This window comes from Heloderma suspectum, chromosome 3 (genome assembly GCF_057233095.1).
Source record: "Heloderma suspectum isolate Gila_16-S chromosome 3, 16-S_ref, whole genome shotgun sequence".
Classification (NCBI taxonomy): Eukaryota; Metazoa; Chordata; class Lepidosauria; order Squamata; family Helodermatidae; genus Heloderma; species Heloderma suspectum.
In genome coordinates, this window is record NC_139460.1 from 193,610,335 (window position 1) to 194,629,892 (window position 1,019,558).

At 44.0% G+C, this 1,019,558-nt stretch overlaps 2 protein-coding genes and 1 long non-coding RNA gene across 4 annotated transcripts; 2 read left to right on the forward strand and 1 right to left on the reverse strand.

Annotated features, from left to right (window-relative positions):
• Positions 1-286,780: 286,780 nt before the first annotated feature.
• On the reverse strand, positions 286,781-357,382 carry LOC146350577 (uncharacterized). The gene is made up of 6 exons (XR_014789321.1): positions 357,148-357,382; positions 309,860-309,941; positions 306,347-306,430; positions 297,606-297,706; positions 289,436-289,709; positions 286,781-287,034 (listed from the first exon to the last, which is right to left on the reverse strand). It is a non-coding gene; the product is annotated as an uncharacterized LOC146350577 (long non-coding RNA).
• Positions 354,247-910,948, forward strand: ZMIZ1 (zinc finger MIZ-type containing 1). Of its 2 annotated transcripts, XM_084845236.1 has the most exons (25): positions 354,247-354,568; positions 444,116-444,233; positions 502,615-502,742; positions 562,308-562,390; positions 646,989-647,099; positions 682,659-682,772; positions 702,012-702,117; positions 810,083-810,227; positions 842,469-842,537; positions 847,415-847,529; positions 848,616-848,833; positions 851,250-851,448; positions 857,006-857,293; positions 858,231-858,413; positions 860,363-860,537; positions 862,533-862,719; positions 869,037-869,247; positions 871,580-871,685; positions 871,869-872,029; positions 881,403-881,470; positions 884,721-884,789; positions 885,383-885,630; positions 896,508-896,671; positions 902,288-902,536; positions 906,253-910,948. In XM_084845236.1, exons 5-25 carry the CDS (start codon positions 647,040-647,042, stop codon positions 906,358-906,360), a joined length of 3,243 nt encoding a protein of 1,080 aa, XP_084701362.1. In that variant the 5' UTR covers positions 354,247-354,568; positions 444,116-444,233; positions 502,615-502,742; positions 562,308-562,390; positions 646,989-647,039; the 3' UTR covers positions 906,361-910,948. The 2 variants fall into 2 exon arrangements, with proteins under 2 accessions (XP_084701362.1, XP_084701361.1); XM_084845235.1 differs by lacking the exons at positions 354,247-354,568; positions 444,116-444,233; positions 502,615-502,742; positions 562,308-562,390; positions 646,989-647,099 and adding an exon at positions 657,707-657,934 and having other exon boundaries at positions 862,578-862,719.
• A 35,683-nt stretch (positions 910,949-946,631) lies between these two features.
• On the forward strand, positions 946,632-969,791 carry PPIF (peptidylprolyl isomerase F). Its single transcript, XM_084845237.1, has 6 exons — positions 946,632-946,982; positions 956,869-956,899; positions 957,779-957,867; positions 962,037-962,133; positions 965,222-965,297; positions 967,795-969,791. The coding sequence occupies exons 1-6, from the start codon at positions 946,761-946,763 to the stop codon at positions 967,928-967,930; spliced, it is 651 nt and encodes a 216-aa protein (XP_084701363.1). The 5' UTR covers positions 946,632-946,760; the 3' UTR covers positions 967,931-969,791.
• The last annotated feature ends 49,767 nt before the right edge of the window (positions 969,792-1,019,558 follow it).

Below are 1,019,558 nucleotides of genomic sequence, written 5' to 3' on the forward strand. Positions count from 1 at the left end.
CGAATAGGCATGTTTAGCCAACACCTCCCCTTGCGTGCCCCCTTTCCCAGGGGAAGTCAGGGTGAATTAAAGTACTTGAATTAAATTGCTGTGGACATGTGGTCAGACAGGCTTACCCCCACCTGCTCTCCGCAATCCCGTACTTTAAGTCAATAGGAAGCACAGAGTTTCATCCGCCCCTGTTCTCTTTTCTGTGCTCAGTCAAGTGAAATGGACGGGGGAGGGGGGACAATCCTGTATATGTGCATATTTGAACCAGTAGCTCAAAATCAATAAAGCTCTGCGTACCTGCACATCTCTCGTTTTTTAGCCCTCTGCTCCCCCCCCCCGCAGCTTTGAATCAACAGATTTTCCCTGCCCCTCACTTGCATGCAATGGAGGAGTTACTTCTGAGTAGACATGCAAACATCCTCCCTCCCAGCCCTCTCTCTCCCTCTGGTGGCAGCAGTGATGGAGCCCCTAAGTGCACAACAACACACCTCCGGAAAAGCGATATCGTGAATGACTGAGCAGCAACAGTGCTAATAATGATGATGATGGTTTGGGTGGGATTAGGGTCATTTGGGGGCCATCAGATCTTAAAATCAATAAAGCTCTGCTTACCTGAAAATCGGGAAGTGGGGAGGGGAAGGGCATTGCAAGAATGAGTGTAAAACTAGGGATGCTGCCTGGTGATTTTAATTTCTTTTCTTTTTTTACAAACGGAACCCAAAAGCAACCTGCTGACTTTCTAAGGAGTAAGCCTCATTGAAAAAGATGTGATTTACTTCAGAGTAGACATGGTTATCCATGCCAGCTCATTGTTCCTTGAGGCAAAGAAATTAAAAGGGAGAAAGAAGAGAACTGGCCCCATTAATATCTGAAGGTGTACAGATACAGAGATAGGTATTTCCAACCCCACCCCACCCCCATAGGGAGAAACCAAAAGTTAACTCTTTCCTTTCCTTCCCTCTCCCGCTATTTGAGGCTTACTCTCCACCTCCCCCCACCCCAGCAGTGAACTGCCAAAGAGGATGAGTTACTTCCAAGTAGGGATGCTTTGTTTTAAAAGGGCAGGCTTGAGGCTTGCTCTCCACCACTGCCATCCTCAATGAATATGATAACAACAAACAGAGGAATTCTCCCAACCCCTCTGCTCCTGTACTTGGCAAAGTGCAATTTGAAGTTACTCCTGGGTAGATGACTCTGCTCTCCTAGCGCCCACCCCCTGCCACTTTCCCTTCAGCCAATCAGCACTGCTCCAGCAGCCCGCAGCAAGGGCAGTAGCTCACACAAACCCTGAAAGCACCATGAAAGCCCGGCAGTGGGATAATCCATCATAAGCAGTTTCAGAAACACCAGATTTTAGAGCAAGAAACAGCACTCTGACTTCCGAGAAGGGTATGCGTCATCTGACTCTATCAACTTCGGAGCTCAGCAGGACAGGCATAAAAACCCTGTGTAGATCCAGCCCAAACCTGCAGGCTCTCACTCCTGGCTGCCTCCTCTTGCTAGATGAAACAGCATGGCTCTGATTTTCTCAGTGGGAAAAACACACTACAGATTCTCAGTGAGGGGAAAGCAGGCAACAGGGGCTGCAGACTGAGAATGGGTGAAGCAGCTAGATCCCTGTATTTACTCCCTGGAATAGGAGAAAGAGGGTGGGAATGCTAACTCCCTGACTGTTGGCTGGAAAGGGGTGAAATTGCACTGATGGGGTGCTCTCATGGGGACCCTTCAGGTGCTGTCAGTGATAATAATGTGGTAGCTGGGGGGGACCTGGACAGGGGTGGGGGGAGGGAACAAGCCTCTTTCATGGTTGAGAGATGCATTAATGACATTCAGTTCTACTCCCCCCACCCAACCTGAAAGTATGTTCCTTTCAAGCGCTGTGTGACCGGTGAAAAGCAGATTTTAAAGGTACAGTACACTCATTTTTTCTTGCTTCATATGTCCCTGATGGACCAAAGTCAAATCCATGAAAATCTGGATAAACCCAAGAAAGTGCTTACATCCATAATACTTTTATCTTGGGAGCTCTAAGCAGAGGTGGGCAAACACCCCCTTGTTCTCCACAAAATCCCATCTGGGTTTTGCAACCATTCCTTGAAAATTCTTTGGGAAAAAGAATGCCAGTGGGGCTTGTGAGTACTCTAAAGGAAAGCTCATAGATTATCCTCTGCTAGTCCCTCCAGCCCTGGCAAGGAACAAAACAACCCTACTTTTGTTTTTTGGGATGGAAGGAAGCCCCAGCTCATTACTCCAGACCTAAGGGGTGTTTCCACCAGCAATTTACTCTGAGCTGCTGCATGTTGAGGTCATTAGGGATACATGATGTCCTGGCCATCCAGCAGCCACCCTGGAGCTTATCAAGGAAAAACCGGATTTCCTGAGACTGCTTAAAAGTCCAATTCTTTTCCTTAAGTCAGGTTCTCCTTGGTACAGTTGCTGTGTGCCCCAGCCCCCTCATTTACTTCAGGTATGCTAGCCCTGCCCAGGGGTGTGCCTTTCACCACGACCCCTGTCAAGGGGTGTTTCCCATCCCTGCACAAACCCATTAGTGTCTCCTCAGAAGTAAGTCCCATTGTGCTGAATGAGGCTTGCCCTCTGAATGCCCACCTCAGAACTTACAGAGATCCCCCTCAATTGACATGGCACAGTTTAAAGCCCAATTCCCTAAGTACGGTAAAGCATCATCTCTCGAGGCTCCGATTCTCCTTTGTTTGGTTTATTGCCTTAGGAAGTAACTACTTTGACCCTTCATTATAGAGATCCTGCAGGTTAAAATGGGAGCTGTTTTCCCATCTTTGTGTTCTCCCCGCCCCCTTTCCTAGCACAAGCATATGTGTGTCTATTTGGAAGTAACTCCCATTGTAGTCAATGAGGCTTGCTCCTGAAATGCAGGTGCATCTGGACTTTCAGAAGAAAGAGGGGAGGGGGAAAGCCTATCTTATTGGGTGAGCAGCCCCTGCCAGTCAGATGACATTCACTCCAGCCCCCATCCCTATCAGGAAGTATGTTCTGTGAAGTTATTTTTACTGATGCGGAGAACGTCCTCATGGAGCCCTGCATGGACCAAAGCATAGCAAAGCTGATTCCTTTTTAACAAATCCAGTACTCCTCCATTCATTTCTCCTTCCGTTGTTGTGGAAACACGGCCAAGGACAGCCATCTAAATTTGCAAGCAGCAATTCAAAGACTGATCCAGACTGCCCCCTTTAATATATTTGCCTCATCACTAGGTCTAAGAGGCTCTCCATCTGTCTCCAGCAAAGAGAAAAATATTGTAAAATTGCATAAAGGTTTCTTTACCTTTAATACTCCTCTGGGACATAATATGCCTCCAAAGTCTGCTTGTGGAAAGACTTATGAAGAAACAACACAATTGGCAGGAGTTGTGAATCCTGGAAAGTTTGTCTCAGCTAGGGATGGACGAAAGTCACTTACCTGATCCCGAAGCTTGCTTCGCGGTGGGGGGGAGGCGCTCTGTCCCTCCCCCCAAAATTCTGGGCGGGGGGGAGGTGCTCCATCCCTCCCCCCAAAATACTGGGTGGGGGGAGGCGCCCCATCCCTCCCCGCCAAAATTCTGGCCGGGGGGGAGCGCCCCATCTCTCCGGCTACGAAACCCCTTCTCCTGCCAGGACGCAAATGGCGGCGGCCATAGCCGCCGCCGTTTGCGTCCCTGGCCTGCAGTCAGCCATGATAGGCTACGTAAATGTTTATGTAGCCTATCACAGCTGACTTTGGGGGGAGGAAGTGCGTATGCAAATGGCGGCGCCCATGGGCGGCGCCATTTGCATTCCTTATTTTGGCACGAGTAGTCTACGTAAATATTTACGTAGACTATGGCAAAAATAAGGGCAACGCAAATAGCGTAGTCTACGTAAATATTTACATAGACTACCCGTGCCAAAATAAGGAACGCAAATGGCGGCACCCATGGGTGCCGCCATTTGCGTACGCACTTTTTTTTCCCCAAAGTCAGCCGTGATAGCATTGCCCTTATTTTCGCCATAGTCTACGTAAATATTTACGTAGACTACCCGTACCAAAATAAGGAACGCAAATGGCCACTGGGCAGACATCTGGCCACTGGGCAGCCCTGCAAGGTCGCAAATGGCGGCTGTCGTAGCTGCTGCCATTTGCGTCCCTGTATAGAGCCGTGATAGGCTACGTAAATATTTACATAGCCTATCACAGAAGGGGGAAAAACTCCAGCATACGCAAATGGCAGTAGCCGCCACCATTTGTGTACACTGGGTTCCCCCCTCCCGCCGTCATAGGCTACGTAAATACTTACGTAGCCTATCACGGCCTCCTAGGGATGGACGAAAGTCACTTACCTGATCCCAAAGCTTGCTTCGCGGTGGGGGGGAGGCGCTCCGTCCCTCCCCCCAAAATTCTGGGCGGAGGGGAGGCGCCCCATCCCTCCCCACCGAAATTCTGGCTGGGGGGGAGCGCCCCATCTCTCCAGCTGTGAAACCCCTTCTCCTGCCGGGACGCAAATGGCGGCGGCCATAGCCGCCATTTGCGTCCCTGGCCTGCAGTCAGCCATGATAGGCTATGTAAATGTTTATGTAGCCTATCATGGCTGACTTTGGGGGGGTGGAGTGCATACGCAAATGGCAGCGCCCATGGGCGGCGCCATTTGCGTTCCTTATTTTGGCACGGGTAGTCTATGTAAATATTTACGTAGACTACGGCGAAAATAAGGGCAACACAAATAGCGTAGTATACGTAAATATTTGCATAGACTATCCGTGCCAAAATAAGGAACGCAAATGGCAGCGCCCATGGGTGCCGCCATTTGCGTACGCACTTTTTTTTTCCCCCAAAGTCAGCCGTGATAGCGTTGCCCTTATTTTCGCCGTAGTCTACGTAAATATTTACGTAGACTACCCGTGCCAAAATAAGGAACGCAAATGGTCACTGGGCAGACATCTGGCCACTGGGCAGCCCTGCAAGGTCGCAAATGGCGGCTGTCGTAGCCGCCGCCATTTGCATCCCTGTATTGAGCCGTGACAGGCTACATAAATATTTACATAGCCTATCACAGCAGGGAGAAAAACCCCAGCATACACAAATGGCAGTAGCCGCCGCCATTTGTGTACACTGGGTTCCCCCCCCCGCCGTCATAGGCTACGTAAATACTTACGTAGCCTATCACGGCCTCCTAGGGATGTATGAAAGTCACTTACCTGGTCCCGCAGCTTGCTTCGCGGTGGGGGGGAGGTGCTTCAGTTCTCCCCCCGAAGTTCAGGTCGGGGGGGAGGCACCCCGCCTCGCCCGGCCGAAATTCAGGCCGGGGAGAAGCGCCCTGTCTCCCCGGCCGCGAAATAAAAAAGAAAATGTAAAACACACACACACCCATAGCGTTGCCCTTATTTTCGCCGTAGTCTACGTAAATCTTTACGTAGACTACCCGGGCCCAAATAAGGAACGCAAATGGCAGCGCCCATGGGTGCCGCCATTTGTGTACGCACTTTTTTTTTTCAAAGTCACCCGTGATAGGCTACGTAACGATTTACGTAGCCTATCACGGCTGACTTTGGAAATCTAGCCGTGATAGGCTATGTAAATCGTTACGTAGCCTATCACGGGTTGTTTTGGGTTTTTTTACTTTATTTTGTAATGGCGGCGGCGGCCGGTCAGAAGACCGGCCGCCGCCCCCGCCCCCGCCAAACTGCCGCCAAACTGCCGCCGGGACCCACCGCCAAGAGGGACATTCGAGGGAGGTAAGTCCCATCCTGGGGGGGGCGTGGGGCGGAGAATTTCACCGCCAATTTCAGGGAATGCCAACGCATTCGGCCTCCCCAAGATTCGTGGAGAAATTCTCCGCCATCCCTACGGCCTCCACAGGGACACAAATGGTGTCCCTGCGTTAGCCATGATAGGCTACGTAAGTATTTACATAGCCTATCATGGCTATGAAGAGGAGGAAGCGAATGGCGGCCGCAGGATGGCCGCCATTCGCAAAGCAGCGTGGACAGGAGCAGGTAAGTGCTCTGTTTCACGTGCCTTTCGTGGATTGGGGTGGCAGGGACTTCATCCCGTGCCCCTTTCGTGGGTTGGGGGGGCGGGGGCTTCGTTCCACAACGGATTTCGGGGGGCCAAATGCACTGGCATTCGGCCTCACCGAGATCCGTCGTGGAATTCTCTGCCATCCCTAAGCCCTACCCTTCTTTCCATCTGGTTACCCAATTTCCAAATGTGTTTTCACATCCTCAAAATCATCCAATGTTAATTTATATCCACTGGATTTTTATCCATTTTAAATCATCAAAACAGCCAGCCAAAAATTGGACCAGTTATTTTATAGAAGCTAGAATAGAATAGAATAGAATAGAATAGAATAGAATAGAATAGAATAGAAGGGTTGGAAGGGGCCTACAAGGCCATCGAGTCCAACCCCCTGCTCAATGCAGGAATCCAAGTCAGAGCATCCCTGACAGATGGCTGTCCAGCCTCGTCTTGAATGCCTCCAGTGTGGGAGAGCCCACCACCTCCCCAGGTCATTGGTTCCATTGTCGTATTGCTCTAACAGTCAGGAAGCTTTTCCTGATGTTCAGCCGGAATCTGGCTTCCTGTAACTTGAGCCCATTATTCCGTGTCCTGCACTCTGGGAGGATCAAGCCGAGATCCTGGCCTTCCTCTCTGTGACAACCTTTCAAGTACTTAAAAAGCTGATTTCAAACCAGTATGTAACTTTCAGCCTTCCTCCCCTCTACACCTCCTGACCATGTGCCTCTGTCCACTCCAATCCTTTTCTTTCCAGTTTTCTTTCACCTCTTTCTAGCCTTTTTCTTTCTGCTCATTCTCTGGACCACTGCCTTTTCTGTCTTTTCTTTTCCAGGCCCCTGATTCTTCTACGTTACCTTTACTGAGACCATCTGCCTACCTTAAACTTCTGTAGTGTCAGAATTCTTCAACCAATAGATACTGGAGACTCGTAGGCTTTATAGAACTCGTGCAATGGCAATCAGCAAAACATAGCATCAGAATAACTCAGCCAATGGGAGTTGGAAGCCCTTCTGACAGACTTGCCACTCTGTGACAGCCAGCAGCTGAGCCAATCACTACCAGAATTTCATCACCACTACACAACTGGTTAGTACAAGAATGGGGGGGGGATTTAATTTTGAGATTTTTCCCATTGGAAATTGATGTGGAGACTTCATTTGCCACACCTTGTTACTGGTGTCTGAGGGGGAAATCGTGTGTGTGTGAGGGGGGATATATATAACCATAGGAAAAGCTTATTTCATTACTTATTTATCTATCTGTAAATATTAGTCACCTTTCAGCTCAGATAGGGGCCCCAAGGTGATTTACAGTTAAAACTTGCAACTTTAATTAATAAAAAAACAATAAAAACGATTTGAAAACTATAATGATGTACCTATGACATTCTGTACTCCCCCCCCCGCATTAATTAGAGAGGGATGAGTTTCCCCACACCCTGCTTCCCAGCTTACCATGTAATTCATTTGTTTTTTCTGAACTTTCTTGGACAGTTCTCAGGAAAACATGCAGGTGACAATGATGAGACCATAATGAAGAAAATGGAAACATAAATGATCATCATATGATGATGATGAAATAATAAGAGATACCACATGTAATACTGACTGTGTAAACCCACCCTTTTAATGGCTGACTAACAACTTTTTTTCTTTCTTTTTTTGCAGTGGTATTTCACTGCAAAATTACTTCATGAGTGACAAAGATCTCACCCACCCTTATCACTCTTTATTGGGGCTCAATGCAGAGAAAGTGCTTTCTAAAACATAATTCATAGTGTGGGAGCCCAGTGCTAGAATGCATGTATGTATTAATATACTTCAAACTTCCAAGGAAATATGCAAGCATATTTAAAAACTAGCCAACAGTAGGAAAAGCAAAAAGAGAGGCAACCAATAATCAGAACTTTGCCGATTTTATCTAGCTGTGTTTGGTTAGACATTATTTCACTTGGGGCCCTTCCAAACAGAACTGACGCCATATATTTGGCTTCTCTGTTGACATCTGTGGAATCGCTTCCACTATCAAATGCAGCAGTTGTTGTGGCACTGAAGGAGGCAATTCTCACAAGCTGGAAGGTCCCAACATCACATCGTATTGACTTCCTGTCTTAAACAGCTGCACAGTGTTAACTATGCCTTGCCAAACAGCTACATTTTCCAATGCAGAGACAGCTGCATTCTACTTGATGGTGAACCACCTCCATCAGTAAGCAGAAGTCTTGCCTTATATCTGTGATGGACATTATTAACTGTTGTTTCCAAAAGTTTTACTAATGGATTCCCTCAATAGCATTTTTGTATCTAAGTGGAACCCATTGCTCAATCTCAAAGGGCTAATTTACAGAATTCATCCTATATTTTAATTCAAATTCAACTCTCCAAGTGCTGCTGGCAACAGCCACACACGAGAGGGAGGAGGTATCAGCAGACTTGAAGTAACTCTGAGGGCTGCAGGAAAAAGATCTAGGGAAAAACAGTCCTTTGAGCATGCTCAGTAAGCATGGAATCCTTGAGAGAAAAAACTGAAAACTGGGTGAGAGGAGGAATGGAATTTAATGACTGGAAAAAGAGGATGGAGGAGGGGACACACACATATAAAGACACCTTCTCATTCACTCACTCTCTTGCTAGCTGACACCCACCCGTTCACTCTTTAAGTAGCCTTAAAGTTGAAGCCCCCACCTGCCCCGTGCCCTCCAGCCATGCCTGCACACAAAATACACATGCAACATTTCATTGTGGGGCCAACTTATTCAGTTCTGTTACCAATGGTTTAATTGTAGCTGTATGTGTTAACTGAATGAGCAACTCCATTTAAGGTCTTCATTGGAAGCCAAAGGAGTTACTAAGAGGAGTTTTGCACATCCCTACAGAGAAAGGAATATTTCGCAGTTTGCACAGTCTGGATCTTTCTTGAGGCTTTACTGAAACAGATAAGCACGACACAAGAAGTTGCATTCACGGGCCGATCTACACTTACGGGTTTTTTCACTTCCAATGAGGTTTCACCACCTGTCTTTCACACTACTCAGTACCCGCCTCGAATTGGGACCGGAATTTCCCACTTCTGTGCTCCCGCTTTCAATACCCTGATATCCCGGTATTTCCCCTTAATGTCCCAGGCAGTCACCCATCCAACTACTGACCAGGGCCAACCCAGCTTAGCTTTCGAGATCAGACAAGCGCGTGCACATCCAGCCCTTTGCTTGTTGCTGAGGAAGCACTGAGTGCTGAGGAAGCTATGCAATCAGTAGCCGGAAGACGACATGGAGCCATTGAGAGCTGTGAGCGTGGTAGGTGTGGAATCAGCAGAAACAGGAAGAGTTTCTGATCCTCCAATGAGAGCCTCCATCTTTAAGACCAGGATAACAGCACAGCGCTTGAGTGTGAACCGAGCTTGCGCATTTGATGAAGCACCACAATGGGGAAAATGGGTGAGTGTGGATAATCACGTTTTAATGCGAGAGCATTTGACCCAACAGCTGCGATGGTGGGCACAATGTAGATCGGCCCCACAGCTAGCTAGCATTTTTCCAATTGCTCCATGAGATATATTTCCCCAGTGTATGTCACTGATCTGTAACTAATGGGTCGGGACCCACAAATGGGTCAGAATCCCACCTCAGGTGGGCTGCACCATTGGCACTAACAAAACTTTTTTTGTTTAGGTTTTTCTATGAGAAGTCAAAACAGAGAGAAGAGAAAAACAGAGTAGGACACAGAAGGAAAAGAAAAGGTGAAAAAAAGGGAAAGGTGTGATTTTTTAAAAAGTGAGTATCTTGTTTCAGGATAGGAACAGATGTAGGGATGTCAGACAATTCCACGACGGATCTCGGTGAGGCCGAATGCCAGTGCATTCGGGCCCCCGAAATCCATCACAGAACGAAGCCCCCCCCCAACCCACGAAAGGCGTGCAGGACGAAGTCCCCGCCACCACCCCCCAACGAAAGGCACACGAAATGGAGCACTTACCTGCTCCCGTCCGCGCTGCTTTGCAAATGGCAGCCATCCTGCAGCCACCATTCGCTTCCTCCTCTTCATAGCCATGATCGGCTACGTAAATACTTACGTAGCCTATCACAGCTAACGCAGGGATGCCATTTGCCTCCCTGCAGAGGCCGTGATAGGCTACGTAAGTATTTACGTAGCCTATCATGGCAGGAGGGGGGGAAACCCAGCGTACACAAATGGCGGCGGCTACCGCCATTTGCGTACGCTGGGGTTTTTTCCCCCTGCCATGATATGCCATGTAAGTATTTACGTAGCCTATCATGGCGGGGGTAGGGGGAAACCCAGCATACGCAAATGGCGATGGCTACCACCATTTGTGTACACTGGGTTTTTTTTCCCCCCTGCCGTGATAGGCTACGTAAGTATTTGTGTAGCCTATCATGGCAGGGGGGAAAAAACCCAGCGTACGCAAATGGCGGCGGCTACTGCCATTTGCATACACTGGGGTTTTTCCCCCTGCCGTGATAGGCTATGTAAATATTTACGTAGCCTATCACGGCTCAATACAGGGACATAAATGGCGGTGGCTACGACAGCCGCCATTTGCGTTCCTGCATGGCTGCCTAGCAGCCGGATGTCCGGCTGCGGGCGGCCGGAGCAGGCCGGCGGCTCCACAGCTTGGTCGCGGAGCGGAGCCGGCCGGACAGGATTTCAGGGGGAGGGACAGAGCACCTCCCCCCCATCAAGGAGTCCGGGGGGAGAGACGGAGCGCCTCCCCCCCACCGCAGATTGCCCGGCGCAGAGCCAGGTAGGTGTTTCATACATCCCTAAACAGATGTGAGTCCCAGGTTTGAAAAGGTTGAAGATTACTGATGTAAACTACCAGGCCCCATTAGTCAAGCCTTTAAAATGACCCATCCTAATTGTTCATTTGATAGCCCTTTGTTATTGCTCTCCTTCCTGCAAAACCCATGTTCTCTTCCCTTTCTTAAATTGCCTTCTCTTTCTCTTTCTTCTCTGGTTTCTGAACCAATACGGAACCATTGTACAGAGGTCTTGCCTCTGAGGAATAGATGCTGACCTCATGTTTCTTCCTCAGCTTGCACACGGTCAGCACAGAGAAGTGAAAAAGCTCACAGTGAGGGCTTAAAAGCTGGGGAGTTTTCATTGTCTATCTGCAGTATGGCTATTTTGCAACAGGCCAGAGGGAAAGGCAGTTTCCAAAGTGCTCCTCATTAAGAGAGAGAATGTGAACCAACATATTTCCTGCCCACTGTGAGGGCCAGCGGGGTCAGGGACAAAGGGGTGGAAGACAATTCTATCCATAAAATCGGAACCAAAACCAAATATATTACTAGGATTCATTTCATCAGTAGACAGCTGGAAAATATTTTCTAATGACCAATTAGAATTACCTCTGCTGTCACCAGACCTCTGTGATAGTGCCACTATCCATTAAAAGAGCACTCATTCATCATTCTGATGGCATACGTTTTCCCTCGCTGTGCATTGCTTATGCACAGAAGCTTTGGAAGTTCACACCCAGAAAGATGGCCATCCAGTCATGTTACTCCTGCCAGTAGGAGAAGCTTGGCAAAGTTCAGCCACTGTGGGAGGTCTTCCAGAGATTCAGAGTTGGGTGCCATCAACACATGGATGGCAGCCCACTTAGGGATGGGCAGATTCCCTACTTTCCAGTCCATGGGGTAATCCGCCCGGGGGGGGAGGTGATCTGTTCCTCCCCCCTGGAATCCTCCGGAGCGGCTCCACATCAGGAGGATTCTGCGGAGCCGCACACCAGCTCCATATCACTGGCAATACGGTAATGGTGGCTGCCGTTACCATATCGCTGGGAGGAATACAGTAGCAAATGGTGTAGCGGATGTCACTTGTGGCTGTAAAGTGCTTAGTTTCACCTAAATGCAGCCGTAAATGGCTGCAATTAGGTTAAACTAAGCGCTTTACGGCCTCAAGTGGTGTCCACAATGCCATTTGCGGCTGTATTCCTCCCAGTGTTGCAGAACTCAGAGTCAGAGAGACCACGGAGTGAAGGAAAAAGAGTTCTTCTTTATTTAACGCACGGGCTTAAGGCTGGCATCACTTCCAAAGAGCCAAAAGCCCCGACTTACATCAGCACATTGTTTTTATAGATATTGTGACACATAGGAAACGGCTCCTCCTCTCCCTCCCGTGTGGGGTTGCAGTCCTCAACATTTCTTCTCCTAGCACCATTGTTTATAATACAAGAAATGGGTTATAGGGTAGCCATGATAAGCAGAGAACAGCAGAGAACATGATATACATATCACTATGACCTTAGCCTTTGTTGACAAGATAAGAAATTCCTGTGTCTCATCAGCTTACAAACATATATTTCAGAGAGCAAGAGCTCAGCAAGCACATGAAGCATGAGACTGCATGAGGCTACTTAGTCTGACCCCCGATATGGCTGCTACATTCCCCCCTTAAATGCATAATTTTATTACAATTATAGCATTTCTGATAAGCGAATGCTCATAATAGTCTGCAAAGCACAATACAAAACTTTTTATAACATACATATCACTTAACCTCCTGTTGGGCTATTAGAGCGTAGAGGGTGGCAGTTTTACTAGCTGAGACATAAAACAGATTGGTTAAACAGCGCATAAGACAAGGAATGCAAAGGCATAACAGTATCTCTATGAACAACACTGGTAGAATTAGGATGAACAATGCCTTAAACCAGCTAAGATCTGGAAGCCAAGAGGTTAACCAATCTAGCCAGTTGTTTTGTCCCATTGTTATGTCAGCCACTATATGGTGCAGATTGTTGATCTGTTCATCTACAGCATTACTGTTATCAGTTAAATTAAAACAGCAAAGCTTTTGGTGCGTCTCACAACCCAGATGATGAAGAAGGAAGAGGTAATCTATACCAGCTCTATTTTCTAAAACAGCACCTCTTAAATCACGCAACTCTTTATTTAATAATGACAATGCTCGTGAGGTGGCATTTATGCTCTTGGCCAAGCTGCAAGCTAACCGGTTGATCTCTAGACCATCAGCTAAGGCTAAACCTGGAACTCCAACTAACGACACTGCTAATGCCAATTTTTCTGAGTCAGAGTATAGCTGTAGGTGACTATTACAATTTTCAGTTAGTTGGAGTGCTCTAGGCTGCCGTCGACGGATTTTCTCTGGCCACGGGGGAAGAATTGGCACCAGGCGGCTAACATGGGTGGTTATCAGACAAGTTGGCTGGAATGAATGACCAGGTACGGGAACCACAGGTTCAAAACCATTCATGAGGCAGAAGTATATGTGTATAATTAAAAGATATGTTTTGAATTTCATTACAGTGGAAGGGGGGGGCAGGGATAGCTTTACATTTCCCAGAAGATTTTTGACAATTAATTATTTGTGCACAAGTGGCATTTGTTCCAGCTACGATGGGAGTACGTAGAGTGAACTCTGTAGGGGGTAAGATTTTCGTAACTATGCCTCAGTCAGAATTTTGGGAATAAGTCAAGTTTATATTAAAATTGCTTAATATAGTCTCATTTTGAATTCTTTCAGGATGCTTACAGACAGGTATTAGGCAAGAACTAATAAGCCTGTTTGCAGGTGTATCTTTTGGTAAACAAAAATGCTTTACTCCAGTGATGTTAGCTAAGTGAAGCCAGTAATTATCAGCGAATCGCTGGGTCAGATTTTCTCCTCCACGGGCAGACCCCCCTTTTTTGCACCTTATTGAGGAACTATAATACAACACCACTAACACTACAACATGCATATTTTATCTTCTTTGGGATCTGACCATACGCTGGGCAGCTATTCACCTGGCTAGCTGCAGTAGGGTCTAGTCCCCTTCTTCAATTTTCCCCAGTTGCAGGTCTGACTGTACGCAGGGGGACAGTCTCCCAGTGTGCCCACAGTAAGGTCTAGCCTGAGTCTTCTTACTGCTTTTTCAGAATAATTTTTAAAGGATTTTTAGGATTTCTGGTCACAGTCTACTCCCCCCCCTTGCTCTCTTGACTCGTGTCCAATGTATCCAGGGTTTAACTCCAGCTACTTTCACAGCTGTGGGGGTGGAAAGTATAACAGTTTTTGGCCCTCTCCATCTGGGAATCAAAGGGTCATTTTTTTACTTTTTAACCCATACTTTATCTTCTGGTTGGAAAGGATAAACTTCTGTGATGGGAATTGGGGGCTTATTTTCTAAGACAAAGCGACACTGGGCTTGAAGAACTTTGCCCAGTGTTTGGACTTCTTGTTTAAGGCTAACGTTTGCTTGCTCTTGATGCTGCTCCAGTGTCAATCATGAAGTCAATGTCATGGCCCCTCTCAAGCTGTCTTCTCTCTCGCCCGTTCTGGCTCCTTTGGTTTTCTCCTTTGTATATTTGATTTATTTTATTTGGGCATTCATTCCACCAATGTCTATATTGTTTACACTGGGCACACTGGTTCTTTCTTAAGAATCTTCTGCCACTGCTGGGTCTTTTTCTATTTCTTTGTCCACGTCTTCTTGGGCCTCTGGGTCAAGGGGGGTATATTGGCGATAAGCATCTAAAAGACGCTTCAAGTACGCTCTGGGGCCTTGGTGGCACCTTGCAGTAATTTAGACACCTTGTTCATATTAATTGACTTCTTCATACCTGCCTTCATGGCTTCTAACAGCAGGGTTTGATACTGGGTGAGGAGCTCTAGCCCCGCTTGTGTTTTGGGATTCCCACGGGGGGGGGGGGGGTTACTTACAAGGAGACTTTATTGGGTAACTTACAGCACACAGGCGTACCCAATGGGTGGATCAGACAGCTTTTCTGAACCACAAGCTATTGGGCTAAATGGGTTTTATACCATACATGTTACCCATGAGGCAGCACAACACTAGCAAGCATTTTCAGCATAGGCTAGAAGTGTTTGGTTCTCAGGCACAACTTCCTGTAAACAAACTTCGCTTCCCAGGCAAAGTGCTTGATAACACTTTTACTCATTAGTATGGGAAGAGAAATCTCTCTCTCTTTCTTTTGCTTTCTTTTTCTTGCTGATCTGCCTGTATTGCAGATCATGTTTCAAACTTTTTACATAAAACTCTCCTCTCTATGCACCAGCCTTGTCTCTTCATTTGTCTTTTTTTCAAGTTAAACTCACTTACTTAAACCTTTCTGCCCTACACTAGTCCCAATGACGCACATTTGGGATAGGCTCTTCTTCTCCTTCTAGTTACATTTTTTTCATCTTAAAGAACTATTACATTATTGTGGCTACTTTACCCCCAGGTAATAAGCTCCAGGCACAATCAGCTGCTTCTAATTCACCCTGGGGGCAACTATGGCCACGATTCTTCTTTACAAATGTTTTTTTTCTTTGCCTCTTGCCTTCTCTTTCTTTCTTTTTTTCCCTTTCTCTATCTGTCTGCCACTTTATCTCTCTGTCTTTTCTACTTGTCTCTGTCTTTCTTTACTTGACTTTGTCTTTTCTCTTGTCATCCACTGGGAACCACACTCAGTATCATTTGGAGTTGCAGCTAACACTAATCTGCAAATATCACATATATTTTATGATATCTAAGAAATCATAAAATATGCACAACAAACTTTTTTTCAATTTAACACAATGAATGGAAAACACTTTTTGCATGGTAAGGCATGATGGAGCAGATCTAGCAATTATACTGCTCCTCTGGCTGCATGCTCAGGGCTCATCAAAATCAAGGGATGGGCATACTCACACATGCAAAGAGTTCTAGGTCACCATTTTTGCATCGGCAACTCTATGCTGCATGAGTTCTAGCAGAAGGAAATCTAAAAGTCAAAGATCAAACTCAGCCTGTTGTACACTGAGCTGACTACAAACACAGACACACAGTCTACAGCAATGAGAGTTCAAGTTTTTGAAAAGCCTCACAGCACTGTGAAAAGGGGGGGGCTCTCGGGGCTATCTATCACTAGACAAGCTAGCCAGGGATTTATAATATTACACACACACACACACACACCTTTTTTTCTCTTCTTCTACTTGGTACACGAAAGCAAAAGTTCTTGCTTCTGGTTGAAAGAAAGGATGCCAGGCAGGCAGCAGTGGATCCAACACTATTTTATTAGTCGTTTTGCAAAACGGGTGCAGAGCAGTCTGGACCCCAAGCTAAGCATGCACAAATCTTTTATACCCCCCCCCTTGACAATTTTTTGTTAGCCACAAGTCATGTCAACTGACTGAGCCGTTAGCTGACTCATTAGAGCACGACTATGTCAACATGTTTATTTCTGATTATGCTTATGTGACTGTCTCGCTAGACTTCCCCTTTTTCTAACAATTCCCTCCTTTAAGTCTTTACTCATGTCTTAAAGCGGAGTTTCTTTGTGCAGTAAAGCAAAAGCATTTGTTTTGACAGGGCAGTTTCAATTAACTGCTGGGATTTATAAACAAGAGGCGATTGTGGCTCCTGGATGGCTTCTTCGCCTGTGTCCCTGGAGGCTTCCGGGGGGGTGCCAGGGAGCAGAGGACTGTTGCCCGTGTCCTCCTGTTCTTTCCGGGTGACAGGAGGAGGCAGGGGTTATCTAAATGGCTTTAACCGGCTGCAATGTGTCCATTTGCTAGAACCTACAAGTTTCACACATGAATGGCTGGTTGGTCCCACCAGGTAGGCCCTTCTCACCCTTCTTTTAGAGCTTCTTTATTCTACTTTTTCAACAACACTTTGTCTCTCGGCTGGAAGAGATGGATGGGAGCATCTAGCGGCAACCTCTGGAATGGGACGGAGTAAGCTCGTAGCTGTGAAAGAACGGACTATAGAGAAGTCAACTGGCCCCTCAACATCTGATCCCCCATTTCCCACTTGACTTCTTCCCTCCTTCCGCAGTGTACCCGGGGCGGGAATCTAAACATTAGCTCAAAGGGGGACAACTTTATGTCTTTTCTTGGCATTTTTTGAAGCTTTGTTAGAGCTATTGGCAAAGCCTCAATCTAAGTAAGCTTTACCCCTTGCTGGAGCTTGGTTAGGGTCTCCTTGAGACTCTGATTAGTTCTTTTAACCTGTCCACTCGCCTGGGGTTTCCAGGGGCAATGTAAGTGCCACTTTACCCCCAGAGCTCGTTCCAGTCCTTGCATAACAGCTGAGGTGAAATGTGAGCCCTGGTCAGACTCTACAACCTCAGGCAGGGAGAACCGGGGCATCACCTCCTGTAACAACTTAGCAACTACAGTTTTTGCTTGACAGTTTCTGCATGGGAATGCTTCTACCCACCCCATCATTTGACACACTATTACAAGCAGATATCTGTAACCCCTACACGGTGGCATTTCAGCGAAATCAATCTGCACCCTCTGGAAGGGATAATACGCCCATGGTCGCCCTCCCCTTGGTGGAGGGGGTGCCCTGGGGGAATTAATTTTCTGGCAAACCTCACATGTTGCTGCTAATCGATGGGCGCGTACAGTTAGGCCAGGAGAGACGAACAGGCTCTTGCAATAGTCAATCATGGCTGATGCCCCAGGGTGTCCAAGAGAATGATGCACTTGCTCTAAGATAGCTCCCTGCAGGGTCTGTGGTAGGAGCAGCCTCCCATCTGTCATCTGGATCCATCTGTCGCCACGGGGACTTACTCTGTGTTCTTGCGCCATCTGTAACTTGGAAGGGGAGTATGTGGGGGGCTCCTCTCTTCTGGGTAAGACGAGAAACGTCCCTTGGATTCTTTCCTTGGCTGCCCTCTTTGCAGCCTTATTTGCCCTTAAGCAACTTGGCCAGCCTCTTGCCACAACATCAAGGACCTTGGAGTAATATCCCACCGGCCTCCAGGAGGGGCCCTTTTGCTGGCAAATTACTCCCGAGGCTACGCCTTTATTCTCATGCACATAGAGTCTAAATGGTCGACTGGGATTTGGTATGGCTAGGGCAGGTGGCGACACAAGGGCAGCTTTGAGACTGAGGAAAGACTTATTCATTTTTTTAGTCCATTTCCATTTATCTAATTTATCTTTTTGCAGCGCCTCATACAGCGGTCGCACCGTTTCCCCATCCATGTAGACAAGAGGGTGGGCAGCTGGCTGGGGTTGAGGCACATGGAGATCCACCCAGGAGGAGATTTTACATCCCACAGAGTTGCGTCAGGGCAGGGCCCCTAGAGGTCTTCATCACCAATGCCCTCAAAGGCGTAGTTGCCATGGAAGTTGTTGGCCCCAGTGTCAGCAGAAGAGCTGGAATGGCTGATGGCACACAGACTGATGGAGCGCAGTTTGCTCGAGACCTTTGCAATAGACTCCCTGCTTGCATCAGGAGAATCCAAAAGAGGGGAAGCCGTACTTCTATCCTTCCATCAGAAGTGAAAGCAATCTCAATCTGGAGCTTAGTCAATAAGTCCCTTCTTAACAATGCCACCGAACAGGAGGGGTTACAGACAAAGGCGTGTTCTAGGTGTGTTTTCCCAACCTTGGTGAGCAAGGGACAAGAAAGGGGCACTCGGGTTGCCCTTCCCTCAACCCCCATTATCGTGGTAGATCCTCCACTTCCCGTTGGTGGTTGGCTAAGGGGGGAGGATGGACAGGGCGGCCCCTGTATCTACAAGGGCATTGTAGGAGTGGCCCCCAACTTTAATTTTGACTATGGGGTCCCGTCTTGCCTCAGAGACCGCTAAGAGGGGGCCGGGCCCCGGTCTGTCTTAGTCTCTTTCTTGTTCATGCAAAATCCTTTCTGCCCCCCCCCCCCACACCCTCCTCTCTCTCTCTTTGCTTCAAGGCTTCATAGTCACGCTTCTAGTGCCTAATTTTCTTACAGAAGGCACTCTGGTCTCTTCTCAGGGAGGACCCCTTCCTCCCTCCTTTTCTTCTCTTTTTAACTCCTCCTTTGTCGGGTCTGAGAACCACAGTGAGGAGCTTTGCTTGCCTCTTGTCTTTCATAAACTTTCTGAGCTACCTCTACTAAAACACCTAGGTCAGCCGCCAATCCTCTCTCAACTTTCTGCAACTTCTTTCTGATGTCTTGGCAACTATTTCCCACGAACTGAGTCGTGAGAATCTTTAAATTATTTGGGTCATTCAAGTCAATATCAGTATACTTGGCGAAGGCTTCCCTTAGCCTTTGGAGGAACACGGCAGGAGGTTTGTTTTTGTCTTGTTTTAAAGTCAGGACTTTTTGCAAATTGTAGCTAGGCCCCCTTTTGTCTCTCCGCCCTTTCCTGTGACGAGGGTCCCCATGTGTCCTCCAGTATTTCTAACTTTTTTCAAGGGAATTTAGACGATCTTGCAAAGTGTCCTGGAACTCAACTAGAGGGACGGGGTCCTCTGGCACCACTTCGTGAGAGGTGTCCTCCTCAGGGGCATTTGGCCGCCGAGTGGGCTCCTCAGGAGATGGTGGTGCATGTAATGGGCGCGGTTGTCTGGTGACGGCTGTCCCATAGGGAGGAGGAAGCAGTGGGTCCTCCGGTGCCATGGCCACGACCCTAGGTGGCCCTTTCTTTGTTGGTTTCTTATTGACCACCACGGGAAGGGCTAGAGACATGCATCTGACAACTCACAGAGCGGGCTTGCCACCAAGGGGTACGCAGGTCGCCCATGAATCAATATAGGAGAACTGGTCTCTCAACTTCCCCTTTGTGTTACTATTATATGCACAACAGATACCAGGGTTGAGTCAAAAGACCCCTCGGGTGGCCATTTGGGTTCTAATACCAGCCATTCCCGGGCACAAAGAAGGACAAGGCGATCCTTTGTCATCTTAGTTCCATAATCTTGCTTAAAATGTGACCAATTGCGCAAACAACACTCTAAGGGCATAGGGGACTCTTCTTCAGGCTTGGATTGGGACCCGCCCATGACGGTGGTAATTTCAATCAACAAGTCTTGCGCTTCGCCCTCCTCTGACCCAGCCCGTCACCGGGGTAGGGAAATGCAGATCGGGGCTCCTCACTCGCTTCTCCCGTAGGCGTGTCACACAAGCACAAACACACCACCGTCCCGCGTTTATCCCCTAATGTAAGCTGTTTCACTTACCCCAAAGGCCTCTTCTGTCCCGCCCGCAGCTGCGTCCAGCTGCTTTATTGATCCACTGCCGGTGCCTAAAAGGAGTGATCACGTCTCCCTCTTCCTCTGGCATTGGTCCCCAAGCGCCTTCACCGCCGCCAACGTGAGGAGAAGGCAGTGTAAAACAACCACCTGTGGCCACTTCTCCTCCACAGCCCCTCGGTTCAGCGCAAAGGGGACGCGCCCCGAAGCAGGATCCGAGTCACGGCACCAAATTGTTAGATAAAAAGTTCTTGCTTCTGGTTGAAAGAAAGGATGCCAGGCAGGCAGCAGTGGATCCAACACTATTTTATTAGTCATTTTGCAAAACGGGTGCAGAGCAGTCTGGACCGCAAGCTAAGCATGCACAAATCTTTTATACCCCCCCCTTGACAATTTTTTGTTAGCCACAAGTCATGTCAACTGACTGAGCCGTTAGCTGACTCATTAGAGCACGACTGTGTCAACATGTTTATTTCTGATTATGCTTATGTGACTGTCTCGCTAGACTTCCCCTTTTTCTAACACACACACACCCCTTTTTTTCTCTTCTTCTACTTGGTACACCAAAGCAAAGTGCCGAAACTCAGGACGCTGGGGGGTGATGGGTGTCGCCTTATACTTGCATTTTTCGGGCAACCATTAATCTTCTTCGGGGAGGCGGTGGGGTGATTTGCAGGACTTCAAAGGCAAGCTTTCCAGTTTGTTTGTATTTGTAAATCCCAAGCTTAAAACAGGACACGATGAGGTACAGGGCAGCCAAATCTTTGCTTTGGCACAGGCAACAAATAACTCAGGTTAGCTTTCTTTGCTGGGGTCTCAAACAGGAAAACAGTCTTAATTTAAAGTTGTAACATCACTGACAGCGTCAGCCAGCCAGCTACACAGATCTCACTGTTTTTTAAGGCAGTTACTCCAATATCTTCTTTTCTTCTCAATCAGGTTGGGTCTCCCAGCTTACACAGTTTATTGCAGTTTCCAGGAGCATGGTAGTAGCATGATTTTGGCTTGGCCAGGAACATGCTGTCTGGTTTCTCGGTCTCTTCAGCACACACACTCAGGCAGTTTAACACTGGACACTTAAATTAGTGAGATTTCTTCATTGCAGGGAATCCCACGGCAAAAGCTTACCCGTTACGCTCCTCAGAAATCATATAGCTGATGGTCTACAGGCTCTATGAAATTCTAGGACAGTTCAAAGCTAAACACGGCTACCTTGACAGAGATCTTCATCATGGTCTTTCCGCTTTATTCTGCCTTGGGACAGTCTTATGGCACACTTTCTACTCGAAGAGGGGTCTAGCCTGTGCCCTGGGGGCTGATTCTCCACCTTTATTCCATTTTGCGCCTTTATCTTCTGGGTCTTCATTTTCAGTTTCTATTTCTTAGGGATTTCATCTCAATTAGGCGAGGTGATGATGTTGCACAACTCAGAATGTTGTGGGCAATTCTCCTGCCCCCCCTCTCGGCGCACTAGGCTAACGGCTACTTTTTCGGCCTCACACTCCCACGCTTTGTTAAAAGCCAGGCTGTCCTGCAACATTTCTCTAATTAACAGCCTCAGATCTTGTTGTTGTTTTTTCTCTCAGCTCAACCTTAAGCTTTTTGCTGTTTCCTCTCTCTATTCTGAATCCTTTTTAAAAAAATCTTTTTCCTTTTTTTTTTTTTTAACATACATCTCAAGGGGGTGCAAGTTTTGCTTCCCCCACCTCCCATAGCCTCCCTCCTAAGATAAAGACGGACACAAAGAGGGAAGGGGATTGGTCAGCGAGTAAGGGGTCTCACTGACGGACACAAAAGGAATTTCACACCACACACTTTGCTACGGGCCTGGGCACCCGGACGGTCGACAGTATGCAACAGAAACCGCAGTAGCCACTCACACAATCATCAATTTCATCACTTCATTCACATGTCCCTGCCACCCGCTTTCCCACTTTTCCACTAGAGCGAAGCAGTTTCCTCAGCGCCTTGCTGAGTATTAGTGCCTGCTTGGGGGAGTGATCAAGTCCCCCTTCCACCCCCAATCGGGTGGGTCACCTTTTGTATACGTATACTAACACTGACCTTCTTCATAAGGCGGGGCCCTCTTTTTTTCTGCCCAGTGGCCTTTCTCCTAAAGGCGGGGCCCTCTTTTTACTCCATATACTTGCCTTTCTCCTGAAGGCTTCCAATGTGGGTTTCAACTCAATTGCAGCTGCAGTATGGGCAGGGCTCAAGTTCCTTCCTCCGCTTTCCAAGGTTCTCTTGCTGCTCGCTGCCGTTTGGGTGGTCCCAGCGCAGGCTTTCTCCCGTTCACCTGACAAAAGGGTCGGTGGCGGTGGCGCCAAGAAAGGGAGACATGCGCCGAGCCCTCCCTCCCGGTGTGGCAATTAAGAGCAGGCAACTGCCACCTCTCTGTCTCAGCGCCTGCCACAATCCCAGTCACGGCACCATTTATGTTGCAGAACTCAGAGTCAGAGAGACCACAGAGTGAAGGAAAAAGAGTTCTTCTTTATTTAACGCACGGGCTTAAGGCTGGAATCACTTCCAAAGAGCCAAAAGCCCCGACTTACATCAGCACATTGTTTTTATAGATATTGTGACACATAGGAAATGGCTCCTCCTCTCCCTCCCGTGTGGGGTTGCAGTCCTCAACATTTCTTCTCCTAGCACCATTGTTTATAATACAAGAAATGGGTTATAGGGTAGCCATGATAAGCAGAGAACAGCAGAGAACAGCAGAGAACATGATATACATATCACTATGACCTTAGCCTTTGTTGACAAGATAAGAAATTCCTGTGTCTCGTCAGCTTACAAACATATATTTCAGAGAGCAAGAGCTCAGCAAGCACATGACGCATGAGACTGCATGAGGCTACTTAGTCTGACCCCAGATATGGCTGCTACACCAGCAATACTGTAATGGTGGCCACCATTACTGTATCGCAAGTGGTCCGGAGCTGGCATGTCGTTCTGGAGGGAATCCTTGGGAGGCGGAGGTAAGTGATCTGTTCCGCCCCGGAGGCCGGATTCTTTTGAAATTTCTCAAAAGAATATTTGAAATATTCAAATTTCTTTTGAATCTGGCCTCATTTGGGTCCACGGCAGAATTCTCTGCCATCCGTACTATCTCTCCATTTCATCAGAACCAGGTCTGATGTCCTGAACAGCTGCTTGGAGTAATGGACTGAGCAAGAGACTGGAACCTGATTTTGCCACATCTGGATCCAAAGTTAGCCCACATTTAACTCACCTCCTGACTAGGGATGTGCAGAACCCTGCTACGAAATTTCCCAGCTGATATATACAGGGATTCTTTTTGTTCCCCTCCAATTCTTCAGAGGGACCTCTAGATTCACTTTGAATTTCACTTTAGGCAGTTCAACTTTCTGCTCAAAATTCAAGGGTGAAACCAAGGGCAATTTTGTGAGGATTGTCAAAATTAAGTAAAAAATCCAGAGAGGAGCTGCTCTCAGTGTCCACCAACACTGTGTTCATCCCTGCTTCCAAAATTCAGCCCTTCATCTCAACATTTCAATCTCTCCCCGCCCCCCAATTCAGCCCAACACTAATGGAAGCTCTTTTGACTCACCTTGAAATTGCTCAGGTATTTTGCCTAGGGTAGAACCTCTGAATTTGCTTTGCATTTCACATGAGGTAAATATGAGCACAACTTTCACACCCTTTTCAGATTTCTGATCTACATGAAAGAAATTACCACAGTGATTCAAATAGGGGGCATCAAAAGATACCTTTTGATGCCCCCTATTTGATTTGATACCTTTTCTCAAAGGATTTGAAAAATGGAATTGATGCAAAAAGGATCTGATACCTTTTCTCAAAGGTATCAAATCCAAAAAATGAGAAGTGAAATTGTTCTTCTTCAAGGGGTGACAGCATTTGTGAATTTGAGGTTTGGGGGAACAGAAAAACCCTAATTTATTAAATGAGGAGATGGTAAGACTTGGTTCTAATATCAGGTGAGGAGAAGCATTTTCCCCCTCAAAAATCAGGATTTTTGCATCAGGATTTGATTACTTCAATTAAATCTTGAATATGATTGTTTGATTCACTTTTGCCATCTTTAGTGAAATTACACTTTTGGCTGATCTGAATTATTCAAGATTAAATTGCAAGAGAACAATCTATTCTACGGTTGTGTGTTTTATATATACCTCATAATAACTATAACGTCGTTATAAACACGTGTCAAATATTCATCCCTTTTAAAGTAAAGGATGTTGTGTCTTTGACATCTCTAGAATACAGGCTCATTTCATTGTTTATAATCAAGAACCAGTATTCAGCATGTAGACCAATGAACTGGCCAGAGATATAGGTGCTTGTGAGGATTACCCATATGTCTGTGTGCAACATAAATGGAAGAGGCCCTCCCTAAATGACACATTTCCCCATTTGTTAGAAGGCTACTTCCCAACCCCTTTTCTACATTGGCTGAAAGAGTACAGTTTAAACTAATTGTCAAGATTACTTGTCCTGTGTGAGTTTTTCCCTTCATTCACCATTTCCCCTGATAGACATGGTAGTAGCTCAGTTCCCAGAGGGAGAAAATAGATACTGGTTGTATGCTGGTTTCTTTTTGTCACTGAGTCTATCTGCACTGCATATTAATAGTTAAAAGCCCTGAGTGTCTGCAAATAACATATGGTTTTCATAGAGCTGCTGTATCGAAAATCTCTTTTGGCTGCTCAAATCTCCGTTTCATATGCGTCAGATAAGAGCCTGCTGTTTCCAAGAGGACATTTTAGAAAAGAACATTATTCAGAAAGCATGCTCAGAAACCTACTCATAGATCAGGTGCCACATATATATATATATATATATATATATATATATATATATATATATCTCCCCGCACATGTCCTCAAAGTTGCATCACACTCTAGCATGATCATGAAACAAAGCCCAGGATGGGACAATGTGGATGAAAGCATATAACTATTAACAGATAGGAGCAGGTTTGATTGTTAATGGCTGGAGTCAGCATGTGTGTGGATTTAGCCCCAATCCCAATGGTTCCCCAGAATTCATCGCTTTCATTTCTCTCACATAAACAATGGCTCCCATTCATGCTTATGGAGGGCCAAGTTTAGATACACAGTTTTGGGATACTCCTGGATCCAATGTTCTCTATGGAAGGGGCAGGTGATCTCAGTGGCTAGGAGTGTCTTTTACCAGCTTAGGCTGGTTCACCTACTACAACCCTGTCTGAAGAAAGCTGACCTAGGCTAGCCTCAGTTATACACACTCTGGTTACAGCCAGACTAGACTGCCTTAATGCTCTATAGTACAGGGCTGCCTTTGAAGTGAATCCAGAAACTTCAACTTGTGCAAAATTTAGCTGCAGAATGCTTGTGGCGACAAGGCAGTTTGATCATATCACACCAATGCTGCATCAGTTGCATTGATTACCATTAGTTTCCAATTAGTTACCATTAGCTCAGTTGAAAGTGCCAGTGCTAACCTTAAAAGACCTGAATGGGTTGGGATCAGGTTATTTGAAAGGCTACCTATACCTCTATAAACCTCCCAGGGTCCTAAGATCAGTCTCAGAGGCCCTGCTCTCAGACCCACCATTAAGATCAGTTAGACTGGTGGGTACCAGGGACAGGTCCTTTTCAGTGATGGCCCACATGTGTGGAATTCCTTTCCCTGAGAATTCCACTTGGCCTTTTTTATTATTCTGCCAAGCTTTTAACTGATTTTTGCTGCCCCCATATATGATTTTATTTGTTGCTGTTTTTATCACGTTGATGTTAACAAGAAAATAACTAACATTACTGTAAGCTACCTTGTGAGGGATTACCCTAAAAGGTGGGGTAGAAATAATTCACATAATTAAATAGGAGCTGGGAAACCAGGACTTGAAGGGGGTCAGGTTCAGGAGGCACCTTCCCCAGGCTATTTACTCATCTGCCGACCCAAATCAAACATGGCAACACCGACCTGCATAGCCAGCAGTGCCTTAACGCTCTTTTACTATAATTATTCATGGGGAAATTTGCAACACCAGTGACCATTCAACAAATGGCATGCATGTTACTGGTTTTGATCAGATCCACGTCTGCAGATTGATGGTCTTATATGACGGATACATTTTGCATGCACATTTGTGCATCAAGGTTGTGAAATGGCCTGCAGATGCAACAAAAAATACAAGATATTCAAAAGCTGAACAGATGGAGGCAGTGCTGGGGATGCTCCTCAACCAGGGCGCCATTTGACCCTGCTCCTGTGGGAGAAAGAAAGCACTGGACACGGGAACGCTGTTGTGACAGGAGCCACACTTTCCCCGGACCGCTGACACTGGGTGGCTGCTCCCTCACTCAGTCCGCACACGCACAGAGGTCTCCACAATTTACAAGCTCTCCCTCCACATACAGAAACCCTGCCCATCAAAGCTAGCATGTTCAATATCTTGCTAGTATGTTCAATGTTCCCCAAATCCTCTTCTTTGTATTTCTTCCCACTAACGCTCCCTGGTTGGAAGGTGTGGTGTTCTTCAGGGTTGTTGTGGACAATAAATAGCCAAGAACATTCTTAGTTAATCACAACTAGGGGGTGCATTTTAGCTGTAAAGACGGAAGCCCTAGTGCTCTCGGCTCCTGTAATCAAGCTGCAAAGAGTATGCATATGAAGACAGATTAAGTATCAACCACACCAGGCACTCCACAGATGCGCCACCCCCGCCGCCCCCTGGTAACGTGGATTGACTTTTGCAGTCACCATAGGTGATCAGGTGGAGCTAAACTGTCTGCGGAAAAATCTTCGCTATATATCTGTACGTATTGTAGAAATCATGATTTGTCCAGTCTCCTGTGAGGGAGATGGCGGCCATGGTTTATCTACCCAGCTCAGTAAACACCAGAGCTCAGTTTGTAAGAAGGCAGGCCAGGATGTGGGGAAGTCATATCTGGATCAGATGGGAAGATAAGTAAATTTGGGCAGGATTGTGACTAGAGCTTTGTATACACCACATGAAAATAAATAAAATTCTGTACCCAAGCAATCCAAATTCTATGATAAAACATACATCTCAGTACTGATGGATAGGTCTCTGTGTAGTCTATGCTAATTTTAAAAAAAATCTGCACCAAATTCTATAACAAGAGCTGGATTCTGTAATAAGGCCATACCTAGGCTAAATATTTGGAAGTGGGGAGTAGGGGGGGGGGAGTTCATCTGGTGTGCAGGCCTTTAAAGTCAAAACTATAAAATGATTTTTAATTATTTGTTTGTAAAACTATTTGGGGGCAGAGAAAATTTAGGGGGCCGGGGGCCCCTTAGCCCACCCCTGGCTACAGTCCTGTTCTGTAACCCATATGCAAATTTAGAGGGAATTTAATTTAATTTAATTTGCATTATTTGTTCTCCAGTTTTTACTACTTTGTATAAATTGTTCTGACTTTTCTGCTCGGGGGTTCAGCAAGGTACTATGCAAAACACTGAATCCCTATCTTGAACCACTAGAAATCTAATTTGGTGATTATTTTGACCTCTGAGTAGGGATGTACGAAAGTCACTTACCTTTCGCGGATTATGTTGATGGGGGGGGAGGCGTTCCGTCCCTCCCCCCGGAATCCTCGCCGGGAGGGAGGTGCTCTGTTCCTCCCCCCCGGAATCTTCCGCGGCCGGCTGTGCTCTGCAGCAGCTTCACGGAGCAGCCGGCCAGGCCCAGCCAGGCCAGAGCCGTCCGCAGCCGGATTTCCGGCCGTGGAGGGCTCTGGGTAAAAAAAAAAAAAAAAAGTGTATGCAAATGGCAGCAGCTACGGCTGCCGCCATTTGCGTTCCTTATTTTTGCCATCTTAATCTACGTAAATATTTACGTAGACTATGACGGCGAAAATAAAGGGGAACGCAAATAGCGTAGCGGGCACTATTTGCATCCCTTTTTCATTCACCATTTTAGCCTACGTAAATCTTTACATAGGCTAAAACATTATGTTTTAAACGCTACGCTATTTGCGTTCCCCTTTATTTTCGCTGTCATAGTCTATGTAAATATTTACGTAGATTAAGACGGCAAAAATAAGGAACACAAATGGCGGCGGCCGTAGCTGCCGCCATTTGCGTACGCAGTTGTTGTTGTTGTTTTTAACCCACCCAGCCATGATAGGCTACGTAAAGATTTACGTAGCCTATCACGTCGTTTTTTTTTTTTTTTAACCTAGCCATGATAGGCTATGTAAATCTTTACGTAGTCTATCACATCTTTCTTTTCTTTTTTTACAAGCCTGGAAATGGTGGAGGTGGCAGCCGGTCGGAAGACCAGCCACCGCCGCCCGGAAGATCCACCACAGGTAAGATGTGATAGATAAAGCGTGATAGATTTACGTAGCCTATCATGGCTGGGTGGGTTTAAAAAAAAAAACGCGTACGCAAATGGCGGCGCCTACTGCCGCCGCCATTTGCGTTCCTTATTTTTGGCCATTTTAGTCTACGTAAATATTTACGTAGACTATGACAGCGAAAATAAAGGGGAACACAAATAGCGTAGCGGGCGCTATTTGCATCCCTTTTTGATTCGCCGTTTTAGCCTGTGTAAAGATTTACATAGGCTAAAACGGTGAATCAAAAAGGGACACAAATAGAGTCCGCTACACTATTTGCGTTCCCCTTTATTTTTGCCGTCATAGTCTACGTAAATATTTACGTAGATTCAGACGGCCAAAAATAAGGAACGCAAATGGTGGCGGCCGTAGCTGCCGCCATTTGCATATGCGGGTTGTTGTTTTTTCCCCAGAGCCCTCCGCGGCCGGAAATTCAGCTGCAGGCAGCTCTGGACTGGGCTGGGCCTGGCTGGCTGCTCCTCGGAACTGCTGCAGAGCACAGCCGGCCATCGAGGATTCCGGGGGGGGGGACAGATTGCCTCCCCCCACCCTCCAGGATTCCGGGGGGAGGGACGGAACGCCTTCCCCCCCACCATCAATATAATCCATGAAAGGTAAGTCACTTTCATACATCCCTAGCGAGAGGGAGGTAGAGGTGCTGCTGGAGAACTGGGGCATTTTTCATTGTCAAGTGATAGTGATGCCTTGTAAATGTGCAACTGAGGATTCTGCAGTAACTACCCGCTAAGGATGTACGAAAGTCACTTACCTGTTCGCGGATTATGTTGATGGGGGGGGAGGCGTTCCGTCCCTCCCCCCGGAATCCTCCCCCCCCAGAATCCTGGCCAGCCGGCTCCGCTCCGCAGGGATTCTGCGGAGCCGCCAGCCGGCTCCGCCAGCAGCCGGACATCCGGCCGCTGGCTAGCAGGGACGCAAATGGCGGCAGCCGTAGCCGCCGCCGTTTGCATCCCTGCAGTCAGCCGTGATAGGCTACATAAATGTTTACGTAGCCTATCACATCTGACGTAAAAAACAACAACGTGCGTGCGCCATGGGCGCCGCCATTTGTGTACACGCGGGTTTTTGTTTGTTTTTTTACTCAGCTGTGATAGGTTACGTAAACATTTACGTAGCCTATCATGGTATTTTTTTAAAATCTAGCCGTGATAGGCTACGTAAATCTTTACGTAGCCTATCATGTTTTTTTGTTTGTTTGTTTGTTTTACTGGAAATGGCAGTGGCGGCAGCCGGACAGAAGACCGGCCGCCGCAGCCGCCGCCAAACCACCACCAAACTGCCGCCAGAGCTGCCGCCGCCAGGGAGATTCGCCCAAGGTAAGTCCCGTCCCGGGGGGGCAGGGGGCAGACCGTTTTGCCACCAATTTCGGGTGGCCGAATGCACTGGCATTCAGCCTCCCTGAGATTCATGGCGAAATTCTCTGACATCCCTAGACAAATCACAGGGAAAGGAAGGGATGAGACATCTGAGTGCACAAGACAAATTCGTCATTGAGCCAAATATGTTTTGAACCGAGTTCTTCCTCAGCAGCACTCTTGAACAACCAATTTCAGCCCTAGTCTCTGCATGCTGTTGCAAAATAATCCTGCAGACTAGGACTGAAATTGGTTGTTCAAGTGCGTCCCTGAGGAAGAACTCAGTGTGAAATGCACTGGGCTCAATTTTTCAATAAAAAATCTCTAGTACACCTGGAGGTTCTTCCATTCTTTTGGTGGCATGAGGCACAACTATGGAGCTCCAAATCCAAACTATTAATCTGCCTGCTATCAGCCCTGTCCAGTTGGGTTTTTTTAACAGGGGCTTCTGGTTAGATAGATGCCAATGAAAACTCTGAGTGCATTGATGCTCAAATGGTATCAAGGGAGCCTGCAGTATGAAGCAGGACAGAACTAAAGACAGTACTGAGGAAGAACCATTCCAAAAATAATTGGTAGTTTCTTCCGCTCCATTTCATCATTCGTCAACATAGGGCAGGCGGTATAAGTGGCCACCATTTTCTGTTTTTCTTCCAGTTCATGGAAGTTGGAAACAATCTCACCTCTAGAAGACTGGATGTCTAAAGTTTGGAAGATTTTGAGTATGGAAAAAGTTATCCCACCAACTGAAATGGGTTAGGGGTCAGGGAAAATATGAGGAGTATCTCACAATTTGGATTCCTTTTATTTCTTTTGTAGGCCATAACCCTGAAAGAAGAATACAAAAATTTAAAGAAGATATAAGTCTATATACTTGTATCAAAAATATTTTAACTAAAAATTGGATAGACTAAAAAATGTTTCTGTGGTTTAATTATTTTGTTTAACATTATTGTAGATTTGTTCTGTCAGGATTTTCTTTCTATTACCAAACATGGAATTAGTCTTAACTGATGGGCTTCCATGTAAGAGTATTGATGTATATGAAAAGGAACCTTTCATTGATGCAGGAATGCTATGGCATTGTAATTTTTTATGGACTTCAGTGGCTTTGTTAAAAATACCCCTAATAAACGTTACATTTTTTAAAACCTGGAAGAGCCCTTCAATACATGGTTCTCTTAACGTAAGCTACAGCAGCATTCTTTCTGCATTGAAGTAATTCCCTAGAGTTTATTCCTGGGAATTTGGACCATTCCATAGCCCTATAACCAGTTTTCATAAATAGTTTCTACAAACTTCTAAATTTGAAGATGGGGACACGGGGGTGTCCAGTGACTGTTCATGAAGCAGAACTAGTTTTGCTCTTGATATCCATTGTCTCAGTTCTATTTACACAAGGAAACTATGCCAAATTGCTCCTAAAATGAATCTGATTCAGTGTCTTTTCAGGACACAAAGAGCAGTGAGCTCATTCACTATGAGTGTTCAGGGTTCCCTTCTCTTCCCTCCCCACCACCTCCCACCCCGCAAGAATACAAACAACTCACTGTAATTTTCACAAAAACAAGCTAGGATGGAAAGAAAAAATCTTGCCATGTGCCTTTTCCCCCACTTTTAGATTTGTTTTCTTCCTTTTGAGGGAAAGAGGAGCAGTGTTCCAATAACTATGGAGCCAAGCTTCCAGAATAAATACAGCATTTGACACAAATACAATATTGGGTAATGTTATTTACAGGCCCTGTTTCAGAATAACCTGATATCAATCAAGAGTGGAGTCAGATGATGCAAGTTACTTAATGCTTCCATTTGTCACACTTTCCTTGTGAAATAAATGACAGCCAGTTAATGCAGGATTCTGAACATCTAATAAACAAATGAGGATGGTGCCAGCTCCTTTGAGGTTGATCCTGTTTGCTCAATGAGAGAGGAAACACAGTATAGCCCAATTAGTGAAGTAACTAATGTAAAATCTAGCCTGCATCATGGATTTTCTGTAGGCAGGACTATACGCTACTTTTAATACAGGGCTGCCATCTAAATCACCAATCTCATGTCAAGTTCTCCCCATCTCTCTCCTGAAAAATTTAAGCACACTTACCCAGGGGCGCATTTCCACACTATTGGCTTCACTTTGTTTGCAACTTTGTTGCAATGTTTCCCCAGTTGCATCTTCACCTTTTCCTGTTTCCACAGCCCTTAAAGACCCAGCTTATCATTGCTGTAGCCTGGGGCTTTGTGCTGTTTCCACTGAGCTCTAGAGGTGCACGAAAGTCACTTACCTGGTCTCGCAGCTTTTCGCGGTGGGGGGGAGGCGCTTTGCTGCTCCCCCCGCGAAGTTCAGGCCGGAGGGGAGGCTTCCCGCCTCGCCCGGCTGAAATTCAGGCCAGGGGGGAGGCTTCCCGCCTCACCCGGCCGAAATTCAGGCTGGGGAGGAGGCGCCTCGCCTCGCCCGGCCGCAAAATTAAAAGTAAAAAACAAACAAACCACCCCCGTGATAGGCTACGTGACGATTAACGTAGCCTATCACGGCTAGATCTGCAAAGTCAGCCATGATAGGCTACGTAAATCGTCACGTAGGCTATCACGGGTGACTTAAAAAAAAAAAAAGTGCGTACGGATAATGGCGGCCCCCATAGGGAGCTGCCATTTGCGTTCCTTATTTGGTTGCTGTAGTCTACGTAAAGATTACGTAGACTACGGCGAAAATAAGGGCAACGCTTATTTCCCTCCTGGCGGCGGGTCCTGGCGGCGGTTCGTCGGCCTTTCGTCAGGGGCGGGGACGGCAGCCGGTCTTCCGACCGGCTGCCACCACCGCCATTACAAAGTAAAGTGTAAAAAAAAAAAAAAACTGTGATAGGCTACGTAAAAAAAAAAAAAAACCCGTGATAGGCTACGTAAAAAAAACCGTGATAGGCTAGATTTCCAAAGTCAGCAGTGATAGGCTACGTAAATCGTTACGTAGCCTATCACGGGTAGGGGTGCACGAAAGTCACTTACCTGGTCTCGCAGCTTTTCGCGGTGGGGGGGAGGCGCTTCGCTGCTCTCCCCGCGAAGTTCAGGCCGGGGGGGAGGCTTCCCGCCTCACCCGGCCGAAATTCAGGCTGGGGAGGAGGCGCCTCGCCTCACCCGGCCGCAAAATTAAAAGTTAAAAAAAAAACACGCCCCCGTGATAGGCTATGTGATGATTAACGTAGCCTATCACGGCTAGATCTGCAAAGTCAGCCGTGATAGGCTACGTAAATCGTCACGTAGCCTATCACGGGTGACTTAAAAAAAAAGGAAAAAAAGCGTGTACGCAAATGGCAGCTCCCATAGGGAGCCGCCATTCGCGTTCCTTATTTGGTCGCTGTAGCCTACGTAAATCTTTACGTAGACTACAGCGACCAAATAAGGAACGTGAATGGCGGCTCCCTCTAGGGGCCGCCATTATCCGTATGGGCTTTTTTTTTTTTTTAGTCACCCGTGATAGGCTACGTGACGATTTCCGTAGCCTATCACGGCTGACTTTGCAAATCTAGCCGTGATAGGCTACCTTAATCATCACGTAGCCTATCACAGGGGCATTTTTTTTTCTTTTATTGGAATGGCGGCAGTGGCAGCCGGTCGAAAGACCGGCTGCCACTCATGCCCTGGACGAAGACCCGATGAACCGCCGGCCGGACCCGCCGCCGGGAGGGACATTCGGGAAAGGTAAGTCCCGTCCCGGGGGGGCGCGGGGCAGAGAATTTCTCCCCGAAACTTGTTCAGGGGGCCGAACACGTTGGTGCTCGGCCCCCCGAAGTTTCGGGGAGAAATTCTCCGCCATCCCTATTCACGGGTGACTTTGGGGGAAAAAAAAAAGCGCGTATGCAAATGGCGGTGCCCTATGGGCGCTGCCATTTGCATTCCTTATTTGGTCCTGGTAGTCCTTACGTAAATCTTAAATTGAGGGCATGCACCAGGGTGATTGGGCCTTGTTAAAACCCCACAGTACTGAGAGTTGCTCTTGGAACATGCCAAAAACATAGTGCAGGAAAAGGGTGTTAGTAGTGGGTAGGGATGTACGAATGTTCCGCCACGGATCTCGGGGAGGCCAAATGCCAGCGCATTCGGCCCCCCAAAATTGGTGGTGGAACAGCCCGCCACCCCCCCGCCACCCCCCGAGGACGAGACTTACCTTGGGCAGATCTTCCTGGCGGCGGCGTCTCCGGCGGCGTCTCCGGCAGCAGTGCAGCAGCAGCCGGTCTTCCGACTGGCTGCCACCGCCGCCGCCAAATTGTAGGGATGGGGGAGAATTTCTCCCCGAAACTTCGGGGGGCTGAGTGCCAACGCATTCGGCCCCCTGAAATCAGCGGTGAAATTCTCTGCCACCCCCCCGCCACCCCCCCGGGATGGGACTTACCTTTGACGAATGTCCCTCCTGGCGGCGGGTCCCGGCGGCGGTTCAGCGGGTCTTCGTCAGGGGCGGGGGTGGCAGCTGGTCTTTCGACCGGCTGCCACCGCCGCCATTACAAGGAAAGTAAAAAAAACCACAACCCCGTGATAGGCTATGTAACGATTAACGTAGCCTATCACGGCTAGATCTCCAAAGTCAGCCGTGATAGGCTACGTTAATCGTTACGTAGCCTATCACGGGTGACTTTGGGGGAAAAAAAGCGCGTACGCAAATGGCGGCCCCCATAGGGCGCCGCCATTTGCGTTCCTTATTTGGTCCCTGTAGTCTACGTAAAGATTTACGTAGACTATGGCGAAAATAAGGGCAATGCTATTTGCGTACGCGCTTTTTTTTTTTTTTTTTCAAAGTCACCCGTGATAGGCTACGTGACGATTAACGTAGCCTATCACGGCTGACTTTGGAAATCTAGCCGTGATAGGCTACGTAAATCGTCACATAGCCTATCACGGGGGTGTTTTGTTTTTTGTTTTTTTTACTTTGTTTTTCGCGGCCAGGTAGACAGGGCGCTTCTACCCAGCCTGAATTTCGCCAGCGAGGGATGGGGCGCCTCCCCCCAGCCTGAATTTCGTCAGGGCGAGGCGGGGCGCCTCCCCCCCCTAGCATGAACTTCGGGGGGAGAACTGAAGCGCCTCCCCCCCACCGCGAAGCAAGCTTCGAGAACAGGTAAGGGACTTTCGTCCATCCCTAGCCGCCATTTCCAGGTTAAAAAAAAAAACAAACGTGATAGGCTATGTAAAGATTTACATAGCCTAATACGGCTAGATTTTAAAAAAACACCGTGATAGGCTACATAAATGTTTACGTAGCCTATCACGGCTGACCTAAAATAAAAAAAAAACCACGCGCGTACGCAAATGGCGGCGGCCATGGCCGCCGCCATTTGCGTTCCTTATTTTGGCACGTCTTAGTCTACGTAAACATTTACGTAGACTAAGACGGCGAAAATAAGGGGAATGCAAATAGTGTAGATGCTACGCTATTTGCGTTCCCCTTATTTTCGCCGTCTTAGTCTACGTAAATGTTTATGTAGACTAAGATGTGCCAAAATAAGGAATGCAAATGGCGGCGGCCATGGCCGCCGCCATTTGCATACGCGCGTGGTTTTTTTTTATTTTAGGTCAGCCGTGATAGGCTACGTAAAAATTTACGTAGCCTATCACGGCTGACTGCAGGGACGCAAACGGTGGCGCCTACGGCTGCCGCCATTTGCGTCCCTGCTAGCCAGCGGCCAGATGTCCAGCTGCTGGCGAAGCTGGGCGGCGGCTCCGCAGAATTGCTGTGGAGCACAGCCGGCCAGCCAGGATTCCAGGGGGGAGGAACGGAGCACCTCCCCCCAGGCCAGGATTCCAGGGGAGGGACGGAACGCCTCCCCCGCACCATCAACATAATCCGTGGAAAGGTAAGTCACTCGTACATCCCTAGTAGTGGGCAAACAGTCTCTCAGGTAATCATTTCTGCCATGACTGTTCTTCTCACTGAGGAACCCCTACTGAGCTTCCAAGGAGCCCCAGAATTCCCAAAAATTCTGGTTTAGAAGACAACATGCCAGTTATTTCTTGGTATAGCAATCAAGGAGTAAAAAATTATACGTGTGCAAACCTTAACTATTTTCACAGCTGCTTTATACTCATTTCCTTATCTGTATTCTGGTTAGGGGTGGTTCCAAAAATTTTATCAGAGCAGCTCTATTCAGGTTCATTGCTTGTTTGCCTCATTCAGGTACAGAACGCCTGAATAGAGCTGTTTTCTCTTCAGATTTTGGAGTTCCAGATTACCTAGTGTTTCTGAAGCGGAATCTATACATTAGGAATCCCTATTGTTCCAAGCGCTGTGCGTGCACAGTTTGCTGCAGCTTTCTGTTCCTTCCATTCACTTGTGTCCTTTCTGCTGCCCCCTCTATATCACTGATACACCAGTGTGCATTGATGAATCAGGACTGTGGATGTGATTGAATAACCAGTTGTATCAACATTCTTTTTGAGTGGCATTTGTGCAGGAAGTATGAGAGCATATGCAGACACAGGAGAAAAAGAATCTTAATCCAACCAGTTATATTTTAGCAATGCAGTTCTGCATATTGATAACACAGAAAGGGGCAGGGGGCATCCAAATGAACTGAAGGGCCTGAAAACCATGCACTGAAAATTGCATGTCCCGTTTGTGGAATAAATCTTAGAAATTCTTCCAACTCAGCCAGAATGCAGGAGTGGAACACAGGGCTGAGTGAAGCCATGGTTGAACAGTAAAGAAATTGGACAGAGGAAATCAAATCATTCCTGGTTGCAGGGGACTCTGGGTATCTCCAGAAATTTATCGGGATGCTTCAGTGAGAAGATCAGTAACATCAGACAAGCTGCCAATGTTTGCCTGCAATGTGCAACCACAAAGGAGTGTTGGGTGTATTCTAGGCTGCACTTGCAGTTCACCCAGGGTGAGAATGAAGCCTGAGGGGGCTGGCCAGGACTTTGTGAACTGAATGTCCACCTTAGAACCCTTCCTAGAGTCCTCACAGGCATTCCAGGGCAAACACCTAGGGTCAACGTGGAAACAAAGTCAATGTGGAAGTCAATGTGGAAACAAAGATAGACATTTTGAAAACTATTGTTTTAACCAGCATGGAGAGGCCTGGGTTTGCAAGGTGAAACCACCCTCTCTGCTCTGTTCTGATAAAGACATCAGGAGACATAGGTGGACTGATAATGACATAGCTGGAACTGCCTGTCCTCCCTTGTGGCCAGCAAGAAGCTATGGATGAAGGCAGTTCCTCAGGATAACCTGGCCGTCCAAGAGGGATGGTGCCACTGCCAACCTAAAAGCTTTCAGCTTGCACCTATGGGTGTGTGCCCTCCAACTGTACAATAGGTACAGCCTTTTTTTCTCACAGAGTGTACCAAATCCTGGTATTTATGCAATGTGTACCTAATCCTGATGCTTACCTGCCAAGTGTACTTGTCTGGCTGGCAAAAAAAATAACCTGTAGAACATATTGACAATAGAAATGTGCTTGCTTTGTACAAGCATGCTTTCTAGCCTGTATGGATATGCGTATTTATTTTGAACTGCAGCGTTCAAAAATTCTTTGGCAGGAACTCATGGGAGCGGCTCACACAGTCAGCTTACCATACTGTGTAAGTCTTGTTCACTTAATGTAAACTAAGTGTGCGTTGTTTTCCTCCATCAAATGTTGAATAAGGGGCTATGAAGCAGAAAGCAGGTTCAGACTGCCACCAAAGGCATCCTTCAGTACACCCCTTTATTTTTAGCCTTATACCTGAATTGTTACCATTCATGCCTAGTGAGGGAAGTAAAGCGCTGCGCTTGAGGACAATGTGACAGCAAATCTTCCCCTCTGACCCTGGGTTTCCTAGTCCCCCACCCCCAACTCCCATTGACAGGGATCCCACAGAGGTTTGCAGTGTGTCTCTGCACACTGAAAGATGCACTGCACAGAGACACACCTTCATCATACAAGCTCAAGGGTTGAGGCACCATAGCTCAGTGGTAGAGCACCAGCTTGGCATGCAGAAGGTCCCAGATTCAATCCCTGGCATCTCCAGTTAAAAGTCAGGGCTGGCCCTACCATTAGGCAAGGTGAGGCAGTCACCTCAGGCGGCAAATGCTGGGGATCAGCAGCAAGGTGTTCAAAGAGAACTGTGTGCCTTGCAACCTACTCTGCGCCCCCTAAATTAGCCTGTGGCCTTCAAGTTCAGTGGTGAATGTTGTCCCATCATTAGTGTTGAAGACATTAATCTGCCAGTCCAGTCAGCTCTTGCACATGGAATGGGACGGGCACCATCTTGTCCTTTGTCTCAGGTAGCAAAATGTCTTGGGCCAGCCCTGGATGAAGTAGGGATGTACAAAAGTCACTTAGCTTTTCGCGGATTGATCTGCGGTGGGGGGGGAGGCGCTCCGTCCCTCCTCCTGGAGTCCTGGATGGGGGGGGGAGGCGATCTGGTCCTCCCCCCCGGAATCCTGCCCAGCTGGCTCTGCTCCGCAGAGGCTCCACAGAGCAGCCAGCCAGGGCCGTCCGCAGCCAGAGTTCCGGCCGCGGACTCGCTGGTGCGGACGCAAATGGCAGCCGCCATAGCGGCTGCCATTTGCATCCAGACAGGCTGCTGTGATAGGCTAGGTAAGTATTTATGTAGCCTATCACAGCAGGCAAAAAAAAAAAACAGCGTACGCAAATGGCGGCGGCTATGGCGGCCGCCATTTGCGTTCCCTATTTTTCGCTGTTTTGTTGTTGTGCAGTCGTTCAGTCATGTCCAACTCTTCATGACCCCATGGACCATAGCACACCAGGCCTTCCTGTCCTGCGCTCTCTCCCGGAGCGTGCTCAAGTCCATATTCATTGCATCCGTGATGCTATCTAGCCATCTCATCCTCTGCCATCCCCTTCTCCTTTTGCCTTCAATCTTTCCCAGCATCAGGGTCTTTTCCAGGGAGTTTTCTCTTCGCATTAGGTGGCCAAAATATTTGAGCTTCAGCTTCAGTATCTGTCCTTCCAATGAGCACTCAGGGTTGATTTCCTTTAGGATGGACTGATTTGACCTCCTTGCCGTCCAGGGGACTTGTAAGAGTCTTCTCCAGCACCACAGTTCGAATGCATCAATTCTTCGGCGCTCAGCCTTCCTTATAGTCCAGCTCTCACAGCCATATGTTACTACTGGGAAAACCATAGCTTTGATTAGACGGACCTTTGTCGGCAAGGTGATGTCTCTGTTTCTTCCTATGCTGTCTAGGTTTGCCATAGCTTTCCTCCCAAGGAGCAAGCATCTTTTAATTTCATGGCTACAGTCACCGTCTGCGGTGATCTTGGAACCCAAGAAAATACAATCTGTCACTGCTTCCATTTCTTCCCCTTCTATATGCCAGGAAGTGATGGGGCCAGATGCCATGATCTTCGTTTTTTTAATGTTGAGTTTCAAACCAGCTTTTGCACTCTCCTCTTTCACCCTCAACAAGAGGCTTTTTAGATCCTCTTTGCTTTCTGCCATTAGGGTGGTATCATCTGCGTATCTGAGGTTGTTGATAATTCTCCCGGCAATCTTAATTCGGACCTGTGCTTCATCCAACCCGCCATGTTTCATGATGTACTCTGCATATATGTTAAATAAGCAGGGTGACAATATGCAGCCTTCTCGTACTCCTTTCCCAATTTTCAACCACTCAGTTGTTCCATGTCTGGTTCTTACTGTTGCTTCTTGACCCTCGTACAGGTTTCTCAGGAGACAGGTAAGGTGTCTGGTACCCCCATCTCTTCCAGAATTTGCCACAGTTTGTTGTGATCCACACAATCAAAGGCTTTAGCGTAGTCAATGAAGCAGAAATAGATGTTTTTCTGGAATTCTCTTGCTTTCTCCATGATCCAGCGAATGTTGGCAATTTGATCTCTAGTTTCTCTGCCTCTTTGAAACCCAGCTTGTACTTCCAGTAGTTCTCAGTTCACATACTGCTGGAGCCTAGCTTGTAGGATTTTGAGCATAACCTTGCTGGCATGTGAAATGAGCGCAATTGTACGGTAGTTTGAACACTCTTTGGCATTGCCCTTCTTTGGAACTGGAATGTAAACTGACCTTTTCCAGTCTTGTGGCCACTGTCGAGTGTTCCAAATGTGTTGACATATTGAGTGCAGCACTTTAACAGCATCATCTTTTAGGATTTTAAACAGCTCAGCGGGAATACTGTCATCTCCACTAGCTCTGTTGTTAGTAATGCTTACTAAGGCCCACTTGACTTCACTCTTGAGGATGTCCACCTCAAGTTCAGTGACCGCACTATCATGGCTATGAGGGACATTAAGATCTTTCCTGTATAGTTCTTCTGTGTATTCTTTCCATCTCTTCTTAATCTCATCTGCTTCTGTTAGGTCCCTGCCTTCTTTGTCCTTTATCATGCCCAAAACGTTTGCACAAAACGTTCCCTTGATATCTCCGATTTTCTTGAAGACATCTCTAGTCTTTCCCATTCTGTTGTTTTCCTCAATTTCTTTGCATTGTTCATTTAAGAAGGCCTTCTTGTCTCTCCTTGCTATTCTCTGGAACTCTGCATTCAGTTGGATAGATCTTCCCCTTTCTCCCTTGCTTTTCGCTTCCCTTCTTTCCTCAGCTACTTGTAAAGCCTCAGACAGCCACTTGGCTTTCTTGCATTTCTTTTTCTTTGGGATGGATTTCATTGCTGCCTCCTGAGCAATGTTACAGACCTCCATCCATAGTTCCTCAGGCACTCTGTCTATCAGGTCTAATCCCTTAAATCTATTCCTCACCTCCACTGTATATTCCTCAGGGATATGATTTAGGTCATACCTGAATGGTTTAGTGGTTTTCCCTACATTCTTCAATTTAAGCCAAAATTTTGCAATAAGAAGCTCATGATCTGAGCCACAGTCAGTTCCAGGTCTTGTTTTTACTGACTGTATAGAGCTTCTCCATCTTTGGCTGCAAAGGACATAATCAATCTGATTTCAATATTGACCATCTGGTGATGTCCATGTGTAGAGTCGCCTCTTGTGCTGTTGGAAAAGAGTGTTTGCTATGATCAGCATGTTCTCTTGACAAAACTCTATTAGCCTTTGTCCTGCTTCATTTTGTACACCAAGGCTGTGCTTGCCTGTTATCCCGGTGATTTCTTGACTTCCTACTTTAGCATTCCAATCCCCTATGATGAAGAGGACATCTTTTTTGGGTGTTAGTTCTAGAAGGTGTTGTAGGTCTTCATAGAACCGATCAACCTCAGCTTCTTCGGCCTCAGTGGTTGGGGCATAGACTTGAATTACTGTGATGTTGGATGGTTTGCCTTGGATTCGTACTGAGATCATTCTATCGTTTTTAAGATTGTACCCCAGTACTGCTTTTCGACCCCTTTATTGACTATGAGTGCTACTCCATTTCTTCTAAGGGATTCTTGCCCACAGTAGTAGATATGATGGTCACCTAAATTAAATTCGCCCATGCTTGTCCATTTTAGTTCGCTGATTCCCAAGATGTCGATGTTCAATCTTGCCATCTCGAAAAAAAAGGGGAACACAAATAGCGTAGTGGGCGCTATTTGCGTTTCTTTTTTCCCGCCGTTTTAGCCTACGTAAATATTTACGTAAGCTATTACGGTGGGGAAAAAAGGAATGGAAATAGCACCCACTACGCTATTTGCGTTCCCCTTTTTTTTCGCCGTAATAGCCTACGTAAATATTTACGTAGGCTAAAATGGCAAAAAATAGGGAATGCAAATGGCGGCTGCCGTAGCCGCTGCCATTTGCGTATGCTGGTTTCTTTGGTTGGGTTTTTTTGCTTGCCGTGATAGGCTACGTAAATACTTACGTAGCCTATTGGCAAACAGCAGACACAAATGGCGGCTCCAGCAGCCGGTCAAAAGACCAGCCACCGCCAACGCCGGAGCCGCCACCATCCGGAACATCCACCCCAGGTAAGCTTCATCCTGGGGGGAATCCCCGGGGGGGCGGAGGTGCAGGCCGTTCCGCCACGGATTTCGGGGGGCCGAATGCCAGTGCATTCGGCCTCACTGAAATCCATGGCGGAATTCTCCACCATCCCTAGGATGAAGTAGCAAGTAAAGTATTAGACTCTCTGCCTGAGGCTCTGGAGAATCACTTCCAATCAGTGTAGTCCATACTGGGCTAGATAGAGAAATAGTCTGGCCACCTGGTATAAAGCAGCTTCCAGTATTCCCTCCTCACCTGTCACCATGATGCATTTACAGAAACATTTGAAGTCTGCTAATCCAGCATACACCCAAAAAATCTATAAAAATGCACTATCCATAAAACATAACAGCATTCCAGTTATTATCAGAACAAATCTTAAGACGTGTTTAGTGGCTGGGAAAGGCTTTCTTCTTTGCTTGTCTGCAGAAAGAAACAGAGGAGTTGTATGGTGAGTCTCTCAGGGCAGGGCATGCCAGAGGTTGGGCATTAGGAAGCAATGGGGACCTAGGAGCAAAGCAAGTTTCTGGCAGTTTCTCCTTCCCACAGTTTTTCCTCCATCAGGCCACCAGCCAGGAGGGAACAGAAGAGCCTTCAGAAAGCACCTGTCCACATTCTCAGAGTTGCAAAAGTGGAGGTCATTTCTCCACATTCTTGGTTGGTCTTGAGAAATTCTGAAGAAAGTCTTCCAGTGGCCTTGCAAGAGACTAGCAGTCAGAGGCTTCTCCTTTTTCTTTAACTTTTTTGCTTTCATGTGTTCATTTAAATATTTTTGACACTGTGTTTCTTTGACAGAAGGTCCTGCAAAACTTTGAGCCCCAGCACCTCTTATGTTACATCAGATCCCTTGGTATCCAGTACCCCACCCAGAAAAAGAAAGGAAGGAAGCTCCATTCTCCTCTAAAAAGAAAGCCCCTCCCCATACAGTTTGTGGAACATAATGTGAAGTAATATTAAAGGGGAAAGGGTACTTTTGAGTGTGTGCAGAATTCCTTTATCTCAGCACCATAGAGAGTTACTACAACCTTCACTGCCACTGAGCCATTAAAACAAATGCAGATTCTCCACCACGTCCCCTTCCTGCATGCCCAAATCCCTTTCCAAATAAATGGGATTAATCTTCTAGATAAGAAGTGAATTGTAGACAGGTTTGAGCCACAGATCATTCACCTTTGAAGTTAAGCTCCCTGTGCATTTAACAGCTGCTGCATAGATGGTACAAGTACAGCATTGCTCCAATATGAAGGTGAAGTGATGGGCTAGTTCTGCCTGCTGGATTTCTGCCTGTTATGTAGCTGATTCAGCCACAGAGCCACTTTAAGGGAGGGGGAAGGAAAAGCTGGGAACAGGGAACCCTGTTAGTGTGGGTGAGATGTACGATCTGTAGGGGCTTCATGAGGAGGGGCACCTCACTTCATATCTGTTCCTTATTAACCCTCTCCAGAAAGCACACCATCCTTGAGGTGTGCTGCTCATACGAACTTTCTAGTTTGACTTCAGCACTCAAGTAAAGTCCATTAGTGAAGGAAAGACTTGCCTCTATGACAAGAGGAGTGAGTTTTTCAGCTGCCCTCAAGTAATTCCAAAGGTGTCAATGGTCAGGCAATAAAGCTATCATGGGAACTAAATACTTAATTGGGCTCCTCTGCCTGCAGACAACAGGCTTCTAACTTGAGAAAGTCAAATGCTGCAGAAATAAATGAAGGAGACTTGGTAGCCACTTTTTCCCAAATTCCTCAAGTTCTCCCACATAAAGGGATGTGTAAAAAAAAAAACCAAAAAAAACCCAATGAGCATGTTCAGATCAGATCAGCGTAAAGCAAAATTAAAGGCATGGGAAACCAATGCTGACTGCAGTGTTCCGCACATCTCTCTCTTTCTCTCTCTTTCTCTCTCTCCTGCCAGAACTCTCTCACACACAAATCCCATGTGCCTGAAATCTACCATAGCACAGATCACATGGCAACTGAGCTTTTCTTGCTAGGTAGGCTCAGGGTATCTTATATTTTCCTACACCTTGGCCATGACTGCTGGTCCCACACAATGTGAGAATACACTAAACCCAGTGCAGGAAATAAAATAGGCAGCCTTTCATTTCAGGGCAGAACTAGATGTTATAGAAGGCTGCCACTGAAAAGGTCATCTCTATGTTTCTGGTAACCTCAAGTGAAATTTGCAATGTGATTTGACATCATCTCATGGCGAGTTTCCCTGCCCTGCCAAAAGCTGCCAGTGGAGAGAGAGAAAGTCGCCATGTCATGGCATCACATCATGGGGTGGGTTTCAACAGGTGTTACAGGGAAGTAGAGAGCTGGACATGGGGATACAATTTCAGTGGCAGCCCCATGTCTTCTGCAACGTTCAGTTCCATCCTAGGAGAAGCTCCTGCTGCATTATGCCATCAGCTCTTCTTTGGGAGCGGTGGCAGAGTGGTGTTTTCTTTTCCTCCCTAGGAAAGAACTCCTTGGCAGGGCTGGATTAATCTTGATCCTAACTATGCAAAGACCCAATTAATATGAGGCTTTTACTTAAACTAAAATTAACTGGGACTGGGAGGCATGTGCCAACATGAAAAGGCTTGCAGAAAAACAGAAGCGTTTTAGAGGCCAATTTTTGGATAGAAGCATGAGAGTGAACCTTATACATTTGCCTAAACCATCAGCTGCACAACAAAGCAGTTTTGTCTCACTGGCTTTCTTATGTTGATAAATTCCCATTAAAGGATGTGTGACTTTCTCCCACACATTTTTTAAGTTGCTCAAGCAGCGGGAATTAGATATTTTGGGTGGGGAAGACAGATGAAAGAGAAGCAAAGGGCAGGATGGATTGCTTTGGATTAGCTGCACAAATTCCATCCACTCAGAGCCCAGCCCTCTTCTCTAAGAATCAGTCAAATAAATATGTAACTGCATTTTAAAGATTTCTGAGTATTTATCAGCTGACTCACTGTGCTGGTTCCAAAAAAGCATTTGCGATGATGGTTTTTGGTTTCATGGCACACATTTTTGTCTTGTATCGCTTAAAAAACAAAACAAGAAACAACACTTTCCCATCCAAACAGTTTGTTAAACCCACTGGCTTTCCTGAGATCAAGCCCTTAACTTGTTTGGTTCTTGGTTTCTTTGCACAAAGAGTTGAATCCAAGCCTGAAGTACACTAGGGGCGCAATCCTATCGGAATAGATGGCCACCTCCGAAATTGGAGGTGACTGCCTATCCAATGCAGGGCAGGAGAGTCTGTTTGAGTCTGTTTCCCGCCTCCCAGCTGAGCAGAGCAGAGCAGAGCAAGCTGCTCCAGCTGGTCCAGGGACTACAGAAGCAGGCAAGCTCCCAGAGAGCGAGCGAACAGAGCGAGCGAACGGGGGGAGCAAACAGGAGTTGGCCAGGGGAGTTCGGCAGGGGAGGTCAAGGGGGAGGCCCCTAACATTTTTTTTTATTTTTTTTACTAACTTTTTTTCATTTATTTGTCTTGTAACACACACTTCCACACCAGTGGGACTCTGCTTTTAACCTCTACTGAGTAGAGGAGCAGGCACAGGCTAGTCTAGAACAATCACAAAGCTAGACACAAAAAGGCAAAAGAGGCTATGGAAGGACAAGACTCTCCAGTGGTGGTGACCTGCAAGGTGTGTGCAATGTTTGTTTTCTTGCCTGAGAACAACATGGCCTACACCTGCAACAAGTGCAAGTTGATCACGCTGCTGGAGGAAAAAGTAAGTGGACTGGAGCGGCGACTGTCGACCCTTCGGGGAATAAGAGAACACGAAGAGTTCTTGGACAGAATGGGGGAACTACAGCAGCAAAGGGCAGACCAGAAGCTTGAAGAGCAACAGCAAGATGAGGCAGTGGGAAATGCTGAGGTGAAGAAAAATGGAATAGAGGATACTCCTTGGAAAAGGGTGACAGTTAGGAGAAGAAGAACTAGACGCCACTCTGCACCAGTGGAAGCAGTGGAGCTGTGGAACCGATTCCAGGTACTTGACCCGATTCCAGGTCAGGAAGGCTAAAGCGGAGAACGAGCTGAGGTTAGCGAGGGATGCTAAAAACAACAAAAAGGCTTTCTTCAGCTACGTGCATAGTAAAAGGCAGAGGAAAGAAATGGTTGTTCAGCTATTAAATAAGGATGGCAAAACGATAACAGATGACAAAGAAAAGGCACAGGTGTTCAATTCCTACTTTGGCTCAGTCTGCTCCCAAAAGAGGGTCTATGACCCCCCTGGCAAAGGCGAAGTACAGGCTGAAGGGGCAGGATTGCAGCTTGAGATCGACAGGCATATGGTCAAGGAACACCTCATTACTTTGAATGAGTTCAAATCTCCAGGGCCAGATGAACTGCATCCTAGAGTCATAAAGGAACTGGCAGAAGAACTCTCAGAACCGCTGTCTATTCTCTTTGAGAAATCATGGAGGATAGGCGAAGTGCCAGATGACTGGAGGAGGGCTAATGTTGTCCCTATCTTCAAAAAGGGTAAAAAGGAGGAACCTGGGAACTACAGACCAGTCAGTCTGACATCAATCCCTGGGAAAATTCTGGAGCAGATCATAAAGCAATCCATCTGGAAGCACCTTGACAACAATGCCGTGATTACTCGAAGCCAACATGGATTTGTCAAAAACAAGTCCTGCCAGACAAATCTGATCTCATTTTTTGATCAAGTCACCTCCCTTGTAGACCGTGGGAATGCTGTAGACATCATATACCTCGACTTCAGCAAACCTTTTGACAAAGTGCCCCATGATATCCTGATGAGCAAACTAGCTCGATGTGGGCTAGATGAAACAACGATCCGGTGGATCCACAGTTGGCTGCAGAATCGGACTCAAAGAGTGCTTATCAATGGGACCTTCTCAAGCTGGGGAGAGGTAACGAGTGGGGTACCGCAGGGCTCCGTCCTGGGCCCAGTGCTCTTCAACATTTTTATGAATGACTTGGAGGAGGAGGTGCAGGGAATGCTGATCAAATTTGCAGATGACACAAAATTGGGAGGGATAGCTAATACTTTGGAAGACAGAAACAAAATTCAAAGTGATCTGGATAGACTGGAGTGCTGGGCAGAAAACAACAGAATGGCATTTAATAGGGACAAATGCCAAGTTCTGCACCTAGGAAAAAGAAACCAAATGCACAGTTACAAGATGGGGGATACGTGGCTCAACCACACTACGAGCAAGAAGGATCTTGGAATTGTTGTCGATCACAAGATGAATATGAGCCAACAATGTGATGTGGCTGCAAAAAAGGCAAATGCTATTTTGGGCTGCATTCATAGAAGCATCGCTTCCAAATCCCGGGAAGTACTAGTTCCCCTCTACTCAGCACTGGTTAGGCCTCATCTGGAGTATTGTGTCCAGTTCTGGGCACCACACTTTAAGAAGGATGCAGACAAACTGGAGAGGGTTCAAAGGAGGGCAACAAAGATGATCAGGGGACTGGAAACAAAGCCCTATGAAGAGAGACTGAAAGAAATGGGCATGTTTAGCCTTGAGAAGAGAAGACTGAGGGGAGATATGATAGCACTCTTCAAGTACTTGAAAGGTTGTCACAGAGAAGAAGGTCAGGATCTCTTCTTGATCATCCCAGAGTGCAGGACACGGAATAATGGGCTCAAGTTACAGGAAGCCAGATTCCGGCTGAACATCAGGAAAAACTTCCTGAGTGTCAGAGCAATATGACAATGGAACCAATTACCTGGGGAGGTGGTGGGCTCTCCCACACTGGAGGCATTCAAGACGAGGCTGGACAGCCATCTGTCAGGGATGCTCTGACTTGGATCCTGCACTGAGCAGGGGGTTGGACTCGATGGCCTTGTAGGCCCCTTCCAACCCTACTATTCTATGATTCTATGATTCTATATAAGCGCGGAGGGGATCGGCCCCTCTGCGCTGCAGCTGCCCTGCATTTACAGCTAGACAGCCAATTTTGGCTGTCTAGCCGTGGGAACTCGGAGCACAGGAAGTGACAGCTAGACAACACATAGGATGTGTCGTACCGGCATTTCCAACTTCCCGCCCCGACACGCCCCCAGGAACTAGGGATGTACGAAAGTTCCGCCACAAATCTCGGGGAGGCCAAATGCCAGCGCATTCGGCCCCCCAAAATCGGTGGCGGAACGGCCTGCCACCCCCCCGCCACCCCCCCAGGGCGAGACTTACCTTGGGCGGATCTTCCTGGCAGCGGTGGCTCCGACGGCGGCGGCCGGTCTTCCAACCGGCTGCCGCCACCACATTTCCAGTTTAAAAAAAAAAAAAACATGATAGGCCACGTAAAGATTTACGTAGCCTATCACAGCTAGATTTTTTAAAAAACCCATGATAAGCTACGTAAATGTTTACGTAGCCTATCATGGCTGACTTTAAAATACAACAACAACAACGCGTTCCCCTTATTTCGCCGTCTTAGTCTACGTAAATGTTTACGTAGACTAAGACGTGCCAAAATAAGGAACACAAATGGCAGCGGCCGTGGCCGCTGCCACTTGAGTACGCACGCTTTTTTTGTTTTTTTTTAAGTCAGCCGTGATAGGCTACGTAAACATTTACGTAGCCTATCATGGCTGACTGCAGGGACACAAACAGCGGTGGCTACGCCCCCCCCCCCCCATTTGTGTCCCTGCTAGCCAGCAGCCAGATGTCCGGCTGCTGGCCGAGCCGGCCGGCAGCTCCGCAGAATCGCTGCGGAGCACAGCCAGCCGGCCAGGATTCCGGGAGGGGAGGAACGGAGCGCCTCCCCCCCCCCAGCAAGGATTCCGTGGGGAGGGATGGAACGCCTCCCCCCCAACCATAAACATAATTCACGAAAGGTAAGTACCTTTCGTACATCCCTACCAGGAACACCCTGTTTTTGTTGCTCCACACTCCTCTTCTGAGCATGAAGCACAGGGCCATTCCAAAATGCTTACGAGGCAGCACAGGAGGGGGTGGAGGTTGGCTCTCCGGGAATCTACCTCGGAGCGCTGGCTCCGAGGTTGGTTCCCGGGAACTAACCTATCCTATGGCCATCTAGCCGCTGACTAGCAGCCATAGGATTGCTCCTTAAGGGCACAATCCTATGCATGTTTAGACAAAAATGTCCTACAACTCCCAGCATTCCCCAGCCAGCGTGGCGGGCTGGGGAATGCTGGAAGTTGTAAGACTTTTTCTGTCTAAATATGAATTGGATTGTGCCATAAGGGCTCTGTTTTCCTTTGTCTCTGCACCCTTCCATACATTTGTTTGAATGGGTGATTTTTCCCCCCCATCCAAATAAAACTTTTCAGTTCCCACACAGAATGTATACTGTCTGTCAGCCTTCTAATTCTGGCAGCTCACCCAGGACAGTTAGAATATTCAAGAAAATTCCCTTACATCCTAGTAGTTCCACCAGTAACTAGATGGAGGGAGTCACAAGCTGACAAATCATAGTTAGGTTTTCATCTTTGTATAATACAATACTGAACTCAAAGATTCCATGCTGAACACAATGTTGCAAGAGTCTTAAAATACATCATGGAGGGCTTTACAATCACTTTCTGAAGACAAATAGAAAGGGAGTGGAAAGGTTAAAAACCAAGTACAAAGAGAGAGGGAGGGTAAGAGAGAATGCCAGATAGAAGACGGACAAAAACTGGGAGAGCATAAACGTCAAAATCACATATTCTCTCTCTCTGTCCCTCTGTAGATAGATAGATATAGATATAGATATAGATATAGATATAGATATAGATACGCACGCACACAATTCTATGTGTTATTTTAATTTTAATGTAATATGTTGTCTTAAGTTAGTCATGACTAACTTGTCCTATTGACTTCAATAGGTCTGTTCTAAGCATTATTAAGTCTAGATCCAAGCCATAGTAAATATCTTTAAAAAGAAAACCAGTGGTATTGAGAAAACTACAGTTCATCTGCCTGCTGCTGACCACTAAAGTTCCCTGTTCTTGGGCCAGTCAACCTCTCACACCCTAACTTACCTTATTGGCTTGTTATGAGGATAAAATGGGATAACACCATGTGTGCCACCCTGAGTGCTTTGGAGAATGAGCAGGATACACATTTTAAGAACCAGTAGTCATGACTTTTAAAAATGGGTCCTCTATTGCAGGCTCAGGTTAAAGCCAGGTTTTGCAGCTGAGACATTTGAAGGTCACCAACCATAATAGACTTCAGCTGGCTGTTCTGTGAAGACAGGACAAACTGCATTTCAACTGAGGCTTGGAGAAAATGTATTGTTACTCACTCCTCGATGGGGGAGGGGCACTTAGAAAATAGAGCCATGGATTTCAAACTTTCTACCTTAGGGGACTATATTTGTTTATTACATTTATATCCCACATTTTTCCCTCCCGCAAAGGAACCCAAGGCTGCTTACATGGTCCCCCTCCTCTTCATTCTACCTACAACCATTTTACTTTCAACATCAATGGATCTACTGTGAAACCCCACACATCGCAAAGGTTTCAGGGACATGTTCTAAGGCTGACCCTGGCCAGCATGGCCATTGCCCTGCATGAACCAAGAGTGTGCCTAAGAACTACTCGCCCAACACTTATTTGCAATCATATGTTGCTGGGGAAGATCAGTAGCCATGGGCATCTGTCTTTCAGGGACTTTGTCCACCATTAGCAACCACTGAAAAACCTCTGCTTCCCCCAGGCCTCCCAAGAACACAATATGAAAAGTACTGCATCTGTTTAGGGAGAAAATGGCAGGATTTTTGTGCTTCCGATCAGCACCTTCAGCTGTCATTCAATGAGCTAATCATCAATCTAGCTGAATGTAAATATGCTTTCAAACATTACCCAGATGAGCATGCTCTGTCATCTCTTATGTAATTACCTGTTCAAAGTGCCACATAGCTCAGAGGGAAATAAACAATTAAACGATGCTTGGCTATTTCTCTTTGCCTGTAAGGAAAAAGAGATGTTGCTGAGGAAAAACTAGATGGATACCATTAAAAGCAGTGAAATATAGCTGGAGTAGCTCCAGAGCACAGTCAAAAGAAAGAAAAGGGGAGGAAAATATTCATGTGTGGACTGTGTGTTCATCATTCATCTCAGTGGTGTACATCCTGAGCAACTCTCGGGTCTCAGCAGAAGCATAATCTTGGGCTGAAATAATCTTGCCAAGATTTTGCAAATGTATCTTTTTTTATTTTCATTTCTTTACTCCATTTATTAATCACTCAATAGAAACAGTTCTCTGGGCAAAAATGATGTAGCAGATCTTGAACTGGGGAATCTGATGACTAGGTTCAAAAACCTTATTCTCTTTGTTACTCACCTGAATATGATCAGCATAGATCACAAGCTGAATATGAGCCAACAATGTGATGTGGCTGCAAAAAAAGGCAAATGCTGTTTTGGGCTGCATTTATAGAAGTATAGCTTTCAAATCACGGGAAATACCAGTGAAAAATCGGTGGCGGAACGGCCTGCCACCCCCCCGCCACCCCCCCGGGACGAGACTTACCTTGGGCGGATCTTCCTGGCGGCGGCGTCTCCGGCAGCGTCTCCTGCAGCAGTGCAGCAGCGGCGGCGGCCGGTCTTCCGACTGGAGACGAGGCTGGACAGCCATCTGTCAGGGATGCTCTGACTTGGATTCCTGCACTGAGCAGGGGGTTGGACTCGATGGTCTTGTAGGCCCCTTCCAACCCTACTCTTCTATGATTCTATGCTGGACAGGTAGCTGCTGTGCTTGGGCGCTACCAGTGAAGTTGGCTGGTGGAAAATAGATCAGTTAACTGATTCAGCAATTGCCATGTGATACAAAGGACTAATGAGTTTTCAGCAGGCCCAGTAACCCTAAGAAATGTTTCCTGACCCCTCAGTCTGAGTAATTTATTGTTAGGGTTAAACCACATGTGATGTCACAGGATCAGTGATCAGATCTTCCATGTTCTATTTTATTTTAAATGGTAAATGTAGTCAGCGAGTGCCTATATGTTTTTCTGCGGGGCAAATAGCACCTCATGGAGGAGGGGAGAATTCAGACTGGGAAACTGGTTCCCTTTCCCCATTCCACACGCTGTGGCCTCCATTCAAATTGAGTCACTGTGGTTGAATTTACCATTTTTAAAATCTGTGGGAGATCGGGTCACAAATCTCCCAGTGTCATGTCTAGTTTGGCCCTTTCATGGAAGATCAAGTTGCCTAGCAGGACCTATCATGTGTGTGTGTGTGTATGTATGCACACACTATTACTCTGTGCTGCTTTCAGAATCCATTCCCTCATGAATACACAGTTTTAAACTCAAGGCTGGCCTTAGTGAAGTTGCTTCAGAAATACAAGTCTGCCTTCACAGAAAACCTTAGGGAACTCCTATGCATAATAGCTTTTCTACTTATTACAGATAGCTCTTCTACAACATGAGTGTAGTCCATAAAAAACTTGAGCAGGTGGCAAACTTAGATCAGGAAAGGGAGTTCCACCACAGCCACTGACCAGTCCAATGACTAGAAATGCTACATTTTTTAAAAATCACAGGAACCATAATTATTAACCATGCCCTGGTAGCAGGAGCTGTGGTTCTTAGAGTTGCTACAGGCTCTGACTTTTTTCAGATTATACAGGGCATGGGTTTGAAATAGCTTTCCCCAACCTGGCAGCCTCCAGATGTTTTGAACAACAACTCTCATCAGCCTCAGCTAGTATGGCCAATGGTCAGGGATGATGGGAGTTATAGTCCAAAACATCTGGAAGGCGCTAGGTTGGGGGAGTCTGGTTTGGAAGATATTTATTTCTTATGAGTTAGCCCCTTATTCCTTACCTGCTTAAAATAAAACTAATAGAATTTTTCACAAGCACCAATCTGTACCAAAAAAATAGGATGTACTATGTATTATGCATTTTGACTAAAGGGTCTGGACGTTGCAAGAAAATTTATCTTGTTCATGGTACAAAATGCCACTCTTCTTCCTCCCTCTTTTCTCAGGAAACTTTCCATTTATTTTCATATTCATGTATTCTCAGTCCACAAAGAAGTTTTGTTTCATTCTGAGAGGGGAGAAATATATATCGCCTTTGTATGATACAATGCGGAGTGCTAAACACAAGGACAGCTTTCTTAGCTAATTATACTAAAAGGGCAAATGCCATAATATTTAGCATTTACATAGTGTCCAAAGCCTATGTCATATATTATTTTGGTAACCTCTACGAGATTCTGGTAAGGTAGGCCAGTATTACCATCCCCATATTGCAAATGTGAGCGATAGGGGGCTGCCTAAGGCCAGCTAGTGAGACTGTGACTGGAGCAAGATTTTAACCATGAAATACATAGCTCCTCACACTGTTGCCCACACCACCCTGAATATTCGTAGATATGAAGACTGAAAGGACGTTCAGGGAGCCATAATATGAAAATGCATTCTGCTGATTTAATTGAGGTGGGATGTTTCCATTGATTTAGGGAAGTATTACTTCATACATAAAAGACTACTTTACCTTGAGGTTCATTTACAGTTGTTACTTACTCCTATGCAATGGATCTTCAGTGGGTGGATCATGTAAAGGTTAGGATGCAATCCTATCAAGGACAGAGAGGCTTCCTATCATCCAGTGCAGAGCAGGAGGATCGGCAGAGGCAATCTGAATCTTCGCTTCCACATCTTCCCACCATACATTTTTCACTAGACAGGCTCTTCTTCTTTTTGCCTGTCTTGCTGGGGCACTTCAGAGGAGGAGGGAAGGAGGCTGGAGAGGCCTCAGGATAACTCATATCCCAGCCTCTCCAGTCTCCTCCCCTCGTCATCCACCAAACACCCCCTTCTCGAAGGTCAAGTTCCCAACCTTATTGGGCAGCCAGCATTGATCCTTCTGCACTGGCTGCAAGGGCACGGAGGAAGGGGGTCATATCTGACTCCCCCTTCTCAGGTTTGAGTACTGTCTCTGACCTTGGAGGGGGGAATCCCAAGACATTGTCTAAGGGGCCATAGGATTGCTCCCTTAAACACTTTATGGATCATGTAGGTAACTTTTGCAGCATTCACCCTGTCAAAACTTAGGCTATTTGAAATATACTCACCTCTAGTCCAGTAGTCTTCAAGTTTCTAACCCAGGGCCTTTAACCTTTAACCCCAGTCTGCAAGTGGGACTCACACCATGTTTCTTTTCTCTTTCTCCCCATCCATATTTTGTGTTTATCTCTCTCATTTAAGCTCTCCTCTCCTTTTCCCTTTATCTGTCTTTCTACTTTTCTGACCACACACAATAAGACTCTGATGGTGATGGGAGTATCAGTCTCAGAGGTTGCAATCCACAAGCTGCAGAACAGTGCTTTCCAGTTAGTTATCCATAGCGACATCCCACACACGCCAGCACCCACTGACAGAGGAAGCTGCCTCACTCTGCCTAAAACTGAGCCTTAAAATGTGTCAACAAAGTCAGCTTTGACAGCAACCTCAGTCAAAGGGTAATCTAGCACCTGTGGATGCTGTAAGAGAGATGTCCTCACTGCTCGGTTCCATAAATGTTCCAAAACCATTATGCCAGGGGTGATGCAAACCAATGAGAAAGCCTGCAAAGCTGTGACATTATTTTGCCATGCAAAGTGCTGGGGTAGCATGGCCAGCATTGCTTTCAATAGGCTAAATCATGTATCATTCTCTGTCGGATTGTGGATGGTGTGTTTAAATTAACATGCCTAGATATTTCTTGACAATCCAAAGGCATCCTCTCTCAAATTGCTCCCTAGAAGTTTCATATCGAGCTATTCACACTTTTACTTGATGAAACATTTATTTAAAATTTCCTTTACACTTTGTTTTTGCTATTCTACCATGCCGCTAATTTTATCAAAACAATATATATAAAAATCAAAGGAAAGTGAAGCACTTGTCATTTGGCTGGACTGTGCTCCAGATTCCTCATCCATGAAGAAAATTCAATAGCAGTTTATCTGGAGGAGATTGGAGGGAGGGATTGTGGCAATAGAAAGCAACACTGTTGTTAGATGTTAAGAATCCCTTCTAAAGTTGGACACTTCTGATAAGAGAGAGCATATATCATGTGGCGCCAGATGACAGGAGAGATTGTTCTTGTTCCTGAATCCAATTTGTCTAAATGTTTGTTTTTAAGTGAGTGTGAAATTCTTTGTGTGATCTTACAAACAACCTCTAAGGGCAGGTTGATATCAATTTCACCATGAAGACAAGCAACCTTCTATCCTGAAGGGCTGAGTGGGTGGGTGGGTGGGTACTTCAGGGAATTGCCAGGCTTCGGAGACTTAGAAGAAAGGTTTTTGAAAGTTAGAAGAAAGGTTGAGACATTTCTGTTTCTTTAGGAACATTTTCATTGGCCAAAGAAAACATCGTTCTGTTGTTTTCTCCCATCCCATTTTTTTCTTCCTTTCCCACAGATTGCAGCACTCCTGGAATTTATTTTTTTCAAATCAAAATGATGTTATTTCGGGTCTTAATTTCTGCAGTTCTTGGCTTGTCTAATTCAGTATTTTTTGTAATGTCTGGCTGCAGGGAAAGCTCTCCATATCAGCATCAGTCACAGAACCTTGGCACATTGCAGAGAATTCTGGAGCATATCCACAGTTTACCTGCAGAACTACCCAGATCTATTAAGTCTCACTCTTATCCCACTAAAACCAAGAATATAACCCTCAGTGTGGTGTAGTGGTTAGAGTCCCTACTCATAGAATCATAGAATCATAGAATAGTAGGGTTGGAAGGGGCCTACAAGGCCATCGAGTCCAACCCCCTGCTCAATGCAGGATCCAAGTCAGAGCATCCCTGACAGATGGCTGTCCAGCCTCGTCTTGAATGCCTCCAGTGTGGGAGAGCCCACCACCTCCCTAGGTCATTGCTTCCATTGTCGTATTGCTCTAACAGTCAGGAAGTTTTTCCTGATGTTCAGCCAGAATCGGGCTTCCTGTAACTTGAGCCCATTATTCCATGTCCTGCACTCTGGGATGATCAAGGAGAGATCCTGGCCTTCCTCTCTGTGACAACCTTTCAAGTACTTGAAGAGCACTATCATATCTCCCCTCAGTCTTCTCTTTGCAAGGCTAAACATGCCCAGTTCTTTCAGTCTCTCTTCATACGGCTTTGTTTCCATTCCCCTGATCATCTTTGTTGCCCTCCTCTGAACCCTCTCCAGTTTGTCTGCATCCTTCTTAAAGTGTGGTGCCCAGAACTGGACACAGTACTCCAGATGAGGCCTAACCAGTGCTGAGTAGAGGGGAACTAGTACTTCCCGGGATTTGGATGCTATGCTTCTATGAATGCAGCCCAAAATAGCATTTGCCTTTTTTGCAATCACATCACATTGTTGGCTCATTTTCAGCTTGTGATCAACAACAATTCCAAGATCCTTCTCGCTTGTCGTGTTGTTGAGCCACGTATCCCCCATCTTGTAACTGTGCATTTGGTTTCTTTTTCCTAGGTGCAGAACTTGGCATTTATCGCTATTAAATGTCATTCTGTTCTGCCCGGTGCTCCAGTCTATCCAGATCACTTTGAATTTTGTTTCTGTCTTCCAAAGTATTAGCTATCCCGCCCAATTTGGTGACATCTGCAAATTTGATCAGCATTCCCTGCACCTCCTCCTCCAAGTCATTCATAAAAATGTTGAAGAGCACTGGGCCCAGGACTGAGCCCTGCGGTACCCCACTCGTTACCTCTCCCCAGTTTAAGAAGGTCCCATTGATAAGCACTCTTTGAGTCCGATTCTGTAGCCAACTGTAGATCCACCAGATCGTTGTTTCATCTAGCCCACTTTGAGCTCGTTTGCTCATCAGGATATCATGGGGCACTTTGTCAAAAGCTTTGCTGAAGTCGAGGTATATGATGTCTACAACATTCCCACGGTCCACAAGGGAGGTTACTTGATCAAAAAATGAGATCAAATTAGTCTGGCAGGATTTGTTCTTGACAAATCCATGTTGGCTTCGAGTAATCACTGCATTGTTTTCAAGATGCTTCCAGATGGATTGCTTTATGATCTGCTCCAGAATTTTCCCAGGGATTGATGTCAGACTGACTGGTCTGTAGTTCCCAGGTTCCTCCTTTTTACCCTTTTTGAAAATAGGGACAACATTAGCCCTCCTCCAGTCATCTGGCACTTCGCCTGTCCTCCATGATTTCTCAAAGAGAATAGACAGCGGATCTGAGAGTTCTTCTGCCAGTTCCTTTATTACTCTAGGATGCAGTTCATCTGGCCCTGGAGATGTGAACTCATTCAAAGTAGTTAGGCGTTCCTTGACCATATACCTATCAATCTCAAGCTGCAATCCTGCCCCTTCAGCCTGTACTTCGCCTTTGCCAGGGGGGTCATAGACCCTCTTTTGGGAGAAGATTGAGCCAAAGTAGGAATTGAGCACCTCTGCCTTTTCTTTGTCATCTGTTATCGTTTTGCCATCCTTATTTAATAGCTGAACAACCATTTCTTACTCGGCCATGAACCTCACTGGGTGACTTTGGCCCAGTCACTGACTCAGTCTAAACTACCTCACAGGGTTTTTGTGAGGATAAAATGGAGAAAAGGAGGTCCATGTATGCCCCCTTGGGCTCCTTGGAGGAAAAGGCAGGATATAAATGTAACAAATAAACAAATCCAGAACACACCCAACATACTTCTGCAGCTGCAAATTATTTGTGTGTGTGGGGGGGATTGGTAGTGGTGGACATACTTTTCTTTTAGGGGAGCCCATTTTCCACTACTGATCTTCTCACTTAGAAACCCTAAATAAGCTTTCCCAAACCCCTAGGATTCTCCGGAACATGGTTTGAGAAGAACCACTGAGCTAACGTACTGACTAGTGAGGAATAATTATCCATATTTCCAGTGGTAAAGAACTGAGTTCAATAGTTTGCTCATTCAGTGCCTTTGAGAATCATGCCAAACCACAGTGACAGCTTAGTATACAGTATCCTTATACTTCGGAACCAGCAAGAGGTAAACAGTGAAGCTGAGTTTGAATTAGTTCACTGGATTGAATGCTTTGCCCTATGGGCACAGGCTTCTGAGTTCTCCATGTCCATTTCTTTATTTTTTTTACTTGTTCCAGGATGTGGTGGGGATTTCAGGTGCTGTCTTCAGCAGCTGGCCTCCTGGAATTGTGTGGGCCCCAACAAATGTGCAACCGTGTGCTTGACCACTGATGCCAGGCTTGTGCACATGTAAAACATCTTGCACCTAAACCAACAAAAGTGAGTCACGGGCAACTAAATACCATTGAAAGCAATAGAACTGAACTTGGTTATTTCTAACATTTCCTGAATTATCAATTATGCTGTTTACACATACACTTTAAAAAAACACTCCAGAGGTCGTAAACTGAATGAAGGCATGCATTAGTTTGGGCACTTAGAGGGGTTATCAAGCAATTCATCAGAGAATACAAATTTAGAGTCCATTGAACTTATTCCATTTAGGCTGCAATTCTACACATACTTACTTGGGAGTAAGTCCCTTAGCAGAACTTACTTATGTGTAAATAGGCATAAGCATACTTACCCGAGGATAAGTTCCATTGAATACAATAGGACTTACTTCTGAGTAAACATGCATAGAATTGCACGGTAAATTATTCAATGTAATTTTTAAGCCATGTGTGAACCTTCTCCTCTGGAGATTAAAGGTTAGTTCCCTTTCATAACCTCTTTGTGAGATAACTTTGCAAAAACTGGGATAAAGATGGCATGTCAGATTCATCTAGCAGTGAGTCAAACCTTCTGTGATGTTAGAAGAACGAGAAGGAAACCCAGAATTTAACTTGCCATGCATGCTAAGCATTCTAGTGACAGTCAAACATGGACATGAAATATTTCTGTAGTTAATGCATAGCAGAGTATTTCATTACCATGTTGAAATATGCTGCATTATTCCATACTGGAATATTAATTTAACATTTTAATAGCTGTCAGTTCATGGCCTTTGATGCTCATGTTGAGTCCTGTCTAGGTTGCACTCAGGGTAGGTACCTCTAAGGTGTATGTGTGGGGGGGGATGTAGCTTTCCAGATATTGGTGGACTGCAACTCCCATCAACTCTAGCCAGCTTAGCCAATGATGAGGGATGGTGGGAGTTACAGTCCAGCAACATCTGGAAGGCCACATGTTCCCCATCTCTGCTCTAATGCTCCATAGGTATCTCTGCTCTGGTTCTAACTGAAGTGGTAAACTTGTGTCTGGGCTGTATCCCTTCAGGCGACAGGTGGGGGACTCATATCACAGAAGGCTTCTCTGTACAGTTGACTTAAAGCAGATGTCAAGGAGAAGGTTTCTAGCCTACCTTCTCCCTGACATGCTAGTTTTCTGTACGTAGGAATCTTTGGGGGTGTTCCTTTACATGAAGCGGAACCGGACAGACACAAGTTTACTAGTGCGGTGAAAACTAGGCCTTAGGCAAACAGCCTTCTCACTGAGATTTTTCAGACTCTGGGAGAGCACTGGCTGGAAAAAGATTCTCTCTTGCAAGGAATCCTGCTAACAAAGGCACCTTCTAAGCACCAGGTGCAAAAAGCCCAAGGTAATTGTCTCTAATTGTGAGCTTCTTGTTAACGCTATAGTTAGCTCAGCCAGAGTTGCTTGCAGCCTTCTTTCATGTCAATGGGAGTTACATGCATGAATTGCATGGAGAATGGGGCCGTTTACATTGCACTCCCTTGATGCAAGCTGTATTGAGCTCATAGCTAGGAGGTGACTGTCTTTAAACAATATCCAACATTTGCATATGTTAAAATGTGGCATTAAGAGTTTTCTTTTCACAAGTTGTTAGAAGTCCAATTAGATTTCTACAGAGCTGTACCTCCTTAGAGATAATTTTCTATTATCAGAGGAAGATGCACATGATGAAATATTGGTTTTCATATGCAAATTACCTCACCTTGTTCCACTTCTTTTTTTAAAACAAAAAAACAAAAACTGCTTTGGGAGTGAATGCTTTTGCAAACCTAGATGTTCCACTTAGAAAAGTTTGATGCATAAAACTTTATTTATTGAATTTCCACCCAGCCTTTCAGTCCAAGTGGATTTCCAAGGAACCTACACTGAACAGCAAAATACTATCTGTCACATTAAACAACATTAAAGATATCCAATGAAATTAAAGCCACCAATCATAAAACAGTATGCCCATAAGAGAGCCCACAGAAACAATAAGTTTAAAATATCAGCGATTAGCCAGCCCTTCTTGAAAGCTTTGCAAATAAGGGTATAATCCTATGCATGTATAGACAGAAAAAAGTCCATGGCTGGCTGGGGAATGCTGGGAGTTTTAAGACTTTTTTTTCTTCCTAAACATGCATAGGATTGCTCCCTAAACCAGCTCTTCCTTAGGAAGGGCATTCCACAGTAAAAGGCCTACCACTGACAGGACTGGCCCTACCGTTAAGCAGAGTGAGGCAGTCACCTCAGGAGGCAGATGCTGGGAGGTGGCAGCAAGGCGTTGGAGGAGGAGCTGTGTGTCACACGGCCTGCCCTCCGCCCTCCAAGCGAGCCTGCTGCCTTCAGCAGAAGATGTTGCCCCATCCCCAGTATAGAAGTAAGATTCAACTGCCAGTCTAGCTGGGTTTTGGGCAAGGAATCAGAGGGGGCGCTGTCTTGTTCTTTGCCTCAAGCAGCAAAATGTCTTGCACTGGCACCGGCCTCTGAAAAGGCTCTGATTGTATCAAGGCCCAGACATTCTCAAAGATGGTAGGTTGTCTTTGTGATAGGCAGACCAATTCCATGGCCTCTGGTCTGGCTTGAATGCTCATTGGGAAAGAGCAAAACAGTGGGAAACAGGAAATGAGGGTTCGAACCCCATCCCTGAAGATGGAAATGTAGCCCCCACAAGACAAAGCCTACCTTCTGGGTGACGTGATGACAATAATACATTTAGATTAAAAAAGCGGGGAGACTGGAACCCTGGTCTCTCACCCCAGAGAGTGATAACGAAGCACAAGAGTAGACAGAAGAGAGTCACATCATGGGCTTTTGTACTTCATGATCCACTTTGCCCCAGTGAGGAGGGCAGGCACCACTTTTGTGCCATGCCTCCCCATGCCCCAGACCAGTGCTACATCTGAGGCATTCTGGGCTGGGATAGTGTCCGGTAGCTGGTGGCTTCTGAGAAGTGTTTTACCACCACTGCTGCCAAGTCAACAATGGTAAACCCACCCACCCCTGCAAGTTGAAGAATTTTGCTCCCCTGAAATTGCCTCCCCAATGTGCGGACGAGGGGAGCAAATTCCGCCGCTTCCCCATTTCAAGCCAAACATTCTCACACATCTTTTGGCTTGCGTCTAGCTCTGTCACTCTACAGATTTTGGAAGCAACACCGAGTCTCAATCAAGTGGTGAAGCTGCAGCCCCTTTTGGCAGAGGTTCTAAGGAGACTTCAGGAAGCCATTTAATTTCATTGAACTCAGTTCCATTGAACCCAGTGGGATTTATTTCCAAGTAGAAATGCATAGAATTACACTGTGTGATGTGCTTCAGATTGGGGCCACAGGCTAGCATACAATTTAAAGTGAGCAACCACTTCTGTCTTCCCAGTTTACATCCTTTCTTGTGCCATATGTCCCTTCTCAAAAGCTGCCATATATGCAAAGTTTTTTTGTAGAACAATATAGCCTTGCCTTGCGGTGCTGATAGAAGAGAGTACCCTCTTCTTTTCTCCTTTTCTTAGTCTCAGTCAGGTTGGATGATCCTGTCAATTTCAGTTTCTCATTTTCCAGTCTTAATTTTGTTTTGTCCTGTTTCTCCATTAGCTTGTGAATGCTTTTAAACGTCTGCAGGATCATCGGTACACATTTTTGTGCACATTTCTCCTAATATATCCATTTTAATGCAAATCTGCCAGATAAATGCATTTTTATTGATACGTTTTGTTTTTATGGATTTTATTGAACACTTATATTGATTTTTATTGTATCCACTTTGTGTAATTTTTATCTTGTACGGGTGCAATCCTATGCATACTTGGACAGCGTGCTGGGGGTTGTAAGACTTTTCTTCTGTCTAATCATGCATAGGATTGCACTTTAAGCCTCCTTGAAAGGGTTCTGCCCTTAAAGGCAGCCTATAATTAATTTTAGATATAGATTTTTATAAGTAATTTCCCTTAATTTATTTTGTACATTATTTTCACTAATTTACACATTTTTGAGTGGACTTTCCCCTAATATATACATTTTTGTATGCATTCCTTTATTGGTGAACTGCATCGCAAAATATGGAAAAGTGCAAATACCACAGGATAACTGCATTTCAGTTCACATATTGGTTCAGGAACTGCAAATTAGGTGTTGTTGTTCAGTTGTTAAGTTGTGCCTGACTCTTAGTGACCCCATGGACCGTAGCATGCCAGGCCTTCCTGTCCTCCGCTCTTTCCCGGAGTGTGCTCAAATTCATATTCATTGCATCAGTGATGCTATCTAGCCATCTCATCCTCTGCCGTCCCCTTCTCCTTTTGCCTTCAATCTTTCCCAGCATCAGGGACTTTTCCAGGGAGTTTTCTCTTCACATTAGGTGGCCAAAATATTTGAGCTTCAGCTTCACTATCTGTCCTTCCAATGAGCACTCAGGGTTGATTTCCTTTAGGATAGACTGATTTGACCTCCTTGCAGTCCAGGGGACTCGTAAGAGTCTTCTCCAGTACCACAGTTCAAACGCATCAATTCTTCGGCGCTCAGCCTTCCTTATAGTCCAGCTCTCACAGCCATACGTTGCTACTGGGAAAACCATAGCTTTGATTATACGAATCTTTGTTGGCAAGGTGATGTCTCTGCTTCTTACTATGCTATCTAGGTGTGCCATAGCTTTCCTCCCAAGGAGCAAGCGTCTTTTAATTTCATGGCTACAGTCAGGGTCTGCGGTGATCTTGGAGACCAAGAAAATAAAATGTGTCACTGCTTCTATTTCTTCCCCTTCTATATGCCAGGAAGTGATGGGGCCAGATGTCACAATCGTAGTTTTTTTAATGTTGAGTTTCAAACCAGCTTTTGCGCTCTCCTCTTTCACCCTCAACAAGAGGCTCTTTAGATCCTCTTTGCTTTCTCCCATTAGGGTGGTATCATCTGTGTATCTGAGGTTGTTGATAATTCTCCCTGCAATCTTAATTCCGACCTGGCAGTACTCATGATGTACTCTGCATATAAGTTAAATAAGCAGGACAACAATATACAGCCTTGTCGTACTCCTTTCCCAATTTTGAATCAATCGGTTGTTCCATGTCCGGTTCTTACTGTTGCTTCTTGACCCTCGTACAGGTTTCTCAGGAGACAGGTAAGGTGGTCTGGTACTCCCATCTCTTTAAGAATTTGCCACAGTTTGTTGTGATCCACACAATCAAAGGCTTTAACGTAGTCAATGAAGCAGAAATAGATGTTTTTTCTGGAATTCTCTTGCTTTCTCCATGATCCAGCGAATGTTAGTGATTTGATCTCTAGTTCCTTTGCCTCTCCGAAACCCAGCTTGTACTTCCGGTAGTTCTCAGTTCACATACTGCTGGAGCCTAGCTTGTAGGATTTTGAGCATAACCTTGCTGGCATGTGAAATGAGCGCAATTGTATGGTAGTTTGAACACTCTTTGGCATTGCCCTTCTTTGGAATTGGAATCTAAACTGACCTTTTCCAGTCTTGTGGCCACTGCTGAGTGTTCCGAATTTGTTGGCATATTGAGTGCAGCACTTTAACAGCATCATCTTTTAGGATTTTAAGTAGCTCAGCTGGAATACTGTAATCTCTGCTAGCTTTGTTGTTAGTAATGCTTCCTAAGGCCCACTTGATTTCACTCTCTAGGATGTCCGGCTCAAGTTCAGTGACCGCACTATCATGGCTATCAGGGACATTAAGATCTTCCCTATATAGTTCTTCTGTGTATTCTTTCCACCTCTTCTTAATCTCATCTGCTTCTGTTAGGTCCCTGCCTTCTTTGTCCTTTATCATGCCCGTCTTTGCACAAAATGTTCCCTTGATATCTCCGATTTTCTTGAAAAGATCTCTAGTCTTTCCCATTCTATTGTTTTCCTCGATTTCTTTGCATTGTTCATTTAAGATGGCCTTCTTGTCTCTCCTTGCTATTCCCTGGAACTCTGCATTCAGTTGGATATATCTTCCCCTTTCTCCCTTGCTTTTCGCTTCCCTTCTTTCCTCAGCTACATGTAAAGCCTCCTCAGACAGCCACTTGGCTTTCTTGCATTTCTTTTTCTTTGGGATGGATTTCGTTGCTGCCTCCTAAGCAATGTTATGGACCTCCGTCCATAGTTCCTCAGGCACTCTGTCTATCAGGTCTAATCCCTGAAATCTATTCCTCACCTCCACTGTATATTCCTCAGGGATATGATTTAGGTCATACCTGAATGGTTTAGTGGTTTTCTACATTCTTCAATTTAAGCCGAAATTTTGCAAGAAGCAGCTCATGATCTGAGCCACTGTCAGCTCCAGGTCTTGTTTTGACTGACTGTATAGAGCTTCTCCATCTTTGGCTGCAAAGGACATAATCAATCTGATTTCGATATTGACCATCTGGTGATGTCCATGTGTAAAGTCGCCTCTTGTGCTGTTGGAAAAGAGTTTTTGCTATGATCAGCGTGTTCTCTTGCCAAAACTTTATTAGCCTTTGTCCTGCTTCATTTTGTACACCAAGGCTGTGCTTGCCTGTTATCCCAGTGATTTCTTGACTTCCTACTTTAGCATTCCAATCCCCTATGATGAAGAGGACATCTTTTTTGGGTGTTAGTTCTAGAAGGTGTTGTAGGTCTTCATAGAACCAATCAACCTCAGCTTCTTCGGCATCAGTGGTTGGGGCATAGACTTGAATTACTGTGATGTTGAATGGTTTGCCTTGGATTCATACTGAGATCATTCTATCGTTTTTGAGATTGTACCCCAGTACTGCTTTTCCCACCCTTTTGTTGATTATGAGTGCTACTCCATTTCTTCTAAGGGATTCTTGCCCACTGTAGTAGATATGATGGTCACCTGAATTAAAATCGCCCATGCTTGTCCATTTTAGTTCGCTGATTCCCAAGATGTCGATGTTCAATCTTGCCATCTCATGTTTGACCACCTCCAGTTTACCTTGATTCATTGATCTGACATTCCAGGTTCCTAAACAATATTGTTCTTTACAGCATCGGACTTTCTTTTCACCACCACACACATCCACAGCTGAGTGTCCTTTCGGCTTTGGCCCAGCCGCTTCACTCTTTCTGGCGCTACTTGGAAATTCCCTCTGCTCTTCCCCAGTAGTATATTGGACACCTTCCAACCTGAGGGGCTCATCTTCCGGCGTCATCTCTTTTAGCCTTGTGATACGTTCCATGGGGTTTTCTTGGCAAGAATACTGGAGTGGGTTGCCATTAGGGATGTATGAAAATCACTTACCTGTTCGCGGATAATTTTATGGTGGTGGGGGAGGCATTCCATCCCTCCCCCCGGAATCCTGGATGGGGGGAGGTGCTCTGTTCCTCCCCCCCGGAATCCTCCGCGGCCAGCTGTGCTCCGCGTCAGCTCCACGGAGCAGCCGGCTAGGCCCAGCCAGGCCAGAGCCGTCTGCAGCCGAATTTCTGGCCGCGGAGGGCTCTGGGGAGGGGGAATGTGTATGCAAATGGCGGCGGCTATGGCCGCCGCCATTTGCATTCCTTATTTTTGATGTCTTAATCTACGTAAATATTTACGTAGACTAAGACGGTGAAAATAAGGGGAACACAAATAGCGTAGTGGACGCTATTTGCGTTCCCCTTATTTTCACCGTCTTAGTCTACGTAATTATTTACGTAGACTAAGACGGCCCAAAATAAGGAACGCAAATGGCAGCAGCCATAGCCATCGCCATTTGTATATGCTTTTTTTTTTACTCAGACATTTTAGGCTATGTAAGAACTTACGTAGCCTATCACGTGTGTGTAAAAAAAAAAAAAACTGCAAATGGCAGCGGCGGCAGCCAGTCAGATGACCAGCCGCCGCCACTGAAGCCGCTGCCGCCGCCGCCACCCGGAAGATCCGCCCCAGGTAAGTCTCGTCCCGGGGGGATCCGCGGGGGTGGCAGGCCTTTCCGCCACAGATTTCAGGGGGCTGAATGCACTGGCATTCGGCCTCCCCGAGATCCGTGGCGGAATTCTCTGCCATCCCTAGTTGCCATTTCCTTCTCCAGTGGACCACATTTTGTCAGAACTCTCTGCCATGACCTGTCCGTCTTGGGTGGCCCTGCACGGCATAGTTTATGGCTTCACTGAGTTACGCAAGCCCCTTCACCACAACAAGGCAGTGATCCATGAAGGGGGCAAATTAGGTAGGTTTATATTAAAATGTGAACTGAGTTTCTCCTCCACTCCTAGTCTTGTATCAAACCCTTTCTCTTTAATGCTATTGAACTTGTTCTCTATTAACTTACTTACAGTACAATCGTATTCATGTCTACTCAGATGCAAGTCCTATTGTGTTAGATGGGGCTTACTCCCTGGTAAATGAGTATAGCACTGCAGCCTTCATTCATTAATTCATTCATTCCATTTTTATCTCATCATCCTTCAAGAAGCTCAGGGCAGCCTACTGAGGGTTATCCCATTTTGTATTTAGAAGAAAGAGGCAGATACCATGCTTGGGTTACAACTTGGCCACAACTTTTAGTTAAGTATATACAGTCATAGGTTGGAGGGGGTGGGATTTGATGCCCCTGGGTCCCTTACTCCAGTTCATCTGGGGCTGGGCTGGCCCTGGACATTTGGCTCACACCTGAACCCAATATTCTGGTGTTGACCAAGCTAGCCTTCATGGCTTTGGCATGGTTCTCCTTCTCCCAATCGTTGCCCAAAATCTATTGGGTGATCTACAGCCCACCTCATCCACCTTAGTCATGGGTTTAACTACCTTATGGATGGGCCTCCACTTCCCCCCTATGCCCGCCCAAGGTGTGACAATTATGTGCAATCAAAAACATTGTAGTCAATCCAACTGAATATACCATTTTAAGTGTACTACCTAGGGGAAGGCAAAAAAAATTGCCAACACAATAGCCTATCTGGTTAGCATGAACAAATTCCTTCCCAGGCCCCAATAGCACTTGGCGTAACCCTGACTACAAGGGAAAGAGAGTGGGCCGTGGTGTTGACCTGCCCTGGAAAAAGACTGAGTCGTGTGTGCAACGCCCATCTTGCAAGATGCTGCAATCGCAGCTTGTGAGATGTTCCCCTATCAAATCTCACAATGGCCATGATCTCTGTGAGATTTCCTCTGGCCAAGCCAGGGCTGGGCTGCAGCCTGCAGCAGCTGCTGAGCCTGACACAACACACACAGCACAGGCTGTGCTCCCTGCAAATTCCCCTTCCACATTCAGTAGTTGGGGAGGGGGTCACTAATCCTCATCATTATCCTCATTAAATTACTCTGAGGCAAGAGAGGCTGAGAAACTGAGACCTGCTCAAGGCCACCCAGAGTGTTTCATGACTGAGCAGGGATCTGACCCTATAGCACAACCCTGTGCATCTTTACTGGGAAGTTAATGGAGGCTGTGCTCAGTGGGGCTTCCTCTCAAGCAAGTGAGCATACAGTGGTGAGAAAAAGTTTGAGAACCCTAATGAGAACTATGGAAATTCCATAATTTTACCATGATAGCCCTGGTGAATCAAAACCAGCCCTTTTCTAAATATCCAATAGGGTTTATATTAACTAATTCCATGTCTTGTGAATAAAACAATGTATAGATTAGGCAAACAATGAGCACTAAAGAGTCAAGGTATGTTCAAAAGTAAGTGAGCCCCTGGTTGCATCCGCTGAATTGAAGGGAATAATTAGAATCAGGTGTTCAAGTAATTAGGTGGCTCTTCAGGGGCAAGTTTGGGAGGTTCCATGCTATAAAAGGATCAGAAACTTTGTGAATTTGGTCTTCACCATACGGTTGTGTGGAAACACGTCATGCCACGATCAAAGGACATCTCTGAGGACCTCAGAAAAGCAGTTATTGCTGCTCATCAGTCTAGAAAGGGTTACAAAACCATTTCTAAGGATTTGGGGTTCCACCAATCCACTGCCAGACAGAGAGTCTACAAATTGAGAAGAATCAAGGCCACAGTCACTCTACCCAGGAGCGGTCGTCCTACAAAATCTCTCCAAGAACAAACCAGCACTTCATCCAGGAAGTCAAAAAGAACACCAGAGTAACATCCAAGGGTCTGCAGGCCACTCTCACCTTGGCTAATGTGAGTGTGCATGACTAGGGATGGACGAGTCCATCTCTGTCCGGGGTGAGGGAGCTTGACGAGTTGCCTCCCGCTGCTCATGTTGCCCAGGCCTGCTCGGCGAGCTTCCTTGCTCGCCCTGCCTTCTCGCGAGCCGTGCAAGCTGCCCCTCTTCTGCGCACCGGCTGTCAAAGGCTAGTGTGGGGAAGAGGGGCCTCAGTGCAGCCAGCCTCCAGCTTCTGTACCAGGTGGATCCTGAGCCTGCTTCTGCCCCTGCCAAACAGGTACTTAAGGCGGGGCTGCCAGAGGCTGCGCCTCAGCGTGCGCCTCGGCGTCACACCAAGCACGACTCCAAGTGCGACGCTAAGTGTGCACTTAGCATCGCACTTGGAGTCGCACCTGGAGTCGCACTTGGAGTCGCACGGAACAGCACCTGAAGACCCACCCACCTGCCTCTCCAGAGACACCAGCAGCCACAAATACCAGCAGCATATAGCAGCAGCAGAGGGCAGCAACTTTAAAGACCAGGGAGAAAGGGGCAAACGTGGATTTTATCTGCTCCTTCTTAGCTGCTGTTCTCTTTTATCTCTTTTATCTTTTATATTCTTTTATATTGTTGTATATTTTATATCTTAACAATATGTGCCTGGGAGGACCATTGAGCAACTCAGGGGGTTGGGGAGGAGCCACCATAACTGTGGTCACGGGCAGGGGGAGGTATGGCGTTGGGGGATTAACAGGCCAGCTGAGGAGAAGAGGGGCTAGACACCTTACAGCTGTCCCCTCTTCTGGTTCTTCCCCCAACCTGATGGTTCCTGGCAGCCTTACCAGTCTGGTGGTGCTGCTGCTGAATGCCAGGTCGGCCCAAAATAAAATCTCCCTCATCCATGATTTGATTGTGGATGAGGGGGCTGACCTGGCATGTATTACTGAGACCTGGGTGGGGGAACTGGGAGGGGTCACTCTCTCCCAGCTGTGCCCTCCTGGGTACTCGGTGCAGCACCAACACCGACTTGAGGGTCGGGGAGGGGGGGTTGCCATGGTCTATAGGAATTCAATCTCCCTCTCCAGGCTTCCTGCTCATTCAAGTGTAGATCTTGAGTGTTTGCACCTTGTGTTGGGTACCTGGGACAGATTAGGGATTCTGTTGGTGTACCACCCACCCCGCTAGCCATCAGACTCCCTGCCTGAGCTGACGGAGGTGGTCTTGGACTTGGTGTTGAGGACCCCTAGGATGATGGTCCTGGGGGATCTCAACTTCCATGCCAAGGCCGCTGTATCCGGGGCGGCTCAGGACTTCATGGCCGCCATGACAACCATGGGGCTGTCCCAACATGTCATCGGCCCAACGCATATAAAAGGACACACGCTTGATCTGGTTTTCTCGACTGGGCAGGAGGATGGTGATCTGAAAGTGGAGGAATTAACAACTGTCCCTTTGTCATGGTCAGATCACTTCCTGCTGAGGTTTAGACTCCTGGCAGCCTTCCCCCTCTGCAAGGGTAGGGGACCTATTAAAATGGTCCGCCCCCAGAGATTAATGGATTCCGATGGATTCCAGAGGGCTCTGGGGGATTTTCCTGCTGGTATGGCTGGTGCTCCTGTCAAAGCCCGGGTCGCTCTGTGGAATGCAGAGATGACTCGGGCGGTTGACACGATCGCGCCCAAGCGCCCTCTCCCTCGGAGCAGAGCCCAGCCAGCTCCTTGGTATACACCTGAGCTGAGGGCAATGAAGCAAGAGGGGAGATGGCTAGAATGCAGGTGGAGGAAAACTCGTGCTGAGCCTGACCGAACACAGGTAAGAGCCCACTGTCAAGCCTACTCTGTGGCGGTGAGGGTGGCAAAGAGACAGTTCTTTTCCACCAGCACTGCATCTTCTCAGTGTCGTCCAGCGGAGATTTTCCAAGTGGTTCGCAGCCTGTTACATTCTGGGCCAGGGAGAGAGACGGTGGAACCCTCGGTGGCACGCTGTGATGAGTTTGCAAGGCACTTTGAAGATAAAGTCGCTCAGATTCGTCATGAATTGGACACCACCATTAATGCAGTTCCATTGGTAGAGGCGTTCAGAGCACCGTCTGGTCCAGTTTTATTGGATGAGTTTCAGTTACTGAGGCCTGAGGATGTGGACAAGGTGCTTGGCCAAGTCCGATCGACCACTTGTGTGCTTAACCCTTGCCCTTCATGGCTTATTAAATCAAACAAGGAGGGGATGTCCGGCTGGGTCCAGGAGGTTGTAAATTCCTCCTTGAGAGAGGGAGTGGTGCCTGCTGCTTTAAAAGAGGCGGTAATTAGACCACTCCTGAAAAAGCCTAACCTGGACCCAGAGGATGTTAACAATTATAGGCCAGTGGCCAACATCCCCTTCCTGGGCAAGGTGCTTGAGCCGGTGGTTGTAGGACAGCTCCAGGCACTGTTGAATGAAACGGATTATCTAGATCCATTTCCATTGGGCTTCAGGCCTGGTTTTGGAACGGAAACTGCCTTGGTCGCCCTGTGGGATGACCTCTGCTGGGAGAGGGACAGGGGGAGTGCAACCCTGTTGATTCTTCTGGACCTCTCAGCAGCTTTCGATACCATCGACAGTGGTATCCTTCTGGATAGGTTGTCTAGGTTGGGAGCTGGAGGCACTGCACTGCAGTGGTTCCGCTCCTACTTGGATGGCCAACTCCAGAAGGTGGTGCTGGGGGATTATTGCTCTGTGCCATGGCAATTGTGCCATGGGGTTCCACAGGGCTCTATTTTATCCCCCATGCTGTTTAACATCTACATGAAACCACTGGGGGAGGTTATCTGGAGGTGTGAGCTGAGGTGCCATCAATATGCGGATGACACCCAGCTCTGCCTCTCTTTCTCATCAAACCCAGGTGAGGCAGTGGATGTTCTGAATCAGGACCTGGGTATGGTAATGGACTGGATGAGGGCCAATAAACTGCAACTCAATCCAGACAAGATGGAGGTACTGTTAGGTGGTTCGTCTGCCCAGCTAGGAGATATTCAACCTGTTCTGGAGGGGGTTCCACTCCCCGTAAAGGATCACGTTCGTAGTTTGGGGGTGCTCTTGGATCCAAAACTGTCACTTGAGGCACAGGTGAACTCAGTGGCATGGAGCACTTTTTATCAGCTTAGGCTGGTATACCAACTACGCCTTTATCTGGACAGAGATAGCCTAGCTACAGTTATCTATGCTCTGATAACTTCTTGTCTGGATGACTGCAATGCGTTATATGTGGGGCTGCCTTTGAAAATGGCCGGAAATTTCAGCTGGTCCAAAATAGGGCAGCAGGATTGTTAACAGGGACTGGCCAGCGAGCTCATATTACACCAGTACTTTTTCAGCTGCACTGGCTGCCAGTCCATTTCCGGGCCCGATTCAAAGTGCTGGTATTAACATTTAAAGCCCTTAACGGCTTGGGGCCAGGTTACCTGAAGCATTGCCTCCTCCCATATGTGCCTGCCCAGACCTTACAATCTTCCTCAGAGGCCCTTCTCCGTGAGCCCCTGCCAAGGGAAGTGAGACGGGCGGGTGGCTACTAGGAGGAGGGCTTTTTCTGCTGTGGCACCCCGGCTCTGGAATGAGCTCCCTAGTGAGGCTTGCCTGGCATCTACATTGTATTCCTTTCGGTGCCAGGTGAAGACCTTTTTATTTTCCCAGGCATTTTAGCATTTTAGCTTTCTAAACTTTTAGCTTTGCTGTTTTAAATCTGTATTTTTAACTCCTGCACTGCTGCTAGGTTTTACTGTGGTTGTATTATTATATTGTGGTTTTAATGTTCTATATATTTTAAATTGTTTTATTGTGTGCTGTTTGGTTTTAATTTTTGTGAACCGCCCAGAGAGCTTCGGTTATTGGGCGGTATAGAAATGAAATAAATAAATAAATAAAATTATCGCCGTGGCCTCTAGCAGGTGGGGGAGGAGATAGGTGCCTCCTTCTCCCCCCCCCCGCCACCTGCCACAGCGGCAAGGGACAAGCTGGTCATTTTCCGTAAGGCCAGGAAAACGTACAGAAAACAACCAGCCTTTCCCATGCCACTGCCACTGTAGCAAGGATGGGGTAAGGAGGAGAGGCACTGCCTTCTTCCCCTCTCCTTACTGAGGGAGAGGGAGCCTGAGCTCTTGCCTGATTAAGCGCGCCGTGAGTCGGGCAACAGCTCAGGTCTGCGAGCTGGTTTCCGGGGGGGCCGAACCGGCAACTTCTCGCCGGGCCTCGAGCCCCAACCGGACACTCAGAACATCCCTGTTCATGACTCATGAGAAAAAGGCTGCCTTTACACTGAAGAAAACCCCCACAGTCCTCCTGTTCTGGAGCCTTTCCATGTTTACCACTGGGTCCCAGACAGTGACCACATGATTGCTGAGAGGGGAAGCTTTTAATTTTCAGGGTTCCATAGAACTCATTGAAACATCGCCATCTAGTGGCTGTTTTAATCACGTAACATTCCAAGTTAAAAAGATAGTTCATTAGTTCCAGATCTTTTTGAGATGGAATAACCAGGAAATACCTCTGGATGTGCCCTGGAGGTTGACGACGTCATGAAAAGGACCTGCAAACTTCTGTGAGTGAGCAATCTCAATAGCAGGACAAAAGCTCTGTGTGAAGGAGCCCAAAGGCTGAACAAGAATGGTGTTCATGGGAGGATAGCCAGGAGGAAACCACTGCTCCCTAAAAAGAACATTGCTGCCTGTCTGTCTGAAGTTCACTAAAGATCACATAGATAATCCACGAGACTTCTGGAACAATGTTCTCTGGACAGATGAGTCAAAGGGAGAACTTTTTGGCCGCAATTAGAAACATGTTTGGTGAAAACCAAACACTGAATTCGAACCAAAGAACCTCAGCCCAACTGTCAAGCATGGTGGTGGGAATGTGATGGTTTGGGCCTGCTTTGCTGCCTCACGACCTGGACGGCTTGCCATCATTGATACAACTACAGATTCTGCAGTGTATCTGAAGATTCTAGAGGAGAATGTCAAGCTATCTGTCCGTGAGCTGAAGCTGAACCAAAAATGGGTCATGCAACAAGACCATGATCCTAAACGTATCAGCAGTTCTACAAAAGAATGGCTGCGGGAGAAGAAATTCCATGTTTTAGAATGGCCTAGTCAAAGTCTGGACCTAAGCCCCTTCAAAACATTGTGGCAGTACCTGAAGTGAGCTGTTCATGCAAGGAAGCCCTCAAATGTCACTAAATTGAAGCAGTTCTGTAAGGGAGAATGGGCCAAAATTCCTCAAAACTGATGTGAGAGAATGACCAACAGTTACAGGAAACACTTACTTGAAGTCATTGCTGCTCAAGGGGGTGCCTCCAGGTACTGAATCTAAAGGCTCACATACTTTTTCACACATGCATACTGAATGCTGAATCAGTTGTGGATAAATACATGTTGAAAAAGCATCATGTTTGTGTATTACTTGATTAATCGGGTTATCTATTGTTCTTTATAGATTAAGATCTCATAACATTTTAGGTTGGAAATATGTGACAATCCTAAGGGATTCACAATTTTTTTGTCTCCACCATAGGAGTAGAGCCCTTAGTATACAATTCAGACAAAGTAAAGCCTGCGTCCCAGTGATATAAAGGCTCACCTCTGAAATGAGTGCTGCTTAAAAGTACGGATGTATGGTTTCTGTAGAATCCATTCTGTCTGTGTTTCACGCATTGTCAGGCATCTTTCATTCCATTGTCTGCTCACTGACGGAAGTGGATTTATTTCAGGGATATATGACAATTCCATTCTACTAGCGCAAGTGTGCATTAGTGCAAATCCCCCCCCCACACACAGATTTTTTAAAGAACACCAGCCTGCAAATCCGTGTGACTTGGAAAAAGCTGGTCTGCTATGGAATCTGCAGGTCAGATTCATAGAAATCCAAACTCATTTGAATCTGTTGCAGATTTCTCCAACATCCCTACTTAAAGGGCATTTGACTAGATTATATGTTTACATTGTTAAGCCCCCTTAGGGGAGATTGCTTTGCTTCTGTCTTCTCTACAGTAAGAGTCCATTGCTATTTGTTTATTACACTTTTAGACTGCCCAGTTACTGAAGCTGTCTGGGCGATGTGAATTAAAAACATAAAATACAAAATCACAATAAAACAATAATAAAATTAATTTAAAGAAATGTTTTCAGAAAATAAGCAGCATCGAAGGAAGCAATAGTTATGATCCATTCTCTGTGAATAAAGCAGGCAGCATGCAAAGAGGATGGGGGTAATCTGGAGCTTTAAAAAATGTATATAGTCAGATATTCAAAGGTATATCAAAGGAACTGACAGGTATTAAGAAAAAGAACATCTTTTGATTTTGCCAAGGAATTCTATAGCAAACACAGGCCTGGTTCTTCTTGAAGCTGCAAACCTGTGTCTTGGCTGTACCATTTCATTTCATACTGAAGATGGGGCACTCAAACACAGACAGCGAATGAGAGAGAGAGAGAAGCAGCTGTTGTGGGCAGGGTTCTAACCTAGCCTTCTAGTGGAGGAAGGAAGGGCTCTAGCCTAGTTGGGTGGGAGCACTGAATCATGCGAGCCCAACTTCAGGCTGAAGTGGTGCAGGCCAAGCCAGTGGAGGCTGGTGGCCCCGATGTCAGTGAATCCTCTCCGGGGTTCAGTCAGAACCAGTCAGAACAGTAAAGGAGCTATCCAGATAGCTCCTTTAGAGAGTTCTGACTGAACCCCGGAGTGGATTTACCACCCCACTGACATTGGGGCCACCAGCCTCCACTGGCCCAAGCATAGGTTCTCACTTTGGTGAGAACAATGCCACACTTGAAGGCAAATTGTCATATAATTAAAGAGCTTTACTTCCAATTAATCATGGCTGGGTTTGTACTGATGGATATTAAAAGTCATAATCGCTGTCATTTCTATTACATAATAGTTGTAATTCCAGCTAAAGTGTAGCACATCTTCTTTCTCCCAGAATTTCTGACAGGAACGTTTAGTGGGAAATTCTTGTGGGAAATGAGGCAGCAGAGAGAGGCGGGGGTCCTGAGGGATGGGAGACCATAAGAACAACTGGTAGTGCAAAGGCAGCTGGGAAGGCATGTGACAGTTATGGCCACATTTCCGTACATGTTCCAACCATTTGGGGGACATCCCACTAATTAAATATAAATAAAATGATTCCCCCCTCCCCTCGTGCTGCTGCAATTAGTCATTTCCATGGCTGGGACAACCCCCAATCTGACAAACCCTTCCCCAGGAACTGGCAGCTCATCGTCATGAATCTTTGAGGAACTCCTGCTGAAATTCCATGTTCTCACTGCTCAGATAGACTGTTCCTGCCCAACATTAAAGACAGGTGAGAGCTACTGTCCAAGGTTGCATATATCTCATTTCTTTTCCTGCCCCACCAGCTGTCTTCAACAGCAGGATGTGCTTTACTGTGTTAGGCTTCAGACAAAGGGCCGATGAAAAGCAGCAGTTGCGCCACTCTGTGCCACTATATCCCCAGTGAGCCTCTGCGGAAGCTAATATCTGCTCTTCATTTCACCATCTTGAAAACATGTTTAACTGTTCTGTACTGAAATGTGCGCTAAATTGGTTGCCGTTATTTTAATAACAGGTGATTTATGACAAGATTTTTGCCCATTTTGTGCCCCTATCCAGGTTGTGCCCAGGGCAGGTGTCCCTTAGCCTCACCCTATAATACTATTGCTTCTAGGGCTGAACTGTTAATCTCCTTTCACTACTAATAAAGAAAGAAAGAGAGGGTGAGAGAGCTTAACTAGCTATGTTTATCTCATCAATATATGCCCCATTGAAAGCAATTTCATAGATGTTTGTTTAAAGCTTGGGCATAGTGGGGTGAGTTCAGGACAAAGCAAGATCCTCAATTTGCAAGTTCCTGGGTTTTGTCAGCTTGAGTTACAATATTTAAGTAAGATTCTCTCTCTTTCTCTCTCTCTCTCTCTCTCTCTCTCTCACACACACACACACACACACGCACGTGTAAAGCACAAAGAAATAAGAGAACAGGCAGGCAGAAAAAGTGCCACTGGTCATATCACCTCAGGCTGCGATCTTGTCAGCTCTCATAAGTTAAGCAGGGTCAGTCCAGGTCAGCTCATGGATGACAGCATGCTCCTGATTCTCATCTCTGACTCAAAGCAAATAATCCTACAGCCTTGCTGCACAGAACAGGACAGATGCAGCTATGGGGAATGCAGTGCAAGCTTCTGGATGCTGGGGGCCACTGGGTGAGGCACACTCAGTGGGCTGCCTTCCAGCTAACAATTCTCCTATGCTTCCTCTGTCTTTCCTGGGTGCTCTAAGAAAAGCTTATTCCCAGGAAAGGATGCATAAGATTGCAGACTTAGGGTAAAATCCATCATACGCCCTACTTAGAGCAGACCCATTGAAATAAATGGGGCTTAAATTAGTCAGGACTCATGTAAGTCTCATTCATTTCAATGGGTCTACTCTAAGTAGGATGTATGATGGATTTTACCCCAGCCTGGCTGACTAGTGCAGGGATCTCCAACACGGTGCCCATGAGCACCTGATCTCCAATATTTTTCCCCATTTTTTAAATATACATACATGGATTTGTATGAAATGCATACAGCTCTCTAGCAATTATACATGGGCCGTAACAAAACGGACCGAATATCCAAATGCGTATCCATTTGAAGGTGACAGCTATATGCCGCCCTTTCAGATATTGAAAGTGTCATGCAGTGCTCAATCCCTTGCATTATAGGAGGTAAGTATTTATCCTTCCAATGTTGTAATATTAGTGTTTTACCTGTCAAGACAGCTGACCATTTGTTGATTTCCATGAAGCAAGTAAATAATTTAAAAGAGCGTGTACACCAGTGAACATTGAAGACCATTCCAGTACAATTTTTTTTTTCTGTGTAATAAGCTCTGTGCAAAAAGAAGCAACTACCGGACCTTGCCAAAACATAGATGTAAAAGAAGCATTAGCTGGATTGCACTGCCAGCAATTCGCTGAATCATTTAGAGAACCCCTTATTAAAGAGACATTGCAGTGTCCAATAGACATGAAGCAAACGTTTTTGCTGAATAAGACATGGCCTAAGATCCATAGAGGTGAAAGGTAGGCACCAAAGTGGCGACCCACTAATTAGGCATTTTGTGGTGGTGCCCACAGCAGTTTCTCAAATTCCCAAATGTGCCCTAGTGGGTGCAGGGCCAGCTCAAGACACTTTGCTGCCTAAGGCAAAGGAAAAGATGGTCCCCACCCCACCCCATGTTCAGATGTCAACTGGCCTGGCAGTTGAATTTTTCTTCAACATTAGGAGGTGAAAGCATGTCACCACACCTGAGTGCAGTCGGCTAGCTTAGGGGGTGCAGGGCACACTCAGCCCTGTCCTCCAGCACTTGCTGCCACTCACTGCCCCTCAGCATCTGATCCATGAGGCAAGCAACCACCTCAGTCAGTCCAAGGGTAGGATTGGCCCTGTAGGTGGCAAGGCTGGGCATTTGTTCCACAAGAAGCACAAATGGTGCTGTTATTAGAGCAGTGAGACCTTTGCCACAATTGCCACCTTCTGTCTCCCTCATCAGACCCCAGGCTGCCCCTTTGTCCAAGTCCCCTTTCTCCTGACCCCACACCCTTTCCCCCAACCACCAATCATTTTGAGCTTTTGTGCAGTTTTTTCCCCCATTCTAAAATGTTGACATGCCTCTCCTAAGGCAGCCCTGCCCACCGCTGGAATGCAGCCCCCGAGAGCTCTTCTGAAAGGGAACTGGGCCCTCGAGCTGAAAGAGGTTCCACAGCCCCAGCCTAAGGCCTTTCTTCTGGATGGCCATTGATAAAGTGGCACACCCCACTGTCAATGATTCTGGGGCAACTATCCCATCACTCATGACCAGAAGCTTGAGCTAATTTTCCCCACTGTATCAGTCACAGCATACAGCCCACTGCGTATGCACCATACCTCTACCCAGGTTCCTGGCAATTCTGTGCCCATTTCGAGTACATGGGTATAGATGCAAATTTTAGCAAGAGTATGAATGAACAGAGGGGGGAACATCGAGAGGGGGTAGAGATATTATTATCAAGCCACTGGAAAAATTGCATACTTCAGTGAGCTTAACCTCGTATGATTTTAAAATTTCATTAATGTCAAGGGTTTTTCTGTGTTTCCACAGTGCAGAGCACCTTCCGATCCAGCACAATGAAAACGTGAAAAGATATTATGGAGATTGTGTGCACAATCATCATTCTTAATGACTACATAATGTATGTTTTGTGCCAATAAACACCATGAAGAGTATTAGTTGCTGAGTCTGGCCCTGCAACTGTTTTTCTGACATTAATAACTCAGCTGTTTTGGATTGAAAAAAATGGCTAAAAGCAGCATGTCTGCGTTATTGACTATGGAATACAGGATTTCATTAAGCAAACAACACAGCCTATTTGAGTTGACGGATTGATTTCCAGAGGAGGGAGAGCATCTGGAAGTGGCCAGCTGACAGTTCCTATTCCTCCCTTTGTAATAGAAATTGCCAACTGATTTAAATTAGGTTTCTTCACATTTGCTGTGAAGTTGGAGTGCAAGTTAGTAAGTCAAAGTAGACAAAGTAGATGTGCAGTAGACAAAGAAGATGCATGTTACCTCCTCAAAGGCAGCAAGAAAAATTTAGGGATGTACGAAAGTCACTTACCTTTTCGCGGATTCTGTTCATGGTGGGGGGGGAGGCATTTCATCCCTCCCCCCGGAATCCTCGACGGCTGGCTGTGCTCTGCGGCGGCTCCGCGGAGCAGCCAGCCAGGCCCAGATCAGGGCCATCCGCAGCCGGATTTCCAGCCGCGGAGGGCTCTGGGTAAAAAAAAACAAAAAACGCATATGCAAATGGTGGTGGCTACGGCTGCCGCCATTTGCATTCCTTATTTTTCGCCATCTTAGTCTACATCAAGATTTACGTAGACTAAGACGAAGAAAAGAAAGGGGAACGTAAATAGCGTAGTGGGCGCTATTTGTGTTCCCCTTATTTTCGCCGTCTTAGTCTACGTAAATGTTTACGTAGACTAAGACGTGCCAAAATAAGGAACGCAAATGGCGGCGCCCATGGGTGCCGCCATTTGCATACGCGCGTTGTTGTTGTTTTTTAAATCAGCCATGATAGGCTACATAAACATTTACGTTTATGTAACATTTATCACGGCTGACTGCAGGGACGCAAACAGCGGCAGCTCCGGCCGCCGCCATTTGTGTCCCTGCTAGCCAGCGGCCGGATGTCCGGCTGCTGGCAGAGCCAGCCGGCGGCTCCGCAGAATCCCTGCGGAGCGAAGCCGGCCGGCCAGGATTCCGGGTGGGGAGGAATGGAGCACCTCCCCCCCCAGCCAGGATTCTGGGGGGAGGGACGGAACGCCTCCCCCCCAACATCAGCATAATCCGCGGAAAGGTAAGTACCTTTCGTACATCCCTACTCCTAATTAATTAGGAGAAACTAGGGCTGACATGCTCCATTGTAGTTTTTGGATTAAGAAACGCCAGCAACATCTGAGGAATGGATTAATATCAATAATATTTGAGGACCTGCAAGATTTGTTTGAAGAGAAGGATGAATACACTAAGGCGAAAAAAAGGATCTCCGCCCACACACCCCCACATACACCTCCCTTGGCAAAGGCTTCAAGAAGTGGAGATACAGAGGAGTTACTTGCTTTGATAAAAACTTTGTCCTTGCAATTTGCGGAACAGGCTAAGAGGCTGGATGTTTTTGTTGTTGTTAAGTTGTGTCCGATTCTTCATGACCCATGTACCATAGCACGCCAGGCCTTCCTGTCCTCCGCTCTCTCCCGGAGTGTACTCAAGTTCATATTCATTGCATCGGTGTTGCTATCTAGCCATCTCATCCACTGCCATCCCCTTCTCCTTTTGCCTTCAATTTTTCCCAGCATCAGGGTCTTTTCCAGGGAGTTTTCTCTTCGCATTAGGTGGCCAAAATATTTGAGCTTCAGCTTCAGTATCTGTCCTTCCAATGAGCACTCAGGGTTGATTTCCTTTAGGATGGACTGATTTGACCTCCTTGCCGTCCAGGGGACTTGTAAGAGTCTTCTCCAGCACCACAGTTCGAATGCATCAATTCTTCGGCGCTCAGCCTTCCTTATAGTCCAGCTCTCACAGCCATACATTACTACTGGGAAAACCATAGCTTTGATTAGACGGACCTTTGTTGGCAAGGTGATGTCTCTGCTTCTTACTATGCTGTCTAGGTTGGCCATAGCTTTCCTCCCAAGGAGCAAGCATCTTTTAATTTCATGGCTACAGTCACCGTCTGCGGTGATCTTGGAACCCAAGAAAATACAATCTGTCACTGCTTCCATTTCTTCCCCTTCTATATGCCAGGAAGTGATGGGGCCAGATGCCATGATCTTCGTTTTTTTAATGTTGAGTTTCAAACCAGCTTTTGCACTCTCCTCTTTCACCCTCAACAAGAGGCTCTTTAGATCCTCTTTGCTTTCTGCCATTAGGGTGGTATCGTCTGCGTATCTGAGGTTGTTGATAATTCTCCCGGCAATCTTAATTCTGACTTGTGATTCATCCAACCTGGCGTTTCTCATGATGTACTCTGCATATAAGTTAAATAAGCAGGGTGACAATATGCAGCCTTGTCGTACTCCTTTCCCCATTTTGAACCAATCGGTTGTTCCATGTCCGGTTCTTACTGTTGCTTCTTGACCCTCGTACAGGTTTCTCAGGAGACAGGTAAGTTGGTCTGGTACTCCCATCTCTTTAAGAATTTGCCACAGTTTGTTGTGATCTACACAATCAAAGGCTGTAGCGTAGTCAATGAAGCAGAAATAGATATTTCCCTGGAATTCTTTTGCTTTCTCCATGATCCAGCAAATGTTGGTGATTTGATCTCTAGTTCCTCTGCCTCTTCGAAACCCTGCTTGTACTTCCGGTAGTTCTGCTGAAGCCTAGCTTGTAGGATTTTGAGCATCACCTTGCTGGCATGTGAAATGAGTGCAATTGTACGGTAGTTTGAACACTCTTTGGCATTGCCCTTCTTTGGAATTGGAATGTAAACTGACCTTTTCCAGTCTTGCGGCCACTGTTGAGTGTTCCGAATTTGTTGGCATATTGAGTGCAGCACTTTAACAGCATCATCTTTTAGGATTTTAAATAGCTCGGCTGGAATACTGTCATCTCCGCTAGTTTTGTTGTTACTAATGCTTCCTAAAGCCCACTTGACTTCACTCTCGAGGATGTCCGGCTCAAGTTCAGTGACCGCACTATCATGGCTATCAGGGACATTAAGATCTTTCCTGTATAGTTCTTCTGTGTATTCTTTCTACCTCTTCTTAATCTCATCTGCTTCTGTTAGGTCCCTGCCTTCTTTGTCCTTTATCATGCCTGTCTTTGCACAAAACGTTCCCTTGATATCTCTGATTTTCTTGAAGAGATCTCTAGTCTTTCCCATTCTATTGCTTTTCTCGATTTCTTTGCATTGTTCATTTAAGAAGGCTGTCTTGTCTCTCCTTGCTATTCTCTGGAACTCTGCATTCAGTTGGATATATCTTCCCCTTTCTCCCTTGCTTTTCGCTTCCCTTCTTTCTTCAGCTACATGTAAAGCCTCATCAGACAGCCACTTGGCTTTCTTGCATTTCTTTTTCTTTGGGATGGATTGAGTTGCTGCCTCCTGAACAATGGTACGGGCCTCCGTCCATAGTTCCTCAGGCACTCTGTCTATCAGGTCTAATCCCTTAAATCGATTCCTCACCTCCACTGTATATTCATCAGGGATATGATTTAGGTCATACCTAAATGGTTTAGTGGTTTTCCCTACGTTCTTCAATTTAAGCTGAAATTTTGCAAGAAGCAGCTCATGATCTGAGCCACAGTCAGCTCCAGGTCTTGTTTTTACTGACTGTATAGAGCTTCTCCAAAGTACATAATCAATCTGATTTCGATATTGACCATCTGGTGATGTCCATGTGTAGAGTCGCCTCTTGTGCTGTTGGAAAAGAGTGTTTGCTATGATCAGCGTGTTCTCTTTGCAAAACTCTATTAGCCTTTGTCCTGCTTCATTTTGTACACCAAGGCCATGCTTACCTGCTATCCCGGTGATTTCTTGACTTCCTACTTTAGCATTCCAATCCCCTATGATGAAAAGGACATCTTTTTTTGGTGTTAGTTCTAGAAGGTGTTGTAGGTCTTCACAGAACCGATCAACCTCAGCTTCTTCGGCCTCAGTGGTTGGGGCATAGACTTGAGTTACTGTGATGTTTTGCCTTGGATTCGTACTGAGATCATTCTATCGTTTTTGAGATTGTACCCCAGTACTGCTTTTTCCACCCTTATATTGACTATGAGTGCTACTCCATTTCTTCTAAGGGATTCTTGCCCACAGTAGTAGATATAATGGTCACCTGTATTAAATTTGCCCATGCTTGTCCATTTTAGTTCACTGATTCCCAAGATGTCAATGTTCAATCTTGCCATCTTATGTTTGACCACCTCCAGCTTACCTTGATTCATTGATCTTACATTCCAGGTTCCTAAACAATATTGTTCTTTACAGCATCGGATTTTCTTTTCACCACCAGACACATCCACAGCTGAGTGTCCTTTTGGCTTTGGCCCAGCCGCTTCACTCTTTCTGGTGCTACTTGGAAACTGCCTCTGCTCTTCCCTAGTAGTATATTGGACACCTTCCGACCTGAGGGGCTCATCTTCCAGCGTCATCTCTTTTAGCCTTGTGATACGTTCCATGGGGTTTTCTTGGCAAGAATACTGGAGTGGGTTGCCATTTCCTTCTCCAGTGGACCACATTTTGTCAGAACTCTCCACCATGACCTGTCCGTCTTGGGTGGTCCTGCATGGCATAGCTTATGGCTTCACTGAGTTACACAAGCCCCTTCGCCACAACAAGGCAGTGATCCATGAAGGGGAAGAGGCTGGATACCATCCCAAATTCCATCATTGCCCTGCAAAATCTTGCAAAGGCTGGATACCATCCAAAATTCCATCACTGCCCTGCAAAATCTTGCAAAATCCAAGACTGTGGATTTAATTAACATTTCTTGGCAAAAAATGGCGGTGAAGATTAACGAGCTGCAAGATCAGCTGGCAGGGAATGAAACTACGTTACAAGCTTTTTTCAACAATTTTTCTGTCAGAATTTCTCAACTGGAGGCATTAGCACGCAGGGCAAATGTACGTATTATTGGTATTAAATATTTTCCTACTGATGTAAATCTGTCTACTTTTGTAGATAAATTCCTGCATGAGATACTCCTTGTGCCATCTGATTATTCATTTGATATTGAGCAGGTATTCCGTGTGTCAAATGCCAAAGGGACTGGTTATACGATTATAGTCCAATTTGCAAGAATCTCCACAAAAAGTATATCCTGTGTTTGGCAGTAGAGGCTGGAAACCTTCTTTGGAAACAGGATAAAGTTATGCTATTTCCAGATTACATCAAAGACACTGTTGATAAAAGAAGGCAATTTACCAAGGCGAAAAATATGGCAAAACAAATGAACTTACAATATCACTTAAAATATTCTGCTACATTTTACATTTTTTTCTGTAGGTCAGATGAAGAAGTTTCTAAATAATGAAATGGCGGAGGCGTGGCTAAATGGAAAATCTTCTGAGATTTCTGTTCCAGCACCATGAACTGGAATCTACAGACACGTTTTGCTAACTGCTTATGTTTAGTCTGGAAGATACAGGCTAGGCCAGAGATGTTTTTTCTTTTTTTTTCTTTCCTCTCTTTTTTCTTTTTCTCTTTTCTTTAAATCCTTACTTTTTAAAATGGATATGATGTACTGTACAGTGTATACACACATTTATATATCTAGTACAAAATATATTAGTGATTGTTGTGAGGTTGATTTTAAGCTTTATTATTATATAACATTATAAAATTTATTAGTGATTTGTTGTTATAATTATTATGTATCCTTTTAAATCTCCTTTTTAATTATTATTACCACCATTATTACTGGTTAGTAAGATTTTTGGCTGATTAAATTTTTAAGCTTTATTACTATATGTTAGCTGAAAGGCAATATATGGTTACTGGAAATGAATTGTAGGCCCTGCTCCCTTGTTATAAGACTGATGATATGATATTGAAATGTTAGGTTGATTATTTATGCTGTACTGAATTGTAATATTGCCAATGTTATAGGTATAATTTTTAAGTAGAGTAGGATTTGAAGTTTCTGTGTAACGGAGTTTAAAGTTAATTTCTTTAAATAATTCTTTATATTTTTTCATGTTTTTTTTTCTTCCTTCCCCTTCTTCTGTTTTCTTTTTGTTTTCCGTTATTGCTGTGTCCTCTTAAGAATACTGTATTGTTGGGAAATTGTAGTTATTGATTAGGTTGTTGGTATTGTTTATTTCATTAATAAAGTTAAAAAGTAGAATTAAAAGTATAAAAAAAAAAAGAGGTTCCTTGCCACCCCTACGCCTAGGAGAGAAACCAGTCTGGAGGAGGCCTGAAGGCTAGAATGTGGAGTGATTCTGGTATGCCATGGAAGGTGTGGGTGGCTCTTTTAACCAAGCTCCTTGCAGGGACATAGGGAGAGAGGTGAGAAGGTTCAAACTAATTGCATGGAGATCATCCACATCACTATAAGCAGCCACCAGGACTTAGAACCACTATGTTGGGGTCTCTCTACCTGACTAAGGGCGCAATCCTATCTAGATAGGCGGCCGCCTCCGAACTCGGAGGCGACCGCCTATCCAAAGCAAGGCAGGAGAGGCATGGGGGGGATCATTCCCACCACGCCTCTCCTGCCCTGCTTATTCTGCTAGACAGCTGTTTTCAGCTGTCTAGCCATGGGAGGGGGGGACTGAGAGGGAGAGGAGGCTGCTGTAGGACATATAGGATGTGTCGTACACGCAGTTCCACTCTCCCTGTCCTGGAACACCCCTAGCCCCGCCCCTTTTCACCCACTCTGCGCTCCTCTTCTGAGGGCAGAGGATGGGGCTTTTCCGTGCTGCCTCCAAGGCAGCGTGGATGTGGGGGGAAGTCGGTTCCCAGAAAACAGCATATCCTATGGCCGTCTAGCCACTGTCTAGCAGCCATAGGATTGCTCCATAAGTTGAAAGAGAATTAAAAATATCCATAACTCTCTCCACTATGAGTTATTCTATCTGCCTTCTTGGCAGATCCTCTACTGTGAAATTCCACCCAAGTTATTTACCCACTTTCCTGATCTGCTAGAGTAGGGGTGGGCAACTTGTGGCCCTCCAGATGTTTTGGCCTATAACTCCCATCAGCTATAACCATCACAGCCAATGTTGAGGGATGATGGGAGTTGTGACTTTCCAGATGTTTTGGCTTACAAGTTGCCCACCCCTGTGCTAGGGTAAGCACTAATTTAGGTCCATTTCCAAGTTAAGGGAAGACACTGGCAACATTCCTGCTGACTTCTTGTACACCTTGGCTGGCTGGGGGAAATTATCAGATTTCAGAAGTTTAACCCAGTTCTGTAGGTGTCGGGGTAATTTTTTGATCCATTAATGCTTGGGGAACGTAGTGTAACTAAGCTAGGATGATGAGGTATCCATGGGCGCAACCAATCATCAAAGATCATGTGTTACATTAACAGCTATTGCAATTACATTACATTATGTGTGTGTTTTTTTTAAAAAAAAAAGCCATCCTTTTTGATATGAAATAATTAGACATGTTTCCAAGATGGTAGATGGAAAGCCAGATACCAGCTTGTTCATAGAGTTTGGGCAATAGGCCAGGCAGAGTGATACCACTACAGCTTCTCATTTAAGTCCTGGACTTGCAGCCTGACACTGTAAAGCACATTCAGCTATTGAAGGCTGCTGGCGCGGGAGGAGAAAATCAGAGACATGGGACACTGGATAGCATCAGGCGGTTGCACAGCAGCTTTGAGCAGGAGCATTCTAATTAAACAGGGGGGAAATTTGCATTAGAGCAGCAATACCTTAACGGTCCACCACAACCACTCTTGGATTCCTGGCTGTCAGATAATGGGGAGTCTGGCTGGCTGTAGAAAAGACTTGTTGTGGCGCCGGAGTGAAAGAGCACGGGCATGAAATGGGTAATGGTGCCACAATATAGGGTCACTGTCCTTTTGGCCAAGCAGCTTTTATTCTTTTCTTGTTTTTTTCCAGAAACTGACATGCTGGAAGAACAGTCCACAGCTTCCCCCTGCAGATAAAGAGGGTCCCCCCTGTGATAGATTAATAATAGCCAACAGTACAGCTGGGGCCTGGATGATTTACATGTGTTGCTGGTTCAGGTTTTCTACTTCTCAAAGGACAACAAAAAGGGCTGTCCTCTTCCACAAGCTCCTTTTGTGTTGGTGAGTTTGGCTGGGAGTTCTGCAAGGTGATTGATGACAACTGAAATGTTGTCATGTATAGGTTTTTATTCATGTTGCAAATATTCTCTTACACATGAATAATACAAGAAGAAATGGACAGGATGTACTGATGGCCACCAGTTTGGATGGTTTTAAAAGGGGGGTGGACAAATTCCTGGCGGAAAAGGCTATTGATGGCTATGTGCTACCTCCAGTACCAGAGGCAGGGAGCCTATGTACACCAGTTGCTGGGGAATGTGGGCGGGAGGGTGCTGTTGCACTCATGCCCTGCTTGTGGGTTCCTGGTCGACAGCTGGTCGGCCACTGTGTGAACAGAATGCTGGACTGGATGGACCCGTGGTCTGATCCAGCAGGGCTCTTAACATGTTCTTATGTTCTTACATTGTAACATCCTCCCCCCTCCCCGTTGCTGCTATAATATTAGCCTCCTACATTTCAGCAAAATGTTTGCTAACATGTTTGATCAAGCGCTTGTTAAAGAGAAATATTGCGCTGTTGGTGCCAACTGGACCACCTACACTTGGGTGTCACTGTAATTATTGTCAAGCATTATTGTTGCAAGGGTGTACAGAGCACATAGATCTTTCTTTTAATACAGAGCTGGCCGATTTAATGGAACATTAGTAATGCAGCCAGCACAGAATCTGCTAACAAAACTTTACATTACTGCTGAATGAATTACGCTATACCTCTTGAATGTCTAGCAGCTGGCAACCGGCCAAAATCTTTTACATCTGAAAATGGAGCTTGCTTTCTCCTTCCCCCTCCCACTCCCACCCCTTCTTCCTCCATAAAGAAATCAGAAAACAGAAGCACTGCTCTTGGCAAGCTTCAAATATAGCAAAGTTTTCCAATAGGCAAGGAATGTAATAAGTCAAACCTAGAATAACATTGCATGTTATTTCATTTAGGCTGCAGTCCTAAACACACTTACCTGGGAGTAAGTTCTATTAAATTCAGTGGGGCTTACTTCTGAGTAGATATGTATAGGGTTGCACTGTTAAAAGGTGCATCAAATATAATCCAGTTTCAATTCTGGGGTAGGAACTAGCCATTTTGATGGGATAGAAATCTTCCACCAAAGGCAAATATTCACCTTTTTTCATTCTTGTGCAGAAACATTATTTCCTTTGACTTCTGTTGCTTTGGTATGATTTTTCCCAGTTGCTGCTTCTTCATCTTTCCTAGATTAACCAGAAGGATGATTTCTTCCCGCCTCCCATGACAACAGGGATCATACATTGAAGGGGGAGGGGGAGATATCAAAATGTAGACTTGGCTCCAGGATGATATCACTGAGGGGAATTGAGAATGAGGGCAAATGATGGTAATATAAGCAAATAAATGAACATTTTTCAAGAAGTGCTAAAAAAACAAATAGCAAAATGGGAAGGAATTTTTCAATGCTATGAGTAGATTTAAATCAGCTCTAATTTACTTTTACTAGCCTGTAAGGATTTTACATATGAACTGATTTTTTAAGGAATATTTTTAAACCTCAGTGACCTGAACACAGTTGGAAACCCAATCCAAATTTCATCATCACGTTTCACATTTGCCTAACACCCTGGCTCAATGCACCAGGAAAATGCAATTTCTTTTCTTGCAGAAGTCATTATGACCCATGAGAACAAAGAAAGCCACAAAACTGAAAATGAGCAATAAAGTCAGCTAGACCACAAAACCTGCCACCTAGCAATTTCCCTCTATAAAGTGGAAAAATCAGGTAAACACAGCCTTGCTTTCCCTTCACCTTATTATTAGTTTAGTATCATTTATCATACAGGTAGTAAATCTTTAAAAGGTTATAGTGCATTTGCCATATAAGGATTCCGGGAGGGTGTTTACTATGCTATGAAATTGCACTCAGATAATCCTTTGCAAATAAAAAATCCTAAAAAGTTTTTGTTGTGTTTGTTTGTTTTGGCCAGCTACAAAGATGCTCAATGAAATTATAGGTGTCCAAGGCTGGGGGTGGAGGCAGAAAAAGACAGCGCCAAACTCCGCTCATGACTATTCTTTCTAACAATAAAACAGATTATTGAATACCAGTGCCTTTGAGAGATCACCAAAATCTCCCCTATTCACCACTGTGTGCTAGGCATTAGCTTGACAGAAATGTCACTTTCTGTTGACATTTTTGGAGTGGTTTTTAAAGCTTGCATTTTGTTCCTAAAATTCAATTATTTTCTCTAATAAAATATTTAACATTTATACAGCACCTTAGATCAGCCGTCCCCAGCCTGGTGCCCTCCAGATCTGTGGGACCAGACCTCCCATTATCCCCAGCCAGTGAGCCAATAGCCATGCTGGCTGGGGATTATGGGACTTGAAGTCCAAAACATCTGGAGTGCACCAGGTTGGGAAGGGCTGCTTTAGGGTGTTTGAAGCACTTCACAAGTATCATCTCATGTACTGGTCAGCGGGGACCACCATTTCCACCCACAATGCCCCTGGAATGATGTTATGTCATGATGTGGCATCATTCCAAGGGAGCCATTGGGAGGGAAAATGGCAGCCAGGGGGACCCCAATGGAAGATCTGCTGCCTCTTGCTGCAGTAGCAGCAAAATTACAGAAGGAAAGATAGAAAGAGCTGCCACTTTGTCCCACTATTTCCCAAAATGCCACACATACACACACACACATACACACACACACACCCCTTTGGGCCTTCGCAAATGGTGCCACAAAAACGGGCAAGCATTTTCAGCTCACCTTCAGAACCTATTTGAAACAAAATGGATTCTGTGTTTACATTTTTGGAATATGAGATATGGTCAATTTCTATATTATTGTGAATTTTTAAAATACTGAAAAGACACAAAAGCCAAGAAACACAACAACAATTTCATACAGGAGCCAAAACAGCTGTCAGCTGTTTACACTGAAAATTGATCCCCAAACCTTCATGATGCCTACCAACGTTGATCTTTAAACATTAGGGAAGCCTCAGTGTTAACAGGTTAACTTTACTCAGAATTAAGAAGCTAAAGCAACATGTACCACAAGTAAAGCTGATCCAGAAATGTCCATCTTGCTAAAAACATAACATAACTGGTTACTTTAGATATTTTTATTACACCACTAAGACCAAGAAACATGCATATGAGATGATTTGTATTATGCAATTTGGCATAATACAAACCTTATAGTTTTCTTTTACAAGAACATGACATGTTTATATGCTCTAGCACACTGAGGTGGCCATTCTGTGGCTGGGCTGTACAGCCTCACAATACAGACCGTGTAGACTCAGCAGGGGCTGGTGGTGCCAATGTCAGTGAGGCAGTAAATCTGTGTTTCAGCCAGAACTCTGAAGGAGCTATCCAAAGGTTCTCTGCCCCACTGACAATGGAGCCAACAGCCTCCACTGTGTAGACTTGTGGGTTTCCTAGGAATATTTTGCCGGCCTTTGTGGGAATCAGGATGGTGGACTGGATGGACTTTTGGTCTGATCCAGAAGGGTCCAATTTTGTTTTTATGTGAAGGCTCACATAATGGATTGCTGCTCCATACAAATAAATAAATCCCCGCACTTAGAAACCAGGCGCCTCAGGGAGAAGACTTCTAGCCTAGCCTAGCTTTCTACCTGACATGCTGGTTTTCTTTGTGCAGGAATTATTTTTTATATGGAAGAGCATTCAGTCATATGGGCTCCCTACCTGCAGTCTGAAGGGATTCACCCCAAAATAGCTTTGCCATGTCATGGAAAATTGCCCACTGTTTCTGTATTTGGGGCAAGCTAGGTTCCACCTTGCTGATGATCCCACACCCTTGGACAGAGCTGTCTTACATTTTAATTTCTTCTCCTGACCAAACTTACTCTTCCCTTCATTCAGCTATGACAGCGTATGTGCATGCAACACATACACAATGAGCCAGTTCCCAATGTTCTGTCATTGAGGTATGCAGCTAAGCACAGGCTTCCTTCTCAATGGCTAGAATCACCAGTAGCAGGGAGCAAATTTAGCCATCCCAGAATGCACCCCTTCCCTTTATCCCAGGGGTGCAGAATTTCAGGCCAGGTCCCAATCCAGCCCTCTGAAGCTCCCCAGAAGGCCAGAACCCCTTCCCCAACTATCAATCGTTTGGTGGTTTCCTGGCTTTCCTGCAGTTTTCTTCCCTGTTCTAAAAAGGTTAAAATACGTCTCCTAAGGCTCTCTTCACACCTGAGGTGTTTTTTTTTAGCAGGATCATTCTTCTTTAATCACTGGTTTTCACAGGAGTTTTAAATGACACTGCTGCTCTCCTGCTGCTATCTCAAAACTTTCCTTCGTTCTTCCCGTGTTATCTGAGAACAGGGAAAAACTGGCATGTTCTGTGCTTGCAATTGAAATTGTCATTCCCCCTCTGTGTATTTCCTCTTTAGCGCTTTGTCCCGCTTTGTGTGGGCATGTGCTAGGGGGTGTTGCTGGGTGGTGTTGAATAACATTGTCATGAGAACAAATTGGTGGGAAGGGGGGGACCACCCATTTCTGCCTCTCCCATTCCACTACAGGCTCCAAGATCCCCTTGAACACAGTAATGCTTACTTCTGCATAAACTCATTGGCTGTAAGGCTTTCCTTTCCTGGAAGTAAATGCCATTGAAATCTGTGTGACTTGCTTCTGAGTAGGCATGCATAGGAGTGCATTGTAAGTCTACTTAGAGTAGCAGTCTTAAGGTCTCCCATCCCCTTCAGTGCATGCACTTGGAACCTCCCCTTCCCATTGACTTCACTGACTGCTTCTTCTCCCTTTTGCTCACCAGACTGATGGGCTTTTCTCCTCCCAGGATGGATGGGGGAGTCTCCCTTCCCAGCCACACAGGAGAAAGGCTTGACAGTTAGGATTTCAATGGGCATTAAAAGTGCCCTTTCTCCTCCCCTGAATAAATTCATCATGCAGAGCTTGGAATGGTCATTTTTAATAGTTTCCTTTTGGGATGTAGAGTTGTTTTAGATAAGGCAGTAATGCTGAGATGGTTTTCCATAATACTTCCTCCCACCTAGCCAGCCACTATCTCTTCTCCTAGCCCACTTTGCAGGGTCACTGGGAAGCCAGAATAAGGGGGAAGAGCAACAACAGCGGGGGGGGGGGAAGCAAACCGGGTCTAATGAAGGTGTCCTCTGTGAAGCAGTTGCCTGGGGCGGGGACTGCTAGGGATGGGTTGGTGCATTGACTGCATACAAGTCTGTTTGTGGATTTCTTATTTCTGTAGTTGGAACCCAGAAATCAGTATACCCCTCAAAGTCAGTAGTGCAAGCAATATACTGCAATTAATTCCATCACAGACTGACCTATTTATTTAGCAGGGAAGGACTAGCAGCGCCAGCAACCTTGGGGTAAGCCACCGAGAAGACTCTCTCCCCCCCGGAGGAAGGAGGGGACCAGCTCCCACAGCCCCCTCTCCAGGCCACTAGAAGGGCTTCTGGCTTCCCTCCTGCTGTGGAGGGACGGGCGGAGCCATCCATCATGTTACAGGAACCAATGATCAGGGCAGGGGAGGGGGTATGGGGCCAGCAGCCGCCGCCTTCTGTCCTGATTGTTCGGTGCAGCTCGGCCCAGCCATGAAAAGATATAATGCGGAGGGACGCACTAGGAGAGATGCCTGTATACAGGGCCAAAAAGGATCTGGAATCAAAAGGACCAGTTTGTAGTGGGATAAAATGCCAGGTGTGAAGAGAGCCTAAGGCTTACCTACTGGCAGCAAGACCTTTAAGCTACAATATGCTGGTATTTTTGGCCACTGGAATGCAGCCCCCAAAAGCTTCTCCGAAATGGAATTCAGCCCTTGGGCTAAAAGAGATTCCACACCGTTGCTGTATCCTATCTAAGTCAGTGGTTTCCGCTTACTGTTGTAGTAAGGACGAAAATCTGCCTTCTACTCAAAAGACTGGAGTGTATTTAACAACAATCATGGGGGAATCTACATGCTGTCTGGGGATGATGGGAGGTGTAGTCCAATACATCTGGAGGACACCAGGTTGGGGAAGGCTGCAATACACCCTCCATACACACATAACCTATCATAAGGATGGGCTGGGTTTTGCTCACCCTAAATAAATGGGGGCCTGGAAAGGGACTCTGGAATGTGAATGTTTACATTTGCAGCCTCAGATTCTTTAAAATGCCCAGTACCACTTGCTTGAAAATAGGGGAAGGGAAGGAAAGAGGCCTAATGTAATGGAGCTGCTCCACATTTTCCTTCAGCTTTTCCATGTAATAGTATGACATCAACATAACCCTTGTCCTTCCTTTTCAGTCTAGACGCTAAATGTCACTTGTTATGTTGTGCTTGAATTAAGACTCTGGTATATACAGACGGGTCCTTCATATCCACTCAGAGTACCAGTGATGTCAAATGGAACATCACACAAGCATAATACAACTCTCTGAAGGGGGAAATGGAGGTCTTTGCCAACCCATGGCTTTGTTAATGCCTTTATTGATCAGGGTGGAAAATTGTCACCATATAACAAATAAAAACCATCCTTAATCTTCAGTATTTTTTCCTTGGCAGCCCCTAGTGCTTTTCTGGAAGATCTCTTTCCCTGATCTTATTTCATTCTGACTGAAGCTCAGCTCGTGACAAATGTTTTGTTCTTTGGCAGGGCCATTCTTAACCATTGGGGCAGCCTGGGACCTTGCACCTATTGCCACCATCTTCCTTGCTTGTCCCTCTATAATTATTAGCTCTACTGCCTCCCAAGCCCAGCCCGGCCCGGCCCAGACATTTTGGATGGATCAAGAGAGGAGGGTTAAAAACATTAGCAGCCTTTACACTAATCCTGACTCACAATGAGCCTTAAAGCAGGGAAGGGCAACCTGTGGTTCTCCAAATGTTTTGGCCTACACCTCCCATCATCCCTCACCATTAGCTACTGTACTGAGGGAGATGAGAGGTGTGGGTCCATTCCACCAGTCCTGCTGAAGACCCCCCCCACACACACACCTCCAATGAAGGGTCCTCCTCCCTCAACTGTCACCACCAGCAGCTCTTCCAGCAGGCTGTACTGAGGGAGATGAGGAAGCAGGACCAGCCATTCCACTAGCCCTACTTAAGTTTTTTCTTCTTCCCTCCCCATTCCATTTTCCTTGTGTGCCAATGTTTTTTTAGATTGTAAGCCTGTGAGCTGGGACTGTCTTCTTTCACTGATTATTATGTAAGCTGTTCCAGGAGACTTTTCGGCTGAGGAGCAGGATTAAAATACTTTAAATACATGACAACGTAAAACTGGCTATGCTGACTAGGGTTGATGGAAGTTGTAGGCCAAAACATCTGGAGGGCCACAAGTTGCCCACTCCTGCCTTAAGGCAAGGATCTGCCTTAAAGGCAAGAGGGTCTGAGTTGAGGATGGGGATTGGTTTAATGAATGCTGATGTCACAAAGGCACGGGGTTTGTTTTTCATCTACTGCTTGCATGCCTAGTAACCATAGGCAGGAATGGTCTATAGCTGACTGGGAATTGGAAGGAAGATGGGAAAAAGGCGTGTGCCTCAGGTAAGGGTGTAGGCAAGGCAGCAGACAGACAGACAGACAGACAGACAGATGGGCAAACCAGCTAGGGAGCGATTAATCTGTTCTCTCTATATAGAAAAACAGAAGTGTTTGTCCGCATGTCTCCGAAGGACTCAAAAACCATACATCTGGTTGTTATGAAACTTTCAGGATCTGTTCTACCCCTATCTGGGATGGTTTTCGGCATAGTGAATTTTTTGTCTGCCATCAGACACTCAACCTATATGATCAGATAGATGCAGCAGGGGAAAGGAGCAAGGTGCCCAGGTAATAGAAGAAGCATGTTGGCAGGTGATATGGTGGGAGGGGGAGAGAGAGAAGGAATAGCAGAGAAGAAGGGAGCCATGGCTGACGGAGAGGGAAGCTCCACGCAGTCTTCAGGAGACGAAGAACCAAACACATCCGTCAGAATTACACGCATGTGAGGCTGAAGCCTGCGGCACCATATTCAGTCACTACGTGGCAGGCTTCCTTAACCAGGAGATAGTTTTTCAGTTCATACAGTTTGAAGACAGGAGGAAGTAGTCTGAGGGAAAGAGTTCCACAGCTGCCCCCTCCGCTCTTCTGCTGGGCAGCCCCCCCCCAGGGGAATGAAGTGGACACACCCCTCCCTCAAAGGGCAAGGGTCACCATGGCAGGGCTGTGCATCAGGGACAGGGCAGGAATAATGTGTCCAGCTCTGGCAACTCTCTGGCAACTGCATAGGTTTGCTTGCAGGCTTTGCTGTATCAGACTAAGAGCCTGTGCAAAGCCAGGTCCATGTGCTAGTTGTTATAATAAATATGGTGTCAGGCTCTGCCAGTTCCAAGAGCTGGGGTCTGATGGAACCACCTTAAAGGGGGAGGGGGAACCCACCACAGACCCCAGTTGATGCAAAGAGCTGACATCACCTAGTGGGGACTCTGGGAGAGCAGCTATGATGCTCACCGCACCCTTGGGCCGTGCTGAAACCGGGGGCTCAGTTATACATCCCTTGCTTCATATCTGGACTGCTATTACACCACAGGAGCCCCCACAATCAACCCCCCGGGCTCCAGGAATAAAGACAGCAGCCAATCTGAACAGAAGTCACCATTCAAAGGCAGAGCACTTACTTGGCAGGGAGTTACTTACTGCTCCTCCAGATGAGTTCCTGACCTAAGTCCTCTCAGGATCAGGACTCCAGCACCAGAATGAGTGGGGCTGTAAAGCTTGCTATACAAATTCTCAGTGGCTGCCCCGAGGCTACTGGTGCAATGTTTGTACTGCTCTAGCTCCTTGCAGACTGTGCCCCGGCCAGTTCAACATCTGGGTCCCAGAATCTGGCAGCAGCACTGGACTCCCTTTCCTTGCTAGACAACTCCCCTGCACCTCTTGAACACCTGTGCCTCCAACTCTCCCGATCTGGTGGGAATAGGACACAGGGAATTGCACCCAAAAATACCTGCACCTCTTTCTCAGTAATGTAATTACCTTGTGCCCTGACATAAATATACTGAGGATTTCCTCATCCTGGCCCACAGAATACAATTATATGGAGAAGGTATATGGGGAAATGCTCAATGTAATACCATCAGGGCATGAGGTAAGCTGTACTACAAGATGTGGAAAGGGGAATTCAACATGAGGCTGCCATTTTTGGCAGCCATCTCATGTTCCACCATGAAGTTCTACTATGAGCCTACGGCTTCCCAACACCTGAGTCTTTAACCTAAAGTGATGTACGTCTTATTATTTTTAAAGAAATGGGAGTAAGGGCAGAATCCTATGCATATTTAGACAGAGAAAAGTCCTAGAACTCCCAGCATTTGCCAGCCAGCCTTTGCATCAAATAGGATTGCACCTTAAAAGTGTTTGCTGCTTCTTTATTCTTATTTTATGGGAAACATTCAATTAAAGCATGTGAAAAGAGCTCAGTTAAACCAAGATAACTGATTGTGACCACTGAGACTGCCCAGCATCTTTTGTATTGCTGGATTTTAGTTCACCATTGTAAATAATACGATTATGGTGGTCTGACATGAAAGTGAGTCAGCAAAAGTAACTCTGCACCTGAATTATGGAGTCTGATATAAAAGTAGGTCAGCAACGTAAGTAGAAATTCCAGTACTGTAATATCCTGTGTGGAGACATTTAAGAATGAGCTCTATCCTTTTCTAGTGAGTTTTACATCACATATCTTACCCTAGAAGAGCTTCAAACGTTAGTAAGTACAAATTCCAGAGGAGTAGCAGTGTTAGGCTTGGCGAAGACACTTGCCAAGGCTGCGAAAACCTTTATATAGTGCAGGAGGAGGCATGCTTCCTTCCTCTCCACCATGCACAGTTGCTTCCCAATTTGTGCAATTGTTTCCCTTTTTTGAAAGGGAAGAAAAGGAAATGAAATGGTGGGGGGAGACATGCATGAACTGGGCATCCATGTGCAGTGCCTCCATCTTATGTGGCAACATCTGCCCAATGGAAAGGAGGGAGTATGTCCACTCATCCAACGACACATGAAGATTCTCACTGCCCCAGGGAGTACTTCAACAAGGCCTGTAGAGCAGGGGTCCCCAATGTGGTGCCCACCGGCACCCATGAAGTTTTTTTTTTAAATCCCATTTTGTAAATATAGCTACATGGATTTTTATATATCCATAGAAATGAATACACATGAAATGCCTATATATGAAAATACAGCTTTCTAGCAATTATACATAGCCTTGCTATTTCTCTCCATCCTATCCCGTTCCTTGATGTTTCCCTTCCTTGTCCCTAGCCTTCTTCTTTCTCTTCTCTCCCAGCACGTAGCCTTGCTCTTTCTCTCCCACTCACCCTTGATTGTGCTGTTTCTCTCAACTCCCAGCCTCACTGTTTCTCTCCCCCACCTCTTTATCTCACCATTTATCCCCCCTTCCCAGCCTCTAGCCTCACTATTTCTCTCCCCCCACCTCTTTTGACTAGTCAGGCCCCCACGGCAGCCATTATGTGACTAGCCACATCCTTCATGGGAGCCACTTTGTACTGGTGCCCATACATAGCAGTTTCTCAGACTCCCAAATGTAGTTACGGGTCCAAAAAGGTTGGGGTCCCAGCTCTAGGGGTTCAGATGACCCCCCCATGCATTGAAAGGATGTGGGGAGGGATGCTTGATGCACCTGGTGGCCCCACTTCCCTCTTCCATCTGCATGTTCACAGAACGTTGGAAATAGCTCTACCAGTATATGTATGTGGAATTCGTCAACATGGGGGTCAGGGTCCTCTCCCACAGGGAGGAGCTCTACACAGGTACATCAGTACATATGTAAAGCCCCTTCCAACATGCTCTGAACTGGGGAGGGGGGTCAGTGTAGCATTAAAAGGGGGCAGGGCTAGCCAACGTAGCCCCACAGCCTCCCTCACGTGTTCTTTCAACAGATGGGGGAGTTGCCTGGACCCCCCCTTCTGTTGCAGCAAAAAGGACAAAAAGTCCTCTAGGAGCCTTCAAGGAATATCTACACCGCAGACGTAAATTGATTTAATAGTAGTCATTCCCTCTTCCAATGGAACTCTGAGGGCCATATTTCTAGGAGGATCTCCAATGGTGAACTCTTGGCACCCTCATCAAATTATATATTGATGTGCCCAATTTATAGGGTATGAGGTTGGACAAACCTATTATGGGCCTCAAACATTTATATTTTCTTATGCCTTTTTAATAATGACATTGGGTTGTGTAATTATTAGTTTTTAATTTTTATTATACCACTTCCTTCCATCACCCTCTTCTTTGGATTTTTTTGTGTGTGGTGGGATATAAATTGCCTTTTTCCTGTAAGCATTCTTGCAGGGTCATGAAAATTATCCCAGATGCAGAATATCTATAAGGCATCATGCCAGAATGCTTGCATTCAGCAAAATTGCAGATGTAATGTCTGTAAATAAGGCTGATTCCAAATGTCTAAATAGCATATGTGATAGAAGCCTTCTAAATACTTAAGCAAGACTGAAATGTCACTGGTTAGCTAATTTCCTATGATATGTAGATTCAAGAAGCACTTCCCCCAATGCTCAGTGTAGATGCTGCTGAATTGGACAGCCACCAGTGAGAAGGGCCTATCAGAATGGACATTTTGGGGGACTCTGGCTGATAGGTGAACAACATGATAGAGCAAGACTTGGACTGAGGAGATACATTTTCAGATCTCTGCTCCGCGCCTCCGCTATGAAGTCTACTGAGTGACTTTGCTCCAGTCATTCTTTCTCAGCTTAACCTATCTCACAAGGTTATCCTGAGAATAGGGAATAGGGGAACCATCTATGCAGCTCCTTGGAGGAAGGGTGGGGAAATAATGTAAAAGCAACATAATGTTTTTGTGAGCAGGTAAATGCAAATCTTCATACAGACCTGGGTGTGGGCAGGTCGGGGGCTATATGGGGGCAGGGCTATATATTGTGTAGGAGGTGTAGTCACCATAGAAGAGGAATGGAACCTATTATGTTGGAACAAATGTCATGGAATCAATGATGCTTTGGTAGCATCTCTAGGAAACTTCCTAATAGCAGCTGTTAAATCCCTAGAGTTCTACAACAATTTCCAGAATATTGTTATGTGCACCCCACTTCTTTGAGCAGCGGGAAGTTCCAGGGGTGCAGTGTTTACCTGGGTTTGTTCCCCCTTTGAGGGAGGTTGCTGGAAGCTTATTGGCATTTGTCGTATTTGTGTTTATTTACAAATATAGCGGTTGAGTAAAGGTGGTGGCACACTCCAACAGGCGGGCAAAGTCCACCACTTCCGTATCACATCTCCAGGCAGGCAACCAGCACCCCAGGAACAGCTCCTGCTTCAGCTGACCATCTGCTCAAGCCAGAGACTTTGCAGCTTGAGCAGAGGGCTCATAATGGCAACAGCCATCCCTGAAATAGCTCCATGGAGAGCCCCTAGAGCCACTCTGCTTGAATCAGGTTGAGCCCTACCTCAACCAGAGGAGCGATAGTGGCTGTCCCCAGAGATGGAGCCAGAAGCATAGGTGGGGAGATAGGAGAGTAAATGAAGGGGAAAGGGCCTTTCCTTTGCCATGCCCTTTGCTCCATGCAGATTCCTCATGAGTTCACATTAATTTTCGAATAATGATACTAAAATAACTACCAAACCAGTGTTGCTGCTGCTACTTCATATGAACGTGGCTTGAAGTCGCACAAATAAATCAACAGAGAATTCAGAGTGAAAATTCAGTTGGATGCATGATCTCACAAATGTCTTGGGGATTCCAGAACACATGTGGGAGAACACATTGTTAACACACTCAACCCTTGACCACTGTCAACACCATCAAAGGATTCCTGGAATGCATATAGGTTGACTACTGATTATATGAAAAAGCTTTTTCAGCTTTAGATCTGAAGAGCACATTTTTAAAGCTTGAAGCTAACAATCTGTTCTGACATTCTGTCCTTTGTTTCCCCTGTTGGGCCCATACAATGGGGTATCTCTAAACAGTGGGTGATTTCCAAACCATATGTGCCACAATGCCTAGGTAAAGCAAAGGACAGCATCAGACTGCAAGCAAGGAAATAAATTAAACTGACAATACCATCTGGAAGAGTCTTTACAGAATCACTGCCTTCTGTCTACATTATCCCTTTTTCACAGTTTAATCCACCTTTCTCAGATCCCTTTAAAACTTATTTGATTGGATGCATGGTCATTATTAAGATAGTACATTAAAATGTGGAGTGGTAAACAGTTTGGTGTGGATATAAAAAGAGCCCCATGCCTGTGCCCAAATGCTTTATGCTTGTGCATAGATCTTCTCAGCACAGATGTCTGCACCAATCTGTGGATGGCCAGGGGGCAGTGGCATGCCTAACATCAGAGGAAGTACCAGCAGTGCGGCCCCATTCCGTGGTGATCACATGAAGCATGCTTCACAGGAATAACACACAAAGAACGCTACCGTTAAGGTTAAAGTAAATGAAGGGGAGATCTGTATTTAAATTGTAATTATGTCCTTCCAACAATAGTAGGTGTCCAGGGGAAGAATCAAACACTACCACTGGTGTTAGTGCGATTTAATGGAACGGCGATTTAGCGCTTCTGGAGGCAAGCCCAAATGAGCGGAAATGCTCATGACTGGGAGGGGACAGGTCGGCAGAGCTTGCACAAAGGAGCTCCATCAACCTGCCCCCTTCCAGAAACGGGTGTTTCCACTCATCTGGGGGCTTGCCTCCGGAAGTGCTAAACTGTCGTTCCGCAAACAGGAGGGGCCATTTGCAGGCCAGAAGTGGCAGGGCTGGCCACACGCCCAGATCAGAACCGGCAGCCAACTCGGCTAGCAGATGGGCAGCATTAGCTTCTGCCCCAGAACTAAGCAGTCAGCTATATAAGTGCTGTTATTAGTCTAGCTTTTTCTAGCAATAAAGCTGTTCTGTTCAGCATACATTTTGGCCTGGTCTCCTCTCAAGAAAAGCCTCACAATGAAGGATGAAACTGAATGAATTTCTGCTTTCTATCTGGCACACCTTAACCTCAGAATAGATTTTATTATTGTTGTTATTTACTACTATTGCTATTAGCATTTCTACAAGTGGGACCTGCACCGAGGAGCTCACAATCTAAAATTCTATGGAGGGAGGCTTTGGAGGAAGTGGAAGGGAGCGAAATCAGGGGTAAACAAAAAGAGAGTATGTGTTACTTCAGTTACACACTTAGGCTTAGTTACAGTGTGTCATGTCTTTTGCCAGAGAATACTAACGGCTGCCCCGATAATTAAATGTGGGGGAGCCTTGGCTGCCACGAGAGGAGTTCTTGATGTTCCTAGCATGCAGACGGCACCTATTTGGACAAGCCGTGGCCCCACTGCCAGCTTCCAGCGGCGCCTGCACTGTGCAAATCGATATGCCACCTTAAATGCTCTGGCATTGATTGAGCACTTCTCTGCTCTTATTTTTGTTGCTGCCTTCTCTCCGGAGACTATTGCTCCTAGCATGACCCCTTTGGCTTTGCACGTCAAGCAAAGGAAAATCACCTCTTGCTACCCTTCTGGGGACAGATATTGATCTCAGGCCCACTGATACAATTCCACTGAAGTTGGCAGAATTACTCTAGGCCTGTGCCCTAGGGAACTGGGAACACAAGCTGCCCCTGGATTGCCTGAATCAAGCGCCAAGAAAGACCATGTGTGATGCATTTGCTGTACAGCAAGCGCAGGTCCAGGAATGAGAGGAATTTATGATTATTTACTATTGGCATTCATATCACAGAACATTGATGGATTTCACCCTCTCAATACATTTTCTTAATGGTCCCATCTATGCCAAACATCCTGATGATTCTTCAACATATTAGGAACATAAATATCAACATTTAATTTTCATAAAAGCTTTTTTAAGGCATCATATTGTGACTCCTCATAACTCAGCTACCACCCTTTCCCTGAAGAAAATGTTTTATTGCCTTTCCTATTTAGAATCAACGTTGAAATGTCACAGACTAAATTGCTAAGATGAGTTTATGCGGAAGTGATGGCACACGCTTCAACCCTAGACGCATTTATTTGGAAGTGTCCCATTGATTTCTATGCAATTTCTTCCAAATCAGTTTGATTACTGTACCTCACTGGCCATATCTATACCACAGACTTAAACTGATTTAATAGTAATTCGCTCTCCGCAGGGAACTCAAGTAACTGCAGTTCTGTGAGTGGGGCGGGGTGCAGGCATGAATGCAATTAGCATGCACATTGTTTTAAAATGTAAACAGCAGCCATGAGGGGGGAGCAGCATCAGGTTCACAGAAGGTGAGGATGGGGAATTTAATCCTTTTCCCCTATTGTGGTCCTTAGAGAGAGAGAGAGAGAGAGCTGCTGCCATCTCATTGTTCCTGCCTGCTGTTAAAGGCACAAGAGCAGGGCCAGCAAAAATTAAAAATGTTGGCAAACCTGAAGAGGGGCATGCTGCTTTTTTGCACAGTTGTAAAAGAAGAACTTGCCTAGGTATAGAAGGAAGTTAAAACCACATGAGATAGCTAAAAGGCAACGAAGATTTGAGTTGTCTCTGTCTTTCTCTTGTTAGCTCCAGCCCCAAATAAGCCATGCAGCTACAGCTGCTTGAGGTCATTCCCAGGAAAAGAGAAGTGGCCAAAAGCTATAAAAGACTGTTTGGCAGAAGTAAGTGAGGTTTCAGCAGGTGGGGTGGATGCATCTGGCCTGCAGTAATGGTGGTTTCTGCATGCTTGTTTCCTAAGCTCCACACAGTATACATAACTGCCTTTAGTTTAGGTTCTTTTTTGCATTCAGCATTTATTAAGATATTGATGGGAATTAGGAGGTATTACACCTTAAACTTTAGCAATAAAGACAAGCCTGGAATGATCAGACTGAAAAGCTAAAATTAAAGAAGGTTGATTGCTTTATAGATGAGAATCTTTGGATGAGCACCATCTAATGAAATAAGAGGCATACAGCCGACGTTGCTGGTCTTGATTCGGAAAAACGTAGCTAACACTGAAATCAGTGGAACTGAAGTTATGACTAACACATTTGTTCTATTTATCTCTCACACTTTCTCCAGAAAGCTCAGTTTACATGAGGTTATCCCACGGTATCCTCAAAACAACCATGTGATGGAAGCACTGTTCAGATGTTCACCTGAAGGTGTGTGGGAGGAGGAATAGGATGGTGGCTGCTGGCCCTGCCCCCTCCCCATATGCACATTCAGCAGAAGGTCGGAGAAAGCCAGTGCCCTTAAAAGCTGTGCACTCAAGGATCTGTCTACGTAACTGCAGTTCCTGCCTATTGAGGGGCTCACAATTCTGCGGACAGAGCCTACATAAGCAGTTTGTACACACATCGGTGGTGCCAATGGCAAGATCCTGCTCCCCCCATATATACATTCAGACTGATGTCCGAACAAAGCTTCAGTGACTGGGCCAGTGCTTCTTAAAGTCCCTTGCAGCTGAGTAAGAATCAGAACCCAGCTCTTCTTAGTCCAGCACACCATGTGACTATTCTTTGCCTATGGTTTGCTCTCCTTCTTGCCATGTTAATTTCAAGAACTGCCTGGTGTGTATTCTGTCACTGATATCTCCTAAACAAGGGGCGGGAGACCAGTTTTAGGGGGACAGAATTGCCTCCCACTGGGCCCACTGTGGGCCGCATGATGTCAGTGGCCGTGGCCACTCCCATTCATGTCATCGCCCCATCCCTGCTCGCTTTGCGGTTCTCCATGCAGAGAGGGACATGGAGGAAGGGATTCCACTCATTGCTGGAAGTTGCTCTTCCCAGCATCAGCTAAGTCCCATCCCCATAGGGCACTGTATGCTGCGTGAACAGGTTCAGCTGAAGCTTGGAAGGGTACCCACTTCTCCCAATACATGTCAAGACCCCTGCTTCATGTAGTATGCAAAACCTAACTTGGCCGGTACTGCACAGGGCAGCTGGCCCTCCTAGTGGTGACTGAGTCCCCTGCCGCCTGCATCCCCACTGTTATCTCCATTGTGGGACCAGAGATAACAGCAAGGATCCCTCCAGGGGAGATTCCTCCATGTGTTAGGGCTTGGAGGCCAAGCCTGACCCCTGGATGAAACCAAGGAGGCTCCGCAGCCAGATGGAGAACCTCTGCAGGCCAGATTAGGCCCACACCACGGGCTGGAGGTTCCCCTCCTGTGTTGTAAACAATAGTGTTGGCTCTTGTTATCATTAGCAAACAGATTAAAATTGGTATATGTTAAAACTATGGCTCTTAAATTGTGGTCTGGGGATTACGAGTGTCCTAAAGTGCTTTCACTTTCCCAACACCATGATGAAAATAACTGGGGAAAAAGCTGAGGGTTGGAGTTTGACATTCTTACCAAAAGCTGAAGAAGAACCCAACTGTTTATTTAAAATTTAAACTGAAAAAAGCAGCTTGCCTCCTCAGCTACACAAGAAGCTATAATGGAAATCTCATACGCCCTTGCACTACGTATGCTTCTCTGTTATGGGTGCATCTTGCTTCACTAGACTGCAACCACAGAGGTCAAAATGCACCAGCTGTTAGGGATGTATGAGAATTCTGTTTGGGGAGTAAAAACTTCACGGATTTTTCCAGTTCGTCCCTACAGATTTTGCCCCGTTTCCGCCCACTGGTGCTGACTTGATCTGTAGCTAGTCGAGCCGATATGAGGACTCCAGGCTTTTTTAATAGTGGAAATTTGTGGAAATTTTTTTGTAGGGGGGATCCTAAAATTTGTGCAAATGCTGTGGTAATTTTTTTTTTAAGTATTGGTGATCTTGCGCAAGTGCACACGGTCACAAGTCCGTCTATCTGCTATGTAGCCCCGCAGAGACGTTTCCCATCCTGTCAATACCCTTGCCAGTTTCATCCTCTCCACACACGATTTCATTGAAGTGCTGAAGTGGAGGAGGAACTTGACAAGTTCTTTGACAAGTATGGAATATGGCTCTGCTGGGCTAAATGAAGTAGTGTGTGGAGAGGATGAAACTATCTACTGGTACATTATTTGTTGCAAGGAGACATTTTTTGAACTATATTCATTGTTGTATGGTGGATGCTACACCCTTTTGCATTCTTGAGATAGCAAATTGTATATTATCATTACAGACCTAGTGTCTGCAGCATTGCTATGTCTCTATTTAGTGTAGTTTAAATACAACCCATCCTGGGCCCAGTCTACATGGCTGATTTAGTGCAGAGTGACAGCACATCAGGGTCATTCTTGATAGATGACGTTGTCACCAAACCGCAGCAACCCTCTGGAGCTTCCCTCTGGAAAAGGCACATTTTTGGAAAGTCCTTTTAGTGCATCTTTTTTCCTTCAACATGTCTCCTGCATGGTTCCACTGCAGTGTGCCCAGTCCCCCTGCATTAAATCCTGGGCATGCCCATTTCTGTGACCTGGCTGTGACCTGACAGTGACCTGGTCAAAGGGTGGAGCTGCCCCCTTTTTTCTCCCATTCCCTCTTTTTCCCCATTCGCAGTAGGGCTGCTTTCCCATTCACAATATCTAGTCTCTTTTTCCCATTCACAGTATCGACATTTTGAAACAGTATTGTTTCAGGCATTCACAATAGTGCAGTAGCTACTTCCCTGATTCACAGTATATGGCCTGTTTTTCCCATTCATAAGAGTGCAGTAGTGCTGTTTCGGGAATTCACAATAGCGCAGTAGCTGCTTTACCCATTCACTGTATGTAGCCTGTTTTCCCATTCAGAGTAGTGCAGTAGCACTGTTTCAAGCATTCACAATATCCCAATGGTGGATGTGAGGGGAGAACTGTAGAGTAAACTTACAGGGGCTTAATTCAGCACTTCCATTAAACTTTCCTGAGCATGGGGCGCATGGACAGGGGTGGGGAATAAGCCTCTCTCATTCACTGAGCAGTACCTATGGGGTTGATGACATTCAGTTCTACTCCCTGGACTCAGCCCACTGAACCCCGAAGTTTCAAGTGTTGTGCGTCCTGAGAAAGTGGGGTTTTAGGTAGTGTATATTCCAGTTTTCTGGCTTCACATGCTGATGGACCAAAGTGATTTAATGAAAATCCAGGTATAACCAGAAAGTGCTTCTCATTCTGTTTCCATGTATACTGGGCCCTTGTCACATGGAGATTTCTGTATTTAATTTGTATTGGTTGTTACTACACCTTATTGTATTCTCAAGAAACGATTGGCCTATGTTAATTTGAGACTTGTACATTTACTTGTATAAGCAAGTTCAGTTGGGTATATATATACCACACATTCTCAGTATAAAATGTATATATTTTTAATTTTGAGCATCATCTGCTTTTTGTAGTATTAACCTATTTATAAGCCATTTATAAGTACAATTAAATTGTACTTAATTTATAAGTACAAGGGTCCCAGGGTGGCATGCAATTTAAAACACCAACAAATGCAATGAAAGCTGCATATAAAACTGAAGGAATGCTGTATTTTATGTGTTTATTTATGTTTTGTAGTTTTGTATTTTGTGAGTAACCTCTGCTACTATGTATTGGGCATAAGGCAGTTGTGACTGCATTAGTTATAGTTGCTATGGAAGGGAGGCTACAAGCTGACAGTCTGAAAATGACGAGGTCACTAGGAAGAGAAGCTACCTTTGTTTATATAGGTACCAGACAGATAGTAAAATATAACTTCAGTAGGTCATAGGGCAAAAAAAAAAAAAAAAAGATTAGTAATTAGCACCAGAAGCAATTTCCCCTTAAGGGCGTGGGGTGGGAGTGAACTGCAAGTGTTCTCTCCCTTCCCCCAGAGAGAGCAAGTCATTCACCTACTGTGTGCAGCCAGATCAGCCTTCTCCCAAACTCCACTATTATTTCTGGGCTCACTGGTGTTTCTGAGCATGCAAGGCAGCTCTCTGTTTCCTCTATCCTCAAGGCATTCTCCGTTGCTAATGAATGAAGAAGAAGCAGGCCAGCAGAGCGGTTCTTTTGCACACTTTGCAAGCCTTCCAGTCTGAGGAAACCCTGCTGGAAGAGGACCTGAAGAGGTTTCAAGTGGTCCTTCGATTACCTCAGGGTCATCTACACCAAGCTTTTATTCTGGTTCTGCTCCACCCCCAAGTATATCATGTCAGATGATGCATGCCCCTCCCCGTAGCTAATGCGACGTTTCTTGCCCTAAATCCTTTTTTCTTTTAAACTACTTGTGGCAGGTTTTCCAGTCACAGCAGAGTCTATGTGACCGCAGCTGGCTTCAGTGCAGGCTGATTTGCAGAAGGGAAGAGTTGCATGGGCCAGGGCCTTATGTCTACCAGGAAGAAACTTATTGCCTTGGGGATGGGAGTCCCCCCTGCTGCTTTGAAAGGATGCTGTTTCAACCCTGTGCTCAATCAACCCTGCCCCTTTAAATATTCACTCAGCACAGGAGTGGGAAACTGCTTTGAAAGGATGCTGCTTCGACCCTAGGGATGTATGAAACACCTACCTGGCTCCACGCCGGGCAATCCGCGGTGAGGGGGAGGTGCTCCGTCCCTCCCCCCGGAATCCTGCCCAGCCAGCTCCGCTCTGCGGCCAAGCCACGGAGCCGCTGGCCAGCTCCGGCCACCCGCAGCTGGACATTCGGCCTCTGGGCAGCCCTACAGGGACGCAAATGGCAGCTGTCGTAGCCACCGCCATTTGCATCCCTGTATTGAGCCATGATAGGCTACGTAAATATTTATGTAGCCTATCACAGCAGGGGGGAAAACCCCAGTGTACGCAAATGGCGGTCGCCGCCATTTGCGTACGCTGGGTTTTTTTTCCCCCTGCCGTGATAGGCTACGTAAGTATTTACGTAGCCTATCACGGCTATTGAGAGGAGGAAGCGAATGGCAGCTGCAGGACGGCCGCCATTCGCAAAGCAGCGCGGACGGGAGCAGGTAAGTACTTCGTTTTGCGCGCCTTTCGTGGGGTGGGGGCGGCAGGGACTTTGCCCCACATGCCTTTCGTGGGTTGGGGGGGCAGGGGCTTCGTTTCGCGATGGATTTCGGGGGGCCAAATGCACTCACATTCGGCCTCACCGAGATCCATCGCGGAATTCTCTGACATCCCCATTCGACCCTGTGTTCAATCACTGCCTGTCCCTTTAAATATTCTCTGAGTGGGGAGGGGAGCATAACAAGGCTGTTATGTATGGAAGTGCAAAGGTGTGCAGAGCCTTACTGATTTTAAAAGATTCACTGGGCGGGGGCTGAGGTGGGCGAGCCTCCCAGTTTGATGAGGTTCAGCTCTACTCATTTGCCCCATGCAAACAGATGTTTTTAATGTATATGCAGCATTACTGGCTACCGTTTGTCCCAGGAGGAGCTAACCCGATTTGATGAAAATCCATATTTGAATGGAACCGCCTCAAAACCCGTTTCCATGTAGATTGACTCCTGGATTACCCTAGAAGCCAGTAGTAGCAGGATGAGCTTAAGGTGGAGGAAGAGTGCTGCACATCATCTGCTCCAAGTTGTACAGGATTGGCTGGGGTGAAGATTAGGTAAATCTGGTCTGAGGAAAAAGCGATTGAAAGTTTATTTAGTTGAGGAAGACTCTCTTACATATTAGGAATTATAACCAAGCATATTTAACCTGGGTATATTTAAGCAATCTCATCCTATTAATTGAAAAGCAACATTTTGTTCCCTTCTGTAATCAATTCCCTCAATGAACACCTTAATTTGGTTCCCTCTTATAAGCTTGTCCCTGGTGGTGGTCAATCCCATGCCTATTATTTACAAACCAAATTATTGAATTTATATAAAGTACAGAGAGTTCTGTTTGGTTGCAGTGGTTAAATGTTTTATACCTGAGGCAGCATCCCCTAACTGTGACGTCTATTTGAGAACTTCATTAAAAACTGTGGCAGGGAATTCCATAGACCTAAGCCTCTTTAAAGTTTTAAATAGGAAACAAAAGTGGGACACCCAAAAGTGGGATACAGGGATTGATTCATCACAAAAACATTAAAAGCACAGGAGGAGCAGCCATAAAACCAATAGAATCCAGCACTGCTATAAAAGCAATAATAAAACTAGTTATAAAATATGCTGGAAGTCCCAAGCAAATTTTTTAAAACTGTCTTCACCTGGCACCTAAAAGATATAAAAGATGGCACTAGGGAGGATTATTTCCAAATACAAGGCACCATGAATGAAACGTCTCTCTCCCCAGTCACCACCTGGTGGGGGATCTTCACGACAACAAAATGAGAAGCACGTTGGAGTATTATCCGGATTTTCATGGAATCAGCTTTGGTCCATCAGGGACACATGAAGCAAGAAAAGCTGAGTGTACCATACCTTTAAAATCCAGTTTTCACAGGTCACACAGCACTTGAAAGGATCATACTTCCAGGTTGGTGGGGGGGGGGAGTTGAACTGAACGTCATCAACCAGGCAGGGGCTGCTCAACCAATGAGAGAGGCTTGTTTCTCACCCCTGTCCAGGCTTCCCCCTGCTACTACCTTATTATGAACAGAGAGTAACTAATTCACAATTCTCTAGAAACAACTCAGTTATCCAGTAGTGTCTGAAGGCTCCCTATGAGAGCAGCCCACCACCCCAATTTCACCCTATTCCAGCAAACTGTTGCAGAGTTATTGCTCTCACCCCATTTTTCCGAGCGTGCTCAGATTTCCCTGAAGATGCCAAAACCTCCAATTCTTGAGTGCAGCATCTGAAGGCTCCCCCTAAGAGCCTCCCACCCCCCAATTTCACCCCATTTCAGCAAACTGTCATGGAGTTATAGCTTCCACACACCCCTTTCTCTTCTCTGGGCACTTTCTCCCTGCTTGCAATGACAGACTCCCATGATCCTGAGACCTTGTCAGATCTCCACTCCAGTAAAGCTCTTACGTATCAGAGAAGCAACTTCACACAACATCAAGGAAGTGATTTAACACAACATTGGGAAAGTAATTTAACACAACATCAGGGAAGAGAAGTAACACAAACATCAGAGAAGTGCATAATCACTTGAGGCTAATTACTCCCTGGCGAAATGGGAGTGCAGGGCAATTCTGAAGGCTCAAAAGAGCTCTCTAGGGCTTTGATGTGCTGGAAAGGCAGGCGAGTTACTTTAGTTACCTAGGTTATGGAGGTCACGGCCAGGTGAAAGACACACCCCTAGGAACACTCCAATCATACCAAATTTAAAGCGGAGGGATGGGCACACAGAAGCTGAACCACAGCAGAGCTGAATTAAAGAAAAACAACTGAGTAAAAGTACTCTGTAAAAATGCAGCTTCCCCTCAGGTAAACTCTGGAGTGGCTGCAGAGTGGCCACAACATTACGTGTCCCTAACGACTTTAAGCCACAGCAGCATTGGAGAAAACCTCCCATGTAGACAGGCCCCTGGCTAACTTCAGGCAGTTTTAAGGCCCATAGGAGGGCTTCTGATGGTGAAGAAGAGTTCAAGCAGTTCAAGTGGAAAAAGGCAGCCCTTCAGGTTCCCAGATCGCAAACCATTTAGTGCTTTATAGGTAACAAGCAGCACTCTGAATTATCCCTGGAAACATACCAACAGGCAGTGCAGCTGTTTTAGTGCTGGTATGATGTATTTCCTGTAACTGGTCCCAGTTATTAACCTCACATTTTCTTTTGTATTAACTGGGGTTTCCAGGATGTCTTCAAAGGCATCCCCATGTTAGGGATGTACGAAAGTCACTTACCTTTTCGACGGGGTGATTCGCGGTGGGGGGGAGGCACTCCACACCTCCCCCCGAAATCCTAATCCAGCCAGCTCCGCTCCGTGGAGATTCTGCAGTGCCGCCAGCCGGGGCCGCCCGCAGCCGGACATCCAGCCGCTGGGCAACCTGCAGGGAAAAAAAAAACAGCATACGCAAATGGTGGTGGCTACGGCGGCCGCCATTTGTGTTCCCTTTTTTTCGCTGTTTTAGCCTATGTAAATATTTATGTAAGCTATTACGGCGGAAAAAAGGGGAACGCAAATAGCGTAGTGGGCACCATTTGCATTCCTTTTTTTTCGCCGTTTTAGCCTATGTAAATATTTACGTAAGCTATTACGGCGGGGGGGGAAGGAACGCAAATAGCGCCCACTACTCTATTTGCATTCCCCTTTTTTTCGCTGTAATAGCTTATGTAAATATTTACGTAGGCTAAAACAGCAAAAAAAAAGGGAACGCAAAAGGCGGCCGCCGTAGCCAGCACCATTTGTGTATGCTATTTGTTTGTTTTTTGGCTTGCCATGATAGGCTACGTAAATATTACGTAGCCTATCACGGCCTCCGCAGGGATGCAAAAGGCGTCCCTGCATTAGCCGTGATAGGCTACGTAAGTATTTACGTAGCCTATCACGGCTATGATAAAGAAGCGAATGGCGGCTGCAGGGCGGCCGCCATTCGCAAGTCAGCGCGGATGGCAGCAGGTAAGTGCTCCGTTTCGCGCGCTTTTCGTGGGTTGGAGGGGCGGGGACTTCGTTCCGCCATGGATTTCAGGGGGCCGAATGCACTGGCATTCGGCCTCACCGAGATCCGTGGCAGAATTCTCTGACATCCCTACCCCATGTACAATAAATTGCACAGTACAGGGAGACTCCAGCGGCCAGGCAATCTCTATCCAGGAGGAATCACAGTCAGCACACCAGCCTTAGCTTGTCAAGGGTAACCGCTTTGGCCTCTGCAGTGACAATGCTGGATCTATCAGTATCTCCAAGCTGTGAATCTGATCCAGAGTGCAACCCCAGGTTGGACACCACCTTCCTGATCAGATGAACCACCTGATAATAAGACTATATCTTATAGGTATAAAGCTTCAGTTAATGAAGAAATATTACAATATTTGGGGGGGGGGTTAGGCAACCCACCAAAAAGGCAACTCAGGTGGGACATCACAGAGGTGTATAAAGTGTTAATGGTGTGGAGAAAGTGGATAGAGATACGTTTTCTCCTTCTCTCATAATCCTAGAACAGGGGTGGGAGATTCAGGACAGATAAAAGGAAGTACTTCTTCACACGGTGCATAGTCAGTCTGTGGAATTCACTACTACTAGATGTAGTGATGGCCACCAACTTGATTGGCTTTAAAATAGGATTAGACAAAAATTGTAGTTCTGAATGTTCAAGATTTCAAGTGTTGCCTAGCTTTTTCAAAGAGTAACCTACTACTAACTGCTGAACATTTATGTACTACTTTTATATTTCTAAAACTATAATCTTAGCTGTGTTGGCCTTTTCATTAATTAGCTTACTGTTATTGCCATTTTATAGAAATGGAAATGGTGGCTGACATAATGAATTGCCCACTAGGTGTAGTTCGACGACTCTTATGGTTATGAAAACAATGCCCAATGAATTGTATGTACTGCATAGACTTAAGACATGCTGTATGTCAAGCTCATGACCTTTCCCATGTGCACCCCAGTCCATTTCACTTTGCCAAAGTGGTGCCCTCTGCTTTAATTAGGGCAGCAAGTTTGTTAACAGGGATTGGCCAACAAGATCACATTATGCCAGTACTTTTCTTTTCCTTTTTTTTTGAATATATTTTTATTTATTTTATTTTTATAAATGAAATAATACCAAAATTACCAACAACCTAATCAATACTTCAATTTCCCAACAGTACAATATTCTGATGAGGACACCACAATAACAAAGAGAGAGGAAAAAAGAGGGGATAAAAAGGGAAAAGGGAGGAGGAAAGGAAGTGAAGAAAAAATCCCTCCCCTCCCCTTCCCTCCCCCTCCCCCTCTCCCTCTCCCTCCCCCTTAAAAAACTGAGTTTAAATTCCAACACCCCCTGGCCTCCAATGCCATTCTATTTTAAAAACTATATCTATAACCTTAACAGTCTTACAGTTTAATAAACAACCTTACATTTCTATATCATATCATCAATCTTATATCAAAGAAACAGGTCTATAATTCATTCCCAAAAGCCTATATTATTAGTAATAATATATATATATATATATATATATATATATATAGTATTACATAATAATAAAACTTAATATAAACCTTCAACCATCAGTAATGTATTTTATACTAGATATATTATCTATTTTAAAATAAAAAATATAAAGAAAAGCAAGAAAAAATAAAAGATGAAAGAGAGTAAAACAATATAAATATAATCATTTATCTTCTGAATTAGCCTGGATCATGTAGACTAAACACAAACAGTTAACAAAGCTTGTTTAAAGATTCCAGTTCATGGGGTTGTAACAGAATTCTCACGCATTTTTTACGTTAAGCCATGCCTCCACCATTTCATGATTTAGAAACTTCTTCATCTGACCTTCAGATACAATACAAAGTATAGCAGGATATTTTAAGTGATATTGTAAGTTCATTTGTTTTGCCATATTCTTTGCTTTGATAAATTGCCTTCTTTTATTCGCCACCTCTTTGATGTAGTCTGGAAATAACATAATTTTATCTTGTTTCCAGGAAAGGCTTCCAGCCTCCCTTGCCAAACGCAGGATATAATTCTTTGTGGAGACTTTTGCAAATTGAGCTATGATCGTGTAATCAGCCCCTTTAGCATTTGGCACACAAAATGCCTGCTCAATATCAAGTAAATAATCAGATGGAATAGAGAGTATCTCATACAAAAGTTTATCCACAAAAATAGGCAATTTTACATCATTAGGCAGATTTTTAATCCCAATAATATGTACGTTGGATCTTTTCGTGGAGGCCTCCAGTTGAGAGATTCTATCAGAGATATTTTTAAAACAAATTTGTGTCGTAGTTTCATTTCCTGCCACTTGGTCTTCAAGCTCATTAATTTTGGTCTCCATTTTTTGCTGTGATGCATTAATTAAATCTACAGCTCCTTGCAGGGCGGTGATGGAGTTTTGGATTAAATCCAACCTTTTGACTTGTTCTGTAAATTGGAAGATAAAGTCTTTATCAGCGTAAATAATTTAGGGATTAACGAAAGTCACTTACCATTTCGCGGATCTGCTTCACGGTGGGGGGGAGGCGCTCCGTCCCTCCCCCCGGAATCCTGCCCGGCCGGCTCCGCTCCGCTGGGATTCCGCAGAGCCACCGGCCGGCTCCGCCCGCAGCCGGACATCCAGATGCTGGGCAGCAGGTACACAAATGGCGGTGGCCGTAGCTGCTGCTGTTTGTGTCCCTGTACTTAACTGTGATATGCTATGTAAATATTTACGTAGCCTATCACGGCAAAGTAAAAAAAAAACGCGTATGCAAATGGTGGCAGCTACATAAATATTTACGTAGGCTAGAACGGCTAAAAATAGCGAACGGAAATGGCGGCCGCCGTAGCCGCCGCCATTTGCGTTCGCTGTGCCCAGCAGCGGCCGCCCCCGCCCCTGCCACCGCCACCGCCCCTGCCGCCGCCGCCCCTGCCGCCCCTGCCGCCACCCCTGCCACCCCCACCACACCTGCCGCACCTACCGCCACACCTGCCACCGCTGCCCCTTCCGCCGCACCTTCCGCCACCGCCTGCTGCCGCCGCACCTTCTGCCTCCGCCACCGCCGCCCCCACCCTCGCTGCCGCACCTGCCGCCCCTGCTGCCGCCCCTTCCGCCGCCACCACCGCCGCACCTGCCGCCCCCGCCCCCGCCGCCCCCGCTGCCGCCCCTTCTGCCACCACACCTTCCACCGCCCCCGCCCCCGCCCCTTCCACTGCCGCCATGCCGCCACCGAAGCCGCCGCCGAAGCCGCCGCCGAAGCCGCCGCCGAAGCCGTTGCATCCGCCACAGGTAAGCTTTGTCCCAGGGGGTTCCGCGGGGCAGGCGGGGGGGCAGGAGGCCGTTCCGCCATGGATTCCGGGGGGCCAAATGCCAGTGCATTTGGCCTCACTGGAATCCGTGGCGGAATTCTCCACCATCCCTAAAATAATTCCGCTATATATTCTGTTTTCGACACTTTTGACACAGGGGATGCGGGGGGAGTAGATGCCAGCTCCCTTCTTCTCCTCGGCGCAGACATGCTTCTCTCAAACAGATCTTACAGGTCCTCAGATGTTCTCAAATATTGTTAACGTTTCTTAAATCATCCCTCAGAGGTTGTTGATATTTCTTAAAGCATATATTATGATGGAACTCATCAGCCCTGTTTTATCTTATAAAATAGGAGTCTCAGTACAGCTTTTTGCATTGGTAAAGCTCTGGGAAGATAATCCTGGAATCCAGCCCCCCACACACACTATCTCGTGGGGGTTACTTTTCTCCAAGATGTTGTTCGGATGCCACCTTGCCCCCCCCCTTTAATTCCCAGGGGGAGATGAAAAGGTTTTTCAACCTTTTAAAAAGCTGTTTGAGAAAGCTCCCACGGAGACCCATGGGATGGGAAGCTGCCAGAACAACATCGGTCCCAGTCGGAAGTCTATGCCAGTACTTTTCCAGCTGCACTGGCTACAAGTCCATTTCCAGGCCTGGAAATGGATTGGCAGCCAGTGCAGCTGGAAAAGTACCGGCTGCCAGTACAGCAGTACACCAGTGCTGGTATTAACATTCAAAGCCCTTAACAGCTTGGGGCCAGGTTATCTGAAGGATCGCCTCCTCCCATATGTACCTGCCTAGATCCTAAGATCAGCCCCTGCCAAAGGAAAGAGGCAGGTGGCTACCCAGGAAGAGGGCCTTTTCTGCTGTGGCACCCTGGCTGTGGAATGAGCTCTCTAGGGAAGTTCACCTAGCACCTACATTGTACTCCTTCCGGCGCAAGGTGAGAGGATCTTTTTATTCTCCCAGTATTTTAGCATTTTAGTGTCCTAGTCTCTTAACTTTGTTGTTTTAAATCTGTATTTTAAATCTCTGCATTGCAGCTAGGTTTTATTCTGGTTCTATTGTTCCATTGTGGTTTTAATGCTTTTATATTTAATATTGTTTTATCCTGCAGTTTTTGATTTTAATTTTTGTGAACCTCACAGAGAGCTTTGGCTATTGTGCGGTATAGAAATGAAATGAAAATAAATAAATAAATAAATAAAGGCTGTCACCTTTTTATGTTCAAAACTGGCAGAAGCCTAAGGTGCTTCTGAGCATGTGCAAAGTGCAATGTACCCATGTGCTTTTGAAAGAATGTACGGGCTTTTGAATATGTGAGCGCAGGAGCGCTGGCAGGTTTGTGGGGGCCCTGGGTAAGACACTCTCTGGGAGGCACCCACGCCATCCTGGCCACTCTTCCCTGTGGCACCAAGGCCTCTCCCTGCTTGCCATGACTGCAGCTTCTGCCACACACACACAGCATTGCCCTGCCGGACCCCTGTCCACCTGCTGGCTTGGTGGCCATGCTGTTCTCCAGGGCTGGAGCTACTGCCCACTGCCAGTGGAGCTGAGAGGACATGGGAAGGGAACTGTCGCACAGCATACAGCATAATGCACTTCCCACTGCCTCTTCCAGATCAGTGTTCAAAATGGCCACCAGCCACCTGAGCCTGTGCTGCAGAGATCTCCATGCAACCACTGCTTGGAGCCGCTTGGCCGGATGTTAATGTGCATTTTTCCTGCCTGTCAGTTTTGCTGTAAGACGGCAGCAGCTCAGAGCTTTTCTGCCACCCTGTGCTCAGTCCAGGGCCAAGGGCAGTGGAGAGCCAGGGCACTGTATTTGGGCCCCCACCCCAAGAGCAGGGGCTGTGGGGCTTGTGCTCTGAAGTCTGCACCTAGCGGAGCCACTCTGAGATGCCTTTCCCTTCTGACAGGAAGCATGTAAGCAATAAATCGATAGAAGGGCAGAGTGCCTTTGAGAGCAGTCCCCCCACTCCACCCCCCAAAGGTTACCATCTATTCTTGTTTAAAAGCTCATATTATAGAACACTGAAAAAACACGCCCATTTTCTTTAGCTTTACACCCTCCTGTTCCACCAAGCGCCAAGAGGGTGAAATTCTGGTCAGGTCTATAAAATTTGGACCAGGTAGCAAACCTGATTTTAATCATTCTGTGCCTCTTGCTTTCACAACTGAAAACGGTGGGTAGTACATAACAACCTTGACAGTGTTTTCCTTGTTCTCCTGCTAAACTTTGCAGAGCATATTTTTAAAGCCAAATATTTTCCCAGACGTTTGCAAGGTAGCTGGCTTGTGAAGCGTTATTGCCTTTCATTAAACTGCATTTGCCATCTTTAAAGCCTGCTCTTCTAAAATACTGAACCCTTTTGGCCTTCACTGCTGCTCCTCATGGCATGTACAGTAAGCATCTTGAAAGGAGAGATCTTCATCAACTTTATGCCTATGTCTTAGATTTAATCCCTTTGGCTAAATCACTTCAGTCTTGTTAAGAGAGAGGGTCTTAGGTTGACCCCCTTGTGTTATAGACTTTAAAATCTTTCTCTCAGTAGAAAAGCCACTGCTAACCATCATCCTGGTGTGTTTTTTTCCAAATTGTCTGTATCCCCAATTTAAGGACTCCTTGCCTTAGCCAATAATAACCTCTACTACTTGAAAAAATGTTAACGGATGTATAATATTCACTTCCACTGTAGTCTTCTTGTCTGTAGTGGCCACTGTAGCCATGGAAATAAACACCTTAGGAAAATTGGGTTAGAATAGTTTGATCTAGCGATAGGGCAGACTCTGAAAATGGGGTAGATTCAACCAGGTCCAGCATCAGGCAACATCCTTGGACAGCTGCTGGGGACACAGCACCTGAGCAGCATATACCACTGACAGTTATCCCAACCCCTTTTTAAGACAAAAGCTCTCCTACCGGCAGTGGGTGGCTCACAGCCACCATCTTTATTTCTGACAATGCTCCAGTCGTTGCATCATTCCAGGGCATTGTGTGTGTGCATGTGGAGGGGGGTGAGGAAATGGCCACCCAAAAATATGGCAGCTCCCACTGCAGCCACCATTTTTTGTGGTGCCTTTTTTATTCACCTCCACAATGCTCCAAAATGACATCTAAGGCATTGTGGAAAACAAAGATGGTGGCCTCAAGCCACCCACTGCTACCACTACCAAGGTAAGCCCCCCAGGACCATCACAAAGGGGGGTTTACCAATTATAGATGGCACTCTGCTGAGAGCCCCCTCCATCCTGGAGCTGGTCTTGGATTCAGCCACTGGAGTGCTGGATTTTCCCATAGTTCCTGGTGTCTTTGCACCCTGCTGCAAACAGGCACAACAACATTTGACAACATCCTATTGCAACATTAGGCTTGAAATTCTGGAAACATTGGGAGCCCCAGCGTCTACCTCTTTAGTGCCCCAGGGCATTCGGGGGCAGGTGGAAGGATGATGGTCTTCATTTTTCTCACAGAATTATGCTACAACTTCAACCTTCCGTAGGAAAATGGCAACCACTGTCTGGGACAAGCACAGGTACATGGTGCACCTACCCCATCTACCCCATCCAAACAAGCGCCAAAACACGTACACCCATTTCATGGCCTACAGCAAATGGTGCTGCAAAATGGAAGGAGGAGGGACAGGGGGGTGTTTCCACAAGCGACTTACTCCAAGCTGGCTGCGTTTGGACGTTGTTAGGATACATGATGTCATGGTAATCTCACAGCCACTCCAGAGTTTCATGCTGTCAGGAGCGCCCTAGTGGCCTCTTTCAGTAGACTCCAATAGCCAACTCAAGACACAGACAAAAGGATTCTTTTCAAAGCTTTAATCCTTTTACAACTTAATGACTCTTTCAGATGCTAATCACCAGCGACTAAGCAAGGAACAGCAGAGTAGCTTATGCTTTGAGTAGGCAGTTGATCCCCATTTGAAGGAGAGTCACTTTAAGACCCTGAACTTATGGGCTAGGGAGAGATCCTCCCTCTTTCCCTTGGGTCCATGGGAGGCGGCCGTTGCTTGTGCGCCAAAAGGGCGCTACACCTCCTTTCCGCACCCTCCATCGCTCGTCGCTCCCTGCGTCTGCGTCGAGCATCTAGCAAGCCCCCCTCCCGCACTTTCTCACTGCTAGGATCACTATCTATCTTAGGAATGCCAGCAGGAGGAATCTCTGCCAGCTGCTGTGCCTGTGAGGGATGAGCTGGCTCCTCTCCCACGGATTGCTGATCCTCCTCAGAATCAGAACTGCTCTGGGGTTCTATCGGCTCAGTTTCCACCCTGACACATGCCCCCCAAAACGGTTCTTCTGAGACTACTTTTAGTCCAATTGTTTTCCTTAATTAGGTTTGTCTGAGCTTCTGTTGTGGTGTGCATTTACCCTCTGCATTTACTCTGGCATGATAGCCCTGCCCAGGGGTGTGTCTTTCACCTCACTGACCACAGTCAAGGGGTATTTCCCCAGTGTTTTCCCCACGTGTTTTCTTGCTGTTTCAGCCATTGCAGGGCTGGCCATCAGAGTTCTGCGCTACCACATGGCATTTACTTCACCTTGCCTATCACTAAACTCTGGTGGCCATCACCACAAAATATACATGTGCTCTGGGCAGCCTCTAACTTTTTTCAAAAAATTAAAGTGTTAAACCAAAATAGCGCTTTTGTTGGCGGTACCTACACCTTCCCCATCTCGCTATCTCATTATGTCACTATCTCGCATTTGTCCAGCAATACTTATATCCCCTATCTCACTACCTCATTATGCCACTATTCAGGGGCTTAGCTATTGCTAGGGGTGTACGAACCCCACTCACCCGTCCGGTCCGGGGCATCCGCTGGGGGAGAGGTGATCCGTCCCTCCCCCCAGAATCCTTCCCGGCCAGCTCCGCTCCACAGTGAGTCCGCGGAGCTGCCGGCCGGGCCCGTCCACAGCTGGACTTCCATCCGCTGCCACGCAAATGGTGTCTGGCATAGCGGACGCCATTTGTGTCCCTGCCCTTGGCCATGATAGCCTACGTAAATATTTACGTAGACAATCACGAAAAGAGCAGGGACGTAAATGGTGTAGCAGATGCCATTTGCGTCCCTGCTGTTTGCCGTGATAGGCCACGCAAATATTTATGTAACCTATCAAGGCCCACAGGCAGGGACGCAAATGGTGTCCGCTATGCCGGATGCCATTTGCGTCTGCAACCCGGCAGCGGATGGCTGCGGATGGCTGCGGATGGACCTGGACCAGCTGGTGCCAGGTAGAGTCCGTCCCTACTGGACTTCATGGGGGGGGGAGCAGTCCATTCTGCCACGGACTCCAGGGGGCCATATTCTAAAGAATTTGGCCTCACTGGAGTCCATGGCGGATTTCTCCGCCATCCCTAGCTATTGCTGGACAAATGCGTGACAGTGACCTAGTGACATTCAAAACCCCTTTGTAGGTGTGATTCTTTAAACTTCCTCCTTTCTGGTTGGGTAATTTCTTTCATGTCTCTATGCCTTTATCATACATAGGGGTGTATGGATTGTACTCACCCTTGTCCACTGCGGGGTCCATGGGGGCGGTGAGGTGCTCCAGTCTTTATGTAGCCTATCACAGTAAAAGGCAGGGAGGCAAATGGCGTCGGCTACGGCGGACACCATTTGCATCCGAAAACAGGTAGGATCCAGCCAGCGCGGATTCCCCCAGGTGGCGGAGGTGAGTCTTTCATTCTGCCGCGGACTCCGGGGGGCCGGAGTCTTAGAATCCGGCCTCATTGGAGTCCGTGGCGAAATTCTCCGCCATCCCTAATTCATGCATTTGCTCTATCACAATAAAGCAATATGCATGATAAAGCAAATGCATGATAAAGGCATAGAGACATTAAAGAAATCACCCATCCAGAAAGGAAGATTTTAAAAAATCACACCTACAAAGGGTTTTTTTAAGTCACTAGGTCACTATCATTCATTTGTCTAACAGCTATGCCCCCCATCTCTCACTATGTCACTATTGTGCATTAGCGCTATCGCACGATAGTACCAGACCACCTTACCTGTCGCCTGAGAAACCTGTACGAGGGTCAAGAAGCAACAGTAAGAACCAGACATGGAACAACCGATTGGTTCAAAATTGGGAAAGGAGTACGACAAGGCTGCATATTGTCACCCTGCTTATTTAACTTATATGCAGAGTACATCATGAGAAATGCCGGGTTGGATGAATCAGAGGTCGGAATTAAGATTGCTGGGAGAATTATCAACAACCTCCGATATGCAGACGATACCACCCTAATGGCAGAAAGCGAAGAGTATCTAAAGAGCCTCTTGTTGAGGGTGAAAGAGGAGAGTGCAAAAGCTGGTTTGAAACTCAACATTAAAAAAACTAAGATCATGGCATCTGGCCCCATCAGTTCCTGGCATATAGAAGGGGAAGAAATGGAAGCAGTGACAGATTTTACTTTCTTGGGCTCCAAGATCACCGCAGACGGTGACTGTAGCCATGAAATTAAAAGACACTTGCTCCTTGGGAGGAAAGCTATGGCCAACCTAGACAGCATAGTAAGAAGCAGAGACATCACCTTGCCGACAAAGGTCCGTCTAATCAAAGCTATGGTTTTCCCAGTAGTAATGTATGGCTGTGAGAGCTGGACTATAAGGAAGGCTGAGCGCCGAAGAATTGATGCTTTCGAACTGTGGTGCTGGAGAAGACTCTTACGAGTCCCCTGGACTGCAAGGAGGTCAAATCAGTCCATCCTAAAGGAAATCAACCCTGAGTGCTCATTGGAAGGACAGATAATGAAGCTGAAGCTCCAATATTTTGGCCACCTAATGCGAAGAGAAAACTCACTGGAAAAGGCCCTGATGCTGGGAAAGACTGAAGGCCAAAGGAGAAGGGGACGGCAGAGGATGAGATGGCTAGATAGCATCACGGATGCAATGAATATGAACTTGAGCACGCTCCGGGAGAGAGCGCAGGACAGGAAGGCCTGGCATGCTATGGTCCATGGGGTCACGAAGAGTCGGACACGACTGAACGACTGAACAACAACAACACGATAGTGACAAAGTGAGATAGTAGTTTTAGAGGGGGAGAAATACAAAACATTGGTGGAATCAGGCATAGCTTGCGGAAGGGGTCTCCTCTGAAGTAACTCCCATTGTGGTCAATCCATCGCTTTATGGGAGTAGCAGGGGAAGAAAAAAGGACAGCCTGTACAGAGGGGAGGCTTTCTTATTGGTTGAGCAGCCCCTGCCAGTCTGATGACATTTACTCCAATCCCCCACCCCACCCCACCCAGAAGTATGTTCTGTGAAGAGACTTCTACTGGAGCGGTGCACTCACTTGTGGAGCCCTGCACGGACCAAAGCACGCCAAAGCTGATTCCTTGAAAAAATCTGGGTAAGCCTCCCTTCACTTCTCTTTCTGTTGTCTTGGAGACAGGGTCCCAGCCTTAACCCAAACCAGTGAGCAAACTTGACCCAGAAGCTTTTACAGAAGTCAGGAGTATCACCTGATTTGCTCTGACCTCTTGGTACAAGGAGGCATCCTTGCTGGTATGGTCAGTCTCCCTCCAGTGGTCACCTTTGCCCAGAGTGGGGTGAAGAACCCCAGGCTGAATATCACCTGATATTCATGAGGTCACCAGGTCAAGATCTGCTGTGAACTCAAGTTTTGATATCTAGCAAATTCCATACCTGAGCAAAATAAAAACCAAACTCCTGGGTCTCTAGAGACAAATGTTTTGGCCTGAGAAATTCAGAAAAACAATCTGAGTTTCTGTGTATCACAAATCCTTGGAGCCCAGGTCAGTTTCCAAGAATTATGCAGTGTTGTTCTAGAGGCTTCAAAGGCCTGTAAATTGAGAGAGTTCCATGAATTTGCATGTGACAAAAATCACAATGCCAGCACCTTACAAGCATAACTATTTGACACAACTCGTAAGTACCGTGAATTCATCATTTGCAAGTGGCAAATGAATACCTTGACAGATGGGAATTTATATGGTTTCCATGGCTGCAATGATAAATACAATGCTGTTCTGCCCAGAGTAGCATGTGTGTGTGTGTGTGTGTATTCCAATAAATTTAAAACTTCATTTTTATATATATATATTTGTCAAGCAAAAAAGTAATCGAGAAGTTCATTGCCCTTTTAAAATGGCAGCATCAACAAGATAAGTAGAGCCATCCTACGGCCCTGTATGCCAGAGTTCCACTAACATCAATATGAAGTGGGTGTGGTGTCATCAGGATCCTAAACACTGCCAGCAGAAAAGCTTAGAGCAAAATGCTACCACTTTAAACTATACAGAATGAAGTAGCATCAACAGACACACACCCAAAATCCATAGCAACATCACATCAATCATAGCACGGCATGCCAAAAATGCTCTCACATCAACGAGGCATGGAAGGATCCAGTCCATGCACAATGACAGTGGAATGCCCCCATGACATCACCCAACCCCACTCACACATACAACGAATAAATTCAGGTGCAATCCTATATATGTTTAGGCAGAAGAAAGTCCTACAACTCCCAGCATTCCCTAGCCAACCATACCGGCTGGAGAATGTTGGAAGTTGTAGGATATTTTTCTGTCTAAACATTCATTGGATTGTGCCCTTAGAAGAAAAATACATGAAGAACCCATGACCTTCCCCAGAGAAGGATTCAACTCCTTTTTAAAAAATATATTTTTATTTATTTTATTTTTATAAATGAAATAAACAGTACCAAAATTACCAACAACCTAATCAATACTTCAATTTCCCAACAGTACAATATTCTGATGAGGACACCACAATAACAAAGAGAGAAGAAAAAAGAGAGAAAGAAAAAAGAGGAAAAGGGGAAAAGGGAGGAGAGGAAGTGAAGAAAAAAAGAAAAAACATTTCCCTCCCCTTCCCTCCCCATCTCCCTCTCCCTCTCCCTTAAAAACTTAAGTTTAAACTCCAACACCCCCCGGCCTCTGATGCCATTCTGTTTTAAGAACTATATCTATAACCTTAACAATCTTACAGTTTAATAAACAACCTTACATTTCTATATCATATCATCAATCTTATATCAAGGAAACAGGTCTACAATTCATTCCTAAAAGCCTATATTAGTAGTAGTAGTAGTAGTAGTAGTAATAATGAAATATATATATATATAGTATTATATAATTATAATACTATTGTTAACGTTTCTTAAATCATCCCTCAGAGGTTGTTGATATTTCTTAAAGCATATATTATTATGGAACACGTCAGCCCTGTTTTCTCCTATAAAATAGGAGTCTCAGTACAGCTTTTTGCATTGGTAAAGCTCTGGGAAAATAATCCTGGAATCCAGCCCCCCTACTATCTCGTGGGAGTTACCTTTCTCCAAGATGTTGTCCAGAGCTGTTGCCTTATCCCCCCTTTCCATTCCAGGGGGGAGATGAACAGGTTTTTCAACCTTTTAAAAAGCTGTTTGAGAAAGCTCCCACGGAGACCCGTGGGAAGCCACCAGAGCGACATTGGTCCCAACCAGAAGTCCTCAAGGATTCAACTCCTATTGATGAAACAGTGACCCTGTGTAAGGAAGGAGCTTTTGCCGGGAAGGGAGAAAGGATACATGAGAACAAGGAACAGGGAAACTCACAGTGGTGCCTTTGCAGGAATATACCCTGTTGTAACCTCTGGAAAAGCTGAATGAAGCTAGAGTACTAATGGGAAACAGCCAAAAGGATTTGAGCTCTGTAATTGCAATTTATGGAAATAAGACAACCTCTTACTTTTTCAGTTCCAGCCCCTGGTGGGTCTCTCTCCCACCCTCCCTTGCTTACCTTCAGGTAGGGATGTATGAAAGTCTTACCTGCTTCCGTGCTGGGCAATCCACAGTGGGGAGGAGGCACTCCATCCCTCCCCCCAGAATCCTCTCCAGCCGGCACTGCTCTGCGGCGGCTCTGCAGAGCCACCGGCCGGGGCTGGCCGCAGCCAAAGTTCTGGTTGCGGCCAGGATGCTGCGGCCGCAAATGGCAGCCATCGTAGCAGCCACCACTTGCGTCCTTGCAGTCAGCTGTGATAGGCTATGTAAGTATTTACGTAGCCTATCATGGTAAAGGCAGCCACGCAAATGGCGGCCGCTATGCCATTTGCGTGGCTACCTTTACCATGATAGGCTACGTAAATACATAGCCTATCACGGCAAAGAGCAGGGGCGCAAATGGAGTAGCGGCCGCCATTCGCGTCCCTGCTGTTTTCCATGATAGGCTACATAAATACTTACATAGCCTATCATGGCTGACTGCAGGGATGCAAATGGCGGCCACTACGTCGGCCGCCATTTGCGGCCACAGCAGCCCGGCAGTGGCCGGGAGACCAGCCAGAGCCGCCACCACCACCGCATCTGCATCCACCGCCAGGTAAGCTCCGTCCCGGGGGGATTCTGCAGGGTGGCAGCGGGGGGAGGGGGAGGCCGTTCTGCCATGGATTCCAGGGGCCGGATTCTTCAGAATTTGGATTCTTCAGTCCGTGATAGGCTAGGTAAGTATTTACATAGCCTATCATGGAAAAGAGCACGGACTGGAGTCCGTAGCGGAATTCTCTGACATTCCTACCTTCAGGAGGAGCTTTGTCATTGCATTCCCACTTTGAGCGGTACCACTGACGTTCCTGTTGGGTATTGGTTTCTGGGGCACTGAAGTGGGCTATCAGTACAAGCATTGGGAATCTGCTCTTGTGTTGTTCTCTTTGGCTGTTGGTGTGAAGTACCCCCACCTTTGGTGCCACGTGTCCTTTCCCCATGATTCCCTTCACCACAGTCCGTACTTGTTTGGTTTAAATTCCTCAGACGGGGGGCGAATGATATAGGCCTATATTGCACACCCTATCACTTGGGCTATGAGTTTGCCAGCAGCAGTTGATATGTACGTTAATATCCACCAACCCCAATAATAGTTCACAACTGTATTGTCAACTGTCAGTTGGTGGCTACGGAGGTGGAATGGCAGGAGGAGGTGGGGCAGAGTTTCCATTTTTGGTTTTTTGCTCTCCATCGAGGTCAATGGGAGTGCATTGACTTTGATGGGTATTCCAGCTCCCCTAACCAGATGAGTGGAGGGGAGAACATAAATTCACATAAACAGACACACGCTGAGCCAGTCAGTGTGGCCCCGGACAGCTAAGGGCATCACAGACCCGTTATTGCTCAATCTCGGGTGGCTGAACGCCACTTGTTCCCCTACTTATGCCCCTTCTTTCACCAGTGTAACCTTGTTACCCTAATCAGAGATGGGACTGAGGTCTGAGGGAGCTTAGGATCTGAAATCCCACTCCTTCCCTAGTCATGCTACCCACTATCAGTCCTCTGCTGGTAGAGTTGTGCCAGAGGTGTTGTTCCATTGGTATAACACTTTAACAGCATAGCCCTGGTGATACACTGGCATAGACTGGGCCCCTCCAGGCAGTAGAACTCCCTGCCAAGGGAAGCTAGGTGGGCTCCCTCACTGTTGTCCTTCTGCCAGCAGACAAAGACATTCTAAATAAATAGAGTTTCTATGGGATTATCAGAGTGGTTAAAACAGGGTCTGAAGGAATTCAAGGCCATGGCCATAGAGTGAAGCATCCGCCGCTGCGGACAACACTCTAGCTGTGGACTTTCTATATAGTCACACGGCCCCCTCCATAGTTACCCTAACCACCCCCTCCCCTTGCCCATGTGAACAGGGCCAATAACTAGCCTGAAGAAAAAGTGAGTGAGAGAAGATATGATAGAGTGTACAGAATTATGCATGGTATTTTAGAATCAGACTAAAGAGAATAGGGAAGACCCACAGATCAGTCAGATATGAGCTCACTACTATTCCTCATGAATATGCAGTGGAGGTGAGGAATAGATTTAAGGGACTAGATTTAGTAGCTAGGGTCCTGGAAGAACTATGGACAGAAGTTCACAACATTGTTCAGGAGGCGGCAACAAAAAATATGCCAAAGAAAAAGAAAACCAAGAAGGCAAGGTGGCCGTCTGATGAGACACTGGAAGAAGCCCAAGAAAGAAGGAAAGCAAAAGGCAACAGTGATAGGGGGAGATATGCCCAATTAAATGCAAAATTCCAGAGGTTAGCCAGAAGACATAAGGCATTATTTTTAAACAAGCAATGCGCGGAAGCAGAAGAAGATAATAGAATAGGAAGGACAAGAGACCTCTTCCAGAAAATTAGAAACATCAGGGGTAAATTCCAGGCAAAAATGGGTGTGATCAAAAACAAAGATGGCAAGGACCTAACAGAAGCAGAAGAGATCAAGAAAAGGTGGCAAGAATATACAGAAGATCTGTATAGGAAGGATAATAATATCGGGGATAGATTTGATGGTGTGGTCAGTGAGCTAGAGCCAAACAGCCTGAAGAGTGAGGTTGAATGGGCCTTAAGAAGCATTGCTAATAACAAGGCAGAAGGAGACGACGGTTAGGGATGGCGGAGAATTCCGCCACGGACTCCAGTGAGGCCGGATTCTAAAGAATCCCCCGGTGTCCGTGACGGAATGGCCTCCCTCCTCCCTGCCACCCCGCGGAATGCCCCCAGGACGGACCTACCTGGTGGTGGATGCAGCGGCAGCAGTGGCTCCGCGGCGGCTCCGGTGGCAAATAAAGCAGCAGTGACAGTGGCTGCCAGGCTGCTGCAGCCACAAATGACAGCTGTCGTAGCGGCCACCATTTGCGTCTCTACGCTAGTCCGTGATAGACTATGTATATATTTACATAGCCTATCACAGCTAAAGCAGGGACGCAAATGGCGTCCCCTAGGCCATTTGCATTCCCACTTTAGCTGCAATAGGCTACATAAATATTTAACTAGCCTATCACGGGCTAGGGTAGGAACACAAATGGTATCCCCTATGCAGGACGCCATTTGCATCCACAGCAACCCGGCAGTGGGTGGAGGCCCCGCCGCGGGTTGGCCCAGCCGGCAGCTCCGTGGACTGGCCATGGAGCAGAGCCGGCCGGGCAGGATTCCGGCGGGGGGGGAGGAACAGATTGCCTCCCCCCATTGAGGATTCCAGGGGGAGGAATGGATTGCCTCGCCCCACCTGCAGAACCAAGCGGAGCCAGGTAAGTGGGGTTTCATACACCCCTAACGACGGTATCCCAGCTGAACTGTTTGAAATCCTGGAAGATGATGCTGTCAGGGTGATGCATGCCATATGTCAGCAATTTTGGAAAACACAAGAATGGCCAACAGATTGGAAAAAATCAACTTATATCCCCATACCAAAAAAGGGAAGCACCAAAGAATGTTCAAACTATCGATCAGTGGCACTTATTTCACATGCCAGTAAGGTAATGCTCAAGATCTTGCAAGGTAGACTCCAGCAATTCATGAAACGAGAATTGCCAGATGTACAAGCTGGGTTTAGAAAAGGCAGAGGAACTAGAGACCAAATTGCCAATATCCGCTGGATAATGGAGAAAGCCAGGGAGTTTCAGAAAAACATCTATTTCTGTTTTATTGACTATTCTAAAGCCTTTGACTGTATGGATCATAACAAATTGTGTCAAGTTCTTGGTGGTATGGGGATACCAAGTCATCTTGTCTGCCTCCTGAGGAATCTGTATAATGACCAAGTAGCAATGGTAAGAACAGACCATGGAACAACGGACTGGTTTAAGATTGGGAAAGGAGTACGGCAGGGTTGTATACTCTCACCCTACCTATTCAACCTCTATGCAGAACACATCATGCGATGTGCTGGGCTTGATGAAACCAAGGCTGGAGTTAAAATCACTGGAAGAAACATTAACAATCTCCGATATGCAGATGATACCACTTTGATGGCTGAAAGCAAGGAGGAGCTGAGGAACCTTATGATGAAGGTGAAAGAAGAAAGTGCAAAAGCTGGGTTGCAGTTAAACCTCAAAAAAACCAAGATTATGGCAACCAGCTTGACTGATAACTGGCAAATAGAGGGAGAAAATGTGGAGGCAGTGACAGACTTTGTCTTTCTAGGCACAAGGATCACTGCATACACTGACTGCAGCCAGGAAATCAGAAGACATTTACTTCTTGGGAGGAGAGCAATGACAAATCTTGATAAAATAGTTAAGAGCAGAGACATCACACTGACAACAAAGGTCCGCATAGTCAAAGCAATGGTATTCCCCATAGTAACCTATGGCTGCGAGAGCTGGACCATAGGGAAGGCTGAGTGAAGGAAGATAGATGCTTTTGAACTGTGGTGTTGGAGGAAAATTCTGAGAGTGCCTTGGACTGCAAGAAGATCAAACCAGTCCATACTCCAGGAAATAAAGCCAGACTGCTCACTTGAGGGAATGATTAAAGGCAAAACTGAAGTACTTTGGCCACATAATGAGAAGACAGGATACCCTGGAGAAGATGCTGATGCTAGGGAAAGTGGAAGGCAAAAGGAAGAGGGGCCGACCAAGGGCAAGATGGATGGATGATATTCTGGAGGTGATGGACTCGACCTTGGGGGAGCTGGGGGTGGCAACGGCTGACAGGAAGCTCTGGTGTGGGCTGGTCCATGAAGTCACGAAGAGTCGGAAGTGACTGAACGAATAAACAACAACATGGTGAAAGTGGATTGGGAGATATTTTTCTCCCTCTCTTATAATACTAGAACCCAGGGTCATCCCATGAAGCTGATCGGTGGGAGATTCAGGACAGATAAAAGAGGGTTCTTCTTCATGCAGTGCATAGTTAAACTATGGAATTCACTACCACAGGATATAGCGATGGCCACCAATTTGGATGGCTTTAAAAGTGGGTTAAATTCATGGAGGAGAAGTCTATCAATAGCTACTAGTCCTGATGGCTATATTGCTATCTCCAATATCAGAGGCAGTTTGCCTATGTACACCAGTTGCTGGGGAACATGGGTGGGAGGGTGCTGTTGCACTTGTGTCCTGCTTGTGGGTTCCTCATCAACAGCTGGTTGGCCACTGTGTCAACAGAATGCTGGACTAGATGAGCCCTTGGTCAGATCCAGCACGGCTCTTCTTATGTTACGAACATAAGAACTAGTAAAAACTACTGTGGCACAGAAATAATTGGGGCGGGGGAGAATGAGGAGGAAGCAAACACCACCATTCAGTGTGATGGGCTGTGCTGACAGGATAGGGGAGGAATGTATGAAGGATGTCCCATTAGAGCTACCAGCAGCAGATAGCTGGGGGAAATTGCCAGTCCTAGAAAAATGCACCTTTTCACAAAAATATGCAACTTATTTCTACATTCAGCCACCTCACCAAAGGATTGGAAGGTAACATTCCAGGAAGCATCTGGCTGGCCACTGTTTCATATGGGATGCTAAACGAGTTGGATCCTTGGTCTGATTTGACAGGTCTTTTTGTGTTTTCTTAATGATTACAACAACCATTCTTAAAAAGGGATCTAGAGGGACTGTCGCAATTACATGCCAGTCAGTCTGATGTCTGTTCCGGGTAAATTGGTGACTATTTTTAGTAATGCTGGAATTGCTAAAAACGTATAGAAGAACAAGCCTTGTTAAAGAAGAACACATGTACAGGGAAAGTTCACACGTCACAGTAAGCCACCCTGAGAATAAGCCACAGTGGGTGGGTGGGTGGTTTGTGTGTTACACCCGACAGACTGTCACCTGATTGGCAGCTTGCCATGGCTTGTTTCTCCCTCAGTCCCTCTCAGTCCTCCCAGCTGCTGCCAGCACGTATCACAGGGACCTGTGCCACAGAAATCCTCATTTCCTCATTCTCTATGTCAGCACCCATTCTGCAGTTGGTCCACTGGGGTTGCTGGCTCATAAGGGAAACTCCCCCCACCCTCCTGCATCAGATTGCCAAAGGGGTTTAAGTTTCTGAGCCCTTACGGATGCAAGAACATGTTCACAAACTATTTGTTTTGTTTTATTTTAGGGGTCTTGCGCAAGTGTGCAGGACCTCAGGACCATCTATCCATATTTAGTCCAGTGCATCCATATCCCCCTCCTGTCAATGTCATTGTCAATTTCATCCTCCACTTTGGGGCTTCCTGAGTGAAACTGCCCCACCCCCTTCTTGCATCAGATTGCAAAAAGGAAATAATTTTCTGAGCCCATATGAATGCAGGAACACAATTTTTTTCTGGGATTTTGTGCAAGTGCACAAGACCACCTGTCCACAATTTGGCCAACGTATGGCTGTGAGAGCTGGACTATAAGGAAGGCTGAGCGCCGAAGAATGGATGCTTTCGAACTGTGGTGCTGGAGAAGACTCTTACGAGTCCCCTGGACTGCAAGGAAGTCAAATCAGTCCATCCTAAAGGAAATCAACCCTGCGTACTAATTGGAAGGACAGATACTGAAGCTGAAGCTCAAATATTTTGGCCACCTAATGCGAAGAGAAAACTCCCTGGAAAAGACCCTGATGCTGGGAAAGACTGAAGGCAAAAGGAGAAGGGGACAGCAGAGGATGAGATGGCTAGATAGCATCACCGATGCAATGAATATGAACTTGAGCACACTCCAGGAGAGAGCGGAGGACAGGAAGGCCTGGCGTGCTATGGTCCACGGGGTCAGGAAGAGTCAGACACAACAACAACAACTGATATCCCCCTCTTGTCAATGTCCTTGTCAATTTCATCCTGCACTTTGGCACTTCCCTTGCCAGCAAACACCTTTAAAAAAAGGCCGCTTCACATTCTACTGAAGGAATAACATCCATCCCCAAAGCATCTTCTGTCCTGCAGTGACCAGTCACTTTCGGCTCCCTGACCCCCTTCATGCTTGTCTTTTCCCTCCACTGGTCTCCATTGCTAGCTGTCAGATGTACATGAGGGCTACAGAGCTGTGAGCAGGATCACTAAACATACGCACATTTCAAGGCAGAGCAGGGACTGAGTGGGTAAAGATACACAAATTTCAAGGCAAACAAGTGAGGTGGATCAGTAAAAATATGCACATTTCATGGCAGAGAATTAAAACTGAAGGGAAAATTATGCAAAATTCCTAGTGGTGGACATTCACTCCTGTGCACTAGCACAGGACCAGAAAAAAATATTTCGCAAACACATTCAGGACACTCTCTGGTGTCCTTTCTTCAAGATTTCTGGGGGGGGGGGGGATTAAATCCATCCTGAGGTGGAGGATGCTGAGAAAGGATGAGGAAGAATGGTAGCAGCACTAGTGAGATCATGACGAGTAGCAGGGGGGGTTGCCACTCTTCCTGGGCAGCTCTTTAGCCTTTCCCAACAACCCACAATAAAATCACCCCACCAGGCTTGGATGTCATGACAAGCCACCCAGAGAACAAGCCACCCTAAACAACCCTGCTTACAAGCCATGGATTCTCAGGGTGGCTTGTTTGCAAAAAACAACCCATGACAGAAAAACTGGTCTGGGTTTGGCTGTCATGCTAAGCCAGCCTGCTGCAACCACACATGGTAAAACCCCACCATGGCTTAGTGTGACATGCAAGCCAGGTCACACACTAACGGCAAGGAGGGCTTGCCCAGATGTTTTGCTGGCTTTACAGCTTCCAAATGGCAACTGGCAGAGAGGATAATATTTATTGTGAACCGCTGAGGGATTTTGTTATATTCAGAGGTATACAAGTGCCACAAACAAACAAACAAATTCTGGTCAGGCAATACAATTATACCTAGATGGCAATCCACCCACCTCCCCTCTGTGGCAGTAAGCAAATGCTTGGGACAAATGTCTGGAAGAGACTGAGTTCAGTACTGCTTTTTTATTATAATCTACTTGAATGTAATCATACACAGAAAAAATATAATGGAAATTATAATATGAGATATGCAGACATATCTGGATTCCATTGTACTTCGGATATCTGTAGAGTTCCCTTGGTTGTCCATGGACAACCAGCCTTATCACAGAGTTGTAAAAGCACAAATGGCAAATTTTTCTCCATGCCTCATTTGTACATTTCCTTCCTGTAATTCTTGCAATAGAAAGGCTCTTAAGCTTACACACTTTCTCTGATCTTTTTTTCCCAACTTCCTTGTCTTTACACAAAATTCCTGGCTCAGGGTCTGCCTGTTCTTTCCTGAGAGATTAATTTCCTCAGAGAGATGCGTTTAGAAGAAAGAAAAATGGGTTCAAAACAGCAGGACTCGGGAACTCTGCTAAATCAGGTTTTTATGTAGCTCGATAAAAACAATTTTCAGTAGGGCTCAAGGTTTGTCGTTGAATCTGAGGCCAGCTGTCACAAGGGCTCTGCAATCAATATTTTGTTCTGCTAGTCTATTTAGAAGCTTCTAAGGGCAGAAATCAAGTCTTGTGGGTCTAATCACTGTGCAGTCCTCGAATAGAAGGCAAACCTACTAGTGAGTACATAAATATGGTTAGTTCCAGTGTGGATTGGGCTAATCCCCCCCACACACACACACACACAATGTACACAAATGTAAACAGCTATTACCGTTTCAACATCACTTTGACTATCCAACATCTTTTTCATCTCTCTCTAGATATATGTAGATATAGATATATATCTGTACATATCTCATCTATATCTATATCATATAACCATGCTGGTTTCTTGAGTTCCATGGAAATCACAATTCTCGCATGACCAAGAAAGACAACATAGAGTGGGGTTATGTAATGAAAGGGGTTATGTCTTAGTCTGGGGGCCCTGATCCTGTCAGGTCACAATCAAACTGGATTTGTGGGTTGCTAAAGTGAGACTAAGTCGCGAATGCATCAGGTTAACAGTTTATTGATTACACAGGTGATAAATGGATCCAGAAATAAATGCAAAGAAAGCTCACACATCCCTTCAGCAGATCAGAGCCTCTGTCACAGGTGATCATGTGCTTGAGTCCCCACAGTCACCCCATAGACCAACAGATTTCTTCAGGCTGGTAGTGCACGCTTTCCCCCTTGGAGCGAGACCAAATTGATCTGCTCTTATATAGTTCCCTTCCTCCTTCCCGAAGATGCTCAAAGCATGCAGGCTGGAAAATCAGTCACCCTTTCCCTGAGAACAGGTCCCCAACATTCCACCACGGGAGGGGGAGCTTCTCAGCTCCTCCGTGAGAATCAAGGCACGACACCCTTAAGGATGAGGTAGCTTGGCATAGGCCTTGCAGCTGTGAGGGCTGTTGACATATGGAGCTGTACTTGCTTGGTACAAATTAAGGCGTGTGAGAAGCCTACTTGAAACTGCTCATTATACAAGAGCCCTACCTTTGTTAGCTAAAGCCTGCTACTATCTACTCACTATGTTAAGCTACACAAGTCTCTATGCATTCAAACAGCAAATAGGACACTGTGTCAGTTCACATATGACTCCTCGTCAGTTCTTCCAGGATCAACCCACTACAGGTGGAGCTATACATATAGAGCAGGGGGTAGTTTAAACTGGATGGTTCTCATTTTTTTTGAGGGATGGAGGAAATGAGTGGAATTTGGGAAATAGTTGAGAACTGAGAACTTGAGTCCTGCTCCAGCCATTGCTGTGATGTCCAGTCAAAAAATCCATCCATCTTTCATGATGATGGGCATTTCATTAGTTAATCATGCAGCCGTTACAATATCCAAGATCTCTCTATGTAAGTTCTGTCATCTACCTTCTTACATATAGGCATTTTGCTACATTTCTCAAATATGAGATATTAAAACTGCAACAATCTAAATGCCTCCCTATTCACTTTCTCCACACTGCATAATTTTGTACACCTCTAGCTGAGCTGAGGTGAGCTAGTCTGGCTGGCCCCAGAGCCACTGAGGGGCCAATGGTGGTGTGACTCCCAAGAACTTGGGCCAATCTAAACGGAAATGCTTTGTGAAGCGATTGGGGCAAAATCCGCATTTTCACAGAAATGAATTAGCTCTTTCCGTGGGACACGCAGTGCTGTACTCCTCTGCTTTTGCGGAGTAAACTGGAACTGAAGCCGCATTAGTTGGGGTGGGGTGGGCGAGTCCTGCCACAAGTAGAAATGAACGTCAGCAAGTGCGTAGGTCCGGGGCAGCTCCCCCTCCCTCATGTGTTCAATAGGGATGTTAGAGAATTCCACCACAGACTCCAATGAGGCTGGATTCTAAAGAATCTGGCCCCTCGGAGTCTGTGGCGGAACGGACCACCCACCTCCGCCACTTCGTGAAGTTGGCTACATAATAATAGCTACAGTAATAGGCTACATAAATCTCTACGTAGGCTATCATGGCAAACAGCAAGGACACAAATGGTGTCCGCTATGCCATTTGTGTCCCTGCTGTTTGCCGTGATAGGCTACATAAACCTTTACGTAGCCTATCACGGCAAAAGGCAGAGATGCAAATGGCGTCTGCTACGCCAGATGCCATTTGCGTCCGAAGACCAGCAGTCCGGCAGCAGACGGACCCAGCTGGTGGCTCCGCGGACTCACCGCAGAGCAAAGCCGGCTGGGGAGTATTCCGGGGGGAGGAATGGATCGCCTCCCCCCCCCCGCGGACCACCCGGCGGACTCCGAGGTGAGTTCCGTACACCCCTACTAAGGACACTTGAAATGCAATCTGAGAATCCAGCAACAGCTGGATCCAGGAGACCCCTCAAATTGCATTGCTATTGGCCATGCAAGAACTCAGCTGGAGATAACACCCATAGAAGGCATTTTACACAACTTGAATCCGGAAGACCCAGTTCACTACCCAGCAGAGGCCACTGGGGTGTGTGTATGTTCCTATCAGTGGCCTGAATCCCATTAAGTGAAATGCAACAGACATCCATACAGGGGTTCCACAGTGAAGCTGCAGTCTTTACTAGGAAGTAAGTCCCATTGAACTCTGTTCATTTACTCAAGGTAGCCACATGCTGTGTTGGTGGCAGGAGAAATGCTCAGGCTGGCCCTAGGCACATTAAAGCAAAGTTATGTCCTGCACAGTTCAATGGGACTTGCTTACTTTGAATAAACATGCCTAGGATCAGCCTGAAAATTTCTCTTGCAGTTGGCACAGAAATTCGTGAGACCTTGACTAAATTAATCACAGCAGCAAATTGCATGAATGATCATTATTACACTCACTGAAAAGAAATGTGTCAAAAATATGTATTATAAAACTTTTTTTTGGAAAAATTAGTCTTTCTAATTTTTGAAAACTGTTTTGACAGAACCCATAGGTAGCTTTCATTTAACCACCTTTTTTTTTTCAACTGAGCAAACTGAGATCCTTATGTGGGAAGTGCATCTTTTATTCAAACCGACCTTGTTTAGCACTACACCTGTCAGCTTCCCTTTAAAACATCCTGATTGTGCCGATTTTCCCTTCCAACCCTGAAAGTGGGCGGCTGTGACTTCCTCAGTGCTCCAATCAGAACCTGGCACAGTCATATCACCATTAAGTAATGACACCCTCTAGCTGACAGGCTTCCAAAATCCCTTTTTTTTCTTCTTCTTTTTTTTGTCTCACAACTGGAGCAAATCCTCGTAATTGATTTGGATTATGGGGCTGGTAATATAGCACTGACTAGCAATTAATGCTAACATTTTAGTCTCATTTCATGCTGTCAAATACTTTTGACACTTGTTTTATGTGCTGCATTGTCAAGTATGGAGCCACTTGTCTCATTATATGCTGATTTGCCTCCTCCCCTTCTGATCACTTGCAAACGACAGTGCATGAAGTTTCCATTTCTTTTAACTTTTTTATGGGCGGGGGGACACAAATGTTAGGCTAAAGGGATCTCACAAATCATATACATCCTTTGCAATGGCAAGATTTCCTAACAGAGAACAGATGCAGTGTAGTGATGGTGGGTGGGCCAGATGTGTACAGTTCAAATCTCATCTCACCTGCAGTCTGGGGATACTAATACTGGTTTGCCTTGCAGGGTTCTTGTAGGAAGCTGGTCAAGAACAAATTTGCTGGAGGCCCATTTTGAGGAGGGGGATAAAGGAGCATGGGTCAGGCCTCCACCAAACCCCAGCATGGACTACAAGCAAATCTCTTCCCCACATCCCTGTGCACATGCCTTCTTTCTCCTGGGCTGAATTTGGTTCGGAGCTGCCATTCTCTGTTCACTGTTGTAACGATAACTGAAAAAGTGTATGCAAAGTGCTTTGAGCATTCAAGGGGTACTACATTAGAAAATCTATGTAGCATTGCTTTTTGTTGCAATCACTGGATTCTCTGGAAGTAAAACCAAACATGACAATGCCCCTCTCATCTGGAATGTAACGGTAGCACTGTAAGACCACTGTGAGGAGGGAACATTTTGAATCCGTTCGATGCTGCAAGAAATTCTCAAGTCAACACCCAGCTTCATCTTGGCAATTGCCTTTGCTGCTTCAAGCTAGACTGGGCAAGCAACATGTTGTATATAATAAACCAAATCACATGTAAAAGGTGAAACTTCCTCATATGAGCTAAATATGCTGGAAAGTCTTCCTGGCTGTTTCCACAGGATCCAATTTCCTCTCTCTTCCAACATGATGAAGTCAATTTGGGGGCTGCTGTAATTTCAGCCAATGATTTATTCTGACCTCCTGCTATTCGCTGGATTGTAATGGTGGATGGAAAAGACTTTGGGTGGAATCCAGTTAGCTTATCCTGCTGACAGAATAGCTTCTTCCCTGCAGCAGCCACCCACCACACACACACACAGTGCCCTCAAAATCTGCTCCAGAGGGTTTGGGGGACTCTCTGAAGGGCGTGTGGGGGGAGGAGAGTCTCATCACTCAAGTGGAAGCCCACTCATGCAATACTGGATCCTGGCTATTGTCATCTTTTGGACACCTCCTGTTTTGTTCCTTGTACCTCTGCCTTTGTGGTATCACTGACAAAATAACTATCAGAGCTTCATCTATGTCTTCAGGTGCTTCCAGATGGAGGGCTCCTAGCATTGCCAATCAAATCATTGTGCAGCTCTTCTCTCTTTTCTTCCTTAACAGAATTGATGTGGAAAGAGAAAAAAACAGATGGAAGAAGCTGTGGGAAAACACGAAAGGCTTACAGATGGAAAGCAACAATGTCTGGCCCCCCCATAAAATTCTGTGAATAAGGCAAGGTGATTGCACATTAAAAGCTTCATCTGGAAGTACCTTATTCAAACAGTCTGGGCAATATGGATGAGTACATATGTGCAAACTATATAAGGAGGTGTGGGGAAAAGGAACGATTAATTGTTATGCAATTGTGAAGGCTCTCTGTCTAATTTCCTTTTTTCATACACAAGCATCAGTGTTTTAGAAAAATCCTAGCTGAGTTAAATTGTGTTAGATGGGATACAATAAAAGCTTTATTTCTTGCTATTAAATCACATTTTATTTAAAAAGCAAACACACCACAAAACATCATTAACATGGCATGTGATGCAAATGCTTCAGATTTGCCCTGCTCCTTTTCTCTGTGTGTACTATGCAAATCGGGCCTCTTCCCAACCAGTCTGCTATATATAGTGAGGATATATTGCTGCTTATTACAATAACACTGTGTCTTCCTTAAAGTAAGGCATTTCCCCCAGACAATCTCAAGACGGCATTTATTAGTTTTATATACCTTTAATGATTCAAACTTCCCTCCACCCCAATCCCCTTATTTGGTACATGGCATTTTATGAATTTAACAGTTTTTATTAATTTAAGAGGCTTCCATTGGGCAATAAAATGGCTCAGCATGACAACGAAAGTGTCATAAATGAATTGATTTGTCACCTATGAGTGGTGATTTCATTATTGCAGCTATTTCCTTTCAATTATCTGCAGATGGAAAGATGCTCGAATAACATCCCTATTATCAATTGAAAGGGATGGGGAAATGTGAACAGTTTCACACACATACACATACATTTTTTCCCCTTCTGATTATTGATGCCTTCCATTAATTTTTATTCCTAGAGGCTGAGTCTTCCTGGAGATAAACAAGATATTTTATTCAAATGGTTTTGTGTGAGAGCTGGTCTCCAAGGCAAAAGAGAGATAAGCAGCAGAATATTTCCAGCACAATGGTTGCATCCACATAATAATGCTGCTTGTGCGCACACACAAAAGTGAAGCTGTTTGGCTCTTTCAAATGGATTGTTGATGCTCAGGAGGTACTGGTCTGGCCATTAAAAAGGAATGGGGATGTTGTTCATATTAGAACGCAATCTAGCAAGTTGGTCTTCAACTAGTGGGCTGTGATTACTGATCACAGCAGCAGCCATGTTCTGAAGAGAGGAGAAAAGATGGCTGCAGCGTGGTAACAAGAGAAGGGAAAAGAGAGGATTAAGTGCGTGCGTGTGTGCTTGTGTGTGTGTGTGTGTGTGTGCGCGCAAACGCATCAATTTAAAAGCTAAAGACGCTTCCTCAGAGGGCACTAATGGCTAGAACAGCGGTAGGCAACCTGGTGCTCACCAGACATTTTGAACTGCAACTCCCATAATCCCATACCATAATCCCAATGCTAGCTAGAGCTGATGATAACAGGGTGCCTACCCCTGGGCTTGAAGATATTTCTTTAATGTATGTTGGTGGCTACTTGCTAAGACAGACAACACCTCTTTGGCAAATCAGTTAGAAGTTCATCTTGGGCCTGTCACTACCTCTCAGGCAAACTTACATCACACATTATTATGAAGATAAATGGGAGGGGCGGGGGAGGGCAGAGTGCTTGCCACCTGAGCTCCCTTGAGGAAGGATGGATACAAAATAAATTGCCTCTAAACAGGGCTTTTAAAAAGGTAAATTTGGAACTGCACAGTGCAGCATCACTACGACACAGCTGTGCAGTTTGTGTGAATGCAGATGCTTTGCTGCTTAGAGTCACATTCCATGACATTTACAAACCATTTAGACTGGGAGAAAATCCTCAGTACTGGGTAACTGACAGCATTCATGCAGGTGTTATATTGTCTATATATTGGGGCCAGCTTTGCGGCTGTGCTGTGCTGACAGTTTCAGACACAAATGTTTCATATTGCTTTGTCCCAATATGATCCATGTTAAAAATGTCACATTGGATATTCTGGCATCACTACCATTATCAAATATTGACAATTTCACATTACTTGCCAGAAAAAGGGGTCCCCATGTTCTAGAATTATTTCCTTTGTCTTGGAAACACCAGTGAACTAGTGAACACTGCTCTCTGTGGAGAGTAGCAGTAAAGTCTGTGGCAAGCGTCTTTGACACGGGGGAAGAAATGGGGATGTTTGATCAGGCTCCAAGGTTTTAGAAAAGCCTGGGCTACTTGCATTACTTCTAACATTGTTATCCATCATTTTTATATCAGCTAACATAATACAACTTTTGCATGGCTTACATTTTTGAACTGCACAAATGTTCTTTTGGAACTGCACTTTTTTTCCCTGGAACTCTGTGTCTGACTACACTTTTAAAAAAGCCCTGCATCTAAACTCACAAACATGGTATAAATGTACACCATTATTGATATACTTTTACATTTCACTGGCAGAACAGAAGGTTGAGAAAGAAAAGAAAAAAAGCTTGGAGCATGGAAGACATTTATAAAGCTGGCATAAATTCAAGGTGAATGGCAATTTCAGCTTCTGCCTTGAACATGTCATTACCTCCCTGACCTCTAATTGCTAATAAAGATTTATTATATACCCAGCATTAAAATAACCTGTCTGAAGTGTGTGCAAAGAATCTTCCCTGTTAATTCTCTGACAAGTCATGAGTGTCTCCATTAGACAGTATCTGAATGGGAGAAGGCTTTTTTTTTATCAGCTTGGACAGTCCAATTGCTCTAAAATCTGTCTACTTTAGAGGGCTGAAAGAGAAAACCTTCAACAAAGGGCAATTGGTCCAGATCCTTGCGACAAGACATCCAGCCATCAATATTTTCACATGTCAACCCACTTAATCTGGACCACAATGTGGGCAGCAATCACAGAAAAGGCCACAGTAGGAATACAAATGCTTCCAACAAGTAAGCCAAGGCACAGTCTACAAGGGGCAATAGCCACTATGGGATACCTTTCCTATCCTTCACACCATTTATCTTGAAGCCATTTGCATTCTCTGCTCTCATGTCTGATGCTGAGATAATTTTCATCCAAAAAAGAAAAGGCCGTATCATGGGTGTAAGCTGCATAACCCAAGAAAGCAACAAACAGCATCATTTTATGCATGGTTATGTGGAAGTAAGTCCCACTGTGTCCGATAGGGCTTACTCCCAAGAAAAGATGGATAGAATTGCAGCTTTAAGTGCACAGCAGAAGAAAATAACTTCAACGTTGCAATATTCATTATGTTTTCAGTGTGATCATCCTCTTACAGTTTTTGTTTAGTCAATAGGACAGGGGTGAGGGGAATGTCCCCAGGAGCACAAGGTAATACTGACCGGTCTGTTGGTATTAGCTGCACCTATCAATGTCCCTGTAAAAGTGCCATGCCTTGATATTACTTCCCCAAACTTTTAACCTTGGCTCAAGGAATAGGAAATGACCTCAAGGAATAGGAAATGACCTTTCTCAAGAGAAAGATGGATCACTAAAGGCATTGAGACCTATCAGGAGCCTCCTTATATATTTGGTTTGCAGTTTTAGGATGGGCCTTCAGAATTAGGAAGTTAACAAAATCAGCATATTATATATTGTTAGTATAAGTGTGAAGCATCCCACCAATGGGGCTATGGAAGCTGCCTTATAACAAGTCACTCTAGCTCTACCGCTAAGCTATGGGTCAGTCCTTAGCACAGCCATCCCGAGCTTCTTTACACGGACTTTTATCCTGCTGTTGAGATTGCTTACTCACGGAAGTTTGTGGGCCCTTTAGATGTCGTCGTGAACCTCCAGGGTGTCTCTTGCACTTTGTTGTTGTTCTTCAGTCGTTCAGTCATGTCCGACTCTTCGTGATCCCATGGACCATAGCACGCCAGGCCTTCCTGTCCTGCGCTCTCTCCTGGAGCGTGCTCAAGTTCATATTCATTGCATCGGTGATGCTATCTAGCCATCTCATCCTCTGCCGTCCCCTTCTCCTTTTGCCTTCAGTCTTTCCCAGCATCAGGGTCTTTTCCAGAGAGTTTTCTCTTCGCATTAGGTGGCCAAAGTATTTGAGCTTCAGCTTCAGTATCTGTCCTTCCAATGAGCACTCAGGGTTGATTTCCTTTAGGATTGACTGATTTGACCTCCTTGCAGTCCAGGGGACTCGTAACAGTCTTCTCCAGCACCACAGTTTGAAAGCATCAATTCTTCGGCGCTCAGCCTTCCTTATAGTCCAGCTCTCACAGCCATACATTACTAATGGGAAAACCATAGCTTTGATTAGACGGACCTTTGTCGGCAAGGTGATGTCTCTGCTTCTTACTATGCTGTCTAGGTTTGCCATAGCTTTCCTCCCAAGGAGCAAGCATCTTTTAATTTCATGGCTACAGTCAGCGTCTGCGGTGATCTTGGAGCCCAAGAAAGTAAAATCTGTCACAGCTTCCATTTCTTCCCCTTCTATATGCCAGGAAGTGATGGGGCCAGATGCCATGATCTTCGTTTTTTTAATGTTGAGTTTCAAACCAGCTTTTGCACTCTCCTCTTTCACCCTCAACAAGAGGCTCTTTAGATCCTCTTCTCTTTCTGCCATTAGGGTGGTATCGTCTGCATATCGGAGGTTGTTGATAATTCTCCCGGCAATCTTAATTCCGACCTGGCATTTCTCATGATGTACTCTGCATATAAGTTAAATAAGCAGGGTGACAATATGCAGCCTTGTCGTACTCCTTTCCCAATTTTGAACCACTCGGTTGTTCCGTGTCTGGTTCTTACTGTTGCTTCTTGACCCTCGTACAGGTTTCTCAGGCGACAGGTAAGGTGGTCTGGTACTCCCATCACTTTAAGAATTTGCCAGAGTTTGTTGTGGTCCACACAATCAAAGGCTTTAGCATAGTCAATGAAGCAGAAATAGACGTTTTTCTGGAATTCTCTTGCTTTCTCCATGATCCAGCGAATGTTGGTGATTTGATTTCTAGTTCCTCTGCCTCTTCGAAACCCAGCTTGCACTTCCAGTAGTTCTCGGTTCGCATACTGCTGAAGCCTAGCTTGTAGGATTTTGAGCATCACCTTGCTGGCATGTGAAATGAGCGCAATTGTGCGGTAGTTTGAACACTCTTTGGCATTGCCCTTCTTTGGAATTGGAATGTAAACTGACCTTTTCCAGTCTTGCGGCCACTGTTGAGTGTTCCGAATTTGTTGGCATATTGAGTGCAGCACTTTAACAGTATCATCTTTTAGGATTTTAATAGCTCAGCTGGAATACTGTCATCTCCACTAGCTTTGTTGTTAGTAATGCTTCCTAAGGCCCACTTGACTTCACTCTCGAGGATGTCCGGCTCAAGTTCAGTGACTGCACTATCATGGCTATCAGGGACATTCAGATCTTTCCTGTATAGTTCTTCTGTGTATTCTTTCCACCTCTTCTTAATCTCATCTGCTTCTGTTAGGTCCCTGCATTCTTTGTCCTTTATCATGCCCGTCTTTGCACAAAACGTTCCCTTGAGATCTCCGATTTTCTTGAAGAGATCTCTAGTCTTTCCCATTCTGTTGTTTTCCTTGATTTCTTTGCATTGTTCATTTAAGGCCTTCTTGTCTCTCCTTGCTATTCTCTGGAACTCTGCATTCAGTTGGAGAGATCTTCCCCTTTCTCCCTTGCTTTTCGCTTCCCTTCTTTCGTCAGCTACTTGTAAAGTCTCATCAGACAGCCACTTGGCTTTCTTGCATTTCTTTTTCTTTGGGATGGATTTCGTTGCTGCCTCCTGAACAATGTTACGGATCTCCCTCCATAGTTCCTCAGGCACTCTGTCTATCAGGTCTAATCCCTGAAATCTATTCCTTACCTCCACTGTATATTCCTCAGGGATATGATTTAGGTCATACCTGAATGGTTTAGCGGTTTTCCCTACGTTCTTCAATTTAAGCCGAAATTTTGCAAGAAGCAGCTCATGATCTGAGCCACAGTCAGCTCCAGGTCTTGTTTTGACTGACTGTATGGAGCTTCTCCATTTTTGGCTGCAAAGGACATAATCAATCTGATTTCGATACTAACCATCTGGTGATGTCCATGTGTAGAGTCGCCTCTTGTGCTGTTGGAAAAGAGTGTTTGCTATGATCAGCGTGTTCTCTTGGCAAAATTCTATTAGCTTTTGTCCTGCTTCATTTTGTACACCAAGGCCATGCCTGCCTGTTATCCCGGTGATTTCTTGACTTCCTACTTTAGCATTCCAATCCCCTATGATGAAGAGGACATCATTTTTTGGTGTTAGTTCTAGAAGGCGTTGTAGGTCTTCATAGAACGATCAACCTCAGCTCTTCGGCATCAGTGGTTGGGGCATAGACTTGAATTACTGTGATGTTGAATGGTTTGCCTTGGATTCGTACTGAGATCATTCTATCATTTTTAAGATTGTACCCCAGTACTGCTTTTCCCACCCTTTTGTTGACTATGAGTGCTACTCCATTTCTTCTAAGGGATTCTTGCCCACAGTAGTAGATATGATGGTCACTTGAATTAAATTCACCCATGCCTGTCCATTTTAGTTCACTGATTCCCAAGATGTCGATGTTCAGTCTCTTGCACTAAATGACCTTTATTTGGTTTTAAATGTGTTGTTCAGTCGTTCAGTCGTGTCCGACTCTTCGTGACCCCATGGACCATAGCGCGCCAGGCCTTCCTGTTCTGCACTCTCTCGCGTTGGTTTTAAATAGCTGGGAGATAATGAGGTATCAAATTATCCCGCTGTGCTCTACTTGAGTTCCCTCCGTGAAAAAGGAAAAGTCGCAAGAAGAGGAGCTAGACCAATGAAACATATGGAAGACTCAGATAAGGGGGAGGAGGAGGGGGCAAGGGGAGGGGGAGAAGGAAATGCATGTAAAGGGAGTCCGTTGTGATCCTACATTTAAAAAGGAAGCAGAAAGCCCCCTTTTAAATGCGGGATTTTAGGCATTTAAAGAGAGACGAGATCCAAAATATGGAGGGTTCCTACCTTCTTACCAGAATCTTTGCAGGCACAGTCATAGGAGCTACTTCCCAGCATTGCCTGCCCACAGAATCACTCCAGACATTGAGTAGTTTAGAGTGATCTAAAGGCACATGATGCAGTTCCACTGCTCCTGATCTCATTGGAGTACTCCTTGGTATACTAGCGTAACAGACACATACAAAAAAAGCCCACGTTACTGGGAAAATAGTAGTCATTCTGGATGTCCAGAATCTGTAGCAGAACACAGGCATACACTCAGAGACAGGGGTTCCTGTCAGGGCTGATGCCAAACACCGGTTGGCCCTCGGCATAGTGCATAATGAAGCCAATGGGCAAAAAGGCATGGGTTCTTCGTGAGCAGTGAAGTCACTATTAAACCATTCCTGCCACTCTTCAAACATTGCAGTTGCCTTCACCCTCAGCAGGACGCCAATACAGTGGCTAAATATGGAAGGTTTGCTGAGGTAACTAGCAATCAATAATCACCAAGCAATAAATGTACTATGAAGTCATGTGGTAGCTTTGTTTGCCATGGTAAATTTACCGTGGACACACTCCACTTTGAGATGACATCGACTGTCCTGTGAATGACTGGCGCTACAAACCACTCCATCAGCTGAGGAGAGGAGTGGGAGACTGCATCATTAATCAAGCATATTTATGTAGCAGCAGGACATCGTCTTCCTGTGAAAAGTTTCTCTTCTATGGCTATTAAACCCTCAAATGCAGCAATACTCCTACAGTAATCCGGCAGTAGTTGACTACAAAGTTGTCATTGAAATTATTACCACCAAAGTTAAAACAACAAACAAAAAACTCTTCCAACTGTGGTGATTTTTATATAGTTTCTGAGAGTTTGCCATATCCTTTCAAAAGCTGTAATATGAGCATCAGTTTCAATTTCACCAGTTCGTTTTGGCAAATATTAACATTGTTCCCTGTTGCCTTTTGTTACCAGTACAGTGTTCACATTTGCACATGCTTTTTCTCCCTTACTCTGCTCCTTTCTACTTCTGTTTAATAACTAAGAGCATGTCAATGGCTACTAAGCTTGATGGCTACATGCTACCTCCAGTACCAGAGACAGACAGTGAGCCTATGTACATCAGTTGCTGGGAAACATGGGTGGGAGGGTGCTGTTGCGCTTATGTCCTGCTTGTGAGTTCCTCGTCGACAGCTGGTCAGCCACTGTGTGAACAGAAGGCTGGACTAGATGGACCCTTGGACTGATCCAGCATGGCTCTTCTTATGTTCTTATGTAGCATATCCACTAGAGAAAAAAAACATAAATGGGAGCAATGCAATAGCATTGCTGTGTTCCCATTAATCTCCATCAGAGATTATAACAACTCTGTACAAAACCCATATTCTTTGCTGGATTTTGAGGGTCCATTCTCCACAGAACAATTCTGGATTTAACTCCAGACCATACAAAGTCCAAGTCTGGTCCAAAATGAATTCAGATTGGGCCTTTAGAAGTCTCTAGTCTAGCTCATAGCTGCAAGGCAGTGAAGCCCAACGATTGGTTTCAACCTTCCGGCAGTTGGGACCTACCTCATCCCTGTCATCCACATAATTTACCAGAGGTAGGAGAACTTCATTTGCAGCAAATGAAGGATCTTATTCGTAGCTTCATTGTGTTACCAGTCTTTTAAAATTAGACTGTATGAATCCCCCTGGGGGGGGGGGGAGATAAAAGGAACATTGTTTTTATGTGTTGTGCACTTAACCATTTGTCAAAAACTATGAGAACCAGAAACTCTGTTATTTTACAGAGAAATGCTTATACAAAGCTTTAAAATACTATTGTTTTTAGCTCAATGATTCTAAGAAAGCTTTTTTAAAAGTAGCTTACATTTAACATAAGCAATTATAAAAACAAGCTTAATGTTTAAATGTGCTTTTTTGTTATTTTAGTATTTCTGTTTTACTCATGTAATTTTTGAACATGTCAGGTTACCATCTCTGCAAAGGATTAACACAGAGATAAAAACATGACTATTTTTCAAACACAAGACAATCCTAAGGGGAAAGGTTGCCTTTGTCAAGCCAGAAATTCTTCAGATTCCACCAGAAGCAAACAAAGATTTTTGCTTTTTTAAAAATAGTTGTAAAAAAGTTCCCTGAAATGAAGCAGTGACTCTAGCTGCAGTGGAGAGAAAGGGGAGGAATGTTATACGCTTTGTGCGTCTGTGATGAGCATGGCTTTCCAATGATCCTTTTGCTGCTGTAAATCTTCCACAGAGTGGTTTGAAATTCTTCTTGAATGTAAATGCTGGGTGGTCAGGGTCAGAAAAGTGTCTTCCCTCTTTCTTTCCCCAGACAATTGAATACTTTTAAGAGGCCCTGCCCTCCTACTTACATTTCATGATTTGCCCTTTTCACATCCCGCTCAAGCTGGTGGAGGGGAAACCCTTTTTCTGAAATAGACAAACGCTTAGGCTAAAGTACTGTACTATCGCATAATTGTCAAGAGGGAAAGAAGGAATTCTTATGAAGACCCAGAAAATCTGTGTAAGGAAGACATATATCTGTATGGATATACAGTCCCTGTCATCAATTGATTGAACTGGTCTGATGTTATGGAATGTCTGTCTGCTCAGGGAACACAGTTGCCTTCAACAGAAGTTCAGTCCAGCTTCTGTGAGAAGGGAAAGTTCTCAGTCTGGCCAGAATTAAATCCTTGCACAGGCCTTATGGACAAGGGAGGTGTGTGGAGCAGACTACAGAGCATAAGGCGGTCCCAGAGCAGGGCTGGCCTCGCATCAAGAGTAGGCACGGTCGGGCACCTGCCAAAGGCTCACACCCCGGCAAGGGCCCGCTGACAAGAACCTCCTGGACTTGCCCCTCCTCTTCACTATTAAAGCATGCTTGTTCACCTGCCTGTCGCTCTGGCCCAGACAACAGTGGTGGTGAGAAGAAGGAGCAATAGATGCAACTGCCTTCTTGCTCACTCACTCTCTGCCTGTCAAGCAAGCAAGTGGTAGCAGTGAAGAGGATGGGGAGCAATAGCAGCTGGTGACAATGGCAGTGAGAACAACGACTCACTGAGGGAGGGGGCACATTGACAGTGCCTTGGCCAAGGTCCCTCAAAAACCTGGAACCGGGGCTGTCCCAGAGGGTAAGGAACTTCAGAAAGCCCAGAAGTGGAAATAGGGATGAAGAAAAGGAGTACAGGATGCAATGGGAAAATATACAGGAACCTGAGAGAAAGGCAGGTAAAAGGTGTTTCAAGTGGAGTTTGAAACCCCTAAAGAATCAGGTCCCCTTCATGGATCACTGCCTTGTTGTGGCGAAGGGGCTTGCATAACTCAGTGAAGCCATAAGCTATGCCGTGCAGGGCCACCTAAGACGGACAGGTCACGGTGGAGAGTTCTGACAAAATGTGGTCCACTGGAGAAGGAAATGGCAACCCACTCCAGTATTCTTGCCAAGAAAACCCCATGGAACGTATCACAAGGCTAAAAGAGATGACACTGGAAGATAAGCCCCTCAGGTCGGAAGATGACCAATATACTACTGGGGAAGAGCAGAGGGTATTTCCAAGTAGCGCCAGAAAGAGTGAAGCGGCTGGGCCAAAGCCGAAAGGACACTCAGCTGTGGATGTGTCTGGTGGTGAAAAGAAAATCCGATGCTGTAAAGAACAATATTGTTTAGGAACCTGGAATGTAAGATCAATGAATCAAGGTAAGCTGGAGGTGGTCAAACATGAGATGGCAAGACTGAACATTGACATCTTGGGAATCAGCGAACTAAAATGGACAGGCATGGGCGAATTTAATTCAGGTGACCATCATATCTACTACTGTGGGCAAGAATCCCTTAGAAGAAATGGAGTAGCACTCATAGTCAACAAAAGGGTGGAAAAAGCAGTGCTGGGATACAATCTCAAAAACGATAGAATGATCTTAGTATGAATCCAAGGCAAACCATTCAACATCACAGTAATTCAAGTCTATGCCCCAACCACTGATGCCGAAGAAGCTGAGGTTGATCGGTTCTATGAAGACCTACAACACCTTCTAGAACTAACACCAAAAAAAGATGTCCTCTTCATCATAGGGGATTGGAATGCTAAAGTAGGAAGTCAAGAAATCACCGGGATAACAGGCAGGCATGGCCTTGGTGTACAAAATGAAGCAGGACAAAAGCTAATAGAGTTTTGCCAAGAGAACACGCTGATCATAGCAAACACTTTTTTCCAACAGCACAAGAGATGACTCTAGTCTACACATGGACATCACCAGATGTTCAATATCGAAATCAGATTGATTATGTCCTTTGCAGCCAAAGATGGAGAAGCTCTATACAGTCAGTCAAAACAAGACCTGGAGCTGACTGTGGCTCAGATCATGAGCTGCTTCTTGCAAAATTTCGGCTTAAATTGAAGAACGTAGGGAAAACCACTAAACCATTCAGGTATGACCTAAATCATATCCCTGAGGAATATACAGTGGAGGTAAGGAATAGATTTCAGGGATTAGACCTGATAGACAGAGTGCCTGAGAAACTATGGAGGGAGGTCCGTAACATTGTTCAGGAGGCAGCAACGAAATCCATCCCAAAGAAAAAGAAATGCAAGAAAGCCAAGTGGCTGTCTGATGAGGCTTTACAAGTAGTTGACGAAAGAAGGGAAGCGAAAAGCAAGGGAGAAAGGGGAAGATCTCTCCAACTGAATGCAGAGTTCCAGAGAATAGCAAGGAGAGACAAGAAGGCCTTCTTAAATGAACAATGCAAAGAAATCGAGGAAAACAACAGAATGGGAAAGACTAGAGATCTCTTCAAGAAAATTGGAGATCTCAAGGGAACGTTTTGTGCAAAGACGGGCATGATAAAGGACAAAGAAGGCAGGGACCTAACAGAAGCAGATGAGATTAAGAAGAGGTGGAAAGAATACACAGAAGAACTATACAGGAAAGATCTGAATGTCCCTGATAGCCATGATAGTGCGGTCACTGAACTTGAGCCGGACATCCTCGAGAGTGAAGTCAAGTGGGCCTTAGGAAGCATTACTAACAACAAAGCTAGTGGAGATGACAGTATTCCAGCTGAGCTATTAAAATCCTAAAAGATGATACTGTTAAAGTGCTGCACTCAATATGCCAACAAATTCGGAACACTCAACAGTGGCCGCAAGACTGGAAAAGGTCAGTTTACATTCCAATTCCAAAGAAGGGCAATGCCAAAGAGTGTTCAAACTACTGCACAATTGTGCTCATTTCACATGCCAGCAAGGTGATGCTCAAAATCCTACAAGCTAGGCTTCAGCAGTATGCGAACTGAGAACTACCGGAAGTACAAGCTGGGTTTCGAAGAGGCAGAGGAACTAGAGATCAAATTGCCAACATTCGCTGGATCATGGAGAAAGCAAGAGAATTCCAGAAAAACGTCTATTTCTGCTTCATTGACTACGCTAAAGCCTTTGATTGTGTGGATCACAACAAACTGCGGCAAATTCTTAAAGTGATGGGAGTACCAGACCACCTTACCTGTCGCCTGAGAAACCTGTACGAGGGTCAAGAAGCAACAGTAAGAACCAGACATGGAACAACCGAGTAGTTCAAAATTGGGAAAGGAGTACGACAAGGCTGCATATTGTCACCCTGCTTATTTAACTTATATGCAGAGTACATCATGAGAAACGCTGGGTTGGATGAATCACAGGTCGGAATTAAGATTGCCGGGAGAATTATCAACAACCTCCGATATGCAGACGATACCACCCTAATGGCAGAAAGAGAAGAGGATCTAAAGAGCCTCTTGTTGAGGGTGAAAGTGGAAAGTGCAAAAGTTGGTTTGAAACTCAACATTAAAAAAACGAAGATCATGGCATCTGGCCCCATCACTTCCTGGCATATAGAAGGGGAAGAAATGGAAGCTGTGACAGATTTTATTTTCTTGGGCTCCAAGATCACCGCAGACGGTGACTGTAGCCATGAAATTAAAAGACGCTTGCTCCTTGGGAGGAAAGCTAGGGCAAACCGGGACAGCATAGTAAGAAGCAGAGACATCACCTTGCCGACAAAGGTACGTTTAATCAAAGCTATGGTTTTCCCAGTAGTAATGTATAGCTGTGAGAGCTGGACTATAAGGAAGGCTGAGCGCCGAAGAATTGATGCTTTCAAACTGTGGTGCTGGAGAAGAGTCTTACGAGTCCCCTGGACTGCAAGGAGGTCAAATCAGTCCATCCTAAAGGAAATCAACCCTGACTGCTCATTGGAAGGACAGATACTGAAGCTGAAGCTCAAATATTTTGGCCACCTAATGCGAAGAGAAAACTCTCTGGAAAACACCCTGATGCTGGGAAAGACTGAAGGCAAAAGGAGAAGGGGACGGCAGAGGATGAGATGGCTAGATAGCATCACCGATGCAATGAATATGAACTTGAGCACGCTCCGGGAGAGAGCGCAGGACAGGAAGGCCTGGCGTGCTATGGTCCATGGGGTCACGAAGTGTCGGACACAACTTAACGGCTGAAGAACAAAGAATCAGGCAGGAGTTATTCGAAACAAAGTACTTTATTTAAACAAGCCTGCTCCAACTAGTGCTGGACAAACTTACCCAGAATTAATTTGTTATTTATGTAGAAAATAGTGAACTCGCCCACGTAGGCTCAGAGGAGAGTTCTCCCTCAGCATGACCTCTTGTTCTGTGTATACGAGCTATTGCGCATGCGCAGTATCAAAGTCCATCTTGGGAGCTGTAGTCTGGAATCACATAATACCTCCTTGGAGCCAGACCTGCAGTGACAAGGGACGCTGCTAAGGAGACAGAAGGATAACTTAGCGGGGGGCACTGCGAAGTCCTCCTCCTTCTCACAGCAAGGAGAGAAGCAGCACTGGATTGGGCAAGGAAAGGGTTCATTTAACTAATGCAGTGCAAATGGCATTATTTAGATGCAGACTGCACATGCTCAGAAGTTCACACTGAATTCCAGATTAACAGCGAATTTGTAAGCTGCTAGTCGGGCCCGTTAAAAAGGTGAGCATGACGAATGGGTGAGGTTCAACCAGCCAGTGGGCTAAGTACAAAATCGGGCAGCATCATTACTGCCAACTCCTCCCTTCCTGTGTCTCTCCTGCTCTTTCTCCCTGCTGTTGTGCTGTGTCACCGTCCTGGTGGCTGTTCCCTCAACCAGTGCTTCCCTTTGGGTCTCTGAGTTACTTTCCGACATAGTTCCACATACATTGGTACAAGAGGCACAGGCCTAAGAAAAAGGCTTTTGGAGATTGTGGCTAAAAGAGCTATGGAAACATAGGATTTGTGTTTACAGATTTCTATCCCAGCATTCATCTCTTATTTTATTCATTCATTCATTCATTTCATTTCTATACTGCCCAGTAGCCAAAGCTCTCTGGGAGGTTCACAAAAATTAAAAGCAGAAAGCACACAGTAAAACAGTATAAAATATTAATGCATTAAAACCACAATATAACAATATAACTAGAATAAAACCAGAATAAAACCTAGCAGCAATGCAGAGATTTAAAATGCAGATTTTAAACAGCAAAGCTAAAAGACTAGAAAGCTGAAATGCTAAAATGCCTGGGAAAATAAAAAGGTCTTCACCTGGCACCGGAAGGAATACAATATAGGTACCATGCAAACCTCAGTAGGGAGCTCATTCCACAGCCAGGGTGCCACAGCAGAAAAGGCCCTCCTCGTAGTAGCCACCTGCCTCTTTTTCTTTGGTAAGGGCTCACAGAGAAGGGCCGCTGAGGATGTTCTTAAGGTCTGGGCAGGTACATATGGGAGGAGGCGATGCTTCAGATAACCTGGCCCCAAGCCGTTAAGGGCTTTGAATGTTAATACCAGCACTTTGAATCGGGCCCGGAAATGGACTGGCAGCCAGTGCAGCTGGAAAAGTACCAGCGTAATATGAGCTCGTTGGCTAGTCCCTGTAAACAATCTTCCTGCCCTATTTTGGACTAGCTGAAGTTTCCGGACTGTTTTCAAAGGTAGCCCCATATAACACATTGCAGTCATCCAGATCAGAAGTTATCAGAGCATGGATAACTGTAGCTAGGCTATCTCTGTCCAGATAAGGGCGTAGTTGGTATACCAGCCTAAGCTGATAAAAAGTGCTCCGTGCCACTGAGTTCACCTGTGCCTCAAGTGACAGTTTTGGGTCCAAGAGCACCCCCAGACTATGAACCTGATCCTTCGGGGGGGTGTAACCCCCTCCAGAACAGGTTGAATACCACCTAGCCAGGCAGACGAACCACTCACTAACAGTACCTCCATCTTGTCTGGATTGAGTTTCAGTTTATTGACCCTCATCAAGTCCATTACCATGCCCAAGCACTGATTCAGAACAGCCACTGCCTCACCTGGGTTTGATGAGAAAGAGAACAGAGCTGGGTGTCATCCACATATTGATGGCATCTCAGCCCACACCTCCGGATAACCTCCCCCAGCAGTTTCATGTAGATGTTAAACAGCATGGGGGATAAAATACAGCCCCGTGGAACCCCATGGCACAATTGCCATGGCACAGAGCAATAATCCCCCAGCACCACCTTCTGGAGTTGGCCATCCAAGTAGGAGCGGAACCACTGTAGTGCAGTGCCTCCAGCTCCCAACCCAGACAACCTATCCAGAAGGATACCACGGTCGATGGTATCGAAAGCCACTGAGAGGTCCAGGCGAATCAACAGGGTCGCGCTCCCCCTGTCCCTCTCCCAGCAGAGGTCATCCTACAGGGCAACCAACGCAGTTTCCATTCCAAAACCAGGCCTGAAGCCCGATTGAAATGGACCTAGATAATCCGTTTCATTCAAGAGTGCCTGGAGCTGCCCCGCAACCATCCGTTCCAGCACCTTGCCCAGGAAGGGGATGTTGGCCACTCGTCTATAATTGTTAATGTCCTCCAGGTCCAGGTTAGGTTGTTTCAGGAGTGGCCTGATTACCACCTCTTTTAAAAGGGCCGGCACCACTCCCTCTCTCAAGGTGGAATTTACAACCTCCTGGACCCTATTATAGAACTTGAGGTGATATACATTTCTGTTGCAGTCTCTCATCCAGGGACTAACCAGACCCAGGCCTGCTAAGCTTAATCAGGGTGCCCAGAGACCAAAGGATGAACAGCCTGGCAGCTCCTGTGACTTTAAGGGTTGTATAGAAGGGAGAACTCTGCCAGCTGCTGTTTCTGCCATGACTCCAATATTGTCATCTGGCAATCCTAAGGGGGCATTGCAGGCCAGAATGGTGTGGCATGATGAACTTTACATATTTATTTGACTTAGCCACTTCTATAGCTGCCTGTTCTATGGCTAATCAGGTAGTGATCTGCCTATGACAATGGGACCATGGCTGGCTCCCCAGCCCTAGTCCCAAACAGAACACCAGATCCAGAGTTTGGCCTGCCACATGTGCAGGGCCTGGTATGATCTGAGATAGGCTTATAGTTGTCATGGCAGCCATGAAGTCCCAGGCTGCTTCAGACAAGGCAGCTTCAGAATGGATGTTGAAATCCTCCAGGGCTAACAATAATGGGGTCCTCAACCCCAACCCCAAGATAGCAGTGGGACAGCTTAGTGAGTACAGGGCAGGCTGCATGGTACACACATCTCTGTCCTTCAGTACCTTGCCACTGCTCCCTGCCCTTCATCATCTGCCACCTGAGGTGGCTGCCTCACCCTGCCTAATAGAAGGGCCAGCACTGCTAGCCATGATGGGTGTAACCTGACCTCTGGGGCACTCTCAACTAATGTCAACAAGTTTCCCATGGTTCAGTCACGCCATTTAGTGCTATCACCAATGGACCTAGCATGGGACCAGGACCTAACCCCAAGGTGCTGACAACAAGTAGTTGTGAGGAGCTGCTAGATGCCAAAATAATACTGTCAGAAGTCTAGAACTGGGAGTGGCAAGCCTGGATGGTGATAGGAGGGATGCCAACCGAACTGGAGGAAGGAACTGTGCTGCGTCAGACTCACACATCAATGCCTAGATCAGCCAGCCACACCCTATTACCTCCTTCTCATCCTCTTCCCTGCCTTCCAGTCCACAAAGCCTGAATGGGACATCTCCATGCTTGGCAGCAACGGCCCTGGGAGTGAACAGAAAATGTAGCTGTTAAGCCCCCCCCCAACCAAGCCACTGTCATCCAACAGCATGCAGCTCCTGACCTGCCCCTGTGCTCCACCCTTTGCCCCACCAGATACCAGCATTTCTGAAATCAGAAGATAGCAATGCAACATGAAGTATACCACTGTTCTTGTGCATTAATTGCATTAATCCTGGCGTGCTGAGCAGCAATTGGAGTATCTGGCTTCAGTAGGAAACTGCTAAGCTTATTACTCTCAGCAGAATTATCAGGCATGAGAGAATATAGGCAGGGGGGACAGAGAAGGAGAGGGAGCTGTTCCCCTATAGCAAATAGCTAGCCATTTCTGAAACTGTGGAGTTTCAAGAATGATTTCTGATATGACATGGCAAGGGGGAAGGGAGCAGTCTTCAGTTCTGAGAAACAAATCAAAGGCCACATTCATATATTTACAGAGCCAGCAATGCAACTCTCATGGTGAATGAGCAGGCATCTACAGCCACACTGCACCAAGCATCCAGTCAAAAAAGACTGCGTTACGCAGAGGCATATGCAGTCCACCCCATCTCCTTTTGGAGGGGCCATCTTATATACAGTCCTCCTTGTGGGATTCCTGCATTGCACAGAAGATGGAGGAGACTTGTTCTCTGTTGCTCCAGAAGGCAGGACTAGAGAGCCACTGGGTGAAAGTTGCAGGGAAGCAGATTTCAGCCAAACATTAGAAGAAACTTCCTACCAGTAAGAGCTGTTTGGCAGTGGAACAGACTGCCTCAGGAGGTAGGACTCTGCTATTTGTATTTACTCTGAGGCTGGACACCCATCTGTCAGGGTTACTATAGTTACGTCTTGCATCATCGATTTAGTATTGAGCAGGGGGTGGGACTAGATGACCTCCAACAGGCCTTCCAACTCTGAAATACTATGATCCCATGCTGAAAGAAGCTATTAGGGTTGGAGTTTTCCCTCCCCACTTCCCAGAAGAGATCTGAACAAAAAACAAGAATTCTGACACTCTGGGAAGAGGATTCCAAATTGATCAGTTGTGTTCAATTTCCTGGAGCAGCCAAAATCTATCTGGCATGTGTGTTTGCATGTGGGAAGCATGGAGGGTTGTGAATGATGTGAGGAAATACATCGCATAACCAAAGGAGTAAAAACCGTTCTGCCTCCAAGGCAAGCACAAACCAAGTAATAAGAAGAGAATGCTCCAAGTAGCAACCTGGTTAGGGCAGCTTTGCTGAACATTCCAAATTGCTTGAGGTGTTTTTCAAAAGTGTATTTTATGTTTGAGAACTTAACAAAGGGTGAAGACAAAACAAGCAGAGTTCCTCGTCAGGTACATGAAGAAGCTTTGCGAACATGCCAGAGTTACTGTAGCAGCTTCCGATGTGAAGCTATTAAACTGAACACATGATCCCATTACTATTACACTGCAAAGGTTCTTGTGTGACGGGGTGGTCTTCTTTTTTTCTCTTGCTGCTTTTACACATGAATCACAAAGTAAATACTCCATTCATAAAGGGGAGGAAAACTCATGTGGTGCACACACCGCCATAGAGGCAAGGTGCAGGCAAGGGCAGGCTTCAGAGTAGTGAGCAAAGACAGAGGAGGGGGAACACCCAAGGTGTACAATCAACACAGCAACCACTTATCACATGCCCAGTCAAGTTGCATATTTATACTAATTTATGAACTTAATTACTGTCATCCTGAATCAGCTATTAATCTGTCTTGTCTAGTCACTAACCGTAAATGGAACAACACATTATCACAGAGGTGGGCAGCCTTTTTTCTGTCATTGGTCACATTCCCTTGTGGGTAGTCAGTCAGAGGCTGCATGTCGGCAATGGGCAGGCCCAAAGCCAGCAGAAGCCAGAGGCCACGAGAGGGAGAGTTGCCTCTTTCTCTGCCACCTCCTTTTCTCATTCTTTCTGCCAACCCCTTTCCTTTCTCTCCCTTTTCCTTCCTACACAGCAAGCAGCTATGGAAGGGGCAGATCACCCTTGCCAGAGGTCTGAACTGATCTCATACAGAGGGCTTTTGGAATTAGGCCATGGGCTGCGTGCAGCTGTACAGCCACAGGTTGCCCACCCCTGCTTAACAGAAATAAGGGCAACCTCCCAAAAATGGCAATCTGGTGTTGCGTTCCTTTGCCCCTCAGAGATGTGTAATTCAGCGTACCTTGGGCCCTGCCATCATGAAGCTGAGCATTTCCCTGGCCCTCACTCGACACCACGGCTTGCCACTGCTGGGGGCGGGGAAATGCTCAGTGTCATGACATCGGTTAGACCCTAACACAGGCTTCTCCAACCTGGTTCCCTCCAGATATTTCATCTCCTGGCATTCCTTACCATTGCCCGTGCTGATGAGGTTTGAAGTACAACACATCTGGAGGGCACCAGGATATGGAAAGCTGCCCTAAAAGTAAGATCTGAAGCAAACTGCTGCCCAGGCTTTTATCACTGTGTGTATGGTGCGTGCGCATGTGTGTGTGTGTATGACATTTTAATCAGCTCCCACTGGAATGTTACTTCATAGGCTTAGTCCTCGTCTGTTGTTGTTGTTTAGCATAAATCAGTGCCCATCTGGAATATCATGCAGATGACATGCAATGTTTCAAGCCAGGTCTTCATCCAGTATTAAAAGTCCAAGGCACTCTGATTTTTTACAACACTAAAAAGTAAAACTGTCCCGAGGGACACATTTTGCTCTTTCTATTGGCTACACTGCAAGCATCTATATGGGTGGAGTACGTACACACACACACACAAGAGTTATTTTTCCCCTCCTTGTAAAAAGTGCAATGATTGTGTGGTTTTTAAAAAGAAAGGTGAAATTGAGAGGATGACAGACAAGCAAACCACACTCCATCTTCCCAAGGGGTAATCCAGTTGCCATGGTATAATGTAACGCACAAACATGAGCAAAGCGAAATGTGTGTTAGATATGGACACCCAGCAAGAAGGGGGTGACACAAGAGAAATGTCCTGCAACCCAAAATCAATATGGAGAAAAGCCAGCTCCCTGAGGACTGTCACAATCTAGCATGAAAACAAAGGGGGGGGGAGGGAGACAATAGAGGAATACAGATGTGGGTTGGATTTATTTCCAAGGAGTTCTGTACGACAAAGTAAAGAAGCTGCATTATGGAACACAGTAGAGATGGGGCAAAACCTGCTCTTCACCAAGGTTAGTATGGTGAACAGGCTTATGTATTTTCTCCCATCTACGTGAGTGGGTGCCAGAGAGTACTTGAAAGTCATATCTGCCCTCCATCCCTGACAGGTGACTCAGCTTCTACCAATAGTGACTTGCTGCACGGCCACAATATACAGGCCCTCCCAACCCAAATGTACTTCCCATCACAATAATAGCCATTTCATTAGTCATGCAATAAAACTGAGCTATTCAGCAGACAAAGGCTTGGTTTTTCATTTGTAGGGTAGAAATAATCATAATAACATATGAGGGATAATGATGAAAAGATAATACTGGAAAAGTAACTATGATTAGGAAATATTCCTTATTATGCTTAGAATAAGAGATCTTCCAGATGAGGGTTTTATTATGCAAGTACCCTGCCCCATTCACAGAATTTTACAGGGGGTCCAAATAATGTCATCTTCCATTTGTAACCCCCATGTTTTCTCACTGCTGCTTGTCTTTTTTCTTCCCACAGAAAATCTATTAAGGGGAGAAAAAAAGAATAGCTGCACAATGTTTTTTTACTGGTACCAGTAGTAGCCCTCCATCTGGAAGCACGCAAAGACAGGGCATGATTGCTACTTCCATGGCTACTTTCATACCATTCCTGGTAACATGGATGGACTGATTACATTTATATCCCTCCTTTCTTCCATGGAACTCAAGACAGTGTACATAGGGTTACCAAGGGGGTCTCCCATTCAGCCACTGACCAGCCTTAGGCCTGCTTACCTTCAGCAAGGGTGCTGCATTATATGCCTAAACAACACCCTGGAACTTTGGTTCTTACACCCATGTAGTTCAGGCTGATTGCATGGTGATATAGCACACTGATGATATACCATCAACTGGGCCTGGTATATGTCACTACGCAATTCACCCTAACCACATGGGCAGAAGAATGCATGGAGCAACCATGGAAGAAGCATCAACCATGGCACTCTAGATAACATGTAGACAGTCTTAGAGACAGAATGGACTATAAATAAGAGTTAATAAATTAATAAAGTTTATCTGTTGTAATTTGCAAGAGGCTTCCATCTCCAATTCATAATCTCACACTGGCTAAATTTAATAAAATTAAGAATTTAGACATCTCTTGGTTTTTAATCATGCATATTCTACTATAACTTCTGCCCCCCTGAGGTCCCACTTGGAAATTTTCCCACTGTATTTGTCCTTTTTTTCACTCGCTCTTTTCCTTTTCTGGATTCCCAAATTGTTCGATTACTGGACTTTTTCGTGATTACAAGTACTATGGGCATCTCTACACCAGCCTAAAATCCTGCATTTAAAACGGGGATTTCTGCTTCTGTTTTAAATGCAGGATCACGACTACTCCCTTTTTCATCCACTTCCTTCTCCCCCTCCCCTTTCCCCCTCCTTCTCCCCATATCTGAGTCTTCCATTATCTTTCATTGATCTCGCTCCTCTTCTTGCCGCTTTTCCTCTTTTCACGGAAGGAACTGAAGCAGAACACAACAGAGTAATTTGATAGCTCATTATCTGCGATCTATTTAAAAATGGAACAAAGGGCATTTAGTGCAGGAGATGCCTTGGATGATCACGGCATCATGTAAAGAGCCCGCAAACTTCTGTGAAGGAGCAATCTCAATTACAGGATAAAAGCTCTGTGTGAAGAAAGCCCATGTCAAACCTCTTGATTGAAAAGAAGTCTTCTGGGTTATAAAACTCAGGTTTGATGTAAAAAATAACAAAAAAAGTCTAACTTCCTCTTTTTCCTGACTTTCACCAGTGATCTGTGTGAAAACATTTTTTAAAAATCTTTTTAGCACTGGCTCATATATGGAAGGGGCGTGTGTGTGAGAGAGAGAGGGAGAGAGAGCGCGCGGGTGAGGGGAGAGAATGTTTACATTTGCACTCAGATGAAGTTTAAGAATAAAACTTTTATGGGGCCTACTATTCAGTCATGCAGACCAGATGGCCTTCTCTGAAGGCTTCTGACTCGTAGGGATGTATGAATCCCTTACCTGATTCTGGCCAGGGCATCCGCTGGTGCGGGGAGGCGATCTGTCCCTCTCCCATGGAATCCTCCCCGGCCGGCTCCGCTCCGTGGCAAAGCCACACAGCTGCCGGCCGGGACCAGCCACAGCCGGACTTCTGGCTGCTGCTGCCGCGCTACGGACTCAAATGGCAGCCACTACACTGGCCGCCATTTGCGTCCCTGCCTTAGGCCGTGATAGGCTACTTAAGTATTTACATAGCCAATCACGGCCACAGGCAGGGACGCAAATGGCAGCCGCTACAACGGCCACCATTTCGTTCCGCAGGCCGGCTGCAGGAGGAGAACGACCCAACCCGGAGCATCAGCCGCCAGGTAGGGTCCGTCCTGGGGGGATTTCAGGTGGAGGCAGTGGGGGGATAGTCCATTCCACCACGGACTCTGGGGGGCCAGATTCCAAAGAATCCGGCCTCACTGGAGTCTGTGGCAGATTTCTCCAACATCCCTACTTCTGAGTAGCTTAGTAGCTGGAGGTGCTAGCTTTAACTTGTCCTTGATGGCCAGTGTCTACCAGTCAACCTGATGGTGATGGAAGGAAACAGTGTTGCAGTTCCTAATGAGCTGGAGAAAGAGAGAAGAACCAAGAGTTTGCAGCTGGCTGTCAAGAAGCAGCTTTGGGAAAGTGCTCAGGTATGCTGTTGCTTTACGAAGACTGATGATGTTGCAAGACTAGTATTTCCTGGATGGGTGCCCCTCAGCTCTCTCTTAAATAGATGCTATATAGACGTCACAACTCTACAGTACTCTCTCATCACAAGGAAAATGACCCAGTCAAATGAGGAGCATGAAACCAGACTGCAATGGAAATTGGTTTGTTTACATCACTTCTATACTGCCCATAGCCAAAGCTCTCTGTGATTCACAAAAATTAAAACCCTAAAATACAACATGAGATGCTGTTATATGGTGTCAAGTAAAGAGATATCTTTAGGCTACTATTTAGCTAACAGCTAAACATGCTTTAATAACAAACACTGGCTAGATGTAGCTTGTTTAAATGAGCATTAATATCCTTATGGTGCAATCCTGTGCATATTTAGACAGAGAAAAGTCCTACAACTCCCAGTATCTCCCAGCCAGCCATGCTAGCTGGGGCATGCTGGGAGCTGTAGGACTTTTTTCTGTCTAAACATGCATAGGATTGCACCCCTAAGGGCTGATAGGTACTAGCTAGGGAAAACTGTGGCACCTGCACAGGACTTTGGGCATTTGGAAGGTAGCCAGCAAAGGAAATGGAAGTTGAAACTGATGCAGTTAACTGCAGGTCTCCAAGTGCATGCTGCTTGCTTTTTGAGAAATGATGCTGCTTTAAAGACTAGGGGCATCTCTACACCAGCCTAAAATTCTACATTTAAAACGGGGCTTTCTGCTTCTGTTTTAAATGCAGGATCACAACAACTCCCTTTTTCACGTGCTTCCTTTTCCCCCACCCCCTTCCCCCTCCTTCTCCCTGTATCTGAGTCTTCCATTATCTTTCATTGTTCTCTCTCCTCTTCATGCAGCTTTTCCTTTTTCATGAAGGGAACTCAAGAGGAACACAAGCAAGGTAATTTGATAGCTCATTGTCTGAGATCTATTTAAAAATGGAGCAAATGGCATTTAGTGCAGGAGATGCCCTAGAGGTTCACGGGGTTATGTAAAGAGCCCACAAATTTCCATGAAGGAGCAATCTCAATCACAGGATAAAAGCTCAATGTGAAGAAAGCCTTGCACTGTCTATTGGTGTGGATAAATTCTGTGATACTAAAATAAGAGTTTTCTCCTGTACTGGTTGTGCAAAAGACATTTCTACTACAAAGGGCAAATGTCCACAGCCTTGTGCTGGAAAGGTACCTTCATATTCTGTGTACAGGTGAGCGCATGGAGTCTGTGTGTGTGATTATTGTGCTTTCTAACTCTGACGTTCAACCCTCTATGCATTCAAGGTCCTGACTCCAGAGGGGGCCTCTTTGCAACAGTACTGATGTGTGTAGGACAGCCTTCCCCAGCCTGGCGCCATCCAAATGTTTTGAAGTCCCATCAACCCCAGCCAACATTACCAATGGTCAGGAATGTTGGGAGTTGTAGTCTGATACATCTGGGGGGGGTCCACTAGTTGGGGAAGGCAGGTGAATGCGCAGAGGTCAGGTGTGGCAAAGAGTGGCGCTAAAGGGCGCAATCCTGACCCACCACTGCCACCAAGCGTACAGACTATTCACCTGAGAATATTTGCATAGGGCTGTTACTTCCAGAAAGTCAGAGAATAACAACCATCAGCACAGCTCTTTGGCATAGCTTAAGGATCACCATGAACCGTCAGCCTGATATGTCATTCAATTCTTATATGGTGAGAATTCCTGAGCAGTAAGAAAATATGACCTCCCTGAGTTCAAGAGGAATTTGGCAAAGAAAGGTTGACTTTGGAGCATGTTAATGAAATTTCCAGTCGCTTATTGGAAGTTTCCTTCAGAAGTGAGGTGTGGCTCTTGTCTATGTATGGCACACTCAGAGGATTTCCCCCCATTCCAAATTTGGCTTCCGGTTATAGCAGACCACACACAGGAATACTGACACTGCTGTTCATTGTGCTTCCCTCCATTTTCTTCCCATTTCCTTCCAGAAGTTTTCCTTCCTTCCTTCCTTCCTTCCTTCCTTCCTTCCCTCCCTCCCTCCTCCCAGGAAGAGCATGTGGCCAGGGAAGACCACCTTGGCCCCACAGAACTAGCAGCTGCAGGGAACGTGCTTCCCTCCTTCCTCTGCACCAACTGTCAGTGACCCTAAAGCGGGTGAGGTAAGGTTACAGACACTACCTGCCAAGCTAGCAAGTGGTCACAATGATGGGAAAGAGGAGGAGGAGGAGGAGCAATAGCAGCTGCTGACAATGGTGGTGAGAGGGCAGACTCACGCAGGGAGGAGGTACCTTGCCCAAGGGCCCTCAAAAACCTGGAGCCAGCACTGCCTCCATCCATGGCCAGAGGACTAAGGGCCACTGGCTAAATCCACTGCTTCAATCCCAGCAAATGCCTGTTCAAAACTCTAATTCCTTCACCGCTAAAATGGTCTCCCTCCTTTTCCCTCCCTTTCCCCTCCATATCCCTTCTCTTGTGTTGCCTTCAGTCTGTAGGCATTTTGTCGTGGTGCTGGAGCTTGAGCACCTCAATGACGTCGTGAGCTAAACCGTGAAGGGACACCCAAGACAGGAAGGTCATGGCAGAGAGGTCAGACTAAATACGATCCCTGGAGAAGGAAACGGCAACCCACCCCAGTATTCTTGCCATGAAAACTAAATGGATCAGTACAACCAGAGATATGTCGGTATACCATCGGAAGATGGGACTCCCAGGTCAGAAGATGGTCAAAATGCTACTGGGAAGGAACAGAGGATAAGTTCAACTAGCCCCAGATGTGATGACGCAGCTAGCTCAAAGCTGAAAGGACAGCTAGCAGCCAATGGTGCTGGTGGTGAACGACGAATCCGAGTTCTAAAAATCAACACACCATAGGAACCTGGAATGTAAGATCTATGAGCCAGGGCAAATTGGATGTGGTTATTGGGGAGATGTCAAGATTAAATATAGACATTTTGGGTGTCAGTGAACTGAAATGGACTGGAATAGGCCCTTCACATCAAATGACCACCAGATCTACTACTGTGGACAAGAGGACCACAGAAGAAATAGCATAGCCTTCATAATTAATAATAAAGTGGCTAAAGCAGTGCTTGGATACGATCCAAAAAATGACAGAATGATCTAAATTCGAATTCAGGGTCAGCCATTTAACATCACAGTGATCCAAATATACGCTCCAACCACAGATGCTGAAGAAGCAGATGTAGATCAGTTCTATGAGGATCTGCAGCACCTACTGGATAGTACATCAAACAAAGATGTTATTTTCATTACAGGAGACTGGAATGCTAAGGTGGGTAGTCAAACGACACCTGGAATTACAGGCAAGCCTGGTCTGGGAGAACAAAATGAAGCAGGACATAGGCTGATAGAATTTTGCCAAGACAACTCACTGTGCATAACAAACACTCTCTTCCAACAACCTAAGAGACGACTTTATACATGGACTTCACCAGACGGTCGACACCAAAATCAGACTGACTACATCCTTTGTAGCCAAAGGTGGCGGACATCTATGCAGTCGGTAAAAACAAGACCTGGAGCTGACTGTAGTTCAGATCACAAACTTCTTATTGCACAATTTAGAATCAGACTAAAGAGAATAGGGAAGACCCACAGATCAGTCAGATATGAGCTCACTAATATTCCTAATGAATATGCAGTGGAGGTGAAGAACAGATGTAAGGGACTAGATTTAGTAGATAGGGTCCTGGAAGAACTATGGACAGAAGTTCGCAATATTGTTCAGGAGGCGACAACAAAAAACGTCCCAAAGAAAAAGAAAACCAAAAAGGCAAAATGGCTGTCTGCTGAGACACTGGAAGCAGCCCAAGAAAGAAGGAAAGCAAAAGGAAACAGTGATAGGGGGAGATATGCCCAATTAAATGCGAAATTCCAGAGGTTAGCCAGAAGACATAAGGAATTATTTTTAAACAAGCAATGTGCGGAAGCGGAAGAAGATAATAGAACAGGAAGGACAAGAGACCTCTTCCAGAAAATTAGAAACATCGGAGGTAAATTCCAGGCAAAAATGGGTATGATCAAAAGCAAAGGTGGCAAGGACCTAACAAAAGCAGAAGAGATCAAGGAAAGGTGGCAAGAATATATGGAAGATCTGTATAGGAAGGATAATAATATCAGGGATAGATTTGACGGTGTGGTCAGTGAGCTAGAGCCAGACATCCTGAAGAGTGAGGTTGAATGGGCCTTAAGAAGCATTGCTAATAACAAGGCAGCAGGAGATGACGGTATCCCAGCTGAACTGTTTAAAATCTTGCAAGATGATGCTGTCAAGGTGATGCATGCCATATGCCAGCAAATTTGGAAAACACAAGAATGGCCACCAGATTGGAAAAAATCAACCTATATCCCCATACCAAAAAAGGGAAGCACCAAAGAATGTTCAAACTATCAAACGGTGGCACTTATTTCACATGCCAGTAAGGTAATGCTCAAGATCTTGCAAGGTAGACTCCAGCAATTCATGGAACGAGAATTGCCAGATGTACAAGCTGGGTTTAGAAAAGGCAGAGGAACTAGAGACCAAATTGCCAATATCCCCTGGATAATGGAGAAAGCCAGGGAGTTTCAGAAAAACATATACTTCTGTTTTATTGACTATTTTAAAGCCTTTGACTGTGTGGATCATAACAAATTGTGGCAAGGTCTTGGTGGTATGTCTGCCTCCTGAGGAATCTGTATAACGACCAAGTAGCAACGGTAAGAACAGACCATGGAACAACGGACTGGTTTAAGATTGGGAAAGGAGTACGGCAGGGTTGTATACTCTCACTCTACCTATTCAACCTGTATGCAGAACACTTCACGCGATGTACTGGGCTTGATGAAGCCAAGGCTGGAGTGAAAATTGCTGGAAGAAATTAACATTAACAATCTCCGATATGCAGATGATACCACTTTGATGGCTGAAAGCGAGGAGGAGCTGAGGAACCTTATGACGAAGGTGAAAGAAGAAAGTACAAAAGCTGGTTTGCAGTTAAACCTCAAAAAAACCAAGATTATGGCAACCAGCTTGATTGATAACTGGCAAATAGAGGGAGAAAACGTGGAGGCAGTGACAGACTTTGTCTTTCTAGGCGCAAAGATTACTGCAGACGCTGACTGCAGCCAGGAAATCAGAAGACGTTTGCTTCTTGGGAGGAGAGCAATGACAAATCTTGATAAAAAAGTTAAGAGCAGAGACATCACACTGACAACAAAGGTCTGCATAGTTCAAGCAATGGTATTCCCCACAGTAACCTATGGCTGCGAGAGCTGGACCATAAGGAAGGCTGAGCGAAGGAAGATATATGCTTTTGAACTGTGGTGCTGGAGGAAAATTCTGAGAGTGCCTTGGACTGCAAGAAGATCAAACCAGTCCATACTCCAGGAAATAAAGCCAGACTGTTCACTTGAGGGAATGATATTAAAGGCAAAACTGAAGTACTTTGGCCACATAATAAGAAGACAGGATAACCTGGAGAAGATGCTGATGCTAGGGAAAGTGGAAGGCAAAAGGAAGAGGGGCCGACCAAGGGCAAGGTGGATAGATGATATTCTGGAGGTGATGGATTCGACCTTGGGGGAGCTGGGGGTGGCGACAGCTGACAGGAAGCTCTGGTGTGGGCTGGTCCATGAAGTCATGAAGAGTCGAAAGCGACTGACCGAATAAACAACAACAACATCTACATAGCACCAAGGATGCAATAGACAGGAGCTTGGAGTTACGGGTACCTGCTCAGTTGCAGTCAGGTGTGTGTGGGGGGGCGGTTCAAACCAGGGGCCCTGCCAGTCTCACACTTCAAGTATCTGCTGCCTCTCCAGCCTCTGTGGCATGGACCTCACCACTTTAGGACCTGGGCAGCAGACAAGGAGAAGGAAAATGGCTATAAAAAAAAAGGCCAGGTTTATAGGAGCAACAGGAAGTGGGTCTGGGATTTCGCATTGGCTTCCATCAAGAGTAGCAGCAGGTTGGTTAGGAGCATTCTCCTAAACACCGGTGCATTGACTTGAGGCTCTGCCTGGTACCCACACTGTCAAGGTCTTGAAAGCCTTGGTTTGTAATCTTAGTTTCCATTATGCCACCTTCAACAAGTTACTTCACCCCTTGGCACCCTATCTATAAATCCAGATTGGCACCAGTAATCCTCCTTCATGCAACAATTACGGCAACTCTACACCAGCCTAAAATCCTGCATTTAAAAGGGGCTTTCTGCTTCTGTTTTAAATGTAGGATCACAACAACTCCCTTTTTCACGTGCATCCTTTTCCCCCACGCCCTTCCCCTTCCTTCTCCCCGTATCTGAGACTTCCATTTTCATTGATCTTACTCCTCTTCTTGCCGCTCAAACTCTTTTCATGGAGGAAACTGAAGCGGACACAACAGGGTAATTGCATAGCTCATTATCTGTGATCTATTTAAAAACAGAAGAAAAGGCATTTAGTACAGGGGACACCTTGGGAGATCAAGCGTCATGTAAAGAGCCTGCAAAAGCTCCGTGTGAAGGAGCCTTTAGATCTGTTGGAGAAATGGTACAATAAAGACCTTCTGTTGTCTTATTTATTTCATACTTTGGGTTCAATCGGATGAGATGCAAGGAGAGAGGGTTAGAATGACAACCCATTTTTACATGAGATTGACAGTACAGTTTACCTTTGTTTAAAAAGTCAGCATTTAGCATTGCTGAGCCCTTTGACCAATCACATCACCTGACCATATCATCTGATCACCCAGTTTGTTTTACCCATAATCCACGCTTCTTTTCTTGGCATTTGCCAATGTAAGATCTCTCAGTTTACAAGTATATAAATCACCCTTGGACACAACGAGCCCTGTCTCTGAATATGGGGTTCGTCTCTAGACATTTTAGGGATGAATAGTTAAATAATTTCAAAGATACAAATGCAGATTTATCACAGTATTTTACATACCAGAAACATATGTGTGATCACGACCAAGCCTACCACTTAAGACAGAGATGTGGAAACTGTTCCATGACACTCTGGGGTTCATTGGAAGTCTATCAGGAGTTCCTTAATAAGATGTTTGCTAACAGCAGACAAGCTGCTGATGCCACTTATGAGGATCCACTGCAATTTACAGCTCCAGGAGAGTGTGAAAGGGTCTTCTTGGAAGTGCTCCCCGTTTGTGTGGGCAAGACTGTGATTTAGGCTGTGATCCTATGCACACTTCACTAGAGGTAAGCTCCACCAAACACAGTGAGACTTGCTTCCAAATGATCGTGCATAGGATTGCTCTCTTAGAGAGTGTTCCTCAGAAGCACCTCCATCTCTAGTCAACTCACTTAACTGGTTCTAGACACTGACTATTGTTTTAATTAAATGGGTCTATTTACTACTTAAGCATTCCAAAGGCACAGATCTCTTTGTTTCTTAAAGGGGGGGAGGAACAGCTCTTAAAGCATGGTTCTATGCACTTTTAGACAGAAAAAAGGCCTACAGCACACCCCAGACTTTTGTAGGCCTTTTTTCTGTCTAAACATGCATAGGATTGTGCCTGTAATTATTATTAATTATTAAGACTCTAATTTAAGAGGCATTTTTAGAAATGGTCAGATTAAAATGATTTTTCTGCAGTTTAAACTGTAATCCTTCACACACTGACTTGGAAGTATAAATCCCATTGAATTCACTAGGATTTACATCCAAATTAACATGCCTAGAATTGTGCCATATATCTTCTATATCTAAGAACAAATCTTAAACTTGGCTGAGAATCTTGGCCTCCCCACTGAAGTCTCCCTCGCTTCCCACCCGGTTCCCTCCAGATGTATTGGATGACAAACCCCATTATACACAGCCAACAGCCATGCTGGTTGGGGATTATGGGAGTTGAAGTCCAATACATCTGGACAGCATGAGATCGGGGGAGTCTGCTGCAGGACATGATGATTCATTCCTAAGGTCAGTGCCAGCTCCAAGTTTCTGAGGGCCCTTGGGCAATGGGCCCCTTCCCTCAGTGGGTCTACTTTCTCACCCCCATTGTCACCAGCTGCTACTGCTCCTCATCCTCTTTCTCATCATTGCTACCCCTTGCTTGTTTGGGAGGCAAAGAGCCAGGGAGCAGGTGGGCAGTGGTATCTCTTCTTCGTTGTCCTTCTCACCACCAACATTGTTTGGAGCAGAGCAAGAGGCAATGGTGGAGAGGAGGAGCAAGTCCAGGGGGCTATTGTCAATGGGCTCATGCTGGGGAGTGGGCTCTCGACAGGTGCCCGACCATGCCCACCCTTGGTGCCAGACGTGGCTATGGTACAACCTTACATGTGTACAGTATGCCCTTCACCTATGTGAAGAAGGAAGAGCAAAAGAGTGTGTGTGTGTGGGAGGGGAGAGACATATAGTAGGAGAACGGACAGGCCACTAAGTGGGAGTATTTGGTATGCCACCCCCTCCTCTTCCTGTCCTCAAAGTGGCTATCTAGAAAAGCATCTGCAGTGCTCATTTTTCCACCTGGAGGGTGGGATTTCATTGCCCCTCTCTACATAACTCCTTGCCCCTCTCCATGAGTAACTGCAATAGAATAAATTCTGCAAATGTATTCCAATTTGCTTAACCTGCATAATAACAAGACTCAGCTTTTCTTGACACAAAATGTGGGTTACCTTTCTGGGTTATTATTTATTGCAGTGTAGTGCAGAGTACATACCATTCTGATTATATTCGGCTGAAAATAGGCATGGGCACAGGAAGCTCTAACAGCAGCAGCCTGTTCAGATGACAATCTTGGGGAAAATGAACACAGAGTGAGTGGGATTGCACTGACTGGCCTCGCCCTGGTCCTCTGTGCATTCATCTGACCTTCTGTACAGAGCCTGGCTGTATGTACTCTGCAGTATGTACTCTGTAAGTACTGTATGGAACAGTATGTACTCTGCAACATTGTGTATGCACATCATTCTGTGCAGAAGAGCTATCCACACATGGAGGTCAGGGGTAGGACCAGCAGGCATTGTCCCATGCATTCATTCTCCCTAAACTGTCATCTGAACAGAGTTATAGTTACCAAGGAGATTAACTCTGGAGCAAAATCCAAGGCAATTACTCTGGAGGGAAAGGATCTATGTCAATGCACTCCAAAGATGCTTCCTGCACGTGTGGAAAGCACAAAACCACATATACATAACATTCCCAGATCCAAAATCAGTGATTAGGCTGCAGAGTATTCTTAGAGCTACACATGGCATAGCCTGTTATAGACAGATTACATCTGTTGTTTGCTTTCATTAATTGTTTACTTTACTTTTTCATATCCAGAAGCAGAAGCTAAATATAACAGTAAAAGATTTTATATGACAATTAAAACATTGGAATCCTCTAGCACAATCCTATGCAAGTCTACTCAAATGGAAGTCCTATTGAGTTCATTGGGACTTACTCCTGGGAAGTGTGTTTAGGATTGCAAGCATCTTCACACCTTTTTTGTGGTTGTAAATTTAAAGTATGACTTTGGCAGCAACCACTTCAGGTTTACTGGGTTTGTTTGTTTTTTAATACATCCTAACTTTTCATGGGTTAAATTAAAACCAACAACCTCAGGTGCAAAAATGGAATAGCTGGAGGAAGGCAGTGCAAGGCAGTTTGCAGAATGTTTATTCAGCCTTTTAAAGGGACACTAACCTTCCTACAAATAACATCGGGGAGTAGAGACAAATGGTTCAGTCCATACTTAAAAGGAAGGGAAGACCCAATAGTCCTTGTTTTAAGATCTGCTTTACACAGTCAAAGGTTTCCATGAATTCCTGATCTGCCAGCTCATGTTCTATATGTCCCCCAGTAGTAGTAGTAGTAGTAGTATTTTACTGAAGTCTCTTATGGAGTGCCCAAGAAGGGTAGAATACTCACTTCCTATTTCTAGGTTTTATAACCTAGAAATGCATGTATTTCCTTGAGAATAGCCCTGCTCGGCCAGTGTAGAGACTGCTGATGGATACTTGAGACAAATATATGCAACATTTGCTGAAATGCAAGTGTAAGAGCCCCAATTATAGTGGATGGTGCTATTTTGCCCTACAACTGTGCTGCTGCTGTTGATTTTAAGGGGCAGAACCAGTGCCAGCTCCAGGTATTTAGAGGGCCCTTGGACAAGACACCCTCAATGGGCCGCCTCCCTCTGGCTGGCCTTCTCACTGCCCTTGTTATCAGCTATATTTCTTCTCAACCCTTTTCTCATCATTGCTACCTCTTCCTTGACAGGCAGAGAGCCAGTAAGCAAATAGAAGCATCTGCTGCTCCTTCTCTCCATCAACCTTGCCTCGGACAGAGGGAGAGGCAAGCTAACAAGCAGGTTGCAGTGGTGAAGAGGAGGAGCACGTCCTGGGGGCTCTTGTTAGTGGGTCCCTGTTGGGGTGTAGGCCTTCAGCAGGTGCCCAATCATGCCTACCCTTCTTGCTGGCACTGGGTGCAGCTATCATGTGCTTCTGTTGTAGAGCTGATTCAGCCTCGGAACTGTCTGTGTGCGTCTGTGTGCTTTGTTTTTAAATAGTTTCTTTTCGAATCATTCTTTGCTCTGTGTGTGTGTGTGTGTGTTGCACAGGAAGAAGCACTGCTAAGTCCTGTCCATTTGTAAAGGGATTGATTGGCTTGGCTGTGGAAAATCCATCTGTAAAGATGTATCAACAAGTGCTGGGTAAACAGTGGAAAAACACTGGCCAGGATGAGAGCTCCAGGCAAGGAACCCGGGCCTCTAGAAACTGACAGGCCTCTCTGTACCTTCAGCAGAACGCTTCGGCTCACAGCAGCTTTCAAGACAAAATATTACTTATGCTAAAATCCTTAATGCAAGATGCCCTTTTAAAGAGGTTGTTTCATTTAATAACGTTCATTGTATTAGCTCCCCCTAAAGTAATCACTGACTTTGATGAGAACATGCTCCATGTTCCTTTATTTGATCTGGGAATAAAATTAGCACATCTTTGCTTTGGTGTCTGCTCCTTTTGCTCGAATAAATAAACATGAAGCTGTCACTGTCAGGGAAAAACCACGGCTTCTCTCTCCCTCTCCCTCTCCCTCCTGTTACACACCTTTGATTTTACGTAAAGAGGATTCTCCTACCACACAGCACTCCCTTTAAAGTACACGGAGCACACTGTGTTTGCTTTCTTCTGCTGCTTGTTTCCCATGTAAAGGGAAAGGGAGGGGCAGACACAGAGTCGCCTGTCCTAGCAGAAGAGTCGCCTTATCACAGAGCCTTTCCTTTCTATACAATTAGTTATATTGTTTATTGTGATTAATAATCAGAGGTATTAATAGCCAGCACACACCCAAAGGCAAAGCGAGCATGCTTGACTTGGTTCATTTTTCTTGTGATCTTGAATCATGCTCTTGATATATTGCACATGTGTAATAAGGCTGCATTCCAAACACAGCTACATTTGGAATCCTGTGCACAGTTCTGGCTGGCCCATCTCCGGATGGATAGAAACCACATGATCAATAGATGGTTCCCTATGAGAAGGCAAGCGCAATTGGGTTTTTTCATTTATTATTTATTGCGTTTCGATCCCACCTTCCTTCCACGGAGCTCAGGTCAGCATACACCATTCTCTCTCCCGAGGTTTGTCCTCACAACAACCCTGTAAGGGTTAGGCTGTTAGGCTGTTAGGCTGAATGGGAGTGACTGGCACGATGTCACACGGTGAGCTTCATGGCCGAATGGGGATTTGAACCCAAGTTTTCTCAATCCAAATCGAGCTCTCTAACCACCACACCACACTGGCTTTCCTACCAATGAAGGTGATTAAGGGTGAGTACAGACATATCTGCAGTGGGTGTGGGCTTTTCTACTGCAAAGTGAGCTCTGCTTTCTACTAGTCTCTGGGTATTCAGGAATCCCATCCGCTGAACCTCCTCATAATTCAGGTAACCCCCTTGTCACTGAGTCAATGGGGAGAGTGCTGTTCTGCCCCTCAAAGGGAAAGGAACTAAGCCAAAGCGACCTTCAGCTCTCACCTGGTGCAGTGCCTCCGTCTGAGATTCCCTCAACTGTGAGCTACAGCCTAGACGCCCTTGAACTCTTGTTTTCTCAACTTTCCTCCCCAATCCACTTAGGACAAAGTAGCAAAAGTCATGAGAAGCCTGCAGCCAAGAACTGACTTCTGAGTTCAAACCAATATTTGAAATATGCCACGGTCTCCTTCTAAAACAAAACAAAACAAAACTTCTTTACTTTTTAATTGCTATTTTTATCATTATTTATGTAGAATGGTATGCTTCCCAACGTGATGTTTTGGTGAGATTGTGTTACACCGCATTGAATGCCAGTCATGGCAAAAAGGTAGCATGTTATTTTAAAGTAAATCAGGGCAGACCTCCATGCATTGCCCCTGCAGCGTTACTGAGTCACAATGCAGCACTCACTGGCAGTAGAAGTCCCAACTGACAGAATCCCTCTTTCAGAGTCTAGCTAACAGCTACTTCCTTTGACTCCCCTGGCTCTTAACCAACCTCCCTAACATTCCTCACATTCCAGAGCACAAAGCCCTTCCTGACCTTAAGAGCTGTGAAGTGGATTCAAAGTTCCCTCTCTGTTTTAGTCCCTTCTTGCCTCAGTCAGTTCCCTGTCTCTTCTGCCCTCTTCCTCAAACCACCTAGCCTTTCTTCGGCTTCATTACTGTCTTTGCATGCTTCTTCAGCCTGCTTTCTTCCATGTCCCTATATGTCTGTCACAGGAGCAATTCCTGGTCCTCAGCCTGCCTCTGTGTGAGGTTGTAATCCCAGCTCAACCAACAACCTTCCCTCACAAAACAGGATTGCAAACTGCTGCGTTTCCTGAGCAACTGAATGTTTCATGCCACCACACCAGCTCAGCCAGTAAATGTCAGAGGCTTCACCACCACGCACACAATAAGATGTATACTGACGGCAAGGAAGCAGAGATTTCCAATAGGGTGAGATAATCCTTTTTAGAAACTACAGCTGCCTTTGCAATAAATGCTTGCTGCGCTATTTGAAACTACTGTTATATACTCCAGAACTAACATTCAGACTAGACATAACATGGGAGATCCATGCATTTTTGTTGCGCTGAATTGCAGCTCCACGAGGCTCCATTGAAGATCGAAGAAGGGCAACTCCAGGAGAGAGCAGCTTAGCCCTATTCTCCTGGGCCCTTTCCCCAATCTATTCCTTCCCCAAAGCAGCTTTTCACAGGGGGGGGGGGTACAAATGCTGTTGAAAGCATCACATGAAGAGCATTGCTTAATTTCAGACCAAAGGAAGATATTATTGTTCACATCTGCAACATATGAGTTGTGACAACCTCAGCACCAATCTTTTAACAATGCCAGCAAAGAGTTCAATTTTTGCAGTTTAACACTGACTAAATCTAAGATCAGGCATTTAAATGTTACTGCAAAAAGCAACATTTAAAACTTTAGATATATGTAAATAAATTAACATAATTTGTCACAATTGTCAATGTATTATGTAACATTTGGGGCTCATTTGATGCCCCTGCCTAGACTGCTTTTTGGTGGTATTGAAGTGCACTGATAACTGTTGGGGCACATTACACATTTGATATACTACTTTTGAACTGTTATTTCCTGCTTTTTATTCCACATTATCCAAAATACTGAAACAAATGTCATTGTGTGACCTACAAGATTTAAATGCGCAGGAGGGATATAGCGTTAACATAATGGGATCGTAATGATATGACACAAAGTGTAGATCTGGCCCCTGTCTAGGCTGTGTCCAGCGCAACTGCCCTATAGGCCCACTTTGTTAATGCTGTGGTGTTACCTTTTTCTCCCTCTCCTAAAATAGCAGAAAGGAAGAAGACTGAACACTTTTGTCTTCTCTCACTGGGGTCAGACTGAAACCAGGGGAAGCTGTTACATTAGTAATTATGTTAACTAATATGGTTTAGCCAGCATGATTTAGTACCAATACTTCTTCTAGGGAGTACATACTTCATCATGTCTCTTATGATCTCACATAGACTCCCTCTGACTGCACTGGGATTTGGCAAGAACGCTGAATCAGGAAGAAGGGGTGACTCCGGGACTAAGAAGGCCCTCTGGGGCCAATACATCTCCTGACAATGTATTTATGTCATACATTGTTAGTTGGGATAATGGTATAAAATCAGAATTCCAGCATCGGAAATTGTGGTTGATAATTCTTTATCATAAGCCCTCCTGTAAGGACAGTTGCTAAGGGAAGTTCCAAGGATACTGAGTACAAGTTTCAGACAATTCTCCTCTACCATGGAGGGGGGGAAAGAGATATAGAGCATCTCCACACCAGCCTAAAATCCTGCATTTAAAAGGGGGCTTTCTGCTTCCATTTTGAATGCAGGATCACAACGGACTCCCTTGACACATGCTTCCTTCTCCCCCTCCCCTTTCCCCCTCCTCCTCCCCCTTATCTGGGTCTTCCATATGTTTCACTGATCTCGCTCCTCTTCTTGTGGCTTTCCCTTTTTCACAAAACACAAGCGAGGTAATTTGATACCTCATTATCTCCAATCTATTTAAAAATGGAATAAAGGTCATTTAGTGCAGGAGACGCCCTGGAGGTTCATGACGTCATCTAAAGGGTCCTCAAACTTCCTGAGTGAGCAATCTCAATAGCAGGATAAAAGCTCCATGTGAAGAAGCCCATACTCTGATCTCTGCCACCTACAGTCCAGGAGGAAAAATAATGATGTCTGTGTCATTCCCTGGTTTTCATTCATTTCATGTATTTAGATCACTCCCCACCCCCTGCCACAATTACTTTTCAAACACAGCCATAAAAAGCGGACTAACATAACATGAAAAAATTCAAGCTCTACACCACCCACAAATAACCAACGTGAAGGATTTAGAGCCCTTAGGCTTGGACTTTGGTAGATCTCTAAAATAAGTTGTGAGGCAGCCACTGTGAATGCTTCCTTATGTTCATGTGATGTTCTCATCTGGGGCACAGAAGATATGGGTGCTCTCAGACAACAGTAGGGGCTGCAATGAAGCATAGGGGAGGAGGCAGTCCCTCAGGTATGTTGGATCCAGGCTATTCAGGTTTTATTTATTCAGGTCATTTTGGACTCCCAGCTGTCCATGGAGTCTCAGGTGTCAGCTGTGAGCCGGACAGCGCTGTATCAACTCCATCTGATACGGCGGCTGCGCCCCTTCCTTCCCGACCATCTGCTCCCATCGCTAGTACATGCCCTGGTCTCCTCTCGTTTAGACTACTGTAATGCGCTCTACGTGGGGTTACCCTTGAAGACGGTTCGGAAACTGCAGCTGGTACAGAACGCGGCGGCTCGCCTGATTAAAGGCAGCCGCCGGCGACATCACATCACTCCAGTGCTGAAGGAGTTGCACTGGTTACCAGTTGTTTTCCGGGCCAAATTCAAGGTGTTGGTTTTGACCTTTAAAACCCTATATGGTTCTGGCCCAGCCTATCTTAAGGAGCGCCTCCAGTAGCACCAGACAGGCCGCTTAACAAGATCAGCCTCGGATGGCCTTCTCTCTGTCCCATCAGCCAGGACAGCTAGACTGGTGGGGACGAGGGAGAGGGCCTTTTCTGTGGTGGCCCCCACTCTGTGGAACTCCCTCCCTAGGGAACTCCGTCATGCCCCCTCTTTAATGAGCTTCCGTCGTGCATTAAAAACGCTGTTGTTCAGGCAGGCATTTGGGGTGGGTTAGGGTATTTTAGAAAATGTTTTTATTGTAGAATTTTATTGTTTTAAACTGTTTTTATTGTATGTTGTACATCGCCCAGAGTGGCTGGGTGACCAGCCAGATGGGTGATTAATAAATTTAATAATAATAATAATAATAATAATAATTATAGGTCCTGATATCTAAATAGCCACCTTACTTCAGTCTCAGAAGCTGTTGAAGACCAACCATTCTTCCCCACCCACCCCCTTCCTTCCCTAGAATGATTAAATGTTAGCCTACAGACAGGATCACGTATGATTTTCTCTTTCTAAGGTAAGTAAGTTTATGTGCTTAATAAGTAACAAATGTCAGTGGCCTTAAACCAGGGGTGGGGAACATGTGGCCCTCCAGATGTTAGATTGCCGTTCCCATCAACCCTAGCTGGTGAAGGATGACAGGAGTTGCAGTCTAACGACATCTGGAGGGCTACACATACCCTATCCCTGCCTTAAACTGTGCCCAGAAAACTATAAGAAGCCAATCAGATGCTGGAGCACCGGTGTGATATGCTCCCAGTACCCCAATTTTTGGTAGGAGACAGACCACCACACTTTGCATTAGCTGAAGCTCCTGAACAGCCATTGAGGGCAGCTCCATGCAGAGCACATTACAGTAGCCTAACCTCCAGATAAGAAAGACATGAGAATGATGGCTGCTTGGTCCACGCTGCATAAGACAGTCACAGCCTCTTCACCAGAAGGAGGAGATGAGACTTGGCCACAACCTTGGATTCCAGGTGCAGTGATGCATCCAGAAGCATTCAGAAGTCAGGGACTTCAGTGACCAAAGAAGACTGCGCAGCTAAGACTCCAAGAAACTAGCTAAAAACAACTTTGCAAACCCCTCTACACAAGCCACCTTGAGCCTTCGAAAAGTGGCATACCAATTTTAAAAGATTAATGAATGACTTGGTCAGAGTCATCTTGCTTAATGTATGTCTCATTTCCTTGTCCTTTTCTTTCTCAAGTTAACAATGATTTAAGGACTTTTGATTTGGACCTACCATTATTGAAGAAGTCTTTTCCCCAGTGGAGTTAGTGGCAGCTTGGGGGGGGGGGATTTCAATCTGGAAAACAATGCAAGGGGAAAGGTTGGAAAAGTACAGAAAAGGGCAACTAAAATGATGCTGGAGCATCTCCTGTATGAGGGAAGGTTACAACAGCTGGGATTGTTTAGTTTGGAAAAGAGGAAGCTAAGGGGAGACATGATAGAGGCATACAAATTATGCATGGTGTGGAGAATGTGGATAGGGAGACATTTCTCTCCCTTTCTCAAAATACTAGAACCCAAGGTCATCCTATGAAGCTGATTGGTGGGAGGTTCAGGACAGATAAAGGGAAGTACTTCTTCACATAGCACATAAACTATGGAATTTGCTACTACAACATGTAGTGATGGCCACCAATTTGGATGGCTTTAAAATGGGGTTAGACAAATTCCTGGAGGAGAAAGCTCTCTATGGCTACTAGTCCTGTTGGCTATGTGCTACCTCCAGTACCAGAGGCAGTAAGCCTATGTACACCAGTTGCTGGGGATCATAGGTGGGAGGGTGCTGTTGCACTTGTGTCCTGCTTTTGCCAGTCAACAGCTGGTTGGCCATTGTGTGAACAGAATGCTGGATTACATGGACTAGGGATGTACGAAAGTCACTTAACTTTTCGAAGGGTGATATTCGCGGGGGGGGAGGCGCTCCGTCCCTCCCCCCGAAATTCTCTCTGGCCGGCTCCACTCTGCGGAGATTCCGCGGAGCTGCCGGCCGGGGCCACCCACAGCCGGACATCCGGTCGCTGGGCAGCCTGCAGGGACACAAATGGCGGCAGCCGTAGCCACCGCCATTTGCATCCCTGTATCTTGCCAGGATAGGCTACGTAAATATTTATGTAGCCTATCACGGGAAAAAAAACAACAACAGCAGACGCAAATGGCGGCGGCTACGGCGGCCACCATTTGCGTCCCCTTTTTTTTGCCGTTTTAGCCTACGTAAATATTTACGTAGGCTATTACAGCGAAAAGAAGGGGAATGCAAATGACGTAGTGGCTGCCATTTGCGTCCCCTGTTTTATTTTGCCGTTTTAGCCTACGTAAATATTTACGTAGGCTATTACGGGGGGGAAAGGGAATGCAAATGGCAGCCACTACACCATTTGCGTTCCCTTTTTTTTCACCGTAATAGCCTACATAAATATTTACGTAGGCTAAAATGGCAAAAAAAAGGGGATGCAAATGGCGGCCACCGTAGCCACCACCGTTTGCGTATGCTGTGGTTTTTTTTGCCGTGATAGGCTACGTAAATACTTATGTAGCCTATCACGGCCTCCACAGGAACGCAAATGGCGTCCCTGCATTAGCCGTGATAGGCTATGTAATTATTTACGTAGCCTATCACGACTATAATGAAGAAGCGAATGGCAGCCACAGACGCGGCCGCCATTCGCAAGTCGGCGCAGATGGTAGCAGGTAAATCCTCTGTTTTGCGCGCCTTTCATGGGGCAGGGGGGCGGGGGGCTTCGTTCCGCCACGGATTTCAGGGGGCTGAATGCACTGGCATTCGGCCTCACCGAGATCCGGGGCGGAATTCTCTGACATCCCTAACATGGATTCTTGGTCTGATCCAGCATGGCTCTTCTTATGTTCTTATGTTAATCATGCCCCTCCCCCAGTGCCCCTGTTTTGATCCTATTCAGACCCCTGCAACTGCTTGTATTTTCTTTTTTAAAGTTGAGATATCGAGGCACTTTTATCTTGTGATTGAGATGGCTCCTTCACGGAAGTTTGCGGGCTCTTTACATGATGCCGTGTCCCTCCAGGCCGTTTTCTGCACTAAATGCCCTTCGTTCCGTTTTAAAATAGATCACAGATGATGAGCTATCAAATTACCCCATTGTGTTCCACTTGAGTTTCCTCCATGAAAAGAGGAAAAGTGGCAAGAAGAGGAGCGAAATCAAAGAAAGATAATGGAAGACTCAGATACGGGGAGAAGGAGGGGGAAAGAGGAGGGGGGAAAGGAAGCAGGTGAAAAAGGGAGTCGTTGTGATCCTACATTTAAAATGGAAGCAGAAAGTCCCGTTTTAAACACAGGATTTTAGGCTGGTGTAGAGATGCCCCTTGTCTGGATATATTGTCACAACTGTTTTGGCCATCAGTCTGGGCAACTCATCACTAGGGAACCCATCCAGTCCTCCCTCAGTTCTTTCCAGACTTCTGGCTTCCAGCCCACCAGCTTGCTTCTCACTCAGCCAGTCACCCTGTATATCTGACATTTAAGCAAGAAATCAAGTGCCTGGTCTACAATGAGGTAGGATTTGTTTACTAGTGGGAAAGGAAGTAACTTGTTTATGCTTAGTAAGAAAGAGTGCAATGCCAAGGGAAACTGTTGTCTTTCTATGGCACAATGTCTGGATGACGATGATAATAAATGCTCAATAATTAAATAGCGCTTTAGAATGTCCAAAACACTACATGAACAAGTCCATCATTCCTGCAACAACCCTGTAAGGTAAGTGAATACTTTATTACCATCCCTACAATAATATTCTAAAGGGCGGAGACTGAGTGATAGTAGCTTAATCTAAGGCGAACTGGTTAATTCGTGAGTGAGGTAAGATATGAATCGGGGCTTGCCAGGATGCAGCTGAGGTTGCAATCGTATGCACACTTATCTGGGAGTACGTCCCACTGAACACAAGAGGACTTACTTCTGAGTAGACATGCATAGGATTACATTGTGGATGCCACTATACTGCACTAGCTTTGGATACGCCTGTACTGTCACCAGAGCTGGATCTAATTCTTTGTTTGCTTTATTTAGTAGCACTTCCAATTTCATCTCTTCTCAGTTGATGTCAAGGTTGCCAGCTTTTTTTCATGATGAATTATGGACAATCTAGCCAGTCATCATGTTCAAGGACAAGATCAAAGGCTTGTTATGATGACAGTATAATCCATGGATCACATTGTTTTAATTTTAATAAATAAGGAATTGGAAAACAGGTCACTAATACTTGATGATCATTGTGTCTCTTATCTTACAAAGCATTTTTCATTTTGAAAGCAATCAAGCTAAAAATGTGAATTAGATTTCTACAAACTTTATTTAAAAAATAAAAGAAAGTGTACTTGCTGTTCATCTTTGCTGCCTCTAGAAGTTCCCTGTTTCTACCTCATACACATATTTTAAAAAATGAAGGCAGAACTGATTGAAGTTGTTATGGACAGCCTGTTCCACCTGCACAAATAAGTATAGACAAACTCCATCTTAATACATTTTCTGTTTATTATGGAGTGATCTTGAGAAATATGAGCAGCAACTGAGATGTGTTGTTAGTGTAAAATGAATAACATGAAAAATATTGTTAAAGAAAAATATGTATTTATTTACTCGTTTATTTCTAAAATTTGCTGATTGGCCCCCACAGGGTTCTTGAAGCAGTTTACAAAACTTACAGTAGTGTATAGTACAATGCACATTTATCACCATAATAAAAATTCCAAAACCAAATACAAACCAGTGGCAATTCATGGACTGTCTAAAATATAGCAGCCAAGTTGTTGTGGGTGGCAGCCTTAGTAGATGTTCAGGAGACATTGCTCCCAAAAGAGGAATTGGTCTTGTGACAAGTCATTCCTTTGAAAACTGGCAACCTTTCCTAGTATATCTCTGAGCACTCAAGCATCACAACAAGCACCATGCTGTGGTGGGTACAGGAAACATCAAAGGCTATTGAATATCAGAGTCCCAGCTCCCCCTCCTGGCAGAGCACTGCAGTGGTAGATGAGCTGAGGGTCTGTGAGTATCCCACCACACAGACCATCTGGAGGACTGGGGCCAAGTGAAACCCAGGCAGCAAAGATGCATTTGGTTGTGCCATAACTTAGTAGCAGAATCTCTCTGTTGGGGGCCAACCGGTAATAATGCCAACCTAGCTCTACTGGCAGATTAATCGTGGAAAAGCAAAAGCAGACTCCTGTCTAGTGAAGAACCTCTGTGACCTAGCTTGAACTGCATAGTTAAATATGAATTGGTGCTGTGGTTTTTTTAACCCTTTTATTTTTGTGTACAAATTTCCAGTCCTTAAGATTTGGGGACATTTTTGTCCCAAATAGTTTAGATCCCTAGGCTGTGTGTGTGTACATGCACTAATTTCTAATCTTGTGTCCTCTTGGTCTCTCTCCTTTGATGGGCCGATTTTACAAGCAATCAGAACTGCTTCTTAGGGTGTAATGCCATACCCTCCAGCATTTCACAGGTGAAAATAAGGTACACTGCAGTGATCTGTACTGGAGGGAGCCTCATTACACATGACTGAAGCCTGGTGTTGGCCTGCTCTTTGTGATATTCCTATGCTCCACAATAGCCTCTCCTGGGTGTTTGTTCTTTTGGTTAGAAATATACGGGGGGGGGGGGGGAGCCAGTGTGGCCTATAATATGCAATCAACAGTCAGCAAAATGAACCTTACTCATGTTGATGAGTGAAATGGCAGCTAATGCCCGGTGCCTTTGTGTTCATGTTTGTGTGCTCTAAAGCAGGATTGGGCAGACTTCAGTTTAACAGGAACTGCTCTGTTTCTTGCTAAAACCCCAAGAGCCATCAACTGGCCCCCAAATGAAAAAAAGAAAAAGAAAAAAAGTGGTTTAGGATTAAGGAACAGCGCAGCTCTGAACACACACCCAGCCCAGGAATTTGTACCAGCACTGGGCTTGCCGTTCTTTCACCCACAAACCCACTCCTGGTCCCCCCCCCCCAGTATTCTTCTGTTCTAGGTAGAGGAACCTTTTTCCTTTGTTGGTACTGGGAGTCGGAAACCCTTGCCAATCGACTGCAAATCACCCAGAGATCTACCAGCTGATCTACCTTTTGCACACTCCTCCTCTAAAGACAAGATGAATCCATCGCCATATGAGACAGGAGACCCATTCCTGCTCCATCTGACTAGCTCGTTTCTCCTCTTTGAACAAGTATGTCTGTGACTCACCTGATCAAGAAATAAAAACACGGCTATAGGGACAGGCCCCACTCAGCAACAGATGTATGACTCCCAGCTGGGTGCTCTGGACTTCAAGAAGTAATTTATATGGGTTGTAGTCCCTGAAACCCTCTACAAGCCAAATGACCCAAAGTGGAACCACAAAATAGATATTTATTGCTCAAAGAATATTAGAGAATAACAAATGATGAACAAGCAAAACACATTACTACATACAATGCAATTAGGATGATTAGAAGCATAATAAAAATAGTGGCTAGCATATTTCTTAGTAAAATTAAAGTTCTATTCCTCTCAACCAACAAAGCAGTCATCATTAAGATCTGATAGTTATCTGGCAAGAATAGTTGCCAGAGCTTAGGTAATCATGTTGGTAGGCTTCTTGTTCTCCCAGGATCTCTCTAGGCAATCGGATCAAACTTTTGCTTTTTATAACGTCTATGTGGATAACCTCATCGTAGGTTTCGGACTTGGTCATACCACTGCTCCTATTTCTCCCAGTGTAGCCAGGTTTGCTATTGACACCAGTAACACCTAGATCATAGAATCATAGAAGAGTAGGGTTGGAAGGGGCCTACAAGGCCTTCGAATCCAACCCCCTGCTCAATGCAGGAATCTAAGTCAGAGCATCCCTGACAGATGGCTGTCCAGCCTCGTCTTGAATGCCTCCAGTGTGGGAGAGCCCACCATCTCCCTAGGGAATTTGTTCCATTGTCATATTGCTTTAACAGTCAGGAAGTTTTTCCTGATGTTCAGCTAGAATCTGGCTTCCTGTAACTTGAGCCCATTATTCCGTGTTCTGCACTTCGGGATGATCAAGAAGAGATCCTGAAGGTATCCTTCCTAAACTAAGCAGCTCTCTGCTTCCAATACTTAACCAACCCACTTGTGGCAGCCTTCCTTCATTTCCAAGAATATCTTCCAGTACTCACACTTACCTCACAACACACAGAGAACTAATCACATCTGTTACTATTCACTTACAGTTAGCATACAGAGATTATTAGGAATAAGCACTCCTATGGAATACAATGAATTCTTATCAACAATGCATATTACATTCATACTCCGTGACACATGTACAAGAGCTATTCCAGAGGATCCGTGGAATTACAGGTGTAAAATGAGATCTTACACCCCAGCAAAGGATAAAGAAAATGTTTCCTAATACAACAAGGACGTGTTAGAGATTCATGTAAAAGATGCAGATTTTTTTTTGTTCATATTTTGGTGATGTAAAATAGTTGAGGATTTTAGAAACAGGAGTTCATAATTATTATCAAAGTCAAGATAGACATTGAATTACGATTCACACCACAAATTACATTGTTGAATGACATGAGAGCCTGCATGAAGAAACAACACAGAGGCCATTAACAGTTGCCAAACACACAACATGAGAAAACAAGAAGAAACCTTTGATGGACAAATGGATTAGGAAGGTCTGGTATACAAAGTAAATGTGGGATATTACACCAGTTAGACAAATATGGGTAGGATACAGAGAAAGAGCTGCTGTATTACTTGAAAGATGGAAGGACATTATTTATCTCATAGTAGAATAGAATTAATCAAAATGAAATGGTACCAAACCCAAAGCTTATAGTTATTGCATCATTTCCAATAGGGATGCTATGAATTGGATCCAGGATCTGCCTTCTTTTGATAGAAGGACTCCACTCATGGAAGGTGCCTCCACCTGATTTGGGGGGATCCCTCTTCCCACCAGCCCTGCATCTCACCCCATTCAGCTGACCCTCTGTATAGCGTTTTCAGGAGGCTGCCATGGGGCAGCGGGGATGGGAAAGTCCTCCTTTGCCAGCCCAGTTGCACACACCTAAATCTGGATCCAGTCCGATGCGATCAGTACTGGAAGTGGGCTTCTGCCTGTGAATTCTGAGCTGGATAGAAGGGAAACTGCATTGCCATTTGAGTCCCGCGTTCCTCCCCCAATCCAATGGTTGGGAATACATATTATAAAAATGCTACCAATCCACTGGCTAGATGAGGAATGGGGAACCTACAGGCTGCAGGCCTGATGCAACACCCCATCCACCTGCAAGCTCCTTCTGCTGTTATCTCTGATAACTGATCAGAGATAAGAGGGTATTTAAAGTCAATTAAACTTTAAATATCCTGCATAGAAGTGAGCTGTGTTTTGACGGGCATGAGAGCTGTTGCCCAGAACTGAGCAAAGCTTTTGTAGGCGTGATATTTCTTGCGTAGAATTGAGCTGTGCTTTGACAGGCATGAGAGCTGTTGCATAAGGCTGAGCAGAGCTTTTGCAGCCGTGGTATTTCTTGCGTAGAATTGAGCTGTGCTTTTACAGGCATGAGAGCTGTTGCACAGATATGAGCAGAGCTTTTGGAAGCACGAGATTTCTTGTACAGAATAAAGCTGTGCTTTGCAGGCATGAGGGCTGTTGCACTGGGGCTTAATCCTGAGTAGAATTGAGCTGTGTTTTGTATGCTACGTGAGAAAATGTCCTAATCGGAAAGAATTACATCTGTCCATATTTCTTTATTCAATTTGTACCCTGCCTTTCCCCCAAGAAAAATGGCACTGAAAGTGGCTTTCAATCATAAATAAAACTTGATAAATAAAACAAATGCATTAAAACAAAATTAAAAACACAACAACAGAATAAAAACATCATCCAACCGAACAGACTCGCTTACACACTAAAGGCCTGCTTGAATATCAAGGTTTTTGCCCACTAGGAGAAGGACAGCAGGGAGGGAGAGAACCTAGCCTCCCTCAGCAGGGAGCTCTGCAGCCTGGGAGCGACCACCGAGAAGGCCCTCTTTTGCCCAGCCAGCAAACACGCCTCTGAAGGCGGTGGTCTCAAAAGAAAGGCCCCTCCCGAAGACCTTAAGGACCAGGCAATCTCATACGAGAGAAGGAAATCTTTCAGGTAGCATGGTTCCAAACTGTATAGGGCTTTATGAGTCATAACCAGCACGTTGAATTCTGCTCAGAAACAGACCAGTAGCCAGTGAAGCTGTTGCAGGCAGCAAGGGAGTCCCATGCTCCCTGTAACTGGCCTCAGCCAACAGTCTGACTGGAGCATTCCAGACCAGCTGAAGTTTCTGAACACTTCAAAGGCAGCCCGACATGGAGCATTTTACAGTGGTCTAAATGGGATGTAACTATGGCATGTGTGACTGTGGCTACATCAGACATTTCTAGGAATAGGCACAGTTGGCACACTATCCTCAGCTGCGCAAATGCACTCCTGACCACTGCCAAAACCTGGGCATCGAAGTTCAAGGCAGAGTCCAGGTGTACACCTAAACTGCAAGCCTGAGTCTTCAGGGGGAGTGTAACCCCATCCACCACAGGTTGAATCCCTATTTCCTGATCTGTTTTTCAACTAACCAGGAGCACTTCTGTCTTGTCTGGATTAAGCTTCAGTTTGTTTGCCATCATCCAGTCCATTACTGACATCAGACAGCTATTTAGAACTAGAACAGCTTCCTTGGATTTGGATGGAAACGAGAGTTAGAGTTGAGTGTCTTCAGCATACTGGTGGCACCGAACCCCAGAACTCTGGAAATCTTTCCCACTGGTTCCATGTTTATGTTAAATAAGATAGGGACCTGAGTGACACCACAGGCCAACAGCCATGGGGTCAAACAGCAATCCCCAGGCACCACCTTCTGAGGTTGCCCCTCTAAGAAGGACCAGAGGCCCTGCATAACAGTGCCTCCCAGTCCCATCTTAGACAGGCAACCCAGAAGGATACTATGGTTGATGGTATCAAAAGCCACAAAGAGGTCCAGCAGAACTATCAGGGGCACACTCCCCTTATCCAGTTCTTGGCACAGATCATCTACCAAGACAACCAAAGCTGTCTCTGTCCCAGAACTAGGACTGAAGCCAGATTGAAATGGATCTAGATAAACCACATCAACCAGAAATCCCTGGGGCTGAGAAGCCACCACATGTTCCAGCACCTTGCCCAAGAATGGAATATTACTTAGAGACCAGCCGGAAATTACCCAATATGTTGGGATTCAATGATGGGTGCTTTTTTTAAACAGAAGTCTTACAACTGCCTCTTTTAGGTAAGACCGAATCACACCATATGATAAAAAGGTGTTCACCACTGCCCATTAAGCCAGTCCCCCCACCCCCAGCTGCTTTTATAAGCCAGGAAGGTCAAAGATCGAGCACTTCTCCAAGGACCCTGTCCACATCCTCAGGCTGTACAAATGGATACAATGGTATCCATTGTAATTGGACAAGCAGGGTCAAAGTTGCATCCACTGAACCTGTATCAACTGTGGCATCCAAGTTGGCATGGATACAATTGATTTTGTCTGCTAAGTATTGTGCAAATTGGTCACACCAGGCTATTGACTGGTCCACCTTTTCTTCTTGCAGGCCAGACTACAATCGGCCTCTGACTAAGCAAAAAAATGGGTGACTCTGTCCAGTCGCAATGATGGCAGAGAAGTACAGAAGTTCACCACCCTCATTGCTATGGAGTAGGGTTTAAAGTGAGCTCTAGCCCATGCTCAATCAGACTTGTTCTGAGTTTTCTGCCAACCTCAGTCTAGTTGACATCTCATTCATTTCATCACACAGTAAGCCGTGGAGACTCCAGCACCAACCCTGAGACCACCTCAGCTAACTCAAGACAATTGGGCAGAGGGGCAGGAAGTACACCAACAGAATCCCTATGCTGTCCTTGGCCCCACCCCATGCCCTTAGCCCCACCCACTGCTGGAATGGAACCTTCCCAAATTGGAATTTTGCCCCCAAGCAGAAAAATGTTTGCCACCCCTGGATTAGACATTTGGGATGAGGAGCGGGGCTTTGGATTAGGACGCTGAAGATATTCTACAGAAGAAGGAAGGTGATGTACTATTTTGCTCTTTTTTAACATACGAATTATTCGCATAAAATATTATATATATATATATATATATATATATATATATATATATATATATCACCCACTCAGATTAATGTCTAGAAGCCCCAAGAATAGCTTTTCATGCGAACAAAAATGGCAAAAGGCAGTTCCTTTCAAAAGGATGACAGCAGGTAACAGAAAATAGAGACTGTCCACAGTTCAACAGGGACCACTGGAGCAAGTATAATTTGTCCCTGTGGCACAACTCCAAATTAATGCTTCTTCAGGATCTTTGAGGAATGCATAGCAGGGGAAATGGGCTATATGTGGTGAGCACTGCCATATGTTCAGGCATCTGCTGTTGATCCTATGTTTTGGAGAACATCCACATACCTGACAACATTTTGAACACTGAAGAGAGATGCCATTTCTCTTCTCTGTCACACTCGCCATCCCCAAAAGAGCAAGTCCCCACCCGCGCCTAAAAGCAAAGCCATAGAAAGTAACTTAGGTATACATAACAGGGCTATCAACTAATTAAAGAATGTATTGTTGATTCATAATCTCTCTTTAAACTAAATTAATCAATTAACTAAATGTAAATGTATTTGCATATTGGCAGGACCTCACTGTAAGTGTCTGATTGTTTTTCAGATAATGGGGGAAATATGAGATAGCTTTTGTTTATTTAAGTATAAGTTACCCCTCAATGTCAACAAAGGCCATCTTTATTTTTTATTTATGAAGGGAGCAATCCTATGACTGCTAGTCAGAAGCTAGACGGCCATAGGATATGTCGGTTTCCAGGAACCAACTTTGGAGCCCGTGCTTCGAGGTCAGTTCCTGGAGAACCAACGTTCCCCCCATCCAACGATGCCTTGCAGGAAGCTCAGAACAGCCCTGCACTCGGAAGAGGAGCGTGGAGCAGCAAGAACAGGGCATTCTGGGGGGGTGTTCCAGGGCAGGGAAGGCAGAAATGCTGGTAGGACACACCCTATGTGTTGTCCGGCAGCTGCCTCCCCCACTCTGCCTTCCCGCAGCTAAACAGCCGAAATCCGCTGTCTAGCCGCAAATGCAAGATAGCTGAAGTGCGGAGGAGACGATCCCCTCCGTGCTTCTCCTGCCCTGCGCTGAATAGGCAGTTGCCTCCAAGTTCGGAAGTGGCTGCCTATCCCCATAGGATTGCGCCTGTAAAGGATGTAAACCCTACCATTTTGTGCAAATGTACATAAGGCAGCTTTCAATAAAACTGAATTCCTAGAACCTGGACTGAAGGACATTCTCTCCTATTAGGGTGGACACAAACACCACTGTGGGATGGACGGCTGAAGAAACCAACCTTGTCTTTTTTTAATTTGGCTAGGAAAAGTGAAAAAGAGAGCAATCCTATACTCAGTAATGGAGCACTTAGGCAGGGCAGAATTGAAGAGGGAGCCATTTTCCCCCTACGCAGGGTTGTTGTTTTGGTGAAAGGTAGCTTCACAGGCTGGCATACCCTTCGCCTTCTGCTACAGGCAGGGCTGGGAGGCCTGTGGATCCTGCTAATCCACAGCCACTTCCTCCCCAGCCACCCAACATGCCTCTTTCCCCCACTCCGCAAGGCTGGAGTTCCAGTCTCACAGAGGAAGCCACAGTTGCTTGGAGGGGACATCCGAGGGCTGATCTCCCCCTCCAAGGCCGGCCCTCTCTCTCCACCCTCAGTGTGGGGAATCTCCTCTGTCATATGACCCCCTGGCTCATCCACCCAGAGACCATGCAATTGTTCTCGACGCCTGTGTTTTCAGAGCACAATAAAACAGTGCACTCTAAATAAAAGCAGCAGCAGAATAGATAATATATAGAAAAGCCAGCAGGAGAAAAACTGTTCCAATCTGGCAAACCAAAGGGTCTTTAACATTTTCTTTTTTGCCCTGTATAACAGTAACATACCTGAACCAAAATAGCCTTGATAAATACTTAACTAAACCAGTGCACTCTAATTTTACAGATTGAAATTCATCCTTAAAGGCTGAAGTTACCCCCTACCAGTTAATCAGGTTTGAGTTAGTTGGGACAAATTTAGTTGATCAATCTACAATTTAAGCCAATTAAAGGTTGCAACCCTAATATTTAAATGTTAAAGATAAAAACAAAACTCCCAGTAACAGTGCAATCCCATATGTGCCTGTGTTGCACAAATTATGCTTAAGTTTGTTCCCTCTAGGAGGGGTATGCCAATATCCCCTTAGAGACAAACAGAACTCTGAGATTCAGTCCAACACAGTTTTATTGGGCAAGAGACAAACAGCACTGTTCGGGTGGATTCTCGCGGCTAGCGCCACAAAGGAGAACCACACCCTGAATGTTTTTGGTACAGCTTATATACATTCGGGTCACATGACTTGTTTCTTTATTGGCTGAATACTCTAAGGGTCATAACTTTTGCCCTGCCTACTTATGACGTCTCCTTGACATGTTTATCCTCCTACTACATACATCGCATGTACATTATAATGACCTCATTAGCTATGCGGGGTGGGTCACACAATCTTCATTAACTTCATTAAGCATGCGTAGTTGACATGGCTCTTTGAGTGATGTGTCCTTGCAGGATGGGCAGGAAGTGATCTAGCTGGAACTGGTTTTAACCAGCTGCAGGTGTGGCGGCTTCGCAAGGGGGGCGGAACTCCTCTGGCTGTATGTGATATGAAACAGACCATGGTCGTTGGTATCAACAAGGCAGTTGATAAGACTATCCTCCTCTGGGACTCTCCACTGTAGGAGGCTGCCTGAGATGGCTGCCACTACTTTAAGATGGTGTCTCTTTGGTTCTATCAATCCCCCCTTAAAAGCCTTTCATAGAGCATTAAACGCGTTAGTCAGCCATTTCGACTTTGTCATAAAGCAAAAACATTTGTTTTGACAAGGCAGATTCAATTAATCTTTGGGACAGACCCCTAGCACAGGGGATGGTGCCACAGCCAAACAGTACCAAAACTCCAACTACCACTACAAGCAATATAAGGACAGAGGCTGCCAAATATTTCCATTTAACCATTTTTCCAGCCAGACGGTTAAGGGGTTGTTAACTCCTCAATTCTCGGCTAATTCTTCTAAGGATGTACGAATCCCTCACCTTGCCCCGCTGAGGGGCATCTGCGGTGGGGGGGAGGCACTCCGTCCCTCCCCCCGGAATCCTCGAGGGGGGGGAGGCGCTCCGTCCTTCCCCCCAGAATCCTGCCCGGCTGGCTCCGCTCCACGGCCAAGCCGCGGAGCCGCCGGCCAGCTCCGGCCACCCGCAGCCGGACATTCGCTGCTGGGCAGCCCTGCAGGGATGCAAATGGCGGCTGTCGTAGCCGCCGCCATTTGCATCCCTGTATTGAGCCGTGATAGGCTATGTAAATATTTACATAGCCTATCACGGTGGGAGGGGGAACCCAGCGTACCCAAATGGTGGTAGCTGCCACCATTTGCGTACGCTGGGGTTCCCCCCCCCCGGCTGTGATAGGCTACGTAAATACTTACGTAGCCTATCACGGCCTCCGCAGGGATGCAAATGGCGTCCCTGCATTAGCCGTGATAGGCTACGTAAGTATTTACGTAGTCTATCATGGCTTGAAGAGGAGGAAGCGAATGGCGGCCGCAGGACGGCCGCCATTTGCAAAGCAGTGCGGACGGGAGCAGGTGAGTGCTCCGTTTTGTGCGCCTTTTGTGGGGTGGGGGCGGCGGGGACTTCATCCTGCATGCCTTTTGTGGGTTGGGGGGGCGGGGGCTTCGTTCCGCGACAGATTTCGGGGGGCCGAATGCACTGGCATTCGGCCTCACCGAGATCCATCGCGGAATTCTCTGACATCCCTAAATTCTTCAGATAGGGTGGTGAGGCCTTGCAACGCCTTCATTACCGTGCTGTCAGGGGTGTTGTTGTTGGGGAAGAAGGTGCAGCATCTCCCGCCTAACATAACGCATACTCCTCCTTTTTCTGCTAACATCATGTCAAGAACACACCGATTTTCCCAGGCCATTTGACTAGTGGCGTCTAATTGTTCAGCCACTCCCTTTATAGCATCTCGGGTATAGTTTATAAACTTTTGCTGATTATAATAGATGTAATTAATCCAATCTACATTTTTGTTAATGGTTGCCCACCAAAACAGAGTAGATTCGAATCCCGCGGCTATTTGGTTTCTCCCTTTAAACTCATCAGGGACTCCTCTTGGCACTCCTATTGAATCTATATATATATATTCAATTGTCGAAAGGGGTCGCACTTTGCCTTTGGCAGGAACGGGCAGGCTGCTGGAGTGGGTAGAAAGCAGTGGAAAAGGGGACCGCAAGCTGAACCAGCCCGCAGGTCCCAGACCAATTTGAGGGAAGGGTTTCAAAGAGCTCCAGGCCTCCGCAATACCACCAGAGGTCAGCTCAGGGAACGGGCAGAGAGTCATTATGGAATGTTGTGGTGTTGAGGCAGGTTGAGAGATTGCCCAGAGGGGTACTATCTTGCTCTAGGGACCGGTAGATGCATCCGGTGTGGTTCCATCCCTCCATGGAAGACACAGGGGGTAGGATGCGACCTTCTATTTTGAGGGGGGGGTAGAGTTTATTGAGGTCTTGGCAACTCTCGTCGCCCCAAGCATCGGGATGTTGAAACAGATGGATCATGCAAGTAAGGAGGGAAGGCTGGTCCCACCCTAAGGGAAAAGGTAATACCTTGGCGACAGATCTTCCAGCCGCGCATACAAAACAGTTGGGTTTGTTTAAGGACTTGGCTGTGTATTTTACCCACTCTAGCCATACATTGTCAGTTTCTTTTGTCATTGGGATCCCTAACCGGGCTCTCCAGGGGGGGTCTTTTATTTCTGGGATCTGCACTAAGGGTGGCTTGGGAGGGGCTTTTGTGGTTAATCTGGCCTGTTGTATGACTTGCTTGATGGTTTTATGGACCCGCGGCAGGCTCCACTGATCTAATCCCCAGTGTCCTCCCTTGGTGAGGCAGACTTTGGTCCCTAGTGGTAATTGGCTTTTCCGGCTGCCAGTGTAGTAGGTGTAAGGTTTAGTCAGTTGTACTTCAAAAACCTTTTTTCCTAGGCAGGTGATGGACTTCATGGATTTATAATATTCTGCCTCTAAAGAAGTTCTGAAAACTATTTGGCCATTTTCTTGACAACAAGATTGCCCCGCTCCCACTACTCCATTGGTAAGTAATGCTAGGACCCACAGGCACTTCATTTTCGGCGAAAAAGTCCTTTCAGCCCCTCAAGAGCCTGATAGTCCCACACCATCTCTAAATCTTGCCCTGTGCCTCCCCAAGCATCTGCGGTCAGGGAGGGCAGAGGGTTGTTGCTTGTGGACCCTGGGTCTCCCTGAGTACAGGATGCAGAGGTCTGGTCTGGATACTTTTTTATCCTAGTATGATGAGTCCACCTATGCCACCCCAAAAGTTTTACCGCTGTGTGGCTAGTCAGGGCCACAGTATAGGGTCCGTGTCCGTCCCACCTGCAGTCAAGGGCTCCTTTTTCCACTTTTTGGCTAGTATTTGGTCTCCGGAGCGGAAAGTGTGGACGTCCTGGTCAAGCGGCAAAGACTGGAACTCCGCGGCGTGGTGGTGTAACTGAAACAAAACAGACTGTGAACCAGTAACATGGTCCCACAACATTTGCTTTCCCACTTCCCAAGTGGCTCCCTCGCATTGTCCCGGGGGCAGAACTCGAGGTGGTCGCCCAAACATGAGCTCAAAAGGGGACAACTTAATCCCTTCACGGAGTGTTTTCTGGATTTTAGTTAAGGTGAGGGGGAGGGCCTCGACCCATCTGAGGTGAGTTTCTGCACAGATTTTAACTAAGGTTTCTTTTAGGGTCCTATTCATCTGTTCGACTTGCCCAGAGCTTTGGGGCCGCCAGGGCGTGTGAAGGTGCCACTGGATCCCCAGAGCCCAGGCAGTTTTCTGAGTAACTTGGGAGACAAAGTGGCTCCCCATATCAGATTAAATGGACTCAGGGAGAGAAAACCGAGGTACTATTTCATTGAGTAGGGCCTTAGCCACAGCTTGGGCTTGGCAGGTACAGGTTGGGAAACACTCAACCCGTCCAGTGAGCTGATCAACAAACACAAGCACGTACTTAAAACCTTTACATGGTGGCATCTCAGCAAAGTCAACTTGGAGCCTTTGGAATTGATACTGGGCCTACGGTCTCCCTCCCATCAGGGTGGGAGGCTGTTTTCCTTTGCTGTGCATTTTTAGGCAAACAGTGCAGTGTGCGACTATTCTCTGTGCCTCTGCACGCATGGCGGGCCCTAGAATGGTGCATCTAGCTAAATCTACCATGAGTCCAGCTCCCATATGGCCCTGGGTATTGTGCAGGTCTTCCAAGATCTGCCTTAAAATTACTGAAGGGGTGTACACGATTCCACCACCCACCACCCATCTGGCCCCTTTTGCCCTCCGCAGATCTTGGCCTGTGTCTCTTCTTCCTCAGTATATTGGGGCTTTGTTACTGGCACGGGCATGGCCAGGCATATCCAGGTTATCCCGTCCTCGGCGGCTTCTTTGGGTGCGATGTCAGCTTGGTGATTCCCCTGCTTTTGAGCAGGATCCTTGGCCCGTCCATGTGCATATACATGCATGACTGCTAATTCCTTGGGCAGCATCAGGGCTTAAAGGAGGGCTGTGATCAGACGTCCGTGGGCCACCTTGTGTCCAGAGGCAGTTATGAAACCTCTCTCTCTCCATAGCTTGCCGTGTGCATGCACTGTCGTAAATACATACTTGGAGTCGATGTAAATGTTCGCCCGCTTACCGGAGGCCATTTTTAAAGCATCTGTCATTGCGACCATTTCAGCGGTCTGGGCCAAAAGGTGGGCTGGGAGTTTATATAGCCAGCAGTTTGAGCCGGATACCACAGCTGCTCCGGTGTGTCAATGCCCATCTTTCATGAAACTGGACCCGTCAACGTAGAATTCTTCATCGGGGTCGGGCCAGGGAACGTGTTGCAGGTCTGATCAAGCCAGGGTTTCTTCACTGAGGACCTCTAGGCAGTTGTGGGTGGCCCCCCGGCCTGGCTCCGGCAAGAGGGTTGCCAGATTTAGAGTTGTGGAGGTCTTGAAGGTGAGATTTGGGGCAAGCAGAAGGGAAATCCCATAGCGCAAATGCCGGGCGGGGTTGAGGTATTTCTCTCCCCCTCCTGAGCCTAATATCTGGGAAACCCCATGGGGAACAACCACTTCCATGTCCCCTCCTAAGGTTAGTTTCTCTGCCTCTTGAACAAGGAGGGCGCAGGCTGCAACAGCTCGCAAACAGGCGGGCCATGATTGAGCAACAGGGTCCAGCACCCTTGAGTAATATCCTACTGGGCAAAGGGAGGGCCCATACTCCTGGCAAAGCACACCTGCCGCCAGCTCTCTTCGCTCATGCACAAAGAGGCGGAAGGCCTTGGCAGGATTTGGGATCATCAAGGCCGGGGGAGACATTAGGGACCGTTTAAGCTCTTGAAAGGCTTTTTCCATATCCCTGGCCCAGGTCCAACTGAGCACTCCTTCCTTTGTTAAGGATTCATAAAGTGACTTAGCCATGCCACCACAGTCTGCAATCCATAAGCGGCAGAATCCGGTGAGGCCCAAAAACGCCCGAAGTTCACGCAGCAGCTCGGGGAGGGGTAGTCTTGAATGGCCTGTATTCAGCTATGATCAAGGCGGCGCTGGCCTTTTGAGATTTTATAGCCTAAAAAGGTGACTTCTGCTTTTACAAGTTGCGCCTTTTTGCCAGAGACTTTGTACCGCAGGTGGCCAGCAAACTGAGCAATTCGCGGGTATATCATTCAGAGTCTTGGGGGGTCTCGGCGGGAATCAGCAGACAGTCACAATATTGTAAGACTTGGCCTTTTTTGAGGCCCCCCTTCTGGGCGGCCAGGTCTCCTTGTAGCTGGGACCCAAAAATCTCAGGAGCGCATGTGAGCCCCTGAGGTACTACTGTCCACATTAGCTGGGTCTTATGGTGGGTGTCATGGTCTTCCCATTCAAAGGCAAACAGGGGCTGGGCCGTTTCATGGAGGGGTATTGAGAAGAATGCATCCTTCAAGTCTAGGACAGAAAAGCAGGTGCTCTTTGGAGGGATCTGGGTCAGGATCGTGTGGGGATTCAGCACGAAAGGATAGGGAGCTATAATTAATTTGTTGATAAGGCGTAAGTCTTGCACAAGCCGGTAATCTGGGCCCCCCAGTTTGGGGACCCCCAAAATGGGGGTGTTGTACGGGGAAGTTCCTTTACAGAGCCAGCCGCAAGCTTTGAATTTCTCAATGAGGTGTTTCAGGCCTTTCCAGGTAGCCAATTTCATTGGGTACTAGCAGACTTTGACAGGGCCGTGGCCGTGCTTTGGAGTAAAAACAACGGGGGCTGCAGTCTTTGCCTGGGTCCGTCCTCCATTCTCAGCTGAGGCAGAGGGGTCTACACCCGGGAATCATGACCACTCAGGACTCCCCTCAGGAGCCCTGGCCATAAGTCAACAAGGCCATCTGGTAGTTGGACCCCTGTTGTTTGGGAATTCTAACTTCTATTTGGCCATTGCAAAAGCTTATCTTGGCCTGTAATTTTGTCAAGATGTCTCTTCCCAGGAGGCTATGGGGCACACAGGCCTGCAAACGAACTGATGAGTAAGGTGGGTGTCACCAATTTTAGTGAGGAGGGGTCAGGTCTTTTCGAGGCGGGTTGTACGACCCTCAACGCCCTGAATATGCGCACTCCCTCCTGAGCCCCCCCGAGTCCTTGCAAAGGGACGAGGCTAAGGGTAGCCCCAGTGTCAATTAAGGCAGGCATGGTCTGGCCCCCTACTTCAATTTTTACTACAGGGTCCAGGTGTGCTCGTTGTTGAGCCAAGAGGGGGTACCCAGCACCCTGACGCCCCTATTCCGAGTGATTTTCAGCATAGAACAGGGGAGCCGGGGGGGGCGGTGTCTGCGCAGGACCAGTGGGCGCACCATTGGCTTGGTTCTGGGAACATTTGTTCTTCCAACAGCTGTGCTGTTTACAGCGGGCGCACTGGTTCCTGTCTAAATGGCGGCCCATGTTTTTATTACTCTCACCGTGCCCTGGTCCACTGCGCAAGGACCCCCCCCATCCCCCGCGGCCCCTTCCTCGGCATTCGGGATCTTCACCCCAGATGGCCATTGCAAGGAGCTTGGCCCCCTCGACTTTCTCTTTTTCTTCCTGCCTATCATAGACTTTCATAGCAATCTCAATAAGCTCTTCAATGCCCTTTCCCATTACTCCTTCTACCTTTTGCATAGGGATGGCAGAGAATTCCGCCACGGATCTCGGTGAGCCGAATGCCAGTGCATTTGCCCCCCCGAAATCTGTGGGAGAATGGCCTGCCCCCCGCCCCCCCTGCGGATCCCCCCCGGGACGAGACTTACCTGGGCCTGGTCTTCCAACCGGCTGCCGCCGCCGCCATTTGAAGACTTCTGGGTTTTTTGTTTTTCAAGACGTGATAGGCTACGTAAAGATTTACGTGGCCTATCATGGCTGGGTAAAAAAACAAAACAAAACCGTGTACGCAAATGGCGGCGGCTACAGCCGCCGCCATTTGCATTCCTTATTTTTGGTGTCTTAGTCTACATAAATATTTACGTAGACTAAGACAGCGAAAATAAGGGGGAATGCAAATAGCGTAGCGGGCGCTATTTGTGTCCCTTTTTGATTTGCCGTTTTAGCCTACGTAAATATTTATGTAGGCTAAAACAGTGAATCAAAAAGGGACACAAATAGCGCCCGCTACGCTATTTGCGTTCCCCTTTATTTTCGACATCATAGTCTACGTAAATATTTACGTAGACTAAGACGGCCAAAAATAAGGAACGCAAATGGCGGCGGCCATAGCCGCTGCCATTTGCGTACGTGGTTTTGTTTTGTTTTTACCCAGAGCCCTCTGCAGCCGGAAATCTGGCTGCGGATGGCTCTGGCCTGGGCCTGGCTGGCTGCTCCGTGGAGCTGCCGTGGAGCACAGCCGGCCATCGAGGATTCCAGGGGGGAGGAACGGAGCGCCTCCCCCCCATCGAGGATTCCGGGGGGAGGGACGGAACGCCTCCCCCCCACCATAAACATAATCCACGGAAAGGTAAGTACATTTCGTACATCCCTACTTTTTCAACCTTCTTCTATGTCATCATAAGACTGGCCAACAAAAAGGGACACCAGAACCCGCCGATTGTCGGGGTTCTGAGGATCCAGGTCAGTATACTTCCGACACACCTCACACAACCTTTCATAGAATCCCGCTGGGGATTCTTCTTTTGTTAGCTTTACTTCATACAACTTAGATAAGTTGAGTGTCTTTCTAACATACTTCCTCATTCCCTTTAGAATCAAATTAGCATAGCTGGTGTGCTGCTTGCGCGCTGCATCAGTCCCATGTGACCATCCTGGGTTGGTGTTTGGGATGGCCTCAGCTCCGCTAATTTTATCTTCGACTTCACCTTGTGCTCGAGCCGTCTCAAAAACACATTCCTTTGCTTTTGTTTTTATTAGTCTACGCTCCTCAGCTGTCAATAGGGTGCACATGACAATCTGCATGTCTTGCCAAGTGTGCTTGTGAGTGTCAATGATAGTCTCGAAGACCCCAGCCATTCGGCCCGGGTCTTCGGAGAATGTAGGATTTTGATGTTTCCAATTATAGAGGTCACTGGTAGTAAAGGGGACATACACATAGGCCGTGTGTCCCTCTGAGTCAAAGACTTCCCTTAAGGGAGCTTCGAGAGATGTTTTTGGCACCGCCTCAGGGTCGTTTTTGGGGGGGTCCGATTTGTGGCTTCAGAGAGACCCTAACCGAGCCTTGGCAGCGGCCGCCTCCCTCTCTTCACGTTCCTTTCCCCAAAAATCCTCCCAAATTTTTTTCTCGGCCTCAATCTCGGCCGAAGTTTTCTGGGACACAGGTTGTGGGAGGCTGGGATATAAAGGGGGGGGCCTAAAAGGTCCTCAGGTGCTGGGGGAATAATGGGGGCTGACGGGGGGCAGAGGCCGTCCAAAGCTGCAGCCTTCAGGGGACCTCTGCGGACAATCATCATTTTACACTGTGACATTTTACATTTCAATAATCATGACGACGAAGGTTTTCTTGTAACCATATGGTTACATATCTCAGGAATCAATATATGGAAGTTGGTCTAAATGGCCGTCTCTGGTGACTACTTGGTAAACAAAAGAGACCAGCGAAGGGTCATAGGAGTCTCCCTCGGGCCATCCAACGCCAAACATTGGCCACTCGCGATTACAAAATTTCTCCAAAGTTTCTCTAGACGTTTTGACACCATAATCACCCTTAAACTGTTTCCAGTGTTGAAGCATACACCCCAGAAGTGTGCTCTCAGAACATTTACTAGAGGCAGAACCCACGGCTCTCCTGGCCCCTGTTCCAATGTTAATTCCAAAAGAGAAACACACTCTTACCTTGTCTGAGGTGGCCACGTCCGGCTGCTTCAAACCATCACCTCTGAGCAGAGGACTGCTTGTTCAGTGTCCAGGAAAGGACTTCCCCTCTAGGGTCCCCGGTGCCAGTCGACACACATCCGAGAAACAGGGGAATGGCAGATCCTAATTCAGGCTTCTGGTGCGCACTTAATTCCTTGCCATCGGAGGTCGTTTGGCCACGGGGGTCGACTAGAGGAAAAGTCCTGGTGGAGTCGCCATTTGTTGCACAAATTATGCTTAAGTTCGTTCCCTCTAGGAGGGGTATGCCAATATCCCCTTAGAGACACACAGAACTCTGAGATTCAGTCCAACACAGTTTTATTGGGCAAGAGACAAACAGCACTGTTCGGGTGGATTCTTGCGGCTAGCGCCACAAAGGAGAACCACACCCTGAATGTTTTTGGTACAGCTTATATACATTCGGGTCACATGACTTGTTTCTTCATTGGCTGGATATTCTAAGGGTCATAACTTTTGTCCTGCCTACTTATGACGTCTCCTTGACATGTTTATCCTCCTACTACATACATCGCATGTACATTATAATGACCTCATTAGCTATGTGGGGTGGGTCACACAATCTTCATTAACTTCATTAAGCATGCGTAGATGACATGGCTCTTTGGCTGACGTGTCCTTGCAGGATGGGCAGGAAGTGGTCTAGCTGGAACTGGTTTTAACCAGCTGCAGGCGTGGCGGCTTCACAAGGGGGGCGGGACTCCTCTGGCTGTACGTGATATGAAACAGACCATGGTTGTTGGTATCAACAAGGCAGTTGATAAGACTATCCTCCTCTGGGACTCTCCACCGTAGGAGGCTGCCTGAGATGGCTGCCACTACTTTAAGATGGTGCTTCTGTGGTTCTATCACCTGCTCAGAAGTAAGTGCCACTAAATTCAACGGGGACTTATTCCCACTTAAGTGTGTGTGGGATTGCAGCCTAAATTACATTAGAATGCATTGTGTTAAGCTTTTTGTAGTATTAGCAGTACCATTAAGCTTTCCATGGAGGATAGATTTACCAATGAATATTTAGCCACATTAGATAAATAGAACCTCCAGGTATGTGGGGGAAGGCAAAAACCAAAGGAACACTGCAGCCTTTATGGCCTGCTTGTCGGCTTCTTAGAAGCATCTGGCTGGTCACTGTTGGAAAAAGAACCCTGAATTACATAGAGGCCTTTGGTCTGATTTGGCAGGATGCCTCTTATTGTCTTGCATTTGCCCTGTTTCATTTGTAACACATACAATATATTGTGGACCATGCGCTTTAAAATAGAAAATATAATGATGACTAACACAGTATAATAGAAAGTGGATTATGCATTTCAAAACAGAAAAATGTTCCCTCAAATAAGAAATGAGCCAAGAGGATGATCCCACTTTGTCTGGGTGACAACAAAGGGTCATCAAAAGGTCTGTTCCATCAGGAGGCAGAGCAGTGGGACAGAAGAGAAAGAAGCCGAGCTTTTCCATCGGGCTACTTAAACTGTTTCCATCCCAAAACTGTAACTGTAAGAATTGCTGCCTGGGCGTTTTTTCCCCCTCCTCCTCCCTCCCAATCCCCTTTTCCTTGTGTGTCATATCTTTTAGATTGTAAGGGGCTGTCTTGCTACTGATATTTGTAAGCCGGTTTGGGAGCCTTTTTGACAAAAGAGCGGGGTAATTTGTGAAAAAGCCAATGTGGAAATAACAACTAATCTGCTAATTGCAGCAAAAGATTTCTCTGGGCCAGTTCCAGGATGGTGGTAGACTCAGTACCACTTCCAAATGATTCCACAGTTTTAGAGACAGCCTTCATGCCAAAGAGAGCATAGTGCACAAGAACTTGTGAGACACCTTTAATAATTCACACAAGAATGAGCTGTCTTCAAATTACTTTGCAACCATCGAGTCCAAAATGATGGGTTGGATCCAGACTTAGTCATGCTTAGAGCAGACCCATTAAAATCAATGAGCTCTAATTTAGTCATGACTAACTTAACTCCCAATGGGTCTACTCCAACTATTACTAGATCTAACCCAATAGTATTATACTTGCTGCTCCTTAATGTAATGTGATGCTTCTTGATTCTAAATGTTCCTGTTCTTCTGTCTTCTATTATTCAATGTGAGGATCCTATTTTAAACATTTGGGTATGATGGCTAATTGACTTGTACTTTTTGATGTTTCAGTCAATAAAAATATCTTACTGCATTCTGAGCATGCACAGGAATTTTACCATTTCATTCTTCCGTTGAGTACAATATATCAGCATCTCTAATCCCCATAAAGACTGCTTATGCTCAAAAATCATCAGGATGCTTTTTAATCTTCTTAAACTGCTTTTATTTCCACTACTTGAACTTTGGTTATTACTCTCTAAAAAATCAGGGGCATCAGGTGACCCAATGGCAGATACAGGAGCACAACTTTAAAGTAAATGCCAAAGAGGCTTAGGCCTCCAGAATATGGTTCTACCCTCATGGTCCAGCACTAAATTAAGATCTAGGCCCCATCTACATGGCACCGCTTTCACCCTGTCGCAACTGTGCAGCATTTCAGCTTCAAATTAGCTTCTGCTGGAATACACTCTTGATTTACTGCGGGCTTCCCTAACAGATTCCGCTGTGCCCTTTTTTTGCCATTATACTTTAATGCACAGCTGTGCAGTCCCATGAGCATGGGGGTGTGATATTTCAGTGGCTGTTTTGTATTTTAGGGGGTCTGTTGTGTCTTTCCGTCTCTCGTTATGTAAAAAGTGGGTGTCCTGTGCTCCTTCATTTCCACGCCATCTGTTTGTCAGGTCCCCAGCCTGAGACTCTTGTGATGGTTCGCACTCACAAGCATGAGCAGTACGTGCCTACCCATCACTCCGAAATGGTGGCTGGAGCGAAGTTGGTCCTCCCCCAAAACACCCCTCCCCCCAGCCCTTGGGCACTGAGTCCAAAAGCAACCATTGCGAAGATATGAAGCTGCAGAAATGTGCGAAAGTGTGATTAAATAAATGAAAACGCCTCTCTGTGCTTCTGTAACTGTGCAGCTGTGAAGGGATGGGGGGAGTAAAGGGGCATCACAGAGTGACGCAAGCACTACGCACACCTACAACACGCCCACTGCAAAATGCGAAGTTGGACTGGGGAAGGGACAGACAGCTTGCAACCGCAGGGAAACCCACAGCAAACGAAAAATATCGCAGCAAAACACCTCCTTAGAAATCTGCATTTTCCGGGAGAAAGCAACGAATGGCTGTGAAGTGGTAACTACGTCATCTGTCCGGAGGGACCTCGACTCACAGCCACCCCAGAGTAAAAGGCTCATGTAGATGGGGCCCTAGTCAGGATTGTGCAAATACTGAGATTCTGTAGGAACACAGAAAAGGAAGGAGAAGAAGTTGTTTCCAGTCCTTATGCTATGATTACATAGATATGTTTGAAAGCATGTGGACAAGACATGATAAATTCTCAAAAGCCAGAGAGTGGGACGAGGTTTCCCACTCGTCAAAGGGTAGCACTTTAAGGCGTTGTATAGTTCCTTGCCTCTCCCATGATGAGCAGAAGCAAAATAAATTATGCAAAATACTAAACATTTGGTTTGGATCTTCATAATTTACAGAGGTAACCGAATTTAGCTTTTCCTTTTGCAGAATTTGGCGCATAATTTTTATTTTATTTATCGTGCACAATCCTGGAGCTAGTGCTGCAGTTCACAAAGGATCAAAAGAAAATTCCAGTAACTCCTGCTTAAAGAATAACTATATCTCTGGTTTCTCCTAAGTTTAGAATAATGATTTAATTTTCATTCTCCCTCCCTCCCTCCCTCCTTTTTTCTCTCTCATTTTTTGTGTCCTTGAGGTTTCTTACAGACACTTTTTAAAGCTTTTATGGCAGTGAATATGTTCTTGCAGTAACATCATCTTAATGTATTTTGTCCTAAAGTGTGCCTTCAAATTGAAAATTAACTTTGGGCCAACGTTATCTCCTGGCAGAAGTCCACTGCAGTTATTTTAGTTGACTCAACAAGTTATTTGAACCCTTTGCTTTTTTTGCTTCTTTTTTTAAAGGTAAATTCACTTTAAATAGTTTTTTCTGTTCCTTTTTTTCAAAATGAGGACATAGTTTAGAATATTGAATAGGCTTGCACTTGTTCTTATTGCTTTGCCTTGATTCCATATTTAACTGTCCATGTCAAGTCTGCCACCCTCCATTTATAAAGAGCACCAGAAAGAAGCAATGATAGTACCTGGTAGCAATCTCTTCTCACAGCTAGCAAAAGATGCCGGTGACATCACTGTAGTTGGAGCAGTTCTCTGTGCCTCTCAGTAAAGCTTTTATTCACTTCTAATCTCCTAAACCTGTCAAGCTACAAGGGATGTAGTCAGGCTATTAGGAAACAGTTTGTGGTGTCAGAAACGAGAAAACATGATTCAGTGAGGATGAAAACACTGAATTGCTTGTTCCTAAGGAGCCCTGTCACTCCCTCACCACAAATGTAATCTTCCCAAACCTGATTTGGGGTTCAGATTTTTTAGTCTCTGAAGTAATAGCAAACCAGCTGAGCTGAGACAACCACTAATCCTACATTATTCATGTAAATAGGCCTATTTAATGAAACAGAGGTCACGTCTGGACCGTTTGTTTGCCGCAGGTCAGGCACCAATTTGAGGCATCTGTAACGTGCCTTGGACCTGACCTCTTCACAATATGAGGCACATCTTGCCTGTCACATTTGTAACACAACCATAAAGCTAAGGAAAAGATCTGTGTGACCTGCACCTTGGACTTCCAGGACCAAACTGAAAGCTGCCATTGGTGTGGCCAGGCCAGTGACACATTCAGAGGGAGTCACTCTAGCCCTGCATCTCTATGGTGCAAGCCCTTTAACACCTGCCATTGGTCAGCACACAAGATTATCTCATTTCAATTTTATACGCAGAAGTCCAATCAGAATACACTGAAACTGGGATCCCTTGGTCATGAGAGCCCTATGCAGGAGTTCTGCTTTAATGTAAAATGAAAAATGGGGGTGGGGGAGCAGAGACAAATTGGCTACCTCCACACCCTCCCCTTTGTTGCCATCCTCGTTGAGGGCCAACATGTGCAGCAGGGAACCCCAGAGGCCAGATTGGCACCCCAGGCAGGCCAAATTTGGCCCATGGGCATCAGGTTCTGCATCTCTGTTTTAAGCCCTCATTTTGTATTCTGGCCACACTTATAGGTTCTTCACAAACTTCCAAGCACCACAGCGGACCCTTCTACATGTAGTTAAGAGTTGTGCATTCTTCCACCTATCTTCCCGCCACAGTCCAGCACTGCAAGTAAGTAACTTTATGCAAAAGGACCAGAAGCTTCGGTCAAATCCTAAATGCTGGAAGCACCTTTCATCTCTTTTTTAAGTTGCCAGATCTATAACTCTATTCTGCATAATAGCATTTTGCTCTCAGCATTGCTCAGAACTCAGGGGCCTTGTTTCTGTTGGCAGGCAGACATATTGCTGGATTAATGGATTTTGACCAGCATCAAAACCCTAATGCAGAGCAGCAGCTTGGTTATTCAATTCAGAGCCATGTGTTATCTGGGAAGAGGAGTCAGCAGTAGTAGCACGAGCACCAGCATTAACTGCATTTCTAATTAGTTGGAAACATTTGTAATCATGTAAGTCACAATGGATATATCAGAAAAGAAAGCTGTAGCTGTTTTTGTTGCATATGTGATGTAAGGAGAAGGGAAGCAAGCTGTTTACTCTAAACCTTGCCGTATTATGGCCTTTATGTGAGGCGAAAACCTTCTCTCTAGTCTTTTGTTTAACTGTTAGGAAAAGATTTCAGTCAGAAAGACTTGAAGAAGGTTTCTTAATGCTGCAATCCCATATCTGCTTACCTGGGAGTAATTCCCACTGAACTCGGTGAGACTTACTTCTGAGTAGACATGTATAAAACTGTACTGTAAATGAGATTAAATTAACAGCTGGTGGCTACTAGCTACTGAACATACCTACCAGCAAGGGTGAGGATCTGAGACGGTGTGGTTAGCGCCAGTCTCACCTCTCCCACTGCCTGAGGCAGGAGAGCACACACGCACCAATGCCCCTCCCTATTGCTGCCCCCGTCCCCACCACATGTCCTGTCTCCATCACATCTGCCTCACATCACATCACACACCTCCGCGCATCCCATCCCCCATCACTGCTGCACCTCCCACCCACCCCTGTTGCCCCATCTGCTTGTCCCCACTACTCAAATAATTGTCTTCATCCGGGCTCTCTGAAGAGCCATGTCAGCTGCTGTGCCTGGTGTGGGCTCTTCAGGGAGCCAGCCACAGCCAGGCCCAAATGCCTGGCTCTGAAAGAGGCTTTCCTCAGAGCCAGTCAGTGTGTGTGTGGGGGGGGGTGTCCCAGGAGATCACTTGAACTGCTGTAAATTAATCTCCTCGGAGACCCGTCCTCCCACAATACCTGGTTCTGTGGAAGGACCCCCCCAGAGCCAGGCATTTGGGCCTGGCTAGCTCTCTGAAGAGGCATGCCGGCTGCTTTTGCGGGCTGACACGGCTCTACAGAGAGTTCACCCACCTCCTGGCTTGCTCTGACGTTCTCTGAGTGAGCCAGAGAGCTTGTGGCTACTACAGAGAGCCCCACTGGCTGCTGTCCTACTGCAGCAAATGCCACAGCAGGACAGTGGCCAGTGGGGCTCTCCAATCCACCCAGCAGTGGGGGGGGGCACTCCTGGAGGGTGGAAGGTAGCACACAATTTGCTGTTCCCCCAATGCCACTGCCTGAAGTGGGAGATTCACCCTGCCTCATAAAAGGGCAGGTCCTGGTGTGTGTGTCTATCTGTGGCTAAACAGCTGGGGAACTGCTCCCCAGGCTAAACTTGTACATTTGTAAATAAACAGATTTTACATCGGGCTGGGAAATCTCACCGTGGTCCAGGTTAGGGATGGTGGAGAATTCCTCCACAGACACCAATGAGGCCGGATTCTTTAGGATTGTGCTTTTAATGTATAGGATTGTGCTTTAAAGGAGTAAGTCTTTCTGTCCACACCATCACAAAGGGTTTTTATTGTTTTAAATTGTTGTACACTGCCTTGATGCCTTTTTAGCAGATAAGGCGGTATATAAATGTTACTAATAAATAATAAATAAAATAGATGGGAAATTACCATGAAACTGCTATATACTGCAAATGCACAGCATAGAAACAGTTCTTCCCAGCTCTTTTATCTTTTCAGTCTTGCTATGCTAACCCTGAAACCGATTTTCTGCTTCATGTACATATTTCTGCAATGCTGATAATGCTACGATCAAATGATTCCTTTACTTCAAAGAGTTCCTGGTAGATCCACTTTGCGCCAGATCAAGCAATTAAGGGCGCAATCCTATCTAGATAGGCGGCCACCTCCAAACTTGGAGGCAACTGCCTATCCAAAGCAAGGCAGGAGAAGCACAGGGGGATCATTCTCTCCGCGCCTCTCCTGCCCTGCTTTTTCTGCTAGACAGCAGATTGCGGCTGTCTAGCTGTGGGGGGGGGGGAAGCGGGAGAGGAGGCTGCAGTACGACACATAGGATGTGTCATACATGCAGATCCACTCTCCCCGCCACGGAACGCCCCCAGCCCTGCCCCTTTTCAGCTGCTCCACGCTCCTCTTCTGAGCTCAGAGGATGGGGCATCTCCGCGCTGCCTTGGAGGCAGCACGGACATGGTGAGAGGTCAGTTTTCTGGGAACCGACCTTGAGAGCGGGCTCTGAGGTCGGTTCCCGGAAAACAGCATATCCTATGGCTGTCTAGCTGTTGTCTAGAGGCCATAGGATTGCTCCCTTAGAAATGTAAGAATGCATAGGATCTGCAACAGCAGCAATGGCACACGTCCACACAAGCCCTGATTTTGGTGTGCCAAAGCATGGTGGAAGTAATTCAGAACCGATCTAGACATGCACCAAAACAGTGCGTCAGGTTTTCCTGGACAGCACCGTTTTTGAATGCAAGAAAGGGATCTCACCTTTGAATGTCTCCTTATATAAACAACATTTCTTATACAAAGAAAGCAAGCATGTCAGGGAGAAGACTGGGGTAGAACCCTTATCCCCGAAATGTGAGTCTTCTATGTGCATTTTTTCCCATATGGTTGGGCATTCTAATGCAATCCTTCCCTCACCCTCAAGCTGAAGTGGTACAGCTGAGGAAACGCTGCACTGTGTGATTCTCTCCTAATCTGCGCACCATATGGTCTGAGACAAGACTTACAAGGCTTGCTGTTTCTGGCAGAGGCTGCAGAAGGAGACAAGATGGAGAAGGAAAGTTGAGTCCACCTCAGGGTAAAGTAAGACCTAAGACCTAAGGCTATGTCTACATCTGTGCCTTGCCCCAGTGCACTGAGGAAGAGAGGAATGAAGTCATCCAGTACACCTTTGCACACTCTTGTTTCGTGTGTTCCTTTATTCAGTGCACCTGCAAACACACCTCCTTCCCTCCCCAATATTTCAAGGGAACTCTGCACTTCCTTTGTAGGGACACTTGAGGAATTCAGTCTTTTCAAATCCCAATATGAGCTGACCTAATCTGCACCTCTTGGAATAATGTGTAGATAGGGATGTATTTTGTCCTTTTCCAAATGCTGCAACACTGTTCTCAGCAGTTTAAACATATTTAAAATGTTTATATTGAGAGAAAATTCATTTTTTAAAGGCTTATTTTCTATTTTTTAATGTAAACACATATAAATGAAAATGTTAGTCTAGACGTTTTTAAAAATGAGGAGCAATGTAGAAACAGGATGGAACAGTCTTACAGGTGATCACATTCAAAAACATCATGGGCCAGCAATAGTGCATGCTCGGGATCACTAAACACAGGATTGTTAAGAAATCCTAAATATGAACATTGGGTTTAATATTTCATAGAATCATAGAATAGTAGGGTTGGAAGGGGCCTACAAGACCATTGAGTCCGACCCCCTGCTCAATGCAGGAATCCAGGTCAGAGCATCCCTGACAGATGGCTGTCCAGCCTCGTCTTAAAATTTAATATACATTGGTGGGCCATTGGAATTCTAGGGGAATTAAGTCAAGCCTTGCTTGAATGCCACCACCACAGTCTTTTATAGGACTACATCATTGTTTAAGGCTACAAGCCTATACACATTTATCAGGGAGTAAGCCTCACAGGATATAGTGTGACTTACTTCTGAGTAGACATGTATAGGATTGTGCTGTAAAGGAGCAAGTCATTCTGTCCACACCATCACAAAGGGTTGCATTCAACTTCTGGTCAAGACACTGCCCTCATTTGGACACAACACTAAACTGTAGTTTAGGGTTATGTGCACAAGCCAGCTCCTGGCTCCCCTCTCCTCCTCTGATAAGGCCATGAGGGGTAGACTGGAAGCATTTGCTTTGGTTTTCAACTAACCATGGTTTTGTTATGTTGAAACAGGAAATGTGGGTAGTTAGTTTTAACTATGGTTTATTCAAACAAGCCAGGATCATAAACCACTGTTTTAAGTTGGCTTGTTTGGAGATATCATTGTTAAAAGGAACCACAGTTTGTCCCAGTTCAGAGTGAGAAATCGCTGTTAGCTGAAAACAGAAGCAAACGCTTCCAATCTACTCCTCATGCCTGCACCATAGGAGAGGGAGGAGTGCATACATCTAAAGGTCATTTACGCAGCAGTAAAAAAAAACATACTTTAATGTTAAATGACAATTCTAACAGTAGTGGGCTAGCTGGACCATTGGTTTGACTAAGGGCTGATTACATTTTCTTAAATGTCTTCAAGTATACACTTAAACATGGGGTTGGCTCCAGGATCTGCCTTCCACAAGGTAGGGTCCTTCCATGAGAGGAAGGGCTCCACTCGCACAAGGTCTGTTCTCCCAATTTTTGAGGATCCCCACCTGCCCCCTACACCACTGCTCACCCCATTCAGCAGGGTCTCCTGACACTCTGTGTAGCATTTTCAGGGGGCTAGAGGAGCTGCTATGGAAAGGAGGGGATAGAGAAGTCCACTTTTCAGTGCAGTTGAGCTAGCTTAAATCTGGATCCAACCCATGATGAGTGGATGAGAAATTAAAATCCACTCATTAGAGAGCAAGAACTGACTACCACTCCATGTCAAGCGCACGCTGCAAGGAAAACCTAGGTTTGCTGCTGCATAATGTGTGGAATGACCCTTAAGTATGGCAGCTTCTCATATGCTACAAAAAGAGAGAGCTTTGTCCTTGCACCTGAGAAGCAGACATGGTTAGGGCACAAGATAGAAATGAACTCTAAAGAAGAAAAAAGAAGAGTGGTTATTATTGTACAAATGTCACTGTTCCTCATAGGCAACAATAAACGGGTACATTATGAAGGGAAAGAATGCCATTTAGTTTTAAATGAAATGCCTGGAGTTCCATAGATGTGGACTCATCTCTGCTGCAATCCTGGACATCTCATTATTTGAGAAGGATGTATTTCACCTTCCACAAATATTTAGCACTACGCTCAAATAGTGGTTCCTCGGGAAGGCACTTCATCACCGTGACCATCACGGTGTTCCCTATAGACAAAAAACTAGCTTTTGCTGAAATATCTTTGTTACCCTATAACAAAACCATGTCGTATGAATCATCTTATCTCCCTCTTCCACCCGACCCTCTGGAGGAAGAATTGTGTTTTCAAATGTAGAAAATGAAAACTAGGTTCTAACATGTAAGTGTCATAGGTCTGTCTAGCATTTCAAGATTCATCAGGACAGCAACAAAACGAATGGGTATTTACATAAGGCTAAGGAAGACAAACTAAGGCCAGATCTACACCTTGTGTCATATCATTACGATCCCATCATGATAACACTATATCCCCCTTGTGCATTTATACCTCATAGGTCACACAATTACATTTGTTGCATTATATTGGATAATGTGGGGAAAAAGCAGGAAATAACACTACAATAGCAGTATATCGAATGTGTAATGTGTCCCAACAGCTGTATGCTCATTTCCTAGTTCTACCCCATCCCCATTTGGATGATAATCTGAGGAAAATCTGTCTCCCTGAGTCTGTTCCTGGGTCACAATTCCTTTCCCACAGGACTGAGCTAAGCATTCTGAGGGCTTCTCCGCATGGGGCTTTTATCCTGTGATTGAGATTGGTTACTCATGGAAGTTTGCAGGCCTTTTACATGATGTCATCAACCTCCAGTGCCTCTCCCATGCTTTCCGACCATTTCCGCGGCTTAATTTGAAATGAAAATAACGAGCTAGTAAAAAGAAGCAGTTTGAATCGGTTTGAATTTCTCCATGTAAAGAGGAAGTGGCGCTATAACAACAGCACCATCTAGTGGCTGTATAATGAAACATATAGAACCCCCAGATAATGGAGAAAAAACGGGGGGAAAGGGAAGAGCATGTAAAGGGCTGAGTTTAATCCCACAAAAAATCTGGAAGCAAAAGCCCCAGTAAAATTGCGGGATAAAAAGCCTCTGTTTGGAGAAGCCCTGACACACCTCTGACTTAGAGCATTTACTCAGTGTATTCCCGAGGAAACATAATCACCTGAATTTCCCCAGAAGGAACCAAGCAAGGAAGAGAGCCAGGATTCTAACTATATTAGATCTACAAAAACAAGTCTCTAGCTCTTGCTGCTGTAAGTTGATGCTTGAAAGCATGTGGGCAATGTATTCTGAACTCCCAGAACCCAGAGAGGTGGCTGAATAAGATGGAGCAGTGGTTGGAACAGGGCTTGCAGGCCCCTGCTTAGCTCCTGTGCTTGCTCTTGGGAGCATTCCTAAAATTTAAAAGCTGTCTTGTCCACTTACTCAAAGGTGAGTTTTTGCTCCCATTCCATACTGAGCAATTGAGTGAACTCACTAGATGAGCTGCAGTAACTGGCATCATGCGAAAAAACAGAGAAAATGCAGGGCATGGTTGTTTACGAACCAGGTGTGGTCCCAACTTACAGTTACACAATTGCACTTTCTTAACAAGAGTTAAAAAATGAAACAAGGGAGGACTTAACAAGATAATAGAAACTATGCCATACCCACACATCCCTAACTGCAAATACTCCTCACGATTGCAAAGGACATGTAAAGAGTTAAAGCAGTGTGCGGTAAGCAATACAAACAACCAATGCACCAGACAGAAATAGGGGACACAATTCCAGCCAGAGTGAAGCTCTTTCAGTTTCAGGTCACACCAATTTCAGAGAAAAGAGCACATCCTTAACACTTGCCTTGAAATCAGTGTGGCTTAAAAGTGTTTCTTTTGGCCGGATCATATCCAAGGTAAAATGAGAGATTCAAAGAGCGATCATTCTACCGTATATCTGGACTAATCTTCTAAGGATCTTAAATATAATTGTTGGAAGCGCTGGATATAAACAAAGTTCCGGTTGCTGCCATATCAGTCTGGCTTTGCAAATGAGAATAAGTAATGGGCTCATTTTTCAATTAACGATGAACTGGAGTGTTGCATTTATTAATGAAATATGTGGCCATAAATAGTTATAAATCTCAAATGATTATATTTCAAGTCCTGTAGTATCAATTCTGGCAGAGCATCCAATGAGATAAGTAAATGTTTTGAAGATGGAGAGCTCCACTGGTTTGTGCTCCAGCTATACATCAGATGAGTTTTTAACAGCAATCCTGAATGGGCCGGGGGGTGGGGGGAGGTCAGAATGCTGCAGAGCATGGAGGTCACACTGCACCACAAAAAGGCTACTAGGAGAGAAACAGTGGCGTTGAGGACCAGAGTGGAGCAGGAGTGTCCAGCCTAAACAAGTCTAGGCCTTCAACGTACTTCAGTTCAAGTTACTTATGGCATAATCCTATGCATGTTTAGACACTGAAAAGGCCTGCAGCTCCTGATACAGGGTAGAGTGTGAGGGGAAGAGTGGGGACGTGCTCACTGGCTACAGCCTCTCCATTATGTCCCCGTCACTTGGCTCCTCTGCCCTCCATGAGTTGGAGGGACAAGTCTGAAAGGGGTGGAGGGAGCGGCTCTTTGTATCTAGTCTCCCTATATCATTTAGAACCCTGACTGAGCAGGGTTCAACTTCTAAATTGAGCAGAGAGAGTCTTTACACATGAGAGTCTTCTACACATGAGCCAGTGAGCTCATTCCTGTTCTCACTGGATTCTAGCCATGTGAGGAATAGAAGGTCTTAACCAGGACTTTAGTCCCTTTACGGGGCAATCCTATACATATTTAGAGGGGGGGAGGAGTCCTACAGCTCCCAGAATTCTCCAGCCAGCAATGCTGGGAGTTGTAGGACTTTTTTCCATCTAAATATGCATAGGATTGTGGCCTCAGGGACTTAATAGGACCTTAGTTTTGCATGGGGCCAAATATGAGCTGCTGCTTCTGTTCTGAGCAGTATTGAAGGGATCAGGGTTTCATACCAAAGACTGGTTTCATAAGGTTATTTGAATTTTTTCTCTTGTGGCATTCAAATATGCAATTTTATTTTAAATTGTTTTCCAGCATTCAGGTTTGACTACCATGATATCAGCAGCCCTAGAATTAGCGCTGACTACATTGTTTTCCTTCTTTAAGGTTCTTTCTTCACTGATAAACTCCTTCATAAAGCATCTGCAAGACATTTATGTTAGCTCTTATTTTAAGTATGTGGTTCATGGCATTGGGATGCAATATGCCCAAGAAGACCCCTGCTGTTGGACCCAGTCCCAGTCTGACACATTTTTGCATATGAATAAAAAAAAATTAAAATGACTCTGCCCTTTGAGTCTGAACCAGACCTGTTTTTCCCCACAAATAGAGATACAGGTCTGGTTCACGCATAAAACTAAGTTTAGCATTAGCATGAGTCTCAAGCACAAGTTCCTTTTCAACGAACTGCCATTTCTCATTACGTCCAAACTGGGAACTATGGTGGGTGTTCACCATGAGTTATTGCAATAAGCCAGGATTACTGACTGTTTTGAAGTTGGCTTGTTTCAATAAATCATAGATAACACCAACCACAATTTGTCTGGGTTTAGACATAACGAGAAACCACAAGTAGTTGAAAATGGAAGCAAAAGCTTCCCATTTCCTTCTTGTAGCCACGCTGGGGAAGGGGAGGGGAAGCATAATAGCCCTAGGCTCATCCAGGCTCGTTTTTGTTACAATAAACTATGGTTTAGCATTACATGTAAACACAGCCATAGACCGAAGACAGGAAAATGGTATCCCCGTTCAAATCTTCTGACCAAAGTGATTGTTTCACATTGTGTCATGGTAAGGCCACACAAAATGATAGTGTACGAGTCTTTTTAGCAGTAGTCTATCACCCAGAGGCAGAACTGGCAGGCTGCTTATCCACATCCTGTCCTCTGTTAGACAAAGATGGATGCTTGGAATGATATGTAAATAATTATACTTCACATTTATAAACAACTCTAGAGTGTTTAAAGAGCTGCAGATACATTATCTCCATTATCCTTGAAATGACTCTGTAAGGTACGTCGTGATGAGGACGAGGAGAAGGAGGCCTAGTTACTGATGGAGGTCTGAGGCTGAGGGATGGTGGCTTGGCCAGGGCCTCCTAGAGAGTTCATGGCAGAGATGAGATCTGAACTGAGGACTTTGTGTTTCACAGCTCAGTCTCCTGGTCAGTACGATACATCATTTCTGAGGAGCACTAATGCTGTCACCATTGGTCTTCAGTGTTGCAAAGTCTTAAGAGCTCAGAGCTGTTCTGGCAGAACCAAACAAAGGGAGCCAGGCCATCACCCACTCCACATCTCATGTAACTGTATGTACTTAGATTCATCCTTAGTTTATAGAATCATAGAGCTGGAGGGGGTTTGTAAGCCATCTATTCCATCCCCCAGCTCAATGCAAGATATTCAGAGCTATTGCATCCCCAACAAATAACCGTCCAGCCTCTGGTTCAACAGATCCAGTAAGGGAGAGATCACACACCACCATGGTACATTGTAAAATTGCTCTTACCATCAAGAAGCATCTCCTAATGTTCAACCAAACATCCTCCTGTAACTTAAGCACAAATACATCTAGGCCTGACCTCTGGGTATTTGAAGAGTGCTATCATGCCCCTCCCCCCATTCTCTTCTCCAGGCTAAACATATCCAGTTCCTTCAAACTTTCCTCATTGGGTTTGTTTTCCAACTTGGGCCCATGTACATGGGGCTTTTACTCTTGTTCTACTTCAATCTCCACCCGCAAGTTGATCATGTCAGATGAAGCACACCACTCCCCGTAGCTAACTCTGCATTTCTTGCCCTAAATCCAATTTTTTTTCAAACCCATTTTGTGTCAGATTTTCCCATCGCAGCAGCTTCAGTGCAATCTGGGAGCCCATGTGAACTCAACTGCCTTCAGCGCAGGCTGGTGGAAGCAACACTGATTGGCGGAAGGGAAAGTTGCGTGGGGTGGGGGCATGAGGAAAGCAGAGGGGTAAACATGTCTACCTGGAAGTAATTCATTGCCCTCAATTGTACTTTGCCAATAGGAGCAGCCCTATTGCTAGGAAACTGCGCTGTTGTGAACGTGGGTTCAGTCACTGCCTCTCATTTTAATATTGATTGAGTGTGGGAGTGGGGGGGGGGAGCCAGTTCTTCAGCTTTGAAACTGTGCTGCTGCAAACATGGGCTCAGTCGCTGCCTCTCACTTTAAATACTGATTGAACGCGGGAGGGAGTGGGGAAGGGAGCCAGCCCTGCTCGCTTGAAACTGCGCAGCTATGAAGGAGCACAGCTAAGAAACAGTGGATGCCTGTTGGTTCGTGGCTGCGTAGCTAAGAATGGGTGGGTGCCAGGGCGGATGCTTTTCATGAACAACAATCCGGTGGATCCACAGTTGGCTACAGAATCGGACTCAAAGAGTGCTTATCAATGGGACCTTCTCAAACTGGGGAGAGGTAACGAGCGGGGTACCGCAGGGCTCAGTCCTGGGGCCAGTGCTCTTCAACATTTTTATGAATGACTTGGAGGAGGAGGTGCAGGGAATGCTGATCAAATTTGCAGATGACACCAAATTGGGTGGGATAGCTAATACTTTGGAAGACAGAAATAAAATTCAAAGTGATCTGGATAGACTGGAGCGCTGGGCAGAAAACAACAGAATGACATTTAATAGGGATAAATGCCAAGTTCTGCACCTAGGAAAAAGAAACCAAAGGCACAGTTACAAGATGGGGGATACATGGCTCAACCACACTACAAGCGAGAAGGATCTTGGAATTGTTGTCGATCACAAGCTAAATATGAGCCAACAATGTGATGTGGCTGCAAAAAAGGCAAATGCTCTTTTGGGCTGCATTCATAGAAGCATAGCTTCCAAATCCCGGGAAGTACTAGTTCCCCTCTACTCAGCACTGGTTAGGCCTCATCTGGAGTACTGTGTCCAGTTCTGGGCACCACACTTTAAGAAGGATGCAGACAAACTGGAGAGGGTTCAGAGGAGGGTAACAAAGATGATCAGGGGACTGGAAACAAAGCCCTATTGAAGAGAGACTGAAAGAACTGGGCATGTTTAGCCTTGAGAAGAGAAGACTGAGGGGAGATATGATAGCACTCTTCAAGTACTTGAAAGGTTGTCACAGAGAAGAAGGCAGGATCTCTTCTTGATCATCCCAGAGTGCAGGATACGGAATAATGGGCTCAAGTTACAGGAAGCCAGATTCCGGCTGAACATCAGGAAAAACGTCCTGACTGTTAGAGCAATACGACAATGGAACCAATTACCTGGGGAGGTGGTGGGCTCTCCCACACTGGAGGCCTTCAAGACGAGGCTGGACAGCCATTTGTCAGAGATGCTCTGACTTGGATTCCTGCATTGAGCAGGGGGTTGGACTCGATGGCCTTGTAGGCCCCTTCCAACCCTACTATTCTATGATTCTATGATTCTATGTACTCAGAAGCACTTCACTGAGCCCATGTGGGCTGGGGGGGGGGAGCCTATTGATTGGGCAGTTAATAATATACATCAAAGACAACGTGCTAGTCCCTCGCCCTCCTCACCGGCTCCGCACTCTCTGCTCTCAGCATCTCTTGCACTCCTGCTCATTCTGCTCAGTCTCCAGGTGGTGGCGCCTTATAAATGTGTGTGTATGTGGGGTATGCGGGGGTTGTCATGAACATCTACTCGTAAGCAAGACCTGCACTGCACTTCATTGAACATGTGAGGGAGGAAGGGAGGGGGAGCAAACCTGCGCTCTGTCAGGATTGATTCTGAGCGTATGGAGATAGTTAGCAGTTCAGACTCAGAAGGGGAACAGCCAGAACGGGGGGAGGCATCTTCCCGAGCGAGTTCAGATATGGATAGGCGTGCTTCTCAGGATGCTAGCACCCCGATGGCTGGGCCTGAAGCACCCCTCCCCTCCTCCGTGAGAATCCAGGAGGAGGAGGAGGAGGAGGAGAGCACGGGGATGTCGAGGGACGTAGGGGAGCATCGCTGGAAGGGAGGGGCATCCCTCCCTAAGTGATTCTAGCCAGCAAGTTCTTGTTTCAAATTGCTGGCAACGTTGTAGCTCCCATTTGGATCCCCTGTTGCCATTCGTTAATGAAGCAGCAGTGTTCCTTTGTAGCCTGAGAGTCTTCAAGGATTTGCATCTGTAATGAACCTGTTGATAGTGAATTAAAGCCATGAGACTGAAGCCTCCCTTCTTGTGTGTGTGCATGAGGGAGAAGGGGGCCAAGGGAACGTGACACACTCATTGGCTGCCCTGCACCTACACAATTGATGATGTTCATTTCTACTTGCCTACCCCACCCCTCCTAATGCGGCTTCAGTTCCCATTTGCTCTGCAAAAGCAGAGAAATACAGCACTGCGTGTACCATGCAAAGAGCTAACTCGGTTCTGTGAAATGGTGGATTTTGACCAAATCACTTCACAAAGCGTTTCCATTTAGATTGGCCCCTTCACTGTGTTCCTCTGAACTCATTTCAATTTGTCTATATCCTTCTTAAAGTTCAGCTCCCAAAACTGGACACAGTACTTGCATCTCTTTCATTTTCCCACCCCACTCTCTTTTCTCCCACTTGCCTTACCTCTACTCCACCCAACCCCCGGGCCTCACCCTCATCTCAGCTTAGATTCTAAGTTTCTTGCAGATCTATCTTTTGCTGTATAGACTGACTGTGCTATATAAATAATTAAAATAGTAATTTTCAGCATTAAATTGAAGAATTATTTTACTAAATTCAGTCTGCATCAGTGATGTGTTTTTAACTGTGATTTGAAGGGGGTAGGGGGAAGAGTTTAAATGAGTAAAACACTTGTGAGTGAATTATAGGAATTTTCTTATTATATAATATAATTTAGAAATTATATAATATAATTTGCAGCAACAAATATTTGGGGTGGGTTTGTCTGAAGTAATTTTCCCTATCTGAGATTAAAATGAGACTCCTACCGGTGCACACAAGCATTTCCTTAAAGGATCTGTGATATCATTAGAATTAACAACATTCCAATATAACAATGTTTGGTTTCCTGGGATAAATCATACTGCCACTGAAGAGAGCAGGAATTTTGCCATAAGAGCAGGATGGCAGGGATTATTTAGTTGCCTTGGAAACTAGAATTGCCAACAATTAGGTATTGGTTCTAAAAACTGGCACCCAAAATGATTTTTTTTTTAGTAGCTGATAAGATTTCCTGCTCATGTTTGTACATGTAAAACAAAAGTAGGACAGCAAATATGCAGGACTGGATCACACTACAGAGATCTCTCTTCAGTTCTTGTGCCATTCAGTGCAGGAGACTGGTATCCGGAGGCTCAGTCCGACACCCAGAGTCTTCCCATAGGCTTCATTTTATATTAACCTTAAGGGGCTTCATTTTATATTAACAGTTGTCTTCTGCCTGAGGCAAAACACAGGTACTGGGCTATTTAACCCACCCTGTTTCCATGTGGATAGCAAAGTTCTTCACTGCTAAACCCCCAGCTGTTCACTTTTTGAACATGTCTCTGTGCAAATAAGCAGCTGAGGTACTTAATAGGCAGTGTTACCAGGGCAGCCCAGGCTGTTTTTTAGTTTAGAGAATGGGGCTCCATCTTTCCTCCATTCATTTCTTTCTTTGTTTGGGTGGGTGGGTGGCTTGAGCATGCAGTGCATGTCTGGAAGCCCTGGACCTGGAACTATTATATATGCTGCGTAGACAACATTTCAAATGAACTGGGCAGTGCTGCAGCAGGGGCAAGGCAGCGTGCTTCCACCACATATTACTAGCCAGCCTATGTGGCTCGTTAAGGTGCTGTTGGCCGCCTGTCATCACCAGTGGACTATGGCCGCTGTGGTGGCAGCGGCAGAGGGAGCTTGGCCCCAGTGCCACTTGTCCTGAGCAGTGGGTGCCAGCCAGCAGCAGTACACACCCAAAGGGCAGCCCTGCAAAACAGGAACAAAGGAGCAATCCAACAGGTCCATGAGACGGATTTATTAATGCAAATGATTGAACAGAAGGTTCTTCGTCAGGGAACTGTATAAAAAATACAGAAATGATGGTAATAAACACCAATAAAAATACTTCTTTTAAAAAAATTCTAAGTAAACAATATTTCATTTAAACAAAACATCCAATGAACAAATGAACAAACATCCAATGAACAACAGCCTGAACTGAAAAGCAAAGCTACGGTAAAAGACGGCAAGAAATACGATGAATGAGAGGAGATCAGAATAACCACTGAAATTAATACCAAATACAACTTCAAGCCTTAAACAGCTACAAAATGTTATAAACTTGAAAATGATCTAAACGCACTTGGGGCTAAACAATCCTATGCATGTTTAGACAGAAAAAAGGCCTACAACTCCCAGCATGCCCCAGCCTTTAGTAGGCCTTTTTTCTGCCTAAACATGCATAGGATTGCGCCTTTAGTGAGCAATCCTATGGCCCCTAGACAGTGGGGTTCACCACACAGGGCTGTTCATTTCTCAGTTTACCGGGGCTTCAGTTTCCGCATTCTAAGCGAGATAAAGAACAGCTCTTTACACAGGCAAGTTCCCCCCAACCTCAGGACAGGGAGTGAGCTGAGAATCAGTGGGTCTCCAGAGGGATGCAAGTCCCTCTCTGTCTCTCTGGAAAGCAACGCGCGTGGGGTGGGGGGAGGTGGCTTCATTGCTGTCAGCCATTTATATGGGGATTCGCCATCTTTGCCTTCTTCCTTCCCTGCCAGCTCTGCACTCGCTTTGAGCCTCTCCTAGCCCAGCCAAGAAAACTCTCTTCCCAGCCCAGGTCAACAGGCAGACCCGCTGGAGGGGGGTGGGGGGAGAGCACTTGTGATTTTCCCGCTCTTCTCAATGGTGTCTTCTTCCCAGGCTGTGGTTACAGCAGAACTGCACATAGAATCACAACCATTAAAGTATATGTACATTGAAATAGTGGATTATCTTGGGGCGGGGGTGTTAGTGGGATAAAGATCAAATATAGCTGGATGTGGCCTAGAGGTTGACGGCATCATGTAAATGACCAGCAAACTTCCTTGACTGACCAATCACAAGCCCACAATAAATACCTCGTGCAAAGAAAGCCAGTGTCTGAAGAGCCACAGGATGCTGGAGATTTCCCCCTCCAAGGCCGTAGACATTGCTGCAACCTCAGAGGGGGAAATCTGAGCACGTATATACTCACCTCCACCCATCCTAGCCAGGGTGTGAAGGTCTGGAGTGGCTTCCTGTCCCGAAGTCGATGTTGTAACCTTAGGAGGGGAGGAGATGGGCATGCTGGGGCAGGCAAATGGGCAGGGAGGGGAGAGGCCGTGGATCAGCCAGATCACAAATCTCTTTGCTCCCATCCCTGCCCACAGCAAGGTAGGTGATCTAAACAGGCTCAGAGGCCCATCTAACAAAAGCAGCACAAATGGAGGATGGAGAGGCTAAAATAGCCTCTGCCATCCCTCCTGCCCTGCAAGGCTCTTGCCAGTACGTCTTAGGATGGAAAGAGGGTTCCAAGATCAGAGTCCTCCATCTAACAAGCGTCAGTCCTGTAGGACTGCGTACTTAATACCACACTAATAAGAACAAATATATAATGTCAGGACTTTACCTAAATTCAACAGTTAAACATTGAACAAAAACTAGATCACAAATTAAGAAAATGCAGTGTATAGATACCCATCAAGGACATGTGATATCTGTGATAATAGCTAGAAAAAAATGGCTGCAAAAGGGAAAATATCATGCAATGGAAACTAACTGGGCCCCTGCCTAGAAGACCAGCCCCAGCATGCTGATCTTGAGTCTGCCGGCCTGTCAGGCTCATTTACCCACTGCGCTGACTTGGTGATCCAGGCAGGTACTGTCCAGGCCCCAAAGCCAAAGGCGATGATTACAGGCAGTCACCAGCAGCAGTCACCAGGTGGGATACACGTGTGTGTGTGTCTGTATGCAGAGGGAGTGTTTCCTGATGGAGGACTCCTAGCCCTGACGCTCAGGGCTCCTTCACACAGAGCTTTTATCCTGCGATTGAGATTTCTCCTTCACAGAAGTTTGCAAGCTCTTTAGATGACGCCGTGATCCTCCAGGGCGTCTCCTGCACTAAATGCCCTTTGTTCCGTTTTTAAATAGACCGTAGATAATGAGCTATCAAATCACCCCGTTGTGTTCCGCTTCAGTTTCCTCCGTGAAAAGAGTTAAAGCGGCAAGAAGAGGAGTGAGATCAATGAAAGATAATGGAAGACTCAGATATGGGGAGAAGGAGTGGGGAAGGAGAGGGGGGAAAGGAACCACATGTAAAGGGAGTCAATTGTGATCCTGCTTTTAAAATGGAAGCAGAAAGCCCTGTTTTAAATGCAGGATTTTAGGCTGGTGTAGAAATGCCCTCAGAAGGCATTGTGGAGCTATTCCATCTTTTTTCCTTAACTGGCTTTTTCTGATAAGAAAAAAGAGGGGGGAAGCAGTGAGAAAACACTGTCTGGAACTCCCATAAAATTCTGTGAATGAGGCAGTGCAATTGCCCAGTAAAAGCATCTGGTAATACCCAGAAGGAGAGTGTGTGAGTGTGTCTCTTTGAAAAAGAGGAAGGGAGGGGGAGAATGAAGGGGAAAATGAGAATAAATGAGACAGAAAGAAAGGGGGTGTTCAAAACACTGTCCCATGTATATACGTAGGGTTGCCATATTCCAGTTCCCCAAATCTGAGTAGTCTAATTTGCATAATATGGAAAATATTTGGTAATTATTTAAATCATGTGCATTGGGAAAGGGTTAACCAACCCTCCTGCCAATTTACCACCCCAGATCAAAGTTGCTTTATATTTAGCAAACAGAAGGTCTTAGATCCTTTTGCATGTGATGTGCCTTTGAACCCTCAAAAGCTAAATAAAATGTAAGGCAAAGTCTAAGGTTGGATCCAGATCAACTGTGCTGGTAGCAGTAGACTTCCCCACCCACTCCTTCCAACAGCACCCCACACACACACACACACACACACACAGAGGGTTCGGAGACTCTGCTGAATGGGGTGAGTTGAGGGGAAGGGGGGATCCCCAGAAATTGGGCAGAGGAACCTTACACAAGCAGACCCCTTCCCCTAATGGAAGGCAGATTCTAGATCCAACCCACGAACTGAAATCCAATGCACACTTTCCATTGAACATAGTGGGCCTTACTTCTGAGAAAACGTGTATAAGATTGCACTGTTACTAAACTTTATGCAAATGTCCCCGATAGCTCTTTCAAAACATAAACTATTATTCTTCCTTGTACACTGTAGGGTAGAGAGTTTGGAGCAGCATGGGGTAAAAGTTAGATCTGCATTAGGAATGAGGGGGAAAGAGTGGGGTTGAGGATTAGGATGATGAGTAGGATGGGATGTGCAGTTAGGAGGCCTGTTAGCTGAAGTTGTGTTGGGTTTTTTTTTTAAAGGGGAACAAGAGGTGATACCGCCTCTGTCGTCCTCCTGCCCTGCCTGGTCCTTGCTGGCAGGGCATAGGCCAGACAGAGGGCTCTTAAATGCTATATTTAACCAGAATTTCTCTGCCTTGTAATAAAAGTCCCAGCTTTTTTCAGAACTGGTTAGATCATTTATCTCTGATATTTGGAGACATCACAATCTTTAAAAAGAAATACTTTCTATTCGCCTAAGCATAAGATCTACTCAAGATAACATAAACTCAGTGTTTATGACTCCTTTGTTGATAGACATGTTAAAAGATGTCCAAATAGCTCCAAGTATATATGCAGACCACGCTCCCATGAAATGTACAATTCAAATGCAAAAAAGAAGAGAAAATTTCATGTCAGTTAAATTTACTACTACTTAAAAACAGAAGGGGATGATCCATCCCCTTCATGGATCACTGCCTTGTTGTGGCGAAGGGGCTTGTGTAACTCAGTGAAGCCATAAGCTATGCCATGCAGGGCCACCCAAGATGGACAGGTCATGGCGGAGAGTTCTGACAAATTGTGGTCCACTGGAGAAGGAAATGGCAATCCATTCCAGTATTCTTGCCAAGAAAACCCCATGGAACGTATCACAAGGCTAAAAGTTATGATGCCGGAAGATGAGCCCCTCAGGTCGGAAGGTATCCAATATACTACTGGGGAAGAGCAGAGGGAATTTCCAAGTAGCGCCAGAAAGAGTGAAGCGGCTGGGCCAAAGCCGAAAGGACACTCAGCTGTGGATGTGTCTGGTGGTGAAAAGAAAATCTGATGCTGTAAAGAACAATATTGTTTAGGAACCTGGAATGTAAGATCAATGAATCAAGGTAAGCTGGAGGTGGTCAAACATGAGATGACAAGATTGAACATCGACATCTTGGGAATCAGCGAACTAAAATGGACAAGCATGGGCGAATTTAATTCAGGTGACCATTATTTCTACTACTGTGGGCAAGAATCCCTTAGAAGAAATGGAGTAGCACTGATAGTCAAGAAAAGGGTGGGAAAAGCAGTACTGGGGTACAATCAAAAACAATAGAATGATCTCAGTACGAATCCAAGGCAAACCATTCAACATCACAGTAATTCAGGTCTATGCCCCAGCCACTGAGGCTGAAGAAGCTGAGATTGATCGGTTCTATGAAGACCTACAACACCTTCTAGAACTAACACCAAAAAAAGATGTCCTTTTCATCATAGGGGATTGGAATGCTAAAGTAGGAAGTCAAGAAATCACCAAGATAACAGGCAAGCATGGCCTTGGTGTACAAAATGTAGCAGGACAAAGGCTAATAGAGTTTTGTCAAGAGAACATGCTGATCATAGCAAACACTCTTTTCCAACAGCACAAGAGGCGACTCTACACATGGACATCACCAGATGGTCAATATCGAAATCAGATTGATTATGTACTTTGCAGCCAGAGATGGAGAAGCTCTATACAGTCAGTCAAAACAAGACCTGGAGCTGACTGTGGCTCAGATCATGAGCTTCTTGTTGCAAAATTTCGGCTTAAATTGAAGAACGTAGGGAAAACCACTAAACCATTCAGGTATGACCTAAATCATAATCCTTATGAATATACAGTGGAGGTGACGAATAGATCTAAGGGATTAGACCAGATAGACAAAGTGCCTGAGGAAATATGGACGGAGGTCCGTACCATTGTTCAGGAGGCAGCAACTCAATCCACCCCAAAGAAAAAGAAATGCAAGAAAGCAAAGTGGCTGTCTGATGAGGCTTTACAAGTAGCTGAGGAAAGAAGGGAAGCGAAAAGCAAGGGAGAAAGGGGAAGATATATCCAACTGAAAGGAGATTTCCAGAGAATAGCAAGGAGAGACAAGAAGGCCTTCTTAAACGAACAATGCAAAGAAATCGAGGAAAACAACAGAATGGGAAAGACTAGAGATCTCTTCATGAAAATCAGAGATTTTGTGCAAAGACAGGCATGATAAAGGACAAAAAAGGCAGGGACCTAACAGAAGCAGATGAGATTAAGAAGAGGTGGAAAGAATACACAGAAGAACTATACAGGAAAGATCTGAATGTCCCTGATAGCCATGATAGTGCGGTCACTGAACTTGAGCTGGACATCCTAGAGAGTGAAATCAAGTGGGCCTTAGGAAACATTACTAACAACAAAGCTAGTGGAGATGACAGTCTTCCAGCTGAGCTATTTAAAATCCTAAAAGATGCTGCTGCTAAAGTTCTGCACTCAATATGCCAACAAATTTGGAACACTCAACAGTGGCCACAAGACTGGAAAAGGTCAGTTTACATTCCAGTTCCAAAGAAGGGCAATGCCAAAGAGTGTTCAAACTACCATACAATTGCACTCATTTCACATGCCAACAAGGTTATGCTCAAAATCCTACAAACTAGGCTTCAGCAGTATGTGAACCAAGAACTACCGGAAGTACAAGCGCGGTTCCGAAGAGGCAGAGGAACTAGAGATCAAATCGCCAACATTCGCTGGATCATGGAGAAAGCAAGAGAGTTCCAGAAAAACATCTATTTCTGCTTCATTGACTACACCAAAGGCTTTGATTGTGTGGATCACTACAAACTCTGGCAAATTCTTAAAGAGATGGGAGTACCAGACCACCTTACCTGTCTCCTGAGAAACCTGTACGAGGGTCAAGAAGCAACAGTAAGAACCGGACATGGAACAACCGATTGGTTCAAAATTAGGAAAGGAGTATGACAAGGCTGCATATTGTCGCCCTGCTTATTTAACTTATATGCAGAGTACATCATGAGAAACGCCAGGTTGGATGAATCACAGGTCGGAATTAAGATTGCCGGGAGAATGATCAACAACCTGATACGCAGACGATACCAACCTAATGGCAGAAAGCAAAGGGGATCTAAAGAGCCTCTTGTTGAGGGTGAAAGTGGAGAGTGCAAAAGCTGGTTTGAAACTCAACATTAACAAAACTAAGATCATGGCATCTGGCCCCATCACTTCCTGGCATATAGAAGGGGAAGAAATGGAAGCAGTGACAGATTTTATTTTCTTGGGCTCCAAGATCACAGCAGATGGTGACTGTAGCCATGAAATTAAAAGACGCTTGCTCCTTGGGAGGAAAGCTATGGCAAACCTAGATAGCAGAGTAAGAAGCAGAGACATCATCTTGCCAACAAAGGTCAGCATAATCAAAGCTATGGTTTTCCCAGTAGTAACATATGGCTGTGAGAGCTGGACTATAATATATATAATATATATAAGGAAGGCTGAGCGCCGAAGAATTGATGCTTTCGAACTGTGGTGCTGGAGAAGACTGTTACGAGTCCCCTGGACTGCAAGGAGGTCAAATCAGTCCATCCTAAAGGAAATCAACCCTGAGTGCTCATTGGAAGGACAGATGAAGCTCAAATATTTTGGCCACCAAATGCGAAGAGAAAACTCCCTGGAAAAGACCCCGATGCTGGAAAGATTGAAGGCAAAAGGAGAAGGGGACGGCAGAGGATGAGATGGCTAGATAGTATCACCGATGCAATGAATATGGACTTGAGCATGCTCCGGGAGAGAGCGCAGGACAGGAAGGCCTGTCGTGCTATGGTCCATGGGGTCACGAAAAGTCGGACACGACTTAACGACTGAACAACAACAAAAACAGAAATTTGGTCTCTGAATTGGAACAAGAAATAGGAGATTTAAATCATCATCATCTTTCAATTACGGACCATTTGAAGATATGAGATACATTTAAAGCTTGGGTGAGAGGTCAGTTTTTATCTGCAGGGATTTATTTTAAGAAAGAGAACGAGAAACAGCAAGATATTATTTAAAGGAGGTTAAAATATGAGGAAGAATGTCAGACTATGGGTTCAGATGACAGTGAGCAAAGAATGAAAATAGCAAAACAAATTAAAATTCATGGATGCATACTCTGCAACAAAAACGTTAGTATATACTAAACAAAAAAAAATTCAATCGGGTAATAAATCCAGGAAAATACTGGCAAATTCATTGAAAGGGAAAATAGATAATATAAACTGCATCCACAAGACTAGTGGAGATAAAATATATGATGAGAATAAAATAGTAAATGAATTTGTCACTTACTTAAGGAATTTATCTAAATCCAAACAACCACTTGATACAGATATAAGAGACGATATGAATAGGTTTAGAACTCCTCAGATTACAAGGGAACACAAAGAGGAATTGGAAGCTCCTATTTCAACCCCCCAAATGGAGTGGGCAAGTAAATAAAGAAAAAAGAAAAAATCTCCAGACCCGAATATAATAATTGGACGATTTTACCAAACATTTCATGAATTAGTGGTATCTAGATTGGTAGAAATATTTAATGAAGTGATAACAACAATCAGAACTCCTAAAACTTTTGCAGAAACACCTATAATAATGATACACAAACCTGGAAAGAATTCTGAAAACCCTGCATCATATGGACCCATTTCCCTCCTAAACACAGATTATAAGGCTTTGGCAGCAATATTAGCAAGGAGGTTGAATATATGTTTAGGAACTTATGTAAATAACGATCAGACTGGGTTTATTTGGAAGACAACTTTCTTGGAATCTCAGAAAAAAATGACAAATGTGATTGATTAAGCCAATCATATTCTTTTATTTTCTGGATGCAGAAAAAAGCTTTTGATCCCATTAAATGGAAATTTATGTTTAAAACATTAAAGAAGTTTGGATTTGGGACAAAATTTTGCAAATTAATAGAAAGCTTTTATATGGCAGCTATGGAAAGAATGTTAATAAATGGTTATTTGTCTCTAATAATCAAGGTACAACGAAGGATCACACCAGGCTGCCCTTTATCTGCCTCTTTATTTAACATCTGTATAGAAATAACAAGTCAGGGATTATGAAAACATTAAAGGAGTTAAAATTAATCAAAAAGAAGCAAATTTCGTGTTGTATGTGGATGACACTGTTTTCACTCTCCCAGATTCAGTATTATCAGTTACAGACCCTATAGACAGAGTTGCAGTCTTCAGCAGAGTGTCTGGATATAAGATAAATTTAGGGAAATCTGAAGTATTATGTATACATATGGAAAATCTACAGAAGATAGATCTTAAAGGCCCTAACAGGTCAAGATGTAGGCAAAGGGGGGATCTGGCATCAGGGCATTAATTTGTCCAATAATATAGCAGAATTGGTTAAAAGTAAGTATTTCCATCTTTTAAAAATTTAAACAAGACATGATCAAATGGGTTAAATTACCAGTATCTTGGCTAGGGTGAATTGTGGTTACAAAAATGAAAGCACCCCCACCACCACCCAATTGTGTCTTTTATAATTCCCAGTTAAGATATCTCAGCAAATTTTGCATGCATTTCAATCAGAAATCAATAAATATATTTGAGATTATTTAAAAAAAAACCTAGAATAAAGGTACAAGTCACACTGAGCACCAGATCTTGCAGGGTGATTTATCAGTGCCAAATATTAGGCTGTACTACCATGTAGCAATAGTAGTGGCATTGGTGGTACAATAGTTTAGGGCAGGGGCAAGGAACCTCTTTCAGCGCAAGGGCTGAATCCCATTTCAAAGAAACTCTCAAGGGTAGGTGGGGCCAAAGGCAAAAGACAAAGAGGGCAGGGGCAAAAATACCCACATATTTTAAGAGCTTGAAGCACTTACTACCAATAGCAAAGCCTTAGGAGAGGCTTTTCAACCTTTTAGAATGGGGAAAAACTGCACAAAAGCCGGGAAACCAGTAATCAGTGGTCGGGGAAAGAGGGTGTGGCCATTTGGGGAACCCCAGAAGGGCTGGATTGGGACCCCAGGTGCACCAAATCTAGCCCCCATGCCAGAGGTCTTGCACCCCTGGTTTAGGGAATATAAAGACTGCACCTTGGATGTTGAAACAATTTGGTATTGATGTGCCAATTTTAGATTGGATCTGGGCAAGAGCGTAAAGAAACCTAGTCAGATGAAATCAGAAAATCAATAATGAAAATGTGGGACAAACATAAGTCATTTTTTGCTCCAGTTGTTTCTTTCTTAACACCCGTGATAAACAGGACCAGATTTCGAGAAGCTAGAAATTAAGGTGACTTTTCCAACGAGATTAATGGAAGTATCTCAAGACTTAGGGATTTTAACACACCTTGCTTCAGAAGCCAGCACAGAGGAGGCTACTGCAGAGTAAATTGATACAGCATACACATACCCTCCAGTTGTCTCTTGGTGGGACAGTCCCTGTTCTCTGCCCCTTATTAAATCACTGTTTCCCTTTTTGTTCCTATTTTGCATTTTGTGGAGAATGTGCAGGTACCTTTTTATTTTATTTTTAAAAACATCTTGCTAGTGTGCATGCACGTGCAGTAGAGTGCACTGCTTTCCCGTTCCATTCCCCCAACCCATAATTGCTTATCCAAACAGTAAATATTGCTGAATGTATTTGTTGCAGCAGCTATTCTATAAGAATTATAACCAGGTCCATCATGCTATTGAACACTCAATTAAGCATTCTTAAATTGTTGTTTTGTTTCTTTTTCGAGGAAACTATTACTGTCAGTTTACTAACATGGCAGAATAGGCTACTGCAGAGTCCATGGTTGCAACATACAGCAGAAGCAGATGAGCCTTTGATAATGTGGTCTGTCTGTGCAAGTGTTTGCATACCCTCTCAGACAGTGATCTTTGGTGTGAGAATAGGCATGTTAGATTTATTCAAGAATATCCCTGATTTCATCTGTGAAATGTTGGCATATATCTAAGGCCTAATTTCCTTTCCATGTGGATATAACAAGACTGAAAATTACAACCAGCGTGCACGCGTGTGTGTGTGTGTGTGTGTGTGTATATATATATGTGTGTGTGTGTGTGTGTGTGTGTTTCTTCTTACTGGTGCTGGTGAGAAGAGCATTCCTTACTAAGAGGCATCAGTGGGGAAGTGATATGGATTTGATGTGTTCTGTTTTCTAGTCCTGTGAGCTGGAGCTCTGGAGCTGATTAGGTGAATTGTGCTTGGGGGGAAAAAAATCAGGGCTGGGTTTTAGCTTCTCCCTCCCTCCTTTCTCTCTCCCCCTTTCTCTCTGGCTCTTTTTAGCCTCTTCCTTTCCTCCGTTGCCTGAGGGCACCACTGGCTTTCTCAATGCACTACTTCCTTTTTTCCTGGGCCTGCTTTGATTGTGTCTCCGATTACTAAAAAGAGGGGGGCAATGAGAGGGGGCAGATGGTGGTGCTTTTTTTAACTTTGTGGTCTTTGGGAGAAATGAAAATCATTAATAAAAGAAAACCATCCAGAGGCTGTAGCTCCTGTACAAAACCGTTCCTTGGCAGCTGACTGCATCTGTTTTTTCTCACCTCTAAAGGGAATCAATATGGCTTTAACTGATTTCCCTGATGTCTACTATTCTTGTGTGGCATGACTGTCATTGCAGTCATTCTATTAGGCCATCATTCCTACATCCTCTCTCTCCCTCCTACTCTCTCCTGGCCTCTCCTCACTGTTTTCTCTGACACAATGGTACAAACATCTTCAGATTCTCTTACACATTTGCATTCATGGGCTGCTTCTCCTTCTCCTACGCTTGTGCTTTCCTTCACTCACCCTCACAAGTGCAACTTAAGAGAACAACTGACCTGCTGGACCAGGCCACAGGTCTGTTTCGTCCAGCATTCTTTTTCCAGCAGTCCCCAGCCGGATATCCCTGGAAAGCTTTGCAAGCAGGGCCGAAAGGCAACTGTATCTTGTTCCCAGAATCTGCTACTCAAAGGTATGCTGCCTCTGAATTTAGGAACATAGGAAGCTGCCTTATGCTGAGTCAGACCCTGGGTCTCTCTAGCCCAGTACTGTTGGCACTGACTGGCAGCAGTGGCTGTCCAGGGTTTCAGGCAGGATTCTTTCCTAGCCATACCTGGAGATGTTGGGGATTGAACCCGGGACCTTCTGCATGCAAAGCAGGTGCTCTGCCACTGAGCTACAGCCCTTTCCTCCAAGGAACTCAGAGTGACGTACACATTCTTAAATGGATAGGTGGCCATGGTGGCCAGGAATACTTTTGATCAGCTTCATCTGGGATGTCAGCTCTCCTAGGCAAGACAGACCTTGCTACGATCACTCATGCTTTAGTGACATCCAGATTGGGCTGCCATCATGCAGTCTATGTGGGGCTGTCTTTGATGAGTGTACAGACACTTCAGTTGGTTCAATTGTCAGAACATTAACAGGAGACAGGTAACTGAAGCATATCATTCCAACGTTGTATCATCTTTGTTGGCTGATAGTTTCTTCCAAAGTGCTGTTGGGCTCCTTCATGATTGGTCTTCTAGTGAATAGTCCAAACACAGCTCCTTTGGAAGGCCTTTGGGGATGCTGCATTCATTGTCTGCTCTGTTGTGTTGTGCTACTGTTAGGTTTTTGCTGTTAGTTGTCTAGGTGTGTTGTTCATTTGTCATTATTTGCTTTTTTGTTTAGCAATGGTTTTTCATTGATAACTCTTTGTCACATGAATATTCTCTGGAATAAAAGGGAGTTACAGATATTTTAAACATAAATAATTCACACAGAGTATTTCATTTTATTCTCACAACAACCCTGCAAGGCAGGTTAGGCAGAGAAGTAGTTTAGGCCCATGGTCATCCAGTGATTTCCATGGATGAGCAGGAATTTTAACCTGGTCCAAATCTAGTATTTTATTCACTGCACTGCAGCAGTGCAGTGAATTATTTAACAATAATGGTTAGTAGCCATTTAGAAATCTCTCCTACATTAATTTGTCCTTTTTAAAAAAAAAAGCCATCTGAACTAGTGGCCAACTAAACCGAGTGGAACCAAATTCCTAGTATTCACATTTATACATAACAATAGGAACAAAGAAAGCTACCTTATACTGAGTCAGTCCATTGGTCCACCCTTGTTGACACTGACTGGCAGCAGCTCTCCAGGGTTTCAGGCTCAGCAGGAGTTTTTCCAGCCCTACCTGGAGATGCCAGGGATTGAACCTGGGATCTTGTGCATGCAAAGCAGGTGCTCTACCACTGAGTTCCTAGCACTTGCCACATATATTATTCCTGCAGCATCAAGGATAGCATTGTGGCATTGTATTTCTTTAGGTCAAACCCTTTTTTTGTTTAAAAAAAAAAAGTTTAAGAGAGCAATCCTATAGTCCCTGGAGAGCATCCCAAGAAACACAGGCTTGTTTGGAGTCCCCCTCCTGAGGCTCTAGACACTGCTACCACCTTGGGAGGGGGACTCTAAGTTCCAATCTCCCTCCCCTGCCTCCTCATAGTCACCACTGAAATTTTCATAAAAGGACCGAGAGGCAAAAATCGCCTCCGTCACACCTCCCACCCTGCTGGCAGCAGCCTGGCAGGACATTGGATACTCAGAAGCCTTCAAGATCAGAGGGTTCCTTCTAATGGGAGTACAGTCCATTGGACTGCACTCTAATCATGGTTTGACAATACAATGAAATTCTAAGATACTGTAAGTTTTTGACGTGAAGACCTGAATTCAAGAAACACTCATATTTTGTTTGAATATTTTGTTTTTGCAGGTGCTGTCATGCCTATATCTGCAAGTATGAGTATTTAAAAAAAAACAAACCCTGAAAATACAGAAGTTTGATCCCCAGCCTATGAAACCCCAAGCCAGTGTTTTTGAGATCTAGATTATACGAGTCTTACAGGAGTATCAAAGCAAGAGCAACAGTTAGGACACAACCCTATGCATGTTTAGACAGAAATAAAAGTCATACAACTCCCAGCATTCCACAAACATGCTGGCTGCGGAATGCTGGGAGTTGTAGGACATTTTTCTGTCTAAACACGCACAGGTTTGTGCCCTTAGTAAGTTTCTGGTGCACAGTACTTATCATAAATAGGCCAAACGTTTACTAAAGAGAATTAAATCACCTAGGGGTATTCCTGATGGGTTTTCCTTCCTTGCTTCTTTATATATTTATTAGATGCCTAGAGTAGTTGGGAATAGGTAAAAACGCTTAGAAAGCAAAGGCATATGTAAAGTAATAATTAAGATCAAGTTCTAGAACACATACAGGCCTGGTTCAAGGAAGCACGTTTTTTCTTCATTTGATTAGTGTACTCCAGCAGCTAATGGTGTGAACTGACAACTGAAAAGCATTCCATTAAAGGTGATATGAAAGTTCTCTCTTTGGTATAGCATCAGCAATGGTTTATTCTCTCACTCTCTCTCTCTCTCTCTCTCTCTCTCTCTCTCTCTCTCACTCACTCTCTCTCTCTCTCTCTCTCACACACACACACACAACTCTCTTGATCCTGCTATTATCAAGTAATGAAAAAGCATGTGTGAACCAGCCCTCACACACTCCCAGCTTGCACAATGATGCATTACTGAATTGCCTGCAACCCTACCCCATTTATTACATTTTATCCTGCCTTTCCTCCAAGGAGCTCAAGGAGGCATACATGGCTCTTCCCCCATTTATTTAATCCTCACATCAACCCTGTGAGTAGATAGGCTAAGAGATTGTGACTGGTCCAAAATAACACACAGAGTTTCATGGCTTAGTGAGGATTTCATAAGGGTGTGCAAAGGGAAAAACATTATTTTATTATTCCATTCATTCTTGTTATTAAAAGCTTTATTGATGGATGTTATTAATTCATTAAAATCACACTCATTTCCGTTATTCCCAGTTCTTTCATTTCCCATTGCTCAACTGCAAACCCAGCTACTGTTCTCCTGCCTTTAACTTCTGTGTTTTCCATCCAATTGGTATAAATGTTCAGGCATCCTGCTACCAGCCAAAGGATCAAACCTGCCAAATTTCAGACAGATGGGGAAAAGGCAAGGAAACAATACGGAGTTTAGACTAACTAGTCACTAGTTTATTTCTCTAAACTACAAATTACAAAAAACTAAGCAAGCACAAGGGAATGTGTCTGAATTGAAAACTGGACAGTTTACAGTGTCCATTTCCCTTTTCCTGCCCTGTCTCCATCCTCCCTGTAACCTCCAGCTGACCTATTCTGGCTTCTAGGGGGGAAACAAAAGAGGAATGAATGAGTTCCAAAATAATAATGAATAAATAGACAACATTCTGTACTCACTCCTGACTCTAGCATTTTTTTTTAAATTAATAACAAATTGGCCCCATTTGTTTCTGTTTTTAATTTGTTACAACACAAATGCACATCCCTAGGATTTCAGGTCAGGTCAGAGCTGCCATCAGCACTCCTTTTAAAAAAGGCACACTCTGACCAGCTCATGGCAGCCCGCGTCTTTGTTTTCAACAATGCCCCCAAAGATGACTGAACTTCCTGGGCGTTATGGGGACCGTTTTCCCTCCACTACACCCTGGAAAGCAACTTAATTTCTGGGGCATTGTCCAGGAAAAATATGGCTGGCTAGAGCAGCAAGTTCCATCAAGGTAACTCCCCCATGACCTCCCTCAAATCCTTGGAAGGCCCACCATTGTAGAACGGGGGGCCATGAGAAGGCGTTTGCTGAGGGCCCAGTCACCCCAGAAGCCTGCCCTGGGTCAGTTCTCTCCAGGCCTAGCCTGACCCTCTGACCACTATACCACATTGGCTCCCAACGTAAGTGGCGAGCATGAGGAATGTTGCCCTTTCTCTAAAGAAAGCATTTGGTCTCTACAACAATGAAAGCAACTACCAAAATCCAGCCTCATTCTAAAAGCTGCCAACTTCTGGCTTGGCCTTAGTCCTGCCATTCATTTTTGTACACATTTGTTTGCCTCCAGGCCAGACTTTTCTCTAATCCGTTGACATCAATCCAGAAAGGTGCTCTCCTTCAAAAACAAGTCAAATTGCCTTCAGAAGTGCCTTCCTCAGCCAAAGTGAATCTACCTGCTGTGCTTGTATGTTGAAATTAACCTAAACATATTTATGTGGAAATAAAATGAAGCTTGTTGCTGAGTAACTTTGCAACCCTCGGCGTATTCACTTGGAAATTTTTTTGTTGTTTATTCAGTCAGTCACTTCTGACTCTTTGTGACTTCATGGACCAGCCCACACCAGAGCTTCCTGTCGGCCGTCGCCACTCCCAGCTCCCCCAAGGTCGAGTCCATCACCTCCAGAATATCATCCATCCACCTTGCCCTCGGTCGGCCCCTCTTCCTTTTGCCTTCCACTTTCCCTAGTATCAGCATCTTCTCCAGGGTATCCTGTCTTCTCATGATGTGGCCAAAGTACTTCAGTTTTGCCTTTAATATCCTTCCCTCAAGTGAGCAGTCTGGCTTTATTTCCTGGAGTATGGACTGGTTTGATCTTCTTGCAGTCCAAGGCACTCTCAGAATTTTCCTCCAGCACCACAGTTCAAACACATCTATCTTCCTTCGCTCAGCCTTCCTTATGGTCCAGCTCTCGCAGCCATAGGTTCCTACGGGGAATACCATTGCTTGAACTATGCGGACCTTTGTTGTCAGTGTGATGTCTCTGCTCTTAACTATTTTATCAAGATTTGTCATTGCTGTCCTCCCAAGAAGTAAACGTCTTCTGATTTCCTGGCTGCAGTCAGCGTCTGCAGTAATCTTTGCGCCTAGAAAGACAAAGTCTGTCACTGCCTCCACGTTTTCTCCCTCTATTTGCCAGTTATCCATCAAGCTGGTTGCCATAATCTTGGTTTTTTTGAGGTTGAACTGCAACCCAGCTTTTGCACTTTCTTCTTTCACCTTCGTCATGAGGTTCCTCAGCTCCTCCTCGCTTTCAGCCATCAAAGTGGTATCATCTGCATATCTGGGATTGTTAATGTTTCTTCCAGCAATTTTCACTCCAGCCTTGGCTTCATCAAGCCCAGCACGTCGCATGATGTGTTCTGCGTACAGGTTGAATAGGCAGGGTGAGAGTATACCACCCTGCCGTACTCCTTTCCCAATCTTAAACCAGTCCGTTGTTCCATGGTCTGTTCTTACCGTTGCTACTTGGTCGTTATACAGATTCCTCAGGAGGCAGACAAGATGACTTGGTATCCCCATACCCCCAAGAAGTTGACACAATTTGTTATGATCCACACAGTCAAAGGCTTTTGAATAGTCAATAAAACAGAAATAGATGTTTTTCTGAAACTTCCTGGCTTTCTCCATTATCCAGTGGATATTGGCAATTTGGTCTCTAGTTCCTCTGCCTTTTCTAAACCCAGCTTGTACATCTGGCAAGTCCCAGCGAAATCAGTGGAGCTTACCTGTGACTCAGGAGGATGAGGCTAGGAGTAGATTTAGGATTACAGCTTGCTTGTCAGTAGTTACATTCACACCTTTTATGAGCAAAACCATCTGAATGGTCACTTGGTTCCCTTATCTGCTGGTGAACTTCTGCAATCCAGTGCATTGGATTCAGAATCAACAACAAATAACACATTAATGTGTAAATACAGATAAGCACTTGAGAAGCCAGCAGTCTATATTCTTCTGTCCAACAGGGGGGAGAATTGTTCTTTTTCCTCAAGTTTCCCCCTCAAAGTTGCTCGTTCCAACTGCCAGAGCTGTTGTCGGCATCAGAACCCACATAAGTCATGTGGGGGAAAGGGCAACACCTTGTACAAAGTCCCACCTACTGTATTTTTGTGCAGCTCCCATTCATTCGGTGCACCCTGAAAGACGGATTAAAATCCTTTAAATGAATAAATACATTTCAAGAGAGCTTTTACAGGAGAGTTTCCTGCTGAACTGGGCACCTAGCATGTTACATTGCATCCTCAGTTAGCAAATGGTGGTTGTGGCAGGAGTCTTTGTGGTAAATCTGGGTTTGGTTATAAGCTGCCTTGTGTTCTGGTCATAAATGAAAGCCATCTCATGCTAATGACTGTGGTGCCCACCCTTATCACGCAATTGAAATATTAATAAAAATAATTTATGTCATGTGACTGCTTTTTAACTAGCTGCTTTCAAGGCATTAGATCAGGATTATAAAAGACACACATTTATAAATTATTGGCCTGGAGCACATAGGCACCATATACTATGGGGAGCACTTTTCTAGCACTTTAAATTAATTTATTGTTATTCATTCCAGCTGTCTGTGATGTAAACCTTTAGCTATAAATTTGTACCATCATCCAACATGCCATTAAACTAAAGTGGTGCCCGTGCTAGAGCATATAATAAAACATATGAATAAGATTTCTGTGGGGACATCCCCCCCTTAAACTCTCCTCCTGGTTAATGACACAAGAGAAGTGAGATATAATGTAAGTCATTCTGCAGCTGTACATTCATTAAAATATGGCTGGGGGGAGGGTAGTGAGACACCAAAAAAAGTTCTTCTTTTGCACTGGGGTTGAATTTTGGCTTGTTTTCCTTTGGCAGACTGTTCCCATTCAAATCCTATCTGAAGTGTGGGCAGAATTCCTCACAACATTGATGACAAATATAGCTGGAGGTTCTTCAGTGACCTGAAACTTTCATCACGAGAAATATCTTCTGATCACAGAAATGGAGAACAAGAGCATTTTTCAGCTCTTATCTCCTTTCTAAGACAGCATTCCTACTTCTCCAAATCATCACAAAGGGCAATGACCCCTCTTGTTTTCACAGCATGCTTAAAGTCTTGTGTACACTTCAAATTAATCCAGCCCATTAAATTCCATGGTTGTTTTGCCATTGGCCACAAATGGGGATTGTGCTGCTCCTTGGCCCCAGCCAAGTCATGACTAAGGCGGGTATCCTATACATACTTACATAGGAGTAACCCTATTGAACAGAGTAGCACCTCTGAGCAAACATGCATAGCATTGGGCTGCACGTGTCAGGGTGGAAACTGAGCCGATAGAACCCCAGAGCAGTTCTGATTCTGAGGAGGATCAGCAATCTGTGGGAGAGGAGCCAGCTCATCCCTCACAGGCACAGCAGCTGGCAGAGATTCCTCCTGCCGGCATTCCTGAGATAGATAGTGACCCTGGCAGTGAGAAGGTGCGGGAGGGGGGCTTGCTAGATGCTTGACGCAGATGCAGGGAGAGACGAGCGATGGAGGGCGCAGAAAGGAGGCATAGCGCCCATTTGGCGCGCAAGCAACGGCCGCCTCCCGGGGACCCAAGGAAAAGAGGGAGGATCTCTCCCTAGCCCATAAGTTCAGGGTCTTCAAGTGATTCTCCTTCAAACAGGGATCAACTGCCTACTCAGAGCATAGGCTACTCTGCTGTTCATTGCTTAGTCGCTGGTGATTAGCATCTGAAAGAGTCATTAAGTTGTAAAAGGATTAAAGCCTTGAAAAGAATCCTTTCGTCTGTGTCTTGAGTTGGCTATTGGAGTGTACTGAAAGAGGCCGCTAGGGTGCTCCTGACAGCATGTGCCACTGAAAGCAACAGTTAGTTTGAAAGCAGTTAGTTAGAACTAACTCAGTCTGTTGGCTGAAGTTGGACTGGGGCCATTATCTTTCCTCCCATGGTATACTAAGAAGTACATGAAGCTCTAAGTAGCTGCAAACTTACATCTATGCAAAGGCCAAAGATAATTCATGGAGAAGGAGACTTCAGCCTTTACAAACATAGGACCAAGGCTTGAATTATGAGGAGCGGGGAGGTAGGGAGCCCTTAATTAAATTCACAAGCCCCACCATTGATTTCTCCTCAGTTTTTTTTAAGCAACTCCTGCCCCTTCTGTTATTTCTCTAGCTTGTTGGGGGAGAGAGACAAGCCAGAGGTCTGTCTTCATACATCACAACAAACAACCCACAGAGTGCCCTTAGGTTGTTTAGCTCCTCCCGCTCGCAGCAGGAGTGACCAGCCAGGGTGCACCAGCACACTCACTTGTTCACAACAACCCAGGGGTGTTGAGATGTGCAAAGAGTGTGTCTGACTTTTCCCATCAATTGAAATAAATGTAACAAGACAAATTAGAACAGGGCTGGGGCAGAACACCTTAGGGCAGGGACATAACCTGCTTGTTCTTTCCACCCCCAGTTGTCTGTATCATAACATTTCACCTAGCAGCCATTACACAGAGAGCTGAGACAGCAAGGCCCTCATCCTGGCTGAAGCCAACTGCCACGGCCTCCAAGAATTTGTCTCCATCCATGGGCATTCTGCTTCCTCATAATGTACCTGGATTTGCTTATTTTCCTCTTCCCTCCATGTTCCTTCTTCCTTTTGCACTATTTCTGTCAGGTTGTAAACCATTCTAGCAGGAACCTGTTTTATTCTCTGTACAGCACTTAATACATTTTGGATTGCTGTGATGTAAATGTGGCAGAAACATAGACTGCAGTCATAAAGTTGCAATGTGTTTATTTTATTATCTTTTATTTTATATATTTGTTTCTCACATTTCTATTCCTGCCTTTGGCTAAAAGACCCTCAAGGCATCTTACAATAAAAGTGTACACATGCATAAGGGAACCATGTGCACACAGACAGGGCTTTCTCAACCATTTTAGTTTATATAGCTCCTACAAGGCAAGGAACTTTTAAAACTGCACAGCAATTTGCCCCCACCAGCTGTGAGAATTACTGCAGCAAAAACTTCTGAGAAACTTACAGCTTCATTTGCAATTCCAATGTGCATACATCAGTTGCAAATCTGTATCATATCCATGATGTGTTTCCAAGGGGTACTATACAGTCAGGGCCAGAAATATTGGAACAAGGATAACTGTTTTGGCAGTTGGGCTCTGTACACCACCACATTGAAGTTGAAAGGAAACACACCCAGATGGGAGCGAAGTCAGGACTTTCAGCTGTAATTCAAGGGGTTTGACGAAAGTGGAGCACTAACCATTCAGGAAGGACAGCCAGTGGCATACACACACACCCATCGTTGGTGGCTCATAAGTAATGGAACAAACCAACATCATTTCAAACTGCAGGATCGCCTTTAATACCTGGATGAAAATCCTTTGCAGTCAATGACTGCCTGAAGTCTGGAACCCACGGACATGACCAAATGCTGAGTTTCCTCCCTCGAGATGCTTTGCCAGGCCTTTACTGCAGCTGCCTTCAGCTGCTGCTTGTTTGTGGGTCTTTCTGCCTTCAGTCTTGTCTTCAGTAAGTGAGAAGCATGCTCTGTTGGGTTGAGATCAGGTGACTGACGTGGCCATTGAAGAACATCCCACTTCTTTGCCTTCAGAACTCTTGGGTAGCTTTTGCTGTATGTTTTGGGTCATTCTCCATCTGCAATATGAAGCGGCGTCCTATCAGTTTGGCAGCATTCGGCTGAATCTGAGCAGAAAGTATAGCCCGATACATTTCAGAATTCATCCTGCTGCTTTTATCAGCAGTCAGGTCATCAAGAAACACCAGTGACCCGGTTCCATTGGCAGCCATACATGCCCATGCCATAACACTGCCTCCACCGTGTTTGACAGATGATGTGGTATGCTTTGGATCATGAGCTGTTCCTTTCCTTCTCCATACTTTTCTCTTCCCATCATTCTGGTACAAGGTCATCTTGGTTTCATCAGTCCAAAGAATCTTATTCCAGAACTGGGCAGGCTTTTGTAGGTGTTTGCTGGCAAAGGCTAATCTGGCCTGTCTGTTCTTGAGCGTTACCGGTGGTTTGCACCTTGTTGTGAAGCCTCTGTATTTACATTCATAAAGCCGTCTCGTGACTGTAGATGTTGACAGTGACATGCCTACCTCCTCAAGAGCATTCTTGACCTGGCTAGATGTTGTGAAAGGGTTCCTCTTCACCATGAGCAGAATTCTGCGGTCATCCCCTTTAGTTGTCTTCCGTGGTCTTCCAGGCCTTTTGCTGTTGCTGAGCTTGCCAGTTAATTCCTTCTTTTTCAGGATGTTGTGTTGGCCACTCCCATTGTTTTTGCTATCTCTCTGATGGGTTCATTTTGTTTCCTCTGCCTAATGATGGCCTCCTTCACTCTCATGGACACCTCTTTGGACCTCATGTTGGGAGTTCCAGTGAACAACTACCAAATGCAAATGTAACACTCAGAACCACCTCCAGGCCTTTCATCTGCATGATTGGTCATGGGATACCCAGGAAACAGGCCACCCCTGGCCATGCAGCTGCTTGTCAGCCATTCGTTCCATTACTTATGAACCACCAACGATGGGTGTGTGTGTATGCCACTGGCTGTCCTTCCTGAATGGTTAGTGCCCCACTTTTGTCCAACCCCTTGAGTTTCAGCTTAAAGTCCTGACTTCGCTCCCATCTGGGTGTGTTTCCTTTCAACTTCAATGTGGTGGTGTACAGAGCCCAACTGCCAAAACAGTTATCCTTGTTCCAATATTTCTGGCCCTGACTGTATATGATATTACCTGTGTGCATACTTCCCAGGTACATATTTTCTTACATTCCTACAATATCCTATGATTGATCCTGTGATTAATCCCCATTGTACCTGTTTCTTCCTTCCTGCAGTTTATACTGAGGATGGCTATCTCATATCCCTACAGAGGGATTATCTATGGAACTTTTGAAACATGCAGTAAAATTCTGATTATTTCTCTTTGTTGGGGACATAGAGTGCTTACTCTGACAGTGCAATCCCACACATGGAATTAAGCTGCAATGAAATCTTTGGGACTGACATCCAAGTAACCATAGTTGAGACAGGGCTGCATATATATCTTATACTAGCAAATGGACTAGCAAATGGCTTCTCACTGGTGGGAATAGCCCTTACGTTGATACACTGAAGCCTTCAAGCAAGTTTACACAGCTGTCAGAGTTCGGCATACTGTGCCCGCCCCATCTGAATGTTGCCACACCCACCCCTAGGCAAAGGGGTGCATCTGACACCCCTAGGCACAGTCCCTGCCATGGTTCACCCCTATAGCCCCCATGAGGGAGTGGTCTGTTCCTGAGGAAGGCTGCCCCACAGCAGGGGAAGGGTCGGGCGTATAATTGGGTCCCTAATCTGTTGTGGCTTCAAACTGTATGGGCTGCAAAGCTATGTGCTAGTTAGTGAAGTCTGCCCCTAGTGGCTGAAAATCTAACTGCAAGCTTCAACCACATGGACACACATAAATGAATAAAATAAATGTTTTAAAAACAAAATAACCCTGAAGTGCACAATCCTAGGGCTCCCTTAGTATACACGCCACATTTCAGGTGTCTAGCTTTCACGGCGTTGGAGCTATGGTGATGACGGACAGACAGAGACACATCTTCTTTTATGATTATAGATAATCATATGGTTAAAATTTGCTCACTGCAGTGCTGAATCATCATGCCAAGTTTGGTTGAAATTGATCAAATGATACTGAAGCAGTAAATCTTTAAAAATTTTGATTGGCTGCCATTTTGTTTCAAGTGGTGGATGAAATTTTCACTGTGCCTAAAACCATCCTAGACAGAGGTAGAACAAATCCTAAAAAATTCATAACAATTGGATGTATGGTTTTTGAATCCATTGAGGACATACAAACACTTCCATTTCTATAAAAATAAAGTGTGTGTGTGTGTGTGTGTGTGTGTTTGTGTAAGGATAGGAATACAGTAGTGTAAGACTTATTACTCTACCAGACCGATTTTGCTCATTTTTGTTTTAAACTGAAGCTTGAATAGTGTAGACGTGCAAAAAAAAACAAACCCCCAATTAAACCTTCGAAAAAGTTCAAAGCTCGAGCTTTGGGCAGCTCGGGAAGGGAGAAGGGAGAGGGTTGTGGCAAAGGGTTGTGGTAATGCATATGCCCCACACTGTGTCTGTAATGTAACATGTACCACAGTGTGTGTATGCACATGTAATAATGCTTATTCCTGTGAGATCTTAGAGTGCTGGGCGAATGAAAGGACAGGCACAGAATGCTGGGAAAGGGGCTGAAGAAAAGTCAGCTGGTGATAGTTAGAGGAGGAGGAACAGAAGGTCAGGAGAAAGAGCTGAAAGCACACTAGAGGAAGAACAGAGAGAAAAATCTTACATTATGTGTTTTCAACCTCAAACTTCAAGAAATGGTAAACTATCTTTTTAAAAAGAACATTTTTATTTTGTTTTTAACCTTTGCCAGTTTATTTGTAGTACATTTATTTTAAAAGTGTAAAGTTGTTCAAGTCGCAAGGGAAACATATTTTTATCCAGTCATTCTCAGACTACTAGCCCCCGTGGCGACACAGGATTTGCACTAGTCCTTTAGATGTGTGCGTTGTCAGCTTCGGTACTGATTCCTTTTAGGGTTATTGGATCTCTTTGCAATAAAACAACCTTAATACCAAACTACTTCTTAGTATAATGACTATAGCTCTCTTAGGAGGTTTGGCCCAAGACATTTTGATGGCTGAAGTGGATAATCCAAATCACTCTCTCTCACACACACACATTCTGTATCTACCAATTTGCACCTGGCATAAAATTTACTACACAGTCCTCATTGAATTAAATGGGAGCTGTCCAAAACCCCTACTCTAAACCCGGTGGATTGCACCCTGTGGATCATAACAGTCTGTCTCCCAATCTGCCACCATTAACGGCATCCAATATCCATTTCCTCATCTTCCCCTGTGACAGAGCCACCTCTATTAACACACCGCAAGTCTAACTAACTGCCAAACCATATAGCAGACTTTTGCATTTGCCTTATGGGTCATATGATGTTACGATGTCATGGTAGAGTAATCCAGGAATTCAGCAAACACTTTCAAATGTCGGTTACGCCTCTTTTCATCACTGTTGGTGAACTGTCATATCTAGTAGTAGTAGTATTTGGCCCAGGATTCTGAAGTTCTGCCTTCAGTAGAGCTTGCCATTCAACACCTCCCTCAGATTCAGCTTGTTGTTGCTTTTAACCTTGATGTCAAATGCTTAATTTATTTTTGCAATGCTGTGTCCTCCACCATTGTCATGCCATAGCTTGATGGCCTGATTGCGTGCAATTTGACAAGCTTGATTGCTTAGTACCCTGAATGGTGGATTTTTATGGGGAATTTAAAGGTTGTTTTTTTAAAAAAAAATTGCACAGAAAGGAATGCTTTTATCGAGCATTAATGTAGTGACAATATCAACAACAAAAAGTAGCATTTTTATATATGATTCATCTTATTGGTCAAGAGTGGCACTTGAGCCAACCACATCATATGTTCGGCAGTCTTTATATTGTTACATGGGTTTTATTTTCTTACTTATAATTCCTGCCCTCTCCTATTTTCTCCATTAATCTTTACTTGAGTAACGATAAGCAGAGAAGCCTGTACGATGGTTGGGGATTTTAACTTCATTTTAACTTGTAAACTTTATTGTTGCATATTCTCTTCTCCATCTCCGTCTCCAGTCCTCCTCCTCTCTTTCTCTCTTGCTTTGGGGGAAGGGGGGCAGCAGTTATGCCAACAGACTTTTATGCATGTTAATATACTGGTGTACCTTGATATCTCAGTCAGATCTCTAAATAAGCAGAAGTTTTTGTGTGAACAATAGCACTAAAGTGTGCACAACACAGTGAATGAGCAAAGCCAAATGGAGTAATGGCAGCAAGCCCCACTTCCATCACTGACCTACTCCTGTTCACTAGGCCATATGATATGTTTACATCCTGATGTGTTTACAAACTTTGTGCTTGGTTGCAAAATGCACAGTTCCCAACCACAAGTACAGAGTTTACATGCATACAGTTCGTATGTATGCAGGGACTGCACAGTCTAGTGAACTTGTGTAAGCTGAGAAAGTGTTTGCTGATGCAATCTTGCTCCCACTCCCCCCCCCCCACATACTTTCGCAGTACACACATTTAATCATGTGAAGAGTGCTATTGGATATTATATTTAGTTTAGATAGATGTGCTCTGTGATTACCATTGACGTTCATGGCACTATAAATCTGTTAGTCTAGGCAGCTTTGCTAGAACACACATATACCAAAACATTGTGAGCAAACTTAGAACTCTCAAAAAAGAGAGATCTGCTTCTTTTTATCATTCTCAAGAAAGTTCATAATTAGTGGCCCAAATAAGTTTCAAGTGGAGGAGGGTTTGCACATCTTTAATGAAAATCATAAAACTTGCTCTCTTCCCAGCCAGGCAAAATAGCAGGACTGGGAGTGAAGAAGTCATGCAAAGAGACACAGTGACCTAAGGAGGCAAGGTAGGAAAGGAGAGGGTGACCAGAATGAGAGGAGTAGCTTGGATGGGAGAGAAGTGTCAGAGCTGGAGACTCAAGGTCACCATTGGAAAAGAGAAAAATAACATATAGGATTTGTTTCTGTGGTGGTTATTAAAATACCATTCATTTGTTCTCAGCGCAAGTTGTGGTTGACCTTACATTATTTTCCTCTCTACAAGTTCTGGGGAATACTAGAATTCCGACAATGGGCCCATCAGGTTGCTATGGAAACCTAGATTTTAGAAGCTGGTAGCCTAGGGAGAAGACATAGAGTCTTCCTGCCCATCAGACTAGAACCTGACTTTTCTCAGGCTCTGATTGGCTTCTAGCCCAGCTATCTGATTGACCACCGCCCTCTATCAGCTCCCTAGGTCAGATGAGTCCTGCACTTTGGGATGCTTTCCAACTGATACTCCTTTCAACTCCTGCTTTACATGCCTCACTCTCTATTGCTATTTCCTGTTCTACCTCATCCTACCTACCTTTGGACTGCCTCCTTGGTTACTCATGCCATCTTGGCTTCCTGGTTCAAATGCTTGGTTGCTCTTTACAATCATAGTGTTGGAAGGAATGTTGGAGGCCATCTAGTCCACCCCCTGGAGGAGCTACAATTCAGGATGCAAATACAGCATCCCTGGCAGATGGTCATCCACCTTCTGCCTAAATACCTCCAGCAAGGGGGAGCCCACCCCCCACCCTCCAATGCAGTTTGTTTCACTCTCATAGCTCTTACCGTTAGCAAACTCCTGAGAGTTGAAAACAATGGGGTGAATGTCCCAAACCTGAGCTGAGCTGAACACTGGTCTGAGCTTGTGCTGGCCAGGCTACTAAGACTTTCTGAATCTTGCCTCCCCTATATAAAAAGAAGTTGGCACAAGAGAGGGACGAGAACAGTGAACAGGCATATGTTAGTGTTGGCAGCATTCTTAAACTTTCACAACACCTTGAGGCCTTATTTCTGCAACACGCTCTTTCAGATATGGTGCCAGGAAATGTTAATTACTGCAGTGCAGTTTCTTGTTTTCTGTGGTGCAATAACGATTAATTTGTACTGTTTGGGAAAACACTTTCAACTTATACATTTTTTATTAAAGATCAATAAAAGCAAATCGATATGGTGTAAAGCGTACAGTACCAAAACAGAAAGCTCTTGTTTTATATACTTGCAATGTAATAAAATTTCGGTGTTGATATAGTCAGTGCCTCTATTCTAATGATAGGCCATCATGATTCTCTTTATAATCAAGAAAGCAATTAAAAAATGCTGGCCCTTGCACTTACTAAAATAATTAGCAGCTCTTTTATTGAGCGTTAACACAATAGGGTAAGACTGATTGCATCTTATCACATGACCTGAGTACTCAATAGGAGGTATTCTTTTTAAACTGAACAGATCATGTTTATTTAAATTATTTTTATAATGAAGTAGATTATTTCATATATATATATATATATACATATACACACACACACACACACACACACATATATATATATATAGGGCTGGGTGTCAGGATTCGAGCCCATAGTGGATTTTAAACACAGGGACTTGATGGATCTCAGCCTATTCAATACTAATTTGCTCTGGCCAAAAGAGAAAACTATAAAAGAAATAGTCATACCAACAAGGAAGCTTCTTCACAGCAATAGGCCAGAGAAGGTCATGTGGTACTGGTTGACACCCCATAAACCTACTGGGTCAGGCCTGCTCATTAGTCTTAGCAACAAGGTGGCTCTGTGACTTGTGATAGCATGTCTTTGCCTTATTCTCCCCCACCCCATTGGGTAGGTTTGGTTTGGCTGTAGAAGGGAACACAGGATCATCAACCACTATTCTTTCCCACACAGATTAGCCCACATATTGCAGATCAAAGAATGTCAAAAGCAAAAAATGGAAGTAAACCCTCTCCTTTACCCAAATTCTTCAGCGAAACCAGATCTGTATCTAATGGCATCATTCCCCAAACACTTCGCATCTTTAAAAGGCAATGCAATTTAAAATATATAGATATTCTTGTCCTGTCCAAGCTCTGGAAGGCAGGCCTGCCCCCCCCAGGGGGGCGCAAAGGGGGCAGTTTGTCCTGGGCCCCACAAATTATTTTATTTTAATAAAATGCAAGCCATTCACATGAGCCAAGGCAAGGAGTGTATTTAAAAAATAAATAAATCGAAACATGCTCGCACATGCTCAGAACATTCCTGCTGTTCTACAGCCTTTCCCTGGACCGGAAAGGCTTTGGAGTCTGCCTGGTGCCCAGCACAAGGCAGTGCTGGCCCCCTAATTAAGAGGGCAAGAGCCACAAAAAAATTGGCCCTTCCTATTAGACTCCCTTTGACAAGGAGGAAAGGGGTATTTGGGGGCAATGGGGGGGGGTTTACAGCAGAAGAAGGCTAGCTAATTGGCCAGTAAATGGAGTAGATGGCTGGCTGGCCAGTCAGTGGCCAGTCAGAGCCACTTGTGGGTGTGTTGGGTGGTCCAAGCCCAGTTGAATGGAGTGGGTGGAGAGACTGAGGCACAGTATCTCCTTATTTCCACTCTACCCTTCCTCACTTGTAGGGGGAGGGGGAGACCATCCCATCCCTGTTTATTTTTTCATATTTATACTGGTATGTTCTTCATTTAAAAAACTTTCCAGTCTCTGTTTTGGGTGTCTGGAGAAATTCATAGGTAGTGCTGTGTTATAAAATGCAAAAAAAAAGCTTTTTTCCCATCTTGTTCACACCACCTCACTTCCCCCCCCCCACACCCCATGACTTGGGGGGAAATCATTACGAGGCCTCTGCTAGAAATTGTTTTCTCTGTGTTGCTATTCTGGATAAATTGAGGTGGGGGTGGTTTGAATTGGTTTTACATTGGGGCCTTTTTTCTTTTCCATTATACTTGCCTGAAGTAATTAATTGGTCTCATTTTGTGGTGCTATACAATGCTTCTCAGTCTGTTTTTACCTTTTCCCTTCTTTTGGTGGTGCAAAGTAATGCCTTAGAGTATATATTTCCATCTAATTTCCTCCTGTTTCGTATTTGCTGTTTTTAAAAATTATTATTTTAAACCCTGTGAGTATGTAACTCAAACTCAGCATTGACTTCAATTACCTGCTGCCTCAGTTTTCCTGTGTGTGAAATGGGTTCCCCCTCTCCTCCCCTGCTTCCAATCATTGATAAGTGGCCTCTGCCAGAAATGTCTTTCTCTGTGCTTCTATTCCGGATAAATTTAGGTGGGCTGGGGGGTCTGAACTGCTTCTAAATTGGAGGTGTTTTTGTCCTCCCTTATGCTTGCCTTAAGTAATGAACTGAGGCCCATGCCTGGCCTCCATTTGAGGTGCTATACAATGCTTCTCAGTCTGTTTTTTTCCCCTTTCCTTCGTTTGGTAGTGGAAAGTAACACCTTCGAACACACATTTCTGGCTAAATTCCTCCTGTTTTCTATTTGTTTATTAATTTGCAATAAAACAAATTATTATTTTAAGCCCTGTGATTATGTAACTCAAACTCAACATTGACTTCAATTACCTGCTGCCTCAGTTTTCCTGTGTGTGAAATGGGTCCCCCCCCCCTTCTTCCATTCATTGATAAGTTGCCTTAGAACACATATTCCTGGCTAAATTCCTCTTTTTTCTGCTTGCTGGGCCACACTTTAAAAAAAGCCTGTGATTATCTATACCAAATATTCAAGGGCAACTTTTCAAGCATTTCTTCCTATAAAGGTCACCCATTATAACAGAACTTATGGTCATAATCCTTACTCCACATAGGCTGGTTATGTGGTGTACCTCATAGGCCTTCTTTCAATTGTATGCATTTTCACTGTGAAGTCAGAACTAGTGCAATGGCTCTTGCACTCTTGAGTGTGCATAGCATTACAGTGGTACAGGGCATAGTATTTTATTTCTTGTTTTGAACAAAACTATCAGCTCATGTTGTTTTGTATTAATATTGTATTCTGTTCCAGGCTTCTGAAAAAAACAAGTTGAAGAAGCAGCTCAGAACTTGGTTCTGGAATACTTCCTGGTAGTGGTTACTACACCTCTGAAAGCTCTGTATACACAGTTCTTCTAGGAGCAGTGAAAGGAGGATAGTAAGGGGAGGAGGAGGCCATACACCTGTTCCCCCAGCAATTTTAACTAAATGAAAAATAGTACATTTTAACCATTTTTTTCACCAAAATTTCCTTTTGTAAGAGATAAACAACATATATTTAAACATGGGAATACTCGGCCCAGTAATGGAGGGGACGCTGCTCTCCAAACCCACTTTAACATTAGGTCTGAAATATTTTTAATTACCTATTGAAGAAAGATTAAACATACCAATAATTAGTTATTAGGTACAAATATTTTGTTATTTACTTTTTAATTATGTAGGTGTTTATATGTATACTATCATTATCTGAGAAGCTGGGATTTTTAAATGAGATTTATGGTCTTTCAATTATATATAATTTCAAAACGATTGTAATGTTTGCGTGTGACAAGGCCCCCCTGAGAATTCCATTGCCCCGGGCCCCCAGATTCCTCTCAGCAGCCCTGCTGGAGATCTCCACCAGCTGCTTTCCTGCTGCAGTAAATGGCACAGCAGGAAGCAGTAGTGGTGCTCTGGAGTGGACAGGCAGGCAGCAGCAGCTACTACTCCTGCTGCCCAGAGAAACCTTGTAATGGGGCGGCAGGTTGCCCTTCAGATGGGGTGGAAGGCAATCAGCCTCAAACCACACTCCTCCCAATCTGCTGCCTGAGCCACGTGGCTCACCACAGCTCATGGGAGGGCCAGCAGTGAACTTGAAGGCCATTGTAGTAGAGAGGCCAGGAATCCTGGAACAGATATACTGGAGCAGCTGAATTTCTTCAAGACAATGCTGCAACTGAAGTGCTCTGTCTTACTGAGTGTCTGTGGCTACTCCACCAATGGGCTCATTAGAGACTCAATGGCTCCAAAGAACTTTGATGAGGTATCATATGCAGCAATTATGGAGATCATGGTGAATCATTATAGATTTACGCCGTCTGTAATTGCACACCTATTTAAATTTAAACACTGTACCAGAGCTCAAGGTGAACCCATAGCCATATTTGTACCAATGCTTTGCGCCTTGTTCCCACTCCTCGTTCATTTGGGACCATGCTAAAGGACATGCTGCAAGACCAGTTGTGGTGGAGTGTTGGGGGCATAGCTGTTGAATACTGTCGGTCAGCCATGCTTGATTTGACTGTAAAATTACTTTGGAAAGCACCTTTGCAATGGAATCTGCCTCAAATGGCCTCCAGCCAGGACCCCAGGCAACACCAGACCTCAGAATGGAGGCTTCATCAGCTGGCACAAACCCTGTGGGGGGTAGGACAGAGCAACCATCACTAACAGGCATTGTAGTCCCTCCAAAGAAGCCTTGCCACTGCTGCAAGCACAACTATTTCCCAAAGACTTGCAGGTTTTATCAGTGCTCAGTTCCACTACTTCAGAAAGAAGGGCCATTTAGAGAAGGTGCATCACAGCAAAGAAGAGAGGGAGAGCAAGCCACATAAGAGTATCTCCTACAGAACTCACCACCTAGATGGGCCCCCAACATCAAGTGGTCGAGCAGAAAATGAGGCATTTCCCCTGCTTGTCATGAGGAGGCCACTGGCTGATCCAATCATGGTTGCTGTTCCTATGCTCAAGAGTATTGTTCAGTTAGAAATAGGCAGAAGAGCATCTCCCACTGTCATAAAACACAGAACACTCAAAAAATTATCTCAGGATGACCTTAGCATCTAGTTGGAGCCTGCAATTGCAGTCCTTAGAACTTACACTGGTGAGAAGATTTCAGTTTGGGGAGTGGAAGCAGATGTTTTGTATGGACTACCATATAGCCAGACTACCTCTCTGGGTAGCTCAGCACTAGGGGCCATGCCTCGCCTCCTGGGGAGAGATTGGCTTCAAGCCTTAAGATTCATCGGCAATACTATTCTGCAGCCCATTAAAAAAATAATAGGAATCCTCCTAACTGAGATCCTGAAATGATATGATGCAGTATTCCACAAAGAGCTAAGGGAGTTGAAGGAGTAGAAGGTTCATATTCAAATTGGCTCAGCAGTACAACTCGAGTTTTGCAAAGCTAGAGCAGTTGCCCTCACGCTGCAGTTGTGCCTGTTTCAAAACAGGATTGGTCCTTCTGAAGCTGTGGACAGTATAAGCAAACGACAAACAACGCTACAAGGCTAGAGCACAATCCAACTCCCAGACTGGAAGATTTGTATGCAAACTGGCAGGAGCCAACGGTTTCATACAACTGAACATGCCCCATGCATATCAATAGCTAATATTGGCAAAGGAATTGTAAACAATAGTCACAATCAACATCCAAAAAGGCCTGTACATGAACAACTTCCCTGCCTTTTGGAATTTCATCTGCATGTGCCATTTTCCAAAGAATTACAGAAGACCATTTAGCAGGACTAAGTTATGTTACCATGTACTTGGATGATGTTTTAATTACAGGAGCAACTGAAAAAGGCAATGCTTTTTCATTTGCCTGCCAGTGAGGAGTTCAGAGATACTACCTATGGGATAAGACAGGGTTGATGGAAAGGACAGTACAAACAATAAAGGCTGCACTTAAGAAGGTTGCTGGTGCAACCTTGCAAACCAGAATCTCTTGCTTTCAAGCCACGTATTGGACAACACCACTTACTACTACTGGTAAATCCCTGGCAGAAATTATGTTTGGTAAATCTGATTGCAACCAAATGTACACAGCCAGGTTTGTTAGAAGCAGAAATCCGTGAAACAGAACCATAACAACAGCCACCCTCCATGGTGCCTACCTACATTTAGGGGACCCTCTGTGGGTCAAAGACCTTCCAAGAAAGTCCAAGTGAAGTCTCTTGTCACAAACTGGATGTCTCTCATGAGATGGAATTTGGACCACCTGTGGCAGTCAGGAGACTTTAGGAGTTCCTACAACACACAGGGGCCACCTGATCTCTCAGGTTCCTGAGCAATGAGCATGACAAATGGGTTGTCAGGGCTGGATTTCCTACAATTAGTTCAGCATTCGGAGCTCTAGTTTCTGAATTGCAGTCTTCAGACTCAGCTGCATACCCTCCCACGTGCAGCTCCTGAATGGAATCTGTTAGTTTGGTGAGCATCCTGGAAGTGCTTCAACCATTGCTGCCTTTGCCTTGCAGGTCTACAAAACTTTGGACACGTCCTGTGAAACTGGACTTGAAGACAGTCGTGGCCTGGGAAGTCAGGGCAGAACAAGCCCACCTGAGGTTGACCCCTGAGATCAAGCAGTCTGGCCCTGTCTCTCTAGATCAGCTGTTCCATTCATTAATTTCTAGTTGAACACGTTGTTTGACCTCATTAACAAACCGTGAGGGGGGGATGTAATAATCACTTCCTCTGCAGACGATGTAGTGGTCTGAGGTGGGCAGGGCAGGGGCTCAGAATTGTTTAGTATTCAAAGTGAGTTCCCAGCAGAAGTCTGGTTTGTGGATTCTCCCGCTTGTTTCTAAGTGACACCCAGGTTGCAATAGACGTATCCTGCAAAAAGTAAACAACCCACTACGTGAAGGCTACGTTGTGTTAGCGCCAGTGGCTGTGCAGCACCCAGATGTTGATTCCAGCATTAGTGCATCCCCATCCTTAATTCAGAACAAATGTGCAACCCTGGCAAAGAAGCTTGATGTCATGAAGGCACTGCTTGTTCCCTACTGTGGCCACAGGGATGGGCTTTAGCTGAACAGGGCTGAGGGGAAGAGAGAAAGGAGGCAGGGGCCTGAGCTAAGGTATGAGGTAGTGGCCCAAGGCAAGAGTCCCAATGGATGGTGAGAAGGAAAAGCCGGCTGTCCAACTGTCATGACATTTCCATGCACGCTCTAGCCATTTGCTGGGCATCCCATTAGTTTGGGCATCGTGCCTTATGTGGTCCTTCGGTTTCCGAACTTATATTCCTAAGAATATAAATTCATCAATGAAGAGGATAAGTCAATAGGGCTTGCTTCCGAGTAAACTGGTTTAACTTTAAGTTACTGATGTCAAATAATGTTCAGAAAATAATAGGTTGTGGCTAGCCCGTCAGCCCCTCTGGTCTGCTTTAAGTGGAAGCTGCTGATCAACAGTTGAGTAGAGAACAGGAAAACAGCCAGTGCAGAGGTCAACGCCACTTCCTAAATCCAGCTGTTTTGGTTTAGGGTTTTTTTTTAAATTAAGTTTGGCTCAAATTAATGATGACAGTTTAAAGGGAACTCAGTTCATCTATTTAGCTGACTTTCCATCTGAAACTGAGTCCTTCCTGTCCAGTTGTATTTTGTCAAAGGATTTGTGGTTGGGATCCCAGAAAGCTGACTGATTATCCCAGATTATATTTTTATTTTCCTGACTTTCTGCTCTGTGGTTGTTTCCCTCTGCCCTTCCCTGCCGTTTCCAGCAAAGTGCTGTAGCTGCCGCCACTGTGATAAAGAAAAAAAACAAAGTTCTGTCTAATTGATTTCTAGGAGTGGCTTCAGTTTGAAGATCATTGAAACCAGCAGGCCTGGCGCATTCGCTCCCAGATCCTGGGTCAAACCCTAGCTTAAAGCTGTTGCAAACTGACACAGCTCTGGAGAGTCAGTGGAGATACAGAGGTTTTACATCTGGTGGGGGTCTGGACAAAGTTGATAAGCTGCTTGAAGGCAATATCTTGGAATTTATTGGACCAAGAGTAGCCCTGTTTATCTGGCCACCTGTGTTTTTTGAATGTGTGTGGAGGGGGGGGACAGTGTACTGTACTTAGCAGACTGTCAGAGCAGGCCCCATGTCCATAGTTTTGTCCATGTTGTCTGGAACCCTACTTTTTCAGAATACATACCCCCTATATTCAAAAAAGTCACTGCTTATCAGTTTGCTTCTGAGCACAATTTAAGGTGCTGGCTCTTTAAATTTAGTTGTAGATGACTGGCCTGCCTCCCTGGTACTGGAGGCAATGCCTTGTCCTGTATGCTCAAGCCATTTTGCCAGAACCCTGCACCAAGTTCCATGGTCATCCAAAGTTTGGTTGGCAGCTATGAGGAATGGGGCTCTCTTTCTGTAGTGGCACCCATGCTGTGTGACTCCCACCCAACAGGGCTGGCCCTCAGGTGGTGGATCTGGAAAGGCGACGGAACCTGCAGTCCTCGTGCTGGGTGGGTCCCAGTGCTGCAGCTGCTGTGTGCCTCTCGAAGTGAGGCATAGGGCAGGTGGGTGCTCTGGAGGGCCCTCTTGGCCATTTGTCTGCTGCAGCAAATGCTGCCGTTGCTGCTCATCAGAGCAACTGTTGCCACCCATCCTATACCGCACTCTGAGTAAAGCATAGGCAGGCAGCTGCTCTGGAGAGTTGCACCAGCTGCTTCCCTTTGCTGGAGCAAGACAGCGCTTGGTGCAGCTCCTTGGTGTGCTGCCTACCTGATGCCTTGCTCTGAGGACCCCTTAGAACAACATACCAGGAGGGTAGGCTCTCTGGGGAGCTGTACCAGCAGCTTCCTGGCCGGCTTTCCACAGTGCCTCCCTCCCCCAGCCCAATTGCCTTCCTCTGGGGGTCCTTCCTGAGAGCAAGGCACTTGCAGAGAGGTGGTCCTGGAGACCAGGCCCCTCAGAGCCCCCACCTCCAGGTGCCCCCACCAAATGAAGCAAAGCAGGTGGCTACAACCGAGTGGTGGCACCCCATTTGTGGAATGCATTCCCCAGAGAGGCTCACCTGGCACCTACACTATGGCCTTTTTGGTGCCAGATGAAGACTTTCATTCTCCCAGGCATTTAAAGAACTGTTTTCAGTGCCTTTTAGAGCTAAGCACTCTATTATTTTGTTGCTGCTTTCATTCTGGTTTTATCATGTGCCATTTTTATTCATTATTTTACTGTTTATATATTATGTTTTTAATGTATTGTACACACCACTGAGTGAACTTGGGTTATTGGGTGGTTTAAAAATATAAATAACGACAACACAATCATCCCCAAGTATCTTCAGTTTGTGCATGTGGAGAGATTGCCTGGGGCCCAGTGGAGACCTCCTCCTCCTCACCCCTTTAGGACATGCAGATAAATCCAAATGCACAGCAGTGGACCAGCCATCGCCCAGCATGGGATGCTGGCATGCTTCTCGTCTCTCAATCTAGCCCTCCCCTCTACAACCCAGGGCTCCAGTGGAAAATTTACTTCCATGTAATGCCTAAAATCATGAGAAATGCCGGGTTGGATGAATCACACAGGTCGGAATTAAGATTGCCGGGAGAATTATCAACAACCTCAGATATGCAGATGATACCACCCTAATGGCAGAAAGCGAAGAGGATCTCAAGAGCCTCTTGTTGAGGGTGAAAGAGGAGAGTGCAAAAGCTGGTTTGAAACTCAACATTAAAAAAACTCAGATCCTGGCATCTGGCCCCATCACTTCCTGGCATATGGAAGGCGAAGAAATGGAAGCAGTGACAGATTTTATTTTCTTGAGCTCCAAGATCACCGCAGACGGTGACTTGAAATTAAAAGACGCTTGCTCCTTGGGAGGAAAGCTATGGCAAACCTAGACAGCATAGTAAGAAGCAGAGACATCACCTTGCTGACAAAGGTCTGTCTAATCAAAGCTATGGTTTTCCCAGTAGTATGGCTGTGAGAGCTGGACTGTAAGGAAGGCTGAGCACCAAAGAATTGATGCATTCGAACTGTGGTGCTGGAGAAGACTCGTACGAGTCCCCTGGACTGCCAGGAGGTCAAATCAGTCCATCCTAAAGGAAATCAACCCTGAGTGCTCATTGGAAGGACAGATACTGAAGCTGAAGCTCAAATATTTTGGCCACCTAATGCGAAGAGAAAACTCCCTGGAAAAGACCCTGATGCTGGGAAAGATTGAAGGCAAAAGGAGAAGGGGACGGCAGAGGATGAGATGGCTAGATAGCATCACTGATGCAATGAATATGAACTTGAGCACACTCCGGGAGAGAGCGGAGGACAGGAAGGCCTGGCGTGCTATGGTCCATGGGGTCATGAAGAGTCGGACACGACTTAACGACTGAACAACATCAACAATGCCTAAAATGAATTCCCCACCAGAGCCCTGGGACAGAGAAAGACAGCAGGAAGAGGAAATAGGAAGCGCTATACAGAATGTAGCTGCTTCCTGTTCTGAGTAATGGCTAGGGGTGCTGAGGAGGGGGAGGGAGGGATCCCTATGGCAATTCTAAGCACGCCTACACTCACAGGTGTGGGGCACGCACAAAGTACTTCACATTAGCTCAACAAAACTCATATCAGCTTTATGGGCCCAATATTATGGATTGGGGGGCAAGACAGGGAGATACTGGTTTACCTAAGGCTGCTCAGGGAATTAAGGGTGAAGCAAAATTTGAACCAGGAGCTCTGAACATGTTCTCCTGACTACTGTGCTACAGTAGCTTGTTTTCTCAACAACAGTCGACATCTTTTTATGTTGTGCAGTTAATAAACTGGAATCAGAAGTCACAGGTAGATGGCATTCAAAATCAGGCCACACACGCACACAGCTAAACCAATAATTGTGGCAAATATCAACATCCTCGGAATCTGTTTGGCCTGTATGTAAGATGAGCGGAAGGATCTTGCCAGTGGAATCTCCTCTGCTCCAACAAGATACAGACTTCACTGTTGTACAGAACAAACATTCCCTTCTGGAATTGGTTTAGTACGTATGAAGATAATTAAATGGGACATAAGTACTGAAGCCTTGTCAGCTCTCAGGGCTCTTTTCCTGTTAGCCACGTGTGGTGTATCAGCCTTTTAAACAATAAAACAGCAGGCAGCAAAACAGATGGGTGCAGCATCCATCGAAATAACAATCTTAACTAAACAGACATTGGAGAAGTATATCTATGCTCTTGCTGTGCTCTGGCAATTTCTAAATATAGGCAAAAGGGAGCTGCACTCGTGGAGCTACCAATCAGGTATTAGAAGGAATATTTGTTTTCCCCTCTAGGGTCTAAATAGTCCTTGTCTCCCACCACCACCACCATAAACCCACCATCGCCATAAAAGAGCCTTTCAAATAACGATTGGATGAAATCTAACAGGCCACATAGTCTCCAACAATAAGTGTTGTGCACTCCCTTCCCCGAGCAGTGAGACGTTCTAGAGGCAGCACTACACAGAATTTAGTTTCCTTGTGAGGAAACGTGGTGTTTTCATGATCACAGTTCATTTATAAAGATACATGGCTGAGCATGAAGAAGCAGACAGGCTCCCAGACAGACAGCAGCACTGATCTGTAATTCAGCAAAGGTTCCCCAAAAGGCAAGCTGCATCTAATTGGGGGCTGCCAGGTGATGCTGGAGGTCTCAGCCTTGGGACTCTGACTAGATCCCAGACACCTTATTCTGGTGGTCACCACCTGATATTCTGCAGGTGAAAGGAGTTGTTGCTTGTTTGTTGGCCTGATTTCTGCTGTGCTGCAGCACTGTCACTGCAGGTGGCCAAAGGCTGATACTGCAGCTCTCAGCTCAGAAGGGACCAGGTAACAGAAGGAGCCAATAAGATCCTATCTTATCTTGGGGCCAAGATACCTGAGAGAGTGCCTTCTCCCCTATCAATCTGCTCAGTGACTGAGGTCATCAGAGAGCATGCCCCTGGTAGTTCGGCATGGACCTATGGCCCAACTGGAGTTCACCTGGCGAAGAGCCTTCAGTGTGGTGGCCCCCTTTCTATGGAACTCCATGCCTTGGAGGTCAGGCAGACACTGTGTTGTTTCCGGAGCCTCCTGAAAACAGCTTTATTCCAGGAAGCCTTCTTTGACTGACCAGCCACGGTTTTTATCGGTACTGTTTTTTTAAAAATAACAATTTTTAATATGATGTTTTATTTCTTTTAACTTTTTATCATTTTATCTTGTTCACCGTTCCAGAATCTGTTTAGATATGGAGTGGCATATAAATGCTATAAATAAATAAATATTTGGCTTTATAAAATGAATGACTTTGTCCTAGCTCTTGCTTAGGGGCAAAGCAGGTCAGCTTCCTAATTATGCCCAGGTCTGACGGAACCTTATGGCCAGCTACAAACTCCGACTTGCTTCTTCCTTGCTGGCTGCACTGCCTCTCCGGCTGTTTTTCTGCTACCGTGCAGGCATGCTGTGGAACACAGGGATCGGCACCACGCTGGCAGTTGGTGTGCTCTGGCTGGTGGCAGCCCCCTAACCCTAGTAGTCCATTGATGAAACGTGTTGCAAAAATTGGTGCCCATTGAGGAAATATCACCTGATAATCAGTGGACTTTTATACACTAACCCACAAGAAGAGAATTTAAACCTCTCAACAGCCCGCTGTGAACAATTTGCTAAGCGCTTTGCAGACAGAATCACTCGGATCAACTCTGACTTGGATGCTATAGTTGATACACTCCCAGTGGATGTAACCTTGGCCCCTGCTCATCCAGTGTTGTTGGATACTTTTCAATTTATACAGCCTGAGGATGTGGACAGGATCCTGGGAAAGGTGAGAGCCACCACGTGTGTTCTAGATCCTTGCGCTTCCTGGCTTATAAAAGCAGCCAGAGGTGAACTGGCTGAGTGGGTAAGTGGAATGGTTAATGCCTCCCTTAGTCAAGGCAGAGTTCCAGCCTGCCTGAAGGAGGCGGTGGTGAGACCCTTATTTTAAAAAAGCCCTCCCTGAACCCCACTATATTTGATAATTATCAGCCCGTCTCCAATATTCCATTTCTGGGCAAGATATTGGAGCGCATGATGGCCTCTCAACTCCAGGGATTCCTGAATGAGACAGATTATCTAGATCCATTTCAGTCTGGCTTCAGACCCGGTTATGGGACAGAAACAGCTTTGGTCACCTTGGTGGATATCCTGCACCAGGAACTAGACAGGGGGAGAGTGTCCCTGTTGGTTCTGCTGGACCTTTCAGTGGCTTTCGATACCATTGACCATGGTATCTTTCTGGGCTGCCTCGCAGGGATGGGACTTGGAGGAGTTGTATAGTGCCTCCATTCCTTTTTGGAGGAGTGGACCCAGAAGGTGGTGCTGGGGAACTTCTGTTCAACTCCCTGGCCTGTGGAGTTCCTCGGGGTTCTGTTTTGTCCCCCATGCTATTTAACATATACATGAAACCACTGGGAGAGGTGGTCCAGAGTTTAGGGGTTCGGTGTCACCAGTATGCTGATGACACCCAACTCTACTTTTCCTTTCCACCTAATTCCAAGGAAGCTGTTGTGGTGCTAAACCAGTGTCTCTTGGCAGTAATGGACTGGATGAGGGCAAACAAATTGAAGCTTAATCCAGATGAGACAGAGATGCTCCTGGTCAATCAAAAGGTAGATCAGGGAATAGGGATTCAGCTTGTGCTGGATGGGATTACACTCCCACTGAAGACACAGGTTCACAGCTTGAGTGTACTTCTGGATTCAGCCCTGAGCCTGAATGCCCAGGTTTCAGTGGTGGCCAGGAGTGCATTTGCAGAGTTAAAGCTAGTGCGCCAGCTGCGCCCATTCCTTGAGATGTCTGACTTGGCCACAGTGACACATGCCTTAGTTACATCCCATTTGGATTACTGTAACGTGCTCTACGTGGGGCTGCCTCTGAAGAGTGTTCGGAAACTTCAGCTGGTTCAAAGAGCTGCTGCCAGACTGTTGACTGGGGCTGGCTACATGGAGCATACCACTCCCCTGCTAAAACAGCTTCACTGGCTCCCAGTCTGTTTCTGGGCACAATTCAAAGTGCTGGTCATGACCTATAAAGCCATATACAACTCAGGTCCAGGTTATCTGAAATACCGTATTCTCCCCTATGAGTCTGCTCATGCCCTGAGATCTTCAGGGGAGGCCCTTCTCGCGGTCCCACCACCATCACAGGCACGTCTGGTGGGAACGCAGGAGAGGGCCTTCTCGGTGGCTGCTCCAAGACTCTGGAACTCCCTTCCCAGGGAGGTGAGAGTGGAACCCTCCTTGGTATGTTTCCGCAGGCAGGCAAAAACTTTTTTGTTCGGCAGGCCTTTGGTGATAGATAGTCTGGATCTGTGAGAATAAGATGGATTGATACTATTGTTTATATTGTTGTTGTCTTTTAAAATTTTGATATTTTATACAATTTTAATATTATTGATGATTTAATTATATTTTTAACTTTGTATATTTCTATTTATATGTTTTAACTATACAGGTTTTTTTATGTTGTAAAGCCGCCTTGAGTCCCAGTATTGGGGAAAAGGTGGGATATAATAATAATAATAATAATAATGATGATGATGATGATGATGGATCATGGATCCATACTGGATCCACCAAACAAGTGCTGATTAATTTGATGTCATTGTAACTCCAGTTGTTGTTCAGTGCTATGGGATAGATAGATAGATAGATAGATAGATAGATAGATAGATAGATAGTTGTTCAGTCGTTCAGTCGTGTCCGACTCTTCGTGACCCCATGGACCATAGCACGCCAGGCCTTCCTGTCCTCCGCTCTCTCCCGGAGTGTGCGCAAGTCCATATTCATTGCATCAGTGATGCTATCTAGCCATCTCATCCTCTGCCGTCCCCTTCTCCTTTGGCCTTCAGTCTTTCCCAGCATCAGGGTCTTTTCCAGGGAGTTTTCTCTTCGCATTAGGTGGCCAAAATATTGGAGCTTCAGCTTCATTATCTGTCCTTCCAATGAGCACTCAGGGTTGATTTCCTTTAGGATGGACTGATTTGACCTCCTTGCAGTCCAGGGGACTCGTAAGAGTCTTCTCCAGCACCACAGTTCGAAAGCATCAATTCTTCGGCGCTCAGCCTTCCTTATAGTCCAGCTCTCACAGCCATACATTACTACTGGGAAAACCATAGCTTTGATTAGACAGACCTTTGTCGGCAAGGTGATGTCTCTGCTTCTTACTATGCTGTCTAGGTTTGCCATAGCTTTCCTCCCAAGGAGCAAATGTCTTTTAATTTCACGGCTACAGTCACCGTCTGCGTTGATCTTGGAGCCCAAGAAAGTAAAATCTGTCACTGCTTCCATTTCTTCCCCTTCTCTGATTCATCCAACCTGGCATTTCTCATGATGTACTCTGCATATAAGTTAAATAAGTAGGGTGACAATATGCAGCCTTGTCATACTCCCTTCCCAATTTTGAACCACTCGGTTGTTCCATGTCCGGTTCTTACTGTTGCTTCTTGACCCTCGTACAGGTTTCTCAGGAGACAGGTAAGGTGGTCTGGTACTCCCATCACTTTAAGAATTTGCCACAGTTTGTTGTGATCCACACAATCAAAGGCTTTAGCGTAGTCAATGAAGCAGAAATAGACGTTTTTCTGGAATTCTCTTGCTTTCTCCATGATGCAGCAAATGTTGGCGATTTGATCGCTAGTTCATCTGCCTCTTCGAAACCCAGCTCGTACTTCCGGTAGTTCTCGGTTCGCATACTGCTGAAGCCTAGCTTGTAGGATTTTGAGCATCACCTTGCTGGCATGTGAAATGAGCGCAATTGTGCGGTAGTTTGAGCACTCTTTGGCGTTGCCCTTCTTTGGAATTGGAATGTAAACTGACCTTTTCCAGTCTTGCGGCCATTGTTGAGTGTGCCAAATTTGTTGGCATATTGAATGCAGCACTTTAACAGCATCATCGTTTAGGATTTTAAATAGCTCAGCTGGAAGACTGTCATCTCCGCTAGCTTTGTTGTTACTAATGCTTCCTAAGGCCCACTTGACTTCACTCTCTAGGATGTCCGGCTGAAGTTCAGTGACCGCACTATCATGGCTATCAGGGACATTCAGATCTTTCCTGTATAGTTCTTCTGTGTATTCTTTCCACCTCTTCTTAATCTCATCTGCTTCTGTTAGGTCCCTGCCTTCTTTGTCCTTTATCATGCCCGTCTTTGCACAAAACGTTCCCTTGAGATCTCCGATTTTCTTGAAGAGATCTCTAGTCTTTCCCATTCTATTGTTTTCCTCGATTTCTTTGCATTGTTCATTTAAGAAGGCCTTCTTGTCTCTCCTTGCTATTCTCTGGAACTCTGCATTCAGTTGGATAGATCTTCCCCTTTCTCCCTTGCTTTTCGCTTCCCTTCTTTCCTCAGCTACTTGTAAAGCCTCATCAGACAGCCACTTGGCTTTCTTGCATTTCTTTTTCTTTGGGATGGATTTAGTTGCTGCCTCCTGAACAATGTTACGGACCTCCGTCCATAGTTCCTCAGGCACTCTGTCTATCAGGTCTAATCCCTGAAATCTATTCCTCACCTCCACTGTATATTCATGAGGGATATGATTTAGGTCATACCTGAATGGTTTAGTGGTTTTCCCTACGTTCTTCAGTTTAAGCCAAAATTTTGCAAGAAGCAGCTCATGATCTAAGCCACAGTCAGCTCCAGGTCTTGTTTTGACTGACTGTATAGAGCTTCTCCATCTTTGGCTGCAAAGGACATAATCAATCTGATTTCGATATTGACCATCTGGTGATGTCCATGTGTAGAGTCGTCTCTTGTGCTGTTGGAAAAGAGTGTTTGCTATGATCAGCGTGTTCTCTTGGCAAAACTCTATTAGCCTTTGTCCTGCTTCATTTTGTACCCCAAGGCCATGCTTGCCTGTTATCTCGGTGATTTCTTGACTTCCTACTTTAGCATTCCAATCCCCTATGATGAAGAGGACATCTTTTTGGGGTGTTAGTTCTAGAAGGTGTTGTAGGTCTTCATAGAACCGATCAACCTCAGCTTCTTCAGCATCAGTGGTTGGGGCATAGACTTGAATTACTGTGATGTTGAATGGTTTGCCTTGGATTCGTACTGAGATCATTCTATCGTTTTTAAGATTGTACCCCAGTACTGCTTTTCCCACCCTTTTGTTGACTATGAGTGCTACTCCATTTCTTCTAAGAGATTCTTGCCCACAATAGTAGATATGATGGTCACCTGAATTAAATTCACCCATGCCTGTCCATTTTAGTTCGCTGATTCCCAAGATGTCGATGTTCAATCTTGCCATCTCATGTTTGACCACCTCCAGCTTACCTTGATTCATTGATCTGACATTCCAGGTTCCTAAACAATATTGTTCTTTACAGGATCGGATTTTCTTTTCACCACCAGACACATCCATAGCTGAGTGTCCTTTCGGCTTTGGCCCAGCCGCTTCACTCTTTCTGGCGCTACTTGGAAATACCCTCTGCTCTTCCCCAGTAGTATATTGGACACCTTCCGACCTGAGGGGCTCATCTTCCGGCGTCATCTCTTTTAGCCTTGTGATACGTTCCATGGGGTTTTCTTGGCAAGAATACTGGAGTGGGTGGCCATTTCCTTCTCCAGTGGACCACATTTTGTCAGAACTCTCTGCCATGACCTGTCCATCTTGGGTGGCTCTGCCCGGCATAGCTTATGGCTTCACTGAGTTACACAAGCCCCTTCACCACAACAAGGCAGTGATCCATGAAGGGGTTTTTTAATGTATCACAAGGCTAAAAGATAGATAGATAGATAGATAGATAGATAGATAGATGATAGATAGATGATAGATAGATGATAGATAGATAGATAGATAGATAGATAGATAGATAGATAGATAGACAGACAGACAGACAGACAGACAGATAGATACACGTCTTTAAATTGCCTCTCCCTTCTTGGTGTATTCAAAATATGAGATGTACCTGGAAAAGGGCTCTGTGAAGCTTAAAAGCCCACACATTATCTCGCTCTGAACCAACAGAATACTAAAACTCTATCTGCACTATGGACATAGATTGGTTTTATATCACTTCAAGGGGCCCATGAGTCCAACACATCTGGAGGGTGAGCAGCTGGGAATGGCTGCTCCAGAGACTCCTGGGGACTGTGCTTTGCCAAGGGTGCTGCGGACATTGTTGGAGCTTGCCACCCCCTCCCCCTGTTCACAGAACTATAGTTCCCAGAGGTTCATGGGAAGAGGGGAGGATGTTAAATCTGTAGTGTGACTAAATCCTACCACCTGCTTAAGATGCCACCCTTGTTTTACCAAAACAAATTAAACAGCTTTTCCTTCCACTCACATAAAAATAGTCAAGGAAAAGAAAGGACAAAAAGAGGGATAATAAAGAAAGGAACAGTGGAAGAAAGAGGGAAACAAAATAAAACAAATAAATTTGCTTGGCCTATACTCAAACAGGTTAGGTCATAAGCAGGTTATACATACAAAATGAAATCAAAATAATTTAAAATATTCTTGATGGACTTTTTCCTTTTCTTTTAATCCAGTAATTCCCAAGCCTTGTGGGAATGATGGGAGTTGAAATCAAACACATCTGGAAGGCACCCAGCTGGGGAAGACTGCACTAGTGTACCATGAGAGGGATAGAAGAGTGTCTTGAAAACCCAAGTGCCCATGCTGTATGCATCAACGCTGTCTACTGAAGGGGTGGGAAACTTGTGACCCTCCAGACTTTTTGGCCTACAACTCCTATTGTTCACCATTGGCTATGCTGGCTAGGGCTGATGGGAGTTGTAGGCCAAAACATCTGGAGGGCACGAAGTTACCTATTCCTGCTCTAGCAATTGTTACACCGCTTCAGAAGAAGCCTTCCCTTGACCGCCTAGACTTCGATAATTATAGGCCAGTAAGTAATTTACCATTTTGGGGCAAGATAATCGAGAAGGCGATGTCCATTCAACTCCAAGCAGTCTTGGATGAAACTGATTGCCTGGACCCATTTCAAACCGGCTTCAGAGCAGGATATGGAGTTGAGACTGCCATGGTCGCCTTGGTGGATCAATTCACCTGGGAATCGATAGGGGGAGTGCATCCCTGTTGATTCTTTTGGATCTCTCAGTGGCATTCGATACCGTTGACCATGGTATCCTTCTGGATCACCATTGGGGGTTGGGGGCACTGCTCTGCAGTGGTTCTGCTCCTTTCTCTCAGGACAGTTCCAGATGGTGTTGCTCGGGGATAGTTGTTCCTTGAAAAAGCAACTATTATGTGGAGTCCCTCAGGGCTCCAGTCTATCCCCGATGGTGTTCAATATCTACATGAAACCGCTGGGAGAGATCATCAGGAAGTTTGGGGCTGAGTGTTATCAGTATGCTGATAACACCCAAATCTTTTTCTCCTTATCGTCTTTATCCAGGCAAGGTATGACTCCTCTGAATGACTGCCTGAAGTCAGTAATGGGCTGGATGAGGGAGAACAAGCTAAAGTTGGATCCAGGAAGACAGATGTCAGGGTGGACACTGAGCCCATAGAATCCCAGAGTAGTTCTGATTCTGAGGAAGAGCAGCCGCTCCTGGGAGAGGAGCACGCTCATCCTTCCCAGGGCCAACAGCTGGCAGAGATTCTTCCCACCAGCATTCCTGGCATAGATAGCAATCCCGGGAGTGAGAGAGCACGGGAAGATGACTTGCTGGATGCGGGACGTCGACGCAGGGAGCGGTGCCAAATGGAGGGTGCGGAAAGGAGGCGTAGTGCCCGGTTGGCATGCAAACAATGGTTGCGCCCAGAGGATCCAAGGGAAAGGGGGAGGGACTCTCCCTAGCCCATAAGTTCAGGGTCTGCCAGTGATTCTCCTTCAAACGGGGACCAACTGTTCCAACTTAGGGCATAGGTACTCTGCTGCTCATATCTAGTTGCTAACAGTAGAGTTGTTAAGTTGTAAAAGAGGAATAAAGCTTTGAAAAGAATCCCTTTGTCTGTGTCTGGACTTGGCTATTGGATTAGACTGAAAGAGGCCACCAAAGAGCCCTTGACAACAGAGGTGTTCAGGTATTGAAGTATGTTAACCAGTTCTGGATGGGGTTGCACTCCGCCTGAAGGAGCAAGTTCGTAGCTTGGGGGTGCTTCTTGACCCAGCCCTGCTCCTGGCACCCCAGGAGGAGGCAATGCTGAGAAGTGCCTATTATCAACTTCGGCTGATATGCCAGCTACACCCATTCCTGGAACATGTGGACCTGGTAACAGTGGTGCATGCGCTGGTATCCTCTGGGTTTGATTTCTGTAATGCGCTGTACTTGGGGCTGCCCGTATATTTAGTTTGGAACCTTCAACGGGTACAAAATATGGCAGCCAGGTTGGTCTCTGGGACATCCTGTGGAGACCATATTACCCCAGTTTTAAAATCTTTACACTGGCTGCCAATTTGTTTCCGAGCAGAATATAAAGTGCTGGTTCTTACCTTTAAAGCCTTACATGATCTAGGTCCATGGTACCTTGTTGTTGTTGTTGTTGTTGTTCAGTCGTGTCCGACTCTTCGTGACCCCATGGACCATAGCACGCCAGGCCTTCCTGTCCTGCGCTCTCTCCCGGAGCGTGCTCAAGTTCATATTCATTGCATCCGTGATGCTATCTAGCCATCTCATCCTCTGCCGTCCCCTTCTCCTTTTGCCTTCAGTCTTTCCCAGCATCAGGGTCTTTTCCAGAGAGTTTTCTCTTCGCATTAGGTGGCCAAAATATTGGAGCTTCAGCTTCATTATCTGTCCTTCCAATGAGCACTCAGGGTTGATTTCCTTTAGGATGGACTGATTTGACCTCCTTGGGGAGCGCCTTCTCCCCTACGTCCCAGTCTGCCACCTAAGGTCCTCTGAGGGCTCTCTGCTGCAGCTGCCTAATGTGAGATTGGCAGCCACATGCAAGAGGACCTTTTCCTTTGCTGCCGCTCAGCTGTGGAATGACCTCCTGGTTGAAATGTGCCTGCTGACCTCTTGGAAGGTTTTTAAGCAGGCATTAAAGACTCTATTATTCCAGCAGGCCTTCCCTTTTTAGAACTCTTGTTCCTTTTGCTGTTTTTAAGCTGTGTTGTTTTATTGTTGGATTTTTTTAAAAATTGTTTTTAGTTCAAAGTTGGTTTTAGTTATATGTTGTTTCTATATACTGTCCATATGCTTTTATGTAAATGGTTTTTAAACTTTGTATATTGTATTTCAGGGAGCAGTCCTATGGCTGCTAGGCAGTGGCCAGACAGCCATAGGATTGGTCAGTTCCTGGGAACCAACCTCCACCTCATAGGCAGCATGGAACGGCCCCATGCTCTGCACTCAGAAGGGGAGTGTGGGGCGGCGAAAATGGGGCGTTCCTGGGGGCGTGCCGGGGCAGGGAGGGAGGAAGTGCCGTTCCAACGCATCCTATGCATCAGCTGGCATCCACCACCACCCCCGACTTCCCATGGCTAGACAGCTGAAATTGGCTGTCTAGCCACGAATGCAAGCATGGGACAATCCCCTCTGCACTTCTCCTGCCCGATTGCACCCTTAATATTTTAACTTTTGTAAACCATCCAGAGAGCTTCAGCTATGGGATGGTATAGAAATGTAATAATAATAATAGGAGCCGAGGGAGAAAATGTACAAGTGTTTTTGCATGTATGAGTGTTGTGTTCCTCCAGTTTTAATACAGAAAAACCTGTGTCCCAGATGCCAGAAGTCTGGGAAACACTGATATAAACAGACTCCACCAGAGTGCAGCGGAATTTTTTTTTTTGTCTTGCTAGCAACCAAGGAAAAAAAACACTGTGTCAAATGAGAGCGGAAATTTGTGGGAAGGAAAGGGAGGCATGAAAGGAAAAGTTTGAGGGCAGCCATTCCAGTTCTTGTGTAACAGTCTCACAATCCTTTAAAAAAAAACACACACACACACACAGAACAGAGAGATGCATCTCAGTTAAAACAAAAATAATATCCCAAGTTCAAACTAGGACAAACGTAATCTTCTTTAGAAGTAATAATAAAATAAGCTGGTGTACGTTTTAAAAGGAAATCTAATGGAAAGAAAAATCAGCATGTGCATGCATAGATACACATGTTCAGCTGAACTCTTGTCTGACAGAAGATTTACAAACGCATTTCTTCACAGACCTGTTGTCAGCAGAATGGCTCCTTGCCATATTAGTAAACAGAGCCTATGCTAAGTAAAAGGACTGATAACTGGTAGTCAAAATATTATTTATTATTTTTTCCACTTGTACCCCATCTCTCCAGCCTATGTGTCCTCCAGGTGGCTTACAGCTATAAAACAAAATTAAAACAATACAATAATTAAAAATACATAAAGTGCAAGCCACTAAAACTCACATAAGCAGTAGCACAGATAGAAAGGAAAACAAATACCACACTGAAGGTTTTGTGAAATTTAAAACAAATGTGAAAATCTTTAGCTTATTTTCTGAAAGTCCACAAGGAAATTGAACTGTATAGTTCCTCAGAGAAAGCATTCCATAAAGAAGTTTCCTTGTCAGAGAAGGTCTTGTTCTGGGAAGCATCCGTTCAATAATTGCCAGCCTATGGCATGGAACAGGCCCAAAGCATGGGAAGGGGCACTTTACCCAGGCCCAGAAGTGCAGGGGGTGTGGGTGGGGGTGTGGCAGCCTGGGCCAAAGTGCAGCTCATGCTCCAGGATGTTTATGCAAACTTATTTCCATCTACAAAGGGTGTCCTGATCTTGCAAGATATGCTGGAGCCAGTCAGAAACAGTGTTACCACAGAAAAAAACAATATTCTGGAAGGTGAACTGTTGACCTGGCCTTCTACAACAGAGGTAGAAAAAGACATCAGGCTTCACCACACCAGGCTTTTTATTCCGCAATTTACCTGTGCTTCTGCTTCTGGTTTCTACGTGGGATTAAAGATCAGTTCCTTACACGGGCTGATATGGGCTGCAAGTTCTCCACAGCCTCGGGGCAGAGAGCGAGAGAGAGCCGTGAATCAGTGGGTCTCCTGATGGATCCAAGTATCTCTTGCTCGCTCTTTCTCTGCAAAGCAGCACAGGGCTTCATTGCTGTCAGTTGTTTACGTCTTCCTCCCCTGCCAGCTCCGTGCTCACTTTGAGCCTCTCCTAGCCTGGCCAAAAAACCTCTCCTCCCAGCTCAGGTCAACAGGCAGACACACTGGAGGAGGGGTAGGGAAGAAAAAAGGGCAGTTGTGATGTTCCTGCTCTGGCCCAATGGCATCTTCTTCCCAGGCTGTGGTTATAGTGGAACCGCACAATCACACACGGCCATTAAAGCAGATTTACATTTAAATAGTACATTATTTCTGATCTTTTAAAAAGTGGGATAAAGTTCAAAAACTGCTGGATGTGGGAGTTGACAGTTTCATGAAAAGGACCCAGAAACTTCCATGAGTGACCCATTGCGAGTGCACAATAAACGCCTCCTGTGAAGGAGCCCATAATAGTGGTTTATCGGACCAAGAACAAGCATTGTGCCAGCAAACCTCTCTCCTCACCTTTCCCCTTCCCTCCTTCCCTTGAGCGCCTGGCTTCAGCACTGATATTTTGGCTTATTAAACTGCTTTCCAAAAACTTCTCAACTGGCAAACGGTGGTTTAAGCACTACTTACAAACTAAGATATGAAAGCAAGATCTGATCCGATCTGAAGAGTGACTCGTGCAGAAACACCAGGATAGCCTCCTCAACAGGCAGGAAACGCTTGCTTTCACACACTAAAAATAAACTTTAGGAGATGGGGAAAAAGCAAAGCGCACCTCCAATTTTAATTGAGAAAGAAGTGTGGCCCAGCAATCAGAAGTTTAAATTGCATTAATCTAATTTTTGATGAGGAAGATACCTACAGCCAAGGCTGAGTTGAAGTTCTTAAGAGTCCTGGGAGGAGGTTGCTGTTGTTCAGTCGTGTCCGACTCTTCGTGACCCCGTGGACCATAGCACGCCAGGCCTTCCTGTCCTCCGCTCTCTCCCGGAGTGTGCTCAAGTTCATATTCGTTGCATCGGTGATGCTATCTAGCCATCTCATCCTCTGCCGGCCGCTTCTCCTTTTGCCTTCAATCTTTCCCAGCATCAGGGTCTTTTCCAGGGAGTTTTCTCTTCGCATTAGGTGGCCAAAATATTTGAGCTTCAATATCTGTCCTTCCAATGAGCACTCAGGGTTGATTTCCTTTAGGATGGACTGATTTGACCTCCTTGCAGTCCAGGGGACTCTTAAGAGTTTTCTCCAGCACCACAGTTCGAAAGCATTGATTCTTCGGCGCTCAGCCTTCCTTAGAGTCCAGCTCTCACAGCCATATGTTGCTACTGGGAAAACCATAGCTTTGATTATACGAATCTTTGTCGGCAAGGTGATGTCTCTGCTTCTTACTATGCTGTCTAGGTTTGCCATAGCTTTCCTCCCAAGGAGCAAGCGTCTTTTAATTTCATGGCTACAGTCACCGTCTGTGGTGATCTTGAAGCCCAAGAAAGTAAAATCTGTCACTGCTTCCATTTCTTCCCCTTCCATATGCCAGGAAGTGATGGGGCCAGATGCCATGATCTTCGTTTTTTTAATGTTGAGTTTCAAACCAGTTTATGCACTCTCCACTTTCACCTTCAACAAGAGGCTCTTTAGATCCTCTTTGCTTTCTGCCATTAGGGTGGTATCGTCTGCATATCGGAGGTTGTTGATAATTCTCCCGGCAATCTTAATTCTACGGATGTACGAAAGTCACTTACCTTGCCCGAAATTTGATTTGCGGTGGGGGGGAGGCGCTCCGTCCCTCCCCCTGAAATTCTGGCCGGGGGGGGAGGCACCCTGTCCCTCCCACCGCGAATCCTGGCTGGCCGGGAACACAAATGGCTGCGGCCGTAGCCGCCGCTGTTTGCGTCCCTGCAATCAGCCGTGATAGGCTACGTAAATGTTTACATAGCCTATCACGGCTGAGTAAAAAAAAAAACCCGCACGTACACAAATGGCGGCGCCCATGGGCGCCGCCATTTGCGTTCCTTATTTTGGCATGTGTAGTCTACGTAAACATTTACGTAGACTACGGCGAAAATAAGGGGAATGTAGCGTCTACGCTATTTGCGTTTCCATTATTTTCGCCGTAGTTTACGTTAAATGTTTATGTAGACTACACGTGCCAAAATAAGGAACGCAAATGGCGGCGCCCATGGGCGCCGCCATTTGCGTACATGCGGTGTTTTTTTTTTACTCAGCTGTGATAGGCTACATAAATTTTTACTTAGCCTATCACTTTTTTTGGTTCTTTGTTTTTTTTTTTTTACTGGACATGGCGGCGGCAGCGGCAGCCGGTTGGAAGACCGGCCACCGCCGCCACCGAACCGCTGCCGGAGCTGCCGCCGCCAGGGACATTCGCACAAGTTAAGTCCCGTCCCGGGGGGGCGGAGGGGGCAGACCATTCCGCCACTGCATTCGGCCTCCCCAAGATTCGTGGCGAAATTCTCTGACATCCCTACTTAATTCTGACCTATGATTCATCCAACCCGGCGTTTCTCATGATGTACTCTGCATAGCTCTCTTTAATAAGCTAGTCCCCAAATGGTTTAGAGCTGAATAAATGTGGCTGTTGTAGGGATGGACGAAAGTCCCCTACCTGATCCTGCAGCTTGCTTCGCGGTGGGGGGGGAGGCGCTCCATCCCTCCCCCCGAAATTCTGGGCGGGGGGGAGGTGCCCCATCCCTCCCCACCAAAATTCTGGCCAGGGGGGAGCACCCCGCCTCTCCGGCTGCGAAATTTCTTCTCCTGCTGGGACGCAGGGGGACAAGGGAGAAGGGAAATTTCTTCTCCTGCCAGGACCCATTGCGGGGGGGGTGGACCGTTTCTCCACCGGGATCAACTCTTCTCCTGCGTCCCTGGCCTGCAGTCAGCCTTGATAGGCTACGTAAATCTTTACGTAGCCTATTACGGCTGACTTTGGGGGAAAAAAGTGCGTATGCAAATGGCAGCGCCCATGGGCGCCGCCATTTGCGTTCCTTATTTTGGCACGGGTAGTCTACGTAAATATTTACGCAGACTACGGCGAAAATAAGGGCAACGCTATTTGCCCATGGGTGCCGCCATTTGCGTACGCGCTTTTTTCCCCCCAAAATCAGCTGTGATAGGCTATGTAAAGATTTACGTAGCCTATCACGGTGTTTTTTGAAAATCTAGCCGTGATAGCCGCCCCGCCACCGGGAGCCGCCACCACCAGGGACATTCGCCGAAGGTAAGTCCCATTGCAGGGGGGGGGCATTTCTCCACCAATTTCGGGGGCCTGAATGCGTTGGCATTCGGCCTCCCGGAGATTCGTGGAGAAATTCTCCAACATCCCTAGTAAAAAAATAAAACCTAGCCTCCTTTCAAACTGTTTGACTCCCATTCAGAGTGTATGTTGGGAATGCGCTCTTTGCAGGTTGCTGTTGTTCAATGAAAGAGGCACCAGAGGCTACAGGCTGATTTATGTGACCACCATAATTCTGGCAGCTGTTTTTTCTTCATCCTATATCAGATCCCATCTTCTGGAAAATGGTCATTTGATTTGTTCACACAAGACCAGAAACTGCTATTAGTGGACAATATTTGAGCTGAAACAAATATTACCAAATAATCAACATTTCCCGAAATTTGAATAGCAAATTTTGCCAGCCTTTGACTGTGACATTTTACCTCACCGTATGAAAATCAGAAGCTTTAGACTGGCACCTCTTGAAGCCTTTGGTTTTGGCAAGCATCAACTAGGAAATCTCACAAACTGTCAGCTGTCAAATACTTAATACAATTGCATGTCATCTATCAAACGCTGTCAGATACTAACAGAGTGATTCTGTACTCAAGTTATTCCTGGAAGCAGGGGGGACAGGACTGCCCTTGCATGGGCAAAATGAAATTACACCAGCATAGAAATTCCCTCACACCAGTTTAACTTGACCCAAGATGTTGGAGGTGGGGAGAGTGGCAGAGAATCCTGTGCCTGTACAGGGATCAGCCACACCTGATAAACAGTGTAACATTGCACCTACAAAACAGGTGGCATGACTTTAAACCGGGGTGGTAAACTTGTGGGTAGGCCTACAACTCCAGCCACCCCTCACCATTGGCTATGCTGGCTAGGGCTGATGGAAATTGTAGGCTAAACATCTGGAGAGCGACACGTTACCCACCTCTGCTTTAAACAGCTCCACTGAAGTCAATGAGGTAACTAGATCACTTCTGGGAACTAGGCATTTGGATCATCTTACTCCTATTCTGTATTGTTTACATTGGCTGCCTGTTTGTTTCCAGGCACAAATCAAGGTGCTGGTTTTGGCCTTTTCAAGCCCTAAATGGTTTGGAATCATGTTATCTGAAGGACCATCTACACTTCAATGAGCCTTCCCATGCATTAAGAAGATGAGTGTCAGAGACTCTACTCTCTGGCCCACCAGCAGGAGCCATTGGACTGGCAGATACTAGGGACAGGACTTTCTCAGTGGTGGCCCCTCATCTTCAGAACTTCCTCCCCAGAGAGTTATGTATGGCCTTGTCACTGCTGCTTTTTAAAAGACACAGAAGACAGAGTCCAGTCTGCATTTAGTACTTTAAAATAATTGGCTGTTGCCCTGCATGCCTGTGTGTGCATGTTTAGTTGTAATTGAATGTTAATGTTTTTGTAATATTTTAAGCTGCCTTGTGAAGGGAGTACACACTGAAAGGTGGGTTAAAGGGGCAATCCTATGAGATGTGTCCTTGATGATCATAAGCCCCTGAACTTGGAGGCTTACGAGCATCCTATGCAGGGTGGGAGGAGCAGCTGAGGTGATCTTTGCTTCCCCTTCCTCCCACCATGCATTTTTCACTAGATGGGCTTTTTTGCCTGTCTAGCTGAGGCACTTTGGAGGAGGAGGGAACGAGGTTGGAGAGGTCTCATGAGAACTCATATCCTGGCCTCTCCAGTCTCCTCCCCTCCTAGCCCACCGAAATGCCCCCCCCCCCCGCTCCAAGGTCAAGTTCCCAACCTCGGAGAACAGCCAGTGCGGTTCTTTCAACACTGGCTGCAAGGGGGCAGAGGAGGGGGGTCGCATCACTGACACCCCCTTCCAAGGTTTGAGCGCTGTCTCTGACCTCCGAGGGGGGAGTCCCCAGTATCCTATGGCCCCTCAGATGCTGTCTAGAGGCAATAGGATTGCTCCCTAAAGGTCTTTAAATAAATAAATAAAGCAAGCAAGCAAGCAAGCTACTTTCATCAATACACAGCCTAAGCACAATTCCAGAGGTCAGCTCCTCCAACAGAGTGTCAACACAGGATGTACCTCTAGGCATATCAGTGTTACAGACTTAAGCTAGTACAATTGTCATTCCCTCTTCCCAGGGAACCCCAGGGATTGTAATTCTGTGATGAAGAGCTAGGAATCACTAACAGAATTCTCAGCTCTTCACCAAACTACAGTGCCCAGGATTCTTTGCAGGGAGCCATGCCAACAGCAGGGGTACAACATATATGTTTGTCTTGTAGATGGGGCCACATGAGCGGGATTTCCTGTAACAAGGATTTATCTGGTAAAGCATTACCATCACTGTGCCATCCTTACTAAATCCTGGGCTAAGCTAATCCTTCTAGAAAATTTGAACCAGCCTTAATCAGCATGGAGTTTGGCAGCGTCCCTGTGTGGCTTGTGGCTGTCAGGCATGTGGATTTGGTGTGCCTGACACTTTACAAACTGCTCCATATGGAAATTCCCTAACACCATTCGAAACATATTTCCTTGGCAACACGTCCTGTTGGTTGTAATGGAATATTTCCAATGAAATAAGTTTAGAACTGCAGTGTCTATTCATCTAGTAGCACTGAAAAATTTGGCCTTCTAAATTCTATTGACGTGAGTGTGAGTAGTATAACAGGGGAAATGCAATGCAACATATATTATTATCTAATGGATATTATCCAGACTCGGCAAGCTGTGACTTCAGCAAGATTTGCTGAAGAAAACCATGCTTTTGTGCAGATACAGAAATCCTGACAATTTGGAACACAGAGGGGAAAATATGGAATGTGACCAAGGGAGAGAATTTTTTAGGCTACACTGATCTGTTTCTGTTTTCATTATGCTAAAAGACAGCCAATTTCAGCAAACAATATAGTAGATTTATTCATCTGCAGAAGAGCTAGCAGTGTGTAGGGGCCTTGAAGGGGGTGGAGAAAAGGAAAGCAGAAATGGGAAAAGGCTGATTAAACAAAGCAGTGGGGGAGAACACTCTGGAAGGTTCCAGCATGCAAGTCTGCTGCACTAATGCTTTATGTCACTGCAGAACATTAAACGAGCACTTAAAAAGGTAATTAGCACCTTTTCATTGGACCAGAAATCAAAGGTGTAATTTACCAAAAGTCAGTGAACAATGTAAGAGATCTAATTGAATCAGTGTATAGCTTAGCCGGGGTGAAAAGTCAGCGGCACATCTTTGGTGGGTTCTGTGTGATGCTTGCATTAAAGCCGCTGCCCCTTCAAGCCCATCACTACCCCCAGCTTGCTCATATCAGAACCAAAAATGTAATCGATATACTCATTAAAACTACTGGCATGTCCATTGCACTTGTGTATTATGCCATCATTGATTCAGTAATTGGGGGTTTTCTGCAGACTGCATCTGAACCCCTAATTTCATGGGCAAAATTCAGCTACCTAATGGTGCTTAGCACATCACTGAGGCTTAATAGATGTTACATATGAGCCACAGCACCTGCACTTTTTGCCTTTCTGAACTTCCCAGATCTTGCTCCTGCCAAACAGCTGTTTTCCCATTGCAAGAAGCTGTTGCCATTGTAAGGAGCCAGACCAAACCTGCTTTGGGAAAGAAGCACCACACTTGAGAAAGGAGAGAAGGTCTGATAAACGTCATGCTTGCTGTTGGTTTAGCAAAAAGTATATCGGAAGATTTGCTTTTTTACCCTTGCTTTTCTCATTCCTTCCCCCTCTATTTAAAGCTCTTTCATCTTCCTGCTTTCCCTGCCTCTGTTATCTCAACCTGTCCTCCTCCCCTGCCACCGTGTAAACTGAGATTGTAAGTTCCATGGAGCAGTGACCTATCTTTTGCTGAAGTTACTCTGTATAGCACAATATAATAATAATAATAATAATAATAATAATAATATAATAATAATAATAATAATAATAATAATAATAGAAGATGCCAGGCCATGGCCACTTGTACTGAAACCTAGGCTCATAGAATCATAGAATAGTAGGGTTGGAAGGGGCCTACAAGGCCATCGAGTCCAACCCCCTGCTCACTGCAGGAATCCAAGGAATCCTAGAGGCTCTAGGACTCTAGGCTTGGGGTCCCAATCTGACCCTCCAGGATACCCCAAATGGTCCCACCCCCATTCCCCAACCGCTGATCATTTGGTAGTTTCCCGGCGTTTCCACATTGATCCTGTTCTAAGGCTTAACTTCTGGCAGTAAGAGCTTTATGCTGAAACATGCAGATATGTTTTATCTTTGGTGTGGTGCTTTGTATGGTGCAGATATGGTGCTTCGGCACTAGCCTCCTGCCTTTGGCCCTGCCCTGCTGCTGGAATGCAGCTCCTGAGTGTTTCTCCAAGATGGAATTCAGCCCTCAGGCTGAAAGAGGTTCAACACACCTGACTTCGAGGGAGTCCACCTCAGGTTCCCTGAGTTCAGTGGCCTCAAGCCACCGGCCTGAGGAGGGCTTAATGTGCAGCTAGCAGAAAGTACTGCTCTCCTCTCTTGATCAGACAGAAGCAGAATACCAAGCTCCTAGCGCATATACCAGGCCAATCCAGGAGCTTCATATTGCATGCCAAGCACAGGAGCCAAAGTTGCTATTCTTTTCTGTACCCAACATGGGCTCTCAGCATAGATAGCCCATAATAACTCACCAAGCTTTGTGCCAGTCTCAGACATTTCAAGTCCCAGACAGCAACCTTATTATACAGCAGTGATGGACCTAATCCAGTTGAAGGAGCACTTTGACAAAAATGTAGTCCATCTTGCATAACAGATAGCTTTAGATTAAAGCTGGATTCCATCCGAAGGCAAGCATTTCTTTCTTTCTTATTTCATAACTGTGGTAACTTTTACAAGTACCACATGATAATGGATGTTCAGTTGATATTTACAGAAGATATTGAAGTAATAGCTGATGGTGTGGAAGATTCCGTTCAGATGATTAATGCATGTGGCAAAGAAGTGAGGCCTGTAGCTTCACACTGAATAAAAGACCAAAGCTGTGTGAGTAACTTTGACTCATATGGAGGGGGACAGAGGAGGAAACCTTGAAAGCTGTAACAATATGAAAGAAGTACTAGGGCGCATCTACGGGGGGGGGGGTTCTCTGATGCTGCTGCGGCTTAAAATTGTTAGGAACACATGATGTTGTGGCCACTCTGCAGCCACCCCGGAGTTTACCTGTGGGGCAGCCACATTTTTGCAGAGTACCTTTCCTCCATTGTTTTTCTTTAATTCAGCTCCCCTACGACTCACCTGCTGTGTGTCCATCCCTCTTCTTTAAATTCGGTATGATCGGGGTGTTCCTAGGGGTATGTCTTTTACCTGGCCATGCCCTTGGTAATTTAAATAACTAAAGTAACTCGCCTGCCTTTCCAGCACATCAAAGCCCTCAAGCGCTCTTTTGAGCCTTCAGAATCGCCCTGCACTCCCATTTCACCAGTGGGAGTAATTAGCCTCAGTGATTATGCACTTCTCTAATGTGAAGTCACTTCTCTGATGCATAAGAGCTTTATCAGAGTGGCGATCTGGCGAGGCCTCAGGGTCATGAGAGCCTGTCGTTGTGAGCAGGGAGAAAGTGCCCAGAGAAGGAGAAGGGGGGTGGTAGAAGTCATAACTTCGTGACAATTTGCTGGAATGGGGCGAAATTGGGGGGGATGCTCTCAGGTGGAGCCTTCAGGTGCTGCACTTGAAAATCGTGGATTTTGGCTTCTTCAGGCAAAAGTGCACACTTTGGGAAAATTGAGGTGGGAGCAATAACTCCACGACAGTTTGCTGGAATGGGGCAAAATTGGGGGAGGGGATGCTCTCAGGGGGGAGCCTTCAGATGCTGTATTGGATAATTGGGTTGTTTCTAAAGAATTGTGAATTAGTTATGCTCCATTCATAATAATGTAGTAGCAGGGGGGAGCCTGGACATGGGTTGGGAAACAAGCCTCTCTCATTGGTTGAGCAGCCCCTGCCTGGTTGATGACATTCAGTTCTACTCCCAGCACCCAACCCGGAAGCATGGTCCTTTCAAGTGCTGTGTGACCTGTGAAAACTAGATTTGAAAGGTATGGTACACTTGGCTTTTCTTGCTTCTTGTGTCCCTGATGGACCAAAGCCAATTCCATGAAGATCTAGATAATACTTCAACATGCTTCTCATTCCGTTGTAGTGAAGATCCCCCCCAGATTCAGGCTGAAGGGTTGTGTTTCTGGGGAGGAACCAGGAAGTAGTTAATGGCAATACCCACTGTTTCTGGCCTGAGGAGAGAGAGGCCACTGTCTGAGGGAGCTCTGTGGACAAGCCTCTTGTTTAAATAAAACTTAAAAGTTTGTTTAGAAAGCAGAGGCTGATTCTATAAGATGCAACTTTGAAACATGGTGGCAGCAGTGACTGAATCTTAGACAAAAGAAGAATAACAAACTGTGAGTTGGCAAACACACACAACCAAGTCAGAGAGAAAGAGAAAGTGAAAATGGAAGGCCTGAAACCACCAAGCACATTAAACCTGCAAGCTCAGAACTTAGCCTAGGCATGGAAAACCTGGAATGAGGAGTTTAATATCTATGTCGACACTGCAATGGCAGATAAAGACAAGTATGTGAAAATTAAACTGTTTCTACATTTGGAGAAAGGGGGAAAGAAATAAGTGAGACACTCTGTGCAAACTTTCCCCAAGTACAGCATACTTTGGCTACAATAATAGGTTGTTTTTATGCCCACTGCAACACCAGAAAGAATGAAACAGTGGAAAGATATATCTTTTTCAAATGGGACCAAGCAACAGGGGAAGGCATTGAGGAATATCGCACCCCGTCTAAATATGTTAGCAGCCAGTTGCAATTTTGGAGATATGAAAGACTCCTTGCTAAGGGACCAGATAGTGTGCAGAATATAGGACACTTGAGTATGAGAGAGGTTGTTGAGGGAAGCAGATTTGACCTTAGAGAAAGGCTTGAAGATTTGCAGGGCAGCTGAGTTGGCCAAAGACAGGATTAGAGCCCTGGAAGGACAGACAGTGGAACCTGTCCATTTAGTACAGAAGACAGAGAGGGAGAAACCTAAATAATGAGAACAGTGAACACCATGGAGCAATGCAAGTACTGCGATGGGGAAACATGCAAGACAAAAAGAGAGTTGCCCAGCTTATGGGAAGAAATGCCACAACTGTAGCAAACATAAGCATCCAAGTGTCTATCAAAACAGAAAAAGCCCAATGCTAGAGTGCACACTATAAATATGGAGAGTGACAGTGAATGTGAAGATCAAGTAGTGAACACACTGCAAGAAAAGCCAACAGGGCAACATAAACAATTGTATGCAACCATATTGCATACTGGGCACATTTAGCCTTGAGAAGAGAAGACTGAGAGGAGATAGGATAGCGCTCTTCAAGTACTTGAAAGGCTGTCACAGACAGGAAGGCCAGGATCTCTTCTAGATCACCCCAGAGTGCAGGACACGGAATAACGGGCTCAAGTGACAGGAAGCCAGATTCCGGCTGAACATCAGGAAAAACTTCCTGACTGTTAGAGCAATACGACAATGGAACCAATTGCCTAGAGAGGTGGTGGACTCTCCTACACTGCAGGCATTCAAGACAAGGCTGGACAGCCATCTGTTGGGAATGCTCTGACTTGGATTCCTGCACTGAGCAGGGGGTTGGACTCGATGGCCTTATAGGCCCCTTCCAACCCTACTATTCTATGATTCTGTGTGCCTGGGCAATAAAGCATTACCATTTTAATTAGACTGTGGTGCCAGCTGCAACATTATTCCCATCCACCTAGTGAACCCCAATATTCCATTGGAAGAGACTAATCAGCTTTTTAAAATGTATAATCACATTACATCAAAACCCATAGGAAAATGCAACTCAAAATGTCTAACCCAAACACAAACAAGAAATATAGACAAGAGTTTGTGGTTGTAGATAACCAGAGAGCAATACCACTGTTAGGCCTTAAGGTGGTCTAGACTGTTAAAACTGATGAAGATACAATTCCAGAACATATTGGTTGAGTGATATAAAATTCAGATGAAACTGGAAGCTGGAATCAAGAAAGGATTCAGAGAGAATTCAGGGATATGTTTGAGGGAGATCGACAGCTAGATGGAGTTATCAACTAGAGATTGATACAAGTATGAAGCCAGCTAAATTACCCAAGAGGAAAGTAGTGGTAGCTTTAGTACAGCCTCTGAAAGAGGAGTTGCAAAGTCTACAACAGTGGGGAATTATTAAACCAGTAGAGAAAGGTACAGACTAGATAAGCCGTCTGCTGGTAAACCGAAAACCATCAGGGAAACTGAGAATATGCATTGATCCAAAGACCTTAAATAAAGCCAAGAGAAGAAGTCATTTTCCATTGTCAACTTTTGAGGATATATTAGGGATGGCGGAGAATTTCGCCATGGACTCCAGTGAGGCCAGATTCTTTGGAATCTAGCCCCCCTGAGTCCGTGGCGGAATGGAACAATCCCCCTGCCACCCCACGAAGTCTGCGCGGACCGGATCCTGCCTGCCTCCAGTGGGTCTGGATCCGGCTGCTGCTGGCCGCCATCCAGGCTGTGGCTGCGAATGGCGTCCTGCATAGCGGATGCCATTGGCGTGCCTCCCTTTGGCTGTGATAAGCTACATAAATCCTTATGTAGCCTATCACAGCAAAGCAGGGACACAAATGGCATCCCCTACGCGGGACGCCATTTGCAGCCGTGGCCAGAAGTCAGGCTGTGGCGGGCGGCTCTGGCCGGTGGCTCTGCAGACTTGCCACGGAGCACAGCCGGCCGGGGAGGATTCCGGCGGGGGGGGAATGGATCACCTACCCCCCCAGCAGACCCCCCCACGGACGCAGGTAAGTGGGGTTTCGTACACCCCTAGGACATATTGCCAGATCTGTCAAAAGCAAGACTATTCTCCATCTGTAATGTCAAGAATGGATTTTGGCATATTGAGCTGGATGAAGAATCCAGTTATTAGACAGCATTTGCCACACCCTTTGGGAGATATCGCTGGCTAAGAATGCCAATGAGCATCAGTCCTCCCCTCAAGGTATTTCTAAATGAGTTGATACAAGATGTGGAGGGTCTGGAAGGAATTTGAGCAATAGCTGATGATGTGCTGATAGTGGGACAGGGTAATGACCTACAGTAAGCACAGCAGGACCATGATCATAAATGAATAGCATTTCTGAAAAGATGCAGAGAAAGGAATATTAAATTGAATAGAGTCAGATTCAGATTCAGAGGGTCACAGAAGTACCATATACTGGCCATTTACTTACCTCAAGGAGCCTGAAGGTAGATCCAGAAAATGCAAGAGCTGTTTGGGACATGCCATGACCCTAAGATGTCCAGGGAGTCCAGAGATTTCTGGGAATGACCCAACTATTTAGCTACGTTTTGTAAATACCTCTCAGAGAACTGTGAGATCCTGAAGCAGTTGACACATTGAGAGACACTTTGGAAGTGGCCAGAGCAACATGAAGATGATTTCCAAAAAGTAAAGGAGATGATTGCAACAGCCCCCATCTTGAAACATTACAACCCAGAAGAACCATTAATGCTTCAGTGTGATGCATCAGAAACAGGTCTAGGGACTACCATGCTACAAGGAGGACAGCCAGTTGCATTTACGAGCAGAGCCTTATCAGAAACAGAAAAGGGGCATGCCCAAATTGAAAAAGAACTACTGCAATTCTTTTCAGAGTGGAGAAACTTCACCAGTACACATATAGCCCACAGTAGATGTCCAGACTTACCAGAACTCTCTGGAAAATATATGGGGGAAAAAAACCTTACTCAGTGTATCAAAATGCCTACAATGCATGATGATGCATCTGCAGAAGTATGATACACAAATCAACTACTGCCCTGGTAGAGACCAGGGCCATGTTTCCATGACGATGAAGACGTGAATGGGGGAGTATTGGATTTTTTTAAAGGAATCAGCTTTGCTGCACTTTGGTCCATGCAGGGCTCCATGAGCAGATTCTCCAGCCCAGTAAAAATTGCTTCACAGAACATACTTCCTGGTGGGAGTGGGGGCTAGAGTGAACATCATCTGACTGGCAGGGGCTTGCTCAACCAATAAGACAAGCTTCCCTCCCCCCCCCATTTCTCCTTTCTCCTGAAAGACCAGATGTACCTGCATTTCAGGAGCAAGCCTCATTGAGCACAATGGGAGTTACTTCTGAGTAGACACACATATGCTTGTGCTACGTGAATCGTCACGTAGCCTATCACGGGTGACTTTAAAAAAAAAAAAAAGCGCGTACGCGAATGGCGGCCCCCATAGGGAGCCGCCATTCACGTTCCTTATTTAGTCGCTGTAGTCTACGTAAATGTTTACGTAGACTACGGCGAAAATAAGGGCAACGCAAATAGCGTTGCCCTTATTTTCGCCGTAATCTACGTAAACATTTACGTAGACTACAGCGACCAAATAAGGAACGGGAATGGCGGCTCCCTATGGGGGCCGCCATTATCCATACACTTTTTTTTTTTTTTTAAGTCACCCGTGATAGGCTACGTGACGATTCACGTAGCCTATCACGGCTGACTTTGCAAATCTAGCCGTGATAGGCTACGTGAATCGTCACGTAGCCTATCAGGGGGCGTTTTTTTTTTTTCCTTTAATTGCAATGGCGGCGGCGGCAGCCGGTCGAAAGACCGGCTGCCGCTCCCGCCTCGCTCGAACTCCCGCCGAACCGCCGGCCGGACCAGCCACCGGGAGGGACATTCGGTAAAGGTAAGTCCCGTCCCGGGGGGGGGGGTGCGGGGTGCGGGGGGGGTGCGGAGGATTTCTCCCCGAAACTTGTTCGGGGGGCCGAACACGTTGGCGCTCGGCCCCCCGAAGTTTCGGGGAGAAATTCTCCACCATCCCTATCCTGAACCCGGCATACCTACCAGAAGCTGCCATGGAGGGAACAGTAGAAGCTGAAGTAGGAACTATCAATACTGTACAGTACTTACCCATATCTGAGGAAAGATTAAGAGAGATTCAGCGACGAACAGAGGAAGACAACATCCTCCAGAGACTGAAACTCATGATATAACAGGACTAGCCAAAAACAAAAGATCATGTACCACAAGAGATAACCCCATTCTTCCAGATACGGGATGAACTTTGTGTACAGAACGGCATCATCTTCCAGGGAGAAAGAGCAGTAATTCCAAAAGCCATTTGGACAGAAATCATGCACAAAGTGCATTCAGCACATCTGGGATGTCTACAACAGACCAGGGAAGCAGTCTACTGGCTAGGAGTGAATGAGCAACTGAAGACATTCATGGGAAAATGTGAAGTGTGCAGATCCTGGGAAGACTGACATCCCAAAGGAACATTATTACAGCATGATATTCCAGAGAGACCTTGGGCAAAAGTAGGTGTGGATTTGTTTAGCTGGACAGATAAGGAATACATGATCATTGTAGATTACTTTTCAGAATCTGGGAGATATACTACTTATATCTCTGCCAGGCAGTCATACATAAGATAAAAGCACACTTCGCATGATATGGGATACCAGACATGGTGTGTTCAGATAATGGGCCCCAGTATGTTGCAGCAGAATTCCAGGAATTCAGCAAGAACTGGGCTTGTAAACACCTTATTTCGTGACCTGGGTATCTCAGAGTAATAGCAAAGTAGAATCTGCAGTCAGCTAAGAAACTCTTGAGAAAAGCAAAAACATGAGGGACAGACCCATATCTAGCACTTCTAGATCATCGAAATACTCCATCCCAAGTCCTAAACTCAAGTCCAGCACAAAGTCAAAGAACAAAGGCACTTTTACAAACAAGTGGGAGGCTATTAGATACAGGGGTTACAGGAGTATCCGTTGGTGAACTGAGGAGACAGCACCAGCAGAGACAGGCCCTGTATTACAACTGATCAGCCAAAGAACTCCAGATGTAGACCAGGGGACACAGTGACAGTCAAGCCCCTAACAAAACAGGACAGAGTCTGGCACAAGGCAACTGTAATTCAAGACCATAAGCCATGATCGTATTAGGTACAGATGGAGAGAGGACAAATACTGAGAAGTAGCAGAAGACATCTAAGCAAAACAACAGGAGAATTGGATAATGCCATGAATTCAAATGAGGGACAAGCATGTAACCAGCAGAGGATCCTACAGAATGAGACAAGCAGGGAATCCTTGCCATGTGCTGACCAGGTAGAGATACACCAGAGGATAATCCAGAGGAATGCAGAAGAAGAGACTGCAGCAAGGACACACCCTGAGTCTACAGGGGAGCAGAATAAAGGATGGCAATTGAAGGATGTAATCGCTGAACCCAGACACCCTAGAAGGGGACAAGCTATTAAGAGACCTGCACACCTGAAAGACTTTGTGTAACGTTCCAGTTCATTTTTTATTTTAATTTTTTTTCTCAAAAGAGATGTAACAATATGAAAGAACTACTACATTCAGGCTGAATGGGTTGTGCGTCCTGGGAGGAACCAGGAAGTAGTAAAGGGCAACATCTCCTGCTTCTGACCTGAGGCCACTGCCTGAGTGAGCACTGTAGAAAAGCCTCTTGTTTAAATAAAACTTAAAAGTTTGTTTAGAAATCAGAGTCTGATTCTACAAGGAGCAACCTACCAACTTTGAAACAAATACAAGGGAAGCTTCTCTCTATTTAAACTGTTTAAAAGAGGGCTCACCTCCATCTGGCAGGATGTGAGAATAGCAGTCATACCAAACCCAGGAAGAGATGTCACTCTCACAGATTCTTACAGGCCCATGGCACCCTCCACACATTATCACATGAAGGGGATCCCAATCCAAGCAATGACTGGGGAGCAGGGCCAGGGAGCACTGGCCCTGCCCTGCTCGCAAGTAGGCTTTCTTCCTGCTGGGGTCAGTGGCATGTCCAATGACAGGGGCAGGCCACAGTCCTGCTCCCCATTCATTGTGTGGTGCCATCTTCATGCGATTAACACAGGCTCATCTCTTTCCTAAATCAGGACATTATTACTGGTTTTACCTCTTTGCCTCTTGACTTAAATTCATCACTCAATACACAGCAACACAAACTAGTTTGTGCCTGGTTGCCATTTGGCTGACTCATTGAGGAGAACCTTAAATTATTATGTATTGCTGCTCTCAAAAGGGTCATCCACTTATGTCTGGATGAGGAGAAGGCCTTTGATCTCTTGAAAATTGTTTTAAAAATTTAAAATAGAGTTTAATTTAAGAAGTTTTAAAAAATGGGTAGGAAGGAAAAAAGGAACAGCACCAAAACCAGGGTATGTGTTGGGGGGGGGGGTCCTAAAAGGAGGTGAAGTCTCAGCAGACTAGTGCTTAAAAAATTAAAGTTTAGTATGACATATGATATACCCAACATATTTCAAAATGTAGTCTTTGTTCCTCAAGGGCAAAAAGAAGAAACATCCACTGTCTTCGTCCAGTAATATAAACTACAGAAGTTCACTTAGAGCTACCCACTGTATGATTATTATTTTTGTTGATGTTACATATTTTGACTATTTTAGATCTTTTGCAAGCAGCCTGGAGAATTTGTAATTGTATAGGCAAAGTATATATTTCTTAAATGAATAAATATATAAACCACCACCTGCAGATTTCCTAATAATACATCACACATCTCACTCCACAGGTGTTGAGTCTTCTTGGGGAAAAGGGTCGTATCTCACTGACGGAACATGAGTTTTGAATGTGGAAAGTCTCAGATTCAAACTTTGCCATTTCCAGTGAAAAGACCTCATGTAGTCAGAAGACCCACTACAATCACAGTCCGTATACAGTACTGCACGTGTTGTACCACACAACTGCTTCAGTATTAAGCAACTCTTCTCTTTGGTTACCATTGCCTCTTATGTAGAAAAGTGGTCTATGCAATAGCACACACTAATTTCTTAAATAGTCATCACCTGCTTATCATAAATCATTCCACTTATCTTGCTTCCAATTTGTCACAGAACCTGTCAACAACCAACATAGTACAAATGCTGTACCTTCCTCCCAAGGGCTCTTCACAGTTATTTATCTTGATGATGTAGATGCCTGTTTATGTCAGTTATATATTGTACTGAAAATATTGCCTGCACCACCAGGTGTTAGAACTGAGAAGGGGAAACAAACAAACAAACAAACAAACATACATACATATATATAGGTCATCAGCAGGCTTTGAATGACAGGTCTGATGCAGCAGGAAGGGCCCAAGAAGCAGGGCTAGACAGGTTATAAGGCTATAAGCCCATTACCATGAGGAACATAGGGAGGCTAAGAAGCACAATTTGTTACATGTCTACTCTAGGGATGGCGGAGAATTTCTCCCCGAAACTTCGGGGGGCCAAGCGCCAACGTGTTCGGCCCCCCGAACACGTTTCGGGGAGAAATCCTCCGAACCCCCCCCGCCCCCCGCACCCCCCCCCCGGGATGGGACTTACCTTCACCGAATGTCCCTCCCGGTGGCGGGTCCGGCCGGCGGTTCGGCGGGTGTTCGAGCGGGGCGGGAGCGGCAGCCGGTCTTTCGACCGGCTGCCGCCGCCGCCATTGCAATCAAAGAAAACAAAAAACGCCCCCTGATAGGCTACGTGACGATTGACGTAGCCTATCACGGCTAGATTTGCAAAGTCAGCCGTGATAGGCTACGTCAATCGTCACGTAGCCTATCACGGGTGACTTAAAAAAAAAAAAAAAGCGCGTACGGATAATGGCGGCCCCCATAGGGAGCCGCCATTCCCGTTCCTTATTTGGTCGCTGTAGTCTACGTAAATGTTTACGTAGACTACGGCAAAAATAAGGGCAACGCTATTTGCGTTCCCCTTATTTTTGCCGTAGTCTACGTAAACATTTACGTAGACTACAGCGACCAAATAAGGAACGTGAATGGCGGCTCCCTATGGGGGCCGCCATTAGCGTACGCGCTTTTTTTTTTTAAAGTCACCCGTGATAGGCTACGTGACGATTGACGTAGCCTATCACGGCTGACTTTGCAGATCTAGCCGTGATAGGCTACGTGAATCGTCACGTAGCCTATCAGGGGGCGTTGTTTTTTTTAAAAAAAAACTTTCGCGTTCGCGGCCGGGCGAGGCGGGAAGCCTCCTCCCCGGCCTGAATTTCGGCCGGGGCGAGGCGGGAAGCCACCCCCCCCGGCCTGAACTTCGCGGGGGGAGCAGCGAAGCGCCTCCCCCCCACCGTGAACGTCCTTCGACGACAGGTAAGGGACTTTCGTCCACCCCTAGTCTACTCAGAAATAAGAGCCATTGAGCACAAGGGAGTTTATTCCCAGATAATTACAACCTAAATTGGAGATCATGGAGGGCGTTTATGCAGCCTTATTTCCCGATATTTGTATGAGTTTGTCCAGATCTTGTGAGATCTTGTGCGATTTGCTGGAGCCAGTAAGTAGAGGTGTTACAAGCTAACAAACAATATTCTGAGGAGTGGGTTGTTGGTCGTGTTGAGCAGAGGGAAGTAGGGAAGCAAGGAGAGCGCTTTGAAAGGTAACTCATCCTTGGTTAAAACTGCATGGAGATGGTTTTTGAGGTGATTCCGTTTACATACAGATTTTCATGAAATTGGGTTAGCTCCTCCTGGCGCAAACAGTAGCCGACAATGCAGTATATTCATAAAAAAAAATGCTTGGGCAAATGCCATTAGTTCAGGGGTCAGGTGGGCAGAGCGAATGAGTGGAGGCCTGCTCTCCGTCCCTCCCCCACCCCCATGGCTCAGTAAAGCTTTTAAAATCAGTACAGCTCTGTGTACCTTCACACTTCCTCTTCTCCACAGCTGCAGTTTCAAAGCATCAGGGCTGGCTCCTCTCCCCACCCTGGTGCACAAACGGGCAAAAGAATTCTCCTGACCCCTCTGCTCCTGTGCTGAGCAAAGTACAGTTGAAGGCAATAAATTACTTCCAGGTAGACATGTTTAGCTCCCTGCTGTCTCCACGCCCCTGCCCCGTGCAATGTTCCCTTCTGCCAATCAGCGCCACTTCCACCAGCCAGCTGAGGTCACACAGACTTCCAAACTGCACTGAAGCCGCTATGATGGGAAAATCCGTCACAAAATGGGCCAATCTACACGGGGCTTTTACTCCAGTTCTACTCCACCCTACTCCTCATACTGACAATCATGTCAGATGACGCACGCCTCTCCCTGTAGCTGGCATGGCATTTCTTCCCCTAAGTCTGGGGTTTTTTCAAACACATTTTGTGATGGATTTTCCCAGAGCCATACTGATTTTAAAAGCTTCAGTGAGCATGGGGAGGGGGCAGAGAGTCCAGGACTATCGGGGGGGGGGGGCTGGATAACTGCCCTCGGCCCCCACACCGGGGGGGGGGCTGGATAAGCGTTATTTTGTTTTATTTTAATAAAATGCAAGCCATTCACATAATCCAAGGCAAGGAGGACATTTTTTTTTAATTTCAAAAAACATGCTTACACATGCTCAGAATGTTCCTGCTGCTCCAGAGCCTTTCACAGAATCATAGAATAGTAGGGTTGGAAGGGGCCCTCAAGGCCATCGAGTCCAACCCCCTGCTCAGTGCAGGAATGCAAGTCAGAGCAGCCCTGACAGATGGCTGTCCAGCCTCGTCTTGAATGCCTCCAATGTGGGAGAGGAGCAGAAAGGCTTTAGAGTCTGCCTGGTGCCCAGCGCCAGGCAGTACTAGCCCCCTAATTAAGAAGGGAAGCCGCACAAAAGATAGGGTCAGCCTGAGCTGGCCAATCAAAGATGACCCCTTCCCTCCACAAGGGAGGGGTGGTTTTGGTTGCACAGAGGAAAGCTGGCTGATTGACTGGCCAGTAAATGGAGTAGATGGCTGGCTGGCCAGTCAGTGGCCAATCAGAGCCACTTGTGGGTGTGTTGGGCTGTCCAAGCCCAGTTGAATGGAGTGGGTGGAGAGACTGGGGCACAGTATCTGCTTTATTTCCACTCTACCCTTCTTCATGTGTAGAAAGTGGGGTGGGGTGGGGTGGGGTGGGAGTGAGGAGTCCAGACCATCACTGTTTATTTTTTCATATTTATACCAGTATGTTCTTCATTTAAAAAACTTTCCAGTCTCTATTTTGGGTGCCTGGAGAAATTAATAGGTGGTGCTGGGTTGTAAAGTGCAACAAAAATCTTTGTTCCCATCTTGTTTGCACCATCTCCCCACCCCGCCAGAAAAAAACTTTTAAGTGGCCTCTTCTAGAAATTGTTTTCTCTATGTTGCTATTCTGGATAAATTGAGGTGGGGGGGGGCTGTGAGGGTCTGAACTGGTTTTACATTGGGGCCTTTTTTGTCTTCCATTATACTTGCCTTAAATAATTAATTGGCCTCCATTTTGTGGTTATACAATGCTTCTCCGTCTGTTTTTACCCTTTCCCTTCTTTTAGTGGTGCAAAGTAATGCCTTAGAACATATTATTTCCATCTAATTTCCTATTTTGTATTTGTTGTTTTTAAAAATTATGTTAAACCCTGTGATTATGTAACCCAAATTCAGCATTGACTTCAATTGCCTGCTGCCTCAGTTTTCCTGTGTGTGAAATGGGTCCCCCGCTTTCTTCCAATCTTTGATAAGTTGCCTCAGAACATATATTCCTGGCTAAATTCCTTTTTCTGCCTCCTGGGCCACACTTGTAAAAAAGCCTGTGATTATCTATGCCAAATATTCTAGGGCAACTTTTCAATCATTTCTTCCCACAGAGGTCACCCATTATAATAGAACTTCTGGTCGTAATCCTTACTCCACACTGGCTGGCTATGTGGTGCCTCATCGCAGGCCTTTCAATCATATGCATTTTCACTGTGAAGTCAGAACTAGTGCAATGGCTCTTGCACTCTTGAGTGTGAATAGCATTACAGTGGTACAAGGCATAGTATTTTATTTCTTGTTTTGAACAGAACTATCAGCTCATGGTGTTTTGTATTAATATTGTATTCTATTCCAGGCTTCTGACAAAAACAAGCTGAGGAAGCAGCTCAGAATTTGATTCTTGGCAGTGGTTACTACGCCACTGAAAGCTCTGCGTGCATATGTAACACTTTTCTTCAGGGTCTCTAAAGGGACACACAGCAAAGGTTTTGTTAACATATATCATTTTAATTTCTTAATTATTAATAATACACTTGTAAGGATTTTACATGCATAACAATACACTTATCACCAAAACAATAAAACAGAGCACAGCCCTCCCAAAGTTCTGTCTTTAGCTTGAGCCCACAACAAAAATATAAATAAAACTTCTCCCTGAAGCTTGATTTTTCTGCTGGCCGAAGAAGAAAAACAGTCTCAGTTCGCTCCAGCTCCGCAGCAATCTTCTCAAGGTGGACCAGGATCCTGCAACACAGGAACAAACTTTTCAAACAGCCCTTTATGCAATATAAAAGAACATAAACTCATGATGTTGGGGGGGGGGGGAATCATGACTCTTTAAAAAAAAATCAAAAGGGGACCTCCCTACTAACCTGTCTCAAGTGTTCAGGGTCTTACAGGGAGGAGCAAGCAAGCTTCTTCCACACCACCTTTTGGTAACTGCCTAAAATAGTGGCCACTCCCTATCTCACTCCTTTACTGAGCATGTGCAGGAATATTCCCACTCAGAATTCTTAAAGAAAAATATACCAGTGGGTTACACATACTTCTTCTAGGTGTAGTGAATGGAGGATAGGGTTGGCTGTAAGGGGAGGAGGCGGCCATATACCTTTTCTCCCAGCACTTTTAACTAAATGAAAAATAGTACATTTTAACCATTTTTTTCACCACAATTTCCGGTAAAATGGTCAGTTTGTAAGAGATAAACAACATCTCTTTTAAACATGAAAATACTCGGCCCAGTAACGGAGGGGACGCTGCTCTCCAAACCCACTTTACCATTGGGCGTGAAATATTTTTAATTAGCTATTGAAGAAAGATTAAATGTACTAATAATTAGTTATTAGGTACAAATATTTTGATACTTTTTAATTATGTAGGTATTTATTTGTATACTATAGCTGGGAATTTTTTATGGGATTTATGGTCTTTCAGTTACATATATTTTCAAAATTATTGTAATGTTTGTGTGTGACAGCCCCCCCCCCCCAGTTGCCCTGGCCCCCAGATTCCTCTGGGCTGCTCTGGTGGACAGCTAGCCTCCACTCATTTGCTCTGCCCACCTAACACATGAACTAATGCAGTTTCAGGTGCTCTTTGCCCCATGCAAGTGGGGAATTTTTTATGAATGCACCACAGTACTGGCTACCATTTGCCCCAGGAGGAGCTAACCCGATTTCATAAAAATCCGTATTTAAATGGAATTGCCTCAAAAAACCATCTCCATGTAGATTCGGCCAATGACTTTGGGGGGGAAAAAAACGCATTTAGGGAAATAAATGCCATGCTAGCTATGGGGAGGAGTGTGAGTCACCTGACTCAATCATCTTGGGGGCGGAGTAGAACTGGAGTAAAAGCCCAGTGTAGATTGGCCCCTTGTCAAGTTTGAGAGACTTATTGTTTGAGAGACAGAGAAGTGTGCCTCCCTAAGTAATTTGCTCAGAGTTCCAACACTTCCTGCTTGTGTTTCCTACGCAAAGGCAGGAGAAGCTAACAAGGTGTAATGTCCACCTGGTGGCAGGAGGGAGGTACAAGCACCTTAATTAGGGACATTGAGATCCTCCGGAACCAAGGTTTCCGACAGGATTTACAGGCTTCAGAATGTGTGTGAGAATGCACAGAACTAACTCTAGGTCCCAGGGAGAGGTAACAGTATCTCAAGGGCATTTGTCATTTGTGTATAATTAACATACAAACATGCCATACGGCTATGTCTGGCTATAAATACAAATTGGGTGCGGGGAGACATTTTAAAAGGGGCCCTACAGAACTAATCCTCTAGTTTTCAAAACAGACAAGGCCTTTTGTGAGGGTGAAGAGGACCAATGTTACAACAGGGTAGTCCCAGGCCCAAATAAATTATGCTTGGGCTCTTCATGCTATGCAGATGCCACAAAGCTAAGAAAAATGTGGAATGACATGCAGTCCTCACTTCTAGTTCCCTTCTGAAAGCCACATTTTGGATGACAGGCCTGTGCTACACATGGAGGAGACACTCTTAACAGTTGCTCATAGAACCAACCAGAGGGGAGGGGATCCTGGATTTAACCTGAAGAGCTGCCCAAGACCTGTTTTTGAACCAGTCAGAAACAATGACCACAGGGCTATCAGATTTAATTTATATGTAAGTGGAAAATTGCTAAGGAAGTCCAATACAGTTGCATTTGACTTCAAAAGAGAAAACTTATCTAAAATGAGGGAACTGGTAAAAAGGAATTTGGGGTGGGGGTGGGGAGTCAAGAGGATTAAATCTCTCCAAAATAATTGGAGGTTGTGCAAAAACACAGTAATAGATGCTCAGCTAGAATACACACTGCAGATCAGGAAAGGTAGCACAAAGTCCAGGAGGTCACCAGCATGGTAAAGTAACAGTGCCAAGAAAGCACAGTCAGGGCCAGAAATATTGGAACAAGGATAACTGTTTTGGCAGATGGCCTCTGTACACCACCACATTGAAGCTGAAAGGAAACACACCCAGATGGGGGTGAAGTCAGGACTTTCAGCTGTAATTCAAAGGGTTGGACAATGTGGGGTACTAACCATTAAGGAAGGACAGCCAGTGGCATACACACACACCCATCGTTGGTGGCTCATAAGTAATGGAACAAACCAACATCATTTCAAACTGAAGGATTGCCTTTAATACCTGGATGAAAATCCTTTGCAGTCAATGACTGCCTGAAGTCTGGAACCCACGGACATGACCAAATGCTGAGTTTCCTCCCTTGAGATGCTTTGCCAGGCCTTCAGCTGCTGCTTGTTTGTGGGTCTTTCTGCCTTCAGTCTTGTCTTCAGTAAGTGAAAAGCATGCTCTATTGGGTTGAGATCAGGCAACTGACTTGGCCACTGAAGAACATCCCACTTCTTTGCCTTCAGAACTCTTGGGTAGCTTTTGCTGTATGTTTTAGGTCATTCTCCATCTGCAATATGAGGCAGCATCCTATCAGTTTGGCAGCATTCGGCTGAATCTGAGCAGAAAGTATAGCCCTACACACTTCAGAATTCATCCTGCTGCTTTTATCAGCAGTCAGGTCATCAAGAAACACCAGTGACCCGGTACCATTGGCAGCCATGCATGCCCATGCCATAACACTGCCTCCACCATGTTTGACAGATGATGTGGTATGCTTTGGATCATGAGCTGTTCCTTTCCTTCTCCTTACTTTTCTCTTCCCATCATTCTGGTACAAGTTAATCTCCGGGGCACTTGTCAGCTTGGTCTGTCTGTGCCCCACAGCTTGGTGAGCAGGGTCCAGGAGGCCAGACGGGGGGGAGTCCATCAGACTCCACCCCTTCCTCAGACTCCCATGCCACCCCTAAGCTGAATGGTGGTAGATTCAGAACAGATAAAAGGAAGCACTTCTTCGCATGGCCAAAGTATGGAATTCATTATCACAAGATGTAGAGATGACCACTGACCTTGTTGGCTTTAAAAGGGGATTAGACAAATCCATGGAGGACAAGGCTACCAAAGGCTGCCAGTGATTATGGCTATATATTACCTCCAGAATCAGGTTCAGTATGTTTCTCAGTATCAGTTGCTGGGCAACATGTGAGGGAAGGTGCTGTTACTCTTATGGACTTCCTATTGGGGCATCTGGTTGGCCACTGAGGCCACAGGATGCTGGGCTAGATAGGCCATTGGTCTGATCTAGCACAGCTCTTCTTATACTTTTATGCTCTTATCCCCATGTCTGGGGCAAACCCGATTTGCTTGCCATTAGTCACTAGCCAAATGCCCATATTCAAGATGTGTCAATCAAGTGAGAATGGGGCCCCCAGGCCAACATTAAGCAAGTGATAATTTCATGGCACAACTGGCCCACAAAACAAATTGCAGCTGGTACAAACATATCCCAAACTATGTGCTTGCAAGTATGCAGTAATTTTGTCTTAATATTTAGTCTAGACAAACCCAGCCTGAAGCCTATATTTTTCTTTGCCCTCTTCTCCTAGGTAACATATGATACTTGACTGCTGTAATGTGTGGCAGTAGCTACTGGGGTATTTTCACTGCCAGTTCTAGTTGTTGTCCCTCATTTTTAATGTATTTTTATTATTTATTTAAAACATTTGTATCCTGCCTTATATCATTAAGATCTCAGGGTGGCATACAGATAAAATCAGTTTAAGCTGTATAAAACAATAAATAATTTAAACTTCTAAAAACATTCTAAACCATTAAACAAGCTAATATCAATTAAAATCTAAAACAATAAAAGAGGTAAAACAGCGTGCTACTTTAGGGAATGCCTTTAGCCCTCAAAGGCTTTGGTAAAAAGCCATGTTTTTACTTGGCACCAAAATGAGACCAATGTCTGCACCAATCATACCTCTACGGGGAGTGCATTCCACAACCGAGTTGCCACAGCAGATAAGGCCCTCTCCCATAGTGTATGTCTCGCACTAGGGGGACACAGAGGAGGACCCCTCCAACAGATCTCAGTCCTTGGACAGGAATATATAGGGAGAGGCGCTCCCTCAAATATCAAGGTCCCAAGCCGCTTAGGGCTTTAAATGTCACCACCAAAACCTTGAATTCTGACCGGAAGCGTACTGGCAGCCAGTGCAATTCCTTTAAAACTGGTGTTATATTATTTTTATGAGATGTTCCAGAAGAGCAGCCTAGCTGCTGCATTTTGCACTAGCTGCAACTTCTGAGTCATCTTCAAGGGCAGCCCTCTGTGAAGTGCATTGCAGTAGTCTAATCAGGAAGTTACCAGTGCATGTACTACTGTAGCTAGGTTATCCCTGACCAAGAAAGGCCGTAGGTGGCGTATCAGCCGAAGCTGGCCCCAAGTACTCCGGGCCATGGAGTCCACCTGGCGTTCCAGTGACAGGGAAGGATCTAGGAGTACTCCCAAGCTACTCCCCTGCTCCTTCAGGGGGAGTGCAACCCTGTCCAGGACAGGTCGCTTACCCAATTCCCGGACTCAGGAACCACCAGTCCACAGAGCTTCTGTCTTGTCAGGATTTAGCTTCAGTTTATTGGCCCTCACCCAGCCCATTATAGCCTCCAGATCCAGCACCTTCACCACCTCAGCCGACTCCGACGACAAGGGCAAATAGAGCTGGGCATCATCAGTGTACTGGTGACACCCCACCCCCAAACTCCTAATGACCTCACCCAATGGCTTCATATAGATGTTGAGCAGCATGGGGGATAGAATAGAACCCTGTGGCACCCCACAGCTTAATAGCCATGGGGATCCCCAAATACTACTCTCTGGAATCAGCCCTGCAGGTAGGAGCAGAACTTCTGTAGCACAGTGCCCCCAACTCCCATCCTGCGGAGTTGATCCAGTAAGACACTGTGATCAATGGTGTCAAAAGCTGCTGAGAGATCCAAGAAGATCACCATGGTAGCACTTCCCCTGTCTCCCCCTCATGCATCCCTGTATTGTCCTCCTAGAATAGAACACTATTTATGGGCTAAATCTGTACCAAGCTGAATAAAGCACACTTAATTTTTTAGACTTGAGTGTTTCTGCGTCCCAAATGTAACAGTCACCTTGGGCAAAGGCTGCTGGGAATTCTCCTGAGCACAACCCGTTGAAATGCATGGACTTGTTCTGTTTATTGCAGTGATGGTTATGCTGAAGCAGGTTCACTGTTGTTGCCTGTTCACTGAATTATATTGTTTGGTAACAGCACTCACACACAAAATAAGAAGTTAAGGCAGGAAAAAGGAAAACATTGGCGACAAAGGTTACACAAGGGTTTCTAAGGCTGTTATAATCTGAGTGGTAATCAGCTTGCAGGACTGGGACCCTGTTGCTCTTACATCCACTTCTGAACAGTGACACCACAGCCAGTTGTAAGATCTCAGCAAAGCTATAGGGCAAGGGTAGGCAACTTGTGGCCCTCCAGGTGTTTTGGCCTACAACTCCCATTACCCCTAGCCAGCATAGCCCATAGTGAGGGATAATGAGAGCTGCAGGCCAAAACACCTAGAGCAGCGCAAGTTGTCTGCCCCTGCTGTATGGGATAGGACACATCCTCCAATACACCCCAGCTGCCAAATCAAGACGATTACCCTAAGCCTGTGACAGTGACAGACTAAAAGGTCCTGCCCTAGACTTAAACAAGGCCTTAGGAAGGGAATGCCAAGTCATAACCTGCAATCCTGTTTAAAATGAGCCAGTGTTTGTGTTGTGCCACTGGCAGGCCAGCATGTGGAGGAACAACTCCCAGCAGGATCAGGACCAGGGACGGGAATGTAGCTGTGCATTAGGAAGTGGCTCTGCATTAATGCAGAGCAGAAGATCAACATGGAGGAGGATGTGTCAACTGCAGGCAAGCATCTCATCCAAGGAGTCCAACAGATAAAGGCTGGAACAATGGCAGAGGGAAGCAGGATGCAGATAGGGCAACTGTCAGCCTGGGAGGAGAGCAGTTAGTCAGAGAGACGAGGAGTTAGTCCAGCCCAGGAAATGACCTTGAGCTGGCTTATTCTTGCTAATAACTGCTTATGTAAGTGGTTGCAAATCCCTGTGATTATCATTTAGATGGAGGAGAGCCATGTTCTCATGGACGTTTTCTTCTTCAGACATTGCACTGCTCACATAAGTAGACAAATCAAAACTGAGTGGGATCAGCATCATCTGAAGCTGAAATATCTTGAGAAACTAGACAAGCAAAGATGCCACATAGATAAGGCCAAAGCCTGGCTGTGGCTTAGGCAAAAATGTAGGCCTGACCTGGAAACATTTATAGCCAGGCCAGGAGGATCCAGTGGGATGGCTAGGTGATGGAACCATGTTGGGAGATGACTTGAAGAGCCAAGACTTGGACAGGGAGTGGGTCTTGGGAAGACAGAGGGCAGGGCTGGCCCACAGAGGGCACTCAAGCCTCAGCAGGCCAGATTGGGCCCCAGCAGGGGCTGTATTAGGCCCACAGGTCAGAGATCATCCACATTACAGAAGATGGCCAGTGAATCCCTTAAAACTAATCCCTTCCATTGTTTATGGGAAGTGACTGAAGTCATTTAAAGCCGTTTTGTCCCTGATTCTCCTTAAAGAACTTCTGTTCCTGATTTTAGAGCTGTACAGCTTGAGAGGTATCAGGAATACTGTAAGCCAGAGCAGTGTCATCACCCTGTGTGAAATGCAGAGCCCATAATAAACTGGGCAGGAAAGGGAGCAATGGGATAGGAAGCCAAGTAGCACTGGAAGGAGAGACGGCAGCCAAGTCAGGCTTGGAGCCCAAACCACCTTGGCAGCACTTGGTTTTCATTCCCTGTCAGGAAAAGCCAAAGGAAAGCCGCTGACGGTGGAATAAAAGCAGCAGGCTGGGGCACTGTTCAGTAAATCCTTAGCAGGAAGTATTTCTGCAGCCTTCCACCTTGCATATGCTTGTTTATGGAGGTTACCTCCTACGTGCTTACGTTTAAGGTTCCTTGAATTGCCAGCAAGAGAGGGTCAAGGGGGAGAAACTTTCACTTGTAAGAGAGGGCAAGAACTCTGCTGATGACAGTCATGTAGTTTTCCTAAGCAGCCAGCAAGAGTTTCCAACCAAGGTTTCCAGAGAAGGCAGATGAGATGAAAAGAGCCCATTCACTGTGTGTGGCTTTTCCCTTAAAGAGCGGAAACTCCACAGCGATTGTGGGCTGAACTTATTTGAAATTTTCTTGGACTTTGGAAACACAATTCCTTTAATTTTTCAGAAGTCCTTCAAGGTTACAGCAAATCAGCACTATAGGACTATCAATCAATTATAAATAAGTAATCTTCCTAGCATGCAGTGAAGTGAAATGCCTGCCTTCTACCTGCAACCCAAGTAACACTGGTTGGTTGCAAGATAATTATAGCAATACTCAAGTGATTCAGAACCACTTCACAATGCAAAGAGCATCCATGTAGCCTTCTTTCAGGTCCTCGCACACTCTGTAGTGCATTGTACAGAATCAACTCTCCACTTTAAATTTTGAAAATCCTTCTTTTCAGAACTGTGAGATCAGAGGAACACGTACTATGGTTAGTCTGTTAGATTTTCAGAGGTTGCACTGAAATGCAAAATCACAGTGCTGTCAGGCAAACAAACTATGTAAACCAATATTATGGTTTTCATTGTCCATTGGGTGGGAGACAGCAGAGGATCTAGCAGATAAAACATGAACTGTGCAATACCAAGATAGGATCAACCCAAGTGGGATGGTCTCATCTGATCTGGCTGCTAACAATTGTGATTTTTTATATATAAAGGAAAAATGTGGGCTAAATGTATAGTAAATAGATGCATTTAGCCTGCATTTTTCCTTTACATATCAACAATCACAATTGTTAGCAGCCAGATCATATTAAATAAATGTACAGAAATAAATGAAATGGGGAAGCTGGAAATGTAAGCTCAATAGGAAAAAGAAGACACAGATTAAGAGTAGCATGGATTTATAAAAAGAACCTGCCAAATTCCAAATAGTGATTTGTTCCATTGGACAATCAAGGTACAAAACAGACATTACTTTAAACATTAATCCTAGGTAAATGTGCCTAGGATGGGCAGCATTAGGGCCAAAACAGACATTACGTTAAAGACATTGCTAGCAGGTATGTTTTTCTTTCATTTTTACTCTAGAGAAGGCAGACTTTAATCCAACCTTCATCCTTTAATCCAACCCTCATCCTGCACTATAGGCCCAATCCAGATCAGGGGGTTGGGGGAGGTGCCTGCAATTTCTATTACAATAAATAATTTTGCAGGGGGGAAGGGTTAAAGTCCCCCATCCCCCCCATGCTAGAGTCCCAATCCAGATAGAGCCCCCTGCACCTACTCTAGAGTAAATATGAAATGACATTTAAAGTAAAGTCTGTTTTGGTCATAAGGTTGCTAACCTATGCACATTTATCTGAGAGTAAATTTGTATGCAGTGGGACTTAGAGCCATGCAAACATGCATAACTTTGTGCTGTAAAAGTACAGACATTTTCAAATCTTGAAACAGGGATTTTGCAATGGGGAGGATTCAGAATCAGACCATACTTAATTCCAAATGTTGAAAAGTCAAAACACAGTGTATTCTTCCATGGGTGGTTACTTCCTGCATGTGTTGAAAGACTGTGATGGAGAGACAGGGTTTTCTGACTGGATTTTCTAGGATTGGTACACTATTTATATTCAACCCCCAACTCCACCCTCACCCTTCCTCTTCTGGCATTTGGTGTGACAGAGAAAAAATTCAGGGTATGTACCCTAGCTCTGCCTACAACTACCACTAGAGATCTGGAACGCATCCATGAAGCCAAATGGGTTCATCTGTATCCTGCTGTCTGTGACCCTGGAAGAGCAAACAAATTCTTAGGGTTTCAGACAACCCAGATATAAAAAAGTGGTAACATGAATCCATCCAGAAAAGCCTGTGTTCCGTGATGCAAAAAGGGCAGGAATCTTTGGTCTGTTGCAGAACAAGGTTTCTTGGATCCAGTAGGCACTGAAGGAGAAAAAGAGCCCAAAGTAGATGTGACTTTGATTTCTTTGAAATGGATATTTGGGGAAGTATTAGGAGGGAAGTGTTGCTTTTATACAGAAGGCTTCCTATTTATTGATTTGAAGTATGAGTTTGAGCCTATATATTTTGGGTATGTGATTTCTAGCCTTGGTAATGTAGGATTTTTTCTTTATATTCAAAATAATACAAATAGATTAAAAAAGAACAACAAAGGGTTGGCCACAGGGACCCTGACATTAGTGCACTGTTGTGAGTCACACTCACAGGGGACTGGGGACACTAAGCACAATCCTATTCACATTGAAAGAACCAGGTCAGCATTACAGCCACATACATCAGTATTGTTAATCTAATTAGGCCAATAGCATGAATGGGCCCATGTGACAATGCCATGTCATACTACTCCAAAATATCTCCTCTCATTCACAGAGGGCTGTGCCCACAGTCCTTGCCATAGAACAGGGGTGGGAAACTGCCAGGCCGTGGGCCAAATGTGGCCCACGGCACATTCCCATCTGGCCCACATCTCTCCTTCTCAGCCTCCACCTCTCTTCTTCCATTGGCAGCTTTCAGAATTTACATGCTGGGAAGCTTCTTTCTCAGCAGACATTATGAAAGCCAAGCAAACTGCTGATGGCAGAAGAGAACAATCTCTTCCACTACTGACAGCTCTGTGTATTTTCCCACCAATATGGTGAGCGGCAGGGGGGAATCTTGGGGGAGGGGAGGTTAAAATGACAGTGAATGGGGGTATGTATGGATGTGTGTGAAGGGGGGGTAAGGATGGATGGATGAAAGTGAATGGGGTGTATATGGGTGTATGTGAATGGGGTATCCCCATGTAATTTTTGATTTGGCCCTGACCACACCCTTATGCAGCCCTCAACCACTCTCTCCTCGGGAATGCAGCCTTCAGCTTTAAAAAAGGCTCCTAATGCCTCCCATAGAACATCATCTGCCTGTGTTCAATGTGGGGTCCCTGCCTGCAGAAGATTTTAGTCAGAAATAAAACTCAACAGAACTAAATGGCACAAACATAATCAGCCCTACCATTGGGTACGGTGAGGTAACTCCTTGTCATCAAGCAACAGATTTTACGGTACCAGTAGAAAGCAGGAAACAGTCAATTATTTAGTTTCGTGTTAGATTTGTTATCACTGGGGGATGGAGTGCCATTTCAATTTTCTGCCTCAGGCATCAAGATGTCTTGGGTCATATCATGGTGCAAAAGAAATGGAAGGCAAATAAGACAGACAAGAGAAACAAGAAATAAGATGGTTAGTAAAACATTGACACAACAGATGGGCCTTTCCACATTCCTCAGCCTTGAATAGATTCTTTACTCCAAATGGGCGCTTCACAACTTTAACCTTATGATCTTTGGCTTGTTTCATTTCTTCGATAATCACAGCCTCTGATTATGCATGTAGTCCTTTCCTTCAGGCCTGTTACATCCCTTTGGGAAGATAACCTGTAAAAAGAACAGACGGATTTTGCTTAGAGCTCAGGAGTTCACCTCATTCTGCAAGAGTTCACCTCATTCAGGTTTTGGGTGGGCAGGTGAGGGATTCAAAACTCACAATATGCATTATTTATACCAATCTAGTTAAATTGTCCCCTTCATGGATCACTGCCTTGTTGTGGCGAAGGGGCTTGCGTAACTCAGTAAAGCCATAAGCTATGCCGAGCAGGGCCACCCAAGACGGACAGGTCATGGCAGAGAGTTCTGACAAAATGTGGTCCACTGGAGAAGGAAATGGCAACCCACTCCAGTATTCTTGCCAAGAAAACCCCATGGAACGTATCACAAGGCTAAAAGAGATGACGCCGGAAGATGAGCCCCTCAGGTCGGAAGGTGTCCAATATACTACTGGGGAAGAGCAGAGGGTATTTCCAAGTAGCGCCAGAAAGAGTGAAGCGGCTGGGCCAGAGCCGAAAGGACACTCAGCTGTGGATGTGTCTGGTGGTGAAAAGAAAATCCGATGCTGTAAAGAACAATATTGTTTAGGAACCTGGAATGTCAGATCAATGAATCAAGGTAAGCTGGAGGTGGTCAAACATGAGATGGCAAGATTGAACATTGACATCTTGGGAATCAGTGAACTAAAATGGACAGGCATGGGCGAATTTAATTCAGGTGACCATCATATCTACTATTGTGGGCAAGAATCCCTTAGAAGAAATGGAGTAGCACTCATAGTCAACAAAAGGGTGGGAAAAGCAGTCCTGGGGTACAATCTTAAAAATGATAGAATGATCTCAGTACGAATCCAAGGCAAACCATTCAACATCACAGTAATTCAAGTCTATGCCCCAACCACTGAGGCCGAAGAAGCTGAGGCTGATCACTTCTATGAAGACCTACAACACCTTCTAGAACTAACACCAAAAAAAGATGTCCTCTTCATCATAGGGGATTGGAATGCTAAAGTAGGAAGACAAGAAATCACTGGGATAACAGGCAGGCATGGCCTTGGTGTACAAAATGAAGCAGGACAAAAGCTAATAGAGTTTTGCCAAGAGAACATGCTGATCATAGCAAACACTCTTTTCCAACAGCACAACAGACGACTCTACACATGGACATCACCAGTTGGTCAATATCGAAATCAGATTGATTATGTCCTTTGCAGCCAAAGATGGAGAAGCTCTATACAGTCAGTCAAAACAAGACCTGGAGCTGACTGTGGCTCAGATCATGAGTTTCTTGTTGCAAAATTTCGGCTTAAATTGAAGAACGTAGGGAAAACCACTAAACCATTCAGGTATGACCTAAATCATATCCCTTATGAATATACAGTGGAGGTGAGGAATAGATTTCAGGGATTAGACCTGATAGACAGAGTACCTGAGGAACTATGGATGGAGGTCCGTAACATTGTTCAGGAGGCAGCAACGAAATCCATCCCAAAGAAAAAGAAATGCAAGAAAGCAAAGTGGCTGTCTGATGAGGCTTTACAAGTAGCTGAGGAAAGAAGGGAAGTGAAAAGCAAGGGAGAAAGGGGAAGATCTATCCAACTGAATGCAGAGTTCCAGAGAATAGCAAGGAGAGACAAGGAGGCCTTCTTAAATGAACAATGCAAAGAAATCGAGGAAAACAACAGAATGGGAAAGACTAGAGATCTCTTCAAGAAAATCGGAGATCTCAAGGGAACGTTTTGTGCAAAGAAGGGCATGATAAAGGACAAAGAAGGCAGGGACCTAACAGATGCAGATGAGATTAAGAAGAGGTGGAAAGAATACACAGAAGAACTATACAGGAAAGATCTTAATGTCCCTGATAGCCAGGAGAGTGCGGTCACTGAACTTGAGCTGGACATCCTCGAGAGTGAAGTCAAGTGGGCCTTAGGAAGCATTACTAACAACAAAGCTAGTGGAGATGACAGTATTCCAGCGGAGCTATTTAAAATCCTAAAAGATGATGCTGTTAAAGTGCTACATTCAATACGCCAACAAATTTGGAACACTCAACAATGGCCGCAAGAGTGGAAAAGGTCAGTTTACATTCCAATTCCAAAGAAGGGCAACACCAAAGAGTGTTCAAACTACCGCACAATTGCGCTCATTTCACATGCCAGCAAGGTGATGCTCAAGATCCTACAAGCTAGGCTTCAGCAGTATGCGAACCGAGAACTACCGGAAGTACAAGCTGGGTTTTGAAGAGGCAGAGGAACTAGAGATCAAATCGCCAACATTCGCTGCATCATGGAGAAAGCAAGAGAATTCCAGAAAAACGTCTATTTCTGCTTCATTGACTACGCTAAAGCCTTTGATTGGGTGGATCACAACAAACTGTGGCAAATTCTTAAAGTGATGGGAGTACCAGACCACCTTCCTTGTCTCCTGAGAAACCTGTACGAGGGTCAAGAAGCAACAGTCAGAACCAGACATGGAACAACCGAGTGGTTCAAAATTGGGAAAGGAGTATGACAAGACTGCATATTGTCACCCTGCTTATTTAACTTATATGCCGAGTACATCATGAGAAATGCCGGGTTGGATGAATCAGAGGTCGGAATTAAGATTGCTGGGAGAATTATCAACAACCTCCGATATGCAGACGATACCACCCTAATGGCAGAAAGTGAAGAGGATCTAAAGAGCCTCTTGTTGAGGGTGAAAGAGGAGAGTGCAAAAGCTGGTTTGAAACTCAACATTAAAAAAACGAAGATCATGGCATCTGGCCCTATCACTTCCTGGCATATAGAAGGGGAAGAAATGGAAGCTGTGACAGATTTTACTTTCTTGGGCTCCAATATCACCGCAGACGGTGACTGTAGCCATGAAATTAAAAGACGCTTGCTCCTTGGGAGGAAAGCTATGGCAAACCTAGACAGCATAGTAAGAAGCAGAGACATCACCTTGCCGACAAAGGTCCATCTAATCAAAGCTATGGTTTTCCCAGTAGTAATGTATGGCTGTGAGAGCTGGACTATAAGGAAGGCTGAGCGCCGAAGAATTGATGCTTTCGAACTGTGGTGCTGGAGAAGACTCTTACGAGTCCCCTGGACTGCAAGGAGGTCAAATCAGTCCATCGTAAAGGAAATCAACCCTGACTGCTCATTGGAAGGACAGATACTGAAGCTGAAGCTCAAATATTTTGACCACCTAATGCGAAGAGAAAACTCTCTGGAAAAGACCCTGATGCTGGGAAAGACTGAAGGCAAAAGGAGAAGGGGACGGCAGAGGATGAGATGGCTAGATAGCATCACTGATGCAATGAATATGAACTTGAGCACGCTCCGGGAGAGAGTGCAGGACAGGAAGGCCTGGCGTGCTATGGTCCATGGGGTCACGAAGAGTCGGACATGACTGAACGACTGAACAACAACAAGTTAAATTGTACACTCTAGATCAGGCTTCCCCAACCAGGTGCCCTCCAGGTGTGTTGGACTACAACTTCTACAATCCTCAGTCAGCAAGGTCAATGGTTTTGATGTGGCTTCTGATCCAATTCTCACTGCAGTCTTTATGCTGAGCTTCCTTGAGTACCCATCAAACTTAGCATGTGCCATTCTAGAGCCCCTAAAGTTACTCTAGTACGGCTTATCAGAAACTGAATTCAGTTAATCATATAGAAACAAAATATACATCTGAGGAGGACGAGGCTTCATTGCCATTTTCATTGGTGCAAAGATGCATTTCTTACATTTCAGACCTGACTCCTGCATAATTGAAAGCTGGGGCAGTGTATATCCACCAGGAGCAGGTCTTTTAGGGCTCAATCCTATACAAGTTTAGACAGAAAGAAGTCCAACAACTCCCAGCATGCCCCAGCTGGCCATGTTGGCTTGGGCATGCTGGGAGTTATTGGACTTCTTTCTGTCTAAACTTGCACAGGATTGAGCCCTTAGTTGCCCAGACTAGTAAGCAAGTCTGAACCAGACACTTTTAGAGGAATCAGGGAGTATTATGTGACCTGCTCTGGACTACCGGAAGCAAGGAGGCTTCCTTGGCTGGTATGGCTAGTCTCTTACAGTCCCTCCTCCTTTGACTTGAGTGAGATGGTGGTGGACAGACTGAATCCCTGCCCAACATCGCTTAATCCACCAGTCAAAGACCCATCAGCACGCTCCTGATATTATGACAAAATTGTAAAAGGATATTAAATGCCAGATACTGGCTGCAATTCAACATAGAGTTACATGTGCTGAAATTCCATTCAGATCAAAAGAAGATAGATCCTCCTTGGGAAAACACAATGATTACCCAAGATCTTGACTCACCTTTCAGCGCTGTAATCAAATTTATTATATTCAAGGTACAAATCATAGTAGATAAGATTAATTAATAAGATTAATACATTAATTGGTAGATTAATCAACAAAAAGTTTAGTTGATTAATTGGTTGTGGCCATTTTAATGAGTAAGGGCAAATTTTAATCAGCGTGCTTATGAATTAAAGACACTTGTTTATTTTTTGAAGTTATTTTGTGTGTGTCTGCTATTGTAATAGAAGATCAAAAGAGAATTATTGAAGGTAGTTTCTGTTTTGTAAAATTGTATGTTACCTTGCTCTTCTTTCAATATCTAAAAAAGCACTTACATAAAATTTTGATAATATGCAAATTTGTTTACATTTAATTGATCGGCTTAAGGCAGATAATTAATCAAATAAAACGCTTTAATTGGCTGGTAGCTGTAATTGCATGTAATCAAAACAAAATCTGCCTAATTTTTCTTCTCTCAAAATGATCACTTCCACCAATAGCCAACATGAAAATGTAACTGGGATGAAACTCTAGGGAAGATTTTCTTTCTTATTGATTTAAGAGGGAGTATCCAAATAATGAAAGAATCTTGTGGTGCTGCCTATTTCTGCACATATGAACTCTCACAGATCTTAGAACATAAATACTGACAGGAATTAAGAGTGAATTCAAACTCCAGTGTGCCTAGTCAGAACCTGGCCAGTTAATTCCTTGCATCTGTTGCAACAGATCTTCCATTCTTAAAGCAATGAGAATTATTTGCCTCTTCATTGCTTTAAGCAATAAAAGAAGATGATAATTTGGGTGTCACAAAGAGAGTGTCTGTGGCTGAGCGAGGCTTTGAACCCCTCTCTCTTCCACACTAATACCAGTGCCTTGGTCATTTCTAGGCCATTTTAGCAATCTGATGAATGAAACTAGTAATAGTTTCTGCAGTTAGATACAAAGAAGGATGGGGTTCCTGTACCTTTAATACTTGTGTAAAAGAGGGGAACTAAGCAACTGCAATTTGTCTTGCAACTGTTAAAAGGAACTTCTGTCCTCCTTTATACCTGGTCACCTTTTTAACAATCCTTTAAATGTGAGTGGAAATCAAGAAATAGTGCTTCATAAAAGTTTTGATTAGTAGCAATATCTAATGAATCATTTAATGAATCTTAAATTTAACCTACCAAAATGTGATTGATGCTCTGTACTTTCACCTGTAATAATACAAGGATGGGGCAGACCACTTGAATCATGACACTGAGTTTGTCTGGTGTGTGCTGTCCTGATTTCAAAGGCCCATGACTAGTTGGGGCTTCTGTGATCTGTTTATTTGTGATTTCAGTAACACCTGGACTAGGCTAGCCCATTTTCTTTTTGTACAGCAGACCCTGAGGACAATCAGCCCTTACTAGATCTGAAGTGAAGCTTTTGGTGCAGGTGTGAGCTCTGCAAACTGGAGGGCTAAGAGGATCAAGAAGACATCACATACGGTAGGTAAAGTAAGTCTTTGAGGGAAAGCACAAGCTGATGTATAGCACCCACACACACACACATCCTCATCATGGTTAAGTAACCCATGGTGGGCTGTCATGACGTGTGAACATCCCCAGTGCAGGCTCCAGGTTTTTGAGTGCCCTTGGCCAAGACACCATCAATTAGGGATGTCAGAAAAATCTGCAACGGAATGTGTTCGGATTTCTATGAATACGACCCTCAGATTCTGCAGCAGACTGGCTTTTCCCGAGTCACACGGATTCCACAGACTTCTGGACCTTTTTTTTTTTTACTTTCCAGAATTGTATGCAAATTTAGTCATAGAAAAATAGCTTTTTAAAAAAAACAGCCAAAAATGCACATTTTCCCCATGGGCTAAAGCATAGAAATGCGCTTTTGGGGGGGATTTGTGCATTTTTCAAGTGTGAATTTGTGCAAATCGAATTTGTGCAAATTCAGGAAATTGGGAAAAAATCCAATTCCACCAATGAGCGGATAATGGAACAAAGGGCACCTGACAATCTGTGAAACGCAGATGGAATGGATTTTACAAAGTCCATACATCCCTACCCTCAATAGACCCCCTCCTTCAGTGAGACAACCTTCTCACTCCCATTGTCACCAGCAGCTATTGCTCCTCTTTCTCATCATTGCTACCACTTACTTGCTTGACAGGCAGAAAGCCAGCGAGCAAGTAGGCAGTGGCATCTATTGCTGCTTCTTCTCAACACCACTGTTGTCTGACCAGGGCAAGAGACAGGTGAACAAGCAGGTTGTAATGATGGAGAGGAGGAGCAAGTCCATGGGGGGTTGTTATCACTGAGCCCCTGCTGGGGTGTGGGCCCTTGGGATGTCCCCAGTCAAGTCCATCATTGATGCTGGCCTTGAAGCCAGCCTCAAGAAGGATCCATTTCCATTCTAGGAGAGAATACAAAAGAACTATGGGAGCTGGGCTAGGGGATGGTAAGCTGCTTCTCTGAGAATTATTTGTAATCTTTATTTTAGAAAATGGTATTTGGGATGTTCTTTTGCAAATGTTTCATTTTTCAACTGTTTAAAAAAACACAGCTGGTTTTGTTCTCTATCTCTTTTTTTGCAGAATTAGGTTTTTACTTTTATGAAAACAGAGAGTGGGAGAGATCCAAAACTAAAAAGGCAAAGGGCAAAGTGCCATCTAACTTGTGTAACCAGTTTCCCCAGTTTCCTGATGGGGCAAGCAATAGCCAATTGTTGCAGATCCTTCCCAATATTTAGGATATGTCCCTCAGTCATGGTGCCAATATTCCTGGCACACGTGACTTTTTCTCAGGAAATGCCAGGATACTGTGTGAAATTCCTACTGAGTGCCTATATTTAGCTGTCCCAGAGCTTCTTGGTTTAAATAGAGAAGCATATGCCATTCATCTCCATTTTCCCCCAGCAAGTATCGCGCTATTGTTTGCATGAAATGAATTTAATTCTGGCTACAAGCATCATGTACAGTTCCACGTACACGATGAGAAAGAACAAAGTGCCAGCCAGAAGATGGGTCACATTAAACCTGACTCCACTGTCTTCCCTAATGGTATTTTAAGAGGTAGCAAATTAGCCAAGTCTGGGAAGGGCTACAGCAGCCTTCCCCAACTGGTGCCCCCCAGATGTGTTGGACTGAAGCTCCTATAATCTGCTGCCAGCATAGATGGCTGGGGATCATGGGAGTTGTAGTTCATCACATCTGGAAGGCACTAGGTTGCAGAAGACTAGGTGGCAGAATCCAGTGCCTCAGGTGATACAGCTCTAGTTCAACCCAGAGCTCTCCATGCACGCCAAGGCTGAAACAGGGAAACACGTTGAACACAGGGTTGCTGAGAAAAGCACAATTCCCAGATCAAACTCTCCCATTCCTTCACTGTAACGTGTAGTTATGGAAGTGCGTGAAATGGCACTGTCACAGACTGCATTTCTCCTTGCCAGTTATTATTTTCTGCTGGGGGTGGGTGGTTGTGGATTTCTTTCTATAACTACACTTTACATCAGAGTTAGGCAACCTTTTGGGGTCTGTGGGCACATCTGGAAATTTGAGAAATTGCTCTGGGCACCACCACAAAACAGGTGCGCTGCACATGAAAGCATTGGCCTGCAGCCACCTGCCACCTTCATATCCTAAGAATGGCTCTGAGCCCCCCGTGTGGCCCAGAGGCATTTATGGGAAAATAAGATGGGAGCAGCTAGAGGCCTTTACGTTGCTTTGAAGCAATTCCAGCTGCCAGTAAGCAATTTTGTTAGTTAAAAAAATGTAAAAGAAAAAGTGGGAGGGGTAGGGCACTTCAGCAGGCACGAAGAAAGGTGTTCGAGGGCGCACTAGGGCTCACCAATGCTACATTGCCTATCCATTCTTTACATAGAGAGGAGGGGGGACTTGACCCAAGGTTGCTATTTTCCCTGCAATCCTGTTTCTGTTGTCACATCTAGTTCTGCCCCCAAATGGCCCTATTAACCAGGGACAGTCCCTCTTTTCTGCCTCTCTCTTCAGTACCTTATAGTTCCTTTTCTGTCCAGTTTTGCCTTTTGACTGATTTTGTACATACAGTCAGGGCCAGAAATATTGGAACAAAGGTAACTGTTTTGGCAGTTGGCCTCTGTACGCCACCACATTGAAGTTGAAAGGAAACACACCCAGATGGGAGCGAAGTCAGGACTTTCAGCTGTAATTCAAGGGGTTGGACAAAAGTGGGGCACTAACCATTCAGGAAGGACAGCCAGTGGCATACACACACACCCATCGTTGGTGGCTCATAAGTAATGGAATGAATGGCTGACAAGCAGCTGCATGGTGAGCTGTGGCCTGTTTCCTGGGTACCCCATGACTAATCATGAAGATAAAAGCTGATTATCTTTTATCAGATAATAATATTATCTTATTATATTTTGAGTCTTACATTTGCATTTGGTAGCTGTTCACTGGAACTCCCAACATGAGGTCCAAAGAGGTGTCCATGCAAGTGAAGGAGGCCATCATTAGGCTGAGGAAACAAAATAAACCCATCAGAGAGATAGCAAAAACATTGGGAGTGGCCACCACAACAGTTTGGAACATCCTGAAAAAGAAGGAATTAACTGGCAAGCTCAGCAACAGCAAAAGGCCTGGAAGACCACGGAAGACAACTAAAGGGGATGACCGCAGAATGCTGCTCATGGTGAAGAGGAACCCTTTCACAACATCTAGCCAGGTTAAGAATACTCTTGAGGAGGTAGGCATGTCACTGTCAACATCTACAGTCACGAGACGGCTTTATGAATGTAAATACAGAGGCTTCACAACAAGGTGCAAACCACTGGTAATGCTCAAGAACAGACAGGCCAGATTAGCCTTTGCCAGCAAACACCTACAAAAGCCTGCCCAGTTCTGGAATAAGATTCTTTGGACTGATGAAACCAAGATGAACTTGTACCAGAATGATGGGAAGAGAAAAGTAAGGAGAAGGAAAGGAACAGCTCATGATCCAAAGCATACCACATCATCTGTCAAACATGGTGGAGGCAGTATTATGGCATGGGCATGTATGGCTGCCAATGGAACCGGGTCACTGGTGTTTCTTGATGACCTGACTGCTGATAAAAGCAGCAGGATGAATTCTGAAGTGTACAGGGCTATACTTTCTGCTCAGATTCAGCCGAATGCTGCCAAACTGATAGGACGCTGCCTCATATTGCAGATGGAGAATGACCCAAAACATACAGCAAAAGCTACCCAAGAGTTCTGAAGGCAAAGAAGTGGGATGTTCTTCAATGGCCACGTCAGTCACCTGATCTCAACCCAACAGAGCATGCTTCTCACTTACTGAAGACAAGACTGAAGGCAGAAAGACCCACAAACAAGCAGCAGCTGAAGGCAGCTGCAGTAAAGGCCTGGCAAAGCATCTCGAGGGAGGAAACTCAGCATTTGGTCATGTCCGTGGGTTCCAGACTTCAGGCAGTCATTGACTGCAAAGGATTTTCATCCAGGTATTAAAGGCGATCCTGCAGTTTGAAATGATGTTGGTTTGTTCCATTACTTATGAGCCACCAACGATGGGTGTGTGTGTATGCCACTGGCTGTCCTTCCTGAATGGTTAGTGCCCCACTTTCGTCAAACCCCTTGAATTACAGCTGAAAGTCCTGACTTTGCTCCCATTTGGGTGTGTTTCCTTTCAGCTTCAATGTGGTGGTGTACGGAGGCCAACTGCCAAAACAGTTATCCTTGTTCCAATATTTCCGGCCCTGACTGTATAAGTTGCTGCAGCTGCCTTTCTGTAATTTTCATGCCCTTTCCCTGGGATCTTTAGAATGTAATGCACTGAGTTGAAGGGTGAATGCGTGTTGTTGGTAGTTCATATGGATGTAAATGCCTATTCAGGAAAATTGATAAGACACCATGGAGAACACAACCTGCTACATGCTGCAGCAAAGGAAGTTAATTTTGAAATGCAGAGTATTATAGGACAAGCATTTGTTTTTCTACCATATCTTTGCTCTTTCGCTAAAGTGCCCCCTGTCTTTTTAAACATTTAATTGAAACGATATTTTTAAACAATATATATATATATATATATATATGTGTGTGTGTGTGTGTGTGTCTTGGTTTTACATCTTTTTGTCTTTCCAAATAATACAGATTTATTTACAACCATCTCTAACCTAAAAATTGGGGGTTGGGGGAAGAGGTGGGCTTAGTGAAGAAGAGCTATATAGGTCAAGAATGTCAGGTTAAGGGAGAATAAGGAAGCTGGGGCTGGGGACATCAATAAGCTGGACTTATAATTGTTGCATTTGCTTTTCAAACAGTGCAGAACAAGCTCCTGCAGAATAAATAAATACAGAATTAGCCCCCAGCAATATTTAATAGTATGTTTGTTGGCGGGGGTGGGGAATTAGGATGTTGCAAGTACAAAACAGTGTCCTTATTTTCATCTGTGAAATCATCAGTGGAAGGTTACTCTGTAAGGGCTGTGAACTTTCCCCAGCTGACTCACCTAGACCAGGTTACTTCAGTCCACTGCTTTTGGCTTCAACCCAGATGGTATTCCAGGTCCCTGGGAGGGTAGCACAGGCATATCTTCCGGAATGCCAGGCATGGGGTCTCGCTCTAAAAGCACAAGTGTCTGCTGGTCTGTCCCTGCGCCTTCCCTAGCTTTAATCTCCAGGACAACTGTTAACACCCACATTGCTTCCAACCACACTGTGTTTGCTTCAGGTGTGGCTGATTGTGTCAAGGATACCAGCTTGCCCCAAGCAGCTCAGTGTCTCATAGAAATGTGTAGGGGAACACTGCAGAAAATGAACAGTGTATGGTCGTATTTGAGTGGCTAGACATGAGTCTGGTTAGAGAAGTGGAAGACTTCCTTTGAGGAGATTTTTCTGGTTATGTGACTCGGGGCCTTCCTTTGCACACAGTCATTGGGGTGTGGGAATAAATGTTCCGTTACCCCTTTGTTGTACAAGGATCTAAATCAGCCTTCCCCAACCTGGTGCCCACCAGATGTGTTGGACAACAGCTCCCATCATCCCCAGCCAGCATGGGCCTGGAGGGTGCTAGGCTGGGGAAGATGTTCTAAATGATTTTCCCTCAAGGCAGTGCTTCAGTTGCAGAAATGTCCCGTTCCTGTATGAAATTGACTGATGTCAATCAGTATAAGGTTGGTGATTTTCACATCGGGTGGTGGAGACTTTATTAATGGCAATAATGCTAAATTAATGTATATATTTTACTTCATGTTTCTTACGGTGCGCAGAGTGTGATTATATCTCCCTGATAGTGCAGTAATTGTTAATGGCGATGTGATGTGAATGCTGACAAGAGACAATTTTGCCCTTCACCCATGCCAGGCCTGGTACAATTTCTGAAGTTTTTATATATTTTAAATTTTAAAAAGTAAGGGCGCAATCCTATGGCTGCTAGACAGCATCTAGATGGCCATAGGATTTTTTGGTTTATGGAAAGTGAGCTTGGAGCCAGGGCTCTAAGCTCAGTTCCCAGAAATCTGACTCCCTCCCCGTCCCCTGCTGCCTCATGGGAGGCATGGGTCGTCCTCAGCTCTGTGCTCGGAAGAGAAGTGCAGAGTGGCCGAAAAGGGGGCGTTCCTGGGGGAGGAGACTGCAGAAGCACTGGTACGATGCTCCCTTTTCTCCATCCAGCCTGTCCCCCACCCACCCTGAGGCGCCCTGGCTAGACAGCCAAAATGGGGAGTCTAGCCACAGATGTAGGGTGTCCGGAGCATGGAGGAGACGCTCTCTTCCGCGCTTCACCCACTCTGCATTGGATAGTCGGCCACCTCCGAGTTCGGAGCCGGCTGACCATCCCCATAGGATTGCACCCTAAATTATTGCTTTCTTATTAAAAATGTTAACCAAAAAAGGGGAAAGCACAAGTGTTAAGTCAGTAAAGAACAGATTACAAAACAGGGTTTTCCCACCTGCACTGCTTTGTGGATTTTTTTTCACATTCTTTGAATCCATTTGTCCAACATGGATCTGTAATTGCTTTTCCTTTTTATTCTGTAAGAAAATCATAGGTAAAACACAAAGTTAAATAAACAAAAGAAAAAATATTTCCCAAATATAATACCCTAGACAAAGCAACACTTCAATATTCTCCATTCCACTCAAATGATTATTCAAGTAATCAATATACTTTATATATTATCAATTTACTTTATATATTGATTACTGGCCCATTTTAACTGAAAACCATAATTTCTGTGTCGCTCCTCTCTGATTCTAAGTAGATTAGTAAATTTTATTATTTTTCATGACCTTGCGAGCCCTTTCCCAGTCAGATAGCAAACAGCAGATTTCCAGGCTTTTGCTATTTCTGTCCTTCTGAGCCTTGATACATTTTCTATTAATTCCATATCTGCTATTCTAACCATTCCATCTAAAAAAAACCAAGCAGAATTATCATTAGGTCAAATAAAAGATTGTATCCCATGTGTGAAGGTCTGAGGCCTACAGAAACAAAGGGGGAAAAGATCAGGCCTAGAGGCCTGGAGTTTTTTATTGGGAGGAAGTATCCCTAAGAGGAGTAGTTTCATTTCACTGGCTAAGTTTCTGTTTCATTTCCCCAGTTAAGTTTCATTTCTTCAATGAATGGTTTTGAGGGAGGAGGGAGGGAGATGTGAAGAGAGCCAGATCTGAGCAGCAGGAGCAGAACTGGGGAGACCAATGCCTGAAGAAACAGCCTGGAGAAGTCTAGGGTAAAGGAACTTGAGTTTTGCAACTTTTATTTTCTTTTAAGGCCTTTTGTATCACTCAGCTCTATTGTATAAATACCTTTAGTTGTGATTTGCTTGCTTTAATTTATCAGTAAACTGTTGTGGTTAAAACCCAAGGGTCTGAAGTGCTAATCACCCCATGTCTTCAGCCTAAACCCCACATTACTGGAAAGGGGAAACTTAAAAGAAGAAAGGTGGGACTGTTAGGATGCAATCCTATGGGGATAGGTGGCCGCCTCCAAACTTGGAGGTGATCACCTATCCAATGCAGGGCAGGAGAAGTGCAGAGGGGATTGCTCCCTCCGCGCTTCTCCTGCCCTGCATCTGCAGCTAGACAGCTGATTGCGGCTGTCTAGCCATGGGAAGGTGGAGCAGGGGAGGAGGCTGCCGGAAGACACATAGGATGTGTCGTACCGGCAATTCCACCTTCCCTGCCCTGGAACGCCCCCTGGAATGCCCCGTTTTGGCCACTCCATGCTCCTCTTCCGAGCGCAGAGCACGGGACTGTTCTACACTGACTGCGAGGCAGCATGGAAGGGGGGAAGGTCAGTCCTCCAGGAACCAACCTTGCAGCGTGGGCTCTGAAGTCAGTTCCCAGAAAACCACATATCCTATAGCCGTCTAGCTGCTGACTAGCGGCCACAGGATTGCTCCACCCAGGAGGCAAGAGATCCTTAAGGAGTTGCTCAGGGGGCCCAGGTCAAAAGAGTGTAACCTTGACACTATGTTTATTATCTGTATTAAAAAATGTTAATCACTTGATGGATGCTTTTAGACTAGGCTTTTATTCACATAATTTTGCGGGCAGAGGGGTCAAGAGGATGTTGTCTCCTCCCTCAGTGAATCTACCTTCTCACCACCATTTTCACCAGCTGCTATTGCTCCTCCTCCTCCTTCTCACTTGCTTGCTTGATAGGCAGGGAGCAAGTAGGCAGTGGCGTCTACTGCTCCTGTTTCTCACCACCACCACTGTCTTGGCCAGAGTGAGAGACAGGTGAACAAGCAGGTTGCAGTGGTGAAGACAAGGTGAACAAGCAGGTTGCAGTGGTGAAGACAAGGAACAAGTTCAAGGGACTCTTGTCAGCAGCGCTGGATCTACCATTACTCAGGCTGATGTGCCTGCATCAGGCGGTGGAGCAGGAAGAGCAGTGAATTGCGCTGCTCTCCCCCCGCCCCCCAGATGTCCCTGCCAGGAGGGCCCGCCGCTGCCTCCCTGCCACCCTCAAGTGGGTGCTCTGAGAGCCCCACCAGCCACTCTCCCGCTGTGGCATTTGCTGCGGCAACAGAGCAACTGGCAGGGCTCTCTAGAGCAACCTGCTGGGTGCACCACCAGCTGATGCTTCTTACCACGGGCAGCCACTGCTACCCACCCACCCACCCACTTGGCCTGTCAGTTGGCTGGCCACTCCCTCCCTTGCTTGACAGGAGTTCAGCCGACCTCTTGCAAGAGCCCTGCAGCTGGGGCACAAGCAGCCACATGGGCAGGAGCGAGCAGCCAGCCAGCCAAGCAGATAAACAAGTGAATAGATGGGCATGGGTGGGCAGGCAGTGGCAGCAGCACTGTCTCCTCACTTGAGGCAGCAAGCTATATTGGGCCAGGCCTGCTTGTCAGTGAGCCCCTGCTGGGGTGTGGGACTTCAGCAGGTGCCCAATGATGCCTACTTTTGACACCGCCCAGACTCTAGGAATGGTTAGGAGACAGACCCTTCAGAGTGCACAGGTCAACTCGTCACTACTGCCATGTGAATAAAGCAGTCAATCAGCATGATTGGAGTGGAGATGGATAATAAGGTCTACTGAGGCAATAACAAGGAGCAGGCCCCATCATTCAAGCTAAATGAGCCTTGGGAGAGATGTGGCTGGATGGGATGGTTGATGGTAAACGCAAGCTTGATCAGATTGATTGATTGTGACCTAGATGACTTAGAGATGACTAAGAGATGACTTAGTGGATAAAGTAGCAGTTACAGGAACTCTGGGGGAAAGCGACCATGTTATACTTGAGTTCTTGGCTCTAAGGGAAGCAAAAGCCGAATGTAGTCAAACGCATACCCTGGATTTTAGGAAAGCTGATTTTAATAAACTCAGAACAATGATAAGTAAGGTCCCATGGCAAGCGACCCTGACGAGAAAAGGAGTCCAAGATGGGTGGGAGCTTTTAAAAAAGAAAATTCTCAAGGCACAATTACAAACCATTCCAACAAGAAGAAAAGGTAGAAGACAACAGAAGAAGCCAATGTGGCTTCACAAAAAGCTTAGAGATGACCTGAAAACAAAAAAGGACACATATAGGAAGTGGAAAGAAGGCCAAGCAACAAAGGAAGAGTACAAGCAGGTAGCACAGAATTGCAGGGATGGTGTCAGGAAGGCTAAAGCTGAGAACGAGCTGAGGTTAGCAAGGGATGCTAAAAGCAACAAAAAGGCTTTCTTCAGCTACGTGCATAGTAAAAGATAGAGGAAAGAAATGGTGGTTCAACTATTAAATAAGGATGGCAAAATGATACCAGATGACAAAGAAAAGGCAGAGGTGCTCAATTCCTACTTTGGCTCAGTCTTCTCACAAAAAAGGGTCTATGACCCCCCTGGCAAAGTCGAAGTACAGGATGAAGGGGCAGGATTGCAGCTTGAGATAGATAGGTATATGGTCAAGGAACGCCTAACTACTTTGAATGAGTTCACATCTCCAGGGCTAGATGAACTGCATCCTAGAGTCATAAAGGAACTGGCAGAAGAACTCTCAGAACCGCTGTCTATTCTCTTTGAGAAATCATGGAGGACGGGGGAAGTGCCAGATGACTGGAGGAGGGCTAATGTTGTCCCTAGCTTCAAAAAGGGCAAAAAAGAGGAACCTGGGAACTACAGACCAGTCAGTCTGACATCAATCCCTGGGATTCTGGAGCAGATTCTAAAGCAATCCATCTGTAAGCACCTTGAAAAGAATGCAGTGATGACTCGAAGCCAACATGGATTTGTCAAGAACAAATCCTGCCAGACGAATCTGATCTCATTTTTTGATCAAGTAACCTCCCTTGTGGACTGTGGGAATGCTGTAGACATAATATACCTCAACTTCAGCAAAGCTTTCGACAAAGTGCCCCATGATATCCTGATGAGCAAACGAGCTCAAAGTGGGCTAGATGAAACAATGATCCAGTGGATCCACAGTTGGGCACAGAATCGGACTCAAAGAGTGCTTATCAATGGGATCTTCTCAACTTGGGGAGAGGTAACGAGCGGGGTACCGCAGGGCTCAGTCCTGGGCCCAGTGCTCTTCAACATTTTTATTAATGACTTGGAGAAGGAGGTGCGGGGAATGCTGATCAAATTTGCAGATGACACAAAATTGGGCGGGATAGCTAATACCTTGGAAGACAGAAACAAAATTCAAAGTGATCTTGATGGACTGGAGCGCTGGGCAGAAAACAACAGAATGAAATATAATAGGGATAAATGCCAAGTTCTGTACCTAGGAAAAAGAAACCAAATGCACAGTTACAAGATGGGGGATACGTGGCTCAACAACACTACAAGCGAGAAGGATCTTGGAATTGTTGTAGATCACAAGCTGAATATGAGCGCACAATGTGATGTGGCTGCAAAAAAGGCCAATGCTATTTTGAGCTGCATTCATAGAAGTATAGCTTCCAAATCCCAGGAAGTACTAGTTCCCTTCTACTCAGCACTGGTTAGGCCTCATCTGGAGTACTGTGTCCAGTTCTGGGCACCACATTTTAAGAAGGATGCAGACAAACTGGAGAGGGGTCAGAGGAGGGCAACAAAGATGATCAGGGGACTGGAAAGAAAGCTGTATGAGGAGAGACTGAATGAACTGGGCATGTTTCGCCTTGAGAAGACTGAAGGGAGATAGGATAGTGCCTTCAAGTACTTGAAAGGTTGTCACAGAGAAGAAGGCCAGGATCTCTTCTCGATCATCCCAGAGTGCAGGACACGGAATAATGGGCTCAAGTGACAGGAAGCCAGATTCTGGCTGAACATCAGGAAACACTTCCTGACTGTTAGAGCAATACGACAATGGAAGCAATGACCCAGGGAGGTGGTGGGCTCTCCCACACTGGAGGCATTCAAGACGAGGCTGGACAACCATCTGTCAGGGATGTTCTGACTTGGATTCCTGCAGTGAGCAGGGGGTTGGACTCGATGGCCTTGTAGGCCCCTTCCAACCCTACTATTCTATGATTGATTTGATTTGTACCCCGCCTTTCTACCAAAAATGGCACTCAAGGCGGCTTACAAAACAATTTAAAATAGATTAAAACAATTAAAATACAATAAAAACATAATTGCAAAATAAAAACAGCATCCAAACCAACAGACCTACTTACAGGCCAAGGGCCTTCTTGAATAAAGTGGTCTTTGCTTGCTGGTGGAAGAACAGCAGAGAAGCAGTGAACCTAGCCTCTCGTGGGAGGGATCCTGGGAACGGCCACCGAAAAGGCCCTCTCTCGTGTTGCTACCAAACTGCTGCTGGTGGCAGTCTTGAAAGAAGGGCCTCTCCAGAAGATCTTAAGACCCAGGCAGGTTTGTATGAAAGAAGGCAGTCTTTCAGGTAGCCTGGTCCCAAGCTGTATAGGGCTTTATAGGTCATAACCAGCACTTTGAATCCTGCCCAGAAACAGAATTCTGCCCGGTAGCCAGTAAAGCTGCTCTAACAAGGGAGTCACATGCTGCCTGTAATCAGCCCCAGTCAATAGTCAGCAAGCTGCAAGCCTGAGTCTTCAGGGGGAGTGTAATCCCATCCTTCACAGGCTGAATCCTTATTCCCTGAGCTGCCTTTCAACTGATCAAAAGCACCTCTGTCTTGTATTTTAAAGCTGTCTAAGTTGGTGACCATCATATCTGGTGGTAGTGAATTCCATAGTTTAAGTATGTGCTGTGTGAGGAAGTACGTCGGTTTGTCTGTCCAGCTTCATCCGATGACCCAGGTTCTAGCATTAGGCGACAAGCAATTAGCTGAATGGGGCTGTTGGTTCAATGCCACATGCCCCGCAAGGGCCTGTGTGGATTCCTCCCAGCCTTTTCTAGTGGAAGACCACATCCATGATTTGAATCTAGGAGGACATCAAACACATGGGAGCTGGGTTGTTTCACAGGACTAGAGTTCCTTATGCAATTTATGTGGTTCTATGTATATGATTGGGTTTGTGGTTGGGCATCTGGGGGGTGACAAATACCCATGGTGCATCTTCTGCTTGCTCCTGTGGCCAAGTGAGTAAGGAGCTGCCCTGGGGAATAGGCAGTGTGGGTTCTCGTCCTCCCTGCTCCCTTCCTTTTGCTTCATGGCATAACTGTTGCTGTCTAGGCATGCAAAAGGTGAGTCAGACATTGTCCCTACCATTCCTAATGGTAGGGCTCATAACTTGCATCTCCTGTTTCCCAACATTGTGCCCTGTGAGATGATTGTGTTTAGGGGTTACTCCTGTAAGAGTGTAGTTGTGGCTTTCCTTGTTGCTTATCTGAGTTCTTCCCTTTCTCTGCTTGGGAAAAGGCTCTGTCTCTTCGGAGGGTCCTGAACCTTTGTTCCAGGGAGACCTGTGTGTTCTTTATGCAGGCTCCACTCTAAGGGAGGTGCTGTGCTTTCCTGTCCTTCCTTTCCTTTGTGTTATGCAGTTTCCTTTGTGTTATGCATAAAGGATAATCATTAGCAGTCCATATGTAGGACCGGGATAAGGGGACAGAGAGCATTTTTCTCCCCCTCGTATAATACTAGAACCCGGGTCATCTGATGAAGTACAGACAAAAAGAAGTACTTCCTCACACAGCACATAGTTAAACTATGGAATTCATTACCACCAGATATGATGGCTACCAACTTAGGGCACAATCCTATGAGGATAGGTGGCTGCCTCTGAACTCGGAGGTGACTGCCTATCCAATGCAGGGCAGGAGAAGCACAGAGGGGACCATCCCCTCTGCGCTTCTCCTGCCCTGCATTTGCGGCTAGACAGCTGATTTTGGCTGTCTAGCTGCAGGAAGGTGCAGTGGGGGAAGAGGCTGCCAGACGACACATAGGATGTGTCGTACCAGCATTTCTGGCTTCCCCACCTCAGAACACCCCTTGGAATGCCCCATTTTGGCCGCTTCACACTCCTCTTCTAAGCACGGGGCTGTTCTGTGCTGTCTGTGAGGCAGCGTGGAAGGGGGAGGAAGGTCGGTTCCTGGAAAACCACATATCCTATGGCCGTCTAGCCACTGACTAGCGGCCATAGGATTGCTTCCTCCAATAGCTTTAAAATGGGATTGTACCCATTCACTGAGGATAAGGCTCTTGGTGGCCATGAGTCATGATGGCTGCATGCTAGCGCCAGGATCAGAGCCAGCATGTCTCTGAATGCTAGTTGCTGGGGAATAGCGCTATTGTCCTCATGTCCTGCCCATGGGCTTCCCATAGGCACCTTATTAGCTACTGTGGGAAACAGGATGCTGGACTAGAACGGCCTTTTGTCTAATCCAGCAGAATTCTTCTTATGTTCTTAGCTGCTGGGTTCTTGTGTGTCGCTGGCTCATTGCAGTGGGGCTGATATGTCGCCTCTGGGTCTGGCAGACTGTGTGTGGTGTGGTACAGTGATCTCGTGGGGGCATCTGCCCATTGCTGTGCACAGATTGGCCAGGTGGGCATGGGGGTGTCATTAGCATGTAGCTCTGTGATTGGTAGTAGTTGATGGAATTGGCATGGGTGTTGAGGAAATGACCGGTGGCACTGTATCATTGGGTGTGTATGCGTGTGTGTCTGGGGTGGGGATAATGCTTTAGTTTTCTTTGCAGCTTTTGTACTGGGATTACATAGCATCCCAATGGGCAGAGGAATCCCAAGTGGGGCCAGGGAGGAGCAGAGTGGTTGATCTACCATGGCATGCCAAACCCTGCCGGATTATGCCGGCAGTGCAGAAGCTGCAGCAGGGAGTGGATTTGCTGGGCTAAATGTGATCTTTGTCTTCTAAATTCCTCTCCACTGAAAGCACTGGTGGGAAATTAGCTACACCAGCTCCAAGGTGGCATAGCTGGTGGTCCCAGGTCAGGGGAATGGAGCAGCTTTGGATCCTTCCATCAGTGGGAGCACCATCAGCAGGAGCTTTCTTTTGTGCCGAGCTATCCGGTGGGTGCAATGGAGGCTTAGTTCTACCTTCTGCAAAGGCCAGTAGAGAAGCACTGCTGTCATATCCTAACCCCCTCCAGCAGGCAACATCAGAGGGTTAGGATTGCACTGTAAGTTCCACTGACATTATACCAGTATGCTGCCAGCTTCCTGGGAGCATGGGATTGTTTGTTCCTACATAGATAGATGGTTCCTCCAATATTTACCGAAGTGCTTATCCCTTGGCTTGTATGCTTTTAACCTCAATGAGGTCATTATGCCCAGATTCTGGAACTTGTTCTATATATTTATATTTTTGTTACTTGAAATTACAGGCCCTGCTGTCCATATTCCAGTCCAGTCCATCTGCTTACTTCAGCCAGCTCTCTATTCATGCACACATCCTGGAAGGTGACATATTTTGGTAGCAGTGCAGAGGCTGCTGATCAGTTTCTGAGAGGAGTTTTTTTTTTTTTTTAACAGATAAATAGGTAGAATAAGGGCACAATCCTATGCATGTTTAGACAGAAAAAAATCCTACAACTCCAAGCATGCCTCAGGCAGCCATGCTTGCTGGGGTATGCTGGGACTTGTAGGACTTTGTTTAAATATGCATAGGATTGCACCGTAAATCAACTACTCATGGCCTGTTAATTCACTTGTGACTTTTTTCCTTCTGGTGGTGAATTAGGGGTTAAATGTGCAAATAATGTTATTAGTATACACTAAGCCCTGTCATTTCTCTTTCATTTTGCCATGGGAATAGATATAAATAGATGCCCATCTTGTCTAAGCAAGTTCACAGTTGAGCATACAATAATGGATAAGGGAAGCTAATAGGAAAAGAGAGAGAGATGCAAGAAACTTGTTCCATTAGTCTCAAACCTTTATCACCGGGCTTATGAAAGGATTGCTACCCTGTATACTTAACCTACAAAAACTAACACTTCAATACTTTCACAGGTTTCTTTCCGAAATCGGTGAGTCGCATTCTGTGCCACGGTGACACCGGAGGCAATGTTCAACATTCATTAATACAAACGCTTTAGCAGCCGACACTCCCTATGGTACTGCTGCAACATACCCGTGCTCATCTAGCCAGTTTTAAGTGGCAATCCCAGCAAAGCCACACCCTCCCACCTGCAGCAGTGCTCCAGCATTTTGTTGGCCTTTTGCTTTGTGTTACATTCAATGGCTATTTTTAATTTTATTTTAGGGCTGTGTGCGTCCCCGTTCCAGTTCTGCAGCATGCATGTATTCATATCTTTTGGTTTTTTTAAGTGACAAACAATGCAGTTCTAATCCTTCTACTACCTTTGGACTGGATATTGCAAGACGGGGAGGTCATCGCAAGACAAGATGTGGTTGGGGCACCTAATCACTGATCATTGAATAGGCAGCTCAGTTTAAAAAAAGAAAAAAAGAAGACTTGAATAATCCGACATCATCTCTCTGCTTCCAAATACTTCTACAGAATTTGAGCAGGAAAAAGACAACATCAGTAGCCACGAAAAGATAATGTGTTATCTTTAAAGACAGGCTCTAAGGATCCTGACTTAGTCATATGCCCACTGAAATCAGTGGGAATTATGTTAATCAAACTTTAGCAAAGAATGGAAGCCTGAACACTGGCCTATAATTGCCCAGATCTAGAGGATCCAGATAGGGTTTTTTTTCTTCAGTAGAGACCTTACCATTTCCTTCTTCAGAGAAGATGGATCTATACCAGTCTTCCTCAACCTGGTATCCTCCTGATGTTTTGGACTAGAAGGTCCATCAGCCCTAGCCAGCCTGGCCAATGGTCAAAATGCTGAGTATTGTAGTCCAAAACATTTAGAGGGCACCAAGCTGGGGAAGGCTGAACCATACAATTCCTAAATAACATGACTATTTTCAGAAAAAGCCATATCTCCAATTTCTGGCTCACCAGGACCAGCCAGGAAAGCACAGGTCCAGCAGGAAAGCCATATTACACACAGAACCAGGTACACTGTCCATATCCATTAATTTAAACTCTTCTGATAACACCAGACCAGAAGATGGCCTGGACACCTTAGTTACTGACTTAAATCATTGGTGGGAAAGGGGTTCCTGCATCATCCCAAGCACTGTCCCAAGCAGTTCCTGAGCAGAAAGAGCAGAGGACTTTAAAAGTGCAGATCTGACCAGATGGATGCCTTCATAAAGCATCCAGCCTTCATCGGCTGAATGGGGAAACTCTGCAGGCCAGAGGTTCCCTATCCCTGCACTAGAAGTTTGGCAGAGTAGCCAGATCAGTCAGCCAAATTCTCAAGGGCCATCAGAAAGATGATGGCCCTTGATCCATAGATCCATAAGCCTAATCAATCCACCATGCCTACAGAGGTGATTGGTAGCCAAAAGCCCAATTTTCACCAGATGGTGATACATCCATGGAAATGGAGAAATCCCTTAGGAGTATTGCCCATGAAGTACCTCAAACCCGATTGGGACAAAAAATCAAATTGAGGGTGTAACTATCCTGCTTTGGCTGGGCAAGTCTCTAAACTAGGCAAATACAGTTTACCAGGCAAACATGGATTTTCCTGAGAGATGTCAGAGACACAGCCAATGTCAAACACATGGGATATCAATCAAGTATAATCAGAATTCCAAAAAGGCAGTGCCAGGCAGAAGTCCAAAAGTCAGTTAAATGGAGGCCCAAACATGACTCAGGGCACAAGATATAGGAGTTACAGCAACAGCATTGTTTCCAGTAGTGGCTAGGCTAAAACTGAAGGCTTGTATAGCCAGAGCCTCCTGAGCCCCACCCAGGGCTCAGCTGTAGTTCATTATAGTCCTCTGGCAAGAGTCCTGCTCATGAGGAGTCATTTTCTCTTGAGGGGTCCTCTTTTGTAATCGAGCACTGCTTCTCAAAGGAGCCCTACTGGCCTGCCTCTTGAGGTGACGACACTCCTGGGGGCCAGGGGGTTGCTCAGCCTCTGCCTCAGAGGTGGAGGCCCTGACCAGGATGGACCTGTGGCCATCTCCCCTGAGGGCCCAGGTTCCTTCTGGTCTTCTGACATGAACAGTTCAGGGATGCTCTTGATCTCTGGGAGCTCTAGCTCCTCCCCTGAGAAGGATTCCTCCAGTGGGGGCATGACAGTAACCAGCGATAGGCATTGGTCCTAAAATACATCATGGTTGTCATTGTGACCATGAATGACTTAGCCGAAATCCCCCAGAACAAGAAGCCTATGGGATCTCAACATGACTTCTGAGATCAGCTCAGTCAGGGAGGCTGTTAGGCAGTGGGATGATCAATTCACAGAAGGTCTAGTTTGCCTCTACATGAGTAGACTTAAAGTGCGACATGCCTGTAAACACTGCCCCAAACATCCCTATTCTACTGGCTGCCTTATAGATGTTTGCGCATTTCGTGTGAAGATCTGAAAAGGGCTTGTAAGTGTGTTTGGCTGAATGTACTTACAAAGCTCCATGCTTTCTGGAACTCTGCCTTACCGGGGTTCCTGGTTGTGGGAACTTTATAAGCACACTCAGCCAAACATGCTTACAAGCCCTTTTCTGATCTTCATGCTAAACACACCAAGATCTATAAGGCAGCTGGGGGTGGGGCTTGTGTGCACGCTCACATCTCATCCCCACTTCAGGTCTGCTTGTATTGCGGGCAAAATCTCCAATCTGGATCATATACCTAGAGTGCACACAGTCAGTCAAGTCCATCAGGGGGCATCTGTTGAGGAGGTGGAAGCCGTTTGGACTATGGCTGCCCATCTCCCCTATCCACCTCCCTTTAATGGCATCTTCACAAAGTAAGCCACTGCTAGAGGTCTACACCAAACTGGCCCCCAACCTCATTCCAGCCATATCTCAGTAATACATACCACTTCATCCAAGATGAAGCCATGCATGACAGATGTCTTTTAAAGGAATGTTCTGGCATTAAAAAGAAGCAAATATAGGTTGGGAGGTGATTGACCTAGGCCCAGGGCCAGCATCAGAGGCAGGCATTCTTGGGCACCTGTGGAGGCCCACATCCCTGAAGGGGCCCCACTGTCACCTCTCAGAGCCTCCTCACCCTGCTGCTGGTCCTCCTCCTCCTCAGTGCTTCTTCACCTGCCATCTCCAAGCATGCAAGCAGTTACCAGACTCAGGAGACAGAGCAGCAGCCTTCATTTGCCTTGTACTCTCCCCTTGGGTCCAGAGGAGCAGTGCAAGTGGATGAATAGTGTGGACAGAAGCAAGGAGGAAGTGGACTCACTCAGATATGGGCCCACTGAAGGCATCTTGTCCAATGCCCCACCCCAACCCTAGAGACTGCACTGTCTAGGCCCCTAGGTGTGGAGGTCAGGAGAGAGAACAGAAAGATCTTTCTTCCCTGGTATTAGCCAGCCACACCTCCTCCAGCACTCTCCCTTCCTCCTCCCCTTTACCACGTAGTGACAGAGCCTGCTGTTCCATTTGTGACAGACCCAGGTTCAATAAACTGTGATGAGCATGTGGTTTGGAGGCACAGCTAGCATCCGGGCTAGACACAGAGAAAAGCAAGCACATGACACAAGGCAGGGAGGTGGGGGGTGCTGGGAATATTTCAACCTCATCTGCAAGTTACAGATAGGTGGCACTGTTGCAGTTAGTTAGTTAATGCATGGGCATAGCGATCCTTAGGATCTCCATAGCCTACAGTGTGGTTCCTCCTTCCTGCTCCTCCCTTTCCCACTCTCTCTCTCTCCAACTTTCCCCCTTTGCTGGGAACACATGGCTTGCTCCTTTGCTCCTGCCTGTGTAAAGGAACACAAAACGGACTGAACAAACTCTCTTGAAACCCTACGCTGTGCCTTCATTTGTATGTAAAAGTATACTTGAGAGTAAAGGTGTTTTCTTTCCTTCACTAAAAGAAGAGAGTGGTCTCTTTTTTTAGTCTTTTGTAAGCATGTGGGACTGGTAAACGCTCATTCTGTTCTGCCTTTTGTTTTTCTCTGCTAACTGCCTTTATAACAGGAGGCAGCAAAACCAAATACCATCAAGGGGAAAACATGAAATCAGTCCCTAACTGATGTCTTTCCTCTGCAGCCTCTGGCACTGACTTTCAAGAATCCAAATTTCAGTAATCCTTACAGCAGCATGATGAGGTTTGTAGTTGTTATTCCCATTTTGCAGATGGAAAATAAAATTGAGAGAGGTTTGGTCAGGAGTCCCATCCAGTGAGCTCATGATTAGGATTTATCATTGCACCTAACCTAAATAAACTTTGACCAATTCCAATACCCTTCTGACAGGACACTGCCAGTCTTAACATAACTGAAGACGCTTCAGACCATCATGATCTAAATTGAGTATGTAAATATAGCATTTTCACTGGCTTCCTTTAAAGAATCCATAGCTTTGAACTGCTGTTTCATGATACCAAAGAGGTTTTCTTTACGATCTCATTTCATTTTCTTTTTAAAGAAAAAAAAAAGAGTATTTAAAAGCTTGTTTACATTGGTGTACTTCCTTTGGGAGCAGAGGACAAAGGTCGACTTAGCTTAGAGAGCACGAAGTGTGTACTTTGATTTGCAAACTGCATAGGAGAAAATAGACAGGATAACAGCTGGCTGTAAAATCATTACAGACTGCAAGTGACAATAGGCAGAAAGTAAATGTATATGCAATATCCAAACATACCATGGCCAAACACAACATAGGGTTATGCACGGTTAAGCCCATTGGTTTCAACTGGCTTCTTAACCATGCTTAACCCTATGGGCAAGGACAGATGCAGATTCTTCACCCATGGTGTGAGCCTGGCTTCCTCAGTTTTCATGACAGAGTACAGACAGAGGCAGATAAACATTCTCAGTGTGCTGGAAATTGTCTGAATTCAAAGCTGGTGTGGTGGTCAAATTGCTGGACTGGCACTGGGCAGACCTGGATTCTAGTCCCCACTCAGCCATGAAGCTCACTGGGTGACTTTGGGCCAGTCACTGACTCTCAGCCTAATCTATCTCACAGGATTGTTAGGTGGATAAAGTGGAGAGGAGGAGGGTCGTGTATGCCGCCTTGGGCTTCTTGAGGGAGGGGCGTGACATGAATGTAACAAATAAATGACTGAATCTCTGCCCTAGAAACAAATGCCTCTGAACGCAGCAAATGTATGTTCAACTGCACAATCCTATATGTATCTAGTCAGAAGTAAGTCCCACTGAGTTCAATGGAGCTTACCTCCCAGGAAAGTGGGTACAGGATTGCAGCCCAAACTGCTTCCACCACACTTAGAATGTATGTTCATCTTATTTATTTGTTTGTTTGTTTGTTACATGCCTATACTGCCCATTAGCCAAAGCTCCCTGGGTGGTTTACAAGTCAAAGCTTAAAACCATAAAATACAACAGCATAGTAAAACGTAATACAACACCATAAGTTTAAAACAGAATAAAACCACATCATCACCTTTACATTCTTGCAAATCAAATACTTATTTCAGCTGTCAGTCTTACCCACCCCATACTTCAGGCAGATTGCCTGATTTTTAAAAAAATTATTTTATATGCCACATGTACATTTTCCCATAATATGTTCCTCCTTTGTTTTTTAAATTGAAATATTTTAAAAACAGCTACAAAACTGCTCCAGGGATTGGGAGAAAATGTCCTATTGATGCCACAGGCAGTAGGCAGTCCGCACTATCCACGTTAATGTTTTGCTGCAAACTTGTAGAACCATTCTCCCCCCGCCCCACATATGCCAAGAGCTCAACCCCGGAGACGAAGGGCTTAGTTTGGACTAGTAAGATTTCCAAACTAACCCCACTTAGGGATGTCAGAGAATTCCGCCACGGATCTCGGTGAGGCCGAATGCCAGTGCATTCAGCCCCCCAGACTCCGTGGCGGAACAGCCTGCCACCCCCCCGCCACCCCGCGGATCCCCCCCGGGACGAGACTTACCTGGGGCGGATGTTCTGGGCGTCGGCGGCTGGTCTTCCAACCAGCTGCCGCCACCGCCATTTGCAGTCTTGCCGTTTTTGTTTTTTTTTACAAGACGTGATAGGCTATGTAAAGATTGACGTAGCCTATCATGGCTGGGTAAAAGAACACCCAAAAATAAAACCACGTGCGCAAATGGCGGCGGCTATGGCTGCCGCCATTTGCATTCCTTATTTTTGGCCGTCTTAGTCTACGTAAATATTTACGTAGGCTAAAACGGTGAATCAAAAAGGGACACAAATAGCGCCCGCTATGCTATTTGCGTTCCCCTTTATTTTCGCCGTCATAGTCTACGTAAATATTTACGTAGACTAAGACGGCCAAAAATAAGGAATGCAAATGGCGGCGGCCATAGCCGCCGCCATTTGCGTACGCGGTTGTTGTTGTTTTTTTTTACCCAGAGCCCTCTGCAGCTGGAAATCCAGCTGTGGACGGCTCTGGCCTGGGCCTGGCCGGCTGCTCCGTGGAGCTGCCGTGGAGCACAGCTGGCCATGGAGGATTCCAGGGGGGAGGAACGGATCGCCTCCCCCCCGTCGAGGATTCCGGGGGGAGGAACGGATCGCCTCCCCCCCCACCATCAACATGATCCGCGGAAAGGTAAGTGACTTTCGTACATCCCTAACCCCACTGCTCTACAAATGTTACATCTGTCTCCACCTTGTGTCCGATTGTGGCCCATGTCACTATTTCAGAAAAGAATGGAAGTTTTGTGGGGGGTTTAAGAGTGTATCAATATAATAACCCCATCCATGTTCAGTAGATATGTTTACTGCATGTACAATATGGCAGCTTTAAAAACAGAAAGTTCCCTCAGAGGTATTTTAGAGAAGAAGGAGTGGTGACAAAGCAAAAATTCAGGAAGTCAATTACATTCAAATAGGCTGCCTAATTTTTCTGCAAGAAACTGGCATCAACAAAAGCAGGAAATAAAATGGTCTCCAGGGCTTAGAATGCAGCGTGCAAAATAACATTTGGCTTGTCTGCCCAATATTTCATTTATAGGTTATGGCAGATTTTAAGAAGCAAAACAAAGTGCAATGTTTTTGAATGCAACAATACTGCTGTGCTTCTTCAATAAAGGTGCAAATACTGGTAAACCCAGCCGAGACGCAAAATATAATCTTCCCCTTGATAAGACTGGAAAAAATACATAAGGTTTCACATCATATGAGGGATAAAGTCACTGGGTTAGTCATGTTACTGCAAGAGGCCACTAAGAATAACGGCAGTTCCAGAAAAAGTCAAAGAAAAGTGTATTCCTATGCATTGTTTTGTACCCCTCACCACCTCACAGACGTTTCATGGGCAGTCTTTCTACAAGGGAGTGTTGAAGACTTATAATCTTTTTGTAATAGTTGCTTATTTACAAGGATACATGTTATTTATTTCATTTTTCATTAACTTGTTTCATTTCTACACTGCCCAATAGCTGAAGCTCTCAAGTTGAGCAAGATGGAACAGTCAGCCAGTGGTAGTCTGAAAAGTACCATCAGTTCTCCAGAAGCTATTGCAGCAATTGTCTGGAGCTCCCCAAGGGAGCTGGAAAATTTGGATTTGTTCCTTCTGCACTGGCTACATTCAAAACTGCCTCTTTCCTCCATCCTCTGTCATTCACTTAGGAAACATTTTTCTGACCACCAACCTGGCTGATAAGTTTGTCACAAATTTCAGTAGCTAGTAGCTACGGGCCATTAGAGGAAGCAATCAAGCTTTGAAAGGATAGGGATTTTTTCCCCCTGACAGAATAGACTTCCCTTCCCATAACAGTATTTCATGTACAGTTGTAGTACATCTGAGAATTCAGACATCCCATTGATGCCTACTGGAAGATGATGATGATATCATGATCATCAACAACATTCCTGTCCAAAGGAAAACAATACTCAGTTTACGTCTTCCAGAGTGACTTTGGGGTTCGGGGTGGTACTCAGTTTAGGTTTTCAACTGCTCTAGGATGTTTCAGTGTTATGGACCATGCGGCCTGGTGTCAGGAGCGCCCTAGCTGCCTCTTGCAGTCCCCTCCAATAGCCAACTCAGGACACAGATGACAAGGATTCTTTCCAAGACTTTATTCCTTTATGACTCTTTCAGATACTAATCACTAGCGACTAAGCAAGGAACTGCACTGGGGAAAGACAGCAGAGTAGCCTAAGCTCCAGGTAAGGCAGTTGTTCCCCGTTTGAAGGGGAACCATGGTAAGACTCTGAACTTATAGGCTATGGAGAGATCCTTCCTCTTTCCCTTGGGTCCTCGGGACGTGACTGTTGTTTGAGCGCCAAACGAGCGGTACGCCTCCTTTCGGCCCCCTCCATCTGTTGCCGCTCCCTGCGTCTGCGCCGAGCGTCCAGCAAACCCCCCTCCAGTGCTCTATCACTGCCAGGGTCACTATCCCATGAATGCTGGCAGGAGGAATCTCTGCCAGCTGCTGTGCTTGTGAGAGATGAGCAAGCTCCTCTCCCACAGATTGCTGTTCCTCCTCAGAATCAGAACTGCTCTGGGGCTCTATGGGCTCAGTTTCCACCCTGACACCTGGAACCCACTGGAAAATCTTGAGATGCTTACAGCTAATGGATGGTCTTCTATAAACATAGCCAACATGTAAGTATTGACTCTGGGCACTCTGGGCCAAAAGGTTCCAAACCTGACAATCCCAATTCTGTGCTAAGAAGAGCTCAGTTCTGTGATCTGTATAAAACAGATGTTTACATAATGTGTCTTACGTCACATAATTTATTTCACTATAATTTCTTCTGTTATTGTTAGTTATGGGAAGGGACAGGGATTTCTGCTCTAAGTTACTGGAAAACATATTCACCCACTCCTCTGGCTTCTGAGAGCTCACTAGGCATTATCCACACACTGTCAAGCATTTCTTTATAGCCATAAGGGCCAGAAACCCACAAAAATAAAATAAATCTGAGATTCATAAGAAGCTGAATTAGTGACCAATGAACTCCCCTCAATGTGATTTAAAACTGGGTCAACCAATATTATGCATTATTGGAGCACTTTAAAAAAAGTTATTTTTTTTCCTGCCAAAATTCTAAATGGTTTCATAATGTTAGCTGCTCCTTTTCATACCGCTTTACCATGTTTAACTGGGAATGATGGGTGTTGCAGCCCAACACATCTGGAGGGCACTGGGTTGGGGAAGGCTGCTCTAGATTCTTGAGAACAAGGAAAATGTACTGTCTCTGACCTTGTCCAACCAATCTTGGGGAAAGCCCATGACCCAGCTGAGATAAGGTTCGTACAGAAGCTCTGTATAGCTTCTCTGCAAGCTTTCTCCTCTGTTTTATTGATCTGTTGGTGAAGCCAAAACTTTCCTCCTGAAACACTCAATGTGAAATAATGCAGATGCACTGTCTTTACTACAGCTCTAATAGCCAAAAAGCATGTACTTTGCATTTAACAGAAGCTAGGGGGAAAAGCCCCTTCATGGATCACTGCCATGTTGTGGCGAAGGGGCTTGCGTAACTCAGTGAAGCCATAAGCTATGCTGTGCAGGGCCACCCAAGACGGACAGGTGATGGCTGAGAGTTCTTACAAAATGTGGTTCACTGGAGAAGGAAATGGCAACCCACTCCAGTATTCTTGCCAAGAAAACCCCATGGAACATATCACAAGGCTAAAAAGAGATGATGCCGGAAGATGAGCCCCTCAGGTCGGAAGGTGTCCAATATACTACTGGGGAAGAGCAGAGGGAATTTCCAAGTAGCGCAAGAAAGAGTGAAGCGGCTGGGCCAAAGCCAAAAGGACACTCAGCTGTGGATGTGTCTGGTGGTGAAAAGAAAATCTGATGCTGTAAAGAACAATATTGTTTAGGAACCTGGAATGTAAGATCAATGAATCAAGGTAAGCTGGAGGTGGTCAAACATGAGATGGCAAGATTGAACATCGACATCTTGGGAATCAGCGAACTAAAATGGACAAGCATGGGCGAATTTAATTCAGGTGACCATTATATCTACTACTGTGGGCAAGAATCCCTTAGAAGAATTGGAGTAGCATTCATAGTCAATAAAAGGGTGGGAAAAGCAGTACTGGGGTACAATCTCAAAAACAATAGAATTATCTCAGTATGAATCCAAGGCAAACCATTCAACATCACAGTAATTCAAGTCTATGCCCCAACCACTGAGGCCGAAGAAGCTGAGGTTGATCGGTTCTATGAAGACCTACAACACTTTCTAGAACTAACACCAAAAAAAGATGTCCTTTTCATCATAGGGGATTGGAATGCCAAAGTAGGAAGTCAAGAAATAACCGGGATAACAGGCAAGCATGGCCTTGGTGTACAAAATGTAGCAGGACAAAGGCTAATAGAGTTTTGTCAAGAGAACACGCTGATCATAGCAAACACTCTTTTCCAACAGCACAAGAGGCGACTCTACACATGGACATCACCAGATGGTCAATATCGAAATCAGATTGATTATGTCCTTTGCAGCCAAAGATGGAGAAGCTCTATACAGTCAGTCAAAACAAGACCTGGAGCTGACAGTGGCTCAGATCATGAGCTGGTTCTTGCAAAATTTCGGCTTAAATTGAAGAACGTAGAGAAAACCACTAAACCATTCAGGTATGACATAAATCATATCCCTTATGAATATACAGTGGAGGTGAGGAATAGATTTCAGGGATTAGACCTGATAGACAGAGTGCCTGAGGAACTATGGAGGGAGGTCCGTACCATTGTTCAGGAGGCAGCAACTCAATCCATCCCAAAGAAAAAGAAATGCAAGAAAGCAAAGTGGCTGTCTGATGAGGCTTTACAAGTAGCTGAGGAAAGAAGGGAAGTGAAAAGCAAGGGAGAAAGGGGAAAATCTATCCAACTGAATGCAGAGTTCCAGAGAATAGCAAGGAGAGACAAGAAGGCCTTCTTAAATGAACAATGCAAAGAAATCGAGGAAAACAATAGAATGGGAAAGACTAGAGATCTTTTCAAGAAAATCGGAGATCTCAAGGGAACGTTTTGTGCAAAGACAGGCATGATAAAGGACAAAGAAGGCAGGGACCTAACAGAAGCAGATGAGAGGTGGAGGTGGAAAGAATACACAGAAGAGGTGGAAAGAATACACAGAAGAACTATACAGGAAAGAACTTAATGTCCCTGATAGCCAGGAGAGTGCGGTCACTGAACTTGAGCTGGACATCCTAGAGAGTGAAGTCAAGTGGGCCTTAGGAAGCATTACTAACAACAAAGCTAGTGTAGATGACAGTCTTCCAGCTGAGCTATTTAAAATCCTAAAAGATGATGCTGTTAAAGTGCTGCATTCAATATGCCAACAAATTTGGCACACTCAACAATGGCCGCAAGACTGGAAAAGGTCAGTTTACATTCCAATTCCAAAGAAGGGCAACGCCAAAGAGTGTTCAAACTACCGCACAATTGCGCTCATTTCACATGCCAGCAAGGTGATGCTCAAAATCCTACAAGCTAGGCTTCAGCAGTATGCGAACCGAGAACTACCGGAAGTACAAGCTGGGTTTCGAAGAGGCAGAGGAACTAGAGATCAAATCGCCAACATTCGCTGCATCATGGAGAAAGCAAGAGAATTCCAGAAAAACGTCTATTTCTGCTTCATTGACTACGCTAAAGCCTTTGATTGTGTGGATCACAACAAACTGTGGCAAATTCTTAAAGAGATGGGAGTACCAGACCACCTTACCTGTCTCCTGAGAAACCTGTACGAGGGACAAGAAGCAACAGTAAGAACCGGACATGGAACAACCAATTGGTTCAAAATTGGGAAAGGAGCACGACGAGGCTGTATATTGTTGCCCTGCTTATTTAATTTATATGCAGAGTACATCATGAGAAACGCCAGGTTGGATGAATCACAGGTCGGAATTAAGATTGCTGGGAGAATTATCAACAACCTCAGATACGGAGACGATACCACCCTAATGGCAGAAAGCGAAGAGGATCTAAAGAGCCTCTGGTTGAGGGTGAAAGTGGAGAGTGCAAAAGCTGGTTTGAAACTCAACATTAACAAAACTAAGATCATGGCATCTGGCCCCATCACTTCCTGGCATATAGAAGGGGAAGAAATGGAAACAGTGACAGATTTTATTTTCTTGGGCTCCAAGATCACCGCAGACAGTGACTGTAGCCATGAAATTAAAAGACGCTTGCTCCTTGGGAGGAAAGCTATGGCACACCTAGACAGCATAGTAAGAAGCAGAGACATTGTCTTGCCAACAAAGGTCTGCATAATCAAAGCTATGGTTTTCCCAGTAGTAACGTATGGCTGTGAGAGCTGGACTATAAGGAAGGCTGAGCGCCAAAGAATTGATGCTTTCGAACTGTGGTGCTGGAGAAGACTCTTACGAGTCCCCTGGACTGCAAGGAGGTCAAATCAGTCAGTCCTAAAGGAAATCAACCTTGACTGCTCATTGGAAGGACAGATACTGAAGCTGAAGCTCAAATATTTTGGCCACCTAATGCGAAGAGAAAACTCCCTGAAAAAGACCCTGATGCTGGGAAAGATTGAAGGCAAAAGGAGAAGGGGATGGCAGAGGATGAGATGGCTAGATAGCATCACCGATGCAATGAATATGGACTTGAGCACACTCCGGGAGAGAGCGGAGGACAGGAAGGCCTGGCGTGCTGTGGTCTATGGGGTCACGAAGAGTCGGACACGACTTAATGACTGAACAACAACAAGGGGAAAAAGGCTTCTAGAGAGGCTCTAAAGAACTTCTGTGTATATTGCATTTGGGTTAGGGAGCTTGCCCGTAGTATGTTTAGGCTGAATATAATGGGACTTCTGAGTAAGCATCCATAGAATTGCATTGCATGGAATTGTATAATATCCTTGTTCCCAAGATTCTAGAGCCTTCCCTAGCAACAGGCTTCCCTGTTGTTTGTCCTCCAGTAACTAGTATTCTGAGGTATACTGCCTCTGAACATGGAGGTTCTTTTTAGATATTGATAATGAAAGAGTGACTACAGTTAAGCCAGCTTTTTTTTTTTTTTGCAGCATTCTACTGTAATAATGCCTGAAAACGTTATTCCTAAGAAAATCAAGGCAATTGTCCCATCAGTATGAACTTTGGCACAAAGAACCTGGTGAGAAGGTTAATGTGGCAAAATTTGAGAAAACTCCCATTTTAAAAAATGGCGAAGTTATAGCAGTTTTAAAAATTGTCTTTGAAGTATGGGGGTCCCATTATTTGCAACGGGTTTTGTGCCCGTCCTAAGCATACCTTCATTTTGTTGTTTTGCAGGTCTAGATGCTGTCAAAAATGCAAGGATATTGTAGGAATCTGCCCTTCATTGGTTTGACAAAAATCTATTATGTATCCCTAAGGTTCAATATTTCAATTTAATCAATCATTTTAACAAAGGACAAGGTATAAGCATATATCCGTTTAGCAAATTGGGGCTTCCTGGGTGATACCTGATTCTGAAAAGAAAAATGGCCCCATAGACACCAGTGGATAGAGAGGCAGTGTCATTTATGTTTAATGTAAGTGTGAAAGAGAGAATGATACCACTGCATCTGTCCATGGGATGCTGCTCTGTGCTTGTATCTGTGCACTCATGAGTGTAAAGTGGTGTGGTGCATATGTGTGTAAGAGAAAAGGGATGGGTGCTGCTGCATTGTGTGATTATAAAAAACTCACATCAGTCTCTATCTCTGTTCACAATGTGTAAACATTTTCTACGTGCTTAATTCTTTGACTATATAATCCATATTATGACTTCAGTTGTAGTCTGTAGTTTGACTCACTACCTTGAGTGATCTCTTCTTCATCTCTTCTGAGATTTCTGTATGTTCAGTTAGTTTGTAGTCTGTGATCACTACTTTGCTTTCTGTTCCATTGTTCTCCTAAGCAACTGCTTCAGTTTTAGCCTTCTCACCCTCTTTCATGCAATATGAAAACAGTAACAATTGATTGCTTTGCATGCCTAGCAGAATTCCTGAACCATTGGACAAACTGTGAAGCTGATAATAAAAACAGATATAACTAGTATTATAAAGCACAATCTGTGTATGCAAACATAGAACATGTTTGAAACATCCCTGTCCCAAGGAGCTTACAATCTGAAATAGACACAGGGAAACAACTGAAGGGGAGGGGATGAAGGCAGCAGGTAAAGTGGGGAACAATATGTGATTATTTCAATTATATGTACTTTGGCTTAGTTACAATAGGGTAGTGGGTCTAGGGAGATATAATATAGAGATAATAATAAAATATGGGCTATTTTACAGGGTTGATGTAAAGACTACTCAAATAATGTGCCCGAGGTGAGCAACCTGCTGCCCTCCAGGTTTTGTTGGGCTCAAGCTCCTGGCCATGCTGGCTGGGGCTGACTGGAGTTGAAACTCCAATGATGCCTAGACAGCTGCAGGTCACCCTGCAGGTCGCCCACCCCTGAATATATGTGAATATATGTTACATTATCCAAAATGTAAACAGCAGTATAAGTGCTATTATAGAGAGAAGTTTTTCCATCCCTTCCCTCGCTGAAGGAGCTCATGTAATTGAGTGGATTTCCTTTTCATAAATCAAGGAAATTCTGCATTAAAAAAGGCAACAACTCCAGTTTAAGGGAAGAGTTAAAGCACTCAGAAATGCATTCAGGCACCAAAAATAATGGAACTTATAAGTTATGGTGCCTGCCTTAACTTCTGCATTGTGCAAGCAGTAAACACATTCCCAAGTCCCGCATACTGTGCTCAGTTGCAAATTACTCTCCATTTCCCCACATTTTTCCTTTTGTCTTTTCAGCTCAAATCCTCTTTCTCTGCACATTGGAGGCGGGGGTGGGGTGGGGACTGCTTTTCCAGCCATGGCGGGGTTGGAAGGGAATAGGGGGACATGGATAGGAAAGCAATTTTGATCATAAAAATAACCTGTAAGGGAAAGCTTAATTACAGATTCCCCTGGTACCACTGTTATGATTGACTCTGCATCCCCCTAATAAAACACCCAGAGACTAGATAATATGGAACTACATTGCAGGGGTGTGGTACAGTATTCTACTTCAGTTCTCCCCCATCCCACAATATGGGTATAATAGCAATGGACTACATCACAGGGCTGCTGTAAGCCACCCTCTCTCAACCTCTGCTTCAGCCAGCCGCCTGTGGAATCTGCAATATGGATAATAACTATAGACTGTACTTGATTTAGACCATTAGCTCCTTCGTTTGCTTCTGAGGAAGTATGAGGGCAAGGCTGGTGTCAAGGGTAGGCATGGTTGGGCACTTGCTGAGGGCCACATCCCAGTAGGGCCCCACTGTCAAGCACCCCCTGGACTTGCTCCTCCTCTCTGCCTTTGCAGTCTGCTTGTTCACTTACCTCTTGCTGTGAACCAGACAACAGTGGTGGTGGTAACGAGGAGCAGGAGATCCTAGTGCCTATGTACACACCGGCTCTCTGCCTGTCAGGCAACCAAGGCCCCATCTACACAAGCCATTTACTCCAGGGTGGCTGCAATTCAAGGCCCTTCAGGACATATGACGCAGTTGCCACTTCACAGCCAACTGTGGTTTTCACCCAGAAAATGTGGATTTCCAAAGAGGCATTTTGCTGTGATGTTTTTGGTTTGCTGCGGGTTTCCCGCGGTTGTGAGCTGTCTGTCCCTTCCCTGAACCAACTTCGCATTTTGTGGTGGGCGTGTGGTGGGCGTGCCTACTGCTTGTGTCAGTCTGTGACGCCCCTTCACATCTCCCCATTCCTTCGCTGCTGTGCAGTTACAGAGGCATGGAGAAGCGTACTCATGTATTCAACCACACTTTCGCACACTTTGCAGCTTCGTATCTTCACAATTGCTGCTTTCGAGTCAGTGCCCAAGGGCCGGGGGGTCTCAGGGTAGCAGAAGGTCCAGGACCAACTTCACCCCAGCCATCATTTTGGAATGATGGGTAGGCATGTACCTCTCATGGGTACCATGCCTTGGCATGTGCGAACCATCGCGAGAGTCTCAGGCTGGCGAACTGCCAAACAGTTGGCATGGTAACGAAGGAGCAGACCACCCACATTTTACCTAACGAGGAATGGACAGACACAAAAGAACCCCTAAAATACAAAAACAGCGACTTAGGGGGCAATCCTATGGCCCACTGTCTAGAGGGCGATAGGATATGCTCTTTTCCAGGAACCGACCTTGGAGCCCATGCTCTGAGGTTGGTTCCCGGAAAACTGACCTCCCCCCACGTCCACGCTGCCTCAGAGGCAGCGTGAAGAAGCCCCATCGTCCGCGCTCGAAAGAGGAGCGCGGAGCAGCCGGCAAGGGGTGGGGCTGGGGGCGTTCTGGGGCGGGGAGAGCGGAGCTGCATGTACAACACATCCTATGTGTCGTATAGCAGCCTCCTCTCCTGTTTGGCCCCCTGTGGCTAGACAGCCGAAAACGGCTGTGTAGCGGAAAATAGGGCAGGAGAGGCGCAGACAGAACAATCCCCCTGTGCCTCTCCTGCCTTGCTTTGGATAGGCGGTTGCCTCCAAGTTTGGAGGTGGCCGCCTAACTTGATACGATTGCGCCCTAAAACCCAAAGTGGTGCACTCTCACCCTCACGTACCTGCGCAGCTGTGCATTTAAATATAATGGTAAAAAAAAGAGGGCACAGCGGATTTTCCCACTAGAGAAGTTCGCAATAAATCGCTTGTGTACTGCAGCAGAAGCTAATTTGCAGCTTTACTATGTAGTGAAGGTTGAAAGCAGTGCAGTGTAGATGGCCCCCAAGTGGCAGCAATGGTAAGGAAAAAGAGGAGGAGCAATAGCGGCTGGTGACAATGGTGGTCAGAAGTGGATGTAAGTATTGGTGCCTGAGTGATTTCCCCCTCTTCCTGTCTTGATTTTTATTGCTATGTAAGTTGCTCTGGGAGCCTTTTTTTGTTTAATAGCAGCATTAAAATGATTTAATTAAATAAATACATGTTATTATCCCCATAATTCAGATGGGGGTGCTGAAGCTCAGGGACTAGCAGCTTGCCAAAGATCACCTAGGGAGAGGGAAGACTTGTAGCATGAACACCTCTTAGCCACTACACTGCACCAACTCTATACTCTGCTGTTGCTGTGTTACAGAGTCTCAGGTCTGTTTGTTAATAACCAATATTGTTTAAATATTTATTGCAGTTTTGTATTTTATTGATAGCATGCTATATTTTTAGCTGGTTTTATTAATGCTTACTTTTGAATATAAATTTATTGTTTTCTTATTGTGTTTCTGTGAAGTTTTGGAAGCTGCCTTGAGAGGGCTGTTCCCTTAAAGGAAGCATATAAATATTTTAAATAAATAAGTAATGGTTTTAAAAGTGCCAGTGAAGAAATAAACTGTTGGCAGTGCTTGCGATTAAACTGGTCAGAATAAAAGCAAAACCCCTGGAGGTAGATAAGGTTCAAAAGCTGCAGGAGCATGAATTAGCCCTAGTGGCTGCAGTCGACTTGCCAACTAAGCAGAATTGGCCAGTCTGTACCCATAGGACAAACTGTTTGATTATTACAATGCTGTCCGTTTAAAACAACTTCAGTGCTCACCCACCCCCATTTTTTTTGTTCTCCCCCCCCCATAGTTCTGTGACAATTTTTTCCCAGTGACAAATCCATACATATTTCAGAAATTTACTGTGGAAAGCCCTTAAGTAGTAATTATTGTGCATTTACATAATTAGTGCAAATGCATGCAATTATCATGTGTGCCTACACAATTACCAGCTACAATGGTGTCCTAACAATCCTTTAGTAAACTTTATTGAGGAGGGAGAGGGGACTGAACATGTCCATGCATAAATATTTAAAGCTCTCACTCCTTCAATTCGCCAACATAGATTGGTCTCCAAAATAATGAGAAAAATCAACCCACAGCATGTTTGAGGTAAAATGATGCTTTACCCATGCTTTACTCTCATCCAATTTGTTAGGGTAAATCAATGGCTTTGTGTGACCATTATATTTTAACTGAGCAATCTGGGCCATAGGATATGATGGAAGCCCTGCTGTGCCGGCTAAACCGAAGATACGCCACTGGAGGGAGAGATGTGGTGGCAGAACACCCCAGGCAGGGTTGGCACAGCAGGGCACCTGTTGAGGGCCTGCACCCCAGCAGGGGGCCCACGGACAGGAGCTCCTGCAACCTGCTTGTTCACCTGCCCAGTCAGCTGTGGTGGCTTGAAGGAGCAGCAGCAGATGCCACTGCCTGCTTGCTCCCTGCCTCCCTGCCTGGCAAGGATGCCTGGCAAGCAAGCTGGTGGTAGCAACAGTGAGGGAGGGGACCAGCAGCAGATGACAGTGCTGGTGAGCAGGAAGACATACTGAGGGAAAGGAGCCCATTGAGGAGGTGTCGTCAAAGGGTCCTCTAAATCCTGCACTTGGCAGTGGCCCCATATATGCCCTTTGGGGACAGGGAAGAGGCAGGGATGTGGTGTGGGAGGGATTATGAGCGTGGGATGACACAGAGAAGGAGCAATGAGTCCCTGTTTGGGAAGTTCCCAGCAGGGCTGGCCTATAGGGCAAGCAATAAGTGTGTGTGGTGGCTCACATTGGTCACCAAGGAGAAAAGGTAGGCCAGAAGGGCGGGCGGGCCCATGCGGGAGCCACTGCTCCTCTTGATTGGCTGAAGTGGGCCTAAAATATCGATAGACCAGCAGTATCACTAATAATAACAACAACCAGCCCAGTAATTGCAATAAGAATAAAATAGAATAACCAGAACCATTTGTAGCACCATTTCAGACAATAAAATCCTTTCACAGGACAGCAGTTTTAAACAAATGGAGGTTTAGAATGAGCTTTAAAGCTTCTTGTGATGGGGCCATTTGTACTTTAATTGGAACTGATTTGCAACCACCAGTAAGATCTTGTCCCTTGTAACTGCCAACCTAATTGATCTTCCAGGTAGGCACACAAGCAGAGCCTCCACAGCTGATCAGTGAGGGCAGGTTGGTAAGTGTGAATGAAGGTAGTCTTTCAGGTAATCTGGTCCCAGAACATTTAGGGCTTTAAAGGTCCACGTCACTGCTTTGAACTGAGCCAGGAAAACCACTGGCAACCAGTGCAACTGGTACAAAGTCACCATGACATGTTTTGAGCACCTGGCTCCACTAATATCCGGATAACCATATTTTGCACCAGTTGGTTTCTGAAAAATCTTCAGAGGCAGCCCCACATAGAGTACATTACGGTAATCCAGCCTGGATATCACTAGTGAGTCAGTACCTGAGGCAAGGCCAACCCTCTCCAGATAGGGCCACAGTTGGCATACCACCCTAAGCTGGTAGAAAGCACTCCTGGCCACCATTATCACCTGACCAGATAGGGCCAAGGCCAGTTGCAAACCTCCCTCCAGAATACCTGGTTTTCCCACCCGCATTGATTAAGCTCCAGCTTGTTCACCCTCATCCACACACACAGGTTCAACAGTTCCATAGCCTTCCTGGAATAAGTCAGTGGAAGTCAGAGTCAGAGCTGAGTGTCATCAGCATGCCGGTGACACTTCAGGCAAACCTCTGGAGGACTTTCCCCAGCAGTTTCATTTAGTGAGATAGCTTTTCCGGACGTGGTGCTCCCCAGGTGTGTTAGATTGCAACTCCCATAATTCCCAGCCTGCGTGGCCATCCTGGCTGAGCATGATGAGGTGCAGCCCCACACATTTGGAGAGCACTAGGTTGGGGAAGGCTGATTAGATGTTAAACAGCCTGGGGACAAAATAGAGCCCTGAGACACCCCATAAACCAAAGGCCACAGACTAGAATAAAGCTGGATTATCCTGCCAGGAAGGACTGGAACCACTATAACACTATACCCCCCAAACCCAACTCAGCCAGACAATCCAGAATGTGCCTGCCTGTTTATTTTCAGGCCCAATTTAAAGTGCTGCTTTTAACCTTTAATGTGCTAAATGGTTTGGGATGGGGCAATTTAAAGGACCACTTGTACCTGTATGAGCCTGCCCAAGGTTTAAGAACAGCTTCTGAGGCTCTTCTCTCTGGCCCTTCAATAAGAGATATCAGGCTGGCAGGTACCAGCATCATGGCCTTCTCAGTGGTGGCCACACTCTTGCAGAATGCCCCCCCCCGAAATATGTATGTCCCCTCACTCTTCATTTTAAAAGTTTTATATTGATCTGCCTTATGTTAATGCCTGCACCTTAAAAATTTCCTGCATATTTTAAGAGGTATAATATAGATGTTATGTATATTATTATTTTTATGTTATGTTTGTTGTGTGACTATTCTGTATACTATGTTTTGAGGACAGTTGCCCTGAAAGGTGGTTTATAAACATTTTAATTAATAGTAGATTAAGAACATTAAAAACAGAGCCACTGATACTTTTTTTGATGAGCTGACCATAAAGTTCAGTAAAAAGAAATGTGCCAAATTGTTCTTGTGTTTTGCTTGGCTCTCCTAGTGCTGCTGCTCCTGCATGAAGTTTTAGTGCAGGGCTTATCAGAGACGAGATGATCCTCCACCACCACAAGGCCTCTTCAGTTGTAATTTACTTCCACTGTCTGTACTCTTAATCATCAGATGCCAGGTTGGGCTGGGCCTGCCTGATTTGGTGTCACATGTGGTGTTTGATTGCATAATTTGGAAGAGATTAAAAGGAACATTCTGACTCTTGAGGTCACTAAAGCTCCCTTAACACTTTTTGTGCAAGAGCAGGCTTGTTAACAAAAGAGTATCTTCAGAGTAGGTTAATGAGGTTCTGAAAGTTCTCCTGGAAATGTAACAGATACTTGCCTGTGCTTTCTGTCCTAAGCTGTTGCTTAATGCTGTTACATACCCACCCACATTTAATAGACAAAAATAGGGATGTGCCTGTATTCATACTCCAAGGATCACAGACTCTGCTCCCGCCTACTGTTACACACTGCTGAAGCTTTTTTTCCCCCTGCTGTTCATTTCCTGCAATGTTTACTATCTGGATAGGATGGTCTGGGGAGCAAGGGGGCTGGGAGGAAAGCCATGCATTGGCATTCTGTGTCTGCATGTATGCCTCTACATGCATATGACATGCATTAAAGCCAAGATGCATCTTTTCCTCCTGGCAGACATTTCGTTTCTACAGATCTGAAGTAGGGAACTGAAATGTGAAAAACAGCAACTCATACGAGCTCAGTTTTTAAAAGGCATCCCTAAAATCTTTCCAAACAACAAAATAGGAGCAATGATTTCCCAAGGACAGGTGCCAGATTTTAGGAACGTGGTAGTGCATGATATCATGCCGCACTACGCATTTCCAGACTACAGCTCCCAAGATGCACTTTGATATTGTGCATGCTCAAAAACACGTATACACGGAGCAAAAGTTTGTATTAAAGGAGAACTCTCGTCTGACCTACCATGGGTGAATTCATTGCTTTCCGAGGCAATGACAAACTCACTTAGGGTAAGTTCACCCACCACTGTTCATATATAATAAATATCTTTAAAATATTAGGCTAGCTCTGTTCAGATTCTGGCTATCCTGCACTGATTCACCCACCCCACAAAAACACACCCTGTGTAATGGCAGGCCTTTCTCACCACAAAGTATATGGCTACGGACCTCTGTAGCTTCCCCCTTAACCACAGCCTTCTCAGTGTGCACCTTATATGCAGAGTTGCAATTGCAATGCAGGCCTGCACAACTCATGATCCAGTCTCTAAAGCAGATAGTTTCAGGACCCCATAAAGTCCCATCTTAGCTAAATATCTAGTGCTGCAGGGGAATGGTTAAGAACAGGGCTGCCTAGTCACCACCATTCCCTACAAAATTGGCCTTGGTGGCTAAAGAGGTCAGGAAAGAGGTTTCTCTTCCTCTCATGTGTGCTGCTGTGTGGGAGATCTGGTCACCTCTTCACCTTACTTCCTTAGTCCCTAATCACAACCAGCAGCCACTCACTGGATGTACGTCTCTCAAGTCAGAGGCTGTGATTTCCAGGTAGGCTTGAGTCTTGGAATTTCTCAAGCACAGACTGGAAGAAAGAGCAGAGAGACACCAGGGCCCAGTCTACATGGAAACAGAATGAGAAGTGCTTAGTTTTATCCAGATTTTCATGAAATCAGCTTTGGTTTCAGCAGCACATAAAGCAAGTAAAGTGAAGTATACACCCCCTAAAAACCTGCTTTCAGAAGTCACACAAGATTACTTTAAACCGCCTTACTTTGGGGTTGGGCGGAGTCCTGCCAGTTGAAGTGAACGTCATCAACTGCAGAGATGCTGCTTGGCGAATGAAAGAGGCTTGTGCCCTGCCCTGCCCATTCCCCCCCTACTGGCTGCTCCGTCTCCTTCCCCTTTGTGTATTCTTTAGTTTTCAGTGCATCACACAGTAACGATACTGCGAAATACAGTTCCTGCTACTAGCCACCCCCTCTCCTTCCCCTCTGTGAGTTAAAGTGCCCTATTGTAAATAGGAAAAAGAGGCTAGTTGTTCTGATTTTCTCAGTGAGAAAAAGACCCTACAGATTCTCAGGGAGGGTAAAGCAGGAAGTACGCTATTCTGAAGGCTTGAAACAGCATGGCCCTGATTTTCTCAATGGGAAAAAGATGCTACAGATTCTCAATGAGTAATTGCTTGTGAATGGGAAGTAGTGCTAAGTGGAAAGATGCCTGTGTCCAAAAAGAGGGAATGGGGGGAAAAGGGGCAGCCCCACCCCTTGACCAGGTTACTGCCAGGTCACAGAACTAGGCATGCCCAGGATTTAATGCAGGAGATGGGGCACACTGCAGCAGAACCATGTTTAAGAAAAACAATGCACTAAAATGACTTTCCAAAAATGAGTCTTTTCCAGAGGGAAGCTGCGGGGTGGCTGCAGATTGTCGACAGCATCACCTGTCATGAACAACCTTGATGTGCGCTCCCTCTGCATTGAATTGGCCATGTAGATTGGCTCCAGAACACACCAGCAAGAGAAGGATCTCTCCTGTCTCCAGTATACTTTGGTTTCCATCTCACCGTCCTTCTAAGCTGTCTCCCATGGTTAAGAGCCCCACACTAAGCTCATTGACCCTTTGGAACCTGCAAGGATTTTGAAATTGTGAACATAAGCTGCTCAGTACCAGCAGAAATGGTAGCACTTTATAATGCCAGTCCTGATAGATTGGGTGTTCTTTCCCAATTAAAAAAGTGAAATACTGGGAAGGAAGGAAGAAACTCACAGGCCATGGGCAGTAAGTAGTGGCTGTGGAATGGGATCTTGGGTCCAAGGCAGGGATGGGCAACTTGTGGCCCTCCAGATGTTTTGGCCTATAGCTCCCATCATCCTTCACCATTGGCTATGCTGGCTAGGGCTGATGGGAGTTCGAGGCCCAAAGATCTGAAGGGCCACACCCCTACCACACACTGACTTTACTTGTTTATACTTGCTGCTTTGAAAAGGAAAGTTAGAATTCCAAAGTCTGATAGGTGAACCATATTGTGTGCTGGAAGCCAGTTTCTGTATGTTGTGATGCAGCCAAAGGTGCACAGAAATCTACTCTCCATTCCAATGGGCCCCAGCTATTAAGACCAAGCAACAATGTCCTGACCCACATCCTCCTTAGTAAATGTGTTTAGGATTGCAGCCATAGTGTGGTGTGGCAAAACTGGCAGTGATGCTGTCTGAGTACTATGCAGTAAAATCTACACACTCTTTCAACAAACCCAGTTTTCATTGTAATGAGAATGTGAGCAACCAAACAAATAAATTAAGGCTGCAGCTGGTTGGAGGGGGTGGGGTGGGATGGGGCGTTGAGGGGAAGCTCTGGTTTAGCACACCATTCTCTAGGGAGAAGGATTCCAATCTGTCTTCTGTTATATGAGAGAAATGAGTTTAGCAGATTCAGCCGAGTCCCCGTGTGGCTAGACCTACCACAGAGTGCAGCTTGATTTGGCACCATTGTCTGTCTCTGCTTACTCAAGAGAGGCCTTAGTCATACCGCACCGGCAGAACACTACTGCGGTGCATTTGAAGCCTGCACACCGTCTGGCTAAAGGCTGGCTGCAGACTCTGCTATCGGTTACAATCTTTCAGACAGCATTGGTTTGCTGAGTTGACCTTTGATCCTTGTAAAAGCCAGTTGATCTGGCCCAGCGAGGATTCCCCTTGCATGGGAAAATCTTTGATTTGCCTTTGGGTTACTTCATTGACTCCTAAATTGCTTCTTTTCCCTAAAGGTGTTGGGTCAGGGGAAGAGGGTTACAGGTATTACCATCCCTTTTGGCTGTCATCTATTGCTCGATATAGAAGAACATAAGAAGAGCCGTGGTGGATCATACCAGAAACCTACTTAGTCCAGCATTCACTTCCCACAGTGGTCAATCAAATGCCTATTGGGAACCCACAAGCAGGAGATATGCACAACAGCACCCTCCTGCTTGGGTTCCCCAGCAACTGATATTCATTCAAAGACATACTGCCTCTGATACTAGAGGTAATACAGTGGTGAGAAAAAGTTTGTGAACCCTAATGCTAACTACAGAAATCCCATAGTTTCACCATGATAGCCTTTGTGAATCACAACCAGTTCTTTTCTAAATATCCAGCATCATTTATATTAATCAATTCCCTGTCTTGTGAAATAAAATGATGTATAAATTAGGCAAACAAAGAGCATTTAAGAGTCAGGGTATGTGCAAAAGTAAGTGAACCCCTGGTTGCATCAGCTCAGTTAAAGAGAATAATTAGAATCAGGTGTTTAAGTAATTAGGGAGTTTGGTCTTCACCATACAGTTGTGTGGAAACACATCATGCCACGATCAAAAGACATCTCAGAAAAGCAGTTATTGCTGCTCATCAGTCTATAAAGGGTTACAAAACCATTTCTAAGGATTTGGGGCTCCACCAATCCAGTGTCAGACAGAGAGCCTACAAATGGAGAAGATGCAAGGCCACAGTCTCCCTACCCAGGAGCAGTCGTCCTACCAAAATCTCTCCAGGAACAAACCAGCGCATATCCAAGAAGTCAAAAAGAACCCCAGAGCAGCATCCAAGTATCTGTAGGCCACCCTCGCCTTGGCTAATGTGAGTGTTCATGACTCAATGATGAGAAAAAGACTGAACAAGAATGGTGTTCATGGGAGGATAACCAGGAGGAAACCACTACTCTCTGAAAAGAACATTGCTGCCCATCTGAAGTTTGCTAAAGATCACATAGATGATTCACAAGTCTTCCGTAATAATGTTCTCTGGACAAACAAGTCAAAGATAGAACTTTTTGGCCACAATGAGAAACGAAAAATAAACACTGAGTTCGAACAGAAGAAGTTCATCCCAGCCAACAAGCATGGTGGTGGGAATGTGATGGTTTGGGCCTGCTTTCCTGCCTCAGGACATGGATGGCTTGCCATCATTAACACAACCATGGATTCTGCAGTGTGTCAGAAGATTCTAGAGGAGAATGTCAGTCCATCCATCTGTGAGCTGAAGCTGAACCGAAAGTGGGTCATGCGACAAGACCATGATCCTAAACATACCAGCAGATCTACAAAAGAATGGTTGTGGAAGAAGAAATTCCATGTTTTAGAATGGCCTAGTCAAAGTCCAGACCTAAACCCCATTGAAATCTTGTGGCAGGGCCTGAAACGAGCTGTTCATGTAAGGAAGCCCTCAAATGTCACTGAGTTGAAGCAGTTCTGTAAGGAGGAATCAGCCCAAATTCCTCAAAACTGATGTGAGAGACTGACCAACAGTTACAGGAAACACTTACTTGAAGTCATTGCTGCTCATTGAATGTTGCATCAGTTGTGGATAAATAAATGTTGAAAAAGCATCATGTTTGTGTGTCATTTAATCAGATTATTTGTTGTTCTTTATCTAGGATTAGTTCTAATAATATTTTTGTTTGAAAACATGTGACAATCCTAAGGGGTTCACAACATTGTCTCGCCACTGTATGCAGCCATCATGACTGGTAGCCACTGATAGCCTTATCCTCCATGAATTTGTCTAATCCCCTCCTAAAGCCATCCAGGTTGGTGGCTGTGACTTCATATTGTGGTAGTGAATTCCATAATTTAAGTATGCACTATTTGAAACCCCAAACATTGTAACCTTTCCTTGTAGGTGAGTTGCTACAGTCGCTTGTTAATTCTGGTTGCCCTTTTGTGCATCTTTTCCAGTTCTACAATATCCTTTTGAGGTGGGTGACCAGCATTCCAAGTGTGGTCGCACCACAGATTTGTATCAAGGCACTATGATACTGGCAGTTCTAATTATGCCTAAATGAAATTTGCCTCTTTTGCAGCAGCTGCACCACGAACCATCCATTGGGTCAATGTTTTAATTGAACTGTCCACCACAACCTCAAGATCTCTTTTCTGGTCAGTCACTGCCAGCTCAAACCCCATCAGTGTATATGTGAAATCAGAATTTTTCGCCTCAGAGTGTAGGGCTGGTTCCAGATTTGACAGGACCCTGGGCAAAGTGCCATCTGTGGGACCCCTTCCTTCATCAGTGACCCTGGCAGCTTTACCTGATAGAGGTGGGGGTGTCTCCATGGTCAATTTGCTGCAAGCTGGCTCCATTTGGAGGTCGTTTGGGCACATGAAGTCATGGCCACTTGTAGCCACCCTGGAGCTTTTCACAGAAAAACTAGATTTCCTGAGTCTACATTAAGTCTGATTCTTTTCCTTAAGTTGGGTTCTCAGCAGTATAGTTGTTGCGTGCCCCAACCCCACATTTACCTCAGGTATGCTAGCCCTGCCCAGGGGTGTGCCTTTCACCATGACTCCAGTCATGGGGTGTTTCCTGCCTGTGTTTCCCAGCACAAACCAATTCATGTCTACTCAGAAATAACTCCCATTGCAGTCAATGAGGCTTGTCCCCTGAATACACACTTCAAAATTTATAGAGCCCCCACAATCGAAATAACACATTTTAAAGCACTAATTCCCTAGAGGCTGTACAGCACCATCTCAAAGCTGTGATTCTCTATTGTTTGGTTTATTGCCGTTCGGAAGTAACTAATTCGCATCTGCGCAGCATCGGGTTGGAACGGGGGCTGTTTTCCGTCCCTGTGTTTTCCATCCCCATCTTTCCTAGCATAAACACATGTGTGTCTACTCAGAAGTAACTCCCATTGTGGTCAATGAGGCTTGTTCCCAAAATGCGCACTTCCGAAGTTACTGAAATTTCCATACATTGAAATAACGCGTTTAATTAAGGCGAACCTTCTATTGTTTGCAGCATCAGTAGCTTCAGGGGAGGGAGAACGCTGTGTTCCTTTAATGATCATTGCTCTAAGGAAGTAATTAATGGGGGAGGGGAGAAGGAGAATGATTTTTGTTGAGACACAGGAGGAAACCTCCCAGGAGTTTATCGGAGAAGGGGGGGGAGCCTGGATGGAGGGGGCGGGAGCCTCTCTTAATGGTTGAGCAGCCCCTGCCAGTCAGATGATGTTCACTCCAACCACCCCACCCCACCCAGAAGTATGTTCTGTAAAGCGACTATACTGGTACGGTGCGCCCGTTCGTGAAGCCCTGCGCAGACCAAAGCTGATTTCCAGGAAAATCTGGGTAAGCCACCATTCCCTTTTCCTTCCGTGGTTGGAGACACCCCTCTGGGAACTGTCGGGCAGCAGTAGCTGCACTCCAAACAGATCCAAGGGTTAGGGTCTAGCCACCATTTTTATTCCCCACAATGACCCAAAGCAACATTGTCTTGGGGGCACTGTGGGAAATTAAAATGGTGGCTAGACCAGCTGCCTCTTGTTACTCAGAGTGCAGCAACAGGGAAAAAAATGAAAGTATATTAATAAGTGCAGGCTCTTTCCTGTACATATCACTACTAAGAGTTTCTCCTTTGCCTTTTTCATCTTCTTAAAATTCTGGCACGATCCAGCTCAGTGGGACTCACTTCTGAGTAAATATATTTAGGTATGTGCTGCAGCTCCAATGGAAAATAATGGAACGGGACTTAGGATGCTTCCAAAGGGGTCCGTGTTCTCCCAATCTGCAGGCACTGTGTAGCTATTCTGTCTTTTCTTTCTTAACGGATTTCCCACAGTAAGAAAAAAAATATAGAAGCTGCTTTGGAAAAACATGTGTGTTGCGTGCTAACCTGCCCCCCCCCCGGTAAAATTCCATGAATGAGGCAGGGCCATTGCACATTAAAAGCCTCCTCTAGAAGGACCCTTGATTAACATGGAATACATAACTTATAGAATTCTCTGCAACAATACACAGCGATGATCACTAGCTTAGACAGCTTCTTTTTTAAAGGATTGGCCATGGAGGATCAGTCAGTCAGTCAATGGATGGCTGTTAATCAGCACAGCTATGGACATCTATATACAAAGGCAGTATATCTCTGAATGGGTATGCTAAGGAGAAACAATAGAAAAAGGCCATCAGCTTCATGTTCTCCCTGGGAACACCCAGAGGGACATCTAGCTGGCTACTGCTGGAAGCAGAACGTTAAACTAGATGGACCCCTTGAAGTGATCCAGCAAAGCAGTTCTTATTGGGAATTATGCCCGAGTAAGGGCGCAATCCTATGCACTAGTCCGCCATAGGATTGGTTGGTTCCTGGAGAATGGGGTGTGGTGGGCTGCCTAAGGGGCGTTCCTGGGGGTGGGGTGGGGCAGGGCAGGGAGTTTGGAAGTGCCAGTACAACACTTCCTGTATGTCATCCGGCTTCCCCACCCAGTGCTCCAAGTTCCCATGGCGATTCAGCCAAAACTGGCTGTCTGGCTGCGAAAGCAGCGCAGTGGGAGCACAGAGGAGGTCCACTCCTCACCACTCTGCAGGGGATGGGCAGTCGCCGCCGAGTTCGGAGGTGGCCTTTCCCCACCCCCCATAGGATTTCTCTCTCTGTGTACTTATAATTGCAGCCTTAGTCATGACTAACTTTTGCTGGATTGTGCCCATTGTATTCCAAGGGAAAGCATGCAATACAGCCTTATAAACATGTTCCCATGAAAACAATTTAACACCTTAATATTCTAAAGCCAATTTCTGAATTGGCCCAATACCCTTCTAAGAAACCACCATTTACTTATCAGACTTGCAGACACCCTCCCACCCCCGGCCCAGTTCTTGTCTTTGCAAAACTGTTGAGCCGTTTCCTTAAAGTTGTGACTCGTTAGCAAGTTGATCGTTCAATAAGAAAAGAAAATTAATTGCAAATTAATATGCTATTAAGGTGAGATGCTAATGGCATATCATCTGTGTTATTATAATGAAATGACTGCATGGGTACAGTGTCATCATCACTTACTTAAGAAGGCTGGGTTTATTCATCCCACGCTTTAATAATGGGCATTGAAGGCAGTGATTTATGGCTCACGTTGACTAAACAGTATCCATCTTTTTAATCTCTGGACTGCTGGGTAAAATTATTGGGGTTTATATTCATCTCAAAGGAAGGACAATGAAGTGTAAAAATAAAAGGGAAGGAACCACCATACTTCCGTAAGATCTGGCTGCTGTGATAGTGTTATCCCTGCACTCCTGGGGCCTCTTGAAAACATTGATGGAGAACCTGAATCAGACATGGTGTGTCTATAAATAACTGGGATGTCGTTGCAAGGTTACAAACTCTGCAAAACCATCTAGCTAACTGGTAGGGCTGCAGACTTTAGTCAGTAAATTAATCAACTAAGACAGCAGTGGGGAATTTGTGGTCCTCCATATGTTGCTGGACTATACCTCCCATAATCCCCAAGCATTGGCCATGCCTGTTGGGGCTGATGGGAACTGGAGTCCAACATCTGGAGGGCCACAGATTCCCCACCTCTGAACTAAGATGTAAAGCTGCATAGCGTGGAACTACCCCACTGAGGTCAGTAGAGCCCTCCCCTTCCCTATGAGGCCATCGCTGCGATGCAGGCAAGCAGCACTGATGCTACCCGGCTGTTCATTCCAATGCTGAGGCATAAGCCTTCACCTTCACTATTCTCCTTCATGTGTCTGCGGATGGCTCTACTCTTCCTTTCCCTGGGAGCAGATTGCACGCAAGGGCACTGTGGGAGAATGAGCTGGGTGTCTGTAGAGGAGACACAGCATAGAATAAATGGTCTGGTAGATATTGCTTCACCCAGCAGTGTAGAGATAACTCAGCAGGCATAGAGGAGGGCTTACTGATTCCTGTAGAGCAGCTACACACATACTACTCTGTGTGTGCAAGGGGTGGGGGTGGGGGTGGTGGAAGACACAGAATCATAGGGTTAGAAGGGGCTGACAAGACCATTGAGTCCAACCCCCTGCTCAGTGCAGGAAGCCCGATTCCTAGGCGGTCTCCCATCCAAGTACTTACCAGGGCTGACCCTGCTTAGCTTCCGAGATCAGACGATCAGAGATCAGACATCCAGCCCTTTGCTCATGCACCTTTAATTGCACCCTTAATTTATTAACAGAGGGTTAATGCTAATAGGTGAGAACAAATTTCAATGAGTGGGGGCTTCAGGACTGTTATGGTTCTGGTGTGTTAGTGTAATAGGGAGTTAAAGCAATTTAAAAACCCTGCAGTAGCATTTGTTTGTTAAATTGTAAGTTAACTCACACTTCCTCAAATATCTCAAAAATGGCACTTATATTGAAGAACTTTTAAATCAGTTAATCATTAATTGGTTAAAAAGGCAGTTAACAAATCACCTAAAATTCTTTAATCAATTGACACCCCAACTAACTAGCTTTCTGTATTTGTATTCTTAAAAACGGTACTTGTAAGGAAAACTATAAATATTTCTCCCTTACCTAGCATTTAAACATCTTGACAGGGTGTACAAATATGCCATCTCCTTAACATTACTGACCGGCTGTTTTAAAAGCCACCCTTAATAATATTATTAAATGGTATATAGTGTGCATGGTGGGATAGGCACCATCACAGAACTTCCTGTGCCCAGAACCCTGTTAAGAATAAAGAAGTGAATTGGATGGAACTAGTAATCAGCCAGTGAATCCAATCATAGCTCATCCCCCATCACAGACACACTTTTTGAGGAATTCTTAATAAAACTTCTGAGGTGCCGCAGGGCTCGCAGGAATAGCTTGAAAACCACTGTGGATGGCCATACTAGTAATGATGTGTAATAATACTTTCAACTGACCCTATCAATGACAGAATAGAATCAAGCTCTGATAGTTATTCCAGATTAATTAATCCAGAACAAGAGTTACACCTATCCATCTCATTACCCTGGAAGCTGGGTGCTTCGTCTGCCACGTGAATCAACAAAGTGCTTCATGTAGGAGGTGAAATGCGGCGGGTAGGGAAAATATGCACCTTCAGTATCAGTTTTGTTTTCAGACTGGAACTTGTTGCTAAGCACCATGCTTGTTAAATAATCGCCTTGTAAAGTTACGGTACTGCACAAATGCTTTGAAAATGCTAATATGGCACACAATGCCATTTGCATTTACCATAGAGAACCAATTATATCAGAGAAAAACTAGTTACCAGCTGCCATAGATGGTAAAATGATCCTGTTTTGTGCACACTGCTTATATTGGAGAAAATTAGTTTCCTCCAATGTGTATAGTGGTCTAACTGATGGCAGAACAGTGCCCTGTAAACAGGACTGATAGCGATGGCTTTGCAACTGGGTTTTTCTTTATCCATCTGTCTAATGTGCGGCCTGTTCCTGCAAACAAGACTGGCTGCCTGCCTGCCTGATCCAACCCCAGCTCAGATAAGGCCTCTGTTCTCTGCATATGTAATATGGAAGCAATAGCGACTTCACAGGGTGGTTGTGATGAGGATACAAAGTGTCGCCAGCGAGGAGCTTTAATCAGAACAAACTATGAATATTAAACAAGAACATTTAACCTCTATACTTTCAACTGACCCTATCAACAAGAGATTCTGATTTCTGGAACTTTTTCCTGATACATCACTGTTCCTCCCCCGCCCCCTTTTGGAGTACACCTTGTTAAAATTACATTTGTTTGATTGCTAGAGTCAGCATTCTTCAGGGTTAAACTCTTTCCCCCCGAGTCTCTAAAAGTAGTATCTCTGAGTGGGCCCAACTTGTAGTTGATACATTTGCTTGGATAAGATCACTTAGGGTGCAATCCTATGTATGTTTAGACAGAAAAACAGTCCTACACCTCCCAGCATTCCCCACACACTTGCACATCCACTCTCTGGATGGTTGTGGGCCCTCATGAACAACATGGGATGTGGTGCTGGGAGAAGGAGGGGATGGTAAACTTTCCTTCCTTGAACTTCCTTAAGGGTGCAACCCTATGCATGTTTAGACAGAAGAAAGTCTTACAACTCCTAGTCCAGTTGGCTGGGGAATGCTGGGAGTTGTAGGACTTTTCTCTGTCTAAACATGCATAGGATTGCAACCTTAGTGAACTTACCTTTGGATCCAAACCATTATCTCTAGTGTACTTGCATGTAAGTGCATGCACATGAACACTAAGGCTGTACAGAGTGCACAGCAAGCCATTTCACATACTGCAGTTGTCGAGGTACATTTTGAATTGTTGATAATGCATTGTAGAACCATTCTGTATTTTTTTGTAATGGTGTATCTTTAACCAAAAGGACCATCACCTTCTTTGCTTTTAAATCAATAGGGAACAGGGCTATTAGAGTAAACTAGTACAGCGGCCACAGCATGTGAAATAGAGCCTTCAGCAATGTGTGATAGTAATGGAGAGGTTGGGCAATAACCCTTGTTAAGAGAATTGGGGTGTTACAAACACACCTGTTTTTATCTGAGAAATGGTGGAGGTTATGTTAAACCAAGTAGGGAAAGCCAGCTCTAAGTCTGAGAGGGCCCACAGCAATGGGTCCTAGAATGGGGCCCCTTAGGTCAGTCACCCGCCCCATGGGTTTAATGGCAGCAGCAGCAGCAGCACTCTGATCAACCAGATGGTCTGGGAGCCACCATTTTCATATTCCATAATAGTTCCAAGGTAGCATTGTGGAAATTAAAATGGTGGTTACCAGACCCCCGCTGTGGGCTGCCATTTAAATTTCCCACAATGCCCCAGAGCAACACTACATCAGGCACATTGGGAGAAGTTTAAATTACAGCTTCCAGACACCTGGCACTGATCTGAGTACTGGGCAGTTGTCTAAAGCCTCCCTCCCAGGCAGGCATGGTTAGTGGGCTCACCAGCTGCCCAAGGATGCTGCATGTTGATGCCACCTATGCAAGTAGCCTTTACTCAAGGTATATCTACCCAATGGATTTAAACGGGCTCAATCATTCCCCCACTCCAAGAAACCCATAATTCTATAAAGGGGGTGGGGGTGCTAGGCATCTCTTAAAGAGAATTACTAATTTATATCCTACCTTTTAGTCCAGGCATCAGCAGTGTGCCCCCCCCACTAGGGTGGTGTGACCTTGGCAGCTGCCAGAGGATACTATGTGCTGGTGCCAGGCCTAGGATGGTTGCCCATTCAGCTGGGGTTAAAAATTCGAACAGAGGCAGACTGAGTTCTAGGACACAGAGAAGTTAAGGGACAGGGAGCCTAGAGGCAAGGAGTCTGAGGGGAGGGGTGAGAGGAACTTGAAGGAAAAGTAGGAGAATGAGGCTTGACGAAACAACCAGGGGTCAGTATCCTTGGGCAGCTGTGGAGATCCCAGATCCCTAAAAAGGCCCATCATTGACTGCTGACCTCCATTGTGACTCCTTGTCATTTGTTCACTCAGGTGAGCAGGTGGCAACTGTGGTGAGAAGCAACAGCTGGGACCCCTTCACCTGCCCTCTGCCTGTGTTGTGAGGTGAATTGTGCCTGCTGGGCCCAATCCCTTCACCCGCACAGAGGGAAAGGGCAGGTGAGTGACTGGCTTGCTCATGCACCATGTCTCTGTGTGAACGAGCAGTCAGTAAGGAGAGAGTCACTAAGTGCATTTTGCGGAGGGTCTCCCAGAACTTGGCACTGACCCTGAAAAGGACAGGAGAGGAAGGGATTTCAGGCAAAAAGGGGCCAATCGGAGGACAGAGTCCTGTGGGAAAAGACTCAGTCCACTTACAGTCAGGAGGGGCTACATGGTTTGCAGGGAGGGAAAGAGGAGTGCTGGGCCAGAGATAAGGTGGCCAAAGCAAGTGGGAGAGAGTACACGGTGGCTTGTAAAGCTGGAACCTGAAGGTTGCATCCAGTGTCAGTCCTACTTAGAATAGATTCATTGAAATGAATGGGATTTAAATTAGTCATGACTAACTTGATTCATTTTGATGGGTCTACTCTAAGTAGGACTAACATTGGGTACAGCCCTGAGTAAACCATGGCTGTTGAGGGCACAAAGTTGAAGAAAGGAGAAAGTAGGACTGTGTTAAAACTATAAGGTTAGAGTAAGGATGAAACTGCAAGCCTAGTCAACCCGGTGAGGGTTTCCCATCTGACCTGCAGAGGCCCCCCCCCCCTCCAAGCTCCACCCTGCTGGGAGAGAGACATCCCTGACGCTATATCTGATCAGAGATAATAGCCAGGATTCGGCTTTGTAAGCTCCCTGTCCCAAAGGGGATGACAAGTAGTGCACAAAACTGGGGACTTGGATGGCACTTGGAGGAGTCTGTTCATGGGTTGCTTGTTGCCCCAGCTGGGGACTCAGCTGGCTGCTCCCCCCAGTCCTTTTCTCAACGTAGAGAAATGCACAGAGAAAAGCAAAATGGCAGGGTTGAATGATAACAGAGGGGTGGGATTTCAGAGGTGGGGCCCTGCCCCCTGATGCCGTCTGGCCTGCCACATTGGCCCCAGGGCAGGGCAGGGCAGGGCAGGGAGAGGGAAATAATCTGCCCCCTGCAACAATAAAAGTTCAATGTCCCTGGTCTAAAGCCATGAAGGCCCTATTGCAGGAGGGAGCATACAAGGGAGGCTTGGAGGCTAGGGAGCCACAGACACATCTGTCCAGAGTCTGGACCCTAGTAGGGAAAATGTATTAAACACATTTCTGTCCCACCTCTCCAATTAATTGTCAAAAGCTGCTCATACGAAAAAATATGAGATTCTGCCCATTGTGGCTTCTGTTATCATTGTGACCTGCCTACCTTAAGAGGCTGTTGAGGACCAACAAGGAGTGTGTGTGGGGGGGCTTCACATTTATTTGAAGTAACCAGCTGATTCCTTGGCTTTACGCTTCTAACACTTAAACCAGTAATTACTTAATTCGGTAAGGGCTGCTGTTATCCATATCCAGTTCTCTGGACAGGGTGGACTCTGGAATTCCAAATAAATATGTCTGGGGAATTTGCAGGACTGGGAACTTTTCTGAATATATATTTAATGATGGAACTAGCCGTTTTCTATTAATGAAGCATCTTAGTTGGGCGTATAAAAAGCAATTGTTTACGAAAAATAAAATCGAGCAAAAAACAATATCCAACCACATTTTGCTTGAAGAAAACCCCAACCATGCCCCCACTTAACACACAGGTTCCACTGCGCTATTAGTGGCAAGAAGCTGGTTGGCCAGATTGCGCCCGTCTTAAAGCAAGAACAGCAGCTAGCTAAAGGGGAAGGTGGGGGAAGCGCTCGCAAAAAGCTCTTCCCTTGAGCACGCTGTGGGGCATACAGGGCCAGTGTCCCTTTAAGGAACCGAATCTCGGAGAGCAGAGTCCTGCTTCTGTGACCGAGGAGGAGCCGCGCGGTGTGTGTGTGCGCGGCGAAGAGGGAAAGCTGTTGGCACAGGCATTGTTCCCTGACGTCACTCAGCCAGCTCTGCTGCTGCGGCTGCGGCTGCTCTCAAACTTGTCTTTGTTATTCAGAGCTCTCCATCTGACACAGCGGCTGCCTGCAAAACGCGGACGCCGGAGCGGCTCTACAACACCTGGACTGGAGCCGTGGCGTATTGCAATTAGAGCAACAGACAACTTTCTCTTGCTTTCAGAAGTGGGCGCTTGTCTTTCCTCATGGGGGAAACTGCGCGCGCGCGCACACACCACATTGTCCTACTGCTAAGGCTGAGAGTGTGGCGACCTGCTTTTTTCTCGAAATGACCCAAAACGAACCGATCCGCATTTCCTTGGAAGTCAGAGTTCAGCAGTGGTAAATATGTGTGGGATGGAGTAAAGCACTTGTGCCTGGGATTGAGACTGATCCTGTGTATGATTACTTGGAAGGTCCCCTGAGTCCCTCAGGTGACTTATTCCCAGCAAAGTGCATGCAAGCCTCTGTATACTTGGTTTTGAGTAAGTCCCATTGAGTTCTGGGAGGCTTCTGAGTAGGCATACAGAGGACGGGGCTGTTAGTGAATCCTTTGACTTGCCGGCAACGGCTAGGGATAATCGTAGCTCAGTCACTGGCCATGCAAGAGCACCCGCTGAACCCCCGCTCCCCCGGGGATACGGCTTTTCAGACACACACATTCACAGAAGCAAAGGGGAGGCAGAAAGACTGGCCCGGGTCTTTGAAATTCAGGATTAGGGTTTGTTTGGAAGAGAGGAATCTGAAGCCCTAATGAGGTTAGGGTACATTAATAGGTAGGGAAGCGGAGAGGAAATAAAGATCCATGGTTATGGCGAAGTATTTGTATTTAAACAGGCTCATAGCCTTGGGCTTGTAAGGATGCAATCCTATGCATGTTAGACAGAAAAGAAGCCCTACAACCCCCAGCATTCCCTAGCAAGCAACTTCTACCTAACAATACTCGAATGGTTAGCAGGGGTTAACAGGGATCGATACGGATCGTGGATCACGCACTTTAGAAGACTGTACGTAACCCGATCCTATGCGTGTTTGCTCGGAAGTTCCACTGAATGCAATGGACCTTATTCCCGAGTAAGAATAGTCCTGTGGCCTCTTACTTGCAAGTAAACCCTTTTTAGAGGCAGTGGAGCTTCCGAGTAAACATAGGATCATGCTTCACATCACAACCCGATTTTCTGCTTAATCAGGTTGTGGATTGTGTCCGAAAAGTAATTTTCAGAAAATGAACAGGAGCCCTCCCTTGTTTCGGGTGCGTCAGAAAAAGCGTTGAGCTCCCAAATATTTTATTAATTTTGAAGGGTCCAGACGACTGGGAGTGATAGTCAAGTAACAGCCAGATTGTTAGATGTTGGCTAAGGTCTGTTTCCTTGAGGAGGACGCGGGGGGAGGGGAGGGCACAGCGTGTCACGCGTCCCTCCTCATCCATCTCTCCAGAGAGAGAAAAATATCCTTCAAATAGTTTGATACGTTTGCGAAAATATAAAGCGACAGTTTTCCTCCTTTTCAACCAGCCCAAACAGTCCAGCCTGACCAACACGTGCCTGCTTTGTATGCACGACGCAGCTGCGCCGCCGGATCTTTTGCATGTTTACTCGGATTGCAAGCCCCACAGAGCTCGATGGGGCTTCCTCCCAAGTGTAAACGCTGCTGCAGCCTTAGGCTGCAAATCCTTGGCGCGGCTCAGCCGGGAAGCCCACACAATGAGACTTACTTCCGAGGAAAACATGCGTAGGATCAGGAGGGCTGTTAATCGGGGCAGATTTAAATATATATACATATTTTGAAAGGTTCAACATCGATTTCTCCTCCAGTCACAACAAAATGAGGAACGGGGAGGAGCGCGCACGGAGGGCGCCCTTTAAATTGCTTATCTTCAATTGCATAATCTAGCCCCGTTGGAACCAACGGGCGTTGAATGTGTTCGGCTTCTTAACAGCACGTCATAAAATATTAATTGCTCTGGAAATGGGGGGTGGAATGAAGGGGGGATAACACGGCGCTGGTTCTTTGCAGGTCAAGGACCGTTTTTCGTGTTCTTTAAAAAAAAGGGGGGGCCGTCTGGATCCCGTTGTTTCCGGCTCATTAGCTCCTGGCCGTGGCGCCGCTTCTCTTGGTCCGGATCGCGCCGGCGTCGCAGGTGGCATTGTGCGTGCTGAGGCTGCACAGCCCTGGGCCAGGAACGCCTTCTTGAGGGTCGCCAGCCCCATCTGAACGCGGGCTGGGTTCCGAGCAAAACGTGCGGGGGGATCGGGCGACACAGCTCCCTAGCTCTCGCCGGAGGACTCGCGCCAAAAATAATTTTAAAATGCGGGGGAGGGAAGAGAAACAGCAGAAGAGCCGGTGGATGCCCCGGCACCGCTGGCTCGGCGGAGGCCCGTGCTGTTAATTCGAGGGCGAAGAAAGCGAGGAAGGCTGTAAACGCCCTCCCGCGCGTCTCCAATGAGAGAGATCCCTCTTCGATTTCGGGGGTGTGTGTGTGTCTGTGAGGCCTTAAAAAAGAAAAAACCTTTTCAATTAGCATTGAGAACCAGCCGCCGCCCCCTTCCCACCAGAACTCTGCTATTAAAAACACGCGCAGCCCTTCCTCCTTCGCTGTGACGGCCCCTCCCCTTCTTTTTTCTTTTTTTGCCAGTCCTTTTTTAGGGCAGCTCCAGGCGTTATACAGGCTTGGGGCACCGTCGCCTCCCTCTTTCCATGGTGGCTGCCTGACGAGTCTAACAAATCGCAGTTATATTCGCGGGGAGGGGGGATCACAGGTTTCTTTCCAGTATGTTATTTCCTTTAATTGTCTCCCCCCCCCTTTCAAGATCAATAGTCCCCGATTTTATCGATGTAGACTCAGAAGTAAGTCCCCCTGTCTCCAATGGGGGCTAGTTCGCAGTTAAAATGTACGTGGGATTAATGGCTGTGCGGCTTACCTGCGAGTAAGTCCCATTAAACCTCGGGGGGGATTCACCTCCGAGTAAACAGGATCCAGTTGCACGACGATCCGAGTAAGCAGGATCGGGCCGCCCGAAGATCCGAGTAAGCAGGCTGTGGCTGCACGTCGTGGTGTGTGTGTTTTCATGATCATTACTGCTACTGGTTTTCTAGCAATTAAACAATTCACAGAGCCCCCCCCGCCCCCATGCGGAAGAAACGTACAAAAACAATGTTTTTAATGTTCTAATCAAATACAGTCTCCATTCAGAGAGAGAGAGAGAGAATAACCTTAAATAATCATATAAACTGAGACACACCGCCCACTTTAAAAGTGCATCAGTTTTGCACAGGAGCGAGTGTGGAGGTTTTTCTGTAATGACGGGGGGGGGGGGATGGCAAAAGGATGCGTGCGCGTCCCTCCTTCCCGCCCCCTCCCGCGGTTAATTTTTATAAACAATCGGGCAATGATTTGCGTTTCACTTCGGTTCTTTAGGCAGGAAGTTCTTCCCTTTGATGAGGGTGGTGGGAGGGGGAAAATATTGAAAGACAATTATTTGCGTTGTTCAACTTGGCTCTTAAAGATTTTAACTTTAGGTGGTCAGAAGGTGGGGTGGAAGGGGAAAAAAAGACAAGCACACACAGAGAGGAAAGCATCCTTATAGCAGAGACAGCTCCCTTTCAGATAGGAATCTGGGACAGATTTTGCCAACAGCCAGAAGCAGGGCCCTTTGGTAATAAAATAGCCAATGTAATTTGACACTTCAACTTGCTCTGCTCTCTGCTAGTTGATTCACTTATTCTCCCACTAACACTGAGCTCCTTTTCACTGTCTGCGAGAGATTTTTTTTGGCAAGAAACGAGTTTTTTTTTTAAGACCTAAAATTTAAAAGCCACCTGAACAAGACCTGCAAATCTACTGGAAAGAGGGAGTATCTTGCATTGCCTGCTTCCTTCCATATGAAATTTCCCTGCTTGCAAGCTTTGCTAATTCCCCCCCCCCCCCAATCTGTAGGTAAGTTTCGTCTCTCAGTTCATTCACATCTCCTTGTATTTGGGGTTCCGACCAGGGATGTAGAAACAACAGAAGTAAAGCAAGATAAGAAAATGCATAGGCGAGACCTATATCTATAGATTTGTTTTATATTTGGTGTGGAGAGTGGGAATGGGGGGGGGAGAAATCCAGGAAACCAGTGTGAAGACTTCTTAAAGGGGCAGGTTGTGTTTCTGTGTTTGGCGATGTGGGGGTTCATGAAGCAGCGGAGGAAAAACCGGGAGATCCTGAGGAAAGGCGGGTTGTAGTTAATTTAGCTTACTAGATTAATATTTTGCTTTTTCGCTCTTGCCAGGGGAGGAGAGGGGTTTAAGAAACGAAGCAGCCAGACCTTTACTATGGATCGCTTTATAAAAAAATCAGAAGGAGGTGGGCTTGTTCGGGGTGGGTGGGAAGGAGTGCAAAAGAAAGGAAACCTACACATTTTTAATTCAGCAAAAGGTGTCTTTGTGTGCCTTGAAGTTTGAGGAGCCAAACAATGTTGCTATTTAGGCACGCTTGACTGGGGGGCGGGGGGGGGGAGAAGTGATCTTGTATGATAAAAACAAAGGGGGTTTAAAAATAATCCGGAGAGCTTCTGGTTGAGGTTTACGTTTTGTGTGTGTTTCCCCCTCCCTCTCTCCTCCCTCCCTTCTTGGCCGGCTTTTACTTTTGCTAACTGGTTAATAAAAGGCGATTCCTTTAAGATTCTCCCGACAGGGACCTAATCGATCGATCAGGAGGAGGGTTTGCCATGGGGAGAAGAGGGGGGAAGCAGAGGAGATGTAAGAAGGTGGGAGGGAGAGGGGCTGAGCTTGTTTTCCGGGCGTTGGGAAGCCTGACCGAGTGTAAATTCCTTGTGTCTGGATTCTGAAAGCCAGTTGGGACCTGGGGCCTCTCTTGCAGGGCAGGAGGGGAACGCGAGGAAGGTTTTTTCCTCTCTCTCTCTCTCTCTCTCCCTCCCCCCCAACTGCCCCCCCCCCCGTACATCTGTCCAGGAAGCCAGTAGGGGGTGGGGGTGGGAGTGGAGAGAGAGAGAAAAGAGCCTAGCTCCTGCTTTCTTGCTATTGTGAAATTGGGGGGTGCGGGTGCGGGAGGGAATCATTTCCCCCGGAGACTAGCTTGGGATGCTGCAATTAAAAAAAAAAAATTAAAAAGCAAAATGGCAGTTAAAAGGCACTTGAGGAATGTAAACATTAAAAATAGGAGCCATCTGAATTTAGCCTTTGATTTCTTGCCATGATCTTTTAGAGAAGGTCTGTTGGACTGACTTTAAAAAACAAATAAATTGCGGGATCTGAAAGATCGATCATCCGTTTTCTTTTCCTGCTCAGCAAACTTTTGGATATTTGTGTGTTGTACGCACGTGTGAAGCTTTTAATTTAGTTGCTAACTTTTTTTGGTGAGAGGGAGAACTTCTGAAATGCCTGTTGCCTTTTTCTGCCTCTGTAATTACATGTATCATTAAATAACGATAAGAAACTGGAAGAGGGGATGGAGATAGAACTGCCGCACACAATAGGATGTTTTTGCGTGGTTGTGGTTCTTCAGCCTGTGCAGCTGGGAAATCTTGTAAGCCTGCAGTCACAGAGGGAGTTGAGACAGTAGCCAGTTTTTAAAGTCTCAGCCCCCTGTCATCACCACATTCTGCTTGGGTTTTTTGTTTTGTTTTTTTGTTTTACACTGTGTATATTTTTGAGCTTCTGTTACTGATCTTGAAAGGGCTTAATGATTCTCTAGGGCCAAAGGAATAGGGTGCCTTTAATTCAGCAGGCCTAAGTGATGCTGGGTGTTCTGACTGATCTCTTCTCTCCCCCCACCCCCACCCCATGCATTGACTTGAGAGTGGAGGATTTAACTTGGCAGCTTGAACAAATGCCCTCTCAAAGGTTTCCAAGAGACAGTAAGAGAGCAGGAGTAGGAGTGGGGGGAGATGAATGCCTGGGTGCAGTCTTAGGGTGCTACCTAGCTGGGCTTTTTTTCAAATATGAAATAGCTATTTAGAAACCATGAATACAACTGTGAGCCTCAGCAAGGCGATGGGCTTATAAAATTTGAAAGGGCAAAAACATGTTCAAAGCTCTGGCTCTGAGTTCTGGTTGAGTGGGGCTCCCGGCTGCCTTGATGTGCCAGAGTTTTTGAAAGGAATTTTTTTTTTTAGCAACTCTGAGCTTCTTTTGAAGCTGCAGGATGGGATATGGCCTTAGAAACTGGAAAGGTTAATGATGGAGTTGCTTCCACCAAGATGTTACTGATTACCTTTTACATAATTGGGGGGGGGGGTTACAAGGGAGGATTATAGGGGTAATGGTGGCCCAGCTTGGTACTAGCGTATAAAAGGGTCAGAGCTGGACCAAGGTTCAAGTAGACGCTCAGCTGTGGTCTTTCTGGATTAGGTTACTGTATCTCAGCCTCTGTTTGCCCATCTGTAAAATGCTAATTTTTCTCACACTGATTTTAAGGATGTATAAGATAAAGGACATATTTTGATCTGCCTTGAGTCTAGAGTTGTAAATATAACAAATAAAACAAAAACAAGACCTAGTGGCTTGGCTTAAGGACTGCATTAGTTCTCCAGTAACCATGTATACAATAAGACATTCTTGTAAATAGCCGCTTGCCTAGTTGCTTTAGGTGACTAAGAAATGCCTCCTGAAAACCTGACAGTGAAGTTTGACAAAAGTTTATTCTCTTTCTAAAAATGAGTAACCCAGGGATGTTTAGACAGGTGGGTTGGTAACTGCAGCTTTTAAGGTGTAAAGATCTACAGGAGAAAAGTTTCTCCTTGTGTTAGTAAAAAATGGAGTTGTGACCTGGTAGGCAAGCTCCTTAGACCTGCCACACCTTTCTTTTAAGTTACAAGTAATTAACATAAGTATGTGTATGACAGGTGGGTTTGTAAAAAGAAAGAAAGTAAAAAGTAACTGTTAGGGACTTATCTGCAAAGCTGCTATAGCAGACATTTCTGACCTCAGTTGTACATGCACATATCACTGAGGAAAAGTCTTGGGAAGGGGGTGCATGCTTCTAAGCATGATTGTCTGTCTCCCTTTACAAGAGAATTGAGATTCATCTTGCAGCAGTTGGTTTCTGCCTCCAACTTCTGTCTCTCTCTCTCGTCTTACCCCTTCTTTTGATCAAGGCAAATTTACTACAACATCAATCTTTCTTTGGCAGGGCCTGATTCAGGTTTATGAATGCCAGAAGACTAGGGCTGACCTTTTTCTGTTCAAGTCGAGGATGTTGAAACACCAGCCATCAAACAAAAGGCACATTGAAAGCAAGATCTTGCAACAGAGCACGTGTGACTTTCAGACTAGTTGCATGCATTTGGTTGATGCTGTCTTCCTCTGAGTTTGGAGAGTACGGAGGCTATTGGGAGAGGAGGCAGAGGCCAGTTTTTAAAACAACACTGTAAAATCTAGATCTGTTAAAATGGCCTAGCTTACAAACAAAAGACTAACAAAAATCAAGTCTTTATTGCTTGAACACACACAAAAAGCCAAGTATAAAACAGTGTGATCTAATGGGTATAAGCATTATTATAGTTTAGAGTATTTCATCTTTCAATGATTGTTTTTAAAAGTTTTGAGTACAACCTCCAGCTACCAGTCAGTTATCAGGGAGCTGTTTTTCATTGACGTAACTATGAAGTGGATCATTTTGTAACTTCTAGAACTAGAAGTTGACTTGGATTTTCTCAACTCTTAGTCTTCTTGCACTCCTCTACCCCCTCCATTCCAGAAAGCAACACCGAAACGCAATAGAACCCAGGGTTTAGTTTCCAGTTACGGATTTCTGTCTTAAACAGTTTTTTAAATGGATTTGGAATCAAAGGGAAGATTTTGCTTTCATTATACATTGTAGAAGAGCAACTGAATTCAATATCATACTAACTGAGGAAACTTAGGAGAATACTTCATGCTTTTACAGTTTTTGTGGTCCCTAGCACTTGACGTTAAAACAGAAATAATTAATAGTATTACGTAGCTATACAGCCTGTAAGCATCCAGGAAAATTGTTTGGTTCAGGAAGAGCTTGTTGCTGCAGATGCTATAAACCATGTTGAGGTTGTTGCTGTGTACAATCAAACCAGTGCATCTGAGTAAAAATAAATACTTAAGGTCATTCTGTGTGAGGCAAAATGAAACCTGCTCTACCTGGATGAAAGGCAAGATATAAGTGTTAATTTAGATAATCTTTTTTTTGAAGAGAAGTCCTTAGGGAATTTTTAGAGAAAAATACTGTTACATAGGTTTCTACACATAACTTTTCCTATGGTTATTTGCTCTCAGTTTAATGTTCCCTCCACTTCTGTAGGTCTCAAAGATTTTTGCAACCTTACCTGCATCCCAGCCCTCCTACTCAAAATGTGTGCAGGAAGGGGAGTGGAATTGCATCAGTGGAACTACTGCTGAGCAGGAGTATAAGGTCTCATGCAGGTTGGGTATGTGGACCAAATTATAGAGAATAACTGTTTCTTTATGCAAACAGTGGAGAAAACATGTACTTCTTTCTTTTACTCTTTCAGTACAATATCAGGATGATAATCTGTGTGTATACCTGATTGCACCTTCCTTAGTTGACTCGTATTACAGCTGTACTGAATGATTTACAATCTTCAGATTCTTTTTAATCCGGTAGAGCTTTGGCCTCTAATATTTGATCCTGAGAAAGATGTGGGTTTCATAAGTCCCAACCCTATGAAGTTGGGATTGTTTTTCCTACCGTTTGGGTCTCTATTCTTCGGTAGGTTTGAAAAGTCCCCTCAGCAGCAGCAGTAGTAGGTAAGTGAGCAGCTTGGGATCACCTCATGAAAAGCACCTCCCTGTCCATCAAAGTAAATTGATTTAGTGACACAACTTTTGAAGCCAGCATTTGGAGCAAGTGACCAAAGTTTCACATTCTAATAGGGATGTAAAACATGGATGTACAAAGCTCATGTTGGGTGGGTCTATTTGGGAGGGCGGTGTCCAACATTTATGGAACTCTCTTTAAGAGAGAAAGAGCTACCCCGCCACTCTTAATCCGATCTGTCTCTTGGTAACCTGGCCAGGCATTTGTTTTCCTAGATGGAGTGAGACGTGGTGGCCCTAGCACCTCTTAGTTCTGTTGCCGCATTCGTTATTTCCTCTTCTTTATTAGAACTTAGTCAGATTCAGGTTTGAATAGATGAGGAGCTTCTCTCAAGGGGCAGGACTGGGACCTCAGTTTGTGGACCTTTGTCCTAGTAGTCTGCGTTCCTAGTGGTGAGTTTCATCTCAAGATCTGCTCTGTATTAGTTTCTTCATTCAGGTCTCCTAAACCAGCCTTCCCCAACCTGGTGTCCTTCAGATGTTTTGGACTTCAGTGCCTCAGCCAGCATGGGCAGTAGTCAGGAAACCTGGGATTTGTACTCCAAAACATCTAGAGGGCATCAGGTTGGGGAAGGCTGTTCTAAAGACTGGGCTGGTTTGGATGTAACATTCGTTGCTTTTAACAAGGTGTAGTTTATTAAGCTGTGAATGAGCATCAGGCCCATGCACTTCCTGCTCCCCCTCTCCTGTCTGCATCAACTTTTGTGTGTTTTTTAAACTACGGTTCCTTATTACGTCTGAAACAGGGAACTGTGGTTTAATATCTGTTTACTAACCAAAATCTTAAACCACAGTTTGATTCTGATTAGTGAAGTGCCATTAAACAACAGTTCCCTATTTCAGGCATATCAAGCAACTGTGGCTTAATTTAACCAAGAAAGCAATGATGAAGCTGGTGCATGATCAGAGGAGGATGCTGGACTGATTCTAGTTTTTAGGAAGCTGAGAGGACTGCGTCCGAAAAGGTGCTGTAACTTGCTGTTAAGAAAAGTCAAGTGTTCTTTGCAAGAGCTGAGCTGCTACATCAGATGAGCTCCTTGCAAGCACTCTGTTTTGTTTTTAATAGTTCATTAAGATGAAGAAATTAAATTTTGTAACAGTTTAGCTGATTAGAATTTGTGGACAGACTTAAATATGTTGCCATGTGTTAAGGCAGAGCGGAAGGAAGTTGGATCGTATGGCATTTGCATTGTGAGCTGCCCTGGGGATTCTTTAGAGTTGAAGTTGCAGGATATATATTTAATAAATGTAAGTGTATTCTATTTTTTAACTTTCTAAATAAAATGGGTGAGTGTAAAGGCTAAGCTACCTCAAGTAATTTGATTGTCTTTACTTTCAGCCTGGGTCAAAAGATGAGAATGTATGTGTCAGGGAACACCAGGAAGTAATTTCTTGGTATGAAAGTTTAGGCCAAGAGAAAGTGCCTATATGTTCTGCAGTTCAGATATCCTCTGAATATCAACTGCTAGTTATGAAATCCATAGAAAATCGGTTTCAGCGGGACTGTCAAGATAATTTAATCAGGGAAAATCTGTAGAAGTGAATTTCACCATGGATTTTTTTTTTTTAAGGGATTTGATCACAGCTCTGGCTACGAGTACAGGAAAAAATCCATTAGTGACTAGATGCAAAGGACAGCAGCAGGCTTCTTGTACTGTTAACAGTAGTATGTCAGATTAGAGAGACCTGGACTGAAATTTCTGTCTCAGCCATGATACTCATTTTGGTCCTGTCTCTATTGCCCAGCCTGACCTACCTCACACGATGGTTGTATGGATTAAATGTGGATACATCATACATGCTCCCATGAGCATGTCAGAGGAATGGTGGAATGAAAAAGAAAGGGGAACACAAGTACAGTTTGTTGTGCAGGGAGGAGAAGAACTGTACCTCCTAAAATTCTCTTCTACTTCGTTGTTAAAGGTACAGGAGTCCATTTCTCTTTTGCATCTAGTGACTTCTGCAGTATGACTAAAATGCAGCTGGCACTGGTTATACAAAGCTTGTTGCTTATTGGATCTCCATGTTGTGACACTTGTGTTGTGTTCACATGACTGGTCCAGCCTGTGACAAGTACAGTTTTCAGTAAACCCATGCTGGGGCAATCACATGTGCACCAACTGCTATTGAATTTGGCCTGGTTTAGCTTTTGGCATGGCGCCGCTAACCTCCACCTATGGTGGCTTCCAGCGGCATGTCAAAAAGTGGCATCAAGCCATGGTAATGCATGCATGTGCCATGACCATGGGGTTGGCATGATTAGAAGTTAGCATGATTGTATGCTGCTGCAAATTGGTTTGGTCACATGGGTGAGTCCTCTGCTGAGTAGCCAAGAATGCAGAGAGAAATCTAGGAAGCCTTGGAAATCTGTTCCTTTTTATAGTAGTTACTCCTGGGGGGGCTTGAGGAAGTTCACCAGGCCACTGTGCAGCCTGCAGTTTTGTTTACCCCTGTCACCAAGGGAAGGAGAAGAAGCAGTGGGGTTGAAATGGTAGTAGATTTAGACTGTATGTTAAAAAATACTTCCTGATTGTAAAAGTACCTTTAGGCACTTTTAGGTGAGGGGAGAATTCTGAAATGTAGGCCAATACAAACCCTGTTCCCCAAACCCCCCCTATGATTACAGAATAGAAGAGAGGCAGTATTTTTCTGAATAATCCCAAGAGCACTAGTCACCTTTTTAATTTTTTAATTTCATAAAACATATTTTTACAATATCGTCTCAATATCTTTGTACAATATCTACAAAAATGAGTGAGTCTACAAATAAAACTAATAACCAGAGACAAATCTGAAAATAAATATAAAATCAGTAAATATTATGCCTAAACAGCACCACAGTTTAATAAAAGCATGTATGAGCTAAAGACCAGAGTGAACAAAAATATTTTTTACAAATTGTCTAAAACTATATAGTGGGCAAGCCTGATGGATTTCCCTGGGGAAGAAATGCTACAGTTGCAGTGCCACTACTGAAATGGCCCTTCTCCAAACAGTGGAGCATGTCCTACCCCCCTAGGAGGTACCCAGTGCACAGCCTCTTCTGATAATCCCCAAAATAAATTTGTAGGTGTCTTTACAGAAGTCTCAACTTTTAAAGGCAAATTCTCCATGCATTTGTTTCATGTCACATTATCAACTTTACCCCAACACTGCTCTGTTTATTGGGGAAGTGGGAATCAAATACATGACTTCCTTCCCATGTAGAATGTTCTGGAGGTGCTGTCTCTTGTTTTTGTTCATTTCAAAATGGATAAGCTAGCCCTCCTGCTAGTGATGCCATTGAATCTGTGTGTCCATATGAGCCCCAGAGCATTCAGAGCCTGTGAGGCAGGGAGGATTAGGGGGGCCAAACACTTCAGGGTGCCTTGCCCTGTCCTCTTCACACCTGCTTCCCAAGCAGATAACGAGATTTTGAGAAGAGTATGCATATCGAACAAGAGAATGGTTGGGGATGGCACACTCTTGTTCGTTGGTGCCATTATGAACTTCTAGGTCCTCCCTACAGAGCATGGGAGAAAGAGGTAGCAGAGTCCAAGGGATCAGGAATGTGTACAGGGCTGTGTGAGATGTTGTTGCTGGAATGCTCAAAACCACCTAGATTGGCCTATCTAGCCCACTGCTGTACAGTCCAGCAGACTGCAGCTCTCCAGGGACTTGGCTTGGATCACCCCAGCCCTGTCACCTGGGGCCCTTGTAAGAGGAGATATCAGGGATTGAACCTGGGACCTTCCATGTGCATGTGCTGTACTGGTGAGCTATGCCCTTCTCACTCTGGTTCAGTGGCTAGGCAGGTTGGACCGGAATCATGGAATTGTGGATTCATGTCAAGACTGTCATGGAATTGACTGCATTCAGTTCTAACAGCAAACCATAGTTCGCCATTACGAGCCTGAGCAGCTATGAGCCTCAGGCTCATGTGTTCCTTCCCTGTCCTCCACATGAGGGGAGAAAACGTAGAATCTTCCAAAGCTGATTTGCAGCGAACCATAGTTTGCTCACAAGCCACGATCCCAAACTATGGGTTGATTATGTTTTGCACAAACCATGGTTTGTCATGTTCAGACAAAGCAGCAAACTATGGCTTGCCACAAACCAGCACCAGAAGCTTCTAATCTCCTCCTCTGGCATGTAAGCTTGAGCTGGTGCCCATAATGGCAAACCATGGTTTGCTTTCTATTTCAACGGACTCTACTTGTTCCCTTTGAAAAATTGCTGTATCTTTGTCACAGTTTCCAGTCTGTAAAATGACTGCAGTAACCTAAATTACACTGTGGTTGTGAGCATGCAGAACAAACAATGTACGTCAGTTCCGCACAACTGGTGCTCCTCATCTGAATTTAGCCCAGCAGTACCATGATAAACCTCCTGTTTTGCTGCCTGCTTGGAACTGCATAACAGATGAGGTTATCAAGCACCTGGCAGGCCGCAAGCAAGACCATGGGGGCTGTTGTTGGGTAGATGGGTCATCATGAGAGCTGCAGGCCTGCAAGCAAGTGCTTGGTTGCATTGGAAAAATGGCTAGTCTACACGTGCAGTAGAATGAGGGGGTAGAATGGACTGTACCACTTTAGGCTTGAAGTGGGTGTTGCTATTCACACTACTGAATACTCCAGTACCTCCTTCCAAGTAGAAAACCAACTCACCGGGGAGTGAACTGTCATGTTAGGGTAGGTGTGTTGTTTTTGCTTGCAGGGAGTGGTGGTGGTTGTTTTTTTTCTTTTTTAAAAATAGAAATGGCATCCGCCCACCCCTGTCCCTTGTTCTACCATCTTAGGTTTCTACTTCCTCCCTTCTGCTGCATGCATAGACCTGGCCAAAGTCTGCCCACAGGAAGGGGAAGTATATAGCAGAAAAGGGCAGGGCAAAGCTATTCGGGTTTGAGGAGGCCTACAGTTTTCTGCGGAGCTGCAGCGGCTGTCTGTAAAGGAGAGTTCTGGTTCAAGTCTTCTCATGGCTGACATGGCACAGAGAGTTTGATTTTTCTCCTACTAAACTTTCATGTCAGAGGCTGGTGGAGGGCTGATTTATAAAACAGATGTCCTAATGTTAGGACCTCTTTCTGCAGTCCTTTATAGCCTGGCTTGCTGAAATCACACACCACCCATTCTGTGATTAGCTCTCTTCTTGGCACTGGTATTTTATCTCCTGTTCAGAGGCAGCATTCAGTTTCTCCCCATTTGGTATCTATTACAAGGTCAGAGACAGTACTGTTTGCTTCAGGCCTACTTTGCTGGAGGAGGACAGCATTTGGGTAGCACTTGCTTCAGCCTGCCTAGGTGCCTTGTGAGCATTGCAGCCAGTCTGTCAGGCAGTTCCTTAATTTTGAATTGGAAAGGGTATAAGTCTTGTCTTTCCATTTTTCCAAAGCATCCACTGCTTCCTGAAAGCCAAAATGAGGTAGGGCCCTGACAGCAGATCCTACATTGAGATTTTAGCAATCCTAAAACAGACTTTTAATGAATAGCTATAAACAAGTTATTGTTTGGAAACAAGCCCCCTGAAGAGCAAGATTACACAATTGCACATTAATAAAAAATATCCCAGTGATAATTTTAAAGTACCAACATACAGGCTATGGCACAAACACAGAGACCTGGTTCAGAAGTCATGGGTATGCATGTATTCCTGCTATGTCCAAACTCAGGGAATTGTCTAAACTTCCATGTTTGCTTCTGGGGAGTTGTACTTAGTTTAAACAATGGTTAGTGAGAACAAGCCAGGATCTGAAATTAAACTACAACTCCCAGGGTTCAGATGTCAGGGGGAACTGTGGTTAGCTTAAAATAGGAGGCAGATGCTTCTAATCTCCTCCCCTTTCATGTCCATGAAGAGGAGGAGGGAGCATTCATACCAAAGCTCTGAACCAGGTCATAATCTGTAGTCAATCTCAAATCTTCCTTATAGATTTTTTTTATGTATTTGGTTAGTATTTTTGTAACAAAGGATATAGAAGATTATAATATGATATGTTGAGGTTAATGGGAGTTGCCTGGTGAATGTTAATAGTGTCCCATGCATATTTGTGTGAATATACAGAGAATGTTCCCAAACTGACACATCAGCAATTTATTTCTCTCATGGCTCAATCAGTGTGGATAACCTCTAGTACATGGTGGAGAATGTGCACTGATCATATCAATTTTGTACACCTCCTAGTTAATATGCATAGCTTCCATATCACTTGGGCAGCATGCATATCTCCCAGTAAGTTAGTATATACTTACTGGTAATGTGTATGCTACTAAGTGACCACCGTCTGCTTATGTTCATTCTTGAACATTGGTTAGAAATGATGCATGTTGACTGGGCAATATGCAGCAACCCATATGTATTAATGTTGTCAGTTTGTGCACATTTTCTACTAATCAGGTATAAACCTGATTGCTGGTGTTCCTCCACATTCTTGAATGCACACTAACCACAACCTATGTAACAATAGTTTTGAGATAATTGGAGAAATGAACATATCACAGTGAAAGAATTGTCTAGTTAGTTGAAATAAGTATTTGTAACTCTTAGCCCTCTTTGCCCTGTTAAGGTTACCATGTCACAATGCTGCCATGACAGTCGAAGTGGTAACTGGCAGAATCCCCCTGCCTTAGATCTAGCAGCTCCGAATCCCCTTACCTCCCTCCTTTGTCTGGCTGCTTCCTCCCAGTCAATAATACACAGCCCCTCCCTTCCCTAGGCTGTTTTGCAACAGTCTTAAATTCGCCTAGGCTCATCCCTTCTTGAGCTCCATGTCTCCACCACCCATTGTTTACTCATGTTCCTGTTTTTTGTTCAGGCCACAATCTATTTGTCACTATTTCTTTAGTTTCCTGTGCACCCCACTGTCCCTCCTCCCACAGCATGCAACACTCTTCATCTTAAAAGCTATGAAGTGTATTTCCCCCCCAGTACCCTTGCTCAGAGCCCATTCTTTCCTCAGTTCCCTATCTCCTCTGCCTTCTTCCTGAACTTCCATTCTCCACATACCCTTCCTTCAGGTTCCTCTTTCATGGTCCACTACCTACTTTGTATTCTTCATTCAGCCTCTTTGGCTCTGAGCTCCCTGCCCTTAGCTTTTCTATCTCCCGGGACCTATTCCCAGACCTTAGCCTGCCTTTGTGCAAGGTTTTACCTGACAGTCTTCCCTTCCCTCACAGAAGCTGGATTGCAAGCTGCTTTTGTTCCCTGAGCAACTGAACGTTCTGAGCTATCACCAACCCAACCAAGTAGTGTTGGAGAGTCTGCTTAAAAAATTATATATATATTTTTAATACTGGTGACCCATCCCAAGCCCTTTTTGAAACTAGAGGCAATAGAAATGCATATTAGTCATCATAATATGGGAGGTTTTAAAGCTGTGTGTGTAATGACAAGGCTTTGTGAAAAGTTGTTTTGTGGTTTTAAAAGTTATGTTAGCTGGTCTTGAACTGGTGACCGGAGTGCGGATGGAGCTTGTGCACCGGTACTCAGCTCTGGATGAAGGAGGGAACTGCAGGGAGGCCAGCTGTGCCAGCCAAGGAAGCCACCCTGTACCAATAGTCCAAAATGTTTCAGGGAGGTCAGGTTTGCTCCTTGGTCTCAGCAAGTAAGACCTGCTCTTCCTACCTCCTTTTGGCTTCTTCCCTCTCAGTGGTCCTCCACTACACGACAACCAGGACCAGGACTGACAATATGTTGTTGGTTTGGCATGATAGTACTGCTGAATATGAATAAATTGTGAATGTTTGTTTGCTTTTTTGAAATTCAGAGAGAGATGGATGTTGGCAGACATTTTTATCTTGTGATAATTTTAGGAAATGTTTAGAGTGTACGTAAAGATGGAATAAGTGCAATCAAATTAGAGGAGCTTGTCTTACCTTGAAAATGCACTGTAATTTATGCATGACAAAGATAATGTTACCACACTGTTGATAGCTGGTGTAAGAAGAGTACTGCTTGCTTTTGGTCAGAAGCAGGTACTTGATTTGATAAATGTTTAAGGATGACTAGCTGGTTGTGAATATTAGGACTGGTGTTCTCTCCTGATAAGAATAAGTCATTATATATTTGTATGGCTTCTAATGTTGGTAAGAGTGTTTTGGCGCTAAGGGGTTTATTGAAGTTTTGGTACTTGCTCTTTTAAAATATATATTTCCTGCATAGTAGAGGTAGAATTCTCAGAACTTCATCTTTGTCAATTCTTTTCAAAAGGAAGTGCTGCTTCTCTTCCCCCACCCCCCGCCTTCCCAATTCCTTAATACAGAATTTCTAGAGAAGGATAAGTTCTTAATGCAGGTGGAGCCTTGCTCTCTCCCCCATCCCTCCCCAGTTAAGGTGGAGGATCTTCACTGATCCACATTGGACTTGAGGGTGGTGACTCCACTGCCCCATCATCCAAAAGGGAGTTTAGGAAGAGCTGCTTTTTTCTAATGGTGTAGTCTTCGGCAGGTGACAGACATACAGTGTGCTGACCCCCTTCTAAGATGCATGTTGGATTGGTACCCCAGTCCACAGGTTATTGCATGCAGCTGTAAGAGGCTGTATACAATTGTGCATGGAAATTCTACACACTCACCTTTGTAATGTATTACTGATGTTTGATTGGAGGGGGCACAGGGAAGAGCAAGGTCAGAAGTGGGGCCTGTGCTCAAGAACGCTATACAACACTGCTGAAACCTATAATTTGTATTTGGAGATTTGTGATAAGTTGCACATAAACCTAGTAGGGGTGTGTGTGTGCATATGTGAGGGCTGTTAACTGAAAGATTTGGAACCCTCTTTACTCCACGTAGCTTTGCCATATCTAGTTTCCACCCCACTGACCACATTCAGCTTTTCCATTGCTACATTCTGTCCCCCTCCTCACAATATACTGCCCACTTCTTATTGCTGAAGCCAAGACTCCACATGTTTTGGTTAGCTTTGGTCGCCAAGCCCAGATGGTGGCCACCAGGCACTTTGCATCTTCCCTGCTCTTCCTCTGTTTGGGGTGGTTTCACTGCACAGCAGCCAAGGAACCCCTCCCCCCCTTTACTTGCTCCAGAGCCGGAAAAGGAGGCTGGGAGCTTCCCAGATTGGCCACTGCACAGTGCAGGAACCCTGGGCACGCAGCAGTGGAGTCAGCTGCCTGCCACACTTCCCTGCAGGAAAGGGAGGTGGGGGTTTGCTGGGTGGGTCCTGCACAGCTAGGATATTCTGGGCTGTTTGGCAACACAGAGCTCAACTCCTGAAACCTCCCTCCCATCTGTGGAGCGAAGGATGGGGTGGGGATTGCCACACAACTGCCATAATGATCGTGCTGCTTCTGCTTTTCCAAGATTGGGAGGTTAGGCCTCGTCAGCTTTGCCAGAGTGTGGTAGCAGCATGCTTGCCATAGTGAGCGTAAATGTGGAAGCCTGGCTAAATCTCTAGCTTAAAACTCTGAAACAATTTTAGTCACAATGGCTCAATTCAGACATCACCCCAAGCTGTGGTTTAAAAAGCTTAAATTTGGTACGATATTTGAATTACAAACCAGAACTGGAAATCATGGTTTGGTGTGTTGTCTGAATTGACAAACCATAGTTACAACTGTTGCCCTTTTCCTAGACTCCACTGCACATTGAAACTGGAGGGCAGAGCTGGTGGGAAATCAAAGCAAGCAAGCAGTTCTGAATTACATTTACCTGTACGGTTTGACAGCTCGATCCGTGGCTTGGGTTCTAAGCTGCAGTTAGCACAAACTACAGCTTGGCAAGAAGTCTGAATTGAGCCATAAGGAAATTGTGCAGGAAGCTATATAAATTTGCAGCCACCCTTCTAATTGCTTTGCTGGATCAGACCAAAGGTCCGTCTAGTTCACCACCATGTTTCCAAACCCACCAGTAATCCAGTAAAAATAAGCCTGAACTTCAAAATAATCGTAAAGGAAATGGTTGTCTCAAAAATTAATCAGGTTAGTATAAGAAATGGCATAATAAAAAATTGGAATATCTAGCTCAATTGCAAAACTACAGCCAGCTGCTTCCTGGGAGCCTATAAGCAGGGCATAAAGGCAACAGCTGCTATTGGTCCCCCAGCAACTGCTCATCATATGAGTACCCCCCCCAACACAGAAATTGCATTTAATTCTCATGGCTAATGGCCATTAACAGACCCATCCTCCATGAATTGGTCTAATCCTGTCTGAAAAGCCATCTAAGCTACTAGCCATTGCCACATCTTGTGGTAATGAATTCCATAAGTTAATTATGCATTGTGCAAAGAAGCACGTTCTTTTGTCTTTTCTGAACTCCCTACTGCCAATCAGTATTGGATGACTTCAAGGTCTAATATTATGACAGTGAAAAGTTTTCCCTCTATCCACTGTTCATAATTTTCGAAACCTCCTGTCATGTTCTCATGCATCACTTTTTTTTCCTGAACTGAAAAAACAGACATGGAAGTGAATCTCTAAATTGAAATAAGTTCTGTGGTCGTTCCTTTTAGGAAAAAACTTTTCGGCTGCAATCCTATACCTATTGACCTAGGAATAAGCCTAATTGAGTTCAGTGGGAATGATTTCTGAGTAGCGATGTCTAGGATTCTTCTATGATGTTCCCTTTACGACTGAGGCAACCAAAGCTGTAAACACCACCCTTTTATTTCATGGCATTACGACACTTTCTGTTTTATTTTTAACTCCTTTGTTTTTATCCCCCCTATGAGCTTTCCACTATTTTTGTATTTTTGTTAGTTTGCATTTGTATGTATTCATCTTCAGTGGAACTCAGAGTAGTTTACATGGGGCTACTTTATTTTATTGACACATCACATCTGCCAGACTGAGATGGCAATGCTATCTGGGAGTAAGCCCATTGAACTCAATGGGACTTCTGTCTTAAGGTGCATAAATTTGCACTGTGGGAGTGTTCTGTCCTTGTCTACCCGGTAAGCTTTATAACTGCACAGGGATTTGTACCTGGGTTTCCCACATCTGAACCCAACCCCAAATTTTATTTCTGGGTAAGGTAGCCAATTTAGATCCCATCAGCAACTCTCTGAAGTTGGGATTTGCGGGGGGTGGGGGAGCAATTTACATCACTTTGTGCTTAATTACTCACTGTATTTCCTGGATCCCTCCAGAATGTTGGAACAGAATTGGCATTACTTTGCCTCCTTTCCAAAGAGGTTGATTTTAGAGGTGAGTTAGACTTTTTTTAGTTACAAGATCAACAGTTTCACATTTGACTTCCTTAAGAACTCCTGGGGGTGAATACCATCTGGCCCTGGTGACTTGTTAGTTGTTGTTTTGTCATTTAATGCTAAAACTATATCCATTCTGACTTCCATGACATTGTTCTTCAGATGCAGGTGTTGTTATCCATCCAACATTTTGGACAGATGCTGTTAAACACTGATGCAAATAATCTTTTTAAGTCTTTCCCAAACTTTGTGGGAGGAGGGAGGTTCTTGGTTTTTTTCTGGATCAAAATTGGAGGCACACCATGTTTATGAAGGTACATAACCGGATGTAATTGCACACTGTCTGATGTTTCTGCATGGGTCACTGTTCCAGATGTGCCTCCTGTCTGGATGGAGGCAATCCTCTGAGGAGTTACTTATGCAGAGAATCAACAAGCAGTTTCATAGGAGACCATTGGGAGGGACTGAATGATCTGACCATACCTGATGCAGAAATGTGAAAACACTACCTGCACCCAGCAAAAGCTGATGAGAAGGAGGCCAGGCAGCTGTTCCATCTGGCTACAGCCCCCAGCCCCCCTGCAAGCCATTACACAGACAAAGGGTGGTTTAGCCTGCTCCCTTTAGTGTGAACAGGGCTTTTGGCAGAGTCCTTCTCTTATGGGCCTCTGTTTCTCACTCCCAGACACAGATCAAGGGCTTGGAGTATGAGTAGCAAGAGGCATTGTCAATGCTCACGCTTCATCTGCTCCTTCTCCTATATGATCCAAGACTTGGGCAGTCTCAGGAAATGAATACCTGAGAGGTGGGAGAACTCTCTTGCAGTTCGCACTGACAGGGAGGAGATGACAGAAGTGAAGTTTGCCTTGCTTTGGCTCAGGCTGAAGTGAGTCAGTAGGTGGAACCAATGTTACTGCTCCCTTCAGCCCATGCTCAATGGGCCAAATGCTGAATTAAAAATATGACCCCCTTTTAAAAACCAGTTGCCAGATGAGGCTTTAAGATCAAACAATGCTTCCAATTTATTCGTCCTAATTCTTCCTGCAATCCAGCTTCCTATTCTCCCTAATTGCTCAATCTAGTTCTCACTGAGATGGCACCTTTGTGCCTGGACTGTACCACTGCAGGTAGGGTCCCCTTTTTTTGAGAGTGTTCCTCCATAAATTGAGAAATCCCTTCACATAGAAAACTAGTGTGTTAAGGAGAAGACTAGGCTAGAATCCTTTTCCCTGATCTACTAGTTTTCTATATGCAGGGAATGTCTTCGTATGGAGGACCATTCAACCATGTGAGACTCCACCTGCTGGTCTGAAATGGTATAACCTATATACAGCTTAACTAACTTAGGACGCAATCCTGTGGAGATAGGCGGCTGCCTCTGAACTCAGAGGCGACCGCCTATCCAATGCAGGGCAGGAGAAGTACAGAGGGGATCGTTCCCTCTGTGCTTCTCCTGCCCTGCATTTGCGGCTAGACAGCTGATTCTGGCTGCTTAGCCGTGGGAAGGCGAAGCGGAGGAGGAGGCTGCCGGACAACACGTAGGATGTGTCGTACTGGCAATTCTGCCTTCCCTGCCCCGGAGTAACCTGTTTTGGCTGTGCCGTACTCCTTTTGCCAGCGCGGAGCAAGGGGCCGTTCCATGCTGCCTGCGAGGCAGTGTGGAAGGGAGGGAAGGTCGGTTCCTGGAAAACCACATATCCTATGGCCATCTAGCGGCCAACTAGTGGCCATAGGATTGCTCCGTCAAGGGAGAACTGGGCCACCTACTCTGATTCCGTCTAGGTCAGACTGATTCATTCTTTCTTAGCATGTACCCTGTAAGGTTAATCCCTTCCCCTAACTTTTAAGTCTGTGCCTTTCCCTCATATTTCTAATTAGGGATGGATGTCTGTTTCCAGTCTGTCAATTTTGCTTGTGTTCATTCAGAACTCCATTCCATCCTGTTTATGAATTAATCTGTGGTTTTAAAAAATCTGCATGAAATTTCATATTTAAATACTATTTAAATTTGGATTTTTGAACATATTCTCACAAAATACATATTGTTAAAATGTATTTTCTCTCAAAGTATGCATTTTACCCTTAAAGTATGCATTTTATATGCATTTTGGTACATTTTTTGAGCTCAGATGTAAAATCCAAACAATAATGGCATTCCAATGTATACATTAGTCTGGGAAGTGCAGATCAGGTCGGTTCACATCAAAATGGAGACAGAATGATATCCTGGAGCACCCCTATTTCTAATTCCCCCTTCCCTCATCTAAGAGTGGTGGTTTCTTGCTGATCCTATTGATATGTTGGCTTAGAGGTCAGTTATGACACAGGGGGTTTCTATAGCCCAGCTGCCATCAAAACTATCAAAACGAAGGATAAAATTTCTTTGGTTAACACTTGTAACCACATGTGGGTGTGGGTGTGAAGGTAGGGTGGTCAGCATTCAGTGCTGCCCCTGAACAATTGTGGAATATTTTGTAGATACCTAGTGATTACCCAACCTGAAAAGTAAGTTTATTAGTTTCAGAGTTTCCAGATAGTCTTGTAACCATGGCTTTTTAAAATTAGCATTATTCAGGCCAAATGATGTAGGAAAGGGCATCAGTTGGGATATTTTGGGTAGGAAAAACTATTCCTCTGATAAAGATCAACTTTTCTCCTGGCTTTTTATATCTGAAGACAGTAGACCTCTTTATTTTTTTCTGCATTCTTAAATATTTGACAGATTTTGTGTTTGTGTGTCTTCTTGAATCGCTGGTTCAAACATAAAATGTTTTTTAGAGCTTTTCCCTGCTGCTGTATATATTTTCTTTGGTTGCTTCTAGTTCTTTATATTTGTTACTCTAAAATGATTTTTATATTGGTTCTTACTGATATTTATCTTGGGTTGTATTAGGGCTGCAAGTGAAAAGCCATCTTCTAGTAGGTTGTATCCAGTGTTAGTCTATCTTGTCCCATTCATTTCAGTGATTCTACTCTAAGGACTAAGATTGGATGCAACCCAGTGTCTTCGGGGGAGTGGGGTGGAGGGTACTGGCGCTTATCTAGCCTTTTGCTCCAAAGACACTGGAAAGTAGAGAGAAACATTACTCCCTTTCTCACAACATGGAAACTTGGGTTCACCCAGTGAAATTGGCAGGCAGTGAATTTAGGAGAGACAAAGAAAAGTACTTCTTCACACAGTGCTTAATGAACTTATGAATTTGCTACCACAAGATGTAGTGATGGCAACTAGTCTAGATTGATTAGACAAGTTCGTGGTCTGTCAGATGACTATTAGCCAGGATATATAAGTGGAACCATCATATTCAAAGGTGGTGTGCATCTAAATACCAATTTTTAGGTAGCAAACCAACAGGAGAGAGATTTTGCCTTCATCATACCATGCTCCTGGAAGCATCTGGCTGCCTAGATTCCAGTGGAAACAGGATGTGGGACTAGATGGATCCTTGGTCTGACTCAGCAAGCCTCTTACGAAGGGCATGATTGGAGAGTTGGCCCCCAAGCAGCATAATCAGAGTGTGTCTGCCCCACCCCTGGCCAAAAAAGTTGACTATCATTGACAGATACCTTCATGACAGGAAGAATTTCCCAGTGAATTTGCAAGAAGTTGCTGGGTATGCTAGCTGCTGCAAACCAGTTCACCAGTTTACCAGTTCACATGTCATGGTAAGCCAGAATTGCCTATTACTCTGGCTCATTGTGAATGAGCAAATGTGCTGGTGCAAGCTACTCGATCACTCCCACTTGGTTTCTCGTATCAGCGCGAGTGGCTAAACAAACCAGGAAGCCTCCATCCATGGTTGCATCCAAACAGAAATCTTTGATCTCCTAACAAGCCAGAAGCCAGGGCTAGTCTCACCGTGATGTACAAACTGGCCTATGATGTCTGGAAAAAGGGTTTTTAAATACAGTGTTTGGGGCTGTATTGTTTGTATTGTTATCTTTATGGCAAAGGAGCTGAGGGACACTTATATGGGCAATTTTTCTCCTTTACTGTTTTCCTTCAAAGAATTAATGGTATTGATATTTTTATGTCTATGTTTTGATAAATTATTATTTGCATTTTTATCTTGCCCTTCCATGTTGGAACAAATTATTATAGTTTGCTGAAGCCTTGTCAAGAGCTCTTAAAAAAAATCTAAAATGCCATAGAAAAATTAGCTACTGGCTGTTGTATTTTACAAGGGAGATCCTCTATCTGCTTCTCTGTCACAGTGTACCTCTGTGGTCTCTTTAGATCTTTTCATTAATGCCATTATTCTGAAAATACTCAGTGATGATCATCTCAAACTCTCTGCAGTTTGGTTCTGTCTTAACAACATTCCCTTATGAGAAATATCTTCCTCCTTCCTCCCTCTCATTAAAAAACAAAACAGAACAACTTCTTGTAACTCAAGCTTACACACCACACACTGTGAATGCTGGTTGGCCCCAATGAAGTTATTATACTATTCTTGCAAATTTTGTTTCAATGGAGCCACAGGGTCTGTTCTTGATATATAAAAGTTCAGCGAACTTAAATGAGTAGCAGGGCTGTAGCTAGGGAAGAGTCAAGGGCTGACTTTTCATAGTTATTAAAGACAAGTATAACACTTCACCCTTTTATTTTTGGAAATAAAAGGGGAAAACATACTGGCTTATATCCTACCCAATTATTCAGTGAGAATAAATTTTCTCCGAATTGGATAGTTGCATCTTAGTCTTTAAATAGCATATGTGTGATTGAGAAATATAATGATATGACAGACTTCACCGACCTGGTGCCTTCCAGGGGTGTTGGACTACAACTTCCATCATAACACTGGCTATGCTAGCTGAGGCTGCTGGGAGCTGTAGTCTTAACACAACTGGTGGACACCACTTTGGCGAAGGATGATATTCATTCTCTCTCTCTCTCTCTCTCTCTCACACACACACACACACACACACATGCACACATGTCAAATAGGTTTAGACTTTTTTCTGCTGGTTTGCATTGGCATCATACCTCCTGGCAAGACCCCTCCTGTAATGTCACTATCTGAGCAAGTCTGTGAAAAATAGGCCTACTCTGATCCCTACACTGGGGGCCCTTTTAAATTACTCAGTAGTTCAAAGCATGATGGCTGCTTTCTCATCACATGGAAGGGGGAACATTCCCTGCTGTGATGAGAAAATTGATTAAACACCTGGCTGCTGGTATACTTACTTAGCCACCAGGACACTCTCTGTTCTTTCTGGTTCCCCATTTGCCATGTGGCTGTGCTAGTATCCCCTCTCCTTTAACATAATAAAAAAAAATGTGTCAGTGATGCCAATTGAGCAGCTGCTGTTGTAAGGAGAGATAACTGAAGATGTACGGCTCTCTTCCCATGAGCCATTGCATGAAGGCAGGTACAGGTTCATGGTAGCAAGTCTTGCTATATGTGCTTTCATTTTTATCATCCTCATGTTTATTTGTGTAATGCTTTTCCAAATTATCCTTAAAGCAAATCTCAAGAAGAATAAACAATCATCAGTATCTACATCAAAAACGTAGCAGGGGTGGGCAGGTTGTGGCCCTCCAGATGTTTTGAGCTGCAATTCCCATCAACCCTCACTATTGGCTATGTTGGCTAGAACTGATGGGACTTGTGGCCCTTCAGATGTTTTGGCCTACAAGTTGCCCACCCCTGACATAGAATCTGGAGGGAGCAGTCCTACTGGGATAGGTGGCCACCTCTGAACTCAGAGGCGACCGGCTATCCAATGCAGGGCAAGAGAAGAACGGAGGGGATCATACCCTCCATGCTTTAGCTGCCCTACATTTTGGCTGTCTAGTCGATTTTGGCTGTCTAGCCGCGGGAAGTCGGAGTGAGTGTGGTGGCGGCTGGACGACACATAGGATGTGTTGTACCGGCATTTCCGCCCTCCTTGTCCCAGAACACTCCATTTTTGCCGCTTCGCACTGCTCTTACGAGTGTGGAGCGTGGGGCCATTCTGCACTGCCTACAAGGCAGCGCGGGAGGAGGGGAAGGTCGGTTCTCAAGGAACTGACCTATCCTATGGCCGTCTTGCTGCTGACTAGTGGCCGTAGGATTGTGCCCTAAATATATCAAACACAATTCATAATGTGATATATGTACATTAGGATGCTAACATACATGATAACTACAATTTTCCTAAATCAGCTTTCCCCAGCCTGGTGTCTTCCAGATGTTCTGGACTACACCTCCCATCACTGACCATGCTGGCTGGTGCTGATGAGAGCTGAAGTCTAAAACACCTGAACAAAGTTGGGGAAGGCTGCCCCAAATATGTAAAAACACATATCTTAAATAACAGTTACCACAAAAATACCACAAATATCCACATTTAGCCAACAAACCCTTCACTGACTAATCCAAATCACTAAGATATCAATAGCAAAACATACATTAATGTCAAAATGTTACAATTTAACCAATTTAGATTCAAAGACTATCAAAGCAGCAGCATTACAATAAGGCAGCAGAAATCAGAGGCATATTAATCTTAATCAATATAAGAGCAACAGAAAACATGCTCATATTTTCAGACCCCTCAGCCAACCAGGAAGTCCACGCCAAGGATTTTCACTGACAGTAGCTGGACAGACAATCTTGGCCCTAGCCCTCACCCAGGGCATCCTCCTTTTCTCGGCAAGGAAGGGTCCTCCAAGTATAAGCCACCAGTCCTCTCCATAACTTACACCAAATGGAGTGGTGCTCTCTAGGCACTTTAGTGGCAGGAGCAGCCTTTGTACCTGGGGTCACTAAGAGTTCTGCCCTCTTGGGCCAAGGGGCAAATGAGCCAGAGATGCAGAGACCAGGTCTTCCAGGACTTGCAACTTCATGGTGTCTAGCATGCCTGCATGTATAGGCCTGTACCGCCTGGTTTGGGCATAGCCGTGGCTTGTCATGTTGGTTGAACCCAACAAACTGTGGTTAATCTTAACTATGGTTAGTGGAAACAAGCCACTTTCAACCAGTGTTTTATGAAGATGGCTTGTTTCCACTAACCATAGCTAAGATTAACCACAGTTTGGGGTGCAGGTGACACAGTAAGCTGTGGTTAATCTAAAGTGGAAGTGGAAGCTTCTGGTCTGTGCCTTGGGGCTGCACCAGAGAAGTAGATGGGAAGGAGGCATGCACAAGCCTAAGGCTCACTGAGGCTCATCTGCATAATGCTAAACCACTGTTAGCATTACATGTGAACTCTCCCTGTCTGTATGAAGACCACTTCATTTGTGCGGCGGTGGGGGGGGTGTAGGGAGGGGTGGGATCTACATTCTGGGAAGCAGTTCATGTAGAAATTGGGTTGAAGTCCACACATAAAGCCCAGCTCAGAAAGCATTTGAAAATTAAAATAAATAAAAATGTAAACTATGAAGGTTTATATCTTTGGCTGTTTGCTGGTCATTTTTCTGCACTCCTTTATAAAACACAATGTAAACTTGGGAGTAACCTTTAGTAACTGGCAGTTGCTGCTGCTTCTTTCCACTCTGTCATCTTTCTACTGTGTAGTTCTTTGTCTAGCTTGTGACAATATCATCACTCCACTTGCAACCTAATAAGTGTGTTAATTGTGTAATGAAGATTGATCTTTACTGTGATATGACACATTCTAAATGAATCCCCCATAATGCTCTAATGAAATTTCTGTATTTAGTACTTGTTTTGGGAATAAAAGATTGTTTCGTGAGACAGTAGCCACAAGATTGTTGGGCTAGAATAATCGCCCTTCCCTTTGAGGTTCTATCCCTTCTCGGCTTCTACTGTGGAATCATAGAGACCTGTCTTTTTGTTTTTGTGCCTTTCTGAAATGTCACATGCACTGATGGCATTACTGGCTCATGTGCGGTGCCTCCTATATGTTAGGTGAATTTAAAAATAATAAATGATAACATTTATTACGAATTGATAATACTGCACAATGGGAGTAAAATTAGTCACTTTTAAAAAATATTGCTACCCTTTTTAATGTATTTGTAGACTTATATACAGTCTGTCATTTTTCAAAGAAGGAAAGTCCAAGGTAGTTCATAACTATAAAATAATGAAAAAATTACCCCCCAAAGGCAACAATTGGACTCATTCATAGGATCATAGGATGTTGCCTTATACCAAGTCAGACCAAGGATTAAGCTAGACCAACATCCTGTTTCCAACCATGATCAGTCAGATGCTTCTGGGAAGCTCACAAGCATAGGAACATAGGAGGCTGCTGGCTGTCAAGTCAGACAACTCTACCTGGAGATGTTGATGCTGAACCTTGGGTCTTCAGCATCCAGTGTGTGTACTCTTCAACCGAAGGTATGCTCCTTCCTCAGAATATGTAACTAAAAGCATGCATTGAGTGGTCTTTAAAACCACATTTAATTAAAAAATACCCGAAAGCCGGGGCAAGGAATGCCATTTAGGGAGGGCAAGAGGGCCTGTCTGTCCCTTGCTACTATCTTTCAGACACGTTGCTATTCCTCAGGAGCAGTGATGTCTGCATACTATGCAGAGGAAAAAATAATCACATCAAATGTTCTTAAAATATACTGCTTTTCATTTTAGTTTTGAATATATTCAAGGAGAGTAGGCATTTTAATTTTGATGTGAGATCTCATAAATTTAACCAGGCCTAACTAACCCACCCAGACAAGTTCCACTTACAGTCCAGGGGCTTCTCTCTCTCTCTGCTCTCAATCCAGAAAGCTTCCCTTTTGCTTCAGAAGCCGAAATGCCCAGAACTGCTTTCCCTTCTCCCCTTTGTCATTATTTTTAAGTGAAATAGTTTGGACACGAAATGGTCAACAACATACTGTTCACTAATATAACCTTGCAACTGTATGAAATCATGGGCCATTTCATAGGTGCATATTGTTCAGAAGATGACCTGCATGTATGAATGAGCCACCACAGATCAAACACCATAGGACTGGATGTTGTCAAGGACTTATTTTTTTCATGGATTCAGTTCACACATTCAGGTGAAGGTCATTAAGGGACAAGAAAGCATGTGAACCAGCACCTGGAAACCCATTCTACTTGATGATGGATTCAGAATACTTTATGAATGTGATACATTTAATTTTATTTAGCCACCCTGGGTGATTCAACAATTTCTAGTATTTCACTTTAATGTGGAAAATTAGATGCGATACCTTTTAACATTAATAAAGTGTGCAAGATTGACAATAAACATATTCACTTCTGTGTCTAGTAGCATGATCTTTAATTCAACTATAAATGTGCCTACAAAAAAGCTCATAGTAAATATGTGGCATAATGAAATAGACCAGGTAGGTAATAAAGTTAGGCTTGTTGCAGGCATAGGTTAAGCTATGTTTCTGTTCGAGTCTAGTTTGAAGTATGGTTTTCCCCTGCCATTGGACTGGCAGTGTTGAAGTCCTCCTACACTAGTATTCTTTTAATGTAATGACTGACAAGTATTTGCAACTCTTGTTTCGTTTGTTTGCTGTTCTTCAGTAACTAGAACAGCCTTCCCCAGCCTGATGCCCCTCAGATGTTTTGGACTTCAACTCCCATCAGCCCCGGCACCACCAATGGTCAGGAATGCTGGGAGTTGTAATCCACGATATCTGGGGGGCATCAGATTGGGGAAGGCTGAATTTTTAATTTATTGCACTTTTAAACTCCCCAGTAATCCCAAGTTTTCCAGGCAGTGTATAACACATTAAAAACATAAAATGCAAACAATAAAACAGCACATAATAAAACCAAGATAAAACCAGTTGAAAAATACAAGAGTGCTATTATATAAAAGCATTAAAACCAGTTCTTAAAGTGCTTGGGAGAATAAAAACACCTTCACCTGGTGTTGAAGAAAACATAATGTAGGTGCCAGGCAAGCCTCTCTGCGGAGGGCATTTCACAGATGGGGTGCCAAGAAACTCACAAGCACAAGAAACTCAGCAATTCACATTCTAGCACTGTCTTTGTCGATTACATTATTTAAAACAACTTTTCGTGAATATTTCGGCAACTGGCATTACAATCCTATGCTCATTTACCTAAAAGTAAGGTCAACTGAACACAGTAAAACTGACTTCTGAGCAAACATCCATAGGATTGCACTGTGGCAGAGCCTTTATTTTACGCATGTAATACAGCAAGATTAATAGGAAAAGGAAGCTCACTGATTGCCATACATGCTGAAATATGTGCAAAGTGTTGCTTGATGGAGATCTTTAATGGTATTTATATAGTAGATTTCACATGTTTAAAGCCTTTTCCCCGTCTTTCTTACAACAGCTCTGTAACGTAAGCATGGTTCCCCCTTTGGCAGATATACACGTATGTGTGTGGCTCGCTGAAGGCTACCTATGTATGGGGGACATAGGATATTTTGGTTTCTGGGATCTGAGGTCAGAACCAGGTCTCCGATTTTGGAGCCCTGAAACCACCCTCCTCTTCCCCACTTCCTCATAGGCAGCGCAGTTCTTTCCATGCCCGCTGTATCTCCACATTCAGAAATGGATCATGGAGACAGTGAATAGGGGGTGGTCCCAGGGAGGGGAGGAGACCGTGGAAGCTGCTATATGAAGTTTCTTATGGGTGTCCTGGCCTCCCCCCCTGAATCTGCGCCTAGATGGGCAAAATTGCCCATCTTGGAAATATGCAGGGCGGCCGGAGCACAAAGGCAAGGTTCGCCTCCATGTTCTAGCTGCCCTGCGTTGGATACGCAGCAGCCTCCAGCTTCGGAGGCTGCCGACTTTCAAGAAAGGATTGCACCCCTAGCGAGTTTTCAGGTGGGCATTTCCTGACTCATGATGCACAGCCTTGGCTGCTGTGCTTCCATTTAATGTCTGTCCATGTTCGTTGCTGCGCTCTACAAGTCTTTTACACCACTTAATGCAGCCTGCCGATTTGGTTTGATTAAAACAGTGTCTCTAGGTGTGCGCTCTAAATACCTTTTTGATACTTCACCTACAAAACCAACTGTGGAATTGCCAGTAAGAGTGACAGCTGCAGGCAATAAATGAGGATAGTAATAGCAGGCTCAGTGCTGGATAGAACATCATAAATCATGAGGAGAGAGTGGTATGTGTGCTGACAAATCATCAAGCAGCTGCAAACAGCACTTTCCAGGTAAGAATTATTGCTCTGGCTTCTGATAACTGTTCAGAAACCGCCTTTCCTGCACATGTAGGTGACTTTCCCCATTGCACAGCCAGTCACAGCTATGCAATTAGGAGAACTGCAGTCCCTTTTTGGCTTGGTGCTGTGTGCCCTACTGTATCGGGGACTTTCATTTTCGCTCATGGTGCATTTAATGGGAGTGTTTCTTTTCTGCTAGGCACATCCACTAAGTCTAAACTCCTTTTCCTCTGAGAACCTATTTCAGATCATTGTCTAGGAAGTTAAGGAAAACCATTCTCAACAACCAGGAAAACAGGGAATGTTTTCAACTGTCTCTAAAGCACTTTACTATGCTGTTGTTTTTTAATCCTTTTGGCACAGACCACTATGAACATCTCATAAGCAAGCCCTAATGAGTGCGACTTTGTAAGAGCATGAATGCTAGTGGATCGGGACCAGCATTTTAATTCAGTGTAAAAAGGTGGGGGTGCATTCATGGTTAGGACGGGGCAGACCATATTGGTGCTCATATTTATGTCTGCTCTCCCTCTCTCCATTATTGTTTCTGACATTAAAATATATTTGAAACAAGAGTAGAGCAAGAGCAGAGAAAAAATGTCTGAGCTTAAATGCTAAGCAGGGATGATGGTAGCCTGGTCTTTGCCTAGCCAAGGAACCTTCAGTAGCACATTGTGATGAGTTTGCACTGCACTTTGAAGATAAAGTCACTCAGATTTGTCATGAACTGGACACGACGATTAATGTTCCATTAGTAGAGGTGTCCAGAGCACCATCTGGTCCAGTTTTATTGGATGAGCTTCAGTTGTTGAAGCCCGAGGATTTGGACAAGGTGCTTGGCCACGTTCGGATGAGCACCTGTATGCTTGACCCTTTCCCGGTATGGCATAACACATCAAACAAGGAGGGGATGCCTGGCTGGGTTCAGGAGGTTGTAAATTCCTCCTTGAGCGAGGGAGTGGTAAAAAGGTGGTAAAGGTGTCCCCAACCAGTCGTGTCCAACTCTAGGGTGCGGTGCTCATCCCCGTTTCTAAGCCGAAGAGCCAGCGCTGTCCGAAGACGCTTCCATGGTCATGTGGCCGGCATGACTAAACACCGAGGTGCACGGAACGCTGTTACCGTTCCCGCTGAGGCGGTACCTATTTACTTGCAATTTCTTGCTTTCGAACTGCTAGGTTGGCAGGAGCTGGGACTGAAGACGGGAGCTCACTCCGTCACGCGGCACTCGGGTCTCGAACTGCTGTCCTGCCGACCTTCCAGTCTGCAGTTCAGCGTCTTAACCACTAAGCCACCGCGGCCTCTAAAAGAGGAAGTAATCAGGCCTTTCCTGAAAATGCCTAACCTGGACCCAGAGGATGTTAACAAGTATAGGCCAGTGGCTAACATCCCTTTCCTGGGCAAGGTGCCTGAGTGGGTGGTTGCAGGACAACTCCAGGCACTGTTGAATGAAACAGATTATCTAGATCCATTTCAATCAGCCTTCAGGTGTGGTTTTGGAATGGAAACTGCTTTGGTTGCCCTGTGGGATGACCTCTGCCAAAAGAGGGACAGCGGGAGTGCGACCCTGTTGATTCTCTTGGACCTCTCAGCAGTTTCAATACTATCGGCCATGGTATCCTTCTGGATAGATTGTCTGGCTTGGGAGTTGGATGCACTGCATTGCAGTTGTTCTGCTCCTACTTGGATGGCCAATTCCTGAAGGTGGTGCTGGGGCATTATTGCTCTGTGCCCTGTGGAGCCTTGGGGCTCCACAGGGCTCCATTTACTCCCCCATGCTGTTCAACACCTACAGGAAACTGCTGGGGGTGGTTACCCAGAGAAGTGATCTGACGTGTCATCAATATGCAGATGACACCCAACTCTCTCCTCTTTTCATCAAATCCAGGTGAAGCAGTAGCTGTTCTGAATCAGTGCCTGGGCATAGTAATGGACTGGATGAGGGCCAATAAACTGACAAGACAGAGGTACTTGTTAGTGGTTGGTTTGTCAGCCCAGCTAGGATCAGGTTCGTAGTTTGGGGGCACTCTTGGACCCAGAACTGTCACTTGAGGCACAGGTGGACTCGGTGACATGGATCACCTTTTATCAGCTTAGGCTGATACACCAACTATGCCCATATCTAGACAGAGATAGCCTAGCTACAGTTACCCATGCTCTGATAACCTCTCGTCTGGATTACTGCAGTGCATTTTACATGGGGCTACATTTGAAGACGGTCTGGAAACTTCAGCTGGTCCAAAACAGGGCAGTGAGATTATTAACGGGACTGGCCAACAAGATCATATTATGCCAGTACTTCTCCAGCTGCACTGGCTGCCAGTCCATGTCCAGACCCGATTCAAAGTCCTGGTGCTAACACACCAAGCCCTAAACAGCTTGGGGCCAGGTTATCTGAAGGATCATCTCCTTGCATGTGTACCTGCCCAGACTCTTAAGATCATATTTAGGGATCCTTCTCTGGGAGCCCCTGCCCTCAAAAGTGAGGTGGGTGAAGAGGGCCTTTTCTGCTGTGGCACCTGAGTTATGGAGTGAGCTCCATAGAGAGGTTTGTCTGGCGCCTATGTTGTACTCCTTTCGGCACCAGATGAAGACCTTTTTATTTTCCTAACATTTTAGCATCTTAAATCTTTTAGTTCTGCTGTTTTAAATCTGCATTTTAAATCTGCATTGATGCTAGGTTTCATTCTGGTTGTGCTTTTATATTGTAGTTTTAAACTTTTATATTGTTTTGTGTTGTACTTTGTGGTTTAAATATATACAAAATACTCTAGGCGGCGTACAGAGTTAAAAACAGTTTTACCTAAATAAATAAATAAATAAATAACATTAAAAAAAACCACCCTACAATAAAAACAGTACAGACTAGAAACAGTATGTAACCATCAGCAAAGAGAAATAAGTATTCTAAAAAGGGAAAGCCTGCTGGAATAATAGTCTTTAATTCCGCCTTAAAACTTTCAGAGAGGTCAGCAGGTGAATTTCAACTGGCAGGTCATTCCACAGCTGAGGGGTGGCAAAGGAAAAGGTCCTCTCACGTGTGGCTGCCAATCTCACGTTAGGCAGCCTCAGCAGATAACCCTCAGAGGACCTTACGTTGCAGACTGGGGCAGGGGAGGAGGCACTCCCTGTGTTAACTTGGACCTAGACCATGTAGGGCCTTAAGGTAAGAACCAGTACTTTATATTTTGCAGTGAAATGTAATTGAATAAATAAGTAGGTACAGATGAAGTGGTGGGGGTGGTGCTGAATTCCTGGCTTCATCTTAGGGCTGTAGCGTGTGCTATAAATTAAAATTCTACTCTGTCACAATCTAAATTTAAGCTGAACTCTGTGCCCTGTATAAATTATACAAATTGAGCAGGTTTCCTTAGCTTGATCATAGCAGATGTCCAGGAAAGCCTTGAGTCAAAGGTGGCAACTCGAGCTGCGTAACACGAGTTGTGCAATGAGCATGCATGAGTGAGCCACGGCCAGGTGTGGCTCACCAGTGTTTAGAGATGGGTCTTCCCTCCAGACCTTCATGCATTCTCTGTAGAAAACACTGATGCTGCTCAGCTGCCATGTGAAATCACTCTGAAGAGTAGCCGACTGGGCTCCAGGAAGTGAACGATATGGAGGAGATGGGGAGCTAGAGCTCTGTAACTGAGAAGCGGAGCTGGTAAAGGGAGGCCAGCAGGTTAAGGAGTAACTCTTGGCCTCGGGGGTCCTGAGCTCCTGCTTGAAGGAGGCCACCAAAGGTATTCCCACCTTTCTGTCCGTTCACTTAATTCAGCAACCTGGGTTTTATATGTTGAAGACTGTGTGGTGTATCTGTAAATCATGCTTGCTGACTTTACAAAATCTTCGTGGTTTAGGCACCTCACCGATCATCATTCTGTTAGGGTGTACCACTGCGCCCATGTGAAATGCATTGTATGAACTAACATTACAAGTAACCCTTCTTTGTGGGATTTTTTTTAGCACATATAGCAGCCCCACCTCATTCTCTCAAAAATGAAAGTGCAGTGCTTTGGGTGGCCTCCCCACGGAGATGGGGTGGCATAGGGGACACAGTTCTCTCCCCCATCCCAAAGTGCTACTGCACCTGGTTGTCACCTGGCCGAGGACCCCTCTTTCTGTGGCAGAGGATGTAGACAGGGCATGCAATCTTAACTTGTGTGATCTTTTCCTTTTGTGAGGGTTTTTAAACTTTTGTACTAGAAAAGAAACAGTCTTTTGCTCCAGAAAACATTTAGTTTGCAACCAGATAGTATCTCAGGTTTGGAGCTCCCTCCCTAGGGACTGTGATGACTCTCTTACATATTTAGGAAAGTGGTTTTGTTGTTATACTTCAGCTTCCTGCATATATTGCTGTTTTGTTGTACATTTTAAAGCTTTACATTGTGAGATACTTTTCCTGGGTTGAGTATGTGGGATGCTAATTTTCAGGTGTCCAACTTTATTGATTACCTACTGCTCACTTTTGAAAGTACATGTTTGGAATTCTTCTGCAAAAGTCTCTGGTTCTCCCCCAGTCTACCCGAATTGTTAAGTGGCTTCAGATATATTTTTAAAGACAAATAATGCTTCATCTTTAAACACCTAACTTTCAGATGCACCTGCCTTGGCTGAAGAAATGGAAACAACCTGCTACTGGCAAATTTATTTAAAGATGTTTCAGAAATTCCTGAGTTGAAAAACCTGGATTGAATGCAGTCAAATCTCTGTGTTGTTCAAAATGAGAATGCCATTTTTGTTCTCACAATGTGTGATTAAACCCTTTCTATATAACAAAGTTGCATTTTTTTTTAAACCAGGAGAGTTGTGACTAACATCTGCTGTAATATAATCACTGCAACATTTGATTTGTGGAATAAGTGGTTACCAAAAATCTGTAGATGCTAGAGAACTTCAAACATTATACAGCATAGGTCCATTTCACAGATTACACAGAAGCAAACCAGAATTTGTTGCTAAGTATATATTTACCCAGGAGTTACAGCTAGTCATGATTTCCTGAGAAGTGTATCTGTGTGATATGCATGTTTGCAAACATGTCTCTGTCATGTTAACACTTTACATTGCTTCAGTGTCTATTTTAAAATGTGCAAGGTGGCATTATTTACTTTTGTGCTTTAGCAATAACGTTTTCTAACAAATGTGGATGGTTTTATGGATAACTGAATGTTCCTCAAACCTGTAACTTTATTGTTAACTATGATATAAAGTTTATAAACTATTTCTATGAGATTAAACATGAACCCTTTATTAGAAATAGCAGATTGCAGTAGGAAGCTTAGGGAAAATGTCTAGGAGACTTGTATACGGACAAAATTGTAGTACATTACATACTAGCAAACAGACCCAGCTGTGCATAGTTTGGAATAGCCCTTTGTTTGATACAGCGAAGCCTTCAAGCAAACCTACACTGTTGTGCGAGTTGGACACATTTTGCCCACCCCATCTAAGTAAGCAATGCCCACTGGCACCCCAAGCATGGCCCCTGCCATGATGTACCCCTATAGTGCCCTAAGGGAGGGTCTGTCTACTCCAGTCCTGGGGGGGGGGAGCCCCACACCAATGGGGAGTGGACAGATGTATCACTCTGTCCCTTAGCTTGCTAATCTTCCCTGACATCAGACTGTAAAGACTGCAAAGCTATGTAGTGGTTAAGAAGTCTGCCCATAGTGGCTGAAGCTGTTACTGCAGGCTTCAACTACATGGACACATTAAAATCAAGGCTGCAGTCCTATGGGGATAGGCAGCTGCCTCCAAACTCAGAGGCATCTGCCTATCAAATGCAGGGCAGGAGAAGCACAAAGGGGATTGTTCCCTCTGCGCTTCTCCTGCCCTGCATTTATGGCTCGGCTGTCTAGCCACGGGATGGCGGAGTGGGGGAGGTGGCTGCTGGATGACACATAGGATGTTCATACTAGCATTTCCGCCTTCTCCATCCCAGAATTCCACCCAGAACACTGTGTTTTGTCTGCTCTGCACTCCTGTTCTGAGCGCGGAGTGTGGGCCTGTTCCGCGCTGCCTGTGAGGCGGCGCGGAAGGGGGGGAAGGTCAGTTCCCAGAAAACCACATATCCTATGGCCATCTAGCTGCTGAGTAGCAGCCATAGGATTGCTCCCTCTGTTAATTAGTGCACTTTTAAAAACAATAACTCCAAGGTTCACACCCCTAGTGTCCCCTTAGTATGCATGCCAAGTTTCAGTTGTCTAGGTTTCATGGTCTTGGTGTATGGTTCTGAAAGACAGACACACATCCTCTTCTTATAGATCTGAAATCTCTTAATAGGCTAAGATTACAGATGACTGATTCTGAAGAGTATCAAACTGTACATTCATAGGAAGTAATTTTTAAACATTTTGGGTTGAGAGTTTTGCTGTGTAAAAATGAGACTGTTAACAGCTTTGTGGCTTAGTCCATTTTCCTTGTCCCTTTACAGACAAGATGACCTTGGCAGCTACTGACCTGTTTATAGCCTGCACTGTGGTGGTAGGAATTATGTCTTTTGAAGGAGCTGGGGCCAAGCTTTCCATGTTGATTCTGTAAATATGAGTGAAGGAAGCAAGCACTTGACACTATTTTCAAGCCGTCCATGAATGAAGTGGCACAAAAAAGTGCAAACTGGAATTGACTGAAGATTTTGGAAATGGATTCAGTTAGAAAAGAATTTAGAAATCTCTTGCAGGTCTTTAAGCCCCACGGTGGGTCTGTGTTGTGTGAGTTGGCAGAGCCAGCCCAAGGTATTTGGCTGCCTGAGGCAAAGGACAAGATGGTGTGTCCCCACCCCACCCCACCCCACATACAGAAGCCAACTGGATCAGCAGTTGAATCCTAGTTCAGTGCTGCTGACAGGCCAGCATTCTCCACTGCGCCCAAAAGCAGCAGGCTAGCTTACATGGTGCAGGGCAGGCGTGTGGCTCACACAGCTCTGTCCTACAACACCTTGTTGCATTCCTTACCACCCAGCACCTGCTTTCTGAGGCTGCTACTTCACTCTGCCTACTTACAGAGTTGGCCCGTAGTGCTGGCTGCTGGGAGGTAGTGACTATAGCTTAGATCACTGGAATGTCCACAGCAGCAGTAGTTCATTACGGGTCTGTCCACACATCTGTGGTCATTGCTCAGTGACTAGCATGGTGAATGAGCTATCACAGATCAAGCAGCACAGACAGAACTTTCATATCAGACGCAGTTCTTTACAGTGGAGATGCTGCACGCCATCCTTCATCAGGGGATGTATGCGTACGTATGAATCAGCCCAAAGAGTTTGGACGTGGTCAGGATGACGCATGGTTGTTTTTATGTGAGGAAAGTTGTGGTCTAGTAGTGCGTTAGACAGATCAGGGAGCCTGGATTCAAATACTTACCATACCCTACCAGGGAGTGGTCTGGTCTTTCAAGCCTCAGACTTCCATCCATAGCAATATGAATCCTAATAAGTTGCCTTTGAAAATAATTCATGTAAAATATTTTACACCATGCCAAGCACTATAAAAATCATAAATACCTTCATTCAGAGCTTTTCTGAATTAGCAGCCATGTGTTTTTGTGCAATCTTTTTGTGCAATCATCCTTGGTTACAGTGCCTTTTAAGCACCTGTGAATACTGAATAATTCTGTCATTTGTAATGAGTCAGTCTCCTGTCCTGTAACTAACATATGTCAAAGCCTCTGATTGTTCCTTTTTTCTTTAGCCTTGGGTTTTTCCCCTTGACTAGAAATCAGGGAGAGATTGGAGGAAATTAAGGAGTGGTTAGGATAATGAACCAGCTAGTTATCAAACAGTGTGTATCTCAAATTTCATTACCTCAAGAGATGGTGATGACCTCTAGCTTAGATTGCTTCAAACAAAGATTAGGCAAATTTGTGGAGGATAGATCGAGCAATAGCTATTTGCAGTGTTGCCTTATTGCAGCCTCCATTTTCAGAGGTGTTATACCTCAGATGCTGGGATAAGCACTAAGGGACATTCTCTTCATCTTTCTTTACTTGTGAGCTTTCTGGTGTCAGACTGCCAGACATTTTACTCATTCAGTTATTACTTCTATAGCATGCCCTTCTCTCCAAGGAGCTCAGGGTGGAGGACATGGTTCTGCCCCGGCCCCCCAACCCTGTGAGGCTGAGAGAAAGTGACTGGTCCAAAGTCACCCAGATAGCTTAGTGGCTGAGAGGGGTATTTGAACCCAGGTCTCTCTGTAGTTAGAACTTCAGTCCAACACTCTTAACAACTACACTGTACCACAGTGGACTAGATATATCCTTGGCCTGATTCAAAGCTGCAAGCATGCAGGGGTTTGATGTTACTGGCTGAGAAGATGGCATTTGTGTCTGTTTTTCCTTTCTCTTCTTATCTCCCTCCTTCCTTCCCTTTTCAGGGAGGGGGTATTATGTATGTGAAAAAAGAGCCTGTTGAACAGCGATGATTAGCACCTGCTGTTTTCCAGCAATCTTAGATGCAATGTGCCCTACAGCGCAGCAACAACAACTACAAAAAGCCAAGAGAGTTGCAAGAGATGGTTAGAAGAGAGGAGGCTGTGTAAGGGGAAAGGAGAAAATGGGTTTCTTCCGAGCTGTGCGAAAGTGGAGGGATTAATAGGAGTAGAAATGACAGTGGCAAAGTGCACCATCTCCTCTGTGGAGCCCTGGTCCTGACTGTACTAGAGGAGGGATTAGGAGCTGTGAAGAGAGGTTGGTTGTGAAGCACATTGCAGCTGACAGAAATTCAATGCAGCAAAGAAGAGCAGCTGGTTCTTAGTCAGTGTGCCTTTTTAAATGCTTTTTGCCACACAGCTGGAAGCTGAATCGAGTTTGCTTCAATGGAAGAAAACTCACCCTTGGCACTTGTGTAAACACAGTTTGAGAGACAGCGACCTCAACAAAGGAACTGCAAATGTGACTTGCAGGGCAGGCACATGGAGCACAGGAGGCTTGATGTACACAAGTTGGGTTGTCTGGTTTTCCTGTTGCAGATGTTGGCCGTCACCCTGGAGCAGAACAGAGGCAAAGTGGACACTGAGCTCCTGCATAAGTTCTAGGCCTGCATCCCTTGCATGACGATGATACAGATAATGGCAGAGGAACTGAATGGTGCTGAGACTGCAATTGCTTTTACTAGCCAGAGTTCTCAAGGGTTTTCTGTTTTCACTAAGAGCCGCTTCACATGGTATTTGGTATGGCCACACAGATGTTATCTTCTGCAAGCACATAATGGTGGTTGACAGATGTTCATCATTAAGCACATGCATGCCCATGGCTGGGAGCCTTAACTGGGCTGTGACTGACTCACTCTCACCCATTGCATTTTAGGAAAATGCATAGGCTTTTCACACTTGGCTAGCTTGTTTTGCATCATAGCCTCAGTAAACATGATTGTCATGGAAATTGAAAAGTGGCCAGTGGGGTTCAGGGGACAAAACTGTACTAACTCTGAGCCTTGATTCTCCATCTTCAGAGAGTGGATAAGTGACCAATCGCATAGTCACTTGTAAAGGACAAGTTTGGTGAATGTTTAAAGAACTTGATAAATAAAATGATAACTTGGTCTTTCAAGTAATTTTAAGATGCTGATTTGCCCACCTTTTCATGAGTCAATTAGTCTCATGTAAAAAGAATTTGCATACTGTCAATTCTGAAAAAAAGATGGCTTGGGAAAAGGAGACACTTCCTCTGAAGTGTAATATAACTTACACTAGATCTACCGTGTTGCTGGAAGGCCCCCTTTAAATATTTTTTAAAATCAAATTTGGGAATTTGGAATGTTCCCTATTATAGTAATATACTGGAGCCAAATAGCTCCAGAATGGAAGATATTTTGACACAATTCCATCTATGCACCATCCTTTTCAGCAGTTGTGGTTTGTGTTGTTGGAAAGGAAGTCATCCCTTTTTTCTTCTTGGGGTAGAATAACTTGATGTAGGGCTAAATGTTGGGTTTATGTAACAGCTATATTTATTTACTTTAGGCACTAGCTTTGGCTACACAATGGAAGGAAAGAAAATCAGGTTCCATTTCCCCCTCCCCACCCCTGTCTGTCCCAGAGAAAAGGCAGCTGACATGTGCATCTGGTTTGCACGACCGCAGGCACATCAAGACCTCTGGGTAGTGGTTGTCAGCCCCACTGATTTAACTGGGAGAAACTTAAATTTGTTGGAGCTTTAGTTGACTGCTGTGATCAATCCCGGGTCTCAGGATCTTGTTGGTCCTCTGCTTTACTGCTCCTTGAATAGAAAAAAAAGCCACTGCATAAATGACTACTCGCTAGGATAGATGAAAGATCTTCCATGTTCAGAGGCAGCATATTGGAAGTTGGGGACAAACAACACGGGAGAGCTTCATGCTGTTCTTGTAAGCTTGCCAAAGGCATGTGACTGGCTCCTCTTGGAAATACGAAGTTGGACTAAGTTGAACCCTTGTTCTGATCCAGTAGGACTTGATATATATGAACATATATGTATGTTAGGCATTCCCAGATCAACAAATCCAAATCATGGAAGCACATTCATTGTAAGTACTCTGTAGAATGTATTTTAATCTAAATGAGCTATTATGCAGAGATTGCTTTCTGGGTCTAAATTTCAACTTTTCTCACAGGCATGCCCATTTCTTGTTTGCCCACAAAAATAACTCTCATGTGCTAGTAGATTTTCCCCCCTTCCCCCATATTGATCCAAATTGGGGAAAGTTCTAGTAGGCATGATTACACTAGTATTGTAGAGCCCTTCCTATTGGTTTATGCTTTTAGCCATAAAAAGGGCAAGCGGTAATTTTTATTTATGTTGGTCTCATTTCAAGCTGTCACAGTAAATCTATTTTACTTGTCACTTTGTAAATCATTATACAGAATTAAGCCTTTTACCAGCTTTTTAGAATTCTGCGCTCATTTTAAGCACCCCGCCCCCCCCGCAGCCTGGTTCAAGTGCCTGGTTCTCTTATTACTGCTTCTTTACAACTCCGACAATATTGTATGTGCTTAAGAGGAAATAGTTTGTCTTCAGAATGTGACTGACATTCAGGAGCAGAGACACCAACAAAGCAGGCTTTACAAGTTAAATAATATTTTGAATGTTAGAGTTGTAGTGTTTTTCCTATTGTTAAGGGAGATTTGGCTTGTGTCCCAGGACTGCAGTTAACTTTGCCAACAAACCTTATTTATCACCACTGAGAAGTTCAGGTTTTGAAGCTGAAGCTTGCTTGCTCTCTCCTGTCTTCTGTCCTCGGTACAAAACAGGGGTGGAAGTGAGTGGGTACGGTCAGGCACAAGGTTTAGTGGTGGAAAGGGAGTTACCCTCAAAAGCTGACAGTTAAAATAAAATTAAAAAAAAAGACAGTGTTCTCCGAATGCTTTAGAGAGGCAGAGGCAGTAATTAGAAATTAGACAGAGAGCTTCTGGGGCTTAAGTATTTGTGGAAGTCCTGGCATCTGCTCGGGAAGAAAGCCCTGTTCTTTAATTTGAAGTCCATGGGGATGGGCTGCAGTGCTCATCCGAAGGCATTCTGTCTATGCCCAGAGGTACTTCTTTATTAAAAATACATCTCTCTCTTTTTAAAAAGATAGGGCAAAGATAGGATAGGTGTTGAGAAATGAGAGTGGTTAAAGAAAGAAAAAGAATGAAGCTACATGACCAAAGTATCTACAAGAGACTTATGCCATTCGAACACAAAAAATTAGATGTATGTATTATTTAAAAAGACTTATTAGTAGCCTTTTGGGGTAGGCTTTTCCAAGACAGTGAACAACAGAACATAAAAACAATGAAACCTAATAAAACAATGTTAAAGCAGAAGATCAAAGTAACAGGTAAAATAGCATCATATACACCACAGCCTCAGTAGTCCTAACTCAATTATAGGCCAAGGTAAACAGGTGAGTCTTTAGGGCCCACTGGAAGGCCTGTAATGATGTGGCCTGGTGGACATCAATTCGAGTTCCATAAGTAGGGGGCCACTACTGAGAAGGCTCTATTGTGCCCACCAGCTTAATTGTTCTTACAGGCAGGCACACAAGCAGGGCCTCCAGTGCTGACTTCAGAGAGTGGGTGGGTTAGTATGGATGAAGGCCTTCCAATCTGGATCCAATCTGTTTTGTGCTTTATTGGCCAATATTAGCACTTTAAATTGGGCCCAGAAACGTAGTGGCAATCAGTGCAACTGGAGCAATCTAGGTGTCACATAACCTGACCTCCCAGGACCTACCAGTTCTGAGCAGCTACATTTTGGACCAGTTGAAGTTTACTGACTTTAAAGGCAGCCCCACAAAGAGCACATTATAGTAATCCAGTCTGGTTGTCACTAGAGCATGGATAACTAAAGCACAGTTTGTCCTTTCCAGTTAGGGTTGCACTCAGCATATCGTCGCCACCTGAGCTTACCCAGTTAGCGTGGAGTCGAGGAGAACTCCCAAACTGTGTACTTGGTCCCTCAGAGTGACTGCAACCTTGTATAGGACCAGTTACAAGCCAACATCCAGAATAGTTGGTTTCCCTACACATAGGACCTCCATCTTTTCTGACTTAAGGTTCAGCTTCTTTGCCTTCTCCCATCCCAAAACTCCCTGCAGACCCCTGGATCAAGAACTTGTGTTCTCAAGCCTCCCTGGGATGAGGAGATGGAAATGAAAGGTAGAGCTGAGTGTCTTCTGCATACTGACCTCTGGATTACTTCCTTCAGTGGTTTCATGTAGAAGTTAAATAACACAGGGGACAAAATATAGCACATAGTCTTAAAAGCAAGGACAAGGAATTTGCGCTGGACGCAGAGGGTAACAGGAAGTACTAGATTTTTTTTTAAGTCATTAGAACTTGAATGTTTTCTTAATACCCATTTCACATGAGCTATTGCCTCAGGTTATGGTTGCTCAGATAAAAGTGGGAAAATGTAACTTGTACAGTTTTGAAAGCCTAACTTAATTCTGGAAAAAAGTCAGTGTGATATTGCTTAGGTAGTCTGTAACTGTATCAGGTGTTCATACCAGTTTCTTAATCTAGAGCGATAACCATGTAATAATACTTCTAGGGTAAGTCTCATTAAGCATACAATGCTTTAAGGTACAATCCTATGCATGATTAGACAGAAAAAAAGGCCTACAACTCCCAGCATGCCCCAGCCAGCCATGCTGCCTGGGGCATGCTGGGAGTTGTAGGCCTTTTTTTTTTTTTCTGTCTAAGCATACATAAGATTGCACCCTTAGTTAATTTTAGGACTCGGGGAGGACACTGTTTACATGCCTGACAGGTGAAACCCAAATTTATATTCATCATAAAAAATGCATGCCGTATTTCCCACTTACATGTTGTCTGGTAGCTTAATACATCTTGCTGTATGTCGAGGCAAAATAAGACAATTCCATTCTTGTTTTCACAAGAATGGAATTCCATTCTTGTTTTTTTTTATTAGCAGGGGCTGTGGCTGTTGTACTGAGCAAAGGCTGGCAATCATACCTGTATCCCTTGACTCCCTCTTGCATGGCACAGGCCAAGGGTTCTTTAACCACATCCACCCAAGTTCAAACAGGCTGTGGAAGACACCACTTAGGTCCTTCAGCTGCTCCACTGGCAGAGCCTCTGTTACCGTTTCCCAGGTGAAAAGCGGGCAGGAGTTCAACAAGCCCTTTGTAACTTGGGGAAAAGTGAGCAGCTGAGGTGTGTAATAGCGAGAAGACCCTGCCAGTGCATCCACTGCTTTTAACATATGGCAGGAAAGGGGGTAGGAGAGCCATTTGTGTGCCAGAGCCAGCCCTACCGTTAGCTGGAGTGAGGTAGCTGCCTCAGGTGGAGGATGATGGTGGGTGCCCCCTCCCTGCCATTCCTGAGCTGCCAAGCCGTCTCCCCCCCCCCCCCCGATGCTTGCATATTGCTGGCCTGGGTTGTCTGGCTGTCTCGGATAAGTGCCTTCTGCCATTGTGTCACAGACAGCATCTTTGGGAAAGGCCCCTGATCAAGCAGTCAGGCAGAAAGGTAGCCAGCCCCAGCCAGTGCATCCATTGCTGTGCTCTAGAAGGAGTCATGCATGCATATGTGTTGCTTAGCTCCCGTGATGGATGCTGGCATGGGTGCCGATGCATTTCCGCATTGGTTTGAGCAGGCAGTGAGCAGGAGAGTGGGTGGCAGTGAGGTGTTGGAGGGCAGCTGTGTGTGTGGCACACGGCATTTCCTTGCACACCCTTAAGTGAGACGGCTCTCCCCAGGTGCAGTGGAGGGCACTGTTTTGTTGCCAGAACTGAAATAAAGTTTCATCTACTAGGCTGGTCAGCTTCTGTACATGGAATTTTAATCTGGTTATTACGAGTTTATTTTTTTTTAAATGCAGCTGTGCTGTTTTCTTTTAGTTGTACTTTCTTGTTATTGATACCTTTTTGTGATTTTATTTTGTATGTATTTGTAAGCTGGCTTGTAAGGAGTTTTCCTAAAATGTTGGATAAAAGTTATATAGAGAATGGGGTGGGGGTCATTGTGTCCTCCTTTGCCTCAGGAAGCCAAGTGTCTTGGGCCATCCTTGCAACTTCACATAGGAGAATGTGGCTGAGGTGCACCATCAGAAGACGGGGCCATCTTAGGGACAAGGCTATACTGAGCTGCCAGTTGCCTGTCCTTAGGCTGTGGTTATTGGGGAGTGGTGCTACAATAGTCACAGACACCCACTCTTCCATCTTGGATCATGGGAAGGGCACCAACCTGAAATGTGGGCGCCTACACTGTTCAGCTACCATATAAAATCTCCCATCTACGTAGCCGTCTATGTGTTCATTATGGTCGCCTCTTCCAGTTTTCCACTCTGAGATGGTTCCTACAAGACCCGAAAACGGAGATAGGCAACTTGCAGCCTGGGAGCTTAATCGGGTCTCAAGCACAGCTTCTTCCGGATTCCCCCTCCATCCACTTTCAGAGTTCATAGGCTGAACCGACAGTGTTGCCAGCTCTCCAGTCCTGTTCAGTCTGGGCTTACTTGCCAACCAGGGGCATAGAAAGGAGTGGGGGACCAGGGGCGGGGGTTAGTCTTGTTGGATAAACTGGCTCATCTGCTAAATGCTAGGTTTCTTTTAACTGATCTTTTTCGGGTGGGACTGTAACTCAGTGACGGAGCACATGTTTTGCATGCAGAAGGTCTCAGGTTTAATCTCTGCCATCTTGAGGATCAGGTAGCAGCCAGGTGATGGGGAAGAGGTCCTCTGCCTAAGTCTCCAAGAGTTGCTGCCAGTTAGAGCACATGATACTGGGCTACATGGATGAATAGACTGATGGTATAAGGCAGCACCCTATTCTCCTTACGGTCTAAATGCAGGAGGGCTAATAATGAACATGCTTGGGTTTTCAACAGTACAGCAGCTAGTGCATGTTGAGCACGCGTTTTCCAGCATGTGGCTTTTAAAAAGAGGATACGTGTAGACTTGCTTTTCAAGTTCGCTGCAGTGTGTTCATAGCATTGCTTGACTTGAATTGAGTAATAGGAGTGTCACATGGATTTAAATTAATCTACTGATGGGAAGTAGCGCTGTACACATTGCTTATGTCCTTGTAGAATTCATGTCTTTAGATAATTAGCTGCTTTTCCTAAGAAGCCGTTTGTTTGACATAAGCTGTCATTAATAAGATGTCTTCTGTCTGACATGGCGTCTTCCACATGTGGTTGTCATGACAGCATTCTGCACTTGCAGACTTTGAGGATGTGGGTCTTGGACTCTTATTGGCTTGTGATATTTCTCTTAGGTCTCATTTTCCCAGTTAGATATATATTTCCTGCCCATTCCCAGGGGTCTAATTATTATTGCTGTTATAAGTATTAATGGATTATCAGACCAGATTTTTGTTGTTGTTCAGTCGTTAAGTCGTGTCCGACTCTTCGTGACCCCATGGACAATAGCATGCCAGGCCTTCCTGTCCTCTGCTCTCTCCCGGAGTGTGCTCAAGTTCATATTCATTGCATCGGTGATGCTATCTAGCCATCTCATCCTCTGCTGTCCCCTTCTCCTTTTGCCTTCAGTCTTTCCCAGCATCAGGGTCTTTTCCAGTGAGTTTTCGCATTAGGTGGCCAAAATATTTGAGCTTCAGCTTCAGTATCTGTCCTTCCAATGAGCAGTCAGGGTTGATTTCCTTTAGGATGGACTGATTTGACCTCCTTGTAGTCCAGGGGACTCGTAAGAGTCTTCTCCAGCACCACAGTTCGAAGGCATCAATTCTTCGGCGCTCAGCCTTCCTTACAGTCCAGCTCTCACAGCCATACATTACTACTGGGAAAACCATAGCTTTGATTATACGAATCTTTGTCGGCAAGGTGATGTCACTGCTTCTTACTATGCTGTCTAGATTTGCCATAGCTTTCCTCCCAAGGAGCAAGCGTCCTTTAATTTCATGGCTACATCAACCCGGCGTTTCTCATGATGTACTTTGCATATACATTAAATAAGCAGGGCGACAGTATACAGCCTTGTCGTACTCCTTTCCCAATTTTGAACCAATCGGTTGTTCCATGTCTGGTTCTTACTGTTGCTTCTTGTCCCTCGTACAGGTTTCTCAGGAGACAGGTAAGTGGTCTGGTGCTCCCATCTCTTTAAGAATTTGCCACAGTTTGTTGTGATCCACACAATCAAAGACTTTAGCGTCGTCAATGAAGCAGAAATAGACGTTTTTCTGGAATTCTCTTGCTTTCTCCATGATCCAGCGAATGTTGGCGATTTGATCTCTAGTTCCTCTGTCTCTTCGAAACCCAGCTTGTACTTCTGGTAGTTCTCGGTTCACATACTGCTGAAGCCTAGCTTGTAGGATTTTGAGCATAACCTTGCTGGCATGTGAAATGAGTGCAATTGTACGGTAGTTTGAACACTCTTTGGCACTGCCCTTCTTTGGAATTGGAATGTAAACTAACCTTTTCCACTCTTGTGGCCACTGTTGAGTGTTCCACATTTGTTGGCATATGGAGTGCAGCACTTTAACAGCATCATCTTTTAGGATTTTAAATAGCTCAGCTGGAAGACTGTCATCTCCGCTAGCGTTGTTGTTAGTAATGCTTCCTAAGGCCCACTTGACTTCACTCTCGAGGATGTCCGGCTCAAGTTCAGTGACCGCACTATCATGGCTATCAGGGACATTCAGATCTTTCCTGTATAGTTCTTCTGTGTATTCTTTCCACCTCTTCTTAATCTCATCTGCTTCTGTTAGGTCCCTGCCTTCTTTGTCCTTTATCATGCCTGTCTTTGCACAAAACGTTCCCTTGAGATCTCCAATTTTCTTGAAAAGATCTCTAGTCTTTCCCATTCTATTGTTTTCCTCGATTTCTTTGCATTGTTCATTTAAGAAGGCCTTCTTGTCTCTCCTTGCTATTCTCTAGAACTCTGCATTCAGTTGGCTATATCTACCCCTTTCTCCCTTGCTTTTCGCTTCCCTTCTTTCCTCAGCTACTTGTAAAGCCTCATCAGACAGCCACTTGGCTTTCTTGCATTTCTTTTTCTTTGGGATGGATTGAGTTGCTGCCTCCTGAACAATGGTACGGACCTCCATCCATAGTTCCTCAGGCACTGTGTCTATCAGGTCTATTCCTCACCTCCGCTGTATATTCATAGGGGATATGATTTAGGTCATACCTGAATGGTTTAGTGGTTTTCCCTACGTTCTTCAGTTTAAGCCAAAATTTTGCAAGAAGCAGCTCATGATCTGAGCCACTGTCAGCTCCAGGTCTTGTTTTTACTGACTGTATAGAGCTTCTCCATCTTTGGCTGCAAAGGACATAATCAATCTGATTTCGATATTGACCATCTGGTGATGTCCATGTGTAGAGTCGCCTCTTGTGCTGTTGGAAAAGAGTGTTTGCTATGATCAGCATGTTCTCTTGGCAAAACTCTATTAACCTTTATCCTGCTTCATTTTGTACACCAAGGCCGTGCTTGCCTGTTATCCCGGTGATTTCTTGACTTCCTACTTTAGCATTCCAATCCCTTATGTTGAAGAGGACATCTTTTTTTGGTGTTAATTCTAGACAGTGTTGTAGATCTTCATAGAACCGATCAACCTCAGCTTCTTCGGCCTCAGTGGTTGGGGCATAGACTTGAATTACTGTGATGTTGAATGGTTTGCCTTGGATTCGTACTGAAATCATTCTATCGTTTCTGAGATTGTACCCCAGTACTGCTTTTCCCACCTTTTTATTGACTATGAGTGCTACTCCATTTCTTCTAAGGCATTCTTGCCCACAGTAGCAGATATAATGGTCACCTGAATTAAATTCGCCCATGCTTGTCCATTTTAGTTCGCTGATTCCCAAGATGTTGATGTTCAGTCTTGCCATCTCGTGTTTGACCACCTCCAGCTTACCTTGATTCATTGATCTTACATTCCAGGTTCCTAAACTGCATTGTTCTTTACAGCATCGGAGTTTCTTTTCACCACCAGACACATCCACAGCTGAGTGTCCTTTTGGCTTTGGCCCAGCCGCTTCACTCTTTCTGGCGCTACTGGGAAATTCCCTCTGCTCTTCCCCAGTAGTATATTGGCCACCTTCCGACCTGAGGGGCTCATCTTCCGGTGTCATCTCTTTTAGCCTTGTGATACGTTCCATGGGGTTTTCTTGGCAAGAATACTGGAGCGGGTTGCAATTTCCTTCTCCAGTGGACCACATTTTGTCAGAACTCTCCGCCATGACCTGTCTGTCTTGGGTGGTCCTGCACGGCATAGCTTATGGCTTCACTGAGTTACGCAAGCTCCTTCACCACAACAAGGCACCGATCAGATTAAGCCTGTGTAAACTTTCCTTAAGGCGTAGTAACTTCTAAAGGTATTTCAGGGGTTGGAGCAGAATGCAGAACAAATACTCTCATCTTGGTCACTTTTCCTGGGCCATGAGCCTTTCAAATTCTTAATTGGCATCGAAGTGCTAGGTTGGTAATTTTTGAATGACGCTGTTGTTATAAAGAGTAGCTATGATAGAGGTTTATAGAATTATACATAGTGAGGAGAACATAAATAGAGATGCTTTCCTCCCTCTCTCGTAACACTAGACTGTGAGGTCCATCCAATGAAATCATTTGGCATGAGATTCAGGACAGACAAAATCAGCCTCCCCTGACCTGATGCCCTCAAGGTGTATCAGTCTACAACCCACCATCATGTCCAGAATGCTGGACTAGGGGGACATCTGTTCTAATCCATCTGGGCAATTTTGTGTGGTATTTTGAGGTGAGATGTGAATATATTATATGGGGCCAATATTTATTTTTTGGCAAATATAATTGGAAGTGTTTTGCTTTACAGTTTGGATCAAGAAACAGTTTTCCCTTGGGTCTGAGCAATCAAGGTCTGCGGATTAAATTTTTCATATTGGGCTTTCCCAATATATGAGTTTGTTGTAGGGTTGCCATTTCAGGAGGTGGGATGTGGGGAGCCAATATTCAAACTTCAAGGATTGTAAAATTGAAAAACACACCAAACAACAACAATTAAGGGCATTTTGGTCCAGAGATGCTAGTCAAAGTAGGGATACAGTCTTAGGTAAGTGTCCTGTATAGGTGTGAGTCCTGTGGGGAGCAGAGTTCAACATGGCACTTGTTGTCTATTCTGGGTCACATCAGGCAATGGAAGAGTCACTTCAGGTCTTGGAGAGCACACAGCAGGAAGTGCTGGCTGGAGTGTTCTCCCATAAGGAACTGTTGTCCCAGCAAAGGACTGCAGTCAACTGAGGCTTTAAGAAGGCTGGCAGAGCCTAGTCTTTCTGTGGGCCCACTCTACTGGATGCTGACTGCAGTTCTTAAAGGGTCAGCGTCTGTTTCTGCAGTCTTTGCAGCATGGTTGAGGGACAGAAAAAGCTGCAGAGGAATCATCCACAGAATCAGATAATGGGAGAGCTATGTCCCCAGGCCTGGAAGGTATAAAAGGGGGCACCGAAGGCTCCCCTAATGTGGGGTAACATCTGAATCTGAGCTGTTCTTGGTGTAATGCAAAGTCCCAGAACTAGAGGCATAACAATATGGTGTGAGAGCACTGTCCCCTCCCTAAATGGCATTCTTGCTAAGCTAGTTTCACTTGCTTGAGCTATATAACTAACATATTGTATTCCTTGCCTGGATCACTTCTGTAGGCTGTAGGAGGTTTGGTGCCTGGAGGGCCCAGACTTTAAAGACACAGGTTGAATTGGGTAACCTTTAGGTGCCGTTCAGCCCTACGTTTCTAGACGGTTTCAAATTCCTTTGTCTATTGTGCTATGTGTGTTAAATGTGCAACAGAAGGTATCATAGAGCTGCTTCTTGAGCTAGGTAAAGGTGCAATAAATCAAGCATAGGGTGGAGAGAGAAACTAATCAGATGCTAGCAGGATCTCATGAATATTAAGCACATTTGCAGTTAGACAGCCTTGCTCTGTCGTTGTCGTCTTCTTCTTCCTCCTCCTCCTCCTCTTCTTCTTTTCTTAAGAAAAATCCAGAACAATAATGCGGCTACCACCTCTCCAGCTGTACCTGAGAGATAAAAGATTGAGCTTCAGGTGATTTTTATTGGTTTGCTCAAGCTAATGTTTGACCGACAGGGGAAGATCCTTTGTTGGAAGGAGTTCTGGTGTCTAAGAATCAGCACTTCCAGATTGGGCAGCAAGCACTTGTTAAGAGTTGCCAAATGTCCAGGAGGATGGGCTGGGTCAACTGAGTAGTTTGTTGTATAAGGTTTGCAAATTTTATCTTGTATAATGGAATTGTGACCTCTTGGCAGATTATGACGTCTCGGCACATTGTCCTGATTATGTAACTATCATTACTTATCGTTAACTACCCTGCCATACTCATAATAAGGGTTATTTGTTAAGAATACTAAATATGGTTGGAAAATATGCACAGAAAATATGCATAGAATATGGGTATATGGATTCTAGAGTCCAAGTTATATTTGCTGTAGGGATGCTCAAGGCCCAAGCATTGGGGGGAGGGGGCTGTGATCATAGTATGTATATGATCACACATCCTATGATCGTATCTCAAACATAGGATCTCATGAATCATCAAACAACATTTTCTATTTTAATTCTGAAATGACATGCCTGAAAATTCCTGAAAATCACACTATGGCCCACGCTGGGGCTTTTCTACTTCAGCCACCTTCCTCTTTTGGGCTATTTGTGTTTAATATGACATCCAGCCTGAAGAAGAGTCCTACAAAGCTTGCTGACATATTTTGTAACTTTTTGGTTGGTCCTAATAAAAGGCATTCTGCTCTTTGTTATTCAAATGGACCAATGTGGCTCCAAGAGTTTTATAACGAGATCAATCCATGTTAAAGGTTTATTTTTCTGACCTTTTAAAAATGGCAAAATCATGAATTCTCTCCCCTTATAGCCAGATGTGGAAATATGGTGTGTGCGCGCGTGTGTGTGTTGGAATGGGTAGACGGGGTTCAAATCCTCAGTCAGATATGAAGCTTAGCCCTTTCCGAAGTGTGTATGCTGTGCATGTAGGGAAGGGGGAGCAGGGTCAAGAGTGACCCACCCAGGTCATCATTCTCGCCAGCCTCTGCACCTGGAGGACCAATTGTGAACAGCAGAGAGCCTCCTGTATCTATGGAGGCTGTCTGCGTGATCTAAAATTCTTGCCTTGCACATAGAGCACACGTGCTTTGCAATGCCTGAAGCGGCCTGTTCGCCCATCCCTATCTCTTAAGGTTGTTCTGAGAATAAGATGGTAGGACCCCATGTACACTACCCTGATCTCATTGGAAGAGGGGCCAAATAAAAATACTCTTTGGGTATATCTGCGGTAGTCAGTGGAATTACTCCAGAATTGTTGAGGATGGTCTCTCAGTATGATTTCACATAGATTGCTTATAGTATAGCATTTATAGCATTTTACATTGTTCAAAGCATTTCATATACATTATCTGAATAATCCTTACAACAGTCATGTAAGATAAGACAATATTATCATCCCCATATTACAGATGAGGTGCCTTGCTTGAGATCACCGGCTGAGTTTGTGGCAGAGGTGAGATTAGAACCAGGAACATCCTAACTGCTTGTAAGCATGAGGCTACATGAGCTCAGGGTGCGCACAGTTCTGGCAGTTGTCTAATACAGACAGGCTTTCCCACTTTTTCTTTTTCTTTTTAATTCCCAAGAGATAGCTAAAGAAAAAAAAATTAAAATGCGGGCTTCATACTCTCACAGTTATATTTTACAGATTGGCAGAAGAGGAGAAAGCTGAAGTATAATTGAGGAAGGAAGGAAAAACCTTCCAGGACTCTTCCATGCCTCCAAAGCAAGTTGAGTATTATTATTAAACACAACGGCTGCCTATTGTCCTTCTCCTTCCATTCCCACCACGCTTGCTACAAAGCCAGTTCTTATTTCAAGCCACACAGAGCAAGCTCTTACCATTTGTAATTTACACTGGCTTGCTTTTACAAGAAACAAGATCTGTACTTCCTGCTTGACCGATAACGGTGCAGTTTACAACCAAGAAGTTAAGAGCACATCCGCTAAGGCGAACAAACAAGAGATGAAATAGATCCCCTCATCCCACATTAGCTTCTAGAGGCCATGATTAGCACTTCTGTGGCTAGAACAAAAATCTGTAGGAAAAGATTTATTTGTGTTGAAGTTAGCTTTTAAAACCACTTATCACATTATTATTTCAAAATGCTACCTGAATTTCCCTGACACTAATTCCATTAACCTGGTTCTACAGAAACCACTCTTTAAATGCACAGCAGTGAGCCTTTCAAAAAACTGACTCTGCTAGAGCCAAAGCACATGTTACTTTAAAGATGTAGCTAGCAGTTAGCACGTTTTCATTTTTACTCTAGAGTAAGTGCAAGGATCCTTATCCAGGTTGGAAACCTAGTTTTGGGGTTAGGGGCCTTTAACTTTTTCCCACTGCTGCAGTCCCACTCCAGATTGGGTGCCTCATGCCTACAATTCATATTGGAAATTCGTGATCAATTTAAAATGAATGGATCACGATTTGGCAATATATATATATAATGCAGCCCCCCCCCATCAGAATTGGGACTATGTTGGGGGGAGATGAAAATGTTAAAAAAGTGCCCCCATGCTAGGGTCCTCATTTGGACCCCTTCATTTTAAGTAAAAAAAGAACAAAAGACGACGCTGCAAGCTATGTCTTTAAAGTAATGTGTGCTTTGGTCTCTGGCTGACTTAGAAGAAGAGCCATGCTTGCTCAGACCAAGGGTCCATCTAGTTTTAGCATTCTGTTCCCACAGTGACCAACCAAATATATTTGGGAAGCCCACAAAAAGGACATAAATGCAAGTGCACCCTCCCACTCGGATTCCTCAGTAGGGCCAGTGCAAGATCTCCCGTTGCTGCAGGGTGGGGAGCGTGAGCCACTGCCAGGGCAGAGGAGAGGAGTGCACGGAGCCCACACTGCTTCTGTGGCGGGGAAGAGCAAGGAGTCACTGCCGGAGTAGAGGAGTGCCAGCATCCTCCCCCTCTTCCTTCTTCCTTTGCGGGGGTGGGGGGCGATGAGAAGCACAGGCTGCCACCCGTCCCCTCTTCCCCTGCCTTCCCCACAATACCTTGCTCTGAGGGGCAGTGATGGCACCAGCACTCCCAGCCCCTGCCCTATAACCACCCAGCTCTTGCTGCTGCTGTCGTTGCTACCGCCTCCTGCCGGCCTGTCTGTCTATCCCCGTCCTACCCCCTCACCTCATCTAACTACCTAACTACTTCACCTTCGGCATCACGTCATGCCCCATCCCTGTCTCCGTCGTAGGCCCAAATGCCTGGCTCTGAGGGGGTCATTCTTCTCAGAGCTAGGCTTTGCCTGGAGAGATGTCCAGGGAGATCGCCTGTGCTGTACGCAATTTCCCAAGACACTTCTCCTTCAGAGCAGCTGCTCTGGCTAAACAGAGAACCAGGAGGCTGCTATGGATGAGAGATATCCCAGGAGATTGCCTGCAGTACAGGCGATCTTCTGGGCCAGCTCTCCAGCCAGGCAAGGCCTGGCTCTACGGGAAGACCCCCTCCATGCTTCACTGTGTTTAAAATATGTGTTGGCGATGACCTTGGGGTTCACTCTAACCAGGCTTCCACTTAATCAGGGTTTGTTAACCAATTTCACGCCGTGGTTTCGAATTCTGGTTATGTAAGGATAATAATGGCACAAAATTGCTTCGGTCCAAATGCTTTGGCTTGTCGTGTTGGTGAGTCAGCCTGCTCGTTTTCTTAATAGTTAGCACCTGTATTCCTTTTCATTCTCCCCATAGCCCTTTCAAGATGGTAATTATGTTCTGTTCCCATGTGCAGAAAACAGCCCTCATTTTCTAGAAGAAGGAGGACAAAGCCAAGCAGAAAGCACATAATATAGAAAAGTTGAAGCTCGCAGTCCTGCCCCACCAGTACTGGGAGTACACTTAAATCCCGTCAAATGGAGAAAAGCCCAACTATACTTCATTACCCCTAGCTAGTCAAATCAGTGTCTCTCTTTCTGTGTACCATAGCTTGCCAATTTTATTGTTCCTTTTACACACGGGTGTGGAACCTCCAGCCTGTGGGGCACCCCGATCCAGGCCAGGCAGCCTCTTGGGGTTCCTGCAGGGGACAGGGTTTAGGCTCCAAGCCTCCCTCCATGGAGGAATCCTCTCACTGCTATCTACAATCGCAGATAGCAGCAGGGATGAGGGGCAGCAGGTGCTGGGACTCGCCCCCACCAGGGAAAGCCACTGCTCTCCTTGCATGTGGGCCAGCCCTCTTCTCCTCTGCACACCCCACCTCGTTCTTGCAATGGGGGAAGAAGGCAGGGCATGTGAGGTGGGCTGAGTCCCTTTTGTTCCTCTGCCAGAGAAGCAAAGGGCACTCAGCTGCTTCTCCTTCATGTGAAGACAGGGCAGAGCCAACCTAATCCATGTTGCTCCCCATTGGAGGAACGACAGGAACTAGTCCAGCTTGGTTTTGCTGCATGTGGGGCTTCCCTAACAGGGAAAGCCTGTGCAGAGCAAAGCCTAGTCCCTGGCCCAAGCACCAGATGGAAGATCCACCTGGTGCCTGGACAAGGGAGCAAATGATGTCTGGTGAGTGTGGCTGTGCCCACTGATGTCAGGGCATGGCTACACCCACCTGGTGTCATACTTCTCAGGGAGGGCTGAGTACAGGGGTCATCTGGCTGCTCACCCAAATGTAGTTCTCCACCTCTGCTTTAACATGTTCTGCGGACCAGTAAAACTTATTGTGGGCTAGGGTGGGCTATTAAATACATAGGTGTGGCCTAGTCACTTCTGTGGTCTGACTTAATTGGTTTTCCTAAATACAGTTACTTGGAAATAAAAGCTAAGCTTTTTCATCCCTTGTAGCAGAGGGATGGATGGTCCCTATGGAGCCTGTGTCTGAATGTTGGAGGGGTATTGACCAAAGTGTTTGGTTCTCTCTCTCTCTTCAAGTACTTGGTGAAACCTAGTTTCTCTGCTAAATGTCACTTTTTGGTCTCCTAGTCCAAATGAATGAATATCAGCATGTTCTGTTTTATTGCACTGCAGTATGCAAGTAAATTGGTGGTGGGCCAATAACTCATGGCCAACACAGGGGTGTCTCCATGTGTCTGTGCTGTCATGTTGAGAAATGAGGGGTGAAATGATACCACGTAACCAAATTTTAGCCCTGATGTATTTGCATGTGGGCTTTTAAAATGTTTTGGTTATTGCTAAAAATTGTGGTAGGAAGCTGCCAGAAAATGAAATGCGAGGAACTGTGTATAATAATAAAATCAATTGGACTGTTTCCCCAGTAATTCTAGAGACTGATGCATCATTAATGTTGGTAATACAGTGGCTGTCAGATCACAAACTTCTCAATAAATGTGCAGCTGGCAGGCTTTGATGGAAATTGGAGGCAAGCAGAGAATGAGATTTAGAGCTTTGATATATGGAGTGTCAAGCATGTGATGAAGGTTTTATCAATTTCTGTCGCTTCTGTGTCTTGTGCTCACCACACATGTGGCCTTCCTTGCCATTTTCTGTGGGTGGCTGCAGTGCTAACTGAGCTTTTTAAATGCTTAGCGTTGGGAATATCGTTTTTAAAAGAAGAGCTGCTGTTTGCGTTTCCAATGGGCTGCTCAAATGCTCCCCCCCCCACTAGAGTGTTTTCATGTCAAAATAAGAAGTGGTTATGTATCTGTATTTAGCAAATGCAGCTAAGCTGGAGGTACAGCGTTATTGCCTGCATTGTTCAGAGCTTTCAAGCAGGTTTGTGTATATCACAGGAGTACTAGAAAAGAACACAGTGTGGCATGGGGCATAGGAATCAGCTTCCTGAGAATTTCCTTTCTTTCTTCTAGACCTTATGGCTGCAATACATGTTTGAAATGTGTGGGGAATGCCCACTGAAGTCTCAGAAGCCAAGTGGGTGGCTGAAATGAAATCCCAGCAGTTGAGGGTGTGGTTTCAATGCCCTACATAGTTCCGTGTCGCTCCAACAACTAGCAAAATCAAAATAAATTATACAAAATAGGAGAACAGGCAAATCTTCTTGATTTGCATAATTAATGTGGGTGAAAGAATTAACTTTGGTGCAGACTTTTTATCAGCTTCAGCACGTAGCAAACACATCTGTGCTTTAAACTCCTTGGGAAGAATGTACAGGAAAGGGGCATTACTGGTGCTTCTTGCAGTTACTGTGTATGTGGGTGCCTGTGTGTAGATATGTACACTTGCATAGAAGGAAATTAATGCACAGAGTAGAGCCTTCTTAGCTGTAGTGCCTGCTTTATGGAGCACTCTTCCCAAAGTAGGCAACTAGGCCTCATCATTGCTTATATTCCACTGGATAGTGAGAGAACTATTTTTCTTATCTGCTTTATTTTATACGTCCTTTTCCTTAGACCTACTGGTTGAAGCTTGCTACTTTCACATTTAACTTTTTGGCTAAAGTTTTAGTTTTACTGGATTCTAATTCTGAGCAAGATATTTCAATGTGATTTCTCCCCACACCCTGGCGGCGGGTGGGGGGGGGTATTTTGCTTTCAGCATTTGTGGAAAGGCAACTAATCCATTTTATAAATGACTACTATTTCCCACCCAGAAATCTACCTAAGGCATGGCAGTCTTACCATGGGTCCTGCTGAGATGAAGGGTGAATCCGTGAGGGCCCTGAATGAAGATCAGGGTAAACTGGCAAATTGTGGATGTCAGTTGAACTCTAAACATTGCAACAAAAGGCTTTGCATCAGGATAAGGTTGCACAGCGCTGGTAGTCATGCTAGCTATATAACAGAGGGTTCCATTCAAACGTGCATCACCTAACTTGTTTAGAGATGTTTGAATCACAGAAGAGAATACCTACCATTGGCTGAAACTGGAAGAGGACTATATTACCTGTGGCCAAGTTTAGCACTTATTTGTTAGTTATTGTAAAGATCAAATGACGGCCTTTTTGCAAGGTTAGGTCAGGAGGGCATAAATGGATGGAAAGTAGGACAAATATCTGGAGGTTTAAGGAAAAATAAATAGAGCCGTTTGCTAAGAGCAAATACTGATAAGGCAGGTTGTATTAGAACACAACCCATTTATAGGCTGGAGGGAATACACAGCCAGATGGACATGATCTGGGGGACAGCCCTAGTCTAGTCTTTTTGTTGAACCTTTGTTTTGTCTGTCCCCTCTATAATCTAATAATAAATTGGGCATTGGTAAGTCATAATGAACAAAACCTTGGTATTATTAATGTATTAGAAAAGCAACAAATAACAGAGCTCATTTCAAAAGGGATGGGAGTCCCAACCCCTTCCCAGAGTACAATGCCAGAAAATGTGGAAACCTCTCCACAGACAATTCCATTGACTTGGTGCTGGGGTGCTTCCAGACAAGGGTCTTGTTGTGCAGGTGCCTTGCCTCATTCACAGACTTTTCCAGGGGGTCCTGATGACATCTTCCATTTATAATCCTCTTGCGTTTTTCCACCACTATGTCTGTTTTTTCCCTCTCTTTACCGCAAACAATCCATTAAGCAGGAAAAGACGGAATAACTGCATAATGTCTCTTGATTGGTGGTGCTAGGAGCTGTCTGTCTGGATTGGTGCTTCTGTGATTATTGCTTATGTGTTTCCTTTCTGCTTCCTCCTGAACCGTGTGTTCCTGTTTTGCTCAAGATTTGCTTGTAGTTACATAGTCATAGAATAGAATAGTAGGGTTGGAAGGGGCCTAGAAGGCCATCGAGTCCAACCCCCAATAGCCTAGCTTCCCAACCTAGTATGGGAAGCTAGGCTATGAGGCTTAACTGGTAGGGGAGAGGGCTTTTTCTGTCTCTGGAGACAGGGTAGAGAGTGGCTGGGTAGAGAGTGCCTGCTGTTAGATACAGTGAATGACCATGATTGCTGCAGAGCTTGGAAGAGAGCAAGGATCCCTCACTCTTGGTATTGGATGACACCATGATTGTTGCTGGAATTGGGAGAAAAAAGGAACGGGTTCATTTCAAACTAGGTCAGACTCCGTTACACACATTGAAAAGAAGTGGGATGGCTTCCAACCCATTTTGCGCACTGTCCATGGTGCAATATAACCACCCCAGCCACCCACCCTTGCCATGTTTGGATGTCACTGCAACCTGTGCCCAGTGAGGGTAATTATTCTAATTAGGTGGCTCGTGACCAGCATGCACAGTGAGGGAAGATAAGCCACTGTGACTTATTTTCCCTCTGTGATTGTGCGTAACCGACCACTATGAGGATTCCAGCTAAACTGAGAGGGAACAGGGAAGTCAGGGGTGGGGGTGGCAGATGGCAACAGTGTCCCTGCTAATAAAAATGTGCCAGGGTTACGTTGCCCAGAGCCCTGGCTCCACTACACCACTGCTTCTTAGAATACATGGTGGGCTTTCCCCTCCCAGCTTATAATGAAAGATTATTGACCCTTTCCAGTCTTGACAGGTTGAGGGTTTTCTCTTTGCTGGGAGGTGCTGTCAACTTTTAAACCCTAGCTGCTCGTAAAAGTTCGAGAGGCTTGAAGGGCTTGAAGGCATTCTTCTGAAGGTTTCACAGAACGTATGCCCAAGCTACAGAGCAAACCAAACTGAATGACTGCTGTGATCCATTGCCTGACAGTGACGGCTGTGAAATTACTTGTTTAGCAAGAAGTCTCTAAGCTGAGCTTTGGTAGAAAAAAGAGGAGGCCTGTGGGCAATATAACGTGTGGCATCAGTGGAGAGCTGTGCATTTGCATGCTCGCTCTCTTTCTCTTGCTCTCTCTGCCCATGGTTGTGATTTGGTCTGGCTAAACCTTCCATAACCTTCCCTAGGCTTGGCTCCCCAGCTCGGGTGGCCAAGGGCATGTTTGTTCGAACAACTAGCTTGCTCCCTCACAAGACATTGGAACAGTTTTCTGTTTTCCAATGAGAAACAACATTATCGATGTCCCATGAGTGCAAGGCTGTAATGGTCTCAGTGAGAGGGAGCAGAGGTTGCTTCAAGTCTGCTGCCTCAGAGCTGCCAGCTAAAGCCTGCAGTCTTCAGCTGGAGCTTTCCCTCCTCTCTGGCCTGCAGCCACAATCAGCCTTTGTGTACCTCACACCTCTGTCCAGTGATCAGGAAGTGCCACAGCTTTCTTTGGGTCCTACCTTCTCTCCCTGCCTGCTAGTTTAAAAAAGAAATCTCTAAGTAATATACAAGCAAACAGTACAAACCATAATAAAATACTGTATAAAGCTTAGTAGGGACAAGAGCGGGATTCTGGGAGAGTTTGCAGGAACAAGTGAGTTCTCAGTAGGCAATGAAAACCCGGAAAGTTCGGCGCCTGTCTAATCTGTAGTGGCAGGGAATTCCAGAGAATGGGTGCTGTGATACTAAAGGCCCTATTCTGAGCCATCATGGACTGGACCTCTGATACCTTAGGCACCACCAGGAGGGTATCCCCTGATGTAGTGGGAGTAAATCTGGCCTCCACTTGGATAGTTAGTCACAGGCCAAATGTACTGCCCGAGAGCATTGCCCTTCAAAGCAAACACAGGCAAGCAAACAAAAGCCACCCCTTCTGGTTTAGTTTGTCTCAGTGAAAACCGGCCCAAATAGCTTGAGCTTGGTGCATCTTGAGAACAATGATAAAATCGATATTTTGTTACAGAGCCCTGCTTAGGTTTCCACCACTGTTTACCAGAAAAAACGGTGGTGGTGGTGGTGGTGGTGGTGGTGGTGGTGAAAGGAATTTGAGCAAATATTTGTGGCTTTGCCAGAATCCTACTTGGAAAAGTCTGGCAGTTAAACTGAAATCTGCTATGCATTCAGTGAATCCACGACATTTCACCTTGGGCCTTTGTTGTCACCCATACATCAGCATCATGAATGCTTCCTTATCAAAATGTAACACTTTGCCCCAACCCAGTTGCATTCTCACAAGGTATTTTTAACCCTTTTACATAAAACCAACTCATGTAATCTTACTAATTCCTGTGATATCTGGGGGGCAGAGGAATTCTCATGTGTGAAAAGGACAGTGTGTCTTTACCATAGTAAGACAGCAAAATCCATGGTGCAGAAAAGCCCACAGCAAAATTTGCCCATGCAAGGCTTACCACTTACTTAACCTCAAATTGACGGATCTCATGAAACCATGTGTTCACATCAGTTTAGTGGAATGAATGGGAAGGTGTCTGGTGATTAGGGATGATAAAGTTCTTCTAGACATTCAGCTACAAATGGGGGACAACTAGAATTTTAATGAGGGAGGAGAGTCCCTTGCTGTTGGAACTGCCTCTGGTAATATTCCTGACATTGGAGGGTTCATGCTTCACAAGTGATCATTATGGTGTGAAGTTCCATTAAATTACAACCAGAAGATCCAACACCAGTTGAATCTGCCCAGCAAAAGCAGTATTCTGAGAGCTTGAAGTGAAGTGCACGCCTCAACTTTGTTATTTGTTTTACCTTGAGTTAACCCCTCTTCCTTTGGTTGGCAGTTAAGGCACTCAGCACATGGAGTATCTGTCTGCTTGTGTAGCTGTGGCTGGGTGTCACTAAAGTTGCCCATGCTGGCTGGGGCATGCTGGGAATTCTAGAACTTTTTTCTGTCTAAACATGCATAGTTGCGCCCTAAATTGTTTAAAGTGTGAGTTAAGCCCAACTATGAGAGCGCAGGTCAAACATTTTATGTGTGGTTGTTTTTTGACTACTAATTACCCCATCATGTAAGCCCAAGCCTGGACATGATTCAAGATGCAATTTTATTTCATTTAGGCCATCACTTATGGGCCCAGTTAATTATTTGTGGGCTTTTTTCTGTTTTGTATATTGGTACATTAAAGTATATAACACAGGTTTTTTCCCATTCACTTTTAAATGTTTTTCATGTTAAACAAGGGAAAGGGAAATAGTTGATTTGCATAAAGAATAAACTAATTGCGGAAATGTATAAAAGGAAGGCAAAGAGATTATTGCTACCACTGTCCTATAAATGTGGCTATGCAAAAAAACCCAAAGTTTTTTTATTTAAGTTTGCCCAGCTGAAAACTTTAGAATTGAGTAGAAAGGAGAACAGGCTTATTCTGGTCCTAATTAATCAAAGCAAATTAACTTTGGTTCTTTCTACAGACCTGAAATAAATCTATTCACCTCTCATCTGTTCTCATTTTTCTTTGGAACTGTAGACTCAGCAACTGTGTTTGTGAAAGAAAACTTAGCTGATGTTTTTTGTTAATTCCCTTACGTCTCAGTGAGTTATGATAGATATAGTCATAATTTTATCATTTATATAACGCTTTCTAGTGTTTGAACCACTTGCCTTATATTATCTCAGTTATCTGTAGATGATTATTCTTATCTCCATATGCTGGATGGTTAGTAGAAGATGTGCCAATAGGAATTGGACGGAGATAACATATTGCAAACAACAACAAAATACCCACATACTGATTTAGGGTTGTAGCCAATGTAACACTAGTGGGAAAAGTACAAAAGGTGGTGTTCCACTAGTGATTGTGTGTTCTGCTAGTGGTTGCATAAGTGGTAGCGGAAGAACTAGCCCAAGCAAACACTTAGCAGAATGACGTTATAATTAGTTGTGAAAGCTCTTGTGCAATGGCTTTCTCAAGCAGTTGCACAAGCAGATCCTCAAGTAGCTATGACACTTGCACAAGGATGAAAACAGTGTTTCTACAAGTGATAGAAGCTTTGTGCTAGCTAGCAGGATGATATCATTGGATACAATCCTTAATGTTATTCTGTTGTGATGTTATCCTGCCCTTTCTCCAGAGACGAGCTTCCCACGTCTGCTTATATTCAGAGGGAGAAATACAACCCTGAACCCAAATGCAGCAGTGGCCTTAACCATCCTAAACTATTCTATGCTGAATGGTACAGTAAGTCACAGGATCATTCAGTTGGCCCTGTAAAGGTAGTGTACCTGTTCTTCACACCTGCCAGATATGACAGCGTATGTCTGAATTGACTTTACAGAGTATCTTAAGTGCACTTGCATTTTATCTCCATGATAGTGCCAACATATGGTACCTGAATTCTCACCCCTGTATGAAGTTGAAGATGTCTTCTGTATGTCCTTCCGCTGTGTTTTCTGGGGAATACAAGCTGAAACTGAACAGTCTCCGTATCCGTCACTGTCTACTATAGACAGTAGGATTTGATGAGGAATATCTGGTGGTGTCAGGAAGAATAGGTGATAACTTTTATTAAATTATGTAGTCTCAGCTAATCTGTTCACACAGCTATGTCTGTTAGAAGTGACAAACTAATATGCCATCAGTCTTGACAGCCCCCTTAGTTTATTGTACAAACGTGGAGCAAACTGTCATTTAAATTCTTTGGAAGTGATGAGTTTGAGATAAAGGGGAAATGCATCCCTCCAGTTACAGTTGAGAAGTGTGTGAGTATATGTGTGAGGGAGAGAAGAAAGAAGAGAGATGGATGGATGTGAAACATTAAGATGGATTCAGATTACAGACTCAGGTGAACATGGAGCAAATGAACAACTGTCTACATTTCTCTGTTTTCTTCTGAAGGAGGCTTGCAGAGTTGAACTTGGCACAGAACAAATGATAGCGTTTGTGAGGGTTTCTTAGGTACAAGAATACTGCTTCTTAATGTAGTATACATTACAGCAGCCTTCCCCAACCTGGTGCCCTTCACATGTTTTGGACTTCAGTGCCCATCAGCCCCAGCCAGCATGGCCAATAGTCAGGAATTCTGGGAGTTGCAGTCCAAAACATTTGGAGGGCATAAGCTTGGAGACAACTGCATTACAACATCTGTATACATGGTACTTTACAGAGTATTGAAAACAAAAGATAAGGCATTTCCCCAAGGAGCTGTATTTTGCCCAGAATGGAGACAGTTCTGAGTAACAGCTGGATTTTATATGTTCTAAAACAGGGGATCAACTATTATTTCCTGCTTTCATGTTCTTAGCAGGCCTAGAAACTTTTCCAGGTGAAACCTGGAGAGCTCACACTGAATGTCTGCAAACCCTCATCTCCCATTTTATCTTAAGACTCTGATCATGCAGACATCATGACTTTAGCACTGTCAGCCTCCCGCTGCCCCACTCCTATTATCCCCCACCTACTTTTTGTAACATCTTGCCTGATGAAGAAATCTGGAGATCACACAGCTTGCACGTTTTTTGTGACTTGAGTTGGCCTAATAAAGGTATTACACTAATATGGACTTTTGGAATTTTTCTTATGGCCAGCATGGCTGCCTTTACTACTTACAATTTGTATAGGGACAGATGTGGGGGCAGGAGGACACCAAAGAGGGAGGAGATGGAAAGGGGTGACAAAGGATGAATGTGAACATATAAAGTAACATGAATTTGTTAATTTCAGAATTTGAAAGAAGATGGGGAGAGGTGGCACCATGGGGGTGTTCTGGAGCAGATTTTCAAGCATAAGGGGAGGTGGAGGTGGCAAAGGAGAATGCGCAGAGTCTTCTAAGACAGCAGGAAATCTTTAGGTGTCTCTGGGTAACTGCTGGGGAGAGTGGAAGCAAACCATTGGTGACTTCACTGTGGCTTTTAATATGGTTGAGATCAAGGCATTTGACATTTGCTTGTATAATTTATAGTGCTGAACATTATTTTTTTGCCGAGAATCAAAATTAGATAACTTACCCAAATCCGACAACATTGGATTCTAATTTGACAATGTTGGATTCTAATTTGAATCTCTGTTCCAGCACTGAGATGCAAGATTTGGGTGGCAAAGCTGTGCACACTTTTAATTTCATTGCCCATAATCTGTTTGAGAACATAGCTTTTTCTGCCAATGACTACACTTTTTGAATTATGCACATACTGAAAACATTTGCATTGCAGTCCTGGCATTTGAGTTTTCAAATACTTTAAAAATATAATTCTTCTGTGTAGTGCAATTGAGAATCTGACTTTCCTCCCACCCCTAACCCTCATTGGAAACTAGGTGTTCCATGTGTTTTGAAAGATGAGTCACAGGATGAAGTAGGCTGGAATGTAATGAGTCCTGATCTCCTCTTTAGCCCCAGCCACTAATGGCTCGATCCAACTGCCACCCATTTGGAGTGGCTTTAATTCTTACCAAAATGAGGCGCTAATTGCACTGGTTCAAGCCAAGGCAGATGCTGGGCAAGTTTCCCTCATGTATTCTGCCAGTGCTTTTGTGCACCCTCCCTTTTTTTTTGCCTGTAATATCCATGTTATGTTTCTGGCTCGTTCCTTCTTAGAGTCTGCCAGCCGTACCAAACCGTGTCGTGGGTTTGTATAACTGGCCCATAAAATTGTGGCTGAATAAATATATTTCCAATGGTCAGCTCCAGCTTCCAAACATAACACCTTTTTTTTTCTTCCAGGGGGAAAAAAATGACTATTGTACTTCCACTTACTGAGATATATAACCATCAAAGAAAACCTATTTATTTATTTAAGCATATTTGCAACCACATTTTTTCTGTTTATAGTATAAATTTAAATCTAATTTTGTTTGGGATGAAGCAACCAATGCAAACTTATGCTATCGGCTCCCCTACATCTGTGCAACTCTAAATTTTGGTTGCTGTTGGATCCAGGATTTGGCATGTTCATGATCACATTATGGAATGAGGCAGGCAGTGCAGGAGTTGGTAATTTTCATGGAAACCTGAGAATGCAAGCTCTGTAGCTTAGAAAAGCAAAACAAGTTTTCAGCAAAGATGTTTTCCCTTGGCATTTCCTGTTTCTGATTGAATGCAGCCATTTGGGTGGCAAGCAGGACTAGGCAAATGAGATTTTGTCCCATAAAAATGCAGAGGTAAATTGGTCCCCCCTATCTGTATAGTGGGCCCGCTACCTAAATGCATTGAAGTAAAAAAAGAAAAAAGTCATATGCAACTAAATTTCTGGTATTAAAGTATTAGACTCTATTGGGCATGATTCCTCACACTCTGTGGGTCTATGGAGAAAGACCTATATACCTTGCCTTGGAAATTAGAGTGGACATCATTTCAAGTTAAAATACCAAGTTCCAATAAGTACTGTGTTGGGACTGTATTGCCGTGCCAAAATAGGAAGAGGAAGTGAGGACCACATGTTATTGTATTTCCCCCCTAAGAATTCTTTAGAGGATAAAATGAGTTTACACTGCCTTGAGCTCCTTGGAGGAAGGGAAGGATAAAGACATAATAAATAATGAAACTTCTTAAGAATTACACCTGAAAATGCATGGCTGATTCATCCTAAGGACTTGGAGATAATAATGGAATTGGGCCTGGTGATTCCAGTGGGTTAAAGTATGAGCTCCTTGAGCTCAGATCAAAATGTCTTCTGCTGTGTGTCATCCTTCCTTGTCTCTACACATTTATTGCTAAGGAGTCCTGAAAAGTAAGGGAAACGTACTAGTCCAATCAGTTAAAAGATGTGGAGCAAATGTATCCAAACTCACTTTAAAAAACAAACAAACATGAATTCAGCAAAGTTTTCTTAATTTGCTTATTTCCTCCAGTTTCTTCAAGTCTGGTCTTTCTGGATGCAGACAGTTTCATTTCTAGTTGCAGACATCAAGGTTTCTCTCTTAAAATATAGAACTACAAGGACCCCTTCCCACATGGAAAATTGGTTTCCTGTTACCCCAAGAAAATTGATAGCATAAAGAACTTTTCCAAAGGTGTTTGACTTACTCTCTTTATTTTTTCCAAAGTGTGTGTGTGTGTGTGTGTGTGGTGGGGGGGACATACCCATCTTAAAACGTCACTGTTTATTTTACTTGATAATCTTCTTGTTCCTTGTGTGTTAGAAATTGGAATATATCCAAACAGCTAATGTTGTATTAGGTTATTGCTCTATTCTTTGTTCAAGGAAAGTGCAAGCCAGTCTTCCTGGAAGAAATGGGGCCACATATTTTTAATCTGTGGGCTGTCTGTAGAAGTTGTCAGACATTAATGACATCTATATTTTCTTTTTCTTTCTTTTTTTGCTCCCTCCCCCATTACTTTTTCTCTTATTAAAAATTACAGCAAAGAGCTGATCCAGATTAGCAAGAAATGGCACATCCGTGAAGTATCTAACATGATAAAATTAATGTTAACATATAAGATCAGGGCCATTAAGATCCTAAGGTAATTAGAGATTGAATTAGCCTTGAATTGCATCTGATTGCATCTGTTTGAGATGGAAGACAAAGGAATAGTATAATTGAGCAGACCAGGCTTTTTAAGGTCAAGTTTTTCCTGTAGGGCAAAAGGGGGAGGAGGAAGAAGATAAGACCAAGATTTGCTTTGTTTCTTTTTCTAATGTGCGCGTGCATGCACGCATACGCACACGCAAATATATAAATGGAGCTTGCTGTTCAGTCTCATGATTCAGACTCACTACAAGGTTAGTGAATCTCAGTTACTGTGCCATTACAAAATGCTGGTGGAAACAGGGAGCAGAAGGAAAGTGCCTCCTCAATGGACAATTGTGGGGAGTTGTGTATTCCGATTTGGCAGAGATGCATCAAAAGCTTTAGAAAAATTCCCCAGCCCCACCAGAATTCCCCTTGCCTTCATTTTCTTTAGCAGAGCATGCTTACGTTTCCTGATGGGATGACACCACTTGATTTAGCCCACCCCATTTTGCATGATGGCAGTATGATTTTGGGAGATGTGTGGACAGGGCTACAGAGGACTACACGCCATTTATGAGGAAATTGCTACCCTTTTAGGAGTGATGTATGCCACATGAACATGGCAAGAGGCGACATTTTGTAGGGGATGGACTTGTTGATGTTGATATTCTGGGTGACCTTCGTTCCAAGGAACTAAGGGAATTAAGACAAGTCTCAAATAGAACTGAGCAGAAAGGGCTGTGTGTGAGAGTTTATGACATTTTTGCATCTCCCTCCATGGTGATTGTTTGGCAGGGACTTAAGAGGATATTGCAGGGTCAGAAAAGGTATCCCCATCACTAAGGAACTGGGATGACAATGGCACCGTTCTCTCCCCTTCCCATACTAATTCAGAAAGAGGGCAAAGCATTGGCTTCATTTGCCATCAGTGATGTCATTATGTAGCCAATCAGATTGGCTATGTGAAATCATAATGTCATCACATTTCCTACATGATCATTGGCCAGGATCACTCTACAAAGAAAAAGCCACCATGCCAGTGCCATAACCGCAATAGGAGGGAAAATAAGCACTGAAACAATGGTGAAAAAGAGGATTGGGAGTCACCCTTTTACCTCAGAAATATGTGAGTTAAACTCAGCACTGCATTATTCCCAAATAAAGCCCAAATGCTGTAGGAGGTACCTCTTAATTTTTAATCAACAGTTTGAGAAGCTTTGTGCTACGAACTGTATCTAGCAAATAGAATTCTGCTTAGATGATTATAGTAAGAGTGCTCAATCGAATGGGATGAGTTGGGCTATGTTTTTGATAAGGAAGGCATGTGTACTTGCACAAAGCCTTGCTCTTGGAAAGTGCTAAGTATGTGCACCCGAGTATGCTTGACATCAGTCAGGTCACCGCCCTAGTCAATAAACTTTACTGAAGTGCTTGGTAGAGTAGAAATCATAAGGACAGTGCGCCAGGCCAGCTCACTTCTGTTCTTTCACTTCTAGGATGAGGTCTGTACCACTAGAGAATTGAGCATTGGCAGGATTGTGTGTACTCAACACTAAAACCCTTAGAATTATGTGTCCAGGCAATCCAAATTCTATGCCAAGAAAAGCTGAATTCTTCATAAATTATGGATATTGAGGACATTTGCATACAGTCATTCATTCTGCTAAATTCTTTTCTTGCTAATCGTGGAGTAGGTCAAGGAGTGATATAGTGTACAGATACTCCACTGTTGCCTCAACCACTAGAAACCCTATTTAGCCACTCCTCTGGTAACAGACATTCCAGCGGGGGTGGCCGACACATATTCAGCCATATCTTTGAAGGCACAAGTGTGACCATCATGGTTAGAAGCTGACTTCTTTCGCCAATGTAACATTCTCTACTTTTTCTGTGCTTTTGTGGAATTGCAGTATATACATAGCTTTGAGATGGTTACTGATTGCTGGTGTTTATGGGGTTAGATTCAGCAGTAGCCTCCCTGGTTGGGTGTTGCTTAAGCAGGACCCCATGAAGGCTGACAATATCCTCCCAGGTGCATGCAGAAGGCTTCTGCCCTTGAAGTGGGTGGACGGGACACAGGATCTTAGCTATTGTTTGTATATAATCACAGAAGATGAATAAGATATTTAAAAAAGAAATCAGTTTAAGACCTGGAGATGTATAAGGTACCATTAAATACAAACACACTTCTGGGAATATCAAATGGGCTTGTATAATATTCTTATTATTTCTTAACAATATGTTTGTTAACTGCAGAAAAAAGTGTTGACTTGTTGGTCTGGTTTAGGGTTATGATTCTTGCTTAGGTTGAGAGAAGTTCTGGGGATTAGGGTGGCTGTGCCACCCTAAAGAATACGTGCTTTGTAAGCAGTAGGTTCCTTGGTATTTTCCCTGGCTGATGTTCATAATATTTCACTGGATATTAATTCAGACGCATTCTGTCTAGTCCTCTACAGGTCTTTGGTTTCCTTAATTTATTCCCAACTCACTTTTATATTGGTCTGCAAAGTCATAGCATAGTGTTTCGCAAGTCTTCTTGAAATGGATCTTTCTTGCACTGGCATTCCCCCAGGCCTTCATCAGTGCCACCCAGCAGGAGCAGATGTAAATTGTTTTTCAGACAGTAGGCTTACAGGGAATATATTTTTCCAAAATATAATGTTTGTGAAAATTTGAAGTAACTTCTGCTTGTCCCCACACCTTGGGTGAATTGAGATCATCCGTTTATCCACCTTACTTGTGGCCTGTCATCATAGTTGTACTGTGGGATTTGCAGTTAGCTAGGCTGCTGCAAGGGCTGAATGGATGACTGGCTCCAAGGCTGTCACACTTTTGGCAAACAGCATTTTTGTAGGTTGTAAGAAATTTGGCCTTGGAAATGATCCCTAGTCTAGGAATATTCCATCCTATAAGACTATATGCTAAAACTATATGCCACAAGAGAACTGCTCAGCTACTGCAAGAAATTCATTAAGTGTACGTGCAAGTATGCACCCACAGAGGAGGCTGTTCACTGCGACTCTGTATGACTCACTGTTCTGGTCTTGCCTCCCTCCAGGCAGCCTCTGCACTACATGTGACAGGATCTTTCAGTCACTCCAATGCAGATAAATGCCTGCTGTAGAGGGAGCTGCCAGTTGTTTCTCTACATGCATCCCTGATCTGGACTTTCCTCTTTCTAAACTAAATGCACAACCAGATTTTAAAAAATCATGTAGAGAATCATGGGAGCCGCCTATGTGAGCAAGACATTTTTACACTGTCTTTGATGGTGTGATTTTTCCTCCTTCTCTATGGTCCCTTGCCTATACTACCATATATCACACTTGTTTTTTTCCTCTCAGTCTCAGAAATGTGTGTGCTTCAGTCTATAGCTATCCTTCCCTTGACAAAGTCTATACCAGTTGTCAATGGTTAGCTCCATGTTTTCAGATTTTATCAAAATCAGATGGTATCCTCCTTATGTTCTTTGATTGTGTCCTCGCTTTCCACCAAATAGTGATCAGGGCGTTAGCAGCAGTAATATAAACACAATAAAGAAATAAATACCCACAAAAAACAAGGTAGGTAAACATCAGTACAAGCAATAAAAGTAAACAGTTAAAACCAATTACAAGTTACATATTTCCAGGTCAATGCGTGGGCCAAATGACTGCTTAAATAAAGTCCTTACCTGGTTCTTAGAGACATAGCTAACCAGGCCTCTGTTGGCAAGGGGTTCCAGAGCCTTGGAGTAGCCACCAACAAGGCCCTCTCTCATGTTCTCACCAAAAATGCTTCGGAAGCTATTAAAACAAAAAGAAGGGCCTCTCCCAAGGAACTAATACTCGTTCTAATATTTTCCTAAGCAATGCATACTTTTTGTTTAGGTCCTCATGTTTCCCATCTATTCTACAACTGAGTTTCATTTGTTCCTCTGCACATAGCAGAAATGTGGGCATGCACACTCCACGCTTTCAGATAATGCTGTCTCTTTTTTACCCTTTTTAAAAACTTAAAAATCTTCAGGTTATATTAGCAAATGACTGTTTGTCTTGCATGGATTTTAGTTCCTGGCACTGGCTGAGCAGAATGTCAGCAAAGCAAGCATTCTGCTTAGCCTTTCTCTGCTTCTCCGCAGTACATATTGAGGCTCTGCTCATATTCTTGTCAGTGTAACTCCTCCCTCACTGGCCATGTTCCCTCTTCTTGTGGGAAGACAACACTTAATTGCCATCATTTGTCCCCAGAACCCTTCAACCGTGCATGCACATCTCAACTACTTTCCCCAGTGTTTCTGCTTTTTGTTTTAATATGAGTCTACCCCCACCCCCAATCAGTAGGGAGTGGCTCCTGCCTTCTCCCTAAGCCCGTTTTGGTACCAGTTTTGCCATACAGGACACCGAATTAAAGAATACAGCTGGAACTGCCACTGATAGATATACTGCCCCCTTTAGGATATTCAGAAAAGGAATAATCAGGAGAGCTTCCTTTTTGTGAATGTCACTTGTCTCTCTGGAGAAAGGGTCCTTTGGTCCTTGTTCCTACTGCAGGTTTTAAGGGAATTTAATCAACTCTTCCCAAGTTAGTGCAGAAGACTTGTGTTGTAAGAGGGATGTTGGGAGCTGCAGTGAGGATTGCCAGATTCCACGGAAGACAGAGTTGCTGTGCTTTTAATTGCTGGGCAGGAAGATTCTCAAGAGCTGGAACTTCTCCTTCTGCTCAGCCTTCCGTGGCAATCTGAGCAGCATTAATTCCAAGCCAGAGTCATGTAGTGGCTAGAGGGCTGGGTTGGGATGAGAGCTGGCACAGTAGGCTGTGTAGCATGTGTAGGCTGTGAAGCAGAAAGATCCCAATTCAGATCTCAAGCACAATCTCACTACTAGGTGGCCTTAGGCAAGCTACCGTTTCTGAGCCATAGCCTGCCCTCTCCCCCTATAATCTGTGAAGTGGGGATAAATTGGCATATATTACAAGATTGTCGTAAAGACTATTGAGATAATGCATGTGAAGCACTTTGAACTGTTTGGGGCCTAGTCTGCTCTGCTTTTTGACCTTTTCGTCTGTTTTCATTGTAATGTTTTATGTTATTTGTGGCACATTTCAGATTTTTAAAAAAAATTTACAGCCCTGGTACCTTAGGATGAATTGCAGATTAGAAATACGATGAATGAATTAATGATTCAAATCTTGGATAGCAGGGAAGCTCAGTTGGTTATCTCAGACAAGTCACATTCTCAGCTTAGCTTACCTCCCAAGGATGTTAGGAGGAAAAAATGAGGTAACACCACATGTTTTGCATTTGAGATCCTTGAAGGAAGAAGAGCAGGATATAAATGTGGCATGCACTTATGGAATTTGCTGCCACAAGATGTAGTGATGGCCACCAACTGGGATGGCTTTAAAAGGGGATTGGACAGATTCATGTAAGATAAGGCTATCAGTGGCTACTAGTTCTGATGGCTATATGCTAGCTCCAATATCGTAGGCAATATGCTTATGTACACCAGTTGCTGGGGATCATGAGTGTGTGTGGGGGTGATGTTTCACTCATGTCCTGCTTGTGGGTTCCCCACAGGCAGCTAGTTGGTTACTGTGTGAACAGAGTGCTGGACTAGGTGGACCCTTGGTCTGATCCAGCATGGCTCTTCTTATCTCTTAAGCTTGTCTTGTCTTTTTTCTGGTCTAATTTGTGAGGAATATAGCAGATGTGAAACACAGGAGGGCACCTTCTTGGCTTTGTGTGTGTTGTTTCTCCCAAGTCTCTCCTCTCCCATATATTTTTGTCAATGAAGGCTAGGGTTTCTTGGTTGTAATCTTGATGTATACATTTACTTTGGAATAACTCCTGTTGAACACAGTGGGACTTACTTTTGAGTAAACATGCATAGGGTCAGGTTTCACCATGTGGGTTTATCTGTGGAGGCGGTGAGGAACATTGGTATCAGTGCTTTCCTTACCAAATTTCATGCTAAAACACACAAATTAGTATTGAGAAAAACATTGGTGTTTCCATATTTTGAAAAGTGTGGACCTTCCTTGACCTTGTTAACAGCCCTAATCCAGCTCTCTGTAGCAAGGGGAATATATTAGGTATTTTAAAAAATAAAATAAAATCCAAGTGTATATGTACTGAAAACCTTATCCAGGAGTTATATTAAAAGGGGAATGTGTTGGGCACTATTTCTATCAGTCTACATTCACTGTGGAAGGCCTTATCTAGGCTCTGTGTAGTGCGGCTTTTTAAAATGTGCAAACAGACACAAAATGTGCAGTCCTGGGGAGAGGGGGGAGTGCAGTTCCAAAAGAACATTTGTGCAGTTCAAAAATTCAAGTAGTGCAAAAGTTGTATTATGTTAGGTCATGTAAAAAGTGACTGATAACCAGTGATGCTGTGGAGCCAGGGCTCACTGGGTCAAAGCACTGGGACTTTTTGATTACCAGGGATGATGACATCATCTGCCACCCCATCAGCCTTCCTGTTTCCTCTGAGCTTAGCAGCAATCCTCAGAGTACCTGGGGAAAAAAATGGATTTTCTCAGCAACAATATATATTTGGAAACTATACCTGTTGTAATGCAAAGTATCCTGGGATGGCTTGGTCTTGAATGGGCAATTAAGACCCATTCGATTCACAAAAGACCTGCTCCTGGTGGAGATGGAACTGCTGGAATTGGTTTCTTGACTTTGAGATAAAGTATTTCTCTCTGGTGCTGGGAAAAGAAACTCCTGGAAAATCTTGATCTGGTGGTCCTCTTTTGTTTGGGGGCATGTTGTGTCCCTCTCTTTCCCTTTCTCATGCACTCTCAGGACATGCCAGCCAAAGTCCAATGAGATAACAATTACACTGCCATTTGCCAACTCAATATTCTGTGACTGTCCTAATAAATCCTATAAACTGTGTATTATGGTATGCACTGCTGTACGTGTATACGCATGCACACAGCTGCCTGCATTTGTAGACCCCTCTTGGGGATGCGGCTGTCAGGATCGTCATGATGAGCACCTGCACTTCAAATTTAATGCTTCGATGTGAAGTGCTGATGATAGTAAAGTGAGTAGCCCAGGCTCCTCTAGAACCCCAAACCCTCACCAAGCATACACATTTCTCCTCCACTGCTAAAGAAACTCCCCACAGACTCCACTGCTACTCTTCACAGAATGTTTACCAATGTTTCCAAGATGAAGGAAATCATTCTAGAAAATTAGGAGCCCTTTCCTGACAAGTCACGTCAAGCTGTCCATGTTGTGATAATGGTGGTGACATTCTTAGAATCATAAAGGAGGAAGGTATCTTGGAGGTCATCTAGTCCAACTGCTGTTCAGGGCAGGATCAGCAATGCAGGATGAAGCTACAGCGTTCCTGCAAGGTGGTTGTCCAATCTCCTCATAAGAAGTGTTGCATTGTGTTTGTGCATCTGTTTTTTTCTCTTGTTCTTAGTTTTTTTAAAAAATATTCCACACTCGAAATAACGTTTTGTTGGAGTTCATGATGCCTTTTATGTGAAGCTTGAATAATAACGTTCTGCTGAATTAGTACTGCCAAATTCCCAGTTTGAAGGATTATTTCCTGCTGTTCTGTGTAGGCTTCTAAATGTCATGACATGTGACTCTAAGCAATAAAGCATGTGTGTGCACACAGAAGTGAAATGCACCGGTTTGTTGTAGCAGCATGCACATCACAATCACATATCAGTACACATGTTGCTTTTAAAACGCCTTGAGTTGTAGCAAGGGAATGGGGTGGACATTGCACATTCACTGAACAATTAAAGCCTTGTCGGGAGGGTTATCATCAGACTCTGCCATGATTGCTTAGACCAGCCTTCCCCAAACTGGCACCCTCCAGTTGATAGGAGTTGTAGTCCAACATATCCGGAGTGTGCCAGGTTGGGGAAGACAGGCTTAGACTCAACTGAAGGCTCCCCACATTAGATGTCGAGTTCATACACATGCTTGCACTTTGTCAAAAAACAGTTTGCCCCAACAGAATTTCTCGAACCTCACCAAGAGATGTTTTCTGGATACACCCCTGCAGCCAAACAGGTACACTTGTCAGGGAGGTGGGATTGTGCTATAATGGCTATAATAGCTATAATCATGATAGCTGAATGGAACCTCAATGTGCTAGGACAATATGCCTCTGAATATAAGATGCTGTGGAACAAACAAGGGGTGGCAACTGCCCTCATGCCCTGCTTGTGCTCTTCCAAAGCCATCTGGCTGGCTACTGTTGGAAACAACAGAACGTCAGATTTGATGGGTCCTGATCTAGCATGGCAGTTTTTGATTCTCCTAGAGCCGGGTTTGCAATCAACTAAAGGTAAAACTATGTAGAAGTACACCAAGTTAAAACTTGGGATAACAACATAGCAATTTGTTCATGAGCGAAACTTAATGTTGATTTTGTGCCTTCTTTATTTTCACTCTTCTCGGCTACCAGACTGTAGCAGAAAAACCCTTTATGAAATTGCACAGTCAGGTTCAATGAAAGGTCCAAAGTGCAGCTGTTCTCTGGCTGAGAAACAATAGCCAACAGTGTTTGTCCAGGCCCAGACCTCATGGCATTGCTGTTTTGGCAAGCCTGCTGTAAGACAGGTGTGAGTTCGGAGAGATGACTGGTGAGTTTAGAACACAATTCATGCATCAGGGAAGAGATAGAAGAAGCATTACATTTTATAGCTTATAGCACTTTACTCAGTAAAGTGATCCACAATCATGCATCAGATTAAAAGGCAGAAGCAGTGAGAGACTACCTGAGGTTGTGCAGTTACATAATGGTGCAGTGACTTGAGTTTTGGTCTTGGTCTTTGGGAAACATGGGTTAAAATCCCTACTTGGCTATGATGTTAGTTCTACTTAGAGCAGACACATTGAAATGAATGGGACTTGTTAGACTAACCTTTGGTCGGGCCCAGTAGGACTGCTCTTATGTTCTTAAATGTTTCAAACCATTTTCTAGATTTGGCTGAGCACTATTGACACAATTCACATTAGATCTCTCTTTTTGGCTGCGTCTTTACACTGCTCCAATTTCTCATTATCTTTAAGTATAAGCTAAAAACTTTCAGTGGTATTGACATTGCTACCTCTTCAAGTGTGGAAGCTAATGTCTATTACCTGTTAATGTTCGAAGTAAGTATTACTGCAAAAGTTAAGTTTTAACTAGTGTTCTAAAGTGGTTTGTAACTCATACAGAGTATGGAATCTCTGATGCAATGATGGGCCTTTTTAAAAAACACACACCAAACGATTGTATTTTATATTCTAGGATACTGGCTTTCCTGCTTCATTGTTTTTTGTTTCATGAATTTTTCATGAAACAAGACTCAGTCCTGCATTTGTGCCATAGTTGTAAATAAATAATCCCATGAGAAATAATTCCTGTGATGCTACCGTAAGTAGTTCTGGTGCCATTTTTTGATGTATTCCCCATGGATTATCTTTGCAATATTTTTTTCCAGCAATGTACCCAATGGGGACTTCAAAAGATTTCAGTGCTTTTTACCTACCAGTATGCATCTACTTGCTCACTGCAAGAGTAGTTTTCAATAGGCCCGTAGCTACGGAATCATCTTGGGAAGGAGGAGATTGTGTGAGAATGGTGGATAGAAATAGTTTGCCTTCCAGAGTTTGAATATGTTAATGAAGAATGCAATTAGAATCCTTAAAAAAAACTATTGCAGATAATATTATATACTATTACCAAGATTAAGAATTCTGAGTCCCATTGCATTTCCCGTATCCGGTCTTTATCATTGGCTGTTCCTAGTGGGGATGGGGAGGAACATACTCAGCATAACGATGTTGGGAAACTAGGGAAGTTGTGTTGTTGTTTATTCAGTCAGTCGCTTCCGACTCTTCGTGACTTCATGGACCAGCCCACGCCAGAGCTTCCTGTCAGCCGTCGCCACACCCAGCTCTCCCAAGGTCAAGTCCGTCACCTCCAGAATATCATCCATCCACCTTGCCCTTGGTCGGCCCCTCTTCCTTTTGCCTTCCACTTTCCCTAGCATCAGCATCTTCTCCAGGGTATCCTGTCTTCTCATGATGTGGCCAAAGTACTTCAGTTTTGCCTTTAATACCCTTCCCTCAAGTGAGCAGTCTGGCTTTATTTCCTGGAGTATGGACTGGTTTGATCTTCTTGCAGTCCAAGGCACTCTCAGAATTTTCCTCCAGCACCACAGTTCAAAAGCATCTATCTTCCTTCGCTCAGCCTTCCTTATGGTCCAGCTCTCGCAGCCATAGGTTACTACGGGGAATACCATTGCTTGAACTATGCAGACCTTTGTTGTCAGTGTGATGTCTCTGCTCTTCACTATTTTATCAAGATTTGTCATTGCTGTCCTCCCAAGAAGTAAACGTCTTCTGATTTCCTGGCTGCAGTCAGCGTCTGCAGTAATCTTTGCGCCTAGAAAGACAAAGTCTGTCACTGCCTCCACGTTTTGTCCCTCTATTTGCCAGTTATCCATCAAGCTGGTTGCCATAATCTTGGTTTTTTTGAGGTTGAACTGCAACCCAGCTTGTGCATTTTCTTCTTTCACCTTCGTCATGAGGTTCCTCAGCTCCTCCTCGCTTTCAGCCATCAAAGTGGTATCATCTGCATATCGGAGATTGTTAATGTTTCTTCCAGCGATTTTCACTCCAGCCTTGGCTTCATCAAGCCCAGCACGTCGCATGATGTGTTCTGCGTACAGGTTGAATAGGTAGGGTGAGAGTATACAACCCTGCCGTACTCCTTTCCCAATCTTAAACCAGTCCGTTGTTCTGTGGTCTGTTCTTACTGTTGCTACTTGGTCATTATACAGATTCCTCAGGAGGCAGACAAGATGACTTGGTATCCCCATACCACCAAGAACTTGCCACAATTTGTTACGATCCACACAGTCAAAGGCTTTTGAATAGTCAATAAAACAGAAATAGATGTTTTTCTGAAACTCCCTGGCTTTCTCCATTATCCAGGGGATATTGGCAATTTGGTCTCTAGTTCCTCTGCCTTTTCTAAACCCAGCTTGTACATCTGGCAATTCTCGTTCCATGAATTGCTGGAGTCTACCTTGCAAGATCTTGAGCATTACCTTACTGGCATGTGAGGTAAGTGCCACTGTTCGATAGTTTGAACATTCTTTGGTGCTTCCCTTTTTTGGTATGGGGATATAGGTTGATTTTTTCCAATCTGTTGGCCATTCTTGTGTTTTCCAAATTTGCTGGCATATGGCATGCATCACCTTGACAGCATCATCTTGCAAGATTTAAACAGTTCAGCTGGGATACCGTCATCTCCTGCTGCCTTGTTATTAGCAATGCTTCTTAAGGCCCATTCAATCTGATTTCGGTGTCGACCGTCTGGTGAAGTCCATATATAAAGTCGTCTCTTAGGTTGTTGGAAGAGAGTGTTTGTTATGCACAGTGAGTTGTCTTGGCAAAATTCTATCAGCCTATGTCCTGCTTCATTTTGTTCTCCCAGACTATGCTTGCCTGTAATTCCAGGTGTCGTTTGACTACCCACCTTAGCATTCCAGTCTCCTGTAATGAAAATAACATCTCTTTTTGGCGTGTTATCCAGTAGGTGCTGCAGATCCTCATAGAACTGATCTACTTCTGCTTCTTCAGCATCTGTGGTTGGGGCGTATATTTGGATCACTGTGATGTTAAATGGCTGACCCTGAATTCGAATTGAGATCATTCTGTCATTTTTGGGATTGTATCCAAGCACTGCTTTAGCCACTTTATTATGAATTGTGAAGGCTACTCCATTTCTTCTGTGGTCCTCTTGTCCACAGTAGTAGATCTGGTGGTCATTTGATGTGAAGTGGCCCATTCCCGTCCATTTCAGTTCACTGACATCCAAAATGTCTATATTTAATCTTGACACCTCCCCAATAACCACATCCAATTTGCCCTGGCTCATAGATCTTACATTCCAGGTTCCTATGGTGTGTTGATCTTTAGAACATCGGATTCGTCGTTCACCACCAGCACCATCGGCTGCTAGCCGTCCTTTCGGCTTTGAGCTAGCTGCATCACACCTGGGGCTAGTTGAACTTATCCTCTGTTCCTTCCCAGTAGCATTTTGACCATCTTCCGACCTGGGAGTCCCATCTTCCGATGGTATACCGACATATCTCTGGTTGTACTGATCCATTTAGTTTTCATGGCAAGAATACTGGGGAGGGTTGCCATTTCCTTATCCAGGGATCGTATTTAGTCTGACCTCTCTGCCATGACCTTCCCGTCTTGGGTGTCCCTTCACGGTTTAGCTCATGACGTCATTGAGGTGCTCAAGCTCCAGCACCATGACAAGGTAACGATCTCTTTTGCTGAAGAGGGAGGTTGTACTGTATACATTATGAAGGGGGTAAACGTTTATTTGTAGCTCTGTGTTTTCTATTAACTTTGTTTTCAGATATGACAAACTTGTGTTTGGAAGCACATGAATCATGTAGGTACACTCATCAGGCAGCCAAATTGGCTGCAATTCCCCGTGGCGTGTACACTTGGTGATAAAACTTGGCTTTGCTGTCACAAAATATGTTAAAATGCCTTTTGGTACAGTAGAGCACTCAACTCTGGTTAGGCATGCATTCAAAGTACATGTGGATGCCCTTTTGGCTAAGTAAATCATTCCAAACAAAAATTTCCTGTACCTCTTGCATTTTGACTCCACAGAATATTTCTTTCTCTTCCTGCCAGAAATAAATTCATGCCCCCTGGGTTTGTGTTCTGTACACTGCGCTACGCGATATCTACCCAGTGAGATGCTCCAGTGGAAACTGCATTAATGATTGATAACAGCTGAGCGCTAGTTTAATTCTTCTCCCCCTACCCCCGTTTAATGGTTATCAATAATTTAATCCACTTACTGTGTGTTTTTAAGAAATGGTACCCACACTTTTTTAAACTGGCCTGGATTTAAACAGGCTCAGGGATTTAATGATTAAAATGCTCTTGGAGAGGAACTTGAGGGACCAACCACCCCCCTCCCAGTTAATACTAAGTATGGAAGGAAATATTTTAACCCCCCCCAAATGTCCCCCACTTCTGTGACCTAGCAAGGTAATTGCTTTTCTGCATTGCCAATAAAGTAGTTGCAGAGCTAAACAAAAGTCTGTGTTAGCTGTCATTTCTCTCTATGATGGAAAGTATTTGAGCTTGACAACAGGGATCCCCAAGAGAAGACCACTCCATGGATGGCATCTGTTTGCCTGACAATCCTACTCTGCCACGTATTCTCACAGAACCTTAGGTTTTGCAGGAGCGCTTCGTTTTGCTAAGTTTATTGGCGGTTTCCACTATGATATTTGTTGTGTTCGGAAACAGAATTGTTCTTGGGCCCCATTTATATACATATGTACCTTGCCTGGTATAGTACCATTCCCTCTATGGTTGCTTCCACATTGGGTCAGGTACATTTAAAGATCTGTCTGTATACTTCAGCTTGGTTTGTTAATGTGCCAGGAAGCTGAATCGCATGGACGGAAGCCTTTTCACAAACCTGGGCCAACTTGGGAGCGACCACAGAGACAACGGCAACCGTGGGCAAAGTACATGTAAACGGGGACTTTGTCTTGGAAAGCAAGCAGATACCCAGTTCAAAATTCATGCTGAAAGGACTCAAAAGCAATGCTGGAAGATCATCATGAGTGTCTCGTGTCCAGAGCATCTGCAAGTAAAATAGTAATACATTTCCCAAGTTGAGAGTGGGTGAGAGGAAAACTAGGACTGATAACTTTGACAAAGAAGTCCAGGCAACCATTTACTAAATAGTCTCTTTATCACTGTGTCGCTCAGAAAGGGGATTGTCTGTACCAACTTGCTAAGTGGTGAAGGTAATTTTTATCATGTATCTGCACCTGATAATAAATACTGAGAAACAGGTCAGGGGGATCATCCTTCACACTATTCTGCAGGATGGCACACATGACTGGCTTACCATGTGACTATGTAAACATTGTGGTAAGTTACTACTTGGTAAATAGTCCTCTCTATCCCCTCAGTACTGTGTATATACAGAAGTCTATGGAATTTACCAAAATGTTCCTCCGTGAAGGCTTTAGTTTAGTGAATCCTTCTTCAGTCTATGTCTATATGATGCATGAAATGTATTTCAACATCAGTATTGATTAAATGTGGAATCTCCTCTCAAAAACATTGCTAATTTTGGGGTGAAATAAAAAAATTCTGGGCTGCTCAAATGTTTCTTCTGAGCAGGCAGTTTGACTCAAAATTTAACTGTAGGTGGAAATTAATGGCAGCTCTGGTATCGTGGCTTATCAGCCTGGCCTACTACATGGAGAGTTTCTTCAACAGCCCTGAACTCCCAACTTGGATGTCCAGTGCTAGTGACAGGCAGACAGTGTGCACAAGCATGTTCACAACAAACCTACATTATTGTCTTCCCAAACTGACATTTGAAGAACCCCCTGATATTTTTGGTTAGTCACATCAACACTCATCTTGCTTTTCTCAAAATTCCTCTGATGTTTTGGCCAAGCATTGCCATTCCACCACCTCCAGAAATGTTGCATTAGATTAAATTCTGTGGCAACTCTAGACTTGGGGATGGCAAGTGAGGGATGCATGCACAGACTACAGTCTCTGATGTGGTACGATACATGTAGTTCTCATTAAGTAGGTTGAAGAGGTGGTATCAGGCTGTAAAGTTTTTATTTTCCTCAGGAAAATACATGAGGCTTATGTCAAGGAGGTTATGATGGTATGAGGAAATGTGTTTTGCTGACAACCAGTAACTCTACTCCATTACAAAACTGGTTTATGCCCCGAGTGCTCTGTAGTCAGACATTTGTCCACTGGCTCTGTGAGAAACAGCTGGCAGTCATTATGGGTTGATGGTGGCAGGAAATACAGTTGTGTGGGAAACATAACTGCTGCTTCTAAAAAGGATGCATGTAGGAAGGGATGGTGGTTTTCACTGAATCACAATTTTACAATGAGCTTTATCCTTTGCCTGCTCTGTTAGAAACTTTGGACTTTGAAACTTTCCACTCTGTGGAAAACTTGAAACCATTGTTTGCTTTGAAATAGCAAACTTGAAATATATGTGTCTGAGTTTTGAAGTACTTCAATGTTTTCCCACCTTTCAGAGAGTTTCAAGAAAATGTCCCATAATTGCAACTCAAGAACCTGATTTCTATAAAATGTCAAATATTCTGAGAGTCGTATTGAACAGCAGGAGTTGACAGCAGAACAACAACAACACGCAAAAACTGTTCTGCAAAATACCAGGCTGCTGCCTTTTTCTGCCATGGTTATTGCTCTGTATGTTGCAAACATTATTTGTAATTACCTCAAAATAAGAGATGCTTTGGATGAAGGTGGAATCCACTGAATATTCCTTCCAAGGTCTACTTTGGTAGAAGCTCAGCATCTAATCAGAGGCAAGAGCTGTGCCTGAAAGATGGCTGCTCTAGAAGGTCTGTCCAGTAGTGTAACTTAGGGTGGGGTGATGAAGGCATCTGTCCTGGGTGCAACCTGAACAGGAGCACGAAACAGGCAATGAAGCTGTCCAGCCCTGCAGCAATCAGCAGCTGGTGTGCACTGACTGTGCACAGCAACTCCCCTGGTGTTGTTATGGTGACACGAAGGAGGGATTTCTCCATGGTGGCCCCTCATATTGTACAATTAACTCCCATTAGAGATCTGATGGGTATCTACGGTGCAGGTGTTCCACCATTTAGGAAAAATGTATCTATTCATGTGGGCATTCCCAGACACTGATTTCTAGTACCAGCATTATTGAATTCTGGATATGTTTAACTACTCCTTCATTGTATCAGTTTTACTGTGTAAACTGACTTATCTTTTATGATGAAAAGTAATCTAAAAATAATTTTAATAAGTAATAAATATTTATTGACAGTTATTTAAAATAGTGTTAAATAATGTATTGTAATGTTTGGTTTTTGTTATGGAACAAGTGTGAGACCTATGAAAAATGTTCCTGTTTTGTACATTTGCCCCGACTTTATCTTTTCTCATTTTGTTATACCCTTCATCTTTTTCTTTTACGAGAAACTAAGAGAGCAATCCTGTAGCCACTGGACACTATCTAGATACCCATAGGATTTTTTGGTTTCTGGAAACTGAAGTCGTTTGACCTCCGTTCCCAGAAACCACACTCCCCTCCCCTTTGTCGCCAGCATGGTTTTTTTCCATGCCGTCACCATTCCTGTGCTTGTAAATGGAGCGTGGAGAGGAAAAAAACGGGGCGCTCCTGGGGGAGGGGAGGAGACCATGGAAGCTGCTTTACACAGCTTCCTATCCAGTCTCCAGGCCCCTTCCCTCCCCCTCCCCAAAGCCGCAGCTAGACATGTGAAAACGCAGGCCTAGCCAAGAATGCAGGGTGGCCGGAGCGTGGAGGGGATCCTCTCCTCTGTGCTGTGGTTGCCCTGCATAGGATAGTCGGTAGCATCCGGGTTCAGAGACTGGCGACTATCTCGATAGGATTGTGCCCTAAATTAAGTAGGTTCACAATAAAACCTTGTGGAAGATTGTGCCTCCTTGGCCCTCTTTCTGCATTTACTAACTGTAACTGAGGTATTTCCCTTTACATACCTATACATTTCTGCATGTGTGTTTAGTTACTGGATTCGTAAGGGTAAATTGTATAGCAAATCTTGATTTGCACATTTCATTTTTTTTACAAACTTTATTCTTAGTTGCTTCAGATGTATCTAAAATATATAATTGCCCATTTATTGGCAAAGGCTGATCATCAGGATATAGGTTTGTTATGTTATGTTTCTCTGTTCCTTGTATTAAAAAAACAATATACCCCATGTTCTTGTAGAATTTTAAACTTGGTTCCTGGATTCAAAGGAAAGTGCGCTGTTATGCTGGTAAATATTATCTGTAAAAGAGAATGCTTACCAGTTGAGAGATGTTGTGTAAAAACGAACAACAACAAAACCTTGGATACTCTACTAAAGGAACAGTGACCTTTCAGTTGTGACAAAACTGGGGTAGATGCAAATATGACCACTTTTTCTGAGAGCTGAAATGCTTGACTGAGTATTGACACATATATCAAATTATCTATATCAAAATTGATGATTTGTGTGGCACTCTGAGGGCTGGATTTGTTTGTTTGCTTGCTTGTTGACACATAAAGGCATATTGTGTACTCTAGTTAAAATCACAATAAACCTTGTCATGTTGCTATATTCTGTATTTTTTTCCTTGACGAACACACATGTGTTCGGCGTTTCTTCTTAATGATTTTATTTTCCTTTATACGTCTGACTACTTTTACTATGCTTCCCCTGTTATACTGTTAATTAATATGTGTATACATGCACCGCTTGGATATCCTCTCCTCTTTTTGCTTTTGGAAGTTTCCCGCCTTTCTGGATACAAGCCACTTTAATTCCTGCAGTTATCCTCCGCCTTTGTAGTATTGTACAGTGTTTCTATGCGCATATCTATCATTGCTGTCAATAGAACACAGTTTCAATGTTGCCTTCCTATTTTAGAAACATCCCTCCCTCTTCCCCTCCCCCCAGTTTTATTGTTTTGTATACACCTTTTATGTCATTCTCCTTTGGACTGCTGTTATTAATGTCTGGTGTCATAACTCGAATTGAACGTTGGTATTTTTTTCCTTATCACTGTCCCTACATTTCCACTTTATTTTGGTTTTGAGAACAATGTATAGATTTCTCCATCTCTTCTTAATGGTATATTTATACAGTACATCCTTCTGCTTACCTTCACTCTACTCTGTAAAACCATCTACATTGTTGTTGACATTTTTTCTCTCTGATGCATTTTCAAATATATCTTCAGTCTCTTTTAAAAACATTAATGAACTTTACACACACGCGTGCGCGCGTGCACACACACATCAGTCTTTATTGGAATATTATTAGTCCCTGGTTTAACACCATTTTCCATTTTCTCATTGACGTTGTTCTATATGTCGCCACTTGTTTTTAGGGTGGAGGAGTGAGTATGTGAATACACCTACTTTTTTAAAAACTGCAATTCTCTCTCTCCCACTCCCCCCCCCCCACATTTATTCTGTTAGCTTTCACTTTGCTAGCTATTTATTTTCTTCACTGTGAGCACTACTGTGAAAGCTTTTTCTCACACCATTTCAGTTTTTGGACTCACATTCATATCTTTAATTTTTTCATACCTAGGTTCCTCCAAATTCTTTCCTAATTTTTGCTGCTCTCTGAACTTGGAGAGCTTGAGTTGGTTCCAAACTTAATCATACTTAAAGTAGGCCCACTGAGATGAATGGGACTTAAGTTAGTCATTATTAAGTTAATAATGAATAACTTAAGTCCCATTCATTTCAGCGGGCCCACCTTAAGTTTGATTAACAAAGGGGCTTAAGTTAATCATGACTTAAGTTAGCCATATAGTGGCTAACTTAAATCATGATTAATAATGAGTAGCTTAAGTCATGATTAACTCAAGTCCCATTGATTTCAGTGGGTCTACTCTAAGTATGTCTAAGTCTGGAATTAACCTATGGCTTTCTAACTGCTAGTGCCTTATTTTCGTCCCTTCTTTCGTTAAATGTAAAATGGCATCATCTTAATTCCTTTTATGATTTTGCACACTCTCCTCCTTTCTCTATGTGGTGGTTGTGGTGGTTGTTCCCTATAGACTCTTACCTATCTTGAATCACTCTACTGCAGGGATGGGCAGAAAGTAGATCTCCAGATGTTTTGGACTTCAGCTCCCAGCATTCCTGACCATTGGCCATGCTGGCAAGGGCTTCTGGAAGTTGAAGTCCAAAACATCTGGAGATCTACTTTCTGCCCACCCCTGCTCTAATGAATTTCCCCCTTCAGTCTCAGAACTTGGTCCCGGGTTCAGTCTCTAACCCTCCTTTTTCTTACAGGGCTTACTGTAGTTACAAGCAGTCGCTGCACTTTATCAAATGTGCACCTCCTGTCAGACAAACTACAACTTCCTTGGCTAGCTTCCCGTTCAGCCTTTTTCTTCTTGTTTATTGAGGCCAGTTCCCCCCCTTTTTCCCTTTTATCCAAACTGAGCTTCTTTCAAATGGCAATTTTACTGCAGACCACCAAGTGTCTTCCTCCCCAATCACTCAGGTGAACGCTCACACACTTCCCCTCATTTTCATGTCACACCTTTTTGTGCACAGGACACCCACTTTACTGATTAGCATCAAACTGGGGAACTTGGAATTTCAGCAGCAGTACCCTCAAAGGTCCACAGTCGTAAGTCCTGTGTGTGTAAAATTCAAATGTGTGTTTTTACTTGGGGTGGGCTTTTAGTGAAAAAGTGTAGGTGTATGGGTTGGTTTTAAAGGAATATGTGTATGTTGAATATATTCTTACTAACATATAAAAACTAAAATATTGTAAGCTGTTGAGAGCCTAAAGGGGTTATAGCGGGCTATAAATCTGAATAAGTAAATCTTCACTGCTGCCAAACCCACATTCAAAAGCACCTGATTTAATTTTGGTTCTCTGGGTCCAAGCACTGACCAGAAATTACCCTGTTCAGCGTGAGCTCTAATGAAATCCTGGCTCATGCTGGTTTGGCTGCAGGCTCGTTTTTGCTAATGGTATGGCTTAGGAAAAAGATTGGACTAAACCCATTAGAAAAATTTACAGTTGCAGATCTTTGTAGGAGGATTGTGAACACAGCTGTCGTATCTTCAATTATCACTTAAATTTGATTAGATTGAATGTTTGGGTTCTCTTGTCATGCTGAACGCGTGGTTCTCTAATTCTGTTTGCTTACATGTGGTATACTGGGTGTCTGCATCCATAGGTCCATGTCAGGCCAAGCTGAACTTCCATAGTTTTGCGAGCTGATGAAAAATGCATTGATTTGTAGGACATAAACAAGAGAAACCTACAATGAAATGCTGCAGTGTGGATTGCTTCCTGTTCAGGATTCCATTCCATTCCCCCTCTCCAGTTTTCCATGCCCACTGAGCATGCTCAGTCTGATTGGGCTTGGGGGGGGCGGTTGTTTGCCCTCTGGGGTTTTATTTTTCTAAATATTCTTCTACTTCTGCAAACCTTGGGATTCCCCTGAGTCTGCTGATACCTCCCTCTTGTGTGTGGGTGGTGCTGTTTTGGCTATGCAAGGACTGGCACTCAGAGACTTGATATGGCTATGAGTATATATGGTGATATGCTTATGTGATGTGGCCATCAGCTTTGAACAGTCAGCATTTCTTGAATCTGAATTGTGGATATCATTGAATGAAAACGTCTTTATTCTGACCGAAATAGCGACACTATAGACAGAGAAGTGTGAATACTTTGCTAAGACATATCTACACTACAGACTTGAACAGAATGTTCAGCACCCACACCAATCTACATGTCCCAGGATTTTTTTTTTGGGGGGGGGAGTTAAATTGGTATACAACTGATATAAATTTGTAGTGTAGATATGTTGCAAGCATGTGCGTTAGAACTGATGGAGTGTAATGATTTAACGGCACAGTCATCTAATGCATATTTTCTGGTCAGTTCCCATTCTGTTCAGTGCAGCTCCCAAATAAACGTGCAGTGGACTGCAGCCTAACGCTGCTTTCCTATGCATGCTTACTTGGAACTTAGTTCCACTGCATTCAGTGGAGCTTTCTCCAGGTTAGCGTATATAGAATACTGCCTTAGAATGTGAACTGGGAAGTCCTCTGTTCAAAATACACTTCTGATGGGAGCTCCCTAGGTGGCCTTAAAAGGAAAGGTTCCTCCTGTGCAAGCACCGAGTCAGTGCTGACTCCTAGAGGGACGCTGCTTGTGCTGGCGTTTTCATGGCAGACTATAGTTCCCCAGCAAGCTGGGTACTCATTTTACTGACCTCGGAAGGATGGAGGGCTAAGTCGACCTGAGCCAGCTACCTGGGACCTGGCTTCCGCTGGGATCGAACTCAGGTTGTGGGGAGAGTTTCGGTTGCAATACTGCCGCCTACCACTCTGCACCACTATTCTTTCAGCTGGCCCACATTGGCAGTATGGGGATTACAGTGCAGACCTGTTTTACAGAGTGTGTCGTAAGCAGGGCTGGCATCATTGGGCACATGCTGAAGCCCAGTGCCAAACCCCAGCGCCTCCTGACCTTGCTCCTCTGCCTCTCTGCCTGTTCACCTCCCCTCTCCGAGCATGGCAGCAGTGACAAGAGTGAAGGGGGAGAGCAGTGTGGTGTAGTGGCGAGAGTGTTGGACTGGGAGCTGGGAGATCCGGGTTCTAGTCCCCACTTGGCCGTGGAAGCTCACTGGGTGACTTTGGGCCAGTCATAGCCTCTCAGCTCAACCTAACTCACAGGGTTGTTGCTGTGAAGATAAAATGGAGAGGAGGAGGATCATGTAAACCGCCTTGGGTTCCTTGCAAGAGGAAAAAAAGTGGGATATAAATGCAATAAATAAATAAAATAAAATAAACATTGTACTCTCCCGTACTTAAGCAGAGTGGGCCCAGAAGGAGAGGGCCAGTGAATGGGCAGCACTGACAGCAGTGAGGAGGTGGGCCCACTTAGAGAAAGGGGCACACTGAGGGTTCCCCACATGAAACCTGGAGCTGAAATAATGTATGTGGAACGCTGTGAATACTTGAAATGTGCTATATGGATGCTTAGTATTCTTCTTCCTCCATTTTTACATTTCCTAATAGATGGGAAGCTACATGTTGCAAATGTTTAGGCACTTCAGATTTAACTAGTGCAGCAATTATTAACTGGCTCTGCCACCTAAGTCTCTTGTGTAATTATTTTTTTTAAGGTCAGGGGAGACTTTTCATCATAATAATGCCTAAAGCATCTGAGTGTTACAATAATTAAATTCAGAGGGATATATTTGATTTATATTGCTGATTACGGACTCTCTCCATCTCGTTTCCTTAAATTTTTATTATTTTAACTCAGACCAGGTTTGGAAAGATGGGTTTGTCAGCAAGTTGCCACTTCGTACCTGTGAAGATTTCACTGGGTGGCCTTGGGAAAGCCACCAGTATTTGGCTTCAATTCCCCATCTATAAAAAGTGAATAGTAATGACACCTCCCAAGATGGTAAAAGGGGCTATTAAGGTTATGGTCATAAATTACTTTGCATATTAAAAAGGGTATGTAAAATTTCTGTTCCTGTAATGAGGACACTTTGGCTTGCCTCACTCATTAACTGGCAGGGAAGAAGTGTCAAATTTGTTAAGGTACTTCAGGAACAACTAGTAAGCTGAAATGTGGCCTTGCAATAAACACAGCAACATCATTTTGAATATTTTATTGTTAAGAGAGATATTATACTAAAGTGTGTCTTACTGATATTATAACGTGATAATGTTCCTTGAAGACTGAGGTCCTGCCTACACTGGTGTCATTCTTTCCATGTTTAGGGATTAAAATAATCTCTACCAAAGATCTGAAAAGTAATGGTTAACTACTTTCTCTCTCTGATCTTCTTTCTGTTAGGAAAGAACTTGTGCAGCGTGGGTGCAGGCATCTCTCCCAGCTCCCTTCCTCTGTTTCTCTGTGTTTGCTAAGAGCTCCTGTATGCTAATTGATGGTGGCCTCTTCAGAGAGTTAAAAGGTAATTATTTGCCCGTTTGGATGTTCTGCCTGTTAGGTTTCCTCAGGGGGCAGGTGAGAAAGATGGGTGAAGTCTGAATTAGTTTGTGTGGAAATTTTTATTCTTACATCACTTCTTGGCTCACCTTGATTGCCTTCCCTCCCTTAAGAGTGTTACATTTTTTTAAATGTATGAAGAAGTAGTTCTGGAAACATTTTGTATGTATATTCTGGTTTCTGTTCTTTACACAGACAGCATTCCTTTGGAGGGCTAGTGCAGACATAAGCCTAGGAGATCATGCAGAATCATATGGTCTCTCTCTCCTCTTCTGTCCAGCAAAACTGGTCTTTTGCTGGCCTTAATCATGGCCAAGTGTCACATCAGCGTTGACATTAACAGCTGTTAATGCTGACCAGGTTCACTGTTAACCAGGATTTGTTAGCCAGCTTGAAATCCTGGCTAAGAAAGAACCCTGGTTAGCCTTAGCCACTCTCTGGAAAGTGATGCTGATGTGAACCTTAAGGCCAACAGGGGAAGGGAGCAAGTCAGTGGAGAGGGCAGCATGATTTCTTAACCATAGTTAGCCCATTGCCCAGAATAATATTTTCACTGTCCCTGAAAAGCTGCTGGAAAACACTTGCTTCAGGATTTTTCAAGGAAAAAATAGTGCCTTTGGTAGACTTTTGATTGAACAGGTTGCTTTCCCATTCAACAGGTCAACTTTGGGGTATGAGAGACCTTCCTAATGTCTAGATCTTACCATATTTAAATCCTCACAGATTTTCAGTGAAGTAATTTATATGCATTAAAATGCAGGAAAGCCTGCACAGGTTGAAGGCGGTCTTGAAATTCACATGTTCACTTGGGGTAGGTAGAAATTGCCTCCGTCAAGCACCTGAATTGTAAGCTATGCTGTGCTATGGCAGCTCCAAGTTTGTTTCTGCTTGCTCTTAGCTTGCTAGTCAGTCTTCTATATCCAGGGAGGTATTCCAAATTTGTTTGAGGCTATTTAAGGGGAATTGGTTTGTGTGAGTGTTTTTAAAAATGGTTTTTGAACTGCTGAATCCAAATCTGTCAAACCTAAGTGATTCACTTCAGCTTTGACCCTAAAACTAATGGTGGCAGTCAAGATGGCTGATGCCAACTCCTTACCAGCACGAACATGCCCTTGAAGTCACACTGCTTAACCAATTTTGATTGAAATTTAAAGGCCAGCTGATATTAGGCCTATCACTGATACCAAATCTTTTTAGAAGCCTACAAAATTGGCAGCCAACTGAAATTTATTTTGGGCAACCATGCAAAATCTATACAAAATATGCTATGAAATCAATCATGTTAGCCATATAGCATTAAATTATGCATTTTGATGTGTAAACTTGCCTTCTGTAACATTCTGATGCTGAAAAATCAGAAACTGAAAAATCCAAAATACCTCCTTGCTAATGTTCAGAAAATAGTGCAAGTGACTCCTCTTTAGGCAAGCTTTTGGAATTGGAATCTGGTGAGAAAATCTGGTTTGAATTTGCTGCTGTTTTACCCTCTTGTAGTGTGCTAGCTGTTTTTAAGTATTAGATTTTACTGTGTGTGGTTTTTAAAAAAGTTTTAAGCCCCCTCAAACATAGTAGAAGAGGCAGAGTAGAAGTATTTTAAATAAATAAAACAATAAATAGCTACTTACTATAATAATCTCCAGTGCTGCCCCCTGTTGGTCAATTAATGTGTGCCACCACTGCCTGGTACCTTGACAATGGTTGCTGCTGCTGTAACTCTGATCTACAATGCTGTGGTGTTGCCAAATCCTAGGTCAGCTTGAAAAATGGGATATTGTGGGATATAAATCTAAGTAAAGAAATGAATAAATGTTGCAGATAGGGAACCAAGACTGATAGGTTGTGGCTTGGCCAAAGCTTTCCCCAGTTAGTCCATATGTTTAAAATCAGTGCATTCGGTCCATGCCAAACACTTGCTAGTCACTATTCTTCTCCAGAACTTATTCTACTAATGATTTTACTGACTTCTGGCAAATTGGCAAGAAATAACTGCTACCAGGTGAGCAGGCAAGGAAGCTTTACAACAACTGATTCTGTTCTTGGACCCAACAGCTAGGGCACAAATGGCTAATGCAAATATGTATGTAAAGTGGGCTAAGTGGAGGATGTTTCAGGTTTCCCATTTTGTAGGCCAGATGTGTATTTTCTGCCTGATTATATTGGTCAAGTATCTTTTTTGAGAGAGATGTTGTTCTCAAGAGAACCAGATGGGAAGCTTGAGGAGAGCCCCCTGGATTTTGCACTCAGCCTTCCACAAGTGTCCTTCTGAAAATCCTGCCCATAATCCTTTGTAAGCGTTAAGAAGCATTTCCATGTTAACTGTGTGCAGTGTCAGCAAAGTAAAGGAAGGCAGCATTTTTAATGATTTGTGCTTGCATACTTTTGGTAGGATAGTGATATAAAAAAAGCATATAGAATAAATACTAATACTCCAACACAAGTTGATGGGTTGGCAAGCTGCACCAGAGCAAGTGAGCATGGAAAAGTCTCCTTCCCGGCTTACAGTGGAAGAGATGAGGGGTGAAGAGAAGACAAGGGGGGAAATAGATTCTTCTAGCTGATCATGTGTATACTGGAAAGGAGCAGCAGATCTTATACGGCAAGTCCATCTATGGGAGAGTGTCTCTTCAGCCTAAAATTCAGGAGAAGCAACTGGGAACCGGCGGGTAAATTAGATGGTTTCTTATGGAGCCAACTGGATTTCCCTGAAGTTCCTGCCATCTAATTTCCTTTCTCTTGCTTTTTCTCTTACCTCCTTATGCAGGACTGTATGCCAAATGCACAGGACACTAATCTCTTAGTTTAGAAGGAGAGGATCCCTCTCCCTTTCTCACGCTCTTAAAAAATAGCACCAACTGGTCCCCCAAATCTTGCTTAAAATGAGGAAGTCCTTTTTCCTTCAGGCAGGTAGTAGCTGAAATGGTTTTGGGCGGGGGGAGAGGGAAGAGTGCTAATCTGAAGGAGCAAACTTGCAAGCACCCAAATTCATCCAGATTTAAGCTGTGTCTCGAATCTGGTAACAAGGTGAGTACGTTTACATGTCTTGGCTGATCTGCGCACCTGGGTGGCAGCCCTTGCAGAAACCTAGCATCACCACTGAAGTTCACTGCTAGTTCTTGGATCCTTTCAAGCCTGCAGCTGCTCCAAAGTTGCACAGGTAAGACTCTCCTTGGATTTGAGATTCTGGTACCCATTTGCTATTCTGACAATGCAGTTTATTTAGAATCCTTTAAAGAATACAAATGAAGAAAAGGAATTGTTTTTTTCTTAACCCTCCCTTATATCTCCGCTATCTTCAAAATGAAAGGCGATACTGCTTCTAGCTAACATATTTCAGGTGTGTGACACTCTGGTATGTTAAGCAGTGTCTGTAATAACTTATCTTTCAGTGTGCTAAGCCTGCTTTGTTTGTGTTTTTCTCTTCTTTCACATAAATCAAGTGCAGAGCTTTGGAGGCCCCAAGCAGCATTTCAGCAGGATATTTACTTAATGTTTTGATTTGTTTTTTTAAAAAGAAAACCTTTGAGATAAGGTTGGAGTTGGAATTCCTAATTTAGCATGCATAAACCATTTCTAAGGACACTGCAACAGTATACAGCTGCCTTCTGAGTGATCATTCACTGATAAGAATGAATTTGTATGTAGGGGGTAGCGGGTAGCAATTGAGGTTTGGAGGTCGCATTGTGTATGAAAAGCTAGCATTTTCATTGTGATTCCCTAGAAAGTGGAACTCATAAACATCTGCTTCATTCAGAATTTGTGCATGATAGAAATTCCAGAAGCATCATTGTAAGATTAGCCTTTCTTCATATGCGAACTACTAAGAAAGCTTCTCTAAGATCCTTGGCAAACTTGAATCCCTTGCTGTGATATAGTTATTTTGGAGGTCTCCAGCGTTAAGAATATGCTACTTCCTCTTCCTGTGCTGTTCTCCTGTAAAAGTAGGGATATGCACGCCCCCCCCCCCCCCGCGCGCGCACACACACACAAGTTCCCTAAGATTTTGCTAGTACTCTTAACTTTTGTAGTAGTTGCTACTTCCTTTGAATTCCTCAGAGGTTTCATCCAAGCAAAGCACCCCAAATTTGTCTTGAAATGTTAAATTAGGTGAAAATTGCTGGCAACTGTGTTTAAAATGATCCGCAGCTCAGTATGATGATGATGATTCTTCATGTCATAAAAGAGTCATGGTCCTACTAGTGGAAGTAGCTAGCCCAGCATAAGCAGCAGAATGACAAGTTTCGTTGTGCTGTTGTGGGTTTTGGCTGTTAGATCTTACTGTCTTATGTCTGCTAGCTGATAGAGGAGAGAATGGGGCTAGTGAGCTGAGGCAGCATAGTGGGAAAATTTCAAACCTTACATTGGGTGCAAACTTTCTAGCTTCGGCTGGTGATCTAGTTGTGCCCCTTTCTGGACAGGGATGACCTGGTTTTAGTAATCTATGCTCTGGTAATCTCCAAGTTAGATTACCGCAATGCACACTGTGTGGGGGCTGCCCTTGCAGGCTATTCAGAAACTGCAGCTGTGCAAAATGCAGCAGCTAGATTAATAACTGGGACCAGAAGGTCTGAGCATATAAGACCAATTGTGGCCCGCTTGCATTGGCTACCTGTATGTTCCCAAGCCCAATTTCAAGGTGCTGGTTCTAACCTGTAAAGCCTTACACAGCTCAGGGCTGCATTTCCTGGCGAATCTCCTCTCCCGACCTGAATATATCTGGATACTACAATCAACATCTGAGGCCTTCCTCTGAGTACCACCTCCAAGGGAGGCTTGGAAGGTGGCAACAAGGGAGAGGGTCTTCTCAGTGGTTCCCCCCCCCCAACTATGGAATGAGCTCCCCACTGAGGCTTGCCTGGCGCCAACACTGCCATCTTTTTGGCACCAGGTTAAGACTGCCTTCTACTCCCAGGCATTTAATGGCATATGATTTAATGGCATATGATGGGGCAATGTTTATTAACGTTGTTTAGCTGTTTAAATTGTTTTAAATTTTATATGTTAAAAACATTTAAGTCTGTTTCTATCATAATGTTTTTTGTAATGCTACTGTTGTGTTTTTTAATGAATTGTTATAAACCACCCAGAGAGCTTCGGCTATGGGGTGGTATAGAAATGAAATAAATAGTAAAAAATAATCATAGGTGGTCTTAGACAAAGGCTGCTGTTCTGTCTGACCCAGCTGTCATCGGTAATGTGGGAATAATCATACTGGTATATATTAGAGGCAGAGGTCCACAGATACGCTACCAGCTTGCTACTGGTGAGCGCATGTGTGTTAGTGTCCATATTCCTGGAGAAACCTGGGAGCTCTCCCTGATGACACGCTGAGCCCCAGAAAGCAGCAAGACACCTCAAGACACCTTACTGCTTTCTGAGTGTCTCTTGAGGCTCAGTACAACAGGGATGAACCTCTGCCTCACCTCTGTCATAGAGCTGGAGAGGAGTATAGGGACTAGCTCTTGCAGTTGTGTTGCACCTCAGAAGTGCTTTGGAGTGCTTCCAAACCTCAGAATGATGTCACCAGCAAGACCCCTCTTGTCCCCCTTGGGAACAGGAGGCAGGGTCAGTGTTGAGCAATCTTTGTTGGCTCCTAAAGCCAACTGTAATTTGCGGGTCCCTGCTTCTGGCAGCCAGTCCATTTTGTATGAAGTTCAGCACTTCAGACAATCTTACGCTGAATCCATGACTAGGGAAAATAAAACTATGGGAATGAAAAATAAAAGCCCACCTATTTCTTTTTAATGATTTCAGAATTTATCCTTAATTATCTCCCAAAGAAGTATTTATTTTTCTTACTTACCAGTACAGAGTAAATATCCTGTCCTGATGAAACCTGGGGCGTGCAAAGCATCACTTTATTTGTTGAGTCTGCTTATATGTGCGAGGCAAGTTCATGTACTTCACCTGCCTGCTTAGAAGAACAAAGAAGAAAGGGGATGGAATAATGTATATGTCCATCATCCATCCCCGGTCCTCCCCATCAACTTGTGAGGTGACCATTCCTAGAACAGTGGAATGGAGAACAGGATACATGGTTCCTTAATTTTTCCACTGGAGTGATCTGTCATTTTGTTACAAGGCGTCAGCACCGTAGCACTCAGAGGCAGCATCCGGGTCTTGGCTGTCTCACCATGTAGCCTTGTCCATAGCCCCATAGACTTCTGTGATCTGAAAGCAGAAAGGTTGTCGCAACCATAGACTCTTCCTTTGTTCTTAACTGTACTGTTTCATCCTTGTTTGTGTTCCAGAGGTTATATTAGCTTCCTTGTTTAAAAGCATTTCCATGAAAGAAGGTACAGCAGTTTTCTGGGGAGGAGCTTCCAATTTCCTGTCTCAAAAGAAGGGAAAAAAGGAGTATAGGAAGTGTTTGTTTGCTTTTGCTTATACCACATTTTCAGGCTGCTCAGGGCAGCTTGCATGGGTTTCCATTGGTTTCCCATCCAGGCAGTGATTAGGCCTACATTTGCTGAACATCAGCCATGTTACAGTAGTAGGTGATCCCAGACCATTCACTGCAATGCCATTTTTAAACTCATACTTATGGCATGAAAATGGCTTAAGGCCATCACTAGTTAGACTATTTTGATTAGTCAGAAAGCACCCTATGTGGCTGAGATGCTTTGCTTTTTAAATGGTAAGGGACCCCATGCTTAGCTCTATTGTAGACCTCTCATCTTAGAAAATTAACATAGTTGTGTTTGTTTGTTTATTTATTTATTTAAATTTAGGATGCAATCCTATATAGATAGGCGGCCGCCTCCAAACTTGGAGGCGACCACTTATCCAAAGCAAGGCAGGAGAAGCACAGGGGGATCATTTCCTCTGCGCCTCTCCTGCCCTGCTTTTTCTGCTAGACAGCTGTTTTTGGCTGTCTAGCCATGGGGGGGGGGCGAGTGGGAGAGGAGGCTGCTGCACGACAGGAGGCTGCTCTCCCTGCCCCAGAATGCCCCCATCCAAGCCCCTTTTCAGCTGCTCCATGCTCCTCTTCGAGCGCGGAGGACGGGGTTTCATTTAACCAGGATTTAACCAGGATTTGAAGCCATGGTTTAATGTTGGGTTTCAAATCCTAATTAAGTGGGACCCCTGCTTATGCCTTAACCATGGCTAATGTTGTTGGTGCTACCATATATTTTAACCGTCGTCAGGGAGGACCCAGCATTACATTTGTTTTATCCTTAAGAATGTATGGCTAGTTCTCTGAGACAGATAGGAAAAGAGAGCACACACATCCTCACTTTTACATGCCACACCCACACTTTGCTTTTCCATGTGATTTGTGTAAAAGTTGGATCGAGTAGCATTAAAATGGATCATCTTGCATTTGCATGGTTTTTATGTGAAGTTTTGAAAAGCCACCATCAAATTAAAGCTTCTGCTGGTGTCTATAAGCTGCATAATAGAAATCACAGATGCAGCACTTGCCTGTGCCACTATGGCGCAGAAGCCTAGATCCAATTCTGTATTCATGGATACTCCTCACCCTACCCCACATCACCATCATATTTTGTCGAAGACTCCGATTTACCTGCTGTATAGTGTATTCTTTTTTGAGTCAAATATATGTGTAGAAAAAACAATTAGCCCTATAATATCAACAGTTTGAAATTCCATTTTAAAGAAGAGGAGAGTTGAGAGTTAAGGTGCTTACAGAATTACTCATGCACCAGAAAGTATTGAAATCGTAAGTGAAAGCACCCAGGCTTAACTTCCATATCATGCAAGCAGTAAATAAGTCCTACAGTGTGACTTACAATTTAGCCTCCATGCATCCACATTTTCTCACCCCAATCCTCTTCTTCTGCAAACTGGAGGAAGAAAAGAGTGATTACATAAATACACTGTAAACACCTGGTCAACAACTAGTTTTCTACAAGGCCTCTTTGGGGAAGGGATAGAGGGAAGTGGACCAGGGCAGGGCTAGACAGAAGGTAGCTCTCCAGATGTTTTAAACTTCAACTTCTAGAAGCCCCTGCCAGCATGGCCAATGGTCAGGAATGCTGGATGTTGAAGTCTAAAACATCTGGAGATCTACTTTCTGCCCACCCCTGGACAGAGCACCCCCCTCCAACAATTCCCAAAGAAGACTGCTAGCAAGTGACATTGCCACAACTACCACTCCATGCACCTTTTTCTTGTGGGTCTGGCAAGCTGGGAGAAGGCTACTGGTACAGAAGGGACCTGATTTGGCCCTAGGGCCTCCAGTTGTTGATCTTTAGTATATAGTAGAAACTGTCCCTGTTTGTACATGTAGCACATATTATCTGTGCCAGAGTGGGAATTTTCTGTAGAAATATGGTTCTTGTCACTACTGTTGCTCCTTTGTGTAAAAATAAATCCCAGCCTTTGGAGTTTACACATGCGAATCGTTCAGCTCTGCACACATTGGGTTCCTTTCTTCTTTTTCCCTGTCTCCCCCACATTGCGCTTGTGATCTGTGTTAATTCATTGATGGTACAGACTGTTGACTGCAGAGGGCTTGTACATTTTTAGGTCAGCTGTGGATTATGGCATCTTCCCCCTCATCACCCTAATAGCATTTGCATGCCATTGTAGCCTGGTTTGAGAGGGGGGAAGGGGTGGGGAAGAAGAGAGCTTGAAAACCACATTGGTAAGATGCAAGAAGGCTGGTAATAAAAAGGGACGATTGGGAGCATGTGATCCATGGCTCACCAGCGTCGCATTAGTAGCATCCCTAAATCAAGAGCTCATTCATTTTAACCAGAGGTTAATTAATCAAACAAGAGCGCATAAAATTATAACCGGCTTTTAATGAAGTGAAGCAGCATTATTAGCAGTAAGCAAAACACAGACTGCTTTTGTCTGCGGCACTTGTGGCTTGGATTGGGCCTGTAATTTGCCCTGGGCATTGCAAGTTTTGGAAATAATCGTGTCTCGCTCGAGGAGGTGTGCCGTTTCTGTGGAAAACAGAGAGTAAGGTTGCCAGATTTTGTTTTCAAAATGCATGCTGTTTCAGATGGCTCAGAGTATATGCAGTTGTGTAGTCTCTTCAGCAGAAACACACCTAAAAGGCACGGTATCCCTGGCTTACATGCAGACTGCCTTTGCGTAGGGGCATGCTCCGTTGTCTCTATGGGAATGGGTCTATATGGATCTGTCACTAAGCTCTTCAAGCAGCTAACGGTGGAGAGGGGTGGGAGTGGGAGCAAACTGGGAATCGATATATCTATTTATCTCTAACTGAACACCATGTGGTGGACTAGGTCCAATCTGGGCAGGCCTGAACTGTGATCTCCCACTTAAAATCTAGTGAACGAACATAGCATATGCCAGGTGTCCCCAAACTTTTTGGACCCGTGGGTGCATCTGGGAATTTGAGACCATGCTGTGGGAACCACCACAAAATGCCTAATCAGTAGATCTCCTCTTTGGTGTCTACCTGTTGCATCTATGGATCTTAGGCTATGTCTTACTCAGCAAAAGGTTTTGTTTTGTGTCTATTGGACTCTGCGACGTCTCTTTAATAAGGGATTGTCTGACCTGGCTAATTGTTGGTGGTGCAATACAGGTAATCTTTTAAACGTATGTTTTGGCAATATCCAATACTTGCTTCTTTGCAGGAGGAGGTTATTACACAGATACATTTTGTACTGGAACAGTCTGTAATATTCAGTGATGTACACACTCTTTTCAATTATTTACCTGCTTCATGGAAATTAACAAATGGTCAGCATAAATAGATTCTCTGCACCCTTTTGACAGCTAAGAGACTGATATTACAACATTAAAAGGATAAACACTCACCTCTTATAATGCAATGGACTGAGGACCTTACAACACTTTCAATATTTGAATGGGTGGCATATAGACGCCACCTTCAAATGGATACTCATTTGGATATTTGGTCCACCTTTGTTGAAGCCTATGTATAATTGCTAGAAAGTTGTATGCTTTTCATACAAATCCATTAAAAATGGAAAAATAATAATAGATCCTTTTTAAATTCAAAAGAACATTTTAGGGTGCCCATGGGCACCACATTGGGGACCCATTCGTGAGTACCATTGGAGTTGCCCATAGGCGTAATGGCACCCATGGGTGCTGCACTGGGAACCCCTGGTCTTTGCATTTATTACATACAAAGTGTGGATAGCTGGTAGGTCCTGAGGTTGGATGGGCAGGCATGATGATGCTCTCCTACCATGGGTAGATTCTCTACATTTAGAGCTTCACTCAAAATGGTCCACTGGTTCAGTTAACCACATGATGGGTAATAGCCAAAGCATGATAGATATATAACTTCCCAGCTTGGCTTCCATTATTGGCTGGTTATTTGAGGCAATTAGAGGCTGTGGTCAATCATATGGTAACTGAGCTAAAGTAGATACAAATCATGTAGAACAGGTGAGATGATAGCTTTCATTGGTCCAACTAACACTCATAATGCTAAAAGTGCGACCTTTTGAGATGCAGAGCAATCTGGGAATAAGCATTCAAAAAAATTTAAGGCTTGATTTTTACAAAGTAGTTAACATTGAACAAATCTCTAGCAATATAATGACTTCTGTGTTTAACATTTTCCACACTCTTCCTTACAAGGACTGATGATTTGGGTGCTGAGAAAAGATGCTGAAGGTTCTTTGTATTTTCCTGTCTGGCTGGAATGTCTTTCCTATACCGCTAGGCAATGCAGTGGAAGTTGGCCTACATCAGTTCTTTACCTAGAGTGCATTCCAAATTTATCTCCACTTCTGGAAATGTAAATGATTTACAGAGCCAGTGTGGTGTAGTGGTTAGAGTGTTGGACTGGGACTGTGGAGACCTGGGTTCAAGTCCCCACTCAGCCATGAAGCTCACCAGGTCACTGGCGCTCAGCCTAACCTACGTTGTTGTGAGGGTAAAATGGAGCGGAGGAGGATCATGTACGCCACCTTGGGCTGCTTGGAGGAAAAGGTGGGATATAAATGTGACAAATAAAAAAAATGTCTTGTGTTACCTACACAATGGCTTAAAAGAATTACGTTGGCAAACATGCCATACATTATAGATGCTTTGTATTTCCCTGAAATGTTTCCTACCTTTTGCCAAAAACTAAAATTAAAATGTGGACTCTTGGTGCAAGCAGAGGCTTAACTTGATCCTTCTAGCATGACCAGGTAGGTTACAATCCAATTGAGATAGCCCGGCTCCCAAACAAACTTACTGCTCTTTATTTGAAGAACATTTAATAGTACCAGGCTATGGGCTGCTTCAGATATTATGATTTATTTTAATGGGTACATGTTACAGAACTACATTGTCTTTTTGCTGAAATGTTTGAAATATAGCCACATCTTTAAAACAACACACCTCAAACCAGCAAAAGCTCTCACGTATACAGTGGAGGCACATGGCAGGGGGATGGGGCTAATTGCGGCTATCTGCAGCTTGTTTCTGCAGTGTATGCAAGCTTTAAAAAGAGTATATGTGCCTCAAGCCTTGTGAGTTTAGTGCAGGCTTTCCTATGCTGGCTGGGGATTATTAGGGTTGTAGTCCAACACATCTGGAGTGCCCCAGGTTGGGGAAGGCTGGTTTAGTGGGTACATAATGTAGATCTCCAAAGTAGACGAGTGAAAATTTGTAATATGTGATGCAACACCAATATTTCAATCTAAATAGCATCACCAGTGCTTCTTTTTATTTTCTTATTGAACTAAAGAAGAATCCTGTGTAATTGGAAAGTTCACTTTGTACATGTTCTTGATCTTTTAAAAATTTATTTATAGTTTCAATTATTAATCAGTGCAAGTCTGCAGGACTTGTGACCCAGCAAGCTAAATGCACCAAGACATATACGATGGCCTGCCAGGTGCTTGATAATCTTTTTGCATTCCCAGGAAGCCAGCTGATAGGCTGCATTCGGCTTGAGGAAGAAAAAGTTGTGCAGGCCTGAATGAATGACTGTAACCATAATGTGAACACAGTAATGCATGTTCCATTTGTTACTCCTTGGACGACTTTGGGGCAGGGTGTGTGGGTTATGGTAGACTCAGTCTGCGTTGAATGTTGGAGAAATTCACTATGAAGTATATTACAGAAAGCCTGTAATCCATAGTGCCATGAACTGTCTCAAACCTTTAAAATGAAGCAGTCCCCTACAAATTATCTCTCCCCCCGCCCCGGCCCAAATATCAGAGTCTCTGTGCAGAGTCTCTGAAGGGTTGTGGTAATTCCCCAAGCTTTCTGTGGTATGAATGGTGTACTACAAAATAATTGGGAAGCTTTGTCCTTGCCTGGAAGGGGAAAAAAAGTATTGTGTGGGGTAGCCAATGGGAGATAGCACCCTTTTATGAAAGGCAAATTATATTCTTTGTGGAACTCTGAAATAATTACTGAGTTATTACCAAATTGTCATGCTTTAATGCCAGCCTGGAATAGAGACATCTAAAATTTACTTATGACTTGATTTAAAACAAGGCTTTTAAATGCATGACTCTTAACTATTAATTTGCTCATAAGAGTCCCTTGACATGCAAGGTCCTTTAAAACCCTGTAGGGATAAAGTTAATACACATCTGTGAATTGTAGAAATGTATCCAATAGACATAAGTGAATTGGTAATAAGATGCACGGTAGTGGAAATGGGGGTTTCCTTCTTCCCCCTCTTCCCATTGCTATTGAAGTATGGATATCCCAGTAACAAAGGAGAAAACCGAAACAGTTCAAGGATATAAGAGTTATTGCTGGCTTAAAGGGAAGATACTGATAATTATCTTCCAATTATCTTCCACTCAATCATGTTTCCCTGCCTGTAAGGGCTTGTTCACATTTATATGTGCATCACTTGTTTTTTCTCCACTTTATTATTGTACTTTTGATGACTGGCAGCTGAATGTGTGAACCTGACTTGACTGGGAAAGCGCTGCATTTGAGGGGATATGAAGGTTCTATCCGGTGATCAATCTCGCCTGTTCGTACATACAAGTAGTCACCTGATGCAGTCATCAAGTGATGAAAGTGCATGTGTGAATGAGCTGTGTCTGAAGGGCTTTAGAAGACTTGGAGACTACTCAGCTAGCCCGCAGTATTACTGTTAAGATACTTCAGGGGTGAATGTGGATTAGTTATCCTGGAACACCTTTCTCACTTTCATGTAGTCAGCTTTCCCACTCCCATTTCCCTCACATCTTTTAGATTTTAAGCTAGCAGGCAGGAACTCTCTGTATATTATATGTATGCATTGTACATGCTTATGAACACCAGCAGCCACAGAAGGCAAGAAAACTGCTGGACAAACCATGGCTGCTACCCGTTCCTCACAGGCCAGATCCACTATAACTGACACGGCAGTTGCGTTTGTCGTGTTGTCTACCAGTGCTTGGACATGTGAAACTGTCAGACCATTGGTCCACAAAGCTCATTATTATCTACCATGACCGGCAGTGACTTTCCAGGGTTCCAGGCAGAAGTTTTTCCTAGCCATGCTACTGCAGGTCCTTTTAACTGGAGATGCTGGAGACTGAACTTTGGGATCTTCTGATGCAAAGTATGTGCTCTACCGCTAAGCTCTAGATGATGCCTATTTGCTGCAATGAATGCCAAAAAAGACTTGTGTCTTCCTTAGGGATAATATATATTAGAATGCTCTCCTGGCATGGAATCTGTCTCTTTTGGCGCTAGTAGAAGATCCTTTTATTTGCCAAAGCCTCTTGGCAAATAAAATTAAGATTATGTTTTAACCTAGACTGCACTGACCTATTTTGGCTACTCTATTTGTTTTTATTGTTTTGCTGTTTTATTGAAATTTTTCAAATTGTTAGCCACTTTGAGAACCTTTGGGCTGAAGTAAGGATAACAAATGCCCTAAATAAATAAAAATGATTTATAAGGATGGAGAGAGAGAGGAGGGGACACGGACACACAAATTCAGAATTCAAAATGGATATCCTCAGAGCTAGGGTGATCTGGTGGACAGAGTAATGGCACCAAATGGCAGACAGGGTGTCCATCTCTGACCTGGGGGTGGGGGGTCTTGGGCACTCAGCCTCAGCTTCCCCACCCAGAACATGAGAATTAAAGTAAAATACTACCTCTTGGGGCAGGGGAAAGACAAAGCAAAATAAGGACTGTAAAGCAATTTACAAATTAAAGTGGTAGATCAATTTAGTAGACAAGGTGTGGAGCTACTTCCTCATGTCTAGAGATCTTAATTCTTGGGCAGAGCATTTAGTCACATTGTTCTTAAGACAACAACTTTCTGTTGGGTCCAGTTTTGTCAGCAAACATGTATGCAAGCTTTCAGGATACACAGAAGTCTTTAGTCTAACAGAGAGAAATGGAGAACACTGAGATTTGGTAAAACTCCAGTAAGCTAGTGGCACACGTGAGGAAAACAAAAAACATCAGATTGCCACCATGATTGATAGCCTGTTGGAAATGTTAGTGAACACAGCCAAGGATAACAGAGTATATACCTGGCTTCTTCTGTTGGGGATGAGGGTAAAGATGTATCCACAAACAACCTTGAGGCCAGGATGCTTTCTTCTTAATCTCACCTTGGAAAACACATTCCCTCAGCCCAACCGTTGGACCTTTGTGTATATGCTTCCAAGAATATTGCGGCTCGCTTCATGCATCTCTTAAATGAGGCTCCTGCTCACAGAGCTCATGCTACTATAAATATGTTGGTCTTTAACCTGCCAATAGACGCTTTGGGCTGCTTCAGTTGGTGCTTTGCCACTAGGAGCCTATTTGAAATGAGCCTGGGAATGGCCTCAGGCTTGCTTCACTTACCCCACTCCTTTTGCTATGAGTAGAAGGTAACACATGAGAGAGTTTTCTAGCTATTCTCCTAATTTACAGTCTACCTGTGGTGAGGGCTGGGGGAAAGAGTTTGAAACCACAAGGTTAGAATCGCCCTATCTCACCATGGGTAGAATCCTTGGATCAAAATAGTGTCTGAACAGGTACTTGGCTATTTTCCCAAATAACTACATTTGAGAAGGCCGAGTGGGAAGGAAATTCTTTGTCCAGTTTCAAATACATTATTCTGGGCAGTCTCATGATGGTTGCAAAAGGGGTTAATACAAATCCAGGAACTTTGCATTGTGTGAGATGGATTAGGGCTCATTTGCATTCTTCCTTCCAGAATAATTACCCAGCCAGGAGTGCTTGTTATCATTAGCTTTGTTCTGTTTACCAGTGATAACCTGTCTCCCGTTTCATCTTCACCAACCAAGGAGGCTGGAAGGAGAGAAGGGCACAGACACCAAGAAGGGGCAAAAATAATCTGGAATATGGTACAAATTTTTTGAAAGCTGGCAGATCGGTGCCCTGATAAAGACCGTGATAATAGGCATTAAACACAACTGCAGAAATACTGTGAGTTGAGGCCAATGGGTGATCCATAATATTGATGAAATGCTTGGTTTCAGTACAAGTTTAGAAAAGCCAACACATCATTTTTACTTAGCGCTTAAATCAGTCCAAGACTTCCTTGTCTCTTAATGGCTGCATTTCTATTTTTAGAGGTTGTTTTTTCAAAATACATGTAAAACATTTTAGTACTATATTAAGGACATTGTTCAGAGGGAAAGAAAGGAGTACTTACCAACGCAGGGTGAGGGCCAAACTAGATATGACGGGGGCAGCCATGTTTGCTTGTTCATGTATCTGTCCCATTCATGTATAACTGCAGTGGGGAGTCCATGACCCATGGGCTGAATCAGGTCCGTGTCCTATTTTCATTTAGCCCACTATGGGCTTCCTGGATACTGGACAAAGGGACGGCCAAGTGACAGGCTGGCTGGCCATCTGTCGCTCTGTTCACCTCTCCGTATACAGCACAGCAGAGCAAGAGGAGATACGGCTGCTACATGGTGAGCTCGGGGGAGGGATGTGGGTGGGAGAGCACACATGGTTCTGCTACCTTGTATTGAGCTGTGGGGGCAGACAGAGAGATGGAGGGAAGGAATGAAAGTAGGAGTGAAGCCAAAATTGCCAGAGGTGATTTTTTAGCAGGGGCACCTAGGTCAGTGACCACTTATCCAAACTCCTACCCATCCTGTCTCATCCCCAGTGGCGTAGTGAAGCCAGGGCTCACAGCCGTGCAATGCTGGCACTTCTTTGTTGGCAGGGATGCTGACATCATCCCCGCCCCCAACTCCCTGTTCCCTCTGAGCTAAGCCGCATTCCTCACAGTAGTGGGGGGCGGGGATGGATTTTCCAAGAAGCAATATGTTGTTGCAATATAAAGTATTTTAGGGTAGCTTAGATCTGCATGGGCAATTAAGAGCCATTTGCTTAACAAAAGACCTGCTTGGGGGGCGTGGCTTTGGGGCGTGGCTTTGGGGAGTCATGTCTGCTTTTCTCTCTGCCAGAACAGAAGATGCTGCACATGCGGTCTACCTCCAGGTGACACCCCTGCTTCTGTTTACATTGCCTCAGGCAGAGTGTTGGGACTGAATACTCAGCTTGACTGCCATTTTCCCCTGCATTCCTGTGGGACATTACTGTTATCCAGAGCTACATGGGAAAAAACGCAGCAAGGCAGTGCTTCAAGGCGCCCCCAGCCAATCAGATTGGTAGGCTTCTGCTGGTGAGCCAATCAGGTGAGGGGGCAGGAGGAAGGTGCCACAGTTCCTCTGCTCAGCCACACAGTAAAGGGAGAGAACCAGCTGCAGCCATGTTGGATGGAAAAGAGCTCAGTAGAGCAGCTTCACTGAGGCTGTCAAAAAACCCCAACTTTCCACTCATCCCTTACCACTGATTTCTGTGCTACCCTTTTTAAGTTTTCCCTTTCAGCTCCGTTTACTCTGGCCTCTCCTAGTTTTGCATCAATCCCCCCACCCCAATCTTTTCTGCTTGCCTTATTTCTTTCCTTCTTTTATTTCTGTTTCGTTTGTTCTGTCCTCTCCTATTTCACCTCTATCTCACCCTTGCCTTGCTTCTGGTCTTTCTCTTCCTTCCCTTTTCACAGCTGAAAGGCTCCCTGCTGGAAGTCCCCATGAAGGGACATGTGTAAGAGGTGTGGATCAGCGAGATAAGCACAGGAATCCTAGGTAGGTCTGCTCAGACGTAAGCACCAATGATTTTGGTAGGGCTTACTCCTATGTAAACACGCATAGGATTGCGTGCTGGGGGGACGGATCAGATGAAGGCAGGAATTTTGTGTGTGAGAGATGTGGTTCATGCGATTTGTGCTTATCTTCTTGGGCAAGTTGTGTCTGACCCTCCCCTCTTCGCCTTGTTTGGGGTGGGGGAAACAGGGTTAGGTGGGGGAACTGCTATGTTGCAATAGCAGCAAAGATTTCTCTGCCTCAGTTTCTTAAGTCAGGGCTGGGGAACCTCAAGCTGATGAGCTAAATCCGGCCCTCCAGGGGTCCAGTCTGGCACTTTGGGGTTCCCCTGAAGGCCCACCCCTTTCTCCTGACTGTCAATCCTTTGCTGGTTTCCTGGGTTTTGTGCAGATTTTCCCTTTATTCTAAAAGATCAAAATGCCTCTCCTAAGGTTTAGTTAGTGGCAGTAAGAGCTTTAAGCTAAAATATGCTGGTATTTGGGGTGGTTTTTGCCCTGCCCCTTTTGCCTTTGACCTCACCCAACACATGGCCCCTGAGAGCTTCTCCAGAATTGAATTTGGCCCTTGGGCTGAAAGCAGTTCCCCACACCTGCCTTAGGCCTTTACGTGTAACAATTGTGTAGTCCTTACTCCCATGGAAGCATGCATAGGATTGCAGCCTTAGGAAGGAGTGGGACAGATGAAGGCAGGACTTGGGGGCTGTGTGTGTGTAAATGTGACAGAGAGAGAGGTGGTGTTTTTGAAGCAATATGAGACTTTTGCAATTGGTTGCAATACATTCTGAACCAGAATGCAGCTGCAGTTGCCTTTTCTGTGCAATGGGAGTTGCTGATGGAGCAGACAAATATGAGTTCAAATGACTGCTTTTGTGGTGTTGTATGGATCAGAGATACCACCCCCTGCTTTGAATTCATGACCTAGCTGGCAGTGCCTGCTGTGATCCCCTTGACTCCGCCTACTGTTTGCTGCCCTGCCCTCCTCCCACCTGCACCAATGGGCTCTGCCCACCATTGGTTCCAGGCCCAATTGAGTTTTTCTGGTGGTCCGTGGCCCTTTATAGAAAAACAGCCTTTCCATCAGTGATGTATAAAGTAGGGCTCACTCAAAGAAAGAATCTTGAGAAAATTCCTTCATTTGGAGGGAGACAAAAAAACCTATTTCTCTCAAGAGGATACTTTTTATTGTAACTTGTCTTGCATCATATCAATTTTTTGAGGTACCAGTTTGCAGCTCATCTCTCTCATTGTGGTTGTTACAATATACTAGAAATCAGTGTAACCCAAACAATCACAGGCAAATTTATCAGGGAGGGTTTTAAATATTATCAGAGACTATTTTGCTTAAAATATTGCAAGTGAAGGCATATCAACTGTAAATGACGAATTGTACAGCTGAAAATGGGAATGCAGGAAAACCAGTTTACATCCATATGATATAGTGTGCATTTTGTTAATTTGGTTTAGCGGGAGAGGCTTTACTTGCAAAACATGTGTTTTTTTTAAACATAACTTCTAGATTATTTTGATTTGCTGTTTTACATAAGGCACCAGTGGTGAAGTGATGTAAAAAGAGAATACCTGTGAGTCTATAAATTTGTTGCCATTTCCCTCTGAGGCTCAGTTGGTTGCTTCAAAGAATGAAGATTTCTAGGAATTAGGTTTTTTATGAAGAATTCAAGACCTGAACTGTAAACAGTTAGTAGAAGACGCACCTTGAAAACAATGCAGTGATGACTCGAAGCCAACATGGATTTGTCAAGAACAAATCCTGCCAGACGAATCTGATCTCATTTTTTGATCAAGTAACCTCCCTTGTGGACTGTGGGAATGCTGTAGATATAATATACCTCGACTTCAACAAGGCTTTCGACAAAGTGCCCCATGATATCCTGATGAGCAAACTAGCTCAAAGTGGGATAGATGAAACAATGATCTGGTGGATCCACACTTGGCTACAGAATCGGACTCAAAGAGTGGTTATCAATGGGACCTTCTCAAATTGGGGAGAGGTAACGAGCGGGGTACCGCAGGGCTCAGTCCTGAGCCCAGTGCTCTTCAACATTTTGATTAATGACTTGGAGGAGGAGGTGCAGGGAATGCTGATCAAATTTGCAGATGACACCAAATTGGGCGGGATAGCTAATACTTTTGGAAGACAGAAACAAAATTCAAAGTGATCTGGATAGACTGGAGCGCTGGGCAGAAAACAACAGAATGACATTTAATAGGGATAAATGCCAAGTTCTGCACCTAGGAAAAAGAAACCAAACGCACAGTTACAAGATGGGGGATATGTGGCTCAACAACACTACAAGCGAGAAGGTCTTGGAATTGTTGTCGATCACAAGCTGAATATGAGCCAACAATGTGATGTAGCTGCAAAAAAAGGCAAATGCTCTTTTGGGCTGCATTAATAGAAGCATAGCTTCCAAATCCCGGGAAGTACTAGTTCCGCTTTACTCAGCACTGGTTAGGCCTCATCTGGAGTACTGTGTCCAGTTCTGGGCACCGCACTATAAGAAGGATGCAGACAAGCTGGAGAGGGTTCAGAGGAGGGCAACAAAGATGGTCAGGGGACTGGAAACAAAGCCCTATGAAGAGAGACTGAAAGAACTGGGCATGTTTAGCCTTGAGAAGAGAAGACTGAGGGGAGATCTGATAGTGCTCTTCAAGTACTTGAAAGGTTGTCACAGAGAGGAAGGCCAGGATCTCTTCTTGATCCTCCCAGAGTGCAGGACATGGAATAATGGGCTCAAGTTACAGGAAGCCCGATTTTGGCTGAACATCAGGAAAAGCTTCCTGACTGTTAGAGCAATACGACAATGGAAGCAATGACCTAGGGAGGTGGTGGGCTCTCCCACACTGGAGGCATTCAAGACGAGGCTGGACAGCCATCTTTCAGGGATGCTCTGACTTGGATTCCTGCATTGAGCAGGGGGTTGGACTCAGTGGCCTTGTAGGCCCCTTCCAACCCTACTATTCTGTAATTCTAAGAAGATTGCTACCATGGGTTTATCAGAATTATCACCATTTTGAAATGTCTCACTCCACATGGCTGTACCCCATCCTTCCTTGCTTCCGCTCCTTTTCTTTGCACATAGAAGGTTATGTAAAGCATACACTCCACAACTCAACTAATGTAAGATTTAGAGCTGGGTTGGGCAACTTAAGGTCCTCCAGAAGTTTTGGCCTTCAACTCCCATTAACCCTTGACAACATAGGCAATAGTGAGGTGTGTAAGCGGGTCTGTAGAGCAAGATGCTATTTTTACTGTTGTTGTTGTTTTGTTTTTAACTGTGTGTTAATGTATTTGCTTATTTTTGTTTTTATCCAGTTTTATTAGAGATTGTAAGCCACCTTGAGTGACATTTTTGGTAGGGTTTTTTTTGGTACAAATCAAAGTAATAATAATAATGTTGTTGTTGTTGGCCAGAAAATCTGGAGGGCCACAAGTTGCTCACCTCTGATTTAGTGATCCCTGAGAATACAGACTGAGTTGTGAGCAGGAAAGTGGCTGGTTCAAGTATAATCTCTGCTGTGAAATCACCAGGTGACCTTAGGAAACCTACATTCTCTCCTCTGCAATGTGGGGATAATACTGATCCATTTTACAGGGCGTGCTGAGGGTAACTAAACATTACTTTTAATACATAGCTTGCAACTATGTGTACTCTTTTTTCTTACTCAAAAGTAATGGTGGGGGACCCAATTGAAATTGGGACCGTAATGTGGGGGTAGGGGAGCTTTAATCCTTCAATCTTTCCACTGTCATCCCAAGACAGATTGGGGCATAACACCTGGAATTTGCATGGGGGGAAGCCCCCCTTCACCCAAGCTGGACTGTAGTAGGTAGCAAAGGGTTATAAACCCTTATTTCCCATGTTAGAGTCCTGATCAAGATCGGGACCCCCACAGTCACTTTTGAATAAGCAAATGCATGCTATGTATTAAAAGTAACGTACGCAAGGTGCTTTCCATATTTAAATGATGTTCTTTAAAAATAAGATCTCTCGTTACAACATGTACTGGTCTGTAGAGCCAGTATATGAACCTTCAAATTTCACAGAACAACATCATAAAGCATTCTGTGTAACTGCAAAGTCTGTATAATTATGCGAGGACAGATGCTATTCAATAAATAGTACCATTTTGCCTATCTTGTATGATCTGTGTCCAACTCAGCAATAACTGTCTCTGATTAACAGTGTATCATCTATTAGCAATTAACGAAGAACTTTACAGACTTGTTTATCCGTACAGAAGCTCTGTGACACAGGACACCACTTATTGCCATTTTACAGATGAGAAGCTGAGGCAGAATAATAGTCACTTTTGTTGTTGTTGTCAAGGCTACCTATTGAGGTACCTGTAGAATAATTCAATTCCACATTTCCACAGATCATTCTGGCTACTAAATAAATATTCTGAGAGCATTTGGAGTGTGCAGTAAAGAAGAGACTTAAAATGGGAATATTTTTGTTGGGCCAATTGGCCTTTGGTGGTGGTTGCCTGGGTATGAGTATGAACCCTTTCCAGAATGGGATTACCTTGCTAATAGAGCGTTGTAAGCCTGATGGCGATAAATAATTTTGTGTAAATCAAAAGACTATATGTTTTAACCACCAGTGGAGGTGTGTTCAATATTGCCACCTTGCCTATTTTGCATTTCTTAAAAGAAGGCCGATAATACTTTTTTGTTAATTAACAGTTTTATTAGTTTATTCTTCCATGTTCCAATACAATACAAACCAAAAACCCTTCCCCCCATTCCCTCCCCTTTAGGTTTCCTCCACCATTCTTCATATCATCCTGTATTTAAAGACCAAAGATTTCATGTCTATAAGTAAAATCATTAAACAAAAATTGGATAAGTTACGTAGTTACATAAAAATAAACAAAATGAAAGGGTTGTGTCAAGCATGTCTCTGCTGGTCTGCACTGGTTTTTGCAGTGGATCACATTACTTTGCATATCTATATAAGAATACAGTAGTGTAAGGCTTATTACTAGAGATCTACCAAGCCAACTCTACTCATTTTGTTTTAAACTGAAGCTTGAGCAGTACAGACATGCAGGAAAATTTTGAAACTGAAAAATTTAAAAGCTCAAGGTTTAATAGCCAAATACTATGTTAACAAGAATAGCCTCTCTGCCAGAAACAAAGATGGTGGCTCCTGCTGGTTGGTTTCTCTCTCCCTCCCCCACCTCCATTAAAAACAAAAAACCCATCCCAGCCAGAAGTAAAGATGGCGCGACCTGCTATTGCCCCTTCAAAAAGAACAGCCTCTCTTCCAGAGACAAAGACAGCACCTGCTGCTGCATTTATCTTCCCCTCAAGCACTCTAGATGCTGTGTGTGGGCGGAAAAGGCTTCCCCTGACCAGAAGTCAATGAGGGAAAGCTTTATTGATATAAAAATAAATAAAACGGGGGAGAAGAAGGCAAGAGAAAGTTGGTGGATTACACGGCAGGGCTATTGCCTTACTCCGATAAGGGCAAACGCGGCCTCCCAGAGGTAAAAGAAGAGGCCCCGCAGTTGGTATGGAAATTCTCCAGCCCCTCCTCTGCCCCCCCCCCCAAGTGAATGTGAGGGGGCGAATATGGTTCACTAATGAATAGAATACCATCAACCCTACCTCAGGAAAAGAAATAAATTGCAGTAATGCCCATTGTAATGTATAGCAAGCCCCCACCCCAATGTCCCTGATGTCCTCATCCTCCTATATTTATATAACCCCCAACGAAGGAGCCACCTCTTTCCCCCTCTGTCTCTCAGAGGGTACCCTGGCACGCACATCCAACTGTCTTTTTCTGCCCCCCCCCCCCGAAAAAGAGAAGCCCTCTTTGTCCCTTTCCTTTTAGGGTTGGAATAATGGGTCCCCCATCACGGCATTGTTGCTGCTTCTCCAGTTCCCTTTCCCAAGTGTCTCTATTTGCAATGGTGCTTTCTTGCCAGCCTAAAACAATCATGATGATGATGATGATGATGATGATGATGATAAACAACTTGCTGAAGGCAAGTGCCCAGACTGGGAAGCAGCAGCCCCCATGGAGGTGCCACCTCCTCCTGTCTCTGCTCCAGCCTGGACTTGGAGCAAGTGCAGAACAGGCCGAACTAAGCCGAGCCAGGAGCACATCACCTGCATCATCTGCTGGTACAGTGACTTAAAAAGCCCAACTCCTCTCAGGCTTCCCAACGGGTGGGATTTTCTTATCATCTAGCACTATCCAGAAGTCCAGGTAGCACTATGTTTCGCCCTCAGACTACCATCGCCCATGGTGACATGGGTTTTACACTAGTAATTCAATAAATTTTCCCCATATTGATTGGAATTTATCTTCCAGTTTTAAATAACTTATCTTGCAGCAGACAGTGAAAGTATGGTTGGGTATAGGCAATGCCCATCAAAGCTTCTCATTTCTTCCTGGCAAAAACCAAGTAAAATTGTGCACTACAGGAGAATTGGTTCAGTTTGCCTAATCTATACAGATCACACAACTGAGCTTCTCTTGAATTATGATTGCCTGGATGCAGAATATTATTTTATTTGATTTTAGTGTAGAGAATACACAGATCTGGGTATATAGGAACTATGTGTACTCCGTGTAAACAATGGCACAACAGGGCCTTCTTGTAACCCTGGTATTCTGAGGATTTCTGTCTCTCCCTGCCCCCCCCCCCCATTCATATTGAGAAGAAGACTATGCAGGTATTCATGATGAATACATGGAAGGGGTGGTGTAGGATTGCATGCTCTCTCCCTGCACCTGATTGTCATATGTTCAGCTGACTGACTCCATAGAGCCCATAGTCGTACAGCTGGACTCCTGGAGATCAGGAGCAGGAACTTCATATATCTGGTACCAGCACAACCACTCCTCTGTGTGCTTGTTATAACATCTATGCATGTGTGAGTGTGTATGGCTGAAGAAACTGTGGACAGGGTGTTCCAGAGGGAGGCTATGTGGGGGATTCTGGTGGTAGAGCTTCACCACCTTGCTTAACTCCTTAATGTTCTCGCATGGCTAAAGTTCCCTTTTCTCCTACCGGCCACTTAGCCTTAACCTCCATAGCATTCCCTCCCTTCAATGGGAGTCTACTGCTACTCTTGTCAAACAATCCTCTAGATACATGCACAATTCATATTAAGATATAGTTTTGAAAGTAATTAAATACATAAAACACCAGTTTGCACTACACCGTGTATTCTGTGTGCAGATGGGGTGTGTGTGTGTGTGTGTGTGTGTGGAGTATTGGTATCTTAGTCATAATCTTAAACCATATGAAATGTTTAGTGTAGACAGGTATTGGTAAGAGCCATTCCGGTGTGTTAAGAGTATGCATGCCATCATGTTACATGGGAGCTTTTATTCAGTTTGATGCAGAGCTCTGTGTTAACTTGAAAGCTGGCATGCTCCTATCCCAAGGCAAAATTGGTCTAACAAAAGATAATGTCTGTGAGGGCAATCCTGACACCCAGATGTGCTGGCTGAAAGGAGTTACTATGGGACGGAGGAGCCTCTCTGCTGGCAGGAAGGCATGTCTGTCCCAGAGGCCCCCAGTTATGCCCATGGAAAGTGCCACAGCTGTAGATCTACCAAAGGCAGATTTTCTGCTGGTCGTAGGCCCCAAGAAAGAGTGTTTTTGGGGTAGGCCTTGGATCCACTGGGTCCAAAGCCTGTTCCCCCAAGAAGGCAACAATCAAGGCCACTCAATTATGCCAACATAACTAGTTCTCCCCCGGTGGGTTTTTTTTTTTTTTAAACAAAGAACAACCAGGAGAAGAAAGAAACTGCCCCCACCACTGCCTTCTGCCTTGGCTGGTGTGAGCCAGTAGGGTTTTCGAAGTGGTAGATCATCTGCCACCTCACTCCCACCCCACTCCAATTAAGACTGCTCTGTCCTTCACATAACTGGAAGGCACAAACTGGTTTGAAACGTTAGTAAAAGTGCTTTTTCTCCAGGCTCTTGGCTGAAGCCTGGCAGGAGATTGTTTGAGGTAAATTGTGTTGGTAAACTGTCCGTCAGGCACATAACCCAGCTAATGAATTACTAGAAAAATCCTTTGTTTACCCGCTGTCACCATTCCTGGCTGTTAAAGATTTGCTAGAGTAATGCAAAGCTTGTAAAGCTTTGACACAGCCCTTAAGAGCTTAAATGTTTCTTTGTGTGTGGACTTTCTTAGGTAGGCAGGCAGGGTTTCCCTCCTCCTCCTCCTCCTCCTCCTCCTCTTTCTTCTTCTTCTTCTTCTTGTTGTTCTTCTTCACCTTCACCATTTTGATGTATTGGATTTAAAATTTGCAAGCTGTGAGAGAAGGAAAGTTGGCTGTTAGTTTCTGAGACATAGATGCACTAAACTACTTGAGGAAGCAAATAAGGATACAGGAAAATGATATTTCTCCATAACATGCCCAGCAACTGAAATGGTGCTTGGTGTCTGAAGGACTCAGCTTCTAGAACTTAAGCAGCCTTCTCCTCTTGGCCTCTCTTGGTTTCAATTTTCAACCACATCTTTCTGTTCCAAACTGCAGTCAGATGAGTAAAGCACAAGAAATCTCCCTCTCGTGATTAGTGTTGATCAGTAGTTTTCTAACTTTCTCCTTATTTGAAATCTTTCCTGCTGGAACATGTCTGCCAAAGAACCCCTGTATGTTGCAGAGGATTCTGGGGGGAAAGGGGCATAGGAAACTCCTATTTATGGGGTCAGACCACTGGCCCATCTAGCCCAGTATTGTTGACTCTGACTGGCAGTGATGGCTCTCCAGAGTTTCAAACAAGAGCCCTTCCCAGCCCTACCTGGAAATGCCGGAGATTGTACCTGAGACCTTCTGTGTACAAAGCATGTGCTCAAACACTGAGCTACAGCCACTCCCCACTCTAAGGTTAGAGGGTGAACAGTCAGTTCATACAGGCTGTGGACCAGGCTCGTTGGGCTTTGCCATTGTGAAGTTACCTCACCAAAAATATTCTAAGAGAGAGTTGAAGATAAGTTGTCTTTCAGGAAATCTTGCCTGCCATTACTGAGGAACTCCTGGGTTTCCTAGAATACAGTTAGAGGACCATTCCTCTAGTTGATAGTTGGTGATGCTCATTTGACAGCAAGCAGCCCGGTTAAGATTCTGGAGATATCCAAGTTATTCTCCCCTCATCCAGTTTGGGGCCAATCTGTTAGATGTAAACACACTGTTTATAATAATTGTAGAACTGATGCAAAACAAGAATATTGATTTCAAATTTATTGAGTATGGGCTCGATGTAAATTTTTTGTTGAGCTCATATGTATCTCCTTTTGAGATCAGCGACAGAAAAATCAGAATCAGGAGTAAGCTTAAACTTTACACTTGAAGGAAAAGATCCTTCTTAGGTATAAGGAATTTTCGGAGCAGAATAATATAATATCGTATTCAGAAATAAAACAAAAACAAAATGGCATATCTCCCCTATAGTTTGTTGTCACTGAATATCATAAATTGAACCGACAACTAAGAGATATAACAGAGTTTGATACTAATAATTATCAAAGCAACTGATAATGAGGCATAAAGAACATCTATTATCTAAGATCCATATATTACTTTGAAAATATGAATTAGAACCCAAACAGGTTAAATATTATATGGTCAATTGGGCACAAAGTATTGGAAAGAGTATTCTAATGGAAATTTGGGAACACCAGAGGAGTAAGAGCCATAACCTTGATTAAACATGTCAATTACAGAAAATCTGGATAAGGTGATGAGGAGGTGGAATATAATACCAGTTCAAATAAAATAACAAGAATTATCCAATTGTTGGAAATGTTAGAAATAGGTTTATCATTTATGGTGGGAATATCCTTTGGCAAAAAATATATATTGGGAGAATGATCAGTGAAATGGAGAAAATATTAGGCTATAAATTTCATTAGATCCCTTGTTTCATCTTCTTAATTTTATGGATAGATTTGTTAGTCAACATCATAAGGAATTAAGAGCTTATATGTTGGCTGGAGCAAGAATATTGTATGCATAATAGTGGAGATGACAAATAACACCTAGTGAATTGGAGAAAGTAAGGGATTTTGCTATTATGGAAAAATTAATATATTAGAACTGCAGAAAAAAAGACAGGGAATAAATTTGTAAAAAAAACTGACATGCTTTATTAATCTTTGTAGATGTAAAGCAATATATCCAAGTATTCAGTTTGTTTTTCAGTAACTTGATTTCATTATCTATACAATTTATGGCTATATAAAGAATATAAAGAAGAGAAAATTGTTTATCTGTAATTTTGGATTTTGCAGAAGAAACATATAAGTGACTGTGAAAATGTGCATACCTTATTCAAGTGATTCAGAGTATAGGATGTCTTATTGATTGATGTATATAATATGTATTGTAATATGTACTGTATTATTACTGTATGCTGGGAAAAGTTCAGGATGACTGCACTAGCAGAACAACACTAATGTATAGTTTACCAATTACTTCATATATAGATATATATACACATACACACGTGCATACACTTTAGATACATAAATTGGCATTCTTGCCAAATTCTTCAGTTGGTTCTTTCCCACTTTCTGGAACCACAATCCTTTAGAATTTGTGCTTGTATCTGGTTACTGAATGGGCACTAACTACTCTGCCAGTAAGGCAGTCTGTGAAAGCACTGCAGAAGTACCGTCCCTTCCTGTTGGCCAGCAGTTGTGGAGAAAATTGGTCCTGACTAAGGCATGATCCCAGGGTATGTGGTCTGAGGGCAGATGATGCAGCCACTTGCTGAAGCTAAGCAGGTTTGGGTTTGGTCAGTGCCAGATGGGAAGACTCCTGCGAACCCCATGTATTCCACCTTAAATTCTAGGAACTTGAGGGGACTCTGTTGGTCTACCGCCCACCCCGCTGCTCAACAGACTCCCTATCGGAGCTGACGGAGGTAGTCTCTGGTGCGTTATTGAGATCCCCCAGACTGCTGGTTCTGGGAGATGTCAACATTCGCGCTGAGGGCACCTAGTCTGAGGTGGCACAGGATTTCATGGTCTCCATGACAACCGTGGAACTGTTCCAACATGTCATTGGCCCAACGCATGGGTTTTCGCAACTGGACATGGAGATGGTGGTCTGAAGGTTGAGGACTTTGCATCAGTCCCCTTGTCGTCAGATCATTACCTGCTGAAGTTTAGACTTACTTAGGCTTTTCCCCTCTGCAAGGTTGGGGGACCTATTCAGATGGTCCACCCCCAGAGGCTAATGGGTCCGGATGGTTTCCAGAGGACTCTGGGGAGGTTTCCAGCTGATATGGTGGGCTCTCCTGTCAAAATCCTGGTTGATCTGTGGAATGCAGAAATGACCCAGGCGGTTGACATGATTGCTCCTGAGCGCCCTCTCCTGAGTAGAGCTCGAACTGCTCCATGGTATACTCCAGACCTGAGAGCAGTGAAACAAAATAGAAGACGGCTGGAATACAGATGGAGAAGAACTCCTAGTGGATGCAATTGAATGCTGGTATGTGCCTATGGTAATGTATATTCAGGGGCAGTGAGGGCGGCAAAAGACCATTATCTTGCTGCCTCGATTGAATCTTCTGTCTGCTGCCCAGTGGAGCTTTTCAGAGTCATCCGGGGGCTATTACATGCCGGCCCTAAGGACACTGTAGATCCCTTTGAGGCCCACTGTAATGCATTCGCTAGGCATTTCCAGGATAAGATCTCTTGCATCCACCAGGGCTTAGACTTGCTCAAGAACCTGTTATAGCAGGTGAATCTGGTGAGGTATCCAGAGCACAGCCTTGTCCTGTTCTCCTGGATAAGTTTCAGTTGGTACAGCTCAAGGATGTTGACAAGGTGCTTGGACAGGTTTGTGCAACCTCTTCCGTACTGGATCCTTGCCCCTCTTGGCTGATAAAAACTGGCAGGGAAGGAACAGCTGGCTGGGCTAGGGAGGTGATTAATGTCTCTTTGCGAGACAGGGTGGTCCTGGGCTGCCTCAAAGAAGCAGTAGTGAGACCACTCCTAAAGAAACCCTCCCTGGACCTGGAAAATCTTAGTAATTTTAGGCCAGTGGCAAATGTTCCTTTCCTGGGCAAGGTTCTTGAGCGGGAGGTTGCCAACCAGCTCCAGACACTCTTGGATGAGACCGATTATCTAGATCCATTTCAGTTGGGGTTCAGGCTGGGTTTTGGCACAGAAACAGCCTTGGTCGCCCTGTATGATGACCTATGTCAGGAGAGAGATGGGGGGTATGACCTTGTTGATTCTCCTTGATCTCTCAGCGGCTTTTGATACAATCAACCATGGTATCCTTCTGGGACGATTGTCTGAGCTGGGAGTGAGAGGCACTGCATTGCTGTGGTTTCGCTCCTACTTGGATGGTTGGCTCCAGAAGGTGGTGCTTGGGGAGTATTGTTCGGCCCCGTGGATTCTCCAGTATGGAGTGCCACAGGGGTCAGTTCTGTCTCCCATGTTATTTAACATCTACATGAAACCATTGAGTGCGGTCATCCAGAGTTTTGGGGCACATTGTCATCAGTATGCTGATGACACGCAGCTCTGTTTCCCCTTTTCGTCTTCTTCAGGTGAGGCTGTGGATGTGCTAAATCAGTGCCTGGCTGTGACAATGGACTGGATGAAGGCTAATAAACTGAAACTCAATCCAGACAAGACTGTGATGCTGTTGGTGGGTGACACGATTCTTGTGTCACCCACCAACACACGATTCTTGTGATCGGATGGAGGGTGCTCAACCTGTTCGGGATGGGGCTGCACTCCCCCTGAAGGAGCAGGTTTGTAGCCTGGGGTTTCTCCTTGAGCCATCTTTGTTACTTGAGGCTCAGGTGTCCTCAGTGGCACAGAGTGCCTTCTACCAACTTCAGTTGGTGGCCCAGCTGTGCCCCTACCAGGACAGGGATAACCTGGCTTCAGTTATCTATGCTCTGGTAATCTCCAAGTAAGATTACTGCAATGCACTCTACATGGGGCTGCCTGTGAAGATGGTTCAGAAACTGCAGCTCGTGTAAAATGCGGTGGCCAGATTGATAATGGGGACCAGAAGGTCTGAACATATAAGACTGAGTCTGGCCCGCTTGCACTGGCTGCCTGTATGTTTCCGAGCCCGATTCAAAGTGCTGGTTTTAACCTATAAAGCCTTACATGGCTTGGGACCACAATACCTGATGGAGCGCCTCTCCTGACACGAACCTACCCGTATACTGCGCTCAATATCTAAGGCCCTCCTCCGGCTGTGTACACTGAGGGAAGCTCGGAAGACGGCGACAAAGGAGAGGTTCTTTTCGGAGGTGGCCCCCAAATTCACTTGGTGCCAACATTGTTATTTTTTTGGTGCCAGGTTAAGACCTTTCTCTTCTCCCAGGCATTCGGCAGTATATGATAAGTGTTTAATCGATCCTGGAATGTCTTATGGTTATGGTTGTTTGTGTTTGAGATTGTTGTTTGAAGTTGTTTTAGATATATGTTTCTTTTGTGTATATTGTCTGTTCATGTGTTTTTATGTAAACAGTTTTTAATCTCTGTATATTGTATTTTTAATGTTTTTGATCTTTGTAAACGACCCAGAGAGCTCTGGCTATTGGGTGGTAGAGAAATGATGATGATGATATGAGAGAAGAAAGGCATGATCTCAAATGTGTACGAAATACAGGAAAATAGTATTTTGAAGCACAACACTGGCATCTGAAACCAATTAAAAGGCCTTATACTGCCAAGCCTCATCTGAATAGAATAGTGGAGCAGGCTTTCCTCCTATGCTAATTGTGTAAAGGACATGGCTACATTTATCTAACTGGAGATGTTTATGATTCATGGGGTAGGGTAGGAAAATGAGTAATGCGATCTGTAGAAGAGAGGTTTGGGAGACCTCCTCTCTGGGATGGAAAATGATGATATCCCACTTGAGTCTCTAAGGTAAGCCTGTCCTACTCTAGGTGGTTCAGATTCTATGCTAGGCAAGTCAATTAAGCAGGCAAATGGTCAAGCACAAAGGTTTCTGTCCAGTATGGGATCAGGCTAAGGCAGGGGCAGTCAAGATAGAGGCAATGGTCAAAGCACAGCATTACCAGGCAAGTAGACAGTTTCCAGAAGAGTGGTCTGAGGCAAAGCCAAGGTCAAAATACAGGAGAGTAGTAAAGCAGAAACACAGTCCAAAAAGTAGAGTCAGTAGTAGGGTGGTATAATCACAAGGTCAGGCTATAAGATACTGGAGTTTGTAGAATGATATTGTTCCAGCCCTGGCTAGCCTGCGGCTGAAGACTTATATAGCCAGAGGTTCCTGAGCCCCACCCAGGGCTCAGCTGCAGTTTGTTATAGACCCTCTGGCAATAGTCCTAAGTGAGAGCCTTGCTCCTGAGGAGTCCTTTCCTCTTGAGGGAGGCCTCCTTTGTGATTAAGCACTTCTCAAAGGAGCCTTACTGTCCTGGCTCTTGAGGTGACGATGCTCCCAGGGGCTAGGTGGTCTCCAAGCCTCTGCCTCAGAGGTGGAACTTCCCTCCTCCTGCAGGGATGGAGCTGTGGTCATCTCTCCTGAGGGTCCAGGCTCCCCAGATCTCCTGACATAGCTGGCTCCTTGGTGTCATTCATCTCTGGGAGTTCTAGCTCCTTGGAGGAGGAAGAGGAGGATTTATCCAGTAAGAGCATATCAAAGCCCTGTTCACATGCACCCGCAGCATGGGAACCACTTCCATGGGGAACATAGGAGGGTGCCTTATGCTGAGTCAGACCACTGGTCTATCTAGCTCAGTATTGTCTATACCAGAGTTAGGCAAACTGGTGCCCTCCGGATGTTCTGGGCTACAACTCCCATATGCCTCGGTGGTCAGGGATTATGAAAATTGTAGTCCAAAACAGGTTGCCTGTTCCTGGTCTGTGCTGACCGGTAGCTGCTCTCCAGGGTTGCAGAATGAGTCTTTCCCCTACCTAGCAATGCCAGGGATTGAACCTGGAACTTTTTGCATGCAAAGCATGTGCTGTGTGTGTGTTTGTGTGTGTGTATGACTATGGAAACCACATGGGTGGGGCCATTCGTGTTGGTCTTCCCCGCTCAGTCAACCTCCTCCCCACTAGCAGGGTGACGATGGGGCATGGGAGACGCACTTGATTGGCACACCTGGCATAGGTGTGTGTGTGTGTGTGTGTGTGTATGGAATGTTGATTGTACTATAGGGAAGTGGCTCCCACACCATTGGAGGTGTGTAAAGGGACCATAGAAGCCCTCGGAATCCATTGTAGTGATGTTTTAAGCCTATGCTGGGGCGGGAAACTTGTGGCCCTCCAGTTGTTGTTAGAGTACAGCTCCCATCACCCCTAACTATTGGACATGCTGGCTGGGGCTGCTTGGACTTGATGCCCAACAACATCTGGAGGTCCACAGGTTCCCCAATCCTGAGTTCTACACTCAGCGATTAATTCGTGCTGGTGCACAGCCCCAGAATCTCAAAGGTTGAGGGGTCATGAGCTGCAAAGCAGGAGGGGCACAGTGCCATTTGTAGCAAAGTGACAGGTGGGAATGCTTAATGGTGATTTCCCCTGCAGCCACCTCCTCCACGCTCTGATCATGTGCAGAGTATTTCCTTGTTGCTATTGTGTAACCGATTCTCATACATGTTTAGGATAAAGGAACAAGGGGCTTCCAAGTCTGAAGGCCTGGTTTCCAGGTAGGCTAGAACTCCAGCACTTTTTTTTAATTATAAAAATTAGGCCCTGCCTGAGAGTGCTACTTCTTTCTTATGCAAGTTTCTAATTGACTAGCTTGGATCATCCATTATGAAACCTTTCCAGCTAGAAGAGGAGGAGGCGGTGGTGACTTACAAGTAAGAGTCTGCAGGCGCAGCTTGTGTACATATTTGTTGAAAGCTGGTTGGCAAATGGAGTCGCCTTTCAAACGTGTTCTTTCACCTATCAACAGAACACAATTCTTGAGTACTTAATGTTCTGCAGATTGCATAAGCGTTGCTCTGGAAATATTTGGACAGGCTGAGAGCTCTTGTTTTCCTACTACTTTGTTTTGCTACTGCCTTAGGCTGAATCCCGTGAAATTGAGGCTGGAATATTGGTGTTGCGAAATGAGTTCCATCATAAGGTTTATATATAACATTTGGAGGGAGATTTTTTCCCTTCAGTCTGGTGTGTATCAGACATGTTGTCATCGAGAAGAGTAGCAGCCTCCTTGTCACAGCTGGGCTGTTAAAAGTCTTCACCCAGTAAAATATCCTGCACTTTGCACTGGTTTGGCAATAACTGAACATGTGCTGAAGCTCAAGAACAGAGCTGTTCCAGAAAATTCTGTGCTGATGCCAAGGCTTCAGGGCTTCTTACGGTATGCTTGAGTGTTCTTTAAAATGCAAAAATAAGAAAATAAAACCCTTGTGGTCATGTAGAAAATCTCTTCAATACAAATGGTGCATCTCTCTCTTCTCTTGCTTACTGTCTCTGAAAACACATCCAACATGGCAACTGGTGGTACTCAGTGGCACAGATACTGTCTGTCAACACGGATGTTCCATTTAGCCCGCATGTCTAGGAGCCATGGATAGATCTCTGAATTCTTCTGATCTCCTTTAAATCCATCTGAGCTAGTGACCATCACCCCATCTTGTGGCAGTGATGAATTCCACAATTTAATTATGCATTATGTGAAGAATCATTTTCTTTAGTCTGTCTCGGATGTCCTGCCAGTCAGTTTTGTTGGGTGATCCTGAGTTCTAGTCTCCCCCCCCTTTTCCCACACCATGCAATATTATAAACTTCTATCATGTTACTCCTTAGTTGCATTTTTTTCTAAACCAAAAAAGGCCTGAATGCTGTAATGAGCATGCGCCAACTCTTCCGTAATTTTAGTTGTCCTTTTCTGCACTACTTCCTGCTCTGTGATAATTCTATTTGAGATGAGTTAACCAGAATGGTACAGGGCATTCCAGATGCAGCTGCACCATAGATTTCCCATAAAAGCATAATGATGCTGATCATTTTTAATCTCTCCTAATAATCTTCAACATGGAACTTGCTCCACACTGAGTTGTTGTTTTCCTTGAGCTATTCACCGCAGCCCCAAGATTTCTTTCTGGGATAATCACTGCTAGTTCAGACTTCAGCCATGTATACATGAATTTGGCATTTTTTGCCCCAATGTGCATCACTTTCCACTTCCGTCAAGGAATCTCATTTGCCATTTTATTTTATTTTGACACAGCATTCAGATATCATTTGGGGGCTCTTCACAGTAATTTTGGAATGATCCAGTACGTCTTTAATATTTTGGTATTATCTGCAAGCTTGGCCACCTTGTTACTCACCGTATGATTCCAGATAATTTATGAATAAATTAAATAGCACCACTTCCAGTAGAGGGACCCCATTGCTTACTTTCCTCCACTGTGAGAACCATTTATTTACTCCTACCTTCTTCTTTTTAACCAGTTATCGATCTATAAGACAATTCCTCCTCATATCTCAAGACTGCTTAATTTACTGAGCAGCCTTTTGAGTGGGACTCTGTTCAAATCTTTTTGGAAATTCAAGTATACAGTGTCTGCTGGATTAGCCCTTTCTATATGCTTGTTAAAGAATACTAGAAGATTTGTGAGATTGTTCCTTTGGCAGAAGCCATGCTAATTCTTCCTTAGTAAAACTTGTTCTACTGTCTGTTTAAGAATTCGGGCTTTAATAATACTTTCTACCAATTTATGCTGGACAGACATTAGCCTAACTGGCTTGTAATATCCTGGGTCCTGCTGGATTTCTCCTTTTAAAAACCCAGCATTTCATTAGCTTCCTTCCAATCTTCCACTAAAGCGGCTGATTTTATTCACAGGTTGTACATTTTTGTTAGAAGATCAAAAATTTCACATCTGAGTTCTTTAAGAACTTTTGGGTATATGTCATCCAGATCTAGTGGCTTGTTAATTTTTAATTTGCCATTTAGTTCTAGAATTTAATCTCTTGACTTAGTTCTTCAGATGTTCTCCCTGCTCAGGTTTGTGTATCTGTCCAACATCTTTCACGTTGAAGGCCACCACAAAGAATTGGTTCAGGTTTTCTGAAATGGTCCAACTATTTCCTTGGCTGCTGCTGCTTTTTTCTTTATACTTATGTTTATCATTATACTTATAGGGTCAACAGTGTTGATTGATACTCTCCTTCAGTCTTTACCTTGTTCCTAGAGACGTTGAGAAGCATTAGATAGTCTGCCCCTGAAAATATCTGCGACTTCTTTTATTCTTAAGATTTATTTTCTCTCTATTTAGTGCACAGTGGTTTAGTTGTGTAACAGATTGGGAAGCTCTAGCAGCACAGTGGTCATTGTGCTCCATCCCAAATATTTATTTGTTGGCAGTGGGTCATAGGTTTGGATGTTTAATATACAACCATATAATTTTTTCTTTTGCCCTGTTTTTTTGGCATTCCCAGGTGATTCTCAGTCTTCTTTCTGCAACAAGAAAGAGACTCATTCCTCTTGCTATGACAAGAAGCTCACTGTTGCGCAACAACTCTAACAAGCTATTGGCAACTGCCAGCAGCCTTCCCAATAGATGGCACGTGCATATATATTTCACATAAAAGAGCAGTGCAGGAAAGACACTGATGCTTCTGCCCTGTTGAAACTGCAGTGGATCTTTGAAATGAGATCTTCAGCTCATTCAGTTGCAATCTGTGCAAAGCATCACATGCTTTGCATCACATTCCTCTGAGCATCTTCTTTGATTAATCCCTGGTAGGAACGGAGCTGTTTTCCACAGCTGAAAAAGTCTTTAGGGCTCTACTAGATTTTTTTTTTCCCCTGTGGGGCAAGGGAAGAGAAAGATTAGCAGAGGAATGGATAGCATGTATAGTTTCCTACTTAATTATTATGATGTGGCTTTCTGTGGATGATAGATCTGACTCTGACCTTGGTGTTAGGATGCTCACAGCAAGAGTGGAAAAGCCAATCAAAACTATACTTGGTGGTTAAACTGTGTACAGTTGCATGGGGTAATGATTAGCTTTTGCCTCAACATTGCAAAAGATAGGGATGGATGTCAAATTTTAATCTTCACTACTTCTCCATAGCAATTGGTGTTTGCTTGGTGGTTGCCCTTCTGTACTTCCCTTTGCTGCATTAAAGAGAAACACAGATTCGCCTCTATCTTTTTTGGTAACTAGTTGCAACCCTGTTTTCTTGGTTTGAATGAAAATCTATCCGCATAGCAAGGAAGCTTATTATTTACTATCTCGCTTTTTTGTGGCAGATTATTTGAGAGTCCCCCCCACCCCACTCCCTTTTCTGACACATGCTGCTCAGTTGTGGTGTTGTATTTAAACAAATCAATGTTGTTGCAGAGTTCTCCCCAATCATAATCAGTTACGCAGCACAAATCCCATTGATTTTTTTTTCACAGCCCTGAAAATAAAAACGAAGGGCGGGGGCAGTTGATGAATTGCATCAAGACCTCAGGAGGGACTCGTTCTGTAGTTTCTTGGAAGTACCAGCTCTCCTCTTGGCCCCTTTCTGTTCTTTCATTGCATTAAACCAGTGCTCTTGCTGGAACAGCCTTCTCCTGATGGAAGTAAAATGGTACCCACAAAGGAATGTGAGCTATCACAGAGAGACAGAGAGAGCACAAGTGCATACAAGAGAGAGGCTGCAGGGTTTAGAGAATATTCCAGCTGATGTCAGCAATGGCTTGTCAGGCAGGGCGTGAACTTGGTCAGACCTGAACCTTTTTACCAAAGAGAACCAAATTTGGTGGTCAGCATGAAGCCCTCTTGTGACTGCCCTGACAGTTTGCCCTTAATGTTTACATTCTATGGACTAGAAGTCAGAATAATTGGTGTGCTACATGCTGACTGATTTTTCTTCCGTAATTTAAAAACTGGGTTTTTTTTCTTTGCCAACTGCAGAAGGTGCAGAGTGAAGGGGAAAGTCTCAGTTGTGTGTACTGTGTGTGTGAGTCAGTTTGCTTGTTAAGGTAATTGCCTGGCTATTTTTAAACCAGTCCCCCCTACCCTGAAATCTCTACTGCCAGGCACCCTACCCTGAAATCTCTACTGCCAAGATTTCATTTTTAACTTCCCCTCTTTGCTAGGTAAATGGAGAATTGCAAATTTGCCTGTACTTAGATTTTTATCCTGGAACACGACAATAGTATGCCAAAAATGCAAATCTGTACCTATAAAATAAAATCACCACCAAAAGTTAGAATAGCTACATGATGCACAGTTCTAAGTTTGTCTTTTCAGATATAAGTCCCACTAAAGCCCTATTCAGGCATGTTAAACCTGAATAGGCTAAACACATGAGGGGAGGTAGTGCTACAGCCAGTGCTCCCTCTCCCTCATTGCGGTTAACTGCCCCCTACTTGTGGAGGGTGACAGTCTAAAGCAGAGAGCCTCCTCTATATGTGGGGGCTCTCCATGTGAACCGGAACGCTGATTATGCAGCGTTCTGGATCTAATGAAGAGCCCCCACGGATAGAGGAGGCTCTCTGCTTCAGACTGTCACCCTCCATGAATTAAGGGCGGTGAAACGCAATGAGGGAGAGGGTGGAGGCTAAAGCGCTACCTCCCCTTGTGTATTTAGCTTATGCAGGTTTAGCACACCTGAATAGGGCTTAAGTGTGTTTAGGATTGCAGCTTAAAAGTACCTCATCCTAAAAATGTAACTTGCATAAGATTCAGCTATGTAAGCAAGGCTTCACAGGATAGCCAGATTGTCATACTCTGGTCCTGTTCAGGTGGTTTCCCCACCCCTACTCTGGTTGTATATAGGAGAGGTTCAGGAGTGGGCCTCAGCTTTTCTGCTCCTCCCTTGCCATTCACCTGCTCCCCTCATTGTGAGAAGAAATTAACAACCAGATCAGGAGAGCCCATATTTATTTAAATATGAGATCAGTGAGATTAAACCCAAGTATTTCATGAAATAACAAAAACAAATAACTTCTGTTGTGACCTGAGGTTTTAATTTTTTGAGACCTCTCATTCAAACATGGGGTGTCTTGATTCAGTTGTTCTACTGGGAAAAGAAGCATGAGAGCCTGAGGCCTGCTCATGAAGTCTCCCCAGGTACAGTCCGAGTGGTGGGGCAGAGGCTGCAGAAGGGTATATATGTGTGTGCGGTGGTGGGGAGCATATGTTTGAATAGAGTTCTTTGTCTTGCCTATAGCAGTTTCCCCAAATTGCTAGTTTACATTGATTAACATACTCCAATGAACAGTAAAGATTGGGGGAGGGGTGCATTCCCTCCTTTAGAGGAAGAGGCATCCTTGTTTTCATGCTGTGTTATTTTGGTTTCCAAAACCTCTTTCAAAACATTTTAAATTGGAAAAAATAATATAATCATCACTCTGTTTTGATTTGATTATGTTTGTCCAAATGGATTTCTTTGCAGATAGTGAACCTTTAAGCTTGCTTTGGAGGTAAATCTGACTGTTTTAAACATTCTGTCTTTGGCACTGCCCCTTTTCCTCCCTACTGCTTTCCTTGTCTAAACAACTCAGAATTTAGTACAGCAACTGTGGGGACTGCAGTGTAGATCCTGACAAGAGTGCTTTGCTGCTGTTGGCTGCTTTTTGCTGCGTGCCATCAATCATCCTCACAACAGGCTTCTTAGCTCTCTCCCTCCCCCTGCCCACCTGTGTGCGCGTGTGCGTTAAACGCATGGTGGACAACAATAATCTACAATAACCCTCTTTTGTATTGCAACAGAGCATCCTGCTGCTGAGATCTGTTTAGATTATATTGCAACTGCAGCATACCAGAATTAGGATTTCTTAAGTACAGCCAGTCTCTCATTCCCAAAACAGTATGGACTGCAGTATCCTGCTTCTGGAAATGAATTTGCAGAGCCATAATAAGAACAAGGCTCCATATTTGTTATGTGCTGCATTCTGGAGAAAATGGAAGAGCATAAAACTCACCTGGCAGAGTTAAACCACTGGTCTAAACTGTGTTTTGTCATTGTTATTTTTGCAGGAACTAGGATGCTTTGATTTAGCCAAGAAAAATGCCTAAAGACTGCAGCATGGTATTTTGAAAAACCGCTAAAATTATATCAAGGCTCAAAGTGTGTGTTTGTGTGTGTGTGTGCATATACACACTCAAGCTTTATATCCTGAGAGATGGGATACTCCTGCTCAACTAAGAATTACATTTTTGAAAAGGTTCCACCATATCCATTTCATATTTCTTCATCTTTGAACCCAGTTCTGTAATTGCAGTTATGCATGGTGTTCACAAGAGCCATCAAAAGCTCTATCAGAGCCAATGTAGAATAGCAGATTGATGGATTTAGACTAGGGAGATTTGAGTTCATGTTGTTGCTAGGCCCATGAAGGACTTTAATGGCAAACCATGATTTAGCGGTGCTTATTTGCTTTTGCTTTCCATTCTCACATCACACTAAATCATAATTAGCATAAACCGTGTTTTGCAACCCTCATAAAATCATAGCTTCTGATTCTGGTTTGTCATCGCAAATTATGGTTTGTCAATTCAGACGTCATGCCAAATCCTCACTGTGCTTTGGCGTGACTTCATGACCTTGGATAATTATTTGGGAAGTTCTCTGGGAAAGAATCAGGTGCTTGGGTCCCCAGATGTTAGATGACAATTGAAATCATACCGGACTGGGGATGGTGGGAGTGGTGGTCCAACAAGACCTGGGGGACTCGGGGTTGAAAACTACTGGCTTAGAGGCCATCACCTCTCCTTGTATCATAGTTATTCGAGACTGCCTGGGTTTTAAGACATTTGGGAGAGGCCCTTCTTTCGATATTGCTGCCTTCAGCGGTGTGTTTGGTAGTGATGTGGGAGACGGCCTTCTCAGCAGCTGCTCCCAGGCTCTGCTAAGGGAGGGTAGGTTGGTTTCCTCTCTGTTGCCTTCCATCCACAGACAAAGACATTTTTATTCAAGCAGGCCTTTGGCATGTATGTAATCTATTTGGTTGGGCGCTGTTTTTATTCTCTTGTGTTTTTAACTGTGTGCTTAATGTATTTGTTTTATTATTTTTTAAAAATACATTTTTATGTATCTATGACTGTAAGCTGCCTTGAGTGCCATTTTCTTGGTAGAAAGGAGGGGTACAAATAAAAACAATCAATAAGTTACAACTCCTCTGATGGTATATGAAAAGGTATTTTTGGTGGTGTCTTCCACATCTAGAAATCTGTTTTGCCTCAAAGTCTTCTTGACCCAAGCATCTTCTGGAGGCTTTTAGTCTCTCAGAATAAGTATGGATTTTTTTTTCTAGGTGTATATTTATATTTGTTGTCAATGTCAATCTTATCATAAGCACTGTTAAACACTTCAAGTTTCCCTAAACCTAATGGGTAGACTGGGATACAAACTGAAATGAAAACAAGTGAGGTTGGGATGTAGAAGAAGACTGCATGGTACAAGGTAGCTCTATGAATTTGTTATCAATGTTTGGAAAGCTTGGCAAAGAAGCGGCTTTTCAGAAAAGGCTTTACATAAGAGGGGAGGAAGTTGTCAAGAAAGATATTTGCAAGTATATTAATCAACCTATGTGGCCCTAGCAGTATCCAGGGTTGTGGTACTAGAGTGTGCAAACAGAATTTGGGGTGGGGCTGTCTGAATATGGGCTGGCACAGTTCTTGATGGCACCCATTGAGTTTGATGAGACAAGGTAAACAAGCTGCAAACAGCGCTACCATTGGGAGGAGCCTCTCACCCAAGCCAGTGGCCCAGCTCACATGACAAAAGGTGGTTAATAAGCCATAGTGGCTTGTTAACCACCTCTGCATGTGCTGGCCAATTTCCCTAATTGCCCTCCTACCCCACGAATACTCTGGTCCCCCCAAACAATTCAGGGCTTTTAAGGTTACTATCAGCAATTTACATTGAGCCAGTTAACAGAAGGGAATAGGCAACTAATGCAGCAAAAAATTGCCTAGCACCTCTGCCCCTGGATGGACAGGCCCCCATCAACAAGGGACCCCAAGGATAAGATCTCAGCATTCACAGTGCATAAAAAAAAGGTAAAGGTGTCCCCAACCAGTCGTGTCCGACTCTAGGGTGCGGTGCTCATCCCCGTTTCTAAGCTGAAGAGCCAGCGCTGTCCGAAGACGCTTCCGTGGTCATGTGGCCGGCATGACTGAACACCGAGGTGCATGGAACGCTGTTACCTTTCCCGCCGAGGCGGTACCTATTTATCTACTTGCAATTTCTTGCTTTCGAACTGCTAGGTTGGCAGAAGCTGGGACTGAAGACGGGAGCTCACTCCGTCACGCAGCACTCGGGTCTCGAACTGCTGACCTGCTGACCTTCCAGTCTGCAGTTCAGCGTCTTAACCACTAAGCCACCGCGGCACTTCACAGTGCATAGAGATACATTATGCACATGGGCAAACAGACGGACACACAGGCATTTCTGTAGTGTATAGGTCCTCCCTCCACACTCACCCACCCATCATAATTGCAGCCATTTCACTGTGTATAAAGTGTACTAAAGTAAGAGCAAAAGCGTGTAGTGAAAGCAGCCATTTAAAAAGGGCTGTACAGAAAAGTAGGGTATGCAGCATATGCCTGCCTTCCTCACCATACCCATCCCTAACACAAGCATTTCTCAGCCGGATCAAGTGTTCAAGTTGCATTTTTCCCCAGGCAAAATATAATGCTGGCAAGGCATTGATGGAGGATTATTGGTCATGCACAAGAACCCTCAGTGTCATTAGCCTTGTAAAGAGGCAGCGAACTGCTTCTTGCTGAGGCTAGTGGGCAGAATAAAAGGCAGCCTCACATGGTGGCCTTTTCTCTCCATCTGCTCCATATCGTGCTCCATACAAATTAGATTTGGCAATGAACCCAGCTATCAATGGGAGTGTTAGATACCAGATCTGTGATTATGCTTTCCAGGCCTGCCATGGTGTATAAGAGTGATACCCACAACCAGGCAATCAAAGGCTGAATGTGCTCAGTGGGTGGAAGGCAGGGGAGAGAAGGGTTAGTATTTCTGCAGTGCTTTAAAGGTAATTTTGAATTTTAAAACAATTGGTGTCTAAATGGCAATTAGAAAAACATTATTATGTACATGTCTTTGGTGCATTGACTCCAAACAAACAATGCCAGGAAGCTTTGCTGGTTTTCAGTCTTATTTAAAACACACACAGACACAGAGCAGATAATAGGAACAAACCTGTTATTTCCCATACTGTCACAACCTATATGAGCAGGAGGCAACATATACTTAGAAACTACAACTGAATCATTGCAGAATATCTCTCCCTCTCCCCCCCACCTCTCTCTCATAGTCCTCTCGTATTTGCACACACACATCAAAGCTCAGTTTAATTTCAAATGGTTATAAATCCTAAGAGCATAATTTCCCTTCTCCCTCCCCGGTCAATTAGACATGCCTGAATTTCCATTGCTCTACTGTGACATCATATCAAATTAGCCAATGGCATCAAGAGAGGTAGGGCAAGCAGAGATGTTGAAAGTGGAAGAAAGTGAAGAGATGAAAGGACAAGGAGAGAAGCCCAGGAGAACATAAATGCAGCCCATCACACCAACATGCTCTTAACTAATTTTACATACATTTACAATCATGAGGCTAGGCTATACTTGGCCTAATATGCATTCATTTGTTTAAGTGAAATGAACTGAATTTCTTCATTTGTTACAGAGAGGAAATAATTCCAAGTGGCAGGATTTATTCCAACTCTTAAAAATGTATTTTGATAAGCATAGTTATTATTTGCTTTTCTACTTGTAAAGTCCTTTGTATCCATTGGTAAGTAGGCCTTGCCTGCTTTTATTCTTGCCCTCCTTGTTACCCAGGAGGAATGAAAATATAATGCTATTCTCCTTTTTAATTTTCCTTACTGAACCCATTAAAATCTGTGATCTAAATTGCCTCTTTCACAGCATTGAGAGAGAGAGAGAGAGAGAGAGAGAGATGTAAACACATACGTAATATGTAATGTATTCTGCACTGAGGACCTGATCAAAAATTTGTACTGAGCTGGAGGGCTGCAGCTAATTTGCATATTGTAGTTACCATTTTAATTTTGGTAATTATTGTTTTGCTCTGGCTGGGAGTGCTTCACTTGATGTGTCAGTATTCTTGTTCTAAACATGGTGCCCAGAAACATGAGGAAAAGACATCCACAGAGTGCCCTTGAAAAAACTGAGCAAGAAGACCTTAAAAACCCTGGGAGTTTAAAACCACAATACATCAGGATTTCTTTTCCTTGTCTCCCCCCCCACACACACACACCCATTTGCAAAATTTCCTGTCCTACTTCCATATGGATCTCTGTAACCATGAGGACTACAAGCATTTTTAAAAAATGAAAACGGGGTCTCTTCACTTGCTTTTTAAAAAAGCATACTTTCCTTGCTATTACTTGGCCCTTTTGTGCCTCCCTGTAACAACAGGACTCTCAACTCACCCGTCACCTCTTTACTGTTCCTGAGCAGAAACATCAAAGTAGCAGTTGGAAGAAAAATGTGGTTCAGGCGTGGCTGCTGTTAAAGTGTGGTCGCCTACGAAGTGGTACTGGAGGCAGAAGGGTAGTGGTGAGGATGGCAGTGAAAATTAGGCTTTTAAGAGTGGAACTAGAATTGATACCAATCACAGAGTTGCTTCTTAAAAGTAGCCTCTCATTCAGTTCCCTCTCTTCTCTCATTAATGCTTAATAAGGGAAACACACATGACACCATAGTTGAGCTGCATATACTTTATTGTTTGCAGCTAGTAGAGGGACCCCCTTCATGGATCACTGCCTTGTGTGGCGAAAGGGCTTGCGTAACTCAGTGAAGCCATAAGCTATGCCGTGCAGGGCTACCCAAGATGGACAGGTGATGGCAGAGAGTTCTGACAAAATGTGGTCCACTGGAGAAGGAAATGGCAACCCACTCCAGTATTCTTGCCAAGAAAACCCCATGGAACGTATCACAAGGCTAAAAGAAATGACGCTGGAAGATGAGCCCCTCAGGTCGGAAGGTGTCCAATATACTACTGGGGAAGAGCAGAGGGTATTTCCAAGTAGCACCAGAAAGAGTGAAGCGGCTGGGCCAAAGCCAAAAGGACACTCAGCTGTGGATGTGTAAGGTGGTGAAAAGAAAATCCGTTGCTGTAAAGAACAATACTGTTTAGGAACCTGGAATGTAAGATCAATGAATCAAGGTAAGCAGGAGGTGGTCAAACATGAGATGGCAAGATTGAACATCGACTTCTTGGGAATCAGCGAACTAAAATGGACAAGCATGGGCAAATTTAATTCAGGTGACCATCATATCTACTACTGTGGGCAAGAATCCCTTAGAAGAAATGGAGTAGCACTCGTACTCAATAAAAGGGTGGGAAAAACAATACTGGGGTATAATCTCAAAAATGACAGAACGATCTCAGTACAAATCCAAGGAAAACCATTCAACATCACAGTAATTCAGGTCTATGCCCCAACCACTGAGGCTGAAGAAGCTGAGGTTGATCGGTTCTATGAAGACCTACAACACCTTGTGGAACTAACACCCAAAAAAGATGTCCTCTTCATCATAGGGGATTGGAATGCCAAAGCAGGAAGTCAAGAAATAACTGGGATAACAGGCAAGCATGGCCTTGGTGTACAAAATGAAGCAGGACAAAGGCTAATAGAGTTTTGCGAAGAGAACATGCTGATCATAGCCAACACTCTTTTCCAACAGCACAAGAGACGACTCTACACATGAACATCACCAGATGGTCAGTATCGAAATCAGATTGATTATGTCCTTTGCAGCCAAAGATGGAGAAGCTCTATACAGTCAGTAAAAACAAGACCTGGAGCTGACTGTGGCTCAGATCATGAGCTGCTGCTTGCAAAATTTTGGCTTAAATTGAAGGATGTAGGGAAAACCACTAAACCATTCAGGTATGACCTCAATCATATCCCTGAGGAATATACAGTGGAGGTGAGGAATAGATTTCAGGGATTAGACCTGATAGACAGAGTGCCTGAGGAACTGTGGATGGAGGTCCGTAACGTTGTTCAGGAGGCAGCAACTAAATCCATCCCAAAGAAAAAGAAATTCAAGAAAGCCAAGTGGCTGTCTGATGAGGCTTTACACGTAGCTGAGGAAGGAATGGAAGTGAAAAGCAAGGGAGAAAGGGGAAGATCTATCCAACTGAATGCAGAGTTCCAGAGAATAGCAAGGAGAGACAAGAAGGCCTTCTTAAATGAACAATGCAAAGAAATCGAGGAAAACAATAGAATGGGAAAGACTAGAGATCTCTTCAAGAAAAGCAGAGATCTCAAGGGAACGCTTTGTGCAAAGACGGGCATGATAAAGGACGAAGAAGGCAGGGACCTAACAGAAGCAGATGAGATTAAGAAGAGGTGGAAAGAATACACAGAAGAACTATACAGGAAAGATCTGAATGTCCCTGATAGCCATGATAGTGCGGTCACTGAACTTGAGCCGGACATCCTCGAGAGTGAAGTCAAGTGGTCCTTAGGAAGCATTACTAACAACAAAGCTAGCAGAAATGACAGTCTTCCAGCTGAGCTATTTAAAATCCTAAAAGATGATGCTGTTAAAGTGCTGCACTCAATATGCCAACAAATTTGGAACACTCACCAGTGGCCACAAGTCTGGAAAAGGTCAGTTTACATTCCAATTCCAAAGAAGGGCAATGCCAAAGAGTGTTCAAACTACCATACAATTGCGCTCATTTCACATGCCAGCAAGGTTATGCTCAAAATCCTACAAGCTAGGCTTCAGCAGTATGTGAACTGAGAACTACTGGAAGTACAAGTGGGGTTTTGAAGATGCAGAAGAATTAGAGATCAAATCGCCAACATTCGCTGGATCATGGAGAAAGCAAGAGAATTCCAGAAAAACGTCTATTTCTGCTTCATTGACTACACTAAAGCCTTTGATTGTGTGGATCACAACAAACTTTGGCAAATCCTTAAAGAGATGGGGGTACCAGACCACCTTACCTGTCTCCCAAGAAACCTGTACGAGGGTCAAGAAGCAACAGTAAGAACCAGACATGGAACAACCGAGTGGTTCAAAATTGGGAAAGGAGTACGACAAAGCTGCATATTGTTGCCCTGCTTATTTAACTTATTTGCAGAGTACATCATGAGAAATGCCGGGTTGGATGAATCACAGGTTGGATGAATCACAGGTTGGAATTAAGATTGCTGGGAGAATTATCAACAACCTCAGATATGCAGATGATACCACCCTAATGGCAGAAAGCAAAGAGCATCTAAAGAGCCTCTTGTTGAGGGTGAAAGTGGAGAGTGCAAAAGCTGGTTTGAAACTCAACATTAAAAGAACTAAGATCATGGCATCTGGCCCCCTCACCTCCTGGCATATAGAAGGGGAAGAAATGGAAGCAGTGACAGATTTTATTTTCTTGGGCTCCAAGATCACCGCAGACGGTGACCGTAGCCATGAAATTAAAAGATGCTTGCTCCTTAGGAGGAAAGTTATGGCAAACCTAGACAGCATAGTAAGAAGCAGAGACATCACCTTGCCAACAAAGGTCCGTATAATCAAAGCTATGGTTTTCCCAGTAGTAAAGTATGGCTGTGAGAGCTGGACTATAAGGAAGGCTGAGCGCCGAAGAATTGATGCTTTCGAACTGTGGTGCTGGAGAAGACTCTTACGAGTCCCCTGGACTACAAGGAGGTCAAATCAGTCCATCCTCAAGGAAATCAACCCTGACTGCTCATTGGAAGGACAGATAGTGAAGCTGAAGGTGAAATATTTTGGCCACCTAATGCGAAGAGAAAACTCCCTGGAAAAGACCCTGGTGCTGGGAAAGATTGAAGGCAAAAGGAGAAGGGGACGGCAGAGGATGAGATGGCTAGATAGCATCACTGATGCAATGAATATGAACTTGAGCACACTCCAGGAGACAGTGGAGGACAGGAAGGCCTGGCGTGCTATGGTCCATGGGGTCACGAAGAGTTGGACACGACTTAACGACTGAACAACAAGTAGAGGGATAGTATAGGACTTGATGGCATCACACCATGGCATTTTCCTTTCCACATGTGGGGAGAGAAGGGGAAGCTGGTTGCTGATTTTGGTGGGTATCTAGTTCTACCCTAAAATCTCAGCAGAACAGAGCCATTAAGGGCCATTTCACACGTTAAGCAGTAGCCAAATTCCACCAGTGTTCGGTTCTGTAAAATTTTAAAGCATGAAGGGAACTCATGTGTTCCTAAACATGTGCTGGAGAGCCTTAACTAGTCGAGGCTCCATGGCACGCCTGTCCAGAGCATGCTTAGATTCCTGTAGTTCCCTTTCACACTTTAGATTTATGGCAAATATAGGTGGATATTCAGCAACTTTGGAAAGTGACTCTACATATCTACTACAGACATAACAAAGCAACTCCCTGAAAACCATGATTTGTAAATTGGGAGCATGCCTGCCCTCCTTCTCCTGTCTCAGAAGTGATTTCTTCCTCCATTCCGTTTAGTAACCATAAGTTCATGTGATGTGCAGCCTCACAAACCAATTTCCCTCAAAACCATAGCTTGTGAACACACTTCAAACCATGGCTTAAGTCTGTTTTTACAAGAGAACCGTGTTTTATGTTTGTGCATGTGTAGTGTGTAGTCATATTTGAGAAGGGAGAACGACATTGCTTTATCAAGGGGAAGAGGGCGGGGTTAAGAAATCGGCAGCCTGGCAACTGAACCAGGCCTAAAAGGTGTGGTGATGGCAAGAACTGAGGGGATTTTATGAGGAAGGAGAAGTTCTGGGGTCTTTTTGTTGTTTTGTTAGTGGGTGTGGGGCAAATGGCGTCTTGCAGAGTGACAGCTATAAAATTAGATAATGGGTTAATCGCTGGCAAATTAGCCTCATGTCTTTTGCAGAGAACAAATACGGTATTTATGTAAAAGTTGTTAATAGTTTCTGCCTTTTTTAATTGGCAGAAATAAATGCAAAATGCATGATAATTAGGCAGCTGATGAATTCAGTTGTACAATTATGCCTAAAGCTATGCCCCAGCACTTAATGCTGGATGCTCAGAGCAATCAAAGGGAGCCTATTTATATGGTTTATTTATAAAACAAAGTTACAGATGAAGTAACAGTGGCAGATAGACTTCATGCATGGCAGCTTGAAGTCAGCATTCTAAATGTTAGTATAGTTTGCAGGGGATACCTGCTGGGCTAGCAACTTGAGTTTCTTAGCTTTTTTAAAAAAGTTGGAATTTGTAGTTCTCCAGATTTATAAAGAAAATTGAAAAATAAACCATAGTTAGTATGCACACTACCCCCATGCACATATTTATGATAATTGCACATCTGTATGGCATGTAGACTCTGCTAGAATTTTGAGAGCCCCTTAAAAAAAGAAGATTCTAGCTCACATGGTTGCAGTGCTGAGCTTGGGGAACAGTGGGGAAGTGATGGTAAAAATGTGAAAGGTCTGGAAACTAGAATTGCAAATTCATTTATCTTGATTTGAGAGTGACTGTATTAGTATAAATTAAGTTTTAATAAACACAACCTGTCTATCACAATATGCAGTTTAACAAACACAACCTGCAGTTTGGCGTCTGACATACCCACCATCAGCATCGTAGGTCCATTATGTTGAGACAACTCAGTGCATGTTCCTGTGTCCATCTTAGCAGAGTAGAAACAGTTGTAGTGTAGCTTTTCCCCTCTCCAATCCAGCATTCAGAATAGTGGAATAGCTTTTCAAGGGAGACCCCATTGGTCTCCTTTGCTTGCTTATGTTTTGTTGAAGGGTGAATGCTGTTATTGTTTAAAGCACTTGGATGTGGATGTGTTGGTGTTGGTGGTTGTTTTTATAAACATTCATGCTAGTTTCTAATAATCTATGCTTTTATTGGCATCTTTATTGGTTTATGGTGTTGGGCATGATTTTATTATACTTTAACATCTTAGCCCAAATCTTATCTCTGACCAAATCTCCTTGAGAATTTACTGGAAAGGTGGTAGATAAACATAATAAACAAATAATAATGTAATGCCACTTAGTTGTGAGGATAAAATGGAGAGGAGGAGGAGAATATAAGCTTCCTTGGGTTCCTTGCAAGAGGAAAAAGGGCGGGATAGAAATGCAATTTCTTTAAAAACAGGAAACCCTCTATGCTGCAAACTAGATGTTTTAGGATCACAAGTGTGAAACTGTGTGATTTCTAATGTGGTACTCATAGCTGGCTTGTTCTGAAAGAGATTATGGAAACAGACGTTTACCTAGGGAGGTAGTGGACTCTCCCACACTGGAGGCATTCAAGATGAGGCTGGACAGCCATCTGTCAGGGATGCTCTGACTTGGATTCCTGCATTGAGCAGGGGGTTGGACTCGATGGTCTTGTAGGCCCCTTCCAACCCTATTATTCTATGATTCTATGACTGAGCTTCATGTTAAAAAGAAGTGATTCCACCCTCCGATACACAATATTGGAAACATTAAAATAGGAACCTTGGCCTTTACCAGCCCTCTGCTTGCTATTTTTCTTCTCTCCCTTGAGTAATCAAGAGTTTGCAATAGCAGGGAAATTGTAGACACTTTAGTTTACCACTCCAGGGTAGTTAGGAAAATGCAAACCATTTGGAACTGCTGCCTTGGATGAGGCTGCAGAGTGGGGGCATTGGTGGGGAGAGATTAAGGGCACAAACGTACGCATGTTTAGAGGGAAAAAAGTCCTAAAACTCCCAGCATTCTCCAGCCAGTGCTGGGAGTTGTAGAACTTTTTACCCCTCTAAATATTCATAAGGTCATGCCGTAATTGTGCTAATTTAGCAATTCCCAGATTCTCTGTTGGTGGTACACAGTAGAGTGCTGTGAGAGAACTGCTATTGCAGATAACTTTTACTGAGGATGATTAAAGGCTTCCAGGAGTCCAAAGCACCCAATTGCAGAAGAGGCTGCTTGCTGCATCTCTGCATGATTTACCACTCTGCTCTTGCCTTCTTTCAATCAGCTTCTGCTTCTCCCAAAGCACAAGTGTACTCCTCAGGGGAGGGTGCCTGCTCTGAGCTTGTCCTAATTGGAATTGAGACTTACGAAGAAAATTGGAAGCAAGTTCCTCTGAGGATGGGTATAATTCTGACTTGGTCACATTCCTCTTGAAGTCATCCTTTTGGGGGTGCAAAGTGAAGTGGGTCTTGAATTTTAATTAAGGTTTTTAAAAGTTTGTTTCAAGTGTCAGTTTGGGAAATACTGGGTTTGTGGGTAACCCCCCCCCCCCACACACACACACACAACTCTGGAGATGGTTGGCATAAGTGTCAGAGGGGCGCTGACAGCTATCAGTTTATGGTCCATTTCAGGCCATTGTTTGATGGATATTTCCCTGTTGAAGCATTTATGTAGTCTTTGAAGAGGTATAATCACAAACCAAATCAACAGACCCAGTTTTTGCCACAAGCAACTCCTTGCCTTGCTATTCTGTATTGCCAGCCGTGGACTTTTCCCAAAGAAGCCTGTTATTTTCTTTCTGACAACCAAGGATTACAAACATAAAAATTTACTAGTCCTAACAGAGTAGAAATTGGCACTTGCCCAGTTTGATAAGTCTATTAGACTGCAATACAAAAATCCTGTCTCATGAATCTGTGTTGTGAGGGATTCCCCAACGCTATGAAACAGGCATTTCCTTCCCAGTAACATCACAGTTTAATACGAAGATGCCGAGAGACGTGTGCAAGGAAGTGAAGGCTGAAGATGGACATCATTTTTTTAAAGTCACTGTGGGTTCTTCAGCCATAGTTTCCTCCTGGCTTTGCACTTTCCATAAGATACATACATAACAGTGCATCAAACACTGGTTCAGCTGGCTCTCTTGCTCCCTCCCCAGCATATTTACTAATGAGTGAGCCCCTTGCTACTTACTACTGAGTGAGCTTGCATTGGACTGGGGTGCATAGCTGCAATCTTGTGCATACTTCATTGCGAGTAAGTAAGTCCCATTGCAATCAATGGGAAAACATGGATAGAATCAAGCTGCGAATCTCTAAACATGCTAACTGTGCCAATCCTGTTACTTTCTTACTTAGAACTTTCAGTGCCTTTAGAACTGATGGTGGCTATTTATTTTCTTATTAGAGATGTGTGAATTCCCACTGCGCTGTGGAAATACAGCAAACCCTTTTCCAACCCCCTGCCCGCCGAACATAGCTTCGCTTATTTCCGAGCCAGTCCCCCAACCCCGTCACCCACCCTACTACACCAACCTTTCCCTTTCCTCCCTTTAAGAACCCCAGTTAATTGGGCTAGTGGCGGCAGCAGCACTCCTGCAAGTGCAGAAAGAGCAAAGGAAGGAGGTTTTTCCCCCTTTCCTGTGCTATTCTGTGCCTGCAATGGCAATAGCCCCTTGTAAAACCACACTACCCAAGTGTCACTGGGGCCTTGCGTCCTGGTACGCTGAGAGGGGAGAAAAATACCTCTTCCTTCCCTTTTCCCATGGTCCTGGAATGCTGTCGCTCTTGTCCCAGTAAGTGGAGCTTTTAAAGGGATAAAAGGGGTGGGGCTGTTTTGGGGGGCTGCATGGGTAGGGGGGAAAGCTGGGAATTCTTGTCCAGGTTGGATTTTAATCCAAGCCACAGGAAAATTTGAGGATTTATGATGCTTGCTTCTTCTTTGAGGCTAGCATTACTATCAAAGCCTTAGCCTGGTGAGCTTTGCTGGCATCTGTATTTTAAATTTCAATAATTCCAATGCAGTTTATGACAGAGTTGTGGAGGGGAAGTTTATCCAGAACAATTTGTGTTGATATTCTATCTCTCTGTCACATTTGTATCCCTCCCTTCCTCCAAGGAGCTCCGGAATTCATGGGATTGGCCATCTTTATCTTTGTAACAAACCTGTGACACAGGTTAAGCTGGCTCAGTGTGGCCTAATGAGCTTCATGGCTGAGTGGGAATTTGAAGCCAAGCCACCTTAGTCCAAGTTCTACTGTCTATCCGCTACTTGAGAATATGGTGGCTGCCTCAAACAAAGAAGCAAGCAAACAATAACAATTGAATTTAGAGTCTATGTGAACAATCTTTCCTTTCCAGGCTTTGCTTATTTATAGTGTAAACAAATTGCTTTTCCTGAGGGTGACAATATCAGAAAGGTTCTTCTCTCTAACTAGGAATGAGATGGAGGAAGAATCAAACTCAGACAAATGGTCTGTGAGTCAATGGCCATTATTGGAGGAAAATGAAAAAAATATTTTCAAGTAACTTTCTAAAATAAGGAGTATTTTATCCACCCCACCTTTTCCCTTCACTGCTGGTGTTTATTCTCCATATTGGCAACTTGCAAAAGTGCTATTCTAATTGCTTGGAATTTTTGGCAGAGTAGATGGGATGCCACTCATGTTTGCCTGCCTGGACATTTATAACTTGCAGCTGTGCTCTCCAGGTCTAATCACACTGTGGCAAACCATTCTAGTCCTGTGAAAGTGTCATTGACTGTTCCCCCTTATGCACTTCCTTAAAAAAGGGAAGAAACTTTAGAAGAGGACTGATTTTTATTGATTTTTTTAAAAGTCAAACATTGTTGAGGTTTCTCTTTAACAGAGCCCCTCCATTTCAGTTCAAGCATTTCTTTCCCATGTAATAGAATAATAACTAAACAGGAATGGTGGCTTTCAAAAACAAGGACAATGAAATGGTATACAAGCCATGTGGTATAGGTAGATAAGCTTAGTAAGGCTGCACTCCTATGCACCCTTATCTGGAAGTAAATCCCACTGAATTCAGTGGGCCAGCTTGCATGACATGACAGCCACTGTGGGCCAATTTACCCCCGAGGAGCTGTGGTGCATGCTGGCCACCATTATGAATATGCAGCCCCCAACCGTGGGTTGTCCTGTTGTATGAATCTGGCCTGTGGGGGTTATTTGAGGGCTAAACAACCCTCATATAGTTCTACAATGGACTGTGGGTTATGCAAGGGTTATTTCGCCCTCAAATAACTCCCTCTGGCCAGGTTTGTGTGGGTTGCATATTCATAACAGTGGCCAGCATGCACCGCAGCTCCTCAAGGGTAAATAAACCCACAATTGGCTGTTATGTCATGTGAACCAGGTCAATGAGGCTTACTTCTGAGTAGACATTTATAGGATTGCACTGTAGGTCGATTTTTCAAATGCTATAAAGGCCTCTAGCCAAATGTTTGGCCAATTCTTTCTAATGAGTACATGAAATCTAGTTCCCGATTCCAATTCTTTGGCCCCTGCTTCATCCCCCTGTCTCTCAAGGCCTTATGGAACAACTATTGCCCCGCTCTAAAGGCACCCAACCCTGCCTAGACCCACCTTGATTTTTGACTTCCACAGTAGTACCTCCACTTCTGGTTCTGCAGCTCTGAAAACTGTCCACAGCTTGAGAGGGCATAACTTGGAGGTGGTGTGCCTGAGGGCCACTCCGTACTGTACCTCTGAAAATGTAACATTGCAATTGAAATCAACATTTCTTTGGAAAGGCATGTATCATGCATCTGATACATGCATCTGGTTCTTGCCTCTCTCTCCAGAACTTACTCGTTTTTGAGCTGACATGAGACTCTTCATTGTTTTTGCTGCAGTAGTTGCCCATCTGCTATTCAGCTGTCTCATACAGGTTTATAGGTACATTCATCCGAGAGACAGGGATTGTCTGTAGCTCTCTGTCAAGTGTACACTTGGTGACAAATCTGAGTTTACTGCCACATAATGTGTGGAATGACGTAACATCAGCAAAGGCATTGAAAGCTCTGGTATGGTGCAACCCTTGCAGCCAGTAGTGGCTTTATTCCATCATCCAACTCCTCCATGTATATACCAAAATGCAGAAAATACCCGCAGAGCCACAAACAACCTGATCTGAAGTAAGTCAGTGGGATTTACTTCTTAGAAAGTACATAGCCACAATGAAGCCAAAGTCTGCCTAAGCAGTTATGTCTCTAACTCAGTCATAAGCAGTGGCAACAGATCAGTAGTTGGAGTGAGTGCTTTCTGGCTGTTTGATGGAAAGGCAGCTATACAGAGAGTTAGCAGGAAAATATTTTCACAAGAGAGGTATGGAAGTGGCACATGCATATTAGGAAGGGCAGTCATACCTTCAAGATACTGCTGTATTTAATGCTTTCAAAATACAAATTCCTCCCAGTTCTTCAGTCTGAGCATTTACATTGTACAGATGCACTCTCCAAGATGGATGTATAGGATGCTCAACCAATTTTAAGTTTTTTAGTCAGTTAATCATGAGTCTTTTAACTGATTGATTAAATGTGCATATTACTCAAATTTTGATATAGCTGCCTTTTGAGATATTGAAGTGACTGTAAAAAAGCTTACAAGTTAATAAAAGCTGTTGAGGGGCATTTTTACTATTTCCTTTTCATTCCATAATTCAGTAATACCCCAGCAGCAAAATAGTATTAAAAATAAACAAGTGCATCCTCAACTCTCAGTCATACCATTCTAAAATCCCCCTATTTAGGAGATTAATCTACTGATTGAACTGGGTAAAGTTTGCAGCTCTGCTGAGAAGTTCGCTTCCCTCATGTTCTTGCATGATAGGAACAATATTATCAACTAGATGTTGCTAGCTCTGTTTCCTCCAGGATTTGCTTTCTTCTTCCTTTCTTAAAGCAAATCTAGACATATGCCCAAAGGTGAGAAATTGCATTGGTGTGTTGTCACTTTCATTTAGGCCTTCCTTCATATATGGAAGCTTTTTAGTTAAACCACATTCAAGACGAGTTAAAAAAGGATGTAGCACAGTGGGTTCTGCAATGGTGAGCTGCTTAGCTACTAATGTGATGCTTAGCAACCAATAGATGGCCATCTGCTGTCTCATGAGAGCTAACAGAGGTGAAAGGCCCCAAATTTGCATGCAGCTTGTTGTTGGCAATTGGTTGAAGGAAGAAAGAGGGAAAACACTCTGTAGCAACTACCAAGTACCAACATGTTTCCTTCCCTCAACCCTGGCCTGATTGCTAGCCTGGGACACTTACCCCTTAGGTCATTTAAGTGAGTGGATATAGTTTTCCAAGAGCATCTGAGAGCCAATTCATGCTTTATTTTAATTGCATGGTCTTGTGCTTTTTTGCCATCCAAAGTTATTTTATTGACATATTTCACTTGTATCTTGCCTTTCCTTGAAGGAGCCCAAGGCAGCATACATGATCCTCCGCCTCTCTGTTTTATCCTCACAACAACCCTGTGAGGTAGGTTAGTCTGAGTCAGTGACTGACCCAAAGCTTCATGGAGCCCAGGTCTCTCAAGTCCCAGTCCAACATTCTAAGCACTACACCACACTGGCTATTATTACATATTACAGTAATACAGAGGGACTTTCCTCGAGCTTTTGATGTCAGGTAGCTAAAGGCCAATTCTCACATTACAGGAGCAGTGTGGTTGCTTCCCCTGTGGCTCCATCCCATGTTACTCTAATGGAAGGGGCGCAGAAATCACATAGGAAGAGCCATGGTAATGCTGTCCACCACCCTACATGGGATTGAGCCTCTGGCACTCCTGTGATTCTTTTGGCCCAACCTTGTCCCTCCCATACAGCTTCTGCATTCTTCCATTATGAGAACAGTGGGAGATGGACCACAAGAAAGTTGCAGATGTGGTACTCCTCTAATGTGAAAACTGGGTCACTGATCTACTTCAAACTTTGCTTCACTTCAGGGAATCAGAAGCACAAGACGGGACATTTCTGGAAGCCATGCAAATGAAATAACATAGAAGCCAGCTCTGGACCAAAAGCTTCCTGGGATACTTACTCCAAATATAGGTGTATACACGAGAGATGTGGGATTCATGGGCCTGCCAGGCTGCCAGCAGTGGAGCTTCTGAACAATTAAGAATAAGTAGCTTATTGACATTACTTTAACAGTCATGGCAGCGTCACACATTACATTTTTAGATGCATTGTTGTTGTTGTTCAGTCGTTCAGTCGTGTCCGACTCTTCGTGACCCCATGGACCATAGCACGCCAGGCCTTCCTGTCCTGCGCTCTCTCCCGGAGCGTGCTCAAGTTCATATTCATTGCATCCGTGATGCTATCTAGCCATCTCATCCTCTGTCGTCCCCTTCTCCTTTTGCCTTCAGTCTTTCCCAGCATCAGGGTCTTTTCCAGGGAGTTTTCTCTTTGCATTAGGTGGCCAAAATATTGGAGCTTCAGCTTCATTATCTGTCCTTCCAATGAGCACTCAGGGTTGATTTCCTTTAGGATGGACTGATTTGACCTCCTTGCAGTCCAGGGGACTCGTAAGAGTCTTCTCCAGCACCACAGTTCGAAAGCATCAATTCTTCGGCGCTCATCCTTCCTTATAGTCCAGCTCTCACAGCCATACGTTGCTACTGGGAAAACCATAGCTTTGATTAGATGGACCTTTGTTGGCAAGGTGATGTCTCTGCTTCTTACTATGCTGTCTAGGTTGGCCATAGCTTTCCTGCCAAGGAGCAAGCGTCTTTTAATTTCATGGCTACAGTCACCGTCTGCGGTGATCTTGGAGCCCAAGAAAGTAAAATCTGTCACTGCTTCCATTTCTTCCCCTTCTATATGCCAGGAAGTGATGGGGCCAGATGCCATGATCTTCGTTTTTTTAATGTTGAGTTTCAAACCAGCTTTTGCACTCTCCTCTTTCACCCTCAACAAGAGGCTCTTGAGATCCTCTTCGCTTTCTGCCATTAGGGTGGTATCGTCTGCATATCGGAGGTTGTTGATAATTCTCCCAGCAATCTTAATTCCGACCTCTGATTCATCCAACCCGGCATTTCTCATGATGTACTCTGCATATAAGTTAAATAAGCAGGGTGACAATATGCAGCCTTGTCGTACTCCTTTCCCAATTTTGAACCAATCGGTTGTTCCATGTCTGGTTCTTACTGTTGCTTCTTGACCCTCGTACAAGTTTCTCAGGAGACAGGTAAGGTGGTCTGGTACTCCCATCACTTTCAGAATTTGCCACAGTTTGTTGTGATCCACACAATCAAAGGCTTTAGCGTAGTCAATGAAGCAGAAATAAACGTTTTTCTGGAATTCTCTTGCTTTCTCCATGATGCAGCGAATGTTGGCGATTTGATCTCTAGTTCCTCTGCCTCTTCTAAACCCAGCTTGTACTTCCGGTAGTTCTCGGTTCGCATACTGCTGAAGCCTAGCTTGTAGGATTTTGAGCATCACCTTGCTGGCATGTGAAATGAGTGCAATTGTACGGTAGTTTGAACACTCTTTGGCATTGCCCTTCTTTGGAATTGGAATGTAAACTGACCTTTTCCAGTCTTGCGGCCACTGTTGAGTGTTCCAGATTTGTTGGCATATTGAATGCAGCACTTTAACAGCATCATCTTTTAGGATTTTAAATAGCTCAGCTGGAATACTGTCATCTCCACTAGCTTTGTTGTTACTAATGCTTCCTAAGGCCCACTTGACTTCACTCTCCAGGATGTCCGGCTCAAGTTCAGTGACCGCACTATCATGGCTATCAGGGACATTCAGATCTTTCCTGTATAGTTCTTCTGTGTATTCTTGCCACCTCTTCTTAATCTCATCGGCTTCTGTTAGGTCCCTGCCTTCTTTGTCCTTTATCATGCCCGTCTTTGCACAAAACGTTCCCTTGAGATCTCCAATTTTCTTGAAGAGATCTCTAGTCTTTCCCATTCTGTTGTATAAAGTAAATGTGTGAGTACAAAAAAAAAATATATGAAAAGTATCATACAGGTACAATTGTCAGAGAAGTGTGGTTGATTGCAGCTCCTTACTGAGTATATGATAAACCAGGAATAGTTGCTTTGTAATGCGTGAAATGGCCCTTGGAGAGAGCTTCGGCTATTGGGCGGTATAGAAATGAAAAAAATAAATAAATAAAATAAATTGGAGGGTCAAATTTAATATATATATACAATGGTAACAAATTTGAACAGCAAAGATCCCTACTCACACAAATGGTTTACTCAAGTGAGAATTATAGCATTGGATCTGCAAACTCATGTGAGATAGCAGTTCCATTTCTATGAAAAGAAAAACTACAAGTTGAATTTTTCTTTTAATGGAAAAAAAGCACAGTCTTGTGAGATAGGGGACATGTTCAAAAATGGAATTAAATGAACAGTTTGAGAGCCTCTAATGTATATAGCAATTAAATACATTATTTTGCCAGATGAATCCCTTCTCAGAAACATTCTAGATTTATGTTGCTAACCAAAGAGGAACTTTTAGCCAGTATGTTGCAGTAGTAGCTAGAAGTCTGGGGTTGGATGAAATAGAGGTTCAGATCCTTATTCAGCTATAAAGCTCATTGAGCTTGGGCAAATCACTTTCTCTGTCTAACCTATCTCACAGGTAATGTTAAAACATTGTTCTGAGCTCCTTATAAGGTGGACATGGTACAAATAGAATATACTATTAAAATAATTATCTACTCTTGTTGCAGAAAAAGTCTGAGGAATTAACTATACAAGATACATTTGTCATCAAGTTGCACATCTTACCAGTACTTATTGAGTGTGAGACACAACTCAGACCAGCAGTTTTTGTTCCTCACTGCTGAACCACCTGAAGGTAAAATGCTAATCTTGTGCTGTGAAGAATTGAAGTTCAGAATTTGGAGATGTCTGTTAGGTTTTCCTAGTGCTTTAAGAATTTGTTTTCATTTTTGAGGGTGAGAGTCCAGTTTATAGGAATATAATTGCTGACAACTGTTAATAGCATTATTTGATTAAATTATATTGGGCAATTGTTACCAATGCATTACTACCAATGCCCTGTTGTGAAAAGTGAACCTGTTTTAGTATTCCATAGAAATAATAAAGAATACTCATATTTTGGGGAAATATTTTTAAAATTCTTATTTCTAAAAGCTGTTATATGATCTACATGCTCCTTTCACCCCATAAGAATATAACTGACAAGGTTTTTTGTTGAGATTCATCTGAGTGGGAAGCAAATTGTTAACTTTTGACTTGCCAAATGATGGCAGAAAGTATATGCAATACTGGAACTGTAAAAATTCATGGATGGGGGTATATCAGCTGCTATTAAGGCAGTCCCAGGACTTTAGGAGCCCTTGGAAAAGGCAGTCTCAGTGGGCCTCCTTAACCTGGAAACGGTAGAGAACATGAGCTGAATTCTGTCTCCCTGCTTCCAACCTCCTTGGGTGCCCCATTGCAAGGTGAGAATAGTGGCTCTCGGAGGTAGAGAACCCTGTAGTGGTCTTGGAGTCTTGGCAAATGCCCAACCTTGGTGGCTTTGTGAGCCAGCCATGATTATTAGGTATGATAGCTAAATGCAACTTGCAATGTTCAGAGGTGGTATTCATCTGGATCCAGATGCTGGGGATAATAATCACCACAGTTGTGAGAAAAAAGTACCAGTGAGTGTTGTGTTTGTTCTCTTTCTCCTGTCCCTGTTCTTTCATGCATCAGAGGAAGGGCTTACGCATCTCTGCTTCTAGTTAGCAGCAGACCATGTTTGCCCTCAAGCCAGGGTCCCAAATCATATTTTCATCCTGGTCTGAGAGCAAACTGTGGTTTGTGCAAAACAGTTCACTGCGTTCAAATAAAATGTCAAACTACGGTTTGCTCACCACTACTCATTCTCATAAGGAAAAGCCATGGTTTGTCATTATGTCTGAATTGACCCTGAGAGCGTCTGCGAATGCTATCTGCAGTGTTTGGTTTTATTAGTCGCTTTTGTGATATCTTTATCAACATTTTGTGGATGATGTAAACATTACTTATTTTTTGCTACAGCTTTGTGGTTAGGAAAATGGTAGACTATTTTTGTGCAGGATGATAAACACACTCATGCTTTACTTGTGAACTTCTAGTGCAAGGGAGGGGAACTTGAGTTAGGGTGGGGGGCAGATGCGCCCCCCCCAGCCCTCCATGGGCCAGCTGACATCAGGGTGTGTGGCCAGGGCCTATGACATCACTGTTCCTTGACACATAATGCTGTCTGGAGTACCAGTCAGTGCTTCATGTTGAGACTGCATTGCCTTCACTGATGAAGGAAGGTGCACTGTTGCAATGGGAGCTTTGTACCAGCCTTGTTCTTGTAGCAAATCCAAATGCAAGAAAAGTAGAATTACTTAAAATTTCTAAAAAATTAAACATTAAAAGTAGCTATGCCGCTGCATAGCATGTGTTCTGTAAAAGCTATGTATGATGCTCATGGCATAAAGGAACACTTACCCTTTAATAACCTTTTATTTCCTGCGCCCTTTTGGGCTTCTATCAGGGCAGTCAACCAATTAAACAATTTTAGTTGAGTAATCATCTTCTTTTTAGATAGTTAATAGAGAAATTCATCTATTTTAAATGTTAAATTCATCTCATTATAGGATCACTTTTTGAGATATAGAAGATGTGAACTTATACTTTAAGCAAAAAACAGAACAACCATCCGTTGTTAGATAGAAAGGCCATCATTTAGTATTTTCAGTTTACCTTCCTATTAGAATAACACACCAGAACCAAAATAGCCTCAAATATAAATGAGTATAAGCTCTGTCTCACACTTTAAAATTGGCCCCAGTGATTATTCAGTTAGGGCACAATTCTGTTGGATCTGCCCTGGGTACTTGTAAGCCTCCGAACTTGGAGGCTAATGTGTATCTGGTGCAGAACAGGAGGTGCGCCATGCCTCCCGCTCTACATTTAAGCTAGATGGGCGTTTTCACCCCTTTTAACGGAGGCTTTGGGGAGAGGGAGGGAAGGAGGCTGGGAGGCCATTGGATATGTCATATGGCTGCCTCCCCCAGTCTCCTCCCCTCCCTCCCTCTGTTTTCTGAGTGCAGAGAGGTTGCTGGTGTGGTTCTCCCTGTGCAAGCTACGAGGCAGTGCGGGAGGGGGGGGGAGGGAGGGAGGGCGATTTCCTGGCTCCGACGCTGGAGCCCTGTTTCCGACCTCAGAGCCAGGAAACCAAAATATCCTATATGCTGTCTAGGGGACATTTGATTGCTCCCTTAAAGCTTCATTTGATTAATCTATCCATTAAAGCTCACAGCTCTTCTGTTTAAACATTTAAAATAGCATCTGAAATTTAGTTAAGTGGAAAAAGAGGCTCAGAAAAATTGGGCCCCCTCTGCTCTCCTTCATTTCATCTCAGGAGGACATGTTATGATGAGTGATAACGTATTACATTAGGTGTGCAGAAATCTAGCAGCCTGAAAACAAATAAGATGAGGGTGAACTTGCATGCCTAAAATATGTCAGGATTCCCTTATATGTATAAACAAAGCTAGTTTGATACAGGTAGTGGCAGGAGGAAAAGACCCATCTGAATCAACCTCCTTGTAGAGAGTTCATTTTCAACCTAATTTTGCAGCCCTTTAGTAAGAAGCAGAAAACCTACTTTATTATTCATTGGAAATATTTATACCTTGCTTAGGGCAGTTTACAATGTATTTAAAAACATCAAAATTTCAACAAAAAGCAAATTAAAAGAAATTACAGATTAGAAGACAGGAGCACAGCCAATAAAACAGAAAAATAGACTAAAAGCCTGCTGGAAAAAAGTATTAGCAAGGCAGTGGAAGTGGCTGTCTCCTCGATGCTTTTATTTTTGGCCCCAAACTCCTCCTTTTTTCCATGAGGATGTAATTTTTGCAAGGCTACTGCACAAATGATCATGGATGACTTTTAACAGTAAGAAATCTGAACATGGCCATTGCTACTACATAAGAGTTTCTCAAACCTATTTTTTTCAGACAGTTTGTCCTACTCACTCTGCAAGGAGGAGAGATTTTTCAAACCCCATAGCAGATTGCCTGCCTGTTTATTAATATGTTGATATTTAGTAAAGCAAATATTTCATGTTATTTGTTTAGGTTGGCTAGATTTTTAGCTGTTCATTTGCAGTGAGCAATTACACTTGGGACTCTCAAGCTCATATCACTTTCCATGTAGAGTCTGTACTTCAAGGAAGATAAAGATCCCATTTCTGCTGGAGGAAGGAATTAACACTTAGATGTTTTGAGAGACTGGTGTAAAAGAGTTGGTGTAAATTTGCCCCCCTTTTAGGAATAAAAGTGTACCATATTGTAAGAAGAATAGAAAGAATTTTGAGAGGATTTAGGGTTAGTTCTATAAGGAATATCTCAAAAGATCTAGATACCCTGAGGTTACAGGAAGCATAAGCTTCTATGACGAAGAGGGATAGGACTTCCTACCAGAATGCCTGAGAGAACAAGGTTCATAACATTATATTGTGTCAGAGTAGGCCAAAATTTGATGTCAGGAGATGCTTTGTAAATTTAATACAGGTTGGGTGATGGGACAGGGACGCTGCACCTCTTTCACTGGAGTCTTTTAAAGAAAAATTGGATGAACGTCCATCAAGTGCAGGGCCCCGCCCAACAACTAGTTGAACTGGAGTGCCGGATATGAAGGGTGGTGGGCCGAGGTCCGATTGCCACAACTGTCCTGCCTCTCCACACCCCATTTTTCACCTGTGGATTGACAACAGATGGCCTAGGCAGCACCTCTGAAGGAGTCAGATCTAACGTTGCCAGTTGCTGACCTGTAGTGCTATTCCCAGGGTTGGTCTTGTTGGCCTTGAAGAGAGCAGCTACTTGCATGATTCTGTTGATATGGTTTACTAGTGCTGTGCAATGGGGAGGCCACCTTTCCTGCAAATCCGCATAGAAATGTATTAGCCGGGACTTGAGCAACACTTGAGAAAGTACTCGGTCAACTTTGTTGTATGTGATCCTCAAATCATCCTGTGTTCTTTCATGAACTTTCTGCTTATGAAAGGGAGCTGCCATATGTGGCAGGATCTTGGCTTTGTATCGTTTCTCTGTGCCTTAACTTTTAAACTGGTTGGGGATGTAGGCTGCTCCCTGACCCAGAGAGTTGCTGCACGTGAGCAGAGCTCTCTTGGGAATAAATACTTCATGTTATAAAAGGAAGATGACTGAGTGCAGCGTGCTGTCTGCCGTGTTGATCTTCTTCCTGGAACTGCTAGCGATGATTCCCTTCTCCTGAGATCATCTCTCCAGAGTGATTCTAAGGACAACATCAGTTCCCAGCCAGTTGTAGAAAACCACACTAGGGGAGGTGCAAATGAACCCTTTGGGATTCCCTGTTCTCAGGGTGGAGCAGAGGCAGGAGAGCTCATGCCTGTTTATTATACTTCCCCACCCCATCCCATCCCCCACCCCTCTGTTTTTTCCCCCTTGATTTGTTATGCTACTGTTCATTCCTCCACTTAAAAGAATTTAGTCTTTGTGTGTGGTCTGTACTTTTCAATAGTGAATAGAGAAAAGTTTACGTTTCACGTAACACTGGAATACCCAGTGAAAGTTTCCACATAACAGGTTTCAGACAGGGTTTAAAATAGCAGGTTTTAGTAGAATGTTTAAATATATTTAGATGTTGCTTTGAATACTTGGTAGACAAGCTATTTATAACTCCTAGGTTTCTCCAGTTTGAGAGATAGACTATTAAACCAGTTTCAGAGTGTGGCGTAGATATGTCCAAAGCATTGTTTCATGGAGACTGTGGTGCACCTGTGTTTTGGGCTGCATGTTGTCTTCTCCATCTTAGGGGTGTTTGCTTCCCTGTCTTACATTACAATTCCTCTCATTATCTGAAGGCAGCCACAAAGCAGTTGCATCACACTTCACGTGGAAACTTCATTTTCAGACTCTCCAGCAACATCAAGCTAAGAAGAAGAAGAGAAACATCAAGGTGGCTATAGGATGGGAAAGCCAGCAGTGGTAGTACAAGGGGAATCTCTCACAAAATGGCCTTAGAGGAAGTTGTACAGATGTCAGACTAGCCCTAATATTTTATTTCCACGGTCCCAATAAGGACCTAGTCTAAAGTTGGAATTGTGTGTATTTGTATATATGTTTATGGTGCCCACTGGGGCTAGTTTTGTGGGGAGGGCTCTGACCCACACAACAACAACACAGAAGTACTCCTTTGAACTCACCCTTGTGTGCTGCAGGAGGAACCCATTGCACAGAAAGGGCAAACTGAAGCAAGTTAACTTATTTATTTTTATTTATTTATTAAATTTATTAATCGCCCATCTGACTGGTCACCCAGCCACAACTTAAAGATCATTCGGAGCGCATTGAAGAATCATTAAGTTCGTGTATGGCAAACAGACAGTGAGGTCCTCCTGGACGCTCTGCTGTGCCTGCCTGTGTTCTGGTTGAGAATTTGGAGCTTGTACGGTGCACGTGCACAGAGCCAGTGGTGACCCAAAGACAACCCAATGCAGGAGAAGCCACTGTGCATGCACAACCTTGGAGCAAGTAAGAACAGGAGATGGACTTGAGAGAGTGCTGGGAAGCAAACATCCAAATCTGTTTGCAAATGAGCGCCAGAACAGCGGTAAGTGGTGTGGGATGTGTATGGCTCTTCCCTAGCTGCCGAAAGGGACAGCCCACTCCTCTGGTTTTGTGTTTGTGTGCGTGTACGTCCGGACAGGGCTTTTATTGCGCCATAGCCCTGCTTCCTTCACTGAATTTTAAGGGTGGTCCAGGCATAGTTGTACTCCATTCATAGCTCTCCCCTGTTTTCTTACCGCTTCTTTTTTTTTTCTTTTTTTTTACCGCAGAAATTCGATTAAGAAAAAAAACTGGAATAGCTGAGCAATGCCTTCTGACATAAGAGCTAGCACCCCTCTCTTTGGAAGCATCTTCTGTCTGTGTGTGTGTCTGTGTGCTAGTGGTTCTCCACATCTGTTGAACTCTTTCTTTCAAGCATTACTGAACTCTCACTGTGTGTATTTGATATGCATGTAAGCAGGCCTTTAATGAGCGAATTTATGCTTTGAATACTTAAAAAAAACCCAAAAACGTTGAACCTCATCAGAACTTGAGGACTATTCTGTTTCTGATGTCACAGCAGATATAGTTAATTCTTTGCAAAATGTCTGTTGAGAAAGGGCCATGGCCCAGTGATACAGCAGAAACTTGACCTGTCCCAGGATCAAGCCCTGGCATTTCCAGTTAAAGGACCTTGGGTGGCAGGGCTGGGAAAGACATCTGCCTGTCACCTTGGAGAGCTGCTCGCAGTTGAAATAGCCAGTACTGGCCAGATAAACTAATGATCTGACTTGATACAGCGCAGCTGAATATGTTAAAGTTAAAAGCACATTGAATGCCTACGTACTGGTGCTTTCAGCAATGATATCTTGTATGGCAACAGTACGCTGATGCCTGTCTGTTTAGTCCATTGTTGCTAGAAATTCGCACAATTTCTGTTGTGGTGTCCCGGCTGTGGAATGAGCTTGCTGGAGACACTCATCTGGCTGCTGCATTGTACTTTTTCTGGCGCCAGGTGAAGACCCTATTTTTCCAGGCATTTTAGTCTTTCAGTTTCTGTTTTAAATCTGTTACTATATTTTAAATCTTTGTACTGCTGTTAGGTTTTCTTTTGGCTTTTATTTCTATTTTATAATGTGGTTTTAAACTTCTATAGTGCATCTTCTGTTTTATTTAATGATATTAATTATTGTGAAGCGACCAGAGAGCTTTGGCTGTTGGGCAGTATAAAAATGTAATTAATTAATTGATTGATTGATTGATTAAATAACCCAAGAGCTCTTTCTTTCCTTGTTATTCCAGCATCCTAATGTTAAAATCAACTCCTGGCAGCCATTGTAAACTGTGGTTATTAAAAGCCCTATGTTGCACATGAAGCCAGAACTATTGTTTAAACACAGATTATTAATGCAATACCTTTTTATTGCTTTCTCAGTGAATACTTTTTGTACAAAGTTAATTTGCACTGTTATGTCAATTCTGTTTAAATCCAATCATGTTTTTTTTAAAAAATATGTTTTCTCCACATTAATCCCCATTTGATTTGTCATCTCTTGTTAGGTATTTAAAGTTTTGCTGGGTGATTTTACCCTCCTCATCTGATTGGCTTCACCTGAAATCGGAGGCCCTCCTATTATGATGAATTAATTTGGTTTTCATTCAAGCAAGGATTGCTTTAATAATGATGAATTGCAGAAAACCTAGTTTGGAACCACTCAATTCTTATGATAACAATGAGCAAGAAGTACGAAATAATGGAACAGATTTGAATTTGATACTGAACAGCACAGTACACCTTGTGTTTTGTGCGGGGTTGCAGATTGCCATTCTTTCATCAGAAGGTTGCTCACTAATGTTTATTGAGATAAGCCCACTACCTTATGGGCAGGGTTAGATTTAGGGCGAAGGGCCCAGGGGACCATTTGGGGTTCTGGGCATAGGGCTCCATGTTCAGGAATGCTTCTTCCCAGACTATCTACTCAAGATGCACTTCACAACTTAAAAAAATAGGACAAACAGTTCACCTTCACTTGTAAAGCTGATAACAGTGACCTGCATGATCAACATTGCTTTAAGATTCCTTCTTTCTATTTGTGGGGAATTTTACAATATTGGTGCACACACAATTAGTGTGTGTGTGAGTAACTGTTATCCTCCCGTGTCCAAGTTTATCTTATTGTATGGGTAAATTTTATCATGGTATGGAGAGCCAGAGTGGTGTAGTGGTTAGAGTGTTGGACTGGGACTCGGGAGATCCGTGTTTTAGTCCCCACTTGGCCAGGAAGCTGACTGGGTGCTTTGGGCCAATCACTGACTTTCAGCCTAACCTACCTCACAGGGTTGTTGTGAGGATAAAATGGAGAGGTGCAGATTATGCATTAGTATCATGAAATTGGCTACAAATGCAGTAAAAATAAGGTATTCGAAAGGCTGAACAAATGGGAGTGGTGCTGAAGATGTGCCCTGCCTGGATTGTCATTTGGTCTAGGACAGATCCTGATCATGGGAGACTAACTTTAGGGCAGGGGGTGAAAATGTATTGAAGTTGGACACTTCTAGAAACAGAACCCTGGATTAGATAGACTCATGGTCTGATCCAACAGGACTGCTCTTCCTTATGTTTCTGGCTCTATTATTTATTAACTGTGGCTGGGAGTGGCCGTACCTGAATTGGGACCTGGAAGATGAGCTCTCTCTGTAAAGTCAGTGACTGAAGCTTGGAGCTTGAGCTGGGGAAGCAGGGAGCTGAAGTGTAGTATGCAGAAAGTACTCCTTCATTGACTAGGCAAAGATAGAAGGCTAGGTTCCAAGTATTTATAGTTGGCATGACTAATCCTATGGCTTTACATTGCCAGCTAGTTGCTGGGTCCAGTGTTCTACATCCCTGTTCCCTTCTGTACCTGAAGAGGGTTCTCAGACTTGATCATACATTGTCTACAGTAGGTCCTAGCCTCAGGCCAGGAGGCTTCTGTTGCAGAACTCAGAGTCAGAGAGACCACGGAGTGAAGGAAAAAGAGTCTCCCAGCTTACACAGTTTATTGCAGCTTCCAGGAGCATGGTAGTAGCGTGATTTTGGCTTGGCCAGGAACATGCTGTCTGGTTTCTCGGTCTCTTCAGCACACACACTCAGGCAGTGTAACACTGGACACTTAAATCAGTGAGATTTCTTCATTGCAGGGAATCCCATGGCAAAAGCTTAATGGTTACGCTCTTCAGAAATCATATAGCTGATGGTCAGTAGCTACAGGCTCTATGCAATTCTAACACAGTTCAAAGCTAAACACGGTTACCTTGACAGAGATCTTCAATGTGGTCTCTCCACTTCATTCTGCCTTGGGACCGTCCTATGGCACACTTTCCACTCGAAGAGGGGTCTAGCCTGTGCCCTGGTGGCTGATTCTTCACTTTTATTCCCCATTTTGCGCCTTCATCCTCTGGGTCTTCATTTTCAGTTTCCATTTCTTAGGGATTTTATCTCAATTAGGCGAGGTGATGATGTTGCACAACTCAGAATGTTGTGGGCAATTTTCCTGCTCCCCTCCCGGCGCACTAGCTACTTCTTCAGCCTCACACTCCCACGCTCCCACTCTTCGTTATAAGCCAGGCTGTCCTGCAACATTTCTCTGATTAACAGCCTCAGATCTTGTTCTTGTTTTTGTCTCAGCTTGGCCTTGAGCTTTTTGCTGTTTCCTCTCTCTATTCCAAATCCTTTAAAAAAAATCTTTTTTCTTTTTTTTTTTAACATACATCTCAAGGGGGTGCAAGTCTTGCTTCCCCCACCTCCCATAGCCTCCCTCCTAAGATAAAGACAGACACAAGGAGGGAAAGGGGATTGGTCAGTAAGTAAGGGGTCTCACTGGCCGACACAAAAGGAATTTCACACCACGCACTTTTCTACTGGCCTGGGCACCCGGACGGTCAACGGTATGCGACAGAAACCACAGTAGCCACTCACACAATCATCAATTTTCACCACTTCATTCATATGTCCCTGCCGCCCACTTTTCCCTCTTTTCCCTAGAGCGGAAAGTGGCTTCCCCAGCTTCCTCAGCTTCCTGCTGAGTACTGGCCGGCTGAGTACTGGCGCCTGCTCGGGGGTGTGATCAGGCCCCCCTTCTACCTGCAATGAGTAGGTTCTTTTTGTATACGTATACCAACACCGACCTTCTTCATAAGGTGGGGCCCTCTTTTTTTCTGCCCAGTGGCCTTTCTCCCTAAAGGCGGGGCCCTCTTTTATTCCATATACTTGCCTTTCTCCTGAAGGCTTCCAATGTGGGTTTCAACTCAATTGCAGCTGCGATACAGGCAGGGCTCAAGTTCCTTCCTCCGCTTCCCAAGGTTCTCTTGCTGCTCGCTGCCGTTTGGGCGATCCCGGCGCAGGCCCCCTCCCGTTTACCCGACAAAAAGGTCGGTGGCGCCAAGAAGGGGAGGCGTGCGCCGAGCTCTCCCTCCCGGTGCGGCGATCAAGAGCAGGCAACTGCCACCTCTCTGTCTCAGAGCCTGCCACATCCGAGTCACGGCACCATTTATGTTGCAGAACTCAGAGTCAGAGAGACCACGGAGTGAAGGAAAAAGAGTTTCTTTATTTAACGTGCCGGCTTAAGGCTGAAATAATTTCCAAAGAGCCAGAAGTCCCGATTTACATCAGCACATCGCTTTTATAGATATTGTGACACATAGGAAACGGCTCCTCCTCTCCCTCCCGTGTGGGGTTGCAGTCCTCAACATTTTTTCTCCTAGCACCATTGTTTATAATACAAGAAATGGGTTATAGGGTAGCCATGATAAGCAGAGAACAGCAGAGAACAAAATATACAATAAGCAAAGAACAGGAACATGATATGCAATTCTATGCTGACCTTAGCCTTTGTTGACAAGATAAGAAATTCCTGTGTCTCGTCAGCTTACAAACATATATTTCAGAGAGCAAGAGCTCAGCAAGAACATGAAGCATGAGACTGCATGAGGCTACTTAGTCTGACCCCCGATATGGCTGGTACACTTCTAGCCCCAGAACCTCCAGAGACCCAGCATTCCTAACATCTAATCATTTCAATCCATTAGGAACATCCAATAGCACTTTGTGCAGTCTACCTCATTCTGTAGTTAGGAGATAATGGGGTTGTTCACTCCACACACTAACCCACACTCAGTGGTTGAGTGTGGGTTGTTGAACTGTTGGCTGCTTGTTGAACTGTGGGTTAGTGTGTTGTCTGAACCCAGGAGATTTTCCATCGTGTTGCTTGTTAACCATGCAGTGTGGCTTGTTAACCACCCTGAACAACCCAACAACAAACCATGGTTTCTCAAGGTGGCTTGTTCGAGAAAAATAAGCCACACTGCATGGTTAACAAGCCCCCCTGCGGAAAATGCCCTGGGTTCAGACAACACATTAACCCACAGTTCAACAAACAACCCACACTCAACCACTGAGTATGGGTTAGCGTGTTGTGCGAACCCAGTCAGTGTCTTTGAAATTTGTTAACTTGCATAGATGTTTGGCATTTCCCCTGAGCCATCTTCCCTGCTCACTTCAAATGAGTAGAATTATTGGCAGTTTGGGCATGGAGAAGCATGTTTGCTAATGTAATTTCCTCACACTTACTATATATTCTTCTGGTGAAAGGGGCTAAGATTAAAATCTTTGGTCTGTTCTTTATATTCAGTAGTAAGTAAGGGATGTTTATAGCCTCTAACACTTGAAGCACTGCACATTTTAACTAGTGAACAAAAACCCTTTGTGAGAGCTCTGAACATCTTGGGTCATAACTGTAACCAGCAAATGTTGGCATCTGAGGAGACAATTCCAATGAGTCTCTGTTGCCTTTACTTCAGCCTTAAATCTACCTTTGCCCAGAAAGGAGACTGCAGGGAAGCTCGACCTGTAGAGAATCCCATAATGAATACAGACACCTTCCGAGACAGCTCTCAAGCATGGCCTGGATCTCTACAGCAGCCTTCTCCAACCTGGTGCCCTCCATATGTTTTGGACTTCAGGCCCTGGCAGCATGGCCAGTGGTAAAGAATTCTAGGCGTTGTAGTCCAAAATCTCTGGAGGGCAACTGATTGGGGAAGGCTGCTCTACAGGATCAGCAATCTTCATTATCAGGGAGCTCCAGGAGATGATAGCCTGAGGTCCAAAGTGATGATTTTAGGAAGCAGTTGTCCCAAACCAAGTCATTTGCTAGTCAGGGTTAAAGCAAAGGTATTGTCTGAAAAGTGCAGGATGTAGGGGAGCAGCTGACAGGAGGTAGGTGCAAGAGGGTAATGAATCACATTGGCAAGACCTAAGCTAAATGGTTGCCCAAACAAAATTCCAGGCCTGATCTGGAAATATTTATTGCTAGGCTTGGTCAGGAAAACCAATGAACCATCTGGGGGTGGAGCCATGCTGGAGTCTGAAGTGGTTAGCATTGTTGCTTTTTGCTGCCCGCTCTGTGGCTTTGAGTTGTTCACCAGAGGAGGAATCAGTATGCAGAGCAGAAAGTTATGGGTTCAAGTCTTGGCTTAATCCTGACAACAAGCCATGTTTTCAGAGACCAGGTAAAATAGCTGGCTGATAGGAAAAGTCCTAAAATTTAGCCATTGTCAGAGAGATGAGATTTTAGCACACACCAAAAAGATTTTAACATCTTTTGAGAGATGGTGGTTTGGGGATGAAGGGTGTTTCAAAGAGGAAAAAAGGTGTCTTGATCTGGCCTCTGCATGCTCTCTCAGTATATTGCAAGTCTCATCCTTTAACATATGTTCACTGTTAACCATGAAGACTAGAAATGTGACCTTGTTTTTACTGGCTATATAATAATTGTCCAGTACCACAAGTCATTGCAGCCAGAGAGTAGATGGATGCTGTTGGCCATAACTGAGCTATTATTTAACTTACTGCAAAAAATATTACATGTGGAGAAACTTGAAAACGGGAAAGACAGAAAGACTGGCAGACCCAGATGCTAGCATAGATAGTTCATTTCCTGTTGGTTGATCAAATGCAGCTGGATGATAAAGACTAGTCATTACCTAACTTAGCCATTGTCAGGCATAGCCTGTTGTCTAAACTTGTAATTATTTCACACAGATTAGGTAATCCGCAACTCAGCTGAATTCCTCTTCTTAACACGTAATCGGAGTCTTTAAAACAATGGGATTCCTCCAGCCTTTCTTTCATGATTACATGTGGGATGGTGCCTTTAATCTCTATTGTTGATTATCTGTACAGAAGCAGGGGGTGTACTCATGGTTTGAGATTAATTAATACAGAATAAAAAAGGCGTGATCTTGTGCATACTCCCTCAAATAAATGGTGTGTTATTTGGATCATTAGCTTTGTCATATGGCTTCCCCCGTTGGGGCACTTAAGCTGTAGGAGAACAAAAGTCCTTCTGGCTGGTATTTTTAGACACAGAAGTTGCACTTGATGTTATGTTAAGCACTAGGAATTCTGAACTACTACTATGGGTTATGTTTCTCAAGGTGGAGAGCATATCTAGGGACCTGAGAGAAAAAAGAGACCGGTCTTTTCAGTCTGGTGTCATCCCCCGTCCCTGTGACCCCAGCATATCACTACTTTGTAAACATCTATATAAATGCAAATATACACATTATTGTTTGTGATTTATATAGCACCATCAGTATATATGGTGTTTCTCAAAGGAATGTAAGCAAAAGACAGGTCCTTGCTCAAGAGCTTACAGTCTAAATTTAGGGGTGGGGTGAGGGAAGCAACCACACCAAGCTTCATTTTCAACTAGCATTTGAAGATGACTTCAAATGGTTACTGGTAAACCCTTGGATAGTACTAACCATTGTTAAAATTGGTGCTAAGCATGGTTATGGCTGACATTCATGACAATTTGTGTGTGTAAGAGAGGACCTTGCAGGAAGGGAATGTGCAATCTTGCAGTTTCTTTCAGACTCTTAACCATGATGTATGGTGTGGGTAGATGTATTTATTTATTACAATTATTTATATTCTGTCTTATATTTTGCTCCACCTGGGGGGGCAGTCCAGCTGGAGCAGGCTCTGAGATAGCCTTCTTTGCCTGTCTCCCTCTGTCTCCTGGAAGTCTTGAACAGGTTTCAGAGCAGTATGTCCGCACCAGTACTGGCAGACAAAGGTGATCATTAAAGAAAGGATGGGAACAGTTCTTGGAGATTTGAGACTGAAATATACTTTCACCAATTTAAAAAAAATGCTTTAAATCAAGCTCACATTAATTCTGCAAGTATACATAAAAATAGCATTATACAGTTGCATTTATAATAGAGCAAATAAGAATAATTTTATTCTTCTTAGAGAAGTTTTTTAAAAGCTGTAGTAGTGAACACTTCACAGCAGCAAATAAACCTTTGCAACCTTTACTAGACCATAAAAATGTATTATTCTGTCTATTTAAACATCCATGAGTTAATTTGTGGCTTAAAAGAAAAAGAGAACCAATGATTATAAAATTCCTAGTCTGGTCACTTAGAGGCAACTCTTTCTTCCCATAGGTGATCAAATAGAAATGGTGATTTACAAGCCTGCTTTACAGACAATGGGCCAGGTTGCACATCATGACAAACCACCGTGTGTTAATTAACCCTCAGGGCGCTGCAGCACATGCCGGCCACCATTATGATTATGCAAACCCTGGCTGGCAGTTGCCGTGGCTTGTCATGTTGTACAAACTCAGGTGCTTAGGAATTGTGCAAGGGCTAAGCAACCCTCACATGATCCTACAGCAGACCATAGGTTATGCGAGGGTTAGTTAAACCTTACACAACCCCCACTGTCTGGGTTCTCATAACATGACAAGCCATGGCAACTGCTGGCTGGGGCTTACATATTCAAAATGGAGGGCGGCACATGGCACTGCAGCCCCAAGGGTTGATTAACCCATGGTGGCTTGTCACAACATGCAAACCCAGTCAACCTTATAAAAAGACACATCCATGATGCCCTTATTAGTCTTGAACCCAAGTATCTTGTTTTTAAGATATCCCTGCTGAAGGAGAAATTTATTTTTGTAAGGAGAGAACAAATTTTCTTGGGCAGTAGGTCCTTCTCGAGTGAGATGAGTGAACTGCTGTGACACAACCTTTTGTTCATTTAATCTTTGTCACTCTCCTCCCACTTTTTAAGCTGTGGTGTTTAAAAAAATAGAGAGAGCGAGCAAGCGTGTGCATCGGCAGAAGGAATGTCATTAACATACATGGACACCAAGAACGATGCTATTTAGAAAGCTGCACGTGTCACAGTATGCATTTGGCCGTTTGTCATGTTGCTATTTTTGTCTCTTGGGCACAAGTGATAGTATCTGTTGTTAGAGGTGGGGGGTGGGGGGAGATGAGTTTTCTTCAAAAATTGGTTGTATGGGGGTCATCTGCAGGTGATATGTTTGGGGGAGTGGATGAACTAGTGACCGTTCAGCGTTAGAAACATCAATTTATTTGATACCTAAAGCTGAGAACTAGATGGGGTTGTGTCGTTATGTTTACAAGCAGAAGGTAAAATTAAACTTCTCCTTGGAAGCATGTTACTCCTGTCATGTTTGGGCCTATGATGCCTCCATTAAATTTCTAGAGGCCTGTTCTTGCATGCAGGGCTTCCCTGTTACATACCATAGCAGAGGAAATAGCACTGAACACTCACCAATCTTCTGCCATCCCTCTCAGTGGGGAGCCCTGTATTCATGTGAGGCTCTGAGTATTGCATTGGAAGGAAATGTGCTTGGTGTATAATGCTCTTGTTGTTTGGCCAGACATTTTAAAGTAGTGCTGTGGATGTCTGTTCTTGCAGTTGCTGCTGTGGTGGGATGGAACTTTTTCAGAACCAGAGCCACAATACCAGGAAATGGAGGGCAATAATAGTCTCACTTTTATTTAGTTAGATGACATACCATTTATGCAAAAGACGTTGAGAGTAAAGATCCGGCTATTAGATTTGCCAAGATAGTGTGAGTGATAAACTGGGAAGTCCCCACTTCAAATCTCAGTTATTGGTGGCCTTAGGCAAAAGTCACTGACTGTGTTTGCACGACATGCTTATTCACAATGGGTTGTTTGAACAACCCACGGTGGGTTAGCGTGTCGTGTGAACTCGGACTGGTTTTATCAGGGTGGGTCTTTTTTCTAGGAAAACCCTAACCCTGATAACCCATGGTCTGTTCTAGGGGTTGTTTTACCCATGATGGGTTAGCATGTTGTCCAGACTTAGACATGCCAACCATTCATGGGTAAAGGGCATTGGGCAGTGAGATGCTTGGCAAGAATGGTAGAAACTCCTGCCACTCCTCCCGAGTGTGGCCGTGATTGCTTTTTGCAATTGTGGCCAAGCTGCTGTTAGTGCCGCCTTTTGCCAGTGGTAGCCCATCCATGGCCCATTTGGGCACTTTGGATGGGCTGCCACTGGCAAGGGCAAAGATGCACTGGGAAAAAAAGGGCTCTGACCACGATCAGGATCAGGATCAGAGCAGGGATGGGGGCTTGGAAAACAAGTGTGTTTTACAAATAAAGTGGGCAAGTTTATCAGTTGTTAGGTGTTCTCTCTCTCCCTCCCCCTCCCCCTCCCCCTCTCCCTCCTTCTCCTTCTCTCTCCACCTGCCCCCAAGACTTAACGGTCCTGTGGAAAAAACCCTTATTAGATGGTTTAGTGTCCTTCTGCTGAATAGTGCCCTGGACTACTTCCTCAACATCTGCCGAGTGTGAACTTCTAATCATTTACTTATTTTTCTGTTTTTGAGCAGTATATATCTCCCTCTTTTCCATGAAGGTTTCTCAAGCCAGAGCCAAGGCCAGCCCGGTCATGAAGTAATCTGAAGGTTCCAACGCCATTAAATGTTGTCCCTGATGTTTGGTGCATCCCTTGCTTATGATGTAATGGGTTCTGCAATATGAAACTTTATTGTGCTTTGTTGTGCATTGTCCATGATCAGTTCTTTGGAAAGGCAGTTGATAAACTTCTTAAATGCGATGCTTATGTCACTAAAATTAGAATGAATTTGTATAGCATCAAAATTTGCTAAATGGCATGCATGCTGCATTAAAAAATTGTATCCATTTTCTATGTTTTTATATAAAAAATAGTAATACTATAATAACCAGGATCAAGAGGAAAGTGAGCCCATTTCTGGTTTGTATTTTGCTCTAGTTTTTGTTTAGTAGTTCAGTTCCCAGATGTGTTACACACCTGTCAGCCATAACCTAGCTGTTTAGGATTATTTTGATGGCATTTGGGCTTATACTGGGCTTGTACATCTTTTTAAAAGGCATTTATACAAGAGAATATCTGGAAACCCTGTTCTATTTGGCATCAACATTTGGTACCTGACAATGATAGGATGCCTCAGAGCCTTCTTCTGGGCAGCTCTAATTCTATACAGCTGTAACTTGAATAAAGGCAGTTTTCTGGATAACATCTCCTATCTCCCAAACATATATGCAGTCAGCCTTCCAAAGTAGCTGTTATTCCAGAACCACTTGGAGGCCCTGGCTGAAGGTCAAGGCCCTTTGCTTAGTGTACTATTACCAGAATCCAAAGTGAGTTTCCTGTACCTTAACTCCAAATACCCTTTTTGGCAAACTCATTTCAAATTCCAAGTGTGCAACTTGAGCTTCTGTAGACTCCCTGTCCCCTCTCCAGATTTCTTTAAAATGGTGACCTTCATAGAATTGAACAAGACTTAAACATTTAATTTGCTCAGGAAGGTGAGCAAATTAATCAATTATGCCACAAAGAATCTGGAAGCAGAAACCCCAGTAAAGTGGCAGGTTAAAAGCCTCATGTAGAAAAGCCCTAGGACAACATTTCCCAAACATTTAATACTGTGCTTGGTTGGTGAGGGGTTTTTTCCTGGATTAAAATTGGAGACACATCTCTCTTCCAGTCAAAAAGATATATCAGCTTCAGAACAATGAACAGGCATTCTCCTTGCAACAATGGAATAGCTTAGTTCATATTGTTCTATTTCACACATAATGCTAACCCATGTTTATTTAATCCATGAGTTGTCGAATTCTGAGTTGTCATGATGTGCGAACCCAGCTGTGCTAACAAACCATGGTTTGTTAACCCACAAACAACCCCGAAAGAAAATCCATGGGTTATTGTTGAGTTGTGAACTCCGGGTTGTTTAAATCATGGGTTGGTGTTATGTGTGAACCCAGAACCATGGGTTGTTTCACCAAACTTCAGAGGGAGCAGGCAAGAATGGTAACAACAACAAGAACAAAAACTGTTCTACATCCCAGTACTACAGCACTACAAAGGCATTTGGGATACAGGGAGGGAGAGGGTGAAGGAGGAGGGAAACAAACAATCCAGGGATTGAGAAAACAAATAATGGTTTGTTCGATTGTCTGCCAGATAAACGCTGGGTAGGGCAACAAACCATGGTTTAAGTAACCATTAAGTAAACCACAGGTTAATGTTATGTGTGGACCAGGTTATTGTCCTCCAACATCCCATCCTCCCCTTTGCCCAGGAATTGTATTGGGTTCTCTGGGCAATGATGATGCTTCTGTGTCTGTCAGCTCTATCAAAGACAGCATTAGAGGATCCTGATGTGTCCTTACTCCTTCCCTCAGGTTGATGTGCTGTCAGCCATATTTTGGCAGAGAGAGGGAGGACTGCTCCAAGAAACATAGAGTGGAAGGATGCATCCAGCATAGCAGTTTTAATCTTTCAGTGCACACTTTAGCCCTTTCGTGGAACACAGTTTGTGAGTCACTGTTATAGGAGAACAAGGCTGGAGACCCCAAAGCTGGAGGTCACAAGTAATTGACTGAAAATGTTCTAGCTTCCATCCCTTGAACAAGCAAAAGCCTTGTTTCTCTTTGGGAATTGTTACGACTAGTGGCAAGAAGCACTGGTATTGCACTGCTGCTGGAGAGTATAATCTCTGGACTCCACCTATCTCTTGTTTTCCTGGAGCTACGTGGCCTGTACTGGTGAGGAAAAGCATTGACATGGGTACATGGAGCCTTCCCTTCCTCTCCATTCTTTGTTGAGCACCCCAGGTAAAAGACACACAAAAGAAATTTGGGAGTGGGGAGATGTGGAGGCAGATTTTATGACACCATATGCCTTCACACCCTCACTAAAGTAAAATAACTGTTTTTAGATCATGAATCTAGATAGTTTCCTAAAACTAGTTTAAGTAGCCTTAAAACGATTCTATAAATTCTGCTCAAACTGCTCGTTTCTGGATGCCAGCTAGATAGTTTCCTAAACTATCTGGCTGGCATCCAGAAACGAGCAGTTTGAGCAGAATTTATAGAATCGTTTTAAGGCTCTAAAGAAAGAATTCAGTTCAACTGCTTCTTTAAAAAAAAAATCAAAGAGAGCAAGCAGAAAGTCAGTGTCCTCCCTTTGCTTTTATATATACATATACATATACATACACACACACACACCCCTCTATATATGAGTGGAGGCTCATATCTTGCGATTAAACTTAATCTGGTGCTTACACCCCCTTTCATGTTTCAGCTCTCACAATTTGCTGCACGTTTCGTGGGGATTAAGTAAACAGTTATTATACTATGTGGTTTTAACTAGCAGGGGAAAATCCTGGAGTGAACCTGCCTTCCAATTGACCTTTATTTTTCTTTTCTAATACTCAGATTAAGCAAGGAAGTCTTATAACAAGAGTATCTCTTTAAAGTAACTGTATTTGTAAATCAAAGAGTGACCTGCACAAATGCTCTCTTCACAGAGGATAGCTGTAGGTTAATACAAAACTATGATGGATTCAACAGCTGGTTCAGAGGCTTCTGAAGTAAAATCCATCGAAATGAAAGAGAATCAATATATGCATCGGAACTAAATGCTGTGTTAAAAAGGTTTTATTTTGCTTCTGCAATTGAATCTAGCTTCTGCTTGCATGTCCGGTTATTGCTGAAAGTATTTTGTGACCTGGTCCTCACAAAGATGTTTGTTAAAAGACCCGTTTCTGGACTGGGAGTTCGTGACACCCATGACACTCGTGGTGGTGTCCCAGCGCATCATTGGCCTGATACATGGGGCAGGAAATGCTCTGGATGTGGCCTTCACAGCTGGGCAGGAGGATGGTGATTAGACGTGTAAAATTTCCAGAAATTTTGAAGCCATAGAACAAAACCTGGTCTCCCCGGGGGGGGCGGGTCAGGGGACTGAAATGTTGGGGAAAATGGAAAAAATACGCAATACTCCTTTTTTTTAGCACTATTTACAAATCTAAAGTCACTCTGTTACTCTAGGAACATAAAATGTATTATGTATGACTTGGTTTGCTCATAAAATTATAAAAATTAAAAACCTTTAAAAATAAACTCAGGGAATTTGTGATTGATAAAGTCACTCACAGCAGTCACAACTGAAACTCCAGTTCCTATTTTAGTTATTTAATTTGGCCTGGTATTAATATTTGTGCTTTTCCTGCTTCCTCCTGCTGGCTGAATTAAGAAATACATATGCTCAATTGACACTACTGTCCCCGTGTACCCTTGATGCAACATCCCCAAAATACAGTTGCCAGTTGACAAAAGTTAGTCTGTTTCTGTGCCTTTAACAGCAGCCTGATGTGCAGAAATCAGCAGGTGAAGTCTTTCACAGATGGGAAATCCAGGGAAGAGGAAGGGAAAACTGTTGTCATCTTGCTCTGGGCTTCCCAGAAAAATCTCATTGACCACTTTTGGAAACAGGTTGCTGGATTAGATAGACCTTTGGTCTGATACAGGAGATCTCTTCTTATGGTCTTAGGAAGATGAGCATCATTGCAGGTTAATATTTGTATCAAAATGCTTTATGGCATAGTGCAGGGATCAATTATTTTAAAAAGCTGGTAACAGTAGTCTAAGGTGAGGGACAGGATTATCAACAATCTTGGGTGAGTGACAGACTCCCCCCTCCCCCAAGAAACAAGCAAGATATAATGAATAAGTTATTTTGTATAAAACCAGCTTTTTCTAAAAGCAGAGGTGCAGAACCACTGGGCTGTTGACCTAATCTAGCCTCCTGGTCTCTCCAATCCATCCACTGAAGCCTTCTGGGATTTCTCCAAGGGGGTGGGGCTTGGCCTTCAAGCCCCACCCCTTGGAGGAATTTCCCTCCAGAGGGAATCTCCACTATTATCTCTGATCTCAGCTCGGAGATAACAGTGGGGGATGCAGGCAGCAGGGGACTTGGCCTGCATTGGGAAGAGCGACCGCACTTCGTGTTTCTGGCCAAGTTGCTTCGCGTGGTGCCCACGGGGGTGTCGTATGAAGCCAAGGGCTTGGCTGGCATCAGCAAGAGCAGCCACTGTTTCCAGTGCTGGTCAAATCGCTTCGCATAGTGTCCTCACAAAGCAAGGGACTTGGCAGGCACTGGGAGGAGTAGCTGCTCCCCCCAGCCTTAGCCAGGTACTTTTCTCCATGCTGAGAGGGGCATGGAACTCTGTGCCTCTCTCAGAACAGAGAACAGCTGAAGGGGGCAGGGGGCTGGGTGAAATCAGTGGGCGTGGCCTTGCCAACTGACATCATCTAGCCCATGGAAGCTCTGGGGGGAAATTTGGCCCCCACCCCAACCTAGTTCTGTACCCCTGTTTTCAAGGATAATGACCTGGTTCATGTGACATATTGGGCTCATCAGGGGCTGTTTAACGCATGGTGAGCTGTGCTGCATGCTGAATGACATTTTGAAGACACAACCCACATTTGGGGGTTGCCCTGTCTTGCAAACCTGGCCACCGAGGGTTATTTGAGGGTTAAACAACCCTCTCATAACTTTCTGTTTGTTAGCCCTCAAATAACGCTAGGTGGCTGGATTTGCATGACAAGGCAACCCCCAGTTGCACCAATTCAGGCATGTTGCCTGAACCAGACCATTGGCTTGGAAGACGTCTAAGCAAAGCTCTGGTCCAGACAAAGCCAGAGAGGTCTGTACCTCTTTAATGAGGCGTATACTCTCTTTTGGGGTAAAAAAGAGATAATGGAGTTCTTTTTTTTTAATACTTTTTATTTATTTTTGTCTTTATAAATGAAATAAACAGTACCAACAACCTAATCAATAACTACAGTTTCCCAACAATACAATATTCTTAGGAGGACACAACAATAATGAAAAGGAGAAGAAAGGAAAAGAAAAGGATTTTTTTTCTTTTTCTTTTTTAAAGGGTTAAATTTAAACTCCAATACACATGGGCTTCAGATCCCATTCTATTTTAAAAACTATACCTATAACATTAGCAATATTACAATTTAATAATCAACCTTACATTTCAATATTATATCATCAGTCTTATAGCAAGGAAGCAGGCCTACAATTCATTCCCAATAACCATATATTGCCCTTACATTAAAATATAATCGTAATAATAAAGCTTAACAGTTTAACCAACCAAAAATCTTAATAAGTAGTGTTATAGTGGTGGTGGTGGTGGTGGTGGTGGTGGTGATGATGATGATAATAAAAAGATGAAATTATAATACTATAAAGTAATAAAGCTTGGAAGCAACCATCCAACTATCAATGATATATTTTATACTACATATATAAATGAGTGTGCACAAAACACCCTCAAACAATATATTTGAATACAGCGTATCATACCTTTTTAGAGAACAAGAATTTAAAGAAAAATAAAAAAGAAGAAAAATGAAAAAACGCAAATGAATATATGTATTATCAGTTATCTCTGGTCTAGCCTGAATCATGCAGACTAAACATAGACAGTTAACAAAACTTGGTTAAAGATTCCAATTCATGGGGCTGGAACAGAAATCTCACGCATTTTTATGTTCAGCCATGCCTCCGCCATTTCATGATTTAGGAACTTCTTCATCTGACCTTCAGAAACAGTGCAGAATGTAGCAGGATATTTTAAGTGATATTGCAAGTTCATTTGTTTTGCCATATTTTTCGCCCTGATGAATTGCCTTCTTTTATCAGCCACCTCTTTGATGTAATCTGGAAATAACCTGACTTTATCTTGTTTCCAAAAAAGACTTCCACCCTCTCTTGCCAAACGCAGGATATAATTCTTTGTGGAGATTCTTGCAAATTGGACTATAATCGTATAGTCAGTCCCTTTAGCATTTGGCGCACGAAATGCCTGCTCAATATCAAGTAAATAATCAGATGGCACAGGGAGTATCTCATGCAAAAGCTTGTCTACAAAGGTAGGCAAATTTACATCACTAGGCAAATTTTTAATGCCAATGATACATATATTGGATCTGCGCGTGAAGGCCTCCAGTTGGGAAATTCTGACAGAGAAATTGTTGAAAAAAGCTTGTGTTGTAGTTTCGTTCATTGTCAGCCTATCTTGTAGCTCGTTAACCTTCGCCTCCATTTTTTGCCAAGAAATGTTAATTAAATCCACAGCCCCTTGCAGGGCGGTGATGGAATTTTGAATTGAATCCAACCTCTTCGATTGCTCCACAAATTGCGAAGATAAAGTTTTTATCAGAGTAAATAATTCCCCTATATCTTCTGTTCTCGGAGCTTTTGCCAAGGAAGGTATGGGGGAAGTGAGCGGTGATGCAGTTCCTTTGTTTCTCCTTGCTGTAGCCATGTTTCTCTTCAAACAAATCTTGCAGGTCCTCCAATATTCTCCATTATTGTTGATATTTCTTAAACCATCCTTCGGATGTTGTTGATATTTCTTAATCCATATATTACAATGGAACACGTCAGCCCTGTTTTCTCCTATTAGATAGGAGTTTTGAAACTGCTTTTTGCGATGATTAAGCTCTGGGAGGGTAGTCTTGGAATCCAACCCGCCCATTGCCTCGCAGAGAGTACTTTTCTCCAAGATCTTATCCAGATGCTGCCTTGCCCCCGCTTTTAATTCCAGGGGGGAGATGAAAAGGGTTTTCAACCTTTTAAAAAGCTGTTTGAGATAGCGTCCTGCGGAGGCTCCGCAGGATGCTGCGAGAGCGACATTGGTTCCAACCAGAAGTCCCGAGATAATGTAGTCTTAATCAGTGACATAACATGGGCTGTGGTGCAACATGGACTATCTAGAGGATGACACTGTTGTTCGTTTACAATAATGTCACTTGTATACAGTAAACAATATTTTATAGCAGATGTAATCGGAACCTGTGGCCTTCGTCCTTGACTATTGACCAAGCTGGTTGGGGCTGATGAGATCTATAGTCCAACAACATCTGAAGAAAAAATAAAAAATGGTCCAATGTATATTTAGCTAATTTACATACAAAATCCCAAGAAGTTCACAGACTAAACGTATTAGAGAGGGGGCATAGCTCAGTTACAAAGCATATCCTCTGTACGCCACAGTCCATTCCCTGGCATCTCCCATTAAAAGGTCTCATGTAATGGAAAAAATCTTTACCTGAGACTTTGTGGAGCGACTGCCACTTTGCAGAGACAAATATTGGGGTAGATGGATTAATGGCTGGACTCTGTATAAGCTTCTTATGTTCATATATAGATTGTGTGTGTGAGAGAGAGAGAGACAGAGAAATGAGGTAAATACAACTAAACGGTGAATGGAGGGACCATATTGAGAGATGCATATGAGTAAATGTAACCACAGTGCGTTTTGTTCACATAATCTGCTTCAACCAAAAGACTCTCTCTTTTCATAATGCATAAAATCGTTTAATAGCATTTAATATTAATTGGAACTGAGAGCAGTGCAATTAATTAGTTAATTCTGTCAAAAAGCAGAGATTCCTAATCAGACTTAATCAGATTTCCCAATGCCAAGTATGCTGTTAGTGCTAAATCAAAAAATAATAGCAACAATAATTTGATGGGAGGTATCGCCTTGTTTGTAAAGGGGTGTTAAGGCCTTGAGATGTCACAAGTCCTGAAGGAAAAACAATACAACTTGTGTCCAGATGACTGGAGTTCCCACCTAGCACTCAACAGGCTTTATTCATTTTTAAAAGTCTATACCGCTTTCCCATTGTCCAAAGCTGTTTACAGCCAGTAATTAAAAATACAAATAAAGACAAACACATGAACAGAATCCAACAATCAAAAACTAATCAGCCACGGAAGGGTTTGAACCGAAAGCCAATCTTAAAAAGAGAGAGAGAGAGAGAGGTCTTGCTCATGAAAAGAAAGGAAGGGGGGAGCTGTCCTAATCTCAACAGGAAATAGGTTCCACAGCTTTGGAGCAACCACTGTAAAGTCCTACTCTGAGCTGTCACTGTTCACCCTTGCTGCAAAGACAGCACAGGCAGTAGAGTCAAGTGGGCTCATATGGGGAGAGGCAGTCCTTGAGGCATGCGGCTCTCAGGCTGTGCAAGGTGTTAAAGGTTAAAGGCAGCATTTTGAATCTGGTCAAAAAGCAAATTGGCAGCTAGTGCAACTGGCAAAGAACAAGTTGAATATGATTATGGTTTCCAAAAGATGAACAGCAGCATTCTGTACCAACAGAAGTTTCTCAGCCAGCTTCCAGGGCAGCCCCACGTAGAGCACATTGCAGTAATCAAGCTTGGAAATTACAAAAGCAGGGATTACGGTAGGAAGTTCTGACCTGTCTAAAAGAGGGGCAAGCTGAAGATGGCATAAGGCAGAGGTGAGCAGAAAGTAGATCTCCGGATGTTTGGACTTTAACTCCCAGCATTCCTGACAATTGGCCATACTGGCAGGGGTTTCTGGGAGTTGGAAGTCCAGAACATCTGGAGATCTACCTTCTGCCCACCCCTGGCATAAGATACACCTGTCAACAGTTCTGAACTGCCTCCCAAAACATAGCACCTGGTCCAGGAGTACCCATGGGCTCTTAACCTGATCAGAGAGGGTTAAAGAAACCCCACTGATCACAGGAAGGCTAATCTGCAGACTCCCAACCATTCCGCACCAGCATCATCCTCATCTTGCCTGGATTAATGTATAATCCAATTAATATACAAAATAGCCCATTAAATTATATATAATCAAAAACAACTTAAAATAAGGCAAAACTCACAGCAACCCAAAATTAAGCACACAGTTTATGAAACGGAGAGGCCCAGACTGTAAGAATTGTTTAAAAGGCCCAGGAGAACAGAAAGGTCTTCCCTGGTGCCGAAAAGTTCACAGGGATGGAGCCAGGCAAAGCTGTCTGGGGAGGCTGTTACAGAGGGTGCCGCTACAGAAAAGGTCCTCTCCCTGGTACTTACCCACCTCATTTCACTTGGTGGGGGCACTCAGAGTAGGGATACATATGGGAGAAAGCAGTCTTCTAGAGAACCTGGTCCCAAGTTGTGTACGGCTTTCAGGGTTAAAACCAGCACTTTACATTCGGCTCAGAAATGGACCGAGAATCAGTTCAGTTGGCAAAACACGGGTGCAATATGGTTAAACCGTCCAGTTCCAATTTGTAATCTAGTGGCCCTATTTTGGACCAATGACAGTTACTGAACCATTTCTAAAGGCAGCCCAATGTACAACATATTGTGATAGTCCAAATGGGTAGATACCAAAGGCTGTACTGTAGATAGAGTTCTCTTATCCATGTTTGGTCTTTACTTTCGGAACGAAGTTAGCATGCTTACAGACATTAATCGGAGTATGATAAGAGGGATTGACTTGTGTTTCCAGTTTAAGGTCTATTAACAAGAATTTAATGAAAAGAGATCAAAATATCATCTTGTAAGGGTAACTGTTGGTAAATGGTAGCAATAATGGTGATTATTATAATACTTTGCCTTGAGGATCATTGGACATAAAACTGGACATATGCTGCCTGTTTTAAAAATTGAAAATCCCATTGCTTGGACATGCCAGCAGTTCACCATCCCATATCGCCCCATTTTTCTTGAATGTATATTGAAGCCTTACTGTTGAGCTTAGCCCAAGTACTGCTGTGGGCCCTATAGTTTTGGAGTCAGAACCTGATTCAGAAGGGGACCGGGATGGTTTAGAACTCAGTTCAGTCATGGGCCTCAAAGGTGAACTCTGCCTGGCTTCTCATCTGATGCCAGGCCGAGGGTAGGGGGGGGGGGGGGCTGGTTTGGGCCTTCTCAGGCTGAGGAATGTCAGAATGATGAGAGCCTAACTCTGCCTGGTTTCACAGGGGGGAGTAGGCTGAGGGAGTTGAACACTGTTGACCAGATGTAAGTTTCAACCTTGAATTGAAACTTCAAGGTTAAGGTTAACTTCTTATCTACAGATAAGAAGGCTGATAAGGAACAGGGTTGTATGTATACTGTTTTCCACAGTAGAACAGAAAATGTGCAGAATGTCATATTAGTGCGGAATTCAACTTCCTAAAAATGTCAGGTGTGTGTTTTAAAAATGAAACTTCTAGCCTTGAAGTAGAAGTTGAATCTCATTGTGTGACCATACGTTGTAACAACATGACATTAAAATAGTTTTATAAAATGAGTTATGTAAACTCTAGTAAAATAAATAAAATTTCAAATTGGGTGAAATTTTTTAAAATTGTCCTTAAAGAAATAATATCCAATAAAGCAATTTAAATAAAAAGACCATTTTAAGATTAAAATGGAAAGTTAAAATTAGTTACAATTGATAAAAATTTACATTGACATAGCATCATATTGTAAATAATATGATCCTTCTAAAAACCAGCCCTTCTGGCCGCAAAGCTGAGGTTCGAAGTATGCGGGCAATGCCAGCATAAATTGCAGAAGATGTTGAATAAGAGTTTCCGTGGTGGGGAGGACAGTGCTTGCCCCTCCCCATAACAAGCAAAACCAGAATATATTATGCATTGCAGAATAAATTATGTAAAACAAAATAAATGGTATGAATTTGCACGATTCAGGTCACAGAATCCAGCTTTTCTTGGCATATGATTTGGTTTGCCTGAATGCAGAACGTTAATGGTTGTGTGTATGTATGAGCATGCATGTGTGAGTGTATGGTGGGGTGGAGGGTTCACACAGCCCTGTTGAAAAGTGGCTGCCACATGAATTGTCTGGTCTGAAGTAGCAATGGTTGGAGGAGGTAAGAGAAAGAGGTAAGAGTCAGAATGAGTGAAGGAAGATGGCTCATTAAAAAGTGTGTGAGGTCGGGGGAGGAGAGAAAGCAGAGTGCCGCCCTCTCCCCCTTTCATGGCACCCTAAAACCCAGCACCATCTGTGCTTAGTGTAACACATATTCTCGTTTGTGTGCTTTCCTCCCAAATGGTTAGGATTTATTGCAGCATTATGCCCAGCAGAAGGTATTGCTACGGTCAGATGCAAAGGATGCTGGGTAGTATATGATTTTGATCTAGGCACTGTCCTATTTTAACAAGAGTTTTGGCTTGTGGCTAGATGGTTGTGCAACACTTAGGAAATGCTCACATTGCTTAAGTTTTCAGTACTGGGATTAGCATTGTATTCCAAATCCTCTCCAGATTGACCTGGAAACGTATCCTGTAGTTATGTAAGAATAACCTATTAGGGAATGAGGAGGAGAGCATTTATCTCCACTTAATAAAGAATATGCCCACAATCTCATCCATCTGAAATATGTGATTTATGGTCTTTATCTCTCTTGCTAGGATTACACTGTTTAGCCTGCCATTTGCTTGGCATATTTAATTTGTTTTATAATATTAAATAATTGTATTTCTGTAGCTGTGCAAATAAGGGGAAGAATCTTCATAAAAATCTTAAATCTGATTCTCATTTATTCAAAGGTTGCTTGACATGGCGCATAAAAAGGAGAGCAATGTTACAGCACTTTTAGGTTCCTAGCAAGAAGTATTCCAGGAAAAAGCGGGAAGGCACCTTTTCCTGAATAAAGTCTTTTGAGAATTTGTTTCAGCAATAATAATATCTTGGCATTTGTCATATACCCAATCACTGCTTCCTGCCTGTGGCAGTGGCTCCCAGATATTTTTCATAGGTTTGCAGATAAGCTTAGTCTCCAGTTGAGAAATGACTTTAGCATGTTCTTCATCAGGCCTGAAAGGGCACTGGACACCTGGGTGCATGTAAAACATGCTGGACTGGAGGACTAAAGGCTAGCTTAGGGGCGTGGGTCTTGTGGCCCTCCAGAAGTTGTTGGACTGCAATTCCAATCATCACTGATCATTGACCATGCAGGCTGGGGCTGATGGGAGTTGGAGTTCAGGTTGTGTGCCCCCCTCCCCCCTGTGGCTTGTTTAGCCCAGCATCCTGCTTCCAGCCGTAGCAGTGGGATGCTTCTAAGAAGTTCACAAGCAGGCTATGAAAGCAGCGATTTCCCCCTGTTAATTGCCCACAGCGGCTGGTATTCTAAGAGATGCCATCTCTGAACATGGAAGTTCCATATGTGGCTAATGGTCATTGATAGAACTATCCATCTAAGTTACTGATGATATTACCTCATGTGATAGTGAATTGTGTAAGTTCTGTATTATGTTCTGTGTGAAGAACACTTTGTCTTGTTCTGAACCTACTGTCAATCAGTTTTATTAGATTAATTTTAGGAGTCATAATTTGATCATTCTCAACCATGTCTCTTCCATGCTCTCTTTTGTAAACTGAAAAAATCTTCAAAAACTTTAGCCTTTTCTCATAGGGAAAGGTGCTCTAAACCCAATTTCATCATTTTAGTTGCATTTTTCTCTTATTTTTCCAGATCTATTACATTCTTTTTGAGATGGGATACCTCTAACTATTCACAATATTCCAAAAGAGGCCACACGATGAGTCAAATTTGTTGTAAGCCACCTTGAGAACCTTTGTTATTAGGTGACCTAAAAATCACTTAAATTTTTTTAAAATGCTGCTAGTGTCTAGGAATGTCAATATTTTCCCACCTCCTTACAGGGCTAGTACCTAAACATGTGAAATGTTTTTCTAGGCCCCTATGAAGCCCCAACCAGATCCTATTAAAGGTTGGGCTAGCTGCATCTGTAGGACTAAACTATCTTGGTATTGAGAGCCAGTGTGGTGTTGTGGTTAGAGTGTTGGACTGGAACTGGAGAGATCTGGGTTCTACTCCCCATTCAGCCATGAAGCTCACTGGGTGACTTTGGGCCAGTCACTGACTCTCAGCCCAACCTACCTCACAGGGTTGTTGTGAGGATAAATGGAGAGGATCGTGTACGCTGCCTTGCGCTCCTTGGAGGAAAGGCAGAATATAAATTTCACAAACTAATATAAATAATATTGAACAAGGCTAAGGAAGTAGTGTAATGGCTAAGAGACAGCTGTTGGAACTAAGAAGTTCCTAGTTCAAATTTTGTCTCACACGTGAGCTCACCAAGTGGCTTTAGGCAAAATGTTATCTCTCAGCCTCACCCCCACCATCTGCAATTTGGGGATGATAATACTGGCCTTTTTTACATGGCTTACTAATATTGTGTATGTAAAAGCCCTTTGAACACTTCAAGGAAGCATCAAAATAAAGCTCAATCATCACACACCAAGCCACCTTGATACATTGAGTTAGGGCAGGCTATAGAGTATCTTAAAAACCACTGATTATGATTATGAACATTTTGTGCCAAGAATTTGACTTTCTCTCTTTCTATGTACTTAATTTTTAAGATGGAAATCTACTTTCTACCAAACCAAAAAACATACATTATGATAAGACCCAGAATATTTACCCCTAGGACAGCCAGGTGAAAATTCTTATCTGTGAGCTTATTTCATTTCCTTTGGGGCTGGCATTGGAGGATTTCTATGCCAGCTCAGTGTTACGTGTCAGAGGTTTTGGTGCAGATGGGCAGAATCCCTTGGTGGAAACAGAGTACTGGTGGCTGGCATCCTTGGAAGGCTGGACGTCAAAATGCAGCTGGGTATAAAGCTGATTTGCAGATACTTCTATAGCACAATGGGAAATGAAGAGGGCAAAGAGGCTAAAAATTATCCTTGAATCAAATCTTTTTTGGTTTCACCAAAGTTTTTAAAAGTATTTTATTCAAAACTGATCTCTGTGTACATTCATGCACTGGTCTTGATGGAGGGGGAGTCTCAGGTTTTTGGCATAACCTCCTTGCCCAGATTGGAAAAAACTGCCTTTGCAAGTATAAGTAAAATGAAACACAACCAGAAAGCTCAGGTGGCAGTGTTCACTCATGTCCTTGCCCCAATAGAAAGTGGTTAAAGGGAAAGGAATAGAGTACCATGATTTCTGTGTTTCCTTTCTGTTTCTTTTTCTGAATCCCAAAACGATTAGAAGTGGTTGCTGCAACTGTGTGCGTATATAGATGCTATATTAGATGAGCTCTTTCTCTCCAATACCTTGGGTACAGAGACCTCTCTAGGACTATGAATGTGATGACATGCTTGTATGGAACCATTACCACACTGTGCACTTCTGGGCATTTTGTGAGGTCTCCAAAACTTGCCCCACTTTTTAAATGGCTCCAAAATCCCCTGTCCGAGACAGCAGCTTTAGCCCTGCCCAGTGCTTTCCCTGGCCTCCAGGATCCCCAGATTTGCTAAGGCCTGAGTTCCCAGTATTGGCAAAAGAACAGAAGGCTAAACATGGTTCTCCATGCTCACTGTTGCAGGGTGGTCTTCTGATAACTGCTCAGAGATTACTCAGCCCATTAATTAGCCCAGGGTGCCTTTGTCTCTGCAAAACGAATATATATTACCCACATGCTACTAAGAAAATCCTGGTTTGTTCCAAATAGGACACAGGTAATGCTTCCTTACCCACTCTCTGTTGCTAAAGGATGAGTCTGTCTTGAAGGGGCTTGGATGCATGCTTTTGATGGCTTTATTTTTTATATAAGGACTGTGTTAGGATTTCCAAAGGTCAGGTATCTTTTGTCCAAATATACTTTCTTGGTTTAAGAATTATACCTCTTTAACATGAGTCAACCATCTGCAGAAGCTGCAACCTGTCATAAAGTTACTCTATTGATCTGTCAATATCACTGTCTTGTCTGCCAAATGAAAGATGGTTTAAACTCATAACCCAGGCCAGCAGCTTTCTTATTGTAAGCCAGACAAAAATGCCATTGATCTTCCCTGTTGAAGTGTTCTTTTCACAGCTTGCCAGCACAAACACACTGTTGTCCCTTAGTCAAGGCTAATTAGCTAATAATTTAAGGCAATGGAGACAGCAGTCTTAGTTTAATTCAGTGTTGGGGAAAATAGGCAGTAAGACTTAAACCATGGAGTAACTTTTCTGCTCAGCTATGATAAAAAAAACGTGTCTCAGCTTTTCCACTTTTTTTTTTAGCTTCCCTGGCACTAAAGAATAATGTTCTTGTTAGCGCAGCTAATTTGAATTCTTTGTTCAGTCTATAGACAAAACAAAAGATAGAGATTTGCTAACTGCAATCTATACCTTTTTTGGATATCATGTTAAGAAGAGCTGTATGATCATTTGTTGAAAGTAATCAAATATTGGACTGATTTGTCTGTGGAAGAGGGGGGAAAACAATGGTGCTGAGGACACAATCTGGTATGTGTGAAATAAACAGCAAGATGGCATGCGTTGTCACTGTAGATGCCAACAAAATTGAATAATCCAGATTCAGGTGGAAGATTCTAGAGTTAATCCCCCACAGATTTGTGGCTCGACTACTTGGGCTTCTGTTAAACCTCCCAATGCCCAGGCCAAGTGTGGCATGCAGAGGTGGGTCAAGGGCATAATTGGCCCTTCTCGGCAATCCAGGCATACCACCTATACACCCAGAGAGGAGGAGAGAGGTTTTTTTCCTCTTCCGTGGAGTTGGTAGTGACAATGACAACCAGGCCTTAATAGACCCAGGCCAATCCTTAGTGTGCTGATAAGGGTTGATGTTATTAGGAGATGTCCAGGAAATTTATGTGGTACACCTGAGTAGATTCCTAACCAGATTGTCAGGGTTTGCTCATCTGTGCTGCTAATTTCAAGATACTGCTGTGTAGCAGATAGTGTTGGTCTTAAAACAGAGAAGGATCTGGGTCCAAATTTATGCTCAGGCATGGAAGTTTTCTAGTGGGCTTGGGCAAGTTACCATCTCTTATCCAAAGGTTGTTCTGAGAATCAAATGAGGTGACCCTGTGTATACCACCCTGAATTCCTTGGTGGTAGCTCTGGATAGAAATGTGATACGTACAATTTATGTTGGCAGTAGCTGCTTCAGCAAATGGCAAATTCTATAGGTCTCCCAAAGCAGTGTCAATATCAGGCTCAAGACGCTCTCAGTGGGACACTACACCTGTGTGTTCCCAATTCCTCCTCCTCCTCACTGCTGTTGCCACGGCTCGTTTGCTTGCCTCTCTTTCTGGGCCCAGTCTGCACCACCTGCCGCGGGAGAGGCCAAGGCGTGTGGAGGTTGCTGCTCCTGTTCTCTCAATGCCTACTTGCTTGGAGAGGATATGTGAAGAGGCAGTGACAGCAAGGAGGTGGCGCAACAGGGCCAGGAGGCTCCAAGGCCTGGAAGGGGACCCCCTGCTGGGGCGTGGGCCTTGACAGATGCCGACCGTGCCGAAAAGCACCAGGGGGAGAACCATTGCTATTCCATTCATGCCAGTCACCCCTTAGATCTCACATCACTGTGGTGTAATGTGGATTTATAAAAGAAAGGAATGCACATGGAGTTCCATTTAAGCAGGAGTTGCTCCGTGAAAAGCTCTGCACACACATCCTCATGTTACATTGTGGAGTTTGCGATGGCATTTTAAGGGAATGGGGAAGTCCCTGCTTGAATAGACAGCTGGATGGCATGGGAGCCCTTACTTGCCCACCAGAGCTCCTAGATTAGCGCGCACGTGTGTGTGGGTGGGTGTGTAAAAGTAACTAGACAGCAGATTTTTTTTCTGGATTAATGACTCCTGAATAAAGCAGAATGGTTTTGATTATGTGTCCTATATTATAAAACTCCTAAAAGAGAAATTTTGATCAATGTCTCACTTTGTTTTTAAAAGTTAAGCTGTGTTCATGGAAGTTGATGCCTTCTGAGTATCTTCTTTTTTATGTATAAAGATCAGAGGGTATAACATTCACAGTGGGTGTTTTACTATCTCTCTCTGTAAAAGGCAGCAGATTTATACTATGTGGGCTGTCAGTAAAAATTTATTCTTGACCTCAGAATGGCCTACAGTAGAGAGAGACCCTCTGCTAATCCTGAGCTATTGAATACCCACCTAGCTACAAACACCTTGGGTTGCCTCCAGCAAATGCTCAAGCTGAGACTTTGGCAGACCTCCAGGAGAAGGGAGTTCCCAGAGTGGGGAGTTCTTTGTCTGATTAGGGGCGAAAATATATATAGACATGTATTCATCTTTCACACCAAAAAGAAAACCAAAAACAAACCACTTTCATTTAAGCTAAGAGTATGCTGCTGCAAACTGCTGTGCAATTATATCACTTGACACATGCCTATTGGGTGGAAATATTGTAATGACATCCTTTGCTTAGCTGTGATAGCAGCAATATTTCACAATGGCTTTACCCTTGCCGAAATCCCTAGAATGTGCCATTTGAATAGGGTAACTTGTTTCCCATGATGTGCGCATAGCAATCTTGTAATGTTTGGTTAAGCATCTCCTTTAGTTTGTATATATTTTCTTTTATTTTAAGCACACACAGGCTGTTGCAATATTTTGCCTCTTTTATAAATAGGATTTTTTTAAAAAAATCCTTCAAGTCTCTCTCCCGAAAATTCCCAGTAGCAAATGTATCTAATTTTCAAGACTGCACTCCATCTGTCAGGGTGAGGGGCGGGGCGGGGGGAAGTACATTAGTAGTCCACACATGAACAACTTATTAGTTCATTTGGTCTATATGGAGTACAGTGATTCAAGACTGATTTAAAATATTCATCCACAATTACTGGTGCAGCATAGTTCAAAGTGCTGCAAATCTGCACATTTGACTGAGAATTTAAAGGAAAATCACTGCAAATGGTATCTTTGTGTAATTAATGAAACATTTCATTATTATGTAAATACTTCACGTGTGGATTTTTGTTGTTGTTACTTGCTCCCCTTCCCTTCCCATTTTTTTGTTCCCATAAAATGCATGGCATATGTTCTTTTTGGCTGTGTGTGAAATTCATATGAATATAGGGCAGTACATCTCTTGGGTGTGCAGAATTCCTTCCATTAACACAAGAACTTGTTTATAGATTTCTAAGGTTGGGTCATAATTGTTCAAGAAGGGTATGTTCAGAGGGGACATGGTGCAGCCAATTTGCTGAAGGTCTGGGTCTGGCCGGTGCCTGGACAGAAGACCACCTGGAAATTCCATGTGCACTGCCTTGGGTTCCATGATGGCAGAAAGACGAGATATAAATGCCCTAAATAAAGAGAGAAAATAAAGGCATAAAATGAGGGTCAGAGAGGCCTCCCTAAGGAGTCATCAACATAGCACTCTATTATGTGTGCTGACTCTGCATATCACTCAGGCCTACTAACATGTCTTGAACCCAGGTTTCCAGGGCCTTAGAGCTCCAAGGCTCTTCTCTACCTTGCTATGGCCTTGCTTTGACATGCTGCCGTTTAAACCTGGGATTTTAAATGTAGTTGACTTTCTCACCCGAAGTGTAAGCACTTGCTATGGTTGGCTGTAGTTTTTCATTGTTTTGGTGGCTGCCACCTGCTGGTTGAGTTTGAGAGCCAGTGAGGCACCCCCCCCCCCATGACTCCTACGACGTTATATCAGACAGTTGTCTTTTTTGTAGGGATGCAGGAGCATCCCAAAGTTCAACTTGAAAAGGGTTGAGCTTTTGCAGATGCCTAGCTCAGGTACTTGCAAAAGGCATGAAGGTACTTGCCGAATGCCCTCCTCCTCAGCCACTTACTTCCCCTGCCCTCCAAGAGCCCAGCAACCTCCCTGCAAAGGCAGCAGAGGCAAATAGTGTTGTTTTCCTTTGGGGATTTTGGGACTTGTAGCCCAGTTCCATCCCCAGCAGGAAATAAATGCTCTGCCAGAACTGAGAACAACCTCAGCTGCCTTCCCTGCCACTTCAGGCAAGATGCCGGGCTGTTGGGGGGCAAGGAAAGGGGACAGTTGGGGTGGTGATGGTGGCACTCACAGTGATGAGCAGGGCCCCATTTGCCTTGCTTATTCTTTCTTTCTTTCTTTCTTTCTTTCTTTCTTTCTTTCTTTCTTTCTTTCTTTCTTTCTATACCACCCAATAGCCGAAGCTCTCTGGGCGGTTCACAAAAATTAAAACCAAATAACACACAATAAAACAATTTAAAATATATATAGAACATTAAAACCACAATATAACAATACAACCACAATAAAACCTAGCAGCAGTGCAGGAGTTTAAAATACAGATTTAAAACAGCAAAGATAAAAATTTAGAAAGCTAAAATGCTAAAATGCCTGGGAAAATAAAAAGGTCTTCACCTGGCGCCGAAAGGAATACAATGTTGGCGCCAGGCGAACCTCACTAGGGAGCTCATTCCAGAGCCGGGGTGCCACAGCAGAAAAAGCCCTCCTCCTAGTAGCCACCCGCTTCACTTCCTTTGGCAGGGGCTCACGGAGAAGGGCCGCTGATGATGATCTTAAGGTCCGGGCAGGCACATATGGGAGGAGGCGATCCTTCAGGTAACCTGGCCCCAAGCCGTTAAGGGCTCTGAATGTTAACACCAGCACTTTGAATCGGGCCCGGAAATGGACTGGCAGCCAGTGCAGCTGGAAAAGTACTGGCGTAATATGAGCTCGCAGGCCAGTCCCTGTTAACAATCTTGCTGCCCTATTTTGGACCAGCTGAAGTTTCCGGACCGTTTTCAAAGGCAGCCCCACATATAACACATTGTAGTAATCCAGACGAGAAGTTATCAGAGCATGGATAACTGTAGCTAGGCTATCTCTGTCCAGATAAGGGCGTAGTTGGTATACCAGCCTAAGCTGATAAAAAGTGCTCCGTGCCACTGAGTTCACCTGTGCCTCAAGTGACAGTTCTGGATCAAAGAGCACCCCCAAACTACGAATCTGATCCTTTAGGGGGAGTGCAACCCCCTCCAGAACAGGTTGAATATCTCCTAGCCGGGCAGACGAACCACCCACTAACAGTACCTCCGTCTTGTCTGGATTGAGTTTCAGTTTATTAACCCTCATCCAATCCATTACCGTGCCCAGGCACTGATTCAGAACAGCCACTGCCTCACCTGGGTTTGATGAGAAAGAGAGGTAGAGCTGGGTGTCATCTGCATATTGATGGCACCTCAGCCCACACCTCCGGATAACCTCCCACAGCGGTTTCATGTAGATGTTAAACAGCATGGGGGATAAAATAGAGCCCTGTGGAACCCCATGGCACAATTGCCATGGCACAGAGCAATAATCCCCCAGCACCACCTTCTGGAATCGGCCATCCAAGTAGGAGCAGAACCACTGTAGTGCAGTGCCTCCAACTCCTAACCCAGACAACCTATCCAGAAGGATACCATGGTCAATGGTATTGAAAGCCGCTGAGAGGTCCAGGAGAATCACCAGGGTCGCACTCCCCCTGTCCCACTCCTGGCAGAGGTCATCCCACAGGGCGACCAAGGCAGTTTCCGTTCCAAAACCAGGCCTGAAGCCCGATTGAAATGGATCTAGATAATCCGTTTCATTCAAGAGTGCCTGGAGCTGTCCTACAACCACCCGCTCAAGCACCTTGCCCAGGAAGGGGATGTTGGCCACTGGCCTATAATTGTTAACATCCTCTGGGTCCAGGTTAGGCTTTTTCAGGAGTGGTCTAATTACTGCCTCTTTTAAAGCAGCAGGCACCACTCCCTCTCTCAAGGAGGAATTTACAACCTCCTGGACCCAGCCGGACAACCCCTCCTTGTTTGATTTAATAAGCCATGAAGGGCAAGGGCCAAGCACACAAGTGGTCGATCGGACTTGGCCAAGCACCTTGTCCGCATTCTCAGGCCTCAGTAACTGAAACTCATCCAATAAAACTGGACCAGACGGTGCTCTGAACGCCTCTACCAATGGAACTGCATTAATGGTGGTGTCCAATTCATGACGAATCTGAGCGACTTTATCCTCAAAGTGCTGTGCAAACTTGTCACAGCGTGCCACCGAGGGTTCCACCGTCTCTCTCCCTGGCCCAGAATGTAACAGGCCGCGAACCACTCGGAAAAGCTCCACTGGATGGCACTGAGAAGATGCAATGCTGGTGGAAAAGAACTGTCTCTTTGCCACCCTCACCGCCACAGAGTAGGCTCGATAGTGGGCTCTTACCTGTGTTCGGTCAGGCTCAGCACAAGTTTTCCTCCACCTGCGTTCTAGCCGTCTCCCCTCTTGCTTCATTGCCCTCAGCTCAGGTGTATACCAAGGAGCGGGCTGGGCTCTGCTCAGAGGGAGAGGGCGCTTGGGTGCGATCGTGTCAACCGCCTGAGTCATCTCTGCATTCCACAGAGCGACCCGGGCTTCGACAGGAGCACCAGCCATACCAGCAGGAAAATCCCCCAGAGCCCTCTGGAATCCATCGGAATCCATTAATCTCTGGGGGCGGACCATTTTAATAGGTCCCCCACCCTTGCAGAGGGGAAAGGCCGCCAGGAATCTAAACCTCAGCAGGAAGTGATCTGACCATGACAAAGGGACAGATGTTAATTCCTCCACTTTCAGATCACCATCCCCCTGCCCAGTCAAGAAAACCAGATCAAGCGTGTGTCCTTTTATATGCGTTGGGCCGATGACATGTTGGGACAGCCCCATGGTTGTCATGGCGGCCATGAAGTCCTGAGCCGCCCCGGATACAGCGGCCTCAGCATGGAAGTTGAGATCCCCCAGGACCATCATCCTGGGGGTCCTCAACACCAAGTCCGAGACCACGTCCGTCAGCTCAGGCAGGGAGTCTGATGGGCAGCGGGGTGGGCGGTACACCAACAGAATCCCTAATCTGTCCCGGGTACCCAACACAAGGTACAAACACTCAAGATCTGCACTTGAATGAGCAGGAAGCCTGGAGAGGGAGATTGAATTCCTATAGACCACGGCAACCCCCCCTCCCCGACCCTCAAGTCAGTGTTGGTGCTGCACCGAGTACCCAGGAGGGCACAGCTGGGAGAGAGTGACCCCTCCCAGTTCCCCCACCCAGGTCTCAGTAATACATGCCAGGTCAGCCCCCTCATCCACAATCAAATCATGGATGAGGGAGATTTTATTTTGGGCCGACCTGGCATTCAGCAGCAGCACCACCAGACCCGAGGACAGACTGGTAAGGCTGCCAGGAACCATCAGATTGGGGGAAGAACCAGAAGAGGGGACAGCTGTAAGGTGTCTAGCCCCTCTTCTCCTCAGCTGGCCTGTTAATTCCCCAACGCCATACCTCCCCCTGCCCGTGACCATAGTTATGGTGGCACCTCCCCGACCCCCTGAGTTGCCCAATAGTCCTCCCAGGCACATATTAAAATGTTAGGATATAAAATGCACAACAGTTTAAAAGAATATAAAAGATAAGAGATAAAAGAGAACAGCAGCTAAGAAGGAGCAGATAAAGTCCACGTTTGCCCCTTTCCCCTTGTCTTTAAAGCTGCTGCCCTCTGCTGCTGCTATTTGCTGCTGGTATTGTGGCTGCTGGTGTCTCTGGAGAAGCAGGTGGGTAGGTCTTCAGGTCCTACGCGACTCTATTGATGCTGAATTTTGATGTAATACATAGCCCTAGCCATACTCTTTGGGGTGAACAGAAGCACCTTGGGAAGTGGAATGTATTGTCTGGCTGATTTTAACCTGGGCAAATCTGCTAAATCAGCCTCTGGACCCACAATGGATTGCTTCACCATCTTCATTTTCAGTCTAAGCTGGCTAAAAAAAGCCAAAACCACCGTGGAAGCCCAAACCTGCCATGGTCATGTGAATCAGCCTTAATTATCTTTCTTTTTTTCTTCACTGTTTCTTGACTTAAGAGGGGCCTGCTGTGACACTTTGAGAAGCCCTGCTCTGGAGTATTCATGTAATACCCAACTTGCCATCTGTTAAGGTTCCTTGTTCAAAATAGCAATATAGCGTTCTCTCTCTCTCTCTCTCTCTCTCTCTCTCTCTCTCTGTGTGTGTGTGTGTGTGTGTGTGTGTGTGTGTGTGTGGATCAATTGCTGGGTGAAGTTAGCACTTTAGGTCTTCACAACTGGTTTTTGCTGTCAGTCCCAATGTCTTGTTCTTGCCTGAGAAATTGTCAGTGATAAAAGTTTTCAGGTGGGTGTGAGAACCAGCGTGGAAGACACAGTTTCTCTTCCATCCACAATTTCAGAAACAAGCTTTATTTTGCTACTCCCCTGAGAACAGACTTCTGGAGCAGACTCTTGCAAGATGGGATGTATATTAAGGGGAAAAAACCTCTTTGAAACAGTTGCCTTAAAAGAAAAAGAGTTCTGAACATTTGAGAGCCTAATTTTATAGCCTTGTTATACTTCGTCATATGAATGTCATATTTTATTTTGGCAATTATTAGTACTGAGCAACTCTGAGAAGTGAAACCAGTATACCTACATTGTGTTTTTCAAAAAGCAATTCCCCTTAACAATATTTTGGATAGTATTTTTTTTATCACATTATCACAAATGCCATACTGAGCAAAGCATGTGCTCTGAGCAATGGACCTTTGCCATTTGTGCATCAATATCTTCTCAAAATGCATCTTTATTTTCAGCCCATATTAGGAATTCAACATGTTTGGTACTAATAAATAAAATGTATAAAAAGTTCACAACTTCATGAGTGTAGAGCTCTTATCTTAGGCTATGTATGTTATATCAATTGCTCCTTAATCCACTAATTTAAAGACATCGGTGTCTAAACATTTCTTATACTTCTTACAGACGATTTCACAAAATGTAAGAGCAGGTACACCAGACCTGAACTGAATGCAAGGCCCATACTGAGTTGGGCAATCCCTGTTTATTTGTTTGTTTGTTATGAGGTATAGAAAAGTATCCTCCACAAATGCTCTTAAACACATATATTTTACAATTTAACTTTCACTATATCCAAGAATAAGTCTTTGAACCTTGCTGTAAATCTTTACACACTCCCCCCCACTGTAATTTTTGCCACCACACATTCCCCACTGTAACCTGAAATGGTACCTTAGTACCATTTTTGAACGCTGGTATTTATTTATTTACTTATTTGTTTGTTTGTTTTGCTTTGCACCCCACCTTTCTACCAAAAAAAATAGCAGTCAAGGTGTCTTACAATTGCAAAGAAAACCTATTTAAAACAATAATAAAAACAAATACATTCAAACACAGTTAAAACACAACAGAATAAAACAGTATAAAACAGTATCCATCCCAACAGACCTGCTTTGCCAAAAGCCTACTTGAATAAAAAGGTATTTGCCTGCCAGCAGAAGAACAGCACAGAGGGAGCGAACCAGCCTCTCTTTGCAGGGAGTTCCACTTCCTGGGAGCTACACAAGAGAAGGCCCTCTTTTGCATTGCCATCAAACGCACCTCTGAAGGTGGCAGTTTCAGAAGAAGGGCCTCTCCCAAAGATTGCAAGACCTGGGTGGGCTCATATGGGAGAAGGCAGTCTTTCAGGCAACCTGGTCCCAAGCTGTATTGGGGCTTATAGGTCATAACCAGCACTTTGAATTTTGACCGGAAACTGACCAGTAGCCAGTGAAGCTGTTGCAACAAGGGAGACATGTACTCCCTCTAATCAGCCTGGTCAACAGTCTGGCTGCAGCCTTCTGGACCAGCTGAAGTTTCTGAACAGTTTTTGAAGGCGGCTCCATGTAGAGCACATTACAGTAGTCCAAACGGGATGTAACTATGGCATGCATGACTGTAGCCAGATAAGACATCTCTAGGAACGGGCACAGTTGGTGCACTAACGTCAGTGCGCAAACGCATTCCTGGCCACCTGTGAAACCTGGGCATCTGGGTTCAAGGCAGAGTCCAGAAGTACCCCTACACTGTGAGCCTGAGTCTTCAGGGGGAGTGTAACATCATCCAGCACAGGTTGAATCACTATTCCCTGATCTGCCTTTCACCTAACTAGGAGCACCTCTGTCTTGTCTGGATTAAGCTTCAATTTTTTTGCCCTCATCCAGTCCATTACTGACAGGAAACATTGGTTGAGAACTAAAACAGTTTCCTTTGATTTGGATGGAAAGGGGATATAGAGTTGGGTGTCAATAGCATACTGGTGGCACCAAACCCCAAAACTTTGAACAGTCTATCGTAGTGGTTTCATGTATATGTAAAATAGCATGGGGATAAGATGGAACCCTGAGAGACACCACAGGCCAACGGCATCAAACAGGCATCCCCTGGCACCACCTTCTGAGATCACACCTCCAAGAAGGACCGGAGGCACCTTAGAATAATACCTCCCAGTCCCATCTCAGACAGATGCCCCAAAGGATACCATAGATGATGGTATCAAAAGCCACCAAGAGGTCCAGCAGAACCAACAGGGACACACTCACCCTGTCCAGTTCCTGGTGTAGAATGTCCACCTAAGTGGCCAAAGCTGTTTCTGTCCCATAACCAGGCCTGAGGCCAGATTGGCCTGGTTTCTGCCTCATCCAGAAATCGCTGGAGCTGCAAAGCCACCACACGCTCCAACACCTTGCCTAAGAATGGAATATTAGAGACTGGATGAAAATTATCCAATTCAGTGGGATTCAAGGAGGGTTTTGTTTTTTTTAACAAAGGTCTTACAACTGCCTCTTTTAGGCAAGACGTAATCACACCTTGCCATAAAGAGGTGTTTGCCACTACCCTTACCCACTCAGCCAGTCCCTCCAGCTGCTTTTATATGCCAGGAAGTGCAAGGGTCCAGCTCACAAGTGGTAGGCCTCACTTCTCCAAGGATCCTGTCCACATCCTCAGGCTGTACAAATTGAAAAGTATCCATTGTAACTGGACAAGCAGGGGCCAAAGTTGCATCCACTGGACCTGTATCAACTATGGCATCCAAGTTGGCACAAATACAATCTATTTTATCTGCAAAGTATCTTGCAAATTGGTCACAAATTGAGTGGTCCACCTTTTCTTCTTTTAGGCCAGAGGCCTCTGACTACATGAAAAAGCTTTGCTGGGCAATTGTGCAGATGCAGTGGGGGCAGAGAAGTGCAGTTTCATTGTTGCCGTCATTGCCATGGAGTAGCCTTTAAAGTGAGCTCTAGCCTGTGCTTGATCGCACTTATTCTGAGTTTCCACCAACGTCACTGTAGTCAACGTCCCACTCATTTAATTGCCCACAGTGCCCTGGAAAACCAGGGGACTCATTTGGTTCCACTCCATGGGAGAGGATCCTTAGAGTGATCGTGTCAGCTGCCTGGGCCATTTCTCCATTCCAGAGGTGAACCAGGGCATTGACAGAATTGCCTGTTGAGGTGACAGGAAAACCTCAAGAACCATCAGAAAACCATCCGGATCCACCAGTCTCCTGGGGCCTGATGCAATCTCTTGCAGGGTGGCAGAAGGTCTCTTGGAGAGAGTGCAGAGTCAGGGGTCCAATCCTGCAAAGAGGCAGCATTGTTCTGGCCCTAGAAGGTCTCTCTAGAGCAGCCACAGGTAGTAGTCAGGAAGCACAATGGTAAAGCTCACTAACCATCTACCTGGGCTGGGTCTCTTCAGTGTCCTCTCTCAGCAGGGGAGTGATAGTGGTAGACCACCATTCATGGCTGGTGGGCTGTGTTTGACTTGGCAGGTCATCAGTTGTGCAGTCCTGGGATAGAGAAACCTGACCAGCTTCACTGAATTTGAACTAGTTATACTGAAGTTACTAATCCCCCAAAATCACATTAGGAACTTAACGTTCAATATGCAATTATTATGTTTTCATACTAAAACTAAAAAACAGACACAACTAACCAGGGGAATATGGAATCTCAGAGTGGGTGAATATTATAGGTTTGCCAGTTCACTTGAGGCTCAGATCCTGAGAGCTCAAGGGTGATGAATGTTAGGGAAGGGGCAGAGCCTGGCACCATGCCTTTTAACTGATGTACAGGGCCTGTTTCCCATTGGTTTTCAGTGTATATTTATTATACCTGTACTCATGTCTGCCTTCCCAACGCTTCCACAGAAAGAGAGGAAAATATACTCAGACTAGAAGAATGTGCAAGGGGGGAAAAACGCTGGCTAACTTTAGAATGTGGGAGAAGGTTGGAGGTGGGCCTGGTAGAAAATGGCTTTCTTTCTTGCTTCTGGCCGCTCACCCTTAAATTCAAACTGCACGGGTTACATATGAAGCTGCCTTATACCAACTGAGTCAGACAATGTTGCTCCATCTAGCTCAGTTGTGTCTACACTAGGGTTGCACAACTTTTTTGGCCCCAAGAACCACAGATGGTGTCGGCTCAGGGGTGGGGGGCCGCACGCATGCTTGCACACACGCACACTCTGCCTCTGCCTCAATCTCTCTCTCTCTCTCTCACACACACACACACACACACACACCCTAATCATACACACATTCTAGTGATCCTGATAGAGATCGTGCATTCCTTGCTGCTAGCTGCAGTGGGGAAAGTGATTTGTATGAGGATCTCTGAGGGAGGGAGAGTACAGATGGTGGGGAAATCAGTGGTGCTGGGGGAATTCACTGATGATCAGTCTGGGCACTCTTGGGTTCCCAGGGTACAGGTTGTGCAACCCTGGTCTACACCAACCGGCAGTTGTTGTCCAGGTTCTCAGATGAGTTTTCCCCTTAGTTCGACCTGGAGGTGCTGGGGTTGAACCTGGCACCTTCTGCATGCAAAGCATGTGTTCTGTCGCTGAGCTATGGCTCTTCCCTAAACTCCTTCGTTGGAGATCCTGAGAAGGAGGCTAAAACATTAAAACCTCAGTTCAAACCCCCGGAGACCTACAAGTAAATTATACTTCTCTTTGCACACTTTACAATAGGATCAATAGAGAATTAGTAACAGGCACTCTAAAAGTTATTTCCAAGGTGTAGAGTGAGCTTCTTTACAGAACAATATATGGCAGTTAACAGAGGAGGCCTGAGCTACCTACCCCAGTTAGTATTAGGATGAGCTATGAAGTAGAGCTCCAACATATGACTACACATATTTTGGAAAGATATGTGATTCTTTAAGGCACTTAGACATTCTGTGGGCTAATGACACCCCACTCCCTTCATTCCCCCTTTGGTTTGCTTTACCTTAGTTATATTTTTTGAGGCTGAAACCATTGTTTCCATGCCTTTGGGAATAACCTTGCTATACAACAACCCCATACTAATATAGTATTTTCTGTGCTTTCCAGCTGTCTCATTTCAGTTTCTAGAAATTCAGTTTCTTCAGGCTGACAGCATTTCATTAGCCAGGGGAGGCCTGGATCTTATCCTAAAGGATTCCCTTCTTATGTCTGAGTGAACATGCAGGGCTACCAGTCAGGAGACACACTGCATAACTTCTCCTTTGACAAATCATTTGAAGAGAGTTCTGAATATCATCTGTTGTAAGTGAATAAATTGCATGCTGCGGGCAGGTGGAATGTCTGCATCCAACCACTCACTCCTGGGATATGAAGCTCAGTTCTCCTACCTCACACATGTCCTTTGAGATGTGATGGTAGAGTGGTCAGTTCTTCAGTGGTCAATATTTTTGGATAGTAACCCCTCATCAAATGCTTGGAATTATAGGCTTGAGTTAGGGAAGAGGCTAGAGACAACTTAGGAAGTGATGTGAAGAATTAATTCCATTTCTTTTCAGAGAGCCTGGACTTTTCAGAACTTGCATTATAGTCAAACATCTTGCTCTTCATTGTAATATTGTGTAGCAGACTGGCACAAAAAAATGTGATATGTATATGGAACTTGTGATACATGTGCTGTAAGGTCATGGGGCTGTCACCTTTGGGAGGATCTGTTATAATTTATTCATTATTTAATAATTTAATATTTGAATTTTAATAATTGTTAAAAATTATTTATTAAAATCATTTTTAAACTATTCATCCTAGGATATTAGGGTGGTGTACAAAAGGCACAACACCCAAAATATGCTACACAAAACCATAGAACAACATCACAATAAAAACAAATCAGAGACATAAAAACAGCAAAGCACACCAGAACATAAACCACCATCCTGTATGCAAGCTATGGCTTTATGAGAAAGCCATCTGGATGTAGATGATTACAGGTTGGAGAAGGAATGTGCATACTTGAGGGGTAGATAAACACATGAGTCCAAGCAGGGAGATCTGTTCATGGAGCTGGGAGTCGGGGAGACAGAAAGAGAGAGAGAGAGAATAAGTAGGATATGTCTTATATGAACAGTGACATGGAACCTGTCAAGTTGAACTAAGCCTCTGGGCACCATTCGCATATCCCTAATATCCATGCTAGTATATATCTCCTTTTTTTCTGTTGGCACACTTCCTGTTTGCTCTGTTCAGGATTTTCGTATTCCGAGATCTTTGGCATTTGGGATTCTGGGTTTCTGTCTTCCATGTTTTTTGTTTAGTTGTAATTGAGTGGGATTGACTTGTCTTTAGGTAGAATTCTCCTGGACTGGAATCCTTCAGTCAAACAAGGTTGTCATTTGGATATTTTTGACCTCGTTCACACTTTAAAATAACAATTGCCTATAATTGCTATGTGCAAAGTTAAAAGCACCCTCTGTGCTTTGAAGGGTAATAATTTTGGTGTCAAAGTTACTCTTCTTGCATTGCACCAGAGAGGGAGAGAGAGTCTGAATGGTTAAAAACAAGCATGTCTAATCTTGCCTCAGCATTTATGCACCTATGAGTGATACTTTCATTTGAAAATTAAGATTGAGGCTTGTATTTAGGTGGGTGGTTAACTGCTGTTATGTAGCAATAATCTACTTATTGAGACACTGAAACACTCTTGCCCTTCCCCTTGTTTAGCCTTTCATATCAGTCTTGTTTATGCAGATTTTGGCTTCCTTTCCTGGTCATCCAGCCATCCCTGACTCTCAAAGCAACAAAAGTTGCCAAACTAGCTGGTGAGTCACCTGTATCAGCAGTTTTTGCTTTTAAGTGTTAATTTTGAAGGACTCCTCCTGCCTGAAGTTTCTTATTGCATCTAATGCAGGCATTTAAGAAAAATACCACTGACAGGAACTTCTGCTCTCAGTAAACAAGCCTGTGGGGTATTCAAGCAGCCCAGCCTAGGAGAATCCTGATGTGACATAAGTTGGTGGCCATGGTTCCATGCCCACCAACTAGTTGTGTCAACTAAAATGAAGTGGGCAGTTGTGTATCATGTGGTTCATTGGCAAAAGAGTGTTAGGAGCTTCTGGAGGGATTTTAGTTAGGAATTGTGTCAGGGTAAGGCCATAGGTGGCCACACTCACATTTGGCAGACTACTTAACAAACTATAATTGTTTTATAAAACAAAGCACGTACATAACTCATATTTTAAACAGCCAAGATAGAATACTTGATAGAAAACTCTGACTTATCTTAAGAATATGGGAATCTACATTCAAAGTTCAAACTATATGATTTGTTTCTTTTCAAACTGCGTACTTTTATTGGTATCATATTGTCAACACAGCCTCAATCTCTGTCATCAGAAAAAGAAGTGCAGGATATTATTGACCATTCCACAACCTTTTCACAGGTCACTTGATTGGGGCTTGCAGACCACAGTTTGAGAGCTTCTGTTCTAGAATACATTATCAGGCCTGGACAATTCAGAGGCTTCATACCACCTGCCAACTGTAGGAGCTGATGTTGCACACCCTGTTCATGTTAGTGCCTGAAGAAGAGTCTGGGACCAGAGCACTCACAGATCCCTCTAGATTTGATTTCTGATTCAAAATGAGATATTTACATTCCTTACCCTTGTGGTCTTCGCATTTGCCAGAAGGGAATCCACTGAGGTAGGCCTAGGCTGATTGAGCTGGTAGCTTGCCTTCCACTGGATGGCTGTACATTTAAGAACAGCACTGCAGGATCAGAACAAAGGTTGATGTAGTTCAGCATTCTGTTTCCCACATTAGCTAACCAGATACTTCTGGGAAGCCTACCGGCAGGACATGAGGGCAACAGCCCTCTACTGTTACGGTTGCCCAGCAACTGGTATTTATTGGTATGTTGCCTTTAAGCCTGGAGGTTGCATATAACCACCATGACTAGCAGCCATTGATAGATCTATCCTCCACTAATAAGTGTAATCCAGGGGTGTGCCACTTGTGGCCTTCCAGATGTTTTGGTTTACAACTTCCATGTTCCCTCACCATTGGCTCTGCTGGCTAGAGTTGTTGGGAGTTGTAGGCCAAAACAACTGGAGGGCAACAAATTGCACACTCCTGGTCTAATCCCATTGTAAAGCCATCTAAGTCAGTGGCCATCACCACATTCGTGGCAGTGAATTCCATAGCTTAAGTCTGTGCTATGTGAAGAAGTCTGTTCGAAATCTCCTGCCTGACCCTGTAAATTAGGAGAGAGGGAGAAAAACCCTCTCTCTCTGCCCCCACTTACTCTCCACTGCTAAAGCACTGTTCACTTAGGAAATGAACTTTTAAATATGAAACTAACATAAGGAGAGAAAGGGACAGAGAGATGTGATATGTAGATAACAGATCCCCCAATGTTTAGGTCAGTTCCCTTTATTACAAAACACAGCACCATCTCTGACTCCTAACTGTTTAAAATGTCAGTGCCTAAACATGAACATTTTAACGTGTAAGGCATCAGCCTTTTGTAAGGTTAAAGAGGGCTTATTAAAATTGAACAGAGGAGAGGAAAGGAAAACTGGTCAAACTTGGAGACCACAACACAGTTTTAGATGTAGCACATGCCAGTTTGAGGGAACATCCCAGAATATGTGTCAGGTGGCATCATAACTAGGACTGACAGAACCCCATAGTTAGTTGTGGGCAATGATAGCAAATGCAGCTGCTTATTCAATGTGTCAACACGCTAGTAAGATTAATTTGATCTTTAGCTGCTGCCTAGAGGAGAGGAAGGTGCAGTGACTCTATGACTCTGATGGGTGTTTTGTGGGCTCCTTCTTTTTAACAGCTCACTTTCATAACTAACCCACCCATCGGTCCTGTTTCCCTCTTCGGGTTGCTGTGACTGAACTCCAGGGATCTCTACCTGTTTATATAGAAACCATCTCACTGCTGTTATGTTTGGGAATAAAATAAGTATCAGGTAAATAGTGTCATAATCTTTGTGGGATCCAGCAAGGCAGGGCCGCATAGGGCAATGGGGAGCAATCAAACGAGCACATTCAAGGGGCAGGCAGGCAGTGACTGGAGTCTGACAGCACCGAGGAGCAAATAAATGTCCTTCCTAGGTGGTCTGTCAAACAGAAGAGAATCAGCAGGCTATGGGGTTTATACAGGAAGTGGGACTGGGGTGATTCCGCCTTATTACTTGACTCTCTGGCAAGGGGGATCCAGCGGTTTGCATCTGTTCATATGAGATGTCTGCATCTCCTCCAGCTGGCCTTCCATGCTGGTGGCACTGTGTATAAAAAGCTAATGCCCAACTCCCAGTGCTACTTGTTTGAGCCCCGTGGTGCCTGACAATAGGGAGTGATACTATTAATAGTCTGTTGTGCTGTACAAGCACACATTGGCATTTCCTTCATCTCACTGCAATGTCTACTATTACTCAAGAACTGCTTAAGTGTGCGAAATACACATTATGAGTAGAATTTAAGGAAATCTTGCATTACATATTTGTATTCAAGATTTGTTTTAGTCCATACCAACATGAGGGGGATTTAGGTTTGCCAAGTTTAAACCATATATGTCCATATTCTGGTTTTCATCTCTAAAGTGACTAGATGAAAAGGAAGGTAGAGCTCCTGTATCTTTAATCGTTGCATAGAAGAGAAAATGTTGCCAGGAGTTGCTTGCCACATGGTGAAAAAAGTACACTTACTGAAATATCTCCTTCTACATAAATGTTAAAGGTACAAGAGCTCTATCTTCCTTTGAAGTTAGTTGCCCTGTTTTTGTTTTCTTTAAAACACACACACGTGCACAGCATAGGGTCGCTAAGAAAATGGTGGTGGTCATTGTACAACCCTTACCAGTAAAACCTATGATCTAAGACCTTTTGCTTAAAGAAAACACCTTATGGAGAGTAGGATAAGTATAGGGTCATTGCAGTTCCATATCCTTCTATTTTTAATGGAAGCTTGCAAATAGCCATTTGTCTTGTTATCTGAGGTAAGAATTATTTTCAGATTTTTGTAAACTGGGCCTACTCAGTGGTGGCCTATCATATGGAATGCAGTCTCCAGAGATACACATCTGGCTAAAACCTTTTAAGAAGGTTTGGGAAAACTCATCTGTTTCCCTAGGCTTTTAATTGAACATTGGTACGGTATTTGCTGCTGATGGGTATTTTTAAATAAACCAGTTACAATGTTATTGTAACTGGTTTATTTAAAAGCTTTATATATTTAATGTGACTTTATGAATATGTTTGATGTTGAATTATATTTTATGCTGCAAGCCCCCTTAGGAAGACTGCGGCCTTGAAAGGTGGCTAAGAAATAAAATACATAAAAAGAGATTTGATTCTTGTGTAAGTCCAGAACATAGACTTGCCACAAATGCTTAACACATAGTATCTGGGCTGTGTGTGTGCTGGAAAATATACTGTTGGCGAGTAACTTTGTTTTTGGAAAAACATTTCCAAGGCTGTTTTAGTTTTGTTTGTGTACTTCCCAATATGTATTACAGGTTTTTTAGCACTGTTTTTATATTTGGAACTTTAAAAAAAAGTGTCTCCTACCATGAGCCAAGATTATAAATTAAAATCTTTATTCAGCCCAGGACAGGAAAATAATGTTATTGTTCGAGCTGTAGCCATTAGCACTTTACCAGCAAGGCATTTAAAGCCTGTTCCACCAGGTTGGTATGAACTTTCTCCTTTGCCAGATGAGGACATGAAAGCTTGTCATAGTGGTAGAAATGTGTGGGTGGCAGATGTGTTGAGAGGCAGGAGTGCACAAAAAGTTTATTACTGGATTGCTTCACCAGTCTGCTGCTATGTGTCTGTAAAAACGTGTTACATTTAAGCCTGTATGTTTCAGAGTTAACATAAAGCTGCCTACCCAGAAAAGTGTTCCTTTCACATGTTATTTACTCAGTGTTGGTGGATGTATCTCAACAATACCGTCTGGGTATGAGCAAGCCCTACACAGGACTATAAGAGGAATTTTGTTCACTGGCAGGGCTGGCCCAAGACATTTTGCTGTCTGAGGCAAAGGACAAGATGGCACTCCTTCCCCATTCCATCTACAGAAGCCAGCTGGACTGGCAGTTGAATTTTACTTCAACAATGGTGATAGGTCAGCCTCCTCCACCTCTTTTGAGGGCAGCAGGTTAGCTTAGGGGGTGCAGGGCATGTTGCTAGAACAGACAGCTCTGTCCTCCAACAGAGGGGAATGGCCAGGGAGCTGCTACTTCTGCCCACTCCACAGCCCCCAGTATCTTCCTCCTGAGGCAATCACCTCACCCTCCCTAATGGTAGGGCTGGCCCATCCTAGACAAAAGGACTATATGTTATTTCCCATATATCTTTCAGGGTCCATTTTGGAAGGGGCAGATGAAACGTTCAAAAGTTGCAATCCAGAGCAAAGGTGAGAGAAGAAACCATCAAGAGGCAAGGTGGAAGCAGGGGACTAGGGTGCTGGGCAGCAACTAGCTTCCAAAAACTTTGCCTTGATATTTGATCATAATGGGCCTGTTCGGACATCACACTAAGCCATGATGGTTAGCGTTTTTTAGCTAGGCATGATGGCTTAGCATGATGTCTGAACGGCGTTTTCCCCAACTATGGTGGTTTATTAACCATAGACTAACCATGCTTGCTAACCACTTTCTGCAAGATGGTTAGTGGGCTCTACCATGGCTTAGCGTGATGTCTAAACAGCCTCCATGGTTAATTCACAGCTGCCATAGAGCTTCGTGGCCAGACCGGCCAAAGAAGGAGTAGCCGCTCATGCCTGAGTGGCAGATCTCTATGGTCGAGATCTGCCTAGTAGCAAATGATGCAGCTGCTGTGAGCCTGCCGATAAGCCGCCCCTGGCAACAGTCCACTACACACCACCAGAGAAGTGAGCATAGAGCTGCGGCTTGCGGCCTCTTCTGCCCTGGCCTGCCTCCGCTGTGGGCACAGCCAGGTGTGATGGTGCCTGTTACAATGCAACAGCAGAGGCAGCATAGACTCTGGCATTGTGCCTGCAGCAGCATAAACGATTGGCGGAAGCAATGAAAGCTGATACCTGATGACTGCCCATGTCCATTTGCACTGCAGGGGACGCTTGAATGTGCTATGCATCGGGCTGGTGGATTATAGCCGTGAGCGGTGATTATAGGCCTCTGGAATAGGAAAGACGGATCTCAGACCATGCGAGTCCATGCTCCAGGACATGCCTAGGGGCTGTGTGCCGTGGCACAGGGGGCAGCAGGCTGCTGAACCACCAAGCACCAACATGGCCAACAGCACCAAGCACCAACATGGCCCACGGCAGCAAGCACCAGAATGGCCGACAGTGCAAAGGCTGCTGGGATGCATGGCTGCCATCCAGAGGGCTGTGGGTTCCTGCAGGAGGGAGGGTGGTTAGAGAATGGTTAGTCTAACCAAGTTGCGGAACATGATTACCTGCACGTGTGGCAGAAGCACTCTCAATGGTTAGCAGTAACCACCACGCACCATGGTTAGCCTAACCACCCTTCCCCAATGTGCGTCTGAACAGGGTCATAAACTTATAGACTTCACCACATCTCCTTATCCCAATCTGTAGCTTGCTGAGAATCACTTAATCAGTTACCAACCTCAGAGACATATACAGTGGTGAGAAAAAGTTTGTGAATCCTAATGCTAATTGCAGAGACTCCATAGTTTTACCTTTGTGAATCAAAACCAGTCTTTTTCTAAATATCCAATAGGGTTTATATTAACCAATTCCGTATCTTGTGAAATAAAATGATGTATAAATTAGGCAGATAATGAGTACTTAAGAGTCAGGGTATGTGCAAAAGGAAGTGAACCCCTGGTTGCATCAGCTCAGTTAAAGGGAATAATTAGAATAAGGTGTTCAAGTAATTAGGTGGCTCTTCAGGGGCGAGTTTGGGAGGCTCCATGCTATAAAAGGATCAGAAACTTTGTGAGTTTGGTCTTCACCATACGGTTGTGTGGCACATCATGCCACGATCAAAAGACATCTCTGAGGACCTCAGAAAAGCAGTTATTGCTGCTCATCAGTCTAGAAAGGGTTACAAAACCATTTCTAAGGATTTGGGGATCCAACAATCCACCATCAGACAGAGAGTCTACAAATGGAGAAAGTTCAAGAGCACAGTCACTTTACCCAGGAGCTGTCATCCCACCAAAATCTCTCCAAGAACAAACTGGTGCATCATCCAGGAAGTAAAAAAAGAACCCCAGAGCAGTATCCAAGGATCTGTAGGCCACCTTCGCCTTGCCTAATGTGAGTGTTCATGATTCAACAATGAGAAAAAGACTGAACAAGAATGGTGTTCGTGGGAGGATAGCCAGGAGGAAACCACTGCTTTCTAAAAAAAAACATTGCTGCCCATCTGAAGTTTGCTAAAGATCACATAGATGATCCACAAGACTTCTGGAACAATGTTCTGTGGACAGATGAGTCAAAGGTAGAACTTTTTGGCCTCAATGAGAAACATTATGTTTGGTAAAGCAACAACAACACTGAGTTTGAACTGAAGACCCTCAGCCCAACTGTCAAGCATGGTGGTGGGAATGTGATGGTTTGGGCCTGCTTTGCTGCCTCACGACCTTGACGGCTTGCCATCATTGACACAACCATGGATTCTGCAGTGTATCAGAAGATTCTAGAGGAGAATGTCAGGCCATCTGTCCATGAGCTGAAGCTGAACCAAAAATGGGTCATGCAACAAGACAATGATCCTAAACATACCAGCAGATCTACAAAAGAATGGCTGCAGAAGAAGAAATTCCATATTTTAGAATGGCCTAGTCAAAGTCTGGACCTAAGCCCCTTCGAAACATTGTGGCAGGACCTGAAGTGAGCTGTTCATGCAAGGAAGCCCTCAAATGTCACTACGTTGAAGCAGTTCTGTAAGGGAGAATGGGCCAAAATTCCTCAAAACTGATGTGAGAGACTGACCAACATTTACAGGAAACACTTACTTGAAGTCATTGCTGCTCAAGGGGGTGCCTCCAGGTACTGAATCTAAAGGCTCACATACTTTTTCACACATGGATATTGAATGCTGAATCAGTTGTGGATAAATACATGTTGAAAAAGCATCGTGTTTGTGTATCACTTGATTAATCAGGTTATCTGTTATTCTTTATCCAGGATTATGGGGTTAGATTAACATCTCATAATATTTTAGGTTGGAAATATGTGACAATCCTAGGGAGTTCACAAACTTTTTCTTGCCACTGTATGGCTGCTCACAATCTCCAGGCCCTTTGTAATTTTGTCACATCACAGTGGGACAAAATCCAAGGAGGAGTGACTGGCTGGCAAGCTCACCTACCCCTGTTTTTTAAAATGGTTGTTGAATTTTTAAATATACCTTACAGACCACTTTCCCAGTACCTTACTTCATGGTATGTAGGCCTCCACCCCCATTGTTGCCCTATTTATCATTTATTATGATTATGAATTAATTGGGTAAAATATTTTTGGGGAAAGCATTGTTATAAGATGGGACTGCCAGACTGCAACTCTAGGAGCTTTTAAAAAACTGCTAATGAAGCATGAGATAAAGTATCTGTGGCTTCTCCTGCCCATTCTTCCCCTGTTCCTTTTGTCCAGTGTGCCCTTGGCAACTTCAGGTGGGCCACAAAGCAAGCAGGGTGAAGGAGGGGGATAAAAGAAATTGGGGAGGAAGAAGCTGCAGATGCTTTGTTGGTAGTTTTAAAGAAACTGAACAAGTTTCTGGGTTGCAAGCTGGCAACCCTACTAGAAGCAATGATTTATATGTCCAGAAATATATCCTTGTAAGCCTCAAGGAATTCAGGACAGTTTCTTGGGCTGTGAAGTTCCTCTTCTCTGGAACATCACTTTTAGTGCTAAATGTAATGTGTGCTAACAGGCTCTTCTTAGGGGCTTGCCTCCTTGCCTCTCTCCTTCTGTAAGCACCTGAGTCAATCCTCTGCAATATCCTAGCAGGGCGATCTATTCCAGGCCTGCAGGATCCTGAATGAATTAGCCATACCTCTTCCAGCCTTCACAAAATGTTGGCTTAGAATATAATCAGTTGAGATTTGCTTCTGTAATAGCAGTACTTTGCTCCTTGATTCTATTCTCCAAACACTTGGCAACTTTTACCTTTGAGTGTCCTGCCCCACCCCCTGTCTCTCACCCACAATTCCACCCCATGTCTCTCATTTTAAGGCATCTGATCTTATCTTGCCCTGAAGCATTAGAGAAAGCATTAGTTCTGTATGTGTTTTGTTTCTGACCCCAGTTGTAGGCAGTTATCCTGCAAGGGTCAGGCACAAGTATTCTTACAGAGCCAGCGGATGGACTGGAGTGGGATTTTTTATTTTTATTACCATAGCCAATGCCCTCCTTAGCCACAGAACTTGTCCAGAGACACAATTAGAGGGGAAGCTGCCACTTGTAGATTAAGGTTCCAAACCTGGCAATACAATGATATCCTTTGGCCCAATTGCTCTGCACTTATTGAAGCTGCTTGACAGATTTTCTCAAGTGTAGGAAGTTGAGAGCTGTGCAAAGGAGTGTTCCACTTGCATTTCCTGTCCCCTTCCCCCAGGCAGCAGTAGCCTTTTTAACTAGGCTAGGTGTGAGGGGCAGCTGATACACTTTGGGCCATGGCAGCTGCTGCCACCCCTTCAGGAATCAGTGCTTATATTATAAGCCTTGTAATAAAACAAAAAGAATAATAAAATCAGAACCAATAGTGCTGCTATTGACAAAAGGAACATGTACAAGAGGAGGCTGATGCTTGGAATCCCCCCCCACATGTATAATAATTCTGAACAAAACCTGAGAATTTTTAGTTTGTTAATTTCAGATCTTTTAACAGCTGCATAACCAAAAAGTGGAAGAATCCAAGAAGGCCTACATTTAAAAATGGATTGGCAGAGATGTGGCAACTCGATTACCTAAGCTAAGTGAAACTGTAAGGTTAAGTGATGGGAAGACAATGTAAAGATTTATTGCAGAATAGCATCTTTTATCTGCCTTTGAAAGCACAATATTGATATCACTGTACATAAATGTTTTTCAGTTTCTTTTCTTTTTTGGTAATCAATACAATTTCAGGGGGTTTTAACATTATGAGGCTTTGAGATGAGGATTCCAAATTGATATTCTGACAACAGTAACATGAAGGAGCAAGGAAGGCAACAAAGCCTTGTATATATACCATGAGTTGCTTGTTCTTTTCATGGCTTTAATGGCCTTTTGTGTCTTGAAACATTGCATTGCTTCCTTCCAGCCACTAGCTTTTAACTCATCCCTTTTCTCCACATAAGTCTTGTTGAAAACTTCTAGTTTCTTTTGTGCTCATAGGCTCCTTTCTATGGCATCCTAAAAAAACAAACAGTTTTTTAAATAGTGTGGACTTCGTTTATCTGTAGGATTTGACCCAGCGCTTGCCTGTGTTCTCTTCACTATTTCATGTTGCTTCTGATCCTCCCTCAAAAAATTATTCCCAGAACTTTGCCTTGATCTATTGTTTCTGTTAATTGTCGGCATACTGTATAAAGGCGAGCTAGCTACTCACCTGCAGAAGTGCTTTCTGTGGTGCAGGAACTTGTATTTGCTCCAGAACCTGCTGCAGTTTACTTTATTTTCCTGAATACCCAGACTAGTGCAGTAAATATATGTCAAACGTTCCTTTGTCTTATGTTGATTAGGAGCCTGGTTCCTTGGTCAAGGAACAACATACTGTCACCTTTATTGCAACACAGAGATCTTGCTTATAATAAATACTTGGCATCTCCTACATACAAGGAGCACAAATTAGCAATCCATTTTGCCTCCACTGGCTGTTTCTGTGCTCCCTCTGCTGGATCAGGAAGCACACAGTGTCCAAAAAGACCCAGAGATTGCAGCAGTGCTGTATTTGTTGTCTGTAGGAAAGGGGTAGTTACAAGGCACTATTCATATTGGCATATGAACAAAACTGCAGCACACCTTTGTAGAGTGCTGAGACGTCCCTTGTTTATATGGCAAGCTGAAGCACTTCCTTACTGGCAGGGAATGTCTTGGGCATTTTATGTGTACAGCCTCAAACAACTTCCAGCTTTAGGTTTATTGCAATTCTTCAGCACTAACAGAGGCAAAAAACATGGACATATGTATAGAGCATTTAATTCTTGCTCACTGAGTCTAAGGCTGCAATCCTCTGCACACTTACTCAGAACTAAGCTGCCTTGAACACAGATTTATTCTGACTAAACATGCATAGGACTGCACTGTAAGTAACTGAGGACAACATTAGTTGGAAATGACGGGGTCAGATAATCAAGTAGCAAGGATGGGTTACATAAAATAAGTGAAAGCTTTGGAGATCAATGTGGAATGTATTGGCTTTGTGGAAGAAGTGACTTTGAAGGGAGAGGGGAAGTTGCCTTGGTGGATGAGGAAAAGAAGAACCGCCTTTCAGAATTCAAAGGATAAAATAGTGAATTATTCAAACGTACCAAAAAATATAAAAGCTTAACTATGATTGATTGCATTTGAAGCGCAAAATTTTGCACACATAATTCAGTATTTATCCACACCTTTATCCACACCAAATTATTTACCTGCAATTATGTACTCTGGGTCATGAAAGGCCATTGTTTAGGATCTATTACTGAACTGTGTGACAATTATACTACAACAGACTCTTTGATTCCCCCAACCACTAAAAGAGATTATTCCTATTAAGATACTAAGGTTAGTAGAGTACATATTCTATATTCATAAAGCTTTTGGTTATACATGCACAAAGCTTTTTGAGGTAGATAGGCTGACATAGACCCTTTTCTTAGGTCCCGAAAGCTGCTGTCCATCAGACTAACACTGTGTGAATTGGTGGTTGGGAGACTTAGGGCGCAATCCTATGCAGATAGGCGGCCGCCTCTGAACTCAGAGACGACCGCCTATCCAATGCAGGGCAGGAGAAACACGGAGGGGATCATTCCCCCCGCGCTCCTCCAGCCCTGCATTTTCGGCTAGACAGCCGCTTTCAGCTGTCTAGCTGTGGGAGGCCAGAGCGGGGGAGGAGGCTGCCGTACGACACATAGGATGTGTCGTACAAGCATTTCCGCCCCGCCCTGGAACGCCCATTTCGGCCACTCTGCACTCCTCTTGCGGGGGTGGAGCACGGGGCTTCTCCGCACTGCCTGCGAGGCAGCGCAGAAGTGGGGGAAGATTGGTTCTCTGGGAACTGACCTCAGAGCGCGAGCTCTGAGGTCGGTTCCTGGAGAACAAGATATCCTATGGCCATCTATCCTCTGACAAGCAGCCAAAGGATTGCTCCCTTAATTCCTGAGCAGAAGGTTGTCAGTTCAAGGTTTGGGTGTGTGTGTGTGTGTGTGTGTGTGTGTGTATACCTCTATAATTTGCCACCTGTCTGGGTTGTTAATCTCTTTCCCAGTCTACAGATCTTTACATATAGCAGCAGGCATGCAAGACTCTCTGTATGCTCTGCTGTAGAGTCAATGCTGGTGCTTGGTGGGGGCAAGGGCACACACAGAAGCCAAAATAAGTGTAGAACGGGGGGCAAGACAGCTCAAGATATCTGAGAAGCACTGGTCTAGGGATATGATGCTTCCTTAGGGTGCAAGAGGCCCTGGGTTCATACCGTGGACAAACCTGTTGAAGGGTAATAGCAGTGGCTGTGTCTTTAGGAAATGGCCATAATTCAGTAGTACAGTAGATAGAAGGTCCTAGGATCAGTTCCAGACACTTCTAATTAAAGAGATCTCAGGCAGCAGGGTGGGAGGAGGCTTCTGCCTTTGGCTTTGGAGAGCGGCTGTTGGCTGGACAACGTTTTATTGTATATACCAATGATTTGAAAAAAAAAATTTTTTTTATGTTGATAGACTTCAGTGTTCCGCTTCTGGGTGAGAGACCATCAATCTGACTCTTTAGAAGGCAGCTCCTTATTGCCTACCTTGAAAATCTGTTAAAGATTCCAGCATGACTTCATGTTCATTTGAGAGTTCATAAATATTTTTGTGGCATTCTCCCACTGCAACTCTTCATACCTATAAAAGGGAGCTTGTTTGGACAGCACACTTGGCTGCTGAAAGAACACGTAGAATACACATTGCCTGTAAACATCCAACCATCACCCCCTTTATAGTATTTCTTTAATGACTAAATAGCTTTTTCCTAGAAATTACTGTGATGTGCCAGGGTGATTTGTAAACTTTGCGTTTATCTCGATGGAATGGCATTTTGCAGGCATTTCATTTCTTCTGTTAGAGACACTCATTCATTATCCTATATTCTCAAAAGAAGAGGAGCATATTCAGGGTGGCCGAACAGTAAGCTCACCCCCAAACCATAGGTTTTACGCACTGTGGTGCAGAAGAACAAGACTTGCATGGATATCCACCCTTCTCTGATGCATGCAGAACCTTGATCTTGAATGAGAACCAGGTCCTATGGACAAAATTCCTACACAAGTAGTCCCACTCACATGACCCACCTCCTGAGGAGTGTGGGGGAGAACAGGAGGCGATAGATGGCTCATGTCACTGTATCCTACCTATGTAGGCAGACTCACACAGAGCTCCCTGTTCTCATTCAAGGTTATATGTAGTGGAGATGGGCATGAGAGCTCCAGGCTTGCTACCTCACTCTGCCAAAAATACAACCCTACGCATAGGGGATATTTGTAAACCAGCCCTACGACAGCACTTAGTAGGAAACATACTGGCTGCAAGGGACAGGTCCTTACTTTCCCTTAACATTTCATTGGTGCCAATAACCTGCTACTCAGGAGCAGGGGATGAAGGAAAGGCAGAGGACCTACTGTGGTAGTAGGCAAGCCATCCCAGGGCCAGTGGGGCAGAGAATTTGGCGGGGTGAGGTATGAAGAGTGAACAATGGCAACTTATCAAGACTTTGGTGTGTGAGATTGTATATCCTATCCTGCACAGTAATTGCGGACATGGTAATTAATAATGTGCCTATTTTTTATTATAGGAAAATAGATCCTGTTATGTGAAACTCGAAAGGGCCTAGTCAGTAGCTGCTGCTGGATAAGGAGGTGCTTGTGGGACACTCAGGTAAGACCAGTTGGGCTGTTTACTTAGATAGGCTGTTTTTATTTATAGACTAATTTTACTATGTAGATATATAACCTGCTCCATTCCAAGGACTCAGGGTATGCAAAAGCGTAACTGTATGTCACAGACACAGGTGTGGCCCTATCATACAGCAGGGTGAATTGACCTGCTTCAAGCAGCACCATGTGGGGGCAGGGGAAATAAATGAAGGCAGAAATTGATGTCTAAACAGTGCAGCAAGACATTTTAAAGTGTTGAGCCTAGCAACGGGTGAGGGGTGGCGTTTGGATTCTGCTTCAGGCAGTAAAATGTCTTGGGCTGACAGTTAGTGCTCTCTCTCATTAGTTAAAGAACCATTGATATGATTCAGTTCAGATATAATGGAAAACCATGGTTCCTCATTGTGTTCATCAGCCGTGGAAGGCCTTGGCCTTGCACACTCCCTCCTTTCCACGTGATGAGAATCTTCCATTTGTGGCTCACAACAAACCGTAGTTTCTCATATTAAAGCAAAATGGGACAATATGGTTATTTCAAAACGACAAATGAAAGTTTCTCATCTTCGTTCCTCATGTGATTACGAGGGGGGACAGGGAATACGAAATGCACAAGCCTAAGGCCCGCTGCTATTCATAAACACAGTGAGAAACAATGGTTTGTTTGTTATGCCGGAACTAGGCCTATGCTGGGCCTCATTCCTGAGGTCTGTCATGGTCATACTTCCCCTTCTTAGGCTCCCTTCACATAAGACCTACCTGCTAATTTTGGGTTGATGTGAGTGGCTCATCTATTTTGATATGACAGTGATCCTGGCTAGGCAGATGTGTCTCAGTCCTACCTGCCACCAGCTCTAGTTTCCCTAATGTCACAGGAGCCCTTTATGAGTTTGCTTTGATTCTGAGGTCCACATGTAACCTATCTAAAATTATTTTTACAACTTAAAAACAACACCTGGGAACAAGGGAAGTTGCCTTATACCAGGCTGGACTATTTGCCCCTTCTAGCCTGGTGTCTATTCTGACGGGCAGCAGCTCTCCAGGGTCTTAGGCAAACATCTATTGCATCACCTGTTACCTGATCCTTGTAAGTGGAAATGCCAGGGATTGAACCTGGGACGTTCTGCATGTGAAGCAGGAGCTCTGCCACTGAGCTATGATCCCTCCCCTACGGGCATAAATTGGTTGCTCAGTTCCAGAGCTTGGTTTTTGAGGGCAATGCTTCCTGCTGTCACTGGTTTCTGATTGTCCAGACAAAGCTTTGTGGTCTCTTGTTTATCTGCTGGTCTGTCCTTTACCTGCTTCGCTCGTCACTTATTAAGCTTTAAGAAAGAGAGGGTTTTTTTTTAGTCAAAACTGTTGATTTCTAAGATGAAAGACTGCATGCTCAGATGCAATTATTGGAAATGAAGGGAGTGTGACCTCCATTTCTGTTATTACCCAAACTACTCTCCCACTCTATTTGCCCCCACATGCACCTGCAGTCATCAAACATGCCTTCTGGCAATCCTAGGTGCTTACACAAATGGATAATAATCAAGCAAATGTATGATTTATTCTAACATGCTAGTCTGTATGGAGAACTTCTAAAATACAGCAGAAGGAAGTGGTTCTTGCATCAGTATGACTGCTTAAAAGTATATGAAAGCCAGAGTGGCATACCAGTTAGTATGTTGGACTTGGACCTGGAAAACTTTGGTTTCAGATTCTTGCACAGCCATGAAGCTTGCAGGATGAGCCTGTGTCAGTCATTAATTCTGAGTATAATCTACCTCAAATAGCTATTATGAGGATAAAATGACAATTCCCATGTGTGCCATCCTGAGCTTTTTGGAGGATGGGTGAGATACAAATACTTAATAATCATCAGCATACTGGGGGTGCGGGGCGGCTAGGATATTTCATCCTATCTGCGCAAAATTCCAAATTTTAACATATTATTTCTCTGTAATAATATAATATAAGGGTATATTATACCCTTAAAGCTCCTTTAAGGGTATAATATAATGTGCTTTACAGTTGTTGGCTCATTAACATATCCTCTTAATAGTCTGAGGTAGATTAGGCTGAGACAGGGGCAGTCAATTTCTATATTCCTGGAAACCATTCTGTTCTCCAGCAAGTGCTTTTGTTTTTATTTTGTTTTGAGGGGAGGGGGTATGTTTTGCCATATGACCCAATTATTAAAGTTTGTGTAGTCAAACTTTATTAATAAAATCGACACCACATATGTGGAGCATAAACATTCAATCACGGTGAGGTAGTCAACTGGGAGATGGTGGGACTAAGGAAAGAATATGTTTCCTGAAAGATGCTGATGGGAAGTAGCACACACATATTCCATGTTGCTTCCCTTAAACTGCTATATACATTTCTCCGGAATAATTTATTTGAAATGCATTGGGGATATATCTCTTAAAACTGTATTTGCACCTCCTTTGCTTGGCCTCTTGCATTTCCGTTTGGCAATCTGCCTTTTTTTTTTTAACACCTCCACCCCCACCCCTGACAATTTGTAATATGGGGATAATAAAATTGGCCTGACTGACACAGCCATTGTGAGGATACTGAGAAAATGCATGTGAAATGTTTTGTATACTCCAAAAGTGCTATATACATGCTAAGCATGGTTAGCATTATCCTCATTATTTTAGGGGCAGTATTTGCCCTAATATTTTTTGCATGGACAGGAGTAGTGGTGCCATGAGCCACATTTGTTAAGGCACCCTGGTCTTATGTCTGGCAGCCTTTACCAGATGCTGTACTGTTGCATTTGACCCTGCTTGTGCTTAGGAAATTTCCTTCAGTGCTGTAAGTGGCTTGTCTTCACATCTTTCTGCCCAGGGGAAAGTCCTCTAGCTTGCAGTCTTAAGCGTTCTTAAGTGCTTTGATAGAATGACATCTGTTTTTTTTAATTATTACCTGGGCTGATTTCCTCTCTCATGATCTTAAAGGATCACATTGGAGGAGACATTCCTTCACATAGCCTGGTCCCAACCTGTTTAGGGCTTAATAACTGGCACCTTGAATTGCACTCAGAAACAAACTGGCAGTCAGTGCAGCTGATACAATGCAGGGAGTCACCTGGTCCCAGTACTTTGCCCTAGTCAGACTCCTAGCAGCAGTGTTCTGATGTTTCTGAGTAGTTTTCAGGAGCAGCCCCATGTAGAGCATGTTACAGTAGTCCAGCTGAGATGCAAGTGATGCATATGGGACCACAGCCAAGTAGGGTATTTATGTTTATTCCAGAGACTAAAATGAAAATAGCAGCAGGCAGCATTTATTTGTACATTGATGAAATACATTTTTACACAGTGTAAGTCTTGTGCTGGAGACAGGCAATGTTCCCCCCCCCAAAAAAAAATTTGAAAGTGGTTTGGAAGAGGAATCACTGCTTGTGGTGTATACATATCCCAATTCCACATATTGTAAGGTTTGGCCAGTTTTCATATTGCTTCAAAATGCTGAAGACCTGTTTAATCAGAGGTAGTAGTGGAATGATAGAAGGAATATAGGAAGGAAAACCTCTTTCTAGCCATTTTCAACTCCCATAAAATCTCTTGTCTGTCCCTAGTCTTAGTGAACTAAGCACGCAAGTGAAACCTCCTGTGTTTTTTTTTTAATCCTTCGAGTGGTTCATTTTTGGCAAGTGTCCCTGTAAGCAACATTCAATAATCTGATTTGATAGCTGTCATCTTGAGAGCTGCAGTAATGCAAACAAAAGATGATCACTCAAATGAGGTTAGAGTGAAGAGCTGTTTCTCAAGACTTGCTGTTGCCATGTGGAATCCCCAAGTCAAATTAGAAGAGTGTGGCATTAATTCTTCTAGCTCCTGGGAACCTGCAGTTAAGATTCATGCAAACTTGCACTCTCTCATTTCAACTTCGAAAGGTATTCCTTTTGAAACTCCCTGTAAATACCAGCTGAAGTCTAATTCACATGAGAGGCTTGTTTTCAACCTGTATTTTCTTCTTTCTTTGTCAGCGCAGTTTGAATCACGGAATGGCAAACTGGTTGCGCGCATACACTGTGCTGCTAGATGCCAGTATCCCTATTATTGGCTTCATCACAAACCAGCTGTTTTGCTTTTCATCTCGCTGACCATGGCCATTTTATGTTGACATTCTTAGGCAGGATGAAGCTAGCCTGTTTCCACATTTGAGAGACAGAATGGGTGAACTGGGCTAACTAGTAAGGGTGGGATTTGAACTCTGGTCTTGTTTGGGAGGGCAAAATGGAGGGTTGTTGTTTTTTTTTTAACTCACAGTACAAAGAGAATACATGGTTGGGAGTTTTTGCTCAGCATCATGTAATTGTGCCACATTTTCCTAAATGAAAGGAGGACACATTTACACTGATACCCCAATACAAAAATATGTTTGAATAAACTTTGGGCTTAAATTTGTCTCTTTGGTAAATGTTAACCTCTTCCAGCAAGACTTTAGTACAGTGCAAACCATATATATAAACATTGTTCAATGGAGGCCTGATCCTGTACATGTTTGTTTGGGTGGGAATTCAGTGGAGGCTTCTCATAAGCAACTGTCCATAGGATTGCAGACTTGGGGTGAAATATTACAAAACTGGCCCAGACCTAAGTTTCTCTTATCAGAGAGAAATGTATTTGGCCTAGCCTTCTTTCTGAAGTGCTAGGTTTCAACATGTTTGATTTGTTTGTTTTTTTAAACTTGCGGGTGCATTCAGATGATCTCCTATTTACCTGAAAGGACTGTGCCTCATATTGTTGTTTGCCCTGCACATTAGAAACTTCTGTCACTCATGGCCTCAACCACTATGACTTTCTTGCCAGAAAAATTTAAGTCCAGCTTGAGCTTTCTTGTTTTTTGCACACTTCACTGGGCCTTGATATTGCAAATGACGATGCTTTTTGTATGGCAGTCCCAGCACATGAATAAATTTCTTTTCTTGCGTATTATATGGGTTTCAATATGCACTCACAGAACAGACTGAATCTTAGCACAGGTTCCTTTCCTGTGTGTTGATTTAGATTCGTTTCTTTGACTTCCTTTAATCGAGTTCTGTGGTATTAAATTTCCTCTGAGGAGATTATAGAAATATAAAAGGCCAGGGGATAGTGACAGGATCTCCCGCCTGTGTGCTAGGTTTTATAACTATGAACCTACATTGGAAAGAGAAAAAATGATACAGATGTAGGAATATGGAGTTGTAAAAATTTAGTGTGGTATGCAGATTGGGTGCACAGCTGCATTAATTACTTTAGAATTTAAAGTATCTGAGATGTTTTGTACATTACACGCCTGACTGATTTTGGCTGCACCATCAGCTGGTAAGACACACCAACAATTTCACCAATACAACGTCACAAATTGTCAGATTACCTCTTGTGTTGCAGGTAGACCTCTCATTGAATAAATGAATAAAACCAAATGGGTAAGCAAATATCTTCCTACGTAACCCTGATTGAAATGTGGAAGGAGGGGGCCGGGTTCCATACTGAGAATGATGGTACTCTTCCCTAATAATTTTTTTCACCAAATAAAAGCAGCATTTTGTAACTGGTAAAAAATGCAAATGATAAAGATTTGCATACACTCTCTTATTTTTCATAATACATCCTGTTGTTGTTTTTGCTGATTTGTATAATCTATTTTAGTTTTTCTCCTCAGTGGGAGGTGCAAGGAGGTATGCAAATTATTAAAGCCCCATTTCCAGTCACTGGAAATCTTACTCAGCCACCTCTCTGGCTTCTGAGAATTAATCCAGAGTTGCTCACACACATTCAAGCATTTCTTTGCAGCATTAGGGTCTCGGAACATGCTCTTTTTAGAACTGAAATTGAAGATATTCATGGTGCTAAATTCTGTACCCAAAACCATATGGTGTTTCCTCCTGCATTCCTGTGAAATTGCAGAATATGACACAGTCTTGTCATATTTTGGGGTAAGGGCATGCTCTGAAGGCACATGATGAAGTCACCTTACTGAAGACCTGGATGGGAGACCATCTGGGAACCCTATGAATGCTGTCTTAAGCTCCATGATGGAAGAGAAGAGGGATATACATGTCCGTAAAATAAGTAAAATACCCAGCTGATCAAAATATGCAATAATTCGACAAGAGTAGAGAAAGGACTCCTTTCAACTTTAATTTCTGTTTCTCTCAGCTTCTCACTTTTCCCAATCCTCAGTTCATTTCATCCTGTTTCTGCATCAGTTTGCAGCTTTTAAAAAATCTGCATGAAAATTCATATGCATTTTCATGCACATCTCTTGTTATATGCATCTAGTATGCAATTTTGCTGAATCTGCACATTTTTAAAAGCAGTTTTCCAGTATGTAATGCCTTTTTTTTTTTTTGCACTAAAATATTTTGTGTGCACTTTCCCCAAATATATGCTTCTTCTTTTGTTTTCTTTTTTTACGGAGAACTGAATCACAAAGACTAGTTGTATTGTGGTTCTCATATTGATTTGGGAAGTGCACATTTGACAAGTTCTGATCAAAATACGAAGTGAATGAAATTCTCCCCCATACCGACTCTGTCTGCCCCCGTTCATTCTTGGCCCTATACTTTCAGGCTAGTTAAGTATGGTAGGTCTCCCCACATCCCCTGACAGTATGAGCTGTCAGTTGCTAGACATGCAACTAGCCTTGTGGTCTGGGAAAGAATGGGTGTAATGGCACAGATGTTTCTCTTAAGTAGGGGGAAAGCAGTGCTATATCCCTACACAATACTTAGGTGGAGAGAGAATTAAGAGGACTCTTTCCCAGGTGAAAAGTTGCAAGCTTCCCAAACGTAGCCGATTTTCTTTGCTCCTCTCTTGCTTTTCTAATGGTACCTTTCCCATCTATATTGGTGAAGTGGTTCAGGTGAAGCACACAGACTTGCCAAGTTGTGGGATGTTATCACTGAAGATGATATAACAACTGCTTTTGTTGGTACTCATAAATATTACTTTAGCAAAGAAATGAGTTTATATTATAGACTTTAGTTTCTTTGCTTGTAAACTAAATATGTGAGGTAGTAGGAATGGATGAGTCAGTCTATTTCTGGTCCATGTCATTTCTGCATGTGTTCAGTCCTGTTTCCACATTTTTTAAAATAAATAACATTTGTATAGGGTGTGTGTGTGTGTGTGTGTAAATGTATTTTCTCTCAAAATAGGTATCTCGAAATAGATGTTGGTATGGTTTTTGAGCCGAGAAGTGTGTTGGAACATTCAGGAACTGTGAAAGCCAATGAATGATTAAGTTCTGATCTGCATATTAGTCTGGTGGTGCGGATCAGATCAGTTTGTACAAGAATTTGCAAAGATCGAATTTCTCTGTCATCCCTAGAAGTAGATCTACCAAGATCACCTAATATGTGCAGAGCTGAGCAAATATCCTCCAAGTGGCACTGTCAGCCTTCTCTCATTAAAAAAAGTGGCGTTATTAAACCAATTTGATGATCACATCTGTGATCAGAACAGAACTGAATTATCAGTTGGCCTCTGGAATTAAATGTAAAATTGCAGTAGCATCAAGAATTTTTTTAGCAGCAGCTATATAATCCTGTTCGCTGCGCATTATTGGCAGCCAGTATCTGCTCCTAGAAGAGCCCTCTATGTTATTTAAATGACTCCATCACATTCAGATCATTAGGATGCATTTTATAGGATTGAGGTTATTTGGCAGAAAGTCAAGGGTGGATTTTATAATGTGTTTACTTTTTCCTCTCCAAATACAGAGATTAGAGGTTTTACAATAACAATTATACCTTCTGCAGTAACGCTGTTTTCCCTGCTTCAGTCCATCATATATTGTCTGTGGGCTAACCTCACTGTTAAGTACATCTCTAAATAAATGTTCAGGAGAAAAAGAAAACTGGAATGTCTGACATGGAGTCTGTGTACTGTGCAATGGAGAAAAGGGTAGATTTGAAAGATGTTAGGATCCATACCATTTTGGGAAACCTGCCTGAAGATTGAGATTGTCACCGGAAGCTATTTTATCCAAGTCTCTTCCCCACCCCCAGCTATCACAAGTAAGGTGTAAGGTGCAGCCTTCAAAGTTGCGTTCCCCCTCTTTGGAATTGCCTCCCAAAGGATTTTTGCCTGGCACCATTCCTATTCTCCTTTTGGCACCAGGTGAAAACTCTTTTATTTGCCCAATCCTTTTAGATTTGTTAGTTTTTATATGAATTTACATTCTGAAATGTTATTGTTGCTCTCTTTTCTGTTTTATTGTATTTTATTGCATTTCTGTGTTCTTCTTGTTGCAGCTTTTGGTAAGCCACTCTCAGAGCTTCAGTTGAAGAATGGCTAATAGATTTTAAAAAATAAAAGAAAAAAATATTTCATAGGCATTGTTATTTTATTTATGGAGTCAGTTGGAAGCTACCAAGTAAAACTATGGATGTGGTCCATGCTGCCTGGGTGAAATTTGTTGACTACTCTGTCAGTTCATTCTATTTTTACTCTTGGATCCCTGGGCAGCACATTTGCTCAGCTGGTATCAGAGGGAGTTGTATTTTATCTGTAAGAATGAGTAGGGGTCTTGGTTCAAAAGGGGTAGATGGGGGAAACCTGTTGCGTTCCAGTTATAAAAGAGCATCTAAATTCCAACTGTTCCCAGTTACATACCTTGATTCTAAGTGCAGTCTAAGACGGTATACTTACTTAGGAGTAAGTTCCATTATACTCAGTGGTGTTTATTTCTGAGTTAATATGCTTAGATTCCACTTCTAAAACACAGAGAGAGCATGTGCTGCCCCAGGAGGCTGTTCCAAGTGGTCCGGAGCCTGGTCGGTCCTGTGGCTCCGGAACCACTGGAGCATTCTAAGGCCTCCTGTGAGGCTTTGGCAAGGCACTTTGCAGATAAAATTGATCAGATTAGGTGTGTTACTCTGCACACTGTGGATACAGTTAGTGAGCAAGAGGCGGCCTGTGGCAAACGGGTTTTGTGGGATCGGTTCCAGCTTCTTCCTCCTGATGAAGTGGACAAGGTGCTTTCATCTGTAAGGCCGACCACCTGCTTACTTGATCCTTGCCCATCTTGGCTCATTATGAGCTGCAGAGAGAGACTGGGTGAGGGGATCAAGGCGGTGGTGAACGCCTCCCTTGAGGAGGGAGTGATGCCATCAGCCCTCAAGGAGGCAGTGATAAGACCGCTCTTAAAGAAGCCCTCCTTGGATCCTCAAGTTCTGAACAACTTTCGCCCAGTCTCAAATCTGCCATTTTTGGGCAAGGTGATTGAGTGGGTGGTGGCGGTGCAGTTGAAGGCACACTTGGAAGAAACTGATTATCTAGACCCATTTCAGTCGGGCTTCAGGCCTGGGCATGGGACAGAAACGGCCTTGGTCGCCTTGGTGGATGATATGAGGAGGGCTCTGGATAGGGGTGAATGCTCCTTCCTTGTTCTCCTCGACCTCTCAGCGGCTTTTGATACCGTTGACCACGGTATCCTCCTGGACCGCCTGGAGGGGTTGGACATTGGAGACACTGTATTGCGGTGGTTCCGGTCCTTCCTCTCTGGCAGGTACCAGAGGGTAGCACTGGGAGAGGAGGTTTCGGACCCGTGGCCACTTACTTGTGGGGTGCCACAGGGTTCCATCCTCTCCCCGATGCTATTTAACATCTATGTGAAGCCACTGGGGGCTATCATCAGGAGGTTTGGGGTGCAGTGTCATCAATATGCGGATGACACGCAGCTCTACCTCTCATTCAAATCTTCACCAAGGTTGGCCATAGAATCCCTGTCCAAATGTCTGGAGACGGTGAGTGGCTGGATGGGGAGGAATAAGCTGAAGCTCAACCCTGACAAGACCGAGGTACTTTTGGTGGGAGACAAGAGGAGGCTGGGGGATGTTGACCTGGTGTTGAATGGGGTACAGCTACCCTTGAAAGACCAGGTCCGCAGCCTGGGGGTCATTTTGGACTCCCAGCTGTCCATGGAGGCTCAGGTGTCAGCTGTGAGCCAGACAGCGCTGTATCAACTCCATCTGATACGGCGGCTGCGCCCCTTCCTTCCCGACCATCTGCTCCCATCGGTAGTACATGCCCTGGTCTCCTCTCGTTTAGACTACTGTAATGCGCTCTACGTGGGGTTACCCTTGAAGACGGTTCGGAAACTGCAGCTGGTACAGAACGCGGCGGCTCGCCTGATTAAAGGCAGCCGCCGGCGAGATCACATCACTCCAGTGCTGAAGGAGTTGCACTGGTTACCAGTTGTTTTCCGGGCCAAATTCAAGGTGTTGGTTTTGACCTTTAAAACCCTATATGGTTCTGGCCCAGCCTATCTTAAGGAGCGCCTCCAGCAACACCAGACAGGCCGCTTAACAAGATCAGCCTCGGATGGCCTTCTCTCTGTCCCATCAGCCAGGACAGCTAGACTGGTGGGGACGAGGGAGAGGGCCTTCTCTGTGGTGGCCCCCACTCTGTGGAACTCCCTCCCTAGGGAACTCCATCATGCCCCCTCTTTAATGAGCTTCCGTCGTGCATTAAAAACGTGGTTGTTCAGGCAGGCATTTGGGGTGGGTTAGGGTATTTTAAAAAAAAAAAATTATGGTAAAATTTTATTGTTTTAAATTGTTTTATGGTGGGTTGTACATCGCCCAGAGTGGCTGGGTGACCAGTCAGATGGGCGATTAATAAATTTAATAAATAAATAAATAAATAAATAAATAAATAAATAAAATGTGTTTAATGAAGGTTCTTCTTCAGCCAGCTGTAATGCAATCTTTATCTTTTAATTAAAAATGCAGTAATCTTGCGAAGAAGTTTCACTATTTCAATGGCTAGCCTGAAGAAGTAACTCCATCAAAGAAAAGGAGAAAAAATATCCAGCCTCAGATTATTCTTCATCTCATTCCCTTCCTTCCTTCCAAAACATTCTTTGCATGTATTTAGTCCCTAGCAGTTGGGAAAAATGCTTTAAACTCTAACATTTCTCAGACACTGCAAGGGTCGCAGACCAAAACAGAGGATCGAGTGCCACATTCCATTCTCTCAGCCTTGTTTTTAAGTTGGGTTCTCTGCTTGCTCCAGTTGATTAACATAGATAGGAACAAACATTCTCCTACAGAGACCTGGTTTGCACGTTCACCGCAGCCCACCATGGCTTATTAGCCATGGCCCCTGTTGTTATTATCCAGGCCCCTTTTGCCACGGCTTCCCTTGTCATCTAAACCCAGTGAGTGTGGTTTGTTGGGGTGCTTAACAAACCACCCCACAGCCCTACAACAGGCCATGGTTTCTGGATGATTTGTTAACCATCCCAACAAACCATCTCGCTGGGTTCAGCCGACACGAGAAGCTATCCCTGGAGAAGGTAATTATGCAAATCAGCCAGCACACAACTGGCACATGAAGGGTGGTTATCAAGCCCCTGTGGCTTGATAGCCACCCTGTGAACATGTGAACTGGACTAGAATGACCTGGTTCTCTATATGACAACCCACAGTGGGTTGTCAGCCTTGTTGCTTCAGGTTGGCTTGTCATGATGTTCAAACCTGGCTCAGTTTCCTCAGTGTGGTTTATTAACTACACACAACCCACCCTGAGAACTCATGGTTTGTTGTTGGGTTGTTCAGGGTGGTTTGTTTTCAGGGTGGCTTGCCATGACATGCAAACTCAGCCGAGGGTCTTAGGCATGGCTAGTTGGAAAGGGCTACAGAGCTGCCTGGAAAGAGTGGTGAAAAATCCAACCGTTCTTCATCATCACCCTAGTGCTGCCTACCTCGCCATCCACCCCTCCTCTGATATATCGATAAGAAATGACACTTGTCAGTTTACTCATCCATTTCATCACCTCCCTGGGCAGCTTCCCCCCTCCCCTTCAGAGAGATTGGCACAAAGTCGCAGTAACTACTGCACTTATTTGCAGTAACTGTTGCACTTTAGTGAATTTGGACAAAATTTATGCAAATCTCCCCAAAGGTGAAAAACAGTTAACTATGTACAAATCTTCCCAGAGGTGGGAAAAAAAAATCTACAAGAAAACCTCTACTAATGAGTGCATTTGTACTCCTTAATGGAGTAGCAGAGTAGGCTGCCAAGGCCCATGGAATATGTGGCAGGAGCGGATGGGAGGACTTAGGAAGAAACAAGCCTCGGCAAGTCACAAAGTGCCTGCTTGTCTGTCAGGACAGGAGTAATGTGGGTTAGTGAACAAACAACTAATCCACTGTGGCATATTTTGAGTGTAGCTTATTTTGACGTGTGAACCAGCCCTGTGACTCCCTCTGACTCCACACCATTTGAATTTGAACTAATAATCACAAACAATAATAAAACGTAAAAGCCTCATTATCACCTCATTCACTCGTCAGAGAAGGGAAGGATTTTTGCAGTAATTACACTGCCCGTGGAAGTATTTTGATTATTCATCAAATAATCAGTGCACTGTGTTTTCTATGATCTGTGATTCTGCCTTCTCTTATATCCACTTATTAATGTCCACCCATCCCCACTACTAGTCATCTTAAGTCCTATATTGTACATATTATAAAATTAGTGTTAAACCACTGAAACAGTGGTTGTCTTTGGATTAATTCCAAAAGACATGATCGGGCAATACCTTTATTGGGACCATGCAAATATGCACAAAATTGTGGGCAAGCTTTTGAGATGTCCAGATCTCTTCATCAGGCAAGATGTTATAAAAGGTCTTGGCAGGAGGGGGTCAGGAGGAGGGGGAGTAGTACAGCTTGATGCTGAAATCTTCATCAGTCTTAAGATGGAGTGGAGGAGAGGCACAGACTTAAATGGATTAGGTTCTACCAGGTTTCATGCAAGCTTCAGGTTACATCTATGATTGTTGGGGTATATAAGCATTTAAAGGCTGAGTCCCCCATTTTTGGAAATATAAAAACCAGTTGTTACTTGGGTTTGTCTCCAACTTTAGGTGAAACATGCAGCTACCTTGGTAGGCAGAGAAGAAAGTTGTAAAGGGAAACACAGAAGTTTTTATATTACCAAAGGTGGAGATTATGGGTGCTTCCAGACAAGGCTTTTATAACATCATCACCCTGCCTCATTCATGGAATTTTACAGGGGGTCCAGATGCTGACGTCTTCCACTCATAACCTTCCTGCATTTTCCCACCACTTGTTGTTTATTCAGTCAGTCATTTGGGCATCATTTTTATGTAGCATCATTTTCATTAGCATCATTTTTTTGGCATACTATCCAGTAGGTGCTGCAGATCCTCATAGAACTGATCTACTTCTGCTTCTTCAGCATCTGTGGTTGGAGCGTATATTTGGATCACTGTGATGTTAAATGGCTGACCCTGAATTCGAATTGAGATCATTCTGTCATTTTTTGGATTGTATCCAAGTACTGCTTTAGCCACTTTATTATTAATTACGAAGGCTACTCCATTTCTTCTGTGGTCCTCTTGTCCACAGTAGTAGATCTGGTGGTCATTTGATGTGAAGTGGCCCATTCCCGTCCATTTCAGTTCACTGACACCCAAAATGTCTATATTTAATCTTGACATCTCCCCAATAACCACATCCAATTTGCCCTGGCTCATAGATCTTACATTCCAGGTTCCTATGGTGTGTTGATCTTTAGAACATCGGATCTAAAGATTCGTCGTTCACCACCAGCACCATCGGCTGCTAGCCATCCTTTCGGCTTTGAGCTAGCTGCGTCATTACACCTGGGGCTAGTTGAACTTATCCTGTTTCTCCCCAGTAGCATTTTGACCATCTTCTGACCTGGGAGTCCCATCTTCCGATGGTATACCGACATATCTCTGGTTGTAATGATCCATTTAGTTTTCATGGCAAGAATACTGGGGTGGGTTGCCGTTTCCTTCCCCAGGGATCGTATTTAGTCTGACCTCTCTGCCATGACCTTCCCGTTTTGGGTGTCCCTTCACGGTTTAGCTCATGACGTCATTGAAGTGCTCAAGCTCCAACACCACGACAAGGTAACGATCTCCTTTGGTGAAGTTCCCACCATTACTTCCACCCTTTTTCTTACTGCAGAAAATCCGTTAAGGAAAAAAAGATGGAATAGGTGTACAATGCCTTCTAATTGGTTAGGGGCGATCCCTCTGGACATACCCTAATTTTGGATGGAGCACTAGGTTAAAAAAGTCAATAGAGGTCAAATTGGGTCCTGTTACCTAGTGGTTAGAGGGAAGGTAACTCTCAAAGATAATGTCTCATCTTCAGGTGGTAGATATTCTACTTCCTAGATTTACAGAATCCTGCTCTTGAACAGCTAAATTAGGTACTTATCACGTTTCACATAAAACAAAAGAAAGCCATGCAGAACTGTAAGAAAAATCTCAAAATCCATGGTCAGGATTTTTATTAGGACCTTTATTAGGACCAATCAAGTGGGCAAGCTTTCAAGATCTCTAGATCTCTTCATCAGTCAAGAAGTTACAAAGGCAGTGCTGGGGGAGGGGGGGAAAGAAGGGCTGACTCGATGTTGTCAGCGTCTTCAAATGCAGCAAAAGATGGGATGCAGACTTCACATAACGCTTCCTCCATTGCCTGATGATTTTTATTTTTGTAGTTACTGTGTGGTGGGATCATTATGGAACTGAATCACATAACAGATGTGTTTGCATCTAACTGAATGAAAGTGTGTGGTTCCTTTAGTCAAGTGCATATTTTGAATCCATCATGTGATCCATGCCTAGTATGTGAAGATTGCAGCCTTCCCTCCCAAAACAAAGTAAAACACACCCACTCTCACAAAACTATCTTGGAGTGGGAACAATGGCTAAATGAGTCCTTTCCATAAAGAACCTTTAAGGGTTAAGCATTCTATTCAGTTTTTGTCTGCGCTATTGTAACGGGAAGGGGAGTGCCAATTTGTGGTTCATTAAATACATGGGCTAATCAGTAACCAGTCTGGTTTCAATTCCACTGGCTTCATGAGCACATGAAGGTCATGACAGAACTCAATGAAGCTTTTACACCAAATTAATGTTACTGTTCTGAGCTGTTTGATATTTGGAGAAAGCATGCCAGTGTATTGGAATGTGTTTTGACCCAAAAATGTACTTGTTAAATAACCAACTTAAAATGTGTTTTTATTTCCAGTGTTCTTCTGGGACAACATTAGCAAGTGCTAGAAGTGTAAGGTAACTGACAACTCTATTGTGGTTGCTGTATAAGAGGCATCCATATATATTGCAGATAAGGGAGGTGACATCACTTTGTCACACACAGAACAATGATTTAAGGAACAGCTATTCTCATATAAACCTTCCTACTTCTGAGGTCATCAGAAGAGGCCTTCCTGAATGTGCCACCTCTTTTGGAGGTTAAATTGATACTGACAACAAGTAGAGCTTTTTCTGTCTATCTAAAGGAAGAACATGGAATGATCTCTCCCTGTAAGATCTCATCTTTTGAGGGTTTCATATGTATAACCCAGGAAACACTTAACAAAACCTGATACAACCCCAGAGGATAGGGCAACAGCCAGTGTTGGTTAATCCTTTGCTGTCCTGTCTAGGTGCCCCAACTTTAATAATCTGTAGAAGGTTGGTTCAAACTGCTGTGATTCAGATAGTATCATAGCCTCATGCTATGACCTGGAGGGAGTGTTAGCAATTGGTTTCAGCATATGGCATTTCTTCACAGAATGGTACCTATTATTACTTCATCTAAAATCAGGTTTGCTAATAGAAGGACTATCACATTTTTCTCTTTTTCTGCTCTCTTAGCCCCATGAATCCTGATTACTGTCAAATTACTGCTGGCTTTTGCATTTTCAAAGGGAGAGGAGCCATTTTGTCTCAGCATGCCTTGCTGCTACCTGAGACTTTTTTTTGCAAAGTATGCCTTATTCAAATACTACACCCACATGTGGCTGTCTTGGTGGGTGGGGCAGGAAGGGACAATCTTGTCCCTCCACCGCACATAGCAGAAGATCAGGAAGGAAATATAATTTGATCCAGGCCTTAGCAGTTTCAGTATCTAGGGCTAGGAACATCCTGCATTCACACAGATGTAGGAATCTCCCAGCTGGGGTATTGCCTTCTGCAGGGGTGCAGAACCTTAGGCCCGGGGTTCAAATCTCACCCATGTGGGACCCCAATCTGGCCCTCTGAAGTTCCCCAGATGGCCACGCCCCTTCCCCTTCCCCTTCCCCCACCCACCACTGGAATGCATCCTCTGTGAGCTTCGCTGAAATGGAATTTGGCCCTCAACCTGACAGAGGTTCTACACCTCTGGCATTCTATGTGCAGTGGGAAGAGACAGGGAGGGTGGAGGAACATCCAAACAGTCCATGAATCTTTGACGCATAAACAAGTGTTTACACCTAATGCATTACCTCAGGGGAGGGCAGATGTCAGGCTTCCGGGATCTACTTTGTTGGTTTTTTTACTAGAACCCTGAGACCAACCAGCCAGAGCCTCGTGCAAAAGACAGACACTTAGAATTTAAAAAAAAATTCTGAGCCCAGGAATTGTTTTTCTTAGTACCAAAGCAATCCTTCCACTCAAACATCCAATCCTGGTTATCCTTCCCAAGCTTTCTTCATTTCAGCAATATAATTTGGAGTGTGACGGTGGAGTGTGATGGGGGGGGGGGATAATTTTGTTGTTTCCATTGTTAAACTGGAGACATTTTGTTGTTAAACTGGAGGCAGAAATCCTTGCCAATCTACTTCAAATCACCCAGAAATTTACCAGTAGATTCCAGTCTACCTTCTTCCCACCTATGCATTAGCAAGCCGTGAGTTTTGTTATACCTGGTGCATGTCCGTGTACGTGTGTGTATGTATTTAGTTTTGTGAGTCCCTGGCAGCCTTAACAGCAGATAACAGTGGTTTAGATTGTTGGGGGAAAATAAGTGCCTTTGAAGGCACATCAGTATTTTAACTATAGCTCATTAAAAAAATTGTGTGGTGTAATCCTATCAAACAAGATAGAAGGAAACTGAAAAAGCCCTGCTCAATAAACTGATACATTCTTCAGGAAATTGATGGTATTTCAAAAGCTGTTTCTTCAGATGGCAATCACTGGGCTTAAGCTTGCTCAAAATGAGTGCTCAGTTGGAGCATTGAGAGGGGCCTAGATCTGCTTTAGAATGGTACCTGTTTGGTAGACAGGGTTCATAGTTTTATCTTAAAGGGGATTTTGACACCTGACACAACTGCAGTGCGGGGAATGAGTACAGGAAGAGAAATATAAATCCATTTTGAACTGGCTGTGGTTTCTTGTGCCTTTAAGTATCTTTTAGGTTTCTATACGTATGTATGTATGTATGTATGTATGTATATGTGTGTGTGTGCGTATTCAAAGAGGATTTAACTTTTATTAAGTGGCCAGCCAGCTGCAATAGAAAGTGAAGGTGCAACAATTAAAAGATAAGAAGTAAAAGGAAATGCACAGACTAGAATCCCCTATTCCAGGGCACTGGAAGGGGGGAGAGGCTTTTCTAGTTCATGGACAACCTATGTAACTCAGGCATATCCACTAGTATAACTTTGTACATTAGGGATCATCTACTGTGGAGGCTCTAGGTCCAAACATGACCCTTTGGGGAGCACCAGCTTGCTACTGTTCTCTTTCCTTCCTTGAATCTGGCTCTCCTGTAAAACTAGCTGCTTACTAGGATTGCCCAGTGTTGGTAACCAACAGTGTTCAACTGGTTTGTTCTTACCTCAGGGGCAATTCTTATGTTACAGTCATGGTGGGGTTGCTGCTGTTATCACAGAGGAATGCAAAAAACACACAAGGATGGTAAAATGTGGGAAGGTCTGTGTTAGAGTTAGAGGCTAGATAGCATTGGCATGGCTCTTCCCAAGTGATCTCAACCCTCCCATATAATTTTTGTATTCCCGTTTAGCATGTAAGCTCAAATCTTAATTAACAAACTGTTGAGCCTCTTGGAAAGCTTACATTGAAATAAAATTAGTGATTTATTACAGTCATAGACCAGCATAAATACAACTAAACCCCAAATTTAAAACTTTATATCAGCATGCAATCTTATTCCTATTGAGATTTTTGCAAGAAGCAAACTGATACCTGTTATTTTCTGAAATGAAACATTCAGTTAGCTTAATCAAAGTTCACCTTAAATCTAACAGCAATTTCAATCTGATCTTTGCATAAAAAGGACAAAACAATAGGACATGTGTAACTGTCTCAGCCTCTGCAAACCCACAAGGACATAAACATGCAGCAAAAGAAATACTATGAAAAATTACTTGTAGGAATAGAGAAGGTGAAACCTTGAACCTAGCTAATGTTAGACCACACTTATATTTACGCAGATTTACACCTCATACCCACAAATAACGGAGTATGTTTTATTTTTGGAGGTCTAAATCCCTAATTCTCTGAGACAGTACATTTTAGCCTGATGAGCCCCCAGCCCCACCATTAAGAGAGCTTAAATTGCTCCTTAATTTATAGAGGAAATGAGCTCTTGCAAAGTACTTTAATTGGTTCTTACTGCTTGCAAAGGTTCTCTTGCTTATCTTAATAATCTGTACCATTGTTTCAGAAGTTTTAATGGGGAGAGAAACACTTGCTGTTACTTCAGTTTATATGGACCAAAAGGAACCCAAATTTCTTTGAGGAAAATAAGATTTAAAGGGGTTAAGTGGATACACAATTCCCAAGAGTATTTATTTATTTATTTCTAAAGTGTAAATGCCACCCTTCAAAATAAAATATTTTCAGGGTAGCCCATAAGTACAAACAAAATGTGAAATAAAAAAGATGCCCAATATAAACTGAGAAGCAGGTAAAAGCAGCATAAAATAAAACAGCAGGTTTTGAAAGTTGTTGAAAGGCCCAGTGTATATTGCCTGGTGCTGATAAGACACGGACCTGATTTCAGATAATAGGGGGAACCTGGAGGTAGAGGTAGCAGTAATCTATCTCCCATATAGGTAAAGTTCTGGTCAAAAACGGAAGCAGTCCTGGTTTTAGGATTTTTCAGATGTTGGACCCCCTCCTTGCATCCATGAGATCTGGAACTTCACCAAACGCACTGTCCCACCAGGCCTAAGAATCTGTTACTTGGCATGACTATAGGAGTATAGAACTCCTTGTCACGTAGCATAGGCCTAGCTGGTATTAATCTTGGGAGTCTGCAAGATCATATGGCAGGGTGTATCCTGATTGGATGCTCAAGAAGGGTCTTTGGTACTCCTTGGTCACAGCCACTGTAAAAAAAAAAAGAAAAAAAAGTTCCCAATGTTGAAACTTGCAATGTTGAAACAGAGACTAGCCAAAACAGTGCACAGCCAAATTGTTACGGTTAATGGGCAAGGTACAAAGGGCATCTGCAGTTTTCAGACTCATATTTTATGAAGCCCAGTGTTTGTGTTATGCTCATTTCCTTAAGAATTTTAACAAGAGCTTTTAGGCAGAACTAAAGGCGACGCTGCTCCTTTTCAGTGGTCCTTAAATTATACAGAATCTATTGATTGGGGGTGGGGCAGCAGCTTAGAATTGTGGTGAATTTCAACAACGTTACATATTTCTGGAACGTCAGGTGTTTTTTGGGGTGGTTTTTTTTTTACATACTGGAGGAAGTGTAGAAAACTTCCACTCATTGCTAGAAGGAAAGGCAATGTTACATGTTTTCCATCCCTTATTACATTTAACTCACCAGAACTAAAATAGCCTTAAAGACGTAAACTAGTGTGCCTTTACTTCTCAGCTCCATTGATTAATATTTCCTCCATTTAATCAGCTAACGTTTTACCCAATGAATCTACTAAACAAGCTGATTAAAGCTCATAGCCCTAATAATTTATAAAGAGTTTTTCCTGAGTGCTCAAAGTACTTCACATACAGCCTTATGCCAGCCCTGTAAGATAAGCCAATAATAATAATGTTATTATCCTCATATTACAGTTTGAGTGAACAGTGGATTCCCTAAGGACATCTACTGAGTTCATGGCTGAGATGGGATTTGAGGCAGGAATTTCTGGCTCACAGGTTACTCTCTTAACTTTTACAGTACACCAGCTTGGAAAACACACCACTTTTGCTACTATGGATGAACTTAATTTCAGTATCTGTTCCCCCTGCCAGTGTTCTAGCTCAGGCAAGAATGTTCTTGGAATGGATAAAACTAAATGCACAATTGTAATTTCCAAATGTGTTTTATATGAAATAGAGTTGGATGAAGAAGAAGAAGAAGAAGAAGAAGATTATAGTAGATTATTGGTCTGTGCAGAACTATGGCTGGTTGATTCTGGTTTTGTTTTTCTGGGAACATTAAGTTTTGTGTAAGCCTTTAAACAAAATGCTTTTCTCATAAAATGTATTGTTAGTGAAGATGATAGTTCTAGCATGGATGCCACAGAAATGGATTTTTCTCTTGAAAAGGCAGACACTGGCTGGCCACTATTCTTCATTAACAAGTCATCGTGTTAGAGTTCACAAGCAATGCAGCGTCTACCAGTCATGCCTCATGAGCATCAAACTGGTATATTTAGTGGGTCCTTGGAAGAGAATATCTTGAAGAGTTAGAACAGGCAGTGAATTAATTGCATGAGTCCTTTTTTGCATGCTTATAGAAAATATATTCTTCAAAATTGAGATCCATTTATTGAGATCAATGGACAATCAACCTAGAAAACTAGTAAATGGGTCACAGAAGTTAACAATTAATAATGTTAAACAGAGTGGTTAGATTAAAAGGCAATATTAGTAAAACACTGGCTGACCATAATCTCTCTTAGAAGTTACAATATATAGTTTCAATGCTGTTGTGTAGAATTGAGAGGTTATCCTTTCTCAAACAGTCACTAGTGTGGGCAGGCTGATAGCAAAATGAACATATTCCAAGTTCCTATGCGGAGTAGTCAGTGCTGGTTGCCTTGCAGGCAGGCTTCTTGTCTATATTAGGGATGTACGAAAGTCACTTACCTTTTCAAAGGGTGACATTCGCAGTGGGGGCGGGGAGGCGCTCCGTACCTCCCCCTGAAATCCTACCCTGGCCGGCTCCGCGGTGACTCCGCGGAGCCGCTGGCCGGGTGCATCCGCATGGCAGGTCTGCGGACGCAAATGGCGGCTGGCGTAGCGGCCACCATTTGTGTCCCTTCGCTGAGCTGTGATAGGCTACGTAAATATTTATGTAGCCTGTCATGGCTCAGCAAAGGGATGCAGATGCCATAGCGGCTGCCATTTGCATCCCCGCTTTTGCTGTGATAGGCTATGTAAATATCTACGTAGCCTATCACGGCAAAAGCGGGGACACAAATGGTGGCTGCTACGCCATTTGCGTCCCTGCTCTGAACCGTGATAGGCCACGTAGGTACTTACGTAGCCTATCACAGCTTGCCAGGGACGCAAATGGCGGCCGGCATAGCAGCTGCCATTTGCGGCCACAGCCTGGCAGCAGCTGGAGCCACCGCAGCCAGGTAGGCTCCGTTTCGCAGGGCTTTCGCAGGGTGGTGGGGAGGCTTGCTCCGTTCCGCTACGGATTCCGGGGGCCGAATTCACTGGAATTCGGCCTCCCTGAGATCCGTGGCGGAATTCTCTAACATCCCTAGTCTATATTGCTGTGAGAGTTGGCTCTATTTAACTCTAAAGGAAACAGGAATCAATCCACCAAACACTTCTGTGGCATATTTGCCTGTAACTGCATGCAAAATAATAAATTTGGGGGTTCAAGCCCTTCACCAAAGTCTGAGTCCAGGCTGGATGTCAAGGGGCTGGCACCCTTGAACAACATGCATGCTTGGAGGGCTACATTCAACTTGGTTGATCCCAAGTTCTGAGCTCCTGTTAAAATCCATTCCCTTCCATGTACATGTTGCAATTGCATACCATACCAATACACCCCCAGTCAGATACGTGATGCAGTGAGAGAGCCAGGCAGCTGTAATGTTTTCCATCCTGTCCCAAGCACACATGCTTCCAGTTCTCTTTTCTCTCTCCGCTTTTGTGCCAGGCTTCTTGAGCCTCTGGAGATAGCACTGTGTCTCACATTGAGAAACCCAGCACTAGAGATAATGAAATTCTTATTTCACCCACATAGAGATAATGCTTTGATGAATCACTGAATCTCCTTTATAAAAACAAAACAAAACAGATTTCCTGAAGAAAGATAGCGTTTCTAAAGGGCTGGGGGCACGGGGAGTAAAAAGTGCAAAGCCTGAATAAGAAAAATAAGTTATAAGCACGCTAGGCTTGTCAGTTTAGATCATGTCGCTCCTGTTAGTCCCTAGTAAATGCAACACCAGATCAAGAGCCAGAGGATAATCTTTCACTCCCAATTGTTCTCTTGCAATAATCCAGTATTGGGTCAATAGTGGCTAAAGCTGTTCTGAGATTCTTGTTTTGTTTGCTGACATAAGCATGATTTCAGTATATACATATTTGGTCTATTAATTTCTTTATTGTTTTGCTCAGTTATGTATAATAATTCCTAATCCTCTCTTTTGCTTAATAGCAAAAGATTTCTTAGAAGGAGGGGAAGTCCCTGAATATTTTGGAGTAGTAAGGGTAACTAATTGAATTTGGAAGGGAGGGGAATATCCTTGATCTATGTATGGCAGGTGCCCTTAGAGGACCATGATGGCACCTAGACAGGTGGTATGAGGAAATACTTCGAGTTGAAATTCAAATTAAACTGCTTCTTGTCTCTGTCCTGCTACACTAAATTATTTCATCAGACAGTTCTTATAGAAAGCAGATATATGCTGTCCCCTGCAAGAATGGGGAGGCCATATGAAACTAGCATTTGAGGTCAGGACATACGTACATCCTTAGAGAACTGTAAACCATTGCATGGTCCAATTTAAATGAAAACTTTGTAATTCAAGGGAGTAGTCCTATTTCCCATTCTTTCCAACATCCCCTTTCTCTTCCACAAGTGTGTGTTGGTAGTGGTTTACCCAGCTATTGGAACAGGATATTTGTAGCTCTCTTGTTCACTCGGAAAAGAGAGACCCTAAATGCATACAATAATTCATTGGACTGCCTGGTCTTTAAAATGTTGCAAGTCTTTACTCCCACCAGTTCTTAGTTGGTCTGATGTGTTCAGAACAAGAAGAAAGCTGGCTCTGTTAGTTGTCTAGGCTGATGACTATCCAATTGGAAATGCCACTGTAGATATACATCAGGCAAGGCAAAAAAATAGTAATGATATTAGCAGTCTACCATCACTAAAGATTGTGTGCTTCCCAAATTAATGTAGAGAGCGGGGAGCAGCAACTAGAGGCCTGAGAATCAAATCTGCTCCCATGGAGAGTACAAGCTGAACTCTTGGAAGTGACTATGATAATGGGACTTGTCAGCAATCTACACTTGGTTGGTAATTATGGGGCCTGGCCCACCACCTTCTATCCCCTCTTCAGAGTGCTCCTCCCACAAAGCTAGTTGTTGACCATGGATAGGAAGATCAGTTCAGATCAAACAATGTCTTGGGTGGGAGGCATGGCAGCTGAGCACTTGATCTTGAAAACATCAATAAAACCCCAACAATTGTATGTGGCGTTTTTCATTTCTCCAGTACAATTGCCATTTTGGTTGCAAAGCAACATCCAACACACTCCAAGAAAAAGATTGGTCATGTCAATTGGCACATATAATCTAGGCATCCCCATAACTGAATGAAGTGGATTGCTTAGGACATTTTCATCAGTGGCTATTTTCAAACTTCTTGCACACTGGTTGGAATTGTTTCTTTTCTTTTGAAATGTGGCAGTGATGGAGGTGAACTTTTTTGTTGTTGAAACTAGAAGTTGAAGATGTTATATGCCAAAAATTACAGGATGATCCCTAGCCTAAGTGTGTTCTTGCTCCCGCTCTCCCCTAAAAACCTCCAGTTCATCGAGGTTTACCAGAAGCATGTAGGATCTTTATGCCAAGAGACAGGTTGACAAGGCATCTGATTGTGTCTGCATGTAAGGCTTTCTAGGTTGGCTAAAATCTTGCAGTATATGCACTTCCAGGCAAGCCGTTACACATACATGCATATAAAGAGAGAATCTGCCAAATACACTGGGAGGTAATTTGCCTAAAAATGATTTTGGATAAAATTATGTAATTCTTTTTATGTGGTTCCTCTCCTCAAAGATCATTCTTCCAAAGCAAGCAAAGTCATGGGTGGGGGTGGCAGGAAGATGAACGAAACGGCTTTTGAGGCCACTCTGTCCTCTTCCTCACAAAGGGAAAAGTAATACAACCGGAAGAGCTGAGAATATCAGATACATCCTGACTCCTGCTGTGGATAGGAGATGCTTTTGCTGAACGTCTGTGTTGCTGAACACCGCCCACTGTGTTTATATGGGAAAACATGTGGGTGGCAATTTTAAGTGGTAAACAAAACTAGGTAGAGGAGAAGAATGGCATTGCCTATGGGGTTGTGGAGAACTAGGCTTCTTTAAAGCTAGTGTTAGTAAAATATTAGAGAAATGCATACAATTGTAACAATGGTTCTTAAACCTCAGTTAGCAATCTAAAATACATGCTCCTCTCTAAATTTCAGACTTGCATAAACATGTGTGCACCAGGTTCCCCCCGCCCCATATATGCAATCGCCCTTCTTCCTTGCTGCCATTTCACTTCCAGTGCCAAGAAAGAATTTTTTTACAGGCTTTTCTGTCTCTTATTCCTCCCCCTGTCTTGCAGTTCGTCTGTGAGAAAGAGGAAAGGCAAATAATCATCAGTTCCACCAGAGAACAATGAAGGAATTTCTTAGGGCTTCTCACCCAAGTCCCATTCTGCTACACATTCTGTCTTCGTGTTCTCCCCAGGTGCCAGCAGTTCCAAGCCACAGAGTTCCTCACTTCCAAAACATTGGGTTCAGAGAGCAGAAATACAAGGAACACTTGTGGGACACCACACCTGCCCTCGGATCCCTATCCATTCCTGCTATGTGGCTTGTAACTAGACACATGCATCAGTTCCACAGGACAGAAGTCTCTCAGCACACACTTTGCCCCTGCCCCCCTGCACCGTGTTGATTTAGCACGTCGTGTTTGTATTGTTGGTTTGGATCTACAGTGGGTCCCTTAATCTTCAATTAATAAAACTTTATAAAAAGAAAAGAAACAGAACTCACTGGATTGCTACAGGCGTAACACTGCTGATCGCTTAACCATGGTTAATCAACTGGGAGTGGGATGCAGAATTACATGTTCCCCCCTCTCCCTCAACATCATGGATAATTATTTTCTGGAGCATGAATCTCTTCTCTCCTTCTACCCCCTGCCCCAGAACCCTAGTTAATTCCAACCACATGGATAACAGTAGTTAGGCCTAGCTAGTAGAATATGCACCTCAGAAGAGAGGGGTTGGTAGAGGTAGCATGTGACCATAGGCCAGCAGTCAGCACAGTTACATCTCTACCAGCTCATAGTGTTGATATAAGAAGCGCTTTACTGGAATAATCCAGCATTCTTTGCAAGAATCTGTGCAACTAGCAAACAATATGTGGTTCAGTAGAAGTTGTTTGCAAAGCTTTTACTGCTGCCTTGTTAGGCAAACTAATATAAACTATGGAATACCTTAACATATCTTGCATATAAAGTTGTTTTTATAGCATCACTCATGTCCATGGTGCTTTACAGAAGACAAGTTTGATTGAGATAAGAAACAGAACAGGACCAGCAACAACTACACTGGGTTGTGAAGGGGAGCTGCTGCAGAGAAGGAAGAAAAATATGGAGTGGATTTCTTTGGAGAGAAGGAAAAACCTTCTCCTACCCTTCTTAACCCAAGTTTTGGAAACTGGTGCTTTGCTGTGTTGGGACTTGCCAGGGAAGTGGGGGCAATGTTTTATTTTGAGAAAGAAAGGTACTTTCTGGTGACTCAGGCTTATGGGGAACAATGCCATCTATGCTATTAGCCCTTCTTTTCAATTCTGCCACTTGCTGGGTGGAAAACTATTCGTATTCAGAGGCACTTTTACTATATTCTTGCTTGGTAGTAGAAATAATTGTTGGCTACCACACCAAAACATAATTTGTGGACCTCTTGAGTTTCATTATGCAGTGAGGACTAAGGGGTCGTGCAAAAGGCTTTACACAGAAGGTAGGTTATTGTCTCCTCCCAATAGCACATTGGTTCCAACCACACTAAGCCAACATGAAGCCTGTTCTAAAGTTAGCAGGGGAGGAGGGGTGGGGTCAAACATGAGGTTACTAGGTACATTTTGCTATGTTTTCCCTACTATATCCAGATTATTTTACAGTAGTAGAGGAGAGGCTTTGCGCTTTTGACTGCACTTTTCTCGAGTCTACCTGGGGTTGCCAGCTATTGAAATAAAAAAATTCTGGAATCTGTGCAGGGTCTTGGAATAGAGTTCTCTAGCACAGAGCACAGGATGAGTCCAAGGGCTAGCAGTTCTGGCCATTCAAAGGGGTGGGGAACCAGCCTGCAACAGGAGCTGAAACAGAATGTGTCTTTTTTTGGCCTTTCAGATTCTGCCCCGGCCTGTGTGGTTGGTTGAACCTTGACTACTGATTCAAGTACCACACAGTTGTCAATAATGTAACAGGGCTATATGTTGGGCTCTAAAACCTGGTAAGCCTCTAAATCATAGCCCAAGAGAAGGGAGTGGGAGGATTCTGGAGTCCGGGCTGTACTTAATAATCTTAATACACATATGATACAAATGCACCAAGGTGTTCCTATTTTTTATCTGTGAAACGCTGGCAGATACGAGAAGGCAAAAAGTAGACAAAGCTTGGGTGAACTCTCCCCACCCCCTTTCAGGGTGAAGGAAAGGAGTTTTGTAGCAGGATTCATTCAAAGTAGTGTGTGACCTGGAGAAATAGAGACCAAGTAGCCTTGAATACCCCTTCATGGATCACTGCCTTGTTGTGGCGAAGGGGCTTGCGTAACTCAGTGAAGCCATAAGCTATGCCGTGCAGGGCCACCCAAGACGGACAGGTCATGGCAGAGAGTTCTGACAAAATGTGGTCCACTGGAGAAGGAAATGGCAACCCACTCCAGTATTCTTGCCAAGAAGAAGGCAGGGACCTAACAGAAGCAGATGAGATTAAGAAGAGGTGGCAAGAATACACAGAAGAACTATACAGGAAAGATCTGAATGTCCCTGATAGCCATGATAGTGCGGTCACTGAACTTGAGCCGGACATCCTCGAGAGTGAAGTCAAGTGGGCCTTAGGAAGCATTACTAACAACAAAGCTAGCGGAGATGACAGTATTCCAGCCGAGCTATTTAAAATCCTAAAAGATGATGCTGTTAAAGTGCTGCATTCAATATGCCAACAAATCTGGAACACTCAACAATGGCCGCAAGACTGGAAAAGGTCAGTTTACATTCCAATTCCAAAGAAGGGCAACGCCAAAGAGTGTTCAAACTACCGCACCATTGCGCTCATTTCACATGCCAGCAAGGTGATGCTCAAAATCCTACAAGCTAGGCTTCAGCAGTATGCGAACCGAGAACTACCGGAAGTACAAGCTGGGTTTCGAAGAGGCAGAGGAACTAGAGATCAAATCGCCAACATTCGCTGCATCATGGAGAAAGCAAGAGAATTCCAGAAAAACGTCTATTTCTGCTTCATTGACTACGCTAAAGCCTTTGATTGTGTGGATCACAACAAACTGTGGCAAATTCTGAAAGTGATGGGAGTACCAGACCACCTTACCTGTCTCCTGAGAAACCTGTACGAGGGTCAAGAAGCAACAGTAAGAACCAGACATGGAACAACCGATTGGTTCAAAATTGGGAAAGGAGTACGACAAGGCTGCATATTGTCACCCTGCTTATTTAACTTATATGCAGAGTACATCATGAGAAATGCTGGGTTGGATGAATCAGAGGTCGGAATTAAGATTGCCGGGAGAATTATCAACAACCTCCGATATGCAGACGATACCACCCTAATGGCAGAAAGCGAAGAGGATCTCAAGAGCCTCTTGTTGAGGGTGAAAGAGGAGAGTGCAAAAGCTGGTTTGAAACTCAACATTCAAAAAACGAAGATCATGGCATCTGGCCCCATCACTTCCTGGCATATCGAAGGGGAAGAAATGGAAGCAGTGACAGATTTTACTTTCTTGGGCTCCAAGATCACCGCAGACGGTGACTGTAGCCATGAAATTAAAAGATGCTTGCTCCTTGGGAGGAAAGCTATGGCCAACCTAGACAGCATAGTAAGAAGCAGAGACATCACCTTGCCGACAAAGGTCCGTCTAATCAAAGCTATGGTTTTCCCAGTAGTAATGTATGGCTGTGAGAGCTGGACTATAAGGAAGGCTGAGCGCCGAAGAATTGATGCTTTCGAACTGTGGTGCTGGAGAAGACTCTTACGAGTCCCCTGGACTGCAAGGAGGTCAAATCAGTCCATCCTAAAGGAAATCAACCCTGAGTGCTCATTGGAAGGACAGATAATGAAGCTGAAGCTCCAATATTTTGGCCACCTAATGCGAAGAGAAAACTCCCTGGAAAAGACCCTGATGCTGGGAAAGACTGAAGGCAAAAGGAGAAGGGGACGGCAGAGGATGAGATGGCTAGATAGCATCACGGATGCAATGAATATGAACTTGAGCACACTCCGGGAGAGAGCGCAGGACAGGAAGGCCTGGCGTGCTATGGTCCATGGGGTCACGAAGAGTCGGACACGACTGAACGACTGAACAACAACAACAACAGCCTTGAATAAGTACAAAAACATTACTAGCCCACAAGCTTTTTTTTTTTTTTTTTAATTTACTAACCCACCTACCCATGAATACATATCCATGTTAGTGATTTGTAGGGCTGTATGAGAAATTTGTTTCAGTTCTTTTTTGATCAGGATTTACCCAGTTTGCACCATCCAGACGGAACACAGCTTGTAAGCTTGAGAAAGAGCCAATCAGTGTGAAGAGGAGAGAGGCAGCATTCTCTCTAGCTCAGCCTCCTTCTACTGACAGATGAGGCTCCAGAGTGCACTTGCCTGAAACCTTCAAAAAGCCACAGCTTGGCTTGGATAAAAGATCCAGTGCAACAGAAACCATCATCCAGCATGGTCATTAAATTGTATGTGCTATACTCTCTGATGCATGGACACAAGTCTGATTTTCACTCCATTTACTGCCTCTTACAGAATCTGATCCTTTGTTTTCCCCCTACCCAAGCCACCTCTTAGGAGTTGATTTTTATCAGTTTCATTTTATACAGACCTTTTAAAAATGCTGAGACGATAATGCATCCTGGTGCAAAAACCTGACTTTTCAGTAAATCAATGGATAGCAGTCCTGATTGCTTTCAGGGCACTGGCATTGTTACAAGGTTAACTGAAGGCTAAGGGGACAGATCAGATATTGGCTTTGGTAACTCCTGCAAAGAAAGTAGAGAGGCAGACACTCTGCATTGTAAATTATTGCTAGTAGTTTGCTGACAATGAATGAATTCTGACCTTTGCTGCAGTAAGGTGCAAATATATTATCTAGTTTAATATGTAGGAGGACCCCTTTGGCTCAGTAGGAGAGAACTACCACATTAATCGTAATTGGTACTTTGTTAACAGGGCTGGATTAACTGTTATGCTAAGTATTCTGCAGAGTTAGGTTATGGATAAATTGGGCTTCCACTGCTCCAGAAATTCTGTTCAGCATACCTCTGTATGGAGGGTGTGCTTATCTTACTCTCTGTGCTGGGATCCTTTTTGGATGTAGTCTCAGCTCACAGAATTTGATGTTCCTCAACACATGATAATGAAACAATGGTCACATTCTCAGTTGTGGTAAAATTTTAAGTACTGATACCCTGTGCAGTATAAGAGACAGAATAGCTTTGTGTTTTTCTATATTAGGACAAATTTTGAATGTCGAATTGAATGGAACAAGAGAAGAGAGTTGGTGTATGTATGGCTAAGAGTGTGAGCTACAAAAGTCTCTGGCCATAATTGAATGGGCTTACGCCTCTGCCAATTCCCATACAACCTGACAATTCCTACCCGCAAGCGGGATCCACCACTTGTGGAAGGAAAATTTAGCACTTCTGGGGCAACCAGAAATGTGCAAAAATGCTCATTTCTTGGACAGGTCAGGTTTGTGGAGCTCGCATAAGGGAGCTTTGCTGACCTGTCCCAACCGAGAACAAGCGTTTCCACTCATTGCTGGGCTTCCCCTGGGAAGCTCTAAACTGCTGTTGCGCTGTTACAGGTCCTGCTCATGCAGCGGAATCAGTGAGACCCACCGTCTCTGTAGCCCTGTTGGATTCTGCCATCTGGCTCAAATTGCACCTCTGCTGTGAACTTACTAGGTGGTTTTAAGTAAGCTGTTCTCTTTAAGCCATAGCCCCATATCTGCAGTATGAGTAGTAACAATACTAACCTATGTTATGTAGTTGTTGTAAGGGTTACTGAGATGATGTATGTGTAGAGCTTTGAACACTTAAAATGTTCTGTGTAAATGGCTGCTGCTGCTGTTGTTAGCCTCTTGTCATTGGCATTTATATAACATAGTTCAGCAATGTGTCAGACAGTCCCCAGAATTCATTGCGTTGTAGGTTTCCTTGTCCTTCAGTAATTATTTTGCTTGTTGTTTAATGCTCCTGGAAAACGAGACGCAAGTGTATGGGTTTCAAGTACTTTTCACAAGTTGAAAGCCAAAAGTAATAGATAAGTCCCAAAAAGTCAAGTCAGACTTCTAAAATAATAATAAAGGTAAGAACAGAAGACATTCTGTATGCTCTGTAAAACTTGCATTAAAACTCTGGGGAAATATTTCTCTCCCCACCCTCTCTGACTCTCCCTTCCCTCCCTCCCTCCCCACTTCATATTATAGTTGCATGATGTAAAACTCATTGCTGCAGTTTAGTTTCAATTCTACAAAATAATGCCTGCTTGTATGAACTCTGTACATTCCTCAGTTTATAATCAGAGCTGCATATTCTTCACATGGAAAGAAGGTTCACTGCCCAAGCAATCCAAATAGCGTACCAAGAAAAACTGAATTAGTTGACCTGTAGAATTATGCAAATTGAGCAAATGGCATAATTTCTCTTACTTTGTATATTTTAATCTGCATAATTGATTTTGTATAATTCTGGTTTTGCTAGTCATAAGTTGGTGAATGATCTATGCAGGTTATTGAAGCCCTCCCTCCAACCACTGGAAATCTTACTCAGCTACTTCACATGCTTCTGAGATTTCAGAAAGCATTGCCCACACACTTTTAAGCCTAATCACAGCCATAAAAATTAGGAACTTGTACCCCCCCCAAGTGAATATGAGATTCTTAAAAAAAAACAAGTTGGATTTGCATAGAATCAGGGTGTACACATGGCTTGGTAGTAAGTACTTTGGCAATATATCATTCTAGCACAGTAAGAACTGTTATCTTGAATTCCTATCTCCAAAGTGTCTGGAAAATGGGATAGCTGGAAATCCTGTGGCTCAAATCTGAGGTTCCTTGGTATTTACGAAGCATTATATTCCACTGAGCTGTGTCCTCTTTAAAGGTGAATGTTGTAATCACTCCATATTTTGTCATGTTCAGCATCCTTGACCCCTTCCTTCACTCTGGAGGATGACCTGGATGAGGCACTTGAGTCCCCCTTACCAGGTTCTTCCAGATCATAAAACACAGCTTTACCTGATTCATCTGATTCTGAGGACTCTCTCATGAGAGCCAAAGACTGTTGAATAAAGCAGTGGCTTTTTAAGTCCCAGGTAGCTTCCCAGAGGGGGGTGAGACCTATAGAACTACTAGGCTGGACAGTCTTTATAAGCTCTTAGAAGGCCTTTGCACCCTACTGAAACAACAACTGCCCGTGTTGTAGGAGAGACGCCTTCAGCCAGTGCTCTGTTCAAGGTCCTGATCAGTTATGCCTTGTTCTAGCCTGATTCCAGCTGGCCTTGTTGACCAAGACTTTATTCCAGGGGTGGAGGACATGTGGCCCTCCAGAAGTTGTTGGACTGCAAATCACATAATCTCTAGCCGGCATAGCCAGTGGTGAGGGATGATGGAAGTTGCAGTACAACAACATCTGGATGGGCACACAAACCTCATTCCTGTTTACTCTGTTGAAGCTTCCGTTTGCTTTTCCCAACAGAACCTGCCTTTGACAAATGTGATTCTACCACATCTGGCACCCAGTTACAACGTATTGCAACATCTGACTTCTTTGGGCGCTCACAGCATAGCCAGGCAAGATAGGACATGTTTACTGAGGACTAAGTACCTTACCAAACTATATACAATCACTTAGAGGAAGGTATTTCCTTTTTTTGACAGGACAGGTAGCCTAGGCTGATTATGGGTATGCCTTTAGAAAATGAGCACTAAAAGCCGTTTAAGACTTTTTACCTACACTGGAACTTCAGCTTAGCATGAGATGACATATCTGCTTGTTTTATGGTGCCTTGATTGAATCGGTGTGTGATTTACAGAGGTCTCTGTAGATGTAAGAATACCCAACTCTGATGTGACCTCCTCCTTTGTAAGCCTTAACTAGTTTCTGGTAAGCTCATTTGCTTTACCAGGCAATTTGAATTAATTTTCTTGAGTCTTATGAATAATTTAATCTCTGAAGTCCAAATTTAAATCTGCTTTCTTCCTTTGTTGAAGCATTTTAACTTGTGAGTTGAGATATAGTTTCTGAGACCAAATCTTTACTGCTGTGAAGCATCTGTTTTGTTTAATATGCAACGTAAGGGCAGTGAGGGTGTCTTCTTAAATCTCTATCTGAGCACTGTGTAGAGCCATGTCTCTTCCTTCCTTCAAGCCTCAGTTTACAGCCCACCTTTTCCCTTGAAATGTTTAGCAAGTACAATCCTAAATATGTCTACTCAGAAGTAAGATCTATTTAGTTCAATGGGACTTATTCCCAGATCAGTGGGTATAGAATTGTAGCTTTATCCTCAGCCCTAAATTGTTACTGTGTTTGCATATATCTACCCCCTATTACTCATGCCTCTTATTTTCTCCCTTGCTTCCCTCCTCCTGTTATGTCTCTGGAAATCTAGATTGTAAGGGTTCTGTTGGTGTGTGTGTGTGTGCACGCGTGTGCAAAATGCCATGTACATTGATGGCCCTGTATATTTGCACACATTTATTTGGGGTTGGAATTAACAGTATTGTGTTTGCAAATAAGTTTTCCAGCAATAGAAAGTATTGATGCTGTAGCTTTGCTTTTGACATATAGGAGTCCTGCTTAGAACTTGAACGTGCAGCCGGTCACTTGTGCAGCATTTCAACAATCCTGCGGACTACATCTGACTAGGGAATCTGGTGCATGGTATATTATTATTTTTGTATATTGGATTGTCTATATTTTGAGCTTATCGGCACAGGAAGTCTTGCTAAACAGTTAAAGAGGAGAGACTTTTATGGGCTAATTTGGAAGTCTTGCACCACCTGGAATGGTGTGAAAGCAAACCTTGATTCAGCAAAACATGTTACTTCTAAGGGAGTCATGTTACTTCTAAGGGAGTTAAATGCTTGGTGCAACCTCCTGCTTAGGTTCTTTTAATTACATGAGCATTAGTTCTTCTGATGTAAGTTCTAGACCATTAGAATTAACTAGGTAAGAATGTCTTTCTTTGAATCACTGTTATATTTTTTGTTGTTTATTCGGTCAGTCGCTTCCGACTCTTCGTGACTTCATGGACCAGCCCACGCCAGAGCTTCTTGTTGGCTGTCGCCACCCCCAGCTCCCCCAAGGTCGAGTCCATCACCTCCAGAATATCATCCATCCACCTTGCCCTTGGTTGGCCCCTCTTCCTTTTGCCTTCCACTTTCCCTAGCATCAGCATCTTCTCCAGGGTATCCTGTCTTCTCATGATGTGGCCAAAGTACTTCAGTTTTGCCTTTAATATCCTTCCCTCAAGTGAGCAGTCTGGCTTTATTTCCTGGAGTATGGACTGGTTTGATCTTCTTGCAGTCCAAGGCACTCTCAGAATTTTCCTCCAGCACCACAGTTCAAACACATCTATCTTCCTTCGCTCAGCCTTCCTTATGGTCCAGCTCTCGCAGCCATAGGTTACTACGGGGAATACCATTGTTTTAACTATGCAGACCTTTGTTGTCAGTGTGATGTCTCTGCTCTTCATTATTTTATCAAGATTTGTCATTGCTGTCCTCCCAAGAAGTAAACGTCTTCTGATTTCCTGGCTGCAGTCAGCGTCTGCAGTAATCTTAGCGCCTAGAAAGACAAAGTCTGTCACTGCCTCCACATTTTCTCCCTCTGTTTGCCAGTTATCCATCAAGCTGGTTGCCATAATCTTGGTTTTTTTGAGGTTGAACTGCAACCCAGCTTGTGCACTTTCTTCTTTCACCTTCGTCATGAGGTTCCTCAGCTCCTCCTCGCTTTCAGCCATCAAACTGATATCATCTGCCTATTGGAGATTGTTAATGTTTCTTCCAGCAATTTTCACTCCAGCCTTGGCTTCATCAAGCCCAGCACGTTGCATGATGTGTTCTGCGTACAGGTTGAATAGGTAGGGTGAGAGTATACAACCCTGCCGTAGTCCTTTCCCAATCTTAAACCAGTCCATTGTTCTGTGGTCTGTTCTTACCGTTGCTACTTGGTCGTTATACAGATTCCTCAGGAGGCAGACAAGATGACTTGGTATCCCCATACCACCAAGAACTTGACACAATTTGTTATGTCTGCCTCCTGAGAATCTGTATAACGACCAAGTAGAGAATCTGTATAACGACGTGGTAAGAACAGACCACGGAACAATGAACTGGTTTAAGATTGGGAAAGGAGTACGGCAGGGTTGTATACTCTCACCCTACCTATTCAGCCTGTACGCAGAACACATCATGCGACGTGCTGGGCTTGATGAAGCCAAGGCTGGAGTTAAAATTGCTGGAAGAAACATTAACAGTCTCCGATATGCAGATGATACCACTTTGATGGCTGAAAGCGAGGAGGTCAAAGGCTTTTGAATAGTCAATAAAACAGAAATAGATGTTTTTCTGAAACTCCCTGGCTTTCTCCATTATCCAGCGGATATTGGCAATTTGGTCTCTAGTTCCTCTGCCTTTTCTAAACCCAGCTTGTACATCTGGCAATTCTCGTTCCATGAATTGCTGGAGTCTACCTTGCAAGATCTTGAGCATTACCTTACTGGCATGTGGAATAAGTGCCATTGTTCAATAGTTTGAACATTCTTTGGTGCTTCCCTTTTTTGGTATGGGGATATAGGTTGATTTTTTCCAATCTGTTGGCCATTCTTGTGTTTTCCAAATTTGCTGGCATATGGCATGCATCACCTTGACAGCATCATCTTGCAAGATTTTAAACAGTTCAGCTGGGATACTGTCATCTCCTGCTGCCTTGTTATTAGCAATGCTTCTTAAGGCCCATTCAACCTCACTCTTCAGGATGTCTGGCTCTAGCTCACGGACCACACCGTCAAATCTATCCCCGATATTATTATCCTTCCTATACAGATCTTCCGTATATTCTTGCCACCTTTTCTTGATCTCTTCTGCTTCTGTTAGGTCCTTGCCATCTTTGTTTTTGATCATACCCGTTTTTGCCTGCAATTTACCTCTGATGTTTCTGATTTTCTGGAAGAGGTCTCTTGTCCTTCCTATTCTATTATCTTCTTCCGCTTCCATGCATTGCTTGTTTAAAAATAATGCCTTATCTCTTCTGGCTAACCTCTGGAATTTTGCATTTAATTGGGCATATCTCCCCCTATCACTGTTGCCTTTTGCTTTCCTTCTTTCTTGGGCTGCTTCCAGTGTCTCAGCAGACAGCCATTTTGCCTTCTTGGTTTTCTTTTTCTTTGGGATATTTTTTGTTGCTGCCTCCTGAACAATTCAGGGAACTTTGGTCCATAGTTCTTCCGGGACCCTATCTACTAAATCTAGTCCCTTAAATCTATTCTTCACCTCCACTGCATATTCATTAGGAGTATTAGTGAGCTCATATCTCACTGATCTGTAGGTCTTCCCTATTCTCTTTAGTCTGATTCTAAATTGTGCAATAAGAAGTTTGTGATCTGAACTACAATCAGCTCCAGGTCTTGTTTTTACCGACTGCATAGATGTCCGCCACCTTTGGCTACAAAGGATGTAGTCAATCTGATTTCGGTGTCGACCGTCTGGTGAAGTCCATGTATAAAGTCGTCTCTTAGGTTGTTGGAAGAGAGTGTTTGTTATGCACAGTGAGTTGTCTTGGCAAAATTCTATCAGCCTATGTCCCGCTTCATTTTGTTCTCCCAGACCATGCTTGCCTGTAATTGCAGGTGTCGTTTTGACTACCCACCTTAGCAGTCCAGTCTCCTGTAATGAAAATAACATCTACTTTTGGCATACTATCCAGTAGGTGCTGCAGATCCTCATAGAACTGAGCTACTTCTGCTTCTTCAGCATCTGTGGTTGGGGCGTATATTTGGATCACTGTGATGTTAAATGGCTGACCCTGAATTCGAATTGAGATCATTCTGTCATTTTTGGGATTGTATCCAAGCACTGCTTTAGCCACTTTATTATGAATTATGAAGGCTACTCCATTTCTTCTGTGGTCCTCTTGTCCACAGTAGTAGATCTGGTGGTCATTTGATGTGAAGTGGCCCATTCCCGTCCATTTCAGTTCACTGACACCCAAAATGTCTGTATTTAATCTTGACACTCAATAACCACATCCAATTTGCCCTGGCTCATAGATCTTACATTCCAGGTTCCTATGGTGTGTTGACCTTTAGAACATCGGATTCGTCATTCACCACCAGCACCATCGGCTGCTAGCCGTCCTTTCGGCTTTGAGCTAGCTGCGTCATCACATCTGAGGCTAGTTGAACTTATCCTCTGTTCCTTCCCAGTAGCATTTTGACCATCTTCTGACCTGGGAGTCCCATCTTCCGATGGTATACCGACATATCTCTGGTTGTACTGATCTATTTAATTTTCATGGCAAGAATACTGGGGTGGGTTGCCGTTTCCTTCCCCAGGGATTGTATTTAGTCTGAACTCTCTGCCATGACCTTCCCGTCTTGGGTGTCCCTTCATGGTTTAGCTCATGACGTCATTGAGGTGCTCAAGCTCCAGCACCACGACAAGGTAACAATCTCCTTTGCTGAATCACTGTTATATTACCCATCACCAAAACCTTAGTTTTGGGAAACTGGCTAAACAGAGTCCAAATTCTCCATATATTTCATACATATTTCCATATATATATTTTATTTAAACAATTTCTGATGCAGCACATCATAAATCCAACAGATTAATAAGTATCCTAGTTCTGGCAGAGGGAATTCTAGCTCACTGAGAGAGAGTAAGAGTGTGAGTTCCCCAAATCAGAGGTGTAATCCATATCAGTATTAATTCTTCTCTGTTTAATTTTGTGGATAGACTTGGGGTTTTCACTGAAATAGCCCAGTGTCAGGAGCGCCCTAGCTGCCTCTTGCAGTCCCCACCAATAGCCAACTCAGGACACAGACGACGAGGAATTCTTTCCAAGACTTTATTCCTTTATTACTTTATGACTCTTTAAGAATACTAATCGCTAGCGCCAAAGCAAGGAACAGCCCTGGGGAAAGATAGCTGAGTAGCCTAAGCTCCAGGTAAGGCAGTTGGTCCCCGTTTGAAGGAGAATCACGGGACGACCCTGAACTTATGGGCTAGGGAGAGATCCTCCCTCTTTCCCTTGGGTCCTCGGGACACGACCATTGCTTGCACGCCAAACGAGCGCTACGCCTCCTTTCCGCGCCCTCCAGCTGTCGTCGCTCCCTGCGTCTGCGCCGAGCGTCCAGCAAGCCCCCCTCCAGCGCTCTCTCACTGCCAGGGTCACTATCTATCTCAGGAATGTTGGCAGGAGGAATCTCTGCCAGCTGCTGTGCCTGTGAGAGATGAGCAAGCTCCTCTCCCACGGATTGCTGGTCCTCCTCAGAATCAGAACTGCTCTGGGACTCTATTGGCTCAGTTTTCCACCCTGACACCCAGTTATTTAGTGCTCTGGTTTACTTTGTACTTTCCTATAGGTTCTGCCTCCCATCCTTTCTAACCAGTGTATCTACTTGAAGCAGTGTGTCAAGGTATAACATTCAAATGCACCTCAAAATGTACCTCATTTATAGTGGCTGATGGAAAATAAGGTGAGAGTAGATTTGGCTGAAGCTCATTGTTTGGAATTGTGACTCTGGTTCTGTTTCCTCTAGGGTGTGTGTATGTGTGTGTTTCCTTAACCCCACAGTGCTAGAAAAAACAATTAGAAGTGATGTCAGGAAAAGCAATAAGAAACTAAACCTTTCTCAAGTTCAGTTTTGCCAGTTCATAGCAAATGGGTTGAACAATACAGCAGATGATTAAACTGGCTCATTCTGGACTGGGAATATAATCAATGGGGCTCTTTTGTTATCAACATCAGCATTACTGCTAAGGGAGAATAGTAGTGTTATTGTGAGTAAAGCATAGGTAGGCAACCTCAGAGACCACCTCTGTGGTCCTCAGAAGGTGTCCCCACCCAATTCCCCCTCCTCTGCTGATGCGACACAATCGTACTGAGGAAGTGAGTGCACAGGGCTGGATCTCCCCAGTCTTCCTCAGCTCATTCATGCTTCCGACAGCCTGTCAAGTAGCTGAATCATGCCCATGCATTCTTTCTCAGCATAATTGATCCCAACACAGCCAGGGAAACAACAATCCCAATTGAGATCAATGTGGAGGGAAGGGAGAAACTTTTAACTGAAGAGACTAGTTGCATTGCTTCATCCTTCCTGATTTACAAGCTACCAGCAAGAAGGAGAACAGACTCCTAGCAATGACATGTCATATTTAAGAGAAAGAAGAATGGTAGGGCTGTCCTTTAAGAAAGCTGGATATCTGATGGATAGCCACCATAAATGTCTTAGGGATGAGGAGCAGGAGCCAACCTTGCAATACTTATACCTTTCCTTTGTTCTAGTAGTTTATTCCTTTGGTTGTAGCACAGTATAGTTGCACTGGAGTGTAGAAAGAAATTAATTTGAATTTAGAATCCTTTCAAGTATATTCTCATATATTTGCTGTGGGATAAGAAAATGTGGTGGTCCTCAGTACAACATAATCTAAGAACTACTGGCTTTGTCAAACTGGCAAAAGAGATGCTTCCATATTTATTGGGGAAGCATCCAATCAGGCAAGTTACGATTAAGATTTATATTGTTCTTTATTAGTAGAAGAGATTGGAGGTAGAAATTGCAATCAGCACTTCAGGTTGACAGATTCACACACGCCCTCTACAAACATGTACAACTCATCAAGACATTTGTACATTTGTTTCATGTAGATATCAGTAGTCATAATGGCCACAATCCAATGCACAGTTACATGGACTTCATTCCCATAACCTTGGATTGATGCCAGAAAAGCAGCTAATGTTTTCATTTGGGATGACATAGCATTGACTTTCTAAGAAGGCTTGTAAATATCCACTTGCCTACTCAGCTATGGTGATTTAGAGTTGCATTGGGTGACCAGGCAGAGAAGCTTTTGTAAATTAGAAGAGAGACTATACTTTTTTCCCCCTGCCACAAATGACTAATTAATATATGTGTGGGCAGGGGCTAGAGCATAGTATTTTTTGTGAGCTAGGAACTTTTGTGGATTTATTTGACAGGCTGTCTTTAAGGTATACTTAAGCATTGGGGTTTTATCCAATCTGGATTTCTTGTTTGAAGGGTGAGGAAATATGTTAATTTGGGTTACAGTTCCTTACCAACATTACTGGCACATTGAGACTAACACTAGATTAGAGTGCATGGGGAATTGCTAGTATTGCGGAATTATATTCAGAGATCCAGTACCTCTTTGAATCATAGGGTGCATGATGAAATGTGGCACAGATATTTTATTCCTCATATTGGACAGGCTATTGGTATTTTAAATTTCCTCACCACTAGAAGCCAGGCTCCTGCTTCTGCTAGGGCCTTAATGAACAGGCATCAAGTTTTGCAGCTGTACAGAATTTTAAACAAGCCTAGCATATGGAGCAGCATAAACCCTTGCACAAGCTCTTTGCTCAAGCTTTCTCGAATAGCTACATTAGAAACTGTCCCTTTGTTTAGTGGAGGTGCTAGCCCACATCATATTGAGCATAATGATTAATTCAGCCCTTGTTGTGACCCATTCTTAATGTGACACAATGCAACATAGAAAAAGAAGCTTCTTCAGTATTTAACATGAAAAACATTAGAAGTGTCTCTTGATACCAAAGTGGAAATAAGGCATTGTATGTGGAGATCACAGAAGCAATGCTTCATTATGATTCCCATCAGCAGAAGAATCTTCTGTCGAGGCAAAGATATTTACCTTTATAATGCACAAGGGATACAGGTATCTGTTCTCCTTCAAAGAGGGGAGGGAAACACAGTGCCATTCTCAATAAAGACTTACAATGGACCAAAATCTTAATAATTTTTTTGTATTAACTCGCAATATTGCCAACAAGTGTGTAGTTCGTTTATATTAAAAACAACAACCAACCGTGTTTGCTGTAGAAACTGGATTCAGAAGACTCTTCATTAGATGCAGCGTCTTTGCCTTTTATTCAGAAGTCGTGTCTATACGATAAATGGAAGATAGACCTACCAAAAGCTATTAGCCATTGTAGCGAAACAGAATTTCATGCAATGACAGAGGCAATATACCTTTGAATACTAAATACTGGGGGGAAATCATTGGGGGAGGGAGCTGCTCTTGCCATTATATCCTTCTTGTGGACTTCCCAGAGGCATCTCACTGGCCACTGTTAGAATGCTGGATTAAATGGAGCCTTGGCCAGATCCATCAGGCTCTCCTAATGTTCTTAAGTTCTGATTTGCACATGCCTATACATCAGCTTTCCTCATCATCCATCTGACGTTGGCTAAATTTGTAAATTACATTTCTTGCAGAGTGCTACATTGTTGATGCCAGATGATATGAAAGTTGTATCTGTGGTGGCTTCTTCACACATGCAAGTCTTCAACTGAAACTGCAGACTTTAATGTGTGACTTAAGAAGTTTTATTTTTGTTGATACAAGTTCATTGATATATATGAGATATATAATGCAAAGGTGATACAAATAACAAAACTGACATTGAAGAATTAGGAAACATTATTTTTTAAGAGAATGGAAGCAATAAAAGTGGCAAAATATTGAAAATATGTTCAGAGATTTCCGATTCCAGTAGCTTATACTCTTTGATCACTAGTCCATAATCTTTGACCAGTATTCCATAAAATCTGTAAATTGTATCCATTACCATTTTCCCTGGCTCACCATATATTAGTCAGTTTTTTCCAGTCCAGAGAATTGCCAAACTTGAAAAAAGCAAACACTTGTTTCAAACACTGAGAATAAAAGTTGCCTTTCTATTGCTAAGTTAGTTGTGGAGGGTAACAACTAGTTCCAAAATGCAGGTAAATTTGAAATTTTCATTCTAAGAGTGTTATGTAGATGTTTCCAGGGCATGGTCTGAAGGTACACGTTGCAGCATACTTGCTGAAGCAAAGCAGATGTGGGTCTGGTCAGTGCCTGAATGGGGGGTTGCTTAGAAATGCTATGTGTGCTGGCTTGAGTTTTATGGAAGAAAGGTGGGATATGCGTTAAATAAATAAGATTCAGAATTTTGGATTTTTTTTGGTTTTCAGGAGGGGGCGCAGATGTAAGGCAAAACAAACAAAAAAACATTGTCCTTGAATTTACGAGCCAAAACTTTATTGTACCTGTCATATGGGTATTCCATAAAATTTTGAATTGGAATTTTTTCAATGCAAGTTAGGTTAATTAGGTTAATTTGCATAGGGTCATTTGCATAGGGAAAAATCAGTTTGTACTGGACAACTTTCTGATGCCCTAGAGCAGGGGTTGGCAACTTGTTGCCTACAACTTCTATCAGCCCACACCATTGGCTATGCTGGCTAGAGCTGATGAGAACTGTAGGCCAAAACATTTGAAGGGCCACAAGTTGCCCACCCCTGCCCTTGAAGATCTAATTTAGCATGTTTATTTTACGTGTGTTTAGTAAACAAAGCTAAAAAAAAATAACCTATGTTAATTTTTTGTCCCAATACACCCAGCTTTGTCCTGAATGCTTATGTATTTGACCTGAAATATTTGAGGGAGGAAATTAATGCACACTTAATGTGATTTAAATTTTATATTATGTAGATTTTTTATTGGAATACTTGTAAAAATTTAAATACAATAGCATGCACTTCACTTACGTTGTTTAAATTTAAGAAATTTAAGAAAATTAACGTAGGTACTGAAAATTGTTGACACACAAATTAATTTTAGCAACCCAAAGAACTGCGCATGAGATGCTGACAACCGCTCATCTATTCCAACAGAGTTCAACTCCCTTCCACTAAGGTTGCTGGGGTTCCTTCCTTTTCACTGACACTATTTATTAGTTCCATTTCACTTTGAGACATATATGTATTTTAGTTACATACAATGATGTATTCTCTCACATACTTGCTAAGGATAATCACCTGGAAAACATTAATTACAACTTTGAAATTGCCAGGCTTGCCTTATATTGTATTTGCAAGTTTCATACATTCATTTCTTACTTACTTGAAAGGTTGTCACAGAGAGGAAGGCCAGGATCTCTTCTCGATCCTCCCAGAGTGCAGGACACGGAATAATGGGCTCAAGTTACAGGAAGCCTGATTCTGGCTGAACATCAGGGAAAACTTCCTGACTGTTAGAGCAATATGACGATGGAACCAATTACCCAGGGAGGTGGTAGGCTCTCCCATACTGGAGGCGTTCAAGACGAGGCTGGACGGCCATCTGTCAGGGATGCTCTGACTTGGATTCCTGCGTTGAGCAGGGGGTTGGACTCGATGCCCTTGTAGGCCCCTTCCAACCCTACTATTCTATGATTCTATGATTTTTTACTAATGAACTTATGAGACAGAAAATTTTCCATGAAAAAATAAAGCACTGGAAAAGTTTCTGCGAACACATCACACTGAATGTATAATTTATTTGTTCTGCTAGTGAGTATAGGTCATGAAATTTGCCTAATGTTTTTGTGTAGTTTGAAATATTAGTCTATTGCAAATGGCAGTATATTATGATTCATAAATTATGTGTTTGTTTTTTAAGGTAATAATTAAGTTGCAAATCTTGGGTGGGACACAACCTTTTTTTTAAGTCAAATGGACGTCACAAGTTCAAAAAGTTTAAGAAACAGTGCCTTAAGCTGATTGTGGCATGCCCCCCACCAGTCCTTCAGCAAAAGCCTCGGGGGAAGAGAGGGATGTTTGTGAGGGGGAGGAGGCACCATCTACTGAATTCCCTTGGAACTATGGCTTGGCTGCCCATAAACAGCTGGGTCTTGCCACATATGAGAGGCTTCCAAGACTGGAGTGAAACCTGAGACAAAGTGAGACCTGAAGCACAAATTGTGAGACCTGAGGCAAGGTGTTGTGATGGCCAGGATTTCCTGTCTCTTGCGAGAGCTGGCTCAGAGAGACCTGGAGGGTGGCCTAAGACCTCCTCCCATGTTGTCCAGCTTTATTTGTGGGTTACTGGCATACTGTGTGGGAGAGTTGATGGTTTGGGCAATGTCCAGAGGAGCTTCCGAAATTGATTTCATTTTACCTGGGGACGATGTAGAGTACAACTTGGGGAAACAAAAAAAAAGTGTTCTGTGGGAGAGAAAGTTTGTGAAATCTGAAGAGCAGAGGATTTGGTGCTAGGTGTGCTAGCACATGAAACATCCCAAACTAACTCACACCACAAACATACCAGTTTCCCTTGGGGTTACTCCAATAGATTTCTCAACAGCCAGACTGGAAGTCTTCTGAAAGCACTTTTGATGAGCTCGTATAACAGAGCTCATATGACTGAAGTTTGCACAGAACTGTTTAGTGGCTGCTGCACAGCTTTGAAATGTCCTTCCTCTAAAGATATGTTGTTGCTTGATCATAGCAGTTCTAGGTAGGTTTCTTATTTGAATTCAGCTTTTAGTAATATTTATGTGATTCACTGGGATTTAAAAAATGTTGACCTTACAGGGCTTTAAAAATCCTAATATTTGTATGTTTGGCATTTATTTTTATACATTGGAACAAACCTCTATAGATCAGCACTGTAGATCAGCCTTCCCCAACCTAGTGCTGTCTAGATGTGTTGGACTGCAACACCGATAATCTTCGCCCAGTATGGCCCTGTTGGATTACAACTTCATTCCCATGATGAGGGTGATGTTGCAGTCCAAGACATCTAGAGGGTACCAGGTTGGGGAAAGTTTATATGAACTAGTATGACTTGGTATACTGCTTCATTTTAATCTTAGCAAGCTCTTAGCAGTGAATTCCAGGTTACACCGGGAGACTGAAATGGTGCAACATTTAGAGAAATATCCAGCCTTTTATTGAATTAGTCTTTTGTAATGTAAGGGAATTATCCAGAAACCATTCATGCGTGGCTTTCTGATAATACAGGTGTTTCAGCAATAATAGCAACTGGAATTGGAATGGGAGTTGAAACAATAAAGTCATTAGGGTGTTGCAACATGAAATTAAACTATCTGTATTGCTATGCAATATTATAAACACTGTAGCCCCCCCAGCCCCCACACTCACATACTACAAATGAAAACAATGTCACACCCATTTAACAAGACCTTACATTAGGGATTTAGAATGGCTTGGGTGTTTAGTTGCCATACCACTTGCACAACTAGAGTAATGTAAGAATTGCTGGATGTTTTGTTGAAAAATGATGTTATGGTTCAAGCAACTTGAGTCCTTGGCATATAACCAAGGTCACTGTAATGATTAATGCCTTTGACGTTTAGTATTCTCTAAGATTTAGACTTATTTTTAATGATATAAACATAGAACAGTATGAAATTGTATATAATAACATAACAGCATCTCAGCACTCAGATTTATACACATTATTAAGATTTATACACATTATTAACACATCATATTAGAGAAGATAGTGAATAAGGACAAATGTTATCCTAAATATTTATTGTTCTAAAATAAAATGAGCATTGACCAGTTGCAGATAAATTTGCATCAGAGGAGTGTCAAGTTTATATGTAATCTGTCAGTCTTATTGTTGTAGCATTGTTCAGATTATTTTTTAAAAAGCAGTCATTGATTGATGGAACAATATTTTTCCCAGTACAATAATATAGACATTCTTGCTGCAGTTAGCAGTCTTGTTACAATTTCAACTTTATCTTTCTCCACAAATTCATTCAGGTAGTTCAGCAGTATAACAACTGGTTCCTCTGGTAATTTATATCCTGTAATTTGATCAATATACCTCAATACTGCTTTCCAGAACATTTAATTGTATCTCATTTCCAAAATATATGTAATACATTGGCACCAAATTACTACACCTCCAGTAAAATTTCAGCCTGCAGGGTTTTACATTGGGCAGGGAGCCTCATGCGCAATAGAGGAGGCTCTCCACTTCAGAAGTTCCACCCTTCAGCCCATGCAGGGCTGCAAAAGAAGAGAAGGTGATGGGCTGGAGTGGGTGGGGATTGCCAGTGTCTCCCTCCTCTCCCTCACATGATTTCTAATTGTGTGGAGAAAGAGAATGCCTGGATAAAGTCAAGAAATGAGCTCTTTTAAAATGAAAGCTGAAACTCTTGTGAAGATGGGTTCCATATCGATATATCCATTCTGCACTTCATCTGTGGTCCTACAGAATCATGGCATACACAGCCCCATCCAAGAATAATCTGTTCTTCACTCTTTCAAAAGCAATATCTGCCTCTGTTCTTTATCCAAAATTCACTGAAGTTGTTACAGTTTAGGGGAGAAAGGATAAATGCAGTTTAGGGGAGAAAGGATAAATACATATGTTGAAGCTGGGTATAGAGGCAAAATAATTGTGCCTAAGAAGAATCTATACAAGAATACATAGTCTATTCAAATGCATTCTTTGTGGCTAGTTGCTTTATGGCCTTAGCGTCTTTAATCTAAGCGTAACAAGAATTGAGAGATAAAGCATAGGAGGAGAAGAGATGGGGCATGATTGAGGAAAAAGCACACCAGTTAGTGCAGCTGCAGGTGGTTTTTTTTACAGCTTTCTAGGGGAAGAAGTAATGCTGTAAGTTGTCTGTAGAGATGAAGAATGAGAGACAGACATAAACATACATGAGGTGTACAAGTGCAAAGGAACAAGCAGAGATCTTTACATACCACATCCTTAGATGCGAACATTGATTGGCAGTACAGTCAGAGTAGGCAAAGAGAAATGCTGTTTCACATAATGGATGGAATTATGGAATTCACTGCCACAGATATGATGATGCCCACTGGCTTACTAGACTTTAAAAGCGGTTAGGGAAATTCATGGAGGGTATGCATATCAACTACCATTAACTAAGATAGCTAAATCTGAAACTTCCCAGCACAGAGGCAGTATACATCTGAACAACAGATGTGAGGGACATACAATAGAAGAGGTTGCTGCCTTCATGTTCTGCTTTTCTGCTTCCCAGAGGTGACTGACCAAGAAAAAGATCTTGGGGTTATGGTAGAATGTCACTGTGGCGAACCTGGGTCTTACCACCAGTAAGGTGTTAGAAGCCCCAGTTCCTACCCCTAATCAACCTTAAGCCAATTCCCCTATCAAGCTCCACCCCAATGAACTCACAGGCCTAACGCAAGGGCTTGAACCGCAGTCTTCTTTATGGTTGGGTTTGTCTTCCACTTGGAACCTTCAACGCTGTTCACCAGGCTTCTCCTGAAGTCTTTAGTCTGGTCCAGCAGTTGCTCAGTCTTCAGACCCTGCCACTCAGGCTTCAGCTGTTTCCTCTGAAGGCTGCTCCAGGAGTATTCCTCTCCCCGCTTGCAGACCTTCTTTAGCTTCTGCCTCAAGTGCCCCCAGCTTGGCCTCCTGGTCTTGTAGCTGCTCTTCCTCATGGCTGATGTCTTCTTCAGGCGTCTCTCCAGTCAGACCCCTCCTGACAGACTCCCTCGTCAGGCTATCCACAGCTCCTTATATTTGTTCCAGCCAGAACCCTCCTGCTAATCAGGCCAGCATTCCATCACCCCATCTCCGTGTAAACATTCGACCAATGGGTATCTTTAGAATGTTCAGTTATTCCCTGATCAGATGGTACCAATTTCAATCCTACTTTCCCATATAAATAGAGAGAACCTGGCTTCATTTTCACCTCCTGGTGGTAACAGTAACTGACAGTTTGCCAGCACACCATATCGACAATGCCACTCCCCTCAGGCACAAGCCTGGAGTAAAACTCATATAGTTTTCTTTTAAAGTTAACCCATTCAGACCCTAAATAGTAGAAATAAAACACAACACTTAAAATTTTTACTTCAGTTTTACCTCAGTTTCTTCACAGTCACACTACCCAGGGTGTAGCAACTGTGAAAGAGGTGAATTCTTAGAGATAATTCAAAATAAATCTGCCAATATTGTAATACATTCCTACAAATATATGGTGCAACCACACTTGGAGCGCTGTATACAGTTCTGGTTGCCATACTTCAAAAAAGAGATTGTAGCGCTGGAAAGAGTGCAGAAAAGAGCAACCAAAATGATTATAGGCTTGGAGCAACTCCCCTATGGGGAAAGTTTGGGGGCTTTTTTGTTCGAAACAGTGTAAGGGAGGTCATGATAAAATTTGATAGAATTATGTATGATGTGGAGAAAGTAAATAGACATTTTTCTCCCTGTCTCATAATACTAGAACCTACGGTCATCTAGTGAAGCTGAATGATGGGAGGTTCAGGACAATAAAAGGAAGTACTTGTTCACATAGCACATAGTTAAACTATGGAATTTTCTGCCACAAGATGGTGACAGCAAACAACATAGCTGACTTAAAAAGGGGATTAGATAAATTCATGAAGAATAAGATTACCAGTGACACTATTATATATGGCTATATATTACCTCCAGTATCAGAGGTGACAGTACCAGTTACTAGGGAACAACAACAGGAGAGGGCTATGTCCTGCTTGTGGGCTTCCCATAGGCATTTGATTGGCTGCTATGGGAAACAGGATAGATAGGCCTTTGGTCTGATTTGACAGGGCTCTTCTTATATTAAGGTCTAGGCACAGCAACAAAGTCCTATTGTGCATTCCTGCCAACCAAACTTCAGTTGTTGGCCGGATATGCAAAGTCTCCCCACATTGTCTAAGAAATGGGCAGGCTCATGTGGTAGGAGGCAGTCCTTTACATATCCTGGTCCTAAACAATTTAGGGCTTTAAATGTAATAACTAACACTTTGAACTGAGCCCTAGAATAAAATGGAAGCCAGTGAAGCTGAAACAAAAGAGGAGTATCATGTTCTATATAACCATCTCTAATCACCAGTCTCTGTTCAGAACTAGCTGAGGTTTCTGGATGCTCTTCAAAGGCAGCTCAAATTGTGTGTTGCGGTAATCCAGTCTTGGTGTAGCCATGATCCTCCTTCACCAGAAACAAGCACATTTAGCACACTAACCAAAGCTGGGCGCTCCTAGCCACAGCCACCACCTGGATGGGTTCACGAGCACTCCCAAACTGTGCCTTTAATTTTTTAAGAAGAGTGCAACCCCTTCCAAAATGGGCTATATCCCCGTAGCTGGATTAGTAGTCTTACAACCCCAGAACACTTGTCTGGATTAAGTTCAAATCTGTTTGCCCGCATCCATTCTGTTGCTGCTTTTAGGCTCCAGGACTGGGATTAAAAAGAAAACATACTGTTGACATTGAATGCCAAATCTCCAAAAATCCCTCCCAGTGGTGTCAAATCTTACTTGCGTAGTATTAAATTTCACAAACAGTTTGATGTGAAAGGCCTTTTGGTGATCCCGATGAGAGACTTCCTGGATTCTCAGACCTTTGCCTATATTCAGAGTCAATCAGTAAGGCAAATGCAGAAAATGTGTGGCATTTACTGCAATTTTCAGCTCTGCTAGAATCCTGTAATATCCGTATTATTTTAAAATTGCTGACATCTTAATATGGAGTCAATTCTCCCTATATGTGTGAAGGTAGAGAACAATTTCTGGTGTTGGGTTGTTTCTAACAAACACATTGGCCCAGTTCACATGTCACAACAACCCAGTTGTTATTGTTTTTAAACCCTGGGTTGTTGTGAATGAGTCAGTGTGCTGGTGCACGCTCCTAGTGGGATTGGCTAAACAAGTTGGGGAGGTTCCGCCCCTGGGTTATTTGCTGTGATGTGTGTACCAGGAACTCTGGCTTGTCTCTCCTCTGACTAGGCAGAGCTGGAATTCAGTTTTTCCCATGCCCTTGGGTTGTTCAGCCACTCCCTCTTGCAGTGGAAGCAATTGGGAATTCACAACAACCCAGGGCTTAAAAAAAACTGGGTTGTGATGTGCAGACTGGGCCGATGTAAGGTAATAGTTAGCATTCTGAAGCTAAGGACCATTTCACATATCTAAGATTGTATCACTGTACTCCTAAAAACTAAAAATGTAAAGTGTGAAGGTGGAAAACAGGTTTTTGAAAAAGTGTATCATAGAGGTATCCTTGTTAGGGAGCCAGGATTGGCTGTAGCTTCCTATTGAGTGTACAGTTGGTAGGATTGTTGCTGTGTTATGTGCCCTAAGAATTCACTCACAGATTTTTGTGCTTCCCCACTCTCATTGTTTGAAATATTAGTCTTTATGAAAAAAAGGAGTGGCTACGTGAACTGTCTGTCAAAGTCAACCACCCTCTTAGCTTTTACACCATCAATTAAACACAGCCTGCTTGTGCAATTGTTCCCTGACTTAATGAGGCTGGTAACTTAAAGCTGATCATTTGTACAAGAAAGATGGCTTGATTGCTCTGTGAATGGATGAAATTGTTCTACACATTTTTTCCTGTTGTTCAATTCCCATTTTATTTAGAATACTAAATGGTCTGAATATGATTTCTAGGGGAAATAAAAATCAATCCTTCCTACATTAGTGAGTATGTCTATGAAATGTAATACGTGGGGATGCACTTGATTGCATATACAAACTAAATACAAAACGTGATCCTGTTTTTTTTAAATCTACATCAATAGCAACTGAATGTGTGAATTGACTCCATTGAAAAGTATTGCATGTGAGGTGAAAGAGGAACCATTCGCCCTTGTTACCACTGGATGTGATCTTAATCAAGTGATGAATATGCATGTGTGAACCAGCTCAAGTTTTCAACAGGCAATGCTTGGCTCCTAGTTTTGCAAAAACAATGCAAAAGTGGGACCACTTTGAAATTGCTCTTTCTAATGCAGAACACAAGAGAAATTCATAATGGTGCATGCCTGTTTTTGAGTTCTTTGCTCTTGCTTGGAAAATTTCTAGTGTGAAGTCTGTGACTCTTTCTTTAAGGTACTTCCTACCTTCAAAGCTAATTTTACATAATTAATTCTGTGTGAGGTTAACTTTGAACCATCTCATATGTTGTTATGATGTCTGGTTGCCTCTTCTCTGAGGCATGCTTCTCCAGGATGGTTTATTTAAAATATATTGAGAAATATTTTTATACTGCCTCTCATGTACATCTTATCCGGGTGGTTTGAAGACTGGGTATGTGTGGGGTATGACACCTACCAATTGTCTCTCTATTTGGACGATTGACTCTGGTGTAGGTAATACTCACATGATTTCCCATATGGTTCCACCTTTCAAACATTACCAGAGCAGCTTAGGATCAAGCCATAGGGAAGCATCAACCAAGCCACTCTGGAAATGTATGAAAGGGAACTTTGAGAACTGTTCAAGACAGTAGGTAAGGCAAGCCTGCATCCATATAGGGACACTTTGCTGGGACTCCCAGATTGGCACAGGCACCCTTAGGGCTTCTGGATTTTGGTGTTGATTTCCTATTAAAGATTTGACCCAGTTGTTCTCAGAGTTTATTGCAGTTTCCAGCAAAAACATCTGTAAACCAACAAAGGCATGTAGAGCAAGTGTATGTGTGAGAGAGATTGTCAATGAGTGCTCCACAGCTGATTCACTTCCTCAGAGTATTTGTGAAAGCCAAAGTTTAAGGCAGGGGTTGGCATCCTGGTGTCCTCCAGATGTTGTGGACTACAACTCCCAGAAGCCCCAGGCTCCATGGTCAGTGGTCAGGGATTCTGGGAACTGTAGTCTAAAACATATGGTGGGTTCCAGGTTGCCTACCTCTGTCTTTGTTTGCGAGGTAAATTTTGGTGTCAGATATTTTCTATGAAATTGCTCCCAGGTGCATATGCTAGTAGTGACATGGAAAAGTTGTGTATTATAACCAGCATTATCTTTTAATCAACTAGGCTATATATTTTATAGTGCTTTATATGATCATGAACATTCTTTTTGGCAATTTCCATGATAGAAAGTTGAAGCTTGATATATATCCAGTCAAGACACCCTGATTTACTGATGTGTGAAAGCCGGAGATTTTTACATCTCTTGTTCAAAAGGCATGAATATCTCCTCACTATAGTATCCAAGGGTGCTTCCAGATGAGGCTTTTATTGTGCAGTTGCACTGCCACATTCACTGAATTTTACAGAGGTCTAGATGACATTGTCTTCTGTCTGTAGCTCTCCCGTGTTTTCTGACAGCTTCTTCCAGCTTTTTTCTTCCCAGAAAAAAAATCTGTTAAGGAAGAAAAGACAGAATATCTGCACAGTGCCTTTTGCTTAGTGCTAGAAGCCCTCCCTCTGGAAGCACCTCAACATTCCAATGGAGAGCAACCAAGCCACACATACACTTGAATGGAGAACTGTGGACTTTCACCTCACACACTTTTAGCAATCCTTGGATTAGGGGAGAGGAACATTTCCAGTGGCAGTCATGAGACATCTATGCTTGCTTTATTTACTAGTAATTATTTATATGTGTGTGTCTATGTCTAGTTAGGTATAAGAGTAAGTATTTGAGTTTGGATGGATTATAATGTTTTTATAATGTTTTGTTTTATTAAAATAGTGTTACCATCCCATGTCCTTGAGGTGGGGCAGGAAAATAAATATAAATAGATAAATGTAATTGCTATGAAGGTTGGTGATTTAAAAAAATATATTATTTATTGAACTGATTTATATTTTACTCCATCCCAAAGGCTCTGAGTAGCTACAAAATGTAATGAAGCTAGGCAAGCAAGAGGAACAAGTCCTCTTCGGAAGCTCTTCAGGATTTAAATTGTTATGTAGATTAGTTTCTTTGTGTGTTACAAACATTTCAGTAAGGCAGGATGACACTTAAGTAAGAATTGTGTTTAGGTTTCTTATTTGCTATTTTATGTATGCGGCATATTCTGCTTAGCAGCGATACAGACCTAATTTGACCAGTTTGGGGTTCAACTAGTGGAAATAAAGGCAAATGATGCTAATCTCTTTAGAAAGTATGTGTCCTGTCCAACTTATTTGATCAATTATTCGCATACATTTATTTGAACATCTGCTATTTGGGGGGCTTTAAATACTGTTCCTATTATAAGAAGTCGGGAAAGAGGTAGGTTGAAGGGATGGTCTAAAATGTCAGTTATCAAGTCAATGAAGGCTAAATGTGTCATCTTCATAGAAATATTATAACAGGCTATTTGCTGCCTTACATAAGAAAGAACTATGTATACCTTCCTTCTGTTTTCTTTGAAGAAGTCTTTAAAACATAATAAACACAATCTCACAGTTGATTAATCTGACCATTGCCATAATTACGGCTAAACGTGGGTGTAACTTTCTCTTCTTAGATGCACACCATGCTGTAACTGGTACTACAGAAACCTGATTATATTACCGTGCATTCTGTGGAGCTGTTAAGCAGAAGTCTCCTCTCTCTCTCTCTCTCTCTCCTCTGCTCTAAAACTCATCTAAATGGAAAACACATTGTCTTCATTATATGCCAGTGTTGAATGAACGGGGTTGCCATGGCAACAGCCATCTGAGGCCTTGCTGATTTCAGGCCAGTGAATGGGGTAGACAAACAAAAAAAAAAGTACCTTGAAAACGAAAAGGGAACAATTGCTATTCATTCAAGCCAGGTTTAAGATCAGCACATGTCTTTTAGCAAGGGAGAGGTAGATAAGGATGTATCAGACATGACCACAGAATAATAACAGAAAATTATCATAATCTTAAAAGTTTTCATCCTAGGGACGTATAGCATCAGGGATCTTTTTTAAGTGTACAATTTTGAAAGTACTGAAATGGACAACTAGGTTTTGTCTATACAAGTTTGGATTACAATTGCAATTACATTGGAACTTCCTCCTAACCCCAGCAATCACAAAACATTGTGAATATTTTAAATTTAAGAAGGCATGATTACTAGCTAGCACTTATTAATGCCAACTGGAGAATCATTCTACAGTAGCACTCTCCTTTCCCTCCTCCTGAAATAATATGTTATGAAGGAAGACGGGATAAGCCAGGGGCATGGAAGTGCCCTACTTTTCTAACGGTAGCTATTTTTTTTTCTCTGATTCATTTGATTGTGATTCATTCTGGAGCATATTTTCCCAATTTTTGGCATTTGGCTGGTAGAAATACCAGCTTTTTAGTTGTGGTAAACAGTATGTGATAACGTTTGGAAATCTGAAAAGCATAATAGTACTTAAGATTCATATCCCAGACATATTTTTCATTTGAAGATTTTAGAAGTATGCATTTTTCAAGATGCTATGGGAAATGTAAACATCATGACAATATTTAGATATTCTTTAGCGGTGTGCACCAGTCACTGGACTTGTTCTTTCTGTCTATGGAAAGCTACTCTCCATCTGATACTATTACTAGAATGACGACTGTTACTGCTGCTGCTGCTACTTCTTCTACTTCAACCATAGACCTGTGTTCCAGTGATAGCTTGGAGGATGTTAGTTGTTGGGGTCACTATCCCAGTTCAAACACTTATTCAGATGGCAACAGTTTTTGCATGGTAGAATAGTGGATGTGGATGGGCTACCTTCCCTTTATCATATAAATAGTTTATGATGTGGACACTTCACACAGATGTTCAATTGGCATAATATTACCCCTTTTCTGAGGGGAAGAATAATTGTGCAAATCGGGGATCTGTGCAGCCAGATAATAAATAAAAATGTGTGTGGACTGTCTACACCATACCGATGTTAGCCATGTGATGGAGGGGAAGGGGTGTGCCTGTTCTTCCACCATGCAGTCTGTCACCGCATGGGTCATTGTCTGAGCTGGGCCATGATCTTCCATTCCAGGATTAGTAATTCCGACCTAGAATTAGTCCAATAAGGAGCATTTATCGTCAGGATCACCTTCCTGTTTCCCCATTCCTTCAGATCAGCAGTGGATCCCTTGCCCCATGTTCCCTTAGTGAAGTGACCTCCGTGAGAGTGCAGAATAGGGCTGTCTTGGTTGTGGCACCAACCCTGTGGAATCCGTCATGGCTAAGCTCCATTGCGTTATTTGTTTCACTGTCATGTTTTTATTTAAGAGAGCCTTTAAAGATACATGAGTGACAATGAGTGTCTCTGATTTGAAAGGAAATTACTTCTTGCTGCTGTTGCTACTTCCAGCGGTTTCAGTGTAATTTTAAACCATTGCTTTATCTTTTTATGTTCTACAAATTGTACATTGCTTTGGGTATTTTAAATAGAGAAACCACTCACAAATTTTAAATACTGAGAACCCTCTACCCAGTGTCATGATATGTAAGGATTGGAAGGTATAGGCGCCAAATGAAGCTTTTATGGTGCCTTCACCCTGCCTCATTCATGGAATTATGCAGTGTCCAGACGACATCTTCCACTTGTAATGTTCCCATGTTTTCGCAGCACTTTTTCTGTCTGTTGTATTACTTTGGAAAATGCATTTTTTAAAAAAAGCTAGAATAGCTGTATTGTGCCTTCTGATTGTTAGTGCTAGGACCCCTCTGTCTGGAATCACCCCTAGTTACAATCAAATCAGGAAATTATCTGATAATTTTTCCTCCTCTTTAGTGTGCCAAACACCCTGTGCTCTTAAGTCCAGCTGCATTTCTCTAAAGATAATTAATTTTAAAATAGACTGTGAAATGCACATACCACCTTTATTATTCAGCAGCTGAATTTTACAGCATAGACTACTCATGGAATTTTAATGAAGAACAAGTAGGCATGTTGGATTCTGTTTGTATTGACACAGTGGCACTGAGGGCAAATACAGGGTCAATAAGATTAATGGCACGATCCACCTAGAACTTGCATTGTGCAAGCCCCTTTGAAATGAATGGGAGCTGGGCAAGAGGATGTGGTCCATTGCATTGCTCTCTCAGTTTGGTTCATCATACAAAAATACACCATCAAACCACAATATGAAATACAAAACTATTTTATATACCCAACATATTCTAAGAAAAACAAACAGTTGTTAACAGATTATGCACAATATGTTGTGCATGGTGATGGTTTTGTGTGGCTTGTTTGTTAAAAAATAAGGAGTTGGGTTTTACACTCATTCATAACTTCTAGGTGGCACTGTGGTATAGCAGAAATACACAACAGCACTTTCTTTTGTTTCCACAATTAAATGTCATATTTTCCCTGCTCTAAAAAAAACCACACCAAAAGTGCTGGTTAGACACAGAAGCGAAACTAGAGGGTCATGATATCGTCTAAAGAACCCATAAGCAACCATGAGTAGGGAATGAAAAGCTCACGATAAATGCCTCATGTAGAAGAGCCCAGTGTTTAGGCATGGGTTACCTCTCTTGTTAAAGATGCTGTTGCATAAGTGACGTTTGTTGATGTGTACTCTTGAAGGGACTGGTTCTCCTCAGAGTCCTTGAAAGGGTTCTTAAACACTGTTGCTAGGTAGTCATTTGTAACCATAATGTGATTCTAATGATATCTGAAGTTGGTGAGATGGCAGATCCGCTTTTTCCATCCCACCCAGCAAAAACACTACTTCAGTCTGGTCCTGCCAAACCTTTCCAGTTCATTTCAAGAACTGGAGATAGGGCAGAAGAAGCACCAAGAGAGTTTCTGATTATTTGGCATGTGGGATACGTTTCCTGATTCTGCAGTTTTCAAGGGGTTATGACCCCAAAAGGATTGGGAAGGGAATGGCAGTCCAGTGAGGGAGAGATGGCAGGCATAGAATCATACGGTGAAATAGGATGCTTGGGTGCCAGTAAGTAAGAGTGTCTCACATTGGGGATGGAAGCACTGATGCCAGCAGCATAGTTGAAGGCAGAGCTCGGGCTGCAGGATCAATCAGGAAAGCTGACAGAGCAGTGGCAGCAGAAAATAATGTTTGGTAACCAAGCCTAGACACATCTTAATGAAAAGAACTGTTCCACAACCGAACTATAGATTGGATGTACAAGACCTTATTCATGGACAGTATTTGTACCATTAGTCCTAATGCCAGTGTTTTGGATTTGGGCTATAATCCACAAAAGTTTATGCCAGAATAAATGTGTTGGTCTGTAAGGAGTTACAAGACACTTCGTTGTTTTTGTTGCAATAGACTAACATGGCAACCCTCTGGAAATTGTTTGTATTTGATAAGGCATGTGCTGTTATAAATGAGGACCACTGCTTGTATGTTAGCTAGCCCCACTACAGCATCCACAGAGATCTGTTTACAGGTTCGTTTGCCCTAGTCACAGCACATCCAGGCATTCGTTAAAATGCACAGTGAATGAGAGGAGACCATTTGATTCCAATCAAATTGGAATGAAATGATGGCAAGTATAAGTTGTGTACTGAACTGGAACAACTCCCAACACCTAGAATGAGCTCAAAGGAATATGATGAGCTTTGCCCAGTGCTAGGGACATGGCATATAACCTAGTACTGAAGACAAATATCTCCTTCAGGCAGCTGACACAACATGACCTGCCAACCTGAACACAGCCCACCAGCCATGTACAGCAGCCCACCAGGTACTTGTCAAGCCTCCACTGTTTTGTGCTTCCCTGGACTGCAAAAATATGGGGGTAGGAATTGCCAAACATCTGACAAGGAATGATGCATGGCAAACTGGAGGCCTGCCTCAGAGAAGTGCCTTGAAGGAATGGCAAGCAATAGAAAATTAGTGAAGTGCTTGAACTGGATTAGAAATTCGATGATTGTTCTGGATGAGTCTCTGTGTATATAAATTGAGAGACTTAAGCAAATGCTGGAAATTCCCCAAGAACAGAATTTTTAGCTGAATGCATGAGGTGGTTGAGTAAGGAAAACCAGAAAGCAAACTTTGGCAGCCCTGTATATTTGCAGTAGAAAGCAGGAAGACCTCTCCTAGGCAGCTCTAGGCTTAGGCCCATTTCCCATGTTGCAGTTTAATGACACAGAAGGGTTTCTGTAGGCCATACACTGAAAGGACAAATCTGTGTAACTAGATCAGAAAAAGATATGAGGCTTAAGGATATGAGGCTGCAAGCGCATCATTGTGGCAGTGTTTGCATACTTTCTTCAGCCTACCTATACATCCCATCCCAAGAGTAGAATCTGTCCCATGTTGTAAATAATTCTTTATGTGAATCTTTTCCACTCTGCGCGTAACAGAATTCAGTAATTGCTCCTTGCTGTTGCATGTATACATTAATACTTCTAACTGGCTCAGCAATCGGGCAAAGAGATCCGGAGGGGTTGGAAGCAGGCTAGCATATCGGTCATTAGGTGCTTGAGAGAGACGGGGAGAAACATTATGCTTGAGGCCTGTGTCATCTCTTATCTAATGTGCCCGCTCTTGACAAGAGGTTATCTACAGAACCAAACCAGATCCCTGTATCCCACTCTGGAAGGTATCTGAGCAATTCTTTTGACTTTAGGTAGTTCTTTTTTAAAAAGGAGGGGACTTGGGGTGAGCGTGAGACTCTCTGCTTGGTACTGCCTAGGTAAATCAGTTGGTGTGATAATAACATAAACCACTTACTGTGACAGTTGGGGAGCTGGAGACAAGGTGCCTTTGTGAAGAGATCAAGCTCCTCCATAATGATAGGCAAATTGTTATCTTGGGAGGCTTGTCTCAGAGATGGAATCTGTCAGGTTTTAATTAGCTTGCCTACCATATTTCATATAGTCTGTATGTATCTGAAAGTGAGGGGGGTGATTATAATTAGTGGACAGCCATTGGTTCCATTGCTACTCTCTGACATAAACAATGATCTAATGCTTAACAGCATTGTAATTAATAGTAATTTCAGGAGAAATGCTGCGGTCATCGCTACAAAGACAAACTCAGGTGAAGGTGCATGTCTCTAACTGTTGAACCAAGTGAGTATGTAGGAGGTGCCTCTTCATTAAGAGCAAAGTAAGGAGAAAAACGTTCAATTAGGGTGGCAACCGTAGCACTTGATTCGTAGCACTTGAACTTGATTCTAAAAAATGTTTTTATATTATTTGTTAAAAGGGTCATATATTCTCTAGAACAACATAGTTTATATTGGGCTGTAGCTCAGTGGCAGAGCATATGCTTTGGGTGGAAAAAGATCCCAGGTTCAATCTGTGGCATCTCCAGGTAGGGCTGGGGAAATCTCCTGCCTGGAACCCTGGAGAGTTGCTGCCAATCACTGTAGATAATACTGAGCTACGTGGACCAGTGGTCTGACCCGGTATATGGCAGCTCAGTATGTTCTTATGTAGTAGAAACTGAGAAAGAGCCAGCCATCCCTGGCATCTCTAGTTAAAGGATCTTAGGTTGCAAGGCTAGGAAAGACCTCTACCTCTGTGACTTTGTAAAGCTGCCGCCAGTTGAAGGAGACATGACTAGGTTAGGTTATGTAATAGTCTTACTCAGTATAAAGTAGTCTCATAGGTTCATACCAGTATCATGTACTTCATATATACTATGTGTTTCTGACAGAAAGCTGTTCATATACAACCAAAGCAGGCAATATTTTGCCATAGATGAGCACTGGTCACAGTACTGCCGTTCAAAAAAAGGATGTTTTACAACAACAACAACAACAGCAACAACAACATCCTTTTTAAAAGGATGTCTGTGATCCCCATTGTACATATTCTGAATATTATGGTTGATGCTACCTCCATGGTTGTTTCTAAACTGGTTGGGGTCCATGTATTGTATTGTAAAAGCTTCCAGACACATGGTTCTTCTAACGGCAGCCTAGGCATCACTTGTATGATTACTATATCATACAAGTGATGCCTAGGCTGTGATCAATAATCTTCCACTGCATTTGGGGGCAAGCCAGGGGCCATTAAAGCTACCACTGAGAATGAGAGAATTCTAACCAAATTTGCAGTCCGTGTAATTTCAGTGATTTTTGACTCTGATTCATATAATGTTATGATCTAACAGTGGATGTGCATACAACAATTTCTCTGTCAGTCTTAATCCGCAACAAGCATTGAAACGTGGAAACTTAATGGGAGATTAAAACCCCTTGTCTAAAAACAGTTTTCCATTATATGCAGTGACCTGTCCTGACTCCCTTTGTCAGCTCGCCCTCTTTCATCTAATAGGTGCATTAATCCATCTCCTTGCCTTAGAAAGACAGCATGATCAATGGCACATCACTGCACGTCAGCTATGCAACATGACTGCAGCTACAAATGTGTGAGGGTAGAGAAAACCCCTATTCCCATGGCTGCAGCTCCTGCTGAAAAGTACTTTCAGAGCAAATTGCTTGTTACCTGATTGAGTACATGAGAAGAGCCATGTTAGATCAGACCAGGAGCTCATCTAGCCCACTATCCTATCTCTGATAGTGTTCAGCCAGATGCCTCTAGAAAGCCTACAAACAAGCCATGAAGGTAGCAGCTCTCGGCTGTCCCTAGCATCTGGTATTTTGCTTTTGAACATGGAGATTTAGCTATCATAGCTAATAGATGTCTGTAAACCTGTCCTTCATGAACTTGCCTGGCCCTTTTAAAAAGCCATCAGAGCTAGTGGCCATCACCACAATTTGTGGTAGCAAATTCCATAACTTACGTAGGGAAACATTTTCTCACTCCTGAACCTACTGTAAGTCAGCATCATTGGGTGATCCCAGAGTATTAGTATATAAAAGGAAGAGAAACAAACGTTATCCTCTCTGCACTGTTCCTAACTCTGCCATGATTCCCATTAGTTGTCTTTTCTTTCTACTAACTGCTATCAAGTGGAGTTTGGTTTCAGTTGAGAATGAACCTGTCAAAGCAGTCATTGGCAAAAATATTTACTGGATATATTAGGGTGGTCCTTTCTGTATGGATGGGGAATTAATACCCTTGTGCCATCAATGAGACAAAATCTAGATTAAAAATCCAAGGGAAGGGCAGTTTGGTCACCTATATTCAAGAAGAATAAACTCAACCTGGAAGAGGTGCAAACCAAAAGGATCACAGAAATGAAGAATATATCTACTGGGCCAAAATTAGAAGTTCTTGGGCTGTTAAGAAGAAAAGACAGTTGAGCTATAAAAGCACTGCACAAATGTATGAGCAAGATGATGTTTAGGGAGGGATCCCCCCCCCCCCCCAGCCACATCTCATATATATTTGGAATGAGGTTTTAATTTTAAGAAACGGTGGATACAAAAAGTTAAAAAACAATGACTACAACTCAGCCACATACAACTCCAGGCTAGAAGTCTGAAGAAGGTCTTTAACTGTTAGAGGTGTATCATTCTGGAGTAGACACTCTACTTTGTGAAAGGATATTGTGTGTGTGTGTGTGGGGGGGAGTAATGCATCAGTTGCTCCCAGAGAGGTCAGAGTGTCAGTGCCTGCTTTCTTTAAGATCCCCTACCTCACCTAGGGGTGGAGCAGGAGAATGGACGGTATGGAGATGCCCTTTGCTAAATTTGCCTTGTGATTATATTGTGGAAGGGTTTTATTCATGCGTTGAATCTTGCTCATGGCCAGATTTGGGGCTGGAAAGGAATTTTATCCCCAAGTTATATTGGAACTGAGAATGGGGGCAGTGGGGGAGAAGTGGGCAGGAGACTACTTCTCCTTGCTGTTTGCATGGCCCAGTTGTACATTCAGTGATAAAGCTCATCCTGGCTGTACCACTGCAAGTGCGAAGTCACTTGTTTGACAGCTCCCCTATGAAGAAAAAAACCCTTTCTGAAATGCTAGTTTTGTACAAGTCAGAACAGAAACTTGGTTCTGCTGAAATGTATGAACTGGCCCTGACTTGGCTTGCTTATGTAACTCATTTCAAGTGATTAACTCTGAAAGTGCCTTTCTGTAACATGCTGGTTCTCTAGTTGTGAAGCATTGAGTCCTGGCTTGCATAGACTGAATTTACTGATTATGGATGGATGACCTTTCCTGTTTGGGCGGGGTGTTGGTCTAGCTGGCCTTTGTGCCACATACAATTCTGTGATTCGAAGGAATAACTTACAAGGAATCAACCTCTGTGTTCAGTGAACTCTGCTAGGTTTGTTTAATGGTATTGCTTTTCTAGGGGGTGGATAATTAAGTAAAAGTAACAATGGCTTTGATTGCTCAGTGGTTAGTAATTAGCACAAAGCTAACAGCCAATATATCTTGGGCTGCCTTGGTATGAATTGTAGGCTACTTAAGAGCAGCCATCATACAAGGACAACACAAACATGGCAGCCAATAACCTGATGGAGAATTAAGAAGCACGAATGTTGGGATATTGAGGTGAGGCAGGGTGGCAGCTTGTCTGTTCCTGGGAATACATTACATGCCTGTGTATCCCAAGCAGGTTGATAAGGAAGATTTGTGTTAAAGATCTGCACTTCTGTTTGCTGCTGATTTACAATGTGGAAAGTAATCACTACTAATAGGAGAATGCTGTGGCAAGAGCAGAATATATTGGTGCGTATGCCTTAATGGTACCGAGTATCTCTGATACTTGGTTAAGGAATATGTTGTGATATAAGATATTCCTCTGTGTGTGAGGGAGGGAGGGGTATTTGTACAGGGTGTGGGTAGTAAGATTAAGGGATCTGATATGCTCCCTTATAAAAGTTTGTCTGTGGCTTTTCATGAACACTGTAGCAAAACAAGTGCTTTGGGACTAATAATAACATAGTATTATTACTACTACTAATATAGCAGGTTTTGGAATGTTCAAGAGCTTTGCATACGTTGTAGTCTGAGTAATCCTTAAAACAACCTTGTATGGCAGGTCAGTGTTATTATTCTGATGTAGCAGGTGAATGGGTTGAATCTGAGAGAGTAGCTTTCCTCAGTCCAGGGCAGAGGGCTTCTCAGCTCACAGTCTAAGCCACTATGCTACACCAGCTCACTTTTTCTGTTGCTTGGTAAAATGTTAATAAAAGGACATTAGATTCCTCTTTTGAAAGTGTAACCTGCTGTAGATTTTAGAGAGCAGTTTGTAGAATTCTATTTGTTAAAGTATAATTAATTGATAAGTGTCTTAATAGATGACTGATCCATCCAATAGATTCTCCTGCCTCTTGCTTCTGCTGTAGACATATAACATTGATATCCAGATCTGTTTGAGCTAGCTTACTTACAGTGCTGTTCTTAATATGTTTGCCCTGTTGCCATAATGTCCTTTCTGCACTGACACATACAGCCTTGGCTGTACCTGATCTTGTGCACTCAAATTGTTGGCTTAGATCAGGGGTAGCAGCTAGTGAGCCAAAAGTGGTCCTGTAGCCATGAGTAGAACCTTTGCTTTCTCACATCCTGACTGCGATCTGGTGAGGAGACCGCTTGCTGTGGCAGCTGGCACCCAGAGATTATATCATTGGCTACTGAGCCATGAATCGACCCAGAAACAGCTGGACAGGGCTGGAAGGTGGGAGGGAATCAAGTGAGTGGAAAACAGTCCTACAAGGGGCCACGAGTGGCTGGGAGGGAGAGGCTAGAGCCGCAAGCAAAGTAGCTAGGGAGAGGGGAACAAGGGCAAAGGAAAAAGGGCAGGCTGACTAGGAGGCTACCACCTTGCAACAGCAGAGCTCCCCTGGCTCCTGGGTAAAGAACTGGGGCTGCTTCTTGCAGCTTGGTTGGCAGACCTAAGTAATCCTGTGCAAGGGCTGGAGAACTGAGGAAGGAGCGGGAACAACTTGTGTACCTGGAGCTTTCCTTCAAACTTGCCAGTTAGGGCATTGTTCTGTACCATATTTGCCTGGTCAGTTAACTGGGGTGGGGGCAGGAACACTGGCCCTGAGTACATACCTGCAAGGCAATTCGATATATCCCATCCTCCAATTAAAAATAAAAAATAAAATGTGTGCCTACGGTGTTACTTGCAAAGGGAAAAGTTTTCAGAAGTTGTGGGAGATGGATGGAGATGTTCCACATTCGAACAGTACATTTGATGAGGAGGGGATGTATGTAACATCCTGGACATGCCTTTGTGTATGTGGTCAATAGGTGGGATGTTCTCATTGTTAGGTGGCATCAGCTTGACTATTGAGCCTACCACCTTTGCATGGTAAAATACATTACAGGCCCCAGACCGCTGTTGTGAGAATAGAGGGCACCTGAGAATGTAAAAATTGGCCTCCACAGTTTGGACAGTAGAGCCTGGTTGCCTAGGTATTCATTCTTAAACTATGTTTCAAGTTCAGACACAATCTACATTATTTATTTATTTATTGCATTTATACCCCGCCTTTTTTCCTCTTGCAAGGAACCCAAGGCGGCTTACATTATCCTCCTCCTCTCCGTTTTATCCTCACAACAACAACCCTGTGAGGTGGGTTGGGCTGAGAGTCTGTGACTGGCCCAAAGTCACCCAGTGACCTTCCATGGCTGAGTGGGGACTAGAACCCGGATCTCCCAGCTCCTAGTCCAACACTCTTGCCACTACAATCCATGGTTAAAAAAACAACAACGGGGCGGGGCGGGAGTGCTGAGAACATTGTTATTACTTAACACAGATTTTCTAAGCACTGTACAGGTATTGGAAAGAGAAGACAGTCTCTAGCCACAGGCTCACAATCTAATAGAACATGATACAAAAGGAATGGGGAGAAGGAATGCAATCATTGGGACAACAGCTCCTTCTCTGGCCAGTGAATGAGGCCAGGTTGGTCTTCCCCCTTGCCAAGCATGATGTAGTTCCTGGGAGGCAGGAGCCCCCCAGTGGTCCCTGGTCACCTAGCTGATGGGTGAGACCAGAATGTGCTTCCTTTCAACTCTCCAGTCTCAGAGCAATTGTTGGATGGAGAACAAGGAACAACCTTTACTGAGACAGATCATGATTCATATATATTGTGTCATCTGTGTGTCACAGAACTCTTCCTTAGGATGATAAGCAAAGGAGGAAACATTGTAGGGGAGAATGGTTTAAGGGACTTGGTGGTAAGCCGTGTCTAAAGATGATGATGGAGGAAACCCCTTCCAGACTAATTAGTTTTCCACAAGGCTCAGTCTAAATCTCTCTCAGATTACACAGAAGCATGCTGGGATAGAAAAGCAATGGATAGTTTCTCTACTTTTAGATACAAAAAACCAGTACGTATTGGAATCTGTTCCTGGCACTAAATGGAACTTGCATTCCCCTTGGAAAGAAGAAAATAAATGGATAACAATCATAACAACAAAGTCTTCCTTTTGTCCCTGCTTGGATTTTTTTTCTAATTGGTCAAAATGGCCACCTATTTTTGAGCTATTTTATACTTTCAGAATTGTCATTGTGCATGGATGTTGTAGACTATATATTTCCAATTCTTTAAAGGAAGCCAGAGGAAAATCTGTTCTATCAATAACTGCCTTTTAATTTGTTGGACTAAATACATTGGGCTTTTCAGTTACATGTTTTATATGTAAACAGAAAAATGTGTGGTTGGGTTTAAATGAGGTACTGTCAAATATTTGCATTTTTCTCATGTATTACAATATTATCTTACAAACCCTGACCCTGCAATAACTTCCTGCACTAATTTGCTTATTTTCTTCTGCATGGAGCAGAGAAATGGATTCTCTTTATTTCCTGCTGAAGCTTGAAATGAACATGTCAAGGTTTTCTTGAGGGGTGGGAGACAAAAGTATTCCATGGTTTATACAGTGATGAAAATACATCTTCTATACTTAAGGACCTGATTACTCTGATATCTGCATAGGTGCTGACTGGGACATTTCCAGTGGAGCTCTTGCAACTGTGGAATGCCCACCTTAAAGAAGCTAGCAGGAACTTGATGCCAGAAGCATTTCAGAAGCAGAAAAAACCTCCCCCCACCCATTCATGTTCACGTTTTATGGATTACCAGTATGTCATGCCCCTTTTGCTGCAGCCCATTTCTCTTAAGGCATGCATTTTGTGGTATTTTAGGGAATCTTTTAACTGTATTTTATTATAATGCACCTAACAATGTAAGCCACCTTGGGTGGAGGTTTGTCACAAGAAGAAAGGTGGAATATAAATTCAAACTTCCTTTGAGTTATAGAACAGTCATATTCACTCTGCATCTTCGCCCCTGAATTGCAATACTGTAATCTCAGATGTAGGTATCTACCTGGCAAGCCCAATAATAACTTGAAAAAGGGCCATTGCAGTCCTGTAAATGTGTGGTGTCCATGCAGGTAGACCTCACATGGAGGTGCCAAGTCATGCAACGGAACTGCGAGCCAGCTGGCAGCAGCCACGCTCTTGCTGGCCATCATTTGGAATAGTGGGTCCACCTGCAATATGATTGTTGTTTTTTGAAAACACCCTTTCACCTTTAATTTCATGTTGATATCTCTTGCTGTTACAAAATACAGTGTCCTAGTACCCTGCCTGCTCTCTTTTATCTAGAACAAACTGGCCTTTTCTTTTCTTTTTGCATGTTTGGAGGATAGATGCAGAGTAGGAACTCATGTCATCTAAGTGGGGCAATTACTTGAAACAAGGATCTTGTGCATCTCATACATATGAAAGCCATCCGTTTTAATTCAGCTCAACAGAGGTGATAAACGCTGGCGCAAGACAGGAGTCAAAGCTTTATTATACCAGCCAGTGACCAGCATGCAGGGATTGAAAGCCATGATACACTTGATTGGAGAAGCAGCATTGCTCTATCCTTGTAAAAAAATTCCTGCGTCTGTGTATAATATTTTCATTCCTTCCTAGCGTGGGTCACATCACAGGCCTGCCTGCTCTGCACAGCCAACTTCACCACCTTTTTGCTTTAGTAATCAGGCTGCAGATGTGCTTGATGATTGAACAATTTCTGCGCACCGCCGCTCCTGCTCCCAGCGGAGTCCAGCAGGCTCGCTTATGCAAGCTGTCATCTCTTCTTTTTTTCAAAGCTTATGGGGTTGTGCCACCGTTGTGGTGGAGGGTAGGAGGGGAGTTTCTTGTGTGCCGGTATCTAATAGACATGTATGGGGGAGGGGGGAAATAGAAAGTACGGGGCTGCAGAAAGGCTTTTCGCAGCCCAGCATGACTGCCCTCACTCACAGCTCAAGCCACCATAAATTAAATAAATCCATTCCCACCCCTCGCTGAGACAGTGTGTGTGCAGGCAGCAGGCAGGCACAGAACACACACAGCTTGCTCGCTTGCTCTTGGAGTCCAAAGATGATAGAAGGTCTTCTGGGGATTATTGCCCATTTGCAGAGTGACAGTAGAGAGCCCCATCATACCAATATCTGCTCTTCCTCGCTTGGCATGGCAAGTCCTTCCTTTGCCTTGCCTCTGGTCCCTTTTTAATAGCCCCAAGCCAGCAGCGGTAGCTGTTTAGTTGCTTGTGGTAAATAAAGCTTTATTAAAACCAACTTCCTCCCCCACCCCCAACTCAAGTGGTTAATGATTAAAATGACCTTTCACCTGACATTTCCATGCCACTTACTTTGTTTTTGAAGTACCATTTCCACTAAGGGAATAAACCAGTTTTTGTGGATGGGTGTTTAAACATCTGGCAGGTCCTCATGTTCTGAAGGGGAACAGTATTCAAGTGTATCCTGGAAAAAAACCCTTAATTTAAAAGAAGTGTTTCTTGATGTATTAATAACAATTTGTGTATAAATGTATGCATCCAGTCACCTTTCTCACATACTCAGACATTGGGGGGCAGGGGGGAGGCATACACACAGGTGCAGTGATAATTCAGTTTTGGAATAACTTGTGCCTACTTGTTTTGCTTTTCACTTACAATCATCCCATATCCCTTGAGATTGTGGCATATAATCATTATACAGCAAGATTATTAAAAGAAAACCATGAAGGATTCTGGTAACAATTAAGATCAAAATGAAGCTGAGGTTATCTTTGACCTGTTGATGTGTGCCAAATTAAAAGGGCTAGCTTGAATGAAATCCAATATTGCATGAGTGGACTTCTACTGATGCAACAGGTTTTCACCCTCCTCTCTTTCCCAGTCATGTCCCATAGTGTAGGAGAAGACTCCGATAAAAACAAAGATTAGGCTGCTCTTCCAGGGGAAGGACCATCAGTCTAGTATTCACACAGGCAACCTAACCAGAAGACACAGCCTTGCTATCATCCTCTGAGTCAGAGGAGGAACCACCATCAGAAAGAATCTCCATCTCCCCAGCCTCGAAGAAGTTGGAGGCTATAAAATCAGATAAAGGAGCTGGCTGGATGGTTATCAGCAGTATGGGTCACTGCTGTAGCTCCCCTTGCCCACCATCTGCTATGGAGTGTATCCCAACCCTCTGGTGCAGATTTTGAGGGTGTGAGGTGGGGTGCAGTGGGGCAGGGAATTGTTCCGTCCCGGTTCTACAAATGGAAGTCTTTCCATTGATGGAAAGGGTTAATCAGATACAACTCTCTGTCTTTAATTCATACTTTGGTAAACCTCCATAGGCAGGGAGCTTCAGAACTAGGGAGCAGAGTGATTTACTGTGGGAAAATTCCCCCACTTATTCTCACTCAGTCCTCAAACTAGATGGGGGTAGGGAATGGCTTTACAAAACTCACTTTTGTAAAGCCAGTGTGGTGAGCCAATGTGGTGTAGTGGCTAGAGTGTTGGACTGGGAGCCGGGAGATCTGGGTTCTAGTCCCCACTCGGCCATGGAAGCTCACTGGGTGACTTTGGGCCAGTCACAGACTCTCAGCCCAACCCACCTCACAGGGTTGTTGTTGTGAGGATAAAATGGAGAGGAGGAGGATTATGTACGCCGCCTTGGGTTTCTTAAAGAGGAAGAATGGCGGGATATAAATGTAATAAATAAAACTTGACACAAGGCACTCCTACTGGCCAGGGAGAGAGCTCCAGCCCAGCACTTCTTCAGGGCTCTGGTCAGCAGCCAGAATGTTCCCTCCACCACTCATTAAGGAATCTGCCAAACTGTACTCCCTCTTGCTATTTCCTATGGCCTTTTGTACCCTACACCATACACCGCACAAGCCTTGCAACACCCCTTCTCAATCCAGCAGCTCTTTACTGTCTTTTATCCTGAGGCCTAGGTAAGAGAAGGGAAATGTCTCCAGGTCATTTTTCATTGATACCTGATACTGCACATGCAGGGATCTGCCCTGCATAATTTGGATCTTCCCCGATAGCCAGATAGGCTCTTGGGTGAGTGTCTTCCTTGGGTTCCCTAAACACTGTAAATGCCCATTTGTGTGCCCTGTCAGCTTGATACATTGAGGTTGCACAGACCCATCCTGTGGAGACTTAGGGCTTATGCATGCCTTGTTGACCTGAACCATTGGGCTGTAAGGGTCCAAACCATAAGTTAATATCCTTTTTATCTAAATACCTGAGAGAAACAGGCAGGTGTCCAGGTATGAAAAATCAATTATTTTATTGTGTATATGTGTGTAAATGTGTCTTCCACATTTTTACCAAATACCTTTAAAATATTTTCTAATAAGGAAGAAAAATTAAGTTAAACTGGAAGTTAATTGTTTTGTGAACAACTTCATTGAGCATAAGGAGTGCTGATAATTTTAATGGTCCTCTCCTAGGATTTGTGCTTGTGTGGAAAGATATTGCTTCCCTAGATACATACGCACAAATACTGGGGATCTGGGGTTTAAACTGTTAAAAGTACATACGTGTATACACACACACACACACACACACCACAATCCAAGACTTCCATCTTCAGTCTGTCAAAAGGAGAGCCTGTGTGTGTGTAAAGTCTGAGCTGATAGAATGCAGTTAAGTTTATAAACAATGAGCTGGAAGCACCCTTGTTTTGTCAAGACAACTTTACTGGATCACCTTTGGCAAGCTGCTTTCTCTCGGTTTCATTCTCCCTCCCTACAATCTGTAATGTGGGGAAAATACTACCAGCTTATCTTGCAGGGTCGTTGTAAGGAAGAACATGATAGAAACAATAAGCCATTGCTATTGTTTTGTGCTGATGTAAAGCAAGTTTAGTATTGCAGCATATTTACCCCCAGGTGTTACGGCAGACATGTATATGTATAATAAAATATTTGAATGCAAATACTGCAAGACACTGAGGAATAAATCCTATGGCTAAAATCAAGGCAGTTAAATGGTAATAGACAGTTTTGTCAAGGCACCCTGCCATCTTTCCCTGTCTTTTGCTTTTGTTGCAGGATTGATATTTGCTAACCATTGGACATCCACATCCCTCCTTTTTGCTATTTGTGTTGAATTGGCCTAGCAAATGTATATTAAGCTGTACAAGTTTCTGGGATCTGTATGGTATTTACTCTTGACATTAGAACACATTTGATCAAATGGCACTTTCCACCGCAACTCCGAAGGCAGGCCTTTTTGAGCATAGCTGTCACAGAGTATGACTGCTGCTCCTTAGCTCTCTATTTGCTAGTGCCAGAGGTGTGAAAGATGGCAGCAAATGGGGAGATAGTTAATCAATAACCACAAGGTCAGACAGACAGTGTCAGTTTTAGTGCTCCCTGTTAGGAAGCAGAGACAGAGGATTTGTAGGGACTTGTAAAGGCTTAGAAGAAACACAAGGCAGTGCTATGTGAGAGGAGAACAGGAGTTCACGCAGCTTCTGTAGAAAAGGGAGACCTCTGGTGGCTTGCTTGGGAAAGAGGCACCTACCTGCCCAGGGTAGTTGGTAAGCAAAGGCATGAACCCTTGAAGCCATCTCAATGTCAGTAAGCTTGCTATCTGTGTTTAGCAATGAGGCCTTTTCTATTGATCCGTCCCTATATTACAATACTTAATGCAAAGCAATCTGTGTGTATATGAATGAAACCAACATAATGTATGCATTTTCTTTCTAAATAAAGCTTTTGGCGGATGATTAGCAAATGCTGGAGGGTAAAAAAACAAAAGCAAGTAATCTATTATATCAGTGCCAGCGGCCATGACTCACACTTGCTCAGGGTCAAGTTTTTATAAGCTCCCAGTGTGTATGCTTTTACGCAATATTAAGCTTAAATTAACTGAGGGGGGGAACCTCTTGGGTGGATTTCAAAATGGCATGCACATAAGAAGAGACATAAGTTTTTGTTTCATTTTTTAAAATCAGATTTTCCTAGTTGATATGTGTGCTGTAAACTCTGAGTAAGCTTTAGTTTTTAAACTTTCGTACACTGGTTGGTAAGCAAGACTTAAGTTTCAGCTGAAGACATAAGTTTAAACGTTCAAATGTATCATTTTTCTGCCATTAAATGTGAAGTGATCCAAGAAAGTATAGTGTACTATTGTGAGTTCTATATTGTATTGAGGAAGAGAGACACATTTAGTGTCTGTGTGTGTTATGAGGCATTTGTGTATCCTGGCTGGATTTCAAACAATTTGGGGGATAAAATCCTCATTTAAATACCTACTTTTCAAATGAGCGCTATTAAAAATCAATCAAATAAAAAAGACAGATTTCACATATTGAAAACCTTGCTTAATCTTCTGTGTGTATAACATGTAACTGGCTTGCAGTCCTGGGAGGAATTGTTTTTAACACCTGGGAGTGTTAATACTACAATGTACATGTCTGTATTAAACTCTACCCCATAAGTTGAACCAGCTCTTTCCTGATTATTTAACTGATCAATTTGTTGGTGTAGTCCCCTCCCACCCTGTTTGTTGCCTGGCTTGGTACTTAATCAAAGCTACTTAATAGATAGCAATTGTCTGCCCTTGCTAACGCTTCTCAGTACATAGAGACACAGAGCAAATTATTCAGTTTTGTCTGGTTGATGAAAGATTACCAGCTCTTTCTAGCCATAGAACTCAGTGTTGTTTCTTACTTCTGTTTGCTGAATGCCAGGTACCCAGAAAGGGGAAAGGATATTCCAGAGATTGGCAGTGCCTTTGCAAAGAAAGCATCTTTCTCTGTTCCTTTCCTTATAAACCCTCTTAGGGCTACTAGAGATTTAGAGCTTCACCACATGAGGCTAAAATCCCATATCCTTACCAGGGCTTCTGCTTCCGGATTCTTTGTGGGATCAAGATTAGCTCCTTTACACGGGTAGACACGTGCTTTCAATCTGGGGATTCCTTTCTCAGCAAGTTCTATATGTTTCATTTTACAGCCACTAGATGGTGCTGTGGTTATCGTGGAACTGCGTAATTAAACACAGCCGATATATTGAATTAATGTTCCTTATCGGGTTATCTCTGATCTTTCAAAAAGCGGGATAAAGGTCAGCAAGTGTGGGAGACACCCTGAAAGTTGACAACATCATGTAAAGGACCCACAAAGTTCTGTGAGTGACCAATCATGAGTGTGCAATAAAAGCCTCATGTAGAAATGCTCGCAATGCTTGCCACCCCCTAAGATGGGTCAGAGCGTTGCGCACTATTTCTCCTCTCACATGCAACACCTACCACTGTCTCCACCGCCCCTCACCATGATTTGGCATTGTATCTGCACAGATGTTAACTGTGGTTAAAACAAACCTGGGTCCCTTCCTAACCCAACATTTGAAATTAGGTTTAAACCAGAGTGCATTGTCTCTCCAGGGCCATGTTTCCATGACAACAGAAGGATGAAGCAAACGGAGGAATACTGGAATTTTCATGGAGTCAGCATGGCTTCCAGTACCTCTGGAACTGTGATCTGGCCGGGAACTTATAGATGTACACCCCACAGTGCTTTTAGTAGTGTAAGCCTTCGCCCCTGATGGAGTAAGGACTTCAAATGTACAGTTCACAGTCCACAGGCAGCAGCTGGTGAATGTGGAGTGCTTACTTCAGGTTTGTGATGTCACACTAAAGCACTGTTCTGTTTAATCCTTTACTTAAAAAAAAAGAGAAGAACTCTGGTTGCCAGATGGAAAATGGTGGAAACATCAGGGAAACACAGGCAGGGAAAACATTGGGGAAACACCCCTTGACCGGGGTCACAGTGAAAGGCACACCTCTGGGCAGGGCTAACATACTGGAGTAAATATGGAGGGTTGGTGTACACCACAACAGAAGTTCAGACAAGCTGAATTAAGGAAAATAATTGGACTATGAGCAGCCTCAGGAAATCCAGTTTTTCCACAATAAGCTCCAGGGTAGCTGCTGGACAGCCACGACGTCATGTATCCCTAACGACCTCCACACGCAGCCAGTTCGGAGTAAATTGCTCATGGAAACAGGCCCCGGGCTGCTAATGTTGCACCTTCCCTTTCAGTTCTCCTCTCCTTTCTCCTCCTCTGCCCTTTTCTCCCATGGGAGTCATTGTTGTTGCTTTACCAGCAAAAAAACAGTCTACATGTTGCAATGATCATGTGGAATATATTGCTGTGTATAGTGTACACCAGTCAGCTAGGGCATTTAGAACAAAATTCAGACCTGTAAACAAATGTTTACAGTATGTTTTAAAGTTCCTGTCTTTGATTTAAATTTTATTGTTTATAGCCAATGGCCATTACAATATAAACACAAGAAAACATATTTATAAGACATTAAGCCATCAATCCAATAAAACACAAGTAAAGCCTTAGAAATACAAATAACAGATTTTAAGCATATGTTTGAAAAACAAAACTCCCTTTAGCTTTTGTCACTAATGTGATTCAGAAAGGCCACTCTTAACTTTTTTGCAGCTAGTGCGAACAGAGCTACTTTGTAACTGACAATTTTGTCTATGTCCGCCAGCAGCCATCTGATCTTAAGATCATCGGATAGGCCTTCTAGAGAGGTCTGAAAAGGGAGAATGGACTTAACCCTAGGTGAATTATATACAGGGCAGTAGAAGATATAACGCACTACATCTTCGATTTGGCCTAATCCACATACACAGAAATGATCTTTTGCTGGCTTTTTAGAAAATCTGCCAGCCAGGTATTCAGTGGGCATCAGTTGAAATCTGAGCTGAGTAAAAACTTGCCTTACAGGGAAGAAGGTTAGTTCCCGCAGATTGTTGTTCAGTCGTTCAGTCGTGTCCGACTCTTCGTGACCCCATGGACCATAGCACGCCAGGCCTTCCTGTCCTCCGCTCACTCCCCGAATGTGCTCAAGTTCATATTCATTGCAGCGGTGATGCTATCTAGCCATCTCATCCTCTGCCGTCCCCTTCTCCTTTTGCCTTCAATCTTTCCCAGCATCAGGGTCTTTTCCAGTGACTTTTCTCTTCGCATGAGGTGGCCAAAATATTTGAGCTTCAGCTTCAGTATCTGTCCTTCCAATGAGCAGTCAGGGTTGATTTCCTTTAGGATGGACTGATTTGACCTCCTTGCAGTCCAGGGGACTCGTAAGAGTCTTTCCAGCACCGCAGTTCGAAAGTATCAATTCTTCGGTGCTCAGCCTTCCTTATAGTCCAGCTTTCACAGCCATACATTACTACTGGGAAAACCATAGCTTTGATTATACGAACCTTTGTCGGCAAGGTGATGTCTGTGCTTCTTACTATGCTGTCTAGGTGTGCCATAGCTTTCCTCCCAAGGAGCAAGCGTCTTTTAATTTCATGGCTACAGTCACCGCCTGCGGTGATCTTGGAGCCCAAGGAAATAAAATCTGTCACTGCTTCCATTTCTTCCCCTTCTATATGCCAGGAAGTGATGGGGCCAGATGCCATGATCTTAGCTTTTTTAATGTTGAGTTTCAAACCAGCTTTTGCACTCTCCACTTTCACCCTCAACAAGAGGCTCTTTAGATCCTCTTTGCTTTCTGCCATTAGGGTGGTATCATCTGCGTATCTGAGGTTGTTGATAATTCTCCCGGCAATCTTAATTCCGACCTGTGATTCATCCAACCCGGCGTTTCTCATGATGTACTCTGCATATAAATTAAATAAGCAGGGCGACAATATACAGCCTTGTCGTCCTCCTTTCCCAATTTTGAACCAATCAGTTGTTCCATGTCTGGTTCTTACTGTTGCTTCTTGACCCTCGTACAGGTTTCTCAGGAGACAGGTAAGGTGGTCTGGTACCCCCATCTCTTTCAGAATTTGCCAGAGTTTGTTGTGATCCACACAATCAAAGGCTTTAGCGTAGTCAATGAAGCAGAAATAGACGTTTTTCTGGAATTCTCTTGCTTTCTCCATGATCCAGCGAACGTTGGCGATTTGATCTCTAGTTCCTCTGCCTCTTTGAAACCCCGCTTGTACTTCTGGTAGTTCTCGGTTCACATACTGCTGACGCCTAGCTCTTAGGATTTTGAGCATCACCTTGCTGGCATGTGAAATGAGCGCAATTGTGCGGTAGTTTGAACACTCTTTGGCATTGCCCTTCCTTGGAATTGGAATGTAAACTGACCTTTTCCAGTCTTGTGGCCACTGTTGAGTGTTCCAAATTTGTTGGCATATTGAGTGCAGCACTTTAACAGCATCATCTTTTAGGATTTTAAATAGCTCAGCTGGAATACTGTCATCTCTACTAGCTTTGTTGTTACTAATGCTTCCTAAGGCCCACTTGACTTCACTCTCTAGGATGTCCAGCTCAAGTTCAGTGACTGCACTGTCATGGCTATCAGGGACATTCAGATCTTTCCTGTATAGTTCTTCTGTGTATTCTTGCCACCTCTTCTTAATCTCATCTGCTTCTGTTAGGTCCCTGCCTTCTTTGTCCTTTACCATGCCCGTCTTTGCACAAAACGTTCCCTTGATATTTCCGATTTTCTTGAAAAATTCTCTAGTCTTTCCCATTCTATTGTTTTCCTCGATTTCTTTGCATTGTTCATTTAAGAAGGCCTTCTTGTCTCTCCTTGCTATTCTCTGGAACTCTGCATTCAGTTGGAGAGATCTTCCCCTTTCTCCCTTGCTTTTCACTTCCCTTCTTTCCTCAGCTACTTGTAAAGCCTCATCAGACAGCCACTTTGCTTTCTTGCATTTCTTTTTCTTTGGGATGGATTTAGTTGCTGCCTCCTGAACAATGTTACAGACCTCCGTCCGTAGTTCCTCAGGCACTCTGTCTATCAGGTCTAATCCCTTAAATCTATTCCTCACCTCCACTGTATATTCCTCAGGGATATGATTTATGTCATACCTGAATGATTTAGTGGTTTTCCTACGCAGATAGGTGGCCCTTTTATGGCCTGGCTTGATTTTGGCATGCCAAATAGCAGACTTACAATTCTTTATATATTCAGAATCTCTCTTAGCATTTTCAGCAAAGATTATGGCCCGGATCTTACAAGCAGATGCATCTTGCATCATCATTGCTGGGGAAATCAAATAGCTCCACATCAATCATCTACATGATTGTACCTAACCTTCTCTATTCTGTAGATCGAAAAGCACAGTTTTGCTAAATAATAATCTGGCATCAATAATAGCTTTTTCCAATACAATATGACAGATTTGTGTATGCGTGCTTTTAAAGAGGGAAGACCTCGCTCCTTAATATTGCACCGGGGGTACTATGCTGGGGGTTCTATGCCAAAAACAGATGCAAGAACCACTTTAGTCTTACTATAATTAATAAATAGGCCTTCTTGCTTACAATAAGTTCCAAATTTGGTAAGCAATCTTCTCATGCCCATTTGTGTGAAGGAAATGAGGGCCATATCATCTGCATAAAGCAGTACTGGGATCTTCTGTTTCCCAACAGCAGGGAGGGGGGAAAGGAGGGGGAGAGAAGTTCCTGAGTTATATCATTGATATAAAGATTAAATAAAAGTGGTGCCAAGATGCAACCCTGTTTGACACCCATTGCTGTGGGAATAGGGTCTGAAAGGGAACCCGCCATACCAATTCGAATTTTGACATCAGTATTAGAATAAAGCTGCCGTATAAGAAATAGCAGGCATTTATCCAGTGAACTGGCATCTAATTTTTCCCATAAGCGCTGTCGGTCTATAGAATCAAAAGCAGATGATAGATCTACGAATGCAGTATATAACTTTTTTGGTGGCCCGTTTACATATTTTGGGATGAAATAGTTCAAGGCAAAGCACTGATCAATTGTGCTATGCCCCTTGAGAAAACCAGCCTGCATTGGGGATAAAATCTGCTGCTCTTCCACCCATTGTTCCAATTTATCTAGAAGGTGCCGTGCGTATATTTTAGCAGGAACATCAAGGAGACTTATTGGGCGATAATTTGGGGGTCTCCACGATCACCTTTCTTATAAATTGGAACCATGATAGTAGATGTCCAGCCAGCTGGCAATATTCCACTAGTATTGATTGATGTAAACAGTGTTGCCAGAATTGGTGCCCACCACTCTGGATCCATACAAAATATTTCAGGTGGTAGCATATCCCATCCAGGGGCTTTACCTAAAGTGAGTTTTGCAATGAGACTTTTCACTTCTGCTTCACTAACAGGGGGCCACATAGGTAGCATTTCTAGAACTGACTTATCTACTGTTTCATACCTCCTTACTTGACCATCTTGGGAGTTACCTTCATACATATTTCCAAAATACAAAACCCATTTTGCTATTGGGATTTGGCCCTCCACCACTGGTTTAACTTGTTTAAGACCACATGTTACGAGATCCCAGAAATATTTTTCATTCTTACTAATAATGGCTTGCCTGAGATCTTTCCAAAATTTATTAGCATGACTTTCCTTTTTCCCTCTTAAGAGAGCTTTATATGCACGTTGTTGTATTTAAAACTTCCTAATTTGATCATCAGATTTATTTGTCCTTAAAGATCTCACTGCTTTTACCAGGGACTGTTTGCTACTTCTACACTCTGCATCAAACCAGGATTGTGTGCAGGGTTTCATCTTCTGATGTCCAGATTTTACCAAAGAGGACCTTAAAATTTCCAGCAGGGCCTGGTATAGGCGAAGGTAATTACCTGCCTTATTTGTGAATTTGCCTCTGAGCTTCATCATAATTGGATTCCCCAGAATATGCCTTATTTCATCTGCCACTGGTAATAACTATCTAATACATCTTTCCCCAATGTGGGTGCCTTGCATAGGATGTGAAGGGTTAAGGTGCTTACTGATCATTATATTTTCTACCTCTGCGACTAATGAAAAGTGATCTCTGTCTGTTCCTCTAAGTAGAAGGATTGGACTTTTGAATAAATATTATGTGACATAAAGATGTAATCAACCACGCTGCCCCCATTCTGGGTTAAATAAGTATAGTGGCCATTTGTCCTATCCAATGGCCCTCCATTGAAACATTGTAACTGGTGTTTGTATGCGATAGAATAGAGTATTTGCCCATTTTTATTGATGGACTTGTCCTGTGAGTGTCTATCTGGGATATTAACATTTTTTAAGATAGTAACTTTACTCATTTGTTCATTATTTTCACCAATTCGAGCATTGAAATCCCCACATAACAAAACATCTGCTCTTGGGAATACTTCCCCAATGCATAGTAGCACTTGTTCCAGATCCTGCCAGGCATTTTTGGCATGCTGATTTATAGGTTTACGAGGCATATATACATTCAGACAAATAACAGGGCTGGTTCTTGAAATATTCACTATTACCATCTGAATATATCCATTATTTGTTAGTTTTAAGTCTTTTATATCCAGCTGTGTATCTATAGAGAGGAAGACAGCCAGGCCTCCACTTCCACGCCCATGCTTACATGTTTTTAGAGCTGGAAGAGCCACTATTTTAAAACCTTGCAGATGAATATCTTTAACATCTATGAGCCAAGTTTCTTGTAAACATAGCAGGTCAAATGACTGCATATAGGGGGTAAATTCAGGGTCAATAAACTTATTTGTCCAGCCTGCCATATTTCAAGACAGAATACACAATAAAGATTCAGGCTGTTTTGCTATTAGTCTATCTTGTCTAGGAGACCTGCAGTGTCTAAAAAACGCTACCAGTAGGCACCTGGACTGGTCCCATATGTTTATACTCATTCACATCAGATATTTGTTGCAAGTTTGAAATTCTGCTATCCAGTTCCTGTGGTTCCAAATATCTATAAGCCGTCCACCCCTCGCTGGTAGATATTGACCTGATATAAATTCTGTTTCTCTCAGAGGGGTCCATACTCTCTGTCTCCCCAATTGTCTCGAGTGCACCCTTCCTTTCTGTTGTTTGCATAGGGACGTCTTCTTTAGACAGCTCTACATCCATGGATTTATCTATTCTAGTTCTACCTTCTCTTTTAAATCTAAATTTAGGTGAAATCACTTTAGGATGAGAAGGTTGATCTACAATGGATCCCCCTGTATTTTGATGATTAAACATCTGTATTTGACTTAACTTGGTCTGTAATTTTTCTAACTTGTTCATGATTTTACATTGTTCCTTATTAAGAAGTTTATGGAAGGTAGTTATCAGATCTTCTCTGCTGGTTCGGCCCAGTCCAGATAATCTGAGGCTGGCCTCTTAGAAGCTGGTTTACTCCAATCTGATATTGCTTGAACAGGGACCTTAAAAATTTTCCTCCAATACTATTATGTCTCCAGTGGGCATTGTGATTGGCTCATCCCACCAAGTTAGGTCATCACAGCCACATGAATTGAAAATGGGTCTGGGTGAAAGAGGAGAGAAAGATTTCCTCTTTCTTGAGGAAATTTCTTGAGGAAAAGGAGGACATGAAAACTTTCATGTCCTCCTTTTTAGATACCAACAGGGGTCTTACTGTTGTGTCTTTAAAGTGCCGATGAAGGAGCACCCCTTTCTGGGCTAGCTGATCTCTCTTCTCCATTATCAGTGCTGGGATTCTTTGGGAGCTAAAAATTAAAAGGATCCTTGTAGCATGTCCATTATTGAGGAGCCTCTTGATTGATTTTAAATCTATATTGCCTGAAGCAGGGCCCAGTAGTAGTTTCAGACATTGTCTGACCCAAAACACAGAGCTCCGGTTTGGGTATGGGCCCTTGTATGGCAGGAGGTGAATGACAATTTCACATGGTCTCAGTATTAAGTTGCTTGAGGGGGCAGAAATTCTCGTTTCTTTGCCCTTCGTTGAATTATTATAAGGGGCTTGCTTGGTATCTCCCTGCCTTTCCTGGAGATGGATATTGGGGAGTACAGGGATGTAGGGGTGCCTGTTCAATAAGCAATCCAGTTTCTCCACTATGTTATCTAGCTGTTTATAAATAAATTGAACTGTCTGGCTGGTCAACAAACATTGTTCCGCCAGGAAATCTGCTGTCCCAAGGGTCAATTTCTATTTGGTCAAAAAAGGGGACGGGGAGGCACACTGCCAGCCTTGCCAGCCTCCCATCCCAGATCTGTGAACAATCGGTTCTGAGCACAAAGTGTCCAAACGGTTCCCAACTGGAATTGCAAACTTCTCAGGGTCGGACTTGGCTTCCACTGGCCAAAGATAATTCCCCATTCTGCTTTGTTTAATACTTGGGAGCACCACAGTATCATCCTTGTCTTGACTTCTGGGTCTTCTAAGTTTCCCCATCTTTGCTGTTTTTAGGTATGATTATACAGTTGTTTAGCTCAGCTCCCCTAGTATCGTAGAATTCAGCAGAGGCCAGCAAAGATTACCCCCAAAGGGTTAAAAGGATTAAAAATTAAAATTAAGAATTAAGAAATTAGAAGTTAGAAGTTAAGAAAAAGAGGGGTTTTGTTTGTAATACAGAGCCCATGCCACTCCCTAAAAGAAAGCAAGGCCCCAAGTCGTATTTGCTTTAAAACTTTAAAACTTCCGGTTGTAAAAGATCAGGAACAACACAGCTGTGGCCTCCCAACCAAGCGACTTATGGCAATTAGTGGGGATAGAACCTTTTAAGTCCTTGAAGAGTCTTTGAGAGAAAGATAAGGTAAATATGCTCAGTGCCTGTAACAATTAATGCTACCAAACAAACTGCAGCATTTAAACAATTTTAAAACATTTAGAAGGATAAAACCAAACAAACTAAAAACAAACCACGGAGCTCAGAGCAGAGCAGCCTCCTCTGTCACCATCTCCATAACCCTCTTAAAGTTCCTGTCCTCAGGGACCCCTTTCCAGTTTGCTCCTTTGCATCTGCCACAGCACTCCTGAGCATCGGAAAGAATTCTGGGGAAAGTTGTGAGGTGCCTTTCATTTCCTGTGGGGCAGGACCTTGCCATAGTCCTGTGTGAATGGGGAGTTCACCTTGGAATAAACCTAATACTGCTCTGCGTCTCGCATTCCAGGGGAAGATAAATAACAGAGGACAAACTTTCTTTTAGGTAAACTTGTCTGCCATTGCTGATCTTCTCACTGAGGAACTCTTGACAATCTTCCAAGGAACCCATGGTTTCCCAGAACACAGTTCAGAAACCACTACCCTAGTTTATATTACAATAGAATGGTGAAATTGACTAGAATTCTTCAAAAGCTGTTCCTTTCATTCTCACTCCCAAGGGAAAGATAACAACAACAACTTCAAGATGGAAGTGAACTTTACTAGCCCCTGATTCACTTCAACATTGGATTTTGATATGAGACAGAGGGGAATTCTCTGGTGTGTGTCCCCCTCCTGGCCATCTTTGTCCCCCTCCCCTATTGTTTAAAGCCATCCCACCTACTCCCACTCCCTTCCCTTGGTGGTGGAAGCCCACATATGGAAGCAAGAGAGCAGAGGGTTCCCTTCCTCCTTGCCCTCGCCATAGCCCCCTTGCACTTGCTTCCAGCGTGTGGAAGACTATGGGATGTTTAGGCCTCCCAACGCCCTTGGAAGAACTACAGCTCCAATTTGTAGTTCACACTGTTAGCCAGTATAATGGGGCAACAGAGAGGGAAGAGAGGAAGAAACCGTCCTTATGCTCTCTTCCTTAGGCACCTTGACTACTCTTTCTGCCAACACTACCAAGGTAAGGGAAAGGGGGGAGTGTGTTATTTTTCAAAGCCCTCGGATTGGCTGGGGAGATTTCTCCCGGTTTTCCAGAGTAGTACATCATGCAGAGACACAGTAAATAGCCTCCAGTGTGGGTGGAATTTTTTAAAATCTTTATTTCATGTGGCAAATACTTTGGGTATTCCAGGTTAAAGTTATGGTTGTAATTTATAAACAAAATGAGAAGGGTAGCGACTCCTACACAGTCTAAATGTAAACTCTTGGGAATATAATACTTAAAAGTTCCTCCAGTTTCAGCTCAGAAAAAGTGACCATCATCTATCAGAAGTTTGGGAAGTGCTGCCTTAGAGTCTTATCCAAATAAGATCCTGGAACATTTTCTGGGAGGATTGCAAGACCAGCTTGTTTGTGCTAGGGTAATTTATATGTGTGTTTTGTTTATCCTTGAAGTGGATAAAGGATTTTACATTGCAAGTTGTATTGTGCTATGTTTAATTTTTTTTACCTGAAATTTACTTTAGTAATAATAATTTGTTCTACCTAACCAGATCCCAGTCCTTCCAGTGGGGCTTAGTCTGTCCTTCCAGTGGGGCTTAGGGCGCAATCCTGTGGGTTGCGTCCTTGTGAGCCGGAAGCCTCCAAACTTGGAGGCTTCCGTGTATCCAGTGCCCTGACGGGCTGAAACCAGCAGGGCGGGAGGAGCAGCAAAGGCAATCTTCACCACCCCCTCCTTCAATCGTTGCATTTTTCACTCGATGGGCTTTTTTGCCCATCTAGCAAGGGTGCGTCAGAAGGGGAGGGAAGGAGGCGGGAAAAGACTCAGGATAGCTTTATCCGGGCCTCTACAATTTCCTGCCCACCAGAATGCCCACTTTTCCCCCTCTCCAAGGTTGATTTTCCAAATTTGGAGCCCAGCTGGCATGGTTCTTAGCTGGCTGTGAGGGGTCAGGGGAGGGGGAGTCCCTACTCTCCTGTGGCCCCTCAGAACATGTCTAGGGGCCATGGGATTGCTCCCTTAGTTATTTACATTGCTGCTGCTATTAGTAACCTTTATTTCCAACATGGCACTGGGTTTCTGGTGGTGAAAACTCCAGATTACTTCCCACTACACTGGCCAGGCAAACCACTGTGTAATTTTTGTTCCCAGTCTTTCTGTTTGATTTTAACTACTCACTGCAAGACATTTTCTTCATGTATGTTGAATCACCCTACTGCTTTGTAGGCCCCATAATCTACTGTCAACAGGAGTTGCCTGATAATGTTGGATGACAGCGTGAAAGTCTGGTGTACCTCACTGGTGAGGAAAAGAAGGCTTTCTCTAAGTGATTATTGAGTTTTGACCAGAGCTGTTGATCATTTTAAGCTGATTTCTGAATAATGTAGTAAGATGGTTAAAGAGAAGAAAGAATTTGGAAGGGGTAGGTTAACAGAGAGGTATACGTTATTCACAAAATCATGGTTAAAGTTGTTCTCCTCCCTGATGTCCCATTGCCTACTCCAGATGCCTTTTTCTGACTCTTACTCCACCATTGAGGCAGGAGAGAAAGAAGAGGCCTTAAGGTGAGAGAAGGTGTATGCATCAGTCCTTCTGATAATTTTAGTGCACTAGAATCTGGCAGGGATTCTGAGATTTTATTAAAACTAGATTTAGGATAGAGATATGGGGGTGAGAGAATTGGGGAAGCTTTGGTAGAGTTCTTGGCAGAGCTACTGCTTGGTAGTCCCCGGTGCGTGTTATACCACTGTTAATCCCCTACCTGACCAACTTGCACTTTGTGTTAAATGTGTTATATTTTAGGGAACATGGGTATTATTTTCTTAAAGCGTGTGCTCTGTTTTTATTTTGCGTTGCCTGTCCCCTATGAGGAATTAAAATGCAGATAATGTAGTATTCAAGATGAATCTTTGCTGAAATGGTGTCATGTCTGGGTTAGCTTATCATACCAGCAAATACCTCTGCTTTCTGTTGAAAGATTAAAGTTTGAGGATTCTATAAACAAAGCAGCACATCTATATTGTGAGTGAACACAGTTTTATAATAAAATCTTATCAATCTGCATTTTCAAAATGGTCCTTGGACTGCATCTGCTACTGAGAAACTGGCGTTGGCACAGACCAGCAATAATGCCTGTATATATGAAATGGTTTTTTTCTGTGTCATGGAGCATTATAATTCATTGACAGGAGTGCTTTATTGACCCCTCTTGTGTCTGGAGTACAGGGATGAGAAGCTTGAGCTGGCATCATAACGCCTCAATCAGCAGAGAGAGATTCCTTTCTCTGCAGTCTAATCCATCAGGAGCCAAGAAAGAAACACTATCAGTAAGGTACAGAGACCTTCAGGCAGCATGAGTGTATGGGATATACCTGGGTGCTGGGATCTGGTATTCATTGCCAGTGACATGGATGCATTCAGACCACCATCAAGGAGATCATAGGCTCCCTTTCAGGGCTTAAATAATAACACTGCAGTCTATCAGAGAGGCTTGAATTGAAAGGCGTAATGGGAGAGGCAAGTAGTGCAGTAGTTTGAGTAGGGAGGCATAGCTCAGTGATAGTGCGTGTACTTGGCTTGCATAACAACCCAGGTTCAGTCTCTGGAATCTCCAGTTAAAAGATGGGAAAGGCTCTAACTGAAAGACTGCAGATAGCTGCTGCCAGGTGGGTTAGGCAATAGCGGGCCCAATTATTTGACAATCTCTGGCAGCCACATACGTTGAATAGAATGTGGTGTGGGAGGCTCAGCATCTTAGGGTGCGATCCCAATCCCATGCATGTTTAGACAGAAAATGTTCTGCAACTCCCAGCATTCCCCAGACAGCATGGCTGGCTGGGAAATGCTGGGAGTTGCAGGACTTTTTTCTACCTAAATATGCATAGGATTGCACCATTAAAGTGCAACTGGGTTTCTGAAAAAAGGTGTGTTCCTCCTCGTTCCTAGAAAAGTACAGAGTAGCTATTGTTGCTGCTCCTGCTAAACAGCCATTAATTCATTTATATTGGACATGTGTGAAAATGTATGTCCCACAAATGGGCTACCCTAGCCATTTCTAAGTTTCTTCTCTGATGACATAACTGTATTGAGCGCATAACTGTGTCTGTGTCTCCATTACTTTTGGACCCAGAACAAAGAGAAAATCCATGGGAAAAGCCTGTTGTAACAGCAAACAAACCTTCAGTATTTCTGCAAGCCAAGTTTTGCATTATATGTGTTAAAATGAATGTCTGAAATTGTTCTAAATGTCTGAAAACTCAGATATACACTGGTGAACATTGACTGTCACTTTAATGTACAAAAAGTGGGGGAATAGACTCATCTAGAACATGTGCAGATGTTCTTAGCCTCTTAACACATTTCTTTCCTTGCACTTTATGCCAAAACTTAGTTTGGGCCACATTTGATATAGGAACCTTGTGTGTGCTTAAAAAGGTTTCACACATTGAATCAATGTAACTTTGTAACTATAGTTTTCTATACATTGTATATAGATTATAATTTATAATTACGTCAATATTCATCTCCACGTTCTGGCCCTACAGAAAGCCATTGTGTGGTGCATCCATCTATGCTAGGTATCCTAGTTTTTGCCACCAGTCCAGTAATAGTAACCAGCCTGTCACTTTCTTCCCTTCTCCCTCAACCACCAAAATGGCTGGAGCAGGAGGAAAACAAGAAAAAGGAGGAAAAAAGGAGGAGGAGTACATTGTGAATTACAGTGATGGCAATGACATGAAGGTTCATCCTCAGACTTGGGGGAGACACAGTACCAGACTTGGCATAGGATCCCCCTAGGTTTATAGCTGCCCCTGTATTATGTAACTTTGGAATGTTATGATTACTTATTAAATAAAAATACTTTGCTTCCAAGAGAACATTCCTGCTCTCCTGAAACAGAACAAAATTTATTCCACAGAGGATAAGCATTTACTGCGTAGCATCCAGGATCTCATTCATTTGCAGGACTGTATTTTACTTTTTCACTCTTAATGATTGATGTTCTTCTTTTTATATCTTGCAGCTCGAGGGATTTTAATGGCTTTCAGGTAGAATCCAAGTGGAGACAATCAAAATGAATTCTATGGACCGGCACATACAGCAGACCAATGATCGGCTGCAGTGCATAAAACAGGTAAGCGAAAGACGTATCATTAGAAAAACCAGATGGGTGAAAGCACCCATAGCACTGCATGTCAGTATGTGCTTCTCATAGCATATATGTTGTATCTTCTGAACATGAGCCCATGGTTGTGAACGCTACTCCTTAGTTTTCCAGGAGAGGGCCCCTCATATTTCCTTGTAGTGATCCAGATAATGTTTCTGCCCCTGTACACGGCCTCACAAGTACTCGCTATTCTTTAAAATTGTATTTGTTTAACATTCTGCCCTTTGTCCAAGGAGCTCAGGGCATTTTATGAGGTGTCCTCCTACCATCATCACTCACAACAACTCTGCAAGGTAGGTTAGATTGAGGGATAGTGACTGGCTTAAGGTCACTCAGTCAGTTTCCTGACTCAGTGGGAATTTGAACTCTGGCTTTATTAGTCTAAATCTGACACTGCATCTGTCCACTCCACCATACCAGTGTTTGGCTACTGTAAGCCTGAAGTAATAAAGCCTAGGCACGGTCTAACCATTTCACAAAAACCAAGATGTGTGTGGCTGTGAATGTGAGAAGCCACACACATGTAATTCCCGAGTGTTTTTCACATGCATTAGAAGGGTGATCAGATTTGCTTGGTTATTGCACACGGGGGCAAAAAATCCCAACTTATAACTTCAAGTATAAGCTGATGGGATCTGAGCTAGCTGTTCAGTGAAAACGTCAACCCAGTGTGCAATGGCTGTGAAAAAGGCACATTCCATGTTGGGCATAATTAGGAAAGGAATTGAGATTTTAAACTGCCAATGTCATACTCCCCTTATACAAATCTATGGTGTGACCACACTTAGAATACTGTGTACAGTTCTGTTCACTGCGCCTAAAAGAGGATATTGTAGACTTGGAAAAAGTGCAGAAAAGAGCAACCAAAATGATCAGGGGGCTGGAGCATCCCCCCTACGAGAGAACGTTACAACAGCTGGGGTTGTTTAGCTTAGAAAAAAGCGAGTAATGGGGACATGATAGAGGTGAACAAAATCTTGCATGGTGTGGAGAAAGTGGATAGGGAGAAATTAGCTCCCTCTCTCATAATATTAGAACTTGGGGTCATCCCATGAAGCTGATTGGTGGGAAATTCAGGACAGATAAAAGGAAGTACTTCTTCACACAGCACCTAGTTAAACTATGGAATTCACTTCCACAAGATGTAGTGATGGCCACCAATTTGGATGGCTTTAAAGAGGGATTGGACAAATCCATAGAGGATAAGGCTGTTGATGGCTACTTGTCCTGATGGCTATATGCTAGCTCTAGTATCAAAGGCAGTATACCTGTGTATACCAGTTTCTGGGGAATATGGGTGGAGGGTGCTGTTGCACTCATGTCCTCTTTGGGGGTCCCTTGTTGACAGCTGTTTGGCCACTGTGTGAACAGAATACTGGACTAAATGGACCCTTGGTCTGATCCAGCACTGGCTGTGTGTGTGTGGTGCTTTTAGTACTTCTGGGGGGACGTTCTCATGTGACAGTAGAACAACGGGACACATTTGCTCTCGCTTGCCTTGCACAAGGTGATGCTATGGATCACTGAGGCAATCCACTCTGCATGTCATTGTGGCATTATTCATGATTGAGTCCGAAAGTACTGAATGAACTTGAACATTCGATTTGAGACATTGTACTGAGAGACTGCACAGCCATCATTTGATGAATTGATATTACTGCAATATTGTTGTGAGATATTGTTGAGTAATAAGTTATACATTTCATAGTATTGTGGGGATAAAACCTTCTTTAGGTATCATAATTGTGGTTAGCCATACTTATAGGACAGAAGCTGTTGTCTGCCGGTCCCCTAGCCAAATCTAGCCCCTTGAACTTTATTCTCTCCCACCCCTGCTCCAAATTGCTGCCCCCAGCTGCTTTTCAGTTTGAGTTTTTCCCGTGTGTTGGTCATTGCAAAAGTTAGGCCTCTTTGTCTTCTTGCTGCTTCTCCACTCTGAATTGCCCCTTCCCAGAATGGCTTTTCCTAGGAGGAGGAAAAGGGCCATTGAGGTTCATTTACATGGAATTAGGACCATTTGGAAGGGCAAGGATTTGCATATACCAACTGTGTCACCCTCCCTAATGGTAGCTAGCTAAAAGTTATGCATAGAAACACCATCCCTTGGAAACTTCATAACCTGCATGAGTAAGTTATCATAATGGTCTAGGGCACAAATTTAAAAAAACAAATACCTACATAAGGACACAACTGAGATAAAAGAAGTAGATACATCATAATTTATGCCTAAACTACTTGGAGGAATGTACCTGAACCAATTTTTTTCAGGGAGAACATCTGAAGAACTGGATCAAATACAGGTGACAAAAGATGTTATAGGAGTTATAGACCAATTAAAAATTAACATTACCAGCCAATTAGATTAATGGGTAAATTAGTGCAAAGTATTATTAAATATAGAATTATTAAGCATATAGAAGAGCAAGACCTGCTGAAGAAAAATCAGCATGGCTTCTGCATAGGGAAGTCTTGCCTCATTACCCTTTTGGAGTCCTTTGAGATAGTCAACAAGCATGTGGATAGGACTGATATCATAGACATTGTAAACTTGGAGTTTCAAAAAGTTTTTGAGAAAGCCACCATCAAAGGCTTTTGAATTAATTTAGCATTCTGGGATATGAGGAAGGGTCTATTTATGGATTGGTAACCAGCTAAAGAACAAGAAGCAGAGAGTAGGAATAAATGGACAGTTCTCACAACAGAAGGAAGTAAGAAATGGGATTCCCCTCAAAGATCTGTATTGGGACTAGTGCTTTTTAAAATGATTTGGAATTAGGGGTGAGTAGTGAGCTGGTCAAGTTTGCAGATAACACAAAATTAATCAGGGTGGTAAAAACAAAAACAGATTGAAAAGTGCTCCAAAGGGATCTCTCCAAACTGGTTAAATGAGAGCCAATGTGGTATAGTGGTTTGAGTGTTGGACTGGGAGCCAGGAGATCGGGTTCTAGTCCCCACTTGGCCATGGAAACTCACTGGGTGACTTCGGGCCAGTCACAGACTCTCAGCCCAACCTACCTCACAGGATTGTTGTTGTGAGGATAAAATGGAGAGGAGGAGGATTATGTATGCCGCCTTGGGTCCTTGGAGGAAAAAAGGCACGATAGAAATGCAATCAATCAATCAATTAATCAATCAATGGCAACAAAATGTCAACTGTGGTTCAGTATAGGTAAGTGTAAAATGATGCACATTGCAGCAAAAAAATCCTAATTGTGTATATATATATATTGTGGTGGGGTCTGAACTGGCAGTGAGTAACTGGAAAAAGATCTTGGGGCGGGGGACTCACTGAAATGATAAAACTCTATGTATGGCAACTATGAACAAGATTAATTCCATGTTGGATATTAGGAAAGGGACTAAAAATAAATCTGAAAATAAGCCATTATAATAATGCTTTTATAGGAATCTGTGGTGTGACCACATTTGGAATAGTGTAAAGTTCTGGTTCTGAAAACCTTGGGAAAACCACTAAACCATTCAGGTATGACCTAAATCATATCCCTGATGAATATACAGTGGAGGTGACAAATAGATTTAAGGGATTAGACCTGATAGACAGAGTGCCTGAGGAACTATGGACGGAAGTCCATAACATTGTTCAGGAGGCAGCAACGAAATCCATCCCAAAGAAAAAGAAATGCAAGAAAGCCAAGTGGCTCTCTGATGAGGCTTTACAAGTAGCTGAGGAAAGAAGGGAAGCGAAAAGCAAGGGAGAAAGGGGAAGATCTCTCCAACTGAATGCAGAGTTCCAGAGAACAGCAAGGAGAGACAAGAAGGCCTTCTTAAATGAACAATGCAAAGAAATCGAGGAAAACAACAGAATGGGAAAGACTAGAGATCTTTTCAAGAAAATCGGAGATCTCAAGGGAACGTTTTGTGCAAAGACGGGCATGATAAAGGACAAATAAGGCAGGGACCTAACAGAAGCAGATGAGATTAAGAAGAGGTGGCAAGAATACACAGAAGAACTATACAGGAAAGATCTGAATGTCCCTGATAGCCATGATAGTGCGGTCACTGAACTTGAGCTGGACATCCTCGAGAGTGAAGTCAAGTGGGCCTTAGGAAGCATTACTAACAACAAAGCTAGCAGAGATTACAGTATTCCAGCTGAGCTATTTAAGATCCTAAAAGATGATGCTGTTAAAGTGCTGCACTCAATATGCCAACAAATTTGGAACACTCACCAGTGGCCACAAGACTGGAAGAGGTCAGTTTACATTCCAATTCCAAGGAAGGGCAATGCCAAAGAGTATTCAAACTACCGCGCAATTGCGCTCATTTCACATGCCAGCAAGGTTATGCTCAAAATCCTACAAGCTAGGCTTCAGCAGTATGTGAACCGAGAACTACCGGAAGTACAAGCAGGGTTTCGAAGAGGCAGAGGAACTAGAGATCAAATCGCCAACATTCGCTGGATCATGGAGAAAGCAAGAGAATTCCAGAAAAACGTCTATTTCTGCTTCATTGACTATGCTAAAGCCTTTGATTGTGTGGATCACAACAAACTGTGGCAAATTCTGAAAGAGATGGGAGTCCCAGACCACCTTACCTGTCTCCTGAGAAACCTGTACGAGGGTCAAGAAGCAACAGTAAGAACCAGACATGGAACAACCAATTGGTTCAAAATTGGGAAAGGAGTATGACAAGGCTGTATATTGTCGCCCTGCTTATTTAATTTATATGCAGAGTACATCATGAGAAACGCTGAGTCGGATGAATCACAGGTCGGAATTAAGATTGCCGGGAGAATTATCAACAACCTCCGATATGCAGATGATGCCACCCTAATGGCAGAAAGCAAAGAGGATCTAAAGAGCCTCTTGTTGAGGGTGAAAGTGAAGAGTGCAAAAGCTGGTTTGAAACTCAACATTCAAAAACCTAAAATCATGGCATCTTGCCCCATCGCTTCCTGGCATATAGAAGGGGAAGAAATGGAAGCAGTGACAGATTTTATTTTCTTGGGCTCCAAGATCATCACAGACGGTGACTGTAGCCATGAAATTAAAAGACGCTTGCTCCTTGGGAGGAAAGCTATGGCAAACCTAGACAACATAGTAAGAAGCAGAGACATCACCTTGCCGACAAAGGTGCGTATAATCAAAGCTATGGTTTTCCCAGTAGTAATGTATGGCTGTGAGAGCTGGACTGTAAGGAAGGCTGAGCGCCGAAGAATCGATGCTTTCGAACTGTGGTGCTGGAAAGACTCTTATGAGTCCGCTGAACTGCAAGGAGGTCAAATCAGTCCATCCTAAAGGAAATCAACCCTGAGTGTTCATGGGAAGGACAGATACTGAAGCTGAAGCTCCAATATTTTGGCCACCTAATGCGAAGAGAAAACTCCCTGGAAAAGACCCTGATGCTGGGAAAGATTGAAGGCAAAAGGAGAAGGGGACGGCAGAGGATGAGAAGGCTAGATAGCATCACCACTGCAATGAATATGGACTTGAGCATGCTCCGGGAGAGAGCACAGGACAGGAAGGCCTGGCGTGCTATGGTCCATGGGGTCACGAAGGGTCAGACACGACTGAACAACAACAACAAAGTTCTGGTTGTCTCACCTCAAAAAGGATATTATAGAGCTGGAAAGGGTGCAGAAAAAGACAAACAAAATGAGCAATGTATTGAACCTTGCTCCCTGACAGGAAAGGCAAAACATTTGGGCCTTTTAGTTTAGGAAAGAGGCAACTGAGAGGGGCATGATAGAGGTTTATAAAGTTATACATGTTGTGGAGAAAATGGGTAGAGAGAATTTTCAATACTTTGTCACAATCCTAGGACTTGGAGTCATCAAGTGAAATGTAAACTTAACTTCCTCTCTGAACCTATTTTCTGTTTGGAAGATTGGAATTCACAGTCTTGTCTAACCACTTTTCAAATCTACTTCTAAACCTACACTTTAAAATGTTTTAAAGATTTCCTTTCCTGAAAAGATGCATGCGGTTTTGCCATTAACTGTTCTAACACAGAGTGAAGCCGGTGGTAAAGGCAAGTATTGCTGTGGCTTACAGTTGCTACTCGTTTTGAGACTCGCTGGCAGCAGCCACTGCTCCGAGAAGACAGACAGCCACCCCTGCCCTTCACCCCCACCCTGCAAAGCAGTACAAGTGATAATCTGTGTTCTGCTTGAAGTGGATCAGATTACAATAGAGGGTTAAGGCAGGTTTCTTTCTTTTTAGTTCAGACAGCACTCTGACACAAAGACACCATCCTCCTATGGATAAAATGTTTTCAGACTTGCTTTAAAACTGTGTAACTCTTCCCCCCCTCCCAATTAAAGATAAATATAAGCCCAAAGCTTTAGATAGGAGGTGGGAAGAGGGCAAGGGGACTTTCACAACAGAAAACCAAATGATTAGAAGGATGACATTATTTGCTGCCTTTAAAAAAATCTTATCGGAAAGCCGGAGAGTAGCTTGTGTGGTCTGCCTGTTGCCAAGCATACTGGGCTAACTATGGGAACAAGTTCTGTGAAAGTGGGACTGTCGTAAAGTTTTTCCAGTGGAAAATTGTGTACTCAATTTATGATGTTTTAGCCCTTGCTGTATGCATTAGACACCTTCCTTCTCAAGAGAGAAGATGCTAGTTGAGAGACTGTATGATGAATTTTCTGAGGTATTTTGAGGCGGCCCTGTCACGAGACAAGGTGGATTAAGGGTGTCCGAGTAAAGAAAAGAGGGGGAGGAGAGAAGTGATCTCTTGGATAGTTCTCCTGCCCAAACATCATGGATGAACTGGTGCTGCACAGGAAGAGCATGATGCCCATGTTAATTAATTAAAGGGTGCCATTTGGGTTTTCTGCCTCAGTCATCAAAATGTCTTGGGCAGGCCCCGATAGGCTGTAATTATTCCCTTGGACATTTCCCCCTAACTTGCCTCTATTGAACTACCTCTAGCAATTTTTTCCAAAAGGTCTTGCAAATACCTATCAGCATATTTCTCTCGGTACAGCAACCAAAGGACTGTAGGCATTGTTAGTCCGACTTAGAGCAGACCCATTGAAATGAATGGGACTTAAGTTACTCATGATGAATTTAAGTCATTCATTTCAGTGGTTCTACTCTGAGTAGGATTAACAATGGCTACAACACAAAGAGGAAAGCAAAATAAAGGGTTCCAGTGTATAGGCACAGCTTCAGATAATTGTGTGCATCTGTGTGGTGGGGGTGGGGGGTGGGGGTAGGCTGCCAGCATAGAGCTCTCCATAACAGTCACATGAATGGAGAAGACCCTGTTTTTGCAGAAATCTGGATGTGCATCCGAGTGTCCCCCACCCCCAAAGCCTTATACTGTATGTGGGCGAATATATACAAAAGACTTAACAAAAAAAAAAGGGTGTTCAGACAACCAGCAAGGATTTCTACCCTGCATTCACTATGTATGCCCATAGTTATGTTATGTGAAGGGATCTAGCAAGCTTGTTGTATTGGTCTTCAACTGAGGGGTTACACCCCAATCTGAAGTAGGTAACACCAGGATTACCAACATTTTCTTATCTCTCTTTGAGAGGAGGAGATAAACAAGAGAGTGGGACAAAGGGGGCAGGGGTGGGGAGATATATCTATATAGATATAGATAAACTGGGAGGGTTGGAGGTTGGGCTTTAAGGTGGATTCCATTTCTGAAACAGTTGAAGGCTACTAGCTTATTAGACCCCTTTCAACTCTGCTTGTTCTCTCTCTATGCGCACATGTGTGCGCGCGCGCGCGCGCACGCACACACACACACACACACACATTACAGGGGAGTTGTAAGGATTACTGAGTTATTTTGACCATTTAGGGGGAAAAGTGTTTGTATTCTTAACAAACCAATAGAATATCCCTGTTTCAACTGTCTGCGTGGATACATGTTATAGTATGATGGGCTGCCCCTTGGAGAATGTGAATAGTGTGCTGAAATGGCCATGTAGTTCCAGTAAGTAAGTTGAAAGAAGTACCCAGAAGTACTTTGCTACTAGGAGCCCTTTGAGAGCTAAGAGTCTCATTTCATGTTAAGGTAGGAGGTGTTACACAACATGTCATCAAGCAATACTGTCTCACTCAGTGGACCCAACAAAATGTGAAATATTTTTCATATTATCATATTCAAAATATATGAAACATTGCCAGTTATAGCCACCAATTTAACATTTCCCTCCTTTTGTTTTTCTTGCCAAGCATGCACTAAATCAGAAATAAGCAATATACATCCTTTGCAGCTGCACGCGTACATATGCATATACCTCACACACACCTTCTATAGTCCATAGGATTGTCTTAGTATCTCAAGAATCCCACTTTTCCTTTAACACAAACGATGCAGTCCAGCCAAAGTGAGGCACGCTTACATCCTACTGATTTCAATGGAGAGACTTAAGTACAGTGCCAAAGTTAGATTAAGGGGACTTAAAAGTGCTTCACTTTGGCTGGATCATGTGCATACTTGCAATGATACATTTGAAAATGTGAAGGGGGAACATACTGAATGCTCAGAAACTATGAAAGCATGAGTTCTCAATGTATATATCAGGATTTTTCTAGGACTACCAAATATTTTTCACTTCTGAGGGTAATCATTCTTGAGTAAAACTATTGTAATACATTCACTTTTGTAAGAATAGGAGTAATATAAAATATGCAAATTATGTGAAATGCACATAAGGCCTTTTGCTGTGGATGTTGCCCATGCTATGGAATATGGTGTTTACCTCTGCTCTTAACGGCGGAATGTTTCACGTGTATTGTTTCTATTTGAGATATTGAAACAGAACATTAGGTGCAGTCAAATCTGTCTCCATTTATTTGGTTGTTTCAGGCAAGGTAAGTGTGACTAGTCACAGTGTCACTATCCACCTACACTGTGAAGCAAACATGTCAAGGCTATAGCAGTCGGATGTCTTGTGCATTGTGCTGGGCTCTTCCAAAATATCTTTGTGTCTGTCTAGCTTTATGAGACCTCTTCAACCTCAAATTCTTTCTCTCTTCCCCATCTGTCTGTCTGTTGGAATGTGCTTCTCCCACAGTGAAGCATGTTCAGGGGAAAGCTGCACTGATAACAGCCAGCCACGTTTGGCTTCTCAAGTCAGCTACAGGCATGTTGATTGACATTCCAGCCATGGTTGATCTTTCCATTCTGGTAGCCTGCCCTTTTTGGCTGTGGCAGTTGGGAAATGGATGGGCAGTGTGAAGATATTGAGTTCAAACAAGGAAGAAAACCTATCCCAAATATGCACATTTGTCAGGCAGGGTTGAGTGGGAAATGCTCTTGAGTTTCTCAAATGCCCAACCTCTCCCCCCATATGTAATGCATTTATCTGTTTATGGTTATATTTCTATTCTCTCCCAAATGTTATTTGTTCCTGTGTTGCAGTTTCTAATTTCCAAGATATGTGGAACAAAAACATGCATATAATAAAGGGCCATCTTGCTCGGAGTGGAGGAAAGAAAAGAGAAACCAGCTTAGTAAGAAGAAATGGTGACTGAGGATTTAGTTGGAAATGCCAGCTTGGTGCCATATTGTTTTTTTTGCCAGCTGATTTGAATTTGCCTCTAATTCAGTGGAATATGAAGTTTAGCATACGTAAGCTACGGCTTCTGAACCAGGCCAATATTAACTGCGGAAGCTTTTTGTGACGTGGGAGTCTGAAAATTATTTATTATGATGCTTGTCCTTAAACCAGGTCTGCTCAATTCATGATCCACCAAGCCAAATCCATTCCTCTCTCGGTGTCTTGCTCACACCTCCTGTTCTTGCTACCTGGAATTGCAAAAAATGGGAGGGAGGGTGTGCCGTCGAACACCTGGAAGGTCACAATACATGACTGGATGGCTGTACTTGACTTGCTGAGGCTCATGTTGTGCAGGCCTGTCCTAAACAATCATCAAAAAATAATGTAGGCTGCTTTGATCCCTCCAGACATGTTCAGAGTTTGCTAATTAAAAATCAGTGAGTTCAGTCAAAGGGGACAAGGGAGAAGTCTTTCAATGGTGGCACAGCCTGTTTGCTGGTCCATCATGCATTCTGTCTTTGCACATTTTAAATTGTTTATTTATTTTTCTAGTTACCAGAATTTACAAAAGCATTCGGTAACATCATGCCCTGTGCAAGTTGATGGGTGGAACACAGATGTTGTTTTTCAACAATGTATAGTGGTCTTTATAGGAAAAACTTAGTCTGTGTGACATAATGGAGCATTTCCTCTTGAGAAGGTTAGAGCTTTGCTGCCAGAAATCTTGCCCCATGCTTGCTGCTTTGGGATATTGGTTTCTAACTGACAAGAGTGAGATGACACAGCCACCTCCCCCCACCAAAACCCAGAAACCCAAAGAATTAACTAGAGCTATTTCACAGGGGCAGGCAGGGGGTTGGGTACTTCCTGTTTCGATAAATTACTTACAGAAAAAAAGTAAAGGAGAGGTTCTGCTGCTATTCAAGAGTGTTTTTCCCCCTCCCTGGCTTGGTTGTCCTGAGCTGGCTGATTACGTTGCTGGCTGTGGTGTTTTGCTCCTTTTCCTGGAATTTTGGGTCTAGTTTTTCACTTTAAACAAACCATCTCTGGTATTGTTTTCTAACTGTTCATAAGAAAAAGTATGGCTCCAAAGAAGATTGTTGGTAGGGCTTCTTGGCAACATGAACAGCCTGGAGATTTTTCAAGTACAGAGTTATTCCTTCAGCCTCCACAGCACATTGAGAATGTGACTGGGATCAGGTGTATGGTGACAACTGACTACCTATCTATGGGCTCCCTGGCACAATCAGACACGGAGGAGCAGGAAAGTCTGTACACAATCCACAATTTGGAGGAAAGTCTTGGACAGGTAGGCTTTGCTGAGTGTGTGGTTTGTTTATGTAGAAGGAAGAGATGGGTGTGAAGGTTTGTTAGAAACAAACTAAGCAGTATCCACTACTCATCCAGGTCTTATTTCTGGGGGAGCAGAATCAGTGAGTAGCTTTGCTCGTGACATGAAAAGGAGGCATGAGTTCTGTATTCTATCCAAGTCCACCCATTTTTGGAGCAAATGACTGGCTTAAGAGGTTGTTCTTCAAAAGGAGTCCAGTGGCGGGCAACTTGTTCAGCAAAAGAGAGCATAATGCACAATAGCTGGAGGGCCTACCTCTTAAGCTGCACAATATCACCATACCTTGTTTGAAATCACTACATATACCCCAAATTGGTAGGGGCAAACTTGTTGAGTGTCTGTTGAGAAAAAGATGTGGGAGCTCAGAAGAAAGTTTCAGCATCCCTCCCCGCCCCCCAGATCTCTGTGGTCCAAACAATGAAACATCTGCTTTACCTATGGATGAGATGCATGATATTGCTGCTGTGATATTTTTAATGATTCATAGGACTCTGACTGGTGTGGCTTTTCAGATTTTGGAGGTGGGGTAGGGTGGCAAAGAGAGAGATGAGTTTTACTAAAAGGTCTGCCCTTTTCCAGCAGGCTTCTGGTGTTGAATTTTAGCCATTCATTTATTTGAATGTTTTATATGTCTTGGCTCTGGCGGTACAATGGATTATTTTAGCACTCTGCTTTTTTACTTGGCATTTTAGTCCAGCAGTTATTATGTATTTGTAATTGGCATTTTATACTGGCATATAGTTTATGGTGTTTTACCTCTTGTTAAGCTGTCTTGAGTGTATATTTTAGAAAGGTTGCACACTTAAAAAAGCAAAAAAAAGCAAAAAGAGTTTCCAAGACCTGCTCTTCATATACTTAAGATTAAGCTAAAAGGGAATTTATTTTAAAAGCACTTGTTGATACATTTTATGCTTCATAATAACCAGAGACAAAGGTGGCCTAAAATTCAGAGCAGGCTGCCCTCCCCCCCACCGTCCTAACTAGTATTTATTAAAGGAGCACAGGGGCGTGACCAGCAGGGAGTGCAGGGAGGATAGAGGGTTGAATCTATGTTGTCCAAAGCTACCCAAGTTGAATTGTTTCACCATGCTCTAGATTCTCTCTCCCCGCTCCCCAAGTTCTTCACTTGCTGAGTTCTTTAGCTTATTTAGAAATTGGTACAGCATACTTATTTTGAAGTAGCTGTACAGTTACAATATCTATATCATATTGCACTTGTGATAAAGCCTCTGGACACTGTTTGGGTGAGCTGCTATGATGGTATAGAACATTCATGAATTTTCCAACTGCTTAGGAAACAAATGCCAGAACACTTGCAGTCCATCTTCTGTGAGTGGAATGAAAGTTTGGCTTGGATTAAAACATCACATGTGCCTTAGAGACAGGAGTAGCTTTTTGTGATGCAGGCTCAAGATTAGGAAGAAGTCTTCGGGTAGGTATACAAGGGAGCTCAGTCGGTAAAATGGATGAATGAAGGCCACAAAGTAACCTATGTATTGAGAAAGAGGAAACTAATGAAAGGGTAGGAGAAGAAGTAGGGGCTGATTAAAAGGGCAAAGGAGATAGGAAATGGAGGCAAAAAGGGACTAATGAGAGAGGACGCTAATAGCACTTAAGAGGGGTGATATGCTATGGGTGGAGGAGAGAGGGCTGAATATATGTTGTCTATGGCTATCCTAGTTGAATTGTTTCGCCACATTCAAGTATTGTCAAGAGGGGCTATATGCTAAGAATGAAGGAGACAGGAGTGTTCTATTTTAACAATATTGTTCATTTGCTATTTATTAATTTTTTAAAATTTCCCACACCTTAATCCAGAGCTTTCCAAACTTTTCATGTTAGTGACACACTTTTTAGATATGCATCATTTTGTGACACGGTAATTCAGTTTTACTAGCAAACCGGAGGTTAAACTAACCCGTTATATGAGATATGGACACATACATAAATTGTAATAATGAAATGTATGGGGATAGAACATATCTCATGAAAACCTTTCATTTATATTTTTAAAAATATATGATTTGTAAGATAATATACATTGTTGTCATTTATGAGTAACAGTATGTAAATATGTGCAAGAAAATGTGAAAAATAAACAAAATTAACTAAAGTATTTACAATACATATTAGGACACATAGGCCCAGGTAGGAGCTCAGCTGCAGAAACACATGAAGTAGAGAAGCAAAAGTCCAACAAAAATGGTGTAAATATATATGTCTCACTACAAGGCTGTATTGCTGTAAATATTTGCAATGCCTATATCCAGAGTCCAGTTCCAGCACTCTCCGGTGGTACACTGCCGGTGGGTGGTTAATCCACAATTACAGCAGAGTAAAAATAAAAATAAATGGCAGAAATCAAATTGTAAGTGCCACGTGGTGGGTGGCTTGCTGTTTGCCACATTGGGTTGGGGAGGGTGGCCTCCCTTCAGCCAGCAGCAGGTGGGTTGACTGGGTGACAGCCTGCAGCTGCGCTCGCCCGGGTGACTGGGAGCACGCTGATTCCGAGGCTTCTGGCCTCCACTGAGCTCCGTTCCGACTGGCCAAGATGGCGGACGGCCCGCTTGGTGCAGTCCCAGTCCCAGGCGGCGTTTCCACCCGCGTGCTACTCTGGCCTGGCCGCGCAGGAGCGCGGTGCAGAAGTTCGTGAAGGGCGCGCTCGAAATCTCGCAGGGCTGGTGGCTGCTGCCACTTCTCCGTGCCAGAGTCGGCCAAGCTCTGCTCCCAGGGCGGCGCCTCCCCTCCCCTCTCTTCGCCCCGCGCCTCTACCTCGGCGTACTGCTCCAACACAGCCAGTCACGTGCGTCCTACGTCAAGACGCCACATGATCCTAAAGCAGCTAATGTTAAAGCAGCTAAGCCTGAGCTGCTTTAACATTAGCTGCTTTAGGAAGTTCCAGGGGAGGGGCCGAGGGAAGCAAACGCGAGTAAGGGAGCGCCGCGGTGCCCTTCCGCACAATTTTCTGCATTTCGCGCGACACACCTACACACTGCCGCCGACACACTAATGTGTTGCGGCACACTGTTTGGAAAGCTCTGCCTTAATCTCTCAGGGTGACAGCAACGCAAATGCATATAAGATTGCAGCCACTTCTGGAGACACTTATTCCAAATTGTGCTCCTTGATTTCAGTTAGATAACGTCAAAAAAAACCCTGAACCCATGGTTTTAGGGTTCAGGCTTAAGCTACAGTAAACTAGCACATTTTGGGGGTTGGATACTGTGGTCTTGTAGGCCCCTTCCAACCCTATTCTATGATTCTATGATTTTTAACTGCCCCAGAAATAGGGATGTGGGAAATTTCAACTGGGAAACTTCAACTGGAAAATTTTCTGGAAAAATTTCCTATGCAAATTACACTAAGGGTGCAATCCTATGCATGTTTAGACAGAGAGAAAGTCCTAGAACTCTTACAAGTTGTAGGACTTTCTTTCTATCTAAACGTGCATAGGATTGCACCCAAAGCAAAGTAAGCTAATTTGCATAGAAAAATTTTCATATTGTATTGGAAATGTTTCTGATTCCCTTGAGAGTGATTTAATTTACTTCATTTTACTTGCATTTAGTAAACAACAAAACTTTTTTTAAAGTACTCCATGTTAGTTTTTGTCCCAATACACCACAAATATTTGACCTGAAATATTTGATGGGATAAAATAAAACACTTCATATGATTTAAATATTATATTATGTAGACATTTTTATTGCAATACTTGTAAAAACTTAAAGACAATAGCATGTACCTCTCTTACATTGTTTAAGGAAAAAACAAAGGTACTGAAAAGTGTTGACACACTAAGAAATTGTAGGATCCCAAAGAAATGTGCGTGATATGCTGGCAGCCACTGTTTCAACAGAGTTTAACTCCCTTCTACTGAAGTTCTTGAGGCACCTTCAGTTTCACTGTCACTAGTTATTAGTTCCATTTCACAGTGAGACATATATGAATTTCAATGACATGTATGTGTTCTCCCACATATTTGCTAGGGATTATCACCTGAAAATCATTAGAACTTTGAAACTGCCAAGCTTTCTTAATATTGTATTTACAACTTGTAAATACAATATTTACAAATTCATTGTTACTTATGAGCTTATGTAATGGAAACATTTCCACAGAAAAATAAAGCACTGGAAAAATTTTGCCCCATGTCACTGCCCTGAAAAGAACTGTTCAGATCGATTTCTAGGAGCTTTGCTGGTTGTTTGTGCTTAGACTCTGGTTGAACCATCCTAATACTACAAAGGGTGACTTCAGATGACCTGTTAATAGACTATTTGCATGGCAGTAATCAAGTTTACTTGTGTGTTTATTTGGATTATATCCCACACTATCCTACGCTGGAGACAGACTATCCTCAGCTTCTGTTTCTAACCATTAGCAGTCAGTTTCCCTAAATCAGGTATTTGTCATAATCTGGGTAGTACAGGCTGATACTTGATACTGAAGAAAAATGCTGATGGGTAGAGGCAAGCAGCTCTCAGCATCATTCAGATATTTCCAAAGGTCTGTTGTAAGAATCATGGTGGTTGTTTGCCAAATAGTTCCGTCCTTGTCTCACTACAATAGCGTTGCACCACTTTGTCTGCAAGGGATTGTGTTTTTTTCCTCCTCTGTTTTTTTTTTAATCCTCTACATATGGGTTTCCTTTCTATTCTTAATGCTTCGTCTGTCTTGCATGAACAAAGGATATTCTTTGAATGCATCTTCTTTCCTTAAGGAGCAGTGAATTCTACTACCCAAGAGGAGTCACCACAGGAATCTAAAATTCACAAATAGACCATTGCAGTTCAGCAGATTGACTTTCTGAACATCTTTAGGACAGCATTCCCCAACCTGAAGTCCTCCAAATGTGTTATCTTACAACTCAAATCATCCTCAGCCAGCATGGCACAACGTATCTGGAGGGTGCCAATGGCAATTATGGTCCAATACATCTAGAGCACGCCAGGTTGGGGAAGGCTGCTTTAGGATCTTATGTAGTAGCTTTTAAATTTACTTTTCCTCTCATCAGTTCCATGTGTGGGAGAGGTTTTCAGATTTTCTAGCTGCACAGAACTTTTTCCACATTTACTTGTTTGTTGAGGAACCCCTGCAGGTTGCAGATAATTTTGTGTAAAATCCAGCTTCTAAATGTACTATTCATGATGGGCTAGATGTCTAGGGCTCTCCAGAGCACAGTTTGAAAACTATTGATCTATAGTTTTGCAGTGTATCTATTCACTGAATTCCTAAACAATGTTGCTGTGTTGTATGATAAACAAATGACATTTGCAAGACCTTGGAGGTTAATCCACATGAATAAGATAAGATTTACAACTGCTTCAAAACTGAGCCAGGAAAACCAGAAACTGAGCAGAGAAAACCAATAGGACTATGTTTTGACCTTAAAATATAACAGCATGAAATTGTTTAAACATTTTTTGGAATGTGGTTTGAATAAATCCAAACATTTGAGAATATACATAATTTCAGTATGAGATGGGATGGATGGTGGCTTCTGGATTGGGAAAGGAACTAATTTCTTTTTAGAATCATAGAATCATAGAATAGTAGGGTTGGAAGGGGCCTACAAGACTATCGAGTCCAACCCCCTGCTCATTGCAGGAATCCACGTCAGAGCATCCCTGACAGATGGCTGTCCAGCCTCATCTTGAATGCCCCCAGTGTGAGAGAGTCCACCACCTCCCTAGGTAATTGGTTCCATTGTCGTATTGCTCTAACAGTCAGGAAGTTTTTCCTGATGTTCAGCCAGAATATGGCTTCCTGTAACTTGAGCCCATTATTCCATGTCCTGCACTCGGGGATGATCGAGAAGAGATCCTGGCCTTCCTCTCTGTGACAGCCTTTCAAATACTTGAAGAGCGCTATCCTATCTCCCCTCAGTCCTCTCAAGGCTAAACATGCCCAGTTCTTTCAGTCTCTTTTCATAGGGTTTTGTTTCCATTCCCCTGATCATCTTTGTTGCCCTCCTCTGAACCCTCTCCAGTTTGTCTGTGTCAGGGTGGAAACTGAGCCGATAGAACCCCAGAGCAGTTCTGATTCTGAGGAGGACCAGCAATCCGTGGGAGAGGAGCTTGCTCATCTCTCACAGGCACAGCAGCTGGCAGAGATTCCTCCTGCCAGCATTCCTGGGATAGATAGTGACCCTGGCAGCGAGAGAGTGCTGGAGTGGGGCTTGCTGGACGCGCGACGCCGATGCAGGGAGCGACAACAGATGGAGGGCGCGGAAAGGAGGTGTAGCGCTTGTTTGGCACGCAAGCAACGGTCGCGTCCCAAGGACCCAAGGGAAAGAGGGAGGATCTCTCCCTAGCCCATAAGTTCAGGGTCTTCCTGTGATTCTCCTTCAAACGGGGATCAACTGCCTAACCTGGAGCATAGGCTACTCTGCTATCTTTCCCCAGTGCTGTTCCTTGCTTAGTCGCTGATGATTAGCATCTGCAAGAGTCATTAAGTTATAAAAGGATTAAAGCCTTGAAAAGAATCCTTTTGTCTGTGTCTTGAGTTGGCTATTGGAGTAGACTGTAAGAGGCAGCTAGGGTGCTCCTGACAGTCTGCATCCATCTTAAAATGTGGTGCCCAGAACTGGATACAGTACTCCAGATGAGGCCTAACCAGTGCTGAGTAGAGGGGAACTAGTACTTCCCAGGATTTGGAAGCTATGCTTCTATGAAAGGTAAAAGGTAAAGGTGTCCTCAGCCAGTCATGTCCGACTCTAGGGGGTGGTGCTCATCTCCATTTCTAAGCCGAAGAGCCAGCGCTGTCCGAAGACACTTCCGTGGTCATGTGGCCAGCATGACTGAACACCGAGGTGCACGGAACGCTGTTACCTTTCCCACCAAAGCGGTACCTATTTATGTACTTGTAATTTCTTGCTTTCGAACTGCTAGGTTGGCAGGAGCTGGGACTGAAGACGGGAGCTCACTCCGTCACGCGGCACTCAGGTGTCAAACTGCTATCCTGCCAACCTTCCGGTCTGCAGTTCAGCGTCTTAACCACTAAGCCACCGCGGCCCCTATGCTTCTATTAATGCAGCCCAAAATAGCATTGGCCTTTTTTGCAGCCACATCACATTGTTGGCTCATATTCAGCTTACGATCTACAACAATTCCAAGATCCTTCTCGCTTGTAGTGTGGTTGAGCCACGTATCCCCCGTCTTATAACTGTGCACTTGGTTTCTTTTTCCTAGGTGCAGAACTTGGCATTTATCCCTATTAAATGTCATTCTGTTGTTTTCTGCCCAGTGCTCCAGTCTATCAAGATCACTTTGAATTTTGTTTCTGTCTTCCAAAGGATTAGCTATCCTACCCAATTTTGTGAAATCTGCAAATTTGATCAGCATTCCCTGCACCTTCTCCTCCAAGTCATTAATAAAAATGTTGAAGAGCACTGGGCCCAGGACTGAGCCCTGCGGTACCCCCCTCCAGTTTGAGAAGATCCCATTGAGAAGCACTCTGAGTCCAATTCTGTAGCCAAGTGTGGATCCACCGGATCATTGTTTCATCTAGCCCACTTTGAACTAGTTTGCTCATCAGGATATCATGGGGCACTTTGTCGAAAGCTTTGCTGAAGTCGAGGTATATGATGAAGTCTACAGCATTCCCACGGTCCACAAGGGAGGTTACTTGATCAAAAAATGAGATCAGATTCATCTGGCAGGATTTGTTCTTGACAAATCCATGTTGGCTTCGAGTAATCACTGCATTGTTTTGAAGGTGCTTACAGATGGATTGCTTGATCATCTGCTCCAGAATTTTCCCAGGGATTGATGTCAGACTGACTGGTCTGTAGTTCCCAGGTTCCTCCTTTTTACCCTTTTTGAAGACAGGGACAACATTAGCCCTCCTCCAGTCATCTGGCACTTCATCTGTCCTCCATGATTTTTCAAAGAGAATAGACAGCGGTTCAGAGAGTTCTTCTGCCAGTTCCTTTATTACTCTAGGATGCAGTTCATCTGGCCCTGGAGATTTGAACTCATTCAAAGTAATTAGGTGTTCCTTGACCATATGCCTATCGATCTCAAGCTGCAATCCTGCCCCTTCAACCTGTACTTCGCCTTTGCCGGGGGGCGGGGGGGGCGGCGGTCATAGACCCTCTTTTGGGAGAAGACTGAGCCAAAGTAGGAATTGAGCACCTCTGCCTTTTCTTTGTCATCTGTTATCATTTTGCCATCCTTATTTAATAGCTGAACCACCATTTCTTTCCTCTGCCTTTTACTATGCACGTAGCTGAAGAAAGCCTTTTTGTTGCTTTTAGCATCCCTCGCTAACCTCAGCTCGTTCCCAGCTTTAGCCTTCCTGATGCCATCCCTGCAATTCTGTGCTACCTGCCTGTACTCTTCCTTTGTTACTTGGCCGTCTTTCCACTTCCCATATGTGTCCTTTTTTGTCTTTTTAAATGTTGGCAGGTACATTTTACCCATCCCTACTGACCACTTCAGATGTTAGAAATTAAGAAAGTACACTGTCACGTTCAAAGGAGTTCCATAAATCTGTCTTGTTGCATGTACAGGCATTGCACACAGATCAGGAAGCCATAGCCAGTTGCTACTACCTGCTGCGTGTGTACATGTGGTGGAACAAATATGAGTACCCATTTCAAACCTAATGTTGTACTCGTAGTGTATACATGTGATCAATAATGTATAAAATTATCCTAAAATGGTACACAGCTTGTGTATACAGTGTAATTGTGAGGAACAGTTTGAGAAGAGAGACACACACAAATGGTCAAGAAGTCTTTCCCAACACAAGTTCAGCTATTAAAGGGTTGGAGGGTGTTTAAAGGCTTTGCTCTCCTAAGGGAAAAGCTTCCAGCTGGACCTACTTAAATTTCGCATAGGCCTGCTGTCAGCTCAGTTCTTCGAGGTTTCTGTTGTACACTAAGAAGGTCTTTCTCCTGCTCCCCATCCCCACAGTCAAGCAGAGGGAAATAAGAAATGTTACACAGAAAGAGCGGCAACCAACTCCACAGCGGGAAGCCATCTCCAGCCTGAATAAAGGCAGAAAGATGGAGATTACTAAAGGTTTGGGCAGCCTTATTTGAGTATTCTGTTATTAAAGCTAGAAACCTGTGTACCACTTTACTTGGGAGTGAGCCCTATTAAATTCAGTGACACCTCTATAGGTTTGAGCTGTAGTTTGCAAATACAAACTTTCACGTCCCTTTCAGAATCCCTACCCATTCTGCTCCATCTTCCATTTGATCAAAGTTACATCCATGGTTGTAATGGAAATATCCAAAGCAGCCTGGTTGCTGGAGTACATCCCAGCCAGCATGGGCAGTTGCACCAGGTTGCCAAGGCTGATTCAGTCTCAATGGATTTAACTAGAAATAAACTTGTAATATACATTTGAGAAGATTTCCTTCAGATATTGCACTGAGGCTTTTATATCTTTCCCTTGCATCAAGCTGGTGTTGGAACTTCAGATGGAAGAGAGTTTCATAAATGTGTGTCCCACATTGGGGGGCAGGGGGGACACATGTTGCTATCTCAAGGGAGATTGATTGCATTACAGTGTGTCTAACATATTTACTGTCTTCCTTTAAAACGGGTTCCGAGGTGAAGCTGTTTTTCAAACCCAATACATAGAATTGTGTCCTGAACATACATATCAAATCTTGACTTCAAGGAAGACACCATGGGTCAAAAACAAATGGAATGTGGGATCGGCAAGTTAAAACCAAACAAGTTAAAAGGTATCACTTTTGTTGGTCAGTTTCGTTGGCACCTCCCCCCAAGGGCTTGTTACTTGAATAGACAATTGATGCTGTTTTCTGCTCTTTTAAACTTTAGCTATGCATACTGTTCAGCTCCTTAAGAGAGACAAATAGCCTGACCCTAACCATTTATTCTAGAAGAGGAAAATACCATCTATTTGATCTTTGTTTGGATTCCATGTGCAAATACATAATCACATTCTTGGGCATCACTTTTTCTCCTCCCCCTCCCAAGTATCTTATCTGGGTTTTAACAACCGTTAGAGCCTCAGCCACCAATTCAACTTTAGTTCCATAGTAGCCATGGAAATTAATGCTGAGGAATGAGAAGGGGAAAGACTTTATGATTGAGCTGTTCCCTGTGTATACAAGGGAAGGGGTTGAGGTCACGCTACTGTGATTGCTAACTCAGCTTCTTAATGTCTGGGGCTTTGGCCTAATAAAAAGCTACATTAAAAATTACAGTGAGTGATTATAGGTGATTTACAAACCCTTTATGGCTTCCTTCTGGTTCTAACAAAATTGGAATCCACATCTAATAACAATCTATTTGTATCATACACGTTCTCTCTCTCTCTCTCTCTCTCTCTCTCTCTCTCTCACACACACACACACACACACACACAGTCAAGGGTGTCTCAATAACAGCTGTGTTGACATTATTTGCACCCAGATCCGTGCATATTACTTGGATGTAAGCCCCATTGCAGGGACAGTGTCAGACACCTGGGGGCCTTCAATGTGGTACTGCTGATGAGCCCCTGCCACCATCAAAGCCACCCACCCACCCAGTGAAGCCCCCAGCCTGGAATCGGAAATTCCCTCTGCTTTTCCCCAGTAGTATATTGGACACCTTCCAACCTGAGGTGCTCATCTTCCGGAGTCATATCTTTTAGCCTTGTGATACATTCCATGGGGTTTTCTTGGCAAGAATACTGGAGCGGGTTGCCATTTCCTTCTCCAGTGGACCACATTTTGTCAGAACTTTCCACCATGACCTGTCCGTCTTGGGTGGCCCTGCACGGCATAGCTTATGGCTTCACTGAGTTACGCAAGCCCCTTCGCCACAACAAGGCAGTGATCCATGAAGGGGGAGCTAGCAGTGACGGACCAAGAAAGAGATCTTGGGGGGTTTGTGGACAGCTTGATGAAAATGTCAACTCGGTGTGTGACTGCTATAAATAAAAGGCAAACTGCATGTTAGGCATAATTAGAAAAGGAATTGAGAATAAAACTGCCAATTTCATACTGCCTTTATACAACTCTATGGTGCAACCACACTTGAATACTGTGTACAGTTCTGGTCACCATGCCTAAAAAAAGATATTGTAGAGCTGGAAAAAATGCAAAAAAGGGCAACAAAAATTATCAAGGGGCTGGAGTTTCTCCCTTATGAGAGAAGGTTACAACAGCTGATCTTGTTTAGCTTGGAAAAAAGGAGGGTAAGGGGAGACATGATAGAGGTGTACAAAATTATGCATGGTGTGGAGAATGTGGATAGGGAGACATTTTTTCTTCCCCTCTCAAAATATTAGAAACTGTGGTCATCCCATGAAGCTGATTGGTGGGAGATTCAGGACAGATAAAAGGAAGTACTTCTTCACACAGCACATAAACTATGGAATTTGCTACCACCGGATGTAGTGATGGCCACCAATTTGTGTAACTTTAAAGGGGGGTTGGACAAATTCCTGGAGGAAAAAGCTATCAATGGCTACTAGTCTTGATGGCCATGTGCTACCTCCAGTACCAGAGGCACTATGTACACCAGTTGCTGGGGAACATGAGTGGGAGGGTGCTTTTGCACTTGTGACCTGCTTGTGGGTGTCTCGTGGGCAGCTGGTTGGCCACTGTGTGAATGGAATGCTGGACTAGATGGACCTTTGGGCTGATCTAGCATGTCTCTTCTTACGTTCTTATGAAAACAGCAGAAAATAACACAACAGCAACCAAAATGTTAAAAATACTAAGTAAGAGAGACAGATTAAAAACAGTGCGTTAAGATTACATACTAAATGCCTTCCTAAAAAGGAAGGTCTTTACCTACTTCTGGAAGGTTGTTAATGAGTAAGTGAGACAGAATGCCTTGGAAGGCATAATCTAGAGCCTTGGGTACAGCAAACAAAAAAGTCCTCTCCCTAGTTCAAACTGAGTGTCTCTCTGGGCTGTTCAGACATAGAAGAGGGCCTCCAAAGATGATCTCAGTAGGCAGGCAGGCTCGTACTGGAGAATCTGGTTCTTCAGATGCCCTAGTGCTAAACCATTCAGGGCTTTAAAGGTCTTCACCAGCACTTTTAATTGTACCCAGAAACGAAGAGGAAGCCGCTCTAGCCATTCTGACAAGGAAGTCACATGCTCCCTGTATGCAATTCCTGTTAGCGATCAGGCTGCTGCATTCTGGCCCAATTGTAGTTTCTAAATACTCTTCAAAGGCACATCTATCTATCTGCCAACAAAAATGGCACTCAAGGCAGCTAACAATAAAATGAGATTAAAAATAAACTCTTAATTTAAAAAATAACATAAAAACAGATCCATTACAATGCAATTAAAAATGCAGCTATAAAATAAATCAACTGCACCCAGCCAAGTAGCCCCCCACCCCCCTTCAGCAACAGACCAGCTGATGCCCTGAATAAAAACACCTTTGCTTGCCAGAGGAAGGACAACAGAGAGGGGGTAAAGCTAGCCTCTCTCAGCAGTGAGTTCCAGAGCTGGGGAATGGCCAGCAAGAAGGCTCTCTCTTGCATCCCCACCAAATGTGCCTCTGATGGTGGTGGGACCTAGAGAAGTGCCTCCCCCGAATATCTTAAAACCTGTTCAGGTGCATATGGGAAAAGGCAGTCTTTTAGGTAGCCTGGTCCTAAGCCTTACAGGGTTTTATAGGTCATAACCAGCACTTTTAATTGTGTTTGGAAACAGACAGGTAGCCATTGAAGCTGTTGTAACAAAGGAATCACATGCTGCCTATAACCGGCCCTGGTCAACAGCCTGGCTGCAGCATTCTGGGCTGGATGAAGTTTCCAAACACTTTTCAAGGGCAGCCCCACATTAGAGCATGTTACATTAGTCTAAATGGGATGTAACTTAAGCATTTGTAACTGTGACTAGATCAGATGGTGCACTACCGTCATCTGTGTAAACACATTCATGGCCACCACCGAAGCCTGGGCCATCCAGGTTCAGAGCTGAATCTAGGACTACACCCAAACTACAAACCTGAGTCTTCAGGGGGAGTGCAATCCCATCCAGCACAGGTTGAATCCTTGATTTGCCTTTCAACTAACCAGGAACACTTCTGTCTTCTCTGGATCAAGCTTCAATTTGTTCACCCTCATCTAGTCCATTACTGACATCAGACACTGATTTAGAACTAGAGCAGCTTCCTTAGATTTAGATGAAAACAAGAGATTGATTTGGGTGTCATCAGCATAGTGAACCCACATTCCCAGGTCAGCTCTACTGACCACTTTTGTCTTGTCTGGATTCTGTCATGCCTCCATTGGAAGACTCCTCCTTGAGTTGGAGGAAGAGTTGGAACCACCCACCACCAGCACTGCTCAGGATCTCCCAGTAGACCAGGAGAAGCCCAGGCCCTCAGGGGTGATTACCATGAGGCCATCACCTGCGGACGTCAAGGACTCTGCCTCAGATGGGGAGGCAGAGAAACCCCCCAGCCCTCAGGAGAGATGCCACCTGAAAGGACAGGAACTCAGAAGGAGTGCTAGACTGCAGGGCCAACTTTAGGAGTGGGAGAGCTGGGCAGTTGCTTGGGGTGCTGCGCTGAGGGAGTGTCAAGCTGAGCTGAGTGGCTGTGTTTTTTGACTGTGCTGTCCACAGTGAGCTAGGGTGGCAAAAAGCACGTGTCTGTAACCCTTTTCTTTCAAGGTTCTACAGGTTGTTTGGGTACTAACTACAAAAATGATCTCCCTTCAGTTAGCTTCAAAGTCTGTTTCTTTTTCAGTTTCCACTTTGATGTCATTTGCACTAGGTAAAAATCAGTGGAACATGGCTTTACTCTGAGGCAATGTTACCGAGCACTTAGCACTTCAAATACTGTAAACACTATAAGCACTATATAAATAATAAGAAAATAGAGCTGTAAGAGGTCAGCTGGGTGCCTTCTTTATTTATAACTTTTCTTTATTATTTTAAAGATAAAAATAATGAATATTGTAAAATAAAGAATGCTTACCAAAAGATAGGAGCTGCTACGAAACAAAAATAGTCTAAGTAAAACCAGTGATAGTTCTGCTGTGTTGTATAGTGCGCTGCCACTGCTTGGAATATGGCTTTTCAAACTTCGGCTTGTGCAAACCTGTAGCACAGTGCCAGAGAGATCAGGGTTTTGAGCAATGTCGTTCTTGATGGACATCAAACCTTGATGGACATCACACCCCATAAATCCTCTGTGTGTCCCTACCAAATTGACTACAGGGGGAGGGGTACCAAAGGCACTCCTCGCCCAGGGGACTATTCATCCTAGGGCCAGCCCTGCTAGACTGAGCCAGAGGCCTCCTTGTGTGAAAAGGCCTACTTGCACATAGGAGGCTTGCTTGCAAGGAGGACTGTTTCAGCTGCAGTCACTAACAGCTCACAGCTGAGGCTGAGGCATGGCTCTGACAGCCTCTGCATAAAAACAGCAGTGTAAGAAGAGGTGGAAAGAATACACAGAAAAACTATACAGGAAATACCTTAATGTCCCTGATAGCCATGATAGTGCAGTCACTGAACTTGAGCCGGACATCCTAGAGAGTGAAGTCAAGTGGGCCTTAGGAAGCATTACTAACAACAAAGCTAGTGGAGATGACAGTCTTCCAGCTGAACTATTTAAGATCCTAAAAGATGATGCTGTTAAAGTGCTGTACTCAATATGCCAACAAATGTGGAACACTCAACAATGGCCACAAGACTGGAAAAGGTCCGTTTACATTCCAATTCCAAAGAAGGGCAATGCCAAAGAGTGTTCAAACTACCGTACAATTGCGCTCATTTCACATGCCAGCAAGGTTATGCTCCAAATCCTACAAGCTAGGCTTCAGCAGTATGTGAACCGAGAACTACCGTAAGTACAAGTGGGGTTTCGAAGAGGCAGAGGAACTAGAGATCAAATTGCCAACATTCACTGGATCATGGAGAAAGCAAGAGAATTCCAGAAAAACGTCTATTTCTGCTTCATTGACTACGCTAAAGCCTTTGATTGTGTGGATCACAACAAACTGTGGCAAATTCTGAAAGAGATGGGAGTCCCAGACCACCTTACCTGTCTCCTGAGAAACCTGTACGAGGGTCAAGAAGCAACAGTCAGAACTGGACATGGAACAAGCGATTAGTTCAAAATTGGGAAAGGAGTATGACAAGGCTGTATATTGTCACCCTCCTTATTTATTTATTTTATTTATTTATTGCATTTATACCCCGCCTTTCTCCCTCTCGCAAGGAACTCAAGGCGGCTTACATTATCCTCCTCCTCACCGTTGTATCCTCACAACAACAACCCTGTGAGGTAGGTTGGGCTGAGAGTCTGTGACTGGCCCAAAGTCACCCAGTGAGCTTCCATGGCCAAGTGGGGACTAGAACCCGGATCTCCCGGCTCCCAGTCCGTCACTCTCACCACTACACTACACTGGCTCTCTTATTTAACTTATATGCAGAGTACATCATGAGAAACGCCAGGTTGGATGAACACAGGTCGGAATTAAGATTGCCGAGAGAATTATCAACAACCTCAGATACAGAGATGATTCCACCCTAATGGCAGAAAGCGAAGAGGATCTAAAGAGCCTGTTGTTGAGGGTGAAAGTGGAGAGTGCAAAAGCTGGTTTGAAACTCAACATTAAAAAAACGAAGATCATGGCATCTGGCCCCATTGCTTCCTGGCATATAGAAGGGGAAGAAATGGAAGCAGTGACAGATTTTACTTTCTTGGGCTCCAAGATCACGGCAGATGGTGACTGTAGCCATGAAATTAAAAGACGCTTGCTCCTTGGGAGGAAAGCTATGGCAAACCTAGACAGCATAGTAAGAAGCAGAGACATCACCTTGCCGACAAAGGTGCGTATAATCAAAGCTATGGTTTTCCCAGTAGCAACGTATGGCTGTGAGAGCTGGACTGTAAGGAAGGCTGAGCGCCGAAGAATCGATGCTTTCGAACTGTGGTGCTGGAGAAGACTCTTACGAGTCCGCTGGAGTGCAAGGAGGTCAAATCAGTCCATCCTAAAGGAAATCAACCCTGAGTGCTCATTGGAAGGACAGATAGTGAAGCTGAAGCTCAAATATTTTGGCCACCTAATGCGAAGAGAAAACTCCCTGGAAGAGACCCTGATGCTGGGAAAGATTGAAGGCAAAAGGAGAAGGGGACGGCAGAGGATGAGATGGCTAGATAGCATCACCGCTGCAATGAATATGAACTTGAGCACACTCTGGGAGAGAGCACAGGACAGGAAGGCCTAGCGCGCTATGGTCCATGGGGTCACGAAGAGTTGGACACGACTGAATGACTGAACAACAACAAAGGTTGAGAAAGTTGTTGGAAACAGTGTTGTCCAGACCTTTCTGAATCCAGTTTCCCTTGTCTCTGGACTGCTTCCTTGACTGATTCCTGGTGTGAGTGATCTCTGACCCACTTTCTGCCTCCTCCTTGTCTGCTGTGTTGCCTTGGGACCCTGTTGTCTGTTACCTGGACTGACACCCCCCCCCCCACCTGGCTTTTGTCTGCTGTGTTGCCTTTGCCTTGGAACCTTGTTGCCTGTGACCTAGACTGTGACAGATTTAGTTCCAATTTATTAGCCCACATCCAGTCTATTACCATATCCAGGAAACAGTTCAGGAACTTGACAGCCTACCTGGAATGAGATGGAAAGGAGAGATAGAGTTGGGTACCATCTGGATATTGGTGACACCAACCCCCGCCCCTTAATATAGATGTTAAATAGCATGAGGGACAAGACAGAACCCTGAAGGACACCATAGATCAGTGGGCAAGGCATTGAATGGGATTCTCCAGCAACAGCTTCTGAAACTAACTCACAGGAAGGAGCCATCGGAAGAAGCTAACTCACAGGAAGAAGCCTCACGGATTATAAGCCATGGTAGTCTGTGCTGCCAAGTCTCATCCCTCAGAATTGGCCCAGAAGAAGGTCCAGCACAACCAACAGGGATGTACTCCCCCTGTTCAATTCCTGGTGACCAAGGACACCTTGGTCCGCAAACCAGGCCTAAAGCCAGATTGAAATGGATCTAGATCAGCTGTTCCAAACTAGTTTCAGGTGGGGGACCAAATTGCCCCCCACTGGGTCCTCTGCAGGCCAGAGGCCATCACTGACCGTCCCCCACCCATTTTGCCTTTCTTGTTGCTGAGAGAGGCATGGAGCACAGAGAAAGGGACTTGGCTGGGGCTGAATCCCAGGCTTTGCATAGCACACACCTTTCCCATGGGGGTGGTACGTGGAAAGATGCAGCTGGCACTGAGAAGAGTGGCTGCTCCTCCCGTGCTGGGCATGTGCCTGGCTTCATGCAGTGCATGCTGCCCCACGGGGGCACTGCAGTAAAGGACTCAGCCTGTGCTGGAAAGGATTGGAGATAACAGTGGGATTCTTCCAGGGGGAATACCCTACATACTTGAAGACCTCAAGGAGGTTCTGCATCTCTAATCTAGATAAGCTGCAAAGCCACCACACACTTGGAAAAGGATGGCAGAAACACACTCCCAGGGGAAAAAAAGGCAAATGCACCCCCAGATCCAGGGGGAAACAACAAATGTGCCCATGGGGCCAAAAAGTTTGCCTACCCCTTCCTTAAATAGGGTGGGATCAAATTACTTGAAGGACAGCCTTCATACATTTCAGCTTAGCTGCACTTTAAGAACAGGAACAGAGGCCCTTCTCACTTGCCTATCTTTGGGAACAGTTAGGTGGGCAAGTACATGAGACAGGGCCTTTTCCATGGTGGCCCCACACCTCTGGAATGGGTTGCCATCAAGGGTCCATTAGGCCATTGCAGGCTTTTCAAGTAGCCCTGAAAAGCTACTTGTTTACTCTGGCCTTCCCCTGATTGTATGTCTTGTTGTTTTTTAGATGGTTGTTTTTATGAAATTGTATTGGTCTATTTTGTTGTTGTAAGCTGCCTTGGGAGGGCTCCTGCCTAGAAATATTTTAAATAAATAAGTAAAAATAAACTCCCAAATCACCCTTTTTTCATTCCTTCTTTTTCTTCTATAGCGTGTCCCATTTTCTAAATAGCTTCTGAGGTGGCAGACAGGGCCTGATCTTTATTTTTAATTTTTGTTTAGACCCTCACAGTTTTAGACCCTTTAAATTTCAGGAAAACATCCTCATTGCTCAGTCAGACCTTCTTACTTACAAAACCTTGAAACCAGACACCCACCCACAACACCAGAGTAACATGTGTAAGATGGAAGCACATGTTTAAGACCAATCACACAGGCCCTTCCAACCTGGTCATTATTCAGCATTATTGGCCCACCCATGTGGTTCTGGGTTTCCAAGTATTGCCATGCAGCCTGGAAAGAAGACATGGAAATTGGTATCCCTGCCACTGCAGCAGTGTATGAAGGGGCCCCAGGCAACCTTTGATTGACGTAAATGCACTCATTCAGCACCCACATCATTAGTTGTGTTGCTGTTTAGCAGTTCAATTAAAGTAAGAAGCAGAGCAGATGTAACTGGGCAAAACAAACAGGCAGCTTGAGTCAGCCTTCATAATTTGGCATGGCATCCCATAAATAAATGCAGTAACTTGTTTAGCATAGATAAGTAGTTTGCTACTCAAACAGGTCATATTTACATGACATTCCTTTTGAGGAGCAGTTAAGATGTGGTAAATTAGCTCGATGTCTTCCGAGTCTGACACATTTCAAAGAAAAGAAAAAGAAAGCCCCACCCTGAAATATGCATTATCCTAAATTAAGATTTTGCACTTATTTTCTTAGCAGCAAATCAAACTAAACAGAGAGCCTGTGGTGAGATTATTATTTTTCCATATGGTTGCACTCATTCCTGTGTGCCTTTGTGCCTTGATGAGATAACTTGAACCTCAAGTGCTCTTCATTGTGATCTCTTATTGCTCTTGTGCAGAATCTAAAACGTGTTGGCATGTGATATCATCTGTGTTGTCTTCTCTACTTAGAGAAGTGTCTCTTGCCACACATTTCAAACTGCATTCTAGAATTTAATTAGGTTCTCCACCTACCTCTGAGATGCCCTTCAGATTTCAGTCAACAAAAGTGTATGTTTTATCAGTTCTCAGAACTCAGTGCATAGGTACTTGATGTCACTTGAAGCATATTTCTGTAGAGTTTTTTTTTCCAAAAAATCCAGCAACATGAGCCCAATCTCTGTGCTCCGCAGACCACCAGATCTTCTGCCTATCAGTTATGCCTCCTCAACTCCATTCTATCTTGGAATGTGAGCTCATCTGAGGCCACTGAGCTTGCCTGATTTCTTTGGCTCTAGACTCCCAGCAGCCCCTGTTGGAATACTCAACAACTCTGGCATAGTTAAAGCTTTTTGTCTCTGTCCTTTGCTGAGTTTTTTCTGTTTCTTTGTCTTGCTCTGTCTCATGTCTTCCTGAATCCTGTCTTGTCTGTTCTGGCTGTTTGTCCTTGGCTTTCTTCTGATACATCCAAGCCATCTTCATCCCTGCTTTCCCCCTGTCCCTGCCTATCAGCATTGCAGATTTGGACATGCCATGCTGAAGCTTGAGTTTCAAAGATTCCAACTTTAGGGTGTGTTTGTGTGTGTGTGTGTGTGTGTGTGAGAGAGAGAGAGAGAGAGAGAGTATTAGTGCTTTCCCACAACAGTCTAGCAAGGGAATAATCAGCCCTTTGACTGATTTTTAAAAATACACAAAAATAGCACTGGGATGGATGAGATGAGTTTTGGTGCTGGTCTCATATGACAAGCAGTAGCTAGTAGGCATCCTTGATGCATGGACATTCAGTAATGTGAGTTTTCAGAAAATGTTGAATATGAAAGTTTTGTGCTGCCCTAAATTTATGTAGATCTGATTTAGCATGTTTGATATTTTGTAAACAACACTAGAAATAGTAGTTGAACTGAAATATTTGATTAGGAAAAAAAATAAAGTGTATTTCATGTGGTTGAAATGTGATGTTCAAACAAATTCAGGGATTCACTTGGAAATTATGTTTCCTGTAAATATTTTAAGACATGACAGCTCAATTTTAAGAAGAAGAAATTGACATTGAAAATTGTTAACACATTAATGTTAGCATGCCTGCAGGTCTGTGTGCATAAATATATGCACTTCCTTGGGATAGTCACATGAAAATAAAGTTAATGGCAACTTTGATTTTACGTTTGGATCTATTTCAGTTGTCTGGTCTGACCTGTATTGTAGTCATTCATTATTCTATTAATTGCATGAAATAATGCATTTTTAGAAGCACACATTTTCCATAGAAACATATAACAGTGGAAGATTTTCTGTGGGAAATTTCCTACCTGACAATTGGAGGTGAAGACCCAGGGGAAAAAATGGGTTTTATCTGGTTTTTCCCGGAAGCATCCCCCCACACCCCACCTCAAACTGGGAAAAAATGATGTTTATTTTTTTTAGAATTATGAATAAAATGTTTTAGACAAGGTGTTCATATATTGCTACACAAACTTTCCTCTCCCAAAATGATTTCTAAAAATATGTAATAGGAAGCTTTTTATGTAAGACTATCTGTACGCTGAAAATGACGACTCTCAAAGCCTAGAGATGCTAGATTCTGTAGAGCTAAGCATCTTGTAGCTCCATTTATAACAAAAATTAAAAACATGTACAAGTTAATTCAGTTATTAAGAGAGCAATCCTACGGTCCCTGGGACACTCTCCCAGGGACCATAGGGTTGTTTGGAAAAAACCTTCCGAGGTCGGAAAGAACTACGTCTGCTGTCCTCCCAGGTCAGAACAGTGGCCTTGGAGGGGGAGGAAAGGGGGCATTCTGGTGGGTGGAGAGGGGAGGAAACTGGAAAGACCAGGATACGAGATATCCTGAGGCTCCTCTAGCCTCCTTCCCTCCCCCTCCAAAGTGCCTAGACAGGCTGAAAAGCTCATCTAGCAAAAACTGCCAAAGATGTCAGATGGAGAGGCAAAGATCGCCTCCACCTCTCCTCCTCCCTTGCCGGCTTCAGCCCAGCAGGGCCTAGGAATCTTGGAAGCTCCCGAGTTTGGAGGTTTCCGAGCAGTGAGGACACAATCAATAGGACTGCGCCCTAAACTACTTATTGTCTGAACAAACTATACTTTTAAACTGAATACACCAAACATGATAATTTTATGAGCAAACCAAGTTATGCACAATACATTTCATGTTCCTAAAATTTCAATTTTTTCGTGGAAAAACACAGAAAAAAACAGTCTTTCCCTAGGTTTCAAAATTTCCAGAAATTTTACATCTCTATCCACATCGTTGCTCGCATTTCACCTAGCACTTTTACACATTGGATTGTGCATGGAGGAGGGGAAGGTACTGTTTTAGCTACTCAGTATATGGATTTGAATGCTGGGAGCCATGATGCACACCCCTAACACAAACTCATCAACAGTGAAGGTGCTTGACTGAGTAGTATTGTCTGGGACATATTACTCAGGAAATTACTAAGCACTTTGTATTTTCTACACAAAAAGCCCCGCATGGTCTAAACAAGCTTCAATACTAAGTAGGTACTACAAAGACAGCTTTTAAAATTGCACTGGAATTGGAATTAGTGACAGTCTGTATTAAGTATTTACTGTGGGACAGCACTGAGTTTAATCAACAGCTCACTTTTTAATATCTATACCAAAACATCTGGGTACTCGCACCTCTGGGCTCTGTTTACATAGCTAAATTGCACTGCTTTGAAGAGAAGCAAATGTTTCTGCAAAAATGTAATACTAATATATGAAATAATAGCATTTAAATAGATTACAAATGTTCAAAGAACTTCACATATGTTGGGGCTGTTCACACAACATGACAGCCTACCATGGGTTATTTAACCCACGGTGAGGTTGCAGTACATGTCGCCGCCATTTTGAATATGCAACCTCCTGCCTGGGGGTTGTCATGTTGTGTGAACGTGGTGGTCGTAGGTTATGCGAGGTTTATTTAACCTTTGCATAACCCATGCTTGCCAGGTTCGCACGACATGATAACCCCTGAGTGGGGTTTGAATATACAACTTGGGTGCCCATGGGTGCTGCGACTTGTCATGAGTTAAATAATGCACAAAGAGCCACGGTGTGTCATTTGAATCCCACCTCCATCTCAGTAATCTTTACAATATGCCTGTAAGGTCTGTCAATACTGTTCTCATGTTTCAGATGGGGGGCTGAGAAAACAGTGGCTTGCCTAAAGGAACCTAGTAAGTTTGTGACTGAGGTTAGAGTTCAGCTATGGACTTTTGGCTCCTATGCTTTCTTGGTAAGATATGGAAGTATTAATATTCTTGGTACAGAATTTGGAGAAAATATGGTTATTTCCATATTTACCATATTACAGTAGATTTTCCATTCTTGGGACATCTAAATGGCTACTGGTTGTGATGATGATGTGTCTTTCATGTAGCAAATTTAGTGCATATCTACACTAGATATTTATTTGTTTGATAAATTTCCATAGACTTTCCACAGAGAGTGTTGGGAACGGATGTTTCATTAGAGAGCTAAGAATTCTCTGCTAAGAAATCCCTATCTACCTCCTCATAGAACTGCTGTTCCCTGGTTTCCTTTCAGTGTAGCCATATGCAGGCATTTGCCTGCACAAACATAGTGCTAAAGTGTGTGTGGGGATGGACGGACAGGAAGCTCATGTAAACCCCCAACACCCTCAGGCACCTGGCTGCCATTGAGACCTTTGCTTGTTGAGCATGAAGGCCTGAACAGGGCTTTGTAAGCACGTTCAGCTGAATACACAACACTTGCGTGATCGGGAACCCTGCTTTACTGCGGCAGTTGGGGGCCCGGGGATGTTTGGGGTGGGGCTTACATGCACACCCATGTCCTTCTCCCTACTTTAGGTCTGTGCATGTACAGGTGAATGCCTATATAGACCTTGTGTAGTGTAGATATACCCTTATGGATGGTGCTATATCCCTGTGTAGCAGTAAGTATTATTATATTTGCATTAAATGTGTGAGCCCCAAAGGTGTATATAGAACTTCAGCTACTGAGGTGAATACTGAGTCCTTGTAGAAAATGCTAAGATAGGAAAATAGATGGAATAAAAACATCCATCACAGTGGTCTTCACGCAAGGGGTTGAAAAGCGATTATGTAGGGCAAAATCCTTTCCATCCTCTACTTTTCTTGATCATTTTCATGGTAACAGTACTTTGATGTAAAAAGGCAGAAATTGAACTCTGTAGAACATGGCTGTGATTGGGTCAATCCCACAGAGAATGAGGTAGTAAAGAATACATTCACTCAGCAGGTCTCCATCATGAATAAAGCCACGTCTTCCTCAAAGTCGTAATAGGAGATACGTTCTTCTTCCTGCAAGGAAGGAGCAAGGAGATTCTTCTTCTGTAATCTTCAGTATGTTCCCTTATGGCAGCATCATTTACATCTTTAAATGCAACAATTTCCTTCTATTATTGTTTTATGAACCCTTCTATTTACTTTTCCCACTTGGTTTATTTATAATTTATTTATTACAGTCCTGTCCTTGCTCAGGGCAACCTATCTGGGGTATCTTCCCTCATTTTACCTCCACAGCTACCCTTCCAGATAGATTAGCCTGGGGCATAATGACCCAAGGTTCACCCAGTAAATTCCCCAGGAATTTAGACCCAGAGGTCACTGGTTGAGTTCCCACCATGCTGGCTAAGAAACACACAGGCTATTGATAAGCAGTGTGATTGGTACTGAGGGCCATGATGGATATGTGCCATGAGAGAGAAGCTGTATGCCCTGCCCGTGGGCTGCTAAGGTTTGGAGGTGCCGAGATAATGATAAGCCAGACCTAGGTTTGCTTACAAGGAGCCTTTATTGAGTATGTACAGCATACAGTCATACCCAATGGTTGGATCAGATAGCTTCTCTGAACCCAGAGCCATGGGGTAAAATGGGTTTTATACCATACATGTCAGCAGTGAGGCAGCATGACAGAAGCGAGCATTAATTAGCGTTCATCTGCAACTTTCCCAGCATAGACTAACAGTACTTGTTCAGAAGGAAAACAATCAGAACTTTCCCAGCACATACACCTGCAGCTTTAAGGCAAACAAGCTTCACTTCTCTGGCACATCCTAGGCCCTGATATGATACTAGCCTTCGTTAGCATGGAATGTGCTAAGGCCGCACTATCGACCTTTGACTCATCTCACATGCTCAGAGGCCCACGAGCAAGGAAATTGCACCAATAATGAACCTAAGCAAAGCATTATGAATCTCTAGGCCCCTCTAAAACTACAGGTGACTTGGTTACACTCCTGGGGCCATTACATTAGCACACAACCAATCTGTATACTGCCATTGCATGCATTTAACATAATTTGCATATAATTGTCATGACCCAGATGGAAGGGGAGTAATAGCAACTGAACATGAACTTACTCTATAACTTTATATATAAGCACAGAGGTAATTAGGGTTAGAAAACATAAATTGGGTTTCTTGATTCCTTGTCCCTGAGAAAGGAAGGATTGTAGTGAGAATCCACTTGCCACACAAACATTGTAATTTTCAGAACTTCGAGGCTAAGTGAATATTAGTAATACTGTTTGGGTCCAGTTGCCAAAGCAAAATTCAGCCAGGTCAAATAGCTACAGTTGAACAGTTCGCTACCAATATTGGTTACAGCTTTTGGTACACATCAGCGAGAGAGAAATCTAGATATTGTGTATAACCTAGGCCAGCTGTACCTATAAAATACCTAATATAAAACACATTTAGCCAGAGAGCATGTATTTACTTAATTATGTTTAATTTCCTCTCTCTTTCTCAGCACTTACAGAATCCTGCCAACTTCCACAATGCAGCTACAGAACTCTTGGACTGGTGTGGTGATCCAAGAGCGTTCCAGAGGCCCTTTGAACAGAGTCTGATGGGCTGTTTGACGGTATGTCAACTCCTGTGCAGCAGTAAAATATTTTAATTGACATTTTAAATTGCTGTATGTAGCCTGTGGGTGCCCAAGGGTGTCTGGGTTTGGGGGAAGGGGCAGAGGATGGGGGTTGTTGGGCTATATGCAGCACATTGTTACCCTCTTATTTCTCTTCCTTTATCTCTCCACCCTTTCTCTCACAGAGTACTTGAGTATTCTCTTCCAGTGTGTGTGGGGTGAGACATCATTAGAGGACAGAAGATGCTGGCTTTCAGGGGTGTGGGTATCCCACCTTCAGACACTTAGCCTGAAAAGAAGGGTTTTCTACAAATCTTACAAATAAGTTACTAGCCCATGAAAAAGCATAGTAGCCCGTTTGCTTATATTTACCTGTGTTAGTCATGTAGCCTAAATGAAAAAAAAAAGAAGCAACTTCTGTAAAGTTGTTGTGCCTGGTCGCCTGGAAACAGTTCTTACTTGCCTCGGTTGCTATTTACAAACTAGTCTTAGACCTACATACCTTAGATACTTAGCTCTAAATTAGAGGTAGGCAACCTGGTGCCCTTCAGATATTTTGGAGTACAGTTCCCATAATCCCTTACGATTGGCCATGTTGGCAGGGGCTCATGGGAGTTGTAGCCGAAAATACCTAGAGGGTACCAGGTTGGTTACCCCTCCTTTAAATGGAAATGGTACCTTCTTACCGATGCCCCATCAAGATCTGCAAGAGTACTTTTTTTAACAGTGTCTTGTCTGTTCCCATCTTTGCATGGCACAGGTGTTTTTGATGGTGGTTCTGTAGTTAGGAAACATATTTCCTCTGGGGATTTTCCAGAACCTGAATGGCTGCTGAGAGCCGTGCTAACCCATTTAGTCTGGAATTGCTTTTGGTGGCAAAGATCAAAGCAAGTAGTTTTTTAGAAAAATAATGAAACATAGCATTTATATAGTAAAAGGGAAAGGAAGCCATGTTGGTCCATAAGAAAAGAAGGCAATCTCTTTACTAAGGCCAATCCAAAGTGGAGAACTTTGAAAGCTTGTCCACTATTTTCTGACATTTTGGTTGGTCTTAACAAAGGTATTGCCTGACTTTGGATTTTGGCATTTAAATAGCGTATTTCAAATGTTTGCATTGCTTCATGTAGATTCATTCAGTAATCTTTACAATCTGGTAAGGTAAATCAATATTATTTATTACACTGATAGCCTGCTCACCCTCAGAGAGCTCCCAGCTTACATAAGGGATCCCAGGAGGTCTTCCATCCAGACAGCTTACATAATTTCTGCATCCCTATGTTATAGTTCTCATAACAAATTGTGGCAAGTTGTGGCAAGTTCTTGGTGGTATGGGGATACCAAGTCATCTTGTCTGCCTCCTGAGGAATCTGTATAACGACCAAGTAGCAACAGTAAGAACAGACCATGGAACAACGGACTGGTTTAAGATTGGGAAAGGACTACGGCAGGGTTGTATACTCTCACCCTACCTATTCAACCTGTACACAGAACACATCATGCGACGTGCTGGGCTTGATGAAGCCAAGGCTGGAGTGAAAATCACTGGAAGAAACATTAACAATCTCAGATATACAGATGATACCACTTTGATGGCTGAAAGCGAGGAGGAGCTGAGGAACCTCATGACGAAGGTGAAAGAAGAAAGTGCACAAGCTGGGTTGCAGTTCAACCTCAAAAAAACCAAGATTATGGCAACCAGCTTGATGGATAACTGGCAAATAGAGGGACAAAACGTGGAGGCAGTGACAGACTTTGTCTTTCTAGGTGCAAAGATTACTGCAGACGCTGACTGCAGCCAGGAAATCAGAAGACGTTTACTTCTTGGGAGGAGAGCAATGACAAATCTTGATAAAATAGTGAAGAGCAGAGACATCACACTGACAACAAAGGTCCGCATAGTTCAAGCAATGGTATTCCCCGTAGTAACCTATGGCTGCGAGAGCTGGACCATAAGGAAGGCTGAGCGAAGGAAGATAGATGCTTTTGAACTGTGGTGCTGGAGGAAAATTCTGAGAGTGCCTTGGACTGCAAGAAGATCAAACCAGTCCATACTCCAGGAAATAAAGCCAGACTGCTCACTTGAAGGAATGATATTAAAGGCAAAACTGAAGTACTTTGGCCACATCATGAGAAGACAGGATACCCTGGAGAAGATGCTGATGCTAGGGAAAGTGGAAGGCAAAAGGAAGAGAGGCCAGCCAAGAGCAAGATGGATGGATGATATTCTGGAGGTGATGGACTCGACCGTGGGGGAGCTGGGGGTGGCGACGGCCGACAGGAAGCCCTGGCGTGGGCTGGTCTATGAAGTCACGAAGTGTCGGAAGTGACTGACCGAATAAACAACAAATGTTATAGTTCAGTCTGGGGATAGTGGATTGCCCAAGGCTACACAGTACATTTGTGGCAGAGGAGAGATCGGCCTGATTTTTTTAACCCATGGTTTATTGCCCTATGCAGAGTTTGCCTGACAGATGGTAAAAGAAACTGTGTTTTGTTTTCTCAATCACTGGGTTGTTTCCCTCCTTTGCCTGCTCCCTCCCTGTATCCCAAATGCCTTTGTGGCGCAGCAGATTGTCTGGTTGTTGTTTGCTACTGCTTTTGCTTACTGCCTCCATAGCCTGGTGAACAACCAGTGCAGGTGAACAACCATGGTCCTGGGTTCACATATAATGACAAACCAAGGGTTAAACAACATAGAATTCACAACACAACAGCAAACTATGTATTCTCTTTCTGGGTTGTTCATGTTTAACAAACCATGGTTTCTTAGCACAGCTCAGTTCGCACATCATGACAACCCAGAATTCAGCAACCCAAACTATGGGTTAGCGTTATGTGCAAACCTGGTCACGCAAACTAGGGACTTTGTGATTTGTAGTTCATTCCCTTAGCCACTACCCTGCAGCAGCTCTGAAAACAAGATTCTAGTCAGTGCAAATCCTGGGGTAATCTGATTGTTCTGGAAGACATCCAAAACAGTCACATAACAAAAAATTGGTATGGGGTGAGTGCCAGTTACATATGGCTACAGTCACAGGGAGGCTATACTGAATTGAGCTAAATAAGGACTTTTTGGATAACTGTGTTTTAGACGAAGGCAGTGGGGATTTTTTCTAACTCAGATTTCAGTATCAATCTCTTAATTGTATTCAATGACATACTAAGTAGGTAGAGGAATAAGAGTTGTTACTGTAGCTGTTACCATTTTCATGAATACGTAATTTAAATTTAGCTTAGTAAAAGTGGAGAGGGAAAATGACTCCCATTGGTTGTCAGGATTATGACTTCACTACTCTGTTCTCCCATCTACTGGTGAGAACATGTGAAGCTTCACACAAATGTATTCAATAAGATGGGGTGAGTTGCTGCGTATAATGGCTAAGAATGTGTGTTGTGAACCAGGAAGTCCCCCATTCAAATCCACTTCAGCCACAGACTCGCTTAGCAAGCCACTAGTCCAGCCTTCCTCAACTTGGACACGCTGGCTAGAATTATGGGAGTTGCAGTCCAACATATCTGGAGCGCACCAGGTTGGGGAAAGCGGCACTGTTCTCTCAGCTTCATGCCCCTATAGTATAGGAACCCCGAAATAGCATGAAGACACATGACACATCTCTACTGCTGAAGCTAAATCTGTTCTGACCCTTTAAGCTTGTTGTTGCCAAATCACTACAATCCAGTGTTCTCAGGGTTTTTCTCCCACGCTTTTCAGATAGGCATTGTTAGCACCAGCCAGTTCAGTATGGAAGGACAGAGCGTTAAGGCCTTTGCCTACTGTGCCTTTAATTAAAAATTACATTCTTGCAGTTTTCACCCCTGTTATTGCTTCCGGTTGAGCACAACTGGGGGATTGCACCATAATAATTCAGCTTCTGTTCCCTCCAGGAGATGCAGGCAGGGATGGGGGTTTAATTACTGGGGAGTTGCATTATTTGTTTCTTTTATAGTAAAATAGTGCTGTTTTGCTATATAAGAAAGAAAAGAAACCATATTGAAAGGAAACTAGTAATTTAAACCTCCCACCCTCCCCTGACTCCCGTGGGGAACAGAACCTGAATAATTGAGGGGAAATTCATCCCTAATCCCCCAACTACTCTGAACAGGAAGCAATAAAATGAGCAGAACTTGCATGAAGGAAGCGTAATCACATTGCAGAGAACCTTTGCTGAATGGGACTAAACATTAGGGAAAATAAGGGCCACGGGGAGGAGTATTTCTGGATAAAATAGTGCTAAATTAAGTGCTCTGTGAAAACTCTGTTTTAATCACACTTCCAGTTAATTGTGGAAAAGCAATGTCACAGCGACACTGAAGGAATCTATTATGGAAACAATCCTGATCCTCAATGCTTACCCACGTCTATGACTGGCTGTTGAGATTTAATACTGTTTTTAGTCATAAAATTGATTACGGATGCAATCCTATACACACTTACTTGGGACTAAGCCCCATGGAACTCAGTGGGTCTTACTTTTGAATAGACATGCATCTGATCGTGCTGTCATTGAAACACGTTCGCTTTGTAACAAAATGTAATATGGAAAGCGACCATAAGACACATTAACTTTTTTTTTTTTTAATTACTGGACATCTGCCTGTGAATGTGGAGGCAGGGATATCCTGGAAAACTCTGGTCCTAAGGAACAAGAGTTCATATCCAAGACCTTTCTTTCGAAACATCATTTAAAATGGAATGTATACAACGTAACTCCCTTTTCTGCCTGAGAGGCACCCCTATTAGATCCTTAACACTCAAGTCCACTTTTTTTCTACTTTAGTTTACAGAATTATTCTTTCTCCAATTCATTTCCTTAATGAAAAGTTCCTGCTCTGTAACTAGTTCATCATTAACAATTGTGTATATTGCCAGAAGAAAAAAGGAAACTACCATCCAGTTTGCACAGTTTCATTTGCAAATATTCCTTCTGCTACTGTTAAGTTGTTCTAGTTTAGAGCTGTTGTTTCTAGCTTTACTGTGTTTAACATTTGTTTTTATATGTATTTACTTTAATTGCCTGCTGCTTTGAGTGCAGATATTGTAGAAAAGTGAGATATAAATAAATATGTGGATAAGTTCAAGTGCACGCAGATGCCTAAACAGAGAACAAGCTGAGTTAGCAGCCAATTGTAAGTGAGAAGCTAACAAAATGGAATGGGAAGAAATGCATTCCAGTACCAGCAGGGGGGGTATGCCCTTGCCTCTTTCTAGCAGTGAAGCCATTTCCTGAGAAGCACAGTATAATTCAAAGCAAATTTTGTAAGGAACAATTATGGAGCTCTTGATTGGCAGGAGAGTTGGGTTAAGAGAGACATTATGTTAGCATTATGGTGGTGCAATAAGGGAAGCAGAGCAAGCTATAGCAAGTTATCCTTTTGTAGTGTTCAGTCAGAAAATAGGCATGTTTGCAAGTTGCAGGGAGGGGGAATATTGTTCTTCAGCAATGAGGGAAAAATGGGCTGATTGCTTGATGTGGTTTCCTGCTGTCAGAACTCAGGGTTGCATCAGACCATGTCTGCCATCTTTATTTGCAGCCTAATGTTTTCTTATGTCAGGTTCAGCACTAGAGGGAAGTCTTGAACTCCGAGCTGTCTGGGAGCTGGGTTGAAACCCATCTGTCACAGCTACTGCTTGTTTTTGTTGGGTTTACTGAATCTCTTCGGCCCAAGAGTTTTTTTTTAATGCAGCTATTCTCCTTGTGTTCCTCTTTCTCCCTACTCATGATTTTTCTTGTTTCTTCCTTTTTTGTTGTTCAGTCGTTCAGTCATGTCCGATGCCTTGTCTGTGTAACAAGCCACTTACAGCTTGAAGGCTCTGTTCCTTCTTCCTGTTGTTGCCTGTTCTCACTCCTCCTTGGCACCCTGAGAGGCTCTCCTCACTTTCCCTGATCTTGCCAGCCCCACCGCCTTCTTCTCTGTCACACTCACTTGCCTTCACTATCTTCTTGACTTGGCCTCTCAACCTGTGATCATTTCATCCACTTGATCCAGATACTGTAGCTCCATTTGCTGTAGGCCCTAGTTAGAAGGAAAGGTAAAGCATAAAAAGAGGAGGTGAGGCATGTGTACAGGAAAAAACAATGGAGAAAAGAAATTGGAGAAATCCCAGGTGCCTGTAGAAAAAGGTTTATCGTAGTTCTTTTATACTGGCCTGATGCGTTTCGGTAATATTGTGTCAGGGGTGTTTCTGAGCACAGGGAGTGGGATAGCAGTTCAGATTCTGAAGGAGAACCATCAGACATGGGGGAGGTATTTTCCCAGGCTAGTCCAGATATGAGTAGGCCTGCTTCTCAGGTTACAAACGTACAGATGGCTGAGCTTGAGGGTCCCTCCTCACCCCCACCCCATGAGAGGCAGCAAACAGGAGGTTGACCTAATAGATGCCAGGCGCAGATGCAGAGCAAAGACAGAGAAGGCAGGGGAGGAACTTAGATGGTCTACCCGATTGGCCTTGTGTGAGAAGCTGCTCTTAGAGGCCTCACGAGAAGAGAAGGACCTCCCCCCCTTAAGTTAGGCTAGCGAGACCGCCTCCCTCTTCAAATGGTGGGCAACTCTCGTAAATTCCATTTGGATCCCCTGAAGGCACTCCTTGTAGACGGAGAGTTTCTCTGGGAGAGTTTCTCTGAGAATTTGCATCTGTATGACCCTGTGAAGTAATGGATTAAAAGCTGTAGACTGAAGCCGCTCATCTGTGTATGTTTGGGCATTGAAGTGAAGTGGGGGCTACGGGAATCGTGACATATTGATTTCCTTCTTCAGGGTCTATAATAAAAATATATACATACATCATTTCATATTACTCCAGAACATATAAAAACATCTCAAAAAGGAAAAGGAAAGGTTCCTCCTGTGGAAGCACTGGGTCACTACTGACTCCTAGAGGGACGCCGCGTGCGCTGGCGTTTTCATGGCAGACTATAGCGGGGTGGTTTGCCATTGCCTTCCCCAGTCGTGACTACCTTTCCCCCAGCAAGCTGGGGACTCAGCTTCCGCTGGGATCGAACTCAGGTCAATTTCACAACCAATTTTGACCTATATACAATTAATACTTCTCACATTCATATAAAAAACAAGAAACCATTACTTTTACACTTATTAAAACCAACAAGGCAAAAAATGAGAACAACAAAGTTCAAAGATTTGTTATTGTCTGTATATATATAAAAAAATCTTCAATTGAGAACATCAGGTTTACTGTAACCACAATCATTATCATGTTAAAAAAGAAAATATCAATACTGATTTATAATATTGTATGTTTATTATACTGTATACTGTGTGGTTTCTAATACTGTAATGGACACCGTTACAGAGAGCACGTGATTCTCTTGTGAAAACAGCTTCACTGGCTGTTTACCCGTCTGTTTCTGGGCACAATTCAGAGTGCTGGTTATGACCTATAAAGCCCTATCTGGCTTGGGACTGGGCTACCTGAAGGACCACCTTCTCCCATATGCACCTGACTGCATTTTAAGATCTTTGAGGGAGGCCTTTCTCTTGGTCCCATTGCCATCAGGAATGCATTTGGTGGGGACGTGAGAGAGGGTCTTCTTCATGGCTGCTCCCAGGCTCTGGAGCTCCCTTCCAAGGGACAGTAGATTGGCCCTGTTTTAGTTTTCCTTCCTCTGGCAGGCAAAAGTGTTTTTATTCAGGCACGCCTTTGGCATATAAGATGGTCTTCTGCTGAAAAGGTTTTTTAATTGGCCAGTGCTGGTTATCTGTTATGGTGTTTTTAATTGTGTTTAGTGTATTTGTTACGTTAACTTAATTAAGATTTTGTTTTCAATTCCAGATTTTCCTGTTAGCTGCCTTGAGCACCTCTTTTTTGGCAGAAAGGCAGGATATAAATTGAACATAAATGAATAATTCAGTGGCAGGCCACATGCCACTGTGGAAGGTCCCACGTTCAACCCCTGGTATCTTAGGTAGGACTCCTGGCTGAAACCCTGGAGAGCAAGTGCCAGTCAGTGCAGACAGTACTGAGATAGATGGATCGTGGTTGGAAGCTAAGGAAGTTAAACTTTATTCATCTCCATTAAAGAGTGGTTTGATTTTTTTCCCCAAACAAAAGTTTTTACAAAGATTACAAGTATTGAATCATACAAAGAATTAGCAAATGATAAATTATTCATATTCTATTTTACAAGTAAAAAACCCCTACCTGCTTGTCAGATATAAAGTGCAGTCTATACAGCCTCATAATACCCCTAATAAATAATGTGGATTGACACTTTCTTGCACATTATGACTGTCTGCCCTCCCTCACTCTGATCAAATTCGTAATTTTTACCATAGACACTATATCCCATGTTTTGATCATCCATTCATCCAAGGTTGGGGATTGTGCTTTTTTCCAATTACAGGACATGGTTAACCGAGCTGCTGATAGTAAATATTGAACTATTTCCATATCATCAGCTCAGACCAGATCTTTAACATAACCAAATAATAATACTAGTGGCTGTTGCGGTAATCTATAACCCGTGATCAAATCAAGTTCTCTTATTATTTCTTGACAGAACGTCTGAATTTTAAGGCAAGACCAAAAAATATGAAATAGGTGTTCTGGCTGTTACATCTCCAGAAAAGATTATTTACAGTTCTGTAAATAAGATTAAGACATGCTGGAGTTAAGTACCATCTAAGTAATAGAAGCTTTCCTTAAGGCTGATGCTAGTTATATAACATATGACATTTCGCCACAACCATTTCCAATATCAACTGGAATATCAATACCAATCTCTCTGTTCCATCTTGCTTGTTAAGTGTTTACAGAGGTATCCATATTCATAATCAGTTTATAGATACTACTTAATACATGTTTAAGATTATTTTCTAACATTAATTTTTCAACCTCTGTAACCTCTCTTATTGGAGAGTGGTGTGATTTTTGTGGTCTAAACCAATTTTGATCAAACTTAGCCATGCTGTTCTCCCTTTCATTCCTAGGTGCCTTAATGAAAAGCTGTTCTCCTGGGCTCCCAACACTATAATGTTGGGAGAAGGCTCATCGTGGATGTGCAAATTAGTTAATTGTCGTTTAATATGCAAATAAACTCACAGGTAGTAGCTCTGATGAATCAATGGGTTCATATTACAGAACAAATGGGTTCCAAAATGTAGTAACCACTGCAAAAAGGAGAGAGCATAAAATGTATTAAATTTATTTTTATTTTATTTATTTATTTATTCATTCATTTCATTTCTATACCGCCCAATAGCCAAAGCTCTCTGGGCGGTTCACAAAAATTAAAACCAAACGGCACACAATAAAACAATTTAAAATATATTTCAAGGGCTCCAAGAAAATGACTAAAGGAGAAGCAAGCAAACAATAGTTCACAAAAGTGCAGGTGCTTTCATGGCCCATTCTGATACTAATTTATGGACTGAGATCTGCTGCGCCATGCGTCTTCCCCGCATTGCATTTATAGCATCAGATGTTCCAGGTCACATGGGAGGAATCCCTGACACAGCTATTCCCACAATAGCGTTCTCTCCTGGAAGTTGGGCCCATGCTTGCATGGGAAGTAGCTATGTCATTGGCACCTTCCTTTAACCTGGAGCGTCTGCAGTTTCCGGAGAGTCATGGGTGAACCATAGCAGTGGTTCACATGCTGCTAAGATAATGTTGGAAGGAGCCCTATAGCAGGAGCAGGGAGAGAAACACGGTTGATTTGGAGATCTTAAACACAGGGGCGGGGGCGCAGACCAGCCCATAAGTGGGAGATACGCACAAAAACTGGGGGTAAGGCCATTGGAGACAAGTTCGTGCCTCCCTTGACAACCACTGATGCCTTCACAGGGGAAGGCCTGACTCACATTGCGCAGTTCCTTCAGTATGCTATAGGATAATGAGATGGTGACTAGCATAAATGGATAGAGGCAGAATGTTGAGCAGTATGGACTACTAGTTAGATCCAGCAGAGCAGTTTTAATTTGTGTGATGAGTGCTTTGAATTGACTGCTACAAACAGAAGACTGCTGCATGGGACAGCTATGTTGTTCTGTGTATTGAGTTGGGGCTGAAAATAGATTCTAGATTTTGACTGCTGTGTGGTTTAACTGGAAGCCTGAATGCCCTGTAATTTACCACACAAACTGAAATCAATTACAATAATGTTCTTGGTTTTAGTAGTTAAATTAACCCTCCTTTGCTGATTCCTTGCCAGCCTCCAGCCCTAGATAAGTTACCACAATTGCAGGTCAAGGTTCAGCCATTTGGATTCCAACAATTCAACATGGGAGTGTTGGTTTCCTAATTTAGAAAATATCTGTTCAGATTTTCTTGATTTGTTCGGGGCTTCTATCATTTCAGAGAAGTTGGAGATGTTTTAGAAAATCCTCTTGTCAGAGGAACAAAGCAGTTTCATCATGCAAACGTGTTTCTTCTGTCCTTCTTCATGAGGAGGCCTCTCCACTTTAGTCCCCACACAATTTCAGGCTTTGAAACATTGATAATGGGATGGTCAAAACAGTGGCTTAAATAAGGTCAGAGAGGCATGATGGGCTTTCTTCTTTACTGTGGTGCAGTGCATGTAGTTCAAGAAGAAACTGTGCCTGCTACTTTAAGATTATATTTGCACACTAATGTGGCATTCTTCTCAGAAACCTTTAACCATCTAATGAACCTGAAAGAGATCTGTCAGTTGCTTGTTCCAGCAATTCTCCCTGACTGAAGGGATGGTATCTCAATTGTGTTGCTAGCTTAGATCAGTAGTTTTCAAACTTCTGCCTTCAGGGAACAGTCTTCCCGTATGCTCCTCTGCCAAAGCACTGGTGCACTTCCATTGTAGAATGCATGCAGATTGCAGAGGAAACCAGGACATGCTCTGTTGTACACATTGAGTTCATGCACTAGCCAGACCTGTTAATCCTCCCTCTGCATATATTGAGAGGGCAACCTAAAACACCCCCAATACATTTAAAAGAGAAATCAGCAGTGATGGGTAAGCGGTCTTTCAGGAAAACTTGTCTGACTTTACAAACTTTCTCCTTGGCTTCTGAGGAACCCCAGGGGTCCCCAAAACATAGCTTGAAAACCATTGGCCATGCCGCTATGGCTGGGTTGGGGTTCAGCACTATGGCAAACTAGGGACAAATCCATTTAGCAAAGTCAGCAAGCAAAAGGTCAAAGCATAGTTTTATCAGTCCAGCAAAAGGGCAGTCCAAAAGCAGAGTCTTATGAGGAGTTGGCAGCACCAAAGATCATTCCAATGAATAGCAAGGTCAAGAAAGCAAGGCTTGAAGGTACTGGAAGCTGGGATAAAGGTGTTTTTCCAGTTGCTAGCAGCTCTCAACTAAAAGTTTATGAGCTGGAGCTTCCAGAGCCCCACCAAGAACTCAGCTGCAGTAATCAGAGGCTTCTAGAAGATGTTCTCCTCATGAGAAGGGCCCTACTCATGAGGAGTCCTTTACTCTAAAGTAGCATGGTTGCTGCAGTACTTGAGGTGATGCTTTGCCTCTGAGTGGTGGCCTGTGCCCCTACCTTCTGGAGCCCACACGTTCTAGGGCTGGGCAGATGTTTGGCCTCCTCCTCTGATCTCATGGGGGAGGACAGGCCTTGAAGTCCTGTTTGGGGGTTCCTCAGGGTCCACCACTGTTGAAAGGCCTGGTGTAGCTTCAGCAACAATGCAAGAGGTGCCTGGGCTTTCAGTAGGGTCAGGAGGTCCCACAAGTTCTTTAGTCTCTGTAATGACATGGTCTTCATCCGAAGAGTGATCCGGGCCTGGGTCTGGGTCAGGCATGACATTGGCTTAGATCAGCCTTACCAACCTGGTGGCCCCTAGAAGTGTTGGACTACAACTCCTAGTGTCTGCAGCCAGCATGATCATGGCATAATGAAGCAAGGGTACTATATTTCCCTGAATGCAGTTTAGGCTAAATATCACTTCTTCTATTAGTAAACGTAGGGTGCAATCCACCAGTCAGCTGTCAATGAAATGAACAGGATCCACACAAGAGTTCTACTGGGCTCTTGTGTTTCTCCTGTCTATCTCAGTGAGACCTACACAGGAAAACTTCCCAGTAGATTATCACTCTGGGATCAGACCTATCTGAATCCCTCTCTTCCCTGCCACATTTATGGCACCCAAAATCCACCATCTGAGGCCTCATGGGAATGGGTCACCTCTGCCTGAATTTAGGTCCAACACAAATTAAACCATACTCTTTTCATTCTGGTTTGCTTGTAGTGTATGCATGTTATGACCTTTTGTACACTGTGACATCATAGTGCTCTGTAAAGAAAGGTGTTGGGCTGGCAGGCCTGACAGCCTGGCCCAGTCCTGACAAACATGACAGTTACCCATGTCCTGGTAACATCTAGGATTATCTACTACAACCCATTGCAAAGGGTTGCCTTTGAAGACTGTTTGGAAACTACAGTTGGTTCCAAATACAGCTGCTAAGTTTATAACTGTGACTGTTTGTTTTGAACCCATTACTGCAACGCTTAAAGAAATTCACCAGCTGTTTCAAAGTACAATTTAAAGTGCTGGTGCTTACCTTTAAAGTCCTGTAGAGGGTGGGATTCAGGTCCCTGAAATAATGCTTATTCTTATATCAATCTGCCAATGTTTTGAGGTTATTTTTGAAGGCTGTCCCCCAGGTGCCCTGGCTACGTGAGGTAAGACCAGTGGTGACTGGAGAGAAGGCTGCCTTGGTTGTGGCATTCCATTTGTACAATTCTCTCCCCAAAGAAGTTTGCCTGGTGCCAATATTACTATATTTTCGGTGCTAGTCGCACACACACATACACACAAATAAATATTCCCATGGGTTTTAATGTATTGTTATTTTAACATGTCCCCTTCATGGATCACTGCCTTGTTGTGGCGAAGGGGCTTGCGTAACTCAGTGAAGCCATAAGCTATGCCGTGCAGGGCCACCCAAGACGGACAGGTCATGGTGGAGAGTTCTGACAAAATGTGGTCCACTGGAGAAGGAAATGGCAACCCACTCCAGTATTCTTGCCAAGAAAACCCCATGGAACGTATGACAAGGCTAAAAGAGATGATGCCGGAAGATGAGCCCCTCAGATCGGACGATGTCCAATATACTACTGGGAAAGAGCAGAGGGAATTTCCAAGTAGCGCCAGAAAGAGTGAAGCGGCTGGGCCAAAGCCAAAAGGACACTCAGCTGTGGATGTGTCTGGTGGTGAAAAGAAAATCCGATGCTGTAAAGAACAATATTGTTTAGGAACCTGGAATGTAAGATCAGTGAATCAAGGTAAGCTGGAGGTGGTCAAACATGAGATGGCAAGAATGAACATTGACATCTTGGGAATCAGCGAACTAAAATGGACAAGCATGGGCGAATTTACTTCAGGTGATCATCATATCTACTACTGTGGGCAAGAATCCCTTAGAAGAAATGGAGTAGCACTCATAGTCAACAAAAGGGTGGGAAAAGCAGTCCTGGGGTACAATCTTAAAAATGATAGAATGATCTCAGTATGAATCCAAGGCAAACCATTCAATATCACAGTAATTCAAGTCTATGCCCCAACCACTGATGCCAAAGAAGCTGAGGTTGATTGGTTCTATGAAGACCTACAACACCTTGTGGAACTAACACCAAAAAAAGATGTCCTCTTCATCATAGGGGATTGGAATGCTAAAGTAGGAAGTCAAGAAATCACCGGGATAGTAGGCAAGCATGGCCTTGGTGTACAAAATGAAGCAGGACAAAGGCTAATAGAGTTTTGCCAAGAGAACACGCTGATCATAGCAAACACTCTTTTCCAACAGCACAAGAGGCGACTCTACACATGGACATCACCAGATGGTCAATATTGAAACCAGATTGGTTATGTCCTTTGCAGCCAAAGATGGAGAAGCTCTATACAGTCAGTCAAAACAAGACCCAGAGCTGACTGTGGCTCAGATCATGAGCTTCTTATTGCAAAATTTCGGCTTAAATTGAAGAACGTAGGAAAAACCACTAAACCATTCAGGTATGACCTAAATCATAATCCTTATGAATATACAGTGGAGGTGAGGAATAGATTTCAGGGATTAGACCTGATAGACAGAGTGCCTGAGGAACTATGGACGGAGGTCCATAACGTTGTTCAGGAGGCAGCAACTAAATTCATCCCAAAGAAAAAGAAATGCAAGAAAGCCAAGTGGCTGTCTGATGAGGCTTTACAAGTAGCTGAGGAAAGAAGGGAAATGAAGAGCAAGGGAGAAAGGGGAAGATCTCTCCAACTGAATGCAGAGTTCCAGAGAATAGCAAGGAGAGACAAGAAGGCCTTCTTAAATGAACAATGCAAAGAAATCGAGGAAAACAATAGAATGGGAAAGACTAGAGATCTTTTCAAGAAAATGGGAGATCTCAAGGGAACGTTTTGTGCAAAGACGGGCATGATAAAGGACAAAGAAGGCAGGGACCTAACAGAAGTAGATGAGATGAAGAAGAGGTGGAAAGAATACACAGAAGAACTATACAGGAAAGATCTGAATGTCCCTGATAGCCATGATAGTGCAGTCACTGAACTTGAGCCGGACATCCTCGAGAGTGAAGTCAAGTGGGCCTTAGGAAGCATTAGTAACAACAAAGCTAGCGGAGATGACAGTATTCCAGCTGAGCTATTTAAAATCCTAAAAGATGATGCTGTTAAAGTGCTGCACTCAATATGCCAACAAATTTGGAACACTCAACAGTGGCCACAAGACTGGAAAAGGTCAGTTTACATTCCAATTCCAAAGAAGGGCAATGCCAAAGAGTGTTCAAACTACCGCACAATTGCGCTCATTTCACATGCCAGCAAGGTTATGCTCCAAATCCTACAAGCTAGGCTTCAGCAGTATGTGAACTGAGAACTACCGGAAGTACAAGCTGGGTTTCGAAGAGGCAGAGGAACTAGAGATCAAATCGCCAATGTTCGCTGGATCATGGAGAAAGCAAGAGAATTCCAGAAAAACGTCTATTTCTGCTTCATTGACTACGCTAAAGCCTTTGATTGTGTGGATCACAACAAACTGTGGCAAATTCTTAAAGAGATGGGAGTACCAGACCACCTTACCTGTCTCCTGAGAAACCTGTACGAAGGTCAAGAAGCAACAGTAAGAACCAGACATGGAACAACCAATTAGTTCAAAATTGGGAAAAGAGTACAACAAGGCTGCATATTGTCGCCCTGCTTATTTAACTTATATGCAGAGTACATCATGAGAAACGCCAGGTTGGATGAATCACAGGTCGGAATTAAGATTGCCAGGAGAATTATCAACAACCTCAGATACGCAGATGATACCACCCTAATGGCAGAAAGCGAAGAGGATCTCAAGAGCCTCTTGTTGAGGGTGAAAGAGGAGAGTGCAAAAGCTGGTTTGAAACTCAACATTCAAAAAACGAAGATCATGGCATCTGACCCCATCACTTCCTGGCATATGGAAGGGGAAGAAATGGAAGCAGTGACAGATTTTATTTTCTTGGGCTCCAAGATCACCGCAGACGGTGACTGTAGCCATGAAATTAAAAGACGCTTGCTCCTTGGGAGGAAAGCTATGGCAAACCTAGACAGCGTAGTAAGAAGCAGAGACATCACCTTGCCGACAAAGGTCCGTCTAATCAAAGCTATGGTTTTCCCAGTAGTAATGTATGGCTGTGAGAGCTGGACTATAAGGAAGGCTGAGCGCCGAAGACTTGATGCTTTCGAACTGTGGTGCTGGAGAAGACTCTTACGAGTCCCCTGGACTGCAAGGAGGTCAAACCAGTCCATCCTAAAGGAAATCAACCCTGAGTGCTCATTGGAAGGACAGATACTGAAGCTGAAGCTCCAATATTTTGGCCACCTAATGCGAAGAGAAAACTCTCTGGAAAAGACCCTGATGCTGGGAAAGACTGAAGGCAAAAGGAGAAGGGGATGGCAGAGGATGAGATGGCTAGATAGCATCACTGATGCAATGAATATGGACTTGAGCACGCTTCGGGAGAGAACGCAGGACAGGAAGGCCTGGCATGCTATGGTACATGGGGTCACGAAGAGTCGGACATGACTGAACGACTGAACAACAACAATATTTTAACATGTAATTTTTATTATATGTTTATATTTTACCATGTTTTTGTAAACTGCCCTCGAAGCATTGCTGACGGGCAATATATATATATATTTAAAAATAGATACACTGAAGATGATGCCACAATGTTTTCATCCCTAAAATAAGCCCAAAGTAACAAGTTGACCACCATAGAATGGGAGCAGGTTCATGGTCTGGCCAATGTTTGTGCTTAAGTATTATTAAGTAAGATATTATTCCTCTGCATTTTGAAAACTCAGCTGCGACTGTTCTTAAACTTTTGGTGTGCCAGACTGAGCTTTATTCTTATCATGAAACATCGGAGGTTTTGCTAATTCCTCCAGAGCATCAATGTTGTGAAAAGGCAAGGGGAGGGGGAACAGAATGCAGTGACCTTAACTTCCGTCCTTTAACTCTTTGTCTTTGAAAAATATTCCTGAGTACATTTCTGCCAAAGCTTGCAATATAAACTAGGAAGGTTGAATGCAGCAATACTGTTGCAATGCTGATGGAAATTGACTAAGTTGGAGGCTAACTCACAGAACAGAAACTATTTTTGTCCTGGTTTTTCAGAAGATACCACAACAGGAATTTTCTTCTGAATGATTTCTTCGTTATAACTAAATTTAGATCTATTGGTTTCAATAGCAGAGGGTTTTTTTAAGTTGTAAAAATATTTACATCACATTATGTACATTTATAGATAGCCACTTGCCTGATCTCCTGTAGTGAATAAGAATTATCTCCTGGCAACCAGGCAGGGAAGCAGTCTTTACAAAAGTTGGCTCTTTTTAATTTTTGTTAGGCCACAAATGACCTAACAGAAACATGCATAAGCGGTGGGCTAGTAACTTCTTGTTGATTCATTGCAAGGTTGATTTTATAGGTTGGCTTTGTTCCTCTGATTTTGCTCTGCTGCTCACCTTAACTATGCCACTTTTGTACTGCAACGTGCTCTTTATCCTCTGGTTTGCATGTAGTGTATCTATGTTATGAATAATGTAGCTATTGCCATACTCGCTTGTTGAGAATAAGGAAGCGTAAAGGATGCAGCATTTGAAAAAGGATATTTTCCTCAACTATTTCTATCCAAGAAGACAGAAGAAGCAAGCCTGAAACTAAGGATCAGACATACTGTCCCTTTCATGTTGCTTCCACTGGGATGCTCAGGACAGCTCCTAGATCTTCTGAAAACTAAATCAGATAACAACGGAGTGTTTTCTGGTACCTTAAAGACTAACAAATCAAATCTGATGCTGAACAAACACGCAGGAAGTGTGAATGCTATAGTGGTAAATGAGGATCCGTTGGTAACCTAAGTGGGAGAGTGTTAATGTGATATTGGAATTACTTCTAGACATCAGCTTCCCCTGCAAATGTTTAGCTCTTGGTTTTCAAATTACAACAGCAACAAACTCTTCATCCATTCATCAATCTCAATATCATTCATGTTGTGATTCTTTGTAGTTAATTAGGAAAAGTGGATACTGGAGGGCAGTTTGGATTAATAAGAGCCATGCAATTGTGCTGACTAGTTAATACAGAATAGGAACATTTCATTAACATTTATGGGTTATCACATATCTTTATTTCCCATTCTGTTCTGTATCATTGTTTTATGGCAAGCCAGTGTTGGACACAGATAATTGCACACTAATGAATGCCCTCTTTAATTCATGAAGGAGCTTTTGCTCTGAAGCAGAAGTGACCAAAAAACATTTATTTCTTGAGTGGTAAGCTCTTTGGAGTAGGGTATGACTGAAAATAAAGGTTGGTGCTAAATTAATGAAAAATAATGTCACTAAATAGTAACGTCTTACTGTTTGTCTCTGGCTTTCTGTTTTAAGGGAATGTTGGAACAACTTGGAAATAAATAATACACATAGTGTGCATGTAGTATGTATGAGCTGAAGCTATTTTTGGATTCTGGTGGTTCTGCTGATCTAATCACAGCTGTGAGTTGGGTGGACAGGGCCACAGGCCACATAAAGGCAGTGCTCTTAATTGTAATGATTCTACTTTGAGGAGGTTCAAAATAAATGAATAAAATCAAAGAAATGTGTTTTCCTCCTTTGTTACAAGTGTGTTTTATTTTAAATAGTTGAGTTTCTGAAGAGCACATTTTTATTGTTTTTATAGGCTCAGTTAATGCCATGAGAATGATAGGTCCTGATTGTACAAGTATATGTCTACCCAGCATCAGAGAGGCCTACTCCTTTCTTTGTCCTACTCTCCCTGGGTGGAAAGTAGCATGTGATCTTGACACAATATCGAATTCATTTCTACCTAAGATCTACTTGAAACTGCGGGCTGTACCTCTCAGTCACTCTCTCTCTCTGTCCTCTTGATATTGACCTGGTTTGCATGTAACAACAACCCATGGGTTGTTGGGACTGCATAGGAGCGAGCATGCATGCTTCCTCACAACCATTCACTGCTTCTGCTTTGTTTGTTTCTCCATCAACAACCCAGAGTGCCAGGTTCAGACGTTGCAGCAAACAACCCAGGAATAGGGCATTCTTGTTCATTTTGTAAACCAGAAACAAAGCAGAAGTGGTTATCAGGCACACAGCAACAGGGTTGCTCATGCCCACATGGCCCCAACATTATGTGCAAGCCAGGCCTTTGAGTAGAGAAATATAAACAGGACAATACTATTCTTTGAAGTAGTCCGGAAGTTAAGATCTCAAGCCGAATCTTAAATGCAGTAAGTTTTCAACAGCTGTCTCCATTAAACGTTCACTTAATAGCTTGCTTAGTTTCAAACCTTGGTAGTTTACATTTCGGTTTGAAGAGTCTTTTATGGCAAAAAGACAAATGGTGGCTCTCAGATTCAATGTATGCTGTGTTTAAGAAGCTGAATAGGTTGTTACAGGCTTAGACTTGAACTGACATCCAAGCTAAGTCCTGGACAATCTGGATGCTGCTGTGCCAAGTTGCCTTCTCTCAGCTTCTATTCCACACTCTGTAAATGGGAATAACAGTCGCTTGGTTCACAGGGTTGTAGTCATTAGGCTAAATGAAATGGACATTAATGCACATCTTGCATTATAAAAGGGCTATGTAAATCACATTGATGTCAAAAACAAAAGAACAAAGCTCCCTGGTACTGCTGTTTATATTGTGGGTGCCACCTCAGACACATTGGCATGCAAGTGGTGATTGTGCAGTAACTCTCAGTGAATGATTACTTTTCTTCCTTCTTCTCAGGTTGTTAGCAGAGTGGCAGCACAGCAGGGCTTTGACCTGGACCTTGGATACAGGCTGCTGGCCGTTTGTGCAGCCAACAGGGACAAGTTCACACCAAAATCAGCTGGTAGGAAAAGCCAGTTTTCTTTCTAGCCGTGGCCTCTTGACAGAGAGAATCTTGACACGCTTTGCAATGTACTTTGCTCTTCTGTAGGACATTGATAGCCTTCTGTCATATATTTTAGTATTACTTGTACAATGCGATCCTGACATTGGTCCCTCTTCTCTATTTCTCCAGCTGTGTCATTCATTCGCCATGCCAGCAGTCCAAAGAAATGCTGTCCAGGGAAGACGAGGGGTGGGTGTACATGCCACCCAGGTGGAAGTTTCTTTGACATTTCCACTGCAGTCACTCACATTCCCGAAGAGTAGGGATGCTGCAAATATGGTGACTTTCCGCTCTCAATACAAAATTTGAGGCTGCAAATAAGTGTCTATAGCAGGCAACCAGTTTAAAAATATGATCATCTGATCCATGAACAAAATGGTGCAGCGACTGGATATATAATATAATGTTCAGTTAAGCCATTTGCTGAAGTGATCTGCAAGAATGATTAATTTCTGCTTTGCATTTCCTAGTAAGATTCTGTGCTTTCAAATGGGGAACATGGTGTGCAGTTAAGCCTATGGATGGGTAAATCTCTCAGTTTGGCTTTCTCCCACATTTGATTTTTTTGAATCTCAAATTCTTTATGTCGCAAATATGAAGAGGGTAACATGTATGAGATATAATGCAGTGATCTGGGTTTGTGTTGTGAAAGCTGCATATCTATTTTTGCAGATAAGTGTCTCAAACATGCGATGTCTATATGATGGAAGTGAAGGGACAGGTTTATTCCCACCGAAGAGGCAATTATAAATAAAAAAGCTTCAATGTGAGTGGCTGCGGGGAAATGTCAAGCAAAGCCTTCAGTTGTGCATGTGGTTCTTCTGTGTTTCTGGGGTATGATGTTTTTCGTAGAACTTTTGGGTATTATGGATTGTGTCATTGCTCAGATGGTATTACGTATTGTGTCATTGTTCAGCCTGTTAGAATCACTTTCTACACAATAATTTTCCTAGATAAAGATAATCTCTGGGCAGAACTACAGGTTTTCTGGCAAACGTGTTTCCCAAATGCATGTTTGCTGGTTAACGGTACTGCAGTGACTGGGTTCAGACATAACACTAAACAGTGGTTTTGTGTTACAGGAAAGCCTCAGGCTCATGCACTCCCCTTTTCCCTCCCCTCCTCCAGTGCAGCTGCAAGGAGGACATCAGAAGCTTTCAGTTCTGTTTTCAACTGACTCCAGTTTAGCATTATGTTTGAACCCAGATGAACTGGTTAATCTTAACTATGATTAGCTCATAGCTTGTTTCATTGGAAACAAGCCAAGGTTATTAACAATGGTTTGAAGTTAGCTTGTTTCCCTAAATCATAATTAAGAAACAGAACTGAACACTTCTAATCTCTCTTTCATGGCCATGCCTGAGAAAGAGAGGGAAGGGGAGAGCTGACAAGGCCAAGGCTCACGCACATAACATCAAATTATGACTTAATGGTGTGTCCGAATGCAGCCATCGTGTTTGGGGGAGAGATCTGCAAGGGAGAATCGGTGGGCAAGCAGTTGCTTAGCCATTCCAACCACAGGTTCTCCCCAGCCCAGCCTTCAGGCCTTTATTCCCCCAGTCTTATTCCTGGTCTTGGAGCTATCTGTGGATAAATGGCTGGGCAAAGAGTTGTAGGAAAGAACTGGTTGGTGGGTGGGAAGAGGGTTACATATGCCTCCTCCTGCCCGCATTAGCATTAAGAGATAAACACAGAATTGCAAGGAGAAAATGTGTATATTATTTCTGAAGTGGGACACAAGTGGTTATTGTGCTTGAGTATACAACATATTGTTATGCCTTGGCATAGATCTCTTTTTGAATTTTTTAAAATTCTTGTTGTCACATTCAGAATTTTATAACAGACAATAGTTGGAGCGACACCCAGTCTGATGAACTTTCCAGACAGTTCACATCTTAAAATATCTGCCTGATTAAGGATGCAATCCTATGCATGTTTAGACAGAAAAAAGTCCCACAACTCCCAGCATTCTCCAACCAGCATGGCTGGTTGGGTCGTGCTGGAAGTTGTAGGATTTTTTTCTGCCTAAATATGCATAGGATTGCACCTTAAATTTTTATTTAAGGCAGGGGTATGTAACCTGTAGCTCTCCAGATGTTTTGGCCTACAACTCCAATCATCTTTCACCATTGGCTATGTTGGCTAGGACGGATGGGAGTTGTAGGCCAAAACATCTGGAAGGCCACAAGTTGGCCATGCCTGATTTAAGGTTTTGACTGTTCCTTTTTAAGCAATGAGCTCCCTTTTGTGTATCCAACTTACCTGTCTCAAATGTTTCTTTTTGCTATCATGCACTTGCTTCCCCAGTTTGCTCTGCTAGAGCCATTTCATATGTGACAATGAAGTACAGTTCTACAGTAAGATAAAACAAGAGTGCCTGTCTCCCATTTCCAATTCTTACCATATCTTTGATGCAATGATTCCAAAGTGTTGCATTTAGCAGTGTATTGCAGCCTTGCAATTATGTTCCCAAAAGTTGCTAGCCCACAGAAAAAATTACTACCCTTCCTACGAGTGTACATTATTTGTGTCCTAAAAGAAAAAAAAAAACTTTTATAAACTCTCTCTGCTTAGTCACCTAGATTTGATTCTGATTCACCGTGGTTAACTAGGTGAATGGGTATTTACTGGAGCAACAGATGTCTGTCTTCATTCTTCTCCATTACTTGCTAAGCACTCTGGGCAGCATCTTTGCATCTCGATGTATTTTTCTTACATCTGATTGTTAACACATTTATTTCATGAGCTACTGAAGTTCAAACAGTGAACATTCACACTAGAAAGGAACCACTTCTTTTTGCACTGAGGATCATGTTGGAAAGCTAGGCTGCATTTAAAAAATAGAAGTGAACCATTTGTGGATCACAACCACCTGTTGAAGACCAATGTTTTAGTGTTTCCCCATGTTGTTGCAGCTAATTTGTGTACAAGTTATATAAGCTATACCTACTCTCTTTTTCTTTCTTGGTGGTTATAAAATAGTCCCGAGTTCTGTATACATCTTGGTAGCCAGAAATAAATAAATAAATGATTTTTTGAGAGCCATTTCCCCATCCCAGCCATATTTCAGTCTTATTTACTATCCAGTATTCTAGAAACCCAAAGGCCTGCCTTTTTAAGTAGGCAAGACCTTGAATGTTGTTCCTTTAAGTCACTGACTTAGCAAAAGCAGTACTGTTTCTGTGAGCTAAGATCTCCTTATTAGAATCAATCACTGTGTTATGGTTAAAAGGATTGGCATTTGTGCTTCCTCTATTGCTGCCATTTGGGAAAGGCCTCCACAGAGAACTTGCCTTGTGTGCTGTTCCCACAGAGTCCTGTATTTAGCATGATGGGACTTTAAAGAACATCAGGGCATCATGGAATTTTAGAGAGCAACTTCCTCAATCTCTCAATTGAATTTATCCAGCTCTTCTAATAAAACAGTAATATTTCAAAAGTTACTAGTGTCAGGAGAACATCACAATTACAACTAAAATTAATTTGCCATTGGTAACAAAAGGGCTGAAAGAGCTTGCTACAAACTGTGATAGGAAAGGTGTTTAAATGAATCTGCATGTTTATTGGTCTATCTGGAGTGAAATGAATGCAAGGGAATTGACGGGAACGAACATATGTTCAGTACAAGTGTGCGATGAAGCACCAAAGAGTCTTGTAGAACTTAAAGACTAAATCCATGATGGAATAAGCTTTCGTGAAACAAAGTCAGATGACGTAGGAAGAAGTGAGCTCTGGGTGCCACAAGATTCTTCATTGCTTTTGCTGCAACAGACTAACATGACTACCTCTCTGGCTTATATTTTTAAGTACTCTTTAGAATTTGGGGCATTTACTTGTTAATTACTCGATCATCTTTTTAGTTTTTAACTTGCATTTTTTCATTTTAATACTAACACAAGTAGGGTTTCAGCTGTAGAATGTGTTATTATTGGAGGCTGGACTCGATGGTCTTATAGGCCCCTTCCAACCCTACTATTCTATGACTCTATGATTCCATTATAATGTAAATTTTGTATTATTTGCAGCAATGAGCTTTATAACTTTGTAAGTTAGGCCAGTGTTATTATGCCCATTTTGCAGATGATGGCTGGAGCTGAGTCCCACTACACTATGGCCACCCAGTGAGTGCATGGTAAATATGGGATGTGAAGTGGGAATTTCTCACCTCGCACTCATAGCCACTACACTAGTAGATCCTCCTGAACTATTTTGGATCCTATCTGACATTTCTGAGATCCTAGCAAGGCAACCACTCTTGCCACCAAAGTTATTTGCCATTAGTAAGTTCCTCCATTGCTTCAATGTTCTTCGTGTTTTGGAATCTTTCCAGTTCCCCATTGAGAGCAGTGCATCTAAGTACTGTGGATGCATGATAGTGGGCTCAAAGCAGTGTTATGCAAGCAGACTTCTCCTCCCTTCCTCTTCCCTGTGCACACCCCAGATTTGCTCTGGAGGGTCCCCAACACTCTGGAGTAGATTGGGGGGGGGCCTGCAGTGGGAAGGGGACATTAAATCTGCCATCAGTAGGACACCATTGGCTACAGCTCATTTGGCCAGTGCCCTCTTACCTTATACAAGGATTTTCTCCCTGAGATAGTTGTCGTTGCCTCCTTTTCATTTGCAAGTATTTAAAATCTGTGTCTCAGATGAGTGCCAACACTGAAAGGTATTTTATCTCAGGTACATGAGAAAAACACCTGTCAATGTTTCTACAAGAGTCTCTGTTTTAAGAGAGCACAATCTCTCACATTTCAGTTTAAGGGCTTTCACATTTTGGAGCTCTTTTCATCTCCTTAAACTGAACAGCAATTCCTTTTTGAGGCCATCTGTGCAGCTAACATGGTTTTTGAACTCATGATTTAAAGTCTTGTTTGTTTAGCATAGGTAATCCTCATTTACCCATGTGGTTAATTTCAGTTGTTTTTAAGAACAGGTAGGGTGGAAATCAAGTAGTGTGATCAACATTAGAGTGCATTCTTGAAATAAGAAGAATACAGTTGTGTCTTTTTTTGCTCCATATAATCTGCTATGTTCTATGTAGAATTGGCACTTCCTCCTGTATTAATAAGAATAATGCTCACACTTAGGAACATTCAAAGAGCATCATATATATTTTATCTCTGTAATGGTTAAAACTAGCCTATAAGGTAGGATTGTATTATGATTGTCTCTATATTGCAGATACAGGTAAGGCTGAAAGAGTCATGACTTGCCTAAAGCCTAACATCCCAATTCAAGCCCAGGCCCCCAACCGCTACACTACACTAACTGTCTACAGTGGGCCAGCTTCTCTCTCCTGCCAGGTGCTTAGATGCAGCATTTCCCATCTTGAAAATAAATGAGACACAGTGTTTTTTAAATGCACTTGGCATCTGCTCCCGAAACATTTGTTAGTAAATGGCATTGACTTGTTATCGCACAGCAGGTAGGTCATGGGCTTGTTTGCTTCCACACTGCAGAATCATGGTGTGTTTTCCCTCCTTTATCAGTCCTGTCCAATCTTGAATTTTCTGAGTTCAATTCTTATTCGTGAGGCTTTGTCATAATGAGCTATTAGGCGAGCTATGCTAAAGACTGTAACCTTTTATCATCTGAGGAAGACTTTGCATGTGTCAGCCACTTGGGACTGCAATATGGAAGAACTAAGGAAAATACTGTATTTCCATATCCCACCATGACTCCACTTCCTTTACTCCCCATAATTCATTGGTGCTTTCTGTGACTTCTTCCAGGTGACGCCTGGAATTTTAGCTTGGAAGCAGTTATTCCTGGTCCTTGCTCTCTGCCTGTCAGCCCATCTCTTCCCTCTATATCTCCCAGTGTGTCAGCTTCCATAACCATTTTCCTGCCCTTCTGCCTTCTTGGTCCTTTTTCCTGCCATCCTTTCTAACAGGCTCCTTGCATCAGATCTTGGCCTTTAATTGATTCTGCCTTTTAACTGGCCCTCCTGTGGGCATGTCTCATGCTTCATATAGCTCCAGGCTCAGTGCCGTCTGGACTTGCACTTCAGCTCTCCATGTGTTCATGTGCCTGTGGCCCATCACTGAGATGTACATTACACTGAAGCAGCAACCATAGGAGTGGAAATCACTTTTAGGTCCTCTGTGTTTCTTGTGTAATTAATAGAAAATTCATACATCTCCCAAATGAGCTGTGTTTCCTCTGTTGCTGCTTCTGTTCAATGCTTGCTTACTCAAGGAACTTGAGCATTGGCTATTTCTGTCTTTAAACAATTGAAAGTGATGCATAGGAAAGTACATTGTTTTCAAGGATACATCTTAGTAAAACAATATTTGGCATTGGGATGGGGGTTGAAAGAAATAAACTTTCTAAACTTAAATATTTTACAAAATAGTTCAGTGATGTGCTGTGGTGCTGCTTTGTTCTTAGCAGGAGGGCCAGACAAGGGGACTGGGTAGAGGAGGAGATCACGCAGAAAGCTCTGTCAGAGAGAGACATTGTCCGATATCTCTGCAGGCAGATGATGTGTGTGGGGGGGGGGGGGTGGCTTTAAGGCAAGAATGTGCCAAGAAAGTACCTTTGCGGATTCTGTGGCAAATAAATCTTCAGACCACCTGGATAGGTGGCTCAACGTGACCTGTTTGATAGTAGAAATGGCAGCCCCATTCTTTCCTTTGGCTCAGCTCAGACGTCAGCCTAATTTTGACCTTGATTGACTCTGCGTGGCGTCTTCTTTTTAATACAGCAAGACGAGCATGCCACCGGATCACCATTGTGAATGTCAGTGTTACTAGAGAATGTAAAACAAACAAACAAACCAAGAAACATCTGATAAGTTTTAAATGTGTATCATGAAGAGGTTTCGGGGTGAATGCAGGTGGCATTTGTTGAAGGTACTTCATGGCTGACTGATGTTATCAGAATCAAATACCACTTTGGGGGCTTTTGTACCACCTCTCCTTTGTTTTCTTAGTAATCCTTGCAACAGTACCGCAGCATAGGTCAAGATTGTTATTCCCATATTGTTGAAGGGAAGGTGGAAGCTGAAAGAGAGGGTCCTGCCTTAGGCCAACTTATGAGCTCATGGCTGAAATGTGATTTCAGCTTGAGACTTCCCAGCTCGTGCATCATTGCTCATAACCTTAGCCACTCCACTGGGGTTCCATATTGTGTCGTGCACCTTAGATGGGTAGGCCCAGAAACATCTCCAGTCATGTTGTCTCCTTTCATTATTGCTTGGCAGATTTATGGCTTCTTCCTATGTTGTATTTAAGGGACGCAAAGGCTGCTTTTGCTTGTCACCTCTATGTCCTTAAAATTTAACATAGGTAGGTGTAGCTATTTCCAAGGGAACAGATTCTGCAAAGATGCTTCTGAAACCGCATGTTCTTCTTCATGGTCTCTGTGCATCACACACATGGGCTCTGTGCCTGTGTGGAGCCTCATTCGAGAACATTCTCTAGCTGAGGAAAAAATTTCGGTGGGAACCCTCCCCCACCGTCCACTACACATATATTAGTGGGTTCCCGCCCATTCCCTCAGTTCTCTTTCGACCGCCTTGCTGAAAGGACACCTTGTTGGGACGTCTCAGTTTTTCGCTGAGGGTACCTAGGAGCTTTCTTCCTCCCTTTTCTTCTTCCTTTATCTTCTTTCTAAAAAAAAAGAAGTAGTTAGTTATTTTCTGTCTGTTTTTTTGCGATCGTTGATCACCGTTTGGTGATGCACGGCCATTAGGGCCCCTTTTTGAAATGTGCTCAGTACAGCAGTAAGCTACCCCCCACTGATGGGCACTCCCTTTATCTGTTTTGCCTGGGGGAGTCTCATGTGGTAGAGACCTGCCGACACTGTATGAATTTCACCAAACTAAATGTCACCGGGCAGCCTGTTAAAAGGGATCATGTGGAAGAAGGCTTTGGAAGCCATTGACTCAACGTGCCCAATAATTTGTATTTCTCAGCCTCAGGCTATAGCAGAGACAATTCAGTCTTCTTCTGTACAGTGGGCCATCTTTGACTCTAACCACGGGTCGAACTGATCGTCCCACTCCAGGCAGGTCCTTAACCATGTCTACAGCTAAGAAACTTTCTAAGAAATCTAAGGCGCCAAAGGCACCTAAATCATTGAGTGAGGGTCCTAAGAAGAAGAAAAAGAAAGACCATAATATATGCCTTTCTCCTTCTCAAACTACAGAACAACGCCAGATTGAGATCCCACCGCCTCTGCCTCTCTTGGACTCTCCAATACCGAGAGCTCCATCGATTTCGTTGTCAGTACCGAGGGTTCCTTTGATATCATTGCCTGAGCAACCACACAGGGCATCGATGTCAGAAGGCGAAATCAGAGAGTTGTCGCCACCAATAGCGCCCCGCATCTTGCCGCCTCAGATTCCTCTGTCTCCTCCCCCTGTACCAAGGGAGTGTTTATATAGGGTACCTCCCTGGATTCCTTATGTTCTGACATGTCACGTATGCCCTACTGCGACCACTATGAGAGGGACGTGGACTACTGTTCCCGTTCGCCAATACGTGACTGGGACAGATATGGCGACTGGTCCATTCTGCCCAGAATGCACTACCAATATGAGGACTGGCATTATCAGTGTGTTGTTTTTCGTGATCGTACTAGGTATTTAGGAGCAGCTTCTCCTCGGTACCGTTCAGTACCCTCGGCAACAGTTTCAAGGCCACCACATTTCTTACCACCTCCGCCAGTCCCAGCATGCCCAACTTCACTGAAAGCACACATACAATCTACGACAAGACTGTTGGTGCCACAAGCTTCTGACACTGTGGGATCAATTCAGTCTCTCTCGTTCCCACCCCTGCCTAGCCCAACATCCAGGGACAAGGAAAAGGATGAGGGACAACACAGATAGCAGACTTGGTGGATGCGCGACGCAGACGCAGAGAGTGGCGCCAGATGGAGGGCGCGGAAAGGAGGCGTAGTGCCCGGTTGGCGCGCAAACAACGGCTGCGCCCAGAGGATCCAAGGGAAAAGGGGAGGGACTCTCCCTAGTCCTTAAGTTCAGGGGTCTGCCAGTAATTCCCTTTCAAACGGGGACCAACTGTTTCAACTTAGGGCATAGGTACTCTGCTGCTCAGATCTAGTTGCTACCTGTAGAGTTGTTAAGTTGTAAAAGAAGAATAAAGCTTTGAAAGGAATCCCTTTGTCTGTGTCTGGACTTGGCTACTGGATTAGACTGAGAGAGGCCTCCAAGGATCCCTTGACAGTATCATTGGCACAACCTTCTGTCTCCTCACCAGAGAGAATGTGGGAATGTGCGAAGGGGTTTCACCTTCCGAGGTTCTTTACCACTTCACAGAACAAATAATATGACTGGCACAGTCATTGGGAATTGAGACCCAGCAACCAAAGGAGAAGTAACAAGCCCTGGTTTTTGATGTAGTATACACGGAGGCTTCGGCTCCAGTGTTCATTCCTTTTCTCCCTACACTGCTACAGACCATAAAGGAGTCCTGGAAAGCCCCTTCTTCAATGGCCCCCACGTCACAACGTTTAGAATCCCTTTATAAGGTGAGAGAGAAGGACACTGGTTTTCTGTTTCCACATCTGCACCCAAATTCTATTATAGTCACAGGGCAAATCGCAAAAGATTCATGACTCGTCAGCCAACAAGGAGTGTCGCAGGCTGGACTTACCGGGCAGGAGGATTTATTCTTCGTCTGCACTTGGCCTCCGTGTAGCTAACTATCAGGCAACAAAATGTCAAGGTATCAGCTTTTCTTGTGGGAAAAGATGGGATCCTTGTGCAACTATCTCCTGGAAGACCAGAGGGACCTTGCACGTCTTTTTCAGATGGAGGCAGTGAAGTTGTCGTGACAACAAATTAACACCACTCATCACCAAGCTGACCGTGATGCAAAGGCGACGGTGGGAGCAGTAGCCTTTCACAGGCAGACTTGGCTCTGGTCTGCTGGCTTGACACCAGGGGCATGATCATGGATAGAAGATCTTCCCTTTGATGGTGAAGGCGTCTAACAGTGACGAGGCAATGGATGCAATTCAAAAGGCAAGAACGCTGCAAAAAGGATGGGTGTTTTGCAGCAATACCAGCAGCACCCTTATAGGCAGAGGAGATGGTTCAGATAGCAACACTTCCATCCACCTTGTCAGTACCAGGATAGGACTTCCAAGTTTTATCAGTAGCACCCTCAAAGAAAGCAGCTTCCTTCCAACCACTTTTGACAGCAACGCTCCAAGGGGGAAAGCTCCTCTAAACCACAGCTTTGACTTCGCCCTAGATTGCACGCCTCTAGTCATTGTTCATCCCGTTTTTGGATCGCTCCTGTGTCATTTTTTACCGAATTGGATTATTATAACCTCCGACAAATGGGTCCTCAACATCATCCAGTTTGGATACCATATAGAGTTCGAAGTCCTCCCTCTTTTTGATACCATTTGGGTTACACCACCCTTGGAGCCTCTACAGATGGAGACATCTATGCTACTCGCAAAAGGAGCTATCAAAAGAGTTATACCTTACCAAACGAGGGACTTTTTTTTCTCCTGTTACTTCACGGTATCGAAAAGACATGGAGGACTTCGTCCCATTCTGGATCTCAGAGGCCTCAACAACTTTGTCAGGACATGAAAGTTTCAAATTACTACTTTGGCTTCAGTCATCCCTCTTCTTCACCAAGGTATATGGTTTGCTTCAGTGGACCTCAAAGATGCATACTTCCACATTGCCATCAGGGCAGATTTTCAGAAGTGCCTTCGTTTCATGATCGGAGATCAGATTTTCCAGTTCACAGTTCACCCATTCAGTTTGGCAACCACACCGGCAGTCCGCACGAAATGGCAGTAGTGTGTGCCTTCACTCGCACTCAGGGCATCGAAGTCTATCCATACCTGGATGACTGGTTAATAGAAGCATCATCGAAACATCTTCTTACACAAGCAGTTTTATTTGTCAGGAATCTGTTGCAGTCATTGGGACTAATAATAAATGAGGAAAAGTCCAGGCTAGAACCCACTCAAGTGATTCCCTTCATAGGTGCAGTGTTGGATTCAATGACTGTGAGGGCTTACTTACCTTCGGACAGACGATGAACATTGATGGAGTTAGTTCACAACATTTCTCGTTTCCTCAGGACAACGGCTTTTCAAATTCAACAGTTATTGGGACTGATGGCATCCACAGTTTACGTCGTCGCCTGGGCAAGGCTCTGCATGAGGTGCCTGCAGAATTAGTTCCTGAAATTGTTCGATCCTGATGCCAGCACTCACAGAGTGTGTTTGGTAGTACTGATTCATGTAGTGCACATTTTGATTTGGTGGACGCAGCCAAGCAACCTTGCAGCAGGGATTCCGTTTACACCGATGCCTTCATCTCGCCTCTTGGATTCTGCATGCTATACGGCTAGCCTATGAACTTACAGGACTGAAGCTCAACAGTCCCATTAAGGCACACTCCACTAGAAGCGTGTCCACTTCAACAGCATACAGCAGGGGATACCGGACTTATGTTGAGGTGCGACATGGTCGAGGCCATCCACTTTCATCTCACGCTACAGACTGGATGTCCTGGCAAGGGAAGATTGAAGTTTTGGCCGTGCAGTCCTGTCATCGATTCTCCAATAGCACATGACAACGCTCCTACCCACTTCTGGTAACTCGGCTTGTTAATCGCCTATATGTGTGATGCACAGAGACCATGAAGAAGAAATGCAGGTTGCTTACCTGTAACTGTAGTTCTTCGAGTGGTCATCTGTGCATTCACACAACCCACCCACTGTCCCTGCTTCGGTACTGATACCACCATTGTGGTCACTGTTGGAGTGAGATCGTTCCTTCGGTAATGAGGCTATTAGTCGGTCTCAAGCAAATGAGGAAATGGGCGGGAACCCTCTAGGATATGCGCAGTGGACAGTGGGGGAGGGTTTCCGCCAAAATGTTTTCCTCAGCTAGAGAATGTTCCCAAACAAGGCTCTGCTCAGGCACAGAGCCCATATGTGTGAATGCACAGATGACCACTAGAAGAACTACAGTTACAGGTAAGCAACCTGCATTCTGCATTGGAGGGATGTGCTTCTCTTAACCATTCTCTTCCATTTAACAAGTATTTTGGATACAGAAATGACATGCACAAACACCTCTGTGTTTCCTAAACCTGTATGTAATGTGGGAATCGGGTCTTGCGTCCTTAACTGCCACATGCAGGGTTTCCACAAGAAGACTAGGAAGTAGTGTTGTGCTTTGAATTTGGCTGAATCTTGAACCAAATCGGGCTGATTTGGAAAGATTCAGATGTCTGAATCAAACCGAGCTCCTCGAAAGCAGACCAGATCTGATTCTGAACCCTCCCGAAGCTTCATTAGGGGCCAGTCATCATGGTAACCCATTTAGATGCATTTTCAGCTTCTATCTGCTTTTTCCTGAAATCAGTTTAGCTCCATCAGGGGCACACAAAGCAAGAAAAAGCAGACTATACATCTCACAAACAAACCGCTTCCACAGGTCACCCTGCACTTTTATCCACCTTACTTTGGGGTTGTTTGGGCAGAGTCCCACCAGTTGAAATGCCATCAACCACCTGTGTTACTTGCCCCCCTCGCTCCCCAGGTGCATCCAGAAAAAGCATTCTGACACCAATTTCCTACATTCCCACCCAGTGTAAGTGTGCCACCAAGAGGTCTACTTGTCTTCCTTCTTTCTGCACAGAAACAAGACTTCCAAGACTATTACGATTTAGATCCATTCCCTGTGTGTGAAGTCGCTGTGGCAGGGCTTCAGAACTGCGAATTCGGTTGTCTTTAGGGTTTCATTAGTATTTTGTACAGTGGTGCTTCAGTGTTTGCTGTTTTTCTCCACCTTTGGTTCTCTGCCTTCTTAAACCCCTGAAAGGAAAAGGTGGTGGGATAGAGAAAGGACCAGCAGCCCTGATCCCCCAAAGCACACTGTAATGAGATCCCAAAGTAGTATGATTTTGACATTACACTATGGTGCAAGGGTGATTTACTGGTTCAGTGCTGTCAGGAGATTTTGGGAGATTAAGCTAGGAAAGACTGCAAGACTGGGAACAGCAGAGAAAAGAGCTGCAGGAGAAAGCCCCACTGGCCTTGTTCCCCAAAGGACACACCACAGCCCAGGAAGGAGCAAAAGGAAAGGCGGAATACAGCTGGCAAGTTCCCAGTAATAAGAAGCTGTAGTAGAGCAATTTCGACATTGCAGCACATCGCAATGGCAATTTAGCGATTTTCTGCCATTTCAGGGGATTACAGGGTAAAACAATGATCAACCATTGTGGGGGGTAGTTTAAGGAAGGTACAGACAATGAAGCCCCCAAAATGAGCTGCCGGAGGTGTGAAATAGCAAGATAATGGGGGAAAAGAGTGAAGGAGTTGTTGTTTCAAAGCTGCACTATCTCGGGACCGCGGTCTACTACTGAAGAAAGAAGACGTGAAGTACAGTGAATGGCAAAGCAGTGAGCACTATTGAGAGGCAGAAACACGGGTGGGGCAAATAACTGCTGCGGGTCAAGGAGCCAGACCTGTTCCCTCCATGCGCTACTGTGAAAAGACAGCAAATCAAAACAATAGTGGGAAAAGGGAGGGTACCACCCCTTGACTGAGGTCACAGCAAGGTGAAAGATAACCCCCTGGTATGCCCATCAGGCCAGATTTAATCCAGAGGAATTAGGCATGCTGCAGCTGAACTGTTTGGGAGCTGCATTAAAAAAAACACACACAGTAAAACTACTCCACGAAAATGTGGTGTTCACAGAGGGAAGCAGCAGCATTGCTGCAGATTGCTGATGATGTCATGTGTCTCAAACACAACCTCAAACTGCTTCCCCTCCACACTAAATTGCATGTGAAGATTGGCCCCCAGACTGTGCATCTGCAAACTTTTGATGTCTCTCCAAACTTTCCATATAAGGAAAATGTCAGGGACGAGGGAGAGGACAGGAGTTGTAGTCTTACGTCAGATTTAGTTTCCAATTCCAGTGAATGGTTTTTATCAGGGCTCTCCAATCTCAGTGCTTTGGGGGAGGGATGTTGACATATTACATTACAGGACTAGTGCAGCATTCAGTGCTCTTTGCTTGTTCTCTCTCCCAGGAGCAGGAACGTTTTTAAAAAAGAGGCTTTTGTGTAGTCTGTTGGATCTAGGAGGGTATCACTCCTCCCCCCGCCTCAATTTGAAGACTCCCTTTCCAGAAAGGCAGCAGAACCTATCATGAAAAAAATGACTTGTTTTTTATTATAAAATTTCAACAAAAAAATAAAGAAATACACACACACGCGCGCGCACACACAATATAGCTACATAGATTTGAATATATCAATTACCTTCTGAAATTTTGCAGGTTTCTTAACAAGGGCCACCTCTATGCTGTTTGCCATTTTCATAACAATTGCCCACAAAGAACGTAGGGATAAGATCATCATGTTTGGGGAACTCCCAAACCGTAAAGGCTTTTCTTGCACAAACCCCCCTGAATGTATTCATCAGAACCTTGGCAGGCTTGATTCACTCAGAAGGGGAATCTATGCCTGGAATTTTCATCCAGTGCTGTCAAGAAATAAAAATGTTACTGACATTTCATTAAAAAATATATATTAGAGGCATCCACCACAAAACCCTTTGCACCTGTTTATCTGCAATTTTGCAGGTTTCAACCCCTCACAAGGGGCTACTAGGTCTGCAAATTTCACCCAAACAGCAAAAACGTTATATTTGATTTCCAATTATAGTCAATGGGAAGTTTGAAGCTTCACATTTTTTAATCAAGATTTGGTTTCAGCCCTGAGTTTAATGGATAGCCTCAGAATTGGTCTGAGTTGAATAGGGCTGTTTCCCTAATCACTTAATTGGGTTCCAAGCTGAATCTTATGGTCAGAGTTCCCCCCTGCTAGGAAGCTGCAGTTTCTTCTACCCTTTGGCACATTGTGTGAAATGTTGACATCATCATCATCATCATCGTTATTATTATCATTATATCCCGCCTTTCCCCCAATACTGGGACTCAAGGTGGCTTTACAACATCAAAACTTGTACAATTAAAACCTATAAATAGAAGTATACAAAAGTTAAAAATATAATTAAATCATCAATAATATTTAAATTGTATAAAACATCAAAACGTTAAAAGACAACAAGAAATATAGTATCCATCCATCATATACTCACAGGTCTAGACTAGCTATCCCCAAAGGCCTCCTGGAACAAAAAGGGTTTTACATGCCTGCAAAAGCATATCAAGGAGGGCGCCACGCTCGTCTCCCTGGAAAGGGAGGGAGTTCCAGAGCCTTGGGGCAGCCACCAGTTGCCACTCCTGTTGGGGAGACAGGGGGAAATTAAATAACTGTTGGCTCATTCTGCTACTTCAGTCTTTTCCTACCGCATCGGTAAGTACCATGCACCTCTTTCTTTCTCATGTGGAGGTTTTTGACAGTACTTCACTTGAATGAATATCACCACACCACCACTGTCACTGAGTTTCCCACTTGAAGGATCCACTCCCCGAATTGGCTTGATTGCATCAAATACAGTTTTCTCATTGCTGCAAAAAGGCAAGGGATTAACTAGCCCCGTTTTTATATATTAAGGCCTTTGCACTTTCTTTATAAACTTCCATAAATGCAGGAGAACATTGTTCAAACTATTCCAGGTGGAATTTAAAAACCTAACAAAACCCAACAATGGATCAAAAGACAGTTTTGCTTTTGAGTGTAAACCAGTATATCCCAGATTGAATTGGGACATGAGTTTCATCTCCAACAGGCAGTCTTGTCTTTTTATCTCCTTCCAGCTGTGTTCCACTCAAATATGCATCTTTGGGGCATACAATGGCCCTTTTATAAGGATTTGTACTATTTGGGATTGGTAATTTAGGATTTTTAAACATATATATGTATTTTGTGTGAAAAAATCAACAGGCTTAATTTATAATCACCTATTTTGCAATAGTATCAAAAATCAAGGAGTGATATATAAGAAGTGAAAAATGACCAGCCAATTCAGACATGCACAAATGATTTGTGCTACCATGTCAGATCTGTACCATTTTATGTGGAAGGTGTTGCATCTTGTTGTTAACTCTTTGCACATGGAAAGCCCACTATGTCAAGAGGGATTTTAGCCTTCAGTGTGCTAGGTTTTCATCTTTAGGGAATTTTGTTTACATTTAGTATATGATATTCCACCTTCAGTGTCACGTGGTACTGCCAGGGACTGTGTTCAAGATTTGTCAAGATTACCCCTTGCCCTTCAGAGTTTTGAAAAGGTTTTCCCCAACACTTAATGGAATAAAACTTTAACAAAAACTAATATGACTTGGTGGCTTTGTTTGTTCAAGCTGTTTGTTTCCTAAGTTATTTTGAGCGTGTCTGGGGATGTGGCACACAGAGAGAAATCTTCTTTTTGTGATTGACTAAGTCTCTGTGGGTTTTGTATTTTGATTTGGTTTATTAATTCTCTAACAAGTGCCAATTTAATATGCTGTGATACGTTGGCAGTAAAAAGGGAGGGCATATACACCCTGAGGGCAAGATTCAGACAGAGGATGAGATGAAGCAAGCAACATTTTCCTAACAAATGCCAAATGTGACACTAAGGCTCTCTTATCTTGTCTGATGCCAAATTTGAATTCCATGGCATAAGTTTGTTTCCCTCTTTGGTTGTTTTCAGTTCTTCCATGTCTGAAATATTGAGTGTGTGCTATGTGTGGAACCACTGCAAGCTAAAAGTCCCTATTAAAGTAAATTACATTTTTGTCATTAGCTCTAAACAGGATAAATGTCTTTTGGAAAAATGGTGGCGGTCAGAAGCATTGACTCCTAATGCATGAAAAGCCAATAACTATTGAGTTCCAGTCTTTCTCTTCCCTTTCGACCTAGGGCATGTATCCTTGGCCAGGTCGTTTAACCCATTTGTGCCTCTTACCTTCCCTTTCTGGGAAATTACATAATACAAGAAGTTGTTTGTGTTTACACCAGTAGAAGTGAGGTATTGTGAAAAGTAAATCACCTTTGGAGACAGAAAATAACGCTTTATTTAATGCTGTAAAGTGCTCGTATTTTCCCAATTTGCAATTAGTTGTTATGCCCAGGAAGATTCAGTGGCTCCGTTTATTATGAGGGTATTATACATATTTAGATTTCAGATGAGCGGAGTTACCCTGTATGTGCTGATGTGTCCAAAAGGATATATCCACATATTTCTTGCTCTCAGTGCTGGACCTGATTTCCCTAAGAGGTATTTCAACATCCCTGATGTACATTCCCGTCCTGTGCACAGTTACTCAGAAGTAGGTCACACTGAAGTCAGTGGGCTTTACAAATATGCATGTGTAGGATTGCAGCCTTAACTTCCATTGGAAAATCAGGAGGACTTCAAGGCATTCACCGGTAATCGCTGTCTACATTGTTATGTGTGTGCACTGCACTTCCAAGCACTGAAGGCTTAAGGGGTTCCAGCAGTTACCCAGTGTTCAGTTTCCATAGAAGGAGGTCACTGGAGATTTTTGGTGTTCCTGTGATATCGGGTTTATTTACAAATTGATACAGGCTGAATATAAGATGAGGGTTCGCAGCATTAACACCCCAACAGATTCCTGTTCTCCATCAGATTTCTAGGGGTACACATAATGCCATAGGATTTCCTTCAGAGAGCAAAGTCAGCCCTCTGCCTCTTTTCCAGACCCAGTTTCCAGCACAGCCTAACTTCCTGCTACACACAGAGATGTGAAAAATGGGGAGAGGAAGCAGGAAAAAAAGGGGGAAACTCGTTCCCCACCCCCACTCCAGGACAGGGCTTTTTTTCTCTCTTCAGGTTTTTTTTCCTGGTTTTCCTGGGCTTTTTTCTTCTTGGGCTTTCACAATTCTAGTTACACACACAGGCAGAACGACGAGTCATCTCTGCCCATCACCTGCACCAGGGGTGCAGAACCTCCAGCCTGCATCCAGCTCTCGGAGGCTTGTACCACCTTCATGGGCCCTGCTCCCTCCATAAGCCCAACCCAGAAGGAGGAAGATGGCCAGGAGCTATAGAGGTAAGGAAAGCGGTAGCTCACAAACTGATTTGAAATAATCAACCAAATCTTTGCCTATAGGAATTTGGTGAAAGGGAAAGTGCAAATGGTTTTGCTATTCAGAATAACTCTCTCTGTCCCTTTGTGCAGAAATATTGGGCTGCAATGTCATTATCATGGACAGCATCTTCCATACTCGTATACTCATGACAATGGAGCATGAGTGGCCATTCCCAATAAAAAGAATGGAATGGGGAAACAGGGTATAAGGAATTGTGTTCCATGGACAAAACAAAATGGAACATGGCTTCAGCAAAGATGTCTAAGGAGACTGAGACTAGGTTATTTGCAGGGGTTGGGGGACAAATGTATATGCATCCAAAAGTGACAACAGCAGTATTAGTGTGGAAGAATTATAATCCTTTTAATCAAGACCTGAGTGCACATTTTAACACTACTGACCAATAAGCCCACTGCACCTCTTAGGGCGCAATCCTCACCTGGAGGCGACCAACTATCCAATGCAGGGTGGGTGGAGTGCAGAGGGGATCTTCTCCACCGTGCCCCGGCCACCCTGCATTTGCGGCTAGATGGTTGATTTCAGCTGTGTTGTACTGGCACTTCCACTGTGTCTGCCCCTCCCCGCCCCAGGAATGCCCCCTTTTCCCCCAGCTCCACGCTCCTCCGAGTGCAGAGCCGGTGATGAACCGCACCTCCTGTGAGGGGGCAGGGAGGCAGTTTTCTGGGAAACAACGTCAGAGCACTAGCTCTGAGGTCAGTTCCTGAAAAGCGAAAAATCCTGTGGCCCTCTAACTGCTGTCTAGCGGCCATAGGATTGCGCCCTTAAATTCCACAAAGAAATGTAACAAGCCAGTATAATGTATTTATATATATACACACAAAATTCTTTGCCTCTTCCTTTCTTTTTATTACTGCTTCAATAATTTCAGATTAAGAGGAGTCAAGTTTCTTTGGGAATCTTTTCCAAAGTAGGATAGAACATATTTTCATGTCATACCATAAATTTCCATCAGTTAATCTACAGTTTAAAACCAATTGATCTCACAAAAACCACACCAGTCCTCATGTATTTAAAATGTATAAGAATCCATTTTTATTCATTTCAGACTACATTTTGGAGAGGCTTCAGCATACCAGGCTCTTCCCTGGGGATGTTATCTTGAATACTGAATATCTGAGTAAGAAGTGGGACAGTTGGTTTCCTCTGTGATGATCTCTCCTAAATCAAATTTGTCTCCTTCGCCTCAAACACCGTGGCCTTCCTATCATAGGAAAAAAATCCCAAGAAATCATATTATTTAATGTGCTCACTGCAGAAGCAATTTCATTAAGACAAAAAAAAAGCCGCTTCTAAGATCTCAGTGTGAAAAATGATTTTCTGCTGCCCTAAAATAAGATTGGTAGATGTAAATCGTTGGGAATTTGTAATGGTTGTTGCCTCCCGCTGGGAAATATTGAACAGGCCTCATGGCACTGAAATACAAGGCAGCAGCGTGAAAAGGCTATTTTTAAAAGACAACTGGGTTTTCTCTATAATATTGCAATCCAGAATATAGCTTTTTTCCAAATAATAAACACTCATGAAAAATCCAAAGCATCCAAACTGGCTCAAACTACTATGTTTCATCCTGTCAAATCTAGTTTCTGCTGAACTACTTTGGGCATTATTTTTTTTGATGATCACTGATTATCCACAGTCCCTGGTGTGACTCATTACTTTGATAATAACATATAGATGGTTTGATCATGAAGAAGCCCCAGATCATATAGGTATTGTCACACCAGTGCGCCCCACCCCCCCATTTACCATGCAGATGGCATAAATCTTCTAGATTATTTTTTGTGCTTGATGAACTGGCGAAGATCTATTTATTATAATGAAATCATATCTACCATTACAGTCTTCTGTATTCTTTCACTTAAGAACTTGTTCTTTAAATATTTCCCCTTTTCCTATAATCTGCCCCCCTGACTGCAAATAAATGAATAATCAATCAATCAATCAATCAGAGAACCTTGCCTAAGAAAAAAAGATGTCAATGCAGTCTCTCCAGTCTTTGAAACCTCCCTAGCTATTGGGTAAAAGAGTTTTGGCTGCAGTTTAGTCAAATGAGCCTCCCAGCCACTGGTTTAGCAATTGAGGTGATACAAAATGTTTATGGACATTCAAAATGCTTTCCCACCACCACCACAACAAAGCACACACAAAATAAAAGAAAACTCAGCACAATGGATCTAGGAACAGCTGGGGCTGTTAGTGAGGAGTGCAGAATAGAGGCAACAGGACTGTCACAGCCATGCTGAGACTGTGAAGTAAGTGTGTGTGTGTGTATATGTGGGGGGGGGGAGATGGGCTGAGTACATGGACAGGGCTATGTGAATAGTGTTTATTTTGAGTGCTGTATGTGAGAGAATGAATGTGGCATGGACTCAGAGAAGGCAGTACAATTACAAATAAAAATAAAAATAATGTCTGTTGATTCCCCCCCACACACAAGTCTCTGTTTATACATATATAAATTTGACCCCCTTGATTTGACTGTTTTCCAACACAGGGTAGTCTAATGGGTAGAGGAGCAGGGAATGCATAGAAAAAGAAGCCCCCAAATAACAGAATGTATTGTTCGTAGGTTTGTTTTTAAAGACCCTTTTGGTCTTTCAGTTCAGGCTGACCATTTTATCCTTGTCAAATACATTGTTGTCTTTAATTTCTGTCCTAATCTATTATGATTACGCCCTACCTTTTCTGACAAATCTACATTTCCAGTGTGTGCTCACTCAAGGTGTAGAGCACCTTGGCTTTGCAAGTTTTTAATATTATCAGGTCCTGAGATAACCTGGAGGAGTCAGGGTAGAGGTGGTTCTGGAAATGTGCTGACTAATTAATTTAGCTGCAGCTCATCGATCAAAGACAACATGCTAGTTAGTGTTCTCGATAAGCTTGAATGATGACAAAGCAATATGATGGACACATCTAAAGAGATGTGTTTAATCTTAAAATGCTGAGCTTACTCTGATCAGTTAGAATCCTTCTGTAGTTAGAAAGGAAAAGATGACTATAGGTTTTAAAAGACGTAGCGATTTTGAAAAACGTGAAGTAAAGTATATATGTGCATACATGTTAAATAATATGTACTGGCTCATCCTATAAAACAATGATTATCATAGTCACAATTGTGACTACTTCCAGTAGGGGGAAGAACATAGAACCAAGACTTTTTGTTATATTGGTTTTATTGTATTTTTATCCTTTTTTTATTTTGCAAGCCACTTTTTGGACAGAAAAGTGGCCAGTGTGGTTTAATATAAATAAATAATTAATACTGCAGTCCTATATCTCATTGAAGTAAGACTCATTGAACTCAGTGGAACTTACTTCAAAATAGATGTGTATAGGATTTCATGGTAAATCATATTCCCCTCTCTTCCTTCAAAGAGCTAAGAGCAGTTTTAATATATGGTTACAAGATAGACTTCCATCTGGGCAGCTTACAGGACCAAACCTATTTAGCTTTAGCTGGAGAACTATCTTGCCATATGAAACTAGTCCATCCAAATAATTTTGAAGAGTTTGGAAATATTTTTAAATATAGTCAGGAGTATATAAATCAATCAATTAATTAAATAATAAAAATATTGTTGGCTGCAGGTTGAAAACAGCATTAACAAGATGCTAAGTGGAAGATTGGTCTTGTCCCTCTTCACTCATTACAGTAGAATATATGGGATAGAGCAAAAAGATGCCTGTGGCAGAGATGGTAAGCAGCCCTATTCCTCAATAGTAACACAGATATCTTTCAAGATGTAAGGCAAAATGGAACAATAGTTAAGCAGGTGGATAGGGATTCTCCAGGCTGCTTGGAACTCTATGATGTTCATCCAGAACAATCATGGAGTCTCTAGGATAGGCAGAATAAGAATGCATGCAAATAAAGAAAGTATATAAATAAAGCTGGCATGGCAGAGTGGCCTAGAGACTGGGCTACAAATCCAGAAGTCCCTGGTTTTAATCCTTCCTCTGCCATGAACTCACTAGGTGGCAGTTGGCACTTTCTCTCAGCCTCAGTCCCCCATCTCCACAGGGGGATAATATAGGGTGAGGACCACAAGAAAATAATATGAAACGTTTTGAACATTTAGAAGTGCTAAATAAATCCTAATTATTAGCATACCTCCCCATTCCAAACAATACTATTCCATAGAAATCATGTAAATCAAATGGGTTTATTGATGTATTTATTTAAAATATTTTACCTCACTTTTTCATCATATGTGTTCAAGGTGGTTTAAATACCTTTCCTCCCAGTATCATGTGGTCATACTTCTTACCACTGCTCTTTTTCCAGCAGTTTGATAGCAGTTCTAGATATGATGGACAAAGCAATATGATGGACACATCTAAAGAGATGTGTTTAATCTTAAAATGCTGAGCTTACTCTGATCAGTTAGAATCCTTCTGTAGTTAGAAAGGAAGACATGACTATAGGTTTTAAAAGACGTAGAGAAAAGAAAAATATACTTTCATGGGAAAGTATCTAAGCTGTGGGGCATTTGTGAGATAATACAGTCCCTTGAAAGCCACATTGTGCAGCCCTCACCCTCACAAAATTGAGAATCAATAGAAAAAATGTAGAAGGAAAATGATGTAAAGAGGAAAGAGGCCTAGCTATCTTAAACAAGAGGTATTTATGTTAATTTGTCTTCCTATGATTCATCTTTTAATATCACATACATAAATAAATAGAGCACTCCCCAGCTTTAGCTCATTCAGGAATTGGTAGTAGGTTTTTTTCTACCCAAGGGATAGATGCAAAGGACAATATGATCTTCTCCTTACACAAGAAGTCTACTCATGGGACCCTCTGTAAAGCTTTTTAAATTAGCTAGGGCTGATTGTTAAGCTTTTAAGCATTGTTCTCTGCTTAAGTAACATTGTAAATTTGCCCTGATGTACTAGCCAAGGGATTAAGCAGAGGGAACTCTGCAAAATATCAGATTTCTTCCACTTTGTAAAATTCATGCCAGAGGGATTGATGGGCTGCTGGGGAAGCTAATAAAGTTATCAACAGCAAATTAATTCAAAAGTGGAAATCAAGTAAGAGAGCTAAATAAATCACCACTTTTATATTAAAATAATGTGTTTAACATTCTAATCATTTGCACACATCTTCCCATATTTGCCTGACAGGCACCTGAGCCTACAAGTTGAATATTTAGTACTCCTTAAGGAAGGGGAAATGAAATAGGATATGTGGGTCATTGTGTGGACAATGGGTGGTTGTTTAGGGAAATCAGTAGTTGCTATTCACTTTTAGTTGTCAGGTTTGAATTCTTCAGTGTGGTAACCATGTTTAAATCTGTACCTTTCTGGAAGCAACTTGTCTTGAGACTTGCATCATGTGTTAATAAATTCTTAGGGTAGGATGGGGTGCACTTCCCACTGTACCAGGAAAGCCCACAGCTCAGTGGTAGAGCACATGCTTTGAATGCTGAACGTTCCAGGTTCAATCCCTGGCATGTCTGCTGAAAAAAATTAAATCGCAGGGCTCAGAAAGATGTCTGCCCAAGATCCCAGAAATCCAGTTAACCATCAGAGTAGACAACACTGGGCAGAAGGAGCATCAGTGTGCCTTGTATGGAATACCATTGCAGTGCCAAATCCATACAGCTCAAAAGCAGCCCTTTAAGACTACTATTTAAGACCATTCTAAGACTAGAATGAAAGAAATGGCAATTAAACTGGTGCATAGATGGCACTATACCCCTGTAAAGCTGAACCATATAAATAATTCTCTCTCAACCCACTGCTGGAGAGGATGTAGTGGTATATGCTCATTATTCCACATGTGGTGGGAATGCCCTTGAGTTCAGACTTTCGGGGGTGGGGAGGTCAAGACAATTTCTGATGCAGTTTCTTACATCACTGTCTTGGCCCTTTTATTAGCTGTATTAACAATATCAGATACTGTGCGTGGTCATCTTCCGCATAAGGATACAATCAACTTCATGTTGCTAGCAGCTTGATTAGAAAGTAGCACATTGGAAATCTCAGTCAACATTTCCAAATCAGCACTGTTTTTCCAAAATATGAATGATAGCACTCTCAGAGCATCCAACTCACTACAGTAGAGTTGTATGGGGAATATCTAAGCAAGATGAATTCATTGTCATTTGATATCTATTCACAGCTTTTATAAACAAAGGATTTCCAAATTATAAACCATTAGGATGTCAAAAAAATCCTTTTGGAAAGACCTGATAAAATAATGGACTGCAAAGGAGCTCTCCAGAATAGGCTAGTATCACCAGATCAATAATGCTATAGAATAAGACTTAAGGAAAAGAGAATAGAGTCAGTTGTGTTTAAATGCTTATTGTTAGTGTTTGTGAATTACAGATGTTAAATCAATTAAGATATTTTATTTTAAAAAGCCATACAGAAAATCCAAGAAGAGCCAGAGGCAGTGTGAAACAACTCTCTTTTTGTACACTGCACCTCTTTCAAGTCAAGAGCGTCCATTGTGAGTGCATGGCCTATGGGTCCCCATCATCCTGAACCTGGCAGTATGGATATGTTCTACATTACTGTTAATGTAGAGTTATTGGAGATCAATTTCACATCTTAGTTGTCTACCTGAGTCCTGTTTGAAATTTATTTATTTATTTATTTGTGTCATTTATATACCTCTGAATATAATAAAATCTCTCAGCGGCTCACAATATTAAGTCCTATGGTAAAAGCTTCCTCTGGCAATTGCTGAGGTTGATCATCCAATAAATCCAGTTGAAATTCTGATGAAGAACAGCCTTTTTATGTGAGTGCAACCCTCCCATCTTCCATTGGTCCAGTATTCTCTCTGTCATGCCACCATAGGAGGCAAATCTTGTGGGTACGAGAATGAGGGCCTTCTGGGTTTCTGTTCTCAGGCTCTGGAACTCCCTGCCAAGGAGGTCAAGGTAGCTCCATCTCTGTTGTCTTTCTGCCAACTGGCAAAGTTATTTGTATTCAAGGATATTTGGTTATTAAGCCAACTTGTTTGTTGAAGGTTTTAACTGGTGGATGCAGTTTATTTCTTTTCTCTTTATTTCTTTTTTATTGATGTGTTTTTAATTTAATCATTTTTATGAATTTTATCTATATTATTGTAAAATAAAAATAAAGTTTGCTGCAAAGGTAGCTGTATTTCAATGATCTTTTAAATTGCAACAGTTTTTTCCCTTGTAAAATTGGGAATGGGGTCGGTAATGGATGACTCCAGTAGGTTTCTGTTTTTTATTTTCTTCTTTCTCCTAAACACCGAGCATAGGATGTGACATATTTGCAAGCTTTTTAATTCCTTTTCAGCTCCATGTGGTCTTCAACCAACTTTCCTGTGTGTTGGGTCCAGATGTTGAAAATCACTTCCTTCCCATTTAAACATCTGCTGAGAAATGACAAAGTGTTGGGTGGCATATGTCTAAAGAACCATTATATGTGCAAGCCTTTTTGTTTTGGGGTGGGGGGAAGATCAGCTTAAATGGAAACTTCCCCTTCTGCCTTGCTGCTAAAAGCACAGACGGTGAGAAATTGCTTCAATTTATTGGACTGTGTGGGGAAGAATGAGTGAAGTGACTTAAGCTGAATTTTTAACAGTATCTTCTCAGGGCGGGTGGTAGTGGTGGTCTGTGTCCATGTGCTATGAATGCTGTCTTATAGGCTTAGAGGGCTTCTCAGGCTTGAACCTCAGAAGTCCAGTGTTATTCCCAGTCACATTGCCAAACTTTGGGTACCGCTCTGGGTACCAACCAACATCAGGACGGTTGATTTGCAGGTGAGAACAAGTGGGTGGGTTTTCTCCCAGCTAGAGTTGAAGATCCATATATCTACTGCAAGTTGAAAACAAGAAAGCAAACAATTCCTAGCAGAAATATGCAACATGTTCCTAAGAGCAGCCTCTGTAGCAAAGGACAGGGTCATGACCAATGTAACACCAGTTTTTAAAAAGGGATCCAGCAGGGAGACCCTGAAAATTACAGGGTGATTCACATCATTCTGTTCTGGGTGAATTGGTGGAAAGCATTATTAAAGATAAAATTATAAATCCTTCGGAAGACAAGTATCACTGAAAAAGAACCAACATGGCTTCAGCAAAAGTAGGTCCTGCTTCACTTTTAGAGTTCTTTGAGAGTGTCAACATGCATGTGGATAGGGGTGATCTGAAAAACTGTTGTTTACATGCGCTTTCAAATTGCTTTTGACAAAGTCCCTCACCAAAGACTCTTGAGCAAAGACAGAGAGGTTCTCTTATGGATCAGTAACTGGTTAAACAATAGCAGAGTTTAGGAGTAAATGGACAGTTCTCACAATAGAGGGATGTAAATAGTGGGGTTCCACAAGGGTTTATATTGAAACCAGTGCTTTTTGACTTGTGCATAAATGATCTGGAATTAGGAGTGAGCACTGATGCGGCCAAATTTGCTGAGGACACCAAACTATTTAGGGTGGTTAAAACAAAAGGGGATTGTGAAGAGCTCCAAAAGAATCTCTCCAAATGTGGGGGGACTCAAGGGCAAGAATAATTCAGTGTAAGCAAATGTAAAGTGATACACATTGGGGAACACACACACACACACACCAACTTTACATTTTCACTGATGAGATCTGAGCTGGTGGTAAAACTGCCAATATCGTAATGCCTTTATACAAATCTATGATGTGACTACACTTGAAATATTGTGTACAGTTCTACCACACCTCAAAAAGGATATTATAGAGCTGATAAAAGGGCAGAAAAGGGCAACCAAACTGAGCAAGAGGCTGGAGCAATTCCTGTATGAGGAAAAGTTACAGTGTTTGGGGCTTCCAAAGAGTGTTCAAACTACCGCACAATTGCGCTCATTTCACATGCCAGCAAGGTGATGCTCAAAATCCTACAAGCTAGGCTTCAGCAGTATGTGAACCGAGAACTACCGGAAGTACAAGCTGGGTTTCGAAGAGGCAGAGGAACTAGAGATCAAATCGCCAACATTCGCTGCATCATGGAGAAAGCAAGAGAATTCCAGAAAAACGTCTATTTCTGCTTCATTGACTACGCTAAAGCCTTTGATTGTGTGGATCACAACAAACTGTGGCAAATTCTGAAAGTGATGGGAGTACCAGACCACCTTACCTGTCTCCTGAGAAACCTGTACGAGGGTCAAGAAGCAACAGTAAGAACCAGACATGGAACAACCGATTGGTTCAAAATTGGGAAAGGAGTACGACAAGGCTGCATATTGTCACCCTGCTTATTTAACTTATATGCAGAGTACATCATGAGAAATGCTGGGTTGGATGAATCACAAGTCGGAATTAAGATTGCTGGGAGAATTATCAACAACCTCCGATATGCAGACGATACCACCCTAATGGCAGAAAGCGAAGAGGATCTCAAGAGCCTCTTGTTGAGGGTGAAAGAGGAGAGTGCAAAAGCTGGTTTGAAACTCAACATTCAAAAAACGAAGATCATGGCATCTGGCCCCATCACTTCCTGGCATATCGAAGGGGAAGAAATGGAAGCAGTGACAGATTTTACTTTCTTGGGCTCCAAGATCACCGCAGACGGTGACTGTAGCCATGAAATTAAAAGACGCTTGCTCCTTGGGAGGAAAGCTATGGCCAACCTAGACAGCATAGTAAGAAGCAGAGACATCACCTTGCCGACAAAGGTCCGTCTAATCAAAGCTATGGTTTTCCCAGTAGTAATGTATGGCTGTGAGAGCTGGACTATAAGGAAGGCTGAGCGCCGAAGAATTGATGCTTTCGAACTGTGGTGCTGGAGAAGACTCTTACGAGTCCCCTGGACTGCAAGGAGGTCAAATCAGTCCATCCTAAAGGAAATCAACCCTGAGTGCTCATTGGAAGGACAGATAATGAAGCTGAAGCTCCAATATTTTGGCCACCTAATGCGAAGAGAAAACTCCCTGGAAAAGACCCTGATGCTGGGAAAGACTGAAGGCAAAAGGAGAAGGGGACGGCAGAGGATGAGATGGCTAGATAGCATCACGGATGCAATGAATATGAACTTGAGCACGCTCCGGGAGAGAGCGCGGGACAGGAAGGCCTGGCGTGCTATGGTCCATGGGGTCACGAGTCGGACACGACTGAACGACTGAACAACAACAACAACAAGCTTAGAACAAAAAGGCAAGTATGAAGATGAGTGGTGGGAGACATAAGGAAGATAAAAGGAACTACTTCTTCACATAGCACATCTTTCAACTATGGAATTTTGTTCTACAAGATGTCGTGATGGCCACCGACTTGGTTGGCTTTAAAAGAGGGTTAGACAAATTCATGGAGGATAAGGCTATCAGTGGCTACTAGTCATCATGGCTATATATTAACTCCACTTCCAGTTGCTGAGGAACACAAATGGGAGGGTGCTCTCATGTTCATCTCCTGCTTGTGGCCTTTCCCCTCAGAATCTGGTCAGCCAGTGTGTGAACAGAATGCTGGACTAGGTAGGCTTTTGGTCTGATCCAGTATGGCTCTTTTTAGGTTCTTACTGATATAAAAGTCTGGTTCTAGAGTAAAGCTGCAGGGGAAAAGGGTTGGGGGAGACTAAGCACCCCCCTTCTCCCACATGTCCCATGACATCTATGACTATTCTGTTTCTGCTTTATAAATATTTCACATGTCGAATTTTTTATGCAGCATAGCTTCAAGAGCAGTTTACAAATAAAGTTGCCTCCTCCCATTATCACTGTATAATAAAGGAGCAGTGCCTGGGATTTGTAACTACAACTTGACTGCGTAATGTACAGTTCCAGCTGAGTTTTAGACCGGAATTAATCTGTTTTCTATTACACTCTATAGTGTTCTTGCTGTCATTGCTCATAATGGAAGTCAAAGCTGTGGTGAAGTCCTTTTGTAAAAATCATGGAAAATTGATTTTTGAGGGTTGTCCTGTTGAAATTAACTTGCACACAAGTTTATGCTTTGGCTGAGTTTGTGCCGATAATGCCAAACTTTGGACAACAGATGTTGCCCCAATTCTGACTTTCGTATATCCAAATGCTGCCCCCACTTTTTGCATCCCATATTTTGGATTACCCATCCCCAAAATGCTCACACTTCTGAAGGGTGGCAAGGGCCTGTATAATTGCCCTGCCTGCATAATTCTGCATAAGTTTTATCCTAGTGCTGTAGCAAAAAGTCATGGAAAAGAAGCTCCTGCATCATGGTGGTAAGATAGGAGGTGTTAAATCACCAGAAATTTATCAGTCAGATTTTTCCATAAACACAACATTATTGGAAGTCAGGTTCTGAAAGCCTAGCTTTTGGGAAATGCAATTTGAGACAAATTGGGAAAAGGGGGGGGGGGGAGAGAGAGGAGAAATCCATGGGATAATAATAAAAACAATAGTAATTGCACGAACCCTGCAATGTTTTCAGTCTAGTCTGTACCTCTATACTGAAGTCTGTGTCAGTTTTTTTTAATAAATAAGAGTAAATTCAGCCATTACTTCATCCTAAGTATATGTCTGCTTTTTTTTCTCTTAAAGTGTGCAGATTTTGTTTAGGTGCCTTCTTGTTCCTGGTGTTATTAACTTGTAGGTTTGATTTATTTATTTATTTAGGGAATGTCTTTGCCACTCTTCAACCAAGGGGCTGTCAGAAAACAATATATAGAATTAAAAAGAAACTACAGTAAAATCGAACATCAATGAAATAATGTTCTGGTAGGATAGATAACATTTAAGTGTTTAGTCTAAAAGGTCTGAGCAAATACAAGGTCTTTGTCTGGCACTGAAAGGAAAACATAGATGGTATCAGGTGAGCGCTACTGAGGAAGGAGTTCCAAAAATGGAGCACAACTGAAAAGACAAGTGTTGAGTCACCACCTGCCTTACTTCCAATGACCAGGGGAGTTCAGTGAAGGGCCTCAAAGGACCATCTTAGTACCTGGGCAGGTTCATGTGGGACGAGGGTAGCCAGATTCCAAGCCATGTAGGGCATTAAAGTTCAAAAGTGGTATTTGAATTGGGCTTGGAAAGAGACCAGCACCCAGTGTAGTTGTTTTAAAACTGTTGAGGTAGGCTTCATGTGCCCAGTCCCCGTTAGCCATCTGGGCACTGTATTTTGAACTAACTACAGTTTCTGAACAGTCTTCGAATTCAGCCCCACATATGAAAGCAGTGCAGTAGACCAAAAGCAAAGTTACCAGAGCATGGACCACTGGGGCCAGGCTATTTCTGCTTGGGAAGCAGACTGCAACTTGCCTACTGGCCTTAGCCAGCCAAAGGTGTTTCAAGCAACAGAGGCAGGCTGACTGCCCCAAGACATGTTGCCAGCTGAGGAGGACTGCTGCCTTGCCTCCACGATGGTGCACTAACCTGCTCCTCCTCCTCCTCTTGCTACTGCTTCCAAGAGTGTTTGCTGTCATGGCAGGGCAAACACTCCTACAGGCTCTCCAAAGCTACCTGTGTTGCCCTAGCCATGGGCTTCGACCTCTTAATTTAGAGGTGCCAAGATAGTGATAAATCAGACCCAGGTTTACTTACAAGGGGTACTTTATTGAGTAACTTACAGCACACAGGCATACCCAATGGTTGGATCAGACAGCTTCTCTGAACCCAGAACCATGGGGTACAATGGGTTTTATACCATACATGTTAGCAATCAGGCAGCATAACAGCAGCAAGTGCCCCCTAGCATGCATTCCCCGTGTCAAGGGCTCCTTGGAGGGCTCTCTCAGTCTAATCCAGTAGCCAAGTCCAGACGCAGACAAAGGGATTCTTTTCAAAGCTTTATTCTTCTTTTACAACTTACAACTCTACAGGTAGCAACTAGATCTGAGCAGCAGCATCCCTATGCCCTAAGTTGGAACAGTTGGTCCCCGTTTGAAAGGCAATTACTGGCAGACCCCTGAATATAAGGACTAGGGAGAATCCCTCCCCTTTTCCCTTGGATCCTCTGGGCGCAACCATTCTTTGAGCGCCAACCGGGCGCTACGCCTCCTTTCCACGCTCTCCATTTGGCGCCGCTCTCTGCGTCTGCGCCGCGCATCCACCAGTCTGCTATCGGTGCTGGGTCACTCCCTGGACTGCTTTCTAATCTAGGGATGTTGGTGGGAGAAATCTCTGTCAGCTGCGGGCCCTGGGAAAAAGGGGCGCGCTCCTCTCCCAGGAGCAACTGCTCTTCCTCCGAATCAGAACTACTGTGGGATTCTATGGGCTCAGTGTCCACCCTGACATCCAGCATAACAGCAGCAAGTGCCCCCTAGCATGCATTCCCAGCATAGACTAACAGCACTTGGTTCTCAGCACAGCCACCTGTCGCTCAGCATGAACAAACTTTGCTTCTCAGGAACATCTCGATAAGGCCTTCTGACTCATTAGTGTGGAATGTATCGGCCTTGGACTCATCTTCACATGCTCAGAGGCTTACTAGCAAGGGAATTGCACCAATAATGAACTTAAGCAAACATTATGGATCTCTCGGCCCCACTAACACTACAGGCGACTTGGTTACACTCCTGGGGCCAATACATTACCCCACAATGCCTCACTCTCAGGAGGGCCCCTATGTTGTACTGTAGGATGCATCCGGGCGACTTGGCCTTGGGAAGCCCTGTAGGGGCACCACTAGCTGTTTGCTGCAGCAGGGAAGTATTGTTTAAAGTTGACCATTTTTACTGGCCTGGCAAACCAGCAAGCAGCGCTCCTAAAGTCCTAGGAGCTGCCACCATTGGCTGCTCCACAGCCCAAGGCCATGGTCACAGACAAATTCTAAAACATACCAAAACCAAGCAGTAAAATAAGCAATAAAACAAAATAATACTGTAACAACATTAAATAAAAAGCAGAGAGGGCTGCAGAAACTAACACAGGGTAGGTAGGAGTTCATTCAAGCCCATGACCATTTCAAAATAAGAGGGTTTTTGTTTTGTTTTTTACCAAATATTGAATGCATGAGCATTCGTACACATTCCATTGGAATTAATCCCTCCCTCTGCAATAGATCAGGCTGTGAAAATGCTATCAAAATGGCTGGAGAAACCATCATACGTGAGAGGGTAGCATTCATCCATATTTTGCTATTCAGAACCATTTGAAAATCATTCCCTGCTCCCTTTCCAGGAATTTGGTCCCCAAAGTACTGGTTTGTATTGTTTCGTTCCTACCCAGAATCACTGGGCTCATATTTTGGAGAGGAGATATAGGATTTTTTTTAAAAATGAGCTGGAAGGTGGTAATGTGGCTTCTCACCCCAGTTGCACACTGGAGCAAGAACTTTTGGCTTGCTTGGCCTAATATGGACAAGAGAGTCTCTGTTGACAGGAATCTCATCCACTGGCAACAGATCATTAAAGGCTGTTCCTGCGCCGTCTCCCTTGCACCAGCAGAAAGGAGCCACAAGACAATCCTTTTAAAAGCTGACTGGCAGTTCCTATATCAAAGTGGAAAGTGTGCTGCCATCACATGGTGATTAACATGCATTCATGCCGGGCATTAATGATTTAATGTGCGAGTGCCAGCACTTCAAATGCAGAATGTTTGATGCTTATTTCTCTGTATAGCCACTACATTTGGGGGTAGATAAGCTCTTAAGAAGCTTCCTCATTTTTCCCCTCTTAAAACCCTAACATAACAACATACATCAGGGCTTGTCAAGGAATAGATGATTTGTCTGGAAACTCTGTGGTTAAGTTATTTGATATGGCCTTGCCATTATATGTGTTGAAAGTGATAGTTCTGAGCAGGCCATGGGCACAATCCACTGGGAAGGTCTCCTGTACAAGCCCTGAGCTTGAAAAGAGCACTGGAGTGCTTTTGCATGGGTCCCACTCATTTTAGTTGGAAACCTCTTGCGGGATTGTGCCCCATGAGACCTTGTATTATTCAAAGCAGAAGAGTTGTGGTGAAGTTGTTGGATTCATCAAAAGAGAATAATAAATAAATGAACAAGCATCTCTATAGTGTTAGAGCATTCAAAGGTCTTCACATAGCACCAGCTTAGTAATCCTTACTGTAGCCCAGTGAGGCAGGTCAGTATTATTAATTTCATATTACTGAGGATGAGAAAATAGTGATTTGCCTCAGGTGACCTAGTGAGTTTCTGGCTAAGGTGAAATTTGAACTGCTTGCATGTCCTAGCCCATAGTTCACACTCCTAGCTACTGTGTTTTGCCAATAAGCAATGGAGCAGAATGTCTACACTACCCCTACATTTTGGGGTGGGTGGGGGTATAGTGTTTCACATCTGCTGGTATTTGAAAACTCAGAATAGATATCTCTGCCTGCCTTTGCCCTCTACAAAATAGAAAACCCAGTGGGTTGGATCCAGACTTAATCATGTATAGAGTAGACCTGCTGAAATCAGTGGGACTTAAGTTAGTATTGCTTAATGTAATTCCATTGATTTCAGTGGGTCTATTCTATGTATGACTCAGCCTTGATCCAACACACTAGAATAACAAGAGATGTTTTTAGTATTTTCATTCAAGAACACTTTTAAAAATGTAGTCAAACCATTAATAATGGATCCTAACTTCTTTTTTTGCTCAAGATTGCGGAAGCCGCTACTCCACAGTATCTTCCCATGCCATTTTAATAACCTTTGAAGGAAATGATCATGTGGACTAGCAGAACGACATGGTTACTTCCTACACCAGTATCACCACAGTGATATATTTGCTGATAAATCAATCCATCATTGATGGATTGATTTATCAGCAAAGCAATTCCATTGTTTCCCTTTAAACGTTAATCAGAAGTGCATGGGAAACAGCCATGCTGCAGTGGCTTCCATGGTTTTCAGGTAACATGTAGATCAGGTCTACTGTGTATTTTGCAGATGAATGGTGAAGTCTGTTCTGTCTGTTACATTCAAAGCTTAATGTTTGGTCAACTCTTGTTAAAGAGCACTTGCATACAATTCTGCTTTGATGACGCAAGATTCAAGAAGGGCCTACTTCACACATTACATCTCCCAGGTTGATATCTAGGATATTTTAAGGACACAATCACATAGAAAGTAGGGGGCAGGATGGCGGTCTGACTTAAAGAGCGAAAAGGCCATACAGGCAAGGGAAGCTGACTGGCCCCTGCCCCGCCCCATAGCTTGCCTCCCCTTAGCCCTTCAGTGCTTTTCAGTTAGTGAGGCTCACTGTCTGGGAAAGTAAGCCATGGGTGGTGGAAGGAGTCTGCACCACAGTTGTTTGTGATCAGGGCTCCACCACCATTGGCTTGGTTTACTAGCCAGCCATTATTTGTGGTTGCTAGCCTGCTCTGCTGCATCCTCTGGCATGCACAGGGAGCTTGAGAGATTTGTGCTGGATACAGAGAAGGTAAGAAGGAGCAATAATCTCTCCCATTCTCAGAAAGGGACTCTTGCTATTTCTTACCTGCTTAGAAACTGCAGGGGAAATTAGACCGCTGGTGTATGAATCTGCAGTGCCAGGGTCCTGCTCACTAGAGGGCTGGGGGTACTCCCTGCCTGGCAAGTGGATTTGTGAATGTCTGTGGTGCAGACCAGTTGCAAAAATTATAAGGAGACAGAGAACCTTGTAGAGGGAGATAGATGTAAGCCTTTAAAAAAAAAATTCTACTATCCACCAAGGTAAGAGTGGGCATGTCTGTAGGCTTTTGGGGGTTGAGGCTGCATTAGTATTTGAAATGGGAGTAACTTTGTGGAACCAGAAAAGGAAATATGATCAGTATCTAGTTAGAAAATTGTAAACACTGTGCCTGCTGGGGAAACGGGCTTTTTGTAACCTTCCTAATAGAAAGCAAAGAGTTAAAACTCTGAGGTCTTATAAATGGAGGCAAATGCTGACACAAGGTCTTCAGTACTTTTCTGACAGAACACCCATCTTTAATTTTCTTGTCCCTTTGCCCATATAACATTGTACATCTGCCCTTGAAAACAGCTCTTGCAAGCATGAGTGTAGCCAGAGAAGTCAATTTAGCTGAGGTTCCTGTCTGTGTCCTAGCACTGCAGGCAGACAGCCTGGAGCTAGGAGTTATTATCGGCTAAGCAGGTATATGAATAATTACTAAAGAGAGAGGCCTGGGTTAATTGTAGTTTTTAATCTCATAAATTCTTAGTTTTTTTTTCATGGGGGGTGGGCAAACTGAAAAGTTTCAGCAAGTGTTTTTTTCTGGATTTCCAAGGATTTATTATTGATTTATTATCATTTCTATAATACCTTCACTGTACATGAAGTTTCTATCAATTTTGTTTATTTATGTAGAAGATTTCTATTCTACCCTTCTTCCAGAAAGTTGAAATAGGCATGCTTGGAGTGATAACATTTTGTCCTCTCAACCATCCTGTGAGGTAGATTAGGCTGAAAGATGGGGTCAAATTATATGTGGCACTAACACATCTTTGAAACCCATGATTGTGATTCTCCTTTCCTCTCTCTCTCTCTCTCTCTCTCTCTCTCTCTGCTTACATTAGAAGTGTGTGTGTGTGGGGGGGTTCCTATTCTGGATCTGGACCATGGCATGGGGCAGCTTAATCCTTTCCCCCCCCGATTCATTTTCCTGCTGAAAATCGCCTCCCCGTTGAACCTGCTGTTTGCTTCCAAAGCTGCTAAGAGCAGCAGATAGCAGTCTTGGGGGCAAATAGCTTTGGATAGTAGGTTTCAGTGGAAAAGTGATGTGGACTTGAATGGTTAAAAACCTTTCTAGCCCCACACACCATGGGCATCATCCAAGTCATCTCTCTCACCCACGCGCACACAAAGCAGCAGCTGCTGTTTGTTACAAAAAGAGAAAAGGAGAATCCCAATCATGGAATTCAAAGACAAGTAAAGACGCATAGCCACTGAACTAAAATCACCTAATGAATTATAAATTCAAGTGGGGATTTGAACAGGATTGGACTAATGCGTTTTATGCAAACATCCATGTGAAACCCATGCTTCACTTCTAAGCTTCTTAAATCTCCTGGATCATTTTTACATGTATGCATACCTACTGGACTCATTCCAAAAGGTGCCCCCTGATCACTATCTCCAGTGACCACTATCTCAACTATGGTTAGTGGGTCAGGTGGTCAGTGCTGACCCACATATTTTCCCTCATATATCGTAGGTTAGAGAAAATAGGGTGTGCTAATTACACCAGCTTAGTGAGTTAGGTGTCTTATGACACCCTCCTTAAGGAATCCTTGGTGCTTCAGAACCAAGACAGATGTGAATGAGCTGCAAAACAAATAAATGTGGATATAAGGTTAAGTGTAACTTTTAAAACTATTATTGTTAGGGTATTTCATTTCCCTAGAACAAACTACTTTAAAGGAAGCAGTGGAAAAATTTAAATATCAGTTATTTCCTGGAACTGTTTCATGGAGCTGTATTCATTGCTCCACAAAGTTAGTTTCTCATTGGTACCCCACAGAGTTAATATGCCCCTTTTGTTTCTTCCTCATGCTATTTTTGGAGAGGCTGTTGGCCAGGTTGCATGTAATGATAAACCAGAATGCTTTAGAATTCTTGCTTATCAGGAATGAGCAAGCGTGCTGGTGCGTGCTGCTTGATCGCTCCCCCTTGGCTCCTCCTGTTAGCGGTAGTGGCTAAGCAAGTCAGGGACTCTTTCTTTGTTAGTTGAGCATTATCTCTGAACTGGGATCTCTGGATTGTTGCTCTCCTAATAAGCCAGAGTCATAAGCCAAGTACAAATCCTGGCTTATGATTCTGGCTTCTTAGAAGAGGGACAAGCCAGAGATCTTGGTTCAGATGTCATGCTAAGCAAACCAGAGATGGAGAGTCTATGGTTTGTTTAGCCGCCCCCGCTGGCAGGAGGAGCCAAGCGTGAGTGATCAAGTAGTATGCGCCAGCACGCTTGTATAAGGCTTGTCAAGTGTTTAAAAAGTAACTGATCTTCCTTTTAACTAATTATTTTGCTTATTATTAAAACCTCAGTAGTGGTGTCTTTTTTGAAATATTTCAGGAAGTGTAAAATAAGTTACAGTTTAATAGATAAATACTTCCATTTATTATTAGAAGCAAATGCAATCTTCAAAATTTCCTTTTCCTTTTCCTACACATACCAAGTACAGTTTGCCTTCACTAATTATAATTGGGCCTTACTGGTTAATCAGGTAATGCTTTAGTTATTATTTTACTTATACCTTGCAGTTCTGATTTTCCCACTCCTTATTACTTGTACTTCTCCACAATCTGTTGGAGCAAATCTGTTTTGTGATTTCTGACTGAATAACGTAAGTAACAGGTATAATGTTTGTTTATGTATTTGCTGCCTTTCAATAGCCTAGTCTTCCCAAGGAAGCTTACACCATAAAAACAATACAATTTAACAAACATATTAATAAAATCATATTAAATATATATTTTTTGAAAATAAAACTAATTACAATAAAATGCAGTTTCAAAATATCCATCAGCAGTGAATTCCATAAGAATTTTAAATTAAAAGCCAAGGAAAACAGGTTGGTTTTTAAAAGGGTTTTACCCTTAGAGGTGGCCTAAAAATAATTTAAATAAATAAAACCCTCTTAAAAGCAGCCACAGGTGGGACCAGCCATTCATCTCTTGAGAGGGAATTCCATAAGGTAGAGGACACCACTGAGAAGGCCCTGTCTCTAGTGCCTGCCAGCCTTAGTGATCTTGGTGGTGGGCCAATGAGTAGAGTATCTTTAAACACAGGCAGGTTTATACAGGCATAGCCAGTCTTTCAAATATATATATGCAAATATATTGAATTAGGAATATATTGATGTTTAAGCATTTGGAATAGCAGTGGAACTTTGAAATCCTCAGTGAAGAGTTTAATGTACATCACAGTTTCTGGCCTCAAGTTGTGATTTTGAAATTGTTCAAATCATTGCTTGTTTTCTAACTGTTCTGCTCTAGGCTAGGCTAGGATGCAAGCCAAACAGGAATTTGTGATGGTGTTGTTTATTTATTTATTTCATTTCTATACCGCCCAATAGCGGAAGCTCTCTGGGCGGTTCACAAAAACTAAAACCAAACAACACACAATAAAACAATTTAAAATATATAGAACATTAAAACCACAATATAACAATACAACCACAGTAAAACCTAGCAGCAGTACAGGAGTTTAAAATACAGATTTAAAACAGCAAAGATAAAAATTTAGAAAGCTAAAATGCCTGGGAAAATAAAAAGGTCTTCACCTGGCGCCGAAAGGAGTACAATGTAGGCGCCAGGCGAACCTCACTAGGGAGCTCATTCCAGAGCCGGGGTGCCACAACAGAAAAAGCCCTCCTCCTAGTAGCCACCCACCTCACTTCCTTTGGCAGGGGCTCACGGAGAAGGGCCGCTGATGATGATCTTAAGGTCCGGGCAGGCACATATGGGAGGAGGCGATCCTTCAGGTAACCTGGCCCCAAGCCGTTAAGGGCTTTGAATGTTAACACCAGCACTTTGAATCGGGCCCGAAATGGACTGGCAGCCAGTGCAGCTGGAAAAGTACTGGCGTAATATGAGCTCGCAGGCCAGTCCCTGTTAACAATCTTGCTGCCCTATTTTGGACCAGCTGAAGTTTCTGGACCGTTTTCAAAGGCAGCCCCACGTATAACGCATTGCAGTAATCCAGACGAGAAGTTATCAGAGCATGGATAACTGTAGCTAGGCTATCTCTGTCCAGATAAGGGCATAGTTGGTATACCAGCCTAAGCTGATAAAAAGTGCTCCGTGCCACTGAGTTCACCTGTGCCTCAAGTGACAGTTCTGGATCCAAAAGCACCCCCAAACTACGAACCTGATCCTTTAGGGGGAGTGCAACCCCCTCCAGAACAGGTTGAATATCACCTAGCCGGGCAGATGAACCACCCACTAACAGTACCTCCGTCTTGTCTGGATTGAGTTTCAGTTTATTAGCCCTCATCCAGTCCATTACCGTGCCCAGGCACTGGTTCAGAACAGCCACTGCCTCACCTGGTTTTGATGAGAAAGAGAGGTAGAGCTGGGTGTCATCCGCATATTGATGGCACCTCAGCCCACACCTCCGGATAACCTCCCCCAGCGGTTTCATGTAGATGTTAAACAGCATGGGGGATAGAATAGAGCCCTGTGGAACCCCATGGCACAATTGCCATGGCACAGAGCAATAATCCCCCAGCACCACCTTCTGGAATCGGCCATCCAAGTAGGAGCGGAACCACTGTAGTGCAGTGCCTCCAACTCTCAACCCAGACAACCTATCCAGAAGGATACCATGGTCGATGGTATCGAAAGCCGCTGAGAGGTCCAGGAGAATCAACAGGGTCGCACTCCCCCTGTCCCTCTCCCGGCAGAGGTCATCCCACAGGGCGACCAAGGCAGTTTCCGTTCCAAAACCAGGCCTGAAGCCCGATTGAAATGGATCTAGATAATCCGTTTCATTCAAGAGTGCCTGGAGCTGTCCTACAACCACCTGCTCAAGCACCTTGCCCAGGAAGGGGATGTTGGCCACTGGCCTATAATTGTTAACATCCTCTGGGTCCAGGTTAGGCTTTTTCAGGAGTGGTCTAATTACTGCCTCTTTTAAAGCAGCAGGCACCACTCCCTCTCTCAAGGAGGAATTTACAACCTCCTGGACCCAGCCAGACAACCCCTCCTTGTTTGATTTAATAAGCCATGAAGGGCAAGGGTCAAGCACACAAGTGGTCGATCGGACTTGGCCAAGCACCTTGTCCACATCCTCAGGCCTCAGTAACTGAAACTCATCCAATAAAACTGGACCAGACGGTGCTCTGAACGCCTCTACCAATGGAACTGCATTAATGGTGGTGTCCAATTCATGACGAATCTGAGCGACTTTATCCTCAAAGTGCCGCGCAAACTCGTAACAGCGTGCTACCAAGGGTTCCACCGTCTCTCTCCCTGGCCCAGAATGTAACAGGCCGCGAACCACTCGGAAAAGCTCCGCCGGACGACACTGAGAAGATGCAATGCTGGTGGAAAAGAACTGCCTCTTTGCCACCCTCACCGCCACAGAGTAGGCTCGATAGTGGGCTCTTACCTGTGTTCGGTCAGACTCAGCACGAGTTTTCCTCCACCTGCGTTCTAGCCGTCTCCCCTCTTGCTTCATTGCCCTCAGTTCAGGTGTATACCAAGGAGCGGGCCGGGCTCTGCTCAGAGGGAGAGGGCGCTTGGGTGCGATCGTGTCAACCGCCCGAGTCATCTCTGCATTCCACAGAGCGACCTGGGCTTCGACAGGAGCACCAGCCATACCAGCAGGAAAATCCCCCAGAGCCCTCTGGAATCCATCGGAATCCATTAATCTCCGGATGCGGACCATTTTAATAGGTCCCCCACCCTTGCAGAGGGGAAAGGCCGCCAGAAGTCTAAACCTCAGCAGGAAGTGATCTGACCATGACAAAGGGACAGATGTTAATTCCTCTACTTTCAGATCACCATCCTCCTGCCCAGTCGAGAAAACCAGATCAAGCGTGTGTCCTTTTATATGCGTTGGGCCGATGACATGTTGGGACAGCCCCATGGTTGTCATGGCGGCCATGAAGTCCTGAGCCGCCCCGGATACAGCGGCCTCGGCATGGAAGTTGAGATCCCCCAGGACCATCATCCTGGGGGTCCTCAACACCAAGTCCGAGACCACCTCCGTCAGCTCAGGCAGGGAGTCCGATGGGCAGCGGGGTGGGCGGTACACCAACAGAATCCCTAATCTGTCCCGGGTACCCAACACAAGGTACAGACACTCAAGATCTGCACTCGAATGTGCAGGAAGCCTGGAGAGGGAGATTGAATTCCTATAGACCACGGCAACCCCCCCTCCCCGACCCTCAAGTCAGTGTTGGTGCTGCACCGAGTACCCAGGAGGGCACAGCTGGGAGAGAGTGAAGTTGTTGACTTGCTGATGGATACAAACATATTATTCTCAGAATTTTCATTGAAGAAAAAATGCTTCCCCCCCCCCCCCGCGCCCTTCCTTTCCTTTCCTTTTGGTAAATTGGCCAGTCTTGGAATGAGTTGGGGAAAGCTTTGAAGAGACCTGGACCTTTGGGCCCCACAAAGCCACAGAAGCATTTTGACAGATGATTGTGAATTCAGTTGGAAATTAGAGGTAATCTGAGCCAAGGCTATGGCACAAGTTTTTGTTTTATTTTATGGTAGTGTTGGGTGACCATAAGACAAGGCCATAGCTACATCCAGAGTCTGGGATAGTGATCAAGACTCAGATCTATAGACAGGATGCAAGGACACCAGACTAGGACTAAGGATATACAGATAATGACCTTGTTCAGATGCACATTGGGGCAGGGTGGTTAGGCTAACCACAGTGCAGGGTGACTAGTGCTAACCACTGTGAGAGCCCTTGCCACACATGCAGCTAACCATGGCCCGCAGCACAGTTAGCCTAACTACCCTCCCTCCTGCAGTCCTCTAACTGCTCCATCACACATCCCAGCAGCCTCAGTGGCTCACACAGCCATTACCGGAGCGGAGATGCTGATGGCCAGTGGTGGCCATTTTCCTCCTTCTTTCTGATTCCGTTACAAAAATAAGCCCCCCCAAAGCTGAAAAATTGTGCAAAAATTGCAATCACTAAAATGTGCACATGTGCAAAATCGCTGTATATCGCCAAAATGCGCATTACCTCCGTATATTGCCAAAATGTGCATTTTTGCATGTGCACAACATCACTATATGGCAATTTTGTGCATATGCACAAATGCACATTTTAGCGATATATGGAGTTAAATGTGTGTTTCAGCAATATACCGCGATTTTGCACATGTGCACATTTTAAAGATGTGGCATTGTTACACAATTTTTCAGCGTTTTCATTTATTATTTGCTTATTTTTGTAATGGAATCAGAAAGAAGGAAGAAAATGGCTGCCAATGGCCATCAGCAGCCCCGCTCCTATAATGGCCATTTTTGGCTGCTCTTGCCACAAAGCTCTATGGAAGTGCTCCATTCACAATGGGACCTGTTCAGATGTCACATTAAGCCATAGGTAGCACTGCTAACCACCTTGCAGCAGGTGGTTAGTGAGCGTGGTTTGTGCATGGTTAATAAACCACCATGGTTGGGTCTGACCCCCATTCAGACATCACACTAAGCCACCATGGTTAGCTGAAAAGCGCTAACCATCATGGCTTAGTGTGATGTCTGAACAAGCTCATTGTGTCTAGAAATAGCGTGGAAGGAGCATCAGTAAAGTACTGAGCCTAGATATGAACAAGGCATGAAGAAGGCTGGAATAATGACTGACCAGTGACACACAAGATTATTTCTTACAGAGGCAATGGGAATCCAGAAGTTTGAATGTTGGCTCCTGGACCAATCAAAGATTTTACACAGAAACATGGTACCTGCTTTCTCCTTTTCATTTTACAAAACATACCAATACAATCTCATAGTGAAAGGACTGGAAAATAACCCCTCCCAGAATCAATTAGAGTGTTTCTAAATGGCCAGTGTCCCTTACGCATTCTCCAGTTCAGAGCAACTAATGCTTTTAAATAACAGAAAAGGTTGATTTATGCAAAGGATACTGTTTATGTGGGGGAGAATGACATGGAGATCCTTCTGGTCCTTCTGGATTTTTCTATAATAAGTTATTTTAGTTATTTTATTTTATTTCTGGGTCTGTCGGCCTTCTAACCTTATATCTGTTCCTGTATCCCAGTCTTGGAACCGGATGTGGAAGGTAACAGTACTTAATTTGCTAGTGAGAGGTGCCAGCATTCATACTAACTTGAAATACATACTGCTTATCTGGAAGCTCAAAGGAAAAACAGCCACACATGATACATAATACAAGAGACTCTGGCTCTAGGACTGGATAGCAACTATTGAAGACCTCTGGGGCCAACAGTGAGTCCTAGCTGAAATTAAACAGTGAAGCTAACTCTACTATCACCAGAGTTACTGTAGCAGCTTGGCCACAGAAGCCTAGTGCAAAGACATTTTATGTTCCCTTGCCTGTGAACCACCCTGTGAGATAGGTAGATTCCACTGAATGTCCCATTATTATTCTTGCAGAATAGTAGTGTCAGTAATTGGAGAAGCAGAGATGACATGTCTATAGAGGGTGTTCCTGTAAGCCCCATTTGTTCAGTACACGATGGCTTTGATCCTGAGATGGAGGGGGTGAAGTGAGGAGGGGGAGGTGGTCCTGTTGATAAGAGAGTGCAGGAGGAATGTTTAAGCCAGACTTACTAATAGTATAAAACCACTCTTTGGCTGGCCATGCTTTCCTGAAACATTTTATCTTTTGCAGGCATTCGGAATACAACTCTGATAACAGTTAAAAAGAAAACCAAACGGCCTCACAGTGTCAACAGATTTCCCCCATTTTTCTTAATGATTCCACCTCATTCCCAGCATAGTCAGATGTATCCTAATTCTAAGGATTTCTCCTCTTTCCACCCCTATCTCCCCACACCCAACTTGTCACACTCCCAAGCAGCTCTTCCATTAGTGGAATCTGAGTAGCTGGCTGTCTCTAGGCCTGCCTGCCTGGTCATCCCTGGCCAGGGGATCATAAAAAAAGGATAATTTAGCTAGCATTAATGTTCTGCTTGCGGTTAGCATCTCTGTGTGTGGCAGAAAACTGAAGCCGAAGGTTAGCAAATAAGAAGACAGCAATCATATGTGAAATAGTCAAGGGATATGCACACTTTGTTTTATCCTCTTCAAAACCCTTCATGCGCCCCATCTCCCTTCCCACAAAAGCTCTATACATATACACACAAACACATACAACTTGTATGCTGTTCCTAAGAGATAAATTCCACTTTGTTGACATCGAAATGCACCACCAACATGCAGACACATGTGCGTTCACATCTACATCTTTCCTTGCTTCTCTTGTTTCTGTGCTTTCTTCTGAATAGGTACAGATTTGTTTAAAGTTTTAGCAAAGGACTTAAAGTAGTGTGAAAGCATACCTGTAGGAACTCCAGGTCTCAGTGGGCTGTGAACTGTGGCCCTGAGTGATATGGCATTAGGGATTCAGCCTGTGTATTAACAACCCATCTCTGGCCAAAGGAGGGAACTATAGGGTGGCCCAACCATATCAGCAAGAGTATCTCTTAAGAACAATGGTTCAGAACTAGCCAGATGATAGTCACTATTCCCTGTACACGTTTTGGGTCAGGCTTGCTGGGTCAGATTTTGGGCCAGGTCTGAGCAACAAGGAGACTCCGGGACGCAATGAATGGATTGGGAGCATCTGACGTTGCAACAAAGCAGGGGTGAATCTGAACAGTGCCTTGGATGGGACACTATTATGAGCTTCATATGGAAGCAGAATATAATAAATACATTAAAAACATACCACCAGCAGCACCACTGGTGGACTCTGCTGCTTCCAGCAACAGAAAGTCTTTGCCTTTGCCTCCTCCTTTTCCTTTCCTTCTAATTGGCAAGAGCTGGCTCTGACAATATCTCCTGCTTCTCCTCATCTGTTGTGGAGATATAATGGAAGCTAAACATGTATGGCTGGGGCCCTAAACAACTTGTGTCCAGCCCACCTCAGGGATACCTGGGGGTCCTTTCTGTACTAGTCTGCACAACAGCTATTTGTTCCCAATCCTCTTGGGAAATGCTGCTCTGTAATCTGGCTTTGAGAGAGGTTTGGTTCATGAGGGCTCACAGGGGTGCTTGCTCAGTGATACAGATGTGCAATGCAGTCCTTAGAGAGATATGCCACACTATTTCCATTTCTGAAGCGGTTGTGCTGGGAAAATGAAAGCTGCTGTGGTTATGCTTTATTTTAGTTACTTTTATATCTAGCATTTGTGGTGGTGGTGGTTTTATTGTAAAATAGGTTTACTATGCTTTTATACATTGTTTTAGGTGGTTGTAGTGTAGAGGCTGTGTGAAGGATCAAGTTAAAAATGTGACTACAGAAGCTCCCCCCCCCCCCGCAGTTTTATAAAACAAACTTAAAATAGCTGCCACCATCTAGTATTCCTCAGGCAACTAGAATACCTCTTATAAAAGAACACCCAGATTTAGGAGTTGTTCAGACCTCTCTGTGGTATTGGCCAAGCAGGTGTGGGAGGGTGAGTGACAGAACCCCAGGCGCAGTATTATACTACTTAAAGAGTAAAATAGAATGTATTTAAGGAAACCAGAGTTTACATGGCATTTAAAAAGTAGAAAAGGAAAAGCTCAAAAGAAAATATACGTTTCTTAGACGCTTTACCTATGAAATTGGTGTGGCTAGGTGAGTGCTTATATCTTTGATTACAGACAATTACTTTGATTACAGACAAAAAATAGTTGTTTTGGTCACACCTTCATAAGGATAGAGAACAAAGGAGGCATGAAGGTGCAGGCCATGCATTTATGTCCACGCACGCACCCACCTGGGCTCTCTAAGTGAAAGGCGAAAGCCCTTTCTACCCTCAATGCACTTGCACAAAGAAAAGGATCTTTGGAATTGCCTAGTTCTGCCTTTGAAATAGATACAGACAAGCTCAGGTGGAGAGGGAAGGACCAGCCGATTTTCAGTGCAAGCTAATCCCTGTCATCCACAGCTAGAATCACAAGTCAGTCACAGCAAGGAGGCAATTCCTCTCAAACTTGCCAAAATTAATTAGCATCACTTAGCAAATAGAATAAAATGGTGGGGGGGGGGGATTGCTTGTTTCTGCCCTGTGAAGCACATCCACACAAACAGGCAAAGAGAAAATGGAATTGGGTGTCGAAACCTTAAAATCTAGCTAATTCCATCACAGTTGGTTTCTGAATATTTTAAATCAGATAAGACTGAGATTACCTCTTGGTACCTGTTGCAAAAAAAAGGAAAGGAAAATAAAATAGCAGGTGCTAGTTACCTCTCGCTTTCTCTGTCAATCCATAAGTGGAGATACAAGAGTATCTGCTGTTTTAAGGCTCCCAGAGCATCTTGGACAATAATCTCTAAGTATACAAATGAGCTGAGAGAGGAACAATGTGAATTGCTTTAGTCAGCGACAATGTCACAATGGGTGTCACTCAAGGTGGAGGCAAGAGCCAGGAAAAAGTGAGGATGGTGGTCTTGGGGAGGCGAATTGCACAGCCAAGCTACCCCAGTTGAGAGAGTATGTGGACTTTAAAATGCATAGCATTGTTTTTGCACTGCTTTAGCTAATGCTGACTGAAAGAATATGACTTACATTTTTTAACTTCCTCATTTAGTTCAGAGTGCAACTCATATGATCCAATAGTAATAATAACAACAACAATAAAGAATATTTATAACCTGAGTTGAACCACTTAAGGTGGCATACAAAATCAGTTGTAAACCAATAACTCACTAAACAAACAAAAAGCATATGTGTATTACATCAAGCATATATAAATAAGAACATAACATTGTGAAAAAAGAACAAATAGTATTTAGCATTTAGGTATTGCAGTTAAAGTACTCAAAACACCTCACATATATTATTTCAATAAACCTTACAACAGCCTTGTATGGTAGGCCAGTATTATCAACCACATATTCCAGATGGGGCTGAGGCTAAGAAGTTGCTTAAACACACCTTATGAATTCATTACAGAAGAGAGACGTGATTTAGGGACCTCACAACTCATTCCCTTGGCGTTGGTGCTAATGCTGGCTTGCTAATTCTTGATTTATATTAGTGAATTCCTGGGAACCCTGGGGTTCATTGCTGCTTTTCCAGGGGTTCCTCACTGAATATGTCAGTATTGGGAGACAGGCTTGCTCACCTTTCTGATCTTCCTCTGCAGTGTGTAGCCACAGCATAGTTGGGTCTATTCTAGGGTTGACAAAAGGTGTCAAGAAAGCCCAGCAGGCTTGGCCCACTATCCTAAATGAACTGAGTATCAGAAACCTGTGTAGCATAAACAGCCCAGCAGACAAGTTGATGTGAAAAGTGTTTCAACTTCAAAGTCGAAAATCACAGATTTATTTTTATTTAATTTAAAACATCTATATGTGTTTTATTTAAAACATCTATATGCTAAGCTTCCATCAACATTGATCAACAAGGCAGATCACAGTTTAAAAGATTTAAAAACACACACGCAGTTAAACAGTAAGAACAAGACAGCATGAAAACTACACAGCAGAACTGAGAAAAAATCATCAGCATGCTTAGAAATATAGGTAGCAGGCATCAAAAACAACTGCCTACTCCCGGTTCTGTGAAAAAGCAGAGTCACCCTGCTGCCTAAAACTGGAAAGGAAAGAAACCACGTGAACTTCCCCAGGGAGGGAGTCCCAAAGCCTGGGTGCCACTAAAGAGAAGGGCTTGTTTCTTATAATCACCCACTATACCTCAGACAGTGGGGGGAACACAGAGCAGGACCTCCATAAATTACCTTGTTATTGTTATACACTCTATCCTGTATGGGCAAATTTGGGGCATTTGCTTTTGCTTTTTAAAACAAGAAATCATGAAAGAACTGGGTTTGTTTAATATGGTATCCACCAGAAATTATGAAAAAAAACCTGAAGATACCTCCATTACAAAAATTAACTGTGTGTGGGAAATAGGCAGCTACTGGGTCTGTTCTCCTGCTCTCACCATAGCAAGCTGCTTCCCTAGTGCAGACACACATTACTCCCTGATATTAAAAGACTTCAGTGGGGCCTTTTAAATAGTTATCCCTGTGAGACAACCTTTCCTGTGATGTAATCTGACACACAGCCATCATTGAGGCTTAAACATAGTAATCTTTGAAAATGATTGGGAATTTGCCCTGGAGGGGGGAAAGAAGACCTGTTATGATTAATTTCTACCAATGATAAACCACTCCTTGTCCAAAATGCAGTGTGCTATGAAGTATGATTTAATCCATTTAACTACAGTGCCTGATGCCTGTGACAACTGTGACTCAAATGTCATCACAGAAAGTGATATTTCAAGTGGCATGGTGGGATTAGAAACCTGCTGAAGATTTGTCAAAGGAAAAGTAAGTACATAATTTCAGATAAGTGATTTGTCTACTCTAAACCACTTCTGCTAAAAAAAATAAAGAGAGAAACGGAGGGAAGGAGGGAGGGGAGGCAGTTTAAAATGATGCCCTGAACTCTTGTACTGGAGAGTGGATGTAATTGCATTGCATGTTGAGAGAAGACCTTTTACTTTAAAAGTGTGAAGCTGAAATTGTACACAGGGTATAAATTTATAAGAAAAGTACTTGCTGGTAGAAATGAATGGAAGATACACAAGAGCACAGGAACTTGAGTAGGAGAAATCCTAGTGGATTCATTTTGATTTCTGACACAGGATAGTGTCCAGTCTTGGAGGGAATGTTTTTAAAAAGAGATCTATGTGTGGGGAGTGGGAATCTTCCCTCAGGTCACCTTAGTGGTATTACTTCTATGGTTTCTGCAGTCGAATTCACAGATTCCCAAACTAGTGTGCTGCAAGAAGGGTTGAAGTGTGATTTGAAAAAGATAGCCACCATACATTTGGTGCTCTGTGGCCCTCAGAGCAGGGAATCCCATGCAATATCGATGAAGAAATGGGCAGAGACAAATTGCAAGGGCGGGAGTAGTGATGTACTGGGTTTACATAAGGTGGCTTATGCTATACTTGAAAGGTGCATTCCCATTTCCCAGAAAGCACAGTCTCACCCCTTACACCTGACTGCCTGGGAAAGGGGGAAGGTGGGATGTAAGGAGGAGCAATATTAACTGGCATATCTTGCAGGTGCAAGGAGGATGCCTGTCCACTCTTCTGAATGCTGATCAAGCAAATGTATATCTTTCTGAGCCTGTCTCAAAACTGTTTATTTTTTAATCTAGAAAAAACCCATGTGACCAGGGTATCAAAAATACAGGAAACCCATTCATTTCTATAGTTCTGTATAATGCAACTGGTTTGTGTGAGGCTCAGGCTTTAAATGAATTATATAGTTTAGAGTTGTACCTTCCGGATTGCATAGATACATCTTGATTGTACAATGTCACTTGAAGCAGTTTTCATATGGGGGAGAAGTGATATGAGACAACTGGACTGGCACAGCCTGAGTGGCACTGACAAGCTAAAGGTGTGGTAAGAAGAAAGAGAGATCCTGTGTTTAGTACTTCTGTCATTCCATCTACTTTTTCCATCTTACTTCAAAGGCTTACATTACAGAGAGTAACTTAAAAAAGAACATAAGACTGAGTAAAATAAGATAGCACTCCTCAGTCACTGGCTAAACTCCTGAGAGTACAAACAGATATGTCCCAAGCCAGCAAGGGAGATCTGCATATGGAAGCTGTGTTCAGTATGGATAGCCATTATGGATGCATCTGGACACACATCAACATCATGATGATCACCCAGACCCTGTTGAATGGTTGGAGGAGTCCTCTGAGATAGATGGGCATGCTCTTCCTCATTTGGGATCACTAATCGTTGCACCCAACAGTAGTTGTCCATGACTAGAGAAGGATCAGGGTCATGGGGTTATATAGAATACTTTTGAAAGACCTCCCTCATTCCCTTGTTATCTGAACCTGGCATGCAGATGTATGTAGTTCTGAGGGCAAACTCGGTCAAACTGAGAGAGCCATTAACATGCATAGGAGAGGAAGGGTTGGTTTCTAATCTAATGTATCTTGGGCCTAGACTTTTTAAAACAAATTGAACCATTTGGGAGCAGTTATGTCATGCTGTGGGATTCTTTTTTTAAAAAAAATGTCTTTTTTGGAGAACAACTATATTATGTGCAAATAGGTATTTGCGGCGAAACACAGGCTCTTTTCAAAATCTACCATCTTAAAAAGAAGACCAAGAAACTGTTTCAGACCAATTTTCTCTTATTTTTTAATTGAAATCAGCATGATAACTCCCAGTAACCTCCTTGGTGAGGAGGCTTGGTGGATTTTATGTAGGTTTTGCCTGGAAAGGAAGTGGTTTTTTACCACAGGATGCTGTGTCAGGAAAAGGCTGGTTCTTGGTTGGCCACAACTTAAACTGCCACTTTTCCCCGTGAGAAGGGGGAAAGACTTATTGGCTTCCTGTTTATGTACTTTATAATTATTCATTCCATACAGAAAGCATGACTTATTTTAACTTGAGCATCTATTAAACAAAAACCTAGGTGGGTTTTTTTGAAGTACAAAACTTACAATCTCTTTTTGAAATGTAAACTTGTAATATAAACCTTGTACAGGGAAATGATTGTTAAAATGGACCAAAGGGAATTGAAAATATTTTGTATATGTTGTCAAGATAATTAATCTTAAAACCACACAATGTGTACTCTGGAAAAATATTTCCAGTGTCTCATCCTGAAAGCTGCTGTTCTAAGAGGAAACAGGATATAGCGTTTTTGCTCAAGGTTGTTTCTCATTCTTATCCACAACCTGCAAGGTAGGCCAGTATTTTCCCCATGTTAAGAGTCAAGGTGCTAAGGGCCAATTTGGATAAGGCTGTTAACTATGTAGAGTCTATGTGTGGTGTGGACACAGGATCCTGCCTACCCAACTACCGGGTATGCCTGTCCCTCCTTCAAGCCCTTGAAAGATATGTGCATTACATGTAACATTGCCTAAGACCTTCATGTACAAAGTCTAGTATATGTAGGCCCAAACTAGAGCATGAGATGGGTGTGCTTCGTTGGCAGGGCAGATGAAGTCCTTCTCCCCCACCACAGACAGAATCTTATCTGAACATGCCATGCAATAGTAGCGTATTAGGGAAAGCTCCCACCCCCTTTTCAGTTAATTTCTGAGTTGTGTGCACACAGCAAAGAAAATATACCTGCTTTAAAATAGGTGATGCGTGGCAGGATCTATGCCCACCTCCACCCTGCCCAGCCCTTCTCTGGGCAAGCACTTTGCCAAGAAACGCAGAGGCATGCAGATCGTGCTGCAGATTGCCTCCTTGAAAGTGGCTCTTTAAATGAGGTGATCCATAGCATGATGCACAGCAAGATCCCTGTCTTGGCAAGTGCTTTACCCAGAGGGCGGGAGGGTGGGGGGAGAGAGATTACAGTGTTGCCTCTTGACAAGAGGTCATCTGCATGCCATCTACCCCTCTTGGGAAAGTGCTTATGAAGGGAAAGGATCAGATGCGCATGTGAAAAGCTATTTTTTGTGAGGGGTGGTTTGTCTTTCAGCAGGAGCTTTGCCCCTCCCAAAACAACAGGTTTCGTGCTAAAAATTAAACATTATGGAAGTTTTCCAGCTCATAAATCATCCCCTTAACCACTGGCTTTCCATTGCTGAAGCTCTTCTTCACTCTCAGTGGGCCCTGGGTCATCAGATTCTAAGGGTCTGTTCTTCACCCAACCTTTCCACAGCATCCCTGCATCCTTTTGTGCTGATTGGCCTGATGCCCCATTCTTGGGTGCCAGGCCCACTCAGCTCTTTGTCCAACCATTCTAATGTGGCTTGGAACCCCACTCTTGTTTGATGGCTCTCCTTCTTCCTTGCTTGTTCAGAGCATCAGACCTCTTGTTCTTTGTTCTCCCTCTGCTATGCCAGAGCATTAGCACTCCTGAGCAAGTCATCTGCAAACTCAGGCTCAAGTGCCACCTTAAGAAGTTGTCTGATCTTGAATTTAGGCATCCCTTTCTAGATATAGATTGGTTTCTTGTAGCACTTGATTTGGAATTCCTTATAGTGCTTCGGGCATTAAGTCATTTATATCATGGCTACATGTACACTGTACTAAAAGAAATAAATTTTAAATTGTTCCCAGGCAATCTAAATTCTTCACTGAAAAAGACAGAATTCTATGACCCATGTGAATTGAGTAAATTTGAATAGGTTGTTCTTGTCTTGATAGTCATGGGAAGGGACAAGGAGCTATGCAGCATACTAAGCCCCACCCTAACCACTTGAAATCATACCCAACAATACCTGTGAATTCTGAGATTTCCATCCACACACCATTATGCATATCTTCATCCACAAGAGCTAGAAAGTTGTATTTTTTAAAAGGGAGGAGATTCTCCAGAATCTGAATTTGGTGCCATTTAACACATTCTATGCTTCTAATCTGCCAGCATGAGAATGCTCCCACAAATCACTTCTGGGTCTGGAAGGTTGGTGGGGAAAAATAATGACAACTAGGTCAAAGAAAGGCATAATTACTGTGAATTTGGCTGTGCAGTAACAGCTCCTTTCTCCAGCCTAATTATGTGTGTTCATCCTTTCTGTGTACGGTTCCAGACATGTGTGAATGAGAGCCAAATAATTAGGTTGCAATTGCTTCTCACTTGTAGTTTACACTCAGCCTTGGCTAATAAAGGCTTGCATAAATATGGAATATTCCTAAGAGGCTACCTGCTGGATGTGATGAATACAGCCAAATGAAAGCTCAGCTCCAAATCCCTCCAACTCAACATCGCTTTCAGATACAGTATGGCAATAGCCCTCCTTGTTTTGTTCTTCCAAACAGTGATTCATGCCAAAATTATGCCAATACGAATTTCATATTCTGGTACAGGTGGTGTGTGTTCACTTCCTCCCCTTCCTTTTTTGTGGGCTGATTGCCTTCACGCAGGAAGCCACCAACGTCGCCACCTCCTCCTAAAAAGCAGAACCTTCCTCCTCTGGACGCTTAATTAGCGTGACTAGTTTGATGGATTTAGTCAACAGGATTTCTAAATAGGGGATGGGGGGAGACCCTGTCCAGCGGCATCTCCTCAAACAGAAGCTTTTTTTGACCAGGCGCCCTTAATGGTTTGCTAGACATACTCAAACAAGTGTTGCTTCTGATTAATTGATCGAGGGGGGTTATTTTAGCTTCTTGGCTGTGTACCAGAGAGCAAGCCTTTGTCCTAATATTCCTAGCACCACCCCTCCTTGCAAGTTTGAAATGTGAGATGCCTGGATTCCCCCCCCCCCTTCTGGCAAAGTGGCTGTGTCTGCTTTTGTGTATCTGTGTCTGTGAGTGTGTGTGTGCGTGCGCACATAAGTGATAGATGGGTATAATGGGAAAGCAAAGGGATGAGCCACTAGAGACAGCAAAAGGAAACCATCAATACCAGTAACATGCAGTTGAGGTGAGAATTTTCCTAGTGTTTGATTCCCCCCCCCCTTTATTTCTCCTCCCCGCCGGTCTTTTTTCCAGTCCTTCTGGGGGGGTTGTTTTAAAGGAGCCTCCTTTCATATTTGCAGCCGCTGCACACACACCCTCTTCAAGCAATGTCATACGGACGCCACTGCTTGCCCTCTCGCTTGTTTCAGGTCTGTCTGCGTAGACGTGTGAAGTTCTAAAGCTGAACCTGATTCTCTTTTTATTGTCTCTGGAGGGTTGTCGCTGGGAGCACAAATAGCCTGTTGGCAAGTACGGCATGAGCCCATTAGCAAGACTCCATCTGTGATTGGTTTTGCCTGGAAACCGGGAGACAAGCAATGAATAATTGATGTGTGTTGTGCAGTAGCTGGACAGGCAAAGAAAAAGAGAGAGAGGGAGAGAGCGAGCAGGATGCCCTCAGAGGGGGGAGAGAGAACAAGCTTGAAAATAGCTACTGGCTGCCTTGTGCTGAGATTAAGGTAGCCCTGGCTTTCTTTGTTCTGCACTACACGGTTTCTGCCTAGAAGTGTTTTCAGATATATGTGGCCTTTTTTTCTCTCCCTGCAACAGAAGAGAGGGAGAAATAACCCCCCTCCTCAAGGTAGGGGAGTGGAGGACGGCTAGTTTTGAATGAAATATAACTTGTGGGTAAGTTGGCTTCTTTGGAGGGGAAGGGGTGTGTGTGTGTGTGTGTGTGTGTGTGTCTATGCATGCATGCATGCATGTGTTCACTCCAGCCTCTCTGAGGGCGTGTGTGCATATGTGCATCTCTCTGTGTATGCGTGCACGCGCGTGCGTGAGACAGACAGAGAAAGACAGAGCATTGTGGGTAGAAGCGTGTTGTCAGATGGCAGAGGGAGTACAAGGGGCTGAAAGACAAGGCTTCACTTGTAAACTGGGGCATGTTTTTATACAGTTTCTGCGCACTATATTGCCATTATTGTGAAAATGTTCTGTCTGGATTTGGTTGGTTGGTTGGTTGGTTTTTTAATCAATGCCATTCTTGTTTAGGGGTGATTTCATTTTAAGGGAGAAATGTTGTCCTGTATAACTAGGTGTTTGACAAAATGTTTTTACTTTATTTATTTTGCCAGTAACCATGGTGATCAGAATGTGTGCAAGACAACAGTGGCCTTTCTCTTCATCCTCAGAATGTCTGCACTACCCAAAATTATAGATTACTAAACATCAAGCTGCTAGAAAATTAGCTACTACTGTTGTGCCTCAACAATTTAATTATCATTGCCATTATTTTAAAAAAAATATTTGCTCAATACCAAATGTTTGGCGAATGTGCCCTGACGAAAAAAATGTTGGATGCTGACTTATGAACATGGTGATGACGTTATCTGTTAGGTGTTAATTTAGGCTGGAATTTTTCTAAAAATTTTGAGTGTAGTTCTTAATCATGATTATGTTGTTGGCCTTTTAATGCATTATTTAAAAGCTCTCAAGTGAACTACATCTACGGTCACTTTAATAATCTGAATACAGAAATTCCTGCTAGTTTCCAGAGAACTATTTGTTTTGTTTTGTTTTAAATATTGGGAGACTTTAAATTAGCTCACAGCAGGCTAAATAAATTGGTTATGGCTTATTTGTTAAGATCAGAAATCTGTCACTGCAGAGTTGTAGTTGAGTAAGCAGCAAAAAAAAGGTCACAACATGTTGTTAAGGGTTTTGGTGTGTGCACCTGAGTGACGTCACCATGGTTAACTGAGGTGGCGTTTCAGCACAGTCGATATCCATCGATTTGCTGAATGAAGTAGGCGTGGCATTCACTAATCAGCTTGATTAAGGGGTTTCTGTGGCAGAATGGAGCATTCTTTTGCCTATTGCTGGGCGTCTGACCCTTAAAACCCATAGAGCCCATTTGAAAGTTCCCAAGGAGGTCAGGCAATTAGCAGCATCCGATACATTGCTGGACTGAGGCCAGTTGGGGTCTGATCCAAAATCTGTTGCCTTTTAATGCTTGTTGGCCGAGTCTGTCATCCCAGATTGGCTTTAACAGAACTTCAGATGTAATAGATGAATGGGGATGATCATATTCTTACAGGTGCCTGAGTGAAGAATCATAGAAATGTGGCGTTTATCATGTGCGATAAATGTTTTGCAAAGTAGTATGAGGAAGTAGTATGACACAGATAGTCTTTTTTCCGATGTTATCAGTTCAAGAACTTATTAAGCCATCCACTGATTCTCCTGATGCTGGAGTTCTCCCCGTCTTGCGAGCACTTCCCGCAAGGGGCAGTTTGTTTGCACCTGTTTCTTGCTTGTAGCACATGGTAATCTTCATGAGAGAGGGCAATCTGTAACAGGGTTTTGTGTGGTGTGGATGTGGAGTGGTGCATGGAAAATTTTGCTGTAGGGGAAAGGGGTTAGACCAGATGATCTTCAGGCCTCTGAGGAGCACTTTGATTCAGTGAGCATGGATGCAAAGCTTTTAAAATAATTGGGCACAAAATGGGTGTATACTTACCAGCAAAAAGCCCAAATGTTTGATGGGCAAAAGTAGGGTGGGCTTGTACATTGCAGGGGCATTTAGGGATTCAGTATATATGTATGCACAGTGCTTATAAAGGCATACTGAGCCTTACAAAAGCATACATACACCCAACAGTGGCTGAACTGTGTCAGGAGTGGAAAACCAGTTTTGCCCTCACTGCAAAAGTGCCCCCCAAATACAATGCAATACTTTTTCTCCTTAGGAAAGAATGGTAGTCAGTCACTCATATGGGAGAAAGTAAACGGGTATACTCAGGGAGGTCATATGGGAGAAGACTCAACATGCTTCCTGCCCATGGTGATCTATTCTATTAAGAATCAAGATTGCCCCTTTATCCATAGCCTCACCCATGTCACTTCCTGAAAGTGTGGACTTATATACCCATACACTTTTTATTACATTCCATTTTTTTAATATGATGAATATATTTGGGCAAATTTCTTTCCCATCCATATCCTGAGAGTTATTTCACGCTTTTGGATTGTGGCTTGCCTGAGGCCCCTCAGATCCAATTTACATGTTGTTTTTTAAAGTAGTTTTTTTTTAAAAAAATCACAGGTTTGTTCCGACATTGATTACAAGGGAGAAATGTCAACCTGACAAGAGTCTCATGCATACCTCTTTCTCACCATGAGGAGAAAGTAACATCTGATCAGGCTGTAGTATGCCGAACACAGCATTTCTCTGACAGCATGATCAAAGACCCCTCACTCTGTACTACGATGGATCCAGGAGTGAGGAAGGGAAGGTTCTGTGTTTGAAAAAATGTGGTACGGATTAGATCAGATATTATGTTCTTTCTGCAATGAGGGGTGGGGAGGGAAGGTTGTCAGCAAGAGCCCAAGTCTTTCAATGCATTAAGTCCCTCCACTTGTAAGTAACTTCTCAGCAGCCCCACCTTAATTCATTTTCACAAGATGCAGCTTTCCTCCCCTAAATGTATCTGCATAGTGAGATCAGTCATCATTAAGTCCTAAAAATTATGACATTTTACAAGGATTTGTTGGTTTCTTTCCTTGAGTATGTTCCATATATCAAGCTGTCATATCGAGATGTTTGTTTCAGCTTATTTTAGTCACATTTTTATTATACAAATTAGTGATATGGCTATTCTAGTAGTATAAACTAACAGCTAAAATTCAGGGTGTGTTCATACTTTCTCCTGCCGCATGTTAAGTTTTGCTAGTAAACACGTGGTGAGACGTACGTGCTAGCCGTCCTTGGGAAGCTGTCCACCAAATGGACCTCTCAGATAAGTAGCAAGCAAGATATTTGATGGTTGTGGCATACATGGCAGTTTTTGATGAACTATGTACATGGGATCCTTTAAAGAAAACAAAGTTCCACAAAAGTGGTTGCAAAAGGTGCAGGGAAAAGTCAGATTCTCAATGTTTAGGTTTAAATTTCTTTAACATGCTTTGGGATAACAGTGTGGGCATGCTCTGTTGTGTTGTCTTAAGTGAAGAGAATACCATTTCTACAGGTTTTGGTATAACTAATTTTCTGGCTAAAAGTGGGCAGTGATGGTCCTAAAGCAAGGAATGTAGGTCACCTTCCAAGACAGAGGCTGGAAGAAACAGTTTTATAGTTAGGAATATGCCCAGAGAAAGAGGTTGAGTTTTTGTAGGTAGCTGGCCAGGAGTAGCCTTGGGAATCTGCCAGGACTTGTGTTTGCTTTTTTTGAACCAATGATCAGCACTTGTCTATTTGGGTGGCTGCCTGTCCTCCCATGCGCTACCTTTATATTTGTAAGAAAAATAGATATTACAAGAACACATTGCAAGTACTCTCTCCTCACAATCAAAATAGCCATTTCTCTTGGTAGAAAGGCGGGGTACAAATAAAATAAAATAGGTAACTGCTCTGAAACATCCTATTGCTTGGGGAAGTGGGAGAGGGCAAACCAGCAGCTTCCCTTCATTAAGAAAAGAAAGGCACTCGGTGAGGCACAAGTACACTGACCATGATATCTGTTAGTGATATGTGGAACTGCACACAGGCAAGTGAGACCTTTGGTTGATGGGTGCCATATGCAAACTATGTTGGTCAGACTTACACCAGAAAGACAGGGATGTCAACACATCCCAGTCCACCACAGGTAATTTCACACCATCATATATCATGAGTGTTGTGTTTACAACTATGATTTGCAAAAATGGAGTAAGGTACAAAGAAGTTAACTAAGTTGATTTTAACGCCAAGAACCAATTCACCCATTGCATTTTATTTTTTTTAGTGTACACCAAAGTTGGTTTGTGTACATCTAAAAGAATGGAGTGTGACTGCAACAAATCTGTGTATGGAAACATGTGTATTGTACAGGTATGCATATCAGGAAGCTGACATGGGCCATAGCCTACAGAGCCTTTAACTGGAGTTGTCCCTCTTATTTGGTGAGTTCCACGGATAGCCTTTACATCCAGTAGTATAGTGCCTCACACCTCCACCCAAAATCATGAGACCCTGGGTCCTACTTTCCTGGGTGGACACAGTGTGGCCAGCTTTCTTGTGGGAAGTTGCAGGGGAACATTATTTATGCATTGCTTTGTAGAAAACTCCAGTTTAGAAATACAGCTTTTGTGAATAAAACAATGACATGGGCAAGAGTGTTGGGTATAAGGTGTTGTGCTGCTAGGAGGAAGACCACTGGAAATGTCCTATGTCCAGTATCTCACTCCAGCAGAATAATTTATTTCTTGAACAGATTAGAAAATCCATTTAATTAGTTTCCAGAGAGTTAATGAACCTAAGAAGAGCCATGGTGAATCAGACCAAAAGCCTATCTAGTCCAGCATTCTGCTCACACAGTGGCGTGTGATAAGCCCACAAGTAGGATGTTTATGCAATAGCATCCTCCTGCTTGTGTTCCCCAGCAGGTGGTATTCAGAGGCACACTGCGTCCAATAGTTAAGGTAATATATTTTAGCCATCATGACTAGTAACCATTAATAGCCTTATCCTCCTTGAATTTGTCTAATCCCCTTGTTTTAAAGCCATCTAAGTTGGTGGCCAGACTTTCCCCTATCCACTTTCTTGATACCATCCATAATTTTTTACACCTGTATCACAACTCTCGGTACTTGACTTTCTTCTAAGCTAAACAGTCCCACATATTGTAACATTTCTTCATAGGGGAATTGCTCCAGCCCCTTGATCGGGGTGGACCTTGAAAAGGGTTGCCCTTTTCTACACCTTTTCTAACTCTACAGGGACCAGAATTATACACAGTATTCCAAGTGTGGTAGCACCATAGATTTGTGTAAAGGCAGTATGATATTGGCAGTTTTATTTTCAATTCCTTTTCTAATTATGCTCAACATGGAACTTGCCTTTTTCACAGCAGCCACACACTGGGTCAACATTTTCATCGAACTCTCCACCACAACCCTGGTAACTCTTTCTTAGTCAATCACCACCTGCTCAGTGGTGGTTTGGTGGCTATTAACTTCTTCTTATCCCTCTGGTCCAAGACTGGGATGTCTGTTGGGATGATGATCATTAACACCTAGCCTCATTATAGCTAGACAGTGTTTCTCCTCTCTACTTCTAAACATAATGATTCCGTAGTTCACCCTGGAAAGGGCTTGAACAAGCCAGTAGAGACCTGCCAAGATATATAAATGTCTGAAGAAAGCTGGCCCAGTATCAAAAGGGTCTGAATTAGTTGAACAAGCCTCTGAGCCAGGAAATTCACATAACCTTAAGAGATGGTTGGGCTCTCATGAAAGAAAAGTGTTCTAGGATGATAAGAGGTACACAAATGTATCATAAAATAATACCTTGATTACTATTAGGTTGTGGTAAGGAAAGCACATCATTCATCATCCATATAAAAGCAGCTGGCTGGCCTGGCACACATCTAGAAACTTTCAAGGACTAAATCTACTACTCTGTATTTTCATAGTCCTAATTAAGAATATAAATATTGCCTTCTTGAATCAGATCAAGGTCCATTCTGTTTCCAGCAGCAGCCAGCCAGCCAGCCACCCAGATGCTGCTGGAAGCTTGCAAGCAGAGTGTAGTGGTAGTGTTCGTACCCATGCCCTGTTGTTCATTCTCAGCAGCTGGAATTTAAGAAATGCACTTGATAGAAGCAGCTCAGGGTGAGCTCTTACTTTGTTCTAATGGTATCTCCCTCTGCATGATTTAGGAAAGTGTCCTGTTCTGTTCCTCTCCTAATGCCAATGTTGGTTTAGTACTTCAGTTGCATGTTAGGATCTCCACAAACTCACCTGTGGAACAGATGGCTGGTTCTCAAAGAGAAAGAAAGCTTTAAAAACTTTGAGAAACACTAATTAAAGTTAATAGGCCTCTTTCTTAAAGTTTACATCATCATGCTGTGGTGCATTTGGTTTAGAAATTGGCTTCATGAGATCATAGGGCAATATGGAATTTTAGTAAAAAAATTCCACGTGTGTAAATACCATTTGGCACAGTTTACTGTTGAAGCTCAAATAAATCTGAATAGAGCCAGTTATCTCATCACTGCCTTTCCACTGCCTTAGCTTACACCTATTAAACAGGTTGACAGAGAAGACCCCCTTTCCAGATTATATTTGCAAGACAAACTTGCACTTTTGGGACATCTGTAAGAACATCTGTCAGAACCATAGTGTGTATACTGAAGAGATACGTATATAGAATGTGAAATTTTCTCTTTAAGATAAATTTGTTATGTGTATTTTGTCTCTGATATTTTTGTATACCTTCTGACCAGAGATGGCCCACGACTTCTTGATAACTTAAGATTTAAACAAATCCCAAATGGCTCCCCTCATTGCAATGCCAAATATAATAAAATAATTGATAATTCGCCTTTTAGACGTTCTCCCAAATATGCTGCCAGAGATGGGCCACTTCATCCTGCATGGAGGGCTGCCCGTTTTTTAAATCTAGGTCAGCTATGACTTTCACAGGGCTGTTTCCCACATTACAGTGAAAGAAACGTGGGTTTGCTAGTGAGCATGTACTCAAAAGGGAACTGCTTCCTGATTGATGTATGAATGTACCACATTCATACTTAATGTATTTTAGGTGTACATGTAAAACATCTCAAGTGTACATCTAAAATCATGCAATATGAAATGACCTAATTATTTCACAGTCAAGAAGAGAGAAGATAAGGCATCATAAATCAACTGTGAATATTTAGGACAGGATCCATCTATATAGTAATGCTATATATATATAAAATAGCTATATAGTAATGCTATAGCTATAGCTATTATAATAGCTATAGCTATATTATAATGCTATAATAGCATTACTGAAACACACTCCTTAGAGTTTAGACCTTAGAAGAAGAGCCTAAAATTGCAACTGTGGAATTACTGAAGACTACTGATCAGTTAGGACAAAGAAGATTGTTACCTTGTCGTGGTGCTGGAGCTTGAGCACCTCAATGACATCATGAGCTAAACCGTGAAGGGACACCCAAGATGGGAAGGACATGGCAAAGAGGTCAGACTAAATACGATCCCTGGGGAAGGAAACGGCAACCCACCCCAGTATTCTTGCCATGAAAACTAAATGGATCACTACAACCAGAAATATGTCGGTGTACCATCGGAAGATGGGACTCCCAGGTCAGAAGATGGTGCTTCCTGTTATCCAGCAGCTTAAAGAATTTCAATCTGGCTTCATAGCTAGTCATATACCAAGTCTTCCAGGAAGAGACTGCACTGATTTACTTATTCATGCAAACTCCACTGACTTATGGAGTCTTGATATTGCTTGATCTGTCAGCAGAATTTGATTCTATTGATCATAGAACATTATTTGACTGCCTGGAGCACCTTGTCAGTCTCCAAGGCTCTGTTAATGGAGTTTACGTCTGATATTTTTCTGCTTCCTCATTTTGTTGCTGTCAATAGATTTATCTCTGATCCTTTCACTATACAAGTTGGTATGTTGGGCCAGGGACTGGAAGGGGGAACATCAGACTTCATGCTGTTTAGTACACACAGTGGTACCTACAGGAAGTACCTGAACCCCAATGTGCAGTATATGGCTAGCTCCATACATCTGCAGGAGGAAGTGAATTCGCTCCTATCAGTATGTACCTGTCCCAAAATTTTGGACAATCGTCTGATTCTCAGTCGTAATAAAACGGGGATGCCTGAGACCCTTCATTCCTTATTACCAGAAGTAAGGAAGAAAAGTAAAGGGGTTGCCCTCCCCTTGTGTTTCAGACCATGTGTGATTGCACTTAGGAGCACCTGTTATCTCTGCTAACGCATTTTGGGTACTGAGGCCTAGTCCAGATGTTTCAGCCTGTGATAATTAAATTTGCATGGTGGGAACATCTTGCATATGGAACATCTGCACACTTTGCACAATGCAATTTTTGCACAATACATTTTTATTTAAAACAAACAAATAATATGTAAACAAGATGTCATTTATGTGTTGCCAGGTACATACATTCCTGAGGCCAAAACCACATGAAGGATGTTACTGCATGCCCAAATGAGTGACAACTGCTAATATGCAGTTATATAGGCCCATGTACTAGGCATGTCTGCCAAAGGCACAAATCTCTTTGCTGAAGAGCGGAGAGGAAGAGAGATTGTTTAGATCTGCGTTGAGAAATATAAAATTCCTCTTAAAGTACAGTGCTGTTTAATCTTGAATGTATCCAAGAACGAGCCTTTGAAATCTTCTTTAAATTCCCCCCTGAAATGTGAAATGGTGCCCCTGCTTCTAGCTATTCCTTTACACAGCTTCCTTTTGCAACTGAAAAAAGAAACTTCAGGAATAAACAAATCCAGGGGTTATCTTTGGAGAAATGTCCAGACTATGCAGTCAAACCTCTGACCATGTATGGTGGTTTGCTGGTTCTATTTTAGTCTGTTTTTCAGATGCTTTGTTCTATTCAGACTGAATTTTTAAAAATTAATAATCTGCTGATTGGCCTAATAATACATGGCACAAGCCAGTCAAAATTAAATACTTTTTTCCATGCAGATCAATATGACTGAAAGGGTCTTATCTTTGACTGGATCATGCTGACAAGGAGTATATAATTTAGGGCATTTTTTGCCCATCTGATCATTCCTGTTATCCTCACTCTGGCACGTACTGCACAGGGGAAGATGAAGAATAGAACTACCTTGTGTCACCTTCCTGATGATAACAAAGCATACCTAAATTGGTGAATGCTCCTTGCCCCACAATTATTTAGGTTATCAGGAAAAGCAAGTTCCATTGACTGAGATGTAGATATTTATCAGAAATCTAATACCAGATACCACAGCAGGAGGCCAATTCATATATTACAATTTTTAAAGGTTTATACCTAATATGTTTTGTGTACACTTAAACATGTAAGTGTGAACAACCCACAGGGCCAGATTGGCTGCAACTATGGAGACAACTTGGTGCAAACACGTCGCTCTGGAGTCAGGATTGATTGTGGTTCCCTGTTGAGAGTATTTTCAGTGGCTTTGCCACTATATCATATGTGAAAAGACCCATACATTCCATAAAGCCATTGTTCTAGTAACAAGTCTTTAAAACTTTCAGTGCCTTGAAATGCAGGTTGAATGCTACCTGCTCTTAACAATACTCAATATAACATCCCCCCGGCAGTCCCCCGCCCCCTTGAAATGAGTGCTCCATGACAAATGAAGTATGAATGGGCATGTTTAAAATCGGCAAAAATTGCTTTGATGAATAATGATTGAATACTAAAAGAAAGTTTACTTTCTGTATATTATACTATCTTTTCATGTCTAATTACTAAGTTTACAGGTCTGCAAACTTCCAAGTTCTCCAGAGAACTCGAAAGCTTGCACACTTCTGTGGCATTTTGGTTGGTCCAAATAAAATATTGCCCAACTATGGATTTGGGGTGGGCTGAGGTGGGGGGTTCTCGTGGATTAGCATGGCCACCTTTGTTTTTAACATTTGTACGGGTGCCATTTCAGATTTTGTCAAGGGGGTTCATAAGTAAGCTTTCAAGAGCCTGCTTTTGGATGCATTTAAAGATAATTGCTCCCTCACCTCTCCGCCCCCCAAACAGCAAAAAGGTCTGTTGGTGAATTTCTTTGGTCACGGAATAATGCAAATGCCATCATCCCCAGAGGTGTTTAGGCTTTTGGCGCTTCCCTGGATTGTACCCAACCCATGTGAAGTTTCGTGCATGGTAAGTTCATCACAGATACATATTGTCAGTGTGCATAGAATTTTTTCTGCATGCAGTGACACCTGCATTGCAACCATAAAATGAAGAGTTTGTAATCTTTTTATTTCTCAGTGTTTGGAGGAAAGATAACACAATATCAGTCGTGGCTTGTAATTTTTAATTTCCTGGGGCTATACACTGTTTCTGCTGATTGGCAGCTGTCCTTTGCTCTCCTTAATGCTCCCCTTGCTATCTGCAGACTTATTGCCTACAAATGAATTGGTGATCACATTGTCTGTTTAATGCCATATCTGTTGTTAGACATGGTGGTTATACACTGGAGATTAGGCTGTAGATTAGATCAGCGTTTAAAGGCGAACGTTGCCTAGTTTGTGATGCACAAGAGGGAAAAAACCCAGAAGAAAACAAATGAGGCTCTATAATTATGCCAGATAAGGAGTTACTTGCTACACAGTATTGTTTAGCAATGGATACAGCATAGCTGCAGAGTTTACATGAACCATCACCACTGAGCAGTGAAGGCTAATGAGAGACAATGCATCAATGAGGACCGTTCACAAAGATGTGATCAAAACACATTTTATTAATAGGACTACCATGAACTGAACTTTGAATACAAGAGAATTAGCTACTTTCCCATTTTGTCTGGCAGAAGAAACACATAGGGTGCTTCCAGACAGAGGGCTCCTAGTGCTACTAATTAGATGGCATTGTGCAATTATTCTGTCTTTTTCTCCTTATCAGATTTTCTGTAGTAAAAGAAAAAAACAGAAGAAATGGTGAGAAAACATAGGAGGGTTACGAATGGAAGATGACATCATGTGGACCCCTGAAAGATTCTGTGAATGAGGCAGGGTGGTGGCACAATAAAAGCCTTGTCTGGAAGTACCCATGGCCTGAAGCATGACCCACATTGACCCAGCAAAACAAAACTTAGGAGGATGGGGGCTTTCCCTCATTTGGCATAAGTGAAAACATTTTCCATCAGCCTCCAACTACAGACTTGTGGAAGTCAAAGTCTGAGTGCCTTTGGAAAGGATGGGGAGATTTTGATTTTTCATGCTGTGGACTTTTTGCTGCTGTTCCTTGCCCTCAGCCTTCAGAATGATGCAAGCACTTAGCCTAAATAATAAAAGAAATAAAACCAGAAATAGTTGGAAGAGACAGGAGGCCCAGCAAGGCACTCTGCCCTCCTGTGGTAATCAAGGTATGTAGGGGGAAATGGGCAGAGGTCACTGCTCTTTCTCAGGGAGACCAATTTCAGAGTTTTGGCCTGATACTAAACAAGGATACTAGTTTGCAGCTGAGTCAGCCCTTAAGCCCATCAGTTCTAAGTACAGCAGCTCAGCAGGCTGGCTGTTCATCCAAGAGTGGTATTTTAGGAACCTCCTGAAATGCATTGCTTGGGCAACTCATTTTTCAATTGCTGCTTTGCACAAACCTCCTATAGATACTAATAGCCATTTTCAGCCTCTGACGGAAGGTATCTATTAAGGGCTGTGTGAAGTTGTTCACTGTAGAACATGGGCAGCAGGGGGAAAGAGTAGGGATGTCAGAGAAATCTGCAATAGATTCAATTGAGTTGTGTGGATTCCATGGACTTGTGGACCATTTTTTTACTTGGGGGGGATTTGCAGTAATGCGCACTTGTGCATTGCAAACAGGAACAAAATTCTTGTACATCCTTTAAAAAAATCAATTCTGTCAATGAGCCGACAATGGCATGAAAGATGCCTGATAATCTGCGAAACACAGACGGAACAGATTTAATAAAATCCATACATCCCTAGGACGGAGTCTTCGTGCATATTGGGGGCTGTAGAAGAAGGGATATATAGGAAAGGGGACAACTTAGTAGGGCAGACCCTGGAGAGAGATTTTAAGCCCTGGAAAGACAATTATCTTGGGGACCCTCTGTACTACACCAAGATTAGGGCCCTTCCTCCCAATTCTCTCATCCGTTATGTTTGTTTTAGAGTATTTATACTGTGCCCTATAAATGAGTTCTCATATCCTCCTCTCACCCTGCTCTCTCCACCCCCCCATCCCCCAGCATATCCTCCTTTTCCACCTCGCTTCTGCTGTTTTGATTTCCAAGATCTACTTTGGCAAACAGCAGCAGCCATTATAAGCTTCCTGCTGCTCCTTTGTCAGTCATTCCTGTCAACCCCCAAATGTAATCCCGTACCATGAACAGCTCCAGCAAGAGCTCTTTCCTTTTCCTACCTCCAGCCTGAGGAGGCTATGGTGGTGGGTGGGCAAATAAATTGAATGCAGAGCACTTACAACCAGGTCTCTGATATTTCAGAGAGCTCACAAAATACGGCATCCTCTATTGCTACTGTACCTAATCTTTTGATGCGCCTTTTAAAATTAAACCAACCAGTCTGAACATATTCCATAGGAAAATGATGCTTTAAGTAAAGAAACAAGTAAAGAATGACTTGTTATTTAATGTTAGGCAGAGCTAACAAAGTTATTTATTTCCAGTCTGTTTTGCAAGCATTTGACACAATCTTATAGCATGCTAGTTCTGTTTGTTTTGTTTGACTGACAAATTAACACATTTACTTGTGTTTTTGAGCTGTGTATAGCACTATCACCATTAGGCATATTCATTTGGTGTGTCTTTTAAAGTAATTTGTTTTGAATGAGGGGAATAAATATTACATTGGCATTAATCAACAAAAAATAAATAAAACTGCCCTGTGGTGGTTTAGTTTTTGAGGGAAATATCTTGTTGTATCCATTTGGCTAACAGGTCACACTTACTTTTAATAGTGTTGTGCTGGGCTAGATAGAGCCAGTTTAATGTAGAGGACATGAATGTTAGACTTGGCCCAGAGAGGCCTGTGCTTGAATCCTTACATATGCCAGCATGACCAATGCATGATTGGATCCTTCGCATCACTCGCTCTAATAGCGAATTCAGCTGGTGAGTTCTGAGGAATGGAATGGAGTTGGAATGGAATGGAATCTTCTATATCCTGGAAGATGATATGGCTGGCTGGAACCCAGAATGGAGCACTCTACACTGCAAAATTTTGTTGCATGTCCCACTTGTATTTACTACTGTAAAATGCATGGCCTGGGAACATAGGAAGCTACCTTATATTGAGTCAGATAATTGGTCCATCTAGCCTAGTAATGTTGACACTGACTGGCAGAGGCTCTCCAAAGCTTCAAGCAGGATTCTTCCAGCTGTACCTGAGATGCCAGGGATTGAACTTGGGACCCTCTGTATCCAAAGCTTGTGCTCTACCACTGAGCCATGGCCCATCCATAATGTATGTATGTTTTCTCCCATCTTCACAAGTGGCAACCACTGAAATGGAGTGAGCATGGGGAAACAAAATGGTGATGCATTTTGTATTACTTGGTGTTACAGTGGAGAGAGGAGAAGACCACAGAGCTGTTGCTCCCACTAGAAGCCATGTGCTAACTGCAGCATAGTTCTTGCCTGAGTCATGAAGCTCAGTGGGTGGCCTTAACCAAGCCACTGTGTCTCAGCGCTCCAACGTTTCACAGATTAAAATAGGACACACTTGACAGCTCTATTTTCACACAAATGTACTCTGTTTGAGACGACATTGCTGAAAGTTCTTCCCTGCTATACCCTGTATTCATTTATTCTGCAATAGTCTTTCCTGCTCTGTCTTAAGAACATAGGAAGCTGTCATTGGGCCATCTAACTCAGTGTATCGTCTACACTACAGTGACCAGCTTTCCAAGGAGTCTTTCCCCAACCTGCTAGGCTTGCCAGGTACTGAACCTGGGATCTTTTCCATGCAAAGCATTATGCTATTGCCCCTCTTTTGAAGCAAGCTGTATTAGTAAATTGACCAACAGTTTCCCTTTAAAAGAAAGAAAAGAAGAAATCTCACAGTGGATCCACTTATACTTACTATAGAATACCTTTAACTCAGATACGTCCAGCAGTGTGGCTATTTGGATAAAGTGGGGATGCAGGGAGGAGATGGAAGGTGCAGTGCACAGGCATTTTGTGCCAATGTGCAGTCACGGGCATCTCCTCTTCCCCCTTCAGATATTTAATATCTAGAGACTTGAGGCTAAAACCTGTGCACACGACCAACATTTTTAAAAGGTGCCTCACAAAACATGGAATAAGAACCGTCATTTGCCACAGACAGTTACCAGAAAATCAGGATGATCTCTGTACTGGTTAATAGAGGCAGTTGAAGTGCATGATATTTAATAGGGTTGTTGGAAAGATTAAGAGAAATAACCATATTGACACTGCCTGAGCTCCTAGAACAAAGGATAAAATGTGATAGATGTATAAAATATGCTTGCAGTGTGGGCTCTCCGTAAGGGGACAAAATGTGATTCTGGAGGGTATCCTTGGTGGCTCAAAATATCTTTTTATTTTGAATTGGTAATCAGAATACAGTTTCTCAGTGGGAAAACAGCTCAAAGGCTGCCTGGACCTGGTCACAAGAAAGTATGTAGCATATTGATAAGAGGGAAAATCAAGAGGTTGCGCATCTGGCATAGTCCTGTTTTTCTTTTATCTGTCATCAGTTACATGGAGTCATTTAGAAAATGGGATTTGCAGAGGCAGATGTATTTTTCTAAACTCTGTTATTAGAGCCAGAGAACTCTGCAGGTGGAGTTCAACATGTGCAGTGGGACTTTGCTCCCCCCCTTCCTGCTGCATCCCCTTGTGCCTGCCAAAAAGCTGCTCCTCTACAAAAAGTTACTCCAGAAGATTGGGGAACCCTCCAGAACAGTGTGCAGTGGGGGAAGGAATAGGCAGAAGTGCCTTCTAATTGTGCAAGTAGGTTTTTGGATCCAAGCCAATGACATTCCAGTAATGTAAACTCGGTGTACTGATAAACAGGCTTTGTATGATGTAACCCTATAAACAGTGCAAGCTTCATATTCCATATAAGATATAACTGACAGAATCTTAAACCATCTGGCAGGACCATGTCACTTACATTCTGTATGGCATGCGTGGGCATCATAGACTGTGACAGTTTGCTAGTAAGCAACTGACCAGTTTCTGCTGCATCACTGAGCACCTGCTGCTTGTTGGGATTCTTGTAAAATGATTGTTGGTCTAGGTTAGGGGTAAGCCACTTGTGGCCGTCCAGATGTTTTGGCCTACAACTCCTCTCAGCCCTCACCATTGGCTATGCTGACTAAGACTGATGGGAGTTGTAGGCCACCTTTGGCTCCTTGTAACAAATAATGTAGCAAATTATGTAATGTAACAGAATGTAACAAATAAATAAAAAGGCCAAAACATCTGGAGGGCCACAAGTTGCCCTCCCCTAGTCTAGGTGGACCTTATTTGCCTGGAAAGGCATTTAAAAATAAAGCAGGATTGCGTGTGTAGCATCAATTAATCCAGATGAGTTATGATAGGTGGGTTAATTATCTAGAGAGCCAGACATGCACTTTTACTTTGTACATTTAAAATACATTGCAGGGCCATTGGGATATATATTTGAATGGAAATAATTCAAGTAGCATGTGCTAGTTAAATCTAAGGTTGTGCCAAACCCATCTTTACCATGTTTACCTTGAATTTTTCATTATCCAAACTCATATATTTCCCCTCTCCCCAAAAATATTTGTATTACAAAATTGGAAACTTCTGATTTTGATGCAAAAGGTGCCCTGGGGTTCTAGCAGTACACCAAGACATGCTGCAGATCCTTGTGGAAATGCCAGTTTTAGATGCCAGCTAAACAAAGAGTGCAGGAAGAATGTTGCTTCCCCCTGTCTTGAATAGCCTTGTGTTTGCTGGTGTAACACTTGCTCTTGGCATTGCACAGCTTGAAATGTTTTACAGCCTTGCATCTATTTAACCTTTAATGTTTTGTTGTCAACGTTATCATGCCCTCCCGACCTGTAGTTAGTGAAACACGTTCTTGCTGGCCACCAGATACAGTAATGGAATTAGGGTTTTAGAATAATCGGATCTGTCAAAGGAATTTACAATCCCAAAGTAAGCCCATTAAGTGGTTTCATAACTTTATGCGAATATATTTCTTACTTAAAGATATTCTATACCTAAAATCTTCCAGGAGCCCACTTAATGTCTATGGAACAGATGGAAGAGACTTCCTTCTTCCTCTCATAATGGCCTTATGTTTTGCAGACCTAGTTGTTACTTGTGCATCTGTGTACGCGAGAAAACATTTTGTAAGAAAGGATTTCATGCATCCAAATCAAGTACATATGTTGAGGCAGTTACATACATACCATATTTTATAATTCTGGAAAAGTATAGCAAAAATTGTAAAATTGGTATTAGCCATTGAAGTCAGCACCCTAGGAATTGTGCTTTCTTTTTTTTTTTTTTTTTAAAATACTAAGTTTCTAAACCTTGTGGTTGTGAAGTATGGGCAATTTCTTGTGAAATTTCCAACAGTGAAAAGTGTGGTGATTCAGTGCCCTGCAGAGCTGGTTGCTCCTCCCCAAGATGAGCTGAAGCAGAATAAGGTTTGCATATTTAATATAAATACTTCAAGCAGGTCACAAAATTTGTTTAGTGTATAGAATCAACAGGGCTACATACATGTGAGTTCCTTGATACTAACAGCGTTCTATCTTTATCAAGGAAAATAAAATTATTGTCCAGATGTGCAGAGCCTTACCAGTTTGGAAACTTCAATAGTTAGTAGACATCAAAGATGCAGTCTTGTTCCTGTACAAATTTCTGGGTTCACCCTCCTGGGTAAACAACCATAATATGTCATGAAATTGGCAAAGGAAGTGGAGGGCTCAGGGATTCGGGAAATATGGTCAAAGATTTTTAATTCATCTCTCCTTCCTCCATCACCTACTAGTATTGGGGAAATCTCTTTTAAAGTAATGACAAGATGGTGTCATGTCCTGATAAAAATGCTTTATACTAATAAAAAATGCTGGAGGGGTATGGTTGTAGAGGAATGTATTTAGATATTTGGTGGTCACATATAAGGTCCATAAAAGGATATAGAATCCCCTTAAACCCACTTCTAGTTCTGTTGGGTTGCTGGGACAGAGAGAATATTTGAAGTATGTAATGTGAATTAATAGGCCTTTTGTTAACAGTAGCCACATTTCAATTGCCCACATGGAGGGAAGGGGTGGCTTCACAAAATATAGTAATTGCTTATAATGGTTAAAATGTTCATGCAAATTAGGGCCACTTTGCACTTTTCAAGGATAAGAGTTGAGAGAACACCTTCCTCTGTTTTGGAAAGCATCGGCCTCATACTGTCCATACATATATAATGCGTTCTCAAAATATGCCTATGCTGATATGAGGGTGACCATCTGTTTTCTGTGGAATGTAACAAAAATGTGACCAGTATTTCTGCTTTTCTTCCAGTGTACCTTTAAATTTCACTTCAGAAAGAATAATTCTTCAACTGTTTCCAGTAGAAGTCTGTTGCCAATCAGTTGGCTTTGAATGCACCTTGGTCATCTTTATCATTTGGATGTTATCTTTTCTACTATTCAGGCACATGCCTACAACTGCAGTCACATGGTATGAGATGCAGTTAACAGATCAGCTGAAAGCACCAATGATGGAGATTTAGACAGGAATTGTTAATATTAGGCAGTACTTGTTCCGCACCCTTCCTGTTCCTTTGCATCCTGTGTGGATTCAACCTTTGCATCTCTGCTTTGGGGGCAAATACATCTCCCTGTGTTAGAAGCTTTTGCGTTTTACATGAGATATAGATGAATAGAAAGTAGACGTGTGTTTTCTGCCCTTTTTGAATAACTGTAACATGGCAAATGTTCTCAGCCTTGGACTATGATAGGCTTAGGGCCAAATGTGCTGCTAACCGGATGTCATCCCAATGCAAGCAAGGTTGCCATCCAGCTAGAATTTTACATGTCAGACTAGAATTCTACCTTCTTGGCCAGTTGGCAAAACAAGAGGATGAAAACCTAAAAAGAAAAATCCAAACCACTACTACTGTTAGCATGCATACATTAGCTTTCGTAGGATGTGCATCTGCCCTCAGCTTTCTGATATATTTACTGCTGTATTTGTAGTGTACGACACATGTATGTTTTTGTGAATGCAAAGACATGCACACTGAGCCACTCCACAGAGTACTGTCCCTTAAAAAGAAAACCATGTAGATGGCTGGCACCGTTTTGCAGGGTGCATTGAGTAAGAAGAGAGAAAATGTGTGTGTTACTCTCCCAGCCACCATCTTTCCAGTGTAAATGCAGACGCTCTCTCCCACTCAGTTTAATAACTGCTCACATTCCCTCACAGGCCAGGCCACCTTCGAGGTTCCAGATTTCACATCACACCGTGATGGTCTCTGGATAGGAATGGAAGTGTCACCTCAGCTGAGTACCTCTTGTGTACTTGCAGAGCTCCCTTTCTTTCTGCTCTGCAAGTACACAGAGGTACTCAGACTGGGGTGCCAGAATTTTTGCATTCATAAGGTGGCAACCCTACTTGCCGGGCTGCTGTCTTAGTAAGCTGCCCTTACTTACAAAGTTCATTTGTGCTGCCTCTTTTTGCAAAGGGGCAAATACAACTCATCCCCACAAGCCCTCACTTATAGACCCCTTTCAGTGTCTTGCAGTGAAAAGCTACTTGGCTCATGGCATTATTTTTGCTGTTATCTAGGAGTATCTCTGTAGTAATATCATATGCCATGTTAGTGTGCATGTAAGCTTTGAATAGCCTGAAACGTTGTGAGGAGATAAGAATCTACTGATCCTCTTTATATAATCATTTCACAACACTGGCGTTTCATGACCTCTTGAAAACATTAGAGGGCATCACACTCCTTGCTCTTTGCAGCTTATCTCTAAGATGCTCCCTAAGCAGAGGCCCGTGCATACTCAAGCAGCGGCAGATTTGGGTGGGTTTGATCACTTGGTTTAAAAATCCACCAAAATGCCTCTGAGCAAAATTCAGTTTAAAAATGGTTTGGTGAGGACTACCAAGAGCTTTTTGTAAAGTTACAAGAAGGAGAAAAAAATGTTCCTTTTGCACAGTTATTAAAAGGCAGCTTCATGCAGTATGTGATGGTGGTACTATTACTGATTCATTCATTCATTCATTCATTCAGATAGCTCCATCTCTGTACATGGCATTTTACAGTGTAAGGAGACAGGGCCTTGCTAGCTTACAATTTTACAAGCATAATATAAATGCAAGAGCCCTTCTCTCAGCATCCAGCAGGGGAGGTATGAATGTGAGCAAAGGCACTTACACATATCTAGGCTTGCTCTCTGTTGAGGAATCAGACAGCCCTAATTGTCAAAGATTGCAAACTGCCACAAGGACATTTGCCAATTGGGTTCTATACAAATGTAATAAAATAAATAAATGAAGATATTATATTTCATGGTATCTTTGCACTTGAAAGTAGTTAGTTATCTCATGCTCCTTTATTTCAAAACTGACATTACCTTGTACCCTTTTCTATAAAATAGCTAGCATGGATTTGCCTGTGACATTTTCTTCCAAGTATGCATATTTTGTATCACACCCTTAAAGTTTCAGTGGTACTTCTCTGCAGTAGTGTTCACATACCTATAATGGAAACTCAAACTGTGTGCAGACAATGGCTTTTTGGAGACAATGTTGTGGTGTCATCGCCCATGGTACACATGTTCACTTTTTCATGCCTTATCTTCATCTCTAGTCAAACCAGTTTGGTAGATTTTTCATAGCGCTCTGTGCCTTGGAAAAAGCGAAAGAAATTCCTAATAAGACTCTTTCTATTAAGTGAAAGAAACTCTTAACAATTGGCATGTTTTCGTCAGATGCAACTATCACACAGGCACCATTGGATGACACATTACACAGAATAAGTTGGGTAACTGATAGGATTCTGAACTGTATCACTTCAGGATTCACACACATTTATTTATCTCTCCCCTATGTAAAAACAAACAAAACTTTCTGCGCTGAATAATCGGGCGGAAAGTTTTAGCACACATAGCCTTCTCCTTGATGTGTTAGTTTACTACATACATATGACTGCCACCTCTTTTGGGATGAAATGTAGAATAGCCAGTACCTAAACATCAATTTTGAGGGCCCAGTACAAACTTGTAACACATACCCTGTCCAACAACACATACCATTATCCCATCCCCTGCATACAGTCTCATCAGTCATGAAAGACAAGTTTCTATTTTAAGTTTGGAATTACATTTTTTACAATTCTGAAATTATGCCATGGCATACACTGGGGCTTTTTTTATCATGCTCTCAAACATCCCCTCATTTTTGTAATTTTGTTTGACATAATATCCAGCCTGAAGAGGAAGCCTACACAGCCTGTTGCCTATTTTGTAACTTTTGGGGCTGTGTTTCCACCAGCGATTTACTCCAACCTGGCTGTGCGGTGAGGTCTCTGTGTTTCCATGAAGTCATAGCTATTCAGCACCAGCCCCACATTTTAACGCAGAAAAACCGCTTCTTCTGAGACTGGTTATAGTCTGACTTTTCCAGCTTACTTCGGCTCCATTACTGACTTGTTTCCACAACTGGGTTCGGTATAATAGTCCTGCCCATGAGGTAGGCCCAGCCTTGGTAGGTGTGTCGCTCTGACCTCTGTGACCCAACCCTTTCCCTCCCTGTTTTCCGGAAGTTTCATTGCCGTTTTGGAGCAGGATGCCGAGGGACCAACTTTTAAAACATCATTGAATATAAGCACCAGAACACAGCCCATGACCCCAGTCAAGGGGTGTTTTCTTCCATTGTGCTGAATGAAGCTTGCCCTCTCAATAACCACAGAAATAGCAGAGAAGCCCCTCAGTTGACACGGCACATATCAAAGCCTTCAATTCCTTAAATATGATTAAGTGTGCCATCTCGAGGCTCCGGTCCATTGCCTTAGGATGTAACTCCTTCACAGCTGCCATATAGAGCTCCGGTGCATTAAAATGGGGGCTGGTTTCCATATCTTTCCCCCAACAAACCCATTACTGTCTCATCAGAAGTAACTCCCATTGTGGTCAATAAAGTCGTCTGGGTTAAAATGGGGGCTGGTTTCCCTCTTTGTGTTCTCTGCTCCCCCTTTCCCAGCACAAGCATATGTGTGTCTACTTGGAAGTAACCATTGTGCTCAATGAGGCTTGTTCCTGAAATGCAGGTGCATCTGGACTTTCAGGGGAAAGGAGAAAGAGCCGGGGGGGGGGGGGGGTCTTCACAGCAAGGCTGATTCCTTTTTAAAAATCCAGTACTCCTCCATTAGCTTCCCTTTCTGTTGTGCTGGAAACACGGCCGAGGAGGCGGGGAACACTGATGAGGTAATCAAACCCAATCCAGACTCCACTCAGACTCCACCCAGCTATCAAGAAAATAATTCAATTAGAGCTCAGTGGAAACAGCACAGAGCCCCAGGCTACAGCAGTGATAAGCCGGGTCTTTAAGGGCTGTGGAAACAGGAAAAGGAGAAGATGTGATTGGGGAAACGTCACAACAAAGTTACAAACAAAGTAAAGCCAATAGTGTGGAAACATGCCCCCGGTTGGTCATGATAAAGCTACTCTGTTTTGATTTTTTTTTTAATGGACCAACTTGTCTGCAAACATTTTATAAATAGACCAATTCACTTGACAACATTTTCTTCTCATTGCAAAATCATGAATTATCTCCCTGCAGCCAAATCTGTCTTGCACATTCACCCTAGATAGACAAAATAACTAGGTGGCTTAACTGTTTTTGCCCCATAGTTCCTGCCTGAGTGCTAGCTTGCTGAAACGTCTTCCAGCTTCTACCACAATCACTGGTAGTGTGCAAAAAAAATCCATAGGGTTCACTTCACTCTTCTTAGGCCATAGCATAGGGTTTGTTTGTTTGTTTGTTTAAAAAAAATCAGATACTATGATACTACTCTCTCCTGCTTTTTGTAAACCTTCTGAATGTGATGGTAGTAATGGTGCTATTACCTGCAAGCTCTAATTGAGCTGCACAAGCACTCTCTCTCTGTTCTAGAAAGGGCACATTGCCAGCACTTACCTATTCAAAATGTTGCTTGTTCTGCTTGAACAATGCTTTTGAGTGGCTCCAGCAAATCTAAAAAAATCTGGATAGTTATGGGAACATAGATACAGGGAAATAAGTTTCCTTAAATATTCTTAAGCATTATCTGCAATTTAGCCTTGATGTTTTTCCCTTACGGAAATAGGGTTGCAGCCTGGGCCATGGACCCTGGACATGAAGGCCTGAGGGGGAAAAAAACCAGAAAAATTTGGGGGAAAACATGTTTTTCTCCTAGGACTATTTTTGGTTTTTTTTCCAGAAAATTGGAAAAACTGAACATCTTTGGATTTTGAAATATTTTCTTTTAGAATTCAAGACAAAGTATTTATATATTGTTACTCAGCCTTTACTCCCCCAAAATGATTTCTAAAAACTATGTAATAAGAATTTTATAGAAAGAATTAAGATTGCCGGGATAATTATCAACAACCTCAGATACGCAGACGATACCACCCTAATGGCAGAAAGAGAAGAGAATCTAAAGAGCCTCTTGTTGAGGGTGAAAGTGGAGAGTGCAAAAGCTGGTTTGAAACTCAACATTAAAAAAACGAAGATCATGGCATCTGGCCCCATCACTTCCTGGCATGTAGAAGGGGAAGAAATGGAAGCAGTGACAGATTGTATTTTCTTGGGCTCCAAGATCACCGCAGACGGTGACTGTAGCCATGAAATTAAAAGACGCTTGCTCCTTGGGAGGAAAGCTATGGCACACCTAGACAGCATAGTAAGAAGCAGAGACATCACCTTGCCGACAAAGGTCTGCATAATCAAAGCTATGGTTTTCCCAGTAGTAACGTATGGCTGTGAAAGCTGGACTATAAGGAAGGCTGAGCGCCGAAGAACTGGTGCTTTCGAACTGTGGTGCTGGAGAAGACTCTTACGAGTCCCCTGGACTGCAAGGAAGTCAAATCAGTCAATCCTAAAGGAAGTCAACCCTGAGTGCTCATTGGAAGAACAGATAGTGAAGCTGAAGCTGAAATATTTTGGCCACCTAATGCGAAGAGAAAACTCCCTGGAAAAGACCCTGATGCTGGGAAAGACTGAAGGCAAAAGGAGAAGGGGACGGCAGAGGATGAGATGGCTAGATAGCATCACGGATGCAATGAATATGAACTTGAGCACGCTCCGGGAGAGAGCGCAGGACAGGAAGGCCTGGCGTGCTATGGTCTACGGGGTCACGAAGAGTCGGACACGACCTAACGACTGAACAACAAGAGATGTAAAATGTCTGGAAATAATTAAACCACAGGGGAAAATATTTTTTAATCCTTTCTATAAGAGTCCCAGCACAGTTAGTTCTGTGTTAGTTCAATTCCTCATTAAAATTGTTGATCTAAAGTATGCTTTGCTGATAGACATTTATGCTCAGTTTCCAAACATGTGAGTAGAGTCACTATTGTGCATTCTTGACAGTAAATGTGCATTCTTGACAGCTTGGGTTTTGTTCTGTAGAGTCCTGTGTTTCTGATGCTGTAGCAGTCATTTAATGTCGTTCTAACCTATTCAGACATTAATTATAAATTTACTAACTTAATTTACTTTTAAAAGTTTTAAAATGTAATGATAATTTTATGAACAAATTAAGTCATACATAAAATAACTTTAGGAACAGAAAGGCTGCTTAATGTTTCAAAAGCAGCCCTCCCCAACCTGGTGCCCTCCGGATGTTTTGGACTACAGTGCCCAGCATTCCTGACCATTCGTCATGCTGCCTGGGGCTGAAGGGAGCTGAAGTCCAAAATATCTGGAGGGCACCAAGTTGCAGGAGGCTTTCTTAAAGCAACAAAATGATTTTAGATCTATAAAGAGCACTACAAAAATAAGCATTGCTTATTTTTCAATTTTTCCAAAATTTCCAATTTTTCCAGAAAAAAAGAAGAAGAAAAACACTGGGTTTTTTCCATGGCTTCAAAATTTTCAGAAATTTTACGTCTTTATCTGTGCCCTGGTAACATGTACTCTCCCCTGCCCCCACCCCCATGCTTGGGTCCAGAAAATGGCTCAAACTCATCACATCAGACCCTGACAAAAGGAGACCACATTACACTAAGCGAGGAAAATAAATTGTATAACAACTCACAAATAATTCTTAAAGTGTCAACCTGCCTTATTAGGATTCTGCCATCAATTAATAAATTCAATATGAATTGGTTATTTAATTGCATTTTCTAAAATGTTTGGAGTACCTCTTTAGAGACAAACAAGTTAGTTTGCCTCTTTGTTTCTCTATTTGGCTTGTGTAATCATTTTGAGGGTCCCCCCACCCCCACTTCTAAAGGCTAGTAGTTATCTGGTTTTAATCTAATGTAAAATCCATTAAGTAGAACGCTTTTTCTCTATTTTGGAAGTCCAATGCAACTTGATCACTTACTACTTCTAGAGTTTTATAATCTCTTCCAGAAATTTGATGTTTAGCCTGTTTTAATATATTGTTAATCCCAGCCACAGTTTTCTGTTGGTGATATATTAAGTGAATCCAAGCTATAAAATGTTGATCTAGTGACTGACCAGCCTGCTGAAAGGGGTAGGTTGTTAAATATTTTCATTTTCTCTGTTTATTGTATGGAGCCTAATTTAAAGGTAGGTAACTTTTATTGGGAGGAAAGCCACTACTAATTCCAGCATCTGAAATCCCTTTTGTGCTACAGTTCTTTTCATATGTGATTACAATATCACATTAAAAACACAAACCACCAGAAAGAAAAGTTTGAAGATCAGGGGGGAAAAACTGGATGAACAATATGCATCCAGATTTATTCCTGAGAACCTGGCTTTCCATGCGCAGAGGCATTTTTAATAAAGGGTGTCAAGGTCATGCCAGGACCATGGGTGACTGGAACTAAAACCAGACCTGGACTCATGTTTTTGAACCCAGTTGTGGAGCTGGGAGCCTGGGGAAGGCCAAGGGCTTGAGCTAGAACCTGAAACGCAGCAGGCAGAAGATACTGCTCTGTAAACTAGGCAAGAGCAGAAAGCCAGGCTCTTAATAATTATATCAGGCTGGACCAATCCAGATGCTTCCACTGCATATTCCATTCGTCACTTAAGGAGGACTCTGAGGCTTGAGCACACATGGAAGCTCACTAAGCTGTGAAGGTCCCTGACAGAGAAGGCATTTGCTTGTTTCCACATATGCCTGCCCCTACATTATGATCCTCAGCAGAGACCCTTCTCTGGATGTCTTTGCCATCTGAGGTGTGATGCAAAAAGTGGCTACCAGGAAAAGGGCCTTTTTGGTAGTGGCACCCTGACTTTCAGTGCTTTACCCAGAAAATCTCACCTAGTGCCTACTTTGGTATCATTTTGGTGTCAGTTGAAGACCTGTTTATTTTCCCCAGCATCTTAAATTTTCTTTTATTTCTGCTGATTAATTTTATGCTGTTCCCTCACAGAACTTGCTGCTTTTAGACTGTTGTTTTACTTGTTTTTATATGGCATTTTAAAAATTGTTTGGGTGTAAGCTGCCTTGAGAAATATTTGAACGGCAGGTAGAAATACCTATAATAAGCATTCAGACACTGCCTGCATTCTGAAGCGGTACAGTCTTGGCAGGATTGTGGCATGTGCTTTCCCTGAACTTTTAATCTGTTTACAGTTTATTGCAGTGGAACACATGGGAGGAGGTGGAAACTAGGTATGTTGGCTCCTATAAAACCATGTATGGCTTTATGGGATAAAAAGAGCACCTTGAATGTATGCACAGGAGTCAGAACTTCGGATTGCCATTGTGTACTGTGCTTTCAAATCTACTCTCTTTAGAAAATGAACCATCTTATATATATCCTGCTGTAGCCTCCAAATGTTCTTCAAAGGCAGCCCTATGCACTGAGCGTTACTGTTGTCAAGTCTTGAGACTACAAAGACATGAATGAAAATTGCGGAGTCTGAATCAAAGAAAAAAGGTAGCAGATTTCCTTCAAGATTGAATTTGTGAAAAATGCCCCTATCCCCTGCAGCCTTAGTGTCCAGTTGCTTCCGTGGGCCCATAAATGCCCCAAGCTGAACATTTCAGTGACCTGAGGAGCCAGTTCATGTTGCTGCTAATAAGCATCCATCTTGGATGATTTGGGGGTGGGTGATTTTCAGGGAAGGGGAACATGCATCATAGTTTGGGGGAGAAGCTCCTCTTTTACCTTAGGTTTATGTAGTGTGGTGAGTGGAGGCAGCTTCCTATTTCATATCACTTCTCCCTTTACACAGCATTGCAAAAATATGGCCCTCCCTGTCTGACCCTTCAGCAAAACGCTCTGGGCCCTATCTACACTGGACATTTACTGTGGTTCTACTGTGCCCCCCAGATAATCATGGGACATGACATATGCCCGTCTCTATAGCAAGTGCATTTTTTCATGCTGTAAACCCAATTTTTTTTTTTTTTTTTGCAAACTTGTTTTCTGACGGATTTTCCAGTTACAGCAGCTTCAATGCAGTTTGGGAGTCTGTGTGACCTCAGCTGCCTTCAGTATGGGCTGGGGGGAGCAGCACTGATTGGCAGAAGGGAAAGTTGCATCATGAAAGGGTAGACATGAGGAGAGGAGTGGGCAAAACATGTCTACTCAGAAGTAACTCATTCTCTTCAATTACACTTTACTGAGTACGAATGGAGAGAGGGGTCGGGAGAATCCCTTTGCCTGCTCTTTTTTAAATGTCCAGACCAGCGAAAGTGCGCATAAGTTTAATGAGTTTAAAGGGCAATCACCCCCCAAGTGACCCTTACTCCCTCTGAGAAAGGGTGGGCACAAGGAGAGGTGTTGGCAAAACATGTCTACTCAGAAGTAACTCATTCTCCTCCATTGCACTTCATTGAGCACGTGAGCGAGGAGGGGGGTGGGGAGCAAGCCTGTTGGTTTAAACCTCTGCTCTTAACAGAAGAGTGAAGATACAAAGGACTGCAATGATTTTACAAGCTGATTGCCCCCAAAGAAGCATTCTCCCTGCCAAGAAAGGGTGGACACAAGGGGGGATGTTGGCTAAACACATCTACTCGGAAGTAACTCATTCTCCATTGCACTTTATTGGGTACACGAACAAGGAGAGGGGCGGGGAGCAAGTCTCCGCTCATGCGCTGCCCCGCACCTACGCAGTTGATGACATTCAGTTCTACTTGTGGGACCCTGCCCACCCAACCCCGAACTAATGTGGTTTCAGGTGTCATTTGCCCCTTGAAAGCAGGGTTTTTTAAAATGTATATACCACTTTACTGGCTATGTGTGCCATAGGAGGAGCAAAGCTGAATTCATGAAAATTTAGATTTAAATGGAATCACCTCAGAAATCGTCTCTGTATAGATGGGGCCCTGGTCATCTCTTGCCTAAACTACTGCAGGCTTCTCCTCTCTTCTGTTATCTCACCACAATCCACTCATGTCTATCCAGAGCTCTGCTGCCAAAATCATTCACCTCTGTTGTTGTTCTGATCACGTGATGCCCCTCCTAAAACCCCTACACTGCTTCCTTTCTGCTCCTGGATCCAGCCCTTACTTTCAAACCCACATGACCTTGCTTCCCCAGTCCCCATGCCCCACAGCAACCTCTTCACTTCTATATCCCGATACATCCCTGCCTGTGCTCTTCGCTCTTCCAGCTCCACTACCCTCTACTTTCCAAAAGCCCCTTGCTCCCTCAACAGGCTCCACTCTTTCTCATTTGGTGCCCCATATATGTGGAACTGCCTCCCAGAACACCTGTTTGATGCCACTTCTGCCACTTCCTTCAAACCTCACCTCAAAACCCACCTTTTTCTGTGAAAGCTTTGGTACAACCCCCTCATTCCCATGCCCTAATACCGCAACTCATCCTGTAACTAAGCCTAAGCAACTGCTAGTGAAACAGTCTTATATTCCTTCCCTGTTTACCCCTCACTCCCCCCCTCCTCTGTTGTTTCCCCTGTGTCAAATTTTAGAATGTAACCTTTCGGGGTAGGGACCTGTCCACTTGTACTCTGTAAAGCATCATTCACACTGAAGGCGTTATATTAATAACAACAACAACAGTCTAGCTAACAAGAATTAGGGCGCAATCCTATGGCCTCTAGTCAGCGGCTAGATGGCCATAGGATAGGTCGGTTTCCACAGTCTGAGGTCGGTTCCTGGAGGACCGGCCTCCACCCCCTCCCGCGCCACCTTGTAGGCAGTGTAGATCGGCCCCGCGCTCCATGTTCAGAAGAGCAGCGTGGAGTGGGGAAAACGGGGCATTCCTGGGGGTAGGTCGGGGTGGGGAGGTTGGAAGTGCTGGTACAACACATCCTATGTGTCATCCGGCCGCCCCTTCCCACGCTCCGAGGTCCCTAGACAAAATTGGCTGCCTAGCCGTGAAAGCAGGGCAGCAGGAACTCCTCACCACTTTTCCTGCCCTGCACTGGATAGGCAGTCGCCCCTGGGCTCAGAGACCACAGTCGATCCACATAGGATTGCTCCTTCTGAGCCCTTTTGATGAGCAGCTGCTGCCTTTCCCCACTTCCAGAACATTGTTCTGCTGGTATACATGGAAAAGCTAAAATCCATGCAGTTAATATTTCACAAGCAACATAAATGTGTATTTTCATTTTATTTAACAGTTTGTAGAACTTAACTGTGGTGCCCTGTTCTTTTTGCTACATTGTATGATGGAAATTTGTGGTGACCGTGCTGTCCACTAGAGAAAAATAAAACTAATGCTAAGTTTTACATTTTCTTGTTTAACAAAATAATGTTCCTAATATTATGTCTTATCATTGTGCTGATGTTTTGATATTTACCAATGGATTATATTCTTGTTTGTTAAACAAGAATGCCTTAGAAAAAAAAGATATTATAAGCACTAGTCATAAACACATGGAATTACCATACAATTACAGCCTGGAAGCATCAGCTAAAGATATAATCATGTAGACAAGAAAAATACAGCAATAAATCTCAGAACAATTGTTACAATTTACTGTGGTATAACATACCAAATGCATCTGAAAGGTGTCAAAATCTTAGAAGAGTTAGGACAGGTGACTTCAAAACCTGCACTTAAGAGGGTGTTTTCCCTCCTCACCCCACTATTCCCAGTGTCAAAGATGATTTTTCATAGCATTTGGTTGCCAGAGACCTAGAACGCTTGACTTGCAATGTTTGATTAGTAACCTACCTGTTCATTGTGGACCTGTTCGCTCCTACAGCTATGATTTTTAATTCTATCCTAAACACTCACTTTAGTACCCTATGATGTAGGGAGACTCCATTCATGCAGTTGCAAACTATTTTTTATGACTACCAAAGGAAATCACTGGCACAGAGCAGAAAGTTTTTTGGGGGGTGCATTTCCAATGTTGACAGAAGAATAGTCACATTTCTGAATAGGTGATCCTTGACCTGGGTATCACTCTGAGGAAATACTTAATAAATCTCCCCTTTTATGTATGGTTATTTGTTTTTAGAATGACTGACTTACCGTAAAAACTTTGTAAATTTATGTGAAATCTGGATGTAATTGGTTAATTTCCACTTTGGTCTTCAGAACGAAATTATTTGATGTTTCTCCTCTTTACAGACTACATTACTATACAGCACTTGAAAATCCAAAAGGCAAACGACAGGTTCATACATACATGTCCATCACTATACTTGTTGTTGTTCAGTCGTTCAGTCGTGTCTGACTCTTCGTGACCCCATGGACCATAGCACGCCAGGCCTTCCTGTCCTGCGCTCCCTCCCGGAGCGTGCTCAAGTCCATATTCATTGCATCATTAAGTGGTGACTCCCATTTATGAATAAGCCATTGCAGAGCTTTGTTAAGAGCATGGTGCTCAATTTTTCCCATTAAACTATCCACCTAAACTCTTAAGCCTTGCCTTATTTTACCAGTGACAATGGGGATAAAGTGGCCATTGCAAGTACCAATCTTAGAGCTTTCAAAGCAAATGCTGCAGAAGCGGAATCCTCTCTCCATATAAAATAATCTGTTTTGATGGCCAACTGGCTCTGCAGTAGTGAAGCTTGCATATTTCTAAATATTCTACTCCAGTGTCCCAAAAATGAAACTTCAAAGAACCTAAGAGTAGAACACTATACTGAAACAGTTTATATGCAGCTCTGGCATAATGATTGCCAATTTTTGTTTGCTGTGCATGTCAATATTCAGTTTATAGTTTCTCATAGTTTCCCAAGATAAACCTTCCATGGCTTTTTCAAATGATATGGATGTATCGTTCACCACGGGGAACCCAGGTCACACAGTGTGCATTTTCCACCCTAATGTAGTTTCCCCATGCACTTTATTTCCTTCATGTTTTTCCTATTTATATTTTTATGACTTTCATAAAAAATGTGAAGTGTGGGGCTGCTTTTATGCCAATACTATGCACGGTGATTAAACACTCTAAAAGTGAAAGCAAATAATTTTCTTGGGACATGACACTGCCTGGAATGAACAGCTTGTTCTGAAATGCTATAGACCAACATGCTTTATAGGAAGTAGACTGTGGCCTCGTTCTCACTGAGATGGTAAACCTGTGCCTGGGCATTTCATACTGCATGTGGGGGCTCATGTGATTGAATGCCCCTCCACATTAAAAATAAAATAAAATCCCACCACATAGAAAATTAAACCAGACTAGAATTCTTCACCCTTACATGTATGTATACATGCATGCGTGCATTTGGCAGCAGGGGATAGGTTGGAGTATATCCCACTTTTCTTTTGTTAAACTCATAGTGGCTAAGAACACAATCTTGAAGTACAATAAATCAATAACAGTATCATTAAAATGAAGCAAACAAAATGACAGCTGAAAATAATATAAAACAATCAACAGAAAGAGTTAGCAGGGAAACAGTGTTCAGGAGTGAGAAACATGCAGCCTAATAAGCCACCCTAAAAGCTTCTCTGAACAGCCAGATTTTGTTGAGAGAATGATCTTAGAAATGGGGCCAAGTGGCCTTCCCTAGGGAGGGCATTTTATAATGTAGGTGCCGCAGCTGAGAAAGCCCTGCTCCTTGTATTTACTTGCCACAAAAGAACATAAGAGCTATGCTGGATCAGACTAAGGGTCCATCTAGTCCAGCATTCTGTTCACACAGTGGCCAACCAGCTGTCGACCAGGAAACTACAAGCAGGACACGAGTGTAACAGCACTCTTCTGCCCATGTTCCCCAGCAACTGGTGTACATAGGTATACTGCCTCTGGTACTGGAGGTCACTTTCTGTCACAACATGACCTCCAGGTGGGTTTAAGAAAATTAAAATGTTCTTTAGGGGTAGGTCCCAGAAGATGCCACACCTTTCCTTGCTGGGGAACACAGAACATGACTTTAATGTTGATCAGAATGCATATGGGGGGAGCAGGGAGAGAGAAGGTAGCCCTTAAGATACCCAGGTCCCAAATTGCTGAGGGCTTTAAAGGTACGAACCAGCACGTTGAGCCTGAAGTGAATAGGTAACCAAAGAAGGCTACATAAGACTAGAGTAAATATGCTCCATCTAACCAGCACCAGACAACCATCTAGTGATGTCATGTTGGACTAGCTGAAATGTCAAGGGCAGCCTCATGCAAAATGCATTACAATAATCCATTCTGGAGTTTTAATTTGTTCTGCTCACATTTAGTCGATCACTGCCCTCACAGCAGCAGCTTAACTGAAACAATCCAGAAGATGAAAGTACTTTTGGTTTCAGGGTTTCCATTGCCTCCGGGGTCGTGGTGGGGTGTGTGTGCGTGGAATGGAGTAGAGACCTGTATGTGATCAGTGTACCGTTGACTCTTCAGCCTAAATCTTTGGTTGACTTCACCAGTAGTTTCATGTAGATGATGAAAGGCATGGAGTTCAAGACAGAACCCTATCTAACTCTATAGGCCAATAGCCATGGGACACAGCATTAGTCCTCCCAACACCACCTTCTGGGACCTACCCCTAACGAACAATTTAATTTTCTTAAACCCATCATGGAGGTCATGTTATGACAGAAAGCATGGGATATAAATATTTCTATGTTTATTTGTTTGTTTATTACATTTATATCCCACCTTTTTTCCTCTTTAAGGATACCGAGGCAGTGTACATAATCCTCCTCCTCTCCATTTTATCCTCACAACAACAACCCTGTGAGGTAGGTTGGGCTGAGAGGCAGTGACTGGCCCAAAGTCACCCAGTGAGCTTCCATGGCCGAGTGGGGACTACTCGGATCTCCCGACTCCCAGTCGGAACCTGGATCTCCCGACTCCCAGTCCAACACTCCAGCCACTACACCACACTGGCTCAATAAAACATATATTTAAAAATGTGTCTCGGTGGGGGCTAGGGAAAGAACAGAAGAGAGGCAACCACCCTTCCGAGCTTTACTGAAGACTGCTGAGCCCTGAATTGGTCAACTAGCATAAGATCACAAGTCTCTACCAGGTTTGGGGAATTGTCTGAAGACTATAGCTTCCGTTTAGTTGAGCAGCCTTGCCCCTAGCTAATAGAGTATACTGGCTTTTTGTGGCTCTGGGTATAAGCGATTTCCTACATAAGAATTGTTTTAAGAAATTCACATAGTCTCATAACATTTTGGAAGAACTAAATCAATATGTAGTGCTACATAACAACAATTTGATGCTTATGTATTCGAACTTCAGAATATCCCAGAAGAGTAGCTATTTAGTCTGTTGTAACTCAACAGACCTGAAAGCTAAAACATATATTGTGGTATGACCTCTCATAGGGCACTTCCAGACGAGGCTTTTATTGTGCAGTTGTCTTGCCTCATTCGTGGAATTTTACAGGGGATCCAGATGATGATGGTTTGTAACTTTCCCATGTTTTCCCACCACTTCTTTTGCCTTTTTTCATAGCAGAAAAAATTATTAAGGTAGAAAAGACGAAAAATCTGCACAGTGCCCTTTGGTTGATAGCATTAGGAGTGCTCTGTCTGGAAGCACCTATCGGCACAAGCCACAGCAACAAATGCATATTTTCCAGTATTCCTCAGAACTATTCATTTTGGTTGTTTTTTGTTTTTGTTTTTTAAGAACAAAAGAGCAGTGGAATGGAACATTTTTTAATGAGTTTCCACCATGTGTTGAAAACTTTGTTGTTCAGGCAGGCATTTGGGGTGGGCTAGAGAAATTTTAGAAAATGATGTTTTAATGTGTAATTTTATGGTTTTTAAATTGTATTATTGTACATCGCCCAGAGTGGCTAGGTGACCGGCCAGATGGGCGATTAAGAAATTTAATAAATAAATAAAAAACATTTTGGGACTCTGCACGCTCCTATGTTCACCAATTATACACAAATTTACACAGGCATGAGAGGCCCATAAAAATTAGCAGTTTGTTCATTGCTGCAGTATTAACATTTTTTGCTTGCTAAAGTAATAGGTTTCTCTTTTTTAGTTCTGCTAGATTCTTTAGGTTTTCCCAGCAATGGCCAGTGCATTCTGTTGTGTGGCTGCATGAATGTGAAAGGCCAATTTACCTTTTTATAAAATGATTTTATGCCTCACTATTGTCACATTCTTCCAGTCTTTGAATTAAATAGACACATTCTTTTTCTTCTCTCCTCTTTGAAGGCCCCTAATTGAGAACCAGCATGGTGTAATGGTGAGAGTGTTGGACTCAGAGCCGGGAGATCTGGGTTCTAGTCCCCACTCGGCCATGGAAACTCACTGGGTGACTTTGGGCTGGTCACAGACTCTCAGCCCAAACAACCTCACAGGGTTGTTGTGAGGAAAAAATGGAGAGGAGGAGGATTCTGTAAGCCCCTTTGGGTTCCTTGCAGGAGGAAAAAGGGTGGGATATAAATGCAATCAATCAATCAATCAGTATTCCCCCGCCACCACACCACACACACACCCCTTCCTTTTAAATCTATGTTCTTTGGGGAATGGGACAGATTAACCTAAAGCAAACGTGATACTCAAAATAAAACGCCTACTATTATCTGTCTTTCCATCTTTGCTTTTGAATGCTGCTCAGGTATCTTTTCATTTGACAATTCCTGGTAGCATGCTATTCTGGAACTAAAGTAATACTTTTGTCATATTCATATTGTCCTTTGTATGGTCTTGGATTATTATTTTTTAATGTAGGTACTCATTTGCTTACTGGTTGTCCATCTATCTAAGCTTTAGTGATTTAGCTGTAGCCTTGGTTAGACTCTAGCCTTAAGCCTTGGTGAAGAAACCACATTTATCCAAAAGCAAAATCTAGAGCCTGTATCAAATCCAAAGTTGTAGAATAGAGTGTGAAATCATAGAGTAGGAAAGCCAGGCTAGACGTTACTTTGGCCACAAGGATCTGCACCTCCACAGTGAGGTCCCTCCCACCCCAGTCATATTGTGAAGCAGAACCATGCTCTCTATGAATGGTGGCTACTGGCAAGGAAATTCTTTGCCAGATGTCTGACTCATGCAGTGCGTTGTGCTTCATGAAATGCCTGGGGGATGGGACCGCTTTAACAGGATACAGATCCCGAGGTAATGCCTACCCCTGCTTACAAAGAGATCTAGCAAAGTAAAGAAAAAGCCTGTGGTGGAGGAAAGCCACAGGGCAAAATTAAATGTCAAAGAGGGGCAAGGAGGCATTCAGTCAAATAAAGTGTGACTCTCCTGCAGTGTTAGAGAAAAAGATGGAGAAGAGAAAGTACATATAGGAGTCTTGCAAGGTGGACAAGTCAGAAAAGGGGGTTCAGTAACACATGAGCCAAGAAACAAAATGATTCAGAAGTGCAGAATTTGTAGATGATGTTAGTCTGTGTTCTGAGTTAATGTATGGCTTAAATTGTATGATAATTGGAATTTTTAAAGCTGCCTTGGAGGTCCAGTTTTTATGACTGAAAGGCAAGTTAAAAATATAAGTAAATGCAAAGAATGCTGCTAGTGGACTTTAGAAGGGAATTTAGGGAAAGAGGGGGCTGTTTAAGTTTCTAGAATACTTTAACAGACTAAACAGCATATGAAAGATTTGCCAAATCATATTTTTTCACCTGTCTGTCGCTAGTTTATAAAATACTATTTTATTTGGCAGGATTTTCATGATTAATGCTTGGATAGTATTAGGGTGGAGCTTTAATTTTTGTATTGCCCAATTTATTTGTGTGGGGTCGAGAGGCAATGCATGAGTATAGCATCAGTTACATTGTGAGAGACAATGCATGAGTATGGTATCACGTATGTTGTTATCCAATCCAAGCCTTGAGCACAGGTATGACCAAACTTTTGAGGTTGGGGGCTGCATTGGCGCTTGCAGAACAGTTTTGGGGGCCACACAAGTGGGTAGAGCTGGTGGGTGGAGCCATGACACACACCACACACATAGGATTGCTGGGGGGGAGGCTTTAGCCTCAGTCTTCCCCCCCACCCCACCCCAGCTATCAGGATCACTGTTTAATAACAGCAGGGAAACAGTTTTCTTTAACAGGATTGCTGCGGGGAGGGGAAGTTAACGTCTCTGCAGCCCTGCCCCACCCCGATCTTGATCAGAAATGCTGGAGGAAAAACAGGGCACATGAAGAGAACCATCGTCACGCACCCTGTTTCTCAGCAGAATTGGCTGGCGCTCACAGCAGCAGCATGGAGGCCCAGCCCTGCTTTAGGGTGAGATGGACTATAAATTGGATGCATACATTAAAATGCAAGTTCCAGATTGTAGGTTGGGAGCACCTCATGATTTTTATCAGTCTGGAAGATTTCTGGTAATTTCCTTTGCATTTTTCTTTGTGTAAAAAGTAGCATTTTTTCTGTATGCATGCATAGGATTGCACCCTAAGAGTGCAGTCTTTTACACACTTACCTAAGATTAAGCTCCATTGATCAGAGTGGCATTTACCTCTGAATAAACATGCATAAGATTACACTGTAAAAATGCTAAAATACTTAATACTGTGCTTGAAAGAACAGGAAGATCTTAGCTTGGCTATAGAATGAAGGATCCTCATGACCAGCATCTAATATGTTCTGTTGAATCACTCAAAGAATTCTAGAAGCATAGCTTGTTATATTTGTATAGTAATTATTCTTTTATCGCTTTACCAGCATCATCCTCGTTTTGTGTGTGAGTTTAAGGGTCAGGATTATATACATTGTTAACAGAGAGAGAGAGAGAGAGCTGCATAGTTATTGATTATCAGGACTGGAATAAGTTGTTCACCCTTGCTCAATAATAGAGTGGAAGTGTTCAGAAATCCATTTTAGAGAACCAGCTTTTAAGTTGTAGCATTATCTTGAAATCCTAGATTATTAGCCCCTGTCTAGATGTTAGGTTTTACTCCCCCTAGAGGCAGGATCCAGTTAGGTATATAGAGGCCCCTTCTCTTCCTCCTTGATCTTCTGTAAACTAATCTTAAACTAAATTTGCTTTGCATCTGTATATTATGTACCTATCTAACAATTTACCAAAATATATTCTGTTCAGGTACATTACAGAGGGTAACAAAGAAAATGTTTCCTGCACAGAACATTCATTATTTTCCTTTATATAGGTCTTGCAACAACGTCTGTTTGCAGATCCAATAACTTGTTTTGCTCTTGGGAGATATTGAACAACAGTGTTCGTTGACCATTTATTTTCAATGCTGTGTCAGATTCAAGTTATCCTTTCCAGTGTGACATCCATTAATCAAGATCGTAAAGTACTATGTTCATTCTGAGTAGTCCTGACAAAAACCCTATTACACGCTGGGGAGAAATCTCAACCTGCTGTGACTCTTGGTGTCTCATTTTCTCCCTGCACTGAGAAGTAAATAAATGAACCAGGGTGTAGAGCACTCATTTGAATGCAGTATCTTCCTGTCTACCCAATGGGCTCCTAAGAAGAAAGGAAGGGGATAGGAAAATACGAGCCCTGCTGGATGAGACCAAAAACCTGTTTAGTCTTGTAGTTGTCTAATCCCCTTGTAAATCTAGTGGTCACCAGTACATCTTGTGGCGATGAATTCTGTAGGTGAACTATGTGCAGTGTAAAGAAGTACTTCCTTTTGTCTATCCTGAATCACCTACCAATCAGCTTCTAATGTTATGAGAGAGTGGAAAAAATGTTCCTTTCTCTCTGTCCTTTCCATACCATACATCATTTTATAAACCTTGCATCAGGGTTATACCACCTTCAATTAAATGCAGTACAGCCCAGTTCACTGGTTACTTTTGAGGGGGAGGGATGCATACATGCTCAAAATTCATAACAGGTTGGGATTTCTCCCTGGAAAGTACTGGTTGGGATGTACCAGGCCTGTCTTTCCAAATATTAATTGGCATGAATAACTTTAGAGCAGACTAATCTCTCCAACTTCCATTTTCTGAATATTGTACTTGTTGCCGTGTTCCCATTTCCTAGGTAATTCATACCATCTGATTGCCACTGGTGATCCCAGTGCTTTCTCTTTGCACATCTTTAAGAACAAAAGCAAGTGTTTACTTTCTTTTTGTGTGTGCTCGTTTTCCCATAAAGTTACCTTTTGTTTTCAAGCCCCGCAAAGGGGCTTATGCAGTGTTAAATATCTGCCTAGATCCAATTAATGATCTTCCATAATATAAAGCACCAGTCACTGAAATCAACAGTCTCCTCTTTTTCCTCTGACACACAGATTCTGGAGTGTTGCAATACTTCCACTCTTCTAAAATATCTGAGCTGTTTTCCTAATTGTTTTATTGCTTTACTGTGTCTCACATATGCTAATCAATATCATCCTGTCAGATTAAATGTGGAAGCAATGCTTGTAATGAGCTCCTCCTACAATGCTAGCAAATAAGAATCTTTGCTCAGCAAGTGCCTTAAGCCATTGTGCTCCCTTAGGCATGTTCTCAAATTAAAATTCTTATTCCAGGGGAACTTTTTTTGTTGTTCCACACGTTATACTGTAGATTTTTTGTTTAATGTGCATAAAGCAGGGTGGGGTGGGGGGGATGTTGCAGAGGAAAAGCAGCAAGCAGGGAAAAGGAATCCCATGTTTACCACCAGTGCCATGTCCCTCCCTGTGGACATATACTGACTTGCATTGGTGCTACTTGTACCACTGTGGATGTTCAGGAGCCATGTAAAGGGCCAGGTGTCATTTGCACATGGCATGCTAAATGCCTATTAGTAGAATCTATTAGGCGGCAGTCGTTTCATGGGCCCTGTGCAGTGGGAGCAATTAAGGAGGTCAAGCATATGTAAAGGGACTCTTGGGGTGGAACTAGATATTTGGTTGTCAAATACAGGCTTTCCTTCCCCTGTCTGCTGCTTTTCGTCTGCACCCCTTCCCTCCACCCCAGCTGCTTTTACCCTCTTGCCCAGTAAATGCCTCTGGGAACTCAGGCAGTTGGGGGGAAGCAGCTAGGAGAGGGGTTGTAGAGGGAAAGCACCACCCTACTGCCTGCCCCCACTCCTATTTTGCATGTTTGACAGCAAACACAGAAATCCAGTGTTTTCTCCCAAACATGTTAGCTCCGCACTTAGGATTCTCTCACTGAGCTTGTTTAGACATTCCTGAATCCCTGGGACTCTACCCAAGTGAAATTTGGTGCAGGCCATGGGCTTGCTTACTCCTTTGCTGTCAGGTGGTTAAGGAGTGTACTGGGAGAGTCAACATTTGAAAACTGGATGTTCTATTGTGCTCATTACTTTCTCTCAGGCTCTCCACTGGTGCCATACCCTGGCAGTCACGCCTAGTTTGGAATGCTCACATTATAGTTTTGGCTTCCTGATAGCACAGGGCTAAAGTCCCTTGGTGAAATCCTTAATCTATTCAGGTAGTCACCTATGTTTTATTTATTCCCTAGTGTCAGCCCGTATTTTAAATTTTAAACTATTCATGTCCACTGGGTATGGGGAAAGTGCTCCAAATGGAAACAAAATATGCTCTTCTAGCACAAAGCAGACTTTTCATTCACTTGCTGATAATGTTTTTGCACGTTTTTATCTACCATACTATTTCTTCTCATGACATTTGGTAGAAACACACACATGTTCATATTCTCTTTTTCTTACATTTGCAGCCTCCTTTGTTAGGTATAATAATTATCTAACATCCTGTACTTGGCTGAGTTGTGTCTCTCGTTATCTGCTCTGCCTCCCAATTAGGTATGCTTTGAAACTTCGGTATGCATCCTGCATTCGCTGCCAACAGCCTGTCTGTTTCTAATTATTCAGCCTGGCTAATTTGGACACAGTATATACCATGTTAACTGTTGAGTGCCAAATTTCTAGAGCCAATTACCGTGCAACACTGCCTACAAGAATGGCACCGATTACCAGCAGCCTTTCTTTCTTAAAATGATTGTTCTACATATTCTGTCACTTGGCTTTTGCCATTTGAGGTACATTAAAGTTTATGGGAAGGACCATAGATCACTGGTAGTAGAGCACATGCTTTGCACATATAGGATTTCAAGTTCAAAGGCTGTAGCTTAGTGGTAGAGCACATGCTTTTCATGCAAAAGACGCCTGTCTGAAACCCTGGAGATTTGCTGCCAGTCAGTTTGGACAAGCTGGTCTGACTTGATATAAGGCAGCTTCCTATCTTGCTAATCTCAGCTCCTCCAGTTAAAAAAAGATCTTGAGTAGCAAAGTCAGGAAAGACATTGGCCTTATCAGGAGGCAGTATATTCAGTTTATACCTTACCTTTCTGCCTGATTGGAACTCAGATGGCTCAAAAACTTTTACAACAATTCAAATTAAAATTAGCCCTGCTTTTAATTCAATTCACCAGTAAAACAACAACCCAGCCGAAGAAATATTTATGCTAGACGTGAACTATGGTAGGACAAGAATCCATTTCTGAAGAATCAAGACATATTTGCAAAGAGATGTGTGTGGTCACCAGCAAAATCAAATGCATATAGATGAGCTCTTCGGTGAGGAGACTAGTAATGGCAGGCATGTTGCCTTTCATCATCTCTGCAATATTCTTCTGCAATACACAGCTGTAGGGAGTGAGCTCAAGTGGTGCAGATGTGGGTGATGCAAATCACACCCTAAAATGCACCCCAGAATAGGTGGGGAGAGTTTTTCTCCCCAAATAGAGGAAGTCTGAAAACCAATGATATAAACAACCGTGAGATACTGTTACCGATATACAGATCTATGTTATACTTTGCTCCTTAATAAGCATCTAAATGGTAAAGAAACTCAATGGGGCTGCATCAAATTTGATATTTACCGTTTTGCCCTCTCTTCCATGGTTCCAGGAACCTCATTGACTGACTTTTTACTCTTAAACAGAAAGAACAACAAATATAGCTGAAACCATGTGTCAGTATTCATTTATTGCTGTTATAAACTATAATTTTTTTCTTCTTGGTTTCTGGGCGGAGCTCCATTTGGGAAACGTATATAGCTAGGCTACAGTTTTTGACAGGATCCTCATATTCCGAAAGCACGTTGAGGGGACATAAACTTCTGCCTTCCTGCTCAGTTCTCTTTTGATTGCTACAGTAGTAACGTCAGGGAACATTTGCTGTTGGCTGGAGAAAAAGCAATGAACTCGTTTGGGTTCTACCTGCCTATTTATCTATCTATTCAGTTTTTCTCAACTCTCTGTTTGGATTTTTATTATTATTATTATTATTATTATTATTATTACTGGCACTTCAGGAGTTCATTTTTTGTGGCAGCCCTCTGGGTCACGTGGCTCAGGGACTGTCCGTTTTCCACAAGTGGCAGCAATTTATCGCTTTTGGTCATTCATGATCTGTATCTCCTTTGTTTGGGAGAGAGTCACCTGCCCGAGTCCTGTAAGCTTTGTTTCAATTTTACCGGATAAGCCAGAAAGAACAGGGCCTCATGGCTTTGTGGTCTCCTGTGGGAGCAGGCACTCCAAGCAGCTCACTGTAGTAAAGCTGCTCAGAGTTACCCCTCAATGCTCTGCTCTACACCATCTTTGTTGAGCAACAGGCTGTCACACCTTCAGGCTCAGTTAATCCTTCAGTTTCTGCGGAATATGCAGCAGCTCCTTGGAGACTGCCAGGTCTTCCACAACTTCTTAAGTAACAGGACCATCTGGGTTGGTATCCAAGGTCCCTAGTCTTATTGGGGGTGAAAAGGCTCCCTCAGCTTTTGAGGGGTGCATGTGTGTTTAAAAAAACTTGAGCCCAAATGACCCAGGAGGCTATGCTTAGCCCTGAGGAAAGGAATGCTGACTATGTTGATGCCATCAACAGTTTGAACTGGTCCAAATATATTTAAAAGATACACATGGGTCAAGTAAAGTGTGTGAAAGGCACATGCTTTTCCACCACATTTTGCTTCTTAATAATGGAATCTGACACTGTATTTGTGATTCTGTTACCCACACATTATTGAGTTGGACGGCATCTTCCAAAGAAAGATTGGTCTTGGTAGGTAATTACAAAGCTCTTACTGTCCATATTTTCCTGACCTCCTACCTCAGAATCTAAAGAGGAAGGGAGAGGTTGGATCCTGCAGTTTCATGCATGTGGCACCCTTTCTGCATTCTCTTACTCCCCTCTCCAGCACCACCCTTCATCGTACCTCTCCTCTTTCTCTGCATCTGTAACTCTCAGAGCCACCCTCCTTTTTCAGTGATTGAGATGCCATGTCAATTAGAAGGGAGGGAGGGTGGGTTAACAGAGCTGCCCTAGAAATTGATTGTCTTCCTTTATGCTCTGGCTGTGTGTGTGTGAAGCAGTGTATGATGAGATTTTACACACAGTACTCAGTTAATGTCATACTCAGCAGCTTCTAAGAGAAGATGTCAGAAATAAGGAGGCTTCTCTGCTGCCCACGCAGCATCAAGGGACTTTCCCTTCAAATGAGGATCACTCTGCCCAAGTCAAACTCCCACATCCCAGAAAGAGAGCCCTGCTGAGGAGCCAAGCCTGGAGAAATGATGCCATCCTATCCAGGTGGTAAAAATAGGAAGCTTCTTGGTCCTGTCCTTGAAGAAGACCTAGTGGCCCAGGATATGATGGGGAGACAGAATTGTAGGTAGATTTTAACAGGGTCTGAGGCAGAGTTTTGCTCAGGTCAGGGTTTGAGGCTTGGCTGCTTCAAAAAGTTAGTCTTTGTCAATACGACAGAGTCCCCTGCCCCCTCTCGAACTCTCCCTGAAGTAATGGGTGTTAATTTGCCTCTGTGTTATTTTCACATTTGAAAATAAAGGATACATTACCATTATTGTAATATAAGTGTTTATTGGCTGCATCTCTGGATAATGCATATCAAAATGCATATCGTGATTAGTCTTTTTCCCTCCTTCTCCCGTATGCCATGCAGCCTGTTTTTACTGCTGTAATAAATACAAGTAATCTGCTGAAGACAGAGAACAAATTGTCAAATCCAAGTGTCTGCCGTTAAGCTCTTAAATCCATATTGGTGCTTACAGAAAATTGCCCTGTGGTTTAAAGGTGCTGAGCACCTGCCATTTCACTCACTTCAAGCATAGTAGGGGTTCTGGCTGTTTGCTATCTTTTGAAAATACACCCAGCAGTGCTTTACTTAAGGGTCTAAATTTAGATTTTAGAGTCTAACTTTAGACTTACAGTTCTGTCTGGGACAGCCAGTGGACAGCTATCTGGCTGAGAGCCAGATTTAGCATCCATAGTAGTGTTAGCAGGGGAGGGTGACCTAGGATACTTCCAAGGCTGCCCTGCTTCATAACCTCTTGGTCATACAAATATATATTATACCCATATAAAAGGTGTTTATAGAGCTGGCTAAGAAAGAAAGAGACCTCCAGTCAGAAGTTCTGCTGTCTAAGGACCAAAGTAGATGAGACATTGGAGATCCATGATTGGATCTCCCTATTTAAAAAAGCAGCTGTGGGGAACCCATACTTTAGAAGGGAGAATTTAACCTGTCTCTCCCCATAGGTCATTTTACTGATTTAAATAGCCCTCTCAAAGTTGCTATTTGCCCCATTAGGGAAAACATGTAGGAACCCAAAGCTTTCTGTAACAGGCCGAATAGCAGCTTTGGGGATGGAGATGCTATTTACATATAGCAGGGAACCACAGTCAATTGTAGCTCCGCTGGCACTTGTAGTTGTCTTCTGTTAGTGTACCTGTCATGACCCCAGCCTGGGAGGCCGCTGGAACTTAGACACAAAGGAGGGAGGAAAGGCTTGCAGCATCAGCTGCAGAGACACAGTGAAATCCTGTGTCTGCATAGACATGAGCCACATTGAGTTCAGTGGAACTTTCTCCCAGGTAGGCCTGTGTATAGGTTTGCAGCCTGAGGGGGCTTCCATACTAGTCTTCTATCATGCAATTGCCCTGCCTCAGTCACAGAAATGTACAGGTGGGTCCAGACATCTGTGTCTCCCTCTTGTAACCTTCCCGTGTTTTCCTGCCTTATCCATCTTCATTCTTTCCACACACAAAAATCCATTCAAGAGAAAACAACAGAATAGCAGTACAATATCTTTTGATCAATAGCACTAGAAACCCTCCATCTGGAATCCCCTTGAGTCTGAGCCTGTCAGCAAGGAGCCCCTCAAGTCAGAGATCTCAGAAAGGGGCCCCCTGGCAGCGGCAGCAGCTTCCCCTCCATGTGTCTTGCACTCCCTGTTGTCTGCCTGCGTCCACAGGCAATGCAGCAGGCAGGAATTAACAGAGAGGACAAGGAATGCTAGGGTCCAAGCCAGAGGTCTACTCCTTTAAGACTTTCCACAGCTCAGGAAGAGGGTGCAGACTGGAAGGAGTAATCAGACCCAGGAGGATTACTCGTGGTTGTTGAATTGTTTGCATGGGATGATCTAAGGTCTTGCAACTCCAACCCCACCTTCCTGACTGACTGAGCCACCTTTGGCTGTGCCCCATGGGCTCTTGCTCTTGATTAGGACAGGACAGGATCCATGAAACCATGCATTTGTTTCCCTCTCATGTTGCTGTAACAGTATATGCTAAAAATGTAATGTTACGCTAGTACTGTGAAAGTATCTGATGTGCATTTTGGACCCTTTCATGAGACCAGGTTTCATGTTGATCTTTCTATGACAGGGATAGGGAACATATGGCACCCCAGATGTTGTTGAACTGCAACTCTCATCATCCCTCACCATTGGCTATGCTGGCCAGAGCTGATAGGAGTTGCAGTCCACCAACACTGGAAGGGCCACACTTTCCTCACCCCTGTTATTTGGGATGATGTCAGAGGCAGTGCTGGTGCTGGTGTGGTAGTGGGGAAACATACATAAAAGTAATGTACTCTGTGAATTTATCCAAACAAAAGAGCTAGTGTGGCATAACGAAAGTGCGCTGGAAAGACCAGGGAAACCTAAGTTCTGTCTCCTCCTCCCCCACCACAGGGCCATCTAAAACCAAATGCCCTGTAGCAGCTGTCTCCAGCCTGGCGCCCTCCAGAGTTGGCTGGGCCGGTGGGAGTTGTAGTTCATCTGGAGGGCCCCAGGTTGGGGAAGGACACCCTGTGGAAGGAATCCAAGAGAAGGGAGGAGGGCAGGCAAAGACTACGTCAGGTGCCTGCTTCTGCTCCAGCTGCACTGTCCCTCCCCTGTCATCTACCACCATCTGTCCTGTGGGAAGGATTCCAGGAGAGATGTGGGCAGGCGGGCAGGCAGGCAAAGAGAGCATTTGTTGCCTGCTTCTGCTGGTCTGGTTTTATTGCATTTTATTAATGTTGTGAAATGCTTTGAGGACTTCAGTCAAAAGGCAGGATATAAATCCACTAAATAAATAAGTAAAACAAGCCTATTTTATTTTTTCATTCATCCCTTTGTTTAATGGATTTGTATCCCACTTTTTGACTGAAGTCCTCACAGGTCCCTGCTTGGTCATGAAACTCACTAGGTGGCCTTGGCCAAGCCACTGCTTCGCAGCTTAATTTACCCCACAGGGTTGCTTTGAAGATAAAGTAGGAGAACCCCATTTATGTTACTCCGTGATCCTTGGAGGAAGTGCTGAGTATGTATGGGAAAGATAAATTGATGTGATTTTTTTGTGTAGCTGTTTGGAATATGTGCCGCTCGACCGTGCTTCCTAAATATTTCTAATATCACACTTAAAACGTTGCAACTGTTTCATGGCCAAGATAGTGTTCTTTTGGCCAAGCCACAATTTTCTCTGTTTATAGACAGGATTTGAATTTGAATTTCTGCAGTAATGCAACAACCTGCACTGTGAACTGTTTCTGCAGTATCTTCCATGTAATAAACCACACTGTGCAGTATGCAGCGTTGCACATCTGTAAAGAGTGCCCTTAAAATAAGAAGCAGAAACAGCAGCATGTATTGGTTTATTTTGCTTATAGCAGCGCAGTGATTAGCACTGGATGGCACTTCTTGCTGTGAATGAAAAGCAGTCAGTGAGGAGCTGTATTTATCACAACCAAACCTCGCATCTTTTTAAAGATTTCCTAAAGCAGTCATGAAGGAAATAATGTTGTGCTGCCTATTGAACTCTTGCTGCAGCTTAACCGCAGCAAGAAGCTGTAATCCTATTGTGCTTTTCCTGCTGTCTCCTGGGAAGCAGATGGCATTGAAATGACTGAGCAGTTGTCCTGCCCCTTCCTCACCTGCCTTTGTAGCTGTAAATATAGTGTCTGCCTATAAATAACAGTTTGCTGCACCTTGAAGCATGTTTCTTAACAAGAGGAGGTGATTTACTGAGGTGATAAACTGTAACTAATACTAGGGTATCATAATGGGTAAATAGATTAGCACCATGAGCCTCTGTATTTCACTTTCCAGGGAGTCCGTTCATTCATTTAGTGTCTCCGAGATGCTTACCGCAGCATTTTGCAACACGGCAGGCTATGTCTGGTGGTTCCAGAATCGATAGTCGCATGTGTCGTGCTAGCTTGGTGCACATTAGCAAATTTAGTGTTGATCACTGAACCTCTTTGCTTTTCATCCTGGGTCCTGCCCCCACCCATAAAGGGTACTTAGGGGCTCAATCTATTATTAATTCTTCTGATTAGATGGTATTAAATGCCCCATTGTGTTATATCTTAAAGATGTAAAGTAGCGTGAAAACAGACGTATGCAATTAGTGTTAATTCTGAAGGGGAGGAATGTTCACTGGGGAGCTACACCCTTGTTTAAAGATCTGTAAAAACCCAGGTTGTAAGCTTTAATCAGTAGATCGATCAAGTCAAGCTTTAGTTGATTAATTGGTGGGGGTTCATTTAAACAGAGAGGGCAAGTGTTCATTGGCAGGACAACAATTTAAAGATACACTTGTTTGTTTTTCCAGGCTATTTTGGTTCATGTTTTACTGTAATTCTAAATGAAAAAGAAAATAGTTTGAAGTTTGCTGAAGTTTGGGAAAATATGCAAATTTAGTTAAATTTAATGGGGAAACCTTTTAAGTGGTTAAAAGACAGATTATTAGCCAACAAAATATTCTTTAATACATTAATAGCCCTCATAAAAACACAATGTTGGAGCTACAATACACAGACCTGTCTTGGAGAGAAGATGTGTAACCTCTTGGAGTATCTGTTGGAAATTTGCCCTATGTCTATTTCTCAGTGATAGATTCAAAACAAACATCATTTTTTCATAGATCTTTAGATAAGGGGAACAACTCCTGACAGTGTTACCAAACACAGGAGGACACAAGGACCCCACACCAGTTTGGATTTGATGTTGTGTATTCCTTTTGGAAGTTGGTACTTTTAAGGACATTTTTTACCTGATGATAATAATTTGTATTTTTATAGCACTCTTCCTAAATACCATCTCCTGTTTCACTTATATTAGTAATCTAATCTAACCATCCTAGAAGGTAGTGTTATTGTCCTGATATTCCTGGTGGAGGCAGGGGCTGAGACTGAGGGAAAGCTTGCTTAAGATGACTTCGCAAATTCATGGAGCAATTCTTGTGGTAATTATACTAATATAGTCTTCAGGTGGGGGAAATACAGATTTGAATGCTTCTCCCTTTTTGCATAAGGAGGAGCACTAAAATCTGGACGTAGTAAAATAGTGTATCAGAGGGCCTAGCATTCTTGCCTAGCATTCTCTGTGGTATGCTAGTTTTCTACGTGCAGGAAAATTATTTTATATGCAACACACGCATTTTGTTTGATGTTGTACAGTTCAATAAAAGCTGTGCCATCTAATCTTGCTGTTTGTGTGTGTAGCTTGGCTTGTATACTAGATGATGAACCTCTGGGTTCTTTCCTGCTTGATTGAGGACTGAACCTGTTTAGGCACAAAATTCAGAACCTATTTAGGCACAAAATTTAGGAGATTCAGTCTCTCTCCTCTTTACTTGCCTTTTCATCACTTTAACAAGCAAGTCTCAGTCTATGAAGTTTATTAACATTGTATAGAGTAGATCAGGGGTGAGGAAACTGTGTCCTCCAGATGTTGCTGGGCTGGACTGCAACTCCCATCATCCCTCTCCATTAACTATGCTGGCTAGGACTGATGGGAGCTACACATGTTCCCTCCCCCTGGTGTAGATGTATTGATTGGTTCTCAAATTAGCACTGTTTTCTTCCTGAAAATAAACTGATGACAAAAAAAATGAAACTTGCACCCAGAACAGGCTGGCATCCCAAATTTCCACATTTGAGTTTTTATGTCAAGTGAAGAAAAAATGGTCATATCTTGTGCTACAATCCTTCAAGTTACTCCTCATGGGACTGCCTTAAAACTGTCAGTCCTTATACTTAGCTGTTGTGATGTACAGGGAAACCTCTTGGTGGGGCAAGGTGTCTTTCAGGGTTTCAGCCAAAAGGACAGTTTTCATCATTTGAAGGAACAAGTCAGGGCAGAGATGGGTATGTCCTTAACGTTCAGTTTTGCGGTGACAAAAGCAATGCAGCATAGCTGTGGGCTGCAATCCATTTGTTAGACTGCAGCAGAAAGTAGCGCTTACAGGGTCCATCTGTAAAATCTGTGCTCCTGTTTTATAAGGGGTGGGGACGGGGGGAGATGGCGAAAACACAGCTGCTTGGCTGCTCTGTGCGAGAAGGAGAGACTGACTGTTGGCACCATCTGCGGCTGTCCTTTGTGCTTGCTGCTTTATCTGTTCATTATAGTGTGATACTGAGTTTCTCGTGCTTTGAGTTTCAATGAGATGAGATGTGCCTAAATACAGCCAGGGCCTAAAAAGCAGCAGCTAAGCATGCTAAAGATGAATAGTGTAATCTGTAAATTAATTTTCAGTTTGTTTCATCGTATTTGAATGGGCAGAGGACAGTCAAGTTCTTCAAAATCCAGCTGCACCAGATGGGTCTCTGTGTGGCCTGTATTCAGTTTTCCTGGGTCATGTGCAAACTAGTATAGTTAGGGCAAAGCTTTGCAGTACTCCAGGCAGACAATGGTCTAGAAACGCTTAGGTTCCCCTGCAAGTCTTCAGTGACAATGAGAGGTGATAAGATGTGCTTTTGCCCCTGGTCTGTGTTTATTCTACATTCGGTCCAAACACTTTGAGGTAGGGAGAAATGAGCAATAGCAGCATGACATACAAACTAGAGCAGTATTTCAGATTTCAGTGGGGGATAGGTGCAAGATTCTCTACAAGGTTTTTAGGCCCACTACTGGATACATTCTGGTTTTGTTGTAGTGCAGTTTAAGAGTCCTTGTTGCAGGTAAAAGCTTAGGAATAGGCATCACTGGGCACCTGCCAAGCCTCCCCCCCCGGGGGGGGGCTCATGCCAACACCTGGTGCCTCCCAGCCCTGCTGTTCTTCATCTTTGTTGTTGTTGCCTTTTCCCTCCACTCTCCAAGCAATCTGCTTCCCTTGTCCTTCCTCTCTGGACAGCTTTGCAGATCAGGCCCAAAGGTCAAGTAACTAGGCAGTGGCAGCAAGGAGAAAGGGGCCCACTGAGGACATCTTGCCCATGCCCCCCCCCCACTTTGAGCTGACACTGATGACAGTGTTATCAACACAGATCAAAGCATTGTACACAGATTTTAAAAATGTGATTTGTGGCTGTGGACCATTTAACTGTCTTTTGAGGAATAATCACGTGGGCTGAAATATGGGCCAATGTTTCCTATGCTCTTTCTAAATGGCACATCTGCAAACAATAGAGGCAAACCAACCCATAAGTATTATGGGTAGTGCTTCCTAATTTATAGCGACTCAGCTTGAAAATGGCCTCCTTGGAAAGCCCGCTAGTGATCAGTCTTTACAGAGTTTTAGGGAAATGGTAGAAGTTCTATCAAGATTTTGGAGATGTTTAACATTTAAATGCATTCATGTTTTTAATATGAGATTTTATTTTAAAATCTGGCTCCTTATATTTTGTGCTTTTCATGCTTTGTACATTTCTATTGGTTCTTGGGAAACTGGGGAAGTAATTTATGATCTTTAAAAAATAAAAGAATAACAGGGAAAATGAGAGGTGGCAGCTTTATGTTGCAAATGATGGACACCCCTAAGGATAATAGAGTGGGAGACAGGCAGATCTTGCATGGCTCTTGTTCATTTCCATAACACTTGTGCAAGAGAACTTCCCAGTGGATTGTCCTCTATATTGAGTCTTGACTAAAGTGTGGAGAGCTACCTGGCTTTTCAATTTTTTCCATCTAGGGCATCAAAATATTTCAGGGCAGCCCTGCAAACAAATACTCAAAAATCCCAGAGGAGGAAAGCATAGATCTGTCACTGATTAGGTATATGATGGCAATGATCAATTTTGTTTCCTCGTTGTCTGAAATTCTACCTTTAAAAAAAAAAAAAAAGCATCTTCCACAATATAGCTGTGTGACATGTCTTCCCCCCAAAAGGTGAGGATCCCTGTGATGTTTTACATTTCATGATTTACAAAATGTATGGATGGGACATTTAATTTCATAGATACCTTACATTCCTATCATCAAAAGTAATCTCACCTTGTTTAGCCGGGGGGGGGGGGGCAAGGGGGACACTTTCCTCCTCAAACCAGGCATTATTCTGCTATTGCCTCCTCTCCTGCCTTGCCCCTGTTCCGCCCCAAAGTGGGTTGCTGGCATACATTTGCAGGTTCATGTCATAGAATCATTAGACTGCTTCCTCCTTTTATCTTTATTCGTCAAGAGCATTCTGTGCTCATGTATGAGGAGCAGCTCACTCCTTGCATCAAAGCTGCACTTAAGATGGATGGTTTCCATTCGACACCAATGTAATTACGTTCAGCTTGTGTAGAGGTGCGCTGCATCCGCTATTATTCCAACACTGGCTGCATTTACAGTTTGCCAGAACACTTTGTTCATTTCCCCGCCTGCTCCCACAGAACTCAAGTGGCCACAGTGTAATGTTAGGTAGTGATTGTTATCTCCAGGCAACATAAAAGAGAGGAAAAAGAGGGAGGGTGAGTACCCTTTGTTGCTGGCACATTAGTAATGATATGCCAGGGATAAAAGGTGAGCACAATTTGATCAAACGCTTGTTGACAGATTCCTTAGCTAATAGGGAAGCAGCTCACCGTAGTACTCTGCGCTTACAACGCATTACCTCCAGAGCATAATGAGAATGCTATCTTTAAGAGATAAACCTCTACACATTCAGAGTGACCATACTGGTTGCCTACTGTAGGATTATTCACTCTTCTTAGTATAGAAATGCTTTAAAACGGTTCTAAGTGAGCATTCCTCACGTGCCTTGAAGAAACTACATTGTATCTACCTAGTTCTTAACTAGGAATCAGCAGCTGAAGTCCCCTGGGCCAAATATGCCCCCATGAGTGCAGTACCTGGTCTCCTAGTTTCCAACCCAGAGGAAAATGAGGGCTGTGGAGGCGTGATAGCTGCTGCAACAGGACAGTTACTTTGGTGGGGTGGGGGGTATTCAATTTTGGCTTGATCCTCCACCCTGACTCCTTTGTTAAAGTTGCCCTCCAGCAACTCTACTGGGTTGAACTGAACAGGGAATGCCCTTTGCAAGCCTATCCAACCATTGTGAAAAGCGCACCCCTTTGCCCCCCCCCCCCCCGGTGATGAGGCCTCAAACAGGGCCAAAAGGCTTTCCAGCACCCATTGATTCTGTAACCCGGCTAGCATAGTGACATTGTCACATCTCCAAATCTATTTGGCTACCTGGCCTTGTGACATCAGCATGCTGATTACATGACCTCTCATGGTTTGCTACCATATTGCCATCAAGAAGGTGCTGAGAGCAGTGGCAGTGAATAAGTGTGGGGAAAAAACTGAGGAAAAGGTCTCTAGAGCCTCCCTTTCTTGACAAAAATATTTGCTTTCAAACCTTTGGCATAATCCTCATTACTTCTCATGCCACTAAACTGTAAAATTAGTTAGCAGGGTTCAAGCTTTCTTGGAAGCCATATCTCCTCAAAGCCTCTCATTCTTGTGTACAGGGCATTGCTTTCTCTCCTCCATGATCTTGAACTGCTTCAGAGGGGTGGTCATTCATCACCAAGGAGTCTATGGTTGGTTTAGGATAACAAGCATTAGGGACAGGTTTGGGGAGCCAGGCCTTGCCTCAGCCATAACTTTGACTAATGAATGGAACTACTGGAGGTTGGGTGGAAGAAGAACTCCGCCCTAACTTCTCACCCTCCCATTTGTCACAGAGCCTATTGTCAGAGGAACTGTGAGTGGGTTCAGGCCAGCTTGGGAAGTGAATGTGGTAAATGAGATTGTAGAGAAGTTATAACCTATGCCTTTCTTTCCATACCATAAATATGATGGGCCTTTTAGCAAGTTTGGTATCAGTCTTCCTTATTAAACTTCAGCGCTGCTATACTCTGATGTATTGCCCTTGGCAACAGAAAGGTGATTAGTCACCATGGTAAAAGCAAGCAAACTTCAACCTACTGAAATGGTAAACGATGTCCCCTTTCCTTCTTTTCTGAAGAATAATATTGTTCTGTTCCTTCTAGTTTTACTATCCTCTTTGAAATACTTTTCAGAATACACTCTAGTTATTATTTACAACTCTTTTTTAAAATAAAAGGTCTAGTTCTGAGCACAGTTCTTTACATGAGGCCTGACTAGAACCAAGTGTGGTTGCATGATTTCCATCTTGTGTGTGTGGCTTATGAATCTTCGTAACATCCCCAAATAATGTTTTAAACAGCTCACCACAAGTGCAGTGGTGCAGAACCTGTGGCCCTCCAGTTGCTGGCCTCCCTGACTCCCATCAGCCCCAGCCAGCATGGCCAGTGGTTTGGAATGATGGGATTTTTCCAGCAATATCTGGAGGGCCACCATTTCCTTACCCCTGCACTCATGGGTCATACTGAGACACGGTAAACAGGGCTGTATGCTTCATGTCTCCATGCTGTGCTTCACAGCAGAAGGACAAATGCTAGTTGCTTTTAATTTAAAATAATTTCCTAGAACTCATGATACTGGAGGAAAGCTAAGAAATGTATGAGCTGCACTGAACTTGAGAAACTACAGAGTGGCTGAGCAGCGTGCCAGTGGTCAACCATAAGGCTTTGTTGTTCAGTCGTTCAGTCGTGTCCGACTCTTCGTGACCCCATGGACCATAGCACGCCAGGCCTTCCTGTCCTGCGCTCTCTCCCAGAGCGTGCTCAAGTTCATATTCATTGCATCCATGATGCTATCTAGCCATCTCATCCTCTGCCGTCCCCTTCTCCTTTTGCCTTCAGTCTTTCCCAGCATCAGGGTCTTTTCCAGGGAGTTTTCTCTTTGCATTAGGTGGCCAAAATATTGGAGCTTCAGCTTCATTATCTGTCCTTCCAATGAGCACTCAGGGTTGATTTCCTTTAGGATGGACTGATTTGACCTCCTTGCAGTCCAGGGGACTCGTAAGAGTCTTCTCCAGCACCACAGTTCGAAAGCGTCAATTCTTCGGCGCTCAGCCTTCCTTATAGTCCAGCTCTCACAGCCATACATTACTACTGGGAAAACCATAGCTTTGATTAGACGGACCTTTGTCGGCAAGGTGATGTCTCTGCTTCTTACTATGCTGTCTAGGTTGGCCATAGCTTTCCTCCCAAGGAGCAAGCGTCTTTTAATTTCATGGCTACAGTCACCGTCTGCGGTGATCTTGGAGCCCAAGAAAGTAAAATCTGTCACTGCTTCCATTTCTTCCCCTTCTATATGCCAGGAAGTGATGGGGCCAGATGCCATGATCTTCGTTTTTTTAATGTTGAGTTTCAAACCAGCTTTTGCACTCTCCTCTTTCACCCTCAACAAGAGACTCTTGAGATCCTCTTCGCTTTCTGCCATTAGGGTGGTATCGTCTGCATATCGGAGGTTATTGATAATTCTCCCAGCAATCTTAATTCCGACCTCTGATTCATCCAACCCGGCATTTCTCATGATGTACTCTGCATATAAGTTAAATAAGCAGGGTGACAATATGCAGCCTTGTCGTACTCCTTTCCCAATTTTGAACCACTCGGTTGTTTCATGTCTGGTTCTGACTGTTGCTTCTTGACCCTCGTACAGGTTTCTCAGGAGACAGGTAAGGTGGTCTGGTACTCCCATCACTTTAAGAATTTGCCACAGTTTGTTGTGATCCACACAATCAAAGGCTTTAGCGTAGTCAATGAAGCAGAAATAGACATTTTTCTGGAATTCTCTTGCTTTCTCCATGATGCAGCGAATGTTGGCGATTTGATCTCTAGTTCCTCTGCCTCTTCTAAACCCAGCTCTGCATAATTGTTTCTCTCTCAAGCAGTTACTCTTCTCTGCCCCTTGGGGGGCGGGGAATCTCATGGCAGTCTCTGTGTGCTTTCCTTCATACCTACAGATGTAAGAGAATTTCATTTATGTTCACAAATCATCCAAAAATGTCATGTTCACAATCCTGAATGTGAGCATGAGCAGTACAGGGGTTTTTTTTAGAAATGTCGGCAAATCCACAAAAATTGTGATTGCAGTTGAAAAATGTGCTTTCTTCAAAAATGCACATTTTTATGCTTTAGTTAATGCGGGGGACGGTACACTTTTGAAAAATACTCACAGGAATGGACATTTTCCTGTTTGAAATGTGTACTTTTCCCTTAGAATGAACCAAAGAATAGATCAAAATGAAAACAGGAGCAAGGTGAAACAAGCCTGAGACTTACATTTTGGAGAATTTTGGCAAGCTTGAAAATCGCTGGTTCTTCCATCCCTATTCCTACATTATGCTTTGCTATTCCAGAACTTGCTGTAATAATCCAGTATTTTTGAAAAGGTGTTTATTAAGCAGAGAAAAAAAATTAAGCAACTATTTCTATTGGACAGCTACTTTGAGAAGGAGATGGAAGAAGTAGCCGCGTGTCCCATTCCCTGCGTCCCCCTCATATAGACTACCAGCAAGTCCTGTTGCCACAGCCATAGCTCCCTTCACTCATCTCTCTTATTTCAGGCCAGCTGGTAATTTTCAGAGAGCTGGCTCTGGCTCTGTGGCCTCCAATTACTGAACTCTATTCTTTGTGTTCAGTGTATTCTGAACATAGAATTAAGGCTCTTACACACTGAATTTGCTTTTGCTTTTGTTTGTAAATAAAAGGTACACAACGTAATCAGTTTGATTGCTTGGGCAATTGCCCCACATTTTATATTTTTGTTCCATCCTTCATTTTTCTTCTTTTTACTGTATATATTCTTTCTCCTCCAATGACCTTTATTCTGTTTTGTTTCCAGCCCTGCTCTCATCGTGGTGTGAGGAGCTGGGACGGCTCTTGCTGCTGCGCCACCAGAAAAGCCGGCAAAACGATCCTCCAGGGAAGCTACCCATGCAGCCACCCATGAACTCCATGAGCTCAATGAAACCCTCTCTTTCACACAGGTGAGCCCCATACAAACACTTCCCCCCACAACAGCACACACAACATTAGTTCCTAGGAGAAACAGTGTAATTGGAATGCTTGCTACTAATAAATGCTTTCCCTTCATGGAATAGAGCTCTAGAAATCCTGGTGTCATCGGAAGCATAGCTGTAATTCTGTCACATTTGTACCAGACACTGGTGTGGTTTCTAGAATGTATTGGTATAAGTTCTGATTAAACTTGAATCACAATTTTCTTGAATTCCACATTGCTCAGTTCCTCATATCTGGTAAATATTTGTTACATTTCATATCTATGTGAGATTAGTTTGACACTAAGGTTACATCAATACAAGGATGGTTGTAGAAAGGAGAGAGTGGATCCAAGAACTTGCACCTTGTCACTAGAGATGCTGGCAACTATACAAGCCCCCAAATTCTTCACCAGCTTGAATTGAATTCCAAGCTAGAGAAGAATTGCTAGCTTCACCCCTGCAGGGTTTCCTCCCTGCCCACAGCCTATGCAAGTTAATGGAGGGAAGCCACTTCATTAGTTTGTAGCGGGGTGGGGAGGGAGGCAGGGGAGAAGGGTAATTATCTGAGATATCCCCCCCCCCCGGGAAAAAAAACTCAGGTAATTTCTGAGTGGATATCTACTTGTCACACTCTTTCCCACTCTCTGCCCCATCTTTTGGGCAAACAAGCAGCCAGGTTAGGTATTTTGGAAAAATATGCTGTGTCTGAGGAACTTGCCAGTCATGCTTTTGGCTGGGGGCGGGGAGGGGGAGTGGCGGCACTGAATGGACAGCTTGGAGTGAGGTAGGTGGCATGGGGAATCCAGCAGATGAACCCAAACAGTTTGGGAACTGGACAGTGTGATTTACCCCTACTCCTTACTCATGGCTGCTCCATGTGATGCCCCAACAGAGAATAAGGGCTCTCCCCTACCAAAGGAAGCAGAAATGGGCTGAGAAGGTTTACAGCATTCTCAGCTCCCACTTGCCATCCAGTGCTCTGCTCAAAGGAGCTGGTAGCTTGATGGTTTTGGCCACTCTGCTCACTAACACTACAATCTACCTTTCTTGTGTTTCGCTTCTTTCTCCCTTATTTCCTACTCCAGCTCCACCCTTCAGTTAGACTTCTGCCATATATCCAACTCCCCCCCTTTTATTTGATGATCTACTATTCCTCTGTGTGCTTAACCTTATTATCCCTCTGCATTAAATGGCACAGTTATACCCTAAGGCAGAAAAGGTTCCTTCCCCTAAATACCACTTTAATATAGCTCACATTGTCATGAAAGTCACTTAACCAAACTCATAAAAATCCCTCTGTTCTTACAAGCTTTTTACTGAGGATTATTGTCTGTGATCTTACCCTCACAACTGTAGTTGATTGATCAGAGTTTTGTCCCCCTTTTCTGCTCTCTAGCCTTTTGCCCCTTTCCTTTCTGTTACATTTGGGTTGCTTAATGAAAGAACATAAGCAAGGACACAGGCTCCCATGGGCATTTCTGTCGCATGTTCTTATACACTCAAATGCCTATCAGAAGTTACAGGAAAGACATAGTTGTCCGGGGTGAAAACAAGGGGATCCTTCTTTTGCTATAACAGTTGATGGTAGCCCTAAGACAAAGAACACATGGAGAAGTGGTCAGAAGCAGGCAGGCAAGCAGGAGATTACATGAACATAAAATGTAATAAATATGCTACAGATATGTGCGGCAGGAGAACAGAGGGCCATGGGCTAGGTCAAGAGGAAATGATATCCCCATGTTCTATTAATCTGGGTAGCATTTGTATAAACCAAGCCCCAGTTCTGAAAAATGTACTGTTTAGTACTCTGCAAACATCAGCACGTTACAGTGAATGTACAGAGTGATATTCATGTGATAATACTGATTATCTCAGGCAAATTTTATGAATGTTTGAAAGCTCAGGAATATGTCAACAAATGTTGACAGTCACCTAAATGTTGCCAGCATTCATCGGCATATGGAAAATGATGGAATACACTCACACGGAATTCATCTGGGAAAGTCTATTTTCACCATATTTTGTACATTCAGTCCAAACTAGATATTCTAGAATAGTCTACACACTGGAAAAGAATCTGTTGCTGGATGTTCCCAGGAGATTAGGTGTCAAAGGCCTCGCCATGGTGTTTTACAGCCATTGCTGCATAGCTGGCCATGTAGTGGTAGCAGCCTAGTGTAGCTATGATCCAGGAAAGGGGGAGAGGAGGAGCTTTGCTAGCTTCTGTGGCACACACTGTTCTAAACATGGGGAGCTAGTCAGATGGCGCTCTGAGTTTCTAAATCAGTCAGTGTTTACTTAACAGTGCCCCTGTTCACAGGTTCTTACACATGCATGTATAACAAGAGGAATTGGGACAGTGCCTGCTAGCCTGCCCCTGACATTGCTTTGCTTATTGACCCCACCCCGGTGCAAATGGGGCACACCATCTGAAAGTGTGACCTATGCTTGTACAGCTCTCCATGCAATCAAGAACATTAGGGGCTGCATTGGTAGGTGTAGTCATGTTGGGGATAGGACTGGTGGACATGGTCTCATGTCCACCTCCATGCATTCGTTATACACATGGAAGGGGGAACTACTTAAAAGTAGACAGCATCTAAAATATAATGCTTATGCAGTAAAATTTCTGATGAAAATGGTACAACAAGGATGTGGTTTCTAAGATGTAAGATAGCAGCATATAGTTATAGAACTGCTACAGTTCAGGGTAAATATACCAGTTGTTATTGCTATAATTCCCAAGTATTTTATTGTCCTTTACTAAAGTGTATATTTAAATTTGGAGGCAGGTGCTTAGAAGATGAAACTTCTGGTTCTCTCTTAAGATAACTTACTGTATTTACAAAGGAGTATTGTTAGCTTTTGGGGATTAGCTCAAAGGTAGAACCCCACCAACCACTGTTAAAACTCAGAATAATTTAAAAGGTGGTTTACAGATCAATGTAGCAAGCTGGAGAAGGGGAAACAGACGTGAAAACAGGTGTGCATGCGCTGCTGCAGACGTATGCATTAATTTCAGTGGATGGTGACCAGTATATTCTTCTATTTATTTTTTCAGCTTGATAGTAAAGGTATTCCAGAAGGTGAAAAAGGAAGCTTTTGAATTTATACCTCTCATTTGTATTGCACATTTGAAGTGTTTAAAGCAATTCCCATACATTATCTAAGTAATCCCTACAACCAGCCAGTTTGTAGATGTGAGGCTGGGCATGTAGTGGGTTGCCTAAGGCCGTCTACAGAGGTTGTGGCTGAGGTAGGATTTTTGAACCAGAGACCCCTGGTGCACGGTTCACACTCCTAACTGCTGCACTATATCAGCTCTCGCAATTTATCTTGCTCTTTCCATGCATGAGTAATAGGGGGATTAACAAAAGGATAGATTCTAGTATCATACATTTGGGGAAAGCATAGTCTAGTTTAACATATTTAAGAAACCATGTGGGATTAATTGGTAGCAAATAATTACAGCTTAATTTTTTGATGAAATTCAGGTTTCACTCATTGTCATTTAAACAAGGCAGAGGTTGTTTTCATATGCATGTCAAACTTGGTCCTGATTTAAACAGGAACAGCTCCCTTTGTAGTCACTGAGAACTGTTCCTTGCACTGTACACTTGTTAAGGTGCTTGTTGCAGCTTGTATAGCACATGTTAATGCTTTGCAGTGTCAATAACAATGTCTGCAAACACACAGCTGCTCTTTTCAACGTTTTGTTATCGCAAGTCTTTTTTGGCTCCTTTTTATCTTCTATCATCCCAAATTTCGCCTTCAATATTAATTAAATAGCAATTTCCTTACAGCCAGTGGTTGTATTAGAACAGTTTCTTAGAGCAATCAAAATTGATTAAATGAAGAGATGAAGCTTTAAAAAAATACAAGTGATTTGATTCCAGAGGTTTCATAAAATTAAACTGAAGATCAAATTAACTACTAATTCAATTAGGTGGATGGAGCTTTATTATTAATTAGCGTTATTAACATTATTTGATATCAATGCAGTTCTTCTCAAATAGCACTTGGGTGTTCTTTACAAGCTTTAAGGAGACGGAAGGGATTTTGCTATTTCTCTTGCTTTTCTTTTTTCTTTGTTTCTTGCTCCAAAGGAAGAACCCCCAAGATGATGAGATTCATTGGTTCATAGCCAGAATATAATAAGTATTTTTTTAAATTACAGAAAAAAAACATGAACCAAAAATACAACTGTAACTCATAATTCATAACTGTAATTTATAAGCTAAATTTACATTGTATGTATGACCATTATGTGTAAAATGTTGTCCCATTTGTGGTTATAGTTGTATTTCATGTTCAGATTACTTTTGGGGGTTGTATTTATGTTAATGAACAACTTTAAAATTATTTCAACTTAAATTCTAATTAATGGATAATGAAAATATGGCATTCCAATGGTATATATTTGCAATCAGAATTTCAGTAATTAACACAGCAATCCTAAGACCCCTAGATAGCATTTGAGGGCCGTAGGATGCGGACAGACCTCTGAACTTGGAGGAGGAGATCTGATTGTGGCACTCCCCATCCTACTCCCCCCCAGCAAACCCCTCAGCTGCTGCGGAAATCTCCATGGCATCTCCCTCTCCCGAATTTGGGACTCCAACCATAGGAATGGAGGAAAGAGGAGTGTTGAGGTGGGTCAGTGGGCGACAAGAGGAGAGGCCATGAATCTGCTGGATCCAAAGGTCTCTTAGCCCCTGTCCCTGGCAGAGAGAGCAAGTTAGATGATCTCAGAAGCCTGTCTAATGAAAAGTGCTCTTAAGGAGAACAGAGAGGCTAAAAAAGCCACTGTCACTCCTACCACCCTGCTGACAATAGCCTAACAAGGCTTTGCATGGATGGGCTGGACGCACCTGATCTCGTCTGATCTCGTAAGCTAAGCAGGGTACTTGGATGGGAGACCGCCTGGGAATCAGGCTTCCTGCATTGAGCAGGGGTTGGACTCGATGGTGTTGTAGGCCCCTTCCAACCCTATGATTCTATTCAATGAGATAGGAGCCCACCATCATTTGGGCTAGATGCTCATAGGACTGGTCTCTAATAAAATTATTCCACTTGCTCACAGCATCCTGGGGATCCATAGCTTGTGCTTCCTTTTCATATTTCAGTCAGTTTATCCAGGCCAGCAATTTCTTTTTTAAAAATGGAACCATTCAGAAGTAGAAATCTTCCTAGTAACCATGGACACATTACAAACTGTTAAAGAATCCAGAGCTACCCTGTACCCAAATATCAAATAAATTGGAATGGTAATGCCTTCCCAATATTAGCTCATGATAGTTTTTTTTTAAATTTATATTACATTCTGGCTATGATTCAATATAAATATAATCCTTGGAGCTGCAGTTCCTTCAAAAACCTTCATCAGAATCACCTGTCCGGTGTTTTTTCAGCTATCATTGTGAAAGGTCATGAGACACTATTCGATTCATACGTCATTTTCTAGGATCGTCCATGCAGCCAGTACAGGAAGCATGACTCTTTTTCTAATGGTCTCTTTAGTGACATCAGCATATAGCTAAATCTAATTGGCTACCTGAAGTGTTGATGTTGTCATCATACCAAGTACATGATTCTCAGTTGGCTGGGATCACTTGAGGAGAAATCAAATGAAGAAAAAGTGGCATTGAAGCAGCAATAAAGGAGAGAATGTGGCTGTAAATAGCCACAAAGGAGGTACAATTAAGTGCTTGGGAGGGAGTTCCCGTGAAATCACCATTTTTGAGGTGAAAATCAAACTTGGAGAACATTTGGATCAGCACTATTTGTACGTCATGTAATTAAAAAATAATTCAGCTGTGGCAGTACCTGTTACTCTTTAACTTTGTGAATGGCTTTTGGACAGGCATACACTTGTAATAAATACTTAGGTTCCGTAAGGGAAAGGGCATAGTTTATAAAAAGTAAACTGGAGATTACCCTACTTAGTAATTTCAGGGCTTCCTAAAGAAGAAAGATGTCACATAAGAATCAATGGCTAAGAGATAACAAAGTGAACTTGGAGACTAAAATATAACGCTACTTGCAGTAAAGGTCTGTATAGAATTCAAGCGGTGTTTTTGTTTTAAAAAGCAAGTTTTAAAAGTTTTTGTTCTATATCCAGAACTGGACATAGGTGTTTTTTAAAAGATGACTATGGAAAGGATTCATAGGAGGAGCCTAAAAGATGACAAAAGGCCTAGATTCTAGAAAGTGAAGAGGCTTTCTTCATAGGAAAAAAAGCTGAAGGAGCTGAGTGCATAATGTTGCAGCTGAGAGAAGATGATGAGGAAGCATGTTGATGATTTTCAACTATATAACATATGCTAGCAAGAAGAGAGAAACAATTGTCAGGAGAGGGTGTACATTTTAAATTACAAAGTAAATTTATGTGAAACATTGGAGAAATTCCCCAAACATTTAAAATGAAAAACCAAACGACCTACGTAAATATATAAAACCTGTCTTGTTGCTGGGTCAGATCAGAAGTAATCCAGCATTCTTTTCCTAGCACCTGCCAGTTAAATGCTTCTTTCTAGGTGCTCATGAGTGAGGCTTTTCCTTGTTATCTGTCCCCAATTTCTGGGATTCAGAGGTATACTGGGTGCTTCCAGACAAGGCTTTTATAGTGCCATCACCCTGCCTCATTCATGGAATTTTACAGGGGGTCTAGGCATTGTCGTCTTCAACTCATACCCCTCCTATGTTTTCCCACCATTTCTTCCTCCTTTTCTCATATCATAGATAATCCATTAAGGAAGAAAAGATGGAATAGCTGCACAATGCCTTCTCATTGGTAGTGCCCTCTGTCTGTGTACATTAAAGCTTGCTCCAGTTAGCATGTATTTGTCTAATTTGTTTTCTAAAGCTATCAGCAAGAAAAGGCTTCACAATCCTCAATTTGGAATACTTTTGTTATAGCCAGGGCCGCATATTGTTCAAAACATTTAAAGTTGTGGAACTATAAACTCAGTTCCAGAAACCCTGTTTATTGCAGAATATGCCAACTGTTTGCATTACCTAAACTGGCTATCTCTCCCCATCAAGCTCGAAAACTTTTGAGTCATTTTTCCCTTCCAATTTATCTCCCATTTTATCAGTGTCAGGGTAGAAACTGAGCCGATAGAACCCCAGAGCAATTCTGAGTCTGAGGAGGAACAGCAATCCATGGGAGAGGAGCGCGCTCATCTCTCACAGGCACAGCAGCTGGCAGAGGTTCCTCCTGCCAGCATTCCTGAGATAGATAGTGACCCTGGCAGCAAGAGAGTGCGGGAGGGGGGCTTGCTGGACGCTTGATGCCGACGCCGGGAGCAACGACAGCTGGAGGGCGCAGAAAGGAGGCATAGTGCTCGTTTGGCGCGCAAACAACGGTCGCGTCCCGAGGACCCAAGGGAAAGAGGGAGGAACTCTCCCTAGCCCATAAGTTCAGGGTCTTCCCGTGATTCTCCTTCAAACGGGGACCAACTGCCTAACCTGGAGCATAGGCTACTCTGCTGTTCCTTGCTTAGTCGCTGGTGATTAGCATCTGAAAGAGTCATTAAGTTGTAAAAGGATTAAAGCTTTGAAAAGAATCCTTTCATCTGTGTCTTGAGTTGGCTATTGGAGTCTACTGAAAGAGGCCGCCAGGGCGCTCCTGACAATCAGGGTCCATGACCATGCATCAAATGGCAGTAAAATTCCCTTTCACACCTTACTAGTTCAACAGGACAAGGTCTATACTGAAGTTGGGGGATGGGGTGGAGGGAACCAGCATGCCTGGAGATGTAGGGGCCGGGCCAGCATGCCCATCCCAGTACCCAATTTGAACCCTCACACATTCTCTTGAACACTTGAACAGGTCTTCTGTTGTGAGGGCAGTAAGTAATTTGCAGTCAGGAGAAAATGGTAACATGAATCTAGCCTTGGAGCTCCTTCACAGGAACAGGCTCTCAGGGCCTGTTCAGCTAGGCATACAATGAGATCAACAGCAGGTCTCAGAACTGAACAAGCCCTCCCCATGCATAGAATATAATAGTTGAACCGGAAGATCCCACATTATCTGAATGTGAGATCTACATGAATCTAAGGTGCTGATCATAGTGGAGAGCAGGCTTTGATAGAGTTGCCAGGTTTCCTGAGGGCTCTAACTCAGGAGATGGAGCTCGTGAGTTAAGGGGTAGAGCCTGCTGGGAATGGCACTTGGTGGGACAGGGTCATAGTCTGGCTATACATGGTGTCTTGGAACCTGATGCACATGGGGTAGGAACTAATAGCAAAAGCACTTAATCCAAGCAGAAACGCCTGCCCCTTTGCTTCTGTCTCTTCACACTGAGAGTTTAGTTCTTTTCCTGGATACCCTGAAACTTCAGGTCAGACCCTGACCTGAACCGTAGAGTTCAGGCTTTTAAAGCGTGAAGAATGCCAATAACTCATGAGATCATTTCCATCATCTCCCCACCATGAAATTTGCTCTTGGGGGTTAAAAAAATTAATATAGCTTATTTTATCAAGTGAAATCACAATATTTAACATTTATATAACACGTTCAAATGTTCAAACAGCCTCACATATGTTAGCTCTTTGTAATCCATACAACAAATCTGCAAGTTAGATCAGTATTGTTATCCTAATGTACAGATGGGAGATTGAGAGTGAGAGATGGTGACTTGCCTAAGGCCACCTTATTGAGTTCATGGCAGAGGCAAAATTCAAGACCAGGGCCTTTTAAATTCATAGCTCATTCATTTATTACATTATATTATAGCTCAGTCTGTTAGCCACTACACTACACCAGCTACACCAACACAAACAAGCTACAGTGGACTAGCCTGTTAGCCACATTGGCTGTGTAAACATTTATCAGATATATCCTTTTACATGCTATTTTATTTTATTTTTAACCACTCCAAAGAAGTTTAACTAGTTTTGCAAGAATTGTGATTACTCTGTTAGTCTGGTTATAAGTACTGTGTTAGTGTGACTCAACCTGTCACTCTTTGCCTATAAATAGTATTCAGCAGCAACAGCATATATACCCACAAAAACAGTTCAAATTCTTGTTTACTATAGAAACAGAATTCTGTGGTTGCTTAGCTAAAGAACTAGTAAGGAATATGTCTTACAAGCAGACAAAGCACTATCCGTGCCCTTAATTTTAAAATCAGGATGAGAAATGAAATGCATCAATCATAAGAACATAAGAAGAGCTCTGCTGGATCAGATCAAGGGTCCATCTAGTCCAGCCCTCTGTTCACACAGTGGCCAACCAGCTGTCGACCAGGAACCCACAAGCAGGACACGAGTGCAACAGCACCCTCCCACCCATGTCTCTCAGCAGCTGATGTACACAGGCATACTGCCTCTGGTACTGGAGGTAGCATATGGAACATACACCAAGTTGTTCCGTTCCAAGAGCTACATAAGAAAAGTCATGCGGGGTCAGACCAAAAGGCCCTGTCTAGCTCAGCATTCTGTTCCACAGTGGCCAACCAGATGCCCTGATGGAAAGCTCACAAGCAGGACATTAATGCAATAGTATCCCCCTACTCCTTTCCCCCAGCCACTGGCATTGAGAGGCGTACTGCCCCAGTTCTGGAGGTAATACAAAGCCATCATGACTAGCAACCTTTCATAGCCCTATCCTCCGTGAATTTGTCTAATCCCCTTTTAAAGCTGTCCTGTATTGGTGGCCATCACTACATGTTGTAGTAGCGAATTCCATAGTTTGACTATGTGCTGTGTGAAGAAATACTTCCTTTTATCTGTCCTGAATCTCCCACCGCTCAGCTTCATGGGATGACCCTGGGTTCTAGTATTATGCAAGAGGGAGGAAAACATATTCTTATCCACACCATGCTTAATTTTGTGTACCTCTGTCTTGTTCCCACTTACTCACCACTTTTCTAAGCTAAACAGCCCCAAATATTGTAACCTTTCCTCATAGGGGAGTTGCTTTAACCCCTAGTGCAGGGGTGGGCAACTTCAGGCAGTCTCCCCAGACCTGCCGTGGGCCCCCCATCACCAGCCCCATGCCACAAAAAAGAGGAGGAGAAAAACAAGCTAAATTTGTCAGTTCTAAGCCTCCATAGTGCTTTGCTGCCAAAGTTAGGTGGCAAACCACAACTTTCCCCATTGTTTAAAAAGAAAAAATGGGTGGTAGCGGCCATACTGGAGAGGGGCAGCAGGGGCCACACGTGGCCTGTGGGCCATGTGTGCCTACCCCTGCCCTAGCGAAACATGTATTACACTTGGATGCAGGAGATTAAATCCCTATTCAGCCATGAAGGTCATAGGGTGACCTTGGGCCAATCACACCCTTTGAGCTCAGCCCACCTCACAGACTTGTTGTAAAGATAGAAAGGAATAGGAAAGGTTCCTCCTGGGCAAGTACTGGGTCATTACTGAGCCCTAGAGGGACGCTGCTTTTGCTGGCGTTTTCATGGCAGACTGTAGCGGGGTGGTTTGCCATTGCCTTCCCCAGTCATGACTACCTTTCCCCCAGCAAGCTGGGTACTCATTTTGCTGACCTCGGAAGGATGGAAGGCCAAGTCGACCTGAGCCGGCTATCCGAGACCCAGCTTCCGCTGGGATCGAACTCAGGTCGTGGGGAGAGTTTCGGTTGCAATACTGCCACCTACCACTCTGCGCCACACGAGGCTCCAGAAAGGAATAGTCCCCATGTGTATCACCCTGAATGGGCAGAAAGAGCAGAATAGGAGTTCAACAGATATGTAAATAAATACAATTAGAAATGTGATAATAAATAAATGTTGGGAAAGCAATGGTTCCAATAAAAATTCGTGTCTATTCAGCACTTGTGCTATTCATCTATATTTACATAGCTAAACTGTAAACTGGTAAGCTATTAAAATTAATTGAAAGTAAATTCTGTGTGTGTGTATTTTAGAAAACACTAAGTAAACTGTCTGTCTGTCTGTCTGTCTCTGACTGTCTTTTTAAATGGAAGCTATTTTTGCCAGTCTTTGAGCATGCATGTTAGCTGGTTCTACAGTCTCAAGAAGTGCAAGCCCATCGAACCCTTTATTCATGCTGCCTGCTGTACCTTCTCTAATTCACTCTCCCCATAGATCATCCTTCAGTTCCCTTGTTTCTGTGCAGAGCCTTTTCTTCTTCCTCTCTCTCTTGTCTTGGAGGCGAAAAAGAAAAAGAGAGAGAGAGCCAGAAGTGGAATCTGTTTCAGTGGCTCCTTTCCTGATTGTTGTAGCAATTGCTGACCTCCAGGCACTATGAATAAACAGCAAGGCTGGGAACAAAAGGATTCTTCTGGCTGCCATTATCTCACATTAACATAGCAGAGGCACTGCGGTGTGAACAATGCAATTCCCATTCACCGATAATCAGCGAGTTCCCGAGCGCGTGTGGATTACCAAGGCAACAGGCAATGGTAGAATACTGGGTGGGTGTCTCAGTTTGTTTGTTTTAATCATTATTATCCTTATGATTATTGAAGGATCAGTTGGATATAGAATCCTAGCCATATTGATACGTACAAGTAAAATTAATGCTTTGCTACTTAACTGGGGTTAACTGAGAATTTTGATTCAAATGCTGGCACATGGGTTAGAATAAATCATGGATGAAATAGGGCTAGCTGATGCTGTGAAATGAAATAGCATATATCAAGCTGCAGGTTATTGCAAGGCATTTGTAGCGTCTTTGAAACACAGGTAACAGGTGGAATGTTAATAACAGGTGGATTTTGTGACTGTTGAATAGGGCTGTAACGTTGTATTTATGTGCTTAGCAGTTTGCCTATGTAGCAGTAGCCAGAATTGAGAGTGACATTGGAATCTTTGCTGGGGGTGGGAGAGGGATTGTTAATCAGAACGAATGATTCCATCCCATGAGCTGAAAAGGTAATAATAAATAAAGACTGTCTCTTTAGGTGCTGGAGCACATTTTCAGTAACTACTCTTCTCCTTTCCAACATAGCTAGGTGATTGTTTGCCTAGCGTGTTGTGTATATTTGTGTACACATAGTTTTCATGGGCACAGAAAATGTAAGATTAGTCTGAAGTGTGCATTCTGGCTGAGATCCAAAGAGCTTCTTGAGGCATAACCAATAGCTCGAGGCGTGCCAACCAGAATATGACTTCCCCATGTAAATAGCACTCCGCTTTGCCATGTCACAAACTGTTTTTGGAAGTCCCTTCAGCTTCAAAAGTGGTGGCATGAAGAACTGCTGTTTGGTATCCAGAACCTATTGTACTGTTCCTTGTATCCCAACTGCTTTGCTTCCTAATTCAGAACCACCTGAATTGAACTTCTAAAGAGAAGTTTTCTAATGAAAACTTTGGTCTGATTCATAATCAAAACTTAAAGAGAGTTAGGTTCTAAATTCTTGTTGCATGATTGATAGTTGATAGTATCCTATTGCACAGATAACCTTACTTACGGCATTTGGAAGTTGTAGTAAACTATGGTTTAATGAAGCATGAACAAACCTAGCCTCCCCCCAGGCTCACGTGCTACCGTGGCCTCCAGTGCAGCCTCGAAGAGGTGTTTGGAAGCTTTGGCTCCTGCTTTTGATGAACCATAGCTTGCCATGTCATCTGAACTGGACAAAACAATGGTTAATCTTAACTATGGTTAGTTTCAAACAAACCAACTTCAAAGCATGGCTTTATAAAGCTGGTTTGTTTAAGCTTATTGTAGCTAAGATTAACCACAGTTTCAGTTTGGTACAACACAGCAAGCTGTAGTTAATCAGAAGCAAACGCTTCCAAGCTCTTCCAACTGCACAGGGGTGGAGGAGCTAGGCTCATTCACAGCTTGCTAAACTATAGTTTGGTGTGACATCCAAATACAGCCACTGTAACCAACAAGATTTAGTGTAGAGTGAGGAGTTTGCTAGTATATCGCACCTTAGTACTTTGAACCAGATGCTTGAACTTCGTAGGCTGTCTGAATATACCAAATTGGAAAGCAAAGGATGTAAAATTGTAAACATCATTTAGTGGATAAAATATTAAACATCAGGAACCAAGAACCAAATACTCGCTCAGCCATTAAGTATTATTACATTTTTATCCTACTCTTCTTCCAAGGATCTTAGAGTAATGTTCATTCCACCATTCCTCACAACATCACTGTGAGGTAGTTTAGGCAGAGACAGAGGCCCACTTCAAACATCATAACAATCCACAATTAACAAACCATGGGTTGTTGAGAAGACAAACAGGAGCAAGTATGCATGCTGGTCCCCCCTCCCGACACGCCTACATGCCCCTACTACAGTAAACAACCCAGGGACGCTCCATCCCTAGTTGTTTATTGTGACATCCAAACCCAGAACTCTCGGTTGTTGGGGGACAGACATCCCAGGGGTTGAATCCATGGGTTGTTAACTGTGGGTTGTTACGACGTACAAATTGGATCTGAGTGAGTGTTCTAATATCATGTAGTGAGCTTCATGGTTGAATAGAGGTTTGAACCCAGGTCTCCTGACCTTGGCTATATGTGGCTTTTGACAGCTCACTGACATCCTAACCTCCCCTCAAAGGGTTGTTGTCAGGATAAGAGAAATAAGAATTCTAAAGAGCTTTAGAAAATGTAAAGTGCTATAGAAGTAATTTGTTCAGATTAGAACCACAAAAGTCTCTGTTGTTTGAAGATCAAACAAATTGCATGTAAAAAAAAAAAAAAGTATGAATGAGTTCTCCTGTGGTTCCAACTTACACATTTTTATTTGTATACTCCAAACCTCACTGTATTCACATACAGTTAATACATCTTTCCTCTTTTCAGTTTACTTGTAGAATTCCTAAATTGCCCTTATTCTTATTTGTCTTTATGCCTTATATCACCATGCTCTTACACCTATTCCCTCCAATTTATATTAATCCAGGACAGAATAGGAATTTTTAGTTTTGAAATTCAGAACTTTTAAGGTTAGGATTAGGAATTTAATTTAAAGCAGACCAAAATGCAGGCAACCATGTTAAGTGTTAGAAAAAATCCAAACAGTAGCATAAACAAATATTAACAACAACAATGGGAGGGGGAAGAAAATGCCTGGAAGATCCTACAGCAATATGTGACTGCAGTATAAGGCACAGCAGCTGTTGCTTCTATGTCCCAATAACCTTTTGTACAACCTGAAATCTCATTCACTTCCCACAAACTAATTTAATGAGTTTGCAAAGAACTTCCTGGATCACCATGCTAGGACTTAACCCTGTCATACATTGCAGATAGGCCTCCAGTATGACCTTTACCAGCAAATCTTACTAGCTTATTACTTTGTGACTTTCCTGCTAAAGGTATTGTGCTACTACTTTTGTGTGAAGTCTTTAATTCGGTCACCCAGAGGTGGCCCTGCCATGAGGCAAGGTGAAGCAGCCACCTTCTGTGGCAGACTATGGGCACCAGAAGACAAAAACAGAAAGCACAATCTACTAGGAAATTTATCCTGAGCATTACCCATTTGTTTCAGTAAGGCTTGGACAGAAACCTTCCATTTGAAATTGCACCTTGGACTCTGAAATGTCATGGGCCTGCCTTGCAATTTTCCAAATCTCTGACTATCTCTGCAAAAAACCCTGCTTGTTTTGCAGAGAGGCACTTGCCGGACAAATTGTTGTTGTTCAGTCGTTCAGTCGTGTCCGACTCTTCGTGACCCCATGGACCATAGCACGCCAGGTCTTCCTGTCCTGCGCACTCTCCCGGAGCGTGCTCAAGTTCATATTCATTGCATCGGTGATGCTATCTAGCCATCTCATCCTCTGCCGTCCCCTTCTCCTTTTGCCTTCAGTCTTTCCCAGCATCAGGGTCTTTTCCAGAGAGTTTTCTCTTCGCATTAGGTGGCCAAAATATTTCAGCTTCAGCTTCAGTATCTGTCCTTCCAATGAGCACTCAGGGTTGATTTCCTTTAGGATGGACTGATTTGACCTCCTTGCAGTCCAGGGGACTCGCAAGAGTCTTCTCCAGCACTACAGTTCAAAAGCATCAATTCTTCGGCGCTCAGCCTTCCTTATAGTCCAGCTCTCACAGCCATACATTACTACTGGGAAAACCATAGCTTTGATTAGACGGACCTTTGTCGGCAAGGTGATGTCTCTGCTTCTGACTATGCTGTCTAGGTTTGCCATAGCTTTCCTCCCAAGGAGCAAGCGTCTTTTAATTTCATGGCTACAGTCACTGTCTGCAGTGATCTTGGAGCCCAAGAAAGTAAAATCTGTCACTGCTTCCATTTCTTCCCCTTCGATATGCCAGGAAGTGATGGGGCCAGATGCCATGATCTTAGTTTTTTGAATGTTGAGTTTCAAACCAGCTTTTGCACTCTCCTCTTTCACCCTCAACAAGAGGCTCTTTAGATCCTCTTCGCTTTCTGCCATTAGGGTGGTATCGTCTGCATATCGGAGGTTGTTGATAATTCTCCCAGCAATCTTAATTCCGACCTCTGATTCATCCAACCCGGCATTTCTCGTGATGTACTCTGCATATAAGTTAAATAAGCAGGGTGACAATATGCAGCCTTGTCGTACTCCTTTCCCAATTTTGAACCACTCGGTTGTTCCATGTCCGGTTCTTACTGTTGCTTCTTGACCCTCGTACAGGTTTCTCAGGAGACAGGTAAGGTGGTCTGGGACTCCCATCACTTTAAGAGTTTGCCACAGTTTGTTGTGGTCCACACAATCAAAGGCTTTAGCGTAGTCAATGAAGCAGAAATAGACGTTTTTCTGGAATTCTCTTGCTTTCTCCATGATGCAGCGAATGTTGGTGATTTGATCTCTAGTTCCTCTGCCTCTTCGAAACCCAGCTTGTACTTCCGGTAGTTCTCGGTTCGCATACTGCTGAAGCCTAGCTTGTAGGATTTTGAGCATCACCTTGCTGGCATGTGAAATGAGCACAATTGTGCGGTAGTTTGAACACTCTTTGGCATTGCCCTTCTTTGGAATTGGAATGTAAACTGACCTTTTCCAGTCTTGCAGCCATTGTTGAGTGTTCCAAATTTGTTGGCATATTGAATGCAGCACTTTAACAGCATCATCTTTTAGGATTTTAAATAGCTCCGCTGGAATACTGTCATCTCCGCTAGCTTTGTTGTTACTAATGCTTCCTAAGGCCCACTTGACTTCACTCTCGAGGATGTCCGGCTCAAGTTCAGTGACCGCACTATCATGGCTATCAGGGACATTCAGATCTTTCCTGTATAGTTCTTCTTTCTATTCTTTCCACCTCATCTTAATCTCATCTGCCTTTGTTAGGTCCCTGCCTTCTTTGTCCTTTATCATGCCCGTCTTTGCACAAAACGTTCCCTTGAGATCTCCGATTTTCTTGAAGAGATCTCTAGTCTTTCCCATTCTGTTGTTTTCCTCGATTTCTTTGCATTGTTCATTTAAGAAGGCCTTCTTGTCTCTACTTGCTATTCTCTGAAACTCTGCATTCAGTTGGATAGATCTTCCCCTTTCTCCCTTGCTTTTCGCTTCCCTTCTTTCCTCAGCTACTTGTAAAGCCTCATCAGACAGCCACTTGGCTTTCTTGCATTTCTTTTTCTTTGGGATGGTTTTCATTGCTGCCTCTTGAACAATGTTACGGACCTCCGTCCATAGTTCCTCAGGCAGTCTGTCTATCAGGTCTAATCCCTGAAATCTATTCCTCACCTCCACTGTATATTCATAAGGGATATGATTTAGGTCATACCTGAATGGTTTAGTGGCTTTCCCTACGTTCTTCAATTTAAGCCGAAATTTTGCAACAAGAAGCTCATGATCTGAGCCACAGTCAGCTCCAGGTCTTGTTTTGACTGACTGTATGGAGCTTCTCCATCTTTGGCTGCAAAGGACATAATCAATCTGATTTCGATATTGACCATCTGGTGATGTCCATGTGTAGAGTCGTCTCTTGTGCTGTTGGAAAAGAGTGTTTGCTATGATCATCATGTTCTCTTGGCAAAACTCTATTAGCTTTTGTCCTGCTTCATTTTGTACACCAAGGCCATGCCTGCCTGTTATCCTGGTGATTTCTTGACTTCCTACTTTAGCATTCCAATCCCCTATGATGAAGAGGACATCTTTTTTTGGTGTTAGTTCTAGAAGGTGTTGTAGGTCTTCATAGAACCGATCACCCTCAGCTTCTTCGGCATCAGTGGTTGGGGCATAGACTTGAATTACTGTGATGTTGAATGGTTTGCCTTGGATTCGTACTGAGATCATTCTGTCGTTTTTAAGATTGTACCCCAGTACTGCTTTTCCCACCCTTTTGTTGACTATGAGTGCTACTCCATTTCTTCTAAGGGATTCTTGCCCACAATAGTAGATATGATGGTCACCTGAATTAAATTCGCCCATGCCTGTCCATTTTAGTTCGCTGATTCCCAAGATGTCAATGTTCAATCTTGCCATCTCATGTTTGACCACCTCCAGCTTACCTTGATTCATTGATCTGACATTCCAGGTTCCTAAACGATATTGTTCTTTACAGCATCGGATTTTCTTTTCACCACCAGACACATCCACAGCTGAGTGTCCTTTCGGCTTTGGCCCAGCCGCTTCACTCTTTCTGGCGCTACTTGGAAATACCCTCTGCTCTTCCCCAGTAGTATATTGGACACCTTCCGACCTGAGGGGCTCATCTTCCGGCGTCATCTCTTTTAGCCTTGTGATACGTTCCATGGGGTTTTCTTGGCAAGAATACTGGAGTGGGTTGCCATTTCCTTCTCCAGTGGACCACATTTTGTCAGAACTCTCTGCCATGACCTGTCCGTCCTGGGTGGCCCTGCACGGCATAGCTTATGGCTTCACCTAGTTACACAAGCCCCTTCGCCACAACAAGGCAGTGATCCATGAAGGGGTGCTGGACAAATACCTTAAGATAATTTGTGCAAATTAGCCAAAATGTGTGCTGCAGTGGAAGACAACTTCCTCAGCCAACCCCAATCCCTGGCAATCTGACCTAAAGAAAAATTCCTCTCTGCTGCCCCACACCCCCAGTATAGCAATCAGTCAGACTCTGAGAATGAACAAAAGAAATTCACCGAGGCACTTCATGGGAAATTGCTTTTCTCCTGGAGCTTGCAGCTAGAGAAGGCAGGTATCATGACCTCCAGCTCTCGGACCTTCCAATATGCAGCAAAGAATTTTGACAAGGATGGGGCCCAGGCTACAACCCAGGCTACAACTTCAGGGGTAGAACAGTCAGTACCTTATTCAGGCACTCCCAGGCAGAGGATACCACCCTCTGGTTCAGAGGCACTGGCTGAACTTCCGTTTCCCCAGCCTTGCAAATGTCCCAGGGTACAAAATCAGATGAGGACTTTAACAGTCCTGTCAGCTCCTCCAGGAGGAGCAGAGCTGACCATGCTACAGGTGTTGCCAGGCTTCAGTCGACTTTAGCTTCCTGCTGAGACATCCTCCTGTTGTTGGTAGGAAAGAATTTCAGCTAGCAGGTCCCACTTGGAGGTATCCAAGGTCTTACTTTCTTCCTGCCTTGATCCGACTGCTATCAGACAACACTGTGAGACAACTGTCAGTGCACCCAAAACTTACCATATAGCTTTGACTTTCTCAAAGTCACAACTCTCATACCCTATAGCATGTTAAGATGGTACAGTGTTCTGTCTCAAGCCTTTCAGTGCTTAAGGCAGGTGAGGTTAAGATACACCTTTTTCTGGTAACTCTTATGCATATGTAAGATTTTTTAATTAATATTTTATTAGAATTTCTTTTTTTACACAATACAAATAAAATAGCGAGAGGGGGCTGGGAGTGTTGGGACTAAGTTGCAAGACGCTCAAATACATATTTAAGCTTTCACTGATACTCAAGCATACATATCAGTGTATGATGACCAAATATCCAAGTATGTATCTGGAGACTGCTGTCTGAAATAAGCTGCACATTCAAATATAGAAAGGGCAGTGAGGTTCTCTGTCCATTGAAGAGTCAGTGGTATGGTATGGTCTTTTTGCTACCATGATTGCTGTCAAAATCCCCTTTTGTTGACCATCTGATACTTCCCAGAGCACAGGAATATAATTCAAAAGCACATGAACATCCGTAAATTTCAGCAATTTTTCTAACACAAAAATATGTAGAAATGCCTCCATCCAAAAAGAAGGGACATGCCCACATCATATGGGAGAGCGATGCAAAATCCATACTACAGTGCCAACAATCAGGGCCAGCCCTAGGATAAATAGCACACCGAGCAAGAAGTGCCTTTGGTCCCCCGTCCCCCCTGAGGTCAACTTTGCAGGGCCACCCAGAGGGTTTATGGGGCAAGGTGCAGGTGTGATGTTGAGGGCCCTGCTGCTGCCCCCTACAAGGACCCGTGCATATATGTACAAAGCTGGGGGCCACATGTGAGAATTACTGCATGCACGGACTATTTCTGAGAATTCTCACCTGCACTCCCTCCTTGCACAGGAATCAAGCAGAATGATAAACGTGCTTCATTTTTTCTTACATGGGGATGAGGAAATAGGGGTTATGCTTCTCCTGAATACCTCCTCCAAATTCCTACCCCGTTCTGGCAGAGCTGCTTTCTGTTTCCTGGGGCTCAGTCTCACAGTCTTCTGGTTGTGCCTGCTGCTCGCCTTCTCTATTATTCAGGAAGGAAGGATTCCTCCCTTATGTCCTGGCTTCACACCACTCCTATGCCTTTGCCTTTGGAAACAGCCACAGAAAGTTACTCTCCAGTGGCACCTTGCCTGGTAATCTTAGGTGACATCCACTCACTCCTTGAATTCTTTCCCCAGTAGGTCTGGAGTTCTTTCTGTGACAAGAACAGGCTGCCTGCTCTGCCACAGAATCCCTCCTGAAAACCTTCCCTGTTCCTTCTGTCCTTACAACAAACTCTGTAACCAGGGCTGCTGGCCTGGGCCAATCATAAGCCTACCTCATCAATCTTATCTCTATTGTTGCCCAGGCAAAGAAAGGGTTTTTACCTGATCATTTTCACCTGACCCTACCTGACTAGGGGTGTCTTTTATGGGGAAATCTGGCCCACTTGGGGCTCAACGGATTTCCCTGGAGCCCCCAGCTCAGCTTGCATTCTCAAACCAAGCCGTAGGATTTTCCTCAAATCTGGGAAATTTCCAGGGGTTTCCCCCTTAAATTGGCAAACTTGCGCAAATTTTGGCTGTAATTAGTGTAATTTGGATAAATTGTGGCCATATAGTGCTTAGTTATGTGCAAGTTGCAGCTGTAATTTACACATGACTAAGCACTCCATGGCAGCAATTTGCGCAAATTATGTTAATTATGGGTGAAATTTGTGCAACTAACAAGTTGCAGCTGCAATTTGCATAACTTGCAAATTTTAGAGTGGGGGAAATAAAACAAATCCGAGAGCTGGCCTGGCTCACACAGATCGAGTCGAAGGGTCCAAGCTATGGAACACTCGGTGGACGTCACCTCCTGGACGGATTCCTCCAACATCCCTAGTTTAGACTCCCTTACAGTTGGGCTGCAGGCCTAGTTAATGCGTGGGCCCCTCCCTTCTAGCCTCCCAAGGATACATTCACGGCTGGACTGAATGACTGGGCCCTCTGTTGGAGTGATATAACTAGGATCACCATATACAACACTTTCCCAGGCGTTTTCCCCCTTGGGAAAAAAGAAAGAAGCTGTGCTACAACCCCTTCCAGTGGTGAGTGCTACCTGTGAGAAACAGTTGGAGAATTTCTCCTCCCCTGGAGAAATTAATTGAAATTGTCACACAGCTCTATTTATTTTTGTGAAGTGATTCTATCTCTTCATCAGGTGCCTCTTTCCACTTCTTGGCCTAATTTTCAGGCAGTTTTGAGAGGTCTCTCCAGTATGATAGCCAGTCATGCATCGCCAAAAAAGATGACAAAAGACGGCAGCCATCTGCATATGCAAATGTGTATGTATAGGTGCAAATTTAGAAATTATAATTATAATTTAAATAGAAATACAGTGCCTTCCCAGTCTGCTGACCAGGTGCTAACTGTTGGTGGGTAATTCAAGGCCTTGAATCCAGACTTGATCTGGACACCTCTTCAGATAGAGGACACTTTTAAATTGAGGGCTGTCCTCTGTGAAGTAGGACACCTGGCCATCCTATTTTCCAGTAGAATGGCCATTGTCTATTTTACGGAGGACAGTCCTCTATTTGAAGTACTGTCCATTCCAAGTCTGGTTTACAGATAAAGAACCATAAGAAGCACAAAAAGCCACATTCTGAGCAGTAGCAGTGCACTATGCAACACAGCAGAACTATCAGAGGTTTTACTTACAATATTTTTTGTTTTGTATCAGTTCCTATATTTTGGTAAGCATTCTTTATTTTGGTATATCCATTATTTTATCTTTAAAAATAATAACTAGGAAATTATAAATTAAAAAGGTATCCATCCGACCTCCTATAGCTTATGGCTTTATTTTATTATTATTTTTATAGTGCTTATAGTGTTTACAGTGATTAAAGTGCTAAATGCTCGTTAACATTGCCTCAAAGTAAAGCTGTGTTCCACTGATTTCTACCTAGCACAAATGACATCAAAGTAGAAACTAAAAAAGAAACAGACTTTGAAGCTAATTGAGGGGAGATCATTTTTGTAGTTAGCATCCAAAAACAATCTCTGTTACATAGTTTTAATTTCAAGTAAAACAAAACAGAACACACACAGAGGAAAGGACAATCTTGCATTATCTAGTGCTGTTGTTGTTGTTGTTGTTGTTGTTCAGTCGTGTCTGACTCTTCGTGACCCCATGGACCATAGCACGCCAGGCCTTCCTGTCCTGTGCTCTCTCCCGGAGCGTGCTCAAGTTCATATTCATTGCATTGGTGATGCTATCTAGCCATCTCATCCTCTGCCGTCCCCTTCTCCTTTTGCCTTCAGTCTTTCCCAGCATCAGGGTCTTTTCCAGAGAGTTTTCTCTTCGCATTAGGTGGCCAAAATATTTCAGCTTCAGTATCTGTCCTTCCAATGAGCAGTCAGGGCTGATTTTCTTTAGGATTGACTGATTTGACCTCCTTGCAGTCCAGGGGACTTGTAAGAGTCTTCTCCAGCAGCACAGTTCGAAAGCATCAATTCTTTGGTGCTCAGCCTTCCTTATAGTCCAGCTCTCACAGCCATACATTACTCCTGGGAAAACCATAGCTTTGATTAGACGGACCTTTGTCAGCAAGGTGATGTCTCTGCTTCTGACTATGCTGTCTAGGTTTGCCATAGCTTTCCTCCCAAGGAGCAAGCGTCTTTTAATTTCATGGCTACAGTCACTGTCTGCAGTGATCTTGGAGCCCAAGAAAGTAAAATCTGTCACTGCTTCCATTTCTTCCCCTTCTATATGCCAGGAAGTGATGGGGCCAGATGCCATGATCTTAGTTTTTTGAATGTTGAGTTTCAAACCAGCTTTTGCACTCTCCTCTTTCACCCTCAACAAGAGGCTGTTTAGATCCTTTTCGCTTTCTGCCATTAGGGTGGTATCGTCTGCATATCGGAGGTTGTTGATAATTCTCCCAGCAATCTTAATTCCGACCTCTGATTCATCCAACCCGGCATTTCTCGTGATGTACTCTGCATATAAGTTAAATAAGCAGGGTGACAATATGCAGCCTTGTCGTACTCCTTTCCCAATTTTGAACCACTCGGTTGTTCCATGTCTGGTTCTGACTGTTGCTTCTTGACCCTCGTACAGGTTTCTCAGGAGACAGGTAAGGTGGTCTGGTACTCCCATCACTTTTAAGAATTTGCCACAGTTTGTTGTGGTCCACACAATCAAAGGCTTTAGCATAGTCAATGAAGCAGAAATAGACGTTTTTCTGGAATTCTCTTGCTTTCTCCATGATCCAGCGAACGTTGGCGATTTGATCTCTAGTTCCTCTGCCTCTTCGAATCCCAGCTTGTACTTCCGGTAGTTCTCGGTTCGCATACTGCTGAAGCCTAGCAAGCATCACCTTGCTGGCATGTGAAATGAGCACAATTGTGCAGTAGTTTGAACACTCTTTGGCGTTGCCCTTCTTTGGAATTGGAATGTAAACTCACCTTTTCCAGTCTTGCGGCCATTGTTGAGTGTTCCAAATTTGTTGGCATATTGAATGCAGCACTTTAACAGCATCATCTTTTAGGATTTTAAATAGCTGTGCTGGAATACTGTCATCTCTGCTAGCTTTGTTGTTACTAATGCTTCCTAAGGCCCACTTGACTTCACTCTCGAGGATGTCCGGCTCAAGTTCAGTGACCGCACTATCATGGCTATCAGGGACATTCAGATCTTTCCTGTATAGTTCTTCTGTGTATTCTTTCCACCTCTTCTTCATCTCATCTACTTCTGTTAGGTCCCTGCCTTCTTTGTCCTTTATCATGTCCGTCTTTGCACAAAACGTTCCCTTGAGATCTCCGATTTTCTTGAAGAGATCTCTAGTCTTTCCCATTCTGTTGTTTTCCTCGATTTCTTTGCATTGTTCATTTAAGAAGGCCTTCTTGTCTCTACTTGCTATTCTCTGGAACTCTGCATTCAGTTGGATAGATCTTCCCCTTTCTCCCTTGCTTTTCGCTTCCCTTCTTTCCTCAGCTACTTGTAAAGCCTCATCAGACAGCCGCTTGGCTTTCTTGCATTTCTTTTTCTTTGGGATGGATTTCGTTGCTGCTTCCTGAACAATGTTACAGACCTCCGTCCATAGTTCCTCAGGCGCTCTGTCTATTAGGTCTAATCCCTGAAATCTATTCCTCACCTCCACTGTATATTCATAAGGGATATGATTTAGGTCATACCTGAATGGTTTAGTGGCTTTCCCTACGTTCTTCAATTTAAGCCGAAATTTTGCAACAAGAAGCTCATGATCTGAGCCACAGTCAGCTCCAGGTCTTGTTTTGACTGACTGTATGGAGCTTCTCCATCTTTGGCTGCAAAGGACATAATCAATCTGATTTCAGTATTGACCATCTGGTGATGTCCATGTGTAGAGTCGTCTCTTGTGCTGTTGGAAAAGAGTGTTTGCTGTGATCAGCGTGTTCTCTTGGCAAAACTCTATTAGCTTTTGTCCTGCTTCATTTTGTACGCCTGCCTGTTATCCTGGTGATTTCTTGACTTCCTACTTTAGCATTCCAATCCCCTATGATGAAGAGGACATCTTTTTTTGGTGTTAGTTCTAGAAGGTGTTGTAGGTCTTCATAGAACCGATCACCCTCAGCTTCTTCGGCATCAGTGGTTGGGGCATAGACTTGAATTACTGTGATGTTGAATGGTTTGCCTTGGATTCGTACTGAGATCATTCTGTCGTTTTTAAGATTGTACCCCAGTACTGCTTTTCCCACCCTTTTGTTGACTATGAGTGCTACTCCATTTCTTCTAAGGGATTCTTGCCCACAATAGTAGATATGATGGTCACCTGAATTAAATTCGCCCATGCCTGTCCATTTTAGTTCGCTGATTCCCAAGATGTCAATGTTCAATCTTGCCATCTCATGTTTGACCACCTCCAGCTTACCTTGATTCATTGATCTGACATTCCAGGTTCCTAAACAATATTGTTCTTTACAGCATCGGATTTTCTTTTCACCACCAGACACATCCACAGCTGAGTGTCCTTTCGGCTTTGGCCCAGCTGCTTCACTATTATCTAGTGCACATGAAGGTTAATATCCTCTGTCTTTTCCATGGTAATGGATCTTGTCCAAACTCCAGATATATGTAGTTGGGATTAAACCCATTGAAGTTCAAATCCCACAGTCTTTAGAAATCTAAGAAAGTATCCTATTGACCTGGCCACCATATATCACAATTACGAAGACTGGCTTCGTTTTAGTTGTGGATTTGTAGATAACTTAGTAAACCAATATGCAACCGTTTATTTCCCAGAACCAACATACTCCCCTTCTTAAACTTTGGAGCAGAGTTGGAATTCCTTTAAAGGATTTTACAGTGCAGTAACAGCATGAACAGTTAAATGTTGCAGAAAAATTTAAATTAGCTTGCTTATGGTATTTCATTGCAGTTTATTTTTAATGTGTAAAAGGAACGCTTTTTAAAGGTTTATTTATTTATCTGGTGCTTTATCATAAACTTGCAATATGCCCCACAGATGATGGGAATGTTTGAATTCTGCTGCATTTGAAGCTTGTAATGTTCAAACATGCAACTAATGGGGTGGACAAGAGGAGAGGATTGGTCTACTGGAGGCTGTTGTCACAACGCCAACTCCATATTGACAGTTTTCTTCATTGTTGTTCCTAGTGGGATTGGGGGCTATCTTCCACCTGAAAAGTAACATAAATGTTAAATATGTAGTACATTTCCCAAACAAAGTCTATTACCATCCTTTCCTTCTCAGGGTTCTGATATCCCAAATGTCATTATAGAGATGTGAGGCTCTCTGCTGCTCTTTTTTGCAAACTACAGAAATGTCACAGGAAGTGTGTGCAGGAAAACTTGTAGAGCAGAAACATTTGGAAATATACGTATATACGCCAGAAGTGGCCAAGTGCCACAGACTAAGGGTTTCACTACACCAGGCTTTTTATCCTGCAACTTACCAGGGCTTCTGCTTCTGGATTCTTTGTGGGATTTAAATCAGGTCTTTACACAGCTGGTTTTTTTCTTACTACATAATGCTACATACCATTTACACTGGTGGGTGGAGCCTGGTGGGATATTATTGGATGTCAGCAGCATTGTACGCCCTCTGTCCAGCCCCTCTGGGGTAGCGCCCCCCCCCCCCAGTATGAACTTTTCCATTTCAACTTCCTTGCCTCCTCTTTTCACTTCTGCTGCCTCTGATCCCTACCTTGGCAACTTCTGTATGCAATCCACAGCACGTTCACAACTTCAGAAGTCTGCTCTCGTCCCCACCACATGCTCAAGTTAGTATTGTCCTTGTAACAGCAAGCAGTAACACTTTTCTCATTCACGTATACACAGAGAGGGGATTGAGTGGAAAGGGGTTGCAACATGGCAGGTGTTCAGAGCAGCAGCGGTCCCTGCCATGCTGTCCTTGTAAAACGCTGGTATGCTGCACTTCCGAAGTTCCCAGTGTTGTTCCCAGGAGCAGAATGGTGAAGGGGTTGGAGGGTGACGCTCCCACCCGATCATCGTCAGTAGGTGATGTCAACACTGCACTGCCCAACACCCGCCTACACAAAGCATGTCGAAGCATGATGTCAGCAATATACAGGCGGGTCATCCATTGCGTGGCTGCAAATAATACCACATTTTCCACATACAGAAATATCATGGGGAAAATGGGGGGAAGGAACGGGATAGCTGTTGCAGGACAATGACATCGTGTATTGCATGTGGGAAATACCATGAACGAAGAATGACAATTGCATGAAAAAAAAATGTGTGAAGGAGCCCTAAATCTTCATACTGAGAGCCACAGCTGCTGTCACTTTGTATTCACTCCCCAACATCCTCCACAGGCTCCACTGTTTCTTCTCCCTTTCTCTTTTCACATCTCCAAACCCTTGCTTTCACCCTACGTCATACCCAGTTATTGCGCTACTACATGCCTCTCTGTCCAGAGTTTTTTCAGTGCTTGAACATGCAGACTATCATGAATCTGTGGACTAAAGGATATCAGAGGATTCAGTCTATGAACCACCATTAAGTTCCAGCCAATTGAAAAAAATCTGGGATAAGCTAGAGCATGGTGTAAAGGCACATAATTAGAAACTTGCTGAAGCTGAGCATGTCCGAATCTGATGAGTACCCATGGGAGACTTCATGGGAAACCTATATAGACTGTCTTCAACTTTCAGGAGGAAAGGCGGAATGTAAATAAGCAAGCGGGCTTGCAAAGAAGCACTACACTGGGGCAGGTCTTACGATAAGTTCTATGAGAGCTTCCAAGTCAGGTTTGCTTTTGTGTCTGAGCAAGAAGGGAATTTGTGTTGCTCCACACCCTCTCTTTTCTGCTTCACCTAGCGTTTTCTTCCTCTTAGGATATTGTCCACCTGAGTTGACAGGAGCCTTATCTAAGAGTTGTTTGTGGTCTCCATGGACCACACTGGGGCCTACAGAGATCAGGTTGCTTTTGATGTCACCATCACCTTGTCCAGTCAGATTCTGTTGATGAACCCAAATTCTTTCTGAGCTTATGGGGATGGAGTCAAGGTTTGTTCCCTGCTTTCAATCATCTCTTTTTTTAATTGCCCAGGAATGGAGGTTTGCAGAAGTGCAATTTTGTGTGAATTTGGGACACCCATGTTACACTGGCCTTGCACAGTGAGAAGGTGTTGTTTTTTTTAGCATACGTTGACCCCCGTGTTAATCCAAAACGTATTATTATCATCGTCGTCATCATCATCATCAATGTGCTTTTCAGAGAAACAAAAAAACAAGTCTCTGCTCTGAATTTTGACAGTGGGGAAAATTAAAAAGAAAAAAGAAGGGAAGGGAAATGAGAGAGAAGAGTGACAGAGGGAAGCGTGGAATAGGACAGACAAAGGTAACAAGAGTGGCTATGAGCAAGCAAATGTTTCAGTTGGAGATGGGGACTAAGGTACTAAGCCAAATGAGAGATGAATTGGCATTAGAGAGCAAATTAATTGACTGCGGTTTTAATTAAAAACCATTTTTGTAGCTAGTATATACATCATTTAACCTGTAATCAACACAAATTCGACCCACTAGTCATGTCATGATCACGTCAAATCATTTTCTGTGCACTGCGTAAATGCCACTTTTCTTGCAAGTCGCTCAGTAGCACATTTATGTAATAATCCATGACAGGCACAAAACCTGCTAACTGTTCTATCAAGTAAAAGAGCATAAATGACAGTAGCATTAGTCATATACATTGTTTAGGCCAAAGATCTTTCTCCCCTGTATCTATTGAGAATGACAGCAGCATGAGCTAGGTAGTGAAAGAACTTTTTTTTCTTCTCACAGTGGAGAATAGTTTTAGAGTCACTGGGCCATAGCTAGAACAGTAATTCTCCTTCTGTGCTATGGTTTTGTCCTATTGTTTGGCGCCATAGCTTGACCATAAGTATGAGCCTTTCTACACGAGGCATTTATTGTGTGCTTGTGATTCCTCACTCACAGTAGTTTGTGGGTGCTTTACATGACGTCCTGCTCCAGGGCCTCTCCCATGTTTTGCAACCATTATAGCGTGCATGTGTTTTTCTAACGAGGAAAGTCTGGCGTTTCTGTGAATGGCAGCATGAAACCCTGATGTATTTGCGCTATACCACAGTGCCACCTAGTGGTTTTGTAATGGAACATGTAGAAAGGCAGAGAAGGAAAAACCTTGGGAAAAAACACATGTAAAGGAGCTGTTCTTAATCCCACAAAGAATCCAGAAGCCAAAGCCTCAGTAAAACAGCAGATTAAAATTCTCATGTAGAAAAGCCCTATGTTCATTAGCTCTATCGCACGTTTCATCAATGCTCTCTTATCCAGCTGAGACCAAACAGACTTGCTGTCTCCCCCCCCCCCCCCCCCCGGTTAACGAAGACTCTTAAAGTACCCTTTTACTGTTCAATCTGAATAATGTTTGGGGCAACTTTTCTCTTCAGTTTGGAGAGGCTGAATATTAATTCTCTCACCTAGCTATTTTTTCAGGCTCAAATAATAGGTTCATCCATATTTCTTCTTCATTTCCAGCACTTCAAATTGATTTTAAAGACTAACAAATGTATCTTGGCACAAACTTTTGTGTGCTAGATTCCACTTCATCAGACACCTGATGAAAGCTTATGCCATAATATGTTTTTTTAGTCTTTAAGGTACCACCAACAGACTAATATAGCTATCCCTCTTAAATCAACTTGTAATCTTATATACATTTCATCCTGGGAAAAGACTTTAATAGCTTTGATCCCAAAGAGCAGAAGCAGATTCCGCAAACAAATTACTGATGTGGAGTTTTATCCAGTGGAATGCTCCCTCTATAATAGTTTGCCCGTGATACAACTTTCCTGTGGTTAATCTGGGAAAACAGATTAACTGGGGAGTTCTCCAGAATTACACTGATTTTCAGGGATGTTGAAGTGAGATGCTGAGGTACCCTGAGATGTTCACCTTTCAAGAAAAAGATTGTTTCCTTGAAAAGTGCACACATCACTTGTGAATATCTTGGGGTGGAGACACCACATAAGGCAGCAGCAGGGAACCTCTTTCAGCTCAAGGGCCAAATTCCAGTTCAGAGAAGCTCTCGGGGGCCACATTCCAGTGATGGGCAGGGCCAAAGGCAAAAGGGGCGGGGCCAAAACACCAGCATATTTTAGCTTAACGCTCTCACTGCCAGTAACTGAGCCTTGGGAGAGGCATTTCAACCTTTTAGAACAGGAAAAAACATGCAAAAACTGGAAAACCACCAAATGATAAGTGGTTAGGGGAAAGGGGGTGTGGCCATCTGAGGAACCCCAGAGGGGTGCATTGGGACACTAGGAAGACCAGATTTGGCCGGTGGGCCTGAGGTCCTCTACCTCTGATATAAGGGCTACGAAGTAAAGGAAGTTCCTAGAAAAATTAGAAGCAGAATATCTGATTCCAGCGTTGGTGGTCCAATACAATACAGCATCCATTTTCAAAATTTCTGCCTTTACAGAACACTTTCCCTTTGACTTTTAATGCTAAGGAACCCCTTGCATCTGCCAAGGAAGCCTGCTGCATTTTGCTGAGGATTCCAAGGCATCTTTTTAGGGCACTTGCAGGGCGTTGCCCAGGCCTGCTGGGCCTCACCTGTATGAATGGAGAGTGTTACCCAAAGATCTCCTGTGGCTGCATATTGCAAGGATGGATTTGGATGGGCAAGTTGCCTTTTGGGCAGCTTGTCCACCATTCCTGATTTCCTCATTGAGAAACTCTGGGGCACCCAGATCACAGGCTCAAAACCACTGCAATAAAGAGCAGGGCTCTGGAAACTCTCACGATTTCCTAGAAGAGGGAATTTTGGCAGCTACAGTTTTTCTCACTCCTGCAGCAGTATGACATGACAAGCTGTGTGTACTAAAACAACCCCTTCTACAAAACTGCTAAATATATGGGATAATGATCCTCTAGAGTCTTGTACATCTGTGCATCAAAGGCCTCCTTCCAACATTACTTCAGCAGCATGGGAGCCACTGCAGCGTGTTGCTTCCCATACTGAACTAATAATGTCTGAAGTCCAAGGCAACCTGGGTGGAGAAATCAGCGACAGAGCTAATTCCTCCGCCAGTGTTGCTCCCCTGGAAGCTGGGGCAATGCTAATATGGATATGAGTAGCCTTGGTGTCTCTTTCACATGACCAGGGTTCCGAGCATAACTGAAGCAGCGCAAAAAGGAGATACTGCTAATGTCAGAAGGGGTTCTAAACATATCCCTTTGCAATAGGTTGTGCTTCAGAGCATTCCAGGGCCTGTCATAATTCAAGCTGTAAATGTACTTTCTGAACATGCGAAAAAGTTCACAAGAAATCATTTCTGAAGGCTTCTTCATCTAGTATTTTGTGAGTGTGCATCTATGCTGTAATATGTGCATCACATAGGTACACATCAGGAAACTGGAATGTTTTGGACTTCAACTCTCATTATCCCTGACCACTGACTATGCTGGCTGGGGCTGATGGGACTTGTTGTCCAAACCATCTGGAGGGCACCATGTTGGAGAAGGTTGGTTTAAGCAGTTACACCACACTGACTCTCCTCGATGTTAATTGGATTACAATTAGTTTTGACTTGTCTGGGCAGGAGATGATTTAGGATGCAGGTTTTCTTCAGGAACAAAACCATTCTTCAATTTAAAGTCAAAGTTGACATTGAAAAGTCCAGCCAATTGGAGCTGGCACAGTTGCAGCTCACTGGTTTCAGGTGCTCATGTTGCATAAGGGAGAGATGTGGTTAGTATCCCTTTTGGCCGTCTCTGGTATCCCCTTGTGTATGGCACCCATGTACAGTTGGGTCAGCTTCACCCTAGTGCTCCCTTGTTTCTCCACCTTGCCTCTGGCCTGCTTTCCTGGTTCTGTCTCTCCCTCCTAACCTCCAACCCTGTTTTTCCCCTATCCAGCTCTTCCCTTAGGAGAGGGCCATACATAGCTCAGAGGCAGAGTACATGCTTTGGATGCAGAAGATCCAAGGTTCAATCCCTGGCATCTCCAGTTACAGGATATCAGGTAGCAGGGCTGGGGGAGACCCCTGATTGAAACCCTGGAGAGCTCTTACTAGCAAGAGTCAACAATACTAGGTTAGATGAGCCAGTGTGTACTGACTCAGTATAAGTCAGATTTACATGCTTATATGGTCAACTGGCCTCGCATACACCTACCCCGAGTCCTCTGTGACATGCACTATTTCTCACTTTGCTGCTAAGAGAGATTCATCTTGCCTCCATCCCTTGCAGAGCCAGAATGGGGACGTAATCCGCTCACAAGCCTTTATAAGGTGCTCTGTGCTTGAGCAATGGCCCGATTGGGCCAACCCCAAGCACCAGCCATGAGCTGAAGCTTCACAGAGTTATGGATTAAATGTTGTTGCCTATTCTTCAGTGATTTCACTACCTGCATTATTTGTTTCCATGTCAGAGCTGATAATTGGTTAATGTCCAGCACTGTGACTAAAACTGAGATTACAAGTGTTTTTAACAGATGCAGGGGTCTTTCAGAATGTCAAATTCTTCATGCATCAGTTCACGTAGTCTTCAATTTGTAACATTAAACCCAGTATTTCTTTCAAAATGTTTACCTTGTATAATACAGGCAAGATGGGGATGCCACCAAAATCAGCATCCCTGTAGTCGAGCTCTCCCCCATTATCCCTGTAACATGCAGAACAATTACCTTGTATCAGGTTCTCATGCTGTGCATTTCTCCACCCACATTATTGACGATGCTGGCAAGGGCTGGGAGAGGCACACGATGGTGTCGTTACACGGGATAAGAGAACCTATATATTTCAGTGGAGAACTCAACTTGAAGTTGGTGTTTTTGACAGCATCCCCATGTCCTCTGTATCGCATAGGTCTGCCATTAGGCCATATCATTCCTCTAGCTTATTGTGTGTTAATGATTATGTAACAAAATATTAGCAATTTACTTAGCTTCCTGATTAGGTGATGTGATTGTTTTAATCTATGAATTTCATTAATAATACAACCATTTTCCATTTTGAAAACAAAAATGAAATATAATATTAGGTGAAATGGGCTCTAACTGTGTGTGTGTGTGTGTGTGTGTGTGTGGCCATTGACTGGAGGAACTGTAAGAGTAACTTAGCCTCAGGACTTAGATAACATCATTGTGAGGGCCAGGTATCAAATGAAAAACAGGGTAATCAATGTACATTGCTAGGGCTTTCAATTTTTATTCTGGACCTACACTTTCCCTTCTGATTCATAGGTGCATATGTGACGGCTGCCATCTTGACAGACCCCAGAGATTGAAACGGGGACCTCCAGAGCTGAAAGCGTGAGTCTCTACAGCTTGCTCTAAAGAGCCAGGCTCTGAAATAGGCTGTAAAAGACTCCCTTGTCCTCTGTGGATCAGCCACAGAGAGGGACAGTTCATATAGACAGATTGACTTGTAGTCAGTACACTCCAAGTTCTTTTCCTGCCCTTAGCATATTAGGAATACTCTGTAGTGCTCTGTGCTCTCATCTACTAGTGACTGCAAAGAGCCTCATTTCTGATAGCTCCCTTTTTGGGCTGCCAAATCCCTGATTCAGTGCTGGCCCAAGGCATTTTGCTGCCTGAGGCAGAATAGCAAATACACACACACACACACACACACACACACACATATCAAGGTGCATAATATTCAAGGCTAGCCAAGTCATTTTGGCACCTGAGGAAGAAAAATCCCATAAGCACCTCTCCATGGAAGTAAAAAAAAAAAAAAAATGCAATAACAATACATCACAATTTGCTGCCCCTTCATGACACCCAAAGTCAGCTGCCTGAGGCAGCTGCTTCACTCTGCCTAATGGTGGGGATGGCCCTGAATGCTGAAAAAATTCACAAAAAGTTGCCTCCACTTCTTCACCAGTGAGGGTTGGTGTGAACAACACCACCACAGAAAGCAGAGTCTTGGGTCAAGAGAAATGGCAAAGAGGGAAAGGTTAACAGGGAACCATTGCTGTGCCTGTGCTCAAAACTGGGCAGAAATATCTTAGGGACATTTCAGGTGGGGTGGGATAGTTAATTAATAATTGAAACTTATAGTCTGCCCTATCACTAAGCCCCAGAATGAGAAGCAACAATTTCTATCTCAGTCCTCCTCACATGGTAACTCTATGATGAGATGGGTCACCGTTATTTATACATTACAGATGGAGAAGTGACCCTGAGAGAAGGAGAGACTTTCCAAGGCCACCCAGTGAGTCCAGGGCTGATCAGTGATTTGAACCAAGTCTCCTAAGTCCAACTTCAGCTCCCTGGCCACTGGGATTTTCTTAGCAGGTTTTTGAAAGTGTCAGGAGGTGTGCCTACCTACAGTGTATGAGGCACCAGCAAACCACCTTTAGGAATGTTATTACTTAGGAGGTAAGAACAGGATTAGGATATTAGGAAACAGAGCCACAGTAAATGTGGGCATTGTGAAGAAGCACTGCAGAATCTAGGAAAGCACCACCCTATGTGTAAGCATGTACAGACTAATACGTGCTATAAATGAACTGGGGCTTCTATTAGGGGTTACAGAGCCGCTAAGACTGGAACTACACATTAAGCTGCCAAGTTGCATTTCCAAAGCCCGGCTGCAGCTTCTCTGCAAGCAGTGCTGGGAATTGTGAGAGGAGTAGGGGTGTTTCCCCCTTCCTCTACCTCTTTTTCCCCTGCAACCCCCCTAACTGGTTTCCCCCCTAGGTCTAGACATGTGACAGAAATATGGGCCTGAAAACCAGCAAAGGGGGTGGGGGGATGGCTGGGGTGAGTTGCAGGGGGAAGGTGCTTGGCAGGGGAAAAAAAACCTGCTAAGAAGGGTTAAGCACCCCTCATGCCATTTGGTGCTTCTCCCTTGCAAATTACCCCCTCAGCAGAGAAGCGGCAGCTGGGGGTTGGAAATGAGATTTGGCTGTTATGCATGAATCCAGCCAAAGAAGGAAAGTAATGTCCCAACTGGAAGCAAATACTATGTTCTTGATCTTGCAGTTCCTTTCATTGTTTGATTTATTTTTCATGTTTTACTATGCTATTGATAGGGAGGTTTTGCTCCAGTGTTTTCATAACATCACATTGTGCTATAGAAGTGGCATCCTAATTCTCGGGACATTTACTTGGTAGCAAGTCTCAACATTTACAGTGGAGCCTATTTCCATGTTGTATACTGAGGATCACAGCCCAAGAATGTAGTCTTCCCTAGACATAGTTCGTTCTGGGACAAGGGGCCATTAAGAATAGACAGATTAATGTAGAATTTTCAGACCTTGGTATTTACAGTAGCTATTTTATAGCTAGAGGCAATGAAATGGTTGCCTTAAACCTTTTCAGACAATCTTTAGCCCTAGCCTACAACAACGGGACCCACTTTTTTTCTCTCTCTCTCTCTCTCTTTTTATTTCTCTTCAAAAATCCCCTAAACAACAAATTAAAAAAAAAATGGTGATGGCACCATTTGATGCAATCTACTTCAGGTTATTTTGGATATCAACCCACTAGTTGAAAGCCAACACATCAATGCTTAAAAGGTTATCCATGGAAACATCAACCTCCCAAGGAAAGCCAGAACCTCCCCCATTGTTCTTGAATATCTATTCCGCCTGTTTTAAGAGGACTAGCTTTGGAGGAAGCCCCTAAAGCACCTTTAGATCATGTTTCTGTTCCATTGCATCCCATCCCCCTCTAGTCATGCAGATCATCCATTTTAAGGGGATGCCCTCAAAATAAAAATTTTTATTTTTGCCATTCGTATTGTTACTTAGGTTTTTGTCCATCACTCATTTTCACCAGGTAAGACCTGTTGGGTCAATTTTGATTGTGAACTATTGTCCCCATGCTGTAAACAATGGAAACTTCACTGCAAAGTTTTCAACTACCCCCCCACACACACAAACACCTGAGTTTTAGAATAATCTCTCTTTTGAGTAGGAATGTTTCTATTATATGTGTGTCTTGCACTAGTACCTCATGCAGTTGACACCCTCAGATGCTCTAACACTAAAAATCCTACCAACGAAAGTTAATAAATCAGATTTCAACAAAAATATATTGACTTTGCTCCAGCACCAAATTTCCATATTTTTATTTATTCATTACGTTTGCATCCATCCTCAGATAAATGTCATTTGATCCATAAATATTTGCATGCTCAAAAATTTACCTTTTACATACATATATTAGTAGCTTGCACCTACTTTAAAAAATGTGGTATGCAATTTTGTCAGCTAATACAGGTAGACCTACACAAGAGAAAATGAACGCAATCTGAAGGTGATACAATTTGAGAAGAAATAAATAATGATGCGTTTACAAATGGATATAATGCACAATGATTGTGGACATGTTCTATTCACACTACAGTCCCAGTACCTGCACTTGGAGGATTCCAACATAGCCTAATAGAGCCCTGTTTTCCCCCTACTCACCTATGCATGCACAAGCAGAGTGATGGAAGATTAGGAGAATGGGAGGCCTCCCATATGGCCCATCCAGCCTTCTTTTGTGCCTGATGCGAGAGGGAGATACGGGAGGCATGCACAGACCTCCCATTCTTCTTAACAGTCTGTCAGCGCTGACTGTACACCTGCCTGTCAAGCACATAGGTGGGGGCAGGGGAACAGGGCTGTACTGAGTCCTGTTGGAAACTTCCATATGTGTAGGCTGTGCTTGTGATGTGAGTTGATTGTGACTATTATTTGTGGATTTTTCGGGCATATTTAATTGCTTATACAGCAAGATCGTAGAAATGTCTTTTAGACAGACAGACAGACAGACAATTATTTCTATATCGGCCTAAACTCACCTAGGAAAGGGAGCTACCAAGAGAGAAAGGGAGCTACAAAGGAACAAAGAGAGCAGAAAGAGAGGCTAGGTCATTTTCTCTGTTTATGTGAATATAATTTATGGGGACAAATTATCCTGGCTATCATATGTCAGAAAATATGTAGTTTTATTACATCAGGGAAATAATAATAATAGCATTTATATAGCGCTTTTTGAATGTTCAAAGCGCTTTACCGACATTATGTAAGTATACTTGCAACAACTGCTGTAAAGCAGGTCAGTGTTGTTTTTGCCAGATTGCAGATGGGGGGCAGGACTTGAGGCAGAGAGAGGGGGCCTGGTAAATTCATTGCAGAGGCAAAATTTAAACCAGGACTTCCTGGTTCATGGCTGCCTCTTAGCCACTACACTGCAGAAGCTCTCATATAGAATAGTGATTCACTAAGGGTGAAATTGTGGCTGTGTAGCTGCAGGAGGGCAGAGCTGGGGAGGAGGCTGCCGTTATGACACATTGGATGTGTCATACAGGCATTTCCGCCCTCCCCGCCCTGGAACACCCCCAGAATGCCTCTTTTCGGCTGCTCCATGCTCCTTTTGCAAGCGTGGAGGACAGAGCTGTTCTGCACTGCCTCCAAGGCAGCGCAGAAGTGGGGGGAGGTCGGTTCTCCGGGGACCGACCTTGGAGTGCGGGCTCCGAGGTTGGTTCCCAGAAAACCAGATATCCTATGGCCGTCTAGCCACTGACTAGCGGCCATAGGATTGCTGCCTAATAGTGTGTTTGGTGTGCTGCTTATGCAGTGTGCAATAGGATGCCCTCTGAATTCTAATTTTAAGTCACCCAGTAATTGCTGCTCCTTTAAAGAATTGCTGTGAGCCAGTGCAGGCAGAAAGGGCTGGAGTCTACACCTGATTGAACTGGGGAAAGACGGCTAAAGCCATGATGGTTCAAGAGCTTAAAAATAAATGACATTGGCAAAGCAAATGTATCCAAGCATCCACTTTTCTTCTTATGTTGCTTCAGTTGCTAAAAATCCACTTCTGAGAATTTATTGCCATTTGCCACTTCTGCAGATAACAAAAGTGGAACTCTTCATGCTTCAACTAATTTCATTGCTTTTCACCTCCATAATCATTGTCATATGCATTTGTGCTTCACTGTCAAATATATTTCTTCCCTTCGCTGATGCAAAAGCAATTGCTCTCTTTGCAACCAAACAGAAACTATTAACTTCATAAATGTTATCACTGTCAGGCAGTTCACCAAGCTAGTGTGTTGGTTGGGGGATGAATCCACTAAAACATTAAAAGATTGCTCTTCCCACTCAGCCCAAACACTCATTTAAATTATGAAATATGACTTTATCTTCTGTGTGTGTCTCTCCCCCCGACCCTTCTTTTTTTTCCAGTGATGGGACTTTCCCTTATGATTCTGTTCCTTGGCAGCAAAACACCAATCAGCCACCAGGCTCCCTATCAGTGGTCACTACAGTATGGGGTGTGACTAATACCTCCCAGAGCCAGGTAAGCTTCATTTTGTGGCTCTTCTTGAGACCCATGTTCAGGGTCAGAAAGGACACCACTTGCCCCAAAAGGAAAAAGCTGCAAAATGATTTCTTGGGGCCAAAAGTTGTAGTCATAGGATGTCCTAGTGCAGGAGTGGGCAGAAAGAACCCACCAGTGGAACTGGCCAATTTCAAGTGGACCACAAAGCACGACATCATCAACCTTCAGGGCCCCTCCCATGCTTTCCACCCATTATAGCAGCTTTATTCTCAATGGGGAAAATGCACTAAGAGATTTTATCACGCTTTGAAGTGTGATAAATTTCCAATGAATTTCCTGAATCCTGCTATATTGCAGCTATACCACAGCACCACCTAGTGGCTGTATAATGAAATATATAGAACTTGCCCAGAAAGAAACCCTCCAGAAAAAAACATGTGTAAAGGAGCTGATCTTAATCCCTCAGGGAATCTGGAAGCAGAAGCCCTAGTGAGGGTGCAGGATTTTAGCTTTGTGTAGAGAAGCCCTATTGGTGGACCACAGTGATTTTAGTAGGCGAAAAGTGGACTACAGAAGACTGAATTTAGCCTACTCCGGTTCTAGGGACAGCCAAGGACAGGATGCATATAGCCAGTGAGGAGGCAAGGGCCTGAGATAATAAGTGTGAACAATGAGTATAGGAACATATGAGTGTCTTCTGCAGAGTCAGGCCATTGGTCCATCTAGCCAGGTATTTTCTACTCTAAGAGCAGCAGCCTCCAACCTCACCCAGGATCCTTTAACTGGATTTGGCAAGAAGTGAATGTATGGCCTTCTGCACACATATGCCCTACCACGGAGTTATGGCTCCTATAACAGAATGGGTGCTTCCACTAGAGTTGTCAGCATCCTTAGATTTGCCCAGACATCTCTTCCATGCCTCACAATTCCGTTTGCCAGCATCTGACCCATAGAAATATGCATACATTAAGTAAACCATTAGCCAAAAAAAAATGAACTTTGGGAAGGAGCAAGGAGCTTTAACAGAGTTCCTAAACATAAAAATAGAGTTTTATACTGATCTGATTAGGTCTCTGTCTTTCTCTCTCTTTCTCCCTCAATTAGGTGCTGGGAAATCCCATGGCAAATGCTAACAATCCTATGAACCCAGCAGGAAATCCTATGGCTTCTGGGATGACTACCAGCAATCCTGGCATGAATTCACCTCAGTTTGCCGGCCAACAGCAGCAGTTCTCAGCCAAAGCAGGCTCCAATCAGCCATACTTACAGCAGGGCATGTATGGGCGGCCTAACTATCCAGGGAGTGGAGGCTTTGGGGGAAGGTAAGACTGGTTTGTGTGGAATAGAACTTGCACTTCTCATCCAGTTGAGTAAGCGCTGAGAGGATGTGTTTCATGCAAATTGGCTTAAAGGGCAGGGCCTGGTGTCATCTAATAAGTGGAGCACACACCATTCTGAGATGCACGTGGTACACGCACATGCAAATAAGAACTTCCCTGGTGGATCCAGATCAAGACCCATGTAGTCCATACTCTTTTTCCCAACAATGGCTAGGCTGATGCCTCTGAGAAGGGCAGAACTGGGCATGATGGCAATGGCTTCCACATTCTGTTTATTCCTAACATCCAGAATTCAGTGGTAGAATACCTTTGTACATAGAGGACCCATTTAGCTGTCACAGCTAATCGGCCCTGATAGATCCATTCTCCAAGAATTTGTCTGATCCATTCTTAAAGCCAATAAAGCTAGTGTCCTTCACCACGTGTTGTGTAATGAATTCCATGCTCATGTGTATACACATATACACACACAGAAACAACTGTTGCTGCCACTTGGGCAGTTCGGGTAATACTTTGTACCTGGAATAAGACTGGGATCGAATATTGAATCACACATTTTCCCTTCCTTAGTGTGGGGAGGAGGGAGGGGCCAGATCAATGAGATTCCACATTTATTTGAATGTCAGATCTTCTTGACCTTATGAGATCAAACTCACTTTGAAGCTGGTTCAGTCTTGCAAGGTCAGGGAGACCCCACATTCAAATCAATGCAGGTGTTTTCCGGTTTGATCACTAATGGATCTTCCCTTTATGAGGGAAGAAGCCTGCAAATCCAAGGCCCACACCCACTCTTATAATCTGATCAGCTCCTGTCTCCCCCATTCTCCAGGAAATCTGGCTTTATAGAGCAGAATAAGATATAGCTACTGTTTCTCACCCTTGTAATACAGGACCAACCATGGCCTTGGTTTCAGGGCATTCGCCAGAAAGAAAAATAGTGAAGGAAGATGGTTAGAAATCCAAAAGAGTGCCCTGGTTTATTATTATGCCACAAGGGTTGCAATTTGGCTGGGGCATTACAGTATACTGTATTTTGGAATATTTGAATAATTGATAATCATGCCCTTAATGTAGGGTTTGTTTTCCTGTTTATCAAAAAAGCCCATGGGTTTTACAGTAACTATGCCTAGTAAAACTACTTTAAAAAAAAAGCTTGTCCTGACTTAAAGGGAGACTAATCACAGTAGCAGGAAATGATTTGCAAATGACTTAGGTCAATCAATTAACTCTAATAAATACCTAAAATAAAGTTTTAATTAACACGGAGATTGTGACACAAACCACAGGCTTAGCCATGATTAACATTTTACTAAGCTATTATGTGAAAGATATTGATAGATATAAGTGCTGCTGCTTTGCATGGGAGAATGACATTTGAATGTTGCTGAATCTGAGGCCCTACAGCCTGGTGGCATTAGTATTGTGCTTGCTTTAGGGAGAATTAAGTCGTTCTGGGAATTTACATGAATTCAAATTCACTTGACAATTCACATGACAAGTATTGGGCTTACATGTTTATATTTATTGCTATCTACATACTTCAGAAACAATCCAGGCCTGCATCGTTGTTTTGCCATATATTATATATATACTTATATACACATGTTGGACATCTGGTGGGTCTGGATCATTTCTGGACTACAACCCCCTTACTAAATCCTGGCTGAGGTCGTGGATGCTTACACTGAGTTTTGATCTCCTCACTCCACACTGCTCTACTCAGACCTCAGCCCAGATCTAGTGAAGCCTGAGCAGCATCCTGCCATGCTGCCACAGAGGTGGAGGCCCTCCCTAGTGAAGCCTGAGCAGCATGTTGCCATGCTGCCGCAGAGGTGGAGGCCCTCCCTTCCTCCATGGCACCAGCAGCCATGGCAGTGGAATGGTGGGTGAATTTTGCTGGAGCCAGTGTGCTTCTGAGGAACTGTATGATCAGCAAAAAGGTAAGCAGAATCCCTTGCAAAATTCCTCAGGGGAGCGTCATGCATTCCTAAAATAGAACAAAAATAATCAAAGGGGTTGGGGATTTAGGACGTATGTAAAGAGGAACTATGAAGTTGCTATGCGAGGATAGTGGAGTTGGGGGAATCTGCAAGCGACAGTCACTTAAAATGAGAAGTGGAGAATTAGGGCAGTCCTAGGCATGACTAGGAAAGTATGAAATAACTAATTCCTGTAAAGCTTTTTTTTAAAAGCACCTATGTGTGAATGCGTTCAGAGTTGTTCTGGAGTTTCTGACATTCCCTAAACTCTGTACTGATAAAGCTACCACTTCGTCAAATATCGGTATACATGTATAACCTCTCGCTTTTGTTCTGCACATCTTTTCAGAGTTGTGTTAGTTCTGGCCCCAAATGCAAGCTCAGACACTGATGGCTTTTACTTTCATTTCCCCCCTTAGCTACCCAGGAGGCCCTAATAACCCTGCAGGAATGGGGATCCCGTCCCACACCAGGCCACCTGCTGATTTCACTCAACCAGCTGCCGCCGCCGCTGCTGCTGCAGTTGCAGCAGCGGCAGCCACAGCCACCGCCACCGCTACCGCCACTGTTGCAGCCCTTCAGGAAACGCAGAACAAGGAAATGAACCAATATGGACCGGTAAGAGAACCACCCTAGTCTCATCACGTGTCTCTTCTTTTCACACTTATTACACGTTTTGTAGAAATGGCGACTACTATGACAAGAGGCAAGGTGGTTTTTGGAAGGCAGTGCATGAGCAAGAAGAAAGAAGCTGCCTCAGAGAAATTTGGGCTTAAATTCCATTCTTATTTCCATTTTTACAGAGAAAAGGTATATTTAGTAATACTACATTAAATTTTTGTTTGGAAGGCTGGATCTTGAATGTCTGCTGATATGATGCTGGTGCTCTTTAAAACATTTCTGAATAAGACAAGCAGACAGACCTCACATTTGGTGGGGTTGGAGTTAGGGTTGGGGACTAGGGCATATGAAGTCATAGATTGGGTTCACACCTCCTTGTATCTTGACAAAAACAATTCATTTGCTTTGTTTATCAAATGTATGAATCATCTTTCTGACAAAAGATGTCCAAGTTAATATACCGTCAATCACAACTAAAATTATAAAGTCAAATAACAGACCAAAACCCATAATTTAAGATGCACAACTAATTAAAACCATGGAAAGTAAGAAAGCAAGAAACACTTTAATATTAGTTTTTTAAGCCAGAGAAAACAACCAGACTTCTCATAGTGAGGTTGCTTAGCGGGGCTCTCTGGGCAGCTGGTATAGAATGTTAGGGCCACCACTGAGAAAGCTCTGCTCTAAACCTCACAAGATTTTATATTGCACAGGGAAGGAATCCGAAGCAAGGCCTCCCTAGCAGATCTTAAACAATTCAGAGGTTCATGTGGGCAGAAATATTCCTGCAGATTACCTGTCTCGGCTGCATAGTTTACCCTGCGTCTGGTTGCTCTACCACTCTACCAACCCAAGGAAAGGCACTGCTTTTGCAGCTTCCTAACTGAACATGTGACACCCTTGGAAACAAATGAAGCTCTTCTTCTTTAGTGAACAGAAGGCATCACCTTCTGTGTCTTAAGTATTAGGCTCTTTTAGATTGTTGGAATAAAATTATGGGAGAGAAAGATCTGTATGTACATTGGTGGGTGACCTAGAGTCATTGTCTACTTTTTAAAACTATGTTTTCTCAGCCTCAGAAATGTATTTTATCCTGTAGTCAGTCTCAAACCTTTGCTTTTTGTTCTAAGGTACAACCACCTAAGCTATAAGAGAAGCAGAGACATTTCTTCCCTTTCAGCTCCAATCACATACATAAACAGAAGTATTGTCTGTGTTTTCCTGGGAACTATTCAAGTGTTATGCACCAACAAGGTGTCATTTTGAAGTGAGTGGTATATTGCCATAGATGAAGATGAAGCCCATTGGACCATAGGTTTCTTTACTTTTTATTCATTTCATTTCTCTACCATCCAGTAGCTGAAGCTCTCTGGGCAGTTCACAAAAATTACAAACCACAAATACAAGATAATAAAAACATCATATAAAATATTTAACATACAAGATTTAGAACAATTTAAGTGCTAAAACAGTTACGATAAGATAGTGGACCTGATAAAAACAATGACATAAGTGTCCCATCAAATGCCTGAGAGTGGAGGACAGTCTTAACCTGGTGCCAAAAAGATAACAGTGTTGGCACCAGGCAGACCTTAGTGAGGAGAGCGATTCCATAATCAGGGGCCACCATTGAGAAGGCCCTCTCTCTTGTTGCCACCTTCTGAGCCTCCCTCAGAGGAGGCACTTGAAGGAAGGCCTCAGATGTTGACCTTAGTGTCTGGGTAGGGTCACATTGGGAGAGGCACTAGTTCCATTGCACAGTCCAATCAAATTTTATATACCTTTGATGGAAGGATAGTTTAATCCTACGAGTTGTTGATAATTAACACTTTTTCTAATTCCCAAATAGAGTTAACCACTAATGCAGTATCATTACAAAACAGGCTGATTTTGTGTTCTCTTCTTTTACTATTAATTTATTTTACATTGTTATTTGCTCTGATTATAGTTGCTAATAGTTCTAAATGAATGACAAATAAGAGAACTAATAAATAGGATCCTTAACTCTTTCCTTTACATAAGTAAAATAGATACTTGTGCATTAATTATTACTTTTGCCTTTAGTATCATATAGATAGCCTTGATCCAGATCATTAAAGTTTCTGCTAGAAGTAACAATTCTAAATTGTCAAAGGCTTTCTTTGCCTTAAGCATCATCATCAGAGGTTCCGTATCTAACATCTTAATATGATTAACTAAACCTAGTATTTTTCTAATGTTATCTTTGAACTGTTCATTGTATAGAAAGCCAGCTTGATCTTGATGGATATAGTTATGTATAAAGTTGTTCAGTCATTATGTCAATATAGATGTAAATATTTCATAATCAACATTTAGTAGTGAAATTGGTCTACATGATTATACTGATGATAAATCTTTATCAGATATTGGAATCCTTTATCTTTTGGTTGGATACAGAGTAGACCCATTGCACTTAAATTAGTCATAATTAATTTACATCCCACTGATTTCAATGGATCTACTCCTAGTATGACTAAATCTGGATGAATCTTTTTGCATCATTGCTGCCCTGGACTTTTTGTGAGGAAAGTCAGAATATAAATCAAATTAATAAATAAATGTTTGGAGGGTTGTTTTTGTTCACAAAATCTTATTCATTGCTTCTTTTAGGGGGGTCCATTCAAATATCAATAAAAGTTTATAATAGCCAGCTGTCAATTGATCAGGACCATAGGTTTTATTTCTTTAAAATTTCTTAATAATTTTGATTCACCATTACTAACAAGTTTTCTAGACTTCCTTCATTGATCTTGATAATATTTTTGGCAAGTCAGTTGAATTCAGAAAAGGAGGGGGCCTTTGAAAACAGATGTTATGATTAGGTGAGGTATATGTTCTGGGGTGAGGAATTGCTTGGAAGGCTAAACAAGAGACAAAACGGGAGTTCAGATGCATCCCCACCCACTCCCAGGTACACATAAAAGAGGTCTCTATGCACATAAAGATCCTCTATATGGAAGTGTTTCTGTCTTGGCCAGGATGCCCTCTTGCATGGAGGAGTTTTACATGCATACATTGATAGAGATGTAGAGCCCCCTTCTCACATGTATTGGATGGTGGCCCCCAAGGTGTGCAAAGTGGAACAGACTATGACATGACGTGAAAAGCAGGACCCTGAGAAAACAAGATACATGAAGTTAAACAAAGGAGGTGCCAAAAAGAAAGAACGTCTCAGGCAAAACTCTACATTGGCCTAGAAAACAAAAGAGATGTGAATTTTGTTTGTTTTTAAGGATGTATATCCTGCCCTTCAACCAATTTTGATAAACACTTATAAAAACAATTTAGTGGGCAATCCTATGGAGTATCCTGTGCCCTGCTGGGCTGCTACCCACAGGGCAGGAGGAACAATGAAGGCAGTTTTCACCTCCTTGTCCTTTTAATTTTTTTCCTGTAGTCCATCCAGAGGAGTTGCACTGACAAAGGCAGGCTGGGGCTAGTGAGGCGACAGGTTAGAGTAGATCCTGGCCTCTCCTGGCCACCTATTGGAATATCCTCTTTTTGACCTCTGCAAGGTCACCCAAGGTTGCTTTTGTGACCTTGGAAAGCAGGCACCACAGTTCTTTCCACAGCAGTTACGAGGGAGTGGTGGGAGGGATTGGATCTCAAGAGTCTCCCTTCCAAAGTTGTAGGGGTGTCTACAGCTTTGGGAGGAAGAATGTGAAAAGTTGTATGCCCCTGGGATGCTTTCCCAGGCACCATAGGATGGGTCCCCTAGAACACAAACATTAAAAACAACACAATTTAAAAATGTAAAAGCAGTGAGCAGAAATAAAATGCAAAGGAGTATAAAAGCAATCCAGTGAGTCAGATCAAAAAGCCTGGGGGAAAAAGGGTCTTTGCCTGGCACCAAAATGACATCATAGCAGGTGCATGTGGAGAGTGTTCTACAGATAAGACACCAGCACTAACGGGGGCCCTTTCCCCAGCAACTGCTTGCCACACCCCAGAGGGCAGGGGCACCTAGAGAAAGGCCTCTGCAGAGGGTCTTAATGCATAGGCAGGCACATGTGGAGAAAAGTGATCCTCTGGGAACCCTCTTCCCAAGCCACAAAGGGCTTTAAGGGTCAAAATCAGCATTTTGAATTGAGTCTGGAAATGGGCTAGAAGCCAGCACAGTCGGCAAAGTAGAGATATAATATGATCGTAACATGCAGTCCCAGTTATCAGCCTCGCAGCTGCATTTTGGGCTAACTGCAGTTTCTGAACTATCTTCAAAAGCAGCCCCATGTAGAACATGCAACAGTAGTCTAATCTGGAGGTTACCAGAATATAGATAACTGAGCCCAGGCTATCTCTGTCCAGGGAGGGCCCCACCAGCCTATTTATTTGTGTGCTACATTTATATCCCACCTTTCCTCCAAGGACCCCAAGGTGGCATGCATAATCCTCCTCCTCTCCATTTTATCCCCACAACAACCCTGTGAGGTAGGTTAGGCTGAGAGTCAGTGACTGGCCCAAAGCATCCAGTAGGCTTCATGGCCAAGTGGAAACTAGAACCCATGTTTCTAAGATCCCAGACCGACACTGTAATCACTACACCACATTGGCTTTAATCTAAGCTGGATCAAGGAGTCCCCAAACTGCAAACTATTGGCAAGAACTAAGCGGACAAGCAAGGGTGATTTGGAGAGCTGGAAACTGGCTCATGGAGACAAGGGGGCCTTGATTTAGGGTCTATACCCTGACAGATTGGTTTCTTCTTTAAGAATTGTATAGGTCAAGGGTTTTGCCAGTTGCAGCTGCTGCTGATACTACAACATTGTGGCCAGGCAGCTCTGAGAGCCAAGAAACATGGGGGGTGCTGCTTTTCAGTATTAATTTGAGCTGTCCAGATTCTTGTAATTGAGTAGTTGAGCCAGTCAGCAAGCCCAGCTTTTACCACCCCAAAGCCCTGTAAAACAAGTAGGCCTTGCCTCCCCTTCTCCCACCACACAATGCAGGGAGGAACGTAAATTGATGAAAATCCTCCAAGAGCTTGTTCTGTAACCTCAGGGCTACAGCTGTAAAAGTCCTGCTCCTTACTTGGATAAAATCATGGCTCCATTAAGTTCAGTATGAACTTGGCTCTTGAGATCAATAGAGTTCATGATTTCTTTCACTGCACATAAACTCTTGCTGTTCTCACAATCCTAGCCCACCCCACTGACCACGCTTCAAAAAACTCAAACTGCTACTTTTTAAACCGTTCAGCAAACCCAGCCATAGTGGTTGCTGTCCTCTGCCTTTTGATTTGTTCTGCAGTACTTCAAAATGAACTCATGTCTACAATACACACTATGGACAACTATTACACAGTAGAAAAACACTCATTTAACATAGGACTTTACAGCTCTCAGAAAATTATTAACCATTGCCTATTGTTCAGTCACTTTTAGAATTCCAGTTATAATCAAGAATAAAAAGAGAGGCAAGGGGAACTGCACAGGCTGCTTATTTGAAAATGCGACATATCTCTGACTCCCATCAACTTGGCTCCCCCTCCCATATTAAATGCATGTCGCATTTTATTCTTTTTTTTCTTCTGTTGAAGGTTTGTTCCTCTTTCCAGATGGGTCCAACGCAGGCTTACAACAGCCAGTTCATGAACCAGCCTGGCCCTCGTGGCCCTGCTTCCATGCCGGGCAGCATGAACCCTGCAACCATGGGAGCAGGCATGACGCCTTCCAATATGAGTGGGCCACCCATGGGCATGAACCAGCCCAGGCCTCCTGGAATGAGCCCCTTCAACCATGGGCAAAGGATGCCACAGCAAGCCTACCCTGGCCCACGTCCCCAGTCTTTGCCTATGCAGGGTATGAAGAGACCATATCCAGGAGAGGTGAGTAGCTGCCGCAGTTTTTGCAAACTGTGCTGATTATGTGTCTGGTAACATGGATGATTGACAAGCTGCAGAAACCCACACGTGGCCTATGTACCTCTTCAGGCCTTGAAATATAATATGTGGGGTGGGGGGAGTGGGACACCTGCACATAGCTCTTCTCATAGTCCTTTAATGCTAGAAAAGGAAGAATTTGAGCAGCAATGATATTATGAGCAGCAGTGAATTTGAAATGTTCAGAAGAATTGAATTCAAGAAACAAAGGTAAACTCTTGGATTATTTTGGTCCCCAAAGATGTTTCATCTTACCCAGATTCTGTAGGGATTGCACTTAGCATAATGGTTAATACCCAGTGCTTTAGGTCTACTAAATGTGCTCTGCTACTAAGATTTGCGGGTTTTCCACATCACCTTTCGTGAAAGTCAGTGTTTTTGTAATGTTGTAAAGTGTGCAATTGCTGGTGAGTTGATTATGTGTATAATGGGGATATTTCATGTCAAAGTTAAGTGCTTTTAAGTCCCATTGGCTTCAGTGGGAGAGATGTAAGGATGTTTTCAATCTCTCCCATGGACATAAATGGGACTTCAAATAACTTAACTTGGCTGGATTGTGTCCCATTTTTGTATATTAATGTTTCTTCTAAGCTATACATTTTATTTGTTATCAGAAACATCACTTCCTTGGCCTGATCACTCAAATCGGACTGATGGGACTCACTAGCATCCAGCACAGTTTGACAATTAAACAATTCATTTTAGGTTTTACTTACGACATGATATTTGGAAGTGTTGGCCAAAGTATACTGAAATCATAAAACGTTCCTGTGACTATTTTTGTTTGGAGTTAATTTCTGTACATGTGATCATCCAATGTGTTCTACTAGAGGTACAATTTTAAACCTTGGCTGTTGTTGTTTTTGCCTCTTTTACAAAATAGCCAAATTATGGAAACCAACAGTATGGACCAAATAGCCAGTTTCCATCCCAGCCTGGTCAGTATCCAGCTCCCAACCCTCCAAGACCCCTTACATCTCCCAACTACCCTGGACAAAGAATGCCAAGCCAGCAAAGCACAGGGCAGTATCCTCCCCCAACAGTCAACATGGGGCAATATTACAAGGTGAGAACAATCCTTCATTGATCTCTATCTCTTATTAATTAGTGAGAGTTCATGCCCCGGTTCTGAAATATTAAATATGTATGAAATATCCATTAAAATCAGTCTGTAGAACATGTAGTAAACCGGCCCCGAATATTTTAAAAATTAATTTGCAGTTTGCACAAGAAACTGTTGCTTAACCATTATCTATTCGCCAGGCTTCATTGTGGGTACCAAAAATGTAGTGTAGTGCAATTATATGTAATGTTTTCATGTACTATCACAGAGGTGGGCACTTCCAAGGGTTGGGGGGGGCGTATTACCCCCACCCTCACCTCGAACCCAGCAGGGGCTGCACCTCTTGTCCCTCTGCCTCTGCAATTCACAGCCTGGTGTCAAGATGAAAAAGGCCCCCTTTTAAAGGAAATGGGTGGTGTGGTGGTGGCAGGAGCAAAAAGGGGCTATTTTGCTTTAAAATAACACCACTTTTGTTGCTGCCACCACCACGTTACCAGAATTCACTAGAAAGCAGCAGATTTTCCTTTTAAAGGTTTTTTTCCCACCCTGCTGCTGTGCTGCGAAATTTTGGGAATGGGGCAAGTGGGGGCCACAAAAAAGACCAGGAGGGCCACATGCGAGCCACATGTGGCCCACCCCACCCTATAACAATACCAAAATAGTAACAATACCTACAGTAGCCGTGATCCAAATGCATATAACAAATGGATGAAAGCCAGTTCCCTACTTTTGTCACTGTCATGTTGTGTTGTTCATGGATGTGATCATGAACTGGGTGTACCTGTGGGATGGGGGCATCAAAACAGTCCAGGAACCATGAGGAATTGAAGGCAATCCTTCTGCAATGTAATGCTGTTCCCCCAAACGCCTTCCAGACCTGGTGCTGCATCAGCCATTATGAGCAGATGGGTTGCCACAAAAAAGTCTTCCTGCCATTGCTTGCCCTTGCCCCAGCAGTAATGACTATCAAAAAGCTAGTTGTTCTGTCTCTTTGTCACATTCTAAGGCACCCAAGAAACACAATTCACTCCAGCAAAAGGTCCACTGCCTAAAATGGGAAACCCTTTTCCCACATGCTGACAGTGGGTGGGGCCAGAGCCTCCTCTCCCTCTTTCTCTCTCTATCTTTTGCTCTCTTAAGAATCTGAAGAATGCTTTAAAGAATATTAAGAGATCAAGAGTGTGGAGTGTTGATAATCTTAAGAGCTACCCCACACTGTCTGTCTGTCTGTCTGTCTGTCTCTCTCTCTCTCTCTCTCTCACACACACACACACACACACACACACTTACCCCATCCACCCATTCACACCCACATGCCTTGAAGCAGCAGTTCCCAATGCTTCCCCCCTTTGGCTTTTCTAACAAAATGTGCAAGGGAGGCTTTGGGAGAAGGCACCTTGAGGCGGCAGCTCCTAATGGAGCATGCTCCCCCTACCCTCTTGCTCTTCCATTAGGAAAGGGAGGAAGCTTTGGGAGCTGCTGCTTCAAGGCACATATTGCCTTGAGGCAGCATCTTCTAAGACAGCATAGTTCCTCCACAGTTCAGGAAAGATGGGGGGAGCATCATATGCCACTGGGGGCACAAGACTGGAAAGTGAGGAAAATGTCAAAGAGGTTGGGCCAAGGAGAAGAAGCTGCGGGGTTGGATGGGGATGTGTTGTGGGCCACATCCAGCGTAGTGCCATCGGATCCCCACACCTGGCCTAAAGCATTCCCAGACAGGCAGCAAGAACAGGATATTTCTTAAGTCCCTCGTGGACGGGCTGGTGTGAATGGCTGGTGGGCTGGATTTGGCTTGGTGGATCACAGGTTGTACAGGACTATCCTCTATCATTGCTGAATGTGTTAACACTTCTCAGTTCTGTTCTCCTGAATTTTTAGCCCATATTCTATAGTGTCAGGACACTGCAATAATTTATTTTCTTTTTTCAATTGCAATTACCATTTTACAGCCATCGAGGCCTGTTCCTGTGGCAAATTACCCTCACTCACCTGTTCCAGGAAACCCCACACCACCTATGACTCCAGGGAGCAATATTCCTCCATACCTGTCCCCTAATCAGGATGTCAAACCACCATTCCCACCTGATATTAAGCCAAATATCAATGCTTTACCACCACCACCAAGTAAGTAGCAAATGAGGCATCCATAAAGTCCTTTCCTGACCCTGCTTTCATCTGACTGCAAATTGCATGCCACAGAAATTATGCTTGATAAATACCAGCTTGATTGCTACATTCTAGACAGAAATGTTGATTGCCCATTGATATATGAAGTGACCAGCATCCTTATGAAAGGTATACAAAGTAGGGGAAAACAGAGGAACACTGCAATCCTAGGTATACATCTGGAAGTTAATCTAAATGAAATCAGTGGGAGATTTCTGAGTGAAAGAAGATAGAATTAGGCTGAAAGTGTGGATTGCAAGGACAAAATATCCACAATGTACTGAACTGGAAAAAAAGGAGGACAGATGATTTTCCACTTCTAAATATATCCCTTTCTTTGCTTTCTTCAAATAGAGCCGTCCCTTATTTTTGTCCCCTGGAAAACATGGGTGGGCAAAGCTCACAAATACCCTTTTCCACTCCCCACACCACAGGAAGGAGTAAATAACCACATGGTTATTTCAGTGCAGGATCCCCGCTGACCGTGGGGGATCCCACATTCCAGTAACCAGAATCTTCGTTGTTCACTTCTGCTGCTGAGGGGATTGTGTGAGCAAGCCCCAGATCCACTCCTGATCTCTACCCGCAGACCATCCAGCATGGAATGTAACGTCCGAATAGGCCTTTAAATTTTCTTCTTCTTTGTATTCTTGAGGTGTTAGTTTGTTTTAATTCATAAATTTATATACCACTTCCCAACAAAATTGTCAAAACAGTGAACACAACTTAAATGCTAAAATAAAACAAGAAATCATTCTACTGATCAACAGTAAAACTGTAACTGTAACTGCGTGGCCATACCTCAGAAAAAGCCTGTGTAAAGATAAAGTTCTTAAGAAGAAGTCTAGAAGTCAAAAGTGTAGGCACCTGCCTCATGTCAACGGGAAGTGCGTTCCAGAGGGCAGGTGCTGCAATGCTAAATGCTCTCTTACCAGTACTCGGCACCGTGCAGCACCATCAAAAATGCTCCTTCTGAGGATCACAAAGACTGGGCAAGGGCGTAAGGGGTAAGACAATGCCTAAGGTAACCTCGTCCCAAGTTGGTTAGGATTTTATATGTCAACAGCAAAACCTTAAATTTGGCCTGTTAGCTTATTGGCAGCCAGTGCAAGTCTTTTAGCAAAAGTGTAACATGCTGTTGAAAGGATACCCCTGTCAATAGCCCCACAGCTCCACTCTGCACCAGCTGCAAAATCTTTACTAGGTAAGTTTTTGACTGATTGCTGTTACTACATATTCATGCATCTCTAGGATTACACAGCCTTTCTGTAGAATTACATGAGCTACAAAGCTAGTTTTACTATTTACAATGAAAGCAAGAATTCGTAGGATTCTAATCAAAACCTGTGGAACAGCAATACAATTCTCTCCATAAAATGCTTTGAAGCCCATGGGCAATAAGTTGTTTTTCCTTGTTGTCACTAAGATGTTGCTTTCTCCCCTCGCCTCCATGCACATCAGGCCTACTGACATCCTCCTCTGTCCCCCCAAAAGCAGGTTCTGTATTTTAGGGAGAGGGAGCTGGTATAATGGCTGCAGTGTTGGGGAGATCCAGTTCAAGACTTTCCTCAACCACAATGCTCACTGGGTGACTTCTGGCCAGTGTATCATCCTGATCTGCCTCACAGGCTTGTGAAGATAAAATGTGTGTGTGGAGTGGGGGAGGAATCATGTACACCATCCTTAGCTCCTTGGAGGAAGGATGGAAAACAGATGTATTGAACAAATAAATGTTCAAATAAATGCAGGGCCTCCTAACTTGAGCATTACATTATAGGTGTGCTGGCAGGAGTGAAAGAGGGGCAGGGATAATGTGTATGAACCTGATCTCACTACATGCATAGAAGATGGAAAGAGTAATGCCAGATTAGGCCATAAGATCAACCCAGCAAATGATCAGTGAGCCATGTGATATTGTCCAGTATAAATATATGCGTTGTTATCGCACTGCAGATGCTAAAGGGAAAGTTCACGCTTTCTCTCCCTCTTCGATCCCAGCCAACCATAATGATGAACTGCGCCTGACGTTCCCTGTGAGAGATGGGGTCGTATTAGAGCCCTTCCGGTTGGAACACAACTTGGCGGTCAGCAACCATGTCTTTCACCTACGGCCCACTGTCCATCAGACGCTAATGTGGAGGTAGGTTCGCAAAGCAGCATGGGGGTGACGTTACAGTGTTGAGAACAAAATGGCAGGCAAGATGTTTGCTTGCTTTGGTTGTGGGTGGGTGGGCTAGCTGTAATATACTTTGCCTTGGGAAGTATGGCCCCATTTGGAAATCCAGACTGTATTAAATTAAAGGTTCAGGAACACACGACAAGACAGCCTTTGAAACAGTCTTGGCTCTCTCCCTGTGCTACCAGCCTTTGTGTAGCAGGAAGAGAAACAACTGAGCAGAGAAGATTTAAGAGATGTTTCTTTAAAATGAAGCTTTTGGCTTCCAGCTGTTTCTGCTATATTAGCTATATTTATTATTAGTATTACTATTAGTATTATTTCACAGCATAACTCATCTTTTGGCAGTCATGTCTGCCCTTATAAGATTGTGTTTAGTTCTCTTGTGTGAAGCCCTAGTAATTTTAAGGATTGAAGGACGCAGTCCTATCCAGATAGTCAGCAGCCTCCAAACTCGGAAGCTGCCGAGTATCCAATGCAGGGCGGGAGGAGAGTGGAGGTTCTATGCTCCAGCCTTGCTGCATTTCTGCTAGATGGGCAATTTTGCCTGTCTAGCAGCAGTACCTCAGAGGAGTGTATTCTGAGTGTGACCCTTGACATTTATGTCACTTACACATAAGGTGCTGGAAGTTATGCTCTGGCACAGAGAGTGATGGGAAACAGCATTTATCGCCATGTTGCAAAAGAAAGTGATGCTCGGGTGAAACTCAAAAGTGCAAGAAAAATAAATGAACCAGTTCCTGAGAAATAATCATACTCACTTTTAACCCAGCTAGCTAGTGGAGCTCAGAAACACACTCAATGAATTGACTTCAGATGCTGCCATGAACAGCTGTTTTAATGAGGACAGGCTACCAGCCTTAACAAGGACAGGTGCTTTTGCCCTCACAGGGCCACAGCAAAGAACCTCAGGTTTTAGCATGGCAAGTAGCCCTTCTGCCTAATGCAAATAAAAAACTAAACCTGAAAATGTTTGTATTAGATTAACATATTCTAGAGCAATAGCCATTTTAGCTTGATGTAGCAAAAAACAAACAAGAGGCGTGTGGCACAAAGTCAGATATATTGTGATACAAGCTTTCATCAACTTTGTCAAATGTATCTGATGAAATGAACTCTAGCTTGCAAAATCATATAGCATAATAAATTTGTCTATCAGGTGCCATGGAACTCTTCATTGTGTCAGATTATTTATTTATAAAATGTATTAACTGCTTTTTGTGGAATTTTTTTTAAAAGCTCAAAACATTTTACAAAGTAAACAAGAAAATGCCTAAATCAAAATGTGTTACAGTTTAAATCAATTAAATTAATCAAAATCTATTTAAGCAGAAGCATTACAGTGAAGCAGCAGAAAGCACAGGTGCATCAATCTCAACCAGCAGAAGAGCAATAGAAGACACCTCACATCTTCAGCCCCCTCAGCCACCTGTATAGTCCATGCCAAAGGAATTCAACCAAACTCAGTGGTCGGCACCAACACTCAAACAGTGGCTCTCGCCTGAACTGCCATGCCCTGTAGCTCCCATGCAAGGCATTCCCCCATCACAGGCTCATCCTTCTCTCCCCAGGAGACCCATAAATATGCACTAGCAATTCTTCCTGTAATATGCACCAGATGGAGTGGCACCCGCTAAGCACCTTCAGCTGTAGCTAAGGTCAGCCAGAGCCTCATTTTCCCAGGTGTCAATGGGCCAGACACAGAGCTAGGAACCATTTCTTGCAGATCTCTGGCAGTCACAGACAAGCTGGTCCTGGTGAGAGTGCTTACCTAACCTTACTCTGTATATACCTTTCTGTGATGTGTGGAATAGTTAAGCCAGTGACCAACATCTTCAAATAGGCTCTTCTCTTCCTGTTGTCCCTATTCAGCTACCTCTTTTTTATATATAATCACTGCATGGCTGAGATCTGTGTGGACCGTGTTCTTGTGAAGAAGCCACAGTATGCCTTTGGCTCCCCAGTTACTCCCTCGGGCAGCTATGGATTTTTATGTCTGCTTGAGCATATGTTACCTGGGGAGCCAAATATATGGTGGGGCCCAGTGGCAATGTCTACAGGATACACTGCCACCACTGTGTGGCAACGAAAGGAGTGAAGAGGCCCTCAGTCTTATCAGAGGGCATCCCTTGGTGGAAGCAATGGCAGACAGGACCTACATATGGCTTTATGATGCTTCGGAGCAGCACTTTTCTACACTGCCTTAATCATAGTTAAAGGCAGGTTATATTTTGTCTGCACCAACCCATGGTGGTGGATGGCTATGTGACTTAGCCCCAAGTGTTGTGACACCAGGCTTGGGACATTAATGAATTAGTTGTGAACCCTTGTCTCCTTTAATTTGAAACTAATGGCAATTTTCAGTGGGTCATGTCCAAGAGTTAATGCCCTAAATCTGAGGTCCTTATAGCTGGCTTGCCTTTCATTATCTTGGAGTAACCACAATAGAAGGAGCTGATGTAGTTATTTGGTGACTCCTGTTAATAAGTAATCACCACTGGGATTGTGCAGACTCGTTTTGTAGATGTATAGAGCTGCACTGAAGCATGGGGCTGTTTCTTAATGCTTGCAGCTTAAAAGAATACAGCATAGAACACTAAAGGTATAGACTTCTGTTGAAATTATTTTTAAATACTTCATTATAATGCACCCTTAAGAATGTTCCTTCAAAATGTACAGTTTATGGAAGCAGTCTTTATACTATGAAAGACACACTGTTTCTTCCTTTGTCAGAGTTCATTCTTGTTGCTTTTAACCTTTGTTAAAAGCAGAAAATGCAGAGGCCCTATGTAGACATGGTGGTGGGGCCAAGACATCTTGCAGCCTGAAGCACAGTACAAGATGGCACCTCTCCCCATTCCATTTACAGAACTAAACTACATTAGTAGTTGGATCTTACTTTAACACTGAAGGCACCCTCTACCATACATGAGAGCAGCAGGCTAACTTAGGGGAGTTCAGGGCAGGGTGCATGGTGCACACAGCTCTGTCCTCTAATGCCTTGCCACCCCTCCACGTCCCGCAGCATCTAACATCTGAGGCAGCTGCCTCTCTCTGCCTAATGGTAGGGCTGTCCCTTGTAGACATAACGCTTAAACCATGGTTTGTTTTCCTTAACCATGGTTAAACTTTATTTCTGGATACCTGAGCCTTGATTAAGGATTGGCTGCAAATGGGGATGTGAAACCATAGTTTGAAATTGGTTTGCAAACTCTGGTTTGTGTTTACCATGGTTAAGTATTACATCTGCACAGAGCAACCATGATTATGGCAATTCCCTCACCTGTGTGCCTATAAGGTGGCAAGCAGATCTTGCTGATGCCTCTCTATCAGGTTGGATAAAAATCTATGATTAAAAACAACAACAGATCTTAAAAAATAAATCTGATTTTTAAAAAGAAGTAAATAATAAGTTTCTTTTAAAGAATAACTTTGAGAAGATTAAATATTCTGAATATAATCATAGGTTATGAAATTGTCTTGTTTAAACAAACCATAGTTAACATTAAACACAGTTTAAGTTTCAACTGACACACTAAACTGTAGTTAATTGAAAGCGGAAGCAAAAGCTTCTGATCTCCTTCACACAGCCATGCCAACAGAGGAGTGGAGAGGACCAGGTGGACCCAAAGCTCGATGCGCCTCATTCTTGTCATATTCAGCTAAGGGTTAGTATGATGTCAGAACGTGGCCATTGAATTAGGAGAAGCTTTTCTATGTAAATGAAGAAACAATTTGATCATTTTTCAGATATGAATATTAACACTCTGCCTATGAACTACAGACATTGGGAAAGGCAAGAGATGCACAGAGCCTCCAGGAACCACCACTGCAAGGTTTCTGGAGCACCTTAAAGCAGCGGCTCCTGAGGATGCCAACTCCATGCACCCCAAATCTTTCCCAACAGCCTCTTCCGGGAGGGGCCGGTTTGCAAGAGAAGACTTCTCTGATTTTTACTAACAGGCTCTTCTCTTAGACCTTTAAAAAGCTTTGCAGAAGCTGCTAGTTCAGAGAAGTCTCCCCTTGTAAACAGAGCTCACATATTCTGCTGCATCTGAGTTGCTAAATAGTTCCATTCTAAGGTACTGAAAGCAGACTGAAGCCTTCTGTTTAGCATTAAAGCATGACAATATGGGTGATCGTAATCATTTTGCCTTTGGGATACATTTGGGAATATGACATAAAATAATGCAAGTAGTAATATAATCACATTGTGCAGTTTGGCTTTATTTTCATCATGAGTTGGATTGGAAGGATTGGAGTAGAGATTGAAATTCTCCCTTATTTGAATTCTGAGATTGGCAGGTATGAAGTTCTTATTGAAATGCATGCCTGTTTGAGTTAGACATAGTGCCACAATGTGCCTGATCAAATACAAATGAGTCGTATGGCCATTTTTCTGGCACAGTTATGAGACATTTATGGTACTAGGCCCTTAATGGTATTTACATGGTATTTACTTCTGAGACTTGAAAGATTAGCCAAATCAGCTACACAAAACATCTGATAGCTGAGGCACACATGGTTCTGAATACATTCTGCGCTTCACTTTTTGCACCCCAAACAGGTTTATTTTTAGAGTTTGTTCTAAAAAGATTTACTCAGTATAGACACAATGGCATTTCCTACTGCCCATGCATCTCCACATAAATCACCACCGTGGGCACATCTCATTGCAGTCAGAAGTCATTCCCATGACAGTGGCTCATGTTGAAACACAGTTTCTGGGGGTGGGAAATCCTTATTCTGAAATACCTACCTCTGTGTTTCTGTATGAGTAATTGTTCTGAGCGCGCTTTCTGATTGGAAAAAGACATTCCAACAGCAGTGATTCATGCAGAGGTGCAATGGGGCAGCCACTTACAAGGGTGGTTCTGCTGTGTCTCTACACTGGGAGTGACTGAGTGATCCAACAGACATTCCGTGGAGATACAGCAGGATTGCCTGTCCTTTGCTCAGGTTGATTGGAAGGAGGCAAGTCCCAAACACTAAATTATGCAGAGGTGCAGAAGGTAGCTTCTTCTGATGGGCGGGCACTGTGGATTCACTGGAGCCTTTAATTCAGCCCAACCTGGTGCTCTCCTAATGTTTTGGACTTTGACTCCATTAGCCTCAGCCAGTATGGCCAGTAGTCAAGAATGCTGGGAGTTGTAGTCCAAAATGCCTGGAGGGTACCAGGCTGGGGAAGGCTGCTTTAATTGTTTAATAAATATACTTCTAATGGCAATACTAACAGTTCTGTTGCAGCACACAGTTTGGGAACAGCAGAGTTACAGACTTTAGCCTGACATCTTACACATTCTGTAGGGGCCGGGCTAGCTACAACTCTTCCTGACAGCTTCTGACATATATCTTGGTTCGTTCTGGTGCTGTAGGATATTCAGAGAAAACCAAAACTCCATCTATTTTTAACCTTCTTGTTTTTCTGATACCTGCTTATAAACAGAGGGAGAGATAGAGAATCCCATGGGTACTGATACCATCAGGTAACAACAGGTGAACTTGTGTTTACCATCTTTTTCAGAGCCGATTCACTTTAGTTTTTTGAACCAGGCGCAAAAATTACTCAGGTTGAAATGTCATGCCACACATGGAACTATCAACTGTGAATGGCACATGTATGATTAAATGGCTGGGCTTCCACACAATAAACACAACACACAATAAAGTGGCAATCGGGGAAGGATCGTCACCTGGATTTGATGGAGAGTGTTTATTATGGATCAATTCTCATTGTCCTACTAGCAGCATCTCTAGAGTTGCTATCTGGTAAACAGAAGATGTGAATTGGACAGGAGAACCCTGGTACTGAATGACACTGTCTGTTTACTCTTTGATTATGTTAATATATTTTACTTTCCTATTTCTGAGCCCTAATTCCTGAGGACTTCCTGACTGCACCTTTCCCCCTCTCATCTGAGTCGTTCCAGCAGCTTAGAAGCCCACCTTTGTGTAAAGCACTTTGAGGTCATCCATATGAAAAGTCGTATGAGACTGTACTGTATTGATATTATTACTACCCTCACAACTTTGCAGCTATGTGGGAACTATTCGTAGATACAACACATTCTCCTTTGTGTAAATGGCTTTCACAGATAAGATTTGTATCATGCATTTATTTGACAGACAATTTAAAACAGAAACATGTTGCACAAAGCAAAGTTAAGGGGACAGGAAAAACATATCCACAGTTATCAAAAGAAGGGGAAATTTGGCATTTATCTAGGTTGTATAAAAAGCAGTTGCTTATGCCAACCCAAACGTATGTCTTGCATGTACAGGTCAGACTTGGAGCTACAGTTCAAGTGCTATCACCACGAAGACAGACAGATGAACACCAACTGGCCAGCATCAGTCCAGGTCAGCGTCAATGCAACTCCACTTACCATTGAACGTGGTGATAACAAGACGTCGCATAAACCCTTGCATCTGAAGCATGTCTGCCAGCCAGGAAGAAACACAATTCAAATTACCGTCACAGCATGCTGTTGTGTAAGTATATTGGACTTGCTGCTGCTGCTGCTGAACCTGTGGTTTGGCTATACAGAAAGAAACAAGTGTTTTGGTTTGCAAAGTGTTCCACCAGACCTAGCACTCCTGCTCTCTCCATTTCAGTGGATTCTTTTACCATTTTCAGTGGTCCTTTTCAAAGCTTTGGTTTTATACTACCAAATTTCAAAGCAGCTAAATTGCCCCAGAGTTCAATTTCTAGTCTAAGATATATTTGACACCCAAGGAGATACAGGCTGCAATCCTACATACACTTGCCTGAGTTCCTATTAAACTCAGTGGGACTTCTGAGTACACATGCATAGGATTGGATTGTGAATGCACTAGTGAAGATCCAGAAGTGGTTCAGAACTGTCCAGTAGCAGGGTGGTAGATCAAAACTTGGTTGACAGACTGTGGGCAGGGTCAGGCAGGCGGCCACAGTTGGTAGATTTTGAGATAACATTTGAGGGCAGAAAACGCTTAACTGTTTAGCCTACTATTACATTTTTACTATAGTGGTTTGCAGCATTTCTTTTTTCTTCCTTGGGAACACAAATATCTTGTGCCGTTTTTGATTGTAAGGTTCAACTATACAATCGGGGGCCATACCATCAAGCATCCTGGGAAATGTTTGGAGAGATGCCAGATCAGTTTTTTCATGCACCAAGAAAACCTGTTCCAGAGCTGCTTGTTCTTTGCAAAGAATTGAATTACCCTATCAGCAAACCAGATTCAATTTAAGATCATGTCTTCCAGATTTATTAAATTAATGATTTAATGTGACATGGTATAATCTGCTAATCTACCTAGCTGTTGGCCCACCCACTCAAATCAAAATGCATAAGCTGTAACTTCTGCTCTTTGTCTTTAGCAATATATTCTGGACTTCAGGATCAGCTAAATTAATTAGCTCTTAGGTCATTTTGCTGTCGCTACATAGCAACAAACCAGTATTTGCCACTGAGTGTACATTCAAAAGGGAAATGAAGCCCATCCAGGCTGACTGATAAGTGCACCTGTATGAAAACATGTTCTCAATCTTCTTTTTGTCACATTAACTTCTGGAATTTTTAAGTGTGCACATAAACAATATGTGAAGAGGCCTTGATTCTTCTGCTCTGCAATTCTTCCAGCTAGTCTGCATGGAGGGAGAAAAAAACTAAGGATTAGAAAATCCAGGAGTCACTCGTGAACATCTATAAACAGCAGATCATGAAAATAGCCGCATTTAGTTTGAATTTGGAAACAGTGGAGTAGTGTTAATGGAGCCAGAAAATATCCAGATATTTTGGATACTCCCAAATTGCTAACAAATAATAGGTGGTACTTCTGTGCATATCTTCAAAGGACTGCAAATTTGGTGTTGTAACATTTGTTGGAAAGGAAGTCCAGGGTCCATCAGGCTGCCCAGCTCACAGCTGCCAAAATTCCTTCCTAATGAAAGGGCATACATGCTGACAAGCACGCAGGCAGAGACTCCTGCTGGTTCAAATAAGCTTGGTCAGCTTTATTCAAAGCACAACATTGCAGGGGAATGCAATGTACAATTTCCCATATTTGTGTCACCAGTTCACATCATGCTTTAGAATGCATGGCATTCAGATTACACATTAAATTACATACCCTACATGCTTTCCTGGACCCCATCTCTGCATATACACACCCCAATCATACACACCCCACTCACACAGGCACACCCACCAGGCTGAGCTGTGGCCTCAAGGACTGGTCTTTGAGGCGGTGGCTCAGCTGGGAGCTGCTCTCTCACTGCTTCTCCCTTCTCTGATGGAGTGGAACCTCAGGGAGGGGCCTCTCTGGGAGCCTGTGCACTGGACTTTCCCCATCCAAAGACTGCTGCATTGTAACTATCAGCTGTTAAAAAGTAAGGGGAAGGTGGCATTGTGTTCTGAGAGTGGAGCGGGGGTCTGGTGGGAGCCCTTCTTGGGATGGGTGAGAGGGGAGCCAGGAGAGAACTCTTCCAGTTCGGACTGACCTGGAAAAGAGTTCAGGGACTTTAAAAGCTCACTTCTCCATTGAAGTGGGTTTTGCAAGTCCCTGAACTTTGCCATCATCTGTACTAGAAAGGGGATTCCAGAGAACTGGAGCCATCACTGTGAAGGCCCTGCTACTGATGCTTTGTGGTGGGCTTCTCCTGATGATCTTTATGGGTGGAAGGGCTCTTAGGAAGAGAGACACTCACAAAGGTAGGGACTGTGTATGTCTGTGTAACTGCCTCTGAGAATCACACTGTACAGCATCCCTGTGATTGGACTAACGACAGAGATATCCTATCCAATACAGATGTATGAATTTTGACTTTTTTTCCCCCCAGTCACATTTGTTCGTATTGCAGTTAGTACACCGGCCATCAGTTCGTTCCGTACTTCAAGGCTTACTAAAGAAGCGTCTCCTTCCAGCTGAGCACTGTATCACTAAAAGTGAGTAGAGCAGTACAATTAGCTTTTGTATGTAGGCTCAGATAATGGGCTAAATGTAGAACTTTAACCTCGTACTATCTTGGGAATTTTATATTAAGTACAGAAAGCGTGTAGTGATGTTAAGATGGTACTCTGTATTTCTTTTACTCTTACATACCACTTTGTGCTATCTTTCTTAAATAGTCAAGAGGAATTTTAGTAGTGTAGCGGCCTCCTCTGGCAATGCAACCCTCAATGGTGAGGATGGAGTGGAACAGACTGCTATCAAGGTGTCTCTGAAGTGTCCAATCACATTCCGACGGATTCAACTTCCAGCGAGAGGCCATGACTGCAAACATGTACAGGTCAGTGCCTTCCTGTTTCCCATTACTGCAGACCTATACAAGGTGTGACCTACCAAGCTGAACGTAATCCACGAGCTATATATTGTGGCCTGCCAAATGCTTGGCAAAACACACACACACCCCTTTTTTGCACCCCCAGGCAGTTAGCAAAACCCGGATGTTTATTGAGCGCTAATGGACCACTATATATGGGTGGTATGGGATGTGTTTTTCTTGGTTGGTCACAAATTCAGGACAGTCCTTAGATTGACACCAATGCACTTTCTGTCCAGCCTTTCGTGAGTTTGTTATCAATTCCCAAAGAACTGGAAAATGAGGAAGAGCAAAGAAGGGAGTAGTTTGTTTTGACGTTTCGTTTAAAATGCAGCTCCTTCGCATTTGTTACAGTGCAAGATTCCAGTATTACCAGTTCTGTCATCAGATCTCAATTGTTGAAGCCGGAAATCATGAAACTTGCAGTATAATAAGCAATTTAGTTTCTATTTGGTGGTCATGTAGGGGTGATGCACTGTGGTGCTGTCAGGTGACTAGTAAAACAACACAAATTATCTGTTTATTCACCTATTGTGATTTATTTTCTTTTTAAAGTTAATAATAACTTGCCTTAGTGCCTGATGTACACATTGTGGTATGAATAAAAACAAGTGAAAGACCTTGAAAAGTTGGAGGACATTGCATACTAATTGGTTTATTCCAAATTCAGCCTCCTTCATCTTTCTGCATACCTTCCCAGAGCAGCATGGTGAGCGGCTGCTCTCAATGGGGTTCTCTGTCTTTAACCTAACAATGTCAGTCACCAGAGAAAGCAGAGTCAAACAGGAATTCAACTTGCCTCGCCTCTCTGCATCCACACATGCAATTCTGAGGGAAAAGGACAAGTTGCTTATCTGTAACTTTTGTTCTTCGAGTGGTCATCTGTACATTCAAACATACGGGCTCTGTGGTGGCACAGGGCCTTGATTCAGGAAACTTCAGTAACTGAGGAGTTTTAGCAGGAACGCTTCTGCCATCATCCTAGTGCGCATGTCCCTAGCAGGTTGCTGCCATTGTAGCCTCGTTGGGAATTGTGGCCTCTTGCCTTGTAGACTGTGTTACAAATTCTGCTCAGTTCATTGAGACCGAAATTGTAGCCTCAGAACCAAGAGGAACCTTTGACACCCAACATTGAACTCAAGCATGACACCGAAGAGGGGATGGCGGACAGGTTGTGTGAATGAGCAGATGACCACTCGAACAACCACAGTTTCAGGTAAGCAACCTGTCCTCCTTCTTCATGGTCTCCGGGCATCACACATATGGGTGAGTAGCAAGCTGACATACTGCAGGTGGGTCAGTCTTCTATTGTAGAAGAGAAGAGAGGACTGCCTAGCCAAAGGTGCAGTCAGATTGAGCCTGAACATCCAGCCAGTAATGCCAAATAAACATGGATGGTCGTGACCAAGTTGCTGCCCAGCTTGTCCTCCATGCTGTCAGCTGGAGTGTGAGCAGGTCTGGGTGTTGAACTGAGCCTCAGTCCCCAGACAACAAGCCTGGAAGCATCACATGGTGTCCTGGGGTCTGGTGAATAAGAGGAACAAATCATATTTGTCTTGGCCAGCATAAAGCTATCAGGATGCAATCTGTGCCATCCACCCCAATCTTTGAGTCCCCTCGTGAGGAGAGGGAATGGAGGAAAAGGGTAGAAGGGTTCTCCTGTCCATCAGAGCATAAAGGCATCCCTCAGTGATGCACAACTGACCCCTGCTCTGCTGCAGAACTTCGTGCAAATGGCATTCTCCGTGGTCGTGAACAGGTCCACTGTAGGGGTGCCCAATTGGTAGAACAGCAATGCAAGGACCTTGACAGCCAACTGCCACTCGTGGGATCCCTGGAGCGATCAGCTCAGTGAGTCTGCCAGGGCGTTGCACATGCCGGCAATATGTATTTATTTTTATTTTATTTTATTTATTTCATTTCTATACCACCCAATAGCCGAAGCTCTCTGGGCGGTTCACAAAAATTAAAACCAAACAACACACAATAAAACAATTTAAAATATATAGAACATTAAAACCACAATATAACAATACAACCACAATAAAACCTAGCAGCAGTACAGGAGTTTAAAATACAGATTTAAAACAGCAAAGATAAAAATTTAGAAAGCTAAAATGCTAAAATGCCTGGGAAAATAAAAAGGTCTTCACCTGGCGCCGAAAGGAGTACAATGTAGGCGCCAGGCGAACCTCACTAGGGAGCTCATTCCAGAGCCGGGGTGCCACAACAGAAAAAGCCCTCCTCCTAGTAGCCACCCGCCTCACTTCCTTTGGCAGGGGCTCACGGAGAAGGGCCGCTGATGATGATCTTAAGGTCCGGGCAGGCACATATGGGAGGAGGCGATTCTTCGGGTAACCTGGCCCCAAGCCATTAAGGGCTTTGAATGTTAACACCAGCACTTTGAATCGGGCCCGGAAATGGACTGGCAGCCAGTGCAGCTGGAAAAGTACTGGTGTAATATGAGCTCGCAGGCCAGTCCCTGTTAACAATCTTGCTGCCCTATTTTGGACCAGCTGAAGTTTCTGGACCATTTTCAAAGGCAGCCCCATGTATAACGCATTGCAGTAATCCAGATGAGAAGTTATCAGAGCATGGATAACTGTAGCTAGGCTATCTCTGTCCAGATAAGGGCATAGTTGGTATACCAGCCTAAGCTGATAAAAAGTGCTAAATGCCACTGAGTTCACCTGTGCCTCAAGTGACAGTTCTGGATCCAAGAGCACCCCCAAACTACGAACCTGATCCTTTAGGGGGAGTGCAACCCCCTCCAGAACAGGTTGAATATCACCTAGCCGGGCAGACGAACCACCCACTAACAGTACCTCCGTCTTGTCTGGATTGAGTTTCAGTTTATTAGCCCTCATCCAGTCCATTACCGTGCCCAGGCACTGATTCAGAACAGCCACTGCCTCACCTGGTTTTGATGAGAAAGAGAGGTAGAGCTGGGTGTCATCTGCATATTGATGGCACCTCAGCCCACACCTCCGGATAACCTCCCCCAGCGGTTTCATGTAGATGTTAAACAGCATGGGGGATAAAATAGAGCCCTGTGGAACCCCATGGCACAATTGCCATGGCACAGAGCAATAATCCCCCAGCACCACCTTCTGGAATCGGCCATCCAAGTAGGAGCGGAACCACTGCAGTGCAGTGCCTCCAACTCCCAACCCAGACAACCTATCCAGAAGGATACCATGGTCGATGGTATCGAAAGCCGCTGAGAGGTCCAGGAGAATCAACAGGGTCGCACTCCCCCTGTCCCTCTCCCGGCAGAGGTCATCCCACAGGGCGACCAAGGCAGTTTCCGTTCCAAAACCAGGCCTGAAGCCCGATTGAAATGGATCTAGATAATCCGTTTCATTCAAGAGTGCCTGGAGCTGTCCTACAACCACCCGCTCAAGCACCTTGCCCAGGAAGGGGATGTTGGCCACTGGCCTATAATTGTTAACATCCTCTGGGTCCAGGTTAGGCTTTTTCAGGAGTGGTCTAATTACCGCCTCTTTTAAAGCGGCAGGCACCACTCCCTCTCTCAAGGAGGAATTTACAACCTCCTGGACCCAGCCGGACAACCCCTCCTTGTTTGATTTAATAAGCCATGAAGGGCAAGGGCCAAGCACACAAGTGGTCGATCGGACTTGGCCAAGCACCTTGTCTGCATCCTCAGGCCTCAGTAACTGAAACTCATCCAATAAAACTGGACCAGACGGTGCTCTGAACGCCTCTACCAATGGAACTGCATTAATGGTGGTGTCCAATTCATGACGAATCTGAGCGACTTTATCCTCAAAGTGCCATGCAAACGTGTCACAGCGTGCTACCGAGGGTTCCACCGTCTCTCTCCCTGGCCCAGAATGTAACAGGCCGCGAACCACTCGGAAAAGCTCCGCCGGATGACACTGAGAAGATGCAATGCTGGTGGAAAAGAACTGCCTCTTTGCCACCCTCACCGCCACAGAGTAGGCTCGATAGTGGGCTCTTACCTGTGTTCGGTCAGACTCAGCACGAGTTTTCCTCCACCTGCGTTCTAGCCGTCTCCCCTCTTGCTTCATTGCCCTCAGCTCAGGTGTATACCAAGGAGCGGGCCGGGTTCTGCTCAGAGGGAGAGGGCGCTTGGGCGTGATCGTGTCAACCGCCTGAGTCATCTCTGCATTCCACAGAGCGACCTGGGCTTCGACAGGAGCACCAGCCATACCAGCAGGAAAATCCGCCAGAGCCCTCTGGAATCCATCAGAATCCAGGCAGACCATTTTAATAGGTCCCCCACCCTTGCAGAGGGGAAAGGCTGCCAGGAATCTAAACCTCAGCAGGAAGTGATCTGACCATGACAAAGGGACAGATGTTAATTCCTCCACTTTCAGATCACCATCCCCCTGCCCAGTCAAGAAAACCAGATCAAGCGTGTGTCCTTTTATATGCGTTGGGCCGATGACATGTTGGGACAGCCCCATGGTTGTCATGGCGGCCATGAAGTCCTGAGCCGCCCCGGATACAGCGGCCTCAGCATGGAAGTTGAGATCCCCCAGGACCATCATCCTGGGGGTCCTCAACACCAAGTCCAAGACCACCTCCGTCAGCTCAGGCAGGGAGTCTGATGGGCAGCGGGGTGGGCGGTACACCAACAGAATCCCTAATCTGTCCCGGGTACCCAACACAAGGTACAAACACTCAAGATCTGCACTTGAATGAGCAGGAAGCCTGGAGAGGGAGATTGAATTCCTATAGACCACGGCAACCCCCCCTCCCCGACCCTCAAGTCGGTGTTGGTGCTGCACCGAGTACCCAGGAGGGCACAGCTGGGAGAGAGTGACCCCTCCCAGTTCCCCCACCCAGGTCTCAGTAATACATGCCAGGTCAGCCCCCTCATCCACAATCAAATCATGGATGAGGGAGATTTTATTTTGGGCCGACCTGGCATTCAGCAGCAGCACCACCAGACCCGAGGGCAGACTGGTAAGGCTGCCAGGAACCATCAGGTTGGGGGAAGAACCAGAAGAGGGGACAGCTGTAAGGTGTCTAGCCCCTCTTCTCCTCAGCTGGCCTGTTAATCCCCCAACGCCATACCTCCCCCTGCCCGTGACCACAGTTATGGTGGCACCTCCCCCACCCCCTGAGTTGCCCAATAGTCCTCCCAGGCACATATTAAAATGTTAGGGTATAAAATGCACAACAGTTTAAAAGAATATAAAAGATAAAAGAGATAAAAGAGAACAGCAGCTAAGAAGGAGCAGATCAAGTCCACGTTCGCCCCTTTCCCCTTGTCTTTAAAGCTGCTGCCCTCTGCTGCTGCTATTTGATGCTGGTATTGTGGCTGCTGGTGTCTCTGGAGAGGCAGGTGGGTAGATCTTCAGATCCTACGCGACTCCAAGTGCGACGCTAAGTGCGCACTTAGCATTGCACTTGGCGCGACGCCGAGGCGCTGCCTCTGGCAGCCCCGCCTTAAGTACCTGTGGGCGGGGGCAGAAGCAGGCTCAGGCTCAGGATTCACCTGGTGCAGCTGCTGGCTGGTCCTCCTTCCCCAGGCTCCTTCCCGAGCAGCCTCTGGCAGCCCCGCCTTAAGTACCTGTGGGCGGGGGCAGAAGCAGGCTCAGGATCCACCTGGTGCAGCTGCTGGCTGGTCCTCCTTCCCCAGGCTCCTTGCCATGACCAGACTGGTCCTCCATGGGATACACCATTCATATACATGAAGGGTCAGCATGGTTAATGCCAGCGACCAAGTCCCACCCTGCTTGTTGAGATACAACACCACAGTTTATTGCCCATCACTACCTGCAGGTGTCGACCCCAAAGACTGGTATCAAAAGCCCTTAATGTTTTCTTGACTGCTAAGAGTTCGAAAAAGTTGATGTGTCAAGAAAGCTCAGTCCGCATCCCAAGTCCCTTGTACTCTCAATGCACCACAATGAGCACCCCACCTGCAGAGAGAAGCATCTGTCATAAGAACCTTGGAGGGAGAAGGTTGGAGAAAAGGACCTCCCACTGGCAGATATTCTAGAAGAGTCCACCACCATGGCGTTGCTACCACATCACGTGGCACATGTAGGTGCACCCTGTGGGCATCGCCACTGGGATTAAAGGGCTGGAGGAACCAAATCTGTAGCCAACAGAATCTAACAGTCTGCATGCAAGAGAGATGGCAAGAAGGAGTCCTGATCTTGTGGGGGTGACAAATAAACCAACCATCCAAGTATGGATAAAACGCCACCCTCTGAGTGCGTAGATGGGCACACACTACTGCCTTGCATTTCGTAAAAACCTGCGGTGCCATGGCAAGGCCAAAAGGCAACACGCGAAACTGGTAAGCGTCAGGACCGATGGCAAAGCAAAGATAGTGCTGGTAGCTCTCTTCGACTGTGATACGAAAATATGCGTATCACATAAGAATATGCATATCACATAAAAATATGCATATCACAAAAGAAAATCTTTTAGGTCCAGGGATGCGAACCAATTGCCCCTCCACAGGAGAGGAAGGATTAAATCCAACCTTGTCATTCAGAACTTCTTGGGTGTGATGAACAAATTGACATCTCTGAGGTCCAGAATTGGCCAGAGCCTTCCATCCCTCTTTGGCACCATGAAATAGTAGGAATAAAAGCCGTCCTGTAGATGGGAAGATTTAACTGACTGAATTGCCCCTTTCTCCAGAAGGGAGTTTGCCTTCAACTTCAAGATCAGTGAAGGGAACATGATATGGATGCCAGCAAAGGGTGGGAGACATCGAACTTGATTCCGTAGCCCCTCTGGATTATCGAGAGAACCCAAGTATCCAATGCTGTGATGGTCCACACAGAAAAAAAGGGAGACAGTCAAGTTCCAAAGACAGGGAGACAGGCAGAGGGACAAAGAAGGAGAATGGGAGAGTCAAAGACAACGTTTGCCATTGGTGTCACAGTTTCCATGGGCAGTGCAGGACCTAGCAGTAGAATATTGCCGCTTCAAAGCCGAAGGCACTTGTTGTCTAAACTGTCAATCACATAGAGAACGGGACTGTTAAAAGTGGGTTGATGGGACCAGCGGTACTGTCTGTATGAAGAGGACTGTTGTTAGTGCCCCAGTCCCATTTTTCTCACTGTGGCCTTTGCTTTTGGGGCAGAGCCCATAGTGTTGTCTGTTTTGGCATTGAAAGAACCCATCACCATCGAATGGCAAGTCTTCAGTGTGGGAACAAGCCTCCTGCGAAAGCCCAGCTGATCTTAACCACACATGGCGTCTCAACCCTATCACACCCACCATGGCCTTGGCGTCGCAAATCTGATGCCAGGAAGTATTAATTTGTTGCTGCAACAGTCGCATAGCTTTGGTCTGGAAAACCAAACAAGTTCCCTCTGATCATCAGGTAGCAATCACAGAGAGACCCCATCTTCTTCCAGAGAAACAACTGGTATCTGGACGTGGTTGCTTGATAGTTGGCGACTAGTCTGAGCAACGATCCGTGCGTGAGAGAGGAGACTGGGAATGCCCTCGCCAAGGTGGAAGTCTGTGTACTTCTTCCTACCGCTCTGACTGGTAAATATTGGAAACTATCGAATCCAGGGAACCTTTTCAGCATCAAGAGTCGTCTTGAACACAAGAACTGCAATACAATGAATGATCACCTTCATCCCATATCACATGATGTCAAGGTGGGGTAGGATCTCTTACCTTACCCTCCGACGTTGAAGCCAGTTGAATCGGTTCCTGCATTGGTACTGATGAAACCAGCACCATCAGAATTGGCGAATTCAGAAACAGTGGTGGGGTCAAAAAAGATGGGAGCAGTTTCCTAGGAGGATCTTGCACCTCCTTCAACTTCTTCCTCTTCTTCTTTTGAGAGTCCAAAGAGGACTGCAGGGTCCTGGCCTTTTTAGATAGCTTTTTCACAACCAAAACTGTAAGAGACTGCCCTAGAGTATGGGGGTCAGTACAGCCCGTGGTTAGAGCTGGAGTAAGAGGTGAGACAGAGCCTGACACTGTCAACATTTGCGAGGCAGATGATGTGGGCTCGTGCGGTACTTGCAAAGGCAGCTGAACTTCAGCCATCTTCTCCCTAGGCACCTCTCCTGCCTCCAACGCTTTTGTACACAACACTGCCCAAAGTCTATCCCACCAGTTATGGCAGGCCTGCTTGGTGAAGGCTTGGCGGTGCACACAGGTGTCAACCATTTGACCTTCTCCCTGACAAAACAAGGAAAATGTTCGTCTGCCAGTGGGAGCTTACTACCGCACCTCACACATTTGCAGAAGGGTGCCTTCAAGGCCATATGCCCTGAGGTGACCTAGCAATCATGAAAAGAATCACCCCCAAATAAATAACAAACAAGGTGAAAACAAACCAAAAACCATCATAAAAAGAAATTAATAATAATATGATGTTAATATGATGTTTAAAAGGCCTGGGAGAATAAAAATGTCCTTGCCTGCTGCCAAAAGGACATTAGAGTGGCATCAGGTGAGCCCCACTTGAGCGAGCATTCCACAAACAGGGACCAGTACCAAAAAGGGCCTCTCCCTTGTGGCCAGAGTATGTATCTCCTCCTTTTCAAGCCATTCCATTCTATTCCCCACTGCCTGCCAATTATACTAGTAGCTCAGTCTCACAACATTCCCTGCCAGTAAGTTCTTATGCGGCTATTTGGGGAGGGGGTTCACCCACCCTTAGAGGTTTTCCTTGAAATGTTTTTGCACTTATACATATCTTTGTGCTATTCTGAGTCTGCCAGTGCCTGACTCTTCGCTGTGGATGGTGCCATTTTGGCTACATGCATATGACCATGGCAAGACTCAAATCAGTATTAGAAGGGATGGGATATATGAACAAATAAATAGGTCCTCCTAAAATGCCACTGTCTTAGTGCAGTGTTCCACCTCATTATGGGTGATTTCCCTCTCTCACTGCAACTTCCTGCAGCACAGCCCACACTACCCAGGAAGATCCCTTGACCCTCCAGAGAGGCTTTTCGGGTAGAAGGAGAGGGGGAGAGAGGTCAGTTGGTGAGCAGCCTCCCACTCATGTGATCTTTGAATCCTACCCATGGTGTTTTCAGTGTTTTAACCAACCTTCCCCAACCTGCTGCCCTTCGTAACTATTAGACTACAAATCCCATGATCCCCAGCTAGCGTGGCCAATGGAGGGTACGAGAATGGGGAAGACTCTTTTAAAGTATTATTTCTGTTTATACATGAAACACACACACACAGAGCTTTTTCTTCCCTTAGATGCATTCAGTGAAAACGTTCCACTCTTTTTTATTCAAAAACATTGGAAACATGATTTCCATTAGCCACTGCTTTACTTTTCTTTGTAAGTTGGCAGCAGAGTCGTTTGTTTAAGTAACATGGCTGTTTCACTCTTCTACAGTGCTTTGATCTGGAATCCTACTTGCAGCTGAACTGTGAACGAGGGACATGGAGGTGTCCTGTATGCAAGTGAGTAAATATTCAATATGGGCTGAAATGGAATGTTTTTAAAAAGTTACTTTTTACAAAAGGAAATAAACTAAGGTTATTTGCTTTAGGAAGGAAACAAATAAGCAATGATCAAATAAAATGCATGAAAATGCAGAGAACAATATGAGAGAGGCCGCTTAAGAAGTTGAGTTTCTCATATAGTATAAGATACGTATAAAAGGCTTTTCCTGACAAGTCTTAGTCTGTTGAGAACGGCTGCACAATATTGAGGATAAAAAAGTACAGTACTATCCAAAAGAAAACCAAACCTGTACACTAATTCTGCCTTTGCTCCAACTAAAATAGAACATTTATGATGGATGGCATAGCGAGGTATAAAACGATAGCTAGTTTTGCCCAACCTCTGTATTTCAAACTGTGTTCAGTGGATTTCATAGAACCTTGTAAAGGGGTTTTCAGTGAGAAAATCCATAGTGGAAGACACTTCTCCAACTCAAGTGCTCTTCCTTGCATTGCACACTTGTAGGGTAGCCTACCCAATAGCCCTAGCTAGGGCCTGTGTGAACTGTGTGGTATGAAATATTCCCCAGAACCGTTTGCATTGCACAGGGATTCCATAGCAGATATATTGCCATGGAAAGAGTTTTCGCAGTGTAGAAAGTTCTTCATCTGAAGATTTGATGGTTTTCCAGAGATAAATATAAATTAATGCAGTAGAAGCACCTACTCACACCCTCAGCTTTCTCCTACTGCTGTATTTTTCAAATGCTGCACTTGAGATACAGATGAATGTAATTGCCATATAGAACTGCATATATCAAATGTATGTAGCAAAATGCCATCAGAACCCTTTCATGTAACCCCCTGGACTGCTTGGAAGTGTTCTAGTGGGTGACATTCAGGAACAAGGCGATGCAAGTCAGCTATGAGCTTTGTTCAGGAAAAAGATTACACTGTGTCTGTGGCTCAAAAACCAGGAAGCAGGTTAAATGGATCCCACAGCCAGTAATTCATAATTCAAAGTGCCGGTACCAGCTTACGAGAACTAAGTGGTTTGGGTTCCCACTACTCCAAAAAGCAACCTCTCCACCAAATACCATCTATGTACTATATATAGCAAGGGGACTCGTTTATAGCACATGCACACACACCCGCCCATATGAACACCTCTGGATTATGTGAGGACCACTTCTGTGTTACAGCTAGACTCCATTCACTTGGAGATGTGTGAGAGCAAGCACCTCCATATGAGGCAGTGTATATATATAACCTAAGAACATTAGAAGAGCCATGCTGGATCAGACTAAGGGTCCATCTAGTCCAGCATTCTGTTCATGCAGTGGTCAAACAGCTGCCTATGGAAAACCCACAAGCAGGACTTGAGTGCAACTGCACCCTCCCACCCATGCTTCCCAGCAACTGGTGTAAATATACTCACCGCCTTTGCAATTTGTATGACTGCAGCACTCAAAAAAGGGCTATCGCAATCACACACATCATGGTTGCTCTGCATTTAGGCCACACACACACACAAGCACCAATTCTCACAAACTGCACCTCTGCCCACACACACGCGCGCAAGAGGTCACCACAGACGAGAAGTGAACCATAGATAGCGCTTTTCAGTAGTTGCCCTACATTGATCCCTGCTCTGTTCCATCAATCTGTTCCCTCTAAGTTCTGGATCTCTCTCTCAAGAGAGGGTCACCATTGCAGCACAGGTTTTAAGCAAAAGAACTTTCTTCCTTAGACTTTGGCTAGCCCCTTAGTTGAACTTTGAATGGGTTTATGAATGGGATGTCAGAGATGATTTTTTAAAACTGGAAGGGAGCAATCCTATCAAGATCAACGGTCGCCTCCGACCCTAGGGCCGACCGCCTATCCAGTGCAGGGTGGGAGGAGTGATGAGGAGCGGATCTCCTCCTTGTTCCCCCAGCCCTGCGGTTGCGGCTCGACGACTGATTTCAGCTGTCTAGCCGCGGGACTTCGGAGCGTGGGAAGTGGCAAACGAACGACACATAGGATGTGTCGTACTGGATTTTCCAATTCTCCGCCCTTGGGAATGCCCTGTTTTCACCTCTCCATGCTGTTCTTACAAGCACGGACCACGGGGCCAATCCATGTTGCCTATGAGGCGGTGCGGGAGGGGGTTGGGGTCAGTTCTCCAGGAACTGACCTCAGAGTGTGTGCTCCGAGGTCAGTTTCCGGGGTCCGACCTATCCTATGGCCATCTAGCTGCTCACTAGCGGCCATAGGATTGCACCCTAAGTGGCTTTGGGCTATCAAATTTTAAATTTGGTAAATACATCAAAGAATAGGGATGCTTCCAGATGAGGGTTTTACGGGACCATTGTCTTGCATCATTCACAGAATTTAATGAGGGATCCAGACAGCAATGTATTTCACTCATAACCCTCCCTTGTTTGTCCACCACTTCTTCCATCTTTTTCCTTACTGCTGAAATTACTTCAAAGAAGAAAGACTGAATTGCTGCTCAGTGCCTTCTGATTAGTAGTGCTAGGAGCCCCCAATCTGGAAGCACGAGGAACATACAGAGAGAAATACCCCACTAACCAGCTTTATGGTGGTCCATAGATGATTTCCCCAAATGCCAGATGAGTTGCAAATTCTCAGCTTGAGCATGTACTTCAAAGTGTGAGCCAAATTTACTATTCTGTTACAGATGACAAATGACCAATTTCTGAATCCAAAGGTTAGATGCTACTGGAAAAATTGAACCAAATGTTGAGGAAAGGGCAGTTAATTTGGCCTATTAAGGGCATAACGTCAGGAGATCATGTCTAAAATTCTTCACTAGCCATTGCTTTCTCAGTGTTCAAAAGAGGATCCCAAATTAAACTGGAAATATGAAAAAAAAATATTTCAGAAGAAGGCCGCAACTCTTTCTGAGCTACCTTCTTTCCAAATCATGTGACGCATTGATCACATGATGGGGAGTGAGCATGCAGTCACTCCCATGATCGGTGTGGAAGGAAGACATGACCTGTCACAGGATCCTTTCCCTCCTTGGTACTTCAAGGGGAGCCTGACCCACACTTTGGCAGCTTCTGGCTTAATCATCCCCTGATGAAATGATGTCTAAGTACATGCAACTGCATTTGCTCCATCCACCCCACCCCAGTCTAAATTTAGACTGTGCATTCCTCAGAGTAGAAGACTGACTTTTACATACGTCATGCTGCAAAGCACAATGCACATGGGTAACGTGGTGTAAGTAAATAAATAAATGTTCCATCTTCCCTTCTAGTAAAACAGCTCTGCTGGAGGGCCTGGAGGTTGACCAGTATATGTGGGGCATTCTTAACGCTATACAAAAGTAAGTGCAACTTCACCATTAGAAAATAAGTGTAGTCCTTTTGATTCTGATCTTTTTAAGAATGGATCTTCTGCTCAGGATATCTTTCCTGGACACTGATGGTTAGGGTGGAGGTTCTTTAAGCTTTAGGACTTTGAGCTGTATGTTGATAGCAATGAGGGAAGAAAGAAAAAACAGCTCAAAAAAATATTAGAGAGATGGTGTCTGCTTCAAATTCAAAGCAGATCTACAGTGGGTTATACTTGTGCCACATCCAATGGCCCAGTAAAGTGAGCTTGTCTTTCTCCTGTTGCTAAAAAGCACAGTCCACTATGAGGTCTTTATGAAGTCCAGTCAACTAACCAATGAGAGATCAGATGTGTAGGTGAAAGTAACTGTTTGTTTTGAAAAGACTGCAGCCACCTTAGTAAAGTCATATAAAGAAGCCTATGCTGCTGTGGATTTGTCTGAATCCTGAATAAATAGAAGCATTTATTGGCCTGTTATGTCTTGATCTGAACCTTCCAAGCAGAGCTTTTAAAGAGAATGTGTTTGTGAACCAGAGAATATGCTGTATCAAGAACAAGTATCATGGAACATCTTGTGTTTTACAGCTCTGAGTTTGAAGAAGTCACAATTGACCCAACATGTAGCTGGAGGCCTGTCCCGATCAAGTCAGACATTCACATCAAAGATGATCCAGATGGCATTCCTTCCAAGAGGTTTAAAACCATGAGTCCTAGCCAGATGATCATGCCTAATGTGATGGAGATGATTGCAGCTTTGGGTCCAGGCCCGTCGCCTTATCCATCAATACCACCTCCACCTGGCGGCAACAATTCCAATGAATACAGTAACCAAGGTCTGTTTAAATGTTTTGTGTATGCATGTGTGTGTCTTAGACAAATAGTATCGGCCACTAACTAGCTGCTGCCCGTCGCAGGAGTCACAGACGTTTTCTTCCTCTCCCAGCAGCTGATCTGAAACAGGTTGGTGAAGCATCTCATTGACTCCTAGGGTGCAAGCCCTTTCCGCCTTCAGTTGGCTTGCCTGATGGTCCCACATAAAGAATATCCCATGTGTGTAAGACACTGCATGTGTCCTGTGTGTACAAATACAGTGGAGCTGTGGAACCGATTCCAGTTACTTGGGGATGAGACTGGAGGACAGCCTGCAGAGGAAGAATCAAAGGGGAACCTACATGAGAGTGAGCAAGAGGCTGAAGGTCAGTCAAACAGAGGCGATGAAACCCAGGCCTACAACAAGAGGAAGAGAAGAGTGGTAGTAGTGGGAGACTCCTTGCTGTGTGGGATCGAGATCCAAGTATGTCGCGAGGACCCGTGGACTCGCCAGGTATGTTGTCTCCCGGGAGGATGGATTAGAGACGTGACTGAAAGGTTGCCTGCACTCATAAAGCCCACTGACAGGTATCCCTTTCTTCTCATCCATGTGGGAACAAATGATAGCGCCAAGCGGAGCTATGAAGAAATTACGTCGGACTTTGAAGCTTTGGGAAGGAAACTCAAGAACTTTGGGGCCCAGATAGTTTTCTCATCCATCCTTCCAGTAGTTAGAAGAGGGATAGAAAGGGAACGAAAAATACTCCGGGTGAATGACTGGCTATGAAGGTGGTGCTGACAAGAGAGATTTGGATTCTGGGACCACAGGTTATACTTCCTAGAAGATGGGCTGTTGGCAAGGGACGGGTTGTACCTCACAAAGGATGGGAAGAGTGTGTTTGGCCACAGCATGAAGAACTTCATCAGGAGGGCTTTAAACTGAATCCTATGGGGAAGGGAGATGTAAAGTTGGGGGTATCAATGGACGTAGGCTCATGTACTGCAATGGAGAGAACAGCTCTGATAGCACCCAATAGTAGTCTTCAGACACATGTAGGAAGAAAGCCAGACTATAAAGCTCATGGTCTTCGATGTCTATATACTAATGCCCAGAGTATGGGAAACAAACAGAATGAACTTGAACTCTTAATACAGGAGGGAAATTATGACTTGATAGGTATAACTGAGACTTGGTGGGATGACTCCCATGACAGCAATTGACGGATATTACTTGTTCAACAAGAACAGGAGGAACAGAAAGGGAGGTGGGGTTGCACTGTATGTGAAAAATACATATCTCTGCACAGAAATACAGGAGGATGAGCTTGGTAGCCCCATCGAGAGCATCTGGATCAAAATGAATGGAGCAAAGAATAAAAGGAACCTGGTGGTTGGAGTCTACTACCGGCCACCCAATCAAGGAGAAGACGAGGATGAAACTTTTGAAAAGCAAATAGCCAATGTTTTAAGGAAGCATGATGTAGTAGTAATGGGGGACTTCAATTTCTCTGGTATTTGTTGGGAGACAAATTCTGCAAAACATGGCCCCTCCAGGAAATTCCTGACTTGTGTGGTGGATAACTTCCTCCTACAGAAAGTAGAGGAAGGAACTAGAGGATTGGCTGTCCTTGACTTGATCCTAACCAACAGAGATGATTTAGTGGATAAAGTAGCAGTTACAGGAACTCTGGGGGAAAGCGACCATGTTGTACTTCAGTTCTTGGTTCTAAAGGAAGCAAAAGCCAAGTGTAGTCAAACGTGTACCCTGGATTTTAGGAAAGCTGATTTTAATAAACTCAGAACAACGATCAGTAAGGTCCCATGGCAAGCGACGCTAACAAGAAAAGGAGTCCAAGATGGGTGGGAGCTTTTAAAAAAGGAAATTCTCAAGGCACAATTACAAACCATTCCAACAAGAAGAAAAGGTGGAAGACAACAGAAGAAGCCAAAGTGGCTTCACAAAAAGCTTAGGGATGACCTGAAAACAAAAAAGGACACATATAGGAAATGGAAAGAAGGCCAAGTAACAAAGGAAGAGTACAGGCAGGTAGCACAGAATTGCAGGGATGGCGTCAGGAAGGCTAAAGCTGAGAACGAGCTGAGGTTAGCGAGGGATGCGAAAAACAACAAAAAGGCTTTCTTCAGCTATGTGCATAGTAAAAGGCAGAGGAAAGAAATGGTTATTCAGCTATTAAATAAGGATGGCAACATGATAACAGATGACAAAGAAAAGGCAGAGGTGCTCAATTCCTACTTTGGCTCAGTCTTCTCCCAAAAGAGGGTCTATAACCCCCCTGACAAAGGCAAAGTACAGGATGAAGGGGCAAGATTGCAGCTTGAGATCAATAGGCATACGGTCAAGGAACACCTAATTACTTTGAATGAGTTCAAATCTCCTGGGCCAGATGAACTGCATCTGGCCCGGGAGCCAGATTAACCCTAGATTAATAAAGGAACTGGCAGAAGAACTCTCTGAACCGCTGTCTATTCTCTTTGAGCAATCATGGAGGACGGGTGAAGTGCCAGATGACTGGAGGAGGGCTAATGTTGTCCCTGTCTTCAAAAAGGGTAAAAAGGAAGAACCTGGGAACTACAGACCAGTCAGTCTGACATCAATCCCTGGGAAAATTCTGGAGCAGATGATCAAGCAATCCATTGGTAAGCACCTTGAAAACAATGCAGTGATTACTCGAAGCCAACATGGATTTGTCAAGAACAAATCCTGCCTGACGAATCTGATCTCATTTTTTGATCAAGTAACCTCCCTTGTAGACCGTGGGAATGCTGTAGACATCATATACCTCGACTTCAGCAAAGCTTTCGACAAAGTGCCCCATGATATCCTGATGAGCAAACGAGCTCAAAGTGGGCTAGATGAAACAACGATCCGGTGGATCCACAGTTGGCTACAGAATCGGACTCAAAGAGTGCTTATCAATGAGACCTTCTCAAACTGGGGAGAGGTAACAAGTGGGGTACCGCAGGGCTCAGTCCTGGGCCCAGTGCTCTTCAATATTTTTATGAATGACTTGGAGGAGGAGGTACAGGGAATGCTGATCAAATTTGCAGATGACACAAAATTGGGCGGGATAGCTAATACTTTGGAAGACAGAAACAAAATTCAAAGTGATCTTGATAGATTGGAGCGCTGGGCAGGAAACAACAGAATGACATTTAATAGGGATAAATTCCAAGTTCTGCACCTAGGAAAAAGAAACCAAACGCACAGTTACAAGATGGGGGATATGTGGCTCAACAACACTACAAGCAAGAAGGATCTTGGAATTGTTGTAGATTACAAGCTGAATATGAGCCAACAATGTGATGTGGCTGCAAAAAAGGCAAATGCTCTTTTGGGCTGTATTAATAGAAGCATAGCTTCCAAATCCTGGGAAGTACTAGTCCCCCTCTACTCAGCACTGGTGAGGCCTCATCTGGAGTACTGTGTCCAGTTCTGGGCACCACACTTTAAGAAGGATGCAGACAAGCTGGAGAGAGTTCAGAGGAGGGCAACGAAGATGATCAGGGGACTGGAAACAAAGCCCTATGAGGAGAGACTGAAAGAACTGGGCATGTTTAGCCTTGAGAAGAGAAGACTGAGGGGAGACATGATAGAGCTCTTCAAGTACTTGAAAGGTTGTCACAGAGAGGAAGGCCAGGATCTCTTCTCGATCCTCCCAGAGTGCAGGACACGGGGAATAATGGGATCAAGTTACAGGAAGCCAGATTCCGGGTGAACATCAGGAAAAACGTCCTGACTGTTAGAGCAGTACGACAATGGAACCAATGACCTAGGGAGGTGGTGGGCTCTCCCACACTGGAGGTGTTCAAGACAAAGCTGGACAGCCATCTGTTGGGGATGCTCTGACTTGGATTCCTGCATTGAGCAGGGGGTCGGACTCGATGGCCTTGTAGGCCCCTTCCAACCCTACTATTCTATGATTCTGTGATTCTATGAATACACTGATGCCTGTATAAGTGAAAGGTTAATAACAACAATGGTGTTGGTTGACAGGCACACACATGTATTTCATCACATGCACACATAATAGGAAATGCTGATTGGCCGGTTTATGCAGCATGTACTTGCAACAAAATAGATGGGTGTGTTCATCACCATTTTCTATAGAGCCATGCCCATCTGGCAATTTCATTTTTTGTGAGTGGTCCTCAGCTTAAAATACACAGTTACAGCTGTGGAACAGTGAAACATGTCGGGGAAAAGCTAAAGTATTTAGATAGGAAATTATTTAATCAAATAGATCAGCAATTATCAGTGTTTTTCTGAGAGACCAAAAGATTTGGCCAGTTTTGCAAATGAGCAAGTAAATGCCATCTTAGTCTCAGGAGAATTGCATTGTCAAGCTCGTTCACACAGGGGAGACACATCAGTGCCCAAGATCAGGAGCCTGTCATTCTGGGTTGATTTTCCAGCTACCTTTTAAAGTAGCATCTTAAGAGATCATTAGGTGGCAGCCCAGTGGGCCCAGAAGCTTCTCATCTGACTCTCATCATACCCTCTGATCCCGTTTCTTATGCACTTGCCTGAGACACAGGCAAGGGACTCTTCAGCCCACCTCTGCCCCCAACACTAATGTAAGCAGAGGCATTAGCAAACTTCTTCCCTTGTACAATTCAGCTGCTGAGTCCTATATGTAACCCAAGACACAGACAAGTGGGAATGTGCAGCTGGGTGAGATATAGAGAGGACTCTGCCAAAGCCTCTGCGGCTATTCCTACTGGGGAATGGGGGGTTAAAGAGTCCTTGGCTGTATCACATCACCCGGGAGTGAGGCAGTGGGCAGAGTCAATAGTGCTGGCACTTCAGCCTTGCCTCAATTCAAAACGTTGCCCTAGTTAAAAGTTGCTTTATGACCAATTGCTTGATGGATTTGGCCCTAGCAAACTGCCTGCCTGCCCGCCTGCCCGCTGATTTTCATTTCTTGTTTAAAACTACTTAGTGGTCCCTGAGGAAAGGTGTAACGGAGCAAGGTATTAATCAACAAGTTTCACATGAGTGATTGAGACTTAATTACTAACCTTCAAATTTCAGCATACAGCGATACAATTTCTTAAAAACTAGGATACTTTCATAAGCATGAGACATGTAACTACGGCTCCCTGCTTTTAAATCTGTACTGAGAAAGGGGGTGGGAGTGAGGCCTGCTTAGCTTTGCAAGGCCTAGAGCCTGACCCTGTGCATATTTCTCAGGAGTAAATGCCACTATGTTCAGTGGGGTGCACCCCCAAGTAAGTGTGCCGAGGATGGAAGCCTTAGCTGGTTTGCAGATTAGCAAAGTAAGAATTAGTGTGGCTCTGCTGTATTTACATGACAGATCAAAGCCTCAGCTTCCCTGAGAAGTACTCTTACACAGCTAATGACTTCTGTTCCCCTGAGATTAAACTTCTCCTCAAAATGAGCTTGTGCTGGAAAGCAAATGATGCAGATGCTTCAAGGTTCCATCAAACTCAGTTTGGCTTGCATGTTGTAAAGCTGCTGCTCTTCAGCTGACAAAATTGTATCCCCTCCAGGCAAGCTCCAAAGCGGCTCTATTATTTCAAAGCTCAACATGATCCTGTTCAGTGGCTTATGTGAAATAACGTCGTGATTTTAGTTCTGTTTGTAGTGCACATCATTTAAACCACAAGGGCTGGCATTGCAGTTAAAGAGATTTAGCCAAGATTCTCAGGAGATAATGGAAACAAAGAAGGAAAGAATAGCACCCCTCTTGGCCAGGTCAGGAGTACTAGCAGGGGAAATCAAGTCATTGCTGAATATACCCTAACACTTCTGTGCACTTAGTGCACTCACCCAAAATCACACGGATAGGAACGTATGTTCTTTGTGTGTTGAACTTAAACCCAGAATATGTATCCTGATTTACCACTACCATCAGAAGCCTGAGAGGCCAGGCGTGCATGGCATGGCACAGATGAGATGGATGAAATTTCAAGTGCCTTGGCTTTAGACTTCAAAATTTTTCTTGGTCAGTGAATATGGCAGGACATTAGAAAATAAGAGTCTAGGAGCAGGGGGACAAGTAGGAATACCGATTGGCAGTCTTACCAGTAATTATTTACAGGATGGAAGCCCCCTATCCCTTCTCTCTCCCCTCCCAGTCTCTCAGACTCAGCCCCACATCAGCTGAGCATTGCTTAGAGGGCACATGCTGGGCAGGAAGGAGACCGCATTCCTCGACCAAGAGCTATGGGCTGTAAGCCTGGGAAGGAGGAAGAGAAATCCCCCTGACCAACAATAATATTGCTCTCCTCTGTTATGGAGGATCGGCATGGGCCCCTCATCTCCCTTGCTACCTTAAAAAGCCATTTACTTTTTAAAGCTGGAAGGAATAATGAGAGAAGGCAGCTGTGTGTAGCCACAGGACAGAAGTGTGACAGCTGCACGTATGGCTCTTTCTCCAGTCACCTGGAAGAGGTTGAAGCCATATGGGGACCAGCCTAGTGGCTAGTTGCAATCCTGCAGTATGCGCAGAGTCTACTGTTTCCAGCTTCAAAGGGGAGAAAAAAATGTAAAAGGAAGGGGGCATCACATCTAGCCTGAATCTTCAATGGGAGAGAGAGATGAGAAAAAGAATTAGGAGGGAATCACTTCTCTTCAAACTTGAGTAATTTTGAGAACTCAGGGTTCCTAAACCAATCTGAGTTTGAGATCTGCTCTTTTGAAGTTTTCAGAAAAACGGGTTGGATAGGGCAGTTACAACACTCACAGTTATGCTCACAGCTTCTGTCCCCTCTGAAGGAAAACACACACTGGCCTTCATGCCCTTGCATTGCTGATTAGGCTTAACTTCCTTTCATACTCCCCCCATCCTCTCAAGGGCAAACTTTACCTCTCAGCCAGTGAGGAGCCCATCTCCACTGCCACCACTGTCCAGCAGCACATTTTAGAACAACTAACTCCTGCTGGTTGCCATTGAGGCCTTCTCTCTGTGCTGTGCCTGCCTGCTGCCTGCCAGTAATTTTGCTAATAAATGGGAGCCACTGCGAACTTATATTTGGAGAAATTAGAAACCAGTTTGTCTCAGCCTTTGCATATCTTTAGTTGGGAACTTATTTTTATACTTTTGATATTTAGCAGCATATCCAAATATCAGTGGGACTGACAAAGGTAGAACTATAATAATTCTGGATTATGAAAGAAATGTTTGCTGTCAGTTACTAATTGAATATCATATACTTCTGGTGCAGAAAACCCAGCTTAAAGTATATGAACAGAGTATTTTTGGTAGAGGGTCTAATTATGCTATAAGTGTGTGTGTGTGTGTGTGTGTGTGTGTGTGTGTATATATATATATATATATAATTTAACACAAGAGTACAAGTTTTTATATAATGAAAAACCTAGAATACCTTTATTTTACCAAAGCTCTACACAGCTGTTTTCCATCTCCAGAACAGCCAAGAATATTGAGCAATCATTCCATCTTAGAACCACTTTCCGGTATACTGATTTCTTTTTAAGTTATTCTATGCCAAAAATTTAATCTTATGTATGCGACTCTACAGATGTCATCAACAAGTTAAGAGTCATAAAAGATGCATGTGAAGATGACCACTTGACAACATTTAATGTAAGATCCTTAGACACCAGTATTCTTCTGCAGCAAACACAGACAGTTATTTAAAACCCTTAATATGTGGGAGAATGTTAAAAATCCATGTACTCATTTTATGATGTCATTAGTAGAAATGTTGTATTTTGGAATTATTCTTCCTTTTGGGGGAAATTCTGTTGGCAGATCAAGGGGATAGGCATGAGTTCTACATTAAAGATTTTGAAAGTAGGCACAGTTATTGCTCAGATAATCCATATCAAGATACTTTTATTCTGTGGTGATATTATATAGATGATGTATTTGTACTGTGGTGGAGCAATGTGGAAAATTTGGTGGAGGGGGAAAGAGATTGGGAGTGGCTTGATAACAGCGATCCTTATGATTTTCTACATGAATTATCGTTTAAGGAAGGTGACTTATTGGAAGCTCAGGATTTCCCCACCATAGCCTACATAGCAGGGGTAGAGAACTGGTGGCCTGTTGGCCCGATGCAGTCTGAGGGCCCACCCAAGAGGCCCACACCCTCCCCTCATCACCTAATTTCAAGCCTGACTGCAGGGGGGTTGATTTCAGGGGGTGCAGTTGTAGGTGGGGCTAATCCACCCCGCTGTGTGCTGCTACCCCCCCAATTGTCTCACACGCACATATAATTAGAAAACCAATAAAAACATAACTCACATCTGAAGTATATCAGACCTCATAGTGCCCAGTGAAGTTAGGTCCTCATTGTGACAGCACTTGCCCGTTGAAATGGAACACCCTGTAAAATTATGTATATTGCAAACAAAATTAGGAAGCAGGGATTTCGGTTTTGACCCTGATCTGGTAGACAAGATTCAGTTTCAACCCCAATTTGGTGGTATGGAAAACAGCCTGATCCACTTCAGTCCAATTTAGAAGCTGCCTGATTTGACTCAGGGCTGAATCCAAATCTCAGTTTGGAAATCTGAACTTTGAGCCCCCCGTTGACTGCCATTGGAAATCAATACACAATGATAAAATTTTGGCTATTTGACAGAATTTGATGAAATTTATAGATGTAGTAGCTCCTTGTGAGGGGATGAAACCTGCCCTGTTTCAGACAAAAAGGTGCAGAGGGGACTGTGCTAGATACCTTTACATTCTGAGTTTTAAAAAACTGCCAATAACATTATTTCTTTGCAGAATTGGATAGAAATTGCAGGCGGTTGCCCCATCTGAAAGGATCAAGTCTGCCATATTTCAGATGAATAGGTTCAGACATTTTGTGCAAGATCAGCCTTTAACGTTTGTGAGGTCCCAAAAAAGGATATGCTTAACCGCCCTATGGTGTTTGGGCAATTGTTATGAAAATAGCATACTGCACAGACGTGGTCCTAGCTAAGAAACCTTACCAAAAAAAAATTGAGCACCAATGTTTTTGGAAGGGGAGTTTTCCAATTTTTGGCAGGGCAAGAAGTGATTTATTTCCCCTTCTCCCCTCCATGCTAGTTTAGCAATTTCTGTGAAAATGGCATGCATCATAGACGTCTCCATAAGCAGGAAACCTTCAAAATGTCAGAAGGATGGGTGCAGGGCTAGGGAGTTACAACGAACGCAAAACAGTTTAAGGCTTTGTTTTCTGCTCAGTTGGCACCAAAGCCACAGAAAGTGCAATAGGACAGGGCGGATAGGGGCATGGGGCTGGAGAGAGGTGGATGGTTGTAGAGCATACAGTGGCAAAGGCAGAAGAACTTGAACATCCAGCATTTTTCAACTAAGCACCTAATGGCTGGGCTCAGACAACACGATAACCCACACTCTAGGGTAGAGTATGGGTTGAGTGTGGGTTGACGCTGAACCATGAGTCATTGCTGAAACATGGGTTATTGTGTTGTCTGAACCCAGCCGCAATAACAAACCATGGTTTGTTAACCACAAACAATCCATGAAAAGAACCCATTGTTTGTTGTTGGGTTGTGAACTGTGGGTTGTTTGTGCTTAACAAACCATGGCTTGTTATTGTGACTGGGTTCAGACAACACGATAATCCATGTTTCAACAACAACCCACAGTTCAATGACAACCCATACTCAACCCCTGAGTGCGAGTTATTGTGTTGTCTGAACTGAATGATATACCCTCCCAGGTTACACAGACTAAAAAAAAACACCTCTTTTCACCTTTTGGCTCCTGGGAGGGAGAAGAAACAAAGAGCACTGAACACTGAAACAGCCCTGTGATGTATTACTTCGACATCCCTTTCCCAAAGCACTGGGATTGGAGGGTCCTGATAAAACCGTCCACTGTGATTAGAAGCTAGCACTGTCAATCACAAAACTACACTCCTTCACACACACCCCTTTGGTGTTTTCCTTATATGGAGAGCTTGGAGAGAAACATATCAGTTTTTGCAGAGCGCAGACACATCAGCAGGATCTCTGATCCTCCAAATTGCTAACAAAACTTCAGATTTAGATTCATTCTGCTTCAGAGAAGCCCCAGGTTGATTAAGACATCTCCCAAATCAGCGTAGTTTGGTTCAGGATTTGGCCAAATCTGAAGCACATCCCTATTAGGACCCTCTTTTCCTCTCTCCAGGATTATTAGATGTAGTGGTGCTTATGTAATTTGTGTAATTGAGCTAGGGCTGAAAGGCTAGCAAAATTGAGTCTGTCCACCAATTAATTTCCACATGCCCTGACATACACAAAGGGCACTCTAACCCAACCTTGAATTTAAGCACTAACCTGGTAGCCATAGATGATCAGGAATTGCATGCAGATGAGTGAGTGGGCTGGCAAACGAGGGATGGCGTGCTCTGTCCCTCTTTTGCCCAGCATAGAAATGTAGCACTCCATCTCTTCTCTCCAGCCGCCAGTAGGCTAGTACAAGGCTGGCTAGGGAGTGCTGGTTCTAGGACTTTTTTCTGTCTAAACATGCACAGGATTGCACCCTTACTGTCACTGTACCTCTACCGATACTGGGCAGTGTAATTGCTCAAAATGCATTTTAAAAAGAAGAGTGCTACTGGGGTCTGATGCTATAAATGAGATGTAATAAGTAGGTCATTAATGTTCGATTTTCCAAATGAGTGCGTGAATGTTATTAGGTTTTGTAGAAACGAGAAGCACAATGGCCAGGCTTGAGCCAAGTGTTGCTGCCATTTCTTCATTAATCTTAATAGATGCTTTGAATTCATGTCCAGAAAGGGGAATCTAAATACGTTTTATGCTCTGAGCAGGTGGCACTGTTGTAAACTCATAAGAGATCCTGTCAAAGCATTTTTATTTTTTTTGGTACGGGTGCCAATTTGAAGTACCCTTTTATAATAACTCTACCTTCCTCTTTCTTTTGCTGTCTAGGTAACAGTTACCAAGGTCACAGCAATTTTGATTTCCCCCATGGGAATCCTGGTGGAACTTCTATGAACGACTTCATGCACGGGCCCCAATTGTCACACCCTCCAGATATGCCCAGTAGCATGGCAGCTCTTGACAAACCCCTAAGTCACCCTATGCAGGACCCTGTAAGTATTTTATTTATTTACCATATTTATATAGCCACAACAAACACAGCAAAATGCAGCCTCAATAAATCCTTTTTTAGCTGCAGAAAAATAAGACAAACCCTTAGTTGTTTAAAAGGACTGAGTAAATAAGGTTTTCACCCCGTGCTGGAAAGATAATAATGAAAGTGCCAGGTGCCTCCTCTCTGGGGAGGCTATTCCACAGCTGGAGTGCCACCACCAAAAAGGCTCTCTCCCTAGAAACCACCCACCTCAATTCACTTAGCAGGGGTGCATTAGCAGAGGTGCATTAGCAGAGCCTCCAAGTAGGTATATACAGAAGAAGGTATCTTTCAGGTAAGGTGGTCCCAAGCCATTAGAGTTTTTTAAAATTAAAACCAGCACTTCAAATTTGGCCTTGAAACAGACTTGGAGACAGTGCAGATGATTCTTGTTTAGTGAACCACCCAGAGAGTTTTGGTTATTGGGCAGTACAGAAGTGTAATTAATAAATAAAGCAAGCAAGCAAGCACTGGTATAATATTGTCGAAGCATCCAGTCCCAGTTAGTAATCTTCCAGCCCTATTTTGACCCAGAAGTAGTTTCTGGACCATTCTTAAAGGCAGCCTCAGACACAACTCATTGCATTGATCTAAACAGGATATAACATTATGTATGTTTCCTCTTCACAACATTATATTTTTTAATTATAATGAACTTATAGTCCTCAAAGTGGCTAACAGCAATTAAAAACAAAAACATTGCAATATAATTGAGAACAATAATATAATTCAGTTACAAAATTATCTATCAGCAATTAAATGAGTCCTGAATTGAAGAAATCTTGTTTTGGGAATCGCTTTTACTTTGCATTTCAAGTGCATATGCCAGTAAGAAGTACTGTAAATGTTGCCTGTTGTGATGTCGGTATAGGGCATATACAGCATAAGAGCAACTTGCTCTTCAGCATCTCTTCTATATGTACAGGAGGGGTCCCTAAATGAGGGATTGTGGACCACAGTGGCGCTGCTAGGGTCTGACTGCAGGACACAGGGCCTTGAAGCTGGGGGCGGGGGAGGGGGAGGTGCTGTTGCAAAAGCAGCACTCTGTCAGCAGAAGTTGCCTCAACGCTTCCCCTTTATTCCTTCTCTTAAAAGAAAACACTTTTGCAGGCCAGGCACACTGCAGAGCAGAGGTCCAGCCAGTTGCACCCACTGCCTTCATTTTCCCAAAGTGCTGTGCCTCTGAGCTCCACCTGGTGGGCCCAACTGTCTAGAGCTTCACTCTGCAGCACACCTGCTTTTAGAAAAATAAAAGGAAAGCTGTGGCAACTGCTGCCACCACTGCCACTTGGTAAGTCAGGTGGGGAGACCAACCAGGCTGCAGAAAGAGAAGGAGCAGGTCCTTTTTTCTTCCTTCCAAACATGTTAGAGATTGTCAGGTGCACTGGAGCCTCCACACCTGTCAACCTCTGTAAAAGGTTTTGAAGAAACAAACAAAAAGAGCCTAGTCCTTCCCTCCCCTCCCTTCCATCTGGGAGCAGGGAGTGGGGAGGAGGGGGAATGACTCCCTTTTTCTTTTGTTAAACTAAAGAAAAAGTGATCCTCTTCTCATCACCCTGCCCACCCATCCCACTTACCAAGGAGTAGGGAGGGGAAAGTATGGGTCCCTTTTTCTTTCTTCCCCTCCGCCCCCCCCCCAATTTAAAAGGACCTGTTCTTTTCCCTCCTCACCACCTGGTAAGCAGAAGGGAGAGGAGCATAAGTGAGTGACCCAGGTAGCAGGGGCAGGGGGGAGAAAGGGGTGCGACATTGTTGAGCCACCAGATGGCATCTCGTCCAGGGCCCTTCAAACCTGGCAGTGCCACTGGTGGGCCACACGAAAAAGGGAACCCCCTAGAAGGCCATCATGACTGTCATGAAGAAACATCCATCATGACCCTACTTGATTGATCTATCATTAGTAGAAAGCATGCAGTGTTACTAATATGCCTTTGCAAAAACATTCCTTATCCAGTTTTTTAAAACGTCCCAGATTATTAGCATCTGCACTAGGAGAATCAGCAACCAGCTCCCACGGAGGTAAATCTGGTCCCCAGTGGGATGAAAGTCCTACGTTTTGCACCCTGGTTGGGGCGGAAGTGACAGCTGTGGGAAAGGGACTTGCTAGCAGGCCACTTAGGGTGGAGTATTGGCCTATGTGTGCTTTCTTCACAAATGAGTCTACACTTTTTGTACATTGCCACCCCCACCCCCTTATGTGAAACCCATGTAAGAAAAACATCTTGTCTGAAGCAGCCCTCAGGCTTCCACAGCATTGCAGTTAATTTATCTGGCCCAGTGACATTCCATCAAACACTGGAGAAAATCTATTATCTAGATGTACTGACAGAGTGCACTTCTATTAAGAGAAAAAGTGAACCGCTGCAAATTAAGTTTCTCCTGCATCCATGGTAATGAAAGATGGGGATAATCAGGGAACACGCCCCTCCGCCAGTACCCTCCGCTTTTTTATTTCCCCGAGTGTGAGAGGAGGAGGAGGGCCTCTCCCTACCCTAGCAAAAAAAGGGGCAAAGATGGAAAGAGAAAGAGCACCACCTACGGAACAGATATTTTCTCATGTGCCCCACCCCCCTGACACTTGTGCACTCATACACACACAAATAGGGAAGTCAGAAGGGAGAAGAGGGGGAGGTATCAGCGGGGACTATGGAGATTTCTTCCTAGCTCACTTTCCCATCTCTTCTCTCCCCCGTTGACTGTTTCACACACAGAGTGGCAGGAAGGAGGGATTGTTTTTATAAGTAGGTCATTTGTTGGGAGGGCTTGACCCATTGAATCTTCCCACCCTTTGTAAAAATTAGTTGCCGATCAGGGTACTACAGACCACCCATATCAAATTGGCACCCCGGTTTAATCTTACCCTCTTAGAACTGGAGGTATGGGGAATGAGGGTATTCGCTCCATGCTGTGCTCCTTTAAAACCCTTTGGAAAGTAAAGATGAGAGCAAAATATGGCTCATAACAGGTTGAATCCTTAGAATATGGTGCAGCATTGGGTTCCCTGGGCTCCTATATCATTTAAACCACCCTTAAAAAATAACCAGATTGGACTCTTTTTTGTTGGAGAGATTGTAGTCATGGAATAGTAATAGGGTTGGAAAGGGCCTACAAGGCCATCTTTTGTCTTATGTCCAGACAACTGATTCACAGACTACTGTTTTGGTTTATTGCCTCTTAGTGATTATTTTTTTTTGTCACCAAGCATGGAATGTCAAAGCAGAGAAGTACCATGGTCACCTGTGTGGTGCTCCAGGGACTCAGATATCAGTTTTAGCATGCCACTTTGAACAGTATTTTTTGCCTTATTTGTTAGCAGGAGGAGGCAAGACCATCTTAGTGCCCAGTCTCTGAAAGTGGCTGGGGCCTGTGGTGATCCACCAGAGGTCGCCACTCCATCTCTTGTTGCCCCGATTGGAGAAGGGACCTGATAGGGCTGTTCAGTTGTCTGACGTAATTTGCTGACATTAGCTGGCACCACACACTTGTCAGCTTGCCAGAGGCTGGGCAGTCACCACAGTGGCAGCCGATTAGGCCAGGGGAGGAAGGGGGGGCTGATGAGAGCAGGCCTTTTAAATGGCCCCAGTAGCAGAGAGAGGCAAGGAGGGAGAAAGGAGCAGGAAGCAGAGCAGAAGAAGATGAGAGAGAAATGGAGGAGAGCAAAAGCAAAGGAAGACTGGAGAAACACATTGTAAAAGGAGAGGAGGAAGGGAAGGGTAGCAAGGAGAAGGATATAATAGGAGAGGAGGGAAGGAGATTTGGTGAACAAAAAGACAAGGGAGAGAGTTGTGGGGGGAAGATACCAACTGTACAGGATACCAAAGATACCAACAGATATCAGCTGTACCAATTGAGTGAAAACAGACTGGGGGTCAGTATGGATGAAAAGGAGAGGGAAGATAGAGGCACTGGTTCTCAATCTGACCAACTAGAAGACTTGGACCAGCTAGTGAAGACAAGTAGCAGCCATGCTTGGTGTGAGGGAGCCCAGAGATTTATTTCCAGTTGAACATTTGCAGTAAAGGTTACCAGTGAAGCTTGGTAGACTGAACTATGTTCTGAAGTCAGTTATCCTCCAGTTCTCCACAAAGGGCAGCCTTTTGGCTGGGAAAGCTTTTTACATCCAGTGTAGATTCAGAGAGACCAGAGAAGCACAAAAGAGAGGTTACAAAGAAGGTGGGTCCAGCTTCTCTAGATATGTCTCCTGGGTCAACTGGTCTTTCACCAACTCATCTTTTCTCACAACTAGAATGACAACACTCAGAACTTTAAGACCCTTACTATGAATCCTGTGCTGTAGCATGGCTCAATAAACAATAACTGCCTTCTAATAAAGTCTCGTTTTCTTAATTGTAGATGGAACAAGGGGGGTTGACATGCCCCTTCCACTGGAGGGGGCAGTTGCACTGACAGGGATTTTATATGAACAAATGATAACAATGAAAGATAATTTGAAAGATGGCTATTGAATAACTTGTTCCTACAAGGAATGAGACAGTTGACCTCTGTTAGCACATCCAAGATCATTCGTAACGGATGGGATACACAGACTACCGTGGTCAGCTGTTTAAAGCATAAGAATGATTACTTCAATGTTCTGGTGGTTTTAAAATATTGTCTATTACGACTAAAATAAAATAATTCTATACTATTTAAGGGTGCAATCCTATGCATGTTTAGACAGAAAAATAATTCCTACAACTCCCATGGGAGTTGTAGGACTTTTCTCTCTCTAACCATGCATAGGATTGCATCTTGTGTATGTTTAAGTTAATAAGACTCCTATGCTTTAGGATTTTGACACACTTTCTGTTGAATGGCATTGTGTTTTCTGCTCATCCTTGGTTTATACTCCTTTATAGCAACTGAATTCAGTTCTTTTTCGAGAAATATTCATACATTTAATTTTCTTCATGGTGCTGAAGTCAGCTTGCAAGGCATGCTCTGGCACTGAAGGAAGGCTTGTACAAAAGAAGAGTGATTCACTAAGCTATGGACACAAAATCATTTTATATTTTATAAGTGTGTGTGTGTGTGGTCTAGTAGGGTTTTTTTTAATGAGAAATACAAGACATGCCAAGCTTCAGGCAATTTTTTCCCCTCAGCTCCTAACTGAATGCTCAAGATCTGCTTCTGTGATAGGGATGCCTTATTTTCCCAGAAGATGTTACTAAATGAGAACCACAGCAAAACTGAATTTTTTCTTCACCCAAAAGAAGTGTATCAAGATGCATGTTATGAAAGTTACTAAATAGCTCCATCTTTCCAGACGTAGCTGTTTCAAGGCAGAAGCAGGCTAAACAGAAATCTGGATCCCCTACCAAGCTGAACCTTTAAAAAAAAAAAAGTCTTTATAAATCCCGAGGACTCAAACCCCAACAGATTGTTCCCTGTGTATTCCTTTTCCCTGATGGCAGATGACTGTCCTAAGTCCATAATTTTGCAGTACGTGTTTCACATTTATCATGGCTTATAGAGCAGTTTACAGTGAAGAAGTTTAATTTCCCCCCCATACCATCTTCGAGCTTTGTACCGTCTCGCCTCACTTTTGCTTTCCTGCTTCTTTCCTCCTCCGCAGATCCCTCATCCCGGCAGCACTGATCAGTCCCATAGTTCCATGCAGCAAGGTTTGCACGTACCTCATCCCAGCAGCCAGTCAGGGCAGCCATTACATCACAGCGGTCCTCCTACCCAGCAGTCCCGGCAGCCGCCACAGGCCGCTTCTAGCAACCATCCACACAATGACCTGGCCTTTAACCCCTCCTCAGCCTTAGAAGGTCAGGCTGGTGGGCAGGGAGCATCTGACATGCCGGAGCCTTCGCTGGATGTAAGTTTGTGTCATTCTGTCATCTGCTTGCTTTAGAATGTGCCTTGAGTTTCTAAAGGGATGAAAAATGGAGGGCAACAGGGAACAGCTTTCCCAGCATATGCCCTCATTTTCTGCATTTGATCACTACAGCTAACAAGGCAGACTCTGGCCTTTCTGAGAAAAGCCTTTCCATTTTAAGCAGCTCCATGTCATGCAATGTGGTATCTTGTCTGTGATGATGTGTGTGGGTGAGGATGGGGGCACAAGAGCAGCTTTTCTCATGAGGAATGGGCCACTTATGCAATTACAATCAGTTATTATTAATTGATAGGTATACAGCAGCATCAGTGTACATGGTGCTTCACAAAGAAACACATCAAAAAGAGAGCTTACCCTTAATCAATGTGCAGGGAGGGGCAGTGACAACAAAAGGAAGAAAAGAAAGGGAGAGGAAAGGGTAATGCAAGATGATTTTTTTTAAATCTTAGATTATTTTTTAAGAATGTTTAAGAATATTACAGATGCTTACTTAGCCCATAGACAGATGCCTAGGTATGAGATGGGGGCAGGTTATAACAATAATGCTGGATTCTGACATTCATGAAAGTACAAATCCATTCTCTGCTTCCTCCTCATTCCATCTCTGACAGTAAAGTCCAGGGCCACCATTCGAGGCAATGAGAGGTCTGACCTCTTGTAGCAGGGGTTCCCAACGCAGCACCCCGTGGACACCTCCAATGTTGCCTGCAAAACTCTTCAATCCCTGCCCCCTTAAAAAAAAAAAATTAAAAAGTTAGGGTAAACAGGTTCTCCTTCCTGTTCCTGAACCTGCCACTGATCAGCAGCTGTTCAGTGGGCCGGAATAGAAAGCAAGGGAAAGAGGTTGAGGGGAGAGAAACAGTGAGGCTAGAGGCTAGGAGGGTGGAGAAACAGCAAGGTAAATGGGTGAGTGGGAGCAAAGGAGCAAGGCTGGGGCTAGGAGTGGAGAGAAAGAAGAAGGCTAGGGACAGGGAAGAGGGAGAAATAGTGAGGCTAGAGGCAGTGAGTGGAGAGAGAGAGAGAGAGAGAGAATGCCAAGAGGAAAGGTCTGTGTGGACCAAATAACAGGTGGGTCAGGAAGAAATTCTTTCCATTTTCTCATCCCTCCCATTCTCTAGCCTCACAATTTCTTTCCCTCCCCACCACCTCTTGATTAGCCAGGCCCCCACGGCAACCATTATGTGACTAGCCACATCCTCCATGGGAGCCATTTTGTGGTAGTCCCCACAGCAGTTTCTCAAATTCCCAAATGTGCCCACAGGTCCAAAAAGTTTAGGGACCCCTGTCTTACAGCATCTCTACATGACAGACATGTTTAAAGATGATGTAATAAAATCCCTCTGTTGGCAAGCTAATCTATCTAAATATAAGGGCTTGGATCCTAACCACCTGATTTTGGGCAATTTCCCCCTCCTCCAGCAATCCCCCACTCCACATACCTCATTGTTCAGGAGCCACGGCCTCCACTTCTCCGAAGAGGCTTTTTGGGGGGAGGGGCAAGTGGCTGCAGGAAAGGAAGAGGGGACAGGAAACTTTCCTTCTGTAAGCTTCTTTAAGTTAACCTATCTTAGGATCCAAGCCAAGAATTTTAACAGGTTTGTTGACTAATTCTCACAGCTTACATAGTATACTACATAGTATACCACAAATAAGCACATGAGAGGAATATAAAGACTGCTAAAATCTAAGCCATCAGGGCCTTTATTTATTTAGATGTCATTTGTCTTAACTTTCAAAAGGAATAGAATAGTTCAATATACCTTTTATTGGACCAACCAGTTTTTAAAAGATTGAAAGTCTTGAGTGATAAAGAATATCCTTCTTCAGGACAGATGTAAAATGTTAAAAAGTTTGGTTATACATTCTGTGGATTATTGGCTGAGTTGGGAGCGCGCACACACTTGTAGACCCTGTTTTTAAATATGCTTCTTTCTGAATTGGAACACATAAGTGGTTCCCTCTCCCTTGTTGGCTGGTGTTTTAATACTGTGGATCGCTTGCTACCAGGCTGTGCTGTAGTGTGGGACCTAGTGACAGAAATCATGTATTTGCTCTCCTAGAAGGAAGAGATGCAATTTAGTCTGCAAGAAAGCCATTCCTTTCATCATTATCTGTAGTAGGATGGGACAAACCTATCTGTGGGCAAAGAATGAACATGTTTTACAAAAACAAGAATCCATGGGGGAGAAGCTGAGAAAAGCCATCATGCAAGAGGCTTTATAGAAAAAGTGTTCCAAAATGTGGAAAGAAAAATACTCATCCATGAGAACGTTGCATTATAATCAAAAGCCCACATGGGGCCTATCACTGTATCAGCTCACACCTTACATGTCCAGGTATGGTTATTGGTCACTTGGGTGCCCTGAGAACAAATGAGACGGTTTGTGTAGGCTGTGATGACTGTCTACAGCCTCTGTGGTCCTGCCCACTGAATTATAATTTCAAGCCTGTTTGAATCATTGGCAAGCCAAAGCTACAGTAACATTTTCATTCAACAAGTATCTAACTTCACATCTGTTTATGTATCTCAGGAAGGTTGGAAGGTGAAGCACTGTACAGGTGAAGCAAAACCAACACATTATTTAGCTAAACTGAATGCAAGCAACATTGATGCAATTTTAGTCGTTATATTAACTAGTGATTGAATGACTGTTGCATTTAACCTTTTAAAAAAAATAGCACCCCAAGGGTTCACAACCAATTCTTGTTGAATTTCAGACAAAAGACCAAAACAAGTTGGCTGCAGCTTCCCAAAGCATTTAACATTGACATCACATGAATACCCAGCAAAATTGCATGTGCATCTGTGATCACCACAGGACAATCAGCAGTTCTTATGCTTTCTTCTAGGAAGCATCAAATATCTAAAACATCCCTAAACATGGCTGAAAATAACCTGCAGAGTATTGTATGCATCTTTAAGGAAATCTATACAGAAGTTCATATACATACTAATCTTCTCAAATGGCTGCCCCTAGAATGGTATTTACAGGATGTGCTACACATTGTCTGCTTGTGTAATTGCATTTGGTATGATAGGATGAGTGCGATGGCAGAATGCCCATAATAGTAAGATACTGCTGTACCACCTCATGTTGGCTTTCTGCCACACACTTAACTACCGGCTTGGCAAATCAAGTGAGTGTCTTTTTGACACAGGATAATCTAGAAGCCATAATATTAGTGTGTCCTAGAGGAGAAACAGATGAGCAGAAGCCCTACGTGTTGAATCTGTTAACTGAGCTGTGCCATTCAGACTGCAGGCATAAGAGTGAATGCTTTTCCACATTAAAAAGTTCCCTTTGTGCATACAAAACTTGTATGTCAGGGAGAAAGATCTAAGGTAGCCTTTTCCCTGGCATGTTATCTTTTTATGTGTAGGGATATATAGATATAGATAGGAGGGGCTGCTGAGAAAACCATTTCCATGTGGCAGCTCTCAGTGCAGGACCCATAACATTTGTCTGTCTTTTACCATATGCAGTGCCTTACTCACATGAAGGTTGTACAAGCTAGCAGCTGTGTAGCTCAGTAATTGCATTGGCTGGAATGTATAAAGCACTGTTTTCTCTAACCATGAAGAGAACTTTCAGAGCCATATCTTCCAACAAACAAGGGGCCTTAAGCCTGCAAATTGCCATCTGCTTCACTCCTATGATTTTATGGTCTTCAAATTTCCCATCTTTATTTTCCAGCTGCTTCCAGAACTCACAAATCCAGATGAGCTACTTTCGTACCTGGATCCTCCTGACTTACCAAGCAATAGCAATGATGACCTTCTCTCTCTTTTTGAGAACAACTGAAGCCTTCTGTATTTTGGCTCCAACACCTCTCACTTGTTTGACACATCTGTAGCTTCACAGTGAGGAATCCCAAACCACCCTTTTTCCGCGAGGACAAACTCACAACTTGAGCAAATGGTGCACACTCCCTATTTTCTTCATCTCAGAACTGCTTGAGTCAAGCTTCATTAATTGGGGGGGGGGGGGAAGCAAGAGGACAATAAGGTGGTGACCTCATAGACTGCCACTCTACATCACAGATGGTTTGTGCAGCTGTGGAAAACCTCACTTGTTAATTCTGCAGAGAGATAGAGAGTGAGTTTTGGGATATATGTAGTGAGAAATATCCCAGTAGAAACCAGTCACAGCAAAGGAAGGAAGAAAAGTCAACAGAACTATTCTAAATGACCAGTTTCAGAATGTCCTTCCAACTTGTGTTCTTCCATGGGTTTCCCTCCTTTTGCTGTAGCGTCTATTTCACTGTGTTCCTTCCCAAGTTGTGCAGGCCCTAGTCTGTACATTTCTGTCAGACGGAATAAGGACAACATTTGGCAGTACATTCAGACTAGCCAAACAAACTCAAAACCATAAAACACATACCAAAAAGCACAAAAAAACCCAATAAAGTTGTCACAAGTAAGATAAAAATACAAAATGCATCAGGGGGAGGCATCTGTTGTTTAGACAATAGTTTATCCGTGGTGGAGGAGTCCTGTGAATCTCCAGGCTGTGGCAAGCGTGTTTTTCTAAATTGTAGCAATCTTTTTTTTTGTTTTAGTAATCTTGTGGGCAAAGTAACTCCTATGCTTTAACACTGAGACTTGGATACCTTGTTTTCTTCTGTCTCCCTCTTTCCTCTTTTTTTTTCCCTTAAGGGATTTGGTTTCAAATGACCACATTTTGTGATAATATAGTAGTCAACTTTTTTTTTAAGAGGGAGGGGAGAACCATATTTACATATGAAGTGGGAAAAGCAAAAAAACTATAAAATGTCACTAAGAGTTTTCCATTTTCTTAACCTGTGCAATTAGACCATTGCTCAGTTCCTAATAGGAAAAGGTGGCAAAGTTGTGCAAGAAGATGAGGGAGGGAAAAACTGCTCACATTCTTGTTTTAAATAATTGACTTGAAAGGCATTTGCAATGAGAGAGATACCTTACACCCCTCATGGTTTGCTTCGTATTTTCCAGCTTGTCTTTAGTGGTTCAGCATTTCTTTCTTTTTTCAAGTTTGTCGTATCATTTAGCTGCCAGGACCTTTTCTCCTCCTTTTAAAAATATTTCCAAGGTTAACAGGCATGGGAAGAATAAGTTACTTTGGTACAGTAGTACTGCAGACTCTCGTGCCACAATGCTTCCGTGGTATTTGTGCTTCTCATGTGGTTGCTTCCCTCCTGCATGAGCTTCCAGTCGCTTGTGGGCCCATTTTTGTACTCTCAGTCGTTCTCGCTTTATAAATTATGTATAGTATCTGTATGTTAAGACGTGCATGTGTGCCAACTCTGCCCTTATGGGCCAACATTTCATCTTCTGCCTATTGTGTACAGATACTGCTTTTTTGTGAATAAAGAAACCTTGATCGCTTCCTTCCCTGTCCAGAATCAAATCAAATATTCCCTTATTTGATTTCAGCAGTAGGCTTTCAACTTTGTGCCAGATGAACTCTTGCTTGTTGATTTCAGTGTGTGAACTCCACCCACCTTGCCCTCTGTGAATGGCATGATGTGTGCATTCCATTCTGAATTTGCTCTCTTCACCAAAGTCATGCTTGTAAATTCTTTGAGCATTTGTTCTTAGCATCTTGTTATATATATATATATGCTAGTCCACAGCACCTTGCTGTAGATATTACAGGAAATGGCAGTTTTAGTTCCTCTATTATTTTCCATTAGGCGTGTTGAATTTGTAAAACATTTTATGTAGAGATGTTCTTCCATTTACTTTTCCCCCACCACCCTTTTATTGAGGTTTTCTCATTTTTTTCTCAAAAGAAGCTCTGTTCATTATGCAAAATCATTTATTTTAAGAATTGCTATTGTAAATACCTTTTGTGAATATTTTAGTATCATCTTTGATTATAATATTCAACATTTTCATGATCTGATTATACATTTGTTTTTAAAATACATAGTCCAAGAAAAAGTGGGTATTTTTCTTTTCTTTTTCTAAAGGGTTCTTGGACTAAAGGAGCATTTATTTTTCCCTTTGATAAATTAGCCCCTATCAGTTTTGCAACCAAATATAATACATCTGGCTGGTGTCCTGAACTGCCGTGCAAAGAAACAGTTGTGTACTAGGAAAGGCGACTATCTTAGCATAAATCACCCTATGCTTCTGTTCTGTAAGCTAAAGGAGCTATCTTTAAAGCTCTTGTTTATATCCCTCAGAAAATGACACTGTCCTATGCACAGGAAAGGGGAACGTAGTACAGAATATACTTTATTGTCTTATATACACTGCGAAGGATCTCTGCTAATGGACATCTGGGTTATGTGATTCCACAACTGGGATGGGATACCACTGTGACACTGATGTTTAGAGAGGCTCCTTCCCTTAGAAATGCAGTACTGTTTGGTGTGTTTTTTCTAAAGTAGCTTTCCCCTGTATTTTGCTGCATTGTTTACAAGATTATTGACATTATTTGTATGGGCAGCTAAGGTTAAGCTGACTTTTTGTTGTCCCATTCATGCTTTTCTTTTAAAGCTAGGTGCACGCAGTCCTGTGACCATTAAATCAAACACAGCACACCAGTCATAGCCATGTATGATGGCCCACCAGGGGCCCAATGAAGTTCCTGTTGATGATATCTGCTAAATGAGGAAAAATGTCAATCATCTGGCAGGCTACAATATGTGGTTGGTAGGCTGTAGTCATCTTGATGGGCCACAAGTTGTGCAGGCCTGTGTTAAGCCATATATTGTCTTTTGTCTGTTCAGATTCTCTCACTCGTTTTATAAAATTGCTCTTCTACTGTTGAGTACACATCTATCTAAACTAGTTACTTGAAATGATTTCTTTTCTGTTTAACTGGAAACAGAACCATTTAAGAGTAGATGTGTTGAGGACTATATTTGCTGATGGCAATCTAAATGCATCACATAAAAAGTACCTGTTGAGGAGAGAACCCCTGGAACTAATGAACATACTTCATATAAGGCTATCATTTGAAGATTTATTTTCTCTAGTAAAAGAATTAGATGTGCATTTGGCTGCTATAGATGTTATTTATACTGATTAGGTCTGCAGAAAGGGGACACAAGTTGACTGAACACAAGGGCTATCTGAGCTGGGTTTGTGCACAGGTGAAAGCAGCTGCTGAGATCCAGCCACGTACTTCCTTTATATTTTATCAAAGGGCGTATTTATCAGTGGGGCATCCTTTGTGAAGTTAGCCCAAAATGCCTGATCTACACACACACACACACACACACACACACACACAGATTACTCATCAGCATCTTATTACTGGGACTGTTTTAGGATAGAGGAAATTTTAAAAAAGTTAATTTTAATCTCTTCACTGCCATCATGTGGAGAAGACCTACTAAATAAGATGCAGCGCAATCCTATGCATGTCTACTCTAAAGTAAGTTCCATTAAGTTCAATGAGACTTACTCCCAGGTAAGTGTATAGGATTGCAGCCTTAATGAGTTATTTTGTGTTGGAGGGAAAAATTATATCCCCACAGTATTTTTTGTTTCAGAGGTATTTGGTTTGGGGTTTTTTTTTATTGTTTCCCTATAGACACCCACCTAGAAAAGAACCAACAGAGATTTATAGTTCTACTGCCAAGACATTATTATTATTGTTATTATATGATGATGAAAACACACCAATGTCTGCAGTGGAGACTCCAGGGACATCTGTACATATGTAAATGGAAAATAGAGACATGTTAACAGAAATGCATTCATTTTCCTTGGAATGTGCATTGTTTTTAATTTCGCAGGAAAAAAAATAAAAGCTTGAAGATCCATCTTATGTGGAAAATGAATCCTGTTTGTTAGCGTTTGTGAAGTCTCCACATTTGTTTCACTTCTTGTAATATACTCGGGATCCTTTGTGAAAAGAATTTTTGTTGCATTTTTTGTTTTACCTTCATGTAATAATTAGCTTAAGTGTACTAGTCTTATCACCTGTGTATTTTTAGGGTGCTACAAAAATAATGAAGAAAATAAGGGGATTAAATAATAAAAAAGATTGTAACCAAATTCATACTTTGTACAATTTTTTGATATTGTGATCAGAGGAGAATTTAAAAAAAGTACAATCTGAATTAACATGCAAAAATGGCCATTGTCTTTGTTTGTACATTGTATGTACAGTACAATGCAATCATTTCATACTTTAAAACTGGTCAGAAAAAATAATTGTGATTTTTAGTCTTGCAAAACTGTATGTAGTTAGATGATGTGACAACCTAATATTTATCTAATAAATATGTATTCAAATGAAACCTGTATATTAGGTGTTCATGTGGTTATTTTGTATTTAAAAAACCAGATTGACTATTGCTAGACATTTATATACTTTCTTGTAACACTGAAAGTACTCTCATTTTGCTCATGTTATTTTTTTTTCCTAAATAAATTTGGAAAAGTATGGATGGACTAACGGGCAGCTGTTTTGTAACTCTGACTTTTCTTTCTATTTATCACTTTTTTTAAAATGTTGAAAGGTCCTGGAATTCAATATTTGGGATCTATAATACTTCCAGGAACCTGAAGAGAATCATTTTCTGTCAGACCTATGCCTAATATGTGCATACTGGTATATCTTGCCTAGTAAATACCAAAGCAGGCTATCAAAGGATTCACTACAGGGAGTTACCCTACACAAATCTCGAGGTATGGGAATTCATATCACCAAGGCTTCCTGCTGTGCCTACTTTGCATTAGAGGGACCGTTATGCCAGATCTGCTAGCTGCCAAGGAGGCCCATTCTAATCCAGAAATCGTAAGGAAAAGAAAGAAGTAACTTTAGCACAGAGCTGTAGTAACTCCATCCCTTGCCCTTTGTAGCAAAGTAAGCTGTTAAGGGACTGGGCACACTGAAGTATTCCCTTCCTGCTTCTACAGTTCTTTTTTCACATCTACATGTTACGACTGGTCTATACAGTGCAACATGCCACCAACTAACACAGCTAACCAGACACAAATGGCGGTCCGCTGTAGGCTTGGTAATGCCCTATTTTGGCTGCTGCCTAGGACTGCAAAGATGGAGGAAGGAAGGTTGTTAAGTTCCCAGCCAGCCACAGCACAGATCTGGTGTGCTGCATTCAGCATGGCAGATAACAAATCATGCATGCCTGTTTTAGAACCTGCATACAGATACCACTTTAGAACAGTTACAACCCCAGGTATTTCAGTCAGCATTCTGGAGGGGGGGAGGAACAAGGTAGAGGAGTCACAAGCCATCCCCGAGGGACGCATGCTTTTCTCTGTGTTGGGTAGTGGGAAATGTGATCACCTGATTGTGCCTCTTGGCAATTAAACAGATATGTGCTTAACGATGAATAATGCATAGCATTTAAGTGGTACTTGGAACACTAAAGTGTTTCATATATATTATCTCAGTAACCATTCTTACCTGCCATTTGCACAAATACCCTATGTTGGCCAGCAACATATGTTGACATACCTGTAAACAAAAAACTAATGTCACCAGCAGATTATGTTATCACAGGAAGCAGGTACTAATCAACTGGACAGGTGTTGTCAGAATTTGGGAACTGGGGCCTATCACCTGACTATCTGTTGCATATTGCTCTCAAGTAGTTCACAGTTTTTCAGAATTTCTGCAGCTGAAAGTCAGTGTTCATTTATTTACAAGAAATTAGTTTCAAACCTGTGCTGGCAGTTGCTAATTATTGATTCAATTGGTGTCCCCCAAATTAAAAGTTGGCATTCCGTCACTGCTAGTTCTAAGATAATGGGGGGGGGGTGTTCTGTAATGTCCACTGAGAAGTGTCACACAACAGTCTGAGAAGTGGTGCTGGAGAGAAAGGGACCAAGGTAAATCCAAGCATTCCTCTCCACATGAGGAATAGTAAAGATGCTTCACAAGAAGGGCATGTGAACAACTGCCACCTACATAAGAACGTAAGAAGAGCCCTGCTGGATCAGAGCAAGGGTCCATCTAGTCCAGCTTTCTGTTCACACAGTGGCCAACCAGCTGTCGACCAGGAACCCACAAGCAGGGCATGAGTGCAACAGCACCCTCCCGCCCATGCTCCCCAGCAACTGGTGTACATAGGCTCACTGCTTCTGGTACTGGGGGTAGCACATAGCCATCAGGACTACTAGCCATTGATAGCCTTTTCCTCCAGGAATTTGTCTAACCTTTTAAAGCCATCCAAATTGCTGGCCATCGCTACATCCTGTGGTAGTGAATTCCATAATTTCACTATGCATTGTGTGAAGAAATACTTTTATCTGTCTTCAATCTCCCACCAATCAGCTTCATGGGATGACCCCGGGTTCTAGTATTATGGGGGGGGGAGGAAGTCTCCTTATCCACATTTTCCATACATAATTTGTACACCTCTATCATGTCTCCCCTTAGCTTCTTTTTTCCCAAGCTAAACAAGCCCAGCTGTTGTAACCTTCTCTCATAGGGGAGATGCTCCAGCCCCTTGAACATTTTCGTTGCCCTTTTCTGCCCTTTTTCCAGCACTACAATATCTTTTTTTTAGGTGTGGTGACTTGAACTGTACACAGCGTTCCAAGTGTGGTTGCACCATAGATTTGCATAAGGGCAGTATGATATTGGCAGTTTTATTCCCAATTCCTTTTCTAATTATGCCTAACATGGAGTTTGCCTTTTTTACAGCGACTGCACACTGGGTTGACATTTTCATCGAGCTGTCCACAAAAACCCCAAGATCTCTTTCTTGGTCGGTCACCGCTAGTTCAGATCCCATCAGGTTATACTTGAAGTTGGGATTTTTTACCCCAACATGTATTACTTTACACTTGCTTACGTTGAACCGCATTTGCCATTGTGATGCCCATTCTCCTGGTTTGGAGAGATCCTTTTGGAACTCTTCACAATCCCTTTTTGTTTTAACCACCCTAAATAATTTGATGTCATCGGCAAACATGGCCACTTCACTGCTCACTCCTAATTCCAGATCATTTATCAACAGGTTGAAAAGCATTGGTTCTAATACCAATGGATCCCTGTGGGACCCCACTATTTACTTCTCTCCATTAAGAGAATTTACCATTTATTCCTACTCTCTACTTTCTGTTCTTTAACCAGTTACCGATCCATAAGAGGACCTGTCATCTTATTCCATGACTGCTAACTTTGCTCAGGAGTCTTTGGTGAGGGACATTGTCAAAAGGCTTTTGGAAATCCAGGTAAACAATATCTATCAGACCACCCCTGTCTACATGTTTATTGACACACTCAAATAACTCTAAAAGGTTAGTGAGACAAGACTTGCCTTTGCAGAAGCCATGTTGCTTCTTTTTCAGCATGGCTTGTCCTTCTATATGCTTACTAACTTTATCTTTAATAATGCCTTCAACCAATTTACCTGGAATAGAAGTTAAGCTAACTGACCTGTAATTTCCCGGATCCCCCCTGAATCCCTTTTTGAAAATTGGTGTTACATTGGCTATCTTCCAGTCCTCTGGTATAGAGGCTGATCTTAGGGACATGTTGCATATTTTGGTTAGAAGATCAGCAACTTCAATTTGAGTTCTTTGAGAACTCTAGGATGGATACCATCTGGGCCTGGTGATTTATTTGCTTTCAATTTAATAATAAGGTTGAGAACGTCATCTTCTGCCATCATTATTTGCCTCAGTTCCTCAGACTCCCATCCTGAAAACATCAATTTAGGCACAGGTATCTCTCCTATATCTTCTACAGTGAAATGGATTAAAAGAATTCATTCAGCTTCTCTGCAATCTCCTTGTCCTCCTTCAGAACTCCTTTAACTCCATTGTCATATAATGGTCCAACTCCCTCCCTAGCTGGTTTTCTGCTTCTGATATATTTAAAGAATTCTTTTCTTTCTTTCTTTCTTCCATTTATATCCCATCTTTCTTCCATCGTGGAACTGAAGGTGGCTACATGTGGTTCCCAGGTAGTCTCCCCTCTAAGCACTAGACCAGACCCAAACCTGCTTAGCTTCAGCAAGGTGGCTGCCTCATGTGCCTTCAGACTATGCCCTGAGACCTTATTGTTGACCTTGATGTTGTTAGCTGTGTGCTCTTCAAAATCCTTTTGAATCCTCCTCTCCTACTCCCACTTTCCTTGAGTTCTTCACTTATCCCAGTTGTGATGGTTGTCTTTCAAGCTTTTCATGCATGTCTAGTTTAAGAAAAAATACAATAAAACAGTAATCTTTAAAAAACAGTAAATATGTCCTTACTTCAATTTCGAATCCTTTGAGATCCCATATGAGTTAGTGCTAGGATGTCCCACTAGCACATTTGTTGGTAGTACAAGGTTGGGTACTAGTTCCCAATAAGGAACTGGAACCTAGTGCAACTTCAGCCTTGTTTTTGTAATGCTGCCCAGAACATATGCAGGCAGTTGAGGCTGCAATCCCTATGCGGAGTTTGGTACACTTGTATGAATGATTTCGTTGGACTTTCAGCAGTCCTAAGGAACTAATCTCCACTGCACTAGGACTTTATTCAGAGTAAACATGCTATACATGATCAGGAAATGCTACCTTAAACATTTCATTGTTAGTATTACTGTTGCCCAAGTCTACATTTTTAATTTTCAGCTTGGTTTGTTCTTAAAGCTCCAGTGCCTGCAATTAAGACACAAAAAAGGATGCAAAGTGTATTAATTTTTATTTATTAGAATATAGTTAGTTATCTTTGTACAACCTCAGTGAGTGAGAGAGAGAGAGAGAGAGACGAATGAAGCATGAGCTGTGAATGCTTCAGGCTCAAACTATAGCAGCTTGCTCATTAGTTCAGCAAGTGTTCCAGAACTACAAGTACTAATCTGCACACACCAAGTAGAACCAGGAGAACTGGTTTAGGCACTGAGTATGCACACGTAATTGTGTTATTAATGTGCACCTGAAATAAAGATTGCTCACTGTAGAGTCTGGTAGTGGTGTAGTATGTTACAGCTAATATTAAATGAGCAGACACAGCAATACATCAGTTTCTGTTATCATAACTTCTTTAAATATAGGCTGGAAGGTTAAAGTCTTGATGAAAGCCAAGGTACCTTGTAGAAAATAGATAGGGACAGAGTTTCAGGGGATGGTTTTCCCGGTAATGTATAACTGGGGCCTATTTCAATTGATACTTTTTCATGTGAGATTGGGCAAGCTCCAAATTAATTACAGGTGTTCCCCAATAACTCTGACCCAGTTCAACTATAAAAGATGCCCTACAGAGACAGCTTGTTTTATACAGCAGGACAGTTTACCCAAAATAGATTGGTGCTTGCAAAGGAGAATTCCAATGGCACCACCACTCATATTAAAAAAAAAAAAAAGCAAGTTCTTACACAGCTCTGCTTTTGCACACCTCCTCTTCATTTATGGGACTACTATCGGAGACCTTCCAGGTAGACTATGTCCCATGGGTCAAATCTGTCTGTCTCCCAGTTTGCCACCTTTCATGGCACACAAAATGCAGAGCCTGAGGTGGCTGACTGTGTTCGCATGACACAACAAACCATCATGGGCCCCCAGCCATGGTGGGATGTCATGTCATCTGAACCTATAGCATTTTCTGCAGGGTGGCTTATTTTTTGGGAACAAGCCACGCGGAGAACCCATAGCTTGTTGTATGCTTATTCTTGCCCACGATGGGTTGTCGTGTCGTCCAAACCCAGGAAACTGACTTTTATGTGGGTTGCGGCAATCGGCAACAGAACTGCTTGGCAAGAGTGGCAAAAAAGCCCATGACACTCAGCAGGGACTGCCCTTCCAGTAACTGCTCTGAAAGGAGCAGTAAAAAGAGGGGGAGTTAATATCTCCCCATTCCAGAGTAGCTGGAGAGTTGGGAAAATGTTGAAAAGGTGGGACACTGAGAAGTGTCAGTCCAACACTTAAAATCGAAAGGATCACGTCACCGGGGGCGGGGGAGAGATATTGTGTGCCCTTTTGGTGCACTTACTCCCATGACTGTTGCCCCCCATTTCCCATCCTTCTGAATTGCGCTATCAGGCCCCTCCTTTTCCTTAGTATTATTTCTGGCCCAGTCCTCCATAACTGTATGCAAATTAGCCTATATGCAGCCTTGTCTTTTCAGTTTCCTTGTATGTTACCTACTCCCCTTAAGTCTTCCCTTCCACAGCTGAAACATACAAGGAAATTGACCAGACAAGACTACACATATTGGACAGCCATAAGCGTGCACTTGCAAAACACCAACAAAAGCATAAATAATGTTTTTAAAATTGTGACCCCCAATTCCACATTTTTGAGGCAACGATTTTTTTTTTAAGCTGTGGAACAAAAAGGGGCAACGATAGGAGCAGGGAGGGGGATACAAGACAGATTCTGCCACAGAGCACTCTGGGATACATGCCAGAGCTGGCTGGAGGACTGAGGGAGAAGGAGGGGGTGAACAAGCCATGGCAAGCCCGAACATCTGTCAGCGTATCTTGCGTTGTTCTGTGAACAACCAACCTATCGCTTATTCATGAGGTGGCTTAGCATGACATGCGAACCCATCTGCTGTCTCACCTTACCTCTGAAAAGCAGGCGAGCCAAGATGTTCACACAATGAAGCCATATCTTACCAGATTCTCTCTAACTACTTTTTGTCCAACTCCCCTATGGCAAGAGGGAAGGTGAAATTAAAATAATCATATAGCAAGGTACAAACAGGAAAGTATTTGATTAACTTCTATAGTATTTAACACAGTAGCAGATAAAAAGAAGTAAATACTATTATGGACCCAATTCAAAATAATTCTTAATGGTTTTCATTTATTTTTCAAGCAGAGTCCCTATTCAGTAACAGCTGCCTGGGATGTAGAAATTCAACAATTATTTGGCATCACTGCAGCTCTCATGCTGGGAGAATGTGTGTTTGTTGTCTTTTACAGAAGTGTTAAAGGTACCTGAAAAAGTGGCAACCATAGTTATTTATATACCTATACATGTGCATGTAAATTGCATATCAATTTCTATACCACCCTTACATAACCCCATGGGCTTGAGTTTTCTCACATTCTCATGGTGAATTAGGAATCATAGAATCATAGTGTTGGAAGGGGCCTACAAGACCATCGAGTCCAACCCCCTGCTCAATGCAGGAAGCCTGATTCCCAGGCAGTCTCCCATCCAAGTACTAACCAGGGCTGACCCTGCTTCGCTTCTGAGATCAGACAAGATCGGGCACATCCAGCCCTTTGCTCACCTCTACAACATCCACCATCTCTCTACATCTGGCAAATACTTCACATAACATTCATTGTTCCATAGGTTGGAAAAAACAGCCAAAAGACATTGTGGTATTCAAAAAGTTAGCCCCCGCTTTCCATAAGTTATGTAATGCTGGTTTCATCCTGAATACCAAAATGATTAAAGCATCTAAACTGGAATGTAAAAGCCTCATGAGTTTCCTCACATGACTTGTCAGGTAACTGGTATGAGAACTCAGAACATTCTGCCCATATTGGCATGGATCTTTTGAAAACTGAGCCTAAGGCTTGATTTGGACTTAAATTGTTATGGGCGAAGATTCCTTCTATATGGATAACAATTTGGAAAGAAATATAGTGAGATGAAGCTGGGGGAAATAACACTTGGTACAGTTAATGTAAGAATTAATAGCTGACTTTCTCCACAGATATAACATTGCTATGCACAGTGGCTAGTCTTGTCTTTCAAAATTTAGCTACACATGCCTGTTTCCATCTAAACAGGCACAAGTGTCATGTTGTGACTTCAGTTCTTGTTCTTTTATAGACAATATGTGCAGGGAGTCACCCAATACTAGATTTTCTAGTGACAAGTCTTGTGGCACTTTAAGACCTAACGAATTTATTATGGCATAAGCCACTACAAGATGTAGTGATAACCACCAGTATGGATAACTTTAAAAGGGGTTTAGATAAATACATGGAGGAGAAGGCTATCAGTGGCTATTAGTCCTGATGGCTATATGCTACCATACGTATCAGAAGCAGTATGCCTACATACACCATTCTTGGGGATCATGACTGGGAGAGTGCTATTGCACTCATGTCCTACTTGTATGCTGCCCACTGGGGCAGCTGATTGGCCACTGTGTGAATGGAATGCCAGACTAAATGGACCTTAGTCTGACCCAGCATGGCTCTTCTTACGTTCTTACGTTCTTTCATGGACACTGACTGCCTCTCTGGAAATAGTGACTTTTCAGTAACATGTTGGTAAGATCACAGCCATCAAGCAAACTCAAATAGATGGGGATGAATTTACCTAGTGGGTCCCAATTTTCCTTTTCAAAAATGCCACGTGAGGTTCCAGCCTCAAAAGGGCAAACACACATACACACTTTTCACAATGGATAGACACCATCTCCTCTTCTGTATTGGCTATTTATTTCAGCCACAAACGTTTAATCTGTATTTTGTGCAGGAGATGTTAACCGTTTATAAAATAACACTAGAACACTTAACGAAATCAATGGGCAGTATGTACAGAACTGATAAAAGAAATACTATTTCACACAATGCATAATTAGCTTAAGGAATTCACTACCTGAGGGTATGTCAATGGCCACTTGGTTAGATAACTCTAAGAAAAACATCAGACAAATAGATGAAGGATAAGTCTATCAACACCACTCAGCCATAATAGATATATGGGTTCCCATCTTTTGAAGCAGTGTACCTCACATTTTCAGAGGCTGGGGAAGGAACAGGGTGCTGCCTTCATGCCTATGTTGTTAGCATCCCAGGGCTGGCTGGCCGGCTGGCGTTGAAAATGGAAGGATGGACTAGGAGGTTCTCTACACCTGGCTTTCTTAACACGATTTTCTCTCCTTAAGCACGGACCCAGGATGGGTCCTTTACATGACGTCATTGCCATTCTGTTACTGTCTCGTGATTTCCCCCCGGCCTATCCTGCGGTTTCCCCAAATGGAAAAAAATCGGGGGGGGGGGAGTTGGGTCGCGCAATCAAACTGCTTGCTCAGCCATATATAATTCTAGCAACTACCAGCTGTGTGTGGGAGGTGCCTTGTGTGTGTGTGTGTGGGGGGGTTACAATGACAACAACAGTGATGCCAGTGGGGTGGGAGTCTTGCCATGCGGCACTTGCATTTGGACACTTTTTGCTATTCCTTCTTGTTTGCTGGCATCTAGCACGACACCCTGAGCGCAGCAGCACAGCATTTCGGCATGACAGCATGGCAGAGACCACTGAGTTTGCTGCTGCTTCCCCAGTTTCTGTTCCTCTTGGCCGGCAGGCATAGGGGCGTCTCCTGGCGGCACCAAGAAACCCTAAACCTGCTGGACACTTAGGGGGAGAATAAAATTCAGCAGCAGCTGTGCAGCAGCCATCAGAACAGAGACTCCTTTGAGTTGATTTCCCATTCCATGCACTCCCATGGTGACAACCACACAGCTTTGGAGTGCCAAGTGAAAACTAAGGTGATGTGCCTCAAGTACAAGCTCACAACTCCCGGTCGGGGAGCAATCAGGCAACTTACCCATTCTATGTCTCACTGCACTGAATCCTGAGAGGTGATAACAGTGTCACTCCCAAGCAGGTGACACGCAGTGCAACCATTCATCATGTCCCAGCGCAACAACCCCAGCAACCCCAACCCCACTCCCTGGAAGCGATTGGCGCAGGGCTTTACGTGATGAATGCAGCAGACATAATGGATGACGTAGCAGGTAAGCAGGGAAGCTGTACTACAGCTACCCTCCCCTCCCAACTCCCATCTGCCCCATCCTTCCCAGGGTACTCCAGATGCTTTAGCAGGACGGTAGCACCATTACAGGGGGGAACTTCTGAGCATGGGCCACGTCCTCATGATGGAGCATAGTGGTGACATCCCAGCTGGCTGTCCTGGCGTCCGCAGTCATGCTGCATGTACAGAGGAGAGAACCTCGCCAACAGAGGTGCTCTACTGCCAGTGACAACAGTCTGCCATGCCGGGGGCAGAGGGGAGAGCTCCATCGCTGGGAGCTTGGGTGAGTAAATTGCACTGCAAAATAGTGGAGGTTCAGGGAAGGTAGCAGTGCAAGTGTAGGTGCTCAGGCTTGGTGGGGGACGTCTCCCCCCCCACGATGCGCATCTGCCCCCCACCAGTTCTTCGCACCTCCCACTCATGTATCCCCCCCCCCCAGCACTACCATGACCCCTCATGTCAACACACACGATGTGTGTTGGGGCGGGGGGGGACCAAAAAAAGCACAATAAAGAGCATGCTCAGTTGGTACAGAATGCTTAGTGACTGTTCTTGTTGGGGGTGCAACACCTGAGCACAGAACGGAACGGCACAGACTGTCTGGAACCCTGAGCAGAAGCACTCCACGCTGCACCCCTTTTGTGGCCCCTTGCTCCGGGTCTAACTTGTTTTGTTGTATTTCTCATTTAGAATTCACAGTTGGGTCAAGCTTTTTTGAACTTGCAGAATGGAAATATAACTTTATGCAATTTCATGCGTGTGTGCGTACGTGTGCATAGACGTTTTTGGCAGGTGTGTATAGTTACCCAGGGCCATATAATTCCATCAACACCAACCCAGAAACACTTCAATTCACGCCCAGAAAACCACGTTTCTCTTGTTGTCGTGCAGTGTTCAGTGAGGAGCTGCTCCCAGCAGAAGAGGTTGCAAATGAGGTCGCCTTTGAGGAGACATCTGCAAGAACCCTGAGCCTCCACCAGATGCCTCACTGTCTGGTTAGTGACCACATCTCCACTATGACATCCTGGGGTAGGGTTGGGGGGGGGCATGGTGCCAGTCCAGGGACTTACACTTGCCAGAAGCAGTGTGCGGGCACAGGGTCTCCAACCCTCAGTAACCAGGGCACAGGTCTCCAACCCTCAGTAACCAGCTCATTCTCTTTCTGTCTCTAGCGGAGACTGCTGCCATGGCAGTGCCTCTGGCAGAGGGACCACCTGAGAACATTGACCCTGCGTTAGCTGTTGGTAAGTCCAGTTTTGGTGTACTTTGCTCCATCTCCAGGCCCCATGGCCTGTGGGCTAAACGTCCCTGCTCTGCCACCCGCTGAGGACATAATCCAGGTGGGCATCAGGAAGCAAGAAGGCCAGGTTTTGTCCAGCAGATCCTCATGTCCACTTGCTGGGGCAGGTCTCTTCTTACTTTGATGCCAAACTACCAAACACTTTCTCTAAAACCCATGCACAGACCCAGTAATCGGCAGCCCACAAGCAACACTGTCACCAACTACCTGCCTTGGTTGGCACAAGACACAATGGCAGAGAGGAGAACGCAGCAAGACAATAATGCAGCAATATCTGGAGCAATCGCAACAGGAATTGGAGCACATGGCAGAGGAACGGGCGGTGGCTAGGCAGCTGGTTGATGTGATGGAGAGAACGGAATGATGAAAGGAACAGGAGAGGGAATGTGCCAGAGCAGAGGGACAGCAGCTCCTGGAAAGTCTGTGTTCCAGCACCCAAATTCTTCAGGGAATTATGTCTGGTATTGCCAACCTGAGAGGGGTGCTGCTGTGACATCAGTGGCCTGCCCAGGCCACATTGCAAGCACATGACTCTCCTTAAGGCACTCTGATCCCAAGAGAACATCCACACCACATCAGTACCGACAGGCAGTCGCCCAGCTGGAGAACAAGCTGCTAAAGATTCCCAGCTGCAGGGGCTCCCTCAGCTGGGAAATGGCATCATACTGTCCAACAAGTCTCAGAGCTGTAATTGCCAGCACCCCCAGTTTCCGCCAGGGGCAGGGCACGCCTCCCAAGTCCTTGCTGTGGAGAACGGTGCTTTCTTCCACGCCCCTCATGCCCACCCACCTTCGGCCACCACCTGTCCTCGACGCTGGCCCTGTTCCACTCATTTCTTGCAGCGGCCCGAGCCATTCCAGTAGCAATTCTTCTACCACTTTCATAGAGCGCGCTGTGTTCGGCAGCCACACCAGCCAGTGCCAGGCGATCAGCCTCCCGCTCACTTCAGCAACCTGCCAGTGGCAGAACGCCTGTCACCACAGGGGATGGTGCTCAAGCAGACCATCGAGACACTTGAGTCGCCTGCTGCTCCTGAGCATCCGGCTCACAGCGGGAGGACAGCACAGCACATGCTGCTCCAGGGAGGCTTGAGGCTAGTAACCACATGGCGGGATGGGATGCCACCGAATGTAGTGGTCGCACTATTAGGCCCTGCGTTCACTACAGCCCACAGCTCTGGCCGTGCCCCCCCTCACCCCCCAGTTGGCCAGCCCACTGTCTTGTTCACTGAACCTGTTCGCCCTCCCCTAGTATGGTCACAGACCTGGATGTTATCTTCTGTCCTGCGGCGGTGTCTTGCTTTGCAGTAAGCACCACACCATGGTCATGTGTGCTGCCACACCGAGGGCCGCTCCCCCCATGCAGCATGTTAGCTGGCCAGCACCACTTTTCCCACAGTGGGCAGTTTGAACATGGCACTTCTGCACTGCCTCCCTGCTGCCCCCCAGTCCCACAGTTGGCTGGCCAACTGGCTGCTCTGTGGTCCCTTCTGCTAGGTTCCACAGGCTATGCGTGGCTGGCAGAAAAAGGTTCTGCTACTACTGCAAATTCTCAGTGAGTGTGAAACTGGTCATGCCAAAGCTGTACAGCCATGTGGGCATGGACTGCTTGTCGATTTACAGGGACATGAAAGAAACCCCAGTGCTGGTGTGTTTACGAAACCAGAAATAAACCCTTTGTCTGCACCTGTCCTGGTCACAGCTCATTCACTGCTAAAACATTCCCGGAGCTCGAAACTTCCGGGGCGGGGTGGGGCACACAGACAGGACTGAAGGCCCTGTGGATGGGTTGATGGGTGGATACAGGATCAAGGGTTTTGGTGTTTGGGTGGAGGTCATACTTTGGACAGCAGAGAGGTGTATGAAGACACCCCATTGACTGAGAGTGGCTTCCCAAACTGCCCCAAACTGCTGGTCCACAAGTTCCATCACGAACGGGGCAGCTTGAAGTAGTGGTGAATCACATCAGGTATGCCCCACAGCTGCAGATGAATGATCTATAGAATGATGGGGGTGGGGTGGGGGGTTCAATCCAATTCAAATAAAGCCATTGTCATCTTCCAAACAGGGCAAAAATGTGCAAAACACAGGGGCAGGGTTTCTCTAGGGACAGGTGCCTGGAAATGGAGACTCTCAGTGACATTAAGCTAGATTTAGAGCGTTAGCCTTCTTTTCCTTCTTTTTCTCTCTCTTCCACAACACACATGCTTCTTTTCTCCTCTAACCCCAAGAAAGCTTGCTCAGAGGTCTGATTCCTCTGTCTATGCCACTACTATCGCAACCAAGTGCACTCCAGCTATTGTGGTCTAAAACGCGCAGCATTCTTGACCACTGGCCATGCGGCTGGGTGTTGGCAGGAGTTGAAGTCCACAACATCTGGAGGGCACCAGAGGCAGGCCTAGGGCCATCACAGAGGAAGCCAGGGGTGGTGTGGTGTTGGGGAAGTGATTGGATGAGACTGATGGAACCTGCCAGTTTTGCTGCCATGGCTTTGCCTTATCCAGAATTTACTCCCTCCCCCCATGACACTCCTGCTTATAATTCTTAGAAAGTTAACGCTCCTCCTGGAACTATGAATAAGTATGAAATGAATGGTGCCTCCCATGCTGAAATTGCATCCCTGTCCCCCCAAGCAAAGACCAGAGAGTGCGTCACTGCTAGCTAGCTGTCTTTGGCTAGACAGACAATCCCTGTTCACGGGAGGTGTGCGTGTGTGTGTGTGGAGGGAGAGTCCAATCTGTCTTCCATGATACAACTGCAGAATTAGTTTCACAGCACAATTAAGCACTGCACGGACCTCCAGGATCAGCAGCAGAAAAGAGAAACACAAGGAGAGCCAGTTATAAATGGTGGGGATTTTTCCTTCGCGTTTGTGGACTTTCTTTCCTGGGGTTGCTGGGGCAGGGATCACGTGCGCGAATGGAATCCCAGCATGCTGGCGCCCCGTCCAGTGTTGGCATGGAAACTCCTCAAAGATGATCGTGCAGAGAGCCACCTCCATCCAGGTGGTCCAATGCATCCTCCTGTGTACCTCTTCCGGGGTCAGAGCAGGCAGGGAGTGGAAGCCCTCCATTCCTCACCCAGGTCTTAGCTAAGCACATAGGGAAATGTTTCCACAGACAGCGATGCGACTCCTACAGCTGTACCTGCAGCTCCTATTGGGTGTTCTGCGGATTATGCATGCCCAATACAACTGCTACCTCAAGTACATCTGTCTCAGGGGGAAAGCCAGGGGGGGCAAAGCAAAGGCACACCCACAGGCACCAGACAGCTGTTGTTCATGGTCCCATGCAGTGCTGTGAGCAACTCTGGTGGCGGAGACAAGCATCTGCATCTCTGTCGGCATAGGGAAGTCAGCACCTACCATGACAATGGTGGGTGTTCCCGAAGACAAAGCAGTGGTATGATGACTTTGTGCTTGGAGCGTGGGATGATGAACGTTGGATTCATAACTTCAGAATGAAACGTGCAATGTTGTTTGAGCTTGCTGAATACCTCCACCCACACCTGGAGCAGAAAACCACTGCTATGAGAGTTCCACTTCCAGCCCCCAAATGTGTGTCTGTCACCGTGTGGTGGCTACCCAACCTTGAGACATACAGTGATGTGGCTGAACATTTCGGAGTGGGAGAAGCAACTATGGGCCACATTGTCATTGAGGTATGCCTGGCAATAGAACTGGTCCTGCTACTGAGGACAGTTTATCTTGGGGATCACCACAAGGTACGTTTCCTGCATGATGGTGCTTTCCTTCCCCCTTTGCCTACCCTCTCTAATGCAATTTGTAATCCCATGACCAAGCGCACAGGGTGGTCCCATCATCATCAACGGAAACCTTGCAAATCTTTACAGTCATGCTACCTCTCCCATCAATCTACCCTAATAGAAGTCTGACAGCCTCCTCGAGGCTGGTATATGATTACAAATGAGGTAACACTTGGGGGGGGGGGATAATTTGGTGTGGACATTCAAGGTCAGTGTCACTGGGAAGCCAGTACCACCACCACTCCTTACCAAGGACATAGGAGAAATCTTGGGAGCTGACAATGCATGACTGCTCTGGGGACCCTCAGATCATGTGGTTCATAGAAATCTCAGTGGGATGGACTAGGGGAAATCTGTAGCGCAGAAGAGATGCCACTAGCCGTAGAGATGTCATTACAGTTTTGCAGGAAGTCATGGCTTACTGTCTATGTACTTGCACTGGGCCCACAGTTACACACTTAATTTAGAAATGCCTGTTGCTCTACCCTCTTTTCTACCTGGTAGTGAAAGTAGGAAAAAATCCCATTACAGATCCCTGCTATTTTCATCTTGGGTAGTATAGTGCACCACTCATTTGCCTGAAAATTGCACGCAATTGTAGTTGAACAAAGAGAACGGAGCTGCAACTGGATCCAATACTGTCCCTTTCACACATTTGTTTTCCCCCTGTACCATATAGATGTATAGAATTCACTGTAGCAACCTGTCCCTGAATGCTTTGGCCTTTAAAGCAGAAACTTATCTTTGGGAAAACGGATGAACGGGTTTTTGTGCTGTTTACTGCCCACCTGGGAAGCTGATTCTAAAAATGAATAGATTTCCAAACAGAGAGGGATATGTTTCATTCGGAATTAAATCCCTTGAAATCATAGCATTTGAAGCTAAACAAGCTTCTGATGACATTAATGGCATCATGCTTGTGGTCAAGATAGCTTTCAACAAGCCTGTATTGGTTTCCTCTACACAGAACATGGCAACCAGTTACATTTCTTACACAGTGTATTAGAAAAAATGCAGTTTCCAGCTGTACCCACAAGTATTTGGCAGAACTAATTAGCTACAGCGCATAACTGAGACTAATGTAGGCTTCAGAGCTAGAACCCAATAACCACATCTAGCACACCAGCTGTAGGAATAGCTTTTATATTGAAATGCATTGTGAACCATTTCTTATGCTTTAAAATGGTGATTACTAGGGCTGCATCCAGCTTCTCTGTGATTGCCTTGTCCTCTTTCACTTCTCCTTTAACTCCACTGTCATCCACTGGTCCAACTGCCTCCTTAGCTGGTTTTCTGCTTCTGGTATAAAGAATTCCTTATTGTGGGCCTTGATAGTATTGGCGATAAGGTCTTCAAAATGCTTTTCTGTGTATATTACTGTCTGCTTGCATCACCATTATGCAAGGTTGTGTCCCCTTTCGTTTTCCTTGCCTGGGCAACATTTCCATTTTCTGAAGGAAGCCCTCCTTTCTCCAAAACCTCTAACTGCTCGCTAACCATGCTGGCAACCTCTTGGACCTGGTGCTACCTTTCCTAACCTGTGGTATACATTTTGCCTGGGCACCTATTATTGTGGATTTGATTAATCCACACACATTGATAAGGGGTTTTATCCTCTTGACTCCCCCTTTTAACTGCCTTTCCACCATTTCCCCCATTTTGAAGAACTTTTGAAGTCAAATGTGACTCCATTGGACTTCCTGAGACATTTTAACTGAAATATATGTTATATCTGATAGCACCATAGTCACCGTTTCCTAGTGGCTCAGCAATATTTACATCTCGTACTATGTCCTGGGCAACACCACTTTGGATTATATCCAGGTTCGCCTCCCCTCTTGTCGCTTCCATGATCATGACTGTTCCTGGGGCACAGTCATTTAGGGCATCTAGGAATTTAACTTCTTTATTGGGACTGGAGCATGTGGGGCATCCAGTCAATGTGGGGGTAACTGAAGTTGGCCTTTATTCACTGAAGTATAATGAAATGTAGGCCAGAAGGTCTTGCAAGAACTGCTTGTGGAATAGAATATTAGAATAATCTGTAACATAGCTTGTTCTTACAGCAGATGTGATGGACCCTACAATATAAGGCGGTCTTGGTGTATTTCCTGCGAGTAACTGCATGGATATGGAAAGCACGATAAGGTGTTCTGAAAGATGATGCAAAACTGCAGTCACGTAATTAAACTTTCTGCCATGTAGGGCTAGTGTTATCCAGAAAGTACTGATGAGGATAGAGCTGTTTAATTGAGCTATACATTTAGCTGGATGTATTTCTGAACTCAAGGTAGAACCAAGTTCAAGGGGCTCTAGCAGTTACACAGCTCCCATATCACAAGTGAAACCTGGTTCACCCTGATTGGCCGAGAGCGAGACAGGCGGAGCAGAAGCCATCTTCGGAGCAGAAGACTCCCTCACCCCCGCGATGCCATCGTCCAGCTTCAGCAAGTGTGCTTGGAGGACTATAACCCTCCCACTAAGGCTGAAGGATCTGGCAGCAGGCTCAGCCAAGTGAAATTACCAGAAAGTGTGCAGGCATGTGACATAAACGGTTTCTCTGCGGCTTGTTCAGGAGGAAATTGAACTTTTGGAGCAATTGCCAGCCCCCAACCCCACCCTACACTTATCAGTGCTCCTTGCAGATCTGCACTAAATTTGCACCTATAAGACAGCATCCCCGAACCGGGTTCCCTCCAGATACTTTAGAGTTGAGCTCCCTTCATGCTCAGGAAGCATGAACCAGTACCTTTGCTACTGCAAGACAGGCTTCCCCAACCAGGTGAGGTCCAAGAAAAATTGGTAGTTCCGCTCCCATCATGCTCTGGATGCACGAGTGCTGGACAGGAATGCTCAGTGGTGCCATTCCTGAGTCATGTCTGCTGCCCTGGGTCTGGGCCTCAACCAAAACCATTTGGCCATTTCAGCTATGCCATTACATAGCTTTAATGCCTTCTCTGCTGGGTAGGGCCTTCTCTGTTGTGGCACCCATTGTGGAATGCCCTCCCCTTGGAGGCCCAATTGGCATAGATGCTGATTTCATTTTGGCACCAAGTTAAAACATGGCTTTTCACCAAAGCCTTTGAGAGTTATTTGAATCCCTAACATTGCACACTGTGTTAACTGTTTTATTGTTTTAGATTTTCTAATTGGTATTAGCTTGTTTAACGGTTTAATATGTTTTAGCTGTTTAAACTAGTCATTGTTCTATACTGTTTAATTTGATTTTATCTGTACACCAACCACCCTCAGATCTTAATGATATAAGGCGGGATACAAATGCTTTAAATAAATAAAGTCATAAATAAATCACAGCTCTCATACTCTTCCATTCCTGGTAGATCGTGGATGGTTTCCTTGCCATGGGGCTGCCTCAGTGCACTGGGGCAGTGGATAGGTGTCATCTGGCCACTGATGTGTGCAAAGGGCAGGCAGAGGACTACAACAACCGCAAATCGTTCCACTCAATACATCTACAAGGCACAAAGGACCACACCGGATGTTTTATGGACACTGAAATTGGATGGAGTGGGAGGAATCATGACGCCTTTATTTTTCACAACTCTGCTCTATGCCAGGCCATGGATGTTGGTGTTTTGTTCCAGGTAACCCCACCCTCAATATATGTGGAGTTCAGGTGCCCCCCATTATTCTTGTGGATTCAGCCTACTCTCTTCACTGATGGCTCAGAACACCATTCGACGGTTACCTAATCAGCCGGAAAGCCCATTTTAAAAGAACATTCAACTGGTGCTGTAACATGGTGGAGCGTGCATTCAGCTGCCCAAAGGCACGATGGCGTTGCCCGACTGCATGGATGCCAGTGCAGGAGGAGAATGTTGCTCCGGTGATTACGGCATGTGTTGTGTTGCGCAACATACACGAGACCAAGGGTCATGCTTTGCTTGCCAGTGACAGCCCAAACTCCCCTTTCTGACTGCAGGATGTGGAGGAGTATCATAACGATGACAGTCACCTTTCCCGTGAGGGGAAGGCTGGTGGGGAAGCACCAGTCAGCAATGCGTGCAGCAATACAGAAGTGCAGGGCCATCAAACTTGGCATGGACAGTGCAGCACCACTTCCTATTAGTGCCATGCGGCACACACAGAATGCAGCAGTACACATGCACAGGCAACGCAGGAAATAATAGTGGCGGAAGGGATGGCTGAGAAAGGCAACGATTTAATTGCCAGACAACTCTGCATAGAACCGGGGTGCAGTGCTGCCTTGGAAATGCGGGCAGCACTGAGGGAGCTTGGGGTAAACAACAAGAAAACAGTAACACAAACTACCACTGCATGGCACTGCAGTGGCCTCACAACACCCTCCCCTGTACTTGAGGAGAGGAACGGCCAACAAACAATATCCCGCAGAACATGGGGGATCCTCTTCATGCAACAGAACAAAATCAACTATAGCCCTGTGAGTCCCTGAAAGGCAGGATTTCTCCGTTCTAGAGCTGCACTGCACTACCCCTCTGGGCACTGTCGTTCCTTGCTCAGTGCTGTCTACTCTCCGCACTTACTCCCTGGAGCCATTTTTCCATGCCAGTTAGCCGTCTCTCAAGGCGGTCTGTCCACTTGTGCAGATTCCTAACTGTAAAGGAGGGAAAGGGGAAAGGGAATACACAGTTCTGAGTAGGTGGTACAAGGCTTCACCTAATACATCCAAATTACAGTCTGTATTGTTGGAATGGGTGTGCTCATACTTTCATCTTTGTTGGGAATGTTCTACGGTGTGGAACTTTTAGAACATGGCTGCTGATTACTGTCAGGAATTTCTTCATGTTAGACCATTGGTAGCTACTAACAACATGCGGCTTCATCTTTTTTAACCCAATGATCCTGGATTCCTGCATGAAGACCTTCTTAGGCAATTGTATACACCTGCACAGTTACATATAGCTTTTAATTGGAAGTCACCAAAGCAACCAACTAAAGAGAAGCGGATTAATAAAAGTTAGGAGACTATGAGTATGTATAAACTTACTCAGCAAGTGCAGCAAGCCAGGAATCCTAATGTGAAGAATAATGTAATCACACCATCGTTTCCATTCATGCCCTATGCTGAGGCATTCTGTTGAAGTTCCAACTAAATGCAGTTGCCTCTTTTTTCGGATTACTATGCACAAACACACCTGAAGACGCTCCGTTGATATGTTGTAGAACTTGTTTACTTTCATTAGAAATTGAGATCCTACCTAGATCTACAATTTAGGAATTCCTTTGTTTCTTAACAAAAAACATTGGTGTGATTTCTTATTATACAGAGTTTTCTCCTTCTTGTTGCCTTTATTTTGTTGATCTTGTCTCAAAATAAAATACAATCTCACGGGTTGTTTTTTTTTAAAGGAACAGCAATGGGAGCAGTGTTGGACTGTTGAGGCTGATGGTACTGCTTTCCCTTCCTAGGGATCATAACTACGGCAGCATAAATGCCGCAGTAAGAAAGCCGCTGCCAGCCACCCATGCGGTGGAACTTCTTCTCCTGCAAACAAGGGAAACCTGTGTCATGCATGTTGAACAACTCATGCTGCTACTGTGAGTGCCTTATCTCAGTGCATGCTGTGCAATACAGATTACGTGCTGCACTGTGTAGCTGTCTTGTACATCCTGGGTTGGACAGTGCTGTCCAGCAGGTATGTTGGCATTACTATCACAGCCACTGTGGGCTTTCACAGTGGTCTTCCGCTCACGAACGTGCAAGCGTGGGAAACTGACTGGAGGGTCAGAATTGGGACAGCAATGCTGGGAACAGATTTCTCTAGTCCTTTCCAAATGCGCCAGCAATGTCTGGACAGCTATGAAACCAGTTGAGGGGTGGATCCCCCATTGGGGGCTGTGTAGTAGGGTAACTATAGCCAACGTTCTCTGTGCGAAGGACCAGCGTAGTCCCTAATGAAAAGTGGCCAGTGTGGATGCAGTTGTCCAGAGCGCATTTGCATTCCTCCAAATGCAATGCTCACCCCCGCTCCTTGCAGGGTGCAATGCACACTTACAGGTGTGCCGCACCTTTATGTGCAGGGCATGAGCTGCCGCTGCGAGGGTCTCCGGGCTGTCAATTGCTGGCAAGTCCTTCTGTGGGCATGTCCCAGGTTGGCTTTGCCCTGTGGTACTATTAGGAATGCTTGTAGTGATATCTGCAGGAAGATGGAAAACAGTGCAAGGGAGTAAGTTGCAGTAACCACTGGAGAATTGGAAGGTAGCATTCTTGCCTTCAATCTCACTGAAATCACTAGGACTAACTTTTGAGTTGACATGCAGAGACTTGAGCTGTAAAGTTAACCATCCCTAATGCTTCTCCAAGATCCCAGTGAAAACAGCAGTGCTTGCTTCTGAGCAAACGCATTGGTTGTAAAGCTATCTTTTTTTTTAAGGGCACGTGGACGTCTTGTCTTTCTCAGCAAACCTTTTGCTTTATTGCTCCAGTCCTCAAAGTGTTTAGAATCAAGTGTCACGTCTAGCTTCAACAGGATGCAAATCAATATTAAAAGAGGGAGTTTGGCTGAACTGCCTTGTAGATCGTATTGTAAAATGGAAATCAGACTGTGGCTTCATAAATACACACGACCCTTTATTCTCCCAGGAGTAAATGCCATTGAGCTCAATGGGGCTTGCTTCTGAGTAGGCTTGCATAGGAGTACACTGTAAGTCTGCTTAGAGTAGCAGTTTTAAGGTTCCCCCATCCCCCTCAATGGATTTACTCAGAACCACCCCCCTCCCACTGACTTCGGTGTTTTTATCTATGAGAGGATTGTCATCCTTAGCCCTTGCCTACGTCTTCTCCCTTTTGATCACCAGTTTGATGAGCATTGTCCCTCTCAGGGAGGATAGGGGATTCTCACTTTTCAGCCAAGCAGGAGAAAGGCTTGAGAGTTAGGATTTAACTGGCTATTGAAAGTGCCTTTTCCCCTTCCCTGAATAAATTCATCATGCAGAGCTTGGCATAGTCATTTTTAAAAGTTTTTTTTTTCCAGGAGTTGTTTTAGCTAAGACACTACTGATTGGCTGGCAAAGGTGATCTCCATTGCCTCCAAATCAGAAGGACACCTTGAAGACAATTTACTTTCCATAGGATTTCCCTCCTTCCTTGAAAAGATGCAGGCACAGGCAAACTTGAGCTCCTGGGTTTGCGAACGAAAGGGCGGACCTGCAAACACAGACCAGATTAAATACAGTCCAAGTATCACTACGGACAATGGAAGGAAAGAGGCCTGACAAGCCACGGAACACAAATGGAATGGATTTAACAAAATCCGTACATCCCAGGGGTGGAACCAGGGCTCAACTTTGGGAGGGCAGCGCTAACAGTGTTATAGCCCCCTGTGCACGCTTGAACACATGTCTTCACCTCATATGGCGCTTATGCCTTCCAAAGTGTACTGGTGCCACATTCATGAAGGTAGGGCAATAACGGCTTGTTGGAAAGATTCCACACATGTGCCTAGCCTCTCATTTTGAGTGTAGACTTTGTTCAATCCTAGGCATGTTCAGAAAGGAAAGAAGTGCTCCCAATCTCACCATGGCCCAGGCAGCCATGCTAGCAAGGCAGGGCTTGGAGTTGTGGCATGCTCTTCCTCTGTCTGAACAGGCTTCTAAATATCCCTTTCAGTTATGATGAGACAGTAGTATGGCCAAAGGGATAGTAAAGGATTTCCTTCTGCTGCCCTGAGCATGAGCACAATTTATCTGGCGTAAGCACTGTTCTGTTACAGATACGGATAATGTATTTCTAAATAAAAACTGTAAAACAGCAAGTGCTGACCATGTGCAGTCTACTACAACGTGGGTTGTTCAGTGTGGTGGTGATCCGACTGGGGCTGAAAAGCATTTATGCAGGGCTGAAGGGGAGGCACTCTGCATACGTATGTGTAGAGCCAGTTATCAGCACTATAGTAAGTATAGTCCTTACTGTTTGGACCGCACAGAATTAGAGGAAGCCCTACTGACCTCAGTGGGACTTACTTCTGAGCAGAATGCACACTTCAAGGGTTGCTGATCAGGCCGCTAGCCGAACTCTTTCCACTGTACTCTGTGCCTGGGGGTGGGGGCTGATGCCAGCTAATCTAATGCTAGGGGACATAGCAGGCCTACACAGGTGACTTCTAGCCCTCCAGATGTTGAAACCAACCAGCCCTGTTGCCACAGGCTAGGGGAGATCTTAGGCCAAAAAATCTGGAGGGGAACAAGTTGCCCACCACATGTATCAGGGTATGTCACATCCTGCCCCCCTTCACTATGTAGTCCAGCGTGCAGCAGGCATTTCTACATATCGAAAGAAACTGATGTGATCGGAATATTCTCTCCTTAATGAGCCCTGGGAGCATACCCCTAGAAGAGCAGAAGAGGGATGGATCCAGCTCCCATCGCGTGTCCCCTTGCGGGGTGCCCTGTGGCGCCATGGGCGGCTGGCATCCCTCAGTGCCCAGGGAGCTCATCCCGCTCTCATCCTCCGCTCTGGCAGAAGTGGCACTGCTGCTCCACTCACTGTCTGAGCTCACAGGTGTGGACCTATCACCTGTCAGGAAGTGGGAAAGACTGTGGTGCATGCTGCTGTTTGCACTCCGTGTTTCATGCAGGCCAAAACTCAGTGGATGGCGTGTGCTCTGAGACCGCAATACACTGAGCAGGGGCACACAGAGGCAGGGGGTACTTTGCCTTACCTTCCTCCATTTCTTTCTGTTGCGGGCTAAGCGGGCAAGCCCCCTTCGCACCTGCAGGCTCCTTCCCTGACGCTTCAGCACCCCCTCCCCCTGCAGAGAGGTGGAGAGTGGCGCGTGTGCAGATCTAGTAATGGCAGCTGTGAGCTACAGATGGGCCAGGTAAGGCAGCACAGGGAGCTAACAGCGGCTTGTGCCGCCAGCACTTGCAGGCTGTGGCTGTGCCACAGGCTTTCAGCCAAGGCACGGGTGCTTGCGCAGAACCTCAAACAACAGTAGTGACGCTTGGCGAAAGCAGCAAGTTGCACTGTCGTAGGTTTGTTAAGCAGTACTGCATGCATGAGGTCACAACACCTAGGAGCAGGCATCCCGAACAGGGAGGCACACACAGTGGACATGACAGAAGCCCTTGCCCCCTCTCACCCCACTAGCAATCAGCGGCAATTGCTCCTTGCAAGGAAACCATGGCTGGTGTGCTTTGCATACAGCGTTGCATGCAGGCCATTTCCCTCACAGTGACCCGGCCATGCATTTGCCAAGGAACTTCTGTGCCCTTACCTTCCTGCAGGTGTTCGCCCCAAGCCTCCTGCTGACGCGACTGCCTTTTCCTAGCAGATTTGACAGCCGCTACTGCTGCAGAGAGGCAGGACAGAGGAGTGTGTGAGCAGTGCAGTAGTAGGAAAGTTTCTCCTGTTACTGTGTTGTCAGGGCAAATGTAGTGGGACTGGAAGGGCTCCCGTATTGCTGGGTGTTTCCCCATTTGGGATCTCATCTCAGGCAGGCAGTACGGCATGGCAGCAACATCAACGCCGGAGAGGGGAGAGCTAGGAAGAGAGGGCAACCATACTTACATACGGGCTCCCCGTCGGGCCGACTTGGCTTTCCCGCTGCGACCCATAAGCCATGCAGCTTTTCATAGAACAGTGGCCAGTGAATTATGGGCCGTTTGCCCCGGAAACTTTCCAGGGCCTGGTAAAAAGTTATTTTATTTCTTTTAAATGTAAAACATAGGAGTCCTGGATAGCCTTCGCGGGTCATTAGCAAACTTTGAGAAAAGTGCCCTGTTGTGGGAGTGTGGTGCTCTGCATTAAGAGCCCTGCAGACAGGGTGTCTTTCAGTAGGTCTAGGAGGCAGTCGACTTCCTCTGTGCACCAACACGTGCCACGCCAATTTGCAGTAGCCATCACAAAGGAGGAGACTAGCGTGTGTATGTGGAAGACAGAGGGATGGCTGGAAGGAAGGACGTCATGACGGCCTGTCGGAAGGACATCCATGGCACCACCCAGTGGACATAGGGAGGAAAACAGCAGGAGGCTGGCATGTCAATGCCCTGGGGAAGCAACGCAGTGGGTGTGTCCACGCCTCAAACACAAGCCCCAGAGACCAATAATAAAGAAGGGGAGGGAAAGGGGCAGGGACCTCGGAGGGAATTGCATGGCACCCCCCACCGTGTGTAATTTTTTTTTTTTAAAGGTAAAGCCGTCCCCAGCCAGTCGTGTCCGACTCTAGGGTGTGGTGCTCATCTCCATTTCTAAGCCGAAGAGCCAGCACTGTCCAAAGACGCTTCCGTGGTCATGTGGCCGGCGTGACTGAACACCGAGGTGCACGCAGCGCTGTTACCTTTCCCGCCGAAGCGGTGCCTATTTATCTACTTGCAATTACTTGCTTTCGAACTGCTAGGTTGGCAGAAGCTGGGACTGAAGACAGGAGCTCACTCCGTCACGCAGCACTCGGGTCTCGAACTGCTGTCCTGCCGACCTTACGGTCTGCAGTTCAGCGTCTTAACCACTAAGCCATCCACTGCCTTAAATACCAACCCTTTCCTTCCCATGAAAAAAGCCCCTAGAACATAGCGAAAAAGACGCCACCGGTGTACATAAGAGCCACCAGGACAGCAGCAGTCCAGTAGTGGGGAAAAAACGGCTGTGTAGAGAACCCCTAGATCAGCATTCCCCAACATGATGCCCTCCAAATATGTTCAACTACAATTCCCAGCTTGCCTCATCCAGTCAAGCTGGCTGGGGCGTGCTGGCAATTTTCATCCAACACACCTGGAGGGTGCCAGATTGAGGAAGGTTAAACTAGATGGATCTTTGGTCTGATCCAGGACCCTCTGGACATTATTTTCTGTTCCAAGTGCTTCCTACTGCAAAGATCTTTTGTCCCTTTAGAACAGGGGTGGGCAACATGCAGGCCACATGCGGCCTCCACACTCTGCAATTTTTTAAAAAATCACGTTTAAGGAGAAAAATGGTGTCTGTAGCACTACAGCGTGCCAAAAAGGTCAAAATTAGCACGCCATAGTGCTATGTATGCCATTTCAGTCATTTTGGGGTTGCCCGGCAGACAGCAGCCTGCAAAAAAATTTTTTTAGAGAGATGAAAATTACCCCCAGACCTCCTGAATTTGCCTACTCCTGCTTTAGAGAGCCGTAAGCCCTATGGCAGAAAACCCCAAGTGAAGCAACAGGTATCTAGTGTAATGATAAAAACTTGACACAGGAGATCATCTTTGCTGAAAAAATTCTGCAGGCTTTTTTCTCTACCCCCTGAAGCAGGCCTAAAAATAAGAAAAAGACTGAAACGCATCAGGCTTCCTACAATAAATTTATTTTTCCATCCTGAGAACCCATTTCTCCAGACAACCCTAAAATGTTTACAGGAACACAGGTTCATGGTCAATCTGAAGGAACGCCACCTTACTCCTTTCCCAACAGTTGATCCAACTGGGGGTGATCCTGAATACGGCAGCTCTCAACATCTCCTTTGCGGAGGAAAGAAGTTCCAAGATCCGTCAGCTGGTCTCCCTAGTGCTCGAGTCAAGGATGGTGGACATGATGTTCCTGGCACAGCTTCTGGGCATGTTAGCGTCATGCCAAGAACTAGTTCCCTGGGCTCGTCTGCACATGCAGCTCCTTCAGACTCTTCTCCTTCCTCTTCAGGATCATATAGCCACCCAAAGGTGAAGACTTCAGTCAAACTTCCCTGAGGGAACTTCACTGGTGGCTGGAATAAATGTGACTCGAACAGGGCCAATCCATGGCAATCCCAGTAAGGAAGACCATCATAATGGAAACCAGCCTCTTTGGTTGGGGGGGCCCATCTGGATCACAAGATTACACAGGGGAACTGGTCAGAAGGGGACAAGTCAAATAGCATCATCTGATTAGAACTAAAAGTGGTCTACCTGGCACTTCTGGAGTTCACAAAAGATGTAACAGGGGCCCATGTATTGATCAGGAGAGACAATACCACGGCCAAGGCATACATGAACAAATAAGGCAGGACTCTGTCCTCATCGCTGAATCGTTTGGCAAGATAGATGCTTTCCTGAGCGGAAACACATCTAAAGTCCATATGAGCAGAACATCTGGCAGGGATATCCAATCTGACAGTGGATTGGCTCAGTCACACATTCATACAGGAGTTGGAGTGGCAGCTTCGGGTGACATACCAATTCAGGATGCCGCTGGTGGATCTGTTTGCCACCAGCGAGAATGCTCAACTTCCATGCTTCCTCTCCAGGTTACACTGTCCTGTCAGAAGGAGTAAATCTATTGAATATCAGTGGCTGGGCAGACTCCTATATGCCTTCCCATCCTTTCCACGGTGATCCAGAAAATCAGACCATCTTCAGCAGAAGTGATTCTCATGCACCTCGTTGCCCAAGATAACCTTGGTTCCCAGAACTTGTCAACCTGTCTCAGCAGAATCTGTGGAGGCTGCCTATATGATGGGATCTTCTGCTGCAGGGGCCGATAGTGCAAGCTCTTCTGACAGACAGCCTGGAGGCTGAGAGGCAATGGTTAGAACAGCTGGGATATTCATTGGAAGTTTTGCAAATGATTCTCTCATCCAGATGGGCATCTCCAAACACGGTTTACACACAACTCAAAAAACCTTCCTGAGTTGGTGTAGGGCTAGCAGTCGGCTAGCCTTTTTGGGGAGGGGTCTCTGATTAATCCTCCCATAGTGCACCATTTTCCCACAAGAAATCTCAACTGGATACTCATAGTGATGGGGAAGCTATTTGAACCCATGCCAACTTTTTCTTTGAAACTTTTCTTTCTCAAGATGGTGTTTTTACTCACAGTTACCTCAGCCCACCAGGTTTTTGAATTGGGAACCTTGTCTGCAGATCCAATTTTGCATTTTCTATGAGGATAAGGTGGTGTTAAGAACTGACCCTTCTTTCCTGCCAAAAATTAATTCTTTGGTTTCACAGAGCTCAAGAGATTTCCCTTCCGTCTTTCTTTCCCAGCCAGTTCACTCACAGGAAAAGAACAAGCATAGACTGGATATAAAGTAGGCGTTACATTTTTATTTGGACAGGACAGCTGCCATTAGGAGTTCAGAGTCTCTCTTAGTCTCCTTCCAGCCCAAGGTTTTGACACAGAAGTTTTCAAAGTCCACAATCTTGCATGGGCTGAAGGAGGCCATTGTGGTGGCATACCGGGCGTTGGGCAAACAGCCCCCGGGAGGGATCACAGCCCGCTCCTAAAGGGAGCTGGCAGCTTTTGCAGTGTTTAAAAGGGATTTTCCAATCACTGCCATCTGCAAAGCGGCCACTTGGGCATCTGTACACACTTTTAACAAGCATTATAAAATTGCTGCTGCGCCCTCTGCAGATGCAGCCTTCAGGCATAAAGTACAGTAGAATGTCTTGGTGCCTTAGAGCACTGCTCCCTATTGTCCCACCCTGGGAATGGTGTCCTGTTCTGCTAAGTCCCGAAGTTAAGGAATGCCCTCCATGAGGCTCTGGAGAAAACAGAAATGTGTTTCTTACCCTGAATGTCTGTTCTCAGAGCCTCACAAAGGGCATTCCATTCACCCATTCTAGAGACCAGCATTGTTTATTTCAGCAGGAGGGGGCTGTTATAGCTGCTGCTGCTGCATGTAACAGGGAAGTAGACAGGGATTCCTGTGTTTCATTCCTTCCTGTCCCAATTGTTCCCTGTGACAAGTTAGACCTGGTGGGTTTCCAGGCCTTGTTTACTATTAATGCCTGTTTTCATGCTGATTCCGGGCTTAGTTCTGTTTTTGTCTATTTAGAGTGCAGGGTTGAAGGATGGCTTGCTCTGCCAGTCTGGTCTGGGAGAACAGAGCAGCTCCTTCCCCTGAAGAAGCAACTTCTGACTCTGCCTACATGCTCCAGAGGGAGGCGCCATCCTGAAGTTAAGGAATGACCTCCGTGAGGCTCTGAGAACAGAAATTCACAGTAAGAAGCAAATTTCTGTACTGAGAACTGCCCGGGGTTCATTTGGGTTTTAGGCCTGTTCCTAAGTACACATTCTCAAAGATTCAGTTACATATCTATTGTTCAAAATGTAGACATTATTCCTAGCTCCACCTTCCAGAGATAAGAAATCTGAATATGTTGGGTGCATGCCAGCAAAAGGGGAGTGTTCAGAGCACTGTGTTGAGAGCACGCACCATTCAAATTACAATCCGTCTGAGTAGCACAGATTGAGAATCAGTCATAACGAAATCTATGACGTGCACTATAGAACAATGGAGTCCCGCACAGCCTTTCCCATCTGGTTGACTGATCCAATTATCTTAATGCAATATGCAACTACATTAGCTCTGCTGTTTGTATAATAATATGTATATAATGATTAACCTAATAGTTCATCAAACTTAACTGCATCCTTGATTTTAAAGAACCAAGAGCAAGTATTTGTTTTTGCAGTGGAAATATACTATATATGGTAATATATATAAAAAATAAAGAAATACATATAAAACAGTAATATATGTTTACAAGTTCTTCACTGACTTTGGGGGATGGTATTCCAATAACGATCATTTTAAAAACAGCTAAATTTCGCACTGTAACAGTATTTGTTTGTGTTATCTAAAAGCTGTTAAAACATGTTTTCTTTGGAGAAAACAATTAAGAAATGGTCTCAAAATATTTTTCCAAGCAGTATGTTGTATTTGTCTGTTTAATAAAGCTATAACACACTGCATATCGTCAACATTTTAGATTAGCTATTTAGCTAATAATGTAACAATAAAACTCATTTTTATTTCCATCCCGGACTGTGGCTTTTTTTCACATGAGGGATCCAAAGAAAGTGCACAGCTGGTTTTGAGTGCCCAAGGGGGGCCTTTGGGCTGGTGTTTCTTAGACAATAGCCCTTCACACCACATGACAAACTGTGATGTTTGGGTTTTTTAATCCAAGGGGAGTTTCAAAAGTAGCTTGTGATGTGGATGAGAGACTGTTCTTCAAAGAATAAACAATCCCACTAGACATGCCCAGGTCCTGCCTAAAATGGGTTTTGGATCCTGGCTATTAGGCCTGAAGTACACTTTGAAAGCAGACCCTCGTCTGGGAACCCAGACTTCCCCCCATGCAGCTGCAAAGCATCAGAATAAGGGGGCAGTTTCTAACAGAAAAAAGCAGGCTGAGATAAAACCTTTCCCTTACTGGTCTCTCTGTCCTGCAATGATCTCCCCTACCCCAGCATGGTTCTTCCTACAATGCATGCCGATGAGAACACGGAACGGGCTTTGGATAGGGGTGAATGCTCCTTCCTTGTTCTCCTCGATCTCTCAGGAGCTTTTGATACTGTTGACCACGGTATCTTCCTGGACTGCCTGGAAGGGTTGGGCATTGGAGACATCGTATTATGGTGGTTCCGGTCCATCCTCTCTGGCAGGTACCAGAGGGTAGCACTGGGAGAGGAGGTTTCAGACCTGCGGCTGCTCACTTGTGGGGTGCCACAGGGTTCTGTCCTCTCCACGATGCTATTTAACATCTATGTGAAGCTGCTGGGGGCTATTATCAGGAGGTTTGGGGTGCGGTCTCATTAATATGCGGATGACATGCAGCTCTACCTCTCGTTTAAATCTTCACCAAGGTTGGCCGTAGAACCCCTGTCCAAATGTCTGGAGATGGTGAGTGGCTGGATGGGGAGGAGTAAGCTGAAGCTGAACCCTGAACCAAGGTACTTTTGGTGGGAGACAAGAGGAGGTTGGGGGATGTTGACCTGGTGTGAAATGGGGTATGGCTACTCTTGAAAGACCAGGTCCGCAGCCTGGGGGTCATTTTAGACTCCCAGCTGTCCATGGAGGCTCAGGTGTCAGCTGTGAGCCAGACAGTGCTGTAACAACTCCATCTGCTATGGCAGCTGCACCCCTACGTTCCCAACCATCTGCTCCCATCGGAAGTACATGCCCTGGTCTCCTCTTGTCTAGACTACTGTAATGTGCTCTACGTGGGGGTTACCCTTGAAGACGGTTTGGAAGCTGCAGCTGGTGCAGAACATGGCAGCTCGCCTGATTAAAGGCAGCTGCCAGCATGATCATCACTCCAGTGCTGAAGGAGTTGCACTAGCTACCAGTTGTTTTCCAGGCCAAATTCAAGGTGTTGGTTTTGACCTTTAAAAAACCCTATACGGTTCCGGCCAGCCTATCTCAAGGAGCACCTCCAGCAACACCAGACAGGTCGCTCAACAAGATCAGCCTCAGATGGCCTTCTCTCTGTCCCATCAGCCAGGACAGCTAGGCTGGTGAGGATGAGGGAGAGGGCCTTCTCTCTGGTGGCCCCCACTCTGTGGAACTTCCTCCCTAGGGAACTCCGCTGGGCCCTCTCTTTAATGAGCTTCCACCACGCACTGAAAACTTGGTTGTTCAGGCAGGCATTTGGGGTGGGTTAAGGAAATTTTAGAAAATGATGTTTTAATGTGTAATTTTATTGTTTTTAAACTGTTTGTATTATTGTACATCACCCAGAGTGGCCGGGTGACCGGCCAGATGGGCGATTAAGAAATTTAATAAATAAAATAAATAAAAAATGCATGCCCAGAGATATCTCCTGTTCAGAATGGCTTCACTTTAATGGAGAAAGCCAATCCATGCACACATTTCTACAAGGAAATTAATGGGGACTTCCCTGTACACAAGAGATCAGTGTAAGAATTTAGGTGCATTTTGCTGCAGTTATATTTTCTCCCTTTTATTATGACTATGATTATGGTGCAATCTACATGGCACTTTATGGCATAAGAAAAGAAATACAGGTCCTGGCCCAAAGAGTTTACAATCTAAAGTTTGACAATGGGAAGAGGAGGAAAATAAGGTGTGGTGGGGACTGGAGGAGGCCAATGACTGAATCATACCACTTCTTACCCAGTGGCACAGGGCTTTGATTTTCTACTATTAATTCAATTCTTGAAATAATATTTATCATTATTATATATTGGTTTTCTCTAGATCTTTAAACCATTATCCTTAAAAGTGGTATGACTGACCTGACAAAAGCAAGAACTAGAAAACTAGTTCTTCGTATCTTGCAATTTGGACAATAATTTTATCAGCAGCTCCTTCATGTCCAAAAGTTTCTGTTTTTGTAAGACCAGCCATTTTATAAATACTTACAGCTACAGACTTCGTACCAGACACACACATTCAGAGACTGCTAATCAAATTTAAATCACAATCAGTCTCCTTACAATTCTACTAAAACACGGTTCCCCAAATTGTGGTTATTCAGCCACTAATCAAAACCTTAGTCTCAGGCTTCACTTCTATAAACAGTTATGTCATGCAGGTTTAATTAAGAATATTCACTTATACAGGACTTGTCATAACAAACATTGCTAAAGGTGTTGGTAACTGTGTGAAACTACCCAAAGCAACCTTGGAAACACCTGCTACTGAGAATGCAAATGAGAGAAGTAATATGATTGGTTAATGGATGCTGATATAATAATATATAATGGCTTAATAGAGGTCTGAGGAATATCATAGCTTTTTACAAGGATTGGGTATAATGTTAGCATTGGGGACCAACAGCGGCTTTTATAGTGGATATCAGGAACTAGTGCTGGAAAATAGTAGGACTGTATTATAATTTTGGGCTGTTTACTATAAACAGGCAACCAATGAATGCCCAGGGACTTTAACAAAAGAATAATAATGTTCTTTGATTGAAGGGAACCATCCGGGGGGGGGGGGAATATAATATCCACCAGAGTTTGGGAAGGTGATCCCCTCTAGCCAGTTCTCTGTTTATGTATTTGTAAATAAGAGATATTATGAAGACACTATGACTGCATTCATATATAATAATAAACTATGGCTTATAGTTACATGTACAAACCTTTGGTTTGCATGCTGCCCCCCTTCAGCATGTCCAAGAGGAGGAAATTGGAAGCATACTTTGTCCAGGTTTGGACATAAAGCTAAACTGCAGTTAGTTCAAAGGAGAAGCTAACCATTCCAATCTCCTCCTTGCAGTTGCACCAGAGGATGGGAGAGAGGAGGAGGCGAACCTGAGGCTTGCTAAGGCTCATCAGTGTGATGATAAACCATAGTTTATTGTTACATCTGAATGTAGTCTCTATGTCATCAGTGCTCCCTCATTCAAAGAAAACTTAACCTTGACACACTTCCCCTGAGAATTATCACCGCTCAGAAAAGTAATGTCAGCATAGGGGACCAACACTGGCCTTTAAAATCCCCCTTCACATGTTACTTGGGTGGCCAGGCCATCAACATGTTAGTTTAGACACTTGAGGTGGGGAAGCCTATGCTCACAGAAGCCCATATGCGTACACTTCCCCAGCTCCTGGAACCCTCCACGATCAGGGTTCTTGGTCCTTTAAAATGGATATCAGGAACTAGTGCTGGAGAACTGGGGCATGAATGTATCAGATGCTAGTCAGAGGCACAGATTGGGGCCCCTGCACCTGCTATTTCATTTTTAAAAGAATTGCCAATTTGTGCAAATGGCATTTTGCCTAGTTTTGCCCTCAGACTCTGGGATGAGAAACTATATTTCAGACATACAGAACTCCCCCTTTATTTCCACAGATACTTTTGCCTTCCTACGTGGTCAAGGCAACAATCCACAAAGTCACATAAGCTGCTTTCACAATGCAGAGCTGAATTATTGCTGGTACCACGTACATATTATCATCATCTGGAATAGGCTGAATTGTGCCTTATATTCCCCATTCAAAACGACAGAACAATGAAGATTTGCACACACACAATTTGTTTAATTTTGCACATCATCTTGCAAATCTGTTCACTACTTCTTTTTAATGGATCTAATGACAGCATTCTCAACCCTGCTGACTGTTGAGGCAGTTATCTGCAACTGGAAATATGCAGTTTTCAGATGGAAAATATTTACATACCTAAGCTTTACATTTGTGCCCATTTCCACATTGGCATCACTTTGCATATGCAGAAATATGAGCAGCTCTGCCAGTGTAGAATCCCTTCCGTACATTCATGATCCCCTGTGGGTTTTCCTATGCAGAAGGCAGAGCAGTGGGTCTGCACTTGTTTTACTGTTATAGGACCTCTTGTTTTACGTACACTGTGCCCCTATCGCATATGGAAGAGGATCACTAAACTGAAATGAGTGGCAACACTTCTACAGAGTTATATTAATCAGGTCCTACATATTTGCTGCTCAGTAAACTGAAGGCAGCCACTCATCATAAGCTCAAAACTGACCACCTGTAGTGCTGTAGTGCACCTGTAGTACTCAAGGTGCTGCAACTCCACACTTCCACTCCCCTGGATCAGTATCACTTCCTCCTTGGTATAACTTAATCATTGCGCCTCATCTTATGCAAGAACCACCTTCTCTTGTCATCCGCTAATTGTACTGAATGTTGACTCAGAACCAAACTCTATTCTTTTCAATTGGTGCCCTAGATTTGCAAAAGAGTAGTCAAGCTCTTTACAGATTTAATTGTTATGTCCTCAGTGAAGCTGTAGTAATCCTAGCATTAGTACACCAGTCTGAAGTGGCACTGATATTCAATTTAGTTAACCAGACAATCAAATAATTTCTAAACAAAGCTGACAATGGAATTCTTGTTTAAAAATACACAATAAGTAAAATATCAACAACAGCAAATTTGACACTGATCAAAACCTTCTAACAGGAGACTTTTAAAAAATGGTAAAGGGGGGAAAGTTAACCTTTAAAAAGGGGGGGGGAGGCTGACAAATCACAAGAGCAAATTGTTAAATATCTTTAAAAGACTAGTACCAATCTTGACCCAAGTGGTTACAGATATCCTGAAGTTGTATCTTCCTACTTGCATTGATTGTAATGTTGGTTAGATATGAGCATAAGACCCACTTATAGCAAAGTTCATGGGACCGTCTTTAGAATTCATCTGTCTCATACTCATATCTGACCTTTCTGATATATGAAACGCACATATCTCAGCCATTTTCTAACTGATCCTTCGAATATGTGTGTGCATGCCTGTGTGCGTGCACGCACACGTGTGTGAGAAATTGTCCCAAATCTCAAGCATATATGTAACCTAGGCCCAGAGAACAGACTTAACCAGAAACTAAACTTTCCATTACACACCAATATAAGATGGCTCATCATAACAGAATGTAATAATGCACTGCTAAATAGCTTAAATCTAACCCATTACCTGAGTAAGAAACAGGAATCACTTAAGGATTATGAAAGACTTTTAGCACTTGGAACACCTTGTGAAGTGCTCTGGAAATGTATGAAGTCACAAGCAGCTGTGTCACAGACAGGTCCGACTGTATCACTTATTTCTATTTATAAAGCCTCTTTCACAATGGATAATGATCTGCTTCTGCTGTTACATGCTTAAAGGACTACAACCATATATCATGTGATTAGAAACTCTTTGCCTTTGACTGTGCATTTCTTCACACTAGTACATAGGATAATTAGAGGCTGTTCATCAAGATTTCCTGGTGAATCTTAAACTCTTTGTATGTAGTAGGGGCTGTGCCAATAAGATGGTCAGCTGGACTGGGGTGGTAATGCCCCGTCCCGAAAATATGTATTGGGGGGGTTAGATAAGCATATGTATTACTTCAGTTGTGAGGCACACCAAAAGCATTTCTTTTCTCTCCTCCTCACCATTCCATCATTCACAACTGCTTTGACATTTCTGACATACTACAGAAGAGGAACAAAACTTGTTTGCCAATCCCGATTAAAAGAAATGAAACAATCTGAGCATGTGCAGTTTTGCATTTTAAACCCAATTATTTCATGGCACCATCACGGCTACAGGAATAAAATGGGAGTTTGCTTTTGCCAAATGTGTTTGCTAACCATATTTACTTGGGACGAATCATCATTTTGTTGCAGAAAATGATGATATATTTTAAAAGGAAAAATACTAACATGCGCGCCTGTAATTACGTACCTGCCCAGAGGGAGGGGGGCTAACTCTAATATGTTTTGAAAAACAGGGAAAAAAAGTTTGCTGCGCAAAGCAGCACCAGGCCTGCTGGGCCCCCTCGTGACCATGTTAGCCCAAGCAGTGACACAGGGCTAATCTGCAGCTGCCCCCAGCCGCCGCCACTCTCTGGATGGCTGCAGGTCCGCTCCGCTTGGCTGCAGGGGCCCGAGGCCCGGCCCGAGCTGCGTCACTCAGAGTCCGCACTCAGTGGCTACCCTGACAGGCAAGCAAGGCTTCAGTCCTGCACACCCCTGGGAGTAAGCCCACTGAGTTCACTAGCACTTTCGGGAGAGGTGCGTAGGGGGTTGCGCCTATGTGCCAATGCCTATCTGACCCACACCCGAACAGCGCGCTCGTCTTCCCCTCAGGAAGGCCCTTGGTTCCGCCAGCCCCGTGATGCCACGCGCCGGCCGCTCGCCCGCTCCTGCCCCTGGGGGCGCTGCGGAGGCCCCGGCGGAGGCGGAGGACGGAAGCTCTTAAAAGGAGCCCGGGCGAGGCGGGGGCTCCCTCGGTCCGGCCTCCTCGACGCAGAGGCGCACCCGTGCGCGCGCGCTCCGAGGGCTGCTCTGGCACTCGGCTTCGCTTCCCGCCGCAGGACCCGCCGGCTGCTGCCGCCGCCGCCCGCCCGCCGCGATGCTGGCGCTCAGCTCGGCCCGCCGCCTGCTCCTGCTCCTGGCGCAGCCTCAGCCGGGCCGGGCCGCCGCCGGGGAGCTGCTGCTGCTGCAAGCGTCCGAGCGCGCCCGGAGCCGCGGCAGCCGTGCCTGCAGCGGCCAGAGGCGGGACGACGACGACAACCCTTTGGTCTACCTGGACGTGGGCGCTGACAACCAGCCCCTCGGCCGGGTCGTGCTGGAGGTACGCGCGGCTTCCTTTTCCCGGGCCTCCTTTCCCTTCTCGGGGGAGAGGCGGAGCGGACCTGCTCCCGGCGCCCTGCCCGTGTCTCCAAGGTGCCCTTGGCTCGTGTCTGGAAGGACCGTTGGATGAAATGGCTCTGCACAGCGGCCGAGATGTTTTGGACTGCAACTCCCAGCATTCCTGACAATTGGCCGCGCGGGCTGGGGCTGACGGGGGTTGAAGTCCAAAAGGTCTGGCGGGCACCCGATTGGGGGAAGGCTGCTTGACGCTGCTGACTGTCAGCTGGATCTTGCCCATAGTTTAGAAAAGGGAACAGGGTGGCGAGGACGCTTCTTCTTTTCACTCACCGAAGGGTTACTATCAGTTCCTTTACTATCAGCTATTCAGCCGGGTGAAACTCTTCCCATTAGGCAAGGAGTGGTAAGAAAACACCATCAGTTGAACCTCTGCCTCTTACACAGCTAAATATACGTGCCTTGTTAGAGTTCGGTGGTCTCCGCACCCCTCCCCTCGGCAAGGCTTCTGTGTGTCCAAAACGGGCAGAAATCGGTGATGCTTTCTTGCCTCAGTCTGCATGCCGGGGAGAGCGTGAAGTGGCTAAATAGCTGCGGTTTAAAGCAACAGGAGGCCCAGCCGAGGAAAACTTTGCAGCCCAAAAGTCAGCAATTTTTTTTTGTTTTCCTGATTAAGTTGGTGAAAAAGCTGTGACTGTGCGTTTATCCTCTTCCCTGATGCCTACTTATGTGAGGAGTGGCGGTTTTGATCTGTATTGTTTGTGAGTGCAGACTAGGGCCAGGAATGGTAGTTTTGGTTGGGAGTCAAAGAATGTGACCTTGAATATGTTCCCCTGTTTTCAAGGTGCCTTTGAAGGGTGTCTCTTTAAACTTAAGCTCTCAGCCCGCTTACTTGGAGTAAATTACATTACTTTTAGTGGGTCTTATTGCTTTCATTTTATTTCCAAGCAAATGAACTGTAGCAGTGGTTGTATCCAATGTTGGTCCTAGTTAGAATAGACCCATTGCAATGAATGGGACTTAAGTTCATTGAACAGAACCCACTAGATACAACCCAGTTCTCAATTCTCAGTTGAGTTCTCAGTTGAGAACTGAGTGATGAAAAGATGGATTCCCCCTGCCTGATGAATATGTATGACGTGGGAAAAACCTAAGACAAGCATTAACAGATAAAGACTAACATCCATCCCCAACCCCCAAAAGCTGGCTCAATAAAGAACTAACCAGGAGAATTTGATAGGACTTCTGGGAGGCAGAGATTGGGATCTTGACACCCCTCCAGAGGGATGGAACTCCATAATTAATATTGGGTAGTTAAAGAGAGCCCTTCTTTTCATAATCTTTGTTGCATGTAGGGGCTTGACACAAAGAGAGGGTGGCACATTCTGTGTCTGAAACTCTTGAGAACTGAGCCATGAGATTATGTTAGTTCCACTGTAATCTGGAGATAAGCCTGGGTTTGGCCATGTACTCAAGAGGGAAAGATCGTACTTTATTTAGGATTGTGAATTCTGTCTAATAGCTGATTTAGATTTTCTGGAAACAATTAGTTCCCACCCCCCAAAGCCACTAGACCAAAATGAATCAATTTGGAGAGGTTGCCTTTGGAGAGATTTATTTATTAGAATTTTAGGGAATATCTTGTGTCGATAGGGTAGAAAAGGTTGCTGAAGATGCTTGACTCCGTCATATGTTTCTTTGAGCCCTTTGGATGCTTCTTTTAAGGATGTCTAGCAATAGCTCTGTGGCTACAGCAAGGCTTTGTTTTTTACTGACTCCAATCATTATTGAGTCCTGACTTCTAACCTAGATTCTTTCTGCTTTAATGTTCCAATAGAAATCTTTGGCCCACAAAAATCTTAACAAGATCAGTTACTCAAAAGTTGTATGTATTCTTATGGAAAAGAATCCTGAAGCAAGTAAGAAGCTTTCTGTGGAGCCAATTAATACCCAGAATATTAAAAACAAGTTGTTGTTTTTTAAAGCAGGGCTCCAGAGTCTTGGGTGTGTGTGGGAGGCAGATGATGAGTTACTAAGGTGATGTTTTATCTAGCCGAGTTCATTGCATTTCAGAACAAAGAAGCAGAACAAATCCACTTTGTGTGTCCATGATAACTTGTATGATAAAAAAGTTTGTGGCCTAGAAATGTTTCATTCATGGTCTGATTACAGTGAACTGTGGAATAGTGTTTATGAAGGTGACAGGAAAGGCAAAATACATGTACGATTTTTTAATCCAATTTATTTATTCATTATTTATTTCATTTCTATACCGCCCAATAGCTGAAGCTCTCTGGGCGGTTCACAATAATAAAACAATTATTAAAAAACCACACTCTGGGTAGTTCACACAATAAAACAATACAAAATATATAAAATATTAAAACTACAGTAAACAATACAACCAGAATTAAACCTAGCAGCAGTGCAAGGATTTAAAATACAGATTTAAAACAGCAAAGCGAAAAGTCTGAAGAGCTAAAATGCCTGGGAAAATAAAAAGGTCTTCACCTGGCGCCGGAAGGAATACAATGTAGGTGCCAGGCAAACCTCACTAGGGAGCTCATTCCACAGCCGGGGTGCCACAGCAGAAAAAGCTCTCCTCCTAGTAGCCACCCGCCTCACTTCCCTTGGCAGCGGCTCACGGAGAAGGGCCTCTGAAGATGATCTTAAGGTCCAGGCAGGCACATATGGGAGGAGGCAATCCTTCAGTTAACCTGGCCCCAAGCCGTTAAGGGCTTTGAATGTTAACACCAGCACTTTGAATCAGGCCCGGAAATGGACTGGCAGCCAGCGCAGCTGGAAAAGTACTGGCATAATAAGAGCTCAGTCATTGGAAAAGACCCTGATGCTGGGAAAGATTGAAGGCAAAAGGAGAAGGGGATGGCAGAGGATGAGATGGCTAGATAGCATCACTGATGCAATGAATATGAACTTGAGCACGCTCCGGGAGAGAGTGGAGGACAGGAAGGCCTGGCATGCTATGGTCCATGGGGTCATGAAGAGTCGGACACGACTTAACGACTGAACAACAACAACAACAAATATGAGCTCATTGGTGAGTTCCTGTTAACAGTCTCGCTGCCCTATTTTGGACCAGCTGAAGTTTCCAGATCGTTTTCAAAGGCAGCCCCACGTATAACGCATTGCAGTAATCCAGACGAGAAGTTATCAGAGCATGGATAACTGTAGCTAGTTTATCTCTGTCCAGATAAGGGCGTAGTTGGTATACCAGCCTCAGCTGATAAAAAGTGCTCTGTGCCACTGAGTTCACCTGTGTCTCAAATGACAGTTCTGGATCCAAGAGCACCCCCAAACTATGAAAGTGATCCTTTAGGGGGAGTGCAACCCCCCTCCAGAACGGGTTGAATATCACCTAGCCAGGCAGACGAACCACTCACTAACAGTACCTCCGTCTTGTCTGGATTGCATTTCAGTTTATTGGTCCTCATTCAGTCCATTACTGTGCCCAGGCCGTGATTCAGAACAGCCACTGCCTCACCTGGGTTTGATGAGAAAGAGAGGTAGAGCTGGGTGTCATCTGCATATTGATGGCACCTCAGCCCACACCTACGGATAACCTCCCCCAGTGATTTCATGTAGACGTTAAACAGCATGGGGGATAAAATAGAGCCCTGTGGAACCCCATGGCATAATTGCCATGGCACAGAGCAATAATCCCCCAGCACCACCTTCTGGAGTCGGCCATCCAAGTAGGAGCAGAACCACTGCAGTGCAGTGCCTCCAACTCCCAACCCAGACAACCTATCCAGAAGGATACCATGGTCGATGGTATCGAAAGCCACTGAGAGTTCCAGGCGAATCAACAGGGTCACGCTCCCCCTGTCCCTCTCACAGCAGAGGTCATCCCACAGGGCGACCAAGGCAGTTTCCATTCCAAAACCAGGCCTGAAGCCCGATTGAAATGGATCTAGATAATCCGTTTCATTCAACAGTGCCTGGAGCTGTCCTGCAACCACCCGCTCAAGCACCTTGCCGAAGAAGGGGATGTTGGCCACTGGCCTATAATTGTTAACATTCTCCGGGTCCAGCTTAGGCTTTTTCAGGAGTGGTCTGATTACCACCTCTTTTAAAGTGGCAGGCACCACTCCCTCTCTCAAGGAGGAATTTACAACCTCCTGGACCCAGCCGTACATCCCCTCCTTGTTTGATTTAATAAGCCATGAAGGGCAAGGGTCAAGCACACAAGTGGTCGATCGGACTTGGCCAAGCACCTTGTCCGCATCCTCAGGCCTCAGTAACTGAAACTCATCCAATAGAACTGGACCAGACAGTGCTCTGAATGCCTCTGCCAATGGAACTGCATTAATCATGGTGTCCAATTCATGGCGAATCTGAGCGACTTTATCTTCAAAGTGCCGTGCAAACTCATCACAGAGTGCAACTGAGAGTCCCACAGTCTCTCTCCCTGGCCCAGAATGTAACAAGCTCGGAAAAGCTCCGCTGGACGACACTGAGAAGATGCAATGCTGGTGGAAAAGAACTGCCTTTTTGCCACCCTCACTGCCACAGAGTAGGCTCGATAGCGAGCTCTTACCTGTGTTCGGTCAGACTCAATTTAATTCTTCTGGTATTGGATTATGGGCACAAATTGGTCTGATTTTAAAATCGACCATTTCATGTTTTTCTGCAACTAACATGACTACAACTGTTTACACCAAACTCCTTGAGAAATGGGGATAGCAGTATAAAACATTTTCTGGGTTCCTCTTGAGAGGGAAATCCTTAATTATTTACCTTGGCCTGGCTATGTCAGTACTAAGAAACTGGCCAAGAGAATTAATGGGCAGGTGACTTCTACGTCAAGAGACAGGGAAGACCATAGGCTCGTAAATGGTATTGTCTACCGTGTGCAAAAGAAGAGTTTGTAGTATGTCTTGTCTGTCACATTTGTATGTCTCCCTTCCTCCAAGGAGCACAACCAGCATACAGAGGGGTAACCCCATTTTATCGTCACAACAGTCATGTCAAATAGATTAGACTGAGATAGTGGCTGGCCCAATGTTGCTCAGTTGAACTTCATGGCAGAGCAGCGATTTGAATTCCAGTCTCCCTTGTCCATGTCTGCTACACCACAGTGGTTTGGATATCCACCCTTCTGCATTCTTAGCACCATAATGTTTTTAGGGGGGAAAGTTATCTATGGGCATGGTCTATATACATCCAGTAGCTGCAGTTGGTTGAGAGCTCTGGACATAAGTTCATGGCACGTTTGCAGATATAGTTCTCCACTTCAGATGTTATGCTTACTACCAAAAGGCACAGTGGGGATTCTGTGAATGCTTCTCTTTTGTGTTGTGCAAAGCAGTTCTGAGTGCAGAATCTGGGGACTGCTAGGGTAGGATCTTGAACATGCAAGTTGACTGACATTGCTGGAAGATCAGCCCTGAATGAGAATGCCTGGAAAATTGTTCTGAAGTGTATGATGTAGCTGGGTAGGATAGCCCTGTGAATGGAAGGAGTTGGAAAGTAAAGTAGCTGACTCTGGTTTGTGTGTCTTAACTTTGAACCTCAATTGAGTTTATGGGAGTGCTATGCAGTATAAACTTGTGGAAAATGCCATTGAGATATCCTTTGAAATGTGCGGGCTATTTCCAAACCTGGTTACCTATAGCAAGTCAGGATCACCTCCAGGTGAGCAGGAAGGGAAGTTTTTCAAGAGCTGGTTCTATCACTGTGCCTCAAATCTGACTTACACACATGTGTAGACAGGCAGACCTGTAAAAAAAGTGGCATTTTAACTAGGTTGCAACTCTGAACAGCTCAGACTGGTGGGGTAACTTCAAGGGATTTAATGAAGCTCATACACAAAAATTGTGTTATATCAGAATTGTTTATCCTTGGGTTTTTCCAAGTTCCTTTTTGAGATAGTCATGAGTGCATGCCACATCATGCAAATGGGAAGCTCTGAGACATTCCCATGTCTCAGTACATTCATTCTGATGTAATCTTTGACATGTAAGTACTTGGAAGATCACTCCCAAGAGCCAGGAGTGTTATGCCCTACGTCATAAATTGGCCCAATGACACTTTTGGATGACTGAGTAGTTTTATATGCAACATCATATGATGGTAAGCAAGTAGGTCAGAGGCAAGGATGTTCAGAAAAGTGAAAATATTATAGAAGGCAAAGTTTGGGTAGGGGGGCTGCAAGCAGACACTCCTGCAAACACAACCATTTCTAACGTCCTAACCTCCCCCTGGTCGACATATAACTTGAGCTAAGCCAGGGGTGGACAAACTTGAGGTTATCATCTGCTTTGTTTTTCACTAAAACCCTGAGGTCTGCCAACCAGAGCCAGGTGCAAAATAGTGGTCCAGGAAGGCAGACACAGAATTGTGGAAGAAGGTGCTTTTGGCTACATGCTTAGCCCAGGAATTTGTTTTCAGTATCAGAACTGGAACTTGCACACAGATCCTTTCACACATAAATCTGCCCCTATTTTCCACAGCCTAATTTAGGAAGAAAATAAAGCCATTTGTTGTCACTGTTGTTAAACCATTGGGAACAGGAAACCCTTGCTGATGTACTGCAGATCGGTAGACCCCGATCTACTTTCTGCCCACCCCTGAGCTAAGCCATAAAAGCACACAACTACATATACAGTGAAGGCTAAAGTAGTAAAATTATACTATTCTGGCATTTCTTTGCCTGTTGGGAGACAAGCTTTAAAGGTTTCCTAACTGCTGTATATGTAAATCTTTACAAATAAATAAAAAGCTGTCTTCCTTAGCCAGTCCTCTTCCTGATCAGTTTCCATATGAACTACTGCTTTTTTCTTTTTTTTACTGTGGGCTATTTAATAGGCTTGCTTAATGTGTTAGAAAAGTTGGAAGTGTCAGTAGAATTCTGGTTTCTTGTAGTACCATTGTTGACTATTTTTTGTTAGATAAAAGGGTTTTCTTCACACCTGAGTGCTGTATGAGAGAGGAGGAGATAAGGACACATTTGACCTGTATTTGGATTGCCAGGTTTAATTAACAAACATTTAAGTGGTTCCTTATTTTCAGCATAAGAGGAATTACATTTGAGAAGAATTACATATATACATCAGGGGTCCTCAACCTTTTGGGCTGGTGGGCACATTTGGAATTTTGAGAGCATGTTATAAGTGCTTTCACAAAATGGGTGCCATAAATGGGACTTCCCATTCACAAAATGACTACCATTCTAGATACGGCTAGTTGCAAAACACGCATTTCACAGATCCTTTCATACATAAATCTGCCCCTATTTTCTACAGCCTAATTTAGGAAGAAAATAAAGCTATTTGTTGTCACTGTTGTTAAACCATTGGGAACAGGAAACCCTTGCTGATGTACTGCAAATCGGTAGATTTGCAATTCACAATTGCAAATCTACAATTGCAAATCCCATTCAATTGCAAATCCCATTCACAAAATGACCATGCTAGACATGGCCAGTTGCAAAACACCCATTTCCCAATAGGGAAACTGGTGAAGCTAAAACAAAATTAACTTGCCCAAGAACCTCAGTACAAGGCATTGGTGGGTTCTGAATTCCAAAACACAAAAACATTCTTTTGAACCCACAGTTTTATGCTCCATTTCACAGGAGGTAAACTTAGGCTTGAAAGGGGCTGCGGTGGCTTAGTGGTTAAGACGCTGAACTGCAGACTGGAAGGTCGGCAGGACAGCAGTTCGAGACCCGAGTGCTGAGTGACGGAATGAGCTCCCGTCTTCAGTCCCAGCTTCTGCCAGCCTAGCAGTTCAAAAGCAAGAAATTGCAAGTAGATAAAAAGGTACCGCCTCAGCGGGAAAGGTAACAGCGTTACGTGCACCTCGGTGTTCAGTCATGCCGGCCACATGACCACGGAAGCGTCTTCAGACAGCGCTGGCTCTTCGGCTTAGAAACGGGGATGAGCACCGCACCCTAGAGTCGGACATGACTGGTTGGGGACACCTTTACCTTTAAACTTAGGCTTAGACAAGTAACTTGGACAAGAAACTGAGTATAAGACAGAGGTGGGATCTGAACTCCAAATGTCAAATCATATATTTGCCCTCACAAAACATAACAAAATACCCATTTCACAGAGGGCAAACTGGTGATGTTCAGAAAACACATGCACACACGTGCACGTGTGCACACACACCCAAATAAAAACCTAGGCAAAACACACACATAGGCAACACACATGCTGCACCAAAATGAACACATCAACAAACATCCCAGGTTTAAAAAAAACAGCCCCCATGTAGCACATGCAAAATGCGGCCTTGCTCCCCAACACTCCTGTAGCCCCCCACGGATGCTCCCCGCCACCCTCTATAGCCCCCTGGGATGCCCCCTACTATCACCACCTCATTCTTATGGGGGAGGGAGGTTGGGATGGCTAGGGACACTTCAGAACAAAGTACTGGGCTGCAGCCACCCAACATCTTTATTCTCTAAGAGTGCCTCCGCAGCCCTTTATTCTTGGGAATAAAGATGGAGTGGTGCTGGAGGCTTGGCTTTGCACCATATGGGCCTTCCAGTTAATGTTTTTAAATTAAAAAAATACATTTTAATTTTTAAAGAACAAAATGCCTGGCAGGTGCCATGGAAGGTGTCTGCAGGCACATTGGTGCCTGTTGGGGACAATTCATTTAGCCCTGAATTGTATGTGAGTATTTTATGGATTAACATTTTCACCCTCCCTTTCCCATATAGCTTAAGCCCATCAGAGAGAGGCTAACTGCCTGATCTCCAGAAATTCCTCTACATGGAAGAACTGATCAATGTGTGAAGAGTGTGGTCACCATGATTTGGTTTCCACAGAATTAGGGGAAGCTTCGGAGAATTTTGAACTTAAAGCCTGTGTTTCCAGTACTTTGTGGCACAATATAACTTTTCTTGTAGAGGAAAAAGAGATGTGTGATCCTTTAAGGACCTGTTTGGACATGATTGCACCTTTGCCCTGGGTTTGTTCTGGTTTGGGGAGCAGGCTTGCACTCCCTCCCCCACTCCTGCCATGCAGGGTAGGAGTCCACAATAGCTACTTAAACACAGGATTTTTCCTCTGATCCTAATAATACAAGTAGTGTGAACATGCAGTTTGATAGCAAGCATATCCTACAAAAGAGTTGTGGAAATCTTTGGGAACTCCAGTACCATCTAGACAAACTAGTCAACATTTATAGATAGTACCATAAGCTCAGTGCATCATACAGCATATTGTACAAAACTCTCCCCACAAATGTTATAATTTTCAGAATTCTAAAACTTGATATATAAGGACCTCTTCACAGATGGCACATCATGACTTCTTGGGTGTACACCTAAAAATGTGATATGTGAATGTCACGAACAGGTGTTTCAAAACATGTGTATCATGCAGGCATATGCATCAAAGTTAAGATGTATTTTGGCTCCCTGTTCAGTATACAGTGATGTTTGTTGCTGTATACTGTGTAAAATGGACCTTTATTGCAACTCTTTTGCCTTAGTTTTTTAATCTATTTTACCTGTCAGGTTAATACAATTGCATTTATCCTTTCAGTGCACCTAACCAGGTACTTCAAAAGACTTGAATTTGTTCCTGGAAAAACTGCCGCTCTTGTATTTCAGGGTGTATATTCGTAAATATTATGCCCAGCATATGAGCTGTTTACAGAAGACATCTTGAATTAATACATGAAAATGTTCAATTGAGTGAAGACAAAGGCACAGGTTTGCTACTTTCTAAGGGCTGACCTATTATGATTTGAGGTTATACCTGGCACAGATTGTATTATGCTGATCTCCCATTAAAACGTTATGCCTTTTTGTGATTTTTTTTTAGTCGTAAAGAATGGACCATATATTTTATGTTAAGCTGTAATGTGTTTTCTCTTTTTTCTCCTAATAGCTGAAAGCTGATGTGGTGCCAAAGACTGCAGGTAAGGCTGTGCTTTTGCCAATGCTTAATGTGATTGTTAAGGTTGCGTAGATTGTGTTGGCAAGGAAATAAAGGAAAATTGAGATGCTTTTTCTTTATGTTTCAGTCGGCATTGTGGTTGCGAGAGTAGGCCATAAGGAAGACCAGCTTCATCTTCCCTACTAGCAAATATGCCCCAGGATAAGTGTTGCAAAAATGCAGGTTTTGCAGGGATGGAAAAGGCTGCTTTTGAAGGGGGATGGGTTTGTAAAGTGCTAGTGTGTCCATACATACATCCCTTTGGGATCATATCTTTAGGCCTGAGGAAGATAGTGCAGCATTGCACCCTCAGGCTGTACAACTTCAGGCTGCAGGTGGAGGCTCACATGATTGAATGCATATTACAAAAAAACTAGCATGTTGGGGAGAAGCCTTATTAGGGAACATTTCTCCCTGACTTGCTAAATTTCTGTGAGCATTCAGTCCTTTGAGCTCCTACTGGCAGCCTGAAGTTGTACAGCCCAGACATAGTTTTATCACCTCAGTGAAAACTAGTCCCAAAGTTCCTTTTAAGTTAATGATAATGGCACATACGAAGCTGTTGGCAACTGGTTTTCTTTAGGCATATCTAAAACGTTAAAGCCCTTTCCTAATACATTTCAAGTATGCAAATCTCAGTAACCCAGAATGGCAAGGAGGAGTTTTGTAGCAAATGTAAAAACGTTCCCAGTCTAGGTAAAATTATTTCTTTTTTCAGATTCTTTTTATATGTTCTAAATGCTGCCTTGAAACATGTGTTATCAGTGCTTATAGTTCTTGTAATGTCCGAAGTGATTCTTTTACATTTGATTTAGTTTTTCTGTTGATAACAAAGCTTCCCTCTCCATTCCACACTCCCCAGAAAATTTTAGAGCACTCTGCACTGGAGAAAAAGGTTTTGGATACAAAGGATCCACCTTCCACAGAGTGATACCTTCTTTCATGTGTCAGGTAATGAAACCAAAAGTTTCTACTAAGCTCCTTGAAGCTGAAAAAGCTTGTGAAGTGATTCTTTGTAACTGGATGAAATACAGCTTCCTGGAAAATGTTTTCATGGGTGCCAGAAATAATATAACAGTGTTGACAATAATCACTGTTACAACAACGGGAAGCTCTTGTATTGTAAGCTGTTTTTCAGTAGTAACTGTCAAGTTGCTATATGACAATCCAGTGAATTCTCAACATCCCTTGGTGATGTGGCTAGCATCTTTCTGAAGGGAAACTGGCAGTAGTATGGAGCCTTGGTTGGTCCAAGATAACTGGGTCTGGCATGAACCATGTGTCTTGGAATAGAGCACAGGCAGAAGGACCTGTGTCTTACCCACAGTGCATTGCATGCTCACGTACACAGTAGAGTGGGGATACTGTTAGTTGAATGCACATTGCCTCTGGTCTAATGATTTTGAAAATTGAGACCTTTCAAACACAGGAACCTACTGTATCAGACTATTTTAACATGGCATTCTGCAAAGGTTTGGAGCTTGCTTTTTTATATTTAAAACACTGATACGTCTATAATATCGTAACTATGGAAGTTTAGCAAATAATGATTTAATGTCAGTAAATAGCTAGTGCTGCCCAGATTGCTTTGGGAAGCCCTGTGTAAAACTATCTGAGCTTTTATCTAGTAGTGACAGTCTTTTACTCTCTCACTAAAGCGGGCATTAGTGAGGGAAAAAAGCTTTGGGTGTTTATGTAGAATGGTAATGAGCCTTGCCTGGTCAGAGGAAAACTGGTGGTACACCTTTGCCCTTCTTGTCATTTGACAGCAGCATCCCCATAAAGCTGTATTTTGCTGTTGATAAGAGTAACTATTTCAAAGACAAATATCACAGGCATCTTTACAAATAATAAATCTAAAAAGGGTATCTGTTTATGTTGTATTGCACTGTCACTGAGATGTTTGACTTGGAGGTACATCTGAGCTGGCAGTTCTCCTTCTAATTTGGATGCCGAATTGCTGTAAATAATCCATAAAGGAATTTTATTTTCAAAAGTAAGGGGATAGTATACAGCCTAGTAAGAGAGCAGATGGTCCGTGCAAAGTTAAATCTGCATAGCTGCTTTGCTGTGGACTGGGTAATATTAGTCTTCCCTCTTCACATGAAGGCTGTATTTCAACAGGGTATGAAGTTAGATGGCTTTTAATGCATTCAAAATGGGAGCCTCTATAAAAATAATTATGGTCTGGGAGATGCATGCGGAAAACCACTTTTCTCTTTCACAAAAATGATCGCGTTGCCCTTTCACCTGGCCTTGTTCTCAGGCCTGCATCTAAGTGCCCTGGTATGAAAGACAAATCTGTACTTGTGCTCCACTCAGGTCTGAAATCTTCCCCCTCTCCCCCTTTTGGAATCATGTTTCCTTCTTCCACAACTCCATTTGTTTCCTTCCTCTTCAAGAAATTACAGTGGTGGCTGGCTAGTGTCAGGGACAAATATTGTTGGGCTGGTCTAACGTGTCTGTCCTTGTTTGTTGGGTTTGGTGAGTGTAGATGTTGGAAGGAAAGTCATTCTTGTATATAAATACTGCCCTCTTCGCAGTAATAATGAGGACTTGGTATTAGACAACCCATAAATAGTTTTCCACTTTACATTTTCAGTACTTGTCACCAAAGAATGTCCCTAACTCCTGGTTCTTTTCTCACCACCCTATTGAGTTGTCAGGTGAAAATATTTAAAATCTTTGCTTAGAAAGAGCTCTGCACTTACTGTGTTTGTGACGTATGTTTTTAGGCTCTCTAAACAGGCACTCTGATCTGAAGTACACTTATTTGAAAGTAAGCTCTGTTCAGGTGTGAGTTAAGAATGTAATATTCATTTTCTAATGCTGTAATAAGAATGCCTGTCATTCCACAATGAAAACGTGAGGTCAGCATGATGTAGCTAATTGGTACAATTAGTGGTACTGATCCTTGACAATTTAAATACCCTTAAATGATAGCGTGTGCTTCCTGGCATATTCAGCTATAACCAAGGTATTGTGTAATGTATTTAATTCCAGTTCCTCTAAAGCAGGGGTAGGCAGCCTGTTGCCCTTCAGATATTTTTGGATTACAACTCCCACAAGCACCAAGCCAGTAGTCAAGGATTATGGGAGTTGTAATCCAAAATGCCAGGAGAACAGTACGTTGCCTACCCCTGGTTTAAAGCACAATCCATGTTACCTTGGATTTTTTTTGTTAAATGAAAGTATGTTGGTCTTTTTTGGAAAACGCTATTGCAGCAAGCCAACACATGATGGCAATTCCAGATCACCTTTCTGTCATATAATGGTTTCAGTACTAACCATAGTTACATAAGTAGTCTGTACAACTGATTTCCAAGTAAACATGGTTAGAACTGAGATGAATAAATCAGCGCGTGCACGCGCGCACACACACACACACACACACACACAGACTATAGTTTGTACGCTGGCGGCCTAGAAATAATTTTGGAGAGATGCCCTAAATAACAGCATATCACATTCATCTTCTGAGGGAGGACGTTCAGTCACATTCAGTAAAACCTTTTGACCTTTCCAAGAGCTCGAACTTGCTTCAAATGTCCTTGTAGGTATGTTAGAGTAGGCTGGTAGTTTGAAAATTGTCAACAGACGAGAGCTTAACAAAACCTCAGATAACAATACTATTAATTCCAAATTCTTCCTAGACATTGGGCAGAAGCCAACGTCATGTGAACAAAAGTCCACTTGTGCAACAGGATTTCTCCCTCTCTCCTCTCCCCTGTGCCCCCTCATAATCTTCAGAGGGTCTCCCAACCTTCCAGAGCAGGTTTTGAGGGTGTGGAGAGGGCTGCTAGGGGAAGGAGGACTTCCCCCCTCCAGATTCTGCTGGCAGGGAAGCAGTTTCATCGGCAGAAAAGCTTCATTGGACTTCACCCTTTATGAATAACTTGGCATTATTGCCAAATATATTATCCTCCCAGCTCCTGTATTGTATAGTGTCACACTTGGAGTTTCATGAGGTTGTGCTGTGAATGTCTCCACCTCCACTAGCAGCGGTCTGTGAAGTAGAGTGGGAGCAGGGGAAACGCAGTATTATCACATATCATATGATGGGCTTCACACAACATTTTGGGGGGAAGAAGAAAAGTAAGGCACAGGAATGTTTTTCACACGTTTATCACACTTAATTCTGCCCTGAGGCTGCATTCTGCAAGTGAATATTAAAACTTGAGGCCATTGAAGCAGAGTAATACTTACGTAACAGGTTCGTACTGCCTAGTTTCTTTTCAAGACAATTAGCAATACTTAAAAGTCACTGAGGACAGGGTGGATTAACAGTGGTGAGCTGTACGAAGAAATGGTGCACAATCTTGCTAATTTTTAAAGAATTCATTACCAGTGAGGCAATCAAAATTATTCAGATGTGTGATGACTATTGACCATCCCATCAATGTTAATATCCAGCTTTGTTCTTTGTTAGAATTATGAGCAGAGGATATTTCCAGTTTTGTTAAGATTCAGTTATTGTTTACCACAAGGCTATTGCCGCTAAACCGCAGCTTGTATTCACACAAAGATTAGTGTTTCAGAGCCAATTCATACTTCATATTTTTACATGAAAAAAGTTTAAATGGCACAAATACACATGACTGGTACACATGTGATCAAATATCCGGGTTTCCTTGCAATCAAAGTCCTGCTTCTGTGTTCATTGTGGGAAAACCTGACCATATAAACCTACACCATTCACAGTTGATTTGTTTTTGCCATGTATAACTATGATGCCCAAGGCCACCCAGTAAATGTAGTGGCTGACTGTAGATTTGAATTCTCATTTCCCTAGTCTAAATCAACACTTTATCCACTGGCTCTTTAATTACGTTAATAAATTATATTTCCTGACTGCTCAAAGCACTTCACATTATTGTCTTAGGTCTGACAACAACCCTGTAAGTTGTTCCCCACTTTTACAGATGCAAAACAAAGAATACTCAGTCATAGCTCATTTTCCTAACTGCTCTACTCTACTGGCAAATCTTGTAATATTTTAGATGCCTCTCGAATAATAATCTATATTATGGGCATTACCTGAAGTCTATAAGCTTCATTTAGATAGAACTACTCTGCATTGCTGTGTGTATGTAATTAGAGATAAATTGTATTCCTTCCAGGGTGGTGATTTTACTAATCATAATGGCACAGGAGGCAAATCTATATATGGCAGTCGATTTCCTGATGAAAACTTCATCCTTAAACATGTTGGACCAGGTAAGCAAACTTTCTCTTCCCATATTTCCAACTCCTCTCAAGTGCCACTTACAGAAACATATACTGGAAGTAGGGAAAAGCTTGGCTTGGATTTCCAAGTCTGTTTACATGACGCTGGTTGTATGATAAGCTCATGAGCAACAAGGCCAGCTTCTGAGACTGAATGTCCCAGGGCCTGCCACTCATGTCCCAAACTGGTTCTGGAACCTAATACAAGCAACCCCACCCCTGCTGCAATTGAATAGCAAAGATCCTTTTCATATTGTAGCTGTGAATGTGACCTTATTGGGAAACTTGGGTTCAGTGTCATCAGTATGCAGATGACACTCAGATCTGCTTCTCCTTTTCACATGATCCTGGTCTGGCAGTGAATTGTCTTAACAATTTCTGCCTGGAATAAATAATAGCCTAGAGGTGGGAGGCAGGAGAGAGGAATAAACTGAGACTCAAGCCAGGTTAAGTCAGAGTTCTTTTTGGAGGAAAAATGGAGTTAGTATTAATCCAGTTCTGATGATGAGGCAACTTATGACCTGCCAGATGTTGTTGGATTGCAACTCATAATATCCTGCACCATTGGCTATGCTGGGAGGGGAGTTTCAGGCCAATGACATCTGGAGGGCCACAAGTTGTCCACTTCTGCCTTAGAGGATTAGGTTCACAGATAGGGGTGTTCCCAATGTTGGGAAATGTAGGCCAAAGTAGGATTCATAGCCCAGAACTACTGAATTGGATTCATACAGCAGTTGTGGCCCTTTTGAGGGAAAAAAAGGCTGAACTTGCCATAATTATCCATACATTAGTAACCTCCAAAGTAGACTAACTACAATGTGTTGTACATGGAGCTGCTTGTGAAGACTACTTGGAAGCTTGAGTGGCTCATTCAGAATATGGTGGCCAGATGATTGGCTGGTTCTCATAGAACTGATTGTATCTTGCCAGTTCTTAAACTTCACTGGCTCTCTATTGGTTTCCAAGTGCAACTCAAAGTGCTGGTTCTTACCTTTTAAAGTCCTAAATAGTCTTGAGGCTGGGGACAATCAAGGATTGTTTTCTCCCACATAGACATGCCCATACATTCTGATTCTCTGTAGAGGTTCTGTTTCACACACCCTCCTCTTCTGAAGTGAAGTAGATGACTTATGGGGTGTGGGAAGCGGAGGGAAGAGTGCTTTTGGAACTATGGAATATTTTTCCCAACCACACCTGTCAACTGCCTGCATTGCTGATTTTTAAAGGCGACTTTTAAAAACCTTTTATCCATGCTTTTGGTGGACTTAAAACTTTTAGTTTGTGGTATCTGTGTTCACTGCTTTTAGTTGCTGCCCTTCTTACTAAGAGTCATTTTGGTAGCTGTGTGTGATACTTTGAGTCAAAATGTTATGTGATTGTAAGCTGGTTTATGGGACCTAAAATGCCCCCAAAGATGAGATGCCTGTATTTGAAATAGGTGGAGGATCTGTGTCCCTGTGTGAGAGAATCTGTAGGTCCAGCCCTATTTCTGGCCTTTTTAGTAGGCTGACGTACAGAAATTAGCAAGTGAAGTTTTTCCTGCAACTTCCAGCCAACAAAAGTGTCACTTGCTAAGTTTTTGTGTCAGGCTGCTGTTAAAAGCCACAGAAACAGAACGAGCTAGCAAATGTAGTAGGTTAGGTAGACCATAGTCCAATCTCTTTCTGTATTGGAACAAAATCTTCAGACTTTTCAAGGCTTATTGTCTAGAGGACATTGCTTGTCACCAGTGGTAATTACCACTGAGATCTTAATAATATAGAGTGGGATATAAATGTTTTAAATAAAACAATTAAATAAATAAATTGGGTGAATGGCTGTTTAGTAATATATCCACCCTACAGTTGGAATGACATTACGTGGGAATGGTTCTAGCAGAGACTGGGAGATGATTACTCTTCAACAGGAGATACATTGTATTTACTGCTTAGGTTAGAAAAAAGGCAAGTAAGGGGAGACATGATAGAAATGCACAAAATTATGCATGATGTAGAAAAAGTGGATAGGGAAATACTTTTCTCCCTCTCCCATAATATTGCAACCCGGCATCATCCCATGAAACTGATTGGTGGGAGATTCAGGACAAACAAAAGGAAGTACTTCACACAGCGCATAGTTAAACTATGGAATTTGCTACAAGATGTAGTGATGGCCACCAATTTGGATGGCTTTAAAAGGGGATTAGCCAAATTCATGGAGGCAACTAGTCCTGATGGCTGTATGTTACCTCTGGTATCGCAAGCGGTATGCCGGTGTTCACCAGTTACTGGGGAACATGACCAAGAGGTCAGTGGCTGGTTGGCCACTATGTGAACAGAACGCTGGATGAGATCCTGCATGGCTTATCTTTTGTTCTTACCTAAATATCTTATATCTCATGTTCTAGGGCAGGACTCTGGCTTAAGCCTTAAATAAGCATAATTAAAACACTATCAGAGCTGGGTAATTTGAAACTGGCACATATTAACTGTGTTGCAATAACTGTAATCATACCCTGAAAGCCAAGACCCCGTGAGTTTATCCTTGTGCATTAATAAAGGAAAGAAATGGCACAAGGCAAGACTGTCCAGAATAACATGCTCCTTTCATCCTCGGAATTATCCCTAGGAAAAGCTCTCAAGTTGCATAATGCTGTCTCAGTCATGCTATTCAGCTTGTTACCATCTTCATTGTTTAGAGTAGTAGACTATATATGTGGTGTTCTTGTTTTTTTGCCAAGCAGAACTTGGAATTGTTTGACGAAAAGCAGTAGGGGGGAGTGAGTCTAGCACTGAAGATGCATAAAGAAAAGGGAGAGAGGAAATCTTGGATTCCTGGCAAGGAGGATAGAATCAATTGGTTCCACTTGCGGAAGCTCTTGGAGAAATATGAGCTAGTGCCTGATTCTTCCAGCACAATATCAGATCTTTTAGCACTTGCTTACAATGGGATGTTTTGTGAGCTCTCTGGTATTACCGTTCCCTATTCTAACTACAGGACAAAAAACAAAGAGGAGGCTTCATGCAAAAACATCCTGAATTACTGTTTGTATTTTGTTTTTGAATGGTGAAGTTAAATTGCTGTCTTGTTGCTTTTGCAGGTGTTCTCTCAATGGCCAATGCTGGACCCAACACCAACGGATCTCAGTTCTTCATTTGCACAGCCAAAACTGATTGGTAAGCATTCTGGAAACAAGCATACGGTTCTTTGAGACAAGATTTTCTCAAATTTTGGTAACTTGCTCAGGAAGCCAGTGAGGTTGTATGGGTTGTGAAAATGACCTCTAGAAACTTTATATATATTAATAAGTAAAGTTGTGGCTGTTCCCATTACTTTAAGAAAGTAGCAGAACTCTTCTGCAAGACTGCAGGTATGCAGGATTTTATACTTTTACATGACTTTTGCCCCTTATAAAAGTGCTCCCATCTTGGCGACTTTTCCAGGAGTGGCTGCATACAGGAATATATCTGGTCACCGATTCAGAGTGAGGGCAATGCTTTCTTTTTTCACCCTCTATTGGCTTTGTGGTGTCATTTTCTGGCTATATGGCATTGATATGTTCTCAGTGTGGTCCCCAGTTGGCTAGGAACATCATACTTGGATGCCTAGAGCAAACAAAAGGTGCAGAAGCAGGTCAGAGAAACATGCAGTCACAAATTGCCAGTGTAAAGGCTATAAAGAAAGGAGTAGGTGGGGCTGGGAAAAATTTGTTCACCCAGCCCTCTGAAAGCTCCCCTTCTGGCTATAGACATTTTTGTACAACTGTAATGTAAATGGCAAACAAGCATTTATAGAACAATGTATTGGATAGAAGGTTCAGGCAAGGCTTCAGTATTTACAAGCATCTACACTGTGGTTTAGTCTTACTGAAGTGAGTATTGGATGCTGTTCTCCCTATGTAACCTTCCTAACATATCATGTACAGAGAGAAAGACTACATTTTTATAACATGCATGTTTTTTCTGCCTGCTAGTGAAAACACATAATGAGCAGAAGTCAACTCCATAGTCATCTTTTGTCACTTGACACATGCAATCAACAGAGTGGTTGAGGGCTAGTGTGACTTCGACAAACACACCCCATAATGAGCAGAACAAAAATGTCTTGAATTGCCCACTGGTAGTTGGTAGCCTGGGCGCATATCAGATTCTGACCCTTAACTGTTCAGTTGATTAGGCCAAACAGTATTGTTGGGATTTCAGTCTTCCAACATGTGATGTCTCTGGTATTTGGTTTACACTCCTAAGGGCTTAGTCAAATGTCATTGCACTGAATAGGTATCTGTGGACTTTAGATCATGTATTGCCCTGGTGTTAGCCTTCAACCTGTATCAACATACACACTTTCTGTTGAAATTGGGCAGGGTTGGGCAACTCATAGCCCTCCAGATGTTTTGGCCTACAACTCCCATCATCCCTCACCATTGACTATGCTGGCTAGGGCTGATGGGAGTTGTAGGCCAAAACATCTGAAGGGCTAAAAGTTGCCCACCCCTGCAATAGAAAATCCTACCTTATTGTCCTACCTTTCCAAGTAACTTTCTAGTGTTTATTTACCATATCAAACATTCTGTACTGCCCCAGTGTATCCTCTGCTATTTTAGTCTGAAAATTTCTAGGTACCTCTCTATAAAGCAGCCTTCCCGAAACTGATGCCCTCCAGATATGTTTGACTGCAACCCCTATTGTCTCCAGCTTCCATGGCCAATGGTCATGCTGGCTGGGGTTGATGGGAGTTATAGTCCAACACATCTGGAGGGCATCGGGTTGGAGAAAGCTGCTATAAAGCCATGTATTCAGGGGAAAGGGATTCTTCCTTCCCACCCCACCCACCCAGCGTGAAGCCTTAGAGTCTGCCTGTATGTCTGGCAGTCTTAGACAAGTATTATTTTTTTGGAGTACAATTATTGAAGGTCATCAAAGATGGCACTTGATTATTGCAAACAAACTTATAGAGGACAGGTCTATCAATAGTTTTTAGTAATTTATGGTTAAATGAATAACCACTGTAAGAAGCAGCCTACATGTGAATGCAGGTTCTGGGGACACTGCTGGTGAGATTCTAGTTATATCTGGCTAGCAAGTTTTGGAAACAATGCTAGACTAGAAAGAGGTCTGATACATACTGGCAGTTCTTATGAAGTGGGGTAGAGCTAAGGTAAGAGTCCCTTTGGGCCAGGTTGAACTCAGAATTACAGCAAAAGGCTGCAGCGGTCTGAGGACTGCAGCAAAGGGTTTCAGTGGCCAGTTGCTGACATCTCTGCCATGGTTACAGCTGCTTTTCTGCTTTCATTTTCCATCCACTCAGCATGCCCATTTCAAGATGTAGGAGACCTGGCAGACATGTAGCAATGGCTGTAACTCTGGTTTGTCCATTCAGATGCTGCACCAAAACATAATTTGCAAACTCATTTCAAACCATGGTTTCTAATTTTGGTTTGCTGGATGATTGCAATGTCAATTCAAACATCATGCCAACCATAGATAAGCTTCCTTAACTAGTTTAGTTTGGTACTGAATTGTGTCTTTCTATGATTTGTAGAATTTTTTTAATAAATAAGGAAATTCTGTTTTTCAAGTTGGATCATTCTGTCATGTCTTCCCTCTTCTACTGCAAGTGTAAAAGCAGCTCTGCATTGCATTTTGCCTTCATACATTGTTTTTGTTGTTGCAGGCTGGATGGAAAACATGTTGTGTTTGGCCATGTGAAGGAAGGAATGGATATTGTGAAAAAAATTGAAACCTTTGGCTCCAAGAGCGGAAAGCCTTCAAAGAAGATAGTCATTACTGACTGTGGTCAGCTGTCATAATTCAAGGCCTCTCTGGTGGGATCCATACAAATCATTACTTGCACATTTCTCATCTGGATTTGGACTTAAAATAAAAGTAAACCTTGCTGAGCCTTGGTCAGAAACAAGTATATGAAGAATTCCAGTTTTTAAAATCCACTTGAACTATTTTCAGGGTTTTTTTGTAATTTTGACATAGTACTACTATGGTACTACTTTTGATATAAGTGAAGATTGTGTCTTATGTTTGATAATGGTAATGCAAGAACAAAGGCTGCTAGCAAAGGTAGCACATAATGTGAACTGTGAATCTTACAGAAATATAAACACTGAGTTGTAAGAATCTTAAGTAGTATTTTCCCATCTAAATATTTTTTTTAAATAGTCTGTAGTAGTCTGGTTGAACAGGTACTTGAACTGTCCTGTTTCAAGTGAATGTATTAACTGATATGTAATACTTGACAAATATCCAGCCTCCATAGATGGATGTATCAAACATGGGTAGCTAACTGTTTAACTGTTGACTTGGGAGTTCAGGTGAATTGTTTCATTTCTGTTTGGTAACAAGTTTGAAGCCAAACTGATAAAGCACCTTTTAGTTATGTTCTTGAGATTTTACTACCCAAAGGGCTAAATATCCTCATTCTTCAAGAATACATCAGTACTTGATGCAAGCTACATGCATAGAATTAGTGGATTTCTTAGTTGATTGAACTATGCTTCACACATAGTAACTGGCTTATGTAAGGGGCTGATATTAGACTGCCTTTCTCTTGGCGGACCACCTATGTCACTACATATCCTATTAAAACCAGAGTAAATAGCTTCAAGGCTATTAGGCATGGAGATCTTTGATAGAATTGGGGGAGTTTGAGCATTTGATTATTTCTAGCCTTTAATTTTCTTCACTCTGTAGTTGATTTACATGATCAGAAAGTTCAGCTGAAGCAAGCTGAATTCAAGAAGAAATATTGAACAATGAGGGCCCTTTGGCTCATGTTCTGGGCATATCTGCATTACAGGTATATATTGTTTAATATTTTAATTGTCATGACTCTTCCTTCCCCCACCCCCAAATAATTCTTGAGATTTTAAGGTGTTGATGACTCCTTATAGATCCTCAAGCCCCCTCACAGAACAACACTTAACTGTTTCCCTATGGACAGAGGGAATGACTGAGTGTTAAACCAATTTCTGTAGTGTAGCTAAGTCCTCTATCTCAGGATATGTGACCCACATAATCAGTAGCATTGTAATTATCTCAGAGGTGTAACAGTGAGTTCAAAATTCACTACAAGCCCATAGTGATGGAATTATGATTAACAGTACGGAGCAAGGAAGTATGGCTAAAACAAGCTGATATTATCTATGCTTACAAATGAAGGTTGCTGATGATCCATGAGTTGTTGACCTCTGAAATAGCCTTGAGTTCTGTTGAAACAAGCTAAGAATATCCTGTTTGTGGAGCTGCTAGTTGCTTGTGAATTGTGCCTCTCTCCGTTAAGGGGGAAATTAAACTGGAAACCTTACAAGACTGTTTTTAGGTCGCAGCAAAGCTACCTTTTAATTTTCAATATAGATTATGATGAACTACTCGTAGGAGATGTACCTGAGTGTTTGGTAAAGTAAACATTTAAAATGTGAAGGCCGTTGCAGCATGTGAGTTTATATTTCTATAAAACAGGACATCGCTGCAGGTTTACAATGCTGCATTTTGCATTAGACCCATGCGTGTGGTGTGAAAGGCTAAGTATAATTAAAAACAAAAACAAAATGTGATACTACTTTAGTCAGTTGTTCTTGCATTCTTTGAAGTATTTTTGAATGTCCAATCTAATTTGTTTTGACTTGCGTTTAGTGTTAATAAATGATATATTTCTTGCATTTTTTGTATATTTAAGATAATTAAATCCCTTTTGTAAGAAATTATGGCCCATTTCTTTCCTAAGTATATTAGTAAAAGTGGCTTAGGCTTGTGAAGAGATATAAGAGCAGCTTCTTCTACCAGGTTGATTGTGACTGTATCATTTTGTGAACATAGCGCACACATTGCAGGTCACCACTGGAGAGCCATCACTGTCTGTCGTCCTAGCTCTTGCTGTCGTTGTAAACCAGCCTTCCCCAACCTCTTGCCCTCCAACCTTTTGCAACCTGGTGTAACTCCCTTCGTCCCCAACCAGTATGGCCAATGGGAATGATGGGAGTTACAGTCCAGGACATCTGCAGGGCACCAGGTTGGGGGAGGCTGTTCAGAACTGTGCCACTACTGATGAAATGACCTGTGCTGGCTTCCTTCATTGCTTGAAGGCTGCCTGAGTCCCTGTAATGCAGCCTTCCCCAACCTGGTGCCCTCCAGATGTTTTAGATTACCACTCCTGTCATCCTTGGCCATTGGCCATGCTGGCTGGGGCTGAGGGGAGTTTTAATGCAAAACGTCTGGAGAGCACCAGGTTGGGGAAGGTTGCTGAAATGTGTTGCTGTTTTAAGAGACACAGCTTGATATGCTAAAAGCATTTATGTGTTATGGGTGATGGTGCATTAATGAGACAGATCTCCCCTTTTGGAATGTAGATATCTCTGATCCAAACCACAACCCTGATAAAACCTGTAATGCAGCCTTCCTGAGCCAGGTGACTGTCTGTTGCCTCTTAGTCACCCATTCGTTTTCTATCTCCTGCCAGAAGCCCAGTGAGACATTTGTGTGCATCATAGCTTCCCTCTTGTTTCCTGGTTAGCCCAAATCTGCACATTAGCTGTTTGATGTTGTTCTAAGAGGAGATGCTTGGGTTGGTTTATCAAAGTGCTGCTTCTTAAAGGGGTAGTCTTAATATATAGGGCTCCCTTTTGTTCTAAACTCCCCCACTCAAAATTAGGTGAATATTCTAAAAAGGCAACAGTGATGCTAACCGGGGATATTCATGTGAATGTTTTGGTGTTGGGCTTTGAATGGCCTAAGGGAATCATGATCCCTGCAGCTATGCCCAGCCAGCCAGCTGAGAGCCTGGTCTTGTGAGCTATTCCGTCCTTGAACTTCTGAAGATGACCTACGCTACTTGAACTATGCTGGTATTATACATCTAACGCGCTTATCTCAGCCTTTCCCAACCTGGTGCTGTGTTGTAAGACAAGTCCCATCATCCACAGCCAAACTGGCAATGCTAAGGTGGGGGATGGTGGGTGTTGTAATCCAACACCTGAAGGCATCAAGTTGGGGAAGGCTGGTTTACTTTATCAACAGCGAACTGGAGAAGTTAACGAGCGTAAAAGTAAGCATTTGATATATTTAAATGTTATGCTAAGATGTATGCTTCGTTTTAAAATTCCGATTAAGTTAAGCAACTTCATTCGCAATCCTCTGAATTTCTCAAAAGTAAGGCCCCACTAGACAGAATGATCTCATTTCAAATTCAGGGTAAGACAGAATGATCTCAATTCGAATTCAGGGTAAGCCATTTAACATCACAGTGATCCAAATATATGCCCCAACCACAGATGCTGAAGAAGCAGAAGTAGCTCAGTTCTATGAGGATCTGCAGCACCTACTGGATAGTACGCCAAACAAAGTTGTTATTTTCATTACAGGAGACTGGAATGCTAAGGTGAGTGGTCAAATGACACCTAGAATTACAGGCAAGCATGGTCTGGGAGAACAAAATGAAGCAGGACATAGGCTGATAGAATTTTGCCAAGACAACTCACTGTGCATAACAAACACTCTCTTCCAACAACCTAAGAGATGACTTTATACATGGACTTCACCAGACGGTCGACACCGAAATCAGATTGACTACATCCTTTGTGGCCAAAGGTGGTGGACATCTATGCAGTCGGTAAAAACAAGACCTGGAGCTGATTGTAGTTCAGATCACAAACTTCTTATTGCACAATTTAGAATCAGACTAAAAAGAACAGGGAAAACCCACAGATCAGTGAGATATGAGCTCACTAATATTCCTCATGAATATGCAGTGGAGGTGAAGAACAGATGTAAGGGACTAGATTTAGTAGATAGGGTCCCGGAAGAACTATGGACAGAAGTTCACAACATTGTTCAGGAGGCGGCAACAAAAAATGTCCCAAAGAAAAAGAAAACCAAGAAGGCAAGGTGGCTGTCTGCTGAGACACTGGAAGCAGCCCAAAAAAGAAGGAAAGCAAAAGGCAACAGTGATAGGGGGAGATATGCCCAATTAAATGCAAAATTCCAGAGGTCAGCCAGAAGAGATAAGGAATTATTTTTAAACAAGCAATGCGCGGAAGCGGAAGAAGATAATAGAACAGGAAGGACAAGAGACCTCTTCCAGAAAATTAGAAACATCGGAGGTAAATTCCAGGCAAAAATGGGTATGATCAAAAACAAAGATGGCAAGGACCTAACAAAAGCAGAAGAGATCAAGGAAAGGTGGCAAGAATATACGGAAGATCTGTATAGGAAGGATAATAATATCGGGGAGAGATTTGACAGTGTGGTCCGTGAGCTAGAGCCAGACATCCTGAAGAGTGAGGTTGAATGGGCCTTAAGAAGCATTGCTAATAACAAGGCAGCAGTAGATGACAGTATCCCAGCTGAACTGTTTAAAATCTTGCAAGATGATGCTGTCAAAGTGATGCATGCCATGTGCCAGCAAATTTGGAAAACACAAGAATGGCCAACAGATTGGAAAAGATCAACTTATATCCCCATACCAAAAAAGGGAAGCACCAAAGAATGTTCAAACTATCAAATGGTGGCACTTATTCCACATGCCAGTAAGGTAATGCTCAAGATCTTGCAAGGTAGACTCCAGCAATTCATGGAACGAGAATTGCCAGATGTACAAGCTGGGTTTAGAAAAGGCAGAGGAACTAGAGACCAAATTGCCAATATCCGCTGGGTAATGGAGAAAGCCAGGGAGTTTCAGAAAAACATCTATTTCTGTTTTATTGACTATTCTAAAGCCTTTGACTGTGTGGATCATAACAAATTGTGGCAAGTTCTTGGTGGGATGGGGATACCAAGTCATCTTGTCTGCCTCCTGAGGAATCTGTATAACGACCAAGTAGCAACGGTAAGAACAGACCATGGAGCAACGGACAGGTTTAAGACTGAGAAAGGAGTACATCAGGGTTGTATACTCTCACCCTACCTATTCATCATGCGACGTGCTGGGCTTGATGAAGCCAAGGCTGGAGTTAAAATCGCTGGAAGAAACATTAACAATCTCAGATATGCAGATGATACCACTTTGGTGGCTGAAAGCGAGGAGGAGCTGAGGAACCTCATGACGAAGGTGAAAGAAGAAAGTGCAAAAGCTGGGTTGCAGTTAAACCTAAAAAAACCCAAGATTATGGCAACCAGCTTGATTGATAACTGGCAAATAGAGGGAGAAAACGTGGAGGCAGTGACAGACTTTGTCTTTCTAGGCGCAAAGATTACTGCAGATGCTGACTGCAGCCAGGAAATCAGAAGATGTTTACTTCTTGGGAGGAGAGCAGTGACAAATCTTGAGAAAATAGTGAAAAGCAGAGACATCACACTGACAACAAAGGTCTGCATAGTTAAAGCAATGGTATTCCCCGTAGTAACCTAGGCTGCGAGAGCTGGACCATAAGGAAGGCTGAGCGAAGGAAGATAGATGCTTTTGAACTGTGGTGCTGGAGGAAAATTCTGAGAGTGCCTTGGACTGCAAGAAGATCAAACCAATCCATACTCCAGGAAATAAAGCCAGACTGCTCACTTGAGGGAATGATATTAAAGGCAAAACTGAAGTACTTTGGCCACATCATGAGAAGACAGGATACCCTGGAGAAGATGCTTATGCTAGGGAAAGTGGAAGGCAAAAGGAAGAGGGGCCGACCAAGGGCAAGATGGATGGATGATATTCTGGAGGTGACGGGCTCGACCTTGGGGGAGCTGGGGGTGGCGACGGCCGACAGGAAGCTCTGGCGTGGGCTGGTCCATGAAGTCATGAAGAGTCGGAAGCGACTGACCGAATCAACAACAAGGCCCCACTGTGTTCAGTGAGTCTCAAATAAGCGTGCATAGGATTATTGACTTAATACGGCAGTATCAAAATAGTAAGTCAGTGCCAAAGTATTCCAAAGTTTTGTAATGCACATTTCACACAAAGGCATTACTCCTTGAAAACTATGTGGTGCCAGGATCTGTGCACTGACTTCCTGGCCTTTGGGCCCTAGTTGTACTGCATGTGAGCAGAGGTACTGCCCCCATTAACGTTACTTAATCAGTAGGTGGCGCCAAAGGATCAGCCACTGTTTGCTATAGCTACTTCGGAACAGGGCCTGCCCTACCTTTGAGAACTTGGCAAATATAGCACAATTTCAGATATACTGAGGACCAGATTACTTTACAAAAAAGCCAAAAACATACTAGATGTGTGATTTCTACATAGAACTGCAACAGAGTTTAAGAAAGTGGCTTTGAAGAAATCAAGTTAAGCCTCATGAAATGGAAAGAGCTGGGACCTCGACTTACAATGTATTTACTGCATTGCAGACATTTCCGTCTTCCCCCTCGTCAGGGAACTGCCGTTCTTGAGCTAAGGATCAGTACTGAAAGTTTCCAGGGGTCTCAAAAAATGAGGATTCCCAGGGTCCTTTGTGGTAAGGCATGGCAGTTAAATGGGTATAAAACTGATATAGGTTTGTGTCAGTATGCAGTTAGTTGTCAGATGACCATCGGGAGAGCCTTCCTGCCTCTTCACCAGTCAGGCAAAACAGGAGTCTTGCTTGCTCCAGCAACTGAGAAAGCTTTTTTTTTTTTGTAAAGACTCATAGGAGTGTGTGCCCACATGTTGCTCAAAATCAGGAGCAAGCGGACAGCTTCTGAATATTAATATACAGAAACTTGGTGAGGTATTCAAAATTGAATAGAGACATTTGATGTCCTTTGCAAATGAGTTCATAGGCTGTAGATGCCCATGACTGAACCCTCATCACCATAGTAAAAGAGTCGTGATAGCTGCCTTTCTCAGGGCAAGAGATGCAGGTTACCAGTAATTGGGGTTTCCAATTTGAATGCTAGTAAATACCAGTTTATCACTACAATAGAAGTACTTCTGAGGCCAATGTCATTTGGGCGGCTCTGTGAAAGAGATGCAGTTGCCAGAGTTAAGCCACAGCATCTAGAGAGGACCCTGCACTCTCAAGTAGACTCTGTGGAAGACAGGTCTAAAACAAATAGATCTCATCACTACCACTTACTAACCAACTTCTTTGCAGTTCTTGTCCCTAACCTCTTCAAAGAGAACCAGTATCATATATCAAGGTATCTGCAAAACTTCCTTGTGGGATTTTAAAGAAGAAAATTACCTCATGTGAATTGTAATCAGCTGATGGCACATATAGCCCTGCACAAGGGCCAAACTAAACATTCCTGTAATCATGCATAGCTGAGCGATGCCTGATTTTCTTCCCGACTCTCTTGTTAGTGTATATGGCACTGATACAGATTGGGACAGTGATGCTTTGGGAGAGGAGGGCTTAAGGTTCTCCCCCACCCCTTTTCCTCTTGAAAATCCACCACCTCCCATGGGGCAGGGGGTGGGAGGAGGAGGAGGAGGAGGAATCATAGAATCATAGAATAGTAGGGTTGGAAGGGGCCTGTAAGACCATCAAGTCCAACCCCCTGCTCAATGCAAGAATCTAAGTCAAAGCATCCCTGACAATGGCTGCCCAGCCTTGTCTTGAATGCCTCCAGTGTGGGAGAGCCCACTACCGCCCTAGGTGATTGGTTCCATTATTGTACTGCTCTAACAGTCAGGACGTTTCTCCTGACGTTCAGCTGGAATCTGGCTTCCTGTAACTTGAACCCATTATTCCCTGTCCTGCACTCTGGGATGATCGAGAAGAGATCCTGGCCTTCCTCTCTGTGACCACCTTTCAATTACTTGAAGAGTGCTATCATATCTCCCCTCAGTCTTCTCTTCTCAAGGCTAAACATGCCCAGTTATTTCAGTCTCTCCTGATAGGGCTTTGTTTCCAGTCCCCTGATCATCTTCATTGCCTTCCTCTGAACCCTATGCCCATGTAGAGGAGGATTCCATGACTTAAGTGAAGCCCAGGTCTAACCTAGGCCAGCCCCATGAAGGGGAGTTGGTACCAATGTGTGAAATCCAGCAATGAGGAGAAGTATCCCCATAAAGAGCAGGCTTCCCTGGGATGTGTAAAAAGAGCCATCCCAATGAAGGAGAAGCTTTTCTGGCATGTGTGAAGGCCAGCTCTGCACTGAGACAGCCCCATGAAGGGGACTCACTAGGCATGGGTGACGCCTGACAATTAATGGAGCCATGGCCTTGAAGGAGAGGCAGCCCTGGCATGTATGACCCCACAGTTTAAGGTAAGCCACACCCATGGAGGGGAGAGGCTTCATTGATTCTAATGGAGGCTGGGTTTTTTTGTGGTTTTTTTTTACTGTCCTGGGAGCTGGGTGTATTGGTTATTGTGTGACTACTTGACACTAGGGTCACCAACTTTTATTTTCAAAAATTCTGTCACCTCAAGATGAGGTGCTTCAGAGCATGTGCAGAGTTTCTCCTTCCACAAACAATGAGTTTGTTTCTGAGCAAAGGTTCCCTGAACAAATGCAGAATGTCTGTCCTGTGGGGAGGAAACACTCCCTTGTCTGCCTGCAGACATTCCTGGCAGGCTTTGCCCTGATCCTGTGAGAGCTAGGCTCAAAAGATTGCTGGGGACAAGATGGCTGGCAATCATTTAACTGAGTGGAAGATGCTTCAGCTGCAGGATTGAATGCACAGCACTGAAAGTTTGCACTAGCCATCTTTGCATGCCTCCGAGTCTTATTAATGGACAGATCTTTACATGGTAGGACAGTGCACATTCATAGCACATACATGTGCAAGGCAGAAACTGTGTTCAGTCTCCAGGCAGGGATGGAAGAGCCACTCTCAGTCAGTGTAGACAATATTGAGCCAGATGGAACAATAGTTTGACTCGGCATAAGGCAGCTTCCGATGCAACTTCCTTGCACATAACACTCCAGTGGACATGTATGCACTGCCTCTTTGTTTGAACATTTCTAAATAACATTTTCTGCCACCAAATGGCAATCTACCGAAAAGCAACAAAAAATCTACCCCAAAATGCTCAGGCATATTGCACTAACAGCAGAAAGACTGCAAAAACGTGGGATGGGGGCTTTACACCTTCTAATTTTGGCAGTTGACCAAGAAGATAAAATTCTGGCTGGTTAGCAACCCTATATATAGGCAGGAGGATCAAGGGAAGGAAGCCTCTGCACATCATTCTTATATTAGCTCTGAAGGGGGCCATTGGTCTTTCTGCACTGGGCCAGCCCTACCATCAGGCAGACTGAGCCAGCTGCCTCAGGTGGCAAATAGTGGGGACAGGAAGGCAGCCCCTACCATTTCCCCTGAGCCTCCTAAGCTAGCCTCCTGTCCCCTCACCAACATTGAAGTAAGACTTAACTGCCAGTTCAGTTGGATTCTATGTTTGGAATTGGGGTGGGTGGGATGTCCTTTGCCTCAGACAAGGAAAAGTCTTGGGCCAACCCTGCTTGTTCATACTCAGGAGCAAACTACATATTACACAGGGGAACCCTGTCTGCATGGAGCCCACTATAGATGAGCCAATTTATATGCTCTAAATACGACTGCCATGTTTATTTACCAGTGCCTATTCCCAGGCCTTTTACCATGCTGTGACAAGCTCCACATAACAGAAGCAAACCCACCCAACCCAGGGAAGCCCCCATCTGGTCATCCCCTTGACTCTGCCCTCGCATTCTGCCACATTCTTACCCCATTTTAGGTTAAAGAACTGAACTATGCGAAAGGGTGACTGAGATCTGTATTCAATCTTGAATTCTTGTAACATGAGGTAGTGCAAGAAAATGAGTTACAAATGGACTGTTTGGGTGTTAACATGGGTGTAATTACTAATACAGCTGAGCATTCAGTAACATCCCCCCAAGGTCTTGGTTAGCAAAGTTTTACCAAACATCCTCTTAAAACAAAATGTATTTTAACAATAGTTTGTATGCTTATCAAACATTTCTGTTTTGTTATACAGCCAGATCGTGTACATGTTCACCTGCAAATAAGTCCTGCTAAATTCAGTGGGACTTACTCCCAGGTAAGTGTGCATACAGTTACATAGGATGGCCTGGGGGAGCAGGGGAACCTTAACATTTAATTTCTATATATCCAGCTGCTCTTGAAAGAACAGCAGGAGGCCAATGAAATGGTGGGAAGCCTCAAAAGCATCGATCATTTGTGTTACAGAGGAGCTCAGATGTGCTGGCTCTGGACACGTGTATTGTGCACTATGTATTTCACTGGCATTACCCTGACACCATGGCTCAAGAATCCATTTTGGGGCCAGAATCAGCAGCAGGGAAAGCTGCCAGGAAAGTCGTTCATGCTCTGAATGGCTGCAGAAGGGCAGGAGACACAGTCTGTACATGCTTCCCCCACTGATTGGATTAAAGGGAGTTCCTTCCTTAGAAACATGCAAATGCCCGCTTGGTTGCCATGCTCCACCCGCTGATGAACCCATGCTAGTACCTCTGAATTGACCAATTCAGAAGCTTGGCAGGAAATTTGGCCCACCCCTGAGGTGTTTCTACCCCTTAGACAGGTCAACAGGTTCAACCACCATCTGGATGACCATAAGAGTACCTTTTGTTTTGAACATCAGTAGCTAATTAAATTTTGCTGCACTGCTGTGGCCCTGTAGAGCTAGCCCAATGTCAATAAATCAAGGGAGAAGGAATCTTCCTGAGCTTTTTTTAAAAATTCCCCACAGCTAAACCTCCACTCCACTCCACTCTAGTGCCTAGAGAGATCCATCTACCTTGTATACCCAGAGAGAAAACTTTACCCCCTGGTAGGGCACCCATTGAGTTAGAAGCCAGGTTCCAGACATTGTGGGAACACAGCTTGACCTGTGAAGCCACGCAGCAACCTGCACCCTCTGTATGAACTGCTGTCTTTGAAACGAAATGAGGCAGCCAAGTAGACTGCTTGGTGCATTGGAAAGTAGCTAGTAGAGGTCTCAAGCTGAATGCAACTATGACCTGAGGGGTGTCTCCATGACAACGGAAGGAGAAGCCAATGGTGGCTTACCCGGATTTTTCAAGGAGCTGGCTTTGGTCTGCACAGGGCTCCATGAATGAGTGCGCTGCACCATTCTAAGTCCCTTCATAAGTACATACTTCTGGGTGGGGTGGGGGGATTGGAGTGAATGTCATCAGACTGGCAGGGACTGATCAACTAATGCGAGAGGCTCCCCTCCCCATTGCAAGAGGCTTCCCCCGTCCTTCTTTGCAGCTGGCAAAGCTGTAAACATCGAAGCTTCAAAGCTTCGCATTAATTACTCCAAAGCAAACATTAAGGAAACACAGGTGCAGCCTTCTTTCTCTGCTGAAGCTCCCGATGCTGTGAACAATCGAAGGTTCAAGGCTTTTCATTAATTACTCCCTTACAGCTGAGAAAGCAGCTTCAACATAGCACTTCACAGCCTTTAGGAGAGTTAACCGTCTGAATACTTGAAGCACTGTGGCTCCAACCAGCCCCCTTTCGAATCCCCTTTCTCCCTTCCACTGATGCTCGTGATGCTGCAAAGGATCGAAGCTGTGAATTAATTACTTCCAAAAAGCAAGGAAGCAAACATCAAAGACACAAAGCTTCGACATTAAGGCTCCTAAATGCATTATTTTGATGCATGGGAATCTCAGTAACCTAGAGTGCTGGGAAAGACAGGGACGGGAAACCAGCCCCCTTTCTAACCTGATGTAGTGCAGGGTTGAAGGTGTGACTTAGTAACTTCCAACCAGCAATAAACCAAAGAACGGAGAATCGCAGCTTCAAGATATTGCTTTATAGCCTTTAGAGAATTAGTGTTTTAAAATGTGGTATTTTGATTGAGGGGGATCTCTGTAAATTCTGAAGTCCACATTCAGGGGACTAGCATCATTGACCACAATGGGAAATACTTCTGAGTAGACACAAATTGGTTTGTGCTGGGAAACACAGGGATAGAAAACACAGGGATAGGAAACACCCTTGACCATGGTCATGGTGAAAGGCACGCCCCTGGGCAGGGCTAGCATACCCGAGGTAAATGTGGGGGTTGGGGCACACAACAACTATACCGTGGACAACCTGACTTAAGGAAAAGAATTGGAAATCCAGTTTTTCTGTTAAAAGCTCCAGGGTGGCTGTGGGATGGCCATGATATCATGTGCCCCAAACGACCTCAAAATGGAGCCAGCTCGCAGCAAATCAATTCTGGAGACACACACACCCCGGTTTGCACATAAAGCTGACCCATGGTTTATTTATTATTATTTACTGTTTATTCATTAACAATATTTATATACTGCTTCTCATGGGAAACAAATCCCAAAGCAGTTTTCAAAAGAATAAAAACAAACAAAAACGAAGACACACGCTCACACACGTATCATGACGCTGGTAGAAGGACAGATCATGGTGGGGGAAAGCCAAAGCAAACATATGTTTTGAATAAATGCCTAAAACATGCCAGTGTTGAGGCCTGACATACTTCAGAGGGAAGATCATTTCACATGGCAAGGTTTATGGCCCTATCCAGGGTTTGCCTGGCAGATAATTGAACAAATCACAGTTTGTTTTCTAAATCCCTGGGTTATTTGTTTCACTCCTCCTTTATCTGTTTTCTCCCTGTACTGTAGTACTAGCATGTAGTACTGTAATAGTACTGTAGTACTGGCATGTACAGTAGCTGATTTCTGGCCCAGTCTTGCTCACTGCCTCTGTAGCCTGGTTAAACAATCCATGAACATCCCATGATTCTGGGTTCACATGTAAGGGCAACTCATGGTTTAAACAACCCGGAACTCACAACCCAACAACAAGCCATAGTTTATTTCTCTAAATTCACCCATTTCTCTCCCCGCAGCCCATGATTGTCACCAGCAGATCCTTGGTCGCACAGCCTCTCGATCCTCTGCTTTGCCATTTCCTACTTCTGCTCCTTATTTGGCAAACACTAATTTCCCCAGTCATCATCTTTCATTATCTCTTAGTTATGCCTATTAAAACTTTATATTGGTCCATGTGCTAGGCAACTGGTATGCTAACCAAACCATTTTTCTTCTCTGCAGTGAGTGTGCACAGAATAAAATCTATAAAAACAAAGTTGACGTCTTTGAACTTTAACGAGTGTTAGAGTTAATTTCCCAATTTTCAAAGTAGTTAGTCCCAATTTTGTTAGAGCATAATGCATACATCTGCTGTGTGCACACCACACCCCTGGTTAAAGGCCTCGTAGACCCAGACTCATCATTACACCTGTGGCTATGTGAATGAGGATGGGTGGCAACAGCTTGGAGGGCATACGTTTTGGCCCCAAGGTGGACTAAGGCCCCAATCTAGCTAACTTGTTTGTACTCATTCAGACATACACTCCAACTATCTGTCCCTATTTTTGGTACTCACTCCTGGTAAAAAAGAGTCCCTATTTTGCCTATTGGGGAAAAGCTCATAGAATCGTAGGGTTGGAAGAGGCCTAAAACACCATTGAGTCAAACCCCCTGCTCAATGCAGGAATCTAAGTAAAAGCATCCCTGACAGATGGCTGTCCAGCTTCATCTTGAATGCCTCCAGCATGGGAGAGCCCACCACCTCCCTAGGTAATTCGTTCCATTGCCGTATTGCTCTAAGAGTCAGGAGTTTTTCCTGATGTTCAGCCGGAATCTGGCTTCCTGTCACTTGAGCCCGTTATTCCGTGTCCTGCACTCTGGGATGATCGAGAAGAGATCCTGGCCTTCCTCTCTGTGACAACCTTTCAAGTACTTGAAGAGCGCTATCCTATCTCCTTTCAGTCTTCTCTTCTCAAGGCTAAACATGCCCAGTTCTTTCAGTCTCTCCCTATAGGGCTTTGTTTCCATTCCCCTGATCATCTTCGTTGCCCTCCTCTGAACCCTCTCCAGTTTGTCTGCATCCTTCTTAAAGTGCAGTGCCCAGAACTGGGCACAGCACTCAAGATGAGGCCTAACCAGTGCTGATATGGCGGCAAAAATAATAGACAGCGGTTCTGAGAGTTCTTCTGCCAGTTCCTTTATTAATCTAGGGTGCAGCTCATCTGGCCCTGGAGATCTGAACTCATTCAAAGTAATTAGGTGTTCCTTGACCTGCCTATCGATCTCAAGCTGCAATCCTGCCCCTTCAGCCTGTACTTCGCCTTTGCCAGGGGGGTCATAGATCCTCTTTCGGGAGAAGACTGAGCTGAAGTAGGAATTGAGCACTTCGGCCTTTTCTTTGTCATCTGTTATCATTTTGCCTCCTTATTTAATAGTTGAACCACCATTTCTTTCCTCTCTCTTTTACTATGCACATATCTGAAGCAAGCCTTTTTGTTGCTTTTAGCATCCCTCGGTAATCTCAGCTCGTTCTCAGCTTTAGCCTTCCTGACGCCATCCCTGCAATTCTGTGCTACCTGCCTGTACTCTTCCTTTGTTGCTTGGCCTTCCTTCCACTTCCTATATGTGTCCTTTTTTGTTTTCGGGTCATTTCTAAGCTTTTTGTGAAGACGCATTGGCTTCTTCTGTTGTCTTCCATCTTTTTTTCTTGCTGGAATTGTTCGTAATTGTGCCTTTAGAATTTCCTTAAAAAAAAACACCTCCCACCCATCTTGGACTCCTTTTCTCGTTAGCGTCGCTTGCCATGGGACCTTACTTATCATTGTTCTGAGTTTATTAAAATTGGCATTCCTAAAATCCAGGGCACGCGTTTGGCTACACTCGGCTTTTGCTTCCTTTAGAACCAAGAACTCAAGTACAACATGGTCGCTTTCCCCCAGAGTTCCTGTAACTGCTACTTTATCCACTGAGTCATCTCTGTTGAAGCTAATGTTCAGTTCACACCGTGAAATAGAAACAGATCACATAAATACACAGGGAAGATCAAGGGTGGTTTTCTGGGGGAGGACACCCCTGAATCTCTCATAAAACAAGTTTGAGATTAACTCCTTCCCACTGTCCCCCTCTAACTGCTGCCATTAAAAAAATGTGATGCACGTACACTCAGATCCATGGAAATTGATAGTTTGGGTAAACATAATGGGGACAAATCCACATTACATTAAAAATAATGCCAGTACCAATGGACAGTAAACCTCCACATCCTGCACATTAGCCCCACTGCACAAAAACGAGATAATAGTGATTTCTGAGTCATCAGATTGCCAAATAGTCCTGCTGAAATGAATAATCTGTAATTCTAACAGGGATTTACTTTACCATGCCATCCCCATGGTTGAAACTGTTTTACCAACATAGTGCTCAGGCTCCCCCACAGTCCACAAAGGGGTCCTGACTTAATGGCCATAGCTTCAGGGCCAGGTTATACATTCAGCAAAATCAAGTGATAGCCCACGTCCTGGATTATGCTACTTTAGCCTACTGCTGCCAACAGCAGTGAGGCTGAATGCTCCCCACAAAAAGTATTCTGTCCACATTGAAAACTGGCAGGTCATGGAGAAGGGCACAGCCTGGTAATCTCCCGGACATTCTGTCCACCTACACTCATGTGTGTGGTGCATTAAAAAGAACAGCTTCCCTCAACCGCAGCCTGAAGAGGCACAGTCCAGGAAAAGCATTCCCCCGCTTGATTCTACTGAACATACACTGGCTGTCAGATGTTGCTTTGAGTGACATGGTTCTACATTTTGCCAGTGAGTTTTATACACGAGAGGATGCGTGACAGAGCTCAAAAAAGACACGTGACTTTGATGCAGTGTCCGTTCTCGTAATCCCCAAGCTCCACACCCAGATTGTGCGCAGCTTGTGAAATGATGGCTCTAACACACTGACCGTTGGCTGCATTCCCTCCTTGGCCTCCCCAGATGTTAAATATGTGTGGATCATTCTTAAAAGAATGTCATGTCTTTGTATTGTGCTGACTTGTAATATTTTATCAAGTGTGTCAAATAACCTTTATTATTGGAGGCGACCCACATCAAACCTGTTCCACTAGTTATTGGCTGGATTTTCCCGTTATGGCAGCTTCAGTGCAGTTTGGGAGTCTGTGCGACCTCAGTTGGCTTTGGCACGGGCCGGGGGTAGTAGTGCTGATAGACAGAAGGGAAAATTGTGTCATAAAAGGGCGGACATGAGGAGCGATTTTGGCTACACATGTCTACGCCGAAGTAACTACTTCTCTTCCATTGCAATTCACTGAGCATGGGAGTGAGGAGAAGGGCGGGGAGCATGCCTGTTGTTTAAAAATTCTGCTCTAACAGAACAGCAAAGGTCTGCATAACTTGAATGATTTTAAAGCTGATTACTCCAAATGACCCTTATTCCTGCTGAGAAAGGGTGGACATGAGGAGAGGTGTTGGCTAAACATATCTACTCAGAAGTAACTCATTGTCTTCCATTGAATGTCAGTGAGCACTGGAGCAAGCAGAGGGGCGGGGAGGAAGCCTGATTTTTTAAATCTCCACTCTTATGGAAAAGAGAAGGTCTGCAGAACTTTAATGATATTTAAAGCTGATTGCCCCCAAATGACCAAGAAAGGGAGGAGACAAGGAGAGGCATTGGCTAAATATGTCTACTTGGAAGTAACTCATTGTCTTCCATTGAAGTTCAATGAGCACAGGAATGAGGGAGGGGTGGGGAGCAAGCCTGTTGTTTTAAACCTGTGCTCTTACGGAAGAGCGAAGGCACAAAGGACTGTAACTATTTTAAATGCTGACTGCCCCCAAAGGAGCCTTCTCCCTGCTGAGAAAGGGTGGACACAAGGGGGTGGGGTGTTGGCTGAACCTGTCTACTCGGAAGTAACTCATTCTCCATTGCACTTTATTGGGTACACGAACAAGGAGAGGGGCGGGGAGCACGTCTCCGCTCATTCGCTGCCCCGCTCATTCGCTGCCCCGCACCTATGCAGTTGATGACGTTCAGTTCTACTTGTGGGACCCCACCCACCCAACCCCAAACTAATGTGGTTTCAGGTGTCATTTGCCCCTTGAAAGCAGGGTTTTTTAAAATGTATATACCACTTTACTGGCTACGTGTGCCATTGGAGGAGCAAAGCCAAATTCATGAATATCCAGATTTAAACAGAATTGCCTCAGAAATGGTCTCTGTGTAGATGGGGCCTCAGACTGCAGTGCTTAGTACACCAACTAAGAAGAAAGCCTCATTGAACTCAGGGTGCTTCCAGACAAGCTTTTTATCATGCAGTCACCCTACCTCATTCATGGAATTGTATAGGGGGTCCAGATATCATTGTTTTCCACTTGTAATCTTACTGTGTCTTTCCACTGCTGCTTCTTTTTTATTACCACTGAAGAAAACCCTGTTAAGGAAGAAAAGACAGAATAGCTGCACAACATCTTTTGACTGGTAGCACTAGGAGCTAGGGATGGCAGAGAATTCCGCCACAGATCCCAGTGACCCCCGGAATCTGTGGCGGAATGGCCTCCTGCCCCCCCCGCGGAATCCCCAGGAACGGAACTTACCTGGGGCGGATGCGGCAGATTTGGCAGCAGCGACAGCTCCGGTGGCTCCAGGGCTGGTCTCCTGGCTGGCCATGGCTGGGCTACTGCGGCTGCCATTGGCATCCTTGCAGCTGTGACAGGCTACGTAAGTATTTACGTAGCCTATCATGGCTAACCCCCCCCCCCCAAAACACCAGCGTACGCAAATGGCGGCGGCCATGGCGGCCGCCATTTGCGTTCCCTATATTTCCCCATTCTAGCCTACGTAAATATTTACATAGGCTATTACGGCGAAAGAGAAAAAAAGGAACGCAAATAGCGCCCACTACGCTATTTGCGTTCCCCTTTTTTTCGCCATAATAGCCTACGTAAATATTTACATAGGCTAGAATGGCGAAAAATAGGGAATGCAAATGGCGGCCGCTGTGGCTGCCACCATTTGCTTATGCTGGTTTTTGGGGGGGGGGGTTAGCCGTGATAGGCTACGTAAATACTTAGGTAGCCTATCATGGCAGCCACCATTTGCATCCGCAGCAGCCCGTCCGCGGCCGGAAATCCGGCCGGGCAGGATTCCAGGGGGGAGGACCGGATTGCCTCCCCCCCATCGAGGATTCTGGGGGGAGGGACGGAGTGCCTCCCCCCCCACGAAAAATTCCGCAAAAAGGTAAGTGAGTTTCGTACACCCCTACTAGGAGCTGTCTGTCCGGAAACATTTTCAGTAGGACTTACTTCCAAGTTTGGGGTGTTGAATCTTATTCAGCCCAAGGGCCAAATTCACTTCAAATTCTCAGGGGCCACATTCTGGGGCAACCATAGGATGTGTCATATGGCTGCCACCCCAGTATCCTCCCCTCCCCCAGCAATGCCCCCTTCCAGCCCCTATGAGCTCGCCTTTGCGAGGTCGTAGCAACAGTCAGTGTGGTTCTCTCCATGCTGGGGCCCAGGGAGGAGGCAGGGAGCACAGTTTACTGGCCGAGCTCGGAGCCCTGTCTCTCAGCCTGAAGCCAGGAAACCAAACAATCCTATGTGCCCCAGGCGCTGTCTAGAGGCCACAGGATTGCTCTCTCCAAGTGATAAAAAACATGCAAAAGCCAGGAAGCCACCAAATGATTGGTGGTCAGGAGAAAGGGGTGGAGCCAGAGGAAGGGGTGGAGCCAGAGGAAGGGCATGGCTGTCTGGGGAGAGCTGGATTTGGACCCCAAGTAGGCTGGATTTGGCATGCAGGCCTGAGGCACTGCCCCTCTGTTCTAAGTAAATGTGCATAGGATTGGCCTGCCCAACCCACTTTCAATTGATGGAATTAATTTCTCCACTTTGCAGATCATGACCAGAGAGCCAATGTGGTGTAATGGTGAGAGAATTGGAGTGGGAGCCAAGAGATCTGGGTTCTAGTCCCCATTCAGCCATGGAAGCTCACTGGGAGACTTTGGGCCAGTCACAGACTCTCAGCCCAACCTACCTCACAGGGTTGTTGTTGTGAGGATAAAATGGAGAGGAGAAAGTTCATGTACATCTCCTTGGGTTCCTTAAAGAGGAAAAAAAGCAGGATATAAACATAATAAATAAACAAAGTTTTTCCACTTATATCACCATTGATTATTGGCCCGAGAAGGATCAAACCTATTGTATTTTTGACTTGATGAAGCCTATTCAGCCCAGTCAAGCAGTATGAATGCCCTTGCTTTGCCTCCTTTGCTACTCAGCTACATTACAGTTCAATCCAGCATTGCCACAGAGGAAAGAGAACGCAGAAGAGGTGCGGTTGTATCAACTCCTTAAGGCAAAGTGTCCCTCTTTGCTACTCTGATGTGTCAGCATCCCCGGCAAGACAAGCATTATTGTCATTTTACCCATAGTAGCTGATCAAACATGCTTTTATTGTGATGCATCGCTGTGAAAATAAACCCACCCTACGTGCCCTGCGACATTAGAGGCAGGCCTGCTGATAAATACCCTGAAAGCAGCACTTTGTTTTCTTGCATCAGAGAAAACATCTTCCCAGTAAAGGGCTAGTAAGAAAAGTATTTGCTTCTAGCAAGACACAGTGTCCTTTCCCAGCGCTAATTGCTGCAGTTTTTTCTTCTAGAACTGTCTGCCTTTCTTTGCAAACAGTTCCATGTCAAGATGGGAGAAGACATGCACCTGTTTGGCACACGTTTCCCTCCGCCGACCCTAAAGTACAGAACGTCCACGTTTCTGTGCTGTTGCTGGACAGCAGATGCAGTTTTCAATTAGTTATGACCCTGGAGATGTGAATCCAAAACAATGCTGCTGCTGTTAGAGCAATACTGCAGAACCCGGGAGGTGTATCCAGTGGCGTCCTTCTACCAGCGGAATGGACACTGCCGGCGAACAGGGCGTCCTTCCTGCTGCAGCCCCGCAGGCACCCTCCGATCGGGGTCATGCGCAGGAGCTGCAGGGCGGAAGGGGAAGCTCCCCTTTCATGAGCGGAAGTCTGCTCTTTTAACATTGATCTTAGCCCATTATATTTTTTTAAAACAGCTCTTTTAAAATAATAATAATAATAATAATACCCATTTATTTATTTTCTATCCCGCCTTTCTGCCAAAAACAAACAAAATGACAGTGCTCAAGGCTGTGAACAAATAAAAACTCAATTAAAAACACAAAACTAAAAGCAATAAATACCACCAACCAATTAAAGCCCCCTCCAGCAACAGATTGGCTTATATGCCAAAGGCCTGCCTGAATAAGGGTGCAGTCCGGTCAAGATGCCCATCAGCCTCTGAACCCAGAGGCCGGCAGGTATCCTGTGCAGAGTGGGGAGAGCATGGAGGTGCTCTTCACCTCCGTACTCCTCCCACTCTGCATTTTTGCTCAATGGGCTTTTTCGCCTGTCTAGCTCGGGCTCTGCAGAGCAGGAGGGAAGGGGGCTGGGAAGGCCAGAGGATTCTTCGCAAGCCAGCCTCCCCAGTGGCCTCCCCTTTCCGCCCACAGAACCTCCCCCTTTCCCTCCTCTCCAAGGTTGCTTTTGCAAGCTTGGAGAGGCAGTGGCTGAAAGGGGGTAGGGGAGCGGGTGGGGAGCTCAGACTCCAGGAATCCAAACTATCCTATGACCCTCCAGACTCTGTCTAGGGGCCATAGGATTGCTCCCTCCAAAAATTTTAATTGGCCCACTTTGGACATGGTTTTATGGGAAAGAGCATTTTAAAGGCAAGCTTTAAAATGGTACTGAAAAGGTATACGGAAAAATCAGTATCAGGGCTGAACCTCTGGAGAGCTGCTGCCAATCAGAGTAGGCTAGGAATTAATGAATATGTCAGTTTTGCTTTCTCCCACATTCTTTTTTTTTAAAAATTCAAGTTCTTTGCTTCACATTTATGAAGAAATTTGCAAGTCTGGATAGGTTCTCATAAAAAAATGAACCAAACAAAATTCTCACCCATCTTCACCGGTCAAATTCAATAAGTACAGCTATTCACAGCATGGAGAGGTCCATTTCATACTTGCATGCCATGTAGTTGTTAATGGTGAGGAGCCTATTTGGAACAAAAGGTTGGAACCCTAATTCAGCACCACAAACATGGCTGAATACACAGGGACTCAAAACCCAGACTTTTAAGAGCAATGTATTCAGTCTCGTTGGGCGAATCTGTCCATTTCACTTTCTCACATATTTGAATTGTTTAAAATCTCAACTTCGTTCCTTCTCATTTAGGGGAAAATCTGCAAATTTTACTAAATCCTATAAAAAACCAAACTAAACAAAATTGTCACCCATCCCTTGAGTAGACACCACTGAGTTAGTTGTAGGGCAGCTACCTATGAATTGCCAAAGAATAGGAAATGCATCACCAAAAAAGAGGACAGAAGAGCACACCAATTTGCATAAAATTTGCATATACTGATTTATAGGTATAGATACAAATTTAGAAATAATTATTATAATTTAAGCAGGAAGCTGAGCCTGTTTGCTGCTGCTACATGAAGCTATTAACCCACACCTTTATCGAGGCTTCTGTTTCCGGATTCACTGCAGGATTAAAATTGGCTCCTTTACACACTTTTCACCCCCGTGGTTTTTCTTTCACTGCCATGCTATATGTTCCATTATACAACCACTAGGTGGTGCTGTGGTATAGCAGAATTGTGCAATTACACGAGATTTCTATGTCATTATAGAGGCCATTCAGAAAAAAATACCACAGTTTCCTTGTTAGGAAAAAAAGACAGTAAGTATCACAAAGCACAGGACAGGCTGTGGAGAATGACAACATTGTGTAAAGGACCACAAACTACCATCAGCGAGCAATCACGAGTGCACAATAAAAGCCTCGTGTAGAAAGTCTCTTGGTCTGCTGTCCAGGTGCTAACTGTGGATGGGCAACAGTTCTTATGGTTCTTTATCTTTAAACTGGAATTGGACAGGACAACCCATCAAAGAGAGAACACCTTCAAACAGAGGGCTGTCCTCTGTAAAAGAGAACACATGGCCACCCTAGGGTTTCCTGAGGTAGATAGAATGTGGAAGTCATTTGTTCAGCAATTCCTAATATATTCCTGGGCCTGGCATTGACTGCAAGGGTTCATAGGTTTCCTCTCCTTACTCCTCTGCCCCTTTTTGAGAGCAGTGGTACAGCTGGGGGTGGACTTTGGGGCTGAGGCCCAGGGCCTGACACCCAGCTCCCCCTCCCTCCCCATGACCACCCAGAGAGCAGCAAATAGGCCCAGCACCAGCACCTGGGCTGGAGCCCACCAAGGCCGGTTAGCTTCCCCCGCTTATTTTTATTTAGAGAGAGAGAGAGAGAGAGAGAGACATACACACCCACACATAACTGTCCCATAGAAGAGAAGGAGGAGCTGCAAAACTTCGCTGTGTATCCCGTGTTGCACTTGGTCTGTTCAGTCATGAAGCAAACTATTGCTTCAATTTATGGGGCTCATCCAGGCAACCAGCACACATACCCCAAACACATTTGAGCCCACAAGGAACAGTCCTGCCAGTCTCATTCCAAGTATAATATTCACATCCACACTAAATGGCTGGCGGGAGATGGAGGAGGAATGCCATACTGCTTGTTGCTCCTGAAGAAGAAGGGGAAGAAACAACAATAACTGGGGGGTGGGGGTGGAGCTAAATAAATTAATGGGAAGGTAGGGGAAGGTAGAGTGTTGCTAATGTCTACTGAGGGACAGGAGTAGCTTCACTCATGTGGCCATATCTAAAAATTTCCCATGATAGCTGAGCAGCCACATTACACACCACAGCAGCAACAGTAATCCTGGGAAAGAATGAAATATCTGCGGGAGGAATGAAATGTTCCCAGGTTAATAAACAAAACAGTACATCCGGTGCTTGGGAGATGAGAGATTGCCAGAACAGCTGTGATAAATGTGATTTAATCGTTGGTTCTTGCTTTTATGATTTGCACAGTTTGTAAGCCGCTTTGAGCAACTCCCTTTTTTGGAGGGGAAATGATGAGTACAAATTCCTTCAATAAACAAACGGACATACAAATTTCAAGGAAGACATTTGGACAGAGCATTTATTCTGCTAAAAACTGGGGGGGAAAGCCTACCATCCTAAAAATAACTTCTCTTCATTTGCCAGTAGAGGGCAGTAGAGAATTTCCTGATGCCCTGTGATATACTGAGTAGGGATGTACGAAAGTTCCGCCACAGATCTCGGGGAGGCCAAATGCCAGTGCATTGGTGGCGGAACGGCCCGCCCCCCCACCCCATCCCGGGACGAGACTTACCTTGGGCGGATCTTCCTGGCGGCGGCGGCGGCTCCGGTGGCGGCTGCGGCGGCCGGTCTTCTGACCGGCTGCTGCCGCTGCCATTTCCAGGTTAAAAAACAAAACAAAACAAAACAAAAAAACGTGATAGGCTACGTAAACATTTATGTAGCCTATCATGGCTGACTGCAGGGACGCAATCGGCGGTGGCTACAGCCACCGCCATTTGTGTCCCTGCTAGCCAGCGGCCGGATGTCCGGCTGCTGGCGGAGCCGGCCGGTGGCTCCACAGAATCGCTGCGGAGCACAGCCGGCCGGCCAGGATTCCGGGGGGGAGGAATGGAGCGCCTCCCCCCCCCGGCCAGGATTCCAGGGGGAGGGATGGAACGCCTCCCCACCACCATCAACATAATCCGCGGAAAGGTAAGTCACTTTCGTACATCCCTAATACTGAGCTTTTCTACAACCAGCTATTCTCTGTATCTACTTTTGGTTTTTTTGCAGAATTGAGATCCCAGCTCCACACTCATTCCTTTACTGCTTTTCAATTACATAACCTCTAGGTGGTGCTGTGCTATAGTGGAATATCACAATTGCAGAAGTAGAAAAATATGTTTTCTTTCACTTTCAGAAATAATACTCCATTTTCCCTACTCTAAACCCCCACAGGGAAGTGCTCTTAAAAATAAAGAAGTGAAACTGAAGGGTCATGATGTTGTCTAAAGAACTCATAAACAATCGTGAGTAGGAATGATGGGCGCACAATAAATGCCTCACCATCTCACTCTTCCATCACTGACTTGTATTGAGCATGTGGCTTATGTAATGATGACTGCAGAATTAGACTCTGTTTAATGGTAAAACAAATTTTGGCGAGCAGCAAGGTAGGTTGCTTTTCACTGCTGCTTCTCCCAGAAAGGACCAATTTTATAAGAGTAGAAAGAACACCTTAGTATTTAAGATTTCCAGCCAAAGTTCATGCCTCAGCAAGGGCTATGGCGTTCTTGTTTCAGGGCTATGGGTTGTCTACTATTTTCATGGGGCATAGGTACAGTCCTAACCATGGCAGGCACTAAAGGTTGGAACATCTGGGCAGGTGCGAGGGTCCAACCCCATGGGGGAGCCACTAATGGAGAGCCACTCTTGGCTTTTTGTAGGCACAGAGACCAGCCAAGTCATAGGCAGCACACATCACCTTGGCCATGTTTAGGCACCGCACCAAGAAAGTATACACCCCACAGTCCCTTGTGATGACAAAAATAATTTTGGGGCAGTTTCTTTGTTCAAATGCCCTACTCTTCTCCTCCTCTCCCCTAGCAGTTCTGGAACCCTCATAGGCCAACCCCCTGCCCTACAGAAAAGATACGACTGTGGTTGTGAGACAAACTAGACCAGCCTTCCCCAACGTGGTGCCCCACAGATGTACTGGACTGCATCTCCCAGCAGTCCTGACCATTGGCTCTGCTAGCTGGGGCTGATGGGTGTTGAAGTCCAAAATATCTGGAGGGCACCAGGTTGGGGAAGGCTGAACTAGACATTACATTGGCACACATGTGTGGTCTCAAAGCTGCATTTGTGAGGATAACAGGAATGTGGAGTTGGGGGCACTTACAGGGGAGGATCAGAGGTGGGAGAAGGAAGGGGTGGGGTTGGGGTGCATAAACCTTCCTATGCCTGCTGACTCTCCCCTGAAAGTGCTGTTGAACCGAGGCCATTTTTTTCTGAAGTGAGCCTCACTTCTAGTTTCAGAATCTGGCTAAGGAAAAAAAAAACTTCTAAATCTTTTGTGGGGGGATTTGTAGGGAAGGTCTGGGGGGGGGGAATTAAGCATCTCCAACCTGCTCAGCAATTCTCCTCTGCTAATCCCTCCCCTTCATTAGTGTCACAAGGGACATGTGAGGGTTGGGAACTCCATATTTCTCTTGTAATGTCTACTTTGGCCCTATGACTTGCAACAGTGTTTTACTTGCAGTTTCATCTCTTTCCTGTCTCATATTTATACCTAATGTGTACCCCCAAATCCTATTTTGACATACTTACGTGTTCCATGTTTGGTTTTACTGGAGTAACTAGGGCTGTTTCTTCAGAGGCCTGAATGAGGTCTACTTGTCTGTCAGTCTTCTAGATCAGGCTTAAAACACAACACAATATGCCACAGACACAGAGGCATTTATTTCCTTGAAGCAGCACTCATCTGCAGAACCCTCTTTTCAGCGCCACTAACTCCTTGAATATATAAAATAAGAAGGGAGTGTCTCCCTCTGCAAGCACAGGCCACTTTTCTGTTGCCACTGAATAAACAAAATCGGCCCACATATGTCTGGGAATAGGAGGAAGAGTTATTAAATGTGGCTGTGTGTGTGTGTGTGTGTGTGTGTTTAAAGCAAGAGTGGGCACCCTGTGGCCCTTCAGATGTTGTTGGACTCAACGACCCTCTTTGCTGAACACTGGTCATGCTGGCTGGGGCGATTGGAGTTGGAGTTCAACTCCCATCTGGAGGGCCACAGGGTCCCCACCCTTGGTTTAAATAAATCCAGCACTGGCTTAAGTGTCTTTATCATCTTTGGTCCAGGAAGACCAGGTTCATAGCATCTTATTCTGTTTCTTCTCCAAGCATTATGAAATCATGGTGCTTCTGAGCTATGGAAAATGCTGTTCATGCATGCATACACAGTTGCAGCAGAACATAACAGAGCAAAACAAGATGTTTCCTTTAATTGGAATGATGACCTCACTTCTGGTGAAAAACTGGAGGATTATATAACCTGTGGGGTGTTTTGCTTTTTTGCAGAATTCATGGAAACTGTCTTGGTTTTGTTCAGAAGATGTTTATCCTCTTCCAATTGACATATCTGTGTTTGATTAGAACACTGATACAATATGATATGCAGGCTTCATTTTATATCGACCCCTCCCCAATGCTTTTGGATTTCTTTTCTTTCTTTTTTTAAACATGACCAATTAATTTTAAGAAATAATATGACAAATTTACAAAAGGCATATGAATTAATGGTACAGAGTGTAAAAAATAAGCATGTATGCTGAGAATACTGCACTCTCAGTCATGGACCCAGAGCATGAAGTGGAATCAATCACTAAACAAACCACTTGGAAAATGGACAGAGCAACCCTAAAGTGGGGAGGGAGCAAAATGGTGGATCTTCTATCTCTTCCCAAGCTTTGCCAGCTGTTACTGGCCACGGCAGGTGTTGATGGGCGGCATGTCTGGTTTTTTTTAGCCCAGTGGATTTTTTTTTGCAACTGCCCCCTCCAAAATGTGGGGGCAATTGGCAACACCAGCTCTAGGCTGTCCTAGCTAAGGGGCCTAATCATGGGTCACTGAATGAACAGGAGTGGCTTTGGACTGAGTGGATATAAAACTGCCTCCCTCCCTCTGAATGCCAACCATTTGGGGCCTACCACTGGCAGAAGACCTACTCTCACGGAACTTTCCATGGGCGTATCTGGGTCCTCTGGGGTGAATGTGCCCTCCTGCCTGCTGAGGGGCACCTCTGCTCCATCCTAACCCTGTCTAGCCAGTGGATCTGGGGGTTAGGATTGTGCTGCAGGAAATTTTCTTGCTTGTTCAAAGTTGGGCTATGATAATACCATCATGACATCATTTCAAAGAAGTGGGACTAGTAAGGGACCATGGGCAGCACAACAGGATAGTACAGACACTAGGGAGAAAATGCTTGGCAGACAATTTGAGGCAGGAAAATGTCAGAGAGGTACCAGGCATTTGAAGAAAGATAGATTTCCAAGTGGCTTGCAGTGTGCTTATTTATTATTTACATAAATATATCTATCCCTGCCTTTCCATAACATGTCCAAGTCAGCTAACAACATTATCTATAGAGCAGTTTGAATACTAAAAATGCCAAACAAGAACTCCAGCTCAAGCAACAACAGAAGAATACCATATCTCCATGAAGTGCATTAAAAGAATACACAGACACTCGCAAGAATGCCAGGACTCAGGCCTAAATTACTGGGCAACTTCAAGGCCCAGCTCCTCCTCCTGATGGTTCATTTATCTTTAAACCTGAGTCGGAGACAAACTACACATTACACTAATTACGTAGCATGTAGCTGAAGATTGTCTTACTTTTTTTGCTCTCAGGTACGTGTACATGGCCCTGATTCAGATTAGACCACAGTGCTTCAGGAAAGGTGGGCACCCCCCCCCCAGCCATTTTCCCCTTAAATCCTGCCCCCTCCAGAGGGGTTAAAGAAAAAAGGCCTCCATTGACTTCAATGGAGACTTGTTATCTTTTTAACCTCCCCCATGGGGGGAGGGGTCAGGAAAAAATAGGTGGGGGGGATTTGACCCTCCCCTTCCAGAGCACTGTGCTCCTTGTCAGAATCAAGGCCATGCATGCTTGCGTGAGAGTACGAAGTAAGACAACCTTCAGCTACATGCTACATGATTAGTGTAATGTGTAGTTTGCCTCCAGCTCCAGTTTAAAGATGAAGAACCGCCAGAAGGAAGAGCTGGGCTTTGACATGCCCATCAACAGCACCTGGGCAGCAGCCTAAGCAAGGCGCACAACTCACCGGGTCACAGTCTTCCCCACTATAGTGAGATGCACTGTATTCCTGTTGACATTATAATAATTATTTCTAAATCTACATCTATGCGTATAAATTCGCACATGCAAATGGGTGTCCTCTTTTGTCCTCTTTTCTTGAGAATCAGAAGTGGCCACCTAGAGTTGGTGCCACTGCCAGTACAGAGAAGGCCTTCTCCTTTGTGGCCAAGGCAATGTAATGACAGTAGGAACAAAAGAGTTCTCTGTTAGTGGGTGGGAAGAAGGAAGGAAGGAATTCTGGGGAAGACCGGCAGAGGACTGAGACCTAAGACAGCAGCAGTCATTTTAGGTTCAGTTGTAGTAAGAATTGCACGGGGTTAAGGGAAGTACCTCAGGGTCGCATCATTTCACAGAGCTGACAGCAGCAAATATTACTGTCATCTTTGCCTCAGATGGTTGTGGGTGGCACCTGGAGCAGCACTCGCTCTGAAGATCCATCTTAGGTGTCTGGGAGGTTCATGTGTACTTTCACCACAAGAGAGCAGTAGTGCACAATCTCCATGTAATATGATATGATAGTTCTAATAAAAGTTCACAGTGTCAGTTCCAGATTTTGGTGGGGCCTTGGGCAAGATATTTGAGAGAGCACCTTCTCCCTTACCAGCCTGCCTGGTCATTGAGGTCATCATATGAGGTGCTCCTGGGCGTTCCGCATGGACCTGCAGTCGGTTTGGAGTCCACTCCGAGTACAGCCTTCAGTGTACTGGCTCGCTCTCTTTATGGAACTCCCTGCCTGTTGATGTCAGCCAGACACCAATGCATTGTTATTTAAACAAGCCTTCTTTGACTGACCAGCCACAGTTTTATTGGTATAATTTGATTCTAAATATTTAAATTCTGTATTTTGATTTTTTCTTCCTTTTTATTGTTCATTGCTTGGGAATCTTATTGGATATAGAGCAGTATGTAGATCTTGTGAATGAATGAATGAATGAATGAGATGCCCTCAGCAGGGCCTTCTCCCTGCCACTGCCTCGACTGCCCATTTGCTAGCTCTCTCTCCCTCTAGGGGCCCAGTCTGCACCACTGCACCCAGAGGGAAAGGGCCCTTCTCTTTGCCGTTGCCATGGCTCACATGCTTAGAGGGGTCAGATGAACAGGCAGCAACAGGGAGGAGGAGGGCCAGAGGCCTCTGTAGGGCAGCACTCTGTTTATTTCCAAGCATGTACAGTTATGATTTGGGGTAGCCACTTATGAATGGCCAAAAATTGAGGAAATGCATCACCACAAAGCCTGGGTCGCGGTGGCTTAGTGGTTAAGACGCTGAACTGCAGACCGGAAGGTCCAGCAGTTCAAGACCCAAGTGCTGCGTGATGGAGTGAGCTCCCATCTTCAGTCCCAGCTCCTGCCAACCTAGCAGTTCAAAAGCAAGAAATCACCACAAAAGAGGACACCAATTTGCATATGATAATTTATATATATAAATGCAGATTTAGAAATAATTATTATACTTTATATAAGAATACATTACGTCTCAACATAGTGTGAACAGGTGACCAGCATGCTGGCCTCCTCAGTCCGCTGTCCAGGTGCTAACACTTGATGGGCAACAGTTCTTACGTTCTTTATCTTTAAACTGGATTTGGAAAGGACAGCCCTTCAAAAAGAGGATGCTATCAAACAGACATGACAGTCCTCTGGCAGCCCTTCAAATGGAGGAAATCCTCTGAAAAAGTGAACACGTGGCCACCCTAGAAAACAACTTTCTTGCTTAATGTAAGCAAACACAGAGAGAGTGAAATGAGTTGCTGGTGAATTTGGCCCATGATGTCATTACCTTGTTCCGTGTTAATATCATTTAAACGATATTCATTTATTATCTAGGCTTGCTTATCCACCAGGCTTTGGAGGCAATGATTGACAGTAGGATACACACAGAAATGGTGGAGCTGGAGAAAAGAGAAGTCAAACAATTAAGAAAAAAGCACACACTATCAGGATAACAAATGACATCACTAGGATGGAAACAACTTGGGGCCCTGCTGAGCGAAGGATTCTTAGTCAGCAGTGGCATGCTGTGGCAATATTATTGTAACCCAGTTGACTGCCTGATATGAAATTAAGGCTACTTTTTTAGGGGCCTACATTCTAAAAAAACAACACGAGCCAAGTTTACATTAACTGCAGGTTAATAGCCAATGAATGGCGGGAGAAAAAAGAAGCAGAAGCAGCTGGGTTTTGACCTATGGGAACCAAGATGTGATTTTGTGAGGTTACATTTAGGGCTAGTGCTCCAGTTCCAGCATCAGCAAGTGATTCCGAGTCGGTTCTGACAAGATGCCTGTGACTGAGATGCCTTAAAAAAAAATTGCTGCTGTGAGCAGTCTGCTTGCAAGAGCAGAGTAACTTTGAAGTCCCACTGGGTTCCAAGGCTCAAAATATTTTGGGGAGCCCAGTAAAAACTTGTAACATGCCCCCCCGACACACACACACACACACACACACCCCATCATCCCATCCCATACATACAATCTCATGGATCCTGAAAGTACAGTTTCTAGTTTAACTTACGTTTTCTATATTTCTGAAATTACACCATGGCCCACACTGGGGCTTTTCCGTCATACCCCCAGTACAGAGTAGCCAGATGCAAAAGAGGACAGGGCTCCTGCACCTTTAATAGTCATGTAGGAGAAGGCACTTCAGCAGGTATAACTTGCATGACAAGCTACACCTGCTGAACTTCTGTCTTCTACACAGCTATTAACGGTACAGGAGCCCTGTGTTCTTGTGCATCTGGCTTGTGCACACTAGTTTGGGCCATCCTGACTTCTATGATCATTTGAGAGAGTGCTCTCTTTATCCGTCTATAATGCCACCTATGCATCATTTGCGGTACCCTTCCCCAACTATGTGCCCTCCAGTTGTGTTGGACTTCAGCTCCCGGCAGCCAATGTCCAGGAATGCTAGGAGTTGTAGTCCCAAAATCTGGACAGTATCTGGTTGGGGGAGCCTAATTAGAAGGGAACAAGGATGCACAAAGAAGCATTCTCTGTGGTTGCATCATAGCCCTACAACTCCCTCTCCTAGAAAGAGTCAGAAGGCTGACCAGTTTTCTCAAGTCTCGCAACATCTTTCTGTCTGGGCTTGCCTGGCTTGCCTCTTTGGGGTGCGGTTAGTCTGTGTATCCTGTCTTGGGCTAGGGCTTTAACATTGCTTTTATCTATTTCATTGATCTTCATTTATATTTTGAAAATAGATTTTTTAAGTTTGCATTTGTATAGGACTGCAGCCTAAGGCACCAACTTTTTTTTATTGGAGGAGTGGCTGATTTGGGGGAACAATTTAGATCAGGAAAACCTGAGGGTGTCTTTAAGCCCTTCTCCAGGTTTTCCTGATCTAAACTGTTCCCTGAAGGTGTAGGGGGCTCTGTGGGATGGGGGTGGGGAAAGTACGGACACTGGAACTTGTAGTCCATAGGTGTGGTCTGGGGGCCAAGGATCTCTAACATATGTTCTCATCACAGCACCTCAGCAAAATACAATTTCCAGGTTCTTTGGCTGGGGGCCAGGCGGGGCGGGAGGAGCCATGGCTGTTAAAGTAGTATAAACTATATCTCAAACTAATCTAGTTCATAGGGTTGTTGTGATGATGAGATAACCCCTTGGAGAAAAACTGTACGTGGAGAGAGATTTATAGATACATGATTGTGGTGTCAATGTGCCTATACACTTGAACCTTTGTAATTCATAGTTATTGTCAGGACGGATCTTCCTTGTCAAAGCTATGCAGAGCTTGATTCTTTGTGAGCAAGAGAAATAAAACACAAGAACTTGAAAATGAGGGTAAATAAGTAACTTCTCAAGTAAGAATGCTCAATGAGAAGGCTCCAGGCTTTTGTCCTCTCCCTTAGTTATCTCTTTTCAATGACTGTCCAGACTGCTTGTCTCCAAATGTTGTTAAGGTCAACAGGAAATCTGTCCTGTCCAGGAAGAGTTATTATTTCCACCCCCACCCCCCTCTACAGGTCCAGAGATACAACCTCTTTGTTTCCAGAGGGGCATCCGTGTTAGTCTGTTGCAGCAAAAACAGCAAAGAGTCTTGAGACACCTATGGCATAAGCTTTTTCAGTTGTGGGCCAAGTGAAGAAACCGTTGCCATTCCGGGAAGTGGTGAAAATGACTGGGCACACTTATGTAGGGAGTTCCAGCATAAGGTTTAGTGGTGGAACACACACACACACACACACACGTGTTTTCAAAGTGTTCAGTGGAGGTAGGGACAAGTACTTAATTTCTACTAAGAGAGGTGCCAGAGCTTCCATTTATGGGTGCCCTGCCATGGAGAATAGGGGCAGTTGCTCAGTGGATGAGGGAGAGACATAGTGGGCTCCTCCACATGGAGCTTTTATCCTGCGATTGAGATTTGAGATTGCTCCTTCATGGACATTTGCATGCTCTTTACATGCTGCTGTGACCCTCCAGGGCATCTCCTGCACTAAGGGTGTTTCTTCATTAAGCAAAAAACCCGCAATAACCCACATCCTTTCTGGAGCTTCCTGCTTTCAGTTTATTTGCAGGATAAGATGGGCTTCTTTACATGGCAGCCACATGGTTTGAACTGAGGGAGTGCCTCCCTCCCTCCCTGGCATGTGTTCAAAGGGGGGGGGGATTCTTGTTTTTGTAGTTTAACTTCTGCTGTATTGTTTTCTCACAGCCCCCAGGAAACCTCTGACTTACTTCTGAGTAGACATAAAATGTAAGATTGTGCTGTAAGTCTGCAATCCTTGGCACACTTATGTGGGCATAAGCCGCATTAAACTCAATGGGACTTACTTCTGAGTAGACATAAGATCACCCTGTAAGTCTGCGAACCCTCGGCACACTTACTTGGGAGTAAGCCCCATTGAACTTAATAGGGTGCTCTGAAACAACAGAGGAGGTTGCTTCTGAGTTTGGTGGAGTGGGGGATCAGATGTGTCTCCCTTCATTGCAGGGAGGCATTTTACCCTCTTCTCCCTCCAATTGAGAAATGCAGAGGCAGGAGACGCAATTGGCAGGTGATTCTTGCCCTCTGTCCTGTCAAATCTCATCCTGACCGTGCCCCCAACAACAGAAAGCAAGCTGTAAGAGGACAGAAGAGCCCGAGGGAGGGGGGTTGAGTGGGGGGGGGAAATACGAGAGAGAAAATGGAGAAACAGGGGCATGATGAAAAAGAGGCATTGAGAGAAGAGTTGTGAGGAGGGAGAGTGAAGGAGGCAGCCATGGATTTCTGACTTACCTTCATCCAGCACCATCTGGTTCCAGCTGATTCTCTACAAGGTGGGAGGGGCATTTAAAGTACAGCATGGATAAGTGGGTAATTAAGTGGGAGGGGGAAGCTGAACCCTATCCTCCCTGCCTGTGCTTTCTCACCCCAAAACCATTTTTAAAATCTATTTTTCTCCCAGCAGGGATTACTTCTATTCCAGTCTCGGAGTCTTGCTGGGAAAAAGCTTTTTTGAAAAGCGGTTTTAAGTGAGAAAGGGTGGGCAGGGATGGGTTCAGCTCCCTATTCTGCCAGCCCATGGTAGACTTTAAATCCGCACCAACTTCATAGAGTTTCAGATACATAGAGCTTCAACTGCAGATCCAATTCTGCACAGGATTCTTGGAGTTGTATGCTGAATGCAATCTAACTGGATACCCGCATTGAATCAAGTAGTTTCTGTTAGCTAGGAAACTGGGTGCCCAAAACAATTTGACTCTTCAGGCTGTAAATAATTATATTTCGCAGGATCAACTGATAGTAGTCTAGTGGCCAGGTACACTAAGCATGTTTGCTGTAGGTAGCCTTCCACTGGAGACAGAATGCAGAAAAAAAATGAGTTTTCCTTTTTGTTTGGGAGCTTATCAGAGGCTACAATGTAAGAAATGCTGGAGGTGCGCCAAGTCAAAGCAAAACAGAATAGTAGTCTCTAACTGAAGAAAGTGTAAGAATGCCTTTTGTGGACCTTTGGAATGCAAGTTCTTTGGGGATGTGTCTCGGTTTGTTTTTTAATTAGATATGCGTGGCTTGGATTTGGAGAGCTAAACTTTACCCCCAAAGCCAGGATCCCATAACCTAACAGGATTGATTGCACAAAAGGAGGCATTAGAAGCCCTGTATGGCAATTTAGAGACATAATTATTCCCATTAATTACTCTGCAATCTGAAAATACATTACACTTGCTAGATGGTGCAACTCACTTGGAGAGAAACTCAATGATTTGTGGGAGGGTGGTTCTACACTACACCGAACTTTTCTTCAGTCTAGATAAAGTCATTCAGACAGTTACAGAAGCACAGATGCTCAAAACTGGGAGTGAGTTGGGGCAGCCTTTCAGCTGTAACACAAGAAATGATCTTCACTGGTGGCCCAACAAAGGATTTCTGGGTTCACTGGCTAGGTCTGATGAAAAGGAATCAGGCAACTTTCTCTCTCTTTCTCGCTGTGTAAAACTAACAGCCAACTTCTTATTTTGGTTCCCTGATAGATAATTCCTGGCACAAACTGCTATCTGACCCCAGCCTGCTGCTTCCTTTGAAGATGTTGCTTCCATTGGTTGAGCTTTTATTTCCCAGATAATTCCTTTTTTACTGGTCTCTTAGGCTGTTTCAAATGTTACTTGGTTGGAACCACAAAAAGATTCACCTGAAATACAATATGATGACTGAATATCCATGTATAAAGGTGCAATACTATGCCCCGGACTTACCTTTGAGTAGACACATATAGGATTGCTCTGACTGCAAGTGTAGTACACCAATACCCTCAGATCTGAATGAGCCTTTCTACACAAGGCATTTATTGTGCACTCATGATTCCTCACTCATGGTAGTTTGCAGGCGCTTTACACAATGTCATCATCCTCCAGGGCTTCTGCCATGCTTTGCAACCATTATAGCATTTGTTTGTTTATCTAAAGGGGAAAATCTGGTATTTTTGTGAATGGTGACATGAAACTCTGATGTATTTGTGCAATCCCACTATACCACAGCACCACCTAGTGTTTGTGTAATGGAACACATAGAAAGGCAGAAAAAGAAAACCCCCAGAAAAAAAACACATGTAAAGGAGCCAATCTTAATCCCACAAAGAATCTGGAAGCAGAAGTCTCGGTAAAGCGGCAGGTTAAAAGCCTCATGTAAGCGAGATCTACACCTTGTGTCATATCATTACGATCCCATCATGGTAATGCTATATCCCTCTTGCACATTTATACCTCATAGGACACACAATGACATTTGTTGTGGTATTTTAGATAATGTGGAATAAAAAGCAGGAAATAACACTACAAAAGTTGTATATCGAATGTGTAATGTGCTCCAGCACTTCAATGCTGCTATAAAGCAGTAGTGTAGATCTAGCCCTAGAAAAGCCCTGAGAAACTGATGGGGTTAGGAGGACTATGTGACAAATATGTGTTTACAGTGGAGAGTGGCATTATGTATGATTTCAGGGTCATTACCTATTGGTAACACAAATCTATCGGTGAATGCAGATGACCATTTACTATTGTAAACTGCCTTGGGAGGATAATTGATCCTGAAAGGCGATTTTAAAATCCATTAACAATCTTATATGTGTCTTTTCAGAAGTAAGCCCCATTGAGTTCAATGGGGGTTACTCCCAGGTAACTGCATATAGGATTGCGGCCTAAATAAATAAATACCGGATACTAAAACTTACCTCAGTGTGCATATAATAATCACTCCAGACCTGGATGTGGCACCTAACTATAGAGTATCAATGTTTGCATTATCAGCAAAGAAAACTAGAGCAACCTTATTAATACAAAGGAAAAATCTGGGGCCTAGGGTATACACTGTACTGTATATATTTTCTCTTTTTTTATTTTCTCTTGCCCAGTTATCTGTATTTTGAAATATGATACTACTTCTGTCATTTTTATTTATTTCGTGTCCAGATCAAACTGTGCTCTGCCAAAATGTAGCCACCGCCACAGCTTTGTCATTAGCTTGCTGTAGATCGTCAACAGTACAAGACTCCGGCAGTGATCGACACTCCATCAGATGCGCTGGGTCTTGGGTTTCTCCACATTCACATAATGTATTGTCGTCAACCAGCAACCCCCACTTAAATAAATTCGTCTTACACCTTGGTACCCCCACCCTCATCCTGTTCATTGTCCTCCAAACTATATAAGGGAGAGTATTTCCAGCGGCCATTTCTTCCTTTGTTAAAATACTCAAGTTGGCACGCTCATTCTTCCATTTACTTATCTGATTCTGTTCTTTGGTCCACTCTAGGATATTAGTTCTTGACATAAAGCTCTTTCTAGATCTAAGTCGACGCATTGGGGGAATATATCCACTCAAAGGGTGACGAGAGTCAATCTCTTGCTTAGTTCTTTCGGCATCTGCTTCTACTTCCCTTCTAATCTTAGGTGGAGCAATGCCAACAAGAGAATATAGTTTATTAACGGGCGTCAGTTTGAGGCATCCCGTCACTATGAGCATTGCCTCACTCACATTCATACTTTTGTCATGGGCTTTGGCTTCTACAGTACAATATGTGTGTAGGTGAATGTAATAACAATGTATCTGGTCATCTGTATCACCTTGCCAAATGTTGAGGCAAATCTTACCACTCCTTTGCTTCCCCCAATTTCTGAGCAGGCGCTCAGCAGGGGAGATTCTCCTCACCACTTTAAATACATTTCTCACAGCCTCTGCCATTTTGACCATTGCTGCCTTTGGAATGAAAAAACCTATTGGAGAGTTATTTCTTTAACGGGTTGATTTTGATAATGGTATAAAAAAGGGGAGAAAGAAAGAAACACTTTGTGATAGACCCAGCACTTTCTGCACCTGATACTGTACTAATTAATCATATTACTTCACAGGAAATTATCCATATGCTTGAATTATTATATTACTGTAGAAAAATAAAATCCAAAATCTAACTGAGTAGTAATGCCTTCATTAGGATGAACCAAAATGTCACAAAATCCTGAGCAAGCTTTTGAGTTCTTCAGAACACCTCATCAGGCAGGATATTGAGCAAAACTGCGTGCATATCCCCAAAAGTCTGCTGGTGCAACATGTCCTACTTCTTCTATCCACCCCTGCCCCCTTTTGCTCAGTATCTAGGCTGATAAAGAGTTCTGGAGAACTCGAAAGCTTGCTCACGACTTTGACATTTTGGTTGGTCCTAATAAAAGCATGAACATAATGTAGATCAGCGTTCCCCAACCTAGTGTTCTCGAAATGTGTTTGACTATAAGCTTTTCTACACAAGGCATTTATTGTGCACTTGTGAGTCCTTACTTGTGGTTGTTTACAGGTTCTTTAGATGATGTCATACTTCTCCAATTTTGCTTCTATTTTTTAAGAGTACTTTCCCAGGTTTTTTTTAGAGTGGGGAAAATGGGATATTAGTTCTGAAAGCAAAAGAAAAGTTAACTTGTGTAATTGCAATATTCCACTATAGCACAGTGCCACCTGGAGGTTATGTAGCTGAAAAGCAGGAAAGGAAAAACTATTTGTGTAGAGCTCGGATCTCAATTCTGAAAGTGAAAGTAGATACAGTAATTAACAGCCTCATGTAGAAAAGCTCTATAACTCCCATAATCTCCAACCAGCAGGCCATTGCTCATGCTGGCTCAGGATTATGGGAGCTGTAGTCCAACACATCTGGAGGACATCCTTTCGAGCAAGGCTGCTGTAGAACTTGTATTGTCTTCCCCCCTAAAAGACCAGCATGGTTATCTACATTTTACAAAATATTATGGTAGGCATGCTTTTTGAGTGAGTGATCAAATATTTATAATTTCCACCACCAATATGTAGGGAACTTGGTGCTATATCTTTTTGGGGTTCATTGTGACATGGATGAGTGACCTGTTTGTAGTGACCTAATATAGCAATACATGCCACTGTTGAACCTTAACTTCATGATTAAGGTGTTGAACTGAAACAGATTATTGGCTGAACCAGTCTTCTGTTGAAGAGCTATTAGGGAATACTTTATATGGAGTTAATTAAAGTTATTGTGCAGTTATACATAGTGATGTGGGTTTTCTAGAGAAAAAAAGTTGAATTGGTAAATTTTCCGCTGCCCTAAATCAATGGAGATCTGATCTAGCATGTTTGTTTGACTTGCATTTAGTATGGAAAGCTTTAAAAGCATAAAAGTATGCTATGTTAATTGTATATGCTGTAAAGGTTTTTCCAGTAGCCCAAAGTATATCAGCTAAAATATCTGATTATTTTAGCTGAATTAAAGAAAATAATTCAGTGAATACTAGAGATCAAATTGCCAACATTCGCTGGATCATGGAGAAAGCAAGAGAATTCCATAAAAATGTCTATTTCTGCTTCATTGACTACGCTAAAGCCTTTGATTGCGTGGATCACAACAAACTGTAGCAAATTCTTAAAGAGATGGGGGTACCAGACCACCTTACCTGTCTCCTGAGAAACCTGTACGACGGTCAAGAAGCAACAGTAAGAACCAGACATGGAACAACTGATTGGTTCAAAATTGGGAAAGGAGTACAACAAGGCTGTATACTGTCGCCCTGCTTATTTAACTTATATGCAGTGTACATCATGAGAAACGCCGGGTTGGATGAATCACAGGTTGGAATTAAGATTGCCGGGAGAATTATCAACAACCTCAGATACGCAGGCAATATCACCCTAATGGCAGAAAGCAAAGAGGATCTAAAGAGCCTCTTGTTGAGGGTGCAAGTGGAGAGTGCAAAAGCTGGTTTGAAACTCAACATTAAAAAAACTAAGATTATGGCATCTGGCCCCATCACTTCCTGGCATATAGAAGGGGAAGAAATGGAAGCAGTGACAGAGTTTATTTTCTTGTGCTCCAAGATCATGGCAGATGGTGACTGTAGCCATGAAATTAAAAGACGCTTGCTCCTTGGGAGGAAAGCTAGGGCAAACCTAGACAGCATAGTAAGAAGCAGAGACATCACCTTGCCAACAAAGGTCCGTCTAATCAAAGCTATGGTTTTCCCTGAGTGCCGAAGAACTGATGCTTTCAAACTGTGGTGCTGGAGAAGACTCTTACAAGTCCCCTGGACTGCAAGGAGGTCCAATCAGTCCATCCTAAAGGAAATCAACCCTGACTGCTCATTGGAAGGACAGATACTGAAGCTGAAGCTCAAATATTTTGGCCACCTAATGTGAAGAGAAAACTCCCTGGAAAAGACCCTGATGCTGACCCTGAAAGACTGAAGGCAAAAGGAGAAGGGGACGGCAGAGGATGAGATGGCTAGATAGCATCACCGATGCAATGAATATGGACTTGAGCATGCTCCGGGAGAGAGCAGAGGACAGGAAGACCTGGCGTGCTATGGTCCATGGGGTCACGAAGAGTTGGACACGACTGAACAACTGAACAACAACAACAATAAATGTTATGTTCAAACAAATTCAAAGCTTGGCTTAGAAATTATTTTAGTGGAATACTTGTACATATTTTAAGATATGGCCATTCAATAGGTTATGCTTCCCATACATTATTTAGATTTTAAGGAAAAAATTAAAGGAAGGCTTTGAGAACTGTTAACCTACTAAGTTTAGCATGTCCAAGAGCTCTGCAGAATAATATATGTGCTTCCTTGGGACAGTTACCTGAAAAAGGTGGCGGGAGCAATCCTATGGCCGCTAGTCAGTGGCTAGACAGCCAAAGGATATGTGGGTTCCTGGGAACTGACCTCAGAGCCCACGCTCCGAGGTTGTTTCCCGGAGAACCAACCTTCCTCCCTTCCGGTGCTGCCTTGCAGGCAGCTTAGAACAGCCCTGTGCTCCGCGCTTGAAAGGAGCATGGAGTGGTGAAAACGGGGCATTCTGGGGGGCGTTACAGGGCGGGGAAGGCAGAAATGCCAGTACGACACATCCTATGTGTCGTCCGGCAGCCTCAGAGTGGCTGAAGCACAGAGGAGACGATCCCCTCCGTGCTTCTCCTGCCCTGCATTGAATAGGGGGTTGCTTCCAAGTTTGGAGGCGGCCACCTGTCCCCATAGGATTGTGCCCTGATTATGACTTTGATTTCAGATGTGTTTAATCCTGTATCCATCCAGTTGCCCTATTTGACTTGTATTGTGCTCATTCATTATGATGCTTACAGAGCAATCTTATACACAATTACCTGGGAGTGAGCCTCATTGAACTCAGTGCAGGCTTACTTTTGAATTATACACATATAGGATTGCACTGTCGTTAATTTTCTTTTTCTAAAAGTGGAAAATCTTCAACTTTTTCATTTTGAAAATATTTCCTCCTCCATCACTGCTTACACATGGATGCTCGTGGTAATTGTATTGCATAGAAGGCAACCTTTCTTGTTTTTTCGGTCCTAAAATATGCTTGGAAGTCAGGAGCTAAACATGCACATAGAAAAGAAATTGAGACATGATAACTCAATAGCAGACCCTGTCTTACGTTGTTTAAATTTTAAGGGGGAAAAAAATGAAGGCACTGAAAACTGTTAAGGTACTAATTTTAGTGTGTCCGAAGAGTTATGCCTTTACCTTTATTGTACATGCTCACACATACTTCCTAGGGACAGTCACCTAAAAGATGTTTCAGAACAGCCATAGCTCAGTGGCTGAGCACCTGCTTTGCATGCAGAAGGACTCAGGTTCAATCCCTGGTGTCATCAGGGGAGGGGTTTCCGTGACAATGGAAGGAGAAGCAAATGGAGGAGGAATCAGCTTTGCTGTGCTTTGGTCCATGCGGGGCTCAACAAGTGAGTGCTCCACACTAGTAAAAATCACTTCACAGAGCATACTTCCCGGTGGGGGTTGGAGTGAACATCATCTGACTGGCAGAGGCTGCTCAATCAATAAGAGAGGCTTCCCCCCACCTTCTCCTTTCCCCTGAAGCTCCAGATGCACCCGCATTTCAGGAGCAAGCCTCTTGGAGCACAATGGGAGTTACTTCTGAGCAGACACACATATGCTTGTGCAGGGAAAGACGGGTGGGAGGGAACACAGGGATGGGAAACCAGCCCCCTTTCTAACCCGTTGCTGCACAGGGTCTCTATATTGAAGGTGTGAAGTAGTTTCTTCCTAAGGCAATAAACCAAACAACAGAGAATCGGACCCTCGAGATCACGCTTTACAGCCTTTAGGGAATTTGTGCTTTAAACTGTGCCATTTCAATTGAGGGGGATCTCTGTAAATTCTGATGTGGGCATTCAGGGGACAAGATTCATTGAGCACAATGGGAGTTACTTCTGACTAGGCACTAATTGGTTTGTGCTGGGAAACACAAAGACAGGAAACTCCCCTTGACCGTGGTCACGGTGAAAGGCACAACCCTGGGCAGGGCTGGCATATCCGAGGTAAATGCGGGGGTTGGGGCACACAGCAACTATACCCGGGAGAACCCAACTTGAGGTAAAGAATCGGACTTTAAGCCGTCTCAGGAAATCTGGTTTTTCCCTGATAATCTCTGGGGTGGCTGCTGGATGGCCATGACCTCATATATCCCTAATGACCTCCAAACACACCCAGCTTGGCGTAAATCACTAATGGAGACACCCGCCCAGTAGGATGAGGAAAGAATCCTGCCTGAAACCTCAGAGAGCCAGTCTGGGAGATCTTCTGCAAAAAAATATAGCAGCAGAAAATATTCTGGAAGATTTGTGTGATGAAAAATGTTCTGCCCCACATCACTGTAAACTGTGTAAAAATCCTAGAATTCCCTATATCCCATAATCCCAGAGATTCATTTGGTCCACGTTTCAAGCAAACCAACCCAGTCTGCACCTCCTGTACTAATGTATGGATCAGAATGCAGTTATGCTTCAGACTTTGCACTTATTTGAATCTTTCAATGCAGTTCTCGGTATTTTAGGACAAAATACGTTTAGAAATGCATCTTTTGTGAGAAAATACATTAAAAAATGCATAGATTGTGTAGATTTTATTTAAAGAGCAAATGAATGTGGAAACAGGACAGAATGGTCTTAGGAATGAATATAAGCAAAACTGGGATGGATTGGAAACAGACTGATTCCTAGCCCAGCCATTGTCCAGCTGTGTCTCCTCCATTATGAGATTTTAATTTTCTTTTTCTTTTTAGAAATGGTAGAATGAAAAATATCTGTACACATATTGAGTGCTATGTTTTACAAAGAAAACATTAAGAAGATCAAAAGGGTAGACCAGAGCCCCAGGAGTAAGAAACGCTTATACACAGGAACATTTCAGAGCAGCGCTAAGACAACAAGCCATAATAACTGAAATGTGCAGCACGGCACTAAGGTGTGCTGGTGCAGATACAATCCTATATTTCACTCAGCTCTCTAGGCTTCTGTGCGATTTATTATGAGAAAGTAGAGTGAAAGTGGGTAGGAAAGTGCTTAGTGTGGTCTTTCTTTTTTCTTTTTGGTTGAGTTCACTGTATAAATATCTCCACATGTATCTACTTACAGCTAAATGTTATCTGATTTTGGCTGGTATTTCACTTCCCTATGGAGGAAATGGGCAAAGATAAGAGGTAGCAAAGACTATAGATTCAATGGGTTCAACTTAATTTCAAGCTATAATTTTGCCAGCATAATTTGCTTCAGGCTTAGACATACATTCTTCTTATGTGCTTTGGCCCACATAGGAATGATCCAAAACTTGGAATGTAGTTTTGGATCTATACATCTAAGGCTTAAGCTAAGGCTTAATTAAGTTAGGGCTCAATCCTATACATATTTAGACAGAAAAGAATCCTACAACTCCCAGCATTCCCGAACCATCATGTAGGATTTTCTCTCTCTCTAAACATGCATAGGATTGTGCCCTTAGGGCTGACGTATTTATTCACTTGGCTGTATAGTTCATGATATCCCAGAGATTCAGGCTGGGTACCAGTGTTATACAGTACATCAACATGTTCATAAAAGCAGCTTGGTTTATCTCTGTATGAGTTGGTTTTCTTAATTTAAAAGTGTTTGTTAATGAATTTATTTCACACATATCATATACATGAAACATTGTTCTACAAACAATATAAAGACTAAATTACTATCAATCTATCACATCATTTTTAAAAATAATATTAGGTATACAATGAAAAAGATCTACATAATACTTCATGTATAAATTTATCATTAAATTAAATACAGAATAGAATAAATAGCACAAAACATCAAATACTGCTTGCCATACACCACTAATTTAAGAAATAGGAAGGCCGGAATATATTTTAATTTCTATACCTCAATTATTTTTCCAATATTCAGTCAAAGGTTTCCACTTCTCCGTATCTCTGTATGTGTTTCTGGCAGACAACAAGCCCACATTTTGTGTGGTGGGATAAAAAGAGAGACAGACATAAACTCCTTAGAAGTTTGTAAAGAGCCCTTACGCATTGCACAGGAGATTGCTACAGCCGCTCCAATAAATGGATGCAGGTTGAGGGAGGAGCCTACTGCTCTGATGCCCATCCGTCCTATGCAAGTTTGGCTTAGCCCCGATTGGGCACCTGAAAAGCGCTTAAGAACCTACTCTCTTGCAAGAATGGAAACATAGACAAGCACTAGATGGAGAATATTGGGGTGTGAGGCACATGTTCATGGGACACGTTGGGGATGGTGCCAGAGTTTGAATGCAAGATGCTGTTTTCATGCTTTCAAAACAGGAAAAAATTGTGTTTGTGCATATTTGAATCCAATCCTTGTTTATGTTACTTTGTAAAAATATTCCCTACATGTGGGGATTTTTCCTAAGCCCAGGCACTTACCCTTGGGCTGCAGCCTGGAGGCAGTGCTTTGGGTTGTTAATTTTTTTACAGACGGTTGGAGGTGGTATGCTAGCCATTTTGTTGCCTATTGGTGTGCACTTATCCATCATGTTTGCTGTCAAGTGATACTTTTTTTTTTTTTTTTAATTGCTTCAGAAATCTGTTGACACCAAACATCAGCCCTGCACCATGGCCAACCATTGAAGGAGAAACTCTCCTCTGTGCAAAATCAGATATTTTATGATTAGGGCTGCAATGTTAATTAGTGGATTAAAAATATATTAAGAACATAAGAAGAGCCATGCTGGATCAGGCCAAGGGTCCATCTAAGTCCAGCATTCTGTTCACACAGTGGCTAACCAGCTGCCCACAGGAAACCCACAAGCAGACCAGGAGTGCAACAGCACCCTCCTGCCCATGTTCCCCAGCAATTGGTGTACATAGGCTTACTGCCTCTGATACTAGAGGTAGCAAATAGCCATCGGAACTAGTAGCCATTGATAGCCTTGTCCTCCATGAATTTGTCCTATCCCCTTTTAAAGCCATCCAAATTGGTGGCCATCGCGACGTCTTGTGGTAGTGAATTCTATTGTTTAACTCTGACTGTGTGAAGTACTTCCTTTTTTCTGTCCTGAATCTCCCAAGCTTCATGGGATGACCTTGGGTTCTAGTCTTATGAGAGAGGGGGGAAAATGTCTCACTATCCATTTTCTCCACACCATACATAATTCTGTACAGCTTTATCATCAGGCAGCAGGTTTTTAAAAATATTAATACAATCCACAGAGGTAAAGCACCATCTTAAAAGAGGCATTCCTCCACAGAAAGGAATGCCTCTTCTGAGGTAATTGCTTTCTGTGACACACATGTGCATCATCTAAAAATGAAGGTGGTATGTTCCTGAAATATTATTTTTAAATTTGCATAACCTTGCATATGGATAATCAATAAATCAATTGAAATTCATATGAGAAATTAAAATTATTTTACTCAGGTGGCACTCCTAATTGTAATAGCTGAATACATTGCAAAGAAAAATAGAAAGCTGCTTACACTGGGTGAGAGAACATTTATCCATCTAGCCCAATATAGCCTATTCGGCTTGGCAACAGCTCTCCCAAGTTCTCAGGTAAGAGCCTTTCCCAGCCTGCTGCTTGAGATCATTTTAAAGTGCAGATGCTGAGGACTGAACTTGAGGTCTTCATGTAACTCATGTGATCTGCCATTGAGCCTACAGCCCCTACCCAAATGTTCAGTGCAGTATAACAATTTTACAACAGTGATACAGCAACATTAGTGGTACAGAAATCCATTTCCATCATCCTTCTAGTGCTTCAAAAGCCTGCAAAACCTTGTTTGGCTAGGGGCAACTGTAAGGGAAAAGCAATGTGAATGCTGCAGGCCATGATGCTGCAGATTTCAAATGCTGTCATGCCAACCGCAGCTTTCAAAAACCATAGCCTGTCTTCAGTTCTAAACAATGTACTGCAAGCTCTTGGCATAGCTACATGTTTCCAAAATCAAATAGCAACTAAGCACACCTCCCAGTTGAAGCCCGGGTTAAAACCACCTAAGCACCTCTTCTTAAGTTGTGCCTGATTATATTATGTCTAAATATGTTCTATTGGATTTTGCAAATCTTATGAAAACTAGCTGCTATTGGAGTTCTGGAAACAAATAAATAACTGGGGCAGGCCTTCCTTCTGGTTTACTGGCACCCCTCCCCCATCCCCTCCAGCCTCAAAGAGTATGGAAGCAAATAGAAAACAGTTTCGATGGGAGGCAGAGAAATGGCACAGGAGGAGAGAGTGCCGTATGTTTTGTCCTCAGGGTCAGCATAAATGTGGGTTCGATTATCTTTTATTATTTGTTTTTCTTTTACGATCAGCCATCCTTGAAAGAACACTGGTTACAAACCAAGGGCGGGCATCTTGTCCAGCACTGAGAACCACATCAGAAATAAAACACAAGATGAAGTTTCTCTCCTTCTTTTGCAGATATTAGAGCTGTTCATAACTAGCATTAATTCATATATCATTGTCATAGTAACTGAATAACTGTATTCGCTCTTGTTATTCAGAAAGTGGTACCCTCAAATATGAAAAACCCGACTCAGCTCTTGAAAATATTGATGTTGTTATCAAGGATTCTGGGATCTGAACTGGGAACCTCTGGAACCTTACCTAGAGAGCTGCTGTGGCTGTGTGTGCTGGGTCGTCTCGGGCCCTCTTCAGCACAAAAGGGAACAGAGGTACGTAGCACCAGCACCTGCTATTGCGAAGGACTACAGAAGCTCTGGACTGACTGTGCATTGTTAGAAACCTAGTATCCTGGACTTCTGCCTTTGCCTAGCCAACAGAGCAGCTGAAAAGAGGTGCATGCTACCAGTTTCCAAGGGGGTGTCTCCATGGTTGATGTACTGCGAACTGGCTCCATTTGGAGGTTGTTTGGGGCACGTGTTATCATCGTGGCCATTCAGCAGCCACTCCGGAGCTTTGCGGAAAACCCAGATTTCCTGAGATTACTTAAAAGGCCAATTCTTTTCCTTATGTCAGGTTTTCTGCGCTATAGTTGTTGTGTGCCCCAATCCTGCATTTGCTTTGGGTATGCTAACCCTGCCCAGGGGTGTGCCTTTCACTGTGATCCCGGTCAAGGGATGTTTCCCATCCCTGTGTTTCCCAGCACAAACCTATTTGTGTCTACTCAGAAGTAACTTCCCACTGTGGTGAATAAGGCTTGTTCCCTAAACATGCACTCCCGAAGTTACTGAGATTCCCATCAATCAAAATAGTGCATTTAGGAGCCTTAAAACACCAAGTAATTCCTCTAAAGGCAGTGAAGTGTTATCTTGAAGCTGCATTTCTTTGATGTTTTGTTCATTGCTGTTAGGAAGTAACTAATCCAGAACTTCAATCCTTCACAGCATCACACAGTGGGAGCTTAATGGGGAAAGAGAGCCTGGACCGGGGGGCGGGGGGAAGGTTCTCTCATTGGTTGAGCTTCATGGAGAAGGAGAAAGGGGGTAGAACCTGGATGGGGGGAGGCTCTCTCATTGGTTGAGCAGCCCCTGCCTCTCTGATGACATTCAGTTGCAATCCCCTCAACCCACCCAGAAATATGTGCCTGTGAAGCGACTTATAAAGGTGCGGAGCACTCGTTCATGGAGCCCTGCACGGACCGAAGCCAATTCCTTAAAAGATCTAGGTAAGCCACCATTCACTTCTTGCTCCATTGTCATGGAGGAGATTCCCCCAAGTGTCTACATAGTTTATTTTGTGTAATGGAAAACATGAACAGCTGGTTGCAACAGCCTTTGCAGAGAGGGTAACAAGGTCCCATTTCTACCCATCCCAGTGTTTAGATATTGGAAAATCTTTCCTGATCATATGAATATTTAAGCAATTACGGATGCAATCCTACACATAGTTACCTGGGAGTAAACCCCATTGAACTCAGTGTGGCTTACTTTTGAGTAGATACATGTAGGATTGTGCTGTAAATATATTGTCCATGGAAGCTGTGCAGCTTTCTTTACTATCATTCTGAGAAAGGTGCAGTGGTTAAACCATCTCTTTAATTCTAGGGACTGGAAATTAAACTGAATAAAGGACCCTTCAGATCCCTTTAAACTCTTACAGCCAAAACAGGTATTACTTTAAATGTGTGTCTAAGCAGTTATATCTCCCCCCATTTTTACTCTACAGTAGGTGCAGCCCCCCCTCGATCTTGGTTGAGACCTTAGTGTGAGGGGTATGGGGACTTTTATGATCTGGATTGCCCTCCCTTTGCTTACTGTAGAGTAAAAATGAAAGGAAGGCATAGTTCCTAAGCACGTATTTAACGTAGTTTCTGTTTCAGGATTATTACATCATTTCCCACCCCTCACACCAGGAATCTGGCATACTATCAAGGATTCAAGGATAGGAATCTCATGGTCTGAGGCTGGAACTATGTGCACTCAGGCACCCAAGACCTCTTCAGGCAGAGAAGGGAATAGGGGTGTGCAACATCCGCCCCTGCAATTGGTAGGCAGTATGAACCCCCAGGATTGGCCAAGCCAAGTATAAATACTTGGAGGGAGCCCAGCCATCTGCCCTTTGTAAATCAACATACCTCTACCTGTTCCACTTCAGGCTCTACCTCCAGCCCTCAACCTGGCTCTCCTGGCTCCAGACCATGACCTCAAGGCCCCTGGGCTCCAGAACGCACACTCCAGGCCTTGATTCATGTGTGGTCCCAACACATGCACGAGGGTCCAGAAGGAAACAAATCAGAGAACACCATTCTTTCTTTTTTGCAGAATTTTAATACAGCATTGAACTGCTATAATACTAAAGGCAAGCATATACTATCCAGCAAATAAGGCACGTGTCGGAATGCCATTTTATGGACAATCCACAACAGAGGTTTGACAGTCTTTTAAACACCCAGTTAACCGGTTGTCACCTTGGCGGCTGAGATAAGCCTGGCTCCTCTGAGGTCTATGTCCATAGAAATGTTATCATTATTTTTAAAGCTGTACAAGTTAATTACCAGTTACAGAAGAGAAACATTATACAACTGAAACTGAGAAGTCAGTGAGTACAGCTAGTTTTTTTTAAGTTCCTAAGTAATTTAAAGTAATCTAAATCTGTGGAAATTAATACGATAATAGGGTTAGTTTTATACAATGTAGTGAATGCTGCTCTAAATAACCTTTGTAAGGGAAATATCAGTCCAGTACACGATTGAACTGATCTCCCCTTTTAGCATGGTTTAGAAAACAAACAAAACAATCTTAATATAATGGAGCTATGTGAAACCATAAAGCGTAAGATGCATATAATACGTGCACATGCATATTGTATCGTGTTACACATTCTAAATAAAAGTAAACACAAACTGCGTACATCAATCTCACCCTCTCTTGGTTATGGCCACTGATTTACGATATTGTTTCAATGCTAGTATTGCATTGCAGATGTCTTTGCAAATTGCTGTGAGCATCGCTTTGTAAAACGATGCCTTCCCCACGCTCCCTGAAGAGACAGTGTAAAATCATCATCCTATAACCATGTTGCAGAATTTCTGAAAACCAATAATGACTCTTTGAATAATTTCACACATTACACAGCACCAAACCTGGAGTCCTCACTGAGTATACATTCACTGAATATACACTCACTGAGTATACACTCAACAGCCAACTCAGCTGTCTAACATGTGAATCTAGATGATGCCTGTGTTTTCAAACACTGGTTTGTCACATTTAGCCTTTACATGTTTAGGCATACGTTAAAGAACAACAACTTAGGTGTACACCTAAAAAATATAGCGTGTGAAGAAGTCCTTAAAGCACTTACACTTCAATAACACTTTGCACTGGAGTCCCTGCTATGCCACATAATGGTATGCTGATGTAGCAAACATTATAGCCCCATCATAAGCAGAAGCCTTAGGACCGGGCTATTAGTGTGTCTTTCTGAATATCATAAAGTGATAGTGTAACATCTGTTTCTTACCAAATCAGTCATAGCTTCTCTAAAAAGGCAGTACTTTCCAAAATACACATATAAATAAATTGAATAAGCATATTAATATAAGTTCTAAACACCAGAATAATATACTGGTTACTTAATACTGATATTTTCATCCAAAGGAAACAACAACAACAACAACAACAACAACAATATGGCTTAAAGAATTGCAAGGTTTTTCTTCTTCTTGTCAGAATTATGTACCAACTTTCATATAATATTCTATGTAGACAATATTTCCTTCTTAATGTAGTTCTGTTGCATACTTTATACAGACAAAAGCATTGTAAAAAAAGAAAAAAGAAAAAGCAAATTCCTTCCATAAATATTTTCTTGAGGATACACTCTTAATTTTGTATAATACTTCAGAAAACTCTTAGCTCTGTTAGTATTCTAGTAGAGAACCAAGGTCCTTTTTGAAAGCTTCAGAGTTGTAAAAACACTTTTAAAAAACCCAAACAGCACAAACAATAGTATTTTTAAGGCCCTCAAATATATACAAAAAGGTTACTGCAAAGAGTTTCCAGATAACAGTTCAGTATTACAAAGAAATATTTGTAACCATTCAAAAATTTTAAACACCTAAAAAGATTTTCCAAAATACACACACAGTATTAAAAAAACAAATGGAAAGGAGCTCTATGTCAAGTATAACTCAAGATAAATACACATCTGCAAGTAAAACTGTAAAATATTTCATAGCAGGGGTAAACATTAATATCAATTGACTACATCTATTAACTGCACACGATTGTCCCTTTGATATTCATCCTAAGAAAACACAAACCTTCATTTGTATAACTACGATTTCGGTTGGCGTACTGAGTGCTACAGCCATTCAACAATATTTCCAGAGGCAGTGGTTTTTGTAGACATAAAACAGATAGGCACTGAAATCGTGGCTGAGTGTAAAATACTGTCTTAATAAACAATGCAGTGTGGATCAGTCCAGTAAGTTTGAATTAGAACCTGATGTCTGTATGCTTAAAGTTTATCAAGCTTTACAAGTGGATGACTTAGCACTTGCATTACCCAGAAGTCTAAATAGAGACTTGAAGAACATATTGGGCACAATGCAGCCAAAGTTAAAACACTTTAGAATCCCATTGATTTCAGCAGATATTGAGAGCTGCCTCATTCAGAAACAGATTGTTGCTCCATCAAGACCAGCACTCTCTCTTCTGACTGGCAGGTGCTCCGCCAGGTATTGAACAGAGGCCTTTCCCAGGCAGGCCACCCAAGAACCCTCTTTAAAGTGAGAATAGCAGGAATATATCCTAGAACCCTATGTATACAAACCATATGTTCTGAACTCTGGTCCATCGTTTCATGTACTTAGTTCTGCTGTCGAAATCAATGGAATTGAAGTCGTTCACTTTGGTTGGATCATGCATATTAATAGCATCTTAGTATAACCTATTCTATTCTGATACTATCTTAATACCATAATCCTAAATGTATTCCTCAGAAATCACATTTTAATTTCACTGGAATTTCCAAGTTAAGTGGAATTAGGCTCAAAAAAGATTTAATACAAATGGAGTTACATGGGAACAGTAGTTGGCAGGCTGAGTTCTGGGCCATGTAACACATGACACTTCTCTTGCATGGGTCTCAGTAAGGGAAAATAAAACATGTACACACCATTGTGTGCGACATATGGCATGAGAGTTTATTTTGTCACGGGCACATGTACAGGGAAGCCAATGCCCCCTATCTACATACACAAGTAACTGATAACACGTCTCCAAGAGTTGCTAGAAACCCATAGATTACCAATTCTAATCTAATGGGTAGGATTCAATGGGCTGTGTATGAACTTCCAAGAGTGCACCACTAGGACTTTTCAGGGAGGTCCTTCCCACAGGACCCCCCTGAAAAGCCACTCCTGAATGTTGGGGGCCCTCCACAGTGGCATCCAACACAGCACAAGTTGTTGCAATCAGAAATCAAAACTGGGGAACTCTTTGTGTTCATGATAAGAAGCATATTAGAGATGCAAATACGGCTCTTTGGACACCAGCCTATGTATTCCTGCATATGTGGCTATATGAATGACGGCCTCATCTGTAAAATGAGGTGTGCAAACTGGCCCTTATTTTGAACATATGTTGATAAAATAACTTCCAGATTTTCTAGCTGTCTTGTTTGCAAAGCATTTTTTTTTTTTTTGGCATTATCTCTAAGTGGATGTGCTATAACATCACTAAATCTGCACTAGAAATTTAGGCTTTTTAAGGAGAGACAGATTAATTCCTATATGCATTGTTTTATAGGAAAATGTAGGAATCACCTCCCATTTACAACCTTGTTTATTAATATTTCTTCACTCTCTCTATTAGATTTCTAGAGTCAGAGTGATTACATTTTATAAGTGCTCAAGGAGAAATACTGTAGACGGTTTAATATATGGCTCTATTGTAACCATATGTTTTACATTATTTGCTTCCTACACCCCCAAGAATGAAACATAATTAACATTAAAGTTCAAGTTTTTCAAAAGCCACTGCTCACTTCTGCGTGCCCAAGATAATGACCATGCCGTTATTTATGTAGTCACTGATCCAGCAATAAAATGGAAGGTGAGTCAAAAGCCTCTAGTTATCCAGGGGCTCTCTTACTTACTTACTCATTCATTCATTCATTCATTACATTTTAATACTGCCATTCATCTTTACTTTCTGCTTCCTTCTGTC

Bases quoted from the DNA above. Each gene is read 5' to 3' on its own strand.
- ZMIZ1 (XM_084845235.1), top strand. From the start codon at position 657,707: ATGGCTCCAAAGAAGATTGTTGGTAGGGCTTCTTGGCAACATGAACAG. The intron at 885,631-896,507 runs GTCTGTTTAAAT...TTTGCTGTCTAG, and splicing joins CAATGAATACAGTAACCAAG to GTAACAGTTACCAAGGTCAC. The intron at 896,672-902,287 runs GTAAGTATTTTA...CCTCCTCCGCAG, and splicing joins GTCACCCTATGCAGGACCCT to ATCCCTCATCCCGGCAGCAC.
- PPIF (XM_084845237.1), top strand. From the start codon at position 946,761: ATGCTGGCGCTCAGCTCGGCCCGCCGCCTGCTCCTGCTCCTGGCGCAG. The intron at 957,868-962,036 runs GTAATGAAACCA...TATTCCTTCCAG, and splicing joins TACCTTCTTTCATGTGTCAG to GGTGGTGATTTTACTAATCA. The intron at 962,134-965,221 runs GTAAGCAAACTT...TTGCTTTTGCAG, and splicing joins CCTTAAACATGTTGGACCAG to GTGTTCTCTCAATGGCCAAT.